The 1,041,452-nt window shown below is 41.6% G+C and overlaps 1 protein-coding gene and 1 long non-coding RNA gene across 10 annotated transcripts; one reads left to right on the top strand and one right to left on the bottom strand.

Moving 5' to 3' along the window:
• Positions 1-78,310: 78,310 nt before the first annotated feature.
• On the bottom strand, positions 78,311-1,000,593 carry ZNF385D (zinc finger protein 385D). Of its 9 annotated transcripts, XM_045007121.1 has the most exons (17): positions 1,000,414-1,000,593; positions 999,793-999,941; positions 962,007-962,092; positions 946,244-946,384; positions 773,096-773,217; positions 753,108-753,178; positions 712,374-712,472; positions 619,984-620,049; positions 567,234-567,512; positions 291,997-292,139; positions 266,103-266,192; positions 213,278-213,388; positions 167,313-167,475; positions 89,714-89,944; positions 86,837-87,015; positions 85,410-85,511; positions 78,311-81,606 (listed from the first exon to the last, which is right to left on the bottom strand). In XM_045007121.1, the coding sequence occupies exons 9-17, from the start codon at positions 567,505-567,507 to the stop codon at positions 81,373-81,375; spliced, it is 1,527 nt and encodes a 508-aa protein (XP_044863056.1). In that variant the 5' UTR covers positions 567,508-567,512; positions 619,984-620,049; positions 712,374-712,472; positions 753,108-753,178; positions 773,096-773,217; positions 946,244-946,384; positions 962,007-962,092; positions 999,793-999,941; positions 1,000,414-1,000,593; the 3' UTR covers positions 78,311-81,372. The 9 variants fall into 9 exon arrangements, with proteins under 9 accessions (XP_044863056.1, XP_044863057.1, XP_044863059.1 ...); XM_045007122.1 differs by lacking the exons at positions 619,984-620,049; positions 753,108-753,178; positions 773,096-773,217; ... (2 more) ...; positions 999,793-999,941; positions 1,000,414-1,000,593 and adding exons at positions 719,152-719,234; positions 744,087-744,143; XM_045007124.1 differs by lacking the exons at positions 619,984-620,049; positions 712,374-712,472; positions 753,108-753,178; ... (3 more) ...; positions 999,793-999,941; positions 1,000,414-1,000,593 and adding an exon at positions 670,049-670,148.
• Positions 823,477-872,423, top strand: LOC123364751. The gene is made up of 3 exons (XR_006577251.1): positions 823,477-823,815; positions 867,878-867,955; positions 872,306-872,423. It is a non-coding gene; the product is annotated as an uncharacterized LOC123364751 (long non-coding RNA).
• Positions 1,000,594-1,041,452: the final 40,859 nt, after the last annotated feature.

Here is a 1,041,452-nt window from a genome sequence, read left to right as displayed (position 1 = left end):
AGCATCTTGATTGGTTAATAATTAAATATATAATCATTTCCTGTCATATTGTTAAAATACGAATATATAGTAAATGAAACAACGAATTCACACTACTGTGGCTCTTTTGGGTAATATCGATCGCTAATTTGGCTTCTGAAGCACTGAGGTCCAAGTATCACTGATCTAGGGACAGCTGATGAGCACTGGAGGGTGGGTCCAATTTAGGTCCCCATGATTTCAGTTTGCTTTTTTTAAAAAAAGGCTAGGAAACTATATAGAAAAATATATTTTAAACATTTCAGGTTGCAAAGTCAAGCACTCAAGCAATAGGAAAAGAATTAAGATTTTTCCCATTTGACCTAAATTAGAACCCTATGTGTTGTTACATAGTGCTTAATTACATGCTCCTGTAAACAGGGCCAGCTCCAGACCCCAGCGCGCCAAGCGCGCGCTTGGGGTGGCTTGCCGCAGGAGGGCGGCAGGCGGCTCCGGTGGACCTCCCGCAGGCGTGCCTGCGGAGGGTCCATTGGTCCCGCGGCTTCGGTGGAGCATCCGCAGGCAAGCCTGCGGGAGGTCCACTGGAGCCGCGGGACCAGCGGACCCTCCGCAGGCACGTCTACAGGAGGTCCACCGGAGCCGCGGGACCGGCAACCGCCAGAGCGCCCCCCGCGGCGTGCCGCCCTGCTTGGGGTGGTGCAATTCCTAGAGCCGCCCCTGCCTGTAAAGTTCACAGAATGAACAGTGAATGAAGTTGTCAGAGACCAGGATGTGGGCAGTCATACATAGAGGTGGGAACAGGAGTCAGGGCCTAGTGGTTAGTGCAAGAGTCAGTTACCAGGAACAGGAACCCAGGTCAGAACTGGAGTCAGAAATTGGAGTCCAGGATCAGAGCCAGGTTACCTGGGGTAAGCCAAGACTGGGAACAAGCATAGGAGCTATCACAACCATGGACAAATGTTCGGTGCAGCCACCAAACTACTGCCGCTGCTGGGCTTAACAGAGGGTCTACTGGCCCCCTACACTCATTAGGTGGACCAGACTGGCTCTGCTACAGGCCCTGCTTCCTGAAAGAAACAAAGGGTTGCCCAAAGAGAAAAAGATAGTCACTCGTATTTGAGACATTTGACCAGGACCCAAGAGAACTAGGTTCCATTCCTGGCCCTACCAAAAAGTTCCTATGACAGAGTGAGCAAGACCATCAAAAAATCATAGAATTTTAGGACTGGAATAAATCATCTGGTCCAGTCCCTTCTATTCAAGGTAAGACTAAATATTATCTTGACCATCCCTGACAGGTGTTTGTCTAACCTGCTCTTAAAAATATCCAATGATGGAGATTCCACAACCTAGCTAAGCAATTTATTCCAGTGCTTAACCACCCTGACAGGAATTTTTTCCTAATGTCCAACCTAAACCTCCTTTGTTGCAATTTAATCCCATAGCTTCTTATCCTATCCTCAGAGGTTAACAAAAACAATTTTTCTCCCTCCTCCTTGTAATAACCCTTTATGTATTTGAACTGTTATCATGTCCCCCTTCAGTCTTCTTTTCTCCAAAGGAAGAGAAGGAAAATAAAGTCACATGTGCATCTTAAATTTGGCATTTCCTACATTTTGAGTGCTTGACATTGCAAACATAACATTCTTTTAATATTTTTTTATTTGTAGCAGTAAATGTCAATAAAGGTCAATTTCACTGTCACCGACACAAACCAATAAAAAATAAGTCCATCAATAATAATCAACATTTCCTGATAGGCAAAGTGAGAAAAATATTACTTGAAAACTTATTACCATTTGATTTAAGGATATTTACCTTGTATATTTTGACATAGAATATTCACAATATGTATTTAAATGGTTACAAAGCTTTAACTTTTTGAATCTTAATTGTCTATTGTCATTAAAATTATTGTCTGACCCCCCATTTTCTGACACCTCCCCCCAATTTCCCACAACTGTGAAAATTTAAATGGGTTAAAATAGAAAAAATGTTAAAAATATTGATATTAGACACCTAATGATAAAAATTTGAATTCTGCTAAGCATGAGTAGACGTGGTAAATTTTCTGTGTAACTGTATGTGATTTGTGATTTAGCAGAGAGATTTTTCTTTAAAGTTTTTATACAAGGTAACAGCATAAGAAAGTGATTCCTGCTAAGTTAAAACCACAGGCAATATCCCTTAAATTTATTATAATGACACAATCTTGTCTGTTGCTAGAGTCAGAACTGCTTCTAAATGCAGTGGAAGATTTCAGAAAATATAGTTGACAATTTTAGAGGTGGTCATAAGGAAATAATTATAACTAATATTAATAGTATTTTAAACAAATTGTAGACACTTAAAGGAATGAAAGCCTTAGACCCAACTCTAATCCCATCCCTTCTGAATTAATAACTGCACGAGTTAAAAAAACTGTTTTATTATCTCTGTCTGTTATTAGGACAGCAGGACTGATTCTATAGCCTAGGCTTATTTGTTTGACTATATGATATTAGGTTAAAATGTGTATTTTCCCTCTACACTATTCCTTCTTCCATAAATATATGGAATTGCTGTCTCAGCAGCCACCCTCCATCAGCCTTTTTATGGTTGTTCATCTCAACATCTGGACATAGCATTATCTGAAACACAATTAAATTTCTCAGGGGGTAGGTGGAGAAGGGAGAACCAGGAATCCAGTATCTAATCTGAAATAGTTCATAATGGATCACCCTGGACAACAGATATAAAAATGTCAGCTATCATAATAAAGTCAAATATAATGTAATTCCTGTGCTAGACCCTCCAACAAGATATAATTATAGTAACCTAGAGGTTTAGGTCCCAAACATAATAATAGAAACCAAAGGGCTCATAGCTTTTTGCAAAATGCACTATGCATACAAATAAGGAAAAAGAGAGATGTCTTACAATATATCCTCCTTCATGGACTGTGATTTCAGCTCAACAGCATGTAACAAGACTCTCAATTGAATCTAAATTAGCTCTTTTGTTATACCATGGAGAGAGGAAAGAGCAAATGGTGTCTAGCACCCTTAAACAGGACCCAAACCATCAGATACCCATCTCTCTCCCTCCCCACCACCAATGGCCTTGGACCCATGTCCCCTGCCTAGTGAGTGCCATTCAGTTGAGGATGAGTCCCTCCATTGGGGTATGCCAGTTCTGCTGCCCTTGGTTCACACAACAATGGTAACAACCCTTTATTACTCTTGCCCCAATAACAAGGAGACTGGGGATATAACACCAGCCACAAGTGATCATTTGGGCAAGCAATCCCATCATGCTGAGCACCTAGGCAGGGTGGGTGTATCCATGCAAAAGAGAGCAGCTTCTGAAGTCTTTTTCCACAGCTCACCATTAGATGTCAGGGGAGAGTTCCTTCAGACTCTGCTTACACTAGAAAATTAAGTTGACAACTACATCGCTCAGAGGTGTGAAAAATTCACATCCCTGAGCAGCATAATCAAGATAACCCTAACCCAGCACTAGATCAATGGAAAAATTCTTCCATTGATGTAGCTACCACCTCTTGGGGAGGTGCATTACCTATGTCAACCGGAGAACTCCTGTCACCATAAGCAGTGTCTATACTGAAGTGCTACCGAAGTGCAGCTATGCCACTGTAGCATTTCAAGTGTAGATAAGGCCTGGGTGGGTGAAAGATGTTTCCTCAAATTATCAAGAGTGAAAGCAGACATCATCCAGAAGTATTGAGAAAAACCTGGCCATGACCCTAGGAGAAAGGAGAGAGATGGATGGACACCAGTTGTAGAAGGAAGAATATCACTAGGACACAGGGGATTAACTGAATGTGAAGTCTTATCCTGGTCAGATTTCTCCCATCCATTAACAGATACTTGATGATTCTATCTCTTCTTTACACTATGAGGTATAAACTGTCTCATCAATAAAGCTTTATCGAATTTGACTTGATGTATAAAGATGACACTTGCTCTGGGGAGAGCACAGGAGAGTTCCCCTGAGAGGAAAAGCAGGCGACGGGACTTAGTCCCAGCTGCATTCCCAGAAGGAAAATGCCCCAATGCTGAGGACTAAAGGAGAGGTTGCATAAAGGGTACTATGCCACTCCTTCATCACCTGAGGATGCCTCTATATTTGGGGACATCCTCAGGTAATGGAGGACTCAAACAGTTGAAGGAAATTTAAAACCACTGTAGGTAGACATTTCTCTACTGTACTTTGTGTTTTAAGAGACCTTTGAACATTATTTATCCTGCCATACATATAGAAGCGGTTACATATGGAGGAGACAAATTCTCCCTTTGGATGTCGGTGAGTTCAAGGGGAGTTGAATAAGTATCTTAAAAAAAGTAAAATTTGTTCTTGCAACACCTACTATGAATAAATAGAAGTTAAGCCTAAGGCTTCCCATTTTTGTTCAAACCATACCTTTGTAGAATACTTGGAGCACAAGTGCATTAAACATGTACAGCTGTGCCAATACTTATTTTGGAGGACTCCTTCAGAGCTGCACTTTGCACAGATTATTCTCTGTTTCAGCAATACATCTGTTCACCTATGGTTGGAATTGGGCACCTTCTAAGGCGATAGTGTAATTGTCTAATTCTGAACTTAGGCTATCAGGAATTGGTGAATCATTCTAAACTACAATTTGCCTTTTATAACATACCCCTATGTTGGGGACAATATGGAGGCACACAGACCCAGCAGTTCATCCTGGAGGCATTGTGACTCACTCAAGCACAATGCCTCCTGGATCTTTGAGATCTGCAGGGAAAACACTGCCACTGCACCATCCATTACAACAGACCGACCTTATCCTTGGATCAGGGCCAGCGTGCTGGACAGGACTGTGGGATGGGGCAGAGCCACGATTCCAACCTCAGCCCTAACCCTTCGCAAACAAACTCCAGTGCTGGGCTAGCACATAGTTCCTGAACTCAATGAGTACAAGAACCAGATTATGCACAGAGCCAGTGCAGGGAGAACATTTCTTGAAACCTTTCCCACGACTGACACTTGCTCAGAGCGCAAGCAGCTCTATGACAGTTAAATTAACATGGTATTACTGTAATTTTTGCTGTAAAAGAAAATCAACAATACCATTGCCTCTATTGACATCAATAGTAACAGAAATAGTCAATTAAAATAAAATAAAATAAAAACACAGCTAAGGAATCTTTAAGTACAGAATACAAAAGAGTGGAAAGGGTAGATTTTTATCATCATAGCTACATTTACCCTCTTTGTGTGCCCTGGTTTTAGGAATATTGCCAGAATACATCCTCACCTTGCTGATGCAGAGGTTCTTGCTTTCTGCTTTCCTTTTGTTCTGGTTAGACTACTGTAATGCCCTTGTCTTGCTAGCAGCTGTGTGCGCACAAATAACTGCTGACACCAAATGCTGCTGCTTGATTGGTGTTGGCACAAGATGGAGAAAGCTCTTAACTCCAGATCTGGCTCAGTTACACAGCTGGTAGTTAGTCTGAGTCCATATTAGGTTCAAGGTGTTTCTCCTGACTTACAGAGCCATTTATCTATTTCTGAGACCTGAATAACTCTGGGACCCTTGCTTCCCATTCACTCCCCTTCACCTAAGTACTTGTGAGGTCCTTCAGTGCTGGCTTATGTTTTCATCATAAACTAAGGCCTCCATTTCCACACAGGTTGACTCAGGTGTTCATATGGGACCCCACTGACTTCAGTGAAGTGCTTGCAGGCAGAGAGGTTCACCCATATGGAGCAGTTTGCAGGACTGGGGCCTGTATCTGCCATGCCTGTAGGCTGACACTTTAGGAATTTAGCACTCTCTCAGGAAGACCCTACCCAGAGAAGCCAAAGCTGCTGCCATTTGTTAAGTCACTATGACACACTGGCTTGTTTTCCACCTTTTGCTTTCAATAGTGAACTTGGCTTTGCAGACTGTATTGTTAAACTACTGTGCAACTTTTAAGAGCACCTTGAGATGTCTTGGCATAGCAGGTCCAAGAATGTATCAACTAAATGTGCTGGCTGCCATTGCGATATATTATTTCTTCCAAGAAGGGAGGACAGGCAATTCATTCAAATCCAGTGTTATCCAGGGCTCAGATAGTATTCGTCTGGACACAACTCTTACCCAAAGCTTGAGATGGGCCTTTATTAGGTTTGAAAAAGTTGGGTTATTTCATTTCCCTCACACTAGGTCTCATTCCATTTTGCCTACCTCTGCACTGTCTGGTTCCATGCAACCCAGAGAGCAGAATGGCCACCAAATGTGCTGCTTGAAAAAGCTGTGTGACATTTTTAGCAGAAAAAATAGAGTTATTGGAAATCTCCATTACATTTTCAGCCACTTTTCCAGACTAAAGTGGTGTAGAAGCAAAACTTAACAGGAGGGAGAGCTTATATGTAGGGTGACCAGATGTCCCTATTTTATAGGAACAGTCCCGATAAGTGGGCATTTTCTTTTATAGGCGCCTATTACTCCCTCACCCCCTATCCTGATTTTTCACACTTGCTGTCTGGTCACTCTACTTATGTAAACAGAAACACCCCTTTTGAGATTCCACCACTGCAAGTACTAATGCCAATAAGGTGAACAGGAACATGTATCTGGATGGAAAGGACAGAGGATGCTGAGGTGTGAGCTCTGCAGCTAATACCTATTAATTTATGGCTTGATTATTCCAGGAGCTGTGTACCCTCAACTCCCTTACAGCAGAGCTCAGATATTCCACACCCTTCCTCCTTGAGCATGCTTCCTGTTTTCAGGTAAAAAAAAATACCTCACCACCAGTTTCCTCTCCAATGGGAGTGGAGGGTCCACAGTATTTTCAAGGAAGCTCTGAGCAGCCTTATTTAATAACTGTTACCTCAAAGAGATGGTGTTAAACCTGGGCCCTGAACCGGCAATAAGCACTACACAGGTTGACTCCCACAACCATGCAGTGCTCCTTGCAGACCTGAGGCCTTTTTTTTTTAAACTAGCTGTAAATCATTCTAAAATCCTCAGGCAAAAGGTGCTATACATGTACAAGTAATGAAATTGATTCATTAGAATTTCATATCCCTGGAGCCCATTCATTTCAGCTATGCAATGTCCTTGAACCTTCTTTTTCCTGGCAGATTAGGCCCTCTCAGTTCACTTCCAAACTTCAGCCTATATCTTAGGAACTTGGTCTCGCTGCTCCCACTCCACTACCATACACAGATCTAGCATCCACAGAGTAGTAAACTCTAAAATATATTTGCTATAACATCATTGTTGTTATTTTCAAACAGAAATTCAGATGGGAGTGAAATCTTCTAGGCTTTTAATGAGTTTTCAGAATTATATGGGACTGCTGTAATTCTTCAGGGTTAAAGAACTGAAATAGGTATTGACCTCAGTCTTTTTTTTTTTTTTTAATTCAGATATAATTATTTCCTCAGCTGTCTTCACACAGCTATTCCTGTGGAGATTGAGATTTTTTGACCTTGGTCCAGACATTAGCTCTTTTTTTGCATAAAATTAGAGAGAAAGCTGTACACTCAGGGAGCATCATCACCCCAGTGTGTGTTGATCGGCATATGCCTATTGAAAACTTCCAAAAAATTTAGCCTGGAATGGCATTAAAGTTCTACACATTGAAGGAATTAACTTCAGTGCAACTAGAACTCAAAACAAACAAACAAAAAATCCCCTACTACAAGTTTTTGAAAGGAACTGATCACAGAACAAAAAGTTAGAGGTTGCTTAGGTGAAAGGGATCATGGCATAATCACATTTGTCATGTGCAAACAGGATAAAGTACCAACCACTAAATATATATATTTGATGTTTTAAAAGGGCCACTTTTACAAAGTTGATAATTATGAGCCAAATCAGATGGTTTATCAAGGATATTGTTATCTTCAGATAGTCTAATGCAGAACATGTCAAGACAATATATTAAGGATCATACAAAAATCCACAAGAAGTTTTAAGTAAAGAAGTTGAACCAGCTTCCCCCATTTAGTCAGGCAATGTAGCATGATTATGGAATAAATCCTGAGACCCGCTCTCATTTTTGTTTAGTTTTTATTCAGGACAGACTCTTGTCAGCTTCAGAGTACTGGCTATGAATAAGAACCATATATAAACAGATTTTTAGATTGGACTGGCTGAACTTTCTTACTGCTTGTTCTGTGTTTGATGGCTTTCTTAATCCTCTAATAATTCTTGTAGCACTTTTTTTGAACACTTTCTAACTTGTCAATATTCTTTTTAAAATGTTGACATGAGTATTCCAGAAATGATCTTACCAATGCCCTCTGCCATGGTAATAATATCTCCCTGCTTCTACTGGAGCAGTTCCTCAGCTGGTGTAAATTGTCGTAGATTCAGTGACTGCCTCTGCTTAGACAGGGTATAGTGTGCATGCATCAAACAACAGAATTTAGATCATAGTCTTAGTCCCTAAAAACAAAACAAAAAACTACACACACAAACTACAACATATACCTGTGACAGGAATCCCCAGAGCAGGACATTTCACATACTGTAGGGATTCCAGTCATGAGACCACTCTGCATTCTGGAACAACCCATAGGGAAGTCCCATGGGCCATCAAGGTGACACTGAATAATGTCCAAGGGCCCAAAGCAGAAGCAACTAGGCCAGTCAAGTCTTCAACTCTATTTTAAAAGGGATAATGGGTAGGGTGCAGGCAGAAGGCTCGGTGGCAAAGAGGGGACCTCCTTGGGACTAGAGGTCCTGATAAAGTTCTTTTGGGTGCTTATCTGTCCCAACCCTCTGAACTATTTGAAATCTGTCTGTCACTAACATTCAGAAGTAGATAAAGAATAGAAATATAATTTATTATAAAAACAGAAATTATCTCCCCGTTATCCCATTCACAAAGCCAGCCCATTGGAGGTCAGGCAGAAAACTTCATGTGAGAGTATTGTCAGCCAGAAGGTAAATGGCATCTGATAAAAATGAATGCACTGAAGTAAAATGAAATGAGATTTGGCCATTTATTGAATGGAATAGTGTCACAGTTCAGAGCTGTGAACAGACTTCAGACCCGAAAAGTAGGTTACTTCTTTTAGGAGAGAAAATTGGATTAAAAATTATTCTAATCTATGTTTATTTAAAACTGTTCAAGTCCTGCACATAGGATTTCAAAAGATAGGGATTAATAATGAAAGTAACATAATTGAAGCTTGCATGCTTAGCAAAAGGTTTCTTTCACATGTGCTCCTTAGACAAACTATATCCTGTTCTTCAGCAAAGGTCAGATGCTTCTCCTCCTTGTAAAATTCAGCTCATAGTTCCAAAGCCCTGAGTTTACAACTCATTCTCCAATATACGAGGGCCCCTTCTCACTGACTTTTGGAACAAAAACTCTCACTGAATCCATTTAACTGTAGTTAGGCATATGGAGGAACTACAGGGGGTTCCTCTGTTTCATGGGACATGTGCTCATAGATGAGCGGGGAGGAGGGAGCTATCAGCTCTTTTTCAAGGTACCGAGACAAATTCAGCCTTGGTGTAACTGTGTTTCTTAAAACAGGGCTACTTCATTTGAACCATTATATCCAGGGCCCCATTCATATTCCAAAAACAAACCCACTGGGATGCTAACAAGATCACGTCTTATCTAATAAATGCTTATTTTAAAAGTGACTTGCAAAAGAAAAAGGAAAGGAAATTGGGATTGTGCCATTTTTTAGTTTGCGGTGTTTGATCAAGAAGGCCTGAAAAGTTGACTTTTTTTCATTGTTTGTTTTTCACTTTCTACTTGTTTTTCCTCACTAGACATGCAGATTCTTTCTAAATTGGAAGACTCTTTGGGTATGTCTACAGAGCCCACGGCAGCGAGCCTCCCAGTCTGGGCTGACAGCCTTGGGGTAGCGGAGCGTATGCCAGAGCTCTAAAGATAGCTGTAGACAGCACTTTGAAGTTGCAGCTTGGGCTCTGAAGCCTACGGAGGGGGGTTGGCTTCGGAGCCTGAGTTCCAGCCTGAGCTGCAACTTCAAAGTGCTGTCTACGCAACTAATTTTAGAGGGCTAGCACAAGCCCACTAGCCCAAGTCTGTTGACCTGGGCTGGGAGGCTCCTGGCTGGGGGCTATGTAGACTTACACTGTGATGACAGGAAAACTAGTGAAATGGAAATACCACAAGAGATTGAAAACTGAGTTATTAACAGGAACTATTAGTTTATTAGCTATTTGATTTCAATGACTTATTAACATCGCAGAAAAAAATAAGCTTGTTAAGAGGATTCAACCCACTGTCCACTTTTTAGATTTTTAAGACCAGGAAGGCCCACTTGCGGTAATCTGGTCAGACCTCTAGTCTGACCTCCGGTATGACACTGGATTTAGGACTCCCCTGGGTTAATTCCAATTTGAACCACAGTATCTCTTTTAGAAAAAACAATCTTGATTTTAAAATTTCCAGTGATGGAGAATCCACCACAGTCTCTGGTGTGTTGATCCAATTGTTAAATACCTTCACTATTAAAAATTTGCACCTTATTTCTAGTCTAAACCAGCTTCAACTTCCAGCCACTGAATCTTGTTATACCTTTGTCGGCTAGACTGACGAGCCCTCTATTATCAAATTTCTGTTGCCCATATAGGTATGGTTTTAGGTATACTAAAAACATAACTAGATTAAATCAAGTGGGTGATAAATGATCACAGGCATGGTTACAAGGGCGTTTTATAGCTCTTTTTTGAAGCTTGCTATGCCACTTTTGTTTTAAAATGTGCTCCCTCCCAACAAATCCAAGAGAGGCATTGTTTTCTTCGGACCTGAATGTGCATTATATACAGCTTAAAACTGGGTTAACTGTTCCTGCTGAAAATTCTGGTTAAAAGAAAATCCTTGATTTTTACATACTGTCTGTAGTTCTGCCCTTGTGAGCAGCAACTAAATAAAATACTGATTCAACACTTTCCTGTACTCCTACAACTGTGAGCTTATTTAGGGACTTTAAAAAAAAAGAATCTCAGAGCTTACATTTACACCTCCATACTTGCATTGCTAATAATACAATAGTCAGCTCATGAGTAAGTTCTGGAGCAAAGGTATTGGTTTTGTGCTCCAGTCCACAATTCCTTTCTTCCCTTCCTTCCTCCTCCCTCCCCTGGAGGAAGAAACAAGAAACATCACTGCAGGGATAATTAGTATTTTTTCCTATGGATTTTAAATTAAAAGTTAGACAGGTTGCGTGGAAAGACTTCCAGTGTATTTGTTGTTGAGCAACCAGAAACCTTTGCAAATTGTTACCAATAAATGTCCAGCTAACTAGAGATAGGCCATACCCAGAATCCCATATCTGAAATCTTTTTAAATTCTTGGGGTTCATAATAGAATCCCCAGATCTGAACCTGCTCCTGTGGTTTTGATTCCAGGATGAACCCAGCACTAGGCTTGGGCCATGCTCTGATACTATTACTGACATGGCCAAGACCTTGCGAGAACACCTTGTGAGATATTTGGCACAATGAACTGGAATGAAAATTCAAACCCTAATTCATCCTTCAGTGCCAAAAACAGTCCTGTGACCTGCATCTAAACACATCCTCCTCTTCCCACAGTGGATTCTCAATTAAACTATGGCTGCTTTAAACAGTCAGAGAAATGTAAATGAGAACCTGCCCATCACTCATCTTTATAATATACATTTTGACAAGAATCTTCTCACACTGGTTCTTAGAATGACTGCAGAGGAACCAGCAATAGACAGACAGACTTCAGAAAGTTCAGAGTTTTTTGAGTTAGGTTAAACATCATAAAGTCTGACTGCTAATTCAAAGCTGACCTGAACATCTTTGGTCCAGAGTCAGTAGGATATATGAGAGAGACTTTCATAAGCATTTCCTATGTTTTGTGGGTTTGGCTGCAAATTCAACAAGAACATCTTTTCTCATTGGTTTTCCAAATTTTCGTTTCCAGAGACACATGAACATGTTCTAAGTTATCTGAAGGGGCTTTTTAAATTTTTGTTTGTTTTTAATCTCAAAGCATGAGGTCCCCATTTGATTTTATGGCAAAGGTTTGGGGCCATTTTTACATTGTCCAAATTAGTTTGTCCATTCTTATGACAGACATCATTGCACTGCCACTTCCTCCATTACTGCATGTTTCCCAGAGTCAGCCAGACCTCATCCTGAGGCTGTTTCATGAACTAATGCTTAGGTGAGTATGCCATTTTGTTTATGTTCTCATAGGCCATAAAAATTACACTATCCGCCATAAATATTCATTGTACATGCCAATAAATACATTAACAAACAGTGTAGTAGGTTGAACCCTAAGCTAGATGGTTTAGAGTTTTGAATATAGAACTCAAAGCCAGGAACTCTTGGGTTCCAATCTTGGCTTTGATACTAATTCCTTGTATGACCTTGGGCTAATCACTTAACCATTGTTCCTCCGATCCAAGTGTTGGGAAGTGTCATGCCAATTCCCTTCATAACACAGAGCAACTCTTATGCTATTCCACAGAATGCAATTTCTTGTGTCCAGCCTCTGGCATAGAATACTTTGGCAACATCTCTTTTCCCTGGCCTCAGTTTCTAAATTGGTGGCCAGGAGAAAGGTGGCTGAGGACCTGCTACCATGATGTTCTTCCATAAAGGATCATCCTATGCAGTGTTACATGAAGCTATTTTGACATGATTCTCTTATCAGTTACACTGGTATAAATCAGGAGTAAGGCCACTGAAGACAATGTAAAACTAATGTGAATTAGAGGCCTGTAATGAGAGAAAGTTAAACAATGCCCCCATCCAATAAATCTTACAGTCTAGGGACAGTGGCCCAGACAGAGCCTGCAGGGCACAGAAAAGAAACCCACAAGCTAATTACTAATCCTGCTTATCTGCTACTTCTCCTTGAGAGACACAAAACTCCACTGGCTTCTTCAACCCATGCCTCTGACTATAAGTTATGCTCCTTCCATTAGGGAATGGAAACACCACCATGTGACTTATGTGACCAACCACAACTATCCAACACCATTGGAATTTTGGCTATTGAGTATTTAATAGATTTTCTAAAAAGTGAACAAGAAATACAAGTTGGGTGATGGATAGTCTGAGAGCATAAAGAAAATACCATGTATGTTGAATAAATTATTCTTTGGGTGTTACATGCTCAGCTCAATTAATTTGTGTGTATTAAGAGCTTTGAAGCACTATATTAATGCCAAACTGTATTAATACATCTTTTACTCCTCCCTTCGCTTCCCTAAACACTTCACTGCCTGGTCTTATAACCATGAACTCTTTAAAACTTAAAAATCACCCCATAATTGCCCTTTTTCCTGGTCTTAGAAATAGTTTGTAATCCATTAACTGCTTAATCCAGGCTTCAAAATTATTATTTTTTTCAAAAATTAATTTGTTATTAAATTGAGAAAAGAATTAGGATAAAAAGTATCATACTACATATTACAATCTAAGAACTGGGAGACAGACACATTAAATATCATGTATCAAGTCAGACATGCACACATCTACAACCACAAAATCAGAGTAGGGCAGGATTTCTCAAACAGGGGTCGCTGCTTGTGTAGGGCAAGCCCCTGGTGGGCCGGGCCAGTGTGTTTACCTGCCCCTTCCGCAGGTCCAGCCAATTGCGGCTCCCACTGGCAGTGGATCGCTGCTCTGGGCCAATGAGAGCTGCTGGAAGCGGCGACCAGTAAGTCCCTCGGCCCGCACTGCTTCCAGCAGCCCCATTGGCCTGGAGCAGCGATCCGCGGCCAGTGGGAGCCGTGATCAGCCGAACCTGTGAACGGGGCAGGTAAACACACTGGCCTGGCCTGCCAGGGGCTTTCCCTACGCAAGCAGTGACCCCTGTTTGAGAAACCTTGGAGTAGGGTCAAGAGCTGGTTGGGAATTTTTTGATTAGCCTTTTTTTCTTTTTGCTGAAAAATGTCAATTCATAGAAACTGTTCATGAAATTGGGATGGGTCCAAAAAAAAAAATCCTGACTCAAAAAGTTACTGGAAAAATATATTGAAATTGTCAAAATATCCCCACTTGACATTTTCTAAATGAAAAAATGGTTTAGTGAGACCAATAAATGTCTTCTAGTTTTTAACTTTTAGTAAATTTAGACTAAGAAAAGGTTAAAGAAAAAAAGGTTAAAATCAAAATGAAATGTTTTGATTTTCCCATACCATTCTTTTTTTTTTCTCCCCAGTTTTTTTGGTCAGCGAAAATTTGAGCTATTGACTCTGTCCATTTTGGAACAGAAAATTCTTCAATATCTCAAAAAAAATTGTTGGGATAGGAAAACAATTTTCTGCCCAGATCTCCCAGTAAATTTCTAATAGGAGGCTCTATGCATGCACGCACGCACGCACAGGTAGGGAGATTATTGATTGGCTGAATTACAAAATGCCCACTGCAGAAAAGTGCAATGGCCATAAAAATAATTCATTTGGATTTGGACTTGGGAAGTACTGAAAACCTGCCATTCCCATGCTCTTAAACTGGGTCCAAAACTCACCAGCAATCCTATCCCAGCTCCAATCAACTCAGTCTCATGATATTGTATTTGTGCACAAAGTTAGAGGTAAATAGAAGAAATTAAAACTGACAAATTAATTCAATTTGTTAATTAAGAGAGGAAAGTCTTGAATCCTAGGAACAGTCAGAGGGAGACTGAAAGACAGTGCTCAGGTAGTAAATGCTACCGACAAGGTCCTAACACTGGGAAGACTCTGTCCCAATCCAATCTAGATTGAACCTCAGGATGGTAGTAATGAAAACCTACATGATTTTGCTTACTTTGGTAGGACACAGGATAAAATATGGACATGGTGATTATTATAATAAACTATGAAATTCTTAAACAAAGTGTATATTGTGGAATCAAACAATTAACAAAAGGAAAGTTATGGTAACTTCTTTGATTTCTTACTTGCCATTAAAGTGCATTGAAGTTCTCCCGTAAGAAACTGTGGTGTCATGAAAAATCAACATTTTGCTCACGCAAGTGTCAACCTGGGCAACATTTTGTTGATTTTTTTTTTTGAGTGAGAAAATTCTAAACCAAATTTTTTTATTTTGTTTTGACTTAAAATGTCATTTCTGTTCAGATTTCAGGGGGAAAAAAGTCAATCCAGTCTAAGGGGAAAGGAAATGTTAAAAGAAAGTCATATTTATAATGGACTATCACAGACAGACTAGGTATGTCAGAGTTGGTTGTGTTATGAGGTGTGAGATGAAAGTGCATGCTACATGGGAAAAATGATTGCAAGCATTCCTTTTGAGCTTTTAACCCCTCCACTGCCTTTGCATGTGTCTCTCAAAGAGTAGACTGAGTGTCCTGCAGGCCCAATCAAAATTTGAAATTCACTGGTTGAGCCAGACTTTTAGTTTCTTTAAAAAAAAACAAAACATGTTGACAGCCATAACCGATTCAACTGAGTTTGACTAAATGTTAGTTTTCATGTAACAAACCTATTTATAATGGTTCCACAGTTCCATCAGTCAAACAACAAGGAAAAACACCTCACTTGGGCCATTCAGCACAAGACAACAAACAACGACAATTGTATGAGTCTGGACCTAAGATGATGTAAGTGTCTAAAATGCTGTATTATTTCCTTTAATCTAAGTCAAGTTAGCTGTAAATGATCACTCTCTTCTTGTTTCCTAGGAATAATACACATAGCAGTTAATTTAAATGTGTAGAAAGGAGTGGGGTGATCTTCCAACACATAGGGTGGAAGGGACACAAGCTCTGTAAAAAGATTACTCTTATCAACACATCCAGAATAGAGTTTGTGTTGCTGGATTTCAAAAGAAAACACTTGGAGTGACCTACCTATATTTCTCTCAAAACCAGTCTAGAATTCCCGAATGACCAGGTTTTATTAGAATAGCTAAAATCCAAATGGATTAAAGTACATACTGATACAAGTGCCAAACCTTTAGTTAGATTACTGAAAGACACAACATAATGTAAATCTGCATAAATATCTGGACTGCACTGTCTAGTTACAGAAAACTGACTGCATCTAAAGTTTCTTGAAAGTGATATGAGAATGTAATTGAGGAGACTAGTGGAGGGGGCAGCTGCAGAATTGAAGAAGAAAATGTTTGACATATGATAAGAGAATAAGTGAGGAAAAACCCTTTCTTCCATCCACATGCTGAGTTATTGCTCCAGGAGAAGATTAGAACTTCTGTGAAAAACACCACTGAACTGCAAAGTTAAGACATGGAGAATACAAATGGTGGGAGAAGACTGTTCAGATCTGGATAACGTTACCATTCAAGGTTTGGGCTCCAGGACAAGTCTGGGTTAGAGTTCAGGCCTGGGACTCAGTACGCAAATCATGCAAATTGTTCTCAGAATATTTTGGAACCTAAAAGTGGAAATCTTGCAAAATCAGCCAGCTTCCTGAGCTTTCTACCATTGAGGGCCAAACATCTCATGAATGAGAAATGAATATGCTCATACTAATTTTGAATCTTACTCAAATAAAAAGCACTTTGAAATCTACAGTAAAGTTTCTCAAAAAGGGTGAGAAAAACGGGTAAGGGACTATATCCTTAACTGGTGTGTAAGCAGAGTCAGGAAGAGCTCTACCCTGACATCTGGTGGTAGATTATGGAGAGTGGAAGTTTTCAAGTATTCGCATTAGTATTTCAGTTATTTGCATGGGCACTCCCACCCCACTTAGCATACTGCAAAGCAGCATGGGATGGTTATTTTCACAGCTGTGGGAGCCCCAATTTCATTGTTATTGGGGCAGGAGGAATGAAATGTTGTCACCCTGATTGGGTAAATGGGGAACTACAAAATTGTCTTGTGATGGGGGGTTTCATTGTCAGCTGGATAGCGCTTGCTAGATGGGGCACATGGGTTCCAAAACCCATTGAAAGAGAAAGAAAGGCTGGGGACAGATATCTGTACTGGGTGGTGTAGGCTTCTTGTGTGAGCCAGATGCACCAATTCCACCTGTGCCTCTCTCCACTGTGGAATGTCAGAGTTAATTGTTGATTCCCTTAAGAATCTAGATACAGGTTACTGAGCTGAACTCACTGGCACTGGGGCTCCCCTACTATAACCTGGAATCACTAAAGAGCTGAAATCACTGAAGAGCTGGACTTGCTGAGCTGAGAGCATTGAGTACTGTGCTTATGAGTGGGAGAGCCTGAAGCAATACCGGGGAGCAGAGCAGCTGGCAGAGCGGAGTGGAGCAGTTTGTGCAGCCCTGGGTGAGTGGAGCCAAGCAGCTCGCGAGGACGGCCGGAGCAGATCACAGGACAGCTGGTGGACCAGAGCAGCTGGCAGAGCGGAGCAGCCCACAGAGCCAACGGAGCTGAGCGTTTGCGGGGGATGGCTAGTGGAAGCAGAACCCCATGAAGAGGCAGGGCAGTTGGCCCCGAAACCACGTAAGGTGCCCCTTTCTACCCAGGCTGGGGAGGGAGACCTTTGCATAGAGACTCTTGAGCTCTGGGGCTGCACTGACCCGGGACTGAGACTTTGGGATTGTGGGACTTTTGGGACTGTGGGTGATCTGGGGGTTGCTGGATTCAAGGGCCCCGAGAGAAGGACATGGCCCAATTTGCTGGAGTGGGCCTTTGCTCATGGTTTGACCTATGAACTCTAGCTGAGGTATTTTCCCAGTTTAATGCTTGTTGTTTGTCATGTATTAAACCTTTTCTGCTACACCAAGAGTCTGTGCTTGCGAGAGGGGAAGTATTGCCTCTTCAAGGCACCCAGGGGTGTGTGTAAGATTTTCCCAGGTCACTGGGTGGGGGCTCGAGCTGGTTTTGCATTATGTTGTGGGGAAGGGACACCTATGTATTGAACCTGGCCCTTGCTGCTATCGTCTCGGCCCGGCAGAAGGGTTACAGGTGTAAATCAGTGTATTTACACAGATCCATTTACAGCAGCTGAACATTAGGCCCAAATGTGTACAAGAGGCATCAGCTCCTAAAGTGTTAAGATGAAGCCTGAAATCACATACAGGATGTTCACAAACACAATGCAGTATGATACACTCAATACTGCATAAGAGTCTATATATGTTTCCATTGGCCACAGTCCCAATGGAAAACTCATACAGAGATAACTGATTTTAAATAAAATATATGAAATCTTCATTGTCTAGTGAAAAAAACAAACCAAACCAAACAAAAGGTTTGTCTCCATTCGAAGCACATTTTGTTTATGTTTCAGGGCTGTTGCAGTGAAAGGAACCTTTTCTGACTCTTTTTGAAAGTAGATTTTTCTAAATGCCTGCAGGAGACAGCTCAGTATGATGAATCTCGTCCGATGCTGTTAATCTCTAAAGGTATTGAGGCTGGTATTTTCACACGAGACTCTTAAGAGGTGCTTTAGAAATGTGAAATTATCACAATGTTCATTTCCCGGTAAGTTTTGCGCCACTGCACAGCTGTGCTCAATTAGGGAGACATTTGAAAAGCAGCAGGAAAAAAGTAGTGAAAACAATACATTCTTCTCTCTGTGACATCCTCAAGTTAAAAAATACAATTCCTAAAAATGGGTCATAACAGAAAAGAAGACTACATGGAAAGTTGTGTGTGACATATTATGCTTTACTGGGGGAAAACAATGAAAGGGTCTTTCTAATTCCACTAGTGTCACTGGTTTCCTGGCTTTTTAAGTAAATCTTAACCACAGTCAAGGAGAAGACTTATTTCAACATGCGTTATTTGCCCTGCAGTAGCATCCAAAGGTCCCAACCAGGATAACGGTCCCTTTTGCTCTAATCTGGTAGACAATCATTCCTGTCTTGAAGATCTTGTGTTCTAATTTGAAACAGGACACAACAAATGGGTGTCAGACAATGAGAGGGTCAAGGTTAATAAAAGTAAGATCACACAGCAAGACACGTTAGATCTCTAAAAAGCTATTCTGGGATTGGTCTCATACTACACTCATTTAGAGCACCATCCTGCTGAGTGCAAAGTGTGCTCCATCTTCCAGTGATTTCCACTGGCTCTTGACACCTCACAGGGCTGATTCCTTACTGGGCAAAATAAAAGAACAGAATGAATGTGAACATTTTTCTGAGGGAAAAAAATAAGTTATTGGTAGAGATGGACAAGCCTCAAAATCTTTAGAGGTTTGGTTCTGTTCAGCTAAGTTAGGATGCTTCCTTCAGAAGCTATCAGGTTGTGCAAATAAGAGTAACTGCCGGGGCGGCTCCAGGCACCAATGCTCCAAGCGCATGCCTGGGGCGGCAAGCCACGGGGGGTGCCCTGCCGGTCCCTGCAAGGGTGGCAGTCAGGTAGCCTTCGGTGATGCGCTTGCGGGAGGTCCGCTGGTCCCGTGGATTCGGCGGCAATTTGGCGGCGGGTACACCAAAGCTGCAGGACTGGCAGACCTCCCACAGGCACGCTGCTGAATCCACGGGACCAGGGACCTCCCGCAGGCAAGCCACTGAAGGCGGCCTGCCTGCCATGCTTGGGGCAGCAAAAAAGTTAGAGCCACCCCTGGTAACTGCACATCCAGTGGGTATTCTTTGCCTTTTCTATCCAGTCTCTTATGAGGGATTCAAGCTAGCAGGCAAAGTCTTTTCTTGTTACATACAATGCAGGATTATCCTACTAAATCTTTGCCCTCCAAATCTATTTTTGATTGTGATTTTAAAATGTGCCATAGCAGTGCACATGTTTGGAAAGCATAAGGCTTTCACAACTCTGTGAGCCATACTGCTTTCATACATTCAGTATGAGCCACTCAGTATTATGGCTTAATGTATTTCAAGAAAAACAAAAACAAAAACCCCTGGTGTGTTGACAGTTCATTGCATGAGCCAAGGCAGCCTTGGTCTGTTCTACCTGTTGCTTGGGTTTACATAGATTTTCCAGGACACTGAAATTTGGCAGAGCAGGTCACAAACATTAACTATTTCTTCATCTCAATTTCCACTAATTTCCTCTACTATGTGTTCACAGCTAGAATTTTCTGGAAGCTGCTCACTGCTCCTCCAGCAAAGGGAGTTAAGCAAGATAGAGTGGCGCTGGCCTACTTCTTCATACTTCAGTCTTTTCACTTTTAGTCTGCTGCTGTTATCCTTCCGTTTCTAAGAGAAAAACAAGGCAATATTGGAAAGCAATTATCTCTTGAGAGGTACACTTTTACAAACCCCTAAGCAGCCCAGAGTAGATTGATGACATAATCAGCCTAGCTAAGTAATATTGCATCTATGTCAGACTCTCTGAACATGGTATGATCATTTTTCTAGTATCATCATTTGGAAACTCAACCCCAAGACAACAGTGACAAATAAGGTGAGTCTCTTGAAAGTTTAGTTCCTGTGTAAGAGGTGTTGAGTGGCTGTTTCAGCGCAAGAGAAGCTTTTGGTAGAACTGAAATCAACCTGATGGTTGAGGCAACTGATAATAAGGGTATTGCAACTTCTTGCAATATGTAACCAGACCACACTGAAATGAAACATTCCAGTTTCTTATGGCTCCCTCAATCCGGAACCGTAAGTATACTACACAGTTTGCAGATATCTGTAGGTGGAGAAATAATTCATATACTTTTGTCTATTTTCAGCCACAGGAGGAAGAGACGGGTATATAGAACTTGAAAACTTACAAAAGATGGAAGACATTGTGTAGCTCAAATCTTTAAGAGCTTTGACAAGCAGTTGTTTCTTGTATTAACTGATCTTACTTTAAATCAGTGTTTCCCAACTGTTTGAATGCTGAGCCTGCACTTCAGGAAATTAGAACTCTGCGATGGATTATTAAAGGCCCACACATCTTCACGTGTGCATTTTCCGCACTCCCATGACTGATCCTTCCCATTGGACTTGTGATCCTTTAACCCTCACTTTTCAAAATCCTGATGCAGATTTTCATAAGATACTACTTGTCCTTTCTAACATGCAGTGATGAACAGTGATAGTCAACAACTGTCATGGTTAAAGGGCTAACTGCACCTCTGACCCCTTCTCTGGCCTCCTTGAGGGCACCCCCACAGGTCTGAGGGCTTGTGTTATCACCTCCCGGGGCACAGCCCTGTGAATCTCCCACTCTCAGACCAAGTGCAGTGCTACAGTACTCTGTGTACCCACCATACTTACCCAGCAGGTTCAAGGGGACTCGGTACCTGTGGTTCTTTCCTTCAGGAGCTGTGACCAGGGGTGAATTCAGTGACCCAGAACTGCATTCTTAAAAGAAAATATAGTTTAATTTTGTCAATAGGAACAAGGCAAAACATAAGGTAAGAGGGTTTTAAAACAACAACAACAGTCTATACGTAAGTCTCTCATACATAAAGGCTTAGGCAGGCCAATCTTATTCCAGATCCTTGGGTTCTGGATGTCAGTTTTTACCCCCAACAGTTTCTCTCTGTCAGTACTTGAGGAATGTGTCTTTTTATTCCATTCCAAGACATTCATTCTGTCCTGTGTTTCCCAAGCCTGGTTATACCAGATCAGTAGGGTATTGGAGCTGCTCTTCAAAGCAGATGCCTCTGCATTGTCCTTAAAGTGTTTGCTCCAAAGTGAATATCAGGATCCATCCCCATCGTCCTGGGTGTATTTTCTTACAAACATCCTAGTGAACTTACTCAATGTATGCATACGGGAAACACCACTGGTCAAGATACAGTATTCATAGATTATTACGGGCAGCTCCAAAATTCAGCACAACAAAAATTAGCACTGATATGTGAGTTAATCCCTTTGCAATCAATGGGGCAGTTCATGGCTCAGAGCTATTGTTTCAAGCTCTCTGCAAAGGCTGGCATACATCTCTTCATCAGTTATATTCCAGGTTTTGAAAGTCCCCCCCCCACACACACACACAAACACACACTATTATAACAGCCAGAGACTTTGTGGAGGGTGGCTGGTTTAAATAAAAATAAAAACCAAAACTCTGGAGAATAATTGAGAGGTCTTTCTTGACCAACCTGGCTAGCTTTTTGCATATATCCAGCCCAGGTAGTTACGTAAAGAGCTGCCTCTTAATGAGTGTTTTTTTAACAGGGAATGTAATAGTGTTAAAACACAATTTTTAACAGCTGAGGTAGGTGACATGATGGTGACCATGACTGACTGTGTAGTGCAGAAAAGGACAAGCTTTGTGTAAACTTATTCAGCTTTGTGTAAGCTAGTTGTCGGTAAGTAGTGATCCTAATTGGATTTATTCATGATTAGCTCATGTGATACCGAAAACAATTCATCTTTTTCAGCACTGACCAGTCAGAATCATGGCAATTAACTGTATTATTAAAAATAGAGTTCAACATTATTACATTTCTTAGTGAAGATGAGGCCATTGAGGACTAGCTGTAGCACTCATTTGTCTCAATTTAATACAGAGTTTTCTCTAGGGTCAGTACATGTACAGTTCCTTCCAGCCTAGATGTATAAAACAGGTCCACAAGCTTCATTATAAAGCTGTTCTACATAATGATGAGTCTATTGTATAAACCTGCTTTGCCATAACTCACATTTTACCAATTAGTAAATGCACAATGGGTTGTTTTCCAAGGAAAACCTTGTTAGACACATTTTAAATTAAATTGATAGCATAAGGGGAAAAAATATTACTAAATACCATCCCAAATGTATTTCCTTTGCTTCCTTTATGTTTGTTAAGTTCCTTCCTCCTAAGTGGTAAAAATCCAGAAAGATTTCACATGCAAAATAAATTCAGATTGAGTATGAATGATGAATAATACGTGGAAGTTTTTCTAATATATTTTTCAAATAAATTTTAAGTATGCACATTTTCATATTACATTACCCAGATTTGAAATAATAAAATACCTCTGATATAGCAATTTTCATCAGTAGATCTCAAAGCGCTTCATGGCCTTTTAACATATTGATACTCACAACACCCCTGTGGGGTAATACTTTCCTATCATCTCCACTTTACAAAAGGGAAACTGAAGCATAGAAAAGCTAAGTGACTTAGCCTTCCTGTGTGACCTTGGCTATGGCAGAGGAGGGAATTTAACCCCGTTCTCCCAAGGACAAGCATACAATAAAAACAAACACTTCAAAATCACAATTAAAGAAAGCAATAACACATTGATTAAATTTTAATAAAGAGAAAGAAATAAACATTTAAATTATCAGTTAATGAACATTCAGATCATATATAATATGATTATTTTATTAGATTTTAATTACTTTTATAATGTGGGATTATATGCAATATTTTCTAGATGGACTATGATATAGATTATGATAGCAGATAATATAAAGAGAAAATATTTAATACAATTAAAGTACAGTTGTGGTGGGGCTTAGCACAATACCCTTGTCCTCCTTTCTCTTCGTTATTTCCTATTTGTCTTTTCTCTTATATGAATTGTATAATTGTTTTCTTGGAATTGTGATTGTGAAGGGTTTGGTTTTTGTTGTATGTTTGTCATTTCACACCTTGGTAGCATAAGACAATATATGCGTACTTACCTTTTCAAACACACATATCAATTTATGGTTCCTAATTAGAGCTGAGTGAATAAAGCTTTGTGGTTGAACCAAATAATAATAATTAAAAAAAATCAGTTAATTTCCAATCAAAAATGACATTTTTGTTTTTTCCTTGGTGAAACAAACAAACAAACAACATTGAAAATTTAATTTGGGTCAAGCAAAACATTTCAAATGTCAATAAAAACCAACATTTCAAAATGAAATTTCATTTATAAATTGTCAGCATTTTATTTCCAAAAGATAGATTTGGAACATTTCATTTGGCAAACGTCAAAACATTTTTTTCAGGGGGAAAAATTAATTTGTCCAGTTTAACTGGAATTCATGAATCACTTTTGGTGCCTCCACAAAATGCATTTTTGGGGCAAATTTACTGTTTACCAAAACAAATTCACCCAGTTCAGTTCCTGAAAAAGGTTAACTGTTGGGTGATATTTCTGGAAGCTTATACTTAAAATCTGTTTGTGCATGTAGGTTCATACAGAAGCATTTTTTATTAATTAAGTTAACATTTACCCAACATAGAATCTCTCTTTACTTAGAGCGGGAAACAACTGTAGCACTTCAGATACTATTGGGTGGTAACGGTGGGTGAATGTTGACTTCTTATGGCATTCACTCTACCTCAATATTCAGGAACTGCAGGAAATTAGACTGGCTGTTTTATAGGTCTGACCAGCAAAAAAGCTGCTTCCAGGGCCACCCTGAGGCAGGGAGGGGCACAAAAGGGGTAGTTTGCCCCAGATCCCTGTGACCAGAGGTGCCTAGGATAGCCCATACTGAAAATGCCAAGGGCAGGGCAGGCTGCAAAAATGAGAGCAGATTCTTCCAAAACTGGTGGTTAATAATGTAGTTAGACTCACCAACCGGTCACAAACTGTGCTCCTGATCCCCGCCTGCCCCTCCTTCCCACTAGTTATCAAGAAGCTGGGGGAAAAAGTCACACAGATCCCTCTATTGCATTCCAGTCTGTGGCTCCCAATCAGCAAATAAGTGAGAAATTATGTAAAACTCTATTCACTATACAAAGTGTTCTTCTGATTCCCAAAGGGCCAGACACATTACCCTATCAGTACTAGTTTGGATCTTACTCAAAATACCATGCTTCCAGTCAACCCTTTAGTATCTAAAACTAAAGGTTTATTATAAAATAAAAGAATGAGAAGAGAGTTGTTAAAGCAATCATATACATACATATGACTTCAGAGTCCATATATCAGGTTCTTAGCAGCATTGGTGAGTTTGCTGGCTTGTAAAGTCCCTCTGGAACACATCCAAAGCCTGGATGGGTCTGTCAATCCTTTGTTCAAAACTTCAGATTGTAGAGAAGTTACTCCAGAGGAGATAAGCAGACTTGAAGACAGAATGGAGAAGATGCAGCTGTCTTTGCCATGGAGCTTGTACATCCTTTGACTCAAACACAAGCTCACAGCACATGGGCCTGGAAACATTCTTGGAGTCCCTGTCCACAAGCATATCCCTACATGTCCTGCTGACTCATAGGTGTAGCCCCAGGCTTCTCCCAGTGCGTTCATTGTACAGCTGATTGGCCATCAAACAGGCTAGACTGGCATCAGCCAATGGAAACACAGCACAGGTTGGAGATGCAGATATATCACACATCTATAACTCATGATACAAAGATGATAATACATATACACAAGTTATCATAGTTAGCAAGTTATAACTTTTCCACTGATACTTACATGGCATATCTTGTAAGATTCATTGCAATTTTGCCATATTGGTATCAATAGTATTATAAATGGTCACTCATATTCCATACATCACGCCCTCCATTTGAGAGGACCCCAAAACTGAGTGCCATTGTGATCTGGCACTGTGACCCCATGCAGTGGATCACAAAGCTACTCACTAAAATTTGGCTCATTGGCAAAACTGAGTACTACTGAGACCTCGTGCACTGAGTCACAACACCCGGACTGGGGAGTCAGGCACATTTCAGTAGGACAGGAGCTGGGCCACTGCTGTAGGGCGAGACAGGTGGGGGCTGGCTTTCCGCACACCCACACTCCGCACTCCCCTCACAGGTAATTTTTTGGTTGGGGCTGTAGCCTATAGGAATAGGTATTTGTTAGAAGATGCATAGGTGTAAGTTAAGGCAGTCATGCAATGAGCTTGGAAAGCCTCAAAGCCCGTAAGACAATAGTTTAGCCAAACTAATTAAGGCATAAGGCTCCAAAACCCTTAGCATAAGTAGTAATCAGATGATGTCTGATCACAGAAATGCCTTGGTAACTAATTGACATACATGCAGTTAAGGTTGAGATAAATGGATTAATAACCTAGGGGAGAAGGTTACAGGGAACCGTGGCCAATGGGAGCTTCGGAGGAGGCACCTGGAGGTGCGGCAAGGACAGCACACGTGGAGCCCTCCACCTCTCCCCCAGGGGCTGCAGCGCTTCCTGGAGCGGCGTGGGGCCAGGGCCCTGGTCCTGGTGGGCGCCGCTGCCACCCTGGAGCTCAAACCCCTCCTGCACCCCGCCCTCCAACTCCCTGCGCTAAGCCCCCTGCCTGCACCTCATACCCCTTCTGTACCCCAGCTCCCTGCCCTGAGCCCCCTTGTGCACCCCGCACCCCTCCTGCACCCCAACCCCCTTCCATGAGCCCCCTCATACACCCCGCACCCCTCTTCTGCCCCAATCCCTTGCCCTGAGCACCTTCCTGTACACCGCACTCCCTCCCATACTCTGCACTCCCTCACATACCCCAACCCCCTGCCCCGGCCCTGCATACAATTTCCTCACCCAGATGTGGCCCTCAGCCCAAAAAGTTTGCCCCCCCCTTTCTCTATTTACTTTAATGAAGCTTTGTGGACTTGCAACTGGTGAGGGAAATAGGAATGGGAATCTTCTTTGCCAAGACAAGTACGGAAGGAACCTTAAGAAACTGCATTAATGTTAATATTTAATGTCAATATCCCCCTTAGAAGCAGGTCTAGCCTTCTCAGGTAATGATTCCAAGTTCTCATTCCAGGTTCTATTTTCCCCTATTCTTAGAGAGGGCTATACAACTAATGATATGTCCGTATAACACATAACTCAAAGTCAGATGAACACCGTATCTGGATAAAGTCAAAACTACATAGTTCATCTGTTCATCTACTTGTGGTAAGAGATTTAAATGCAAAACAAGAAGAAAAAAAAACCATAGCAAACCCTCTTCTCTTTGTTGTTCACCATTACCATGTTCACTCAGTACACATCACTCAATATAATTTTCCTGTCTCTTTTCCTTTTTCCCCTTGAAAGAGCTAATGAAAGTTCATCTTCAGAGCTTTGTCAATCCAGCCAGAAAACTGTGTTAGCTCTGAAGTCTTTGATCAGACCCTAAGGTTTATACCTAATCTTTGTAATGCAAATACTTTCAGTGATGACAGCTCTAAGTCAGGTCCAAGACCCATAAATCATTGAAGGATTATGTTTGTAAGATGACCATTTGTTTTTCTTGGCCTTGTACTTGTTCTTTACAGCAACTAAAGACCAGAATTTATAGGGCAAGGCCCAGGGGGGGGAAAAAAGCCCTTAGTCCTAATATGCACAATTACACTGGCAGAAATCCACTTCTTTTCTATTAAACAAAATAGTAGTACAACAAAAGGATTAGTTTGTAAAACTGTGACACGTGACATTAACATTTTATATTTGAATCAAATCCCCACATGACATGACCAAGCAACGTGCACTGAGATCTCAAAGTAAATATAGATAAGAAAAATGAATTATCTTTATTCTACTTGCTTTCTGATTCGCATTTGGAAATTTTACATTTACTGTAGCTGTACCAACACGGACACGTGGATTAATGCTGTCATAAAAAGAGGCTCTTGCTTCAGAGAAAAGGGTTTTCACTGAATTTTTTTTTAGGCATATAATGTGATTTTGGATAAAGACCCAAAAGGAAAAATGGGTCATGAAAGGCCATGTTTGAAGTCTTGTAGGCTGCTGGATGTTAGTAGTGTTTTAATGTCAGATTCAAAGCAGAAAAAACAGCGGAAAAACAATGCAGAAATTGGCTGTGAGTTGCTTGTTGGCTAGTTTCTGGCTTGTAGCTTGTTGCTTCTTTTTTTGATCAGCTCCCAGCAAGCAGAGGCGGGGGGTGGGGGCAAGCAGGAGCAAGGGCGGGAGAGAGTCAGGGGTGCACAGTGGGCCCACCACAGTCCCAGACTGCACACTGGGGGGATCTAGTCATATAGAGTGTTGGGGTTCTTAGGGAATGGCTTGTTTTGAAATGGGATTCGCTTGATTTTTGGCTTATTGTGAAAGTCAGGGTGCTTATTTACCACGTGAAAGTTGGCAACAGTGATGCAGAGCTGTATGAAAAGCTCTGTACGTGAATGTGTAATAAAGCCAGAGAGGTTTAGGCTTTTCACCAGCTTTGTGGACGGAGGGAAAAAAACCCCAAAAACAACAAAAAGAAATCCCTCTTTGATGTTGCGAGGCTCATTTTTTGCTCATGGCAGGTTTCAGTCCACAAACATGACACTTGTTTGTCCGGGGCCGTCAGAATGTAAATTCCACTCCAGTGACCCTTTTGGAATCTTCCACTCACAGTCAGTGGTAAATAGATACTGTAAAAGAAGGAGCATCCTGACAAGTGTACTGGCATTATGGTTGTTACAGTGCTCTTCTCATCAGGCACACCGCAAAGCCTTAGCACAGTTAATCAATAACAGACATGCCCTGACAAAACACAGCACTTCAGCATGCCCACAAAAAAGAGCAGCTGTCCTAGACCAAGATCCAAAACCCGCTAAAGTCAATGAGTCATTATTGACTTCAATGGCATTTGAATCAGGCCCCTAATTCCCAATGTTTTAGTACACAAACAGCCTGCTCCCCTCATTCCTCTTAAGTAACAGTACCACAAACATCAAAGAGAAATGACTTAAATAACTAATTATACTGCCAAAACTACACTAGCAATGGGAATTTTACTTTCTTCTCAATATTCAAATAAAGATTCTACAGTTCAAAATGTAGCAAAGTATAGCAAGATATGCATAGCTTTGGTAAAAAAAAATACCATGCCATGCTGACTCGTTGACGTTTTTTGTTTTTGGAAAAAAGGTAATATATTAGCATATAGAAAATGACCCACTGGAACTAGTTTACTTCTGTTTTCATAAAGATTTTCAGAGACTGACTAGCACAGTGCAGCTCTGATTTTTGCTGGAAGCTCCAAGCACTACTGGAATAACAACAGCCATCTTCAACAACACATCAGCTGATCATTGCGGAGAAAAAATACCTTGCTGACTCCTATGTAGAACATTGCAGAATTGACCTGGATCATATGAATTTTAACATTTCTCTTGAGCATCAGAGGTAGGTCATTGCTGGAAGCAGTGTATGATACCCAACTAGCTGGATTCTTTGTTTGACTTTTAAGGAAAAACTTTGTAGACTTGCTAAGGAGGCAGATTTTGAACAAACTGTTTACAGTGTAGCACCTAATAAAATCATGGTTCTCTTCTCCCGCCATGGCGAGGGGTGGTTGAATTTCCTCCCCACAGATTTTTTCTCTTGTCCATGTTCTCTACAATATTGCCATAGTCCAGGGGCTATGCTATTTTTGTTTTGTTTTGTTTGGATGGGGACCTATTTTTACAAAGATTTTAGTGTCCAAGGCAATCAGTGTGGTGTCAAGCTTTGATTTTTTTCATACTATAAAAAACAAAAATAAGTTAGAATGAGCTAAATGTTATATTAGGAAGAACACAAAAACAGATTTTTCTTCATCAAAGAAGAAACCTTAAACCAGAAAGTTGGCCTGGTACAGAGATTAATTCTAATTAGAGCTCAAAAGAGAGTGAAAAATGTATTGATAAATGGCTGTCCTTTCTCACTGTTTCATGTGCTCTGTTTCCAGTCAAAAGATTTTCTTGGGTTGCAAACAAGGTCTTATTACATAATGTAAGAAAGGAAGAAAGTCATAGGCACAACAAATAAGTAACTGTCAGTATTAAAAGACAGATGACTTCAAAAACACTGTTAGCAAGAGAACATTGGCAATGTCATCTGAAGGGGCTCCTTGGACTAATACCGTTTGAATTCAGACTCAAACTTGCCCTCCTACAAATTGTTGCCGTGTGAACAAAAATGTCCAGAATGGTCCATGTGCTGTGTGTAACAGTGGGTTAAGAACTGAAAGCCATGACAAGGACTGCTGCTGCTAATTATCACACCACAAAGTACTCTGACCTTGTAATTTTTTTTATAAATATATTCCTTAAGGAGTATGTTGTACTACATATAAAAGCCAGTATCGGCATAGTTCAAGTATATATGTCCTATTTTAAAATAGCAAGACAGATAGACTTTCATAGCCTTTAAGGCTAGAAGGGACCAGTAGATCATCTAGGTTGACCCCGTGAACAATCACAGGCCATTAAATTGCCCCTGTATGTGTGTTGGGGTAAAGCATATTTTCCAGAATGGCATTCCATCAATTGGAAGCCATCCAGAGATGGAGAATTCATCATTTCCCTTGGTAGTTTGTTACCCTCCCTGTTAAAAAATTCTATCTTATTTTCAATTGGAATTTTTCTGCCTTCAGCTTCCAATCATTGGTTCTGGTTATGTCTTTTTCCACTAAATTAGAGTGCTTTTTAGTACCTGCTATTTTATCCCCATTAAGGTACTTACACACTGTAATCAAGTCTCCTCTCAGTCTTCTTTATGATAAGCTAAACAGACTGAGCTCTAAGTCTCTCGCCATAAGTAATTTTCTCCAGCCCTCAGATAATTTTGTGGCTCTTTTCTATACTCTCTAAATTTTCAAACATCCTTTTAAAAATGTGAATCCCAGAACCGTAGGCAGTATTCCAGTGTCTCAGGAGTGCTATATACAGGACTTAAATCACCTCCTTAGTCCTACTCCTCTTGATAAAGAATATCCTGCCATTTTAAAGTAGGCAATGTTTAAAAAAACTGGCCTTCAGCAGCCCTGAGGGGAATTAGCTGAAATGCAAAAGTGGTTGCCAGAATTCTTTCAGCCCTCAAAATTAACCTATCCTTTCACAAAAGGATATTTAAAATTGTGGTCATGGTTTTGCACAGGCTTGGAACAAAACCATCAAAGGTATGTCTACACTGCAATTAGACATGTATGGGTGGCCCGTGCCAGCTGACTCGAGCTCATAGGGCTCAGGCTAAGGGGCTGCTTAACTGCAGTGTAGACATTTCGGTTTGAGGTGATTTAAGTCCAGCCTGAGCTCTGAAACCCTTCCATCTTGCAGGGTCCTAGAGCTTGGGCTCCAGCCCAAGCTCGAACCTCTACACTGCAATTAAACAGCCCCATAGCCAGAGCCCCAGGAGTCTGAGTCAGATAGCATGGACCAGATGTCTAATTGAAGTGTAGACATATCATAAAATGCCATGAAAAATAGTAATCCCACATATCACCTACACTGTCAAAACTAGAAGGTCATAGAAATCTTATGAGAAAAACCTGAAATCTCATGATAATAGGCTAATTCTGTACCATATTAAGTATTTCAGAGGAGACAGCGAGAAATGGAATTGCTATGCCTAAATCACTCTCCCCCAGGTGAATAAGGGTCACCTGAAGAGCATGAGAAATGCCTTCTGTACAGGGGATGAAAGGGGCCATCTAGTCCTGCAGCATGATTCTCCTCCTCTGCCATCTCACACAGGTGGCTGAATTGGGGTTGCCTACAGCTGGAGTCCCCCATGTTTGCCACACACCTTTTTCTGACCTAATGAACAATGATATGGCCATATTTCAATAGATGGGGCCTTTCCACCCAATTCTGAAACAGAACAGGTAATACATTTAACAATGAAATTTAAAATTGACCTATTATCCCATGGGGTGGCTGAATGTAGGACCTAAAAACACCCTGACTGCCAATGCTAATAGATTATATCTCTTCAGTTCCCATTCCTAATATTGCAGCAGATGTATTCAGTCTTCTAAACAAATGAAAGCTGAAATCCTCGGAAGTCAAACACAGAAACTTGGCTCCCTTCAACACCACACTTATAAAAAAGGGATAAAGAGTGGACCTGGACCAACAGGTACAATTGCAATGAATGCTTTCAAAGCCTGCACTGGGCAAAGGTCTGCTTCCCCACTCTCCTTCATGAGAATCTTTGTACCATGACCAAATCGATCTGTTTTTGATTCATGTAAAATCAAGATGCTCTTTCCTTGCTCCCATTGCAAGTCTCCAGTGGTTAATGCCCTGCCTGACTTAGTTCCTTTGTCCAGAAACTAGCTCCCCATCTTAAAAAGGCCACCCAGGAAGGTTGCCTTGAACAGCATTGCCTTGCTGTGGCTACCACAAACCTTGGGAAGAGTATGGGCACTTGAGAATAGCTCCAAAAAGGCACTTAGGATTCCGAGTGCTCAATCTTGTAGGTGTGGCAACTCTCAACCTTTTAGGTGCACAGCCACCCAGTGGAATCTTCAGCTGTGAGTTATGTGTTCAGGATCGCCGTACAACGTATGGGGAGAGGTAGGTATCTAAGAAACCAATCACCTCAATGGGGAACTGCCTAAGCTACCTTGCAGGAAATGCTGAGGAGGTAATTAACATCTAACTGGGCTGGAGAGAGCCCCTTATCTCCATTTGGGATTCACAGTCATGAACTCTCTCCTGGAGTTAGTCACCTGGTCAGTCCTTTCTAATGAAAAACAGGTGAGAGAAAGAGAGATCCCCACCGCATTATAGCCAGTAGTCAGGTGGTTGGAGACCTGTTTTCAAATTGTTCTTCTGTCCAATTTGTAGACAAGACTTGACCTTGGATCTCCAACATTCCAGATGAACATCATTGAGCTATAGGGTATTCTGGGACCCAGACATGTGCCCATCTCTCCAAAAATTTCTGATCTAGTTGTCCCCAGCACTCTTTTCTGCAGGTTAGGCATGCTATGAGAATGCCTACCAGATTGGGCCCTGCGGTTAGATAGGCAAGGGAATGCCAAGTTTGAAAATCCTTCTGGGGCTTAGGCATGAGCTAGCTGAGATTCTGGGATAGGCCATGTATGGGGTGAGCCTTGGCACACCCTGAAATCTGTGGTGTCTGGAAAATATGCTGGGTAAGTTTGAAACATCCAAAGGTCAAAAATAGTTTTCCATCAGTCCGAATAGTGGCAGTGCCATTTTAAATTGCAGAAATATACCTGGCCATGAAGTGTATATTCATATGCAGGGCACTACAGTACAAATACTTGCAACCACCATCCATGCTCTGGGACTTTGCAAGCTGAGTTAACTATCCATACCATGTTGTCACTCCAGAAGCCGACCCACTTATTCTGGAACTTGTTTCCTCACATAGTGATCAACAGTAGCACTGGAACCAGAAATGTGATATGCTCGTTGGTGACATGGATGATCTGATTCTCCAGACACCTTTGAGCACATCACTCTTCTTCAAACTGCACTCCAAAGCCCAAGCCACCTGCCATGTCTGAGTTGTAGCCATAAGGGTGTAAGGCAGAAGCGGGCCATTTTTCCCTGTACACATGTAGGTTGTTTAGCCATGGTGTAGTTCTGAGGGATAAACTAGTGCAGGGTGCTTTTATAGATTTAAAAAGCATAAGTGAGCAAATGTACAACTAAATAAACATATTACTAACTAAACTTACTACAATTAAATATGAACTAAAATTAATCAGTTTGAAGTCTCGATGGCTCAATCAAAAGTAAAGTTAAAACAATGCAACTGAAATGTAATCAATAAATCAGTGGTTCAGTCTATGAGTCTGTTCAATTAACTCCACAGCCAATTGAAACAAATTATAGGGTTACAAAAAGAATTACTTTGACCCTTTACAGGAAAGCAAGTTTCCTTCACTTTAAGCTCTCAACCATGTAATGACATCTTCTCTCTCTCTCACACTGACACACACACGGAAAATTGGGCATTTAGGATGACTCCTTATGCCACATAAGAACGACGAGTTAGAGTCCTCACTTCTTGTTTCTTGGGATCTTTGACTTGTGATTGTTATTCAGCTGGAACAGGTGACTTGAGCTAGTAGATTCAGTCATGCAGCAGGGACCGGGGCAGGGGGTGTTGGTCTCTTCTCTAAGCTGTAGACTTGAGGCTTGGTGCAGCCAGTTGTCAGAATACTTCACCTCTTCAACTGCATGGCTAGCCCAGGGAAACAAGGGCATAGGTGGTGTCAATGTTATGATGGAGAAAACTTCCCCACACTTCTCTTCCACTTGGTCTTTGATTTTTAAAGGGAGTCTGTGCCCTCCCTCACTCCACCTAGGGGCCACCTTTGCACCAGGCCAATTAAAGGATTCCAGCATATTGCTTGCAATTCAACATGGCCCAATCCTTTGGGCAGAGTCTTTGTCTTAGGGTACTACAAGATTCCAGTTAGTGACAGAAGATATCTTGCAACATTTGCTGAAGGTGACCACACACAGATGTCCTATTCCAAGCAGGACATGTTCTAGCATGGACTGCTCACTTTTGATCCCAGACTTCTGCTTAGACCAACAACATAAGACCCACACTTGGTCCTCGATAATTAATAGCCATCAGGTAACTTTCAAACTCTTACATACATTCTGCACTCATGACTGTTTCTAGGCAAAGAATTAGGGAAGTGATTTTTGTGCCCAGACTGGTTCAGGTTTATGAACTTCCCCACTGACCTTTAGCCTAACGGCATAAAGATGTTTTAACATTTATATCAAGCTAACTTTATCTGGCATTGAACAATTAAAATTATCCAGGCCAACCCAAATATAGGCCATATGACTTTCAGAGTGGATCTGCAAGTTGGCATATAGCAACCACTCATCAAGACAAAAAGATATCCATTATATTCTGCTAAGAACTAGTCCCAAACCTTTAGGTCCTTGCTTATCTCCATGGTCACGCTAATATAGTGGTGAATTTCCACTATATTAGCAAGTATCAGAGGGGTAGCCGTGTTAGTCTGGATCTGTAAAAGCAACAAAGAATCCTGTGGCACCTTATAGACTAACAGACGTTTTGCAGCATGAGCTTTCGTGGGTGAATACCCACTTCTTCACTTGCATCTGAAGAAGTGGGTATTCACCCACGAAAGCTCATGCTGCAAAACGTCTGTTAGTCTATAAGGTGCCACAGGATTCTTTGTCACTATATTAGCGTGACCATGGAGATAAGCAAGGACCTAGTCTGAAGCCTAGAGACACTCATTTTGTATGCTTCCAGCCATGCATTAAAGGTGGAACCAGGAAACATTTTCTTGGCCACCATTATGGTGGACAACAAGTTTTGCAGTTTTTCAAATTTTTCATAAGGAAGATGAGACATCTGCCACAGTATCCAATTCAATACTCAGTATACTAATCAGGTACTAAGCCTTCAGTTTTCTCCTCTCTCATGCAATTCCTAGCCTCCTGGACAAAGTCTGAAATGTTTTCAACAGATCTGATCCCAATCTCCCTAGAAAAGGAAATTAATTAAGATAGATTTCCTGACCACTGCCTATTTTAACGGTGAATTTTACAAATGCCACACAGCAGCATCCTACTGGCATAGTTTTGTCAAAATAAAATTGTGCATCAAATTGAAACCCAGTAGGTTGAAGCTGGAAGGATACACAGGCAACAGTCTGAAGCATGACTTAATATGACTTTGGTCATCAGTGCTTTTTTTTCTCCACATGGTCTTGTCCTATGGACTGTAGAATCAAAGAGGGAGTAATGTACTGAAAAGAGAACAGGATCAATAGCGTCTTTCATGGGCTCTCAAATGATAGATTAATTGGAATTCCCCTGGTGTCTTCTTTGGAACCACCCCAAGAGGGAAGGTCCTTTGGTAAACAGAATTTCATTGGTAAATGAAAACTCAACTGAGCATTGGATGGGATTTGAACCCAGTTTTCCTATGTGGCTCATAAAAATTCTACTTCTGAACCACCAGTAACACACTATATAAATGATATCAAAAAATAAAAGTGAAAGGCATGGAGGCATGTGATTTCATGAAACAAAACAAAATAAAATATTTATATGAGTTCCTGTGGAATTGAACTGCTAAATTTCACACACACATCCCCTGTTGTGGGTGTGTTTGTGGGGTGTTAATTAGAAACAGTGCTGCTTAAGTAGTCTGAAAATAGAGCCAGGAAGAGTCAAGGTTAGAAAACGAGGGGAAAACAGAGAGAGAGTGAAAATGAGAGAGATGCTCATTCGCAGTGCAGCACAGTAGCAATAACTGCCACAGAAAATTTGACTGCCAGAGAAAGCATAACACCTGCCACTCCTTCACTGCCTCTTTACTCAGCTGCTATGGATAATTTGTATTTTAGCAATGACATTTTATTTTAACTTTCCAGTAGTGTTTATTGTGATCATTCACTGAAACGCTAAGTTAGAGACATATTTGTGCTACCAATCCCATTCATGTCTACAAGCAAGTCAGTGTTATATGTCCCCTCCTCAGCAATTGTTCTTCAGTGCAAGTCTTCCAGGATAAAGAGATGGCACTCTCCCATGAAAGCAAAAAAGAGTCTATAGAAGACAAGCTAAGAAGGGTCTCTAATGTGCAGTTGCCCTGTGTGTATGCCTGCAAGAAAGTAAGTATTAGAACTCTGTGTTTGTTCTATAGTTCAGTTGACTGTGGTCTCCCTTTTATGGACCTCAGGATATGAACTTATAGACTTTAGTCAGGCCAGAGGAAAGCCTTCAAGATTAACGAGCATCTCAGATATTTTAGTCCTAAAGGTTTGATTTTGTTTTGGTACTTCCCTGCTCACCTTGAATGTTCCATCAGAACATTCTTCCTCCTGCCATATGCAGCTAGGGTGATATGCTCGGTCCCAAAGGATCTTGGTCTTCAGTAGTATCCACCTCTCCATTCAGTTCATTATATAACAAGAGGTTGGTTTGTAAAGGTACTTTTAGGAATGGTTTTGATACTAATCTTCAGCTTCTCTGTACCCCTTACACCTGACCAAACCCATGAACCATATGCCAGTGAAGTATATTTTACTGGGTACATTTACATCTGTATTAAGATGAGATATGAATAGTGATTCTAAGTCTGAACCCTCAAATTCAGAATAGTCACTGTCAACTTCTTCCAGTTCTAAAATCAGGCTCCTTAAGCAGCACTGCTTCTAATTAATACCCACAAACATGCACACAACTGGAGATGTGTGAGAACCTAGGCAGCTCAATTTCATAAATATTTTATTTTGCTTAGCATTTTCTGGATTTACCGTCCGCTTTTCATTTCACTTTTAATTATGGGTTTCAGTCTTTCTTGTATCTGTGTTGACTTGTTTCCTGTGCACTGGATGCCTCCATATCAAACCTTGATGTCAATGAGACTTAAGCTTGTGCTTAAAGTCAAACATTGCTTAATAGTTTATACCTCAGTTGTGGCCTTGATCTTATCATACCCAATGCTGTCAAATCCAAAATAGAAATCTCAAGTCAAATAATTTTCTATTGAGCAACATGAGTGGGTGGCAAAAATTATGCCTAAACAACCAATTTTACAATTTGATTCAAAGGAGCCACGGATGAAAAAAAAATGTAAAACCAGAATCAAAGTCCAGTTGTGCTAAGTCCTCTGCACACATTCAGGGAGATCGTGCCTCAAAAGAATTTACAATCTAATCATAATGCCTCTTTACATACCTTAACTTTTCCATATAATGGGTCAGTGAACAATCCTGTTTCTTTTATGATGCCTAGATCAGGTTAAAAAATCAAACCCATTATGAACTGGAGTTATGTATCATTATCATTTAGTTTAATGCAACAATCAATGGGCTTTAAAGTACTCAAACAAGCATCAAACTAAGATGCCTGGTAACTAGTGGAATGCTTAAAAAGCATCAGAACCTGAATGGGTCTCCTGTATACTCCTTGAAGTATCTACTTTAAATTTCACTATCAAGCATCATTGGCTTTGAAGCATTGAACTATGACAATGTTGAGCTCTTTCCCTCCTGATTTAAGATGAAATAGTCAGTTCACTCATGTTTCCTATAACATTCACTGAGGAGCAGTCATTTTATGACTTCATGCCTCATGTGATTTCAGCCTTGTAAATTACTGGGAATTGTCATCAAACAGAAGACAATACCTTATTCTATGTACTTTTAAATTAAGTAGGAGACAGACAGAAAAGGAAGTGGTTCCCACTATTTTTTTGTAATCAGAGTACAATAAAATCAACTGAACAAAAGATGGCTAAAACTCTAATCCTGCAGCTAATCCTGCTGTTGTCACTACTCCTGGCCAGAGTTCTTATTTCAAAGACTGAAGACTTCCTAGTCTGCCTGCCAAGTGTTTCTTCCTTGTTGTCTTATAATATCCCAAGTATTAGTTACCAAGTCTATCTTTTCCCTATTTTATTAGAGAATGGAACCTAACTTTAGAAAATAATGAAACCTGTCAGATTCAGTGATTCTTCACAATGTATGTGAGCATAATATATGCAAACCTAAGAAATGCCCCCCTTGGTCATTCAACCACACATGCAAAAAAGGATGTCAATCGTTCTATTATGAGCTTAAAAATAAGAGGCAGAGCAGCAGCCTTTTTGAGCAGCTTTAATGATTTTTCCATTGATCCATTCTGGAGAGCAGCAAAACAATCTGATCTCATTCAACAGAAGAATATTCTGCTTTGTATTTTTACTTTGAACTTCAATATCATTGGCCCCCTAAGACAGAGGTCAGCACTAATGTACTACAGTCACTTGTTTTTAAACAATAGACAAAAAAAGCTCATTTATGCCTCTTGTTCTCACTGTTGATTAAAACTCATGTTTCATTTTTGTTTCAATATAGGTTAACATAAATCATTCTCCATATACCCTCATTAGCATGAGGACGCCCCTAGAGAATGGCAAAGCTCATCTTCCCTATTCTGCTGCGTTCAATCATAATTTTATTCCTAGCATGCAGTTCTACTTTGGAGGGGGGGAAAGAATTGTTTGGTTGTATGCTTATTGCCTCTCCATTGTTTCCATATAAAATATGCTATGTTTCCCCCTTCCCAACTACCACACCTTGAAAATTCCATCTAGACACTCAGATTCAAAGTAGATTCTTTCCTTCTTGTTATTCATCACCAGAAAATAAATATTCTACAGGCCAAATTAGTGCAACCTGATTGCTTTCATCTTATGAACTCAGTGATACTTCTACCAGCCCTAAGAGTGGGAAAAGTTTGCACAGGTGTAACTAACTGGAACATGGTAAACATTTCAGTTGATGAAACAAGGAAAGCACTCACTCTTAGCGGTGTTTGTTCTGCAATAATGCCAGGAACAAACAGCAAGGTATTTATTTTTGTCCCCCATGACTTGAATATATATGGGCAGCAGATCTGTTTAGTAGGAGGTACCATTTAAACATAGTTATTTCTCACAGTAGAGTCACATTTGAAGAGTCAACATCTTTACTTGATGAAGTTCAAGTTGTCAAAAACATCTGCTGTTATCTTTATAAGGGTAGATATAGAGTCAGTTTTGAAAAGATATTGTGAAGTCTGATTGGTTCTGTTTGAAATATAAGATAAAGTAAGTTAGGACACTCAATGAAGAGACAACTTGCTCAACTGCTAATTTTGTCAAAGGGCTGGCAGCAGGATGGGCCTCCAACTTAGGGTTGCCAACTTTCTAATCACACTAAACCAAACACCCTAGACCCTCCCCTTCCCTGAGGCCCTTCCCCTTCCCCAAGGCCCCACCCCCTGCTCACTACATTCCCCCTCCCTCCGTGGCTCGCTCTCTCCTACACTCACTCATGTTCACTGGGAAATTAGGGGTTCAGGGTGCATGAATGACCAAGTTGCAAATCAACAAGTGCCCTGAGAATCTGTCTGAGATGGCCTTTGGCTTTAGGAAATATCAGGAGTAGAACCCTTGTCCCCTTAACTGTGGTTGAACCTCTTCCACCGCTCCCACCCTTACCTCTTGGGCTAGAAGTTGCTCTTGAGAAGGGTCCCTGAAGAGGGATGTGGGTGGAAGAACTGAATTGAAGGGTATATCCCACTGCTATCATGCTTAGCACCTAGCAATCTATTATAATACAGGCAGAAATGAGATAAACGGTCCAAAAATACTGGGGAGGTTGGATCCAGGTTCTTTCCTGGTATGTCATCCCCGAGCATCCAATCAAAATTCCTGCTTGGACCCACCAGAGTCACTGGGGCTGGGGTGGAGAGTAGGCATGGCTGCAGATGGGGATTGGGGAGGAGGTATTCTCATAAAGCCCCTGCTCCTCTTCCTATGAGAGTCCTGCCGGGCAGGTGGTGGAAAGAATCAAAAGGCTGGTTGAGGCTTATAATGCTTCCTTGTGGATGCTGATGTATAAAAGCCTAAAGACTTCAAAGTAGCCCTGGAGTCCTTTAGACTGTGCCCCTTGAGTCCATCTACTTGGAAAAAAGAGTGACATGCCCTCAAAAGGAATGTCCTGCAGTCTATTGGGCCTCATGCAGATTGAAGCCTGCAGATTGAAGCCATGAGCGTCTAAGCATTGCTACCATGGAGGCCATAGATCAGGCTGCCAAGTCCCCCACATCCAAGGCCGCTTGTAGGAACATCTTCGCCAGACTTTCCTTCCTCGATGAGAGATGCAAACTCCCATCTGGACTCAGGGGATAACAACTCCTTAAATTTTAGCCCGGAGTCCCAGGAATTAAAATTGTATCTGTTCAAGAGCACCTGTTGGTTTGCAATCCTGAGCTGTAGGCCCCCTGTTGAATAGCCCTGTCTGCCAAAAAGGTTGATTTTTTTTGGTATCCTTGGCCTTCAGGGTTGCCCCTTGTAGCCTGTCATTCTCGCTCATTGACTGTTGACACAATCAAAGAGCCCGGAGGTGTGAATATAAAAATGCATATTCCTCAGCCGGGACAAAGTACTTCATTTCATTCTTCTTTGCTGTCAGCTGAAGAGACACTGGGGTCTGTCACAATGCCTTTTTGGGGTCCAGAATGGTGTAATTAAGGGGCAGTGCTACTCTTGATGGGCCCGTCGATGTTAGTATGTCCACCTAGACATGGGAGGAATAATCCCTGACCACCTCTACCTGGATCCCAGCTTTTGAGCCACCATGCTAAGGAGCTCCTTATGAGCTCTAGAGTCATCCTGAGAGGGCACTATAAGTGCTCCTGCCACTGCCTCATAAGGAGAAAAGGAGGAGGAAGTAGAGGGCACTGTTCTTCATCTTCAGCACTGGATGGGTCTCAAGGGGCTGGCTCTTGGTATTTCGTACCGGCCTCTGTACTGGAGCCTGAATCCGGTTCTGAGCAGAATGGTGGTAGTGCTCTGGATTCATATGCAAGCGTATGACCTTCTGGATTGGAGCCCCTGCATCAGTGAGAAAGCCCAGGGGTTCCAGAAGAATCATTGTACTGGCATTTGCCACTGCCCCAGGGGCCATACTGTGGTTGGGATGCCTTGGCCTGGGTCCATGGCAGGATAATGCCAACTGGAGTAACGGTGCCAGCTCCTGCTTGAGGCATAACTCTGCTTCCAAGTCCAACTCCGAAGACTCCCTGTCTGGAGACCAGGGAGCAGCAATGCTAAGAAGGAAGGATATCGGGGTTGGGCCATCATGGCAAGTTTCCCCTTAGAAGGCACCTGGGGCTGATGCTGTCAGCTCCTGCACAGCTGGGGATGCCAGTACCGGCAGTGAGTAAGTCTCTCACTTCAGTGAATGCCTCTGGCATAGATGGTACCACCAAAGCACTGGTACTCCTGTGGATCTCCTATGTTGGTGAGTCCATTGGTGCTGGAGTCAACGGTACCCACTCCAGGGCTGGAGTCAATGGTGCCAAACAGGTTATTGGAGCCATGGAGTGGCCCAATGCGGATCACACTCTGTTAGTCTCTCGATGCTGCACTGCCCTCAGGGTTGGGTGAGCATCCTGTCAGTCGTCTCTTTTTTCCTTTGCACCAGAGATGGGATGGTGCCACGGCTCTTGAGAAGTGGATGGAGGGTCTACCCTTGGTACCAGTGATGAGGAATTGTGCCAAGGGTCCTGGACAGCAGCTGGTGTGCTCCTCTCTGAGGCTGAGGTACTCAGTGCTGAGTCAGAGTGAGCTGGTTCCGAGGGAGGTCTCCATAAGGATAAACTTCAGTCTGGTGTCCCTGTCTTTTTAGTGCGGGGCCTGAAGTCCTTATAGATCTAACAGTGCTCCCAAACATGAGCTTCCCCCAGGTACTTAAGGCAACAGGAATGGGGATCGCTCACAGGCATAGGCTTGTGACATGAAGCACAAGGCTTAAAGCCCAGAGACTGAGGCATGCCCTGGCACCAGGGTAGAGACTATCTCTGCTAAATAGAGTTCCGCTTATCTAAGTAGCTCTCTACTAACAGAAAATTTACTACTGTGAAAAAAGGGTAACCATATACATAAAGAGAGAAAACAAGAGAGAGCAAAGTAGTTCCAACGACCATCATGGGTGGTAAGAAAGAACTGAGGGGGTGTGGGTTGGCAGGACCCTTTATATCGGCACGATGAGCATGCAACTGCAGGGGGCACCAGAGCTGACCAGAAGGATGCCTCCGAGGGAAAAAAATTCTGGCAGCTGTGCTTGAGGCAAGCATGCACCAACATTGGAAATGACACATGCAAACACTCAAAGACCTTGAACTTTAATTACTGGTGCAGTTCCAAATATTACCTGTGCTGGGCCTTAGATCACTGTAATTCTTTTTGAGGAGGGTTAAATTCCATAGTTTGTTTACCCAGATTTGAAATCTAAATGAATACCTTCCCCCTACCCCCAAAAAAGTTAAAGAAAACATTTCCATAGTGTATTTATTTTTGTATTCAGAGCTGCTCAGTGTTTAGAATAAGTCATGGGGAGATGGATTACTGGGCAGAAATCAGGTGAAAACCATCACAGGTGTATGTTTAATAATTTATCTAAAGTTCTTATGTGACCACCCCCCATCCAAAGTATCTGAGCCAGTCCAATCTTTAATGTATTTATCCTCACAACATCTCTGCAAGGTCGGGAAATACTCTAAACATTTTACAAAATGGAGGCACAGGGAGTCTATGTCCACATCTGCTTTAAAACTCCTGTTGGTGAGTCTCAGAGCCTAGGTCTATAGGCTCAAGCCTGTGCTACGGTGCTAAGAACAGCAGCATAGAAACTGCAGCTTCAGAGCCGAGGTTGCAATGTGTACATTGCTGGCTTTAGCACTGTAGTGCAAGCCAGAGTCTGTAAACCTGTTCCCTCAGGCTTGCCACTGCCGGTTCTAAAATGCACTGTAGTTATATTCCTACGTGAGTAGCCCACCACCACACAGGCTGCTTGTGGCAGAGGAACTTGAACCCAGCTCTCCCATTCCCTTGCCTGATGCTGTAATGCTGGACCACCCTTCCTTTCTATCTTTTATCCCTGGTTCTGCATTTTACCACACGGACACCACCACCAAATGGGTGATGTATGTTCTATATGTTGGGGAAGTTGATAGCGGAAAGGGGAAGAGAATGAGGAGGCAGTGAGAATGCAAGGGGAGCGGGGGTAAGAAAAGAAAAACCAAAGGGGTAGAGAGGAAAGAAAGGATTAGAGAGGAAGAAGGAGAACTAGCTGAATGTTCTAAGTATATGACAGCTCACATATCAATTTGATACTGTTTGGTCTCCATTTTTTAATTAAAATGGAAAGGAGAGTGGGTATCCCCAACTGATTTTAAGTGAGCAGGGGAGGTTTTAATAGATAAGATTTTTAAAAATCTTAACATCTCCACCAAAATGAGTGGAAACTGGACAGAATATCAGACAGGGTTCTTTCTGTCACTATAGATTGCTAGAGACCCTTCTCCATCTCTATTTTATCTCATTTCCCAAGACATATCACACCAAGCTTAGTTTCCCTTAATGCTCTGTGTATAGTTTACTTTCTTCTTATTTATGTTAAAGAATTACTGCCCCTACTCCCAAAACTCCCCGGACTGATAGATCCACATTAAACTAGCAGTTTCACTTGCTTTGGTGATTGATGGCTCAGGAGCCAGAAAATTCTGAAGTGACCTAGTACTAACCAGGATATATAAAGGTTTGATGCTGGCTTTATTAATATAGATTGTCCTTGTTTTGAGGCTATCCAGTCACTGCAAAGAGCAGAAAGTCTCCCAGGTTAGTATGTTAGAGGATTAATACTGGGTACACTGTTGGACTGCCCCATTCCATATTTAGTCCAAACTCACTGACAATTGTTGCATCTGATGAAGTGAGTTCTAGCCCACAAAAGCTTATAAATTTGTTAACCTCTAACGTGCCCCAAAAACTCCTTGTTGTTTTAACAATTGTTGTTCTTCCTTGAAATATAGATCCAGTTGAAATGGGATTATAGACTAAAACTTCTAAATTAAAATCTACTAATCTTAGAATTGCTTTGTAGAATTTGCATAGAGTTTATTTAATGTAACTAGCCTGAATGAACCAGCTGATCAGCTGGTGTAAAGCAAAATAGCACTATTAACTTCAATGGAGCTATGCGGATTTCCATGAGATGAGGATTGGCCCCTCTATTGCAGTTGTCTGGTTTCTTTCTGCTGTGCATGAAATCCAGGGCTGCACTAGCTCCTGAGGCCAATGAGCTCATAGCAGATAAAAACAGCCATCTGATCAGAGATTCACCAGTTCCAGCCCAATATTTCTGAAAATCCCAGTGCACTGGGCACAAGAAGCCCTCAGGGAGCAGAAATCTTCAGTATGGAACCCACATATGCTGGGTGCTCAGATTTTACCCCTCTTTGCAGCAGAATTATGCAGTTCCTCTGGGTAAGAACCCTCTATTGCTGCAGAGGAAGGGCAGGATTTGGCCAATACTGCATAAGTTAGACAGTGACTTTCATACTCCATGCCGTTATGTACTATTGTTTGCATATAACTAATGAGTACATTAATACTTTTGAGGAACTACATGCAATATGACATGCAAATAACAACATTAGTTTTTGTTGCTAAATTAGTGTCCATTAAAATGAGTAGCTGCAACAGCTAGAGGTAGGCATTCTGTGAGGAGATACTGGGCAAGCTTCTCCACTCCATCCTGCCAAAATACATCATTCCTAACTTGAGATGCCCTGACCTCTCTCCTCCTAGGCCTTTTCTGGACTGTGTCTGCCAATCATGATGGACTATGCCAAACCGCTCAGTGTATTTTCTGATGTGCATCAGGTGGATGTCTGCTAGTCACTAAGTAGAGGCTACAAGAAGTCTCAGAATTTATGACAGAGCTGTGAACCCAAAGATCTAGCAATGAAAGGTTAGTTCACTAATCCAGTTCCCTGCTTAGCTCCTTCCCACATGGTTATATAATAACTACTGATTTCAAATACATAACCTGGAACTCACACACCACTAGAATTGAGAGGAAGAGAATGAATCTCCTCATATACCCCTTGGGAAGTGAATCTCTAACTGTCCAGTAGAACATATTTTCTTACTTTATGGACATTAAAATAATTAAATACTGCTTATTTATATTCTTAAATGGTCTCTGCCCATGACAGTGTATTAAAAACTATATACCTGTGACATCCTCTCTACATTCCTAATTTAGCCTGAGTCATAAGGAATGACTCTCTGACCACATTTAAAGACCATTCCCCAAATGTATAACTTTGGATTAATAGTCAGCCTTTATAATAAGCAATTATCTTAAGATCAATATTTTAAGAGAACAGTCAAATCAGTTGACTGCCCTAGAGTAACAACTGAAGATCCCCTTGATATTCACCACTCCTGTCTGCCCCTCGACATGCAGCCACCCGCACCCAGGATTCCTCAAAAAGCCAGCCATGCCTCCCTCCCTTCTGGTGCGAGCCATGTCTGGAGCAAATGTGGCCAGTGATCCTCACTGAAACAAGGCCTCTCAGAGTTGGTAAGACAACTCCCACCTTTTCATGCTCTCTGTATATGTATATATATCTCCTCAATATATGTTCCATTCTATGCATCCGATGAAGTGAGCTGTAGCCCACGAAAGCTTATGCTCAAATAAATTTGTTAGTCTCTAAGGTGCCACAAGTACTCCTGTTCTTTTTGCGGATATAGACTAACACGGCTGCTACTCTGAAAAAAGTTCAGAGAGAGGCATTGCAAGCTGGAAGTTAGGCCAGCCTTAGTATCAGTGAAGAAGCGAAGGGGTGGGTAAGCTTATCCTCACCCTCTTCCCTGCACTTAAGACATTGCAGTTGAGAATTGATCATTATTAATAATAATTATTATTATATGATTTGCCTTAAAGTAGCACCTAAAGAGTGGATGACTTACTAAAAGATATGCTCTAATTCAGCCACAAGTTGTTGACCTATATATGCAGGGATGGCCCATGTAATACAGGAAGGCAGACTAGATTTTCATAGTGGTCTCTTCTGGCCTGTAAATCTATAGGCCTCAATTGAAATGGGGGGGGGGATAGGTCTTCATTGTGCTAGGCATAATACAACCACATAGTAATAGGGAGACTGCATCTGCCCTAAAGATCTTATTATCCAAGTAGACAAAACAGAGGGTAGAAGGGGGAACATAAGCACAGATGTGAAGCGACTTGCCTAAGGTCGCACAACAGGTTGTTGTCAGAGCCAGGAAGAGAATCTAGGGCTACCAACTCCCTGTGCAGAGCCCAGTCCAGTAAACCTCACCAACTGTCTCACGCTAACCGTATGCATGTTAAAAAATAAAGTTTTAAAATGCCACTCATCTCCTCCTTCCACCCCCCCCCCCTCCAAACAACAACAAAAACTCCAGAACACCTCGACTCCAACTGGGGAGGAGGGAAGTATTTTTGTAAACTTGTCTTTCAAAGAAAAGATGAGGTGAGAGAACCACTCAAGTCAGACCCAGAGTTGAGGGAGGAGCAAGTGAAGGGAATGTATGGAGAGTAATGGTGTGGGCAGTCTCAATCCATTACTTTCAGTGCAATTGATTCTATTGTATCACTCTCACTAAAAAAACAAATGAGGTGTTTTTTCATCCTTCTCCCATAATGGATAGGAATATAAACTTCATTTCAACATGGATGAGCTGAACCAAATACAAGGTGTACAGCTTGTCAGCATCTCTGCTGAGATGTGATCACATACGCCAGGCTAAATTATAGCATGGTTTCAAAAGGCTCTGTCTCCTTTCTTTGTTGTAGTACATGCTAACTGCACAGAGGCTTGTATGTTAATGTGTTATACTTACCAGAAAGAGGCAAAGGAATGTAATGGGGTTTATAAAATTAATACCTCAGTAACTATTAGGTCCTTTTTTTTGTACTCTTCTAGAATTTTAAGGAGTCTGCATTTGCTCCCACTGAAGTCAATGACAAAACTTTTTAACGCCACTCAGTGTGGGACTGGCCTAGGGTGAGGTTCAGTATTATCTGGGATAATGATAAAAGGAATAGCTGCCACAGTATCTCTGCACCCAGTCATGTTAGGGGGAAGCAGCAGGCAATATCCATCTATTATGGATTAACCCTTTGTATTGCCTGCGCTAAGACTCAAAATATTGTCCCTATTCCCACACCAGTAAAAAGTCAGGATTTTTTTTTAAAAGCTTTGTGTTACGCTAGGGAATCAGGGAGCCACCTGCTGGGCTGTAGTGTATCACACCGATAGCGTCAACAAAAACATTTTTGAAAAATTATCTAATCTGTCTCTTTTGAGCACTCTATGCTGCCCCAATCAATGGCCCATAGATAAATGCACCACCAAGCAGGTGGTATAGCCTACTGTAGACACAAACAACAAATGTAACAGATCACAGAGTGAAGGACACAGTTGCACAGAGACCCAGCTCAAGGCCTATGCATATAAAAGTCTCATTTAACCCATGAAAATAAGGTTTGTTTGTGAGCTACGAGTTGCTCCTCTTCACAGGGGAAAGAGAACACAAAAAAGGATACCCTGCAGCCCACACAATAAACAAATGTGAATCAAAGTGATGGAGTCATTTGACTTTGCTATAAACTCACTGGGTAGCATTCATATCTTCTCTTTTTTTTTTTAAATACACAGTCTGAGATTCACAAGAGGGCATATGTGCCTAACTGCTATTTTAGACGCCTACATCCAAAATTTAGATCCTCCAAAACCCTTGATCAGCTGCCACCTGATCCTGTAGGCACCTAGATTTCATAAGTGTAGGGTGAGGACAAACACAAAGAGGCATGCCTTAGCAAGCATTCTAGCTATTGTGTAACTAGGAAGTTTCTATGTAAGATCCTCTCTGCAACACATCCTGGTCCTCTCTGGTAGTGGTGGGACCAGAAACTCTATAGCTACTCTAAAAGCTTTTGAGCCAAACTTCATAGTTCAGGCAGTGCTTTTGCTCTGTGCCAAACATTGAAGTTTAGCTGCTGAATTTTTATTTCAGCATCTCATTTTCAAAATTCCTTCAAGTTGAGCCAGTTAGATTTAAGATGTACCAGTGCCACAGGCAGAGGCATCTTTAACCATCTTCCCATTAGAAGTTCTGCTGTAGACAGCCCAGACACAAAAAGCAGTGTTTTATATGGGCCCACTTATTTTTGTGGGAGTCTTTTTAGAATCTGCATGGCTCTATCCATCTCCTTATTGCTCTGAGGGTAGTTTGGACTACAAGTATGATGTTCAAAATCAAAGTCCTGTGCAAATGCTAGAAATGTTGGGGGGTAACTTGAGGCCCTTTACCAGAGATGAGGACTTCAGAAACTCCATGTCTTGCAAATACTGACTTTTGTTTCTGGATGACCTGTGCAGATGAAGTCTGTGTAAGTATAGCCAAGTTAATACATCTGGAGAAGTAATTGATTAAAATAATGTATTGGTGTCATTTCAGAAAAAAACAATCTGTGGCTACCCACTGCCTGGGCCAGTCCGATAGCTTTGTAAGGAGTAACGGTTTTGAATTTTTCCTTGTTACATATTTCACAACCCTCTGTTAAAGTCTTCATTTCTGAACATTTTTCTGAAGTACCAAAGAGATAAGAATGAACTGCCTTTTCAGGAGTTGGCCATCAGCCATGTGAAGGTCACTTTGGTCCTGCCAATACAGTAGTAGTGCTGTATTGGCAGGACCAAAGTGACCTTCACATGGCTGTTAGCAGTTGAGTCCTTTGACCCTAACCTCTTTGACAGAGTTGAGTCAGTTTCTAGAAAGTCTCATTCTTTAGCTGTTCATCTCTAGTTTGCTGAAGTCAGCTGACAGCACGGGGTCAATGTAAACTGAAAATTTCTCTAAAGCCTTCTCTTCTTCGGATGCTCAATTAGTACTTTAGTAGCAGACACTCTATGTGTGCTTTCACTGTTCCATGTTGAAAGAAAAGCACATCAGCTGTAGTCAAAAATCTTTGAAACCTGGATGGAAGATCATCCAGTGGTTTTGAACCCAATAATGCCACTAAGGGTTTGTGGTCTGTTTCTGTGTCAAAATTCAAGCCAAACAGATATGCACTGAGCCATTCATAGGCCCACAGGACTGCTAGAGCTTCCTTTTCCACTTGAGCATATTACTGCTCTATTTCTGTGAGGCTTCTTAATATGAATACAACATGGATCTGGTCTCTTTCTGGATGCTTTTGTGGGAACACTGCTCCTAAATCATATGAAAAGGAGCCTGCTACTACTACTGTTGGATAGTTTAACCAAATACTGTGCCAAAACAGGTGGAGATGTCAGTTTATATTTAATAAAATTCATCTTATTGTGGGCTACCCTATATCCACATATTGTGAACATTAAGAATCTCTCAAGGGTTGGGTAGATGAGCTATGTTTTGTAGGAATTTCCCAAAATGATTTGTCATGCCCAGGAATTTTCTTCCAGCAGAAACATCTTTTGATTTGGGTAAGGCAAGTAATGCCTTTGATTTGTCTGAATCTAGCTGAATTCCCTGTTAGTTATCCATCCTACAAATTTTTACTACTCCTTTCCAAGTTCACATCTCTCAGCGTGAGGCCAGTTTGTTGGAAATATCTCAAATTGCAGGTACTGTATTGCTCATGTTCATTTTTATCTTTGCCATATACCAACACATCTTCAGGCAAACCTGACATGATCTCAGTGATTCTCTTTTGTGATGCTGAAGATATGGTGAATGGAAGAAGATTAAAACAATACCTTCCAAATGGAGCGATGAAATGTAGATAATGGTATAGATTCTTTAGAAAGGGAGATTTGCCAGAAGTATGCTGAAGCATCTAACTTTGACTTCTGCTAACTGAGCTGATATATGGTCAACTGAGGGAAGCATGTGTCATTCTCTACACATGCTTTTACTACCTTGTGTAAGGTTCAGACAAATCCACATTTTGCCACTGGGCTTTGGTACTGTAACCATCCCTGCACACCAATCAGTAGGTTCTTGTGTCTGGGAAGTGACCACCATTTCTTCTGTTTTCTAATGCTTCTTTGACTTTCCCTAACAAGAGAATAGGGATTCAATGCGGGGGCTGTGAGAGCAAAGGCACTTGCTGATGGCACCAGTTTTAATTTTACTCCCTTGACAGTTTTTCTAGCCTCTTGAAGACATGGGACACATATCCTGTAGAGTTTTCTTTTTTACATTAATTCAGTCCAGTTTCTCTACTAGGTGTAGCCTTCATATTACCAGCAACCCTAGTAGGGGAGTTATTAATCCTTTATTGCATATATTTTTTGTTGAAGAACTTTCCCCCTCTTTCCAGTTTCCCAAGAAACTAGCCACAACCATCTGATGTAGCATTACACGTAAAATCTTATTTGGTCTTTTCAGATCTCCATCCTGGGATCAATTATATTTTTTTTAATTGCAGTGACTGCAGTCCCAGGATCAATTTTAAAGTTAGTGTTTTGACCATTTAAATTCAAGCTTGTGTACCAAGATGTCTGTTTGATTAAGGATCTAGCCCCAAGAAGTGTGGGCTCATTGTCATCTGATGATAGCTCTTCCTCTTGGATTGTTCCCATTCCTCTTGGTGACCTACATGATAGTGCAAAGTGTCCCATTTTGTGGCATCTCCTCCATTCTGCCTCTTTTTCTGGACATCGTTGCCAGCTGTGGCGTGGTGTCTTTCCCCATTTTCCATAGCTTTTCCAAGCTTTCCTGCTATTAAGTTTCTTTGGTCTCCAACTGTAGTGGTGCACTGTGGGTATATTGTACATTAGGTCTGACTTCTCCTTTGACATTCGTCTCTTTTCTCTTTACTATCTCAATATTGTCCTATGCAGTCTCTATGTTGCTAGCTTGTAAGTCATGTTGCGGTTTCTTTATGGTTTTTTGCATTCTCACTCTTACTATAGTTTTTACTAGTGAGAGATCTGGGTCTAACTGAAGCTGTGCTGATAAATTGGTTTCTCAGCTATCCTGTCCCTTATTTGGTCTTAACATTCCATATTTGCAATGTACAGCAAGACTATCAACTGCAGTAATAAAAGTCTCAGCTGTTTGCCCTTGTTCTTGGCACCTCCTATTACATTTGGCCATTTCATATGTAATATTCTGTCTGCCTATTAAATGAGTTTTTAAAAGCTTCTTTCACTTTGGAATATTCTCTTTTTCTCAACAGTGCACATGATGTCATCAGCAGCATCCCCCATTACAAGTATCCGGGCATTTGCCAGGTGTTCTTGTGCTTTTTCTGGTAAACCAGAAGTCATCTGCAATTGTTCAAATCTGTGGATCCAGAAAGACCAGCTGCCTAACCCTAACTTCAGCCCCGCTCAGAAAAGCATCTTAACTGCTGAGCTAATGGACATTCTCTCCTGTGGAAGCTGTTCCACTTTGGATAAATACTTAAAAAAAGTCATTGGAACAGGAGGACTGGACCCGGAGTCTTCCAGCACCTAGGTGAATACCCTAACTGCTAGGCTAGAAAGGCAGTCTCACAATAACTCTAATTAATGACCCCTGTTTAAATAAAGTTTCTCCCCCACCCCTCAGGCAGTGAACTGAACATTGGTCACCCACATCCTAGGTGAGTGCTCTAAGCACTGGGCTAAAATTTATAAAAGCAGGCACAACCAACATCTCCATCTCTTTTGTGGGGATTGAGGCAAGTGCCTAAATCATTCTAGCAAAAAAACAAAACAAAAACACAACTTAGGCACCTAAGCTGCCTGACTCCAGGATAGGGGTGCCTCACTATGGATCACAAGCAGAAATAGGTACATCCTTACTGCCTGGACTTAGGCACCTCTCTCTGAGAGAGAGGTGGGGCTTAGGAGACATTCCTCTCATCACATCTCCCATTGGCTAGCGTAGGCAGCTCCCAACCAAGCATGCTGGCTTTTGTGGATCCCATTCTCAGGTGCCTATCTTCCCCATTCATATATAGTGAGTCTAGGAGCCTAACTCAGGCTTTGTGGACCCATTTTTGTTCCTGGGATTTTCTAGGCACTTAGATCCCTTTGTGGATCCAGGTCTTTGTCTCTCCTTCTTTCTAATCCAGATCCTCTTTCTCACTTCCTCTCATTCTTCCCCAATCCATCCCCCTGGTTCTACTTTCTCCCCCCCGCCCAACTTCTCCCTCTGGTATATAGTTATCAATGATGATTTCTTTTAATGGGAGAGTAAACAGGCACAGAGAGGTGAAGTGACTTGCCCAAAATAACACAACAGGTCAGTGAGAGAGACAGGAATAGACCCCCAGCTTTCCTGAATCGTAGTTCTGTGCTTAACTACATTGAAGAATCAGAGCCTATATGGGTCTTGTGTTCACAGATATGTTTATAATTCAGCATAACACAGAATTGTTTCCTACTATAATGGAGAAAATTTGCTAGCTCTCTGTGCAAAGGAGATTTCAGTCCCCTCAGCTGCCAGCCTACACTGCTTTCTGCAGTGTCAGATATATGTATCTACAGAACTCTTCCTGTCACAGGCCCCCCACACTCCCCAAACAAGTTTCTTCATATCAAATTTCACCACATGCATGGAAGGACACTATTCCTTGCAGGAGCAGTCCACAAAGATACAATAAGTATATGTATATGCAGAAGCGATAGCATTATTGTGGAATCTCCATCACTGGAGATTTTTAAGAGCAGGTTAGACAAACAAGTGTCAGGAATGGTCTTGCTAATACTTAGCCCTGCCATGAGTGCAGGGGACTGGACTAGATAACCTTTTGAGGTCCCTTCTAGCCTATGATTATGCCATATAGCTGCCTGCCATCAAATAAGGCTCAAACAATAGTGTCAAGTGGGCACAGGGAATAAAACCTCCAAACAAGATAGACTTATGCTGGACAGATTGTACTCACATCTAGAGGCAGAGTATCTAAGGGTCTGTTTCTTTGTTTGTTTGTTTTTTTACAGTTTGGCACCACTTACATAGCTTGTCATGTCAACCGAGTATTTTGAATTGAATTTTATCAGCCACTAGCTGACAACGAAATCTAAATAGCAAATTGCTACTTCTGAGCATGCTTTCCAGAAAGATGTTACTTTGAGTTTGCAGCTAGCTACCAGAGTTCAAGTATTCTCAGCAAACAGAACCTTGATGGTACACTAAAAATATTTATATATATTGGGCTTACAGCTCAATTCAGTTCATTCTCTCACTCATGTAACTTTATTAAGAGCATCTCTCTAGCAGTCCTGGTGCCTTATACAGTCTTTAGACACTGAACTAGATCAAAATTTTATTATAATATAATATAAATTACACATCTTACACTCCCCAATAAATCCCTTACCCTCATCTCACTCATATTCCAGTCTAGTTATTCTTTCCCCCTCCCATGCCCCGGGAGGGTCAGATACCAGTTCTGTCACACTAAGCAGAGAAGTAATTCCCACTCCTTTCCCCAGAAAGGTGGTGTAATTGGTCACTTTCTGTTTAAACGAGGGATCTGTAAATCTGAGCACCTCAGCGGCTGCCACAGTATCACACAAGGCGGTGCTGATGATAGCCAGGACACAAACCATTTAGGACTTTCTAAGCCAAACATCACACCTTAAACTTCACATGGAAATAAACTAGCAACCAATGAAGATTATAGAGCCCAGGTGTGAGATCCTCCCTGTTAGATGTACTGCCTGGAAAATGGCCAGTCAGGTTTCACACCTGTTGAACTTGAATGCTTTTCATGTTTAGCCCCAGGAAATAATCCAGTTTTGAAGTGACAAGGGCATGGATCACTGTGATGTTGAGGTCAACATCTGGAAGCTGAGGTGGTACACTTTTTGCCAAGCACAGATGAAGAAAAGTAGAGACTTTGCCACTGTCACTACCAGGGTAGCTAGAAGTAGGTAGGACAGGCTACAAATTAACACTCAGCTTGCAAACATGAGGAAAAAATACAGCAGGCATAATATCTTGGTTGAGGTGGCAGAGATTATATTTTTTATGGTTTCTTCCCCACAAGCAGCGATTTCTAGTTTTATCTAGTCTTATTTTATCTAATCTTAGCCAGATAATTCTCATCCAACCTAAACCAGACACTGGTTAAGTCACTCAACTCCACTGTCTGGGTCTCATGAAGCAGAGTACATAGCAGATCACTGGTGGAATATATTCCACACCATTACCGGTATGAGCAAGTTTACTTTTTAAAAGGTCAGTTGATTTAGTGATTTTAGTGGATTTTAATTATGATGAATCAGATAACACAAGGTCCCCCACAGAGCTGGTTGCTGGACCAGCGTCATACTTAGGACATTGTCAATCAGTTGGCTATTGAAAATACTAGTATTTAATTTAAATTCAGAATTACAAAGATGAAGATACATGCCTCCCTGCTCCTTGAAGTAGGTAAAAGTATGCACCATTTATTTTGTCAACCAAATTAAAATTCTCTCTTTAAACTAAACTAAAAGTAGTAAGCCATCCATCTCTCAAGGTATTATTTATGAAGCCCTGACCATGTCTTCAGTGCTGTCCAAGACACAAAGGACGAAGATCCTTGTAAGCACAATCTTACAGCCTAAAGCTCCTGTTCCTGCAACTCACTGCAGCTCTATTACAGAATCTTGCCTTAATAGGTAATCAAACAATGGATGCTGAACCAACTTGGCAAGAGAGGATGGTGCTAACTCAAAGCATTTTTATTTAACAATTAGGCATTATGGACATTTGTTTGCTGCATGGAAAGTTACAGTTATTTATGAAGACAGGTTGTCAGGAGAAATGCAAGTATGAAAATTGTAGCCACAATGAGTTCATACTATTTCCTAATCTCTTTACACCAAAGCGATTAATATGGTATTTTTCTGCTCTTGTTACAACTTTGTCATGAGAATAAGACATCAGTAAATTAATGCCTGAAATAGTATGTGGATGATAGTAGCACTATACGCTGGACTGTCTTAACCTTGAAATATGATGTGATTTGATTGGCTGGCAATCATACATTACACAGCTCTTCTATAATGCTGAGATTGAAAAATGATAAAACAGGAAGAGCCAGCATATCAGAATTGCAACTTACTGTTCTCCTTAACGTCTACAGTAAGGGGGATAACCTCAGTTTTGTGACAACAGCTGGAGGTGAACAGAAAGTAGCGCAGCGGGTATCTATTCTCAAGGCCATGTGTACAATGGGGACTAGAGTTACAGATACTTGCTCTATTATTATAATTGTAATGTTGAACACATGCTAATTCTCATATTTGTAATGTTAACCACAATTTATTATACACTATATATTTAATCATCCCCATAGTGTTTTGTATGGATTTTAATCTTAGCAGAGCAGATTCAACTGGCCTTTTAAATTCTTAATCTAGCAAAAAAAAAATTGTCACTATGACATCAGCTGAGAAACATGGAGTTAGACTCTACCTCATTACCATAAATTAAAATACCTTTGGTTCCCTTGAGGTCCCAATTAAAAAAAAACAACAGTGAATCATTTTCAGAAAAAAAAATATTTTTCCAGAAATAGAGCACCTATTTAAAGCTGGATTTTCTCTTAGGGCTTGATCCTACTCCCACGGATAACAGTGACACTGATTCAGTGGGAGCAGGATGAGCCCATGCTTTTTAAGCTGTCTCTAAATTATTTTTGTTTTGTGTTGTGTCATGTGTTTTTTAATCTCGTGCATCTCCCACTCCCCCCTGGCTCTGACCCTTTTCTGCATCATAACATCTGTCCTCCTCCCTTCTCTCCCTCTGCTTCTTCCCCCCACATTAGCTCCATCTTGCCTGCCTTGTCACCCTCACCTTCTACAATTCTCATTTCTGTCTGCTCCTCTTCCCTCTCCAACCTTCCTTCCTGTCAGCAGTCTAGGTCACATATCTGCACCCTCCTTCTTGCCTCTGGTGACATTTGCTTCAACCCTGGCATTCTCTCTCTCCATTTCCATTTTCTCCACCACACACCCCTTGACGACTGGCTGCCCGAGTCACAAACCCTAGAAACCCTGCAGTCCCTGGCTCTGGGGTGGTCCATCTGATGGGCTGCCCCAGAGCCATGGACCTTGGAAGACCAGATTCACCATCTTATGCAAACATCTTATGCAAAAAAAACCCTTCTCTTTACAACGTAGAATCCCTGAACAAGTTTACCCAAACTGAGTGGCAATTTAAGACAGCTAAATCCCTAACAAAAAAGATCATTTCAGATAGATCCCCAGGTTCACTAACAAAGAATAGTTTCAGACCTATGAATTTGAGCACCTTATTTAGTTTTTACATGGTCCTTTCTTGGACAAATTCCTGAGGATTGCATAATAATGTAATATATGGTACCTTGGTACAGTGTAAATTGGGGGGGCCTCAGCACCCCACAGGACTGGGCCCAAATTAATCTAGAATATTGTCCCTACAGATTACCCCCCCAAAAAGTTTCCTTTGTGTATTGTAGATGATTTAACTGGTCAAGTAAACCTAGAGTGACCATTTTATCCTATGCTGAATATGGGACACCTGGTAAAATTACTTGTACCCAAGTGAGATCAATGGCAATCAGTCAGAACTATGCAGTATAAACGTTCAAATTAACATCACATTGACTGAGCCCCCGTTAAAAAGAAATACTATGTAGCTGGATTCTTTTTCCTTACCTTTTTATCTTTTAGGGCTTTAGTCTGGGAGCAGGACATGCCCTGCCTGGGGCGATATGGAGGCGCAAAGGGCAAAGCACGACAGTGTGAGGGGGAGGATGTAAAGGGCCGCTGTGGGGCAGTGGAGACAACACTCACCAGCCACTGCAGCTCACAGTGTGCAGCCAGAAATGGGACGAGGGACAGGGCCCTGCGGGGGGGGGTGTGTGTGTGGCTGTGGTTGTGCTGATGGACCAGCAGGGGGAGTACCTGGCCTCGCACATGGCAGCTTTGCTCCACCACCAGCTTTGCACACCCACCTCTATCCTTGGCCACTAGATTCCTCCCCACCCCGCCTCCGCTGGTGGGTGGGCAGCTGGCAAGAAGGGATCTGGCCAGCAGCAGCACCCACCATTACTGAGGGGAGGAAGAGAGAAAATATTTTTAAGAAAAAGTTGGGACACCTGCAGGAGAGCTTAAATACAGGACTGTCCCTTTAAAAATGGTCACCTTAAGTAAATCACCTAATTAACCCCCCTGCAAGAACCAGGATTCTCCTCTACTTTTGCCCCCTTCACATTTATCTAGCCTATTCTTGACCACCACTCAGGGCGGTGCAACAACTTCCTCCCTCAGCCGATCGTTCCATTACTTAGTTGTTTTTACAATTAACAGCCCTTATAGTCTCAAGACATTGCTCTTTGTTATGCCATGCTCAACCACAGTAAAATACTCTGGATTTGCAATCATCCCAGTGATTTGCTGTTTTTAAATCTGACTCAGCTTTTGAAGCATTGCTTGTGTTTCACAGCTGTAGAGGAGACAAGTTTGTGTTTGTCTTTCAAGAAAGAAGTTACATTTCCCTAGTATCACTGTTTTAGTAGGTCAGCCATTGTGAGGCAGAACTCCATTATTACATAAAACTAAGGATCAGAATAACATTTTGGATTGGGGTATAATCTCCAATCTCTTCCTGTCATGATTCTCATATGAGAAGATAATTGTTTACAGCTATACCAGATGTTTAAAGGGTGCACATTTTTAAGAGGACTGACAGATTTTAAAAAAAAATCTGTTTTGTTGAATGCTTTGTTGCTGATTGTCAGGTTCCCAACTCCACTTTGTTTATCTGTTTCTTCGACAATGCTGAGTGATGTTGTTATTTCTGGTAGTAATCTTCAATTAACATACTTTTACAACTCCACATACTGCCAAGTCTTAAAATACTTGTGTTTGAAGTGAGTGAGTGATAGGTAAGAGCAGATGATTGATTATAACTGAGCAGGTGGGAGGAGCAGGGTGGATTTATACTGTTGAGATACAAATACAGAGCTACTTAGCTAGAATTCTTTCTTGACCTGAGAGAGGCAGGTGCTAGTGTAATGCCAACAGACCCTGGTTGTCAGCTGGTGGGATTGAACCTGGGACCTCTAGAGCTTAGGGCATGAACATCTACTGAATGAGTTAAAAGCCAACTGGCTGTTAGCTAAGGCTGTACAGCAAACTCATTAATTTCTCTCTCTAAGCGGTCTTGGTGCCACTAGATGGGACAGAACACCACACCCAGGAGGTGTGTGGGTTACACTAGCAAACAGTGAAAAGGCTACCTAATGCACAATTTAAGCCCTATTTTTAAGTTTTCAGAGGTGCTTAGGCCTCATGTTGCTCCTCTGCACAGAGGATGAATTTCACCTAGAGAGAACTCAGTGGAGTTCAACACTTAGGGGGAGCAGGCAGCCTAATGGCTTTTTAGTAAGGACAATCTGTTAAAATGCTCAGAACTACCAACCCAAAGCTTCTTACTTAAAGACCATGTTAAAACCTAGCTCCTAGTCACAGGATAAAAACTCCAGTTTAACTAGAGATAGACCACCAGCAGACTAACTGGGATGGGGGTGAAGGGTTGCTGCCCAAGTTGATGTCCCAGAACATAGGACTTCTTGCCTTGTGACCAAATTGTGGATGTATGTAATGTATATACTTGGTTCAAGCATCTAATGGCTTTGAGTCCACGCACCTTGATGACCAACTTGAACAGGAGGAACAAAGGAGTGTAGAGTTAGTCCTCTTCAGAAATGACTGCCATGAGCCTCCAGCGTGAACATGCCTGTCTTGGACTAAGGTGGACTCTCCAGGTCAGAGACCATTAGCAAGAATTCATGCACTGGCAGTGCTCATGCTGCACTCTGTGTGCAGCTATAAAGGAAGTTTCTAAACCTTGGTCTGTGGATTCACAAGCACTAAAATCCATACACATTTTTTTAAATGAATATTATCTCAGGGATGAATGGTAGCCATCTACTTTGCTGTTCCTTAAACGGAACCTGAAAGATAGGACGGGTATCAAATTTCAGATTACTCATTCTGATGCACTACTTCTCAGTAGAGCTTAGTTAGACTAAGTAACTTGTCTGTAGGGGGTTTAAAAGCAGACTTAACTTGGGACTATGCCGAATATCTATCACACAAGTCTCACATCAGACTCTCTTGTACTAAATCAACACTTGAATGAAGGTGTTAATTCATCTCTAACCCTTTGCTTAAAAATAGTTTGTCATCTGAACACAAGTTGAATTTGGTTGCATGATTTGACTTTTTTCAGAGAAAGTAACTACCTATGTTTCAGGGAGATAAAGACAACTTTATGAAAGATACAGGGTTAAAGCTTTCTTAGGGACACCACTTGTAATACTTAATTCGTTTGTATTCAGTTTCATTTGACCAAAAATGAAATTTTCGGATTCACCAAAAATTTCAAAAAAGTTAGCTTTAACCCAAACTGATTATTTTTCTTCAATTCTGAGAACGGACAACCAACCAAAAGAGATTATTACAATTAGAACTGTTCTAGTAACTGTGATTTTGGTTTTGATCCTGTCTTCATGTTTTATGAAATAGTCCCGTTATTTCCCCACGCCTTATGTCATTCACTTGTAGTTACACTCTATGCTTCTGTCATGGGTACCAGGCAAGCTGTGCTTAGACCCCTTTTAGTGCACAGCTTTGGGGACATGTTTCACTACCTTCACCCTTCCTTGGGTGGAACCACATGGTCCTAGCATTCTTAGACTGGGTCTCTGGGCTGCAGCCCCCTATTTGCCAACTGTGTTAACCCAACAGGTCCAACTGTGGTTAGCACCTACAAGCCATTTGCTTCTGGGTCCCTAGGAGCAGCAGCTGAGTAAAGTATTTCAAAAGTAGCTTCTTTAAAACAATGCATTATTTATTCATGCAAAGGTACATGGCAATCAGAAACGAGAGTTAAAACATTAAAGGCCTATATGTATGTCCTTGTACGTAAACCTTAATATTTCCTTTAAGCTTTGGTAAATTCCATTCAGCCCAATTACCTCCAATTCTAGCGGGGAGAAGCTGTGTGTCTCTATCAGCCTCTCCCTTTGGGCAGCTGCTGACAGCCCATTCAAGACCCCTTCCACGTTAGACCAGCATCAAGAAGATTTTAGTGTTTCTTTTGATCCTAGGTTTGGGTCTGGGAAGAATAAAGCTTGCTAGCCTAATTGCAAACAGGAAATTGTGGAACACTCTCCCCCACATTGTTTCACCAAGGATCGTTGTTATTTTTATGACAGTACCTTATCTTTGCCATTGTTTAGTTATATGATGGTTTTCTCCCTAAAAAAAATGTTTTTCCTGCTTTTGGTTTAACTATGCAGCCAGGAAGGATAACATTACAGAAGTAAATGGAGGTGCACATTTATAAAAAAACAAAAACAAAAATGCCACACACACAGCTAGGTCCCTCATTCTGCACAGCTTGCCCTGTAACTACCTTGATTGTGTGGTGGATACTCACTCTAAAGCTGACACCACTCCAATTCCAAGGATTGTCAGGCTAGATGTAATTGATGGTCATCATCACCTCTTTTCCCTTATATATTGAAGAGTTCCTCCCATCACAATTTCCCCTTTCACTACCTTGTCCTCCTTTAATAGCCTGCCTTCAGAGTTTCTGACAGCTTCAGAACGATTCATCTCCCATAGCAGGGGGAGTCCTAGAACATACTCAGTTGTGGCCCTCTGTTGCAATTGGTTTTATGGATCCCAGAAGCCTCAAGGTCCTTCTAAGGAGTGATTGCCATGAAAGCATTTTGTTGTTGATTTGTGTCCAAGAAATAAACCAACTATGTTTCTTATATGCACATTCTGAGCTGTACTTTAAATGTCACATAATTTTGACTTTGTATATAGCCAGAATGGTTCTCTCTGCAACTTATACTTTTGCATTATGCATTTATGTAAAACACATTTAGCCAGGAGGGAGCCTTTGAAATTCTCATCTTTATTCCACAGGGGGAAATTATGGACTGGCTTCTACTTATACAAATCCAGAAATAGTTATCTGAGTTAGTATATAATTTAATTCTTTAATTTGAATCTAAACTTAATACCACGCGCCCCCTTTGCCTGAAATTTGATTGACTGGCATAAAATCATCCTGTAACTATTGTCTTTGATTAATGCTTAAAGAGCATGTATTTCCATTTTGTCTTTTCATAATTGTTTTCTGAATACAATATCTATGATAATTTTAATCCTGGTTACTTTTTACAAGATGCTGCAGAGTGTCTTTTCCTTCACAGCCTCATCTACTGTAACCTCATCATAAACTTCTGTTAGAAAGCTTTGCCTGGGGCAAATCTACTGGATCCTCAGATATTTCAAACACCAACAATTACATTTGTTACAACAATTCCTCCTATATTACAAAGTGTTTTTCCATCCATGTAACACTTCCCCTATTCTGACATGTCTCTCATCACTATACAGTGAATATGCATTTTTAGTTTTATACCATTATTCACATTTTTATTGCACCAAAAATTGATAAATGCAGGGGTAGTTGTAATCCACAAACAGAATTTTTAAATTTGATAAAACACTTCTTTGCATATATTTCAATTGCAAATATAGCCAAGGTAGTAGGGGTGTTTTGATGCTAAAGGAAAATCCCATGTAATTGAGTAGATATCATAATATGACTGCAACAAGTTCCTCTCTAGTAGGAGATTAGTCCAGTTCCCCGTTGCAGCCAATTTTCAGCCATTTTGCATCTCTTGAGTTGTGCAAAGAGGCCAGATTTGATTATAAAATCTGGCATAGTTTTTTTTAGAAGAAATGCCTAGGGAAATCTCCTATTTCAAAAGAAGGTTCACGATTTTATAAAATGCTATTAAAGACTCATCAGATCTGCCTCATTCTGTGAAGGGGATAGTTATTCAGTATTTCTTTTTATCCTCCACAGTCAATGTGTTGCGACAGGACTTGTTTGCCACACACCATTAAAATCCTGCACTGAACAGAATATTATTAATTTCCTCCTGTACATTTCTATCGTGCTCTCAACCTAGTATCTGAGTGTTTCTCAAACAAATTAATCTTCACAATGCCCCTGGGAGTGAGGGGTGATATTATCCCCTTTTACAGATGGGGATGTGAGGCACAGAGAGATTAAGTCCAGAATTGTCAAAAGCATCCACTAATTGTGGGTGCCCAACATGAGACTTCTAGGACCTGGTGTTCCAGAGTATTTCGTATTTTATAGCACATTATATGTTCAAAGCACAGATTTCATTGACTTCAGTTGCAGCTGTGAGTGCTCAGCACTTCTGAAAACCTAGCCCCAGGTATCTCACACTGAGTACCCAGAAATGAGGAATACACAGAGGCTAACTGAGAAAATTTTGATTTAATTAAGAGACTCGCACAGCACCACACAGGAACTCTGTGGCAGATACAGAGTTAGAATCCAATTCCCTAGTTCGGGCAGCATTCAACTGCCTTAACTATGAGACTATCCTTTCTCTTCCTGCAACCCCCTAACACATTTACTGCTAGAGTAGAACAAAACTGGGAATTTCTGTCCCATGGGCAATTCCATTTCAATATTTGTTTTTCCCAAATCAGGATGAAAAGTTAAAATATGGAATGAAAAGTTCTGAAGTTCCTGAATCAAAATGTTTCTTTAGAGTCCTGCGCAGATACAAAATGTATATCTGCGGATATAAATCCGTAACTGAGGATCTGTGGGGCTCTACCGGGAACCACAGCGGTGAAAGCAGAAGCAGCCTGGCGGGCTGCCAATCCCAAGAGCCAGTGCCCCGCTCTGGCAGCTCCTCTGGTGTACTGTACCACCCCAGCCCTGCCCACCGGGGCAGGCATCAGGCTCACCAGCAGCTGTCCCTGGTTGTGCTAGTGCAGTGGGCAAGGCTGGGTTGGTACAGCCACGCCGGAGGAGCTGCCAGCACAGGGCGCTGGCTGGTGAAGCAGCGGCTTTCAGCGCTGTGGTTCCTGGTAGAGCCCCACAGATCCTCAGATACAGATTTATATCCACAGACAGGGGTGGCTCCAGGCCCCAGCACGCCAAGCGCGTGCTTGGGGCGGCATGCTGCAGGGGGCGCTCTGCCAGTCGCCGGAAGGGCGGCAGGCGGCTCCAGTGGACCTCCCGCTGGTCCCGCGGCTTCGGTGGAGCATCCGCAGGCGTGCCTGCGGGTGGTCCACCAGAGCCGCGGGACCAGCGGACCCTCCGCAGGCACACCTGCGGGAGGTCCACCGGAGCTGCAGGACCGGTGACCGGCAGAGTGCCCCCCGCGGCGTGTCGCCGTGCTTGGGGCGGCAAAATTGCTAGAGCCGCCCCTGTCCGCAGATATAAATTTTGTATCTGCGCAGGGCTCTACACTTCTTCCCTCAGTCTCCCCGATGGGCTTGGACCCAGCTGGATTGCATCTTCCATGTTGCACTTGAAATCATGTGAAAAAAGTAGTTTGGCATGGCATCCTAGCCCATAGGAGAGAATAGGGTCATGAAGCAATCAAACTACAACTCACATGAAGCAACACAGCAAAAATTACAGTTTAATGGTGAACTGATTCAAAATGAAACATTTTGGTTCAACTAATGCGAATATCCTGATTTGTGGGAAACGCACCCAAAACAAAATATTTTGTTTATTTTTTCCTGACAAGTAATAATACTGTTATTATGAGGGATATCAGAGTTGGAATATTTTATGAATATCAGAGGGGTAGCCGTGTTAGTCTGGATCTGTAAAATCAGCAAAGAGTCCTGTGGCACCTTATAGACTAACAGACGTATTGGAGCATGAGCTTTCGTGGGTGAATACCCACTTTGTCGGATGCATGGGTATTCACCCACGAAAGCTCATGCTCAAATACATCTGTTAGTCTATAAGGTGCCACAGGACTCTTTGCTGCTTTTATGAATATTATACATTCCAGCTATTTGATTCTTATTGTGACATGGGTCATAGCTCTAATTTTGCAGTAGGCATTTGTTTGGACTTGATTCTAGAGCTGGTTGGAACAAAAACAAAGAAAAAATTCAATTAAAGGATTTTTTTTAATTGAGACAAAGTTTTTCAAAAATAAAAAAAATTGACCAAAACTATTTTATTATTTCATAGATCTTAAGGGCAGAGTGACAATTAGAACAGCTCCTCTGACCTCCTGTATCACAGGAGCCATAATATTTTACTCAGACTCGTTGACCCACTGATAAATAAGGGCTGCAATATCATGCCTGTTATTGGGACTTTAGTTGGGTGCATGGGGTGTGTGTGTGGAAGCAATGTGAGACAGTTTGGTTCAAGCTGTAGCACACACTTGCATGTTTTGTACCAAACTGGACTGATTGTGACAGCAATGAGTACCATGGAAACACTGTAAATAATACAAATAAGAAATGAAATCCCAAGCGAACAAACAAACAACATTATCAATGCCAACAGTATTGTATTTAGTATTCCTGGCCTTCTCCCCCCCACACCCCATTAGTGCACTGCGGGCGTGTGCTTATTCACATCTGTCTCCACAGGGACAGAGATGAGCATCATCTCAAAGTACATTATGCCTACTGCTGTTTAGTTTTAAGCAGTGTGTAGGCGTCTGCAGCATTTGTTCTGTTCTCCAGTTGGTTTGTTGATACCCTGGTGGTTTTACTGAGAGTGGGAACTTAGAAACAGAGGATGAGATAGAAGCTGCAACACTAATTAGCAAGATACCACATTCCAGGTCTGGAAGGGTATTGTGAAGGCTTGGAAGAGCAAGCTGATTGGGGAAGAACAGTGGGTAGAGCCCACTGAGGTTCTCCTCCCTTAAAAACAAACAAACCCACAGTCAACTTGATGATTATAAGACCATGGAGTATTTGTGCAGTTCCTCCACAGCCCATAGGCTATAGTTACAGTTGTTGGCCAATGGATCCTTTTAGTCAGGATCTTCCAGCCCGTCTTCCCACTGGCCTGCTCTACCCCCAACTTACTCCTCCATGCCATTAAGGAGGAGCACGGCAGTACAGTGCTCATTCTACTGCATCCTCTTAAGTGGCTTCTATGCTGTCTGCTTCCATTGCACACACATTCACACCAAGCACTACACCATCTCAATCTGCACACACACAAATAACAACCCAGGACAATTATTCTCTTATCAAAGATTTGCCTGCTTTTGGTGTGCCTCAATGCACTTGAGGAATATAGCTTAGGGCAGGGGTAGGCAACCTATGGCACGCGTGCCGAAGGCGGCACGCGAGCTGATTTTCAGTGGCATTCACAATGCCCGGGTCCTGGCCACTGGTCTGGGGGGCTCTGCATTTTAATTTAATTTTAAAGGAAGCTTCTTAAACATTTTAAAAACCTTATTTAATTTACTTATAACGATAGAGTAGTTACATATTTTAGACTTATAGAAAGAGACCTTCTAAAAACGTTTAAATGTATTACCGGTACGCGAAACCTTAAATTAGAGTGAATAAATGAAGACTCTGCACATCACTGCTGAAAGGTTGCCGATCCCTGGCTTAGGGTTAGAAAATGAAAAATGACAAAAAGAGAAACCAAAACTAGGTTTGATGAAAAGTATTGTAGTAGAGCTGGTTGAAAATTTTCCAATTGAACATTTTCCCATCAGAAAATGCCATTTTGTCAACATTGAAACTTTCTGAACGAATGTGTTGATTCTGATACATTCATTTGGAAAAAAGTAGAAACAAAGCAAGTGATAAAGTTGAAATATTCTGTTTTGATCTGATCGGAGCAGAATATTTTGATTTTCCATTTGAAAATGTGTTATATAATTTATAATCTAATTTTGACTTTATTTTGTAACAAGTTATTTTGATTTTATTGGAACAAAAGGTTCCAGTTGACCCACTACTCCCCCCCACTTTCAAAAAATTGTTCCGGGAGGGGGGGTTCACATTTTTTTTGTTTTTATTAAACTAAATTAGAATGAAAGGAAATTTCAAAATGTGGGATTCAAGTAGACTGGAAAGCCCACGTTTCAAGCAACTATATATTGTAATTATTGTATAATGCTGGTGTACCCCATTCAGGGTCAGAAAACCAATTGTGTCTCAGGTTTAAAACTTCTGCAGATGCTTTGGTACACAGTCCTAGAGCCTTACAGTATGGAACAGAAGGTTTTCCACAAATTCACATAATATATAGCCCTCTTCATGTAAAATTATAATATACAAGTCTTTCAACAAAGTGTCTGTATACATTTTCCAGCTGTATAATGCACAAAACAATGTTCATTTCCATTTGCTAAATGAATATAGTTATGTGAATTCCCTTCTATAATGTCACACGGTTTGTTTGTTATCAACATGAGAAGTAGATGTAATTTAATTGAAATTAAAGCAAGTCATTGTTGTTATCTACCAAGTAAAATTTTGGAGTCCACTTCTTGCATACTGCTTATTAGTTTCCTTGGTAACTTGTAATCACTTGCCTTCCTTAAACAAATGAGATGTCAACAAACATGAACTGGAGTAGTGGCTTGATACATCTGAAAAGAAAAATGCTGTCATGACAGCACAATAAATCTAACATGAAAACTTAATGGCTACATTAGTGGCAGACTAACTATAGTCTCAGATATACACTGTCCTACGTTACATACTTTTCTTTTGTAGCATATTTGTGTACAGAGTGCTGTGTGGACTAGGAGGTCTATTCAGCCCCAACACAAAGTAAAATAAAGTCTAGAACAAGAATCACAGTCATTATATATATCAATAAAATATAGCTATTTATTAACAAATGCCCTCCCTCCAAGTAATGCCACTACAAGCATCCCCAGCTAGATGAATCTTATTAATTCAACCTGTCACTTCTTGCTTATGTAATGCCCCAGGAACAGCAACACATCCATACAGGAGCCAAAGAGAGCTTGGCCTCTGGCTATACCAGACTATTTAGTGAATTAATTTGCCATGTGATAAATTCACTAATATAAAGCATTAGGAGTAGGAAATTGAGACTAAAACACAGTAAAAATGGACCATATTAAAATAAATGCCATGTATAGGTTTGGTAGTTCAGGATCTCAAAGCAGCCATAAAAAAAACCCCACAACAACCAAACACCTCCCCCACCCACCACCCTACTATAGGAGGGGGCAGGACTCCCTAGACTTCCCCTCTCCAGGTCCTACTGTTCACCATTTATCCTCTCTACTTCCCCAGTGGCTACACTTGGGAGAGTTCTCGGGGGCAGGTGGGAGGGAGTGGGGAACACACCTTGGAAGGGAAATGGTTTCTCTTCCCCCCTTACCCTTGCAGGCGAGGAGCATGTGACTGGAACAGGGGTCAGCCTCTCAGCCAGCCCCTGGATAGAGCTTTGCAGGCTCACTCAAACTTTGTTGCCCCTTCACAGGGTCAACCTCAGTGTTTCTCAAACTGGGGCCGCCGCTTGTGTAGGGAAAGCCCCTGGCAGGCCAGGCCGGTTTGTTTATTTGCCCCGTGTGCAGGACTGGCCGATCGCGGCTCCCAGTGGCCGCGGTTCGCCGCTGCAGGCCAATGGGGGCTGCTGGAAGTGGCAGCCAATAAGTCCCTCAGCCCGCACAGCTTCTAGCAGCTCCCATTGGCCTGGAGCAGCGAACCGTGGCCAGTGGGAACCATGATTGGCTGGACTTGCAGACGGGGGAGGTAAACAAACCGGCCCACCAGAGGCTTTCCCTACACAAGCGGCGACCCCAGTCTGAGAAACACTGGTCTACCTCCTATCCCTCTTCCTGGGGCATGTTGCCTGGCTATCAGCCAGGACAGCTCCAGAAGCAATGGAAGTTGGTTGTCTCCTCCCCAACTAGTCTGCATCTATTACTAGCAACTTTTGCACAGAGTAGCCTTCTTCCTGGTCACCCACTCTCTTCCTATGGTAAACTGACTCCTTTTAAGCCCCTCCTCTTTCAGGCTTAACAAGCCATGCAGTCGTGTCTCCTTAGCACAGGCCAGGCCCAGAAGAGCTTGTTAGCCTCTTCCAGGCCAGTGGAAGGGCACGTCCTTTCACACCCACCCACCCACACAAGGAAGATCAGGAATCTTCTTGCAAGACCCTATAATGCTGCTGTGTCTTGGTGCAGCTGCATTTGCTTACTACCTTCACTTAAAAATAATAAAGAATTCAAACAACAATGTAGCTGGAACATGTATCACCAAGGTCTCCTGGAAGCCAACAAATATTTACTGTGGAATGCCCAGGTTTGTAATAGGGATCATTTCTCTGGACACAGTTTGAGGATAAAAATTATGAGGCGGCGATAACCAAACTGACCTATGTGCCAGATCCTCCGATGCTGACAATTGATATAGATCTGCTAAAAATGCAGCTACACTGGTTTGCACAAGCTGAGATCTGAACCTGAACTTTTAAATAAAACATAGTCATTATATTCTCCTTCCTTAGCTTTTATAAAAGAAAGATGCTGTGCAAGGTAACCTCTCTGCACGTACAGGGAATAGCTATGTACACCACAAGGAAATACAGGACTTCTCCTAATTGAGTGCGGAATCCTAGTAGCTGCAGAAGGCTGATAAAGTACCAAACCACTATGCTTTTGCTCCATAGGAGGACCTTTAAAGGCCATTGAATGCAGTGAGGTATTCTCCCTAGGGTTATGGGAAGAGGGCAGGACATGGTCTGCAGGCATAGTATGCATGTGTGTGGAGCCACTACTTTACCTCACCTTGTAGGGATATTAAAGAAGGTTTATATTAAACATGGTTTATATGAGAAATGATTTATTGATTTATTGTTAATTAATACTTTATAACTTAAGGTTTATGTTAGAAGTAAATTTGTGATTCCCAACATTGAGGGCTTGGCTACACTTACAAATTTGCAGCGCTGCAGCAGGGTGTGAAAACACACCCTCTGCAGCGCTGCAACTTGTTAAACATTAATTATCTCTAAGTAAGCCAAAACAGTAGCTGTTATAGTGTATAGATAGAGACCCCCACCCTCTGTAAGTTTTCATCTCACTTTATCTTTGCTTGTTAAAAGACAGGGAGTCTCACATAAATTGGTAACACCCCAAAAGGTAAAGAGACAGTGAAATAGATGTGATTAAGATAGAGAATGTATGTGAATGCATGCCTAGTTTAAACAATGAATGAATGGTTAGGGAGTCACCAGCCTGAAGAATTCAGTGTTGGCTGAAGAAGGTGTCAAGTGGGATCAACCAGATGACCCCCCCCCCGGAGGGCAAACTGGAATCCACCCACCACACCTCAAAGGAAGGAAAAACAAAACATCTAATAACATGGAGCCAGCCATCTGCTGATTGATTTAGCAACAGCAGAATGAAGCAACTCCTATGAACTAACATAGGGAAAAATCCCTATAAAACTGGACTCTAAAGACTGAGGACTTTGAGTCTATGGTTCTGCTGCCAGCCTCCAAGAGCATCAGATGCATCTGACACAGACTCGGCTCCATCCTCATGACCAAGATACCTGGCAAGTAACTTGGCATGAGCAACCTCTAGGCTGGTAACTATAACATCTATACAGAACCTGAATGAATGATTGTGTGAATGAATATGTGTGTGTGTGTGTGTGTGTGTAAGGAATAAGTAGTAATAGAAACAAGTAGGAAAACATTGTCTTTTGTTTTGTATGGTATTTACAATAAATGTGGCATCTTTGCCTTATCCCTCTTAATAAGATCCTGCTGGTTTTTATTATATTGGTATAACAACCTCCCAATAAGCTTCTGTGTTCATCCTGTGTGTAAAATTCATTTACCGTGGCCTGTCATAGCACTAAGATTCCACATTCAGAATTTATCTTGGTTAACTAGAGAGGCAATGTGGTCCAACGGACAGATCACTGGACTGTGGATCAGTAGCCAAGTTTTATTCCAACCTCTGCCACTGATCTGCTATGTTCCCTTGGACATGTCACTTTACCTCTTGGTGGTGCTGGTTTCCCTCCCAACCTTTGTCTTGTCTATTTATATTGTAATCTCTGTTGCAGGGACTGGCTCTGATTATGTGTGTACACCACCTAGCACAATGGGACTTTGAGCCCAGTTGGGGTCTTTTAGCACCATTGTAATACAACTGAATAAATAATCAAACAAATAAATAAAATCCCATCCACAGTACACACACAGAATAGTGGATTTTTTTTTTTAGCGTGGATGTTTAACTGTTCATGAAACCAAGTCACATCAAATATTTCTGCAAATCTAGGACACTTAGCTTCCCAGTCATCCATGGCATGTGCTTCAGTATGACGTTCTCAGGTCTAATTGCTCACATATTCAGAGTGCCCAAATTACAGATATGACAAACAGAACAACTGTGCATATACTAATGTGGCAATATTTATTTGCTGAGAAATGCAGTATACTCTGGTTTTGACAGTAATTAAAAAGCCAAGAGTTGAAATTGTTTGGCCTCAGCTGTACAGAAAGCAGAAGGCTTCCTTTTTTAGCCAAAACATTTTGAATCATGTTTTTATATTGTAGTCACAGAAAGCTTTTAATTCTGCAAAGTGTTTTGGAAGCCTGAAAGATGCTATTCCAAATCAAGCAGTAACATAGAAAAAATACTGTTGAGCTTTGACCCAAATCTTTTCCTAGCAACAGTAAAAGATTAGTGGAATTACATGGGAACCTGAAAACCAGTGCCGGGGGCAGGGCCGACAAGATGGGGGGGAAAGCCAGTACAAATTACCAGGGCCCAGTGGTCCGGAAGGGGGCCCAGGGACCGGCTTCCCTGGCTTTGTTGGCCCTGTTTAGCTGATCTGCCCTTGCTGGGGGGCCCAAAATTTTTTTTTCACCAGGGCCCGAACCTGCTCTTGGTGGACCTGCCAGGGGCCAAAACATTTACCCAGTCCTTCCTAAAAAGTCTGAACCTGTGACTCATTGAGGGACAGATTTTCAAAGGTATTTATGCACCTAAAGATGCAGACAGACACCTGGTGGGATTTTCAAAAGTGCCTAGTATTGAAAACAATGAGAGTTAGGCACCTACATGTTGAAAATCTGGCTTGCAGGAGAAGTTCTGCAAAGTGCTCAGAATCTCTCCTCCACATTCAGCATCTTGCAGGATCAGGCTTTTAGACCAAACTCCTATTGCAGGGGTAGGCAACCTGTGGCATGGGTGCCGAAGGCGGCACACGAGCTGATTTTCAGTGGCACTCACACTGCCCGGGTCCTGGCCACTGGTTTGGGGGGCTCTGCATTTTAATTTAGTTTTAAATGAATCTTCTTAAACATTTTAAAAACCTTATTTACTGTACCTACAACAATAGTTTAGTTATAGATTATAGACTTATAGAAAGAGACCTAAAAATGTTAAAAAATGTTAAACATTTTACAAATACGTGAAACCTTAAATGAGAGTGACTAAATGAAGACTCGGCACCCCACTGCTGAAAGGTTGCCGACCCCTGGCCTGTTGATTTCAAGCACAGGAACATTTGGCCCAATTTTATTTATTTTTTAAGTCAAAACTTCTTTAGTTTCTGAACAAACAGTGAAAATAATCATTTACGTAAACTACTCTGACAGCCTTCAAATATTTCATTTACATGAGGGATATAATCAATCTGGGGAATCTAAATCAATAGCCATACGATTCTTTTGGGGACTGGAGCAAATGCAGTTGTATCTTAGAGCTTGGCTGTAGACAATGGATCGAGTGGTGTGGTCTGGATGAAAGTTGGAGGCATGTAGGTAAGTATAGCGGTCAGTAGGTTTCCAGTATAGGGTGGTGTTTATGTGACCATAGATTATTAGTACTGTACTAGCATGGTCTACAGCCAAGCTCTAAGATACAACCACATTTGCTCCAATCCCTCAGACAGAGACAAACACCTACAAGATCTCTATCAAGCGTTCTTAAAACTACAATACCCACCTGCTGAAGGGAAGAAACAGATTGACAGAAGGGTACCCAGAAGTCACCTACTCCAGGACAGGCCCAACAAAGAAAGTAACGGAACGCCACTAGCCGTCACCTTCGGCCCCCAACTAAAACCTCTCCAGCACATCATCAAGGATTTATAACCTATCCTGAAGGATGATCCCTCATGCTCACAGACCTTGGGAGACAGGCCAGGCCTCGCTTACAGACAGCCCCCCAACCTGAAGCAAATACTCACCAGCAACCACACAACAAAAGCTCTAGCCCAGGAACCTATCCTTGCAACAAAGCCCATTGCCATCTCTGTCCACATATCTATTCAAGGGACACCATCATAGGACCTAATCACATCAGCCACACCACTAGAGGCTTGTTCATCTGCACATTTACCAATGTTATATATGCCATCATGTGCCAGCAATGCCCCTCTGCCATGTACATTGGCCAAACCGGACAGCCTCTACGCAAAAGAATAAATGGATACAAATCAGACATCAAGAATTATAACATTCAAAAAACAGTCGGAGAACACGTCAACCTCCTGGTCACTCAATTACAGACCTAAAAGTTGCAATTCTCCAACAAAAATCTTCAAAAACAGACTCCAACAAGAAACTGCAGAACTGGATTTAATTTGCAAACTGGACACCATTAAATTAGGCTTGAATAAAGACTGGGAGTGGATGGGTCATTACAGAAAGTAAAACTATTTCCCCGTGCTAATTTTTCCCCTACTGTTACTCACACCTTCTTGTCAACTGTTTGAAATGGGCCATCCTGATTATCACTACAAACGTTTTTTCTTTCCTGCTGATAATAGCCAACCTTAATTGATTACTCTCGTTATAGTTAATATGGCAACACCCATTTTTTTCATGTTCTCTGTGTATATATATCTTCCTACTGTATTTTCCACTGCATGCATCCGATGAAGTGGGGTTTAGCCCACAAAACCTTCTGCTCAAATAAATTTGTTAGTCTCTAAGGTGCCACAAGTACTTCTCATTCTTTTTGCTGACACAGACTAACACAGCTACCACTCTGAATAGAATTAATGTGATAACCGACATAGATACCAGTTGGTATTAAAAAGACCCGTTCCTCTGAAATGGAAATATACACTCCCACATTTCTTACACACTTCCCCAAGCTTTCAGCTCATCACAAAAAGTAATTGAATAATCTTTTGGAGAGGCATGCAGTTAGCACTCAGTGAATCATTTTAAATTGCATTATGATATAAGGAGGCACCGAACCTTATCCATTGTCCCATGACAGCTCTGAAATTCTTCAACGTATCTTTGCTCTGTATCAAGTGAAAGATGTGGAGAGAGAAGAACACATACAGAAGTATGGAAATATTTATAATAAACTGGTAACATTAAAGGGTTTTTTTGGATAGATCACTATGAATTTGGGGGCGAGGGGGAAGTCCCTGGAATATTTGGCTAGGGCACATTCAAGTAACAAAAAAGTTTATTTAATGGTGGAAATTGTGAGATTTGCATCTGTATCTTAACTGTTTTACTGTCCCCAAAGGTTTTTTAATGATGTTAAAAGCTTAGATTTTGGTTCAGGCCTATCTATGGTTTATACATTGGCTTGCAGTTTAGACCAGGGCTGGTGAAATATCAGTCTGGTGGTGGAAACATCTACTGTGGAAACATCTACTGTAGAAACACTTTAACTGTGTTCAGTATGTGAGAGTATGAACATATACGTGGGCACATAATACAGACTTCGGCAGATGTTAATTACTGGTTATAGATAGTGAACGACTCACCAGGTTGTTTCCTCACATACAATACACAGTAGGTGCAGGGTATACTCATGAGAGACAGCTCTATGATATCTTGTGGATGGCATTGTGGAAATATTAGCTTGCCAAAACATTGCTGTGAGGAAAGTGTTAAGTGCGTTTTGAAAGATTATTAGCAATGCAGTTGGAAAAAAAGGGCTTGATCCTACATTTATTGAAGCCAATAGCAAAATTCCCATTGACTTTAAATGGAACAGGAATGGAGGGCTTTCGTGATGAGCAAAGCTTTGAAGCTCCTTGGAAACAGAGATCTGCTGCCTGAAGGGCCTAGCCCTGCAATGTCCTGAGCATCCTCATCTCCCATTAAAATAATTAGGAACTGAGAGTGTTCAAGATCTCCAGAATAGGCCCTGAATCATGCATGTCTGAGTGATACAGCAAACTACAGGGTGCTGTGAATTCTTACGAAAACACAGATAAAGTGTTTCTATGGTAGTTGTTTCCATCACCAACATCCCGCTAATTTTCTGGAATGTTGATGTTCAGATAAACGCTGTGGATGTCAGTAAAACGTGCAAGCCACATTCTTTTCTCCGCCTCTTTGCTTTGCTTTGCAAAGGGGATGAGAATATCAGTAACTCCTCTGCTAATGGTTCACCTAGCATGGGGGAGTGCTTGGGTGGTGCAGAGCCTCCTCACACACACAGCATTTGGCATCCCAGCCCTTGCAATAAGGGCTGTATTGAGGATGGAAGGAGATGGGGAGGAATCTTAGTTGTAGTTCAATCACCAGTAGGAATACAGTTGCTCGGGGAGCCTCAGTCTGCTCTAAACAATGATGAGGCAGGAGCTGGTGCAGAACTGGGTAGAGAATTAGGGAACTATAACTGGCTCCTGGGTGCCCACCACCATCCAACATAGAAGCTGAGCCATAAACTTGGTTAGAACAGATCATCAAGACAAATATGCAAGGGAGAAGCATATGCAGATACTAGCTCATCCAAGAGGGTTTTCTCCATTGTGGTCTTCCAGCCAGCAGGGGTTTCAGGGAAGACTGATCTTTTCAGGTTATTAACTATAGAGTTTGTGAGGATTTTATAGTAAATTGAATTTTAGAAGCAGAGTAAATGAAACCTAGATACTTTTATGATGTAGCAGCCATACCGGCTCTATCATGATGGTTAAATTGAGATTAGCACTTCCAGAAAGGATTACAACTTATATAGTGCATCCGTCCCAAACTTCTGGCACTTGCTCTTTCCATACACAATGCATTTTCTGAGACTTTTCAAATGAACATACTGATTAGTGGGGAAGTTATAAGTGTTTAAAAATGACTCTTCTTTGAATTTTATTTTTCCATCAGATGGATGCTCCAAGATGTAAGATTTCAATTAACCTTCTCCCCAACTTCTTAGGTAGCCTTAGTGGTTGTGAAAAGATATATCAATTATGAAATGGTATATCAACTTTAAACCAATGAAGTATTGTCTTTGGAGTGTGAAAACATTCTCCATCAAAATATCTGCCTTATTACTCAACCAGTGAAGGAAGAAAGCGGCCACTCCTAGCTTGTCTCTCTGGACCTCAGAAACGTCAGAGGAGGCAAATTGCTCTCCTACAAACTTTCCAAGCTTGCCTACCAACATCCTCCTGAGGGAGGACTAGTAGTATCTCCAGATCCTTCTTGGGATACCCTGTTATCTGGGGAAAAGATGGAACAGTAATTTGTTACACCCTTTTATGGGATTCTGCATACTCCTCTTATGTGGCTAGCCAGCTCCACTGGACCGCACAATGGGGGGGATCAGAACCATGGCTCTGCCTGCTCCCTGCCCCTTCTCATTTGGTTGCTCCCAGGGGAAGCATCTGCAGTGTAGCCTCTGGCAAACCAAGTCAAAACTAGTTTTAACCCAAAGGCACTTCTCCATGGCCACTGTCAACGCTCTGTCCCCAGCTGACATGGTGCTAGGATTGTTAAAAAATGTGAGAATTAATGTATAGTAAATGGTTTTCATTCCCTTTCCATTTTCCTTGGTCTTAAAAATGTAGACCCATGTTTAGTACACATACAAAATAAAATTCATATTTAATCAGAGATGAAGCCTGGAAGATATTAAAGCCCAAAAGATGAATGTTTCAGAAAGTTGTGAGCAGTTGAAACGGGCGTTAGAATGGAAAGCACTGTGAAATCTTAACTATGGCAGTTACTCTACTGTAATGTACATATTCCCTCTATAGAAAATATATTATTATTATTTCAATGCTGCCTGAACTTCATCCTGTGATTTATTGACTCTGATCCAATGGCTCATCAGCTAGGTTTTTGAATGCCAGCTTCTTCAATCTACATTTACAACTCCACATTGCACTCAAAGTCTCATGTGAAAAGAATGTATGAATACCGAAGCACTGCTAATGAAAGCTTGAAAGGGACAGTTGAAATATAGTGGAAATTTCAAAGACTATTAAAGCAAAATATAAACTATAAATCCTGGAGATCCTTTACAGGGACAAAACTATGTATGAAATACAACCCATATGGCCAGTTCCTCATCTGGTGTAAGCTGGCGTACCTCCACTGATTTAAATGGAGCTATACTGGTTTACACCAAGTGTGGATCTGTCTCGTGTACCCTATATGTTATGGTATCCAGATTTGTTTTTAATTATACAGGCAAATGTTCAGTTCCAGTTGTGCATAGTACAAATATTAGATTCCAGTCATGCCCACACAAGATCACTGACAAATGTGAGCCAACCACGCTCCCATAGGTTTCCTTCACCATCACATTAATTATTTTTAAAAACCTAAGCTCATGTAACATCACTGGTCCTATATGTCATCCAGTAGCTTCAGAATTTTCCTTGCTGTTAATGCCTCATGCACTTCACTGAAACATAAGAAAGAAAAAGGCCCACAGGGGGGTCAAATTCTTTTCCTGGTTTCCTTACATTTCCTGGCCACTGAGTAGCAGTCCAATGCAAAGTTGGTTGCAAATGTTAGCCAGACATTAATGCAGGCTTGAAACTCAGCCAAGTTTATTTATCCATTTTTGTCATCTGAACTCGCCTCAGAGTTGACTGACACTTGGAAGGGTGCATGATTGTGAAGAGGTTAATATCAGCCTATTAGGCTCCGGCCATTGAGGGTGAAATCTTATTGCCATTGAAGTCAAAGGAAGTTTTGCCATTGGCGTCAAAAGGAACAGGCGTTCAGGCTGAAACTTTACAGGCTTTAGACATTCCAGAGTTTTGGATCTGGGACTGTAAAGCCTACTAGGCCTTGTTTCATTTCCCCGGCAGCTGACCCTCTGGCTCTGTATGCATGATAACCATCTTTCTCCTCGGTTTACAGAATGAAGAAGGTTAAATACAGCAAGGTCCAGTACAGGAATAACCTCTTAGAGTGGAGGTTTGGTGTGTCCTTTTCAGAGTTGTTCTACTCAGTTAGATTCTTAAAGATCTGGTTGAGATAGCAATTAATTTATCATGGAATGTTCCCCTCAACTGTGGGCCAAAACTTAAATCAGAAATTTCCATGATTCACTGTCAACAAAGTAATGGGACTTGCTGATGAGCAAATACGGCCTGGGACACAAGGTGCAAATACTTAGGTACCATGGGGTAACAGTTTCAAAAGCACCTAAGTGACTTAGTCACAGTCTGAAAAGCGACTTAGACACTTAAGAGCTTAAGTCTCATTGAAAGGCAATATCTTTAAAAATCTGGTCCTATGTGTCTAAGTCACTTTTGAAAATGAGACAGGCTCTGAAGTCACTTAAGTGCTTTTGAAAATTTTACCCCAATTCTTTCGAGGTAGAAATTTACAAAGGAAACTCAAAAAGAGGTCTACTGTTTGGGGAACAGAAGGCAGAGGAAAAAAAAGATATTAAAAGGTGGCATCATCTCTGATGGAATGGCATGCCAAGGTTCTGCAATCCCATTGGCCATTTAAGGCAACAGACAGGCAAAACCATCAAGGTAGAGAATGACCTTTTATACTGGAGGTCAATATATGAATGAGTAAGAGACAATAAAAATTGCACACATGGCTTCTGTGCATTGGCTCTGTGCCTTTAGCACCTGAAAAGACTGTATGTCTTTACAAGTGTGCAGCCTGTTTTGTGGTTTTCCCCTTCTAAAATGACAGACTTAATTATTCTAGGTGTAGAATGTATATCAACTGTTTTGAAATAATTATGATGTATACTTAAAAAATAAATACTCCTTGCCACATCCGTGTCATTGTTCATCTTTTCCAGTTCATGTGATGCTTCTGTAAATACACCATTTGCTTATTGACCTAGCAGAGCCTAAAGTCTATACTAGCTCTCAGGAAAGTAACTAACCTCTCTTTTCAGAACAATGATGAATCTTCAGACCAAATGTCTGAAGGCACAAATGCCTGGAAAATTATAGGGTTTATCAGAAAAGATAGTTTGTAAAAAATAAAACAAAACCCTTCCCATAAATATAACACCATGACTTCTGGTCAGACCAGAACAATCATTTTTTAAAACTTAGTATGGAATCTAAGAAAACATCACTGAACGTATCAGCTTGTCTGAATACATACACAGCCCTTTCCCCAGCAACCATGACTTCATTCTGTCAGCCCAATGACTTACTCATATCTTGGGTGAAGAGACGCATTTCCATGGGCTTTAGGCTTCTGTCTAGTCCTGTAGTGTTATTTATATTTCGTTAAAATGAAATAAGAAAAGACATTTCTTCTTTTACTATTCTTGCTGCCATGGGCATACTGACACAAGTGTGTGTAATGTGGCTTAAGTATGACAGTTCCAATGCCAAATGCTGCAGTCATGCACATGGATTGGCCTCACCATTCACCAAGCAGATTGCTCTGCTAGTAGTTTTATTAAAATATTTATTAAAATATTAAGCAAACAGCTGTTTAGCACAGGAGATTTGATCCCAATGGATGCTGATCTATTCCTGACAAACAGGTGCTGCTCAACAGGTAGAGGGACAGCAAGGCACAGAAAATCCACTATACATTCTAACATTCAGGCTTTATCCTTTATTAGGTAGTGAGTAAGAGACATAAAAAGGTTTGAGATTGTTGTGTACAGCTGATATTTAAGAGAGACTTGTGTGGCCAAAAATTGTTCCATAGAGCACTGTGACAAAAAAAGGTCCAAGAAACAGAAAGTGAAGTTGCAGGTGGAAATAGTTGGAATGACACTGTTTATTTCTAGCAAAACTTTTATTAATGCTCCCCTTAGTACTGTGCCTCCATACATGCCACAGGCCACAACATGTTCACAAAGATGGGTCTGTTGATTTTAATGGCATTGTGATAGCGTGGCAGAATGTACAGTATGTGCCCCCTCTACCAGTAGGCCATGCACAAGACTATAAAATAGGTTAGTGGTTCTCCTACTTTTCTATTCCACATATTATTTCATCTTCTGTCCCAACACTCTAGTCCTCCCTTTGATTCTCAAATGTTTCAAATTGTGGACCAGTAGGAAAGATTCTGCTGACAAATGGTGTCATTGAGCATAGATTGAAAACCACTGTCATCTTCAATAAGGGATAGGCACACATGTTGATGACATCACAGCTACTGCATACAGAACATAGGCTGAATATTCTAAAGACCCAAGCCAAGATTTTAAAAAGAAGAGATCAAAGTTAGGCTCCTAAAACTATATTTATACACCTAAATGAGAGGACTGACTTGCAAATACTCTGAGTGTCAGGCCCCATGCTTTAGAGATGGGCCCATTTGTAACCTTGTTGGGTGCCGCTGGGTGCCGAGCACTTTTTAAAATCATCCCATCTATTTAGGTGCCTGAATATGATGTTAGGAGCTTAATCCTTCTCTCCTATTTATGAATATCTTGGGCCAAAGAAATTCATGTAAGTAAGTAGTCCTGAAATCACCACAGTATCTAGTTTGTGTCCTATATCTGATTAAGGTGATTACTATCAACCAACTTGATTTCAAGGCACAAACTTTTGCAGATAAACTGGACCAAATAATAGACATGATTAATACAGAGCTTATTTTAATTAATCCTTACAGAGAAATAAACACATCTCTTTGGAATTCTTCGGACACAGCCATCCAGGGAACACCTTTTCTTTCTCTCTTTTATTTATTTTTGTAAAAAAAAATTATATGCAGATAAGCTGTAAAAATGTGTATGGAAGGCCCACTAATAACCTGAAAGTCCAGGGTGCTGCATATTCCCATCTTGTACATCTCCTAATCTGCTTATGTTAACCCCAAGCACTTTTAGGTCGCGACCACATGGCCATTATTTTATATTAAAAGCATTGTTATAAAATCTTTTAAACCATCCCCCCCCGAACACACACACCTGAACTTAAATTATGGTTTCAATTTTTTTGTTTTTCTTAAAAGTACTGTAGGCTTTTCACTGAGCTACACATCAGAGTGGCTGCATCAGACTCAGCAGTCCGCTCCATAATCTTAATAGATATTTTTCAGATCCCTTTGGGGAAAAGCAGGCAGCACATATCAGAGATTCAAGACATGCCGAATTTTCTTCTCTGCTGTCTGTTAGTATTTAATGATCCACATATGAAACTGAATGGTTATATAATTACTTTATATAGTAGATTTTCTGTTTATAAGTTATTTTTCTTACTCTAACATATATACAATATATCTATATATACCCCTGATGAATCCTATTTTATAGGGACACTATCAGCCCCTTTAAGCCTCATAGTGAATATATAAGGCTTTAAAACCTTGCAAAGAAAGCAAAGATCAGCTACAGAATGTAGGGTCCATTAGGATCCTAAAGGTGGTATTTGCTTCAGACCCATGATGTGCAATTATTTCATAATATGTATATTGTGTGTTGCTGCTTAGATTATATATGTGTGTATATATATATATATATTTTATATCACATCAGTAGGAAATAAAATCATAGAACATATTTATTTCTATTACTATACCTATAACAAACAAGTTTTGACCTCTACTTAATACAGACAGTCCCACTGGTATGATATAAAAAGAATATGTCCTAGTCTTGGGGTGAAATCTTGGCTCCTCTGAAGTCAGTGGCAAATCTCCTGTTCTCATCAAAGGGGCCAGTTTTTCACAGTTGGTTTTCATTTGCTAGGTATGACCATGAATAACCCACTCTTGACATCACTTTGTTCTACCACTAATGAAGTTATACTTCTCTGTGACTCATGAAAACAGAATATTTTTGCTCTCCACCTTTATGCCTTTCATGTTAGTTCCATCCTGTAAGTATTAGCTCTTTTGGATACATACACTGTACACATATTTTTCATTTAGATAGAAATGTGCCTATTTAATGTACAGCATATGGAATTTTTGCACTAAATGTTTTTTATCTCTTATTTTTGTCTTAACCATAGATCTACTGTATGTCTCTGTACTTTAACTTTTTCTATTAGGTGAGGAAAGGAAAGTTTTCTAACTAGGAACACCACATTATCATTGTCATTTTGCCTATTTAACAAAGTGAGATAATTTGTTCATTTTACCTTTTGCAACTCAGTTATAAACCTAGTGGCATAGATAGAGACACAATACTATTGTTGTACAAGACATCTATTGTAGCTACTTTTGTTCAGAAAAATACCCAGTAACTGCTCATTTGGCAGGAGGATCAGTAAGGGTACTACTATTCACAGTGTTTCTTTTTTCTTCTTCTTCTTTTAATCTACAGAATAAAGTATTTTATGTACATTGGAACCAGTTAATGCCCTTTAGACAAATTTGTAAGTTGTTTCATAAAGCAGGAAAGACATTTCAGGGGAAATATGTGCCAAAAAGCACAGTCAAAAAGGCTTCACAAGTTCTGTATATCACTGTGAGTCAATGCTGGAGATCACTTCGAAAACTGTCAATATTCAAGAGGGATGCTGTCATCTGGAGAAAATACTGCCCCTTCCCTCTTTTAGAATTTGATCAATTCTCTATCAAAAGTCCTGGCTCTTCATATATACTTTAAACTATAAATAAACACTGCATAGTTCCATGTTCTTGATTTGCTTCTTTTTGTTTGTTTTTGTTTTGAAAAATTATTGCAGTACAATTGATTCCTGTTTGCAGTTCAGTAAGGAGCAAACAGCACAGGAGTATGGGTGGTCCGTATAGGCCCAGGAGCTGGTCGTAAGAGTGCTGGAGGAAGTGCTGTAGTCTGGAATAGGGTAGCTGCTGGGGCTGTTCGAAGACTGAAAGGGGAATTCACAGCCACAGCAGCAGCTGCTGCTGCAGCTGCTAGTGGGTTTGGTAAGATTCGTGGAGCCATTGGCTTTGAAGGTTCCTTTGAAAATACTAATTTTACCTGTGAGGAAAAGAAAGAAAGAAACAGAGAAAGCAGAATTTGTTCATATTAGCCATGTGACAGGTTACTCTTCTTAGATTATACATGAAAAATATAGACAGAGAGGAGTGGTTTTAGTTTCTGGCACTAAAAGTGAGCTGCATCTGTGTAACAAGAGCTGCTATATCACACACTCCAATTAGGAAGGAGTATGTCCATGTTGTTTTGGTAGAGGCTACTGAAACCCAATATTATTGTGTTTTTTGTTTCACATCTTAATGTGGAAACCTATAATTTGATACGTACTTTCAAATCAACATTTTAGTGAATCCTGACGGGCTGAGCAACCTCAATTTGCACAAAATTTAAGGGGAGTTGCAGTTGCCCTGGAAAAATTGAATAAAAAAGAACTGCCAATCAGTGAGGAAGCAGCCATCTGGTTAGTGTGATGTTGCAGACTAGAACTTAGTGAAAACACATCCCATTTGAATGTATTACAAAGCAGGTACTTTATTGTTGCTAAGTAAGTTCCATTAAAAAAAAAAGGTACTCAGTGAACCACTGTTTATTAACATCTGCCCCTGAAAACCATAAAAAGATTTTACCTAACAACATCTATGAACGTCTCCTGATTTGTCATGCATTCAAATGGGAGATGCATTCCCTTTTCCCTATTCTACATCATCTGACTGGATCGCCTGCTGGGAGGAATCAGTAAAATAGCATTTCTCAGTGAGATGCTGTTCACAGTTATGGAGACAATGAAAAGTGACAGGTATCTTAAAAACTTGGTTTTGAACATTCATTTTTGATGTACATCATTATGCGATCACTATTCAGTGAGCTGTGATGTAATACTGTAGCTAAGCACTGCAGCTTTTTCTTTAACCAGCTTTTAAACCATCAGCACCATGAAACTCTCCATTTACAGCTTTCAAACACACACAATGTGTACAAAATGCTTAACTATATCTGAATATAATTAAAAATACACTTTGGGGTAGATCTCATTTTAGTGTATTAGCACTGACGTTTGATATGTGCATAAACTATCCCAATATGAGAGACTACAACCCGAGATGAGACTATCAGCCAGCTCCAAAGCCAGTGGAAGACTCCTGTTGACTTCAGTCGACTTTGGATCAGGCCTTGTGTCCCTGGGCTGCAACTCTCTCTCTCAGTAAGTTGTACATCACGGAATAAATATGGACATTTCTCACTTATTGGATAGGACCAATTTCACCCCAGACAATAGACTCTGTGTGTGTGTGTTCAAATAACACCACACTGCCCCAGCTTGGCCCCTTGGACTCAGGAGGATTGTCCCATAAATCAACAGTGAATTTCACCTGTGCAGTCCATCAACATTATCCACCATCCAAAAGTTCAGTTTTTATCTACCAGCTAGCAGCTCACAGGTCTTGGATCTGCTGCCCTACCTGCTGACTTCAAGTTTGCTGAAGAATTTTGGGGGGAAATTTTCAAAGGCACAAAGGGAAGTTAGGCACCTAACCCCATTGAGATGTTTTGGGTGTTGGACACTTAACTCCCCCCTTGTGTCTATGAAAATCTACCAGGTCTTCTTTATGGTCATTGAAACAACCAATGTCACACCCTTTAGCAGGTCATGGTGCAAGCTCTCTACTTCCCTTTCTATTATTTTATTTTTGCTCATTTTCTATTTATATTTAAATAGGGTTTTTAAAAAAAATTTATTTAGACTAAATTATTCAGAAAAATCATGTTGATATGGGAGCTTTTTTATTATATAATAAAATGGATTTGAAAAGCGAGAAAATGAATCACAACAACTTGGAATTTTTGTCATGTTAGCTTCTGATGTGCAGGACCCATCAGTTTGGAGAGGGACAGAGTGAGTCCCAATGTAGTCTGGAACTTCCTAACAGTGAGACCTATTAAACTGTGTAATAATATCTCAAGGGAAGAGGTGAAGCCCCTTTGTATGAGACATTTAAAACTACACTGGGCAAGCATTAGACAAATATACATTAGGGAACAATAATACATTGGTAGAATGTTGAACAAGATGAGTTACAGAACTGTAATAGGTCTTTCCCCATTTCTAAATTCTACGATCCCATGAATGTAGCAAAGCTGTTAGTGACTCTGGTGTATTTCTGCCACTGGGAAAAGAGGAAAAAAATCCCCTTAGGATACTGTTGATGTAGAAGGTGCAGCATGGTGCTCTGATTCTTTGAAAAGTTTAAGAGCTAGTATTCTATTGAAACTATATAGGCTTTCAATTCATTTGTTGACGTGCTCATGGTTCTATTTCCAAGAGAGATTAAACAACAGTAATGCTTAGTGCATACAGTATATAGCACTATACATTTTCAAAGTACTCTACAAATACAAATTAACATGCAGGACATCCCTGTGACATAGCTAAGTATTATTGGTCCCATTTTATAGGTGTGTAAACTGAGGAAGAGCAACTAAATGACTCAAAAAAACTAAAATGTTGAGAAAAGAAAGTTAATCAGCTTTAGAACTTACCAAAAACATTTATAATCAAAGGAAGATCAGTGTATTTTTGGCTTTTTTGTCTATCCCATATGAATTCCAAATAACAGCATTGTCCAGGTTATTTTGCAGAAAGAAAACAAAACCAAAACAGCCCACCACCTCTCAAAAAAACCCTCTTTTAACCTTATCCCGAGTAAGTTATAGCACTTAAGCTTTTCTGCTAACCTGTGCTTGTTAACTAATACCTCATCCTCCCACCCCAGTTCATTTGCCTCTTACATCCAGCTATTGGCTCCTGTCTGGCATGTAGATTGTGAGCTCTTAGGGTGGGATTGTGTTCTTTGTTACTCATCTGTACAGCACCTAGCACAACAGAGCCCTGATCCTTGTACACTGCAGCTCACGAACAAGTGGCTGGTACGTACAGCACCAGAAATTTGTTTAAAGCCTGCATCAAATACTAGAATAATGAATCTCAGTGAAAAATTGTATTGCATTAGCAATGCTATATGAAGAATTCCCAGGCAGATCATCTGATAGATGGATGCTATGTTACACTCCACTATCTCAGGGAACTAGAGTATTTATTACTAATGCAAGACACTAGGAGGGTTTTATTAAATGCAAATATACATTACTTTTCCTTTGGCCCAAGTCTTTGAAGTTAACAAGATCTGGGCCTGAAATAGTTTCTCCCGTGGGAGGGAATGTGACCAGACCAGGCTTGAAATTGCACAAGATAAAACGATAGATTTTTGACTATGTTTAATTTTATCTAGGTAATTTTAATAAATACAAAAAAAAATAATAAAAATGTTGTGTGTTTTATGGTGGATCCTGTCCAGCAATCTGAGCATTAACCTCTTGGGCATTCACTGTGGAAGGTGCAGATAGGATCTTTACAGCCCATATCATTCTGGGGAACTATCTTTGATTGTCTTTCTTTCTAATGACCTTTATAATGGAACCCTGTTCTGAGATCATCTACAGTACCACTCCCAAAAGGGTGCTTATGGGGCTTAGTCCAATGCCCATTGAAGTTAATAGAAAGATTTCAGTTGTCTTCAGTTGTACAGTGAGCTATCACTTCCTACTTCCCAGCTCCATCTGCTTCTGAGAACTGACATTCCTCACTTCTAGGATGCATTTGAGCTGCCCCAAGGGATGTAAGCAACAGATTTAGGAATGTGATCAAACCTAGATTCTGTGCTATATTCCGCAGCATGCGCACATGCTGGAACCCACTCTGTCATTCAACTTTTGCACATTTTTCCCAGTGATGTTTTCTGAAAATCCTTCTCAGTAGGACATCATGGAAGAGAAAATCATTTGCTTACCCCAAGCGGATGTGCTCCCTTTTGGAGTTTGTTGTAAGGACTATATTTAGGTTTAGGGGGTTTCCCAGCAGCTCGATCTTTGTGCCTTCTACTACTTATGTGCTGTTAAAAAAGGGATATTACAAAAATTACCTTCTTTCAATCAGTATCACATTATTAATAGTTCACTTCAACTCCTGCCTTTCGACAGGCATACTCCAGTCCTGAAAACTATTGCTCTCCACAACAGTATTAATTTGACTAATTAAAATAAAATAAAGCAATAATTAATAACCATTTAGATGCATTTCAACTTGAAGGAGTTTTTAGTGCTTAATGTATTTGGGCGACATTTTCCAAAATGCTCAGCCATGGTCTTACTCTGCTCCGATTGAAGTCAAATGGGAGTTTTAGCACTGCTGACTTCATGGGAGCAAAGTTAGGCCTTTTAGAAAAATCCCACCTTAAAGCATCTGTGAAATGCAGCCAACTGCTGCACAGCAGAGATGGGAGAACCCAGGAGCATCCCCTACTGAAAAACAAAGTGCCATAAGACTTTTAAAGTCCATGTAGGACAGACAGGAGCTTTCAAAATTTCACCTGAAAGACTGCCACACAGAATGCTGAGTGGCAGTCAATTAAAAATAAAATCATATCAATGCAGAGCTTATATTTAAAAACTATTAGAATGTACTGTAATTTCCTGTACAGATTTTATGGTGCATTAGATGCTAAGAATGTTTTTTTCTATAATTGGTTTTTTTTTCTGAAAAGAGTTATAGCAAGTAAGATAAACAAGGAAAGGAACCTTTTTTTCCCCTGAAAGCATAAGACCGGTACAAATGTAGTCCATCAGAGTATTTATCTCCATACTTTTCTTAACAAGTTTTCAATTCCAAAAGGCACATAAAGTAACTAAGTGTTTTCCAGAACAATGGCTTTGTTCATCTGAGAGAGAATGATTGACTCTAACTTAGTGTAGTTGCAATTTAGAGGTGAGGCTTATTGGCTGCAGAGGAACACTGATAAAAACAACCCACACTGCTAAGGAGGTTTTTCAACATTCTATAAAAAGGCTCTCTCCACACACACCTACATCCTCATGAATACAAATATCACACAGCACACAAAATGACAGGGTTTATTAAGCCATGACAATAATTGTAGTCTAAGGACACTTGTAACATTGTAGTTTAGAGAAAGATTCTATAATAGTTTTAAAATATATATATAATCAGTAATTTTTGAGGAACTGTACTTTATCTGATGGAAAATCATACCGAAAACAAACACACAGAGCACAAGCCCAATTACAAAGGGCAAAAGCAGCAAGCTCCATTTAGATGTGAATTCTCATCACACTGACACATGCTAAATGCGCAGGTACTTCACCCTTATGAAAACAAGGCAGAGTCAAGGATTCAGTGTTGTCCAAGCTGTTTAAGTACCTGTTTAAGTTGTGTCTCAGAGTTTACGTGCACATCGCAAATTTCACAGTGAAATGTTTTGTTTTGTAGGCCTGTGTTTCCTTTATTAACAGGTCCCTTGCCTTTGACGCCTGCCCGGGGAAAGGCTTTAATAGTTCCACTTCCATTCCGAGCTTCCAACATAGTTTTGTGCTTAGTCCCTGGAGAGATTTCAAATAGGAAAGAGATATTTTGGGCAAGTTAACTGCATTTTATTATTTCAACTTTTATATACATATTATCTAATCTATCTATCTATCTATCTATCTATAAAATCTCTGTTTTGTCCAATGTGTTATCTTTGAAACATGTCCACATTGCCTATATCAGTAGGATAATAGAGTAACAATATTTCACATTTAATATATAATTACCTGGAATTTAATTATTAAATGCACCTATCTAGGCAACAAAACAGGAACAAGCAGCCACCACCAGTAAGTAATGGCATGCTCAGGATGTCCTGAGGTGAAGTTAAATAGGTGTGACTTCTTTCATTAACACCTGCTGCTAATAAGACATGAACTGTAGTTGAAAAGGAAGAGAGATTTAGCTATTAAAGATGTTGTTGCAAGTGATTTGTGATGAGGATGATAAACAGTACTTTTTAAGTACCAGAAACTTGAATCTGCAATTAAATAATCAGTTCCCAAATCCTGGAGCTTCCAAAAAAATAAATAACTCAGACAGAGCACCAGCTCCAGGCGGCAATCTAAGGATCTTAAGGGCCTGCGACAGAAACCAAAACATAAGAGAAATATGGACATTGCTCACATTTGTTACTAACCAAAAAAAATAGACGAAAATCAATAATAAAAGGTCTGATTGTTATATCTTTACTCATGTTAAATAATACCATACATAATTGATTTTAATGTGGCCACTCACGGTTTAAGCCACTATTCAATGTGAATAATGGTGTTACAATCTTTATTCAAAATTAATACACGCACACATATACTTTAGCAGAATAGTAACCTAATTTGAAAAAAATTTGACTTTCTATTGCGATAAACACACAAGGCTGGATCTTGATCTGATGTTGAATTGATATGACTGCATTGACTTCAATGGAGCCATATCAAATTAAACTAGTTAAAGATCTGGCCCATAATATTTAAAACTACTCAAACTTCTTTTCACCATCAGAAACAATAAATTAGCATGTTCTTCTCAGTTTAAATGAACATTGCACCATGCCAAGGTTATCTCTTTTGGATTTCAATTTAAGACCTTTCATCATTTTAGGCCTATAATGTTTCAGCTAAAACCCAGTCTTTATCCTAACTAATCCCCCAGAGTCTCATGCTAATACAATAAGGCCTTTAGCCTAATAACCCCATTACTTATGTTTACCTACTTGCCCACCTGTGTCTTCCAAATTAGTATGAAATACACACCTGTCAATACTATACCCCTACAATGTCATTCTACTTATAGCAAGCTTAAGATCACCCATGAGATGTTAGATAAACTCATAGGTCAACACTGAGTAATCTCTACCACTATGTTATGTTTCAGGCTTTAAGTTCAGCTTTCTCTCTCTTCTTCAAGTCTATTCTTTCTGTTCTTGGCTGTCTCCTAAGGTCTTGTTTTTCCAGCCTTGTCTACATTAGGGAATGTTTTCAAAATGTCCCACTGGTGCTAGCAATGTTGGGAGTTCTATTATAGACAAGATGCTGGCTGCTGACACCAGAATTCTTAACCCTGCTCACAACAAGTCGAATCAAAATGGCGTTTAACATGCTGGCAACAGATGATGGCCTGTCTACACCAGGGCTCTCCAACACTACTAACACCAGTGGCAAGAAAGTGTTACATCTAGGGAAAAGACAGTCACTAGTTGCCAAGCAGCAGCTATCATCAGCCAATTAGTGCAGGGATTATTTTTTTTATTCTGTATGGTTACCAAAAATTATTGTTCAGCAAGAAACTTGATCTCTGATCTCTGCATTTTGACTGGCTGATGCCCTCTATTTCAGAATAATTTGTTATATTTTATACCAAACTATTCTCTTTGCCAGGGCCGGCTTTAGGACATGTGGGGCCTGATTCGAAAGGTAAGGCCCTGGAAGACAACTGCTGCTGAGGAAGGACCCTCCGCGAAGTGCCGCCGGAAACAGCAGCAACAGATTGAGCTGCTGCCGAAATGCTGCCGAAGACAGCGGCAGCAATTGAGCTGCTGCCGAAGATAGTGGCAGCAATTCGGCGGCAGCTCAATCGGTTGCTGCTGTTTCCAGTGGCACTTTGCGGAGGGTCCTTCCTCAGCAGCAGTTGTCTTCCGGGGCCTTACCTTGTGGGGCCCCTCTTCTGGACGCTGCATGGCCCTCTTAGGCACGGGGCCTGATTCATGGGAATTGGCCTAAAGCCGGCCCTGCTCTTTGCTATTTGACATAAATGAAAGTATGCAAATTCTGAGCACCAAAGGTAAGAGCAGTCATATTAGATCAGACCAATGGTCCAGCTATCCCAGTATCCTGTCTTCTGACAGTGGCAATGCCAGGTGCCCCAGAGGGAATGAACAGAACAGGGCAATTATCAAGTGATCCATGCCCTGTCATCCAGTTCCAGCTTCTGGCAGTCAGAGTGACAGAGTATAAGCTGTTACTTAGCACCATAATGTTTGGAAGCAACAAAAAGTGAAATTTAAGAAAACTGGTAACTTTCAGGCACTAGACTTCCTTTTTTCCTCTTATGAAAGACTCTTTGCTTGTCATTTTTATTCTTTAATAGTTAATGAATTCCATGTAATTGCCAGTTTTCTGCCACCTCTTTGTCCCCTGCTGCAAGAGATCTAATCTATTCAGAGGAAGATAATTGCAGAGCTCTTGAGACAGAAAAGAAATTGCTACATCTCACCACTGTTGTGCGCCTCCAGCTGCGAGGTGGAGTTGACAGCAACCTTGCATAGTGAACAGTAAAGCAGTCTTTTTGCCTTTTCTTCCTCGGTCTCCACGGAAGGGCATGTGTTGCTGCTAGTGGCTGTTGTGGGGATTTTTTCCACTTTAGAGGTGATCTCAGTTGTCATAACACTGCTTTTCCGAATTTCCACTGTTGTTGTTGATATTGCTGGTGTCCCAGTGGTAAGGTCTGCAGTCAACAATAAGAAGGAGATGGAAACAAAATAAATGTACTGACCTTTTTCATTGGCATGTTAATATTGCAGCTACAAAGAGACGCGTAATATTTCGGCAAAACTTTGACCACTGATAATCAACTGAATTTGACCTTTTTCTTATTACTAGAATACATTTGCAAAATACAGTGCTATATTGAAACACCACACCTACTGTCCCCCTGTATAATACAAACACTTATGACATACAAATTTCTTAAACTGAAAAGGCATATTGACACCATTCCTTTACAAATGCAGGATAATCCCTTAAAAGAGGTCATATCATTTATTAGTAAATTAGGCAGTTAATATTTGTACACAGTCCTTTGAGTTTGATAAAGTGCCATAACTGCTATATATTATCTGATTTTTTTAATCTTTTAATATTCTGTACTATTTTTAAAAATGTGTGGTTCTGAAATGAGTCAGATAAAGACAAAACCTTAAATTGATATTACTCTTGATCTTAGCCAAAGATAATAGATTAATAACAGTCATTACTTACAGGGCTTTATATTTTTCATAGAGCTGTAGAAACACACTCAATTTGTTTAGAAAAATGTGTGTATAACTATCATATACAACGTGACACATATATTTTTAATTATTTAGAAATTTCCCATATAAAGAAGCACCTACCCTCACCTAGAGACTCCTTTCCCTAAATTACAAATACAATAAACTAAAATTAAAGATACAATCAACATATATTCTGTAGACATCATTATAATAATGAAATAAAACTCAGTTATAGTATTTTGTGATGGCATCAGAATGCAGAGATGGGTGGATTTATATTTTTCCTTTACTTGTATATTTTTGAAGACTATCACAAGAAACATTTATTTATTAAAATCATATACAAAGTGTCCATACAACCTCCTATATATTTATTTTTTACAATAAGATTCTGAGTGTTATTGAAACAATTACAGGAGTAAAAGGTGGCAGATAATGTTTAAAACACCTAGATGTTGATTTACAAATTATTATAGCAAATGAGATGGTAGAATTGTGACATTAGAGATAGCCCAGCCAATCAGAACACAGTTTACTTTAGTCCATTTGCAGGGTTAAAATACTGTAAAAGGTGGGATTTTTTCTTTACATTCTGAAATAGTTACTTTGTGACTGTGATTTTATGGTTTTAAAATATAACCCGATTACATCCCACTGTAGATATGAAAAAAGCCCTCCAATTACATCCTAGCCATGAAATACTGTATAACTTTGGTAACAAACTTGTTATTATAATATGTAAGACCTAGGGATCAAGCTGGACCACAAATAAGAAATGACATTGAAGTAAAATATGGTGGCAAAACAAGGCAATGTCATTTGTAGATTGCATAACAGATCATGGAACAGGGAGAGGCTAGTTCCTCTCCATGGCCTTGAATCAGAAAAACACATCAGCATGTGCTTAACGTCAGTAGAACTCAAATGTGTGCTTAAAATTAAGTTTGTGCCTAAGTGCTTTCCTGAAGAGGTGTGGTTGCTGAATTGGAGCCCAATAGTCAGATTTAGCCATATTTACTCATTTTGGGTAGCACCTTCCTCCATTAGAAGCCCTTTTGACTTCATTGAGACTACTCCTGGAATAAAGGTACTACCCAGCATGAGTAAGGACGTCCTGAAGCTGGCCAGATATGTCCATGGTGCAACTGTGCTTAAAATACTGTGTTTAGTTTAGGGTCCCTCACACATCTGAAATGCATCAACAAATTATAGTGAATTTAAAGAAGAGCAAAACATATATATGATTATGGGAGTAAAGAGACTGATTTATGAGAAAACATGTAAAAAAAAACCTTGGCAACACAAAAACTAATTGAATGATAATGGTCAATGAGTATTTGTACTCTGTATGAGTACAGAAACACAAACACAAGGGAGGAAATGGTTGAGGATGTCAGAGGTGAAAGTGGGTCAGTATGGCATATTGGTAAGAAGTGGCCGCCGGTATGGGCCCGTACACAGCCGACATTAAAGAGCTAATGTTTCTGCCCCTTTTGCCCCTCCGAGGGCTGCTGGTGGGGGGGGGAAGGAGCAGCTGCCCCAGGGCCCAGCGATTTAAAAGGGCCTGGGGCTCCCGGCCACCGCCGCAACTACTGCAGCAGCGACAAGAGCCCCAGGCCCTTTAAATCACCACCGGAGCCCTGGGTGGCACGAGCTGGCCAGTGCAGAAGGGCTGGCTGGGGGAGGCTGACCACCAGCCCCACTCTTTCCACCCAAAGCCGTGCCCCTTCTGGGGGCCCAGAGTGGGCCCCCGTACTGGTAAGACTTTTATGTTACTTTCACCCCTGGAGGATGTATTAATATGTGTCATGGAATGAAACAGACTGCACATCAAGAAAATGTCCTCACTAAGGACATTGAGCCAGGGGGTTAGTGTTGCAAGGGACAGAGTACAGGCATTATCTCTTGGGATTTTTAAAACTAGACTGAACAAAGATGTATTGTAGGGGACACTCCTGCATTAGCAATGTAGTGGACTAGATGGTCCTTTTCATCTGTAATCTCTATGAATTTATTAATCTTCTCTCCTTTCTCCTTTTTGGATTTTTATTCTTATAGTTTCAGCATGATTAAAGTGTAAGTCACCTATCCATGCAGGGAGACAATCAAATTTAACAACACTAGAGTTGAAACAAAAATTTGCCCTTAGAGGCAGGCGATATAATCATACAGTATAATGACAGCAGTCACTCTTCCAGTTCCAGAGAAGGCACAGGGAGTGGAGAGAGTAAATAGCCTCCTCTTGTCTTAAAGCTTTCTCCTTTCTTCTTACCTTCTTCTACTTCTTTAATTCATTGTGTTAACGTGGCTTAATGTTTTCAAATTGTACTTCATATTAGAAGCAAGACTTTAAAATGCTAAGTACCACAAATTAATCGGGCTGTTAAACAACAATAGAATACTATTTATTTTAAATATTTTTGGATGTTTACTACATTTTCAAATATATTAATTTCAATTACAACCCAGAACACGAAGTGTACACTGCTCACTTTATTTTTTATTACAAATATTTGCACTGTAAAAAACAAAAAAAAAGGATTTTTCAGTTCATCTAATACAAGTCCTGCAGTGCAATCTCTTTATCATGAAAGTTGAACTTACAAATATAGAATTATGTACAAAAAAACTGCATTAAAAATAAAACAATGTAAAACTTTAGAGCCTACAAGTCCACTCAGTCCTACTTCTTGGCCAGCCAATCACTCAGAGAAACAAGGTTGGTTACAATTTGCAAGAAATAATGCTGCCTGCTTCTTGTCTACAATGGCACCTGAAAGTGAGAACAGGCATTCACATGGCACTGTTGTAGTGGCATTGCAAAATATTTACGTGCCAGATGCACTAAAGATTCATATGTCCCTTCATGCGTCAACCACCATTCCAGAGGACATACGTCCATGCTGCTGCTGGGTTTTGCTTGATAATGATCCAAAGCAATGCGGACTGACGCATGTTGATTTTCATCATCTGAGACAGATGCCACCCACAGAAAGTTGATTTTCTTTTTTGGTGGTTTGGGTTCTGTAGTTTCCGCATCAGAGTGCTGCTCTTTTAAGACTTCTAAAAGCATGCTCCACACCTTGTCCTTCTCAGATTTTGGGCAGCACTTCAGATTCTTAAACCTTGGGTCGAGAGCTGTAGCTATTTTTAGAAATCTCACATTAGTATATTATATCATAGTGCATATTACGTGTAATTCCATTTCATGAGCTGCTCCCATATTTGTAAACAATGACACAAGTTGTTTGGCTCTTTTGCATACCTTTAGTTTAATTATGGGTAAGCTCCGAAAGGTGTGAAGTTTTGGTTACGTATACCATATTCCAACTGGGTATTCAAAGGTTATTTGAACGTCTTAGGTCTAGTCGATAGGCTGTAAAAATTTCAGAAGCAGGCTCTGGTTTCAGTCAGGCCAGAAATAAATCTAAAATAGTCTTACTCATAGCATAGTATCTCTGCTTTTATATGGATACAGGGTGCTTTTACAGGGTTACACTGAGACCTCCATCATAGTCTCTGTTTTCAAATGTAAAGATGAATATTTTTGGAATGTTTGAATAAAATCTATTTGCCCATTTTTGTGCTATTAAAGGGTGATAAAAGTTACCTTTTTTCTGCTGTAAATGTTTGTTGTCGTAGTGGTGGTGTGTACTAGTTTTGTTTTGGAGGTTTTTACACACATTCAAGTTAACTGAAAAAAGTAGCTCAACTATAAAAGTTGAAGCTTTTCAGGTAGTTAGTCTTCACTGAGGTCTAGTCTTCAGATCAAGTTAAAAAAATCAAAATGGATTGCACTTTTTTTTTTTTTTTTTAAGAAAAGTGTTTTGCAATTTTTTACTATGTTACTCTCTTTAAGGAATTATGGAACAGGGTAAATATATATTTCACTATGTTTATCCCTACATATTTACCTACATACTGTAGAAGTAGTTGCTATTTTAATGCTGATCATGCAACTATGGCAGTACACATATACATGAATGTCAATGAAATCAACAGAAAGATTCCCATTCACTTCAAAAGTCTTGAGATCAGGCTCTCAATCCCATTTCCTTCCTTCTTACATAGAGAAATTAACTAAACAATCCTCAATACATGTAACAGTAAGGTTACATTTTTAAAAGCTGAAATAACAAGAAATGCAAATGTTAAGGTTCTAGTTGCCACCTTATCTTACTTACATTGCTTATATCCTGTTACTTGTGAACTTTAATATACAATGGGTGCAATGTTGTACTCAGTGACACAATCACAGCTCTAATTAAATGGGAGCTGAACAAATATCTCAGGAAGCAAAATTGGGTTTTATGTGTGCATTGTGACATGTTAAGCTTAATATAAATTTAGACAGATCCTGCAAAGCCTTACTATCCCGTGGAGGCTTTTTGTTTTCTTTTTTAAGTGAGCGTAGTTACACTGACATAAATCAGACTATGCCTGGCAGTGAGCAATACTCCGTTTTCACAGTTGCAAGGATTAGGCCCTTACATTTTGCATTTTCTGACTCTAAAGTGTTTAAAATATTAACCTTAATATTATAGCTCTGAATGTAACTATGATATTTTTTTGGAAAAATATGTGTGTGTCTGCTCATTCCCCTGTCCTGCAGACTCATATTTTAACCAAGGACACTGCAATGTGCACATCAATTCCAAAGGATAACAAGCAGGGAGAGAAGTGGAGCGGTGACTGTCCTCTTATATTAAATGGGAAAACTCAGAAATGAGCTGTTCAAAAGAAAAAGGATGTGAGTGAAGAAAGGGAGGAGAAAATGAAGCATGCAACTTCTCAAGTCACAATTCTCCCCATTCATAACCTTTTTTTGGTGCAACTTATTGCATAGGTAAAACAGGTGCTACTGGCCTCAGAGATCTCAATGTACGGGGTGTATATATATATTTCCTCTACATATGCTCTGTCTTTATTATTTCCAGAAAATCAATATAAAAACTTCTTGGGTTTGTAAAGTGGATACTCGACACACCTGTGACATATTATGGTACTGCTTTTCTGGGATGGGAAAAGAGCACCTAGAAGAGCACAATTTTATGGACAGATCCAAAAAAGACCTTGTTTGTATTTTTCTTGGGAAATTCATGGGTATCTAAAATACATTGTTTTCTTTTGAAATAGCCTTGGTAACTTGCTTAAAAATATTAGTGCTGGTGTCATATCCTACGACACAGGATTTTACTTCTCCTTAAGAATATTAAGTTGATGCCTAGACCCAATATCATCTAGGGAAAAAATGTTCTGCTTAGACCATGACCGGGACAATGTATTATGCTACATGCCTTAACACTTGGCTGATATGAGAGCTGCCATTATTTTTTTTAATTTCACTACTGAATAATGATACTCACGTGGGTGACTTCGCTGGGTAAGACATGTTACAGGATGCAGTTCTTTTGAGAATGGTATTACATCCTGACTCTTAGGAGTGCTTAGAACTTATATATATGTGCTGTATTTTGGCGGTATCTGTGAGAGATATAGGTGATGAATATTTACCAGCCTGTTCATCCTTCAAGTGTTGATGTTGTCTTTCCTTCTATTGAATACTACTGCAGCAAAATTATTCTAATTAAAAACTATTCTCATCAATGCTTCCCACTACTTTAAAACTTTAGTTTCTTCATTCCAAAACTATGAGACAGTAATACTAGGCAATGCTTTTTATTGGTTTAAAAATCAGATACATCATATAGTAGGAGAAAAAACAAAACTTACATAGAACAACATTTCTTAAGGCATATTCTGTGCACAGGAAATGCTTGAGGGAATGGATGATAAAAAGCTTATCATAGAATCATAGAAGATTAGGGTTGGAAGAGACCTCAAGAGGGTATCTAGTCCAACCCCCTGCTCAAAGCAGGACTAACCCCTACTAAATCATCCCAGCCAGGGCTTTGTCAAGCCAGGCCTTAAAAACCTCTAAGGAAGGAGATTCCACCACCTCCCCAGGTAACCCATTCCAGTGCTTCACCACCCTTCTAGTGAAATATCTAGTTTTAACTCTGCCTGAATATCTGACCTCCTATATGTTTTTTGATCTGTATTTCACCATATAATTAGCTTGCCGTGAAAAAGGAAATACTGTCAACTCTTATTCTATTTGAGTTCATTTTAATATATATTCTTCAAAGCAAGAACCTATGCACACCTATACATACATTTCACTAAATAAGCCAAGTGCCACCAGCATGTTATGTGACAGATAGCAAACACTAATGTGCACTCCATATATCTTACTTAGACACCTTTCAATAAGTTGCCCTTTTATCACCACATACTTTCAATTTATACAGTTTTCTTAATAATGTGAAAACCAATAAAAGGGAAAGCTACTCAAAGTACACTTTAGTTCACAGTCAAAAGTCATGCAAAGACTAAAGCTATAAAGACAACGTTACTCATGTAGACTTTAGAATTGTCTGTAAAGATTAAGGTACAAACATACTAAAATTTGTCAAGTCGGTTTAAAAAGAGGAAACTAAAATCCCCTTCCCACCATTCTTCCAAGTTAACCAATATTCAGATCTTTGAATAGATTAAGTTTCTGCTCTCTGCATGCAAATTGGTGCCCTCAATACAGGGAGCTGCCTTAAACGTATAAAGGATTTTAAACACCAGCAATCAGTCATTTTAATTGACAATTGCTTGAAGACCAAATCAGCACCTATTAACAATGTATTATGACAACTCTTTAAGAGCTATTTCAATAATATATAACCTAAAATCAAGCTTGAAATTCATTCAAAGTGCAAACGTGAAAGAATTGTTTCTGGTGACGCTGGCTTGCAGCGCTGTGTTATTTTCATACCAATGACTGCAGAAAATATTCATTATTGCAACTGTCACTGTTTGGCTTTGGCATAGAAAGAGATTACTAATATTGTGCGGAATAGGACGTCAGCAGCAAATAAAAGGAAACACTTCAGGTTTCACAATGGACTGATGGTCTCATCTTAATATAGTAATAGAGTAAGTACTTAGAAAAATCTATAAAAGACAAGACCTGAGCACTGGAAAAATCAAAGATTTATTTTCATAATAAAAACAAAACCAGAGAATGCATAAAAAGCATCTGTGAGTATGAATTTATTCCATAAGGCACAGACCTCATAATTCAAGTGAGAAACCACAAGTGAGTTATTAAGATCCTTTTAAGTAAGCAGGATTAATTTTATATCCCAAATAAGCGCCTCATGAATTTTCTTTAGATTAAGGACACAGAAATTATAGTTAGTTCATTTCCCCCCTGCTCTCTGAGAATGTGAATCTCACCCATCAGTTCTTACTGCTAAACCTAAGTGTTCTTCATTCTTAAACTGTACGTACACTCCCCCAGCCCCAACCCCCGAGGAAGGTGTTCTTTGGTTTAAAACAAATCATAACTGTTAATGAGCTTATTTTTTCTCCCACAGTCTCAGATGGCGTGGATGTTAAATACCCAATTTAATGTGTTCATATACAACCCAAACAAGCTCCTTTTTCCTTTTTCAGTGGAAATTTTGCCATTGATTTCAATGGGTTGAGGATTTGGCTCACTATACTGTACATAAAAATATTTTTAAGTTAAAAGTAATTCTATATTCATTAATTTAGTGCATTATAATAACTAGACGTATTACAGCGCTTACATTCCCGCTTGAGACCAGGATTTCAAGAGGAGACTAAGGGAGTTCGTTGTCCAGACCCCAGTGAAATTCAATGGGACCTAACTTGGTTGCTTTGAAAATCCCACTCTTAATGTTCTCTCTAATAGTTATAGTAATTTATGAGATACTATTTGCATCTTTTAATGCAACAGAAAAGTATATTAAAACAAAACTGCCTTCTCACAAACATATGCAGGCTAACATTTTCAAACTTGGGTGACTTCACTGAAACTACTCACATGCTTAAAGTTAAGTATGTGCTTCACTGGATCAGGGCCTTCAATAAGTAGCCCGGTTTTCAAAGTTGCTGACCCCTGCAGCTCCCATTTCTTTCAGTTCGAACTTGTTGGGAGTTGTGGGTGATCATCACCATCTCTGAAAATCAGGACATTTGTTCCTATGACTAAAATGGATTTAGAGGAGTAATTTTTGCACCCAAGTTTGAACATTTTGGCCCCAAATGCTTACACATACCCATACCCACCCAGCCACACACAGTCTTGTAGTATAGTGTTGTGACAGAATACACCCATGTTCACACCCTACACACTATTGTAATAATCTTTCTACAAAGTATGCCTTGTAAGGCATCGTTTGAAAACTCATAATTTGCCGGTCAATATTGTCCCGGTAAAGCATGTGTGGCAACATTGTATGTGAAGTTATAAGATTCCCCTGTATGATTTTATTAACATGTTTCAACCCCACAGCCCTGTCTAGGGAGAAATCAGGACTGTCCTAAACAAAGGAATGTGTGCTCTGCTTAATTTGCATTTAAGCAGTAAAGAGAGTCATCAATCAGGAAGGGAAACAAAGAAAGTTCAAACAGGTGAAAAAAACCCAGCAGCAATTATCCTTCTTTGGCTTTAAATGTTTTTCAACATGGGGACTGAAACTCTGAAATGGAGGGACAAACACCACAAAGGATCCCCCACCCCTCTCCCTGCCTATTGCTTTTACTGCACCTGAAGAGACAAAAGAAGCAGTCGTTGGACTCTGGAGGAGGGGTCTGGACCTGAAGAGTTTGGTCAGTAAGACTGCTGATAGAATGTGGTGAGAAAATGTTGCTTTGAATCTAACAGAGTTTGTTAAGTTAGGCATCAGTAAGTGTTTTATCTTTATTTTTCTTGTAACCCTTTATGACTTTTATGCCTCACTACTTGTATTCATTTGAACTCTCTCTCTTTGTAGTTAATACATGTATTTTTTGTTTTACCTAATCCAGTGTGTTTAAGTTGAAATGCCTAGGTAACTCCATTTGGGGTAACAAGTTGTGTGCATATTATTACCTTAAAGGAATAATGGACTTAATATAGTCATACTGTCCAGGAGAGGGCAGGGCAGTACTGGACATACATTTCTGGGGGATTGGGACTGGTAGTGTATTAGGGGTCACCCTGTGATAATTTTTATAGCTGGTAAGAGCCCAGGTGTTGCTGGCTAGCTGCAGCACACACACAAACATGGTTGGGAGTGACTTATGTGTTGAAGGCTGTTTGTGAGCAGCAACGCATTGTAAAGGGCAGCCCAGGTTGCAGGGTAGGGGTGAAACAGCTCCTCATTAGCCTGATCTGTACCTTGGTATGCAGTGATGAGTTGCCAAAATCTTAACAACCGGTTCCCTATAAAAAGTTCTGATTTAAGGGATGTGCCACAGTATGTATTTTTTGTACCAATAGGGTTACCATAAGTCCGTATTTTCCCAGACGGCGATTTAAAAACCAAAAAGCCTGACATGTCCAGGAAAATTTGGCTGTATGTTAACCCCACCTAAAGTTCTTTTTAAAAAAGATGGGCCTGAACTAGAAATGAGCTCCGTTTCACATGTGTGGGTTTCCGCCACTCCCTGGGGGTGTGCTAGGGTGACCAGATGTCCTGATTTTATAGGGACAGTCCCAATTTTTGGGTCTTTTTCTTATATAGGCTCCTATTACCCACCACCCCCGTCCCAATTTTTCACACTTGCTGTCTGGTCACCCTAGGGTGTACACATGTGTGGGTCCCAGCTACTCCCTGCCCCCCTCATTGAAGCAGGTGTTCAGGGTTACTGCCCTGGGAACTGCAGGGCACCAGTGGACGTGGGGCCAGCTGTAGACAGGGACGTGGGGCAGGGCTAGCTGGAGGCAGGGGGTGCGGAGCTGGCTGAAGACAGGAGGGTGCAGGTTGGCTGGAGGCAGGGCAGGGGCTGACTGGAGGTAGGGGCTGGCTGCAGGTAGGGGAGGGAGGTGCGAGGCTGGCTGCAGACGGGGCTGTGGGGCTAGCTGGCTTCAGGCAGGGCCGCACAGGGGTGCGGCTGGTGTTGGCTAGAGACAGAGAAGTGCGGGGCTGGCTGGCTTTGGGCGGGAGGTGCGGCAGGGATTGGCTGGAGACAGGGCAGAGGGTGCAGCAAGGGCTGGCTGCGGGCAGGAGGTGTGGGGCTGGTGCGGGCAGGGCTGGGGGTGTGGGGCTGGTGCGGGCAGGGCAGGGGGTGCAGCGCTCTGCTCAGCTTTTCTTTTTTTTTGCTTCGGTGGCGCTCTGGACCTGCCCCCCCATGTGTCCCGATATTTTGTTCATGTAATCTGGTCACCCCAGGGCAGGGGGTGCGGGGCTGGCTGCTGGCAGGGTAGGTGATGCAGGGCTGGTGCGGGCAGGGTAGGTGATGCGGGGCTGGTGCGGACAGGGCAGGGGGTGTGGCAGGGGCTGGCTGCTGGCAGGGTAGGTGATGCAGGGCTGGTGCGGGCAGGGCAGGGGGTGCAGCAGGGGCTGGCTGCGGGTAGGACAGGGGTGTGGCAGGGGCTGGCTGTGGGCAGGGTAGGCGGTGCGGGGCTCGTGCGAGTAGGGCAGGGCGTGCGGGGCTGGCTGCGGGCAGAGTAGGGGCTGCGGCAGGGGCTGGCTGTGGGCAACGGGTGCGGGGCTGGCTGCGGGCAGGGGATATGGGGCTGGCTGGAGACAAAGGCAGGGGGTGTGGCAGGGTGGCGGGTACTCATGGGAAGAACGGCTTGGAGCAGCCCGAGCTGCAGGACGCAGCCCAGGCCCAGCAGAGCAGCCGGGGACCCACCAGGCAGCAGCAGGAGCCCCAGGGCCAGGGGTTGGGGGAGCAGCAGCAGGAACAGGGCCCATGCTCAGGGCCAGGCGGAGGCATACATGGCTCCCGCAGCGCAGCACCCCTGGAGGTTGGAGGGAAGCGGGTTAACAACCGGTTCTAAAACTGCTTCAAAATTTAACAACCGGTTCGCGTGAACCGGTGCAAACCGGCTCCAGCTCACCCCTGCTGGTATGTCACAAATGTTACAGAATCTCTAGCTGCTGTTTCACAGTTAGGGCTGAGATGCATTTTGCACTTAAAGCAGGGATTCACTCACTTTCCTACATATGAAGAATGCAGTCTAACCGCCCCTTGACAAATGCACTCACTCTTCAAGTAAAGAATAATTTTTCTGAGAAGTTAGGCGTTTTTCTGAGAAGAATTAGGCACGTACTTCTTTCAGTTAAGTATCACCAACTATTGACTTATATGATATTTAAAAACATTAAAGTGATATTGTACATGATGGAGGCTATTGAATCTGCCATAATGTAGAAGGTCAGCACTCTGGACAAAAAACTGAACTATTTCTATTCAAACCAGCACAGTATGTCAAGATCACTACTGAGGTGACTCTTCTGGCTTCACTTTTAATCATTGAGCATTCTCCCCACTTCACTGAAGCCCTAATAAAACTTCATTACGCCTACACGTTTTTTCTTCCCTTTGTTGAGGCCTGCATCGTGGCTACCATCCTTCAGCCTGAGGTGAATAAGGTGTGGCTTTTGTTGGAACCCCTGAACACTACTCCCTGGACAGATGGAAGGCACACTGTTGAGAGACTTAAGGACTGTTGGTCTTCTCCAGGGCCAGCATATTGCCTTTCCAATGCTCTCAACTTCTTCTGGCCATGGAAACCATATACCAAAGCAGGGATGCAGGAACAGTGCGGATGCTGAGAGCCATTGAACAAAACTGTGATCCCTGTATTTGATGGAAACCACCTCAAGCCAGGGGATGTGGCAGCACCTATGTACCAGAGACATCCTTGGTGTTTAATTGGAAGAGGGCTGACTACACTGTTTTGACCAGCTCCGACAAGCCACATCAACTTGATGTACTCAATTGTTTGTGACTCAGAAGCAAAGGATGAAGAAACCAATAATTCCATTTCACCCTCTTCTCACTGATGCCTTGGCTCCAAGTTCTCTGTTGATATGTCTTGCTGGTGAGTCAATAGGAAGCAAGCAGAAAAAGATGACTGAATGTTCAATGACTGAAAGTGTTTTGAAAGAGATTAAGGAAAAGGAAAACAGAAAACTGCATGCAAGAGCTTTTTGGACTTCTGCAGTTCAGCTGGATTCTGTTATGGCCTGTTTCTTCATTTAGCAGTGCATAATTTTGAATAAAATCTATATTACATTTTTACCATCAGTCCCTTCAGTTTAATGTATAGGTCACCAATCTTGAGAAGGATTAACCACAAAAAAGGGAGGACTACATTCCTGCTGAGGTTTATTGAATGGAGCTGGCCGTAACCACAACAGCTGGGGGTAAAAAGGCATAGGGCAAGGAGAAAGAGAGGAAAGTGTGAAGCAGTGTCTGAATTTTGGAACTTTCTGATAAATGTTGCTTACAAAACAGACAAAAGGAAAAGGAGAGGAAGAAGGAGAGAGATGGGGGAGGAGAATCAATTTATTCTCAAGATATTTTAAGTAATTCCTGGTTGTGAGTAGATTTGGGAGCTGTCCTTTCAGGCCTATCACACAGATTTCTCATCTGTGAGGCAGAAGAAAATCTGCTTTCAGAAACTATGAATGAAAGGTTCTCTGCTCAAGGAGCTTTAGGGGAAAAAAGTGTTGCTAGCTGAAGCTACTGTTGCCATTTAATTAATGAGACTTCTGTAGTGAAAAATTCAATTTAAAACCAGGACAAAGGACAAAGAGTTAGCTTAAAGGGTGGAGTTTACAATCAAGCGTAGGGAGGATTTTGCTGATTGTAGTTTCGGCTGACCTGCTAAAATAACATTTGGACTCTGACTCTGACTTCAAGGTTAAGCATAAGGTTAAGTATAAGGTTTAATTTCTGTAGCTACATTGTTATTTTGGAGACTGCAGTGTAAGATTAGTAATGTAAAACGTAGCTTTGAAGAGGAGGCACAAAACCACCAAATTTATGTGAATGTTATATTACCCTGTATCTAGGATGCCCAAGCTTCACAATACCAAGAGCCACATCAGCAAACTGCCATGAGCCTAATAGCTGCATGTATTTTCTAGATACAGTTCCATACTTTTAAATCAAAAGAAAAACAATCATCATTGTACTTTTATCTTAGAATCATAGAATATCAGGGTTGGAAGGGATCTCCGGAGGTCATCTAGTCCAACCCCCCGGCTCATTTATATATCTCATATATCTTCCGTGATAAATGAATTGAAATTGCACGATGATTGATTGTCAGAGGGAACAGCACATTAAGGCGGTCTGGACTGTTAGAGCCATTTGTTTCCATAGATTCATACCTCCACACGGAGGCCAGATTGTATGAATTACATACAGGCCCATACTAAGGACAGTACAGAATCACACTATCCCAGGGAGGGCTCAAAGAAGGATTGTAATTCAAGAGGCAAAATCCTACCCAGAATTCCATTTCTTCCAAGAGTTCCCTGGTGTCAAGTGAGGGCACATCCTGCACTATCCCTTAGGCAGTGTACTGTCCAGTACAGAGAGAAGTTGAGCCAGCAGCTGGAGGTGGGTAGGTGGGACAACAGGAGAAAGCATGGACTACACTGGCAGCAGTTTTCTGTGCTGTACTACAGAGGGTGGGATTTTAAAGTGAGGAAACAATTGGAGCAGTGGTAAGTAGGGAAAGCCCCCCCACCTAAGTACCGGTATAATTAGAATAGTCTGATGCCTGTCACTGCTGAATTTAGCAGAGCAATTTCTCAAGGGCAAAGAATAGGGAGTTCATATGGGAAATCTAATGAAATAATAAGGAGAAAGTAGGATGTTAAATCTTAGCTAACAGCAAAAGGTGGATATACTTGATCACTGGTGTCGATATACTGCTGACAGAACTGGCTTAAAAAGACTACTTTCTCCCACAGTGCTAAACTATGGCTTTGCCACAAGCCTCTTGAATGGGACAGTGCACCGTTCTGTGCCCCAGGAGCAGGTCAGGAAGAAGAATCTGACTCAGTCAAAACGTGCATCCCAGCTTTCTCCAGCCATGGGGATAAGTACCTGTACCAGCCCTATACTTGGCGCAGTGTCTGTCCCTCAGCACACACTGGCACAGCTGAACTGGCTGGTTCACTGGGGATGATGGCAGAGCTAGGGATCTGCCCACACTCTGCCCATCCATGGGAAAGCAAGCAGAAGCTACTTTCCCGCACCTTACACTGATACCTGCAAAGCAGAAAGATGGCACAGGGGTGTATAAGGGACACCTTATACACCTTGTATAGGAACAAAAAATGGGCCCCAAACTGGGCCATAAGGTATTAGTGATTTCAAAACTAATTCTCAATAAAATAAACAAACAGAACCCACTGAAAACTTGACATTAGAGACATTTTTAAATGTGGGAATCTCAGAGCTTGGTAGCAGGGACTGGATAGCACTACAATGAGGTAACCCATTTAGAAAGGAAAAAACACCTGGATGTGATGGGAAGGCACCTGAGGAGGAACCCTCTATATTGTCTATTTCAATCTTGCAAGGACAAGAGAAAGAAAAAAAAACCCAACAACCCATAATACTCCAGAAGTCCTGAGAAGTATTCATCAATGACAGAACAGAGAAAAGAAATTGCTTTCATTAATCAAAAGTGAAATAAGAGAGGAAAGAATGAGTGAACTGAATTTCAATTTGCAAAAGCTCTCTCCATATTTTAAGAAGGGAGTTTATTCCTTTTTTCCATTTTTAACCAAGTCTAGAGTTTCACAATGTCCTCTTCTACACCCCATGTACGAACACTGAGTTCTACAACAAATTTATAATCCTAGAATTTAAAAATAGATTCAACTAACTACAAGCAGGACCTAGAATCTCAGAGAACTAACTTCTGACAACCCTCTTAAGTGCAATACCACATGGTATTCCCCCTGTACTTGGTCCAGGAATAATTAAAGTTATTCCCGCTACAAAAACTGACTTCCTATACAGGAGAGCATCAGGCTAGTAAATCTGTTTTTGGCAATGAACTAATGTTGTTTCTATCATGAGAATGGTCAGAAGCTATATAAGCATCTGTTGTAACAGTATCATTTTCTTTATAGAAAGAAGAGGCGACAGAGAGCATTGAGAAGAAATATGTGAATTCTTTCATACATCTGTCTTAGAGAGCACGCTAAGTAAAACATATAGCAGATTGATCCATAGTGACATGCTTACAGTTGTCCATTGGCACATAGGTATTTGAAATTATATGTGGAAGAGTCCCAGATATTTGGTAGGTAAATTACACAGAGAATAGTTGGGGCAGGAGGGGAAGAGGTAATATCCTACTTTTTACTGTAAATACTTAATGTGTCACTACTTTCACTTCCCAACAACTCTGAGTTTCTGTTGGACTGTCAACCCATCTCCACAGTTTGATGCTTTGATAAGGAGCCTTTCCATTGGCATACTTGTCTCCACCTAATAGCTGTACATATTTTTGGTACTCCATTTAGAAAGTTCTGAAAATTGACTTTTATCTCACTTGTGGTACTGGTGAAGAAAGAGACTAAGGGTACGTCTACACTACCTGCCGGATCGGCGGGTAACGATCGATCCAGCGGGGGTCAATTTATCGTGTCTAGTCTAGATGCGATAAATCGATCCCTGAGCACTCCCCCGTCGACTCCTGTACTCCACCGCCGTGAGAGGCACAGGCAGAGTTGATGGGGGAGCAGCAGCAGTCAACTCACCGTGGTGAAGACAGCACAGTAAGTCGATCTAAGTACGTCGACTTCGGCTACATGAATAATGTAGCTGAAGTTGCATAACTTAGATCGATCCCTCCCCCCCCCCCCCAGTGTAGACCAGGCCTAAGCGACTTTGCAGATAGCTTGTGAGGAAAGCTTTTGCTATTAATATCTGTGCAGTTAATATGAAAATCTCTGCTGTGTGCTCTTACATCTCAAACAGGCTCCGGCCCAAGATTTTCAAACGTGACATGATTTTAGGTACCTCATATTTTAAGATGCCCAATTTGAGATGCCTTAAATGGGCCTGGTTCCCCGCTAATGCTAAGGAACTCCCCTCGGAAAATCGAGACCCCTTTCTGGTGATTTAGTTGGATTTGAGATACCCCAAATCACTAGTGGGCTGTAGCTCATGCCCAAATAAATGTGTTAGTCTCTAAGGTGCTACAAGGACTCCTAGTTGATTTTTCCAAAATCATCTAAAGGAAAATCATCTTCATAGCAGCAGTTTATGCTTTCTGTCTTTTTCCTATGCAGCTAAGTTTACAGAATAGCTTTAGCAGCTCTTCTGAGGATCTTGAATGACGCATTTAATGTTTGGCTTGTTTTGGTTTTCTTGCATCCTTTCCCTTGTAAGCCGGTTGACATTAAACCTATTTGATTTGGAAAATCAAAGTGACTGACATGGTTAATTCTGGGGAACGGTACTGATTATTAATGTCCGTGAGAAAGGTTCTGTCCTCTTGCTGAAGGCAGGTAGAAGCATTGCAAGTGGTGTAGCTGCCTAGTTGTTAGGCATGGGCTAAATGAAGGCCGCAGTCTTTGCTCATAAGAGACAGCACAGATGGACATTTGAGGAAAACAACCATAAGGTAACAGGAACAATACAGCCATTAACTGCAAATTCTTCATGTTGGTTCTATAATAGCTTTTGGTCTTTTTACAATTTGTTCAGTAGAAGAGGATATTAGTGAGTGTAATTACTGCTTTTTATTAATGTCAGTGGTAGACTCAAATTGGCATTCTCTACTTACACCACATTGTCCTTTATAAATACTTCTTTTGCTGCATGCTTTCCCCAGTGGACATAATATAGTAGCAATACAAATGGTTTTTATACCTTACCCCTCTAAATTTGGCCTCATCCAATGTTTAGAGAAACTACTCAGCCGACAATATTGCATCCAATAAAGCCTACAGCTAATTTCCTATGTTAGGATTTTCCCCCTCTTTGAATAGTGACAGGTATTTAGACATAATTCAGCTTCTGTTCTTAAAAAATAAAGGAATTAAAAGTGCATTTTGGGAGTCTAACATACTATGCAGTTGGTTTCTTAACTTTCACTCTGTTCTCGCTCTCATACAGCATAACCAATAAAGGTACGTGAATCAGAATAAAAGAAGTAGAGATACAAGTCCAGCCCTTTAAAAGTTGCCCTCATTTTCAGCTCCTGAAAATGCAGCATCGTTATGAATAACTAAACGTCTCTCTTCAAACATTCACGTTTACACAGTGTCCTGGAAGATAGCAACAATCTGCTCGACTGAAGAGGCTTTCAGCCATGTAATCATCTCCTAATGAATACACAAGTTCAAAGTATCAAGTGGCTGCAACAATCAGATCACCATTCCATAGCCATGCCTTCCACCCAGCTGAGTACCAATGATTTTTTTTAAAACCCTCTTCCTCTTCATAATAAATAGTAATATTTTGCATTTCTACCGTGCTTGCCATCAGACGGTGTCAAAATGCTATACAAATATCAATGAGTTAAGTTTCAGGGCAACCTGTGAGATATAGATAGGTATAGACTATCATCCTACTTTAAAGATGAGGAAGCTTAGGCATGGATGGGCCCACATTTACAAAAGTAGCTAATGATTTTGGGTGCTTAAATGGTTTTCAGAGGCTTTTCACAGGGTGGGTGCTCAGCATTCACTGAAAATCAGCCTCTTCCAATGTGCTTCAAGTTGGACACTCAGTTCTAAGGTTCCCAACACCATTAGTCATTTTTGATAAATTAGGCCAGAGTTGAAATGTGTCCAAGGCCACACTATATATGGAACAAGTACCTATATCTTCTGTCTCCCAGTCCTCTGGCTCAACCACAAACCCATTTTCTCTTACTCTGTTTTGAAATCTCTCCTTCTTCCTCACAAACTTTCTACTTCTTTTCCTCTTCCTCTTCCCCATATACTTTATTTTGTAGGAGCGCCATTTTAAAGGAGAAGTAAATATACAGGGTCTGGATCCCATCCCAATAAAGTCAAAAGAAGGACTTCCATTGACTCCCATCAAGTCTCTGTGATGCCAAATAAGTCACAACTTAGCTTAGGTACTAATATTTCCAATTCTTCCTGTTTATTCCCAGTGCCATTCCTTCAGCTAGTTTCGGGATGAGGATAGGGGATAAAACAAAGGGGAAGTCTTTTTAGCACTAGGTCATTTTTAGGTGCAATCATATACTCTGTGATGGGTGTTCACAGCCAATGTGCATATGTAACTGTGCACTTAGATGCGCCTCATGCCACAAGACACCCAAAAAGTGTGCTTATACAGGATGGTGAACACACATTCTCTTTGCCATTCTTATGTGGCAGTATTAGGTCATGTCTTATGCCTTCTGCAGACTGCAGCCATTATGTAGTAAGCCATAAGCACGTGAAATGGTTTGACATTCCTCCCACTAGAGGGCAGTATTACTACATGCACAGGGTTGCCAGAGGACAGGCTAATGTCATAAAGCACATTTTGGATATTACTTTATGTTCTCCCTATTTGTTGTATCATCCCAGCCTCTCATCATATACTTAGATTATCAGCTCTTTGTGGCAGAGACCATATTCTCAGTGTGTGTGTGTGTGTGTGTGTGTGTGTGTGTGTATACAGTACCTAACACAATTTCCCAGTCCTTAATTGGGGTTTCTAGGCACTACCACAATGCACATAATTGCAGTCACTAGTACCAATCAGCTCTACACAACAATAGAACTGTTTTCCCTCTTTTTCCTTCTCCTTCTACTGTTTTAGGGCCCATTGAAATTAATGTAAAGACTCCGACTGACTTGGATGATTAAAATACTTCAGAAAACAATCAGCAGAAGCCCCAAAGTAGTTTTCTTAACACTTTTACTGGGTTGAGAAATCCAACTATTACATAGTTGGGTCTAGATTTTTTTTAAATGGTGCTTTGGTCTTATACTGCTGCATCTGGCCCCACGCACTTATGCATCTGCATAACTTTCAGCATGTGACTAGACCAATTTATTTTTACTAAGCTACTCATGTGCTCAAAGTTACATATGTTCTTAAATAACCCACTGAAGTGGAGCCCCGGAGAGGAAGCTATGGTGATCTAAAATGGCTCTGAACAATATATACACCTCTACCCCGATATAATGCTGTCCTCAGGAGCCAAAAAATCTTACTGCGTTATAGGTGAAACCGCGTTATATCAAACTTGCTTTGATCCACCAGAGTGCGCAGTCCCACCCCCCCCAGAGCGCTGCTTTACCGCGTTATATATGAATTCATGTTATATCGGGCTGCGTTATGTCGGGGTAGAGGTGTATGTAGAAACTTAGAAATTACTTCTTTCCATAAGATCCTAAAGCATTATTTTTTGGAATATTTATATTATTATGAAGAACTATGATACAAATGGAAAACACAAATGATTAAATCTACTTCTTGTTTTTCCCCAGCACCATAAATCAGCTATCATAAATAAATAAACAACAAACATGAAATATTATTTCATGTCTGACAATGAAAAGCTAAACAAAAGTAATCTGGAAATACCTCAGGAACAGGTTCTCTTGTTATTTTGACAATTCCAGTTCTGGTAGCAGCCCATAAAGAGGGCCAAAACAGAAACAATTGAATCAAACTTTTTAGACCTTGAACAAGTTTATCTGACATCAGGGTTGTTTTTTGTTTTATCGAATTTAGTTTACCCCTCTTTAGCACAAGTAATGGCCAAGATTTTCAACGATGATTCAATTACATGTTAATGTATCCTCAGACACTTTTGAAAACCAGACCACTAATTTAGGTGTCTAAATATGGAATGAGGAGCCTAACTTTAGGTACCCAATTTTGAAGATCTTAGTCTATAGGTACAATATTACAACACATTGGGGGAACAGCAGCAGCTACAACATACTTATATATTCTGTTCAGGTTCTTCTACAGCAGCATCCCCAGAGATATCTGGGCACCTATATAACCTTAAAAAAAATTGCAGCACTAAATGCCACATTAGAAACTTGTCAGGAGCTCAAGGACAGCACCTCATTTGCACATAAATTTGCAAAGGAGTTGAATCAGCGATAAATTTACACAGTCCTATGTATTTATTTGGAACACCTGAAGTGTACATAATACCTTACGAAATTCAGAATATGCTTTCAGGACTTTAGAGAAAAATGGGAAGATGACACTACTTCTCTGAAACAATTTTTTTTTATGCATGACAGTCTCTGAGGTGGCTATACACATTATGAAATGCAGGTTTGAAACTCCTGGGCAATTGTGGAGTTTTCATTTGTTCAGATTCAGATTTTAAAAAATGCTCTATTCACAAATATAAGGACTTTGGAAGAGACTTACACAAATAGCAGCCCTCTGACATAACTGTAGATATCTGTCATTTGGCAGGTGGCTACTGACATTGCTTAAGTTTCCTTCATAAAATTTGCCTGGAAAAATTTGGTGTTCTTTGGCTTCAGCTTTATTTATTTGGAGAGGAGCAGGGACTGAAAATTAACCAGCTAACAAAACTGAATGTCATTTTGTCCCTCTGAAAATCTCAAAGCCATTGATCAAATGAATCAGGAAGGCTCTTGATCTGTTAAGCACAGGAACACGCCTATATTGTTAGCCCTAACGAGAGGAGTAACGCTAGTATCAGTATTAACATATCGGATTAGGGTTAGTGTGGACGCTGATCGACGGCATTGGCCTCCGGGAGCTATCCCACAGTGCACCAGTGACCGCTCTGGACCGCAATCTGAACTCGGATGCAGTGGTCAGGTAGACAGGAAAAGCCCCGCGAACTTTTGAAATTCATTTCCTGCTTCCCCAGCGTGGAGAGCTCATCATCACAGGTGACCACGCACAGCTCATCAGCACAGTTAACAATGCAGTCTCCTGAGAATCGAAAAAGAGCCCCAGCATGGACCGCTCGGGAGGTACTGGATCTGATCGCTATATGGGAAGAGGATTCAGTGCTAACAGAACTGCGTTCCAAAAGACAAAATGAAAAAGTATTTGAAAGAATTTCTAAGGCTATGACGGATAAACCCGCATCCTGATTTTTCACATTTGCTGTCTGGTCACCCTAGATAAAGGCCACAGCAGGGACTCAGTGCAGTGCAGAGTGAAAGTTAAGGAGCTCAGACAAGCCTACCAGAAAACCAAAGAAGCAAACGGAAGGTCCGGGGCAGGTCGAAAAACATGCCGCTTCTATGCTGAGCTGCATGCAATTTTAGGGGGCTGCGCCACAAGTATCCCACCCCTGACCGTGGATTCCGAGGTGGGGGTTGTAATCTCTGCCATGTCTGAGGATTATGCAGACGGGGAAGATGAAGATGAAGAAGAGGAGGAAGACCTAGCAGAGAGCACACAGCACTCCGTGAGCCCCAGCAGCCAGGAGCTTTTTATCACCCTGACGGAATTACCCTGCTCCCAGCCCTCACAAGCAACTATCCCAGACAATGACGCCATGGAAGGGAGCTCTGGTGAGTGTACCTTTGTAAATAGCAAACATTGTTTTTTAAGCAAGCGTTTTTTAATGATTGATTTGCCCTGAGGACTTGGGATGCGGTCGCAGACAGTATAGTTACAAGTTTGTTAACATGTCCGGGGATTGAGAGGAAATCCTCCAGGGACATCTCGATGAAGCGCTCCTATAGGTACTCCAGAAGCCTTTGCAGAAGGTTTCTGGGCAAGGCAGCCTTGTTCCGCCCACCATGGTAGGACACTTTACCACGCCATGCATGTAGCAAGTAATCAGGTATCATTGCGTGGCAAAGCATAGCAGCGTATGGTCCTGGTGACTGCTGGCATTCAAGAAGCATCCGTTCTTTATCTTGTTGTGTTATCCTCAGCAAAGTGATATCGTTCAGGATAACCTGGTTAAAAATCAGGAATTTAAGTAAGGGGGGGTGGCCATTTTTCTAATGGGTTCGTGGACTGCAAGCTTAAAAAAAAACCTTTCCTGCACGTAGCGAAGCGGGGGGAGGGGAGGAGTGAAATGCCGATGATCTTTTTTGTGTTTGGTCACCGGCGATCTTCCCCAAGCTACCAGCCACGCAGTGGGTGGGGGGGTGGGAAGGTTGTTGATTAGCAGGGAGCTAGCGTGGTATTAGCCATGCGTTGGAGGGGAGGGGTAAATCACTACAGAAGCCGAAAGACAGTGGCTTACCATGGCCGCATGCAAGCTGAATTCTGATGCCTGGACCTGTGTCTGTGAGATCTGTAACTCCAGAGCTTCAAGCACTCACTATTAAGATGAAAAATGCGACCTTGTAGGGAAATCACATGTGCTAGGTGAATAGTGCTGTTCACTGTGAAAGAGTATAACCATTGTTCTGTAAAATGTATCTTTCTAAATATTTATCTCCCTCATGCAGCTGCAAATTTTTCAACCATCCCTCCTCCATCCCAAAGGCTAGCACAGATAAGGCGGAGGAAAAAGAAGACGCGAGATGAGATGTTCTCGGATATTATGGAAGTTACACGCAATGAAAGAGCTCATCTGAATGAGTGGAAGGACGTGGTATCAAATTACAGGAAAGAGGCCAGTGAACGTGAGGACAGGAGGGATGAACGTGAGGACAGGAGGGATGAACGTGAGGACAGGAGGGACAACCGAGATGAGAGGTGGCGGCAGGAAGATCAGCGGTGGCGGGATGCAACTCTGGGGCTGCTGCGTGATCAAACTGACGTGCTCCGGCGTCTGGTGGAGCTTCAGGAACGGCAGCAGGATCACAGAGTGCCGCTGCAGCCCCTGTGTAACCACCCTCAACCCTCACCATGTTCCATATCCTCCTCACCCAGACGTGTAAGAACGCGTGGGGGGAGGCTCCGTGCACCCGCCCACTCCACCCCCGTGGACAGCCCAACCAGAAGGCTGTCGTTAATGTGAAATTTTTTTAATGGCCTTCTCCATCCTTCCTATCCTCCTCCCAAACCACACCCTTACTTCTCTCCCTCTTTTTATAATGAATTAATAAAGAATTCATGATTTTTAAACGAGAGTGACTTTATTTGCATAAGTAAGCTGTACTCGAAGGGGGAGGGAGAGTTGCTTTCAGGGAATGAGTCAATCAAGGGGGGGTGGGTGTTCATCAACAAACACAGCAGTCACACTGTACCCTGGCCATTGATGAAGCTCCTTTTCAAAGCTTCTCTGATGCGCACCGCTTCCTGGTGTGCTCTTCTAATCTCCCTGGTGTCTGGCTGCGCGTAATCAGCGGCCAGGTGATTTGCCTCAGCCTCCCACCCCGCCATAAAGGTCTCCCTCTTACTCTCACAGAGATTGTGGAGAATACAGCAAGCAGCAATAACATAGGGGACATTGGTTTGGCTGAGGTCTGAGCGAGTCAGTAATGTGCACCAGCGCGCCTTTAAACGGCCAAATGCACATTCCACCACCATTCTGCACTTGCTCAGCCTGTAATTGAACAGATCCTGACCACTGTCCAGGCTGCCTGTGTATGGCTTCATGAGCCATGGCATCAAGGGGTAGGCTGGGTCCCCCAGGATAACGACAGGCATTTCAACATCCCCAACTGTTATTTTCTGGTCTGGGAAGTAATTCCCTTGCTGCAGCCGTTTAAACAGAGTAGTGCTTCTGAATACGCGAGCGTCATGAACCCTCCCTGGCCATCCCACATGGACGTCCCTTGTGATCCACCAGTGCTTGCAGCACCATTGAAAAGTACCCCTTCCGGTTTACATACTGGGTGCCCTGGTGCTGCGGTGCCAAGATAGGGATATGGGTTCCATCTATCGCCCCCCCACAGTTAGGGAATCCCAGTGCAGCAAAGCCATCCACTATGGCCTGCACATTTCCCAGAGTCACAACCTTTCATAGCAGCAGCTTAGTGATTGCTTTGGCTACTTGCATCACAGCAGCCCCCACAGTAGATTTTCCAACTCCAAATTGATTCCCGACTGACCGGTAGCTGTCTGGCGTTGCAAGCTTCCACAGGGCTATCGCCACTCGCTTCTCTACTGTGAGGGCTGCTCTCATCTTGGTATTGTGGCGTTTCAGGGCAGGGGCAAGCAAGTCACAAAGTTCCATGAAAGTGCCCTTACGCATGCGAAAGTTTCGCAGCCACTGGGAATCGTCCCACACCTGCAACACAATGCGGTCCCACCAGTCAGTGCTTGTTTCCCGGGCCCAAAATCGGCGTTCAATGGATAGAATCTGCCCCATTACCATCAGGATCTCCAAAGCGCCGGGGCCCGCGGTTTGAGAGAATTCTGTGTCTACGTCCTCATCACTGTCATCGCCGCGCTGCCGTATCCGCCTCCTCCTAGCCTCGGTTCGAAGGTCCTGGTTCAGCATATACTGCACGAGAGTGCGCGAGGTGTTTAAAACATCCACGATTGCGGTATTGAGCTGAGCAGGGTCCATGCTTGCTGTGCTATGGCGTCTGCACAGTTCACCAAGCAAAAAAGGCGCGAAACGGTTGTCTGCCGCTTTCAGGGAGGGAGGGGTGAGGCTGTACCCAGAACCACCCGCGAAAATGATTTTTGCCCCATCAGGCACTGGGATCTCAACCCAGAAATGCCAAGGGGCGGGGGAGGCTGCGGGAACTATGGGATAGCTATGGGATAGCTACCCACAGTGCAACGCTTCCGAAATCGACGCTAGCCTCGGACCGTGGACGCACACCACCGATTTAATGTGTTTAGTGTGGCCGCGCACAATCGATTTTATACAATCTGTTTTACTAAACCGGTTTATGTAAATTCGGAATAATCCCGTAGTGTAGACGTACCCTGAGAGTCAATTGGTCACACAGAAGAGGAAACAGGAATGAAAACAATGAAGGTCTGCATCAGCAAAGGCTTCAATTCTCTTGCCCCTTCCAACAAAGGCCCCCATGCTCCCTTCTCCTCCCTGGAAGACACATACAAAGATCCTCATCTCCCCTCTACAGTTTAATATGTTCAAATATCTGAAAATCAACGTTTCACCAGCTGTTGAGAGTCAAGTAGCAGCTTCAGACTATTAGTGAGTGATAGCTGCAGAATGTACCTTCTACCACTTTCCTCAGCCAGCTGCTGTTGAAACTCCCAGATCTACTCACTGCCTACAACAATGGTTCTCAACCTTCCCAGACTTATTTACCCCTTCCAAGAGTCTGATTTCAGCCCTGGGCAGTGGGGCTTGGGCTTCAGCTTAGGCACCGGGTGGCGGGGCTTGGCCTTGGGCTTCGGCATGGATCTCGACTTCGTGGGACCCGTGCTGGTCACCTCTGATGCCAGCCCTGCACTTGCGATCCCCTTAAACCCATCTGTTACCCCCGAGGGGGGTCGCCACCCCCAGATTGAAAAACACTGATATGGTACATAGAGCAGTATAAACAAGTCATTGTCTGTATAAAATGTTAATTAGTACTGACTTTGCTAGTGCTTTTTATGTACCCTGTTTTAAAACTAGCCAAATGTCTAGATGAATTGACATACTCTCTGGAAGACCTCTGTGTACCCGCAGGGGTACACCTACTTCCCTGGTTGAGAACCAGTGTCTACAACACAGAAATCTGACCTCTTCCCTGTGCCTACTGCCACTGGTACTACTTCTCTGGAGACATATACTGTATAAGGGCAGAGTCAGCCCAAGGGCTAAGTGTTATTTAACGCAAACCTAGCACAGCAGGTCTTTTCCATGTTTAATTTCTGTGATATTCAACCACAATGGACAGGTACAATAACTAGCTCTTTAACTAGCTCTTCTGCTAAAATGAGGAGCAGTGACAAATTACCATCAATTGGCTAATATGTGTGAAGACACAGTGAGACAACATTGCACCAGGTCCATTTGGAAGGTTTGTTTTGTAGTCATACGTGTTAATGATGTGATTTTTAAACATGAAAACTAAAATTCTGCAGAAGTGGAGTCACCATCAGTGGATTACCATCATCTCAGGGAGCTAAGAGGGAGCTTGGAGACTACAGGTTGTGCCCCAATATTTGTTGTTATTTATAAACTCTTTTCTGCAATCTTTCCAACATAATTTTAATGCACCAAGCTATGAATCCCAAGTAAACTCTGCAAGAAATAAAATTAAAGTGAGCCCAGAACATCTTGGCATTTTTTTAACTCTTCTTTCTTTCCTCGTTTGTTTCCTGTTTTTATTCATCAGTCCTCAGCATACAGCAGGCATGATCTGACAATTCTCCAAACAACACTGCATTTATGCTGTAATGTCACCTTTCAAAGATAGCAGAATAGTATGTCTTGGGATACTGGAAGAATTCCTAAACACAGTGTAAAGATAATGTATTTCCCAATTTTACATAATAGGGCTGTATATCTATCAAGGTATTTTGGAGACACTGTGAATTCTGAGAGTGAAACTTTAAGAGGTTTGTTACTGTAACCAGACCACCACGATAAAATTGCAGATTTAGTTTACTAGCAGTTCTACGGAGGCTTTTAAAATACACATGGGTTTTGTTTAGAGCTGCTGAAGACATACTAGTAATGGCAATAGTCAAATGAAGCCACTGAAAGGCAAATATTCAATATGTTTCCTGTATACTTTTTTTTTTAAAGGAAGTAATGACGTTTGTTGAAATTTTGGCAGACTATTCATTCCATTGCATGTGTTATGGTTTAGTTCTTACACTCTCTACTTTTCTGCTTATTAGAAAAGTACATAATAAGCCTGACATAATAAGCCTTCACTCAGGCACTTGCAATCAGCTTATTATAAGCTTCCATATATAATAATCACCATTGTCTTCATCAAACTGTAACCTTTGTCTCTTTCTCTCATATTCTGCTGTTGACAGTTGGTTTAGCTGTGCCAAACAAGATAGATGGTGTGGATTAAAAAGAAAATTAAAACACTCTCCTCTTTGTTCTTTTGGGACTCTAGAGACATAGCGCATAATCACTAATGTTGCAGCCCCATATTAGGAAGGGTTATGACTGCAGGCAGGATTCTTTAATAAGTTGTCTTAAGCAGAATCTTAGACAACTTGCCTTGCTGTGAAAAAATCATGTATGTTGATTTCAACATTCAGCTCTCTCTTACCACACATCCTGCAACACACTTTGCATTTCCAGCTTCCTAGTAACCATTACAACAAGGCTTGTGAGCTTAGCTTTTCCTTTAGCCACAGCTATGGAAACATTGATATCACTGTAAATCATGTGAACATCCAAGATGGTAACCGAGTCATTCTAATGTTCTAATCTCAGTTTAGTCAACTGATCAATGCATCTCTCCATGGAATTAACTTTTTAGATAATTCGGGGAAAAAAGAATGAATGGACTGGACTAGTGTCTTTCTTATTGTGACCTGAGGTTGTGGCAGTGGTTTCAAATGTGAGCTGATAGAGCAGAATTAAAAAGAAAGGTAACAAGAGCAGGGATTGCAGATATAACCTAGACACAACAAATGTCAAGATTTCTGCAGATGGATAGAATTATCATCAATTCTTTTATATATAAATTACTTTTAAAGCAGTCCAACTGTGCAACTGCAGCAGTGCCAAATGAGATGATTTAGCTAAAGTTCTTCCTTTTGCTCTACAGGGACTCTAAACACATGGTTCTTAATGACTGACATTCCATCTACACTGCAAAAATCTACAGTTCCAGTTTCTTCACTGGAGGTAATTGGAACATAGTGCATTAAGTTTTATTCATTAGTTTCGGAGTGATCACTTTGGCACCAGCGTTTGTGAAGAATAACTATGAAAACACGTCTGTTAGATTTTTCAGAACAGATCGATAAATCACACACCACTTAAAATTATAGCTAATAAATCAGCAAACCAGACTGAAGGTTCTTCACTCCATCATATGTTTTCCAATGTGTCTTACTTTTAGTACTAGTAAAATCACATCAGTTTAGGTGATAATCATGTGTTGGTTGGTTTGGGGAATTTCTCTGATCAGCTACTGAAGATTATATTAATTTCTTATCTTAAAACACTCACTGACTTATATCAATAATAATCATTAAAATAACAAAGAGCCTGACAGATCACATTCAGACTGGATTAACTTCACTGACTCCACTGGAAAAACAACAAGGAGTTCTTGTGGCACCTTAGAGACTCAGCAAATTTATTTGGGCATACATTTTCATGGACTATGACCCACTTTATCAGATGCATGGAGTGAAAAATACAGTAAGCAGGTATAAATACACAGCACATGAAAAGATGGGAGTTGCCTAACCAAGTCGGGGGTCAGTGCTAACAAGGTCAATTCAATTAGGGTGGATGTGGCCCATTCCCAACAGTTGACAAGAAGGGGTGAGTATCAACAGAGGGAAAATTATTTTTTGTAGTGGTCCAGGCACTCTGAGTCTTTATTCAGGCCTAATTTGATGGTGTCAAGTTTGCAAATTAATTCCAGTTCTGCAGTTTCTCATTGAAGTCTGTTTTTGAAGCCCCCAACTAAAATCTCTCCAGCACACCATCAAGGATCTACAACCTATTCTGAAGGACGATCCCTCACGCTCACAGACCTTGGGAGACAGGCCAGTTTTTGCTTACAGACAGCCCCCTAACCTGAAGCAAATACTCACCAGCAACTACACACCACATAATAGAAACAATAACCCAGGAACCAATCCCTGCAACAAACCTCATTGCCAATTCTGTCCACATATATATTCAAGGGACACTAACCACATCAGCCATACCATCAGGGGCTCGTTCACCTGCACATCTACCAATATGATATATGCCATCATGTGCTAGCAATGCACCTCTGCCATGTACATTGGCCAAACTGGACAATCTCTACGCAAAAGAATAAATGGACACAAATCAGACATTAAGAATTGTATTGTATTGTATTGTATTGTATTCAAAGCCAGTAGGAGAGCACTTCAATCTCCCTGGACACTCAATAACAGACTTAAAAAGTGGCCATTCTTCAACAAAAAAACTTCAAAAACATACTTCAACGAGAAACTGCAGAACTGGAATTAATTTGCAAACTTGACACCATCAAATTAGGCCTGAATAAAGACTGGGAGTGGCTGAGTCACTACAAAAATAATTTCCCCTCTGTTGATACTCACACCTTCTTGTCAACTGTTGGGAATGGGCCATATCCATCATGACTGAATTGGCCTCATTAGCATTGATCCCCCACTTGGTAAGGCAACTCCCATCTTTTGTTGTGCTGTGTATTTATACCTGCTTACTGTATTTTTCACTCAATGCATGTGATGAAGCAGGTTATAGCCCACAAAAGTTTATACCCAAATAAATGTGTTAGTCTCTAAGGTGCCATGAGGACTCCTCATTGTTTTTACTGATACAAACTATCACGGCTACACTCTGAAATCTGACTCTGTTGGAGTCACTCCTGATTATCACCTGGGTAACGGAGATCAAAATTAAGGCCTTAATTATTTATGAGCATAGAATGAAAATATTTGTGACTGTTCTAAGATTCTATGCATTGAGATAACCTACCAATATAATTAATCAAGTAAAACTGCTCACATTATTGACCATAGGCCAAGTTTTCAGTGTGTCTAGATTCCTAGCTACTCAATTGGCATATCCAAATGCAGGGTTAAGTTAATGAATCAGAGTTTTTCTGCATCTAAGAGGCAAGACTCTGAAAAATGGGGCATGGAAAACTGCTTGTGCAATTTCAGAGGCCATGTTGAGGAGGCCCCTTTGAAAATTCAATATACAGGGGACTCCTTCCAAGAAGGCGCTGCACTTGTATGCTTTCTGCTATTTCCTATTTGTCTACTTTATGATTGTTTGAACTGATATTTTAATCTGAAGGGAGGCTGACAACAATTCTAGGCCTAACTTATGACCCACCTTTTTTAAAAATAATTTCTCATACCTGTTTGCAAAGTCCATGTAGTTCTTTATATGTGTTTTTTCCAAAACAAATGCTTCAATGATGTTTTTCTAAAAAAAGAAAATAAATAATGCCAGCATCCATACAATAACAAACCAATCTGCATGCATGATGGGGGGGGGGGGAACACATGGTAAGGAAACCTGATTTCAATTTCAAGCTTCCAAGCAGGGCCGACTACAGGCACCAGCGCAGCAAGCAGGTGCTTGGGGTGGCCAACGGAAAGGGGCGGCACGTCCGGCTCTTCGGCGGCGAGTCCCTCAGTCGCTCTTGGAGGGAAGGACCTGCAGCCGAAGTACCGCCAATCGCGGCTTCTTTTTTTTTTTCGCCATTTGGGGCGGCAAAAACACAGGAGCCGGCCCTGCTTCCAAGAGGTTATGTTGTTATTAGCAACAATAAATCAAATAATTTAAAAAAATATGAAAAATACGTCAGTAATGTTCCTTTAAACAAAAAATGTATATTTAGCTGTGAGGCTTATACACTCTACCTTTAATAAATTTCAGCTTTTTTTTTTTTAAGCATTCATTTCCCAGACACACTTTATCTGTGGATAAACTACTAAAACTTCCACTAGTCTTGCATACGTGGCATCCCTGCTTTCCCTTGTGAACTTTTAGGCAATACTTTGTTCTTTGAAATTCTGTTCCTCCTCCTCTTTCTAATAGCTCAGTAACTCTCAGGCTGTCGCTTTATAACCAAAGTCTTGATCTGCACTGGCTTGTATCACTAGTATCAGCAGCTGCTGTTAAATCACCTGTCAAATTTGCAAAGTTCTCACTCAATTTACCCTGAATGTCAGGCTTGCACTTTTTTTGTCCATGTTTCTGTTGATGTTGTTTACGCAAGGATTCTGCTGGGACCAATGGACTAGCTTGAGCTTCATGCACAGATGATCCTTTAGTACCAACTGTCTCTCCACTATAAGTGCAGAGCAGAGCAAAATTCAAATGCATGTTGAATTTTTATGTACTGGTTTGCATGATCCATTGATCCATACACAAATCAGACTGCATTACATCGTGAATATCTGATTGAAGAGCCAGCGCACCAATTTATGATGCACATTTATTACAAACATGTAGTCAGTGTGTGATATACTCATCAATTTAAAAAAACAATTTTACTGCTTTGCATATAGGGAGCATAAAGTGGCTTGCATGTGTAGTGTGTCAATGTCTCTGAAAATTTGCTAACAGGTTCAGAGCAGATGATGACATAGAAATCTTGTGATGCAAATTTCACACAATCTTTGCCATTTAGTGAAAATGACCTATGAGGAAAGAAACAGGTTTAGTCTAGAGAAGACTGAGGGGTAATATGATAGTCTAATGGTATGTAAAAGGTTATTATAAAGAGGAGGTTGATAAATTGTTCTCCTTATCCACTGAGGAGAGGACAAGGAATAAAGGGCTAAAATTGCAGCAAGAGAGATTTAGGTTAGACATTAGGAAAAACCTCCTACCTGTCAGGGTAGCTAAGCACGAGAACAAATTACCCAGGGAGGTTGTGGAATATCCATCATTTGGAGATTTTTAAGAACAAGTTAGACAAACACCTGTCAAGGCTGGTCTAGAGAATACTTAATCCTGCCTCAGTGCAGGGGACTGGACTACATGACCTATTGAGGTCCCTTCCAATCCTACATTTCTGTGAGTCTCTGAATCTACGATTTTAGGACAAAATCTTGAGGGAAATCAATGAAATCTCATAAGAAACACACTTGCAAGTTTTCTGCCACATCTATGCCAGGCTCTTCCAATTTTGGATCAGATTCGTAGAGTAAAAATGCTTGAGCTTCTTTGAATTGAAATCCAAACCCTTCTAATCCAATGAAATTCAGCAGTTAAAGATTAAACATCTTGGGTGTAGTTCACATGTTCCGTTAGCACTATTAAGGCTGTATGAAATAAATCTTATGAAAAACTTTAAAAATATTACAAAAAAATCATCTACCACAATTTCATTTTAGTAATTCCCTCTCTACAATAAAAGCTTTATAGGAGTTTAGCATCATGTCCTTATTCATTTTAAACATATCCTTTCCAGATGCATTGTCACTTATGGTGCCTTTTTAAATACAAAATTAAACCAAAAAAATGGACAATTTACTAGCTTTACTGTCTTGTACAGTTTGTTTGGGAGAGAGGGTGGTGGTTGTATTTAAATATCTTTGAGGGTTAATTTGAGCTGTAGCTAAGCTTTATTTTTAGTATTTTGATCATGTACAGTGTTGATGCAGAAACCTCTGTAATAAAATGTGATGCTAACTAGCATACAGCTGCTACATTTGTGATTCAGTCTGTCACAGACACACCTCACTGCTTACCCTGTGAAATATTAAATTGTTTCCCTCTATTTGCATGAAGATACCATTTGTTGTTGCTTTTATTATTGATTTTTTTCTTTTCTTATTCTTATGGCTCATCAGCATTTATTTTTCTCTTTAAAATCACTTTGCTGCTTTGAGCAATGTTGTCCATTTGTTTGATAAAAAATGGTTTCTAAACCCTTCTATACATAAGTATCATTGAACTTTGATAATATGTTTTTAGGGCATTGTGTCAAACTACCCCAATATTAGTAGTGATGCTTTATGCCGTGATTTTGTACTTTAATAAACAGACCATGATATTGTAAACCAGACTGTGAAACAATAGGTGTTGCTGGAAGGTTGTGCACTTTGCAACATCACCTCTTTTCCCTATATCCAGAGAAGCACCTAAGCTAGTGATTGGGGTGCATGCGAGGGGAAGGATGCCACCTAAACCCAGTGATGAGCTGCCAAAATCTTAACAACCGGTTCCCTACAAAAAGTTCTGGTTTAAGGGCAGGGGGAGACATGGCTGGGGGCCCCTGCAGGGCCTGGGGCAAATTGCCCCACTTGCCCCCCCCGGCAACCCTAGAGCTTGCAGCCCCCTCCCCTCTTACCTTGCTAGCAGCTCAAAGCAGCAGAACGACTCTGGAGCTCAGCTGAGCTGCCCAGCTGGTGCTGGCGGCTGGCCATGCTGCAGCTGGGGGGAAGCGGGGGAAGGGCCGGGGGAGCCTCAGCCTCCCCAGCTGGGAATCCTGGGAGCAAGAGGATGATTCGGCCTGCGGACTGGAGTTCTTTGCCTACCTCCTGGCCCTTTAACAACCAGTTCTCCACAGAGGTCTAATTTTAGCAACCGGTTCTTGGGAACCTGTGGGAACCTGCTCCAGCTCACCACTGCCTAAACCTGTAAACAAGTTTTTGCAGGATCTTGGCTTCAGAATTTTAGCCACAGAAGTGAGGGCAGGTAAAATGGAGTGGTAGAGAGGAAAATGATGGAAGGCTAAGAGACAGAGAGGTTTTTAAGAAGAAAAGTGGGGGAATCACCTGGTTCATGTGAAGCACAGAGATGCGATCCAAGAACAGAGATTATGTGAAAAAGTAGCCAAATCAGCATAGAATGAAACAAAGCAATCACTTAGCAATGTGTAGATTTAACAGCCACATAAGAGGACTTTCTGAGGAAGGGTTTTCTTGTCTCTGATGGTGAGCTTTTCATCATATCGATAAACATATATTATTTATACAGTAGATGGCTTCTGAATAAGACATTTATCCAAATTGTTCACAAGTGTATTAAGGACAGAGAAACTCATGAGGGGCAAAGCCATGAATGACCTACACAATTCCACACATGAACTGGGGTATAATCTAACAGAGTTCTATTTGAAAAATGTTTATATTGCCTTAATTTTAAACCAAAATAAAATTTTTACAATGCTCATGAGTTTCAAATAAGGAGAACATTGAAAATTATGTACTCTATAACTTTCTGACCAATCGTATCATTTGCTTCTCAATATTGAATATATGATGTCATGATTCTGTATCTAAAAATTATTTATTCCAGCAGCAGAAGCATTTATTTAACAGAAAAGTTCTAGTACTTATTTGAACAATAGCCCCATGTAGAGTTTATATATTCTACCACCATGAAAGATTATTGGTGGAAACATAGTCAAATAACTAGTTAGAACCTAGTCTACTGGTCCCTTAGCTAAATATAAGGTAAGAGTGTACAACACATAAATGTATTGTACCTTGCTTTCCAAAAGCAAAGATCACAGAGATCATAGACATGTTATTCAGAGAATTTAGCACTGAATCACACATATCCTTTAGAGAGCACACGTTCTTTAGTCTACTCTCAGCTGATGATTTACATGACTTTTATTAAACAAAATTTAGATGTTAAAGTAGCAGATGTTTGAAGCAATAATTGCCCCAAATATGTCCCACAGGATAGGAAACATTAATTTTGAAATAATACGTTTACAGTATATTACAAACTTAGTTAATTTCTCTCTTGCTACAGTATTAAAAATCTTCAGGGTGTAGGTTAATAGTCTATAAATATACTTCTCAGGTGGTTCAAAGAAGGAATCGGTGTCACATATTAATGGATTACTGAAAACTGAAGTTGTTGGATGGTAGCTACACCTGAAACGTGTTCCTATACTGAATCCATTAACTATTCTATCCAGACTGCAGATTTTGCTTAATTACCAGTTAAATGGCTTCCCACAAACCCAGATTAAGGGGCAACACATCACTGTGCTGCCCAAGGAGCAACCCAGGAGGACGAATGTGACTCAGAGACTCATTTCATTGTCTGGTTTTCTTCTGATGGGGATCAGCTTTGTGCTAGCCCTTATCAGAGAAGATTGTATAGTTACAGTCTAGCTCAAGGAGATTACTAACCAGAGCTGGTAAAGAATTTTTTTAGGAAATGCTGATTCATCAAAACCAATACTTTCTGTGCGGAAGGGCAGGTTTGAGAAAACTTTTGCTGAGGCAGGTTTCTTAGGTCCAGGATGGAATTTCTGGTCAAAACACACAAAAGAGAGACTCACATCCCAGAAGAGCCAAGAACCTGAGGGTTAGGCAGAGGTGAAAGTAAGCCAGTGCACCCCGGTACTGGGGCGTATTGGCTTCCCCGGATGGCAATTTAAAGGGCCTGGGGCTCCCAGCAGCAGCTGGAGCCCCGGGCCCTTTAAATTGTCACCAGAGCCCTGCTGCTGGAGCTCTGGAGAAGCAGCGGTGGTGCCTGGGCAGCGATTTAAAGGGCCTGGGGCGTCTGCCGCAGCTACTGCCCCAGACCCTTTAAATCATCCCTGGCAGTGCCGGCTCCAGGCACCAGCATTCCAAGCCAGTCCCTGTTGTTTTGCCCCCAAGCAGCGCGCCGAATTCCTGCCGTGGACAGCGGGGGCAGTCCGTGTGCCCGTAGGGGCAGGCGTGTTTCCGCGGTGGAGGCAATTCGGCAGCAGCTTCTATGTTTAGCTGTCCAGGGCAGCTTCAGCTAAACATAGAAGCTGCCGCCGAATTGCCGCTGCCGCAGAAACGCGCCTGCCGCCCTAAGGGCACACAGACTGCCCCAGCCGTCCGCAGCCGCAATTCGGCGCGCTGCTTGGGGCGGCGAAAACTGTAGAGCCAGCCCTGGTGCCTGGAGCCCTGGGGTTGTGGCGGCGGGGCTCCGGCGGCTATTTAAAGGATCTGGGGCTGTGGCAGCCACTACCGCCCCGGACCTTAAAATAGCTGCCTCCCCAGGGCTCCGGCAGCAGGGCTCCGGGGACAATTTAAAGAGTCCGGGGTTCTGGTAGCCGCTACCGCCCCAGGCCCTTTAAATCGTCCCTGGAGCCTGCCGGAGTCCTGGGATAGCAGCGCAGGGCTCAGGCAGCGATTTAAAGGGCCAGGGCTTGGCTGCCACTACCACCCTGAGCCATTTAACTTGCATCTGGAGCCCCGCCACTGCTACCCCAGGGCTCTGGCAGCAGGGCTCTGGGGATGTTTTAAAGGGCTCAGGGCTCCCACTGCCGCTACCCTCTGGGGCCCTTTAAATCACCACCCGAGCCCTGCTGCTGGAGCCCTGGGGTAGTAGCACCAGGGCTCTGGCAGTGATTTAAAGGGGCAGGGGCTCCTGGCTGCTGCTACTGCAGCGGAGCCCCGGGCTCTTTAAAACTCCGCTAGAGGCCGGGGTCCCCTCCAATGGTGATTTAAAGTGCCTGGGGCTTTGCTGTGGTAGCAGCAGCTGGAGCCCCGGGCCCTTAAGTCCCTGCCTCTTCTGGTTGAGGCCCTGCCCCCTCCTAAGGACTCCCTTCACCCCTGGGGTTAGGGCATTCATCAGGTATGTGGGGGACCTGGGTTCAGCTCCTGGTTTGAATCTGATCTGACAGAGCAGGGACTTGAACCCAACCATCACACATCCTCTCTGAGTACCTTAACCAGTAAGCTATTGTCTATTCTGGGGTGTGGGGCTCTCTCATCACAAAGTTTCAAATTCCTCTCCTGCAAAAGCAAATGGAAGTCCTGGATGGTTTTAACAAACAAAATTAGTAGCCTAATTTTGCAAAACCAATGCATAAAAGTTATACAAGTGGAACATTAGACATTTTGTTATGTGCATGGTTATCTTTCCTGCTAGCCAACTAAGAGAAATCCACAGGTCATTTGACCAAGCAAAATGTTCTGGGTATAAAATAAATGGGCAAACAAAGTGAATTCTCTCCTGTTCTGAATTCTGCCTAATACCATACTATGTAAACAGAACTTTCAATAGCTAACGAAGCATATGGAGTAGTTGAGCATTTTGCTAAACAAAGAACTATCACCTATAGTATGGGATAATATCACTGCAGTAATGCAGTCACTGCAAAACCACTTTACGAACTAGAGCAAATTATTGGGTCAATAGCAAACCATCACACTGAGAAGAGAATATCGGAAGCTAAATTACTTTTTAGTATGGTGCCACTTAAATCCCATCCAATTATAGTAATTTAGCAAATGATTCAGACCTTCCTATGGGAAGGGAAAAGACCAAGAGTTATTCTGGAGAGATTAGCAAGAAGCAAAAGGTAGTTTAGAGATTCCAAATATAGAACTAGACTATATTGCAAATGATCTTTCACAATTGGTGTGACTACATAATAGTGCATCTGCCTTGCTCCTGGGGTAAGTGTCACCAATCCTTTTAAAAGAGAGTGGAAAAACCAAACTCAAAACATATTAAAACCTGCATATAACAGGGCCCTTTTCTAGCCCAGGGCATATCTTCGGTTTTCCCTCCCTAGGAAGGAAAGAAGAGTAGTCTGTCTCTTGTGGCAGGACAATTAATCACTCAAATCCTTTTCAGCAGGATGGCTTAAATAGTCCATGTGTTGCTTTGCATCAGAGTTGGATAAATGATGCCCCCTCATCTCATTTTGGGACAATCACTCCAGTCTTTTTTCCTAGGAGTCACCCTTCATCCCACTGAAACCCTTAGCCTCTTACAGCTTCCTCTTAATAAACCCCAGATGTCAACTCCACCTTTCTGCTTCCAGATGGGGAACAGTTGTTAGCTTTTCTCTGCAAGCATGACTCTTAAAATAGTCCCCGTTGCCTCTTCTGTGCCTAAGGTGTGGGTTTCTTCATTCAGCTGAGAACCAAAACATATACACTCACGTGCTGACTTGTTTCGTTCTTGAATACATTCAGAAGTCCTAGAAATTGCATCTTTCCCAACCCAATATTGCCTAGTTACATCACATGAAAAAAGTGCCAGTCTTAAGAATGTTTCAGTAAGAACACATAAACTGATCAATGTTTTACCAGAATTAACCCATTGTTTTTAAATCAGGAACAGGGCTAACATAAAAATGAAGGGCAGGTTCTTTTACTAAAAGCAATGGCAATTGGAAGGGATAGTTTCTCTTGGAGATTTATATTAGGAGGGTTTACCAGCTACTTTACCACCTAGCTTGAGAACTTGAGAAGCAATCAACAACCAAGATTTCAAATAATTTCAAGTTATTAGTATTCCTGCTTGCCTGGAGTAACTAAACCATCTCTGATAGCAATTTTAATATTAAAATGTGCATCCTCCTCTCATCTAATCTCAAAAATGTATGTGATGTTATATTTCCCTAATGTGCATTTCAGTCTCTTAGAGACAGATGGGGATGTAAGTTAACTATAAGGCTTGATGACACAAAGAGTGGTCAGATATATTAGACTAAACAACTACTAGTGCATCTAAAATGAAGTTAGATCACTTTAAAATCATAAATGTATAGGACTGCTGCAAAGCTGCTTAAATGTGGCCTAGTGGACAGAGATATGTGCAAGTAGTGTGAGAATCAAGGTGTTCATTTGACACACATTATGTGGCAATGTTCTAACACTGGAAATGTTTGCTTAAATGTTCTGTTATAAAAATAATGTGAGATTATAAATTACCAGCTGAGACAGAACTATATATAGTACATGAATTTTCTTCACCCCCTGGGACTACAATTTGTTTTTTAAATGGATTGCAGTTGTGCTATCAAGGGCCAAGAGGTAAAGCTTATGAAGCTAGAAAAGTTGTTGTGTCCTACGGATATGGCAAACATTACTACAGAAACCATAGATTCCCCATGTGGTAAGAGAAGAATTTCTCTCTATCTAAATGAGAATATATCTGTAAGTGAGAAATACCTGAGACTATTAAAAAAGTGTGAAGGGGTGCATTGGTGTAGCAATCTATGGCTTTGTTTCTGCCAAGTGTTTGCTTGTTTTTGGTTTTGTCCATATTTTTGGTTATTATTGTGTATAGTTTTGTATAACTATTTTAAAATTTAAGAAAAAAAACCTTTTAATTGCACAATATCTGTTACACCTGCTCTAGGATTAAATTAAAATGTGACTAAGTCAAAATATACCCTATCCTTACAATTCACAAAACTAAACCCTTTATATCCGAAGTTTAATTCTAATAATTTTTGGTTATCAACCACCGCTGAGAATTAGTGGCTTTGAATGTGTGTGGCAAAGATACATTATCTGAAGGAAGTTACACTGATTAGAAATTCTGTTAGCTGATACTTTCAGTAAAGTAGGTCTGAGGACGGAGGGATTAGATTGAACATTAGCTCCTCTACACTTTAAGGAGCAAGGCCATGTACTGATTACAATGGGAGTTAGGTGCCTAAATACCTTTGAGAATCTGGCCCAAACTCTTCAGTGAGTATAGCAACATTCTCCATTATTTCGTTCAATTACTCCAATCTAGGGTGACCTGACAGCAAATGTGAAAAATCGGGACAGGGGGTGTGGGGTAATAGGAGCCTATATAAGAAAAAGATCCCAAAATCGGGACTGTCCCTATAAAATCGGGATATCTGGTCACCCTACTCCAATCGAGGGTAAGTCCCTAAGTAGTTTCTGGCTTGAAATGTTTCTCCACTGTTGAGGAGAACAGCATGCTTATACACTCATTCATTTTTCCCCAGGTCACTCAACTCTCAAATATTTTAAGCTAAAACTGATTTGTTTAATACTCCTTGTCTTACTCCTTTGAATACACAGAAATTTTAAAAAGGACAACTGCTATTTTCTAAGCATTAGCATGTCACTGTTAGCAGAGGCATTGTGTTAGAACATTGTACCAACAGAATTGGTACAATATTGGTACCGCTAGTGTAATACTGATACAAGTTAATGGTTACTTTGTTATCGGTTCACTAACTATGTAATACTAAGCCCTTAGAACTTGTTGTCTAGATGTTCTTCTGAACCACAATGTGGTCACCTTGAAGATCTTGAGAAATTATATTCAGATCACTTTTTACTGGATAATTGCATCTTTTCTTGCATCTAGTTCCATCACAGATTTGTACTTTCAGACTAAAAACAATTAAAATGCTAGTGCATTTTCTGGACATATCAGAAACACTGTGTGAGGCACTGAAAAGGATAGCAAACAAGTCTCACAAATGAACAAATCAGGCATCCATTGAAAATGCTTACAAAATACACGTTGTGGTAAATGTTACGGCCCACACTGACTGGACACCTCCACTTCTTATTTATCCTACTCAAATTAGTACAAAATGTAAATTTAAGTACACAGGTGGGCAAAAAGAGATATTCAGAAGTTTGTGGTTTGTGAAAAACTCATTCAGCTCTTAATCAGAAACAAAGAAACACGAGAGTCACTAAAATAGATTTGAAGTGCAAAATTGAGCTTCCAAATTCCTCTCCTAGAATTTAAAATGGCCTGATCCTCTCTGCTACCTCAACTGAACCTCAGTCATCTTCAATAAAAAGGATCACACACATTCTGACTTTCTCCCCACCCCCAAAATTAAACATTCAAGGGGAAAAAAAGCAGGAAATGAACTCTGAAAAAAAAAAGAATATGGGAACTGCAATTTAGTTTAGAGAGGAAGAATGCTCTTGTGGTTAAAGGACTAGACTGGGATGCCACAGTCCTGGATTTGTTCCTTGCCAGTGCAGAGCTCATTGCAGGGTTGGGACCCATGTGATAAATTTCAGAGCCACGCAATTTGCCATGCACCCTGGAGCACTTCATCTGATCCTTTGCTTACTTATCTCTCTCTCCCAGGTCTGTGTCTAAGATTCCAAACCTCTAAGCATCTTCAAACAGCTGCCATTTGCCAAAATAAGGATAATAAAAAGGTTAACCAGCCAAAAGGAATGTTTTCTTTCTTTCTCCCACATGTAGATTGTGGAATTCTCCCACACAATTACCCTGTGTTACATACCAGACAGATAACCAGTAACAGGCATAAGATCCATGTCTTGTGATCCACTGAGGATAAACCAGAAACTGTATATCACCAGAAAAGAACCAGTGGTCCATCTAGTCCAGTATCTTCTCTCCAACAGTGGCCAGTACTATATGCTTCTAAGGAAGAAACCTTGCAGTGAGCAGTTATGGAATAGCCTGCCCCCAAGGAAAGCTTCCTCCTATACCTCAATTCTTGGAAGCTGGCTTATACCCAAAGGCGTTTTCTAAGTTTTCCAGTATGGAACTCAGCTCTTGCTTCCAGCCCTGGAAAGTCCTCTGATACCAGATTGTAAAGTCTCACATTTTAGATATGTACACAAACCATTTCAAGCATTTTTAGAGGTTTCATACCACTACATTTTTTTCCTGTTCCTCAGAGTTCTGAACAACTATAAAATGGAAGAATTTGTCTGCATAAATATTACACATATTGTTCAAATAGAAAAAAATACAGTCATAAGCAGGACAGAAACTGTTCTACAATTTCTTACACTGGACTTCCACCAGGGATGCAGCCAGAAAATATATCAAGTAATCTCATTTGATAGCAGTAGCAAGACAACAACAGGATATTCAGTAGGGCAGGCTCCAGAAAATGTGGATTTTAAATATTACTACACATTTGAAGATTTCCTTCTACTGAAAAATAAGGAATAGACTGTATCTCATCACTTTGGGCATGTGTGGTGAGGGACAGGGAATTGGGAAGAAGACAGACAACTGTGAATGAACGGAAGCCATGTTCTATGTCTGGAACAGGAAATTCCCCTTGTTTGTCAAGAGACTGGCTCAGTGATCTCACAGTTCCTCCCGACTGTTAATACTATACAATGATCTACAATCTCTCTCCCTTATATCTTTATTTACCCTTCGCTGGTGCCTCCCAATAGATCCCAATGTACAGATATTTTCCAGAACCAGTAACTGTTGGGGATTGCAATATTCTGAATGTGCAGCTCCTCTTACTCTAGAACTGATAAGCTCCAGGCTCCTAGGCCTGATGAAAGGGATGATATTCTGGTGAATGTCTGAATTGGGACTATGATCCAAGAGATTATTTCCCAGCTCCATCACAGATTTGCTGTGTGACCTTGAGTGCATCACTTAATTGTTCTGTGACTCAGTCTCCCATCTGTACAATGGATGGCTGTGTTTGCATGGATTATAGCACAGGATTGGGCTTTACTTTGTAAATTCTTTGGTATAAGATATGTCTCTTACTATGTGAATATACAGCATGTACCACTATGGGCCCTAATTTGGGTTGGGGCCACTAGGATCAATTTTAATAATAAATAATGAGGTGGCTTTTGTGAATGTAATCAGTACTACGTTCTCCAGCTTTGTGAGAAATTCATAAATACGTATTTTGGTGCATGTAAATGTAAAATATTATTTCTGAATTTTCCCATGCTTCAAATCATTTTCAATCACCCAATATTTCTCTCCGAAAATAAAAATATTCAGGAAAATAAATCACACTATATTAATTGGTGGAATGCATGAATTTTCATGGGAAAAAACACCCCCATTTCAAGCAATTTTATTTACCCTCTTCTGAATGAACAAGCTTAGCCTGAATAATATCATTAACTGCCATTTCTCCTGTTTAGTCCACTTCGCCTAGTCCCAGGATTTAACATCACTGTACCTTAAAGAGATAATGTTTATCAACTCTCAACTATCCTTAGCATCTCAAAAACCTAAAATATAACTCTGCTTACACATCTTCTCCCTGAGCGCATTCTCAGTTTTTCCAAGCTTTCTGCATATGTTAACCCTTCGACCCTTTAATCATTCTCGTTGCCTTCCTTTGAACATTTTTCCATCTCTTCTGTATTCTTCATATGGCCTAAAATTATACATATGCTCAAAATCAGACACAGCTGTCCAAATATAGTCTAACAAGCCCCTCATGGAGCTCTAAAATAATTTCCTCCAACTTGTGTTTTATTCACCTCCTCATACAGCTCTGTTCCTTTTGCCTTTTTAAGCTTCATTTATGCAGTGTGAGTGTATTTATTGATTCTGTCTACTGTCACACACACATACTTTCTCTGTACTGTGTTTTGCAGAGGGTGCCTATTTAATATACATTTTGGCTATTTTAAACTTCTTGATTCACTGTCTTACACTTGTTTAGCTCAGATATTGATATCATTTGTCCCCTGGTGTTTCGTAATCAAATGCCACTTTTGAATTAAATTTCTGTCATCAGCATGAAGGATGTGATTCAAAGCACATTTAAATCAGTGCAGGTCTTCCCACTGACATCAGTGGACTTTGGATCAGGCCCTATATGCTAGTCCAAAATTATCTAGTTCAGGGATCGGCAACCTTTGGCATGCGGCTCAGCAGGGTAAGCACCCTGGCGGACCAGGCCAGTTTGTTTACCTGCCGCGTCCGCATGTTCAGCCGATCGCAGCTCCCATTGGCCAATGGTGGTGGCGGGAAGCAGTGGCCAGCACATCCCTCGGCCCGCACAGCTTCCCGCAGCCCCCATTGGCCTGGGACAGCAAACCGCGGCCAGTGGGAGCTGCGATTGGCTGAACCTGCAAACGCAGCAGGTAAACAAACTGGACCGGCCAACCAGAGTGCTTACCCTAGCGAGCCACGTGCCATAGGTTGCCAATCCCTGATATAGTGTTATCTTCTTTTGAGTCATTTCTTGGGAGAAGAATGGCACTAATCAAGTGAATTTCTCTATTTTTTTTTTAATTATGAACTGGGCTCTTGGTACATACACCCACAATGATCTAAACTACTCAATACAATGTAAGCTCAAAGAAAGACAATATTTTCCCCAAGACTTAACTAATTATTTAATTTAAATGTAAAGGGGAGGCAAGGACTGGCGAAGAACGTAGCATGCAGAGTTGCCATGGATGTGTAAACTACTGGTGGGTTTAACTTTGATCACAATGACTTCAACAAGCTACTTGGGCCTGATTACTTCATCTAAAGAATGAAAATTCTAGTACTTAAACAGCTATTGTGAAACTTATTAGCAATGTTCATTTGAGTAACTTAATTCCAGTAAACAAAGCTTCATTTTAATGATCTATTTAGTTTAGATAGTACTTAAAAAGAAGAAAAAGAAGAAAGCATGATGAAGGCCAAATAATGCCTGCCACCAGATTGAGAAATATATGATAGGTGTTTTTCTATCAGATCAACCAACCACAGAAATTAGTTATGGAAAAGATCTATTAGTCATTTAGTCCATTCCTCTTGCCAGTGCACAACTGGTTCCTACAGCATAAGCAAAAATATAGAGAAGTTCAGAGCAAATTACAGAAAGAGTGAAGATTAATCTGAAGCAATAAGCAGCTAAAATCAGTAACATATGTAATATAAATAAAATAACAGATCATTTATAAAAATATTTAATTTTAATTTGCCAGCTGGATGCAGGCTTCTAGTGCATTTATGGGTGATTGCTGAATATTGTAATTTGTATTTTTAATAAAACTCATCCAGAAATTTAAAAACTCCCTATTTAGCGTTTTTTTTATTAATATACAAATTAAAATGTAGCACTGCTGCCAACAATGAGCAAGGCAGAACTCTGCCTCTGGCTGGCAGATTCATGGCAGCAAGAGTTGGAGATAAAAAGCAGCTGCAGAGAAAGATGGATAGAAAGTAAGGGTTGCAGAAGCAGTGAGGACAAAGAGGTGAAGAAGTTGCAACATGGGTTAATGTGGGGATAGTAGAAGACTAGAGCTGAAGTGGCAGGAGAGAGAAATTGGTTTGGAAATGTTCACTCTAGCTCCATCCATCACCACCTCTCCTCTGGCAACCTTTCCTCTTAGTTGAAGTGGAATGCTCTGCCTTCCCCATTAAGAGTACATCAACATGTAAATCCCACTCTTGACTGATGGTAGCTAATGGATCCATTGTTATAGAATCATAGAAGTGTAGGACTGGAAGGGACCTCAATAGGTCATCTAGTCCAGTCCCTTGTACTCAAAGCAGAATTAATTAATCACTAGACCATTCCTGATAGGTGTTTGTCTAACTTGTTCTTAAAATCCTCGAATGATGGAGGTTCCACAACCACTCTAGGTAATTTGTTCCAGTGCTTAACTACCCTGAACTTAGGAATTTTTTCCTAACGTCCAATCTAAACCTCCCTTGCTGCAATTTTATGCCCATTGCTGCTTCTCCTAGTGTAAGAAGTTAGGGAGAACAACTTTTCACCCTCCTCCTTCTAACAACCTTTTATGTACTTGAAAACCATTGTTATGTCCCTCCTCAGTTTTCGATTCTCCAGACTAAACAAACCCAATTTTTTTCAATCTTTTCTCATAGATCGTATTTTCTAGACCTTTAATCATTTTTGTTGCTGTTCTCTGGACTTTCTCCAATTGGTCCACATCTTTCCTTGAATGTGGCACCCAGAACTGGACACAATACTCCAACTGAAGCCTTATCAGCACTGAGTAGATTGGAAGAGTTTTTTCTCATGTCTTGCTTGCAATACTCCTGTTAATACATCCCAGAATGATATTTGCAATTTTTGCAACAGTGTTACACAGTTGACTCATATTTAGCTTGTGATCCACAATAACCCCCAGATCACTTTTTGCAGCACTCTGACCTAGGCAGTCATTTCCCATTTTGTATGTGTGCAATTGATTGTTCATTCATAAGTGGAGTACTTAGCATTTGTCCTTATTGAATTTCATCCAATTTACTTCAGACCATTTCTCCAATTTGTCCAGATCATTTTGAATTTTAATCCTATCCTCCCAGTTTGGTATAATCTGAAAAGATCATATATGTACTCTCTATGCCATTATCTAAATAATTGATGAAGATATTGAACAGAAGCAGACACATGACTGATCCCTGTGGGACCCCACTGGATGTACTCTTCCAGCTGGACTGTGAACCACTGATAACTACTCTCTGGGAATGGTTTTCCAACCAGTTATGCACCCACCTTATAGTAGCTCCATCTAAGCTATATTTCCCTAGTTTGTTTATGAGACAGTCATGCGAGGTCAGCGAAGATCATCAATGCTGTCTTCTATAAAGCAGTTTAATGCCAATTTTGAAATACACAATTGTCCTGCCAGGGCTCAGAAAACTATCACGTGGTTCAAAAGACCTAATCAATAACCACACTGTCTTGAATCAATTCTGTATGCAGAGTAGGGTGGTAGGGCAAGATGACAACAATAGTACCTGATCTCTGTTCGTACCCTAGACCCATCTCAGTCAGACTTCAGACTGAGATATGGTACTGAAACAACACTGGTTAAGCTGCAGGTTTACTCTCTTCTAGCCACAGGAGATAGCAAGTGTCCATGACAGCACTATTACATCTTTTGGTAGCTTTCAACACTAATCAAAAGGTGCTGTTGGCTTGCCTTTTGGACCTTGCAGTTACATGTAATGACCATCCACATTAAGATGACTTAGCTAATTCCACTCATATACATAATAGAGTTTCATGATGGGTAGTTACTTTTCCTCTCTCAGAGCTCTGACCAGTCACGTCTTGCAGGGTTCTGTCCAATCTCAGCTTTTATTCAATATATATGTTGAGACATTGTAAGATATTTTGGTCTTGCTTAGTGTTGACAATGATATCTATCTCCATCTCTCTGACATTAAAGATAGACAGTACTATTACCCACCTGCCCAGTTATCTAAGATAAATAAATACCTAGGTTACAATCAACTGGCTTAAGCTGGCCTTGGCCAAGGCAGATGTGACGCTGGTATGGAGAGGGAGCACCTTGAAATGCTGTCCAGAATTCTGATCTCTATTTTGAAATTTTACCTCTGTCAAAGTGGTGGGAAATCTCAGCATCCTACTTAATAACCCAAACAGCAGCAGTGTATGGCAATTCTCCATTTCCATTTGCGGCTGGTCAGGAGACTCTGCTCTTTCTTTTTTGGATGAAGACCTATGAACAGTAATAGGTGATTTATCACTTTAAAGCCAGATTATTGCAATGTGTTATATACATGGGAATTGGCTCCAAAAGTCAAACTGGTTCAATATGCAATAACCCACCTCTTCAATCAGATAGACTGATGAGGGCACATTACACTATTCAATCCTGGATCAACTTCAAGGTTCTGGTTGTAAAATCTTCAACAAGATAGGGTTTAGCAATCTCTAGGATCACCTCACTGTCCATAACCCAGCACAAATGCTGCTCTCAATGCTAACACTATAGTTTAAGGAATCCAGGGTGGAACTCTTGGTATTAGGGTTCCGGACATTCTTGGTGAAGAAACCCCAGCTACAGAATTCCATACCACCACAAATAAGAATATATTTGTATATATTATCCATATGGTTTAATGAACAAGCTTCCCTTTAATTCAAGATGACTCCAGAATAGGCAGACATACTTTCCTTGGGAGAACACGAGTATGAACAATTCCCATTTAAGAACATACAGTGGCGGAGGGGAAGACTATGATACTTTTGGAGAGAAATACTGTTCTCTTAAATTAGACATTAGAAATAGATAAATGTAAATAGATAAGTTCCAAGCAGTGCTTTGATATGAACCAAAGTGCTCCGGTTGATGTGTAACACACACAGAGCTTTGATATTTGAAAAGCCCAAGGATAATATGTGTGGCTTATTCCTGGTTGTAAAAACTGAAAAGACAGAAGCAGGAAGTAGCCCAGGGCAGTGGACTTAGACTCTCTGCCAGGAGATTCTCTTTGTTTCACACAGAGCCTTGGAATGGCATCTGGTGGAGAGGGAGAGCTCGGGTCCCCCTACCACACCTCTGTAAGGACTGACGCACCTCTGCCAGGGAAGAAAGGGGTCAGATGTCAGACATGCCAGCCACTAGGTCACTCGGTCTTCTGAGAACCCTATTATGCTGATGTATTAGGTTGTGGGGTTTTTGTCCCCAATAAATGGGTCAATATAACTTTTATTTAATTACCTTTATATAAACAAATATATTTTCACATATTAAATTAATTGGCAATCCATAATCTTTTTAGTGATCTGAGACCTCCAGAGAACTAGTTACAAGGCTGTTTTTTCCCCAAGTTAAAACATCAACTACTTTAATTAAAATTAATAGGGTCTTTCTTGATATGGCCTAAAGTCTACATGCTAATGTTTCCCTTTGGACTCTTTAGTCCTCATACAATTATAGTGAAACGACTTATTTCTAGCAATATTTACAAGGCCTGTCAGAGAAACTTTTAGCATGAAAATCAGAGACAGAAGAATAATCAATTAATGTTTGCTGGGAATGTTCCTTTCCTTTGGCTATAAGCTCAAAGCAGAACACTTATTCTACCATATACTATATGCTATATTTATAAAATACACAAGTTTAGGCAGACAATATTTAATTCTTTAAGTAATTTTGGTTCCTTCGACTAGGAAATTTGCAGTGAATGTCAAAACTATCTATGACCAATGTCATTTGGAGTTGTTTTGTTCTTTAAACAATAGCTAAGAGATTAAAATATGACAGACATACAAAATATACACAGTTTGAGATGGTGGTTGGATGGGGCAGGGGTCTGCGGGGGGGGAGAAGTCAGGAAGGAGAGGAGGGATTGGATGTTGCAGCAGGAGACAGTCAGAGTGGGGGTTCCGGGAGCGGTCAGGGGACAGGGCGAAGGGGAGGTGGATGGGGCAGGGGTTTTGGGGGGGCAATCAGGAAGGAATATGGGGTTGGATGGGGTGGCAGGGGGCAGTTAGGGGCAGGGAGTCCCGGGGTAGTCAGGGGACAGAGAGCAGGAGGGGTGGCTGGGGAAGGGGTCCTGGGGGGGGCATCAGGGGGTGAGAAACAGGGGGGGGCAGATAGGTGGCGGGGGCCAGGCCATGCCTGGCTGTTTGGGGAAGCACAGCCTCCCCTAACTGGCCCTCCATACAATTTCTGAAACCCGATGTGGCCTTCAAGCCAAAAAGTTTGCCCGCCCCTGAGTAAGATTGTGCCTGAGTTTTCCTTTCAATGAGAATTTTGTAACCTACTAGCTCTGACTTCCATATTTTTAGTCAAAAGTAATGGAAATAATAAATTTGAAGACTATTTTCTAAAGCGCTTTGGGTTCCTAAGTTATAAGAGTTTTTTAAAGTGTTCAAATTTCTAGGTAGGTGGTATCTTCTCTTGGATTTCTTTGGTGCAAATTGGCAAAATAATTTCGCAGCAGTGAAAATTTATACAGATGAAGAACGTTTTATTCTCTGATTAATAAGACACTGAAAATACATAAAAACAAAATGAACAACAATTAACAAGGTTACTTAACTGAGTGGTTTCAAACCAGTTTGCAGCAATACAGCCAAAATCATAATGTTGCTGAGCATGTCTGTAATAGTCACAGGCCCCTGGCTCCTCACATTTTCTTGACCAGTTTCCTAATCATGGAACCTGGAGCAGACAGAGGACAGCCTGGCTTCAGTTCCATTGAAAAACAAAAGGAAATAGACAACTTTTCTAGATGCACTCTAGTTTCCTCTTACAAGGTTTTAGGGAAATGGTATTCACTTTAACCAAAGACACTCTGTAGGTTCCTTTGCACTGAGAATAATGGGAAGCAGTGGACATCTTTATTAGGGGTAATCTAACATCCACGTTGAAGATTTAGCTTCACTGGGGAAAACTGGATAATTTCCTGCTGAGGTAAATGGTGGTAAAGCAAATTCATTTTCAAACTAAGATTACTGCCTGTCTTTCCATTTCAATCTCTTTATTTTAAATATTTTTAAAAACTCAGAAAATTCAAATACAAAATTACTTACATACAACTAGTTATGGCTACTAAGGCACACATACACAAAAATCTAAAGTCAAAATTACAATTAGGGTTAGGGTTAGACCTGAGCAAACTTCCTTAGAGTTTTTACCAAGGACACAAACAACTACTGATTTTTTACTTTAACTTCCTTTGCAACCAAACGGTAAAGCGAGACCACGGGACTGAGATTAAGAATGAAAAAAGTTCCTGCACTTCTTGATAGGTTATTGTTATACAGCATCTGCAAGATAAGCCATTGCTTGTGGCTTGGCTGGGAAGCCAAGCTGATGAAGTAAATGAAAACGTTGCACTTGTGTATTTGGAGTTTGGGAGGGAAAGAGATGTTTTAAATTGGCCTTTGCAAATCACTAAAAATGCAGACATGGAATATGCTATTAAAATATGGGCAATAATACTTGTTTTGTTATTCGCTAGCTTGGAGGAAAAAAAACAGACCATTTAGGGATTGTCTTGTTTTTAGATCCATTCAATACAAATATTAACCCATACTTGAAAAAAATAAATGAAACATGTTTAGATAGTGTTCCATGGCAATATATTATGTAACAAGCTGGAAATAGCCTGTTACAACTATGCAGCTTGAAATGCAGATGAGAACCAGCGCCTGATGTCTTGAGCGGCATTTCTATTTTGAGCAATTTGTTTCTTTCAAATCAACTCAGTCTTATTACTAATGACAGGTAGTGTGTGTAGATCACTGAAAGAAACTCAATATCAGAAAGCGATTCATGATATGCCTCAGAAATAATAGGATAGAAAGGAACACAAAGATATGGGGCCAGATTCACTCCTGAGTTACACCTAAATCTAGAGTCACGCAACTGAAGTCACAATGATGCTGTTAGACTTGATTTACATCTGTTTAACAAAGGGCGTCCTAGTCGTGTTAATGATTTTTTTAAATAAAAGGGCTGAGGATGATACATATTTCAGAACTACAAGGATGTAGTTTGATATACATGTGATCTTGTTTTGTTTGCCTATCTGTATTAGCTTTTCCTTCATTTTTCTCTTACTTTTGTTATTCAAAATTCTTTTTGAACACTGTCCATTGCACACAATTTTCAGAGATATCATCCTGAGGCTTCTCAGTAAGAACTAAGTACATCAAGTGAATCCTTTTTATCAGCTTATAAATGATGATCATGCATTAACACCATTACTATCTTATTTATCTATTTATTTATTTATTTCCAGGCCTACCAGTGTCATTTGCTTTGACTGAGGATTAACTTGGCATTTGTTGACATGTCCAGGGGAGAACAATTTAATTGGAATGACTTGATAGAAAGAACAAACATGACCCATGGGCAGCACTTCATATTCCAAAAAAAGACAAAGAGTGTAATACTGTTCCCTCTCTACTACTGTAAATCAAGAGCAACTCCACTGATGTTAGTGGATTACCCAGAGGTAAAATTGGTGAGAGATCAAAATGCAGGGAGCTTGCAATCACTTTTTTGATTTAAAAGATTTATCTGATGTTTACAGAGTAGAAAGAGAGCACACGCATATCTGAATCCTTAAAATCTTTCCTTAGTCCTAGCCATTTTTGCCTGTGACTTTTCCAAAGATCTAGAAAACTCTTAAAAAAAACCAACCAAACAAACAAACATTGCCAATAAAGTAATGTGCTTCACAACCATTCATTTGAAAAGCTGAAGCTTCATCTTACCAACAGTTGTGCTTCACATTTCTTAAATCTTAATTTGTTTGGGAATTAAAGTTCAAGGGTGAAATCCTGGCTCAATTTAAGTCAGTGGGAGCTTTGCCATTGACTTCAATTGGGCCAAGATTTCACCGCAACAATTTTCAACAGAGATAATACAGAGATATGAAATGTATTCTTCCTGGAAATAACCCTCATTATTTGTAGTTGTTTACATGTGCATCAAAATCTTCTTTAGATGGATATTGTGTAAAATTTACAGCATTCCCAATGTATGATTTTCAAAGCCACTTTTTTTTCATTGAAAACTATTTCCTCTCCATATTTTCTTATCTTTATGTCTATAGCTCAGGGATAGGCAACCTATGGCACGCGTGCCGAAGGTGGCACGTAAGCTGAGTTTCAGTGGCACTCACACTGCCTGGGTCTTGGCCACTGGTCCGGGGGGCTCTGCATTTTAATTTAATTTTAAATGAAGCTTCTTAAACATTTAAAAAACCTTATTTACTTTACATACAACAATAGTTTAGTTATAGATTATAGATTTATAGAAAGAGACCTTCTAAAAACGTTAAAATGTATTATTGGCACGTGAAACCTTAAATTAGAGAGAATAAATGAAGACTCGGCACACCACTTCTGAAAGGTTGCCGATCCCTGCTATAGCTATTCCTGCTGTAAAGCTGTTAATAAAAGTATTACAAGATTCAAACAGCCACCCAATAGGATTTTTTTTCTATTTTACATATACAAATCTCTCAACAACTGTCTAAATATATTCACCTTTGGTCAGTTTAACCATGGGAAAGTTTAATCCTGAAAGGTGAAAGATGCAGAAGACTTTGTGGGAATTACACAGAAGTAAACTGAAACAGTCATTATAGTGGCTGGTAGCTTGTATCCCAACAGGATATATCACGATGTCTTCTATCAATACCACTACATCAGATGTGCATCACATTTAAAAATGCACTCAGATCCTGCTGATCTTGATATTATAGTACTGGGAATCTCTTGAGTAGAGACTGCCAACTGTGTCACATTGAGTGGTGGCTTTATTATATGGACAAATATCCACTGGGATCTAAACTGAAACTACCAAATTCATTTCAATGGTGACCTACACATTTCTGAACTCAGATTTTTGAGGTTAAAGTCTAGAACACCGACCCCTTTGCACAACCACAGAGTACAGCAGTGTCAACCCACCTTTGTTTATTTGTAAAACAGCATATGAATGTGTTTGTATAGTGCCTAGCACACTGGGGTCCTGATCTCCGGTTGTGGCCCCTAGAAACTATCAAAATCCAAATAATAAAATATACTTTAAATGAATATTTGACCTACTTCCCTTTTCCCCCTTTTCTCCTGTGTTTACTAAGGTAGATGCATCAGGAGTTCTCAGGACTAAATATAAACTGGACATTGGTCAAAACTGTATCATGCAATGTTCTTTCATAAAATACAACAAAATGAAATTGATCTGTTAATAATATGCACCATATACAATGAGAAAAGAAGTATCTTAATTTTTCAATACAAATCACAGCAGATAAGCAATAACATTTCAGCCTGGTTATTCAGTATTCTATCCAATGTACTTATATGGCCCCCATTATCACAATTTTGGAGTTCCTGTTTATATTTAGCCTCACAAACAGGAAAGTGCTATTTTCCCATTGTACAGATGGAGAACTGGAGTACAAAGAAACTAAGTGACTTGCCCAAGGTGAGATTTGAAGCTTGTGGTGGAGCAGGGAATTGAACCCCAGTCCTAGGCCTGTCTACACTGGGGTGGGGGTGGGGGTGGGGTTGATGTAAGATATATAACTTCAGCTACGGGAATACTGTAGCTGAAGTTGATGTATCTTATTTCGACTTACCTCCCGTCGTCACGGCATGGGATCGACGGCCGTGGCTCCCCCGTTTACTCCGCTACCGCCGCTCACTCTGGTGGAGTTCCGGGGTCGACGGGAGCGCGTTCGGGGATCGATATATCGTGTCTAGACGAGACGCGATATATCGATCCCCAATAAATCAATAGCTACCCGCCGATATGGAGGGTAGTCTGGACGTATCCCCTAAGCTAGGGCACTATCTTCTGGACCATCCTTCCTCTCTATTTTGAAACCATCTTTATACTGAATCAACTCATACTTTGTTTAATATCTTAAGCTGAAGCATATGGTATGGGGGAGAAAAGAGGGTTCAAATCATATTCAAAGTACTAATCACAACCTTATTGCAGCCGAATTATCTTAGTATAGTACTGCATTCATTCAAATGCTCATTCATATGTATTTATATTGATAACTGTATAGTCTCATGCAGACCATTACAAATATTGACAAGGCCTGATTTTATGAGTTAAATTCCATGCATGTTGTAATCCTGCCTTGATTTCTAATCATTTATTTTATAGACTAAATCAGAGACTGGCCCAAACCAAAACCAGAGAGCCACGATTGGGGGTATATTAAAAGACTGAACACAAATTCAGACCCATATTTCCAAATAGTTCCTACCCTCTTAACAGGCCAATTAAAAAAATCTGGGCTTGAGCTCCCCACCCAAATTTTAGGATTTTTGAAATCTGGATCAAACAAAGAGATTATACATTTAAAACTCACACCATTTATTTTTAACACAGTGGATAATTATAGTATGTACTCTTTAACTTGTCTATATCCCTGTGCATAGCTGAATAGCAGATACGTGTTTTGATGTGTGAACAAGAATTTAAGATCTATGCAGAAAAAATTGCAGGGTTGATGACCTGAGCGCACTTACTGTAAACTAATTTTTGTGAATAAAGCTTTGAATTTAGAGCCAGATATATGAGCAAAGTTTACTTTAAAACTTATGTCAGTGTTCAGCAGCGCCCAGCTGACTTCCAAGTGGCCTAATTTTTTTTAACTAACATCATAAGAAGAAATTAATTTACAGTGAAAGACTACATTGCTGTAGCAGCTAATACTACATTTACATGCCTGTATAATTTACTTCACTTACTGCTATTTCATAATAATATTCATTATAAAAGTCCTCTTCTAATATTGCTTGATTTGACAGGAATGCATTAGCTATGACAAATGCTTTATAATGTACTCAGACAATATTAATATAAGCAGAAACTATGGAAATTGCTGTTAATTAAACACCAAGATTATATATATATTTAGAGCTGTCGATTAGTCGCAGTTAACTCATGCAATTAACTCAAAAAATTAATTGCGATTAAAACAATAGAATACCAACTGAAATTTATTAAATATTTTGGATGTTTTTCTACATTTTCAAATATATTGATTTATATTACAACACAGAATACAAAGTGCACAGTACACACTTTATATTATTTTTATTACAAATATTTGCACTGTAAAAATGATAAACAAAAGAAATAGTATTTTTCAGTTCACCTTATACAAGTACTGTAGTGCAATCTCTTTGTTGTGAAAGTGTAACTTACAAATGTAGATTTTTTTTGTTACATAACTTCACTCAAAAACAAAACAATGTAAAACTCTAGAGCCTACAAGTCCACTCAGTCCTACTTCTTACTCTGCCAATTGCTAAGGCCTGGTCTACACTACAACATTAGGTCAAATTTAGCAGCGTTACCTCGATTTAACCCTGGACCCATCCACACAACGAAACTCTTTTTTTTTTACTTAAAGGGCTCTTTAAATCAATTTCTTTACTCCACCTCTGACAAGGGGATTAGAGCTGAAATCGGCCTTCCTGGGTCAAATCTGGGTTAGTGTGGATGTAATTCGACGATATTGGCCTCCGGGAGCTATCCCAGAGTGCTCCATTGTGACCGCTCTAGACAGTGCTCTTAACTCAGATGCACTGGCCAGGTAGACAGGAAAAGGCCCCCGAACTTTTGAATTTCTTTTCCTGTTTGGTCAGCATGTTTGCAGAGCTCATGCAAAGCTCATCAGCATGATGAGCACATTGCCAGGGCACACTGCCCGGCCCGTACTTTGTGAGAAGTCTATGACTATGTCCCTCTTGTCACCACGCTGCCGTCGCCTCCTCGCCTGGTTTTGTGCAAAACAATTGTCTGCCGTTGCTCTGACGGAGGGAAGGGGAACTGATGACATGGCTTACAGGAAATTAAAATCAACAAAAGGGGTGGCTTTGCATCAAGGAGAAACACAAACCACTGTCACACAGAATGGCCCCCTCAAGGATTGAACTCAAAACCCTGGGTTTAGCAGGCTGTTGATTTCACAAAACAAATCAGGTCAATTTCTTGTTTTGATCCATTTATCTTTTACATCTTAGGCTGGCAGCAGACAGTGCAGCACGACTGCAAGCCATCGTCATCTCCTGGCTGCTCGCCAGAAGATGGTGCAGTAGGACTGCTAGCCATTGTCATCTTCTGGGTGCTCGGCAGAAGATAGAAATGACCTGGCTAAGTCACTCCCATGTCTGCTCAGGCACCCCTGACCGATCTCACCGAGGTCGGTGAAAAGAGCACTCAGGAATATGACAACGACGGCTACCAATCATAATGCACTGTCTGCTGCCAAAAGGCAATGAGCTGCTGCTGTGTAATAATGCAGTCCCATGTCTGCTAGCACCCAGGAGATATACGGTGACAGTGAGCTGAGCGGGCTCCATGCTTGCCGTGGTGTGGCATCTACTCAGGTAACCCAGGAAAAAAGGCACGAAGCGATTGCCTGCTGTTGCTTTCATGGAGGGAGGGAGGGAGAGGGGGGGCCTGACAACACGTACCCAGAACCACCTGTGACACTGTTTTTGCCTCATCAGGCATTGGGATCTCAACCCAGAATCCTAATGGGCAGCGGAGACTGTGGGAACTGTGACATAGCTACTCACAGCTACCCACAGTGCAATGCTCCAGAAGTTGACAGTAGCCTCGGTACTGTGGACACAGTCCGCCGACTTAATGCACTTAGAGCATTTTGTGTGGGGACACACACAATTGACTGCATAAAAATGATTTCTAAAAAAACGACTTCTATAAATTCGACCTAATTTCGTAGTATAGACATACTCTAAAAAAAAATAGGTTGTTTACATTGATGGGAGATACTTCTGCCTCTTATTTACAATGTCACCTGAAAGCGAGAACCGGCGTTTGCATGGCACTTTTGTAGCCAGCGCTGCAAGGTATTTACATGCCAGATATACTAAACATTCATATGTCCCTTCATGCTTCGGTCACCATTCCAGAGGACATGCTTCCATGCTGATGATGCTCATTAAAAAAATAGTATGTTAATTAAATTTGTGACTGAACTCCTTGGGGGAGAATTGTATGTCTCCTGCTCTGGTTTACCTGCATTCTGCATATATTTCATGTTATAGCAGTCTCGTATGATGACGCAGCACATGTTCATTTTAAGAACACTTTCACAGTAGATTTGACAAAACACAAAGTAAATACCGAAGTTAGATTTCTAAAAATAGCTAGACTATTCGACACAAGGTTTAAGAATCTGAAGTGCTTTCCAAAATCTGATCGGGATGGGGTGTGGAGCATGCTTTCAGAAGTCTTAAAAGAGCAACACTCCGATGCGGAAACTACAGAACCCAAACCACCAAAAAAAAGAAAATCAACCTTCTGCTAGTGGCATCTGACTCAGCTGATAAAAATGAACGTATGTCGGTCCACTCTGCTTTGGATTGTTATGAAGCAAAAGCCATCATCAGCATGGACACATGTCCTCTGGAATGGTGGTTGAAGCATGAAGGGAGATATGAATCTTTAGTGCATCTGGCACGTAAATATATTGTGATGCCAGCTACAACAGTGCCATGTGAATGCCTGTTCTCACTTTCAGGTGACATTGTCAACAAGAAGCGGGCAGCATTATCTCCTGCAAATTGTAAACAAACTTGTTTGTCTGAGTGATTGGCTGAAATAGGACTGAGTGGACTTGTAGGCTCTAACGTTTTGCATTGTTTTATTTTTGAATGCAGTTATTTTCTGTATATAATCCTACATTTGTAAGTTCAACTTTCATGATAAAGAGATTGTGCTACAGTACTTGTATTAGATGAACTGAAAAAAATTCTATTTCTTTTGTTTTTACTGTGAAAATATTTGTAATAAAAAATAAATATCAAGTGAGCACTGTACACTTTGTATTGTGTTGTAATTGAAAATGTAGAAAACATCCAAAAATGTTTAAATAAATGGTATTCTATTATTGTTTAAGAATGCAATTAATCACGATTAATTTTTTAATCATAGGATTAATTACGATTAAGTTTTTTTAATCGCTTGAAAGCCCTACTTTTTTTTACTTGATTTCACCCCCCAAAATATAAACTTTAGAAAAAGTGGACACTGCTCAAATGCATCTCTAAAATCAGTTTGTACCAATCACATTAGAGAATAAAGACTATTATTAAAGAATAGGAGAGAGAGACATGAACCCTTTCTGGTTATTCTAAAAATATAACTTGTTGATTCTTGTTAACATGTTCATTTAAATTCTAGTATAGGCATCATAACTGGAAGTAAAACATTTCTAAAAATTTCTTTAATTTGGATTTCTTAAACCATATTTTCTGTTACTAAGAAGCAGATTTTTGTCCTTGAGAAGACCACTATTTGGAATTTTTCCTTATTGATAAATAATGTAGGATCATAGTGTTTTACTAAGTGTTTGACAGTCTGGACCTAACGCTGTCTTACTAAATGATAGCTTGACGTGTCTCAGAAAACAGGCATTTAAATCCCAGTGCATACAAGGCCAATGATCTTACATGAATTAAATTAATGTTTTGCAATATGCTTTAAACAAATGATTAGTCCAAATGCTCACCGGGCTATATATGTATCCAACTCATGATACCATGAGAAACCATGGTATAGGGACACTTAAATATGGATTTGTACAATGGACTAACAGTTCTGGGCAAAATCCCCTTCTTAAAGTTCTCCCCGAAGACTCATTTACATAATCATGTCAATAATAATCCAAATCTTTAGAAGTACTTAAATACATACTAACCATTCAATGGCTCTAAATGTGAATGAGGTACATTACTATGGCCTTTTGACCCACATTAATAAGTCTTTAAAGAACTCCCTGCATATTATATACAGTCTATAGTTATAAAACTGAAAAACTGTCTATATTTAAAGTCATTATGAAGTGAAGAGCATTGGCATTTCTTTTGAAGCTGGAAAGTGCATCTGGCATCAGACAGCATGGTTGATGGGACAAATAAACAAATTACTTGTAGTCACGAGAATAAAAAAAAAAGAAATCACATACCCAGCATTGTATCATCTCTGCAGTTATCTCTCTCGGAACCATTTTCATGGTGTCCCATTTGAGAAATCTACATACTGCACTATAGCTCTCTTGCCATGGTCCATAACCCAGTAGTAGCAGTTACATTTAAGAAGAGAATAAAACACATTCCAAAATGAGACAAACATCAAGGAAGAGTGTAGACTTCAAAAATACAGAACTTGTACATGTATCTTGTGTTTGTCAGTCTGTTTGTTTGGTTGGTTGTTTGAGGGACCGTGTGCTCTGGCTGGCAGTTGGAGGCAGGTTTGAAAGCTCGAAGCCTCTGGTAATTGGCTGAGCCTTAATCAGTGGGCGGGGCATTCACTCAGGCCAGGGCTTTATAAAGCCGCGCACAAGCGACCAGGGAGCTTTGTGAACAGGGAGTTTCGCAAGGGAGTTGGGAAGGGAGTGGGAGTCCCTCGCCGGCCGTAACCCCTTTCCTGTGCCCCCCCTAAAACCCTAAAACCTGTAAACCGAACCACATTCCAAAACCCCTTTCTTTAAACCACCCTTCCACTAACTAGGAGACAATGCAGGCAGAAGCCCAGCAGCAGAGTGGTGGCTATCCAGTTTATTGCGCTGAGTGTAGCATGTATGATTACCTGCCCTGTGGGCAGGTGGCGTATGTGTGCAGTCGGTGCAAGGAGCTCCTGGTCCTCAGAGACCATGTACGGACTTTGGAGGCCAGGGTGGCAGAACTGGAGGAGCTAAGAAAGGCAGAGAGGTATGTTGATGAGGCTTTCCGGGACACTGTAGAATTGTCCCACCTCCGCTCAGACAGCTCCTGTGATGTTGAGGAGGAAGAACGGCCCAGGGAAGTAGAGCAGTCGATGGGAGCAGAGGGAAACCTTCCCGTAGTTGGGACCCTCCTTCCAGATGGTGCTGGGGTTGCCTCTCGCACTGAGGTTGCCTCTCCGGGGGAGGGAACTCCAGTTTCTAGGAAAAGGCAGATGTTAGTAATGGGAGATTCGATTATTAGAAATGTAGATAGCTGGGTCTGTGATGACCGGGAGAACCGTATGGTGACTTGCCTGCCTGGTGCGAAGGTTGCGGATCTCTCGAGGCATCTAGATAGACTTATGTGTAGTGCTGGGGAGGAGCCGGTGGTCGTGGTACATGTAGGTACCAATGACATTGGGAAGGGTAGGAGAGACGTCCTGGAAGCCAAATTTAGGCTGCTAGGGAAGAGACTGAAATCCAGGACCTCTATGGTGGCATTTTCAGAAATGCTCCCAGTTCCACGCGCAGGGCCAGGTAGGCAGGCGGAGCTTCAGAGTCTCAATGCGTGGATGAGACGATGGTGTAGAGAGGAGGGGTTCACGTTCATTAGGAACTGGGGAAACATCTGGGATGGGAGGAGCCTATACAGGAGAGATGGGCTCCACCTAAACCGAAGTGGAACCAGACTGCTGGCACTAAACATTAAAAAGGTTGTAGAGCAGTTTTTAAACTAGGAGATGGGGGAAAGCCGACTGCTGCAGAGGAGCGTGTGGATCGGACACAGACTTCTCTTAGGGGAGAGTCTGATGATAGAGAATCTCCAGGTTATAGTCAGGAGCAGAGGACTGAAAAGTATAATGTAAGGGCCGGATCAGATGATAAACAGTCACATAAAAAAGAATCTGGCACATCAGAAAAAGGCAGGCTAATAAACAGGGACAAGTTTTTAAAGTGCTTGTACACAAATGCCAGAAGTCTAAATAATAAGATGGGTGAACTAGAGTGCTTTGTGATAAAGGAGGATATAGATATAATAGGCATCACAGAAACCTGGTGGACTGAGAGCAACCAATGGGACACAATCATTCCAGGGTACAAAATATATCGGAAGGACAGAACAGGTCATGCAGGGGGAGGAGTGGCACTATATGTGAAAGAAAGTGTAGATTCAAATGAAGTAAAAATCTTAAGCGAATCCACATGTTCCATAGAGTCTCTATGGATAGAAATTTCATGCTCTCGTAAAAATATAACATTAGGGATCTATTATCGACCACCTGACCAGGACAGTAATAGTGATGATGAAATGCTAAGGGAAATTAGAGAGGCTATCAAAATTAAGAACCCAATAATAGTGGGGGATTTCAATTATCCCCATATTGACTGGGAACATTTCACTTCAGGACGAAATGCAGAGATAAAATTTCTCGATACTTTAAATGACTGCTTTATGGAGCAGCTGGTACGGGAACCCACAAGCGGAGAGGCAACTCTAGATTTAATCCTGAGTGGAGCGCAGGAGCTGGTCCAAGAGGTAACTAGAGCAGGACCGCTTGGAAATAGTGACCATAATACAATAGCATTCAACATCCCTGTGGTGGGAAGAACACCTCAACTGCCCAACACTGTGGCATTTAATTTCAAAAGGGGGAACTATACAAAAATGAGGGGGTTAGTTAGACAAAAGTTAAAAGGTACAGTGACTAAAGTGAAATCCCTGCAAGTTGCGTGGGCCCTTTTTAAAGACACCATAATAGAGGCCCAACTTCAATGTATACCCCAAATTAAGAAACACTGTAAAAGAACTAAAAAAGAGCCACCGTGGCTTAACAACCATGTAAAAGAAGCAGTGAGAGATAAAAAGACTTCCTTTAAAAAGTGGAAGTCAAATCCTAGTGAGGCAAATAGAAAGGAGCACAAACACTGCCAACTTAAGTGCAAGAGTGTAATAAGAAAAGCCAAAGAGGAGTTTGAAGAACGGCTAGCCAAAAACTCCAAAGGTAATAACAAAATGTTTTTTAAGTACATCAGAAGCAGGAAGCCTGCTAAACAACCAGTGGGGCCCCTTGATGATCAAAATACAAAAGGAGCGCTTAAAGACGATAAAGTCATTGTGGAGAAACTAAATGGATTCTTTGCTTCAGTCTTCACGGCTGAGGTTGTTAGGGAGATTCCCAAACCTGAGCTGGCTTTTGTAGGTGACAAATCTGAGGAACTGTCACAGATTGAAGTGTCACTAGAGGAGGTTTTGGAATTAATTGATAAAATCCACATTAACAAGTCACCGGGACCAGATGGCATTCACCCAAGAGTTCTGAAAGAACTCAAATGTGAAGTTGCGGAACTATTAACTAAGGTTTGTAACCTGTCCTTTAAATCGTCTTCGGTACCCAATGACTGGAAGTTAGCTAATGTAACGCCAATATTTAAAAAAGGGCTCTAGGGGTGATCCCGGCAATTACAGACCGGTAAGTCTAATGTCGGTACCGGGCAAATTAGTTGAAACAATAGTAAAGAATAAAATTGTCAGACACATAGAAAAACATAAACTCTTGAGCAATAGTCAGCATGGTTTCTGTAAAGGGAAATCGTGTCTTACTAATCTATTAGAGTTCTTTGAAGGGGTCAACAAACATGTGGACAAGGGGGATCCGGTGGACATAGTGTACTTAGATTTCCAGAAAGCCTTTGACAAGGTCCATCACCAAAGGCTCTTATATAAATTAAGCTGTCATGGGATAAAAGGGAAGGTCCTTTCATGGATTGAGAACTGGTTAAAGGACAGGGAACAAAGGGTAGGAATTAATGGTAAATTCTCAGAATGGAGAGGGGTAACTAGTGGTGTTCCCCAAGGGTCAGTCCTCGGACCAATCCTATTCAATTTATTCATAAATGATCTGGAGAAAGGGGTAAACAGTGAGGTGGCAAAGTTTGCAGATGATACTAAACTGCTCAAGATAGTTAAGACCAAAGCAGATTGTGAAGAACTTCAAAAAGATCTCACAAAACTAAGTGATTGGGCAACAAAATGGCAAATGAAATTTAATGTGGATAAATGTAAAGTAATGCACATTGGAAAAAATAACCCCAACTATACATACAACATGATGGGGGCTAATTTAGCTTCAACGAGTCAGGAAAAAGATCTTGGCGTCATCGTGGATAGTTTTCTGAAGATGTCCACGCAGTGTGCAGAGGCGGTCAAAAAAGCAAACAGGATGTTAGGAATCATTAAAAAGGGGATAGAGAATAAGACTGAGAATATATTATTGCCCTTATATAAATCCATGGTACGCCCACATCTCGAATACTGTGTGGTCTCCTCACCTCAAAAAAGATATTCTAGCACTAGAAAAGGTTCAGAAAAGGGCAACTAAAATGATTAGGGGTTTAGAGAGGGTCACATACGAGGAAAGATTAAAGAGGCTAGGACTCTTCAGCTTGGAAAAGAGAAGACTAAGGGGGGACATGATAGAGGTATATAAAATCATGAGTGATATTGAGAAAGTGGATAAGGAAAAGTTATTTATTTATTCCCATAATACAAGAACGAGGGGTCACCAAATGAAATTAATAGGCAGCAGGTTTAAAACAAATAAAAGGAAGTTCTTCTTCACGCAGCGCACAGTCAACTTGTGGAACTCCTTACCTGAGGAGGTTGTGAAGGCTAGGACTATAACAATGTTTAAAAGGGGACTGGATAAATTCATGGTGGCTAAGTCCATAAATGGCTATTAGCCAGGATGGGTAAGAATGGTGTCCCTAGCCTCTGTTCATCAGAGGATGGAGATGGATGGCAGGAGAGAGATCACTTGATCATTGCCTGTTAGGTTCACTCCCTCTGGGGCACCTGGCATTGGCCACTGTCGGTAGACAGATACTGGGCTAGATGGACCTTTGGTCTGACCCGGTACGGCCTTTCTTATGTTCTTATGTGTAGAAGTGTATTATGGGGGATCAATTTCTCTCTTCCAACATTTCTCATCCTCCATTTTTCTCACGTAGTACATTGGTGACATAGCTTATTGTGTTACCCCCTCCCCCACACTGAAATCTTTCAACTTATTATGACATTCTAAATCATGGCCCTCAGAGGTAACCATCAAACATATAGTGACATTAAATTAACTTGTGCCACTGCTGCATTACACTTTCCATGCAAAAAGTACACATTTTGGTCATCCTAGGATTTCTCTCATTTAAATAAAAGTTTACAAGTCTAACTGTCTGGCCAGAATTCTACCATAGCACTACATAAATAGAAGTGAGATGATAAGGCAGATGTTTAGTGTTAAAATAGAAATAATGCAGAGCTTGAACTAATAGTAGTATACTAAGTTAACCACAAATGAGGACAATAGACTATTGACAATAGTCTATATCCTTTTCTTTGTGCAGTTGATATTAGGGATACAGAAACTAACTCCAAAAGTACTCTATTTATATCAAATAGCTTCTTTACTTCAATAAAATATCAAATTTTATATCTGCCTTGAGTGACTCACCAAAAGAATAGATAATGATTTCAAAAATAAATACATATTCTTGAGACTTGTATTAAAAGGAAACAGTAAAAAGGGCTGGGAAGCATTCTCTGTCAATTCCAATGTATGCAGGTGCATAGTGTCCATTACTCAGATCATGACATTCTGCCAAAAGAAGAAAAATACACTCCCAAATATGCAGGGCTGGAAATGTCAGCAATATAGTTGCCTGGTTCTATAATAACAGACATCTTGAATAGATATACATTCTGAGTGTCTGAGGAAGTGAAAAAGACTAATTTTAGACTAGCACAGATCCATGCCAGATGACAACAAACGTTGTGACTTGTGCAGGATGGCTTAGATTAGTACCTACAACTCTTGGGTTCTTTTGGTACTGTTTGTGGGATTTTCAGAGCATGCATATCTCAGTTGGGCATAAGGCTCTGCAAGCTCTCAGGGAAGAGCAGTTTGGAATTTTATTTTTTTTATTTTAAGTCTCTTTAAAGAACTAGAACAATTATTACCTGAAGGAAAGACATTGAATTGGATTTCCAGCCCCAAAGGACACTATTGTTGTTAGTGATAGACTAAGATACTGGTGTAAAACATGAGTATTTACAGTATTTACATTTAATAAGATGGTGGGAGAAGATTATTTAAAAGCTAAAACTCCACCAATTTCCTTCCATCATTTAAAATTAACTAAGATATGATAAAATGTCACAAAATAAGATGAGGGAAAACTGGGGAAAAGACAAGGAGACAGGGATAAAGCCATGCAGTATTAGGATGGATAGGTTTCACAACTAGGAGAGAGGAAGAAGAAGCAGATGGAAACCTTGAGCTCTCTCCGGTTTGGAATTAGGCAGACCCTTTGGTATCCTAAAGTGCTTGCCATTAAAAATGTAACATTTGCTAACAGTTGCCTTTAGGAGCCATACAGCCTACAATTGCAGCCTCCCTTAAACTGGGGAAACCAGGAACATAATAGAGAATCTCAGTTTTAATTTTAAGAGTAAAGTTGGTTTAGAACCTTTTCCTTTGTAAACCAATGGCTAGAGTTGAACTTGACACCACTTCTGCAGGAAGAAGCTGGAGTGCTGTTACTTTAACATTTCTCTGTACACTTTATTTAAGTAAAATAAGACAGTTAAGTAAGTTTTGGTCTATTCTCAAAGGATCATCTTGCTAACTTTCCTCCAAATCCTTAGGTCAGTCTTGTGTATGTTGGTATGATAAGTAATGGATTATAATGAGGGGGATGGAGTGAAATGTGTGACAAAAAATTAATTTGCAAGATCAGCCATAAAATGTTGAGGGCTGCTCTGATTAGCATTCAGTGACTGTCTGAGATATTGTTATTTCCTTGTATTTAAAATCAGGAAATAAGTGTTGGTGAATGTTGATTTATTAATGGCAACCATTGCTAGTGAACTGGATAGTGAGTAATCTATTTATGGAACTTTCAAATGGATCTGCTTAGGCTATGCTAGAAACTTCACTTCCAGCCATTAAACCATTGGAGTAGAAAATAGACACATTTGGACCAGAAATAGTAAAAAGCTGGATATAGCAAAGAAATGGATTAAAACTGTATAGCAGATGTCTCTGGACTCCCATGATATGGTAGATGAACTAAAACAGCTCTTTCAGGGGCTCTAATGGAAGGGAAAATCTTTTTGCATGCAGAAATGGAAACTTGGAAAATGTGGTCAAAAAGTACAACTGATAGGGATGTTGCTCTCCCTTTGGTATTGAGAGGAAACAAGTAGAGGGGAGCTAAAAATGATGTTATTACTGACACTTTGATTAACATAGATCCCATGGATCAGATTAGGAGATACTTCTGAATCCCTTCAAATGCTTATTTTCCAGTTGTTCAAGTAAGGGATAGGGAAAAAACAAAATAAACTAAATTCTGATAGAAAGATGCGAGTGGATAAGAATGCTTGTAAATGTAGACCTTGGGGAATAAGAACATAAATTTTAATTGTCTTATTATGTCTAAGTCTGCCCAAGACAGAAAGAAAATATTAAAATTGGCATAAGAATAGAAAGAAATTAAGCTTCCAGTCATTTTTTTTAAATTCTCCAATATCAATTTTATGACACGGTTAAGAATACAGAGATTATTCTTCTTGATACAAGATGCATACAGCTCTGTGGCTTGAAGTCCTTACATTAGCAAGAACAAGTCTATACCAGCAATTAAATTTGTTCGTGTTTGATTTGTTTTTTATTGAACACTTAACACATGTCCAGTGCTGTATAAAACACAGAGGGATAAATAGTTATTGACCAAGCAAGATACAATCTAAGGGCCCGAACTTTAGCTTTGAGCATGCGAGTAGTTTCACAGAAGTCAATGGGACTAGTTATTTGCTTAAAGTTAAGAATAAGCATAAGTTTTTACCACAATGGGACCTAAATTACAGCACAGTTCAAATGCACAATATCAGATGAAAAGGTAAAGTCTTCAAGCATGGCAGATGCCTGGTTTTTTTTTGGAGCGGGGGCAAGAGGGGAGTCATGAACATATATTTCTTCAGTGGATTATATATTCATGGATTCAGATTTTTAAGGCCAAAAGGCACCATTCTGATAATCGAGATGGACCATCTGAATAACCAGCAAAGAATCCTGTGGCACCTTATAGACTAACAGATGTTTTTGCAGCATGAGCTTTCGTGGGTGAATACCCACTTCTTCGGTTGCATCCGAAGAAGTGGGTATTCACCCACGAAAGCTCATGCTGCAAAAACATCTGTTAGTCTATAAGGTGCCACAGGATTCTTTGCTGCTTCTACAGAACCAGACTAACACGGCTACCCCTCTGATACTTGACATCTGAATAACATTGGACATAGGACTACCCTGAATTAGTTCTTGCTTGGTAAATTGTTCCAGTGGTTAATCACCCTCACTTAAACATTTGCACCTTATTTCCAATCTGAATTTGTCTATCATCATCTTCCAGCCACTGGATCTTGTTATACCTTGTTATACCTTCGTCTGCTAGATTGAGGGCCCTCTATTATCAATTTCAGTTTCTCTGGTAGGTTCTTATAGACTGTAATCAAGTCACCCCTTAACCTTCTCTTTAATAAACTAAATAGATTGATCTCTTAAGTCTATTCACTATAGAGTAGGTTTTCCAATTCTTTAATCATTCTTCTGGCTCTTCTCTGAATCCTCTTCAATTTATCAACATTCTCCTTGAAATGTGGAAATAAGAACTGGACAGTGTCAAACACAGAGGTAATAAAAGTTCTCTACTCCTACTCAATATTCTCCTGTTTTTATATCCAAGGATCACATTAGTCCTTTTGGCTGCAGTGCCTCACTGAGAACTCACATTCAGCTGATTATCCACCACAACACCCAAGTCAGAGTCAGCACTTCCCAGTATAGATTCCTGCTATCCTGTATTCTTTGTTCCTAAGTGTATGACTTTACTTTTGGCCATACTGATATATGTATTGTTTGCTTGTGCCCAGCTAACTTATATATCACTCTATATCAGTGACCTGTGATTTTCATTATTTACCACTCCCCCAATTCTTGTATCAGCTGCAAACTTTGCAGTAATGATTTTTTGTTTTCCTCCATGTCATATTGAATAAAATGTTAAATAGCATAGGACCAACAACCAGTTCCTGCTACAAACACACCCTACGATTTAGATCACTCTAGTTTTTTAATCAAAATGCCATGCAGTACCAACTCAAATGTCTTACAGAAGTCTAAGTATATTATATCAACACTGTTACCTTTATAAACAAATCTCAGAAAATATAAAATTAGTTTGACAAGATCTAGTTTCTGTAAACACATGTTGATTGGAATTAATTATTCTACCCTCCTTTTATTCTTTACTAATCAAACCTCTTATCAGCTATTCTACAATTTTGCTTGGGATCAATTGTCACGCTGACAGGCCTGTAATTACTTGATCATTTTTTTAATCTTTTTTAAATACTGGCACTATATTAACTTTCTTCCAGTTCTCTGGAACTTTCCCAGTGTTCCAACATTTATTAAAAAGCAACATTAACAGCCAAGAGAGCTCCTTGGACAGCTCTTTTCAAACACTTGGATTCAACTTATCCAGACCCACTGATTAAAAATATCTAACTTCAGTACCTACCATAGCAGCTGGTTAGCATCCTCCTCAGTTACTGCCGAACTGGAAATATTTCATCATCATCATCCAATATGAATACATCCTCCTTTATTGAACACTTGTCTTTTCTGCATTATTGTTGACAATTCTGCCTTTTCCAGATAGTAGTGGAATACCATTATAAGTCTTAAAAACTCCTTCTTACTATCCTTAACTCTGCCACCCATGCATTTCTTCTTCTGAACTCTTGCTTCCTTTACGAATTTTCTACAGTTTCTAGCCATTGGTTCTCTTCAGTTGCAATCAACTTCCTGTAGTACTAATATGTTTTACTGAATACGTATTTTTAGATGAGGGGTTTTGCCAGTTGAGGATAGCATGCCTCCAGCACACGCCTCTTCACTCTCTAAACTAGAGGCTATGTGGAGATGTGGACTCTTCGCATTACTAGGGGCTATCTTCCCTCCCATATGTGATACAAAGTTCAAAACACCCCCAGGAAGGACAAACAAATAATCACTGTTATTTTCCTGCATTACTAAGTGTCTCACTTGCAAGCTTGAAGATACTGGAGCACTTGAATGAAGATCTGTTTCCTCAGTTGTACTTGTATAGAGAGCAATGATATAGTTTTCCAGAAATTAAAAAAAATTAACAACCATTTGCAAGTATAGGGTCGTGGGATTGGTTCCAATTCCATAGCAAATTAGTCCATAAACTCAGAAAATAAACAAGCAGATTAATATAATAAATCTCTAATCCTAAGAGTTTATAATAAAAAGGTGACAGAGTATGGGGGAAGTATTGCAATGTTACAATCTCTTGTAAGAGCCCAATGGCTACAACACCTTTGACCCCTGCCTCTGTAACTAACTTCAGGACTGCTCAAACAACAACAACGCAATACAGTCTGGAAGGAGCCACTGGCAGACAATGTATTTCATGTATCTGGTATTCAGATTATATAGCAAAGCTGATGAGTGTAAAGATATCGCCTGACAAACTAGACATTATTCCAAGAGTTCTAGCAACAAACAAGCTGACAGTTGAAAGGCTACGAAAGGCTCTATTAAATGTTTTAGTATAAAATGCTTTTCTAGTCATATGTCCAATACTAACAAAAGCATTTTTCTTTCTTTCTATCTGGGAAGGATGCTCCAGATTTTGTGACTGACAGAAGTTTGTATCTGTAGGAGTATTCAAGCATAAAATTGTTGTCCATGCAATCCCAATCAAACGCAGCTGGGTCCCCAGAAAGCACATGGTGTCCATATGATGAAAATCTTAGTTGTAACATATATAGATGCAATTAAAAAAAGGATTTGATTGCACATTAATGATCAATTGATGTACATATAAATTATTGTAATTTTATGTTACCGTTTAACTACACTGAAAAAGAAAGAAAAGTACTTCTACACACAAATCAAAAGAGAATCTATTGTTTCTCAAATGACCATTAAGCTCAAATGCAAAAATGAACTACCATCTGTGGAATGCTGATAACATTTTGTGCTGCAATTAATTATGGATGGTGTAAAGTACGGAAAAGTCAAAGCATAGGTAATTTAAAGTCAAGAATGTTGGCGTTTGATCAAATATGGCTAGTTTGGGTCATTATACTGAATTTTCCAAGAATGTAATCAAGAAGCTATATAATTGTTCATCCATAATCTGTAATTCTCTGACAAGTAATGATAGCATCTATGAAACAGTGTGCCATTTGCTCTGTTGGTGCAAGGCTATATCTAAAGCTTTTACTTTGAAAATAACATTTAAAAACGCAGCCACCTAATGTGGGATTTTCAAAGCTGCCTAGGGGGTTGAGATGCCCAATCCCATTAAAATTAATGAGAATTGGGCATCCATGTCCCCTAGCTCGATCTAAATCTCTCACCCTTAATGTATAAATTACCAAGCAATTATACAGAAAGACTCACATCTTATTCCAAGCATACAGCTCTGGTTTCCCCTATCTAAAATATGTGACTCAATGAGGTCATATGAACCAGAAATGCCTAAAAGATTCAGACTTCAAAATCATCAGCTGTATGTTGATCTGTACCAACATATGGACTTGTGAAGGAAGAGAAATATGTAGCAGTGATCTCTACAAGCCTGGACACAGCATGCAGTCCATTAATGCTGATCTGTCTTAAATGACTGAAAGAGTACTTAGACATTATATGTTAAAATCACAGCACGCTTCATGGTACAACAAAGTATGACGAAACAAAGTATTGCTAATTTATATAACCATGTACTGCACTGTACTGTCTTTTGGGAATTAGAATATTAAAGAGTTTTTTCTATTTGTAGGTGTATTCACAGTCTATAATATTTTGGCAAATGTTATACTTGAATTGTACAATAAACTGCTCTGAATCCAATAGTAGATTTCAGTTAGTATAAAATACTATTATGAATTTAAGATATATTAAACATTCGTATCATCATTACACGTATTAGGATTGCTATAAATTCAATTTATGTTCTTTAGTTAAGAGAAAGATTACATTAAAAAGCTGCTATGCTGCTCAAATGCTAAAAAATAGAGGAGTTGTCTATAACTACTTGTAAGACATCATGAAAAAATTAATATGCTTTCTTCTGGGTTTCTTATGAGAGGAAAATTTAGTATGATGGATCTTTGAACAATAGATTATATACTCTATGTATATATAATACACCCCCAGGAAGGACAAACAATATATAATTGTTATGTAAACAAATGAATGGTTACTAGAAAGTCCAATGTTAATTATACCAATGTCACTAAGAACAGAAATAATCCAATGATTCCAAATTTGAGGACTCTTTCATAAACCCTATCCACTATTGATATAAGTGGGAAACAGATGCTTGTACTAAAAATGAAGTCACAGAGAAATGAGAGGGAGATAAAATGAGAGCAGCAACAAGAAGAAATTGGCTGTCCTTTTCTAATGGGAGCCCTTTTCCAGGCCAGGTCCTGGAGATGAATCATAAATGTAGCTCTGCATATATATGGAATACACATGGATTTGACTATTTTCAGCCATAATATAAATGTATTAGACAAGGAGAGCTCACTCAGGGAATTTGAGAAAGGAGTAGTCAATCAGCATTATAAACATACCAGGGCAAACAACACAATGTCTATATTTCATTTTCTGAAATTTTCAAATGAACTTACTGTGATAGTGGTTGCACACCTTGTGACACGTTCTCGGGGCTCCCAAAACTATGGGTGACATGATTACCTCTCTGCCTTAGGAAAAGAACACCTGTACATATATCTCACAATGCTTACGGTGATCAGTATGATACAAGCTCTCATTTGATACTTTATACAACATTCTTCACCAATGAATACTACAACAACAATGTGTTAAGTGTAGTGAGTACATCAGGCCTGATCGGATTTGTTGTTTCACATCAATAAAACCTTTTGCCAGCTGGCATTGAAGGGCCCTTAGGGTTATACACCTATTATATTTGCTGTCCATGAACTTTCATCTGACTAAGTTTCTCTCACACAAACAGTTGTGGATGGTGAGTTTTAAGTTTGCATTCTTTGCAAGCTTGCAATTCAAACTAGAAAGAGGATTCTGCAATCCACACAGACAAAGACTTGGCTGCAGACTTTACAGGTAGAACTCTACGCTGCTAATTACTTTGTGTGACTGTGATGAGAAACAGTTGAAATTTATAGTCTGCAACTAATCAATAGTCTAATTTTACTAGGAATGATGTTTTGGCCAACGTGTATATGTCTTAAAATGAAGAGGATTTACAATTTTTCAGTAATTCCTTAACCCTGTGCATCTCTTGCCAACTTCTCCTAAACTGTTTCCTCTCCCTCAGAAATTCATAGGCCATCCATTCTTATTAGAAAGGTTATGTTTATCCAATAAGAAACAGTACCAGCAGATATATGACCAAAAATAGCTAACCAACATAGCTCAAATTTTGATATTCCAGCATCAAATACTGAAAGACAGTCCACGGTTGAATAAAAATACTCAAATTTGTCAAGGAAATTTGAACAACAAATCTGAGGAAACTGCAGTTTGGTCACAGACATTTTGTGAGCCAAAAAAGAAGCTAAACTCAGAAAATAAATTATGAATTGTTTGTTCAGCTTGAATTGTTACTTAATTATTGTCACTCTCTCCTTCACATACTATATAAATCAGAGGGACAACTGGATAATTTGAGAAGTTAAGTAGTTTCACTTCTAGAAAAATGATTTATTGTACTGGATGCAAGGTTACCCATTGCAACAGCGCCACCGGACATACTGGATGTTGAGAACTCCGTTTCTCAGCTCCCTACACCAAATTCAGCCTTAGTGTAATTGGACGAAATTACAATGAAGTCAGTGGAGCTGCACCTGCTTACATCAGATCTGAATTCAGTTTCTAATTTCTAAAACCTTTCAGCATGGAAAATATCTTCCAAGCTAGGTGTGCAGATTGCCTGGATAGGTCTGACCCACAGGGAAATAATTAGAAAAGATCAAGTTATCCAAAGACAATGGAGCCTAAATATGGCACAAAGAGAAAACCAGGTAAGGCCAGAATCTACAGTTTCACATTTTCCTTGTATTTCAGCAGAAAGATGCAAAGAAGCAATTTGAAAGTTCAGGCAAAAGACACTTAGCAGTTTGATCAATCAGATTCTCATCAATGATGTTTCTTACTGTAATGGCAATAGTGCATGTTCCAAGGCTTCTTTTCATAACTGAAAACTAGTGCAGATCCGAATCTCAATAAACCCATGGAATTTAGGCTAAGGAATATGCTAGGAGAGTGCTGGGTAAATCTTTTAGGCACAATATATAAAAATGAAACAGATAGTTGCTGGAATACAGCTGTTGTGGCACTTCTGTCATCTCGTCTCTACTTTTTGACATCTCTTCTTCCTGATATCACTCTCTCTTCCTCTAAGTTTTCCCCCAGTCACCTCCTCTTTCCAAGTTCCTCATATTCCCCTTACTCTTTCAGCCTGCCTCCTTGTCTCCCATCCAATCAGCACTTCGTTGCACCAGATGCTGAACGGGCTCACCTACGTCACATTTAAGAATTGTGCAAGCTGGATTGAAATTGGGTGCCATTTCAGGCCCAACTGCCATCTGTTCATCATCAATGTCCTGTTATACAAGGATTTTCTCAGTTTTCCAATAAATCCGTTTATTAAAGGGTTATACAAGTCTGCTAATAATTGACAGATATAATTCAGCAAAAAATTGTAGCTTCCTTTAACCCTTCATATGATGTATAATCCCAATTTCCCTAAACTTTCTCACGCATAGTGTCAGCTTTTTGCTTCAGATTTTCACCTATTATTTTTTCTAATATTTTCCCATCAGCACCCTAAAGCTTAAAAGAATGTGTATCAACCTGTTGCCCTATATACATGAGAAGATAATGTATTATGCCACAGCTCTGTGAGCAGCAAAGCATCTTCAGATCATACCTGTTGTGATAGAAAAAAGGTCTATATACACACACACACACACACACCATGGTTTATAGAATACTTTTTCTGCTCTCCTAAATAAACTTTTGTTCCGCTTTTAGAGAAGTGTTCTGAATGTTGTACTTTAATAGGAATTTTGAGGATCTGGGCCTAAGTCCCCAAGGCATTTAGGCATTGAGATTCAATTGAAATCAATGGAAGATGTGTGTTTAAATACCCCGGAGGATCTGGCCTAACTGTATAACATCCAGAAACAACATAGAAACTGTTGATCTCTGTGGGTGGAAGCTCTGTCAGTGACTGTCACATTTTCAATGGCCTATTTTGCTGTATTGATATCAGATGCTGGACACAACCACTAGTTATGTGTGGCCTACAACATATGGAGACAGAGGAAGATGAAGCAACACTCAAATTCTCTGATGGGTAGAACAAAGAATCTGACCCTATGCTTTCAGGACTTGATTTATAAGAACATATTTATGCTGATAAAAATATGCATTTTTGTCACCTCTCAAACATTCCACAGATTCAGCAGAGGGAAGGAATCTTAAGTTCTGGTTTCCGTACCAGTGTAAATTTAGCATCACCAAAGTTCCAATACGTTGAGAGCAGGGCATCTTCCTTTCAAATTGTTGTGACTGCCAGTACATCCATGCATAGCTCTTTGCTGCTCCAAAGAGCAACTAGCTGAAGCCTCCCATTGATTTTAAAGGTTATTCAGATAGGTTGAGATATTAGTGACCTTCACAGAATGAGCAAAATGTCCCCAGATCTTGCTTTCCACCCTTAGTATGCAGTGCCATCATTTGTTCAAGATTTTAAGCTGTGTGCCCTGTATGGTAAGATGCAGTCACCATTATTTATTGCACTAAGACATGTTGACACCATTGCCTGACAAAATACTTTAGGGAGAAGCAACGTAACAAATTGCTGCTTCAGCTCCTGCATCAGGTTGTATATTATGTGGTCTTTTTCATAATCTTTATTGCATGGCACTGCAGGTTTCCTGATGTAGGTGTTGCACAGGATAAGCAGAACCAGTGAACTGAAATCTTGACCAGTGTGCTATGACTGACATGTAATCCACCATTTAACCACTCTTGTACATGATGCATTAGTGGTGATGTGAACTGACCCCTTCTCAGCTTACTTGAGATCATGCATTAATCTTCTGTGCACCGCTTCATGAAGTTGTAGAAAAAAAACTATTTCCAAATGACCATGTGAGGAGGCACTAGTAATGGAGGTTACTCAAAATCATGGACCGTATAATAAATTAGTGAAACCATATGGAATAGCAACACATTCAGATCAGTGATGTGAATCTCAGTGTACATGCTTTTTATGGCCACCATTCTCAGAATACATATATGTGGTGCACAAGACTCTCTTTACCTTTCATAAAATATTTGTATTCAGAAGAGTTCTATGAAGCCCGCGTGGGATGGAGGGCAACTGAAAAGAAAATTCATATAATCCTGCAGATAATGAGTCCAAATAGTCCTGCTTTTGCCAGGAAATGTCAGTCACTTGGCTACCCAAAATCTTTGTACTGTTTTTCTTTCGCTACTGCAGATGATGTTTTCTATATAAATTGTGTTTAAATAAGAAGGTTCAGTTATGCTCTCAGTCACGCCAATAGAAATCCAGAGTGCAGAATTGGGCTCCAAATGTCCACAGGTGGTCCTTCTTTTGGCTGATACATTTTAGGAGTGACAGAAGAGCAAGCTTGGTGAGTTTTTGTTTGCATCATATCTCTAAATGTCAACAGTTGGCTAGGGTTTGTAATATTTCGTGAAAATAATTCTATCATTATATTTGTGTTTTTTTCAGTTGATCTTAATGTATTTCCTGCTGCCTAGGTTTCTGGTTTGTTGGCATCATGCCAGCATCCCTCGAAACAGATTCTTCCTCCACAGAGGTACTTTAATAATCAGATCTTTCAATCAGCATTTTCTCTTCTTCTTCCTTCTCCTTTCCAAGACTCCATGACCAATCCCTATTTTCACACTAATTTGATATTATCATAACAACATGGTCCTCATTATTGCAAACAGTTATACACACATAGCTTCAGTTCTGTGAGTAGCATGGCTGAACTCATTGGTACTTCTCACAAGAGTAAACTTACACAAATACTTAGGGGGTTGCGGGTTTGGGGCCATGGATAGGACTTTGGCATATCAGGGTAATGTAATTAAAATTAAATCACTGGAATGGCCCCAGTGGCAAAGATAGTACAGAATGCTCAAACAACCACCAAATGCATATTGTTCACATAGGATATATACCTAATTTATGGAATGTCTCCAGCAAGTTATAAATGAGATCTGAAAGTGAAAGGGAACTTCTCCCCAGGCCTGTGCTTCCCAGTGCAGTTGTCTTTCTTGTATGCAGATATAATCACAGATTCAAAATACTGAGTTCAGATATACAGCAGATCATAAAACCTGTCAGGGACCTGACTGAAAGCCCCATAAAGTCAATGGAAAGAATCACACCGATTTTGATGTGCTTTGGATCATCCGCCGAACAAATGTCTGCCTCAGACAAACAAACCAAACAATACAGGCAAAACTTTTTAACAATTGAAAGTTACAACTTTAAAATATTTCACTTTTGTCTTCCTCCCCTGTCTATTAGAAATCTGTCATGATAATTTATAAAGCAGTAAGTCAGTCCTTCGCACAAAACTTACTCTCAACATATCAACAGAATATCCAGTTCACTAACAAGTAAGAGAAACCCAACATTTAAAACTATGGTTAAGTTTTAGTTTAGTTTTGAATTTTTTGTATCTATGTTTCAGTACTCCCCTTCCTTCCCCGCACTGTTCCACAATTATTAATGCTTTTAGTGTCACTAAAAAATTGGCTACATTCAGTATTAGAAAAATCTCATGATGCAACAGGAAGCCCTTTATAGGCACCCCTTGTGCCAAGTTCGGACATATGACAAGTCTGAAAAAATCCACCTTCATTTTTGAACCACAATTATAACATGAATTTCCACATAACACACATACTGCCTTTACCATATGTCTTCCGGCAAAGACCTTACAAAAAGAATTAAATGCGTGTTTATATGATACTTATATTTTTGTTGTAACTCTTTCAATTGTTTGTGCATTTCTATTTACAACACCAAAGCCACCGACACAGGAGAATTTGTTCCAGATGAGCAGCTCTCAGCAGCAACACCAGAATATTATACATTATTTGCTCATCATGCATTATTTTTTTCCTGTAAGATTTTGTGTATGCATCTCATGAGTTGCATACAGTACGCATGTTGCAGAGAAATATAAGAGCAATTATTTCTTGTGAACAACTAAAACTATCTTCTTTAAACTTACATCCTTCCTTTGAAATTTCCAATACAGTAGCCTATATTTAAAATGCCAGGTTAATTGAAACTTATTGACTTCACCTGATACTTGCATGGGCTTTGTTTGCAAGGAAAAAACCTAGTCCCCAAGCAATAATTTAAGTAATATTATTTCAGTATGAAGACTCAGTTTAGCAGAATAATTGGCATCAATAACACTTACCTGTTTATGTGGAGTGGAGGTTATATAGCTATTACCCAGCTCAAAATTATGCACTTTAAATAATAATGCAATGCTTGAAATTTATGACAGTAGTCTTTTACCAACAATGCTTTTATCAGAGACTTCAAGACACAATTAGTGCAATTTGCTGCATTGCTTGTAGTTAAAACAAATGTGCCATAGGTAATTATGTAGACAGAGACATTGCATACAAACTACAAGATTTAGAGCAGTTTGTATTTAATAGTTCATTTTCCATAAATATTACCTGAGTCATATGTATGCATTCTAGCCTAAAAGAATGGCAAGCCTCTTTTCATAAAAGAGAAGTCAGTTACATGACTATTTTACTTTCACAAGTGTGTTGAAAAGAACAAAATCAATATTACACAGAAAGATGGATCAAGCATGAATCAATGTGGCAAGCACATAGCGAAACAGACATGGAGTTAAACAAGAAAAATAAAAGAAAAACCAACAAAGATTATCGCTTAACCTGTTTTGTCAGAGCTGGTATTGATGGTATTGGTAGTGATGGAAGTGAAGGTAGTCTTTGCGCTGTCCTTGGTAGTAACAGATTTCTGCTTATTTTTCATGGCTTCCAGTGCTTTGAGCTTCTTGGCATGTTTAGTGCCTTTGTAGTGGGCCGCAGCCTGGCTCTACAAAGGAGAACAAAATGAACCATGCAATCAGGCTCATTTCTAAACTGGCATTCTCTGTATTAGTACAAATACAGACTACCTTTCAATAATGGGTACCATTCACGATACATAGCCAGTGACCAAATTCTGTGCAGAATGATGCTTAGGAAACAATGAAAATCATATTCAAACAACCCCAATATGGTAAATATTATGTAATACTGTATTACTTTCAGATCAGTATAATAGAGCTTTACTTTACCACATGTAAAATATATCCGCTTTCTCAGTTTTGCTATCAAGAGCTTTTTTCTATCACATAAAGATTCAAAGTCTCAAGGAGCAGGGAGGAAGATATGTTTTTCTTTTAACAAGTCTAGAGTTTATACACTTTTTATTATAAACCTTGCCACAGGTTTCTATAGGAGATGGTTTACATCAAACTTTGGAAGCAGGAACTTTTCAAATGGAAAGCAAGGACTCATTGTCCAGAAAACACCATCACCTAAGAACTAACTGAATACAACACAGATGTGCAAATGTCTGGGTTTTTTAAAAATTAGATCACTTCAGTCTACCTGCTACAAAGGTAGCCTGTAAAATTCAAGGTGAGAGGAACTTTTCAGTGTATGACCCTCCAACCAAGCCTAGTGTGTTGTCAGATGTGTTTTGTCTACTTGATGTTAGATCATGGCCAAATTTGTATATGTACTACAGGAATTTTCACACTACTCTAAAAAACTTTGAATCCCTATCATTTTAAGAGCTCATTGTGAGAACTCTTGTCTTCATTTATGCTACAGATTTTGAAGGGTATTTAAGTATAAAATATATCTTATTAAAAACATGGTGGAGCTCTGTGGATATTCTTCCTGAATAGTTTCTCTGGTTATTTACAGCTCTTCTGCATAACAGGAACCAATCCTGCAGTTCATAAATGAATGGGATGCCTCAAGCTTTCTGCTACTGAATTTCAACTCTGATTGGTAGCAAGTCATTTTTTTTGCTAACGGACAAGACCACTAATTCTTCAGGAAAGACCTCAAACTTTAGTTATTTTAGAGTCAAGAGCTAAGTATGTTCTATTGTAGAATTGCAACTTGTAGTGAAAACAGCGGGAATTCATTATGTATGGAACTGAAAGGATCAAAGCCATAACATGACTTAGTTATTCAATGTAAACCAATACTGCAGAGGTGGGAGGTTGCTGCATTATCTAGGATCTCTTAGAGTTTTATTTGAACATTATCTTGTGGCAAATTTTCTGGGGTGATGCCAGGAAATGCTAAGCTAATATTTATATTATACTGAGGTTTATTTATAGTTCTCAGCACTGATGAAAAGTCATGATTCCTGCCTGGATGCCTGAGATCTGGGGTGTGGGGGAAGTGTAGGAGAGAGAGATTTAATCAACTCCAGCAAAAAACTGTTAGCTTTATTTTTACATGCATCATTCAGTTTGGTTGAAACATTCATTTCTCTATCCCTTAAATGATTAAAGTGCTATAGTAGGTACCCTTATTGAAAGAACACTGGACAGTGAAGTTATTAATCAGAAACAACTTTAACAGAAATAGCACAATCATGCATCTTTTACAGTTCCCAACACATAACATTGAGACGTACTGTAAGCCAGATATGAACAGTTAAGTGATGTTAATTACTGTTAAATTGAAGGACCAATGTCAGGTTAGGATGACCGCATTAAAATGGCACAATACTGTTTGTACATCCTTATACCACTATTGAATCATGTCTCTGTCTATGGTTTATAGCTAAGTATGATTATCTACTCCAAAAGTGTTTTTTTTAATGCATTCTAATTTATTTAGCTCAATCAGGCCCTGGCACTGATATACTTACTTACATTGACTAGTACCTTACTTCTCGAATGTGGGTAAATGTATCAGAATTTGGTCATACACAGTTGATTATTAATATGGTATTAGTCTGACACACTCTCTTGAGCTTCTTCAGAGAACTAAATTTGTATTTTTTGTGCACCCATCATTCCCCTTGACTTCTACATTCCTTGGTACAGCTCCACAAACTTGACTTCAAGGAGAGTTTTGAGTGTACACGTGATGCACAATGAGGCCCTGCATGGGACTCTGTGACCTTTACAGAGTTCTGAAATATAGAAACAGAATTGCTCCAAGTAGAAACACATTGCTTCAATTTACAAGTAAAAAATGGCTGCTACGAAGAACTGTTCATTACTCACTTCCTACAGAGGGCTGCCAGTTTACCATAGTCTACTTACCGAAGATTTTTATACTTTTTTTTTTAATTTCAGAATGTAAATTTCCATTCTTTGTGGGGATACAAAGGCAACTGAGGTTCTTTCAAGATAATCATAGCTGGCAGGTTAATGGTAGTTCTATGTGGGATGGGATAGTTTGTTCCATAAGCATTTAACCAGCCCCAAATGAGCTTACACTCTGAACTGGAACCCTACAAAAATCTGTCATTATCTTCCCCAGCAGGAGGAAACCAGTGGGGGAAATAATGGAAAATGATTCATAAATATTCTATCCAGCATGGCAATAGAAAATGTGATAGCAGCACCTGACTAAATCATTTCTTAGAGAATGAAAGAGAACTAAATAAGTGTCATTACTAGAATGCCATTACTACTTAAAGCTTAAGTCAAAAAATCAGATAGATTGTAAGATACAATTATTCCAGAATGTCATGCAGAATTGTTAAAAAAAAAAGTGGGAAGGAGGGGAAGGCATATGTCAGATTTTTTGTGGAAACCATGTGAGAACAGTGAATAACTGACTACACCATTATATTGGGTAGGGGAATTCTCCTGTGACACTCTTGAAGATAACAGTGGCAGAAAACAAAAGTGAACTGGAAAAGACCTGGCTAGAGGAGTACAAGAGTACAAGTACGAGATTCACTGGCTGAAATCCTGGACATATTGAACTCAGTGGAAATTATGCCATTGACTTCAGTGGAGGTAGGCTTGCACCACAGTGTATTTAAAAAGGACTTTTGCCTGTTTTAATTGCCAGTTACTGGGGAGGTCCATTGTCCTTGGGAAATTATATTGTTCTAATTTTACCTAAACCAGTAGTTCTATCAGATTAAATTGATTAAAGGTAATAGTATGGGAAGAAGCTCCTCCTTTACTACAGTATATTTTGTGATTTACTCCTCTTCGTCCCCTTCCAAAAAACCAACGACCTGTTGTTTAAAATTAAAGCCTGTTTCTCACCATCAGTACAGCCTCTATAAACTATGTAAATATAGTTTAATATTTCCTTCTTTACTCATGACTTCATAATTTGATAAATATCACCACTCTTGGCATTGTAAAGCTGTGCCACTGTCACAATGTGAAAGCAAACCAGCGATGCATATGAAATATTACCAATGTAAACTTACACTACGCTGTACGAGAGTATGCATTATATAGCAGCAAACTGAAATGCTACAAATGGGAGATTTTTAGGTTATACCCAAAGTTAGATATCTAAATTAAGCTTTGACGGCTCTGATCCTGCACATAACTAAGTGTGGGCAGGATCAATTTTAGGAGAATTTGTCTCCAATTCAAGGCCAGATAAGCCATAAAATGCAAATAATTTTTCACTAGCTATTTATAAAGAGCTCCTAGTAATCTCAGTAGTGTAGATCAACTTTAAAACCCTCTGCAAAACAAATAATTTGCCCTGGTTTCATTTATTTATTTTTATTCTAATCCTTAATAGTAAGGTATCAAACCTGCTTATGTTGAATTTGTAGAATTTATACATGAATTAATAAAACTTCAGCATTAACTCAAATAAAATGACTTTTCACATTTCTATATGAACAATTACATATTTGGTTATATCGCTATTGCATTGCATCACAATTACCATAAAAGCATCACATTACCAAGCAAATGGCACTGAGTGAGCAATGGGAAACAGATAAAATATTTTAAACAAGCCAGACATCAGTATTTTCCTAGAATTACATTCATCATATCTACAATGCAGTCTTGAAGAGAACCCTGTGAACCTGAGAAGCTGTGTACATGAGTAAATCATATACCATCTCAGTTAAGTTCTTTAGGCTTGGATCCAACTAAGACCTAGGCGTGTGCTTAACTTTATGCCCTGTGAGCAGGCCCAGATTAAGTCGTACATAGGCACTATGGCCCCCAGGCCTATGGCCCTACTCCCGGGGTCATGATTATATCAAAATCTTAGCTTTAATTAAAAATAATGAAATAAAAGAACTCCCTTGCTGCTCTCACTGTCTTTTCACTCAGCATCACTGCACTTGCCTTTGATGCTCTCCTCCCTCTTTTTCCCTGCCTTACCCCCCTTCCCATCTACACCCCTCTCCCTTCCTTTGTTTTTCCTTCTAGCTAAACCCTTCTTAACAAAACCCAACCCAAAGCAGAAAGATTTAAAAAAATCATGGAACTAACATTCGTAGTGAGCCCTTGGGTGCTCTGATAATACATACAATAAACAATAAGAAGAGTTGTCTACCTGAGTCTGCAGAAAGCCTAAAACAATACCTCTGTGAGAGGTGAAAACTGAAGCCCTGTTCACCCCTCTCAGGTGTTGACTCCAAGATGCACTGCTTTAGGGGACTTCAGGAACACCATCCCAAAAGAGGGCTCTCTGTGTACCATAAGAGTGCAGAAGTCCTGGCCTATCAACCAAGCAGTTCCACACCAATTGCTGGAGTAGATACTGGGTCCCTGCATTTCTAGGTTTTGGACAGGGAGGAAAAGGTTGCTTCTGCCACTCCTGGTGGGGAGAACAGACCCCTTTCCCTGCCTTTTTGGGAAGGAAGAGGGCCAGCGGCCCCAGTTACTCCCAGGTTACAAGTGTGATGGCAGACATCTTAGCCAACACATTTGAACTTGAATTGGGACCCTTCAAAGCTAAAAAGCACAAGTTGTTGGAGCTTGAGGTACAGCTCTCTAGCTCTCTAGCAGGGGCCATAACAAAGGATCATCATCTACATACTGGACACAGAGGGGAACCTGTAACACACTCACCAGTCTGTGACACAAAGAGGAAGGCTTGCATTGCACCATTGGAGTCAACTGCACTCTAAATGTAGGAATGCCATATTTCTGAACCCGCGCGAGAAATTCTGATCAAAATCAGTCACCCTCTGTGGAAAAAGTTGCATCAGATTTAGTTGAGGGTTTTTTTAAAATGGTTTGGAACAACAGATAATCTGGCTCTTTAGGCCTCATTACTGTCATAAGCTCTGTGCGGGTGCAGGAACCTTAGTGCTCAGTGAAGTCAAGGTGAAGGGGAAAAAACAGATATAAAAAATATTTAAATGTTTCATACTTCCATTGATAACTAGGGAATGGCTGAAATCAGCCCCAGAGCAGAGAACCCACACAAGGCCCTAAGCCTCCTACAGGCTCCCCGTGATTCAATGGGAACTGCATATGCAGATAGGCAATAGGCATGGAAGTCAAGGAGGGCTTTGCACATGCCCAAACAAGCATGTGACTGCAGAACCAAATACCTTATTACTGCTGGATCCTGCTCCCATCAAAATACAAAGTAGTTTAGCCATTGACTTAATAAAGGTCAGATAGGGCTCCTAATGTAGCAATAGCTAAGAAAAAAAGATGATGGATAAATAATCTCTTGCATGGACCCTCTTGTATTGGAGTGTATTTTCCCCAGTGAATAGTGTTTGGGGCTTTCATGGGGTGTAAAAACCCTGCACCAGAAAGAAAGGGGTTAAAGAGCTACTTTGGGTCTAGGCAACTCCACCATACCTGTAAAGCACATGTGGGCTGGAGGAGCTTAAAAGAGGAGAAGACCAGCTCAATAAGAGAACAAACTGGAAGTGAACTGACCTACTGTCCATACTCCTGGGGCCCTGCTGTAGCAACTTTATCAAACCGACAGAGAAGAGATTAATGGCACTCAGAAGGTCAGAGACTTTACCTTTAAATTCAGTATGTCTTTACTTTATTTGTTGGGAAAGGGACAGGTACGAAGTGATCCAGGGAGGCAACAGTATAGCACTTATGGGTGCATGCCTTACCACCCAGCCCTGGATTGAAACTTGGTGGACAGGGTGGGCCTGGGCTCCCCTACCCACACTTAAGTCTTTTCCTGATATTGGGAATCTAAATGAGAGAAGGCCCTAGAGACAGAAGGGTCAAGATTGTGAGACCTCTCACCCAACTCATAGGGATACCCTGTTGTTGGACTCTTTATATACCTCCAAAGAGGTAGACATATACATGTGACCAGGCTGGAGGGCTGAATCAGAAGAGGGGCAGAGTGCCACAGAGTCAGAGCAACTGTCAACACAGGACAGCAGGAAAGAAGAGAGCTTGCCTCAGTTACAATGGGGCACCTGTGGTGAGTGAACCCCTCTCTCAGAAGTGCTATTTTAATACTGCATTACAAGGATAATCTGTCAATATTCCAAAAATGCTGTGGGTTGGTTGGTTTTTATTTTGTTTGTTTCTAGTGCATATATTGACTTCAGTGGGACTACTTACAGGAGCAGATCCTCTGCTGGTGTAAATCAGTAAAGATCTACTGACTACAATGAAATCTTGCAAATTTACACCGGCTGAGGACCTGCCCAACAGTGTATAAAGTAAAGCATGAATGCAAGTTTTTGAAGGATTTGAGCCTAAATCATCACATTTAATTTGGTATAATTTATTTTTTAAATGTGATGTATGCATTGTAAAATATTTTTATGTTCAACTAGAAGAGTACTCAATTCTACCACCTTACAACAGCATAAGGGTGCTTTTACACAGTATATTTGTTTGTAGCTGTGCTTAAAAATATGCACAAAGCCCCAGCCACAGAAATTATTGTAGAGCAACCTGATTTTTAAAAAAATTATTCTGTCATTTATTCATTCTGTAAAGCCAGTTTTTCTTCTAAATCTCTGTCACATCTCAACTTCTTGTGCTGTACAGGCCTCAACATCAGTGTGCTTGTAATTCAGAACCACAATTTTTAATTACTGCATGGCTCAAGTTGCATCTGTAGCACAGGCCCCCAAAGACATTTATGACACAGCAAGGCTCCTTGGCCAGGGATGTGTGAGTGGATTGATTAGGACAAATTGCCCTTTTTCCAGGGGTCAACTCTGTGACAGCAGACCAAGCATCAAAACTGAACTTTCAGCTGGAGAGAATAAATCTTCCCCATTGCTCTGGCAAATGGTGGGAGAAGAGAAGAAATGCCTACAGCCAGTCATTCCAAGGTAAATTTGTGTCTCTTTCTTTGGAGTAACAAATCTCCCTTTTCCTCCCCTCCTACTCATCCTGCAGGAACTTTGACTCAAGCACTTGGGAGAAAGGCCTGTTCCAAGGCCAGAGGAGTCATTTGTATGAGCTCCTCCCCTCACTATGCAGCTCCATTGGTCCCAACTATGGAACTCTTCTGCCCCTTTGAGCACTAGATCAGACTGGTCACTATGGTGCAACAGTCTTTGAAAAACGCTACAGCCTCAATGGTTTGAAGCACGACCTTGACATTTGGCAAGGAAGATGAGAAGATTGCTTTTCGCTGTCTCCTTGAAAATCCATCTGATTTGGCCAAATTACAAAAGGTCAAATATCACCATTGCCCATCTGTTTTTCACATAGTGGTTTGCTTTTGACTATATCAGAATGCATGTGTACAAGGGACTATAGTTCCAGTTGCACAGGCAACCTTCCATGGCAATTTCTAGCATTTGAATGCTTGGCTTGCCCCCTACATAACTTCCTTTTAACCCAGTTCTTTTTTTTTTTTGCATGTAATTATATGTATAGGACCTTGGTATGTCACAGTTGACCATCTATTATTTCCCTTATTGATGTGTAAATATAAGTCAAGTTTAAGCATGTTTGTAATCTTCCCAAGTCCCAGGGAGGACTTCATGTACTGACATTCAAGATAGCAGAATCTATATTTGTGTAAACTTATAACGTGATAGCATTAATCATAACACTTAGGGTATTAGCAAAATTTGTTTTTTTCTGTTTGGGTGAGGAAGGGGATTACTCTCCCCAAACCAGCATATTAGATGGAGATTAACATTAGCACATAAAAGTCTATAATCTAACCAGTAATACATTGACAAATTGGCAGACAGACAAGCATTGTCTATTTTTCTGCCCACATTAAATCTTTGTTAGAGTCAAAGCTTCAAGAGCAAATGAAATTAACTTGACGTTTCCACTCAGATGAACCAAGCCAGTAGTCTCAGAGTAGGGTAGACGGCTTCCCAAGAAGAGTATTTCATTTGTGCAATTTATGTGATAAATTAATACACATTTAATGTCTACAGTTAGGTAAAATATGTATATTGCTTTGAAATAATAAGCATATTCGGAACTGAGAACTTGAGCAACAGGATATATGCCATTATATATATATAAATAAATAAAACAACATTCTCTTCTGTAATTGTAATGACACCACACGTTTTGTTCATTATGTTAATAAATATCAATTGAATGATGTGCTATTAATGGCAGGCTTGGAAGATTTCAGTTGGAGCAGCTGACATACAATTAAACTACAAAACAAGAAAAACAGAAACTTTCACATTGTTGTGACATAAAACAAGTTGGTGGTTTACTTAATAACAGGCTTAATAACCTCAAAGTAATTCAGCTTCTAGATTGTTTGTTTCCATAGCATGTTTATTTAAATATACGATAAGTGCTGCTGATCTTAAGATAAATCCACAATAGCAATTGCTCCAGGATAAAGAGTAATTTTCTAGATAGTACTGAAAAGATCAGAATATAATTCCTGATCTCAGCTGCAAAGAGAATCACAGTCACTGAAATAAAGTGTGTGCCTTTTGAGTGTAGTTTGCCACAAGTGGAGATCCTTGCCTCAGCAGTTCACAACTGCAGTTGCAGCAAACAATGTACAGGACTTACCTTTCCTGAGCCCCTCAGATCACTTGAAAACTTCACATTAACTGAGTACTAGACATTTGATTCTCGCTGGATTCCTCTTGTGAACTGAAACTAAAGGAAACTTGAGTGGGTGAGTTTAGTGTAGCTAATTTAAGTGTTTTCACCTGGTTTCTGTTGCTAGGGCAACCACTTCTTTTGTGCTTGAGTTCAAAACAATGGTCTCCCTGAATTCCAGATCTTATCTCCCTGATTCAGCTTAGGGCATCAGACAAAAAGGTGGTGAGTGGGATCTAAAAATAACATGAGAAACTTAACAGAAAAACAGGAAAGGCCAAAAAGTGTATATTTTAAATTGTGCTTTATTTTGTATTTGAAGAAGTCATTTGGAATTAAGGGCAAGTTAGTTCCTCTCCAGAGGTAGAGAATAATAACTGAAGATATTTCCTCTACTGTGCTTTTGTGATACGCACACATGAACAGTAAAGACACAGATATTTTATTTTTATATTATGGAGTATTAGAGTTGATGAAATTTTCCAAATTTAAAATTTTCAACTATTTTTTTTCTAAATTTTAATTTGATTGGGGGCAAAATCCTGAAAATTTTCTATTAAAGTTTTCTGTTTTTTTCTGCCTGTTAGAGAGCTGATTGAAGAATTCTGATTGAGTTTATAATGAAATCATCACTAACTTGATGACGGGGGGGATGGAGATCCCCTGGAAAATGTATGTTCAAACTGGGGGGGGGGGGAGGGAGGGTTGTTCAGCTCTACTTAGGTTATGTCTACACTGCAATAAAAGACCCATGGAAGCAAATCTCAGAGCCCAGGATCCATCTGAGCCAGAACATCTACAGTGCTATCTTTAGCCCTACAGCCCAAGCTGTAACTGACCAGGGCTCTGAGACTCGCCAGTTGTGGAGTTTGTATTGCAATATTGACATACCCTTAGTGTGTGAAAATTCAAATGCCACCAATAAGATTTGTGAATGCTATCTCATTGAATAATGATCTCTGTGTCCAGTCCATCTGCAGGATCAAATGTATCCCTGGGTTAAATCCAGCCTCCTTCTTCGTTGCCCTGGAGGGCATGGAGTGTTTCAAAGGTCTGTTCCATGTGAACTTTCTCCACAGCAGCACACAGAGAGAGGGAGAGGGCAAGACATCAGAGGGCTAGGCACAGGACTGAAGGGTCTGATGCTTTATGAATCCTTCCATCCTCCCCAAAGGCCAAAGGGAAACCAAGTCTTTGGGGCGGCACAGTTTCTAGGAACAAAAGAATTGCCATACCAGGTCAAACCTATGGTCTCTCTGGTCCAATATCCTGTCTTCAAAAGTGGCCACTACCAGTTGCTTCACAGGAAGCTTCCAGATACCCTGAAGTAGGGTATATGGAACAACCTGCTCAAAGAAAAAGTTTCCTCCTAGCCCCCAGTTGTTCACAATGGCCTATGCCCTAAAGCATGAAGTTTTATATCCCACAATTCTTCCACAGGGCGTTGTTTTCTATCCCACAATGCCTCCCAAGAGTCACTGGGCTCTGGATGTGCTCCTCTTTGCTTTTTACTTCAAAGAATTTTGATGTAACTCACAGCCAGCATTACATCTGGAAGATACACATGCTATTGTTTTTGGTATTGCTTTTTTATTTTTATTTTTTGCTGTGACAACATCTATTGGTAGCAAACTGTCTTGTCTACAGCACTTCTCCTTGGGACAGATTCAATTAGTAGATTTTTTTTTAACGTCAATGAATAAATGTCATTTCTAATTGTGAAAACATGTTAATGTGAAAGTAATGAATAATATTTTTCTAGTAATAATTAATAATTAATTCTAGTAATAATTTAAATTGTATATATTTATGAAAATAAATACCAAAATGATATGCACTGCTATTATTGCAATAAGGAAATGGTTTTCTGTAACTATTTTCTCCTTAATGCCTATCTAAATGTCAAACAAGATGCAGACTTCTTCAGCAAAGCAGTCAAAATACAGAGAAGAAATAAGCAGTGCGGGCACAAGAAGACCCCTCAACAACATGGAAATTGCTTATGCGACAGTCTTGAAATAAACTGCACATGGGTGGACCCCAGCACCTATGAAGACCCCCTACTGAAGTCAATGGAGTTCCATTTATGAACCTAAGGATCTGTCAGTACATAATACATTGCATGGTCAGGGCCTTTGGGAGTAACCACCATTTATACAAATATCACACACAGATGTCCATCACATAGAACACAAAATTATCTATACAATTTATTTTCATTTTACAGTAATAAATAGGTGTAGTCAGACAAAGCTCTTATTTAAAGTCCTACCTTTTAGAAGGTCTGAAATCTGTGCATACAGAGAAAAATGTATTTGCAATAAAAAACAAACTTGTACACTATTATCAGTACAGAGGAGACAAAAATAGTTATCAGTACAGCACACCTTGTTCTCTTGGCTATCAGTTGGACTCTGCACAGGGAGACCACATTTGCAGATCCTAATGCAGGATGCAGACTTTAATAATATTCTATGGCATTACTCTTAGCAATACAGTTACATTACATTTCCTATCCTTTATTAACTTTCTTCTCTCTGCCTAGTGTTAATAACACTAGAATCTCAAAATCGTAATTTGTTCAAAAATGTTAACTACATAAATCCAAACAAACACCATGAAACTACAGGGCATAGGCTTAACTTTAAACAAAAGAATAGTCCCACTGAAATCAATGGGCCTATTCATGTGCAGTGATGAGCTGCCAAAATCTTATCAACCGGTTCCCTATAAAAAGTTCTGATTTAAGGGGGCGGAAGCGGGGGAGGGGCCGGGCCGGGGGGAGACATACCTGTGGGGCTGGGGGCCCCTGAAGGGCCTGGGGCAAATTGCCCCAATTCCCCCCCGTGGCCTCAGAGCTTGCAGCCCCCTTACCTTGCCGGCAGCCCAGAGCTCAGCTGAGCTGCCCAGCTGCTGGCCATACTGTGGCTCTTCGGGGTGGGGGAAGCAGGGGAGGGCCTGGAGGAGATATCCTCGTGGGGCCAGGGGCCCCTGCAGGGCCCGGGCCAATTGCCTCACTTTCCCCCTCTCCTCCCCTCCCCTCTGGCCAGCCCTGGAGCTTGTAGCAGGACCCCCCTCACACCTTGCCAGGCCTCTCAAAAAGTGGCAGCAGGACTACTCCGGAGCTCAGCTGAGCTGCCCAGCTGATGCCGGCGGCTGGCCATGCTGCAGCTGGGGAGGAGGGCGGGGGAAGGGCTGGGGGAGCCTCAGCCTCCCCAGCTGGGAATCCTGGGAGCAAAAGGATGGTCCGACCCATGGACCGGAGTTCTTTGCCCACCTCCTGGCCCTTTAACAACCGGTTCTCCATGGAGGTCTAATTTTAGCAACCGGTTCTTGGGAACCTGTGGGAACTGGCTCCAGCTCACCACTGCTCATGTGCTTACGTGTTGGAAAGATCAGGGCATAAGAAATGTGCTAAATTTGCTAAACTCTGTCAGAGTCTGCACCCTCACTTGAAACTGGGGGGTTTCAAAGTGAGGACCCGCATGTCTTCCCCCACCCCAAAATCCTAGGGTAGGTCCCCTTTGCTGCCACCACCGCGGTCAATACATGGGCCGGGACACCCCTGTTTCCCCCCTGTCTCCCTTCAAAGACACTCCCTGGGAACACAGATCAACTCACAGAGGAGGAACCTTCCCCCTCCCCTCTCTTCCCTCTCTCCAGCCTGCTCCGGAGAGAGAGATACCTAGATTCAAACTCCTTGAATCTCCCACACACAGGGAAGCAGCCCACTTCCCCCCTCCCTCTCTGCTAGCCACTCTGTGAATCACCGAGAGAGAGCGTCTTAGCCCCTTCCGCTATCCACAGTGGAAGGAATTTAATCAAATCTTTATAGGAAGAATTTATTAAAAGAAAACAAGAAAATACAGAATCTCTATGAGTCCAGGCTGGACACTCATAGGGTATAACCTTGCTAAGTTCTGGAGAGAATCCTCTCTCTTTCTCAGTACAACCAGTACAAGCAGAATTAAGAATAATCAATAACAAACACACAGAATTGCAAACATAGGATTATTAGACAAGGACACAAAGTATCTTTCTAATACTCACTATCTTGACTAGAAGAAATTAGTTCAGAAAGGTGGAAGCTGGTAGACTTGATTAAAACATCTGGACTCTTGTAACTCCAGACGGCTAAGAACAATACACACACACACACAGAGGGAAAAAGTTCCCTCCTAGGAATTTCAAATTCTCTTCCCTGATTGGTCCTCAGGTCAGGTGCCCACCAGGTACTATGCTTTAACCCTTTACTAACTATTCATGACAAACTCAATCACCTTGTTTTTGCTGTTTCTTATCTCCTTTTGTCAAATACAATTTTATTGGGCTCAGTACAGGATTAACTGCATTCAATTTTATGGCCTATGTGACACACAGATCAGACTAGATGAGCTAATTAGACTGAAAGCATAATGTAATAAAATCTTATTCTATGGGTGAGTTAGTGATAGCAAGGTTAAGGATTTGTAAAACTCTACAGAATCATAATTTCAGTGGTGTAACCCTCTGTGGCATGGCAGGGGGATGGCTGCCCCCGCATCCCAGCTCCAGTTCATCCGGTTGGTGAAAATGTTGATAACACAATTTCATTGAAAATGGTTTGAGTTGGGTATCATTCAAAAGCTCTTTCTTCCACAAACACAATGGTACTAAACATGACAAACCTAGAACAGTTATGTAGATATGTATTTGAGAAAAATATTTATAAATCAACTTTTAAAAACTATACTTTAACACAGGGATGCATTGCTTATTTGTCAAGAGAGAGACATTGATCTTTGGTAATCCTAGGCAAGTTAGCCTTGACATGTAGGGCTGAAAACATTTCTTCATCAAAGTCATTATCTGTGTCATCTCTGACTAGGGCACCACTGCTAAACATATCACACTGATCCTCATCCATACTGCTTTCGCACATCTCCATACAGGGCAGACTGCTGGCTAAACATTTGCAGGGTGGTGAGCTTTTGACCTTTTCATATGAGCATTCGATTAACAGAAGAATTGATTTGGGAGTACATGATATTTCACACATAACTGGTGAGATCAGTCCATCCTGCAAGATCCATCCTGTAGCTTTAAAATTTCCTCTTCTTGCAGAGGTGCCACCTTTCCACTTTCCCAGGGTGCTCAACCCCCACTCTGCCCCAGGTCCCACCCCCACTCCACCCCTTCCCCCAAAGCCCCACACCACCTCTTCCCACCCCCATTCTGCCCCCTCCCCCACAGCACCTCCAGCACACTGCTAAACAGATGATCACAGTGGGCAGGAGGTGCTGGGAGGGAGGGGGAGGCGCTGATTGTCAGGGCCCACCATCGTGCGGGAGACACTGGGGAGGAGCTGATCAGTGGGGCTGCCAGGGGGGTGCTGAGCACCCACTATTTTTTCCCATGGGTGCTCCAGCCCCTAAGCACCCATCCCAGCATGAAATTTGATGGAGTTCTGGGTTTGTCAGGAAAAACCAGGAAAGAATATTTGGATATTGTGTTATGTCCACCAACCTCTCCACCCTCCAACAATTTTCATTGCTCTGTTTTAATGTTCTAGGTCTTCATCTGAATCAACTGAACTGGTAACCTTTTAACACAATGGAGAGAGATAAAGAGCGGGGTCCCCCAAGGACCAGTGCTCTTCAGCATATTCATAAATGATCTGGAAAATGGGGTGAACATTGCAGTGGCAAAATTTGTGGATGATACAAAATTACTCAAGATAGTTATGTCCAAAGCTGACTGTGAAGAGTCACAAAGGGAATCTCACAAAAAACAGGTGATGGAGCAACAAAACGGCAGTATAGGTAGTGCAAAAGTAATGCACACTGGAAAACACAATTCCAACTATACACACAAAATGTTGGGGTCTAAATGAGCTGTTACCACTCAAGAAAGAGATCTTGGAGTCATTATGAATAGTTCTCTGAAAACATCTGCTCAATGTGCAGTAACAAGCAAAAAAGCTGCACAAGGTATTTGTTATGGGTTTTGGAATGCATCGTGAAACCAACAGCCACTTGTAGTGGTAGATTACATAGTTGTTGTGTCTGCAGTGGAAAGCTGCCTTTCACTCAAGTACTCATACATGAGGCTTTGTAATAAAATGGCAGCCTTGTGCTCCATTTGCTTAATGGCATACTTGCTGCTGAAGTCACTGCAACCCACCGATGCACCGCTTAAAGTAGTAGTACAGGTTACGCGATATTATTTTTTTCAGGTTTGGCATCAGCTATGTGTAGACCCCCCTTTACTAGAGGGGCCTCTGAACTTTACTGAGAGTGTTCCAGTTGGGAGATCCTGTGCGCGGCAATCAAGCCTTAGAGATTACAACTCCCATGATGCCTTGAGGGAAAAGTGAGAGACTTCCTCTTCCAGGCAGTGCGGGGAGAAATGCGATTGGCTCCATTTTGGGAGAGGAGTGAGATTGCTGCTGTGGAGCGCTGTCTATACCAGGAGCTTCTGCTAGGAAGCCAAAGCTGCTGCTGGGAGCCTGTAGGGGCTTCGATTGTGCAGGGAGCCTCAGAGGCTGTTGGTGGCTTCACTGGAGCCAGTGCAAAGACTGTTGCTGTGCCTAGAGATGACTGAGCTGGGCCTGCAGTGAAGGAACTGTGTGTGAGTAAACCCCACTGTGAGTAACTTTCCCCACTTGTTTGGGAAAGTACTTGCAAGGGAAGGGGCACATCAGAGAGACTGAGTCTGAGGAGAGGTAGAGTGATCTTCCCATCGGACAGGACCCAGAGCTTCTGACATTTGGTGGGGCCAACTCCAATTTCAGAGGGGTTGTGCAGCTTGTTGCCTTGGCGGGACTGATACACAAAACCAACAGAGCCCTGTCTCCAGCTGCAGATCTTCAAGCACGGCCACACAAGTGTCTAGGACTCTGAAATCCTGAGGACTGTACACTTAGGGGTGGGGTAAGTCGTGGCAGTGTAAATGCCACTTAGATATGTTTTATTTATCACTGTATCCTATATTTGTCAGTTGATTTTATTCAACTGCTCCCATGGGTTTAAATTCGAAGTGACATTTAATCTTAGTCTGTTATATCCTGTTTCTTTAAATTGTTAAGTAAAGATGTATTTACCTCTAATTTAAACATATTGGATGCATATGATTTATAACTGGCATTTTTGAGTTAGACTCATGCCACAGATTATTATTAATTATTATTAGTATTAGAATGGGTTTAATAATAGGAGATATACCAATCTCCTAGAACTGGAAGGGACCTTGCAAGGTCATTGAGTCCAGCCCCCTGCCTTCACTAGCAGGACCAATTTTTGCCCCAAATCCCTAAGTGGCCTCCTCAAGGATTGAACTCACAACGCTGGGTTTAGCAAGCCAATGCTCAAACCACTGAGCTATCCCTCCCCCCATGTTTATTCCTGGAGGTTCCCAAGGCACACCATTGAGTTTGTATGAGGGCCAGGAGTGAAGGGACTGCAGCACAGGGATGGGTAGCGAATACCCACCTATCCAATATCACCACTGCATGGGCGGCAGGTTATATATTTGTGTGGGGCCCGGGCCCCAGCAATATTCAGGGCTGGGCGCCCTGCTCCAGCAATAGTTGGAGCTGGGTCTCTTCCCGCCACCCCACCCCCCCCCGGTCCTGCCTGGATCGGCCCCGGCCACCGCAGGTCTCCCCCCGCCGCCGCGACCCTGCCTGGAGCAGGTCCCAGCCCCCGCCTGCTACCCCCCCTCCGCGTGTTCCCCCCCCTCCGCCGCGTTGTGTTGCGTCCCTGCCTGACAGAACGCAGCGCGCCTCTCCCCTGCCTGCTGCCCGGAGGGCTCCCAGCAGATTTGCTGTCTGCTGCCGCAGGGTCCTAGTGCCTGCCCTCCGCCAGTACTGGCAAGGCAGGCTGCCCTTACCCTGAGCCTCTCCAACCCCAAACCCTCAGCCCCAGCCAGAGCCCTCATTCCCCCCGCACCCTAATCCTCAGCCCCAGCCCTGAGCACCCCCACATCATGAACCCCTCATCCCCCTGCACCCTAATCCTCAGCCCCAGCCAGAGCCCTCATCCCCCTGCACCCTAATCCTCAGCCCCAGCCAGAGCCCTCATCCCCCGCACCCTAATCCTCTGCCCCAGCCCTGAGCGCCCCCACATCATGAACCCCTCATCCCCCAACACCCTAATCCTCTGCCCCAGCCCTGAGCACCCCCACATCATGAACCCCTCATCCCCCTGCACCCTAATCCTCAGCCCCAGCCAGAGCCCTCATCCCCCACACCCTAATCCTCTGCCCCAGCCCTGAGCGCCCCCACATCATGAACCCCTCATTCCCCCGCACCCTAATCCTCTGCCCCAGCCCTGAGCGCCCCCACATCATGAACCCCTCATCCACAGCCCTCACCCCACACTCCAAACCTCTGCCCTAACCCTGAGCCCCCTCCTGCATCATGAACCCCTCATCCACAGCCCTCACCCACAGCCCAACCCTCTTCCCTAGCCCTGAGCCCCCTCGCATCATGAACCCCTCATCCACAGCCCTCACCCCACAGCCCAACCCTCTTCCCTAGCCCTGAGCCCGCTCCTGCATCATGTACCCCTCATCCTCAGCCCCACAGTCCTCACCCTGCACTCCCTCCTATCCCCAAACTCCCTCCCCCTTCCCACACACCCCTTCCCAACCCCAAACTCCATCCTAAAGCCTGCACCCTTCACCTCCTCCTGCACACCCACCCCCTGACCCAGCCCAGAGCCTGCACCCAGCACCCTTCCTGCACCCTAATCCCCAGCCCAGGATCTGCACCCCAGACCTCCCCCGCCGAGCCCCCTCCCAGAGCCTTAGGCAGGTGGGGGCAGAGTTGGGGGGGGCGGAGTTGGGGGCGGGTTCTGGGCCCCACCAAAATTTTTACAAACTTGCCACCCATGCACCACTGGGATACTCAGGATCTCCTTTAATGTCAACATTAGGCGCCCAAGCACACAGGTAAGTGTTGCCCTGCTCCCGAGTAACCCAGGGAGGAAAGAGGGGGTTACATATGGATCTCTGAAATGCCCATGTACTGCAGGACAAAATTATTTTCTGTAAAAATGTAGCAGCTGCAAACTGAATCTTCCTATTACTGTTATATCAGCACTTTCTTCCACTTTTGATAGCACCAGGTCTTTTGCAGCTTTTAAGGATATGTGCTGTGATTCATTTCTGTGGGTAGGCTTGCTAAAATCTGTGCCCATATCCTACACTAGTTCATCTTCCATAAGTGCTTTAAGAGACTTTCTGCTAAGCCTTTGTTCCTCTTCGATCATCTTCAAAGCACATATTTCTCTGTATTTAGCCCTGCATCAGCCATCACCACCACCTTCCCATCTGTTAGAGCCTCTGCGAGGCAATTAATGAATTCCAGCTGAGGCACACCGTTTGCAGTAGTAAAATCAGTATTTGTTTCTGTTGCTTTTACTTTTTGATACACCACATTATGTATACCACACTATGTAAACTCGATGTGACACTCACTGCCATATGTGCAGGCATCTTTTGGGTCAATGCACCCACTTATCTTTACTTTCCATGCAACAGTCTCACTACATCATACAGTTTCTCACCGGTTTCACATGTTGGAACTGTGCTTAATGGGTGCCTTTGGGTTTTTGTCTTACCACAAAAGCAGATGATGTTCTTCTCAGAATACATGCTATGGGACTTAGTATAAGGCAAATCTTGCCAATAGCTGGCACTTGTCCTGGCATCTTCAACTTTTTCCTGATGCTCAATATACTTCCTCTCCAACCTTGCTGAATTCAGTTAATGGGCGCACTTCTTATAGCATGTTAAGTGCCACTGAGTGTTGTGTTTAGCCAGGTCTTCAGCATTGGTATTCTCTAAAGATTGTTCTTGATCATTTTTAGGCATCAATGGGCAGACAAAGGGTACAGACAAAGTGAAACCAATGATTTTGTAATAAATTACTTTGTGATTGTAATTAATTATGATACATAATGCATGTTATGTAACTATGTTCATACTATTTACAGATGGATAGCAGTAATTTCTGGCTGAACGCTCATATCTTGACCAGTGCCTCATTTGGCATAATAAATAACGCTGATAATCAGTACCACTGAACCACTTTTTTTTTTTTTTTTTTTTTGGCCAGTGATGACATATCAACCTGAAACACTCCTTCCATTTTTGGTAATCTGTAACATTAAAAAAAATGAATCAGGTATCATGTTCTGAGCATTAACTGATACCACAGTATCATCAGTCAAGAGCCACAACTTAGTTTGAGAGGGCTGCATGTTTGACATGCCTGCGTTAAAATATAATTTTTAAAAGTTGATTTTTAAATATTTTCTCAAAGATATATATCTACATAATTGTTCTAGGTTTGTCATGTTTGGTACCATTGTGTTCATAGGAGAAAGGGCTTTCGAATGATAACCTACTCGACCATGTCTGACAAAACTGTTATCACAATTTTCACCAATCGGAGAACCTGGAGCTGGGAACCAGGGGGCAGCGAGTCCCCCCTGCCACACCACATAGGATGATACCTTTGAAATGATAATTCTGTAGCTTTTTACGACTCAAATGATACCTCCCTTACCTTTCTATCACTAACTTGTCCACTGAATTATGCATAATGCCAGGCTAAATGGTCACTTAATCTGTGAATTCCCCCTTGTGTTTTTCTATTTATTTTTACTTAGTCTGGGATTTTTAAAGTAGCTCAGGGGAATTAGGCACCCACATCCATTGACATTCAAGTCCAAGCTTGCAAACTCTTTGGGGCCAAGGAGCTTGTCTTCATAGCAGTCTGTAAAAAAGACCAGTCTCTTATTTATTCATGAATATGCATTCATTTATTGTGTGGTGTTATCCTCAGGCTGTTCTTCCCTTTATAAATTCTCAGTGTTGATTTCCATCAACTTTCTCAATGTAACAGAGATGAAAATGCAAATTTCCCACACCCCAAAGGTATGCATCACAACAAAAAAGTTTAGAGAAATGTTGGTGACACTGTATTTTATTCATGTCACTGTCTTTTGGCAATTTGCACCAAGATATAGGAGTAGAATGCTAGGGAAGTGCTAGCAAAGTTGCCAAGACAAGGTTAATTTAACCTTGCAGATATGGCCTTACAACCTGAAGAAATGCTGACTTTTTCATGTGGCACCACTGTGGTATGAATGGAATTTGTCTCCCATTTTATCAGAGTTTAGTCATGGACACTTGACAACCTGACTAATCAAAGACTAGATTGTACCATCAGAATTAATCAGGCACTACAACATTTTAATGAATACATGGGGATTTTTAAAATTCCAATATGCATTTAACAGTTCTGGCATCCACTGATAGGCATATAAAAGTTTGGTACTTAAAGAACTCAGTTAAAGCCTCTCAAAGGGTGAATTTCACACCAGTGCACAAGGCCCTAAAGCAAAGCATCACTTAAGCCCAACTTCTGGAGATTTCCTCTGTGGTGTGAAGATGTCAGACTTGGGGGGGACACATCTTTTCACACAGACTGTGTGGTGTGAAACCCAGTCTCGGTGGGGCTCTCTGTATAACAATGCATAAATAACTTGGCATTATGGCTAGGCTTGACTGGACAAGACTGCAAAGAGGCTGACACAGAACCTCCATTCACAGCCCTCACTCCAAGTTAATCCTGTGGAAATTCATATCTGGAAATAGTTGCAGCAAAATCAGGAGTCAGGGATTCCTTTTCCTGACATGGAGAAACCAGTTTGGATACAATAACAACTGTCATCAACCTTCATTCAAAACCTGAACTGAACTCTTGGGTTTTGAAAAAGTTTGGTTGAGTTTTTAATTCTCTCTGTCGCCTCATTTCAACGCACCTGGTGACTCTGTCCAGAAATGGCAATGAGAAAGGTTGTTCTAATGGTAACTTCTAGTCCGAGCGGAAGCAGAAATCACCAGAATTCTCACTGAAGAGTGTAGTTGTTAGATTTCAAGCCAATTTTTGCACATTCAAAATGTTTGGATAGTTTCCACAGCATTGGATAAGCATCTGAGCTTTCTGATACTTTCTGGAGGTCATCCATTGCTAACCAAAGGTGACGTAGTGATGGGGACAGTTACATTTTATATTTTTGTATACTTAGGATTTAACTCATTCCTAAATAGTTTTGTTTCTAATATATTATGCTTAATGCTACTGCTACATTGCTTAAATCAGCAAGTGGTTTTCCCCTTGGGTACATATTAACAACTTACTTTTTGCAGACAAGTGCACAAATATGATTAGCTTTTGCAAATTGCTCCTTATTCTGTTACTGGTAAGTAATTTTTATATTATTACAATGTAAACAGATGCTATTTTCCACTACATATGCAGCAGTAATGAGCTAATTTAATGTGTTAAAAGCAACAAAAGAACTTCAAGAATGAGCTATTTGCATGAATAGTTCAAGCTCCATTGAAATCTATAGTGAAATCAACCAATGATAAAGTTAGCAAATTTCTCTAGAAGCCTTATTGCTTTCTTTTAGCTTGCTTATTCAAATACTACAGTATATTCTATTAGTTCCTTCCTCTGCATATTATTTGACCAACTTCTCATATACATATTTTCTGAGTTTAGCTAAACCCTTATTACTTTTTCCACAAAGAAAAGAAATTTTGGCAAATCTTGACATAAGTCCTTAAATCACTTACAAATCCCTCCCTACAAATCCATTACGCAATCAACCACAATCTATAAACACTCAACCATCTTGGTTTGGTTGACATGTGGATATTTTAAGGTTGTAATAAAGATAGCAGTCCTGCCTCAATGAGCAAAATATAGATACTGAATATGTCAATTCTTGATCGCCTGGGGTGAAATCCTGGCTCCACTGAAATCAGTAAGAGTTTTGCCATGATTTCAGTGGAGCCAGGATTTCACCCTAAAATGCTTACCACAACTGACAGGAATGCCAAAATAATCTGAATTTAAAGGGAGAGGGAGTGGAATAAATTAGTGGCTACTTGGGTCTTTTCTAACTAGTGTAACAATAAATTAATAGCGTTAAAGCCTGTATCAGTATACGTAGAAGAAAAAAGTAATGTGATTGTTTAATTGTAGTGCCGTGCTCCCTTTTATAGATTCATAGATTCCAAGGCCAGAAGGGACCACTGTGATCATCCAATCCAACACAGGTCATAGAACTTCCCCAAAACAATTCCTAGAGTATACCTTTGAGAAAAAAACACCCCATCTTTTACTGTATCTGCAATTCCTCTCTCCTCACCCTACACAAAGCACATGGCCTGAGATGGGCTCTGCTAATTGTTCAGTTGTGGCACCCAGATCCATAGATTCCAAGGCCAGTACAGATTTGGCATGCCCTTTGCCCCCACTTAGAACTTTTATTTGATAACATTGCTCTGCTATGAATAAAATCATCACAAAATCCAGTGTGGTATAGGCAAATGTCTATGACCCAGCTTTCGACTGAAAGCAGACTGACCTCTCTTTGTGTTTTCTAATTGCTTTGTTTCCATTCTCTTCTTCCCCATTTCTATTCCATAAATATATCACAGAAAATGTTGGGACTATTTTAAAGAGTAGCCACTCTTGGGCAGGGATGCAACCACATGCTCTGAGTGTCCCTAGCCCAGTGGTGGGCCAGGTAGGGAAGGCTGTGCCTCCCCAAACACCCTGGCCCTTGCCCCCTTCCACTTCCCATCCTCTGACTGCTACCCTCAGTCCCATCCCTGACCCCTGACCCATCCAACTCCCCCCCCCCACACTCCTTGTCCCCTGATTGCCCCCTCCCGGGACCCTCTGACCCTAACCACTCCCCCGGGAACCCACTCCATCAAACGCCCCCCGCTCCCTGTCCGCTATCCACACCCTCGCCCCCGACAGGCCCCTCGGACTCCCACGCTTATCCAGCCCCCCGTTCCCTGACCCATGACTGCCCCCCTTGGCACCCTCTGCCCCTTATCCAACCCCCACACCCCGACCCCCTTACCATGATGCTGAGAGCAGCATGTCTGGCAGCCACACCGCTCGGCCAGAGCCAGACATCCTGCTTCGCTGCCCTGCAGAAGCGCGCAGCCCCACCACCCAGAGCGCTGCCCGCGTGGCGGTGTAGCTGCGGGAGAGGGGAGACAGCGGGGGTGGGGGCTGGGTGGACCATTGGCCTGACCCCATATGACCATTCTTATATTCACTGTTTAGGGCCATTGACACCCCAAGCCATTAGAAGTGTTTCGTGCCAGAATATTTCCATGGTCCAGTGTATCCTGGAAGCCAAACTGTGGCCTGTCACTGGTAGACAAATGTCTAACATTTTAATATACACACAGGCACATGAGCTGCTGCAACTTAGTGTCTACCATATCAGCTTCATCAGAACAGATGTCATAGAAGATAGGCAGGCATCCAATACAGACTATATTTGCTGTATATACAGCAGGCATCCATCCATAAAGCTGAGCAAGGCTTCCACCTGCCTTTCAAACAGATAATCCTCTGTCCTTTATTGGGCTGCAAATTATCTATACAGCAATTTTTGGCCAGGTACAAAGCCACAATGCTCACTGGAAGCACCACATAGGGAACAAAAATGGATCAGAGGGGGGCATACACACCTGGCCCTCTGCAGTCTGTGTTGGTCCTTTGCTATTACCCTTGCACTCTAGTCCTGTATTTTCTACTCTCACTTAGGAGCCTTCATTGTCCTGAAGATATTACCTTTCTGAACTTCTGTGCAGACTGGAGTTTTTTATGTATACCTGAAGCCTGTTGCTGCTCTTTGAAACCTGTTGTTCTATCTAGCTACCCCATTTGAGTGCATGTATCACTTTATCCGATGGTTTTGTCCTGTATGAAGGAAGGTGGACTATCTTTTAGCTAATGCCCCCATTATGTAGTCAATTTGTTTGTTCAGGCTAGTAAATTTTTGCTACTGTACGTTTCCTGTGCAGCAATCTATTTCTAATCTACTTCTGTGCAGCTATAGCAAGAGCATAACTGCCAGGCTTTGGATAGCTCTCTCACAGACCTTAGTGAGCACTCTTTGCACGCCCACTGGGACTGCTCTGGATCCCCGGGGTGTTTCAGGCTCCTGGATCCAGAACAGAGTCCAGCCACTTCCCTAATCTTGTGTCCCTAGACACACTATCAGAGCACAGACCTTCTGTCTGCAGGCCTCCTTTGAGTGTTGGAACCTGCTGTCCAGTCACCTAGACCCTCTGATTCCCCGGTACTTAAACATACAGAGTACAGATCACACACAAAACAAGAAAACATCTGAAATACAAAGTCCTTTATTAGCTCACACTTCCCTTGGGGGATCATCTGTGTGCCATCAGGCAGGCAGGCAGGCTCCTCCATACACTTGCCTTGTAGCAGCCATATGATGTAAAGTGGCTCTCTCCTCCAGTTCCCCCTTGTGAGCGCATTCATAGATTCCTGCTGGCATCACCTTCTTCCTTTGTTCTGCTTTTTGGTAACTTTCCACAGCTCCCAATCCCCCACTCCCTTCAGGCAAGAGGAAGTGCTTTCTCACAGGGAGAACAAACCCATTGTCTGAAGGTGTTTTACTTTGAATAGATGATCACTGAGTGCTGATCACCTACCATTGTTTCTTGCCTGGCAGAGACTGGACACAACCCTCCTATCTCACCTTGGATCCACATACATATAAACTTTCCATGACAGTAATTTCATGATACAATTTAATACATTAATTCACAATTCAGAAGTAGTACAGACAGAACCCCCTGAGATCACTGAATTCCTATGTCTGCAAATTACATAATGAGTCAATTTGCATATTTCCAAATTTATACACAAGTATAAACTTCAGGATTTTTTTTTAAATGTGCAGATTTATTGCTCATGAAAGACATTGGTTTGACAGAACTGGTGAATAAAGACTTCAGTTTATCCACAGGGCAGCAGCAGGGCAAGCTATCAACAACACTGCCCTGCTAGCATGCTTAAAAATTTGGAAAACTTCCTCAACAAGGAGAGTAAAGGTAGTTCAGGAACCACAGCCTGTGCAGTTCCTGGCCTTCTTCTGACTCTGCAAATTAGTCCAAGGGAAGTGGTGAGTTTCTGATGTACAAATAGGAATGGAGCCACCAAACTCATCTCAGATGGGTGCCAACTAAACACGCATAAAATGGGAACAACTTTTAGCCTCTACTGAGCTTAGATGGATTCAAAAAATCGACCTACAGATGCAAAGCTCTGTAGCTCATTAGCAATGCCCTGAGACAACTAAAATGTCAGTAAGTGCTAATACTATACTATCAAGAACGAAGCTGTCATTCTCAAAAGATAAGTTTACTAAATGAAGTTCTGACCTACATGGAGCTTGTACAGCCAGTCTTCCACTCCCTAGACAGATATGTAAAAACTCACATACGTTGCCTTCAGTCACCTATCACACTATGTTTTGGTTTGGTTTTTTCCCCCCAACTCATAAGCGGAGGATTGAGCTTTTGGTCTTTAACTTAATCTTTCTTCAATTTCTTCTCACAGTGGCAATTTTAGCTTCAGTATTACTGCGCTATCCTTTTCCCCCCCAAAAAATAAAACTGTATCCACTCCAAATATAAACCAGATATTGCCTTCCAGCTCAGAGCTTTAAGATGTATTAGCACCTTTGGGCTTTTTATACATGAAAAATCTAATGGGTTCCTTAAGGTAGATAACCAGTCAGGGGAATGGTTTAAAGCTTGCATCCTAAGCCAAGGAGCCTGTTGGTCTGAATTTGCTAGTAGGGCAAGCAGCTCTTGACTGGGGATGAATTTAGTCTATAACTGAACAGTTTATTCAATTGAATGGAACATTCCTTTCAGTCACCCTCATGTAGGTTTATGACTTATACAGGCTTCAGGAGCCAGGGCCTTAAAACCACCCTCACTAAGCAGACCACAGCACTAGTCCCAGAAGTCTTTTGAGTTCATTGTTTATTACTGCAAAAGCCTGCAGCAGAATTTATCTATAGCAGTGGTTCTTAACCTTTACTGCAGCCTGCACCCCTTTGGCTCTCCAAATATATTCTCGCACCCCTTATCAAAAATCAAAATATGTTCTTGCACCCCTTAAACCTAAAAAATTTAAAACATTAATAAAAGAGTTGACCCTAGAGCAAACATTAAACACACAGGTGGGAATGGCGACCTTGTTGTGTAACAACTTAACTGACTCCAAATTGGCCAAAGGGCTGGTTCCCTCATCTGAAATAGCTGAACCTTTACTGAATAGGTCTGCCTGAAATATTTATATATGCAATGCCGGGATCAAGATAAAATGGATCAAGATCTGACATGAATAAAAGGGTCATCAGACTGTTCCTCTGTCTTGTGTGGTGCTGATACAAGAGAATTATAAGCAAGTATTCTGCCTCTGTCCCCAGCCCAAGGGCCTCAAGTGCCAACCCATCACTCATCAGTGGAAAATGCATCTTTTGCACATGCTGAACACGCTGTGGTGAAACTAAAGGCCACCCATCTCCTGCAGGCAATTCATGTTTCAATGCACAGTACATTGAAAGGTAGTCACTCTCTGTTAGCCCAGCAGTTTTGGCATGTTAGCTACAGTTATAAATCACTCTTTCCTGTTTAAAGTAAAGGTGCTCATTTTATAATTCATATACAGTAATTAGCGGGACCTCATTTTCTAAGAAAGAGAGGGCATGCCTGCAGAACACTCTCTCAGATTCCATGATCCGAGACATTAAGAATATATAGATTGAAATCAAAGCTCATAGCCAATAACTGCACATGGCTGTAACTCCCTAGTGTAGTTCACTTAGGCCTGGTCTACACTGGGTGGGGGGGGTCGAACTAAGATACGCAACTTCAGCTACGCGAATAGTGTAGCTGAACTCAAACTACCTTAGTTTGAACTACTTACCCGTCCTCACGGCACGGGATCGAAGTCCGCGGCTCCCCCGTCGACTCCGCCACCGCCGTTCACGGTGGTGGAATTCCAGAGTCGAAGGGAGCGCGTTCGGAGTTCGATGTATCGCGTCTAGATGAGACGCGATATATCGAACTCCGAGAAGTCGATTGCTACCCGCCGACCCGGCGGGTAGTATGGACGTACCCTTAGATCTTCTGTTACTCTGTCACCTTGCTCCTAGTCTGGCACACCTACATGTTTCTTAATAACCTTTGCAGACACTAACTTTCAAACTGATTTCATGGCTTCGTTTTTTGTAAGATTAAAAAAAAAACACAAATCTATTTCACATTCAGTTCCAGGGGATCTTGCAAGTTGTGTGTCTCTCTGAAACAACAAACCTGAGGCTAGGGAGCACATAAAGAAGGACGGACATACACACTACATTTGTTTAAAAACTCTGTTTTAATACAGTGAATGATTTAATCATGCTGGATGTGCCTTTGTGTGCCCTATAGCAACATTGGAAAACAGTGAATTGAAAGACTGTGTCTGCATCAACATTCACCTTTATAAAAGTCTTTAATATTAGCGGGGAAAAATAGCGATTCACACTCCCCAGAAAATGTCCCATCAAAGATTAATTAAGGGAAGATCTTTGAATCCTTGGAGTTCAGAACCTAGTGTTGCAGAAGGTCCAGGTGTACTCGCTAGAGACAGAGAAGTAGATGGCAGGACATACCTGGCTGCCTCTCATCAGTGGCTAAAGTGGCTCTGGGCTGGCTAGACTAGTGTTCTGTCCTTGAGCCTCTCGTCTCTTCTGTATATACATGCACAAAGTCCCTCTGCAATGTCAGCTACTCCCATTGTTTCAACAAGCACTTCATCATGATTGATTCCCAGATCTTGCTGTCTATTCCTGACTTTGCTCCCTCAGTCCACTCTGAAACTTCTCTTGGATTTGCCACTGCCAACAGAAACTCACTGTTTCTAAAAATGTACTTCTCTTTCCTCCTGATTCTTCTCCTCTGCCTTTCTTCTCCACCTGCTTTGATAATTCTGCTATTCTTCCATTCTCCCTGGTTTGTAACTTTGGTGTCATCTATGACTCTTTCTCCTTTTCCCCTCCTATCCCTTTTAGCTCTTTGAATATCATTAAATCCTATCATTTCTTATATACACCCTCTGCTAAAAAACCTGCCCAAGTCTGGCTCATCTCTCTCAGTGCCCACCATAATTTTGTACTTTCTGAACTTTTTTTTCTTGCCTTTCCCCATTCCATTCTATCCAATCCAGCATGCCTACAGTCATTGCCCTCTCCTGTCATGATCTCCATACAACCCCACCTGCACAATCATACATGGAATTTATCACTGTTTTCATCTCTCTTAATATATGGCATTTAAGCTCCTTGTTCTCACCTTCAGTAAGTGCCCTATAAAAAAAAATCGGCATCTAATTTTTTTTCCCTAATTGCCTCAACCCCCTAAGTGCCATCATCCAAACCTTTTGCTTTTATGTGCCCATAGACTCTTCTACAATCTTGGCTTAGAGTATTTTATCATGCTGCCCCCTATACTTAAATTATTTTCCCACTTCCTGCCTATCAAATCTCCTGTCCTTCAGGGGGCTGTTTAAAACCCACTGCTTTCAGGAAGCTTTCCTTCCTCCATCACTTTATTAATCATCTCTCCCTGTGCTCCCATGCCTAAATTGTTGTTTCATGTCTTGTATCATAGAACGTAAACGCTTTAGGGCAAAGATCATGTCCTCCCTGTCTGCAAAGCAAGCACTGTGTATATTGACAGTATTATATACATGATTTTTATAATTAGTTTAGTTCTTGAACTATCCTTGTATAAAAGGACTATAGTAATCTCCAGTAGTAGTCCCAAGTACTACCATTTACAATAGCACTAACCCGATTTTTAGGACGCTAATGTAGATCTTATTAAAACAGGTTTCCTTGAGAAATGATTGCCGACTATGTCTTGTGTTGTGTGATTATTGTTTGCTGATGTAGATAAACTTCAGTAAGAAATAAAATGTGAACACTGACCTCATTTTCACTTGGGACCTAAAGCACTACTGGCTGATGTCTGAAAATAAAGATAACAACAACAACCAATGCAGCCACAGCTGGAAAATCAGTCTCAAAATGATTAATTCTCATTAAAAACGCAGGCTATAAGAGTCCTTGGAGCAAACTAGTATTCCCTTTTGGTGCTAATGTGGGCCACCCATCCTTGATAATTCTCATTCACTCTGTTATTGGACTGTAAGAGATAAGACCCTGATTCTTGTCCCTACCATCGTGGCCCAGGATCATTCTCAACATCAGCTAATTTTGATTTTGAGAATTGGGTTGCTGCTGCTGGCAACTCCATAGCTGTACAGGAGCGGTAAAATCTATACAAAGTACAGCTACCGGAAGCTCAAAAAACATGCCCTTCCTTCGGTCTAAAAAAAAGTAAAAACAAACTGCAAAAAACATTGCCTAAACTTACATCATAATCATCTGAGAAATCCTCCTTCTTACTCTCTTAGCTTCAACAAAACCCGTAACACTCCTGCACCCTGCTCACCACATTAGCCCTTCTTTAACCTTCTGTCAATGGAGAGAATATTCAAGGAAGACATCCACATCCTTTATGCATGAGAGAGATGGTCTCTGCACTAGCCCCTCAATAGGCTCACATGTAGGGGGCCACTGGCTATGGTTTGTCATTGCAGGGCTACTGGATCTGTGGCCCAAAATATTGACAAGGGGGAATATGGAGGGACACTAACCACTATGGTACTCTAAAGGGTAAAACAACAGTCACAGGGGCATTGTGCTGCAGCCTAGAGTATCTTCCTACATTGTAGTGTGTTCAAATTTCACCACACATGTAGCTCCACACACCTGGCACAATTACTCAGCTTTTGTAAGAGAGAGCCTGAATTTTACCCTTTCAGAATATGCAGGCACTAAAGAGATACAGTTTGTCATGTACATCTACATTTGGAAAAGATTTCCCAGAGGCTTAGATAATATACAGCAAAAACCCTGTCAATTTGAGTAACATTCAATATTCCACCAATAGTGATGGAGATAAAAATTTCAATATACTCCATGTTTTCCTATATCTCCAAACACTACTACTCACTTATTGCTGCTTCTCAACAGCTATTTACCATTAGAATTGACTTTCTTATAACCGTTTATCACCACATACAACTCTGATGTAAAAATCACATTACAGGATAAATTGACAAGCAATGAAAGGAATCTTGTGGTAGATTGTTTGACTAGAATTATTTTAGTCAGTAGACATCAAATACCTCTATTCAGCAGCAACAGAAAATGTTCTGTTATTTAAATTATAATAAAGAGTGATGGATCTATGGAAGGGTAATACAGATTGATGGATCCTGTAAAATAATAATGCTGCAATGCACTAATATTAATTATTAAACCATAAAAATAAACAGTTGTGTCACTCTGGGAGAAGAATTTCTGAACAAGTGATCAAATCCTGTACTAGGCAGGAGAGGTATTCGAGAAGAAATGAGCCTGTTTGAGTGATTATTCGATTTGTAATTTAGTGCTTTTATCATCAATTTTAAAAGAAACAAAATAACGCCTCTGAGTGAACACTTCATAGTTTTAAAATTACTGTATATATCATTGGCCTATTAAACGATGACATTTGACTATGTTTTGTACCATTGTGTAGATTAAGGTTAGAGATAATAATGTTGAAGTGTCTGCATCTAATGAAAACATAACACCTTCTATTTGTTGGCATGACTCCGTGCAATAAAGCAATATATCACTGTCCTGAAACGCTAGCAAGAATAGGAAAATGAGCTTCTGCTAATTAAACCTTTTATATAAAAACATGACTGCTAATCAAATCTTCATTATTCCATACTCTCGTATTCTACTGTGTTTTTCATTTACACTTGGTCCTGAACCTTTTAGTGTCATGTTTATAGGCTTCTTTTAAATGGTTCTTTTTGATACTGTAGAAGATTAAACTTATGGTAATAATGAACAAGAAGTATCTCTACAATAAGAAGAATGTGAGTGGAAATAGTATGGCAACATTAATTTACATCTGGTTAGCCTAATAGCTAATTAAAAGTAATTTTTAAGTTGTTAGTGAAGTATAAAGTACTTAATCAGGCCAAATTACATCATATTGATAACGACTGCTTAATACTCCTATTACAAGCAAGAAAATATTTGGCTTTAGAAACACAAAAGAAATTTGGCTTTAGAAACACAAAAGAAATTTATTTATTTATCTAAATGTGGCATGCAACAAAGATCACAGCAATATAAATCATATTTCTTTTCAAGAAATGAAAGATATATTTAATTTTTAAAGCTCTCATTACTATGAAGTTAGCTAACCAACCACTTAAAATAAACCAAACATTAAAGATAAATATTATCCCAGACAAACCAAATAAAATTCCTAGGGAACCTATTAAAAATTGACAGAATGGCCCTTGCAAAAATTCTGGGCAAAGTTATACTAAATTACTTCCCAGCAAAGTCCCACGTAGTTATTTAATTTGTAATTCATGTAATTTTAATTATTGCAATATTTGTACAGTCAAGTGAAAAAAAGGTACAACATAAGATGTTATTTCAAAACTAAAATGTTGTTTTTTAATTATCTTGGCAAGGATCAACTGAATTTACAAGGATTATCTTCATAAAAGAAATGGTACAATCAAAGCTAGAACTGACAACTGCAAGGAGACCCAAATGTAAATGAAAGTACTTTTGACAAAAGCCTTGAAGGCAAGTGATTCTCCCATCAAGGGATGATTTTCACGAGTCTCCAGGTGTAATATTATGTGCACTGATGAGCTGATCAACAGAACAGAACTTCTACCCAGCTGTAATCAAGAGTGATTGATGGTTGGGACAAAAAAGTTGATTATCATGACAAGTCCACTGATGCAGAGAAAATAAGTTGTGCTGGGGAAAGCATAAAACCTGTTCAGAGTCTACCTTCTGAAACCTCCTTTATAAAGCATCTGAGGAAACATTTATGCTCATTCAGATAGATCTAATACAAATGAACCAAGAGTAAATTTAGTATGCATCCAGGGCCAACGTGGGGGGAGGGGGAAGCTGGCACAAATTACTGGGGCCCGGGGGTCCGGAAGGGGGCCCGGCTTCCTCGGTCCTGTTTAGCTGGTCCACCCTTGTTGGGGGAGCCCCAAATTTTTTTTTCACCAGGGCTCGAACCCGCTCTCGGTGGCCCTGTATGCATCTGTACCTGCAGTTGTTCCACCACTGTACATTGAAACATATATGAACCCAATGAGGAATAAATCTTTACATTTCTAAATCATAATAATGTTCTTCATTAGTGTAGGTCAATTATATATGAATGCAACAGTATGTTTGTACCTGAGTTTGGTCTAGGTTTTCAATATATGTTCTGAAGACCAAGCTTTCAAAGGCTGTGGGAGAGTCACTTGAGACTGCCATATTGGATTCAGCCCTGATAAGGAGTGAGTCCCCTAGGGCCATTTTAAACCTTTAGAGACTTCATTTTCAATTCAGCTCAAAACTTACACATGAGCAGAGGCAACTCACCCTCATAGGCATTGTTCAAACATGCATTTTGTATTTGAATACAAAGCTTTTAAAACCTGGCTACTGTGTCCCATTCCTACAGAGAATCAAATTCCAGTTGGTGACTGGAATGCAGATAGGCACATGTGACTGCAATATCTCACAATTTGTCCTAAGAATGTAACAAACTTTTTCAGTGTTAAGAATGCAGGAGCTAAGGAAGGGTCAGTCCTACAGGTTCTTAGGTAGACTTTAATTTACTGAATATAGTAAAGCCTGTTAGTAATTGTCACCAAAGGGACTATTCTTCTGTTAGTTACATTAGGGGGCTGCACAGTGCACTGTGATTAATATTTCCAGAACTCTTATGGGAATGAGATTTTATTGGTAATCAAGAGAAGTGTCCAGAGTTAGCAGAAGAGCATTAGAACAGGTGTCACTGTGCTTAATATAGGGGTATAATCAACCAATGTCAACCATAGGACCAATTAGTATAGAGCATGTTCAAAAGGGAATTAGAACACAATTTGGGGGAAAAAATCACTGTGGGTTCCAACTGCTAACTGATTTTCAAGGAGACACTTCTACACCACATGAAACTCTTAAACATTCTCTGTTAAGATCTGTGTTCCTTCTCTGGGCCACAATATAATATATAACTCTCCTCTCTCACATCTTTCTGTCCTCAGTGAGCCCCCCGAAAAGGTGAAGTGTGGTTACCTGAGAACAGAAATGCATTACGAGGCAAAAAGCATGAGCATTGATTAATGGGGACTCAAGCAGATAACATTTTGTTATCAAAATGTGAAATGTGTGGACTGTACCCATGATTACTAGCCCAGTGCTTCAATTTCCCTGCTATTTGAATTTCTGTGTTTTTTACATAAATATATTGAGAAAAAGCTACAACAACAAATTAAATAAAGCAAAGTAAACATGGCACACTAAATAACAACAGCTAAATCCAAACATTATGCAATTCAACCCCCTTTTGTGGCAGCAGCTAGTATCTTAAGTGACACCTTAATTTCATCACTTTGGGGGGAGAAGAGAAGGCTTTAATATTAATTGTCTGGATGTGTTTAAATGGTGTGGGGACAATCTTCTCTCATCTCAGACCTTCTCCCTTTTAAATTAACTCCCCCAACTGCTCTCATCTTGGCCTTTCCCTCTTTCCTCTGTTGCTCCTAGCAATTTTAAGATAGTCTGAGCCCAGGCATGAGCTGAGAGTCTGGCCTATCAATAGTTTCTTCTTCAAAGGGCAAACGCTGAAGCCTCTGAGTTCCGTGCTTGTCATAAGTAGTTAGTTAAGGGTTAAGTTCTACCTGTAAAGGGTTAACCCAGACCTGGTGAAACACCTGACCAAAGGACCAATCAGGGAAGAGAATTTGAAAATCCCAGAGAGCGGGAACTTGGGTCTCTGTGTTCTTTGTTCTGTGTTCTTAGCCGTCTGGCACTACACCAGCCCAGACGCTTAATCAAGTCTGCTCATCTCTCTGAACTAATTTCTTCTATTCAAGCTAGTGAGTATTAGAAGTACTGGGTAATTTCATATAAGAATCCTGTGTCTGCAATTCTGTGTGTTTGTATTGATTATTCGTAATTTTGCCTGTATTGTTTGTACTGAGGAAAAGGGAGAAATTTCTCCAGGGATTAATAAGATTAGACCCTATGAATGTCCATCTTGGATTCATAGAGATTGTGTATTTTTTCTCTTCTTTTTTTTATTCTTTTAATAAACTCTTTTAAGTTCAGGACTTGGTTAAGTTCCTTACCTGTGGATTCAGGGGAAGGAAGCTAGGCGCCACTCTGTGGAGACAAGGGTTGTCTCCAAGCAGAGAAAGCAGGGAAGGGAGAGGGAAGGAAAGGAATCTTCCTCCCTCTGTGATTTAATCTGTGCTTCCCCGGGAAAGTCTCTGGAAGGAGGAGAGGGAGGGGGGAAGTGGGCTGCTTCCCTGTGTGTAGAGATTCAAGGAGTTTGAATCAAGGTATCTCTCTCTCCGGAGCAGGCTGAAGAGAGGGAAGAGAAGGGAGGGGGAAGGTTCCTCCTCTGTGAGTGGATCTGTGTTCCCAGGGAGTGTCTTTGAAGGGAGACAGGGGGGGACAGAGGGGTGTCTCGATTCACCAAAATAATCGAGTGGTGGCAGCGAGATGGAACCCTACCCTAAGGGTTAGGGTGGTGGCAGAATACCTGCGGGTCCCCATCTTTGAACCCACAAGCTCAAAGTGGGGGTGAGATCCCAGGACAGTGCTAGAAGCAGAAACCTTTGAAAACAATTCATCTCCATACTCCACAGTTAGAAGAATGGTCATGAAAAAAAGACAGATCTTGTGTGTTTAAACTTTGCCAATTCTGCATAACTTGACTATTAAAAAGAGGAGGGCTCTGCACACTCAGAGATCTTGTGCAGCAAAACTGTGCCATATTTTAAAGATCTCACACCTTTTGCAGAGCACAGTTGCTACATCAAAGGAACAGCTCTTTGAAATGCACCAGAAGGACAGGCAGAATGTGGAGCAGGAGAAATCGTCCACAAAAGCTGACCCAATGCTCAATGTTGCCTGAAAAATCAATATAAGGGCAGTTGCCCTTCACCTTCCTTGCTCCCCAGCAATTGTTAGATTCTGTCTATGATTCACATATGGCCAAATTTTGACCACAGCTCCAGCCTTACCAGGCTCTGTTCTCATACAGCTCTCTGATCAGGCAGGCTCACCTCTGAACCAGCCATGGTAGTATGGGCATTCAAATCCACTTCCTACCTAGAGGTAGAGTCTGACTCCATATGTGGCCACAGTTCACTAGAGAGTGATGTTTGGGGAGGCAGAGATAACTCTGTATGGTAGAGGGCTAATGGTGGTGATGTTTCCTTGGCTGAGTGACAATGACACAGTCAGATGAAATGCTAAGAGAAATTAGAGAGGCTATCAAAATTAAGAACCCAATAATAGTGGGGGGTTTCAATTATCCCCATATTGACTGGGAACACTTCACTTCAGGATGAAATGCAGAGATAAAATTTCTCAATACTTTAAATGACTGCTTCATGGAGCAGCTGGTACAGGAACCCACAAGGGGAGAGGCAACTCTAGATTTAATCCTGAGTGGAGCGCAGGAGCTGGTCCAAGAGGTAACTAGAGCAGGACCACTTGGGAATAGTGACCATAATACAATAGCATTCAACATCCCTGTGGTGGGAAGAACATCTCAACAGCCCAACACTGTGGTATTTAATTTCAAAAGGGGGAACTATGCAAAAATGAGGGGGTTAGTTAAACAGAAGTTAAAAGGTACAGTGACTAAAGTGAAATCCCTGCAAGGTGCATGAGCGCTTTTTAAAGACACCATAATAGAGGCCCAACTTCAATGTACACCCCAAATTAAGAAACACTGTAAAAGAGCTAAAAAAGAGCCACCCTAGTGAGGCAAATAGAAAGGAGCATAAACACTGCCAAATTAAGTGCAAGAGTATAATAAGAAAAGCCAAAGAGGAGTTTGAAGAACGGCTAGCCAAAAACTCCAAAGGTAATAACAAAATGTTTTTTAAGTACATCAGAAGCAGGAAGCTTGCTAAACCAGGGGGGCCCATTGATGATCGAAATACAAAAGGAGCTCTTAAAGATGATAAAGTCATTGAGGAGAAACTAAATGGTTTCTTTGCTTCAGTCTTCATGGCTGAGGATGTTAGGGAGATTCCCAAACCTGAGCTGGCTTTTGTAGGTGACAAATCTGAGGAATTGTCACAGATTAAAGTGTTACTAGAGGAGGTTTTGGAATTAATTGATAAACTCAACATTAACAAGTCACCAAGACCAGATGGCATTCACCCAAGAGTTCTGAAAGAACTCAAATGTGAAGTTGCGGAACTATTAACTAAGATTTGTAACCTCTCCTTTAAATCGGCTTCGGTACCCAATGACTGGAAGGTCTCTAGAGGTGATCTCGGCAATTACAGACTGGTAAGTCTAACGTCAGTACCAGGCAAATTAGTCGAAACAATAGTTAAGAACAAAATTCTCAGACACATAGAAAAACAAACTGTTGAGCAATAGTCAACATGGTTTCTGTAAAGGAAAATCGTATCTTACTAATCTATTAGAGTTTTCTGAAGGGGTCAACAAACATGTGGACAAGGGGGATCCAGTGGACATAGTATACTTAGATTTCCAGAAAGCCTTTGACAAGGTCCATCACCAAAGGCTCTTACATAAATTAAGCTGTCATGGGATAAAAGGGAAAGTCCTTTCATGGACTGAGAACTGTTTAAAAGACAGGGAACAAAGAGTAGGAATTAATGGTAAATTCTCAGAATGGAGAGGGGTAACTAGTGGTGTTCCCCAAGGGTCAGTCCTCGGACCAATCCTATTCATAAATGATCTGGAGAAAGGGGTAAACAGTGAGGTGGCAAACTTTGCAGATAATACTAAACTGCTCAAGATAGTTAAGACCAAAGCAGACTGTGAAGAACTTCAAAAAGATCTCACAAAACTAAGTGATTGGGCAACAAAATGGCAAATGAAATTTAATGTGGATAAATGTAAAGTAATGCACATTGGAAAAAATAACCCCAACTATACATACAATACAATGGGGGCTAATTTAGCTACACTGAGTCAGGAAAAAGATCTTGGCGTCATCGTGGATAGTTCTCTGATGATGTCCATGCAGTGTGCAGAGCCGGTCAAAAAAGCAAACAGGATGTCAGGAATCATTAAAAAGGGGATAGAGAATAAGACTGAGAATATACTATTGCCCTTATATAAATCCATGGTACGCCCACTCGAATACTGTGTACAGATGTAGTGGTCTCCCCTCAAAAAAGATATACTGGCACTAGAAAAGGTTCAACCAAAAGGGCAACTAAAATGATTAGAGGTTCGGAGAGGGTCCCATATGAGGAAAGATTAAAGAGGCTAGGACTCTTTAGCTTGGAAAAGAGGAGACTAAGGGGGGATATGATAGACGTATATAAAATCATGAGTGATGTGGAGAAAGTGGATAAGGAAAAGTTATTTATTTATTCCCATAATACAAGAACGAGGGGTCACCAAATGAAATTAATAGGCAGCAGGTTTAAAACAAATAAAAGGAAGTTCTTCACGCAGCGCACAGTCAACTTGTGGAACTCCTTACCTGAGGAGGTTGTGAAGGCTAGGACTGTAACAGGGTTTAAAAGAGAACTGGATAAATTCATGGTGGTTAAGTCCATAAATGGCTATTAGCCAGGATGGGTAAGGAATGGTGTCCCTAGCCTCTGTTTGTCAGAGGTGGAGATGGATGGCAGAATTGAGATCAATTGATCATTGCCTGTTTGGTTCACTCCCTCTGGGGCACCTGGCATTGGCCACTGTCGGTAGACAGATACTGGGCTAGATGGACCTTAGGTCTGACCTGGTACGGCTGTTCTTATGTTCAGTGAGTAGACTAATAGCTTCTTTCCCCATCTCTCCCCATCTCAGCACTAGAGTGAGCTGTCAGCTGACATGCAATGCTACTAGCTTGAAAATCTCTCCCCAACCCTAGGGAAAAGGAAGGCCTGAGGATGGCAGTGCAGCTAAACCCCTCACAACATCCCTACCATCCCTCCCGACAAGCAGCCCATGAACAGCAGTAGACTCCACACTCCATGCAAGAGAAGAGAGGGGCGTTGGGATCCAAGGAGAGCTGATGGAGGGAGTGAGAAGGTCATTTATATGAGCGTCCTGCCTTATAGGCCCTCTGCAACAGCTAGCCATAGAGCAATTGAGCATCTTTGTGCCCCATACTGTGCTGGACTTTATCAGGCAAAGGTAAGGCGCTTCCCATACCCCTCAGGATTTCATCCAGGGAATGCAGCTCAAATAGCCCCATAAATACTCAAGAGCTAAAGAAGATAGAACATGAGGTGTGGTGAGGTCCTATGGTTTTCAAATATGTCAAAACATGTATGTTACAAATATGCCTCTGCATGTATGTTACAAAAGTAAGTATATTATATATTGTATTAAATACCCTACTTTTAAATACACTAAATATACTTGTTGTATAACATGATTTTTACCCTGATCAGCAATCATTTAATTTCTGCTTTCTGGTAACCATTTTAGAAATGCTCTGAGACAATTCAGGAGGTGTGCATGTCAGCTGGATATTGCTTTCTTAGATTTCTGGCATGTTTAAATAATTTCGAAGCTATAATTCTAGATTTTTAAAAATGGTTGGCTCCTATATAACTACAAAGAACAAACTAATGGCAAGAAGAAAGAAATGAAGTAAAAAATGTTTTCTTTCAAAATATAGAATGCAGTTCAAAATAACAGTTCCAGTTTTACAGTATGGCAGGAGACTTGCACAGGTTCTGACTCAATTTTTTTGTCCCAAACTTTAAACTTTGTGACATAGGAAAGAGGAGGTAACACTTGTTAAAATGCCCTGCATATGCCTATAAAAACAGAAGCCATCTCCTACCCAAACCAAAATGTATTAGGTTGTTCTCAATTTTTTTATTTATGTTATATAAGTGCAACGTATTCTAGGTTATTTTACTGGACTTTAATAATGCCAAAAATTTTATATCTCAAGTTTTTCTTCAGATACTCTTTAGGGTTGCTACAATGCACTGATATAGATGCTAGAGATTCCCTGGACATCTTTACATCTAGTCACTTTCTGTTACTGTTTATTACTTTTTTCCAGTCAATGCCTTAAACCAGCATCTCTGGAAAAGGGTAGACATAAAAGCATATTTCCATTTTGAGTCACGTTCTGATCACTAATTAATAGAATGTGCAATTTTATATTTGAAATCTGAAATTGCTCCTGAATGTTGATCTCCACACTAAATGAAAGATGGTGCTTCACTGAACAGATGTAGAATAGGACAAAAATAATGTACGACCCATGTCTGAAGAAGTTAAGTTAGGATAAATTGGGCTTAGTCTTATTGGAAAATACACTCTAAGGTACACGCAGATGTTTCATTCAATATTACATGTGTTTACATAGGGGCTACCCATTGTCCACCACCCTCAGAGCATCTACACTCTTCCATGGTATTGTCTGATCACAATTGGCCATTATCTTAATTAGAGAGCAACCTTTACAAATTCTTGCAACCACTGGAGTGCCACTGACCTCACTGAGATGGTGGGCAGGCATAAGGATCTGGATTCCTCACTCCACCCCCGCCCCACCAAGGATCAGGGTCTAACAGTGAATTCATAGAGCTAGGGTTTTGCTGATATGCTAATAAAGGAGAAAAGCAGAAGAAAAATGTGCCAGTTACCAAAGAAATGTTGTCCTAAGAACAGTTACAGTTTTGCTCTGTGGCTTGCAGTACATGGTATATGCCTGTATATAATCATGACTGAGTTTGAAAGGTATTTATTAGAATGACAATAGAGGCTGATGTTTTTTCTACTGAGAATGGATTCTAAATTTAATGGTTACAATCTAAAAACAATCAGGATAGTAGGAGCAAGTAGGATATAACTAATTCATGGAAAGTGTGATAAACATGGAGGTATTTACCCCAGAAGATGACTGAAGCAAATAGTGTAAACGAATTCAAACACCACATAGATTTATAGATGAAGAGAAAGTGTATTGAAGGATAACAGGTGTGAAAGCAGGAAGGTGGAATTCAATAACTATGAGAGAATAGGGGTATTACCCAGATTGGCCTTTTTCTGTTCCTAAAGGCCTGCACAAAATGTGACCCATGCCATGTGACCCATCATGTAAGTAAATGCTCAACTAACTATTTATCCATGCAAATACAGCTGTATATGTAAACAGTCAATATGCACAGATCCTGCCCATTGAGTGGGGTTTTGGAAATCTCTGCCCAAATGTCTAATATTTCAGCATGCAGTGTCTGTAGCCATGTCGGTCCCAGGATATTAGAGAGACAAGGTGGATGGGGTAATATCTTTTATTGGACCAGTTCTGTTGGTCAGAGAGACAACCTTAATATTTTTTATTGGACCAACTTCTCTTGGTGAGCAGTTGGACCAATAAAAGATATTACCTCACCCACCTTGTCTCTCTAATATTTCAATAGTTTTACATTTCAACATTTGCTAATAAAACATCCCCAGAATAAAATTTTATTTAGTATGTCTCCTACTAATCAGTATTATTCCAAAGGCTAGGAAGGAATAACAAGGAAGAAATAACAGGGAAGAAATAACACAGATAAAATATGATTCATCCTTATTCTGCATGCATCCTGAAGTGGTATATACTAGCACAGACTTCTGTGTCAATTTAGAATTCCGTTGACATCAACTGGTCTCCATATGGGCTCCAGGGTCTTGTTTGCAGGATTAGGGTGATATTAAAGTGAGGGGGGAAAACAAGGCAAAAGGATGATTGATACGGTCTCTCTGACAAATGTTCAGCTCAAGAGAGCTTTGCTACTGTTGCTATTTATGTTAAACAATTATTTCTGGCAAGCACAGTAGGAAATACTTTTATATTTGATCATAAAGGCAATCTAGTGCTATGCACACACCAAATTTCCTGTCCAACCTTCCAACACAAGGCAAACTGGACGATCACTCAGAGATCTCCATTACCCAAGAGTGAAAGGAGAAGGAGTTTGTAATGTAACAATTGACCTAGTTAACAGGCCATCACTGCTGACTTGGTGACTTTGGCAAAATAAGATTGGTCCTACGCAAGACAGAACCCAAAATGGTGGAAAAAATTAGAAAAACTTGGCATAAGTATATTTTCAAGTAATCATTCCTTGCTGGACTTTTTTGCAGATAGTTCCCAAACCGGCAAGCACTTAAGCATGTGTGTCAGTAAGCACATAAGTAGTCTCACTAAAATCAATTGGGGCTTGACCCTGTATGGTGCTTAGCACTATGATCACAATTCAGCAAAATGTTTAATCATGTTCTTAGTGTCACAGACTTCATGGGAGTAATCCCATGCTTAAAGTTAAAGCAGGTATTCAACAGTTTTCTTGGATTGGCATCAGACTGCTCTGGCAGCTGGCAAAACTGAGCTCTTGGACCACTCATGTGCTTACAGTTCAGCATGTGCTTAAATATTTCGCTGGAATGGTACCATGTTGAGAATGCAGATATTGAATGGAGATCTTTGTGGGACAAGAGGCTCATTGCTAAAAAAGATAAAGCAGAGCCCACCTTTGCCGTTTCAATGTTTTTTCTCATCTCACAAGTTATTTGCTCATTCCTCCCTTCTCTTGTATGAGGAGATTTATTTTAAAAAGAAATAGCGACCATACCACTGATATAAAGATTTATAGATGACTTCTTCAGAAAGAATATAAACAGTTTTAGACTATTGTACTGCTTTTTTTTATTTTTCCTTTAAACTTAATTTTGTGACCATGCAACCAGAAAAAAGCTCTTCTGGCTGAAAAAAAGCTGAAAGAAATCTATAGAAAAAGGGAGATAATTCTGTATCTTGAACAAAAATGAAAAAAATCCCAAAGAGCAATTTTACTATAAACATTTCAATAATACTCTCATACAGTAAGTAAATGGAGTTTCTATTCATTACCAGCTGATAAATCCTATCTCTGGGATCTAAAAAATAAAGTTTCATCAGTAGAACTGCCAGTAAGGTCCGGTTCTTATGGCTTTAAATTACATTCAACAAAACACGGTAGAAATTAAGGGTAGGAATGTTCAGTAAGACACAAACATTTCTTCAAAAGAGAAGAAAAACTTGCAATACATGTAGATCTGCCATATTACAGTACCATTAATCACAACTTGTTACCTGATGCCTTCCTTTCTGAAAGTGACCTTTCCCCTAACCTGTGACATTTATATCTACACTGCCTCTGGAAGCAAGCCTCCCAGCTTGGGTCCACAGACTTGTGCCAATGGGGTTCAATCTAGAGTGCTAAAAACAGCTGTGTTGATGTTGCTTTGATGTCGTGGCTTGGGCTGGAGCTCAGGTTCTCAACCCTGGGAGCAGTGCAGGGGGCTGTGGCGTGGCAGGAGGCGCTTGAGAGCCTGAGTTCCAGCCCAAGCCACAACATCAAAGCAACATTGACGCAGCTGTTTTTAGCCCACTCGCATGAGTCTATGAACTTAGGATGGGACTCTCGCTCCAGATGCAATTTAAACATAGTCTGCTGCACCTCTCGTACTCCAATTACTGAAAGGAGTTCAAACTTACCCATGGGGCTATGGAGCTTGTTTGTGCTCATTCCACCCACAAGCCACTTATTAGTGTTTTAAAGCATCTGTACAGCAATTTCTGTAATTCAACAGTCAAAAGAATATGAGAATGGCCTTACTGTGTCAGACCAATGGTCCATCTAGCCCAGTATCCTGTCTTCCCAGAGTGCTGGGTGCCAGATGCTTCAGAAGGAATGCACAGGATAGGACAATCATCAGCTGAGCCATCCCCTGTCAGTCCCAGCTTCTGGGATCCAAAAAAGAGCATCATAGAGATACCAGAGACCTGACTTAGGGTGGAGCAGAAGGAAGAGATATGATTCCAGAGAGGAAATCATTAGGTAACAAATTTTCCATTAAGGACCCTGACTCCTACCTCAGTCAGAGACACTTGAGATGCAATGAAAAATAGGGAAATATTAAGGAGAAGGAAAAGAAGTAGACAGATCTTCCCTTCCCTAAAATTAGTGGCATTATCTAATTTGGGATCACACATAAAGCTTCATCCTGATGAAGGATGCTGCTGCAGGGAACTGGAATTCAAGCCTGTAGCATTTTAAGGTGTTATGACATGACCAGGCACTGCTTTACAGATTTCTTTCCAAAAAGCTGCTGTCAAATGTACTGAATGAACTGATTCCTTCTGGGACTGGTTTATTTGCAGCTGCACGTGCCTCTGAGAATGACCATTGTGTCATCCATTTTTATCTTTTGAATTATTCTTCCTAGCAGCAGAAGAGGAGGAAGACTATAAAAGCAGATTCAGACATCTGTGTGCCAGAGTTGGCTCCCAGTGACATATTGTTTGCTTCCCTGATGAAGAATATTTTTTATTTCAGATTTCAAATGGCTGTGAACAGTTTTATCTGAGGAAAGCCTACCTCCAATCAGCTGGAATACTTCTCGGTTCAGGGACCACTCTGAGTTGAATGTCTGCCAATGACTTTACCAGTTCAATTGTGTGTTCTGTGTCCCTTTTATGTGGGCCATCTGGATGCAGAGTAGGTGGCACTCTTCCCAGGAAAGGATGTGTATCATCACTACAGTGTTGAGACTTGAGGTTTTTGTTCCTGCTTGCAGATTTACGTATGCCACATCATGTTGTCTGATTGAAGCAGGACATCCTCCCTACTCAAATCCTGAAGGGCCAGAGTGGCTGCTGTGATCATTAGCGTTAACGATTCTCTGAAGCCTCACTGACTTTGCCAATGTTCCCTTGTGTTGCTATGCCCCAGGTGAGCTCCCAATCCTGAAAGTCTTGGTGTCCATAGTAGGATTCTGGAGTTTGATCCTACCTTCATCTGGGTATCCTGTTTTCACTCACTGAGAGGCCAGATAACTCTGAATGGTATCTTTACCCATCTTTGTAAGCCTTGTTGGGAATAGTTCCAGTGATGTGAAAAAAAGCTCTTGTATGTGTGCAGGGAATAATCTCTATACATGAAAGCAGAAGATCCAGGACTGCAAGTAAAGATGAATGCATGACACTTGGTTGACTGTGGAGATCAGTGTCTGGATCTTGTCATCAGGAAGACACTAGGCTTATTTGAATTTATCCTACTCCCTAGGGGGGCAACAATTACAGAAAAGATTCCTGATCCCCTCTTAAAGTTTATGACAAATCTTCATTGCTGAAGCAATGAATGGTCCTCTGAATTACTTTTCATGAGGAGGTCCTTGAGAATAATGCTTTGATAAGTATGCTGTCTAAGAATAGGCCTGGATGAGTGCCAATATTTTTCAACCTATTATCTCTACCAATACTGTTGTGATCACCTTGGGGTTGGACAGCAGATCAAAAGTTAACCTATTGTATTGGTAGTGGTTATTTTAGTAGGCAAACAAATGAAACTGTCAATGACAAGGCCTGTTTGGAATAGGCAGATAAGTTTCTGCCAAATCCACTCATGTGAGAAAGCCTCCAGGAGAGATGCAGTGCCTGTGGAAGAGAATATTCTAGGGCTTGCCAGCTAAGCCTCTGTCCCTTGTCAGGCACTTCCCAATTCTTTCTACTTGCATCTTCAAAGGAGAAAAGAAAGGGTTTGGATTGGAGATGTTTGCACTTGATTTAAATCTGCTCATCCTCTTCCCTCTGCCTGGAGCTCAATAGAGTCTACCACCTCCTTACTTTTAAATATGTCCGTGTACAGAACCTTGTCTGTTCTCCCTGGATCAGGGTTATGATCTGGGGAGAAGAGTTCTGCTTCTTTGGGAGGGGAACTGGAGCTAATAGTAGATACTGAGGATCTGGAATACTTCGGAACTTTTTGGTGGCATTTGATAGTTTATTCCCATCGGGCCACCTTTCTTATCTTATTGGTGGATCTTTTTGGTCCTAGACTGGGTGTGAGGGTCTTGAGACCCTGTGCTATTAAGTGGCTAACATGTAAATGGAGAGGAAGCACAGGGGCACTCCTACAGAAAGAGCCCAGATCTTCCTCTTGGGAAGAAGAAGAGTCTGAAAGGATGGCAGATTCCTTGCCCAATTATTACCCACTTATGAATGTGGAATGGGAACCTAGAACTTTTTTTCTTTTGAAGGTGGATTGAACCAGGGGAAAGGGTTATTTTGGAATATTTTGATTTATCCCTGAAAAATAGGTAAGAATGGGTCCAATCGGTCATGTCCCATGTTCTGAAGATGACTAATCTGCCCTTGTGGAGGTGAATGGAGAGAAGGCTTGGATGGAATGTGAGGATGTGGAAGGTCCAACAAGCATCTTCCCCTTACAGAATGAGAATTTTCAGGCTGGGAGCAGTCCCTTCACCTCACATCATTTGGTTGTGGATGAGGTGGAGGACAAATAATGAAAATAATCTTTGTTTTTAAAAGCTAGGATTGCAGTGGATAAGACAGCAGCCCCAGACTGCCACAACTGTTTACACTACTGGAGGTACAGATTTTGGAGCATGAGCAGAAGAGGTACAGCTAAGCCATATGGACAATGCTGAAGTGCCTCTGGTATTTTAAGGAAAAATAGGGCAGCCAAATTATCTAGTACTAGTAGAGGCATTAGGATCTAGAAACTATATTGCACCCATTAAAGATGGTGGATCAGTCCTGCCCTCACTTATACCCTGTGCAGCACCACTGAAATTAGTAAACTTGCAGGAATGGAACTGAGGGGAAAATCTCACCCACCATGTATAAAGTACCAAGTAATTGCCTCGGTGTACAGTATCCTACATCCTCATCTACTATGGATCCACAGTCTAAAACCCTTATGTTTCATTTAAGCTCAAATAATTAATACACACAGAAAAGACTCTCTTTGCACATCCAGCATAGACTAATGCATATTTTTAGACTAATACAAAATAGTCAACTTACATCAGAATTAAATCTCAGCTGGCAAATGTTGCATGATATGATTTGCTTTCTTCGATGAGGAAGAGGAACCCCAAATGTATGATTTATTACAGCTTTCTGAATTGGGTCCATCTGTAATGAGAGAAAGAGAAAAATAAAAGCTTTTCTGTTCCATTGGAAGGCTGCCTATGCCATTATGGTATTAAAGAGAATCTGTCCAGTGCCAATCCGTGGCAAACATTATTCATTTGGTGACAGTACATTTCTCCCTTTCTTTTTCTATTATTATTGCTGCTTTTTACTGAGACTAAAAAGGGGGAAAGAAAAAATGTAATTAGTAACCTTGAAAAGCATTTTTGGCTACTATTCATCCCTATCTCACTTCAGTGAAGAAAGCTGAATCAGTTAACACTGAATATGTTTACCTATCAACATGCTAATTTCTATTTTTACTTTAATAATTAGAGATATACCAATCTCCTAGAACTGGAAGGGACCTTGAAAGGTCACTGAATCCAGCCCCCTGCTTTCACTAGCATGACCAATTTTTGCCCCAGATCCCTAAGTGGCCCCCTCAAGGATTGAGCTCATCACCCTCGGTTTAGCAGGCCAATGCTCAAACCACTGAGCTATCCCTCTCCCCACTTTAAGAAAACAGCAGAGTAAAAATAATACAATTATAAAAAAAAATAAAAACCTGGGGAAAAGAAAAAAAGAAAGGGAGTATGAAGTGAAATGTGGAAAAGGATGTATAAACAACTCTATACAGTGTGGTACTTAGCTGGCTTTGCATCATGGCAGGATTCCCAAATATTATGAAAATCTTCAACATTGTCCCAGCTTCCAGAAATGAGTCTTTTATATGAGGCAATTTCTGTCAGAGTCAGGGTAAATTCCAAATCATCCTTCAAGTGTCTGAAGATTATTTTTCTGCCATTTAAATAAACCTTTTTTCAACCATTTTATCCTTCCTTTAGAGAACACTTCTCTAGGTCAAATCCTGCTCCCCAGCCCAAAGTCTGAGTAAATGGGCTTTACACAAAGAATTTCAATAGGGGTCAGAGGGGAATGGTATCCTACCTGCCCCCTCCAGGCTCTGGAGTATGGTGTAGCATTTAATACATGTCTGTATGCCATACTTACACTCCTCCCATACCAGTTGATTCTTATAATCATGACCCCACTAGCTGTACTCTAGCTTCTCCCCTTCCAACTGTCTCTCCAGAGCCCCTCACAATCCTCCTTACACACTCACCATGGAAGCATGGGGTCTAATGCAGTCATCCTATCGGGGAACCTCTCTGGTCACTGCTGCTCTTTGAGCCCTCCCAAAGGAGGAATCACCACTGTGGAGGGTGCTTTGCGAGAAAGGCAAAATAGGCTTTATTACCTTTCTTGGACAATCTTCATGAGGCCAGAGTGGGATAATGTGTACCCTGTAACCCACACACCTCCTGGGTGTGTTCCTCTGTCCCATCTAGAGGCACCGAGACCACTGAGAGATTAATGAGTCTGCTCTACAGCCTTAGCTAAGGGCCATATGGCTTTTAGCTCATGCAGTAGAGACTCATGCATTTAGCTCCAGCAGTCCCAGGTTCAATCCCACTCACTAATGACCAGGTCTTTCGGTGTTACAGGTTCATACCCACCCATTGTGGGATGGATTTCTAATTAGGCACAGTAGGTACATGCCTAGGGGCATGTAACAGTTAAAAGTGGGTTAAAAGTTTCATTTTTTATGGAAAACACAAAGATCTGTTGTAGGCGGGGTGGGGGACTGAAGATGCTGTGCCTAGGGGCACATAAGGTGTAAATCCGGTCTGCTGCCTACAGTCCGTCTTCTCCCTCAATATGTAAACAAATCCACTCTCTGCATAATCCAGGAAAAGGGCAGAGGCTGCTAATGTAAAGGAAGGTGAGTGCCTCTTTCCCATGCCAGTGGTGAGAACTTTGAGCAAAGGAATCTCTCTGCATGCTGATCTGGGGAACATAGTTGGATCATGGTTTTGGTGCCATGGTTAGATCCAATAGGTAGCCTGTTTTATGGTTCTATTTCAGCAATGGCCAAACTTTCATGAAAATCATCATTCCAGGGGAAAGGATGCAGAAAACCTTGAAAGATTGGCTGGTCCTGTAAGAAATCTATCATTTAAATTGCAGCAAGGGAGATTTAGGTTAGACATTACCTAACTGTAAGGGTAATAGAAAGAACGGCAACAAATTACCTAGGGAGGTTGTGGAATCTCCATCATTGGAGGTTTTTAAGAACAAGTTAGACAAACACCTATCAGTGACGGTCTAGAGAATATTCAAGCCTGCCTCAGTGCAGGGGACAGGACTAGATGACCTACTGAACTCCCTTCCAGCCGTACATTTCTCTGATTCTATGATTTAGGCCTAAAATCTCACAAAAACTGTTCATGAGATCTCATCACCAATGCTGAAATAAACATCCTCAAACCTCCATGTTAAAGTTGTCATGACTCTTCCTTTTTTGACAATAACCATTTGATAACTATATTTTTAAAGAATTTTAAATAACTGTATAATAATTCATGAGCCCACTCATTTAAGCAACAGGTAAGCTTTATCTTTGAGGCATGCTGTCACAGGGCTGTACAAAGTCATCATCTGAGTCATCCAACCCCTAACTATGATGCATCCAATACTCAGCTCATGTAATTTTTATATTTATCTTAAAAATGAATTTTGTTCTGAACTAATACCCCTATGGTTCATTTACTTCTCATAAGGCAACATATGAGGTATTTGATAAATGCAGGATTGGTGCTTTGTCTGTGGATAATTAATGATTCAGGGGAATTGTAATAGTAGGGAGATGGAGCTTTTCATTTCTTCTAGTATGAATCTGGACCAGCTCAGCACTGAAGCATTGTATTACGTGATGGCTGTTCAATAGTTGATGTTAAATGGGTTGTGATCTTAGGCCAGTCCCTGGTGGAAAAGTGTTCGGATCATAAAAACACTACCACAAGGTGGTAAAGCTCCATGACAGGGTGTATAAACCCCACACTGGCCAAGTGACAGTTAATGAACTGCTCTGGACTCAAGCAACCCTACCTTTCCACAACTGCCAGGCATGTCAGGGGTGGGGGGGAAGATGTAAAGGGAGAAGCCCAGCTCAGCTGGCAGCAGACTTTGAGGAACGGAGAGCAGATTTTCAGCCCTAAGCTCCTACAGAGGGCCTGGCTGAAGGCAAGAACTGTTCAGATCACTGCCTGTTGAGGTCCACTTTGACAAAATGCAGGTCCTTCCAGCAACAAACTATTACTTTAGAATTATTACTAGAGACACTCGCCTGAGGGCACTGAACTGAGCCATGGCCTACTGGAGGTCTCTGAAAGAAGAGAATCCTTCCATGGAAAGGTAGACTCCCATGGACTCAGTTGGAGGGCTGAGTATCCCACAACCAGACCCATGCTGATGGCAGCCTGGAGATCAAAGGCTGGGTGAGTTCAGAAACCCATCATGTGCCCTGGAGGATCAACCTTTTGACAGTTCTGCAAACAGCTTGTGGGGAAACTATCAGCTTGTTAGATTTTGCTGAACAAAACACAAATGTCACATGTGTTTGTACCATGCCCAGCACAATGGAGCTCTGATCCCAACTGAGGTCTCTGTTTTCCACTGTAATACAAATAACGTACAACAACAAGGATTAGTTTGATTATATCAAGGACTGTAATGACAACATGCTGTGGCACAATGTGATGATGTCACACTTTCATCTAATGTGTGTGCTGCAATCTTTTCACGCTGTAACATCATGTTTGAAAAGTCCACGCTCCAGAATGTAGTATAGAACACAGAGCAGGAGAGGGGCAGCTCTATGGGAAAAGCAAATAGCCTGGCAATTCAGGAGTCCATTCCTGGGTGGTACAGAGAGGAAAAAGAAGACTGATCTGCTTGTGCCACCTGACTTCTATCACTAGAGCACAGGGTCTGCTTTGGCTGATTTTACCACATTTCACTGGTGTTGAGGCTTTGGGAACTGTGGCATAGATATGTCTATACAAGCTGGGAATCACGCCTCCCAGCTCAAATGCAGACATACCCTTAGCCCCAAGCTAGAAATGGGAACCTCTTCACACACACCCTATCACCTCAGGTCATATTACAAGAACAGAACAGATACACTCTTTTCTCTCTTCCAATATACCTTTTCCCTGAAAGGCTGAGATTTTTTTAACCCAGTGCCTTAGTACTCAAAGTATACAAACAAGAAAAATCTGCACTGCTTGAATACTTCCTGAGAATTAGAAACATATTTCCTTCCAGCTAGTCCTCACCTCTAAAAGATAGACCTTTATGTCTCTTATCCCATCACATCCCTGACTCTGCCAATGAAATCAGCCTTGAGTGCCTGTCTGTTCTCCCACAAATATCTCCATGCTTTCTTTCATGCTGCCTCTTATGTGTGGATTGCCCTTCCTGACCTAATCTTTAATTCAGATCCCTCCTCAAGACTCAACTTCTGTTGAGACACCTTCAGGAAACCAACTAGCTAACAATGGCTAAACAGCATTTGGAGTATAACTTACCTATTAAAAAAACAAAAAAACTTTGATGATTTATGTGATCACTCCATTCCATGTGTAGCCTATTTTTTTAATGTTCTGATTAAAATTAAATTGTGATCTCGCCTCAGTAATGATTATTTCTATCTATTTGTTTATTCCATTCATAGCGTAATGCAGCCTGACCCTCATTGGTGGCTCTGGGTTTTACTGCAATAAAAGTCACTATTCCCTGAAATCTCTTGTCTTTTTGAGTTCCATAACTTCTATCCTTTAATCAGTAACATTTTAAATAAAGTTGGACCTGGAAAACCAAAATAAACATTGATATCAATTTTTGTAACACATAATCCACAGGCGCATTAGAGAAATTAGTTTCATCTGCCAAGAGGAACAGATCACAATCAGTGGTTTAGCAAGCATAGCTCATCTGATTCTTCTACTAATGCTCAAACTGCAATGAGACTCTCAGATTCTCAAGTGGATTAGATGGTTTGTCTGCAGCTTTACATGCCTCATATATGGCCACAAATCCTGTGACATCAGCTGGGAATTACTGATCTTCCAGTTAATTTCTCTGATATGAAATGTTCTGTAGTGATGGACCTTGATATGTTCTCTCTACTGTCCTTTCCCTCAGTTTCTTCTCTCTCTCTTGTTCCTCCTCCTTTGTCATTCTCTCTCCTCCTTCCCCCCCCCCTTCACCTTCTCCCACATATGCACTGGCCCTCTGACTCTCTACATAGCTGAGTGATGATACCAGAACTTGGTTCAGCTGCTATAGTACTTGTGCTCGTCTCACAGATGATGGCCTAGACTCTCAGCATTAACACATCAGGCTGTAAACTAGCCACAGAAGCGCTACATTTTTCACATGAAATCAGAGAGTCAACCATCCAGGAAACAAGCACTTAAAGTACAATACAAAAGCTGCTTCAATGGCTACTAGACTAGAACAACTAATTTCTCAAGGATTTGTGTTTATCCACCTCTGTAGTAAGGATGCTGACTCTAAAGGGGCTTGGATTTCTGATGGAACTAATGTCCTCCCATTAGGTTTAACAAGTTTGCAGCACATAACTTTTGTAAGCAGTGGGTTTTTGGTTGGGTGGCTGTTTGGTTTTTTTTGGGGGGGGGGTGGAAAGAGGATCAAATATTCTCCACAGATTTACTCTTCTTTTCCTGCTGATAAAGAAATACATGTCTGCGTATTTCCCTTCCTTTTTGTATAGATTTGTACTTCTCCTACTCACTACAGAACATGGCCCTATTGTGAACCTTATGATTTGTTCTTGTAGTGCTATAAGCAAAGCTCTCTGGATAACCTCCAAGGTGATTAAAGAAAGCTGGTTCAAATGCAGGAATCCTTTCTCTGCCAATTGCTCTTTGACACAGCAAGTCAGAATTACTTTTCCCAATATGACTCCATAAACCCGACTCCTAATAAAGTCAGGGCAGACAACCGTAAGTGAGAGTGAGAATGACGGAGTGATATTTGGCATTATTATTTTTTCCTAGAGATCTCATTTGGGAATCGCTGCCAATGCACAGATTAAAAAAAAAACACATTCAAAAGCATCACAGAAGCATCCAAAAGTTTGTTGTAGGAAGGCAGAGAGAAGCAAATACATTTTTGAGTGCTACTTGATGGGAACTGGGGAACTGGAAGGCAGAAGCTTGGGGGGCCTGTCGGGATCACACAGATGGATGGAGATAGTCAACTCTCAGAGGGATCTAGGAGGAGGGGTTACAGGCAAGTTTGAGGGGAGCCATAGCCTCTCAATGTTTAGAGAAGCAGATGAGAATTTAGATGCTTAATGGAACTCTTTTCAGGTTCACTGATTGCTACTAATTATACATGCAAACTGTATCCCATGTTTTAAATATCATTTATGTGCTAACTATATGCTTTTATTTGAAAGAGGTACTATCAAGATAACAATTATTTTATAAAATCTGTTTTATTCTTCTACTAGTGCTATGTTATTATAGTTTGTTAATTTAAAAAAATCTCCTTTATTTTTTCTATTTAGGATGCGGGGTTGGAGGTGTGAGGTAGGGAGAAACTGCAATTCACATAGGAACAGATCGTGCTTCTGCTTTTGAGGTTATGCTGGAGGGTACGATATTGTAAGATGCCCCCTTACTCTCCCTTGAGCCAGCTTTCTGGATTGTGGGTTGCAGTATGGGGAGGAAAGTAGCCTCCATATGTAGAATATGTCCCAACCCCCACATTACTGGCTGGGATGGAGGATGGGTGGAGCTTTGTCTCTCCTCCTTCACACATACGAACATGCTATCAGAGGTATGCTGGCATGCTGGAGTGGGGAAAGTACTCTGCACTAGATCTTGATCCGGTACCAGTTATTTCCCCCTAGAAGCATGAAGGAACCTGGAAAGCTGACTGTGACTTTCAAAGTCACAATGTGACATCTGGTCTTCTCCTGGGACAGTGTATTGTTCAGGGCTGTTGGCAAAGCCATGATGGAACTCTTAGGTCTGACTAATAGGCGGGAAAATTTCATGTTCCAATCTTAGTCACTTTTCCTTTTTGATACCCAAGCACTAGTACAATGGCTTTTTGTTTGTGCTTTTAATTATTCAAATAAAAGCTTGTGGTTTTTTTCATTGTTTTTAAATTACAAAATATTTCTATTCTTTGGTCAAATACTATATTCCTTCTTCAAGACTAAGTCATGTTAACTTACATTGGTAGCTTTGGTAACTGCCTGAGTTAATGTTCAATATAGATGGCAGTCGTTGGCCCCTTATTTAGTTTTGTTAACCCAAACTCTTCCTTTTCCATTCATTTATTGTTAAACAAAGTCCACATTTTGAATCTAACCACTTGACAATGTCCCTCTCAATGTTTTTAAGCAACTATTCTAGAGCTACCATAGCTGTTGTCCCTACAGGGCCTCTCTAGCCAACTCTTTGTGTCGGGTCTTGTTAATGACAGGGATGAAATCTGGGGGTGAGGAGTTTCTACATAGCAACTGTTGATACAAAATTGAATAGTCATAAGGATCATTTCTGTAAAATAGTTATTAATTGCTCTTCCTTTTGTTGATGATCCTTCTTACTGAAGCCATTAACTAACAAATCTGCCAGGCATATCTATTTAATCACAAACACAGAAATAATGTCCTAATTATCTGGCGACTCATGAGAGCTGTGTGGGGGAAAAAAAGTTTACGCCTACAAAGAATTTTGTTCCTTTTCAATTTTCACTGTTTCAAATGGGAGGCAGAAAAAAGTAGGGTTGTGTGTATGTGTGTGTTTTGTTTTTCCATTCTGTTTCAAGAGTTTAGCCATAAACAGAAAACAACTCTCTCCAATATCCATGCCATGCAAACCAATGCAGATGAGACACAGGGACACAAGAGAGGTAAGGCTTGTGACAGACTGATCAGCTGTTGCCAGAGCAATGCAGGTTGCCTCAAAAAACTATCTTGTTTATGGGAAAATAAAATTGCAGCCACTTGGCCAAAATTACAGATGTCCATCGCCATTCCCACTGCCATTTCCATCACTGTCCCCAGTGACATTTACAACAACATATGTTCAATTTTCCAGGCATTGGTGGCTCTGTATAATAGGATTGGGTGAAAAGCATTTTGTTGAATGGCAAGACTATTTGCTAAATTCAGCCAGCAAAATGCAATTAAATTTCAACAGGTTAATATTGGTTTCTGGATAGTCATCTGTTTGGCTCCCTTACTGCTGCTGACATTAAAGATCTGATATCTATACCTCTCCTTCCTATAGAAAAGTGAAAGAAATACAAATCTTCCCCAGCCCCATTACATGATTCCTTCTCAATAGCCTCAAGAGGAGGGGCTCAACACCCTGTCTCAGAAATCCAGATGAAAGAAGATCCCATCAGTAGCACCTCGGAGTTAAAAGAAAGGCACAGAAAGGGGATAAGTAGGTGGATATTCATATTCAGGGATTTCCCAAATGCTAAGGCTCATGAATATTAATAGCAAACAAATCTAAATATCAACCTATTGATGCCTATTGTATTGGTACCCCTTTTTGACCCAAGCAGCTAGTCAAAGTTCACAGTATTATCAATGGGAGCAGAAATTGACTATGGAGTCTGGTGTTTCCTTTATTGGAATCTTGTTTATTACAAGGCAAGTACTAAGTCCTGATTCTCCAAATACAGGAGGGACCAAAACAAAGCAGCAGTTTCTTAGCTTACAGGCCCAAGCTTGGTTCAGCCATCACCCTTGACCAAGATGCCTCTCTAGGGTCTCCCATGCTTACAGACTGCTGTTTGGCTTTCTTGCTCTGGCCCTAAGTTTCTCTCATTCTGTGTGTTCTGCCTTCCTACACCTACCTCAATCCTTACTCAAATGGTACTCAGAAAAAAACCCTCTGCCCACTCAGTCTGAAACTCCTGTGTGGGTTCACAACCTCTTTTGTCTTAGCTGGGGGGCTTGTGATTAATATATCCCGCGAGTTGTGTTAATGGACGAGTGTGTTCACACCCAATGTAAAAAGGGCTTATGATCGATGCTGTCACCAGTCCCTCTCCGTGTAATAGTATGTTATAATGTGACTCACTTTTGCCTGCCTTACAGTACTGTCAACTCTCATGATTTTATCACTAGTATCACAATAGTTGGTGACCTTATAGCTTCAGTTCCTGGAGACATGCCGGTATGTGCAAATCTCAGCTTTCATTTAAAACAGGGTTCTAGATCTCACAGTGGCAGAGAAAGGTTTGACAAAGTTATTTGTAAAGGCCGGGCACCTAAAGAGCAATAAAAAGAACCAACCGTTATTTCTTAAATATCATGATTCTTAAGTCAGTGGGCCTGACACCCAAGTTTTGAATGCCTGAATTTGGCAATATTGTATGCATTGCACTATAAAATAAGAATAAACAGATCTAGCTCAGAAGATGAAGATAATCTACATACTCAAAGACTGTTAAAAATAATTATATTTACTTGAAATAAGGCCCCAAACCACCAGATAAAAGTTAAGTAAAAGTATACTTTATCTCAAAGCCAAATAAATTAGCTGCAAAGCTAAGTGTGTTCTAAAACTGGCTACTGCAAAACAGAGCCTGCCCATTGTCCTCCATTACTGCTATCTCAGTCCCAGTCTTAGCAGCACACCTGAAAATAATTGCTACCACCCTTCTCCAGCTGCTGTATTTTTTTCCTTCTGCAACAGAGTGAGTACTCTCTCTCACTTGAGTTTACATATGTTATGTTTCAGATAATTCCTTCCCATTATTCGTGATTTCACAAGAAGCTTGAATTGTTCAGAAATTTTAATACTGCAGAAATGTTCAATTTCTGAGAAGAGCTGGTAGAAGAGAAAACTGGCAAACCAGAAAAGTAGTAGTTGTAGTAGTCCAGTAACTAGAGTCTAACACTAAATACCCAGAGAAACAGGATCTCAAGATCAGGTTCCTTTAGTGGAATGCCATACTAAAACAAACCACCATCCATAACACTAGAGCTAGAATTACTGGAATCTGACAGTGAAGTCAATGCCACAGCTTCACAAAATCTCCTGTAACTTCTCACAACCAAGTTGCTGTTAGGGTACGTCTACACTACGGGACTATTCCGAATTTGCATAAACCGGTTTTGTAAAACAGATTTTATAAAATCGAGTGCGCGCGGCCACACTAAACACATTAAATCGGTGGTGTGCGTCCATGGTCCGAGGCTAGTGTCGATTTCTGGAGCGTGGGTAGCTATTCCCTAGCTATCCCATAGTTCCCGCAGCCTCCCCCGCCCCTTGGAACTTCCGGGTTGAGATCCCAGTGCCTGATGGGGCAAAAATCATTGTCGCGGGTGGTTCTGGGTAAATGTCGTCAGTCACTCCTTCGTCTGGGAAAGCAACGGCAGACAAGCATTTCGCGCCTTTTTCCCCTGGATTGCCCTGGCAGATGCCATAGCATGGCAATCATGGAGCTTTTTTTGCCGTTTGTGACTCTCACCGTATGTGTACTAGATGCCGCTCACACAGGCGATTCAGCAGCGCTACACAGAAGCATGCTTTTGCTTTTGCATGACAGCAGAGATGGTTACTAGCCATATTGCACCATCCAAATCCTTCCATAAATTGGAACTGAGGATGATCATGGCTACCAGTCCTTTTGTACCATTTGCTGCTAGTGCCCCTGGTCAATCAGCCAGGGGCGCAAAAGCCAAGAGTGGTTACTAGCCATATTGTACCTTCCATCGTTTTGTACCATTGGCTGCTGTCATAAGTGCCCCTGGCCGATCAGCCAGGGGCGCAAAAGCAAAAATTGGGAATGACTCCCTGAGTCAATCCCTCCTTTTTGGTATCTAAAAATAGAATCAGTGCTGCCTAATATAGGCAAGTGTGCTAGAGAACCACCTGCTCCGTGTCAGAGCCCGCAGAAATTATTATCTGTATGCTATTCACAGGGGGTGCTCCTGTAACAACCCCACCTGTTGATTCCGTTCTTCCCCCAGCCTTTCTTGGCTACCGTAGCATTGTCCCCCCACTTGTGTGATGAATTAATAAAGAATGCAGGAATAAGACACACTGACTTGTTAGTGAGAAATGAGTGGAAGGCAGCCTCCAGCTGCTATGATAGTCCAGACAGGACATTAAGCAGTGTGTAGGAGAGAAGCCCAGCATCCCACTGCTAGTCCAGGGGCAACTGAATCTTTTCTTTACACATGAAGGGTGGGGGCTGATGGAGCTCAGCCCCCTGTTGCTATGATGAGGATGGTTACCAGCCATATTGCACCATCCATCCACCAGAAAAAATTAGGGCCAATAGGCTGATGACGAGGACGGTTACCAGTCCTTTTGTACCATCAGCTGAGGCTGATGATGAGGATGGATTTCCATCTTTTTGCACAATCAGCTTATGCTGATGATGAGGATGGATTTCCATCCTTTTGTACCATCAGCCGCCCATGACGGGGGGGGAGCAAGGATGTTGGTGTTGAGTGCTGCACTATCGCGTCTATCTGCAGCATTCAGTAAAGATAGGGTGACATGTAAAAGAGTCAGAGGATTGTTTTACCTTTCGCTTCTGGGGGTGGGTGGGGGGTGGGTGAGTAGATTGCCAAGCTATGCCCTGACCCGCGGGCACTGTGTTTGACCCTAGAAGCATTTGGAGCTCAGCCAAGAATGCAAATAATTTTAGGAGGCTGCAGGAACTGTGGGATAGCTTCAGTCCTCCAGTCCATGCGCATCCATTTGATTCTTTGGCTTTCCGTTACGCTTGTCACGCTGCAGTGCGCTGAGTCCCTGCTATGGCGTCTGTCTGGAGATTTTTAAAAAAGGATTCTGAATTTCATCTTCTGTAACGGAGCGCTGATAGAACGGATAGAACGGATTTGCCTGCCCTTACAGCGATCACATCCGCATGGTCCATGCGGGAGCTCTTTTTTTTATTTTGATTTCGGACTGCATCGCCACCCGTGCTGATCGGAGCTCCACGCTGGGCAAACAGGAAATATTCAAAAGTTCGCGGGGCTTTTCCTGTTTACCTGACCACTGCATCCGAGTTCAGATTGCGGTCCAGAGCGGTCACTGGTGCACTGTGGGATAGCTCCCGGAGGCCAATACCGTCGATCAGCGTCCACACTAACCCTAATCCGATATGTTAATACCGATACTAGCGTTACTCCTCTCGTTAGGGAGGAGTACAGAAACCGGTTTAAAGAGCCATTAAAATCGATATAAGGTGCCTCCTAGTGTGGACGGTTTTGGCGTTAAATCGGTTTTACGCTCCTAAAACCGATTTAAACGCCTAGTGTAGACCAGGCCTTAGAATGCATGATAATTACAGTGTAAATAACCTTAAGGATTGATTTTTTTTAAAGCCCTCCAATTTTGTGTGCAATTTTGCACCATCAATTAATGGCAAGTGCAAAAATGCAGAGAAAAATGCCCCCTTGCCCATTGTACTCTCTTAATACATTATTGTGATTGTAAATCACATTTTTATACCTCTAAATGAAAAATGTATGCCCACAAATGAATTTAGACCAAAGTTTAATTCCAGGTACAAAACTGCATAGCAAAAATTGAAAACTCAGTAGAGGGGGCCCCTTTAAGAATTAATTCCCATTCAGGCTGTCGATTAATCACAGTTAATTTATGAGATTAAGGCAAAAAAATTAATCGTGATTAATTGCACTTTGAGTCACATGGTTAAACAATACAATGCCAATTGAAATGTAATATTTTGATGTTTTCTATATTTTCAAATATGTTGATTTAAATTACAATACAGAATATAAAGTGTACAGTGCTCACTTTATATTATTTTTATTATAAATATTTGCACTGTAAAAATGATAAATAAATAATAGTTTTCAGTTCACCTCATACAAGTACTGAAGTACAATTTCTTTATTGTGAAAGTGCAACTTACAAATGTAGATTTTTTTTGTTACATAATTGGACTCAAAAACCAAAACAATGTAAAACTTTAGAGCCTACAAGTCCACTCAGACCTACTTCTTGTTCAGCCAATCGCTAAGACAAACAAGTTTGTTTACATTTATGGGACATAACGTTGCCTGCTTCTTATTTACAGTGTCACCTGAAAGTGAGAACAGGCATTTGCATGACACTTTTGTAGCCAACACTGAAAGATATTTACGTGCCAGATATGCTAAACATTTGTATGCTCCTTCACGCTTCAGAAATCATTCCAGAGGACATGCTTCCATGCTGATGACACTCATTAAAAAAATAATGCAGGAATTAAATTTGTGACTGAACTCCTTGGGGGACAACTGTCTGTCTCCTGCTCTGTTTTACCTACATTCTGCCATATATTTCATGGTATAGCGATTTCATGTTATAGCAATGACCCAATACATGATGTTCATTTTAAGAATACTTTCATTCAAATTTGACAAAACACAAAGGTACCAATGTGAGATTCCTAAAGATAGCTATAGCACTTGATCCAAGGTTTAAGAATCTGAAGTTTCTTCCAAAATCTGAGAGGGATGAGGTGTGGAGCATGCTTAAAGAAGTCTTAGAAGAGCACACTCTGATGTGGAAACTACAGAATTGAACCACCAAAAAGAAAGATGCTGGTGGCTCTGACTCAGAGTATTAAAATGAAATTAGTTGGTCCGCACTGCTTTGGATCGTTATCGAGCAGAACCTGTCATCATCATGGACACATATCCTCTGGAAGCGTGGTTGAAGCATGAAGGGACATAAAACTCATTAGCGCACCTGGCATGTAAATATCTTCTGACGCCAGCTACAACAGTGCTATGCAAACAACTGTTCTCACTTTCAGGTGTTACTGTAAACAAGAAGCGGGCAGCATTATCTCCTGCAAATGTAAATAAACGTGTTTGTCTGAGTGATTGGCTGAACAAGAAGTAGGACAGAGTGGAGTTGTAGGCTCTAATGTTCTACATTGTTTTATTTTTGAGTGTAGTTATTTTTTGTACATAATTCTACATTTGTAAATTCAACTTTCATGATAAAGAGATTGTATTACAGTACTTGTATGAGGTGAATTGAGAAATACTATTTCTTTTGTTTTTTACTGTGCAAATATTTGTAATAAAAATAAATATAAAGTGCGCACTGTACACTTTGTATTGTGTGTGGTAATTGAAATCAATACATTTGAAAATGTAGAAAACATCCAAAAATATTTAAATAAATGGTATTCTGTTATTCTTTAACAGTGCTATTAATCACATGATTAACCATGATTAATTTTTTTAACCACGCGATTAATCATGATTTTTTAAATTGCTTTACAGCCCTAATTCGCAGACATCCAAACTGTGACACTATAAGAATGTTGCAAATCTAGACACCGATTCCATGCCCAAGAGTTATACTATAGAACAGAGAACATACTATTGCTACACTAAGCTATTTTCCCTCAAAACCAATAATTTGGTGGACTTCATGTACTTTGAAAACTGTACGGCTGATATACACTGAACAGTTCAGAACATGGGACAACTCTCCATGTTGTTTCTGAGACACATTGAAAGGGTAGGGGTGCAGTTACTGCAACTGAGCCAGAACCTCAACTGGTGTAAGTCAGCATAGCTCAGGGATCTGGCCCTAAATTCATTTGACATTCATTACTTATCTGAGGATGTACACCATCAGGGCTATCAATCCAGTTCATTTCCTGAGTGTTGCCGTCGCTGGGGAGGGGTATGTGTGTGTGTAAATAAATGTATAAAATTCAAAATAAATGATGGTGCCCTCTTAGAGGACTTAGCAAAATAAATAAATAAAAATAAAGATGCTCAAATAATTTGCTTTTATGTGCAACTGGAAAACTATGATATCAGATGTTTAAAATGCATGTTCTAGATGTGCTATCATGCATGGCTCATCCTCTTATTGCTAATTTATTCAGTGTTGCCTCAGTAATTATGCAGAATAATTACCCAGTGAATTGAAATACAACATTACAAGTGCAACCTTTCTTAGTGATCTACCGTTTCTGATCTTATCAATGAAACAGTGTAATATTGTAATGTGCTGCTTTTCATACATCTCATATAGAAACACTATTTACCCAAATTAAACAAAATGATTCAGGGGAAAAATATCTCTAGTAATTATAACCACCATCTGCAGTATTTGCACAAGGACTATTTTTTAGAAAGTAATTATTTAAAACTGGGCAGAACTCTAAAAATGAATGTCTGAAGACACAATCATTGTGCTAATTAGGCACACTAGAACAAAATGCAAGGAATTGTAAAACTAGAATAAACCCATGCACACATGTTTCTGTAGATATATTTTACATACCTACTACATTAAAAGAACATTATTATGGTTACAAAATCAAGCTTTCAAAAGTTAGGAAATGCCAGAATTAAGGTTGCCTGTGCAACACTAATTTGCCCAACTTACGTGTTTGTATTATGATACAGTCTTTAATTTCATCACATGCTTTTTCATCAGACCTCTGCCTCATTCGGTGCACAGAATGGAAAGTGCTCACTTAATGAACAGCTGTTTAATATTATGTTTTTTTCTCCTTACTCAAAGTGTGGCCCTGGGCCTTATTTGCCACACACTAACCAAACCCTGGTCTGAAAACAGAATTATTAATTTCCTCCTGGGCTTTTCTGTGGCACTAATCAGTATAGTAAGTGAGTGCTTCACAAATATTAAATTAATGCACAACACCCCTCTGAGATGGGAGAGTATTATCCCTAATTTACAGATAGGGAGCTGAAGAACAAGGAGGTTAAGCTGAAAAGTATCCATTCATTTTGGATGCCCAATCTGAGATGCCAAGGACCTGATTTTTCAGAGTACTTAGTGTTATGTAGCAATTAATGTTTAAAGCATGGCTCCCATTGACGTCAGCTGCAGCTAAGAGTACTCAGCGCTTCTGCAAATCAGACAGCAGGGCATCAAACTGGGCATCCTGAAAGCGAGGAACACTTTGTGACCACCTGTGAAAAAAATGGTTTAAGTGACTTGATTAACATCACACAGGAACTTCGTGACACAGGCAGTGATAGAGTCCAGTTCTCTAGGGCAACATTCAACTGCCTGAACTGTGGGATCCTCTTTTATTTCCTGCAACTCCCTGCCTCATACACATCTTCCAACTTCTGCAACGAATGAGGCAGGGGTCCTACAGACAACAGCCTCCTTCACTAGTCAATCCTGATTCATCCCCAGAGCAGATCCAAAAAACTCTCTCAAACCTTATCAAAACAAACCTTACCCTGCACACACAACTGTCCCTGTGGGGAGCAGATGAGAGAGAGAACAAAGCACCCATCATAGATGTTTGTCATGTCATTTAATGCACTACTGAAAGGTGCTCAGATGCTACAGTGATGAAGGCAGTATACATACATACAGAGATTAGAATAGAATGTGGTACCTTAATTTAAGGTCTACACATACATCATGTTGGTTTTCTAACCATACAAGAATAAAAGAGCTCATGCTTAAAGTACTAAAAACAATGGGATTATTTTTGTAGGCACTGTGGAAAAAGTGGTATTTCAGGAGACTTAAATGAGGAGAGGCAGAGGTAATAATATTATTAAACATATAACAACTTCCTAAAACAAAGAAAGGGAGAAATGTTAAGCTTTCTGTAAAGATACCAATAAAGTTAAAATTCTAACTTTTTCAAAGTCTCATTGTTTCACAAGTTCAACGAAGAATGGAGCACATATAAACTCTGGAGAAAACAACATAATAATAAAAAGCTAAGAACATTTTCAAGCTTAGTCTTTAAGATAGAGTCCGGAACAAAAGGTTAGCAAGCGTAATGAACATTACATAAGGCATTCCCAATAGGATTGTTCTTATGTTCATATGCGAATGAACTTTGAAAAACTGGACCAAAGGTTATAATTGTTTTTAGTGACAGTGGATCCTTTTAATAACTCCTAGTAAACAAAAGCAGGATGTTTGCCAGACAAATTTTATTAATTTCTACAGAACTGGGCCCTGCAGGGAACATTTCCTCAGAGTGCATGAGAGTCCAAAAAGGCCATTACAGTCTATTACATACACACATTTCAAAAAATTGTTAATGGGAAGAAGAATAATTCTCATTGTTAATCATGAGGGCTGCATTGCATTATGCCAGTATTGCTGTGCCCAGATAGGCAATTTTAAAAAACACCTCTTATTTTTGAAATAGAATGTAATGATTCCAAAAAAGCCATTATAATCCAACATGCTATATGTGATTAGAATATTTTAAAAATGTAGAATGCTTACCTGTGAGAGCTCTATAGACCTTTCAAACAATACTATAATATATTCTATAGTGTCTAAGCCTTTTCGGTATTTAAACACTTTATGGAATGTGTCTTTATAAGTAAGGTAAAAGTAAACCATTGAGAAGAAGTTACTGCACATAAATAGTAAGCATCTTGCAAAGCTAAATGTCTTAAAGGGTCAGTGTCAACTGGAGTTATTCAGTTAATTTTAAAAAGTAGATTCAAGCAGGCCCAGACTGAGACATAGAGAACATCAACACTTGCAAGTGTCTACAGCTACAAGTGTGGTTTTGGGCCGTGCCCCCTTACTGTCCACCAAAGGAAGGTGAGGAAGGACCCAACGCCAAATTGCCGCTGAAGAATGAAGTGGTTGTGATAGAGCAACCTATGTGCTGCCGATTGCAGCTTTTTTTTTTTTGCGCCGCTTGTATCCACCGGGCGGCGCTCCAAGGCTTCAGCAGCACTTCAGCGGCAGGTCCTTCACTTGCTCAGAGTCTTCTGCTGCACCGAAGGACCCGCCGCCGAAGACCCGGAGCGAGTGAAGGGCCCGCCACCGAAGTGCTGCCGAAAACCCGGAGCAGCTCGTGGGGCCCCTGCAGAGCCCAGGGCAAATTACCCTACTTGCCCCCGCAGGGCCGCCCAGAGGGGTGGGGCAAGTGGGGCAATTTGCCCCAGGTCCCGGGCTCCGCAGGGGCCCCCAAGAGAACGGCTGAGGCTCCCGGCCCGACCCCGACCCTCTCCCGGAGCCTCAGCACATCCAGGAGCTTCCCTGAACAGCTGCAGCATGTCTCCGGCGGGGCCTGAGCTCCGCCCCGCTCAGAGCCGCGTGGTAAGGGGGCGGGGCTGTGAGCTCCAGCGGGGCCTGAGCTCTGTCCCGCTCAGAGCCGCGTGGTAAGGGGGCAGGGCTGGGAGCTCAGGCCCCGCTGGAGATCACAGCCCCGCCCCCTTATCACGAGGATCTGAGAGGGGAGGAGCTCAGGCCCCACCGGAGGCAAGCTGCACCGCTATTCAGGGACGCTCCTGGATGCGACGTGCTGAGGCTTTGGGTGATAGGGGAGCCGGGAGTAAGAGGCTGGGGCCAGGGGGGTTGGATAAGGGGCAGGGAGTCCCGGGGACAGTCAAGGGACAGAGAACGGGGGGGGGGTTGGATTGTGGACGTTCCGGGGGTCTGTCAGGACTCAGCGGGGGGGGGGTGGATAGGGGTCAGGGCAGTCATGGGACAGGAAGTAGAGGTGGGGTCCCGGGGTGGTGGGGGGGGGCCTCTGGGGGATGGTGAGAGGGCAAGGAGCAGGATGGGTCAGGGCTTCTGATGGGGGTGGGCAGTTGGGGGGCAGGAAGTGGGTGGGGGTCAGATAGGAGGCAGAGTCAGGCTGTTTGGGAGGCACAGCCTTCCCTACCCTAAAGCTCATTCAGCAGATTGAGGCTTGCAGAAGAGCCAAGCTGTTAGCTTTTCCATTAGGGCTACCATCCCTTTCACTTCTCAAATGCCAAGTTATAGTCTATATTTAATTTCAGTGCCATAGGGAGATTCATGTCGGGGGAGGGTAGCTTCATTTAAAATTAGCCACTAGGGGAGGGATCCCATTAGAAGAGCAATATCTTACACCACCTACCTCCTTCCCAACCCTACCAATGGAGACCCCCCCCTCCCCTGCATTCCCTGAGGCTTCAGAGGGGTTAATTCAGTGGTTCTCAAACTTTTGTCCTGGTGACCCCCTTTCACATAGCAAACCTCTGAGTGCGACACCCCCTACCCCCTTATAAATTGAAAACACTTTTTTAATATATTTAACGCTATTATAAATGCTGGAGGCAAAGCAGGGTTTGAGGTGGAGGCTGACAGCTCGTGACCCCCAGTAATAATCTCATGACCCCCTGAGGGGTCCCAACCCCCAGTTTGAGAACCCCTGGGTTAATTTAATTTTAGCACCCTGTGTTGATTCACATGCATGTGCTATTTTGAGCATTTCAGTTTTCACAACTGAGGCCATGGCTACACTTGCAAATTTGCAGCGCTGCAGCAGGGTGTGAAAACACACCCTCTCCAGCGCTGCAAATTGCGGTGCTGCAAAGCGCCAGTGTGGTCAAAGCCCCAGCGCTGGGAGCGCGGCTCCCAGCGCTGTACGTTATTCCCCACAGGGAGGTGGAGTACGGACAGCGCTGGGAGAGCTCTCTCCCAGCGCTGGCGCTTTGACTACACTTAGCGCTTCAAAGCGCTGCTGCGGCAGCGCTTTGAAGTGCAAGTGTAGCCATAGCCATAGGCTCACCCCTGATTCTGGAACAAGCTCAAATGCTCGGTTCGTGGAGTATGTACATAAGCTATACTAAAGACAAACCCACAGTAACCGTTTCCAGTTTGTGAGGTACCCCATGGAGCCAGTCTCTAGGAAACAGATAAATGCATGGAGGTTAAGTCCATTAATGGCTATTAGCCAGGATGGGTAAGGAATGGTGTCCCTAGCCTCTGTTTGTCAGAGAGTGGAGATGGATGGCAGGAGAGAGATCACTTGATCATTACCTGTTAGGTTTACTTCCTCTGGGGCACTTGGCATTGGCCATTGTTGGTAGACAGGATACTGGGATGGATGGACCTTTGGTTTGACCCAGTATGGCCATTCTTATGTTTTTATGTTCTAAGCTAAATGAACCCAAAGTTATGGAGACAGATATGAGTCAAAGAAGCCAGCAGAGTATCAGAAACCTGGAAAAATCTCTGACTGGATGGGCTCAGGCGTTTGGTCACAAGCTGAAGTGGTTCAAACGTTTTGGATATTTTTTAAGCAGAATTTTTTTATTGTTTCTTTAAACAATCAAACACAGAAAGCAGCAAATATTTGGCCACACACTTCTGAAACCCCAAACCATATTCAGGTTTTGGCAGACTAATTTCAGCTTTTCAATTTAAAAAACCACAACAAATTTTGAAGGAAAGGAGACATTGTCCGTGATTTTTTTCTGCTTTTTAAAAAACCCTAGTTTTCGATCCAAAAAAAGTTTTGATGGAAAATATTTGTCCAACCCTTTTAATGAGCTTTAGTGCCTTTTAGCACTAGCTGATGCTGAGAACCAGTGATACCTTGTAAAGAAGTTTTCTTAAAACTGGGTTTGTGCCGAGATGCGGAAGGTTTATTTTTCCCAGGGCCACCCGTGGCGGGGGAGCAAGTGGGGCAATTTGCCTGGGCCCTGCAGGGGCCCTCACGAGAATATAGTATTGCAATTTTTTTTATGGAAGGGGCCCCTGAAATTGCTTTGCCCCAGGCCCCCTGAATCCTCTGGGTGGCCCTGTGCCCCCACTTCTGGGCAGCCCTGGTGAGGAGAATGTGATTCTACACCTATAGCCCAGCAGACCCCCTTGAGAAGCCTGAGGAGACGCTAGGCTGCAGCATAAACCAGAACCTGAGGCTGGTAAATCACAATACATCCCCACACAACCTGGAAATATCCCCTCTTGCTCCAGTAATACATGCCTGAAGCTGGCCACCCCACTCCACCCCACCCTACCTCAGTCCATCCTGACATGGTCCCCGAGCAAGATACAGTTGCAAATAAAAGGTTTTATTGAAATCTCAAGAACCACTGTAAAACATTTATCATCAACTGTAGCAAAGTATTAACAAGCAGTCCCTGTGCTCCTGGTTGTCTGTGAATTTGTCAGCCAGCACTCTGAATGGTGATAGTCCCTAGGCAGAACCTGCCGGAGCGGAAGTGATGAGGGAGAATGTGGTTCTGAAAGGATCCAAGTGGGGAAAGAACAGTTTTATGATACTTATGGCTGCTCAAAGACCCACAACCACTCCTCTGCTCCCCACCTATTTCCTTCACCTTGTGAACGGGAGCCAGGGGAGTGGGAGGGAGGGGCTGGTGGCTCAGGTGTCAGCCTGGAAAGAGAAAGAAAACTATTTACTTGACCAAGGAAAGTCAGAGCAGTCTGTTAACCCTGTGACCATTTCAAATATTTTGTATCATTCCCAGTCCCTGGTGTCTATCCTCTCCCCACACTGAATAACTCTGCAGAAGCCAGGAGAAGTAGGTGTGGGTGAAGAATCCACTCCAGGGATTGCACAAACGCAATTCCATGTCCTTCCCCAGTGGAGAGGTGATTGGCTTGCAGTATTAACCAAAATTTCAGTGAAGAAAATACATCTGTTTCCATGTCCCTTTCAATACTGTTCACGGGACATGGGATGGACCTAGAAGGTAGGTGGATGTTTTCTGTGGTTATCTGTTCCTCTTCCATGGCAATTCTGCCTGCTATCATAGAATACAGTCAATTTCCTCTCAAATTGCCAGCCAGTCCTGTAAGCCTAATTCTGCAAACTTTTGATATAGCAGAAATTTAAGCTGGTTTCCTGAGGTTTAAAAGCAGGGCAAATGTGCTGGGCTCAATTTCGTAGTTCACCAAACCCCATCACTCAGCAATATGCAGAAGGGTCACCATTATCAGAAATGTCCCTCTAGCATAGTTGGCTGAGTGTCTTCCACAGTCAGGGCCAAGCAAAAAAACTAAAACAAAAAAAAACCTCCGAAAGCACCTGGAATGCCACCCCTGAAATTGTGCCGCCCCCCAAGCACATGCTTGGTTTGCTGGTGCCTATAGCCGATCCTGTTCACAGTATTGGAAAGCCATTTCTCTTTTCCATTCTGGTACCTTCAAATAACTGTTCTCCAAGTAATGGCCAGCCTTTAAAGAACACAAAGGTGACTTGGTAACACCCCCCACAAGCAGTCCATCCATGCACTGTAAACATTACAACATTTTAATAAAAGTCCTGCAGGTATCTTACCATATTTAACCTCAGCTCCTTCCTCATGTGCTGCAAAAGTAGTCTGAAGGATGGTGGCTGTAACAGCTGCATTCCTGGGATTCTAAAAAGCATCACTATTGTGGCTTTTGGCAACAGAGTTGTGTTACATGTGGGGATTTAGGATATTTTGTTTGACTTGGCAGGATATTCCAGTGCCAAGAGGGAACCTATTCAGCCAGGAGGGCAGGAGCAGCACTGCAGGGAGAGCAGAGGAAGCTGCAGAATGACTCTGTAGGATCTACTTGTTGGCACAGACAGGAGGAGTCAGGAGCAGTTGGACTTTCTTAGGGCAAGGGAGGATCGGGCTCTTAGGCAAGATGAGACATTTGACAAATGAAAAGAAAGCACAGGCAAAGGGAGTGTGCAAAGAGGGAACAGGACTATGCGCTCATGTAGTCCCTAATCCAATTGGTGGCAGAATGTTTTCAGGGCCCGCCCACTACCCTTGCCACTGCTCCTTTCCCAGAACAGGCTCCTCCTCCTGCTCCCTGTTCTTCTCATCCTCCAGCTGATACCCAGGCTGCTGCCTAGGCACCCTTCATCAGGGAACAAAATGCTGGATGCCCAGTACAACATACTCTGCTTGCACCCAAAATCCCTCACATGGGAACCACTAGAGCATGGAGGAGGGAAATGACAAGCCCCATTATGTAGCTGTGGCTTAGTCCCCAAACCCCACACAGGAGATGTCCACGTTTGTCACTACCCACTATATTCTGCAGATGTTCCCCCCTTCTCAGGGCGAGGACAAGGGCATGGAGACACCTCAACAGAATTGGTTGCCCACCTCTGTGAGAATATAGCTTGGGGGGGGGAGGTTCATTTGTTCCTGTTACAAACCATTTTAGCTCTATGTCCCATGTATATGTGTAAATAAAAGTTACTGTTCACTTCCCTTGTGTGTGCACCTTCTTTTCCCTAGTATGAACAATGCAATAATCCCCGGAGGTTTGGGATGAGGTAGCAGTATTCACAGCACAAGACTGTGATTTCTGTGAAAATCTGGCTCCATGGACATGCTAACAATTCCATACCTTCCACAACCTCTGCCCCTCACCTCCAGTAGTGAATTGGCTAATGTTTAAAAGAAAAGGAGGGTGGGCGGGGAGCTCATAACAATGATGTATGCTGTGAAATAACTGTTGCTTGCGCAAAGCACCACAATGAAAACTGGAAGACAAGTTAACTGAAACACCTTTATGTGTCTGTTGATAATGAAGTGAGAATACAGACAAAGGGGAAAAAAGTAACAGTGAAGGTACCTAACAGCCAAGTGCTTTAATGACTCCCTACCCCACCAAACAGTTCCCACTTGCAGTCATGTGAGTTGTCATGCCATGGGAGCAATCCAACATAGCACCTGATAAGAGCTCTGAGCTATAGTGGCAGACAGAAGAAGTGTAAGGAAGGAATGTGTTAATTCCCTACCACAACCTTTCAGAACTTTTTAAAAGTACTGTAAAAATGCTTAAGGGCTCCCCATAAAACAACCCGAAATACAGCAGTTAATATGAAACAAAAGCATTGCTGAAGGATGACATTAAAGCGTGTTAAAAGTTGCCATAGCACAAAACCACAGCTAAAGCTGTTAAGCTTCAGGGTCCTCCCCAATTGTCTGATTTCCATTAGTACATCAGCTGCAGGGGATCAAAACCCACCAAGGTATCTCACAACAGAAGGCAATGCTCTACTGAGCTTGTCAAGCAGCACCACAGTGTCACAATAATGTACCTTGGCACAGTCCTAGGTAAGCTTCTGGCTCCCCCCTGGTCCATTATGTGCGAGCTCACATCATCACAAATTTCTCTGGTTTCCTGGGAACCAGAAGCAGTGTGCATGTGGGTGAGATCAGATTGCCTGTACTGAATTTGAAAAGCAGTTATGTCCTGCGCCCACTCCTCGTGGAAGTATTCCCCTCTCAGCAAAGCACAGCATACCACAATAATCCAAACAGTACTGGACACATTGGCATCCCAGTGGGTCCAGAGGTATCATCAATGGTAGTTTGTTCTGCAGCTACTCAATCTGCAGTACAAATCCCTTATTCTTGGGTCGGCAATGTGGGGGTGCAGCTTCACGAGCCATGGTAGCACCAGGTATTTGGGGTCCCCCAAAACAAATGTCAGCACAGAAACACCATACATAATCATGCCTTTTCAGGGGAATAAAGTCCATTCTTTCCCCCTACGGTACAACCCCAATCTCCTGAGCATTCTGGCATCATGGATCTGTCATGCATGTCCATTGTTCGTGTTCATGAACTGAACCCTGTGGTTCCCTAAGCCTTGTGAACCAGTGGATAGTAACCTTTGTGCTTCATGTAGTCACTGGCCCCTTTTAGTGGGCAAAATACAGGGATGTGTGTTCCGTCAATGGCCCCCCCATGTTCAGAAAAACCTATCCTCTGAAATCCCGCTATAATTTCAGGGACTTTGGTTTATGGCAACCACCAGCGGGCAGATCACAGTATTGAGAGCCTGGCAAACCTGTACAACCACTACCCTAACAGCTGACTTCCCAACCTTGGACTAGTTGGCTGTCAGGTGTTGCCATATTCCAAAAGGCAAAAGCCATCTGCTTCTGCACTGATATAGGTTTCCAAAATCAAGTGATCTGGTGCTGGAGGGTTAGTGCAAGCTCCTTGCACAACTCGATGAAGGGCTGCTTCCTCATTCTGAAGTTTTGCAGCCCTCATCATCATCCCAGGTTTCGAATATGATGTGGTCCCACCACATCATGCTGGATCTTTGTGACCAGAAATAGTGGCCCATCCATGTGTGTACCATGGCAATTCTGGCATTCAAAACATCTGTTGCACAGGACCTGACTGGATTGTCATTCCTCCTTTGGGTCAGCAGTCTTCACCCTCTGACAGCTCTTTGAACCAATTCTGTCCAGTATGTGACACTGTAGTGCATAAACATTTGTCCCAAGAGCAGAAGCAGAAGCAGGAACACAGCTTCCTAGACTTGCTCCATTTTCCCAACACTGTGTGGCAGAAAGGAGAGATGAGCAGGAGCAGCTATCATCAAATGCCTGAAGGCAGCAACATGCAGCAAGCATTTCTTACAACATCTGCTGTGGCACACAGGATTTTGGAATGCTGCCCCTGAAATTTTAGTGTTACTGTCACATTCCAAAAAGAGGCAGTGTGGATATGGGTATGTGCCTGTGTACAGCCTGTACCCATGCCAAGCACAGCATATGTGGACACTCAGCATGGGTACGTGGTGTACACTCTAGCAGTGTACATGTAATTGTTTACACTCACAAGTGTAGACACAGCCATAGGCACGATAGGACCTGACTCCTGGAGTCACTAAGTTGTCAGAATCTCAGCTTTAATTTAATTTATGTTTCTAGTGCTTATGGCTTATGGCTGTGAAGAACACCTTGAACACATGACATTAGTGTAACAATGCAGTGGTGTTTGCCTGATTCTGCAGAGAGCTTGAAACAATAGTTTCTGAAAGGTGGCAACTGACTCATTCATCCCAGCCATTGTCTAGTCTAGGATAAAAGAGACTTTTTAAAAGGGTTAGCTAACATGTTCCATCTCACACATTTTAAAACCTTAGCATAGACAGGGCAAGCTGTATTTTAACATGTTAGCTGGTCGAGTATCCAATAATTAAAATGAAGGGTCTGGGACCACATTCTTGGCAGGTGTTAAAGTCCCTTTCTTTCACCAGAGTGGCATAAAGGGAACATAAAACATTCCTGATGAGCACCTGAGAATTTCCTCTCTGTCTGGCTTGAAAGCATCTCTCTCTCACAAACAGAAGTTAGTCCAATAAAAGATATTACCTCACCCACCTTGTCTCTCTAATGTCCTGGGATCAACATGGCTACAACTACGCTGCATACAAATGGCATAAAGCTGGTGCAGTTAACTTCATGCCCTCCACCACTCACCCTCTTCTGGTCCCCAGAGTGATGAGTGCAGAGCTGGTCTGCAATGCACTCTGGTAATCATGGACTGGCAGAATGTTCCCTAGAAAACTATTCCAGCTGGGGTAAGTAAGTTGCACTGGGGACCGATTACCCAACACCCATCCCAATGATCAGCATAGTCAGAAAACTGGTTTAATTCTGCCTTGGATTTTTGAATGCACATCAATCTAGTCTCAAAGTTTGGGGGAAGCAATTAACTGCAGGTAGAAATGAGAATATTTACATGCAGAGTTTCTCTGACAGGCTCAGAGAAACCATACAAAATTCTACCCCTCTCTCTTCTGAAAAAATGAGCTACAATAGCTTCTGCTGACCTATCTGCTGACCTAACCACATGGGTTAGGCTTGGACAATTTTGGGAACAGAACCACGTGACCAATTCCAATAAACCTATCTCAAAACGTGAAATTAAAAATAAATTTCCCCAGAAATGTTTCACTGTCATTCATTGAGGACAACAACATCAACAAGATTGTGTGTCTAACTTCAATGTTTTCCGTGGAGGCAAAAAAGTCTAAATAATGTATGTTTGCAGATACAGCTGAAACTCAAACAACAGCTTGACTCTGAGTACTTTTGAGTTTCAGGTTGAACATTTTAGGCAGCCTATGTCATAGCTTTAACTATGAACTACAGAATTGCTATCACAGCTCTATTACAACATCATGCCTCCATCACTGAGCTTTAAGGAGCAGGTTTAGTTCTGCAGGACTGGTAACAGTCTGGCCCAGAGTAGAAGCCGTTAACTTTTTTGCTTTCTCAGTGATGCCATCAGTGATGCTTTCTCTCGTCTTGCCTGAATTGCTGATCCAGAAGAGTAACCCATGGGAAATAGCTTTGGGAGATGAGCTTTCACTTAGGGTAATGTCTATACTGCAGCCCGGAGCACATTTCCAACGCTGGTAGACAGACATGCACTAGCTCCATTTCAGCTAGTATGCTAAAAATAACAATGTAGCCTGAGTAACATGGGCAGCAGCTCAGGCTAGCTGCCTGAGTGTGCACCAGGGGGCCCGTGTGGGTTTGTACTGAGGTGGCTAGCCCAAGCAGCTCCCATGCTCCCCAGCTACATTGCTATTTTTAGCACGCTAGCTTGAAGACAGCTAGCGTGTATCTGTCTACCCACACTGGAAAGCACATTCCCAGGGACAGGGTAGCCATACACTAAATTGTAACCATGTTGGTCCCAGGATATTTGAGCGACAAGGTGGGTGAGGTAATATGTTTTATTGGACCAACTTCACTCACAATGAACTCACACAGGGAAATGATAAAAAGACAAAACCCCCACATCACCTGTGGGTGAACACTTTTCACAAAGCAATCACTCTATATCTGACCTATCAGGTCTCATCCTCCAAGGAAACCTTCACAACACTTTCAAAGGATGAGCCTGGGAGCATAAATTCATAAAGCCTTGTCTGCAGGAACCGCCCCTGCAGCTCCCATTGGCTGTGGTTCCTGGCCAATGGGAGCTGTGGGAGCAGCACTTGGGGTGGAGGCTGCGTGAGGAGTCCCCTGGCTGTCCCTACATATAGGGCCGGAGGAGGGACATGCCGCAGCTTCTGGGACCCGAGCGGGGCAAGTCCCCACCCTGCTCCCCGGCTGGAGCATGGCAAGCCCTGGACCCCACTCCCTGGCAGGAGCTGGAGGGCTGGGTTAAAACATCTGGAGGGCCAGATATGGCCCCCAGGTTGTAGTTTTCCCACCCCTGCCCTAGTCCCTGCAGTAATTCCCTTAAAAGACCACCAAGATACTTTGCCTCATCTTGGACCTTCCACCACCTCCCCCGGCCCAGGCAGAACTCACCATGTTTAGGGCGCTCATCGAGTTGTGTGCTTGCCAAGGGAGAGTGAGAAAGAAGTGTATTTATCTGTTATGATTCAATTATGTGAGTCCACTCACAATACTTCCTCTTTATATGGTTTCTTGTATTTCTGCAGATGTGGCCTTGAAGGGAACCCCTTACACACTGGCAAAGCGCCTCCATCAGATAAGGAGGTGACCAAAGAGGAGTAAGGAGGACATTTTTAGGGACGTGCTCCAATAGTCTGACACTGCAGATCATGATCACAGAGCAAGACAAGAGACAATTAATGAAAAATTAACAATAGATAGCCAGGAGAGGAAGCAGGGCCAGGAGCGAATGATAAAACTGATGGAGACCCAAACAGAGATGCTGAAGTGCTTGACTGCACTGCAGGCAGAACACATGCGTGCTCGCCTCCCCCTGCAGCTCATACAGAACTGCTTGCCATGCCCTCTCCAAACTCCCCAGGCACATATTTCTTGCATGTCCCCAGCCTGTCTCAGTATCCCTTTCATTCCACACCTTTGGCCAGGTTCCCTAATGACAGCTGGACTTACACACAGCTATGAGAGACTCCATTAAGAGAGTGCTCTTCAGTGTTCTGTCCCTTGCAACACATCAAATTCTGTGTTTTAGTTATTTCTGTTTAAGAAAAATGTACTCATAGAAAGAAAATGACTTTTTATTTTTCTCCTATACACAGTGGTTGCTGCTGGAATGCATACACTGTGCCAATTGGCACATTTGCAGACTACAAATCACATACCGGAAGCAATTATCACAAGGGGCATTCCAAGCGGCTAGTAAACAAAGCCTGGCCGAAGGCATTACAGAAAAACACATTACTGGGGCTCATTGTCAAAATTCTGCTTCAAAGTCTCTCTGATTCAAATATTTCCCCCATTGTGCTCCTCTGGCTGCTCTAAATCACCTTCCAGACAATCTGCCTCAATGCGCCATCCCTGGGGAAACTTTTCCCACTTACCTTCACAAATATTATGTAAAGTACAACAGCAGGCTGCTATGACCATGGAACTATTTTCCACATTGAGGTCTAACTTGCCATATAGGCAGCGCCAGCGAGCCTTTAATCTGCCAAATGCACATTCAACAGTCATTCTGCAACTGCTCAGCCTGTTGTTGAAGCATGGCTTGCTGCTATCAAGGTTTCTGGTGTAAGGCTTCATGAGCCATGGCAGTAAGTGATAGGCTGGGTTTCCCTGGATCACTATGGGCATTTCAACATCCTCCATTGGAATTTTCTGGTCTGGAAAGAAAGTCCCTACTTGCATCTTCTTGACCATCCTGCGTTGATATCAGTGAAATGACCCCAGTGATCCACAAGCACCTGCAATACCACAGAGAAGTAGCCTTTTCCATTGATGTAATCTGTCAAATGATGGTACGGGGCCAAACTTGGGATATGCACAGTTAGGGAATACCATTGCTGCAAAGCCATCCACTATTTCACACACATTTCCCAGAATAACAGTCCTTCATAGCAGGGTGAGATTAATGACTCTGCCCACTTATGTGAACACAACCCACACGGTGGACTTTCCAACTGCAAACTGATTCGCAACCGACCGGTAGCAGTCTGTAGTTGCCAGCTTTCACATAGTGATCACTACTTGCTTCTCCACCGAGAGGGCAGCTCTCATTTTGGTGTCCTTGCACTGCAGGGAACGGGCGAGCTCTGCACATAGTTCCAGGAAGGTGGCTTTGTGCATCCGAAAGTTCTGCAACCACTATTCATCATCCCATACCTGCATAATGATGTGACCCCAGCACTCAGTGCTTATTTCCTGAGCCTAATAGCAATGGTCCACTATGTACAGCGGCTCCATGAATGCCAAAAGTAATCTGGTATTTTTTTTAGGGCTGCCAAGTGATTAAAAAAATTAATCGTGATTAATCGCACTGTTAAACAATAACAGAATGCCATTTATTTAAATATTTTTGATGTTTTCTACATTTTCAAATATATTGATTTCAATTACAACACAGAATACAAAGTCTATGGTGCTCACTATATATTTATTTTTGATTTACAAGTATTTGCACTGTAAAAAACCAAAAGAAATAGTATTATTCAATTTACCTAATAGAAGTACTGTAGTGCAATCTTTCTATCATGAAAGTTGAACTTACAAATGTAGAATTACATAAAAAAAACCTGCATTCAAAAATAAAACAATTTAACATTTTAGAGCCTACAAGTCCACTCAGTCCTACTTCTTGTTCAGACAATTGCTCAGACAAACAAGTTTGGGGCTTGGCTACACTTGCGAGTTAGAGCACATTAAATCAGCCCTGGGCGCCCTAACTCCTGAGGTGTCCACACTGGCAAGGCACGTAGAGCACCTGGACTCTGCAGCTGGAGCGCTCCTGGTAATCCACCACTTCCATGAGAAGCATAAAGCTTGCTGCACCCCGGCTGAAACACCCAGGTATCACTGTGGATGACATGTTGCATTACTGCACTGTGATTGGCCTCTAGAAACATCCCATAATCCCTGAAACCAAGTAGCCACTCTTGTCATTGTTTTGACCTCGGCTGCAGGCATGCGGTTATCCCCTTTCAAAGCTCTGTTTCTGACAGCCGGCATGCTTATCTGCTCCAGGATAAAGCAAGCCATTACTGTGGAATGCTGCTGTTGTGAGTGTGTGTGAGAGAGAGTCAGGAGGAAGGGGGGGTTTGAACTTACAAGACAGCATGTCGACACACACTCTGCCCCCCAAAACACACTGTCTCTCCCCCCACATACACACAACACACTCCCTGTCACACTCCACCTCCTCTCCATTTGAAAAGCATGCTGCAGCCACTTGCACAATGGGATAGCTACCACAATGAACTGCTCTTTGTGGTGTTGCAAGAGCTGCTAATGTGGCCATCCCAGTGTGCTTGCAGCTGACAGTGTGATCACACGGCAGGGTTTTCTCTGCTGCGGTCTCCGAAGGCTGGTTTAACTCCCAGCGCTCTACATCTGCAAGTGTAGCCATGCCCTTGTTTACATTTGCTGGAGATAATGCTGCCCACGTCTTATTCATAATGTCACCTGAAAATGAGAACAGGCAGTCTCATGGCACTGTTGTAGCCAGTGTCACAAGATATTTACGGGCCAGATGCGCTAAAGATTCTTATGTCCCATCATGCTTCAGCTACCATTCCAGAGGACATGAGTCCATGCTGATGATGGGTTCTGCTCGATAATAATACAAAGCAGTGCAGAACGACACATATTCATTTTCATTATCTGAGTCAGATGCCACCAGCAGAAGGTTGATTTTCTTTTTTGGTGATTCGGGTTCTGTAGTTTCCGCATCAGAGTGTTGTTCTTCTAAGACTTCTGAAAGCATGCTCCACACCTCGTCCCTCTCAGATTTTGAAAGGAACTTCAGATTCTTGAACCTTGGGTCGAGTGCTGTAGCTATCTTTAGAAATCTCACACTGGTACCTTCTTTGTGTTTTGTCAAATCTGCAGTGAATGTATTCTTAAAATGAACAACACATGCTGGGTCATCATCCGAGACTATTATAACATGAAATATATGGCAGAATGCAGGTAAAACCATGGAGCAGAAGACATACAATTCTCCACCAAGGAGTTCAGTCACAAATTTAATTACCGCATTATTTTTTTTAATAAGTGTCATCAGTATGGAAGCATGACCTCTGGAATGGTGGCCGAAGCATGAAGGTGCATATGAATGTTTAGCATACCTGGCACGTAAATACCTCTCAATGCCGGCTACAAAAATGCCTTGCAAATGCCTGTTCTCACTTTCTGGTGACATTGTAAATAAGAAGTGGGAGCATTATCTCCTGTAAATGTAAACAAACTTGTTTGTCTTAGCGACTGGCTGAACAAGAAGTAGGACTGAGTGGACTTGTAGGCTCCAAAGTTTTGCATTGTTTTGTTTTTGAGTGCAGTTATGTAACAAAAAAAAATCTATCTTTGTAAGTTGCACTTTCATGATAAAGAGATTGCACTACAGTACTTGTATGAGGTGAATTAAAAATACTTTCTTTTGTTTACCATTTTTACAGTGCAAATATTTGTAATAAAAATAATATAAAGTGAGCAGTGTACTCTTTGTATTTTGTGTTGTAATAGAAATAAACATATTGAAAATGTAGAAAAACATCCAAAAATATTTAAGAGTATGTCTACACTACCCATCGAATTGGCGGGTAGTGATCGATCTATCGACGATTGATTTCTCGCCTGTAGTGTAGACGCGATAAATCAATCCTCGATCGCTCTCCCATCGACTGCTGAACTCCAGCTCGGCGAGAGGCGGAAGCAAAGTCGACAGAGGAGCAGCGGCAGTCAATCCCGCGCCGCGAGGACACAAAGTAAGTGATTCTAAGTCGATCTAAGATACATCGACTTCAGCTCCGCTATTCTCGTAGCTGAAGTTATGTATCTTGGATCAATCCCCCCCTCCCAGTGTAGATCAGGCCTAATAAATTTCAATTGGTATTCTATTATTGTTTAGCAGTGCGATTAATCACGATTGTTTTAATCACAATTAATTTTGTTGAGTTAATCACGTGAGTTAACTGCGATTAATCCACAGCCCTAGCTTTTTTCCCATGGCACACAGCAGGGCAGGTATCAAATTGCTGTTCAGATCTGCAGCTCATGAAATACTGCATGATCAGCCATATTGTGTTCATAACACTTATCACAAGACTAGAAAGCAGTGCAGGATCCATTCTCTCAGGCAGAGATGGCGGGTGCACAGTTTACAGGAGCTAATGAAAAACAGTGCAAAATGTAGTCATAAGCCCATGGAATGATCGGACCGAAAAAAATTACATCATGGGATGGTGAGCCCGTACTGAGGATGCACTGCAATCTATTTTCCATTCCCACGACTCCTAGTGGCAGAAGGTAGCGAGCTGCACAGTGTTATAGCTACCCACAGTTCACTGCTCTCTCTCTCGCTTCTAGAGCACCACTGCCAACACAAGGAACATTGTGTGAACATGCATAAGCAATGTAATTATAGCAGTTTATGATTATCGGCGTAACTTGTGTCGACTTAATTCTGTAGTGCAGACATAGCCTAAGCTTGAAAGCTTGTCTCTTTCACCAACAGAAGTTGGTCCAATACAAGATATTACTTCCCCCGTCTTGTCTCTCGAATACCCTAGGATAGACACAAGAGAAGATGACGAAGTGTGAAAACCATAATAAGGCCCTCATAGGTACACTATGGTAGCTTGTGAAGCAGAGAAATGAAAATAGACCTTTGCGCAGGTATGCCTGAACAGTATCAGGATTTCCTTGGTGCTAAATTAGGTGAGATATAAGAGAGAGAGATACAACCAGAAGGTCTGATTCTTTGTTGGCCTGCACTTTCTATAGTCATTTACACCAGTGCAAAGTAGGGATAAAAACACTATCACTCTGATTTCTGCTTCAGTTCTTTTAGGATTAAAAAGGCAGGGGAAAAGTGAAAGGAAAATAGATTTACCACACATTGATGTTGTTATAAAAATGTTGTCCCAGATTTTCTGTATTGTCCTCCAAACACAGGAAATCAAGAGCATGGCACAGACTTATTTAATTCTTCTGTAGATTTAGATGTAAATCTTGTCACTCACTGATGATGCTAAATTGGTCAAAGATTCCCCTTTCTTCAGAAACTCAGTTTTCTTGCAAACAAGTTTTAAAAGAAGGTTGATGCGGGGGCTTCTACTGCTATGCTAAATAAATACTAATACAGAAACACAAATTGTATTCACACTATGACTTTTGGTGAACAGAGCAGACTCACACCTGCAGTGTGTCTCCACAACTGTGACTCCACTTAAAAAGTCTAATTTTCTATTGATTGCATTAAATCCATATCTCCTGTTGGATTTAGTGAGCAGATCAATAAAGTGATCCTGAGCACAGTGAACAGCTGCGGAAAATATATTTACAGCTCATTCATTACTTAGAGTACTTTCTATCCTCTCCTACCCTACAAATGAGATGTATTAAATAATTCTCATCATGTTTTACATCATTTGGAAAAAGATACGGAAATTAACAGTGTGCACTCTAGTGTAGAATGAGGCAATTTTATATTTTTTCCCCCCAAGAACAAACTAGGCTTGTTTGACTCTAAAATCAAAGCTTTAATCAAAATACAACTTTCTATTTTCAAGACAATTCCATTCCACCCCCACTTCTGTCCCTGACCTTTATTAAACAAGACCACCACAACTAAAAGGGGCACAATATTGAGTTTCATGGAAAGAATATTGATTTTTCTTCTGCAGTGCAATCTAAAATACTATACTGAAGATTCAGCACATTTTAGACAGACTTAGAGTGGCATCCTCCACTTTGTTCTGATGTACTTCACTAGGGCTATGTCTGGCCTTAAATGAGACTGATATTGGTCATTTGGTCTCTTGAATATATTTAATAATGAACTGAAGTATGATCAAGCAATTGACTACACAATTTATCATCAGATTAGTTGTGTCCTTTCTTTTTAATATTAATTTTTGACATATAGGTGTCTCTGACTGACCCGCTCCCTTTTCCTCATGTTTGCAGGTAGAAACTCCAGCCAGATAGATTCCGACATCTTAGAAAGGGTGGGAGGCACCAGGTAAGGTAGCAGCTGCTTGAAGGACTTGAAGATGCTCAGGAGACAGGTGCACCTATACCCACCAAAATGATCTGATTCTATTTATCTGTCTAGGTGCTTCTGTGGCTCTCGTCACTATAGCATCTGGGCACCTCAAAATCATTCATGGATTTGATCCTCCTGACAGCCTCGTGAGGAAGGGAAATAATATCCTCATTTTACATTTGGGAACTGAGGCCCAGGGTAACTTAAAGTGATTGGCCTGAGTTCACGTAGGAAGACTTTGTCTTAAAGCGGAATTGAGTCCCATTCCAGTGCTCTAGCCAGTGCTTCCTAACAGGTCAGGGGAGAAATATTTCCACCTGCCACAGAAGAGAGAAACCACTTCAAGCCAGGAGGTGCTGCCGCAGCCCCAATGACCATAGTTCCAGCACCCACGCTTGTCACCTTAATCTACAACAGCATTTTTTTTGGGGGGGGGGAGGTAAAGTGGTGGTGGAGAACTTGTGACATCTCCCAAGAGCCCCAAGAGGCTGGGGCACCCCTGGGAGCAGGGAAAAACAATCCCCTCTTTATAAATGGATGGGGGCCAGAGAGAGAGAGAGAGAGATGTGTGTGTTAATTCTGCAGGAGAGCCCAATGGGGTTACAAACCCCACCGAACAGAAGCTCCCCGCTGAGCTGCCAGCACCCTGATAACCCAGGACCCTCTTCACTCCAGGATGGTATGTGTGCATCGCCCACTCCCCAAGGGAGGGCTCCTGGATGTGGGCAACTCCCCTTTCCCTCTCTCAGCAGCAGATTGAAGAACTACTGGGAGGAGAATGCACTGGAGCCACTCTCTGTTCTGTAGCGACAGTAGGAGATGCAAGCATTTCAACACTCAAAGTCAGGGTTACTATCCAGCCCCCTGCAGTGCTCCAAACCTCTTCCCTGCTTCACTCCCTGGTCTTCTTAGGAGTGCTGCAAGCTCTTTCAGCAGCTGCTGCCCCCCTATCTGGCACTACTCCCTTCAAGGTGCAGGAGTCCACCTGAACAGGGCTCCTGACTGCAAACAGGAAGGAAAAAAGAGGGTTAGGAGTCTCGACTATAGAAACAGCAGTAAATAGTAAAATACTGTACTTTCTTAATTCTAAGGATGTCTGTGCACTCTCTTTGAGCCTTACTTTCATGAAAAATTAGCATTAGTAAAAAAAGGTAAGCATGCAGCCAACCTTTAAGCTACTAATCTGAATTCCCCTTGAGAAAACCAAAGTTAGCTAAATGCTTCGTCTTTATCTCAGAAAATTCTCCCTCTGTTCAAACTCTAGAAAAGAGCTGCACAGAGGAATTCATATACAGTGCAAACAAAAGTGATTGTTCCTACCAAACCCAGGAACTATGCTACATATTCTTGAGAGCCACCAACCGGCACTTTATCTATTAACCAGTTACATATCTACAGACACAGAGCACTCCAGTCACACCCTTTCTCTGATGACTTCTCTGCGACCCCAACCACCACTTAAATTTGTGTGTGACTATAAAAAGAACACCACCGCATTTATGTTCTTTTTAACTCCTCCGACTCTTTTTCTTTGAGTATAGAAATTGTATTAGAGAGTGACCATATTCAAAGAACTGAATCCATCCCCTCTGGAGCTTTGGGGGGTTCAGAACCAGATCTGACTCTGGGTCTTAACTTTGAGAGTTAAGCCCATGTCTAGTACTTATATGAAAGTGTGAGTCTGCATGCAGTAGGGGATTTTTTGTGTGTTTATTCAGTGCTATTTAATACTGATGATACAATACTTGGACCAAAGCCAAATACTCATTTTGGGGGTATAATTTATTCTACTGACAAAAAAATTAACACACACTTTTTGGATACCAGGCAAGTCGGGTTTCCTGATTATTATTAACAGATAATGTGAGGTCATGAAGGGCATTTCCTTCCCAGGCCTTGTCACTAATAAAGTCCAGCACTTCATCAAATCCATTCTAAATCTCAAGTTGATATTTGAATTTGGGCTCTTGTTTTGTCCAATATGGGGAATTGCTTATCATCCACGATGACTGTGACATGAAAATCACAATGACATCTTCTGGCAGTAAGTGTCCCCCGTGTGGAACCTGCACAGAAACCATGGGATTCTATGAAGGGCACCAAAGATACACTACACTTGCTTGCATCAATACTTCTTGAACAGCATGAACACGCTGCTAATGATGGTCAATTACTGTGCAAATACCCCATAAGTGTGCTCCTCAAAAAGCAAAGCATGGTATGCAGGGCATTTAAAAAAAAATAGAAATGAGAAATGATTACTACTTAGCCTGGGTTACATGTTGAGAAAACAAAAGGACTCAGTTCTTAGCTTCCCTCTCAAAACTTATGCTACTTACAATGAAACAAATATAAAGAAGCAAAGTTACAACCTTAAACTAGCACACTACAAGTCCTGTGTTTCTATAATTATGCTTATGCTGTCTAAGATTAATCAAGCAAGTTAACGATGCAAAAAATTACATTTATAATCCAGTCTGAATACAGCTGTACTGCAAGCTAGAATCTAAGTGCTATTAAGTTAAATGGAATTAATGGGCTGTCCCTGCCAATCTTCATATCTATCAGTTTCTAATTAACATTCTTCTATAAAGAACAATTTGTGAAAAAAATATACAGACGGAACAATGCTACCACTTGCAATATTCATTGCTGTTAAAGGACAGTCATACAGGCCATAATAGAAACACACACTGTTCATTTCACCAGTGAACAAGAAACTGCCAAGTGGCACTGCAATCAGTAATATATTTTATGTAAAGTCATTTATTTTATACGGCAGCAAATTATCACTACCAAAGATGAACTTTTGTGGGAAATGTCGACTTCAGCTAATAATGGAAGGACTGAGCAGGAGAAGCAATAAAAACCTGGTAGTTAAATTAGCTACCAAAGAAAAATGAATGCAGTGTGTTATCTTTGTAGATAATGTAGCACATTTGTTGCTTCCAACATATGACTCCCAACTTGATTACTAATTTTATTCTTTCAGTACTTGTATTAATTTTAATTGTTCCTGCTAAACCCTTATCACTATGCTCATTTGACTCTCTTTTGTTTTTGTCTTTATTACCTGTGAATATATGCTCTGCCACTTCACATGCCAGGAATTTAAAACAGAGACTAAATCTGGTAATAAGTACCAGAAATTCCTTTACTGTAGATATTGTGTGTCTTGACTCATTTAAAGAAAAATCACACGCAAATTAATACCTCCATTAAATGAAATCAAACTCTGTACCTATTGCATCTGAATGACAAGGGGTTTTTTTTGGTCCAAGTTAGAATTACTTAGCAGTTTTAAATCAGTAAGTCTAAGCTTATTGAACGTATTGTGAGGAAAATCGTAACTTTCCTGACCTTACAATAAACTCAGTTCTCTTACAGGAGAACATTCCAGATCATTAATGACAGCAAAACACCACAAAGCTGAGACATTTTTAATCCCATCTCTCCCAGCCCAAACTGGTGGCAGATAGGATATTTATACAACCTAGATTCATTAGACACAAAAGGAATATCATTTATTTTCAGACTTACTCCCTGTGTCATTTTATTGCAATTAGTTTTACATTTACAACTTAGATGTGGTGATGGACTGTAACCACCATTTCAAATACCTTCCAATTAAAATGATAAAAGCAAAAGTTTAGTATATTAATAATTTTTTCTAACTTAGTCTGTAAGATGCCAGTGATAAAACCTCCTAACTTCAGAACTTATGTGAACAGCTATTTTGTATATACACTGTAGATAATTAACAGATAAGGTTTTTAATTAACTCACAAAGACTTAGCATAATTTTCCACTTAGGAAAAAAAATCCATGACTCTGTGAAAAAATTAATTACACTTCCACAAAAATATATTGTATAACATTAAGAGTTCAATTCTGGTGCTTAAGATACAAGCAAACACCCTAATATTGCTGTACTGTAAATCTCATCCCCCCACAAACTCAGTCAGCATTACCTTATGGGCTGTAGAATTCAGTCTTTAGCAGTATGGCAGAAGAAGTTTGATGGAAATACATACAGAATTACAAATGCCAATAAACTTGCAGTAAAAAGAAGGCAAATGACTGTAAGCCTTATACCAAGCATACAGACCCAGTGTATTCAGCTGCTTTGAGAGCATATAGGGAAATTCATAATTTCATTTTTCTGAGGAAACTGAATGAGATAACAGATAAACCCTGTCAAGATGGATCTGACTGCAATGCAGTAAATGCTAAATGGGTGTCCAATTTCTTCATTTTATTGTATGGTACGTTTTCACTGTAATGTATGATTTGTATTCAGATCAATGCTATTTTGTAACAAAATGCTTTCTGTTTATAAAATGTACTGCTGTAAACAAAATACTGTTTTTAAAATGATTATTCATTCTTTCACTGGAGCTTCCCCTTCTGGCTTACAAGATATATTATTGCAGGGCCTAGTAGTGCTGCTATATTGAAGGTTCTCTCCTTGAGAACCCTCTGTTCAGGAATTTGCTCTGAACTTTGGCAAAAAGGAAAGTAAGGTCTTCTCCAGGAAGGAAATTTATTTGCTAAAAACATCAAATAGAAGTGTCATTAAAAAAGATAGATATTCATCAGTTTAAAGACATCTTAATGCTTCCGTAATGCAAAGGGAGGAAAAAAATGCAAGTATGGTAATTAGTTCAAAGTGTGGTCTAATCACTGGTAGCTATTTGTTTTTAATTAGTGAATATTGTCCTGGTGAGAGGTGTTGGATTTACAGTCCTGCAAAGTGAAGTTCTATATTTTAGCCAAACAAGGTGTAAATACAAGCAGCGGCCAAGCTTCACCCAATGTGCCAATCAAGTTCTGCTCTGTAGGTGAGTCTTTATGTCTTTGATGCTTGGTCTCTGCTAAGATTTCCAACACAGATGGATGCTGTTACTGTTGTGGTGATTTTGTGATACGGACAACTATTCACCAGGAATAAACTGAAACCACAATGGTTAGGCAGCTTTTCTCCTCAGGAGTATGGATCCTGGGTTTGCCTGTAAGAGTGCCTGATGCCTCCACTTAACAAATCCCTTCTTAATGCCAAGAAAACAGAGTCATCCAATGTGAAAATATTCGATACCCACTTTAATACAGAGTGGTGTCAGTTAGGACACACAAAAATAAAATAGCTATCACAATTCAAAGAATAATAAAACAGTGACTGCAGCTTATTAGCTATGGGGGAACTCAGGATAAGGGACAATGGAGAAAATGGAACCAGGCTAATAAAAAACAGTACATCATCTCCACCCCTCCCAACATTTACAGCCAGTACAAACCACCCTGTGCTCGCTCCCAATACCTGCTAAGGCAAATAGTGAGTTTGAGCTCAGTCTTTGATGGGTGATGCAGCACTGAAATTGGTAATCGACTTAAAACACAATATCAACAAAAATAAACAGGGGTGCTCTTACAAAGATTTCCTACAAAGGGTGGTCAAATTATCCTTGTGGCCCTCTGGCCTAGATTCCAATGTGCAGTTAGGCTGGCTCTTGGTAGCCTGACCATGACACTCACCTCAGCCTCCTGGGTTTCTGGTCTCTGCTGAGATGGCACTGACCAATGTCCAAGAAATCCCGAAAGGGCTCAAAGTCTTCCCTTGGTAGCAATGTGCAGGGAAGAAAGGTTCTCCCTGGCTGAGATGCGTCTCTGCCTGCTATACTCCAAACACAGTCCAAAGTAAAACCAAGACCTTTGTCTCTGAGTTCTGGCTTCTGACTGGTTCTGGTAACGTTGCTAGCTGATTCTCTCTCTCTGCCCTGGAACCTAGTCAATCTGGGAAACTGAGCCCTGATTCTCTGCAGCCGTTTCTTCTGTAATCCAGGGACAAGTCCTCTAGAATATCAGTGTGGTATTTCAGGAGCACCCCCTCTACAGGGTTACATACGTTACCATCAGTAATTTGTATTTTAATTGTGTGGGTCTTTTTTAAACTATTTAGGTGATGGAGCCCTGATTTTATTAAAAGGACCAAAACGTAAACTCGTATGTACAAGATGCAAAGAAGGAGTTCCAGATGAATATGGTCCAGAGTCTGCACTGCAATATGACCCTGGCAATCCCACTGAATTCAAAGGGGGTTGTGTCAGAATTTGATCCTACATATTTAGCCCAACACCTATGGACTTGGCCAGTTGGCTCACAGTTGCAGCTGCTACTTAGGGACTTTAACAGGTCCCTATTGACAACAAAAGGGCCCAGATGCCTCCGAGGGATGCACTCACAATAGAAGCTTGCTCATTCTCCCATTTGTAATCTGCCTGCCTGTTAATTCTAAAAAAACCCTCTGGTCTCATCTAACTTCTCAACAAACATTTAATAGCCTAGAGACCTCATATTCCTAAAAATTAAAGTGACTATTTTGTATGGTATCCTGTGTACTGAGAACTTCTGTGAGGACACTTGAAATGTTCCATTTTGCCTTTTCAATTAAACAAAATATCAAGGGTTTCCTAACTACAAAATGTTAGTTTCAAGACACATTGCTGTACTTATGTACAATACAATATTTTGTCTATCTGTTACTCTCCTCATGGACTGATTGTGTGTTTCACACCAAATCACCCCTGCTATGGCTGCAGGAGGTAGCGGGGATGTGGGCAAGAATGGAGTCCCTTTGTCAGTTACTTATCTCCTCCCAATGATCACCAGCACCATGCAGAGAAAGGAAACAAGGGTGTCCTAAGGGACACAAGTATCAGAGGGGTAGCCGTGTTAGTCTGGATCTGTAAAAGCAGCAAAGAATCCTGTGGCACCTTATAGACTAAGAGACATTTTGCAGCATGAGCTTTCGTGGGTGAATTGCATCCGATGAAGTGGGTATTCACCCACGAAAGCTCATGCTGCAAAACGTCTGTTAGTCTATAAGGTGCCACAGGATTCTTTGCTGCTGCTAAGGGACACAAGAGGTCTAACCCAGGGATCGGCAACCTTTGGCACGTGGCCCACCAGGGTAAGCCCCCTGGTGGGCCAAGCCGGGCCAAGATGGTTTGTTTACCTGCCTTGTCTGCAAGTTCAGCTGATCGCGGCTCCCACTGACCGCAGTTCACCGTTCCAGGCCAATGGGGGCTGCGGGAAGCAATGCGGGCCGAGAGATGTGCTGGCCGCGGCGTCTCACAGCCCCCGTTGGCCTGGAGCGGCAAACCATGGCCAGTGGGAGCTGCAATCGTCCGAACCTGCAGACACAGCAGGTAAACAAACCGCCCTGGCCCGCCAGGGGGCTTACCCTGGCAGGCCACGTGCCGAAGGTTGCCTATCCCTGGTCTAACCCCTCAGTCTGCCACTAATTTACTGCACATTCTTGTTATGACACTTACACTTCCTTTGTCTCCATTTCCTCACCTGAAAAATGGAGATGATAATAGCTGTGTCACAGGAGCACTGTGAGAGATTAATCTATATAAAGTGCTAAAGTGCTAGTAGTAGTTGTAATCATTACTATTTATTTTTAAATTCCCATAAAGAGAAAATAATCAAATAATGTACATTTTAATGGGCATTGTGCTGGCTCCAGGACAAGTGGCACATGTGATCTCCGCCCCAAGCCTCACCGTGGGCACTCCTTCTAAGTGACAGGCCTCTATCTGCACACTTCCCAGAGTGGAGCTCCTCTGTTCACCCCCCACTTTTGATGGGATCAGCAAGCAATGACGTCCCCCTACTCCCAGCAACCTGCCATGGTTACAGGGTAAGCAGCACCTTATATCCCTTTGGAGTCCCTCATGAATGCACCCTTCAGGTGACAGGTTTTGCCACCTTCGCCTCTTTCCAGGTGGAATCCCATGGCTTTACCACCCAGACTGGATCCGGAGGTGGCAGCCCCTGTTCACAAACTGTGTTGACGTGACAGGCAGTGCAGTTGGGACCTTCGAGACACTGCTCTACAGGCGTCTGTGATCAGTGGCGGATTAAAATGGCTCAAAACAGCTCCTTCTAAACATATGTATTACATAAGAACATAAGAATGGCCATACTGGGTCAGACCAATGGTCCATCTAGCCCACTATCCTGTCTTCTGACAGTGGCCAATGCCAGATGCTTCAGAGGGAATGAACAGAACAGGCAGTCATTGAGTGATCCATCCCCTATCATCCAATCCCAACTTCCGGCCATCAGAGGCTGGGGACACCCAGAGCATGGTGTTGCATCCCCGCCCATCTTGGCTTATTGCCATTGATGGACCTCTCCTCCATGAGCTAGTTCTTTTTTGAACCCTGTTACAGTTTTGGCCTTCACAACATCCTCTGGCAATGAGTTCCACAGGTTAACTGTGTGTTATGAGAAGTACTTCTTTTTGTTTGTTTTAAACCTGTTGCCTATTATTTCATTGGGTTCTTGTGTTATGTGAAGTGGTAAAAAAACACTTCCTTATCCCATATGCTCAGCTGCTTCAGACACATCCCACAGAGTCCCTGCCTCAATTCCACAGCCATAAGGCAGGCTCTGCCTATCTCTGGTCAGGGAGAGACATACTCTCCTCTTGCAGTTTCCCCCTCTCTGTGTATCTTTCCTGCAGTATCTCTGAACAAGGCTGCCAGATCATCCCCCCCTTTTCCCTCTAGGCAAGGATTTCTAACAGCTTACTGTTCTTTTGATCTTAGGCTCTGGCCTTGGAAAAAGAAGCCTGTTACTTAACTGCCTGCCTGTCAGCAGCCAGGGTGGTATTTCCCAATGATTAGCTCACCCATTGCTCTCCTAAGGACACTTGGTATTCTCCTTGTTATTTCTTTCTTGTTCCCCCCTTACAGCCCCCTCTGATTTAACTTTGTGCAGTCAGCCAGAATAATATCAAGCAGGTAAACTGAGGCGTAGTATTAATACAAAATAATACAGATATCTCCCTCCTTCTCCATGGTCATAAACACATATAACTGTACCAAAGAATTCATTATTGGCCTCTGATAGTGTCTACTGTTCAGTTTTATGTAGGTTTTTCTCTTGCGCAACATTGTCAATTCAATAAACAGGGAAAAGCACTCAAACTGTCGCTGTTTACTTGACAATAGGTCAAATTCGGCTCACAGTTACACATCATCAGTGGGAGTTGCACTGGAAGAAATGGCAGCAGAATATAACCTACTGTGTTTAAGGGCTTTTCAAAAAATGACTAAGTCAGGTAAATGCCACTTGCCCTATTTTGGGTGTGTTTTATATTTACACTATACGGCTCTAGTTAAAACCCATCCTGACAACTGTCTGCAGCACTATGGCCCATTTCTCTCACCACAGGATGCCAAGTAACTCCCATTAAAATAGGTCTGAGTTCCTGGTATCCTGCAACAAGTAGCACAACTGGAAAGCTATTACTGAAGAGGGTGAAGGGCAGGTACCAAAGATGCCATCTAGGACTCAGTCCTGAGAGATGGTGAGTATCTCACCACCTTGTCAGACTTGGTCCTGAGTTTCTTCTTTGTTTATACAGTTCACCCACTACAAGATACCAATCAATGGTACCTTGTAGTGAGAGTGCTCAGGACCTTGCAAAATTGGGCCCCAAGATTGAAGGACTTAAAATATAAATTAAGTTGGAGAAAGTGAATATTCCAGTATTCTTCTCACTGGTAATAAGGAGACTCCACAGAGGAATTTTAGAAAATATTAAACATATTGGTAAAGTTGCTAGAGATAATTATATATTCTGGTACAAGGATCAAAAATTAAGGGACCTTAACAGGGTAACTTTCTCCTCAGGGTATGTCTACACTGCACTTGAATACCTGGGGCTGGCCCATGTCAGCTGACTTGGGCTCATGGGCTTGGGCTATGGAGCTGTTTAATTGTGGAGTAGATGTTTGGACTTAGACTGAAGCCAAGACTCTGGGACTCTCCCCATTCACAGAGTCTGAAAGCGCAGACTCCAGCCCAAGCTTGAACCGTCAGTGTAGACAGAACAGAAGATATCAGTGGGACCTCATTCTGTGTCAAAGACCCTGATATTTTGACGAATGATGGTGACACAGCCCCCCAAAATTTTGTACAACTGTGAAAATTTAAATACATTAAAAATTAAGAAATGCTTAAAATAAACATCAATATTATGAGTCAAAATTATATAAAAAAATCAAAATCAAATTCTGCCAATCCTAGACATAGTCTAGGCATGAAACTACTATCGGAATAAATAGGGAACAACTAGCACAGCTACGGCACCTCATGCAAAAAGTAAAATACTCACAATACTGTTGGTTTTACATATTTTTACGAAATTGGGATAATCACTGAACATGAGATTGCCATTTCCTTCATTCTCCTGCCCAACACAAGGATGCCCTGGTGGTTCACCCCCCTCTTCATGAAGCTACCTCCAATCTCACATTTTCTATTTTCTTCCTAATGAAAAAAAAATATTACTGATCACTCTCTCAGCCCCACAACTGAGGGGCCCCAATTAGAAAGGAGATGGTTCTCTATCGAAAATGTTTGCTTGTCACTAGGGCTGTCAAGCGATTAAAGCGATCAATCGCACTGTTAAACAATAATAGAATAGCATTTATGTAAATATTTTGGATGTTTTCTACATTTTGAAATATTGATTTCAATTACAACACAGAACACAAAGTGTACAGTGCTCATTTTTATTTATTTTTCATTACAAATATTTGTACTGTAAAAAACAAAAGAAATCAAATTTTTCAATTCACCTCGTACAAGTACTGTAATACAATCTCTTTATCATGAAAGTTGAATTTACAAATGTAGAATTATGTACAAAAAATAACTGCTTTCAAAAATAAAACAATATAAAACTTTAGAGCCTACAAGTCCACTCAGTCCTACTTCTTGTTCAGTCACACACTCAAATAAACAAGTTTGGTTACAATTTGCAGGCGATAATGCTGCCTGCTTCTTGTTTACAATGTCACCTGAAAGTCAGACCAGGTGTTCACATGGCACTGCTGTAGCTGGCGTCGCAAGGTATTTATGTGCCAGATGCGTTAAAGATTAATATGTCCCTTCATGCCTTCAACCACCATTCCAGAGGACATGTGTCCATGCTGATAATGGGTTCTGCTCGATAACGATCCAAAGCAGTGTGGATCAATGCATGTTCATTTTTATCATCTGAGTCAGATGACACCAACAGAAGGTTGATTTTCCTTTTTGTGGTTCGAGTTCTGTAGTTTCCACATTGGAGTGTTGCTCTTTTAAGACTTCTGAAAGTATGCTCCACACCCAGCCCTGATCAAATTTTGGAAGGCACTTCAGATTCTTAAACCCTGGATTTAGTAGCTATCTTTAGAAATCTCACATTGGTACCTTCTTTGCATTTTGTCAAATCTGCAGTAAAAGTGTTCTTAAAATGAACAACATGTGCTGGGTCATCATCCGAGACTGCTATAACATGAAATACATGGCAGAATATGGGTAAAACAGAGCAGGAGACATACTATTCTCCCCCAAGTAGTTGAGTCACAAATTAAATTAACACATTTTTTTTAACGAGAGTCATCACCATGGAAGCATGTCCTCTGGAATTGTGGCCAAACCATGAAGTGGCATACAAATGTTTAGCATATCTGGCATGTAAATACCTTGCAATGCCAGCTACAAAAGTGCCATGCGAATGCCTGTTCTCACTTTTAGGTGACATTGTAAATAATAAGTGGGCAGCATTATCTCCCATAAATGTAAACAAACTTGTTTGTCAGTGATTGGCTGAACAAGAAGTAGGACTGAGTGGACTTGTAGGCTCTAAAGTTCTACATTGTTTTGTTTTAGAGTGCAGTTACATAAAAAAAATCTACATTTGTAAGTTTCACTTTCACGATAAAGAGACTGCACTTCAGTACTTATATGAGGTGAACGGAAAAATACTATTTCTTTTGTTTATTATTTTTACAGTGCAAATATTTGTAATAAAAATAATAATATAAAGTGAGCAGTGTACACTTTATATTCTGTGTTGTAATTGAAATCAATATATTTGAAAATGTAGAAAAACATTCAAAATGTTTAATAAATTTCAATTGGTATTCTCTTGTTTAACAGTGCGATTAAAATTGTGATTAATATACAGCCATACTTGTCACTTCTGGTCATCCAGATGCCTATATTTGTTTCTGAAGAAGTAGGGAAATGAGGGTACATTTAGAAGAGGAGCTGAAAATGAGATTAAAATAAAATCAACCTTATTCCTAATACTTCTTATGCATGTAACTCAGATGAGAGTTCATTCCACATGAGCTGCTGGACCTGGAAGGATACCATGAGTTAAGGACATCCTTATCAAATGTTTCAGCTCTGGTAGGTTTACATCGCAACCTGTGTTCTCTGAGCACAGTAGGTGTGCTCAGTCTTGCATAATACATATAGAAAGACTTGGTCTTTGCCTCGAGGGCTCAGATTCTAAACCAGATACATGATACAATTCCAACATATAATGTATCAGCTGGCCAAAGGAAGGTCCAATTTCAGGAAAGTGCAGATTTTTATATATAATTGCTTTGCTGGATTAATACTGAAAGGTTTCCTGGAATAAATGTGTTTTATCTAAATATAGCTTATTCCAAGATTCAGTGAGCACAGCTGGCCATGATGACAACACAATAAACCTAGACAGCACAATATATATTGAAGTGGGGAGGATGCATTACTTTTTATAGAATTTACTGCCTGTCTGTAGGAGAAAAATGTTTGATAAGGACTTTATTGTTTTCATTAAATCAGTCTTCTCTCAATGTAACCCTTAATGATATTTGCAAAGCATTGTTTTATGAGAGGTCATAAGTCTTTGCTAGTTGGGGGTGTCACAGCAATAAAAATATGAACATAGTGATATTTAGGGAGTAATGCTATAGCCATTTCCAAAATACAACAAATCTGACTTCATGCAAATGACTGAGGTGAAATAGGCTATATCCCACCATAAATGTAAATATACTTTACACTTGCAAGCATACTACTTATGGAGGGATTCTACTAATCATTTTAAATTAAAAATATATCCCACAGAAATCAAATTAAACAGACATATCCAACATTGCTGGTTGGAAATGAGTCAGAAAGGCATAGCTCAGCTATCTAAACCCCGTCTACACTGGGCGGCGGCCGGGGGTGGGGAATAACGTAGCTGAAGTTGACGTACTTAGATTGACTTACCAGTGAGACGACTGCTGCCGCTCCGCCATCAACCCTGCCTGCGCCTTTCGTGGCGCTGGAGTACAGGAGTTGATGGGAGAGGGCTCTGGGGTCGATTTATCGCGTTTAGACTAGACACGATAAATCCATCCCCACTGGATCAATTGCTGCCCGCCGATCTGGCAGTAGTATAGACATACCCTAAGTCATTAAGCAATCATTGTCTGAACTGGATAAGAAAAGTTTGCCATCTCTGAATGCTGGAGGTACCCTGCCAAAATTGGCACAGATAGTGGAGGCTAACAAATCTGTGGAAAGGATTATGGTTTGTAGTAACAGCGCGCAGATCCACCTGACTGTGCCTTCGCATAGGAGTCAGAGGGAGGACGTGCCACTGCTTCCAGGAGCTACTTGAGGTAAACCCCTTGTCCCAGCCCAATCCCCCTCCCGCCCTCTGAACATTGGTCCCACCCTCATGCACCCCAGAGACCGCACCCCCAGTGGAGCCTTCATCCCCCCTCACCCACATCCCGGCCCAGAGCCCCCTCCCACACCCTGAACTCCTCATTTCTGGCCCCACCCCAGAGCCCGCACCCCCAGCCAGAGCCCTCACCCCCTCCCACACCCCAACCTCCAATTTCATGAGCATTCATGGCCCACCATACAATTTCCATACCCAGATGTGACCCTCTGGCCAAAAAGCTTGCCCACCTCTGTTCTAGTATGAGTGTGGAACTGGGGAGCAGGAAGGAGAGGCAAAAGAACTGAGCCTGAATGGGTGAGGGAGCCAGGAATAATGTAGACCCACAGTTGGCCTACGTCTGTAGGGGTAAGTGTTGGCGCTGCAAGGGGAAGGGGAAGAATTGATGCAGGCAAGCAAGGAGAAAGCATTCTCACAGTTTTTCTCATAGAAACAGGTATCTGAACCTTTGGTTCTGCATTGGATCTAAAGCCACAGAGAATGTCCCAGATCCTGGTCCTCCAATCCAAATACTTGAAAACTTAAGGACTGTGGGGGGAGGGACTGTTCCACAGGCACTGACTTTAATTTTTCTGGATGAGTGCTCCACCTCTGCTCTGCCCGAGGCCCCACCCCGACTCCGTCCCTTCTCCAAAGGCCCCACCCTTGCTCCACCTCTTCTCGCCCCCGTTCTGCCTCTTACCCCAAGGCCCTGCCCTCACACTGCCTCTTCCTGCCCCTGCTCTGCCACCTCACCCGAGTCTCCATCCCTGCTCCATCACTTCCCCTGAGCGCCTCCTGCCTGCTGCCAAACAGCTGATCAGCAGGTGGCTAGCGGGTGCTGAACACCCACTATTTTTTTTGGAGCACCCCCAGAGTTGGTGCCTATGGTTTGTTCATATTTAGGTCTTTGGTGTACCTCAAGTTAGACAGAAAGATATCACCTACCCATTTGTGGAGTGTAACTATGTGATAAACTGCAGACCCATGAGATCAATTGTGTTTATTGTGGATCCTTGACCACTTAGACTATGCACACACACCCATCTCCCTAGGGCTCATTCTGACATTCTAAACACCTGAGCAGCTTCAAAGAGCTGCCATTTTAAAATATGTCCAAAAAAACCCACCCACTCAAACACATTATTTTCATAGGTGTCCTTAAAAACATGTCCTGAAAATAGAAATACAGCAATTCTAACTTGCAGGATGAGTGACTCTGAAGATTCAGAGAACTGAGTCAGTAGCTTAAACATTATGAACTTTTAATGTGAGTGGATGGCAAAAAGGGAGCAGTAAATCCCCAGAACAGCTGCCTTTAATTTATTCAAGTAGCTGTAGCATTATGTCTACCTCAATGGCTTCTAGATCCCACCCCCTTAAAGCCACAATGGAGGAACCAGCCAGCCAGTGTTGGGGAATGAGATGGCAGGGCAGGGCAGGGCAGGGCAGCACAGCATGTGAATGGGCAGTTCTTCCACAATAGTATTTAATGGTGTTGGGCTGGAATTCTCTGTGAATCCTCAGTCTCTGTGAGGTCAAAGTCACATCCTTTGCCCTTTTGGGGTAAGTGCTGATGTTAATATTTGTGAAGTGTTACGTATACATACTGCATGCAGTGTTGCTGTAGCAGTGTTGGTCCCAGGACATTAGAGAGACAAGGTGGGTGACGTAATGTCTTTCATTGGCCCAACTTCTGTTGGTGAGACAAACAAGTTTTCGAGCTTACACAGAGCTCTTCAGGTCAAAGCTCAAAAGCTTGTCTCTCTGAGTATACGTTACTGTTAGTGTACCTTTAACTCATATAACTGAAGTACAGTTTACTAGCTTCCTGCCACAGCTATATCAAATTTTTGGAACATACTGCAACTGACAGTGTATTTGAATGCAGGTAGTCCTGAATTGTGAAATACAATAGTAGAGAATAATGTAATCAGTGAGGTTCTCTCTCCATTAATATTAGTCTTATTTTTTTAATTATAGGCACCTCCGATGAAGCACATAACATAGATATAAGTGGTCACCATAACAAATTCAACATTTTTAAACAGTTGCCACAGAGTGGTGGCGGAAAGACCAGAGTTATGTACACAGGAAAATCATGCTATCCCACATACCACTGTGCAGTGACTTTTGGAAAATGCTGACTTTGTAAAAGAACACTACTATGCTGGACTTCCTATGATAAAATCATATTAGGCCTTACCAAATACACATACATACTGGTGGTAGCTTTTGTTTTGCTGGGTGACATTTTCTTTTTTGATTTTTTTTTGTCTGTTGTATTTTTCTACTGAAAAAAAGGCAGATTTGCTCAATTTAAACACAAATTACGTCAAATTATAGAGAAAATAGCTCAAGGAGGCTGAACCTTTCCAAGAAGTCCCATTTTGCAGCAGAAGCAGATGTTTCAGTAAGTAGAACTCAAAGCTGTCTCCGAACTCTTAACTGTGACCTTCTCCTTCATCAATGTGAACTTTCCAATACTGAATTTCCCGCTATCTAATTGAATCATGCAACAAGCATATGTTCTACTCAAGTAACTGTGTGAAGTTTGAAGTATTGTGTATAAACAGTATTCAGTGTTGTTTGCCTTCAAGGCACCACACTCCTGGAAGTGACTACTCCTTAATTTGAAGCTGACATTAAACTTCAATTTATTGAAAAGTGCTGCTGCTTTTGGATGGGAAGGCAATTTGTAAATACCCAACAGATGATGTCAAGGTTTAATTAAAAACAGCAATTCCCACACAAGCTTCAGTCCTACTTATATTATTATTTTTACAACTTGGCCCAGCACCATGTACAAGTATCAGTCTGTTACTAGTGGACCTACGTGCTTTCAAGCCAACTGAATCTGGGTGGAGTTTATTTGCTGTTTTTATCCCTGGGATATAGGACACCCTGTCTCAACCCTCTTCTCTGACACCCATCCTTGTGTGTCACCAACTATCTGCTCCAGACCCTGAAATCAATATCTGAAACCTCTCTAGCCTGCCCCTTCCCTCCCCCGCAGTCATGTACACATACTGTCCCAGAGCTGTACTGAGACTGTGGACACTCTGGGCTAACTATTTTAGGAAAAATGTGGCAGGAAAGCAAGGAGCATAGGCTGAGCAAAGGAATTTCTGAACCACAGACCTTTGAAAACAACAAGAGTCCTCAGACAGATCCTCACTAGTCTGATCTTGCCCTTCCTGTGAGTCTGAAATTCACAAGTGTTTCAGGTTGGGCGCAGTCCCTCCTGTAAGTCCTTCTTACATGTGGTGATGGTCAGCCCCCCTGAACAGAGCAGAACCCTGATATTAAGTACAATATGTTTTGTGCTATATGCTCAGCTGAGAAGCTCCAGCCTCTCCCTTATGTCATATTTGCCTCACCTGTGGGCCCCAGTGTAAAAATAAATGTTCCATTGAGGTGAGCCAGTCATTGAGGCAGAATCAAAGTCAATGGCCCTAGAGTGAAGTCTTGATTGCGTTTCTGAAATACTCCTTCACCAAGGTGTCAAGCACCTTTTACACCGTATGCTGCACTTTCCTGAAGGCAGTCAGAGTATCCTCCCTTTACATACACACACACACACACACACGAACGATAGTTTGACTCAGACATATTCTACTCTGACACAACTTTAATTTGGTCCATGGTTGATTTGGGGAGAAAAAAAAGTTTAGCCTAAAACTTCAAATTTACTGAACCTGTGAGGTAACCTCAAAGATTTTCTTTGCTTCTACGTACCTCAGCACTTCCTGGCCCAGAGGAAAAATAATGTACGAAAGGCTATTCTTGTGGTATACCTGATCCAGACAAAGCCAGAAAAGACCTACTGGAAATCTCACAAGAAACTACATGTATACTAAATTCACAGCTCAATTTATTACCTAAAGATCTGGGTCAGCTTTAGACAGCATCCAAACTATGTCCCCAGTCCTGCAATAAGCTCTGTAAAGATGGACCTCCTGTACGTGGATGGAGCACTATTGACTTCAGTGTCTGCCTGCATGGAGCTTATTGCAGGACTGGAAACTGTTGTCCAAATGGAAGCACCAAGTCCTTTGAGGATTAATCACTAATAAGAGTATCCTTCCTTGCGTACATAATTTTTAATTTTGTTAAATATACAGGGTCTGAGTCTCATCCCACACCAATAAGAGTCCGGAGTATTTAAACTGAAGTAAATGATGTTATAACACTGTAATAAAATGGGTAAGGAAGAGGAGAAACAGGTCCCTGAACTCAGAAATGTATATTTGGCCTGATCCTGACTATTTTTCCTGTGGATATTTGAAATACAGAATTATGGCTGAGAAGATTGCATGAAATAGCTTTGAAATCTTGTAAGGAAAGAGGGAAAAAAAATCAAGTGGGACAATTCCTAAAACACTGACAACTTCAAAGCAAACTGATTTATATTAAGCGTTCTTTAATAGTGATTAGCATCTGATGTATTCAAGTATGCTGAAAGCTGCCTTCTGCCTTTTTATTTACAGTATAAAGTACATTCTTTACAATCACACAAGTCCTGAAAAGTCACAAGTCACTAGTAGCAATCATCTAAAAACTATTTGACAGATATCTGCCTGAAAAAAATCTAATGTTAAATCCCTGATTTGGTTCAAGACTCAAATACTACTAAGTAATAGATAAAGGCTAAAATAGAGATGATTACTGCTCTTTTTTTAAAATAAAAACAAATATTAAAAGAAGCCCAGGTAATACTCGTAACTAACATCAGGAGTGTCTTGCATTACTAATAAATCACTGTCATTTATAGAGAGCTTGAATATATTTTAAGTACACCTTTAATTACTAACCTTGAGGTTCTTCTCTACAACCCGTTTTCTGGTGTATACTGCTTCACATATAGGTAGGTTTAAGTAACAGGCACAACCACGGTATAGCATCTTTTTGGGGGGCAAGACAAGAAATAAAAAGTCACATAAATAATACTCAGTGTGATTTTTAATCTAAGGTAATCAGATCACTTAATTGACTAAACATTAAACTTTGTATGTGCTTTTGAGCTACCAATCGGTGAGCCTGTACCATTGTCATGTTCAACTGAGAAAGGAGAAAACATGTATTTGATCAAAATTAATTGGATCTTCTTTCATTATATTTTAAGTGCAATGCTAATACATTTTTAATGTGTAACGAAGGATATGTATTAGCCACAAAACTTTGCTTTTTAATACTCTCACCTGAACTACTTGAAGGACACTAAATTTAGCATTACATATACGGAGCTCTCCACCCTTAGGGTCACCATCAATTTATGTGGCAAACCTCTTCCCTATCAGAGCAGCCCCCTAAAAGGAAATTGAGTGCATTAAGTCGTTTCAAAAAGTTCCAATGTTTTGCGAAGTATCAGCTATGGGGAATATTTCTGAAAGCAATAACAACATTTTCTAACTAAACTGCACCTTAGGGTAGAAACAATAAAATAACACCTCAGATTCACAGCTTTGGTGTAACCATGTGTCATTTGAAATGGCCAGTTTTTTAACACTATTGCCTTTACATTCCTAACTCTGCCTGTCTGAAAAGACACGAAGCATTTTTTGCTGCTGCTGCTGCCTAGAAGGGAGATACACACTGTGTGTTCTCTACATACATTTAAGATTAAGAGTACATGCATTTCTCTTTGTGGATGGAAACTTAAGGGCAACTTTTTCATCTGGTAGGCTTTTCTAGGGGCACATCTTGAGTTGATAATTTACACCAGGTGAGAATTGGCACCCTTGAGCGGAGTTTTCCATTCTTTTCATAACTGCGACTCCATTTCAAAGGCATGAGCTATTTTTACTTCGGTACTCATTTTAGTGCAGTTTGAGACATGTTTTCAACATGACGTGGGATAATTTCCTATTTTTCTTTTTGCAAATTAAGCTGAAAAACAGATTTGGATTTCAAGTAGACACAACTGCAGTAAAGAGAGAATAAGTCAACTGAGAGATAATAAGGTGGGTGGAAGGTGGTGGGTAGGTAGTGAGAGAACAAAGTAGCTTCCAAATAAGTCAGATTACATTTTTTATAGTTAAAATGCTTAACATTTTAATTTTTTATTTTAAATAATTTTCTGAAAGTGTAAGAGCTTTATAATAGTGAAGCAAGTTTAAAAATCCTATGTATGCCTTTTTCCCCCACTGTTTTACTAAGTGCATCTAACAAGGACAGCAATTTAAAAATGTCCATGAGAGCAACCTCTGAGTACAAAGACTGAGAAATATCCCAAATCCAAATCCTTCGCTTCCTTTCCCTCTCTCTCCTAGGCTCTCTCAATGCCCTCTATCCCCTGGTCTTTTCCAAGTTCTTCACTGCCATTCTCAGTGTCACCCTCTTCTTCCAGATACCTCTCGTGTTACTTCCAAACACCAACAATAGCTAATTTTATTTCCAGGTGCTGATGCTGCAGTCCTGGAGGGCACTGATTAGATTTGACAGTACTCCTTTGGGGGTTTTTTTCCTTGTAATCCCAGAGTCCTAGCAACACCAATAATGTAATAGTTTCATTCCATTAGCAAATCAGTAAATTTCAAAAACAAAATGCAAGCCAGAAAGTGAATATAAGACATTTGTTTACCTATTCCCTACTGAAACAAAAGCACAGCACCCTGCATGTACCCATTATTAAGAACAATGCTTAGACTTATTTGCTATAGCAAGTCACAGTTCAAAGCCTGTGTGTTATGAGTGATGATCTCCTCTAGTCTCTCCTCAAGCAGACTTTTTCAAAGTTGCTTGCAACTGTCTTTCCTTAGAAGCCAGGATTGTGAGTTCAATCCTTGAGCGGGGCGTTTGGGGATTTAGTTGGGGATTGGTCCTGCTTTGAGCAGGGGGTTGGACGAGATGATCTCCTGAGGTCCCTTCCAACCCTAATAATCTATGATTCTAAGCCACAGAGTGTACCAGTTTCTTTAGGTAACTGAATTACATACAGGGCTATCATACCACTGATGTGAAGTGATCAGCTCTTGTAATATAGCACTGGAATAAAGGCTTAGCCGTCTGCACAGTCACCACAACCCCACAATTGAATTGCAACTCATAACTCCAAACTTGTTTATACCTGAATTTATTTAGTTATTTATTACTCCATGCTTGTGACATGGATCAACTTCTCATAATGGCACCTGAGCAGTTTCTTTGGAAGATGTACTCAGCTGGCTTTGCTCTAAATGTCACCACAATGGTTATTTTTCAAATGCATTGGCAGGACATGACAATGGCTAAAACTGCAGCTTTGGTGACAGACTAGTGTGTGGTGCCTTCACCTGGAAATCTCCGGGGAAATATACAATTTCTAAAGGAGATACAAAACCAGTAAAGCACAGTAGGTAGAATGTTTCTGAAATGAGGTGGCACATTTAGCAGCAAAGGGTGGGTACTGCAAGACAAAGAGAGCTTGCAGTTAGGATCACAACATTAAACCATATGTACAACAAATATTATATAGCTAATGTCTCAAAACAACAAAATATAAAGGAACCACCAGGAGCCTCATGCACGACTCCCACTTAATGCTGCAGTGTGGTGGCACAGTCAGTGAGACGGGGTAAGTGGTGCTTTGTGGGGCTTATGCAGGCACAGCGCAGTTCATCTATCCAGCTCCCCTCAGCAGCATCTCAGTGTCTTCTACTCCACAAGCTTCTCTTAAAATGGAGGCCAAAGAGTGATTTCCTCCCCATCCTTGGCCCCACCCCTCCTTGCCAGAGCCCCTCTAAGTAGAGGCAGGTCACTCAAGGGAAATCTTTCTAGGAGTCCCCCTGCCCTGATACATTCAGACAGCATCTAGAGACTGGGATGAGGTAACAGTCAGGAAAATCAAGCTCTACTTGCCATAAGCAAACGTACTGCTTCCATGATCATACCAACTCAGTCTGTGGCCTAATCACATCTCACTAGCTAAATAAGATCAGGTTGGATCAGTACTTGGAGGGAAAGCACCAAAGGAAAATATAGGGTTCTTGAGGAAGTTGTATGGGGGTGTAGCCCACGAAAGCTTATGCTGAAATAAATTTGTTAGTCTCTAAAGTGCCACAAGTACTCCTGTTCTTTTTGCGTTTTCTCTAAGTAAGCAATGACATGCCCCAGCATCGGCTTAGGGACACACTGCTGTCGGGGACTCCATCTTTTGGATGAGACACAAAAACTGAACTCCTCACCAGTCGTGGTCATTAGCGCATTTCTGACACTTGTGCAAGTGAGGCAAAGGCAGCTTTAAGCTACCTTTGTGATTTCCTGAATTATAGGATGACACTTCATTAATATGTTGCTTTTCGATATATAGTAAACATTTGATTAACACGTCTGTTTTATAATAAAAATATATTTTAAAAACAAATATAATGTAATCTTTTGCACAATTAATTATGAATTATTTTGGTAGTTTCACGTATCTAGCTCTTTTATGCAGTATTACTTCAAACATTTAGCAGAGCCAAAGGCAAGATGCCAAGAAAAACAGCAGTTGCATGAGAATCTTGAATTTAAAATCTCAATATGACTGTACATGTCCAACATATAACCTTTGGGGACTGTCTTTCCCTGTTAAAAAAATGGTGGGATGATAAAGTAAATCAGACAGAATATGGACACTATAAAAATATTCCATTTTATGAGTCATTCCATGACACATGAGATGAATGTGTTCCTAACCATGTGTCATTTACCAGCCAAAATCACTGTGGTTTAAAATTGTGGGAAGGGAAGAAAATCTCAAATCTTGTATTTATTTATCATCACAGATTAAAATGTGTGTTGTTTAGGCCAAATTCTTAAACAAAGGCACGAACACTATTGCTAAATATATACACACACTCAAAGAGGTAAATATGCTCAAAAATATTTTTTTATGTGCATGTCACATTTCGGGGTGCCTCACAATGCTTTGCTGTTGTAGCTCCCAACCTGGGCCCCTCGCAAACAGCATGCAGGTCACATCCTGAGTGTTTCTATATAGCAGGGGTAGGCAACCTATGGCACGCGTGCCGAATGTGGCACGCGAGCTGATTTTCAGTGGCACTCACACTGCCCGGGTCCTGGCCACTGGTCCGGGGGGCTCTGCATTTTAATTTAATTTTAAATGAAGCTTCTTAAACATTTTGAAAACCTTATTTACTTTATATACATCAATAGTTTAGTTATATATTATAGACTTATAAAAAGAGACCTTCTAAAAATGTTCAAATGTATGACTGGCATGCAAAACCTTAAATTAGAGTGAATAAATGAAGACTCGGCACACCACTTCTGAAACGTTACCGCCCCCTGCTATATAGCTTCAGCCCTGGTCTAGCATCTGTGACCCCAGCAGCCTGTCAGCAACATACCAGTCACACTCTGGTTTCCACCAACCTTGGCTGCCATTTGCAGACTCCCCCCAACACTCTCCAAGTCCCAGATTTTCCCCAAGCTGTGTGTTCTGCACTGTCCAGCCCTCTCCTGGGCAGTTTATGATTCTTGAAAGGAGTCAATATTCAACAGTTTGCAACTTTAACTGGAGTTACCAAACAGTTCAGTTTAAACACAGCACTGGATTGGTTTAGATTAAAAACAATACAACATGTTCATTAACAAAAGAATATAGGATTTTAAATGAATACAAGTACAGGAGATAAAGTTGAAAAATGGTTACAAGAAAATAAAAATGAAAATATGCTTCTAGCAAGTTTTAGTTCTGGGCTGTGTTTAAGATGGTCTTTCTCACCTACAGTCTTCCAGCAAGATGGTGACTGACCCTTTCCTTGGTCAGCATCTTTCCCAGTGGCCCAAAAGTGCTGGTGCCTTTGTCTTCTTAGGCTCCTCTCTCATAGTCCAGTGAAACTATGTCATGGATTCTTCTGAGGATTACCCCTCAAAGCAAAATTGATTCAAACAGTGAAGGTGGCGATTGGGGGTGTAGGAGGCTCCAGGCTTTTTCCTCTTACCTGTTTGCTGAAATACAAGTTTGCTGTCTCTCCTGCCATTTCCTCTCTCTGCTGTCTGGAGAATCCTGCTTACTACTTCTATGTAAATTGAGGTAAAAACACATTCCTCTGTTTAGGATAGACCTGTTGAACAACTTTTGCCTAGTTTTCAACAAGTGCTAATAACACCATAGAGAGGGATTTTATAATTTATAATTGTAACCCCCAAGGAGATTACCTAGATTCCTGGGGCTCTGTCTGCTGGCAGCTCAGAGAGAGGCACACCGTCCCTGGTAGGGAGGGGGAGCCAGCCAGGGCAAGGGCAGGACTGGCTGTGTAAGGAGCAGGCCTGGGACTTACCAGCTCCCCACACAGCCAGTCCTGCCCTTGCCCTGGAGCATTCAGGCCTGGGACTCACCAGCTCCCACACAGCCAGTCCTGCCCTTGCCCTTGCCGGCTCCAGACTGACTGAAAAATGGCTTCTCCCCTTTCCTGAACTCCCTGGGAAGGGCATCTCACTCTATTGGCTGCTGGGCAGACTCTGAGTTTGCCTGGGCTCCCCCTCCCTACCAGGGACAGTGTGCCTCTCCCTGAGCTGCCAGCAGACAGAGCCCCAGGAATCTAGGTAATCTCCTCTGGGGTTACATAATGTTGCTACAAATATTTCACCATGATATTACTGACTAGTGAGTTATTAGTTTTAAAATGATACCTCTCAAGGCATATTTTGTACACAGATTATCACACTAGCGTGTAGGGTGCCAAAGGGGTGCTTTTGGTCAGAGTGTAAAATTTTCTGTGCTGAACGTGGATGCTTATTTTCATGCCTCTTCTTGGAAATTTGTCCATAAAAGAACAAAGCATTGTAGCAGAGTGGTCACCCGCTCCTGCCCTGAGAGGTTTAAAGACAGTCCTGGGAGAGGGCCGTGGCAGGGGAAAAGCTACTAGGCTGATTGAGGAAGCAGCCGCAGCTGGGCCACGCCCTAATTAGTGTGACCAGATGAGATGAAGAAAATATTGGGACACATGTGGGGAAGCAAAAAAAAAAACAACAAAACACAACAGTGCTGCTGGCAGAGCGAAATATCGGGACAAATTGCGTCCCGACCCAAGACCTCCCAATTATCGGGACGTCTGGTCACCCAAGTCCTAATCAGCCCTCAGCTGGCCCTATTAAGAGCCAGGAGCTCAGCAGTCTCTCTCTGCTTTCAGAGAGAGAGGGAGGCCTGGCTGCTGGGAAGCTCAGAGTATCTAGAGTGAGGCAGGGCTGGGGAAAGGCCAGAGGGGCTGGGGAGCTCCAGACTGGCAACTCCCCAGGCTGCAGGGCCTTGTCCAAGGCCCCATAGAGGTACTGGGTTGCAGAGAAAGGCAGCAGGTCCAAAACCCCCTTGCCTGTGATGAGTGGCTTATACTGCAGTCTGCCCCAGGGAGCAGGGGCTTGATATTGGGTGGGGGTTCCCTGGGGAGGGGAGACCCTGAGACTGAGGGGTGTACTGCTAGGGTGCAGCACCCCACATAACAGGGCACTGGAGTCCAGGAAGGGACATGGGGGCCAAGCGGAAGTGGGATACCGACCTGCAGATCTAATTCCCGGAAGAGACCAGCAGGAGGCGCTGCAGGGGTGAGTCCACTCTCTTACAAGCATAGATTGTGGATAAATTCTGTAAACCAGTTATTTCATCTAGATTAGCAATACAAGCAAGTCCCTGTGAATATGTTTGTCTCATCAACAGAAATATTAATGAATTTAGAATGTTTTTCACTCTTTTCTTTCTCAGACCTCAGTAATCAAATAATTTCTTTAAGTGATTCCATTTCACTTTAATTGCAGCTTTTAAAAACAGGTTAATACCAGCCATCCATATTTAAACTGTAGATTTTATGATTATGCCACCCATTTAAGGTTTTATTGTCTTTGCAGAATAAAATAATCATTGATCTTTTTCATCTGAGTGCTATTAAGACAAAGGGTGTAAACATCAACTGATTAAAACATTGCTTTCAATGCTTTATTAAAATTTATTTTTAAGCAGTTCTACTCATTAAGACTTGACAAATCTGAAGAGCACTTCATTTAATTTCCTTTACGAGGATGTTTTGCATGCAAAACAGAGTCTGAGGAATCCTTAGTCCCCAAAAAGGGCTGCTCTGTAGCCGAGTAGCATGCTATGACTTTCAGATAGCTTCTTACCTGCCAGCCCACTCTGCAGGGCCTGCTAGCACATATACAATGCAGAAATAGTTAAGTAGGAAAGCTTTATTCCTTCGGTATTACTAAGCATCAATTTAAAAGCAAACATATATAAGGTCTTTAGATGCTATTCATATTTTTAAATACATAAATTACAGCAGAAAATTGGAAGACACATTTGGGATTTTTAAAGGAAAATTTACCCTGACTTCAGCTCAGGAGCTGATAATGGCACACATAGGTTTTCACCTTCAGGTCACAAATCAAATCCAGTCATTTGGTTGACAACTATTAAGACTTAGTGGCAAGGGACACTTTTGGCTAATTACATGCAGATGAACCAGTGGGTGCAGGTTATAAATCTGACTATCAGTGGGGCAGCCTTAGGAGTGGCAGAACCAAGAACAAGCACCAGTGAGCCGCGATGAGTGACTGAAGAAATAATATACTGCATGGAATATATTGGAGAGGTTGTGTGCTATCATACAAGAGTTGGAATTCCACGTGCCACAGGCTCAAATGATTCCATGAACAGCATTTCTCTTTGAATTGATATACTCGGATCCAGAAGGAAGACAGGCTGCAGTGACTGCCCACAAAGATCACCCATAAGGAGACATCAACGGGGACATTCAACGAAGCCATGAAACTGGTCATTGAAAAAGACGGTTACTCACCGTTGTAACTGTTGTTCTTCGAGATGTGTTGCTCAGGTCCATTCCAGTTAGGTGTGTGTGCGCACCACATGCACGCTCGTCGGAAGATTTTTACCCTAGCAACACTCAGTGGGTCGGCTGGGCGCCCCCTGGAGTGGCGCCGCTATAGCGCCAGATATATACCCCTGCCGACCCATCCGCTCCTCAGTTCCTTCTTGCCGGCTACTCCGACAGTGGGGAAGAAGGGCGGGTCTGGAATGGATATGAGCAACACATCTCGAAGAACAACAGTTACAACAATGAGTAACCGTCTTTTCTTCTTCGAGTGATTGCTCATATGCATTCCAGTTAGGTGATTCCCAAGCCTTACCTAGGCGGTGGGGTCGGAGAGAGACGTGGCAGAGTGTAAGACTGCTGAGCCGAAGGCTGCATCGTCTCTGGATTGTTGTACCAATGCGTAGGGGGAAGCAAAGGTGTGAACTGAAGACCAGGTAGCCGCCCGACAGATTTCCTGGATGGGAACATGGGCCAGGAAGACAGCAGAAGAAGCCTGTGCTCTTGTGGAGTGAACAGTAAGGTGGCTAGCCTGAACGTGAGCGAGCTCGTAGCATGTCTTGATACAGGATGTCACCCAAGACGAGATCCACTGGGACGAGACTGGCATGCCCTTCATTCGGTCCGCCACTGCCACAAAGAGCTGGGGCGAACGTCGAAAGGGTTTCGTCTGCTCTATATAAAAGGCTAGAGCCCTACGGACGTCTTAAGTATGAAGGTGCTGTTCCCGGCGCGATGAGTGCGGTTTCGGGAAGAAAACCGGGAAGAAGATGTCCTGGTTTACATGAAAAGCACCACCTTGGGAAGGAAGGAGGGGTGTGGTCGGAGGTGCACCTTGTCTTTGTGGAAGATCGTATAAGGCGGTCCCGCCGTCAGGGCACGGAGTTCTGAGACTCGCCTTGCCAAAGTGATAGCGACGAGGAAGGCCGTCTTCCAAGAGAGATATAAAAGGGAACACGTGGCCATAGGCTCGAAAGGGGGCCCCATAAGTTTGGCTAAGACCAGGTTTAAGTCCCAGGTAGGGGCCGGGCGCCGGATCTGTGGGTACAACCGTTCTAGTCCCTTAAGGAACTGGGAAACCATCTGGTTAGAAAAAATAGAACGGCCACCCTTGCTGGGTTGGAAGGCCGAGATGGCTGCCAGGTGCACCTTTGAGGAGGAGACTGCGAGGCCCTGCTCCTTGAGGGACCAAAGGTAGTCCAATATCTTTGGGATAGACACCAGATGAGGATCGCAGCCGTTCTGATTGCACCAGAGGGCAAAACGCTTCCACTTGGCGAGGTAAGTCGACCTAGTGGAAGGTTTCCTGCTCCCCAGAAGCACATGTTGTACTGCAGCAGAACAACTCCGCTCCGCCTGAGTCAACCACGCAGGAACCATGCCGTGAGGTGAAGGGACTGCAGGTCTGGGTGGTGAAGCCTGCCGAAGTCCTGCTTTATGAGATCCGGCCATAGCGGCAGGGGAATTGGCTCTGCCACTGATAGGTCGAACAGCAGGGTATACCAATGCTGCCTCGGCCATGCTGGAGCAATGAGAATAAGATTGGCTCTGTCGCTCCGGAGCTTGAGCAGCACTCTGTGAATGAGGGGAAACGGTGGAAAGGCATAAAACAGGTGTCTCGTCCACAGGAGGAGAAAGGCATCTGAGAGGGAGCCCGGGGAGCGTCCCTGGTAGGAGCAGAACACGTGGCATTTCCTGTTCTCTCTGGAAGCAAAGAGGTCTACTTGGGGAAAGCCCCACCTCTGGAAGACTGTATGGATGACATCGGGACAGATCGACCATTCATGAGACAGGAATGACCTGCTGAGGCGATCTGCCAGGGTGTTCTGTACTCCTGGGAGAAAGGACGCTACTAAATGAATAGAGTGGGCTATGCAGAAGTCCCATAGTTGGATGGCTTCTTGGCAAAGTAGGGAGGAACGCGCCCCGCCCTGCTTGTTTATGTAGAACATTGTCGTCGTGTTGTCCGTGAACACAGACACACAGCGGCCTTGTAGATGGACTCGAAACGTCTGGCACGCCAGGCGGACTGCCCTCAGCTCCCTGATGTTGATATGTAAGGCCAGCTCATGGGGTGACCAGAGGCCTTGACTGTGTAGGTTCCCAAGGTGGGCACCCCAACCCAAAGATGATGCGTCTGTGGTCAGCGCTACGGAGGGATGGGGAGGGTGGAACGGTACCCCTGCGCAAACCACCACGGGGTCTAACCACCAATTGAGGGAGTCGAGGACTGTCCCGGGAATCGTGACCACTGAGTCTATATTGTCCCTGTGCGGGCGGTATAGTGATGCGAGCCATGTTTGGAAATGCCGAAGCCGGAGTTTCGCGTACAGGGTCACGAAAGTGCATGAGGCCATATGACCTAGTAGGCTGAGGCAGGTGTGCACTGACGTTGTCGGGAAGGATTGGAAGCTTCGAATGATCGAAGACATGGCATGAAACCGAGGCAGAGGGAGGCAGGCCCTGGCCAGATTGGAGTCCAGAACTGCTCCGATAAATTCTATCCGCTGCGTTGGAGTCAGGGTAGACTTTTCGGCGTTGACCATAAGGCCTAGCCTGCCGAAGAGGTCTGTGACTACGCGCATGTGCTGAGACACCTGCAGTTGGGAAGTCCCGCGAACCAGCCAGTCGTTGAGGTACGGGTAGACGTGTATTCGACGACGGCGGAGGGCTGCAGCGACCACAGCCATGCACTTGGTGAAGACCCTCAGCGCCGTAGAGAGGCCGAAGGGGAGCACCGTGAACTGGTAGTGCTGGTGGTTGACGACAAAGCGAAGGTAGCGTCGAGGTGGCGGGTAAATGGCAATGTGGAAGTTACGTATCCTTCATATCGAGGGCGGCATACCAGTCTCCCGGATCCAGGGAAGGGATAATGGTCCCCAGGGTTACCATGCGGATCTTGAGCTTTACCATAAATCTGTTGAGCTCTTGCAGGTCTAGGATTGGTCGCAGACCTCCCTTTGCCTTGGGGATTAGGAAGTAACGGGAATAAAGCCCCCTACCCCTCATACCTTCTGGCACCTCCTCTATGGCACCCAAACTCAAGAGAGTCTCGACCTCTTGCAAGAGGAATTGCTCGTGAGAGGGGTCCCTGAAGAGGGTGGGTGGGAGGGAGGGGGAGAAACAAATTGGAGGTGGTATCCCGCTTCCACTGTGCGGAGGACCCAGCTGTCGGAGGTTATCTGGGACCAGGCAGGGAGGAAATGGGAGAGGCGATTGGAAAAAAATGGGGAAGGATCTGGTAGGGAAACTGGTGGGCCGTCCTCGGGCGTCCCATCAAAAGTTCTGCTTCGACCCCGAAGATGGTTTTGGGGGGCGGTTGGGCTTGGTTCCCCTGGTTGCCCGATTGTCTCCACCGGTTCACCCTGCCACGACACCTGGTGTCTTGTCACGGCCTGGGTTGATTATAGGGGCGGTACGGCTGGGGCCGGAAGGACCTACGTTGGGTTACCGGAGTGTGCATGCCCAACGAGCGCACTGTAATGCGGTTGTCCTTGAGGCTCTGCAGTCTTGGGTCGGTTTTCTCTGAAAGGAGACCCTGACCGTCAAAGGGCAAATCCTGAATTGGTTGCTGAAATTCAGGTGGGAGAGTCGAAGCTTGGAGCCAGGATATGTGCCTCATTGTTATGCCAGAGGCCAGGGATATGGCCGCCGAGTCCGCTGAATCCAGGGAGGCCTGGAGGGCAGTTCTGGCTACTTTTTTACCCTCTTCCAAAAGGGCCGTGAACTCTGTACGGGAGTCTTGTGGCAGAAGCTCAGTGAACTTGCCTACAGACACCCATGTATTAAAGCTGTAGCTGCTTAGGAGGGCCTGCTGGTTGGCCACCCTAAGTTGAAGGCCGCCAGCTGAGTAGATCTTACAGCCTAGAAGGTCCATGCGCCTCGCCTCCTTCGCCTTAGGAGCTGGCGCTTGCTGGCCATGTTGTTCCCGTTCATTGACGGATTGGACTACCAGTGTGCAGGGAGGAGGGTGGGTGTACAGATATTCATAGCCCTTTGACGGGACCATGTATTTTCTTTCCACTCCCCGAGCCGTAGGTGGGATGGAGGCCGGGGACTGCCATATGGTATCGGCATTGTTTTGAGTGGTACGTATGAACGGCAGGGCCACTTGGAGGGGGGCATCCGCCGTCAATATGTCCACCACTGGGTCCTCTACTTCTGCTACCTCCTCAACTGGCAGGTTCATATTTTGAACTACCCTCCTCAACAAGTCCTGATGCGCCCAAAGGTCAATAGGAGGAGGACCCAAGGAGGATGTTCCTGCAACTGCCTCATCAGGTGAGGAGGAGGAGGAGAGACCCGGTACCAAGGGGTCCTGTGGTGGGTCAGTGAGCGGCGGAGCAGCGTCTGCAGCGAGAGGAGCTTCAGGTTCCTCAGAAGCAAGTGGTGCCTCGTCCGTGGTCGTGGGAGGAGGCCTGCTAACCGTGGCTTCTGGAGTTCGATGGTCAGAGGGGCCTGAGCGTTGAGCCGCGAACCTTGCGCTTCGTGGTACGCCCACAGGGTCCAGAAAGCCCATTGAAGAGGGCCTTGGTCTTGGCCTTGAGGCTTGGACTGCTGGTATGCAGCACTGCTGGCGTGGGATGAGACGGATGGTTGTCTCGAAGGCCATGGCGGTGCCGAGAAGCCCTGGGACGGTGCCGCCGATTCAGCCGTTTGGTCCCGGGGCGGTACCGAGGAACGGTGCCGGTCCTGTCGGTGCCGGGAGCGAGATCGGGACCATCTACCGTGCCGGTGCCGGGATCTCGAGTCTCTATGGCGAGAACAGCTGTGGGACGTACAGTGCCGAGAGCGGTACCGAGAGCCGGATCAGTGCCGATAACGTCTGTCCAGCGACCGGGATCGTGATCGTCTCCGCGAGTACGACCGGTACCGCGATGGAGAGCGGTACCGGGACTGCGAGCGGTGCCGGGATCGGGACCGGCGTGAGCAGGAACGTCTCCGAGATCGGGATCTGGAGTGACGTTTCTCTTGGTGGTCAGGGGAAGGAGGCCTCATTATGGCCAGCTTGCCAACTGACTTGACAACCCACACCAGCGGCGCCGGGGGTTGAGGCTGTGTCGGCTCCGTCAGCGCAATTAGCTCTCTTGCCGTCGAGAAAGTCTCGGGAGTTGAAGGGAGAGCTAGCTCAACCGCAGTGTGGACCGGGGAGCAGTGTGGTACCAGACTCAACAGCCCTTGCGGTGCCGGAGTCGACGGTGCCACGTTAGGAGGAGCTTGGAGTTGCGGTGCCGGAGTTGGGGGTGCTGGCGTAGGTACCGGGGTTTGGCCTACGGGCCTGGACGTATGGTCCTTTTTGGAGGATGAAGTCGGCGCAGCCTTACGTTTCCCCGAGGGGGAGAGGGAATGGTGCCGGGGAACCGGTGCCGGCTGTTCTCGGTGCCGGGCCTCGGTGCCGGAGTGAGTTGGTGCCGAAGGCGCGCTCCTCACCGATGCAGACTGCTGGGTGGTCGGTGCCGGCGCCGCAGGGCTAAGTGCCGACTCCATTAGGAGCTGCTTTAAGCGAAAGTCCCGCTCCTTCTTTGTTCTTGGCTTGAACGATTTGCAAATGCGACACTTATCAGGAAGGTGAGACTCTCCTAAGCACTTCAGGCAAGATTCATGAGAGTCTCCAACCGGCATCGGCTTCTGGCAGGCCGAGCACGGCTTAAACCCCGATGCCTTGGGCATGAGCCCGCACTGGGTCAGGGGAAAAAGGGGCTAGTCCCCCAATCCCCCGGTGAACTATAACACTAACTACAACTAAACTAGTAAACTAACTCTAACTATACTAAAGTTGAACTATATACACAATAAGGTAGAAACAAGAGCGAGAAGCTAGGGTTGTGGAGGACAGCGATGCCGCACTCCACTGTTCCAACGACCGTCACAGGCGGTAAGAAGGAACTGAGGAGCGGATGGGTCAGCAGGGGTATATATCTGGCGCTATAGCGGCGCCACTCCAGGGGGCGCCCAGCCGACCCACCGAGTGTTGCTAGGGTAAAAATCTTCCGACGAGCGTGCATGCGGCGTGTACACACACCTAACTGGAATGCATATGAGCAATCTCTCGAAGAAGAAGTGCTGTTTTTTGGCCAACTCCACTATTCTACCTACTGGGGAAAAATCAAACTTATGGTCCAGCAGCTGAAAAGACAGATCTGCTACTGATGCATAGTACACTCCAAACAATTGGTAGACAACAGGAAATAGAGGAGATGAACAAGGGAATTATATCCTGGCTATGTATGGAGACCCTAGATTAAAAAATACCATGGCCACTATGTTGTTCAAAGTAGAGAAGAAACTAGGATATTTTAATGTGATCTTAAAGTTTGCTTCCCATTGCTGGAAGAAATGTGATCACTTGAATGTCTGTAGAAAGCAAATACAGAATGAGTGTGAACACAGCTGTTGCAAATATAATTTAAATTCAAATGTAAACTTTTCATGGATTTTTTTTTGGCAACAGTCATCCAGTTCTGCCCAGGAATAAGCCCCTCTAACCTTGCAAGACTACTGCCATCCATCTGGCAACATGTGTCTGCTGCTCATCATGAGCACAGAACAGCTTCAAATTCTCTTACTGGAGCATAATCCGAAAAGAAAATTGCAGAGCATTGCTCCAACCAACTGGCAGGAAATTCAAACAGCTCCAAGAGCAGGGCCAATAGGGCTGTTGAAACATAAGGTAACATTTAGAATGCGATTACAAGGACACCATTGTTGGGGTCTGGACTGAAACATGCTAGAGACCTAACTGGTTGGGTGCTAAAAGAAACCGAAAGCTATAAAAGAAAGACAGCAGTGGAAAGCAGTCCTAAAGCAACCGTAGTCAGTCATGCTCACCCCAATATAGTAGGATCAACCAGTAGTACAGAGCCAGAATAGCAACTCCTAGCATCCCTGCCATGTCTGATTGTTGACATAAGCTATAGATGAAAGATAGGAGTATGGTCGGAGCTTCTTTGGGGTTGTTGGCAGTAACTGATCTAAGTTGCTCCAGGGGACTGAGCTGGCACACGACCAACCCATGACTGGGTAAACACAATGACCACCTTTGCACTGTGCTGCTTGAGCTGTGTGCCCATCAGCAATAGAAGAGGATCTGAGTCAGAGCATATTTCAGGAAGGCTGTAGAGCAGGGGTGGCCAACCTGTAATTCTGAAGCCACATGCGGCTCTTCAGAAGTCAATATGCAGCTCCTTATATAGGCACCGACTCCAGGGCTGGAGGTACAGGCACCAACTTTCCAATGTGCTGGTTAAGGAGGGTGCTCACTGCTCAACCCCTGGCTCTGCCACAGGCCCTGCCCCCTCTCCACCTCTTCCCCCACGGCCCACGCCCCTTCCTACCCCCTGCCCAGTGCCTGCTGCACCCTGGCTGCTCCCCAGAACCTCCTGTACACTGTGAAACAACGGATTGGGGCAGGAGGCAGTGGCGTAGCCAGGTGGAGGGAACAGGGGGAGCAGGAAAAAAATAAAGCGCCACCCTCTGCGGGGCTTTTACTGACAGGGCAGCGCTCCGGGTCTTCAGCAGCACCTTGGCGGTGGGACTTTCACTCGCTCCACGGATCTTTGGCAGCATTTTGGCGATGAAGTTTCAGTGCCGCCAAAGACACCCCGGGATTGTGAAGGGCCCGCCGCCGAAGACCCAGAGCGCCGCCCCATCAGTAAAAGTGCCGCAGCAGGTGGCGCCTTTTTCTTTTTTTTTTTTACTCCAGGGTGAGTAAAATTAAAAAGGTGCCACTTGTGCTCGGTGGGGGAGCAGCTGCTGCCCTGCTCTTCTCCCCTCCTCACCCCGGCTACACTGCTGGTGGGAGGCCCGGGAAGGTGCTGATCCATGGGACTGCTGACAAGCAGGACACACTGGGGGTGGGAGGAGGCGGAGCTGACGGGGCTGCTGCTGGCTTATTACTGTGGCTCTTTGACAATGTACATTAGTAAATTCTGGCTCAGGTTGGCCACCTCTGAAGTAGAGCATAGATTAAGGGTTAAAGGATTCAGCAAACAAACCTGGCCTCTGCAAATAATTGAATGTTTCATACTAATGTTGATTCATTCATGTTTTGTGAGTACCAAAACAAAATGTCTGAATCGCCTGGATTTTGTTGTGTTTGCTTGTTTGGCTACGCCCTGCCCCCTTTTTCTTCTGTTTGTGAACCAGGCCATTATTCCTAAATTTTACCCAGCTCTATTAAAGTCCGATTACAGCTTTTTTGAACATTTTGGCAAATATTCCAGTTGAACAGTGCTAGAGATGTGGGCTCTAAGAATCAGACACCAGACTGAAGACAGCTCCCAAATGACTTATGCTATTCAGGGGCGGCTCTAGAAAATCCGCCGCCCCAAGCAGGGCGTCGCGGCATCGCCCTTCCCCGGTCCCGCGGCCGGGGCAGAAGTGCCTGTGGACCGTCCAGTGGTCCCGCGGCTCCGGTGGAGCATCCGTAGGTATGCCTGCGGGAGCTCCGTCCGAGCCGCGGGACCAGCGCACCCGCTGCAGTCATGCCTGCGGGAGCTCGAGCGGAGCCGCGGGAAGAGGGGACTTCCGCAGTCATGTCTGCGGCAGGTCCGCTCGTCCCGGGGCTCCGGTGGACCTCCCGCAGGCATGACTGCGGGAGGTCCGCCGGAGCCAAATGCCGCCCTACCGGCAAAATGCCGCCCCACGTGCCTGCTTGGCGCGCTGGGGTCTGGAGCTGGCCCTGATGCTATTAGCCAAAGACAAAAATCCCACTCCCAGAAACCTGTGAATGACCAGCCAAGCACTGAAACCTTGAGGCTCTCTCTTTTCTTTACCAGAAGCAATCAGGGGCGGCTCCAGGCCCCAGCACGCCAAGCACGTGCTTGGGGCGGCAAGCCACTGGGGGCGCTCTGCTGGTCGCTGCGAGGGCGGCAGGCAGCCTGCCTGCTGTGCTTGGGGCGGCGAAATGCCTAGAGCCGCCCCTGGAAGCAATAACATTCCTCCTGCTCTGGTTCACCATTACATTTAAAAGGGTTTGGTACATTATGGCTCCTCACCTGACAGAGTGCCTTCACTTTTAAGCCAAGTTAAAAATCAGTGACAACGTAAGAGCTGGTTCTTATTACCAAGTCCTTGTAATGCTGTTTTGATTCATACTAAATTGAAGCCATGTTTTGCCATGAATATCCCTTCATTGAACCAGAGCATTCTGATTGCTGCACTTTAAAGGACATTCTATCCTGCAGAAAAATAGTCGCATTCAGTTAACCCAGACACTATGGCCATTGCACAGAGCAATGCAAAATAACCAGTTTTCATTTTGTGAATTTCCTACTGCCAGCAGTGACGGTTTGTAAAACTCACCAGTATTTCTGATTGCCCTGGCCCCCAAAGCTACATTTCATCCATAACAAAGAGCAAACTGGCTCTTTCCTGGCTGAAAAGTTACCTGAGACCCTGAGCCTAAAGAGAAGATGTTCAAAATATCTTCTGGAGGACTCTTTGTGAGCTTCTCTTCTTCATATGTCCAGGATATAAACCCCGAGGAAATTCCTGGGTCAGCAACAAGTCTTTGTGTACTGTCTATTCCTACCAGCTGCTTGCTCAGGTCGCTTACATCTCCCAAGCAACCACAGGGTTACCTTCTGTGTTAATTAGTTGAATTGCTAATAAACTGTGCAGGTGGTGCAAGGCTGCAGGAGGAGAAAGGCAACTGCCAACAAAAGGGCCAGTCACAATTGCTCCATGCTAACACCTGTAGAAATGGGGTGGGGAGGCCTCAGCTACCTGAGCACCAGCTAGTCAGGGAGGGTGCTGCAAAATCTGACTTACAGCAGGAAACTAATACCCCTGGCAAGCATGTTCATCCATTTTCCAGGAGACACTGAAATTCTTGTCTCCCAGCTCCATTCGCTTAATACCTCAGCCTCTTCCATATGGCTAAGTGCTCCAGAGGCCGAAGAGAGATGTGGGGCCCTTAAATATGGCAGCAGTGTGTAAATGACTGGAAGAAAAGTCAAGGCACTGAAGGCAAACTATACATTGAACAAGAGGCCTCTATAGAACATTTCATCATTTAAAAATCCATGTGTACTGTATTTCTGGCACATAGCTGCACTTCTTTAAAACCAAGCTGGGTTTATTGCTTGGCAAAGGACATGTCCAGGGGTGTGCACAGGAATACAAATTTAGCTGCTTTTGGAGGGGCACTTTCTGTGCCTCCCACAGCCAGAGGAGCGGGCTTTCCCTCTCCCACACTGCCCATGTGGCTGGAGGAACTGGCTCTCCCTCCACCGCCCCACCCCCCGTGGCCAGAAGAGCTGACTCTCCTTCCCACACGGCCGGAGCAGCTGCCTCTCCCTCCCACGCGACCAGAGGACCTGGTTCTCCGTGTTGCAGCCCCAGGGCCAGTGGAGCTGGCTCTCCACTCTTCCCCTTGTAGCCCCAGAGCCAGTGGAGCTGGCCCTCCCTGGCAGCCAAAGGAGCTGGCCCAAGACCACAGGCCCAAGGCTGGAGGAGCTGTCATCTTCCGCCCTGGCCCGCAGTTGGAGGAGCTCGCTCTCCCCGCCCCAACCCCAGAGGAGTTCTGAGCCCTCACTGACTGGGTGGGGAGCCTGGCATGTCCCTGCATGCCTCCCCCTGCACACTCCCCTGGACGTGTCTTACCCACTATCTTGCTGGAGACCTTCCATTGACCGTACTGGGAGTTCAGCACATAGAATGAGGCTAAAGTGTGCAATTTCACAACCAACATATCCAGCTTCTGGCCTACAAACAGTTGTTTGGGGGTCAGGGAAATTATGAAAATTTGTTTTTTCTAGCTTTCACATTACATAAGCTAGGCATATTCTTTAGCAGAATAAGTCCACAAAATGTCAGGTAATATTTATAGAAATTTTTGCAGAGTAGCGAGTAATCAGAAAAAAAAACACAGCTTGGAGAAATCCACTGTTTAGTTTTCAGTGCAGTGCCTTAAGTTCATATTTCTAAGACTCCAATGCTCAGATATTTTTTAAAAGTATCTTCGTTTGTAGCTGAAAGGTGTGGCATTCCAAGAATGCCAAATGTGCGATAAACACATTTGAGATGTTTATTTATACTTATATTCCTTGTGTTTATTTTCCTACTATACAGATATTCTTCTTCACTGTAACCAAAATTATGATACTTTTTTTAAAATTAACAATCTATATAAGTATTTCATCCTGTTTCTATCCAAAATCTCATATGTCCTGATTCAATAAAAACTCTGTTCAGCTTCTTTACCAGATAAACTCACACTAAACTGATGAGTTTGAGAGAGAAAGAGATTCTTCAGGGCTTGCACAGCGGTATGCTGTCTTCAACTTAAATGGCCAAGTTGTTAAAATTCCTTTTTACGTCTGACTCCGTGGTACGCATTTGCTGTACAATTAAGTATATAGCACCTACAAACATTCAGCTTACCAGACTAATTAGCAAGCTGCTTTTATGCTTTGTTTTAAAAATAGAAAATGTCAAATTCATGACACAGAATGAACATTCAAAGATAACCTGAAAAACACAAGAACCTGAAAAACATGAACAGGAGGCTGCCAGGCAACTCACCATATTCTACAGGCCCCTATCCTCCAATCTCACGGAGGAATACCAAAAGAAACTACATCGTCTGCTCAAGAAACTCCCTGCTCTAGCACAGGAACAAATCTACACAGACACACCCCTAGTGTCCCGACCAGTGGTATTCTATCCGCTACCCAAGATCCATAAACCTGGAAATCCTGGCTGCCTCATCATCTCAGGCACTGCCACTCTGATAGCAGGGTTATCTGGCTATTTAGACTCTCTCCTCAGACCCTATGTTACCAGCACTCCTAGCTATCTCTGAGACACCACCGACTTCCTGAGGAAACTACAATGCATTGGTGATCTTCCTGAAAACACCATCCTGGCCACCATGGATGTAGAAGCATTTACACCAATATTCCACACGAGGATGGACTACGAGCTGGCAGGAACAGTATACCTGATGAGGCCATGGCACATCTGGTGGCTGAGCTTCGTGACTTTGTCCTCACCCACAACCATTTCAGATTTGGGGACAACTTGTACCTTCAAGTCAGCGGCACTGCTATAGGTACCTGCATGGCCCCACAGTGTCCCAAAATTTTTATGGCTGACTTAGAACAATGCTTCCTCAGCTCTCATCCCCTAGTGCCCCTCCTTTACTTGCACTACATTGATGACATCTTCATCATATGGATCCACAGGAAGGAGGCCCTTAAAGAATTCCACCTGGATTTCAACAATTTCCACCCCACCATCAACCTCAGCCTGGACCAGTCCACATAAGAGATCCACTTCCCAGACACTACAGTGCAAATAATTGATGGTCACCTAAACACCACCCTATACCGGAAACCTACTGACTGCTATACTTACCTACATGCCTCCAGCTTCCATCCCAAGATACAACCGCATTTGCTCCAATCCCTCAGACAAACACAAACACCTACAAGATCTTTATAAAGCATTCTTAAAACTATAATACCCATCTGGGGAAGTGAGGAAACAGATTATCAGAGCAAGATGGGTACGCAAAAGTCACCTACTACAGGACAGGCCCAACAAGGAAAATAACAGAACACCACTGGCCATCACGTATTGCCCCCAGCTAAAACCTCTCCAGCACATCATCAACAATCTACAACCTATCCTGGAAAATGATCCCTCACTCTCACAGACCTTGGGAGGCAGGCCAGTCCTCGCTTACAGACAGCCCCCCAACATAAAGCAAATACTCACCAGCAACTACACACCACACCACAGAAACACTAACCCAGGAACCAATCCCTGTAACAAACCTCATTGCCTACTCCTGTAGCCATATCTACTCTAATGAAATCATCAGAGGACCCAACCACATGAGCCACACCATCAGGGGCTCATTCACCTGCACATCTATTAATGTGATATATGCCATCATGTGCCAGCAATGCCCCTCTGCCATGTACATTGGGCAAACCAGACAGTCTCTATTGAAAAGGATAAATGGACACAATCAGACATCAGGAATGGTAATATACAAAAGCCATTAGGAAAACACTTCAATCTCCTGGACATTCTATAACAGATTTAAAAGTAGCCATCCTTCAACAAAAAAAAATTCAAAAACAGACTTCAAAGAGAAACTGCAGAACTACAATTCATTTGCAAACTTAACACCATTAATTTGGGCTTGAATAGGGACTGGGAATAGCTTGCTCACTACAAAAGCAATTTTCCCTCTCTTGGTATTGACACCTCCTCGATTATTGGGAGTGGACCACATCAATCCTGACTGAATTGGTCTTGTCCTTACTAGTTCTCCACTTGTAAGGTAACTCCCTTCTCTTCATATTTATGCCTCTATCTGTAATTTTAACTCCATGCATCTGAAGAAGTGGGGTTTTTTACCTACGAAAGCTTATGCCCAAATAAATCTGTTAGTCTTTAAGGTGCCACCGGACTCCTGGTTGTTTTTCTGAAAAACACAGTGACGCTATTTGGCTTTCCCTGTCCCCTTTCACCAATCTCCCCATGTCCTCCATCCCCAACATCTTCTACCCCAGATGCTTGATACTCCTTGCCCTGCCTTCACACAGGCCAGAGGTCAGTTTCTTTCTCGGCGGCACCCATTAGTAATTGCTTCATCTAACCCTTCTGAGACCCAAATCAAGAGATTTTTAACAAAATAATATTGTATTGGGGATTTTACTGAAATGTGGATAAAATCATAACATAAAAGATAATTGTTAATATTATTGTTTAGTTCTATTGCAGTAACTCCGAGAGCCCCAGTTAGTATCAGGACATCATTGTGCTATGCAATGTGTACGTACACACACACACACACACTCTTTCTCACCCCCCACCCCCACCCGGAGAATTTACAATCTGAGCAAACTGGATTGGTTGTATACACAACTCTACATTGCTTTTATATCTAGTTCAACGAGATCCAGAAAGTCATCTAGCATCACCCCTTAGATCTATTAAAAAACTAATGTAGCCTGCTTTTAAAGCAGAGCATTTCTCTAGAAGCACATTCATTACTTAATTGCACTATGATTTTGCACTGGCTGCATGTTTCTAGGGAGAGTTGTTTTTCATTGATAAAGCCCTAAATGGCTTGGGATCTGCTGACCTGAGAGATGTCTACTCTCCCCTGTGACACTGCTACAGCTGCAGTTAAGCAAAAGCATTTAAGCTAGATTCCCCTCACCCCCACCCCTTGCTTTAAAAGAAAATGGAGCTTCTGGAAATTTGGCAGCATGGGAACCAGGACTCTGGAACTTACCCCCAGTTTGCTCTGAAATAGCCCAAATAAGCTGACCTTATGCACATACTGAAAAACCCATCTGTTTGCTAGGACTTTGGGAGAGACAGGGGTTTTTTTGAGGATCTGTTGCCTCTGATATGATTTGTCACTTCTAGGTCTCAGTAGTTTGCTCAGTGCTAATATGTCTGCTATTGGAATGAGGTCTTCCACTAGTAGTGAGATGGAGTATAATATAGCATTTAAAGTACAGGGTTAGAAAGCCAGAGTTCTGAATATTCGTCCCAGTTCTACTACTGACTTGCTGCGTGACTTTACTTTAGTATCATAACACGACTTATTTATTTCACAGGATACTGTGAAACTCAATTAATACAAGTTTGTAAAGGAATTTGAGATCATTTGGTTATAAAGCACTCTACATATTTACAAAATCATGATCATACATGAACAAATGTATTTGGAAAAGATATCTTGGTCAAATCTTACATTTTTTCTCTTTCTCTCATGCTAAATGTACGTCCTTGTCAGAATGTCCTGTTGAAAACCAAAACTGGCTTGTACGCTACCTTCTCTTTAGGCTGATTCTGTTCCACTGCAGCTAACATGTCCTCACAGATTTTTTTCAGACTGGAAAGAATTTCTAGAAATATCCAACTCAGGCTTACAAACGACATGTAGCAATGTTCAATATTGTATTGTTCAGATGGAAAAGCGGAACTCTAAGTGGGATACAGCAAATCAGAATGCAGGGGTCATGTTGCAGCTATGAAGTATGAGAGGATGCTGATGGCAACAGCTGAGATGACTGGATCCTCATGCACAGGAATGTCACATTCAGCAAAGGTGAATTCAACAGATGGCAAAGTATCAGGGCTTGTCTATACTTAAAATGCAGCTTAAAATGTGGGGCTTCAGTGTAGATGCTACCTATGCCAACAGGAGGGGTTGTCCCATCAGCATAGGCAATCCACATCCCTGAGAGACAGCAGGTAAATTGACAGAAGAATTCTTCCATTGACCTAGCATTGTTTACATGGAGGCCTATGTCAGCTTAACTGTGCTACTCAGGGGTGTGGATTTTTCACATCCCTAAGCAACATAGTTATGCCAACATAATTTTCTACTGTACACCAGGCTTTAGAGACAGCAACACTGCATGAGACTGAATTTCAGGCAAGGGACTAGGAGTCCTGATACATTAGTCCCAGCTTGCTAGAAAGATGGGGATAGAAGCAGAGAGAGTCTAAAGTATACATGGTGGTGGGTAAGCAAAGAATGGATTGCTAGTAGAAAAATGTTTGGTGATGAGCAACAAAAGGGGCACTGGTAGGAGACCATTTTTACTTTCCTGAATAATTGTAATGCATCTTTTTCTTTCAAAATGTACTATAGTAGGAATGTATATGTTTGTTTAATAAATACTTAATTTGAGTTGGGACACCCAAGAAATACCTGCCACTTTTGCAAATGTGGAGAGGAAGGCAGCTCCCAGTACGCACCACATACACATACACACACCCCTACCTTTGAGGCCAGTTCCAGAAGCATCGATTCTGAGAAAGGGCACTTCCTGGAATGGCCTTATAGTGCCTGCTCATCAGACACTTGCTGCACTAGTATGTTTTTGCAAGTGCCACTTAATGGTACATGACATAATAGTCCTAAATGGGGGGTTTGTTTAAAAAGAAACAAACAGAAAAGATCAAGTATCAGAGGGGTAGCCATGTTAGTCTGGATCTGTAAAAAGCGACAGAGTCCCGTGGCACCTTATAGACTAACAGAAGTACTGGAGCATAAGCTTTAGTGGGTGAATACTCACTTCGTCAGACACACAGAAAAGATGTGTAAGTGGCTTCATAATTTAAGTTATACTTGAAGAAGTTTTAGGATTCCGTCAACCCTGCAATTCTGCTAGTGAATGAAAACTGACAAGTGAAACTGACAATAATAGTGTCATTGGCCAGTTTTCTACACTGGATTAGATGCAAAAGTAAACAAGCAGTAAAAATCATCAAAAGTAAATCAGATTTTTAATTTATTTTTAAATTTCATAATAGGCCACAGAGCCAGTGAGAAAAACCCAGGCTATGGCCTGATCACTTTTTGGTGAAGCCAAATGCGAGTGGTGCTGCAACCCACTATGCACCAAGTCAAAATGCCACTCACTCAGATGTGACTCAGCTATCCCTCTGCCATAGTTTGAGTAGGTGGCTTGAGAGGTGCTTGGGTCACAGTGTCACTCAGGTTTGTGCTAGGTCAAAATGCCATTCACTCGAATTTAGAGGGGGTGGGCACAGGGACTCATGGGCCCGGGGGGCGGGGTCAGGCTGCTGGTGTGGAAGAGGATTGTCAGAAGGGGGGCAAATCTATTTCCCTCCCCTCCACACACACACACACACACACACACACACACACACACACACACACACACATATGAAATGGGACTTTTGCAGCCCCTGAGCTTCAAAACATGTTATCAGTAACACAGGTAAGAAAAAACTGTGGGGTTTAATCTTACTACATTTCTGGATATGATTTTTATCTCAACAGAGTGTCTTTCAAAGAGGGATGCTCTTTTAGGGAATAGTTCAGAATTGGTGCTATGCTTCTTAGGATTTCAAAGTAATCAGCTTGCAATTTACTGCTTCTGGGGTCTTCATTAATGTGTGTTCTTGTTAATTGCTTGTATTTAAGACTAGCAAATATTATTACCAATTAGTACATTTTAATAATATTATAGTTTATGATATTTATAGGTATTCTATTTACAAGTAGATTAATATTTAATTACTGATATTTGTTATAAATTATGAATTACTTAACAAATTGACATGTTCCTTTACTACTCCTAATTATTTCAATATATACATGAATTAGAATTATTTTCTTTTGATTTGGAATTTGAGCTTCTTCTATCTTTTCTTAATGTCATTCCTTTTCAATATCTAATATTTGTACATAAGGCAAGGGGCTTTGTACATCTTGCAAAACGGGCTATGATTGGTGCTTGCTTTTAGTCCTGCAATGGGTGCTTGCTTGCTTTTTAATCGGGCAAAAAGTAGTAAAATGCAGCGAATGTGATATCAACTTAAATTACAATTTTGTTTACAGACTTAATTATCTCAGCAGATATAGGAAAAATGGAAGGATTATGAAATAGGCTTTTGTTAGAAAAAATGGATGGAAACATTTAAGTGGTAACGTTTTTCTCGAAGTGTGATGGATCATTTATAATTAGCAATTATTAAAGATACGACTACCATAGATTTTAGTTTCAAGGGCAAAGAAAGAAAAAATCCTCAGCTGAAAGAGAAAAAATACATTGTTTTGTTTTCTGATATTCAAATCTACAAGTATACCATGTATTAGTTATGTTTTCATTGTTGCTTCAGTTTGTCCCTGAAGTTTTGCTGTTGATATTCACCCACATATGTTACTATTTAGGAATTTTAGTGAAGCGTGTTGGTGACTGACAATGGAATTCTATCATCATGAGAGCTATTTATCTTGGATCCACCCTGTAACACATGTACCAAAACCTAGTCTGGTAAAATGTCCTCATATCCTAAATGAAGACAAAGTTCCATTTGGAGCCTACTTGTGTCTCCAGAAAATTGTAAATTGGAGGAATAGACATTAATCCATCAGTGTGGTACTTACTGCATTGAAGTTGGGGAAGAGATTGACTGCTGCTGCTGTATCCAGGGGAAATGGAAGAAATGGTTTAATATCCAGCGATGGTTGTAATGGTGGGGCTGGAGTACGCACCAGGGCTGGAAGAGCAGGGCTCTGGCATGTGCCACCTTAAAGGAAAAATATGAAAGAAGATAGTAAGCAAGTGATTCTTGGTATGAAAAAAAATATAGAAAGAGTTTTATGCCAATATCAGGTTAAACACACACATTTGTATTTACCATCAAATTACTACCTTGTTAAGTGTGCAACAGGCTTAACTAATGTTTATGATTCTTTGTTGATAATTGACTAAGATACCAGTCTTTCAGTTCTCTAAAATTAGCTAGCAAACCTCCGTTTCCCTCCCCTGGATTATCTTGAAATGTTAGTATAGTTCAAGTCAAATTTTCCTTTAGATGTTCAGCTAACCTGATTCTATTATAAAATCAAAGCTGAAACCACCGACCTTTACTCAAACACTCCAGGTCAATTTAGCTCCAAAATACTTTTTTTAACTCTTCCATGCAGTAAAAATTATTTCAGCTGGTGACTGTCCAAGACTCTTCCATTCACTTGTTTGTTTTAAATTTTATTTTCTTAAATGTGCATTTATTTCTCTAGCTCAGCAACTTCAGCACAAACTTAAGCCTAACTAGCAAATCATACCTTGCTGTGTCAAGCGTTGATCAGTAAAAGTCTATTGTGAACGCACACTTATAAAACAAATTCCACATTACAGGTGTTTGTCAAAGTTCTGAATGCTACTGCAGTTCTAAGGCTACTGACAGATACTTTTTGCTGTTGCGGTAGATGAGCTTGGTTCAGAACTCTGTAAGGCAGAAAAGCTCCTCCTTGCTAAAGCTACCAATGAACAGTTCTGTGGGAACATTATGTAAATGAATAAATCCCCTTGCATACTAATAAGCAGCCACCTGTTTGTTATGAACCACGATTTTACAGATTTGTTTGCCCCTTGCCACAGATCCCAACATAGTCCAGATGATTGAGAGCTGGAAATATTCAAGCCCAATCTCGGCTTCCACTGTCTCCCATCTTCTGGTTACATTCCAAAACATCAATTCACTGTTAATTAAAGACTGTTTGAATCCTAGGAAACTGTTGAAATATGCCAGTGTTGTTCTAATCTGAGAGGCAGGCAGCAGACTGTAAAAACCTGCTGGTAGGAGGCCAAGAAACATTCAAAGAACAAAATGGAAAGGGAGTTTTACCCCATCACAGAACACAGAGAGAGAGAGAGATAAAAAATTTCTCTCTTGCACACACACTTACTTCACAGATGAGTAGTATATTTTTTTCATTAGAGTTCATATATACAGCAGTCAGAATGACACACTAAATCTGTCCACATTTGGCCAGCAAAGCTGCTAACCAGAGTTGCAACTCAATGCTTCTAATTGAGGGCTAATGGCATAAGATTTAATTAACCAGTTGTAGCAGGGACATCAGCATTTGGGCTTCTCAATATAAATTCAGCTGGAGCCAAATGATCAAAGACTATGTTTTAACATCTTTTCAGTTCCTCTGTGAAACACTTTACAAAGTATTCTTGAAAAGGATGCATTAATCACTAGTACACCAAAGGAATTAATTTAGGGCTCATCATACGCTCACACTGGTTTCACACTAGGTTAACTGCACTGACGCTGTTGGAGTTACTGCTGATTTACGTGAGCGTAAGAGTGCACAGAATCAGGACTGTACAGTAAGGCAGTTGAGCACACAGACACTACATAAAACACTACAAGAAGTCTGCATTCACTACAGTCCATTAGAAAGTTATTTATCATCTGCTTGATAATAGCAGCAATTAATGGAGTGGCTATTGTTGGAGATAGGATACCGGACTAGATGAACTGCTGGAATGTTAATATGGAATTATTATGTAGACTATGTAAAAAATAACTGACAGGCCTCGGTGTAGTGCTACACAGGATAAATCCAGCCAAACAGAGAAAGAAAACTTGGTAAGTATATAGGTAGGCAAGAGGGTTCCAGGATGTTTGCAAAGTATTACTTCAAGGTGGTGTCCGACCACAAACCACCCACACTATTACTAAAAAGTAAAGTCCTAGCCAAGGTGCCTATTAGATGCCAGATATTCCTCATCTCTTTGTTGGGATTTACACTTATAGTAGCTCAGGAATTGGGAACCTCGTACTAGTGACTAACACCTTATTGAGGACTCCCCCTCATGGTCTTCACTCCTACCCATTCCACATCCCATCTGCTAAATGATCAGCATTAACTATTTCAATGCTGACATTCTGAAATATCATCATAAGGCTTTTGAGATCACACCTCAGTGAGATAAAGGGTGCATGTGAGAGCACAGCCATTGCTCCAGGCTGTATGTTTGCAAACACAGGAGTACAGCACTGCCCTTGCTTACCTTCCAAATGTAAACCAAATGCAATGTTTGCACCCATAAGAATGAGAAACTTAATTTATAAAAAAAATGAAAGATCAAATTTTGGAAAATCTGACAGTCTTAGAGCATACATAACTACATCAAGTGGAGTGAATATCTGACATTAATGCAATAGCATGGAACAGCTGGGCTGCTTAATATATTTGTCCTCTGTTTAGCCCGGATTGTCCTGGGGTTTTAAATTAAGTTCCAGAGGCTCCTAGTCCCAACCAATGGCCTGTAGAGCTGGCTGAAGTTTATGTTTTTAACTCTGTTCCTCTAACTAGATGGCACCATGCAGAGATGGGTGGCAGCAGTAGGTAGCTGAGGCCTTTGTCATGTGACAGTGATAAAGGATCATAGGAGTCGTCACTTTATCCTTTATGGTATGTCATCCTATAAGAAGATGGGAACTACAGTGCCATCGCTGTATGTAATCAGGACCTGGAGTTTTGGAGAGTTCTGCTGTCATAGCATTGACATCACTCCGGAAGTGGGTTCCCTGCTAAGAGCCAACCGTGTTCAGTACACTTGGATACAGTTTGCAGTTGTATACCAGCACTAGTGGCTATTTAAGCAGGTCTAATTTCATTGAATCTAATTTCATTTTTGCAGTACTTTAAGTCAAGTGCAGCAGTCAATACTGCATTTGTGTCTGTGAGCATACACTGTACTTGGCGCAGCACTTTCCTGCCACATAAGATTCACATTCTAGATGGTATATTTCACATGAGCAGTTGTTACTCCAAAGCCAGCAATGATTTGTACATGAAACACCTTTCCTACCCATTCTCTTTAGCATGCAATTTTATACTTTGTAATGCATAATGTGGGGAAAGGGAGTGTGGTTTAACAAAGAATTTTGAAAATTTCCATGAAATAAAATTAAAATTAATCATGTCAGGTCAAATAAAAACATTCTGCTTTTTGTTTTTGATTATATTACATTGTATGATATTCTAATTTAAAATAAATTTCTTAACAGAAATTTGTTTCCAAATGAAAATTTGATATACTCTGTAGGTCACTGCTAGGCGAGGAGGAGGAGGAGAAGTGTGTGTGTACACACACACACAAAATGTGTATATATAGATTACAATACAGCTACCCTTTATCCGGTTTAGGACCAGGAGCAAAATCAACTATGCAACAATGATGACATAGCAGAAAATAGCCTGGGAGTACCGAAGGGCCTACCAATGATTGTTTACTATGCAGAGTACAGAAATACTATGTTTGTTGGTTGCTGGAGTGATAGGGCAACGCCCTTATCCCTCAATCCCACTGACATTCTACTCAGAATAGCTTGGGCAACCACAACTCTTATGATCTGGACATGGAGAAAGATTTTCTATTTGTCAGCCTACATGTCGTCTCCACGTGCACATGCACATTCCTAGTCCTTTCCCTCAACTTCAGGTTTAAATTCCAGAAGAAGAGCCATATATCTCAGAAATAAAATTTCAGTGTTGCAGACTCAAACAGTTTAAATAATTTGCAAAAGTAATTGGAACCTTTTAGGTACTATGCAACTGAGCACAAACTCCAAACTTGTATAATCTATTAATCTAATCCTTTCAAAATTATTCCATCACTAGCTGCCACCACAACAAAGATAAGATGAATGAAAATAGAATTCAGAATTGAATTGTTCTTTCTTTCATTACTTGGCAAACATTTTCTCTTTTAGGCTGTCTGAATAGGCTGATTCCCTAATTCCATTCTCAGCAGATAAACCTAAACTAGTGTCTAAATTCACTCCCATCCTGGAGTCTGTTTTTCAGTAAACCAAAACCAATAGCAAAATGTAAGTCTTAGCATTTGCTTTCTCCCCAAATGGCTATTCCTAGGAATCCTCTCCAGCACCTTCATTCTTACTCTAGTTCCTTCTGGCTCACAGTAACACTCATATTCCCTTTATAGCCTGGTTGGAGCTAATGGGACTCAGAAATAATAATCCTGCATCTTAATGGAGGGTTTTACTACCTGAGCCAAAAGTAACAAGAGAAAAGCCCCCCGATTTTTCTACAGCGGGAGTTCTCAACCTTTTTTTTTCTGAGCGCCTCCCCCCCAAAGCAATAAAAATTTATCGGCCAAGCTGTGCCACAACAACTGTTTTTCTGCATATAAAAGCCGGGGCCGGCATTAAGGGGTAGCACGCAGGGCAATTGCTCAGGGCCCCATACCACAGAGGGAACAGTGAAGATAAGTTGCTCAGGCTTCGGCTTCAGCCCTGGGTGGGTGGAGCTCAGAGACTCGGGCTGCAGTCCTTTGCAGTGGGGCTTTGGCTTTCCTCCCTGGGCTCTAGAGAGTCTAATGCTGGCCATGCTTAGCAGCCACCCAGGGTGTCCTGGACCCCGGTTGAGAACTATCATTCTACGGGACCTTAAAGTCAGCCAGCCAATCACTGTTAAGGGCTAAAATTTATCACACAGATTCTGAGCCCAAAGGTGATCTTTATTTTGCAGAAGAGTTTCAACATCAGCTGAGACATTTTTTACAGTAAACAGGTGTGTTTGGGTAGGGGTTGGGGGATGCATATGTTTTGTTTTTATTTTAATTAAGGTTTTTTGTGCTTTGAAACTCAAAACAGCTTACATTTTAAACTTGCCGTGGATCTAGGGCTAGATCCACAAAGCAATTAAGGCATTGCAATGCCCTAACTTCTAGACACCTTGCCACCCAGTGGGATAATTAAATATTAATTGGGCCAAAGAAAATGAGAATAACTATAGCCCAGTTAGGGTACTAACATGGGAGGCCTACGTTCCAGTCTGCCTGCTCCAATGACTAATTATTTATATACAGTGGAATGGCTTCAACAGGAGAGACAGAGAAAGATTCACCCCAGAATACCTCCCAGCCCAGTGGTTAGGGAACACAAGTTCAAATCTCTTCTCCACAGCTGGCAGAGAGGGCAATTGAACTAGGGTCTCCCACAGCCTGGGTGAATGCTCACAACACTGAGCTAAAAGTGGATAAGGAGACCAACTCCTCCTCTGCAAGCTGTTAGTATGTTTAGGCACGCTCAGAGCATGTTTAACAAATTGCGACCCATAGGGGAACACCTAGTTTGAGATTCCTGCCAGGGTTTAAGCATGGGATAGGCACCTAGGTTGAGGTAGTGGTACTTCTGCTCACTGGCAGAAACTTAGACACCTAAATTTCTATTGTTAAAGTCCCCTTGGTGCTTAAAGAGTTAGATGTCAGCTGAGCAGTGGTTTTGAGGTGCCTAAAGGGGCAGATATACACCTAAGTCCTTTTGTGGACCTAGCCCTTAGTCATTGGTGAGGACAAGTAAGTGTTCTTGCCATGTCTGAACTGATCTTGTTCACAATTTAAGAAAAGATAAGCATTAAGAATGATGGGCTGGTTATGATGGATACTAAATTTTCATAATTTCTGAACAAACGCTGACTACACTCAGATCTGCAGAGAAATTGGAAGGAGATTTTTAAAGAATTGTAACAAGATAGAAGAAAAAGGCTCCTTGATCAGGGGAGAACTACAGGAAGCTTGAAAATAATTGGTTTGTCCATAGGATATGAAATGTAGATCTGCCTTCTAGGAATATTTCAGGCTAATGTGATTTGCCAGGACTTACAACCACTAGGTCACATTCCCTTACTAATGGTCTTACTGCTAAATTGTTCATTTGGCTCTGAACAAGCTCCCCATCTTTGGATCAATGGTCTTAATTTTTGCAACAGATGCTTTTCTTAGAAAGTGCTATACTGGCACTTTCAAGATTACTTTTGTTCCATAATAAACAGTATCCACTGATGAATTATTTTAACCTCCATTGGTAAAATATTCTTTGTTTAAAGGCCAAATAGCCTTTATACTATACTATTTTAGTATTTAGATCATGCACACACTGTACTCAGCGTACAGAATATTAATTTGATTTTCATGCTACGTATTATTTATATGTAAATATATCTATTTTAAATATTAAAATCTGGCAGACTAAATTCATCTCTGGTACTTATCCCTGTTGATCTTAAGGAATCTACACTAAGGCTGAGTTACTTTGTCCAGTGCTTCAATAGCAACATATTATTTGGAAGTCTGATGATGATGCCTAACATTTATAACGTTAGGTCTCAATTCTTTGAAGTTTTAAAAGAAGTATATGCACTTAATTTCTCATTTGGTATTACAGGTTTTAGTGCTGTTCTTTCATACTGTAAAAATCTTAAAGATGCCTTTGAAAATTAAAATATTCAGATTTCAAATACAAATGTGTGATATAATCATTGTTAATTTCAGAAAAGATGACACAGGAGACCTAACAACAGAGAATAAACCTTAGAAATGAGGGTCCAGTCTGTAGTCCTTATTTGTGCAAAAGTCCCCTGACTTCCATGAGTAGGGAAGTTGGAAGCCTAGAAACCCGTACAACATATGGTAATTCATGCTTTTCTTTCATAGGCTTTGCAGTTGGTCACATTAACAGTTGATAACTTTGCAGAGGATGAATTTGACAGTGCCTCAGCAGTTGATATCTAGAGAATTATTTTTGTCTAGAGGTAATTGTGATTCCTGCAAAGTTAGTAACTTATTTTGGGAAAATAAACTCTAACTTATTTATAGCAACCTGGGACTATGTATTTCGATGCAAAGTAATGCAACCTCAGTTTTACATTATTTCTTTGCATTTACAATATGGTTGCAGCATCTTGGGAGATATAAAAAATGTATTTTAAGACAGATATATTTAAATAGGATAATGAATCTGTCTCTATAGTCATGCATGTATGGAAGAACATTTCTCTGCTGCTTGTATGCAACTCCTATGGTAGTCACATGAAGCTGACATCATGACCTTCCACCTCATCCTGTTTTTAGCACAAGAGAAACCATTCAAATCCCCTGTACTCCTGATTCACAGTGCATATGGCGAACATAAACAAGAATTTAAAAAAAAATAAATATAAAATTTACTAAAAACAGGATCTGAACCCACAACCCAGTACTTCACACATTCTAGCCATGAAGCATATTAACCCATTGTACCCCACATCTTACTTATAATAATTGCTTTCCAAGGAATAAATGGTACCCAAGTGTATCACCATGTTTAATGTATTTATTAGGGCTGGTCAAAAAAATTCCTACTAAACTTTTGTTGGAATTTGCCCATTCATCAAAATTGAAATGTTCTGTGGAGACAGTACTATTTCAACCAAAGTTCCAAAGGAACACAGGTACGTTTCCTGCCAGCCCACCAGCCTGGCTCCTCCGCAACCTACCATGTAGACTGCTCCAGAGTTAGGGACCTCAAGGCATCTAGGGCCAGCAGCTCCAGCACAGTTCATGATAGAGCCTGGGCTCCAATCTCTTTCAATTTAGAAATGTTTACAAATGTTTGGTTTTCATTCCCAACTAGAATGAAAGGATGTTTTGAATGATCAGATCCCCCACAAAACAGAATGAACTTTATCTGCACAGGTCTACTATATATCCTCCTGACACCTACGTGGGATGGGTAAACTATTATCCCCATTTTACAGATGAGGAACTGAGACACAGAGAGGCTAAGGGATTTTTCCAAGGCCACACAAGTAATTGGAGGCAGAGTAGGACTGAACCCAGGTTCTCCAAGTTCCATACCAGCCTCCTAACCACAGAACCATCATCCCTGGGTCTCACAGGCATTTGAGCACATATTCATTGGGCTGTATACGTTAACACCTATAATGAGTTTTGCTGTGATCAGATAGATATCTGTTTATAGCTCCATAGAATGGAGATATAGTCACTGACAGTATTTTTAATTATGGTACATGTAGTGTTTATATGCAACAATGTCTAATATGCCTTATGTTTTTATGAATTAATTACTGTGCACTAATTATCACAGGACACAGAAATTATGGATGCTCAAGTATAACTTTTAGTCAGAAACGGTACTTTAACTACATGAATAACTGTGTCTGAACCAGGTCTTAGAAACACAAAATAACCCGGTGTGCCATAGGCCAAATTCAGCCCTGACTTAACCAGGGCCAGCTCTAATGATTTCAGGGGAGTTGCACACTCTTTCAATATCACTGAAGTTGGTCTCATCCCTTTCTGTCTATTTTGAACCTTTATTTTTAAGGTTTTCCTAAAAAAACCCAAACAAAACACATGCCTATTGCAACCTTCCAGAGAAGCATGGAGTCTTACAATTAGCCATTGTTAAGATACATGAAAAGTAGTGGTAAACATATTTATTTGATTTTAAATGCCAAGCAGGCTTAGTATGTTGAACAGTAAGAAGAAAGAGTATCATTAAGTCAGTGTTTCTCAAGCTTTTCAAAGCAAAGCCCCACCTTCAGGAAAATGAAAACATTTGCCCCTCTAGTGTGGTGTTAATGACCTACACATCTTAATTTATGCAATTTACACATAATTCTGGCTGAGAGGTGGTAGCTAGATCAACAGAAGAATTCTCCCATCGACCTAGCTCTGTCTACACCAGGAGTTAGGTTTAGCTGCGTTTTTCAGGGGTGCAGATTTTTTCCTGATTGACATAGTTATACCAACCTAATTTCCTAGTGTAGATCAGACCTTTTTTTTTTTAAAACTGAGACTCTGGAGAACAACTGAAAGATCTGTCTGCATCTGCTCCACTAGCTCCCCTTCCTCTTGGCAAACTACAACGATTCTCATTTCTTGTTGGCCATTACCATCTCCGTCCCCGTCCCCTCTCGCCGCCCTGTCAACTTCTTTACTAGAGCAGGGTGATCATGAGGAAGCCAGGGTTACAGCGGCAAAGACTAGCTTGCTGAAACCAAGCCCATAATGCATAGCATTATGCTAACATTTTCATCATGACATGAGAATGCCAGCCCAGAGGATCTTGTACAGAGTGCAGGTGACAGAAGAGGGCCAGCTACAGGGGAAAGCAGTTGTCCCTTTTCTTTTGACCATGTAGACTCGTGTAAAGAACCAAAGGACTCCTCTTGGCCAGGCACTTCCATGTGCAGCTTTCACTCAGTGTCTATGCTCAGTCCTGTTCCATTTGAAGTCAATTCTCATGAGGAGCACTGGCTCCCTTTGGCTGGCATTGCAATGTGATGAACTCACAGCATGAACAATTATATAAATGCATTCATCAGACGAGGAAAACCTGCAGTGTTCAGGATCTCTTCGGCCAGCTTGGAGTTTTGGCCAAACCATTCAATCAGCACAACCCCTTTCTTTTGTGGGGTTCAGCAGTTGTGGCAATATCTTGGCCGGGAACCAGACTGACTGCTCTGTTATTAGCTGGAGTATTCTAGATTCCCCCACCATCCAAGAAGCTTATAATATATTGTGATCAAAGACCTCCTAGATAGTGCCATGGAGTAACTGATGCAGGACTCAACAAAAAGCTCGTTATAAACCTCATGGACCCCACAGTGGACCTGCATGTGGGAGCCTGCTAAACAGCACCAGAGTCAATCCAATATACTCTCCTCCAGTGTCAGGTTCCATTAATATACCTTAACCATGAAGCCTTAAAAAATTCAAAAATAGTACTAACAGTTGAGTACTATAAACCCACATTAATTTAAAAGCATTATACTTACTGACATTTAAAAATCTTTGACCTGGCTTGTTCAGCAGTTGGATTTTTCTAATGTCCTTAGAAAGGTCATGTTTCTGGTATAATGAACACACATTTGCAAGGGTTATTAATCAGAGAAACACTATATCGCAAACATATTTTTGAGGAATTTTTCATTTTTATGCGGAATATCTTAGCTATTTAAAAAGCCCAATTTTTCAAGAGCACGCTTGGGAATAAATAAAATTAATTAACTTCTGCAGCTATGATATCTTTATTTTAAAGAAAATAGATACACAACTCAGAAACAAATGAGACAAATATCATAAAAGAGATTCTGTTATTTCAACAGACTCCATTGACATTTTGTAAAACTTTGGCAATGAAGCTAGTAGTGTACAGCAATGCCATTTTCAAACAGCAATGGGAAGTTTGAGGACTAAAAACTTTATTATTAATCCAATGGTTGTTGTCATTACACACTTTTTTAGCCATAGGCACTGAGAAGCAGAGGGGACCTGATCTTAACAGCTATGCTGCTATGTATATTTTTAGCAGAAAATCCTACCTGCCTCCATCCATGGAGGGTCATGCCAGCAGCAAAACCAGTGTATGGATGGAAAGGTGGAGTATACAGGGAGTTAAGGATTAGGTGAGGGAAGGATGATAGAAGTCTATAAAGGAACAGCAAACTCTAACCATGTCAAGGACTGCTCCAGAGAGCAACTTCTACTCTGATACAGAAATCAGGAGGGGGACAACAGATACATGGCTAAGTGGATCCACCAGACCATATCCCTTATACTGGGGCATGGAAAATTTAAAACAAGGAAGATGTACTGCAGCACTTTATACTAGTCATATGCAGCTGTGGGGTATGATTCTTCCCTGCTTCAACCCCCATATAGTTTTCTTGCTTTAAAACACTGCATTGTTAGTAATTCTACTAGATTTTAGAAGATACCCAAAACAATTCACTGAAATCATAGAATATCAGGGTTGGAAGGGACCTCAGGAGGTGATCTAGTCCAACCCCCTGCTCAAAGCAGGACCAATTCCCAACTAAATCATCCCAGCCAGGGCTTTGTCAAGCCTGACCTTAAAAATCTCTAAGGAAGGAGATTCCACCACCTCCCTAGGCAACCCTTTCCAGTGCTTCACCATCCTCCTAGTGAAAAAGTTTTTCCTAATATCCAACCTAAACTTTCCCCACTGCAACTTGAGACCATTACTCCTTGTTCTGTCATCTGGTACCACTGAGAACAGTCTAGATCCATCCTCTTTGGAACCCACTTTCAGGTAGTTGAAAGCAGCTATCAAATCCCCCCTCATTCTTCTCTTCTGCATACTAAACAATCCCAGTTCCCTCAGCCTCTCCTCATAAGTCATGTGCTCTAGTCCCCTGATAATTTTTGTTGCCCTCCGCTGGACTCTTTCCAATTTTTCCACATCCTTCTTGTAGCGTGGGGCCCAAAACTGGACACAGAACTCTAGATGAGGCCTCACCAATGTCAAATAGAGGGGAATGATCACGTCCCTCGATTGGCTGGCAATGCCCCTACTTATACAGCCCAAAAAGCCATTTGCCTTCTTGGCAACAAGGGCACACTTTGACTCATATCCAGCTTCTCATCCACTGCAACCCCTAGGTCCTTTTTCTGCAGAACTGCTTCCTAGCCATTCAGTCCCTAGTCTGTAACAGTGAATGGGATTCTTCCGTCCTAAGTGCAAGACTCTGCACTTGTCCTTGTTGAACATCATCAGGTTTCTTTTGGCCCAATCCTCTAATTTGTCTAGATCCCTCTGTATCCTATCTCTACCCTCTAATGTATCTACCACTCCTCCCAGTTTAGTGTCATCTGCAAACTTGCTGAGAGTGCAGTCCACGCCATCTTCCAGATCATCAACGAAGATATTGAACAAAACCGGCCCCAGCACCGACCCTTGGGGCACTCTGCTTGATACCGGTTGCCAACTAGACATGGAGCCATTGATCACTACCCATTGAGCCCGACGATCTAGCCAGCTTTCTATCCACCTTATAGTCCATTCATCCAGCCCATACTTCTTTAACTTGCCAGCAAGAATACTGTGGTGCTCTGCACAATTCAGCTTTTAAGAGGTCTGATTATTTTTTGTGCATAAAAGACAAATGTGACAAACTGTACTTTAGAATTCCTCTATTACAGCCTTTGGGTTTTGATTCACAGTAAATATTGGATGAATAAATGTTTAAATCTGATTTCTGTTAGGTTTATGTCCCTTAAGAAGTAGACAGGGGGATAAGATAAATTGTTTCTAGCTAAATATTAGTGGGTGAGAAAATAGAGTGGAGCCAAAAGCACAGAATTCACAAAAGGATATTTATATGGATGAGAACATCCACAGTCACATTAGATAGGAATAAGATTTATAAGGGATATAAAGCCTCAGACTTCTGGGCATAAAGCAACCACTAAAACGGATAGTAGTTTGGAAGAAACTTGCTCCAATGGGCAGGTTATTTTATAATTTTCCACAATGAAATACTGGTCACTTTCAGAGACATGATATCTAACTAAATGGGCAACTAGTCTGAACTGGTATGTTCCTGTTTTAAGACACTAAATATAAGCTGTTTACATTAAAGAACCACAGCTTGCTCCATCTACAGGCATTCAAAACTCAGATATGCAAAGCTTCAACAGTAAACTTTACAAGACCAGGGACTGTGAATATCTTTTACACCATACTTCACTGTTATGAAATTCATCCAGGCCAGCCTGAATCATACAAACTTGGTTGGACAACATAAAATCAGACATTATCTAGGACAGTCCTATACCACATGATTGCAGGTTAACCACAACCACTGCTATGTAACAAATCAAAGATGACTCAAAGTAAAAGCATGCAAAATGATAAGACACCAGCCTTTTAGGATTAAGAAATCAGTCATTTAAACACTACAAATTGCCAATTGTCACTGAATGTCATAAAACCTTTGCTTTGCTGTACTGCTCAACACATCTGCCATCCTGAATTGGGCTGACAAGGGACAGGGGTGCAAATGATTAGCTACTCCTGGTCTACAGCACACAGTGTTTGGGTTCAACAAGGGGTCAAGCATGAAAGAAGGGCAAGTGTAATCTCAGGCATAAATCTCCCAAGTTTAGAACTGACGGGTCACATCAAATTTGGGGGGCAGGAGGGAAAGAAGAAAAAGAGACTGGAAATAAAGCAGGGAATGACTGAACAGATTTTAACCTTGGCTGGAATAAATTACAAGGATGGTTTATGGAAATTTTATATCCAGTCACTTTTAATAAAGTTTAATTAGGGCACATAAAACATACTGAAAAATAAATTATTAGTTGAATCTTAAAATATTGTTCATCATAACCCCTCTTAAACCCTATTCTACTAAATTTTTCAGCCTGGTGGCATTTTAAGGTAGTAATAACTACTGCATTTTAAAATACTAAGTCAGTTGATAAAATACTTCACTGAAATAACACAAGGTGCTCTGTGTATTTTGAATTTTTAAAAGGCTGCAGTTATTTTTTTTAATACAAACATAAATGTGATATACAGTACTTTGGAATCCATCTATTACAGCCTCTTGATGAATAAATGTTTACATCTCCTTGCAAAAATTGTGTGGGTTTCTGCCACCAAAGACTGGGTTATTACCAAGAAACTCCCACCCTATAAAGCAGTAAGTACTTATACTTTTGGTGGGATTAACAGAAAAAGGAAACATTGGGCTATCATTGAGCAGATATTAATATACAGGAAAGTTTTCTGTTATAGGAGAAGTTGGGTGGCTAAGTGGGCAAAGCACTGGTCTTCCACATGTAAAACAAAGATGTTATGGCAGAGAATTGATTAAGTGAGAATATCCAGATGATTCGAGGAAGTGACTCACATCCAATGCTGCAGAGGAAGGTGAAAAACCTCCAAGGTCACCGCCAATCTCACCTGGAGGAAAATTCCTTCCCAGGCCCACATATAACAATCAGTTAGACCCTGAGCATGTGAGGAAGAACCAACCAGTCAAGCACCTGAGAGAGGAAATACTTTGGGCCACCTCAGCACTGGCCCACCCTGTTCAGTGTCCCATCTCCAGCCGTGGCCATCTCTTATGCTTCAGAGAAAGGAGACCAAAAAATAGCATACATTTAAGGGTAAACCTTTCCTGACTGCTGCAGATGACCAACTAAAGCCTTGATGCATGAGATTTTAGGAACGTAAAACATAAACCGGAAGAGACCCCCAGGGCTGCTGAGCCTGGCTCCCCACCATCACAAGCAACCCTGGCATACATAATTTTTTTCCAGCCCCCATGACTCCTACTGGGAGGCTGTTCCAGAACCCCACTCCTTTGATGGTTAGAAACCTTATTTTAACTTCCAGCCTGAATTTGTTCATGGCCAGTCGATACCCATTTGTTCTTGTGCCAGCATTGTCCTTTAGCTTAAACAGCTATTCTCCCTCCCTCGTATTTACCCCCCCCCAATGTATTTATAGAGAGCCTTCCAGTTCCAGCTGTCGGACTACCTGCTTCCTGGCCTTCCCTTCACAGCCAGCTCCTTGGCTGCTGCCTCCAGCCTTCTGCTCTCACACAGCTTCTCTCTCTCCTGTGTCCTGGACCCCTCTCACTTCAGGATATTATATTTCTTTACTGTGCTCTGGGAATTATGTAGCCCTCTACTAACTATGTTGAACTGGATAACAGTGCAGTCTAGTCATTTTCTCTGCAGTTCATTCAGCTGAATGGAGAAGGTATCCAGTATTGAGCCAGCAAGTTCATTGAATTTTCATGGCTACAGGGCACTGTTTAACTGAGATGACTATACAGAAAATGTCCATCTCTATAACCCCATTTACTAAAACCAACCAATGCCAATACCGATCTCCTATTCCACGTTAAAAAAAAAAGTCAGATACACTGATATTTTTCATGAATTTGGTTACACAACTGAAATGCAAAACAAGTTACCACAGTTTTATGGAAATGATTCAGTATTGTATTTGCTGGTTGTTTTGGGGGTTTTTTTTTTAGTATTTTATCAACCATCCTCACATAGTGTAATGACGTCCAAACAGCTCAGGGCTTTAGGATTAGAAGTATGTAATGACTGTCAGCCTAACATTAGAGTTAATTTGGAATTTTCCATCAACTCTTTTTATTTAAATGAAAAATGTGATTTCTGCAAATCTGAAATTTTCCAAGGGAAAAATTCAATTCTATCCCCCAATTTTTGGTTTTCTGTTGAGAAACCTGAGGTGCTGCAGTGCCTCATGCATGTTCCCCTCTTCATTTTCGGCAGGCCACCCTGGCCGAACTACATCTCCTATGATTCATGCACAATGATCTCTTTTTTGGCTGAAGTACTGGAGTGCAGCATGGATGTCCCATGACTGTGGTGCATCTTGGGAAATGAGTTCTATCTTGGGGATGATGGCCAAACCCTTATGAGAAAATGGAGACATGAGGTACCAGAACTATAACTCTCACAGACCGAAGCAGGTCAAGCAGATACAATTCAATATCAAATCGGCTCAAAGTGAAATGCTTCAACATTTCCAAATTGAAAGTTTTTCTGGAAAAAAATATCATTATTTTAACTTTTCATCCCAATTTGGGATGAAAACAGATGATGAAATGCCAGAATTTCTCATGGGATGGAAATAATGATTTTTTGACCCACTCAGCCTAATATCTATGCATACAATAGATAACCATTGCACAGATAAAACATCTTCATTCCTGTTAAAATAATCTTAATCTGGGTCAATCCATCACCTACTGCAGGAAAACACACTTCCAACCTCGTGAGGTCAGGCTCGCCCAGTTGTCACCTCATTCTCTTCTCAGGAGGAGGGATCTGCAACCATATAGTGGGGACAGAGGACAAATTCTTCCAAGCCCTAAAGATCAGCATGGGATGTTGTTATTCCCAGACTCACGGATGGATGCTTTATTGGAATCCTAGCATGCTGACCACTCTGTGCTGCTCCCTATGTTCTCACCTCTCCAGGAAAGCTGCTCAACATTTTTTCCCTCAAAATTTTTCTTTTCTTTTTTTTTTAAATGACAAATGGCTTTTCAACCAAAATGAAAGTTTTAATTTTGGTTTAAGTTTTCCAGATTCTTAATGAAGAACCAAAACATGTCATTGTTTGTCCCTAGCTCCTCTTCTCTCTCCCTTTTCCATTTTTCCCCCCGGGGGGGGGAAACGGAGGGGGAGTAAATTACGAAAGGGGGGGGGAAACTAAAACACTTTTTTTTTTAAATAGAAAAACCAGAATATTCTGCACAAAATAAAAATCTTTCATTTTGTGGAGGTTGTATAGCTTTTTTCAACCCACTTTGTCTGTCAGTATTCATTAGTACTGATACTAACAAGAGCCTTTTCAAGAGGGATGACAGAGTCTGAGTGTCCTGGCTCTCTGCCTTCCCAACAGCCGGACCAAGGGGATGCCAGGGAGACAGGGGGCTGAGCACTCAGCCTCCAGCAGCCCACCTGAAAGGCTCTTGTCAGTTTCAGTATCTACCTGCAGGCAACAAGTGAAATTGATAAGAGCCTTTCAGGTGGGCAGCCAGCAAGCCCCCAAATTCCATTGTGGTTTTCCCGTAATGTTTTTCTGGAAATCCCTTCCCATAAAAAAAATTAACATTTTTCACTTTTCATCCAGATTAAGGATGAATTTTTTCCCCAAAAAATGTGCAGTTTTTCATGGAAAGAGAATTCCATTTACCAGCTAGCTCTAGTGGTCATACTGAAATCTAATTCAGCTAAAAACTCTGTTTCACTATATCGCCAAAAACTGCCTGTCAGGTTCTGTTACCTCTTTACTGATAAGAGGGGAAACAGAGGAATCCTTACCAGCTGGAAAGAAGGGAGATCTATCATCCAACAGCCAAACAACCAATTTAGGACTTGCAGCTGCTCTCTCTGCCAAATTTAAAAGGCCAGCTACCAGAAAAGGATGCTGGGAAAGATTCATTTTAAAAAGGGCATGAGGGATTAATTACCACATTTCAGGACTAAACTCTAGACTTGCTAGCTCCTGATTGGTGGGGTAGCCAGGGATGTGGCCCTCAACCAGCCTGTCCATTTGCAGCCCACATCCTTGGTAGGGATATGCACTAGAGAGGGGTGGAGATCCACCCTCCTGTTCCTATCTTGAGCTGGACTTTACTTCTCCTACCATCTAGCCCATAGTGATTGAGTCCTGCATTCAGATTCACAACCATTCTCTGTCCCCATCAGTATGGATGATGTTTTGCTGTAAGGTATTTATGTGTCATTGTCTGTGAGAGGGAGACAGGACCTTGTGTTATTTAATTTGCTTCTGTGTTGCAAAAGTGTACTATATTTCAGTTTTGTTCATAATTTCCATATGACCCTAGGCACCCCGTATTCATAACCGACACATTACTGCAATAATATTTGTACAAAATATGCCTTGTGTGATATTATATGAAAGCTAAGTTCCACATTGGTTATTCATATAATTGTAAAATGCATGTGTTAATATTATACATGAAGCAATGAATTCCCTTATTCTAGTAACATCTAGTAACATGTTTAAGATCAGACAACCTAGCCGAGGTAATAAACAGGTCTGTCCTACAAAGGAATGTGGGTTTACCTCGATTTACATATTAAGCAGTAAACAAAGCCATCAAGCTAAACCTGCAGCAGTTATCCTGTTCCTGAACTCTAGAGACAGAGAATTAACATGGCTCCTGCACCCCAGAGAGACACAGCAGACGGAATCCCCAGGAGGCGTTCCTGACTTGTAAGACAAATAAATCTCTTTGGTGCTATGGGAGAGAGACACTCCATCTTTATCCTTCACCTCAGGAGACAAAGAAACCAAATGATTTGATCTCTATGATGGGTCCTGGCCATGCTGGCCAGTAAAACGCTAGAAAAATAGATGGGGGGTGGGGGGTAAAAGATTAAGTTTTAGACTTTTAGATGCTTGTTTTCACTTTTATTTCTTGTAACCATTTCTACCTTTATCTCTTTTACTTGGTGTCATAAACAGTTAGTTAAGGGTTAAGGTTTTTGTCTACCTGTAAAGGGTTAACAAGCAGTACCTGTGGACACCTGACCAGAGGACCAATGAGGGACAAGATTATTTTCAAATCTCTGTGGAGGGAAGCCTTTGTCTGTGTTCCTTGTTTGCTCAGAGTTCTCTTTTTGGATCTAAAAGAGGCCAGTCATGTCTCCAAGTTCTCCTGGAGTAGTTTCTACTATTCAATAGTGAGTATTAATTAGAAAGGCGAATTAGTCTTATAATTTGATTTCTATATTTGCAATTGTGTGTTTGCTAAAGGAAATTCTTTATTCCTGTTTGCTGTTACTTTGCTTTTACTGAGAAAGAAAGGAGGGGGGATTCTCTCCAGAGATTGATAAGTTTAGACCCTGTATTGTTCCATCTTGGTCAGGGGCGGCTCTAGGTTTTTGGCCGCCCCAAGCAGTCATGCCCGGGAGGCGCCCCCGAGCCGCGGGAGCAGCAGACCTCCCGCGGGCATGACTGCAGAGGGTCCACTGGTCGCGCGGCTCGGCTGGACCTCCCGCAGCTGCGGGCGGTTCGCAGGTCCGGCGGCTCCGGTTGAGCTGCCGCAGGCATGCCTGCGGGAGGTCCAGCCGAGCCGCGGGACCAGCGAACCGTCCGCAGTCATGCCTGCGGGAGGTCCACTGGAGCCGCTGGCCGAGCGTCCCCTCCGCAGTCATGCCTGCGGCAGGTCCGCTGCTCCCGGGGCTCCGGTGGACCTCCCGCAGGCATGACTGCGGCACGTCCGCCGGCCCAGCCTGCCGCCCCCCCGGGAAAGGGCCGCCCCAGGCGGGTGCTTGCCCCGCTGGGCTCTGGAGCCGGCCCTGATCTTGGTTACAGAGACAGTGACTTTTCTTTTTTTTATTCTTTAATAAATTCTTTTCTATTAAGGACTTGGTTGGTCTTTCCTTGGGTGGATTCTCAGGGAAAGAGGAGGGGGAGGTATCCCTCTGTAGTTAAATCCCGGTGTCTCTCCTAGGAAAAAGGAGGGGGGAGGAAGCAGGGGGGAATGGTTTATTTCTCCTGGGTGTAAGAACTCCATGGATTTGGGGCTCTTGGAATCCCCTAGGATTTTGGGGAAGGACTGTATCTCAATCCACATTTCCTGATTGAGTGGTGGCAGCTTTTACTAGATCTAAACTAGGATTTTAGTTTAGAGGGAAACCAGTGCAGGTCCCCACATTGGAACCCAACAGCTCCAAGTGGGGGTGAGACCTATGACACTTGGTATCACTTAATCTATGCTCTTTTGTTAATAAACTTGTTTTATTTTCACTATAAACAATTTAAGTATTGTGTGTGAAGGAAAGGGTGTATTTACCACCAGTTAAATAAATAAGCTGTGATGTACTGATTCTTTAACAGAGCTTAATATCTTTTGTGAAAGCACAGTGGTAGGGACTATGCATTGCAGAGAAACATCTCTGAGGAACTCAGGGGTTGCAGTTCACTGATTGTTATCTGCTAAGCAAGTTTTGGGCCAGGAGAGCCTTGAGGAGTTTGCTGGTGAGGAAGACAGACAGGTGTGGCAGGGAGCTGACACACAGTCTAATTGCCAGCTAAACTGACTCTTGCTGAGGCAGAGAGGTAACACAGTGACTCATAGGTCTGGGTATCCCCAGCAGCGTGTTACAGTATGTATATATGGCCTCGCTCTTTATGCCTACTTGCTCTGGTGGTAAGTTCTTACAAGAGGGTCAAATAAATTGGCCTGTGGTATAACAAGGAGGCAGGGAGCGATTCATTCCTTCTGCAGACAGAAAAGTAGGGCCTGATGAAAATCTGTATGTGCTAAGACCTGATTCCTAGCATTTCAGCAGCAGCATGCCTAAGTGATCAACTTGGTGACCTCTTGGCTGCTCCAGACTGATGCCCAGGGTTGGGAACTTGAGGCCTCTCATGAATAGTGCAGGGAAGTGGATAAAGACACATCCTCCACACAGTTAGCTTACAAGGACTACCTGTCCTTAACTAATACGAACTGTGTTAAAAGACACATGCAGATAACTTTCAGTAAAGCAGCTTGAACTATTGAAAATTTCAAAGCATACAGCCACTACCAGCAAAGTCAGCCAGATCGTATTTTTGCAACCTACATGAGCTACCTGTGATGTGCTGGCTATTCCATTGCTTACATGGAATGGAAATCTCAGGACAGTCTTTTCTGACGGTGTGATATTATTGCAGCTTAACTACACACTCTGTTGTCTTTTGCCATGCTATTGTTGAACTCATTCAAAATATTTTTTCTTAGAGGAAAACATTTACCAATGAACATTTTTAGCTTTCTAGCTGTATACTCTGAAAAGGTTGTGTCATGTTTTCTTAACTGACCAAATACAGGACATTTATAGAGGATACACACTGAAATATAACCTGTATGAAGAGGGCACCAATAGATCCCCTAGGGAGATATCAGGCATTCTAATTTATGGCAGAATTGTGACCAGCCCTTATGTTACCATTCAGAGGAGTAACGTAGCTCATGCAAGGCACATCGTGTGGATGGAAGGGATAGCAACCTGCCTCCTGGCTGCCCCCTTGCTTAGGGGAAGGATGAAGGAATAGATTGGGCCTTGCCCTCCCACCATCACCCAAAATGGAGCTGATCTGGCACAGAGAGGGACAGTAATCAATATGCAAGACACTTTCTTCCCCTCCTAGAGCAAGATGGTTACCATGGAGGGAACTGTGCTTTAGTGTTACAATTCCCTTGTTGATCTGCTCCTGAGCCAGCAGTGCTGTGCACTCCCCCTTACTCAGAGCATATTATAATGTTACAGTCTAGCTCTAATTCGAGAGCTGATTGTGGGCATGAGATGAAAGATTTCTAAGAATCCTGCTCCTTAATCAAACAATTCTAGTGGTATTATATGCAAAATTAAGAGCATTTATTGATTCTCTAAAATAATTTTAAAAGGTCTAAATTGTGAATGTTATAAGAAATACATAGTAACATAACATAACATAGTAACATAACTACTCTTTTCTTTCAACTGTTGTGCATGGACTAGAATACAGAACTTCTGAATTGACTACAAATACCATACCTAGAAATAGGCCTGAACCAATCCAGAGACATGAACATTTCCAAAAGTGAATATTAAATAATCTTGTGTGTAACCCTGCCAAAGTGCTGGAAATATAGACCCTGGGGTGTAACACAGTAGAACCATCAAAACCTCACTTTCTGGTCCTTAACAATTGCCTCACAGCTCAAAGCAAGAGTCTTGGTTGAAATATTTCAACCATGTATTTTATTAAACCACTCTCTGCTTCAGGACCTGAATAGGTATTAGAACAGAATTGCCAACACTGGTCCATCTTGGCTAGCATCGTTATCTGACATAGGCCAATGCCAGATGCTTATGGGAAGGGATAAAGCCTCTTAATTCTCCTTATAGTGCAATACTGTGGAGTACCATAATGGACCCTTACGGATACCAGTTTATGCCCTGAAACATGAGAATTATTAATCTTTATAACGTTTATACACTACCTAGTCTAACGGCAGATGTTATTAAATGTTGCATACACAAGTATTTCCTATTATCCATTTTAAACAGGTTACTTTTTAATTTCTGTTATGTTATTTTTTTTTGTGTAGTAGGAATAAATAAATAGGAGCCACCACTTGACCTCTAATGTCAGCCTTTATTTTACATCCAGCTATCATATCTCCTCTTACTCTTCTTCAAACTAAAAATATCACTTAAACTAAGCAATAGACACGTGCATTTAGTTGCATTTTGTACATGAAATAATCAATCTGTGTTTTCATTAGTGATCAACCTGTACAACCCCCCCAATCTTTTTACACCCCTGAACTTTGAAGAAGTTCAGATCAGATCCTGATCTGAATGTTGGAACTCAGGCCTCACCACTCACAAAACAACAGAAGGAAGGAGGAGGTGTTACTGCTACTCTCCTTACACCCAATAGTCAGGGCACTCATCTGAGATGTGGGAGTCTCAGGCTGGAACTTCCGCTCTGGAGCAGACACTTGAACCCATGTTGGTGCCTTAACCAGGCTATAAAATCATTCTCTCTCTTTCACACCTAATGAGTACTTATTTACACAGAGTAGAACAACTTTAACAGAAGAGATTGAGAGAAACCTGTCCACCAGTAGCCTGGGGGTTAGAGCACTCACCTGGAGAGACAACAACTCGGGTACAAGTACCTCCGGTAGAGGGAGAACTCAAACCTGGGTCTCCTACAGCCCAGGTAAGTGCACTACCCACTGGGCTGCTGAATATAACAGAAGGGGGGCTGGCCTCCTCCTCTGCTGGTTTTGTGATTCTAGCCCTTCATTTCCTTTGCTTTTATTTAAAAACAAAAACAAAAAAAAGCTGTAAAATAACCAGAAACAAAATGAAGTTTTGTTAACTCATTTGATTCACCAAAAAATTAAAAAAATATTTCACTTTGAGTTGAACCAATATTTTCCCCTAGAATTGCCAGCAAGCCAAATATGCGGTATTGTTGTAGCTGTGTCACTCCCAGGATATTAGCGAGATAAGGTAGGTGAGGTAATATCTTTTATTGGACCAACTCTTTTCCCAGACTTGAATAAGAGCTTAGTATGGTTTGAAAGCTTGTTTCTCACCAACAGAAGTTGGTCCAATAAAAGGTATTACCTCCCCCACCTTGTCTCTCCAGCAAGCCAAAAATCAGTTATTTGTCCAGCTCTAGTGACTACTCACAGTAACAAAATTAATCCTGTAAGTAAGTTTGCAGAACCAGGGTCTAAACTTTGTTTGCACGATGTTAGTGGCACCAATTTTGTTTTCAGATGATTGCACTTCAAAAAGTTTCAAAACAATCAGTTCTTAAATAGCATACATTACTGTCCTATTAATTATAAATTAAATCCTTATAAGAGATAGTGAATGTAAAGTATGAAACAAAAACCCAAATAATTGACCTACATAGTAGTATACAGGAAAAAAATTGTTTATAGTGTCAGACATTTTGGCTTCTTTAACAAGTTGCACAGTATTAAAATGGATTAAAATGTATTGGGGAAATCCATATGGTGAAACCTGAAATGTGAGTTTAGGTCAGTGTCTCAACACACTGGCAGTGTCCTTTTAGAGATACATTAAGATTTCCATCTTTTATTTCCTACATGACATCCTTAAAAAGAAACAGGAATATTCCAGAGATGAAAACATGTTTCTTGAATCTAGGAAAGGTATAAAAACAGCACACTCACAGCAAAGAGAAGGTCTTGGGGACAAGAGGCCAACTGCATCCCTAGTATAAAGATGCTATTAATGAAATTGATTAGTTTGACCCATAAAATTAAAGGTCAATTACTGTGGTTCACTGAATCTGTTTACTAGAGGTGTCAATTTGAGCAATGTGGAAATTTCATACCGAAACCTATAAGACACCAGAAACTAAGCATAATTTGTCTGTTTCATTCCAAATCCTAAATTCAAATCAGGTTTACAAATCTGGAGTTGCAAGCAAAGATGGTCTGATTTATGGTTTGGGGGAATAACAGAGCTGAGTGAATGCTTTGGTCTGTTTTAACATGAAACGCTAATCAAAACTCAGCAGGTGTGGAGCAACCCAATCCAAATCCTAAAACAAGGTTTGCACAAACCTCTTCAAATTGAAACAACTAAAGTTTGCATAGTTCTAGTGTCAAAACTGTTTCTGAATCGAAGACTGGTGCTTTCCACATTCCCGGGACTTAATTTAGACCTGGTATAAGTCAGTGCAACTAAACTGCCTTTAATGGAGTTGCTGCTATTTTACACCAGGACTGAATTTGATTCAATATTTAAGGGTGACTGAGTGTGTATTTTGCCGGTTATTCCATTTTGTTGTGTAGTTGGACAAAATCTGTCAGAACTCATGCCCAGATAAAGATAGAATATAAATGGAGACTGTCACGATTTCTTTATTATACTCTTCAGACAGCTAAATTATACTTAACCCATTTTAAGACGTCCTACAGCACACACAGCTGTTGAGTGTTGCTATGCAAATTCTGTTGCTACCGCATGTAGAAAAAAATCAGCATTTTGTTTCCAGGAGAATTCTTACTTAGCGTGCTATTTAAGTTCACAGAAAGCATTCAAATGGCTGTGGTGTTTAACTATATTAGCATATGCATTTCCAAAAATGGTAGAAGCAAGGCAAATCTCCATGTCCTAGGCCAAGCATCAGCTGTGCTAACAGAGCTGTGAAGTATTCACAAGCTGAAAGCTACATGCAAAATAACACTGCGGTGGTGAAAATCCAACAAAAGCAAGGCATAGCAGAGTTCAGGCTCAGATTCCATCAGTAAACTACCGTTATGCATGGGAGTTTGACACAGCGGGTGATTTCTGTCCAACGGTTGCCAAGGCCAGACCAGGCAATACTGCCAAACCTTCAGCCTCGGGGTATTCCCTATACGCTGGAGACTGCAGCTCACAGGCAAAAGATTGAAATGACAATCATCAGCAGTCATGTTCCAGTATCACATGGTCTGAACTGAAGTACACAAGTTGCTTACTGCTGAGAAGTACGTCTTACTGCTATGTGGTGATAACTGGATGCCCTGGGAATTTTCCCCCTTTCCTTGTTTAACTAGAGCCTTCCATCAACTATTTCTACAATTTCCTCCACAAAATTCTGGACACATTCTCTTTTTTCCATCCTCATACTATAGGACTGGCTCCTCTCACTCCAAACAACTATGCCATGCCAGCTGATGAGTAAGAAGGGATGATTGGGTGTATGTACATCCCTCAAATCCAGGGCAACATTCCCCCCCCCCCCTTAAAGGCCATATCTCTTTAATATTAGGGCCTTTACATACATATTATATATGTAAGCAGAGTCAGGATGAGCTCTACCCTGACATCTGGTGGTAGATTATGGGGAGTGCGGAAAGAAGTTTCAAATATTCGCATTAGCATTTCAGTTATTTGCATGGGCGCTCCCACCCCACTTAGCATACCGCAAAGCAGCCTGGGATAGTTATTTTCACAGCTCTGGGAGCCCCAATTTTGTTGTTATTGGGGCAGAAGCAATAAAATGTTGTCATCCCGATTAAGTAAATGAGGAACTACAAAACTGTCTTATGATAGAGGGTTTCATTGTCAACTAAATAGCACTTGCTAGACAAGGGACATGGGTTCCAAAACCCAGTCAAGAGAGAGAGGCTGGGGACAGAGATCTGTACTTGGTGGTGCAGGCTGTTTGTGTGAGCCAGAAGCACCAGTTCCACCTGTGCCTCTCTCCACTGTGGAATGTCAGAGTTAATTTTTGATTCCCTTAAGAATCTAAATGCAGGTTACTGAGCTGAATTCACTGGTACTGGGGCTCCCCTACTAAGAGCTGGAATCACTAAGAGCTGAAATCACTGAAGAGCTGGACTTGCTGAGCTGAGAGCACTGAGTACTGTGCTAATGAGTGGGGGAGCCTGAAGCCATACTGTGGAGCAGAGCAGCTGGCAGAGCAGAGTGGAGCAGTTTGTGCCGCCCTGGGTGAGTGGAGCCAAGCAGCTCGCGAGGACGGCTGGAGTGGCTCACAGGACAGCTGGTGGACCAGAGCAGCTGGCAGAGCGGAGCAGCCCACAGAGCAAGCGGAGCTGAGCTGTTTGCAGAGATGACTTGAGGAAGCAGAACCCCACGAAGAGGCAGGGCAGTTGGCCCCGAAACCACGTAAGGTGCCCCTTTCTACCCAGGCTGGGGAGGGGGACCTCTGCAGAGAGACTCTTGAGCTCTGGGGCTGCAATGACCCGGGACAGAGACTTTTGGATTGTGGGACTTTTGGGACTGTGGGTGATTTGGGGGTTGCTGGACTCAAGGGCCCCGAGAGAAGGACATGGCCCAATTTGCTGGAGTGGGCCTTTGCTCATGGTTTGACCTATGAACTCTAGCCGAGGTATTTTCCCAATTTAATGCTTGTTGTTTGTCATGTAATTAAACCTTTTCTGCTACACCAAGACTCTGTGCTTGCGAGAGGGGAAGTATTGCCTCTTCGAGGCGCCCAGGGGTGAGTGTAAGATTTTCCCAGGTCACTGGGTGGGGGCTCGAGCTGGTTTTGCATTATGTTGTGGGGAAGGGACCCCTATGAATTGAACCCAGCCCTTGCTGCTATCGTTTCGGCCCGGCAGAAGGGTTACATATACATATATATATATATATATATATATACACACACACACACACAGAGTTCAGTGAGTTACTTTTGAAAGTCCAGCATTAGGCTCAAGACACTCAACATTATCCTACTCCTGAAGCTTTGTTATTGTACGTGGGAGAGACCTGATTAATGGCATACAGAGGGGCTCCAGATTTGCTTGATTCACATGACATTTGCATTACTATTTCACACTCAAAATTTTGATATTGGAGAATTCTTTCTGTTTCTCACATGTCCTGCCATTATGTATGATGCTGCATGTAGGATAGCAACATAGGCTCAGTTCTGCTGTGATTGAAGTCAGTGGCTAATTTTCCATTGGACTCAATGAGAGCAGGATCAGACTCTATATTTGATCATGGCAGAAAATCTCCATATAATATTTTGCATGATAGTATCAATGTAATTAAAATATACTAAAGCAGCACCTAAAAAGAACATATTTTTAAAAGGAGAAAATTATTAAACATTTTTAATTAGGTTGTCTCCAAACACAGAGAGGAATTGGAACAGAAGGGAGAACTGAGAATCAGGATCAAGACCAGAGTTTTAGACTTGGCATGAATGGGCTTTCTTCTGTCAAGTTTGTATCATAAACTACTTTATCTAACTAGATACTTTATCTACTTCAGGTCTTCCATTTATTGCTTTACAAAATGCCATTAAAAAAAGAAAAAGAGGGGAAAAGCAACTATATTTCTAAGACAGACATAACATAGGCCCCAAACTTTGACTGAATCCACCCTGGAAGAACCTTGCTCTGCAGTGATGCAAGAATCCGCCTGCACTATTGGAAATACATATTGGAAAGACACACATTAACAGTTGGCATAAATAATAAATGGGTTTTTCTACTCTGGTTATCAGAAGCTATAATTGTTCATACTGCAGTATACATACTAGTCAATTAGAACACATTTTCTGATACTAATATTGAAAACATATGTAAGACATTGGGCCAACTCACCAGCAAGTGCATCAAAAATCACTCCCACCAGTATCAGCAGCATTTCAGTCCATTCTCTTCAGAGTTGAATTTTATTTCTCCAAATTAAAACAGTTTTACACAAATTCAACCAGGACCAGCCCTAGACCAGCTCCCCCGCCACGCCATTTGTTAAACTTGTGAATACCTTATTTTGTATTGCATTTGTAGCCCATTTCACAACTGTCATGCACAATTTGCATGCATGATTTATGTCTGTCATATAAGCCTGTCCCTCCCCTTATATACCGGCAAGGGCATGGCTGACAATATTCTAGGAGGTTCAAGGAAAATGTAGTTCTCAGAAAGTCTGGAAGGTTCCATGAGATTCTACAAAGGTCCAGAACATTCTAGGAGGTTAGTGAAAAATGAATCCACATATGGAAGACCTGAAACATTTTACTTCAAACAATCTATTTTCCCTTTTGTCACCACCAACAAAAACAGCACCCCAAGCCCAGTACCTTCCAAGCCTGGCACCACCTGCCCCTAAATCCAGCCCTGAACTCAACATATAAATCAAATCCTTTTGCCTAGCCCAGGGCCTCTACTGGGAAGCTAAGGAGAATCTCTCTTTCTGCTCCTTCCTGTCCCTTCCTTAACTCCAGCTGCCTTGGCTCTCAGTCACAAGTTTCTATTACATGATCCCGGGACTTGTTCTCTTCACATGGAGAGGAAGGCTGAGCCTGGCATAAGGTACAGCTGAGTCCCACCCCCTTAAAGGGCCAACTATCCCTGTGACAACATGTAATATAAAGTAATCTACACGTCTGTGCATACATTTTGTGTGTGTGTGTGTGTGTGTGTGTGTGTGTGTGAGAGAGAGAGAGAGAGAGAGAGAGAGAGAGTGTAACTGAGTGATATGGGAATTTTTTGTTCTTTAATTTTATTTTTCACCTTTTTTTTCCCCACTTTGCACATGCCTGGACCTCTTGTTATACACTTTTTCCACTATGATGTATTTTTCCTCCCCACAAAAATTTAAAGCACTGTAACATGGCTTAACCTCTCAAAAATGACTCCTTTAAAAGTCAAAGCCACTTTCCGGTGATGAGTAAAAACAGTTCTCTCACTAAAAAACCCTTTTTTGTTGATGTTTTTAATACATTTCAAACACACAACTGGAAATGTTAAAATTTTGGTTTGGAGACTAAAATCAAGTTTCATCCAACTACAACATTTTCTGGCTGAGTTGCAAACCCCTGAAAATGAGTGTTTGTATGATTTGCAAGTGTAATCTTAAACAGGTGACAGTATTAGACAAATGTTAAGACCCTTCTGCTTACAAGAAAAAATTAAAAACATAAACCAATAGCTTTTCTTTCCACCTATTGCCTGTGAGCTAGTGAAGAAGCACCAGATAATCAACAAAGTCTGTTCTTTGAAGTGAATTGATATATTTAATGATACCACCAATAATGTTGATAAACAAGTAAGAAGAAGCCAGCGTGACCCATTCTGGCAACCCCTACATATGTGAAGTCATAACCTGGTAAGTTTTCCCATTGAAATTAACTGGTTTCAATCAGGACTACTCTGGTGAGTAAGGGCAGCTGAACTGGACCCTGCTCATAAGCAGCAAAAGGAAAAAAGATCACTGTTTACTAAGTATAACATTTTTAAAAGGGCAATAACATCAGTTTTCAGATTTTAAGAGAATGGAAGACAATGATACAGGAATCAGGGCCGGTGCAACCATTTAGGCGACCTAGGCAGCTGCCTAGGGTGCTAGGATTTGGGGGGCGCCATTTTCTTCAGCAGTGACCGCGGTGGCCGGATCTTCGGCTGCCGCAGTCGCCGCCGGCATTTAGGCGGAGGGAGCTGGGGCAGAGGAGTGCGGGGAGGGCCGCCTGCAGCAATTGGGGGGGGCGGCATGCAGGGGAACTCCTCACCTCAGCTCACCCCTGCCCCGTCTCCTCCCCGAGCATGCCGTGGCTGCTTCACTTCTCCCGCCTCCCAGGCTTGCGGCGCCTAAGCTGATTGGCGCCACAAGCCTGGGAGGCGGGAGAAGTGAAGCACCATGGCGTGCTCGGGGTGCTCATGCTCGTGCTTGGAGCAGGGGTGAGCTGGGGCGGGGGGGGTGCGTCAGGGCGGAGAGTGGGGAGCTGCCGCAAGGGGGGCGCCTCAGGGTGGAGGGGGTAGCTGCTGGAGGGGGCGCCTCCCGGTGGAGTGGGGCAGCTGCTGCGCGGGGGGAGGGGGCGCCTCAGGGCGGGGGCGTGGGGAGGGGCTGCGCAAGGTGGAAGTTTTGCCTAGGGCGCGAAACATCCTTGCACCGGCCCTGACAGGAATATATATTTATGTGAGGAAGTGAATGATTCAGATGTCTTAAAATGTTACATGGAGCCTTTCAGATTGTTGCCAGTAGGTCAAATGTGACTTGGGTTGAACTGTTGCTTGGAACAGATAAAATCATGAATAGTAATAATCATTGACATTTATTGTGATTTCAAAGCTGCTTGTGGACTTTTAGAAAATGATTTGGTGTCTGAAGTCACTTCCTCAAAGACAAAAAACAGCCCAGTTGGCACTATTTGTTATGCACTGGCAATCTCAGCACAGGGGCCCAAAGCTTTAACAGGCATGGAAACTGAACTACCATCTTACCATTAAACATGGACCCCCCACAATAAAATCTTAAGGTACTCAGGCAGGAGGGCTATAGACAGAAAAGCTTTGATTATAGCCAACTTTATCTTTTTAGAAATGTGGGGTTTCAGTCTCTAGGTCATCGATTCAGGATCTTTAAAGAACATTCAATTAACATTTTAAACATTTGTACTGAAGCTACAATGCTTAACAATTGTTACCAATTATTTTACAATCACTTTAATTAGAGTAGCCCTGATCCATCGTTCCCAACAAAAGCAAATTTCCCATTCAACTGGAGCCAATGGGAGTTTTGCCTGCTCAGGGACTGCAGGATTAGATACAGTGTGCAGAACTGATTTGAAGCCATCTCTTTACAACACAGTCTACAGTTCATTACAAATAATGATTATTTCCTCCTCCCCATACCTCGCCTATTGCTGAAGAGAAGGACTCTTTCATTAGAAATCATATCCAACATAGACAGCTGCCCTTTTACCTAAGGACTCCAAGAATTAATAGTTTATTTTGTAACAGAAAGGTATCTGTCAACTGTTGCCACATACCCCATGCAGTGGTCAACCTTAAAAACCAGTTTTGTTTGAGATGAACTGACGAAGCTACCTATGTATTTGCAGTATTACCTAAAGTTCCAAATATGGTACTTACTATGGTCTAATTGAAGAATACTGTACATATTGAAGCAACTGTATTTATTTAAGGCAACCTGGAAAGTTTTAACAGTGATCACTGTATCTACTCTTCTATATATTGTGGAATACTGTGATACTCATCTCACTTTTAGCTTCCTAGCGCTGGGCTAATAACATCTGATGAATATGATTTATTTTTCTTTGTGATTTTTCTTAAAGGTATTTGAAATGCCAGAATATACACCAAATAATTCTTAACTTGCTGCTTGTGTTTGAAATCCCATTTGTTGCAACGTACTCAGCATTCGAGCTTTGTTGTTTGGACACCAAGGTCATATGGCATAATTTCTGTTTCATGCCTGGATGAATCTTAAAATCATTTTTGTTGATTTTATTATAAAATTAAAATTAGTTTTCTGCAAATATTACACAATATTTCATTACAATTTGCTGGTTCTGTGAAATGTTCCTGCTAGTAAACGTATCTGGCTAGAAATTCACAGAAAACAATCACAAAAGTTGTGAGAACACAATCATAGGAAACTCAGTTAAATATTTGTTGGAATATTAATGGGAAATGCCCACCCAGTTCTAGTGGTACCCATTGACATTTACTGTTAACGGTGATAGCTCTATATTAAAGATAATTTCCTCTCACAACTGGATTCACTTCAGTTTGTTCAAATTTCTATTTTAGATTAAAATGTAGGTGGTAAAAGCATAAACAATGTAAAGACATTAATGGCCTTTATGTATTATTGTCTAGGTGTCAACGTCACTGTACATTGACTTCATGAGGGTAATGCTAGACCATTTAAATTAATTTTCTTCTCTGAATGCTGATCTTTGCAACTGACCATAGCGATGTGCCCAATTAGTCATTAATGGAAAAATTAATCAATTTTTTGTGGTGACCAGAGTCTTACAGGGGCAGGTGGGTTATCAGTCTATCTTTTTGCCTCTGTAGACCCAGAGCTGTAATAGGTTTACCTTCTGCTTTGCAATACGAAAGACATGGCACTTTTAACCCCTTTTAAGGTAGATTTTTTTTCTTTTATTTTATGTGGCCTTCTGGAACTGCATTTTGATTGCATTCGTGGGTTTTACGGTGACTTTAATTGCTGGGTTTTTTCTATGTGTTCTCAGTTTTTTAATCTATGTTTGTTTTATTGTAAAGTAGGTTTTATATCTGCTGCGTAAGTACCACAATGTGTCCCTGTACAGCCGCTGGATTATAAATTGTGAACCCCAGCACTGCTGGAAACTAGTGATGTGCCTGGAGAGAGTTATTAGCTGAGCTCCAGCAGTCTGCACTAGAACACTAATCCCACTTCGGTAGATCTGACTAGACTTTCTTCCACAACATGCTGCACTGTGAGACAAATCCTGAGGGATGTTGAGCATCTTGCTGATTCTAAAAGCGCCCAGTCAGTGGGAATGCCAAGTGCTGGGTAGCTGCTTGTCACCCCTCAGTATCTGTCCACTTTCATCAATGTACAAAAATATCATTGATGGTCTAGAATAAAACAACTATTCAGTCCAAGCCTAAAAACATGCAAGATCAAAGCTACAGTTAAAATCACTATAAAAACTATAAATTAAAATCAATAGCCCATCTGAAATAACAAAAAGGCTTAAAAGTCTCATTTTAAAAAGGAGTTAGTTCATGGTCTCTCAGGAAAAAAAGGGAAAGTATTATACCATATTGTAATGGCCAATAGGAATTGCAAGTACTCAGCACCTCTCAGGATTTGGTCCAATGGAAATGAAATATTATTATGTGGTTAGTGTAAATGACACACTACCGCATGTGGCATGGTAGATTAAATACTCAGTATTGCAGGGTTTAGAGTTTGTGGTCAGGATTAGTAGAACAATGTTTGTTAAATTATTACTTCATGTCTTGGTGCTAAATGTGTAACAGGGTATTGAAAATATTCCATAAAAATAGCCCTAGGGCACCGATACTTGCCTGCCTGGCATTCCTTCAGAGAGAGAGAGAGAGAGGAGAAACAGTATGAAAATACTTTGTGGTACACACATACACAAACATACTCCCCATTCTACAGCCTGTTTGGCTTGTAAGAACGTATCTTTACTGGACCTGTAAACTGCAAGAGTAAGCTGTGCATTTCTGAGAAACTTTTAGGTGTGTTTTTTATTACTTTTTATTATTAATATTCTTAGTAGTAGTATTCCTTATGGCTGAAACTATGGCTACCAAAAACAACACATGCTGTACTGAGGAGGGGTTGTTTCTGTTTTTAATGCTTCTCAGCAGCAGACAAGCTCACATAACCCATACTGTTGAAGAATTGGCTGCTTCTATCAGCACCACTTACCAATAATAATAGGAAAACACTGTGCTTGCTATATAACAGTCACATATCAGACAGACTAAATGCTTCCGATAAGTGGCTGGTCCTGAGAGAAGGTGAGTGGATTGACTTTCACAGGTAAATACTGGCAAACAAAAACTCATTTGCTAAACATTGGACTATACAGACAATACAGTCTCAAGTCGTTAGTGACAAATGTCTTGGCTTAGGAAGAAGAGCACTGATCTCAACTGTGGTGCCAAGGCTAGTCTTTTATTTTTCTTCTCCCTTGTGCATTTACAACTGCAGATCTTGTCAAGGTTCTGCTTTTTTTAATATTGATCCCTCACACAATGATGGGTAACAGTATTGGAAAACACAGCCATTATTTCCTTCTGTCCTCATAAGTTACTGCACCCCATAGTAAACAAACTGTGAGTAAACAAGGTCAACAAGAACAAAAGAAACTGAACAATAATTCCATGGCTTGTAACATTTGAACAATCTGGAATCTGCTTCTGTAGTTTTCAGGACAGGAAAAAAAAATGCACACACTGATGGAATAGAAATCAAACATTAAATTAAACTCAACCATTGCTTTGTTTGATTTTTTATAATACTGGGATAGACTTCTCCCAAACTAGCCCTTTGTGATCTACATTGTGTTATGAAGGAAAACAAGAGTTATGTGTTTCCCAATTTCCTTTTATTCTATGTAGAATACGTTCACTATACGAAATACAAATTCTCAATATAAGCCAAAGCCTCTGGATTCTGATGCATCCCACTAAACTATCAACTGGTCATACACAGAGTAAGGAGACACTGCAAAGTGATCTCATTCTTGTGTCTCTTGTAACTCTGCCTCCGAGATCAAAATACCATAAGATATAAAATACCCAGGAGCTTTTCCAGCTGTATTTGAAGACAGCAAGATTCTGATTCTAGACTTTGAAATCAATGTGACTAGATATGGAGTGAGGTGTTACTCAACTTGAGAAAGACTATCTGAATCTGACCCACAATGATGACCGTTTTCCCTTAATTTCCAAACCACTGATTTGACCATTCAGTCCAGTTGTTTAAAAAATTAACAGATTGAATAGAATGTTATAACCATAGTGTTTATATTTTTAAACAGTTGTTAGCCTTACTAAACTGGAAAGTGAAAAATTAACAAACATTTTTATTTAAAAGCCATAAACATCTACTACAGAAGTCTTAGCTTCTTTCTTAATGATAGAAGCTTCTAATCATCGTAACTTCTAAGCATAAAGGCAGACACAGGGCAGATGTACTCATAATGCTATCAAGACACAGTAACGTCCTTAATAATCCAAATTTCAAACTGCAATTATGTTTGTTTTTCCTTTGACATTGGCAAGAACTTGAGTCTAAACTCTCTTGATTAGTGTCTTGCCATGCCATGTTTATGATGGTGTTAGCCTTAGACAAAGCAAAATGAGAGATAAGAGGAAAATAAAAGGGGTGAAGAGACGTGGGTGCAACATGGAGCTAGAATATTTTATATACATTAGATTTTGCAGCCCCATATAGATTTTGTGGAAATGTGTGTTTGTGCTCAATACAGGCTGACTTACAATATGTGATTCTGCTATAAAATACTTAATACTGCAAGAGAGCAAAGCTTCTCCCCATTTTCAACCCTAGCAATTTGACTCAACTAGGATCTCAAGCACTTTAGGTTTTGATATTTTTAGCCAACCTCTTATGCTGCATTTTCCCTTAATGCAACCAATCAACTGTGAAATTCAGTTGCAAAACTAATCTTTGCAGTAAATGATATGTAATAACCCCTTTTTAAAAATAAAGACTGTATGACCTTTGCTGTATTTTAAGAACTTTTCATGGTCTAATACCAAACTGAAACATTCCCTTTCTCAAAATCAAAGTCCAAATACATTTCTGCTTTTTTATCACTGTTCTCTCTGCCATAATGAGAGCCAGAGGCTTTGAAAGGATTCTTGTAACCTGATAACATTTTTGCAACTGCAAGAATTTCTATAATTGCGAACAGGCTACGCCATATAATAAAAATTTCATATATTTTTATTTCAACACAGATACATAGAAGTAGAAGCCATATGACTCAAACAGAATTCTGGAGTCAAATGCTACATTCCTATTTTAAAGTATTTTATGATAAAGAATTTGTATTAAATATCATTTGGAAGAAAAAAAAATTATGAATCCTACACAGAGATAGGACTAAGAAAAGTGAGAGATGGTAGCTGGTTGCTATGGGTCTGACTCTGCATTGTGTAACAGCGGTGAAAGATTCTCCTGAGCAGGATATATGATTGGGCCCGAAACAAGGAAAATTCCATTCATCACAGTTAAAGCAAATACACACAAACACATTTGCTGTTAAGGGAGGCGCAGTCAAAAGCAGCTGTGACCAAATGTTCTCTAATGAAGCAAGAAAGCACTAATTTAAATTTTGCATTTGTTCTTGGAACAATTATGCCACCCAGAAAGGGATAACCTTGGGAGCCACAATTTCTCATGAATTTGGGAACTTATCTCTCAAATAGACACGCACCACATTTCCAGAAGTATATTGCAACCAGTTAAAGAAACTTTTAACAACCAGCTTTCATGATATCTGAATGGAGGCATAGAACACACCACAGCACTGGGTAAGTATCTAGCAGGATTTATAATTATTATTATTTTAGGTATTTGTGTGTTAATTGATTCTTCAAGTTTCAAGATATGAACTTCACTTTCCAGAAGACGAGTACTCTGTAAAGACATATACACTGTCAAGTTCTCAGTATAAATATAAGGCTTCTTTAGATTTCAGGAGACTATACTTTGGCTCTTCTCAACTACATTCTTCTGTCATATTCAGCATTCTTTATCTATTAACTACACTTTTTATTGGATATGGCTGATGATAACCTACAGTACAGTGCATAACCCAGTATCAATAGTTTTTCATATTTTTTTAGAAGTGTGATCTTAAAGATGCTCACTGATTCATCCTTCCTTACATGAAGATAAAAAGAACTAGTGAGGGAGGACTCTGCTATATCTAATCTAGCATATACATCACAACCTTCTAAAAACAAAGTGGCAACTGTTAAAATGTTTTCACTAAAACTGCTGTGAAAGATTTATTTCATTTTTTACAATATGTATTTTCTTTCAAGAACCTGTGAGATTCCAGGAGCATTTTTTCCTTCATGACTCATCCAACATGAATTTCTCTTTCAAGAAATGGTTCCAGGAGTAAAAAGTGATACTCAGAGTGGTATCGTCAAATGCAAACAAATACTATGTTTGCTGGAAAATAAAACTGGACATGGAAACGGCCAATGTGCAAACAGAAATGTGATGGAATTTCAGGTTGCCTAGAATTAGGGATTTTTTCCTATTTGTTCTTTTTATTTATTAATTTGACCCTTACAGAATATTATCTCCACCCTCAATCAGGCACACATCATTGCAAAATGTTCCACTTTTTTCATTTTTAATTAAAGTTTGTGTTAATCTGTTTTAAAAATCTTTCCCTCCATTCCTTTGCAGGTTTACTGGATTCTCAGGAATAGTGTTCATGGTCCCTGAACTGCAATACCACTGCTGCGTATCCCCTGGTTGACAATCATGTAATGTGCTGCTAGCTCACAACCATGTATAACCCTCTTAAAATGCCCTCCCAGCGGCTTCATCTCCTGCCTGAAAAGAATGAACTTCACATCACATCTAGACCCAACAACCTTGCCTCAAATATATATTTTGACCCAACCAGCAGCAACAATGACCATTACAATGGTGCTGAAAAATAAGCAGGCTCTACTCACTGGCCCATATGATCATGCTGGGGTGATATAAATTCATGGTGCTAGGAGAGGGAGCTAAACTGCGGTAGCAATCCCAAACTGGATCTTATTTTAAAACAGACTTGGCACACAGGAGCAAATAATCTGTCAGTCATAACAATGCTTCTGCCTTAATCAGAAATTACGGTACAGAACTGGAGCAGATCCCCTGTAACCACTTTGCAACATCAGCTCTGTGACACTGACAACCACCCACAGTCTCTCTCCTCTAATCTGTGGAGAAAATTCACAGCAGAGACTTTTATCGGTTGCTAAATTATTAACCTGATAATCATCTTTGACAAAAGGTTTTTTTTTAAACAATGTAAAATATTTAGTTACAAAATACTTCACGAGTATTTACTATTTTCATTTAGTTTCCACAAACTCCAAATACATTGCCAGGTAGGGTTGTAGTTTGTTTTTTTATTTTAATTCCACAACTCATATTCAACTCAAAATGTTGAATAGACAGTCAGTAGAATAGGTAACAAAAGTATCCACAGTGACTGAACAGCAAACTCTACATCACAGCACAGTGAGTGAAAATTAACAGTTCCTGAAATCACTGTATTGACATTCCAATAGAAAGCAATAGTGTAGCTTAAGTCATTAAGAGCATCCATTAGTTTGATCATTTGAAAGCTAAGTTTTACGCTATATAATGGATCTATATATACAATATCCACACAAAATTTTCTTGGGTGTTGCAGGGTTTAAATATAGTGAAGTGCACAGTTATTGACTTCTTCCTGCATTCAGTAACCTGGCTTTGATAGAAGAGAACTTTAGAGAGAGTGCTTCATATAGGCTTATTTCAATCATTGGATATTTACTATGTAAAAATCATATTTCCAGAGGGAAAGAGTTTAGATTTTTTCATGAGAATTATTTTAATATTTACTTGGCACCCAGCATAGGACATGCTCTACCATCATACTACCTTACACCAGCATCAATTAGCTGGTAAGGCCTAATGAAGCAAGTAAAACATGTACATACACCCCTGCAATAGGTTTTTCCCCCTATTTTAGTCTGAAAGTAGATTAATATCACACTAATAGACATTCCAAAAAACAGCAGCATGAAAGATTTTTTTTTTAAAGTTGGAAGCAAAATAAAAAAAAATACTACAGTAAATTAAGCATAAACTATAAAATGTCTATTTTGTGTAAATGGTGGATAGAGCACAATGTTCAGTTTTAGGTCTTAGTGTGTGTGTGATGTACACTACTCTGCTTTCATTTGGGTTTGTGCAGTATTGCTTAGTACCAGTACAATACTCTACTATGGCAGGTGAACTTTTAGGTTTCTGACAGTTGGAGTATGAGACTGCCTAGAATAGCTGTAGATGAATGTGCCATTCCCCCCGAGAGCATGGTTTGTTACCCAAAAGGAGGAGAATAGGAAGCCAATTTTATACTAATGTTACTTGAAGTTTCAGGCTGAACAAAGCATACTGAAAACTTGTGTAATAGAAACTGTAGTTGAACCCTCAGAAGAGAGGTTTCCTATGAAGCAGGACACATTTCAGTTTTCCCCATTAAAAACTTAAATTACACAATTAAACAAATTACCATATAAATCACTGAGCAGTACACTCAGTTTGGAATGGCAAAACATTAGTAAACACTGACTGACCCATGTTACGTAGATATGAAAATGTCATTAAAACAGCAGATACATTTTAATTTAAGATAGTACAGCTGACCTCTACCCAATACTTCTAATCCTTACAACTATAGTCAACCAGAAAGTCTTACCCCAACTAAGCAGGCAATCAATGCAAAGCTTACTGCAAAGAAAACATTAAGCACTTGCAGTGATATAAAAACAAGCCAAATAAAAAAATAAAGCAAATCCTAATGCCAAGTTGTTTTTAATAAGGAGACAATCAAAATTATCCAATTCACTCAAACCTAAAATGTTTATGGCATAAACAATAGTTCAGTCAATGTACATAAGTGATCTATTCCCACTCTTCTGAGGATATATTAGAGGAAATTAATCTTTGAAGGTGGCTATTTCTGCCAGTAATTTAAAATATCTTTTCTATTATGACAATTTACAGCAAAATCACAGTTGCTTTCAAGGCAACTGACGGACGTCAGCTTTAGTAAATAAGTTGGGGGCCCTTCCCCCCTATATTTTTAAGGATGGTAAAGAAAATAAGGAAATAATGGCTACACTAAAAACCCACTACTATGTACAGTATAGCACTCACAGTCAATCATAATATCAAAGAAATACTTTACGCTTAAAGTGAACTGTTGATTTAATATTTAAGGAAACAGAGAAAGCTGCTGAATGTCCCAGAAATCCTCCAGTTCTGTTCATTAACAGATATTGTGCAGCAATACATTAATACCAATGTTGCATAAGACTTCAAATATAAAAGGATAGGATTTTCCGCCCTTTCGTCACATTTTTAAAAATATTTTCCGTCATTAAGTTGCAGTATTACAGTGTGATTGTACATCTCAGCACTGTATTGCAGCACTACATTAGTAACACATATCCAAGATCCAGCATGTTTTTGGGTATGCAGCCAGTTCAGCTGCAAACCTAAGGAAGATTTCCATCAAGCCACGAAACTAAACTCTGCACAAATATTTAACAGTTCTGAGACCTCTAAAGGCTTAAAATTACATGTAATTCCTGGTATGCTAGCAGCCAGCCCCATAGCTGTGATCTGCAAAGTGCAGAGTACTCGGTAAACATACCATTGCAAATAAAGCATCGTTTCTCTTTTCAGTCTTAGAATTCTTAGAGCTAAATGCTGAATGAAAACCTAATACTTACTGAGACTTCCAATCGTAAACCATGCAATAGTAGATTATATATTTCACTAAGTTTGTCTGTAACTTCCCATGCTTCACATCAATTCTTCATCCCCCCCCTTGAGCAGATGAAACACAAGTTCATTTAAAACAAACTGTCGGGTGAGTTCATATTTTTTCAGCAGCTAACACTAAGCCATAACCCATTCAAACAGAATCCTTTCTAAGACAATAGGTTCCTTTTTAAACTGCACAACCAATGTGGTTTTCTAGTTGTCAGTTTTAGGTGCGTGCCAGCATGAAATGTTCTCGCATCTAAAATTTTAAATAATTACTCCTATTGATAAGATGTGAGCAGAAGCAGAATTACATCATCATAGTTAACACTTACCAAAATACATGATGTTTCTCATTAATCATGCAGTCAGAATCCCACCGCTCTGTATTCAGCATTAGCTCCCGCACAGGGCTGACATGTAAAACAGAGCTCTTTCATTCTACATTGCGTGGAAATTTCCCAGCATAGGAACAGTGAGTGAGTAGCGTGCCTCCTCAGGATGAGTGCTTTGCAGGCAGTCTTATCCCTGATACAATCCCGGTCTGATTTAGCGTTTACTCTGGCTGCATGCTGCACTGCCAATTCTTACTGTAATCTGACTCCTCCTTGTCATGTCCTTGCTGTGCCTGTGACATCAGTACTAAGAGTACTACAAACAGATTTTTTCTTTAACTAGCTCCATTGGAGTGTTCTAATATCCTGGTTTAACTAATCTTGGCTTGCAAAAAATAACCTTAAAATTGTATACTGTTTGGCATGTGTGTGTGTGTGTGTGTGTGTGTAATAAATGCACTCAGTGACATAATATGGTCAATTATATAATAGGTGGGAAAAGACAGCACATATATCATTAACCTATTTTCCTCACTAAGAGCACAATCCGGAAGGGTACGGAATGCCCTCAATTCCCATGGACCTAAATGGGATATGAAGGTGGCTGGCACTTTGCAGAATGAGCCCCTAAACGGTTAAATAGATGTTTCCATCCAAGTCTTGTTTGAAGCTCAGTTTCCCTCTAAATGCATTTTTCAAAACCCAGAAAATCATAAATAGAAATACAGTTGTGCTCAAATGATTGTTCAAACTATGATTTCTGCCCATAAATAACAATGCGAGAGGCAAACTTGATGGCAGAAAAGATTGATAATGAGGTTAAGAACCTTTCACTTCTAGCTCTCAAGGTCCTGTCCAGGTTGGTAAGTCATTAGCAGCTGATGGCTAGTTTGTTGTCTCTGTGACAAATGTGGTGATCCAAAGCCGGGTCCTAACAGACAGATCCCCACATGATCATAGCTGCTATTACAACTGGCATCTTTGTTGGCAGTCTCCAAAAGAAAGACAGAAGACACAGATAATGAAATACCCTGTTGCCCTAGAGGTCATGCCTCAGGTTACATTTGATGCACATTAGCAGCACTGGTGAGGCTGCACTGTCCATGCCTCTGTATGTACTGAGTCTGTTCTGTGGATCAGTAAGGGACATTATCTTTGTGTATTGCCAGTATGGCATCTTTCACTAGTAATACACTTAAGATAAATAAATAAATAAAAATAAACTAAAAATAACAAAGGAAAGTACACTGAAGTGTTTATCTCATTATAATGGGTGGTCTAATTGGTTAAATGTTTTCATGCCACAGGAAAGAGGATGACAGATATCATAGAATCACAGAAGACTAGGGTTGGAAGAGAACTCAGGAGGTCATCAAGTCCAACCCCCTGCTCAAAGCAGGACCAACCCCAACTAAACTAACCCAGCCAGGGCTTTGTCAATCCAGGCCTTAAAAAGCTCTAAGGATGGAGATTCCACCACTTCCCTAGGTAACCCATTCCAGTGTTTCACTATTCCTAGTGAAATTGTTTTTTTCCTAATATCCAACCTAGACCACCCCCACTGCAACTTGAGACCACTGCTCCTTCTTTTGTCATCTACCACCACTGAGATCAACTTAGCTCCATCCTCTTTGGAACCCCCCTTCAGGTAGTTGAAGGCTGCTATCAAATGCCCCCTCACTCTTCTCTTCTGCAGACTAAATAAGCCCAGTTCCCTCAGCCTCTCCTCATAAGTCATGTGCCCCAGCCCCCTAATAATTTTCATTGCCTTCTGCTGGACTCTTTCCAATTTGTCCACATCCTTTCTGTAGTGGGGGGCCCAAAACTGAATGCAATACTTCAGATGTGGCGTCACTAGTGCCGAATAGAGGGAAATAATCACTTCCCTTGATCTGCTGGAAAGCTCCTACTAATGCAGCCAATATGCTGTTAGTGTTCTTGGCAACAAGGCACATGTTGACTCTCATCCAGGTTCTTGTCAAGGTCCTTTCTGCAGAACTGCCATTTAGCCAGTCGGTCTGCACTTATCCTTGTTGAACCTTATCGTTTGGCCCAATCCTCCAATTTGTCTACATCACTGGACCTTGTCCCTACTCTCCAGTATATCTACCTCTCCCCCCAGCTTAGTGTCATCCGCGAACTTGCTGAGGGTGCAACTTATCCCACCATCCAGATCATTAATGGTATAATTCATTTAAAGCTCCACTTCTTATCCTTAAAACCTCCACACTACACTAAAGTTCAGTTTTTATAAGGTCCAAGTACTTAGGGTGAAATTATTCTAGCATCAAAGGAGCCAAGCAAAATTATGTTGTAGATGGTGGCTATATACTAGGCATGCAAGGGAACTCTACATCCCGTACAAGACTTAACTGGGTTCCATGCTACCTCCACAAAGGCCAAAAGAGTTGAGTGTAGTCTGAAGGAGGGAAAGGGCCATGATATGAAATTCATTACAAGAAAGCCCTGCAAAAGGGGTGTAGAGGGGTCATGGCTAAACCTAGATGAATAACTGTTTTTTTCCTCTGGCAGAGCTAAATCAAGAAAAAAAATTGTTTGACCTAAACAAAACCCAAGTGTTCCAAAAAAATGGGCAAATTGAAAAGTCAACAAAAAAGTATTTTGGGTCAAACAAAATGTTTTGGTTGATTAAAAATGAACCATTTCATTGTGTTTCCAGGCACTTTTTGATACAAAAGCAAAGGAAACAAAGGGCTAGGTTCACAAAAAGTGAGAAGGAGGTAATGGAAGCCTCCTTTATAACCTTCACCCAGTGGATAAAGCACCCATCTGGGATGTGCACAACCAAGGTTCAATCTCCCCCCTCTGCAGGACAGGGATTTGAACTTGAGTTTCCTACTTTGCAAGCAAGGGCCCTGACCAGTGAGGTATGGGATATTCTGGCGTAGGTGTCTTTCAGCTTTCCCGCTATGTATAAATAATTAAATATTCACCAGACCGGGGACTTGATCTTCGGTCTCCCACCTCCCACAGGGAGTGCCCTAATCACCAGGCTACAAAGTCATTGTCACTCACTCATTTGCTTCCTCTTTGTACAGGGGAATATATTTCACCTGTAGCAGAAAATGTGGTTCCTGATGAGCAGTCCAAGTATTTCGGATAAGAAGTGGTGACATCTTTGGAGGAGGGGGAAGGAATCCTCACAGATCATCAGCAGACTTAATCAAGGGCAAAAAGACCAGAGGATCTATCCAATGGCAAATCCTTCAACTCTACTCTTGGCCTAGCCTTGCCTGTCCCCAACATCTCTGCAGATCTTTAGGTTACAGGAGGTCCCGAATCCAGCCTCCATCTTGCACAGCAAAACTACACTGAGCATGCTGAAGGAGGACCCTCTACACCAAGGAAGATAGAAGTAGCTGTTACATTTAGACCTAACAGCAAAGGTAGGGTGACCAGATGTCCCATTTTAAAAGGGACAGTCCTGTTTTTTGGGAATTTTTCTTATATAGGCGCCTATTACTCCCCCTTCCCCACCCATCCCCATTCCCATCCCCATCCCCATCCCTTTTTTTCATAGTTGCTATCTGGTAACCCTAAGCAAAGGTTATAGACATAGGGGAAGCTGATAGTAACACAGCTATTTGCTGTGGTGGCTTTATTTTTCTGGCAACGAACAGGGACAAACGAAAGTGAGGCTCTTCATCTGGTGCGTACAGAGTGCCCAAATAGTTAAAGGGGCAGATCACCACAGCAGCATTTGCGACTTAGTTGCCGGCACAGAAGCCATCACCTCCTCATTCTAAACAGCTGCTTAATGTGCAGTGCTGCCTGTGTGATCATAAATTGTCATGTGTCTTGGGTCAGATCCTCAGCTGGTGTAAAGCACTTAGCTCTGTTTAAGTGAATGGAGCCTAGCTGATTTACAGCACCAGAGGATCTTGTCCCTTTTAAAACTTATCTTTAGTACAGACACAATTCGGATGATTATTTTCACTTTTATATTCTAATGTGTTAAAACTGTCACTCCAGTTAGTATATGTTTGTTGTATAAACAAAGAAAATCGATAATCAAAAACAGCCATAAGAGAACTAGATATTTTATTTAAGTAACTTTGCATTTCTATTATGGAGCAGATGCAAGGGAAGAGGCTGGTCTTTCCTTCTGGCAAACGTCCATAGCCCAAATTCACATACTTTGGGCCAAATCATGCTTTCACCACATGTATAATTCCCCCCAAAATCGCAGAAAGCATCAGAGCTCCAACAAACACAGGCCAAATTCTGATCCCAGAATGGAATTGTATGGCTGCAAAGGAAAACAGGATTTGGTGCGGTAATTTTAACCTGCAGTGATGGGTGTTTTAGGACAAGCTATGTAGGGTCATAAAGTAAGTAAGAACCTTCCTTATGGCCTTGGGTGCACTACTCGGACCAGGCGTCTGGGCATGCAGGAATAAGCTAGGGGGCAGGTAGGGAAAACCCTGGGTTCTCCCCTTCTGATACATAGACCAGCAGAGCTGAGCTGGCACAGAGGTGTTATAATTTCCTGCAGGTATAGGTCAGCAGCATGTTACAACCTGCCTAGAACAAGGGAGAAGTAGGGTGGGAATTGTACTTCCCAAAGACATAATTTGTGCCCTGTTTCTCTCCTGGGTGGCCCAGCCCTATGCTCAGGATCAAAGCCACAATACAGCCCTTGGTAAGGTATATGCTCTACCATCCTGTTTTCTAACTTTAGTCCCACTTTTTTCTCACACATTTTATTTTGCTGGTTTACACACTGCCCCCATGTTGGGAATTAAAACTACGTGCAGACATGTCTACTGCAAACATTGATTAATATTTAATAAAATTAATATGCCTGCTGATTCCTGGAAACCTCTCTTCTGCTTTTGAATTATCCCAGGAAGCAGCCAATAATAGATTTATATCAAGATTCTTACTGGTTGGCTTTGAGGAATTTCAATCTGAGAGGCTTACCGCACTTTTTTTTTTTATTAAGGTGAGTGCAGAAGCACATCCAGGGACTCTTTGTTGGCAGAAATGTAATAACATGCAACAAAAGACACCAGTGACACAACATTATCAGTTTATGTGTCTCGTATAGAAGGTTAAAAGATCTCATACACCTGAGAGGGTTCCAATTTTTCTCAAAATAAATTTCATCTATTGTGCACAGACAACCATGAACAACAGAAATGTACTGTGTTGAATCTGAAAACAAAATGGAAGCAGCAGCTCAAATCACACGGAATCTCTTTGTTTCCCTTTGAAAAACAAAAAAAAACCTCTTCAAGGTAAACTGAGTACAATTTAAGCAAATTGGGGATAGGGGAACATTATGAATAATGAATATTTTATTATTATTTATGCCATAACAACAACAGTGCAGAAAGAAGAGTAACCAAGCCACAATTTTGCAAGAATCCAAAAGTAATTGGAAGTGTTTCCAAGTGTACATAAATTTGTGCCTGAAGTCAAATACACTTAATACATTGGCTAGAAGTTTGGTTTGTTTTTACTTTGAAGCCATCTGGAATAGTTTAAGACATATGGCATTTTTACTACAAAATAACATAGATTTTGTAATTCCTAACTAATCCCCCGAGGTTAAATTAAAGGGGAAGGGTGTGTGTGTGTGTGTGTGTGTGACTAGCATAGTAGCTCATCTCTGTTCTGGTCTTTTTCCACTGGATAAAACTACCAAATGTGCTTTTTACCCTTGACTCAAAAGTGTCACTTCTAGAAATCTGCAGTATTTGTCACCATGAATACCATTTAACTGCAGCAGTACCCAAAGGAACTCTGTACTGCCACACGTGAATACAACTGGAGGAACTTAATTAATCTTCCTGTCACTTCCATGATGCTTTTCATTAGTTTAGCTGCTATCTGATCAACTGGTCCATTCTCTATTGGAAATGACTATCCAGAACCTCTTATAAAAGCATTTTCTAGAGATAAACAAAGACTCTCCTTTTGACGTGGCGAACCTTTACAAATCTTAGCCATACAGACTTTATCTATTCAATAACAGTAGCAAACGTTATGTGTAAGATGCTAGGATTTTCCAAATATGAGGTTTAAGAACTATGAATAGCACCAATATGCATTTATGTGTAGAAACCAAGTGGCTTAAATTTTATACTGATACTAGTTTACAGTCTGGACATAGATATATTTCAAATTAAAGGTCTGGACATAGATATATTTCAAATGAAAGGTCACATTTTGTTCATGAATAGTGATGTTTATTACAGTGCCTTTAAAAAAAACTCAATTCAACATTTCAGGCACTGGCTCTGCTTGTTATTCCACTAAGGGACCCATTCAGGTATTTGATTGGGTTTAAGATGATAAATCAGAATGAATAATATGCCTAATGCAGAAGCTTCTTTGATCATGTCTACTGATCACAATTTGTTAGAGATATTCTAATCATATAAGCAAAAAGTGGTGGCAGGAAGTGATAAGTCTTATTCATGGTTCATGTTATAGATAAAATGTTTTTTAAAACATCCATAACTATTTCAGTCAAGAGCTGGACTAAGGCAATTTATAGCCCTGGACAAACCCACTAGCCCTATCTGAGTGCCATTGCCCCTAGACTGTAACCTTATCCCTTCCTTCAGGTGGCAGTGACAGGGACCATCCACATAAGAATATTAGTTGGACTAATGAGAAATTAACCACCACTTATATTTCAGGAGATTGGGCCTTTACTTGCTTCTCAGACCACTGTTTCTTGTACAGGCAGGTTATGGTCCATCCTGTAGGGCCCCCTTATGCATAGAGTCATAAGGTATAAGGCCAGAAGGGACCATTAGATCATCTAGTCTGAACTCCTATATATCACAGGCCATTATATTTCACCAGTTACCCCTGTTTTGAGACCAATAATTTGTGTTGGCTAAAGCGTATCTTCCAGAATGGCTTCTAGTCTTGATTTGAAGACAGCAAGAGATGGAGAATCCACCACTCCAATGATTAATCACCTTCACTGATTTCCAATTTAAATTTCCCTGGCTTCAGCTTTCAATCATGAGTTCTTCTTATGCTTTACTCCACTGGATTAAAAAGCCTTTTCTATCCAATATTTTCTCCCTGTGGAAGATACTTATACACTGTCATCAAGTCATCTCTCAATCTCCTTTTGGCTAAACTAAACAGATTGAATTCTAAGTCTCTGACCATAAGGCATTTTCTTCATCCCTTAAATCATTTTTGTATCTGTTTTCTGCACCATCTCCAATTATTCAATATACTTTTTAAAATGTGGACACTAGAACTGAAAGCAGTATTCCATTAGTGGTTTCACCAATGCTGTACCCAGAGGTCAAATCACCTCCCTACTCCTACTCACTACTCTGCTGTTTCTACATCCAAAGATCACATTAAACCTTTTTGGCACAACATTGTTGAGTTGCTCATCCACTATGACCCCTATATCCTTCTTAGAGTCATTACTTCCCAGGGTAGAATCCCCTGTCCCCCCCATCCTATAAGTATTGCCTACATTCTTTGTTCCTAGATGTATAAATTTACATTTGGCCATAATGAAACATATATTGTTTACTTGCACCCAGCTTACCATATGATCCAAATCGCTCTATATCAGTAACCCATCCTCTTCATTATTTACTCCTCCTCCATTCTGTGTGTCATCTTCGAACTATCTGTAATGATTTTATGTTTTCTTTCAGGTCCTTGATAGATATATTAAACAGTATAGGGCCAAAAGTGATCCTTGTGGCAACCCACTAGAAACATACCCTCTCTCTATTATGATTGATAATGTATAACAACATTTTGAGATCAGTTATCCCATTTATAATCTGTTTAATAGGCAACATGTTAATTTTGTAACTTTCTAGTGTCTTAATCAAAATGTCTTACAAAAGTCCAATTATATTACATTAACATTATTGCCTTTATCAACCAAACTTGTAATCTCATAACATATTAAATCAGGTTTGTCAAGACAAATTTACCATAAAATGATGATGATTGCATTAACTGTGTTTTAATCTGACCTCCTGTGTTATACAGGAAGTCAAACTAGATGATCACAATGGTCCCTTCTAGCTTTGAAATCTATTCATTTTATGCTTTAATTTTTTATCAAACGAATCCCATATTAGCTTTCCTATTATTTTGCCCAGAATTGATGTCAGGCTAACTGGCCTATAGTTATCTGTGTCATTCTGCATCGCCTTTTGAATATTGGTACATTAGCATTCTTCCAGTCTTCTGAAATTTCCCCGTTGTTCCAAAATGTATTAAAAATGGACATCAGGGGGCCAGAGAAAACCTCTCAGTCAACTCTTTTAAGACTCTTGGGGGAAAGTTATCTGGGCCTTCTGATGTAAAAATGGGTTTCCATAGTAGATCTTAGTATCCTGCTTGATTACTAATGGACTGGAAAGTACTTCTTGTGATAGGCATAGTACATCATCCTGCTTCTTTTCAAGTATAGAATGGTAATATTTATTGAGCACTTTTGCCTTTTCAGCATCACTACTGGCAGTTTTACCATCTCCATCTAGTAATGGGCCTATACCATTGCCAGGATTTCTTTTATTCTTAATATACTTTAAAAAACTTTATTTTCCATAGTATTGTCACCCATGGGGTTTCCCCCAATGTCTTTGACTTCCCTTTTCTATTTTCTACACTTTATAACTTCTCATTCATATTGATTGCTAATTTATATTGATTGCTATCTGTTTTCCTTTTTTTTGCATTTGTTATATGTTGCCTCCTTATTTCTAATTGCAGCCTTCACTTTGCCACTGAACCAAGATAGATTTTAGGCTAAAGTTACTTTCTTTGTTGATTATTGAATCATGGTTTTTTGAGTATCTAGTAAATACTCCTGATAAATAAATAACTCCTAATACTAATTTTTATTTTTCTGTCTGATTTTTTTCCCTAATAACTTCATTAATAATTCTCCTCTGTTTGAGAAGTTAGGCCCTTTGAAGCATAAGTATATACTGCTGGGAACTGTCCTCTGTTTTGCCATATTTGAATGTAATTAGATCGTGAACACTGATCCCAGTGGTAACCAGTCTAGTGATTCATTCATCACAGCAAGGTCCAAAAATGAAGGCTGATAATGAACTAAGATCTCTCTTTCCCAACATAAATCTATGATATCTTCTATGCTTGTAATTCCAAACTGGAAATTGTTGCAAAGAAGGAGCCTAAGCCAATTCCTACTGATGTCAATGGGAGTTTTTTGTTGATTATAATGGGAATTGGATTGGACTGTAAATATACATGTAGCAGGGTGAACCCCTGCTCCTTCCCTGAAGGGGTTAAAAACAGCCCTGGGACGAGGCTGTGGCAGGAGAAAACAGCCTTTAGGCTGGGCTGATTGAGGGAGTGGCTGCAGGTGAGGCCACACCCCAAACTGAGCCACAGCTGGCCCCTATAAAAGGCCAGGGAGGCCAGAGGCCCAGACAGTCTCTCTCTGCCTTCAGAGAGAGAAGGGCCTAGCTGCAGGGAGCTAGAGACTGGATACTTGAGTGAAGCAGGGCTGGGGAAAGGCTGAGGAGCTGGGGAGCTCCAGACTGGAAAGCCCCAGGCTGCAGCCTAGCAGAGGGCCAACAGGTACTGGGGGTTGCAGAGGGCAGCCCAGGGGTAGGCCAAGGCAGCAGGTCCAAATCCAACCTTGCCAGTGATGAATAGGCTGATACTGCAGTCTGCCTCAGGGCATGGGCCTAGACAATGACTGGCAGTAGCCATACACTGAGGCAAGGTGGGGATAGAGGGTGGGGATTCCCTTAGAGGGGAAACCCTGAGAGAAAGGGGTTACTGCCAGGGGGCAGCACCCCCATGTAAAAGGGCACCGGGTCCAGGGAGGGACACGGGGGCCTGAGGACAGGTGGATCACCGGCCTGCAGAGGGCGCTCCAGTGCTGGAAAGAGCTAATTCCCCAGAGTCACCAGCAGGAGGCGCCGCAGGGTGAGTCCGACCTGTCTACAATACAATAAAATACCAATGAAGAAGAGAAGGCTACAAACCATGTTAATTAATTCCATGGAAAACATGCACAATCAACACGTCAAGTATAGTCCTCAAAGGAAAAACATTCTGGGCAAAATTCCAGTGACATAAAAGATGGGGCAAGTTACACAGCAGTAAGCTGTAACACACCAGTAACTATGTACAGAGTAGGTGGAAGGATGGGGTAAGATAAAGTACAGGTTCTGCTCTTTCAACAGCTATTTTAAACCAACTTACACTGACTTTTTCACATCAGTTCTGAATTTTACCCTTAACTCCACACCTTGCACTTCTATACTTGTGTGCTACATAACACAGTGTGGAAAAAAATGTGTTGACATATAAGGAAAATGCAAGTGACTTACATTTATACACTGCACCTCAGGAGGCTTCAGAACTTGGGATCACTATTGGATCATTCACACCCACTGAAACCCAGCCACCTCTGGGATGAACATGGAAGCTGGTGGCAGTGCACAGCAGTACTACACAGCAGTTTAGAGCAGAAAGCGAGGAATATCTTCCACTGAAACCAAAGCTGGGATGTATGTGGGAAGAATGTAAATTACCCACTGACAATTTGATGAGAACACTGCTGTTAATAACACCCCTACACTTGCAAGATTTCCATTGGATCTTTAATGACCTTAATTTTTCATCCCCTACTAAAGAATGGCATCTCCAAACTTCTAAGACAGTGCTGAGGCACTGGTTCCTTAATATATAAACTGAACACTGTGACCAAACAACAGCCAATACAACATCCTACCATAACTAAGTGTTCCACTGAGTTCTCTGAGGACTGACATGGGCCATCCATGCTTATCTTTAAAGGCAAAATGGGATCAAAACACAAAATGCTTGCTGCCATTTACTGTTTAAAAGAAAAATTATTGTAAAATCACCCAGGAACAATTGATTTTGTTTAAACTCTGAATGCTCCTGTACTTTTCTTACAGAAGAAGAACAAAGACAGTGCTTTTCTAACACACTGCCAACAACATTCAAATACTTTCGTATCTGGTTTATAATAGTTAGCTTTAAAAGGAGGGTTTCATCTCTGTTCCCACCTTTTGATCTTATTAACAGAGCCTCTTGTCATTCTAATTCAGAAAGACATTTACACAGAGAAACTCTAATTTGTATCAGCACCTGATTTTCTTGTTACATCTTTTTGTACTGGTCCTTTTTGATCTGCTGTATCTCTGAATTTAATTATGAAGTCTGAAAACACCCTGCCACTATATCTGCCCATAAAGTAATTCTCTCTGTTCCCCATGTCCCAATGAAAAGACTGCAGGCCGGTCTACACTTACAGCGGTGCTGTGGTGCAGCGGCACCGCTGTAGTGCTTAGTGAAGACATTATCTACGCCAACGAAAGAGCTTCTCATAGGTATTCCACCTCCCTGAAAGACGGTAGCTATGCCAACAGGAGAAGTCCTCCCATCGTGTACACTGTGTCGGTGTAACTGTGTCGCTCAGGGGTGTGGATTTTCCACACCCCTGAGCGACGTAGTTAGAACAATATAAGTTTGTAGTATAGACTAGTGCTGTACCTCACAGTCAAGCTCTCTCTCACATACTATAAATAAAGCTTAAACACAACAGTCCTCAAATATATTAGGGACAAAATACATAATTCCCAAACACAGGCATTTAAATTTAGGCCATTAGATGCTTAAGTGGCTTGCCTTTTTGGATGGTTTGCAAACTCAGTACCTCTAAACATCATCAGACTACTTTTAGGTGCCTAAATATAGATTTAGAGAAGATGGTGTCAAACTTTAGGCACACACATTTGAAAATACTGGTCTAGGTTCTTAGCACACAGAGATCCTTCCTATGTGTACCCATTTCTGAACTCTGTGATAAATCAGAATTGCAAAAGGGCTTAATTAAAAGTTTACTCTACCCCTTAAAGTATAATTAGCTACCTGAAATGATTTCATATAGGTTTGGGATCCACATCCACAGACTTTGCAGTTGCTTGCCTATCCTCACTATAACTCATCTAGTAAATGAATTACCTCCAAGAAAACTGCATTCAAGGTAATTATTACTAGTGTATGGACTATCTATGGGGCAAAGTATAACTGTGAAAATAACTGATGTTTTCGCTTCACTGGCAGTTCTGAAAAATGGGGAAAAAATCAGTTTGAGTCAAACCAAAATATTTTGAATTTCTGGCCAATTGAAAAAGTGAACATTTTTGTTTCATTTCCAGGCATTTAAAACATTTTTAAAAATAAAAGCAAAAGGCTGGATTTACCCCCTCCCCACCGCCAAAAAAAACCAACCACCAGGGACAACTGCGTGTGCACACGTGCATGTACACACACCTCCCTGATAGGACAGTGATAAGGGAACTGAGCTGGGATGTAGGCGCCCAAGGTTCAAATCCCCACGCTGGAGCAGGAACTTGAATTCAGGTCTCTCTTCTCCCAGGTGAATACCCTAGCTACCAGCATGTTGGTTATTTGCAGGGGGAGACACTCAATCTCTCCCCTTGAAGCGGCTGCACTTTGTATAAATACATAATAATTGAACCTGGATCTCCTTTCTTCCCAACAAATGCCCTAAACACTGTGCTATTGGGTGAAAGGAGGGGACTGTTTTGTGAATGGCACCCAAGCCCCTTGTGAATCTACCCCCCCCCACTGTTTCTTAGGGGGCAGGTGTTTGTTTTTGTCCAAAACCATTCACCACCACATTTGTCTCAAATTTGCAAACAGTTTGGTTGACCAGAGTCTGAATTTTGGAGCGACTAAACTATTTGTCTGAAAAATTTTGCCCAGCTGTCGGGGGAAGTTCACGTCAGTGCAGAGGATCTGTACTAAGCTCTGTGTATCACTTTAGCTCTGCAGTGGAGCTAAAGTGAGGAAGGGCTTGCTGGTGGATCAGCATGGGGGTGGGGGGAATGTGTCTCTCTGCCTCTGTGTTCTGCACAAACCAGAATCAAAAGTGATGTTGAAGGTGGCAGTCCAGCAAGGAAACAGGGTCTTCAATTACATGGATGCTGTGACTTTAACACCTACTAAAGTTGAGGGGAACGGTTGAATGCAGCCACCATTCTAACCCATGACATGGAATAGCAAACTTGTATTGAGGAGTGAGTGGCACTATACTGCAACCATCTGCCTTGTCACCTTTCCACCTCCTCTGAACTTCATATGCATAAAGCCCAATTTCTCATTTTTGTGAGGGAAGTGAGTTTTGTTTAGGTGGATTTCTTTTCCAGCTTCTCCTGGAAAGTTGGCTGCAGTATAAAAGTGACTTCTAGCTCATATTTGTGTTGCAGCGATTTGGCAATTTAGCTCTGAGTAATAGAAAATGGGATCACTGAATGGAAAGCCCGCACTGAGAAAATGGTGGAGGAGACAGAAAAACCCAGTGTAAGCATTTTATCCAGAAGCCTATAGCATCCCACCAAAGATAATCTTGTTTTAAATTGTTGCTCCTTTTTGTATTAGAACTCTTTTTCGTTACTTATCTATCATGTCCTTCCTTGAACACGGACCCCCAGAGCATTTCATCAAGTAATTATTTTTACTAAAAGTAGTTGCCTACACATTAAAATTAACTGAGCTATGTTTTATGTTCATTTTCCTACAATGCCATTGACTTTAAGGGCAACTTTGGCCCACTCTTCAGACATCGACAGTAGGTGGTATAATATGTGAAAATAATGAGATGTTGGTTACAACACAATACAAAAAGTTAAATTTTAATTATGTCTAAAAGGTCTTTTGCAGAAAAAAATAGTTGATAGACAAGCATACCAAAAATCCACTGATTTCTGAACAAATTAATTTAAATTCATGATTAATAATCAGTCAGCTCAAGAAATGTATATCGTACAAGACAGCATGAAACTCTGATCTCAGTTATCAAACTCAATTGAGTTACTTTGGATTTACTTGTAAACAGTGATCAGAATTAGGTCCATCTAAGATAAAATATAAACGTTCTCTATTTATTAAAATGCACCAAGAAGAAACCAAATAGGTTATTTTTCTCAACAATGAGGCTAGTTTCACAACAGCTGCCTAGTCATGACATCCACGAACATGTGAATAAATCTAAAGTAGAAACAGAGCTATAAAAACTTTCCAGTTCCATAAAACCAAGGACAGGATATCAAATTTAAGTAATATTGAGCCACAACAACTTTTAGTCCTATCAAAAAAAGCTCACTGACAAATAAGAGTCAAAATGGTTATTTGGTTATCATTACTTATTTTTTTTGGTTAAGTACCCATGCTGCACTATAAATCTGCAGTAACAGTTTCATTATAACCATTTCACAAGAAAAGCATCGGATAAACTGTAATGCCTCAAATGAACCTTACCTATTATGTTTGCCAATAGCAAATTCTGTAGCTAAGACTGAGATGTAGTTTCCATTCTAACTCTCCCATGGCACATCATTTTTTCAGCCAACTCCCTGTCTTTTGGGATGAAATATTCCATGGGAGTCAATCCAAACAAGATTTTGTTTTTTGTATGTATGCGCAAGCAGGTGTGTGCATGCAGGAGAGAGAAAAAATCTTGTTTGGATTGACTGGATAGGTAAATATGATATTTTGTATGTATGAGCAAATTTGAGCAACTACTCAGCTCACTAGCTAGAGTGCAGCTTTGATGAAGCCAAGAGTAGTGGAGTCACCTTCGGATGGGTAGAGTGGAAAAGATCACAACTAGGATCAGCTAGGGCAATGCTTCATGTGCTCCTCTGCTTCCCCTTCCCCCTCTCATTCGTTTCAGCATGTGTTGAGGAGACAGCTGCTTCTTTGTTTTCTCCCTTCCAATTCCTTTCCCGCCTACCACTACAGCCATTGGATATCAGGGGTGGTAATGGGGCCGGTGATAGGCTCTTCCCTGGAGGAGCTAGAGGTTGCTACTGTTTGCTCTAAGGCAAGTAACCCTTTGAGGGTCCCACTCCTCCCCCTCTTAAACTATTTCCTTCAATACCAGTGCCTAGGCTGAAGTACAGTCCTGGAGTTTGGAAGGGATGTTTCACTCATACGGGTTTTCACCTTCCATTCTGCATCTTAGAGGTCTGCTCTTGCAGGTTTAAATTACAACCGTTGCAACACTAGCAAGTTGTAGTGCAGTTGGTGCGTTAGCAAGTGTGTGCAGATGAGGCCCCTGTAATCTAGTGGGCTGTTTGGGCAATAGTCCTAGCACAGCAATCCATACTGAGGGGGTGTGCCTCTATGTCTCATGCAGCTTGTGGCTTCACTCATCTCATCTCTGCTACCTCCAGAATGGAGAAAGGGAGCACTTTCAGGCTCTGTCTTCTGTCAGGGTCCCAGCGCAGGCCTGAGAATAGAGAGGGGGCATGGTCTTCATACTCATCCAGGCCACTGGAGCTAGTTGAGATCTGACTGGAACAAATCATGAGATGGGTCCCAATGAGATTTGCCAGTTGGAAAGGTCCAGTCTGAGATACTTGTAACCCAGTGAGCTGCTTGGGCATTGGCCCCAAGCATGCACTGCATGGTGAGGAACTGGTTTAGTATTTTAAATTTTAAAACAGAAAATCAAACGGTTTCAAGCATTTTTTAAAAACCAGCAGCTAAGCTAAAAGTGCACTATTTATCTCAGATCATCAATAGAAGTGACTACTTTCAGTTTTTCAAGGGAAAAATTTCTCAAAGAACTATAAGGCAATACACAAAACAAACAAGATTAAAGATACACAATTGTTTATATGACTTATGTGATTATTTAACAAGAGTGGCTAAGTAACAAATGAAGAACTACTGGGCATACTACATACTTTCAGAATTAGTCTCGCTGAAGTCAACACATTGTGCCAAAGTTAGTTTTCAACTTTCTGTGAGTGTCTCTCAGGCAAGGGCAATTCTGAGAGGCAACTAATGGATTAGTCTTTGATCTCAGTTCCATGACTCAAAGGCATTCAAATTTGCTAAATAGAGTTTTTTAAAATGTCAGAAATAGAAGCGTGTACAAAAGGTAAAGACTAATGTACCAAATTGGCCCATTACTTTGAGGGGAAAAGGGTTGGAGGGCAAGACCAGAACAATCTTTCTCTCCAAAAATTATTGAAGGGACAATTTACAAGATATGTATTTATGGAATTCTAAGAAAGGCAAATGTGCAATAAGAAATAATGTGTGTGGGAAGAAAAGGAAATGTACAAATATTAAATATATCACCCATCTTGGACATTTAATGGAGAGTTAAAGGGCACACCCTGCCTGAATCATGAAGACAAAAATTCTGAGAAGGTATAACCAGTTCAAAACAAAGCTTGCCAAAAGACAAACAAGCAAAGACTGGCCAAATAATATCAAATAGAAATAAAGGTAATAATTGGAGATATACCAATCTCCTAGAACTGGAAGGGACCTTGAAAGGTCATTGAGTCCAGCCCCCTGCCTTCACTAGCAGGACCAATTTTTTTTTTTTTGCCCCAGATCCCTAAGTAGCCCCCTCAAGGATTGAACTCACAACCCTGGGTTTAGCAGGCCAATGCTCAAACCACTGAGCTATCCCTCCCTCCATACAAATACTGTATGGCTGTCACCAGGGGATTATGCCGTCAAGATTTTATGAAATGGGTGAATTAATTCAAAAGGGACAAATGTTATGTTTTAAAGAAGACACTACAGGGAGATCCAAATTGTTCCTCCCTTTGATTGATTCTAGTTATGATTACAAACGCTTGCCAACAAGCAAGGAAAAGGTTCATAAACAACAAAAATATTGAAAGTGTATATAATGAGATGCCAGAAGGTGCAAAGAACCTCCTGCAAGTCACCGAGGACTCTAGTCCCACTGATTCAATTCCCAAATGACTTGAGAGTTGAGGACACCCATAATCCTACATGATCAAAGGATAGTCAGAAGCCTAGATAATATTTAATACTTATGGTATTAAATGGCAAAAATCCCAACAACCCTTCATTGATGCATAGTTAAGGTTGCACAGTGGTATCTTGCTCCCTTCCAGAATGTCAAGTTCAGCAAAACCAAAAAATACAGAATTACAATTAAACACCCATGCATCTTTAACTCAGTCCTGCTGGAGCGGGGAATAGCTACTGGAAATTATCTGCATGTACGCCAGTTGTATTCATTGTGGTAGATGTACTTTTACTGAGTGGTGGAGGAATTAGTTGGAGCAGCTTGGAAGAGCAGTGATTGTGATATGAAATGATCTAGGGGAACCATCCCCCTCTGGTTGTGTATGTGAGCCGTCCTCTCTGATCCAGGTCTGTATGATCAAAGGAAAGGTGTTATGTGTGCCTGAAGAGATCCAGAATGCCTCATTTCTGTGCTGTTTTGTATAGGTTGTGGCAGTAGTGGGTCACAGAAGTCTTCTTGCCATGGGCATTGTCAGCAGGCGATGAATGTGGTCTGTGAGTTTAATGAGGAGTAAGTGAAAACAAAGTGTTTGCTGGCATAAGTGTGAAGTGTTTGTAAAGGGACTGAAGGGGCTATAAAATTTAGCAGATGGGGTGTTCTTTCTGTGGAGTAGGCTAAGCGATTGTGTGTAGGATGGCTGTGGGTAGCTCCTGTTACGTACAGTGTAAAGGCAGAATTTATGTTTTAAGAGAGTAGTGGGGGATCACTTAACAGGGCAGAGTTGAGGTTCATGCCCACACTACCTTAACTCTGTATTTCCTGGTTTTCACAACTGTGACTTTTGCTGAACTTGATGTTCTGGAAGAGAAACTTTGATTCTCTATGTTTAGTGCACTAGCTCAATTAGAGCTAGTGGAGCATGTCTTCTCAAGCTGGAATCATGCCCGCAGTGCATAGTGTAGACACACCCTTTGTTATAGCAGAATGGGGATAATGGTGGCTGTTTGAAATGTTTGCAATATGTAGTTGCTAGCAGGGCTGGTGAGAGAAATCTCAGACACGTTCTATGTTCCAAGAATTTGACAGTTTTATTACATGGTTGTTACAGGAAATGTAAGCATGTGAGAAAAGACTGGTGTCTCTCTCTCTTTTTCTCCCCTCATCCCCCATAATTCCCCACATTGCTATCATTTCCAGCTCACTGCCCCAACAGGAGACTCATGGAGACAAATATAAACTGAAACAATTGGTCTGAGGAGTATCAACTGCTCCATTCATATCAATGGATGTTCCCATCCCCACTCCCCTGGGCTGGAGAACCTGTGCTATGCATCAAGCATGCCTGTTCTCAATTCCTCATCCCAGTATCAGCAGTGTGTTCTTGGTGCATCCTCCTAGCATGCCTGTTCTCAGCTTTACATGCAGAGGGTCGGGGTTGCCCCAGATCCTTGCTCACATGTTAGGGAGTAAGGAAAGAGTCTCAGACTTCCTAGAGGGACAAGGGACCCCAGATCTCAGCTCACGTTAGAAGGAGCTCAGACCACCCCCAGAAGGCAAGACCCCCAGAACCTAGCTCACATGGGGAGGGAGAGTCAGACTCCTAGAGATGAGTAGGGGGGCCCCAGATCCTGACACAGACACAAGAGGGGAATGTGGGTCTGACAGGTGCCCTTGCTTCCATTCTCCCCCAGTCCTGTCACTAATCCCATGTCCTGCTTCTCAGAGACCCACCCTTCCTCTCCCACTCTTCTTGGCCCCTTCTCAACTTAACCCTCAACTCCACTCCATTTATCCACCTGCCCTCGCTGAATCCCATCCCTCTCCCCCTGCTCTCGCTTACTCTTCCATCCCTAATAATCCTCCCCTCCCAGCAAGCATTTGCACATGTAATTGATTTTCTTTTAAAAAAAAATAGTTTGAGCACCTTCTGAATATTCTGCTATACTCAGATTAGATTCCCTCCCCTCCCCCCTCCCCCAAAGCAAGCCATCCACAACCCCCCTTTACCAGAGGCAGATTGGAGCAACATGCCCTTTTTTTATTTCAGATTTCTGCCCAGATTGGCTCTGAACTCACAGTGCCCATTTCCCCCTGGAGCCTTTCAGGTCCTATGAGTCCTGGCTAGCTTTCAGTGCCCTCATCCCCTCTCTCTCTGCACATGCAATCCATTTGGCATGTGAGCATTAGAACTGCTTGCAGCATACCTAACTGAAGAACCAAACTCTTTGTCTAACAAGACTGTAATTTGATTTCCTCCAAAGGGCTGATGGGTGCCATGCACATCTCGGGGGGTAACTCTCAAGCATTTGAGACTCTAGTGTAATTATTTCAGTCCTGGTTGGATCCCTATGAGTGTGCAATAAAAATAGGCCAACCTTTTGAAAAGCTGGTTTTTGGGAGGATGAATCTCAAGAACTCCTGGGTCCAATGGCTCTAAAATTAGACTAGTAATCAAATGTCCCCAAGAGGGGCACCAAATTTTGAGGTAATCTAAGCAGTGGCAACACATGGGGCAAGACACATGGGGTCACATGCCCTGTCCCCCCCCCGATTTCAGTCAGGGTGGGAGTCAGGCTGAGGGGGGTTTGCCTGGGAAAGGCATCAGCACCTAGCGCTCATGTTGAGCCCCACTAGGTGGTGCCCAGAACAGGGAAGCAAGACTGGGCTGGCAACACAACTCCACCAGAGGGGGCGTGCGGAAGCCTTCTGAGTCCCACCCCTTCCTTGCCTGTAGTCACAGTTTAAACCTTTAAATTGTGCCCTCTCCTCACTATCAAGGGTCACAGGTCATCTCTGAATTTGAGTAACTGTGAGGATTCTAAAGCATTTAGAAAATTCAAGCTTTAAACGGAAACTAATCTTAACCTTAATCATAGCAGAGCTGGTGCTTTACCTTTTCTAAAGGGTGTTGTAACAATGTAAACTAATTAATCCTATTTCCGTGACCCTGGCTGTTGGGCAGTATTATCTTCATTTAACCCTCTGCATTCCCATCTGTAAAATCGTTTGAACAAGGTTACATCAGATCAGTGGATGAGCCAGGATTAGAACTTCTGAGTCCGGACTATTAGCCCTGCATTCATTCTGACTCCTATCAAATAAAGAATGAGAACAAACAGTGTAACAAAGCAGACTGTGGAACACCTGTACCACTCTTATATAATACAGCAAAACAATAAGCAACATGTCTTACAATGTTTTAAGAAGACTCTGATTCATATTTCTTTTCTATCCACTACATTTGCATTGGTTTGTTTTCTGCATGATAAAACAGGCCAGATTTATCCCTAGTGTAATCCAGTAAGCCCAGTGAAGTCACATCAGGGATGATTTTGACCCATATTGTCTCCTTGAGGTGACTAATAAGAAAATAGATTTTATTTTCATAATGCCTCTAGTGAGCAGCCTTTCTTAAGAATGCTTGCAAACAATTGTTGTCAGCTTTCAAACACAATTTTATAATACTCTTGTGGCCTTCAAACATGCTACATTTTCATCCTTATCACCACATTAAATCGTCTTGCCAATAGTGTCTTTGGGACGAATTTGAATTTTTCAAGCTTGAATTTAATTACATTATGTAAACTAGAAAATGTCTCCACCAGTATGCTTTAAGGGAATAGTTTATCTTGGCAATTTTAAATTCTATTTTGTTTAAAATATTTGCATTTTGATAACTTCACTCTGCTGTATGCAGCATTTATTGATCTTTGTCGGGAACCCATTTTCAATTTACTGAAGTGCGTTTATTTTCCATAAACACTACATTGCAGCACATTCTTACAGTGTTTAAGGTGAAAAAAAAAATAATACTGAAGAAGGGTTTTCCAAAGGAAGCAGGATAATATGTCAGAGAATATAAGATCTACAGTGGCATCATTGCTTTGTTTCATGCCAATGTGGTAGATACTGTGATGGTTCAATGGCAAGAATCTATGTTTGCTCTGGCCATAGCGGTTTAGTAGATCCCTTGCAATAATGCAACCACATTTCCATTGAAAGATCTCATGATAAAAATAAAATTAAGTAGCATCTCAGTTGCATTTAGAATTTATTTTTTGCCTTCTGCATCATTGTCAATGCACATTACTCAGTCTTACAGAAAGTTTTTTTTCTTTTGTTGTTCATTAAATATTTGTTTTTAACATAGCATGTTTATGGAACATTCCTTTTCCCCTTCCTTCCTTTTCCATCTCTCCATTCCTCCTCCCCCAGCTCACACAGTCTCATGATGGTGGTAGCTGCATTCTGGTTCAGAAACAAGCAAAGGACTTATTTCATATTTAACTCACATATTTATCTTCATATTTCTCTCTCATTTATCTAAACGTGGAGGCATTTTACAGTCAATCAAGCAAGTCTTGCCTCCACCTGCAGTTGAGTGCAGCTCTTGAAATGCACTGGAGAACAATTCTGATTAGGCGACCTGGGAGGAAATACCATATGTGAAAATATACATACATTTCAAAGAGGCATGGAGATTTTCACATCCTTTCTAATTCCTAAACTCTAGGAAGCTGGGATAGTATGTGAAAAGTCTCATATCACAGCTTGATATTAGCAAAATGAATAAATCTGCTGCTCTGGCATGTAGTAGCCAACTGTTTCGTAAACATACAGTGAATCTAATAAAAATATTGCCATGAAAAGAGTACTCTCTCGATATATATTCTGTCACAAAAATGCATTAATCATCTTTACATAACAGTTTCCTACTAATATCTTAGTGACTTTTTTTTGTTTTTAAGATGATAAACCTACTTTACCTCAATACCCAGGGCAAAATTCTCCCAATCAGATCTTCAAGCAGGGTGAATCTCAAATAAATGGAAGAAATGAAGGATTATTTGAGCTGTACAATGGAGAATTTTTTTATTCAGCTGGATGCTCCCGTGCTGGAAATAGCATTTAGTTGCACACTGCATCTGCTCTGGCACAAACAGATCTCCTAAAGGAGATATTGGCTTGGCAGAAAGATCATTTTTAGCACAATTTTGGATTCTACTGTATTTCCAGCAGTTGAAATACAGGGCAGAAAGTTATTCCAGCTCTTAGGTGGTATGCAGCCGTGTCGTTAGATGTGGAGCCATTATACAGATGAATGAACACATACATTATGATTGTGTACAGATCCCATTGCAAATATTGACACATAAGAACTTTGTGTGGATTTGCGATTTTAGTTCCTTCACAAAGCATTTGGTAATTTAGGAGAGGTATAATCCTACCCTCAAAGCTTTCAACCAATTTAAAGGGAAACGGTAGCTCAAACAAGTGCTCTTAAAGTTAAAAAGGTAAGAAGTATCTCCACTCCTCTGTATGTGTGGTGTGTATTTGTTCCTGTAGTAGGAGACAGACAATAGAATAGGAAAGTGTTCGACCAATATGTGAAAAAGATGGTAGAATTCTGTGGCTTGCAGGGCCGGCTCTAGGTTTTTTGCCACCCCAAGCAAAAACAAACAAACAAAACCCTCTGAAAGCACAACTGCCGAAGCACGTGCTTGGTTTGCTGGTGCCTATAGGCGGTCCTGTGCTTGTGTGCATGCATAGAAGAGAGAAATATGACATATCCCTGCTTTTTTGGTTTTGCCTTTGAGACTTGGTAACACCCAAAAGAAAGTGTGCAGGCATGTAACAGGAATAAGCAGCTTATGCATTAATGATAAATGACCATAAAATGTAAATGCATATAAAGGGAATAACATATTGCAGTTCCTATTATTTGCTTCTAGAATCTAGACGTTTGGTCTCTGTTTACATGAGAAAACAAGGTATCTTTTCATTTGTGTTAGCTTAACTCAGCTGATGCCCTCCCACACCCATCTTAAACTGTGCTAACATTTTTAAGATTGCTTAAGCTAGTTGTGTTGCAGCCTGAGGTCCTACATTTGGTTGTATAAAGAATGCCTTCGGGACAGTGATCGTGGCATATCATGACATAGCAGCCAGTAAATAATTGACATAATCTTTGAATTTTGTGGAATAGATTAGAAATTTTGAAAATAATGTATCTGGTGATCTATCATGAAATATTCATATAGATTATCTGATGTGTCCCTAGTTTACCAGTACAAAATCATTCTGTAAATGTGTTTCAGATAATGTTAATGTAATAGTCTGTATAAATGTGGATAGGAGAATAATTACAGTCAAGAAACCTTGAACTGACAATACATAACTCATTTTTGCTGCTAGCCAAGTAGTTGAACAGATCTGTGAATATTTCTGCAACAGGGTGGCTGGTTCTGGGGACCTCAATAGAATATAAGCCTCCTCTGGTGGGTCACCCTAAACTCAAGTGCTACACTCCTGCAGGGTCACTGCTGCTGACAGGTGGATCGTGTTAGCCATAGCAAGGATATAGGTGGAACTAAGGATGTGAGGGGTGCTGCTGCACTCCCTGGCTTGAAGTGGTTTCCATCATATACAGGGTTTACACAGTTTGGTTCAATGGCTCTCAGCATCCCCTCTATAAAAACTGTTGCAGCGCCCCTCCTATAAGGTGGTTAACTTTGGAGTGTTTCTCTGGGGCAAGAAGTAGTCCTTCAGGAAAACACACGTGTAATCTCTTTTGGAGTTTTGAGAGCTCCTGGGATGCAAGTCTGAGTCTGTATGGCACCTACCCTGTGGGCTACAGCATTGGCTCCAGAGTCTCCAAACACCAATTCCCAGGATGTTTAGAGTCGGGGTGCAGACACAATAGACTGGAAACTCCTGCACAAGTCAACAGAGAGGCTTCTAAAGGGATGATTAATACAAGACAGTTTGCAGGACCAGCAAGGAACCAGGACTGCTCAGTACCTCAAGCCACTTAGGGCAGTGTGACTAGACACTGCACACCAATATAGCACAGGAATAAATAGCAGCATAGATGGTGAGACACAGCTTAGGTGAATACAGTGCCCTACATGCCTGAATCCTCCAGGATATATACTCTACAAGGCTCTCTATACACCCAAGCTATGCCGCCCACATCTAAATTTCTATTTTTAGCTGTTAGTGTCCCACTGCTTCCCTTCTACCAGAGCCTCTCCTCACCAGAGTGAAAGTCTCCGGCAGCGGAGCCTTTCTCCACTCCAGGAGCCTTTCACTGCCGCATGTAGCATTTCATTTATTGGGATTTGTAGGATTGTATTTTGTTTCTTATGTGTTGGGTCATACTCCTTGTTAAGAGTAGTAGTTTTAGTTATTTTCCCAAGGGACAGCATCCCTCACAACAAAGAACCTAGGACCCAAACCATGCAAGGATGAAGGAGAAGACACGCTGATTAGCAAGCACTAAGGAAGAGGCTTAAGCCACACCTCAGGGGAGGGGCTACACTAGGAAAAACTGAACTTGGAGAGAAAGCTTAGGCTGAAGTCTATTTTTTGGTATCTGAGTTATCAGTAGGGCCAAACTCCAGGAAAGGGATATGTTTGGGTTGTATATGGTGTGTGTCACTTCTTTTCAAAGCAGAGTAATTTTATTTGCTTATTGAACACCCTGTATGTGTCAGGATGAGAAAGATTTGGATTGCTATCTCTCTGTCCTACTCTTATGCAGAATTCTACACAGACATTTGGAGCGATCAATCCATAGATCCATTTGACAACAGGATTCAGCCCTAAAAGGGCAATATTAACAGCTGCTTTGAAAGAGGCAATGAAAACAAGCAATTTAAAAAAAAAATAAACACCTGGGAGACAGCCTTTGAAGGACAGGATTGTAATACTTATACCATCTACTGGCAACTCCTTTCCTTTCGAATGTGATGAAGGGGTAACAAGATCATGAATTAAAAAAAAATCATAAAATTTCTGCTCTGTTCCTTTGATAATAAAATGACACATCACAAAGCAATAGACTTCTGTCCTCAAACTCTGCTCTAATAACGTGAGTTATTCTGGAAAGGTGGATTCCTTCTTTTCATGTCAGGTCAATAACTATTTCTTCCTACAAGTGCTACGTTCAGATGCATTTTTGTTATATGTCAATCTAAAAAACAAATGCAAAGCCTGAACGCCTGGGGCCAACTCGGTGACCTTGCCCTCTGGAACAATGATTATATCCAACAGAGAAGCAGGCTCCGTTCATTCTTTTTGCTATATTTCCCTTCACCTTAGAGGTTGTTGGATAGGATCCAGAAGCTAGGACTAGGACTTTACTGTTGTTGGTGCTTATCTTCTCTGGTCTGTCCCGCTGCCTCTGGTGAGAGGCCCATCAGAAATAATAGCTTACATACACATCCCCATGTTATATCACCAAGCATTACTTACACTCCAGGATCTAATGCTGCGTTCAATCTACTAATTCAATTTAGAGCGTCACACATTTAATTTAACTTCCTTCTCCAAATATACAGCAGTGTTTGCTACTTTGCTGGATGCCACTGGGCTGAATGCTGTCCCTGGAAGGATGTTCATTTTAAACTAGCAGAGGCTAAACGATTAATACAGTATTGATTGCAAGGAGTTTGTGTACAGAGATTTGCCATGCCACTGGTTGCAATACCTTATCAACAGTCAGCTCTTTGACAGACTCATTTGATGCCTAATACCCATCAGCTACCTAATACATTCTTAAACAAGGTTCAGGGTAAATTCTGCAGACAGAATAGGCTAGTGAAAATAACAGCTATGGCCATAAAAAGGAATACATTTCCCCCAAGTTTGAATTGTTCAGATAGCTGTGTAATCACTTATATTTTACCCACATGCTTTTATGCCCCTGTACATTGTTGGTTTATGAATCTTATATAGAATATACATGCTGGCTCACATCTACAAAGCCATATAGCAAATCCATACAAATACAATTCATTAAATGCCCTCTTCTAAACCATCTTTAACCCATTTAATTCTAATCCAATTAGCTGAACTCCCTTGCTTTCAAAGTGTACAGCGCCAGACCCTGGAGTGATCTGCACAGAGCACAAGTTAGGATTTAAAAGTTATCTTTGAACTCCCCTGATCCTGCTGCTGGTTCTGTGGGCTGGTCCCTCTTCCCATATTAGAGCAGCTCATGCATTCAACCAGAGGTGCCCCAAAGTGCTAGCCAGGGTTCGACATAGCACAGGCCATCCAGGTCATGCCCGTTCCCCTGCTTCACCAGCAGCATGGGTATAAGTGGTATAAGAGCCCCTATACTGTCTTTATGCCATCGAGGAGCACACATATTGAGGTGATGCATGCAAGACTGGTTAAACTGACTTTAGGACCAGATGATGCAGTGGAATAACACAAAATGGCTGCAGAGATTCTGGTCCATAGACCCTTTCTAATATCTAGGGGTGTCACTACTCCTATACACAGCCATTAGTTACAAATATGCTTCAGTTCTTTTAGGCTGAGATTTTCCAAACAGGTTTGAGAGAGTTTGGTGACAACACCTAACTTAGGCCAGTTTGAAAATCCCAGCTTTAAAGACTTAGCGCAGGAAACATTATTTCCCCCCTGCTGAATGGAGGATTTGGGGGACATTTATTTGAAGAAAACATTCAAGGCCAACTTCTATCTTTGGGAAGTTAAGCCATTTCCACAATAACTTGATTGACATGCACATGGTATGCAAAGACTAAATATATAGGTTGTAAGCAAATCTCATGGCATAGACTTTTTTTTTTTCATTGCAGACATTATAGACCTTGCTATGGAGTTATCAATATTACCAGACTAATTCAGTTGGCAATCCATTTCTTTCACACAGGTGGGAGGGATAGCTCAGTGGTTTGAGCATTGACCTGCTAATCCCAATGTTGTGAGTTCAATTCTTGAAGAGGCCACTTAGAGATCTGGGGCAAAAATCAGTTCTTGGTCCTGCTAGTGAAGTAGGGGGCTGCTGGACTTGATGACCTTTCAAGGTCCCTTCCAGCTCTAGGAGATATGTATATCTCCTATTATTATTTAGGTGCTTATCACTCTGGTATAAGAACTTTATCATTTAGCACAGTGTGGGTATTAACAGTGAACATTTCTTCAGAGTAATTTTTGCCCGTATTAAAAGTTAAAAATAAATGCTTACAAAAAACAGTGAATAAAGAGGGGCAAACTTCCTTCCCCATTACGAAGAGGCCATTAACTCCTCTCAGGCCTATTTTCCAGACAATGGCAATTGCTTTCAGAACTGTGTATTCCAAATGTATGTGTTATGTCTGATGTACCCACAATGATTAAGAGAAAACTTTGAGCGGCAAGAAAACCCAAAGCTAAAACACAAGTTGATAGCAGATTTGTTAATGCATAATCTGAACTGAATTAAAGTCAGAAATAATCAATGCTGATGATATTAATTACAGACACAAAAGATAAATACCAATTTCTAACCAGTATATCATGAGGTGCTTCAGAGAGCAGAGAGAAATTTCAGCTCTTAGCACATTTTTTAGCCACATGACTCCAATTGATATCTGTTGGAGATACCCAGCTAGGTCCTTACCCACTGCTTTGAAAAGGTAAATGATAATGGGCCAAATTCTCCTCTCATTTACACCAGTTCTATACCACTTTAACTCCACTGGTTTCAGTGGAATTTCTCCTTATTTACACTGAAGAATCAGACAGAGAGTTATTTTAGCAGCAAGTTAGCACTTTTTGGCCCATTCGGTTTTTCTCAATCACTCAAAATGACTGGATTATTCTTATTTTGTTAGTGGTTATTTTTATTATGAAACACATAAAAGCCTCAGTTGAAAGTTTGAAACAATCAAAAGCCTTTGCTCTGAAGGTTTGCACTTTTGCCAAACGTCTTAAAATCATATATCCACTTGTAGTCAGTATATTACCTCAGAATCAAGCTATGCTGGTACATTTGTGATAAAGAACAACTTTAGAATGCCTCCTATTGTGCAATAGCTACATTCTGGAACAGTACAGCACTAGATGTGACAGAATAATAAGACCATTTATATCTTTAGTGCTTGGTAATTCATAAAACCAAGTTACATCTAAGTAATTTTTTGGGCATTAAAGCTTTTCAGTGTCTACAGAATAGAAGTATGCTAATGAACTAAACATTTTTTGTATGTATAAATGAACGTTATCTTTCAAACCAGAACCAAATTCCCCAGCTAAATCTCTGAATATAATTTCCTGAGCTTGTATGAAGTACTCCTTTATGTATGATTATTATTTTAGTAGCTCTGCTAAAAAAATAAATCTCTTACATTCATTAAAAACTAATAGTTGCCTTTTAAGCACATTACTGAAAATACATTTCTCTCTATCGCAAGGAATCAGGCTACGTGTTGCTGATTTTCAGAAAATAGTCTTATTTTAATTCCTTTAGTGAGGTTTGTTTACTTGGTTATATTTTAAAAACAAGTGCTAAGAACAACAGTCAAATGTAAATTAAACTCAATGTACCATGAGACATGGATCCACAATATGCAAAGCTGTTAGCTTGATTTTGCATTTATTCTTTTTATTAAAATAAAAAAAAAGTTTTGGGTTTTTTCTTAAAACACATTCATAGCACAGGTCCTAAATGAGCATTTAGAGCATTTAATTAATCACAAATACTCATGTCCCTATTCTGATCTTCAGGAGAGAGACATGGTTTTACCTGCTACCATCCAGAGCTATCTTATATGAACTGATATCGGCCCACCAATATAGTATCTGAGTGCCTTAAAAACCTTAAGAAATGTATCTGCACAACACCCCTATGAGGTAGAAAAAAATTATTAACTTTATTTTACAAAGAAAGAATTGAAGTACAAAGAGATTGAGATCCTACAGTGTAACTAAGTTTGAGAGCACTAGTTTTATTGAAGCTGCTGCTCAAGTACCTTGCTGAGTCAGGGCCTAGATGACTTGCCAATGGTATACAGAAAGTCTGTGGCAGAATCAGAAATAAAACCCAGATCTCCTGAGAGCCAGTCCTGTCCATTGCACACTACGATTTCTTATCTTTAAAAGCAGATATTCTACTTAGGAGCACATGGCACTAGCTAACTTTGAAACTTATGTGGTGAATGCAAAAGGAAACAGGAATGTATGAAATCAGAATCAAAGAGCTTACCACCCCCAACAGCCTCAGGTTTTGTGGGACTGTCCTATTTTTACCCCCCAAATCCTCTGTCCTGATTGAAGAGCAGTTTAACCTGGGCTCTCTGTTTAACAAAGCCCTTCAAACTGAGTGGCATTGCAACTTGGCGCACAGCACTACAGCACCATTTAAGTTTGACCTTGCTACCGCTCTATGGAGAGGTGGTTGGGCCAAATTTGAGTGGCACTGCAACCTAGCCCACAGGGCCATAGCGCCAATCAAAGGTGGCCCATCCACCCCACTGTCTCAATCTATGGAAGGGTGGACAGGCCAAACCCAGTGCTGCTGAATCCCATTTTAACCACTTGAAATCTCGACAGGTAAGAAAGAGAGTATACATTCGAGTATTCTGAACTCCCAGACTAAATGTGCATAGCATAGTAGTTACTGTGAATATGTGGGAATTGTGGTTCAAAACACTACATCTGAGCCATTCAGGATATATTTTCTCCAGGTACAGATTTCTGTGTGCATTGAAAGTCTGAAAATTGTCACTGAAAAATATTAAGTCATTTTGGATTAGATTTTGCCACTTCACCCAAACTGAGTAATACTTTACTAAGGGGATAGTAACATTGCTCTGCAATTAGTCCTATGGATTTCAAGTTACTACTCAGCGTGAATAAGGGTGTCAGATACTTGCCTATAGGAGTTGCAGTGCTTTTAAATCAGAAATGTGGGAGTTTTTATGTCCTTACTGTGAAACTATTCTATAAAGCCACCACATATCGGTTGAGACTGAGCAGTGACCTGAATATGAAGCATCATATTTTATTATTTGTAGTGGCAGCCTAAAAAGAGCCCCTTAAAAGAACTGTGACACAGTCATACTTCTTCCCCTTGCCCTGGAGGGAGGGGGTGAGTAATGTGCTACACACCTTTCCCAAGTGTGACATACTGTCCTCCTCATGTGCCATCTCAGCTCTGCTCACTGGCATACTGGAGGAGACTGGACCCAATCCACAACCCTTTCTGCTCCTTGGGGCAATCTATAGTGGTGCAGGAACTAGTTAAGGGGATGTTTCTCCACCCTCTTATTTTCCTCTGAGATTTTTTTAGGGCCACACTACTGTCCTTTATATAGAAGATGTGCTGGTTTCCAGGCATTGGCACTGGGAACTATAGGTGCTGGTTTAATAGTCAATGGGTCATATTTTTTTTTCCAACACTGTGATCACGCTCAAAGTTCAGTGCACATTTAAAAATGTCACTACACATTATTTTTTGATCCAATAGTTACATTTGTAAAAGGTTTCACGGTTTAGAGTCTTTTGTGTTTTAAACATTAAGCCTATTGTCATAAAGACTGGATTAAACATGCAATTATGCCATTTTAAATTATATTTCTCCAGCAGATAGATAAAATAATGTATGGAGTTCAGATGATTTTTAAGGGGGGGAGGGGGTAAATCCAGAACTTTGCATAACACCTCAGTAAACAATTTCTTATATTAACCATTTGGATGGAAGCTAATGTGTTTACTTAGATCATTTAGTGACTTACAGTGTGGTCCATAACTGTGATATTTAATTGTATTTTGAGGGATAATTTGTACGACTTGTGAAGAGAAGAAGACAACTTTGTTTAGAATTTCCACTCAATTTCATCCCTTTTCTCCTCTTGACCTACCGCCAGCACCAGTGAGCATCTGTGGAACTCTTCTAACATGTTAAGAATAGAACCAAAGTCTGAGTATATTAGGCATGTCAAATCCAAAGCATAAGAAAAACATGTTCTTCTTATTTTTGTAAATCAATCTATCAATTATTAAGAGCAACAGTTATCCTGTAGCAATGCACCTTCAAAGAGAACAATTTTTTATTTCTGAAGAACACTAACACAATTTTTAAAATAAATAAATACTTGAAGATACACAAATCCATACTATGTCCCTGAGCTTGCTTCTACTGGCAAGCAATGGGAAAACTCCCACTCATCTCACTAGGAACAGAATAGGGCACTATATATATAGTGTGTGTGTGTGTTGTATTTTTTCAAGTTTATAAAATGATTCCATTGATCATCTCTAAGTACATGTGCATAAAACTAATTAAAAAACAAAATTATAATTCACAAATTAATCCAAAGGGATTTGCAACCATAAATCTAATTAAAGAATTCAATAAAATTGCTACCCCCAAAGTGACCTCCACCTTCTGCAATACCTTACACCTCTCATTATTTTATAATCAAACTAAATTTGCAGCACAGCATGCTTGAGAGGTTGAACAGACTTGAGTTCAGTAAGAACATGGATTCTCATTTTTTCCACAGCTGAACTGACTGTTTCTTGTCGACCTATGCAAATAATGGATTGTTTGGTTTGATGGCCATTCTGAAAAGTGAAAAAATAAATAAATAAAAGTATATGAGCAGCTTTAACATTTTACATAACTTTAGTTAAACTAAAGGAAATTTCAAAGCAAAAAGTCATTTCAAATTGAAAAATTAAAATATTTCTTTTTGAAAACACTGAAATTAAACATTCAGATTTTTTGGGAATGGGGAGCAGAGGGGCATCTACCAACACAATTCAGCCATATTGACTCTGCAGTGTGTTTAAGCATCACTAAATCTGCATTTTTTTTTTGGCCAAACACCACATTTTGGACAAAGAAATTCACTCAGCTCTAGTTTCATGGAGTACCACCTCTCAGAATCATGAACCCATGAACTATGACAAAAGGGATCTTCAGCACCCCAATCTTCAATCCAAGATGAGACACTTTTGAAGTGTAGTTAGCCCAACGTGTTAAGCCAAAATGTGTTTTGGACACTCATAAAATCATAAGAGGAATTACCACATGGATTTTGAAGTCACCCAAAATAATAACCTCAGGAACCCCAATACTGGGTTTAATAAGTATTTCATTATCTCACACCAAAAATACCAAATTGTGGCAGAGTGATCTGCACACCAACACTCTGCCCATTTTAACTCTTGTCCTACACAAAGTTAACACATTCAAAAAAATCTACTTTTGTCTTCAGTCATCTCCTACATCAAATGTAAAATGCATATAGCATGGACACAGCTAATTTCCCCAAGTTTCACCGAGTTACTGCCTGAGCCTATGATATAATTTGGTCTGGTCTAGGTTGCACATGCAAAAATTAGGAACCTCATTTAATAATCACATCATAGAGGGTGGTAATCTTATCAGACAATGACATCACATTGCAATTCATGTTTAGTGGGGGAGACTCATTGCAAGATGATTTATAAGGTGTAAGCAAGTAACCAAGGCTGTGCTGGTGGCGGGGTTCCTGGAAGAGATTGAACCAAATGAAATTGAGGAGAACCTAGATGCAGTGGGAATACTGGGGAGAATGAAGGCCCACATCCATATTTACAGATGCAAAGTGATGGGCATGGTATCACTAGGTACTCACGCCAAGGAAGCAGATCTCGATAAGGTGCTCAAAGAGGTGCAAGTGGGAGGTACCCCCTGGACAATTCCTGGGCCTGAGCAGTCCTCTACTAGTATGCCCATGTTACTTGAGGTGGATTCATTAGCACAGAAACTGCGAGCTCTCATGGTGGATGAGACGTGGATACAAGAGTTAATAATTTTGGTATGAGGAGAGGCTCCAACACCTGTTGCACCCAGCCTGGTGGAGTGGGCCAAAGGGCTCACTGGAGAACGCCCTCAGAAATGCATTGAAGCTGGCATATGAAAGTGCACCATACAAGTGGTTACGTTCAATCTCAGGGGTGTCATCCGTAGGGATTTTTTAGTGCTCATTGTTCAAGAATGGGAATGCTTTGATGCTGAGGTGCTTGAGAGTCTGAGGGGACTTGCCATGTGAATTGTCCAAGTTCTGAAAGACTCCCAACCAGTTGCAATGGTGAAAGACTATTTAGCTGCTCTTGAGTGTGTATACAGCACCACTGATAGCAATTAAAACCTGTATTATTGTTTCTGCCACACCTATCAGGAGCCGCACAAACGGTTGTCAGATTTCATCAGGAGACTAGTGGATTTGCTGCAGCAGGTAGTGTGGAAGGAAGGAACCCACACCAAGAGCATTGATTCTGCTAGGTTGGACCAGATCCTTCGGGGCACCAGACAAAATGGGTTGATGTTGTGGCGACTGCAGCTGAGGGAGTGGGCCCAAAACCCACCCCCTTCCACCATCTCATTCGAGAGAAACGTGAAGAGGAGGAGCAATAGTTGCAGGTGGTCGCGGTGATGCAACTGAAGAAGATGGGGAGTTACATCACCACAGTGCTTGGAGCGAGGGAAGAGGCCCCATCAATGGCAGCAGTTCTGAGAGATTTGACTTGAGAAGTGATCATGATGAACGCTCAGGGACATACCGTGCCACCTGCTGGAGGGGTGATAGCCTGTGAAAAGATTTCGGTTACAACTGTGGGAGAGATGTTCACTATGCCTTGAACTGCCAAAACAAGACAGATCATGTAAGGGTATCTCAGAGATTGTGGCAAACCATTAGGAAGCTTCGGGGAAATGCTAAGGGGGGTTGGGGAAGGAGCATCCCAAGACCCTGAAATTCCAAGACTCCCTAGCAAATACCACAGACAGGGTTTACCCATATGGCCTGTTAGGAGCCCCGGCTGTAGTACCCATTCGTATAGAAGGACGATTGTGTAAGGCGTTGTTGGACAGTGGATCACAGATCACATACTTTATGGATCTTACCACCAAGAACATCTGCGTCATTTACCCATGCGTCCCCTGTCCAGCCTAACAGTCTGGAGAATTGGTTGTGACTCCTGCCCTTATTGGGGATATATTCTGTTGAAAGTCCAGTTTTCAAAGGACATTGCAGGGGTAACCCAGGAAACAGAAACATTGGCGCTAGTCTGCCCAGATCTAGAGGGAACAGAATATGCACCTTTTAATCTTAGGGGCAAATGCAAACCTGTTCCAGTGATTGGCACAGAAGTGCTGTGAGGTGGCAGAGAACAATGATCTGCAGGAGCTGCTAATGCACATTTTATGTAAAACCGCATACCCGTGAGTGAGGGGCCACCCATTCCAAAGAAGAGACCAAGGCTCGACTTTTTGGGAGAGATACTCTCCAGTTTGAGGATTCCAATGTTCCTGCCAAGTGGAAGGACCACCTGTGCAAGAAGTTAGTCGAGAGGAAGGCTGTTTTCTGTACACACGAGTAGGATGCTGGGTGTGCTCATGATGTGGAGCCCTATATCTGAATGCAGCATGATCAGCCTTTTTGATTAAGGGCAAGACGATTAGCCCCTGCTGATATCAAAGATGTGAGGCAGCACCTACAGGAACTGGCTCAAGCAGGTATCATTGAGGGGTCCAGGAGCCCCTATGTGTCTTCAATCATTGTAGTACGAAAGAGAAGTGGCAAGGTGCGGATGTATGTCAACTATCGCACCCTCAACTGGCAGATGATCCCTAACTAATACACAATTCCCCAGGTGAATGATGCCTTGGAGAGCCTGAATGGCAGTCGCCGACTCTCTGTCCTTGATCTCTGCAGTGGATACTATCAAGTACCCATAGCACCAGAGGACCGTGAGAAGATAAATGCTATCTGCCCCTGCGGGTTTTACCAATTTAATCACATGCCCCAGGGAGTGACTGGGGCTCCAGCCATGTTTCAGTAACTCATGGAGCGAGTGGCAGCGGACATGCACCTATTAGGAGTTTCTGGTGTACCTGGATGATATCGTAGTGTTTGGGCACACTTTAGAAAAACATGGGACTCAGCTGTGCAAAGTCCTGGATCATTTGGAAGAGGCTGGCCTCAAGTTATCCTTAGACAAGTATATCTTCTGCCTGATGTCCATGACTATGTGGGACACATAGTGTCTGCAGATGGTATAGCTATGGACCCAGAGAAGGTGAAAGTGGTAACCACCTGGCCGAGACCCACAACTCTCAAGGAGTTAGTGTCATTTCTGGGATTCTGCAGCTATTATTACAGGTTCATCAAGATTTTTTCCCACATGATGCATCCACTCACAGAACTCACCAAAGGTTACACACAAGAAATAAACAATTATTCCACAAGTATATTCAAGTTATTAAGTAAAGTTCAAAATCTTTTTTTCTGGGAGTAGAGAACCAGCCACTTGAAATAATAAATATTCACTTTTGGGTAGCCCACTCTGCTGGGGATGGCATAATTAAATTACATGTCCAGTATACGATTGGCAGAGGGGAGAGAGAGGAAACTTGAAGCTCAGATAGCGATACGACCGTTTGTTTGGAAGATTCAATTACCTTTTCTATAAAGAACTTGATTCACTCCCATCCCTGCTGACACCATTTCCTACTGTAGTGCTTTAAATTTATAGTAAGTCGTTTTCCCTTTTCTCTAAATGGATCTGAACTGAAAGACTCTGCCACTTCAAAAACACAGAGTCAAAATCACTGTTTAAGCAACAGACATTTTCAAATAAATAATGCAAAGCACTTGAAGCTATCAGCATGGATTGCAGAGACGATGTACTGTTTACATTGCATGTCTGGTTTGATTCAGAGAGCATATGAGGTTTACTATACAGTGCAGATATGTAAAGCATATAAGAAATTACAGTCATATCCCCATGAAAATACCTGCTAAGGAAACACTGTGAAAGAAATACACATTGATGTATTTATCCCTTTAGTAGTCATCTCCTACTATAATACATCTCCTTTATGTATGGAGGTGGGGGGTGGAAATTGAGCTAACATTGAACTAGTTAAGAATATACCAATGAATCATTAAACTGCCTCCTCAGATTTTCTACTACTCTAAGGCAATCACAACATGTCTCTGAATTGTACCAAAACACATTACAAACATTCCCTTTAAAATATCATTCTTGTTTTAGCTTACAAGTATTGCACCAGCTTAAAAGATAACTGAAATTTTGAAAAGAACAACATTTGGAGTAAATTAAGAAGAGGCACTGTAGCTGGAATGCCCAAAGAGATTTGAAAAACTAAATAAATGTGGAGTATAAAATGATTATTTGTAAAAGGTAGCTTTCATAAGGTCCTAGAAACAGCATCATGCCACCAGGATATGAACAGCCACGGGGAGCTTGTTCTGAGGAAACACAAAATGTGGCTTGCTTAGTGTTTCACATGCTGAATTTATCACTACTGGACAGTCGGGTTATGTGGAAGCTCAGAACTTTTTTTTCCTGCTCATGCTTACTTATTAAACTCAGGTGTTGATTTTCTAAGTTGCCTCCAAGCTTAAAAACTGTTGTTCCCCATACAACAAATACATGCACAGATGTGCAACTCCAGAAGTTTTGTAGGTTTGTTTCAGTGTAGATAATCATCTAAAACATGGACAATTACCCAAACATTTTATCATTTAAAAGTGATGGAAAAAATATTATCTGAACCACAAAGTTTTGGCTTATCAGCTTAACTAGTATTTTATTACATCCACTGTGATTTGGCCTTCTTTAACATACACACCTGAAATGAGGAAGGAAAAATAAAATGAAAAGTAGCCATTATCTAGTAGAGCAACAATAGTGTGTCACAGAGTGGAACTGAAAGTAGCATGCAAATTACTCACTAACAAAAATGTATTTGCAGAAAAAGTTGACCTAACACTGTGCTAATTGCCCTGGAGGCATAAGTTCCAATTTTCCCTAAATAGTACATAAATTTGGTTGAATCAACAAAAGTTGTGCATGAAGGAAAATATTCAGATTTGGATTTCTTGCTCCATAATTCAGACATGAATATTAATAATAACCCATTTTCTTAAGGGCAAGTTTTTGTGTCTACCTTTCCAACCATGTGCAGCCCAAAACTGTCCCTACAGGTTTCACAGACCAGGGTTCTTCTTCTTAAATAAAATAACATTAAGGGGGGGGATTCTTTTCTCAACCCAAGAATGTGTCTCTGAAGTTGCAGCTTGCCCCAGTGTCTGCCTGAGAAAAATATTCCACATCCTCTTGGGATTATCCTATTTAAGTAGGGCCATATGTTTGGAACTTCATTCAGGGAAACAAAGTACATCACAGGCGTGGGACTCCCACCAAAGAATGATTGGGGTTGTATGTATGTGTATATTTAGGTGGGGGGAGAGACTTGCAAAACCTAAAGGCCCCTAGGCCTGTGCCCTCATGTAATTTTTTACATCAGACAGAAAGATAGTCTTTCTACTCGTCTCATGTACATCCATATACTGATATAATATTTGGCATCAGTAACTTCTTCCCCAGAAAAGTGGTGGGAAGGCAGTCCAGGACTAGAGATATGTGAATGAAACGTGGCCCTAGACACAATCTAGTTTCTACTTACAGTCAAAGTTAGGCATAATTTTGGCACAACTGGTCATTTGTCCTCAGAATAGTCTGTCTGTCATTGTCACAGGAGAGGTGTTTGAGTTGGTCAAGAGCGAGGTGTATTGGCGCGTAAGGGAGAATGAACAGAACTTGCTGTTACTGTCCCTGCCGCTAGCCCATGCTGTCCTTACCTTAGTATTCATAAGCACTAAAATACATTATATTCACCCACATTGGGTTTGAATTCAGTAAAACATTCAAGCATGTGCTTAATGTACTCAAGTCCTATACACTGAAATAGAACATGGATTTCAGTGGCCCATCCTTCTTCAGCAAAGCACTTGAGAACATGCTTAACTGTAAATCTCTGCTGAGATGCTTTGCTGACATGGGCTAAATAAAGACATGTTCCTTTTAAATTTGATTTCTTTTTCTGAATCAGATTTGGTATGAAAACCATACATTTTCATTTTATTTATATTAAAAACACAAAAACTGAAGATGACTAGGTGGAAGTGAAATGGATGATCACTTTTGAAAGTGAAATGGATGATCATTTACTTATTTCATTTTATATTAATCAGAAGCATTAAATTGTATACAGAACTAGCCTCTGTAACCACAACTTATAGTTATTACCCTATTTCTGTCTCACTGGTTCATATTGTTTGTTACGTTATGTTGTCATGTCTAAGGCAACAATTTTGTCACAGAGGTCACGGCAATCATGGATTCCATGACTTTACCGGACCTCCGTGACTTCTTCGACTTCAGATGTCAGCAGCTGAAGCCAGGGCTGGAGCCGTGGCTATGCTCCCCTGACCTGTGGTGGGGGCTGCAGCTGCGTGCCCCAGCCCCCGCGGCTTCTGCCATGGGCTGCAGCTGAGGCCGCACACTCTTGCCCCAGAGCTTCCTCCCGGGGCTTCAACTGAGGCCGCATGCTGCTGCAGCCAGGACCGCATGCCCCTGCCCCACAGTTTGTATGGTTATTTTTAGTAAAAGTCAGGGACAGGTCATGGGCTCCGTGAATTTTTGTTTATTGCCTATAACTTTTATTAAAAATAACCATGAAAAAATCTGAGCCTTAGTCATGTGTCATCATTAAATTGTAAGTATTCTGTGAAGAAAACCTATTTTACTATGTCTGTCTCCATATGTGGCAGCCAGCACAAGAGGGCCATGGCACTAACACAAAACCAACCAACAATAAATAAAAATAATGCAAAGTTATTCAAGTTCTTTTAAAAAATCAGAAACCTGACTGTACTGAAAAATATATGTAAACTATATATGTATATTTTGATCTGGTCAACAGTTATGAATATGCTTGGTTGAAAAAATGGAAACCATTCGAGTGTTTCTTTCCAGTTTTCATATGAATTTTGAAATTTTCAGAATTTTCCAACCAGTTCTAATTACAAACCAACTCCTTACAGACCCAGGATAACATTTGCTGGTTACAAAGACAATCTAAAAGGTACAACATTTAGATTGTGAACAATCTCTAATTATCCTTTGGGGATCATTTAACTGTAGGAAAGTTTGGATCCAATGAGAGCAATGCCACCTAAACTGCACTTAACGTGAGTACAGGTAGTTTTGTATTCCTCACCTCCAGTTGAAATTTGTTCTGGTCCTTGATAGAGCTTGGTTTAATAGTCAGGTAATTATATGGCAGCTGAAATGCGAAGGGGATTTCACATCAACTCACCCAAGAGCAAAATTAAGACTTTTATGAAAGCATCATAGCTATGATACAGTGAGAGATTAGCAGTGTCACACAGCAAAAATAGATAAATAATGCTATATTATATACTTAATCTACAAAGACTATTTTACAGGCAAGATGGAAGACATTTATGCCCTAAGCAGCAGAGCATTCTTACTTATGTAAGCCATTGCTATGTGTACATTATTCACAGCTATGCCTCTCTGTGAATTTTTAATTGTTTTATTTACATGGTGAAATGTGACAGTCAGCAGGAATTGAGACAGAAGTAAATCTCTTGATGTAAGCTATAATTAAAATGAACAGAAATGTGGCAATGGTAGCTATCAGCGAAGGGTAATGATTCAGAGAAATCAATCAAGTACAAAATTAACTCTAAGAAAAAATGACTTAGCATCATTGGTAAATTCAAAGTACAGATGAAGTTTCCATAGCAAGCTGAAGTATATCAAAAGTAGAGTGAGTGGGATTATTTTCTTTTATACACACCATCACAGCTGATTCTTGTTTGTTTGCACTCTGCCCTCTGGCTGACATGTACAATGCCGGTCCTTCTGCAGTCTCTAAGTGTCTAAACTTAACAAATTAGAAGGCCCATTATCACTTTTTTTTATAGGGATGGTAAAAGATTGCAGACATCATGAGACACCTGACAAAGATTGCCAACACCTCCTCAGAAGAGTGGAACATGCAATAGTCTGATTGATACTAAATAAATTATCATCACTTGACATTAGAGACCTCATGAGCTGCCGCCCACTATCTAACTTCCTTTTCCTATGGCATTTGCTTCATTGCTAAAAAAGGTGTCTTTTTTCTTGGGGCATGAGCTAACCTGAGGGGGGGTGGGCAGGGAGAGGTGGGAACCAGTGAAGACAAGGCACCTGGAGGTAAACCTAAGTGAGATCAGTACTATATGCCTCCATTGGGTTAACCTATGTTTAACTCCAGGTAAAACTGAATTGCTTTGCCTTCACTGGGTTTGTTACCTCAGGATAGCTCACACACATTAGTTACCCTGAGGTAGAAAAAGTATATCTTTCTTAGCAGTAACGTCAAGAGCTGGACCTAGACTATGGAATTCATTCCTGCAAGACATAATAATGACCATAGAATTCACCAGAACTAAATGCAATATTAATTTATTTGACACAACAGTCACTCTACACTTTGACACACCCAAGAAATAGACACACAAACAAAAGAACAAACTGATACAATGAAACAAGCAAAAACTTATAAACCACTAAGCAATTTCTCCTTCAGACTGGGAAGGAAGGCATTTTTGTTATTATTTCTGTTTCTAAAAAATAGGCAACCAATTCAGGTCATATAAACACCTACATAGACAAACAGAAGTCACCCTGAATTTAAATAAAAGACATCTACAGCCCTATAAATTGTAACACATAATACCATTTAGAGACACATTTATCTCATGTACAATAGAAACTGTTTATTTCATGTGCCACAATTTATGATGGTATATTAAGTCCCATGTTTATTATTTTTTAACATGTGACCAATTTGTTTAGTTTGCACATGATGTCTCAGGCACTTTCATAGAAATCACAGTTTTGTAGTAAGGTAGATGGGATTTCTTTGTATTACTCATTACATTTTACAGTAAGGTGTGATCATATTGTGAAAATTAAAGAGAAAATACTTAAATGATCATTACTGCATATTTTTTTCAGAAAAAAAAATGTATCCAAGGGACAACCAAGATTCATTAGATCATTGCAAGTGAACTATAGTACTTTCTAATTCAAGTATTTAATTCCTGTTGCCTCTTTGTGGTTGCCAGTAACCTAATGTCAAACCAAAATGCAAATATTGAAAATTATTCAATGAACAGTGTTCATCAAGCTCTTTGGGGCATGGATGTGGCTTTTTGCCTGCAAAACAGAGCTTTGGCAGATCTCTGCTGTCATGTGGACGAGCATCTATCAGCCCTCACAAAGCAAGGGGCAGAAATGGAAAGGACTACAACAGTCTGAAGATTGCAGTAGCAGCTACCTAGTTACTTTGCAGCTGAGGCTGATCAGTTAAGGTGGAAAAATTCTATTAAAAGAAGACACTCCAAGATGATTTTGTTCCTTCCCTCTTCCCTCCCCCAATCACAAGCCTAAAAGGCACTGCTATCTCCTTCTAGAAACAATCCCTTGGAGACATTTCTCCACATTTCCCCAAAAAACACCCCACCCACCCTGCCTCCTTTGAAGGACCACCCAAAACATGCTGCTGGCTTTTACCAAGTCAAGTCTGTTGTGGAGTCCAGCTCCTGCCTCCTTACTGTAGCTGATGCGTTTTTGTGGAATGTAAGAGTTCACAAGGGATAAAGAAATGGTGCACCTTGACCACCTCTTTCTATCAGCAGTGGCTGTGTGGTGATGTGTCCATCCAAACAGTTGCTGCCAGTGGGAGATGCTAACAGGCTGTGGACCATCCTTAAAGAGGGGCAAAGTAGCCAGGGAAGGAAATTGTGCATACCGTGGAGGAGGGCCCTGAAGGTGGAAATTCTTAGATGGGAGCAAGTTGCAGTGGTGGAAAGTGGTCAGAATTTCCCCTCCACCAGAAGAACAGTAGGAGGCCTACCCTACAAAGAAGTGGGCATGGCCAGGGCAACCAGGAGATATGCTAATTCAGCACATAGCTTCAGCAGCCTCTGCGGAGAGCACCGATGAACCCCCAGTTATATACTCAACCAACCCCTTTCCTCAGCAGAATCGTCAAGCAAGGGAAAGTAGTGGCAATACCATAGTACCCGTGGTCCACCATGTCCAGTACTTGCTGTCCAATGACAACTCATACAAGCTGCAGCAGGGGAAGATGAAAAGCCTCCCATCATGAACAACACTACCTGATGGCTTTGAATGGTGCAGAGAGCCTAATGGCCACCAGGAGAGATACTTTACATTCCCCTGACCAAAATCAATGAATCTGTCCTTTTGACATGTTTATTCAGCTTCTAAATGATTTTCATTTCTGTTAGAAAGTACCAATCTAGCTGGTGAAGATTTACTTCCATATTATCAATAGTAATCGTTGGAGATGGACTCAGCTTAGCCACTTGTTAAAAGAAAAGTTCCAAAATACTTTTGAAGATGTGCAAATAGGTATTAAATTCAGCTCCAAGACTGTCACATTTTTGTTTAGGTCAAGGAAACTGTTCAGCTTTAACTCAACACTACTAAGAATGATGTCAAGATCATCATAAAGTGCCAAACCAGCTGAAGCTGCATCAAGCTGATAAGAAATATACAGTACATTCATATAAAAAAAATCACACTAAAATCGATAAAGAAGCCTGGATTTGAACAGAAAGTCATTTCTATTGCTCAGCTGCTAATTTCTGTGACTAAGATAACAATCCATTTTTTTATATCCCTTCGCCATCTTCTCCTGGCTTGCACAAAGTTGTGAAGAATATAATTGGTTGAATAGTTTGTTGTGAATATGAGACCAGATTCTCCCCTATACTCACTGGTTCCTTTGCAATAGACTGTGGCCAGCAGCTCTGCACAGGTCAGAATCCCCTTCCCTAGCTGACATAGATCTGGCATTGCTGCTTCCTCTACTACCCAGCTACTCATAGCCACTGGCATGGGAGATCTAGTTGAAATGCTGCTGCAGCTCACTGATCCCTGGGTTACATCCTGGCTTTAAGGTCCATAGCCAGACAACATATTTTAGAGCAGGGGTTCTCAAACCGGGGGTCAGGACCCCTTGGGGGTGGGGTCGCAAGGTTATTACATGGGGGGGGTCGCAAGTTGTCAGCCTCCACTCCAAACCCTGCTTTGCCTCTAGCGTTTATAATGGTGTTAAATATATAAAAAAGAGTTTTAAATTTATGAGGGGGGTTGCACTCAGAAACTTGCTATGTGAAAGGGGTCACCAGTACAAAACTTTGAGAACCACGGTTATAGAGGAACACTAAGTGTGATCTAAAATACCCTATGGCACCAAGGTAGCAGAAACCAGTTCCCCACCAGCAGCATACAACAAATATTTGGCATGGCTGAGAATCTTGGTCACTATTCTTTTTGATTTGGGGTGTTTTTCAAAGTAATCACAAATAATTTTTCCATTGTTCAACCAGCTGTAGGTAAGAATTTCTCCCTAAGACTAACAGCAGACGTAAATTATATGAGATCCGTCCCTTAAGTGTTTTAATGAAATATGTGGGTGTTTATTTATGAGCCTTATGCTATGGACAAATTAAATGCTCGTCTTGAGGACACTTACTTCTCCAAGTGGCTACATTTCAGCATTGTGTTTTCTAGATGTAAAAAGCCAGCAAAGGTTATTTCATGCTGCAAAATTACATAGTATCTGTCTTTTTATGCACCCACTTGGGTCACTCTTTAGCAAATTCTGCCACAGCCAGGTACTCAAAGATTACATCAAAGTTGCAATTATTATACATATTAACAATTATTATTATTGCAACTAATTGTTTCCAAATATGCTTTTTGCAAGAACAGAATGGCAATGATTTTGCTGATTTATGCAGACCTTCAGAACATATGTGTGAACATATTCTTTGAACCAGTAAATGAATACACACGAGTTAGCCAAGAGAAGGAGTGGATCAGATTAAGTCATATCACCTTGAAGTGCTTTGTGCTCCATTTCAGCTCTACTTTTGATGGAATGGAGCCTTTCCTTAGCCCACTTTAATAAACATTCTTTAAACAAACAAATAAAAAAGTCCTCCTTTTAATTTGCATTTCATTCAGGTAAACACCCTCCTCCCTCCCCACTCCCCGAACATGTTCACATGTCACAGGAGTGTCTCAGAACATATTTTATGCTTCACATAAAGAATTATTTCTGTCTCACAATCTGTCTAGGGTCTTATACTATGCCCATGGTATTTAAGCACCTACTACGGCATCACCCCTGCCGTAAGTATTTTCCCTTAAGGATAAACACAAAACTATCCTAACAGAATCCATGGAGATTGAATTTTGAATTAGTGTTAGCTTTTATTAAAAAGTATCAATAAGAGACATATTATATATATATATATAAAGCCCTCTCATTCCTATTATAGTATATATAGAATACATATAAGCAGTTTGCTTTACTTCACTTCCTTTCTCATAAGGTATTGCAGGCTTTCTCTAGGGATCAGGTTGAGCATGGCTGTGTACCGATGAATTTTCTGGTCCAAGCAACTAATTTTGCGCAGTTAATATAAATATGTCAGAATGTAACCAGAAAACTCAGCTAGTGCAACAAAATTCAACATCAGAACAGAAAACTCCATAACCACAGAAGGCTTTCTTTCCAAATAATGCACCACTAAATGCAAATGGAGCAAGTCATACTTACATATGATCAAAGCAGATTATTTGACTGCATGGCACAAAGTTGCAACAGAAAATATTCTGCTTCTGTAGTCCCCATTGGGACTCAACTGCTTAGGTTTATTGAAAGTCAATATATGTTAATGGGTTGTACAGAACTGTATATCAAACTCGGGGGAACTTGTCATTTTATTGAGAAATCATTAGATTGTTAAGCTACTTTATGATGCATGGAGGAAAAAATGCAATTCTAACCAAGCTTTTACTGTAGGTACTGCATCCCATTATCTTAAAATGGATGCGTTTCTGTCTTCTTATGCTAGTGCAGGATGGCCATCTGTGCAAACCATAAAATGAAAGGCAATAATAAAAAGGTAACTAATTGAATCATGACTACTTATAAAAGTATATTTTTCAGTCAAATCCAAGATTTTATAGCACCTGAGTCCCAGTAGATATCAATGCTCAGCACCAATAATGATCATTCAAGATCTCCAGGAGCAGGAGCAGTTTTAAATACTGCACAATCTCTGAACAAAAGATACTTAAACAACAGTTAACACTAAGTTGATTTAACCTGACACTGCCAGGTTATAAATCATAAAAAAGCTTCCGGTATCTGTATTATTCATTGTTTGTATTTCAGTAGCACCTGGAGTCTTCAAGCAAGGTCAGGGGCCCATTGTGCCCAGCACAGTACAAATACAGAGATAGTCTCTGTCCCACGTAGTTTACAGTCTAAGACCTTGATTCTGCAAATATTACCCAGATGCTTAACATTAAGATGTAAGTAGTAGTTAAGCAACTAGGGCTAGTGTTTGCAGGAACACCACCTAAATAGTCTATACAGAGAAAATGGAGGGTGGGTTGAAGAAAGAAAGAATTATTCCTATTTTAGAGATGGATAAGTGATTCTCAGGGAGATTACTTTACTTTGCACTTATCAACTTTTAATTTCATGTGCCATTTTGTTGCCCAGTCACCCAGTTTTGAGAGATTCCTTTGTAACTCCTCACAATCTGCTTTGGACTTAACTAGCTTCAGTAATTTTCTATTGTCTGCAAACTGTCACTTCAATATATTCATTAATGATCTGGAAAAAGGGGTGAACAATGAACAGCACAGGTCCAAATACAGATCCTTGGGGAACCCCCGCTATTCATCTCCTTCCATTGTGAAAACTGACCATTTATTCCTACCCTTTCTTTCCTATCTTTCAACTAGATACTGATGCATGAGAGGACCTTCCCTCTTAGCCCTTGGCTACTTAGTTTCCTCAAGAACCTTTGGCAAGAGACCTTATCAGCTTTCTGAAAATCCAAGTACACTATATCGACTGGATCACTTTAACCAGATGCTTCTTGCTAAGAGACTGGGGAGGCATGACTTCCCATTTCAAAAGCAGTGCTGACTCTTCCCCAACAAATCTTGTTTATCTATGTGTCTGATATTTCTGTTTTTTACTCTAGTTTCCACCAGTTTGACTGGCACTGAAGTTAGGCTCACTAGCCTGTAATTGCTAGGATCACCTCTGGAGCCCTTTTTAAAAATTTGCATTATGTTAGCTATCTTTCAGTCACTGAAGGTTATATAGATTAGTTAATAGTTCTGGAATTTCATATTTGAGTTCCTTCAGAACTCTTGGATGAATATCACCTGGTCCCAGTGACTTATTACTGTTTAATTTATCAAATTGTTCCAAAAATATCTTCTAAGACACCTCAGTCTGGGACAATATTTCAGATCACCCAATAAGAACAGCTCTGATGTGGGGATCTCCTCCAACATCCTCTGCAGTGAAGACCAATACAAAGAATTCATGTAGTTTCTCTACAATGGCCGGGTCTTTGTTGAGTGCTCCTTTAAGACCTGTGTCATCTATTGACCCCACTGCCTACTTTGTCAGACTTCCTATTTCTGATGTATTTTAAAAAATTACTTTAGCATGTTACTTGTCAATTATTTGTATTGGCCTGCCTTATGATACTTTTACACTTAACCCGCCAGAGTTTGTACTCTTTCCTATTTTCCTTAATAGACATTGTTTTATCACAAAGCATTACATTTTCTACCGATTTTCATGTAAATACTGTTTTAAGAAACTGGATTACAATAATAGATTACATTTTTCTATCCTCATTCCATGCAAGGTATATCAATTCTACACGATGTCTGAGAGTAGAATATGGCCCTAAAATGTAATTCCAAGAAATAATCCGATTATTTTTCAGGTCAAAATGTAACATGGAGTACCACTCACCATTTTTTTTTTTTTTTTTTTTTTTGCATTCCTCCCATTCCTAACCAAAATGAAGTGCCACTTATAGGAATCAGGCCAACTATTCACCTGGTGGAGATACGCCAACTTACAGCAGCTGAAGATCTGGTTCAATGTTTAAGTGTTTTGATGCTGTAATACCACAATTCCTGTAGCTTTTGTTAGTCAAGGCTAAATCACATTGCCATGTAAATGTGCTGATGTCCAAACCTAATAGTACCTGTTGTGTGCAGAGATAGTGGACTTCAATATCCAGTCTGTCAATCCGCAATAGCTTTTGCTAAATTAGAGTGTGGTCCTGGACAGAAAATTGGCTACATAAAAAGCTATCTTCTTATTCAAAAAGTCTGTTCCTTGTGTATTTCAAGTCATAACTCCTTACTTCAATAACGCTGTCCCCTGCTGTTTATGCCTTACAGAGCTAAAGAGTCAAAACAACTAAGAGGCATATTGTCTTTCAGATCAATTTGTATTACCATAACACTTAGGAGCCCTAATCATGGAGCAGGACCTCATTATCCTAAGCCCAGTAGAAACACAGAACAAAAAGATGGCCCCTCTCCCAACCCAAAGAATTTACAATTTTAAAAGAATTGTCTGTTCAGTTTCATCTGGGGAATCTTCATTCCTCCTGATTATGTGTGAACCAGAAAAATTCACAGTTTAACTTTCAGATCCTCGGCTGAGTTTGCATTGCTGTAGACTGAGCAAATTTTATATGGAGACAGACATACATTGGGAGATATAGCCCCAAATATTCCATTTATACATTCACTTTTTGCCGCAGAACCTCACTTTAACAAACATACCAGATTACTTATTCATCCTGAAACTGACAATTGTAGAGTTGATTATTCCAAGTTAAAGCTTCTAATGACTACTTCATAAAGATACTAATTATGAAATAAACATTGTACTCCTTAATTACACACTATTCCATCACTGAGAAGCATAAAGCAAGACAAGAAGGTTAAATAGGTAGACTTTATTAACCTCCAAACTATGTAAGATTATATCATGTCTGAGCTGTATGCTGTTCTTAACAATAAAGTAGAGGTATATTATTACTTAACTAAATTGGTCAACTTTTAGGAATGCTAAATTCTGTGTATTGCTTCTTTGGCTTGCAAAGTTGCTATTTAAAATAGGAATTAGCTGTCTGTGATGAAAAGTAAGTGTGCAGAGATTTAAATTGTGCCTGACAGAAGTATTTTCAGCACAAAGATGTGACTTCTTGCCTAATGGAATATAATAAGCATAATTGTTTTGATATGCCATGAACTCATAAAAGCCCCAAATATGCTGTATCTAATACCAGTGCTATTATATTCCATTTTTTTTTAAATGTCTTTTCAGCTATGAAAGCCACTAAACTAGATGGATAGAGGCCTTACTAAGCAAATGTAAGTGTACATGGCATTACATTTTAGTAAAATGAAATGAACAAAAGCTATACGTACTGACATTCATCAAAGAAAGCAACCATCACTTTCAATCCATAGGAGATTTTTCTTCTGTTTTTGAATGCTTTAGAATGGATATGCATACACCGAATGAAAAGATAGTTGAATGACCAAAGCCACAGAATACGCTATGCTGCATATCAAGGTGCTGAATGGAAATGAGTGAGAAGATTTCAAATGTATAGCTCTAGTTAGGTTCTTTTATGCCTCCCATCACTCTAGTGCCCAGGAGAAAGAATTAGGAAAAGATTTATAATGCAACAATTAGCAAGGATTTTATTCTCTCAGAAGTTAACCCTTGTCTAAATCTCTACACTCCAGCCGTGGAAGTGTGTCTAGCAGTTGAGACAGAGGACTGGGAGTCAGGCCTCTTGGGCTCTATTTCTGGCTCAAGCACACATTTAGCATATTTGTGCCTCAGTTTATCATTTATACAATGGTTATATAAAATGTATTTATCTGCCTTACAGCAGTATTGTGGGGATAAACAAATCATTATTTTAAATACTCTGATGATGAAAAGCTGTAAAAAGAGCAAGTGGCAAATATTGCTATTAATTATTATTATTACAAGTACATTGATTTAACTGCTTACCTAATCTCATTAATCTTTTGTGGGTTGGCAGGTTTACTTTAAAAAAAAAAAAAAAAAAGACAGGAACATTTATTTTTTAAATAAAACAACACGTTGTATATACTACTGGTGCAACAATACAAAATTAGAACACAAATCAATCTGCTTTATTCAGAGGAATAATGTGAGCACACCCCACTGTATTTATAATTAGAAAAAGGAAACAATGTGAGTAATTTAACATTTCCATGCATCATGGCCAGTGTGACTTCACATTCTTCACCATCATATGTACAAAATAAAATACTTGACTCTGAAGAAGATAATAATTAAATTCCCCCCTCTCCCCCCAAAAAAGCAAAAACAGAACAAAAGAACCCTTGAAATTAGAGATGATTCAAAAATGAAACCTGGAATACTAACACTTTTGAATTTTAGGAGGAGTAATTTGCCTTTGAAACCCAACCCTACACCCACAGTGTCAGAACCAAAACTAAAAGGGGTTGAATTTTCTTATTCTGGACATAACCAAAATATTTTCTGTCTCCAGGTGGTGAAAATCTCAACAGCTCCACTGACTGCACAAGTTTGCCACCATTTTTGATTGAAGTGTCATGAAAATGGCTTATGAGATTTTGGCACCAACGATACTCAACCTTGGCCTGAATGAGATCTGGATCCATACACTCTCCCATACCTCATTCTTTACCTGCTTGAAATATATAGAAGCTTTCCTCATGGAAAATAAAAGACATCACCAAAGTAAAAGATCAAAACAATCCCCCAATTGCTATTACTAAATTTGAAGTAGTTTTGTTGGATGTTTTCAAGAAATCAATTGCTTAGATATATCAAGGACTGTACTGCTTTCTGAAGTGAGCCAGAACTACCAGTAACATGCAGGTCAGAATCTCCACTATCAAAACATGGTACTGTGGAAACATTTAATATAAATTATACATTCCAAGATAGATATTTTATGAGGTAAAAATAATTAGTAAAATGTTCCTGTTTCCACTACTGTGGACCAGGGCAAAGGGTGGGGAACAGCTGATTATGCATCTTTCTATATGCCTGATCTACAGAGAATATAGTTCTATTATAGTTCTCAACTTGAGAGTTTAGCGCAGTGCTTTTAACTCTGACGTTCTCAGTTTAGTTTCTAGTACTGACCAAGAAGACAGTCATCACACCAAGTTAGGATGAAAGGAGAGAGTCTGATGGATCCGTCATCAATAAAGGTGTTTCTGATATGCACTCCTCCTCCTCTTCCTCAGCCTGGTCTACAAAGGGGTTTAGATAGTTGTTGAAAAAACAGAATAATTTTATATATTGGCCTAAGAGCTGATTGCAGCCTCCAGGCCATGAAAAGATGTCTCTGTAAAAATATCAAAAATTAAATCACTCTTTTTTAAGACAAACATATTTCATTTAAAGCTCATATCTAATCTGTGTGTGTCATAAATCTAGATGTCTTTCTGCATTACTATATTTCCAAGCATCCTCCAACCAATGCATACTTTTGCTTCAGATTATATTCTTCCATATATATATTGCCAGAATTTCCTGCTTTTCCAAAAATAGTATGCTACCATAAATATGATAACATGCATTTTTTCAGTGAGAGCACTGTTTGTAATACTACTCAAAAATATAAAATTAACATTTTGTGGAGAAATTAAGATATAGAGCTAAAAACAATAACCTTTTTTTTTAAAACTCAACTCCAAATACGTCTTCAACCTTTATAGCTTCACATTTCCTTTTATATATCACACTATTCAAAAGACAAGATGAGACATTTGATATCCAAAGCTTCTGATGCAGAGTAAGAAAATCAGTGCTGAATAATACAAAATTCATCACAAGAAGCTATGGAATGAAATAATTAAAATCTAATTAGCAAATGGTTATGGTCATGGTTTTTAATATGGCGAGTGTCTTCCTTGACTAACTGTGTAGTGCTTGTTTATGGACTACCACCATATGGTCCTCTAATAGATGCAAAGCTATGAGTCAGGAGGAGAAAGCAATGTCAAGAAAAGAATATTTGTTCATAACTAAGGTTGACCAGAAAACAACAATTACATTTTGCAAAAAAATGTAGAAGTTTCAAGCAGTTGGCTTTGTTCTGTATCATGATAAAACTGAGACCTTTTGAATTTTTTCATGAAAAATGCAGAAAGATACCCAGCTCAGAATAGCCAATAGCCTGAGTGTTAAGGCACTCATGTGGGAGGTAGAAGATACAGGTTCAAGTCCTTGCTCTATATATGGGCTTTTCACTAGGGTTCCTCTCTAGTTTTGACCAGAAATTCTATCTTGGACCTGAGAAACCTTTCCCATTGAAACTAATGCATTTCTGCAAAAGAGTTTTGGTTTCGACAAATTGGCATTTTCCAGCAAAACAATGTTTTGTTGAAAAATGTCCAACCATGTCGACTCATAGCTTTTTAAGATATCAGAGATGAAAAAGATCTAGTCATATAGAATATAACCATATCTTTGCCAGTGAAGAACATTACAGGCCATAGCCTCAGCTGATGTAAATCACTAAGCTCCACTGGTTTAACTCTCCAACATTTTAGTGTCTTGTCTAGTCTATTTTGTAACTGTATCCATTGGTTGTTCCTTCTACTTCCCTTAGGACATTATTCCTAAGGCTTGATCCTGCAATCCCTTACACAGGTATGGAGACTACATGAATTCAGATAAATATATTCACTCACATGCAGGACCAGATCCTAAATAATTCCTATCTTTCTTGAGAGAGGACAAGTAGATGTTAATTTATTCAAACTCTTGTGGTTTATCATATTTCTGCCTAGTTCTGCTTGGCCAAACTATATAAATTTAGCTCTTTTAAATTGTCCTTATAATAAAACAGCCCCCCTTCAGCCCCATAACATAGATGTTGCTTTCTTCTAATTGTTATTTTAATGAATGTATTTATTTTATTAACATAATCTGGGGTTTTCAAAGGGGGCTAAGAGTTAGGAAGGTGTCCAGTATTGAACTCAATACTGGAGGTACAGTCACAGCAGGGCTATAGAGAACGTATTGCTTCCAAGCTCTGCTATGTGAAACTTCTGGGATAGGTAGCCTGTGGCTTTTTTACTGCCACATTGCATTGCAAGATGAAGTCTAATGTGTTCTCTACTATCATCTCTAGAACTCTTTCAGTATGATTGCTTTCCAGGATTCCACTCTCAGTGAGTAGGTGTTAGGATAATTTTCCTCTTGCATTTTTCTAACATCATTTTAGTGGCAGATAGGAAAATGAAATATCACTCTTCAAATCAATGACTTTTTGCCATTTAAGTGATCAGTTATACAAGCAAATTTCAGTGGAGAATCTACTAATAGTTAATCCAAGACATTAGGCATGTGTCTGTCTTTTGCCAGTGTCTGTAGTTGAAATCTCTATGAATAATGTAAAGAAAAGATGGATCCCTAAAAGTTACGCACATTTACTGGTATTTACTTATCCATTCAAATTTATTTAAAGCTTTAGGAGATGTCTGTTAGAAGAATGTTACCACTGATTTCTGTGGGGCCTGGATTTTGTCCTTCATGATGACAAAGTGTAATTGGGTGGACCAACAATTCTCTCCTCTATTATTCTACTAAGGAAAAGGAAAGCTGGAGTATAGTGCTAAACTTTCAAAATGCAGGGTTAAAAAAAAAATCAAGAAAAAAATGGGCAAAATGGTGACAGTATATGTCCCAACTGATGTGAGGGGAAGGCACTTCAGTGCTGTCTGTACATTTGCACATTTTGCTAGCACGTAGCTAGAGCATATAGGTCCTGCTTCTAATAACTTCATAGCTTCTTAAAACAGTCTCTAACTTACTGAGTCAAGTTCATCCCTACCATAACTTCAACAAACACAATGAAGTTAGACTAGAAGTTAGACATGGGACCCATCATGTTTCAGTCAGTTCCACTTTTCTTTATGTGCATTCTCCTGGCTTTAAGGTGCCGTACTCTGCTATACCATATATCCCCCAAATGAATATTGTTGTAGAAGTTCTAGGTAAGTATTATACGTTTGAAGAAACATGAAAATGTCTATTTGTAGATGTTATGTAAAGCCTCTGCTCAAATGCGATTGTAAGATCTGTAACTTGTATCATTAAGTTCTGCAACCTTTTTGCAGACTTTAACTTCAGTTATTGTTAGCATAGCCTTTTAAGTTTTGTAACCTTTGCAAGCTCTGTAACCTTTTCAAGTTACCACTTGAACTTCCAAGCTGTGTAATATCCCATCACACAATCAGAGAGAGAGTGAACAAGGGAGTGTGTGGGGAAGATAAGGGAGTGTGAACAAGGGAGTGTATGTGGGACTGGGCAGAGAGGAACTGCAAGAAGAAAGGAGCCAGGAGCCAGGTGTGTCTAATATAATCTGCCCTGAGAAGGCAATCACGGAGTGCTGTAAAGAAAAGAAGAACCTGGTATGCATGAAAGGAACTGGTCTGGGAATGCTTCTCGGTGATGGTCACAGAAGGAAAACTCAGTGTACGTGACAGGAGCTGCCAGTTCCAGCTAAAGGAAGCAGCCATGCACACAAGCAACTGCTGCTCCTTGACCTGCTCAGCAGCCTGGATTCGTGACCACAGGTGGACACACCAGATCTACCATGCTTCAGCTTCTCGGCCTTCATGCTGTCTCCAGTAACTCTCCACCTCTGTAAGTGTGTGGGTGCATGAGGGCATGAATGCAGTGAATGTGTGCGTGTATGAATAAGCTCCATCTCTTTTCTATCTGACCTAACAGCGGTATTGTAATAAAACTAATACAAGTGTGACCCTGGGTTGTTTTTTAGGGGAACAGAGGTAACAGTAGAGTGCTTGAACTATGCTGGACAGAACTGGTACCTGTGTTGTGCATTTAGCCACTATTTCTCCTTTCTACTATATCAGCTTTTCACATTTTTTACTGTTAAAAACTTTAGTGGGGGCAGAGTGCAAACAAAAAGAGCAAAGAAACCTCAGACATATGCATTGACTAACATCTACAAGCGTCTCGTTCCAGGAAAAAAAAAAGTTTTCTTTCCTGTTCTCCAACTGTGTATGGAATAATTCCCCCATTTCACTAGTACATGGAGCATGACATATTCTGTGTCCCAGCGTAGTAAGCCATACATAATGTATGAATCTTTAGAAAGATCCCTTGCCTTAGAAATAATACACAATTACACAGTGCGCTTCAAATGGAGGATAGGGGGAGAGAATCCATTTAGAACTTTAAGTTTCAGAAAATATCTGTTTACAGTAATAATTTAAATAATTAACATACAGATTAAAACATTTTCCTTATCTACTCCTTCCAGCAGTGGGGTCAGCACCTACAGCTACACAGAGAGAAGACATAAAGCTTTCAGATTCAAAGCTGAGGAGTCTGTTGTTCCAGCTGCAATCTCAGCATATGGTGCAAAACTCCATGTGTGGTTGCACTGATGGGTTTGCATCTTGCCATCTAGCTAGATCATTGATGTGCTGTTTGCGCTGTCTTATTCCCCTGAATTCCTTCTTACGTTTGATACTAAGGAATATGTAGGCTGTACTTTTATCAACACTATGTGTGTGTCAAACCAATTGTATATATATATATATATATACACGTGATTGATATGGCAGAAAGGGACAGAAATGTGCCCACTATCAAAGCATACATACCTTCAAGAATCAGCTGTGCCATTCGTAAACTATGATTTCTTTGTGAATCAGTAGCAAATTCCACAATAGCTCTGTTGCAGATGCACTTTAGAGTGCATTGCCACAAAACAAAGTTGTTCTGAAACCATGATTTTGCAAGCGGACAAAAGCTCAGTAGTGCTGCTTTCATCTTTTCTTTTGCTAATAGAAAAGACACTTCAGTGGGACTACTCAGTGGAAGTGGAGGGTGACAGGATTTTCCCCCAAAAGATATCTCCAGGTATAACTATAGTACTATAAACAAAGAGTAACACAGGCTACAGGTTTTCAAGGAAGTAAGGGAACACTGGATGAAACAGCTAGGGCCACCAGGACATGAAGGTTATGATTTATCTTTTATTTATTTCTATCTTTTTAATTACAAGTGCTGTTTCTAATTTGTCTCAGTGTCAAAGTTGGGAGGATGCTCAGTAACAAAGGGATTTTAGGCATTCAGCTGCATGGAATGGCAGGTAGGACCCAACTGGGCCATATTGATTCTGAAGTTGAGTTAGCTCAGGGGTGGGCAAACTATGGCCCGGGGGCCACATCCAGATGTTTTAATCTGATCCTTGAACTCCTGCCAGGGAGCAGGGTCTGCAGCTTGCCTCGCTCCAGCACTCCAGCCATGGAGCGGCATCGGGGATTTTCCCTGCTCCGCATGGCTCCTGGAACCGCGGCCAATGGGAGCTGCAGGGGCAGCACCTGCAGACAGGACAACGTGCAGAGCCTCCTGGCTGTGCCTCCACGTAGGAGCCATAGGGGGGACATGCTGCTGCTTCCGGGAGCTGCTTGAGGTAAGCACCATCCAGAGCCTGCACCACTGACCCCCTCCCACACCCCAACCCCCTACTCCATCCCTGATCCCCCTCCTGCCCTCCAAACCCCTCTGTCCCAGCATGGAGCAACCTCCTGCACCCCCAAAATCTCATCCCCAGCCCCACCCCAGACCACACACCCCCAGCTGGAGCCCTCACCTCTTCCCGCCTCCTGCACACCAACCCCTGCCCCAGCCCAGAGCCCCCTCCCGCGCCCTGAACTCATTTCTGGCACCACCCCAGAGCCCTCACACCCCAACCTCCAATTTCGTGAGCATTCATAGCCCGCCATACAATTTCCATACCTAGATGTGGTCCTCGGGCCAAAAAGTTTGCCCACCCCCGAGTTATCTCGTACCTGAGTATTTCAGCTCTTCATTTATTCTTTGTATAAGCTTTAAGATACTATGGTAATAAATCTAACCACATGCTAAACCTGCTGCCAGGTAAAACTTAAAGTGCCATACCTAAAACTAAATGGAAGTGTAAACATTTCTGTAGGCATTAAATAATGTTAATGGATTACAGTGCAATACAGTTTGGTCATTGCTCTTTTTTCATAGAAAGCAGAAGACACCATGCCTGACTCTTCTCCTATCTACCCTGTCATAAATAAGGAGTAACTCCTTTGAAGCCAGTTGAGTTACACCAATATAAAACCAATGAAGATGAAAAGAGAATCAGGCTCTTTTATTTTAGTTGGAATAATCAGGTGTTAAGACCTTGATTCACTGCGCTCAGTGGGGTGTCTCTCTAGGCTGGCTGTGCTCCAATACTTCATCTCTTTTCAGTAGTCTCTCTCTCCAGGATGGCTACGTTCCAGTTGTGCATCTTTCTCCATTAGTATATAACCACCCAGGAAAGACATAATCCACTATCTGATCTCTCTCCAATGGTGTCCTTCCACACACTCCTTTTGTTGAACAGCTGAGTTCCAGTACTTATCTCCTCCTTTAGCACCTCTTTCTCTCTCCTCTCATTGTGTTCCAGTATTTGATCTATTGTAGTTCAGCATTAATCACTTGATTCCTAACCACTAGTTTCTTCTCATCCTGAGTATATTGCAAAATTATATATAAAATGTGTGTGTCAAAAACTAATTAGAGACTTGACTTTAACATTTACAGCTCAGCACGTTAGAAATAGTCTCACTGAAGTCAATACAGTTACACCAGTGTAAAACTGGTGTAAATGAGACCAGAATCAGGCCCTGTTTCTTAAGGTGAGAGCAGATAAACCAGACACCCCCAATTACCGGTTGAGAAGTCAATTTCTCTATCCTGGTACAACTACTGCATGCATTAAATGTTTGCTTGCAAAATCCAGATAAGCTAAATTGTAGACTATAATATATATTTTCTTTTTAATTAATATGAATTTCAATAATACAATGGTTATAGATGTAGTAATAGTAATTGATATGTAGAGGCCCCGTGCTGCCAGTTCTAACAGTTAACATCTCTACAAAATAACCCAAGCAGCTAAAGGAATCTATGTCATAAATTCATCATCAATCAAAGGCATGATCAAAACCTTAGAGCAGGGGTCTCAAAGTTCCAGCCCGCAGGTCATCTGCGACCCAAGAACCTCCCGACTGCAGCCTGTGGAGAAGAGACCCATGCAGCCATGCTGCCAGCTCTGTTCTCTGCAGGCACGGCCCCCATTGGCTGGGGGAAAGGGACAGAGATACCATCACTAGTCGCCGGGCAGAGTCAGCCATGGAGGCAATGGCACTTTTTTCCACAATGAATATAATCAAGTCAAAATACCGAACACAACTATCTGATGCACACCTTGCTGCAATCCTGAAGGTTTCAACTGCTCACTCACTGAGACCAAACATCAACAAACTGACAGAACTGAAGCATTGCCAGGTGTCTGGCAAACATTAAAAACTCTCTGGCAGGCGAAGAATTGTATAAAGTTGTATGACAGTTATTATTTCTAAGAAATTCAAAATAAAAATACAATATAAATGTTTTCTTTTCTGAACACCATCTTCAGTGACATTATTGGCCTACTGGGAGGATTTGAGGACTGGCACGGGACCTAAGGTAAACTGAGTTTGAGACCCCTGCCTTGGAGGCATTTGTTTATCAAACACTAAGCCTATCCTGATTTTTGGAGCTAATACTATACAAAAATGCAACAAGAAAAAAAAGCCGCGAGAGACGTGATGAGGAAAAACTTCCTCTCAATTTATATTGCTGTTCATGTAAGGTCAATTCGTTTTTTCTCCACTTTCACATATCGTGACACAAGTCAATCTCCCCTCTCCCCTTCGCACCCCCGTCCCTGCACCATTCCTTAAGATTGTGCGGGATATCTCCACCTGTGTCTCATTACAGCTCTGCTGGATGGTGGGGAGGAGAGGACATGACCATTTCAGATGGCTGGCATCCAGATGAGTATCTGAAGAGAAGAGTCCCTGTGCTCACCAAAGTGCAGCAACTGTAATTGTGGAGAACCTGTCCACAAGAGGTGCAGTGGGGAAGTTGTGGAGAGAGAGAGAAGAGCTCCCCCAACCATGTGCAACCACAGTATCACCCTTATATGTATTCAAAATCTCCTGATTTCGTCGCATAACATTTTGGTTAACTGCAGAACCTAACTTTGCCTCCCCCTATCACCTAAGAGGTAGGTAACCTCACTCAAGCTGTTATTTCCAGGCATGGCTGGGAGTTAACGTTGCCTTGAACATTTTTATGGATATCACACCAAAAGCAAATCATCCATTTCTCAAGAATCGATGCAAGTTCCAGGAAGAGGGTAAGTAAAATTAATTGAAAATACAGTGAAATGAAAATGCTGTTGCTGTGGCTCTCCTTCCTAGTTTAACAGTTTTTTTACTGTAGCAGGAAAATGTGATCCATCTGTTAGATAGGCACTGAAGGCAAATGATGCCTTGCAGGAATAGAACCTATTTGTTGGGATGGGATTTAGGGCCCCATCACATTCTCTGGGTATCTTGAAAAATACGACATTTAAAAACAGGAATATCAGCCAGCAGGAGTTACATCAAAGGAAAGATAAAATATATCTTTTGTTTCAGTATGCAGTGAAAAAAATTAACCAGTTATTTTTAGTACACTTGCGTGCTGCATAACAATGCAGTAAGCAGCATTATACAAACTCATTAGCACAAAGATTAAGGCAACAGAAAGAGATTATCCCATCATTTAATTTAAAGACTATTTTACCAGTGCTAATGGGTTAGTATATTTCTACAGGGATGAGGTGCAGTGTCAGAGAGCATAACATTAGCAAAGAACGTCAAAAAGAGTCTTCATCAGTCATGTTCTATAGCTATAGTAAGTACCAGTGTTTCCAAACATATCAGCAAAATAGGTTTTTTAGATTGCATGGATGGCTTATTAGCTGCAGTATCCTACAAATACTATCATGCATCATAAAATCCTGATCACTTTAATACGCATTCAATATGAAAATAAGAAATAGGTCACCTACTGCAGTGGTCCCCAACCTTTTTGGCTGGCGGGTGCCAGCCGAAGGACCACTGCGGCGGTGGAGCACCCGCCAAAATGCCGCCAAATTTCGGCCGCGACGCCTCTCGATGACGTCGCTTGCTGTCGACAAGTGACGTCATCGAGAGGCGTCCCCGCCGAAATTCGGGGGTGACGCCTCTCGATGACATCAGTTGTCGGTGACAAGCGTCGTCATTGAGAGGCACCCCTGCCAAAATGCTGCTGCGGCATTTCGGTGAGTGCTCTTCTGGGGGCCAGCATGCGGGCACATTAAGATGCCCCCGTGGGTGCCATGGCGCCCGCAGGCACCGCGTTGAGAACCCCTGACCTACTGTATAGAGCATCCAGTGGAGACACCTTACCAACTTTTCTTTATAAAATGCAATTTAACTTATATTTTATAATTAGTCATAATTAACAATCAAGGTGTGTTTATAACAAACCCAAAGCAGCCTTTGTTACCTGTCTTACCTGATTTGCAATCATTGCCTTTTGTGCATGTGTGTATGGTGATGTTAGTTTTCTTGCATCAAATCTCTGTTTCCCATCCGCAAAATACAGATAATATTTTCCTCTCTGCCACCCTCTTTCTCTAGTTTGTTTAGGCTCAGATCCTGCAAAGATTTAATCATGTGTTTAACTTTATGCACTGTGAGTTCAACTGAACTCAAATCATTTCCATTGCTTGTTTTGCATTGCACATGGATAGAAGATATCCTTTGTCTTGAATAAGGATCATTAAACAATGTCCTCCTACCTAATCAATAGTGAATTGTTGTTAAGGTAAATGTGGTGCTATTAGAAAACAAGAAGATTTATGCATTTTAAATGTGCTGTTACAGCCATGCAGGTTATTATATTATGCACTGTAGGCAGTGTCAAAACAAAGGGAAAAAATGTTCTGTGCAGGTCACACTTTGTGCATAACAAATTTATTAGTGACAGTAGGGTTTAAGTTGAATATAGAGGTGGACCTCCTCCCCTACCTGGATTGTTAAGTAAATGTGAATTTTTCACAACGTATGGTGTTGTGCAGGGGTGGGCAAACTTTGTGGCCCAAGGGCCACATCTGAGCATAGAAATCATATTGCAGGCCATGAATGCTCACGAAATTGGAGGCTGGGGTGCAGGAGGGGGTGAGGGCTCTGGCTGGGGGTGCGGACTCCAGAAATGAGAAGTTCAGGGTGCGGAAGGGAGCTCTGGGCTGGGACAGGGAGTTGGTGTGTGGGGCAGGGCCGCCTGGGGGAGGGGCAAGTGGGGCAATTTGCCCCAGGCCTCAGGCCCCGCAGGGGCCCCCACAAGAATGTCAGAGGCTCCCTCCCATCTCCGCCTTCCCCCATCCCCCGGCGCCTCAGCGCGCCGCATCCAGGAGTGGCCCTGGACAGACCTAAAGCAGTGTGGCTCCAGTGGGACCTGAGCTCCTCCCGCTCAAAGCCACGTGGTAAGGGGGTGGGGCTGTGAGCTCAGGCCCTGCTGGAGCCAGACCGCTGCAGCGCTGTCCAGGGGCGCTCCTGGACGCGACAAACTGAGGCGCCAGAGGATGGGGGAAGGCGGGGGTAAGCGGCATGGTAAGGGAGCCGGGGGAGGGGGGGTTGGATAAGGGGCAGGGGGTCCCGGGGACAGTCAGGGGACAGGGAGGGGGCAGAGGTTCTGTGGGGGCAGTCAGGGGACGGGGAACTGGGGGTTGGATCGTGGGCATTCTGGGGGTCTGTCAGGACTCTGTGGGGGGGGGTGGATGAGGTCAGGCAGTCAGGGGACAGGGAACAGGGGGGTTCGTGGGGGGGTGGGGTCCCAGGGGTGGTTGGGGAGGGTGTCAGGGGACAAGGATCAGGATGGGTCGGGGATTCTGGATCAGGATGGGTGTAGGTTGGATAGGGGGCAGGGCCAGGCTGTTTGGGGAGGCACAGCCTTCCCTACCCTAAAGCTCATTCAGCAGTTTGAGGCTTGCAGACAGCTATATGACACAAAGAGCCAAGCTGCTATCTTTTTCCTAGGGCTACCATCCCTTTCACTTCTCAAATGCCAAATTATAGTCTACATTTAATTTCAGTGCCATAGGGAGATTCATGTCAGGGGAGGGTAGCTTCATGTAAAATTAGCCACTTTAGATTAACAGTATTAGAGCCAAGAGAGCCATGGGGGAAGAGCAATATCCTACACCACCTACCTCCTTCCCAACCCTACCAAGGGAGACACCCTCCACCCAGCCCCTGCATTCCCCGAGGCTCCAGAGGGGTTAATTCAGTGGTTCTCAAACTTTTGTACTGGTGACTCCTTTCACACAGCAAACCTCTGAGTGTGACCCCCTGCTATAAATTAAAAAAACTTTTTAATATATTTAACACTATTATAAATGGGGTTTGAGATGGAGGCTGACAGCTCGTGACCCCCAGTAATAACCTCGAGACTCCCTGGGTTAAGTTAATTTTAGCACCCTGTGTCCATTCACATGCATGTGCTATTTTGAGCATTTCACTTTTCACAACTTGTTCCAGATTCTGGAACAAGCTCAAATGCTCAGTTCGTGGAGTATGTACATAAGCTATACTAAAGACAAACCCACAGTAACCGTCTCCAGTTTGTGAGAGACCCCATAGAGCCAGTCTCTAGGAAACAGATAAATTCATGGAGGTTAAGTCCATTAATGGCTATTAGCCAGGATGGGTAAGGAATGGTGTCCCTAGACTCTGTTTGTCAGAGGATGGAGATGGATGGCAGGAGAGAGATCACTCGATCATTACCTGTTAGGTTCACTCCCTCTGGGGCACCTGGCATTGGCCACTGTAGGTAGACAGGATACTGGGATGGACCTTTGGTCTGACCCAGTATGGCCATTCTTATGTTTTTATGTTCTAACCTAAATGAACTCAAAGTTATGGAGACAGATATGTGTCAAGGAAGCCAGCAGAGTATCAGAAACCTGGAAAATCTCTGACTGGATGGACTCAGATGTTTGGTCACAAGCTGAGGTGGTTCAAAAGTTTTGGATTTTTTTTAAGCAGAATTTTTTTTATTGTTTCTTTAAACAATCAAACACAGAAAGCAGCAAATATTTGGCCACACACTTCTGAAACCCTAAACCATGTTCAGGTTTTGGCAGACTAATTTCAGCTTTTCAATTTAAAAAAACACAACAAATTTTGAAGGAAAGCAGACATTGTCCATGATTTTTTTCTGCTTTTTTAAAAAACCCTAGTTTTGTAACCAATAAAAGTTTTGACGGAATATTTGTCCAACCCTTTTAATGAGCTTTAGTGACTTATAGTACTAGCTGATGCTGAGCACCAGTGATACCTTGTAAAGGTGACTTGAAAAGAAGTTTTCTCAAAACTGGGTTTGTGCTGAGATGCGGAAGGTTTTTAAATGTTTATTTTTCCCAGGGTGGCCGGGGGTGGGGGGTGAGGGGCAAGTGGGGCAATTTGCCTCAGGCCCCACAGTGGCCCCCATGAGAATATAGTACTCTATAGTATTGCAACTTTTTTTTTATGGAAGGAGCCCCTGAAATTGCTTTGCCCCAGGCCCCCATAATCCTCTGGGCAGCCCTGGTGCAGGAGGAGGAGAAGCGATGAGGGCTTTGGCTGTGGGGTCTGGGGTGCGGCTAGGGATGAGGTGTTGGGGGTGCAGGAGGTTGCTCCGGGATGGGACAGAGGGGTTCGGAGAGCGGGAGGGGGATCAGGAATGGGGCGGGGGTTGGGGCACAGGAGGGGCTCAGGGGTGCAGGCTCTGGATGGCGCTTACCTCAAGCATATTATGCATACTAGGACCCTACCCCATGTGTGATTTGTAAAGCACTGCTACCTAGGGTGACCATTTTTTTAAAAGGCAAAAGCGGGACACACCCCGTGTCCCTGCCCCCGAGGGAAGGTTTTGAGTTCAGGGCTCCATGAGCAGCTCTTACCACTGCTCGGCTCTGGCTTTTGACCTGGCCAGGGAGTGGGGCCTCTGGGGATAGGAGGAGGAGGAGGTAGGGTCTTGTGGGATTTGGGGGTAAGGAAATCCAGGACAAATGCTGTCCTGCAGTCATTCAGCCAAGGACTACGACTTGAACTCTGCATTTTCAGACTGTTCTGCCCCATTCTGGATGGGTGGTCACTGTACTACTACCTCCAACATGTCACTGCCTCAGGTTCACTCTCACCTCTTTTACAACCCGATGTAACAGAGGAAGTGAAATGCTTTTTATGGGTGTGATCCAATCACAGCAACCTCTGTAAGAGTCTCTCCATCAATCAAAGAATCATAGACTTTAAGGTCAGAAAGGACCATTATGATCATCTAGTCTGACCTCCTGCACAACGCAGGCCACAGAATCTCATCTACCCACTCCTGTATCAGACCTGTGTCTGAGCCATTGAAGACCTCAAATCATGGTTTAAAGACTTCAAGGTGCAGAGAATCTTCCAGCAAGTGACACATGGCCCACGCTGCAGAGGAAGGCAAAAAACCCCCAGGGCTTCTGCCAATCTGCCCTGGAGGAAAATTCCTTCCCGACTCCAAGTATGGCGATCAGCTAACCCTGAGCATGTGGGCAAGACTCACCAGCCAGACACCCAGGAAAGAATTCTCTGTAGTAACTCAGATCCCACCCCATCTAACACCCCATCACAGACCATTGGGCATATTTACTACTAGTAGTCAAAGACGAATTAATTGCCAAAATTAGGCTATCCCATTATACCATCTCCTCCATACACTTATCAAGCTTAGTCTTGAAGCCAGATATGTCTTTTGCCCCCACTACTCCCCTTGGAAGGCTGTTCCAGAACTTCACTCCTCTGATGGTTAGAAACCTTCATTTAATTTCAAGTCTAAACTTCCTGATAGCCAGTTTATATCCATTTGTTCTTGTCTCCACATTGGTACTGAGCTTAAATAATTCCTCTCCCTCCCTGGTATTTATTCCTCTGATATATTTATAGAGAGCAATCATATATCCCCTCAGCCTTCTTTTGGTTAGACTAAACAAGCCAAGCTCTTTGAGTCTCCTTTCATAAGACAGGTTTTCCATTCCTCGGATCATCCTAGTAGCCCTTCTCTGAACCTGTTGCAGTTTGAATGTATCCTTCTTAAACATGGGAGACCAGAACTGCACACAATATTCCAGATGAGGTCTCACCAGTGCCTTGTACAACGGTTCTAACACCTCCTTATCTCTACTGGAAATACCTCACCTGATGCATCCCAAGACCGCATTAGCTTTTTTCACAGCCATATCACATTGGCGGCTCATAGTCATCCTGTGATCAACCAATACTCCGAGGTCCTTCTCCTCCTCTGTTACTTTCAATTGATGCCTTCCCAGCTTATTAATCCCTAAATGCATGACCTTGCACTTTTCACTATTAAATTTAATCCTATTACTATTACTCCAGTTTACAAGGTCATCCAGATCTTCCTGTAGGATATCCCGGTCCTCCACTGTGTTAGCAATACCTCCCAGCTTTGTGTCATCCGCAAACTTTATTAGCACATTCCCACTTTTTGTGCCAAGGTCAGTAATAAAAAGATTAAATAAGATTGGTCCCAAAACCGATCCCTGAGGAACTCCACTAGTAACCTCCCTCTAACTACAGTAGGAGTCAGATCAGGCAGTAGATGGAAGATGCTAAATACTGTTTTAGCTGCTCCAATATTAAAGGACAGATTGTCATTCTTACTCATTGGTGAGCAGTTACTTATATAATTGATCTGTGAGGGTGAGTCTTACCTCTCTGACATCCTGAGCTGCTGCGTCTCAGTTTGCCTGCCCCAGACTCTATACGAGGAACAGCCTTTTGCTCCAGCCACAAAAATCCACTCTACTCCTTACCCTTTCTAACAGGCTCTCTCTCTAGGCCTCTTTCCCAGCACACTCAGGTACAATCTGTTCTCTCTGGTCCTCTCTAGCCTGAGCCACACAGGTATCTGAAGTGTCCCAGGCAAGACTGCCTTTCAGGCCCCTCCCCTCTACATCACACAACTGATGTGAAGGGGAACCAGGCACAGGTCAGCACCCCTTAAAGACACAGCTCACCACCTGGCAATGTCCAGTTGAAATACACATGTGATTTATAGTACTTATTTAAGTGTTTGTCATTCTGGAAGCTAGTCCAAACAGAGCACTTAAATGCTTAAAACTATGAAGTACTTACAAGGAGCTGATACTATCACAAGCATCTAAAGTAGGGACAAGAATGCAGTACATCATCATCTAAAGCAGTTCAGGCTTTAGCTTGATAGAGACACACAAAACCCTGGACTCAGATCTTCCATCTTAACAAGTATCTTTCAATTTTGAAGTGTATCTATTTATTGAAGTCACCAGGGCTGTCTGTGGATGCAGGTATCTGCCTCTGTAGGCTCATTGCAGGTTCAAGGTTTTGGGCAATATATTATGAAGTTGTAGGGAGCAACTCCATAGTTAAGATTATGATGAGGCTCTAAATCCCCTTTTTCCACACTTCGATGATTGAATTTTGTCTTTACTTTTAACACAGCAGCTTCAGAGCACAGCTAAATTTTCCATAATATTTGTTTAATAAAGTATTTACTAACATTGGCAGAGAAACTTTAAAACAATCATCCCTTTTTAAGATTTCTCCCATTGTCACTTCAATGTTCTTTCAGGTCCCTGGAACTGTTAAACCACAGTCACTACAAATTGCACATTGCCAGACAAATATTCTCAGGCTCTTTCAAATGTTACATACAACAGAAAAAGAAGTTATTCATTGTGCTTGTGTTAGCTTAATTTAGTAACTGAAGGAATGGCCCAGATTCTTCAACTGCTTCCATCCTCTGATGCTGCCTCCTGAATGCTCCGATCCCATTTCTTTCCCTAGTAGTTTTTGACACTAGATGCTTCTCTGCCCCTCTGCTTGTCCACACCTCCCCAAAGGACTTAAATCATCACCACAGGAGTCCCCTGAACAGACCAGCCAAGGAGCATTCAAATGTTTATTTGCAGAGTGTGGAAGAGCAGAACTGGACGTAAAGCTCCTCACTGATTCCCTCGCCCTGCTATTCACCCATCTTCATCCTCGCTGATTAGCCAAGTTTGGTTTCCTAATTCCACATCTCGTATCCACTTTCTACAGTTATTTATGAAACCAAGGGGCTGGACTGGAAGGGGGGCCAGGGAATTGGATGAGGCAAGCAGCACATCCCAGGAGTCAGCAGACAGGCCCATTGCCCAGGCATATTCACCAACCCACCACATCAGATGTACAGGGCACAATGGCTCCCCCAAGTCAGTTCCCCCTGCCATGTGCTTCTCCCCTGCCCTCTATGCTGTTCCATTATTAAATATTAAAATCTCAATATTAAAAAATGAGGAATAAGGGACCATAAAAGGGAGACAGTAAGGGGTTAAGGGAGGGGGCATGCAGGTAACCAGGGTACAATGGATCACTGAGGCAATGAGATTTCAGGGGATAGGGGGCCTGAAAGGGATATTTGGAGGAATCACAGGAGGGAGGCGTTCAGGAGTGATGCAGGAATCTAGGAAGTACACTGGTAGAGTGCAGCTGATGAAGAGGTCCTTAGAAATTGGGAGAGCGGGGGACACTATCATATTTATCATACAAACTATAATATTTATCATACAAAACACATGAAATTCCCCACCCAAAAAATTAATTAACTTAGAGTTAAGATTGGTCAAGTTCACTTCTTAACAATGCAATGAAGGATGATACTAGTTCAGGTAGCGCTTTCTTCACCAACCACAACTCTCATCTTACTACTCAGGCATCATAGCCACATATATTAGCAGAGTACGCTGCTCCCCAGCAAAACATCTGTACAGTTCCAGAATGTAACTATCCACAACATACACATCCGTTTCTTCACAATCACACCCATTGAGTAACCTGAACAATAGCCTCCCCTACCATCTTGTGTTTGGATTTGCTGACAGAACTTCACATCACTGCCTTTGCTTTGGATCGCTATGCTCCTTCCTAAACGTATTAGACCCTGTGTTGGTGGAGTTTGTCATCACCTCCTTTGAGGAGGGCAGAAGGCCAAGCAGTCAAGGAATCGTGTGTCTGGCCTTTGTTAAAGAAGTCATCACTCGACACTGGCAATCTGGCCAACTACAGCCTGCTACTAATACTCCTTGTTAGTTAGGACGATGAAGGTTTTTTCATGTTCAAACTGTGTTCGCTGTGAGAGGTCACATGGTGTTTTCTATATTGATAATAGCCCCACTTCCCCAATCCCTAATCATGCTTCTGGCTTTGTAATGAGATAAGGAGCCCAAATCCACACCTGTAACTGCCAAAAGTCCTGGTTTGGCCAGGGTAGTCCCACGTTTAAAAAACATTACTGGAAAAATGTATTCTTGCCCAGTGTCCCAGAACTATGTGCAAGGCATCTACAAAGCCACCCCTCCCTGGACTCTGCTGGCTGCCTCTCTCATATGCAAGTTCACAGCTTCACACCTTTGCTGAGTTCAACACAGCTCTAGAAGCAGCTGGTGGGGTGGGGAGCTGGCAGCTTGCAATTGAGAGAGGAATCTGGCACAGCGTCAGGGAAGGAGCAGCTGATATGATCTTCCTGTAATTTAAAGGGAAGGGGCTGGAATGTGGTTTTTGCCCACATTTACAAAATCAGTATATGTTGGGAGGGAATATTAAAGGCCAAAATGAAGCAAAAGAGGCCAGATCCAGTATTTGCATGCAATGTGTTGCAGATACGCCAGATCTCATTGACCCTCTCAGAATTAGTCAGCACTCTTTACAGAGAGGGTACAATTCCTCAGGCAAAAATAAAAAACCTACTTCTTTCAATATAGGTTTTTACTGAACTGCCTTTTTTTAAGCAAAGATATTCCTGTTGAACAACACAAGAAAAATTCCACTCCTATTTGTGTTAGTTCCTTCTGCCTTTCTGGGTGCTGTCCCGGGACTATAAAGTAACCTTGAGTCTGCAGTTCCCTTTCAAGTACTGCCTAACAGTAGCATGAGCAACAAAATGTATTAAGAAATTCCACCCCATTAAAGTCAATGGAAAATGCCCTTTGACCTCAATGGGGACAGTATTTGACAAGAGAACACTACTTAGGAATTTAACCCACATTAATTTATGAATATCAACAACTTTCTTGCATCTCACCCTAACGGCGTTTGGCATTTAGCCATGTGTTTCCTCTGGCTGAAGAGGTGAGATCATCATGGGGGTTATTGTCTACCTGAGCTTTTCAGAAGATAAGTTTCATGTTCCTTCATGTATCAGCTATGTATCTAAGGAAATATATGTGAATCTGTATCCTAGCTGGTTGTTCTGAGTGCATAACTGATAATTAATAGAGTTCATATAAATTATACTATAAAGATAATGAGAAAAGCAAGTTTCAGGACATTAGTATGCCAGGGAGCATTGAGATTGCTGAAGTGAAACATTCATCTGACAAGGCAATGCTGTACGGAAGCAAGGACTGCAAAGCAACTCCTGAGACAGTGCAAGACACTCTACTAATGGTCCAAACTGATTGAACTCTAGAGCTGGGCAAATAATTTTTAATTTAGCTGGCAGTTCTGAAAAAAGTAAATTGGTTGGGGTCAATATAAAACTGATTTTTTGGTGTGGAATTTTCAGTAAACTGAAAAGTTGGGGGCGGGGGCAGGGAAACTGTGTTGAACGAAAAGTTTAGTTCAACCCAACTGTAAAATGTTTCATTTAATTTCCAGCCATTTCTAATTTTCTTCAAATAAAAGCAAAGGAATTTAGGAAATAAAGGGCGACAGAGGGAGGTTGTAGTGACAATGCCTAACAATCCAGTGATTAGGGCACTCACCTGGAATGTAAGAGACCTAGGTTTGAATCTCCACTCTAAAACATGACTTGTATCCAGGTCTTCCCCCTCCCAGGTTAGTGGCCTAACCAGCAGCTAGTAAAGTATTCTGGGGTAGGAGACACACCCTAAAGTGGTCAATAGCGTCGTGGTTAGACATTTTTAATTGAATCAAAAGTTTTGGACATCCCCAAAAAGGTAAACATTTCATTTTTTCTGATGAAATGACATAAAATGCTTTGTTCTGAGACATTTCAACATTAAAGTGCATTTTCCCATTGCCTTTTGGGAGTTCTAATTTGGAATCCTGATGCCCCCACTCTTCCCTATGGGCCAGGTTCCCTGGCCAGACTCCATATCACATAATGTCCCTAGTCATGTGACTCCCGTGATGCATCACAGTGCTAGGTCAGAGGGAAATAAGTGTATTGCCTCATAGCATAAGTAGACCCCCAGGGAACCCAGCCCATAGGAGAGAATGGGGGCTGGAACTACAATTACTATGAGGCATCACAGAGAAATGCAGTTAATGTTTTGTTGTGCTGACTCAAAAGAAAATATTTGGGTTCAGTTCAAAAAATGAAATATTCCACTTTTGGGTCAAATGGATATGAAATGAAAAATTTTATTTTCATTTTCCTGATGAAAAATCAAAACTATTCAGCAAAATGAAAATTTTCCCAGAGAAAATTTCTATTTTGTAGAATCTGCATTTTCCAACAGAAAATCATTCCCATCCCAACCTTGTATTTAGCCCTTACATTATTTTATTAGTATACATTGTTCTTGTGTTAACTGCTACCTCTTTTGATATAGTCCAGAAAATTAGGAGGAAGTCTTCAATAGTGTATGGGTCTGAATACTTTCAGTCAGAGGGATTGAGTGTGTGTTTGGCATATACCATGCTAGAGCAAATGTCATCAAAGCACGCACATTTTTAACAGATACTTTACATCTATAGGACAGCGAAATCATTACAAGGATAAATGTAGTTGTGTGTTTCTGGGAATTACTGCAATAAAATCTTGAATGTGGATCTCACACGTGGAAGTCTAAACACAGCCCTGGTATAAAGAGTTACAACTTGGCTGTGGGCTGAAACAGAATTATTCCCTTTACATTAGGGCTGAATTTGACCTCCAAAAACGTAATAGCCAGTTAGGCAGAGAATGAGGTGATCAGAGGACAGGTATGGAGTCAGAGTCTCCATTCTTATATTTTCTGGAATACAAATATTTTCTCAAATATATTTAATGAGAAACTTGAGAGCAAAGAGGAATATGGGCTTATGCAGTTCATTTACCTGATGATTTGATATAAAGATCATACAAGAGAACCTAGTAACTCCTTCTAGTTGGTTTAAAGGAAAGAACAATTAAATAACCTGATGCACAACACTTTAAGGAGTGTTTTTAATTCATTTAAAGATTACTGGTATTTTATTAGAGGCAGTGGCTATTGAGCTTGCAGCTTATATTTTACAATAAAGACAAATATGATACATTAAAATGGAATAAACACACACATGAACATCTGCTGTTTGGAGAATTAACTCCAAACATGGTGTCACTTTTTAGAAGGTAACTATGATCAGAGCCGGCTCCAGGGTTTTTGCCGCTCCAAGCGGTGGGGAAGAAAAAAAAAGAAGCAGCCATGATCGCGATCGGTGGCAGCTCCACTGCGCCGCTTTCTTCTTCGGTAGCAATTCAGTGGCAGGTCCTTCCCTCCGAGAGGGACCCACCACCGAATTGCCACCAGAATGCCCAACGTGCCGCCCCTTCCCCTTGGCCGCCACAAGCACCTGCTTGCTGAGCTGGTGCCTGGAGCCGGCCCTGATTATGATATATCATTAGATCAGGCTACACAAACTCATCATCTTGGTCCTCCCCCATTTTCACATTTTCTTGAAATTGTGTCATAAAATGACACACTGTCTTTTTCACGCGCTTTTAGAATTAAGGAGCAGTTTTACAAATTTGGCAATGGTTATGCAGGTTTTCCTTCTAATGACAACACAAAATGAAGCCTCACTTGTTAACATGTCAGCTGTTCTTGGGATCGTAATTACCATAAATGCTTTCCTTTCTTCATCTATGTAATTATTTATAATAATATCATTCCCAATTGTATTTACATATGCCACCAAGATATTCTGCTATGGTAACATTGAAAACTGGGGTGCCTATTTTTTATTCCAACTGAAATACACACCTTTGTGGAGTGGTTTAACATATAAATATCGCCAAGTTGTAAAATGTGTCAAAACCTTCATGTTAGGCTCATCAGAAAGTGACACTAACAAGCCAGTCAGCTGATGAGATAATTTGCCTCTCATTGGATTAAAAAAAATCATGGATAGAAAGAAATCACATTTTGCTGCCTGCCATGCCCTATCACTTCAATGAATGGAGTTTGCTTAATATAAAATAATATATTTTCCTAAATTATTTCTGCCCAATTGTAGAGTTCTCTAAGTGACAGAATGTATACTCATGAGAAGACACAAGGGATCAATTTATTGCTGTCCTTGTGATCATATTGTTGGCTTTCTGCTACCTTTGCAGCTGCTGCTGTCTTTGTTTTAATATAGCTGTTGTGTACTGAAAACAGAGTATTAATGCAGCATACCAAAGAGGAAAAGAAAAACAAATTTTCACCCTATTTAATACTAAAATATATTGCTTACCAAGTCACTGATGCTACCATAATAAATGAACTAATATTATAAAGCCAGTATATGATCTGGATTTATCTGTTATAAAATAACTCCCAGATTTATTTTCTAAGTAGAAGAGTTCTTAAACAGCTGTTCCTGTCATGGAACACTACTTCAATTAAAGAAAACAGTGCCACCTAGGGAAAAAAAAAGCCTAACAACGAATAAACAATACCTCATTTCGTGGCACAACATGCCACACACTATAGGGTACCCAGGAACATATTCCATTCTTCAGAATTATCACCTTTTAACTTCAGCAACAGAATTACAAACACCACTGCAGGATGCAGCTGGGATATTTCTGATCTGTTTTATAACCTCAGCACTCCCTGCCTATGGTGATGAAGAATGAGGATTAAGGGAAGGATAACAATCCAACCATGACCTTCTCTCCTGACCACTTAGAAGTTTGCCTCCCTAAAAAAGGAAGAGTTATGAAGGAAATCGTTCCAGGTATCCCTATGTCTGAATAAGCAGTTGGCAGTGCTTGGGTTCTGCTGTGTGGAAACCATACAGCTAACAGGAAAAATGACAGTCAGAACCCATACATATGCAAACCATCATGCAAAGCAGGTTGCAGAAAGCACATCAAGTGGCATTAAAATCTCCCACACCAGTTGGTGCTGCTTTAAAGCCTATGAAAGAGGGGAAAATTATATAAAATAAAGAATTATCTGTACAACAAAAATTGTAATCTTTTTATTTCCAACATGGCTAATATGCAAGCCATTTAAGTGCTCTTCTATTCATTGCTAAAGCATTTTAATATGACATGTTTAGCCAATTATTAAGATATCTTAATGCATACAGAAGTACAACATTTCTGTCATTCACACTATCCTCAGAGATTCTGAGCATGCATTTTTTCTGATGGGGGGGAATACCATTAGGATAAAAGACAACAAGTAGGATCTTATTACAATAGTTCATTTACTTTTTTCTTTGTTGAATCTTAATCAGTCATGTCAGGCAGTTACACACAATTCACTGTTAAAAATTATCTTCATTAAAAGATCCTTATTGATGGCTATCTGGAAATGATTGATGGGTTCTTTGGCTCCAACCATATTAAAGAAAAGACAACAGAACACACTATGTATCATCAATAGATTAGACTGTAAGTAGATAAGGATGACTTTCTAATCCATATGGGCAGATTTATGTCACTGATTTGATAGCATGAGATGTCATTCTTGCAAAAACTCCATTATTTATTGTTTAATGATTTGACGCTACAAAGATTAGTCCATGGAAGAAATGTTAAATTGCTTTTCAAGTCCTTGATGCTTCTTAATGTTCATTTAGTTTTGCATTTTTTAAAATTAGATACATTGCAATTTTTTTCTCCCTCCCCACAAATTTCATCTGCTGTGTTTCTTCTGTTTAATGCCATTGCGGTTCACTATATCTGCAATCTGTTGGCATTTTACAAGATTTACTGGATGCGTCTCCAGTGGGAATTTTCTTCAAAGGTTTCCCACAATTGCTACAGCTACTTAACCTGCTCTAGTGGTAGGTAAACCATCTAGCTAGGCCTCCCATTGTCCTCTAATCTAGCTCAGAGCTGGTCTGGCTAACATGGTGATTAAAAATACTTGCCGCTGCTGATGCTTTGTCTACACTTATGCCTCCATTGTTTCTCCCACTAATGGAGATGAATTGATGGTAGCCATGGTGGGGAGTTTCAGGAAAGAACTCCTAGCATCGATAAGGCCACTCAAGTTTGAATGGTTGGTGCTCTTTGAAAATGTAAAGAAACTATTGAAAGCCAATTTGTTCCATAGAGAAGAACGAATCCATGTGATCCTTAAAAGCAGGGCTGTTCAAAATATTCACAGTGGAAATGCTCAAAATGGTAGGGGTTCATGTTTTGATTTTAGTGAAATTTTCACTTTTGTGAAAATCAGTTCATTTTTGTGGGGTTTTTCTACTTGAGAATGGGCCTGTTATTTTAATAAAAATCTCCCCATTTTCACTTAAATTATCCTATTCTTGAATAGATGCTGAAAATTTTCATTTTCACATCATTTCATATGCCTCTGCTTCTGCTCCCATTCTTACTTTGTCTTCTCTGGTTAGATTCCAAGTTCCTTTGGCCTGGAACTCGCTCGTACTATGTGGTTCTATAGTGCCTAGCACAAGGGCCCCTAATCTTATGGGGAGAGCCCCTAGCTGCTGCCCCTAATATAAATAATGTTTCAAAACCATTCTACCACATCCCAAAGATTTCACAAAAGCAACATTTTTGAGTAAAAAATTGGCACAGTGGGAAATGGGAATTTTCCACATGATATTTCGATTTTTAAAAAAATCATTTTTAAATAGCCGTTTCTAATGTCTAAAACCCATATTCCTTTTATTTTTATGCATTCTAAAAAACCCACTGAATTCACAGAAATACCACTCAAGAATGAGACACACACGCAACAGTAGCCACATATTTAAGTTAAGTCACTCACTTTAAAACTGAATCAGTATTTCCAAACTGCTGTTAGGGAGTTATAACTCAGCAACAAAACCCCAGTCCGAGGTATGGGATCTGATTCATGGTTGCCATATGGCTCCTTAGTACTGCAACGACATAGATGGGCCACAAGACAGGCAGACATGCTCCCTAGAAAATACCCCTGGAAGCTGCAGCAGTATCAGGGTACATTCTGAGGCAGGCTGTGGGCCCGAGGGAGAGTGGATGGGTTATTCTTGGCAATTCTTCCCCTATGACAGCAGCCTATAGAGGCCGATGCCATATGGGCCCAAGTCAGGGAAGTCCTCAGGGTTCCAGTAACCTGACTGAGGCATGAAATGGCTCCCAATCATCGCTGAATAAGAGAGGTGCAATCCACCTCTTCTTTTGTCCCCATGCCAAACCTAGCATTGGCACGGGAAAGAGCTCTCTTCCTGGAATCCAATTTGCCAGTCTTAAAGTCACACAACTCCTGATGATGATAACAAGCATTAAAAACTGAGCAACAAAGAATTAACAGGAATTTCAGTCCTTTTTGCTTTTGTTGGTTTGTATTTTAGCACTATTTTGAAACAGGCTTATTTCAGTTAAAGTACAAATTGCCTTAATTTTCTTTTTCCCTATTTGCTTCCTTCCTTTACTTAAGATCAAAGACAGTATTTATTTCTTTTATATAAACACTTACTTCAGTGTCACACAGAGCAATTAAAATCCCTTCCTAAATCACTAATCAACCTTATTTTTGTTTTGTTTTGTGTAATCATCTGCATACCAAAACCATAGTAGTTCCTTGCCGTTTAACAAGGCCAACTTGTAAATAACAGGTTGGCATTCCAGAGAATTTGAAATCTTTAAAAATGGTTTGGTATTAATCATTAAAATATATCCTGCAGATGGCTGCATAATCTAGGTTTCCATTTCCTTTCCCTGTTGCATAATCTTTTCATTTATTTTCTTTTTCTCACCTAATCCTGTTGCAATTCAAAAACAAAATCAGTTCTCTCCCCATATTCCTTTGAACGACTACATTCGCATGTCAATATTACTTTATATATTTTCATGTCTTTAATCAAAGGGTTTCAATGTGCTTTACAAACACTAGTTTAGCCCAGTCTAGTGAGGTAGATAAGTAATGCAGAGCCCATTTTACAGATGTGAAAACTGAGCTACACAGAAGCTGTGAAGTATTTGCCCATAGCCAATGATGAGTCAGTGGTATAGCCAGGAATAAAACCCAAGAATCCCCTGGTGCTTTAATGGGTACTTAACTACTAGACAAACTTCCTCTCAACTGCAAATGATTAACACAGTAAATAATTTTGGGCCATTTGTGTACACTATATTTTTTACCTGAACAAGATTCTATCTAATTTTTCAGGTGAAACCAATCCTAATGGGGGTTCTGCCTAACTACCAGAGATAATTTACACAATTGCAATACATATATATGCCAGTACATACAATATTAAAAACTTTAGATATTATTTTTCACCTGACGCACTCTTGACACACATTTTGTTATCACTTGAGCATTTGTGCCATAAGAAATGAAGGCGGGAACATGCTTTTGATTTTGTAAGCTTCTGACAAATGCTCTCAGCCTGTGATCACTCATTGAAAAGACCTACATATTTAGGACAGTTCAATGCAAGCATCTGCTCAGTGCAGAGTAGCTATGTGTCTAAAATGATATATTACGTCTGTCATCTCATTTTTTTCCCTTGGTAGTTTTGGATTTTCAAGACGGACTTGATGATCTTTTGGTAAATCAGTAAATAGTCAACGTTATTTTACCTCTATTGGCTGCCCATCTGAGTTTGTTTGGGGCCACTGGCCAAAAAGGAGAGAAGTCTTCATCCTCACTAAACTAAGTTCCCAGACTGAGAGAAACAGTGAAACATGCAATCTCTTTTTGGCAGCATTTGCTAACATCAAATAGGTTATTTCTATCCTTAATTGTCCCTCAGTTGTCTTGCTCAATTGAAATTAGAGTCTCTTCAGAGTATGCCTATATCTCTGTACATAAATACCCACTACTGACCAGATTTTCAGAAACATTCAGCACCCAGCAGCTCCCTATTTTTTTAGTAATGCACATTGGAAATCTGGCCATGTCTGTCTGTTTACTTGGACATAAGTTTTGGCCACACCTTTGTCAACTGAGTCTCTAACAAATTTGCCTCTGAGGTATTTTGATATCAACACAAGTTGTTGGCTGGAAACTAAGATCCCTCTAAGCTGCGCCTCTCCCCTGGCCTCAGAACCGGAGCGGCCACAGCCAGGGAGAGGTGCCTCTCCCCCGGCCCCAGGCTGCTGCGGTGAGAGAGGGCTGGAGGGAGTCCTCTCCCCCCGCCGCAGCCCCGCTGCAGCCTGCACCCCAAACCCCTCATCCCCAGTCACATGCTAGAGCCCTCCCCCCCGCACCCCAACCCTCTGTCCCAGACCCAAGCCCCCTCCCACACTCCGAACCCCTCAATCCCACCCCCACCACACATCACCTGCATATTGGTGCACATAACAAAATTCATTCCAAGCATGGATATAAAAAATTAGAGGGAACATTGGCTGGAAGTCAGTTTTCCAGGCATAATCTAACATATTGCACTGTTAGATACTATAGATCTAGCTACAAAAAGGAGTCAAGTATCAGAGGGGTAGCCGTGTTAGTCTGGATCTGTAAAAGCAGCAAAGAGTCCTGTGGCACCTTATAGATTAAGAGAAGTTTTGGAGCATGAACTTTCGTGGGTGAATACCCACTTCGTCGGATGCAAGTAGTGGAAATTTCCAGGGGCAGGTATATATATGCAAGCAAGAAGCAGGCTGGAGATAACACATCAACTGCTAAAAGAGGGCCTCATCCTCCCTGATTGAACTAACCTCGTTATCTCCAGCCTGCTTCTTGCTTGCATATACATACCTGCCCCTGGAAATTTCCACTACATGCATCTGACGAAGTGGGTATTCACCCACGAAAGCTCATGCTCCAAAACTTCTTAGTCTATAAGGTGCCACAGGACTCTTTGCTACAAAATGGAGACAGCCTAGGGATAAATCGGACACTAAAATGTCTCAGGACGAGGAGAGGGAATATTTTCTAAAAGGAGATTTTAAGCTTTTTATCTTTGAAGGAGTATGGAGACACCAAGCAAGAATGTCTTAGGCCATGTCTACACTATCACTTATTTCAGCAAAACTTCTGTTGCTTAGGGGTGTGAAAAAACACCCCCCCCCAAGTGACATAAGTTTTGCCGGCAGAAACGCTCTTGTGCACACCAACGTGTTGGCGGGAGACACTCTCTGGTCAACATAGCTACTGCCACTAGTTGAGCTGGATTTATTATGTCAGCACGAGAGCTCTCTCCCATTAGCATAACATGGCTGTAAGCTTGTAAGTGTAGACATGGCCTTAGACTACAATACCAGAGTCAGCCAAGGCTTAAAGAGTCTCTGAAGAAACCATATTATTCCTTCTTAGGGAAGACTGCATTCTTCTCTCTGTTAGTACCTTCACAAGGAAGCCTTTTTCAGATGGATGAGTATGTCCTGGACTAGTAAAAGCCAAGGCTGTCTCTCCCTTAAAGACAAATACAAAACTGGATTTATTCTTTTGGACAACGCAGGACTTCTGAATTTTTTCTGGTTAGATGGATTGATTTACTGGGATACTTTGTCTGTTTTTATGACTTTTGTGATTAGAACTGCGCAACTACCTGACTTTTCAGTTTGCTGTTGGTTCCAAAACGTTGGAAAAAAAATGTATTGGGCTAACCAAAAACAACTTGTTTTCAATTTTTTGGCAAAATGAAAAGAATAAAAATATTTGTTTCAGGTTGAACCATATGTTTCATTTAGACTCATAGATTTTAAGGTCAGAAGGGACTATCATAATCATCTAGTCTGACCTCCTGCACATTGCAGACCACAGAACCTCACCCACCCACACCTGTAATAGACCCCTAAACTCTGGCTTAGTTACTGAAGTCCTCAAATCATGACTAAGACTTCAAGTTAAAGATCATCCACCATTTACACTAGTTTAATCCTGCAAGTGACCCATACCCAGTGCTGCAGAAGAAGGTGAAAAGCCCCCATAGTTTCTGCCCATCTAACCTGGGGGGAAATTCCTTCCCAGCCTCAAATATGGCAATCAGTTAGACCTTGAGCATGTGGGCAAGACCCACCAGCCAGACACCTGGGAAAGAATTCTCTGTAGTAACTCAGAGCACTCCCCATCTAGCGTCCCATCACTGGTCATTGGCGATATTTGCTGCTAGCTGTTGTAGATGGGCCATGTGCCACTGTAGGTAGACTCATCATACCATCCCCTCCATAAACTTATTAAATTCAGTTATCAAGCCAGTTAGGTTTTTTGCCCCCACTGCTCTCTTTGGCAGGCTGTTCCAAAACTTCACTCCTTTGATAGTTAGAAACCTTTGCATAATTTTAAGCCTAAACTTGTTGATGCCAGTTTATATCAATTTGTACTTGTGTTCTTGGCACTTAAATAACTCTTCTCCCTCCCTTGTATTTATCATTTGAAATTAAATGTTTTGTTTTCATTTCAAGCTTTTAACTTTTTAAAATAAAAGTTAAGGACATTTAAAAACAGCCGTTTTGAATTATAAATTCAAAAAGTTTAATTTCAACAACGTCAAAATGAAACGTTTGGATTTTTTTAAACACACAAGCAATTCAAAACAAAACTGTACTCGTGAAATGTTTTGTTGTTGCTGAATCTGCAGTGATAGTTCAGCTTTTGTGGTGGATGAGAAGTTAATCAAAAAGGAGTGTTTTCTCTTCTTGGATACCAAGGCGGTAGGTGCTTTAGAAATAGACAGATTCTTGGTGTGTTGTGATTTTCTTCACATTCTTTTAATGACAGTTTTTCTCCACTTGTCTATCTGCTGGTTTGTCCTAAGAAATTGAGAACATTTGGGTACACTTTGTAATTATTATTTTAAATTTCTGAATATAAGAGCTTTAGAGTTTGCAAACTTTTACAGAGGTGTTAACCTAACTCAGGTAAGAAAAGAGTGTTGAAACTCCAGACTGGAGATAAGCTCTCTTTCTATCTTTATTACAACATGAATGGAATTTGTCCTCTGGTTTAGAAGAGTTTTGATCTGTTGTTGGTTTTACATGTCCTTTCATGAGTCAAGAACACTATTCTCTGAGAGCTAATAAAGCAGCAGGAATCTTAGACGTAGGCTGGGTAGAATTTCAGAAATCGGATGATTTTCTTATATTCAGAATGAAGGAACTGAGCCCAGGGAGCAGTAGGAAACAGAGAGCTGGGGGTGAGTCTGCACATAGTGCTATGAGGCAGAGGCATTCTCAGAAGCTACATTTTGCTTGAAACTACCATTAATACTGTCTGGAGAGAGGAGCTTGAAGAGGAAGAAAAGATTGTAGAAACAGGAGGCTGACTTACCCCTTATTCTGTGGTGGAACAAAGGAGACAGCAGCTTGTTTGTAATCTACATTCTTTGATCAATGAGTGTCTTACCTATGCACTTGCCAATGGTGGGAGTTTTATAAGCAGATCCAACATGGAGACTTTGCCTTTCTCTAAGTGACAGTCCAGAACTTGTGTGGCCTAGTGGATAGAGAACTGGATTGGGCCTCAAAAAGAGCTGGTTTCTGTTCCCTACTAGGTGCAAGTCATATCACCTCTCTGTGCATCAGTTTCCCCATCTGTAAAATGGGGATGCAATATTGATCTCCTTTGCAAAATGCTTTGAGAGCACACAATTATTGTATTAATTATAACTTTGTGTTCCCTGGAGCTCCCTCACACTTAGCTGCAGAGGCGCCTTCTTCATGAGGCTGCCTGAAACTACTTCCTGGGTCCCCTGTTTGGTCTTCCAGATCTTGCCCATCAACTCGGTTTACTGAATTTATGACAACCAATTCTGAAGCCAAATTATAAGTATTGTAGACTTTAGCAGTATTGACTGTGTCTAAGAAGAAGTTGGATAAACAATCAGCAGATGAAGGTCTAGGCAACCCAGTTGCTGCTTTGATTTTTAGAGGTGCTAAGGACCTGCACCTTTTACTTGGGATTTTTTCCAACAGGTGGGGATTATCTCTATCCAATGACCTGCATATGTGGTCTAGTGGACAGAACACTGGACTGGAAATCTGACGCTAGCCATTGGCACCAGTCTGCTGAATGACCTTCAGCAAGTAACTGTCCCCACTCTGTGACTCAGCTTCCCTATGAATAAAATGGAGATAATTACACTGACTTCCTTTGTAAAGAATGATAGAATATCTCATCCCAAAGCTCTACAGAACCTGAAAAGCCTTTGTGAGGATCAATGGACCTGAATATGAGAGCAGATGGAGGCCGCCTTTGAAATTGTGACACTTTATGTTGGAATATCATTCTCTATGCAATAGAGTTGACAATTTGCACACCTAAAACATCACATTTGTTTACCTGGAAAGCAACATACCTTTCAGAAACCCTTCAGTATAAATATTTCTGCTTATTTGCATTTTAAAAAGACAGATGTTTACATTTACATGCTTACAGAGCTGTGTACATGCACTTATCACTTCTCTGCTTTCGCCACCCTCCTCTCCTGAAATCCTTAGTGTACAATTCTCTATAGATCACCCCAGTACGTTACTGGAGAATCCTAAAAAGAGTGCAGTAAAAGGCTTGCCTCGGGCTTGTCAGAATAAATTCTCTACGAATAAAATCTCCAGGGATTTTAAAGTCTGGAATGATCATTTCTGAAATGTACTTTTCTGCCCTTAATTCAATACTGCTTCACAAGATAGACACCCCTATTTACTCTCCTCATTAAATAATGTCCTCAAATACTATCCTCATTTTTATTTTAATATACAAAACTATAGTTGTCTTGCAACGCTATTATGTGAAATCTAAAGAAAAGGTTGAAATTCCACTGTCAATGTGGAAGGCACTTATACAAATAAAGAAATCCCCTACTGTTAAGGGGGTGGTTATGCACAGAGGTGAGAATAAACCTTGTGGCCTAAACTGATATGGAACATTACATTTCAATTATTAATGTGAGGAATCGCTAGAAAGTGATTAATGAGGGGAGTAAAAATATGTGAGCTAAGACAAGCTGGGTGAAATCTTCAGTACACAATGAACCTCCAAATCACACATTTCAAGTAGAAAATATTTTACTGTCTCTATGGAATGCTTGCTGAGAACAACAGGGGATAGTCTAAGATGTCCCCAAACCTCAAAAAATAATCCTTACGGGTTATATGATAAATAATTATAGCTTAATTATGGAAACTGAAAACACTTTCCGGCTTCGGAAAATTTGTTTTAAAAAATATACACAACGATAAATATAGCACGTTTTTCTTCTGACCTAATCCAAACATCTGAAATCAAAGCAACTTGCCAAAGCCAATCAGTATTTCTAAAAGTGTGCATATAACTCTACAAAATCAACACTATTTCCCAATTCAAACTAGCTTACTAAGTCACAGGAATTGTCTGAAAAGCACAGATGCTGCTTCAATATGACCGCACATCTCCTTCTAATTTATATTAAAGGAGAAGATGTTTACATTTCTTCATCCACCAAAGTCTTTGTGATACAAGATCTCATTTCATCATGTTATCTGAATTATAGCATTATCTGTCCCCTCTGGGGCCTCTTGTGTGGAATAACAATGTCAGCATGAACTCTGTACTGAATTTAGCTTTCTGGTCATGTTATCACAAATTGGTTTGAGTACACAGGCTGCAGAAATAGTGAATGACAAATCAAATAATCCACAAGGGAGAAAAAAGCTTTAATACCTTCTTGCCTGTCAACTGGTTATTATAAGATGATGACAAACAGCATTGCACCAGTAACTTTTCTAGGCATCTGAGCCTTGCTTTATAGCTGATTAACATGGATCATATCAAAAAAGTCAGAGCACAGCTATAACAAAGAGTCACAGTAGCAACTACTGCCAAATTAGAAAAAGAGCACTATCATTACTATCTATGAAGGACCAAACTTGATGAGGAATCTAGGATATTAAAAAATACAAGTACAGGATATTACCATGAATATACAAAGCATGGGAACTATATTCATTTTGGTTTTATCGATTTAGTCAAGTATTATATACTAAAAGTCATCTTAAAAGAGACAAAGTTGTATCCCAAAAGCAGGCAACACCTTGCTTTTCTAGCCTCCTCATTGTCTCTCTTTCTTTTCTCATACATTAAGAAGCAAAAACAATCTGACTCTGAAATTTTGCATACCTGTAGATTCTGTTAGAAGCAGGAACACACATTGTCATTTCATATTCATTTTTTTTCTTTGTAATTATCAGTAGGTCTCTATAACATTCATGGAATCTGGGCTCCCTCCAGTGGTTAAATAAACATCCACAAATTTGAATAGTTGTTTATTTAAAACTGTATAGCCTAATCAATAGTGCGTCAGTCATATACCTGGAAGGTTGCAAGTTCAGACCCCCTTAAGGGGTGCAATTTTTATTTAAAATTCTACACTGCTCTTTTTCTCAGTGTGACCTGCATAGCTAATGTCTTTAAACTCTTAACTGTATTTATCATACAAAAACTTCTTGTGTCTGAATGAAACACTTCAACCACTTACTTTAAGTTGCAAAACAAAACAGCTAATTATGTTTGATGAGCAGCTAGAACAAGAAAGAATCAGGGAATGTCCTTTTCTTTAAATCTATATCAAATATATTCCTCTTATTCCCAACCCACCTTGTGCTTCTTTGGCTGCCTTAAAAAAAAAAAAAATCATACTCCAAGCAGTGGAATGTCAGGACATACCCAAGTATGTTTGGCAGCACAGGCAGGTGTGCAATTGACGGACGTACTTATTTTATCTGGCAGAAGGAAGGCAGGATTTTTCCTTTGTTTGTTTGTTTTGTTTTGGCCAGTAAGACTGTTTTTCTTACACTTACAGGGCAATGAGAACTCACCATGGTGACTAATTTATCTGAACATTCCTGACTGTGTCTAACTACAGACATGCTATAGCTTAGTGGAAGACTGCTAACTTTGTTATGAATGGCTTCAAATGCTGTTAGGATTCTGTTTGCATTGTGAAAAAAATATCTATTTGCCTTCCTCTCAATCCTCCTGATTTGCTCACTGTGAAGGAAGCTTATTTAGTATGTTCACAGCAGTGTGTCTATGGTCAATTTAAAATGTGTTCGTGTTGATTTTCCCTTTTTTGTCTACTTCCCATCCCCACTTTCAACTAAGCAGATTTGATAGGAGAAGCAGACTGAGAAGCCACCATGGGAGACTTTGCCCCCTTTCCCTACCCCCAGTCCTCCCAGTACGTTCCAGTCCAGAGAAGTTCTTCTATGTTACACTTCAAGCACACATAGTCCCATTGAATTCAGTGGAGATACCTATAGCTTAAAGTTAAGCTTTTACTAAGTGTTTTGCTGAGCCTTAGTGCTTTGTTGTGGCACATCTGCAACAATATGAGGAAAACAGAAGCTAAGATTGGGGTGCATGGCCAGTGGGATCCATGTTTATGAGGATTCATTTGCAAACCCCACACAAGAGGAACAAACATTACTGTCAGTCATGTGCTGTGGCAGTGACTGTGGAGTGGTGGTTATATTGGTACTCTGACAAAGATTTAGTTTTCCACAAACCCCACAGAGATTCTCATTTACTGATTATTGCCACAAAGAAACAGGAGTCTTGGGTTGTAACATGTGAGATTCAAGGGGTCTGGCATGTTGGTTGGCAGCAGGGCATGGCTGTCCTCCTTTAGGACATCTGCTGGCTGATGTTCCAGCCCTGCAGTGGCCTGCTTCTTCTTGTGACTAGTCAACCCTCTGATGGGGTCACACAGCGTTCCATCCCTTCCCACGGAAACCAACAGTTCAATAACTAATTCTCTTTCAATTTCACATTGGCCCTTCAGTTTGAGTCCTTACAAGTTCTTACTTGGTATAGGCAGTTTTGGTAGCCCTTAGAGCTTGTCAGTGGCTTCCACTCCGCCTTCCTCAGTGGGCTAGGTAGGGGAACCAATGCCGTCCTTCTCCACAGGGTTCCATTCCAGGGACCTTGACCAGGCAGTCACAGTGTGACTCCACAGTCCCCTGGACTACATCCTAGCTTGCCCAGTCTTGGGCCTTTGCCTCAGCCTCTTCCTTAGGAGTTACATGAACTCCACTCCCACTAAGCCCTTTCCACTACCTCACTGCAGAGCTATTTAGCCCTTTCTGCTAGACAGATGGTTCTATCATGGGAGAGTTTTCTCAACTCCCCTGGCAGGGCAGCCCTGACTTAAATGAAGTTTTCCCGCAGACCTTTCCACCAACACACAGAGTCCTGGATGGACTGACTTTCTGACCCTTCTTCCCAGCTGCCTTGGGCTCTCTCTCTGTTGCAGGCCTTCCTTCCTTCGGGGAGGCTTTATCTGCCTGCAGTCCACCTCAGCACTCTTACATCAGCCAGGCTTCTCTCCCTGAGTGAGATCCAGAGATCTGCTCTCTTTCCTGGTCAGGCCTCAACTGAGCCAGTTACATCCGAGCCTGACAACTGCTGCAGGTGTGCTGGGAGAGGTGATTGCACCCACAGGCTGTCCTCAACCCTGCAGGCCTAGTGGGGGTTGGTATAACCCATCACACAGAAACGCAATACATCATTTTATCTGATGTCACATATCATGTCTAGTATTTAAACTGACATTTATTCTGTTGATTTTAGACTTAAAATTATAGATAAAAACATTAAAAATTGTAATGTAGTTTTCTAAACAAAGCAAAGCATTATCCCGCCCAAAACATATGGCATTTCCAAAAACACGCCTTGTTTTAAAATGAAGTGTCAGCTGATATATTTATAGCAAGAAGATAGTAGAAAAGAATAAGTCATTTAAATAGGCAAGTTAAGCAAGACACAATTAGGGGTCATCTAGCCGTGATCCCAGGGCTCAAAAGTATGCACAGGAGTTCCTGGAGGCAATAACGTAGCACTAATGGTGTCTTGCTTTATTAGGCTATTTAAACTGGTTAAACCCTTTTCTAACAAGGCAGTGAACAGGTAGATTAGACAGATAAGCAGACATATGTAAGCCTCAAAGCACAAACACTTATGGTGGTCATATGCATCTGTGTTTGTGCAATTGTCTTGTTTGAAAAATATGTATGTACAAGGTTATACAAGGGAACTCAGAAAATCTGACTTATCATTTATCAATTATGTTTGTATGTCAGATTCCCTGATGTGTTTGAGTACATCGCTTTTTCAATACATGTCCAATGTTTTTGATCACATAAGAGTACCTCTAGTTCATTCATATATCAGACTGCTCATTGCCCGTTAAGTACTTCTCTGAGCTGCAACTCGGAAACATTTCCCCATCACTGTAGAACAAGAAGTTATTCTTCCTTAACACTCAGATATGGAAGGTGACTCGCAGGGATGGCCTCATGCTCTTTCCAATGATCATGCTAACAGAAAACAAATAAAACATGCACAGATGGGAGGACTCTCAGAGGCAGCCTGACCAACATTCCAGCTCCCCTAAAGTGATGTGTATGGCTTTGGAGTGTCATCAATCTGCTAACAACCATTTAAAGGAGTTTGATTTTGAGGCACATAGGCAGCTGTGTTAATCTACTAGTGTATACTGTATGAGTGTACAGAGTAGCCTGAAGAAATCCCTTCTGTCCTCCTGCCTTTCACTAGACTACCCTCAATAGAGGTAGTCATGCTTCTCCAAGGACTCAACCCAGCTCCCATTAAAGTCAGTGGGACTAAAACTCCAAGACTAACAAGGCAGTGTTAGAGTAGAATTGGGCCCAAAGAAAGGAGCAGGGCATTATAGGTGTACATTAGAGCAGCCTAGTGTATCAACCAGGCAAGGTACTAACAAACTTCAACAGGACTTTAAAGATAAAGTGAAAACCTCTTTACCAAGCTGCTGCTGCACCCTCTGTAACTCTCACTCTGCCTCCTCAACTCCTCCCCCCTTCTTCCTGTTTCCTGTCCTGTCAGACTCCCAACAGCCAGTGCTCCCAGTTCTAATAATCACAAGCAACCTCTAAACACCACATTCGCTCCTCTCTTAAGAAACTCTCCCAATTAAAATAAACATTGTTGTTCTAACCACAGGAATAAATAGGAAACAAGACACTATACTATTGGCAGAAATATTACACTGAAAACACTGTAGATACTACATAACATAGTCTCTAATCCAGACAGGTGGTCATCTGGGTCTGACAGGCCGTCTCTCAAGCCCCGGTTCCAGTGCAATGTCTTGTTGTATTGATACTACAGTGAAGTCATCCAGTACAGACTGGGTGTTGGCATAATCGCCTCTTGGTGCATAGGCAGGTGCAAGATAAGAAGCATTCCATACCCGCCCATCAGAAAGTCGATAGAGAAGAAGGAACCTTACACCTATTATTTTAAGAGGAGCTGTGAATTTATGGTCCCCTTTGCATAAAATTCCAGGTTTTTGTATTCTAACGAAGGAACCACACTCAAACTTTGGTTCCTTAGCACCCTGCCACTTGTCTGTGAAAGCCTTATACTTTGCTTGGTTCTGTTCAACTGTTTTTTCTCACATCATCCTCGGTTGAGGCCTCAGGTCGTGCCTTTAACAATTAAGTAATGTTCAGTTTAGTATTCATCTGTTTCCCTTGCAGTAACTCTGCAGGTGATCTTTGCGTTGTGGCATGTCATGTAGCCTGGAATGCTTGCAAGAAATCAGTAGTGAAGGGTATCCACAATTGCCCTTCCAGTTTAGCCGTTTGCAAACTCTCTTTCAAACTTCTGTTAAACTGTTCGATTTCCCCATTGGCTTGAGGGTAATATAGGGATGACCTTCTGTGTAAAATGTTCCTCTCTGCTAGAAAAGCTTCAAACTCCAGGGAAGTAAATTGACTACCATTATCTGAAACCAGTTCTTTGGGGTTACCTTCCCTGCTAAAAACTGAAGAGAGGAATTTAATTACTGTAGCAGAACAGATTTGTGATGTAAACACTACCTCAGACCATTTACTGAAATAGTCTATTAAAGTGATGGCATAATGACAGTCAATTGGAGCAGTATCAAAAGGGTCCTACAATGTCAATTGCCACTTTTTCCCATGCAGATTCAAGAAGAGGAACAGGCTGTAATGGAGGGGTACATGTCACTGCTGTCTTATCTTGCATTTGGCAAGTGACACAGGATTTTATGAGTGCTTCAGTTTGAGAGTCCATCCCTGGCCACCAATACAGATCCCATAGTCGTCGTTTGGTTCTGACAATTCCTTGTTGAGTATCGTGTGCCAGGTGTATGAGTTTTGACTGTAATTCTTCTGGCACAAGTAGCCAGTGTGTACCTCGTAGCACACAGCCATCGAGCAAAGAAAGCTCATCCCAAACTCTAAAATAAGGCAGCAAAACTGGGTCAAGGTTTTTAGGGTTACTGGGCCATCTCTGTCAGAAATTCCTGTATTTTTTGTTGAATTGGACACACTGAACAAACAGCTTGAAATTGTTCTCTTGTAACTGCAGTAGGGGTGCTTGTAATAAGCGCAACTACTACATCCTCATCCTCCGGTGGATCATCTGGTGAAGGCAAAGGCAGGCAGGAAAGGCAATCAGCTACCACATTTTTGTTTCCAGGCTTATATTCCAGTTCATAACTGAAAGAGAGTAGCCTTGCAGACCATCTAGCAATACAATATCCTGCTCTTCCCAGTCCTTTCGTGGTGAGCAACGTCGTCAAAGGGCTGTGGTCTGTGTGCAACTTGAACATGCGGCCCCACAGGTAAGTTCTCCATTTTTCAGTAGCCCAGACACAAACAAGTGCTTCTTTTTCGACTGTAGAATATTTTCTCTCAGCATTACTTAGTGTCCTTAAAGCAAATGCAACAGCGCTCTCTGTGTTGTCCTCATGAAGTTGTGTGAGGACAGCTCCAAGTCCATAATCAGAAGCATCAGTAGTTACAATTGTGGGCAATGCAGGACTGAATAGTGCACGTACTGGACTATGTACAATCAAGTCTTTCACCGTTTTGAAACTAGCTTGTGCATCTGTTGTCCACACTAAGGTTGAACTTCTCCGTAGTAATTCTTGTAACGGTTCAATGACAGAAGCATAACTGGGAATGAATTTTGCATACCAGGAGGTAAGACCCAAGAAGGAACGTAAGGTATGCAAATCTGTTGGAGGAGGAGCATTTGAAATTGCCAGGATATGATCTGGATCAGGTTTTAGTCCAGCCTGTGACATTGTATGCCCCAGAAAGGATTGTTCAGTTTGTCTAAATTTGCATTTGGACCTATTGAGCTTGAGGCCTGATTTGCTGATGTAGTTTAGTACAGACTGCAGGTTATTGTCAAACTCCTCAGTAGTATTTCCAAACATGATGATATCATCCAAATAGCACTGAATTCCATGTTGATTCTTCAGAATCAATGACATCATTTTTGGAAGGCACTTGGGGCTCATGCAAGATCGTATGGAACATGTTTAAAATGAAATAGTCCCTCATGTGTAATAAATGCTGTGAGGTCTCTGCTATCTTCATGCAACATAACCTGGTGGTATGCGCTCTGCAAATCAAGAGTAGGAAACATCTCTCTCCAAGGAGTTCTGCAAATACTTCTTCTATGTCAGGAAGAGGATGGCTATCAATCACAATAGCTTTATTTGGCTCCGTTAAGTCCACACAAAGGCAAATGCCTCCACCCTTCTTCTGCGTCACTACTCTAGGTGAAACCCATTCCGAGGAGTTAATCTCTTCAATAATGTCCTTTTGAAGAAGTTTTCTAAGTTCCTCTGAAACAGCTTCCCTGACTGAAAATAGTAAGTGTCGTAATTTCTGTCGTACAGGCATCACGTTATTCCGCATTTTAACTTTATGCAGAAACCCATAAGCACAGCCGAGTTTCTCCTCAACCTGGTGCTGGGTCCCAGCTGAAACTGATGCGTGTACCACAAGAGTGCTTTGCTGAGGAAGATCATTTTGTCCATTAACTACCCTGAGATTTAAGAACAGGAGTACTTGTGGCACCTTAGAGACTAACAAATTTATTTGAGCATAAGCTTTCGTGTGCTACAGCCCACTTCACTGGATGCATAAAGTGGAAAATACAGTAGGAAGATATATATATATACACACAGAGAACATGAAACAATGGGTGTTACCATACACACTCTAACGAGAGTGATCAGTTAAAGTGAGCTATTACCAGCAGGAGAGAAAAAAACTTTTTGTAGTGGTAATGAAAATGGTCCATTTGCAGCACTTGACAAGAAGTTGTGAGGAACAGTGTGTGTGTGTGTGGGGGGGAGAAAATAAACATGAGCAAATAGTTTTACTTTGTGTAATGACCCATCCACTCCCAGTCTTTATTCAAGCCTAATTTAATGGTGATTAAGGACTTTTAGGACCTAAAAGTTGCAATATTACAACAAAAAAACCTTCAAAAACAGACTCCTACGAGAGACTGCTAAATTGGAATTAATTTGCAAAATGGACACCATTAAATTAGGCTTGAATAAAGACTGGGAGTGGATGGGTCATTACAGAAAGTAAAACTATTTCTCCATGTTTATTCTCCCCTCCCACTGTTCCTCACAACTTCTTGTCAACTGCAAGGGGGAAAGTGTAAAATATACGCTGCCCTTCTGCTCCAAGGCAGTGGATTAGCAGAGCACGCTTTCTTACTTAAAAAATCTCTGTAGCACTGATTGCGAGCAGATAAGTCTCAAACATATGGATCCAGGCAGTAAAAGCAATTGGAGGCTCACCTGGGCTTTGCAGAAAGGGTGCAGGTGGGTTCAGAGGCAGAAGATCCCATCTTCATCACCAAAATGTTGTATCAACCAGGCAAGGTACGAACAAACTTCAACAGGACTTTAAAGATAAAGTGGAAACCTCTTTACCAAGCTGCTGCTGCACCCTCTGTAACTCTCACTCTCCCTCCTCAACTCCTCCCCCCTCCTTCCTGTTTCCTGTCCTTTCAGACTCCCAACAGCCAGTGCTCCCAGTTCTAGTAATTACAAGCAGCATCTAAACACCACACCTAAAAAATGTCCAAGCTTTTGGTGGGGGCTAAACTTGCCTCCAGCAGCCACAACAGGAAGCATAAAGATGACGTAAAGCCATCTTTGCCTCCCATGATTCTGTAGCAGAGCCAAGAATCTCAGCCACGGTGCAGTATGATTCTACATTTCAGAATCTCTAAGTGGTCTTTATGTGGCATTCCAAACTGCATGCAGACTGTTTTGTTGGTGGTATAGGGTCTACTTCTAAAGTTCAATTCAGATAAGCAATCCGAATTTTAGATGCTTATCTAATCTTCTCAGATCTGCATATCAGGACTGGAAATCTTATGAGGACAGGCCCACTGAAACTTCTTATGTCAGGAACTACTAAAACAAAGAAAACCCACTCAAGCTGTTTCGGGTCTTCTACTTCCATTCCTGGCTGGGAGTGAAGAAGTGCATGATGAAAGTTTTTAAAAAGTTTACTTAACTCATAAAACTAATTACTTTTCTTCCCACCAGTGCTTTCATACAAAATCCTGTACAACTAGTTTGTTCCATTATACAGGCATTTCACCTTCCTCTGAAGCATCAGGTATTGGCCATAAGGGCTCTGCTTTTCTGGATTTATAAAAATTAATAAAGTTCTGACCTGTAAATCCTTAAATTCTAAATTTCCAGCCTCAAGAAAAATATTGAAATAGGGCCCAACCACACAAACACTTATGCACATTCATAACTATTCATATACACAGTCCTACTGAGTGATAAGGCCAGTCCTGGAAAGCAGCACATACTACTTAACTGAATTCAGGGAGACTACTCACAATCAAAGCTACTTGTGGCATATTTGAGTATCAAGACTAAAGTTTGGAATTCTAGATGTACACATATTCTCAGAAGCCTTCACTGTCAATAAAAGGAAGCTTAATGTCTAATCAATGTCAGAACACTGAAAAATACACATGTTAAATTGATTAACAATTTATGCTCTTAAAAAATAGCCATGTCATGTGATAGGGAGGCAAATGACTGCACCACAACTAAGGTGGGGCAGAGTTTGTCTGGGCTTACCCAGGAAGGACAGATCTGCTTTATGGTGGGGAGGGTGGGGGAAGAAGGAGGCCAGAAACTGCTGTAAAAAGGGTGCTCAGTGGTCAGCTTTGCAGCAGTGACTCACCCTCCACCCCCAGGAATGTGTGATCCGAAGGGCATAAAGGTAAGAAACCTGGGTGGGGCAAGTCTCTTTGTTCCATGCAGAGAGGTGAATGTTCAGAGCAGGTACTCCATAGGGAAGGCAGCCAGTGAACAGATAAATGGCTTGGTAAAGGACTTAAAAGGAGGTACTGGATAAAGGAACAGAACAGGGGATGGGGTTGGGGACTCCTCTGATTGGTAGGGCACGGAGCCAACCCCCACATTCTTATAGCCCACCTTAACCCTCTTACGAGGGTGGTGGATGGTAAGGTCCAAGCCATGGGTTGGCTGGGGGACCTGGATGGAAACAAAGGGGGGCTGGTGGAAGCCCCGGAGAATTGATTTGAATAAGCATGGATTTGCCTGCACTGTACACTTTATCTGCCGGGTAGTCCCAGACATCTAATAATAGATGATGTGGCCTGATTAAAATCCATAACAAGTGTCTCCTGTCCTTCTTGCGGTGTACCCAGACAATCATCTGTGCGCAATGTGGACCACACAGGGTAACAATCACCTTCTCTTTTTGGAATCGCCTGAGGAAGCTGTTATGGTATAAATTGCCATTCTCTGTGTCATGCAGCAGGAGTTCACTCTATTAAGATGAGATAGATGAGAATTTGGCAAAGACATTAAGTTTTCAGCTGTGTTGTGTAGGACAGATTTTTAAAAAACAAAATGAACAAACTCTAATACTAACAACATTACAACAGACTCTGTTCTGTGCCCAGCAGGCTGCTGCACTGTATTTTAGTTCTCCATATACAGTGGCAGTGGTGACCCATCTTAATGAAACACAGTCACCATAAAACAACCTGAAGTACAGCTTTAGGACGACAAACCATGGGGAAAATTGCTGGCAAATGAGGTAAATACAAATGCACGAGCTTAATGGAAATCAAATAGGATACACCAAGGGTGAACAACTAATGAACTACTGCTTTAGTGCAAATAGATTGTATCCCAAAACTTAACAATGAGTACTTTTAACACAAATGGCTTAGCCTGACCTTAACTACATGTCACCAAAGCTACTGATACATATCAGACTTCTGTTTATCAGCATTATGTATTCTGTTTTGATTGAATAAACTATGCTTATGTGCTCAAGGTGGAAAGAAAATCAACTGTGTGGACATCTTCTTGTCATTGAACTGAAATTGACCATCAATGATTTGCTTATGTTGTGACTTTGCTAATGATATTCTTGTTTCCCTAAAAAAAAGTCATAGTTCATGAGGAATTATGGCTGGTGATTCATAACTAGGAGTCACTATTTTGCTTCAAGGCAGGAAACATAATGATATGATTATAAGATTTTGTTAGCATTTCCATGATGAATCTCTTTATTTTATCCAGGAATGGAAAGCTTTGTCAAAGAACATGCCTGGGGATAAAACACACAGTATTCATTAATGGACCAGTAGCAATGTTTTTCCTTTAATTTTTTTTTTTGGTAATAAAAATTTAGTATTTTGTTCAGTTTCAGATGCTTTGTTTGGTATTCTATATTAAAACAGGGAATTTTAAAGTCAGTTTTGTCTTGTGCATAAACCATAATAGAGAAAGTTTGAAATTAAAATGTTTGAGATATTAATGTTACAGATGGGGTGATTATACAGGAACAATAATCACATTTACCATCTTTTCTTTATTATGTAATATACATGAATAGTCCATTATGATAATATGTGAAGTCCAAGAGATTCAATAGTACTTTGAGTATTATCATTTTAATGCTTTATAAACAGTGTTTATGGTAAAGCTCTGCAAAACCATCACATCACAACTATTTTTGTGAAACTACCCAACTTGCACAATTTTTTTGGTCAGATTTGGCAAATTTTACTGTCATTTTTTGAATTTATCATCATGAAATTTAATCAGCAGTTGAGCAGCAAAGCTACAGTAAACTATTGTGTCCCCCAAAGATAACACACACGGTTAAATCCATCCCTGGTGTAAATCTACTGAAGTTAGTGGACTTACTCTAGGTATGAATGTGGCTGACACTACTTAGAAGATGTTTGGTATGTGCTAAGTATCTGCATTCTTGGAGCAAGCAAAATTATGAGTTGTTGAACCCCCTTAATTCCCAAGGAAGTCGACATAGGGCACTCAGGACTTCACAGTATCAGGCCATTCTGATTACACACAGGAGCATGATAACCCAAAGGAAAAACAAAGCCCTCTGGTATTAGCTTGGAGTATAGAGTAACAGAAGAGTAATCATCAGCATTAGGCAGTTCAACACCCCAAATGTAAATAAAATTGGGATGACAGGAGGGAATATACCTAGGTGGTCTTATTGTATTTTTATAATTTCATTGCTATTTAGCACATAAAGTCTCATAGTCTACACCTTTACTGTAGACAAAGTACTCACTAAATGAAACTTATTTCTCTATGGTGTGATTCTGCTGCCTAGATGACATTATTTTATAGAGACAAGTATCATTAGAAATATTTATGGAACTGAATTGAAATTAGGCTGTGAGGGCCTAAGTGACTCCATGAATTAAATCACTGCTCTTATCCTTAATTTGAAGTCATTTAACATCAAAATCGCAGAGAACTAATCCTTCCTAATAGATGTCAGAGGTTAAAGAGGCACATTTTGATAGCCTACATTGTACCCAATGATGTAGTAACTACATCATGAACCTTCCCTCTTATTTAAATATAAATCCTAAAGTGTTTCTATTTCTTCATTAAAAAACCAAAACCCAACCAAACAAAAAACCCATAAACCTGCCACAAAGGACATTTGTATTCCACATAGTGCTCCTATCAAGTCATGATAAAGTCTCCACTGTTTGGCTTTCTGCTCAGAGATTAGTACTCTTACTTCATGGGGATTAGTAATTCTGAGTTTTTCCTTTGATCATAATATTAATTCATTGTAGATTCATACCTCATAATGATCCATCTGTTAAGATTTTCTCTTTAGTAGTTGTTAAAATTAGGAGAGGATTTGTTGGTGGGTTATTTTTATTCACAGACACATTAATGCAAGTCCTAAAGTAATCAGTTGGCATTATGTAGCCTTTCATGCAGTTTGCACAGATTTACAGCTTGGTTGCTTTATCTAGTCTCATGCTTGTGAGACAGCTGTTAGGCATTTAGCTAATATAATTCTAATCCACAAGAGATTTCTGGTTTGTCCATTCAAAGTTAGATGCATGCACCACAGCTTACCATAAGAAATAACTTAAGATATATTTTTTAACAATTTGGGTTCCAGAATTTCCTTGCAGAGTTCATTAGAACTGTCTGACTAATCAGGATGTAATAGCTATTGGCTACAGTTTTGTTCTAATTTTAATTTTCTCTTGGGTGTGTTTAACATACCTTATATCCTAGAAACAGCAAGATAAAATATCTAATTCTGCTGAAAGGTCACGATGACTTCAAGGGTTAGTAAGCAAAGATTTTTTTAAATTTATTCAGTCTACATAAACCTTCAGTACATTTTCTATGCAGCACTTGTCTCTTCAGTCACTTAAATGTTTACTCTTCTCTCTTTCACAATCCTTTAAAGAAATAGAAAAAATGAGATTAAACCTTTTCTCATTTGATTGTGTCCCCGCCAACAGATCATATCTGCAAAAGGCCATTCAGCTTCCTCATTAAAATTCACAGCCCCTAGATGACTAAACTTAATTGGCAAGAAGTCAAGGAACATAATTGTTTAAATTATGAACATTTCTAAAAACAGTACATTATGATGAAAGTAATCTATTTATATTGTGCCATTTCATTACCATTAGTACTTTCAACAGAAAGAGATATTTTATCTTGCTGTTAAAGAGATAGTAAAGAGAAAGCTTGACAAAAATGAAACAGTTTAATCTACTGAATACAAACTCTCTTCAAAGCAAATTTTTTCCACACAGAAAGTGTTACATTTGGATTTAACATTTTAATGCACTTTTTTCACAATGCAATTTATATTTATAAGTGGCATGATAGCTTGAAAAACTAATATGCAAGCTTCCATTAGTCTCTCCTTTTGCCAAGAGGCCATGATAAAGTTTGAGAAATATTATAATTAAGAGGAATTTTGCATCTCTGGTCTTCAACAAAAAGTGATACATAAGTGGCAGAAGATGAAGATTACAGAGAAGATTTTGCATCCATTGAAATTAATGGGAAAACTCCTATTGTCCTAGACACTGCAGGATAGGGTGACCAGATGTCCTGATTTTATAGGGACAGGCCAGATTCTTGGCTCTTTTTCTTATATAGGCTCCTATTACCCCCACCCCCTGTCCCGATTTTTCACACTTGCTGTCTGGTCACCCTGCTGCAGGAAGACAGACAAGACACGAGTATTGTGGTTTAATTAGGCCTCAGCACTACTAGATAACACATCTGGGAACTATCTGATCATAACTCACCCAGTGCAGGTCAACATTGCTTTGTAATCCTTACCACCTGGTAGAGGACTGACATTAGTCCCCAACCCCATTAACCTGGTCCCAATGATAGTGTAACAGGTTGGCTTTCCCTGTGGGCTGGAGATCCTGGGACTAAGTCAACCTGATTAGAGAATGAGGCTGACCTGAGAGGAATCAGGCACATTCTCCATATTGCAGCCACCACTGCTCTTTAATTGAAATGAAAACCAGACTTAAGGAGTGATAAAGTCAGGCTGGGTATAGGGTTGCCAACTGTCTAATCACACAAACCCAAACACCCTTGCCCCGCCCCTGCCCTGAGGCCCCGCCCTGCTCACTCCATCCACCCTCCCTCTGTCGCTCCCTCTCCCCTATGCTCACTAACTTTCACCAGGGTAGGGCAGGGGGTTGGGGCCGAAGGGTTCAGAGTGTGGGAGGGGGCTCTGGGCTGAGCCTGGAGCAGAGGGTTGGTGTGCAGGAGGGGATGCTGGGTGAAAGCTCTGGGAGGAGACTCGGGGCAGGGGGTTGTGGGGTGGGAGAGGGTGAGGGGGCAGAGCCTGCCTTAGCCCTGCTATGCCGCTGCCTAAGGTAAGTGGGGCTGGGGGGCTTCGCATGCTGCCCCCTCCATGCGCCACTCCTGGATGCAACCAGTACATCCCTGCAGCTCCTGCCTGCAGGGACCACCCCCTCAGCTCCCATTCGCCACAGTTCCTGGCCAATGGTAGCTCTGGAGTCAGCGCTCGGGGCGTGGGCAGTGCCACAGGGATGTGCTGGCCACTTCCGGGAGCAGCACAGGACCAGGGCAGGCAGGGAGCTTGCCTTAGCACCGCTGTGCCACCCAACTTTTAGCGGCCTAAAATCTTCTAGTTTGGCTTCAGTAGCATCTGGGAGATAGAGCCTGATTCTGGGAGACTCCTGGCGAAACTGGGAGGACTGGCAATCCTACCTGGGTAGCAAGACAGGCAGAAAGCTCACAGAGTCTGGAAAAAGTTCTCAGGCATCCACGCCTGGAGAGAGACCCTGACAAAAACAGGGAAGAGAATAGGAAAAGCTCTCCAGGCAGGGAGGCCAGGGAAGGGACAGACACCCCAGGAGAACTTAAGAGGCTGACCAGAAAACTGCAGCACAGGTTAAAGAGCAGACCTAGCTGTTCAGTACATGGCCCTGGGCTGGAACACAAGGTGGGACTGGGTGTCCCTTATGACCCCGAGGCAGGGGGTGTGCAAGCCCACCACAAGAGTTATTGAGCCCAGGAAGGGGTCTAAAGCAGGGTTTCTCAAACAGGGTTTCTTGTATAGGGAAAGCCCCTGGCAGGCTGGGCTGGTTTGTTTACCTGCCCCGTCCGCAGGTCTGGCCGATTGCGGCTCCCACTGGCCACGGATCGCTGCTGAGTTACTGGAAAAGGAGTGCTGGAACGACTGTTGGCAGGTGCTAACCCAACAAGAGAGTTGCTATGCCACAACTAACTTCGAGGGGGTGCATAGTGGTGAGTGAACTTGTTTACAGACCCCCTCCCTGCTTTGAGGATTAAATAGCTGGGGAAGGGAGATTTGTCTTCTTGCTGTACCTCACATTAGGAGACCAAACCCTATTTCTCAGCTTTTTAGGAGATGCCTTTTCTTAATCTGCTTCCAATTCCAGTTTACCTGGCATTCTACTGATCAATTGCCTGCACTGGGCACCTGCCAAGTTGTGACAAAATTAATTTTACAGCCTAAGCTATCCACCAGGTCCCTGGGCTGCTGAGAGAAAGGTTGAAAACCCCACATTGCTCAGGCTAACCTAGCAGTGAGGAAAAAATCCTTTCCCACTATCAAAAAGGCAACTGCCATGATGCCCACAGTAAGACCAAAAAGCCAGTCCTACTCTAATCCCAAGGGCAGAGAGGGAGGGAGCGTTTCCTCCCAGGGTAGAAGATGTCCCTAGTCAGGGGGAAGGGTTTGTAAGCACCTCCCCTTTGGTTTGCAGGAGCCAATGGGTTTATGCTGCATCTCTTCTGACCAACCAATCAGCCACAAAACCCCCCTCCTCATGCCCCAGAGGAGAGGAAGGGTGTATGTGCAATTCTTTAAGGAGTCAAGAGGGGTTTTCTTTTCCCTGCTGTCCTTGACAAAGCCTCCCCACCTCTAAGGCTCCACACATGTGAGAAGGGGAAAGGCCTTGAGTTCAGTGAGAGCAGAACTGGACCCAATATAGCTAGGAGACAAATGAGTGAAGAATACAAATTAAAATGTTTTCCTTATGCATCAGCCTCAGCGGGTTATGTCTACACAGCCAAAACACAAAAACACCAGACCTGCAGCAGTGAGTTCAGACTCTGGCTCATGGGGCTTGGGCTATGGTGCTAAAAATAGCCATGTAGAAGTTTGGCTTCAGGCTCTGAAACTCATCCCCCTCTCAGGCTTCAGAACCTGAGCCTGAACATCGACACAGCTATTTTTAGCACCATAGTGCAAGACCAAGTCTTGGACCTGGGCTCCGAGACTCGCTGCCACAGGTGTTTTCCCTTCCCCCCGTCCTGCCATGTAGAGGCACTCAGTTTGACCTACAGCATACTCACCTAAAATCAGAGGTAACTACTCTTCCTCATTCCCCCTGCTTATTTCTAATATTAATGGCAGCTATCCATGCATTTAGTTGGGTTTGGTCCTGCTTTGAGCAGGGGGTTGGACTAGATGACCTCCTGAGGTCCCTTCCAACCCTGAGATTCTATGATTCTATGATTCTATGATTTAAAGCCTTCACTTTTCTGGGAAGCTGGAATCATATCTTCCCAGACCATTGTCCTATGCATGTCTGTAATGTGTTTCCTGGCAAGACGTAGGGCCAGCTAAGCAACATATGTTCACTCTATTCTGCTAGTATTTGTTAAACCAGATGGTATTCAAAGAATGCAACTCAGTGGAGTTCTCTGTTCATCCATCTGTCCAGAAATCCTTTTATGGCTTGTATACTCTACACTTTTATCTCTAAACACTATAATTCAATTAAATACCAAGTAACTCTGTTAAAGTAACATTGAGGGTCAGGGATAAACTCACAAAAGCAAGAAAAGGGAAGAAAAAGCAAAGTAGGGTTACCATGACATCCTTAATTAATTCCATTGTGAATAGGTATTTGCAGTACACAGCTGGTATGTAACATCAGTCACTGTTTTGAGATAAGCTGAATAAGGTTGCAATAGTGTAACTGTGCTGTGTTTAGCCATGCACAAAAATGTGTGCAAGGACATCATAACAACCTTAAAGTGATCAGCTTGTGTTTGACTGCTGGATTCTTGGTTTTATGTCCCAATTCATTTTTATTTTGAGTAAAATTTCATCAGTTGTAACAAGGTGAATGTCATCAACAATGCAACAGCTTGAAAGTTCTTAATAAATACCCTGGACAGAAGTTCAGCTGCAAGTTTTAATATCTCTAACTTTTAATACTATATCCTTTAAAATAACGACATAGAAAGTTCACACTCATGATCACTACCATCATCAATGAAGTTAGCTGGTTTTTGTTTGGGGTTTCATGAAAATATTTAATAGAAATATCAGAGGCGTAGCCGTGTTAGTCTGGTTCTGTAGAAGCAGCAAAGAATCCTGTGGCACCTTATAGACTAACAGACGTTTTGCAGCATGAGCTTTCGTGGGTGAATACCCACTTCTTCGGATGCAAGCAGTGGCATCCGAAGAAGTGGGTATTCACCCACGAAAGCTCATGCTGCAAAACGTCTGTTAGTCTATAAGGTGCCACAGGATTCTTTGCTGCTTAATAGAAATAGCTTCACTACTCAAAATACTTTGTAGAATAAATACATTTATGCAAGGATAAAAAAAAACTTTTTATCCATATTATAAAAGTGTATAGAAGACCAACTTTCAAATGAGATGGAATCTGAGTAGCTGAGGTATTGAGTTCCCCATATTTGGAACTTATCGTAGAAACGGACATTTAACTGTAGTGGTACTGGTTTAAATGTTGTAATAAGTAAGTTATGCATTTTCAGAGTTATATATGGCACTTATAATACATTACTTAATAGAAATGTTACTGTACTCTAATTTCAGTATATATCCTTCAGATTGTAACTGAATTTTTACACTTCTTTCCTTAGAGCCAAATTAAAAACAGAACATTTGCCACAAGTACTCCGGTTCTTTTTGTGGATACAGACTAACACAGCTGCTACTCTGAAATCTGTCAAAAGAACATTTGGAGTAATTCCTATTCATAATGGCTATTTACAAATATCCCTATGACATACATTTTGTGTGCATGATAAACTGCATGCAGATAACAAAATAAGGTTGCAGATCTCTATTGAACATCTTATTAACTGCTTCCACTTTCCAAATAGATGCTCCAACGCCTATTTGTTTGATTTAAAGTCCTATTTTGTATTTTGTCTTTGCATATCTTAGGTTGTCAAATAATTTGACTGAAAATGTTGTCTTGTTCACCCTTCTCTTTCAAAATTATTTGCACATGTACTTTAGTACAAATTAATCAGAAAATCTCATTGTCAAAAAATAAATTAAAATCCCCATTCAGTGTCTCAGATTAATTTTGGGGGAAGAGAACTTTCTTCTGAAGTTGGGTCCTTATTTTGAAGGACTCCACTTCAAGACTCCAGCACCACAAACTATTAACCCTTAATTTTCAAATATTACATGGACTTTTAGCCAGACAGCAGTCATGAAAGTCAATAAGAGTTGTATAACTAAAATCCCATGTACAATTTGAAATGGTTTCCATTGCTCTTTTCCCAAGCAGCACAGCATTTTGGGTAAGAGGAGTTGGAGTTTGTTGTCCTTTTGGTACATGAAGTTCTTGCGTGTACTATGTGCTCTCTCCTAAGAACATGCATGGGCATATGAAACAGAGGATGGGGAGTCAGCTGTTTCTGAGCTTGAGTACTGGCAGCATCAGAAGAATGTCTGGATTGATTGTTTGGGGCAGTTCTTCCAAATATTTCCTTGTGAATCCAAGTGATTGCTTCACATGATCTACTTATCTACAGCAGGGGTGAAAGACTGGCCTGACTGAAGTCTATGATAAAACGAAGAGTTAGAGTAAAATTCTCAAAAGTACCTATATGATTTAGGAGACTAAGAAGCAGATTTTCAAAGGTATTTAGGCACCTGCAGATGCAGATAGGAGCCTGGTAAGATTTTTTCAAAGGCACCTAAAAAGATAGGCACCTAACTCCCATTGGTTTCAATGGGAGTTAGGTGCCTAACTTTCATATGTGTCTACTGGAATTTTCAGAAGCATCTATGCACATCTTAAGGTGCCTAAATACTTTTGAAAATCTGACCCAGAGTGCCTAAGACCCATTTTCAAAAGAGACTTACCCCTAATCTCTAAACTGCAACATGCAATTCCTGCTCTGAATGTATTTTTTCTTCATTGCTAGTTTAACACAACATTTTGCTTACAGCTAAACCATTCATGAAAAAGAATATTTTCATTTTTGTTAGTTACAGGCTACAGCTACACATTCCACTCATATCAAGGAGAGGACATAATTTTTTTTAAGAGGACTGATACTAATTAGGCTTACATAATATGAAAAGGAGAAAGTAGTATTTCTAAGCTTTCAAGACAGCATTTTTGTAGAGAACCATATACATCTTAGTTATACATACACAGTAGGTATACCACTCCAGATATTTTTAGTGTCACTTTTAGTAGAAATAATGATATGTGATGACACATCTGTCCTCATAGTTGAAGGAGAGAGAGAGAAACCTTGCTGGGAAAAAAATGTCCATATGCAACACCTTTGATGCTATATTATGACTCAAATACTTTGGCCTTAACTGAATGAAGTATAATGTCTATCGATAACATACAATATCTGGTAGCTTAGTAAAACCATATTTTTGTCAAGCAAGTGTTGATAGCCAATAGAAATTAATTTGCAGTGTTGTTGTAGCTGTGTTGGTCCCAGGATATGAGAGAGACAAGTAGGTGAAGTAATAATTTTTAGTGGACCAACTTCAGTGGGTGGGTAGTATGAGTTTTTGAGCTACCCAGAGTTTGAAAGCTCATACCTTTCACCAGCAGAAGTTGGTCCAATAAAAAAAAATTACCTCACCTACTTGTCTCTGTCAACAGAAAATGTGTTATGCAGCAAGATCTAATAAAAGCTTACATTATCAGTCGTTAATATTAACACTAGTCAGTTGTCATTAGAAGCCATCTTATTATGCCTACAAATGTGCAATGGACTCCACAGGAAACAAGTACCTGAGCAAAGAGTTTACTATCAAAGGCCTCAATTCCACCAATGCTTAGGCATATGAATAACTTTGCACACATGAATAGCCCCATTGTAATACACGCAGAGATGTATTTACAGGATCAGCCTAAATGATGAACATGGATGGGAGACGGAAGTGAGGATGTAATACACATCAGACATAAATTAAAGGACGGGTTTAGACATGCGTGCGCTATGTGGCTCAGATACCTGTGTCTTTAATTTCAACACTCATTTTTGGAAGGCTGGGATGCAGAAATGAGATTTAGCAATGTCACTGGAAAACTAGATTTTGGAAAACTATTTGAAGCATAAATAGGTGAATCTCAAAAAAATGGTTTTGAGCTGTAATTCAGTGAAGTACTCAAGTTCAATGATCATTTAAAGCTTTCCCAAAATTAGGGGCGGCTCTAGCCATTTCGCCGCCCAAGCAGGGCGGCATGCCGCGGGGGGCGCTCTGCCGGTCGCCGGGAGGGCGGCAGGCGGCTCCGGTGGACCTCCCGCAGGCGTGCCTGCGGAGGGTCCGCTGGTCCCGCGGCTTTGGTGCACCACCGGAGCCACGGGACCAGCGGACCCTCCGCAGGCACGCCTGCGGGAGGTCCACCGGAGCCGCCTGCCGCCCTCCCGGCGACCGGCAGAGTGCCCCCCGCAGCATGCCGCCCCAAGCACGCACTTGGCGTGCTGGGGCCTGGAGCCGCCCCTGCCCAAAATACAGAAACCTCTTGGGGCTAAAAAAAATTGGCTAGGAAATGTCATACAAATAGCCCCTTACATACATTTTGGAGCCTAAGGCTTACCTAAGTACAGAAGTGCATAGCAAAAAATTAAAACTATTTCTGTGCTTGCCATTCTCCATACTCAGTTACCATAGGACTGGAGCTCTTCTCTTAGTGAAGCTAAGAGACTATGGAATTTAAAGAGCTTTTGACGGAAGAAAAAAAATGTGTTTCCTGGGAGGATTTTCCTAAGCTTCCACAGTTCTCTAATTGTAACTTTGCCTTGCTACTTTTAAGCGTTACAGTTTATTACCTTTTTTCTTGAACTGAATAATAGGATGATCTGTACAAGCTTGAAGGCATGATCTTAACAAAAAGGCCAATATAAGCAGAGCAACTGAAACAGTGATACAAGACTCAGTGATTCACTTCCAGAATGAAAAAATCACTCATTTCAAACCGTAGTTTTCTTGCAGCATTTTTAACATAGGGATTTTCAATTTTAAGATATTTTATATGCCTTATCTACAATGCAGTGGGAGTTTCATTATTCAGCTCAGCCTCTGTTATGACAGGTTGATAATCAGTTAAAGTACTATGAAAGAGGGGATATCCAGGCTATTCCTGTTTCTTAATAGCATATGATGAAATCATATCCTAAATGATTAAAATGTATACCTGGGTTCCACAATTTAATACTGCATCTGCACAGAATGCAGTATACAGCCTTATTATGTGGCTCATTAAGTATAGACAGTTATTTAAACAATTGCACGCCACATGCTTTAGCATTCATTACATTTTAATTTGTCACAATTTTATTTACATGTTGCTAATTCTTACCATTTTTAGTAGTAAATTATCATTTTTTTGGTAATAGTAAACCTAGGTACAAAGACTTTTTAATACAAAAAATTACTCTCTAATACAACAAACACTTATGTACGTGCTTAACTTTAAGCACATGGGTAGCCCCTCAAATTCAATGGAACTATTCATGTGCGAAAAGTGAGGTACCTGCTTAAGTGTTTGCAGGATCAGGTCTTAATTTTAATAGTTTGGGTTTTTGCCTGTTGCAGCTTTGTAAAATCCAAGTAAGTAGTGGCATTTACAAATTCATTTATTACATTTCAGTAGCACAAATAAGTCTGCTAAAGTCTCACCTTAATATAAAATTAATGATTTTTTAAAAATGTGATTTAGATAATGATTTCAAACAGTGATTGAAATGACCTTCATTTAAATCACTCCATTCTGTGTTAGGATTTGGCCCATTATGATCATGAAGATCAATGATAATTTAATTATGTTATAGAATTTCAAAAGTTAATTCGTATCTGTAATATATATAAATTGTGTATAAATTATATACTTGTGACCAGAGTTATCTACAAATATTCAGTTGTTAAAATCATGGGACTCACTGAAATATTGATGATTTAAAAAATCAGCCTCAGATTGATAATGTCACAAAGACTTCCTAACTATATTAATGAGAATCAGGTGTAGTAGCTAGATTGCTCCGTTCAAACTGTAATTAAGCTATATTGACACTGCTGAGCTCCACCGAAGGTCAATTTATCCAAAACATCAGCAAAAGTTTTAAATGAATTGTAAGTGTTTTAGAAAAAATTGAAAGCATTTTTTTTTCTATAAATAGTTTTTCACTAAGTTCAGCTATGAACTGAAAATTGTTTTACAGGATAAATAGGGAAAAAGAGCATGCAACACAAAATGCAATATTGGCCTCTTGCAACAGAGTTGAACTGAAGCTGTGTACTTTGTTTTCAGATGATTCTTTGCTTGTATGAAAAAGGGAAGGAAGGAGGAGGAGGACTGTGTGATGAAGAGGAGTTAGTAATACAATGATGATATGCTTGTGTAACCCACACACCTTCTGGGTGTGATGTTCTGTCCCATCTAGTGGCACCAAGACAACTTAAAGAGAGAGAGATTGAGTCTGCTCTATAGCCTTAGCTCACAGGCAGTTGGCTTTTAGCTCATGGGGTAGAAGCTCATGCACTAAGTTCCAAAGGCCCAATGACAACTGGGGTCTGTTGGCATTACACATGCACTACGTATATCTCATGACTTTGTGTGGTGGGCTGCTTTATTTCATTGTTTCCAAGAATGTTGTAACGTTCAGTCCTACTGTTATCATTAATGTCATAATTAATATATCTCCATGATGTGAAGTGAGAGAGTTCTCTCTTGAGACACTTTTACTATTGCTCTTTGAGGAGATTATACTATGGGACAGTTTCTTGTAAGTTTCCAGTCACAAGAGGCAGGGCCGGCTTTAGGATATGCGGGGCCCAATTCAAACAGTTTCGACGGGGCCCTGGCAGGGATGACTTAAAAAAAATGTAAAAAAAAAAAACCACCGAGTAGAATTTCTCCCAGAAGTTGGATTAAAGCAAACCTTTTAGAAAGATCTTAGTCTCAGGATTGTGGTACAAAGCCTAGGAGCTGCAGCAATAGACCAAGACCCCATTGTGTAAGGTGCTGTACAAACAGAACAAAAAGCTTACAGTCTAAGATTACAGCTATTGTAAAACTGACCTAGCTAAATCACTCTTTCCACTTTTCAGGCTTGAAATCTTCTGAACATTGTTCCCAATAATACAAACCTAGAAGCGCAATCTTTTTAGAAATATTTCCAGCTTCAACACAAAAATGGAGAGGGCAACATATAGCAACCCTTGCCAAAGTCTAATCATGATTAGAAAGAATCAAAAGAGCAGACAGATTTAAAATGACGGATTGCCATTTTCTGTGCAGCTCTGAATAGCACTGGAATAGAGGAGTCACAGCACATACAAGGAAAAGGGAAAGAAGAATTATAAAATTATTATAAAATTTCATTTTGAGGTGGATATTTGCCAAAATGCACAGACTACCATTTTCTTGCCCTCATGGAGAACATGCCAGTGCTAAGTAATTACACTTTTATTATTACAAACAAAACGAACTCAATCAGTTCCAACATCTGCTAGATCTGTCAAGCAGAGCACCATTCCTACTCTATTCCCACATACATAAAAGCTAATAAAAATGACAATTTTGGATTAAAAAAATCATCCAAAACCTACAAAACAACAAAATATGTTTATTCAAAATCATAACAGCTAAGAAATGTAGTCCCAAACTATGATTTACAGCTGATTGACCCTACAGTTAAATATATCTTAAAATGGGATAAACTGATAAGGACAGATCACAGCTTGCATTAGGCAGTTCCAAACTGATTTGAGAAGCCCTCGGCTTCAGTCAATGAGTGATATGCCATGTGCAAGAAACAAGGACAAAAACCAGCTGAACCTAAAACTACTCTGTTTTATGTCTAGAACGATGTCAGTCTTAGATAACGACAGCTGCACCTGAATTCCTCCTCTATGATCCAGCAATGGACCCACTGCAGGCTCCCAAATCTTCAGCTGTCACACCACTTGGTGTGACAGAGTGCTAGGTAAGAAACCTTGAGTCAGCACTCTGTTCACAGCAGCTCCAATCAGGCATAGCGGATTGGAGCTGACAAGGCAGACCTGTGCCTAATTTGTGGGTGGGGCAGGGCAAAAAGGCTAATTAAGCCATTAGCCAGAGCCCACAAATAGGCACAGGAAGGAAGTGAAAGGGGCGGGAAATCAGGCAGGGAGAGGGATTGGGATTGCTCTCCCTCTCCCTCTCCTCCTGCTTGCAAAGGTACTAGGTTTGCTGTGAAGGTGGTGGGACTCAATTATAAATAAACTGCACAGGGTGTTGAACCAACACAAGGGTCTCTGTATGGTTTGTTGACAGAGACAAAAGCAGAACCAAGGAGGCCCTGTTACGCTTGGGTAGAGACCTGTATCTCTCTTCTTCCTCACTGGAGCATTTCCAGACTGCACAGCCCCTGGCTTACACTGTGATATCCCTCAGCAAGACAGACTGTCTTAAATGGCCAGCATCTGCATTTTGCTTTCTCTTCCGAGACTAACAACAGTATAATTGCCAACAGTTATAAGTTACTACACAGTACTTTCTAAGCAAGCACATTCATTCTTAAGGTAAAAACATTATAGAGAAAACATTAAAAACAATAAAGGAACCCACAAACATGCTGATAAGCTTATCAGAGATCACCCTCTAACTCCAACAAGGACTCTGGCTGGTGATTAGTCCTTCAAATCCCACACAAGGGTTTTGCCTGTGGTCACAAGTTCATAATAGTTTTTACTCAAAACTATCAGACTGGGCCAAGTCAATGCCACCCCTCCCCCTGCCACTTGGACAGGTGGTTGTAACTCTCTGGAGACATTACAACCAAGTAAATTTGCCTAGCAACCATCCACCATTCTTAGTTTCTGGAGGGCTGTGATCAGTTTTCCCCAGGGAAATAAATATAATCCCTCAATAGTACATAAACATTTGTATTTTAAATTAAACAAATTCCTAAAATACTTAAACTGAATTCAGTAAGGTTTAATTTAATTCAATAGGTTTGTCGAGGATAGTGCCATACCTATCACAATGTCAATATCACTTTTATACATACTGCACACTTTGCTGATTATACCTATTCTGCACCACTCAGGTAACCAACATGTATTTAAAAAAACCCAGAGCCTAGTTTGTGGACCTTTGAGCCTCTCAGCATTAAATAATATTGCAACAAGTATTTATATATGTGCATATAAAATGTTGAACCAAGTACTTGTGTTCTTACCTAATATGTTTATTTCTGTGATTCCATTTTATATGTTTATTTACAAGTGCATTTTCCCCCTGGAATGTACAAATAAACCATTAAAAACAATAATCGTGGCACAGATCATATAGAACTACAGCATCAATTATATAGAACGACATAAGGAACATTAATTGTTAGACAGAAACAAACACCTCCTACAGTACCAGCTTAGCTATTTAATTGTTTTTTTGATCATGTTCACAATTAAAAACGTTTCATGAGCATGCCCCTTGACAAAATCCACTCTGTATCCAGGGACAAGTCTTGAGACTACCCCTCCACGTTTGCTATTCTAGTTTGAGAGTTGGAATAGTAACAGTTGCTCATACAGGCTCCATGTTGCTCACAGATATTGACCCAGTGGCTGCTCTCCAGTGCTCCCCTGAACACCAGCATATCTGGAGCTAACAGAGTTCCCCTTACCAGCAAACTGAAGATAGGAAGTAGTTCTATATAGCCCTTTCCACCTTGTTTTCCACCCCATTACTTCAGGCACGGCTATGAGATGATACTCCTAAAATACAGAGTATTGGTGAGGCCCTGCCTCAGTAGAAGAGTACTGAAAAACACTTCCACAAATTTTAACTCAATAATCCTGTTCAACAACAACATATTCCTGTGCATTCATGATAAGGTTTAAATAAGCCAAAGTATTCATTCCATAGAGATCTAAAATGTTCACATTTTGGATGATTCAGGAAATAATAAATGCTTTTGTTATTAAATCAAATTGACAAAAAGGAGGATTGATTAAATTACAGAAGCTGTATGGAGAATTAAGACTATTCAAAGTAATTTCGACACAGACATCTTGAAATTACAATTGTCAGTTTAAGAGAAATTTTTGTTGCTAGGAGACTATAATCACAAAATAGCATCTGTAATAAAGGTAAACGTACATGGGTGGTTTAAGAAATAGTAAATGATTGAATGTTAATACACCCAACAGATAATAAATATATTCAAGTAATCAAAGACTAGATGAAACATGTATTTTATATGTTAGAAAAAGCCAATGCAAAGTGAAAGTCTTTAAAGGTAAATCTAACCAAAATGTGTTCTAAGAATCTGAATGGGCACAGATATTTGTTAAGTTCTTGATTAGAAGTGCACAGAAGTTAATAAAAATAAATGAAGCTAGATTAAACTGGTATTGTTATAGAGGTTGGAGATTTATACAGCTGTTTCATCCTGCGATGCTGAACCAAGATGACCTAAGTGTAGGGCAGGTCAGAAAACAATATTTCTGTTTTATGAAATATTTTGATGTTTGTTTTAATTCTACATTGGAACAAAAATAAGACCCCTCAATTTTTTGTGTGTGAGAGAAAAAAAATATGAGAGAAGACCCAGCCCCAGAATATCCAGTAGCCTAGTGGTTAGGGCACTCAGTTGGGGTATGGGAGGGTCAGGTTCAATCAGAAAAGGGTCTTGAACCTGAATCTATCACATCATAGAAGAATGAGCTAGCTAGAACCACTACAGCTAGTTAGGAATTTTTAATAGGTTTTCATGAAAAATGACATTTCATTGACAATATAACAGATCATGAAACAGACATTTCCTGACTCTCTCGGGCTTTGTGAGGGTTTTTATTTATTTGTTTATTTTTAAATTTTGTGGTTGTTGTCGGTTTAATCTTCAGGATTTCTTTCATTTTAGCAGGCTTTTTGTCTGCATAGGCAGTCCAGGGGACAGAGACCAAAGTTTGTTGTGGATTCTGAAGGTTTAACCCATGGCCATGGGTTGTGGATTTTGTCTCCAGACTCTGCGTCTGCGGAGGAGTGTCTTCCAGCTGTGGGGAAGGCGACTGGGTTTAAAAATGTGAGGTATGCCTCCCACATGAGCAAGGCTGTTGTGTTTGTTGCCATGCTTAGCCTTGTTGAGCAGGTGGTTGTGGAGGGGATTATTGTGTGGGATGTTTTTGTCCCTGTAGTGCTCCTCTCAACACCTGCTAGTCAAGTCACTAGTACTAATGTTCCTCCCTTTTTAGGAAATGAGCAGCTGGCTAGTGCCTTGGTGAACTATGGTAAGATGACTAGCCCTATTAGGGGGATTCCTTTGGGCTGTAAGGCCCCAGAGATTTGGCATGGCTTGTCCTTTCATAGGCTTCCAAAGTTTTAAATCCTTAAGTATAGGATTGGGGAGTGTGACTATATTGTATTTGTTGCCACTGAGGACATGGTCTGTATTCGTTGTGGGATTCTGACATATTTGGTTAATTAGTCTCCTCGGAGGAGGCAAACTGCCCCTGAGAATAGTGACCCTGTACCTGGGAATGTGGGGGTTTCTGAGAGTAAAGCACAAGGTGGGCTGGCTGTGGCAGAGACTGAGTCCTAAGAGTCTCCAGAGATCTGTGGGGATATTTCTGAGAGGTTAGTGCCCCCCTTGCAACCTGGGGGAGATGGCATTACTGGTTCTGTGGCTCCTGACTCAGTGGCCTCTCAGCCTGAGCCCGACTGCGAAATGGAAGCTGAACCAGTTGCTATGGAACTCAAAGCCGCAAAGCAAAAAATGGCATATAAGGAAGAGGGGGCTACAGTTTCTGAGGGGGCTGTGAAATGGGCTAGTTTGGTCAGTGCAGTTGGGAAGAACACTGTTCTCCGGTCTCTCTGAGATTTCCCCCCTTTGAAGTCAGTAGCAACTCTGAGTCGGAGGGTATGAGGGATGACAAACTCACAGATTCTTTGGGTCCTGAACTGGCTCAAGGAGATATATTCTGGACACTATTTGGTAGGTTTCTGGGTGAGACAAAAGGGAAATGTGAAACAGAAGTGACAGATTGGTTTCTTAACTTTAATTTATTTTTGTTGTCTGCTCAGTATACTATGAGACATATGTCTTTGTCTGAATTTGACAAACAGAAGCATTACAGATTGAAAAAACTCTGATGACTAAAGTGTGTGTCTCTTTGCCCAATGGAAATGTTGGGGATTCATCGATCTAGGAGAATTTGGAGGTTTTATTTGAGGGGTTGCTCAGAAGCTGGGAATGGGTGACAGGGGATGGATCATTTGATGATTACCTGTTCTGTACATTCCCTTTGGGGCACCTGGCATTGGCCACTGTCGGCAGACAGGATACTGGGCTAGATGGACCTCTGGTCTGACCCAGTATGGCCGTTCTTATGGGGGACAAGGGGGAAGAGGAGTTCTATGTCTGTCTTTTTCTTATTTTTTCTGATGAGTATTAGTCTGGTGGATAATTTTGTATGTGGCTCTCTGAATATGAATGGGTGCAGGGACATTTAAAAAACATACGGCTCTTTTTGAGTATCTGTCCCAGAAAAAGGTGGACATTTCATTTTTGCAAGGGATGCACACAGATGCAGGCAACCAAACTGATTGGCTGCTGATTGGGAAAGGGAAGTTCTTCTGAGTCATGGCTACACAGGGTTGCAATTCTCTTTGCGTACAGGGTAAAGCCTGATTCAGTGGTTGTACAGGAAGTTGTTCCAGGATGTTTACTGATAGTTCAAGCTACTTTCTGATCAATATAATTATTTTTTTAAATTAATGTCTATGCTCCTACTGAGGGAAAGTCAGAATGAGTTTTTTCTGATCTGGGGTCCTCTTTTAACAAATTGTTTGACAAGTAATATTTTAATGGGGGGCAGGGCAGAGTGATTTTACTTGTACTTTTAATGCAAGATTGGATAGGAATAATTAGAACTGCATCCACTGTCTGCTCAGCAACTTGCAGCTTTTTTTCAGGCTTCTAACCTGACTGATGTGCAGCAGTGTATCTGGTTGAGTGCTAGTGCCAGCTCTTTCTCTGTGGACCATTTGGACAGTTTTTATGTTTTTAGGCACCATTTTTGTTTACTTTCCAGTAGTACTGTCCCTACTGGGACTTCAGATCAGGTCTTACTTGTGTTGTCTCTTCCTTCTATTCTAGCCCATAATCCATATTGGCATTTTAACAGTCACCCTTTTCCAGACTCTCTATTTTTGGGGCGCCTGAGTTGCCTCAAAGGACTTTTTTACCTCCTGGAGGCAATGGTGAGTGGTGTGTAAGGTTAATATGAAAAGTTTTTGGCAGCAATACACGCAGCAGACAATCCTGTAGCCTTCACTGGGGTATGGAGGAGTTAGAGTTGGGGATTGTGGAACTTGAAAAAGGCTTTCATGGTGTAATGAAGTTGGGTTGCATAAGATCTTGAAATATTTAAAAAAACCCAGCTCTTGAAGGACCTGTTGGATAGCAAAGTTCAGGGTGCACTGGTTAGGGCCCAATTTCAGCACCTTTCTTAAATGGATGCAACTACTCAGTTTTTCTTTGGCCCGGAAAAGAAAAATGAAGAGCAGAAGATAAGCATCCATTTCAAGATTGAGTGCTTTCAGATCCTGTGTACATTAGCAACTTTGCTGTGGATTTTTTCGTTTTTATTTTTTTCTGCAACAGAGCCTATGCTTCCATCATTCCTGTATAGCCATTTGAGACTCGGTGGCTACTTTTTGGATCTTTCTAGGAACTCAACTTTGAATGCTGACAGACTTGAACAGGACCTGAAATTCTCAGAATATACTTCTGTTCTAAATGACTTTGCTCCAAGAAAGGCATTAATGGTTTGCTTATTGAGTTTTGTGAGGCCCTTTGGATCCTTCTTGAGCCTGACTTGCTCCAAGTCTTTTAGGAGAGCATCAGAGAGAAGATATTGCCACTCAGTTATTTTCAAGTGGTTCCTACCCTGTTCCCCAAGAAAGGGGACCTTGGGGAGGTGAAGAGTTAGAGACCTGTGTCCCTGCTTTGTTCCAACTATAGACTTTTTTCAAAGGCGTTGGCAAACAGACTGAAAACTGAGATGGATTTGGTCATGCACCCTGATTAGGCCTATTGCATCCCCAATAGGTCCATTTTTTATACTTTTCCTATTGTTGGATGTAATTTCCAAAAAATGCTTGATTTGCATGTTGGGTTGATTTCCTTTGATCAAGAGAAGGCTTTTGATTGTGTAGATCATGGATATTTGTTTCTCACCCTTTGTGCTTTTGATTTTGGGCCCAGGTTTGTCTCCTGCAGTTAGTGTGCACACACAGAGTCTACTTAAGGTGAATGGTATTTTGAGGTCCCCTTTCCAGTCTGTAGGGGAATCTGATGTCTGGGTTATTGTATGTTCTGTTATGCATGTTGCAAAAGAGCCTTTCTGACCTTTCTCTTCCTGTTCCAGCTTGTACTCCAGTGAAAGTCACTGCACAGACTGACGATGTGACTGTGTTTATTACTCAGGATTGTGATTTCCAGCTTTTGACTGAACGTCAGTGCTCTTCTGAGCAGGCTTCTTCAGCTTACATACATTGGAGGAAGAGTGACACACTCCTGCTGGGAGCATGGCTAATCTCCCACTCCTGCCAATGAGGCTACTGTGGAGCCGAACTGGCTTTAAAGCACTTGGGAATTATGCTGGGACTGGATGATATTTTGGGTCAGAATTGGGAGGGAGTTATGGAAAGGTTAAAGGAGAGGTCGCAAAGGTGGAAGTGGTATTTTCCTCAGTTCTTCTTCTGAGGGTGGGTGTTAGTCATTAATAATTTAATTGCCTCTGTGTTGTGGCATAAATGTTTAACTGTTTTGCATCTTCCTCCACTCTATTTAGAAAAAGTTCAGAAGATTCTTTTGGACTTTTTCTGGGATGGTTATCATTGGCAAGCAGAATATTGGTGTATCTACCCATTGTGGAAGGGGGTCAAGGTCTCATTGATCTTTTGAGAAGAGTTGCTACATTTTGGTTACAGTCTCTGCAGAAGCTTGTGTTTGTGGATGAACCTGTTCCTTGGATGCAACTGGTCTTCGCTTTTCTTCAGCAGGTGGGGGGGGGGTTTGATAGGGAACTTTTTTGGTGGACCCTGGGTGCCTCAATTTTCAGGTGTTACCTTATTTTTAATTAAAGCCTTTTTAATTCTTGGAGATTTTTTAAACAGAGGCCACAGGATAGGCAGCGGGAGGTCTCAGGGCTACATACTGAAGAGGGCTACATTGTTTATAACCCAGCCATGAGGATTCCAGTCTTATTTCTAGGAGTCTTGTCTCTTCCCTTATTGCAGCAGGTGTAACAAAACTGGTTCATTTAATTGATTTTGCTAATTTTCCCTGGGTCTTAGTGGCTATCTTAGCTGTCAAGCTTGGTTTTCATTTCATTCACTGGATTTCTCAATTTTAATCAGGAGGTGGAATCAGCCGCCAGGCTAGACAGTTGCCTCCTTATGTGAGCCATTCCTGATCATACTAATGTTTTTATTTTCTTGTCTGTTGTTCCTGTCTGTTGACAAGCTGGGCAGCTTGCATACCTTCAATGGGTCTTCTGAATTAACTTTTAATAGCAAAGGCCATAAGTCACTGTATATGCTTGTGGAAAAGATTAATCATTTTTGAACTCTTGTTGATTATCCCAATATGATATGGAGAAGACAGCTTCTGGGCACGGACTCCAGCCAACCCGCCTGTCAAGCTGCATGCAAGCCTCCAATTACGAAGAGGATGGGTGATCTCCAATGGAGAATTCTTCACGGAGCTATCACCACAAATGTTTTTGTGCATTGTTTGACTCCAGAGAGGTCCATGTTGTGTCACTGTCTTATGACACTGTTTTTCTTACTTTTTCCAGGTTACAGCCATTATTTGTTTTACTTCATGGTATTTCTCAGGTATTGTCCCTTGATTTTTCTCCTACTGTCTTTATTTTTGCTGTTAAGTATACGTTCACAAATAGATCTATGGTATGTCTTGCAAATTTTATTTTGGGTCAAGCAAAAATGGCTATTTAAAAAAAGTAAATGTACATTATTTGATACTGGGGTTGCTAAAGTTCTTCAGCTTTTTAGATTTTTAGTGGTTTTACACCTTCATTTGGAGTTCAGATATTATACTGATAAGTTATTTGGATTTATTCAGCAATGGGCTATTGGAAATGCACTTTGTACTGTTTGGGATGGGCAATTATTTTTGAATTTGTAATATATTTTCTTGGGTTCATATACTGATTTTATTAAAGTATTTTAAAAGTCAAAGGCTCTCTGGCTCAAAGATTATTATTTACACAAAGTAGAACAGCTTCACCAGAAGAGACTGAGATACTGATTAATAACCTGAGGGTTAGGACACTTTTCTGCCTGATTCAGAGTAGGGTGTTGAACCTGGCTCTCCCTTGTGCCAAGTGAGTGCGCTAACCACTGGGCTATGGGGCTAGCATGCATCTGTGAAATCTTCCCAATGTTTCACCAACACATACATTTCCTCAATGTTTTGGTATTGAAAAATTAGCATTTTCCAATAAAAAATATTTGATTGTAAAATTCACAGCCAGTTCTAATTAAGTGACTTCAAATTTACATATAAAGGATTAAAAACATTCATAAAAACAAAAAAGTGTGGTGGTACTCTATTTACAAACCAGAAAACTTCAAAAATGGACTTAGCAAAGTGGGAACGTAACATTATGTTAAAGGAACACGCAGAATGCTAAGCTAGCCAAGGAGCCTACACCACCAGGCAGGATAGCCCCCGGGAAGCTTTGCAAAGGCCATGTAACTTAGAGTGAATCACAAACAGTGAAAATTCTTCTGTTCCAGTGTATTCTTACTGGTCTACATGAGCTTTATGAAAAGGAAACTGGTCAATGAATCACCATCAAAACTGAAGAAAATAAAGCTACCACCTTCAACAAATAACTTGTCACCAGCCTGGACCCCTTTGGCTGTTCACCAACAACCCCTCATTCTGCAGCAATAGAGATATATTACAGGTAAAAAAATCTAGCTAACCCTTTCTATTAAGCCCCTGTGGGAAGTCTGTGCTGATATTGGAACATGATTAGAGCTGTAATACCACCTTGAGGTAATATCACTTGGAACTGAAGTTCCTATCTTTCTTGAGCAACCAGCCATTCAGAACCTTGAAATCTGGCTGTAGTATTTATTCACAAACTAGTTTGACTCCGCAAAGACTTTTATATACATGCTCTCTTTAGACATGTGATGAATGAGTTATTCTAGGTTAAACTGCTTCTTGTGAAGTAGGTACCCAAGTTATGAAAAAGCATGTAAATAAGTATATAATGCATGTTTTATAAGTTTCACTTTAGCTGTGTCTCTGCCATTCATCCTTCTGGATGCCTCACAGATCCCTTTGCACCACCCTACTAACTGCATACACAGCCTGCATACTCTCTCTATTTCTCCTACTGAGGTGGAGAAAGAAAGGAAAAGAGTCAGACACCTGACATGGGAGACATCTAGAAACTGTCCTGTCCTTAGCACCCCAACAGTGTGGGAGGATAAAGTACAGTAACAGCACTTTTATATTTCCTGCAGTCTGTAATAGCTCCAAAGGTGCAGGGAGATGCTCCCGTGAGAAGGGAGTTGGAGACTGAGGAGTAGAGGAAAGAAAGGGTTCAGAAGAGGGAGAGGAACAGCAAAACCTGCCTGGAAACAGCTGTTCCCTAGCTAGGTTTTAAAGAATAAAGGTATGGAACACTTCAGCAATTCCAGCAACTTCTTCATGGAAACCTTGTCCTACTGTATTGCCAGGACAAAAAACCACTCAGTTCTCTTTCTATCCCCTAACACAGACCTAAACCTGGATGACCAGGACACAGGAAGTTTGAAGATTCTAGAAATCAGCAGAGTTGATCTGAACAGCTTTCTCAAAAAGCTTTTCCCAAAACAGGAGATTCAATGCAGGCCAGGGGTTGGCCATATCATTAGTGTGCTGTATTGGGTTTATCAAGGAGGGGCTGCACAATGACTTCCTTACCTCCTAAAACAGAGGTACATCCCCAAATTACTAATTTAGAGGGACTCAGAATGTCCCCTGCAGAGTTCTCATTTCCCCAAAATAAATAAATCTCTACTCCCTGTGAAACTCCCATCTCCTCAGAGTAGTACTGTACAACTCCACCACCATCACAGAAGAACATCCCCAAACATGGATCTCTCACCTCTCTGGCATAGTGAGAACTAATCTCCTTGCTTGCAAAACATTGCTCCACAAAATGCAAACATCAAATCTCCTCCATAGATCTCACACCTTCAAAGAAAAAAGAAAAGAAAGAGAACCACCTCTTTCATCTTCTCACCACCATTAAACTCTTCTTTCCAAGCTTTCTTATTTCAACAATCTTAACCCTCTGAACCATTCAAGCAAATTTTACCCTTAATAATATCCCCTCTCACTATCTCATCCATTTTGTAGTAATCCACATCATAATCCATAACCAATAGATTAATATTTTAAGCACCACTCAGCTCTTCACTATCTTTTGTCTACATTTTAACAGGCAACAATTTCCTAATGGAGTTAAGCATGTCAAGAATGGCCGCTTTTGCCTGCAGATGAATAAAATGAAGTATTTATGTCAAATAGATTCCCCAACTTTACTTGCTTAACAAAGAACAGACTGTTCTGTGGCCCAGGAGTGTTTAATGAGCTAGATAATGGGTTCTTTTTAAAGGTTACCCGCCTTCTAGTGGTCTAGATGGGACTGAGACCCTGCTGAGTATGTTATGGCCAAATCCTTAAATCCTTATTCAATGTTGACCAACATTGACATCAGTGATATGTTGATGATGATTTTAGGATTTGTCCTATAGTAGGCAGCATTAAAGGAACACCAACCTCTTAGGAATCACACTTGGTCTGAACGTTTCTTACCTATTATAATTACAAGTAACACTAACAGAAAGGGGTTAGAGAGAAAAAGAGCTTCTCTATTTTCTCAAGTTGCTTTCTTTGCTAATTTGACAGGACTTTGAATATAGTCAGTTTCACTTTCCCTCTTGCATAATCAGTCCTTTGTCTCTGTTATATCTGTATGCCTTAGGGGAGAGTTGCAGACTGCAGTCTCAGAGCACACTCCCTTGTGGCGTGGCATGGAACTACAGACATTTCAGTTCCCTTCTGGTTCTCCCAATAACTTTTCTACAGCCCAGAATAGGGCAAGTAATATCCCCCTTTCCTTATTTTTTTTAATATAGACTCTTTTGAGCCTTCAGGCCCAAACCTTCCTTTTGAGGGTCTCCAATTCACTTTGCTCCAGGGCTTCAGGTCCCCAGTACCCTCAATCCCATCAGTTCCTTCTGACCTGTGGAGTTCTGCCAGTCCCACTGAAGCTCCTGGCCTCCCTGGAGAGTCTTTCACATAGGTGTCCTGCTCTGGTCCCTGGACTCTCACACTTTTTCCCCTTTGGGTTCAGGGAACTCACAACCCTCCTTCCTGGGGCTGTACTGTGATTCAAGCAGAGTTCCCCAGCCCAGCAGCTCAGGTCCCCATTCCAGGGACCTGCTCTCCTGATTCTATGCTCCACTGCACACTCTTTGACTGTTACACACACCCTCCTCCCCAGTCACCTCACAGCTTGGTTTTATCCTGTCATTCAGGAGGTAGCCATTTGATTAACACCTGGCCCCCATTCCCAATTTGTCTGCTGATCCCTTGAACATCTGTTTTCTTAAAGTGACCATGTCATGGAACAAGCCCCACTGGCCTTTAATGGGAACAAAATCACCCGGGTACAAGAAGAAACAAACAAACAAAAAAAAGTAAAATGTGAACAATGTCAAACTGACAATGGGATACAAAGAAACTACTTTAAACTTAGTTTTTCAAATTAAGTATAGTTCAGATGTGTCCCTCTGGAACAGTCATTTAAAGGGATAAAATGAAGTGGCAATATTTTATGGACTGCTATGTAAAATGAGAAGGTGTTTATCTGAAGAGGAACAGTCTATGCCCACATTGTCAAAATAATGAATAGTTTCTAAGATGGTAGGAGCTTCTACTGCCAATTTTTTGGCCCACAAACACTCTAATGTGAGAACAAACTTCATTTGTACGTATGAATCAGATAATTTAGTTTGAAAAATGTAGCCCTAAAGGCTTGTTCACATTTGAATAAACTCTTATCTTAGAGCACTATATAGTATTCCTTACTCACTTGTTAATCCTCAAAATGCCCACTGAACTCAATGGGAGTTTGAGTGACTAAAGAATGCTGAACAGGGCCCTTAGAGACTGTTAAAAATACTCTGTACAAGAAATTATTACAGGTTATGTTTGCTGCAAGGCACTGTGTTCGTTTTTCTATTATTTTGAGGAGAAATCAACAAGCAAAGCTTAAACCTTTCAAAGGAATGACGCCTTCAGCAAATGCATGTACATCGATCATCATTATTGGTTTATCAATAGTATTCTTGATGTACTGTTTTGTACATGGACTTTTGAAATGCAAAGCATACCAAAAACATTTGAAAGGAATAGGGAAAATCAACTACTTGCTGAATTCCTTTTAAACATAAACGTACACACGGGCTTGCATGGCTTTAAAAACTAGAATCTTATTTCATTTTAGTAAGTCTTGCTTATTTTCCCCCTCCACATATTAGTTTAGAGAGTAAATAATAATCCTGGTTCCACTGAAGTCGGAGGAGCTTGCCACTGATTGAAATGGAGCCAGGATTTCACTTCAGGTTCTTCCTGGTGAGTAGCCTGGTTTTTCAAATTGTTGCTGAGTTACAGTAGCTGGCAGAAATAGACCACTGTAGAACAACTTTGGAAAGTGGCATGTTGTCTAGAAAGCCAATAAAGTGTCATATCTTTAAAAAGAAGTAATTCTATCCACTTGAGACTTAAACAGCTTTTCTAAGAAATGAATGATATTATTTCTATTTTCCGGGGGCGGGGGTTATCTGAGGTGAGCATGACACTTCCATTTGTTTCCTTTTCTATATAACTATGCATGAGTAACAGTTTCTTTTAGGCTCTGATCTACATTACAGTTTCCAGTGACTCAACCTTCCATCCTATAAAATGATACAAATAGAATTCAAGGAAATCATCTACAAGCCACTGTAGTTGTTTAAGGACTTAATAACTGTGAGTGATTATTTGTAACTATGTGTATGCATGCAAATTCAAAGACAACATAAGCAAGAATATAATTTGTTTCTTGATTTATGATATTTGCTGGCAGTGCTTCAACATACAATGCATTTATGGGCAACTGGAACATCAGGTATGCAGAGTTGCTGACAGCAGTATGGTCTGTGGTAACATTATTTCTTTAATAAAGGATAGTGGTAAGTCAAATCTATCAAAGGTTATCTCTACTTTAATATTTCAAAATGTCAAAGGCACCACCAAAAACACTCTGGGAAAAATAATAAAACTTTGCTCTACAAATTTCTGTTTCTTGGTATATATTTTACTAAGAAATTGCTTTATAAATCTTGAACTTATGGTCTACAATTCAGGTCACACTGGTTTTGCTCACTCTCTTAAAAGCATCATTCTCGCAAAAATGTTTCCTTGGCGTTCTCAGTATTTTTCTAGGTAATTATTTTTGTCTCTATTTCCTGGTAGAGTGGTTGAGTTATATTCTGGGCATATCTGTGGAATGCAAACACAACAAACATGCATAGCACACCAAGAGGAAAAAATATCAAAGAAAAAAAGATTCAATTTGCTGCTGATGAGCAGTATAATTAATAAATTCAGTGATGTAGCAATCTTCTTTTAGTGACTATTACCATTTATCATTAGAGTCACTCTTCTGAATGTATATATGTACTGGATGAGTGTCCTGTATTAATTTATCAAATGTAGATTTTAACATGTATCATTCACCTTCTGAAAGCATTATTCCACAAAACTAATTTATGTTTGCTGGTTATCAATAATGTTCCTGGGGAATTTTATGTGTCCTGAAATTTTGGGAAAGTGATGATATTGGTGATAATACAGTACAAATACAAAGAGAATGCCATCATATATACACACAATATAAATCTTATGTATTAACTATACTAACATATAAAACTCAGTGCTGAAGTACCTCTATTTCTCAGCCAAATTTAACCCTTGAAGTAATTATGATCCAAATAGCTATTGTACTGTACACAATAAGAATTTGTATACTACAGTTGTAGCTTTTACTAACAAATCTGCCCAATCTTCCTTCCCAGATTAAGTGGACAGTCAGGAAAAGAAAAAGTAAACACATCTAACAGTAATTTAAGCATGGCAGGTTAATGCAACGTGGTGGTCACAGTAAGCCCCTGAAAGACTGCTCTATTTTGTTGCATATAGAAATACAAAGAATTATTAAATAGTGTTACATTCCATGACAGAGACAATGATTGTGTTGAAAATTCAATCAGGTTTCCTTGTCAGTCTAATAATGAGAATTTTAACATGCTCCTGCCAAAAATCAGTGAAGCATAGTATTGCATTCAACAAACAGACTAAAGCTAGAATCTAATTCTCTGGCTCAGAACAGAAAATATCTTGACTGTTACACTTTGCTTCATTTTTGTCTGCATCCTATACTGAATGAGTTAAGAAAATAACATTAAAATGGATTAATGAGAAATTATATATTTTTCAAATTCCTGTGCTTTTCTTTTTATAGTCTAGCACATTAACTTACCCAACAGCATTGCACTCACTGCTAATGAAAAGAAAGCAGGCAGTACAAATCTTCTTAAGCCTCCCGTGGCAAAAAAACTATTACAGAAATGAATAGAAGAAAGTCTCTTGAGCCTTTCCCTTGCCTGCTTGTTTTACAAAAGGCAGTTAGGATCACACTGAGAAGTGTCAAAGCTGAATAAACCACTAGCAATTGGGTGTATACCCTTTGGGCAGTTAGTCCTTCATAGATGATGATTCGACTTTGTCCAAAAACCAATATGTGAGAAACAATGCAGAATCTACGAGAGACTGTAGCCAAGCTTAAAACTGTAGACAAAGAAACAGTTTGCTTCTAAAGGTTTGCAAGGGAGGGCTTGTCACAGAACATTAATTCAGGCAGCCTGAAATTACATCAAACCAGTGCATCTAAATACTGTTAATCTGCAGCTTTTCTCGATGCATTTTAAGAGCAGTTCAGCTGCAGTGTGGTGGAGCCTCTGGGCTTATAGTGTAGTTTAAGAACATGGGAGCTCTCTGCTCTCCCATTTCACATTAAAATGCATGCTTAGCACTTAGAAAACCATGTTGCAAAATATATTTTTCTCATGCTATGTTAGGAGCTGCAGCTGAGCATCTAACATTGGATTTTAAATAGTATGATTTAAAATTACTCTCTATATACTATACATGTACTTTTAGCTAAAGGAAATGAGTTTTAAAATGATAAAATATGGAGAAGTCTCTTTTGAAGATACCATATACAGTATATTGGAGCCTGCCAATGAAATAGCTAAAGAAGAACATTTATTGTAATGGATATTGTTAGGAAATAAAATAGAATGCTTTTAAATTTGAATTTTCATTTAAACTTTTCTTATATAAATTTGAGTCTCTTTAAATTATATTACCTGACTGGAAAAGCAAAATTTGGAATGAATAGTTTTCTTTAGCATTTTACTCTACATACACATTGAGCATTTCTATTCATGTGTGATTTGAAGTTTAATCCAACACAAACTTTAAAACAGATTTGAAATATTGGCTATGTTTCCTTTAATAAAAACAGGAATCCCTGTACAACACATGGAAATCTGGGCTTTGAGTAGTGATAAATATGCTAAGTACTAACATCTATGAAAATGAAAGAAAATTCCACTTGATGGTAATGAGCTCCCCATCCCCCAGTCTTTCCTTTTGGCCATTCTCCAGCTTCTGAGAGCATCCATTAGAGATGATAAATTTCCAGCTTTCAAGTTTCAAATTGTTCTGAGGCTGCAGAATATAGAGACAGCATGCATAGATTTAGCATGTTGGTTAATATGAGATGGGTCTGAGACAAAAAGGATGGGCACAATGATGGTCCAAGTCATTTTTTCATTTTACCATGGAATATATTGAAAGATTACTCATGGTGACCCTAGAGACTGACTGGGCTATGGGCTAGCGTGTAAAGCTAGCATGGGCTCCTTCATGGCTCAATACTAATGCTTCCTTGCCCTGCTGAGCAGGGCTCTAAGCCATTCCTGGAACACTGGCCTCCCTTTGTGTCAGTTTGAATGCAATTGTCTGTAGGGTTTTGCATTCACAATTTCCATTTCTCTGCTTCTTTTATAACTCTTCCCTATACGTTACCTTAACTTGTAGTTTAGAAAGGTGTTATGCACTTTTACAAAAGTAGCATGTGCAGGACACCAGGTTATGGAGAGAGAAACATTCATCTGCCTCCTCAATTGTCTTTGTGTTATATTGAGTGCACATTTACAGATGAAAGGCCTCATCCAAAAAATAGTGACGTTAAAGGGAGTCTTTCCATTGATTTCAGTGGATTTGGGGTTAGGATCTAAAATTGACTGTTGATGTCTCGTTAACTGGCAGTGCACAGTGAAAATATCAAGTAAATTATCCTTGCCAGGCAGCCCTCACTGGCTGCTTCCAAATATTTATTTAATTTATTATTTCTTTCTTTGGGTTTCTACACAACAAAAAGGGGTTTTAAGCATCACTGACAAAAGTTAAATAGACAGAAATTAAATTAAATCCCATCAGGCAACAGAACTGAACCTCCTACTAAACAAACCTCCCTATGCAGATAAAATTCCCACACTAGCTTTGGGGTTGCTAGCTTTGCTGAAGAGTCTCCTTTCACTTGTTTGTTTCTGTCTTTTCTGGCCATGGATACGATTGCTATGATCACATGCAAAACACTTTTGAGATGCAGGATGTCATGAAGGTTTTATTTCAGCAGCAACATATGCCACAATACTTGAAACATCTGGGATAATGCAGTCGATTAGCACTCTGAGTTACATTGGCTTTTTTCTACATAGTATTAGGCCACCATTATACACTCATTTATTATTACACATTTATTCATTTTTAACTGAATTTCCCATTAGATCAATTTACTCAGACACATGTAGAGTTAAACAGCCAAGAGTTAATCAAAGTGGGCCAGATACTTATCTGGCATAAATGGGTATTGCTCCATTGAATCTGTGAGGTTTCTGTTCCTGGAGCCATTTATCCTAAAACAGAGCCCTCTACACCAAGCAGGTCTCTTTAAAAGTAAGTTAACTTTACAGGCCCTCTGCTTTTTTAAAAACAAACAAAAATTCTCAGCACATCATTGTGGAAGAACAGCTTTGGAATACAATGTGCTATGGAGCCTTTAGTACAGTAGTACAAAAGAAGCTTTGGTGTATATAGAATAATCAGAATTTTAGTTTTTAATATTCATAGTACTGAAATAAAGCAAAATATGAAAAAATAAGAGATCAAAGCTGTTTCAACTCTAGGTTTCTATAGACATGCAGGTGAAGCATTTGAATATTAGGGACTTATAGATTTAGATTTAATACAACAAAATTACAGTGGGGCAGTACGATACAAATAGAGCTTGACAAAATTTTCCATCTAAACTCGTTTCCAGTTCAAAATAGTGTCCTCCCCTCTCCCTCCCAATAAACATTTTCTTCCTAAATGTTCCATTTTTCAATGAAAAATCAACCCTCCCCCAAAATTGTAGGTTTTGAAAATCTAAAAATTCATTATATATCAAAAGCCAAGCTGTTTTTCAGTTTATAGTCCAAGTTTTTTTCATTTTTGTAAAAAAATTCTTTCAAAACTGATGGCATAATGTAGCTACCATTTTCCAATCAGTTCTAAACATAGATGGTGACAGCAATTTTCAAAATGAAAAACAAACATTCCTAAGGTATTTTATACAAGTAAATAATTGACAATGGTATCTGCAATTCTAAATCACCTACATCTATACACTCTTGCATGGTAAAAGGAAGTTCTTCTTCACGCAGCGCATAGTCAACTTGTGGAACTCCTTACCTGAGGAGGTTGTGAAGGCTAGGACTATAACTATGTTTAAAAGGGGACTGGATATATTCATGGTGGCTAAGTCCATAAATGGCTATTAGCCAGGATGGGTAAGAATGGTGTCCCTAGCCTCTGTTCGTCAGAGGATGGAGATGGATGGCAGGAGAGAGATCACTTGATCACTGCCTGTTTAGGTTCACTCCCTCTGGGGCACCTGGCATTGGCCACTGTTGGTAGACAGATACTGGGCTAGATGGACCTTTGGTCTGACCCGGTACGGCCATTCTTATGTTCTTATGTTGCACGAGCAACAAGTGAAAGTTTGGTGGCCACATCTTTCTACTAGGCCTCTATATATCAGCATTAACCTGTCAAGCTATATGAGTTTTCCCCATGAACCCTGGAATCCACATGCCACACAAACTCTCTTTTTCATGAGATTCTAATAATCATGGCCTGCCTTCCAATCAGTCTAGATAACTAGGTCCTTCTGTTTATGGCAACCTAAAATTATCCTGAGCTTGAGCAGCTGTATAGGCAACAAAGGGCAAAATTCCCTGGGTTCTATCAATACAACACCAGTGAATGAACACAGCGGTACCCAACATGTCCTTAAACCACTTTTACATCCCTCCTCGGATGTCAACTGGTAGAGTTGCCCCAGCCCTAATGCCAGGGTAAATTGTTTCAGGATTAGTCCAAGTAAGGAAATGGGGAACCAATAGGAAATGGTTTCTTCTAAGCAACAATCCATCCTACACAGAAATTATTTCCAAACCTGTAGATGGGTATTTTGTGAATTTAATTAATGACAAAGTAAAAAACTGTACCACATTTTGAATAGTAATAGAGGTGGAAAAGGTAGCAATGCTTATAGTTGAGGTTATTTGCCACTTTCCATTATAAGCTCATGCTTTCTCTTTCTGATAATTTTGCCAAAGATTTAGACTGAAATTCTCCATGCTTGCTCTCTGCGTCAGGACGGCTTAAGTGTCAGCAACCATGCTCCAGTCATTTCTGAGCACAGGGATTTTTAAATTATTGAAGCATCACCATAAGATTTTATCCAGTTCCCTGCAATCTGATTGATTGAAGGTGTCTGATTTGCAGCATCAAGTTATTTTTAAAATAACCACATAGTATACCAGTCCCTGTACTCTGATTGCCTGAAAGTCATTATTAACCAATCAAAATGCAAGAATTTGCATAACCATTCTGAAGTTATTTTTCAATAACTGCTTTGTGAATATGCAATTTTCTTTACTATGCAAATTTCACTAATATAGTCCCACTGCTCTGATTTCATCCTTTATTCAGAATTTTCAAGTTGTTTTCTAGCAAGAAAGCTGCCACCTGAAGTTCCCATTCCACTAGCAGATGTAATATATATTTTAAAAAATCCAAAACTTACATGACAGAGCAAAAGTTCTAAAGTATGTGAACTGAATGGAGTTTACTAAACAATTTTGTTGCTGATGTACAAGAGGAGATAGAATCCAGCTCATTCCATCTGAACTATGTTGGCTTCACAAGCCTAACAGGAGTAGAGTAGTAAAATCTTATTTTGTCACGATCATCATCAGTAGATACAACCCCAAATATTCACAGGGGGCAGAGCTGTTGAATAAGAAGTTGTCATTTTAAAGAAACTCTGCAGAGTACCCAGAAGCCACCTACTACAGGACAGGCCCAACAAAGAAAATAACAGAACGCCACTAGCCATCACCTTCAGCCCCCAACTAAAACCTCTCCAGCGCATCATCAAAGATCTACAACCTATCCTGAAAGATGATCCCTCACTCTCACAGATCTTGGGAGACAGGCCAGTCCTCGCTTACAGACAGCCTCCCAACCTAAAGCAAATACTCACCAGCAACCGCACACCATACAACATAAACACTAACCCAGGAACCTATCCTTGCAACAAAGCCTGATGCCAGCTCTGTCCACATATCTATTCAAGTGACATCATCATAGGACCTAATCACATCAGCCACGCCATCAGGGGCTCATTCACCTGCACATCTACCAACGTGATATCATGTGCCAGCAATGTCCCTCTGCCATGTACATTGGCCAAACCAGACAGTCTCTACGCAAAAGAATAAATGGACACAAATCTGACATCAGGAATCATAACATTCAAAAACCAATGGGAGAACACTTCAACCTCTCTAGCCACTCAGTGACAGACTTGAAGGTGGCAATTTTGCACACAAAAAAAAAAACTTCAAAAACAGACTCCAAAGAGAGACTGCTGAACTCAAATTAATATGCAAATTAGATACAATTAACTTAGGTTTAAACAGAGACTTGGAATGGTTGGGTCATTACACTAATTGAATCTATTTTCCCATGTTAAGTTCTCCTCACACCTTCTATGGGTCATCTCGATTATCACTTCAAAGTTTTTTTTTTCTCCTGCTGATGATAGCTCATCTCAGTTGATTGGACTCCTACAGTTGGTATGCTTACTTCCACCTTTTCATGTTCTCTGTATTTATAAATATCTTCTGTCTGTGTGTTTCATTCTATGCACCCAAAGAAGTGGGCTGTAGCCCATGAAAGCTTATGCTGAAATAAATTTGTTAGTCTCTAAGGCCTGGTCTACACTAAGGGCGGGGGTCGAACTAGGGTACGCAAGTTCAGCTACGGGAATAGCGTAGCTGAACTCGAAGTACCCTAGTTCGAACTACTTACCCGTCCAGACGCCGCGGGATCGAAGTCCACGGCTCCAAGGTCGACTCCGCCACCGCTGTTTGCAGTGGTGGAGTTCCGGAGTCGACCGGAGCGCGCAGGGAGTTCGAACTATCGCGTCTAGATTAGACGCGATAGTTCGAACTCCGAGAAGTCGAACTCACCGCGTCGACCCGCGCGGTAAGTGTAGACCTACCCTAAGGTGCCACAAGTACTCCTGTTCATTTTAAGAACCATTTCAGTCAGCCTTCAGTCCTAGTCCTGCATCCACTACAATTAATAAAAAATTTCCTAAGTGATCTTAATGGGAACAGGACTGTGTCTTTTCTTGGATTCCTAGCACTCCCTACAAATCAACTATAAACTTGTTCATAGATTAATTGTCATGTTGTTTTGATTTACTATGTTTGTTTATTCTGGGAGAATTTATACTATGCACAATACTTTTTCTTAGACAGATACACAAAATAAATTGTATCACAAAATGCTTCCCAGCCAATTACATTCCATGTGTGCAAATAAATAATGAAACGCAAGGTTATAAATTGGAAGTAACACAATGGCCATATTGAATGAATTTTACAAAATAGAAACTTCCAGTACTATACCAAGTCTAAAAGAATTTGCCAAGATATAAACTTCATCAAATATGTATGTAGTGGTTTCTTTTCGTATTACATAAAATATGTGTTAAAAAGCTATATATATGATTTGCACTCATGATGGGAGAATTGGTTGGAAACTCATGAATATGAATTGTAGCTCTGATGTCCAGAGCCAGAGGGCTAAGTGCTTCAAGCAGCTACAATAATGTCTCTGGATCATTGGGATTTTGGCCTGTGTAAGGAGTACAGGATTTAGCCCAAATAACAAATGGAAAAATTAATATTTACAGTAGAAAATTTTGGAAAGTCAGCATTTTCCAAGCACTGGCACACAACTTCTACAGGTCCTATATCCTATCCTAAGAACTGCATATAGAAAAAAACTGTGGTAATCTCACATATCACTTGGTAACTACTGGGAAAAGTATGCGAAGCATTGTACTTAGACCCCTGGGATTGTGTGAGGGATTATTTACAGAGCTTCGCAAATATAAGTGTTATATGTGGGGTGGTATTTTAAAAACAGGAACAATGAATATATACCACTATCTGGCTTTCCAGTTGCATTAAATATTTTGCTTTAGAACAACCATGGACAACAGTAATCAATTATTCTCTGGAGTTGTGAAGTCTGACAGACAGAATGTGTCAAGACTTGTTATCTTATTCTTAGAAGGCACCGACACTCCTCATCCTGAATGATAAAAATATGACCACTCGGGCGCATGTTGAAGAGTAAGCCACAATTTTAATAGGAAACCAAAACTTCTCCAAGTTTAGGAACCAATGAAGGTGCTGGAATTGGAAGTAATATTCAGAACCAGGCCACTGTATAGGCTCTTATTCTAAATGTGCATTGCTGTCAGGGAGTGGAAAATTTGAGATGATCAAAGTAGTGCATGTGAGAGATCAAGGAGTAGTATGCATTTAACTCCAAAACAGTTATTCCAACATTATGTTGTGATCCTCTCAGATTTCACAAGCTAAAGAGAGATGGTTCTGGAAAATGCTTGGACTGCAAACCTCCGAAGAAAACTGAAGAGTGTGTCAGGATGTAGTTAGTAGTGGTGATACAAGTCAGGATAGAGTGGTGGCACTCTATCTTCAAAGCCTTTCCTCACTATTTCTAGAGTTTTCATGACTAGAGCTGGACAAAATACTTCAGAGAAAAATGCTGTTTCAGTGAACCTGAAAATATTTATGAATTCCACATGAATTCACTTAATAGTTTCAGCTAAAAAATATTATGTGGGGGGGTGATGCTAGTGGCGAAGGATAGGGAGATATTTATGACCTTTATCCCAGTGGTTAGAGTGCACACTGGTCCAGTTACTGTTCATTGTCATTCACAATAGCAAGTCATAGTCATTCACAATGACAAAGAATAGTCATTGGACCCAGAAAAGAGTAAGAGCTTGGTGGTCAGGCTACTGATGTAGGATGGCAAAGCCACAAGTTCCAATCCCTGCTCCAAGGACTAATTATTTAAACAAAGTGGAACTGCTTGAACAAGAGATTGAGAGAGACCAGCCAGCAGGGAGTTCAACCTGGGTCTCCCACATCCCAGGTAAGTGCTATAAGCACTGGGCTATAGGCTATAAAGGGAGGCCACTATCTTTGCTAGGAAAAATCCATTTCAGATTGTTTTGGTTGAATTTAAATGGAATTTTTTTCATTTGCCAATTTTTTCATAATTTTTGGATAGAAAATATATCTATCTATCTATCTATCTATATATAGGAATTTCCAGCAAATCAAAAAAATCAGTTACCTCACCCAGCTCTAGTCATGACTAGAGCTGGCCAGAAAACAGTAATTACATTTCATGGAGGATTCAGATATTTCATATTTGATTTCGCTCAGATTAGAATGAAAAACCAAAATTTTGAAATTCTCTGCAAAACAGATTTATTGTTCTCCTCTCAGTTCTACTGGGAGCACCGGCTCCAGGATAGCCTACCTGGTTGGGCTGCCTGGAGCAGAGGAACCTGGAATCCTGGGACCTGAGCTATGAGAAGCTGCAAGTCAGGCTCAAGAACCAAATGGGCAAGCTGGCAGGAAACCAGACAGGTTTCCAAGGAAAAGTTCGGAGTGGGGCAGCCTGCCAGATGGGCAGAGGGGGAGGCGAACAGTCCAGGCCGCCTCAGAGCCAGGTAATCCAGCAGATGGAATGCCCTGTTCCCTGGCAGTCTCAGGAGCGTATTTCATTTTGGAAACATCAAAATGTAATTCTCTCCCTCTCCCCCTCTGCCGCCCCACCAAAAACTCATGTTGCAAACTCATTTTTCATGGGACAGAAATTCTGTTTCCTGGCCAGCTTTAAATTGTAACTCATTAGAAGCTCATAAGTATACCACAAAAAAAGTGTTTGTAATTAAGAGTCAAAATGCAATAAAGTTACATCTACAATGACTCACTTGTTCTGTCTACAGGAAATCCATTTAGCAGCTTCTCTGTTAGTCCAGCTGTAGATATTTTTCAAGTCTAAAGATTCTCTGTAATATATTAGTTGCCAAAAAAGTAACTATTTACCATGTTCCCTATTTATACTGAAAATGTCACTTTCACAGAGTTCCCAGGACACAGCATTGTACACTTTAGCAGAGCCAGACATTCAATATTTGTTTGCACAAAGTAATGTGTAAAAATACCTTCTGCCTCAAATTAAAATAATTTGGGAGAAGATAAAATAACTTGCATTTTTCTGTTTATGCATATACCAGAAACACAATGGTCAAAAAAATATTCACAACAGGAAAACTTGTATGCAGTTGTTTAGATCAGAAAATCTACAAGAGATATAAGATGAAAATAGCAGTTCTATCCTTACTGTGACTAAATACATCTAAACTTCAATAATCTCTTTGTTATAATTAGTAGAGTTGGTAAAAAAAATGACAATTTTTTTCATCAAAATTGTCACAAACCATAGTATCCAAATGTGTGTCAGACAAAATTTAAAAAAAAATAAAAAATAAGCATTTTGATAAGGTCAAAACATGCTGTTTAAGCCTTTTGGAATGAAATGCTCTTTGTTTCAAAATGACTATTTCAAAATCTTATAATATAAATTACAAAAATTTAAATTTAAAAAACAACATTTAAATCAAAACAGGTGTTTTGATTGACTAGAAATGAACTTTTATAAAAACTTTAATTTCAGGGGAGATTTCAAAATTTTGCTTTTGTTCTGATTTTTTTCAAAAATTTCAGAATTTCCTGTGGAACACAAATTCCAGTTTCTCTAATACTTTCCAGGAATTTAGTCATTTTCTTGTCATAGAATTGTATTGCTATTTTAAAATAAATAAATAAATAAATAAATAAATAAGCACTTTGCACAAGAAACAACAGAATGGGTTGGAAGGGGAGAAGTCCATCATTGAGAAGGACAAGAAATAATGGAGAAACAGTATTAAATGTATTCTATTTGGGGAACATTTCTTGGGCAAGTTGTGAAATATATCAGATGGTGGTTAGCCATGGATCAGAACCCTTACAAATGGGTATTGCATAGTCACAAAATAAATATAGTCATAAGTATATGTGTTGGTCAGGTGGGAACCCAAGAGCAGTATAACTCAGGTAGAGCACAGCCTGCAGGAGACACGGTGTCATTACAACTCAGGAAGCCCACTCAGAATGCATTTTGAAAGCCCCAAAGTGTCACCAAATACAAACCCAATACCCTATTACTGAATTCTACGTGTGCCAAGAAGCTGGGGCTTGACCTTTTCCCTTTATCACAAGCGTAAGGTGTGGGCTTTCTGGAAAATAATGGCTCTTGCTGTTCCCTAGAAGCAGATGCCACCAATTCCCCACTCAAAAAAGCCTGTACCATATCTTTGCCAAGCTGCAAAATCTTCAGACAACTCCAAGACCACTGATTAAGTGTCTGCTAGTGCACACTGGGCCAATTTCAGTAGCAGGAGCAACATCATTATCTGGCAGATAACACTGCATATCTGGATGAGAAGAAACACAACATATTGGAGAAGTTGCATGCTGTCATGGAAGCAAGACATACCAACTCTCTCACTCTGGTTCATGGCCTCACAGAAGGTACAACATAGGAAGCAGACTGTATGTGATAGTCATACTCGTACATGCAGTGCCTGAATCTGCGTGTGACGATATTCTTTGACGGTAAAACTGAGTGGTGTCCCCTCCAAAGCCTAAAAGATCTATGCCAACTTCAGCAGTCTTACATTGTGTTATCTGAGAGCTGCAGTCAAAGCACAATCTTCTCTGCAACCAGATGAAGCAGGAGGTGATAACTTAGTAGAATTCCACATTCTGTGTATTGTGCCCATACGTAATTGTAGTGACTGGCAGAAAAGACACATGCAATTCTGCAAGTTTGATAGCTATTGTTAAGTGCCAGAGTCTTTTTTTAATTGAGTTAAATATATGTATTATTGTTTTATTACTATAACAATTTGCCAAAGGTAAAAGTCCTCAACTGTAAATTCAACCTCCACTAAACGAGGCAAAACAGAGAGATTACATCCATTGGTTCAAGTTGGAATTTTCCTTATCCTTCCACATTTATGAATTAGGCTTTTGAAGATGAGCTGTTATTTCCTTTGGTACTCTTACTTAGTTTTTATTTCTTTTGGGTTTGATCAAATGAGATTGCTGGTGTTACAATCATTTCAGTGTTCAGAATTATGAGTCAGGCCTCAAAAAAAATCATGCACTAGACTTCAAAATCATGAGATTTTAAAAAAAGATGATGTTTTTGGGGTCTTTTATTTGTCTTTTGGTTTTTGAGCCTTTAGGGTAAAATCAAAAAAGTGAATAGAACTTGGATGATCTTTTTATGTGGTCACTCAAGCCAGGTGTGACTGTATTTGTTGCAAATACCATGCTATATAAACTAATTTTTCAACAACAATTTTGACTGTAAAAGTAAGTGAATTTCACTGCTTACGAAGGACTAAGATTTATATGGTTGGTTAGAGTAAAGGAGAAGGCACATGGTATGTGTGATCAGAGGCTGAGTAAGACCTAAGTTAGAACATTTGGTCTTCCTCTTAAATATCCTTATAAAATTCCCAGAAAAAATGATATCTATTTGAGTGCTGCAGAGACCCAGGTGTGAGCAGTTAAAAATCCTCACATCAAACAAGACCTGAACTCTGTTTGGGAAGAAAATGCTTATTTGTCTCTTTGTTGTTATGGGAACTATATCACACCAAAAATACCTTTAAACCCTTTTGGGGCCATATCTTGCTACTATGTGAGGTAGCCACATAAAGGGAGGGGAGGGCAAAGCAGGGCCAGCTATGAGGCCAGCATATGAATCATACTAAACTAACAGAGAAGGCTAGATAGTTTGGCCAACTATTAGGTGCATTTTCTACTTCTCTTAAAAAGCATTTTCAGACCCTGGTTTGAATATGCTGCTGATGACACAACATAAGTGCTAGCTGAATTATAGAACTACAGGATTAGAAGGGACTTCAAGTGTCATCTGACTGGGTTGGTAGAGACCATATCTCCTCTGGGATTTGAAATGTCAACCAGCATGGTAGGCAGTATCCATACTTCTGCTTCCAAGCATTAGTAAGGGCAACATTGCTGCTCAGTCACATGAGGGGAAAGGCTTCAGTACACGGAAGCATAAACAGAAGTTAATGGAATGAAAGTAAAGGAAAAATTAGGCCAAATGGAAAACCGCTCCTGATGGGAGATTTACCTTAAGCTGTGGACTAATGGTTGAAGCCCTAATCTCTTTGTGCCTTTTAAAATAGACTGGAAAAAAATGCAAGATGTATTGTAAGAAATTATCCAATCCTGGCACTGGGAATTGACTGGATTATAAAGTAGGCTATTAACATCTCTAATTTCTATGACTGATCGTAAGAGTCCTATAAGAAACTCCATATAACTTATTGAAGTTAAAGTGAGACTATCTACCTCCTTTCATTTATGCCTTTAGCCACGTTTAACAGATCTTGAATGTCTATACTTGGGTTTGTAACATCAGTGAAGTGAATTAAAGCTATTCTGCAGCAAATTTTGGCCACTGCACACACAAGAAACTGGAATTCTGTCAATAGTACTGTCAAAACTCCAACACGTACACACCAAATGGAAAAATTAAACTGTCTTTTGTTTTCATACTTCTTTAAATGTATTTATAATGCTTGTAATTTTGTCTTTCATCCTTCAACTGAACTTCAGTAATTAAAAATAAAAACATATATATTTTTAGCTATTTCACCATCAAGGAAATTTGAGAGGTAACAACAACATAAAACAGTGTTGGGAATCCCCCTTCCCCCCAGAAAAACAGTTTGTTTGCCACTGGGATAGAAAGAAACATAATGCAAGGTAAATGTCTAACTTACAATAAAATGCTTTTCTTTTTTCATCCATGCCAGATTGCCTTGGCTACTCCCTGTACAATAAAATTAGTGCTTCTCTCTTTTCTGGCTTTGCTCATGCCATTTCTTGTGATGAAATCTGTCAAACTATTAAGCAAGACTATATTTTTACTTTTGCTGCCACCGATTGCTATATATGTGCTCTGGTGATTTAATGCAACACATTATATATGACCTTTACGGCAGCTCACTAAAAATTTTTTTCCAGTTTTTTTATCTTTTCATTTTCAGTTTTAATTCAAAATGAATCCCAGAGGGTAAGTATTGGAGAATCAATGCCATGCACTATAATCCACTTCTCCACTCTGTGCTGTAATTTTTGTGTGTGCATGCACCATGTAAAAATTACCCTCCTGGAACATTCTGGAGGATATTTTTTCATTTGAAACATAGTCATTATTCCCCACCACCACAAGGATTCATATTGGCTCTCTCATGTAAAAATCACTCAATTCACAAGCTGTTGTTCCATTACTGAGATGATCTGCAGCACTTGCAAGTTTATTAGATGAGAGAGAAGAACAACAGACTCTTCTGTGCCCTTCTGTTGTTGGATAGCAGCAGAAGGGCCATAGGGCTCAGGCTGGCACAGTGCTGAATGCTCTTGGCCTGACACAGCAATATACTTGAGCATGTGCTTAGCTTTAAGCATGTGAGTGGTTCCCATTGACTTCAGAAAGCTCATCCCCTTGCCAGAAGAGCCCATAATGTGGTATGGGGAAAGAACACAAAAGGGATAGCTGTGCAGTAACTCTTTCTCCATGTATCTGACTGCTGCCCTCTCTGCAAATGACATTATTGCTGTGGTACCCAATCAGACCTGGGGCCCTGTTGTACATAGGAATCCATCATCTCTGCCCTAAAGAGCTTACAGTTTAATTTGAAATAAGACAGCAACAAGTGAGAAAAACAAACCGGTGAGAGTGGGGGTAGGGGAGGATGAGGGTAACAATAATAAAATAATATATTCACATAGCATATACCTAATGTGATGACTTGGAATCATTTGATAGCTTTGTTGTTCTATTTTTTTTTGTTTTTGTTACTTTACGAAACTGTGCATCCTATCCCTGACAGATGTTCAGCCTAACTATCTTTACCTGGCTGATTTCTTGTAGGTTCTAAAACAGAAGAGGGTCTTGAGGAAAGATATGAAGGATGATAGGGTAGGGTAGCCTTATGGAGTACTTCATTGGTGGTGGTGGTTCCTGCTGAAGAAGAAATGTACAAGAACACGCAAGGAGAAGCAGACCAATGGCTATTCAAGGCTGGCATCATTGAAAAGTGGAATGGGAGGGAAGCGACGCAGTACGAAACAAGACCAGACAATCAGGGAACACGCAGTTATGAGGGGCCTTAAGAGTAAAGAAAATAATCTTGAATTTGATATGAAAGAAACCAGGGAGCCCATTAAAGGATTCTAATATGGGCGAGACAGTCAGTAACTGTGATTTGTGTGGATTTGGGGGTGGTGGGGAATTCAGCAAGATCAGAGAGGTTGCAATAACTAAGCCATAAGATGGTGAGGATCTGCAGATGAATTTCAACTGATTTTTGCAACTTTTCCCTTTTCACGGGTTTTAATATGGAAGAGGAACTTGGAATCTATTAAATAATGCAATCTATCCCCTGTCACTGTAGGATTTTTCCTTATTAATACTTTCCAGTGCTTTATCCACTCTAGTGTATTAGGTTACTTTCTTTTACAAAATTCACCCTTCTTTTAAAACTTACTTTCATTGCATTCACTTTTCATTCTTACAACTATTTGTCCCCAAAAGATAAGGAACCAGGTTGCAGATTAGTAACCCTCATCAGGGAATTCTAAACTGCATAAAGAAATGAGAGATATGCTGCCTCAATTTCACTCCTAAAGTGGCATGTTATATGTAAGTGCAGCAAATAATCTGGCAAATTGTTCCAGTTTAGCAGACTGATGCTGTGAATCTTCTGTACTAAATACCCAATTCAGGGTGATGTGAGCTCAGATGAATGTGTCCACATCCCACAGTACCCAAGAACTGCAAAGCTATGGCAAAATAGCTAATTTACCATCACCTCTGACTATCATTTTTCATTTAAACTGTAAAATTCCATATAAAACTATCTTAAATAATTATGAAAATTTAAGTGAATCCTGTGCTAAAAATAATTATGGAAAGATACTTCCTTCTTCAGTGCTTTAGGCACATGTTTGTGTCTGTCATAGAAATGGTTCTCTGTAAGTAAACGAAATAAAATATTGCAGGATATACTGGGACAACCTGTAAGTAACAGTGTTGCAAAAAAAAAAATCAAAGTACATTGAAAGCCATGGCTATTACAAACTGCACTACCTACTTTACCAAACACGAGCCAGTCATGTACACCCTGGTAGCAATGTACTCTATCGGATGGGAAGCTTGAAGCTTCTCTAATTTACAATTATTTAAGAAGATAGATGATGATACAGTGAAAAGGGATCAGCGCTGTTGCCTCCTGCACAAAGCCTGAACAGCCTTTCTGAAAGGAATTTAAAAGGATTTCTGCCAGTCTTTCTCCCCTCTTGAGATTTTCAAAACACCATTTTCAAAAGTCAGTAGTGTTGAGAGTGTTTTTCACAATGTTTTTTACAAAGCTGCCCTCACTTGCACCTGTGAGTATAACTGTTACCCTATTGTTTTTAAATGGATTGGAGCAGTTTTGGGGGAAGGGGTTAAAATGGATTCTTAACTGGTAGTAACTGTCCTTTAGACACATCATTGGGACATATCATGCACCCTTTTCCCATCAGAATGCCATTTTGTCATGGTTCCTCCTTTCCTGCACATACTGGTCAGGGGAGATGTACAAGATTAGTCAAGGGAAAGAGGGTTTTTTCAGCTGTCAGAATAATGAGAGAGAAGTTCATTATTAGAGCTGATTGGAAAATGGAATTTCTGTTCCACAGAAAATTCTAATTTGTTTTTGTTTTCAATTGGAATGAAAAGTTGAAATTTTGAAATGAAAATTCTGAAAAAGAAATTGATTTTAATCTACTGCAATGTTTCATTTATAAAGTGTAAAATTGTTTCATTCTCAAAACCTTGCAATATAAAATATCAAATACAATATTGTAATATATTAAAATTCAACATTTTCAAAACAAGAGTTAAAAATTCATTTCAACTGTTTCCTGAGGAAAACTGTCAAAAATCAGCACATTCCCATGAAACATTTTGATTTCAACAAAACTATTTTCCAACAGAAAACAGCTCTATTGAAAATTATTCAACCAGCTCTTTTTATGACAAAGTCCACACTGAAAATAAAAGATTCTTCCTCCAGCAGAAGGCTGGAAGCTAGCTAAGGGCTTGACTGTGAGAATCATATTGCTTACTTGTCTTTTCAGTTTGTTTTCATTACTTTCAAACAAGGAAGGATGCTGTGATAACAAAGGAGATGCAGAAATTGCCTTCAGTGAGGTAGCGCAAGAGGCAAGAGACCTCTCAAGTCTCAAATCGAGGAAGGAAATATCAACAGTGTCAAAGATGGCAAATAGAGCCAGTAGAAGAAAACAACAGAGAAGTTTAGCTTTGCTAGGAGACTTGGTATTGTATCATTACATTTCATTGTCCACATCAGAGCCTGCAGTTCATTTGGAAAAAATTGCCCTCTTTCCTTCGTAGTGATAGATACTATATTGCCTGTCTGAATAAAGGGTTCTTAGATGTTCAGATCAGGTGTTCTATATTTGATTTTTTTTCTTTGGAATGAAGAGTACTGTGCATGTTTATTTTTATCATAATAGAAAGGGACTTTCTTTGCCTTCAACTACTCTTTGCACTACATTTTGTAACTTGAAATTTCATGAAATTTCCGTGTTAGAACACATCTGTTTGTAAATTAGAATGTTTCAAAGAAACATTAGATAGCAGTCCTAAAATTTTAAATGGGTAACATAATAACAAGAATGATACCACTTCCTCTTAGGGGACAGATTTAATTATTGAGAAAGTCAGAAGTAAATGTATTCAGTAGCGTAGGCATTCAAAAGCATTGGAAAGGAATCATTTTAACTTTTGTATGCCCAAGCTACTGAATACATTTACTTCTGACTTTCTAGATAATTAAATCTGCCCCCTAAGAGGAAGTGGTGTCATCCTGGTTATGATAAATATTTGTTTTCATCCCTAATGAAATGAAAAGCTCAATGCTGCCTTAACTATGCTGTTGACAATACAGTCTCCATACTATTGTATTGCCATAGCTGGTATCTTGTCTAATCTCATAAGCAAAGCAAGGGTTGACCCAAAATGGAAGCTCTCAAATTCTTGAATCTTTGGTGCATTATTTCATTTCTGACACTAACTTCTCGCAGCTCTGGTTGAAGACCTCCTTCACCCCAACCTACTTAATATGTTTATTTGGGTTTTTTCCACCTTTCATTTTTTTAAAAAAGAAAGAAACATGTAAAATATGTTACTGTGATATTAAGGTTAAGATCACTATCAACAAGGCTTTTTTATTTACTTCTTTGGCATTAATAGGTTAACATCTTTTAAAAGCTACAAATTGATTACAGCTATATCTTTCTATGATCTGTAACCCCATTCCACAATTAAAAACCTGTCATGCTTTTATGGATGATTTCAGCTCCATTTGTTTTTCTTATTGCCCTATTTTCCTCGTGTAAATAATTTTCCCATTTCTTAACCAAAGCATGGACAAATTATCTGATTAGACCACAATCTCTTGAATGAACAGATTCAAAAGAATAGTGTGGAACCTTCTTCCTACTTCCACAAAAAGGCAAACTAGTTTAAAGGCATCTGAAGTCTTTTCAAGTATAGTTTTGATCCCACTGAAATGACAAATTAGGAACTCTTCTTTTACACAATTTTAAAAAACAAAAACAAATAACGCATTCACATCACAATTCTCTACTGGACTTCTCCTCTTCTCTTCTGTTTATCAAACATACATCTTTTGTGGTGTCTGGGATATATTAAACTTTTTACTGAGAACCGAATGATGCTAATTGTGTGATAATTGAATAAGAAAATGTCCCTTAGTTTATGTGAATTACAACTGTAATCTTATTACAATACAGTATAGAAATGTAAATGGAAGAAAATAAAAAGTCTCTAGATTACAGTGAAAAAATATTACTCAGGAATGTCAACTAGAACTTCTTCAGTAAGCAAAATGGCCCAGATGTTCAGACAAAATATTAAGAATCCTTCACAAACACTGAGCTACAATTCTGATCGGGTGTGGCACCTGGATACAGCTTTGGTGGTTCAGACAGTTTAGTAATCACAAGAGTGCTACTATGAGACTACTATAAATGTAAACAAGGCAGCCCCATTCTGATCCAGGCAAACAACTACTGAGATTATCTTCCTTGCCTGTCACTCTGACCATAACACTCCCACACTCACCCTTTGAGTCCTCCACTAGTTCCCTCTCTTTTACCATAACAAATTCCATCTTAAATCTCCTCAGATCACTCCCTCTCCCTACTTATCCACTCATCCTCCTATCAGACCACTGTCCCACTTCTCTCCACGTCCACTGGTGGCAGCCTCAAAAGCCAGCTCATTGGGTCCTTTCACAAATGTCTTCATATCTTCCTCTGTACCACCTTTATGCATGGAATACACATTAAAACAAAAACTTAACAGTGACCTCAGCAGTGTTACAGCAAAATAACTTCCCAAATACAATGACTGTATGGCAGATGTGCTGCTCTGTTGATATAATTAATATAAAAGCATGTTAATATTAATATAAAACCTGTTAAGGTTTTGCATTAAAGAGCAAGTCAGATGAAATTGGGATTTCTTTGGAAGATGGAAGTAAAAGCATTCTGGAATACTGGATTATGCTTAAGGCTGTGATTCTTTCACGGAGGTTGCAGAAGTCATGGATTCTGTGACTTTCCATGACCTCCGTGACTTCCACAGCGGCTGATTTAGCTGACTTCAGGGCTGCCCAAGCAGTTCTTCAGGGCTGCCAAGCTGCTCAGGCACCCACGGCCAGCTGCACCGACTGCTGCTAGAGCGACCCGGGGCCAGCTGCTCCGGTGGTCCCCAGAGCCAACTGCACCAGCTGCTGCTCGGGAGGCTCCAGGCAGCTGGCACAGGGACCGCTCAAGCAGTGGCCACTGTGGCTGGCTCCAGGGAGTGCCCGAGCAGCAGTCCTGGGGGTTCCCTGGGAACCGCCCAAGCAGCAGTGGTCACATGGCAGCTGGAGAGCTACTGGAGAGTGGTCCCCGGGAGCAGTGGCTGGGGTGAAGTCAATGCCCAGCACTGGAGCAGGGGCCCCCTGGAGCAGCAGGGCTCCAGAAGTAGAGATTTAGTCATGGGTATTTTGGTAAAAGTCATGGACAGGTCATGGGCTGTGAATTTTTATTTATTGCTCGTGACCGGTCCATGACTTTTACCAAAAATATCTGTGACTAAATCTTAGCCTTAATTATGCTATTAGCAATGTTGTAGGCAATATGAAGGTGGATAAGTCTTTCCCCAAAACTTTTTATCTCCATACTGTTAAGGTTTGGGGTGGATTGGGTGTGCCCTGAATCACCCATAACTGCCACTAAATATAGTTTTTGTTTGCAAATTAAATAATAGCAGCAGCTTTCGCTGCATCCTACCAGGCGAGAAAAGGGTTGAGAAATCTGAAAAACTAGATGAGAGGAAAAACATCTAGAAAGAACCTTAAAACCTACCCACCATTGGATATGTCAATCAACAAGTACAGAAGCTATTAAAATGTGGTGTGATATAAACTGAAAAAGATGGCCATAACATTCACAGCCAGTTAGAAACAAATTGTTTACTACATAAATGTAGCAGAAGATGAAACACTGCATGTTATAGTACATTATCTGGTCACCAGTTATTGTTTGAAAAATAAACGTTATGTATACAAGAGTTTATATAACTACAATGCAGTAAATACACACATACGGTATATATTACGGCATTTCATATACATGTCTCAAGATGACAGCTGCCGCGTAAATGCCTAGACCCCACAAATGTTGTGGTGATATACGAGAGCCAAGTGATTCTGAATAATGTAAGTGATCCTGAATCTTTGACTGCTTCACTGCCCTTCACCACTGCTCTCTCACCAGATATACTTCTAACATTTCAAGCTTCTGAACAGCTTAAGGCAGTCTGCAAATGTGTCAGCTGACCCCAAAATTCCATTGGTCTGAGGTGCAGGACTCGGGGTATTATTTAGATCTGGCCCAGTACTGGCTTTCAGATCCAATATTTTGCAACCGTTCAGTGCTAGTTGGTAGTTTCTAAACTTTATTATAATTTTCTGCTCCCTCCAAGAGCTGTACAGTAGGGCTCAAGGGAAGCAGGGGTTACAGCGGTTCTCAAACTGTGGGTCGGGATCCCAAAATGGGTCACGATTCCATTTTACTGGGGTCGTCAGGGTGAGCTCAGACTTGTTGGGGCCTGGAGCTGGGGCCAAAGCCAAAGCCTCAGTCCCACAGTCCGGGACACAAGCCAAAGCCCAAGGGCTTCAGCCCTGGGTCTCGGGGCTCAGGTTACAGGCCCCCTGCCCGGGATGGTGGAGCTTGGGGCTTTTTGCCCTGCCAGCTGGGGCACCTGGGCTCAGTCTTCAGTCTCCCCTTCTGCGGTTTTGTAATAATTTTTGTTGTCAGAAGGGGGTCGCAGTGCAATGAAGTTTGAAGATCCCGGCGTTAGAAGAATATCAAACACAGATGGAAGGATATGACATAGTATCAATGCAATTTTTTAAGATGAACTAAAATAGTTTTTCATTTTCATATAGAATGGGTGGCATGTAGAGTCTGATGATATGTGGTATAAAGGTTTTCACAAGCATTCATTTGGGGTGATCATATAGCTCACTCATGGCTTTACTTTTCATGACTAACGTCTTGCCAGAAAGCCTTCAGACCACCCCATTACATATTCCCTTCCGCCCTGTCATATTAAATGTAGATAATTTGAAGATGCATTTTAATTCAAATAAGCATGTTTAATTTAATACATTTCCACTAAAATATGTGATACATACCATAATTTATTTTTGTTTGTAGAATGTTCTGCCCTTTCATAATAGTTTTTATAACAGACAGAACATGTGGATGTAGAAATATTAATTGTCACATTCTATGCATTTAAAAGTGAATGATTTACAGACATGTATACAACATATATTGTGGACCATTATAACTTGTATTTACAGTTTAAGAAATCTAAATGCATTGATTAGAATGATTATACTTAAAGCATACATAGCAGAAGAACTCCAGAAAAATCCAAACCAACACAACAACAAAACCCTATACAGATTGTATTTTACATAGGGTGAACATATTTCCCTATGCTGAATACGGGACACCTAGTAAAATTACTCATATTCAAGAAATTCAACTGCAATCAATCAGAACAATGCAATACAAATGGTCAAATTAACAGCAAGTTGACTGAGCCCCTATTAAAAATAAATACTATGTAGTTGGATTCTTTTTATTTACCTTATCTTTAAGACTTTAGGGTTCACAGGTGGAGAGGTGTCTCTCACACACACACACTCCTGTACTCCTCTCTCACACGCCCCGGGCCAGAGGGTCTTGGGCTTGCCTAGGGTGCCAGCCCAGCCAGAAGCAGTGGGGAAAGGAAGGAGCCTGCCAGCCAGGCTGTTGGTGAGCTAAGCACTCCGACCAAGGGCTGGTTCTCCGCACCACGCTGGGAGCGGGACATGCCCTGCCAGGGGGTTTATATGGAGGAATAGCAGAGGTGTGTGTGTGTGTGTGTGTGTGTGTGTGTGTGTGTGTGTGTGTGTGTGTGTGTGTGTGTGTGTGTGTGTGAGAGAGAGAGAGAGAGAGAGAGAGAGAGAGAGAGAGAGAGGACACTGAGGGAGGCACATACACAAAGGGCTGCTGGATGGGAAGTAGAGGCGACCTGTCACTGGCTGCTGCCTAGTGCCACTCACCAGCTGCCAGAGCTCGCAGCATGCAGCCAGCACTGGCCAGAAACAGGACAAGGGGCCAAGAGCCAGCACCCAGCAGGGGCTGTGCTGATGGACAAGCAGGGGGAACAGCCGGCCCTGCGCATTGCAGCTTTGCTCTGCCACCAGCCTTGCACACCCACCCCCATCATCAGCCACTGGACCCTCCCACTCACCGCTGGTGGGCGGGTAGCTGGCAAGCAGGGATCTGGCCAACAGCAGGACCCGCCAGTGCTGATGGATGGGGGAGACAGAAAATATGGGACAATTTGCCCATTTTTAAGAAAAAGTCGGGACAGCTGTAGGAGGGTTTAAATACTGGACTGTCCCTTTAAAAACAGGACATCTGGTCACCCTAATTTTGCATCTGTGCGTATCTAAACTGAGCACACAAATATTTTGTGCATTCCTGCCTTTGAAAATCTGGCCCATAAGATGTTAGTAGCAACACAGACAAGTAAATTTCTTCTAAAATATACTGTAATATTTTTAAACCTTAAAATCTCTTTGTTCTTCTCAAAGAAAAAAAATGCAACTTTGCATATGTTAAGCAATTGAAATCAACTAAGATTTATTTTAAAGGTGAGAAATTTAGTATTCACTGTGTTAATTATGGCCTTGATTCAGGAAGATGCTTAAGTATGAATTATGACCCATGGATGTTTCTTTTATGCCAACCACAAAGAGAGGAACATAGAGGGACCCTGATTCAGGACTGCACTTAAACTGAGGTTTAAAGTGAAGGACAGACTTAACTCCCAATCAAAATAATGGGAGTTAAGGTCACACACAAATGTGTGCTTAACTTAAAGTGCAGTCCTGAACAGGGATAAACTGAAGCACAAGTTTAAGGACTCTCCTGTATCAATGGAGACCAGATTTCATAGATTCTACAGTACAGACTCCAACAAAGAGACCAATAAAGCAGCTACAAAAATACAGTTTTACTTAGAAATATGGAGATGGGTAAAAAATAATGTCTTGCTGCCTTCGCATAAGGGACTTTATTATTTGCTACTCTGATATGTAATCAGAGTGTAGTTTAATGTACTAAATCTACAATCTACATAAATAAAGCATCAGTTATTACATGTGGCACTGGTGGGAACATAATTCAGAACTAGAGCAGGTAAAAAAAGTTATTTTTTTAAAGTAACATCATTTTGCAAAAATTTCAAAAAAGTTTTCTGCTATATAGGATAGATTTACACACATAACAGGTGTACTCTCAACTTTCATGTTAAAAAAAAGCAGGATTACAGAACAAGAGCTAAAGATGACTTTCTATCAGCTCTAGTACTATGCTGTTTTATATCATCTCTGTGCCATCCACTGAATGTTAAGAATTAGACATTTGAGCTTGTGCGACACTTGATCCAACAGAGCAGTGATACAGAAACACTAGCTGTAACATCATAGCAAGTCTACCCCTTCTCCACTGCAGAGAAGATTCTTTCAGGTTAAGATTTAAATATTGATAATCAATGTTTGTTGCTATATTTACACACACACACACACACACACACACACACACACACACGGCACCCTGCATTTACAGCAGGATATACTCTCAGACAAAGCCCAGTTGAGGTGAGGAGGCAATATTTACTGAGAAGAGAGAATTTAGACTGGGACTTTTGAAGACATCAAAGTGCTTTGGGAGCATAAATCCCATTGACCCAGCAGGCTGATTTTCAGCATGATTTGCAATCTTTAAGTGACTTAGCAGCTCTGGAATTCCCACTCTTAGAATGCAGAGATGGTATATCTGACTGGCTTTGAGATAGACATAACACTTGATGCAAGCTTGCATGTCCCAGATGCAAAGGGTTGATTACAATTTGGATTCGCCATTTGCAGACTTGAATGCTTGTTAGAGAGATCTGGAGTTGTGTATGTTAGATACTGTCAGAATCCTTAAAGATCTGTTCCAGTTAAGACTGACCAAACTCAAGGTCTGGCTACCCTTTGAGCTCGAGGGGTAAATTCCAGCTCAAGGAGACATACTCAGGCTCATTCTGGTTGAGCTAGAGTGGTAAAAATAGTGTGTATCCATGGCAGCATGAGTGAAAGGAGGAGCTAGCGGTCCATGCCTAGTGTCTAAGATGGTTACGCACTCGAGGCAGCTAGCCCCTCCTGCTGTCATAGCTACAGACATCCCCTCATTTGTACTTATTATAGATGGGGCTGGTAATGCTTCCTATCATTAAATTTGCTCAACACTTCCAACTATAAAACCCTGTCTTCAGTGGCTTATAATTCTGTGAAACTTCAACCTTTTGGCCTGAAATTTTCCATGTTGGATGACTGCCTTAGATTGAAATGTATTGGAAGATTACAGCTGAAATGATTTAGCCATTTGTGAGAACAAGGCTAGGGGAAAATAAATTGTTTTCCCCACATTGAATTCTGGTGACTACTTCCTTGGAAATTTCTACTGACCTATGCTTTGTTTCAGGGACTTGAAATTTGGCTAGGCTTTGGATGTGCCTTTTGATGCCCCCATGAAAATCCACCCATATTTGACCAAGTTACAAGCCTTTGAAAAATTGAACTTTGCACATGCTCAGTAGAGACTTTAATTTTGGCAGCAGGTTGCGGCTGGGAGAGTGAGCCCAGAGGGGGCATCTAAGACTGGTTGAGCAAGGATACTGGAGATTGGAAGGAGAAGACTGAACACTGGTACTGGGACAAGGAGCCAGAGGGGAGGAGCAGACAGGATTGTAAAACAGGGACAAGTTGGAGGGGATGGGGCAGAAGGGGTTGAGCCTGGAGTGAACAGACAGAAGAGCCTGTACTGCAGGAGTACACTGCCCTCCAGAGCCTGGAATGGAAACCAGGATTCCTGAGACTCACCATGGCTCTGCTATCAGCAAATATCTGTGAAATTGGGCAAAGCATGTCTCATCCTCCTCTTGCATTGGTCCACACAGAGGATGGCAACCAACTATTGTCAGTTACTCTCTTACCTTAAGAGGCAGGAGTCCTAAGGACAAAACTGTATGTGATCACGTAATTAAAAAACATATCATAAAGCACACACACACACACACACACACACAAACAATAAGAACCCTGTATGCCAGATTCTCAGTAGGTGTAAGATGACATAGTTCCATTGACGTCAACTGAAGTAGGCAGATTTCCACCAGCCGAGGATCTGGTCTTTTGTCTCCAAAGGCGAAGGCCTACATGAAGCCACTGCATTTTCTCATCTCAATGGGAATCACACCCACACATAAGAATACAGAACTGGGACAAAAATGTTTTGCTTGGCTAGAATACAACCTAAAGAGACTGACTTCTGGAAAAGAATAAACGAGTAACTTGTCTCTGCCCATACAACAGTTATTTCTAGTTAATCAGACTTTTTTTAATCAATGAAACAGCTCTGTAAAAGGTAAAAAAGTCTTGGAAACAACATGTGGAATTTTCTGTTCTCAACTTATAATCAAAAGACTGCACTCCTACAACCGCCTCAGACATGATACACTGCTTTCCACAAGTTTTAGCGATGAATCACATCTAAATTGTTCCCAGAAGTATAATGAATTATTTTTCAAACTTGATTTACTTTCACATAGAACTGCAATAATTTATGATGGATTCCATTTTGTCTTTCCATGCTTATAAAACAAGCACACGTAAGCAGAAAATATCCCACAAGATGGAGCTTTTCGATGTCAAAACAATTTGGAAAAGACAGTTATTTTATAGATGGCTAAAAATTTGAAACATGAGATGCTTCTGAAACGAATCCTTGGGCACAAAACAGGGACAGCTAATGCATTTCATGTGCCATCCAACTTTTTATCTTTTTTTCTAACATCAGCTACACCAATGTTACCAATCTGGCTCTCAAATTCTGGCAAACCAGCACCTCAAAACTTGCACAAAAAAGGTCTGGCTCACTTCTGCCATTTTCACAGCAGGATCATACCCACCTTACCTTACTTCTATGGCCCCATGATCATATCCAACTGATTTATCCTGAGGTAGGGAGAGGCGCTACTGATGTTATGAGGTGCTCCACTTCAGTCCCATTTTGCTGCAGTTGATAACGTGGTATAAAGGGAAAGAAATTGGAAGTGATCATGCATAGATTTATATAGGGGTGGTAGGAAAAGTCAGCTACTCAAAACAGAAGGGCAAAAGACAGACTGATGGTTCATATATACATTATACTGGGCCAAATGAATCCCTGGTATAATTTCAGTCAATTAACTGAGCTTATACCAGGGATTAATTTTACCCACAATATAGTCTAGTTTAAAGTAGGGAGCTTACAATGAGTGGGAATTTTCAGATAGAAAATGCTTAAGAGCAAATGATTTCACCTTAATAAATCTTGAGATCCATGGATGCAATGTACTATATAAGATGTAGATATTTATTATTATTAAATCATAAGTGAAGATGGTGAACAGTGTTATGGGTAGTTGAAATCTACAATTAACAGAACTACAATATGAAAGGGAGATACATTATGTTTTATCTTAAACACTGTACATGTGCTTATTGGATTTCAAAGGAAAGATAAAGGTGGGAACTGGCAAAGGCACTGGGGTGGGGAAAGGACACAACAGCAGGATTACTGTGCTTTTATGACCTGTCGCTTTAAAAATCTGCCTGCTTTCATGTTGACAGGGCACTGAATCTTTTGAAAAAGCATTAATGTCAGAACATCATATTTTAAAGGAAGAGCAAGTTACTGCATTGAAGCTCTCCCTAGATTTAAAAGAAGAGATTTCTTGTCAGACTCTCTCAGCTCTGTACTACCCAGGTAATTTAAATTTTTCATTCACAAAAGCATTCACAAGAGAAAAACCTGGTTTTATACAGCTGAGATTTCTCAACACTGATAAGACATTTGCTGTTTGTTTTTGTCTAGGCTTCCAGTAGTTTTGTCATTTCAATTTGCCTAATTAAAACTTTTTAGTGTAGATTTTAATTTGTCCTCCTTTTATCCGGCTGCCTGTTTGTAATATTTAAGAAAACAAACAGTAGCCTTTCTCTGCTTCTGCCTACAAAGTTGTCTACATGAAACGCTAATGCTGAGTCACTTTCCCACCAAGGGCAAGAATATTAATGTAAAACACAGACATTAGTTTCAAGCTTTAAAGAGGAGGAAATCTGGTTCTTTTTATATCTGCATGTAGTGAGGTGGACAGACCTCTCTCCTCCTGGGTGAGTGAGAGAGTGTTACACACCCCTTGGAGGGTGGAGCCTAGGCCACCCCGCCCCCCTCACCAGAAGGACAGGGGCGTGGCCAGCAGTATAAAAGACCAGACCCGCAGCCCATTCAGGGGGAAGCCTGAAAAGGGAAGGATGCCCCGCTGGTTCCGGAGCAGCATGGAGAGGATCCCCTGCCTGGCTTGGCCCAAGACCCTGACGACAATTGGCCCGGAGTGCCCACCGCCGCTTACCTGGAGTAGCTGGAGGATGACTGGACACCAGAGGTACCCACCCCAAGGGAGGCAGGACCTGGCCCAGAGGCAGCCCCCGGAGGACTGGCTGAAAAGCCCCAAGCCCCCGCGTTGGCATGTTGCGGTTGGATCCCCACCGACCCGGGGGCTTCTGATTCTGCACCTACCAGGGCCCTGGGCTGGGACGCGGTGGAGTAGGGAGGGCCTGTGTCCCCCTGCCCCCCCTCCCCCTGGGTGGCTGACCCTCATGCCTCTGCAAGGGGCTCTCGCTCTGAAGACGAGTGGCCCCAAGCCCCTTGAGACTGTAGTATTTGCTGGCTGCCTGAGCCCTGCAAGCCCAGGTCCCAGCCTACCTTGAGACTGTAGTGTTTGCTGCCTGCCTGAGCCCCGCCCAGATTATAGCCAGCCCCTTGAGACTGTTGTTTGCCAGCTGTCAGAACCCAGACAGGCTCCGGCCCTAGTTAAGCTGCGACAAGCTTGGCAGCGGGCTGCCACCAGCCCTTTAGTGACCTCCCTCCTCCAGGGTGAGTGAGGGAGTATTACACTGCATTTTATCAGTTTATTCACTGAATTACTAGGAAAATATTGCACGCATCTAAACAGATGGCAAATTTGTGATATCCCTAATTAAAAATATGCACATAATCATAATATGCACATATGTAAAAGCACTTGCTGAAGAAAACCTCAGAAAAGGCATTTTGTGGCCTGGCTTGGAAATGTAATGGCAGTGGAACACATGGATTCTTAGGGGGCACACACAAGCGTTGAGCTCAGCTGCTCAGTACTCAGGCTGGTGGAGGTGGTACATACTCAAGGTCAAAAGGTTACACTTTGAGCTCCTCAGCTAAAATCTAGTTTGATCATCTTGGCTTTTGATGGAGCAATTAAACGGAGAAAACTAAAGTGATCCCAAAAGGTCCACCTTTTAAAAGACTTTATGAAAGGAAAATAAAGGGACACGGAGAAAAGAAAGAAAGAGTTAAGATAGATAAGTTAGGCAGAAAACGATGAAAACTTCAACTGAGAAAATAAACATATCTATACAGCTACTATATGGATAAATTATTTGCATTCTACTATCTTATTTACAGAGTAGGCCTCAATCTGATTCCCTATGCAAGCATTCCTATGTCTTGGGAAAAAAATCAGTGTTTGGCTTTGTAAATTTGATAAGGGCCTTCTAGTCCAGCTTCTGAAGAAGAGGAGACCTGGGACATCCAGCGTCCCTTCCAGCTCCCAGAGAACCCATGTACTCAGTCTATTCACCTTCCCCCCACCAGCTCAGCTTCAGGAACCCTAGTGGAAAGCTTTTGTCAATTTCCCTTTCTACCTGCAGGCAGAAAGTGAAATTGACAAGAGTCTTTCAGCTCAGCTGCTGAAGAGGCAGATAGCCAGGGCACTTAGCCTCCCTGCCTTCCTCCGTCCTGAGCCTGGAGAGGCTGAGCACCCTGACTCTGCCCCTCTCCAGTGCTCAGAGGTGGAGGAGAAGGTTGGGAGGCAGAAAGGGCCAGCACTCAGCTCTACAACCTTCCCGGAAAGCTTGTCAATTTCACTGGCAGAAAATGAAATTGTCAAGAGCCATCCAGTTCAAACACTTTATGCATAGCAATCTAACCCCCAATTGCCCACTTCATTTCATGTGATCACTTCCAACATGCATTATCCCTTCTGCTTAAGAACCTGTCCCAATTTGTATTTAGCTCAGACATTGGGCTTCCTTCCCTAGATATGAAGAAAAACCCTATGTAAACTTGAAAGCTTGTACCTTTCACCAACAGAAGTTGACCCAATAAAAGATATTACCTCACCTACCTTGTCAAGAGCCACCCAGAATATTTTGGCCAAATTGGATTTGTGAAAAAGGTCATTTTAAATCAGCAAATCGTTCAGATGAAAAAAAATTGGCCAGCTCTAGCTTTATCAAGTAGCACATCTGGGAAATATCCAACAATAACTCATCTGCAGGGGGGCTGTTTGTAGCCCACTATCCCATTAGTCTGGTCCCAACACCACTCCTGAGACCCCATTGTTATTCCTCTTCTGTAGCTTCAGGGAGTGGAGAAAAGAGGGTTGTGTTCTCACTATACCTGCCATTAGGAGACCCAACTACGATTTCCCACCTTCTTTAGGAGATTCCTTCTCCTAATCCTGATTTGAAGTCTTAATTTGTGAGAGAACTCGACTACCTACTGATCAGTTTCCTACTCTGGGCACCTGCCAGCTATGATCAAACTAACTTTAAACCTAATCTACCCACCAAGTCTCTGGACTGCTGGGAGGAAGGTTAAAAAACCCAATTTGCCCAGGCCAACCGAGAAATGAGGGGAAATTCCTTCATAGCCTCCCAAGTGTCATGTAGCATGATGCCCACAGCAAAGACTTGGCCTTAATCTCTTTCTGGGGGAAAGGGGTTTTTCTTCCTGACACAGAATGTCTCCAATGACAGAGAAAGGACCTTATAAGGCCTCCCTTTGAGTGCACAAGAGCCAATAGAATTATGCTGCACCCTTCTGTCCAACCAATCAGCCACAGAACCCCCATCCTCAAGCCCATGAGGAGGGGAGATGGGTTGAAATCTTCAAGTCTTCTTTCCCCTGCTAACCCAGACAAAGCCTCCCCAGCAATGAAGGTGCAGGCAGAGGGGCATTTTAAACATGATATATAGTAATGGCATCAGCAATGCACCTGAGACCAAAGCCAAGTTCTTGTCTCTTTCCTAATCTTTACTAGGATTCTTGAGATTAACATTCACCTGGCTATTCAGTGTGGAAAACAAGCATTTGTTAAAGAGGAATTAATTTTAACAGCAGCCTTGATGAGACCATGCCGTGGACAGCCATAAAAATACTGTTATACCCCGTAGAAGAGTACAGTATTCAGTACTGAGAACCAAATCATTACATGATCTTTGTGTTGAAAATAACATGAGTATGACATAGCTCCAATTTAATATTACTTCCCCCCCACTGAAACATTTCTACACTGCAGCAAAATATCTATATCTATAGTTACACACACACACACACACACACACACACACACACTCTACAGTGAAAAATCATTTACATGATTTCAGTCATAAAAAACAAAAAATAAAAGATAGGAATAGGTTTTAAAATATTTAACAGATCAGCTTGACATAAATTGCCAGATGTGACTGATGGAGAAAAAATGTGTGATCACCTGGTGATGCTACAGAACCCACCAAGCAAACAGTTAACTGGCAACTGAAATGTATCATTTCTTCCTGACATTTGTTCTTGTATTACAAAGTACATTGTCAAGAATACTTTTGAGAATATAAAGAATAAATAAAACATTGGCACCTAAAGAAGTATCCTCAAAAGTGAACTATATGATTAGCTGCAATTAATATCTTTGGTTTCATCATATTTGTATGAATTCTTTATTTTTATCCAGTATTATACCAGAGCCATCACAATGATGAAGAGGAAAGGCATAGATTCAGATACTACAAATATCTTTTCCCCCAGATATTATATATTCTACTCTAAATTTTTATTTTGAGTCTGATCACACATTGCCTTTTTCAAATCACTACATATGACAACTTTATAATAATGACACTGACACACACACACACACAGTGGGTCTGATCTTTGCCCCTACTATTCAGCTCCTTTGCACTATGGAGAAGTTCAAAAGAGCTACTTTAACTGAGCCAACAGAGATCTGCAGCTATGTCAGCTCTTCCATCTCTTCCAAACCACGCAGAATAGAGTGCTTGCCAGTAACTGCAGAGTGTTTGTCTGTTATGATCCTTTGGGAGCCATTACCTTCCAGAACAGGCTAGGGCAACCCTGAGGCATGTTCTAAATAGTGTGTGCACTGGGGGTGCGGGGCCAGTGTGGCTCTCAAGGACTGCTGTTCCCTTACCTCAGTTCCTCAAATGAGGTCAACTTAGCTAGACCCAAAGATCAGGCCCTATTAGTAGGATTTTTGCAGGGAGGACCTTCAAAGATCTTAAGTTCAAAAATGCTTTAGAACACATCAGTAGCTGAACTCAAATTAATATGCAAATTAGATACAATTAACTTAGGTTTAAACAGAGACTGGGAATGGTTAGGTCATTACACTAATTGACTCTATTTCCCTATGTTAAGTTTTCCTCACACCTTCTATGGGTCATCTATTATCACTTCAAAGGTTTTTTTTCTCCTGCTGATGATAGCTCATCTCAATTGATGGGACTCTTCCAGTTGGTATGCATACTTCCACCTTTTCATGTTCTCTGTATGTATAAATATCTTCTGTCTGTGTGCTCCATTCTATGCATCCAAAGAAGTGGGCTGTAGCCCACGAAAGCTTATGCTGAAATAAATTTGTTAGTCTCTAAGGTGCCACAAGTACTCCTGTGTTTCAGAAACAAATAAGGTACAATTTTACAAATGTAATTAAACATTTTTATTAAAGTTCTTTCATAACTTATGACATTACACCTGAATCTCAGATTTTGAGCCTCCATGGCTGGACAGGTTGGATGGATCTCTCAGCTTCTTTGGTTCTCCCTCTCAGTCTGATTACAGAAAACTGCGGCGTCCCAAAGCGTTAAATCAATCCAAGACAAAAACAAGAGAGAAAAATTAAGAGGCATAGGTTCAGATGGACAGAGTGGTTCAGCAAGCTGAAAAAGGAGGCAGGAAAAGAAAATAGACCAGGAGGGAAGAGGTACTTAACTACACGAAGGGGGATGTAGTGGGCCAAAAAGAAAGCTCAGTTGGAAATGAGCAATGGATTTTTTTGGTGACCAGTGCAGAGAGAGGTTACTTCCTCAAGCACCTAGCAGAGTAAGAGAAGGCCAAAGGCCTGGTCTACACTACGTGTTTAAACCGGTTTAAGGAGCATAAAACCGATTTAACACCACACCGGTCCACACTAAGAGGCCCTTTATATCGATATAAAGGGCTCTTTAAACCGGTTTCTGTACTCCTCCCTAACGAGAGGAGTAGCACTAGTATCGGTATTACCATATCGGATTAGGGTTAGTATGGCCGCAGATCGACGGTATTGGCCTCCGGGTGGTATCCCACAGTGCACCACTGACCGCTCTGGACAGCAATCTGAACTCGGATGCAGTGGCCAGGTAGACAGGAAAAGCCCCACGAACTTTTGAATATTTCCTGTTTGCCCAGCGTGGAGCTCCAATCAGCACGTGTGGCGAGGCAGTTAAAAATCAAAATAAAGAAAGAGCTCCAGCATGGACCATGCGGATGTGATTGCTGTAAGGGCAGGCAAATCTGTTCTATCAGCGCTCCGTTACAGAAGATGAAATTCAAAATCATTTTTAAAAAATCTCGAGACAGACGCCATAGCAGGGACTCAGCTCACTGCTGCGTGACAAGCGTAACGGAAAGCCAAAGAATCAAATGGACGCTCATGGCCTGGAGGACTCAAGCTATCCCACAGTTCTTGCAGTCTCCGAAAAGTATTTGCATTCTTGGCTGAGCTCCAAATGCTTCTAGGGTCAAACACAGTGTCCGCGGTGGGTCAGGGCATAGCTTGGCAATTTACGCACCCTCCCACCCACCCCCAGAAGTGAAAGGGAAAACAATCCTCTCTTGACTCTTTTACACGTCACCCTATCTTTACTGAATGCTGCAGATAGACACGATGCTGCAGCACTCAACACCAACATCCTTGCTCCCCCCCTGCCATGGGTGGCTGATGGTGCAATAAGACTGATATCCATCGTCATCATCAGCCTATTGGCACACGGGGCAGTGCAAAAGGACTGGTAACCATGCCGACTAGCATCAGTTAGGTCGATCAAGGGTGCCTGCCCCTAATTTTTCCTGGTAGATGGTGCAATATGGCTGGTAACCGTCTTCATCATAGCAACAGGGGGCTGAGCTCCATCAGCCCCCACCCTTCATGTGTAAAGAAAAGATTCAGTTGCCCCTGGACTAGCAGTGGGATGCTGGGCTCCTCTCCTACACACTGCTTAATGTCCTGTCTGGACTATCATAGCAGCTGGAGGCTGCCTTCCACTCATTTCTCACTAACAAGTCACTGTGTCATCACACAAGTGGGGGGACAATGCTATGGTAGCCCAGGAAGGCTGGGGGAAGAACAGAATGAACAGGTGGGGTTGTTGCAGGAGCACCCCCTGTGAATAGCATACAGCTCATAATTTCTGCAGGATCTGACACAGAGCAGCTGTGCTCTCTGGTTCTATGATACAGTGGTTCTCTAGTACACTTGCCCATATTCTAGGCAGGACTGATTCTATTTCTAGATACCAAAAAGGAGGGATTGACTCAGGGAGTCATTCCCAATTTTGGCTTTTGCGCCCCTGGCTGATCTCAGCCAGGGGCACTTATGACAGCAGCAAATGGTGCAGTGCAAAAGGACTGGTAGCCACGATCATCTTATTACCAATTTATGGTATGGTAAATGGTGCAATATGGCTGGTAACCATCTCTGCTATCATGCAAAAGCAAAAGCATGCTGCTGTGTAGCGCTGCTGAATCACCTCTGTGAACGGCATCTAGTACACATACGGTGACAGTCACAAAAGGCAAAACAGGCTCCATGATTGCCATGCTATGGCATCTGCCAGGGCAATCCAGGGAAAAAAGGCACGAAATGCTTGTCTGCCGTTGCTTTCCCAGCGGAAGGAGTGACTGACGACATTTACCCAGAACCACCCGCGACAATGATTTTTGCCCCATCAGGCACTGGGATCTCAACCCGGAAATTCCAAGGGGCGGGGGAGGCTGCGGGAACTATGGGATAGCTACGGAATAGCTACCCACAGTGCAATGCTCCAGAAATCGACGCTAGCCTCGGACCGTGGACGCACACCACCGATTTAATGCGTTTAGTGTGGCCGCGCCCACTCGATTTTATACAATCTGTTTTGCTAAACCGGTTTACGTAAATTCGGAATAATCCCGTAGTGTAGACGTACCCAAAGTTGTAAATACCATAGCTGTCATTGAACTGTCATCATTTGGTCAGTGGCACAGGTCAATTATTTCTTATTCTAAATATATGGGGCAAACTGTAATATCTATTTGTACATGTTAATTATTTAATATTGACCACCCTGTGTGATGCATCTACTGAAATAAATCACTACTGCATTTCAGCATAGGCCATGAACTTTAAAATGGTCACAAGTATTTCCTGAACAAATATGCAATTTCTTAGTTTTCTGGAAACACAGCTTTTAATTTCTTAAAAGGCAACAAAGCCATGCAAACTTGTGTCTTTCAGATTCTTTGAAGAATGCAGAATACATACCCTTCCCCAGTAGGTGCATTGGCTACTGGCTTGGAAAGAAGTGAAAATTACCTTAGTAATTAGTTTTTCCACACTTTGTGTATAATTTTACAAAAAATAAAGTTCTGTTTAAGAGATTATGAATATTGGCAATCGAAATGTGACTTCAATTTTTAATCAATTTTCTATAAAGCCACTGATAAATTGCATGTCAAAGATGACACAAGTTCTTGCTAACAAAAGCAGATCATAGAGCATACTTTGAGGGGACTGCATTCAATACTGAAAAATTGAGAAGCACTGAAATAAAATCAATGTGGTATAGCAGCCATATTTCCACAGAGCTGACAAAATGGAAATTCATGTATTCATATTGCTGGCTTGATTCATCTTTTCAAATATGCAACCATTTCAGGCACTCGCTAAAACCAACCAACCGCTATCACAATTGCAAAAAGCTCTGAACATGTCATAAGAGACAAGTATTTTGGAATAGTTCATTTCCTGACAGATCTAAAATTCTATCAATGTGTTTTCAATATCTGCATTTAAAGTAAGGTGGTTACTTAATCTTACACAAAATTGACAATGGAATAGTATTTTAGACACACACATACAGATGTCTATGTATAGAAGTTGCATATGTATTGATATAACTTTTTAGCGGAATAATATATGTGTGGTCCAATTACCACACTCCAACACAACCGTTTCTAATGTAAAATAAAAGTATTATGTGTACTGTAAAATGGACTGGTGTGATCCCAATGGTACTGTATTACAAACAGTCAAATCAAAGTGTTTTAGGTCCATTTAATCCTTTTACAATCTGCTCGCTATTTTCTACAGCTGAAAGCCACTCAAGTCCAATAATTGACAAGGCTATAAAAACCCAGCTGATTTATTCCCCAGCTGGGAAAGTCAATAAAACAACCTATGACTTGACATCTAGCACATCATTCAGCCAACAAATCAAAATCCTGACAACTATTCAATTCAATCGTGAATGTCTTTACTGCTACAGATACCTGCTATAAGACACTGCTGCCTATGGGTTTATTATTGCACTTAAGGGGAAAAAAACAGCAACAAAATATAAAATAAATAATGCAGTTTTCTGAGCAATGTTTATACGCTCTTGCTCAGATCCTGAGCCAGAGGGAAAAAAGTCTTTTTTCATTTTAAATTCCCTCTCTGCTTAAGCATTTGGCTACTGTAAGTTAGTGGCTAAAGCACTTTTCTTTCTGGAATCTCATGTCAAGCTCAAACTTTTGAAATGAGTTTTTCTCCAAGTTAGAGCTCAACAAGCACTGGCTCATGTCACGCAGAATTTGGGTAACTTGCACATTTCTAATGCATACGAGTTCAGCACTTGATGAAGCTGTACTGCTTTGTTGATGACAAAATTTGTTCTTACCCCTTAAAAGACACTAACCTGTACAGGACAGGACTGTGGCTGCTACTAGAGCCAGGTGAACAAGTTTGATTTGTGAGTTTGTTCCCTTTACCTACACATCCGATAATAGCTCATTTTCCACTATTGTATCTCCATTTTTCATAGGCATAAATATCTATTGAATTTATACTTGGGACTTCAACAAGTAAGAATTGTCACTTAAATTTATTGCTGATCCATTTCTGCTTAGCAAGAATGTATTTTCTTCTATCAATTGGCAACAAAAATAGCCTTTATGAAGAGGAACAGTTTTATGGAGTAATAAGTGTTTATCAATGTCCCTGTGCACAAGAGAGAGACAGAGACAAAGTAGTATGAGAGTATAATGTGTGTGTATAAGGAAAACAAATGTAGATAATGTTTAAGACAAAGTGATGCAGTACAGCTGGGCTGGCTGGGGCATATGGGTTATTTCACTTTCAGTATGTGTAAGATGAAATGCACTACAACACTGCCACATGGAAAACAGAGCTCAGACTCCTGGTTAGGGGTATACGTTGTTCTTGAGAGGAAGGAATGTGTCACATTGTTCCCTAGTGACCCTATGGCTAACATAAGGATTATCTTCCATAGTTTCTGGGAAGCTATGTTCAGCCTTCCTCCACAACAAGCCAGGTCATCAAGATATGAGATTTTTGAGAGCACAGAAAGTTAAAGTATAAAAAAAAGAATTGGGAAGATCCTTGGAACCTTCTGACTCCTGGGAGTTGAGAAGCAATATAAAAAAATAAACAATTCCAATAGCATGTTTTTTTTAAAATTGCAGTAAATGATGAATTTACAAACACTATTTGAACGCTGACATTGAAATTTAACTGTAATTGTAACCCTGTTATATTAGTCTGCTTGCTCTCATGGAACCAAGATAAACTGGATTCAAGAACAGTCAGTCGAGCAGAGAAGACTGAGCGGGCAAGCAATTTATGCCAGCTGCTGCTGAGAACTTCGGTTCAGTTCCCCATATTAATCTGGGTGAGGAATGGTAACTGAAATCTAAATGAATTTTCATATCTCAAAACTCCAGGTGAGGACAGAGGCGCTTTCCAAAACTGTTGTCCCCATGAAGAAAAATAGTGATGGAGGAGGTGAGTGACTAAACATTACTGAACTAGTGCTTATTACTCATATAATTGTCAACCTTGGCAGATACAATGGAGAATAATCTTGGCTATGTCAATGAATCACCATCATCAAGAGAAGGAGTTATGGAGGGCATGGAGGGAGAAGTCTGATCAAAACAGAAGGGCCAGTTAGATACCAATAGGAGACTATCGAGAAGAAAATATTAATAGCAATTCAGTGTTCCAGTTAAATAAGGCAAGATAAATTTTTACTGTAGATTAAAAGAAAAGTCTTTCTAGCAGAGCTCAGTTCTTTTTACAAAAGAATTCTTTGCCCTCCACAACCTCAGTTTCCTCTCTATGTTCTCTTCCTGGGAGCCCTTCAAGCACCAACCCAAAGGCATCCACAAAAGTCAGTTTGCTAGATCCAGGCTTAAATTTGTTTAATACAGTCCATTAAAAACAGTACTTTTTGGGAGAGCTGGTCAAATAGTTAAACCAAGGTGTTAAGTTTGGGTTATTATGGTTATAGGAGTCATGTAACTCTTTAGTCCTAAGTATTTGGAAAATCACTCAGGATTACTGAGTGAAAGTGTTGATGAATCCTAAGAGTTGAATAATTTTAAGCACAAACACTTGATACCAGACATTATTTATTCATTACTCTCCTGTTCAAAATCTGTCAGTCACCCAAAGAAGGAGATTAAACAATATCTTCTGGCGTAGGTGACCAACAGTACACCACGAAAGCAAACAGTTCTCAGACACATCCTTGTTCTGACATTCACTGAGAGTATTTGGTGTATTCCTGTAAATAATAAATACATTTTTTTTTAAATCATGAACAGTTTGTGCAAGATTCACTACAGCTAAAGGCATTATAAATATGGACTTAAATGGAACTGCTCAGTTTGTAAAGGTGGAAGTCTGCAGCGTTGGGCCATTATGTATAATGAATAGTATTTTGATTAGCTTTTCTCTTCAATAGCAAACTAATAATTTTGTGACCTACAGAAATTGACAGCTATCAAAGCAGTAACAATTAATGAAAGCCTGAATACAGTTGGTAAACAACTGATTTAATTTAACAGTAACCTGAGTCAGGGATCTGAGACAATGATTTGGCCTTTAGCCAAAAAAAAAAAAAAAAAAAAGCTTTTACTACAAACAATTATCTCAAATTCAATAGCTTCATTATCCAATTACTATATAGTGAGGTTTTCTACACCTTTCAAAGTAAGAAGCAGATGTTCCAGCAGCAGAAATTGTTTATACTGGTAATGAAACACAATTCATGACACATTGTACCTCTGGGCATAAAGTCGTTTCATTAAGCAACTGTTTTCATAGCAGCTGTACAACAGGCTGACTATAAGAGTCTATGCTGACTTACATAAAAGGGTTCTAATTCACCATTGTTTGAGGGAAAATATTAACATAGTCGTAAATTAATTAGAAGGGACTATATCAGTGGTCCCCAACCTTTTTGTCTGGCGGGCACCAGACAAAGGACCGTGGCGGCGGTGGAGCATCTGCCGAAATGCCGCCGAATTTGTGCGGCATTTCGGTGGTGATGCCTCTCGATGACGTCACTTGTTGGCAGCAAGCGGCGTCATTGAGAGGCATCGCCGCCGAAATGCTGCCAAAATTTCGGCGGATGCTCCACTGCCGGCCAGGACACGGGCGCATTTAGATGCCCCCATGGGCGCCATGGCACCCGTGGGCACTGCGTTGGGGACCCCTGGACTATATGTATTATAAGCCACTGAAAACCAAAGCAAAAAAAAAAAAAACCACAAAAGTTGCTAAAACCAATCTTAGAATACCAAACTTGACGTGTCAAAAAAGTATCCTAGTGAAACCTAATAAAAATTATAGTCTATTGGATGGGACGTATATTATGGAATCAACTGCTGTATTAATTCCAGATAATTTATAGATGGGTCATTTTAAGAGAACAGAGGGCCAAAGAAACCTTGAACCAATTTCTTTGCATGTCCTCACTGCTCCGTTACTCCAAAGTAGCCTCTTAAAATTAATATTTATTATTACACTACAGTGAACAAAGGTTTATAAGTTCATAATACTTTGCATAACCTGAAGCTAAACATTGTTAAATTGGTGATCTCAAATTCATGCAGATCATAAATGGACAGCCTGTGGGATATTCGCTTTCCTTGATCCTGTGGTGTGGTTATTACTGAGAAATTTTAAATGAATTGACAATTAAAATAAAGACTGCTTGTTCCAAATATTATGCATACCACATACTCACGTATTCCTTTCAGGCTACATTAGCCAGTGAGAGTGAAGATTAAACAGACATCAAGTGCTACTGACCTCTCATAGGCACTAAAGCTGTTTCTCTTTTCTCTTATATATATATTTTTTAAATTTATAAATAAAATGGTTTGGAGGAAAAAAAACAACAGATACCACAGAGATATTAACTGCAGAGTGTAGATCAAACCAAGCACACGGAAAACAAAGTAGTCATCAATACAAGGAAATCTAAAACAAGTTCTACAGAAAACATGAGCAGCATTGCTAAAAACAAGTTGCACCTCCAGTGTTTCATCAAGATCGATGATGCCCATAATCAAAAGTGTTTCATTCCTGTTTAGCATCCTTACAACCTGAACATTCATCAAACCACTAAATGGATTATGAAAGCAAAGATCATACTCAGATACTGCACCTAATGTGACTCTAAAGACGCATTTTTGCATAGTGAAATTACTCTTTTAATGTTTCTGCTTTCTAATTTATTCTGGTAAGGAGCTCTAAAAATAATGGCAGAGGTGTTAGAATATAAAAAGGCTGTTGGCAAGGAAGAGTGCACAAGTTTGTTTTATATTTATCATACTTTCTGTTGCACTTAGATCATCATTTTAAAAATTATCTCATTACTTTCTTTTATGTCTGTGGACATTAAGGCCATCCCACCTGTGCTGTAAAATAAAATGAGCAGCATTCTATACCTTCTCTAAATAATCTTTAATAACTGTTTAGAACTCAAGTTGACAGTAAGCTAGTAATAAAATGCCTAATGCCACTTTATAGGTCACATAATATGACAGTTTATTTTAGCTCAGCTGAGCAATAGCATGGGACAGTTAATGCTGTTCACTACTTTCCATTCATGGCTTCAGAATTGGTATCTGCTTCAAAGCTCTTTTTCATATCTTCCTTAGAGACCTCACAGTACATAACTATCTGTTCATTTTTCCCATTCTAATATATCAGCATGCTTAAACAGGCCTTAGAGGTGCACACTGGTTTTCAATTAAAAATCATGTGTCACAATACATATGTGGAATAATATTTAACATGCTGCCAGCAAAGCACTGCATGTCAGTGCTACATAGATGGAAGTGAACAAAGAAGGGGCTTAAAACTATCCAATTAACCTCTCTGAATTGTGTAATATCCATAACTGGAGGGTGTTATAACAATAGGGTGAAATGATTAAATTAGTAGCCAGGCCGGAAGAGGTATCTCTGCACAACTAAAAACAGTGCTGGTATGCACCCACCTGCAAGAAGATGTCCATATGATGGGCCGTGGTATCAAGGAGACATAAAGTATCTTGCAAACCAGTTTAGGAGAGTACAAAGGGCTTCCCAAAAGATATTACACGGACTGCCTGAGCCTACCAGACCACCTTGGAGAGAGAGGGGCTGTGAGGAGCTCTTAAGGGATAAAGGGGTGAAGGTGGCTAGGGTCACAATGGACTTTTGGGAGAAGATGGGGAAAGAGGGGGGTTCTGCCTGAAACCTGGGTCCTGCCTGAAACCAAGAGGAGTTGAAACTTGTTGAAAATTAAAGACAGTCCAAAAATTAATGGCTCTCAGCCAATACCCATTAAGTCTCTTTTCCCCAGTCAGTGAGGGGAGAAAGTCTACTGTCTTCATGTGTCACTCTCCCACCCCACCCCACTCATAGCAACAAGAGGAGTGAAATTAGACAAAATGCAACATTGGAGCACAAGTTCAAGTTCTGATAATAAAAAGCGAAAGATAAGTATTGCCCAAAGGAGTCCAGCAATGGGGTCCCTTTCAAAGTCAAAAACCCTAGTGCTGGGGTGTAGCAGGGTGGATTCCCTGCTCCGGGGTTTTAAGGGGTTTGAAAGCGGCTTGGCAGGGCTTGAGAGCTGCTACTCTCAAGCTGGGCTGATTGGGGAAGTAGCTATAGCTGGGCCACACCCCAATCAGGCCACAGCTGGCCCCTATAAAAGGCTATGAGCCAGGAGCCCAGGCAGTCTCTCTCTGCCTTCAGAGAGAGATGGGTCTGGCTGCTTAGGAGCTTGAGACTGGATACCTGAGTGCAGCAGGGCTGGGGACAGGCTAAGGAGCTGGGGAGCTCTGGCCTGGAAAGCCCCAGGCTGTGGCCTAGCAGTGGGCCAAAGGTACTGTGGGTTGCAGAGGGCAGACCAGGGGTAGGACAAAGCAGCAGGTCCAAACCCTCCTTGCCAGGGATGAGTTGGCTGAGACTGCAGTCTGCCCAGAGTGTGGGGCTAGACAATGACTGGCAGTAGCCAAATACTGAGGCAAGGTAGGGATAGAGGGTGGGGGTTCCCTGAGACAGAAGGGGAGACCCAAAGAGAAAGGGGTTACTGCTAGGGGTCAGCACCCCATGTAAAAGGGCACCGGGTCCAGGGAGGGACACGGGGGCCTGAGGACAGGTGGATCACCGGCCTGCAGAGGGTGCTCCAGGGCTGGACTGAGCTAACTTCCCAGAGCAACCAGTAGGAGGCGCCGCAGGGGTGAGTCGACCTGTTTACACGGGGTCAGCTCTCATGGTGCTGCACTTCAATATCCAGGAAATCTCAGCAGCCAAAATGTATATCCTCCTCCAATTGGTCGCAGAACATGAAACACACGTCATCTTGCTTCAGGAAACACGTATTACTGACACGACTATCAGCTCATGGCAGAAGAGGGCCTCAATTAGTCATCTAGAGGGCAGTTTACAACAGGGCTGCCCGGGGAGGGGCAAGTGGGGCAATTTTCCCCAGGGCCCCAGCCCCAAAGGGGTCCCCACGAGAATATAGTACTCTATAGTATTGCAACTTCTTCTTTAATGGAAGGGGCCCCTGAAATTGCTTTGCCTCAGGCCCCCTGAATCCTCTGGGCAGCCCTCGTTTACAACACCTAGCCTCCCTTGATACAGTGGCTATCCTCTGTTTATGGAACCTGGATATTGATTTCTGATGTCTGCTTCCAAGAGAAGATAAATGGTCTGACTGTCTAGTCATTTATATCAGGTAACATTTTCAAAAGTGCCTAAGGGACCTAGGAGCCTAAATCCCAATAGGAAATTAAGTTAGTGCCATAATAATCTAATAGTGAATAACAATTACATTATCTGAGAAATGTGACAGCCATCTATATACCCTTAAAGAGTTTTGAATAATGAGAAGGCCCTTTAGAGTTAGTGGAAGAGACTAACCTATAGATAGAATATGATTCAATTTAAAAGAATATAGATCATAAATTAGCATTCATTTCTTCAGGAAGCGGGTATCTTTAGCCTCATTTTAATATAGAAAATTAGGTTTTCCGTTTTTCATTTAAACCATGAAATGTGACAAATCACTATTTAAGAACTGGACAGATATTCAAAATAGATACGGAAAAGAACCAATTGTTACAACTTTTCTCTAAAAAATGTCACAACTTTCTTAAGATTAAGACCCAAAATATACAGTTCCTGTCAAAAGGAACCCTGGCCTCCGAGGCTACCACCCCTGAGCACCTGGTCCCTTGTTCCAGGGATCCAGAATGAGAATTAGCTCCATTCCTCTGTGGTTTCTCTCCTCAGGCACCGCCTGTCCTAATAACTCCTCCCCTTCCTTCCCTCTGAAAGGCCTTTATAGCGCCTGGTGTAGCTCTGCCCCCTAATTGGATCAATTGGGCCCACACAGTGGCACTGGACCTAGTCTAGGCACAGGGATCAGCTACCCTGTGGCAATCTCATATTGGTAGCTGAAGTGTGATAGTTTCTTTTTGGTTTAAATATTTTGGACCTTATGGATTCCTGGTGTAACTCCACTGATTTCAGTGGAGTTACACCATGAAAAAAATTACCTTTTGACTCTCAAGATCTCACATAATCAGGAGACATCAAGGTAAAGAAATACCAGCTCTTATCAGTGACAGGATAGAAGACCACAGATGAATAGCCACACCAGTACTTTGATTTCTTACCACCATCAGTTTGAAGCTTAGGATAAAATCTCAGTTGAAGTATATTGTTCATTCCTCAAACTAAAACTAATGATTTTTTCCCCAGTTGCAACATTCTCACTAATTTGTACCTCTTCTATCTGTACACAAAGGGCCAAATTTATCCCTGCTGCAACATTACCACTCCAGTTGCTTCAGGAATTAATACCTGTCTTCAAACGGATGTGTGAAATTCCTATTGAAGTTCTGCTCACATGTTTGAAAGGAAGGCTGGTCCAGTAGTTAGAGTGCTCACCTGGTATTTACGGGGAACAGCTCTACTCAGAGTAACTTTAGGGAAGTCATTTAGAGTCAGACAGGCACCAGATGAGATTTTCAAAGCATCTACATGTCTAACTCTCATTGATTTGAAGACTGATTTGAGGCTAGATGTGCCTCAAACAGGGCCGGCTCTACTGTTTCCGCCGCCCCAAGCAGCGCGCCGAATTGCCGCCATGGACGGCTGGGGCAGTCCGTGTGCCGTTAGGGTGGCACGCGTGTTTCTGCGGCAGCAGCAATTCGGTGGCAGCTTCTGTCTTCAGCCGGAAGACAGAAGCTGTGCCATCGCGGGCAGCTGAACATAGAAGCTGCTGCTGAATTGCCACCGACGCGGAAACGTGCGTGCTGCCCTAATGGTACACGGACTGCCCCCGCCATCCGCGGCGGCAATTCGGCGCGCTGCTTGGGGGCAAAAACACAGGTACTGCCGCCCCTTGCAGATTGCCGCCCCAAGCACCTGCTTGGAATGCTAGTGCCTGGAGCCGGCCCTGGCCTCAAAGCCCCAGGGATCCCCCAGAAAGCATCACAGGAGAATCAAAGTTTCATCGAGGATGAAAAAGTGTTAGGAGTGCCTAACAGGTTGTGTTAGCTACACAACAACATGTGCTGGGAACATTCTTCTCTCAGTGGAACTAGTATTCTAAAATTTAAATTTCCTATTTCTCTAATGCTAGTTTATAAATGTGTTAAGACTCTTCATTAGTTTGATCAAACCGCTGTCATAGCAGCTTCCATACATGTCAACCCACACGCTAATTTTATCCTAATTTATAAAAAACCTCTTTGCAATGGCAGTTGACTTATCTCACCACAAAAATCATTGACAGCAATGGACACAGCAGAAAATGCCAGTGTGAAAACATTACAATTGTATTCGCAAAAGTACAAACAGCTGTCCACACACAGGTGCACCTCTCTTGTGTCTTACAAAATAAAAGCATTGTGAATAAATAAAAATAAGCAAACTATCTGAAAGTAGCAGCGGGTGCGATGAAAATACTGTGGAATCTTCCCAACTCAAACTAGTGACTAGAATACCCATTGCAGACTGCTGAATTTTGCAAATAAGCAAGCTAACATGGTAGAAAACCAAATCAAGGCTATTGTACTGAAAGTGCATTTTGATCATTTTTGACAACTGTAGCTTGGTTTAATTATATTTCAAACACTAATGTGCAAGCAAACAACAATACATTTTGTAAAAGTTGTAAATTGAGGTTTTAAGGCCAGAATGTGGCCATTTAATGTGACCTCTTGCATAACAGACCACAAAATTTCTCTGATGCCTTAGCAATTATGAGACCTCACTGCAGCACTCTCTTATTATATCTTATTTTATTTTCCAGAGAAATGGGGCAAGACTGCTGAGTTTTGTGAAAATTGTCATGTTTGTAAAATAGCAAAGTGAGAATTAATGAGGTTTTACTGTAGTTAAAAATATATGTGTATATAATTGAATGAGGCAAAGAGGGGCTAGCACAACAGATGGGCTTGTAGTATATTTTCTACAGTGCTGAGTAAGGTGTAAAGTTATATTTGGAAGGTGACATAAAATACAGAAAATACTAAGATGACAATATATACATCATTTTTATATCCTTTATAGTAAAAAGGATTAGATGAACAGTTAGTAGACCAAATCCTAAAGGGCCAGATTTTCAAATGTAGTTAAGCACCTGAAGAGGCAGATTAAAAACAAACAAACAAAACCAACAAACTTTTGTTGTTGTTTTTTTGAAATCCCACTAAGTGCCTAACCTGCTAAGTGCCTAACCTGCTTAGTAGAGCTGGAAAACAATGTATTGGCAAATATTAAATCCACACAAAAAAGTACAGTTTCGGGGCAATCAAAATTATTTGCAAAGTTAGGTCAAATTTGGCAAATAGTTTTCGCTGAATAAAATATGATGATTTTTTGACAGTTTCCATTTATTTTCTTTTCAATATTTTCCAAAAGAGATGTTTCAAAATGTCATTTCAAATTGATATTTTGTTTCAGCAATGTTGATTCAAATCAACCTGCACAATTTTTTCTGTTTTCTTCTTTTTGGCAAGAAAGCCAGGAAAAAAAAGTTTTCAATTTGAATCAAACCATTTAATCTTTTTTTATGTTTTGGTTCAGATACCTAATGGAGGAATCAGTTATTTGCTCAGCTCTACTGCTTAGGTGTTTCTGAAAATCCCACCAGGCAACTCTATCTGTATCTAAACAATCTTTGTGAACAGGTCCTTATTCAGTCCATAGTCAAGTAAATCATCATTTGAAGTCAATGAGAGCTTTGCCAGAGTAAAAACTGAATAGTGATTTCAGTATTTGCCCCAAGAACAGAATCTGCAGTTAAACAAATGAGAATAGTTACAGAGGCTTACTCTCTGGTCAAGCATGGGATACCATACTGAAGAAATGGACAGATGTATTACAGACGTGGTCTTGTTTCATCTTCCTTTGAAGCATCCAACAGAGACCACTACGAGTGTCAGCATATTAGAATACAATTGGTCTACTTCAGTATTTCAATTTTAACATTCATAATTACTAAGATATGGTCCTCCTTTTCCAATTCCTTTCCTGAACTCACCGGAGAGCCATGGAAATAACTGAATCCAGAGATGGGAGAAAGTGCAGAGATTTTTCTATATAGTACATTTCCTAGTACTTTGCTCAGTTTACTTTACAAAGTCTCATGTAATGGGCCTTTGCCCCTTTCCTTAGGAGAATATTCTGCACTCTGACAGATCTTAATATCATGCAGAGTAGCACCTTAATTTTCAAACAGTCCCACTGGAATCAATGGGATTATTCACGTGGTACTTCAAATGAGTAAGGGTAGCAGTTTGTCTGGCATTGTTTGTTCTTTAGAAATCCATGATTCTTATTGTAGAGGGTTCTGCTCTTCTCTAGATGCTCAGAAACATGTTTTAAATAATATTTGTTCCATTATTTTACAAGGAACGCCATCTAGATTTATAGGATGCCAGTTGCCAAAGTCACACTTTTGATCACATGCCTCAGATGGACACACTGAGAATGCCACGCTCAGGGCAGACTATCCTCAAAACTGGTGGTTTATTCAATAGTAAGATTTACCAAGCCAATAATAAAAGAACTTCTGCAGTACCACACTGGTTAACCAGAAGACAAACACAGTCCCCTTTATGCATTCCAGTCCTTGGCTCCCATCCAGACAAACTGGTCTAATATAGTGGGGGCATACTGAAAACCCATTTCACCATATGTGAGGTTCTTATTAATCCCAAAGGATCAAACGCTTACCCCCTGGTCAATATAATCTCAGATCTTACCCAAACCCTACGCTGTCCGCCAATCCTTAGTAAACTAATTAAAGATATATTAATAAAAGAAAATAAGAGTTATGAATGGTTAATAGATCACATATATGCAAAGTCCTTATATCAGGTTTGTATCAGTGATGGAATAGGCTACTGGCTACAAAAGTCTCTCTGGCAACTTCCAAAAGATTGGAAGGTCCTCAGTCCATAGTTCAAAATACTCCTTTTAGTTGTAAATCCACAGTCAAAATGGAGGTATGTCAGGTGTTTTTTATATCCTCTGACCTGTGCATGGAAATTTACTGTCCTAAACAAAGCCCACAGCCCAGGTACATGGAAAGTTACAGGCTCAAGATGGAGTCCAGGATCACATGTCCTTACATGCTTTGCTGACTAACAGGGCAGCCATTGCACATACTCTTTCTGAGGCATCCACAGGAAAGGTTTACTGGGCCATATGAATTTCTTCAATGGCCCATTGTGAGCTGAGTGTCCTTAATGGAACATCAACACATAGTAGTCCTTTTCATGTTCTCTGTATGTATAAATATCTCCTGTCTGTGTGTTCCATTCTATGCATCCGAAGAAGTGAGCTGCAGCTCACGAAAGCTCATGCTAAAATAAATTTGTTAGTCTTTAAGGTGCCACAAGTACTCCTGTTCTTTTTGCAGATACAGACTAACATGGCTGCTACTCTGAAACCTATCTGGAGAATGTCACCCAGGAACACAACACATGTTTAAGATACAAATACATAGCCAATATTCATAATTTCAGATACAAGGATGATACATGCATATACACAGGATAATCGTAACTTTCCCATTGATACCTTACATGCAAGATACTTTGTGCAATGAAGGCTTTGTCACAATTGTGTAACAGTGGTGGCAACAATGATATAAATGGTCATTTTTCTTATACACAGCATCACAACGCTTTTTCTACTGGAGAGCATTATAAGCGTTTCCATCCCCCAATTCCTGCCTAATTTACTGTGATTTCAGAAATAATGGTCAGAGCATAGCTAATTCCCTTAACACTGTAAATGCATATCATTCAAACACATCAATTAGCCCTGTATATGCTCCAGTCCCTTCAAGTATGCCTTTACTTACTTTTTTAGCAACACAAAGTCATTATTTCCAAATTGTCCACAATTTCTTTTGCTTATTTTTTCTTTTTAAAGGACAGCCTAAAGGAGTACGGAATTTCAAGTGATTTGAGTCTCAGTTTCATCCCTCTACTTAGTGGACCTATTCTGCTTCTAATACTACTTTGTTTGCAAAGCCCTTTAACAAAGAGAGGGTCACCTTTTGAACCCCATCCCCTAAATACCAGCTGATTCCTGCCATACCTGTAGTGCATGAGGGACCAATTACAAATGTATTTCTCCTACAAGGAGCTAACAGTGTTGGAGAGCTTTAGAGTGTAGGGCCCATTTATATTTTCGCCTGATATGAGATAGTGAAATGCAAGTAACAAATGGATTTGAGATTAAACTGAAGAGACAGCCAGGTCCCCACTATGATATCAGAGACCGTCATAATAGCTAGTAGTGTAGGCTCCCTGAAACACAGACCAGGAAACTATCTGTAGCTTTTTATTAGTCTGAAGGAAGATTATGAGCTTCAAGTCCAGCATGAGTAATTACAGTGATGAACAGGGTCCCAGAAATTATCCTCACCTCTTCTGAACCTGTATCCTGGGGCATTGTTCATCAGTCTTGGACCAAAACACTCTCAGGGAGGCTGATTCTAGCCTTTTGTTTCCATAAAGTACACATAGCACCTCAAGAAACAGCAGGCCCCTAAGGAAAACCATCACTTCCAGAAGTGTCAGTGGTAAGTAAAGGAAGAGCCCAGGTTGATAATGATTGTACAAGTTTTATTTTCACAACTCTGCTCCGTCGGCTCCATTAAATGCCAGAAAACATTTGTGTTTTATCCAGTTATTTGTATTTTATTTTTGTTTTTAGGGAAATAGGCAATTTAATACTATGAGAGATGTACTCTCCTAAGCCATGTCACCTATGTGATACCAATTTAGAGACTCAACTGTTTGGAGAGTAAGCTGGAAAAAAAAAGTGTTTTGAAGCTGTGAGAGATATAGAATGCTGTCCTGACCATGCTGCTTTTGCATTTGATGCTGATTTGAGGCTCAAGAGAAGATTTGGAGGTAGAGTTAAACAGTGTGTTGAACTAAGCAGTAACGGAAAAGTGGCACAGTCGGGATTTACCTCCTGAACAGTTTCAGAATGTTTTTGGTTTTTTCAACAACTAAGCCTTGCAACACTTAAGACATGGAAACGCATTGAACTTGAAAGCTGCTCACTGGTAGAATCCTGTTCATTTCAGTCCAGGGCAGGCTGACCCCGGTAGGTACAGTGAGTAGGTACTTTTATAGGATTTGAAGTCCACTGAGTAAATCAAGAAACAGTTAGACTCCTGTTAAATGTAAATCTTTCTCTCAGTTGTTGGCTGCATTAAGATCTCCATAAAAAAATAAATGTTCATATCATTTCAGTTCAGGCTAAAAAAGGCCTATATGAGCTGCAAGCTACTAAAATTTCAGAACATTTAGAAAACCTGATTGAAGTCTGGCTTTGGTCCGATAAACATGTTCTGTCTGAGGCTAGGACTGAAGATGAATCATAACGACTGGTGTCTATTTATAGGTATGTTAAAAACAAAGTTACTCAGTGAAAAACTGGAAGGGCGGTTTGCAAGCCATCATGTTAAAATTCTACCACCAAACCAAAGGAAGGATTTGGATGATTTATCTGCACTCTCTGTCACAGGTGACAATTGTCCCTAGGCAAAAACACTAATAAAGAGCAATTCTTCAATATTTAAAAAAAACTTTATTTTTTGTATTGCAGTCCAGAATAGAAATCCCAGTCAGGATTTAGGGTCCCATTTTGCTATGCATATACACACACATCACAAAAAAACAGGTACTTATCTCCAAGAGCTTAGGTAGGGTTAGATCCACAAAGAGAATCAGTTATTACAATGCCTAGCTCCTAGGTGCGCTGCCACCCAGAGGAATCCTCAGCCTTGAGTTAGACAACCAGGTTCTTCATACAATGCAGGAGAGAGTTAGGAGCCTAAGACAGGGATCTTCAGAGACCAGCAAGCTAAGCAAAAGACATCTAAGCTAAGAAGGAGTGAAATACAGAGGGAAGGTATGGTGTGCTTAGGGCCCAAAGGGACTTAAACATCTAACGCCCACTGATCTGTACTTGGGAGCTGGAGGGAGGAACCTGTTTGCTCGGGATTCTTAGATGCAAACCCTCTCCTGGAAATAGGTGCCTAAATCAGGTCATCCCTTACCAATAAAAAAACAGACACACACCCACCCCACTGTAGTTAACCACCAGGAAGTGAAACATCCAGATGCAAATTCCTGGTCTGCCTGATTCAGGGACCTTGAACCCTGGTCTCCCACACCCCAGGAGAGTGCCCTAAACACCAGACTATTGGTTATTCCGAGGCAGGACTCTCACAATCTCTCCTGCTGGAGATGTTCCACCTTGTATGAAGAATTAAATATTCACTGGGCCAGAGGGAAAAAGGGACTTTACAGCCCAGTGATGAGGGCACTCTCGTGGGGTTTGGGAGAGTCAAGCTTGTCATTTTTCCCCAATCCAGACCCAACCTGCTTGCCCCAGCTGTCTTTTCTAAAAGGCCCAATCTGGTGGGCATGCTCAGAGCATTCCTAAACTCTAAGCAGCTTGTTAGCATCAGAACTCAGGCAGCTTGTTGCATTCATACTGGTGGAAACTTTGACACCTGTAGGTGTTTGGGAACCTTCAGGGTTATGTGGCAGCTGAGTGTTGATTTTGTGACTGTCAGTGGGGCTTATTTATTGGACTTAGGCAGCTATGTATCTTGGTGCATCTAGCCCTTAGAGTTTACATGATGGACCTGACAGATAGGTGAGGATATAAAAATGCAGCAAGAAGAAGGGAAAAAGTAAGTTGCAGGTTAAAGATATAGGATTACCCTCAGTTTAGGGAGACATGCATATAAATGGGTGAAACTTTTGTTTATCATTTAATTAAAAAGCGTAACACGTCATTCTGTGTGGTCATGGTGGCCAAGGAAGCATTAAGAGTGATTTGAACAAGTCAAGGGGGGAGTTCTGACTTCGGAAGCACATTCCAAGCTTAAAGCATGGCATGGAAAGCAGGCAGGTATCTGTTGGTGAAAGGAGGAGACAAAAGGAGTATCAAGGCTGGCAGTGTTAGCAGTAAGTATAACACGTGTAATTAACTTTTTTGTTGAGCTTCATGGCAAATCTAATAGGCACATGTGGTTATCTGGGGGCAAATCATGGTCCCCATGATGTCATGAGCAAATTCTCACTGACTTCAGTGATACTTGGATTTGGCCACTAGTATTAGGGGTGGTGAGAGGAGTCAGTGTATATTACTGGTTGATTTGACTGTAATGGCTTATCTATTGCAAGGATTGATACTACGTCTGGGGACATTTTAATTTTATTTCTTTATTTTATATTTTATTTTTTTGCCATAGCTGTTTACCTTGTAAGCACCATTTGGACACTTTTTAAAACTTGGATTATTCACATGTCTATTTCTAATGGCTCCTGTGAGCCATTCTACTTTATCACATAAATGTGTGTATTAGTGACACAACAGACTACAAAGTCTCTGAAGTCATTATGATGTACAGTGTCAACAACTACTGCGGGACTCTTTACTCCATATATTATTGACAGACTTATCAAATGTGGCCACTGCACATGCTCTTGAGAATGCATGTCAGAAATACTGATGCCATTTTTAGTGCACTGAGAGCAATTTTCTTGACAAAGAAACTCTATTTTGTTTTCCCCTCCTCCCCAAATACCCAAAGGCATTAGCATTACCTATTATGACTATCCATAACTATAATGGCACTAGTTTTTTTCCCCCAACAGGCATTTTGGTACCACAGGTACAATATTAACCAATACACAACAGTTATTCATGTTCGCAGGATGAGGTATACTATTTCACTGAACCAGAAAATGAAAAAACAAACAAAAAAAACCCTCCAAATGCAACGCTAAAACTTGGGAAGTCACCACAAAACAGATCCCCAAGGTCATAGCTCATCTAGTACCAGTATACACAGAGCTGAGAGACAATGTGTAGTCTGTGTTTCTGTTTTAGGGATGGATTCATGCCTGCAGGTACATGACATTAACAACCTACATCCCAGAGGGACACCCTTGCTACTGCCTACCCTCCACCAGATTTTCCATCAGGAGAGAACAACTTTAAAATGTGTGTCATGCTTGACTGAAAACTCACTGGCACAGGCACTTGTAGGGAAGCAATGAATCAACATGTGATCCAGCAGAGATTTTGCCAGACATGCAGAATCCCACCAGACCACTCTGGCTTTTGCTGCTACTGCCTACAAAAAAGGGGTAACAAAGATGAGAAAGCATGCCACCACTATGGTCTACCCCTTAGAGATTCCTGATGCATGGAAAGAGGGAGAAGACACTACAAGCCTCCACCTGAACACAGGCCTGCCATTCACATTAGAGGTCTTTTCCCTCAAGTTCCTGCCACTTACACAGCAAGTGTATGAACCATTATAAAAGCAGATATATTGGGGCAGGAGTGTGCAGGATGGAAGGGAGCCAAGACCTCTTGTGAAGGAAAAAAAGCCAGGGTCCTATTAGAAAATCAGAGAGGGAAAGGGAAAGGGGGTCTCAGAGGAGCCTTTAACAGCTCAGAAAAGCATTCAATGAGCACCTGAACTCAGGTGATTATGCAAATTGCATCTTTACTGTTTCACCCTAGCACTGAGAGATTTTTTTGTTTTGGTTTTCTAATTTGTTCCCAGCAGGGGCAGCTCTAGGATTTCCGCCGCCCCAAGCACAGCCGCACGCCGCGGGGGGCGCTCTAGCGGTCGCCAGTCCCGCGGCTCCGGTGGACCTCCCGCAGACGTGCCTGCGAATGCTCCACCGGAGCCGCGGGACCAGCGGCCCCTGCGCAGGCACGTCTGCGGGAGGTCCACCGGAGCCACGGTCCCAGCTGGGACGCCGCCCCAAGCGCGCACTTGGCGCGCTGGGGTCTGGAGCTGGCCCTGGTTCCCAGTTCCTAGCACTGTTCAGATGATACAGCACCCTTTATTATTTAGTCAAATCTATTTTTGTTTGATTTATCCAACTATAGAAATAAAAAGGTGCTTCGAACTTACAACTTGAGGCAATATTTTTTAAAAATCACTTATAAGTATGGTGTTCTAATAATTTTTTGTCATAATTTTGTGGCTCAAAAGCTCTGAGTCTCCAATTTTCTCTTTACATGGATGTCTTGTTCTCTGAATTGCACTCTACTCAACTAGGGTTAACTCAGATTATTTCAACTTATATTTTTTACATTTTTATATTTTTTGTTTTAATCAGCTCATAAGTGATTCTCCTTTTTAATCAACTAAGAGAATGGAATTTAAGATTAGTTTGAGGGTTATTATTGCTTTCTGCTTTCCCTTGTTCCTGTACATCCAGCTGCTTTAGCAACCTTTGGACATTCTGCTTTACAAACGGGCAATAATTAAAAGGATAATTATTTCAATTGAATACAGGAAAGTCAGACTCCCATGAAATAAAGTAAGTGAGGCAGGAGGAAAGGAGACTTGTTTGTAAAAACTAAGTACTAAACATACCAAGATTATGACTCCCAAGCACTTTCAGCTAAGGAAATATTAAAAGTGCCCTCTTTTCTCAAGGCAACTGGCTATTGCTAGCAACACTCACCTGGAGTGATTCAAATACACAGTGGACAGACTGTGAAGTTTACTCTTAATTTACAAATAAAGCAATGTGTAAGACACCTGTTCCCTAAAATGTGAGTAGTCCTAGGAGACAGCCCACAGCTCTGCCAAAGTCATAAACAGCCACTAAAAGCTGCTTGTTAAAAAAGTAGTAAAAGGACCCTTGCAAATAAATCTTTATCGACCCCTCCTCCTGCAGATACTTATATACAGCTGCAGGAACACATCTATAGAGGGTTATCTCATAGTCACACAAATGCTAAATGTATTAATCATTGTGAATTACATTGCAGTGATATGAAAATTGAATGAATTCTCAGCAAACATCTCCTATATTCACACTTACAGGATGCTCATCCACTGCTCTGGTGAGCTGTGCCAACATTAAAAAAAAAGGCAACTCAAAAGGCGTAAAAAGACAATGAAAAATCCTCATTTTTCCTCACAAGAAATCACTCTGCTAGAGCCACTCCTAGACCAATCTCCTTCACATCAGGATGAGACACAAAAAAGATGATCCTTAGAAAGGAAGAATGGTTCAGTGGTTTGGGTGCTAGCCTAGCAGTTGGGAGAGTCAGGTTCTATCTGTCCTGCCACAGACTTCTTGTGTGACTGCAAGCAAGTCACTCATGCCTTTGTGCCTCAGTTCCCCATCTGTAAAATGGGGATAATAGCACTTCCCAACATCAAAGGAATGTTGTGAGGACGAACGTTACAAATCATGATAACTCGCTTATTACAGTAATGGGGGACATATAAGTTCTTTATGATAGATAAGTCCTCTGCTATTCAAGCCAAGGGGCTAAATTTACTCAGCACTCACAGGGCCCACAAATACAGAAATAATTTCCCGTAGAAACATCCCACTGCTAAATGGCATCATGAAAAGGTTCACAGCACTAGCCATAAATGAAATGAGTGTTAGCCTCAATTTAATCCTGAATGAAAATGACTGAGATGTTCAAAGCAATGCAATGATGTAGTTAGACATCTTCCATTAATGAATGTAATGTAGCTATATCCCCTGCACTACTTTGACATACGGTCACTTGCCTATGCTACTCCCTCTCTCAAGGCCTGAACCAAAGCCCGGTAAGTAATTGGCGAGACCTCCATTGACTAAAATGGGCTTTGGATCAGACTTTATCTGTCTCTTATTTGATGTGCACTAAAGTATCTTCCCCTATTTCTAAAGGGTGAGGAGAATTATGGAGTTCTATTGCTAGATTTCTGGAATCCAGTTTATCTGTTCTTGTTATTGCTTTCTTTGCCGAAAGAATTACATAAAATTATAATGTTTGGACTACACTAACACATATTTAACATGTCTGCTACCTAGAGATGCTTGATGCTTCATTTATCAGAACTGCAAATTTCTCTTGGAATGCACTGAAACAAGTAGATAAACACCTGCTGCAATGGCATAAAAGCTACGGCTCCACATATTGGCATTTCTTTGCTTTCCAAAGCTTATGTTTGATGTTTAGGGTGATCTTTCCTGTAGGTATGTGCAAAATACAAATTGTCCCAATAGTTAATAAAATATTTGCTATATGCCCCAGGCTACCTGAGGCAGAGCTGTGCTGGAAGGAGGTGTACCACTTTAACTTTGAGATACGGAAAAAAGAATGTTCATTGGAACACTGCATATCACTTATCCTCAATGGGGATCTTTCTCTGCCAAATTCCAACTTTACCCCCAGCTGCTTCCACAATGGAGACATTAAAGGCTCAGTAAGTATTTTATCCCCACTCTCTTTGTACTCCAAACAGATTAATTGTTTGCTCAAACTTTTCCCCCAAATTCTTCTTTAAGCAGAAACCAAGCAAGAGAATTACCAATCTGAAGTTAAGAAGAAAACAGGGTATTGGAAAGAAAAAATATTTCATACATAACAATGTGTTTGTAATATAGCCTATAGGATTAACCTGCTTGCTTGCATTAATATATATATTTTTCTTATAGTTTAAGTATTTAATGTATTGTAATAGGTTTATAAATTTATATTAAAAATAAGTTTGGCTGTAATGCAAGAGACCTACAGGCCATATCCTGTATATTAAGCAAAGGCAAAGTTGGCATATCTATATTAAGACCTTTTAATCAGAAAGCAAAGTTGACCTATATCTTGTTACCTAAATAGATAAATACCCATGCCTATGTCTATGACTTTTATCTAGACCAACGGAGAATGGTATACAAGGTTTTTCAATGTTGTACCCACAAACTTAACAGGTACACCACAAGAAAACTTATGTACATATATAGGTGTCATCAATACACACAAACATACAAGCCCAGGGGTCGGCAACCTTTCAGAAGTGGTGTGCCGAGTCTTCATTTATTCACTCTGATTTAAGGTTTCGCGTGTCAGTAATACATTTTAATGTTTTTAGATGGTCTCTTTCTAGAAGTCTATAATATATAACTAAACTATTGTTGTATATAAAGTAAATAAGGTTTTGAAAATGTTTAAGAAACTTCATTTAAAATTAAATTAAAATGCAGACCCCCCCGGACCGGTGGCCAGGACCCGGCCAGTGAGAGTGCCACTGAAAATCAGCTCGAGTGCCACCTTTGGCACGTGTGCCATAGGTTGCCTACCCCTGTACTAGCCTATGGAGTAAGTGTACTCTAACATTTTGTGGGTGAGGAATGAAATTTGGGCATAGGAGGAAGGATTTCCGCACTTGTGCCCCATAAAAGATGTGACCCACCTTGCTAGAGTACTCTGCTCTATCATTCTTTCTTACTTCCGCCACTCTCTCTCTCTATTCTATCTATCTACAATGACTGCTACTATTAGTAGGCTGTACTTGTTTTTCTTAAACTTTAAGTTTCAAGGGAACTAGGCTAAGCTTGGTTTCCCTAAGTTTTTATTCTTAGTTTATTAGGTTTTGATTTTAAGTTTAAGTTAGTCAAGTAAACCCTAAGTAGCATTAGCTTTTTCTGAGCATTGCATCCCTCACACATAAATTGAGAAACCTGAACTGCAAGGCTGGTCCTGTGTCTCTTATCACCTGGTTATCAAGGAAGGGTGTGAGTATATTAACAAACCTTTGTTGCATATAATACTATATTATCATATATATCTTTTTAAATAGCAGTAATGCAATTATAACTTTGTAACTGAGTATTTTACCATTTACTTACTATTATTGATTTCAATAAAAAGTCTTTAAGGCTGTATCCTGTCATACCCCCGAGCTCATTTGTAAATTCCGTAGAGCCTGATTTGTGAAAAGAACTTTTATCTTCTGATCAAACAGATTGGCAAGCCTAAAACTCATACTAATTAATATTAATAATTAAATTAGAATTAATATTAATAAAATACAATACAATAACATTGATTAAATTAATATTATTTGAATAAATCAGGCTACAGTAATCAGTGCCCCACTATAATAAATTTATAAATTTTTATATTACACCAGGCAGATGCACTTAAATACTTCGCACTGTAAAACAAGATGTACCAGGCAACCTGATTGGATTCCAGCTATGTGATTATAATCTATCAAACCGGAAATTAACTAATAATCACTACACTGGTATTCAATTGGGACTGACAATGATCTGAAATAATCTATTTGGGGAACAATATATTTAGAATATGTTGCATGTTTTTTTTCTGTTCATTTAATCATTCATTATATTTGCATATAAAACAGCAAAGGGACCTTGTGGGATTAGAAAGCCTGTACAAATATTCAACAAACTGTTGGCTGCTTCCACCCAAGCTGTGCTAATGCCAACAGACCCTTTGAAGTTGCTGCAGCTCAGGGAAAAGAAGCAAATCTTTACCGAAAAGCTAGTACGGGGGAGAGGTCCCACACCTGCCGCCCTTGGTTGGAGCCAAGTTATAAAACTAATTTCTGATTTTAAAACATTTGTTCTTCTCTATCCCCCTAAATAGCAAGTTTTTACATGCCCTTCCACCACTGAAGCCACAACTCATTCAATATAGATAAAGCTGAAATTATAAGTATGTTGAGAAGTGACTTATGATCCTAAGTCTCTAAAGTCAATGGTCACTAACATTTATTGAAAATTAACTGCATTTTAAAGATTTAATTAAAACCTTTCCTTGCATATTGTTTTTTTCACCTAAGTATTTATAATAACCAATTAGAAATGGAAAAAGACTCATTAGCCATCTAGTCCAGCTTCTTGCTGTTTCAGGATTGATGTCACAATATATTTTCTTGAGTTTTGTCCAATCTTGTTTTAAGTAACATTGCTTCCACCACCTTCCATCGGGATTATTACACAGTCTAACAGATTTAAATGCACATGTGCTAAGGGGAGATTTTAAGTCTTAATAAGAAGGTTTTCCACATCTTTACCCTATATTACCCATTTGGCTCCATTATTCTTAGATTATCTTCTGGTGTCACTCTAAGCAAATCCATATTATCTGCACACTTCACTCATTATCAGTAAAAAAGTATAAATCTTTGGGGGTTCTGGTGAACTCCTCACTAACCCTGGATGCTCAAATAGCAACAGCGGCAGAAATGCAGTCTTTCTCCTTTAACTTTCTACAGGATTGTCCCATTTGCTATTGATTAAGGATCTAGTCACAGTTATCCAAACATTTGTCACCACCTGTTTGCACAAAATAAGCAGCATGCCTCTTCATGAAGGCAAGCCACTGAGAGTACAGCACACCAGTTCTCTACACACCTCATTAATCTCAAATTTACTTCCAGTTAGGGTGACCAGATGTCCTGATTTTATAGGGACAGTCCCGATTTTTGGGTCTTTTTCTTATATAGGCTCTGTTATCCCCACCCCCTGTTCTGATTTTTCACACTTGCTGTCTGGTCACCCTACTTCCAGTGCCAATTCAAGGCATTGTTCTTAATCTGCAAAGCCATCAATGGACCGGGAACCAGTTGTCACCCAAAGACAGCTGTGCTTTTCTGGGACAATGCAGCTAACCAGACCTAGGACAAAGTTTTTAACAGCCTGAGATAAAATATTTGACCTTGAAACAAGGAAATATAAGACTTAGCCAAAACCTTCTGTTTTTTAAATATGCCAGAAGACTCATCAAACAGACAACGTTTTTCTACCATGAAAGGAGGCAGCACTGATATTGCAGGAGATACACTAACATCAGAGAAAGAGAACACACACACACACTCTTCCTAAAATCTGGGATAGGTGAAGAGCAAAACTCACCATGAACCATCTACATTAGGGCTTTTGCTCTCTGATTATATATTCCACACTTATGTACAACAGTGCCAAGCTCTGTAGAAAATCATAAGACACAATTTCACACCTCTTCCTCCAGACTAACCCCAAGGAATCAGACTTTTTGTATATGGAATTGTGTTGGAGAGGGAAAGAAATACAAATGATCCATCCTCACAATCAAGGATGCAGGAGGAATGCTGCAGAGTTACAGCGTAATCCATCCATGGCCACTAGTCCTGCTCAATACTACAATAGTTACAGATCTTACATAAGCATGCATCTAGCGGCTCTTTCCTCAGTTAACTCCAATTCAAATTATGTGGCTGCATTTACACTCACCCATTCTGCAACTTGTTTGCCAGCCTCTGCCCAGAAAACAAGGATTTAATGACTTGAAGACAATATTACCTTCTAACATACTGGAGAAATGATCCTTCTAGAAAATGGTTGAGGCATAGAGTTAGGAAGTAAAAGAGAGGCATAGAGTTAGGAAGTAAAAGAGCAGAAAATACTGCTGTCAGAGTTGTATATGTTCATTAAATAAATAAGCCTTCGGTCTTCAGAGCTGTCCGTCTGGTATTTTTTACCAGTATTAAAATTCACTTTTTAAATGGTGGTAGTGAATGTAATATGATCATTCACTACAGCCATTACCCAGATTTCTGTCTCCCTTTTGTCTCACACACTAAGTAGTTATCAAATATCCAACCATTTCAACCCTTAACACCCTCCAGATAAGAGTGACCATATGGACATGATATGGTCATAATAATGTCTAAAGCACAGAATCTTTTCTATTGTCAAAGAACTGATCCCATAAGTCTAGCAAAAGTTCTGATAACTGCACTATGTAACTGCACTGTGGTTTGCCTAAAAAACTTCAAATGAATGAACTTAATTTTAAAAATGTTTAGTACCAAGAAAAAATACAACATATATATATAGGACATTAGCAATATTAGTCTCCACAAAATTCTGCAATTTCAAAAAATTTCTTTTTATTGTTTATATTTATTTATTTATTTGTTATTTGACATGGTCTGTCTGTTATTTCTGAAGTACCATAACCATGGTTGGTGTTTAAGAGAAAATTCAAAAGAATAGTGTCTGCCCAGACATAGGACAGAGAGAAATGGTGGAGAGGTCAGAGGAGGATGAGGTTTGCAACTGCAAAAAAAAATCACAAGATGGAGTTCTTTTTTTAACATTGTTGTTCTTTAATACCTTAACACATATTTATGGCTTGTGGGTCCAAGTTCATCAACAGGACAGGAGTGACAAAGTAAAGGCCAGTGCTCAAGGCCAACTGAACAAACAGCAGCAGCAAGGCAACAATGAATGTAAATAGGGTATGCTCAACCCTCCCCTCCTGTCCAAGGAGACTGTGTCCCAAAAGCAATCCAGTATAGCTGCTTCCTCCACAGGCCCTTCTCAGTAGAAATCAAAGACCCCAGTTTTCCTAGTCTATCAGCATCACCTATTTGGTCACACCCAACACAGCAGCTAGGGGAAGTACTGCCTGTTCAGCCCACTCTGGATCAGGGGGCAGCTATCTGGAGACCCCGTGTGCCAGCAATGGTTCCCTGCTCTTCCATCTGCTTCCCAATACAACACACTTTTTTCCTTCAAATGCTGAAAACTAGGTATTGTAAGCATATAATGGACTTGATTCAATCCCCACTGTAGTCAATGGAAACATTCCTGTTGACTTCAGTGGGAGCTGAATTAAGTCCACTACGCTTTCTATATGACATTCTTTAAAATATGCAGTATTGTTGTAACCATGTCAGTGCCAAGATATTAGAGAAGGAAAGTGGGTGAGGTAATATCTTTTATTGGGCCAGCTTCTGTTGGGTCTTACACATGCCTATCACAACGTGTGGTGTATCTCATCCAGTGCACTAAATGCCTCTACAACAACTATGTGGGTGAAACCAGACAATCACTATGCTCTTGAGTGAACTCACCCAGGAAAATGATAAAAGACAAAAATACCACTGGCTGAACTCTTTTCACAAAGCTATCACACTATATCTGACCTATCGGTCCTCATTCTCAAAGGAAACCTGCACAACACTTTCAAAAGATGAACCTGGGAGCTTAAATTCATAACTGTGCTAGACACTCAAAATTATGGACTGAATCTACACACTGGATTTATGGTTTATTACGACAATCTATAACCCACTAACAACCCGCCCAGCTGCCAATCCCTCCCTTCACCTTGAATGGTCCCTTGAAATATGTGTTAACTTCTTCTGCTGAACAATCTGTTCCATCTTATAGTCAGCTGTGACACACACAGTATGTTTTCCAGACAGGTTCAAAAGCTTGTTTCTCTCACCATCAGAAGTTGGTCCAATAAAAGATATTACCTCACTCACCTTGTCTGTCTCATTCTTCAAAAAATAAAGTCTAGATCATGTCCATATTAACACCGAAATAGCTCTGTTGACATAATATATCATAATTGCTGCAAAGTCACTGCATCAAAGATCCACTTAATATTTCTGTGCTGCAAATTGATATAGTGAAATATAATAGCTCTTCAAAAGCTAATCCAATGAACTGTATCAATGATTCATACTTAGGTGTCTTTTGATTCCTCCACATGCAACAAAACACCTTGAGATGTATGCTGGGAGTTAAAGGTAGAGTAGTAACTGTACCTCATTCTCTTGAGATTATGATTATATCTGGAACTTTACATCTCATTTTATTTTTTAAATTTAAAATTTGTGTTTCCTTGGAAGTCCTGTAATGTAAAAAGGCAAACAGATCATAACGAAGACCCTACTTAATTTGCAATATTGTAGGAATTGCAGATCCCACAACATTAGGCTTCCATCACAATTTTGACAGCAGGGACCCTCATTCTCAGCTCCAGGCAGCCGACAGTGGAAAAATCACAAAAAAAGTAATATGAACCTTATTACCACAAATAATAAGGTCTGTTATTACTTTTCTGTGATTTTCTGTGGCTTGTCCGTAACTCAGCTGCAATTTTTGGACAATCATCCTGTAATTCAAGTAGGCCTTAATCATAACTTAATTTTAATCAGAGTACAGTCCATTCTGTGCATTGAATGAGGCAGGGGCCCTGTGGAAAAAATAGCACCGTGATCATGTAGTTAGAGATTATATCATAATGCAAATGTACGGGGAGTGGGAGGGCGCACAACCAAGACTGAAGGTTGCCAGCCACTTCTAAAGTTTTCAGTGTATGACCTTGCAACCTGTGCATTTAATTAATTTTTTAGGCATGTATTATTAACATTTAAAATAAGCCAAATTCAGAAAAAAACAGACACATTTTCCATTGTGGTGCTGCTATGTGGGCCAATAAAGAGAGCTGCTACACTGAGGTCACCATGCCCTGCCTTTTGGTCCAGCTGCCTATTTTTGGCAGCACAAAGCCACTGCAACTGCTGCATAGCCCAAGTTGCTGTCCCCATTTATGCTTCTCTAAATCAGCATGAATCAAAGGTGAATTTGTCTAAATGCATCTTCTTGCTGATTTATTATGTAATCAGATATCTATATTTCCAAGTAGGAGAACGGTTAATCTCTTTCTGCCTTTTTTCCTGATTTTATGTAGCTTTTTAACACTAATGCTCTCAGCTACTCATAAAAGTAAGCAATGATTGTTAAGTCACTCGGCTTTCAACCCCGTTTCATTGCTCTATTGCTACTCCTGAGCAGTTACACAAACTTGAATAAAATCAAAAATAATTTTAGACTATGGTTCCCTGTATTTTTACATCATCAATAAGCTTGGCGTAGTGTTCATTGACAGGCACACCTTCAGCTCTTAATGAGTTCTAGAATTAAATGTAAAATACGTTTTTAAAGAACGTATGAGGTCAGACTTAACCTGATCGTTATTTCTGGTATTATAGTTAAGTGCAGAGCTTGTTATGGCCTGGTATATTTTATAAATTAATAAAACTAGGAATAACAAAGACTAAGCTAACTATCTTACTTATGGCTATTAAACAAAAAATAACATACAAATCTCTTTCTTCCTAGAAATAGTCTGTCTAATATAGTCTAGAAAAAAAGAGTCATAAAAGTTTAAAATACTAGACTGGTACACTGAACATACTATTCTGTTCTGAAAACTGACAAAACATTCATAAAGAATGTAATTTATGTCACCTACCATAAACTGTTTTAGTGCTCCACAGATGGATGATATAAATAATCAGGTGGCAAAACCATGATGCCTATGATAAACATGTAAAATCACAAGGCAATTTAAAAACAGATGGAACTATACCTTTTCTAAAATAAGATAATCCAGGACACAGATGCATGTCTCCATAATTATTTTGTAAATGATAACCCTGGAGTAGATGACCATCAATATTTTATTTCAACTTCATATTACAGCTCTCAAATTCGGTGGCTTTTCATAAAGCAATAAGAGTAGAAAACAAGGAATTTTCTTTTTGTTGACTAGAAAAACCTTCCCATCTAAGACTTCATTCTATTATCACAATAATAAAGGTGTTGTCTATCTCCATGTGCTTATTTATACTGGCAGTGAGGTGTTTGGCTATGCCAGCCTTTTCTAGTTACATTCCATGAGGAATGCAATGTAATGTAATGACCATGCAACATATTCAAACAAATCAGATGAGCCAAGAATAAAAGAAATAGATATATAAATCTCAGTGGTTATAGCTTTGAACCTTTATCATAGGACATTTTGCTATGATTCTCCCTTAAAATTCTAGTCAATTGAAACAAGGTTTTGCGCGCTTCCAAGACTGTTTTCACCATGGACTTTTGGTGTCTACACTGTTTCTTAACAATTCACAGCATGTGAATGTGTCTAAACCAATTTAACTGCCCCCTCTTTAACAAGAAGAGAATTCTAACTCTCTATATTATTTTGGCCATTGGAATCATCATTAGATGATGTCATGTATTCAGAACAGCTCTCAGTTTCACTTGAATTGTTATTGTCTAACCTTTGCCAGAATTGCCAACTGGTTATTACTAACTCCCAGGATACTGTGTGTCTGTCAGCTGCACATATGCAGAGCTTATGATGACTTTTCTGAAAAAGGTTTCCCTCAAAGATTGTTGACAGCTATATGAGTTTTCAATAAAACTAACAAAGCAGTTCCCTTTGTTCTGTAGTTTTAAAAAAATTGGAGGTTGCAAGAGCTTTTAGGTACTTCAGTGCTAAATATGTATCCCAAGCCCAACACTTTTTCCATTGCAGATGCATGTTACAGAAGCAAGTATTGCAGCATAGGTATGGCATGTTTCACTAGGAGGGTAGTGAAGCACTGGAATGGGTTACCTAGGGAGGTGGTGGAATCTCCATCCTTAGAGGTTAAGGCCCCGCTTGACAAAGCCCTGGCAGGGATGATTTAGTTGGAGTTTGTCCTGCTTTGAGCAGGGGGTTGGACTAGATGACCTCCAGTGGTCTCTTCTAATCCCTACTCTTCTATGATTCTATGAAAAGACTGGAATGAAAGAAGGTTGCATAACAAAGAAATAGAGCTGAAGTTTGAGTAACAGGATATTGGGGCAAAAGGTTTTGATGGTATCAGACAAATGATGAATAGATCAAACAGGAGGTGGCAGATATGTTGGCATTACAGTTGTGTGAACACACAATTTTTTGGTTCAGTGGCCAAACTGAAAGTCAAAAAAATTGTTTCCGGTCAAACAAAACAAGTTGTTTGATCAAATTTTTGAGTGATTTTTTCTTTTCTTAAAAAAAAAAAAAAAATTAAAGTGAAATCTGAAATGAAAAGTCATTCTGAATCAAAAAGTCTAACCATTATGTAATTGGGGGCGGAGAGATTGGGTCAGATTCCCTAGTGAGTTTATGGCCTCTTTATGCCACTGGCTGCAGGTACTTGACAGAGAACACCCCTACCACAATGGAACTTGGCTGGGCATTGGTGTACTAGATTGGTCTTTGACTGTATCTCAGTATATTCCCGTCCCTTGTCTACTGTAGGGAACAAGCCAAGGTAGAAGAATGTGAGGAATGTGTGCGACAGAACTCTACTATGTTACAGTTATCGTTCACTGGTATAAGGCCCATTAAAGACCATATATGATTGATGTAATTTTGAGCTGGCAGCAGTTCTAACCTGTGTCATGCTTGGAACTAACCCTGAGTAACAGGGAACTGGAACTTTAATTGCTAGGCCCACCCCACTCCAACTCTCTCCTGACAAGAGCTGCCCTGTGGTATAAGAGGAAGAAATCTTATCATTGGCTCAAAGCTTGGCTGTCTGCAGTAGCCACCATAAACAGACAAACAAAGCAAAGCATTTCCCCACATTACAAGATTCCCTAATGTTTCCCTTTGCACAAGATAAAATGTAAGCTATAAGAGAGGTATCTGAGCTATCACTCTCTGGTAGCCACAAGTAATACTCTACTTTTAAAAAATGGCGACAGCTGTCTCTTTATAGTTTCTGGTAAAAAACAGTAGGAAGTCTGGGCTTTTCCATTGTGCAGAGCTTTTTTGTTCAGGTGTCAACATATAAGAATAAAAGCTTCTAAAAATAAAATCAAACAAATGTAGTGCTGGATGGGAACGCAGGAGGTTATGTAGTCCATCCTACCTGCTCAGGCAGGACCAAGAGTATCTAGTCCCATTCCTGTTTGTTTAGCCTGTTCTTAACCTCCAGTGATGGAGATTCCACAACATCCCTTAGTAACGCATTTCAGTACTCAACCATACTTATAGTTAGAAATGTTTTCCGAATATCTAACCTAAATTTCCCTTGCTGCAGATTAAGCCCATTACATCTTGTCCTACCTTCAGCGGAAATGGAAAACAATTGATCACCATCCTCTTTATAACAGCCCTTAACATATTTGAAGATTGATCAGGTTCCTCCCTCAGTCTTCTTTTCTCAAGACTAAAGATGACCTGGGTTTTATAGGTCAGGTTTTCTAAACCTTTTATCATTTTTGTTGCTCTTCTTTGCAGTTCTGTCAATTTATCCACATCTGTCTTAAAGCGTGGTGCCCAAAACTGAGCACAATACTCCAGCTGAGATCTCACCAGTGCTGCATGTAACAATTACCACCCATGTCTTACATACAGCACTCCTTTAATATACCACAGATTGCGATTGCAAAAAAGGGTACTATCATTGTTGGCTCATGTTCAATTTCTGATCTACTATAACCCCCACATCCTTTTGTGCAGTACTACTGCCCAGCCATTTATTCTCCATTTTGTAGTAGTACATTTGATTTTTCCTTTCTAAGTGCAGAACTTTGCATTTGTCTTTACTGAATTTTATCTTGTTGATTTTAGACAATTCTCCAATTTATCGAGGTCATTTTTAATTCTAATCCTGTCTTCCAAAGTGCTTACAACCCTTCCCATCTTAGTGTTGTCTGCAAATTTTATAAGCTTATGCTCCATTTCATTAATGAAAATGTTGATTCATACTGGACCCAGGGCAGACACCGGTGGAACCCCACTAGATATATCATCCCAGTTTGACAGTGAAGCATTGATAACTGCTTTGAGTACAGTTCTTCAACCAGTTGTGCACCCATCTTTATAGTAATTTCATCTATATCACATTTCCTTAGGTTACTTATGAGAATGTCATGTGTGACCGTGTCATAAGCCTTACTAAAATCACAATATATCATGTCCTCTGCTCCCTCACATCCATTAGGCCTTGTCAAAAAAAGACATTACATTGGTCTGGTATGATTTCTTCTTGACAAATCCATGCTAGCTATTACTTAAAACCATATTATCCTTTAGTTGCTTATAGACTGACGGACTAATGATTTCATTATCTTTCTATGTATCAAAGTTAGGCTGACTGATCTCTAATTCCCTAGGTCCTATTTGTTCCCCTTTTTAAAGATACTATGTTTGCCTTTCCCCAGTCCTATGGGACCTCACCCATCCTCCCTAAATTCTCATAGATATTTGATAGGCGTTCCAAGCTTACTTCAGCTAGTTCCTTAATAACCCTAATATGAATTTTGTCAGGCCCTGCTGAACTGATTACATCTAACTTATCTAAATATTCCTTAAGCTGCTTTTTTGAATTCCATTGTCTTTACTCTTCTGCTCTCACTCCTTCCTTTCCGTAGAACCATGAAATCTGTCATTCCATGATCATTTACATCTTAAAGAATATGGGTGAATTTGGGTGTGGTAAAGAATGAAGGGCTTTTAATTATTATTAAAAAATAAGTTCCAAATTGTCAAATTTCGGTGCATAAGTTTAGGCTCTTAAATAAAAATAGCCTAATTTCTAGATGTATAAAAGCCCCATAAATCCCTTGAAACGTCAAGGGAGCCGCAGGAGCTTGGCGCCTTTAAAATCATGTGTTTATTTTTCCTAAATATGGGTTTAGGTGCCTAAATTTGTATAACTAAGGTGAAATCCTACTTAATAGAGACAAGATTTCTCCTCAACTTGCCCACACTTAGACTTGGGTCAAAGTTATTTGGTTTGGGGTGAATCGTGATGTTACATTATCTTCACATAACTGAACTGAGTGGAGTGTTATGCTGAATCCAGAAAAATATTTTGATTACTAATTTGTACCTATCAGCCTGAAGAGCAGTTGAAATGGTGCAATTTACAGTAAACTAGGTCAGGTGGGAATAAAACAAAGCATTAAATAAAATAATGAAATATTTGTATTGGGTGTCAATTGGACTGGAATTGTTACTTTAAGGTACTTAGTGTCTGACTGGTTGCATTTGGGGTGTCCTGTTTTAATTAAAACAGAACGAGCATTTTCAAACAGAGACACTAATAATAATAAGTTTCCAGAACAGCCATCACAGTAGCTTACTTGGCACAGTCAATAGTTAGCTATACTAAATATAAGGACTGAAGCAACTGATCTGCTGAGCAAGAATCTTGATGGAAGGCAAAGACATGACCTGCTGCACAATGACCTTTATGAAAACCTAACTGCTTCTCCAGAATGGTGTGAAGTGCTAATAGTTCAGCTCTTGGTTTCAACATCATGCCATAGATTCCTATTAAGGATATTCACTCAAATTGCTTTTAGCTAGAATAGGGTGGTTATGACATTGATTCCTTGATGTTTAAAAAAATATTAAAGACACCTTTCATCTTTCATTTCTGTCTGGCAAATATGACAAACCCATCTGGCTCCTCACATTAGCTATTGTGAGCAGGCTGTATTTTTTTCTTCTGGATGACAACCAGGCAAAAATGATCCATCAAGAGCATTACAAACATATTAAGCAATTCATCCATACTTCCCTCCATCAAATTCTTCTAATTGCTGGCATCTTGAGATCCATATCTTTGTAAACCATAAAAATCTATTATCTTACATACACACCATAAGGGGCACAAATCTAGAAGTTGCAAATTGTGGGATTGCAGTTATACTATCTTTTCTTTCAAAGATTTCCTTTACGCACCAAAAACTCAATTAGAATAAGATATCAAATTTAAAACCACAGTTTAAATGTCCCATCAGTCTGATTTGCAGAAGCTGTCAGTGAAATTCATCAGCAATCCAGAGTACAGTCAGCTATAATTTAAAAATCCTGCAGTTACACTAATGAAATGCCTTTTGGGCACTCCTTCAATAAAGATATATGGCAGGCCACATAAAAATGTGATCCTTACAGATACTCATGGTCACTGTTCCTCTAAGTAACAAATTAAGATTAGGAAAAGGGAAAACCAACTGGAAGATTATTTCAAATACTCTCACTAACTGATACCAAATACTAAGTAAGGTGAAACAAAGATCAGAATTAACAATTTAGAGCAAGCTGGTGCCCTGTTTATAAGTGAATTAAGCATAGTGAAAAAGTAATTAACACCACAGAGAAACTCAACCCTCCTCTCATTTGTTGATGTTAGGTAACTTGGGCACAGATAAATTTAGAAATTTAGCTCCTAAAAACCTAAAGAGGAGTTAGTCACAAGGCCTTATTGTGCTGAACACTGTACATACATAAAGAGACAGCTCCAGCTCTGAAGAGTTTATAAGATAAACAGACATGAGAGACAAGGAGTGGGAAAAGAAACAGAGGCTCAGAGAGGTAAGGTGTCTTGCCCAAGATCCCACAACAGGTCAGTGGCAGACATGGGAAGAGGAGCCAGACCAGGTCAGTGCCTACTTGTTGGCTCAAAGTGCCTCTCTGAACCGCATGTAACATTGCTGTACACTGTTAACACAGCTACTCTGTTTCATCTCTAAGGTGATCGCGTTATACAGCAGGTGAAGTGATTCTTGTGTTTTCATACAATTTGATTAAATTTGTGAAGTGTTTTGTGAACTTTGGGTCTGAAAGGCACTGCATAAGAAAGGTATTATTTTATACCTTTAAAAGTACCAATGGAAAAAAATAATGGGAAATCTGTACTTTAAATAATTTCAAATCAATATCAATTTAACATTAGAAAATAATAAAATGGTTAAAAATGCAGCTCCACAATCTTTGTAAAAACATGTTAATAAAGCTTGTCAAAAGCAATAGAGTTAAAACTTCAGAACTTCGGCATCCCCACTCCTCTTTTCGGATGAATTGTGAATTCTCTGTTAGACAGTAATAGCTCAAATCCATCTCGAAACTGCTCAATCTATTTAGAAGCTCTTCAATGATAAATTGATAACTCAAGAGTTTTCAGCACCTGGGTTAGTTCACAAATGCTACAAATAAGAATCCTGAGTTAGGTACCTCTCAGCTCTCCAAAAATTGGAAGTCTTTAAGCTTCAGTATTTTAATATATACACTGGAGAGTTGATGCAGAAAATCAAAGAAAAAACAGTGCTGCCTTCAGTTGCTTATCAGTAGAATATCTTTCAAACTCCAAGCTGTAGTAATGGCTTACATCTAGTAGCGCTATAGCAACCAGGGTAGCGATGGAAATTTAGTGTTGTTAGGCTTATTTCATCCATATAGGAAAACCATTTCCTGCTCTGACAGTAGAATTTAAAAACTTAGCAGGCCAGATTCTCAGCAGATGTAAACTGTGTGACACCATTAATTTAAAAGCAGCTATATTTATTTACAGCAGTGGAAGATTTCACTTACTAGTGAATTAGACCAAAGATAACTTGATGCATCCTCTCCACTGCCAACAATCTGATAAATGTGAACTTCGTCCCGACACTTTCCATTCTGATGGAGTTTTTGAAGTTTTGAGTTCTGGCCACAGTTTTCCAGTTTAGGTGCCTTCAGTGGAGAGTGTGGATGTGCTCAGCGCTTCTGAAAAGTCGGGCCACTTTTATTCAAATATAGAGTTCAGCACCCAACATAAATCACCACGTTTTTCAATTTTTTTATATATTAGAATTAAATGCCTGTGAAGTCTTTCCCTATTTAGAGTTGTTCACCTTTGCTAAGAAACAACAAATAGCTTTGGGTTTTGAATGAAATAGTACAGTGTAATATCACAGTGGTAAGTGCTTTAAAAAAAATCATATAAATAACAAAACTAAACTAAAGTTTTCTCTCCATCTGGCTGAATTCTTTACTATAGATTGTCATATACAGTTGCTCAATATCTGAGTTAAGTGCTGCAGTGCCCTCTCATGGATATCATACAATTAAAAGGAGAAATAAATACACCTGACAATTTGAGTAAGAGGAACACTGTCAGAGCTCATCCACTCACAATCTTATAATCCAGCATCTAATGGTTTAACTGGGAATCTATTGCACCTAGATTAATTCTAACAAGTGACTACTAACTACAAGTATTGTTGCAACAAATATTCCAGATTGTGTCTATATTTACTACTGATCCCACAGATTTTCAGACAGTGTTTGAAAACTACCCTAGTGAAGGGTATCAGTTGCTCCTCTGCATTGGGAGATCTCCAGATCACCACAAAATCTTTCAATAAACCTTTCATCACCACAAAATTCTCAGATCAATCCATCCTCAGCCATGTGTACCATAAAATCAATCAAAGCCTACTCCATGCTTTACTCTTTCCTGCATTTCTTATCCAACGGCAGCACAGCACTCCCAGGTACACTTCCAGATGGTAGCCACTCAAGTGTCTTGTCCAGAAGCAAATCTAGAATCTGGTTGAAATCCATTTGGGAAAGTATAAAAAAAATTGCAACTGGCTTCTTAAAGTATCATAATGGATACAACCCATAAGAGGGAAATCAGGACATTTACAAAACAAAAGCTGTATTATAGACTGTTACAAGCTACACTTGTGGTAAGCAGCTAGAAAGGGATACATTTTCCCAACTACCTGGCAAATTTAGAGGAAGTAGCAGAAAAATGTCAATTTGGGCCATTTTTAGATGAAGCAGTTTATGACAGGTATATGGTATGCAAAACACTGCACTACTGAGACTACCACAAACGGATGACAATAGCTTTGGCTGACTTTTTAAAGAGACAAAACAGTGTGCACAACCATTTACAAAAAGGTGATTTTAAAACTATATTGAGTTAAAAAAATAAGTTTAAGAAACAAGGGAGCTATTGTTCAGAATGTGACCTTATCACCAACACAGTGCTCTCAAAACCTCTGCCAAGGAAAACTCTGGATAATGAATCAAGTATTTCAGATTTTCATCAGAGTAATGTGCCATCTGGGTAATATATTCTTTACAGGTGCAAATGATGCAGCATTTTTCAGAAATGCACATTATGTGCTGAAATGATTGAAAAAGATTGGGACTGCAGGAGCTGTTTTCTTTACAGGCACAAGTGAGTTATTTGTCTCATATGGTCAATGCAGAAGACTTAAAGCCTTGCCCAACTAAAGTGGCAGAACTGAGAATCTTTAAAAGCCCTGTTTAATTATTATGGAAAGTTTCGAACTGAACTTGAGTACAGAGATAGACCCAATTATTCCACTGTTTTCAAAAAGATACCATTTGGGCTTGGACTGACAATTTTTATGGCATTTGAGTAGACACTAAAGAAATGACTGAAAGATTAAAGAAATCTGCAAAGTACATTTTGATCCCAGTTTGGAACTAATGTTAGCATGTAACATCTGTAGTTATAGGTGCTGTAATTCAGTCAGAAGACTTATTTTCCATTTTGACAGATTCTGTAGTTGAAGTAGTTCATATAATGAGGGATGCTTGTGGAACTAATAAGAATTGTCACAATGGAGGATAAAAACAGTTTAAGTTAGCCCACTGTACCACTTAAAATGACAGGTGGAACTGAAAGGTCAATTGTCTCCACTTCCAGAATGAGCTAAAGCAGAAAAAAATAGAAGCCTATGCTCTGACAGAAAAAGAGGCTCTGGGTATTATATTTGCAGTCAGAAAATTCCATGAATTTCTGTAGGGCAGAAAGATTGCATTGATTATTACAGAACAAGCATCTTGGATCAAAAAAGGTACAGTATACTGAGTTTAGCTGTAGCTAAATTACAGAGTTGGTTCTTACTACCATGACATTAAGTAAAAGCAATCTAAAAATAAGAAAATTTTTATACATTATCTTGGATAATGCCACTGAAGACAAAATACAACTAAATCCCATTTTCAAAGGCTTCTTTTTGGAAGCATTTGCTAGAATAAATTGAAGCAGAGAGAGTGAAAATGACTGTCTTACAAAAGACTCAATTGTTTATATTAGGAGTTTGTGTGAGTCCTAGGATTCTATTTAAGACAAACACGGTGCAAAAAGATGAATTAACAGCCCAGACCAACTATATATTTTGGTGCTTCCATGTACTGGTATCAAATTTTTGCAAGGCAGATTATTAGTTGAATTGTGAGAAAGCCACACTTGAATTATTAAAACAGTTCACTATTAAGCCACAGTGGAATAGTTAAAATGAAGACTTTCAGATAAAGCAGTGTTTGGTAGCCAAATATATCTTGGATTAGGAAAAAGAGTTGGTAAATACACAATCTCATGCGTCTCACTTGTTGCTTTGACATGACATTCTTCAAAATGTGTTCAGAAGCAGCAGAAATTTGCATAGGACAAATGAACATTCTTTAGAATAATCAATGCCTACTCAAGATGGCCAGAGTTAATAAAATAAAATACTACTGCCTCCAAAAATGTAGTAATTTAGGAACATTTATATGCTGTACTCAGACTTCCAAAAGAAATCACATTAGATAATGATAAATAAAATTTATATGTCAAGAATTTTATATGCAGTTAAAGTGTAATGGTGTAAAACATAGTAGGTTAAGCCATTTAACCTACCCAGCTTCAAATTTTAAGCAGTATCCTTTATTAAAAAACATTACAGAGTGATAGAGAAAGGTAATTGTTAATCTGTGTTAGTGAGTCACTCTGTGGCTGGCTAAATTTTATCATTTCTTTGGGGTTTTTTTTTTAAATCTTACCTGCTTTAAATAATCTGCCACCTTCTCAAACAACTCAATGAAGCCCCACTGAGTTGTCTGGAAATTTATATCTAGAGAACCAGATTCTCCTTTTACAAAGAATACAAATGACAAGGCAATTGCAGGGGGAAAAAACAAGAGAGAGAAATAGGAAAAAAAAAAAAGAGAAAGAGTAAATAACAATCATGTATTCTCATCTGAATGACAGATATTAGATACTACATGAGAAAGAGAAAAAGATAACAAAAAGTCATTTCATCCAGTGACATATCCTGTGTTTATAGATACATCCCACTTCAGTAGTCCCAGCCTAGCAAACTGCTTATTCTACTCATTATGGCCCCTATGCAGGGCAGAAGGGGTAGTAGTGGCAGTGAGGAGAAAGGTTTCTTATACCGTCTTAATTTTACTTACATGCCCACTCAAGGACCATATACAATCTGGCCCAAATGACAGTGATGTAAAGCAGTTTTATATGTAAAACTAAAGCATCAGATCCTGGGGACCAATTATTAAAACAAAAGACTTGTAGGCCCAGCAATAGTAGTGTAGATCCTACCTAGCAGTCTGCACATGCAGGCACCCAGTCTGCACAATCATGGCAGCTCTGCACACAAAAGGGCAGTGTTAACTTTTGGGACACCTGTACCTGTTGCTCCAGCTTGGTTTCTTACTATTACCCACCATAGCCATCTACAATATACCTCGGTGGGAGAAGATCCCTTGAATCACACCCCTTTTGACCAGGACAAGAGTAGGTCTCCTAGGTTCCTAGACACCTCTCTCTCTCTCTCTCTCTCTCTCGCTCTCTGAAAAAAGAACAGGAGTATTTGTGGCACCTTAGAGACTAACACATTTATTTGAGCATAAGCTTTCATGGGCTACAGCCCACTTCTTCGGATGCATAGAATGGAACATATATTGAGGAGATATATATACACATACAGAGAGCATGAAAAGCTGGGAGTTGTCTTACCAACTCTGAGAGGCCAATTAAGTAAGAGAAAAAAACTTTTGAAGTGATAATCAAGATAGCCCAGTACAGACAGTTTGATAAGAAGTGTGAGAATACTTACAAGGGGAGATAGATTCAATGTTTGTAATGGCTCAGCCATTCCCAGTCCCTATTCAAGCCTAAGTTGATTGTATCTAGTTTGCTTATCAATTCCAGCTCAGCTGTTTCTCGTTGGAGTCTGTTTTTGAAGCTTTTCTGTTGCAAAATTGCCACCCGCAGGTCTGTCATTGAATGACCAGATAGGTTAAAGTGTTCTCCTACTGGTTTTTGAGTGTTATGATTCCTGATGTCAGATTTGTGTCCATTAATTCTTTTGCGTAGAGACTGTCTGGTTTGGCCAATGTACATGGCAGAGGGGCATTGCTGGCACATGATGGCATATATGGCTGATGGCATATATGGTGGCATATGGCATATATGGTTATGGCCTCTCAGAGTTGGTAAGACAACTCCCATGCTCCAACTTTTCATGCTCTCTGTATGTGTATATATATCTCCTCAATATATGTTCCATTCTGTGCATCCGAAGAAGTGGGCTGTAGCCCACGAAAGCTTATGCTCAAATAAATTTGTTAGTCTCTAAGGTGCCACAAGTACTCCTGTTCTTTTTTCCTAAACTTCAATGCTGTAATGGATATTACTTTCCAACAAGAAAATTCCCCCATAAAGAGATGGGAAACCATGTAAGAGGTTTAATGTGTGTTGTAAACAAAAATATGTGACAGTATGGCAGTGATTTTTAAACTTTCGTACTGGTGACCCCTTTCACATAGCAAGAGTGAGACCCCCCCCTTATAAATTAAAAAAATATATTTATATATTTAACACCATTATAAATGCTGGAGGAAAAGCGGGGCTTGGGGTGGCAGCTGACAGCTCGTGACCTCCTATGTAATAACCTCATGACCCCCTGGGGGTCCCAATCCCCAGTTTGAGAACCCCTGCAGTATGGTATCAGTTGCTAAATCTTGCACTTATATTTCATTAAAGCTGGAGATGAAGCTAAAAACAAAGGTTGGTAATATATATTTCAAGCCTGGGTAAATCTATGTTTAGTAAGAAACAACTTTAGTTAAGAAAATCCAAGTGGATGTTTGTGACTTTCCAGTATGCAAACAGCATTATATCAAGTAGAGGCAACAGGAGACTGCAAACACCCTGTACAACTCTTAAAGAAATCAATATGAAATCTTAACAACTTCTTGGTGCTCTTCACCCCAACAATGAATTTCATACAAAAATTAGTATGTGTTTTCATGCAACATAAGAATTTCTTATCTTTTTGGCAGCTTTCAAGACATGTATCTATGTCTTATTCTGTATGGTTCAGCAATGAAAAGAATATAAAAATCTTCAAACACATGGAGCAGTGATATCCTAGCAAACCTGTGCAACATTCCATGTCAAGAAAATATTGGATGATTTCTTGTATGCCACTGTATCATCAGAACTTGTCCCTCATGTGGAGTTCATAATTGAAATCTTATTATAAAAAGCAAACCAGGCAAGCCAGTTCAGCAGGGAGCATCCTCTTACCAACCAAAAACCAGATGCTGAAGCTCAATTATTCAATCTACTTCTGGCTCTGCAATATAGCATACATAGATTGCCATGAGCTGTTGCTCGAACAGGTTAAAAATAATCTGGAAATGTCTGAAGATAAACTGTTTTAACATTAAGAAACTGTTAACAAAAAAAGGAGTTTGTGTGTGTTTATCTTTTAAGCAAGTGTTGCTCTGGGAACATTGATATTTACAATTCTGTTAGATACACAAAAATATAGCTCGCGAATACATATGTTTTGAAAACATAGAACCCAAGTGTATTAATATGTATATGGCAGCATAGCAAAGACATCATTGTGGCTTAGTACAATCATACACAGTACTTTTTAAGCAGAGTGTTCTTGTTTTGGGGGGTTTTATGCACTACTGAACTAAAAGGCATCTAGGAATGAATATCTGGTAGTATTTCAAATGAGAGGGAGATAGTTTAGAAAAAAGCAGCCATCTTGAAAGTACAGTGTATAGTATGAGCATACAGAACTGTCATAAGAGGAGGCATGGGTGTGTGAAACACAAACTAATCTCCTAATGGGTCTCATCCCACTTAAATATGTCTATAGAAAAAGAGGTTATCCTATTGGATCATGCCTCAAGCCCCACAAACCTTGCAGCAACTGTTCTATGATAAATCATTATCATAGAATCATAGAATATCAGGGTTGGAAGGGACCTCAGGAGGGCATCTAGTCCAACCCCCTGCTCAAAGCAGGACCAATTCCCAACTAAATCATCCCAGCCAGGGCTTTGTCAAGCCTGACCTTAAAAACCTCTAAGGAAGGAGATTCCACCACCTCCCTAGGTAACCCATTCCAGTGCTTCACCACCTTCCTAGTGAAAAAGTTTTTCCTAATATCCAACCTAATATTGCCATTGTTAACATAAGATATGGTACTTTACTGTATATCATTGTAATCCAAATATTCATTCCTATGTCACCCTCCTTTTCAGTTTTTGGTAGCCAGGCAACGTCATCATACTCTCAAAATTGTGTTCCCCACCTCCTAATAAGATAACTCAAACCAGATCTTTATGGAAGGGTGCAGAGTATGTGGATTTACTCGGCCCAGCCAAGATAGAGCACGGCTGATGAGAGAGCTTTGATGAAACAAGAAAATCTCCTCTGGCAAAGACTGCAGTCACCAGATCCCTTTGTAGTTGGCGGCAACGCTATCCAGAAAGCGTTAATACAATGGGCATCCAAGACTCCCTTTCTGGGAGGCTTATAGTTTCAGCTCTGTAAAGCTAAAATGGAGCCCAGAGAGTCCTGTAATGTTCCTCTTTACTATGGGAATGCATCTACCCTGCTCTAGTAAGATTGCTATAAGCATCAGAGCAGATCCAGTCAATCTTATTTTGATTTTTATTTAAATTGCTAAGTACTAATCAAATACTTAAGCACATTTAAGTTCAATGATATAGTTTCTACGTTTTTATTCACTTCTGCCCTCTATACTCAGCACAAATTCCTGACATCTTTTCTTTTAGTCATGGATTAGGTGGCTTTATAAGAACTGAAAATAGATTGTTTATCCTCAAGACAAAGTACCAAGTTTCAGACTATCAAACTTGTTTTGATCCTACTAAATGATAGGACTATAAAACAGAAATGCTAAGCACTCCACCTGTCAACTAGCAGCTAGACTTGACTCAATTCAATCTAGCATGGCTGGTAACTTAATACAATGCATCTGTGAATCCCACAGAAATTCAACTCAGGCTAGGAATGCACGACAGCAAGTAAACATTTAATACAAAACTCTACATAGTCATCTTTTAAAAACGTGTCATCGGGTTGCTGTTTGCTAACTTTAAAGTATGGCTATGGCTAGAAAAGTGATTACATCTGTTAGTTCTTTCTTGCTCAACATATCTGTTTCCTATTTGTCTTGGTGTAATATCAGCTTAGTTTACTGAGAAAACAAGCTTTCCTGCTGTTAACATAAGAATGGCCGTACTGGGTCAGACCAAAGGTCCATCCAGCCCAGTATCCTATCTGCCGACAGTGGCCAATGCCAGGTGCCGACAGTGGCCAATGCCAGAGGGAGTGAACCTAACAGGTAATGATCAAGTGATCTCTCTCCTGCCATCCATCTCCACCCTCTGACAAACAGAGGCTAGGGACACCATTAATAGCCATTAACAGACTTAACCTCCATGAATTTATCCAGTTTAACATAGCTAATATAGCTATAGAATGAGCTGCATTCTATTCTGCCTTTTATTGTTAATCAACAAAATAGTTAACTAAGTTCTAGGTGTAGAACCTTTATTCCTGGTGGAGAGGTGAAAGGCAACAGAGATAATCTCTTCATCTGTGCTTGTACAGCATGTGGCACAATAAGACCCCAATCCTGATGTAGGCCTTTGGACCATCATGATGTAAATGATTCACAGTATTTATTATAAACACAGTTTCATTTTCAGGTCCCCAATTCATTCCGCAGTGCTGACATATAAACAAATAACCTTTCATCTTCTAAAATGGTGATTTTAATTTGTAAATCACTGAATGAGAACAGAATTTCCTGCCTATACATTTGCTTTCTCTGGGTTTCTACATCCACAGTTACGTTGGCTGTTCCACAGTTGATCCTATCCAATGAGAAAGGTAAAGGCAGTTGAAAATGATGGAGTGAAAATCCAGCTATAGAACCCCATAATGGAAAATAGAAACCTGCAATGCCATTATTCATACTCTTTTCAGAGTATAAACATGCTTTAAGTGTTAAGTTTTGCTCTTAAAATAAAACCTCCATTAAAGTAACATACACTGAGAGGAGATTATACTGCTAAGTGCGTATGTGGCTTGCTTTAGATCAACATGCAAAAAGTCTGCATGCATGTGTGTGCGCTCAAGACAACCTTTCAAAGCTCTCACTTAGAAAATGGACTTATTACATCCTTTTACATTTTCATAGCATGATTTTTCAAAGCAGTGAACTACTTATTAGTTCCTTAATGCCCAAAGCAAAATACCAAGTACATCAGATTCAACTTTCCCCATTCAACCGATCAGGGAGGTTCACTGTCTCAATGATCTGTAAATAATTGACTGGCCAAGCAGTGAAGCACAAAGGCAAATAGATCAATACCTCACTTGCAAACCTCCTTACAGAGCTGAGAAAAGACTTGATTCACTTCATTTCCTATCACTTCGTGCCTCACTCATGAATCAATTCACACTTTGCTGCACCAAGATCTAATTCAGCATATATAATCATTAACAATTGCTGCAGACTTTGATTAAACTTTTAAATTGCCTCTTAATATAATTTAAATGGAAAAGGTATTGATTAAAGTATCTTAAAATGTAATCTAGTAAATGAGAATGGAAAACATTGGGTAACATCTTGCAATGGCAACAGACAGCCTTTCAGGTTTGCTAGAAAAGCATTATGTGAATTTTGTCTAAATAAAACAAACAATGAAAGCCTATTTCTCTGGTTACGGATTCAGAGAGGCCATTGAAAGAGGAAAAAAAACCAGGAGTACTTGTGGCACCTTAAAGACTAACAAATTTATTTTAGCATGAACTTTCGTGAGCTAAAGCTCACTTCTTCGGGTTCTCCTTAGAGAAGAAAACAGACACACAAAAGGAGTTTTTGCATTTTGAAATGATCAGCCAGCTCCTACAGCATCTCTTTCCTTTGCTCCTTTTTGTCCCTTTGAGTTTTCATTAATGCTGTGAAACTCTATTTACAACATTTCTTTTTGTGGATACCTCCTTCAGAAAAAAGACTCACTGGCACCACTATATGCTAAATGCCTGGCCATCCCGTCAGATAAAAGAAAAAGCAATGTTGGTCTTACTCCGCTATTTAAAAAGGTCAGGTGTCCTGACTTCTAACACTGTTGTTCCAAACACAACAATTCAGGAACAGCAGCATCACAAATTTTCAGTGAACTTTAACAATAGAGGTTGCTTTCTCTGTCATTTTTCCAACTATCAATTGAGAATCTTTCCTGCCTGATAGGACATGAGCCTGAAGTCTACCAGAAATTTCCCTTTTCCGTCTGCACAGATAGAACTTGCCCACCAGCAATAATCCCTGACAACTAACACATATATAGGTCCCAAAAGACCTTCAATACTATTCCTAATCAACTACCAAAAATTCCTACCAGAAAGAAGCCTCTGCTCAGGACTGGGCACGTCGCATGATTTTTCAGGGCAAGAGTAAGTAAGTAAAATACATTCATATTTCTAACCTATGTAATAATATACACAGAGTTGAATTTTCAAGTTACATAAATGTTTCTTACTTTTCAGAAGCTAACATCCAGGTTGAATATAACTTAAATGGAAGTGGAAGAGATTTGAAAGGTTTTAAGACTACATAAACTTTAAAAAAAAAATGTTTGAAAAGCCGTTGCCAAAAATATTTTCAGGCACACCTTTATAGGTTTTATGGACACATGTATATAAGAAATACATTCAAGAGAGTAAAGATTTAGTATTTAGTTTATTTGTAGGAGCTTGTAATTCATTATAATTTTCAGGGAGACCATTAAGAAAATACAAACATTTTCTGAAAGGTTTATATTTATTACATACAATAAAGAACAAAATGGTGCTGTGAAATTAGACACAGAAGGAAGCGTACAAGAAAGACCTTTCTTCCAAACAGTTTTCAAAAATAGAAATAAGTACACCAAAGAATTGATATTAATAGTAACTACAAATGTTTTAGTAAATCCATCATGATTAGCAGGGAGATGCAATCACAAAGATGTAAACAAATACAAAAATACCATACTAGTCACATTTCACACATTATATTTACAGGGACAGATTCTTGGCTAGTATATAGGTCAGTGTAAATCCATTACAAAAAAGTCAGTGGAGCTTCAGCAATTTACAACAGCTGAATACTTGACCATACTTTTTAAAAAATATGTATGTTTGAATATATATGTGAATACACTTCAAATAATTACAGCATTTGCCTGGTAAAAGTTGAACAACAGCTTCAACTAACAGCCTCCATTTTCACTTCATGTTTTGGTGCAGGAAGGGGAAAACAGATAACATCTTATAGATGCTTGTGCAGGCATGTAATGTTCAAGTCCCACAGTTCACCAGAACTGACTTTAAAGTGGTCATTTTAATTAACCCCACAATCAGATTCTTGATAGAGCAAATATATTTTTAAGTCAAATCTTATTCAACTCAAGGAAATAACTTCAAAAAGTAAAAGAAAATATATATATGAAAAATATGGGCCTGTCATGGCAATATATTTACATACAAAGTGTACTTCCATTATCTTCTGCATAAATATACATTCACAACTATCACCAGTATGAATATACATGTTTCACACTCCTCCTCTGACTTTTTAGGTTCCAGACCTGTAAACACTCTCAAGCTTGACTTTAAACATGTGAGCAATCCCATTATCTTCAGTTACTTGAAAAGGATTATTCACAAGCTTAATGTTAAGCATGTGAATAATTGTTTGCAGAGACTAAATTCTTCAGAGCACAGACTATATCTTACTCTGTTTAGATGGTGCAGAGAATTGTTTTTGTTCCTATCACACTAGACGTAATAACTATATTTAGCATGTTATTAATATGCCACTATAAATATAGCTCTCTTCGGGACAAGACAGTAAGCCCAGTTGACTGATAGTAGCTATACTAAGAGTTAACAAAGTTTAAAGTTATATACTACAAACCAGCACTCCCTGCTCTTGATGGAGGAAATTTTTATAATACGTGAAAAACCTACAGCCAGAATGGTTGAGGTCTGACTTTTTAATAAGATTAATATCTCATGTGTTTGTTTGACCCTAATCAAGAATCTGTGGATAGAATGAAAGATACATCATGATCATCCAACAGGATTGCAATTGCTGACTGTGGTGGGGTTAAATAAAGCTCCAAAGTATATCTGTGGGCCTGACCCTGCAAAGTATTCAGCATCCTTTCTCTCAACAACCTGCACAAGCTCTCCCTAAAACGGTCACTGCACCAGTGTGCAATACCCAGCCCTACCAGTTACTTCTTGATAGGCAATCTGACATACTCAAATACTTTAAGAGATGGAGAAAAACAGTCCTTCAAACTGACGGTCACTATATGTAATGTTTTGCACCAAGATTTCAGAGTATTCAGACATAAATACAGCTTCGGGATAGAGATACAGATATATGTATGTAGAACTGAAACAAGGAAGGTACACGTCTTTGGATAGTCACCAAGTTAGTTAAAACAGTGATCAGAGTACAAATAGCATGTGTTAGATTAATCTTGGTAATATTAATGATGAAATGAAAATAGATCCAAATCATGCTCACTGTATTGGTGATACAAATAAAATAAACAATAACAACTATCATCGTAGAATATCAGGGTTGGAAGGGACATCAGGAGGTCATCTAGTCCAACCCCCTGCTCAAAGCAGGACCAATCCCCAACTAAATCATCCCAGCCAGGGCTTTGTCAAGCCTGACCTTAAAAACCTCTAAGGAAGGAGATTCCACCGCCTCCCTAGGTAACCTATTCCAGTGCTTCACCACCCTCCTAGTGAAAAAGTTTTTCCTAATATCCAACCTAAACCTCCCCCACTACAACTTGAGACCATTACTCCTTGTTCTGTCATCTGGTACCACTGAGAACAGTCTAGATCAGGGATGGGCAAACTATGGCCCGCGGGCCGGATCCGGCCCTTCAGGGCTTTGGATCCGGCCCGCGGGATTACCCCTGGTGGTGCTGTGGGCCTGGTGCTGCTCTCAGAAGCAGCCCCCGGGCCAGGAGGCAAAGGGCTCCATGTGCGCACGCAGAGCCCTCTGCCCCCCCCCCGCTCCCAGGGGCCGCAGCACTTCCTGGAGAGGCGTGGGGACTGGTGTGCGCCACTGCCACCCCGGAGCCACTTTAGGTAAGCGGCACCGGGCTGGAGCTCAAACCCCTCCTGCCCCCCGCCCCCCAACTTCCTGCCCTAAGCCCTCTGCCTGTACCTCGCACCCCTCCTGCACCCAACTCCCTGCCCTGAGCCCCTTTCTGCACTCCTGAGCATTCCAACCACCTGCCCTGAGCTCCCTGCTGCACCCTGCACCCCGTGCACCCCAACTCCCTGCCCTGAGTCCCATCCTGCACTCCGTACCCCTCCTGTACCCCCACCCCCCACCCAGAGCCCCCTCTTACACTCTGCACCCCTTCTCTGCCCCAATCCCTTGTCCTGAGCCCCTTCCTCCACATCCCGCACTCCACCCGCCCTGCCCCGGCCCTGCATACAATTTCCTCACCCAGATGTGGCCCTCGCCCCAAAAAGTTTGCCCACCCCTGGTCTAGATCCATCCTCTTTGGAACCCACTTTCAGGTAGTTGAAAGCAGCTATCAAATCCCCCCTCATTCTTCTCTTCTGGAGACTAAATAATCCCAGTTCCCTCAGCCTCTCCTCATAAGTCATGTGCTCCAGCCCCCTAATCATTTTTGTTGCCCTCCACTGGACTCTTTCCAATTTTTCCACATCCTTCTTGTAGTGTGGGGCCCAAAGCTGGACACAGTACTCCAGATGATGCCTCACCAATGTCAAACAGAGGGGAATATTCACATCCCTTGATCTGCTGGCAATGCCCCTACTTATACAGCCCAAAATGCCGTTAGCCTTCTTGGTAACAAGGGCACACTGTTGACTCATATCCAGCTTCTCATCTACTGTAACCCCCAGGTCCCTTTCTGCAGAACTGCTGCCTAGTCATTTGGTCCCTAATCTCTACCAGTGCATGGGATTTGTTCATCCTAAATGCAGGACTCTGCACTTGTCCTTGTTGAACCTCATCAGGTTTCTTTTGGCCCAATCCTCTAATTTGTCTAGGTCCCTCTGTATCCTATCCCTACCCTCCAGCATATCTACCACTCCTCCCAGTTTAGTGTCATCTGCAAACTTGCTGAGGGTGCAGTCCACACCATCTTTCTACTGCTATTCTGGGAATGGCTATAAAGTAAGCCTGTTCAGAGGGAGATAAGGAGATAGATACGGGAAATCTGTCGAATCTAAACTACATCTGTCAAAAAGGGAGGCAAGAAATGATGGGGCACTGCAATGGGGATTAGGAGATTGGCATTCTAGTCCTGGCTACCACTGACTCCTTGTGTGACCTTGGGCAAGTCACTTAATTTCTTTATGCTTCATTTTCTGGCCCCTATCTGTCAAACAAGGATATTAATACTTGCCACTTATGGATGAAAAGCATCATGTAAGCACTATTATCATCACCATTAAAAGTCATGCAAGGCTATCAGAGAATTGTTCATCTTAGAAAACTGATGTAAAGTAGTCCACATGACAGTGTACTGAAGATAGCTGTTGTACCCACTAGTATGGAGCTTTCCCATCAATAGGCCACATTGTTTCCAACATTCATAATCAAACACCTTCTGATATATCAAGTTAATCGGTGCAGAAATTCTAGTAATGACTACAGCAGAAATACCAAGAAAGCCAGACAGGCACTATTGAACAGAGCTGGGTGAATAACCGATATTTCAGTTCACTGGCAGTTCCAAAAAATAGAAAAAAAAAGTTCAATTTGGGTTGAACTGAATCTGATTTTTTTCAGAGTTTTTGGCAAATCAAAAAAAATCCATTTCAGGTTGAACAAAACATTTCATTCAACCTGAAACATTTTTTTCCACTAGGCACTTTTGAAGAGCTGGTTACACACAAAAAACAGAGGAAGGTGGTGCCATCTTTATAAATTTTAGCCCAATGGTCAGGGCACTCACCCAGTATGGGGGTGACCTGGGTTCAGTTCTCTCTGCTGCCTGATATGACGTAGGGATCTGTAACTTGGGTCTCCCACCTCCGAAGAGAATGCCCTAACCAATGGGCTATGGAATATTCTGGGACAGGTCTCAATCTCTCTTGCTGAAGCTGTTCCATTTTGTATAAATTATTATATTAGTGGAGCAGGAACTTGAGTCTCCCCCCTCCCTGATAAGTACCTAATCACCAGACCACTCTCACTCCTTCTTACTGGCCCTGTGTTACATTATTTATACAAAGCAGAACAGCTTCAACAGGAAAGACTGAGAAAGACCTGCCCAAGAATACCCCATAGCCCAGTGGTTAGGAAGGGAGTGGGGACCCAAGTTCAAATCTCTGTTCCACATCAGCTGGAGGGGAGAACTGAACCCAGGTCTCCCACATCCTAGGAGAGTGCCCTAACCACAGGGCTAAAAGTTTTTAAATGGGCACTGGCACAGCCATCACCACCAGCCATTTTGTGAATGTGCCAAAGTCCCGCTGTGAATCCCTTCCCCACAAAGTATTCAGTATTCATATTAAATTCACAAATAGTTTGAGGTTAGCTGAAACACAAACTATTCATGTGACAAATTTCACCCAGGTGAACAATTGAAATGTGAGGGGCCAGTAGTTATAAGCAGGACAGATCTTCCCTTAGATATAGGTATTAGATGCTGGAATAACAAAAGGAAGCTAGTACACCAGATAACGACAACTTAAAGCCCTAAATGACTTGAACAGAAACTTGAGTTCTTTCTGCCCATAACTTTCCTTAAGAGTCAGAAGTGAACTTCTCAAATTGTTTTCACTCCTTAAGTAGATGGGTATATGTGACATTCTATATCTTGGGGGAACATACTGTAACCCCCATATTCCTCATTTTCATATAATCATGATCTTATCTTACAAGGCATGCTTTATATGTATCGGGGGACGGTTATGATCTGCTAAAAGTCATTTCTCTATCCATATATGTGTATCATTAATGCATATGAAGTTAAGAGAATTGTGTTGTATGGTGGTCACTAAAACAAGCTGCAAGTTGGAGAATCCACCAGATATTAGCTCCCCAGATGCAACAGCAAGGAAAGTAACCAATGCCCGGGCGAGGTGTCAAACAACCCATCAACAGCCATTGTCCAGCAAGGGAGCTACAATGCAATGACTCACCTACATAAGGCCACACCATGGGAATTTCTCAACCTTGCTTGGAGAGACTCAGCAATGTTCCCCCAGACATGCCTGCACTTGTACTCCCCAAGCACATGGACTGAGGTATAAAACAGATAGAGTGAACACATAGTGGGCCCTTCTCCTGCCCCCACCTTCGCTGCAAGAAACTAAGACGCTGAGAAGAAGACAAGATTCCAACAAAGGAGACTGGCCCAGGTTTAAGGAACAAACCTGTATATTAAGGACTGCAATATCCAGTGGGGTGAAAAAAACTGCTTAATCTAGATGTTGCCCAGTCTAATAGGGTTGAAAGTTTAGACTGCGTACTTATATTTTATTTTATTTTGGTAACCACTATGACTTTTTGCCTATCACTTGATATCACTTAAAATCTATCTTTGTAGTTAATAAATGTGTTTGTTTATTCCACCTAAGCCGTGAATTTGGTTTGAACTGTGTCAGAGACTCCCCTTGGGATAACAAGCCTGGACACTGCAAGACAGTTCCTGGGGTTGTGTCTGGGACTAGAGATATTGGCTAGTGTCATTGGGTTGCACAATCCAAGGAGCAACTTACATGCCAGAGGTTGTGTGTGAACAGCTCAAGAGTGGGGGTTCTCACAGCAGAGCAGGGTAAGGCTGGCTCCCAGAGTCAAGGATTGGGGTGACCTAGCAGATCATCGGTCCAGATAACACCAGGGGAACATCAGAGTCTATATAACCTTTTTTGGTTCTCATTACTCTTCAGCTTGCAAAAAGAGAGACTATGGTGGCAACAGTTCACGCAGGATGAGGGAAAATCTGGATTGCAGCTCCCTCAGACATCATGTGGGTAACAACTGCCCACAGCCATCAGTCATGAATGTAAAATAAATGCCATCACAAGGAACGTTAACACGCTTCTTTCAGGTAAACTATTCTGAATTACCAATTAAATGTGTTTTCAAACAGTTGTACATCTAGGACATACTTTGGTATTTTTATGGCTAATAAATGGAATATAACTGCTAAGAAATATTTTCACTCTGCAGTGCAATTTGTAGTAAATATAAAAACAAGAACTGTGTGTGACCCCAAAAAAAACCCCAATCTCATAGAACATTAATTTACTACAGAAAATATTTAGATTGTGAGGTTTGGAAGAGTCCTACTTCAGATAAACTTAATGTATGAACAGTTTTCCAGAACTATATCTTCATTTTACCTTTGAACATTATGAAATTCACTTACCAAGCTGTTGTACAGGTATATGATGTTGTACACAAGGCAATATACAAATCTCTCATAAAAACTGTGAACTTAAGCAATACTTTCCTAGCTACATAAATGCAGTCGACTCCTATATAAATATTTGCTTAACCTGAAGACAAGATAAGCCATGCTCTTTCTCAGTTATGATTCAGAACCACAATTAATTGTTGGCCAGAGCTTTGCATCCTAGAGCCTGCTGTGCTCTGCATAATATTTGCAAAGCAAAGAGGGAAAATTTTCCCCAGGGGTGGAGCGCTGAGGTGGACTGACTGGCTGCTGATTTTGAGCAGCCAGATATCAGGGCAATTAGAGGGGCTCAGCAGAGTCTATTTGAATCAGAGAGGCTTTGAAGGAGCATTTTGACAAAGAGCCCCAGTAATGTGTCTTTATGTGATGCGTTCAACCAGGCAATGTTTACTTGCCACCTTGAATGACCCCTCTAATGCTTACTACCTGTGTTTTAATTGTAGTGAGCAAATGTTCCTGCCTATAGCCACTGTGTTTAAATTTGTTGGCATAGCAGGAGAGTTAGATTGGTGGGAGGAGCATTTCAGTGTATACACCACTCTTTTGTCAATGAAAGCTGACTTCTGTTGACAAAACTGTGTAGCGTAGACAAAGCCTAAGAGTAGGGAAAGAGGGGAGAATACTGCAGGTACTGAGGGCTGTTTGTTTACCTTAAGTATACTGGCAATAAACTGGTTTTGAGGGCCATGATTGTATTTGAAGTTATCTAGGCAAAGTAGTTTGAATTAATATAGGTATGTCTGAATTAACTTCCTGCAGCTGCAGTGAAGGTGAGGGCAATTTGTAGTTTGGGACTAGGTGGTGTGGGGTGGAGGAGAACGAAGGGAATATTTGGCTAGACACTGAGGTCCAGAGTTTAGCACAGAGGATTTGACTGAATGTCAATACAACTAAGCAATTATTCACAAGCAAATCAGTTCATTCATAGTGTCAGTTATATACAAGTTTGGGCCAATTTACAGTCAAAGAACATTATATAGGTATGGTAAACACAACTGAGAACTCTCCTTACTACTGTTATATACATGTTCCTTACTTTATTTTTTATGGCAATGGTGTTGCCAAAATTTAGATACTTTCTTATATCAACAGAATAGGAAATATTGGATGTTCAAGAGATAGTTGCCACTAAACTATTCAATTGGACTCCTGGCCTTTATGTTTCTCTTTGTAATTACAGTATAATCAAAGGGTACAGACTTAAAAATTGTATTACAAAAATAGGTGGCACAAGTTAAGCACATGTCATCCTAATGTGCGCATACTGACTGGTGAGCATACACCCTTCAGTGAGTTACTGCTTCCTTATAAGGAACAGATTGAGTTATGCCCATTTATAGCAACTGAGGATAAGTACCACAGTTTTGGTACAGAATATAAAAAAGTGCTGGAGTCTTACACAGCAGTTTCAAATGTCTATCAGGCCCAAATCAGACCCATCACGCTGTGCAACACATTAAATTCAAAGTTCTGTAGCCTAATGTATGTCCATCTGCTCTGTGTAAAGCCTGGAGAAAACTTTTGTGGACCCTGCCTGTTTTTCTTCCACAATTGCTTCCTTTAATGCTGTAATCACCAAGGGCAAGCAGAGGTTGAACTGTACTCTGCTAAAGCTGAAATGGAAGCCAAATATGGCAGAGCTTGGGTTTTTTTTTCCTTTTCATCCAGAGTTGTTATGGTGGAGCCCCCACTAGGAGTGCATGAAAACAGATAGCTCAAATCTCAGACATTCATGCCTGGATTTAAATACAGATTGGACATAATGCCATGTGGATAAATGCCTGTGAACAATCTAGAGGAGAATAAGTGCCCAGGGAGATTAAGAGATTTATTATAACCCCTCTGAAAGCTGTACCTTTATATGGCAGGAATCCTCATTTTTCAAAATCATTGAATTTAAAGGAGCAGAGATTTATGTTATTCTAGTAACTAACCAAAACCCCCTTAGCACTAAGCAGCGTATGTACATTATTAAATAATTTATGTAGCCATTCTTCTTTCCATTCAGCAAAATGAATATAACCATGAATAGCTGATCCTCTTCTCATACATCAGTGTTTCTCAAACTGGGGTTGCCACTTGTGTAGGGAAAGCCCCTGGCGGGCTGGTTTGTTTACCTGCCCCGTCCACAGGTCCGGCTGATCGCGGCTCCCACTGGCCACAGTTTGCCGCTGCAGGCCAATGGGGGCTGCTGGAAGCGGTGGCCAGTAAGTCCCTCAGCCTGCTCCGCTTCCAGCAGCTCCCATTGGCCTGGAGCCAGGGGCGGCTCTAGCCATTTCGCCGCCCCAAGCACGGAGGCACGCCGCGGGGGGCACTCTGCCGGTCGCCAGTCCTGCGGCTTCCGTGGACCTCCTGCCGCGGGATCAGCAGACCCTCCCCACAGGCACGCTGCGGGAAGTCCACCGGAGCCGCCTGCCACCCTCCCGGTGCTTGGCATGCTGGGGCCTGGAGCCACCCCTGCCTGGAGCAGCGAACCGCGGCCAATGGGAGCTGCGATCGGCCGGACCTGCGGATGAGACAGGTAAACAATTTGGCCTGGCCCACCAGGGGCTTTCCCTACACAAGCAGTGACCCCATTTTGAGAAACACTGTCATATATCCACATGCAGTACTTCCATAACAAGTCAAAATAGTTCAGAACTGGTTAGTTACCTGAATTTATTGCTCAAGACTGTTCACTGAAAACACAGGTAAAAAACAACTATATTTTTCTATCTCCATAGTATATCTTCAGTGGATAGGAGACTGCAAGTGGAACTTTGCTTGGAAATTCTCCTGCCTTTTCCACATTCTATTTTCTCACCAATTTATGGCCCAAACAGGAAAACCCATAGGGTGGGGGGGGAAGAGACAGACCACCATAGAAAACCTGCTAATTTATACTTGTGAGTTCCTGTCTGATTCTCCTCTGAAGGCTGAGAGGCTTGGAAGCACACAGAAGATGGGGCGAGGGAAGCGGAATAAGAGTGGAGGAGGGAAAACTGCAAATTTCTCTCTTACACCAAAGATCCATGAGAAAAGAAGTCATACCCACAGATCTAAAGCCATCCTCACCACGCTACCCTCACCACACAAAACAATAGCATCACTACTAAGAGCCATGGCAACATTGATTAAATTCCCCTGCCTTCATTTTACCCTCTCCAAGATGGGTAATATACATGCAGGGCTAATTAGGGATGGTCCAAGAACAGTAATTTACAAGCAAATTTTCAAATGGAAATATGTCCAGGTCCACAGAGAACTGAATTTGCACAACAATTCCTCCCATGCACCTTCCACTATAAAAGTTGATGAAGCACCTATACTGCATGCATTTGGAAGGAGGGGGGCCCCCAATGATTTCTGAAATTTCCCATCTTTTCCTTCTCCTGAAGAGTCATTTCTTCCTCTTCTCCCTAAGTTTGAGGATTTTTCCTACTATACACTGTCCCTTTTCATACTGTGCAATGAAGGGTAACATGGCTATATGAGTCTTCAGAAAACTCCCCAAAAGGCTATTATTTGGAATAATGTAAAAATAAATAAGACATTTTATAGGGCTTCTTTCCCCTTTCCAAAAGCACTTTGAAAAATAAGGACCAGGCCTGAAATCTTTACTCAAAAAAACTGCCATTAAAGGCAATGGCAGCCCCATAAGTCAAGGAGGCAATGCATCAGTTATATTTCATCCATTTTTCTAACTGAATAATCTCACAGACACAGTGATCTAACATATGATAATATTAGGCCTGACGCGCTGACAATCTGTGAGAGATAAAAAAAACTTATCTTGATCTTCACTTAGGGTAGAAAGACTAACAATTTATGAGTAATACTACATATATCATGAAAGTTTGGCTGCGAGGCCATTCAGTATTAAGTGGGAAATTCAGAAATGAAGCTGAGGGGGCTTCTGAGGGATTTGTTAGAAATAATGTCTCCATAGAAGAGATCACTAATAATTGACTTTATTCAGTGGAAAGGGGAGGAGAAAAGTTTCCACCCATTGCACACAGTAAGCATTCCATAACCCTTGATACTGTAATGGTCCATACTGAATTTACCAGTGGTAGTATTTGTTTATGGAAGGACATGGTTGGAATTAAAAGAACTTATCTACTTTTGCTGGTGGTGTGTGTTCAGTGCAAGCAAAAAAGGAAGGAGCATGAGACAAGTGCTCTCTGAGGTTCATTCCAGAACACTTGCTTAATGCTTGGGTTGAAATTGTTGTGTATTTGGTTGTCATGGTTTTTGTTGCAATGGCAACTGAGTTAGATTATTATGGGTTAGCTCAGCCAGCTTCAGCCGGCTGAGTGAGCTCTCTGTCTCTGTAAATAAAATGGTGGTTTTGTTAGCTGTCAGCTCTCTGGCCTCAACTGATTTCTTCCTAAACCGGCTCCCCCCCAAGGATATAACAAGTGGCGACGAGGGTGGGATCCTGGTGCTGCTCCAGTAACAGAAGGAAGTAGAAGTCAAGGTAAAGAACAAACAAACAAAAAAGCTGCTTGTTTGCACTGACTGTGAAAGTGAAACTAAAATCATGGCTACTCTGACCAGGCCACTGGAACCTTTTGATGAGAATATGGAGCAGTGGCATGTGTATACTGAGCGTTTTGAGCTTTTTGTTATTGCAAATGACATTACAGAAGCGAAGAAGGTGCCAATATTCTTAAGTGTTGTAGGGGATAAAACCTACTCCCTGCTACGCAGCTTACTACATCCTGTTAAGCCAGCAACTAAATCTTACAGTGACATTGTGGAAATCCTGGGGTCCCATTTCTCCCCAAAACCACTGGTAATTGCTGAAAGATATAGGTTCCACAAAAGAGACCAAAAGGAAGATGAAACAGTTGTACAATTTGTAGCCATTTTAAAAAAGCTAGCAGAACACTGTGAATTTAAAGAAATGTTAAATGATGCCCTGCGTGCCAGGTTAGTGTGTGGCCTCTACAGTGAAGCTATACGGAAGCGCCTACTGACAGAGGCTCAGCTTACCTTACAGAAGGCTGTTGATATTGCTGTCTCCATGGAACTGGCTACAAGGGAGGTGCAATACATCGGTGCATCCCCTAGGGTGCAAAAAGTGTCACAAGAACCGACCCACAAAACTGTGCAGAGTCAAGAATGTTACCAGGCATCGGAATGCTGGTGTAAGGACCTGGTGTGTCGACACTGTGGCAAAAAGGGACACATTGAGTGTGCCTGTAAACAAAAGAAAAAGAGGCCTGTGGTCTGGCCGACAAAAAAAGGAACCCTGCATACCCTAGAGCAGACCCAGGATGATCAAGGTGACACCTCAGCACAAGAGAAAGTGCCACTGCATGTTTTGTCTTTGGCAGTGGGCTCACATGAATACTGGGTAACCCCGTTATTGGATGGCAAACCTATACGCATGGAACTGGACACCGGTGCAGCCGTCTCGCTGGTCTCAGAGACTGTGTATAAAGAAAAGCTACAGCATCTTCCGCTTAAGGCAACAAAAACTGTTCTGAAGACGTATACGGGAGAAGCTGTGCCCATGTTGGGCACTATTGATGTTAAGGTGGAGCTCAATGGACAGGCTGCTAAATTGCCACTGTTTGTGGTGAGAGGTAACTACCCAGCCCTAATGGGTAGGTCTTGGCTTGGGAAGATTCAACTGAACTGGGCAGAAGTGCACCGGATGACTACAGAAGAAACCAGTCTAACCCCTATATTAAGGAAACATGCTGCTGTTTTTGGAGATGATTTGGGAAGTATGAAGGGAATCACTGTGACATTGAACATTAAACCTGACAGTCCACCAAAATATCTGAAAGCCCGAACTGTGCCATATGCCATCAGGCCAAAAGTTGAAGCAGACCCTGGAGCGCCTGGTCACCAATGGAGTCCTAATACCAGTTACCCATAGCTCATGGGCCACGCCTATCGTTCCAATCGTGAAGAAAGATGGCTCTCTCCGGATTTGCGAAGATTTTAAAGTCACTGTCAACCCAGTGTTGTGTGCAGAGCAATACCCGCTTCCCCGCATCGATGACCTCTTCGCAGGCCTGGCTGGGGGACAAAAGTTCAGTAAGATTGATCTGAGTCAAGCATATTTACAGATGCACGTTGATGAAAAGTCCCAAGAGCTGTTGACTATTGCGACTCATAAGGGGCTTTATCGATACTGTCGCCTACCCTTCGGAATAACATCTGCTCCCGCCCTGTTCCAGAGGGCTATGGACCAGATCTTGTGTGGCTTGTCAGGAGTTCAGTGCTATCTGGATGATATCCTGGTCACTGGAAGAAATGAAGAGGATCACTTAAAGAATTTAGAGGCTACCCTACAAAGACTGGAAGAGTATGGCCTACGAGTTCGCAAAGACAAGTGTGAATTCTTCAAGCCCTCTGTTGAATATTTGGGACACATGATTGATTCTGCAGGTCTTCATAAGGCCCCTGCAAAAGTTAAAGCTATTGTGGAGGCTCCCCCACCTCGAAATGTAAGCCAGCTGCGCTCATTTCTAGGACTCCTGAACTATTATGGAAAGTTCATCTCACAGTTAGCCACACTGCTAAAACCACTTCATGAGCTCCTTGGGCAGAAAAAGGCCTGGAAGTGGACTGAAGCCTGTGATGTTGCATTTAACAAAGCTAAGGATGCATTGCTAAATTCTGAAGTTCTAACGCACTTTGATCCATCCTTACCACTGCAATTGGCCTGCGACGCCTCCCCTTATGGAGTGGGAGCAGTCGTGTCACATATTATGCCTTCAGGAGAAGAGAGACCTACTGCTTTTGCTTCACGCACTCTAAGCAAAGCAGAAACTAACTACGCCCAAATCGAACGTGAGGCATTAGGAATTGTTTTTGGAATTAGGAAGTTTCATCAGTACCTGTTTGGGTGAAAGTTTACTCTTCTCACAGACCATCGACCTCTGACATCAATTTTTGGACCCTACACAGGCATTCCCCCATTAGCTGCTAGTCGTATGCAACGTTGGGCATTGTTACTTTCAGCACACACATATGAAATCAAATATCGGAAATCCACTCTGCACGGCAATGCAGATGGCCTCTCAAGGTTGCCTTTGCCGGTCAAACACCAAGATAGTGCCCAAAAGGAAATCTTCTACTTTGAACAGGTAGAGAATACACCCATCACTGCTACTCAGATAAAGAAGGCAACTCGCGTTGACCCAGTATTGTCCCAAGTTATGGACCTGGTGATGCATGGAAAATCTCGACAAACCTCTCCGGTCTCATCCGACCTTGTTCCCTACATGTCCAAGCGGACGGAGTTATCGGTCCAGTCTGGTTGTTTGTTGTGGGGGAGACGTGTCATTATTCCACCACCACTGAGATCACAGATGTTAGAACAGCTACATTCCGGTCACTGTGGAATAGTGCGCATGAAGGAAATTGCACGAAGCTATTTTTGGTGGCTTGGATTGGACAGCGCTATTGAAGAGAAGGCAAAAGCTTGTATGTCATGTCAGGGTGTGAGGAATGCGCCCCTGTGGGCACCCCTACACCCATGGGACTGGCCTGAAAACCCGTGGCAACGTATTCATGTTGACTTTGCTGGCCCCCTTGAAGGAAGCATGTTCTTGGTGGCAATAGATGCCCATTCTAAATGGCCAGAAGTCTCTATAATGCAGTCCACTTCTGCAGATAGTACTATCCAAAAACTACGAGGACTCTTTAGTCGTTTTGGTCTGCAAGAACAACTTGTGAGCGACAACGGACCGCAGTTCATTTCTCAGGAGTTTCAAAATTTTATGAAGGCAAATGGGATACACCACATCACGTCAGCACCATATCATCCGTCCACCAACGGATTAGCTGAAAGATTTGTGCAGACAATGAAAAACGCTTTGAAATCAGCAAGGGGACAACACTCCATTCAAAAGCGTCTGGATACCTTTTTACTTTCCTACAGAAACACACCTCATGCTACGACCCACGCATCTCCGGCCTTTCTAATGATGGGACGACAGCTGCGCACATGCTTTGATCTGCTGAAACCTTCTGAACCCCGACAAATTGTGCAACATCAGCAGCAATATCAAGTCATCAGACGGGCACCCAGAGCAAAAGACCGAACCTTTAGCCCGGGACAGCCAGTTTTGGCTCGGAATTATACTTCCAGAGCTAAATGGGTCCCGGCCACAGTCATCACTCAAACAGGACCTGTTTCCTACACAGTCCGGACTGCAGAGAATCTTACCTGGCGGCGACATGTAGATCAGCTGTTGCCAGGTCATGCCAGTCCTCAGGACCCATCTGCAGTTGAGGGGTCTGACTTCACCACTTCTGGTGAGGCACCGAATCACGAGTCACCTGTTCCTGACTGTTCTCCTCCATTACTGCTGGCGGCTGAGATACCCCCTTTGCCCAGCACGAGCTGATACCACCTCCTCACCCGTTCGTGCTGCGGACCCTGAGCCCCTAGTGCTTTCGGGTGCAATAACACCAGAAGTTCGCCGTAATCCGCCTAGAGACAGAAGGCCTCCTCATCGGCTGGATCTTTAGTTAGGGCAAACCCACGGTTATGGGGCAAAATAATCCCCAGGGTTTAGCCGGGAATGGAGGCAGTCTACCCTCCTTCTCTAGTGTGTGTTTTATTTAGGGGATGTTCTTATTAGGGGGGGAGGAATATGTTGTGTATTTGGTTGTCATGGTTTTTGTTGCAATGGCAACTGAGTTAGATTATTATGGGTTAGCTCAGCCAGCTTCAGCCGGCTGAGTGAGCTCTCTGTCTCTGTAAATAAAATGGTGGTTTTGTTAGCTGTCAGCTCTCTGGCCTCAACTGATTTCTTCCTAAACCGGCTCCCCCCAAGGATATAACAGAAATGACTAGACTTCTTGGAACCCTGGGTTCAAATGCCACAAATGTCAATTTATTCCATCTTCACAAGGATAAACAGAGTATGTTACCATTAGCTTGGTGTTTTTTTTAAGCGACCCATATAAACAAAGGGCCTGTCAAATCTTTATTGATACTAAAATCCATGAGTTTTGCCTAAATAAGGAATTAATAGGTCCTGCATAACTGGAATTGAATATTCAACATAATCACTAAACTATATATACCTCTGGGGCAAAAGACGGGAACCAAATTGCACATGGAATGATACATAAAAATGGCAAGAGAAAGGCAGGCTGGGGAAACGTCATTTAAAAAAAACATTAAACCAATTGTTCTGAAATGAATCTGAGCAAGAACTTTTCTCAGGTCTTTTCCTTTCATGTTTCCAACCCCTCAGAAGCCCCTTCTCAGCTTCATTTTTTAAATTCCCAGTTGTTACTGCCAAAATTTTATGCTACATATAGCATTACTCAGAAGTTGTCAGACTTTCAATCTTAAATGGAGATAAAGATAACAAGACTACCACCTCACACACATATTGTCAACATATTAGATCTAATATTGCCTTTAGATCACTGTATCTGTGGGATTATACAATTAAAAAACTGATGGAAGTATAATTGATGCTAGCAATTTGCTGTAGATACTATAACACTGATTCAAATTTCAGTGTTATTTTTTCCCCAGCAGAGTGGGGGTAGCATCTGATGTCAGATTTCCATGAGAAACTTCTTTCGAATATCACTAAACTTTTAATGCGGGGAATTATATGTTGCACTGCTCAGTAATTTAATGGTCAGATCACCTAGCCTCCAAAATGAGACAGATTCCTCTTCTACGAAGACAAGTTACAGCTTGTTTGAAGATTGCTTTGTTTTTTAATCTTTACATTTGTTTAGCTGTGTGGTGAAACAAAGAACAAGAGATACAAGTAAAGGGGATTTTTTTTTCAGTTTTGATTATCTTGGGGCTTGGATCAAAGTGGTTTTGTTTTTCTAGCTTTAGTGCAGTATGAAGCCTCTGATTATGGGATCTGAATTAAAAAAAAGGCTGGGGCATCTATATATGCACACTAGGGGCGGAGGAGTGGGAGGACAGGAAATCCTTAAGTCCTTATTCAAATCCGAATCAAGCAATCCCTATTGTCAGACAAAATTCTCATTGAAGTCAACAGAAGTTTTGCCCAATAAAGGTCTGCATGGAATGTCCCTCAGTTTTTTCCCCTCAAGTGTTTACTCAGGTAAAACTCTCACTGAAGACAATGAGACCCTGTGACGGGCCTGGAACCTTATCGCCCCTTGGGGGGGGGGGGGGAGAAGGTATGAGGTGTTGGAACCTTGCCACGCCCAAGTTCATGTGCTCACCTCTCTGAAGGGAGGCTGTTAGGCCATATCGGGCCACCCACACACAACCACCCCTTAGTCAGGGCAGTGCAGCCAAATGGCCTGAGTCCATCTAATCCCCCTCGCAAGCAGGGTAATGTTTATTTATTACTAGCATGTCTAATTTTGCTTGTCTACTTTAGAAAACGCTCAAAAACATTGTGAAATACTTCATTACGAATGCAATCTTTTAAAAGTTACCAGTGTATGCAGGGTTGTCAAAGGTGAAGCAGACATGTTATTTGACTGGATGTTTTTGTTCTTCAGAAAATGCATTATAAGCTCATCACTTTTGCCATTTTGCATTTGCACGCACTGCCTCAACCACCGAAATGTAATGGCATCTTATCTATGGCAGAGTGACTGTAGACCAGGAACAGTCTCGTCAGAACAGATTAAATGGAAATGCATACTGTATCCAGAAAGAAAGTATGGTGACTGATTTACACATGAGTAATTGGGGATCAGTTTAGTCAGATTTCTTGAGCTTGCTCTATGATTATATGTAGTACAGTAAGCATAGTTTATTACTGATAAAGCCTAAAACAAGAAAAGAATAATTGCATGGATGTTACTCTAAAATTTAGTGATAAGAAGCTGCACATTTGTTCTCACTAAAATCCCAGAGATATTTTAACTGCACTGAATTGCAATTATACCACTTGATATTACTATTGACAAAAATCAATGTTGCATAAAGATACAACTAGCATTAGTAATACTATCAACAACTCAATTACTCAGGATTTCACACAGATCTGACAAAAGTTGTAGGACAAAACAAAACACATTAATAAAAACAACAACATTCTAGAAATGTTAAGACCCTGATACAGTTAGAGTCTTTAGTCTCAATTATTTTGCCTTGCATGGGCATAAATCAGACCCACGTTATTACTGGAATACATACAGGATGATTTTTTTTGGTGATTAATTTTTTGGAAATATATTGGAGAAAAATTTAAAAAAACTAAAGAAAAAATATTCTGATATATTATTGTATGTGATTTGACTCATTGGACTTGCCAGTTATACTATCAACAAGTAGAGTCAATTAGTAAAATATGTAGGCTAAGAGTTTCAAAGCCAATTTAGGGATTTGTATGCCCAATTCCTATTGATGTGAATTTGCAAATCTTATCCATATTGTTTGCCTAGCAAATTAAAGCCACAATTAGATGCTGTTTGAAAGGTTAATTCATGAGCCAAAATAATTAATTTATTCTAGATCTTTGACAAAAATCAATTCAACAAAATTCTGATGAGCACCTGTAAACATGAATATCTGAACGGGTAACCCTGCAAAAAGAACTGCACTACCATTTTGGCTCAAGCTCGCCCCAAGATGTAGGTATTTCTACTAAGAATAAGAATAAGCTGATGGGGACGGTGGCTAGAAATCACTGTCATGTCAAGAAGTGTATGTCCATAAACCTAATCCATGCTCCATAATGCCCTTTTTGTAATATCTTTCACGGAGGGCCATCCAACAGTCTGCATGTCTCAGTTCAGAGAAGTCAAAACAGGGGGCAAACAATTTCTGCCCAGGCCCCACTGCAGATTTCCTGATGCGGGTCTTGATGGACCACCAGAGAGATGTAAGTTACTGGACTGAATCTTTGCAGCTTAGATGTATTTTCAGCCTGCACAGCAAAATGTTATGGCTAATTTATAACTACTTACAAACAAGTCTTTTTAATAGAAACAAAGGAGAGAGACAGACTGATTACCGGGGCAAGAGCAGTCTCTGCTTTAATATCCCAATACTGACTAGTATTCAGGCCTCTTTGTTGGCTCAGCCTCTCTTATTTAAGTGTTCTTACTTAGCTACAGAAATACTGCTTGTTTTCTTTTGAAGTTACACAATTTTAATTTGTGATGTTCATAAAACTTTAGAAGTTTACAACTGTTCTCCAGAAACTTAATTTCTGAGTAACAAGTCTTTAAATTCCAGCTTTGCAAGTCAGGATAATACATTATTCTCCAAGCCTGGCACTGCCACGGTTTTTGATTCGGCTTTCTCGTGTCTGTATGTAACAGGGCCATTGACGTCAAAAGAGTTGCAGACGAGAACGTAATGAATTATTAAGACCATTTTTTATTCTCTAGAAGTGAGAGATTTTAAGTTCAAACACTTAGAGCACCCTGGTGCTGATATACAGTACTTCCGATACTGGGTTTCAAATGCCACATTTTTAACTGTATGTTCCATATGTTTGGTTCAACACAAAACATTAGATATTAACCAACCACCATATATTTTCATGCCAAACATTCAAACTTATTTTTAATTAATGTGCCCGTGGTTAAACAGAGCCATTTGGTCTATATTATAAATAAATATGCCAATGGTTCTGCTCTTAATAGCTTCAATAATTTGCTTTAAAAGTTAATTATTTTATTGGAATTATATTGAAATGCAATATTTGTACTGTTGTGCATCACCAGGAACAGACATATTTGTTTTAATGTATCTTTGATTAATGGAGAACCTGATGAGACCGCTGCATTATCTGCTTTTCCCTGCTACTAGTGTAAGGAGAGGAAATTTTGAGAAGACTGAGTTCTAAACTATAGTAGTTTTGTTCCTTAATTTAATCTTTTTGAGGTAAGGATCTTATCTATTTAATTTAAACTAGATAGTTTGCCTTGGAGTAAGAGAGCTGGTGTATGTAACTGGTATATACAAAAACACAATGTAGGCAATTTAAAGAGCTGTAAAAATATTTAAAGAGGTTTTAAAACAAAGTTTGTTTTAGTCATATTTTTCAAAGGCTTTTTGAGAACAGAGATTTATTTGGGTTAATTGTCAAACTTATGTTGAATTATGTGAAAAAAACATAGTATCCCTTGACCATGCACCCAGTCCCTGATATTAGCTAATCAGAGTGCCAACTAAAATTGTCTTTAATCCCTGAGGATTCTCTCCATATTTTTATTCTTCATTTTATATTGCCTCTCTTTTAGATGCCCAGTCACAATTACCTCTCTATTAGCTGCTGCAAGACACTTCCTCCAGGACACAAGATCACACCGCTCTTGCACACTTGAAAAGGATGACCTGATGGTGTAAAGTCAGAACCTATCTCTGAACGTGGCCATTGCCGGAATTTGCTGCCATTTCTAACGAGTTCTAACATTTTTGGAAATATTGCACAACAAAGATACATCACAGGGTCAGGTGGCACTGCTTAGCTGGTGGAACATTTCTTGAAATACCTCAGTTCATCCTCAATTCTATTAGTCCATAGATTCTGGTCAGTATCGCCTTTATAATAAGTCTGGTTCAGAGTACTTGAAGGAATGCTGTCACTTCATCAGTCAATCACTGCTATCTTTTCTAGAATAGCCACTTTTAAATCCAATAATATCTAAAATGTCAAAAGTAAAACAAAGGCAGTAGCACTGAAAACAGCCAGAAATAAGATGAAGAGAGCCAGCTGCATATACTACTTCCGGGTTTCCAGATATCCTCATTTTGGGAGATACCCAAATGGTTTACCAGCCAAGGACCTGATTCTGCATGGATTCCAATTGTGAGAAGGATGTGAAAGTTGAAGACACTGAGTGCCCTGCCTGATTGGGCCCAAAGGGAAGCTGATTTTTTGTTTTGTTTTGTCTGTGTCCTTTTTCATTTACTATATTTCAGAACCTTGTAAGAAGAAAGACTTTAAAAATATTTTTTTAAAGTCCAAAAGAAAAGTTATACCACTTTGTTAAAATCTTAAGAATTTATAAGACGGTGGCTTTCTTGGAGTAAAATATGTAAGAAGATGAACAGTTTGGTTTAATAAGGCTACAGTTGGTGACGATTATACAATTAGGGACTATATCAAGTGATTCTCTGTAAAGAGCAAAGCAATGAAGAGTTTCAAAGGGATCTCACTGAAATGGGTGAATGGGTAACAAAATAGCAGATAAAATTCAATATTGATAAATGCAAAGTAATGTACACTGGAAATAGGGTGACCAGAGGTCCCGATTTTATAGGGACAGTCCCGATATTTGGGGATTTTTCTTATATGGGTGCCTATTACCCCCCACACTCTGTCCTGATTTTTTCATACTTGCTATCTGGTCACCCTAACTGGAAAACATAATCCCAACTACATGTATAAAAATTATGGGGTCTAAATTAGCTGTTACCACTCAAAGATCTTGGAGTTGTCATGGATAGTTCTCTGAAAATATCTGCTCAATCTGCAGCAGCAGTCAAAAGAGCTAAAAGAATTAGGAAAGAATAGATAATAAAACCGAAAATATTATAATGCCTCTATATAAATCCATAGTACACCTACAACTTCAGTACAGCATGTAGTTCTGCTCACCTCATCTCAAAAAAAGATATTAGAATTGGAAATGATACAGAGAAGAGCAACAAAAATGATTAGGGGTATGGAACAGCTTCGATATAAGGAGAGAGTAAACATACTGGGACAGTTCTGTTTAGAAAAGAGATAAGGGGGGGCATATGATAGAGGTCTAACATCATGAATGGTGTGGAGAAAGTGAATGGGGAAGTATTATTTACTCCTTCACATAACACAAGAACCAGGGTCACCCCAGGAGGTTTAAAACAAACAAAAGGAAGTATTTCTTCATAGAACACAGAGACAATTTGTGAAACTCACTGCCTGGGGATGTTATGAAAGTCAAAAATATAACTAGGCTAAAAAAAGAATTAGATGAATTCATGGAGAATAAGTCCATCAATGGCTATTAGATAAGATGGTTAAGGACATAACCCCTTGCTTTGGAGGTCCCTAATCATCCCTCTGCCAAAAGCTGGGACTGGACGACAGGGGATCGATCACTCGATACTTGCCCTGTTCTATTCATTCCCTCTGCAGCATCTGGCAACAGCTACTGTCAGCAGACAGAGTACTGGGCTACATAGACCATTGGTCTGACCCTGTATGGACATTCTTATGTTCTTATGATTTGCTGTCTTTTCAATTGCTCATAACTGGCATATCTCCTTCTTCAGCTTTTTTTGTGCCATTTGCAAAAGACACTGGGCCAAGTCCATCCCTGCTGTAAACCCATTGTCTTCAGTGTATATACAGGACCTAGCACAAAGCGCTTCTGACCTGGTTTGCTTCTAGGTATTACCACAATAAAAATAAAAATAAAATTATAATGTGGCCCTGTGAGTTAATAGGAGCCTATATAAGAAAAAGACCCAAAAATCGGGACTGTCCCTATAAAATCGGGACATCTGGTCACCCTACCTGTGAGTATGAGAAACTAAGAGCATAAAAGGCAGCTATACTATTTGTAAGCAACTTAAAACCTAGTGCTTACTTCCTGGCTGAAGTGACCTGGAGCACTGAAAGTGCATGCAGTGCCAGCATGAAATGCCTCAACAAAGAGACAGCTGGGATGAAATACTTACTCTAATTAAATCAGTGCCAGTTTTGACATTGACTTCAATGAAGCCAGGATTTTACCCTGATCTTGAGGTCCAATTTGCTCCACTGTGTAATATTCAATGAATGAAACATTTGCTGATGAAAAATTCAGAAAGGCAACTACCAAGAACAGGGCAGATTTTGAGTGAGAAGAATAGAAGACCAAGAACAGAAGTGCTACCTGGATTAATGTGGACAGAAGAGAAAGGAAAGTGTAATGACCCATGTAAATTTCACAAGATATATTACCAAACAGAATTTTAACTTCTGTGAGATCCTAATTATTACAATGCATGTACAGATGGCAGGACAAGGAAATGTAGGTTTATGACATAAATGTTGTACATATGCCTCTACACAGGATGGGAGAAAAACTGGACAGTTGGGAGAAATTAATACCTTGAAATGTTAATAAGTATAGTGTGTGTTCATGACTCATATGATTTGTTGCCCGCCAGATGCCAAAGCAGAAAAAGACATCATATTAAAAAGGAAGACAAGTGACTGACAGGGTTTGGAAAGAATTCACAATCATCATAGTCTATATTGAAACCAATGATATAAACAGAATGAGACGGGAGGCCATACAAACCAGGCTTCAACAGTCAGGGAATTTAAACAAGTACAGCTCAAATGCTGTTTCTCTCACAAATGATACTGATGCCACACTCAGGAAGAAGTGAAGAATGGCAGATTAGGAATTTCCATACAGTTTTAAAATTATACAAATGGGACATGGGATTATTCTTAGAGTAGCTGAAACGAATACAACTATGTTAGTATTTGGGTTTCAAGTGCGCGTAATACATCCAAAACAGATTAAAACAATCCCTACCTATGGGAACATTAATTTAAAATTGGAGAGACAATTCAGTTCAGCTAAACAATGCATCAAATGGCAGTATATGTCCCAAAGTGATACAGGAATCTATTTTATTTAACATAGATTTTGGGGGGACACTACTCTTGACATCTTTATGGAAGAAGCATGTTTTAAACACAGATTCAGGTAGAGCGAGTGTCACCATTTGTAAGAAACAAAGAGGACAAGACAAGGGTCAGAAAGCAATGAAGGGAATAATGGGAGAAGGAAGTTTGGGAGGAGCAACAGAATGAGAAAGAGGAGTTGAAAAGATGAAAGCAGAGAGACAGGGTTCAATGTAGGGTGAGGGTGCACAAGGAAGGGAGAAAAAACGTCAGGTCTGGCACGTCTTATCTTAGATCTAATGGCAATCTTTATGCTCAACTGAAGGCATGTATTAGCATTCCAACCTCTCTCAGGCTTAACAGAGTAGCTGAGTGCTTACTTGAGTTCCCTAGCAGCTATCATGAGTTTGCTAGAGAACTCCCATGTTAACCATGTTTGTTCTTGAGAAAAGACAGCTGAGGGCGGATCTGATAGTGTTCTTCAAATATGTTAAGGGCTGTTATAAAGAGGATGGTGATGAATTGGCTCGCCATGTTGATTGAAGGTAGGAAAACAAGTTATTGGGTTCATCTGTAGCAAGGGAAATTTACCTTAGATAGTAGGAAACTCTTTCCAACTATAAGGGTAGTTAGGCTCTGGAATAGGCTTCCACAGGAGGCTGTGGAATCCCCATCACTGGTGGTTTTTAAGAACAGGTTGGACAAACACTTGTCAGGGATGGTCTAGTTTTACTATGACTTGTCTCAGTGCAGGGGGCTGGACTTGATGACTTCTTGAGGTTCCTTCTTGAGGAAGCAGCATTGGACTGGGGGAGGGATCCTGACTGAAAGAAATTCAGCCAATAAGACTTCTAAAATACATGGGGAGAGAGACCTTTGCTTTGAATTTATTTTAGCTTGTTAAATTAGGCATTAGTTAGATTTTACTTTTCTTCTCTTGTAACAAATTCTGCCTCATTACTGGTAATCACTTAAAATCTATCTTTCTTTAATCAATACATTTGTTTTATTGTTTCACCTAAACCAGTGTATTTGGACTGTAGTGTTCGGGAAACTCCATTTGGAACAACAGGATTAGTGCATATCATTTTCTATTAATAAAATGATGGATTTTATATGAGCTTGTATTGACCAGGAGACAGCTGGGGCAGTACAAGACATATGTTTCTGGGGGAAAAGTCTGAGACTGTGAATTTGCTGGTGTTGCGCTGCAGTGTAATTCAAGAGTGTCTGGCTATAGAACTCATACAATACAACTGGAAGTAACTTACATGCTGGAGCCTGTGTGAGAGCAGACCAGGTGTGGTAGCTCTCCCAGCAAAGCAGTGTAAAAGGCAGGTTAGGTTGGAGAACTGAGGGGACACTGTAGTTCATCAATCCAGATTGTACGCTGGGTAATGTCACACAGTCTTCAGTAAAAGGTTCTCTAATATTATCATATATGGTACAGTGGTCACCTTAAAATCTGAAATAGATAACATCACCACCTGCATAAGGGACTGCACGGCTATTAATAAATTTCTTCTCTCAGATTCAGTAAGACTATCCTGAGATGATGTAAACTTGACAGCAATTTACACCTCCGTGCCAGTATGTCATTATAGATGATAAAAGAGATCCTGGAGATGGTCAACACCTTTCCCTCCCAATTGCTTAAAAGCTTGAACTTAGTCTCTAGATCTCCAGCACATGTCATATCCCTCTACTGAAACTTAGGGGGAAAAAAACTGTTTAACTACCTTTGCTTTGTAAGTGTGACATCTATATTAAAGGAAGTTCATATATCTGGATGAGCTTAACAATATCAAGACCAATAAATCAATATGCAAGTCATTCTTAATATGGCACTAACTCAGTATTCTCTCTCTACCACTAAAAGTGACTTTCCAAACTCAAAACCCTTTCGATAACTATTTGTGAAACTGGAAATTGATACTGAACAAAATCAATGCAATAAAACATTTCTCAGTTCTCCTGACCTCAGTGTTATATAAGCCCCACTTTACACAGGTTCAGCTTGTCTGCGTTAGAGGTTTGCACAGGTGTAATTAAATGGATGTACTTACACTTATAAACATTTTATTAATGTAGGTTCCATTGTGCCAATTGCCTTTGAACATAAGCAACACATACCTGGCATGTGTGATTAAATCAAGAAAAAAAAGGAACAGGCATTCAATGACATCCGAACTGTTTCCAATGAGATTAATTGTGATGTCACAAACCGTGTATTGAGACATCATTGAATTCATCAGAAGAAGTCTAATTAAAAAGAAGTAAATCTTTGTAAGCACAAGTAGTGCTATATAAAGAGAGTATCTTACTTGTAAGATATTTTCATAAGCAACAGTTAATATTAATATTTCAGTAACAGGCATAATAGTCTGATGGAAAGGGAAGCAGACAAGTGTATTGCAACAAGAGCAAAAATTAGCATCTGGTTGCAGTGGCAGACAGTGCACTTGTGATGGTACACAGCACTTAGCTGATCTCACTTCTCCAGAGATAGCTAGCTATGACATTTGAAAGTCATTATAGAATACCCAGGAGGACCTGTTGTGTTGCTCAGCTGAGGCCTCTTTCCAAATGTCAGCAGCTTTATGAGTCAAAAGTAGATTTAAACCGGAGGATAAGTCAGGGATCAGCAACCTTTGGCACGTGGCCCACCAGGGTAAGCACCCTGGTGTGTCAGGCTGGTTTGTTTACCTGTCGCGTCTGCAGGTTCGGCTGATCATGGCTCCCACTGGCCACGGTTCACCACTCCAGGCCAATGGAGGTGGTAGAAAGTGGTAGCCAGCACATCCCTCGGCCCATGCCGCTTCCCGCAGCCCCCATTGGCCTGGGATGGCGAACCACGGCCAGTGGGAGCCGCAATCAGCCGAACCTGCGGACGCGGTAGGTAAACAAACTGTCCCGGCCCGCCAGGTGCCAAATCTGGTGCCAAAGTTTGCCAATCCTGGGGATAAATCATCCTGAATTTACTGATTGGAAGGAACTGGCTGAGAAGGTGAGATTAAAAAAAAGAAGCTTGGACAACAAGCTACTTGAGTTCAGGGTAGTAAGAACCCTCCTGAGGACTAGAGTTGTAAGAATAACTGATTGTCCAATTTGCTGGCAATTTAGAGAAATTTTAAGAAGTGTTTTGGGTCAACCGAAAACCAATTTTTTTCCATAAAATCAAAAAGTTGAAAAAAGTTGTTTTGGCTCAAATAAAAATGTTTTGTTCAAGCTGAAACAAAATATTGTGTTTTGATTTCCAACATTTTCAAGTTGTTTTTTTTAAAGTTATTGATGGAAATTTCAAAGCGAAAAGTCATGTCAAACTGAAAAATTTAAATCTTTCAACTTTTTGATATTTTGGGGTTTGGGGTTGACATCAACAATTTGGTGAAACTGATAAAAATTCCTCAAATATTTCAGCTCCCAGTCCCTGTTATCAGCCAACATGACAGCAGGTGGCACCACTCACCCAAACTGGACTGAGTCAAACAACAGACATCAGCCAGTTTCCCAGCTCCCCAGGCATACACCCCCCCCCGCCTCTGGAGTATAAACCCAAAATTATACCATCTTGTGCTGCACTGTACAGCATAAGTTCATAGAGTTCACCCCTCCCTCAATGTGGAGAGGAAATGCAACAACCATTGCCCCTTGAGCTAAGATTCCCAAGCATTTCACTCCAAATTTACTGGTTTAGATTAAAACATAAAATAAGTTTAACCACAAAAGGATAGATTTTAAGTGATTATAAGTGATAACAAAGAGATCAAAGCAGATTATCTAGTAAACAAACAAAAACACAAACTACGTTTAACATACAAGTAGGATAGGATTTGAATTAACAATCTCTCACCCCCATTCCAAGTCATTTTCTTTTGGAGCTTCTTCTACATGTTCAGTTGTGGGAGAGTGAAGGACAACAGATGATGTCACTCCCTGCCTTATATAGCTTTAACATACGGTGGGAACCCTTTGTTTTAAACTTGGTTCCCAGACCAGTTTGTGGAAAAATACAGACATCCTAAAATGGAGTCCAGATTCATGTGAGCTGGTCACATGCCCTTGCAGAGTCATAGCAGCCATTACTTACAGGCTGGCTGAAACGTCCACAGGAAGGCTCACCAGGTAGGGGATAAGCTTCTCCCTAAGGCCTATTGTTTTCCCTACTGGCCTATTACCCTGAATGGAGCCTTCACAACCAGCTATTTAGATGAGAAGCATCATGCCTAGTGGGTGTCACCCAGGTGTGACTACATGTGAAATACAGATACATAGTCAATATTCATAACTTCAGATACAAAAATGATATATGCATACAAATGGGATAATCATATTCAGCAAATCATAACTCTTCCAGTGATACCTTACACACCCCATCTTGTACAAAATGCACCATAACTGTTCCATAATCATATCATATAATAATATTACTATGAAGAATACAGGGTGCAGTGTCACAAAGGGAGTAACAGTTTTTGTGTTAAGTGTAATATTTGAAAAGTGGCCTTCATGTGAGAGGTTAGGAGAATACTAGAGTTTGTAGTGATTCAGGTTTCTTAGCTATAGAAAAAGTCACCATCTTATGGCAAAATTTCAAAATGGGCTAATATTTAGATGTTTCCTTTGCACCAGATTATAAGAATTTTACTACAGTAATAGCTATTGTGGTATCTTTGGAAACTAAATTCAACCATTAAAGTGTAAAACAAATGGATTTTAAGCACAAATCTCAATGTAAACATAACTATGGATTGACTACTGATGCTCAGTATTTAGTGCTGAATTATGAGCGTAACAAGTCTCTACAATTAGCAGCATGTACAAACTGAACATTTAATAGTAATATGTGTCACCCTTTTAAAATATAAGTTTCTAAGAAAACACACACACACACACACAGGACTGGCTTACATAACAATAAATTTAAGATCCAGTTTATAAGAACGGAATTTTTATGTTCCTGAAAAGACTTGGATTTCAGTTTATAAGACAGTAAATAGGACTCACTATATTGAATAATTCTTGGTCTGGGTTGTGAATTCAGGAATTGAATAATCACAGAGCTTGGTAAAAGGCTTACTGCCAACTGCCTCACTGAAGTAAATGGCTCCTGTGTTCAAAACAACAAATAATGCCCTAGAATGCAATTTTTTAAAGTCACGGGAAGTGGCATCATATGCATTTTGTACACTCATCTTCTATATGCCAGTATTTTCTACCTTATTTAAAATATTGACAAAAACTATTGCACAGGGAAGCAGTTTTAGTTGTAGCAGCACCTCATTCATTCACATTGCTCAGCAATTACTTTAAAGAAAGCCCTAAAGTGTTTTTCCTTCTCAGTTTCAAAAATTCAATACAGGCACTGATATACCTGCAAAGAGATGCCATTTTTACCACGCTAATGCTGCTGTTTATACCCTGTATTTTTTTCTGATAAACAGGCTTTATATTTAAGACAATGTAATTTATAATTAAATAATGTATGGATACTAAAGTACAGTAACTTTTTTTTATATTTGGTTTACATCTAGCCAGATATCTAGTCCATCTGGTTTATATTTTGAAGATAAAGACTGTAGTGAGAAGTTTTAATTACACAGTCAAACATAATACAGCTGAATCCTACTTCTATTCAGTAGCCCATTGCAAATTTGTTTGGAAGCAAGAGAGGGGCTGTTACTCAGGGCCGCCCAGAGGGGAGGTCAAGTGGGGCAATTTGCCCCAGGCCCCTAAGGGCCCCCATGAGAATATAGTATTCTATAGTACTGCAACTTTTTTTTAATGGAAGGGCCCCCCGAAATTGCTTTGCCCTGGGCCCCCTGAATCCTCTGGGCAGCCCTGCTGTTACTTCACATAAATCTGTTCTCAATTTCTGTTACTCCCCTCGCAATATAAAACACTCAAACTCTTCTTTCTTTGTGGAAATAACTCACAGGTGACAAAAAACAAGGAGCAATTGCACTGACAACATTTTCACCAACCTTGCAATTGTGTCAAGTATCAAGGGGTAGCAGTGTTAGTCTGTATCCACAAAAACAAGGAGTCCAGTGGCACCTTAAAGACTAACAATTTATTTGGGCATAAAGCAAATAAATCTGTTAGTCTTTAAGGTGCCACCGGACTCCTTGTTGATCTTGCAATTGTGTATTATCTTCAAAAAAGCATGCTCTTCTGCATTGCACTGATCTTGGATGTCTTTGCAATCAGTGAATCACTGAGCTTGGAAACAGGATTTTCTACTGCAGATGCAAGCACTTCACTGTGCCAGACAACACAGGAGATGCCCAGTAACTGCTGATGTGTAGGCTTTAGAAAACTTTTTCATGAAACAAAGGCTTCAGTTTGTTTTCATCATTTAATTTACAGCAGAGTTTAGTCTATTAAGAATGATTGGACAATAAACCTGTACATTGGGCTTAGTAAGTCCCTGCTTTTACAATCAGATTTTATATACATATGTATATATAATGGTATTTTATAAAGAAAGCAGCTCAATAGCCTATTTTAAAAGTTTCTGGTATTATTTAAGCAACAGTTATTGCAGAAAGAGTGCTGAAAGTATTCATCCATGTGCATGTGATAAACAGTGGCGTAGCCAGGTGGAGGGAACAGGGGGAGTGATCACAAAAAAAGGCGCCACCAGCTGCGGCACTTTTACTCACCTGGCAACGCTTTTACTGACGGGGCGGTGTTCTGGGTCTTCAGCGGCACCTCGGCGGCGGGACCTTCACTCACTCCGCGGGTCTTAGGCGGCATTTCGGCACATGAAGAGCGGCAGGCCCGTAGCGAGTGAAGGGCCTGCCGCCGAAGTGCCACCGAAGACCCAGAGTGCCACCGGGTGAGTAAAAATTAAAAAGGCATCAAGAAATTGAAAAGGCGCCACTTGTGCTCAGTGGGAGAGTGGCCGCTGCCCCGCTCCCCCCCCCAGCTATGCTACTGGTGATAAAACAAATGGGCCAGATCTCACTTAGGGCCATATTATACTCTCAATTTTTAAGCAAGCAAACAGTAAAATCCTGCCTAAAATTCAATGGGTTTAGGTTACCTACTCCCATGGAGCCTGCTCCTGCTCACACTATCCCATCAGTGGGTGGAAAAGCATGTGTGACCTACCCCAAAACCTAGCAGATTCCACGGGGATCCACGGGGTCAGAGCCATCCCTGTGGATCCTTGCGTTTCCACACTGACTCTGCATATAAGCAGCACTTCACAGGCTACATGGTTGGATGCTTTGACCCTGTTGGTTTAAATAATATCTATTTTTGAAGATTTTTTAATATTCAAATATATTTAGTTTGTACAGAATTTGATTTTTTAATATTTTTAATATATATTCCACATGAAAGGGATCAAATTATAAGTATTATCTTTATCAAATTAGCTGTTTCAAGGTGGAGTCTCATTCTCATCTCAATATCCAGGGATTTACATGTGTAACTCCTGCTAATGGAAATGGTGTTTGTAAATCCCTGTGTATGAAGATGAGAGCATATACCACTAGACTATATTCTGTCTGCTCTCAGGGATTAGTTGAAATGTACTATTGTATTGGCTTTGAGATTCTGTCAGGGCGCTGGAACAATTTTTATAGGAAGGGTCCTAAAAGCCATTGAACCAAACTGTAAACCCTGAATATTTCAAGCCAGGGCACTCCTAGTTCCGGCATCTATGTCTGCTGGGAAAATGCAGATTAATAAAGCTTAATGTCAAACCCATTTTCAATGGCAGAACAGAATGGAAATGAAAACAATGAAACACTAATAAAACCTGCAGCAGTACTGAGATTTTGCCATCTGACTTGCAAATTCCTAATTCAAGGGTACCAAAACAGTGATACAGAAATAGTTAGGCAAAGAGGACAATACACAAAAAAGACTCACTTACCATACATTGTGTGAAGACTTCCTGATTTTTCAGGATTTCCTATGCTCTCTAGACATGGTATGAAGTTAACCAGGCCCACATTTTCAGCTGTTTTCTAAACAGACTGGCATGGATGAAAAACCTCACATTTCTTCAAGCAAACTGAAAAACTGCACTCACAAACAAGGAGCTAGCTGTGCAATTACCTCCGCTCTGATGGATGCAGCCATAAATAATGTGGGGATATTTTAGAGGAGACAAGAATACTCACTCTATATTTCAGGTAACTCTGAAATATAAATACTTCAGTATTATTCAAGTCCTGTGTATCTTACACATTACTCATTTCAGTGATGCTTCATAACAAGTTCTGTTGCTGCCATGGCATAAAAATACAAAAATAAACTTGTTTTTCTTACAAGGAGCACTTTTTATAATCTCATAAATTAGTGCACATTTCACTACAATAATCCAATCTGCACTTCATTGAAGACATTTAATAATAACAATGATTTATTTTTTATAACCTCAGTGCTTTTGATGATCAGCATTGTTGGTGTTTAAATCATGTGCACAACTGATTCATGTGCACAACTCCCATTAAAATTAATACAGATTATGCCTACACCTGAATCATGAACAGTTCCATAAAACTACTCTTTAGCAGTCCTACAGTTCTAAAAGACAGCATTTGGGTTGTTTTAAAGGGAAAAAAAAGACACATTCACCTACACATGGTGAAATATTCATTCCCATTATATTTCAGCAACATTATCACATTATTTCCAACAGATTCTCAAATGGTGAGCTGCTGCCATGTGCATAGAGGCAGCATAAAGACTACACACAACTTAAAACCTGTTTTCAGGATGCATATTGTGCATACACCTTGTACTAGTACTTTGCACAGGTAGGGTTACCAGAACACTCAGTCAAAAAGGGACCCTGGCAGCTCCAGTCAGCTCCTCTGACCCGGTCATGAAAAGTCCATTTGTCGGTGCAGTGGGGCTGACAGGCTGCAGGCTATGCATAGGGGTGGCCACTGGGGCTCCATGAGCTGTCCCTACCCCGAGCGCCAGCTTCACAGCTACCATTCGCCAGAAACTGCAGTGCACAGAGCCACCTGGCCGCAGAGCTAGAAGGACATGCTAGCCACTACCAGGAGCTGCCTGAGCTAAGCGCTGCCCGGAGCCCACACTGGCCCTGAGCCCCTTCCTGCACCCAAACTCCTCCTGGAGCCCACACCCCAATCCCGAGCATCCTCCTCCACCCAAACTCCCTCCCGGAGCCTGCGCCCCACACTCTCTTCCACACTCCACCCCCCTGCCCCAGCCCTGAGCTCCCTCTCACACTCCAAACCCCTCAGCTCCAGCCCAGAGCCCCCTTCTGCACCTCAAACCCCTGATCCCCGGCCCCATCCCAGAGCCTGCACTCCCTCGTACCCCAACCAGGAACCCACTCCAGCACCCCAAACCCCTCATCCCCTGCCCCACCCACAGAGCCCACACCCCCTCCTGCACCCCAACCCCCTGCCCCACCCCAGTGAAAATGAGTGAGTGATGGTTGGGGAGAGTGAGCGATGGAGGGAGGGAGGATGGAGTGAGCAGGGGCTGGGCCCTGGAGAAGGGGCGGGCAAGGGTTTCGGTTTTCTGCTATTAGAAACTTGGCAACCCCTATGCACAGGTTGAATTTCACCCCAGAAGTGGATTTTATTACAGAACATTTTAAGATACGCATTTAGTTTGAAGAAAAAACACAAGACAATCGTATATACATCATATAAGGCCTCAGTCCTGTAACTTGTAGCATGCAAACAGACTGGCTACAACCAGATAGAGCCCCGCTGATTTCAGTGTAGCTCTGCATGGACATAGCAGCCCAGCTGAGAACTACACGTTTCAGGATCAGGGCCTAAGAATTTAAGGTATTAGATAAGTTAATATTAAACTAAGGTTTTTGGGGCAGATACCATATTTTTTGCTCAGTGTTTGTATAGTGTCTAGAACAATGGAGCTTTTAACTATGATTGGAGCATCCACGTGTTGTTTCGATATACCTAATAAATAATTACACTGATCCTAGATTAAACCTATATTTTTCCTTCCTCTTCTATGAAAAAAAACAAAATGATGTTAAAAGATACTATCTCAGATTGGTTCCTTCTGCTTCTGTACATAAATTTCTAACCATGTTTATATTATAAGCATCTCATTCACCTTGATTACATATAGAAAAACACCGCACCTAGTGACCAAAACTACTCAGGCAAAACTCTCACAGATGTCAGTTGGTCTCGTTAACATAATAGAATCTTTGATCCATCTCCCATTGAAGTCAATTAGAGTCTTTTGATAAACTTCAGTGGGACATGGATTAAGACTTGAATGAGCAAATCAAACAGGATCAGGCTTGGAATGATTTTCTTAGCAAATACTGTAAAATACACCAGCAACAAAAGTATCTTTATACACAGTATTAATGTATTATCCCTATATGCAAAACAACAATTAGAATCAGATATGCAAATAGTCAATTAATTTCAACAAGTGTTGCTACTGCCTTAAAAATATGAAACGTAAACACTCTATTAACAGGCTTTACAGCTCAATCAAAGTCTGAAGACACCAAAAGCCACTGAATAGGTTTAAGCTATGTAAAATCCAAGTGGAGTATAGGAAGAACCTGGACCAACAGCAGTGTGTGCACCAAAGTTTAAACCAATACCTTTGAAACAATACAGGCAAAAAACCATTAGCAACAGGCTTAAACAGTCAGGTTTGGTCTCATCCAAAATCCACTGAAGCCAATGGGATTCTTTCCATTAACTGTGATGTGCTTTGGATCAGGCCGATATCATCTTTAAATCATATTTAATGTTGTTTTTCTCAGATCCATATCAATAATACTCTTTACCTACCACATAGTACATAGATTCATAGATTCTAGGACTGGAAGGGACCTCGAGAGGTCATCGAGTCCAGTCCCCTGCCCTCATGGCAGGACCAAATACTGTCTAGACCATCCCTGATAACATTTATCTAACCTAGTCTTAAATATCTCCAGAGATGGAGATTCCACAACCTCCGTAGGCAATTTATTCCAGTGTTTAACCACCCTGATAGTTAGGAACTTTTTCCTAATGTCCAACCTAAACCTCCCTTGCTGCAGTTTAAGCCTATTGCTTCTTGTTCTGTCCTTAGAGGCTAAAGTGAACAAGTTTTCTCCCTCCTCCTAATGACACCCTTTTAGATACCTGAAAACTGCTATCATGTCCCCTCTCACTCTTCTCTTTTCCAAACTAAACAAACCCAATTCTTTCAGCCTTCCTTCATAGGTCATGTTCTCAAGACCTTTAATCATTCTTGTTGCTCTTCTCTGGACCTTCTCCAATTTCTCCACATCTTTCTTGAAATGCGGTGCCCAGAACTGGACACAATACTCCAGTTGAGGCCTAACCAGCGCAGAGTAGAGCGGAAGAATGACTTAGCTAAATTGTGGTACAAGTTTACTTGGCTTGCACAGAGAACATTTTGACATAAGTTTAGTTCCATTTGTTTTAATCTGATATTTACCAAAAAGAGAATGCTAACATGAAGATTTACTAGGAGGCATATTTAAGTCATTTAAAAACCTTAAACCTAATGCTGCTACTCAGTGTTATAGGCATACAATATCAACTTTGCTGCTTCTATTTCTTATTGGCACAGAAACTGAAATAGATGTGCGTATAAGCCAGGAGTACTACCAAAAAAAATGCTGAAAAATACTGATATAATGAACATTTTTCACGACATATTTGCCAAAGTCAATTATGTTAATATTGCAAAGAACCAACAGTTTAAATTGTTTAAATAGGCCTGCATGAACTAAGCAGACAAGTGTGCACACTTCACACAAGACAGAAGATATATATTTTTAAAGCTTACCATTATCATTTTTAAGATTCCCATTGCTGAGCTGCTTTAATCTCTTCTGATGTGATTTGCCATTATAGTGGATTTGTGCTTGAGCAGCAGAGTTCAACTGAATGTTACAAACATTGCACAAAGTGAAATTGGTGTGTTTTTTCTCCTTCTCTTGCTTTTCCTCACTGTCATCAGGTGCTAATTCTGTCTCGCTTTCCCTGTCTGGTATACTTGGGAAACCTGGGGTGTAAGAATGATTATCATGGGGGACATCAGGGCTCCAGGGTTTCTTCATATTTTCTAAAAAAATAAAATAAAACAAAATCATGAACAATGCACGGTATCAACATCTGGAAAGTAGAGAGAACCGCTATTGGTTAGTCTTCATATTTTATATTAGCCCTTAAAGTATACAATTCCATTTCACACATTTTGCTTCCTCTTGGTGAGTGTTCATTAAACCCCAAAGTTAAGTGAAAGCAAGTATTTACACATTTTAACAGGACCTGTAAGTCTGTCCCTGGAGTTAAACTGTCACTGCAAAATCCTTTTCTAATTAAGTTCTATTCTGACTTTCCAGTTATTTTGCTGTATTTGTTCATTAGCTGAACAAAAAGGGCAGAATGAACCATTATGGAATGGAACATTCCTCTAGTGGTTAGGGTCACAGAACTAGAAACCTTTGTTCTGTTCCCAGCTCTATTAATAACTGACTCTGTTTTGGGCAAGTAACAGTACTTCCTCTCTATACCTCAGTTTCCTCCAGTACAAAAAAAGGGAGGGGAGAGAGAAAGAGAATGATGCCTACCTGACTTAATAAAGCACTTTGAGAGTACCCTAGATGAGGATTAAATAATGCCAAATACAATTGTAACAACTGGAGTCTAACACACCAGAGATATGTTTATTTGTGAGCCACACACAAGTACAATAGTGCTTCTCTCAGACAAAGCAAAAGTACAAGGCATTGCTTGCCTCAGCCAAGCCTAAACCAAAGTTTTGAAACATGTCTCATTTCACCAAACTCCTCCAGCAAGGAAGAATGGGGACAAGGGAGAGAAGAAAACTCACTTGGGTTACTATTCAGCCCTAGTTCTTCTTAGAGATTTTTTTTTCTTAACTACTAGATTCAGATCCCCACTCACCAACTCACTTCCCTCTTATAGTGTGCTAGGAGGACTCAATTGTCCACAGCTGGTCCAGCCCTAGGATTCTGCATTAAGGACAGGTGATTATATTCCTTCTTCTTGCCAGAAGGGAAGTTAACCTTTTCCTTAGCAAGCTCTGAATGGGGTCTATAGCAGCTTAACAGTAACCTTCCCTGAGAAAGGACAATTATTTACTGTAACAGAAATACATTCACATATGAGATGGAATGTATAACTCCACTTTACCCCAGCCATGAAGGAGTTAAGGGACAGAGTTGCTACCTCCTTAGATATGGCAAACTGGCTGACCAGTAATAGCTGGGATAATAAGCTTCAACCCAGGCAGATCAGGGTGGTTGTCAGAGAGGTTGAGGACAATCCTGCTTGAGCAGCAATCTGGAAAAAGCTGCTCAAAGAGCAGGACTTGAACTTCTCTGAGGATTGGGGTGGGACTGCTAGGTTGGGGGAACCCTGCCAGTTTAAGCAGGCTTCCAATCTCCTAGTCTTCACAAGCTAGAACTCCCCAGGGTCCTGCTACCAAGCCTGGGTGGAATACTACATTTGGGGATAGTGAGAGCTAGGGGAAAAGCTAGGAAATAAAGTTCTTAAAGGGTAAGTGTACTTCTAAGAGCCCCAAGAGCAAGTGAGATGGCTGAACCCCCTTGGAACATACTTAATCATAAAGAAAACTGTAAGTAACATGTTATCAGTTTTAGTCATCAACTAGTACTATAAAAAGGCCAGTGTTAAGCTCTGTGGGGAGGACAACATATACATATATTCCAATATTTATACAATTTTTGTGTCTGGCTACAGGGGGCAGGCAATAAGTTGCTTTGTTGGTGGGAGTGCTCCTGGAGGCCCTGTTGCAAGATTTCCATCAAAATCCATGGAAAGGCTGAAGTCTATTTCCAGTCTTTATGATTCAGTATGCTGAAGATACCAGAAGCATAAAAAATCCTGACCCTGCAAGTTGCAGACAGATCACTCTTGTATTGATCACTTTAATTATTGTAGAACTCCTACTCACTCTCTCTGCATTTGTCTGGGCTGCTTTCAAGTCAAAATCTAAATTAATCATAAAACCAAGAGTAAAATATCAAAGATGATTCTGGTTTTGTTTAGATTCTGCCCATTTTCTCCTGCTCTGCTCCAAAATACTCTAAAGAGAAATAATAAACAAGCATTACTGGTCTCTTATTTTAGTCTTCCTGAATTATAATTTAAGGTAAGGTTAATCTATAAATCTAGACCTTGATTCTCCTCTCTCACCAAGGTGTACCAAAAGTAATTCCCATGAACTCAGTGGCGAAGAAGGGAGAGGAAAGTCTGCCTACTAGAAGCTAAAGTGAAATAAACACAAACTTATGAGTCATGCTCCATGCACACACAACAAGATTAATTCATTATTGAAGAAATATGGTATATGAAAGTGAGGTAGAGTTTATTAGGCAAAATACCAGTTCTGCAAACTTAGTGGATACTTGCAGACTTAATCAACGCACATTGTGCTTTAAGTGCAGTCGCATTCAGTTTTTCCAAATATGGTGCCCCTTTTGGTGACTCAATAATACAGTCAAGTCAGTCATACTGAGGAAAGTGAAAGACAGCTGCTTCTATACATGAGGGCTAGCAAAGGCCATCTTTATTTCCAGAGCCAGACTAGGTTTATGACACAGTTTGACTCCAAAAGTGAATCAAAACTAGGCTGCAGATTTTAATTTGACTACACCAGAGGTACTCAAACTGGGAGGTGTCCTCCTCCCCCGCACCCTCCGGGAGAGTTGGGGAAACGACATGAGAAGCCTTAGGGAAAAAAAACCTTACGGCATACATTTTACCCACAGCAATGAATAATTAGCAAAGCTGATTCCTCCAGACATCTCAGATCCTCAGATGGTGCTGTGCATTTTGACAGATTTCTTTTAAGCTTGCATAGCAGTAAACAAAGTCATTGCCATCTGTACATTAACCTGATGTGCACATTTAATTGTAAGCATCGACCACAATCTCGGTTTTGCTTTTGCTCTTATTACAATGGATTGTTGACTGTGTTTGAATCAATGCCTGGCTGTTTTTAATATTTGAGAGTGGCATATTTTTTATTGGTATATGTACTTGTGTAGTGGGAGGGGGAGACAGCATGTAAAGTAGCACAGACACAAAGAAGTGGGAGCGCGATCCAATACATTTGAGAAGCACCGGATTACACAAAAATACTGAAAGCTGTTCTACCCAAATGGTAGACATTTCATGTGTTCAGCTACCATCTCAAGCAGTGGTGGGCAACCTGCGTCCAGCAGGCCACACGCGGCCCGTCAGGGTAATCCACTGGGAGCTGCGGGTGGCCGCGCAAATGTAAACAAACGGTCTGGCGGTCTGCCAGTGGATTACTCTGACAGGCCACATGTGGCCTGTGAGGCACAAGTTGCCCACCACTGATCTCAAGGCTTTGGCTATATATCAGAACCAGAAAGTATTCACTTAATTGGAACCAAAGCGTACGGAGCAAATTGAGAGATGAACATTCCAGTCCTGAAATTTGAGAGTTTCAGTCTGAGTTTCCAGATTTGCTTCATCTCCAGTTAATATTGGGTTCATTTATGTAAACTGAAGAATATTTACTCAAAACAGTTTGCTACAATTATACAAAGAACAAGCACCCAAACCTGAGAGGCGCCTCAGCATTTGCTACTTTCAGTAAAGTCAGCATCTCTCAGGATCAGATTTCAGTTTTATTGGCTTATTTTCTGCTTACAAATACAGTTAACTCTCTATATTGTATAGGATTTCAGAAATCTAAAAGAAGATTAAACCATTGGATCCAGGACAAACACCAAATGAAAAAAACAACAACCCAACATAGAAGTGAATAATTATTATTAAATAAATGTATTATACCGACAGTGATAATGGTGTCTCTTTTATGGGCCAGATCACATTCCCTTATAGGAAAACCTGTGAGAGGTAGTGAGAAAACTCAGATTCTTCTTGTGGAGTTTCCTCCAAATACTTCTTTGTGGAAGTAAGAATTTCCCCTAGGGAAGAAAAAGGGATCCCCCAAAGCCTAACTCCTCTGGAATCTGCTGGAGGTACCAATCCATCATCAGAGAGTTATATTTTAATCGATCTAACACAATTTTAAATGAAGAAATTCAGCATTTAATCAAATGTCAGAAGAAATAAATAATAACATACTATTAAATTTCCTACTATTATTAGAAGTTAATTAGATAATAACTGGTCAGAAACTCCAGTTTGTATATGTTGTACAATACCTAACATCTTTTGCATTGAAAGCATTCCCCACTAGAGTGCAGTATGATTTTAAGATTACAAATGCAGGACTGTATCTCTCTAAACTTATAGTGTTATGAGCATGGAGTTACTGTAATGTGTGTGTCTTCTGGCCAATACATTCAGCTTTATAACTAAATATTATATAGTCCATTACACATACCTACTCTGTGTGTACTAATACATGCAAAATACTTTTTCTTAACTTTCACAGAAATAAGCAGACAGCATAAGTAATAATAGTGTAATAAGACATCACTAATATTAGGCTAAATATGACAACTTTGTATGATTTATTCTGCAGTATGGAGTGTAAGACAATCAAAATATTCTAGAAAAAGACAAAAAGCACAAGAATGTAATGGAACAAAATGCCATGTTGGAAATAAATAACTCAAGCTCCAATCATTTGATTAGTGCTTGGATTAGACACCTGTGATGGCATTATAGTCATAAAACACTGACTATTGCACTCTCTTTCTGAAATCTGGCACAAGGGTAGCATTTGCAGCAGCAGAGCAGGATGACAGAGGTAGGCACAGGAAGCATGTCATGTCATGCTGATATGGTCTTCACACATGGACAGTGAATTCAGAGTATGTAACAGCATTATTAGGGGTATTGGCTAACATACTATAAGTCTCAGGCTGTACAAGCCACTTCTCTTCCTGTTCTAGGAACACTCCCATGCACTTCCATGGGAGTGTTTGAAGATTTTATTTTGTATGTAGTTATGGACAGAAATGGTCTGAACAAAAACCCAACTCTGCAAACTGACAATTTTTTTGAGAAGTTCAGATACTGGTCTGGATCCAAACTTTATGGTTCCAGACCATTCTCTATTATTTTTGAAGGGGTGGGAGTGAAGCAGGCTAGGGGATGAAGGAGATAACTTGTTGTACATCATTTGTTGATGTTATTTTAAAAAATTATGTTTACTAGTCGATACAATATTTTAGAGGAATGTAAACAAATACCCATTAAGTCAAGCCTCCAGCAGTATAACTGTAGTAGGTTGACTCTCATGAGGACTGCAGGTATACTAGCATCCTACTACTCACTATATAGTATAGAGGGGGAAAATAATGAGTCAGGAAGTCTCAGAAGGCCACACTTCAAAAGTGGCCTCTAAAAGTGTATACCCACAGTTACACACTTCTATTTTTGGGTGTCACACAAATTGAAATTCAAGTGCAATTCTGGTTGTTCGCACAAGCTAGTTCAGTTTGTGGCTGCAGGAAACATGTCTCATTAATACTAGTTGGTAATTCTGTTCAAAATATTTAAAAGCAAGCACATAGTCCTATTTTTAAAAGTTAAACACTTCCAATTGATATGAATTACTTAACTAATTTATGTTATCTACCCTACAAAGTATTATTAAATGAAAGTTGTTTCCTTTCCATTGTAGCATAGAACTTATCTTCACTGGATTAGATTAAGTGACATATGTGGATAGTTATTACCTTTGTGAACAGCTTTGTTTTGGATCAGTGACTACGAGGCACAAGCTAAGTTCTCAGATGTTAAGAAGAGCAGTAGTGCACTACAATTGAATTAGCAAACTGAGAATTAAAAAAATTCAGCCAGCTAAATGGCATTGTGGATAAATGCTCAGGCCTACTTTCCCTGGAGCGCTGAACTCAGTTCTGGTTCAATTATGCTTACCAGTAAAATGAACTTTGCATGAAGGGATAGCTTTGAGCAAAGTAGAAAACTGTCCCGCTACAATCTATGGTGTTTGCTGGCTCAACTACACTCTGGGGATTTTGTTTCTGAGATGGGATTGGAAATGAGGGGCTAAAAATTATATCCCTGTCACGAACCAACAATTACCTCTCCTGATTTGAGACAAAAGTGCACTTTCCATACAGGGAAAAAGAGAGACAACTTTGTTCTCTTAAAGTGCAGCTAATTATGTTGTTAGCTGAGTGTCTTCTGAGTATAAAATTATTGAAGTTAGTACTACTCTCTATTATTCTATTTTGCATAGCCACACACATTAAGTCCATTAAAGAGGCTACTGGAGCACAACAGGCTTCACAGGAAGAATGAAGTGTTACCAGTCCACCACTGTATTGGTGGGTTGGTGATACTCAACAACCAGACAACCAAATACCAGTGTCTCTTAAAGCCTCTTTTCCTTGGCTTTGTCCTCTCCAGTTACCATGACAAACAAATATCCTGCAATAGACAAAACAGAATAAAGCTAAATAATCAGTGGCAAAGTCCACTAATTGCAGCATAAAGAGATTTGGGGGCCTTAGAAATGGCTGTAGAGGAAGCAAAGAAAAATTTATTCACTTCCACCATAGCATCCTTGAAACCCAGAGTGGCATAACTGCTCTGGGCAATTAATACTCTTGTTAATCCAGCTAGTTTACATCTGGTGACAGAGTCAAGTGTTTCTCATTGCGAAAGAGTTTTCAAACTAGCATGCAGATAAGATTGCTTGGATCGGAAGTAAGCTGTCTGCCTCTGCAGTTACAGCATGAGTTCTTAGTAGCACAGCCTCGCCCACACAAAACTGCCTCTGCTTGAGTTTCAGTTAGTGACGCTTGCTGAAATTCTGTAGGCACTGGAATTTCCCTAAGTCATGACCTGTGAATTAATCCTGAGTCCTCCTGGCTGGTGAAAGCCTTTTGAGAGATATTGGGATCTTTGTTGGAGAGGAATGTCAAAAGGGAGCAAAAGGAGTCAGCTTCTTTCAAATAAGCAGTTGTTAGAACCTTGCTTCAGAACCCATCTCTTGACATAGACTATCTATCCAATTATCACCCTGTCTCAAGTTTCCTACTTTGGGGGAAGGTTATCAAGAAAGTTGTAGTAAAACTCCCACAGTAATAGCTGGACTCTTCAAGTCTCTTCAAACTCAGTCAATTTGATTTTAGGCTTGGCAGCTGCATTGGTGGTGTTGATTGATGATATCCCTTTGACAATTAATGAATATGTTGTCATAGTTACAGAGCAACTTGTGCTTTAGACCCTCTTGAGTCCACCCCTTTAGTTACAGCTTTCTCTACCTTCACCCTCCGCCACCCATCATAGCTGGAACCACCTACTATTCCCAGACTTGATCTCTCCTGCAGTCTCATTTACCAACTGTGTTAACCTGACAAGCACAACCGTGCTGGCAACTGTAAACCCTTTTATTCTGGGGACCTCTGACAGTGGTTCATTAAAGTGACACAAAAACAGATTCAATATAAAGCATTATTTATTTGTTCACCCAAAGGTACATAGCAATCAATGATACATGTTATAACAATAAAGACCTATATGTATATTTCTCCTTTCTTACCTTTAATCTTTAAACTTGTAAACTTTGGTAAATTCCATTCAACCCAATTTCTCCCAGCCCAGAGATGGAAGTAACAGATACCCTGCTGCATTCTCTCCCTCTTTCCGTGTCTCTCTGGTAGCATCAGCATCTCCCCACGGGCAACTGCTGACAGCTGTCTCAATCCCCCTTGTATCCTAGGACCTTAGGGCAAGTCTTTTAAGATTTTATTATCTTCTTTGATCCTAGGCTCAGGCCTGTCATGGGTAAACCATGCTAGACTGGATGGAGCCAGGCAGGGGCATTCCCAATTTAACAGCTCCTCATATTGTTCCCTTAAAGGGCCTTATCTCTGATATTGTTTCATTTGCTGTTTGCTTCCCCCTGCCAGCCTCCTTTGATTTAATTCTACGCAAGTGGGTAGGATAATATCAAACAAGTACACTGAAGTGCATATGATATGTATTAAAAAATAATACACATAGCTGCTTCATTCTCCACATGCCTATATTGATTTTTTAGATTGTTGCTCACCCAGTTATTGACCTTACAGGGTAGCTGGAGTAGCATGAGCGGTTCTGTTTTGTTCTTTCTGAGAGGTCGCAGAGGTTAGTGTTGGTCAATTTTTCATCTATCCTACGGACATGGAGGCTACTACAGGGTTTGTTCTGTCACACTCATTCATCACGTAGCTAGTATATTTGGGAGGGTTCATGATAGTGTATGAATTATGGGTATTTATTATGCTTATGTCACCCATCTCTATATTTCCACATCTTCAGACTCTGCTAATATAGTGAAATAATTTGTCCAGTATGTACAGAGACTGAGCATAGAAGAGACTCAATGCAGACAAGACTGAGATGATGCTCATGTTATAGGAAGCAATAACAATAATAGCAATTATATCGGCAGACCTGACTAATATGGTTTGCCCCATGCTTGTTTCTAAAGTTTGCAATTTGGGTAACGTGTTGGATCCCCAGATACGTCTGGATACCAAGGTACAACAGTTATCCAGGCCTTGGTCACCTCAAGGCAGGGATTATGGCATTGCCATAGGGCTATACATTCAAACCATGCAGATATTGCAGTGAGCACAAAGTAGAGGTGCCCAGTGTTCCAGGCAGAGAGGACATTACACCTGTGCTTTCCAATCTGCACTGGCTCCAGGTTACAGAGGAGTGAAAACTTAAATTTCTGTCCCACTGGAAATTCTAATATTCCAGCTTGGTTTTGTGCAGATTCAGGACAAAATGTTGAAATACCAACATTTTTCACATAATGAGAAGTTCTGAAAACTTTTGATTCAGAAATGGCAAAATGTTTCATTTTAAATATGAGTCAATTCAACATTAAACTGTATTTCTCTATAGTGCTACATTGCCTCATATGAGTTGCAGTTCAGGCAATTCATGCCCCCTTTCTCTCCAACTGGCCAGGCACCCTGGCCTGATTATATCTCCTGTGGTGATATGACTCCCATGATATATCACATTGTTCAGTCAGAGGTGAGACCATGTTGCATTGTGAGAGATACAGTCCAATCAGGGAGCAGAGCCCATAAGAGAGAATGGGAGCCTGAACTACAGCTCGCATGAGGCATTGGGGCACCATAGGGAAATGCAGAATAAAACGTTTTATGGAAGTTCAAGAAATTAAAATGTTTTAATTCAGCTTGATTCAACGCAAAATGAAATATTCCAACTGAAAAGTCATTCTGGCAGAAAATTCCCAACCAGCTCTTGATGATGGAAAGTGGAATTTTCAGCCAACAGTTTTAAGCCCTGGGTGATTTGTGCCCTGACTATTCTATCCTATGCAATATTGTGGCAGTGTCACACAACCATTGTGAGGACTAAACAATTGAGAGATAGCGGTAGGACCTTCTGATTGAGAGGCCCTTGGGTCTTGAACAAACTTCCGTCCCAGATGATCTGAGGAAGCTTTAGGAAATGCTGCAAGACTCACTTATTTTCCCCAAGTGGATGAGCATGGATTTATTGGAGGGAGTGGTAGGCGGTGGGATTTTTTATGAGCTCAGAAAGATTTGTTTTTGTTTTAAGGTTGTCTATTTTTTTAAGATCTGTTTTGTTCTGTGTTGGTTAACAGTTGTCTTTTAAACTGATGTCAGTACAACTAGTATATGGTATGTGATGTGAGAAACTGCAATAAACAAACACTTTACATAACTGGACAACGTTAGCAGGCTCCTCGGGTCATAATCCCAAAAGTTGGCCTGGTAGTTATTAGTCAATGCTGAAACTGGGGCAGAGATTGGTACTTCTCACTGCTGTTTCCTATATCTAATCTACTTGCATTTCTGAAGCGCCTATCATCATGTTCCCTGTGACTGTTAAAAAAGATTATCCCACCTACACCCACCACAAAGTAGAGGGATGGATTGGAAAAAAAGGTTGGTGGATTGGGGAGCAAATAGCTACCTTATTTTTCTGTTCATTTTTTCCTGCCATTACCTTTTTCTCCTTCCAGTCTGAGCACTGCAATTAGCCCTTTTGCTGTTGTAACACCTCAACCATCCATGTGAATAATCAAAATATAGTAATAAATTCAGATGCATTTGCTATTTTTAAGAGAAGAAGGATTTCTTGGGCAAAAACTTTATCAATTACTAGTAGCAAAGGTGTGGGTTTCCTTGAAAGTTTTATATATTTTTTTATTTTTTCCCTTCATTTTAAAGTCTACATCTTGAGAATTTACCCCAGGGTGGCCTCTCTATAAACTAATTCCTATAACTACTAAATCCCAAAAGCTGGGATAGGTTCACCATATACTGGTACATTTTCAGCCATAGTGCAGAAAATAAAACCTGGGGCATTTTTTTTTTTTTTGGCCTGGTAAGCACTTAAATCTTTCAAGACTGTGTTTTAGTATTGCAGCATATGAACAGACTCCATTCTATTTCCCAGTCACAACACTGCACACCATGAATTCTGAAAGGATCTTGTAGCTAAACTAAAAGAAAAAGTTCATCATTTCTCAGTTCAGTAGTTCCTACATGCCAGAAGCAACCTTATCCCAGCCATCTCATAGTCTTAAAATATACTGCAGTCATGTCTTTAATTGAGTTCTATAAAAAGAACTAAGCACTAATCAACACCATATGTTATTCAATTAGATAGTAATACATATCTATTTCTCTAGCTTGTGTTAACATAATGGAGCATTTTGAGTGGTTTGGAACTATTTAAGACCAAGTAATTAATTTGCAAACATCAACTGTTAGAATCTGAGAAGCACTGCTGTGGTGACTAATCTCTCTACAGTCAGAGAGCCAAACCCTGAAATCCCTACTAGGTTTTTATTCTGTCCTTATTCTGACATAACTCCTACTGAAGACAAAAGGACTAAAAAACTGAGGATCCAGCCATCCCCCCTCCCCTGTGATCCATGCACAGAGAGGACCCCTCACACAATAATCTTGCCATTCTCATGCAGGGAAAGTAAGATGAGACTCTATAACATCATTTTCATCCCTTTGACCCTCAGAGTAGAGGATTTTTTTGGGGTGGGTCTCTGGCACTCAATGTTAGGGCACTCACCTGAGATGTCAGACTTATGTTCAAGTCCTTGCTTTCAATTAGGCAAAGCAAGAACTTAAACTGGATTTCCATGTTTCCTGCATGCCAGTTGAGTGCCATAACCATTGAACTAATGACTATTCTGAGGTCTCACTTTCTGTCAGGTTTTTGGTGGAAATAGTTTAAAGGCCTCAGTTTCGTGTCAAGGTGGAGTGGGATTTTGTTCAAAATCATGAAAATTATTACAGGACAGGAAAACTTTTTCCAACCCAGTTCTAGTCAGGGACAAAGCTAGGAAGGGCACACATCAGTCCAACAGGCAATTCTTACACAAGTCAATGCAGTCCCATAGTGTTATTACTTTGGACTCTGGCCTTCCATGCCTGGAAAACCCTTTTTAATGAGAGTTTTGAAGACAGCTGCTGGCTTGGGAGGTCCTGGCAGCATTGCTCTGAGATGACAGTGGCTTGGGAGCGAGTGACCCAACAATGCAGAGTGCTCTGACATCCTGCAGATCTTTATTGCAGGCATATTCTGTCTGCTCCTTTGTGGAGCAAATCCAGCTTCCACAACTCCTCTCCACACCCACAAACCTAGCAATATTTCTGCAGGATGAGGTGAGCAATGTCTGAGTAGCAGAGACTACAGACCTTAGGAGGGAGACAAAAGAATGTCAGTAGCTGAAAAGTCTACTAGGAAGATATTTAATTTAATCACTTTGGTGGGAACCAAGAACATTAAGTAGATGGGCATTAGAAGAACATTTATTTAAAGCAACAAAGAGTCCTGTGGCATTGGAGCATAAGCTTTCGTGGGTGAATACCCACTTCGTCATGAAATCCCCATGAAAGCTTATGCTCCAATATGTCTGTTAGTCTATAAAGTGCCACAGGACTCCTTGTTGCTTTTTACAGATCCAGACTAACACGGCTACCCCTCTGATATTTATTTAAAGAAAATTCTTCAAGAGAAACCTATGAGAAAGTAGATTAGGAGCCCGAGGAAGGTTCACTGCTATCAAGTATTTTAACATAATTTGTTCATTATTATTATAGTATTCACAAGTAGCACCTTATTTTAAAATTGATATTGTCTGAATCTTTCCTCTCCCATTTAGATGTTAATTTCTAAACTTTGATCTCAATACAGCAGAAGGCAGCTGTTGACTCACACAATGATTTTGGAAGGCTCTGGAATAGAGTTGGGTGAAATTTTGGGGGGAAACTTCAGTTCACCTTAAAATTCAGATTTCGGCCGACCAAAATAATTCACAAATTCATGTCAAATTTGCCATATTGTTTCAACAGTTAAAAAACAAATTTCCAAAAGAGTTAAAATGAAAAAAAAAAGATCTTTTCCATTTGAAACAACTTTTTTGTTTTTAATTTTACTTCAATTTCATTTTAAAAATGTTAAAAAGAAACAAAAACAATGAAATGTTTTGTTTCAGGTCAAACAAAAAAAATTTATTCAGACCAAAACAAAGGATTTGTTTATGTTTTTGGCATGCTGAAATTTTAAAAAAATATTTAATGTCAATTTTTGTCATATTTTTTCTTAAGCCACAGAAATTAAAAAAAAACCAGTTATTTGCACAGTTACTCTGGAGGCCCCTTTTGATTTTTTGGGAAGATCTCTTCTGCTACTTTTCCACAACAAAGCCCTGATACTAATCATCCCAAAATTTATATTCAGGGAGTCATATAAATGTCTAGATAGGCACTTTGATGTCTTTCATCTTCATAGTATCTAAGTACCTGGATAGATTGTGATAGCCTAACACTGGGTGAGCACAACTGACTTAGCTTCATATGCAAATCATTTTTTCCCTAAAAAGATGTGGGGGAAATGTGCTCTGCATCATTATTGCATCCTAATGATCCCTTCATTCACTGCCAACTCTCATGTAGTTGAACTCTGACCTCTGAGCCACTGCATTACAATCACTGTCCTTCTGCTGAGAAGGAAAGGATGAAACTATTCAAAACTCGTCAATACTGCTATTTACTTGTCTGGTGAGATGCACTGTTTAGAACATGTCAGTTTTTTCCTCCTTTGTGACTAAGCATGCTGTCATTTCAACAACATGTTCATAAAACAAAACCTACAAAAATAAACTCCTTAAGGGAATTCAGATTAAGAAAAAAAGCTCACTTGTATACATGTGTAAAAAATGCCTTGCAGAATAAAGAAATCTAGGTTTGAGACAGAAATTTCATCCTTAATGATCCTTCTTATGCCTAAGAATTATAGTCATTAGAAACCGCATCTGATAAAATTAACTGACAATATGTTTAAAATAGACTCAGCTGGGAAAATAGTAGTAAAAGATTTTTAAAAAATTGGGCTTGGGCACATTTTTGAATATTTTTGATTGATAAAGTAGATCTGAAATTTGAATTTACTGTTAATTGCTGTTCTTTACACATTAGATATAACAGGAGTGATTATTTTATAAGTTTTGCTAAAGGATTTCTGGGGCGCCCAGTTTTGAGTTCTTGTTGTGAGCTCTCACAAATAAACGATTGGGAGTTTTGGAAGCATTTCAACTGTAAAAAACAAAACTTACAAGGATCCTCTCCTACCTTAATTTTTTGTTATTTACAAAAACCTTTTCGACATTCTTCATAAAGCACAAGACTGAATTTTTTCCCTTTATAACTCTCACTGTAGAATCAATTCTGCAGCTCTCAACATTAGTAAGAGCTACAGAATTTACGTGCATATTTGAAAATTATAATTATATTTACATACAAGCAATTGTTTTCATCCATGAGTTATAAATTGCTCATATAGATCTGACTTTTAACAAGGGTATTGTTTTTATTGCTTCAGTACACTCACTGGATCATTTACTGTTGAATTTAATGGAGACCAGATCACTTTCTGAACAACGTGAACAAATCAAGATAAAAATTTATTATGTTAATAAAGGTTAACAGATGCTTTTGCTAGTGTGTACCAGAAATTTAATGATGTCATTTTGAAAATTACTACAGTGAGTTTGAAGAAATTCAGCACAGGGTACATTTTTACCATAGTGCCAGTGGAAATTGGTACATAACTCCTGTTAGGAAACACGGTAGGAGTTATTTGAAATCTATTACACAATGCCTATAACTTTAAAATTATATTCTTCCTTATGCATCTTGAAAATTCATATCTCCTTTTCATGAGTTTCCTGGCTGATACAATGGATCCATTCTTGATGTTAGCTACTGTATTTATATTAATCATTTGCCCCTATCTTTCCAGCAATATTAGGGATGTCTGGCATAAACAGGTCAATTCTTGACAACAGTCAGGAAAGAGTCCAACAACAAATTTTGGGCCATAGTCCTTTTCATGGTCCTCCTAGTTTTAATCCTTAATCCATCCTGACCTAGGCAGAGTTCACTACAGAGGCAGCCTCATGTATTTTACTGCAATCACAATGGACCATGAAATCAATAGGGTTGCACATGTATAACAGAGGGAGGAATTTGACAAAATACTTTTCTGTTAGTATGACATTTCTAATATGCCTATCACCACAGTTAGATGTCATGTGTTTCTAGAAAGCATATCCAACAGAAATGTGTCAGACAGAAATCTAACTACTGAGAAACTATATTGCATCCTATGGAACATAGATTAATAGACATAGTTTAATATAGTTCTATAGGGAAACCTGAGTTTACCAATATACCATATGTACTTGATCATAAGCCAGTTCGTTTATAAGTCGACCCCGCCAAGATGGATAAGTAAAAATGGAAAATTTTTATAACCCATTCATAAGCTGACCCTATAATTCAGAGGTCAGCAAACTTTGGCTCCCGGCCCATCAGGATAAGCCGCTGGTGGGCTGAGATGGTTTGTTTACCTCGAGCGTCCACAGGCACGGAGATAAACCTAAGTAAACAAAGTGTCCCGGCGTGCCTGCTGCTTACCCTGACGGGCCAGGACAGCAACTGGGGGGGAAATTTTTTGCGGGGGAGAAGCTGGGAGTCAGGGGAGTAACCCCTGTGACCACCCCCTACAGGATCCCACCCATAACCCCACCTCGAGCTGGGATGGCCTACAGAGGGAACACATGCCGCCAAACATCTGACGACACTGTGTATGAAACCTGGAGTCCTTAATATTTCTCTATTAATTCCAATGCATTTCTCCAAAGATTTACACTTTGATTTGACAGAACACTTTTGAATTTGTGTGCTAGCATATCATATTCTAATATAACTCTATGAAGAGCCTAATGCATTAATTTCCTTGTGTAAAGCTACAGGTTTTGATCATAGCTAAACACTAGTAATGCATCAGAATGAGTTTGCAGAGACCAGATCATATCAGTGTTTCCACAAGAGGAAGTTTAAATTGGTTACATAAAGGTTTGCTGAGTTCTGTTGCAATGATAAGATCCAATCCCTACTAGTGTTGTCTAACATAACATGAGAGGAAGCCTAGTTTGGTTAGGATTCTTTCACTAACTCCAATGTAGTTGAGCTCCAGGTCCACCAAAACTTTATGGAAAAATTATCAGGTCAAATCTGGTTGACCTTAGGAAACAACACTTCATCAATCTACAAGCTTTGCCTTCTTAGAGGCAACAGGATTGAGCCTTCTCTGTGTACGCTCAGAAACTGAACACATGTTGGTTTGAATGTATAAAAATCAATAACAAAAAAAAGGAAAATGGATTGGTACACATTACAGACCTCAAGCCAATGCTGCCCTCTAATACATGGGTTTGCATTTCTGTTTGCTTTGTAAAAATCAGTCACTGTAAAACTCCAAGTACAGTAAATGATTTTACAAGCTATTCAGCAATGTCTGCCCACATCTGGGAAGTTAATGGAGCTTGCTGAGAGTCTGCTAAACTACATGCTCAAAAATACTGCCATGTTGTTGCTAAAAAAGAGAAAATAAGTTATAGAATGGGGGGGAGGGATACTTTGGATTTTATTCAAGATAAAAAAAACAACATTTGTTCCATTTTCTACCCATGTGGAGCTATCACAGCCCATATATTGTCCCCATGATTCCCACCTGTTGTTACTCCCTTTTTCTCCTTAAAATTCCTTCTCTGTCATGGCTGCCATCTATCTATATTTATGATAAAGCCATGTGGAGCACATTACCCTACTTCCTTCCCATCTGTCTCTTTCCAGTCCCCAAACCCCACTGTCTTTTACAAAGAAAATTAAAAGTATTATTTCTAATTTATCCTAGCACTAGTTTAAAAGTAATTTTTAAAGGAATTTTATAAAAATCACAGGAAATAATATTACTTTTCTATACACATACAGTAACTCCTCACTTAAAGTCATCCCGGTTAACGCTGTTTTGTTGCTGATCAATTAGGGAACATGCTTATTTAAAGTTGCACAATGCTCTTTTATAACGTTGTTTGGCAGCCACCTGCTTTGTCCACTGCTTGCAGGAAGAGCAGCCCATTGCAGCTAGCTGGTGGGGGCTTGGAATCAGGGTGGACCGGCAGCCCTTCTATCAGCTCCCCGCTCCCCTAAGTTCCCTGTGCAGCAGCTTCCCAGCAGGCTATCAATTGCAGGCAGTTCAGCTGTCCCTCCCTCCCCCCCACTGCCATGTGCTGCTCCTGCCCTCTGCCTTGGAGCTGCTCCCAGGAGCCTCCTGCTTGCTGTGCAGGGGAGGGAAGAAGAGGGGGGCTAATGTCAGGGTACCCCCCTACTTCTGCCCTCCTCCGCTCCCGCTGACAGCTTCTCCATATAGAGCAGGGGGGAGACACAACGGGGCTCAGGACGGAGAGAGATGGCAGCAGCTGCTGTCTCAACTTCCTGATCATTTTTAAGGCAATGTACTTAGAGTGTGGTGTCAGCATACTTAAAGGGGCAATGCACATCTCTCTCTCTCTCACACACACACACAGGGTGTGTGTCTCTGTCTCTGTCTTCCATGCTCTCTCCCCTCCCTCCATTTGTGCTGCCTTGTAGAGTGTGAGGCTACATTAACGTGTTAACCCTTGAGGGCTCAACTGAGTGCTAGTTCATCATTTAGCAGTCAGGCATTCCCTGGGAAATATCCCACCCTCTTTCACCCTCTAACTTCACCACCTCAACCAAGTTTCACAATCATCATTGCTGTGTATAGCATTAAATTGTTTGTTTAAAACGTATACTGTGTGTATATAGTTTTTTGTCTGGTGAAAAAAATTTCCCTGGAACTTAACCCCCTCATTTACATTAATTCTTATGGGGAAATTGGATTCGCTTAACATTGTTTCGCTTAAAGTCGCATTTTTAAGGAACGTAACTAAAAGGTTAAGCGAGAAGTTTCTGTATACACATTGAAGCAGAAGTTATGTTTTCCTCCACTCCTTGAGAGACCCCAGCACAGGGGGGGGGCAAACTTTTTGGGCCAAGGGCCACATCTGGGTGGGGAAATTCTATGCAGGGCAGGGGGTTGGGGTGCGGGAGGGAGTGCAGGGCATAGGAGGGGGTGCGGTGTGCAGGAAGGGGCTCAGGGCAAGGGATTGGGGCAGAGGAATGCAGAGTGTATGAGGGGGCTCAGGGAAGGGGGTTGGGGTGCAGGAGGGGTGCGAGGTGTCAGGAAGGAGTTGGGGGGCGGGGTGCAGGAGGGGTTTGGGCTCCAGCCCGGCACTGCTTACCTAAACTGGCTCCGGGGTGGCAGTGGCACACACCGGGGCCAGGCAGGCTCCCTGCATGCCTGCCCTGTCCCCAGCCCTGCGCCGCTCCAGGAAGCGCTGCAGCTCTGGGGGGGGGCGGGGGGTGGAGGGCTCCACTTGCGCTGCCCTTGCCACAGCTCCAGGTACCTCCCCCAAAGCTCCCATTGGCCGCGGTTTCCCATTCCTGGCCAATGGAAGCTGTGGGGGACGGTGCCTGGAGGCAAGGGCAACGCACGGAGCCCTTTGCTCCCCCACCTGGGGGCCACAGGGAAGTGGTGCCGGCCACTTCTGCAGAGCGGCGTGGGGCCTGCTGTGCCACAGGGGGCAATCGCGGGCCGGATCCAAAGCCCTGAGGGGGCGGATCCAGCCAATGGGCTGTAGTTTGCCCTCCCCTGCCCGAGCAGCAGCAGACTTGTGGTTTTCCACCCACTTACTGTTTGTTGTGTTTGTTCAGACTAGATTCATGAAGCTACTGCTATAATGAAGTATGTGCACTATGCTTGTCCTTTGGAGCGGCTCTGCTATAGCTGCTGAATCTGCAAACTACTTCGAGTTCCTCCGGCTCAGCTGGCAGGCTGCAAACTCCAACCCCCCTAGCTAGGCTGGCACTCTGTTGAAAACTGCTGAGAAGAACTGATGCATAGCAGAGACCTATGGAGAAGTTTCTAAATTCCTTCATCAAAGCTGATTCAGCTGGACAAGCTTATAAACTCTGTTAGACATTAGAAGAAGTTTATAAGATCCCCTGAGAGTTGTCAGAGGATTTGATTGTTCCAAATCCATAGCAAATTACCCCCTAAAATTAGCATTAAAAATATTCTTCTGCGGTGAAGGGTATTTAAGACTACTGAATAAAATGAAACTGAAATTCCTAGAACAAGCAGGTTTTGAGACGCGGTTATACAAATAAAGGTTAGAAGACTTTTCAGAAAATGTAATCCATCTCATCTTCTAAAGCCCCATGTCTCAGAAATACATTGTCGGATAAACTAATCATAAAAAAGGGCTTTAGCTAGAACGTACAACAGTAAAAAACTTCAATCTGAAAGTTTTTTTGAATAAGTTAGGTATAAAAATTTGATTTATAACAGAAAAAGGTTTGCAACCTTAAATACTAACTACTGTTGTAACTCCACAATGGGGAAAATATCATACTACATAATAGATATCTAAACACACCTTATTCCTTAAATTGCAAACCAGTTTCTACTGTCATTTATGCAAATGAGAAACAGAAGTAGGTCCGTTGAAGTCAATAGAGTTTCAAAGGCATAAAAATGGCACAAAATCAGGCCCTGCATTTCCAAGTTAAATCTAAAAATCCCTACAGTAGTTCTACACCTAAATAGTCACCAGACTTTCTGCAGTTCTTCGCTATGGCTTTTGAAAACTGTCACTTTTTAAATCTATTTTATCTCGTATTGCTTGGCTTAAAGAAAACTTACTTCACTTACCATGTTTGAAATACCTCCACTCAAGGGCAGCTCCAGGCCCCAGCACGCCAAGCGCGTGCTTGGGGTGGCATACCGCAGGGGGCGCTCTGCCGGTCGCCGGGAGGGTGGCAGGTGGCTCCGGTGGACCTCCCGCAGGCGTGCCTGCGGAGGGTCCGCTGGTCCCGTGGCTCCGGTGGTGCACCAAAGCTGTGGGACCAGCGGACCCTCCACAGGCACGCCTGTGGGAGATCCACCGGAGCCGCCTGCCGCCCTCCCGGTGACCGGCAGAGCGCCCCCCGCAGCATGTTGCCCTGCTTGGGGTGGCGAAATGTCTAGAGCCGCCCCTGCCTCCACTTTAGAATTCCATTGACTTAGTGGGATTACTTTCATGAGTAAGGACTTCTCAAGTGAAAAGTTTTGCAGGATTTGATAAAACAGTAAATGATAAAACTGTACAAATGTTCCAATAGCCGAGTAGTAAGAGCTAATTACTCTGCAGTAAAAGCCTGTAACAGTTTGTCATTAACTTAATCAATCCTGAGCAAATCAGCTATTTTTAGTTCTCAGGGAAGATTTATAAACTGTGCTGAATTAATGTTTTCATGCTCAACATTTACATTGTCAGTGGGTTTGTTTCTTTTTAAAGAAAAACTATGTTCTAATGCCAAAAAAACTGTTAGAATAAAGTGCAGGCATCAGAAAAAAACAACCAACCAACCAAAAAAAAATAGACTATATTAAATTCCAGACACTTTATACATGTCCGTCTTATTTTAATGGCAGTTCTTTTGATATCTCTGTCACACTTTTCCTGTGTGTTTATTACAGAGGCATACAAAGAGTAAACACTGCAGGCAGGCAAAGCCATCAAAAACACATTCAGCCTAAAAGTAAACAATTGAAACTGACCTTCCCCCAAGCCTTTACAGATGCGAGATTGTTCCATCACTAGCTGCCACTTCCTGATTTAGATGAAATCACCATTCTACTACTTAAAATTACTGAAAACAGTCCTAATAATGGAATTGGCAATTGTTACTCACTCAAGAAGGAAACTTGAATGACTTACCTTGCAACATAGCGATGTTATGTACTACAATGAGTCCTGCCCCTACAGTACACATCTGGAACCAACACACACTCACTGTCATCAACCGCTTTTCACAAATCACTTGATTATTGATCACTGCACTTATCGCTCTTCATTGACCGAACCTCGTTTCACATTACTGCTGTCCTGCTGCTTCAGCAAGATTCTGATATTTCTCCTGCGGTAAGATTTCACAAACAGGCTAGGGCAGTGATCCCTTTTACCATTTCAAGAATTTTTACACTGATCTGCATTTTTCTTTCGAGAAGAAAAAAATAAATTACACTTTCAAACATTTCTACCTATAAGTAAACCGTGGAGGAAAACACAGACCCAAAATATCTCACCCCATCCACCCCAACAGTGTAGATTGATTTATATTAGACACATTTTTAAATATACAAGTTTATTCCTAGATGCAAAAGAATCAAACTTTAACATTTGTAAATGCATATCTAGATAACTTTTTAAAATAAATGTATTGCTTGGTGTGAATGATACCCAAATCATCCTCCAAGTAAGGCTCTATCAGCAACAGGGGCAGCAGTGAAAACTCCTCCACTTTGCCCCATCTGTATGCCTGTACCCTGACCTGGAGGAAAGACCTTTAGGGATGAAAGGAGTAGCTCCATTTTCTACACCATTCAGTCCTTGGCCTTTCTGCTGTGACTGCCAGCAATGGTATCAATTTGTGATAAAAGTAATGATAATTTTGTATGAAGACACTGAGTAGTTGCCCACTAAGAACTAGACTGAAAGGATCAACTTTTTTCACATAGCTCAACCTGGGCTGAATTTGGATTGGCAAAGGAGAAGTGAACGTTTTTATGTCCCATTACCATTCACTGTACATTGAACTGGTGATTTGTATTACAGTTAATTGGTTTTGTTAGGATAGCGAGCGCATAATTAGCAAAGGCACTAGAGCTTTCTAGCTGTTTAAGTACACATGTAAGAACAGTCAGTAAATCACAGTTATGTGCTATTGCTATTTGTATTAGCTAAGTTAAAAAGTTTGGAGACAACAAGCAGCTTCCATTCTAAATTTCAGTCTTTCACATAACTTGTTCCACTCATTGATAAGCCTTATAAAGGATATTTTAAGGATTAGCCCCACTGTGGACACAGCCCTCATCAACAGCATGACCTTAACTACAGAATGCAAACTGAGGCAAAAGCAAAGAAACCACACGGTTTGAGTGGCAGAAGTCACTCTCCTGTGAGGAAAAGTGTGTATTGGAGCAATAACTTATTATGCCATATCTGTTATCGTATTATAAAATGGGGTCTCACACAGAGCATTTGGTCAAGAAAGAAAAGGGGATTAACAATGTTAAATTACAACTCAGATCCTCTTCTCTCTTCCCACAAACCTCACCCCCAAAGGGGATGAAAACAGCAGAGACCCGGATGAAATAGATTATTATTAAATATTGTGTATTTGGCCAGGGGGAGGAGGCTGTGCCAAAACATCATCGTCTTACCTACCCACATACCCCAGCTTTGCAGAAGTCACTGCCTGATCTTCTTGTGTTTGGGGCTCCCCCATTTTGTGGGAGCATGGTAAGAGGTGGAGGATCCTGGAGAGAGCCACTCTGCAGTGGTAACCATTTCCATTTCCAAACACACTGGTCTTTCCCTGCATAAGAATGATGACTTTATTCTTATATTATATGGAATCCAACTCTCTGGGGAAGGTAATTGCACAGATAAAGCAAGGAACCAATATCAGCATAGCTCCATCCAAGGGCTCCATATTGCTATGGGGGACAGCAGCCTAGGAAGGTGTGGAGGCACTGGACTTCTGCTCTAGATCCTCTGTGGGATCTCTCTGTGGAGTTTACAACATCCATGGGTTAAGCAGGTGAGTAAGGGAAAACCCAGCTCCAAAGTGGATAATTTTTAGAAAACTCCTCAAGATGAAACCCAAACATTTTAATTTAAAAATTGCATGGTTTACTCACAGTACATTCTGACATATGTACATTAGGTTAGAAAGAAAACAGGCTTGATGGAGAGATTCTTCGAAGAAATCTGGGAGGAAAAAAATTCTGAACTCACAAATAGAGTAGAAGGAAACTCTTTAAATTAAATGCATTATTAAACCATAAGCCTGAGATGCTGGAAAATATCAAGTATTGTAATATTGTGAAGTATTAGGATTGTCAGAAGGTGTAAGGGAGATCCAAACAGTACTAAATTTTTTTTATTAGTAGTGATACTTGTGGAAAATACAATAATACTCCGAGCCCTGCAAGTAGTGACCTTTTGCAACCTCTGTAATGTCTTCATTTAAGGGACAAAATTTTCAAAAGTAACTAGTGATTTTGTGTGCCTAACTGCAGACACGTTGAAGTCTAAGCACCTGCACTTTTGAAAACATAGGTCAAGGTGTCTAGAAGGTAAAGATGATAAATTGAGTCTGAGTTATATGATTTGCTTCAGTGTTTCCCCTTGTTTTCTACTTGAGAATACATAAATATATGTTAACAGATAATAAATATTTTTTTAAATAAAAAAATCTTTGCCAGGCCAGTTACAGAAGAGAGGCATGCAAATGCATCAAATTATTTACAAGGACAGTTTGTTACTTATTTAGTTACATTAGGCCATTGTCTGATTATATTGGATTAAGATGCTCTTCCAAATGTATTCACCAGACACGACAGTACAGTGCATCTTCTGAATCTGCTGAAACAGATTTAGAATCCATTTATTGTTGTCATAATGTGTGCTAAGCACATTCTGCTGCAAAAGTGGGAAGATACTTTATTTACTTCTTTAAGTTAAATGATTAATTAGTTAATGTTTGTGCAGTGCCTTGAAAATGTAAAGTTTTTACCAGTGCTAACTATTGTTATTATAATCAGTCTTTCAGGAGAGATTTTTAGTTATGCTTCTTTTGAGGAAATTATAAGGAAATATTGAATGAGCTCAAGCAATTGGGACAATGGTGACAGCTGAATGACACAGAATGTATACATATTTAACAGACACTATTTTTCCTGTTGTTTTAGGGAGCAAAATTATATTTGTCTCATGTTTCCTCTTCTATACCATTTTCATCTCTGTTTTTTCTGACTAAAACATAGTAAAAAGCATCCTAACCGGTTAATAACTTAGATTGGTTAATAATTAAATCACAGTGTTTTAATACAATGTGCTGCAAAGAGTCACAGGAGACACATTAAAGATCCACTTTCAGCTCCCGAGTCTCAGTCTGAGTATCACTGTATTAGAATGTTGTAGCTTCTGTTATGAATGACTCTCTTCAGCCTCCTAGTGTTATGGTTATTAGAATGCTATAGCACATTAACAGTATGTGAAGGATGTTTTCCCATCCCTACATACACGTTGTAAATTCCCTCTCAGAGCTTCCCTTAAGGGCAGTTCCAAATCAACTCCATTGTAGGATAGTGTGTGAATTCTTCCAACTTCCCTGTGAGGAAGCTGAGAAAACATGAATGTCCCTCTCCTGCAGGTAGAACTGCTTTTGCAAGGTCACAGAGTAAGTCAATGCCAGAGACAAGATTAGAATTTAGGAGTTCCTGGGTAAACCCCAGCAAGAGAAAAAAAAACTATCCCTAGTTTATCAGCTGTCATTGAAAAACAAACTGCCAATAACTGAAATGGCCATTGGATCAAAGTAGGTGACCAGCTCAATAAAAAACATCAGCAATCCTCTTTGGGCACAAACTCCTTTCCTTTCCCCACCATACACCACAATTGCCTAAGGGCAGGCAACTGAGAGCTGATGGGTATGTGACAGATGAATCATTCTCTGACCTAGTCTCAGTCATTTCCATTGTAAACTTAACTCTGTTTACAATGTCATCAATATCATCTGTCAAAAGAACAAAATGGGAGCAGGAGCAGTCCCAAAATAACTTAGCATTACCATGTTTATATTTTAGCACTGACTCTCTGGAGCCAGTTTTAAGTACCCAAAGGGAAGGAGATTAGTGTTTCAAACTAATAGTCTTTGTTTATTTATTGTTTCTACTGCATCACAGAATATGAATCAGGCTTATCTTAATTGTACTGGTGTGCAGTATTTCCAGTATGCATTGTCTGAATTCTGCATAATCAATGCCAACAGTGTCATAACCATGACTTTCTGCAGAAAAAAACAGCACTATTTGCTTCTAGAGGGGTTGCTCCAAATGTCTCAATGTTTGTTTGAGAGGAGATAAAACAGGCTGATTTCCCAGCACCATCGTCCAACCCAACTCTCTTGTGAGTGGTTTCATCCTTGCTGATAAACACATTTCTGTACATCCATGCAGGAGGAAGGAAGATTACCGTGAAGTCTAACAGATTCACCCCCTGCATCATACTCTTCCTTGGTGGAAACATAGAGAACTTATGGTTGAAGTACTTTTCTGATGACTTTAACTGATTTATTATGCAATTTTCCTTAGTTCTTCACCTTGAATTTAACATTCAAATTCTGTGGATGTGCAAAAGTCTCCAAGTCAATTGAAAATACAAAAAATAGTTTGACTATAACAATCCATTGAAGTAGTGAAGAACTGAATGAAGCCATGTAAAACTCAGCAGTTTTGGTTCACAGGGCTCCAGCAAACCTTTGGTTTTAATTTATGTGGGTTCCCATCTCCTGATCTTTGCTGTGAGCTTCACATTTGAACAAACCAGAAGAGAAGGAGGAAAAAGGCAAAACTTTGACAAAAGTGAAGAGTTTTGACTCATTTATAGTTAAAATGATAAAAACCTGCCCAGCACAAATGGGAATTATAGGGGGCGTGTATGACAATCAGTTCAGATTAAAAAATCATGGTGAACCTGGGCTAAGTTTCTGTTTGATAAGAAACTCAACTCACTTGGTTTCAGGTTTAATTATAAAAAGTTTTCACTCATCTAGTTCTAAAGCCAAGAATATGATTTTTTAAAATAAATTAAATCCACTTAAGAGGCCCACAAGGAAGGGGGAAGTATAAACAACCAGAATCAACATTTAATCTGAATTTTAGAGGAGTCCAAAATATCTCCATAATTATCATTTCTTTGTTCCTGTCACTCATAGTGATCACATGGTTTTCTCTGTACATGTTGCTGACCACAGGAGCATCCTGGCAGCAACTCTTGGGGGACACATAGCGTTTTCCCTTACGTCTTGGAGCTAGTATTGCAAGTTAGGCATCTCTTAACAAGGAACAAAGGTTCCTTTTCCTTGTCCTTGAGAATGCATAACAATGAATTATCTCCCAAACAGTCCCAAACCAACAGGGTCTCAGAAGAAACGTTGATTTGTAAATCCAGAGAAAGTAATATTAAATCAAAAGGAAACTCTATAAAATCATACAGCAAGTGGTCGGGTTAGCCAGATATGATACAACTTTACAGTTATAGATTTAAACTAAAATTCACTTGTATCCTAGAGTTGTTTGTTTCATTCTATCAGGTTCTTTCTTGCTCTTCTACTGTAATACCTCAGAGGCCTCTGTAAACCATTTCTTTCTCTTCCTTCTTCTGAGAGCTCCTGTAGTCATTCTGAAGTAGGAGTGGTGATCACACAGTACCATATTAGCCATGCTGTCACGGGTCAGATCCACAAAGAGAGCATAATGCACATAGTGCAGTATCTTTTGAAGTATGTTAACCTCTGTCCCTTTCTGGGAATAACCACATTGTATATCACATTTAATTAATGACCCACTCCACTGCAGAGCAGTAATTTCTCTTCATTTTTCCTGTCAGTAATTCAAAAGCTCTTTTGAGCCTCTATGGCTGTCAACCTTTTTCTGGCTATATCTTTGTCAGAAAAAAAAATTGGTATGATAATAGCCCCATCTCTCTAAGGGGTAGTTCATCCAACATGTGCATAAAAAGGTACTATTTTCTTCATCATTATTTATTGTGAAAGGGTTATAATTTTCCATAATACCCTATTTTTCATTATTCCAATTTGTATAGAAATTATTTCTCAATGGACAGTATGAAGTTCTGTCTCAGTTCGAGGACAGAATCTTAGTGAGATTTTGCCACTTCCATTCAAAATATTGAGAGGAAGGCCAAGAGCTTGAATGCGCGCACACACAACTTCAAATTTCAAAAATTGGAAATTTTGAAGTTTGAAAATAAAAGGTAAAAAAGTTTCCACATTTTTGTGAATTCCTTTCCTCCTTCCCCCCAATTTTCTGACCCATTTTAGAGCTAGTTGACTTCTTTTTAATTTTGAAATTTGTAAAAAGGGAAAAATTACAAAAAAAATCTTCAGTCTCTTCCCTTTTTTTGCCCCCCCGTTATGATCTTTCAAGACCACACGTGATCAATAGTTGTATCTTACTCAAAAAGTAACTAACTCCTCCAACAATGCAGTACCCTCCAACAATTGCAGTACAATGAGTAAGGCAAATAGACTAGACATGGCTCTTGCTACCCTGATTATTTGTTGAGAAAAACCAAGATATATTTAAGCCAATTTTCATGGAAGAAGTGAAGATATTTTTGTAACAAACTAGATTTGAATGCATTCTGTGTTTCTTTATTTCCCTTTCTGGGAGTGACTCTTTAAAGTCTATTGCGTGTACACCAATAAAAATAATGTTGTAACTTCATTTCATTTTTACAGTAGTGAGATTTACAAGAGAATATTTTAATAGCAAAGACAGTGTGCAACCTTGAAAACGCTAATCTAGTTTTGGGGAGCACAATATGTTGATTTGGCCTGTTTCACCAAAGTAATGAACACCCTCAAATTCAACCAATGGTCTTTGAACTAAAGACCACTCAGAACATTGCAGGTTTGGGCCATAATTTTACACCACTCTTTCCAGTTGTTTTATCCTATATTCATTGTAATTGGTTTGTTTAGATTATTAAATAAATTGTGCCCATTCCCAGACTTTTTGATTTACCTCAGTCTCCTACTTTTCTGCTTGCCATGGGTATACACAAGAAACAATTAATTGGTGCACATTTACCTAGTCTCTTATGGCAAGAAATGGAAAAAATATGAAGAAAACAATAGAGAACCAGAAAACGGGGAGGGGAGGAGAGAGACACAGAGACTTTCAATATCAGACTCCTAAGTACACCACCTGAGGGAATTGTGATATGTCAGAAAGCCAGTTCCAGTTCCCCAATTCTGAGGGCCAGTGGCCCAGCCCTGGTCCCTGTGACACTTAAAGCTGATGCTCAGCAGCTCTAACTTCCACCACTGGCTTAGAGTATTAATGGATCTAATGCCAGCGGAGGATTGAAACACCAGAGGGGAGCTGTGCCATGGCTTTCCCCTGAAATGACATATCTTCAACACAACCAGGAAGTGGGGGCATAGAGGTGCAGTGTGTGGCAGTGGAACAGATCCATCAGCAGGAAGTGCCTCTAAACAAGGAGATTTCTGTTATGATGATATGCATCGGTATTACAGACCCTTTACGTCACTTGAGAGGCACAAAAGGGCTGCAACCAGCCCTGAGGATTTGGTCCATAGTCTGAACAGCAGGAATACCCTTAGGGTACATCAACACTGCAGCTGAGGGTTTGCTTCCCAGCTCAGGTACACAAATACATGCTCGCTGCTTGAGCTACTGTGCTAAAAACAGCAGTGTAACCAGAGGTAGCACAGGCAGCAGCTTGGGCTAGCTGCCCGACTACACACTCGCCCAGACCCCCTGAATACATACTCAGGTGGCTACCCCAAGTCCCCGCCAATGTTAGCCCTGCCTACATTGCTATATTTAGTGTGCTAGCTTGAGCACAGCTAGGACTTGTCTCTCTACTTGAGCTGGGAAGCACACTGCCACCTGCAGCATAGGCAAACCCAGACTGTAAGAATATGATCAGTTGTACTCAATTCTATAACTCACTATCTCAGAATTTCCCAGACAGTGTGTCAGGTTGCAGGAAGTTTCTAAATGGATAGTAGGCCCAGTGCTGCAGGGACCCCTGCGGGGAGGGAGCTGGAGAATGAGCCTACCTTTAACTCACCCAACAGAGGCAGCTCCTGTCCTGTGGGGCTGGACCTGCCTCCCCACTCCAGGCGTTGTGACTTGGCACACAGAGCACCCCTCCATCATGATGGAGAGGCAGCTGGGCCAAGTTTGGGGGAGTGATGTTGAGACCTGCTGCCCAGGGTTGCGGTGCCACGAGAGGCATTGCAACCCTGTGTGCCCGATCACAATGCCTTTAGTGGGGAGCCAGGCCCAGCCCCACTGGGCAGGAGCCATCATTGTGGAGGAAGGTGGGGGTGGGCTCGCTCTCCAGTCCCTGTCTCTAGGACCTCCCCTCTGCATTGGGCCAGGACTAGGGTTGTGGTAGTGGGGTGGAGGGTACTGCTGTGGGGGTGGGTGGTGGAGTGAAGAGTAGGAGGTATCAGAGGAGGAGAAGGATGATGGCCTATGATTTTGGCCTCCCTCCGATCCTCGGACAAATCTGGAGGTGGATGGGTCACAAAAAAAGACAAAATGCAGTTGGTGAGTCACCTTAGTAAAAAGTTGGGGAACCAGTGCACTAATATTTGTATTTTGATTTTAAAATTCCCAGTAACAACAAAAATCATTCATCTTGCCAAAAGCAATGCCAAATGATTAGAGAAGAACTTTCAGAGAGGACAAACTTGTACAAATATATTTAACACCATCCATGCCCTTGCAAATAACTGTTCTTCACGGCACAAGAGAAAATAAATGACTTCATCTACATTTAAATGCTGTGCTATTGTTCCCTATTCATGAAGGATGTAAAAGCCTAACTCACTCTAGATACAATTAATGTCTTCTGTCACCAAGGAGCAAATATCAGGAGAGTATTGTCTACTTGTGAGTGAGATGGTAGTGAAGCTTTGGAATGGTATAGATAAGCTTTTTAGCTCTGTTTATCATTGGTCTCTTCACAGAGATTCTTCCTGATGAGAATATAGTGTTCAAAATTTAATTCCTCTTCCTGTGTTTGTTTACTTGGTTAGCTGGTGCGATTATTATCCAGATAAGAGATGTCATATCGGGCAGCACTGGAGCCAACTTTCAAAAACCCCTATATCCTTTTCAGAAGGTTTTCAAGTTACCCAATTATTTTGGGTGAAATCCTGGTTCCACCAAAGTCAGTGTCAAAACTATCATTGACTTCAGTAGGACCAGGATTTCACCCTTTGTGTTTAAGGGCTCTAAGCCCAGTTTCGTCTCCTGTTTGATCCTAAAGTGAATTTAGATGGACTGATTCTTTTCTCACTTACACTGCTTTTACATTTATGTAACTCTACCAACTTCAACTGAGAGTAAATCCAGAACAGGATCACAGGAATCCCACTCCTTCTCATTCCGTCTGCAGCTTGCCCCTCACCAAAACAAAACTATCCCACAAATTCCTCCTAGCATGGCTGTTTCTAATACATTTGCACATGCATTAGCAGTTTTCCAGCAAAGCTCACAGCTGGAGGCAGAGAGAGAACTGATGTATTAGTTTCAGTCTTTTGTGTTCATTTAGGACTAAAGACAAGAAAAGAGAGGGAAGATGGAAGAAAGTCACACCACTTACTGACCTTATTCATAGCTTCCTCAAAGTAGCTTGATTTCAGCATCAAGAATAGTGGCATTCCGAACACAGACGTGTGAATAATCAATATTTTGGTTAGCTAGCCCTGAGGCTAGAAGGCACTCACCTGGGACTTGGGCCATTTCATTGGGCCAGAGACAGCAAGAGCGAGAGAGAATGACTATATAGCCTGGTAGTTAGGGCACTCACCTGGGAACCAGTCCCTGCTCCAGTGACTATTTAAGTATTTTATACAAAGTGGAACAGCTTCAACAATACAGACTGAAAGAGACCAACCCCAGAATACCAGTAGTCAGAGCACTGACCTGCAATGTAGGAGACTCTCATTCAAATCCTTGCTCTGAATCAGGCAGAGAGGCTCAAACAGCCCAGGTGACTGATATAGCCACAGGATGATAAAATATAAGGGGTGCACCAGTGCTATCACCTCCTCCTCTGGTTTTGTGAATAGCACCTAAGTTCCCTTTTGAATCTAGTCTCCCCCCCAAAAAAAAAAATAATGGAAAGAGGGCAAAACTATTCCCACAGCTCTAATTTGTGAAGGTTCAGAAAGCACTGTAGATTCTGTTCAATGTTTGGCCTTAGAACTTCATTTTATGATAGTTATATGGAAATATAAATACAGGTGCAATTCCTTGGTAACAAGCAAACCTCCTTCACCCACATGCCTGGCAGGTACAAATGCAAGATTGTTGAATTGGTGGCTCTATGTGCCATCTCCCAGTCTTGGGATCTATGAAGGATGTCCCTAATCTGGAAGAATTTATGCAAGCAGTTGGCACACAAATCTCTTTAGTAAATGGTGTTGAAAAAATAAATATGTTTTGGTATCTATTATATGCCACTAGTAGTATTAAGTACTGAATTCATCTATCAGAATCCCACAATAGACTAGTGTTTGCTATCTCTATGTTCAGCCATTATGCCTAGAAATCTAGTGAGTGTGTGTGCGCACGCACATTTGGGAAGGCTTGTAGCAAAAGTCAAAACTCTAGAACACAAGGCAGAGGGGAAAAAAGGAAGGATAATAAACAAGAGTGCCGAAGTTAAAACGCTGCAGAGACTTATGCGGTAAGCATAAGACTATGGCTACTTCTCCGTGAATAATGGATTGTTCAGTTTCCTGACAATTCTGAAAAATCTGGGGGGAGGACGTGTTTCAACTTTACCAAAAACAATGTTTATAGTTTTAAAGAAATTAAATAAATTTGAAGAAAATTTCTAAACAAAAAATCATTTCAAACCAAAAAAATCAAGATACTTTGTTTCAAAAATGTCAAAATGAAATGTTTCCATTTTTCAGATTTTTTTTACACTAAACATTTGATGAAACAGACATTAATTTGCAAAACCTTGTATAGTGTCATCTAGTCTGCATTTTTCATAGGAAAAAAAAAGTTTTGGCAGAAAAATTTCACCCCGTTCTAACTGTGACTACTACAGGATCAAGCAGGAAAAAATGCTAGACTGTGAAGGAGAAAGCACCTATTAAGCACATTGTTTATAATTGTAGAAAAATACAGGCCAAGTACATTTATTTTTGTATAATGTTCTCTGTTTTTATTTCAAGTAGTTTGCCCCAGCAAGGAAGCCTCACTTTCCCCAGCATCTGACTAGCATATGCTTTTACCGCAGCTGGGTACATAAATTATAAACAGGCATTTAGCAGTGATAAAGGCATTGGAAAGCATGAGGCCTCAGCATGACACAAGTCCAACAAGAGGTTGGGATGAAAAACAGAATAGGGAATAGAAAGATTTAAAAAAAAAATCAGCACTGAATGGGAGAGAGGCACTTGAACCATGTCAGATACATACATCCCAGTATCAGTGGATCCCCTTTTATTTTTTTGCCATTGAAGTATGTTGCTCTGCATGTTCTTAAGGAGTGATCACTATGGAGCTCAAAGGTCCTACCATTTTATATATGTGAGAGGTAGCTCTTTTGAGCTTTCTCTTTTGAGAAAGGATGTGAACATATGAATATCACTATACACTATAACTATTTAAATAGCACTGATTTATTGGGTTTTAAAGATTACAATTCTTGTTTGTATTTTCTGTCAGGTTTTCTTTCATAGTCCTTTGTTTCAGTATTGTGTTTATCAGCAGAATGTATCTTTATACTCTCTGTATAACCCCTTTAATGTTGCAATGAATGGTTATTCATAAAAACTAGGGCTGTCGAGTGATTAAAAAATTAATTGTGCGATGAAAAAAAATTGTGTTAATAATAGAATATCATTTATTTAAATATATTTGGATGTTTTCTACCTTTTCAAATATATTGATTTCAATTACAACACAGAATACAAAGTGTAAAGTGCTTACTTTATAGTTATTTTTTATTACAAATATTTGCACTGTAAAAAACAAATCAAATAGTATTTTTCAATTCACCTAATACAAGTACTGTAGTGAAATCTCTTTCTCACAAAAGTTGAACTTACAAATGTAGAATTATGTACACAAAACTGGATTCAAAAATAAAACAATGTACAACTTTAGCTCCTACAAGTCTACTCATTCCTACTTCTTGTTCAGCCAATCACTCAGACAAAAAAGTTTGGTTACAATTTTCAGGAGATAATGCTGCCCGCTTCTTGTTTACAATGTCACCTGAAAGTGAGAACAGGTGTTCACATGGCACTGTTGTTGCCGACATCACAAGATATTTGCATGCCAGAAGCGCTAAGGATTCATATGTCCCTTTGTCATAAACAGATAGTTAAGGGTTAATGTCTCTTTTAATTGTAAAGTGTTAAGGAGCTCAGTAAACCTGGCTGACACCTGACCAGAGGACCAATAAGGGGACAAGATACTTTCAAATCTTGGTGGAGGGAAGTCTTTGTTTTGTGTTCTTTGTTTGGGGGTCGTTCGTTCTCGGAACTGAGAGGGACCAGACGTCAATCCAGGCTCTCCAAATCTTTCTGAATCAGTCTCATGTTTCAAATTTGTAAGTAGCTAGTCAGGAAGGCATGTTAGTCTTATGTTTATTTTCTCAACCTGTAAATGTTTCTTTTGCTGGAAGGATTTTTACCTCTGTTTGCTATAACTTTGAACCTGAGGCTAGAGGGGGTTTTCTCTGGCTATATAAATTTAAATACCCTGTAAAGCATTTCCCATCCTGATTTTACAGAGATAATTTTTACCTTTTCTTTTTCTTTAATTAAAAGCTTCCTTTTTAAGAACCTGATTGATTTTTAATTTGTTTTAAGATCCATGGAATTGGGTCTGAATTCACCAGGGATTGGTGGGGGAAAAAGGAGGGGGGGATGGTTAATTCCTCTTTGTTTTAAGATCCAAGGAGTTTGGATGTGTGTGAAGCCTCTCAAGGCAACCCAGGGAGGGGAAAGTCTGGGGGGAAAGGAGGGGGAATGGTTAATTTCTCCTTGTGTTAAGATCCAAGGAGTTTGGATCTGAGTTCACCAGGAAATCGGTGGAGGAGTCTCTCAAGGCTACCCAGGGAGGGGAAGGTTTTTGGGGGGGAAAGGGAGTGATTCAGATACTCAGAAATTCCGAATGGTGGCAGCGAAACCAGATCTAAGCTGGTAATTAAGCTTAGAAGTGTCCATGCAGGTCCCCACATCTGTACCCTAAAGTTCAGAGTGGGGAAGGAACCTTGACACCCTTCATGCTTCAACCACCATTTCAGAGGACATGCGTCCATGCTAATGATGGCTTTTGTTCAGTAATGATTCAAAGCAGAGCAGACCAACACATGTTTATTTTAATCATCTGAGTCAAATGCCACCAGCAAAAGGTTGATTTTCGTTTTTGGTGGTTTGGGTTCTATAGTTTCTGCATCAGATTGTTGCTTTTTTAAGACTTCTGAAAGCATGTTCCATACCTCATCCCTCTCAGATTGGATGGCACTTCAGATTCTAAAACCTTGGATCCAGTACTGTATTTACCCTTAGAAATCTCACATTGTAAATCAGAAGCAGGCAGCAGTATCTCCCATAAATGTAAACAAATTTGTTTGTCTAAGCGATTGGCTAAACAAGAGGTAGGACTGAGTGGATTTGTAGGCTCTAAAGTTTCACATTGTTTTCATTTTGAATGCATTTATGTTAAAAAAAATCTACATTTGTAAGTTATACTTTGACAATAAAGAGATTGCATTATGATACTTGTATAAGATGAACTGAAAAATACTATTTCTTTTGTTTGTCATTTTTACAGTGCAAATATTTGTAATTAAAAATAAGAATACAAAGTGAGCACTGTACACTTTGTATTCTGTGTTGTAATAGAAATCAATATATTTGAAAATGCAGAAAAAAATCCAAAAATATTTAATAAATTTCAATTGGTATTCTATTGTTTAACAGTGTGATTAATCACAATGAATTTTTTTCATTGCGATTAATTTTTTGAGTTAATTGCGTGAGTTAACTGTGATTAATCTATAGTGCTAATAAAAACAAAAGATTACAGAGTTTTCTTAGCTTTCTTTGGAAATAAGGGCTCTTTTTTTAAGGGGAGACTCTTTACAGATAAAGCTAAAGCCCAGCCGTTGACTGCCTGGAACTAGAACACAGATGTGCAATATTTGTAGTCTGCAGCACAGATGCTACAACACATCTCTGTAGTAGCGGGTAGGAATGAAAACAAGTTTACAAAGAGAGGTATTTAGACCAAAAGGTGGGTTGTTGTTGGTGTTGGTGTGTGTGTGTGTGTGTGTGTGTGTGTGTGCGCGCGCATATATTGAAGCAGCCAGCAACACCCTGCTAATATTAAAGGATCACAGTTGGTCACTAACAACACTGCATATCCTATCAGTTACTGTGAAAGAGAGGCAAAAATGAAACCCAAACTGTTGGTTACCATTTATTGCGTCTTATTGAGAATCTTGCCTGTGGTTATGTACTGTGGGATTACATACTGCTCACAAAGCCTGTGGAAAGGGGAGGGGATGTAATACCCAGGCAAAAGAGGCTGGACGCATTGGGTCAAAATTATCCTTGATGTAACTCAACTGAATTAAATAGTTACATTAGGGATGAATTTGGCCCATTGCACTTTAGCAAAACAGATGTAGAAACAATGTCTCTGGGGCAGTCAGGGGAGTTTGTTCAGCAGTTGATCTTGCTATCCCCTTCTAAAAGATGTAACATGCTGTCCGCCCATCTATTACCTCCCAACACTAGCCATTGTGCTTACAGATGGGGACATAGACATGCCAGCTCTGGTGTTTGAGGTTTTGCTGACAGAGCTAGACAGCAACAAATATGCACCCATTGCACTCAAGGATCACAAGCGGACACAACTATGGTTGTCTCCTGCACAATTGGGGAGATTGGCCTCTAGTGGCAGTCGAACTTCAGCCCTGTCTTTGGTTCATGCTAAAATGACTGAAATAAGGAAGGTGTACGTATCATAGACCTCTCTCTTAGGCATGGACTTTTGCCTGCACTACAGTCTTTACTAGATAACTTAGGGCCAGACCCAATGCCCTGTGAAGTCAATGGATGGACTCCCATTGACTTCAGTGGGCTGTGGATTGGGCTTTTACTGAACTGGAAATTTGCAGACAGCCCTTTGCAAGAACATCTAGCTACAATCATACAGGTCTGAAAGAAACTTTTAACACATTATTAAAATGTTTGAATTGACTGATAGGGATAAAACAGAGTCTCGGACAGTTGGCCATTCCTTTGAATTCCGTGTAACAGTTGGTGCACTCACAGCTAGAGGCAGCATTGGTATCTGTGAAAACAATTTCAGTATTTAGTCTGACCCATATACTGTCACTGTTCCTGCATTTACTGATAAAGGAGTCTGATCTTGTGTTGTTAGCATGCAATTTTGACAACCATGTTACAGCTACATGATGCATACCACAGAAAATTTTCCTAAACCTTCCTGGGCATTTGTCACTGCTTTGACATCAGGGATGGCTCCAGGCCCCAGCATGCCAAGCGCATGCTTGGGGCGGCATGCCACAGGGGGCGCTCTGCCAGTCGCCGGAAGGGTGGCAGGCGGCTCCGGTGGACCTCCCGCAGACGTGCCTGCGGAGGGTCTGCTGGTCCCGCGGCTCCGGTGGACCTCCCGCAGTACTCTGATATTGGAACCTTCTTTGTGTTTTGTCAAACCTGTGGTGAAAGTGTTCTTAAATTAAACAACATATGCTGGATCATCATCCTAGACTACCATACCACAAATTGTGAAGCTCCTAAGCTTAATTACCAGCTTAGATCTGGTTTTGCTGCCACCATCCAAATGTTTGAGTCATCTGGAAAACTCTGTCTTCCCCCCCAAAACCTTCCCCAAAACCTTCCCCTCCCTGGGTAGCCTTGAGAGACTCCTCCACCAATTCCCTGGTGAACACTGATCCAAACCTCTTAGATCTTAAAACAAGGAAGAATTACTCCTTCCCCATCCCTTCCCCCACCCCACCCCAATCCCTGGTGAGTCCAGTTCCAATCCCCTTGGATCTAAAAAACAGGGAAAAATCAATCAGGTTCTTAAAAAGAAGGCTTTTAATTAAAGAAAAGAAAGGTAAAAAAAAAAACAACCTCTGGGAGATAGCATACAAGCTGATCTCACAGACAACAGATTTAAAACACAAGATGTTCCCCTGGGCAAAAACCTTAGTACACACAAGAATACCCAAATTTGATTATTCCCCTAATTGCACAAAGACAAGTTACAAAAGAAAATAAACATAAACCTATTTATTCTTTTCTAAAACTTACTACTCTCATAAGAGGCTGGTTCCTTGATCTTTTTCACTCCGGCTGAAACTGAAACTGACTCTAAACAAAGGAAACTTCCCTCCTTCCTTTTGAAACATCTTGTTCCCCCATTGGTTCCTCTGGTCAGGTGTCAGCTAGGCTAGGTGAACTTCTTAACCCTTTACAGGTAAAAGAGGCATTAACCCTTAACTATCTGTTTATGACAGCATTTTTTAAGCAAGCATCATCAGCATGGAAGCATGTCCTCTGGATTGGTGGTGAAAGCATGAAGAGGCATATGAATGTTTAGCATATCTGACACGTAAAGACTTTGCAATGCTGGCTACAAAAGTGCCATGCAAACACCTTTTCTCACTTTCAGGTGACATTGTAAATAAGAAGTGGGCAGCATTGTCTCCCGTAAATGTAAACAAACTTGTTTCCCTTTACATTATTTTGTTAATGAGTGCAGTTATGTAACAAAAAGAGTTGCACTTTCACTATAGAGTGTACTACCGTACTTGTATGAGCTGAATTGAAAAATACTATTTCTTTTGTTTATCATTTTTACAATGCAAATATTTGCAATCAAAAGTAATATAAAGTGAGCACTGTACACTTTATATTTGTGTTGTAAATGAAATCAATATATTTGAAAATGTAGAAAAACATCCAAAAATATTTAATAAATTTCAATTGGTATTCTATTGTTTAATGGTGTGATTAAAACTGCAAATAATCACGATTATTTTTTTTAATAATTTTTTAATTGTGTGAGTTAACTGTGATTAATCAACAGTCCTAGTCTAAATACCTTTGAGTATCGGAGCCCTAGCACATAGTAGGCAGTACTATAACAAAAAAGGATGAATACTCCATGCCATTGGTTAATGTGAATTGAACCTGGGACCTTCAGCTTTAATAGAACATGCCTCTAACATTTGAGCTAAAGAAGTAACTTTGGCAGTGGCACATCCACAATTGGCCAAGTCAGTCTGAAGTTTAGTATTGCTCCTGGACCCATTGCCAATTCCTTGCTCTCACACAACAGAGACCACAAATAACTCAATCTACCATTTGCAGCTAGCAAGGGTGTCATGCTATCCTGGTGGACAATGATATGACCTCTGTAATTAAAGCCTTCTTCACTGTGGGCTGAACTGCATGAATGCAGTCTACCTTGACACAAAGCCATCAGTCCTCAGAAAACTGCAGCTAGTAGAGAATGCAGCAACACACCTCCCCAGGCCATACGGGCTATTGCAAGCAGATCATATTGCACTCAATAGACTGGGCTTCTGATGCCTAAAAGATGGCCTAAAGCCCTGGGATGATGAACATGGTTGATAACACCACTCCTCAGGCACAATGGAGCTGTCTGCTACTAGAATAGAGCTCTTTTGTGCAGGAAACAGACTTCGCAGAGGCTGAACTGGGCATGTAGAATCAACCTCCACAGGAACTAAGCATCAAAATCCTAACCACTTTTCATTCCAAGTGTTTTCGCTACTATAAACACATAGCAAAGTGCACATATAATTTATTAAAAGAACCCACACTGCTCACAATATTCCATCTAGGGAGAGGAGAAAAAATAGAACAAACCACATGTGACAGACAAAAGTTGCACTGCTTAATGCACTACAAGAAGGTGTCCAGCTATTACAATGCAGTATAAAAGCCTGAATAGAATGAATAAATAAATAATAATAAATAATAAATAATTAACTGACTTCACAGACTTTGGGGAAAGGCATCTGTTCTCCATGGTACAATCTCATTTACAGATAGGAGATCCACTTATGCTCAGATTTCTGAGATGCACAAGATCCACAATTTTGGGGACCTTCTATCTACAGGAATTATTGCTACATAAGGAAGAAAATAGGATCCCTTGCTGTTCTTTTTCTCTGTAATACTTTGAGTTGTCAGACAGCACAGTACTTTGTCCTTACCCTGACTCTTTGAATTTTTTCATCAGACCACATCCCCTACCACCTTTTATTTTTGACTGTGCTGATATTTTGCCAATATTCTGTGTGGGAACATTTGTGTGACTTGTTATGGCAGAATAATAAATAGGAGGTTTAGATGTGTGTAGAATTTAGAGGCAGATTTTGTAATAAATTGCTACAATTTCAGTATGGAATCCTTGGGAACACATAAATATTATTGTAAAGCAAATCAACACCCCTTTGCTTGCTAGGGAATATAGGGGAAAAAAGCATGACATCCATAAAATAAAAGGGTTACAAAGTATTGAAAGCACTTCACTGGTGCTTCCTAAGGAGGCACCATAGAGCTGAAAATCTCTATGGCAGATACATTCTGTGGCAAAAATCTGTAACCCCAGAATTAGAAAATACTGGCAACGGAGCTAACAATGCTGAAGAGAATTACACAATAGGAGGTAAAATTAACTCCCTTTCCCAGCAGTTTTTTTATTTTCTTGTGACAAAATTCTAACTGCATTCACATGAAATTCATTCCAGTGAAAGGAGACAGCGTATGAGCTATACAACACTTAAAGTAGGGCTTAAATGGTTCTTGAGTGGGACTGAACTGATGTGTAGGTTTTGTGCTGGCTCAGAGTTGAATATCACAGAAGACAATAACTGGATTATCTCACAATTATAACTGCTTCAGTCTGATTCAGAGCTAATTCTTTTTAACCAGAGATGAACTCAATTTTTGAGTCCTCTGACTCCATGAATAATTGGCTTATGTACAAGTAATGAAAAAAAAATCAAAGTTAAAAATGAAACTGTTCTAACAAAAAGCAGCCAATTCACTTATTCAGCTGAAAGAATTTTCAATGCATTTTAAAAATAATCTTCATGTCCAAAGCAGAAAAAAATACCAGGCATTTTCTTGTCCTTAGCATGTAACTAACGAGTCTGGTCACTCAACGTCAACTAAATCATGGTTCTGATGATAAGTCAGAATAATAGAAAAAGTAAAGTAGAAGAAAGGAAAAGCTAAATATACAAAATGGATATAGTCCAATGCTTAGACAGCCCATTGATACTATTTTTGCCACCTTTGCCTTAGACTGAACCTGAACCTTTCTATAGGACTCCCAACTCTTTTCAATCTGGCTGGCCCTATCCCAGGTGTCATCCTTCTCTCAGGTCAACAGAATTGCTTCCATTTTTTGTTTTGTTGTTTTGTTTTTCTTTTTGGTCACTGACCAAAAAAGTGGCCAAAACTAAGGGGATCAGCTATTTCACTATAGCCCTCACTGCAAGTAAAGCCACCTCCTCCCAAGAGAAATTCAAACCTCTTTCATGAAGTGAATCTCACTGGGATGCATTTATATAATGTCTACCCCTTTGTGCCAATATTATGGCCCAATATTTGCAAGAGCGATATACAATTGAAGTCCACTTTATACATCGATGAGATTCATGAAAAGATAATGCTGCTCCAGAATAGATCTGGGTGGGAAAAATTTCCCATCCTGCAAAAGTTTTCAAAAACTTTCCAGTTCCCCATAAGGACAAAACTGGGACCCTTCACAAAAAAGAGCAAGTCCCTGCCTCAGAATATCCCTGTGGTTAAGGGACTCAACTGCAATGTGGGGGACACAGGTGTGAGTCCCTGGTCTGCCCTAACCACTAGGCTATTTGTGGCTCTCTCACACCAGATATTTCACACTGGATGTGAGAAGCATCCCAAAAAGAGCTTTGTCAAAACTAACCTTTTCTCATGAAACTTTCCGTTTTGATTAATTGGTATTTTCCAACAAAAAAACATTTTATTGAAAAATTCCCAGCCAGCATTACTGCAGAGTGATGTCTTTTGAGCAGCCCCTCCTAAAGATTCCTATTTCTTGTTTTATAGGAAAGGGCGTGGGGAGGCTAGATCTTTGTGTGGGGATGGGGGTGTGAGGAAAAAATAGGGTGGAGGGAAGCAGGCTCCTATGAGAACCTGGAATTCTGTGAGTGGAATGGGATTGAGAAGGGAATTAGCCATAAGAAATCTCCACTGCAAAATAAGCTATGTCCACATTTTCTTTGTTTGTCTGAATCAGATGGCACCAATTATACACAAAGGACAAGATTTTTTTAAATGAATTTTTTGAGTGTCCTGTTTGAGACACCTTATTTTCAGAGTATCAGAGGGGTAGCCGTGTTAGTCTGGATTTGTCAAAAGCAACAAAGAGTCCTGTGGCACCTTATAGACTAACAGATGTATTGGAGCATGAGTTTTCGTGGGTGAAGACCCACTTCATCAGATGCATGTAATGGAAATTTCCAGAGGCAGGTATAAGTATGCAGGCAAGAATGAGAACGCCCACTCTGAAAATCAACTCCTTTTAAAGCACCTCAGGCTGGGCACCCAAAACTTGATGCACCCAAAATCACTAGTCATTTTTCAGAAAATGCTGGCTGAACTGTAATATATTGTCATTTTGGGTAGCATGGCACCAATTGCAGTATAATCAATCATTTATCAATGCAGAGTTCCAAATCCAATATATGAAAGGGAGAGATATTTCAATTGACAGATTTTCCCAATTCATTGTTCCACAAAACACACCTTATATGTATCCCACAATATTATATATTCAGGTTTATCAAGACATAGTTAAAAGTATCCTGCCTCTCTCTCTACATCAAAAGCGTGTTAAACTTATCAGAAAATGTCAGAGAACTTGTTATATGTTTCCATTTTTAATAAACTGTTTTCTTTTTCCTCAACTTCACAGGAGCCAGTCCCAATCTATTTTTTCTTGATAGCTCATAAACTTTTAAAGAGATCAGAATCTATAAACAGTTATGTGCTTTAGAGAATCTTTTAGCCAAAGAGATTTCCTTCCTATCCCTTCATCAGAATTGGCAATGAGTACTCACATGTGAATATAAAAAATAGAAAATATGGAAATGGGGGGGAATTATTGAATATCCAATATTCACCTGACACTGGTGCAAAAACCCAGATCATCTACCTGCCACTCATTTTTCAGAGAAACATCAAGATAAATAATTCATGAATTACAAACCTAGAAAACTACACAAAAAATAAAATGTACATTGAAAAGTGATGGAATAAAATTTAAAAAAAAATTAAAAATAAGTTAGAGAACCTGTGAGGCTGTTAACAGGGCATAAAAGTAAAGAATTTCACAGAACATAAATAAGAAATGGTTGAAGAACTAAATGTTTTATTTGCATCTGTATTTGATAAGGAGAACATTAATAATGCATCTGTACCGGACGTGTTTGTGAGTATCAATGAGGACAAATTGAAAAAGACAGAGCTTACATAAATAATCTTCTTCTTTCATACCAGAGCATCTTTGTAGACATGGACAGCAATACATCATTGCCATTCATTTCTTTCCATGATTTATTCCTCCACTGAGGCCTGGTCTACACTACACGTTTAAACCGAATTTAGCAGCATTAAACCGATTTAACCCTGCATCCGTCCACACAACGAGGCCCTTTATATCGATATAAAGGGCTCTTTAAACCGATTTCTGTACTCCTCCCCGACGAGAGTAGTAGCGCTGAAATCGGTATTGCCATGTCGGATTAGGGTTAGTGTGGCCGCAAATCGATGGTATTGGCCTCCGGGTGGTATCCCACAGTGCATCATTGTGACCACTCTGGAAAGCAATCTGAACTCGGATGCACTGGCCAGGTAGACAGGAAAAGCCCCGTGAACAGTGCTGTGTGACAAGCATAACGGAAAGCCAAAGAATCAAATGGACGCTCATGGAGGGAGCGAGGGGGTACTGAGGACTCCAGCTATCCCACAGTCCCCGCAGTCTCTGAAAAGCATTTGCATTCTTGGCTGAGCTCCCGATCCAGGGAAAAAGGGTGCAAAATGATTGTCTGCCATTGCTTTCACGGAGGAAGGATTGAGTGACGACATTTACCAAGAATCACCCGCAACACTGTTTTTGCATTGGGAACTCAACCCAGAATTCCAATGGGTGGGGGAGACTGCGGGAACTATGGGATAGCTACCCACAGTGCAATGCTCCGGAAATCGACGCTAGCCTCGGTACATGGACGCACACCGCCGAATTAATGTGCTTAGTGTGGCCACATGCACTCGACTTTATACAATCTGTTTTACAAAACCGGTTTATGTAAAATCGGAATAATCCCGTAGTGTAGACATACCCCGAGCCCAGCCTGGTCATGTCTCTGTGTACAATGTCCCAACCTCTAGTCAGTGGTCAGCCTTTAGGTCAGACTGATTTTGATTGTGTTTGCATTATTTTCTTTGGCCTCCTCTCATCTGTTTTTCTTCTACTCTTTTTTATTCTACTCTCCTTCTAACATCTTCATTTGTCTTAAAATCATTCCACTTTACACCTGCCATCTTTCAAATAACTTTCATCTCTACTGGCTCCTGCCTTCTGATGTCATCTGAATTAATGATGATTCTCTTCACTACCTTTTAAATTGGTGTAGTATACTTGGACTTACAATAAATGCCAAGAAGATGAAGTGGTTACATGTTGGAAAAGGGACAATACATGAAGTATTGAAATGCAGCTGCGAAGTCATAGAACAAGCAAAATCTTATGTGTACCTAGGAAGTTTGATCAGTGCCAACAATTTCATCAAGGATGAGGTAAATGGAGATATACCTTAGCAATAAGTGTTCCACAGAAATTGATTAAATTACTGACAAAAATTATGATGTTAGGTACTAAAGTAAAAATGTATCAAACCAGGGTCCTAATATTATTACTTTATGGTCTGGAAGCAGTTGCACGAAAGAAACAGGAACAATGACAAACAAGTATTTGGAGAAAATAAAAAAACAAACAAATCATTGGATATAGAAAGTGTACATTCCTTATTGATAGAGGACTATAGGGATCAACACTGAGAGTTCATTCAGGGGATAAGAATTAAACTTTTGTCATGGTCAGAAACTGACCAAACAAAGACATTATCATTTTTTGTCATGGCAGAAGATTATGTTCTAGAGCAGGTGTTGTTTAATAGACTGTTGTTATCTTGACAAGTTGGCAAGTAGTGAGGTGACAAAATTTGCAGGTTAGCCAAGACCAGATTTGACTGTGAAGAATTATGTAAATAGTCAACATACTGGCAGATGAAATTCCAAGCTGATAAAGAAAGTTAATGCACATAGGAATAATTTGATTATTTGGATATCTTTCTGGATTCTAAATTAATTGAAACTGCCCAGGAAAGAGACATTGGTAGAGTTGACCAGAAACTGGAATTCAAGAAAGAAAGAAAGAAAGAAAGAAAGAAAGAAAGAAAGAAAGAAAGAAAGAAAGAAAGAAAGAAAGAAAGAAAGAAAGAAATTCCAATTTGAAATGGAACTCTACTTTTTATAGTTAATATGATGTTATCCAACTCAGTTGTATTACCGGAAATTTAGATGTGTCAAAAACATATTGGGGAATGCCTATTTATATTTCATGAGATTACTCAGAATACTGCCAATTTTCTGCACACGGAATTCCATTTTTAAAAAAGAAGATGAGAGGATACTATTTTAAATTTAATACTTAGCTGCTCTGTGCAGGAGATGAACACACAGCTACTGTGAAGGATTTTATTACAAATTGTGAGGGAAGGTTACCAAGCTACTCTTTGCAATTTATGTGGAAAATATTCAGTTGAACACCAATATTAATCAGAATGATAAATTCCAACTCTGGTACATATAAGGCCAATTCATGATTGAAGCTGACACAAAGAACCACTTTAATCAACTAATAATCACTCTAAATTACCTCCAGGAAAATCCCTGTAGCTACAGTACTTAGATTAAGTGTCAAGGCTCTATCTGAACTTCTTATGAAGCAGGCAGCTTCACTTACAACAAATCTCTGTTAAATTGACAAAGCTAATGCACCTGGCAGCTATTCAACACATAATAGTTTTTAGACACAGAATGCAGACTACATTATAGCATTGTGCTAGTGAAACTAGTTATGGCTGATGAGAAGAAACTTTCAGTGAATCACTTCTGTAACTTTCTAAAAGATATTTCCCGTAGGGCTGAAATCTCTCCTGCATGTGTTTACCCTCAAGGTGATTTTAATGGAGACGGCTTGTTAAAATTACTTTTATTGATTTTTCAGTTACTTGAGTCTCGATTAAAGGATATTTTTCATCACTTCATATTTTTTCAGACCCTTTTGCATGCTGATAACTCAAAATATATTTTGTAAAACTTGAAACTTGGCATGGGTATAGTCTAGCCCTCAATGAGACCAAATGCCACAGAAGTTTTTCTAAACAACATTTGTTGCAGCAAAACTCAACCTTCAGCAGTACAAAAGCATATACATGCAGAATCCATGCAGACAAATATCCATACTGTAAAAAATAGAAAACATAAGAATTCCTTGTTTAAAAATAAGAAAAAAAATCGCTCTTTGCAAGATTCCTGGATCATCTTAAAGGAGAAGTATAAGTAAGATGCAATGAACCCTAGGATGCAAAACACCAGAATTCAGGAAATGTATGTATAGATATATAGATTGAATATGTGTATATCTGTGTATATCTCTATTGATCGTGTGCATGTTTTTTCTCAGGCATTTGCTAGCGGACTTGGGGATATGAGTCCTATGAAGGTATTTTTGTTTGATTTGTTTTGTTTTGTTTTTTATGAGGTTTTCCTTTTTTGCCTTCTCTGCCTTTAAAAGACAGATGTGAGTGTGTTTTCCTTATATTATGTGCATGTTGCCTTGGTCAGGTAGAGGGCATGCATTTTATAAATCTAAATTTATTAATATAACAAAACATCTGATGCACTGACAACTTTCTTACTCTCTTTTAAAATAAAAACCAAGTATATCAAATCCAAAAAAATCATTAGTGCAATATTAGAGTGGAGATTTTACATATAAAATAGTCAAGAAATTGCAAGTTATCATTCCCACAGCCACAGTAACTCATCCACATTGCATTGATTACATTGTATTTTCCACAGAATCTATACAGTTCTGTGAAAAATCTCTGCCTCTGCAAATACTTTAAAGTGGTATGAGGCAAGACACAATTGCCCGTCTCATGCTGCTAGGCCTTCATGGGAAGAAGCATGGTGATCAGTGGTCCGCTAGCTCTGCCTGGGTTCCTGCATAGTGTCATAAACAGCGGTATTCCCCTATCAGGCAGACATGATCAGTGTGGAAGGAGAAGGATTCCCACAAGTGCATTAGCAAGGAGAGGGAGAAAGAAAAAAACACGAGGGATAGTATTTTCTTATCATATTTATTTCACTGATGTTATCAACTGATTTCGCAATCTTATATGGCTAGGGAAATTAAAATTTCAGCAGAATTTGATGCTGCATGTGAAACAGCAAACAGATTATCCTATCTGATGATTTAAGAGTGCTTAATAACCCACAAATCCCTATGCAGGGTGTAAGACAAAACACTATACTCCGTATGAGCAACAGGACAAGTTATGGTTATTGTGGAAACCATTCTTCTGAAGTTTCCTGACTTTTATGTGTGTAAATCTTAGTCATAATGACCTATTGATGTAGTTATTTGAATTTAATATACTCATGTTTATAAACAAAAGTCAGCACAATGACAAACCATTCTCCAAGGTGCACTCTGGAGAAGTAAATGTCAAGTAGCAGGACAGATTTAAGTAAAGCAGTATCACAGATGTGCAACATGAGTAAAACACTTTTTGCTTTGTATTGTGCGCCACTCCTTCTAGTGTACCTCTCTTTTGGCTGACCTGATTTATAGCAATGGCAATTTTTATGCAAAGAGACTGAGACGCCACAGTTAAATCTACGAATAACTGAAAGATAAGAACAGCAACCATTTATTGTTTCTTTGTTAAAATATGTATGTGGAAATATTGGTTTTCATTAAATTCCAGATGCTGATTTTAAGCCATTTAGTTAAACTCCCTGGCCCAGATCCTGCAGGATGCTAAGCTTGTCATGAAAAGTACTGAGTATGTTCATCTCCCTTAGTTGTCACTGTTAGTTGAGCGTGTTCAGTGTCTTGGAAGATTTGGCAAATGCCATTTAAGCTGAACATGGGCCTTGCACTGACTCCCTGCATAGAACTGAATTTCAACCAGGGTGTTTACAGTGTGATGGCTGTGTATTTTCAGTACCCACCTTTGCATCAGAACCAGAATGATGTCCTAGTAACCATAAAATACAAAGAAGCATATCAACGGTTCACCTTAGAAAAACACCAATAAGAATCTTTAGGGCTGCCTTTGCATTTACTTGAACTACCTCTTTTATTTTAAAAGTATGGCAAGAAATAATCTAAAGCAATGATGTTGATATTTTTCCCAGAAATAATATAGCACTAAATGCTCATGGACAGAGCAGAGCCTCTCCGTGAGAAACACATTATAATACTGAAAGTCAATTATCATCACTATTATGTATTTCTCACAATATGCTCGGTGCTATACAAGTACAGAAGGCACAGTTCCTGCTCTAAGGACCTTATATACTTAAAAATACATGTCTGACGTATTCTCAGATTTGTAACTTTGATCCAAAAAAATCAGCCCTAATGTAAGCACTCAACTTCTACAAGGGCTGAATTTGGCCCATAGCTTTTCTATCCTAATTTAATAACATAAAGGAAAATTGCAAGGAAAAATCAAAAACACTGTTTAAGATTCCAAAGAATCAGATAGATAGATAGATAGATAGATAGATAGATAGATAGATAGATAGATAGATAGATAGACAGACTTAAAAACCACAACAATAGAGTTAAATAAAATACTTGAAAAACTCAGTTTTTCCTAAACCGCGGGTCCAGAAGTCACATCTTAGTCACTTTAGGCAGCATTCTCTGAACTGGTGAATTTACTAGAATTTAGTAATTTACCACTGCATGCCACTTGATTGTGCAGAATGAAGTGAAATGCTAAATCCTTCCTTCCCTGCCTTATGTGAGTAGTCTTGGTGAATTTTATGGTGATATCTGTGGGTAAGGCAAGCAAGATCTTGATATATGTGCTGAATTTTAGGGGATAATGAGATGTATGCCCAAGAAGCCAAGGGTGCCTAGAACATGAAAAAATTGAGAGGCTGCCCTCGTCGTCTAGGTGGGTGTTATGGTACAGGCCTACCTAGACAGCAGGCCGGCTTTGTTAATTATACGAATATAATTTAGGTGTGCACCCAATATGTTTGGAGGCATGTCATAAGCAGTTTCCATTACGGGCAGCAACACAAACTGGAATAAGGTGGCATCACACACTGTGGTTCAAGGGCATAACACCAAGGGGGCCAGGGGTTTGTTCGTACTGCAACAAACCCAAAAAGGGTCTCCAGGGATTTAATAGTATTTGCTGGGCATTTAATAATGGTGGTTGTTTAAGACGCCTACCGCCAGCAATTTTATTTCGACAAGGCTATATCCATGGGCTGTTCAGTATCCTGTGCAGCTTTTCAGAAATGTAGTACAATGTTGCACTTGGCAGTAGTGCAGTCAGTGGGACTAAACCAAATAGTGCATTATTTGCACAATTTTGTTCGCAGGGCGAGCTGGGTCAAATGAGTGTTTTCACTTGTTGGACACATTTCAGGCCCTGGCTAAAAAGTTGCGGAAACCCCTAGCGAAGGACAAAACAGAAGGCCCTTTCATGACATTAACCTACCTGGGCTTTAAGCTGAACTTTGCTTGCAGGGTTGTTGCCCCGGGGCGGGCTTTTTTGTGCCTGTCTGGCAGCGGCAACAGCTGGCATAGCCAGACCACACAATTACATACGAGTCACTACACAGATGTAGTAAGACTTGTTGGTGTGGAAAAGTTTTCTAAGTCAATTTAAGGGGGTATCATTGTGGAGGTACAAATGGTTATTAATTTGGGTCTAATATACGGGTGTGCCATTGGTGCGACAATGTGGCAGTGGTACAGGTTATCAGTCACCAAACTTCCAGATTGCACAGGATTGGAAAGTTGGTAAGGGCATTTGTTCTCCAATGCTTAACCTTAAACATCTGTCTTTTCTTCCAGTCACGTGCTGGGCATGGATAATGGCATAGCAGATGCCTTTTCTCATTTCCAGTTTGCCTGGAACCTCGGAATGTCATGTGGCTGGTGAAATGCAGATTTTTTGGCTCCAAATTACAAGTTGTTTATTTTGTTTTCTTTTAAGGAGTCTTGTCAATACAAGGATCCAGAGACTGGGTCGCCTATGTGGCCCTCCATTAAGGGCGGTTGCTGCAGTACCAGGTCAAGGACAATGAAGCTGCTGGTGTCCCTTGACAATCATTGATGGGACAATGGGTTCTTTCTCCCCAGTAGGGCTGCTAGCTAAGAGGCCATTTGCAGATGTCTGGGAACCCAGCGGGTTGGGAGGGAGGCAGCCAAGCAAATGGCTGGCGCCTCCTTGTGGTGGATGTTCAGTGCAGGTACTTCATAGGGAGTGCAGCCAGTGACCAGATAAATGGCCTGGTAAAGGACTTAAAAGGCAAGAGCTGCAATGCTAGGGACACCTAACTCAAATATACATCAAGATTGCATAGCCGTAAATTCATGTAGAGCGCAGATGTCAAACGGTCATTTTAACACATGTCGCAGGCAAATGGTTAAGAATCAAGCAAATACTGTGGAAAATTGTGTTTCTTGGTGCCAAATAATAAAGTCTTTCAGCATTATAAATCCAAAATATAAGTATTTTAAGCGTTACTAAACGTTATCGTTATTATCGGGGTGTATAATTATGAACTTTTCTTTGTTATAACTGGTTCACATGTAATAAATAAGGTCCATAAAAGAAAAGTAACAGTGTTAATGTTTAATAGACTATGAAAGTGATGACATCACACTCCAAGAGGGTAACCGTGAGGAAGAGGATTATTTTCCAAACAACTTGTGTCGGGTTATAACATCAAAAAAGGTCATTTTGTTTCAGTGTAAATTCTGTAACTAACTGTTTTAATAGGTAAGTGAGTGTATGTTACTAATCATTGAACCTTTAAGCAGTGAAAAGATGTGTTGGGATGGCTGCAATGTGGTTTAAATCGCCAACCATGTGGTGGGTGTGTCAGCCATCCTTAATGCTATAATGCTTGCAGTCGGGAGCACAGTACATAACAATATTCAAATGCCCCATGGCAGGAAGAGGAAAAAGAAAACCCTCAGGAGCTGAGTATCATAAACAAAAGGCTGAGAAGGAAAAGGACCAAGCAAAACAGCAGCAAGTTAAAAAACATTAAGCACTTTTGCCAGCATTTCTTTATATATCATACTGCTAGAATTGCTCCAAAATTAGTTCACAAAAATCAAAAACAAAACGGAAAAGAGGAATCTCTTCTCATTCTGGCATGATTTATTAAATTAGATGTGATCTACACAACTGACCATTTCAGACTTTACCACTGTACCCTACCAGATGGGTCTTAGCTTCTCTGAAGTCACCAAGAACCAGCTCTTAGCACTATGCATAAACCTTGACTAAACATAAGCATAATGCACTCTTTCCCACCCACCCCCAGTTCAGCAATACATATCTGCATCTACTGAGTGGCTTGTATAGTTCAGTGGAACAATACATCACCTCTTTCTTCTCATATCCTTCAATTTCCTCACATACACACTCTTTCACCACCTGTATCACTTCACCACCAAGGTCTGTTTTTTTTAGTTTCTTTATCTTTTGTAGCTCCTTTTCATTTTAAAGATCAGCACTTTGCCTTAATTCTCTCTTTTTTGAGAGAGAGTTGATGTGAAACTATTGCAATTAAATTCAAAAGCTGTTTATTTTTGCCGGATTTGGGGTTTCAAAATAACTCCAAACCTTGACCCAAGTTTCCAACAAAATCAGTATTTTGTAGAGAAATTTAAAAAGTTCCACTGAGAAGATAGCCCCTGAAAAGTTAAATCATCAGCTTACCTGGAGTCCTATTAACTATTATAAATTTCTAATTAATAAGGGCTTATCCATTCCACCACTACAACTCATGAAATAAAATGTGCAATGACTCAAATAATGTTTAAGTTTGCCAGGCAGTTATGTAATTCTTGGGCTTTGTTAAAACTGTTAATTGAGATATTAAACTATTATAAATCATTATTTTTGTGACCATACTGCATAGGAACCCTAATAAGGAATCCAGGTCCCACTGCGTTAGGCATTGTACATAACCAAAAGACAGTCTCTGCCCCAAAGAACTAATTGATTAAACTTCCAGTTTGAAATGAACTGTTCTTTAAACTAATTCAGTATAACAGGATTGTTTTGAAGCACTGGGGTGTCTTACTCAAACTAATTTTCCCTTTCTCTCATTTTGTTGATGCTTATGTTTTACAGCTGTTTGTTCAGCACTGAAACAGAACAAAAGATCACATTTATCTTCAGTGAGTGACAGAAAACAAAATATCTCTATGACTGGCATGCTGACTCTCAGACAGTATAGCTATTAATTTCTTTCCTTTCAGCTATACATATACTTTAAAATTAATGCATTTCTGAAGTATTGTATCAAGTGAACTAAAAAATATTTTAAAATCATTCCATTTGAGTCAACTAGCCGAAAAATAACTGCCAAAGTCCTTCCATAAAACTCAATTACAATTTTAGAAAACCATAACATTTATGAAAGGCCAAAGTGGCTTTCTTATTTTTCAAATACCAAAAAAATTCAACCCATTTAATAAAGTCAATAAAAATGAAATTTGGAGATTACTAAAAGGATTAATTTAATGAAATTACCACCAAGTCTCAGCAAGAAGCCCAGTAGAGTCAAAGGCATTGTGACAAAATTTGTTTAAAAATGACTGAAATCTCAACAGCCCAGAGCTGGATGTTGGCACAGGAAACTGTTCCATTAGGACACTACTGGTTCATGTCATAGGGCCAAATCGGACATACAAGATTCCCATTGGAAGGATCCTCTCCACAAATGGAAAAAATGGATCTCTGTACCTCACTTTAGAAAGGACATATCTTTCATTACACTGCAGCAGCATTCCCCCGGCTCCAGGCACAGATAGAAGGAGGAAGCACATAGTGGGCAATCTGGGAACAACTCGGGAGAGGAATTGTGCATCATCTCCCCATGTTCTCAGCCTCTAGCTATATTATGTTCCATACTCCACCTCACACTTGGTGGAGGTCCCACTCAAAAGACCCTTGAGAACAGCCACATGCTATGGGAATCCTGCCAGCATTACTCAATATGAGTTATGCTGCTTGGAGACCCAGAGTCAACTCAAAAGAAAGGACTTTCTTGGGGATGGTCCTGATTTTCTGTGGATCCATGGGGATGGACTGGCTTTACAAATGGCATCCACAGCCTGGTTCCAGGTGGAAAATCTTTGTGGGATGGGACAACAAGGCTTTTACATTTTTAATGCACAGTGAAATAAACCCGTATGGATCGACAATCTAAACCTGACCACATTTTGATATTGCTATAAGTAAGAGAATGATTAAGGCACTAATAGTGTCTATGGTTCCCTGTGTGAGCATATGGAAATTCAGCACAGAGAACCAAATTCTGAGGTAAATTACACTAATGTAAAGCCAAAGTAAATCTATTGATTTCACAGAAGTTGCTCTGAATCAACACCAGAATAACTAGATCAAAATCTGGCCAAAAGTTTGTAATTTTCTTAGCTTTTTAAAATGTTATTTTTCCATTCAACCTTCATCAGTACTGGGCTGAATGATTTGACATACTTCTTAAAATACAGCCTTGCCCTTGTGAGTGCACCTAGAACATCAGCAACAGCTAAAACTTTGTGAAGATTTGGACAAAGCACCAGTTCTAGAAATTGATTGAAGAAACAACCTTTTTTCTCCTCACCTTCTTAGCACTGGCCCTCACAAACTGACAGCACAAAGATACTGAATACCAGGAGACGCTCACAATTCATCTTAGCGCACTAAATCTGGATGTGACGTGAAAACATAAGTTCTCAAATAAAATAACAAGCACTGTCAGGACAGAATGATTGAATTGAGCATTTTTTATTTGACAGTCTAAGGATTCTAGATAGTGTATAAAGAATTCCTACAAAACCTCATACAAGATCCCATTCTTTTAATGAGGTTTTGAAGGAAATTTCTATAGGAAGATTTAATAGTAAATCGGCACTCCTTGCTAAAGATACAAACTGGGAGCTACGTCTGGCATACAACATTTCTTAGTAAATGCTATATAATGAAATCAGTGTTTTACCTGCTAAGCGCTATTTTCCAACCGAAATGCATGAAAGTTTGTTTCTCCCAGTTTCCAGTGGTTGCCCTAAATTGGTAATGTGGTGTAAGGAAATGACAGAACAGAAAGGAAATATTAGAAACCAGACAAAAGTATGTGGAGCAACACATCTCCCTTTCTCTAATTCATCTTTACTCCAGTTTGCTGATGCTTTTGTAAAATTCAATCAAAGTGAAAGTCTCTTGGGTTCTGCAGAGGTAGAGAAAGTGGAGTGCAGAGAAGTTGAAGTGGTTCATAGATTCCAAGGCCAGAAGGGATCATCTAGTCTGACCTCCAGTATAACACAGGCCATAGAACTTCCCAAAAAAATTCCTAGAACAGACCTTTTAGAAAAACATCAAATCTTGATTTAAAAATTGACAGCGATGGAGAATGCACCACAATTTTGGGTAAATTGTTCCAATGGTTAATTATTCTTACTGTTTAAAATGTATGCTTTATTTCCAATCTGAATGTGTCTAGCTTCAACTTCCAGCCACTAGATCGGGGTGGGCAAACTTTTTGGCCCGAGGGCCACATTGGGGTTGCAAAATTGTATGGAGGGCTGGGTAGGGAAGGCTGTGCCTCCCCAAACAGCCTGGCCCCCTCCCCCTATCCGCCCCCTCCCACTTCCTGCTCCCTGACTGCCCCCCTCAGAACTTCCCACTCATCCAACCCCCTCTGGTCCTTGTCCCCTAACCACCCCCTCCCGGGACCCCATGCCCCTAACTGCCTCCCGGGACCCCACCCCTATCCAACCCCCCTTGGTCCCCGTCCCCTGATCCCTATCCACACCCTCGTCCCCTGACAGGCCCCCACGGGACTCCAATGCTAATCCAATCCCCCTGTCCCCTGACTGCCCCCCAGAACCTCCACCCCATACAACCGCCCCCTGCTCCCTGTCCCCTGACTTCCCCTCAGGACCCCCTGCCCCTTCTCCAACCCCCCCGGTCCCAGCCCCCTTTCCAAGCCACTCAGAGCAGCATGTCCGGCAGCCACACCGCCCGGCTGGAGCCAGACACACTACAGTGCTGCTCGGCAGGAGCGTGCAACCCCGCCACCCAGAGCGCTGCCCGTGTGGCAGATTGGCGGCGGGGGAAGGGAGGACAGTGGGGGAGGGGCCACGGCTAGCCTCCCCAGCTGGGATGTCAAGGGCCGGGCAGGACTGTCCCATGGGCCAGATGTGGCCCGCGGGCCGTAGTTTGCCCATCTCTGCACTAGATCATATTTTACCTTTCTGTTCTATACTGAAGAGCACATTATCAAATATTTGTTCCCCATGTGGGAACAAGTAGACTTACAGACTGTGATCAAGTCAACCCTTAACTTTCTCTTTGTTGTGCTAAATATATAGATCTCCTTGATTCTGTCACTATAAAGCATGTTTTCTAATCCTTTAACCATTCTTGTGGCTAACCTCTGACCTCTCATGTATCAACATCCTTCTTGAATTGCGAACACCAGAACTGGAAACAGTATTCCAGCAGCAGTTGCATCAGTGCCAAATGCAGCAGTAAAATATCCTCTCTCTTCCTACTTGAGATTCCACTGTTATGCATCCAAGGATTTCAATAGACCTTTTGCCCACAGCATCACACTGAGAGCTCATATTCTGCTGTTCTTTCCCAGAGTCACTGCTTCCCAGGAAAGCGTCTCCCATCATGTAAGTATGGCCTACATTCTTTGTTCCTAGATGTATACATCTACAATTTAGTCATATGAAAATACATATTGTTTGCTTGCATGCAACTGACCAAGTGAAATCCACACACTCCAACCAGTTCTTCACATACTCACACACACACACACACACACACACACACACACACACACATCCCACTCCCTGCAACTGTTGTTCCAGGTGATGGTCTGGTAAAATCTGTAATTAATCTAGGAGTAAGTTTGATAATATTAACGTTAATGGACTTTTGTATTTTTTTTAAATAAACCTTATTAAAGGTCTATCCTAACCAACCCTCTTTCTATATAAAGAGGGTTGCCCTCCAGTAGCCCTCCCTCAAAATGTAGCACAGAACACAGATAACCACCTTCTCCAACAAAATACTTTATGCTAGCTTACAAAGTACTAAAGAACATGTCTATATAGGACTGGAACTCTATACCCACCAGATTATCCCTCCATTATAGTCCCAAAACATCCTACTTTCATACAAACCAGAGATTATACCCCTGCCTCATCCACCATCCCATTACAGATCAAAACAACCACTGGACCCTCTGCACCCTCCTGAAATAAGGAGGATGCTATCCTGTGTTCTTTTTATGTCACAATACAGATTGAAAAATACATACTCCCCACATACAGACTATCCATCTCTCTGTGCCCTGTCTACCTGACACATCAAACAAATAGAAGCCCAGAGCTAGTTTAAACCTAAGCAGATGGACCTTACAAAGATTGGGAAAACATTGAAAAAGAGATTGGTTTTCTCAGTATGGCACTCATGACCAACCACAGTGCTGTAGTTCATGTACTTTACCAGAGCAGAACTGCATTTCAAGTAACAAGTAAGGAAAATCCCTAGTGTATATGAAGAGGATATTTTGGGCAGAGGTAAAGCTGGTAATGAAGATTTAATTTCATATTCCAGTATTTTCAAGTATTTAGGGTTTCTTTTTAACAGCATCTATTTTTGTGTGTGTCTGAAACTTACTCTGTTTAAAGGTTTTTGTTTGTTTGTTTGTTTTTTGCCTGAAAACAAAATATGAACAAGAAATGACTATAAAGCAACAACCTTAATGTGGCAGATTGAGGAGCTGCTTGTCCAACAACAAAGGCAAAACAAAAAAATATGATGTTGTGTCTGTCTGTCTAATACACACTGCAGGATTGTAATACAGGGACAATGGAAGCAACGTTGCAATTTTTTGATGTTACCAGTAAGTGTTGTGACACGTGCTGGTTCAGAGGAGCCAAACCACAATGAAGTAGGAAATGGGATGTGGGGAAAAAAAATAAAAGAAGCAGTAAGGCAAGTCAGGAACAACTTTTCTATTTAAGGATTCAGCTAAAGATAGTTATACTGGTGAAGTACAATATTGTTTGCCCTGTGTGGTGCCCTGTATATACATGACATGTAATAAATCCTATTTTCGATTGAAGCTAGAGAGCTTCAACAGTTTGTACAAATGCTGTTCTTGGCTTGTCAGCATATAGTCATTTTCTGGATTTATTGCAGCCTGTGCTGCATTCAGCTTTTCCCATTATTTGGTAAAGTGGCTAGAGTACTATCACTGGACAAGCAAATGAGTGCAGGATGAGGCACGGGTGACCTAATGAAACCCAATTTCTCCTCCTAGGGAACACTAATTGGTCCTCTTCATCTATTCAAAAACCCACAGTTTAAAGAGCATTGCTCAGTATGAATATACTCTATGTTTTACTTCCAGTTTGATTTCTAATAGTATGTTTTTAAGTTATGTAACATTGATTTATAAAGGTTTTATTTTTTTAAGTAATTGATTGATTTGCTGAATGTTCTTCCTGACAGAGAAGAAGCCATATTCCTTCCTGGTGTGTCTCCAGCGTGTAGGGTATGCATAGCTACATGCACAGTGAAAAACAAGCTGAATCCACAGTGCAGGGTGTAGCTATGTGCATCAGTGAAAGGCTCTGGCCAGGGGAGACAGCAGTGAAAGGCTGTACCTTTCTCCACTGCGTCCCCCTGCTAAAGCCTTTCTCTACTACCAGAGCCTTTCCCTGTGGTGGGGTAAGGCTCCAGTAGCAGGGAGCTGCTGGAGCCTTTTCCACTGCCAGAGTCCTTACCTGCATCAGAGGAAGACTCCAGCAGCAGAGAGATACCAGAGTCTTTCCCTCTGGCGAGGAAAGGCTCTAGCACTGGGGAGCTGTCAGATCCTTTCCCTGTTGCCACAGTCTTTTCTTGCAGCATGGAACACTGAGTAGAGAGCCATTACGGTAGGTACTTAGGTACATCCCCTTCATGAATGACTATATTCTACTCACATATGCCATACCTCACCACCTACACTGCAACTTAAACTTGCGCTGGGGGTTACCTGAGTACATACTCTAGAAACTGCCAAATGAAGTGTGCAGTAGAGATGTATCCTCTGTTGAATCATAGACTCTGTTCAAATTGACGTCAATGGGGTTTCACCAGGGATGGCTTGGCTCAATGTGTACACGGTCAAATTCTTCCACATGGACTTCAATTATTTAAAATAAATCAAGCCTTGCATACTGAAGGATTGAGGAAAATGCGTTGCTATTCATACATTTCCTATTACATAAAAAGGTAATAGCTTTGATGGAATGTTGTTAAATATTGTATGCATGCCTACTTACTGTTTAAAATCTGCAACTTGTTTATATTTTATTTTTATTTAAAGGCTTTTGGTATATTCATAGTTGAAGTAATGCAAACATTCCATCCTTTTGGAGCCATTTTCTTTCCTCTACTTCCAGTTACACTCCCTGTAAGTATGCTCTAGAAGAGACAAATTATTATGTAAATGTATTTTGCAGTTTGGGATTGTGCTAAATAATTGCTAACAAAAATGTATTATTTAGCCCCAGGCTATATTACTGCATTAGAATTAAATGGTAACTGTTGCTGTTTCAGTGATGGCAAGAACCACCAGGCTGATGTCAACATCACTCTGAATACCATTATCATGGTCTCTGCAGTAATTTTATAACTCTTCCTTGTTCTTTAGAAGAAAGATGCAGAATTATTTATAATGTGATGAAATTTCAGGCTATTTTGAGCATGACACCATTGCAAAAAAATTACTTTTTCTCTTTCTATCACATTATTAATTACCCAGAGTATGTTAGGTTTATTAGAAAATATCTGCTTATTAAGATGGTTGATAAGACATTCCCTGATGTGCATGAATACTCATTACTGACGTTTACTTGGGTTATGCATCATTTTGACTGCATTTGGCAAATATACTTGTTTCCTGTAAGAAAAGTGCCTGTTGCAGTCAATGGAAAATATAACAACAATAAATCTACATGATAGAATTTCATCACTTTAAAGATCTGATTCTGATGGTTCTTGTGTGGGTTCTCAAAGATGGGCAGGTGGGGAGCTTTTCCTGTCTTCTGCTCATATGAGCAGGAGGCAGTCAGAATCCTAGTGTTTGTGCTCCTTGAACACAGGTATTAGAGGAGTTGTGGTACCACAAACTTTGTTAGCACTCCAAACAGAATAGAGTGGCATGAAGACAGAACCATATCCCATATCCCAGGCAAGTGCTGTAATCCCTGGGCTAAAAGTGATAAGGTGGGCATCACTTCCTCTTCCTCCAACCATTTTGTGTGAAGCAAGGCAGGCATCTAGCTCCTCAAAAAACATCTTAGGCACCTAAGCCACCAGATTCCAGACACTACCTTTCCCTTTATTATGAGCCAAATCAGCTGGGAAGAATTTAATCAGAAAAATGTGAATGATAATTGGAAATTGTTTAAGTTCACTTTACTAGATGCCCCAAAAGCCACAATCAAGGAAGAAAGTCATATTTGTTTTAAAAAACAACCCAGTTTAGAGGGGTTAGATCTCTGTTCTACATCTTTAGTTTAAATTTCCAAATGCACTTTAGGAGTAGGCCCACATGCAGCACATTATAAATCATACTATTTGGAGGTTACAATTAATTGGATAATTGTGGCAAGATCCACATCTGTCAGCTTCTAGGCAAGTGCAGTTGGAAAAAGCATTCTTTGACTACTTCTGTCATTGTGTCTACTAGAAGTAGCTCAGGAATCAATGAGACCTCTGAATCATTAAAAGTAGTAAATAAAGGCAGACACATGTAGTGTGTCTTAAACAGTGTCAGTTATTATCATTGTCATTCCTTCTGGTTGCTTACCCTAGCTCACAACTAACAATATTTCTGTCTCATTTGGACTGAACTTCAGCCAAATAGGATTCATCCATGACCCAGCCTTGACTAGCCAGTAGGCAAGCAAAAGACCATACAATCTAAGGGTTAAGAAATAAAGTTGATTTAAAATAAAAAAATCCTAGAAACATTCTTTCCCTTATCAAACTGAAGAGAACACTTAACATAATTAACACTAATTCATGGTCTAAATTTAATAAACCTCTGATTAGAATTTGGATGCTTATGTCTACAGTGGATGGTCCATGTAACTTTAATTTCAGTAAAAAGATACAGCAATGTGGCTCAATCTCAACTCAGAGATTCATACCAAGTTTTTAACCACTAATCTTCAAGACCCTTCATGATTTAGATACAACTACCTCACAGATACTGCCTTCCCCTCCATTAGGAGACAAATTAGCTGGGAGGAAGAATTTTATCAGAAAAATGTGAATGATTATTGGAATTGTTTAGGAACACTTTACTAAAAGCCCAGAAAAGCTGCAATCCCACAATCAAGGAAGAAGGATATATTCGTTTTTTTAAAATGACCTGGTTTAGAGGGAATTTGAGGTAATTAAAATATAATATTTATTGGAGAAAGGGGAAGTTGATAGTAAATAATATAAATCAGAAGCTAGGAATTGTAGAGAAATGAAAAGAGAAGCAAAGGGACACAACAGGGAGAAATTTATGGCCAGCAGAGTTAAGGACAATAAGGAGGAGGGTTTTTTTTTTTAAGTATGTTAGGAACTAAAATAATCCTAGCAATGATATTGGTCCTTTAGATGGAAATGGTAGAATTATCAATAATACTGCAGAAAAGGCAAAAGTATTGAATAAATATTTCTGTTCTGTATTTGGGGAACAAACAGATGATATAGGCATATCCTACAACAATACTCTTTCCATTGTACTATTATCTCAGGAGGATGTTAAACAGCAGCTAGTAAAGTTATATATTTTTAAATCAGCAGATCCACATACTTTGCATCCAAGAGTTTTAAAAGAACTAGATGGACTATTAATGTTGATTTTCAGTAAATCTTGGAACACTTGGGAAGTTCCAGAAGACTAAAAGAAAGCTAATGGCATGCCAATATATAAAAACTGACCTGATTAATTATAAACCTGTCAATCTGACATCAATCTCAGGCAAGATAATGGAGCAGATGCCAGAGGCCTCAATTAATAAAGAATTAAAGGAGGTAATATAATTAATGCCAATCAACATGGGTTTATGGAAAATAAATTCTGTCAAAGTAACTTAATATTTTTTTTTGCTGAAATTATAAGATTGGTTGATAAAGGTAATGGTGTTGATGTAATATACTTAAACTTCTGTAAGGCATTTGACTCAGTACCGCATGACATTTTGATTAAAAAAACTAAAACAATATAACAACAACATGTAACACATTAAATGGATTAAAAGCTGGCTAAGTATTAGGTTGCTAATGTAATTGTAAAGGGGGAATTATCATCAAACAGGTATGTTTCTAGTGGGGTCCCCCAGGGATTGATTCTTGGCCCTATGCTATTTAACATTTAATCAGTGACCAGGAAGAAAACATAAAATCATCACTCATAAATTTTGTAGATGAAACAAAATTTGGGGGATTGGTAGATAATGAAGAGGACAGGTCCCTGATACAGAATGATCTACATAGCTTAGTAAGCTATGTACAAGCAAACAATATGTGTTTTAACATGGCTAAATATAAATGTATACACCTAGGAACAAAAAATGTAATTACATGATGGAGGACTTTGCTGAGAAATAGTGATTTTGAAAAAGATGTGGGGGTCATGATGGATAATCAGCTGAACAAGAGTTCACAGTGCAATGCTGTGGTCAAAAAGACTAATGTGATCCTTGGATGTCTAAACAGGGAAATCTTGAGTAGGAATTTAGAGGATATTTTACCTCTGTATTTGGCATGAGTATGACTGCTGCTGGAACACTGTGTCCATTTCTGATGTCCACAATTCAAGAAGGATGTTGATAAATTGGAGAGGGCTCAGGGAACAGCCACAAGAATGATTAAAGGGTTAGAAAACATGCCCTAAGAGTAATCGATTCCAGGAGCTCAATCTATTTAACTCAAGAAAGAGAAAGTTGATGGGTGACTTGATTGTAGTCTACAAATACCTATCTGGGGAACAATTATTTAATAATGGGCTCTTCAGTCTAGCAGAACAAGATATAATACAATTCAATGGCTGGAAGTTGAAGCTAGAAAAATTCAGACTGTAAATTAGGTGCAAATTTTTAACAGTGAGAGTAATTAACCATTAGAACAACTGACCAAAGGTTTGGTGGATTTTCCATCACTGTGAATTTTTAAATCAAGATTTTTCTAAGAGATCTGCTCTAAGAATTATTTGGGGGAAGTTCTATGCCCTGTGCTATATGGGAGGTCAAAGTAGCTGATCACAATGGAATCTTGGCCTTTGGAATCTATGAATGTATTACGTAACAAGCCAACTACGCTCTCATTTGAGGACTATCAAGGCTGGCTGGTCCTTTAAGGGGAGTCAGGCTCGGCCTCGCTTGTGAAATAGCAATTAACCCCTAGCTGATCTGATGACTTAATTACAGTTAGTGATCCCAAGTACAAAAGGATCAGAAAGGACTAAAAGAGAGAAGAGAACTCAATAAGAGAAGACCCAGGACACAGGAGCCAGGGGAGTTCCCTCTCTCTAGGAAGGGCTTGGTGAAGGCAGGCTAGAGACCACCACTGGGAGCAAGTTATGCTCCTGTGGGTAGTCTGGAGACAGGGCCTATAAGGGTATGACCACATGGCAAAAAAAGCCCTGTGACAATGTGTCTTAGAGCCTGCGTTTACAGACTTGGGCTCACGATATGGTGATAAAAACAGCACCATAGATCTTCGGGCTCAGGCTGGAGCTTGGAGTCTTAAGCCTGAGGAGGGGGGGGGCGGGAATTTCAGGGTCTAAGCTCCAACCTGAGCCCAAATGTCTACACAACTATTTTTAGCACTACAGCATGAGCCCGGATCGGTATACCCAGGTGCTGAGACTCGCTGTTGCAGGGTCATTGGGTTGGGTTTTTTTGCCATGTAGACACCCTACGAAACAAGGAGGACCCTCAGAGAAGCTGCCAGAGGAGGGGAGGCAGTGGGAAACCTAATAGGAAGAAGGGCCTCCTGGAAAAATCCCTGAGAGGCAGTGCTCAGTCAAAGGAGCAAGGTAGGAACTCTGCAGTCCCCTGGAGTAGAGATAAAGAGCAGGAAAATGCAATGCAGCCTATGAGGGGCTTGTTGAGTGACTTCTTTAGTTTGACTTTGTTATCCTGGAAAGAAAAAGAACTGAAAGGTGTCCTGACTGGAAGGCTGGGCCACAGAAGACAGAAAAACAGACCATCATAGGGCCAAATAAATGGTCAACAGGGAAATTGTCAACACGTGATGCTGGAGATGAAGACCCCAGCAATGCCAGGCTCTGATGGCAGGGGTACTATAGCAGTGAGGGGTATGGCAGTATCCACTTACAAGGATACAAACTGGAAATACCTTCACTCTCACTACTTACAGATCCACAATACATGGCTAGCAATGATGATGAACATAGCTGCATTGTAGGTAGGACATCCTTTCAATTAAGGACCAGACTGTCCCTAGCCCTGGGTGCACAAGAGATGGGAAGCGTCTCTTCTCCTTGTGATTCTTCAAAAGGACATGGCACAGTAACAGTCCTTGGGTGATATGGTATTCGGAAATTAAATTTCAGGAAAAAAGATTGACCATGAGGAGACTAGGAGGCTCAGGAAATAAGGTTTCATTGTGTCATTAGAAGAACAGTAGGAATAATATCCCACTATCCCACTGCATAGGAAAGATAGGAAGTATGGCAAGAGACCACCCTGGCTTACCCAGGAGATCTTCAATGATCTAAAACTCAAAAAAGAGTCCTACAAAAAGGGGAAACTCTGTCAAATTACAAAGGATGAATATAAACACATTCAAAATTCGAAAAGCCAAGGCACAAAATGAGATCAAACTAGCTAGGGATATAAAAGGAAACAAGAAAACATTCTACAAATACATTAGGCCTGGTCTACACTAGGAGGTTATGTCGAATTTAGCAGCATTAAATCGAATTAACCCTGCACCCGTCCACACAATGAAGCTATTTAGTTCGACATACAGGTCTCTTTAGTTCGATTTCTGTACTCCTCCCCGACGAGGGGAGTAGCGCTAAATTCGACATGGCCATGTCGAATTAGGGTAGGTGTGGATGGAATTCAACGCTAATAGCTCCGGGAGCTATCCCACAGTGCACCACTCTGTTGACGCTCTGGACAGCAGTCCGAGCTCGGATGCTCTGACCAGCCACACAGGAAAAGCCCCGTGAAAATTTGAATTCCTTTTCCTGTCTGGCCAGTTTGAATCTCATTTCCTGTTTGGACATCGTGGCGAGACCAGCAGCACTGGCAACGATGCAGAGCTCTCCAGCAGAGGTGTCCATGCAATCTCAGAATAGAAAGAGGGCCCCAGCATGGACTGACCGGGAAGTCTTGGATCTGATCGCTGTGTGGGGCGATGAATCTGTGCTTTCGGAGCTGCGCTCCAAAAAACGGAATGCGAAGATCTACGAGAAGATCTCCAAAACCATTACAGAGAGAGGATACAGCCAGGATGCAACGCAGTGCCACGTGAAAATCAAGGACCTGAGACAAGGCTACCAGAAGACCAAAGCGGCAAACGGACGCTCTGGATCCCAGCCCCAGACATACCGCTTCTACGAGGCACTGCATTCCATTCTAGGTGCGGCTGCCACCACTACCCCACCACTGACTGTGGACTCTGAGGATGGGATAGTGTCGATGGCTGGTTCCTCGGAGATGTTCGCGGACGGGGAAGATGAGGAAGGAGATGAGGAGGACGAGGCAGTCGACAGCGCTTACAACGCTGATTTCCCCGACAGCCAGGATCTCTTCATCACCCTCACGGAGATCCCCTACCAACCCTCCCCAGCCGTTAACCCGGACCCTGAATCAGGGGAAGGATCAGTCGGTAAGTGCTTTAAACATGTAAACATTTATTTTTAACAGAACAGGAATATTAACAATGGAAAAGAAGGTCAATATGTATGGGGATAGAACAGAAATCCTCATGGGAGATCTCCACGAAGCTCTCCTGGAGGTAATTGAAAAGCCTCTGCATGAGGTTCCTGGGGAGAGCGGCCTTATTGCGTCCTCCGTGGTAGCACACTTTTCCGCGCCAGGCTATCATCAGGTACTCGGGTATCATTGCCTCGCAGAGCATGGCGGTATAGGGCCCTGGTTTTTGCTGGCTTTCACGCAGCATGCAGTCTTTATCTGTGTCACTGATCCTCATCAGGGTGATTTCGCCCATGGTGGCCTGCTTTGAATTAGGGGAATGTTAATATTGGGACTGCTTGCCTGTTCCTTTACATAACTGTAACCGGCGGTTTACAGCCACGTGGTGGAGGCGGGACAGGGGCAGCATAAAGGGATCTTTCCCAGGGACAGCCGCGAGGTTGTGGGACAGGGGCAGAGTTCATGCTTTCCGGATTGCCGGCAGCAGGAACTGGCCAACGCTAGGAGCATTGCTTTGACCGTGAAAGGAGGGCACTGCTATAAATTAAGTTTTAAGCAGCCAAAAGTCTACGGCTTACCATGTCTGCCTGCTACACGAATTCTGCTGTCCTGCCCTGCTTGTCTGATCTTCACTGCAAGACCCCAGGCACTGAATGCGAAGGCCGAAAATTCGAACTTGTCCTGAGTGCGCATGAGATAGGTGCTGTGCATGGTCTTGTTCACAGAGACAGACTAGACTATGTTCATTGTTCGCAAAAATGTATCTTTGTAAGGAATTCACTCCCTTTTTCCCATCACACAGCTGCGACTGTCTCCCGACCTACCCCGGCATCCCCCTCACAGAGGCTGGCGCAGATTAGGCGGCGAAAGAAAAGGACATGGGACGAGATGTTCTCAGAACTTATGGGCTGCTCCTGAGCCGAGGCGGCCCAGCAGACCCAGTGGAGGGAGAACATGTCGCAGTACCAGCGCTCACACAGCGAACGGGAGGACAGGTGGCGGCAGGAAGACCAGCAGGCGACTCAAATGCTGCTTGGACTAATGAGGGAGCAAACGGACACGCTCCGGCACCTTGTGGATGTTCTGCAGGACCGGAGGCAGGAGGACAGAGCCTCACTGCAGTCTATCTCTAACCGTCCTCCCCTGCCACAAAGTCCCATACCCCCCTCACCCAAAGTACCAAGAAGGAGGGGCGGCAGGGGCTGTGAAAACTGTCACTCCACCCCTGCAGAGTGCTCAAGTACAAGAAGGCTCTCATTCCCAAAATTTTGATAAGTCCTTTCCTTCCCGCCTCACCCAAGCCCCCGTCCCAGTTTCATCCCCTAACTGTCTAGCTGATAATAAAAAATACTTTTCTGTTAATTACTGTTTCCGTCATGTTCTTTTAGAGGAGTCTGTGTTTGAAGGGGGTCATTCCTCGAGTTTAGAAGCGGTCTTTACATCACTACACAACCTACCCACCACAGTCTGTGTCCCAGTTTCAACCCTTTACCACGAAATCAGTAATAAAGAAAACGGTGTTAATTAACAAAGTTCCATGTATTTTATTTTTAAACGTGTGTTGGAAGGGGGGGAACAAACTTAATAGTCACAGGTTACCCTGCTCACTGAGGAACCTAGCTTTCAAAGCCTCCCGGATGCACAGCGCTTCCCGCTGGGCTCTTCTAATCGCACGGCTGTCTGGCTGGGCGTAATCAGCAGCCAGGCTATTTGTCTCAACCTCCCATCCCGCCATAAAGGTCTCCCACTTGCTCTCACAGAGATTGTGGAGCACACAGCAAGCTGCAATAACAATGGGGATATTGGTTTCGCTGAGATCTGAGCGAGTCAGTAAGCTTCTCCATCTCCCCTTGAGACGTCCAAAAGCACACTCCACCACCATTCTGCACTTGCTCAGCCGGTAGTTGAAGAGTTCTTTGTCACTGTCCATGGCGCCTGTATAGGGCTTCATGAGCCAGGGCATTAGCGGGTAGGCTGGGTCCCCGAGGATCACTATAGCCATCTCCACATCCCCAACAGTTATTTTGTGGTCCGGGAAGAAAACACCTTCCTGCAGGCACCTAAACAGACCAGAGTTCCTGAAAACACGCGCGTCATGAACCTTGCCCAGCCATCCGACGTTGATGTTGGTAAAACGCCCCCTATGGTCCACCAGTGCTTGCAGCACCATTGAAAAGTAGCCCTTTCGGTTAATATATTGGCTGGCCTGGTGGTCCGGTCCCAGGATAGGGATGTGAGTTCCATCTATAGCCCCACCGCAGTTTGGGAATCCCATCGCGGCGAAGCCAGCTATGATGACCTGAACGTTTCCCAGGGTCACTACCTTTGAGAGCAGTAGCTCAACGATTGCGTTGGCTACTTGCATCACAGCAACCCCCACGGTAGATTTGCCCACACCAAAGTGGTTCACTACTGACCGGTAGCTGTCTGGCGTTGCAAGTTTCCAGAGGGCTATGGCCACTCGCTTCTGCACAGTCAGGCTGCTCGCATCCGGGTGTCCTTGCGCTTCAGGGCAGGGGACAGCAAGTCACACAGTTCAAGGAAAGTGCCCTTACGCATCCTAAAGTTTCGCAGCCACTGTGATTCATCCCAGACCTGCAGCACTATGCGGTCCCACCAGTCCATGCTTGTTTCCCGGGCCCAGAATCGCCGTTCCACAGCATGAATATGAACCATTGCCACCATGATGTCCACAGTGCGGGGTCCCGTGCTTTGTGAGAGGTCTGTTCCACTCTCAGACTTCATGTCCTCACCGCGCTGCTGTAGCCTCCTCGCCCGATTTCTCAGCATCTGACTGTGAAAAAGGTGGACGATAAGGTGCGAGGAGTTGACAACGGCCATAACTGCAGCGATGATCGCAGTGGGCTCCATGCTCGCAGTGCTGTGGGGTCCACGCTGTCACTCACCAGAAAAGTGCGCGAACTGATTGCCCGCCGGCGCTTTCAGGGAGGGAGGGTGGGAGGGAGTGACGGTTGAATGACGACAGTTACCCAAAACCACCCTCAACACATTTTTCCCGCAGCAGGCATTGGGGGCTCGACCCAGAATTCCAATGGGCAGCAGGGACTGCGGGAACTGTGGGATAGCTGCCCACAGTGCACCGCTTCCAATGTCGACGCTTGCCCCGTTAGTGTGGACTCACAAAGTCAAATTACTGTCCTTAGTGTGGATACACACGTTCGACTTTGTAATATCGGTTCCACAAATTCGATTTAAGTAGAATCGAACTACTCTGGTAGTGTAAACATACCCTTAGAAGCAAGAGCAAGACCAAGGACAGAGTAGGCCCATTACTCAATGAGGGGGGAAAGACAAGAACAGAAAATGTGGAAATGGCAGAAGTGCTTATTGACTTCTTTGTTTTGGTTTCCACCAAGAAAGTTGGTGGCGATTGGACGTCTAACATAGGGAATGCCAGTGAAAATGAGGTAGAATCATAGTCTAAAATAGGGAAAGAACAAATCAAAAATTACTTAGACAAGTTAGATGTCTTCAGATCACCAGGGCCTGGTGAAATGCATCCTAGAATACTCAAGTAACTGACTGAGGAGATATCTGAGCCATTAGCAACTATCTTTGAAAACTCGTTGAAGACGGGAGACATTCCAGAAGACTGGAAAAAGGCAAATATAGTGCCCATCTATAAAAAGGAAAATAAGGATAACCCAGGGAATTACAGACCAGTCAGTTTAACTTCTGTACCTGGAAAGATAATGGAACAAATAATTAAGCAATCAATTTGCAAACACCTAGAAGATAATAAGGTGATAAATAACAGTCAGCATGGATTTGTCAAGAACAAATCATGTCAAACCAAACTGATAGCTTTCTTTGACAGGGTAACAAGCCTTGTGGAAAGGGGGAAGAAGTAGATGTGGTATATCTTAACTTTAGTAAGGCTTTTGATACTGTCTCACATGACCTCATGAACAAACTAAGGAAATACAATCTATATGGAGCTCTATAAAGTGGGTGCAAAACTGGTTGGAAAATCATTCCCAGTGGTTCAGAGTCATGCTGGAAGGGCATAATGAGTGGGGTTCCACAGGGATCAGTTCTGGGTCTGGTTGTGTTCAATATCTTCATCACTGATTTAGATAATGGCATAGAGAGTACACTTATAATGTTTGCAGATGATACCAAGCTGGGAGGGGTTGCAAGTGCTTGGGAGGATAGGATTAAAATTGAAAATGATCTGGCCAAACTGGAGAAATGGTCTGAAGTAAATAGGATGAAATTCAATAAGGACAAATGCAAAGTACTCCATTTAGGAAGAAACAATCAGTTGCACACATACAAAATGGGAAATGACTGCCTAGGAAGGAGTACTGCAGAAAGGGATAGGGATCTGGGGGTCATAGTGGATCACAAGCTAAATATGAGTCAACAGTGTAACACTGGGGCTAAAAAACACAAACATCATTCTGGGATGTATTAGCAGGAATATTGTAAGCAAGACACGAGAAGTAATTCTTTTGCTCTACTCCATGCCGATTAGGCCTCAACTGGAGTATTGTGTCCAGTTCTGGGAGCCACATTTCAGGAAAGATGTGGACAAATTAGAAACAGTCCAGAGAAGAGCAACAAAAATGATTAAAGGTCTAGAAAACATGACCCATGAGCGAAGTTTGAAAAAATTGGGTTTGTTTAGTCTGGAGAAGAGAAGACTGAGAGGGGACAGTATAACAGTTTTCAAGTACATAAAAGGTTGTTACAAGAAGGAGGGAGAAAAATTGTTCTTCTTAACCTCTGATAGTTCAAGAAGCAATGGGCTTAAATTGCAGCAAGGGTGATTTAGGTTGGACATTAGGAAAAACTTCCTAACTGTCAGACTGGTTAAGCACTGGAATAAATTGCCTAGGGAGGTGGTAGAATCTCCATCATTGGGGATTTTTAAGAGCAGGTTGGCCAAACACCTGTCAGAGATGGTCTAGATCAGTGTTTCCCAAACTTGGGACGCCGCTTGTGTAGGGAAAGCCACTGGCGGGCCGGGCTGGTTTGTTTACCTGTCCCGTCCGCAGGTCCGGCCGATCGCGGATCCCACTGGCCGTGGTCACTGCTCCAGGCCAATGGGAGCTGCTGGAAGCGGCATGGGCCGAGGGACTTACTGGCCACCGGTTCCAGACTCCCGTTGGCCTGGAGCAGTGAACTGCGGCCAGTGGGAGTCGCGATCAGCTGGACCTGTGGACACGGCAGGGAAACAAACCGGCCCGGCCCACCAGGGGCTTTCCCTACACAAGCGGCGTCCCAAGTTTGGAAACACTGGTCAAGATAATACTTAGTCCTGCCATGAGTGCAGGGGACTGGACTAGATGACCTCTCAAAGTTCCTTCCAGTTCTATGATTCTATACTAGACCACAGAGAAGCTACGGCAAAGAGAGTCAGACAGAGAAAGAGCCAACAAAGGCTCGTGCCTAGGACAGCATGAGAGAAAGTTCTACTGCTCACTGTAGTAATGCCTGCCATGTACATTGGGCAAAATCCTGGCCTTATTGACATGAGCAGGAATTTTGCCATGAACTTTGATGGGGCAAAGATTTCACACATGGTCACAAACAAACACATTTAAAAATTACATTCATGAATATCATGATGTAAGACTGAAGAAAATTAATTACTATGCGCCTCATTTTTAGAGCTTCCAATCACCTGTAACTCCCATTGATTTGTAGGTACTCCACACTTCTGAGAATAAGGCTCTAGAAAGTCCATGTAGGCAAAACACATATTGGAGGGGAGTCCCACTAAGTTTCCCAAGAAGACAGCAGGGCGGGGAGGAAAGCGAGGGGTAGGAACATAGTCTCACCACTTCACTCTGGACCAGCCAGTGGAGTTAAGCAGGCATGGAAACACATGCTCAACTTCACCTTGTAAAAAAATATGAGGCAAATGCTTCTGCAGTATGCACTTTCCCAAATACTCTTAGAGGCATTTCACCTGCCTCAGGCACAAGGCCTCTATGACCTGCTATCAGGCAGCAGACCCTCCACATACACAGCCTCCACCCCCAAAGTAGGCTGTGGCTTAAAGTCACAATCTTAAATATATGTAATGTTTGATTTTCTTAAGTGATTAGTATGTCACTAATCAAAATGAGAAACTGATTAGCAAATTTAATATCTGATTAGCTCTTTTCCATGATGCAAAAGAATTAGTTATTAATCAAAACTGGAAGATAAACATAGCTATTCTCCCACTCAAACCAAGCACCTGCATTTTGTGAGGGGAAAAAAATAATAATGATTAAAACCAATGAGTTAGAGTGCTTTGATTAGTTCCAGGCACTGTTTTTCTAATCAAGGTAATTATTACATACAATAAATCTTATAATGCATTTAACAGAGCAAGTGTGATACATTTGTACTTAATAAAGACTGCATCCTAACTAGTTCTGTACCTGACTAATATCTAACTCTGTAAGATGCACTACAATAGAATTTAGTTCCACTCCAACAACTACCAGCTGGGTTGGTGATCTTGGCATCAAACAAGTCACTTGCCCTTTCTTAGCAATGTTTGAGTTTGCTCTTGAGACGAGGAAGAAAATGGACCATAAGGCTCTCAATGACTTGAAAAAATACAGGAAAGAAAAAAAGACAAAAAAAAATCTGCTGGTGTCAAGACAGTTTCTTGGCGGAACTCAGCAAGAGGGCAGCTTTCAGTTGATTAGCTCTGCCCTCATAATTAAAGAGTCATCACAGTCAATGGGAATTACTTTAAACTGCTTCAGGAGTTAGAATCATCCATAAAAAATTTAAAATACATTTCAGCCAGAATGGTTGCAGTACAGTTCTATGTTGTACATGTCTAATTTCTTTGAATTTAAAGTTGATGAGCCATATTCAGTCTGCTTTAAATCTTTATCTTTCTGCAATTCATTTATTCTATTACTATTCTGAAAACTATAATTTAGTAATTTCTACTTTCACTTTTTAATGCTCCCAAGGAAACATGCTCTAATGGCTCCCTGTTTGTCATATTAGTTTCCAAAGAAAATTACAGCCAAGTTTAACCGCATTATAATTTCTGAGATATTAATTCTCACTGAGGAGTGAACTGAAACCTAAATTAACCCTTCTATATCTATCACTGGCAAGTGTGCTTCAGTCAATTACATCACCATGTGCATCAGCTATTGTGTTGGATAAAGCTGTTCTAGAATGAACCTACCTCCACTGTTCTACTACCTGCCTATTCATCTATCCTACTGATAGGGACCAAATTGTTCCATTCAGCTCCCTCTTCAAAGGAGTGAATCTGCCTGGCAAGAACACCTGGCTGCCCTGAAGTACATTCCTCTGCTCCATCAGTCACCCCCAATACTAGGGACTGTCCCAGGTTCTCCCCCACTTCCCGACAGCTCAGGGAAAATCACCCTCCCAGCAAACATTGGTATGTTGGCTGTAGCTTCTAAACCCTCTGTGGAGGGGTCATTAATGGTCCATTTTCCCACCTTTGGGGGGTTTATTTGTAAATATCTCAGAGAGATTTTATGAGACTATTTGTAAAACATGAGGACTAGGGCCTTTAAAATGGATAACAGACCCTTTTCCATTTGATATTACAGAAAAAGAGGATTCATCAGAATGGCTCAACTTTTTCTTAAGTGTGATGAACCAATCACCATAAGGTTACTATACATGCATTCATTTGTAACATTTCCATTTCCATAATTGAATTCTAGTAGACCTTTTGTCTTATGAGGAATATAAACATAATCCCCAAGAATGCATAATAAGCATAATTTTATGCATTAAAATATAAACAAAATTAATATTATTCAGTCAAGAAAATCATTGTTAAATTTTCAGTAAGTAAACCTCAATAGAGAATTTGAATGCTTCTCTAGGCATCCCAGATCTATTGCTAGTCATTACATTTTGATTCTGAAGGAGAAATAAAAGGAGGAAACTTGAAATGCTTAGCAACAGAAGGACATGGTATTAAGTCATCATCGGGTCTTTTATATTTTTTAAAAAATATGTAATATAGGACATACAAATATCACAAATCTGTAGCTATCTGCCTACAACCTTCACAGTTGCCAAAGGAGTAGAAGCCAAGCCCTTCATTATAATAAGCACAATCCGCAACCACGTTAACTGAACAAGTAACTTCTCATCACCGGGATCAATGCATTGATGGAAAGACAGGATCCCATGAGCACAGACAGTTTATTACACATAGAAAGAGGATGATACTGTGTTAAAAATTATATTTACCTGTATATGAAGTGATGAATATGTATATAAATTATATCTATATTACCTTATTATACCATGCTGATAAGTCCTAATGGTTCACACTTGCATTCTGAAGTTTGTCTAGTTTAAGCTTACCTCTAGAGCAAAGTGTGGTGGAAGCACAGGACATGAAATTCTGAAGTAAACTGGAAAGCTTACAGTGCTCATTAAGCTCAAATTTTGACTGGCCTTGTGCAGAAGTACGTGGGGAGGCAGAGAGTACAAAGGCTCTCCCACCTTGTGTTACCACACAACAGCCAGATAGAGTTATAATCTTTGCAAAAAGCGCTCCATCTAGTGCTGACAGCAGCATACCCAAAGGCAACAGGGTTAGGCTGCGGCCATGGCACTGCGCTCTGTATGAGCCAGTAGATGTAGCCCTGTACAGGACAGAGTACATGAGATACCCAATAAAAGGGTGTACACCAGGGTCCACTCTGGCTTAGGCTCCCTCAGAGCCCCTGAGGAATTGTGTCTGCAAGATGTCCTACTAGGTCAGTAAACCTCACCTCCAACACTGAGTAAGCTTTAAAGCCCAATCTTGCAGTACCATGCCAAATAGTCAAAATGTACTCCCCATTCAATTGTGGTTCTGTGCTATTTTAAACTGAGTCCTCTGCATTACGTTGTTTGCACTATACTGCATTACAGTGTTTGCATTATACTCAGCTGAAGTATGCTCAAATAACACCGCATGTCTGTCCCCCTAGGACACGAAAATGAATTTTCCATCTCTGGAGGCTATCCCAGTAAGAAAAGCTTGAATAAACAAACCTCAAAGCTATTTTACAAGCCAGTGCTGGTGTCTGAACTCTGGGAATAAACTGAAAGGTCTGGGTATATTTGTGCTGCACAGTGCTACTATGAATGTTTTGCAAATCAGAGTTGTTGAAGGTTTTTCACTCATTAAGCCTATAGTTAAGTTAGAACCATTATTATTACTTATTTTAATAATCTTTCCCTAGATCTAGGTTTCTAATTTTAAGTTGCACCATGAGCAGGACTTAAAAAATGAGAAAAAGCAAGTGGATGCTCACACCTCCGCATAGGACCCTGAATGACAGCGGTTATGGAATTTCCACTTATTTATTATTACTCAATGCCTTATTTCTCACATTATGGGCCCAACTGTCCCCCCTGGTGAAAAACCTCTAAGAGGAAATTCCTCAACAGGGGAGAGTTGCTAAACTTCCAATGATTAGAAGGGTCAAACTGGAGACCTTATGGAGACATGAGCTGCCTACTCAGAGATACCAGGATAGAATCATGGGGAGCCAAGCCCTCCGTGGTATCCCACATACCCCAGGTAGCATAATTATTCCAAGTGGGGGAGGTGGTGTGGATGGAAAGTTAAAGGTGGCTTAGAGCATCATTAACTGCTTGTGTGTTCTCAATTTGTAAGTCCAGTTGGTTCAGAGAGGAACAGCTGTGTGTACCACTGATACCTGTCTTCCCTGATACATCCCTTTTCAAAGGCTTTTCCATGTCTGAGGAAGGGGGGACGGGTGTTACCTGCCTTTGTGACTCCCTTCTCGATACCTCTGACCTCTGTTCTTTTCTACCAGTGCAAGTGGAGCATGGCATCTAACTCTCCAGACAAGGAGGCTAATTATTTCCTTTGAAGCTGCAATACTATTTGTATTCAGCCACCCATGGGCACATGATGAATTCTCTCTATCACTTTCTTCCCAGAGACTGACAGATGAAGTAGCATAATTCTGTATTTCATGTCCAGCACTGATATGATGTGAGGTTATCCTTAAATGCCGATCTCACACAACACGACACATTTTTCACCAAACTATTGGACCTGCCTTCAAATATTTTACATGCCTATATATACTGTAGCTGTAGGGTTAAACTGAGGCTGTGCTAGGCTGCAGCATCTCCCAGTAAAACCGTATAGTCCTTGTGCATCTTGGACTAACTGAGCCAAAGTTGTGCACTTTAAAACAAGATATGCAAAGTTTACAAGGCAGAAGTCACATATATGTACCATGGGAGTTGGTGCTGAGCTAAGTGTATGCAGCATTTCCATGCATTTCCTGTTAATGGGTTTATTCCACAATCCTAAACTGCCTCCAATGCCTCCCCCAGTGCCAAAAGCCCCAGCTGTTTCCTTCCCAGCAGCCAAAACCTCCAGATTCACTCCTGACAGCTTCTATGATGCAGTTAGATATTGTCCATACAAAAATCAAAAACTGAAAATGAGGGGACAACATAAAATAGAGTTCAATATCAACATAAATCACAGAGGCTAGTCTACCGGTTATATTCTAAATTTTATAAATTCTAAATATTATAAATTTTAAATGAAGCTGCAGATGAATTTCCAGTGTGTTGCAACAGAGTGTTGTGGTATCCAGGAATCTTGCCACAGAAGTTAGATCCAGCTTGCTACAGAGTACAAGAGGTCTTGGCTAAGATACATGAACTAGTAGCTTCAACAAGAGAACTGAGCCATTAAATATTTGACCAAAAGGAATACATTTGTTTGATGACGTTTTTAACTTGTCCTCCAGACAGCACACAGTGATGCAGAGTATCAGAGGGGTAGCCGTGTTAGTCTGGATCTGTAAAAGCAGCAAAGAATCCTGTGGCACCTTATAGACTAACAGACGTTTTGCAGCATGAGCTTTCGTGGGTGAATACCCACTTCTTCGGATGCAGAGTTTCCCTTCTTTCACCAGCTGTGTGAACTGTAGCCCAGCCGTTCCCTTTATGACGAGGGCCAGTTGGCAAACTGGCAGAATTGCACAGAGAAGTTGGAAAAGCAAAGGTTTGTTGCTACCACCTGCAGTAACCTGGGAGCATCAATCCAAGTGAGCTGCAAATCTCACAGGTACAGAATGGACATCCAGTCACAATTGCAGGATGAAGATGACCCTAGCAGAAATGCAACCAGCAATATTAGGAAGAAAGCTAAAAGGCAATTATATAAAAGACAATTTCCAGGAACAAATATAAATTCTTCAGCCATTTCTATGGCCAAAGAGAATAATTTGCATTGATTTAAACAAAATAAAATATAGAAATTAATAACTGTCTTTGCAAATAAAGGGCCTTTGAAGGACAATATTTCTGTTAAAACAATTATGTATGTGTACATACACAATATGTAATTTCATCATGCATATATTTACATTTTGCCTACTTGAACCAATACACAACTATCTGTTCTTTTTGTACTGATGCATGTGTGTATGTGCAAGGCAATTCAGGTGTCAGAGTTTTGAAAATGTGGACTCTAATGCTTATTTGCAATAAATCACACTGATACCTCAATATCTACATGTTGGTAGATGTACAGATGATTTACTGAGGTAGCTGTTAGCATGAATAGTAGTGACCCACATACATTTTCTGCACATCACTGAAATAAAATCCTTTGATTGCAAATGACATTTTGTAACAGGAAAAATGCATACTAGGATGGAAGCACGGTATTTAAAATGAGTCTTTTAAATAGTCTTGGATTGCTTTTCATGCCACTTTGGTTGACAATAAAGTCTACATGCAGAGACAGAGAGCAAAGGCAATGGTTCAGGGAATGCTCCAAAACAGTTTTATTCGCTACCAGAAGGACTGTGTATTAATGATGCACAAATGTTTTCAGAAAAGAATTCTAAAAGCTTGTGGGCCATATGTTATCATCAGACCTGAACTACGGAATGCAGAAATGTGGCTTTATTTATATGTTTATGGGGCTGACAGCTGCCTCCACACATAATTTACTAGTGTGCTTCCATTCTCTGGATCTCAAGATACACATGCATACAGTAACTCCTCACTTAAAGTTGTCCCAGTTAACGTTGTTTCACTGTTATGTTGCTGATCAATTAGGGAATAAGCTCACTTAAAGTTGTGCAATGCTCCCTTATAACGTTGTTTGACAGCTCCGCCCCCCCCCCACCAATCAGCTCCCTGCTTCCCTAAGTTCCCTCTGAAGCAGCTGCCCAGCAGGCTATCAATTGCCAGCAGTTCAGCTGTCCCTCCCTCACACTACCATGTGCTGCTCCTGCCCTCTGCCTTGGAGCTGCTCCCAGGAGCATCCTGCTTGCTGTGCGGGGGGACTAATATCAGGGTGTCCCCCTCCCCTTGGATCCTTCCATCCACTTACCCTATTTCCATAGAGCAGGAGGGGGACACGACAGGGCTCAGGACAGAGGGAGCTTGCAGGCAGCAGCTGCTGTCTCAACTTCCCGATGTACTTAAAAAGGCAGTGTACTTAGAGTGAGGTCAGCATACGTAAGGGGCAATGCACATCTCTCTCTCACGCACACACAGTAACCGGATGGCACCTTTGAATGGATAAGGAACTCTTTTGTCATCAATGTTCAAACATTGCCAAATAACCTCTCTGCTTCAGAAGAAGAACAACTCTTGGAGCTGGCTTCAGATAGCTTCCTGAAAACAAAATCTGAGCAAAATACACTGACGTCATTTTGGTTGGCGGTTAGCTCTGAATATCCAGCTCTATCGGACAAAGCTGTCAAGTATGTTCTGCCTTTTCCCACCTCGTATTTGCACAAGATCAGATTCTCTGCACTGGTTGGTATCAAAACAAAAAAACGAAATTGTCTTATTGATGTGGAGCCCCATCTTCATCTTAAGATCACAAACATCGAGCCAGATATCTCCACAATAGTGTCTGGTCAAAAGCAGTTCCATCCCTCGCACTGAATAGTTTGGTTTGTACTGAAAATGTTTCAATACCAAAATAGTAAGTATTAAAACTAGTGCTTTCTTCACTAACCAAACCAGTGTATTTTAATTTCAGAATTATATGAATTCACCATATATATATCTCTATATATAGATATATATATAGATATAGATATATATACACACACACACACACTGTTCTGCCAAACTGTTGATTCACTTCTATTATTTTTATTATTTCTACATGTAACTATTATTTCTATTAAAAGTTTTGTTTCAACTGTATGTAATATAATTTTGTATTTATTTCTAATAAACATTTAATCCAGAATGAAACAAATTAGGAGTGTGTTATAAAAATGTGGCTACCACCCCTTACCCTATCCTAAATTATCTTCACCGGAGAAGGGTACGACAGTAAGACAAATGTCTCAAAAGGGGTACACAACTGTTGTAAGTTTGGGAAACACTGGTCTAGATAATACTTAGTGCTGCCTTGAGTGCAGGGGACTGGACTCGATGACTTCTCGAGGTCCCTTCCAGTCCTATGATTCTATGATAACACTTTTATCTTGGTAACCGATGACGATTTTCCCTTCTCTTTCCCTTGTGAACTGGGCAGTAGTAGCACCTGGCCAATGTGTAACAATCAAAGGCTAGCATTTTAAAAACATGGTACAGGACACAGTTCCTCTGCAGTACTATGTAGGACACATACATACTTTCACCCAGCATCAAGATTTGCAACTGCTGAGTATAATCTTAAAATTATAACTTTCCATATCACCTGGACATGGTCCTAGGGATGGCATTTGGTTTTCACAAAGCTTCCAGTAAGAGGTGGTGAGAGATGTTACCAGGACAGAGCTTATCCTACCTTATACAAGGGCATGTGTTAATAATTTTTATTAGTTTATATGTAGTGTTCTGCGTTTTCAGTTTTTACTGATTTTCACTGAAAATTGCCAGGGTTTTTTTTGTTAAAGGAGTTTCTTTTTTACTGATTTACACCTATTTATCAATCCACTCAATTTTGGGGTGGGGTACTAATTTTTGTTAAACACCAACACTTTACACAACTGTTGTGTCCTGCACTCTGAAATTGAAGGAGTTCTGCAGTGTAAAAAACACAGAACCCACACACAGTACATGTCAGAAGATCAGACAATGTTAATATCACGCTATGATCAGCTCACAAGGAGACACTGCCCACCTATTTCTTTGCATCTGTTTAATGCAGCACAGAATTTAAGCAATCAATCCTCCACAAATAAAGATAAGGTCAAAAGTAAACATGAGGCAAAAGCACAAATCTATGCCTGAATACCAACAAGAAAATCAGTGCTTAGAAATTTTCAAGGAAAGTAATGATGGGAGTGAAGAGGACGCATTGTGCTGCAAATACTGCAGCAGTGAGGTCAGTGGCAAAATAAGGGGGTATGTCGAAAGCAGGCAACACAAGAAGCTTAAAGAAGAAAGCGAGTTTCAGGATAAATAGTCAATATCAGGAGCTTTAACTGGGCTTTAATGAAAGAGAAGATGCAGCACAACTGTGTCAATGAATTTCTGTATGCTCTTTGTTTCGCTGGACAGCCACTGCTAACTGGAGAGGGGCCTATTGCTGACTTTGTGAGACAATACTGTCCAGCAGCAAAAACCTTTCCCAATGCAGGACACCTCACTCGTAAGTATCTGAAAGAGAATGATGATGCTTTAGTATCTAAACTGATGGAACAAATTGGTGGAAATGTGGGGTTTAATCTGATTTTTGACAAGTCTCCTGATGCTTTGGGCCATCTGATTCTTGGCCTTTTGTTTTCATTTCTTGAATTCAAAGTGCATAAACCCTCATTGTTTTGTGCTGATGTGACATTTATCCCCTCTGCTGATGCCTGTTCTGTGGACACAGCAATAACTGACATGTTTAAGATGTACCAACTAACTTGGGAAAATGTGGCCACAACTAACATAGATTCTGCTTCCTACATGGGAGATTACACTCAATCAGAAACCAGAGCTTTTATATATTACTTGTCCTGTTCATCTGATCAACATTGCACTGTCAGCAGCTACTGCTACAGAAGAAATGAAACACATAAAATCTTGCATCATTGGATTCTGGAGCATGCAAACAAGTTGAATGTTTTGTTTTACACAGTGCGAGACGAGTGCAGAGCCGACTGCCGTTTACCTACCCCTGTTGTGACACATAGGTGGCTGAGCTTGTACTTCACTGGCTGTCATGTAATTAATTCATGGACTGTGCTAATGTGTCTCCTAGATCATCCTGAATTTGTTGCTTCTAGAGCAGAAACTCTGAAGAGACTGGCAAATAACCAAAATGATCACCAGATTCTGCACACCAAGGTAACATTCATTGATGAAAACTTGGAATCACCATGTGACACACAGAAAACATTGGAGTTTTCTCTGAATACTGACAAAACGTTTGCCAATACAGACTTTTACCAGGTCCTGACAAGCAAAATCTCAGCTGAAATGAGCACAAAAGCTGCAGGAGAAACATACAGCAGGAAATCTGGATTTCTGGAAATCCTTCCAACCCCAGAAAACTAGAAAATCAAAAAAGCATTCAAAACCTTCAACACAATGCTCAGAAAGAAATGGGAGACAACTTTGGCCCATAATCTGAACCCTGAAGTGTTTGGTGATGAAGATTCTTTTTGGAATGTCATCCCTTCCTCAAAGTGAATTTCGCAACAGACTATGACTGTTATGCTAGAATATTTCTACCATTTGCCATGAAAGATGAAATTTCAGATCTGAAAGGGAAATTTACTACTTACATGAACATGCCTAACCCTGACAGTGTGAAACTGGATGTTCTGGCTTTTTGGAACAGTCATCAAGACACACTTCCCAACTTCAGCAAAGCAGCACAGTCAGCTTTGATTGTACCTCTTGAATCTATTGATGCAGAGCGCTTATTTTCAAAGTTGGACTACCTCCAAGACAGCAAGAGACTCAACATGAGTGAGGATACTTTGAAGAAAATTATCCAAGCGTACACAAACCAGTATTTCTGGAAAAACTACTAGCTCTGAGATATACAAAAAAAAATCTCTGTACATAAAAAACCCCAATTTCAATGATACTATAGTAAAATATGTGTATTATGAAAGGGTATTTTTGTTTGTTTTTCTTTTTTCCCCGATTTTTTCCAATTTTTGAAAATTATTTTAATCCAATTTCATTCCAGTTTTAGTGTCTGGAAAATAAATATAGAAAAATTCCCAGATTTACAAATGAAAACTGAAAACATGGAACACTATTTATGTTATTGTTTATCTGATTTGTTATATGTTTAGTGGACGTTGTTATGAATAAAAGGAAGTTTAATCAAAGGCTATTAATAAAAATAACTCATTTGAGCAAGAGACATCATTTGCTCCACATTTCCAGAGATGATGTATCCTAGTGACACTACTAAGTTCATAGAGTCAGACTAGTGATGGTGCTGCCAACAAACTCTTGTGGGAGCAGCTCTAATAAGCTTGAACAGGGGCCTAGTAGTAGTAGACAACAGTATGCTCATTGGCAGTTCTGCAGTCAGGGATTGCAGCCAGGAGAGCAGATCCAGAAGCAAAAGCCTAAAGGGTGAAATTGTGCACCGGCAAATAACTGTGTGCCACCAACTGCAAAGTGAAACTTACTAATGATTTATTATCAGCTAGAAGCCCACCATACAGATAGACCACAATGGGACACAGTGCCCTGAACAGACAATACAGCAGGTATGAAAAGAAAAAGATGAGGGGAGAGAGACAAGACAGAGAAGATGCTGTTCTGGACCCTCTCTTTAAAAGCATCAGACCGATCCTGCTTACTCTACCCATGGTCATGCAATGTCCTAATGCATGGGAAAGGAAGTAGCATATGAAGAGCCAGTGCAGGGGATCTACATAGACCCATTGCATGCCATGGAGTGGTGCTCCATACAGTGACTTCAGTGTCAGTCTGGAATTGGTAACAAGGCAAGACCAGTAGGTCCACAACTGCATGCAGCAGAAGAACTGTACACAGATGGTCCCTTTTGTGCATGCAACCTGAAGGACAATTTCCCTCACTTCCTTTATAGTCCATATAATTGCTAGAGGAAATCTAGTAACCTTAACTTGTCATTCTGCTTACATATCATTTAAAAACAAATTTAAAAGCTTGCAGGTGTTTTATAAGAATACCTATGATTTAGAAAACCAAATAAAAAATTTGCATATTAATTCAAGCTTGCACTTCTATAACTAACTGTAATTAATCTACATTACTATAGTAGATTTGAGACCCTATCCAAACGGTGTTTCTATTTTTGTATTCCTATTAAAACACTAATACCAAAATAGTAATAAAGTAGAAAACTATAGTGTTCCCGGGGTGCCAAGATACTCATCTAATTGGCTTGAAACAACAACAAAAGTTGACTTTGATTAACCTCCAGTCTGCTCCCTGTAGGCCTGATCCAAAGCTCATTAAAGCCAACGTGAGTCTTTCCATCAACTTCAATTTATTTTAATCAGGTCCCCTTTTTCACTGCTTATTCACAAATATATGAAAAGACTGCAAAGATCAACTAACTTTTTATATGTGCCAGCAATAATTATTCTTGATTAATTTTCTACAGTTTGTCTTTTAGAAAAAAAAAACAGTTTGTCTAATTATTTGTTAACAACCTGTAATTTTCAAATATTCAGTTATTCATATACCAAGACTCACTATGGTACACCGTTCAAGCAATGAAAGGAAGAAAGAAAGAAACCTCTCAGGAGGACACTTGCTGGATGAGACACATGGGCACAAATCCACAAAGGGATTTAGGTAGAAATTTAAGTGCTGAGGGACTTTATGCACTTTTATGGTAAGTCTGCAATTTAGAAAAGGTTTTGAGAATCTCAGTGGTGCCTAAATTTTGGACTAAGGCACCTAAAATGGAAGTTAGGTGCCTACATCCTTTTATGAAGCGGGGCCCTAGTTCCTTTAAACTGGCTCCTTGCTCACGAACAGCAATCTATAGAGCATTGTAACAGAAAGCTGCGTAATATCTATACCGCATAACCAGAGAAAGCAAGTATATACTTAGGCTTGGTACTGGCCCACTCAACTGGGTAAATTTCACTCTTTGTTCTCAAGATATATATGAAAGGTTACAGATGTGGAATGTTTAATATTTCACACACACAAAATCTGTGTGTACATTTCCCCAGTATCGATGGCCAAGCGAAATCAGATGAATTGTGGGTTCAGCTATCCAGCGATAAAGAGAATATCTATTCACCATCACTGCTTTTTATGCCTAGAGTTGGATTTTAAGATAAATAAACCAAATTATGTTTCACAGAAGGAAGCTGATACTGAACTAGAAATTTCCCATACTATTTAGTGGGCCCATAAGGCTAGTCCTCCCCCATATGGAAACCTGAATGAAAATCAAACAAACAAATGGAACAGTAAAAGAGAACTATGCCTGTTATAACTTATTGTCAGACATACTGTACTTCAACATTATTATTTTCTAATGTTAATACAAATATTCTAATGTTAATACAAATATAAAGTTAATTCTGATCGGTATTACACTACCAACAGAAGACTTTCTGTTGAAGGATATAGTGAATTTTGGAGTATAAGACTTAAAATCACTACCACCACAAGGAGGAGTCTGTGTACAATAGCTGTACCTCAAACTACTGCACATAATATTCTGGCAAAAAATAAATAAAAGTAGAGGCAAACAAGGAAATTTTATGCCCACAATCTTTTAATTTCTCCCCAGCCAGATATGAACATAACATAGCCATATATTAAGCAAAGTGTGCTTGTATACAAAGTTATAAAACACTATAAATAGTGAGATATCAATTTGCAGTATTGTTGAAGCTGTATTGGTCCCAGGAAATGATAGAAACAAGGTGGAGGAGGTAATACCTTTTATTGGACTAACTTCTGCTGGTGAAAGAGACAAGCTTTCAAGTTGCACAGACCTGAAGAAGATCTTGTCTCTGAGATATAGATTGATAAATACACAGAGAATAGGTGATAAAGATATCCATATGAGAAACTGCAGAGCCACGAGGAATTGAACTTTGACCTTATCCGTACTCAGCCCCCAATCCATCTTCACATACAATATTTCAAGCATTCCAGAAAAAGGGTGCAAATTAGGGAGGAATGTGGGGGAAGACAAATGCTCCCCTTAAGGTTTATGCACTTGCTCAAAGCAGGGGCATAGCAACAAGTGGGCCTTGATGGGGCATGTCCCATCCAATTAGCATCCAGGCCCATCCAAAACTGAGCCTGTGTGAATGATCTTGAATAGCAGTGGTTCTAAAGCTGGCCCAGGTCACATGAGCCAGTGACTCTGCTGCCATGTTGTTTCTTCCCCCTCCTCATCCCCACCCAAATAACAGCAATGACAGAGGAAGCTGCATGGGCCAGCCTCCAATACCAGCAGTGCCTCTCTCCCAGGCAGTGAGCTCTTTCCCCAAGCTGGGGAATTAATGTCAGTAGGCCCAGACAGTGATATAGGGGCAGGATCTCAAAATGCCCTGGCTCCCACTCGGGCTTGGCAGGTGCATAAATCATCCCCCTTCCCTGGGTTTACTCCTGCACATACACCCCATATACTCATGGCAGGGGTGTCTGGCTTAACTAGTTGTTCTTAATTGCATATTTAAACTTTGATCTGAAAAAATTTCCCCCACCCCAGAAATACCTGACTTGGTATCACTATTCCAAACCTTTTAGTAGCTTCTACGCAGCGATAATCTAAAAATATATGTATAACTACCTGTGACGCTGGTAGACCAGGTGTCAGCTCCTGCAAAGGTCCCTAGGTTTCACTGAATACTTACAAATGCATAACTGGAAACCAGTCTGGCTTACTTCTGTGTTAGCATTATCAGAATAAATATTAGCTTTATAACAATGTATTTAGTGTTTAGAATATATGGAATACTTTTATGATGCTGCATATATTAATACTACTTATAATGTCTGTATCCCATGTTATAAGGTAATGTTTAAATGTTTTCTCTGTAACTATAAAAATGATTAAGACTGTAAATTCCCCACAGTCAAGGGAAAAGCATTACCAAATGTGAAATATTAGATCACCCCAGGAACTGTTATATCCTGTCCATCAGGAAGGACTACTGAATCCAAATGAACCATTTTTGAACAAAGACTTTGTCAATTGTTTCCCCCACTCACCCATGAAGAGGCTACATGCAGGAGCACTTGTCTCATCAGCTTGAACTCGGAGGGGGTGGGGGGGATATAAAAATCCCTAGCCAGAAGGAATTGGGGTCTGTTTATGCTAGCTGAACTCTGAGGGGCAAACATTCCTAGAAATAAGCAAGAAATCCCCAAGCTGCTTGGCTTGGGTTAGCCCTAAAGGACATAAAAGCTTTCTTGCTATAAAAGTTTCTATTACCTTTTGAATTTAAGATTGTACCACATTTTTGTGTGTGTGTGCGCGCGCGCGCTTACCTTAATCTTATAAATAACAGTCTTATTTCTTTTCTTAGTTAATAAATCTTTAGTTAGTTTATTACATGATTGGCTGCACGACTTGTCTTTAGCTTGAGCTCTGAGTACGATTGACTTGGGGTAATTGACTAGTCCTTCGGGACTGGGAGTAACCTGAATATTGTTGTGATTTTTGGTGTAAAGTGACCATCTATCACATATTGCACATGCCTGAGTAGCAGGAAAGACTGGAATACCCAACAGGACTGTCTGTGACTCCATGATAAGACTGTTGTAGTGCTTTAAAAGTTCACACTTGTTACTGGGATGGTAAAATCTAATTAAATTATAGAATGTACAACCAGTTTGGAGCTTCTGCCCTGCCTTTTGGCAGTCTGCACTGAAGTTGGCACTCCCACTCGTGAACTACACCAAATAATGCTGACTCCAACTACCAGATAAATGTTTCTTTTTCCTCACCACACTCAAAATGTGAAGTGTTCTCTCCAAAGTACACTGGTCCCAGGTGCAAGACAAAATTTAATGTCTAATCTCTCTCAGTCCATCAGAATGCTTGATAAAGATCTTGTAGGTGTTTATCTCTGTCTGAGGGATTGGAGCAAATTCGGTTGTATCTTAGGGCTTGGCTGTAGACAATGGGTAATGTGATGTGTCCTGGATAGAAGCTGGAGGCATGTAGGTAAGTATAGTGCTCAGTAGGTTTCTGGTATAGGGTGGTGGTTATGTGACCATCACTTATTTGCACTGTAGTATCCAGGAAATGGATCTCTTGTGTGGACTGGTCCAGGCTGAGGTTGATGGTGGGGTGGAAATTGTTGAAATCCAGGTGGAGTTCCTCAAGGGCCTCCTTTCCGTGGATCCATATGATGAAGATGTCATCAATGTAGTGCAAGTAGGGGAGGGGCGCTAGGGGAGGAGAGCTGAGGAAATGTTGTTCTAAGTCAGCCATAAAAATGTTGGCACACTGTGGGGCCATGCAGGTACCCATAGCAGTGCCGCTAACTTGAAGGTATAAGTTGTCCCCAAATCTGAAATAGTTGTGGGTGAGGACAAAGTCACAAAGCTCAGCCACTAGGCATGCTGTGGCCTCATCAGGGATACTGTTCCTGACAGCTTGTAGTCCAGCCTCATATGGAATATTGGTGTAAAGCAATACACCATGCTTCTACAACCATGGTGGCCAGGATGGTGTTTTCAGGAAGTTCACAAATGCATTGTATCAAGTATCAGAGGGGTAGCCATGTTAGTGTGGATCTGTAAAAAGTGACAAAGAGTCCTGTGGCACCTTATAGACTAACAGAAGTATTGGAGCATAAGCTTTTGTGGGTGAATACCCACTTCGTCAGACGCATTGTAGTTTCCTCAGGAAGTCGGTGGTGTCTTGAAGATAGCTGGGAGTGCTGATAGCGTAGGGTCTGAGGAGAGAGTCCAAATAACCAGATAATCCTGCTGTAAGAGTGCCAATGCCTGAGATGATGGGGCATCCAGGATTGCCAAGTTTATGGATCTTGGGTAGCAGATAGAATACCCCTGTTCGGGGCTCTGGGGGTGTGTCTGTGTAGATTTGTTCCCGTGCTGTTGCTGGGAGTTTCTTGAGCAGATGATGTAGTTTCTTTTGGTATTCCTCAGTGAGATCAGAGGATAATGGCCTGTAGAATGTGGTGTTGGAGTTGCCTGGCAGCCTCCTGTTCATAATCCAACCTGTTCATTATGACTACAGCACCTCCTTTGTCAGCCCCTTTGATTATAAACTTCAGAAACAGACTTCAAAGAGAAACAGCAGAATTAAAATTCATTTGCAAATTTAACACCATTAATTTGGGCTTGAATAGGGACTGGGAGTGGCTGGCTCATTACAAAAGCAGCTTTGCCTCTCCTGGAATTGACACCTCCTCATCTATTATTGGGAGTGGACTACATCCATCCTGATCGAATTGGCCCTGACACTGGTTCTCCACTTCTGAGGTAACTCCCTTCTCTCCATGTGTCGTTATATAATGCCTGCATCTGTAACTTTCACTCCATGCACCTGAAGAAGTGAGGTTTTTTACCCACGAAAGCTTATGCCCAAATAAATCTGTTAGTCTTAAAGGTGCCACCGGACTCCTTGTTGTTTTTTATTTCAGTGAAACTAGTCACAGCAGTGAAGTTAAGCACTCTCTTAAGTCTTTAAATGGTAAGGCTAGGGCCCAGATTTTTGAAGATATATAGGGATTGCTGTGCTCAGCATAGTAATGCCTAACTGATGTAGGAACCTATGTCTCATTTTTAAATGTGATTTAGGTACTTAGGAGCCTAAATACTCCTAAATACTATCAGCTGTCAATAGTATTTTGGTTCCTAAATGCCTGAATTCCTTTTGGAAATGTGATTTAGGCTCTTAAATCAATTAGGCATTGCAATGCTGAATGCATCAACACCTTTAAAAGCCTGAGCCTGGGTGTTCACTGTAATAATCATAGGTATGCACATTTTACAGATGTAAATGAAGGTTGACAGTTTTTCTTTAAATAAATTTCCCACTGAAACTCACATTGGGGCACTACATATTTTAGTGGTTTATTTCCCCCAATAGAAAATCCATTTCACAACCACTTAATCCCTCCACATACCCTCTAAGGCTCCACATCATAAACAGCATCCTCTAGTAAAGGAGACTGAATGGGGATCCCTTTGGAGCCTATCAAAACCAATCTTTAATGTGAGATGGAAACCAGAGTTGAGTAATGTGAGACACGCACTTTCCCATAAGGGCTAAGCTGGCTGCTTCTATGCCATTCTCAGTGGATCACACTGCATTTGAAAAAGTTATCTGTGTGTCACAATAATTATGAAATATGAGCAACACTACATGCAAATTACTTCAACTTTCCTTTTTATAGTAATATAAAAAGCATTTTTAAAAAGAGAGCGAGAGAAAGAATTGTCATGTTTAAATTTAAAACCAAGGAGGGGTTAAAATCCTGCATTACATGGAGTTAAACATAGCTTAATTTTGGAAGGCATATGAGCGTTGCAATAAAAGATTACTAACATGAAGTTAACATCAATTTCCTCCCCCCAAAATTAGTAGTCAGTTGCATAATGCAAATGATACCAGCATGTAAAATTGATTTTCATAGAAAACCAAACTTAAAATGCCAGGTTAAAAAACGCAATTAATTTAGATATTGAAATTGCCATCTTTAACTGAGGTTTGCTGTGCACAAATATTGTAGTACATGGGTCCTCTATGAATAGGTCTCAAAATGTTGTTAGTGCTCAATTGCTCCTTTGCATTCTTAAATTCATCACATGAATAGTGCCACTGAAATGAATGGGTTACTTATCTGCTTAACCTTAAGCAATTAGGACCTAATCCTAAACTGAGAACATATGGACTCTGCATGAACACAGGGTCTACTGACAGTCACGTATTAATGGGGAATCAGGTGGATAATGGACATGTTTAAAGTGATGTCTCTCTTTCCCCCTCCCCATTTTTGATGTTGTCTGTTGGAGGAGTTAAAGAGCTGTTCTACCCTGCCAAGTGACTTTGGAAAAATGCCAAACATGGATCCTCATGATATTGTCTCTCAATGATTTCCGTCTCTGATGATTTGCTCAGTTTACAAGTAAAATGATATTTTACTAACACCAGCTAGCCCTGCAAACTGGACCTAGTCTCTGAGGGCAAATATGATACTGAATAGACACAAAGAGAGGAGATCTATTGATCTAGAAGGTGTTATTTTTACACAGTCATTTTTAAAGTAAATATCTCACTTTAAAGCCTTTTGTAGACAACTGATTTTTGTTAAAAAATATCGGTTGGGCTACAGGAGTGAGATAGCAGCAGCAAGTATATACTCCATGTAGCTTTATCTGCAAAAAGTAACATTCTCCACTGACAAGAAGAAATCATGCCATGGGATAGCCGTGAACTCTTAGCTACTTCTCTAAATGAACCTGGCAATCCTCTACCTCTTCTACACAAAGGATGAAATGAATATATACTCCAATGATCAGTTCCAAACTAATTAGGAAAGGAGGATGGACATCAAATGAGCTGTTGGAAGACAAATACTAATATGCCCGAGCCAAAGGTTTCTAGTTGAAGGAAAACAAGACTCCTTTATACTTAGCATACAAAAAAAAGGAGGAAACCAGAAAACTTTTCTAGCTGTATAGTGAGATTAGCTATACTTCTTGTCACTACTCACAAATTTAGTCCTATAAGATTATTTGACATGTCATTAAGTAAGTCATTAAACATGTTTAGTACCAAAACCCCCCAAAACAATTCACTGAACTGTGTGGAGGTTATACATGTGTAAAATGATGTTACAGTGACAACTGCCATCTAATATGCACACCAAAAAAGGTGGACGACAAATATAAGACACTAATAGCAGGGAAACAAACATATTTAGAGTGCATTTTTTTATTCTTATAATATAGGGATACCAATTTCCACACCAGGTTGCAGAGCAATGTAATTAATGAGCTCTGGAGCTGACAACTGAGAAGGGGAAATATTAACAGAAACCCCATCACGACCTCAAGCTTGTGTTAATAATACCAGTAAGCATTCAAAGTATAACATCTAGTGATTTTAAAAGAGTAGAAAAGCATCTACAAAAATTACCTTTTAAAAAAGCATTATATGCATACCAGATAGCTTTTTTCATCATTAATGAATGATAAAAGTTCCTTGTGTGCATTTAAAAGTAGAAATTGTTGGGACAGACTTAAGGGTTGGTGTTTTTTAAATCTACCTTAGGTTCCTTACAAATATCTATCACATTGGTGTATAAGCTATATTTATAAAAACATAGTGGGAGCTTTTAAATTCATTGTTGGTTATTTTGGTGATGACCATTGCACTGTTGAGAAACTTATGAGGTTGAAATTAAAATTAAACTGTTCAGACTCTCAGACACTGCCTTCATGACACTATGAATTTTAGTTGATTTTTTAGATTTTTTTGAGCATCCAGGATTTTTGAGTAAAGTAGTGAATGGAATTCTCCAAACAACCACATTCAGAGGTAGACCCTGGAGCAGAAAAATCAAAATATTAAAACTTTCCACGGAACAAAAAATTCAGAAAAATTTAAATTCAGAAATATAACATTTAATTGCAGTATTTTCAATCCAAATGAAACATTCTAACATGGGTTGATTCAACATTAATCTCTGCACCTGCTTGAGCTACCATGGCCCTTCATGGGAGTCATAGTTCTGAGTGCTGCATTTCCCACATTCTCCCCTATGGGCCCTAATGTATGGTGGTCTCTCCCTGTGATTGAACCACTGCAGGGACTCCCATGAGGACTCAGACTTTGACGAAATTCCATTTTCCAAGAGGAAATGTTTCATTAGAATTTCTGAGACCAAACTGTTATTGTTTTTAAAACAATTTTTTCAATTAAATACCACATGCCCTTTACAGTAGTTGGGCAGCTGATTTTAATAAGCAATACGACATTTTCTCCAGTATATGTAAAGATAGAAAGACAGTCTGGTACTCTCACAGATGCTTAGAAAATATACCTTGGTCAGGGTATTCTTATATAACAGAATTCTTTGTTCATATTAATAAGACAGAGGTGTCAACTCCAGGCTTGCAGGTTGGATTCAGCCCATTTGACATACTGGGCTCACGTGGCACATTTAAATTCGTCAGAATCTGAGCCTTCATCTTTTTAATTAAAATACTTTTCTAGTGCATTGGAATGCAAAAAAACTCTGACTTTTAAAGGGTGAACTAAGTATATGCCAATACAGTGTCCTGTTCTTGAATCTGCAGAGAGCCATTGAAGCCTCATCTCAGGGTTAACAGCCTAATGATAATACTTCAGATATCAGCATCAACTATTTAATTGCTGAACTTTTTAGCAGATGATGCCCCTGGGATAGAATGATTATAAATATTCACATAAAAAATAAATGTGAGATGTGTCTGGTTGTTTTTGGTACATATCAAAGCTAAAACTCCAGATTAAAGAGGCTGCAGGATTAATGTCAACTACCAGAAATTTAAGCAGAAGTGCAACGCATATGTTCCAGTCACTTAGGCTTTACATTGCCTTTGTTCCTTGAAAACTGATTTTACATTGCATTTAGTTCCAGAATGAGTATTTTTTTAAATGATTATTTCATCACTACAGCAAATAATATCTTAAAGACTACCAAGTGAAGAATAAAAGCAATAAATGTGCTCTAGTTTAAGTCAAATTAGTATGCTGCTTACCTAAGAAATGGAGCCTTGAAGGAGTCCACCTGGAAATACACTTCTTTGCATTAAGACAGAGAGCTCATTCTGCCTCCAACCAAGCATAGTGACAGGAACAGTGAATGCTACCATAGGGTGGGAATTCTTTTGAGATTACTAAAATGTATGATTAAAAGATGTTACTTATTACCTCAGTCACAAGTTTCATTGTATTCTAAATGGAGTCATGTGTCTCTATCTACTATACATCAAGCAACACTTTTTTGAGATTATTCCCTCCAAAAAATCACTACTTGTAAAACTAAACACTGTAGTTTCAATTTCAAACCTGTCTCTGTGTACTGATTTGACAGAGTCAAATTTTATAATGAGAATGCAATTCTGAATTATAAAAACAATACCAATGTGACCTGGATGCAAGCAGTTATTTTCACTAAGAGGCACAATGATTTAAAAAATGTTTTAACTATTGCTTTTGCCTCTGTACTTGTACATCACTGGCATAATTATTCTAGTAGGGTATTTGATTGCTCCAAGAAATATAAACATATAAACTTAGGTTCATCCTTTAATATATGTTTCAGTTAGGTGCAGTTAAAAGTACATTTCCACAGACTGACCAGAATCTGGTCCTTAGTAGTACCCTAAATAGAAAGCACCAACATTCTAATTATTTTTGGTACCCATCTGGCACCATTCACATCAGTCATGGATTTCCTATCAGATGGTCTCAGATATTTAACTATGCTTCTTCTCTGTGCAGGATGGAATACATGCATCTTACACAAGATAAAAGTTTTTAAAAAATCCTCATGAGACTAGATGACTCGTGATTAGTAATAGAAACTTTCACTGTTAAGTTCAAATCAGGCCTGGATTGTTAACGAACTGAATTTGTTACCTGTTGTTGCCTAAAGAGTGGCAAAGTCTAGTTCATAGCAAATAGGGGTCCATACCAATTGGTAGTAACTGTCAGCCTTGTTAGAGGCCTACTATTGAAGAAATTAAGCCAAAAGGTCATTCACTTTCCATCCCCCAAAACAGAGTAAAAAAAACCTGTAACAATATATTGAACAAATTTTGCTTTTTTCTGTTTTCAAATTGTCCACTATCAGATCACTCTTTTCTTCAATTTGTTTGTATTTTAAGTTATTTTCCAAATAATTTCTACAAATAATTCTTGCTCTACAAACTTTTGTGAGCAGATCACTGATTTTTTTTTGGTACATTAAAAATTCAGCTGCATCGATCAGTCTTAACTGGATACATTCAAAGCAGTTCCCTGACTGGATGATTGTAGCCTGGTGTACAGTAGGAAATTAGGTCAGTATAAATACATCACAAAGGTGTCTGAAAAAGCCACATCTGAGTGACACACTTTAACCCCCAGTGCAGACAGTGCTAGGTCAATGGGAGAATTCTCCTGTCAACCCAGCTACTGACTCTCAGGGAAATGGATTACCTACACCAGTGGGAGAACCCTGCTTGTTGGCATGGGTAGTGTTGTCGCTGAAGCAGTGTAGCTGCAGCATTTTAAGTGTAGGCAAGACCTTAGCAATACTTAAGTTTACAAATTCAAAATTAATTTTCTGTTAAAATTGGCCAGTATTTGCTTCAAATTTACTATTTCCAAAATTCAGATGGGACACACTCCACATGCAATCATTTAAAAATTCAAAAGTACATTTGTGTGATTTTTTGGGGCTATATATTCCCAGATATATAGCAAAAACAATTACACAGCATAATGCAAGTAATTAAACAACGGGTGTATGTTACACTTTGCTAAGGAAAGTAAAATCTGATTCAGAGTATACATTGTGCCTAGCAAGTTACAACTACTTACATCCTTCCCTTTGTCACTTTTCCCTACCATACTCTCTCTTCCAGTCAGTCAGCACATCAGCTGTATCATAGTAGATTCCATCAGGTTCAGGGAGATGCAGTGGATTAAATTCCAACGTGACATGCATTGGGGTATGAATATAAGGGAGTCTAAGGCATTGTCTACAGAGGAAAGTTTTCTCAGAATATGTTTTTACACTTTAACTAATGTGGAATTACTATAGAAAAGGCATGTGCCCACACAGCTTTGTTTGCACTGGCTTAAGCTACTTTGTGAATCATGTGTCCACAAGGCTCTGTGCTTTTTTGAAATAACCACACAGCATTCTAGGCAGATATACTGAAGTATAATGTTCTACCGCCAGGCTCTCTGCATTCTGGGATTTTTCTCATGGTGCATTTTAGGATGCTTAACAAGACCTATTGGAATTTTGGGACTTGGGGCCAAACCAAATAATTCCCATGAATCATCTCCTAACATCCCATAATTCATCTGGGTTTTTTTGCCAAACAGTGCCATTTTCAATCTGCTGTTGGGCACACAGAGAAAACTATTCACCTTTGCTATTCTGACTGTCATTAATACACTAGGCTGCTCCACATGTATTGGCAGTCATGCAGGTAAATGGCCTTGGATGGGTTAGAAGACCAAGATATGGGTAAAGGAAGGAGGATGAAGATTAAATCAAGCACTTACTTCTGCAGGAAATTTTCCTGGAGCAGCTTCACTCAGTGGAGTGCCACTTCTGTGCTCAGCCAACTAGGACTGACTAGTGGGACAGTATAGCAATGTAGACCTGAAATGACCAGTAGGGGCAGCAGAGCTTTAGAGTGAGTAAGGCTATTTTCCTAGAAATCTGCCCAGAGCTCACTCCAGAGCTGCAGCAGCAGAACACCAACATGAAATTTCCCTTCAGCATAGAGAAGCATGTGGACATCATCATCTGGACGCTAATCACTCCTGATTGCTACTGGCCAGTAGCTAAGTAGTTTGTTCTCCATGAGAACAGTTTATTTACGAATGTGTGGGCTGCTACAGAGAAGGTGCTGCTGTACCAAGTCATACAATTTGTCAATTCACAAGTAACTATTGATAGCTTTGCATGAATGAGGTTCTTAAACTTTATAGGGACTACTGATGGGACCCACAGCCTTATTCTTTGCCCTCTACACCAGGCCTCAGAATTCATCAACAGAAAGGGGTATTTCTGCATGGTGCTGCAAGACCTCATTGATCACTGTTGTAGGTTCACCAATATTAACATGGGCTGGGCTGGAAAGGTCGATGATGCCAAGGTCTTTAGAAACTCAGCCCTCTTTATTTCCAGTGAGTTAGGGAAACCACTATGGATATTAATGGTGTTGTGATTCCTTCTGTTGTTCTGAGATACATCTTACCTTCTGTTTCCCCAGGCTTATGAAGACTTGTATTACATACTTGGACAGGAGAAAGGAGCTGTTGAACTATAACCCAAGTAGCTGCAGAATGACTGTGGAGCGTGCATTTGGAAGACTGAAGGGAAGGTGGAAGTACCTCACAACAAGGCTGGATGCTTGCCATATTTTGCACATCTGTGAAAGCAACAGGGAGATCCTCTCTGATGGCTGGTAGTCAGTGGTGGAGAGACTTTCTGGATGTTAGCAGCAGCCAGTGAGGGTGCCTCTGCATGGTGCCCCAAATGATCTGTGAAAGGGGCTCAGGGATGTGTTGTGCTCCTACTTTGACACCAGGGTGAAGTGGTGGAAAAAGGAATGTGACTGTAACCAAGATAATTAATGAAATGTGTTTGAGTAAACATTTTATTAGAAACCGATGTTATTAGGAGAAGCTCTACCCTCAATGAAATTTTTCAGCAGAGCTTTTCCTAGTAATTGATTCAGCACAACAGTACAAACTTAAAACCAATGGAACTGGTGCAGAACATGTCTAATGTGCTGAGTGCTCACACGTTTGTAGTGATGGGCTCATAAAAGTGGATTGAAACTGTTTTCTTTGTCCAAGGGGATGCGTAGACTGGCATGGGAAGGGCCTGACATCCGGGAGACTGTAAGGGAGCTGCCAGTGTCTTGTGTCCTCCACAGGGTTCAGGACATGACTAGGTTGGAGTGCTGGTTGGGAACATAGTGCCACAATGTTCTCCTGCAGAACTGTTTGCTTCTGCATCATGTCCAGCAGACAATACAGAGGGTCTAATATAAAATAACCATGAGTGTCTTATACATTTTCAAATATCTCTGTAGATATTTTGACAATTTACCTCATAAAATGTAAATATAGCTAAAAGTTGAGGATGCTGATCAAACTGTGAATTTTTTCCTCTTTCTGTATCTGTCTTTACAGTAAACATGTCTGCATTGCACTGTGTTTAGTTTTTAACCCCTGTGGTGTGGCCTTTTTTGAGTAGGAAGAAGGAGAAGTGGAAAAGCAATTGACTGCAAGAATCCAGCGACACAGGAAGTGGGTAGAGAAGGGCAACCTGTTTTGCTGATGGTCGCAGAATTTGATACTTCAGGGACATAAACCCTTTAGTGTTTAACTATCCAAGCAGGTGCCATTTTGAACCTGCTAAGTAGTGGTGGGGAAAGCTGATAAGACAGAGAGGCACATAGCTCACATCTGCCCAACATTGCGTCTCTCAACCAGTACCCAGAACAGTTATTGAATCCACCTATATAGTTGTATTGTAACACAGTACATAATACTGACTAATAGAGCTGCACACTGCAACAGTTTCAGGCTGACTCTCCTCCTAGATTTCAGAGGTCATCTCCAGGACCTGGGTCTCTGGCTTGGGCATCCAAAATAGCTCTTGGCTACCTGAGGATATCGCCTCCTGATCAGGTTTGTTTGGGGCACCTTCACTGGTTTCTTGGGAATGTTCCAAGGCCTTCCTGTCCCACATTGTCCAGACCACATGCTGGGGTTTAGTAGTGGCCTCTCTTACAAACTCTTGTACAGCTCCTCATTGTATGGGCGGGTAGTGGGAGCAACACCAGATATCCTGTTCTTGTCCCTTATGTTCCTGCAGTTCCATCAGAGCTTCTCTGCTTTGAAATGGCACTGGTCCTTGTTTCAGGAGTATCTCTTCCTTTGCATTTGTTCAGTCAGCCATTTTGTAAACCTTAGAGAGACAACGTGGGTAAGGTAGTATCTTTTATTGAAACAAGTTCTGTTGGTGAAAGAGAGACAAACTTTCAAGCTACACAGAGCTCTTTTTCAGTTCTAGGAAAGGTATTCAGAATGTCATACCTAAACACAAGGTGGAACAGATTGTTTAGTAGAAGTAGTCAACACATATTGTAAGAGACCATTTAAGGTGAAGTGTCCAGTTAACACCTCTCCAGTTATATGACAAAATCCGGGTTAGTGGCTTACAGATTGTGTAATAAGCCATAAATCCTGTATCTTTACTAAAAGCATGATTTTAGTGTGTAGCAAATTTATGAATTTAAGCTCCCAGGCTTGTCTTTTGAAGGTTGTACAGGTTTCCTTTGAAGTCAAGGACTGATATGGAGTGATCGTTTTATGAAAAGTGTTCACCCAGAGGTGATATGGTATTTTTGTCTTTTATCATTTTTCTGTTGAGGTCATTCAAGCGCATAGTGATCGTCTGGTTTCAACCACATAGTTGTTATTGAAGCATTTAATGCGGTGGATGAGGGGAAGCCAGACAATCACTGTGATCGCAAATGAATCACACAGAAAAATGATAAAAATCCAATAAAAGATATTACCTCACCCCCCCTTGTATCTCTAATATCCAACACAGTGGCAACAACAACACTGCAAACAACAATAGCAGTTTGTAGACAGTCTAGTGACTGCTTTTCAGATGGGCCCAGACAAGGAATAGGAAAAAGTCATCCAGGACCTCCAGAGAGGTCCATATGGAAACATAGGGCATAGGGTATAATGAGTACATGCCTCCAGGTGTGTGAACCCACCACAAGCTGGCTGCACAACAGCATTCATATGGGGAGAAGACGTCTAATCAAGATGACCCCAAAGCAATAGAAAGCACACAGCTAAACAGAAAGGCCAATCCAAGTGTAAGGCTAAGCAGTGTAAGATAGAGAGTGGACTGCCAGAGGGAAAATAGTTAATTTAAAATATGGATATGTACACATGAAACTTATTCCAAAACAACTCATTCCAGAACAGAGTTATTTCACTTCCAAACTGGATCAATTATTGCGGATAAGATGCCAGATAATTTGGGGAAAAAACCTTGTAATGTGGACTCGAGGAAGTTTATCTCATAATCTCTAGTTATTCAGAGAAATCTCTCCTTTGTAGACAATGCCTTAATAAGACTAAACCCATGTAATTTACAGGCTAAACAATGTCCTGGATAATTAGATTATATCCCCACCTCCACCATAGAGTTCCGATATGATGCTGGGCAAGTTACTTAAAGCAAACTTTTCACAGATGGTCAACAATTGTGTGTTCCTCATTTTCCTGTGCCCAATCTGAGGTCCTGATGTCTGATTTGGAGTAGTGCTGAGCACTCACAGCTACAACTTAAGTCAATGAGAGTTGTGCTTTGAACATATAAAATACTATATAATGCTAAATACTCTGAAAAAAATCAGGTCCTAGGCATGTCAAACTGGGCACCCAAAATTAGTGGACACTTTTACCTTGGTCTGTCAGTACCAAATCTCCCCATCTCTAAATTGTGGATAATAACCCCCCTCACCTCACAGGGGCACTGGGATGATAAATTCATTTTTTGTGACGCATTCAGAGGCTATGGTGATTAGAAAAGTCTATGAGGAAATTCTGTCTTCAGAGCAGGGTTTGAATAGTGTACAGTAAAGAAGGTATAGGGCCACATAGTGAACGTGGATCAAACAAAATAATGAATAGCTGCTCGTTAGCTGAGCACCATCCATCCTGTGCACTGAAAGAAGCAGAGGCTGGAAAAAAATGAATATGATCATGTAATTAAAGACTGTATCATAAAGCATATGCACAAGGAAGTCAAATTATGGTTGCACAAGCAGCCTTAAAAGTTAGGAAATGCCAGATTTGAGTGTTTAACTTTGCAACCTTAATAATGTTCTTTTAATGTAATCTTTTGTGTGTTTTATATATACAACATATATATAACACGTAACACATACATATAACACACACATACATACAGAAAGAGAGAGAGTTTTGCAGCACAGAGCATGTAGAAACTTTGGGTCAAATCCTGTTTGCAGTGAACAGCCAGATAAATGTGTAGGGAAATAGAAAGGGAGGAATCTTTTGCCATGAGCTACAAGGCAGCTGCCAAGATGTTTTGTGGCGGTTGCTTCAACTCAGTGGATGAAGCAGCTCTCCATGCACTCCTGTCAAAGGGTAGGGGACTGGAGAATCCAAGCCATAGCATGGTCTCTGGCCACTTGTCTAACTTTCCATAAACACATAGCTCTGTGCTGCAGAGAGGATGCACACCCCCTTACATGTCCCCACCACCAAATCCTGCCCCAGATTCATGGCCAGTTTTGCCCTTTTGTAAGAAGTTTCAACATTTCTTTGCACAGTAGGCTGAAAACCCATCAAATGTGACACCATTGGCATTTTATATTTTTATTTTAATATTTAAGAGTAGGAAATTTTACTGTTTTAATAATGATTCTCAAAGAGCACATGTAGTGCACTTTCAGTTAATTAATCTTCCCAGTCTTTTACCTCAAATTATACCTTCTACAATCACAGGTCTATTTACAGGGCCAAACCACACACAAGCACAAACAGTGGTGGTTTGCATTTTTGCCTTAATTTCAAACTACTAGACCTGCAATCTGTTTCCGCTTTTAAAATCCATATAACTTGTGTTTCTCAGTCAGAGTGCAATTTTCATCTACCAGAATGTTCTGTTCTGGTTCCTGGTCAGTCAGACACTGTAATATGCTAGCAGGATTCTTCACAATCCAAATGTTCACCTACAGTGAGTACCATCTGTATTCTTTTAATGCTGCCTCACATAACATAGCCGCCAACACATATAAAATTAATTTAAAAAAAAACAGCAAAGAAAGAAATACACCGGTTACAGTTAAAAAGCTTGCAGAAGGGAAAAGTAACATCAATAAGAAAATGCAAATGCTGATTTACTGCATGGAACATTTTATTACCCTTTTCAAAGTTCTATGAAATAACCACCTTACAAAAGGCCCCATCCAGCTCTCATCCAAGGCAATGGAAGCACTCACATGACTTCACTGAGATTTGAATCAGGACAACAAAAGGCACCATCCCAATTTATACCAGAAAGCACTCATAGGACCTGATCCAGTAAAGCTTTCTAGCACATAAATTTAAGCATGAGTTGTCCCACTGAAGTCAATGGGACAACTCATGCTTAATTTAGAAATTTATACAGCATATTCTAAGTGCTAGAAGCTGATCAGTTGTTGCAGGGGTGTCTGAACGTTCTGGCCAAAAATCACCTTTGGAATCATGGTCCCTGTTCCCAGTTAGAGTCTCCATAGGTGCAACAAACCCAACAAAGGGTAGGGTAAAGGCTGGACCATGGCCTTACCACCTCCATTGTGGTCAGCAAAACTAGCCAGGGACTGATCAGATTGTAATTTGCACATTCCAAGAATATCAGAGATGCTACTCTGGTCATTCCCAAGAGGAGTTCCAGATGTCGTAGCTAGAATTTGTAGAGTCTCCTGCTGCAAAGCACCCCTAGGCACCATCCTCCAGAATGTTTTCAACATGCAGATAAGACTCTTGCCTGCTATAATTTTCATATGTTATTAATGGTTAGATTTATTTACAAAACATTACTAATACAATAGATCTTATCTTCAGAATTGTTAGCGACAACAGCATCCTCAAAAGAGAATATTCATTAGCAGTATTGGACTCCAGATCATACAGGTCAGGTTTTCAACCAAGAAGCATTTGCCCTATGTAACACTGTAACTTCAAGGTGTGAAAAGTTGGTCTTTCTTGAGTCATAACCACAAAGCCAACAAAAATAAGAGTGCTCCTGGACAAAATTACATAACAAGGGCTGTGAGACTGGATAATGCCACCAGCTTCAAATGCTAACCAAACTCAAGTATTTAAAGAGAGTCAGAGTAGAGCTCTTTCAGACTGACAATTTTGGTTTTATAAGGTTTAAGCTTCTGAACAAACTAAAAAAAAACCTTCAGAAAAACAGAAATTTCTCTAAGATTTTTTTTAAACTAAATGACTGTATTTTAATAGTACTTAATTTGTCTTCATCCCAGAGGAAGAAGCACTAGTTTCTAGTATTTCTTGACCCCTTGCTGAAGGGGAATTTAGATGTGAAAGCAAGATGAGTTCCAAGTCCTTGAGGGAACTGGTTAGAGAGGTCAGGACCTGAGTGGCTACCATGTCTCTGCTCTTCCACAAAGTGGAGCCAGAGAAGTTCTTCTCTTTTTGGAAAAGTGGAGACATGGGTGAGAAGCCCAGGTGTGGGAGTGGTCGAAAAAGATAAGTTAAAAAAAAGAGAAAGAAGCAGAGGTTTTATGGATTTTATAGGAAGGAGGTAGAGAATACAATATAAAGACATAAAGAAGGAGTGATATAAGGGATGAAGAAAAAGAAGAAACAACAGACACCAAATACAATATCAGGAAAAAGTATACTATGATCTATGATAGAAAGAACTATGGCAGGAAAGAAATAGTGGGACAAATCTAAGAAGAGAAAAAAGTTTAGGCTAAAGCAAGATAGACCCAGTAAATAAAAATAAATAAATATTATATAGGAAGTGGATTGACAACATCTTACAATTAAATACAGTACACAACTGTTGTAGTCCTAAATTTTTGCCTAGAACCTGCAATGACTTACACGTTTCATTTTATAGGACTATTGACAGTTCATAAAGTTAAGCCTGTGCTTAAGTCTTGGAAAAATATGGGCCTTAAATTTCAGGGGGCATGGCTTGGAGAGGTGAGGAGATGGAACAAGGATTTTTCACAATGGCTTTTTCACAGTTAGTCCTTGACTTCAGTTGGGATTTATGAAGATGCAAATCCCTAAGAATGCTGAAACTGTGTGTGAAACATCCAGGGACAGAAACTATGCTGAAAATCTTTGAAAAGGTTGTTGCATGCCATATAAAAATGAAGGAAACACTTGCAAATGTACTTAGATCTGGCCCAAAGTTATACATATTGATGATTATCAACAAATGGCAAACAATGAGCTTTTATTGACATTGTTAATTTCAGTGTTCAGAAATAAGAATGATTATGCACAAGTGTCTATTTCTTAACTGAAATCAACATGCCACCAAGAGCTGCAAAGGAAGAACAATTAATCCATTTGGAATAAGCAACATAGCTTTCCAGAACATGAAGAGCATCTTGTTAGACAAAAAACAGATACTGGGCTTGCCTTCTTTGATCAAAGTAAACAGCTAACCTTGTAAACTGATGCACTTAAGAATGGACTGGTGAATTACTGATATTGGACATACATACATAAGCTTCAAAGTCACTCACGCTGACTAAATAGAATTATATCAAAGGAAAAAAGAAATTGCAATTCTATCTGGTTGCAGCCACTACCATCAATATATTTATGCTCATCCTGTCACTGTCAAATCTGATCATAAGCCAGTGAAACAGAAAACAAACAATTAGAGAGGCAACTAAAAAGACAGAACAAATGAAACTGATGAAAACTGGTCATATAGGATGGATGTAGAAATGATCAACTAACTTTACTGCATATTGGAATCAGATATGAGCTTGCTCACTCTCTTTGAAATGTAAATTAAAATTGTTGGTTTTGTGGATCAGAAAATGCTACCTTTTATATATTGTGGGAGTATCCTCATTTTAACAAGTTTTGTGGAGCATAGGATCAGCATTATATTAAACAGAGATCCCTGCTGATCCTCTGTTTTTCTTATTAGGGGATTTTGGCTCATAATATATGCATTACATTTCTATTCTAAAGGAGAGGAGAGAAGAGAACATTATGTTTGAAATATGCTATGTAATATATTACACATGTATATTTATTTAAGACACTGCATGAACAGTGAGGGAATGTGAATATTTATCTTTGCTACAGGGAAGGTGAGCCTTTGTCAATAGGAGGACACTGAAAATGGTTTGAGAAGCCCGTAGGGGAAAGGATTTGAAGCACAAGGACTAGTGCATAGACATAGTCTCCATCAGATATGTGGCCTATCAGGGTTGCAAAGCTAGGTCCTAAATGTACAAAGTAACTGCAGCTTATAAGACAGTTAAAGTCTTGTACATTTATATAGTCCTGTTCTTCAGTGTTCCGGGAGGGGGGGGAGGAGAAGTAAGTAAGTAAGTAAAGTTTATTTATTCATGACTAAATACTGGTGACATTATAGCAGAATTTTCTGAAGCCTTCTCAGTCTATTACTAGCTTTGAGCACTCACCAGCTGATCTCACAGTGATCTGTCATACACCATGTACCCATCTCCTCGCTGGTCATTCCCTACTATGATGACCCACCAACATTCTTCCATGGTAACTTTCCTCAAGGTTATTTCCAAAGTATGTACGTTTGTACTTTGCCTGATATGACCAAAGTACATAAGTTTGGACCTGTTAATTTCCAAGACCAAGTTCATTTCTCTCCAATAATATTTCTAACATAAGTGTTTCTATCTTCATTTCCATCCCGGAGATACACAAGACTCTTCACCAGCACCACATCTCAAAGGTGTCAGTTTCCCCCTTGCCAGCATTAGTTTCCCAGGATTCACATCCATTAGTTGCTATGGAAAAAAATAAGTTTTTCAGCAGTCAAACCTTTGTACATTTCATGATGCTATGGTTTTCCTACACATAAGGGAGCCCATGGCTGAGTGAGCCACTTTTAGTCTTCTGATTTCTTTGGAGCTGCCTCCTGGGTTGAACACAAATGATCCCCGATAATTAATTTAATTTACTGACTCTATAGCTTGACCATTAATTGTGATATCCACTTACATCCTGTTATTATTGATTGGGTTGATGTACATTGTCAAGGCTGATTCCCCACTCTAGCACTTTGAGTGCAGAAGGCGGGGGCCCGCAAGGATTTTAAAAATTAATACTGGCCACTCCAGGCTGGTATTAAACTCCCAAGGTCACAGCTTCTCTCTGACCTTGGATGGATAGATGCTGCCACCACCCAAGTGCAAGCCCCCCACCCCTTTTGAGAACCCAAGAAGGAACACTTGAGAATTCCTTCCTGTGGGGTAGCCTCAAGCCCTTTCACTCACACACTCACACACACACACACACACCCCTCCCCCGGGGAAGAGCTGAGAAAAAACCAAGGAAATCAGCTGTTGCCACCAGCTAATTAAACAATATATGCACAAACCTTGTAGGGGCACAAAAATCCAATCCTGTTCTTAAAAAAGGTAAAATGTATTAAACACAAAAAGAAAGGAAATACAGTTGGAACTTAGGCTTTTTGCTAGCTCTTAAAAGAAACAATTACAAAAATTAAGCATCAAGGTAGCTCTCTTGAGGTTCAGCTTAAAGGTTACAAGCAAAACAAAAGCATCTGAGGTTAGCACGGAGGAGTCCACAAGCCAAGAAATAAACAGAAATAAACCTAATAACGTCTTTCTAAACATTCCTAATCTACTTACACATTTGGGAGTTCCAAATAAGTAATTCTAGGTATGATCTGATATTTTTTATCAGACCTGGCTTAAAGCTTCTCATAGCATAATTGCTCCTTGTTCCCCTCTTTCCTGGAGAACACAAAAGACAGACAAAGGGAAGTTTCCCCCCATTTTAAAAAGTTCTAGCCCTCCCATTGGCTCTTGTGGTCAGGTGTCCATTCCTTTTCTTTTACCTGTGGGCTTTTTTAACCCTTTACAGGTAAAGCAAGCAGAGAACAGCTACTAAGAGGAATTTTATAGCTAATTAGCTGGCTGGGTGTCCATAAAAGGGAGCTCCCCCCGCCATTTATCACATACATGTATTTAGTTTTTGCTGTGTTCAGGGATATAGTCTCCAATATTTATTGCATTACATTGATGCTGTGGCAGAGTGTTTAATCATCAACATATCTGAAGTTTGTTAAGAGGTGTCCACCAATGGAAATCCCAGCTCCTACTACTTTCTCAAACTTTCCAGGGCTTGTCTCATAATAAATTGTGAATACACATTGAAAAGACCAAATGCACCTTTGTTTCACACCCTGCCCAGTGGAAAACCACTCACTGTCACCTGCTGCTGCTCACACCATGGTCTATTATTGAAGTAGAGACTTGCAAATAGTTCCATGACATGCTTTAGAATATCAGGGATGGGAGGGACCTCAGGAGGTCATCTAGTCCAACTTTGCTCAAAGCAGGACCAATCCCCAGACAGATTTTTTGCCCCTTATCACTAAATGGCCCCCTCAAGAATTGAGTTCACAACCCTGGGTTTAGCAGGCCAATGCTCAACCCACTGAGCTATCCCTGTGTTTGCGAACATCATCTAGTGATGGTCATGTTGGATGGTATCAAACGCTTTGGAGTAGTCAATGAAACACATAATAGGTGATTATATTACCTGCATTTTTCAATAATAGATAGATATTCGCAATTTGATCATGTGCCTTGTCTCCCTGTGAAACCAGCTTGCTGTGGCAGTAATTCAGTTTCTATTATTTGCTTCATGCAATCCTATATTACGTAGAACAGCACTTTACTCACAGAGAATATCAGGTAGATGGCATGATATCCACTGCACTCTGTTATACCCGCTTTCTTTGGTAAGGCAGAAAGATTCCCTTTGTCCAGTCAGCCAGCCAATTTCTAGTTATCCATACATCACTGCAAATTTTCCATCAGACCAATAACACGGTCACCAACCACTTTAAGCATTTTTCCTGGTACATTATTTACCTGGTGCTTTCCAAGGTTTTATTTTCATAATAGTATGGCTTGATTGTATTGGCTCCATACTCTTTTTTGTCATGCTGATGAGGTAAACATATTGGCACAGTAATCTCGCAACGTGTATTTGATATCATCTCCTTCAGTAAGAACTATGCCATCATGATTTTTGTTATACTTGGTGGCAGGGAAAACTTTTTAGCAAGAAATCTGACCACTGTGATTGCACCTTTTATATTATTACTCTTTTTTCTAATTCTTTAGTAGTTCCTTGCCTTTTGCCTGGATATATTTGCTCTTGTCTTGTCTAGTCTGCCTGTGAATCTGCATACAGAATTCTTTGTATTCTCCCCAGCATTCTTTAGTCTCTCAGATACTCTCTTCCATTCTGCATCATTTTTTCACCAGCTCAGACACCTGCTCCATTAAACATGGTGCAGTCCAAAGCTGACTTTTCAGAATGTATGCATTGGTGGGTTCGAGCATAATAATTTCATTTTATTCCAAAATTTCCTTGTGTTGTTATCCTTTTTCATCTGTGACAAAAACCCATTCTGGAGAGAAGTCCTACAGCTTTTGTTGATTCTGGACAAGTCCAAATGCAGTGGACCTGCCAAACATCTTATCTTTTAAAGTTTTGATTTTATGTTTTAGGCCAACATTTGATGGTCTGACCTTCAGTCTGCACTCAGGAAAGTCTTTGTCCATTGGATGCTCAGTTTCCAGCATCCCTCTATCATTTCACAGTCAATTTGGTTCTTTGTCATGTCCTCAGGTGACCTATATATATATCAATGTCTAGGATATAGGTTGAAGATGGCATTTGTGAAGATCAGATGATTAGATCAGGAAAATTTGACTAAACTTTCTCTCTCATTTTGTAAATCCAGACCATTGTTTCCCACTACTTCTTTATGAAAGTTTACAACTCCAACTTTCATGTTATGAAGATGATGTTTTTGCTTGTTTTTTAGTGAGCATCTTGTCAAGTAAAAGCAGCAAAGAGTCCTGTGGCACCTTATAGACTAACAGACGTTTTGGAGCATGAGCTTTCATGGGTGAATACCCACTTCATCAGATGCAACCTTTATTACCTTACAAAATAATGTTAGTCTATAAGGTGCCACAGGACTCTTTGCTGCTTTTACAGATCCAGACTAACACGCCTACTCCTCTGATTCTTGTCAAGTAGTTCATAGCACTCAAACACTTTGTCATCAGCTACTGTTGAAACCTGCATGATAGACATATTAACTCACTGTACTCAAAGACAAACTGTAATGTTTCTATTGCTGATTGGATTGTATCCAAGCACACACTTTGATGTCTCCTTGAATGAGATAAATGCAACCACATTTTCTCTCACATTCTTGGATCCTGAGTACCACACCACACTCCTATCCATTGCATGAAATGGCCTTTGCCATTCCATCTCAACTCTGAGATTCCACATAAATCTTTTTTACATCTTTCCAATTCTTTAGACACTATGATGAGCTTCCCTTCATACATATGCCTTATATTCCATTTTCCTGCTCTGGTGATTCATTTACAAAGTTTCAATTCATTCTTTTCCCTCATGCAAACATCAGGCACTGTACTTCCCAAATGGTTTGGTATAGCATCATTGTAACTGCAAATGGTACTCCTAATGGACTGAACCTTCTCAGTATAATTTCTCACACTTTCCATCCTGCACCAGGTTCTGGATGATCTCACAATCCAGCACCACACATGGATCAGGATGCCTTTCTTCTGTCATGATAGCTCTCCTGGGAGAAAATATAGAGGTTGTTTTCCCTATTATCCTCGCTCTCTTTTGTGGCTGCCTTTGGTTAAATTGTGGTTTAACTCTTCAATCTTTTTATGGAATTTCCTCAATTGGGGTTGGGGTTGGGGGCTACTGGTACTTCCTGAGGCTTTGACCAGTTATAGATGGTAGTGTCTACTGCCGTTATGATAGCAGGTTAAAAATAATGCCTGACCTGAGAAAAATAAAAGATTATAAATACTTTTAGCATTCTCTTTCCATCGTATAACTGAACAAATATAAGCAAGTTTAAGTTATTTTCTAACATTGCCAACATGCTTAACAGTTCTATTGATGAGTCCTACTGCCCCCAGTTATAGATTCGCAATTTCTCAATTTATTACCTTACAAAATAATATGTATTGTAATTTAATAAATGAAACAATACAAACTAAGAATGGTTATGTTTGAATTAATCCACTGCCTAATATTCAGCTTGAACAGTAACCTTTTGGAGCAAATATACACATCATAAAACAGCCAGTATCTCATGATCCCAGCTTCACGATATGAACAACAAAACTGAACAGGAATTTAAAATATTCAATCTCCACATTCATGTTCACTTCCAGGAAATGGCCTTTTTAAAGAAAAAATAAAATAAAATACCTTTGCTACAGTTCCCTAGCTAAATTCTAATTTGGGTAGTAAGATGGGCCAAGATCTGGATATAGAAGTGACCCTCCATGTATTAAAGAAGGCTCAGCCATATTCAAGGAATTGTATTACCCATGCAAAGAGCATTACTCAGGTATGTGCAGGAAATAGGGTGGGGAGTCTCAGAATACTGGAGTGGAGCCAGTTTAGTTTAATTCTCTGTGAACATCAAGGGCAGTGACTTGCTGCCTCCTGGGAAAGTGAAGTAGCAGTGGAGGAACTATCCCTCCATTGCAGATTTTACCTGTGACCAAAAGCACCCCTATATTCACACCCTAGACACTACTGTAATACATGCTGTACAAAATATGCCTTATGAGATATCATTTGAAAACTAGTAACTCACTGGTCAATAATATCATGGTGAAATGTATGTAGCAACATTATACGTAAAGTTATGAATTCCCCGTGTGGCGTTATTTGCCCATGTTCAAAACCAGACAGTCAAGCCTAGACAAAAGTTAAACAGGTCTATCCTAAATATGGTTACCTCAATTTACGTATAAGTAGTAAAGAGGATCCTCAAGACAGCAGGGAGAAGAGATGGCAGGAGATAACATGAATTTGCATTTCAGAAAACACTAGTGAGAAGAAAGAATATGGAGCCTCCTTCACCACCAGACTCCATGTCACCTTCTTTACTGTTTTAATAAACTTTGCTTTGAGGGTCAGAAGAATCCACTTCAAAGGTTAACTTGACTATAAAGGAAAGGAGCACAAATCCCCAAGCTTTCTCTCTCTTTCTCACCTCAGAAGACAAAGGAACCGGCACTTTGACTTTAGGTAGAGATCCTGACCTGAGCATTTGACCAGCCCTGTTGCTGGGAACATGTGGTAAGAATTTTACTTTGAACCAAATCTAACTTGTTAAAATACTTTCTAGTAGCTAAAATTATCTTTATTTCTCTTGTAACCATTTCTGACTTTAATACCTTATACTTGTACTCACTTAAAACCTCTCTCTTTGTAGTTAAATAAACATGTATTATTTTTAAAATAAACAATCCAGTGTTGTGTTTAAACTGAATTGTTTGGTAACTCCAGCTAAAGTAGCAAACTGTTGAATATTGACTCTTTACAGAGGCAATGGACCTTTAATATCTGAACTGGCCAGGAGAGGGCTGGACAGTGCAGAACCCATTTTTAGGAAAATGTGGGACCAGAAGTGTGGTGAGGTCACCCTGCAAATGGTAACCCAGGCTGGCTGAAGCCAAAGTGTGACTGGTGCGTTGCTGACAGGTTGCTGGGGTCAGACCTGCTGAACCAGGGCTACAGCTATCCACAGACCACTCAGAGTGTGATCTGCATACTGTTAGACTGTTGGTGAACAGCCCAGGTTGGGGACTACAACAGCAAAGCATTGTGAAGCACCCAAAGTTGCGGGGCAGGTGGCTACACAAGCCCTCATAGGTCTGCACTGCATACCGGAATGTCACAGTGGCGTAGTTGAAACAGGATTTATACACAGCTTGTTAGTTTAACTGAGATTTACACTTCAAGCACTGGTGTAACAATTTTAAGTGAGTCTCAAGTGTGGTGGCTGGGAACAGTCACAAGAAAGGTTATAGCTTTATTAGTTTCTGTTTATTTCGGGTAAGGGAAATAAAACAACAGTAAATCATAACTATGAGTGCCAGCGAAACAACTATAAAGCCAGAGCTGGCCAGGTTGGAGAAACAACAGAAAGGCAAATAGTGTGAATACCAAAAGTGGCCAGCAGAGATGAGAGCCAAAGAGAGGAAGACAGAAAGGCAGCAGCAGTAAGAATCACACTAGTGAGCCATGGAGCTTAAAGACAAAGAAGCCCTAGAAAAGGATAAGACGACACAGTATAATCTGGACATGATGGCAAGTCATCGATAGATCCCACAGTCCCCAACCACTCCCTCCATCCAAGGACACTCAGCTTGGACAAGTTGTTCCCTGCATACAAAGAAGCAGACTCTATTGGAGAATACCTTAACACTTTTGAAAGCCTGTGTGAAGTTCATAAAGTTCCAGAGGACACAAAAATCCCCACACTGATTGCTCAACTCTCTGGTAAAGATTTAAATGTATGGAATGAAATGCCAACTAGTGAGGCTTTGAAATATGCTGATATTTTTTAAAAAAAAACTGTCTTGCAAATGTTTCAAATTACCCATGAGATGTATAGATTGAAATTTAGAAATCTCAGGAAAAGTACTAGCATGAGTCATAGTAAATATGCCTATAAGATGTTTGACCTATTGGTAAAATGGGCAAAGAGAAAGGGGGTTGAGAACTATAACCAATTGTCTGCTCTTTTTTCTCAAGAACATTTCCTAAGCATATGTTCTGAGGCAGTCAGCAACGCAATATGGGAAAAAATTGCCATCCTGACTGATTCCTTTGTACAAGCCCAAATGTCTAATAAGCACAAGCCACAGAGACAGGGGAAGAAGCCTGGTGTAAAGGGGGCACTCAAGTTTTACCCCTAAGAAGGAGAGTGGCTGGCAGCCGAGGCACTCACCTCCTCAGAATCAGTCCTCTCATAGAAATTTGCATCACAGACTCCCTGTGTAGGAAAATAATCTAAAAAGGTGCTTTCAGTATAACTCCACCAAGCACATGAGAAATCATTGCCCTAAGCAAAGAGAAAATAAATCCACACCCCATCCAGCCCAGGTTAATGCAGTTGTACTTAACACAATATCCCAAGACGCACCTGCAGGTCCTCTGATGAATTTTATGAAGTCTGATCCTGTGTGGGTAGACCTGAAAATGTATTAAAGTTGCCAAGGTGAATGGCAAAGAATGGATAGGGTGGAGAGTCACTGGTGCCCAGATATGTCTGGTCGGTGGAAACGTGGTTCAAGACACTGACATGCTGCCTGACCAGGAGGTAGAGTTTCTGACACTGCAGAAACATAAAAATCTTGTGCCTTTGGCTAAGGTTCATTTGGAATGGGAAGGTTTAGAGGGTGACTTGACTGTGGGGATGCCAAATAGTAGGCTCATGGAAATGCTGGTGGGGAATGATATTTTGCATATGACTACAGGTGATAATGTTGTAACTTGTAATAAAAAGAAATATTGTGCTGGGGTCCCAGAGAGAAATGGTAAAGACCCGGAAACTACTAAGTGGGGGGAGAGGATGAAATCAGTGTTTCTGGATGTGGGAGGGGCCGAGGCCAGGTCATGTATAGCCGAGGAAAGCAGCATTCCCTGGGGGCTGTGGGAAGTGGGGAGGAATTAACCTCTATTACCGAAGAAGCTGTCCCAGTTATCAGCTGCCAATATTTTGCAGACAAGCTAAGGGCAGACCCCACTCTAAAGTGAATAAGGAGATATGTCCTAGAAGGAAATCCCTGCAAGGGGAAAGGGTGTGGTTTTTTGAAGGGGAAGGAAGATTATACAGGGAAAAAATAAGAGCCCTGGAAAACTCAACAAGCCTGGTTGTGCCTGCTGAGCTCCGTGAGGCATTAATGTTACGAGGACAAGATTGCCATTTTGTTGGTCTCTTGAAGGCACAGAGAACCCTTGAGAAGTTAGAGAGAATTTTCTACTGGCCAAGGATACAAAATATAGGGAATTTTTTAGATGTGTGGAGAGGAGGGGAGGAAGAAATCCCATGAAGAATTAAAAACCCCACTGCTCATGCAAAACTTTGAAAAAATATGTTTATATAAAATAGTTCCCATTTCTTTTGTAAGAAAAAGAGTTCTGTTTTCACACAAAACTTCTATTATAGTAAAAGAACAAGAAAATATATGCTATATACCGGAGGCAAGCAAAACTATTTTTAAAATGAATGTTTTCTACACAGTATAACTGTTTTCAGATATACTAGTATAATGATAGAAGTGACTAAATGCTAAACTATGCATCTACATATGAAAACTGACACAACATTAATGGACAATGCTAACATAGATGGCAGTAGAGTCTTGCTGAGACTGTTATCTACGCCAATAGCATATATCTGTAGCAAAAAGCACACGAGTTACTTACTAGGGTAACACAGATATGCAGTATATAGTGGTGTTTGATTTTGAAAGTGCTGTTTATCATCTTGTATGGGACACATTTTTCCACACCAGATTTGAAGACCAGATATAAGTTATGATCAGCTAACACAGTACATGTGAAGGGATGTTCATTTTAAGTCCTTCAGATACCAGAATTGGTTTACTCATGCATCCTTATGTAGGAAACTGTGTCATTAAGAGGCTCTGGCAAAAGCAAGCTGGAACTGGTTATGTTATGTAGGCTCCTGTTATATAATGTTTGCTAATCAGTTAGAACTCGGAGACTGACCTCTGCCAGGCTCCTAAGCTCTGAGTGATTACTGAACACTCACCCCAAACTTTCCTTCCTTCTATAAATTATCAAGTGCAGCAGTTAAATTTCCACTGAAGTTTTAAGTGTGTGGTAATAAAGGAATTTTGTCTCACTACTGAATGGCAAGGATCAGATTCTGGACTCCACTCTGGCTACTTTGTGCCCGCCACTCTTTAGTGCAAGCCAGACACAAAACCAGCAGATTCAGTCCTCTGAGGATTTCCCCTGCATTGGGAAACATCTGGCTTCTACACCGCTCCCCTTTCTATCCCATGGCACATGAAGCATTACTGGGGGAAGGTACTTGGCCTGGGCATCACTACACCCCAAACATCACTGACAGCAGAAAAGATCTGTGGGGCTGTTGGTAGCCCAGCAAAAGTTAGAGCAGCCCTAAAGATTGAAGCCACATTGCCACTTACTTCTTAATTATTTTTTTTTTTTTGCTAAGCAGAGGTTGGCCAAACACAATAATTTGGTCACAAAGTCTTCAAGGTTTAAGAGAAGGTCTGAAAAGAATGGGGAAGTACAGAGTGACTTGGACAAAGATTTCGGAATTAACAGACATATGATAACAGGGGCATTTTAATCACTGAAATACTGAGATTCCTAATGTATGGAGCAGAATGGTGAAAAAAAGCCCTACAATTTGCAGAAGGGAAGGAGCTCCACTCTGGTAGGTGCTTCTGCCTGCCCCTAGACACTGCAGAAGCTCCTTTGAATTTCTGCTGTTTAGAAAGGAGAAAGGCTTTCCAGGTACTGGGAAGAGAGTAGCTGCTATATTTGGCATCCTAGCCTCATTGTCTGGGCAATAATATGTGGACATATCAGAATGGAATTCTGCATGGGAATTACTGCTGCTTGAACCAGCTGGGACAGGCTTCCATCCTTTCTAGTTCCTAACAAGGGATTAGGACATGAGGGCATAACCAATTTCAACACAGAGTCCCGGTGAATCCAGAGGATCTCCTGGTTTGCCTGTATTGCCTTCTCCCTCTGTGGTGAGCAAATCAACTCCCCTTTAGGAAGGCAATTTGATAGCAACTCCATGAGTTGGTGATGTATGATTTAGCCTCCCGGGCTTTATCCATAGGGCTATAGAAGGGTAACACATGGCCCTTTTAAATGCAAAATTGCTATTCAAATATACAAGACCAAATAATTTGTGCCCAAAAGTATTAAAACAATTGGCTGAAGAGGTCTCTGAACAGCTAAGGTATATTTTTTAACAAATATTGGAACAGTAAAGAAATTTCAGAGGACTGGTAAAAAATGCTAATATCATGCCAGTATTTTAAAAGAATAAATGGGATGACCTATGTAATTATAGGCCTCTTAACCTGATATTAATGCCAGACTAAATCATGGAAAGGTTGTTATGAAATGCATTCAGTAAATAATTAAAGGATGGTAGCATAATTAATGTCAGTCAACATGATTTTATGGAAAAATAGGTCTTGTCAAACTGGGGTGGGTTTTTTTTGTTTTTTGTTTTTCTTTTCTAGTGATCATAAGTTTGGTTGATGAAGGTAATTGTTCTGAGATAATAGACTTCAGTAAGACATTTGTCTTAGTCCTATATGACATTCTGATATAAAAAGTTATTATACAAAATCAATGTAGACCATATTAAATGGATTTATAATTGGTTAACCGATAGATCTCAAAAAAGTATCTGTAAATTTGGAATCATACTGTGGGGGCATATCTAGTGCACATCTGCAGGGATCTTTTCATGGAAAAATGCTATTTAGTATCTTTACAAATTTTTTGGAAAAAAATGAAAATCATTGCTGGTTTTCAGATGGCACAAAAATTAGTGGAGTGGAAATAATGACGAGGACAGCTCAGTTGTGCAGGTTGATCTGGATCACTTGGAAAGGTGGGGCTCATTTGACAACATGGATTTTCATACAGCAAAATGTAAGGTAATATATCTAGGAACAAAGAATGTAGGTCACACTTACAAGATGAGGGACTGCATTCTGGAATGCAATGTCACTGAAAGGGATTTAGGGATCACAGTAGATAACCAGTTGAACATCCCACTGCGATGCTGTAGCTAAATGAATGAGCACAATCCTTGCATGCATAAGCAGAGGAGCATCAAGTGGGAGTAGGGAAAAGGTATTAGATCAGTGTACAGCATTAGTGAGACCATTGCTGTGATGTCCAGTTCTGGTGTCTACACTTCATAAAAGGATGTTAATTAATTTAAAAGGGGTCAGAAAAGAGTTACAGGAATGAATCAAAGTCTGCAAAACCTGCCTTATAGTGAGATATTTAAGAGGCTGATCTATTTTGTTTATCCAAGAGAAGACTAAGAGGTAATTTGATCGCAGTCTACAAGTAGTGTGATAAACTCAGGACAGACAGCTGCAAGGGAGTGGTAGGAGCCAGTCCCAGAGGGTTAAAAGGCCCTCCTCCTTATCAACTGAGAGGCAACTACAGGGCAATCAGGTTCAGCTGAGAAAGGGTTACCAAGGTAGCAAATTAGAATCAGCTGAGGGGGAGCTACCTGAGGGTAATTAGGATCAGCTGATTCCAACTTGGGGCTGCCTGAGACCTTTTTAAACCCCTCCCTGGGAGGAAGGAAGGGAAAGAGCAGAGAGAGAAGGAGCCCTGCTGCCAGGAGTGCTGGAGCAGCAAGACAGCGAGCCTCACCAGGAGGAGAGGCAGTACTCTCTCCCGCAAGGGAGTAAAAATACTTTAAAAAGGACTGGTGGAGAGACGGGGAGCAGACTTCCCCTGTGTCCTAAGGGGGACTGCGTTACCCAAGCCTGTCTCACCAGGGCTAAAAGCAGCAGAGGCTGGGGAGACTGAGAAAGTGCCTTGCCACAGTAGCTATATGGGGAAAAGATACTGGATAGTAGATGGCCCTTTAGTCTAACAAAAAAGGCCTAAGACGATCCAAGAGCTAGAAGCTCAATTTTGACAAATTGAGAATAAAAATAAGGTGTGCATTTTTAAGTGAGGGTAATTATCCATTGTAATAATGTACCTAGCGGTGGGGCATATTCTTCATTACTTAAAGGGTTAGGTCCGTAAAGAGGAATTAGGCAATGCAATGCCTAACTCTTACGTGCTCTGCCATCCAATGGAATTCACAGCCCCAAGTTAGGCGCCCAGTTTCCCCATGCATCGTATGGGCAACAGTTAGATACCAAAGAAAGGGATTCACAGAAGTCAGCATTCTGACTGGGAGCTACCGATACTAGCCAATAGGAAATGCCTAGGGAAGGCCTAAGCCCTACCCCTCAAAAGGTAGTTAGATAACTAACTCCAGGCTGGAGACAGGTACCTCCTTCTGTTTAGGATTCACAGCCATGAACTCTATCATGATGTTAAGCACACAAACCAGATTAGCTCTTTCTTGTGAAAAAACAGAGAATTACCCAGCAGTCTCCTAGAATGTGGGAGAGCTATGTTTGAATCTCTCTTGTGCCTGATTTGGGGGATTGATTTGAACCCAGTCCCCCTCATTCCACAAGATTGCTCTAACCCTGTGGTGGGCAACCCGCAGGCCGCATGTGGCCCATCAGCATAATTTGATTGTGGGCCGCAAGATGTTTTGCACATCCCTGCAGCCTGCTGCTTCCCGCAGCTTCCATTGGCCAGGAACAGCGAACCACGGCCACTGAGAGCTGCAGGGGGTCGTGCCTGCAGACAGTCAATGTCAGCAAAATCTCTCATGGCCTGCAATCAGATTACCCTGATGGGCCGCATGCGGCCCATGGGTGCAGGTTGCCTACCAGTGCTCTAGCCACCTTGGTATTCTGGGATAGGTCATTCTCAATTTTTCCTGCTGAAACTGTTACACTTTGAATAAATAAATTAGGCCAGAAAGAGAAGAAAAAGTTAGAGATTAACTGGATAGCCCAGTGGTTAAGGAACTCCCTGGGATATGGGAGAGTCAGGTTCAGATCCCTACTCCAATTAATATTTGATTATTTATACAAAATGAAACAGCTACAACAGGAGAGAGACCCACCCCAGAACACTAAATAGTCTGGTCATTATGGCACCATTTCGGGGGAGGCTCAAGTCCCTGCTCCAAATCAGACAGAGTAGGGACTCAAAGCTGGGTCCCCCGCACTCCAGATGCATGGTCTAACCTGTGGTCTATTGAGTATAATGTAACACAATCCCTGTCTCACATACTGTCTTTTGTGTGCTGCCCAATCTGCTAAGTATACTTAGCATGACAAACAGATCAGGCAAGATAGGTGAGACTTGTGTGACCTAGGCCACTGAGCATCTTGGTGGCATTGGGACTTAGCCAGCTGTGCACATGCCCACTGGGAGAAACTTTGTGGCATAGGGATCATATGTAGGTTATGTAGCAGCTGAGCAGGGTTTTGAGGATCTCAGTTGCACTTAAATGTTGGACTTAGGTGCCTAACTGCCACCTTAGGCATCTAAATTCCTTGGCAGATTTAGTCCTAAATCCTTAAATCAAAACTGGACTTCTTTCTAAATGGTATGCTATAACTCAAACAGAAGTTATGGGTGTGACACAGATTACTGGTGAGGCTCTTTGGCTTGTGTTATGCAGGAGGTCACACTAGATTATCATTGTCACAGTTCAGGGCAACTATACCTGTATTTCCCCTCTATTGTTCTGCAAGGGCACCCACTTTAGGGTCCCAGCTTCTCAACCATCACTTCCCTTGGGCGGGCACCCACATCACACTCCCTCCGACTGGACTGCTCAGGACTGCTCAGCTTTTTTCTCCACAATTATGACACAGCTCTTTCTAAGAAAGCACATTTATTCTTAAAGTAAAAGCATTGCAGAGAAAACATATTAAAAACAGTAAAAGAACCTACACACATGCGAATAAACTTGCCAGAGATCATCCACTCACTTCAAGAAGTGTTGTGGCTGGTGTTAGTCCTTCAAACCCTCCACAGGGTTTTTTTTCGTGAGGTCACAAGTTCATCACAGTTTCAGCTTAGAACAAGCATCCTCATGAATCTGAGAGTCACACCTTTATACAGTTTGGGTCTTCAATGAGACCATGAATAGGTAATCAACCAGACAATGGGTTTCTGCTCAAAGCACATCTTCAGAAGGGTGGATCAAGGAGTAGGTCATTTGCATTCCTCTACTCTATTTGTCTAGAGCAGTGTTTCAAAGAGTCCCTTGAAGCTTATAACAGATCCCAGCATTTACCTTAGCTATACCTTATCCTTAAAGAAGTTACATACAATTGTACAATAGCACAAAAACATTTGTATTTTTAATACCATAAACTTCTAAAATACTTGAACTTCATTCAATAAAGTTTAACTAGGATATTGCAGGAAATTGCCATACCATCACAATCATAATGGTCTCACGTGGCCTTAAAAATGTATTAATCTATTTGTAGACAAAAATCTGTAAAAACATTGGGGCAAAAAATGGGATTTGAAAAGTAGAACAAAACAAAGGAATAAAGACTCAAACAGCTGTGGGGAGATGAGGGACAATACAAATGGAGAGGAGAAATTTTAGAAATAGAGGATTATATTAATTTTAGACACAAAGTACAGAAACATTTGCAAGTCCACTGATTTCAAAGAATAAAAGCAGACTTTAGAGAACACCAAATATAGGTGGAATACAATACAAGATAAATTACTGTTAGACTGGAGATGAAGAAGAACACATTTACAGTGTCCCCAAAGAACTGAATTTTCCTCCAGACAACATTTCATCTGAATGGCTTGAGAAAACAAAATATAAATTGATGGGTACATTCTGCACAATTATTCTGTACATGATTCTATATAATTACTTTTAACATATTAATTATTTTCACTAACAGCAAAAAATAATCAAGGAATGAAAAAGAATGGGTGTTCATACTAAAAATTATACAGTGTCTCCTTAGGAATTGACATAATAAAGCTTTTACATGGAAGGAAAATAAATTACTAGTTACACTGTTACAAAATAATCACCAAGATCAGATAACACATGGCCCTTTTATGACAGTCTTATCACTAAGATTAGGACTAATATGTGGCCCTTTGTGGCACAATCAAGGACATAGGAAGGAAGTCAGATGATTTTCACTGATGGTTTTGTAAACCATCAGTCTCTTGACTGGCCACTAGTTAGCCATGTCAAGAGACATGTCACCATATAGGGGGCATCAGGAACACATTCTTGCTTCTTTGTGGATTACTGGTGTTTTCTTGTCCAAAAGATGCTGAGGAAGAGATAAGGCCTGAGATGACACAGCACAAACCAAGCCTGGAACTCAGCTCAATTCAATGAGAATTTCATTAACATGATAAGCCATAGGCGCTGACTCCAAGGGTACTCCAGCATGTTGGCCTGCCGCTTCTCGCAGCTCCCATTGGCCTTGAATGGCGAACTGTGGCCACTGGAGCTGAGGGGGGCCATGCCTGCGGACAGTCGGTATCAGCAAAATGTCTCACGGCCCGCAATCAGATTACCCTGATGGGCTGCATGTGGCCCTGGGCTGCAGGTTGCCCACCACTATCCTAATCCCTACTCCACCTTTCAGTTTTTCAACACTTTCCAGAAAAAATAACATCAAAACCTCTCAAACTTCTCAACCAAATCAAATGCTACTCTGGAGAGCATGTATGCAAAAGAACACTTTGATATTCGCTGAGACAATGTCTCTGTGATATTTGCTGAGACACTGTACATATTTCATGCCAATGTTTTAGTTCCACTTATTGAGAGCAGCTTCTCCAGTGTTTTGATGCTACGAGGAACCATATACTTCTTAAAAACAATCAAAAAACCACTAACGAAATAATGGAAATAATTTATATCACACAATGGGCAGTACTTGTAAGTGGAGTAGAATCCACTTAATCAACATCTTGATAATCAACTCTCATGATTTTGTCACAAGTCTCATGATAATTATTGTTTTCCTTAAAGCCCCAACTCCTGGAGTCAAATCGATATCTGATTATATCTGTCTTCATTCTTAAATAAAAACTAAGTTTCTAGCCCTTGTGGCTGTGAATAAAGTTTCAAAATGTGACCCCACTGCACCCTAAAGGCTCAAAAAGCAGAAGACAAATAAAAAGAACACCAAATCTACTATTTTTACATACTCTCATTTTAAAGCCAATTTAACATTTGGGGTTGGCAATATTGTAAACTGCCAAGGAACAGCCAGTGTAGTGCCTTTCCATGACTTAACAATAGGACCCCTCATTACAAAAGGTCTGTTTAAATGGCAGCTCTATTGCTGTCTGTAAAGCTATTCACAGGCATAGGTGCTGGAACTAGGGATGCTGCCTTACCCCCGGCTTCAATTGGTTTCCATCATATACAGGGTTTACAGTTTGATTCAATGCCTCTCAGCACCCCCAGTATACAAATTGTTCCAGCACTCTTGTTCACAGGTTGACAGGTGTGAACTGGTGTTTGCTGGCACACATTTTCCTGCAGTATGTTCAGTTCATGCTAGTTATCTTTTAGCTTATGCGACTACAGTTTTGTGTTTTTGTTTTTTAAATGTGTTAACAGTTTGAACACTGCTTATTTTAAATCAGTTAATGAAATAGAAATAAATATCACAACATATCCATAAGAGCCTGTGGTAATCACAATGATTGATTATTTGTTCAGTTCCTGTTTACGTTGTTATGTATCAATTAAGAGAATTCTGCTGTCATTTTATTTAATTACCAAATATTACATAGTCTAATAATTTTCAGATCAATTATCCACAAAGACAAAAAGCAAACATGCTACTTTATATCTGCATGAGAGAAAGAAGTCAAATTCCAGTTTTTGTGATGTTCTGAGCAACAGAAGGTTTAAACAACACTGGGTAAAGTCCAGCCCAAATACATATGGGAAAACAGTTGGAGTTGCCAGCATTCCAATAAATTATTATGGCGACGTGATGAAACAAATTCAGTGTATGAGCAGACATTCCAAGTGTATTTAATGGACAAGATGATTCATTGTTATAACATGGCAAGGTTAAATGGAAAGAGGAAGAGAGAAAACAAACTGAATACTAAGACTGGAAACTTCCAGATGTGAGCATAAAATGCCACTGAGCCAGTGTTACTCAAAACATAAAATACTGCATCAACTGTAGTAAAATATGTTAGTTTCTAGAACTCTGTCAGAGTAATCATTTCACAAATATACAAAACTTAAACAGCCACGTGATCAATGAAGAGAATTCTCCCTACCTTTTAAAAGCACCTTTCATGTCCCAGTAGGGCCATTTGTGGTCAATGTGTGATTTAAAATCTCCACATCATCTTTATAAAGAATTCTGTATAGCCCAGACAACTCATCAGGGCAAAAGTGAAACTGAATAAGAGTCAGAGGGGAATCTTTTTGCATATAAGCTTCAAAAGAATACTATTGGTTTCATTCACAAACATTCATCTAAGTTCTACAAAATTTGTTTGTCCCTTTATTGCAAATTCAGACTTAGTACAATCCACAGTGCACCTCTTATTAAATACCTATTACCAATTATGAAAATTGTTACCTTAGTGTTTTATCAGTGCCATAATTATCCAATCCTACAGAAGCTGTAAAAATGCATATATAGCCACTGCAATAGTTATTTATTGATTTATTATTATTTTATAAATTGGTGGACAAAACAGAGCATTGTCTTCTTATAGGTACAGTACAAAATTGATTTTAAAATAGCCTGTAGTTTAGGAGTTCAGATCCAGATTTTCCAAACATTGTAAATATTCAGAGATGGTTCAACCTTAGTTATATTAGGTAAAATCTTCAAAAGTGTTGGAGTGATTTAGAAGCTTACGTTCCACTGAAGGTCAGTGGGACCTAAATGCCTAAATCATTCCAGCAGTTTTGAACATTTTACCCATTATGTACTTTGAGCAGCTAAATCCAGGTAAAAAGTGTCAACCTGAGTCTACATGAAGGAAAAGGTCAAGGTTAGATAAAACATGTTAACTAACCCAGCCATTTTTCCTAGTCTAGTCAAAACCTTTGTCTACCTTATTTGTTTAGAATGTAAACTCTACATGTTTCTTTTTATATATTTGCACCATTCCTAGCACAACTGGGCCCTAATCTCTGTTGGGGCTTCTTGGAAATACAAAAGAATGTAAAACTACCTTCAGAAATATAGAAAAAAAGTCTATACTCTTTATGAAGATTTATTGCTCTGCATCAACAAAGAATATAAAGTACAGAAATAGAAAGAAGTTAGGTTGTTTGTTAGTTTTAAAAAACTGGCTATCATGCTTTAATTCAAAGTTTCATGAACTGTTCCATGGACAGCTAATTGTCCTTGGAGCATTTGTTGGTGAGCTGAATGGTCACATGATGCCGTTTGTGTACATATGATTAGGCAAGGAAATAGGATCTTTCGTGAACAATAAATTCAGTCAATTAATATATATATTTCTATATGTTAAAACATCACCATATATTCATGTAGAATATCCCACACTTTTCAGTTCTGTAGCCTAAGTTTTCAAAAATCAAGAAAATTTTATAAGAGAAAGGCAGAAATATTTGCCTTATAAGAGTATAACTTGACTGTAACACAATGTTTTGGAATGAAAGCAAAATGTTGTGCTCATTTTAAAGTTATTTTTGGTGTTGACAAATAATTTAAATACTCTTCCTTTTTACTACTTCTCGTCATAAACATTCCACACCTGTTCTTCAGAAAGGGTAAGCTACAATAATCTTTTTTGCCAATGTATAGAGATAATTCAAAGTTTTCTTAAGTAGCAATCTAAAACTATTTGCTTGGTTTACACCAGGGTTTTCATTACAGTACTTCTTAACACCTACTTTGAGAATACTTGTAATAGAACTCTGCCTGTAACCATTCATCTAGATTTTCCAGTTCTTGAGTGATTTTAAGTTTAAATTGCCAATGCTCATCCAAACCTAAATCCCTTAAAACCAGGCTTTTTACAAGTTCTTTGATACTTATAATTTTAGCAAGATCTCACACTTTTTGAGGAACTCTCTGTCCTAATTTACTGTCTAGACCACATCAAGTGGAAATGTTAATCCTATTTTATATTGCTCCATATCTGAGTTTCCAAGGTGATTTTTTTTTAAATATTTAAGACAAGACTTTGTGTGTGTGCCATCAAAGGACAGATTTCAAATGTTTGTACTTATCTTTTTAAATATTTTGACTAGTGTAGAAAACATTGTCCTCACAAACCAATTAGTATTATGTAAGTTAGATGTTGGTAAAGTGCTCATTTTATTATTAGTTATGTTTACTTAAGGAAGCCATTTTGTCATTAAAATGGTAAAGATGAACTTACGTCAGTATTCGGTGTCTTAAAATATTTTGTATCTTTGGATATAGATTGAAGATACATATTATTTTTGGCTGCAGACTGGCTAATCTGAGGTGGGGGGGAGGAGACAAAAGCCCACTGTAAATCCAGAACATGGAGACCTGGATGAAGGGTCAGAATCTGGGGGAACATGGCAATCATAGCAGGGACAAAGGAGAAACAAGAGTAATATAGAGGGGAAATCTAATGAACATCTTATATGTCTGTATGTTAATGAAAGAAGTATGAGGAATAAAACAGGAAGAATTAGAAATACTAGTGAATAATCATATTATGACAAAACTGGCATCACAGAGACTTGGTGGGATAATTCACATGACTGGGATATTAGTACAGAATAGTACAGCTCATACAGGAAAGACAGTCAGGGAAAAAAGAGAGGAGGTGTTGCCCGATAGATCAAAGATGTATACACTTGCACTGATGCTGAGATAGAAGTGGGAAGCAGACTGATGAAAGTCTCTGGGTAAGGATAAAAGGGGTAAAAAGCATGGGTGATATAATAGTATGAGGTTACTATAGAGCACCTAACCAGGAAGACAAGGTAGATGAGGTTTTTTTAAACAACAAAATCATCCAACGTACAGGACTTGATGGTGATGCAGGACTTCAACTACCTAGACATCTGTTGGGAAAATAATACAACAGGGCATAGATTATACAACAAGTTCATGGAATGCACCAGAGACAACTTTTTATTGCAAAAGGTGGAGAAAAAGCCAAGGGGAAAGTCTGTTCTAGATTTGATTCTGACAAATAGGAAGGAACCGGTTGAGAATTTGAAGTAGAAGGCAGCTTGGGTGAGAGACAAAATTATAAAGATCATGATTCTAAGGAATGGCAGGAGGGAAAACAGCAGAATAAAGACAATGGACTTCAAGAAGGCAAACTTTGGCAAACTCAGAGAACTGGTAGGTAAGATCCCATGGGAAGCAAAGGGAAAAAAGGTTCACAACAGTTGACAGTTTTTGAAAGAGACGGTATTATGGGCACAAAAGCAAACTATCCCAATGCATAGGAAAGATAAGAAGTATGGTAAGAGACCATCCTAGCTTACCCATCTCTTCAGTGACCAGAACCTCAAAAAAAGTCATACAAAAAGCTGAAACAAGGTCAAATTATGAAGGATGAAAATATATATACGCACACATATATACACACACATCACACGCACACAGTGATCAGAGTGTGTGTGTGTGTATGTGTGCGTGTGCGTGTAAAAAGACAACGCAAGCATGTAGGGACAAAATTAGAAAGGCCAAAGGACAAAATAAGCTAGGGACATAGAGGGTAACAATAAAACATTTTACAAACACATTACAAGCAAGAGGAAGATCAAAGACAGGTAGACCTATTACTTGAAGAGGAGAGAAAAACAATAACAGAAAATGCAGCAATGGCTGAAGTGTTAAATGCCTTTTTTGTTTGAACAAAAGGGTTAGGAGTGATTGGACAACTAATGTAGTGAGCATCAGTGTAAATGAGGTAAAATCTGAGGCTAAAATAGGGGAAAAACAAATTTACAATTAGTTAGGCCTGGTCTACACAACAAAGTTAGGCTGACATAAGCCACCTTACATCAATCTAGTTGTGCACATGTCTACACTTCAATTTGTCTCCCACTGATGTAAGTGCTCCATTACATCAACATAGTAACACCAGCTCCCTGAGCGGTGTTGAGCCATGGTCGATGTATGGATGTCGACGAAGCACGAGTGTAAACACTACTTTACCTATGTCAACCCTAACAGTCCTCCAGCAGCTGTTCCACAATGCCTAACACTGACCCTCTGTTCACAATTGTTAACTCCACTGCCCAGAGATCATGCATATCAGAGCTGCCTTCTCCCCTCACTCCTGCCATCCCCATCCCCTGCTTTCAAACCCTTTTGAATTTTTGAAATGCCCTTTCCTGGTTGTCCAGCTTGGTGAGCACACCTCTGTCTGCTCTCTGTTGTGCACAACTGCCCAGCTGACTACACACTTCAGATGCACTCCTCTCTGGAGAAGACAGGAGGTATCGGATCTCTTTGGCCCATGAGATGAAGAGATTGTGCAGGCATGGTTCTGAACCAGTCGTAGAAATGTCAACAACTACGAGCAGATTGCTTGAGGGATGCAGGAGAAGGGGTCAGACAGGGGCCAACAGCAGTGCTGCTTGAAAGCCAAGGAACTACGAAAGGCACACCAGGGAGGCCAACAATCAATCTTGTGCTGAACTGCAGACCACTAAATGCCATTCTTGACAGAAACCCCACCACCACCCTGCACACCATCGTGAATGTCTCCAAGGAGCCTAAGGCTGTGTCTACACTAGAGAGGTTACAGCAGCACAGCTGTACCAAAGCAGCTGTGCCGGTGTAAGATCTCTCATGTATCTGCTCTATGTCGACAGGAGAGCGCTCTGTGTCGACATAATTAAACCACCCCCAATGAGTGGCAGTAGCTATATTGGTGGAAGAAGCTCTCTTGTCAGCATAGCTCTGTGCATACTACCACTTATGCTGGTGAAATTTATATTGCTCAGGGTGTTATTTTTTTTCACTTCCCTGAGCAATAAAAGTTTTGCCAACATAAATGTTTGTGTAGACACGGCCTGAGTCAGAGACCCCTGCCATGAACAGTGAGGAGGAGGAGGAGGTGGTTGGGGAACTGGTGGCCACAGGCTCCAGCTGTGCCATAAGCCAGGATCTGTTTTTGATTCCACCACAGTCCAGCCAGTCCTTGCAGTTGAGCGTGCAGGAGACTGATACAAGGGAAGGAACCTCAGATAAGTATGTAAATAAATTTCCCAATACAATGATGGAGCCCCCAACTTAGCAGGAGACAGCTATTGACTTTTCATTAATTTAGTCATACCACAAGAGGCAGTGGTAGAACAAAGAAAGGTAGAGTTGCTATTTACTTTTCATCCTCCTCTTGAGTTAGGGGTTTGAGTTAGACAGGGGTGAGTGGTGGAGGGACATGCATAGCAATGTATGCAGAGATGTTCCTTGAAACCTCCTGAGAGATCTTGATGAAACTTCCATAGAGGTTCACTCCAATCCTCTACCAAAGGTTTCTAGGGATACCAGCCTTAATTATTCCTCCAGGACAAGACACTTTCCCATGCCAGTCTGCAATAACTTCAGAAGGCACCAGTACAGTAAATAGGCTTGCAGCATACAGGCCCAGTCAAGTTCAGGACGCCAGCTGCACCTGTGCTTTCTCTGCCTTTGCAATCCTCAGGAGTGAAATATCAGTTAAAACCACCACCATCAGCTGTGGAAAATTCAGTGCCAGTGCCCTAGACTCATAGTTTCATGGAACCAAGCAATTCCCTCCTCATTTCCCTCACTCCTGGTGGGTCATACACACCATGGCTTGAGCTGTGTGGCCCTGGCTACCAGTGTAGTGCTGTAGTTTAGACTTGCCGTGAGAGAGTAATCATCAATGGTTCACAATAAAGATGAAATAAAACCTGTCCTGGGTCCAGTTCAATACAATATCTTAATAAATGATTTGGGTTATGGCAAAGAGATTGCACTTATAAACTTTGCAGATGACACCAAGCTGGGTGGGGTTGCAAGTGCTTTGGAGGACAGGATTCGATTTCAAAATGTCCTTGACAAACTGAAGAAATGGTCTGAAATAAATAGGATGAAATTAAATAAGGACAAATGCAAAGTAAGAATAATTAATTCAGGAAGGAATAATTAATTCCACCAACACAAAATGGGAAATGATTGCCCTCTGAGGTCCACTATAGCTCCACTGAGGTCAAGGCAGCCAAGACAATTTACACCAACTAAGTTTGTGGTCAACTGTTTTTGCTTTACAGCAAAGTGAAAGAACAGGAAGAAACAGCATGATTTCCCAACTTCCTAATTAAGGAAAGAGTACTGCAGAAAAGGATCTGGGGGTTATAGTGGATCACAAACTATATATGAGTCAGCAACATAATATTGTTGTGAAAAAAGTGAACATCATTCTAGAATGTATTAGCAGGAGCATTGTAAGCAAGACACAATAAGTAATTCTTCCACTCTACTCAGCATTGATTAGGCCTCAACTGGAGTATTGTGTCCAGTTCTGGGCACCACACTTCAGGAAAGATGTGGACAAATTGGAGAGAGTCCAGAGGAGAGCAACAAAATTATTAAAGGTCTAGAAAACATGACCTACCAGGAAAGATTGAAAAAAATGGGTTCGGTTAGGCTGTAGAAGAGAAGACTGAAGGAGGACATGATAAAAGTCTTCCAGTACATAAAATATTGTTATAAAGAGGAGGGTGATAAATTGTTTACTCCTGAGGGAATTCTGCACCAAAAAAAAAAATTCTGCTCACAATATTTTAAAAGTCTGCAAATTTTGTCAATAAATAAATGTGGAGGCTCTAGCAAGGCAATGGGGAGCACAGGCCACTGGCTGCATAGAGGTGGAGATCACCCTGCAGCACCTCACCCCCAGGTCACAGACTTGACAGTGAGGCTGCACCCAACCCTGACACTGCACAAGGACCAGGCCGGCCCCAGAAAAACTCCAAGGCCCTGCCTCTCCATGCCTGATGTGGGCAGGCAGGCTCTGTCTGGCAGGATCCAAGTGTGGAGGGGCTTAGTGTGGCGGGATCCAAGTGTGGGGTAAGAGGATTCTGTGTGGGGCAATCTCAGTGCGGGCATCTTGGTATGGGGGGGTCCGGGTGCAGGAAGAATCTAGATACACAGGTGCTCATTGGAGCATACTGGGTGCAGGGGCAATGGGACTCTGCAGGGGGTCCAGGTGAAGGTGGTTGGGGCTTATCAGGAGAGATCTGGGTGTGGTGGGATGGAGCTCTGTAGGGGAATCTGCATGTGGAGGGCTCAGCAGAGGGTGGGTACTAGGGGAGTGGGGCTTGGTGGGGTCATGGTCCAAGTGCAGCTCTTTGGGGCTCAGTAGGGTAGGGGTCTGAGTGGCTCATTGGGGCAGTCCAGGGGCAGGAGTGGGGCTCATCTGAGTGGGGGTTCGAGTGTGGGGACCTCACTGGGGAGTGGTCTGGGTGCAGGAATGGGGGTCCAGATGCAGGGGGTGGAGCTTGATGGGGGTATGGGTACAGGGGGGCTAAAATGCAGGGGCTAAGGCTCAGTGGTGGGATTCTGGGTGCAGGATGAGGCTTAGTGGGAGGGCTTGGGTATGGGGAGTATGGATGCATGGGGGTTGGGTGGACAGGGAAGCAGCTCCCCATACAGTGACCCCTCCCCTGTCGCTGAGGAGCAATGGGGGCAGGAAGTAAGTGGGATGGGGTTGGAGCTTCCTGCAGCCAGAAGTTTCCAGGGAAGGGTCTAACCTTGTCCCAGCCCTGGCCACTCTTTGTAGGGAAATAGGAAGTCCCATCCTCACCTGCCCCAGCCCAGCCACCACTAGCAGTTGAACCCAAAGCAGATTAGGAGCCACAGGCTGGGGTGTCCCCAGCACACTCTCCACAGACACACACACGGTGATGTACCTCTCCGCCAGCTCCTCCAGAAGCCCGGAATGATGCGCCTGCATTTCTGGGGATGGGCATTTGGCAGGTCTTGCAGCTTCCCTTTGCTTCCCCATCAGAAGTCATTTTTCTGTGGGCAAGCAAAGAAATCTGCAGTTGACATGAATTCTGCATGCGTGCAGTGGCACAGAATTCCTCCAGCAGTAAAATTGTTCTCCTTAACCACTGAGGATAAGACAAGAAGTAATGGGCTTAATTTGCAGGAAGGGATATTTAAGTTAGACATAAGGAAAAAATTCCAATCCATATGGGTAGTTAAGCACTGGAACTAATTACCTGCGGAGGTTGTGGGATCTGTGTCATTGGAGGTTTTTAAGAACAGATTAGACAAATATATGTCAGGGATGGTCTAGATAATACTTAGTCCTGCCTCAGTACAGGGGACTGGACTAGATGACCTATCAAGGTCCCTCCCAGTCCTACATTTCTATTATTGCTATGCTTTACTCATGCAGATTTGGTAATGAGTTGCTTCATAACAAAGCAGCATGTGCTTGCATATACAGAGAAGAAAAATGTTGAACAATATTGAGTGTTTATGGCTTGATTCTGTGAAGTGCTGAGTTTTCTCAGTTCCTAGTAGGTTCACTGACAATTAAAGGTGCTCCACGTCTCACAGGAAAATTGGAGCCTTCAAATGAAAATTTGGCATAGAGATTCTTACCAGCAGAATTAAAATCAGACAAATTGCTCTGCATCCAAAGTTACATAGGCATATTGGGCCAGATCCTCAGATGGTGTAAATTGGAATAGATCCACTGAGGTCAAGACAGCCAAGACAATTTACACGAACTGAGTTTGTGGCCACCAGTTTTAGCTTCACAGCAAAACAAGAGAACAGGAAGAAAGCATGATTTTCCAACTTCCTAATAGCTCCCTTTCCTACTCTGAGATGTGACTGGTATTTGTTTCCCGCAGGACCTCTACAAATACCATTATGATAATTCTATGCATTCACCAATGAGCCAACAGTCCAAGTTTGTTTGCTGCTAAAAAAATAAATAAAATTGCTGGAACAAACACACAATGCAATGTTATTTGAATACACCCACACACACACCTATAGACACATGCATACATATATGCACACACATAAACATACATGTTTAAACTAATGTTACAATTTATATATTTATAACAATTTACAAGATTGCATATTTTATATGTGTGTGCATACACACCCTGCTTGCCTCTTTGTAATCCCCGTATTCTTAGTAGCCTAAGCATTTTAAGTAGTTTCATTATACTGACAGAGAAATAATCAGTATTCTTAAGAGATGCTAACATTTATCTGAGGATGTCTCACTTAGAAAATAAAGTGTTTCTTTGAAGCTGAAGATTTAAAATTAAAAAAAAAAAGTACTGGAACAACATTCTAAGATTTTTGTACACACATTTTCTAGTATTCAATGTACCACATAATTAGCATTAGATCATACAAATTATCCTAACGTTTGTCTTTGCCATCATTTGGGGCTGTTAGTGTATAACAAATGCTCTACATAAATAAAACTGATGCACTTTTCCAACTGAAGGCTGCAGAAAGAATGATTGTCTTTTTAAAATAGCATTGAAAATGAAATAAGATACAAAATAGATGTGTTCCACTCCATTGTAGTTTAATATTAAGCATTATTTATTGTTATTACTATTTATACGATGCCTTAAGTATGCATTGATTTTACATAACACGTGTATTAAGAAAGTGTTCTCTCAGACTGACTGATAAACATTACACTATTTTGTGTTTTAGATTAGAACCAAAACAGATCAGAAGTTATAAAATACTTATTTAAAATATCTAGTTTATTGTAGTTTAAAAACTGTTTTAATCACACTAACATAGTCTAGTTAATATACACTTTATCATAATGGCACAACAACATCAGCCAAAGGCTCTCAGCTTGGCCTCATGCCTCACATAATAAAATCTGTGGGTGAAATCCTGGCTCTACTGAAGTCAATGGCAAAACTCCCATTCTTTATTTCAGATTTCTATCTATGACTGGATTTGAACTCCCAGTTTCTCAAATGTAGTGCTTGGGTGTGGCTCAAATTCCATAGCCAGTACATTCTCTTTTGAACTATTCAGGTTCTGGCAAAACTCTTTTTGACTTCAATAAGGCCAGGATTTCACCCTGTGTGGTTGGTTATTACAGAATATCCATGCGTACCGGACTCTGACAACTTAAAGGGACACTACCAACCTAAAAAACATCACTGCTTTGTCTGAATTTTTCCACTACTGCTGTGACAAGTAACATTTTAAATTATTGTAACTGAAAGAGTTTAACAATGTTTGATGTATTTATATGGTTACTTTGTGAACTTGATAGCTCTTCATGCACATTTTCCAGAGTTTCTCAAATGTAGTCTTATATACTCTGGCTCCTCTTTCAGTTTGTGAAAAACAGGGCAGACAGAAAATATCTGTGATTGTAAAACCATGATTATTAGCAGAAGGATTCTGGTTCATGTATAATAGCAGAAACAACTTTAAATTTTTATTTTTAAATGACTACTAGGTTTCAGGTTGACAGCATGCATTTAATTTTCATAGCAAGTGCTGTCTTCAACAAAACACACTTAATACCACTAAGTTCTCACTCATTATGACACTGTCATTACCAATGTAGCTATTCTTACCCAGTATTATATATCTCTGAGAGAATACTTAAGGCTGCCTAGTGATCTCCATTGGAATAGAATCAAAGTTACTTTCTGGCAAAGACATCTGGCAACAAATAGCACAAATTACTGTAAAATGTGACATGTTAAGCTGCATCTGCATAATTTAAGTGGTCCATTTTTGGCTTTTGTGGTTAGATACCCCAGATTTATACAAACACACTTATCTAATTTAGGCCAAATAGTGGTTTTAAAACCCCACTGACAATGAATCACTACAAGGAATTCTAGACAGAATTCAAAACAATCTGACCTGTTTCAATAAACTGTTGGTTTTGTTCATCAAAGCAGACAACAATGACAGCCAAGTATTACAGTAAGGATATGGTACTTAACAGATTTGTCTTTGGGTAAAGGAATTCACCATTCAGTAAATGAGGTTATAAACCTGAACACTTATTTTCGATAGCTCATATAAAACTGCTCACAGCCTATATTTCCAAAGTGTGCAATGGCTTTCTGAAGAACTGTTAGCTCTTGAAATATGCATCTGCCTTCAAGTAACACCACAAGAAGAGTGTTTTTAAAAAATGCTTTCCAAACATTAAGATCGTTAACATGTGGGCAGGGCTCCTTCCAGATTTAATGAAGTTTGCCTCTTCATAAATACCTTTTAAAAATCCTTCTGAATCAAGTAAAAAAGCCACTATCAAAACAAGATGTCAAAAGACATGTGAACACTGTTTTTTTCCCATCCAGCCTTGGGATGGAGTAAATAAAATGCATGAGGAGCAGCTTAAAGGAGTTTAATCACAGACATGTCCCAGGACAGCTTGTCTTGTCCGACAAAGATGCTTACACAGAAATTACCCCAGATTCTCTGAGCGACAAAATAAGTAATCACGTTCTGCACAGACTTCAACACTTTAACCCTCTTCCTCCCCGCGACATACCAGCACTTTATTATTTACTCACCTAAAAGAAGAGGGGTTGCAAATGTCTTTGCACCTTTCAACAGAGGAAAAAATAAACAGCACCCGCTGCTGCTGCTTCGCTAAGGAGAGACCTGGAATCTCTACCCTCCTCCGCTCGCTGCCCCCAGGAAATGCAGAGGATGGGGCGGGTCGTCCCCCCCGTCAGACACAGAGATGAGGACAGCCCACGTTAGGAAAGGGGGAGCCGGGGTCCCCCTAACTTACCGTTCCTGGGCTGGCCTTTAGCTCCTGGCAGCTTTGCCCTCCTGCCCCCAGCTGAGCTCTTCATCCTCCGGGAGGCTGCCCCCTCCTGCCCAGCGAGCCAGCCACGCAGGCGGAGGGCGAGCAGCCTGGGACTGATGCGCGCAGGGGAGAGAGGGACCAGCCTCGGGAGGAGAGATGCGGGGCGTGGGGGGAGCTTCACAGCCGCTCGTGCAGAGTGGTCCCGGCGGTCCCGCCTCCTCTCCGGCCGGGATGTCAATCAGCAGCGGGCGGGCTGGCCGGCCGGCCGCTGCCCGGCTCCTGGGCACGCGGCGCGGTGCCACCTCAGGCGAGGCAGGGCGCGGGGCCCGGGCTTAGCGCCTTGCAACTTGCTCCCCGCCTCCCCCGAGCGCGGCGAGCCGCGGAGACCCGGCTAAGCCAAACACTCCCCACCCCGTCCCCCGAAAATGATAGGGGCTCGCTGGGGTCCGGGGAGGGGGAGGCCGCTAGACCTAGCGCGGGAGATGGGGAGGGAGGTGCCAAGGCTCAGCGGCTACATTCCTCCCCTGTGTTGCCTTCCCCCTCTGGGGTGGGGGCGCAGCCGAGTGATAACCGCGGCCACCCTCTTCTCTCAGACTCCCCTGCCACATGCCAGGCCCTGGCATCAATCAGGGCCGATGCCATCCCCAGCACTGGCCTCTGAGCTCCTCCTCCTCCGCCAGGAACGAGTAACCCACGGGTCAGTGCCTGATGGGCATCCCCCTTTGTGCCCCCAGCCACAGGGGACAGGCGTCTGTCCCAGTGCTCCGGGTTCCTCACTGTCAAAAGCCAGCCATGCAGCCCGGAGACCCCCCCAACTCCTATTATCACCAGACAGTGCCTACCCTCATTTAAGGGTATGCTCCCACAAACACCCACTCTGTTATATGCCAGCATAATCAAAGCAAACCTGGAGCTTACCCTCACCCTGGAGGAGGCACAGTGGTTGTAAAGGGATGCTCTACCTTAAAAGCTTAATTTGAGCCTTGGCTGCCCCAGTTGCTCATCTAGTGCAACCTAGGGAGCCCAAAAGCAGGGTGTGAAGGGACCCATGCTTTAGTGCCTTCATGGCATACTACAGCTTCATTGGGATGCTAGGGATACCAGCCTTAATTATTCCTCCAGGACAAGACACTTTCCCATGCCAGTCTGCAATAACTTCAGAAGGCACCAGTACAGTAAACAGGCTTGCAGCATACAGGCCCAGTCAAGTTCAGGACACCAGCCGCACCTGTGCTTTCTCTGCCTTTGCAACCCTCAGGAGTGAAATATCAGTTAAAACCACCACCATCACCTGTGGAAAATTCAGTGCCAGTGCCCTAGATACATAGTTTCATGGAACCAAGCAATTCCCTCCTCATTTCCCTCACTCCTGGTGGGTCATACACACCATGGCTTGAGCTGTGTGGCCCTGGCAATTTTTCTTAGCAGGCTTAAGTTCAGCTTTAACAAAAGGAAGAGATGTATGAGCGAAAGAGAGGGATACAATCAACTCGGGTAGGTTTCCAGGGCTAGGACCCTTCCACACCTACAGATAATTTTCAACATAATCGTTCTCCTTCAGAGCCACCAAACTCTTCTATACTCCCTTTAAAGAAAAACACCTGTTACCAATCCCTTTTGATCCACAATATTTGTTCTACATAATTCCCCCCAGTCCCAGTGGCAAGCAACCCAACATGACTGCCTCTTAGTTAAAAAATTCTCTTATACTCGCTGTGTGACAATCATCCCGATTAGATCACTCACTGCTTTAGTGGAATTTTGGAAGGTCCCCATATGAGCCTTCACATACTTTGGCTGTGGCCTTAAACATTTTAACAAAACAATCATTTGATCACAGAGCTGATCAATGTTGATAATTCCTGCTTTGATTTCTGGAAGTGTAAAGTTCTCTGGACATTTTGTTTGTTTAAAGTCAACATGTGTTGTTTAGTAAAGTACAGACACAAAAAAGTAAACAAATTTGCATGCAAGAAAAAATACATTAAAAAATGTGATAGTGTAGTCCTGAGCAGATTTCAGAGCTATTTATGCCTTTTTACTAGTAACCTGAGTGGTAATGTAACTGTATGGTGTGTAATTTTTTGTTTATATTCCTTCTTATGTGTTTATACCTGGGTGCCAAATTATAGTAGTTACTGTAGCAGCACTGAAAAGATGGTCCACAACTGCTGTTAAAAATTGCTCTACTTGGAGCAACCAGCAGATATTCCTCTCAGCAAGCATTTGGGAAAACTTTCTTACTAGTCATGGTTGGTTGCAGGCACAGGGCACATAGAAGTCCCAGTGACTTTTATATTTAAAAAACATGAACTCTGCTTTATGGAGCCAAAACAGTTTTGATTTTTTTTGACACTCTATTCAGTCTGTATGTCCCTTACTGCACTGACTTCATGGAGAAAGATATTAAGGATACATCATTATTATAACTTTGTTGCCCTATCTTTAACACTCTCATTCTTATAAGATGGAGGTTTTTTTTTAAAAAAGCACATTTATGATATTCAAACTCAATAACTCAACTGGAAATGTTGATGTGATGTCGACTCCCCCTCTTCTCGATTCAGTGGAGTACAGGAGTTGATGGGAGAGTGATCTGTGGTCAATTTAGCAGGTCTTCACTAGACCCATTAAACTGACTGCCATGCATCGATCACTACTCATCAATTCCCCAGTAAGTGTAGACAAGCCCTTACCGGGGGATCAATGAGTGGCAATCGATGCATTGGCAGTTGATTTAGCGGGCCTAGTGCAGACCCGCAGATTGCTCTCCCATCGACTCCTGTACTCCACCAGATCGAGAAGAGTAGAGGGAGTCGAGGGGAGAGTGTCTCCCATCAACATCGCATAGTGTGGACCCTGCAGTAAGTAGATCTTAGCTACATTGATAGGAGTAACTCAAATTGCATAGCTTAGATCAACTTTCTCCTGTAGCATAGACAAGGCCTAAGAATAACTTTAAAAAGGAGATTGGAGAAGTGCTGTTAAGTCATAGTAAAGGGATATTGTAGATAGCTTAGAAAGGGAGTGGAAAGTAAATATACTGTATTAGTTAGGTAAAATTAATATACTGAAATACTTGGAAAGGAACAAAGGAAAAAATGGGACAACAAAAAACAGAAGCATGATGCCAACTGAGACCTCATATATTTAAATTTGTCCAATATAATGAGAGAAGATATTGTGGAAATTTCCATGGCCGGGGGGCGAGTTTATTACCCCTTTTTAAAAGATTATATTTTGATTCTGAGGGAATGAAAAGGGCAGGAGCCCTCCTACACTCTAGAATATTTTTGTATAGTGTGGTACATATGAGGTAGAGGGCCATATGATTATCCATATTTAATCAAAATATAGCTTAACAGAAGGTGTGATGGAGAAGAAGAGAGCCTCTGTGACAGGAGAGAAGAGTACAAATGAGTATTTGATCGGTCATACTTTCACTTTTTTGGTGTAGAACTATAAGTGTGTTTTCATTTGTTTTTGTGTGTGTTTTCTGTTTGTTCATTTTTAATTCAATATGTACATAATGTATTTTCATGCATTCACTTGAATTATTTTCCCTGGCAAAGTGGTATAAATCATATTAAACAGGGAGAAAAAAAATGTATCCCTGCACACACTGGTGATTAAAAACAATTTTAAAAAGTATGTTTTCACATTGCTCATAGTGAATTTGATTATTAGGAGGACACCAAATCTATGCAGAATGTTGACCACATTTGCTTTTGGGGGGGGGGGGGAGGGGAGGGGAAGTTTAGGCATGTATGACTGTATATGATTTTGTGATACCACCATTTCTCTGTGCTTGGGATACAGTTTCTTTTCCTTTGGCATGGAGATATGTGCTATCAAGGAGTCAGAATTCTGAAAATGTGCCTCTTCTGCTGCTGATAATTGGGGACATTTTTGAAAGATGCTCTACTAAAAAGAATGTGCATGGTGAAGTCAGAACATTGCATCTGGGAGCTTGAATAAAGAAAAAACCACTGAAATTTAGTAACGAGCTGAATAAATTAGACAAAATGGTGTCATAGCTGCATAGCCATGAAGTTTCATTCCCAGATCACCTACTCGTATATTTCCTGGACTTTCCAGAAGTCTTCAAGTTTCAGCATGTCACTTCTACCACCAGAAACTAGGGAGGAATGAGACCAGCTCACAAATAGATTGCAAACTGCAGTAGCAGTTGTGTACAAACTATAACCTTGCTCTCCATACTCCTACCAATCTGTGTGCTTCGTTCAGCCCAAATTTGCTTACTTTGTTGTTGTGCAACATGCATAGGCCAAAAGCTAATGAAGCAGTACACTGCCACCATGCAGGACAGAATGCAGAGGATCCATGTATGGTATCTGCACTCCCCAATTGAGTTCCATATCAATCTACTATACCAGAGAGGGGACATGGGAAGTAGGGGTGGACAAGATGACATGCAGGGGTGAAAAGTGAACCCCACCCTTGGAGATCCACCAGCCAAAATTCCCACTTTATGTTAAAAAGTAAAGTGGATATAGAGGCTCAGAAAGCCCCTATGCTGCAGTACTGACCGTAGAGCATCTTAATTGCCACTCTGCAGGCCAGAGCTGGAGAAGTTTTGTCATCTATAGAACTTGCTTGCAGAAAGCCCATTTACTCAGGCTTTGTGCAGAGGAAAGGATTTCAGCCTTAGGAAGATAATGCTCAGAACACTATATTGGCAAATCATAATGGGAGCACTGATAGGATTCATTGCTATTTGCACATACACTCAATCACAATCCCCTCAATCCCTTATCTGATGATATTACCAGGGAACAAAAGTATCAGCACATTTTCATCTTTCCTTCCAATACAATGAATACCTAGGACATTTCTAATCCAAGGTTCATTTTTCCTATCATTACTGCTTGATTCAAGATATTTTGGCACAGAGCAATGTAACTCTTATGGCTAGATATTTGAAACATTTCATGCAAGTACATTTCTAAACTGCTTCACAAAACATTTACAAAAAGAGTACATATATTTATATGTGCACAACTATTCAGCATTTCTCAAACAGAGGTGGAGTGCACAACATGTATAGACAAAAATTTTGTGGGTAGCTTCAATTCAGGTCAGGCAATTTTAGATGCCTGAAACCCAAAACTACTGCACAAAATATATAAATTCCCAAGACTGTATGGGTGATTCCTGAAGTGCTTCTTAAGCACTCATATTATCTGATAAAATACCTCTTGTGTCAGAAAAAGGATGATCTTTAGAATGTTTGGGGAACAAGATCCCATGGAGGCAAATTGACCCATAGGTATTGAGTAGCTGCTCCACTTTTGATGTCCTTTGAGGACAGATTTTTAGATATGGGGGGAAAAAAATCAATCAGTGTGGATCGCTGTATGAAGAATTGAAAGGTAAAGCATCAAGGGCTAAATTCAACCTATAGATACTCCAGTCAAGGAGTTTAAAAAAACATGCAGGGGGGGAAAAAGTAAGGGAGGGCATTCGGTCCTATTTTCCTTCTCCTAATTAAATATATTTTTCCCTTGAGACTTTTCCTTGAAACTCTTAATTCCCAAGCAAGCAGATATATCTAATTGTTTATTCCCTCTCTTTCTTTATTCCTTCTAACACATATTTTGGTGTCATCACTTCTAACAGACTAAATTGTTATGTTGCTTGTCAGTTTGCCTTAGCAGTTGGCTTGATTTCTATAATAAAGATGTTTCCTTGTCATGGTTTGGAAATGTATTTCTCGTGTTTTATGGAAAGATTATTGTTGATGATAATTTTAGTTCTCAAAATTATTTGAAATTGAAATCAGTGGGGTTACACTGGTTGAACTGAAGACTGAGTTTGATCCAATGAGTTAGTCATTGCAGGAGGGGAATGAATGTGTAAATTGCACATAAACTGAAACAGGCCCATTGCACTCCAGGGAGCAGTCATGTTCCTGAGAAGTACCAATTGTTTTATACCTGCCACCTTCTTGGAGGTTCTGGGAGTCAGGGGCAGCTTTAGTTTCCATTAATGTCTCCATAAGAACCCTACTGCCAGATGCTGCAAAGGGTGTGTACTGAAACATTGCATCTCTTGGCCATGCATCCTCCAACTTTCATCTGTCTTGCCCCTCTCGCATAAGGCAGGTGGCAGCAGATTGTTTATAAACCCAGCAGACTTTATGCTCCAAGGGGCTCAGAACTCTGATTTATGCCAAGGGTTAATCAAGCATCCAGTCCTGCCTACCATTGGAGTTTTGCTTGAGTAAGGACTCCAGGATTGGGCCTTGTTTGTCCTGGCTAAAATGCACATTGAATGTGACTTTAAGCAACAGGCTTACTGAACTGTACATTAGCATGAAAAATGTAATAAAGATACTCAGGTCTGAGAATCCTCCACAACTCCCAGGAGAGCCACATTGCTCAGCATATTTCTGGCCCTTAAGGAAGAGCAGTCACTTTTTAAGAGAGCTTCAGTATCAACCCAGGTGTGATAAGATATTGTAATATGATTTCATCATGTGTGTCTCTGAAAGATAGATTTATGATTTTTCCCTTAAAGACTTCTTCACTGTTTACAAACAAGCATATGGACATGAATTGTCTAGTTTAGTCTGTTTGAATCTCTCCCCTTCTGATAATTCACCTTACTGTTTAATAAATGAGTTTACCAAAATGTTATTTATATTGGTTTTAAGTACATTACGTAAGTGTTAAAACAATTTGGCCTACATTGGTTAAAAAATTATCTCTAGGTGCTTCTGTTCAGAAATGCTGAAGAATATAGAAACAGAAGTGCCAGCTACAACACTTTGAAAATTCCCATTAAAATCCCTAATAGCTTCTATATATACAAAATATTTCCTGGCCAGAAAGATTGGTAGCACCAACTCATTTCATAACTATTGAATCCTTTGAAAAAACATCACTTTTTCAGTTGCACACATGTAAACAGGAAAGTGACTTCACACAATTATTTGAACATATACTGCTAGTCTTCATACTGTGATTACCCATTTTAAGACCAGTGGAAGTTGGCTCTGTCATAAACAGATAGTTAAGGGTTAATGTCTCTTTTACCTGTAAAGGGTTAAGAAGCTCAGTAAACCTGGCTGACACCTGACCAGAGGACCAATAAGGGGACAAGATACTTTCAAATCTTGGTGGAGGGAAGTCTTTTGTTTGTGCTCTTTGTTTGGGGGTTGTTCGCTCTTGGGACTAAGAGGGACCAGACATCAATCCAGGCTCTCCAAATCTTTCTGAATCAGTTTCTCATGTTTCAACTTGTAAGTAATAGCCAGGCAAGGTGTGTTAGTCTTATTTTTGTTTTCTCAACTTGTAAATGTTCCTTTTTGCTGAGAGGATTTTACCTCTGTTTGCTGTAACTTTGAACCTAAGGCTAGAGGGGGTTCCTCTGGGCTATATGAATCTGATTACCTTGTAAAGTATTTTCCATCCTGATTTTACAGAGATAATTTTGACCTTTCTTTCTTTAATTAAAAGCTTTCTTTTTAAGAACCTGATTGATTTTTTTCCTTGTGTTAAGATCCAAGAGGATTGGATCTGGACTCACCAGGAATTGGTGGGGGATGGGAGGCGGGATGGTTAAATTCTCCTTGTGTTAAGCTCCAAGGGGTTGGATCGGTGTTCACCAGGAACTTGGTGAAAAAGCCTCTCAAGGCTGCCCAGGGAGGGGAAGGTTTTGGGGGGACAGAAAGTGATCCAGACACTGACATTTCTGGATGGTGGCCGTGTTACCAGATCTAAGCTAGTAATTAAGCTTAGAAGTGTCCATGCAGGTCCCCACATCTGTAACCTAAAGTTCAGAGTGGGGGAGGAACCTTGACAGGCTCCCGGAAGGAGACACTCAGGAACTTGGACCCATGCCCCTTAATGTGCTGGAGTGATTGAAGAAAAAGTATTTCTTCAAGCCATAGGTACTGCACATAACATTGGCCCTGATCTTACAGTAGAGACCACTAGCACAGAAACATGGTCCTGGGTCTGTTAGCTAAAACAGATAACTTTAAAAAGAAACATCCATTTAGTAGCACACTCATCACGAGTATGACATAATCCTGAAGGACTGAGCAAAACTAAATAAATGTATAATAGATCTCTACAGAGAAGATGGGAATAGAATCATCCCCATGATGCCATAGCAACAATTTTGGCTGTATAAATAATACCCATTGTCCCACACACACACACATGCTTCTTCTTCACCTCTCCCTAACCACCAAACACACAGGAGTTTTTGCTAATGGATCTGTATACTTGTTAAGCCACTAGCCACAGTTCTGCTTCCGAGTACGTATACATTGGAGCTGGAGGTGTAATTTCCATCTCGAATGTCCGCGCTAGTGCTGACTGAGCAAGTGTGCTAAAATAAAAGTGTAGTCACAGCAGCATAAGTGGTGGAATGGGATAGCCACCCCAAGAACATACCCAGGTCTGAAGAAGAGATCTGGGTAAGGTCAAAAGCTTGTCTCTCTCACCAACCAAAATTGGTTCAATAAAAAAGTATTACTTCACCCACTTGCTTCTCTCATATCCTTGGACCAACACAGCTACGACACTGCATACAAAAAAAAAATGCAGAAGTTCTGCTGCTTTTTATGGTCTTTCATGTCTATGGAGGAGGAGTAGGGGGGCAAAAAGGAGAAGATGAAATCTGAGCCTTTAGCAGTACATTAGGCAATGTACATTATTGCTGTGCAAACATTTTGTTACACGCACGCATACACACACACAGATTATCTAGGCATGGCATAAAAGACAGATGCTGGCAATGTTCAGAATTATGATGCATGTCAGGTCATGTTCTAATTGACTGGCATATCTCACAGCTGGCAGAGTCCAGAATTGTTTTCATGTTACTGACTGGAATATTAATTAGAATGGAGTTTATGTCAGCATTTTCTGACTGTTGTAACTGGGGCAGCAGGTGGCCGCCTCACCAGTCAAAACTGGCCATATTGTGGCTTGACCTATATGATCACGTAGCCTTCATCAAAGTAATACCTTCCACACCCTGAATGGTTTTCCTGCATTTCCTCTCCAAACATTATGGGGAAGAGAAAACAGGGGCTGCATGCCTAGCCCTTCATCAGATATGTGGAAAGGAAGTGAAAAGAGATGGGTGAAGTATGGGCACAGCTTTTGCCTTCTGGGCCTCTGAGCTGGCACAGAGGATAACAACATGCTATTGGTAAGGGGCAGTTACAGACCACTGTTCTCGAAAGGCCAGGCAGAGTTCCCACTGCTGTTCCCCCAGTAGCATAACTGAACTTGGCCCCTTCTATGGGCTAGAGGTAGAGGACACTAGTACTTAATGTTTTGTGGGTTCCAAATACATATTTTAAACTAAGATTTTACAGACTGAAGACTCTAGAAGTACATGAAAAATGATCACACCTAAGAACCATATGATTCTCTAAGAAAGACAACTCAAATACAGATGTGCACAGTGAGTAATCACTTAACTGATTTTTTTTATATCAAGAGGTTATAAAACTTAGAGAGACCATACACATAACATGTAGCTCCCACTAAATCATTTTCTATTTGCATATGACATTTCTGAAGATCATTAGGGGTGTAAGATTAACAAATTTTCATAGCTGATAGTCTGAAACATTTCAGAGGCACTATGTACACAGATACACACTGTGGGGATTTTTAGTTAACACTTCTGAAATGGCTTTGGAATTTCAAAGCTTCATTTCGGGAACTCATAGGTCCATGCTAATACAAAAACAATTATAATTCTCACAGCTCCTGCTCCATGATCCAGGAGTCTCAACTTCTTGTAATGAGGCAATCACTCTTATCCTGGTGGACTAGGGTGACCAGATAGCAAGTGTGAAAAATCGGGACAGGAGGTGGGGGGTAATTGGCACCTATATAAGAAAAAGCCCCAAATATCAGAACTGTCCCTATAAAATCAGGACATCTGATCACCCTATGGTGGACAAAAATGTCAGGTTTCCAGTGACATTTTCAATTTAATGATAGAACTTTCCCCCCCTATTCCTCCACAGAAATAAAGTGGAGACAATGATTTCACTAGAAAACCATCAAACCAAAGCTTTAACACACACAGAAACTTTACCTCTGAATAGAAGCCTAAATGTGCTCCTAGAACTCAAATTCAATACAAATCCTAATGCAGCAGTGCAAGCAAAATAAACACATAAATATTGGTATGCAATCCTACACACCTATTGTCCCTCTTCACATCCAAAAGTGCCTCATATAGCACTACTATACAAGAGCAGAAACAAAAGGCCTACAATGTTAAAAGATATTAGGTTTCATCAGCACAATGTACCAACCCTGTAAGATGCTGGAACAACAAGTACAGAAAATCCTTCTACCATTATTGCTCTATTTTGCTGGTGAAATCCTTTACTCAAAAGGAGGCACTGTCAATAAGTGGTTTCGTTTTTGCACCTGCAATTACTTTATTTGTATAGACAAGCAGACTGAGTGAAATCCTGCCCGCACTGAAGTTGGAAATTTTGCCAGGGACTTCAGGGTGGCCAGGATTTTGCCCAATATATGCAGAAACAGCTGCATGAGCAATTTTGTATATGTTAACTTTGAGGCCAGGTCAAAGTTGGCTGAAAATTTGGCTCACAAAGTATGATCTCAAGCAGGGGCGGCTCCAGGCCCCAGCACGCCAAGCGCGTGCTTGGGGCGGCATGCCGCGGGGGGCGCTCTGCCTGTGGATGCTCCACCGAAGCCGCGGGACCAGTGGACCCTCCGCAGGCACATCTGCGGGAGGTCCACCGGAGCTGCCTGCCACCATCCCAGCGACCGGCAGAGCACCCCCACGCAGCGTGCCACCGTGCTTGGGGCGGCGAAATGGCTAGAGCCGCTCCTGATCTCAAGCCTGCAAACTTTTATTCATACAAGTAGTTGTATTAATTTCAGAGGCTGCTCATGTGAGTGAAACTACCTATCAGTTGTAAAGTTACAGGACTGAGTACTTGCTATGTGTTAAGCACAGTAAACTTCAAAGGTGTTATATATCCTGATAAGAAAAAAATTATTGAACCTTTCTACATAACCTGAAATGAAATTTAATGGCGTGAATAATGACCAACAATGTTTGACAATGTAAAAGTCTCCTGCCATAGATACTATTATTAATTAGATTTGCTAACTCACAGTTTGTTGAACTTTTAGGCACCATAACAAAAATATATTTCAAGAATATGACAAACATATGGCACATTAAAAATGGGGTAGTAGTCCCATGATTCCTCTTAGATACATATTTCTGAAGTCTAAATATGAAAAAAGCACAGCAAAATTCAGTTTGGGCCAAATCCTGAAGACCTTTGTTCTTAGTCCTACTGAAATCAAATGGGAATTTTGCTTGAGTAAAGACTTAGTGACAAGTTAGTAAGGACTTTGGGATTTGGGGCCGCTGTAGGTATTTATTAATGGAACCAAAGGTTTTCAGAACAGGCCCTTGGCTTTTTATATTCCAAGTTTAAAATATTTCTGGCATATTAATAGATCATTCTGTGGTTTTGATATTATGTTGAATCAAGACACAGTGCCAATGTCATTTTTAAATAATTTTCCTCACTATTGCAGTCTATTGGAAGTTTGAACTGAAACTTGCATCCTTATTTAAATGTAGGCTTAGAAGGATTATATTTTGATCAGCAAAGGTTGGTAAATGTTGCATTCACTGTGTATATATATATATATATACACACACACACACATACACATACATATACACACACACACACACACACACACACACACATATACCGGTATATACATACATATACACATATACAGTGAATGCAACATTTACCAACCTTTGCTGATCAAAATACACACACACACACACACACACGGGTAAACTCAGCAGTGAAGACATACACTAAATTATCCTCATCTACAATGACCAGTCAGTCTGGATCAGCATTGGGTTAGATAATTTGACTTTATAATCATGTTCGAACATGAAACATATCATAGTGAAGACAAGTCCACAGCATTATACATAGGTGGAGAATATGTTTATGAATATAATTAGAATGATTTCACCAAACAGATCAATGCAGTTAGGTTTATGCAAGGTCAACATCCAGTTACAAGTTTGTATTTTTAAATATACTAGCTGTACTGTGCAGCAACTAACAAGTCATTTTTCTGCAGTAAACAATGTTATTACTATTGCATATTGGACATGGATCCCTTGAACAGGAAATGATATTTTATACTTTCCTGGAAGCTTGTTGTTTTCCAATTAGACAACTCCTATTATAATCTATAGAATTCTGAAATAATTTATGCTGGATTTACTGCTTTCAAAACGATGCACAAAATCAACAATCTGAATATAAAACAAAACATGGGGGCAAAGTGAAGGTTGAGCAGGAAGATAGTGAGAAAGGTTACATCTGCTAGTGGGAAACTGGCTACATCTGTTAGCGGCTACTTCAGTCTATTTATTTATTTGTGTATACTTTTTTTTAGGTGTTTACTGGACTCCATTGAGATCCAATGTCAACCTTAGCACTTCATAAAGATTTTTTGTCAGGGAATTTAATGTGCATCTTTGACTATGTTATTATTTTTTAAATTACAGTAATACAATAAAGCACATATTTGACAACATGTATTTTGATATATACCAGTAATATACAGCATATTATTGTATGCCAAAATGCAAGTAGAAAACCAAAAAAGCCAGATATGTATGTAAAGAATGCTCAGCCTGCCAAACTCCACAAATGGATGCATATCTGTACAGTAAATGGACTGCATATTGTTGGATAGCATACACTCTATATGGAAACATCTCTGTATCAACTATTTCTTCATTCAGAACTATAATTTTTTGAGATCCTGGCAATTCTCTTACATTCCAATCTTGTAGTACTCTTTTACTAATTTGTCTTCAAGAAAGGAGAACCAGTTATTTCTAAGAATCTCAATGAGAATTTTTCTCCAGGCTTTTGAAATGAAGTTCGTGTATGCCCTTTAGGCTATATTTTCCTTTGAAAAAGAGGTTCTGTTACAAGGAAGTTTTCACAAAATAAGATTGATATGCTCAGAGGGATTACATAAATATTAAAAGACACTCACAACCTTCTAGCATTTTTGTTTCAGCATCTCAGACAAGATCTTCATCCCTTTTAATACACATTTTGGCTATAGATTGCTAATCGACTTTAGTTAAAATCCTTGTAAGATAAACTTGGTAAATGTTATCATGCAAATGTTTTTTGATTTATAAAACCCTGTTTCTGTTCCGGTTTAGAAACAATGGGAGAAATTCAATTCTACTGTAACTCCTCTGAAGTCAATGAGAATCACACCAGGAACAGATTTAGCCCAGTATGATTGAGCACATTGTATAGTGCATCACTTTATGCATTCCTTAATTTGCAAATTGAAAGACAATTATTTCACTTCTAAACAGACAATGGATCTAATCCTGTTATAATCATAAAACAAGAAAGTTATTAAATAGAAAGTGAACTATATCTCAGTGAGGATGGACTATATTACCTAATTTAAGACAATATTCTCATTAACTTCAGGATAAGACCCAAATCAATGGGCCCCACTGTTTTATCACTGAAGTCAGTGGTAAAACTACCACTCGCTACAAAACAAAATTGATCCAATTTACATTGGACTTACATCAGAAAAACCTTGATTGAAATCCTGGCCCTAAAGAGCTAAATGGGAGTGTTTCCTGTGATTTTAATAGAACCAGGATTTCACAATTTTAAGTTTGCAAAGATAAAGCCAAATTGAATTGCTGTGTTTCTTTGTTTCTTACCTTTTACACATGGACAAAACAGCTTTATTATTATTGTGGTGGTAACTACTATTATCTCCAACAAATTTCTTATCCATAAAAGTGGTGACTTTCTCCAGTGGCACTACAGTTTGTACAGGCAGATTTGTTCCTGTTTTCTCTCTCCTCTCCTCCTCCCCCCGCCTTAAATTTTAAGCTTCTTTTCTTTGATTGTCTCTATCCTAGGTTAAATGATGTTATTTCTTCCTCAATCATAAAGCCAACTTCACAATCATATAAGGAAGAAAGCTAGTCTTACGGTTGAGGCACTCAGCTTGTTCTTAACCTTTCTGTACTTCATTTCCTCATATGCTAAAGCAAAATAGGGATAATACTTTCATACCTCACAAGAGTGTTCTGAGGATACATCTGTTAATGTTTATGAGATGCTCAGATAGTGCAGTCATGTGGGCCATACAAGTAGCTAGTTAGTTAGCACTTTCCATCCATGGATATGAAGGGTTGTGCCAGAATTTTTATTTTAATGGAATGTTTGTTCACACACAAAATAGTGAGAATTAACATAAATATTTGAAAGATTCCTTCATGAGATATTAGCAAAGGAAACAGCTATCATACTAACAATGATCCTGGTTCTGCTTCCACTGAAGCCAATAATACTGTTGCCATTAACACCATGGGATCAGAATCAGTCCCAGTATAGGTTAATGCATGGAAATATGTAATAAAGTACAATAGTAGAGTGCTGAGAAACACAATCATATCTAAGCAAAGTTATGTAGCATGTTTGTAATTTCTCCTTTTCTTAAGGGGTTTTTTCTTCTTCTTTTTTAAAGAAATAAGGTTATAAGGGTTTGAAGAAATGCATGAACTTACATTGAAAGCTCTTTTGGACAGAGACTGTGTCTTTTTGTTCCTTCTTTGTACACTGCCTAGTTCAACTGGGTCCTGGTCCATGGCTGGGGCTCCTAAGCACTACAAAAAAAATTAATAGCAACAAAGCATGTGTTATTTCACTGGATTATTAACATTCCAAGCAAATGGTGGCTGTTGACATCTGAAAGTGGGTTGATCAAAATGACACAAAGAAATGCACAGTGCCAAGATTACAGGAACACATGCAAAATATTTCTCCCCTTTCCCTCCCCCCTTCATTAGGACTCCTTCTCTACTTCATGTAGTAGGTCAAAAGATGCTGAAAGTCTCTGCAAGCAGTGTACAGAAGCTTGAAATACTATTGTTATCTATTACTACTTGATGGAAGAAGATCCAGCCATGAGTAAGAAATTGGCTTAATAGCTCTGGCTGCCAGTGGGTGGGGAGATAATAGGCAAGAAGGAAACTAGGGAAGGCAGCTATGGGAGAGAATGAGCCTGACTGGCCCCAAAGTTATGAGATGTCATGCACTGATATGCCGATGACACCCATCTTACATCTTTTTCAACAGACAGACAATGCTAGCACCCAGATTTTTGGTACCTGCAAAGGATATCTATGTTGATGAAGAACAAGTGGCTTTGATCAATGAGTTATGGGTTTTGTTATGAAATTCTAATGAAGATTGGAAATATTTGAAGCCAATGCAGTCATTCTGGTTTTACAACAGTGTATATGTGAACAGAATTTTGGCCTTTAGACTAAAATGTAGTGGTTCCTTCTTTGTGGTCAGAGGTCTTGCATTTTACATGTTTACTACTTCTTAGGTTATGTAATTAATAGGAGTGGTATTCTGTAAATCCTTTTGTGGTCATGTAAAATGGCTTCTTTGATCAATGAGTTAGGTTTGTTTGCTATGGTAAACTTTATTAGAATAACAAAATATTGGCAGTCTCCCATTAAATGATTTCTCTATTAAGGAAAAGGCATACCGTTTTTCTTCTTACATTTTCCATAGTTTCAGAAAGAAGTATTTGCTTAGGAGGAAAATAAATACTATAAGCATTTTAAGAATTTTCAAAAATAGATGTCAGAAATTATATTTAAAATTATGTTTATCTACAATTATATAAAAAGCAAATCATACAGATTTAACAGTCTTGGATATTAGGGAGAAGCTGCAGTTTCTCTCTATGTAAGGTTATAAAGGAAAACTGCTTACAAGTCCAATTTTGACTCCTTCCAGGTTTACCTTAGTTCAACAAAAGAACCTGGAAGCAGTCTTCAACGGATGTGAAAATAGTGTCAATTGTAAGCGGTTCCACAACTATCTCATTATTGTACTTCTGATATTAATGTAAAGTAACAGATCATGGGACAATGCATAGTCTGTGTGGAACAGAATGAAATATGGACCCAAGACTGAGGAATCTGAACAAAGCACCTGTTGAAATGTAGTTGTGGTGCTGCCAGTAATAAAGCCATACTTGCTTCACAGCTAAGAAAGCAAGGCTGCTAAGGATTCCCCTAGATAAAGTAAAGGTTAGAATCAATTGCTTGTGTCTGACAGTCAGTATGATACACCAAACTTTCTGCTCCCTTCCCACCAATCCTTGGTTCTGCCATTATCTAGCGCATTTCTTCAAACTTAATAGAAATCTCACATCATTGCTTCAACTATCTGAGAAAATCTTATCCCTGTCCTGCTAATTGGGCACGACTAATAACCTCACTTACCAATGTACTAAGTCTTGCATTAGTTTGAGGTAGCTTGGACAGACATCTAATTTGGGGGTGGGATTGTTTAGTTTAATTATGTACATATTTTAGGTATTTAATTCAATAGGACTTACATGAGAATATTAGCTTCAATAAGAGAGGATTCTAGTATATTAAAATCACATAAGCATGGTGATTTGTACTTTTTGAAACACTTTATATGAATGTTTCAAAACCTATACAAAGCTGGACATAATGATTGGAGGAATTCTGAACATAAGTAGAATACAACAAAGCAGTTCTCAGAGTCCTATCCAACTCCTTCTAAAGTCAATGGAGTCCCTTCTACTGATTACACATTATTTACTTCTGTTAATTTTTTTATTTTAAAAAGCTAAAATATTTACCTTTGTGCACAGTTCAGAGAGAAGACATACATAGCCAAATTCAGCCTTGAAATAACCATTGAAATCAATGGAGCTGTGCCTGCTTAAACCAAGGTTGTTACATACTGTGCTTTAGTATATTTATTATAAAATAACAAAATATATTGTATTTGAGAAACAGTCCAACAAAAAGAAATGTCACTATTTGTTTTTGGATTTGGGGAATAAACACTTCTTCTCAGTTGTTGGAAAAAGGCAAGAGCAATTACATCAGGAAATATTCCTACAAAGGAATTATTTGTAAGAGCAACTGAAGAACTGTGGAAAAAAATTGGTAACAGAAACAACATTAGATACTTGATGACTTCCAAGGGTTCTACCCCCATAGGCATACAAGCAAATGTCTACCCTGGTAGCTCTCCCGTGTCCCACATAAACAGTTACTGAACTTTTTGATAGCCTACTCAACTCCTTTTTCCTGTCCTCATGGTAGAGCTAGTCTTGGTTGAGCATCTGTCCATGCCTTGCTTCTGGTTCACGCTTTGCAGAATAGCAACTCAGACAAAAGTGTGGCTGGATGGTGGAGATATAGCTAATAAGACTATAATTTTAAAAAGATAGGTAATGGACTTAAAATGGACTCTTACATCAGGGTTTGATAAGCTTGAAATAAGATTCAGAGGGATGGAAGAAAGGACAGAGTCACTGGAAGAATATAACGTGCTTAAAAAGAAACTTAAACTGATCACAGCTATGATTCAGGATAAGGTTTCATTTCATTTCAAAGCTGAGTCATTAGAAAATACTTAGAAGCCTACAAATCTATGCCTATTGGGCCACCCAGCTGGTTTGGAAAGAGATAATCTGAAACAGAAAGTTAAGTGAAGATCTAGACAAAGATACAAATAGCCACCACACTATACAGAGAAGTGTCATGACTTTTGGTACCACTGGGCTCCATCTTGGCAAATTCTTACTCACAAGTAGTCCTAATTACTACTAATCCCATTTAATTAGACTACACATATAGATAAGGACTACTCAAATGAACAGGTATTTGCAGGATAAGGTCCCTTGTTAGCAGTCTCAGAGAAGCTAATAAATAAGTGAGAAGGGAAGTGGAATTACCCTTTACTCCTACCAATGTGTCAGTTATGAATGAGGCATACACAATCACCAGCATAAGGAATATTACATTATTATGAATAAATAAGACTTCTAGGAATATGAATTTAGGATCATTAGTCTAGGACCTTTCACTTGCCCAAAATTTACTTGAAGAATTAACATAAGACAATATAAATAACAGAAAGGCCTAGCAGTCTGGCAGTGAGTTGATGGGTGGAGGAAATCAGAAAGTCAGCTTAGCTAGTTTGACACATTCCTACCAGAATTCCATGTCTTCATCACACTAAGAACTGGTTTTAGAAAAGCAGAAAATTCATGTCCTTCCAGATTTATCATCAAGAAAACAAAGAAGGTAGAAAATGGTTATTTTAAAATCTTAGTTTTGCAGGGCAAACATGTCAGCCTGCCAGCATATGTCCTGAACTCTGAGGGTTATGAAAACAAAAGATGGACATAATAAAAAAAAATGCATAACTACACTACAAATCTGAACAAGAGATATTATAAACCAAAATAATTTCAAAACAACTGCCTGGTATGCTGGATAAAAACATTGATGTCAAGTCTATCAGTGCAGAAAGAAATACAACTCTTGCAGCCCAAAACGTTTTTCCCTCAGCCCTAACTTGAGAGTTCTGAAAATTAGAATACAGCATTCCTTAAGAACAAAACCAGAGAGATTTTACTTTTACAAAAATCTAGTTTGTTGGGTTTGGGTTTTGCAATACCCAAATCAAAACCAATTCAGATCTGGAGGACTAGGTTCACTTTAAACCAAGCCAATTTTGATTTCAGATAAATGATACCAGGTTTTGCCCATCATAGGTTATTTTTAATTTAACAGTAATGACTACATGAAAGTTTGGTAGCATTGTCTTTTATAGCCCCAATAAATATTTAAACTTGTAATTGTTTATTTGTACAATATTTTTCATCTAAATTTCCTTAGGAATGAAGTTAAAAGAAGCAATTATAGAATTTCCCTCCTTTAATCCAAATAGGTACTTTCACCTTTTTGGTCTTTGAATATTTTATTTTTCAATTTCAGTCCTGCTTACTTACTTGCTTCTTTTTTGGGGAGGGTAGGCTGTGTATGGGAGTATAATTTAATTTCTCTGGTATTTAAAAGGTAGGGAATAGAAAATGTGGAGCTACTTGCTTAGAAGTTCTGAGGGTTTGTCAGTGGTACTTGCAAGATCCTTGCTTCACAGCAAGACAAACTTCATTTCTGAGCTCTAGATAACCAAAACTCTTTGCAATCTGAAGGTTGAAAGGAGGAGTAGTATAGTGTTCACTGGACTAAAGGTTTCTATGTCAGACCCTCTACTCAGTAATTACCTTATAAAGCCTCCCAGTCACATGGGAACTCTTTGGTCTGCAGCTTGTAAGATCAAACACTTCACTGAGCATGGTTCCTGGAATCCAGATGTGGAATGGAAGAGGTATATTTAGAGATGTGCAAAACTTGTGCCAGGTTCAGTAAAGGTTCACATGCTCCTGTTATAGGTGGACTGAATTTAATACAAACTTGGACCCAATTACAGTTTTGGATTAAAATCCAAAACCTTTTGGCTTCACATGATTTCAATCTAACACCAGAAAAGCTTGGTAGTTTCAAATGAGTTTCATTTTTCACCTGGTGTTCAAAGCAAGACACAAGAAACAGACAAACAAAAATATTTGAATAAGCTGCCTGCAAACTGAAACCACAGAATTTCACACAGCTCTAGAATGTTCAGGCTGTATTTTATAAAATTCCTAGATATTTTCAGAATAACGCCTACTGACTTTTTTGAGGTGTGTGGTAGAAAGCTATCAGGGCATGGTCTGCCCAAATAATTCCTCTGACCTTAGATCAGGATGCTTGAATTATTGCATTTAAAGGTAGAGGTTAATTATACAGCTGTACTTTAAAATGTCAAACAAGGTAAGGGGAGGGTAGATTCTCTCCCTTAACCAATTCAACACTATGAATAAAGGGATTCCAGCACTGCACATCAATGGAGAGAAAAGAAAGGAAAAGTGCCAATGCAAAAGTATTGACATGTAAGGAAAAGGAAGAAGAGTAAAAAAAAAAAAAAGAAAGTTGCCTAGTGTTGATCATTCACACACAATGCAAGTTCAAAGGCACATCTTCTACAAGAGGCTTCTCATGGACACTTCAAATATTCTGTATCAAACAAAGTCACTGTAGCTTGGAGATAAAAGTGAATACTCCTGTGCAGACCAACCAATGGAAGTGGCAGAACTGTAGAAAGATGTTCACAAATCAAATGTAGCAATTGTGACCAAAAGCACTCCCATATTCATACCCTATATGATTATTGTGATACTCTTTGTACAAAATATGCCTTGTGAGGTATCATTTGAAAACTAACAACTCGCTGGTCAATATTATCATGGTGAAATGTATATATCAACATTATATATAAAGTTAGGAATCTCCCTTGTATATTAGCCTGTGTTCAAAAGCACACAGCCCTGATTAGGCAAAAGTTGTTAAATGGATCTATCCGAAACAAAGGAATGTGTGTTTACCTCAATTTATATATAAGTAGTAAACATGGTCCTCAAGACAGGGGGAGGAGATGGCAGGGAACAGAACAATTTGCATTTTAGCAAACACTAATGGGGGGAAGAAAGTGCATGGAACCTCTTTCACCACTGGACTCCATGTGGACTTCTTCACCTTTTGGATAAACTTTACTTTGAAAAGAATCCAAGTCAAAGGTTCACTGGATTATAAAAGAAAAGAGCAGAAAACCACAAGTTCTCTTTCTTGCACTATCTTGCAGGAAGAATGTGGGTGAGTTTATGAATCCAGGCAGATAACAAGCATCCAGACAATGACATTTTCAAAGCTCACTATTCCTGTATGGCAGTGGTGGGCAACCTGCAGCCTGCAGGTGGCCCATCCGGGTAATCTGATTGCGGGCCGTGAGACATTTTGCTAACTTTGACCATCTGCAGGCACGGCCCTCCACAGCTCCCACTGACCACGGTTCACAGTTCCTGGCCAATGGGAACTGCAGGAAACCACAGGGGCATGCTGCCGCCACTTCCCACAGCTTCCATTGGCCAGGAATGGTGAACCGTGGCCACTGGGAGCTGTGGAGGGCTGTGCCTGCGAATGGTCAACATCAGCAAAATGTCTCCAGCCTGCAATCAGATCACCCTGATGGGCTGCATGTGGCCCACAGGTTGCCCATCACTGCTGTATGGTATTGTTTTCAGGCCTTTTTCCTACTTCCAATTTCAAGATGTCACATCCACACCTCACCTAAGACAACCACAGGTGCTGCACCAAACCACTCCTGTGGCATTTGATCCATTCTCAGAACATTCCTGGTTGAAGAGAAAAGTCCCTCAACTAGGAAAAGTGAGGCGTGATGGGACCTGGAGTCCCCAGGCCTGTGTAATTCATATTATACATGCTTTTGTATTTACAATTTCACCAGTTGCAATAGAGAAATGTGAATCATCTAAGGGGCAGTTTCTATATATTTTGATCCCAAATAGACAAAAATTTGAACAACAGCCCTTACCTTTGTATGCAATCAGTCTTTGTTTGCTTTGTAAATCTCAGGAAGATTGAGATTAGGGCTGTTCAGGAAATGGTTTTCCCATCCTAGGAAAATATTCAAGATTTTGAAAAATACTTACTGTCCAATTTAGAAATGTAGAAAAGAAGATGAAAAATATTTTTATGAATCACCATATGAAAAAGTCATTTTAGGTCAATTGAAATAATTCATTTCAATAATTTTGAAATGTTCTGTTTAGATGTTGACTCAATTAGATTAGCTCAATTTTTTAAACAAAAAGTCATTTGAACTAGGAAACCAGAAATTTTAGTGTAAAATAAGTCCAAAACAGGACATTTCAATCATTTCAATTATTTTAAAAAAAAAAAAAAAGACACAAAATTCATCAAAATGGACCCTTTCCTGTGAACAGTTTTGGTTTTAACATGTCAACATTTTTAACAGGAAAACAGTCCACCAAAAAAATTCCCAACCAGCTCTAATCAACATTGCGTCTTCTTGGAGATTCACAGTCTAATCGAAATTTTTCAGATGACAGCAGATATAGTTATAAATTCCAAAGGATTATTTCCTTATTGTTTAGGTAAAAAGAAAAATAAAGTAGCAAATATTTAAAGGGACAATTGTAATGTTTTCCAGGATTGTTTTTTTTTTAAACTGGTATTCCTTACTGTTATATAACCAGCCTACTTTGTTAGGCTACATCGCTGTAGTTAGCCTGCTGCTCAACTGATACAGACGTAAGGAACCAAATCTCTATAAATATAGGGAGCTTCTATGGCTTCAGCAAAGAAAACTCTGATCCATTAAAAAGGCCTATTTTCAGATGACTTTCAACAAGCCTTGGGGGCTGCTAAGTCTAGCAAAAATGAACATGTCAGGTTTCATTGAAAATGCCTGGCTGGCTAAAATGGGATTTTGAAAGATGTGCCACCTGCTTTATTAACAACATCCAAAGATATTTTTATTTTATAGACTTAAAATACTGTGTTCCACAAATCACTGTGAATATTGCTTGTTTTTAAACCTGTGTTATTTTGCTAAGGATTTTTCCCCTCCCTGTCACTATGAGCCTATAAATATAAGACTTTTACATCAAAGATTTTCCCCTCATTCTCCTTTGGCTCCAGGGAATGTCTATAGGAAAATAAAGCTATACCTACATATGAGGAAATCACAACCATGAAATGTAAGCAGTATTACTGGTAGAAATGCCCAAAGATAAGACACAGATCTCCCAGGGGGCAAGAAGACAGGTACATTAACCTATTTACAGACCATTTTAAACACAAAAAGTGCACAATCCATTGTTTGTAGAGGGAAGTGGCATACTATGAGCTAAAAGGTCACTGTTTTATAACATGGCATAACTGATAACTAAGGCTAAGATTTGGTCATGGGTTTTTTTAGTAAAAATCATGGACAGGTCATGGACATAAAAAAATTCACGGCCCGGAGAACTGTCCATGACTTGTACAATATACCCCTGACTAAATCTTGGGTGCTTGAGGAAGTGGGGCAGCTCTGGGACACCCTCTGGTGCTCGGGTTGTGGGCGGAGGGAGGCAGTGCAGCTGGCCTGGGGTCAGGCACACTGGCAGGTTGCAGAAGTCACAGAGGTCCCAGAAAGTCACGGAATCCATGACTTTTGTGACCTCTGTGGCAGACTTGCAGCCTTTCTGAGAACCAATGGGATTCAACTACTACAGCTCACTAGAGACTAGGACAAATGACAGGACTCAGTCAATCACACCAGGTTTTCAGTATATGTACAGCACCGTGCACTTTTCATCCCAAAGCACTTTGCAAATTACTATCCTAATCTTGAGAAGTGCTGAGATCCCACAACATTATTAAGATCAGGATTTGTATAGGAAACAAACACTTTATTTACCACTGAAATGCAGACACCTGTAGGTAAGATCATGCAACATTGAATAATAATTTCAGTGAAAAGAGAATACTGCACCCAATACCAGTAGTATGGAAATTCAAAGGCTAAATTTAGTTAGGCTGAACTCAAGCCAGAATTAGGTCAGAAAACCAGAGTTAAACAGTCCTAGTCATGCAAAAAGTTCTAAGACCTTTAGTGAATTGAGTTATTCAAGACTCTTCATGTTTTACACCTCATTTGAGAGCCTAGCACTTCAGCAAAGGCTCTGATGACCCATGAGATGTGCCAGTTAAATTTAAAATAGGACATTCTCATGTGAGGGAACAGCTAGGGAGAACTTGTTTGGGAGACCATGCTCCTCCTGGGCTCTTTCAACTGGAGATGGCTCACGTAAGCAGTTCTTATCTGCTCATGAAGTTAATAAAGCTTTTGTTCTATTATTTAAAATGTAGTAACCCCTAAAAATATGATTATTTCTAGGGCTGTTGCCTGGCTAGAGGGATAATGGATTTGCACAGTGTCTGATTTTCTTCAACATCTTTTCTCCACTTTCAAGATCTAAATCATCATGCTGATAGATCATCTTATAATGCATTTCCTTGTCATAGTTCAACCATTCTTTCCAACAAGAAAAACAAAAAAGACTGATGCAGTGAATGTAAAACCTTTAATTTATCACTGAATTGAAATGAATGCTCAAGAGAAAAAAAATTCTATTGACAGCAATGGAGAAGAAAGTATTCTTTATCCACAGAAGAGGCACACCAATGGCAGAGGCAGTGCAAGCTTCCCCATGCTGGGTCATGAATGTGCCTTGGAAGAGATTTATTCCAAGCAATAACAAACATCATAAAGCCATCACCTCCTCTGGACCTCCTGTGCCTTGACTTACCTCTGGCTGCCCTTCAGCATGGAAGCTTTATGTGACAGGTACTTTCCTTGTGCTTGTACCTAGCACATGGTCACTGCTTAGCAAAAGACAAATCACATTTGTAATACACCCCCCTCAGGCAGTACGATAGTTTAGTTTTTCCTTCCATTTAGTGTTAGCAGAGGGTATGTCTACATAGCAAAAAAATTAAAATAAAAAAAAGCCAGAGCAGAGGGTCTCAGAGCCCAGCTTAAGTGACTTGGTCTCACACTGCAGGACTAAAAATAGTAGTGTCGACACTGAGGCTCAGGCTGATACTTGGGCTCTGAGACCCTCCCTCCTCACCATGGTTTCAGAATCCAGGCTCCAGCCCAAGCCCAAAACATCTACATTACTACTTTTAGCCCCATGGCATGAGCCCTGCAAGCCTAAGCCAGTTACCCTGGCTCAGACTTGTTAGTGTTGGCCTTTTTTGCTGTGTAAACGTACCATTAGGCTGCCAGCAAAGGTACCAGTTAATACAAGCATTGCAGTATTTTTCTGATGTCAATACCAGTCCATTAGAAATTGGACTGATACAGAGCTGATTAAAAGAGATATGTTGCCAGAATTTTTCCAATCAGAATTTGCTGATTTATCAAAATAAAAATACTTTGGAGACTGTTTGTTTTTTACAAAGTTCCTCCAGAACTCAGGAAGCATTTCAATAGACACCTACCTGGTTTCTTGCCAGCTCATCTGCCCAGGTCCTTTGCAGCCCACCTGCCAGACTGCCTTGCAGTTGGATACCCCAAGGGCTTCCAGATTCCCTGGCAGCCCACCAGGCAGACTGCTTTGGAGCCAAGGACTTCAAAGCTTTTAGTGTCCATGGCTCCATTCCCTTCATGGAGAACAAAACCAAAATTTGAAATCCTCTGAAAAAGAAATCTTTCTTCTCACAGCTCTAGACTGATACTACACTACTTTTAGTTACTGTCCTGTAATGGATTTGAAGTGATGACAGAGGTGAAAGGGTTTAAAGCCCCTTACCATTCCCATGAACCATCCAGCCCCTTCAAAAATGTGTTTGAGTCTCTTTAAAATAAGCTTCTGTTACCCTAGGTGTAAACGATCGTTGGAACCTGACAATCTTCTATAACTCATCATTCTACTAATATATAGTAAATTGATGATACTCACCAGGAAACAAGAGATGACCACAAAGGAAGAAAATGTCACAAGCAGAATATATATTCCTATTTCCCACCATGTCATTTATTCCTGGGTCTTCTCACATACAGTAAATGTGAGACCCAGACCTCTCTCCATTTGTTGGCTTATACCTCTTACTCAGAATTTTACCTATAGCGGTAAAAGATCCTAATGCCAACTTTGCTTGTTAGTCTATATTTCCCCTTTAATTTCCTCTAAGGCAATATTAAGATAATTCATAAAAATATCTTCCCTTATACTTCTCCTGGGTTTTGGTGACAGAGGACATTTCTAGTTGCAGAACTTATTTTCCCCTTCAGTCCTGCTGTTCCCTTGATACTTACAGGATGAAAATAATCTTACCTGGACTTCAAAGGCCAGTTATATTATTATTGCTATTTACTACTGGTTCACAGTAGCTTGTAAGACTGTATAAAAAAACCCCATATATATTAGAGAGTTAATAATATCCTGACACTCACAGTTGAGTCACAGCTGTGTAACACATAATATAATGGACTGAAAGTTAGAAGACAAGTCTATTCATCATCATGTAATTGGAGAACCAACATGGATTTAGAAAGAAAATATCTTGGATAGGCAAAAACTATGACAAGAAAAAATATGAAATAAAGTGTTAACATTGCATTTACATGAAGCAAGAATGTAATTTTATTTTTTGATTTGATGCATCATTCTCAAATCAAGCACCCTCACTATTCATGTGTATAACATTTTAGCTGATGGCACATTCAGTAGAGCTCTTACTTATCTTTCTTTAATATCTCTGATGAGAAAAATCTGACCCTTGACCAGTTTGAAGTTATAGGCAAGACTGGTGATAGCAAATGATACAATGTATTCGGCTCTCAGAAAGCCTTTGATAAAAGTAGGATAGGACAAAACCCTTTCATCTAAAAGGTAATGTACTGCACTTGGTCTTAGCATAGGACATTGTCTACAGGACCAGTCAAAGTTTCGGAAACCAGAAAACTATTCATAAATAAAGTTATATTCAACAAAAGGGCCAGCTAATCATGTGTAGATAGACCACCAGTGGAACAGATGGACTTATTTAAAAAAAATTGGTTGTATGTTTTATCCCTAGCCCTTTGTGTATGTTTGTCTTCCTAGCTTTTGGGGGTCTTCATATAATTAAGTGTGTGGAGAACATTTGTCACATGGTGAGTGCTATCATAATCCAAATAAGACTAAGTCTACATTAGGAGTTTGGGGTGTGATTCCCAGCTCCCATGGATATACCCATTCTAGCTCTCATTTGAGTTAGCACACTAAAAGTAGAAGTGTTACTGCAATAGCACGGGAGTGGCATTGGTGGCATGTGCTAGCAACCACCAGTCCATACCCATGGGGTTCAGGCAGGTTTGTACGTGGGTGGCTAGCATAGTGTCACTGATGTCGCTGTCCATGGTAGCACAGCTATACTGTTTTTAGAATGCCAGCCCAGACGAAAGCCAGCATGGGTATGTATTTGTGAGCTGGGAATCACACACCCAGCTCATAATGTAGACATAACTAATGAAGTGTTAATAAAATAAAGCAAAAATTATATTATTTCATTCTCAACAGGAGTAAGTTTTAGAGTTCTGCTATTTCAGATCCCTAGGGAAAAGCAAGAGAAAAGAACCACCAGCAATCAACTAATCAAAACTGCTGATGGCACAGAGAACATAGGGCAATGAACACAGAGGTAACAGAAAATGCAGTTATCAAAGATTTGGATCTATTCTGCAACTAAGCTAATATGTAACATCCTTGTATACATAGCAAATATAAAATGAATGGAATTGAATTAAACCTAGGCGAATTTCAAAGAGACCTTGCAGTAATGGTAGCATTAAAAAAGATTCGGACAATCTTTTCTAGCATGAGCCAACTGAATTAGTTCTTTACCTCCAGGACAGACTTCTTTCTGCATTCTACACTCAAAGACCCATAAACAATTTCTTCCTGTATTTTACTACTTGAATAAACTTAGTCCTACTTATTGAAATGGTGGTTGGCTGTCAACCTATACTACAACAAACTATAATTGTACATCAATTATAACAACTGGCTCCTCCAACAAACTTAAAATCATTTTAAGAAGATGCAAGTCAGGGAGCCACATAAGAAAGATTACTCCTGGTGCATCTAAAATTTTTACTTATGATGCAGAGAGTGGCAGAGAGATAGTCTCCATTTTAATCATACCCATGCTATTCCTGATATCAAATATTGATAGAAAGAACAACCAAATCTCCAGCTCTCATTTTATTGTCTCAATTATTTAAAAAAGTTATATATTGAATACTCTTAATTCAGATTAATTGGGATCACAGATTGATTAGATAGGTTGTCTAAAATTAAAGGCCTTTACATGGGAATAAAGGAAGTTTAAAAAAGAATCAAATTTCACAAGAAGCCAATGTAAAAATGATAATACAGGAGTGATGTGCTGAGCTTTATACAAGTGAGAATGCAAGCTGTATTATTTTGTGTAAGTTTCATCCTATGAAAAACATGCCCAAGGAGAGCTACAAATTGAGAACTACAATAATCTAGCCTTGAAATAACTAAGAAATTGTATATTCTTTAAATGATACACACACACACACTCAGAGTCAAAAAAGATATATCAAAGTAGACATATAGGGACTCATTTTTGTCAGATGAAAATCAGTGTATCTGATGTGTGATTTCCTGCAGCATTCCTTTCCTCCATGCAAATAATTCGGATATTTGTACATTTCCTGTGGGATAATAGAGTTGCTCTTATTTATGGACACATCTTGAATGCTTTCTCCTGTCTGGTTTCCAGCATGTTATTGCTTTCACGTGCCCGATCACAAACTTTCAAATCAATGTCAGGAAAGTCTTTTCTTCCAGTGAAACACACATACTCCAACTAATAATGCAGGTTATGGACTACGCATATTGCATCACTGCACAAAAGACCCACTAGATTAGTGGTTCTCAACCAGGGGTATGTGTACCCCTGGGGGTACACAGAGGTCTTCCAGGGGGTACATCAATGCATCTAGATATTTTCCTAGTTTTACAATAGGCTACATTAAAAGCACCAGCAAAGTCAATACAAACTAAAATTTCATACAGACAAAATGGGAAAGTAAGCAATTTTTCACTAATAGTGTGCTGTGACACTTCTGTATTTTTATGTGTGGTTTTGTAAGCAAGGTAGTTTTTAAGTGAGGTAAAACTTGGGAGTACGCAAGACAAATCCAACTCCTGAAAGGAGTACAGGAGTCTGGAAAGGTTGAGAACCACTGCACTAGATACCATGCCCTTTCTGATGCTGGCTTTCTGAAGAATTCCCCAGCATTACTGACCACCAATGTATAAGAGAGGAGTACAAGACGACTGACATGCATAATGGGCCAGATCCTAACCTAGTGTATATTAGCTTTAATGAAGTCAGTGCAACTACATCAATTTACACCTGCTGAGGACCTTGCCCATTATGATTCACTGTAAAGTAATAGAGTAGTATAACAATTTGCGCTTCAAAAAACAGTTTATGTATGTGTATCTGTACATAAAAGATAATGTACACCATCTATGAGACACTCAGTGAGAATCTGCAGCCATGCAAGTTTTTGAAGTAATTTAATTGAACAGTTACAAGATTGCGTTTCCTACCTTTTGAGTCAACTAAATGTAAAAATCTAAGAATCTGAATTTATTAAGGACCATAGGTAATGGATTATATTTTGGCAAACCAGATGGAAGGAAATATCTTTTTTTTTGTTTTTGTTTTTGTCTTCATCCCCTCTTCAACTGCCCAAACTAACACGATCTATTAAAAATCTTTACAGAAAAAAAACGAAGACAGAGAGATATCGGTACTGAATGCAGGTTCTCTATTTGGCAGTTGCTGTTCTTGACATTTTCCAGTGGTAACTATCACTAAAATTGATATGTGAATTTTACCTCTGACTAATAATTAATTAATGGTTTGAGAAATAATCAAACTCACACTGAACTTGGAGGGAAACTTCCATTGCTAACAAAAAATGTAAGCGCCGAAATCTCAAACATAGGGTGTGTAGGGGTACTTTGTCTGGTTAGGTGGCAAAAAGGGGTAGTGACTCCCTTATGCTTCCCCCTCCAGCAGTTGGCTGGGGGATGGCATGGATGGGGGAGGTGGTATCTGAGCTGATGGATGGGTCCGTGAGTATTAAGTATGCCATTTGACCCTGGAGAGGCTTATATAAACCCTGTTTCTCTACCCTGAACCCCCCACCCCCATCTAATTAGCAGCTCCCACCCTCCCACCTCTGGGATCAGAGTAGGGAAGGATTTTTTTGAGTTGCTGTGGGCATTGCATTAGTTGTCCTTTGGGGGACTGGGAAGGACTTTTTCCCTTAGTCCTAGATTGGCCAAGGTGGGGTGATTTTTTCTACTTTCCCCAAAGCAGCTCAAGTTTTTGCTGTTTAGCAGGTGGAAGGTGTCTAGTGCAGATACTTGTTCAATAATGGGTCCAGATCCCTGATAAACAGGAAATGGGCTTAAAGAAGCTGGGGAAAGAGCTAGAGAGAGAGCTTTTGGCTAAATAGGCTTGGGGGCTGTAAACTAAGAAGCTGATCTTTTTGTTTTTGGTTCCTTCCACATTCAGAGGACTCTGTACATTCCTTGTAAACAAAACTGCAAGAAAGAAATAGCTATCACCAATTTCTGCTTCCAAATGGAACATTCCTAGGGCACCAAACTTTGACTTGCCACTCAGGTCAAGAGGGGTAATGCTATAATTTACGTACAGACATACTGGCAGACAAATATACATTTTTACAAGGTGCTACAATAGATCATTTATGTAGATGTCACAATTTGTAGAATTACCTCTTTCCAAAATAAAAAAAATAAATGAATTCATCTGAAAAGGATTCTTTGCTCAAGTTTTCAGGAAGCAGTCAGTTGTACAGTTCTATACATAGAAATCAGACAAGAACACTGGGGAAGTCTCAAGACTAAAGATAGATAATTACCTTTTCACATGTATAATTTATAAAGGTTTTTATTAAACAAAACATCAATGTCTATCTTTGAGATTCATAAAAATCAAAAGTAAGGGTATTTCTAATGGCATATTAGGCACTCTCCTTGCACACCCAAAACTCTAGTTGACTTCAGTCTGAGTTTTCTATTCCCAGAGAACACAGGCTGGGCTCATGCTGTGTAATGGGATAACTATAAATTTTTATCTTATATTAAACAGTGTGAATTCCAAATGTTTTTGACTCAGCCCATACTCTGGACTCTCACATCCAGACCATACCTAAATCTTGCCATTACTTCCCAAATAACATTCCAAAGATGTTTCCCTTCCTCTTAGTCCACACCTTCAAAACCCTTTACCATGCTTTTATTTCATACTATTTCAACTCTCTTCTCTAGCCTAGACGGCTGCAATTGTCCAGCAGATGGCCATTCAGACTCCTGCTCAGATCATCATCTTCCTGAGCAACCCACCGTTCCCACCTCAGTGGGACACACAAGAGGGGAAGTAGCACTGGATGAGAGCAGAAGAGAATATAAAACAAAAATACCAAATAAGTACAAACTTCTTGTCCTTACTTTCCACAATGTATCCCTGCCCTACCACTCCACCCTATCATCTTAGATCATCAATGCTATTTCTCTTCTGATAAAAGACCCTTAGCCCATTTGTCCACTTCAACAAGAATCTTCATGCTTTCTTCCTTGCACGTGGAATGCTCTCCCCTGACAATAAATAAATCTATAAAAGCCTCTTTCACCTCTCCCTTAAGATTTACTTCTGCCATGATTATTATTAATGATTTGTATGCCCTCCAAACACTGCCAGATCATAAGGGTCAGGTAGGTGGCAAGCTGATGCTACTGCTACAGATCAGCTTACTTGTTTTCATTTACTAAGACCAAAATACACCCCCCCACACACACACACAAATATATGACTCTAACTGTGCATAGAATTAGTCTATGAAAAACATCTGTAGTTTGTGCTCTATGCCTCCTCAATCCCTTGTTTGTTTCATCCACTTGCTACATCATATCAGGTATGTTGCAAAGTTTTACACATGTACTTGACTTTACATATTGTGAGTAGTCCCATTGATTTCAATGGGACAACAAGAAGTGCTAATGTTAAGCATGTGTGTAAGCCTTTGCAGGATCAGAGACTTAGATTGCAAGCCCCTAAAGTCAGCAGGTACTGTCGTCATACATCTTTACAGTACTTAAAATCGGGCCTCTGGTGCAACTAGTTCAGATAATAAAGGATAGAACAGATTGCTAATAAGTTAATCAATAAATCACTTAAAAGGCTCACTATACATATTGTTTCATTCATTTACATACCAAATCTACACGAGTTGTTAAAATGTTCATGGTAATTTTTAGATCAAATTCTACTGAATCCTATTGTGCCTCAGGCAAAGAAGGGTTATTCCAGAGAGCATTGTTTCGTAGAATATATGCTAACTCTGATTTTATATATATTAGCTCTTACACCTTGTTTCATCAAATTTATCTCTCCTTTTATGGAAATATGTACAGGTCAAGGGAACGGTTACAATTTGCATACTAGATACAGAAAAGTATTATACCATTCTTCACTCTCTTGCCTCAGTAAAGTGCTTAAAGTTTCTTGTTCATATGATTTTAATGAGTCTGAAACAGATATTCCATTTTTAATCCTTTTACACAAAAATGTTAACAGACATTTTTTACCTCTGCTTTCTTTTTCTGTCTGGTAACACGCATACCAAGAATTTTCTTTGTTCTGTGACAAGTGGTTTGTGCATTACAGTGAGTTACATACAGGAAAAATCTACATATTAGTGAAAAACAATGGAACTAAGGCTTATATCAAACTGCCCTATTTTCAGGGCTTTATTATTTGAAAAAAAGGGGGAAGGGAGACTGACCAAAAAAATTGAACATAAGGGAAAATAAAGTACACATATAAAGGCCCCTTTATACCATTAACCTTTGAAAGGGATCTTACTGCAAATGAGAATCAAGCCCAAACTACTATTTCAAATATGAGTTTACTTAATATTTATTCTAGTCATTGCTAGAAGACCAAGTGTGGCTTGCAGTCAATGAAATTGTTTTTTGACTACCCTTGGCAGCTGCTTTCTGCAACTGAAACTTATAGGTTGGACATAAATGACCCAAACTTGTCAGACTTATCTATTAATTACTTTTCTCTGTTGTACTCTTTTTTTTTTTTAAAGATAGTGTTGAGAAAACAGTGTTTCGGCTCACAAAACAAGTCTGGGTTGTATGAACAATTTGGATCTCTTTTCTGTGAGCTCCTATCATAAGGAAGGATGTAAGAATCAAAATCCTACTATTCAGTTGCATCCCCAGGTAATGACAAAGCCCACTGCTGGAGAGTTGCCTAGTCTACAGTTCACCCCTATGGAAGCAGGCTGGTTTGGAATCCAAACTAGTTAGCTCAGGATGACAGCTCAAGTTGAACCAAGTCTTGTGACACTAATATTTAAGACAAGTTGGGGGGTAAGAAGGGGAGGAAGAGGAATCAAGAGAGATGATTAAGGGAGAACAGTGGGAGAGAAAACAGGTATTTTATTTTTGTTGATAAGAATTTGCCCTCCCAACTTACTCAACAGCTTTCCCTATGTACTAAATGTGGGTCAGCAAGGAGACACACACTAGATCTAACAGACAGGTATTTAATTTTGTATTTGCAAGCTTGCTTGAAAACTCTGGCTACTAGAGAGGATGAAAATTCTGTGATTGTTATTACAAAGATGACAGCACAGTAACCAAGTCCCCCTCACTGCCTCTCTGTTCAGTGTCAGAGAGAAATGAACTGTAACCTGGGAAGTTTCCCAAGTTGGCTTTAAGAAAGTAAAGCACTCATAATATTTCTTGAATTAAACAGAGTTCTTTAGTTTGCCATAATGCCACTGCTTTCATTAAGTATTGATGCTCTCTGTGGTAAAAAAACTAAGGTGGAGAGCACACAAATCTCACTAAAGGCCATTTTTCAGGTTTTGAATCTTTAAGGGCTCATATGCTGTTCCTGAAAAATGCTTGCAACCAGAGTCACCAACTTTCTGATTTACTGGGGGTTGCTCAACCCCCGCTCCACCCCAATCCTACCCCCACTCCACCCCTTCCCTCAAGGCCCCACCCACACCCTGCCTCTCTTTCTGCTCATGCTCCACCTCTTCCCACCCCATTCTGCCCCCTCCCCAAAATGTGCCCCACCCTCACTCCGCTCTCTCTCCCCAGCACCTCCTGCACACCGCTGAACCTGATCCTTGGCAGGGGGGTGGCAGAGGAGCTGATCGGCAGGCCCGTTGATGGGTGGAAAGTGCTGGAGAAAGGGAAAAGAGTTGATCGGTGGGGTCCGCTGGTGGGTGCTGAGCACCTACTATTTTTTTCCGTGTGGGTGCTCCAGCTGCAGAGCACCCATGGAATCAGCACCTATGCTTGCTACTGAATACCCAAGCCAGATATTTTCCTACATAATAACACCCAACATAAAGCATCGATACCCTTTTATGAGTGCAAGCACAGGAAAGATGATCACATTTGAAAGAGTGGTCTTAAGAGTATCTTATCTTTACACCTAAAGAGACTTTTCATATTAGAAATAGTATTCATTAATACTAACACAGATTGAATAAAGCCTAGATAGTGCCTTCCCCACTTTCATTGGTGGAGAAAGCCCAAGCCTCACCACACTGCATCATTATACTGCTAACCAGGACTGGCCAGCATTGAAGTTCTTGTCCTTACCCAAGCACAAAGAGTTGGCGGAGCGGGGGTAAGAAACAGGGCAATTTTGAATAGTTAGACACCAAGCAATTTTATTTTAAAAATTACTACAAATATTGAATTTAGAGAAAAAAATAAATATTAGGCTTGCTCTTCCTAATTGTTTCTCTTATTGGCAAAGCAGGGAAAACCAAATCAAAAGATGGAATTAATACAGACTGTTCATAAAACAATCTCAGGAGATGAAATTCCCATTGCTTTAGTCACAGGGGTTCTTTAAGTACCTTAGGGGATATCACGATCAAGACCAAGCAAAATCATTAACTAACAACCATGGCTATTTTATTATTTAAAAAGGAAAAGAAAATATTAAACACCACAACACAGATGACAGAACACATTATCAATTGGTTACTTCTGTTACAAGGTCTTCTGTATGCCTCTCTGTGGAGAGCTTTTAACAGATATAACACCTTGGAGAGCGGACTCACAATTGGTGAGGCACTTCACTCTTGATAAATTGAGACCAAGGTATTATTTCACAAGATTGTCATGAAGCCAGTCTTAGAATATCCTTAGATAATTAAGAAGGATAATGCTTGAGCAAAAGAGTTTAAGGGCAGGTGGATCCTGTTGGATATTATTAATAACCAGTTTATAATTGGGCAAAGTAAGCAATATTAACTAAATCCTATTATATCAAAGAAAAAAATTAAATCAGTTACTTAGAAGAAGCCATTTAAAGAATGAAAAACAGGCCAATCACAAATATTAAGAATCTTAAATCCAATTAAATCCTGCTTTTTCTTTGTTCACCAATGTTTAGCCCCTGTCTCCTCTCCAGGGATATATAGTACACATCTACCTCGATATAATGCTGTCCTTGGGAGGCAAAAAATCTTAACGAGTTATAAGTGAAACCGTGTTATATTGAAATTGCTTTGATCCACCGGAGTGCGCAGCCCCTGCTCCCCCCAGAGCACTGCTTTACCGCGTTATATCCAAATTCATGTTATATCGGGTGGCGTTATATCAAGGTAGTGGTGTATCATCATTTGGTGATTAAAAGGAGAAACTTAAAATATTAAGTTACAGCTTTTTCATATCCCAGTAAACTCATTGCAAGTGTTTTAAATCTAATCCCTTGGTAGTGTCTCAATTAACTTTCACTCACCAATCCATGTTGAAATCTTGGGGAAGTACCCTTGGGTTGATATCTTCTTGAGTCTTTTCTGTTTTCCTTAACTGTCATGGCAGCTTCTGTAGAGATGGACAGACTCAGTCGATGAGCGTGTGCCAGATATGCAGGGTAGCAGAAGGTAGGTGGGTGGGTGAGAGAGAGAAATGCTCACTTCAGAGCTTTTAATACTCTTTTCCTTCCTATTTCGCCTCTTTCAGACTTGTTTAGATTCAGAGTCAATGAGTCTAGTAACTATCTGTTATTCATTCACTGGCTCCATACCTCTTTGGTTGGCTTAGATGACACCTTCAGCTCCTGAATATACCATCTGCCTAATAAGTGCACAATATTTAAATGATTTTATAAGGGATGAGAGAATGGGCAGTCTTGCCTAGCAGTCACATCTGGGCTGGCGTTCACAAGTCAAGGACAGCCACAAGTGGGCAGACAGCAAGCAGGAATCAGAGTAATTGCTAAAGCCTGAATCAGCAGGCATGAGTCAAGCTCAGAGTCAGACTGGAGGTCAGAAAACAAGGTGAGGTCTAGCATCATAGCAAGCCAGAGGTCTACATGGTTACCGACAACTTCCTGGGACACTCTTAGGGATTAAATAGTGAACATGGGCCAATCAGAAGGCCACAGGGTGCTGTTCCTCTGGACCCTTTGAGCAGTACTTCCTGCGGTGCTTAATCTCCACAGTTCTCTTTGGAGGTGGCACTGCGTGGCCTCCTGATAGCAATGTACGAATGTCAGCAGTCCCAGGCACTATAGACCTCAGTTTAAGTCCCACACATCCTTATGCCTTTGTTCTTCTTGTGGTGGGGAAGCATCAGAAAAGAGAGAGTTAAAACTAACCTTTAAAGTTTTTATTCAGTCCACTTTCTGAGATTAAACTCTAATAAAATTGAAAGAATGACAGGGAATAAAATTCTGTTTTCCAAAAGTGTAAGCACCCCTATTATTTCCATAACACTTGAGGGGGTTTTGTAAACAGTCTTAGTATTAAATAATTCTTAAAGAGAGTATTTATCTTAAATATTATTAAAGAAGTTGTTGATTCTACATAACAATTTTTGGAGAGATGTAGTAGGTATTGTCTTCCTGAGTTGGATGACATTCTTGCTTGAGCACTACTAGTAATTAATTAATTCATCAATATAAATATTCTATACTGTAAATATTCCATTTTTAAATGGCTTCTTAACCTTGATAATCTAAACTATTAGATTTCTTGTTGGTACATAAATCATTTAACCATTTACATAGCTCTGATAGTAGGAAATTATATTAGGAGCTTTTCATTCAACCAACATATTTACAAGTATGCATTTCACAAAGGTGTTTATCATTTCAACATTGAAGAAATAAACAAAAGGCTTAAAATATTTCCGACTACACATAGGTTTCCTAGGAGACTTTTCTGAAGACACAAGCATAGGTTTTCCTTTGAAAAGAAATGGGGATTGGGATAGGCCCGCTTTACAACCTAAATTCATTGCTCTGAGAACACATTCCTACATTCCTTTTTGCAATATCTTAGTCTAGATAAGATACTCTTAGGGCTTTGTTGTCTCTTGGCCCAAGCACCCAAGAGTTACAAGCTCTGCAATAGCAATTAAACTTCAATTACATTTTTGTAAAAAGCACAAATTTCAATAATCAATATCTCTTTTAAATATAGCAGAAAAGAAAATAGTATAAAGTTAAAGCAAGGTAATGTTTCAAATGCAGCTTCCCTGAGTTTCTATAGCACCCTTGGGGTAATAAACATGGTTTTATGTTTAAAGAAGATTGTCCCTGAAGACAAAGTAAAAGCCACTTGGAATTCCTTGGTTAGCCTGAATATTTCATAAAATTAAATAAACAAAAAATATGCATATGAGGTACTTTTCTCCTAGCATCATACGTATGAAAGTAATGATAAATATATTGTAAGCGTCAGTAAAGGCACGGGCAAGTTTAATGACTAATAAATATTAATTGCAATATCATTTTTGCATCAATGTCAAGGTCTGTCACCAGAGATTTTCCTCACTAGCACACTGGAGGGTTCTATCCAACCCAAAAGAGATGAGGAAGAGTGGGGTGAAAAAATTCTAGAGTTCCACTGCCCAAGCCAGTAGAGCTCATATAATGACAGAAGGGTTCACTTTGTCCCTGTGGTATTGCTGTTGTTAATATAAGGTGTTACTGATATGTAGTTTTATCTGTCTTTCACCCTAGTCTTTTTGCACTGTGGAATGTCCCAGGATCATTGTATTTAATGAGGTGCATTTAACTACACGAGAGACAGCACTGAGTGAAGTTTAAATATCAATAATGCTCTTTAAACTGGATACAAACGTTCTTTTCTGAGGGACAATGGCCTTGGTTTCCCTGGAAAAATACATCCCCATGTTAGAAAATGGGTGAACCAACATGTAATTGTTAAATACAGTTTAGCACAGGGGCGGGCAAACTTTTTGGCCCAAGGGCCACATTGGGGTTGCAAAACTGGATGGAGGGCTGGGAAGGGAAGGCTGTGCCTCCCTAAACAGCCTGGCCCCCACCCTCTATCTGCCCCCTCTCACTTCCTGCCCCCTGACTGCCCCCCTCAGTAACCCCAACCTATCCAACCCCTCCCCCCGCTCCTTGTCCCCTAGCTGCCCCCTCCTGGGACTCCCCACCCCTAACCACCCCCTGGGATCCCACCCCTTATCCAACCCCCCTGCTCCCAGTCCCCTGACTGCCCCGACCCCATCCACACCCCCACACCCTGACAGGCCCCCTGGAACCCCATGCCTATCCAACCGCCTCTGTTCCCAGTCCCCTGACCCCTCCCGAACCTCCACCCCATTCAACTGCCCCCTGCTCCCTGTCCTCTGACTGCCCCCTGCCCCTTATACAACAACCCAGCCCCGGCCCACTTACCATGCCGAGCAGAGCATGCAGAGCAGCATATCTGACTGCCACGCCGGCCAGAGCCAGACACACTACCACTCTGCTCAGCAGGAGCACACAGCTCCATCACTCAGAGCGCTGCCCGCGCAGCGGCGTGACTCTGCGGGGGAGTGGGGACAGCGTCAGAGGGGCTGGGGGCGAGCCTCCCTGGCCGGGAGCTCAGGGGCCAGGCAGGACAGTCCCACGGGCCGTAGTTTGCCCACCTCTGGTTTAGCACCTAGTGATGGTCATGTTTACAAACTTGTTAGTTGGTCATGGTTACCACTGGGTGGAGGGACATCAATGGATTACTCACGTGCTTAAAGTTAAGCATATGCTTAAGTGTCTTGTTAAATCAGAGGTAATACAGGCAAAAATTATATATATTGACTATGACACAAAAATATTCTGAATGCATGATTATACAAAAATGTAATCATGTGATAGGTACATACCAATCTCCTTCACTATGACAAGCTTATCTGGACACAGAACTGCTTAAATAGCCAAGGGAGTGTAACCTCTTTACAATTATTCAGAGAGCTTCTTTTGTTGATACTATCTCTTGGATTACCAAAGTTTGGGACAGCTAAGTAATGACCTGTTCTATACTTGGGTAGGAGAGTCAGTTATTCCCTCCTCTGAAGTACTTCCATTTTTATATGAACTATCCTAACTACATAAAGATATTGTGTGAAATGCTGGTCCTACTGAAATCAGCAGAAAAATTCTTTAATGGGCCAAGATTTCACCCATTATTTACAAGAAATCATCCCCTACATGCCTTGCTTTTTAATGCAATCCTAATTTTCAGATGTAATTAATTACAACACAAAAACTCGAATTTGCTTTGTCAACATGCAGAATAAAATTATATCCACCGGCTAGACACTATTGAGTTTGTCTCTTTTCAATGGAAAAAAAATCACCTTACTGGCTAGACATTTTGGGTCACATTTTCAGAGTTGCTATGTACTAGAAGCTCCCAAGAAGTTGTGGATTCCCAGCACTTCTGAAAATCCAACCTTGCAGTTTTCTTCACTCGAAGTTTAACATTTCAAAATCTATTAACTTACAATTTGCTAGAGGAGGAAATGGAAGAGAAGTCACTCTTTCATTTATACTCTGAAAATGTTCCCTAGCCCCTGATGCATTTACTGTTTCTACAGTGTTATTTTAAGGCTGCTTTGTTTTCAACCTTTGTTGCAAGCAGAGTGCAGATGATTCTGTAGTACAGCACAATTGTAAAATCTGTTACTCTATTGATCACATTATAGCACCCAGGGCACATTTGCTACAAGAAATAGCAAAGAAATGGACAAGTGTCACAACTTGCTTTGTTTCTTCACTTTTCACTACACATATCTGGTGAAATCCTGCCCCTGTTGACGTCAATAGCAATTTTACCATTCACTTCAATGTACTATGATTCATCCATCTTCTTTATATTTAATTTGTTGCAAAAAATTTTCCCCGCCAAAATCCATGACCAATCTCAACTCATAGGTTATGTCAACGTTTCTCAGTCTTTTGATACCAGGGACCAGCTTGCTGCCTTCCTAAACTGTGTCAGGGAGATCTCAGGGACTGGAACCTGTCCACAGACCAGTCATTGAGAAAGACTGCATTATGTGACAAGCCATGTTGTCTAGTACATAAAATTGGTCCAGGCCCTGAAAGCCTAGTACACATTAGGAATGTTCTTACTGACTTTTCAGCACTGGTACTACCAATAGAATAGTTTTAGTGTATCAGGTTCAGACATTTTAACCTCTGATTATCGTTAGATGATACATGGTGATAAAAAACTAGTTTACCTGGTCCACAGTAGATATATTGCAATATCAATGCAGCTACGCCACTACTGAAAAATGATTATGCAATATCCAAATATAGGTGCACTCTAAGTACCGTAATTCAGCAGCAGCACAAAGGAGAAGTGTGCAATGTGAGCAAAAGGCTACATTCAGATAAGCAGAGAACTTCCCAGCATATCCGCACAGTCATTTGCCATTGTATTTATTAAATGACAATGTTGTTATTCATTCTCTTCCTTCCCTTGCTGTGACAGTTCTCATTGTTCAAAAGTTTAAAAGAAGAATTTCAAAGGAATTCCATTTTCAATGATACATCAAACACAATCAACACATTCAGGAGTGATGGATACTATTGTAAATCACCTGTTGTGAAAGTCTCAGCATCCAAATACATTACTCCATTTCTTCAAGCCATCCTGTAAGACCCAAATAACTGAAGCCATTTACTGTCATGGGGGCCAGACCTAGTCATCAGAGCCAGAGTCTGCAGTACTGAGGCAGGAGTCAAGAGTGAGCTGGGTCAAGATATTGAGGGGTCAGAAGCAGAAGAAAAACTGGAGATCAGAACCACAAGTCAGATGCCAGGAGTCACACTAGGTCGGGATGGCAGGAAATCAAGCTGGGAGAGAGGAAGCGGGTGCAGGAACAGTGGGGAGCTCAGTTGTTCAGACTGCTTCCTGTTCCTGCTGCTGGCTTATGTAGGCCAATGGACCAATCATCCACTATGGGATTCCACCAATCAGACCTGGGGGTGGAATCTCAACCAGGGGCTGGGCTTCTTGTGTCCCAGATAAGCAATTGTCAGCAGGCTGTCAGGTGTAGGGTTGGAGCATGGCTGCTCCCATGAATCCTGAGGACCTGGGTTTGAGACCCCTGGTCATGACATCATTCCTTTCCCTAGGGGTACTTTCCAAGTGACAAGGGACCAGGTTTCCCAGGGTGGCTCCTATGGAAGGCCCAAACCAGGGCAGGAGATTGAATGTTTTCACCTGGCTCCCAAATATATTCCTCTAGGCTGTAACCTTCCCAGTCAATCAGGTACCATGATTTGTCTCATTTACTCTTAGAGTAGAGGACCTTCATGAACAATATATTCCTCCTGACCCTGCATGTGTACCAGTGGGAGCAGTAATTGGCCTTTATGGGGAAATCTGTTCTCAGTGGATGTTTTTTTAAGTGAGACATGGAATGAAGGGTGGATTGTAAGGGATCAAGGAAGCTGGAGCTCAAAAGTAAACAGGTTTATTTGTCACCAAATCTGGTATGGGCCAAGGAACTGATAGTCTAGTTTCTGTGAGGGTCTGTCTATGCAGAGGTGTTCTTTTGAAAGCCATACCTTTTATCCCAATAGAGTAGGTAGGTCCCAGTTGTCTGTGTTTGTCCTCATGCTTTTAGTAGTCCTCCTTCACCTTGTCAAGGGGTCCCTTTATCTCCTCTTGGATGAGAGGGATGAATTGCACTAGATCCAAGAGAGATGGGTTGTGGGATGATGTGGGCATTTTTAAGTGACATTGGGGGTGGTACTATGACTGGGGACACTCACCTCTCGTGAGCACCTTGTCAGTTGGGTGTGAACCTGCATACACACACAGTCTCTCTCTCTCTCTCTGCTCCCGCACCCTATCAGCTGTTAACCCCATCAGATAGGCGTTCAGTGATCTAGTCACACACAGTCAATATGCACAAATGAACTGCCTCTGGGGTAACAAAAGTACCTTGGGGCCTGTCCCTGTGCCTTTATTAAAAAGTTTTTAGTCCTGTCTCTGGGCTTAGTCCTCTACCACGTCTGGGCCAAGTAAATCTGTGCCTGCCCTGGTATAGAGCAGTGACCCAGGGCTTTCTTCCTGGAGACTTATCAGTTCTATGGTGTCCCAGCTCTACAGCCAAGTCATTCCTTCACTTCAGTCCCCTCTCAGCATAACAAAGTTTAACTAATGATTGGCCCTCTCCAAGGTCTTCATACCCCATCTCTTGGCCTGTTTAAATTCCAGCCCTTTGCTTGGGCTCCAAAACAAAACTTGTCCACTTCTCAGGACTTTGGCCACTTCACCAGTGGGGGGACCCAGGCCTGCCTATATCTCTAGGTTCCAACCCAGGGACCCTACAAATAGCAGCCACGTGCTGCTTTCTTTAATATCTGTTGCATTCCTGGGGCTGCTTCCTACTCTGTCCCATCACCTTCACCCATTACCTTAGGGTTACAGTCCTTGGGTTCTCTGTCTGTCTCCTGCTTGAGCAGGATCTTTCCCAGGTCTCCATGCCTGGAGACTTTTATGTCCTTCCTCACTCCTCTGGTCCCACTCGGCAACTTATCTGCTCAGCCCTGCAGCTCCTTGTATTTGACCCTGCTGTGCTCTAATTGGCTGCTTCACTGCAGCCTTTCCAGGCAGGCCTAGAGGACCCAGTTTAACTGCTCCTTTTCCTGGGGCGGAGTGTGGAGGACTGCAAGGCCTCCAGTGGGGGCGGGGCCTTAAAGGTCCTAGTACACCCTGTCACAGGAACCCATAGTGGATAAAGAAGGGGGCACTCAGAGACTCTACCAATTGGGCCTCAGGGGTGGACCCTCAAGGTGAGACTGGACTTCATGGGTCCCAGATAAGCAACTGTCAGCAAGCTACCAGGTGTAGGGTTGGAGCACAGCTGGGTTCAAGACTCACGGGTCATGACATCTACATGTTATTTTGTATCTAGATTATATATCTATAAAATAATGAGATGGGTGACTACAGAAACAAAATTTAAAAAGTTGTGCAAGCATTCACTTGAATTTGAAGATGAAGTCATTTCAGCAAACTGCACTCCTTTTGAGTTTCCTTTCCATGCAAAACGGAGTGATTATCTTTTGATTGTGTGAACCCTCACAGAGACAAAGTTTTATGATCATAAGTTCAGCATTTACAGATAGTGATTTTTAAAATCATGCCAGAAGTCCTTATGTGGCCATGTAACAAAATTACTTTGTAGGAGAGGGTAGGGAGGAAACCAACATATATATGAAAAGGGGGGAAACATTTTAAGAGAGAGAGTAAGATTTCTTTTTTAAGAATTTTCTTTGGTTACATTTTGAACATTTACATTTTTTCAGAAGTTACAATAGCAAATTATAAATAAGAATATGAGTTAAGAAGTTTTTGTGGGGAAAAATGAATGCTAGTTGGGTTAAAGCATTTTTATTTTTTCCTCTATCAAAAAACCCTCTCCTTTAGCTCTCATATGATAGTGGTTTTAAATTGGAAATTATGAATCTTCTTTTTAAAAAAAAAGCAAAATTTGTAATTTGTAAGCATGATTTTGAAATTAAAATTAGTTGGTTCTAGTTAGGATTTTGTTGTTGTTTTGTCTTTTTTAGGGAGGCGGATATTGCTGAATGAACATGTGGTTTGGTGTATCTGGGTTTTCTGGTGCTGATCTTTGCTTTGGTCACCAGTTTGTTTTAAAAAAGGAAATAGTGTAGAATTCAGCCAATGGAATTCAGCCACAAATGGAATGGTATACAAGTCTGTCGCATCTTAGGCGCATTTAACATGCGCGATTTCAGCTTTACGTGGTTGGCAAAAACAAGAAAAAAACCCAATTTAAATACTGTTTCTGTAGTGCAGGCGATTCCGCTCGCCATTACACTCAATGTAATTTTGACTATACGCGGTTTTCGCTTTACGCGCTGACTGCGGAACGTAACCCCAGTGTAAGATGAGACAGACCTGTAAAATGCAATTGATCACTTGGCAACAGAGCCAAGCTTTCAGAGATAATTGTTTGTCTGAAGCATTAGATAGTAAACTGCATGCTATCTCTCATAACTACTAAATCAAAGTATAATTGATCAATGTGTGTGCTCTGCACGTGCACACACACACACACACACACACACACACACCAATATAATTGACCAGTAAGGCCCCCAGAATAGAATTCTGCCAGCAGCACCATCATCACTTATACAGCAAGTCCAAGCTTCCTTTTTCCCCCAAGGTAGAAGCCTTACCAATCCAAATGCATGTGTGCAGCTCCAGCATTTTTACTCCTATGCAGAATAGGGCTCTTTACACCACACTCACAAAAACTGCTTTAGGCTCTCCAGATCCTACATTGTCATCTGTGTTGGCAGACTACTATGCCCATGCAGAACCTCATTGAAAACAATGGGTCAACATGCAGGCACTTTAGCTAATGTCATATAATATAAAGCAGAGCAGGTCGAAAAAACAGGGGGATGAAATTAATGAAAATTTCATCAAAAAACTTGTATCCCTTTTTTCTCAATTGAAATTTGAAATTGACAAAAATATTGTCAACACTTTGAAATTCAAAAATTCTAAGCAGTTCTGCTATGTATGTTTTGAACAATGTTACACACACAAACATAGGCCCCTAAAAAGAACTCTACTAGCAGTAACATCACAAGTGGAAGGAGGAACATACAGCTGCCTGTTTTCCAGGAGCAAACTCCATATCAACCTCAATACAACCTGTTAAGCCTGTTTCTTGTTCTTTTCTATCACAGACTGCAGTTGATGCAATAAGTATGCAAAAATCATATGGTACACAATGCAATGTGATTTACATGGGATGCTGCTTAACTCTGCAAGGTAATGATGTTTCCAAAATCCCATGCCAAAAGCAGTTATATCAGCCACTCACGCAAACATTTCAAACCTTACAGAGCACACACTTATTTTGTGGCACTGACAGAGAAATACACACCAGTAAATATAACGCATGCGGTATTATTTCATGTGGCATGAGACATAGCTTAACACAGCAGGATAATATTCCCCAAACCCCACACCAAAGCCCTGGAGCTGAAGAAATTTAAAAAGTTAGAAGAAAGGACCTGACTGCATATTTCACAATCAGGGCTATACAATCACACTATTACTTTGTATTAATGAGGTGAGAGAACATTAAATATAAACTCTGAACTCTGTACCCAGTCAATAAATTGTACAGTAGCCTAATTTTACCGAATGTCTTGGGCAATATCTATGTAGTGCAGAAAAGGTTTTCAAATTCTCAGGAAGTCCCCATATCATGCTTATCTGCTATGTCTCCCTGAAAGATTCTAAGCCTCAAATAGCTTTTTTCAAAATCTTCTGCTGAGATATATATATAAGGAGGGAGGGAGAGAGAGAGTGTGTGTGTCACAGGGTAACTCGTCTCTGTGGATAGACTAGCAGGTGAGGCCAATCCAGCTAATTAAAAAGGGCTGGGCTACACCTAGGCCTATAAAGGGCTTCTAGTTGGTAGCTAGGGAGAAAGAGTAGGTAGCTGTGGTGGGTCCCTTTATCTGTAACAAGGAGTAGGTAGCAAGGAGGGGAGCAAAGCCAGCTGAGGCTAGGAAGTTGACAGGAGCTGGAAGCCAGAGGCTCCTGTGAGGGGTGGCCCTGAAGCCTGTTACCAAAGATTTAGTGTAGACTGTGTTCTGTTCCTTTGTTAACCTGTTATGAAAATAAACCTCCTTGACTCTGACTGGACATGGCAATGCATGCTTTGGAGCCAAGGAGAAGCAACAGCCACGATGACATAAGGAATTGGTATTATGGCTACTCACGACTATCCGACACAGTTAAAATTTAAATCATGTTTATCCAATGCGAAGGCTGAATTTTCACACGCATACCGTAAAGTGCTCTTGTAAGAAAATCTCAGTAAATGTGAACAAATACATCCAAAGAAATTGCAATCTGGGTTCAAACATTCTATACGCATAAAAAGAAGCTAAATTCATCATGGACTTTATTTCCTACAAGTTATTCGCTGAGCTTAATAAAAGTAATAATACTTTGCAATTCATGATGCCTGCCATTTGAAGATAGTAATGACAACCTCAGAAGTCAAGCACCTCCAAAATCAAGAAATTGGCTTAAAAATAATACATTTCTGTTTCGTCTACTTGCTTTCTGGTTTTTGAGCTGTTGTCCAGCTATACCTAAAGGACAGGAGACATTACATGTGGTTTTAATCAGGCTGCAACTTATTAGATGTCAGGGACTACTCGTTAGATAAAAGTGTACAGTGCCGGTAACCCCATGTTCATTCAATAACTCCCCAGGGAGCTTCTGCCAGCCCCCCCTCTTTTTCCATTCAGGTCCCCCAGCCAACCTATTGCTGGGACCTTACTATCCACCCCCTCCTCGTAAGAGGGCTAAGGTGGGCTGTAAGAAAGATGAGGGTTGACTCTCTGCCGTACCAGTCATAGGAGCCCCGAACCCTCCCTGCCCCCATTCCACTCCCTTAACCAACACCTCCATTTAAGCCCTTTACCAAGCCATTTATCTGGTCTCTGTACACCTTCCCTATGGAGTACCTGCACTGGACAGCCGCCACAAGGATACACCAGCAAATAGCTTGGCTACCTCCTCCCCAAACCCAATTGGGTTCCCAGACACCTCACAATGCCCTCTTTTATATCAGCCATAAACATGTCACACCTAAGTCTGACAGGTGAAGCCCATCCTCCCAAAATAACTCTGGTGCCCCATCTACTATGCCAGGATGTGAAATTACAGCCTCCCCTATGGTCCCAGGGAATTTGGCCACCTCCCTATTGGTCACCTCCTTGCTTTGTCCACCATGGGGGACCTCACCGCTCCCCACCAGACCCTGCATTGAAACATGTCTGACCATACCATTTTAACTCCTGGAAAAAGTTCAAGGATCAGCTTCAAATCTCTCCTTGCTCTGAGCATTAATTCAACCCCTTTACACATTCCCAAATCATTTGCCCCAAGTTGTACCACAATTATATCTGGTGGCTTCTGACCGGCCCCCATTTTCACCATGTAAAGCCTCAGAGGAACCCATAGTGCGCAGACCCCGTGCCTCACATATTGTGTGTAAAGGCCCACCTGCCCCTGCAGCCTCCACCAGATGCAGATCCTAGCAACCCTGCAATCAGGAACCTCTATCTGTTGTTAATTCAACTCACCCCTGCACTCAGCTTTTCCATCATCTCATGCAATCACCTGAGTCGAATATCCTGGCTCCGGGTGACCCCTTACACTTTGTAAACCCTATAATGCTGCAGAAACAGCATCAGACACAATCGCCCTGGCCACTTGCATCAAATCCCTGCTGACTGTCCCACTAGCAAACCCAGCCAGCTCACTTGCATTGGTGTTTGCTTCACCTGGGGCTGCCCCTTTCATCAGCCTTGGGGGCTGCCTTTGATAATCGAACACACTACCCCAGGCTTCACCAGCCCCAGCCTGCTCTGTGTGAAAGGAGGCTTCACCGCACCTGCGGCCCCTTTTAAACCTTTCCGCCCATCTGTATTCCAGGGGCTAAGTCAGTGTTGCCCCTGTCCCCTTTTGCAGCAGTTTGACCTCCCCCGCCACCAACAATACAGTGCTATTCCCTTCTTTCAGCCTGCCAGCCAAACTCCCCCAACATTTAAAGGTGCAGTGTGCTCATTTTCATGCTTTTTCTCCACAGTGAGGGCTACATACACACTTATCTATAAAGAGATAAAACCTGAGAGTCTCTCACGGTCACATGATTCCAGGAGCTGGGGCTGAAGGACACCATATATTGCATGACTCATGATAAAAATCTCAAGAGCTGGCAGGATTGTGAGGGCCTCAGTGCACTTTATAAAAATTAAAGAATTAAGCCTCACAACACCCTCTAGTGTAGAAAAGTATTATCCACATTTTATGGTTGGGGACATAAAAGTCCCTGAGCTACAGTGAGATAAAGGTCAATATTTAGAAATGGGACCAATATTTGCGTGCCTCAATTTTGTTGTGTTCTATCTGAGTCAATACAGGGCTGATGTTCACAGGTGGATGGTGCCTCTGGCTCAAGCAGAGCACCCAAAAGTTGAGGCACTTTAATTACTGTTGAAAATTTTGGCCAAATGACTTGTCCATAGGCAAACAGGATGTCTGTGAAAGATCCAGGAATTGAACCCAGAACTTCTAGTTCCCAGACTTATGGTTGAGCCACAAGACTACCTTCTTGTTAATAGACATATAGTAAAAGCAGATTTGTATAATGCCTTTTGGAAATTCATATGTACAACGTAATCATACGGCTGACTTTGTAATTTGTTTACATCTGTCCTTTTAAGAGAGTTGCTAGAATAGCACAGAATGTGTCTGGTATTGTAGGATCTGACAGCAAGGCTCCAATGTGACAGGGCCCTGACACATGGACATTCAGCTCTGGATTTAAAAGAGAGAGAGAGAGAGAGAGAGATAAAAATATAACTGAACTAAATTTGTATGCAAGCTGTTCATGTGGTGCAGTAAGGCTGTGAAATGAAGAATTGCAGAAGAAACTTTCACCAACTGTGATGGGGTGTACAGACCCCACACTTGTGACAAGGTGGTTAAGGAGCAGTTCTGGTCATAAGAGGCTCCATCCAGCACACCTGCTGAGTGAGCTCTCAGTGGAGGTGGAGCTTAAAAGGGTGCAGGAGCAGCACAGCTCAGTCAGGGTGGTCAATGCAAGAAAGCAGACCTGAACTGCTAGCTCCTTCAGGAGTCCACTAAGAGCCCTATGCCACCCTGGAGCAGACCTCAACTCAGAGCCTTCATTGCGCCTCTGGAGAAGGTAGGAAGCAATCAGTGCTTTTGGCAGTTCATAACCCAGGCACCTCTGGCTTGCTGTATCAGTTATGAAAGTAAAAAAAAGTGCTTGAGCCTCAGCACCTATTTCATTACAAAATAAGCACAGGAAGTATCCCAAGGAGTAGGTTGGGAGATACCTGGCCCAGGCTGCACGCTTGAACTGCCTGTCCCAGGGCTCTGGGTTGGGGCCCAGAGGAATGGAAGGGCCCAGGTTCTTCTACTGCCAACCCTTGGACTTGTACCAGTAGGTGGTATGGCTAGCCAGTGCTCTGACCATTAAGGATTGTGGTCTAGGGAAACGATCTCCCATCACACCAAGTGGGGAGGAAGGGAGCAGGGAATATCAGGCAGAAATATACTAGATAAAGTTAAATCAAAACCAATGAATATTTAAAAAGGAATGTCTTACAGAGCTCTGCACAAATGAAATTTGGCAATGGGCATGGAGACATTCTTTTGATTCAGCACTAAATTTGGCCCAAAAGCCAGAGGTTTGCCGCTCCTGAGTAATATATTTTGTTTCAGGAATGTAAGCTCAATACATTATACATAGATTAAATTAATTTTTTGCTGACAAATTATTGGCAGGCAGGCTTTTTTCTGTATTTTTCCTTTGCTGTTACTGTAGGTTTGCTCTTCTTTTCTATAAATACAAACTCAAAAAAAGACTGCTGTTAAACAACTTGAACATCACAGTTGGGGATCAGCAAAATCTATTGGAATCTCTCTAATGGATTTTGCAAAACAAACTCTTGATGTTCAATGTATCAGGAAAAGCATGAATTCTTAAATGGCAAAATTATATAAAGTAAGTCAAATTAAAGAGGATTGTAAAGAAAAAATTCAAAATGATATGCAAAGCCTATAACACAAATTCCAAGGTTTAATATATGACCACATTATTCAAATATACAGTATTCATATTTTAAAACTTGTACATTTTACAGCATCACTAATCAGTTAAAAGGTGACACACATCTTCAAACACTATCAAAAAGGGTCAACACACAAAACAAACTTGTTTAAGATCTTGGATACCATCAAACAATAAAATAATGATTTTAAGACGTGAGGAACCATATCATTTTTGTAAGAAGAGAATATGTCAAACAGATTCTCTGCAAGGTACTCAATCCTCTTAAGCATGCTGAATCTGGCTTTTTGTGTCATATGCCAGTTTAAAAATATATTTCCAACTTGTCAACAGACTAGTTCATTTTTCCCCTCCAACTTCAAAATTATTTTTAAAAAACTTTAAAAATGTAAGAAGGCTTCAATATGTAAATTACATTTGCAATGGGAAACAAGGCTTTCTTAGTAGTTTCTGATTAATTATTATGGGCCTGTGTATGGACGTAATGAAAATGGGTAGCTGCAGGGAACCAGTTGCAGCTGCTTGATACAGGCCCCATGTAAGTTAAGGCTCTAGCCCCAGTGGAAGGTCCCTTATGCCAACTTAGGAGCATGCATAATAGAGCTAAGATCTGCTTCTCCCCAGCATACCCGCCTCCTACACAAGATGGGAGCTGCAGCTGTATAGAAGGCAGGAAATCTCTATACCAGCAGACATTACCCATACACAGGGGGAATTCTCCACTGGGAATCTCCAAACAGTGTTTTACCATATTGCAGAGTGAGCATCATTACAACACCTATGATATATCATTTCTAGTGATCTTATTAAATTCAATGAAATCTCTATATACACATGTAACACACCAGACACATCCATCAAATGTTAATATTGAGAAAATTGGACAGGCATAGTTGGTTTTTTGTTTTTTACAGGTGTATGTACTTTGAATATTGAATAAAAGGTAACCAAATATTTATGTGTCTTCTCTCTAATTGGTGTGTTAATTTTTCCATAACCACAACCTCCCATATTTTTCTGAACCATTCCTCTGTGGCTGGACTATTTTTCTTTTTCTAATAAGAGGCTACCAAAAGTGGAGCAGCTACTATTTACATGGCAAGGATTTGTTAAGTTGTTAAAGCTTCCTAAATAAATACATAGAAAATTCACTTAGTGCTGTGAGCAGTGCAAAATAGTCATAGCAAACCAGAGAATCCTACCCTCTGATTTTCTTGGCAGTGGTCTCTACAGACATCTGGAAATAGGAAAAATGCATCCCTTCATTCTGAGGGCACTGACGCTTCTGCTAACCACCACAACTAAACTTTCTCTCTGTCCTGTCGCTGAGGCCCAGACCAACATGAATAACTAACTCATGGAGGGAAGCCCCATTTTCTGGAAGATAGAATTATGGATGTAAATGAATCATCGGGTTGAAAACAGAAGGTTTGTGCTAAATAAGAGAAGTAAATAGGTCAGTAGGCTAAGACGACAGAATGTCTGAGCCAAAAAAGATAAGAGAGAGAGAAAACACACACAACTATTTCTATAAATTAGATAACAAGGAACAAAATAAGTTAAGAACAAAGAGATGAGGTAAAAAGGAAGTCTAACCGTGGACATTGTGTGGACAGTGCATGCTGCACAGGGATTGGTTCCTGCAAAGTAACCAATTCAATCCTAAAATGTGTGATGCAATGTATAGTAAATACAATGAGAGGTGTTTATTTATATATAATATAGTGACGGACTCAGGCCAGAGGCATATAAGAGAGTGGTGGATGGCAGGTATATCAGCCTCAGAATGAGCAGAGCCCTATTCCCTGGATAGCCAAACAAAGGCTACTCCAGGCCAATCAAGACACCTGAGGCCAATTTAACCAGCTAAGGTTAATGCTGGCACCTGACCTCAATTAACTGAGAAAAGGTCAGTTTAGGCTGATAGGCTAATGGAGACAGCTGGAACCAATTACATTGCTTTAAAAGCTCCCCTTGCCAGTTCTCTCGAGAGGAGCCCAGGGGAAAGGAGCTGGAGGAGAGGAAGCAGTACTGAACCCTGAGGTAGGGGTGAAGCTTGGGAAAAGGGAAACATGGGGAAGTAGCCCAGGGAAGCAAAGCAGCATCAGTGGAGGAGGGAAGCCGCAAACAGCTTCTGCCATTAGGGTCCCTGGGCTGGAACCCAGAGTAGAGGGCGGGCCTGGGTTCCCCCCTTTCTTTCCCCCCTCCGCATGATCGACAGAGATCCCTCTGAAAGAGGAAATAGACTTTGGTCCAGGGAGGAGACCAGGTGGTACCTAAGGAGCTCTAGGAGCAACAAAGACTGTGGGAATTCCACCTTCCCACCTCCCATACTGGCCTCTGATGAAAATAGCTCAATAAGTGGTAACCTCTGCCACCATACTGGAAAAGAGAGGTCATCCCGAGCTTCTGAGGCCACTATATCTGCCAGGAAGCACGGGACCCACAAATACAGGCTTGGAACTTTGTGTCATATATATATGGGAGAATGATTTTGTGTAACTTTGTGGCTATGATGTACCCTGCATTCATCATCCCTGCATTTGAGTCTGATCAACTCAGCTTCGTACTTCTATATGCCAAATAACGATACCTTAGTGACAAAGGCTGGAATCAAACTGAGTACTTGTGAAGCCAAGTGGAAAGAGGTCTCGGAAGGAGTCCCATCACATCCCTGGAGAGTGAAAAATCAAATTACTAAGGCTGATGATATTTCATGGATTGTGCTAAACTATGCTTTTACCAACCAGTTATCAATAATCCCTCATCCAGCAACTAAGGCTGAGAGTGAGAAGTCTGTTGTGCTGTACATCACCAGTCCAATGTTCCCCAAACATAACTGTGGGGCAGGATAAAGCTCAGCTGCATTTTCAATAATTTATTAGAGATGAGTTCTGATTTCTGATATGAGGACATGTCACTATCCATCTTTAAAATCATTGGCTGCAGAAACCTGCAGACCCAACAGTTAATTTTACAAGTCACTCACCAGCAAAGCAGAGGTCAAAGCTGAGTCTTTAGGACATTTAAAAAAAAATAAAAAATGAATTCCGTTGCCTCCGAAGCATTGAAAAAATACATGACCGTACAACTTCGTTATAGCACCTTTGTCCAACGTGCTTCAGAGTCTTACATTTACATAATTAAATAAAAAAAATAACAGAAGGGAGAAAGAAACGAAGAGGCTTAGGCAAAGGAGAATTTAAAATAGGTGAAGAGTTGTTGAGATAATGGGAAAATTGCAAAGGAGAAGCTTGTACACAAACAGTGGTTAGACTACATCAAGGATGGACAGAGAAGAGGCAGGTACTAAAAAGAGCTGCATAGAGACAGGCAGTTTTGAACTGGATTCTGAAATGCATGTAGTCAGTGGAAGTGTTTAAAGAGGAGTGGTCAGACATGTTTTGTGAGACATTAAGCTTTCTGCACATGCCAGCATGTGAAGGACTGGGATTTGGAGGGTCCTTCAAAAGGAGAATTGCTATAGTCAAGTTGACAGGAGATGAAGGCATGGATCAGGATTTTAGCACAGGTGAAAAACAATAGTACTCCTGGGCAATGTTGCCTAAGGGGAGATATGCACAGCTACTACCACAGAATATGTGGTTGGAGGGCGGGGGGAAATCTGGATAACAAGAGATGCTTACAGGATCATGGAGGCAATGGAATGGCAGTCACTGAGTGAGACAGAAGAGAGAGCATCCTTAAACACCTATCTCCCTTCACCCAAGAAAAGTATATCTGACTATGAAAACTTTATTTAAAGGCAGTTGAGGTGAAGCCACAGGTTTACTTGGTCAAGGAAGGTAGAGAGATGCAGTCAGTAAATATTGTCTTGTTTTCAAATATTGTTCTAAGGATTTTGGTGCATTTATGTTTCATGAACTAATATCACAATTCTAAAACAGTTTAAAATGTGTATTGAATCTGTTTTTAACCAGCAGTTGAGATGAAGGAGCATATGCTGCCCATAACTGTTTCTCTAAGTGTCAATTGGAAAAATACATGAAACAGTTTAGAACAACATTGTTTGTCCTTGAGAACAAAAAAGAATTTTGGTAAGTTATTTTAATCCTATTATCTCACTGGCTCATATTTACAAGAAGCACTTTCCTTCTATTCCATCTTCACCTTCCACTAGCTAGAGTTATTTCTGATATACAGAGGCAGGAACTCAAGGAGGTGGAGAAGTGCTAATGCCCTACTAAAGATAGTGTTTGTCAGCTGTACATATGAAATCAGCAGTAATACTTTCTCTCTTTGTACCTTTTCTAAGCTAGCATGGCCTAAAGAATTGTTATGTTAGTTTAAAACATCATTTCTACAGAAAGACTTGACATTGTCTAATGAACATTCAGTTACAAAAAATAAAGTCTTAACCATTTCTACTCTTAGTGCATTTGACAGTCTGAAATTACATTTTTTCTCAACTAAACTATAGAGGCAGCTTAGACCAAATGTTTCCAGTTACATTAAGGCATTAATAATGTATCACTTCATCTATGAGAGATTTTTAAAATACTGCTTTACTAGCCTGGAGGATTTCATCAAAATGTACCTACGAATCAAATCTTGGCAATAGAAAGGTAAAAAGTGCAACAGTTTTATATTTCAAAACCCAAACACATGCATAGTTTATCGTATATGTATAATTTCCAATTAGATATATTACACAATAGAATGCCTTTTCAAAGGAATATGAAGAAAAATGTAATAAAAAGTATGTTTCAGGGTCTGCTCATGTGCTGGTGATATTCTCCCCACTTCCTAGCATTCATATTATGAGATTCTTCAGCACATCTGTACTTCTGCAACATAAAGGACACACTGAGTCAATTTATCAAAAAGAATCAAGTCAACTGACAGTGTAATCCCCACAGGGAATTGTCTCTATCACTGCAACACAATATCTTTGCCTGGGCATATCATGCTAACTAGCTATCTCACTACATTTAGCAGAAGAGAATGCCAAATTACTATTTAATTCAGTAGGGATACATATCTAGAGAGTACATTCAGATCAAGGAAGGTAGAGAGATGCAGTCAGTAAATACTGTCTTGTTTTCCAATATTGTTCTAAGGATTTGGGTGCATTTTTTGATGTTTCATGGGCTGATTTAAAAGGACAATTCAAATGTGCTCTTGTATAACCATAAAATAATATGATACTAATAATAGAGTTTATCCATTTCCACACCAAGCTAAATTTCAAGCATGTTATCAACATGTAATGAAAGCTAAAAATTAAGCATAAGTAATAAATGAGGAGAGCAAAGAAAGGTAACCACAGCATACCAGTTCTTTTCTCTGCTGCTGTTTATATTGTCAGCCTGTGTAGCCAATAACAGAACTACTTACCCTAATAAATTTAACAAGAGTATCCAGTTGCAATGGTTAATATGTATACATTTAAAGGCATCTCCAGCTTCTACTTTCTTCCAGATTTTGAGAGCAATGACTCAAAGAAGGGAAAAGGTCATTCTGAGGGTATATTACAGTAAACAATGTCACAGTTCAGGGCAGTTGCACCTGTATTCCCCTTCTGTGGTCCAGCAAGGGCCCCCACTCTTAGGCTTCAGGCTTCCCTCCCTAGCCATCACCATTCTTGGGTGGAGACACATGCCTCTCCCCCTCCTGACTAGGGTATTTCCTGGCTGAACAGTTTCCTGCCTCCACAGTGTTACACCCCAGCAAGGCAGACCGCCTAAACAGGCCAGTGTCTATGCTTTTCTTACTCTTCAAAGGCCATAAACAATGTAATTGTCACCATTAGCAGTTAACACACTACTCATTTACTCCTAAGGTAAAAGCAACACAGGGAAAACACATTAAAACAATTTAAAAAAAAATCAGAAACCAACATGCATGCTAATAAGCTTACCAGAGATCACCCCAACTCCAGTAGGGGCTCTGGGTCATGAGCAGTCCTTACAACTCCATCCAGGGGTTTTTCTGTCGTAACAAGTTCATAACAGCTGTTAGCTCAGAACAAGCACCCCCGTCAAACTGTGAATCCTTCCCCCCGTCTCAAGAATTTCCTAGGAATCCCACTTAACTTTGTTTGTCTAGCACATTGTTTCAAAGAGAGCTTTGAAGTTCATAACAGTTTCCAAGGTTTGTTAGGCCTTATCTATACTACATCTATATATAGTAGTTTTGTCTACAAAGTCAGGTTTCATCGACAACACAGTGGAGGTGTATACACTGCAGTGCTCATTCTGCCGACAAAACCCTCCTGCTTTGCCAACAAATAAAACCACCTTGAAGAGAGGCATAGAGGTTTTTGTGGCAAAATTATATTGACAAAGTGCCAGTGTAGACACCGTGCTTGATTATGTCACTGTAAATGGCTTCCAGGAGGTGTCCCACAATGCCCATCCTGACTGCTCTGGTCAGCAGTTCAAACTCTGCTGCCCTGCACCCAGGGACACACCTCTTCCCTTTTAAAGGCCTGAGAATTTTTGAAATTCCACTTCCTCTTTGTTCAGCTTGGAGAGGTCACATCTTCTCAGCTGGCCATGGTGGCTCCACACAGCAAACGCTCTCCTGCTTGGAGCACACCTGAGTTGTTCGATCTGTTAGCACTGCAGGGATAGGAGGCTGTCCAGTCCCAGCTCTGCTCCAGCCATAGGAACTTTGATACCTATGGGCAGATTTCTCGTGGCTTATTGGATAAGGGCTAGGAACAGGACACCTAGCAGTGACATGCAAAGATAAAGGAGCTGAGACAGGTGTACCAGAAGGCAAGGGAGGCTACCTATTGCCCTGGTGCTGCACCGAAGACCTGACGCTTCTATAAGGAGCTGGACATTCACCTTGGTGGTGACCCCATCTACACCACCAAGAGCTCCATGAATACTTTGGCAAGGCTGGAGGTGGTGGATAGTGGACCTAACCACAAGGATGAAGTCGTGGATGAGGAGGTAAAGTTGGAGAATGAAGTGAATCACATGGCAGGGTCGTCTGGTGGTATGGCAAATCAGGAATTCTTTTCCACTCCATAGTGGTCTAGCCAGACCCTGCAGTCCGTCTCTGGCCCACATGATGCAGGAAAGGCAAGCCCTGGTAAGTTTTCTTTTTGAGTTGATGCTGCTCAGTTATATGAGGTAGAGCTGACATTTGCTCTGTATATTCTAGAAGAGGGTAAAGGGATAGAAATGTACAAGACTAGTTGTGTTTGAGTTTAATCCCCTGTGCAGCTAAGCAGTGTGGTGGAACAGTGTGTTAATGCACACCAAGATTTAATGGGAATCCTCCAGAGAGGTCTCTAGGAAACTTTCCTGGAGGTATTTGCCAATCCTCCGCTGAAAGTTCCTTGGAAGAGCTGCTTTGTTCCTTCCCCCAGTCTAGGAAACTTTCCCACTCCACTTGGCAATCATTTGTGCAGGAAAGCAGCAAAGGGACTGGGTCTGAAGCTGCACACATGCAGAAGATGTCCCCTTGCTTACCCTCAGGAGTGAGATATCGGCTTCAATTACCTCTACCTGTGGAAAATGGTGGCAGAATTTACAATATTGTCCCTAGTCACTTGCACTGATCCCCTTAAAAAAAAACACCTACACCCTTTGCCCCTTCTTGAACGCCCAACCCCAACCCGGGCCAAACTCACCATGTTTAGGGTGTTTGCTGAGATGTGTGCTTGCCAAGGTACAGTGAGAAAGTGATTTTAAAGGAGGCGTATTTTACTATAATGATTCGATCCTGTGCTTGAACTAGCAATCATGCTTCTGTGTATTGTTTCTTGTGTTTATGCAGATGTGGCCTTCAGGGGAACCCCTACACAGCGATGGAGTGCCTCTGCCAGATATGGAAGCGACCAAGGTGTAGCAAGGAGGACATATTCTGAGAGGTGCTCCAATCCTCAGAGGCTGAAAAAAGAGAACGCAGGGAGTGGAGAGAGACCCTGAATAAACATTTAAAATAGACAGGCAGGACAGAAAGGAGAATAAGGAGTGCATTGTAAAGGGCCAGGAGCAAGTGATGGAGGAGGAAACAGAGATGTTGAACTCCCTAATCACGCTCCAGGCAGAACACATATGTGCTTGCCCTCCCTTTCCACCGCAGCCGATACAGAACTGCTTTCCATGCCCTCCCCACACTCCTCCCACACATTCCTTGCAATTTCCTGGAACATCTCGGTACCCCGTTCACTCCACCCCTTGACACAGCTTCCAAAATGATAGCTGGACTCACACACATCTATGAGAGCCTACAGTGCCCTGCATTGTTCTCTCTTCCCACCACACTTTTTGTGTGTGTTGTTAATTAGTATTTAATAAAAACAACTCTGAAAGATAACCAGTCTTTGTCTCCTACATGTGGTGGTTGCTGCTGGCAGTAACAGAGTGGAAATTTGATCATTTGCAGAATAAATATCCCAGTCAGGAATCATCACAATTTTTATGCAAGGCAGCAAGTTAACAAAGAATGGCAGAGCACTGTACAGAAAGTCGTTACTTGTGTTCATTATCAAAATGTTGCCTCGAAGCCTCCCTGATTTGGCTAGTCCCCCTGTTGTGCCCCTCTAATAGCCCCAGTATCTGTCTGCTCAAATTCAGCAATGAGGCAATCCTCCTCCACACTCCACCGTAGGGTAAACTTTTCATCCTCAGACTCACAAATATTATGGAGTGCACAGCAGGCTGCTATAACCACAGGTATGTTTTCCTCATTTAGGCCTAACCTGCCATAAAGGCAGTTCCAGCGCACTTTTAATCTGCCAAAGGCACATTCCACTGTCATTCTGCACCTGCTCAGCCTGTTGTTGAAGTTCTCCTGGCTGCTGTTCAGGTTTCCTATGTAAAACTTCATGGGCCATTGGAGTAAGGGGTACGCTGGGTCTCCCAGGATCACTATGGGCATTTCAACATCCTCCACTGGAATCTTCTGGTCTGGAAAGAAAGTCCCTGCTTGCAGCTTTCTGTACAGGCCAGTGTTCCTGAAGATGTGTGCATCATGAACCTTCCCAGACCACCTTGCATTGATGTCAGTGAAACATCCATGGTGATCCACAAGCACCTGCAATACCATAGAGAAGTACCCCTTTCTATTGATGTACTCCATCACAAGATAGTTGGGGCCAAAATTAGAACATGCATGCCATCTATCACCCCTCTGCAGTTAGGAAATCCCATTGCTGCAAAGCCATCCACTATTTCATGCACATTGACAAGCATCACAGTCATTTGTAGCAGGATGCAATTAATGACCCTGCACACTTGCATTAACACAGCCCCATTGGTGGACTTCCCAACTCCAAACTGATTCAGGACCAAGTGGTAGCAGTCTGAAGTCACAAGCTTCCACACATCGATTGCCACATGCTTCTCTACTGATAGGGCAGTTCTCATTCTGATGTCCTTGCACTGCAGTGCTGGGGCAAGCAATGCACACAGTTCCAGGAGATGGCTTTCTGCATCCAAAAGTTCTGCAACCACTGCTCATCATCCCAGACATGAATAATGATGCGATCTCACCACACAGTGCTTGTTTCCCAAGTCCCAAAGCAATGGTCCACCATGTTCAGCTGCTTCATGAATGCCAAGAGTAATCTGGTTTTGCTTCTTTCCATGGCACACAGCAGGTCAAGCAACTCTGATTCCTTTTCAGACTGGGTATTCATGATATACTGTATGACCATCCACAATGTGTGCATAATGGTGACCTCAACAGTAGAGAGCAGTGCGGGATCCATCCTTTCACACAGAGATGGCTGGCTCACAGTAAACAGGGGCTGTTGAAAAGTACTGCAAAACACAGTCGGAAGCCCATGGAATGTTGGGATGGAAAGAACTGCATCATGGGATGTTGAGCCCACACCTGTGATCCACTCTGCCTTCCCACAACTCCTAGCTGTAGAAGGTGGTGAGTAGCACAGTGGGGTGGCTACCCACAGTGTGCTGCTCTCGGTGACAATGATAAAGCACCAAGTGTGGATGGCCTCCGCCAATGGAAGGAGCGTAGTGTGAACATGCACAAGCAATGTAAATATACCAGTTTTTTATTGTTGGCTTAACTTGCATTGACAAAACTCTGTAGTGTAGACAAGGCCTTAGTCAGGTTTCCTCTTCAAAGACATTAGATTAAATTCTACAATAATACATAACCATTTGCATTTTAATACATGAATTTAATTCACTAAGGGTTGTCCAGAATATTGCATAAAATTGCCTGTAGCAGAGTGGTCACCCGCTCCTGCCCTGAGGGGTTTAAAGACAGCCCTTGGAGAGGGCTATGGTATGGGAAACCTGGGCTGATTGTGGAAGTAGCCACAGCTGGGCCACGGCCCAATCAGACTGCAGCTGGCCCTAAAAAAAGGCTATGAGCCAGGAGCTCAGGAGACTCTCTCTCTAGCCTTTGAGAGGGAGGGGCCTGGCTGCTGAGGAGTGTACCTGAGGTGGAGCAGGGCTGGGCTGGGGGAAGTCCAGAGGAGCTCTGGCATGGAAACCTACCCCAGGCTGCAGGCCTTGTATAAGGCCAAATAGGTATTGGGGTTGCAGGGGGCAGCCCAAGGGCAGAGGAAGGCAGCAGGACAAACACTCCTTGCCAGTGATGAGTGGCTTATACTGCAGTCTGCCCCAGGGAACGGGGGCTAGTTGGTGACTGGCAGTAGCCTACGACTGAGGCAAGGTGGGGATAGGGGTTGGGGTTCCCCGGGGAGGGGAGACCCTGAGACTGAGGGGTGTATGGCCAGGGGGCAGCACCCCAGATAACGGGGCACCGGAGTCCAGAGAGGGACACGGGGGCCAAGCAGCAGCGGGACGCTGGCCTGCAGAGGGCACTCTGGAAGCTGGAGAGCTAATTCCCTGAGACGACCAGCAGGAGGCGCTGCAGGGGTGAGTCCCACATGGTTACATTGCCATATCTGTCATAAGCATGCATTTTCATCTAGAGATTGTACCCATCTCTTGTTTTGGCCAAACTGAAAATTCCAACTTCCCCAGAGTTATGATGTTTGGATCTGTGGTTTGATTCATCCCATTATATAGTTAGGTACCAGCTAGAAAGTTCAGTAACAAATTTCTCTCAAATGTATGGGGTGGAGGTGGCAGGAGGAAGGTTGTGGAGTCAGAGTTTTGGTTTAGGGCTATCTCCAGCAAAAACTGGAACCATTTATCCAAACAATTCCACCTTTAAACCTATCTTTAAAATCCAAATTCAAATCTTTGGAGGAGTTTGGGTAAATGAGATTGAGACTAGAACTATCCCTGGCTGTATATGAATATCTGTGCCCATCTCCATTTGTAGCCTCAGTCAGTATTCATAAAATTGTCCTCGGAATATGTTTGGAAAAGAGGGAATAAAAAGGTTTTCAGTGGTCAAGTCTTCATGTAACGCTAGTGCTTAGCTCTCACCATCTAGAACAGTTCCACTGACTGGGATTATGGCACTGCAGGATAGGGAATTGTTAGCATCGCTCATCACAGTAGCAAAGGAATTATTTATACAATAGTCAGCTGAAATGAGATTTAGTTCTTCACCAGTATCATTTCAAACTTCTGCCTTTCCACTTCATCTGCCATAAGTTATCAAAAGAGAGGCCTATACACTAACACAAATTGTCAACAGAGTTGTAATACCTACCAGACCATCACTTTTCTGAGATCCAGCACCTGTTCAGTATTTTTCAGCAGGAGGACCTGGAAGCCTATGAGTTTCAACAGTTTTGGAGACAGACTACTGCAGTTGGTCCACCACCACTAGAGAGGTGGTGGTATGGCCATGTCCCACAGTCTTCACAGTGGGGCATTTCTGTCTCCATGGCAACTGGAGGCAGACTACTAGATCTTTGCTCTGAACCTGAGCTTAGGACTACCCCTCAGGATGATCCATCCAGAATTCTCTGCCTCCATGCAGCACATAGAGTGGATTCCAGGGCTCCCTTTGTAGCAGACCTTTCACCAGATTTTTAAAGGATTTAAAGGGTTAATGTGTCTCAGTTTCTTCATTGGCTTCAAGGATTTCCTCCTCAAAAAAGCTTTTGGCTTTTTGAGGAGGGTCTGAAGGACAGTATCTCTCTGCCCAAGAGACAGCAGTCCATAGGAATTCAACTCCCAGCTAGTATGGGCACAAGGTCCATACCACCATGAAACCTGGCTTCCAGCTGATGTGTGAGCAAGATCCATGTTGAGTCAGTTGAGCAGGCTGCATGAAGGATCCTTTCACTGAGGACAAGTTACAATCAGTGGCATGAAACTGAAGTTAAGTTTTTTGAAGCTCACCCTGCTTCTCCCTCGGGTATCCTGTAACAGGGTGCTCTGCCCCCTTTAAGGAGCAATAGGGCTCAGGGCCAGTGACTCTGTTCCATGACATGGCCCCTTTAAGTAAATAGGTGTTTAAGGAAGCAGCAGACAAACTGGGAAATGGGGTCCAGGTGTTAATCAGGAAGCTATCTCCTAAAAGGGATAAAAATACACCAGCTATCTGATTCTGGGAAAGAAGCTCCATGAAGCAGGTCTAAAAGCCAGCTACGGGGGGGGGTGGGAGGAAGGTTGAGGAAGCTGGTTTAAACCATTGCACAACCCTGCGAAGGAGGTCTGCGGAATCCCTTAACCTAGGGAAAGCGTTTGGGGCTAGGGGGCCAAACGAGACTGTATTTTTATATGGACTTAATAATTTGGACCTCAGAAAGGGGAATAAGTACTTTGAACTGTGAAAAAGTTATTTGGAAGAAGCAAGAGGGAAGAGTTTATAATACTTCTTCACCGGACTGATGAGGGTGTAATTAAGGTGGAGTGGAAATTCCCTATCAAGACTGTACCTAAGGTTCTAAAAGGTCCACATTACTCGGCCTAAGGTTAGGCTTGCTTCTTAGTAAAGGACTTAACTGGGCAGAATACTCCTGCCCAACCCACAGACAGGAGAATGAGATTATCACTAAGACTTAAATTGGAAACAGAACCCTCAATCTTGAGAATATTGGCTGGAAATGCTTATTGTGCAATTCTAATTCTAGGCTCAACTGGGAGGCCACTGTGTACATGTTAATAAAGAACTACCTACCTAGCAGCATCTTCTGGACTACTATATGACTCAGGAGGGATGTGGCCCAAGGAGGAAACATTGCGCATAACCTGTCTCATGCCCTGGACAATAGAGCTCCCACACCCCCATTCCCAATTTCCAGCATGGGATGTATATATTTACTAAAAAGGCAGAAAGCCTTCAGCACAGCTTGGAGGAGCATGATCTAGGCAGAGTCTCTCACTCTATTCCTTAGGGTTCTACAACAAGAAGGAAAGTCAGGGTCAACTGGCTCAGTAAGACACACTTAGAACCAAGGGTATGCAGTCTAGGTTAGCTAGCCTTTCAGTGCCAGGGTGGAAGTGTACTGATTTACCTATTAGGATCCAAGTCCAGTTGGAAAACCAAAAGAAGTACTATGGTATGAAGACACACTAAAAAGTGGAGGGTATGGTCTCATTATCTCAGAAGTAGGGTACAATGTCTTTTTTATGCCTTTCCACTCCCGCACCCCCCTCAGTCAACGAGTGAAAAGATGGTAAAGAAGATCATGAAGGAACAAACCCCACGAGAACATAATCCCCTTTTTATTAACACTCGGGTCTTGATTCTGAGGTCTAATCTGGATGTAACTAGAACCTTCTCTCAAAATACCAAAACACAAACAAAACAGTGCAACAGAGACCTATCATGAACTAATATCCGGTGCTACCTAAACCTGTCAGCTGGGAAGCTAAAAAGAAGGAACCACAGTCACTCATTCTAAGAAGGTCTTCAAAACCCTCCTAGAATCTCTGAGGAAATTCACAAACATCTATGTATCACTTGATGTTACAAGGGACATGCATTAGGGCAAAGTCAGCTGAAACAAAATACATATTAGTGTTTTTACAAGATGGCTTGGCCATGGGGCTCAAGGCCAGCACTTTTGAAGAGACAAGTTAGTGACTGCAGGCATTTGCACTGTAAGAAATCCATAAGAATCTCTCATCACTGTCACATAAGAGCGATGGTACTAGCATGGCCAGCCTTATGGGGGAGTGACTTGGTCAGGCAGGGCACTGTGATCAAGAGGCTGTAGAAGGCCCATGCCTACCTGGGAGGCAGAGGGAGGGGATAAAGAGGGCTGTGGGGTTGGAGCCAGGCACTCATATGCATCCCCTCTCCACCCATCCCGGCAGCATGACACCTGCAGTGCTGCTGTGGCTCTGCCTTCTGAGCATCTGCCAGCTGCTCGGGGAGCAGAACTTAAAGGGCACCAAAGAAAGTTCACCCAGGGTACCATTTTCCCTAAGGCAGGCCTGGTACTCAGGAATCTGTTATCAATATGCAGATCCCTATCATGAACTTGATCTGTGGATTATATGCCCTAATAAAACCACCTTTCAGCATCACAGATGGTAGGTCCCTTCTCCACTGCTCCACTGAAAGCATCTTGCCCATTTACCACCTACTTGTCCAAAGGAGTTACAGAGTTTGGCACATTCTTAATGAGACTTCAGTTTCACATTTTATCAAACATGGTAGTTTTGTGAATTAAACAGGCCTCTGCCCCAAATTCACCACAATCTTCCTCCTATAATAAGAAATGGAATTCTTGTCCTTCTGGTTCAATCTAAACATCTTAAGGAAGTAGAAATGCATAAATTAGAGGCTGAGGCTTAAATGTGTATATAGCATAGAAACAAGGTGGGTGAAGAAATCTCTTTTATTGAACAAACTTCCGTTGGTGAGAGAGAAACTTTCAAACCTACACAGGGTTCTTCTTCAGACAGAGGCAGTCAAAGTCCCAAGAACAACCCCTCTCATTACTATGCACTCTGAAAAGAGCAGCAGTTTTGTTTTTTGGGGGGGAAATGGATCATACACCTTATGAGGAGGCTTGTAAGGCTACTAGAGGGTCTTCCAGCCACACTTTCTCAGACACTACAGAGCAGACATCCTCACCCCTAATGATGCAGCATTTGGTCAAAGGGTGTTACAAAACAGGGTGCCCCACTGGCAGTAACCTTTATGTTCCTTCTCACTGTTCTACATGGGCAAACTGAATCCTCCTCCCTTCTTAGGTACGATTCACTGCTTTCTGCATCCCACTGTGAAGACTGATATGGAGTGGACTGAGAAAGGGAAAACTTTCTCTTACCTGTGAATTTTCATTCTAGGATGTTACATGTCGGATAGTCTGGCCCTCTCTGAGAGGACTGGCATTATGTCTAGGATTTTTTTTTCTGACTATTGTTCATTTATTAAGTAGTTTGAGAGGAATAGAGTTCCTTCAGGAAATCACTAAAATTCATGTCAGGACTCTGCTGCAAGTGTTTTGAGTTGAATAGCACTTTTATAGAGTTAGTATTTTTCAGCTTTGGAAGCTAATGTTCTGCAGAGTTCTTCCTGAGGGGCGATACGAAGATGAGGCTGGGGCACAGATCTGAGGTAGATCAGAGTTACCATGGAGATGGGGAATCCTCCATTGTGAAGACTGACAGATATGGAAGGTGCTTGAATGAAAATTCTACAACTGCATATCAGGTTCCCCCCACTTTTATATGTTTCAATGAGCTTCCTGAATAAGTCCATATATCCTTGTTCAGATTTGCTCCTCCAGGTAGTAAGAAATAATGAGTCCATTAATAAAACAGGAAGATGGATTGCGAGCTTTATATTAATACAGGGGTATCAAGCTCAAGTGAATAGTTTCCCTCAATCTTATTGATCACAAAAGGGATATCTGTGTGTGTGTATTTATATAACTATATATAACTATATCTAGACATAGATATACAAGCACACACTGAAAAATCTATATGCTTCAAGGTTATTGAGATAAGCTCTATTTTATTACTATTATTATTATTAGCAGAGTAAACATTTAAACCAGAATAAATCCTTAAAATTTATACAAATGAGGGTGTGAAATCCTGGTTGTGCACAATCAGTCCATTATTTTTAGTAACTACTTTAAACTGTGGTGCACAGAAGGCTCATTTTGTTGCCTAGATGTAAGGCGCATAAAACATTCAGTCACTTTTACTGAATGGGAAAAAAATTAATAAATCACTAAAGTTCACACTTAAAAGGCATCTATTTTGTACCTCTTCAATGCAAAACATCTAATCCAAACTACATTAAAGTGTTTTAAAACCTAATTGAATCTGCGCTGCTGGCTTATCAACATTTTTATTACATTCTAAAATATTTCAATACACTTAAATTCGTTTAGACAGTTTTCTGTTCTCTCAGTTGCCAAACTTTCAGGTCAAAGAACTTTCATGTCTGAATTTGCAACACTAAATTATTTCAAAGCCAATAAGTCCTTGGAGATGTGTGGCTATGATTAAACTTAGCAATTCCTATGAACTATATGAAAAGTGTTGAAGCCAATGCCATTATCCTATAGCTATTATTTTATTCCTTGGGCCTTCACAACTATTTTATTATTAAAAATGTATTAAGGCTCAGTGCAATTGCTAGGACAAAAGCAAAATATTTTTAAAGGTAGAACTCTCAGTGCAATGTGAACAGATTATAAACACAGTGCTAGTGTCTATAATGTACATAGTGAATAATGAATCATAAAAGGTTTAGATTTTGTTTTTTAAAAGTAGGCTCCTCATTCTTTTTACATGATAATTTGCAAGTGAAGGAGTTTTGGTATATTACTGATATTATGTCAAGAATTAGACAAAATATAAACAAAGGAAATGGTTGCAGAAAAGTGTACATTTAACCCTACTTACAATGTAAACCTCAGATTAACTAATAGTGTTATAAATAGCCCCCATAAGAATACATTGATTACAAGTTCACCTCCCTAGATAATCTGTCTCATCCTGTCTTCCACTCATCACTCACACCATAATAATAATACTTTGGATATATAATGCCTTTCATCAGAGAACCTTGATGTACTTTACAAATGGAAGTATTATACATTTTAGAGATGAGGTAGCTGAGCTACTGAGTTGCTAATATAAATTTGCCCGAAGTCACACAGCAACTCAGGTACAGAACTGAAAACAGAATACAGGTCTCCTGACCCCCAGCTTTTGTCCTAACCATTAGACCTCATTTCCTCACTATCAGCCCATTGACTTCACTCCTGCCTTGTCTTGTCTTGGTAGGGATAAATTACCCCTTGTCCTCTTGTACACATTGTTGTGTATTTGGTTGTCATGGTTTTGTTGCTATGGCAACTGAGTTAGATTATTATGGGTTAGCTCAACCGGTTTCAACCGGCTGAGGAGCTCTCTGTAGATATGTAAATAAAATGGAGGTTTTGGTTAGCTGCCTGCTCTCTGGCCTCAAGTGATTGTTTCCTACACCGGCTGCCCCAAGGATATAACACTGGCGAAGAGGGTGAGACTCCGGTGCTGCTCCAGTAACAGAAGGAAGTAGAAGTCAAGGTAAAGACCAAACAAAGAAAAAAAGCTGCTTGTTTGCACTGACTGTGAAAGTGAAACTAAAAATCATGGCTACTCTGACCAGGCCCCTGGAGCCTTTTGATGAGAATACAGAGCAGTGGCATGTGTATACTGAGCGTTTTGAGCTTTTTCGTATTGCAAATGACATTACAGAAGCGAAGAAGGTGCCAATATTCTTAACTGTTGTAGGGGCTAAAACCTACTCTCTGCTACGCAGCTTACTACACCCTGTTAAGCCTGAGACTAAATCTTACAGTGACATTGTGGAAATCCTGGGGTCTCATTTCTCCCCAAAACCACTGGTAATTGCTGAAAGATATAGGTTCCACAAAAGAGACCAAAAGGAAGATGAAACAGTTGTACAATTTGTAGCCATTTTAAAAAAGCTAGCAGAACACTGTGAATTTAAAGAAATGTTACATGATGCCCTGCGTGACAGGTTAGTGTGTGGCCTGTACAGTGAAGCTATACGGAAGCGCCTACTGACAGAGGCTCAGCTTACCTTACAGAAGGCTGTTGATATTGCTGTCTCCATGGAACTGGCTACAAGGGAGGCACAATACATCGGTGCACCCCCTACGGTGCAAAAAGTGTCACAAGAACCGACCCACAAAACTGTGCAGAGTCAAGAATGTTACCGCTGTGGTAAGCCGGGTCACCAGGCATCAGAATGCTGGTGTAAGGACCTGGTGTGTCGACACTGTGGCAAAAAGGGACACATTGAGTGTGCCTGTAAACAAAAGAAAAAGAGGCCTGTGGTCTGGCCGACAAAAAGAGGAACCCTGCATACCCTAGAGCAGACCCAGGATGATCAAGGTGACACCTCACCGCAAGAGGAAGTGCCACTGCATGTCTTGTCTTTGGCAATGGGCTCACATGAATACTGGGTAACCCCGTTATTGGATGGCAAACGTATACGCATGGAACTGGACACTGGTGCAGCCGTCTCACTGATCTCCGAGACTGTGTATAAAGAAAAGCTACAGCATCTTCCGCTTAAGGCAACAAAAACTGTTCTGAAGACGTATACGGGAGAAGCTGTGCCTATGCTGGGCACTATTGATGTTAAGGTGGAGCTCAATGGACAGGTGGCTAAATTGCCACTGTTTGTGGTGAGAGGTAACTACCCAGCCTTAATGGGTAGGTCTTGGCTTGGGAAGATTCAACTGAACTGGGCAGAAGTGCACCGGATGACTAAAGAAGAAACCAGTCTAACCCCTATACTAAGGAAACATGCTGCTGTTTTTGGAGATGATTTGGGAAGTATGAAGGGAATCACTGTGACATTGAACATTAAACCTGGCAGTCCACCAAAATATCTGAAAGCCCGAACTGTGCCATATGCCATCAGGCCAAAAGTTGAAGCAGACCTGGAGCGCCTGGTCACCAATGGAGTCCTAATACCAGTTACCCATAGCTCATGGGCCACTCCTATCATTCCAATCGTGAAGAAAGATGGCTCTCTCCGGATTTGCGGTGATTTTAAAGTCACTGTCAACCCAGTGTTGTGTGCAGAGCAATACCCGCTTCCCCGCATCGATGACCTCTTCGCAGGCCTGGCTGGGGGACAAAAGTTCAGTAAGATTGATCTGAGTCAAGCATATTTACAGATGCACGTCGATGAAAAGTCCCAAGAGCTGTTGACTATTGTGACTCATAAGGGGCTTTATCGATACTGTCGTCTACCCTTCGGAATAACATCTGCTCCCGCCCTGTTCCAGAGGGCTATGGACCAGATCTTGTGTGGCTTGTCAGGAGTTCAGTGCTATCTGGATGATATCCTGGTCACTGGAAGAAATGAAGAGGATCACTTAAAGAATTTAGAGGCTACCCTACAAAGACTGGAAGAGTATGGCCTACGAGTTCACAAAGACAAGTGTGAATTCTTCAAGCCCTCTGTTGAATATTTGGGACACATCATTGATTCTGCAGGTCTTCATAAGGCCCCTGCAAAAGTTAAAGCTATTGTGGAGGCTCCCCCACCTCGAAATGTAAGCCAGCTGCGCTCGTTTCTAGGACTCCTGAACTATTATGGAAAGTTCATCTCACAGTTAGCCACACTGCTAAAACCACTTCATGAGCTCCTTGGGCAGAACAAGGCCTGGAAGTGGACTGAAGCCTGTGATGTTGCGTTTAACAAAGCTAAGGATGCATTGCTAAATTCTGAAGTTCTAACGCACTTTGATCCATCCTTACCACTGCAATTGGCCTGCGATGCCTCCCCTTATGGAGTGGGAGCAGTCGTGTCACATATTATGCCTTCAGGAGAAGAGAGACCTATTGCTTTTGCTTCACGCACTCTAAGCAAAGCAGAAACTAACTACGCCCAAATCGAACGTGAGGCATTAGGAATTGTTTTTGGAATTCGGAAGTTTCATCAGTACCTGTTTGGGCGAAAATTTACTCTTCTCACAGACCATCGACCTCTGACATCAATTTTTGGACCTTACACAGGCATTCCCCCATTAGCTGCTAGTCGTATGCAACGTTGGGCATTGTTACTTTCAGCACACACATATGAAATCAAATATCGGAAATCCACTCTACATGGCAATGCAGATGGCCTCTCAAGGTTGCCTTTGCCAGTCAAACACCAAGATAGTGCCCACAAGGAAATCTTCTACTTTGAACAGGTAGAGAATACACCCATCACTGCTACTCAGATAAAGAAGGCAACTCGCGTTGACCCAGTATTGTCCCACGTTATGGACCTGGTGATGCATGGAACATCTCGACAAACCTCTCTGGTCTCATCCGACCTTGTTCCCTACATGTCCAAGCGGACGGAGTTATCGGTCCAATCTGGTTGTTTGTTGTGGGGGAGACGTGTCATTATTCCACCACCACTGAGATCACAGATGTTAGAACAGCTACATTCCGGTCACTGTGGAATAGTGCGCATGAAGGAAATTGCACGAAGCTATTTTTGGTGGCCTGGACTGGACAGCGCTATTGAAGAGAAGGCAAAAGCTTGTATGTCATGTCAGGGTGTGAGGAATGCACCCCAGTGGGCACCCCTACACCCATGGGACTGGCCTGAAAACCCGTGGCAACGTATTCACGTTGACTTTGCTGGCCCCCTTGAAGGAAGCATGTTCTTGGTGGCAATAGATGCCCATTCTAAATGGCCAGAAGTCTCTATAATGCAGTCCACTTCTGCAGAGAGTACTATCCAAAAACTACGAGGACTCTTTAGTCGTTTTGGTCTGCCAGAACAACTTGTGAGCGACAACGGACCGCAGTTCGTTTCTCAGGAGTTTCAAAATTTTATGAAAACAAATGGGATACACCACATCACGTCAGCACCATATCATCCGTCCACCAACGGATTAGTTGAAAGATTTGTGCAGACAATGAAAAACGCTTTGAAATCAGCAAGGGGACAACACTCCATTCAAAAGCGTCTGGATACCTTTTTACTTTCCTACAGAAACACACCTCATGCTACGACCCACGCATCTCCGGCCTTTCTAATGACGACAGCTGCGCACTTGCTTTGATCTGCTGAAACCTTCTGAACCCCGACAAATTGTGCAACATCAGCAGCAATATCAAGTCATCAGACGGGCACCCAGAGCAAAAGACCGAACCTTTAGCCCGGGACAGCCAGTTTTGGTTCGGAATTATACTTCCAGAGCTAAATGGGTTCCGGCCACAGTCATCACTCAAACAGGACCTGTTTCCTACACAGTCCGGACTGCAGAGAATCTTACCTGGCGGCGACATGTAGATCAGCTGTTGCCAGGTCATGCCAGTCCTCAGGACCCATCTGCAGTTGAGGGGTCTGACTTCACCTCTTCTGGTGAGGGATCGAATCACGAGTCACCTGTTTCTGACTGTTCTCCTCCATTACTGCCGGCGGCTGAGATACCCCTTTGCCCAGCACGAGCTGATACCACCTCCTCACCTGTTCGTGCTGCGGACCCTGAGCCCCTAGTGCTTTTGGGTGCAATAACACCAGTAGTTCACCGTAATCCACCTAGAGACAGAAGACCTCCTCATCGGCTGGATCTTTAGCTAGGGCGAACCCACGGTTATGGGGCAAAATAATCCCCAGGGTTTAGCCGGGAATGGAGGCAGTCTACCCTCCTTCTCTAGTCTAGTGTGTGTTTTATTTAGGGGATGTTCTTATTAGGGGGGGAGGAATATGTTGTGTATTTGGTTGTCATGGTTTTGTTGCTATGGCAACTGAGTTAGATTATTATGGGTTAGCTCAACCGGTTTCAACCGGCTGAGGAGCTCTCTGTAGATATGTAAATAAAATGGAGGTTTTGGTTAGCTGCCTGCTCTCTGGCCTCAAGTGATTGTTTCCTACACCGGCTGCCCCAAGGATATAACACACATCCCAACACCTTCACACAAAAGCCAAGCCAAACAGCTTTTAGTTTTGAACAGTTCAGCAACATTTGCCCTCTCAACCCTCCTTATCTTTGTTCTCTGTGAAACTTCTGGGTTCAGCTCAGGATTGGAAGCCAAAGTGCCTAAATACCTTGACAGTAAAGGGATTTCCAGCTCAGACCAAAGAGGTTTGAGTGAAATTGGACTTTAGGGTGTTTATCCAAGGCAAACTGAACATGAATATCACACACAGCTGCTTTTGTCACCTTCCCATGACTCTCCACAACTGAAAGTCACTTTTTTATCAGTTGTGATGTGCCATCCATCAGACGTCCCTTTCTTCTTTGCCAATACACTCCCTGGCCAAATTCTTCACTGATTTAATGGGATGCAAGGGGCACCTTCTTTAAATCTTCCCTTAAAAATCTTCCTTGTCTCCTGCTCTCACATGTGACTCTCTGATAACTATGTGCTACTGTTCATAAAGAATACCATATAAAAATAAAGTATATCATGTTGTAGAGGCCCTTACCCCTCACTCACTCACAAGAACCCAATCTCTCTACGAATCTTCCAAACATTGCAGGTGTCCGCTTTTCAGTTCAATCGGGCAGTTTCAATCACCTTGCTCACCAAACACTCCAAGAAGGGCAGATTGAAGCCTGTCACTGAGCTTGATGCTCTGCCACCTAGCCCCTGAAAATGTCAGCAGAGCATATTCGCAGATTTACTGGTGTCAATATATTAATTTTACTACATTAATTAAAAATATGCAGGATATCTACTGAAAGATTTTCTCTTTCTCCAACCCTCCTTGACCACATTTAAGGGGGAAATGATCTCATGGGCCCCAATCTTTTAATTTGTCCGAGTGAGTCCTAGCTCTAGCCCCTCCATTCTCTCTTCTGTTGCTTTTGTGAGCAACCACTTATGGCACTACAAACCACAGGGGCTGCACCTGTCCCTACCTGTTATACAGGTTGCGTGGGAGGATACAAGTCTCATAGCTCAATCACCCTCCTGTGCACCCACAGGACCGCTCCAGTCATAAGTCTAATAACCACTCTGAGAATAGGAAGCATTATTACACATGTGGAAACTGAAGTAGTTTAAGAGAGGTTAGGGAGGAGACAACAACGCATCAGGCAGGCTGCTTAAAAGGGAATGACATTGACAGTTTTTGGCTATGGAAGGTCTAAGGTTGACCTCAAAGGGAAAAACAATTGTGCTTGTGTGTTTGTTTGTGCCTATTTATGTTTAAACAGAGTCTGGACTTTTAACAACAACAACAACAAAGCAGGGGAAAGTACTTTTCAGGCCTCTATCTATAGAACTATTGAAATGATGACATCACTAGCGCCTAGAGAGTGAAAGCTGAGAAACTGACAGAGGAAGGTATATTTTAGTCCAACTGTTCTAAAAACTCTTATTAGTTTTTAACAAGCATTTAACCTGACCGACTAGAGGAAGGACATCTTGTTTAAAGTGTGCTCTCCTCCTTCATTTGAGGGGAGAGAGTTAATGTACATCCCCCAAACCTGTCCTCCAGCAAATCCAGGGAACACCAGACTTGATGTTTTTGATAAAGCAAAAAATTATCAGAGGAAAGAAATCTCTTTAAGAAACAACACAACTGTATGAGGCTTTTGTCATATATCACAAAGAATTAAAAATACATTTAAAACAATTACAAGTGATTTTTTTAAATTATTTGAAAGTCATCTTTAAAGGGGGTTGCACAACATGAAGTTTGCCAGCAGGATCTGGCAGCTCTTCCAAGCTAAGGGCTTGTCTACACTACACAGTTAGGTCGACTTAAGTTACACTGCTGTACAGCCACCACTGTAATTAAACAGCTGTTACATGTCCACACTATGCTTCTTGTGTCGGTGAAGCGCAGCCACAATAGAAGCTCTTGCTTCGACACAGAGCAGTGCCCCATGGGTAGCTATCCCCCTGTGCAACTGGCCCCATGGTGCTTTGGGAAGGGTTTGCAATGCCTCCTGGGGTCAGGTGCAGTATCACATGATGAAGGTTTCTCAATCCCATCATTCCATGGGCATCCTACTAGATTGCCAGCTGTTTTTCAACTGCTCTGGTAACCTGCGAGCCAGCTATCTCTGTCAGAACATATGGATCCTGCACTGCTCTTCAGTATTGTGCATTATGAATACAAGGCTGCAAAGAAGAGCTCAGCGGGGGGCTGAGGGGGTATTTGGCTGGGGGATGCCTTGAAGGAGCATATTAACACTGAGCCACAGTACTGCATGTTGCTATAGAGTGCTGAGCTTGGCATTGTTTGTTTGCTCTGTGCCATGAACCTTGTAATGATTGCTGCGTGTGCCCAAAAAGTAACACATTTTAAATCACTTTTTAAAGTAACACTTGGTAATATGACCAAACTGACATTGCTGAACAGTAACACAAGAAGCCCACAGAAGTGGGGGGATTGGGGGCAGTGCATAGGTGCTAGAACCAGAGGTGCTGCTGCACCTCATGGCTTGAAATGGTTTCCATCACATACAGGATTTACAGTTTGGTTTAATGGCTCCCAGCACCGCCACTATACAAATTGTTCCAGCACCCCTGGGAGTGTTTGAGGGTGAGAGAGAGAGAGAGAGAGAGAGAGTGTGTGTGTTAGGGGAGAGTGAGTGCCTAAGCATGCTGTATCTTTTTTAAGTATAGCACTCACCAGCCTGAACTCTTATTCAGACAGCAGCCAGAAGCAACCAATCCTGAGGCAGAAGCTGGTGTACAGACAGCTGGTGTCCCCCTCCCCACCCTACCTCAGCTCAGTGGAGACCGGTACACCCCTGACATCAGCCCCCGCCTCCCTCCCTAGCTCTGCACAGCACGAGTGTCTCCCCCACCCGCACCTCAGTAGCAGCTCGCCCTGCCTGCCTGCAGCTGCAGTCCTAGTGCTGGGGAGAGCAGGATTTCTCTTCAGTGTTTGATTCCATGAGTCCCTCCCGCATTCTCCCACAGCCTTCTCTTCCCACAGACCGAGGAGATGCACCTCCTCCCCTGTAGTCCAGGCAGGAGTGTATTTGCTGCCAGGAGCTGGCATGCTCAGCTGGGCAGTAGCTATAGGGGCTCTCCATGCTGAGCAATTTCACCCCCAACACTTCCTGAGGATTTGAAAGGGGAGGGGCACATGCCTGTGTAGCTGGATACTGGGCAGCGGAGTTCAAAATGGTGAACAGAGCAGTTATGGTGAGCATTGCGGGATACCTCCTGGATGCCAGTTACAGCGACATAATGAACATAGTGTCTACACTGACACTTCGTCGATCTAACTTTGCTGCAAAGCTTCTTGTCAAGTTGGTTTTGTTTTCTCGGCAAAGCAGGAGAGTTTTGTTGGTGGGAGGGACATTGTAGTATGCACACCTCCATTGTTTTGTCAACAAAAAGCTCCATTTGCTGAGAAAACTGTGTAGTGTAGGCAAGGCCTAAATAAGGTTAAGCCTTGCTTGAATGGTTGACCTCTAAGGGTGCTAGAGGAGGTGGTATTAGTGAGGAAGAGATATTGAGACTAAAGCACTAGAGACCTGAGTTCTGTTCCTGGCTCTGCCACGAACCTCCTGTGGGATCTGGGGACAGTCATATGACCTCTCTGAGCCTCAGTTTCTCATCTGAGACAATACTACCTTACCCCAATGTGGTTTTGTGAAGACAAAATAACATTATATATCAGGTATTCAGACAAAATGATGAGCACCAAATAGAAAAAAAAAGGCCCTATTTAAATACAAATTTAATAAAGTAGGCCTGGGACATGAATGGTGGAAGGACAAACTGAAATAAGGCTGTTCACATGACAGAGAGCTCTCTTTGTAAATTCCCAGCCCTCTGAACACTTGCTCAGCTCTTGTCTGTGCAGTGGATTGTTTTGTTAAAGCTTTGACTCTAGTGCACAGGGCTAACCTCATAATAGGTCAGCTCATTTCAGTCTTCACCTACAATCCCTTCAGGTTAACATATCTCGGAAGACTGATTTTCCTCTCTGCTGGACAGACTGTAGGTACAGATCCTCAAAAGGTATTTAAGTGCCTTATTCCAATGGGAGTTAGGCACCTAAATACCTTTGGAGATCTGGGCCTTAGTGACTTGCCCAACTTAAAATAGGGTCAGATTCAGCCATTCTTACCTCACTCTGAGTAGTTACTCCTCACTCTGAGTAGTCCCCTTTTCCTCAGCGTTTGCACAGTAAGGTACTCCTCAGTGTGCATGAGGGGAGCAGAATCTGGCCCATAACACACTGGTAGAAACCTGGACATAGAATTTAGGCAATCAGATCCAGAGGTTCCTATTTTAGAGACCATACATACACTTTATTGCTTTGAAAGTCTGCACAGTATGAAAATAAGTGTTATGAGGGTGGTTTAAGCATTATATATGAGGGACTCTGCTATGGGCTTCAAAAAGAAATATAGCGTTCTGTGCAAGCAACATTTTCTCTGTATGTTCTGTGATGCTTGCTCCATTCAAGAGCTCATTGAGAATACAGGCACACAAATGTTCTAGGATACAGTTAGATTCATACAGAATCATGTTTTAGTGCTGCAGTTGTACAATATGTGGATGAGGACTTTTTATTGTGTTTTTATTACAAAGTACTGTGCCTAGCACAATGGGGCCCCAAACTGGCTGCAGCCTCCAGGCAATACTGTAATACAAGCAATGAATACTATCCCTGTTACTACATCTCATGTTAGGCTGACACTAGTACGCCATAGAGGATTATGTTTTGTGGGCTACTCAGAAAAATATCATTTGATCTTATCTCAGCCAAATGCAGATCAGTCTGAACTGTAGTTCACAAATACAAGTATTACTCAGCTGCAGTAGCAGGGCAGCAAACTTTTAAGTGACCCTGTCACAGCCAATTGGATTGTGCTAGATACTACAAGGATTTAATAATAAATATGTATGTACATATCTTAAAATTCAGCATTCCCTTGGAAAGCTCACTTGAATAGCTCTATAAATCCATATAAGAAAACTGGCACAAGAGTTGAAGGCACGTCAAGACTCACTTTTAGAAAACATTTGAAGCTGTGCAAGAAAATGACGACCAAATAGATAATCAGAAATGAGAAGCTGATGAATACTATATTACAATGTGCCATTCAAAACAGCAGGGAAGGAACCATCAGCCAAACAAATGAAAAAAAATCCCTTTGTAAACACTGAAAAACATCTACAGAAATGAGGCATAGCAAGGAAACACATTGGGAATGCACTGTACCGAACTTGTATAAAACAATGAGACAGATAATGAGCACAGTAAAACTCAGCAGAATGCGTAGGAAACTTACAAGGCTATTTCTAGTGGCAAAGGTATTAAATTAACCAGAAGAAACCAGGCTTATGGAGGGGAGAGAAGTGAGGAAAGCAATACAGAGAACTTTTAGAGAAACAAATATAAAATATCATTTACAAATGCAATAGAATACTGAAGAGAATAATATAGCATGAAACTTTAGGGAAGCCCAAACTATCTTTGAAATGTTCAAACTGCAGAACAAAAAGCACATTTGCAGCATCCTAGTAAAAAGTAATACAGCATTAAATGGAACAACTAACAGTAAGTCACTGGAAGAAATAAGAGTGAGAGGGTTGTAGCAGAAATATTTTTGAAAAAAATCAATGAAGGCTCATCATAGGAAAGTTTGTCACTCACAATGACCTAGAAAAAAAATATAAACTTAATCTACTTTGAGACTGTATATATATTTTTTCCCCCACAGACATTTTGTGGCTAAGTTGGGTATTTAGTGAAAGCAAGGGACCACTCACTATGCTGAGCCAGGAAAAGCTCAGTTATAGGAGGTGTGAGCTTCCCCAAAGTTCCACTAATATGTCTCAACCCTGACCCGCAACACCTCTGTCATTCCAGCCCTTGGCCTCTCTTAAAGGGAGATGCAACTGTACCATATTGTACTGTAGCAGTTGGTGGCTTTGTAAGATGGACAAATGTTTATTATAGAATAGGAATACAATGAGCAGTTAGAAGGGTTGAGGGGAACAGGGAAATCAGATTAGACGGTGGTTACCATTTGGGAGCCTGGAGTCATAACTCTGCTACAGATTCCTGTGTAACCTTTCATAAGCTGCCAAATGTGAAAGTGCCTCAGTTTTCCCACCTGTAAAATGGGGGAAACTTGGGGCATTTTGAGGATGAATCTATCAGACTTTCTCTTAGTACATTACAATTATTCTAGACCTTAAAAGTGCAAACTACTAATATTATTTTAGATGTTTGCCAATGTTTTCACCTCCTGCTCAGAAATATAAACAGCCTATAGAATGAACTGTAGCTAAGATAGAAATGTTTCATGACAACATTCTTCATTATGTTAACCAGCTGATTAAGAGAGAACTTTAGAACATAAGTCTTTGAAGTTTGATTTAGCTGATAAAAGATAATCCCCTTCCCCTCATTTATTACAATTACAATTACCAAAGCTTTGGGGGAGAAAGTCAAAGTATTAAGCCAGTTTACATAGAAACATTAAGGACATTAACAACAAAAGAACTTCTATAGTTTGACTCCATAGAGACAGGGAAAAGATAACAATACCAATGACAGCAAAGAGACACAGAAAGAGTATGTTTCAACCCTAAAATTATAAAAATCTTGAGGGAGACAAGAACTGAGAACTAATGAGTGAACAATAAGGAAGCATGGTTTAAACAAGCACCCTAGCATTTGAATACTTCACCAAACCTCTTTGGGGCTGGGACCATCTTTCACTAGGTGTCTGCACAGAACCTAGTGAAATGGGGGTGTGGCCCCCCAATACAATATTAATTAGGAAATATTAATGAATACACCAAAGAGGGTTATTTATCAGGCTGTGAGATTTAAAAAAAATTACAAGAAAGCTTGTTCTAAATAGTTCCTTACTGAGCCAGATCAAATACTGGGAATACAGCCTCCCTCATGATATTTCAGTACCTCTCCTTTCAGCACCAGAAGCAGCCAAGAAGTAGAGAGGTGTTTGAACATTAAACGGGAAAACAATTTTAACCAAACTTATTTTTTCCAAAATGTATCTGAATTTTGGGCAACATTCTGTGTGCATTTATTGATTGAACACACATTGCATCATATTGCAGCTTGAACTGTTTAACTGTGAAACAACTTTTTTTTTTTGCACTAGCAGATGCTGAGGTGGTTTTTTGGGAGGTGGAGAGTGTTAATATAAACAAATACGCACAATGGACTAAGGGAACTTGAGTAGGTGAACAAGTAGGAGGGATGGCACAAGGAACTAATGAGTACTGACAACTCTGAAGGGGACTGTTCCCTGTTAGTACACCTTTTTCTATGAAGGGGTAAGCTTCAGCAGGAAGTTTAAAGTTGCCAGGATACAACACAATGCTGCACTTCCTGTTAACGTTCTCTGACCATGTCAGGAACTAGTTGCACAGATTGAGATAGACAGCCCAAACAGGCTAGATTACAGTGGTACACTGTTTTTCTTGCTTTTCTAATTAAATAAAAGTTATCTTCAAATCTGCCCTTGTCACCAAGACGGTCTTCATCGGACTTAGAGCTACTAAAATGACTTTACAATAGCCCAAGAGACAACAGGAAGGAGTTCTTCAAATATGTCAGACAAAAAAGAAAGCTCAAGGATGGTGTGGGTCCATTGTTCAATAGAGAAGGTGAGCTGGTAATGGAAAATGATCGGAAGGCAGAGCTGCTCAATGCCTACTTTGCTTCAGTGTTCTCACAAAAAACAACATGTGACTCGACAACTAGCGCAGTTAACATAGACAATAAAGGGGAAGGGATAAGTAAAGAACATGTCAGAGATTTTTTGACCAATTTGAATGAATTCAAATCAGTGGGGCTGGATAATATTCACCTGAGGGTACTGAAGGAATTAGCTAAAGGGATAGCTCAGTGGTTTGAGCATTGGCCTGCTAAACTTAAAGTTATAAGTTCAATTCTTGAGGGGGCCATTTAGGGATCTGGGGCAAAAAGATTGGTCCTGCTTTGAGTAGGGGGTTGGACTAAATGACCTCCTGATATTCTATAAGGCTTTTGACACACTCCTATATGACATTCTGATAAGTAAGTTGGAGAAACACAACCTCAACAGAAATACCATTAAGTGGATAAACAATTGGTTAAGCAACCACAAACAAAGAGTAACTATTAATGGAATGATGGGTCAGATTGGAGGGAGGTCTTAAGTGGGGTTCCACAGGGATCTATTCTGGGTCTTTCTTAATGACCTGGATATAGGTATAGAAAGCATAGTTGTAGGAGGGGGGAAATTTTGATAGCCCAGAGCCCAGTAACATGCCAAGATAACTGCTTGCAGTTGGAAACCCAATTGTTATGCTCATTGCTGAAAGCAACTAGAAAGGCCATTTCTGAAAAGGGGAGGGGGAAAGTGAGTGACCATGAGGAGTAAACATGACCCTCTGCCCTCCTGTCTTGAGCTTTTTGCTGAAGCATACAGTTTTGCAAGATGGAAAGTCTTGCAATAGTTAACTATTGCTATGTGAAATACAGCTGGTTGGCTGATGGAAAATTCCCTCCCTTACCGGCTGGAAAACTCCACACAACTTAAAAACTTACTGAGCAGGGTATTTTTTTCTTTGTCGCACATCACCTCCATATTGGTGCACATAATAAAATTCATTCCGCACATGAGTGGGGAAAATTAGAGGGAACACTGCTTGTGGCGCCTTCTAACCCTATGATTCTCCTGTGCTCCATCTGTTGTCACCTGGGGGGTGACCTTCCCCAAGTTACAGTGCAACCAGCGCATATGCCAGCTATTAGCGCCTTTCCCCCTATGCTGGACAGCCATTGATCTTTGCCCATCTTCCTTTGTGATCTTAAGATGAATGCTCAATGTAAGTATGAAGTAGTATTAGAAGTAGCATAACCCTTTCAAGTGTAAATTCCAATTTTTCCAAGGCTATTTCATATTAATTTTATACCTCTCTCCATTTGTCCCCTGATTGTAAATCTCCCATTGAGACTAGTGTTGTCACTAGTCGAGACTGGACTGACCTTTCTGATGTGGCTGAGGAAAGAGGGGAAAGAAACAAAAAGCAAAGGCAAGAAGAAAGCAGAGCCCTGTAAAATTAGCAGTTTCTGCTTTGTTAGTATTTGTATCTAAGACGTGGGGGGTGTTTTGCAAATGTTTGGGAATTGGATCCAGGCTGAAACCTTGCCATTTATGCTGAGTAAGAGACAACCGTAACTTTGCTGGCTTAAGAAAGGGTAACAATATGCACTGAGGAGATAGCTGGATAGAAACTGGCAACAAGAAATCATTCAGTAAAGAGACTGGTGTTTTCTTATTTTTGGGGGTTGGGCTCTGGGAGGGAGTTTGGGTGGGGGGGATGTGGGCTCTAGCCTGAGGCAGGGGGTTGGGGTGCAGGGGGCGTGAGGGGTGCGGTCTCTGGGAGGGAGTGCGGTCTCTGGGAGGGAGTTTGGGTGCAGGAGGGATTGAGGGGTGTGGTCTTTGGGAGGGGGTATGGGCGTGAGAGGAGGTGCGGGCTCTAGGCTGGGGCAGGGGTTTGGGGTGCAAGTGGGGGTCAGGGGATCTGCGCTTACCTTGGGTGGCTCCCAAAAGCGACCAGCACACCCCTCTGGCAGCGGCTCCTAGGCAGGGGGGCCAGGGGAGTCTCCGCGCACCACTGCCCACAGGTACTGTTCCTGCAGCTCCCATTGGCAGCAGTTCTTGGCCAATGGGAGCTGTGGAGTTGACACTTGGACAGCGTGAAGAAACTCCCTCTCTAAGGGCCGCAGGGATGTGCCATCTGCTTCTGGGAGTGGCACAGAGCTAGGGTGGGCAGGAAGCCTGCCTTAGCTTCGCTGCGCTGCCAGTGGGAGCAGCCAGGGGCCCACAGGCCCTTTTAAATCACCCAGGCCCCTGGGCAATTGCCCCCTTTACACCATCACCCCCATCAGTGGGCCTGATCCCAACTAGGGGCCACACAGCTCTGTGAGCCCCAGTACCTATCTTTTTCCTATGTCTCTGTCACAATGCCACTCAAATTTGGCCCAGCTGTCCCTCTGTCATGCTCTGCCATTACACTACCCAGCTCCGATCAGGGGCCAAGGCAAGGAGAGGCTCCAGTCAGGCACCCGTGTGGAGTCCCTAGCTGAACAAAAATAATCTTGGAAAACTGTTTCACGACTTTACCTTCCTCAAAGTTCTGCTACCTGAGTGAGCCTAAGCATGGACTCCTTTCCTTCAGATAAAAACCTTGTTAGTTCTATGGCACTTCCATCTCCTTAAGGGAGACAACTGTCTGTTACAGCTTTTCCCCCTATTCCATTTTGTTTCTTACAGCTGTCCCCCTACTCCATTTTGTTTTTGTTCTCCTCCTGTGGCCGCCCCTCCCTGGCTGTTAAGTTGTTTACCAGGGCCACTGCCCTTCTCAAAGGGAGGGCCCCTTAAGTTGTTTAACAAGAGCCATTGCCCTTCTCAAAGGGATGGCCACTTGTGCTGCGTGCTAAGTGGGACCACTGCCCTGTTCAAAGGGTTAGTCCTGTTATCACCTTGTTAAAACCTGGGCTTGGTGTAGGGTAGGCAATGTCCAGAGCTGCAAGACCTAAAGACCAAATAGCTGAGCATATGAGTCATACCTGGGGGCTCAGTACTTGCCCAGACATGTTCTATGCCTACCTGCAGTCTTTTCCCTGCCTTCTCTCCTCCCTGTGAGAAGGGGAACCAATCAGAGTTACTGGCGGGAAGCTGCCTAAGTTTGCCTTTATAACCAGACATTTTCTGATCAGACCTCAGAAAGGTTCCTGCATTGCTGCCTGGTCTGATCAGCCAGGGGTTCTGCGGGGTCCTTTCTCCGCTCTCGTTTTATTTTTGAGCGTACCCCCGTTTTTTAACTCCCCTCCCACGAACAACGAATTTTGCCTGGAGATCTCCTGATTATTGTGAACGAATTGAGTCCTCTCTGTATCATCTGATGCTGAAACTGCTGCGCCTGCTTCTGCCTTTGCTGCTGTCCTGGGGATTGGTAAGAACTCCCACTTGCAAACTTCCCCTGTCCTGGCTGCTGGCTCTGTTTCCCCAACAGACAGACCTAAGCTAACTCCGTGGTCTGTGCTGCTAAAAAATAACCCTGTGCCACTGCCAAGCTGTGCCTCCCTGGATTCTATCCTGGGCAGCCCACTTGCAGTTGTCCCACTGCTGCAGCCACACCCTCTAAAACTACCCTTAGCATAAGGTGCACCCATTAAGTTAGGTTTAGCATTATGCTCTAAGTTAGGCTTAGAGAATTGTTGCATTGTGTTTTGTTACTTGCTGATTTGTGTAGTCTTGGTTAAGTTAGATCATAGATAAGATTTTGCTGTGTTCTGTATAATTGTAATTAAGTCTGTCTTCCCATTGCCAACCCCCGCCCCGAGCTTCTCTGTGTTTCCCTACCTTGTTACACTCTCTCTGCTGCTTAAACTTACAGCCTGTTTGTTCTCTGTGTTTCACTGAGTTTAAATCTCTAGCATAAAACCCCATTAGTTACTTTTTCCTCTCTGATACACCTCACATTCTACATTTACACCACTGTGACACATTTTTACCTAAAACTGTTTGTTATTTAACATATTTTTCCATAACTGTTAGTTGATTATATGCTGCTGTAACACACCCTTTACATAGAAATTGTTAGCTACCTGTTACATTTATATTTCTGTGTTAATTGGTTACCCACTGTATTGTATCCCACTGTATTGTACCCCACTACTGAAACCCCCTTACTGTTCACTAAAAGAAACCCCTCCCCAATTGTCTACCTTAACAAACCCCATACCCCTCACTATTGAATTTTCCCTGTTTTTGTATTTTATTAATAAAGTTTATTTTGCACCCCACCAGTGCAGTAATTGTCCCCCAAGATCCCCTACCTGCTGGCAGGGACAAGAACCAGGGTGCATTAATGGGGAATTAACACCCAGCATGCTGCTTATTACATAGCTTTAGCCACCCTGTCTTACACTGGATTATTCCAGGCTATAGATTTTTTGCTGGTCTTTTACTTTCTGTCACATAGCAGCTCTACCCCAGTTGCTAGCTGCAGTTTAATCCTCACCTAGAATCTAATAGGCCTTGGCTACACTGGCGCTTTACAGCGCTGCAACTTTCTCGCTCAGGGGTGTGAAAAAACACCCCCCTGAGTGCAGCAAGTTACAGCGCTGTAAAGCACCAGTGTAAACAGTGCCCCAGCGCTGGGACCACGACTCCCAGCGCTGTAAGCTAATCCCCACGGGGAGGTGGCACCGCGACCACACTCACACTTCAAAGCGCTGCCACCCTAAGGCTGTCTACACTAGCACCTCTGTTGATATAACTTATGTCGCTGAGGGATGTGAAAAAACACACCCTTGAGCAACATATGTTACAAGGACAGAAGCACCAGTGTGGACAGCCCTATGTCATTGGGAGATCTCTCTATAGCCAGCATAGAGCGGCTACACAAGCAATCTTACAGCAGTGCAATTGCATCAGTGTCGCTCTAAGCTCGCTAGTGTAGACATGGCCTTACTGAAGAGAAATGTCTCTGAAATAGATGTGAATGATGAGTCAAATAGAGATGTCATATATTATGTCTCTAAATCCAAATAAGACAGACAGTCATGTTCTTTTAATTAACTAAAATGGCATGTACTGATTAAGAATAACAAATATAAGAAAAAACAATCAAGCACAGTGAGTGGATCCTTATGTACAAGCTACACCCACTTCATTCTTGGGTTCAGTCTCTAACTTAAATTGCTAACTAACAATTTTTTTTTAAATGTGCCACACAGACTCTGATTCTTCACTGCCTTGCACTTTGGGTAGAAATTTATATCAGAGCAAAGTGGGTGTGAAAACTACTGCATTAAAGCACCATTTTACATCCTTTTCACCCACAAGGTTCAGGACAATGGAAGAATCAGGCCCACAATCTTCACACTTAAAAGGTAAAAGTAATCACTTACAAGCCTAAATTTCTAAAAACATCTAACCGCCTTGAATGCTTCAGAGGTTTGGGTGCCAAGTTTAAGACACACATCAGCTTCTCTCTCTCCCCCTCTATATAAAAAGAGCAGCACAAAAGGGCCCTCTCAGATGTGTAGGTTACTATGGGCTAGAGCTTGGCAAAATATTTCATACTAAGTTTTTTTCTGGAGCCGAGGAGGCAATGGGGGGGATGAGGGCAGGGGAGTTGGCAATACCAAAACGTTTCCCAGATAACCAGCTCTGTGGATGAGGGGAAAGCAGTGGATGTACTATTTCTGGACTTTAGCAAAACTTTTGATACAGTCTCCCACAGTATTCTTGCCAGCAAGTTAAAGAAGTATGGGCTGGATGAATGGACAGTAAGGTGGATAGAAAACTGGCTAGATGGTCAGGCTCAACGGGTAGTGATCAATGGTTCCATGTCTAGTTGGCAGCCGGTATCAAGTGGAGTGCCCCAAGGGTCAGTGCTGGGGCCGGTTTTATTCAATATCTTCATTAACGATCTGGAGGATGGTGTGGACTGTACCCTTAGCAAGTTTGCAGATGACACTAAACTGGGAGGAGTGGTTGATACGCTGGAGGGTAGGGCTAGGATACAGAGGGACCTAGACAAATTAGAGGATTGGGCCAAAAGAAATACAATGAGGCTCAACAAGGACAAGTGCAGAGTCCTGCACTTAGGACGGAAGAATCCCATGCACTGCTACAGACTAGGGACCGAATGGCTGGGCAGCAGTTCTGCAGAAAAGGACCTAGGGGTTATGGTGGACGAAAAGCTGAATATGAGTCAACAGTGTGCCCTTGTTGCCAAGAAGGCTAATGGCATTTTGGGTTGTATAAGTAGGGGCATTTCCAGCAGATCGAGGGATGTGATCATTCCCCTCTACTCAGCACTGGTGAGGCCTCATTTGGAGTACTGTGTCCAGTTTTGGGCCCCACACTACAAGAAGGATGTGGATAAATTGGAGAGAGTCCAGCGGAGGGCAACAAAAATGATTAGGGGGCTGGAGCACATGACTTATGAGGAGAGGCTGAGGGAACTGGGATTGTTTAGTCTGCAGAAGAGAAGAATGAGGGGGGATTTGATAGCTGCTTTCAACTACCTGAAAGGGGGTTCCAAAGAGGATGGATCTAGACTGTTCTCAGTGGTAGAAGATGACAGAACAAGGAGTAATGGTCTCAAGTTGCAGAGGGGGAGGTTTAGGCTGGATATTAGGAAAAACTTTTTCACTAGTAGGGTGGTGAAGAACTGGAATGGGTTACCTAGGGAGGTAGTGGAATCTCCTTCCTTAGAGGTTTTTAAGGTCAGGCTTGACAAAGCCCTGGCTGGGATGATTTAGTTGGGTTTGGTCCTGCTTTGAGCAGGGGGTTGGACTAGATGACCTCCTGAGGTCCCTTCCAACCCTGAGATTCTATGATTCTATGGTTTCATTAATTTATGTTAGTGTAGCTGAATTGTTCCAGTAAACCTAAAAAAATTCCAAAAAATGTCAAAAATGTTTTGCTTTAACATTTTTTAAATTAAACATTGATGTTTTTTAGTTCAAAAATTGTTTCAAATTTCATTTAATTTTATTTTAAAAAATTCAAAATTCTCAAATCAAACCAGAACATTTTATTTTGCAAACAAAATTTTGTTGAACTCAAAACATTTTTTCCTGAAAAAAAACAAAAAACCCTGTTATTCTGTTGCCTATATGTGTAGAGTTGATGAGGGGGGAAAATACATGGCTAGGTTGTATTTGGAGAGGGGAACCATGTCAGGAAGGTTTTTTGGTTTCAGGAAATAAAAATAGAATAATTCAGTTTTGGTTCAGAACTAACCAATTTTTCTCCCAGATGGTTTGGCTTGGCCATTGAAATGAAAAATCAATTATTTGCTCAGTTGTAATAAGGGGAGAGTGAAATGCTTCAACACTGCACTATTCTTTAACGCAGGTAGGGCTATCATATAGTAATGTTTATCACTTGTGGAGCTTATGACAGTACACCCCCCAAAATACTTTGTTCCACCTTTCATTCATTCCCCCAGTCTCTCAAGCCACCCCCACCTGCAGAAGAAGGGGAAAATATTCTTCTGAATGTTAACACTTCAAGTATGTAAAAATTATTACAAGGCATCAGTACAGATGAGCATTGCTTAATGATTTACACTTTGTAGCATGTCAAATACCATTTGGGCAAAGAAACATGATGGAGCACAAACCAATGACATGCTCGCTATCTGGGCAGCCTTTTAGCAGTAAAGAAGGGAAGGATATTGATGTCTTGCAAAGGCTTCAATCCTTTATTAAATTTAATTTCATGACTAATTGTTCTGGCAGCAGTCATTAGCAGAAGACACCATCACAGCCTTAAGCTAGGGTGTGAGCACTGTATATTTCCAATAGTTAGAATTCAGCCATCAATATCATCCTTCCTGCTATATCAGGAACAGGGGTGCCTTACACCACACCCTGTCAACAGCAACTTTTCAAGACTTTTAATCCTCAGCAGCTAAAGCAATAGAAACTGGGATTCTGATTTAAGAGATGACAGAAGCAGAACAGCTGCAACATTTCAGCTCCAGGATCTTTCCTCTGAATGTGCTGCATTTTTCGTTTTATGTGAATTCTCAAGTGACAAATCAAGGAAGAGGGAAAGAGATTACAGAATGAGAAAGCATATACAGAAAAGGGCTTCCAGAAACAGTCCATTGTTTATAATTGGCCTCAGACACTGAGATTACTTACATATGAGTTTTCTGGAATGAAACATCTTCTAGGAAAATAGAAGCGAACAGGGGCGGCTCCAGGCCACAGCCCGCCAAGCGCATGCTTGGGGCGGCATGCCACGGGGGGCGCTGTGCCGGTCCCTGGGAGGGCAGCAGGCAGCTCCGGTGGACCTCCTGCAGGCATGCCTGCGGAGGGTCTGCTGGTCCGGTGGAGCATCCGCAGGCACGCCTGCAGGAGGTCCACCAGAGCCGCGAGACCGGCGACCGGCAGAGCACCCCCCGCGGCGTGCCGCCGTGCTTGGGGCGGCGAAATGGCTAGATGGTTTGTGGGACCTACACTATAGATCATATTTCCTTGATGGTGATGGGGAAGATAAATTACTCTTAATGGAGTGGATTGTGCTATTTGGTACTAGCACAAATGTTTTTAAATTGGCCAGCCATTACCATTCCACTTCCTTTTATCAATGCTCTAAAGTGACTTACCTTTATATACTGCCTTCCATTCATTAGGACCCCCACCCTACTTTGCCAAAATTGAATCATTCCACTGGAATTTTCTCATGTGAAGTTGACTGCAACAGGAAAATTTTGTTGGAAAATTGGGGGCTGATGATTAGACAAGGCATTTCTGAGAGTAGATAGTGTGCAAAGTCAGAGCCTTTTCATTTTTAACAAAATTGAATCTCCCCCGCTCAAAAAATGTCTTAGTCCAGAAATATCTCATGAATTTAATTACATGCTGTTAGCTCTCCACTAGCAATATTCATGACACCCACTGTACTTAATGAATATATAGCAAACTATTCAAGCGGTCTTTACTGTGTCTGCAATTGTTTTGTTTTTTTTCTTCCAGACACCTGCTCCATGAGTTCTCCCATGCACAGTTTTCAGCATTAAAATGATCTACTTTCTTGATTTGGCATTATCCACAATGCCCCACGAGCTAAGAAGAGGTTGAATCCTCAGAAGCCTATTAATGCGATTCCTGAATCAGCCACACAAATAAATGAAGAGCAATGCAGGGCAATCAGCTGTGCTGCTGCTGTAGTGTTCCCAAAGAACCGATGCTGCACTGCTATGATTGGGTCTCTTGGCCACTTGTGCTGAAGGGTTGTATAGTATGAGAGTCCACTTGCACTCCATGTTCCTCAGCATAGTTACCATGTCATTCACTATGATTTGTATAATCCCCACCTTGCCCCAATTTTTTCATTAAATAGGATATATAGATGGCTGGTAACATTCCCTAAGGCTTGGACCCTAACCACAGAATTTGGATCACAGTTCAGAGGACAACTTACTCTAAATTTGTGGATGTTCAGGTTCACTGTTTTGGTTCAGCCCATTTAAAAAAAAAAGATAGAGGTGAGCTGTGAAGTTTGGCCCTAGATCCAAACTCATACTTCCATGAAGTTCAGGGCTCTATATATCCAGGGCTTTGGTTTGGGCCTGTCCCTTCTTGAGAGTCTCTCACTTTTTAGAGCTCTCCCTTCCAAAGCCATGAAAATGGTGCTTTCAACACAAAAGTGAATAAAGAAGCATTAATGGTGCTGTTCACTGTCCGTATCCTGCACCGCTGAAGTCAACATGTGTTTTACCAATAACTTCATAACTTCAGTGGGAGAAGGACTGATAGACAAAGAAAAAGCCAGATTCTACCACCCTTACTCACACTGAGTAGCATCTTACATTACAAGTTGCCCTAATGAAATTGGTAGGACTATTTGCAGAGTAAGATACTATTTAGTGAAAGTAGGAGTGGCAGAATATGGTCCAGAATGAGAGAAATGTTCATTTCACACTGTTTTACATTCTTGAAAAATCAATAACAATTGTGCTGAGAGAGAACAAGCCAATTATGTTCCATCATCTTCCCTTATTATTATTTTAAAAGCAACTAAAGTGTGTTGATTCTCCATTTGACATCTGGTTTTAAAAAAACCAAGACAGTTACAGAAGGCAGAAAAATGAGCCTCCTTTGCATTGCTCAGCGTCTGGGTTGGGGCAAATGCAAACTGGGCTAGAGCCAAGAATGCATCTTCTTGGGCTCTAAACGTTATGTCCTAGCTTGTTAAAATGAAGAGAAGCAAGGAGGCTGTTTCAAATTAGCAATAGGGATGCTTAGGTCATCTTTGTATATTAAGCAAACTATGATTTTATACAATATTTAACAGATAATTCATGGTGTAAAACCTGCTATAAAGATGAGAGGGGTGACATGGAGATCAACTTTTGCAGAAGTGGCACTAAATACAGTGTGATGTTAAAGAAAAAGAAACACGAAAATGGGCACCCTTCTTTTCATGTTCCTGACTGCACTAGCCAACAACAACTCATGTATGAGAAGAAAAATGTTTCTATTCATCCTTTCCTCTGGCTTCTCAGTCATAGTGCACGGCATAGCAAAGGCACTAAAGACAAAGCATAAAAGAAATAGATATAACTAAAATTTAAAAAGAAGCTTAAAAAAGTCTACAGTCTTTGCAGAGACTTATTTTATTATGAATCAAATTGCCCAGAATCACTGGGGTGAAACCCTCCTAGACATTTTTGGAGAGGATGTTGAATGATACTGTGAAAAAACAGAGATGTGGTTTAGATAAAGGCTTGGGACACTAACAATGTGATTAGTTTGAATTTGGGCCTGCTTAGTAGTGGTTAAAGCCATTATCAAATATCTGTTTCATAGCTTATGTGAAATGAGTCAGTGGTCTCAGTCTTATTCCTTCCTCATAGGCATTCACATTACAAGATCCATCATTACAATGAGCATTATTTGGCAGCTTTGATTTTTAATGATTTGTGTGAATCTAATGCTTGCAAAGTGTGCTTGGATAGGAGTAACTCCCATTAGCTTGAATGGGGATTACTCTTATCTTGTGAGGAAATAATAAGAGCCCAGATGATTAAAATCCCTAATATCCGCAGAACAGGTACATACAAATATTGTCATTGTACATTCCTCCACTTCTGAGCTAACATGGGCTCAACTCTGACCATGAAGTACAACCTCTAGTGATGAAGGGTAATTTAGGTTCCCTTGTCCACTCAATATTTGATCTCCAATAAGAATGCCAACATGAGAATTGACACCTTTGTGGAATCTCTATCACTTGAAATTTCTAATAACAGGTTGGACAAACACCTGTCAGGGATGGCCTAAATTTACTTGGTCTTGCCCCAGCACAGGGCTTGGACTTCATGATTTCTCAAGGTCTCTTCCAGCTCTACATGTCTATATTCTTGGTATATTTATCTTGAACACTCTTCTACCATATAAAGCAGGGGTCGGCAACCTCTGGCATGTGGCTCACCAGGGTAAGCACCCTGGCGGGCCAGACCACTTTGTTTACCTGCCACGTCAACAGGTTCGTCGGACCACAGCTCCCACTGGCCGCGGTTCGCCGTTCCAGGCCAATGGGGGGTGGCAGGAAGCACTGCAGGCTGAGGGATGTGCTGGCTGAGGCTTCCCGCTGCCCCCATTGGCCTGGGACGGCGAACCACGGCCAGTGGGAGCTGCGATCCACTGAACCTGCCAACGCGGCAGGTAAACAAACTGGCCCGGCCCGCCAGGGTGCTTACCCTGGCGAGCCGCATGCCAGAGGTTGCCAACCCCTGATATAAAGCATCGTTATATATTTATGTCCACTTCCTAAATAAAAAAAACAACATTCTGGATATGCATCCTCTTTTCAGAAACTTAATATCTTTATTTCTTATCCTCCTGACTTGTTTTATAAATTTGCAATCATTTTTGTGCATAGACTTTAGCTCAGGACTGAGCTATATTACCGAAATCAAAACTTTTTTTTTTTTAGGATAACTTTTTAAAACAAGTATAATTATCAATAATCAATACCTTGGTCACCAATCTCAGGCAGAAGGATAGAACTAAGGAAATAATTTGGAGTAAATTATTTGCTCCATTAATTTTTATTTGTTTTCTATTTGTGAATTATCTGTAATTTTCATGTGTGCTCATTTCAAAATTATTTATCCATTTCTTTAGAAAATCATTTTTGGCATGCAAGTCATTTGTGAATTGTGAGTTTCCACTCTTTCAGTGAGTCACATAAATCTTGAATGAAATCCTGGTGCTAATGAAATCGTGGCAAAATCTGCATTAACTTCAGTGAAGATAGGATTTCACCCATTGTGTATTGTTTCTGTTCCCTGATTAGATGCAATTAATGAGTATTTTGAAATGCAAATTGTTAATATTAAAACTAAATAGCACATACTTAACTTTTTTGCTGGATCAGGGCCTTAGTCATGAAGAAACATAAAAGAATCAAAATTTGCTTTTAAATTTGAAATAAATATTTCCATCTCTCAAATACACACACTTTACTTAACTTTAGTCTCCATGCTGATTCGATACTTGGTTAAAGTACCTTTTATCAGCAGTTCAAGCTTGAGGAACACTGGTTAAAGTTTGCTCTGCTGTTAGTCTATTCTTTTGTAGCTAAACAGTGGAGGAGATAATCTGTCACCTTTCATGAGCAACAAATTCACTGAATTACAGAAAACAATTTCATTAAGCTATCTTTTCTCACTATATTATTTATTACATTTCCCACAAAAAGTAAAATCGTTGAAAAATGTGGGCCTGAAATCCTGTCACCCTCTCTGACGCCAAGAGACAAAGGATATGTGTGCATATGTATATATGGATTGTTTGGGGATTTTTGGTTTTGTTTGGATTTTTTGTTTTTTGAGTTTTTTAGGAATCTTCAAAGAGCTAAACACATTCCCATCTAACATCCTAAATATTATTTATTGCTTTCTATGGGATAAATTATGCTGTGATTTATCCTTGTGTAAATCCAGCGTAACTCTATTGACTTTCCATGCATAAAGGGGAGGATAACTTGCCCTGCGTGGTCTAACTGTAAGTGCCCAAAATGATGAGATTACATTCAACCAGTGGTAAAAACTAATACATATATATTGATACAAGATTCAACTATTATCTCTATTTTATTATTTACTTCCAGCAGTGCCCATAATGTGTGGGGTACTTTCCATACACAGAAGAAGTCATAATCCCTACCTCGTGGAACAGATTTCCAGTTCGGTAAAACACTTATTGTGTGATGAATTTTCTCATCCTTACTCTGTATAACATCCTCCAGCTAGTCTGGGTCATAAAACAAATATATTTAATATAACCCACCTCTACTTAAGCAGGGATAAAGACGTCTGAATTCTGCATGAATACTTTAAAGACTAGGAACCACAGATGAAACCCTTTTTCACCTGCCTAAGGCGGATGGAGTAACATTTAGGAAGCCTAAAGCTCTATGCACTTTAAAAAACAGCAACCAGACACTGCCAAGCCAATTTAAATATCTAGTTCTAGCCTATGGCATTTTGTAAACCATAATAGGAATTGGCACCTCATCCATTGCCAAAACCTTGTTTAAATATTATTTTAAACATAAAAGGCACATAGAACGAGATACCTCACTAGAGTTAAACAAAGGAACACATACAAAATCATAAAAGTTACTATTATTCAGAAGAATTTTCTGTTAGAGAGTGTGGTTCTCACATTGAATCACAATCTCAATGAGATGTATGAAAGACCCTGCAATGAAAAAGAGTGATTTGTTGCCACAGATTTTCCCTTTAAAAAATATTAACAAACTCTTTGCTTTCTCTACCTTTGCACATGGAACTGAACCTTGGAAGTCATGATTGTTTGCAACCCCCATAGTCTTCACTGACAGCTGTGGATGCTCAACACCTCTCATAGTGAGGCAGCAGATACTATAGTGATGGGGTATGGTAGAACAAAAATCTTACAGGCTGAGTCTCTCCTCACTTTACACCCATTGGAATTACACTGGTGTAATTCCACTAGGACTGATTCTCCATTAGGTTACTTCTGTTTTCCACCACAAAATCTACACCAATGTAAAACAGGTGAAATAGTGGAGAATCAGGCCCAGTGTTTACAGGGCAATTACTCTCAACTTACACTGGTGTGAGAAAAGAATCAGGTATATGATATTCCCCTTTGAGTAAATGGCAATAATTCCACAAATTCCAGGATGAACAATTTTGACGTAGGACCAGATTTTAGAGCCAGTGAGGCCATTTGGAACTTTGCCATTGATTTCAATAGGTGTGGGATCAGACCTTTCATGTAGAAGAGAATTGAGGTCCAGAAGTTTCTCATTCAAAATATTCTAAGGCAGATATAGATCATTCTAGTAATGGAATGGTGCTGTAGTATAAGTGAGGATCCAGCCTCATGTTACATGAATGGAACTTACCTAAAGATAAAAGCAAGATACATGTATTCTTCTTTCTGTAAAAACTAAAGAGCTTTCAGAAGAAAAAAAATAGGTGCAGAAAAAGTCAGCATGAAGTTGCAATGTTAAGCCTGGTCATGACTCATACTGTTAGCAACATCTAACACTGACCCCATTACCAGCAGATCAATATAATCAAAATTGCTATTCTGAAGTATGTTATTTGTCACTGTTAACAAGAAAAACGTTAACGGTGTTCAGAGTGGGAAGAAACAAGCTGAGGTTTTTATCATATGCTGCTTCTAGCCCTGGGGCTGAGGAGCCGTGTACAAGATGGGGTAGATATAACAAAGTAAGGGATGAACATTGCAAAACATCACATTGAATCACAGCCTAAATATAATTTTTCTTCCTAATTGCTTTGTTCCTTTCTTTCAGATTTTATTTCTGTTAAACTTCTGTTTCATTCTTTCTATCTTGTTTCTTGTTATTGTGAAACAGTCAAATAGTTGAGGATAGGTGAAATGCTGGGGGAAAAATAAACACCTATGAGCTGTTTCTCACCTTGAACACCCAGCATTAGAGAGAGAGATGTTATCTGGATGCCTCCTTCTCCATCTGCATTTAGTGTATTTACTTGAGATATATGTTCACACAAGCAAGGCTGGGAGAAATGTCAACTGTGCTAATCAGGAGAAACAAATAGCTCAGCCTGAGTCACAGTTAGACCTGCCAAACTTCAGGGTCTCAGGTCTCCAGATTCTAAAATCCTAGGTTTGCTGGCTATGACATAGTCCAGGGGTGAGCTGGAGCCGGTTGGCACCGGTTCGCACGAACCCGTTAAATTTAGAAGCGGTTTTAGAACCGCTTGTTAACTAGCTTCCCTGCGAGGGAAGCTTTGATGGGCTCTGCCTGGGAAGCCTGTAATTCCTCCTCCCGGCCGCCGGGGGGCGCTGCGCTGTGCTGCGAGAGCCATGTGAGCTGCCTCCTGGCCCTGTTGCTGCTCCTGCTCTTTGGACCTCTGGCCCTGGGGCTCCTGCTGCTGCCCCGTGAGTCCCCGGCTGCGTCCTGCTGCTCCCAGCCCCCACCCCGTGTGAGTATCTGCGCCCCTCCCCCGCCTTCCCTGCCCCCAGCCATCCCCAGCCAGCCCCAGCCCCAGCCAGCCCCACCCCCTGCCCCACCCCCTGCCCACAGCCACCCGCAGCCAGCCTCTGCCTGCAGCCAGCCCCTGCCCGCAGCCAGCCTCTGCCTGCAGCCCCTGCCACAGCCACCCCCTGCCTGCAGCCAGCCCCTGCCCACAGCCGCCCGCAGCCACCCCCTGCCCACAGCCACCCGCAGCCCGCCCGTCTGCATCACCTGCCCCCAGCCAGCCCCTGCCACCCCCTGCCCCCAGCCAGCCCCAGCCAGCCCCTGCCCCCAGCCAGCCCCAGCCCCCAGCCAGCCCCTGCCACCCCCAGCCCCTCCCAGCCCCCAGCCAGCCCCTGCCCACAGCCGCCCCCTGCCCCACCCCCTGCCCACAGCCACCCGCAGCCCGCCCGTCTGCATCACCTGCCCCCAGCCAGCCCCTGCCACCCCCTGCCCCCAGCCAGCCCCAGCCAGCCCCTGCCCCCAGCCAGCCCCAGCCCCCAGCCAACCCCTGCCACCTCCAGCCCCCCCCAGCCCCCAGCCAGCCCCTGCCCACAGCCGCCCCCTGCCCCACCCCCTGCCCACAGCCACCCGCAGCCCGCCCGTCTGCATCACCTGCCCCCAGCCAGCCCCTGCCACCCCCTGCCCCCAGCCAGCCCCAGCCAGCCCCTGCCCCCAGCCAGCCCCTGCCACCCCCAGCCAGCCCCTGCCCACAGCCGCCCCCTGCCCCACCCCCTGCCCACAGCCACCCGCAGCCAGCCCCTGCCCACAGCCGCCCTCTGCCCCACCCCCTGCCCACAGCCACCCGCAGCCAGCCCCTGCCCACAGCCGCCCTCTGCCCGCAGCCAGCCCTTGCCACAGCCACCCTCTGCCCGCAGCCAGCCTCTGCCTGCAGCCCCTGCCACAGCCACCCCCTGCCTGCAGCCACCCCCTGCCCACAGCCACCTGCAGCCCGCCCGTCTGCATCACCTGCCCACAGCCAGCCCGTGTCACTCCCTGCCTCCAGCTAGCCCTGCCCCACGCCCCTATCTGCAGCCAGCCCCACATCCACTGGTGCCCTGCAGTTCCCAGGGCAGTAACCCTGCACACCTGCTTTAATGAGGGGGGGGGCAGGGAGAAGCTGGGACCCACACATGTGCACACCCTAGAGTGACCAGACAGCAAGTGTGAAAAATCGGGACGGGGGTGAGGGGTAATAGGAGCCTATATAAGAAAAAGACCCAAAAATTGAGACTGTCCCTGATCACCACCCACACATGTGAAATGGAGCTCATTTCTAGTTCAGCCCCATCTTTTTAAAAAAGAACTTTAGGTAGGGTTAAAATACATCTGTATTTTCCTGGACATGTCAGGCTTTTCGGTTCTGAATCACCTCCTGGGAAAATATGGACGTATGGTAACCCTATTGGTACAAAAAATACATGCTGTCGCACATCCCTTAAATCAGAACTTTTTATAGGGAACCCGTTGTTAAATCAGAACTTTTTATAGGGAACCCGTTGTTAAGATTTTGGCAGCTCATCACTGGACATAGTCATGGTTGGCAGAGGAGTCACAATGGCAGATGCTGCAACTATGAAAGTAACATTAAATTGGGAGTGGAAAAAAATTGAGAGAGGAAGGCTGTTGAGGCTGAGACAGTGGATGGAGACCTGGAGATGGGGGTTCAGTTCCTAGCTCCACCAGTTTTCTTTTCTGAGCTTGGGCAAGTCACCAAATCTTTCTGTAGCTCTATTCCCACCTTTCTCCCACTTTTTTTCCCCTTTCTGTCTAGGTTTTAAGCAACTTGTAGCATGGACTCTCTCCCCGTGTGTTTCTACAGTGTCTAGCACCAGCACTTCTAGGTGCTATTGTAATACAAATTATTAATAAATAATGATAATGAGGAATAGAGAGATGGGTCATGTCTAGGAAGGCTGCAAAGAGGAAGTCTTTGACTTCAATGCAGCTATACTGATTTATGCCCCCACACTCTGCTTTATTTTAACTCAGCCCAAAACTTCTTTATACAATGACGCTCCTTCTAAAGAGTATTTACATGATAATTTTTTAAGTGTTGTGGTTGGTGTCAATCCCCATAATACTTTCCCGAAATTATATTACAAATTGATTGAAAAAAATCCCAAACAAAACACTCCACTCTGTACACTTGGAGAGAGGATAAGAGTACAAATAGGTGACAGTTGTTAGTCATGTTGCTTAATGCCCTATTTCCTGACACAAAGACAAAAGCAATAGAACCATAAAGTTGAAGTACAGCCTTGCTATTGTGTAGCAAATTGCATATTTGTGAGCTGAAGATGATACCAAGACCAACCCCGAAGTGCTGAGACAGTGAAAGACAACAGCAACAAATATTTTAATCCAGCCAAACCCTTGAAAGAGATACCGGTATGTCTTCCATCTTCTGAGAGATTAGCAAAAGAGATTAATATACATTTCTCTGAACTGAAACACTTCTCTCTTATGCTCTCCTAAGCACCCTCATCCTAAGCACTTTCTTCTCAGCTCTGCCTGTTTCTCTCAGCTCAGCCAAGCAATCAGCAGTAGCAATAAAACCGCTAAGAACAGAAAATAAAAGATGCCACAACCCAGCATCAAGAAGCGACCTTCCAGCCCAGCCTTGCTTTTGCAACATGTCATCATCAAGACTTAAACATCATTGGGAAGACGTGCTTTGTAAAGCCCTGCCAAAGATTAGATTTCAATTTGTACTTGAAATTATGTTAAGGCAATATGAAAACACTACTGTGATTAAGGTAGTAGCATCTTCTTCTGTTAAACCCCAGAAGATTGTGTACTCCTGGACAGAAGACATAAGATAACCTTAGTAAACAGAGAGAAATAGTAAGCTATAATTTTTATTTCAGATTCTCAGTTTCCATTAATTTGCTTATTACGGAACCGCTCTTTAAAATGAACTGGTGGGTTTAAAAATAAATATTATCGTTTTATGCATAACTATTGAATGGCTTCTTTTAAGTAACTGATTTAAATACTTTCTTCAATTTCATAGGAGTTAGGTAAAATTACTTATCTCTGCCCATTCATAAACTCTTTAGGTAATCAATGATGATGAAAACAGTACTCAACAACTCTTAAAAGACATTCTCTGGTCTTTCTGTAAACTGTTTATTTATGTATGATACACGAAGGGTATGTCTTCACTACCAGCTGGATTGGCGGGCAGCAATCGATCCAGCAGGCATTGATTTATCGCATCTAGTCTAGACATGCTAAATCAATCCCTGAGCGCTCTCCCGTCGGCTCCTGTACTCCAGCTCAGCGAGAGGCGCAGGCAGAGTCCATGGGGGAGTGGCAGCAGTCGACTCACCGTAGTGAAGACACCACGGTAAATAGATCTAAGTATGTCGACTTCAGCTACGTTATTCACGTAGCTGAAGTTGCGTAACTTAGATCAATCCCCCGCACCAGTGTAGACCAGGGCTAAGACAGGACTCACTACTTACAGAGGAATTATATGCTTTACTCTCAGTTTACCTCAGTGATGAGCTGCCAAATTTTTAACAACGGGTTCCCTCCTCCCTCCAAAATTTTAACAACGGGTTCCCTCCTTCCCCCCCCTCCGTGGGGGGGGGGGTCGTGCCCCATCCAACCCCTCATGTTCCTTAACACACACACTCCGAGACCCCTGACCCATCCCCTCCTTCCCTGTCCCCTGACTGCCCCTTGCCGCCCCACCCAACCCCTCCTCTCATTCTCAATGGCCCCCCAGGACCCCTACCCCATACAACTACCCCTTCTCTCTGTCCCTGAGTGCCCCCACCACCTCATCCAACCCTGCTCTTTCCTGACTGCTCCCCAGGACCCTTGCCCCCATTCAATCCCCCTGTTCCCTGCCCTCTGACTGCCCTGACCCCTATCCACCCCCCCACAACCCACCCCCTCCCTGCCCCCTTACCACACTGCCTGGGGACCAGGTCCACTCTGCCAGGACCATGACCGGCGCCGCGGGGCCCGACTCCCCGGGCCGGGCCGGCACCGGGGCCCGGCCGCTCGGCCCGACTCCCCGGGCCGGGCCGGCACCGGGGCCCGGCCGCTCGGCCCGACTCCCCGGGCCGGGCCGGCACCGGGACCCGGCCGCTCGGCCCGACTCCCCAGACCGGGCCGGCACCGGGGCCCGGCCGCTCGGCCCGACTCCCCGGGCTGGCACGGGGGCCCGGCCGCTCGGCGGCAGCCGTGGGGCCCGACTCCCCGGGCCGGCGCTGGGCTGGAGGGAGCCGCGGTCTGGGACCGGGAGCTGCTGAGCCAGCCGCACCTCCCCTCCCCCTCTGCGCCCCAGCTTACCTGCTGGCTGCCTCCATGCTGCTTGTTCAGGCTTCCCGCGAACATCTGATTCGCGGGAAGCAGGGGAGGGGGAGGAGAAGGGGGCGGAGCAGGAGAGGAGTGGGCGGGAACTTTTGTTAAATTTAGCAGCCCTTAACAAGCGGTTCTAAAATGGCTGCTAAATTTAACAACGGGTTCCCGCGAACCCGTGCGAACCCGCTGCAGCTCACCCCTGGTTTACCTACAGAAGAACATCCCCACCAAGGCAGACCACTCTTAGGCCTTGTCTACACTGCCATTTACAGCGTTGAAACTTTCTTCACTCAGGGGTGTGAAAAAACACCCTCCCCCCAACCAATGCAAGTTTCAGCACTGTAAAGTGGCAGTGTAGAGAGTGCTACAGTGCTGGGAGCTGTACTCCAAGTGCTGGTAGCTATTCCCCTTGCGGAAGTGGTTTATTACAGTGCTGGGAGAGCTCTCCCACAGCGCTGGTGCCGCAACTACACAACCACGTTAAAGCGCTGCTGCGGCAGCGCTACTGCAGCAGCACTTTAATGTCAGCTGTGTAGACATAACTTCTATGGCCTTGTCTATACCCATAAGTTTCTGTGCAGTAAAGCAGCTTTCTGTGGTGTAAGTCCCGAGGTGTACACACTGCCAAGCCACTTAGTGCGCAGAAACTGTGCAGTTACAGTGCTGCAAAAAAACACCCTGATGAGAGGTGTAAGGCTTTCTGCACCGGGGCTACAGCACTGCATAGACACCTTGGTCAATTATAGTGCTGTGATTGGCCTCCGGGAGGTGTCCCACAATACCTGTTCTCGCCTCTCTGATCATCAGTTTGAACTCTACTGCCTTCACCTACCATGAGCCCCACCCCTTAAATTCCTTGGAAATTTTGAAAGTCCCCTTCCTGTTTGCTCAATGACGCATGCAGTGGTCCCAGCACATCTTTCCAGGTGGCCATGCCTGCTCCACGCACCAGGTGATCCCCTGTTTGGAGTAATGGGGAGCTGCTGCACCTCATCAGCATTTGGGGAGAGGTGACTGTCCAGTCCCAGCTGCGCTCCAGCTGTAGGAATGATACCACCTATGGACAGATTTCACGATGCATGACAGAAAGGGGCCATGACCGGGACACATTGCAGTGCTGGGTCAAAGTGAAGGAGCTGCAGAAGGTCTACCTTGGCGCAGGAGGCAAACTTCCGCTCCGGTGCTGCACCCGTGAGCTGCCGGTTCTACAAAGAGTTGGACGCAATACTTGGTGGTTACCCCTTCTCCACTGTGAAGGCCACTATGGATACTTTGGTGGCTCGTGTGCCAGTCAAGAACATAAGAACATAAGAACATAAGAAAGGCCGTACCGGGTCAGACCAGAGGTCCATCTAGCCCAGTATCTGTCTACCGACAGTGGCCAATGCCAGGTGCCCCTGAGGGAGTGAACCTAACAGGCAATGATCAAGTGATCTCTCTCCTGCCATCCATCTCCATCCTCTGACGAACAGAGGCTAGGGACACCATTCTTACCCATCCTGGCTAATAGCCATTTATGGACTTAGCCACCATGAATTTATCCAGTCCCCTTTTAAACATTGTTATAGTCTTAGCCTTCACAACCTCCTCAGGTAAGGAGTTCCACAAGTTGACTGTGCGCTGCGTGAAGAAGAACTTCCTTTTATTTGTTTTAAACCTGCTGCCTATTAATTTCATTTGGTGACCCCTAGTTCTTGTATTATGGGAATAAGTAAATAACTTTTCCTTATCCACTTTCTCAACATCACTCATGATTTTATATACCTCTATCATGTCCCCCCTTAGTCTTCTCTTTTCCAAACTGAAGAGTCCTAGCCTCTTTAATCTTTCCTCATATGGGACCCTCTCTAAACCCCTAATCATTTTAGTTGCTCTTTTCTGAACCTTTTCTAGTGCTAGAATATCTTTTTTGAGGTGAGGAGACCACATCTGTACACAGTATTCGAGATGTGGGCGTACCATGGATTTATATAAGGGCAATAATATATTCTCAGTCTTATTTTCTATCCCCTTTTTAATGATTCCTAACATCCTGTTTGCTTTTTTGACCGCCTCTGCACACTGCGTGGACATCTTCAGAGAACTATCCACTATAACTCCAAGATCTTTTTCCTGACTCGTTGTAGCTAAATTAGCCCCCATCATGTTGTATGTATAGTTGGGGTTATTTTTTCCAATGTGCATTACTTTACATTTATCCACATTAAATTTCATTTGCCATTTTGTTGCCCAATCACTTAGTTTTGTGAGATCTTTTTGAAGTTCTTCACAATCTGCTTTTGTCTTAACTATCTTGAGCAGTTTAGTATCATCTGCAAACTTTGCCACCTCACTGTTTACCCCTTTCTCCAGATCATTTATGAATAAATTGAATCGGATTGGTCCTAGGACTGACCCTTGGGGAACACCACTAGTTACCCCTCTCCATTCTGAGAATTTACCATTAATTCCTACCCTTTGTTCCCTGTCCTTTAACCAGTTCTCAATCCATGAAAGGACCTTTCCTTTTATCCCATGACAGCTTAATTTACGTAAGAGCCTTTGGTGAGGGACCTTGTCAAAGGCTTTCTGGAAATCTAAGTACACTATGTCCACCGGATCCCCCTTGTCCACATGTTTGTTGACCCCTTCAAAGAACTCTAATAGATTAGTAAGACACGATTTCAAGAGTGGACCGAGCCAAGAAGAGGAAATCTTGGACAAGGATGTGGAGGGAGAGGGGGACCCAGAGGCAGAGGATGACTTGGAGGTAAGAGAGACATGCAGCCAGGAGCTCTTCTCTACCTCGGAGGAGGCTAGCCAGTCACAGCAGTTGGATCCTGGCAAAGCACAAACAGGAGAGGAGGCCCTGGTAAGTGGCTTTGATTTTGGGAATCACTGAAGCGAGTTGTTGGAGGTAGGAGGGTTGCACAAAGCAGGCTTTTGTCTGTATGATGCACATACCACCAGATGTCTAGTCTGAGCGGCAGAACAGGCTGTTGATTGACTCCCTCACTTCACGGGAATCTGCCTCAGAGATCTCCACAAAACTTTCATTGAGATACTGGGCAATCTGCTGCCGCAGGTTCTTTGGCAGAGCTGCTTTGTTTCTTACCCCATTAAGGGTAACTTTCCCATGCCACTTTGCCGTCACTGGAGGGGACCATTGCTGCACACAGGCGAGACGCATACGAGCCAGGGTGGAAGCTGCAGTCTTGGAGAAGACCTTCACTTGATTCCCTGCTTTCCCTCAGCAGCAAGATATCTTCCATAATGATCACATCCTGTGGAAAGTGTGGGTACAGGAATTACTATCAGCCCCCGCTACAGTGCTGGTTCTCCCCAAGAGCCACATGCCCAGTGTACAGCATGGTCCAGGAAGACTGATTTATCCTGCCTCTGCGGCTACTCATCATTTTGGGGTCTTGGGGCTCATGTGTGCTTGCCTGGGGTCAGCCAGTTAGTGACAGGTGTGTGAGTACTGGCTGTGTTTTAAATCACTGAATCAGTGTTGTCTGTGTTGCAAACAATACTGCTCCTGTAAAATGTTGCGTTTAAACTTCACAGAGATGACCTTGGGAGACCAGCCTCCCTCTTTGTTATGAACAGCTGCGCAGAATTAGAAAGCGGCCACGAGGAACTAAGGAGGACTTTCTGTGTGGTGTCATGATGCACTCCACAGCCGAAAAACAAGAATTGAAGGAGTGGCAGGACAGTGAGACTAGGGACCGAAAGAAGAATGTGGCACGCCAGAACGAAGCCACAGAGCGGCTCTTAAACGTTATGGAGCACCAAGCAGACATGCCCCAGGTACTACTAGCACTGCAAACTAAGCAGCTCTGCGCCCACCCTCCCCTGCAGCTGCTGTCGCAAAACTCCTTCCCATGGGCCCCCCAGATACTGCCAACACACTCTTGTCAACCTGTCGACTCCAGTCTGTACCCGCTGCATTCCACTCCTGCCCCGTCACAATCCAGCCCTGCGGACTCCCAGTACCCACTGCACTCAACACCCATCCCTCTGCAATTTAGCCCTGATGAAGTACAGTACCTGCTGCACTGTACTCCAAAGGACAAGGATGAATATGATACCTGGACATACACAAATCTTTAACCGTCCTGGGACCCCACCTCCTCCTGGGACCCTCCCTTTCCCCCGCCCTCACAGTGCTGATGTGTTTTTTTGCTTCTCTCTCCCCTCCGGTTGTTGTTTTTAAATAAAATACACCTCTACCCCAATATAACACTGCCTTCGGGAGCCAAAAAATCTTACCGCATTATAGGTGAAACCGTGTTATATCGAACTTGCTTTGATCCACCAGAGTGTGCAGCCCCGCCCCCCTCGGAGCGCTGCTTTACCACATTATATCCGAATTAGTTTTATATTGGGTCACGTTATATTGGGGTAGAGGTGTAACTGTTTTGGTTTGAAAGCAATCTTTATTCCATTAATTGAAAGCAAACAGAGCCCTGCAAAGCAGCAGGCAATTTTCTGAAACCTTCATAGTGCATTATCTGCACCAATCACAATCACCTCCTAGCATTACAAGTACTTCACTCCCGAGCATAGTAACAAATATTAGTGGCTTTCAGCTTCAAATTGCTGCCTTAAAGCATCCCTGATACTTAGGGCCCCGCGCTGCACCCCTTTAATAGCTCTGATCTCTGACTCTTCAAATTCAGCCTCCAGGCGCTGAGCCTCAGCAGTCCAGCCCTGAGTGAAGCTTTTCACCTTTACCTTCACAAATATTATGGAGCGTACAGCACATGGCTATAAGCATAGGAATATTGTCATCAGCCAAGTCCAGCCTCTGATATAGGCAGCACCAGTGGGCCTTTAAACGGCCAAAAGCACACTCAACAGTCATTCTGCACTTGCTCAGCCTATTGTTGAACCATTCCTTGCTCCTGTCAAGATTCCCCGTGTATGGCTTCATAAGCCAGGGCATTAAAGGGTAGGGAGGGTCTCCCAGGATCACAATCAGCATTTCGACTTCCCCTACCATGATCTTCTGGCCCGGGAAGAAAGTCCCTGCTTGCAGCTTCCTGAACAGGCCAGTGTTCCAAAAGATGCCTGTGTCATGCACCATTCCAGACCAGCCTGTGTTAGTGTTCGTGAAATGCCCACGGTGATCCTCAAGTGCCTGGAGAACCATAGAGAAATACCCTTGCCAATTAATGTACTCAGTGGCTAGGTGGGCTGGTGCCAGAATTGGAATATGTGTCCCATCTGTAGCTCCTCCGCAGTTAGGGAAATCCATTTGTGCAAAGCCAGCCACAATGTCCTGCACGTTACCCAGAGTCACGGTTCTTCTGAGCAGGATGCGATTAATGGCCCTGCAAACTTGCATCAACATGATTCCAATGGTAGACTTTCCCACTCCAAACTGGTTAGTGACCGATCGGTAGCTGTCTGGAGTTGCCAGCTTCCAGATTACAATAGCCACCAACTTCTCCACCATCAGCGCAGCTCTCAATCTCGTGTCCTTGCGCCGCAGGGTGGGGGCGAGCTCATCACACAGTCCCATGAAAGTGGGTTTTCTCATCTGAAAGTTCTGCAGCCACTGCTCGTCATCCCATACGTGCATGACAATGTGATCCCACCACTCAGTGCTTGTTTCCTGAGCTCAAAAGCAGTATTCCATTGTGACTAGGAATCATTAAAAAGGGGATAGAGAATAAGACTGAGAATATATTATTGCCCTTATATAAATCCATGGTACGCCCACATCTCAAATACTGTGTACAGATGTGGTCTCCTCACCTCAAAAAAGATATTCTAGCACTAGAAAAGGTTCAGAAAAGGGCAACTAAAATGATTAGGTGTTTGGAGAGGGTCCCATACAAGGAAAGATTAAAGAGGCGAGGACTCTTCAGCTGGGAAAAGAGGAGACTAAGGGGGGATATGATAGAGGTATATAAAATCATGAGTGATATTGAGAAAGTGGATAAGGAAAAGTTATTTACTTATTCCCATAATACAAGAACTAGGGGTCACCAAATGAAATTAATAGGCAGCAGGTTTAAAACAAATAAAAGGAAGTTCTTCTTCACGCAGCGCACAGTCAACTTGTGGAACTCCTTACCTGAGGAGGTTGTGAAGGCTAGGACTATAACAATGTTTAAAAGGGAACTGGATAAATTCATGGTGGCTAAGTCTATAAATGGCTATTAGCCAGGATGGGTAAAGAATGGTGTCCCTAACCTCTGTTCGTCAGAGGATGGAGATGGATGGCAGGAGAGAGATCATTTGATCATTGCCTGTTAGGTTCACTCCCTCTGGAGCACCTGGCATTGGCCACTGTCGGTAGACAGATACTGGGCTAGATGGACCTTTGGTCTGACCCGGTACGGCCGTTCTTATGTTCTTATCAGCACCTCTATGAATGCCACAAGCAATCTCGTATCATAGCTACTACATGTGGCGAGATCAATGTCACACTCCTCTTGCCTTTATAGTTTAAGGAATAACTCCATTGCCACTCGTGACATGTTAGTAAGAGTGAGACACATATTGGTCCACAGTGCGGGATCCATTCCTGCAGACTGAAGAGGCAGAGTGCACAGTACACAAACTGTTGAAAGATGGCACCAAATGCGGACAGAAGCACAGGGATTGCTGGGATGTGAAGCAATGCATCACAGGGCATTGGAACAGGTCCCAGGATGCCCTGTGACTCCCTCTGCCTTCCTACAACTGTTAGCAGCAGAAGAGGAAGAGATGCTCTGTGGGATAGCTGCCTACAGTGCACCACTCTGAATACTGCTGCAAGTGCTGCAAGTGTGAACACATTATTATGCAGGCAACTGACAGTGTGAACACACAACAGTGGTTTCCCTTCAGCGCTCGCCGAGCAGCGCTGTAACTACTGGTGATGTAACTCTGATGGTGTATACATGCCCTATGAAAGGTCTCCATTGAGAGATGTACAGAAAAGACTGTAGCTGAAGTAACCATTGTTTACTGCTTGCTTTTGTTGTGATTTTATTTTATTTTTGTCTTTTTTATTAATAGTCAATCTATAATTGTGGATCTTTTGCTTGTCTTTAATTTTGGTATTCCCTAATGTGTAATAAGAACCCCAAGTTACTAAAATATTGGGGTTTTTCCCCCAGGAATTGACATTAAGGCTATTAAATTGTGGTTTGCCTTGTCTTGTTTCTCTAGAATATACATTTTTAGTAATTTTGAGTAGAAAGTTACTTTCTCACCCAAAACTGAATGAGACAAGGGTGTCATGGAAAAAAATATTAAACCTGAGTTCATTCTTTGATGAGTTACAAGTTTGGTTGATAAAAGTAACTGAGTAGATGTACTAGACTTAGATTTTTGTAAAGTGTGTGATTTAATACTTCGCAACATTCTGATTAAAATTTTAGCACTATCCAATACTGATAAAAGACATGTGAAATAGATGAAAAATTGACTAACTACCAGATCTCAAAAAGTAGTCAGCAAATGGAGGTGTTTGCGGGGGTGGGGGTTCTGCTAAGTCCAGTTCAACAGTTTAATCAATTAGCTGCAAGAAAGTATAAAGTCACGGGTTATAAAATCTGAAAATGACACAGATTGGAGGAATGGTAAATAAGAATGAGGGACAGTGTAGCCATACAGAGTTGTCTGGGCCACTTGAATTCATACAAAATGCATTTTAATACAGCCAAATGCAAAGTTAGACATCTAGGAACAAGAAATACAGGCCATACCTACATACTAGGGGAATGTGTTCTGGAATAAGGTGAGTCTGAATAGACTGCAGGGATCATAATGGACAAGCAACACAATGTGAGCTCCCAGTGTGATGCTATCACAAAAAAAAAAACCAACAACAACAACAACAACCCCTTCCTAATGTGGTCATTGGAGGGTACAAATAGGAGTAATGAGCAGGAATAGGAAGGTGATTTTACTTCTGGATATGGCAATGGCATGAGCAACACTAGACTGCTGCATTTAGTTCTGGTGTCCACATTGTAAAAAGCATATTGAAAACCTGGAGAGGATACAGAAAGGACCGCAAACATGACTTGAGGACCGGCGAAAATGCTTTACAGTGAGAGACTTAATGGGATTGCTCTGTTTAGCTTAGCAAAAAGAAGATTTCAAGGTGACTCAATTACAGTACCTTCACAGGGAAAAAACACTGGCTACTAAAACGGTTTTTAATCTGATGGAGAAAGCCATCACAAGAACAAATGGCTGGAAGCTGAAACCAGACAAATTCAAATTAGAAATAAAGTCATGATTTTTTAACAATGAGGATTATTAAACATTGGGGGGAAATTACCAAGCAAGTAATGTATTCTCCATCTCTTGATGTTTTCTGATAAAGACTGGAAGCTCTCCTGTAAAATGTGCTTTATCCAAAAGTAAATTATGCTTTAATCAAACATAAGCTCCATATGTCAGGAATAAGGATTTGCAGCTGCACCTGCCCAGTCTCTGGGAAGCCTGTGAGCACAGCAGGGCCGTCTGATTGACCACTCCACCAGTTTGGCCAAGGAAGTCAGTAAGCCTGATCTTAAGCCCAACAGAAACAACTGATCTTCAGCTGTTCAATGCACGTGGCTACAGCTGTGATCTCTCCTGTGCCTACGCTGCTACTAGCCTTACTCCTGTTCCATTTCACTGCTTGGTTCCTGGCCCTCTGATTCCTGGTCCCTGATTCTAGCTCTGACTGCCTCTGCTCTGGCACTCGTGTACCAGTTCCATCACTAGATAAGGGTAACTGTCAAATTTAAGGACTTTTGAAGTCAGACCAGATCAGCGGTTCTCACACTGTGGGTCAGGACCCCAAAGTAGGCCGCAACCCTGTTTTAACGGGGTCTCCAGGGCGGGTTTACACTTGCTGGGGCCCAGGGCCAAAGTCTAAGCCCCACCTCCCAGGGCCAAAGCCAGAGCCTCACCACCCAGGGCTAAAGCCAAAACCCGAGGGCTTCAGCCCTGGGTGGTGGGCTCAGGTTACAGGCCCCCTGCCTGTAGCTGAAGCCCTTGGGCTTTGGGCCCTCCCTCCGTGTGGGGCATCGGGGCTCAGGCTTTGGCTTTGACCCCCACCTGGGGCAGCAGGGCTGGGACGGGCTCAGACTTCGGTGCCCCCTCCTGGGGTCGTGTGGTAATTTTTGTGTCAGAAGGGGGTTGCCGTGCAATGCAGTTTGAGAACCCCTGAACTAGATGATCTAATGGTCCCTTCTGGCTTTAAACTCCATGAATTTAATCTATGAATGTAATTGAGGACTGTTTCATAATGCATCTGCCCTAAAATCTATGAGTCAGAGTCTAATTATGAGAGGGAGTTAAAATAAAAAATACCACTACCACCTTTGTACAGCAGGGAAAAAAGGGAAACAAAGCAAAAACGTATCTTCACAATCAACATTATTGGAAAGTATCTGGATACACACAGAGAGAGTCTACTTGTGGTTTATTCTTTATGAGAAATGATTCTCTCTGTGACTAAGCCTGAGGGGAAAATTGCAAAAAACTGAAAAAGTTACCTTCTGCACATGCTCAGTTGTGGCATCTCCTGAGATGTTAGCAGCCTAATTAAGACCTGCATATTTCTGGGATGTTACTAAGGGTACGTCTACACTACAAGACTATTTCGAATCTACTTAATTCGAATTTGTGGAATCGACCTTATGAAGTCGAAGTTGTGTATCCACACTAAATACACTAATTCGACTGTCTGAGTCCACAGTAACGGGACCAGCGTCGACTTTGGAAGCGGTGTACTGTGGGAAGCTATCCCACAGTTCCCGCACTCCCCGCTGCCCATTGGAATGCTGGGTAGAGCCCCCAATGCCTGCTGGGGGAAAAAATGTGTCGAGGGTGGTTTTGGGTAACTGTCATCATTGAACCGTCAATCACGCCCTCCCTCCCTCCCTCCCTGAAAGCGCCTGCGGGCAATCTGTTCGTGCACTTTTCTGCTCAGTGACAGCGCGGGCGCCACAGCACTTTGAGCACGGATCCCGCTGCAGTTATGGCCGTTGTCAACTCCTCGCACCTTATCGTCCACCTCTTCCACAGTCAGCTGCTGAGAAATAGGGCTAATTTTCAATGGTGCTGCGAGCAGTGGTGGACCATGGGGGACGTTTTACCAACATCAACGTCGGGTGGCCAGGCAAAGTTCATGACGTGCGTGTTTTCAGGAACTCTGGTCTGTTTAGACGCCTGCAGGAAGGTAGTTTCTTCCCGGACCACAAAATAAGTCTTGGGGATGTGCAGATGCCTATAGTGATCGTCGGGGACCCAGCCTACCCGCTAATGCCCTGGCTCGTGAAGCTCTGTGCAGGCGCCTTGCACAGCGACAAGGAACTCTTCAAGTACCAGCGAGCAGCGTGACCTGTGACTGTTCAGTTTCTTTACAGAGAAGCTGAACCTGCCCCTGTTTCTTTACCAAGTGACTGTTGACTAGCATCTGCAGTTACATACCCCGCCCACCCCGCTTCCCCAACTTCCAACACACGTTTAAAGATAAAATACATGTTCCACCGTAACTTTACAAAGGTTTCTTTATTGATGACTTTGCGTTACAGGGTTGAAACTGGGACAGGGACTGTGCTGGGTAGGGTGTGCAGTGATGTAAAAACCGCCTGTAAACTCGAGGAATGACAGGCTCCTGCTCCCAGAGCGGTCTGCAGTGCCGGACTGGATGTTTCAACGGAGCCTGCCATCCCTCCTTTTTGGGACTCTGTGTGCGGGGGCTATGTGGCCTTTTGGCGGGGGAGGACGGATACAGATTCCTCTGCTGCGTGGCTCTGTGGTCCAGGACAGGGACCGTTGCATGAGATCTGTAACCCCCCTCCCCCGCTACAAAGTCACGTACCCCCCCACCCACACAGAACCTGCAAACCACCTCCCATACCGACCAGGGTGCCTACTGACTGCAGTGTGTGTGTGACCTGCTGCTGATCCTGCCCCCATGTCTGTACCCTGGTAAAGGTGATTGTCCTGTCAAATTACCAACCCCCTTCCCCCCCTTCAAACACAGTCTCCTCTACAAGAACATAACGGAAACAGTAATTAACAGAAAAGTATTTTTTATTATCAACTAGACAGTTAGGGGATGAAACTGGGATGGGGGCTTGGGTGAGGCGGGAAGGAAAGGACTTTTCAAAATGTAGGGTATGAGAGCTTTTGGGTACTTGAGCACTCTGCTGGGGTGCAGTGACAGTTTACACGGCCTCTAGCGCCCCTCCTTCTGGTTATTTTGGGTGAGGGGGGTATGGGACTTTGTGGCGGGGGAGGGCGGTTGCAGATACACTGCAGGGGGGCTCTGTCCTCCTGCCGGAGGTCCTGCAGAACATGCACAAGGCACAGGAGCATGTCCGTTTGCTCTCTCATTAGTCCAAGCAGCGTTTGAGTCGCCTGCTTGTCTTCCTCACGCCACCTCTCCTCCCGTTCGCTGAGTGAGCGCTGGTACAGAGAGAGGGTCTCCCTCCACTGGCTCTGCTGGTCCGTGTCGTCTCGGGAGCACCCCATAAGTTCAGCGAACATCTCGTCCCGTGTCTTTTTATTTCGCCGCCTAATCTTTGCCAGCCTCTGTGAGGGGGATGCTGTGGCGGGTCTGGAGACAATCCAAGCTGTGTGATGGGAAAAAGGGAGTGAATTCCTTGCCAAGATAAATTTTTGCGAAGAATGAACACAGTCTAATCTGTCTCTGTGAATTCTGGGTTGAGATCCCAGTGCCTGATGGGGCAAAAACCATTTTCGCGGGTGGTTCTGGGTAAATGTCGTCCCTTCCTCCGGGAAAGCTACAGCAGACAATCATTTCAAGCCCATTTTCCCTGGATTGCCCTGGCAGACGCCACAGCGTGGAAACCATGGAGCCTGTTTTGCCTTTTGTGCCTGTCACCGTATGTGTACTAGATGCCGCTGACAGAGGCGGTTCAGCAGCGCTACACAGCAGCATGCTTTTGCTTTTGCATGACAGCAGAGATGGTTACCAGCCATATTGTACCATCTACCACACCATAAATTGGTAATAAGATGGGCATGGTTAGCAGTCCTTTTGCACTGCACCATTTGCTGCTGTCAAAAGTGCCCCTGGCTGCTCTTAGCCAGGGACGCAAAAGTCAAAATTGGGAATGACTCCCTGAGTCAATCCCTCCTTTTTGGTATCTAAAAATAGAATCAGTCCTGCCTAGAATATGGGCAAGTGTACTAGAGAACCACTGTATCAGAGAACCAGAGAGCACAGCTGCTCTGTGTCAGATCCTGCATAGATTATGAGCTGTATGCTATTCACAGGGGGTGCTCCTGCAACAACCCCACCTGTTCATTCCATTCTTCTCCAGCCTTCCTGGGCTACCATAGCATTGTCCCCCCACTTGTGTGATGAAGTAATAAAGAATGCAGGAATAAGACACAGTGACTTGTTAGTGAGAAATGAGTGGAAGGCAGCCTCCAGCTGCTATGATAGTCCAGATAGGACATTAAGGAGTGTGGAGGAGAGGAGCCCAGCATCCTGCTGCTAGTCCAGGGGCAATTGAATCTTTTCTTTACACATGAAGGGTTGGGGGCTGATGAAGCTCAGCCCCCTGTGGCGATGATGACGATGGTTATCAGCCATATTGTACCATCTACCAGGAAAAATTAGGGCCAGGCGCCCTTGATCGACCTAACGGATGGTAGTCTGCATGGTTACCAGTCCTTTTGCACTGCCCCATGTGCCAATAGGCTGATGATGACGACGACGGATACCAGTCGTATTGTACCATCAGCCATCCATAGCGTGGGGGGAGCAAGGATGTTGGTGTTGAGTGCTGCACCATCGCGTCTATCTGCAGCATTCAGTAAAGATAGGGTGACATGTAAAAGAGTCAAGAGAGGATTGTTTTCCCTTTCACTTCTGGGGGTGGTTGGGGGGCTGCGTAAATTGCCGAGCTATGCCCTGACCCACCGCGGACACTGGTTTTGACCCTAGAAGCATTTGGAGCTCAGCCAAGAATGCAAATCCTTTTCGGAGACAGCAGGAACTGTGGGATACCTTGCGTCCTCAGTCCCCCCTCCCTCCATGAGCGTCCATTTGATTCTTTGGCTTTCCGTTACGCTCGTCACGCAGCAGCGTGCTGAGTCTCTGCTATGCCGTCTGTCCGGAGATTTTTTTTAAAATACTTTGGACCAGGCGTAACATTACAGTAATTCCCCTAATTAGATGCAGGAGTCTCCGAGCGAGATCACCCTGAGGACGGTCACTGAAGGAGATAGAGAGCGCATGCTGCGTGAAAGCCAGCACAAACCAGGGCCCTACGCAGCCGTGCTCGGGGAGGCAATGCTCCCTGAGTACCTCATGAAAGCCTGGCGCGGAAAAGTGTGCTACCACGGAGCACCCAATAAGGCAGCTCTCCCCAGGAACCTCCTGCGGAGGCTTTTCGATTACCTCCAGGAGAGGTTCGTGGAGATCTCCCAGGAGGATTTCTGTTCTATCCCCATATATAGAGAGACCTCCTTTTCACATACTTCAGATTCCTGTTATATTAAGAATAAAAGTTTACATGGTTAAAGCACTTACCGACTGCTCCTTCCCCTGATTCAGGATCCGGGTTAATGGCCGGGGAGGGTTGGTAGGGGATCTCCGTGACGGTAATGAAGAGATCCTGGCTGTCGGGGAAACCAGCGTTGTAAGCGCTGTCGCCTGCCTCGTCCTCCAGAAACTCTTCTTCATCTTCCCCGTCCGCGAACATCACCGAGGAACTGTCCGTCGACACTGTCCCATCGTCAGAGTCCATGGTCACTGGTGGGGCACTGGTGGCAGGCTCCGTAGCGTCCGTTTGCCGCTTTGTTTTTTTGGTAGCCTTGTCTGGGGTCCTTGATTTTCACGCGGCGCTGCGTTGCATCCCGGCTGTATCCTCTGTCTCTCATGGCTTTGGAGACCTTCTCGTAGGTCTTTGCATTCCGTTATTTGGAGCGCAGCTCCGAAAGCAGAGACTCCTCGCCCCTCACTCCGATCAGATCCAAGAGTTCCCGGTCAGTCTATGCTGGGTCCCTCTTTCTATTCAGAGATTACATGAACTCCTCTGCTGGAGAGCTCTGCATCGCTGCCGGTGCTGCTGAGCTCGCCCCGATGTCCAACCACGAAATGAGATTCTAACTGTCCAGACAGGAAAAGGAATTCAAATTTTCCCGGGACTTTTCCTGTGTGGCTGGTCAGAGCATCCGAGCTCGGACTGCTGTCCAGAGCGTCAACAGAGTGGTGCAGTGTGGGATAGCTCCCGGAGCTAGTAAGTTCGATTTGCATCCACACCTAGCCTAATTCGAGATAGCCATGTCGAATTTAGCGCTACTCCCCTCGTCGGGGTGGAGTACCGAATTCGAACTAAAGAGCCCTCTAGGTCGAACTAAATGGCTTCCTGGTGTGGACGGGTGCACGGTTATTTCGAATTAACGCTGCTAAATTTGAATTAAAGTCCTAGTGTAGACCAGGCCTTAGGGTACTGGGTGAACAGCACATTCTCCTGGCCTGAATTGACCGGGGGTTCAGCAGGAAAAAGGGTTGTTCTTGACTGTTGGGACAATTTAATTAAGGGAAATGCAAGTGTCCTATTGAAATACCAACCTCCCCACAACTTCCCTCACACACATACCCACACCCACAAGAGTGATTGAACTCTCCACAGTTATCTGTAATTTTCTGCATATTCTAAATTATCATTGAGAAGATTCACAATGTAAACTGATATGCTGCTGCCTCTGCAGAAAACAGACCTCAGCCAAACAATAGCATCAGAAAAGATACAAAATCACCCCTCACAGGCCCCATTCAACTCATTGTTCTAGATGTGACTTTCAAAGCCTACAAGGGACATTTAAAATGCCAACATTATTAAAAACAGGCAGTTTCTCTTTCCTTCTACTACTTATATTATTAAAAAAGGAAAACAAGTACAAAAACTCAGTAATGGAATATTAAGATTAATAACTTAAATGCTCCAAACTCAGGAAATTAAAATATTATGACCCTCATAACATTTATTCCCTCTCATTACACATACTGTACACACTTAGGTATAAATTTAACAGCCCAAAAGTATTGACAAGTATTGCATATGATATGCAGCATCGGGGAGGCAAGATTAGGAAGTTTGAGAACCTTAGCTTTTTCATTTCCTGATTTTTCCATGTTTAAAGCTGTAGACTTGGAGTTTTGTAGGCATCGTTTTTGTGTTTAATATCTGCATGTATGTATATAAAGCAGAGCACATACAGCACTAATAATTAATATTTACTAGCACTTCAGCTGCCAACAGAAAAAGCCAAAGAAATAAGCTCTGAGACCCAGAATTCAGGTCACTTCTCAAGGATGACATATTTCAGGCTAATAGGTGGAAGGAGGGCAGAAGATAGCCAGCTGGCTCCAGTGAAATTGAATCCTCTGTCCCAGCTGGCCAAAAAATAACATTGGTTTTAACTTTGGAGGCCATTGCCTGCCTGCTTACTAAGGGAAGACCAGAAAAGTTAAGAGCAAAATTCTATATCCAAATATTTTCCCATTCCATATGGGCTCATCATTATGTCTTGTGTATAACTATGTTTGCCAGTTTTAAAGTATTGTATGGAGCAATATACTGAATCGGACTGCTCAGCTCTTGTCACTCACTGCATTTCTAACTCAGGTCTCATTACCTTTCTGGCAGCTAGCAAAGAGGGGTGGAAGGTAGGTCTGACAATCCTTTTTAAAAAGGAACAAAAAAAAACAAACCACTGAGACCACATGTTGGAAATCCCTCTTCACCACTTGCAATTGTCTAACCTCAGAAGGACTGGTTATGTCATTGGGTACAATCATGACCAGTGTACTCTGCAGCAAATCGGACTTGGATTCTGCAAAAAGAGCTCCTGGTTTCTGTGACACCCTAGTGTTGAATTGTGCAGCAGTTTCAAGTATATTTTTAATGGATATTTTTACTGACTTAACTAATAAAAATGAATAAAACAATCGGTGCAATATTCCTCTTTGCCACCTTCCTTGCAGCAGCTGGTATAGAGGGCATTGCTGAACCCAAATAGTAAAGTATCGCAGATTTTTGTACCGATAATGAATACCTGTTCATAGAAGTTTTACAGATGAAGAAAAGAAGACATAGAGTCTCGCCCAAGGTCATATAGCAGGTCAGCAGTGGGGCTGGGTATAGAACACAAATTTCTTGACTTCAGTCTTCTGTGTAAACCAATTAGCACTATCCCTTCCCTTATGCTTACAATTTAGCGAAAAGAAACATTGGTGCAGTGTAATGATGTTTGGATCCATCTCGATAGAAACCCAGAAGTCAGATATTGCTCTGAACTTCATGGATGTGCAGACTAGGGCTGGAAATCTTGAAAACCGCAAACTCAGGTGGAATTTCTGTCTGAGTCTGAAATGTCCAGCCCTAGTCCGCACATCCATTAAGTTCAGAGCAATATCTGACTTCTGGGTTTTTGTCGAGATGGATCCAAACCTCTGAGCCTCGTTATTACAAAGGGGTTGTCTCGATTGTGGAAATTTACACCAATGTAATTACATCATACACTGCACCAATGTGAAACAGTGCTTGTGCCTTACTATCATAACAGGAGCAGTGTATTAGGGATTTGCACCATAGACAAGCCTCTTTTCATAGCACCTATGAGCTCACTAGGCTCAGCCGCCGTAGGAATTATGCCACTCAACAGTTTCTCTAAATACTCATAGAATTCTTCAAGATCCTAATTCCTCTGTCTGATACAATAACTCTGTAATGTGGAATTCTTCCATCCGGACCAAATATTCCTTCCTTGCACAAACCACTCTGTAGCCACTATTGCAGATTAGAGTGCATTGGCCTCAGAAGTTGCTGCATAACACCATTCTCCAGCCAACACGAGAGTGGGGGAGAATTTACATTGTTGCAGATCCACTAGTCACACTCCTACATGACCAATTGGCTGCCTATTGAATTGATTTAAGAGGAATAAAGTGGTCCAAAGAGTCAAAGGTGTTAACTTGACCCTGTGACAGTCCAACATTAAAGAGCATCAAACAAGGTCTGAGGTTGGGTAAACAGAAAACTTAGCCTGCTTAGTCCTCCAGGGCGCAAACATCATTAAAATTCTTTTATTCTTTTATCCTTTTGTTAAAGATATGCAAAAGAAGGGGAAACAGTTAAAGCATTTGAAATGTAAGTTATTAAATAAAGCTTTTATTTTTAACAACGTTCCTTTTTTTTCTTTAGCTGGAGAACCTTTAGAATGACAAAAAACAACTTTGTCTGATATTCTTTTAGATGTCTATTAAATATGGTAATAACTGACCTTTTGGGGAAAAGAGAAGTTAGTTGGTGTTAAATTTCTATCAATTTCTAGAAAACAAGACACACACAAAAGGGGAAAGAAAAAAAACAGAGAAGATAAAAAAAATGCAACTTTTGTCTCTGATGTTGACTACCACTTGCAGCCTCACTGCTGCAAAAACAGTGACACAGCTCATAGTCTTATTAGCCATTTTGAGACCTGGCAAACTTGTACCAGCATTGGGCTTTTCAGGGCACTGCCTTACTCATCACAGTGTTACAGCAATGTTGCAAAATATGCAGTCCTGGCCAGCTAAGTCAGATTCTTATTAATCAGAAGAAAAAAGGTAAGGGATAGGAAAGAAGAAATAAGGTAGAAAAGGAAGAGGACACATTTGAGGCAGGAGGCAGAGACGAAATCTCACATCCCAGGTGAGACTGGCCATGAACAAAGTCAGGCTGGAAATTAGAAACTTTCTAACCATCAGAAGGGTGAGGTTCTGGAACAGCCTCCCACTAGGAGTTGGGGGGGGGGCGCAAATAACTTAATTACTTTGAAAAAGAGCTGCATGATAGGGTTGCTTGTGATGGTGGGAGGTAGAGCTCAGCAGTCCTGGGGCTCACTTCTGGCTTATGTCTTATGTCCTTGAAAGCTCATGCGTCAGAGTTTCAGAATTTCTCCACCAGCCACAATGTATACTGGGTTGTTGGGTTTTTTAATTCTTCTTCCTCTGAAGCATCAGGAATTGCTACAGCTGGAGATGGGACAGTGGATGGGGAGGAGCAAGGCTCGGAGGTGGTGCCAAGCATTCATTCTCTCATCTGCTTGGCTGGCTAGTTTTGCTCTTTTGCTCAGAGTCTAACTGATCGCCGTACGTGGGGTAGGAAAGTATTTCCCCCTGGTCAGACTGTCAGTGACCTTGGGCAGGTTTTGCCTTTCTGGCTTGCCAGGATTATCTGGCTATCTCTCACTTGAGCATTTCCCTGCCACTGCAGGGGCCCTCTGGCACTGGTGCACCTGCTGTTCTCTGCCTGTGGCACATAACAGTCTAGTCTGCTACGGACCGTAATACTTAGTCTAATTTTGGTTGTTAGGGTTAGTGTGCGGGTGTTGGTGGCCTGAGATTTACAAGAAGTCAGAGGAGATAATCTGGTGGTCCCTGCTGGATTTAAATTCTATGACTATGTTTGGGATTTAGCCAGAGCCAGTGGAGGTGACATACATTTGGGTCCCTTTTCCAGGCCTGGTCTAGTCAGGACATCTTTTAGGATTAAGAGGCAGACGGTCCAGCATTCCACAAGACATTGAGGGTGGAAGACATGTTAACCCTCAGTGTAGCTGCTTTTTCTGTCAATTTTTCCCCACATTTTTTTTTAAATATCCCCAAGAGGGAGTGTTGAGCAGAATAGCCCATTTTGTATTTTGTTGTTCACTAAAAGGCCTAATTTGAGATATACCAATTGTTGTTCACTGAGTTTCAGTCTTACACTGTTCTTGTTTACCAGGCATGATTTTAGCAGTCTTTAGTTATGTTAGTAGTCCTTTCTGTTTGGACTATTTCACTTGTTCTGGTGGTTTGCTGTTTTTTGGGGTAGGTGGTTTTTTTTGGGGGGGGGCCACATTTGCCTATCAACATTTGTTGTGATAGGTTATTGTGACATTTTATGAACTTATACTCGCTTTTCATATTTAAGCTCACAGGGTAAATTCGTAGAACCAATTATCACAACACACCCCATACTGAAAATCTCCCATCTTGCTGCTGTGGATCAGGAGGATAGTTCTGCAATGTGTAGGGAGTTTAGCCTCCTATACAGATGCTGTATGCATCCTACCCCTCTACCTCAACCAAACTATGCTGGGTTCACTGCCATTTGAGCCATACACGGCTTCAGAGTGACGGTAGGAAAGGAGGTCTTAATTATTTAAACTCTCTCGCTGGTCTGGCCACAGTCCCAATTGTGAACTCTTTTGCCCCTAACAGAAAGATACTATTGCTGCGTCTTTACTACAACAGATGCACATTTCCTAAAATCACAGGCTGCACTAGGCCTCCAACTGCCTTCCTTGAGAGCTGGTCACACTAGATAGTTTATGCTACCCTCTGTAATAGCTTCCTGAATCACCATGATAGCTCAACTAACTAATCTATTCCAGATGAGAGCAAAAACAGAGATAAAATGGCACTGATGACTAAAACCACATGATTGACTAAAGGTGCAGTATTCGTCAGCTTTCTGAGTGAAGTCAGCCCATATCTAACACAGCCAACAATTTTTTAAAAAGTGAATTGAAAAATAAAGCATCTGTAGTGTCTGGCTTCTTATCAGACACTCCAGATTCCCTCCTACATATAGTCTCATATCTATCTCCTTTACACAGAAGTGGAGATTTTCATTTTTGATCAGTAAGAAGGAACAATATCCTACAGTAGACATTAAGTGGTCCAAAAAGCCCAAACAGGCAGACGGTTGGCCAGTGAAGTGGGTGAGCACCAACCTACACCCCCTACCTATCTTTGATCCATCCTACTTTTTTCTTAGATCAAACTATGGGCCAACAAAACCTAGATTTTCAGTAATTTGCATTTATGTTTAGTAACAGTCAGCAGCCCTTTGATCTCTATGAAACATGAGGTGGAAGTCAGCTTCTGACAACACCAAAAAATAATCAAATTTATGATGAAAAATGTTTCCAATCAGTGAGACCCACTTTAATTCTGGAAAAATATAGTCCTATGAATTATATAGACCTGTTTCTCATGTTTTAGCTCTTCTAGCTTTGATTTATGTGTGCCATAAAACTGTAATTCACCAGTCAAGAATGAAACACATATTAACTTTCTATACAGTACTTACACTTTCTACATCAGATGCTCCTTTTTCATCATAATGGGACATACTGGGAATCCCAGAGCCATGAAGATTAATGGGCTGCATGATTTTATGGGCAAAATTACCTAGATTCTTAAGCAGGATCCCATAATGCACAAGATCTAGTTTTCATATTAATTAGAGATCTGTAAAGGGTTTATTGGTAGCAGTTGAAGTTAATGGGAACATCATTTTTCATCATCCATCATTCCCCGAGAGGCAGACTAAGTAGACAAAAGGGATTCTAGTAACAATGCCTGATAAAGGAAGTCTGAAATGCTGTAGTGCTTTCAACCGATAAAATTTAGGTGGATTTATATCTGCTAAAATGCATGATGGAGTTGTGACTGTGTGCCTGGGATGGACCAAACTGAGAATGCCACACTCAGGGCAGACTGCAAGAATCAGTTTTATAATTTGACAAAAACAATTTTTAAAAAGTCAGTTTTGATTCATATTCAAATTTGGGGGACGGGCAATTTTTTTTTTGTTCGGCCACCAAATGGAAAAAATCAGTTATTCACTCAGCTCTACCTCTACCTGCAGAGAAGTCTTCACAAAGCCATCACCACAACTGGCACTGAGTGGAACCCTTGTTCGTATTCTCAGTCAAGGCACCATAGGCAGAAAACAAAGGGGCATGGAGACTGGATTTCTCTCTCATTCCTAGATTTGGTCTATGAGGAGATGTACAGTTTGAGCAGTGGGGGAAGTCTTATGCCCTGCCACCTATTCTGTACATGAAGAGGACTCCAGTCTCATGGACTGCAAATCTGGCACCTTTACATACACTAACTCTCAAAAATTGTAAACAGAATAAAATGCAAGGAGGACATACCTATTAGCTGCTTGAATCTTACAATAGCCAGATCTGAATGTAATGGCAAAAACAGTTTTTACAAACTAGAAGATCAGGTATGTTTGCTCTGACTCAGTCTCTCACACTGTCAGTCTAGTGCAACTATCTACTGTCAAATTGGGTAACATGAAAAGACAGAAGTCAGCAAGTTGCCCTGTTAAAACCCCAGAGCCAAACACCATAAATTTTTGGGTTCTCATTGTTGCAGATTAGGATAGGCAGCATGTGTCAGGAGCATGTGAAACAAATTTGAAATGTTTGCTTTAGATGGAGTCATCTCAATGCATTATGAATAATAAATATTTCTTTTGGATAGCTCTGTTCGTCTTTCTGCTGCAAGGAGAAGGCCAGTCCATGACACACCAAAACAGTTTAATCATTTATTAAAGGATGAGCACACTTATTTTCTTTCACAGTAAGAGAGCCAGCAGAGTTTGGCTCACAAAGAGTAAAAAGCAAGCTGTGACAGGGAGCAGCAAAACGAACAGCAAGAGGTCAATTTAGAACTTTAAATATTTAAAAGGTATGTGGATTGGAAATGGTACCACTATGAAGCTGTGCTAGACTTTAAGTGTAAACTTATTGTTGCTTTACTGTGTATAGAGCTCGCCTATTACATTCCAGAGACACGTTACCGTTGGAAATTACAGCCTCTGGTTCTCAGACTTCCAAATAAATGTTTTGCTAGTTAAGGCCCAATTCAGCAGAACATTTAAGCATATGCATCATTGTCCAGGGATGCGTAAGTGCATCCCTGTTCAACAAAGGAATTAGGCTCCTGTTCAAGGAGGATGCTTAAGCACCTTTTTAACTTTAAGCCCATGCTTAAATCCTACTGAAGTCAAACAAACAAACAAACATGTGCTGACTGAATATCATCTCTATCTCATAATTTTTGCACCCATTTTCAATTTTCCATGAACCCAAGCCAAACTTGTCCTGTCCACCATCGGACAGAAGCATGGTGCCAGCACCGCTCTGCTCTATTGTCATAAGCGTTGCAAACACAGGATGCATGATCCTCCAGTATTTGTAGAGCCCACAAGAAGAACTGGGTGGGGGGGACCATGACAAATTCTTGGCAGTCAGTTCGCTGTGGAACATAGCAAGAACCAATTGAAAGTTGTTGCTGGTGTTCACAGAGCAGCTACAAACAGTAGACCCCCACTTCTGGGTCTGAGAAATGAGCATTGGCTGGTGGGATTGCATCATAATTAGGTTTGGGATGATGAGCTGTGGCTGCAGAACTTTCACATGTGAAAGGCCACATTCCTGGATCTGTGTTCCAAACTCACCTCAGACATCCAACTCAGGAACATCAAAACGAGAGCTGCACTATCAGTGAAGGAGCAGGAGCTGCAGGGAGAGAGAGGAGGAGCCTCTTATGTACCTCTCTAGCACCCCCAGGAGCCTGGACTGATTAACACCAGCTTCTCAGGGAGCTTCCTGTTTCCTGCTGCTTCCCACTTGAGGAGAACAGGCAGTCAGCTGAAGTAGTACAAGCCAGTTAGGCCCTTTAGACGCTGATATCTTCCCTCACTCAGGCCCTGCTACCAGCCTGCTTATTTGTCCCCTTCAATTGAGTGTTGAGAGCCACTATAGCTGGCACAGAACAGCAGTCATGAGAGAAAGAAGAAAACGCCCCTCTGGGGCAGCATTCAGAAAAAGAAAGAAAGCAAAGGAAGCTTTTCTATCTAAGCAGGAAGGAGCTCTCCTGAGATACATAGACACAAATGTTCACGGTGAGCCTTCCGGCCCTAGTGAGGATGTGAGTGGTGAGGAGATGCCTGATCTTCCAGTTAGTCAGAGTGCAAGTGACCTGGCAGCTACTGCAGCATCCATATCTCCATCTCAAATGGATGTAACCATGCACATTCCTGAAGAAAAGTATAGATCAGAGAAGAGTGTGGTGGAGGCGCAAGAAACAGCTGCTGCTGAGTTTAGTTCCTTAAGTCTAGATGATCCAGGACTGTGGATCCACTTGAGCAGTAGCCTGAGGGACTTCCTTGTACTGCATGGGCCACAGCAAGTGAAAAATTCATGTTCCCCAAAGACAATGAAAATAGAAGTGTCCATCCAACACATTACTGGCGTGAAATCCCCAATGGTGACAAAGTGGAGAGGCCATGGCTTATGTACTCAAAAACCCAGAATGCGGCGTACTGTTTTTGTTGCAAACTCTTCCAGTCTAATGTTCCAGCCACATTGGGTTCTACATGACAAAGGACTGGAAAAATCTGGCTAGAAATCTGGCATGCCATGAGAAGGCAGCAAATCACCAGAGAGCAGTTCATAAGTGGAAAGAGCTTGAGACGTGACTAAGGTTAAAGGCCACTATAAATGATGATCAGCATCAAGAGAAGATTGCATCAGAGTCTCTTTACTGGCAAAATGTTCTGAAAGGCTCATTGCCATTGTGAGAATGCTTGCTACCCAAAACCTAGCACTGCGTGGCACTTCAGATCAGCTGCACGTGCCAAACAATGGAAACTTCCTTAAAATTGTGGAGCTGATGGCTGAGTTTGATGCTGTACTAGGAGCATCTAAGAAGAGTCACCACCCAAGAAACGTACACATACCACTACCTTGGAAAAACAATTCAAAATGAGATCATACAGTTACTGGCAACAAAAGTCAAACAAAAGATTGTGGCAGATCTGAAGTCAGCAAGATATTACTCTGTTATTCTGGACTGCACACCTGACATCAGCCATACGGAACAGATTACTTTAATGGTGCGTTTTGTAACAACAACAGAACCTAGTGAAAATGTCCCTGCAGTGGTGACTGTCAGAACATTTTCTAGAATTTATTGACATTGATGATACTACAGGAGCTGGTATGACAAGTATGCTTCTTAAAAAGCTGGAAGATACAGGAATTGCGATAGCTGACATGAGAGGTCAGGGCTACGATAATGGTGCCAGCATGAGAGGAAAGAACAGAGGAGTGCAGACACAGATCTAAGAGTTAAACTCTTGAGCTTTTTTTGTCCCATGCAGTTCTCATTTATTGAACTTGGTGTCAGTGATGCAGCATCAGCTTCTAGTAAGGCTGCTGCATTTTTTAATGTAATTCAAAGCATCTATTTTTCTCTGCATCAACTCATCAATGGCAAATTTTGAAGCAACATCTGGGAACATCCTCTCTGACACTGAAACCACTGAGTGCCACACGATGGGAAAGTCGAGTGGAGGTGATAAAGCCTATCAAACACCAAATTAAGATAGATGATGCCATAGTTGCCATTATGGAGGATAATGCTATGACAGGAACTGTTCATGGGAGAACAGTGGCAGAGGGAAACGGAATCACCAGAAACACATAACTTCAAATTTCTGTGTGGCTTAGTGTTGTGGCATGACATACTGTTTGAAATAAATGTTGTAAACAAGAGACTCCAAGGTATTGACCTTGATATATCTGGAGCAATGGAACAACTGGACAAAGCAAAGTCATGCCTACAGTTTTACCAATCAGATGAGGGATTTCAAAACATTCTGAAGAGTGCACAGAAGTTGGCAGAGGAACTTCACACTGAAGCTATTTTCCCACCCATTCAAGAATATAAGAGTCACCGAAGAAGATGACATTTTGATTATGAGGCACGGGATAATCCCATAAGAGACCCCAAACAACAATTGAATTCTTTAACCAGATGCTAGATTGTGCAATACAGTCAGTTGAAGAACATTTCATGCAGCTCAAGGAACACAGCAGTATATTTGGGGTGTTATATGATATTCCAGAACTCCTCACTATACCTGAAGACGACCTACACCAGCAAGGCAGGGCACTAGAGACAGTGTTTACACATGATGACATGCGCGATATTGATGCGAATGATTTAGGTGATGAACTGAAAGCCCTTTCAAGATACATTTCAGTAGGATCAATTCCAAAGGCTGTTCTGGAATATATGTGCACAAATAAGATGACCACCCTCTTTCCAAATGCTTTTGTTGCTCTGCACATACTTCTAACACTTCCTGTAACAGTTGCCAGTGGAGAACGCAGCTTCTCCAAGCTGAAGTTAATAAAAACACATCTATGCTCCACAATGACACAGGAGAGGCCTTGCAACCATCTCAATGGATCACGAGCTGGCCCAGACTGTGGACCTTCAGGAAGCAGTTCAAATCTTTGCAACCAAGAAGGTACGGAAAGTACCACTTTGATTATTCAAACAGATAAAAATGCCAGTGTTTACTATGCAAACAAGAAAAGTTACATTTGCTGTTCAGGCGTTTAAAAGTTAAGTGTTACTTAAAAATTGTGAACAAGGCATTTTAAGTTGTTAGTCCTCCTTTATTGGGGTAGGTAGCAGAGCAGTATTAGGAGAGGAGTAGAACAGGAAGAAGGCAGAATTGAGACCTTTCAAAGTTTTGGCCCAAGCGAGGGGCATGGGGGCATCATTTGAGCCAAAATGTTGTGGGCCGGCCCTGCTCTTGGAAATGTGTGGGACAGAGGATGGCTTTGCAGCTATGGGGTTCCCAAACCACAGTAGACAAATAGACAGCACACCCATCCCTATTTTGGCCCCCGACCACCTTGGCACAAAGGACATCAATTGGAAGGCTTACTTTTCCATTGTTATGCAAGTGCTGGTGGGTCACTGGGGACATTTCACTGACATCAGTGTTGGCTGCTCAGGGATGATGCTCACATCTTTAAGAACACAAGACTGTTTAGAAAGCTACAAGCAGGCACCTTCTTTCCTGACAGGCAGATTAGCATTAGTGATGTTGAAATGCCAATAGTGACCGTTGGGGGACCAGCCTAGCTCTTATTCCCCGGCTCATGAAGCCATTCACCAGCCACCTCAACAACACTAAGGAAAAATTAAACTACAGGCTCAGCAAGTGCAGAATAACAGTTGAATGTGCTTTTGGCAGGTTGAAAGGGCACTGGCATTGTTTACTCAGATTGGATCTCGATGAGAAAAATATCCCAATGGCTATATCTGCCTGTTGTGTTTTGCATAATATTTGTGAAGCAAAAGGGAAAACTTTCCACACAGATGGAGGGCAGAGGTAGAGCCTCTGGCTGCTGAGTTTGAACAGCCAGACACAAGGGCTATCAGATGAGCTCAGTGTGGAGTTATATGACTTAGGGAGGCTTTGAAAGAACACTAACAGCAAGCCACATGTGGTTGTGTATTGTGCTCAACCTGGTACTGCATTTTGGGGGCCTGTGAGGAATTGAGTGGTGCTTGCTGCAGATCTGTGAGTATATATCACTGATGTGCACCTATTAATGGTGGGGTGCAAGCTGTATATTTATGATGACTACACTGTTTGGGTCTGATCCTATGGGTAGTGAGTGTACAAGACCACTACTTTCACTGCCTGCAGGTGTTATACAGTAATGTGTTGTAAACTCGAAGATGAATGTGTTTCAAAACAAAAAAAGTTTTATTCACATATGAAAACAGCTCCAGTAAAACCTGAAGGCCTTAAAAGTAAATATATTTTAACCTTTAAAAAATTAGGAACCTTAATAAAACAAGAGGAAGGAACACTGATGTACATTGGAGCTACACATAGCTGAACAGTAGCAAAAATCCCCAATGGCCAGAGACAGGACACTAGATGAAGAAGGCTGAGTTACTAGAGAATTCTTTCCCAGGTCTCTACCTGGTGGATCTTGCCCACATGCTCAGGGTCTAACTGATCACCATATTTGGGATTGGGGAGAAATTTTCCCCCAAATCAGACTGGCAGAGACCCTGGTTCTTCTGGTTTTTTGGGGTTTTTTTGCCTTTCTCTGCAGCATGGGGCACAGGTCACTTGCGGGTTTAAACTCCTGTAAATGGTGAATTCTCTAACTTGAAGTCTTTAAATCATGATTTGAAGATTTTTCAATTCAGCCAGTTTGTGGACCAGTTTGTGGACCACTGCCCTATACTCCTTAGTTTCATTCAACTGAGCAATTCTCTCCTCATTTCCTTCACCCCTGCTGGGTCGTACTCACCATGGCTTGAGCTGAGAGTGGCCCAGGCACAAACACTCTACGCAGCACTGTCAATAAACATGGCTTGTTTAATGCTTTAGGGGAGCAAAGGTAGAGGGGTGTTCTGAATCTTAAGTCTCACTTCCTTTCCTACTATATTGACAATGGCACCTCTGTATTTTATCTGTAGCTATGGCCAATGCAGCCTTGAGGGGTTCCTCCTTGTGATGGGGTATACCTGTTGCACCCGGGACAGGAAGATGCTAACCCTATACTGTGGCCTGAGGAATCCATGCCCACTCGCCCCTGCTGGACATGCTCCCACTGGAACCATAGTATGAAAAGGAGCAGCCCAGCTCAGTCTGCCCTGACCAGGGAGGAGATAGGAGCTGTCGGACTCTCAGACTGCAGGGGCCAGGCACACCGAGACCCAGGAAAACCTACAGAAGCCCATGAGAAGGAGTCATTGGGCACTTCGCCGGCCAACTACCTCAGAGACCCAGAGGACCTGAGGACTACAGGGCGAGAAGACCAGGTAGGAATCAGGGGAACCAGACATTGATTCAGTTGTGGAACTGGAAACAGTTTCAGTATATTTTGGAGGGATCCCTGCTGACTCAGTAGTGGATAGACTCACCACTGATAGGGCCCTGGGCTGGTACCCAGTGGAGGAGGGGGTGCCCAGATCCCCCTACCCTGGTTGCCAACCCCTCCTCCTTGGCCATTAAGCCACACTGTCTGGCACAGAAGGACAGTCTGACTCTGGCCACTCTACCATACTGCCTCACTAAAGGGCAGCCCCATTGACTCTGGCCACTAGGTACTGAAGCACGGTCCTATTGGCTCTAGCTGCTAGGCAATACAGTCTTGACTAAGAATAGTCCACTGGCGCTAGCCATTGTGCCATACTGCCTTGAGCTACAGGGCTCCCCTCACAGTCTTAGGCCACTAGCTGGGCTGCCTTGAATCTAATAGCAGCCCCCTCCCCACCTCCGACTCAGACCATTAGGTCATACTGCCCCGAGAAGAGGCACAGTGATTCAAAGTTGGCCACAGGGCTGAAGCACTCCAAAGGGGTGACAGGGCACACCTGACGCCCCACAGCACTGCTCTACACCCATGGAATGCCTCAGCCAGATGAGCAGGAGGGAAAAAAAGAGGAAGTGGGAAGACATGTTCTGTGAGATCCTGCAAGCCAGTTCTGCATCAGACCTTGAACAGAGGGCCTAGAAGGTGAATATTGCAAACTGTATGTGGAAGGAAAGAGTGGGCAGGAGAAAGATGCAGGAAAAGGGAGATATACCAGGACATAATGGGGTTTGTCCAACAGTAAACTCAGATGCTGAAGACTCTTGTGGACCACCAGGTTCAAAAATCCTTAGCTCGACCCCCACCCCCCAGTGCTGACTGTGGAGAACTGAAGCTTCTTCCCCCAGCTGCACCTTCAGCCCAAGCTCCCCTGCTGAGGAAGCCTTGGCTGTTCAGTAATGGAGGAGGGGCGCAGACAAATTGCATTACTGGTAAGGGGGCAACGTGACAGGATACTGGTGTAGGGTGATAGCACTGAATACTGGCACCTTTTTCCTTAGGTGGTGGTTTTAATTGATATCTCACCCCTGAGGGTAACAAAGGTAGAAAGCACAACTGCTGCTGGTGTTCTGAATTCACCTAGGTCTGTACACCACTAGCCTGTATATTGCAATGTTGCCTGCTGAAGTTATTCCTGCTTGGCATGGCAAAGTATCCAGCCACGGAGAAAGAAATGAGGCTGCCATCCCTAGAAACCTGAGGGAGAGGATCGCAGAATACTTCAATGGAAGTTTCATCATGATCTCTCAGGAGGATTCAGGGACCATCCCTGTGTACATAAACTGTTCTGCATGTCCCGTCCCCCCAACTCCAACACAAGAAGGTAATGAAAAGCAGATCGCAACTCTAACACTTTGTTGTATCACTACTTCTTGTAGGATGAGTAAATTAATTAAAAGTTGATAGCTGTTTCCTAGTTGGGAGTGCCATCACCATATTGGGAAAATTTATTTATATACTTAGTTGAGGTTCCTTCACCTGTATAAGGCTCATCCAGGCTCAACTGCAGGGACTCACAGGATTGCAGTGGAGTCAAAAACAGGTCCTGGCTTGTGACAAAGCTGGACCCCTGATACTCCTCCTCCTCATCATCCACCTCCTGCTCTTCGCTGTTCACAACAGGAGCCTGTGACTCAGGGTCATCAGAGGTATCCACAGTGGTGTGCAGGGGGGATGGGTTGGGGTCTCCACCACGTATGGCATACAGCTCTTTGCAAAAGCAGCAGGTCTGCAGCTCAGCACTGGATTGATTGTTGGCTTCCCAACCTTTCCATATCCCTGCTGTAGTTCCTTGGCTTTCACTCAGTACTGCTGCTGGTCCCTTTCAAGCCCTTTCTCCTGTATCCCTCAACCAATCTGCTTGTCGATGTCAATATTTCTATGCCAGGTTTGGAGTTGTGTCTGCCCAGCCTCTTCTCCACACAGGTCCAGGAGATTCAATATCTCCTGTCTGTTCCAGGCAGGAGCATGTCTGAAGTGTGTAGCCAGCATGGTCAGCTGGGCAGTTGCGCACAACAACAAAGAGCAAATAGAGATGTGCTCACCAAGCTGGACAACCAGGAACAGGCATTTCAAAAGTTTGCAGGGGATTTAAAAGGAGGAGACTTCTGGTCTGGTATGTGTGACCCCTGACAGTGGAGTTAACCATTGCCAGACAATGACCGCTCTGGTCACATTGTGGGACAGCTGCTGGAGGACTGTTAGGTCAACATAGGTAATGCAGTGTCTACACTCATGCTGAGTTGACCTCCATGCATTGAGCCATGGCTCGACCTCACTCAGGGAGCTGGTGTTATTACATCAGTGTAATGGGGTACTTAGAGACCAATTTAAGTGTAGACACATGCACAACTAGGCCAGCACAAGGCAGCTTACATTGACCTAAATTTGTTGTGTAGACCATGCATCAGAACCATTTAGTGGTTATTCTTGAGAATTCCTGCAGGATAGGTGAGGTCCCCTAAGACTTTGGAAACAAGAAGGGCAAACATTAGTACCTCTCTTTAAAAAAAGGGACCAAAGATGACCTGGGCATATACAGATCAGTCAGCCTAACTTCAAATCTTGGGAAGGTACTGGAACAAATTTATCAAACAATCAATTTGTAAAAACCTAGAGAATAATAGGATTATAAGAGCCAACATCGCAACCAACTAGGGAAGTGTGGTCTAAATGAAGTTACTATTAAATGGGTCACAACTGGTTGAAAAGACGTATTCAGACTGTAGTTATGAATGGCTCACTGTCAAACTGGGAGGGCATATTTAGTGGGGTCCAGCAGACATCTTTCCTGGATCCAGTACTATTCAATATTTTCACTAAATGTCTTAGATAACAGAGTGGAGAGTTTGCTTATAAAATTTGTGGATGACACCAAGATGGGAGAAATTGCAAGCCCTCTGGAGGTCAGGATTAGAATTCCAAATGACCTTGATAAATTGGAGAATTAGTCTGAAATCAACAAGATGAAGTTCAATAAAGACAAGTGAAAAGTACTACATCTAGGAAGATTAAAAAGCAAATGCACAACTACAAAATAGGGAATAACTGGCTAGGCAGTAATATTAAAAAAAGAGATTGGGGGTTATAGTTGATCACAAATTGAATATGTGCCAACAATGTGAAGCATTTTCAAAGGAGGACAGTATCATTCTGGAGTGTAATAACAGGAGTGTTATGTGTAATACATGGGTGATAATTGTTCCACTCTACCCTTCATTGGTGAGCTCTCAGCTGGATTATTGTGTCCAGTTTTGGGCACCTCACTTCAAGAAAGAATGAGTCCAGAGAAGACTAAGAAAATCAGAGAAGGTTTAGAGAACCTAGCCTATGAAAAAAAGGTTAAAAACTGGGCATACAGAGGCTAATGATCAATTGCTCTCCATCTCCAGTGAAGGTAGGGCAAGAAGTACTCAGCTTAATCTGCAGCTTTAGGATTAGAATAAATATTAGGGGAACAAAATTCTAACTAAAAAGTTAGTTAAGTTCTGGAATAGGTTACCAAGGAAGAGTATGGAATCCCCATCCTTGGAGCTTTTTAAGAACAGGTTACACAAACCCTTGTAAGGATGGTCTAGGTCAGTGGTCCCCAACCTTTTTGTGGCCAGTAGCACATTCATGTTTTCAGAAAAGTGTGGCGGGTGCCAACAATTTTTCAAGGCTTATTTTGTGTTTGTACATTAAATAATATGAAAAACATAATATTTAAAATCCAGAGAGAAGCCGCGAGGACAGAGACCACCAGCCTGCAGGCCCAGAGTTCTCTGTCCCTGGCAGGTGTGGGGCCGCAGCTTCTCTCCCCTGCTGGGCACTAGGCAGGCACACATAAATGCCCCAGCGGGTGCCATGGCGCCCGCGGGCACCACGTTGGAGACCACTGGTCTAGGTATACTTTGTCCTAACTCAGCAGAGGGGGATGGGCTAGATGACCTCCTGAGGTTCCTTCCAGACTACATTTCTATGATGCTATGTAGGTGAAAGCTGAATGATATATAACCTTGACAAAGATAATACATTTGAACTTAATACAGGAATTTATCCTTTGCTTCTGCTCTCTTACTGGATATAACCTGTAATAAGCTACTTTTGCAGTGGGAGAAATCTCGACTACAGGTCCAAAAGTTATTCTCTACAAACATTCCTATGAACAAACACTTCACTCCCACAGATTTTCACAAAGAAACAATGAATGTGGATAAAAATAACTAAAGAGCTAAGAAAAATTCTACTTAGAAGTTGCCAGAACATTAGTGAGTAGTTTTCCTCATTATTCACTCAGCTCTGGTGATATCTCAACATTTCCAACTACAGCACAGGTGAGAACCCTCTGCACAGCAAACAATGAAGGAAGACTAATGAGGAAAGAAAAGTTAGTCTTAACTGAGTTACAAGATCTTTCTACTCTCAGCTTTAGCCCCCCACCCCTGCAAACTTTAGGGCCAACATTGTTTCTGACAATCCTCAGGAGACAGAAAGAGGTCACAGGTCAAAAGAATGGCTTTTGAAGCTAAGGACAAACTCTTGCAAAAGCTCTTCAAGATACTTTTTCATCTCAGGACATTTCTTTGATCTAAAGTATGTGACTCAGAGTAATTTTGCAAGGGGAGTAAAACTACCTGAACTGAGCAGGTACCACCCAGCTCAGTGGTACGCAACACTTTTCTGAATGGGTTCAGACTGGTCATAGTTGAGCATTCTAAATTAAAATCACTGTACAGGAGAAGGTCCTCAACAAAACTAAAGGCCAGATCCTCAGGTTCCTAGCAAATGACTACTCTGACCAACGAGCTAGATATCCAGTTCAAATTAATTCAAATGGCAGCTCCTTATTTCAAGGCTCCACTGTAGAAGCCAAACTAAAGCTTATTACAATAATTGCTTGGTAGCATAAAACATATTGCTTATGGAGACAATGACACGATGGTGTAAGTGTAAAAAAAAAGAAGAGGACCTGACAGAGATCTGAGGATTTGCCTGGAGGTTTATGTATAACAGCCACTTTGAACAAGTCTAAATTTAACCAATAGTCTATAAAAGGAAAAACCAAAATGCTCAGCACATCATACACTTGTCACTAGCACTCATTTAAACCACACTGTGGAATGAGCTATTTAAATGCACTTGTTGACCTACTTTTTATTCTCAGCGTTTGGGGGAAAAAGTTAAACATTAACTTAGAAAGCACAGGTTTGTTTTTTTTCTATAAATCATGTTTTCATCAGGATCTTTCCATCCAAGATTTCATTTTATGAGCTATTTTCCATTGTTCACCAGGTGCTGATTGATCTGCAAAATGTGAGGCAATGGAAAAGTATTTTAAGGTATTGTTGCCCAGAGGATCTGACATCTTGGATCTGACATCTTTGCCTATATTCAGTCTTTTCCATATCCTCTCATCTTAGCCACTTTAATTTCACATGAATAATACTATCTTGATCATAAACGAAGATTAACACTATACAAGGCTACTCACATATTGCTACTTTGGAAAAAGTGACTGCATTTAATTGTAATTCTTGGTCATAAAAATTCTTTCCTTAACACCCATCCAAATAATTATTCATCTCTCTGTTTGTCCCAAGTATGTATTTTCAGGAATTCAGCTATTCTTCTACATGCAAAACACAAACTCTAGTTCAAAACATTTTTGTTTGGACGATAGATATTCTTATACTTCCAGCTAGTAGCCAAAATACACATATGATTTAAATAGGTCAATATAAATTCCAATACTGAAAACACTCACTAGCTTAACTTTACGCATGTGAGAAATCCAACTGAAGTCAGTGGAACTACTCACATCAATCAGAGTAAGCACTTGTGTGTTTGCAGGAATTGACTCAAGCTCTCGTCTGCTAATTGGAAACGTATGCCTATCAAAAGACTCCAACGTTCTCCAGCAGAAATGCAGGTGTCCAACATACAAAAGTAGAAATAATACTGTATACAAAAAGCAGTTTCCAGCTAAGGAAGACTGCATACACTCTTCAACCAGAGGAAGTTCTCCCTTCTGGCTTACGGGATAGACCTACTGCTTATAGCCAAAGAATAAGAAACAGTGTACCTGCAGAATCATTAATAGTCTCATTGACTAGTTCTCTCTTATAATACTGGTATCCAAAGTAAGTTCCTATTAGTGTCTGTAGTACAGTAATCTGCATTCTTTTCCACTGTTCAGTTTTGAGTAATCTAGTGGCCTTTACTATAGAGAGTTTATCTCTAACATACTTAGGGTGACCAGATGTCCCAATTTTATAGGGACAGTCCCGATATTTGGGGTTTTTTCTTACATAGACGCCCATTACCCCTCACCCCGGTCCCAATTTTTCACACTTGTCACCCTAAATATACTATAGCCAGAAAATAAAACTTGTGCTGCTTGTGTGCCTTTCTTACTTAGGGGCCAGATCTACGCCAACTTACTGACATGAGTAGTCATGTGAGAGGATTACTCACATGAGCCATGGTGCAGGATCAGCCTTTTAATCTAGGATCCACGTTTTTTTTTCTCCTGCTCTCTCTCTCCTACTATTACAGGTTACATTTTTGGCGTACACTTGAAAGTTGTACTAGTATAACATTGTCAGTTAGGGCAATGTCCCCTTTAAGCCATGCATACACGCAGCCATGCAGAAATGTGTTACCTCCTACACATCTCATGTGGCTACAAGTATGGCTGACACCTAGACCACACTATACCTGCCAAAAGCCATGGCAGCTCCTCTTGGCACCGAGAACTGGCAGGAAACCTCAAGCCAGCAGGGAGCAGTAAGGATTTTTGGGGTGGAGTGCAGGTGGAGGGGGGCGCGGAACAAGCCAGGCTGTTCTCCTTGTCTGGCCCAGCAGGGACCTATGGCAAGGGGATCCTGTGCCACTGCTTTTGGGACAGGGATGCCCAGTCTGTGTGCTCCTGTTCACTTCAGGCTATAATAGCAACTCCTTCCTGGGGGCACCCTGGGGTGGTGTCCATGGGGAGGAAAAGCAGGGTGGATGTGGGATAGACAGAGGTCAACTTAGACACAATTTACCATCACTGGAAAACTGAGAACATTGGAGAAATTTCCAGCATAAAAAATATACATCACATTCAATAATGTGTTTTCTTTTGGGGCCACTGGCATCACTGCTGGTTAGGTGCTGATTGTTTTTTTTTTCTTACGCCTTTCCCCAACCCCCCTGCCAAACTATTGATTGCTGTAGATTTTTGTTGTGTTACAGTCTCTTGTGTGGATATTACAATTTTCCTGTGAGAGCATACACTCTGTACCAATTGATCACCTGCACCAAATGGTAAAAATGGTTTTTATCCTCTGATCTTCCTGCAAAAGCATCATGTTATTTTGTCTGACACCAATTTTGCATGAAGCTAGAGTAAGGTTGAAAGTATGTCTATACTGCAAAAAAGTGTGTTCTTAGTTCAGGCTAGTTAACCCATTAACCATCTCGGATAAGCAACTTGAGTTCAGCTCAATCGCCATGTCTTCTCTACCATTTTAACTTAACATAGGTTAGCTACCCCGAGTTAAGAACACTCCCCCTCTTCTTTTGGCAGAGAAGATCAGAGGTGGACAAACTATGGCTCATGGGCCACATCTGGCCTGCAGGACCATCCAGTCCAGCCCCTGAGCTCCTGGCCGGGGAAGCTAGCTCCCACCCCTCCCACATTGTCCCCGCTCCCCCACAGCCACACCGCCGCACGGGCAGCACTCTGGGCGGCAGGGCTGCTCGCTCCTGCAGGGCAGCGCAGCAGCGTGCCTGGCTCCTGCCGGGTGGCACGGCTACCAAAGCGGCATGGTAAGGAGGCCGAGGGGTTAGATAAGGGGCAGGGGGCAGTCAATGGACAGGAGCAGGGGTCGGTTGGATGGGGTAGAGGAACGGGGGGGGGGGGTTGGATAAGCATGGGAGTCCCAGGGGCCTGTCAGAGGTGTGGATAGGGGTCAGAGCAGTCAGGGGACTGGGAGCAGGGGGGACTGGATAGGGGGTGGGTTCCTGGGGGCGGTTAGGGCACAAAGAGCAGGAGGGATTGGATGGGATGGGGGTTCTGAGGGGGGCAGTCAAGGGGCGGGAAGTGGGAGGGGTCAGATGGGGGGAGGGGTCAGGTTGTTTGGGGAGGCACAGCTTCCCTACCCGGCCCTCCATACAGTTTTGCAAGCCCGATGTGGCCCTTGGGCCAGAAAGTTTGCCCACCCCAGTGTAGATTTTAAGAAGATAACTTACTGTGCCCAATGCACAGTCCAGTGCCCTAACCAGTAGACCATATTGCCTCACAGTAGAAGAGTAAAAGAAAAAGAAGCAATGGATGGGCATGGAAGCTGAACTACCCCTCACCTCTAGAGGAAGGTAAAGCACAGTGGGATGATGGTGGCAGGGGAAGCTTACAAAGTCTTTGTGCCCCTTCATGATCTTGGTCAATGAATAAAGTAAATAAGAATTTTAAAATGTTTAAGAAGCTTCATTTAAAATTAAATTAAAATGCAGATCCCCCCGGAACAGTGGCCAGGACCCGTGGCCAGGACCCGGGCAGTGTGAGTGCCACTGAAAATCAGCTTGTGTTCCGCCTTTGGCACACGTGCCATAGGTTGCCTACCCCGTTATAGCATGATGCATTCTGTAAAAGAGGGCGAGGGGCATTATAATGGAACTTGATAGAGTTGAGAGCCAAGGTATCCCTATATGATAGCTGCATAACAGAAAACCACACATAGAGCGAGAGACTATATATTAACTTATTGTCAATTAGGTTTTAAATGTTTTGCTTTGGTTAAAACCCAAGCTAGAACTACAGTCATTTTAAAATTAGCAAAAGCAATGCTATGGCTTAATAGCCAAGAGAATACGATTAACATATTTCATTTAAAGGTTCCATTACTTCTTTTTTCATTCAGTTTAATAATTACGGCTAACCTACTTCCACAGGAGAGTTGATGCTTTATCCCTTATTACCTGCAGCAGATTGTTGATCAGGACAGAAAAAGGTCTATCAGAATAGGATAAGATACAGTTTAAAAAAGGAAGAGGGAATTAGTACTCAGTTGTAAAACTACAGCTTTTTAAGGTTGCTCCCTTTGGCATCCACAGATAGAGTTGCTCAGGAAGACTATGGAATTATGTTGATTTTCAATATATGAGAGAGAAACATCTCTGTGTTTATATGACTAAAAACACAATTTAGTCTTTGCTGAGCAGATTATTTTTAATATATAAAAGTGTGCCAGTCAATTACATCAAACAATTTCATTCAGGTCGCTAAACATCAGTAGGCAGCACGATTTAGAGCCAGCAGTGTATTATACAAGTGCACAGCAATTCTGAGATTTGGAATTGAAATGGAAATTGCAAGGTGGATGAATATTGACAATAAGCACATACAGCAGCAGGGAGCTTCCTGCACTTAGGGATGGCCATATGACTAACCCTCTTTTCTTACAAGGAATTTTTTCCCTTCCTTCCACAATGCAAAAATGGTGTTTCTAATTCACAGTAATTTAATTTCTAGCAATTCAGTACAAATGGTTTTTTAAAATATAAAGGAGGAACAAAGTAATTATACTTAATTTCATGGCTGCAGATTCCTAAAAACCATCATATTCTGTTGGGCAATTGGAGGCTTTATTTGATTTTTAAAAGACAAAAAATGGATTGTTTGGGCTTTTTTGTCTCCCAAGGAAGAATTGGAACTGGAGATTACATTTCTATAATGAAGTAACATTTGAAGCGTTTTGTCTCCTTTCTCCCTTTTACTCTCCCCTCAAATAAATTGATGATTTACAACAGCATCTTCATACAGCACACTGAAGATGTTTTTTAAATGCCTGCCAGAGTTTGTTTACTTAATAAAAGCAAAGCTAGGATTCAGTCCTGTGAGGTGTTGAGCATCTCCTGTGGAGCACTGAAGCCCTTGAACTGACTTAGGTGACAAACACCACCTTGCATTATTGACCCAATCAATCGTTAATGTCTGTGAAAGTTGCTGGAGTGGCAACTCAAAACTGGCATGCTCTGTCGAACAACAGAGCAGCACAAGCTTCCCCCAGCCAACTCAATACTGACCAGAAAGCACCAGCTCTGAGGATGAAAGCGTAGTTTACTCTCCTGGAGTACTCAATCATTGGTCTACCTGCTACAACAGCCATCAATGGGGCCATTTAGGATCACATTCTAGCAGTTGTGTGTGTTGTGGACACCTCTCCAGAAACAGCTTAACCAAGACCATCAACTCTTCTTGCATATGCCAAAGATCATCCTTCAGATAGCAAGGAGTTTGGTCACTATTTGCCTGGGCTGCATTTCAGCTGGCTATTGCCAGTCCTCAGAACTAACCAGTACAGAACTAAATTTAAATTCTCTGCCCATTCCACCCTCCCACAGCCTATTTTTATTCATCCCTAAGAAAGGCAATGGATTTGTCAAGGGGGCCACTCACTGCATGTGGCATCTCCTCATGACAGTTCTGGGGATTAGTCCTTGCTAGGCTCTGCCATCTTCTAGCAGTGTTTCTACCCACCGTCTCTTTCATCCTGCAGCCTCTCTCACTTCTGGAGCTGTAGCTTCCTGTTCATGGCTTGGCCCTCCAACCAGCTCATTAAAGTCCTTCTCGAGCAGCTGTCTGGCTGGCATCTCCAATGCCCTGCACGACTTCCCAGTGACTAGTAGGGGAACCCAGGCCTACCCTCTACACTGGGTTCCAGCCTAGGGACCCTATAACAAGCAGCCAATGTCTGTATAGTCCTACTACTTGCTGCTGTTTCCCTTAGCTTCTTCCTAATTATATGGCTTCTTGTGCTTCCTGGGTTTGCCAGGCCATGCTCCCCACTCCTAGGGAATGACTGTAGACTACTTCCTGGCAATCTCATGCTGTGCACAGCTCCTGGGCTTTATACAGGCCCTCCTGTTCCTGATCAGCTGAGCTCATTTCCAGTTAGTGGCTTTCTCCCTGTCTCCTTCTTCAGGTGCAACCCAGGCAGTTAATTGGCCTGCCTAGCCACTTTAACCCCTGCAGTCTTCTGTGGGGCGGGCACCCCATTTTCAACTGACTATTAAACCTTTAGAGTTAACAATGCAGCACTTGTTAAACTGATAACTCATATTGCACCCACTGTAACAACACCAGTCAAGATTATATTGCTATATACAGAATTTAAACAGGACATCCACTGCAATTGCTCACATACTCGCTATCATGTTTTAATTTTTTATTGATCATCATAAAAATGCATGGGTTTGTGACTTTGCACATACCAAATATTTTATTGGGTGCTATAGTTTATTAATGACATTCATTATTAATTATGGCTAAGCTTTGTTTAGAGCTGGGGTCTTAACACAAAACTACTCTTCTGCAATGGAGATGCAGCAGCTACTACAGGTGTTAAAGTGTGAGGACACCGGTGATTTAACAATGCCATTTGTCACAGATTCAATCAGGCACCCCCTTTCGGCCGCCCTTCAGACTGCTAAGAGAGGAATCCAAGCCTCTGGGTCTCTCAGTGTTTTAAGGCTCCAGGTCCTGAACACAGTCCAGCCACTGTCCCAATTTTGGGGGTACCTAGGCACTCTCGGGGCACAGACCTTGTGTCCTGTTCTCCATCCTGACAGTTTGCACCTGTTGTCCAGCTACCTAGCACCTAGAAGCACTGCTGAACCCTCAGACTCCTGTATTTAAACACACTTTCTCCCAAAGCTTCCCAGTGACAGTGTAACTCCCTCCAGAGGCACACAATTGTTGAGAAGCACATAAAACATACCCACCACACTTTACACAGAAATCTAACACATTTGTTCTTTCACTTAAGCATACAAAGCACAAGAGAGAGTACAGATCATTTAGTAGACAAACATACTTCTTTACTGCAATGCCCCATACTAGCTCACTTTCCTTGGGACCACCTGGGATTGGGAAAACAGGCAGAGCTTCCTGTAGCCATTGATGCATCTATCCTCCATGAATTTATCTAGTTCTTTTTTGACAGCTGTTATAGTCTTGGCCTTCACAACATCCTCTGACAAGGAGTTCCACAGGTTGACTGTGCATTGTGTAAAGAAATACTTCCTTTTGTTTGTTTGTTTGTTTGAAACCTGCTGCCTATTAATTTCATTTGGTGACCCCTAGTTCTTGTGTTATGAGATGGAGTAAATAACACTTCCTTATTTACTTTCTCCACACCAGTCATGATTTTATAGACCTCTATTATATCCCCCTTAGTCATCTCTTTTCAAAGCTGAAAAGTCCGAATCTTATTAATCTCTCCTCGTATGGAATGTTTTTCAAATGTCCACTTAGGAAGGAACAATCTGTTGTACACATATAAAATGGGAAAGGAGTACTGTGGGAAGGGATCTGGGGGTCATAGTAAATCACAAGGCAAACATCATTCTGGAATGTATTAGCAGGAGTGTTGTAAACAAGACACAAGAAGTAATTCTTCTACTCTACTCCACATGCATTAGGCCTCAGCTGTAGTATTGTGTCCAGTTCTGGGTGCCACATTTCAGGAAAAATTGGAGAAAGTCCAGAAAAAAGCAACAAAAATTATTAAAGTTCTAGAAAACATGACCTCGCAGGGAAGATTGAAAAAATTGGGTTTGTTTACTATGGAGAAGACAAGACTGAAAGGGGACATAACCGTTTTTAAGTACATAAAAGGTTGTTACAAAGAGGAGATAGGCAAATTGTTCTCATTAACCTCTGAGGATAGGACAAGAATCAATGGGCTTAAATTGCAGCAAAGGCAGTTTGGGTTGGATATTAGAAAAAACTTCCTGTCAGGGTAGTTAAGCAGTGGAATAAATTGACTAGAGAGGTTGCATTGGAGATTTTTACGAGTAGGTTAGACAAATACCTTTTAGGGATGGTCTAGTAAACTAGTCCTGCCATGAGTTCAGATGACTGGACTAGATGACTCCTTGAGGTCCGTTCCAGTCCTACAATTCTATAGGAAAGAGTTCAATAATCCAGGCATACATTTCTGAAATGTTTAGAATGAAATTGTGGGCCCACTGAATCAATGGGAGTTTTACCAATAACTTCACTGGGGCCAGGGTTTTTTCCCTTTAGGTATGATCATCTATTTGTACCTGGCTTCTTCTCATCTACCTCTTTCTCCTGAGAAAGCAGCCACTCTCTTTTAGCAGCTTGTCATAGATGACCACGCTGCTTTCAAAATGGGTTAGAAAAAGCATTCTGGAAACCTTTCGAGAGGGGATTAAAAGCAGTTTCTTTCCCTCCAGACTGTTGCCTTTCTCTTCCCCTCCGCCATCTTTACACCTCAACAGTGATGTATGTATTAGTGCACATATTTTCACTTGGAAATACCTCTGAAAAAAATCACAGAAAAACGTTTTCTGACTCAGGTCTTCTAATCAAATTTAAAACAAAAAATGGTCCAAGCCTGAGGTAAGCTAGAGCAAACTCCAGAAGCAAAAAATGCAGATGCCATGCTTCTCTCAATGCCTCTCAAGTTTGAGCCAACGTGCATCCTGCAAGTTAACTACTTTACACATCTGGAGTGTGATTTACAAAAAGGACCTAAGTGACATTCATTGGAACTCACATTCCTAAGTCACTCAAGCACTTTTGAAAATTCTACCCCTATTTACTTTCAGGAAAGTTGAATCAAGGTCTTATTAAAACTTCTTGTTTCAGCTCATCTAGAAGAATAAAGCTGAAAAAGCCCAAGGGAAAAATCTGATTTTTCAGTACAGTAAATACCTGGACAGATATACACTCTGTCTTCCTGAACAGGAATAGTCATAGGAGAGGTCATTAAAACACACAAGTCACCAAAACTTTCAGTCACCACATAGCTTTGGGCTGATGGTGTCCAAACCAATTGCTGTAAATTCTGACTTTACATTTCTGGGTACAAGGTTTTTTTAATTAATACTTATTATAGCATTCTCTATACTAAAGTCTTCAATGGATTTTTAAGTATATTTTAAAAGCTCAAAACTATTTTGTTTAATTTATCACATCTAACAAAGCAAATAGAACCATTTATTCCTGGATCAAAATGATTGAGTTTTATTAACCTGTAAAAACTACATCCAACAGAATTTCAGAAAATTCAGAAAACACGTCTCATCTCTAGCATTTTCCATGCAATTTCTATTCAGATCAAGGCATCCAGATATGAATTTGCGTGATGCACAAAACCTGAATTTTTATGTTGTCGCAATAACTTCATTAAATCAAAGTCACCACTGAGGGCCTTAACCAAATAAATATAGATATGAAATTTGTGATTCAGGACAATTTAATAAATGATTCATGGCAGTAGACAAGTAAGCAAAATCAGTAGTTTTCCCCTCTACCTAACTCTAATCTAGCTTCTTTGTACTCCACTGACATTACATCTGAGACTAATCATGATACTTTTAAATATATTTCCCTGTATATAAACATATCTGCCTAATTAGTATATTATAGACACAAGGTGGGTGAGGTAATATCTTTTATTGGACCAACTTCTTTTGGGAGAGACCAACTCAAAAAGCTCTCTCACCAACAGAAGTTGGTCCAATAAAAGGTTTTATCTCAGCTATCTTTTCTCTCTAACATCCTGGGGCTGACATGGCTACAACATCATCATTAGTATATCACTTTCCCAAACTGATGTTTAAGAAATATAGTTGAGATATGCACCTACCTAGAATGTGTCACATATATAACCATTGTCCTAAACATCTCAATACCAAATCAGTCTTTAATAGACAAACGAAAAATACATTATTTGTTAGCAGCACAATAATGTGACAGATAGCGGCTTATTCTCTGACATGCTAAAGTTGATTGATAAATGGCTTCACCCAATTGGCTATAGAGTCTGTGGGCATGTGTCACAGGGGCATGGCTGCCCCCATAGCACCCTGCTGGCTAAGCATGACACTACCAGCACTCCCTGCCTCAGTTTCTCTCCCAAAGATGGGTCTCCTCAGCTCTCCACACACAAGTCTGTGCTGAAGATGTGGCTTTGCCCTCCAGCCAAGCAATAAACAAATGTAAGCCTTCCAAAGGTCCAACTAGAGAATCCTAAGCAAAGAAAAAAGATTCCTCTGCACTTTGGGGCTTTACTTCACCCTGCTCTGTAAGCCCTGTTCCCAGCCCCTGGTGGGTTATATTTGTTAGTCTCTCCCCTGCTCTGGTATAAAGTACTTGGCCCCCAGGCTGCTTCCCTCACAGTACCATTCTCAGCCCCTTTCTGGGCTCTGTGCCTTTTCCTTTCCTGCTCTGGTATAGAGCCTCCATCCCCTGGGGTACTCAACCTACCGCAGATCCAGGCTCAGGGTCTTCCACCAGAACCAACCTACCTACTTATTCTCTGTAATTCCCTCCCCAAGACTGAGCTCTCTCAGTCCTTTTATAAGGCCCAGGTATCCATTAAATTATCACCTAACCCACCTTAGTCAGGTAAGAAGCAGCTAATTAATTATGGCACAGGTGAGGCTGGCACTATCTGCCCTTAATGTGGCCAGCCACCCTCTGACAACATGCCATTAGTCATGCATTTATGAAAGTTGGTCTGAGATGGGGTTTAAACTCTTCTCTGGTTTCAGTGGAAGTTCATCATTGTTAAGGAAATCACAGTGGTCTGTGCTGCTCCGTAACAAAAATGGATAGCAAAACAAGATTAATTGGGGAAGTGGAGATAAAGAAAGGACACAACCCCTTCAACTCAGCTCATGTCACAGAATAAAATGAGTGTTTATGATGCAAAAACATCATCAGCTTGCACTGACATATAACATGGGGTCAAATGTCATTCAATTTGCACCAAAAGAGAGATGGTGAGAAAAATTCCTTAAAACAGAAAATGAAAGTCACGAAGGTACAAATTTATATGGTATAACTATGTCATTCAGGGGCATGGAGTACCTACGCCAATGGGAGAAGTTCTCCTGTCAGCGTAGGTAGTGTCTTCACTAAGTGCTACAGCTGCACCACTGTAGCGCTGTAAGTATAGACAAGCCCTAAGTGCTGAATGCTTTTGAATCCTATTATCACTTCAAAAGTTTTTTTTCTCCTGCTGATGATAGCTCATCTCAACTGATTAGACTCTCCCTGTTGGTATGCATACTTCCGCCTTTTCATGTTCTCTGTATGTATAAATATCTCCTGTCTGTGTGTTCCATTCATGCATCCGAAGAAGTGAGCTGTAGCTCACGAAAGCTCATGCTGAAATAAATTTGTTAGTCTCTAAGGTGCCACAAGTACTCCTGTTCTTATTGAAGGTGAAGGAGGATAAATGCATTTCATATAAGAACATAAGAATGGACCTACTGGGTCAGACCAAGGGTCCATCTAGCCCAGTATCCTGTCTTCCGACAGTGGCCAATGCCAGGTGCCCCAGAGGGGATGAACAGAACAGGTAATCATCAAGTGATCCATCCTCTGTTGCCCATTCCCAGTTTCTGGCAAACAGAGGCTAGGGACACCATCCTGGCCCATGCTGGCTAATAGCCATTGATGGACCTATCCTCCATGAATTTATATAATTCTTTTTTGAACCCTGTTATAGTCTTGGCCTTCACAACATCCACAGGTTGACTGTGCTTCATGTGAAAAAAAGACTTCCTTTTATTTGTTTTAAACCTGCTGCTTATTAATTTCATTTGGTGACCCCTAGTTGTTGTGTTATGAGAAGTAGTAAACAACACTTCCTTATCTACTTTCTCTACACCAGTCATGATTTTATAGACCTCAATCATATCTCCCCTTAGCAGTCTCTTTTCCAAGCTGAAAAGTCCCAGTCTTATTATTCTCTCCTCATGTGGAAGCCATTCCATACCCCTAATCATTTTTGTTTCCCTTTTCTGAACCTTTTCCAATTCGAGTAAATCTTTTTTGAGATGGGGCGACCATATCTGCACACAGTATGCAAGATGTGGGCATACCATGGATTAATATAGAGGCAACATGATATTTTCTGTCTTATTATCTATCCCTTTCTTAATTATTCCCAGCATTCTGTTTGCTTTTTTGACTGCTGCTGCACATTGAGTGGATGTTTCCAGAGAACTATCCACAATGACTCCAAAATCTCTTTCTTTAGTGGTAAAAGCTATTTTACACCCCATCATTTTATATGTATATTTGGGATTATGCTTTCCAATGTGCATTACGGTGCATTTATCAACATTAAATTTCATCTGCCATTTTGTTGCCCAGTCACCCAGTTTTGAGAGATCCTTTTGTAGCTCTTCGCAGTTTGCCTGGGTTATAGAAAATTATATGTTATAGAAAATATACTAAACTACACAAGATCAGACCCTAGTGTAGCAAATAATTTCAGAAGCTAGTGAATAACATAATGGGCCAACTTCATCAGTTCCATTGATTTTGGTCATGATGTGTGGTGCAAGTGGAATCAAGAAGCATATATGGCAACCCTTTAAGGGCCAGGAAGAACATACCATCTCTTAACTTTTATTAATCCTGGAAAGTCCAATGACTCATAACTATAAGTCATATCTGAAAGGCAAGTTAAACTATAACTGTGCTTCTGGGTCTTCCATGAGGATATTTCTGTCTCATATTCAGCTTGCTCTCAGTGTGATTTTAGCATTGTCCCTTTTCCTTCTCTTTTGCTTTGACTTCTTCTCTGTGAATCTGAACTGGCCTTCTATATTTTCCTTCTATTTGCTTTTATGTGTGTCCTTTTCATTCATCTTTTCCTAGAATATAGGCATGGCCCTTCATAAAAAACAAACAAGAAAAAGAAGGTCCTTTAAGTTCCTACCAGCACACTTTTGATTAGACTGGTTGGAGGAAAAAAACAACCCAAAATTATTTTCAACAGTGATTTAGCAGGGCTGGAATGCACTACAGCGTATAAACAGACCCAAATACAGACTGCAATAAAATCAATTTTAATTTCCAGTTAGTGAGAAAGAAGTACCAGAAGTAAGTGTCCTTTTACTCACTATTGATTTGCCTGGGGCAGTACAGTCAGTTATTCCTCCCCCTTCAAAAACAAAACAAAACAAAAATAGCAATAGAAAATATCACTGACATGGAAGCTTGAAGTGTAGGCTTCATTATTACACTAATACAAATAGGCAGTAGGCATCCTGCAAGGAAGTATTTAAATAGGCCAATACTGAGAGAAATTTCAAAGTACTGGTCAGAACAGGTTCAGCAATGTTGGAAAGCACCCACATACCGAGGAAGGTAAAATAGACTCACTCTATCACTGGTGAAACTTCAACTGACTTCCCTCAGGGATGAATGTGGCCCAATGGCATTTCTTTCTTTATTTTACAAGCAGTAGCATGACTCAGGAATGTCACCACTGCTATTTTTAGCCTCGCAGCCTGAGCCCTACGAGCCTGAGTCAATTGACCCGGGTTCTAAGACTCGGCACCACAGGTTTTAATTTGAAGTGTAGACATACTCGGAGGTACTAAATGATATTACATACCTTTTAGGCTAACTAGCATCCTATTAGCAGGAAAAAAAATCACTTCCGAGTAAACTAACAATTTTTCTTAGGTACAGGATACAGTGAACAAGCTACATTACAACTGGAATCAAGGTTGTCAGCAGATGTGGTTCAAGGGCTTAATGTCATATGTGGTTAGGTTAACATAGGTTATGTCAACACTGCAATGTAAGCTCGGGTTCACGTTCAGGTTCAAGCCCATTCTCCCTCCTGTCTACATACATATCTGTCTGACTCAGGTCAGTAAGCCCTCAGGACCCAAACCCTAGGATCTAGCAAAGGTAGGTCTGACCCAAGTCCCACTGAGCTCAGGCCCGGGTCCCCAGACTCATGTCCTGAGAGTCCACCAACGCTATCCCACAATCAAATTGGGACAGTGTTGCTTGACCTTTCTATTCCAAGATTAGCCAGTCAATGCTCAGGAAATGGAAACAACCACCTTGGTTCAAGAACAGCTGCTCAGCATTTAACCCTTTCATTTTATTCTGACTGCTGAACTGCAAACACAGTGAATCATCTCCTGCATTAACATGGACCACTTCAAGAAGGCATCTTTTGCCAAGTGAACTGCTACGCGGTCATGGGAGCACAGTCAGATTCTGGTAAACCTCTGGAACGAGGTAAGCAAGATGTTTGACTTTGGTAAGAGCACTAGAAATGACAATGAGTACCAAGAAATAGCGGACAAGCTGGCAGAATCTGAGATTAACCTGACTGCTGACCAGGGAGTGGATTTAAGCAGCTCAAGAATGACTACCAGAAAGCAAGGGATAAGAACCACACCCCTGGGAACTCCCCGTCATCCTGCCCCTTTTACGATCAATTTGACTGAGTGCTGGGTACTGTGATGAGCACTGAGTTCCTAGCAGTTCATGACAGCCAGGTTAGCTGGGATGGCAACCTGCTGACCCCCAAATCTAACACAGCACTGGAGGGGAGCAAGAAGCCACCAGATCAGGCTAACAAAGTGTCTCATGCTCAAACCGGTCCCCATGAGGCTTTGCCGTCAGAGCAGGTGCAGCACGTCCTGGATCCATAGTCAGAGGAGCCATTTGATGACGCCCAGAGGAGCAGCCTACCGTGGAAATGGTAGCAGCAACAGAAAAGGCAAAAGTAGCTCCACAGCCTAGTAAATATTTGGCTCCACGTCTGTTATTAACATATGAATGAAAGGGATTTCCAGGTTATGACTCAAAGCAATGATTATTGCAAGCCATGGGTAGCAGCTTGTACTGGTTAACGTTGGGATGCATGCCAGCACTTTGGATTCTCCTCACCCCCAGTTCCACATGGAATTCAAAATCAATACCAGAAAGCGAAAACAACATTTAAAGTAGCATTTTAACATTATTTTTTTTCCTAGATAGTTGTACATTCTTACAAAGATGTGCTGGGTGTCTTAAAAGTAAGAACCTTATATTGCCTTCCCTTTTAGTATGCTGCATTGTACAATTCGGTGACATCACGTAACCAGCTGCCTGCAAACTGTACCAGGAGAAAGGGGAAATGCAGTGAATGGGAGACAAAAATCACTGTCCAAAATATGGCGGGGGGGGGGTTATACACAGTCCAAAATTATGCCAGAGAAGTGGGCATGCTGGGTGTGTAGTTCTTTGCGAGTATGTGTTGCCATGTGTGTTGCCATGTAATCCCAGAGATGCAGTCAGAGCAGGCCATATCGTCAACTGCAGATGCACCTGCAGAAAGTTTTCAGCAGGTTACAGGGAGGCAGTAATCTGCTAGCACAACATCCTGTTAATTCCCCCATAAATTTTCACCCAATCCTGGCTGCTGATCATTGCAAATTTTTCCTATAATAGGAACTCCAGAGAGGTAGTTACATTTTGAGGCAGGGTATATTTTCTGGGCCCTCCCCTGTAAGAACATAAGAACATAAGAATGGCCGTACCGGGTCAGACCAAAGGTCCATCTAGCCCAGTATCTGTCTACCAACAGTGGCCAATGCCAGGTGCCCCAGAGGGAGTGAACCTAACAGGCAATGATCAAGTGATCTCTCTCCTGCCATCCATCTCCATCCTCTGACGAACAGAGGCTAGGGACACCATTCTTACCCATTCTGGCTAACAGCCATTTATGGACTTAGCCACCATGAATTTATCCAGTTCCCTTTTAAACATTGTTATAGTCCTAGCCTTCACAACCTCCTCAGGTAAGGAGTTCCACAAGTTGACTGTGCGCTGCGTGAAGAAGAACTTCCTTTTATTTGTTTTAAACCTGCTGCCTATTAATTTCATTTGGTGACCCCTAGTTCTTGTATTATGGGAATAAGTAAATAACTTTTCCTTATCCACTTTCTCAACATCACTCATGATTTTATATACCTCTATCATATCCCCCCTTAGTCTCCTCTTTTCCAAGCTGAAGAGTCCTAGCCTCTTTAATCTTTCCTCGTATGGGACCCTCTCCAAACCCCTAATCATTTTAGTTGCCCTTTTCTGAACCTTTTCTAGTGCTAGAATATCTTTTTTGAGGTGAGGAGACCACATCTGTACACAGTATTCGAGATGTGGGCGTACCATGGATTTATATAAGGGCAATAATATATTCTCAGTCTTATTCTCTATCCCCTTTTTAATGATTCCTAACATCCTGTTTGCTTTTTTGACCGCCTCTGCACACTGCGTGGACATCTTCAGAGAACTATCCACGATGACTCCAAGATCTTTTTCCTGATTCTTTGTAGCTAAATTAGCCCCCATCATATTGTATGTATAGTTGGGGTTATTTTTTCCAATGTGCATTACTTTACATTTATCCACATTAAATTTCATTTGCCATTTTGTTGCCCAATCACTTAGTTTTGTGAGATCTTTTTGAAGTTCTTCACAATCTGCTTTGGTCACCACTGCACACATTGCTCAGTCACCATAAGCCTGAAAACCTCTTTTGCACACACTGCTCGGTTGCCCCTGGTAGTTTGGACTACAATGTACCTTTTGCCATTCAGGAACTTCCCACATTCTTATGTTCTCCAGAATATGGAATGCCTGAAGCAGTTGAGAAACAACTGGTAGTAAACCATGGCAACTGTCTCCCTCCCCTAAAGGTTAAAATGGTCTGCAATATTTAAACATATCATTTATAAATTTTCCCCTTACCCTCATGAGTGCAGGCTATCCACTCTGCTTAACTCCGAGGAAAGAAGATAAGAGTGCAGCAGAAAGAGTTGTCTGCGAGGCTGCTTGAACTAATAACCGCAAGACCTCAGGCTCTTGCTCCACCTGCACCACATCCTGAGTCCCCTTCATGGTACCATGTCCAGAAGATCAGAAACATACTGGACAATTCTGTGGTTGGATGGCCCATGCAAACAGAACTGAACACTAGATGAACAGGGCAAATGTCCCCTCTGCAGTCTTCCACCCCACCCCACCCACACACCCCCAGAGCAGTGCCAAGCACATGAAAAATGTAGAAAGCCAAAGGAGAAGGGAGGGGGAGGGTCAGGGGACACATGGCAGAAGGAGATTTATTTATTTGTTTGCATATGTTTCACTGTTCAATGTTTATGTTATGCACTTTATTTTATTACTGGGTTTTGTGTTTTAATAAGACCTGGCCTGCTTTTCAATTCTTTAATTTTTTAATTTATTTATTTATTTATTTGGTAATTCAGCCATGGTAACAAATAAAGGCATTTATTTCATTAGGAAACTTTATTACTCTCACTGCCTCCAGGGCTGGCTCCAGACCCCAGCGCGCCAAGCGCGCGCTTGGGGCGGCGTCCCGCGGGAGGGCGGCAGGCGGCTCCGGTGGACCTCCCGCAGGCATGCCTGTGGAGGGTACGCTGGTCCCGCGGCTTCGGTGGAGCATCCGCAGGCGTGCCTGCAGGAGATCCACCGGAGCCGCGGGACCAGCGGATCCTCCACAGGCACGTCTGCAGGAGGTCCACCGAAGCCGCGGGACCAGCAACCGCCAGAGCGCCCCCTGCGGCCTGCCACCCTGCTTGGGGCGGCATAAATCCTAGAGCCGCCTCTGACTGCCTCACATCATATTATGTGTATTTCAAAGAATAAAGATTAAGGCAAAACTGGGAAGTTGTATCTAAACACAATTTCTCAAAATATCTTTTCATATCAATCCATAATGAAAATCCACAGTTCCTATCACAAAAGCCACCATTCCCACCCCCCATTCCTCCGCCACACACACACTGTATAAGAAGTCAACTCATCCATAATTAAAAAGGTATCACAATCCCCCATTCATAGTGTACCTCAATAGTATTTCATTTACCTTTAACATTGCTGTAGAAGCACATTTATAAACACAGTATATCCCATCTTCTGCTAGTTCATAATGTGGGCACACAAACCATCCCTGATTTCTGTTCCCCACATTCATTCTGTTCCAACTGTGACAGGTGCACTTTTGGTTGAGTGAGCTGGTTCAGCAACTCATTACTGTCATGGGTCCGCTCAGGTGCAAATGACTCATCTTTGGCTTCACAAAGATTGTGAAGAGCACAGCAAGCCACAATAATGTGGACAGCATTGATGACACTGGAATCCAAATGATTCTGTAAACAGCGCCAGCAGGATTTCAAGCTGGCAAACTTACAATCAACCATCATTCTACACCAGGGGCAGGCAAACTCCTACCCCATCCAACCCCCCTCTGAGACCTCTACCCCATCCAACCACCCCTTCTCCCTGTCCCCTGACTTCCCCTGGAACGCCTGCCACCCCATCCAACCCCCCCTCCTTCCTGACTGCCCCCCAGAACCCCTGCCTCCATTCAACCCATTTCCCCCCAACCACCATCCACACACACCCACCCGACCACCACCCCAAATTCCCCTGCCCTCTATCCAACCCCCCTGCTCCCTGCCCCCTTACCGTGCTGCCTGGAGCACCGGTGGCTGGCAGTGCTGCAGCCGTGCCACCCAGCTGGAGCTGAGCCACGCTGCTGCCGCTACCACCACACAGCACAGAGCACCAGGTAAGACCGGGCTCTGCAGCTGCGCTGCCCCACCGTCCAGAGCATTGCACTGGTGCCGGCAGTGGAGCGAGCTTAGGCTGCCGGGGGAGGGGGGACAGCAGGGGAGGAGCCGGGGGCTAGCCTCCCAGGCCAGGAGCTTGAGTTTGACAAAATATGGCACTTTTAAAAGTTGGTCTCTGTGATGGTGACATTAGTTCGACGTAGTTACAGGAGGTGATATACTGATGCAGGGGTGTGCTAGTTTGGTCCAACAATTTAGGAAGATGTGAAGATTGATCATGGTGTTTGATGCTTTCAATTCTTAAAGCATAACAGTCAAAATATTTACAATGAAACTGCAGAAACTATCACATATTTTTTAACACCTATATTGCCAAAAAGGTCTCTTAAGGATGCTGGCAGCACAGATGGAAATGCAAGGAGAGTTGCATTCTGGCTCCTGCTCTACTCCTGACTCAGTGCAGCTGTCCCTTACTTAGGCAGGATTGTAGGGTTACAGTCCAGCCCTTTCTGCTTTCTTATTTGGGCTGTAGCCTATAGAGATAGCTTAAAGATATTTTATGTAGCAGTAATGCAAGAAACCTACAGGCCTATCCTATACAATATTTAGCTTAAGTAGTTAACTTAAGGCGTTGAGGTCTATGACCCTAGCATAAATTGAGTTACCCAACAGTGTTATTGGGGAACTGGGAATATTATGCTGAGGAGATTTTTTTGTGTAAAATAATACTAGGTTACTGCAGGAATATGAACTGATGCCAGTTTTTGGATATTTTAGGATAGGAACATCTGCAAATTACAACCAGAAATTTTCCTGGGCAATGAATTAATGTATATGATAATAAGCTGAGATCACTAATATACTAACCTATCAGATAAGGACACCCCCAACATTATTAGGGTGAGGAAGTTCGTTATGGACCAATGAGGCCATTCTAACTGCAAATGAGAACAGGACATCACAAGTGCAGAGACAGTTGTATTCCTTTGAAGACAGGCAGTTCAATTTTCTATTCTCTGAGATTAATGGTCATCCCCTTTCATTTTCACAGGCTGAGAAACTGTAAAAAGGAACAAAGCAGAAAGAAACAGCCTGTCAAATTGTAGAGCACTGGAAAGGTCACAGTAATACAGTTGCTGGCTGATGTCTTTTGCTTGGTGTATGATGGATTAAAAACTTCACTCTTGTGACAAAAATGATAATGAGAACACAAAATGGCACAAAATGAATCCAGCATTCTGACAGGGATTGTAATGAGAATCAGAATAGTGCAAATTTAATCTAATCCCATCACAGTGTTGGAACTTCAGTCACAAAGAATTTAGTTACATCTAGTGTTTTACACTTAATCTCACGAACACTTAGTTTACATGGGAAAGGTAAAGTTCTGGTACTTTGAAGTTGTGAGAGATTAGCAGGTCCTGCATTATTTTGCAGTCTAGGACCCATGGCATAAAATGTTCAGCTCTAACCTTCAATTGTGTACATGCAACTACTTGCACCCAAATTTGCAAATGCAAAATAAGAGCACACTTACTTCTTCATGTGTAGTCAGTGACATATGAAAAGTTGGAGGCCATTTTAAGACTGTGAGAAAAGCTTTAATCCAAATTTCCCTCACATTGTGGAGGCCTCGACCATTGGTTCACCTCACTTCCTCCTGTTCTCTCCCTGTGACACATAATGGTCTAGTCTCCTGTGGGTTTTAATACTTTGCTCTCATTTTGATTGTTGGATTTAGTGTGGAGGTGCCAGCCAGGCAGTGTTCGTGGCCTATGATATACTGGAGGTCAGACTAGATGATTTAGTGGTAACCCTCTGGCCTTGAAGTCTATCACTCTATGACAAATCTTACCTTTCTTAATTTCTTCCATGAGAGGCCGAAGTCCAATTACCAATTTTACTAGCTTTAAACATTTGTTTTAGGTTCCAAAGTCATCCGAGCAGATAAAAAGCACAAAGATGCGTTTTCAAACAACAGTAGAGTCACAGAGCAAACATGGGATTTCTCTCTTTTCACGGTGGAAATTCAAGATGGCAGGTCACTCATTCCCCTGCAGACCTGTGTGGACTGGCATGCCACACTATTCCCGTGTAAATTAGTTATTTATATTTTTTGGAGAAAGCTCTGTGTTCTCTAACAATCACGCAAGACTTGCCCCTTGACTATCCAGTTACCGTTAATTTAAAGGTCTAGAGGAAGGAATATACAGCAGTTTTCTTTCAAGCATATGCATAACCCTAAGCTGTTTATTTTACAGGCTTGCCATTTCACTTTAAGAAAAAGATTTACTAACTCACAATTGCATCCAGCAATTATTTAGATTGGATTTATATTACGGCTACATGAGATCTTGTACACAGCAGTACATTTTTTATTTAACAAGTTTCACTGACAGTTTCAATTCATTTCTAAGTACAGACTCCAAAGAACGTCTCTAGAGCTGCATCTTGATTTCCTCCCTTTCTCATCAACTGTCATAAAGAAGATCTCAAAATTTTAAAACATATTAAAATAAGTCACAACACAATCCTAGTGCTTTTAAAAAAAATCACACCAAGATTTACATAGGAGTAATGTAGAAAATAAATTATGCTGTGTGCAAAAATATGTAAAATCAAGCATTATTGCCAACACCCCTAATCTGCCGAAAGTCCTAATTATCACGAGGAGATCCCATCCCATATACAACTCCCAATCTGGAGAGTTAGTGCTTCAGAAATATAAAAATATCAAGATCAAAAGTAGTTTCTTTTCCCACTTCCCAGTTATTCAACTGGTACTGAAAACATACATGAAACTACAAATCAACATTATGAAAAAATAATTCATCAATAAGTGCACAGTGATATTGTTACATTATATAATACCAAACCAACCTTCCCAGACTCAGATATTTGTAAGTCTGTAATGTGCAAGGTGTGCTGCATATCGTTTGCTATTGCAAAACTATGTGTAAATATGTATAATTTATAGGAGATAGGTGAAAGAACACCTAATGTGTTTAGTGGTAACTGTATCTCAAACATATGTAACTTCTGAAGGCACTCTTAAAATGTGTCCATAGGTGGCTGTATAAATATTATGACAAGGCCTGGTATGCTGACTGCAAAGATAGCACATAAAAAAAGAACTGGCACCACACACCAAAATCGTGATACAGAAAAGAAAATAATTATAAAATCTTCTAAAAGAGTATAAAGTTAGATGGGTCTAGGATTAGTCTAATGTATATAATGGAAACAATAGTAGATTTATTGTATTTCTTATTGTCTCATCACTTTCTTTAATCTTACCTTTATACAGACTCTCAGATACAGCTCTCTTCTCTCTCCCAAACCCAATATACCTCTCCACCTCCTCTTCATAACGTAGCATTCCTTGAACTAATAAATTTACCGTAGCAATTTAAAAAACAAACGTTCTTCCATTTGTGTTTACCCACATGTTAATGACCATGCATAAAATCTTTTCTCTACTCCCCTTGTGATAAAAGCCACTTCTATGGCTCCCATCAACTGAAGCAATTAATTGTATTGTAGTTTACAAGCAAATGGCTTCCTTGTATTGGATTGAATCAGAATATCTTAACTAGGTGTCAACTTCTAAGCATTAACAGCCTAGTGGTCTGGGCAATGTTTCTTGAGAAAAAGAACCTTAGCTCTGTCCCCACTGCAACAAGGGAGGTTAAAGTCATTGTGCACACACCTCATTGTGCAGGTGCAGTCAAAAATCAAACAAGATGGTAGGATACATAAGAACTAGGATGGAAAATAGCATTGTATTTTCTGTACTATTTATATAAATGGATGATATGCCCTCACTTGGAATATTGTATTCAGGTCTCATCACCCTCAAAAGGATCTGTCAGAAAAAAGGGGGATTCAGAGAGGATGAAAATGACTGAGATTATGAAGCAAGATTAAAAAGACAGGATTGTTTCAAGAGAGAGGAAATTAACAAGATGCAGTGTTGCTACCTCTCATAATTTTATTACAAGTCTCACAATAACTGGTGCTTTTCTTAAAGCCCTGACGCCTGGCACCTTGTAAAACTATGAGAATCTCAGCTTTTATTGGGGAAAAAAATAAGTTTCTGTCCCTCGTGGTTGCTAAAAAGAGCTTGAGAACTTGACCCCCAACTGTCAATCAACAGAAGGTAAATCAAAAGACCCAAATTTATTGTTTTTAAACATCTCATAACTTCAGGGGCCCTGAGTCATGATTTCTGAACACTGGGGTTGCAGTACTGAACAGGGGAAGTATTAGAGAAGTATTCAGAATAATGACTAGTATGCAGAAGGTTGATCAGGCGCTCTGTAATTCTTTATTGCAACACAGGAACATCAAACTGAAATGCAATACATTTAAACATGGCAAACGGACATGCATCTTTCCCCACAACATATAATTAACCTGTTTGCGCTTCATCAGCTCATTAAAAAAAGAAACAAAAAGTTAAGGATTAAACTTCAGCTACAAGTTTTCAATGTGACGTGACTGCGACAGATAGGCCTGTGTTCCTCATAGCTTTAAAAATATGGGCCAGACATGGGAGCCCACAGAATAGTCATAGCCCTTTGTAGCAATACGAGTTATGTTTATTTCTGTGCTCCTGGAATTACTGGGGAGACAGGGTTAATACAAAAACCTCAAGGCTGGCAATGCAGATAACCAGAATTTGAAGCATGACCACATGGGGCAGAGGGAGGGGCTGGTTTTACCTGTTTTCAGGAGACTAGGAGACAAAGCAATTATTTTTATATAAAAGCTGAATTTAAACAGGCCCAGGGCCTTCTTTCTGATCAAGCAAATGGACATAACCTCTAGGCCAAGGAGAATGGGGGAGCAATCCTTGCTGAAAGGTTGGAAAGACTTTAACCATAGGACTGATGGGCAATTCCTGGCATGTTTGGTACGTGTGTAGGACCTCTTGTTGTTTTCTCTGTATGTTTCTTATCCTGAATACATATGCTTTGCTGAGAAATATTCATGTGGTGATTTTTAAATGCTGGTGTACGCTGTCCCTGGCCGTTGAAGAGAAAAAAAAGTGCAGGTGCTGGCCTTTAGGCAGACTGGCTTGCTGGGAAGATCACAGTGAACTACTAGGGACAACAATTTAACACCCCGCCCTGGGGAGAGAAGACTGAAGGTCCCTACCCATAAGGGTATGTCTACACTGCACAATTGTCGCCAAAACTTTTGTCTTTCGTAGGTACTTAAAAAAGACACCCCCGCGAAAGACAAATGTTTTGCCGATGCAAGCGGCAGTGTCAACGCAGTTTTGTTGGCAGGAGCACTCTCCTGCCGACAAAGCTTACGCCTCTTGCGGAGCTGGAAGTATTTTGTCAGCAAAAGTGCCGACAAAATACCGCAAAAGAGCGTTCACACAAGCTGACTTTTAGCAACAAGGCTGCTAAAAAGCTGTGTAGCATAGACAAGTATGTGTTCACTATAGTTGCTCCAGTGGCCCCCCTTTGCAACCTCCGGGGAAGATATATCGTTATTTGAAAGTAATAGAAAGCAGTGATATAACATCATTTACACAATATACTGCTCACAAGGAGTTAACACACAAACATTGTCACCTTCCAAGTTCTTGCTGTGCTTGTTTTTATGTTGACCAATTTCCCTGTCTGTTTGCTATAAACAGGTTTCTCATTATCTTCACATCTGTAGATTAGCCAAAGGCAGAAACTGCACCACTGAAGGTTCCGAAAGCTTATGCAACTAAGGAGGTACAAGCAGGGGAATGTCAGAGCAGTAGAGAGATGATATTACCTGTGTATTTAGCATTGGTGTGACAGCTACTGGAATACTGTGTCCAGGTCCAATGTCCACAGTACAGCTAGACAACATTTTTCAACCTACTTTTTTTTCCAGCTAAAAATGCAGATTTGGTGACACTGACCCATTTCATGAGTTTGTATAGATTTCACTAAATTAGTTACATAAAAAAATAAACTAAAAAAGTGAAAAATATCAAAATGAATCCCTGACATTTTCAAAAATGAAACATTTTGATTATTTGATTTGAAATAATTTTGTTTCAAAATTCCCTTTGCTTTTATTAAATTAAAAACTACAAAAATGTTCAATATTCAAATGAAACATTTAATTCAACCAGAAATGATTTTTTTTTTTACTTTTCAATTAATCAAATTTTAAATCTTTTTGGTTTAACCAAAAAAAAAAACCAAAAAACTCCTTTTTTCCCTCTCAATAGCCAGAGAATCAAAAATCCATTGTTTGCCCAGCTCTAATCCACAATTCAGGGATGATGTTGAAAAACTGGAGAGGATTCAGGAAGTTGCTATGAGAATGATTAAAGGATTGTAAACCATGGCTTCTGAGGATTTAAGGACCTCAATCTATTTAGTTTATCAAAGAGAAGGTTCCTGGGTGACTTGATCGGAGTCTATTAGTACGTTCAAGGGGAACAGAAATTTGGTAGTAGAGGGCTCTTCAAATAGTAGCAACAAGGGTATTAACAAGATCCAATGGCTGAAAGCTGAAGCTAGACCAATTCAGAGTAGAAATAAACAATTTTTTAAAAGTGAGGATAATTAATCACTGAAATAATCAACTATGGTTGTGGTGGATTCTCCTTCACTGGCATTTTTTAAATCAAGATTGGATGCTTTTCTAAAAGAGCTGCTCTAATTCAAACAGGAATTAATTCAGGGAAGTCTTATGGCCTGTTATGCAGGAGGCCAGTCTAGATAATCACAGTGGTCTTTTCTGTGCAGGCAGGAAGGTACAAGCTGCTTCGAACCACAGGGGAGGGTGGATGGGGAGGTGGGGGCCAGGTCATCCCTTATCTTCCCCCTCCCCGTCCCCATGGTTCAAAGCAGCTTCCATCCCTTCCCTCCCGCACAGTGCCGAAAGGCTGCTGCTGGATGCATTCTGGTGTGAACCCTGGTAGAAATCTGGGGAGGGGGGCATGTGACCCTGCATGCCCCACCAAAGGTTGCCTTGGGAAGATGCGTCAGCAGGTACCAGGAGAGGTGGGTTTGTCCCGGGGGCCCAACCAGGCATGGAGGGCAGAGAGGGCCAGGCAGAGAGGGTTAGGTCGGTTGGTCCTCATCCCCCTCTCCCGCTGCCCCCGTGTGAGAGCAGTGTACCGGAGAGAGTGTGTGTGTGTGTGTGTGTGTGTGTCACCCCTCCCTGTGTGAACTCTAAAGCCTTAACGATAAGAAGGCAAATAAAAAGAATCCAACTATGCAGTATTTCTTTTTAACAGGGGCTCAGTCAACTTGATGTTAATTTTAATGTTTGTACTGCATAGTTCTGATTGCCTTTTAACTCACTTGAATATGAGTAATTTTACCAGGTGTCCTCAGCATAGGGAAATATGGTCACCCTAATTATCTGAAAATATATGACATCCTAAAAGAGGTTTTCATATTGGTGCGATAATCAGAGTTTTTCCAAGGACCATGGAATGCACTTGTCAGACACCAGCACTGACAAATGGCTCTGGGATATGAGGAACTGGTGTAGGCCCAAAAGCCTGAGCACAAAAATGTAACAAAAAAATGTTTTAAGTAATAATATAAAAATTGTTTTATGTACCAATATTTGCATTTTGTTAGTAAAATCTGTTTTAAATTGGTAAAGAAATGGTTCTATTCTGTTTTAGTGTTAGTAAAAAAAAATATTCCATTTTGGTTTTAGTAAGGTTAGAATTGTAAATTGTTGTTCTGTAAAAAGTCTTGCTTTTAAAATTATTTGTTGTTTTTATACGTAAATAAAAATAAAAAATGTCAGTACCAAATGGGCCAAATAATAAAAAAAAAATTAAAAAATCAAAGCACCAACCTAATTATCAAAATTGCTCTAATAGCTAAAAAGGAGAAAATTAACAACCCTAAAGCAAAGCATACCCCCCAAAATAAAATAAAAAGCCAATAAAATAAAAAACAGCTGCAAAAACTCCCAGTAACAACCCAAAATAATGCTAATTAAAACCAACCTTAACTATTGCCTTTTAACAACTTCAGCATAACACAGCAAAGCCCATAAACTTGCAAAAAAACATGTTACCCGACAGAGACCCAACTCCTCCCCTCCCTCTTGTGCAGTTTCACCTAGCCACTAAAACTAACTAAGCAATGCTAAAAAGTAATTACTATAAAATCCAGCTGCAAAATCTTTAATGTGTGTATATATAAATAAAAGCATATGCTAATTTTAATATTTAAATTATACTTTAAATAAACACGGTGTATTGCCTTATCCCCTAAAAAAAAATTCTGTGTGCTTCTTATAAGCATAAGACTGGATCAGACAAGTGTTTACAGTGTGGATGGGGGATGCAACCAGATTAGTCATTGGAGCTCCCAGTGGCCAATTTCCAGTGTGGTTAAAAGGGCCAGTTCCTTAAAGACAAGGGCCTGGGGTTTTACTGAAGGATCTTGTGCTTATGGGATAGGGAGAGCTCTTGTGGTCTTCATGAGCCAAAGTCCTCCCCTTTTTAGTACCTTCTGTCCCCCTCACAGGGGGATGGGATGAAAAAAATCAAGAGTGAGCTGAGTCTTTGGGGTAGGTTGAGGAGAGTCTACCTCAAATTCTGGGTTACATGGTGGGAGTCCTGTAGCCCCACACGGGAATCACTTAATGCCTGATATGTGAAAGGGTGTGTAGCGCCCCTTTGCTGGGTTAAGTTTAATAAAGTTGAAACCTCCCACTTAAACTCCATCCCTGTCTCTGCCATTATTTACCAGCGTGTCCTGATCAAGCAGCACTAGGCCACCAATTTGTCCTGAATGAGTTAATGAACTCAGGGGCAAGTTAGCAAGCAGCTATGAATCACTTACACTACAAGGGCTTGCTGGGAACTTGCAAGAAAGAAGTTGGCAGAACAAGGTACCCAAATACATGCTCTTACTAGTGTTAAAATAAGGAAAGAGCAATGTCCAGGCAAGTCAGTTCATTGCAGTTCCTACCTGCTCTGCAAAGGGGAAGGTCTGCTCTTGCTCACTTGGCAAGACTTTCACATGCTTGAATGTTGGAGTGTCCTGCAGTGATGTTTTATGTGAAATTTGTAACAGGGCGAAAGTACTTGCTCCCTTTAGCTGGATGAATACTACTGACTTGAAATGCTTCTTTAGTCCTCTATCTGTTTAGTTTAGTTTAATTTAATTTTAATAACAAAAGTACTTGAATAAATATTTTATGGTGTACACAGGAAAAACAGTGTCCAGAACAACCTACTGACAAAAGGTGGGGAAAAGTTGTTATGAAAGTCTTCAATGTTAGTAAATGAAGTTTTTAGTGTTTCTCAATAAGTACAACTATGAACAAAAGCACAGTGGTTGCAAAACATGACAAATGTTACAGAAATACCTCTTTCATACCATGCTGATACCTGTACATAAAAATATAAAACACTTCCCAGACAAATGCTGCTATTATTATTTCATTCATTACCTTAACAGAGAATGTTAAAAGATGGTATAAACATGACGGGAGGAAAAAGGGTTTTATCTTTATAAAAAATGTCAACACATCTTACTTTCCCTTACAAAGAGTGTCAATGTAGCTTTCATAATAAAAGAACAAGCTATTCCTTAAAAACTATAATCTTCTAAAACACACAATTTAAGAAAAGTCTTTATATCATTCATGCAAATGTCATCTGTTTTCTCTCTTGCAAATTTCTCACTTAGAAAGAAAGTTGGCATGCTTTATAAACACAAAGGCATGAAATTGATGTATGTCCCTGCAGTTCACAAAATCACAGATTTCATACCAAACAAAACAAAATACATATTGCAGATCACTCCACACACATTAATTAGTAGCTGAAATTTCTTTCAAATTCCCCTAGGCATATTTGCCAAGAAGGATTCTGAAAAAGGGTGAGACACTCATGACCTAAATCTATATTCCAACCTATTCTGAAACAAATATTTCACAAAACAAGTCGCCTGTATATAACAAATATGTAAAAAATTAGAGCTTTCAAAAATATATTCTCTCATTTTATTAATCTAATTTATTAATCTCTATCTTAATTTATTAATCTATATTTTAATAATCTTAAAAGATTTTTGAACATAATTCATTACCCAGTGAAACTGAAAACTGACAAAACCTTGACTATGCTCTCATGATTGTTCTACCTTCTATAATTAACAAATGATTTCTCTTTTTCCAGATCTGCAAAGTTGTTGGCTATTGTATCATAGCCACTTCTTACTATCTCATATTTGATATTGCCATGTTTGCTCAGTTTCAATTTGACTAACAAGCTATATTAAAAGGTGGAAGTATTTAAAACTATGCTGGCCTGCAGTCTTCATCTTCTACAGCAGTGGTTCTCAAACTTTTTTTTTTTTTTGCGCAGACCACTTGAAAATTGCTGAAGGTCTCAGTGGACCACTTAATGATCTTTCCAAATGTTTGTACCATTAGCTAACTATTGTAAAGCGCTTTGGATAAAAGCACTATATGAAAAAACTTAATAATTAACGTGGTTTTTTCCTACAAATAAAAGCACACCATTCATATTTTAATATCAGTAGCCTTACCTTTCTAATGCAATGGATGCGCCCTCTCTCCCCCACTGCGGCAGCCCCCGAGCTGGGGCTGGGAAGGATGAAAGTCTCTTCCCCACTACAGCAGCCACAGAGCTGGGGTTGGGAAGGAGGGTGTCTCTCCCTGGCAGCTGCAGCCCTAGAGCTGGAGAAAGTCACCTCTTTCTCTGGCTGCCACAACCCAGCTCACCCCAAATTCCTCCCACCCCCTTTTCTCACCCCACTGCCCCCTCCCACCTACCTTCTATTCCCCCTCAAGGCCACCACCTCACCTTAAATGTGCGTCTTCTCCAGAGTCCAGGCAACTAATTAGTGGAGCCACGCTTGCATGGCTCCACTAATTAGGTGGGTGGCCCTTCATTCTCTTGTGTGTGGCCACCCAGGCGCACACCTTAGAGGGAGCTATCCGCGCACCACCTGAATGGAGCTCATCCGTGAACCACAGTTTGAGAACCTCTGTTCTACAGTATATACACACTTTTACAAACAATGATCCATTTTCCAGTCAGGTTGCAAATCCAGAGAAGTTACTGAGGTTCTGCTAGGGTAAGTAGGCACCGAACTTGACCCTAAGTATATTGATAATATACCATGTTAAGCAAGCTACTGTACTCCACCAAGTATGTACAAGAAATAAAATGAAGATAATGTTCACTATACAACAAGGCTTTAACAAACTTCTTAAAATAATGACAAATCCAGAAGACTCAAAAATCCCATCTGTTTTGCAGGATGGAAATGTCAGTTTTACAGGAACTCAATGTTATTGAATGGAATCCACCCTGCAGGACAGGAGATTTTTAAAGCTCCACATTTGTGCACAGTAGGAGCTGGGTACAGGTTCAGTCCTCTTATGCTGGCAAGAAAGACCCCCAAGGAGCCATTCTAATAATCAGGACTTATTGAAGTGCAATAGCTCCAGCTATATCCCCTCACATGGCCTCAGAATTCCCCCTACACCAATAGGAGGGGAGCAAGTGCCATAGAGACAGGTGCAAGCTGTATGCAGCTTGAAGCCAGAGGAATAGCACTGTTTTGCAAGGCCTGGGTGGTGCAAAGCTGCTGCATATGAGGCCAAAATATAATAGACATTCCTGCCAGCCCAACCAAGTCCTCGGGGTGCGAACAGTACATTTTGTGGTTACAGTTACTAGACTTTAATACTAGACTGGAATTCTGAGGAGTTTCAAACAAAATAGTCTTTTTCTTGGCCCCCTAATGTTTAATTTTCTAAATATTTGAATTCTATTACTGTACTCTGTGTCCTCTCTCATATGGCTTTGCTTCTACCTATTTGTTGGGAACTGTTAATTAGTTCTCCTTTTCCACTCAGTCCATGCAAGCATGCTCAATTATTCAGTCATGATGTCAGCCTTTATAGCATCTACACATTTAAGTGGCCCATTTTCGCCTCATTTGCACCAAATGCATTACTACTAAATCCTTTTATCAGCCATATGATACTCAAGAAGAAAACCGAGTGTGGATAATAGTAAACCTGGCCTGTCTCAAGCAGCAGCTGCACATTCGCATGACTATGAAGTAACCATGGTGACATACAGAATGGACCTCTATCTTGAATGGTTCCACACAAGTCTTCCTTCAGCAAGGGTCAGTATGGGAGCATTTAGGTTGATTAAATCCCTCAAAAATGCATCTTCCAGCCTCATTCATGGTTGATCTTATGCGCTACTTCCATCAACCTCAGCTCTATAAAACTTCCTAAAAAGTGTACCTTTCTTTTGCACATTGGATATGACTCCCTGCCCTTCACTGCAGTCATCTTTTTCTCAATTACTGCAGTTTTCCAGGATCATTGAAGTATCTCCTCCTTTGTGAGGAAATCAAACAAAATTGTGTTAAGAATATACTGTGACTTCTGTCCCTGAAACAGTTTAGTTCCCTCCTCTCATCTGCTTTTAAGAGCCACATTTCTGCTCCATATAGCAGAGTTATCACTACCACATTGAAAACTCATATCTTAGTTGTCCCATAGACATCCCACCACCAACCAGATGCCTTTGAAGACACTGAAATGCCATTGATGCAAAACTGAGCTGATGTGTGACTTCTTTAGATGTAGAACCTCCCACTGTCAAACAACTGCCCAGACAGATAAAACTATCCACTCATTCAGTATCATCACAATAAACATAAAGCGTCAATAGGTCATTTGTTCCTGTTTTATAGGAGGCATGCAAAGCTTTGGTTTTATCCTGACGGATCTTAAATCCCATAGAGTCTGCTGTTTTTTTGCCCCAGCTCTTCCAGCATTAGCTATAATTGGTCAGTGTCAAGCTGTCCATTATTGGCTCAAGTGCATGAGTACCAACCTCAGAGCAGACCACTCAGAAGCAGGACACAAACCCCAAATTGGTTGTGATTTCTTAGATTTCACCATCCAATTGTCAGGTGTGACTTTCTCAAGCACCATAACAGCCTTAACACAGAATCATAGACAGTCCCCTTTGGTACCCCAATTTATCTTGTCACCCAGATAAGCTTCCCCTTGTGATAGATGGTCCCTTACATCAAAGATCACAGCAATATTCAGGTTACTCCCAGTCCTAAAGAACCAGTCACTTACCCCAGTCACTTGTTCCTTAGATCTCACAACAAAGACAGCACTTGTGGCCAATCCTATAATAAATCTCTAAAGATTTATTAACTAGGAAAAGGAAATTAGATATTTACAAGGTTAAAGTAGTTAAATGTACATACACACAAATGAGTTCCAGTCTTATGTTTCAAAAGGTAATAGAAGCCTCTTTAGGGCTAACCCAGGCCAAGCATTGGGGATCTTTTGCTTATGCTTTGTAATCCTTGCCCCTCAGTGTGCAAGCAGCATAGAAGATATAAAATAATAATTGGAGATATACCAATCTCCTAGAACTGGAAGGGACCTCGAAAGGTCATCAAGTCCAGCCCCCTGCCTTCACTAGCAGGACCAATTTTTGCCCCAGATCCCTAAGTGGCCTCCTCAAGGATTGAACTCACAACCCTGGGTTTAACAGGCTAATGCTCAAACTCCCCTAGAACTATCAGGCTGGAAGAAACTTTGGGAAGTCAAGGAAGGACCAAGTAAACCTAGACCATTCTCCTTGTTAGGGCCTTTTATTCCTTCCCCACTTCTGCTTAACGGTATAAATTCAGCTGTTGGGAGAATTCAGCTGCAGTCTCCTCTTCATAGAGGGAGCAATCAACGAAGTCTGTGGTCCTCTGATGCTTGACAATGGTTTGTCTGGTATAGATGGGCAGGATATAACACCTCCTGTGGTGAACTAGTATTTCACACTTGGTAATGCTTCTCTCTTGACTGGTGATTTACCATTACGGAGCAAACACTTAAATATTACCTTGTATCATGGGATACAGTGAGATTATCAGTGAGATTAATGCATGCAGCAACCTATAAGCATTCCACAAAGTCTAAACACTAAACACATTTTTATAAGTCTAATATCTATTTTAATAATACTAGCACACCGGTGAACCAGACTGGCATGAGTTGGCACCTGGTCTGGCAGCATCACAGTCCGTAGTCTCTCCAAAAAGGCAATATCATATGCATACTTGAGATCTTCTAAAGAAAATATTAGGAAAAATGCTCTAACTGTAAGGGTAGCTAATATCTGGAATAGGCTTCAAAAGGAGGTTATGGAATCCCTGTCATCGGAAGTTTTTAAAAACAAGTTGGACAAACACCAGTCAGGAATGGTCTAGGTTTACTTGGTCCTTCCTTGACTTCCCAAAGTTTCTTCCAGCCCGATAGTTCTAGGATTCTATGAATCTTTAGATTTCACACCTCCTACTTTGTCCTCTATCAGCTTTGTCATCAGATAACCTATTAGAACAGTAATAATGTAGGTGAGAGACCACGTCCCTAGAGTACTCCTGAATCTATTGAAAACCAATCTGTAATACAACTGTTGACCCTCACACAGCTAAATGTATCACAGTACAAGTCCTCTACTAAGTCCTCCAGCACCCTATGCTGATGTAGCAGCATCCTCAGTGCTGATCAATGCACTGAGACTAAAGCAATTGCAAAGTCTATAGACACAAAATTAACTTCCTTTTGTCACTCTAGTCATTTTTAAATAACATTAAGTAGAGCATACTGTGATGGAATATACTCCTGTATTATTACCATACTGTGTAGGGTGTGAATCTTTGTATAAATTATGCCTTGTAAGGCATCATTTGAAAACTCATAATTTGCTGGTCAGTATTGTCCTGATAAAATATGTGGCAGCACTGTATGTGAAGTTATAAGATTACCTTGTATGATGTTTTTAACTCACGTTCCAAACCCCACAACCCTGCCTAGCCAGAAGTTGGCAAATAGGTCTGTCCTAAAAAAAGGAATGTGTGTTTGTCTTAATTTGCATTTAAATAGTAAACAGTCATCAAGCAGGAAGAGAAAACAAAGGAAGCTCAAACTGGTGAAAAAAACAGCAGGGAACATCCTTCCACATAGACTTTGTCTCCTGGTTCTCAGCTGGAAATGTTTTTCAAGAGAGGGGCAAACTATAAAAGGGAAGGACAAATAGCCTGGGGACATGCCCTCTCACTGCCCATTGCATTCTCTGCACCTGAAGAGACAACAGCATTATTCCTTATAATTTAAGCAGACTGGATGCTGAAATAGATGCCTTTTATACCATATTAGATGACATTGTCTCTAGTATGTCACCCTGGCTTCATATTGTCATCTTAGGAGATATGAATCCAAGACTTGGCCACGATAGAACTGGATTTGAACTGGTACTTGAGCCACACATCTTGCTGGAAGGAAGATCAGATAATGATGTGCATCTATTAAAATTTGGTTCCACATAGGGACTATTTTTAATAGCTATTTGGTTACAGCACAATTCCCATAAGTATACATTTCAATATCCATTAAGCAACAATGCAACTTTGCATCACATCCTAGTTCACAAATCTTTCACTAAACTCATCCAGGATGTATGTGTATATATGCGTGCTGGCCTTGCTCTGGAATCTAATTGACTCCTACGAGCAACTATAATGTTCTATTTAATAAAGTTCCAGAGATGAGTATTGGTTGCATCTGAATGCTTCAAGTTACTTGATGAAGTGATCACTAATAGTTAAAAGCGTTTCCTACAAATATTCTATATTAGATGACAAGCTGTCTACAGTGGAGGAAGAGTGGGTTCTCTTTCGGGATTCTATCACAGAGATTACTGGAGAACAACTTGGATTAAGGAGAATGAAAAGGACACATTGGACTACAGGTAATACTATCAAATTATGAGAAAATTTAAGAAGTTGCAGTTCAGAACTGATGCACTAGATACAATGAAGGCCAAAGTGAAGTCCATGAAGAGAGGAGGAAATGGGCAATAGAGGAAAAAAATGTCTTGAACAAGCAGTCAGGAGGACCTGCTGGAAGGATCGTAATCAATGGTAGAATAGTATGGTGCAGCTCATTGAGGGGAAGCTTCTGAAAGATATGATCAAAAATATGTATTTGAGTCTTTGAAAGTCCTAACTACACATCCATTTCTGCCATTTAAGAACAAATACGGACAATACTGCTAAGATATTGATGCACAACTCAAGCAACGGTGTGAGCAGTTCTGTGAATTAGTGAATAGATCCACACCAAGAAGTAAACTACAACTGAACCCAGCAGAAAACAGGCCAATGAAAGAGGCAGTGATTCTTGCAGTCAAACAGTTATGCAAAGATAAAGCAACTGGTCTTGACAATATTTCATCAGAACGGCTAAAGAGTGGAGGCCTGGATTTAGTACACAGGCTTCTTAGAATTGCCTTTAAGTTTGGGAAATCAGTCACATTACAGAAGATTGGAAAAGGGGCTTCATCACCCCTTTAAAAAAAAAAAAGGACAGTGAGCAATCAGCCTATCTCAAACCATTCTTCCAAATTACTAAATACACTGTGCTTTTCTTTCACATGAAAGATTACATGGTGCCTGAACACAGAAAATTACTGCTGGTGAGACAGCTCTGCTGGAAGAGTAGCTGCATTTACCTCAGTGCAACAGTCCCTCATCAGTGCTATGGCATATCAATCACTTTTAATTTAAAAATGTATTTAAAAAGTTAATCATGCTGCACTGTATATTATATTCTACATACTAATCCATTTTGACTGATACACTGATTTCTATACAAGAGCCCAACATGTTTTGGTTTAAACAAAAACACCTTTAATGTTTCTTTTTTAAAACCAGGCTTACATTGGGGAAAAAAAACACAACAACTTATTTGTCTGTTCCATTGTCAGGGATTTTTTTAACCTATAACTCCACAGAAAGGCTCTCCAAGCATACTAGAATTGTAATGCACATAAGATTACAGCCATCAGTATCTCTTCATTTTCACCTCTTTCCTCTGACTATACTCCCTCTTCAGAAATTGTGTGGTAAGGACAGAGTATTTAAAAAAAAAATCAAGCACTGAAATCATTGCCAAATATACAGAAAGGGAAAAGGAATGTCATTAAAACATTTGTGTGTCAGGTTTTCAGGTATTCATTTAATGTTATTTCATTTCTTTGTTTAGATTTGTAACAAAAGGGGGAGCAGGGTTCCTAACCAAGCTCTCTAGGCATGAGCACTATGTTTTAATAGTAAAGCATAAACAGCCAATACTAGTCCAGAAGATAATCAGCAATAACAATACAATACCTTGCAACACCCACTAACACCATCCTTTACTGTGCCACTCCCTTATCTAATTGCCAGAACAAAGAGGTGGGCTATACAAAAAGCCCCGAATCTCAAGAAATGGGCACTCTGTTAGGTCAAAAGGGAGTGGGAAATGAATTCAAACACTGAGGAGCCCTCATGGAACAGGCTGTGTTGGCAGCTCTCACTTATATTTAGGTTTGCTAAAATTTGACTTTTTTTTTTATTTTAACAGATAATATCAATGTTTATATTTAAGCGTTTTTCAACTTTATCAACTTAAATTTTTACAGTTGCAGGAAATTATAGGGGAGTCAGAGAATGGAGTGTATCAGACAATAATTATTTAACGACAGTAGACACTGGTGTCAAAAATTAAAGCTTTATAACCATTAAAACACAAATTGTCAACTTCACATGTTAAAATATACAAAGTAAATATCCTTAAATCATATGAGAGTAAGTTCTCAAGCCTCATTTTCCTTACTCTGCCTATCTGTACATTTAGATTATCATCAATGGAAATGTTTTCAGTGGTTTGTGCGTGTAAAGTGAAATCAACATTTACCGATAAAAATCGAATATATTCAAGCCTACTCACTGCCAGGGCTCCAGCTTTAGAGCCTCTCGTGGCTTCTACTGTGGCCCTAGGACATGGGAATAGAGACTCTCTCTCTCCTCCCCCCACCCACTCCCCCGTATACAAGCACCTCCCAAGCCATGTAGGGATTTATAGCTCAAAACTAAACATCTTCAACTCCACTCTAAGGGTATGTCCACACTACCCGCCGGATCGGCGGGTAGCGATTCATCCACTGGGGATAGATTTATCGCGTCTCATCTAGATGCGATAAATCGATCTCCAAACGCGCTCCCCGTCAACTCCAGAACTCCACCAGGGTGAGAGGTGGAAGTGGAGTTGAAAGGGGAGCCGCAGCCATCGATCCCGCGCCATGAAGATGAGAGGTAAGTCAATCTAAGATACGTCGACTTCAGCTACGCTTTCTCGTAGCTGAAGTTGCGTATCTTAGATCGATCCCCACCCCCCGCAGTGTAGACCAGGCTTAAACTGACAATAAGCCAGTGCAGATCCCAGAGCCCTAACATTGTGTGCTCCAACACAATATACAGCTGAAAATATGGGCAGCCACATTATGCACCAGCCTCAGTTTCAGGTTGATATAACAATATGGCCCCAAGCAAAGCTTATGCATTGCATTAGTCTGATCCTGAGGTGACAAAGATGGATTATAGTAGCAAGGTTCACATCTGAGAGAACTGGTCAGTATCTTCTAACTAGACACAAATTGAAATGAAAGACATTGGTCATTGCTGCAATATAGTCATTTGACAGCCACTGAGGAGTCTAATAATGCCCCCACGTCATAAACTCTCATAACAATGGACAGGGACAAATGTCCAATTAAAGGAGGAAGGTATAACCTTGGCCAAGTCTTCCAGTTGCTCCCACTACCATTAACTAGTCTTATCTGGATGAGCTTCAGCCAGCTCCTATATCCCAATCTCTACCACACACTGATTAAGGCATACAACAGCACTGGTGGAATTGAACTAGACTGAGAAATAGAGTTGGGTGTCATCAGTGTAGTGAAAAGACCATAGTCTATGCCTCCCTGCTAACACTTCCAATCCCTCTTATTGGATAAAATTGAAAAAGATGGGAGATAAGATGCAGAAAAGCAATTGTCTATCACTACCTCTGGAATCTCTCAAAGATAGGCGTGAAGCCATAAAAGGCAGCACCTCCCACTAGAGTTCACTGGTGAGCCAATTAAATCATAGAAGAATCCTAGAATCATAGAAGATTAGGGTTGGAAGATACCTCAGGAGATCATTTAGTCCAACCCCCTGCTCAAATCAGGACCAACCCCAATTAAATCATCCCAGCCAGGGCTTTGTCAAGCTGGGCCTTAAAAACCTCTAAGGATGGAGATTCCACCACCTTTGTAGGTAACCCATTCCAGTGCTTCATCACCCTCCTAGTGAAACAGTTTTTCCTAATATCCAACCTAAACCTCCCCCACTGCAACTTGAGACCATTGCTCCTTGTTCTGTCATCTGCTACCACTGAGAACAGCCGAGCTCCAGCTTCTTCTCCATCCACCCCTTTCAGGTAGTTGAAGGCTGCTATCAAATCCCCCCCCCCCACTCTTCTCTTCCGTAGACTAAATAAGCCCAGTTTCCTCAGCCTTTCCTCATAAGTCATGTGCCCTAGCCCCCCAATAATGTTCATTACCCTCTGCTTGACTCTCTCCAATTTGTCCACATTCTTTCTGTAGTGGGGGGCCCAAAACTGGATGCAATACTCCAGATGTGGCCTCACCAGTGCTGAATAGAAGGAAATAATCACTTCCCTCGATCCGCTGGCAATGCTCCTATTAATGCAGCCCAATATGCCATTAGCCTTGTAGCCTTCTTGGCAACAAGGGCACACTGTTGACTCATATCCAGCTTCTCATCCACTGTAATCCCTAGGTCTTTTTCTGCAGAACTGCTGCTTAGCCAGTCGGTCCCCAGCCTGTAGCAGTGCATGGGATTCTTTCATCCTAAGTGCAGGCCTCTGCACTTGTCCTTGCTGAATCTCATCAGATTTCTTTTGGCCCAATCCTCCAATTTGTCTAGGTCGCTTTGGACCCTATCCCTACCCTCCAGTGTATCTACCTCTCCCCCCAGCTTAGTGTCATCCATGAACTTGCTGAGGGTGCAATCTAGCCCATCATCCAGTTCATTAATGAAGTTGTTGAACAAAACCAGCCCCAGGATCGACCCCTGGGGTACTCCGCTTGATACCGGCTGTCAACTAGACATTGATACATTGATCCCTACCCATTGAGCCCGACGGTCTAGTCAGCTTTTTATCCACCCTGATCTTCTGATCAATAATGCTGAAGGCAGCTGAAATATCTAACAGTATCAGCATGAAGAAGTGATCATCGTACATTGCCAGGAAATTATTTGTTACAGATAACAGCACAGTCTCTGTGCCATACCTAGGTCTGTACACAGATGGACAAAAGGTCCAGGAGACCTGAGGCAGGCAGATACCAAGGGTTGTCATGTCAAAAACCACCTTAAACTTAAAAGGGAACGGAAAATTAGGAACCAGGGAATATATGGCTAGAATGCTAATATCAAATGTTGTGGGGCTGGTTAGGAGACAGGTTAGGAGACTTGTCATATAACATCTTCCTAAATAGAAGGCAATAACTTTCCCTTCTTCGGGAAGACATTTACAGTGAATCCAGCAGGCCTTCCTTGTTGTCCTTCTCCAGCCAAGAAGGACATGGGTCCAAAGCCACAGCTAGCAATACTGATAAAAACTCAGAAAGAAAAATAATTGTGGTTTTTTTTCAATATTTTTAGGTGAATCAGCACACACTATGAACGATTCACTTTGGATGATGGACATCAAACCTGATGTTACTACCAGATGGTCGTAAGGTGATGTGTGCCTTGGAAATGCCTATATAAAATATTGGTTTATATTTTTATTTCCCTATTTATATGATAATCAAAATATCTCAGTGTAAACGGGCGGTACTCACCCCTACGGCGCCCCCTGCTGGTTCCCTTCGGATTTTCCCTCAGTCCAGCCCTACTATCCCCACTTTGCCTCAGTAGTGGCCACTGACAGTCATGGTCTAGCCCCACACTCTGGGGCAGACTGCAGTATCAGCCCACTCATCACAGGCAACAGGGGTTTGGACCTGCTGCTTTACCTACTCCTGGGTTGTCCCTTGCAACCCCCAGTACCTCTTGCCCTTTACTACGCCGCAGCCTGGGGCTTTCCAGGCTGGAGCTTCCCTAGCTCCTCAGCCTTTTCCCCCAGCTCTGCTTCACTCTAGGTATCTAGTCTCAAGCTAAGCAGCCAGGCCCATCCCTCTCTGAAGGCAGAGAGAGACTGTCCGTGCTCTGGCTTCCCTGCCTCTTATAAGGCCCAGGGCTTCAGTTTGGGGCGTGGCCTCCAGCTGTAGCCACTTTCCCACTCAGCCCAGCTCTGTCAGGCCACTTTTAACCCCTCTCAAGCCCTGTCAGGCAGCATTTCAAAGCCCTCAGGGCCGGAGCAGGGTCCACCCTGCTACACTCAGAAACTGCCTGTCAAAAGCAGAAGCATCCGCCTATGACTTAATGCTGTATCAGGTTTTTCTTTAAGTACAAAGGGGTTTCCCTGTTTACGAATCCATTCTCCAGTACTAACTCAACTAAATGGCCTGCAAGGTATTTTTTCCCATGAAATAAACACTGGTCTTGAATACTGCCCTCTTCAAGGAAGCAATCCCTTATTTACAGAAAGGTTTTTTCCCTCTGCATACTTGCATTGGGACCTCACATCATCATTTCTGAAGGAAAACACAGAGACTTGAAATTGCGACTTGAAACAAAACAGTCCTTCCATTAGTATATAAGATAATGTACTTGTTATGGGCTATGTGAGGGGGTTCACTCACCACTGCAGTCTTTCCTGCTGGTTGTCCTGGGGATTAGCTCTGTTTGCCAGTGCACCTTCTTCTGGTAATGTCTTGCCACCATCACTTCTGCTCTAGGACCCACATCACTCCAAGGATCACAGCGTCTTTTTCTGGACATGGGACTCCGGCTGTGCTACACTCTGTGCTCCCTACTCCTGGGGGACAGTATTGCAGTCTGCTGTCCAGCCACTTCCCTCAGGGGCGGGGACGGACAGGCCAGGGCCCGCCCACTACTCCGGGTCCCAGCTCAGGGACTCTGTAGATGGCAGCCACCTGCTGCGTCCCCTCAAACCTCTCAGTATCTTTCCCTGGGCCACTTTTCCATGGTCCGCAGCACCCTCTTTGCCCTTGCCTTAGGACCTCCGCCTGAAAATTTCTGCACCCAACCCAGGCTGATAGATTCAGAGAAAAAAGTACCTTTTTAGGAGTAATGCTGTACTTTAACATCTTTTAGAATTATAGTCCCTGGGCTGAATCTTCAGGTATGATGCTAGTGTGTTTAGTGCTTATGCAGAGGGGAACAAAGGTAATTTTCTGCCATCTTACAGATTCTAGAAGTAACCAGGGGCCTGTTCAGTCCCTTACACAAATAAGAGCAGTATCAGGGCTTCTCTAGACTGCACTGACTTGTAACCATCCCCAAGAGGCCATCACACTAGTGGGGACTGCTGGAAATCAGTACATTTTCCTCATGCGTCATCCTGTCTCCAGCATGCTCCAAGATATCCCCAACATCAAGTTCAGGAGAAGCAGTAGTTGGCATAGGCACAGCTATGTTGGTTCTATGCCAGCTCAGACTCAATAAAAAAAGATCATTAGTCTATGACTGGGGGAACAGAAAGGTGGCAGAAAATCAGCTCCCTCCATCCTCTGCTTTTCTGAGCTGTGTGAAATCTAAACTCAGTGTTGCTGCGAATCTGGCCCTGTAACTCTAGCTATTTTAGCTATATTTCTATTTTTCATATACATTTCTTACCCTTTTTTTGAATAATACTAGACTATTTGTTTCTATAATATCATGTGGCAGTGGGTTCCACAGGGTTATTTACTTATTTTGTGGAAAAGTATGGTTAGCACAGACAAATTTAAATGGACTATAATACTAGTTCACCAGAGTAATTGTGCCATAACTCTGTTGAAACTAATGGATCTACCCCTTGTTTACAACAGTATAACTCAAGCCTGGTCTACACTAGGCGTTTAAACCGGTTTTAGGAGCGTAAAACCGATTTAACGCCACAACCGTCCACACTAGGAGGCACCTTATATCGATTTTAATGGCTCTTTAAACCGCTTTCTGTACTCCTCCCTAACGAGAGGAGTAACGCTAGTATCGGTATTAACATATCGGATTAGGGTTAGTGTGGACGCTGATCGACAGCATTGGCCTCCGGGAGCTATCCCACAGTGCACCAGTGACCGCTCTGGACCGCAATCTGAACTCGGATGCAGTGCTCAGGTAGACAGGAAAAGCCCCGCGAACTTTTGAATATTTCCTGTTTGCCCAGCGTGGAGCTCCGATCAGCACGGGTGGCGATGCAGTCCGAAATCAAAATAAAAAAAGAGCTCCAGCACGGACCATGCGGATGTGATCGCTGTAAGGGCAGGCAAATCCGTTCTATCAGCGCTCCATTACAGAAGATGAAATTCAGAATCCTTTTTTAAAAATCTCCAGACAGACGCCATAGCAGGGACTCAGCGCACTGCAGCGTGACAAGCGTAACGGAAAGCCAAAGAATCAAATGGACCCTCATGGACTGGAGGACTGAAGCTATCCCACAGTTCCTGCAGCCTCCGAAAAGTATTTGCATTCTTGGCTGAGCTCCAAATGCTTCTAGGGTCAAACACAGTGTCCGCGGTGGGTCAGGGCATAGCTTGGCAATCTACTCACCCCACACACACACCCCCAGAAGCGAAAGGGAAAACAATCCTCTGACTCTTTTACATGTCACCCTATCTTTACTGAATGCTGCAGATAGACACGATGCTGCAGCCGTCAACACCAACATCCTCACTCCCCCCCTGCCATGGGTGGCTGATGGTACAAAAGGACTGGTAACCGTCCTCGTCATCAGCCTATTGGCACATGGGGCAGTAACCATGCTGACTAGCATCCGTCAGGTTGATCAAGGGCGCCTGGCCCTAATTTTTTCTGGTGGTGGATGGTGCAATATGGCTGGTAACCATCGTCATCATAGCAACAGGGGGCTGAGCTCCATCAGCCCCCACCCTTCATGTGTAAAGAAAAGATTCAGTTGCCCCTGGACTAGCAGAGGGATGCTGGGCTTCTCTCCTACACACTGCTTAATGTCCTGTCTGGACTATCATAGCAGCTGGAGGCTGCCTTCCACTCATTTCTCACTAACAAGTCACCATGTCTTATTCCTGCATTCTTTATTACTTCATCACACAAGTGGGGGGACAATGGTATGGTAGCCCAGGAAGGCTGGGGTAAGAACAGAATGAACAGGTGGTGTTGTTACAGGAGCACCCCCTGTGAATAGCATACAGATCATAATTTCTGCAGGATCTGACACAGAGCAGCTGTGCTCTCTGGTTCTATGATACAGTGGTTATCTAGTACACTTGCCTATATTCTAGGCAGGACTGATTCTATTTTTAGATACCAAAAAGGAGGGATTGAGTCATTCCCAATTTTGGCTTTTGCGCCCCTGGCTAAGAGCAGCCAGGGGCACTTATGACAGCAGCAAATGGTACAAAAGGACTGGTAGCCATGATCATCTTAGTTCCAATTTATGGAAGGGTTTGGATGGTGCAATATGGCTGGTAACCATCTCTGCTGTCATGCAAAAGCAAAAGCATGCTTCTGTGTAGCGCTGCTGAATCGCCTCTGTGAGCGGCATCTAGTACACATACGGTGAGAGTCACAAAAGGCAAAACAAGCTCCATGATTGCCATGCTATGGCATCTGCCAGGGCAATCCAGGGGAAAAAGGCGTGAAATGCTTGTCTGCCGTTGCTTTCCCAGAGGAAGGAGTGACTAACGACATTTACCCAGAACCACCCGCGACAATGATTTTTGCCCCATCAGGCACTGGGATCTCAACCCGGAAGTTCCAAGGGGCGGCGGGGGAGGCTGCAGGAACTATGGGATAGCTAGGGAATAGCTACCCACAGTGCAACGCTCCAGAAGCCGACGCTAGCCTCGGACCGCGGACGCACACCACCGAATTAATGTGCTTAGTGTGGCCGCACGCAATCGATTTTATAAAATCTGTTTTACAAAACCGGTTTATGCAAATTCGGAATAGTCCCGTAGTGTAGACGTACCCTAAGAATACATTTTCTTTTAATTTCCCTAGGTAACTTCAACAGAATAGCTCATATGAGTAGAACTCTGACCTACAGAAAGAAATTCATGTGTTAACCCAATGCACCAGACAGAACATGTATGTTTCTCAACTTTGTACTAATTCTTCCACATATACATTTGTTCATTTTGCTCATTACTTTTGGTGCATTTTCCTTACACTCTAAATTTCCTTGCATTATTGATCTCTTTAGTAAAACATGTCAATATTTCATTTTTATCTGTTGTTCTGTTCAACCATTTCCCACTGTTTTCTATTGGTAATGCAGTATTTTATTTTTAAGACATGTTATATTCATATAGCACTGATACACACATACCAATCACAGATTTTCAAAGAGAAATGTTGATGGCATTAAAAAGCTTTTCTGTTTTGAAATGGGATAGAGCTAGAGAAAAACACATGAAAATGCATGGGAATTTTCTTCCTGTGAGTTATTTTTCCTCCATATTTAATGTATCTATGCAGTTTAAAATCAGCCCTTGAAAGGTTCCCATATGTACTATTTCACCTATATTACTTATCCTCTTCAGCTGCCAATCATATTATGCAGATAAACTATTTTTGTTTATCAGTCTTTGTACAAGCCATTCACAAAAATAATCAATATTATTGTTCTTACATGGCAACTTTTGTCATTGTACAACATGCTGTCAAAAATATGCTACCAATATATGCTAGATGATAAATGGGAAAACTGAAAGTGAGTTTCACTAGAATCAGAAAAGGTAAATCTATTTTCTCTCATTTGTTGAGTATTTGATCAACGGACTGTGCTGCCCTCATTTTTAAACAAGGACACAGATTTCCTGAAAATTGGTACTGTCCTTAGCTGTGTCTTCATATTTTAAAAATATTAGAAGAGAACATCCACACCCAGGGCAGCCTCCTTGTATCCCAGAAACCAGTGGTGGTAAAAACGGACTCACACCAAAATGTCCCCTTCTCAGAAACCAGCTCATGCACCCAACCTAAAGTCTTTAAGATACTGAAGAATGTGAGAGGCACCATGTGCAACTCTTGAGCGACTAGGCTAGCAAAAACCATCTCTGCTCCCTGCTAACTGGTATAGTCAACACCTCCTTTGGGGAGGGCAACCTACCAGCTTTTTTAAAACATGCAAAACTGCTCCACAAGCCTTCACTAGATGCAACTAATGTGTCCAATCACCCACTATCCACCCCTTCTTCTTGAGTAAAGTCACAGACAATCTGGCAAAATGCTACCTCCTGCAAAACTGGCCTGCAGCTTGTATCCCTCTCATTCTGGTTTCAAAGCATGATGCAACATGGAGATGGGACAGATTACACTAGAGATTGATCTGTTTCCACCATGGATAAATGGGCAGACCTCTCCATGTATCCTACTTATCTTCTCAGAAGCCTGAAGTGCTTCTACCACATCTTAGAGACCTGGCAGGGGGAGAATTATTGCACAGAGCTGGCTGCACTTCTTTGTCTTGGACTAATCTCAAAGATTCTCCAAAGAACTGGTCAAAACTATTAGTCAATGGCACCTGCTCTGAGATCTTCAGGACTCTTCACTGCTATTAGGTATCCAGGGCTTGATATTTGACTGCGTCAAGCTCATGCTGAGGGGAAGGAAGCAAACAATGCTCCAAACCACTTTTCTCTCTGCATGATTCTGTGTGAAGCCTCAGGCCAAACCAGCTAATGGCACAAGTTTAAGCAGCCTATGACTGCTGTAACTTATACCAACAGTGCTATGTACATAAGGATGGTCTCTATGGACTAAATATTGCCTTTACAGCCCTGGACCATCACATTATCCAAAATACTGGAGGACAACCTGCAAAGCAACACAGTGTAAGAAAGATAGGGTATGAAACAAACCTTAGTTAAGAAAAATGCTTAACTGATCATGCGTATCACCTTTTTTAGGGATCTCTGAATTTAGATTGCTTAATGAAAGAAAAGTACTCAAGGTGAACTTAATATTATAGAGTTTTATTATGATCCTTAACAATAGCAACTAATAGATAAGGTGTAACGATGGCAAAAATAGTATTGGACTATGGTTTTGCTAACAAACTAGAAAATTTGTCGATACTATAACCATCCAGGTTTTCAGAATCAGATAATACAGTCACAATAGAAAATAAAACTCTACCATTCTGGGCCCCACTTGTGCCAACTCTGACGTTGCTAACACAACAGAGGAAAAACAATAAAGCTAAAGCCTAAAACAATTTGGTCAATTACTTTCCTGACAATTCAACCCCATCTCCTTCCCAATGGATCTATAGTAATCAACTCTTTTAACCTACATCCCAATGAATTATATTAGCCGCAGGAGCTGATTAGCACTCCTAACTAACATACATGTTATGACAAACTGTTTCCGACAGTGTATAGACTGTGTACGTTTCAAGCAGTTTACACACTTGGTTTCGTTCTGTGTCTGTATATATCTAGAACTTGAAAGGCAGTATGAAACTATTAACAATGGTAGGCTGTGGCTACACTTAGCACTTCAAAGCGCTGCCACGGTAGCGCTGCCGCGGCAGCGCTTTGAAGCGCTAAGTGTAGTCAGAGCGCCAGCGCTGGGAGAGAGCTCTGCTGTCCGTACTCCACCTCCCTGTGGGGAATAACGGACAGCGCTGGGAGCCGCGCTCCCAGCGCTGGGGCTTTGACCACACTGGCGCTTTGCAGCGCCGCAATTTGCAGCGCTGGAGAGGGTGTGTTTTCACACCCTGCTCCAGCGCTGCAAATTTGTAAGTGTAGCCAAGCCCGTAGACAAATGTAGTGTTTCACAATCTTAGTTAACAGTAACTTGTTCAGTTTCAAAGCTACTTTTCAACATGATAGATTGAACCCTGTTACAAAACAAGGACATGCACTGGAACTCTGTGACAATGTTTAAAGTACATACACAATCATGTACACTTCTTTTCTAATTAGGTACTCCGTTTTAGGAAATAGTCAACCATCTGATTTAGGTTGTCACCCAAGAAAATGTCTGTGTGCTACTTATCACCAGATCCTTGCTCAGCCATCAGCTTTCAGCTCAGTTACTGTTCACAGCAGGAGTGGACACTATAAATACATATAGAATGAAGGATGGATGTGACCATAGTCTTCTCCAAAGGAGGTGTTGACTATACTAGTTAGCAGGGAGCAGGGATGGTTTTTGCTAGCCTAGCCACTCAAGAGTTGCACGTGGTGGCTCTCACATTCTTCAGTATCTTAAAGACTTTGGGTTGGGTGGATGGGCTGGTTTCTGAGAAGGGGGCATTTTGGTGTGACTCCGTTTTTACCACGACTGGTTTCTGGGATCCAAGGAGGCTGCCCTGAGTATGGATGTTCTCTTCTAATATTTTTAAAATATGAAGACGTAGCTATGGACAGTACTAATTTTCAGGAAATCTGTGTCCTTGTTTAAAAATGAGGCAGCCTAAATGGCTGGAAAACAGATAGAGACAGTTAAAAGTGCCTATCTGAGATAGATACTTGATATCACTAGAAAGATGCCCAAGTGGCCAGCCCAGGACTTCATTTTAATCCCTTCCAGATGTCTTCAGCTTTTGGGAAACAATGTGCTGAAGGAGACAGATCGTTTTATCCCATTTCTGCTTGGTGGTCCAACTTGTTTCCTCTTCTTGGAGATGCTGGCATGGACCAATTAGACACTGCCCCATTCTTCTGATGAAGATTCAAAATATCCAACCAAAATGAGAATTGTCCTCTCTCACTATCCAATTAAGGAATGAGGCATCCCCTCTGAGTTTTTGCAACTGGGGCTGGAATTTTCCAGGCCCTTTGGTCTTGTCATACCAGCTTGCTTAAGACAATTTAGGCTGTAGCTGTTTGTACCACCATCTTGGGACATACATTGAAGAGTGTCTGGTTTGCTCCAGTCAGCAACATACCTCAACAAGTCTGTTTCCATCTGTATAAATCTTCCATTTCTGTTCTCCTTGTTTTACAACAATGGGGGGACCTTGGTATGTATGGCTGGGCTCTCTGTGCATAACTGATTAAAGGGTTACATTTTTTGATTATTTCGCTCTGTGACCAAGTGTCCTTTATAAACACACTATTATTTACTTCCTCGGTATTTCACTAATTTGATAGCATAAGCATGCTTGACTGCAAATATTAGCCTTACTTCTTCATTAAACTAAAATAAAATATGAATGCAACCCCCTTCTTTCCCTAACAGGATTGCTCATGAGGTAAATGCCTCATTAAAGTTTACAATATTTTGCCCTATTATATCACTTATAGTCTACTTCCTTTTTACATATATAACTTAATTTAATCACAATTATTGATTCAGGCTGGTTCCCTATTTTTCCTGCTATGGTATCTGACAATGTAATATGGTATCTTAATATTTGATATTTATATTTTAATTCATTCACTCAAAAGGAAAGTCTCTTCAGCTGCACCTACAGTGCTCACTTACAAAAGGCTGCAGAAATTCTGAGTTTCCTCAGATTACTTGGCAACTCTGAAGAAATTTTGCCATTAGACTGAGTTTTTTGTTTCGTTCCGTGAATCTCATCTCTCTGTCTTATCTTTTCTAAAAAGCCTTAATGCCTGGGCAATTCTCAAATAGTAAAAACTCATAATTTGGGGACATTCGTTACTACAACAAGCTCAGGCAAACATCACCACAGTACTACACTTGCTTCTTGGGCTCCCTATCCACTGCAAGACCAGATTCAAGACCCTTATGCTGATTTTCAAGCCCCTCACCAAAAGGGCCCAGGCTTTTTTTAGGGTACACCTAGACTAACATAAAAAAAACCCCTCAACACTGAGTCTCAGAGCTGGGCTTGGACTCGAGCTGAGGGACTAAAAGCAACAGTATAGACATTCGGGCTTGGGCTGTTGCCTCACCTCTGAGACCCTTCCCCCCAATGGGGTCTCAGAACCCAGGCTCCAGCTCAAACTCAAACATCTTCACTGCAATTTTATAGCTCCATAACCTGAGCCCATTGACCCAGGTCAGCCCCAACCATGCTGTGGGTCTTTTATCACAATGTTGACGTATCCTTGGGTAGTCACTCACAAACATCATGATTGGCCCTGACAACTATGCTTTTCTGGAACTGCAAACCAAATGAGTAAAGCTTGTGGCAGTGAAGAGCAGAGGAAGTCCTTAGTCATGGAACTCTTCCCAGAAGAGCGTAAGGCTATCATGAATATCATTGTCCTCAGGAATACATACAAGACCCATCTCTTCCATAGCATCCACCTTTGAATATTTCAGAAGATTAGGCAAATGAAGAAACCAAAGAAGATGTTTGTGCTACTGTTATATTTGCAATTGTATTCATTTTAAGTTATTCCAATGCCATGGTGATGGTGGCAGGGTTGATAGGTAAGAAAAAGTGAACAGTTTCCTAAACTCCAGCCTTAAAATTTCTTCCCGGCTCATTCTTCAAAATACCATTTTCCAGTGAACCATTCTAAAAAGAGATTGGCAGATTTTCCTTATTGAAGTCATTGAAGACAGCAGAAAGAGGAATATTATGTGGTCCACTGGGAGCCTAAACACCAATCTGTCTTCTGTATACAGTCTCACTGAATAAAGTGCCAAGGAGATGAAAGCACTCCAAGTAAATGCCTGATAAGGCCTTGTTTCTTACTCCCTCCCGGACTTACTGAACTGCCCAGCTGTGCATCTTAGAGAGATTCAAAAACCAGATTCTTGACTTTAAAGATAACTGCTGGAAGCTAAAATCCCAGCACTTCAGATTTTTATTTTTTAATTTATTCTTCATGTTCCCTAAATGGCATCTGAAGATGAATTTGAATGATGCTTCATTTATTTAAGCTTTCACTTACCACGCAAAGATGGTTAAAGATTGAATCAAACAACAGTTGTGGTGTTTTTAATCATACGTGTGACAAACATAAAATTCATTTGCAGCAAATGTATACAATTTTGGGTTCTTTGCTATCAAAGAACAGCATGAAATCATTAGGATTGAACTTGCCAATTGAAAGCAAAGTTCTCATGTTATATATCAATCTGCTTTCAATGTGTCTGTGAGCATTGAAAATTCTCAATAGAAAGCATAATTTAAAAAAAATAGTGTGAAAGAAACACACTTGTATGGTGTGTACAACTTTAAAGACTGAGATGTTTAAAGCCACATACAAATGTTTATATTGGATTCCATTGTGGTGGAAAGTAAGAGCACTGCAGTGCTATTCACAATAGTAATGTACTTTACAGAATAAAGGGAGATTATAGTTGTACTCACAGCTAGGTATATAATGCAACAAACTCTTGAACCAATTTCTCCATTCTCCTGCATGTCACACTACAGAGGCACCTAAAATATCTCACTCTACAGCAGTGTTTCTCAAACTGGGGTCGCCGCTTGTGTAGGGAAAGCCCATGGTGGGCCAGGCCGGTTTGTTTACCTGCCCCGTCCGCAGGTCCGGCCGATCGCGGCTCCCACTGGCCGCAGTTCGCCGCTGCAGGCCAATGGGAGCTGCTGGAAGCGGCATGGGCCGAGGGACTTACTGGCCGCCACTTCCAGCAGCCCCCATTGGCCTGCAGCGGCGAACTGCGGCCAGTGGGAGCCGCGATCGGCCGGACCTGCGGACGGGGCAGGTAAACAAACCGGTCTGGCCCACCATGGGCTTTCCCTACACAAGCGGTGACCCCAGTTTGAGAAACACTGCCTTACAGGTACATTATTAATGTGCTAATGATTTCAAAGACCTCAACAATATGTAAAACTACTAACTGGAACTTGCTCAACATCCAGGAAATAATTTTGGCAGTGAATAAGCTAAGATACTCATTTGTTACTGAATATCATACACCCTTTTTTCGCTTTCCTCATTCCAACTCCTCAAGATTTTTTTCAAAAATAAGCCTGGTTTTGACTCTCTAGTCCAAATGGAAGCTAAAACTTCAAGACATTTGTTTATGTCCACTTACAGTGCAGTAGAGGGACCAATATCTATATGTTTTAATTTTGGGTGCCTTGGGCCATGTTACATGTTTGAAGAACGATAAGTAATATTGTCTAATATTGAATTATTTACAAGGCATTTATATTTCCAAAATGTTGTTAAAATAGGAGTATGTAATATATTCATAATACATCTAAGGGCAGGGGTGGGTAAACTTTTTGGCCTGAGGGCCACATCTGGAAATAGAAATTGTATGGCGGGTCATGAATGCTCACAAAATTTGGGTTGAGGTGCGGCTATGGGTGAGGGCTCTGATTGGGGATGCGGGCTCTGAGGTGGGTCTGGGGATGAGGCGTTTGGAATGTAGGAAGGTGCTCCAGGCTGAGACTGAGGGGTTCAGAGGGTGGGAGGGAGATCAGGGCTGGAGCAAGGGGTTGGGGTGCGGGAAGGAGTGCAAGCTCCGGCTGGGGGTGCAGGGTCAGGGGTGGGGCTGGGGATGTTGGATTTGGGGTGCAGGAAGGTGCTCTGGGCTGGGATCAAGGGGTTTGGTGGGCAGGAGGGGGATCTGAGCTAGGGCAGCCAGTTGGGGAGAGGCTCAGGTGTGCAGGATCCAAGCGGTGCTACCTCAAACGGCTCACGGAAGCAGCGGCACATTCCTTCTTCAGTTCCTATGCGAAGGCGTGGCCAGGTGGCTCTGCACACTGTCCCATCCATAGGCACTGTCCCTGCAACTCCCATTGTTTGTTAGGGTAGGAGGGTACTGGCTAAGCACACCTGCCTTCCCCACATGCCTGCATTAGAAAAGCAGGAAAGCCACTGAGGGTATGTGTGGGGAAAATCTTATTTCCCCCTTATAGAGATTCTAAGGGTCAGATGGTGGCACATTGCTTAGAATCTATTTGTCACTCATATAAAATTGTGTATTAGAAAAAGTAATGCATTTGCTTCCTGCTGATCAGTACAGTAGGTACATAGGTTGCTCTCTGATATTAGTCACGCTTAAGAAAACACAATATATTGATCTTGGTAGCGTGTGCTTTACAAAATGTATTTACTTCAGCAACAAAAGGCCCAGTCCTGGAAGGCAATGAGCGACCTCAGTGCCCACTGAAGTCTAGGTTGCTCTATATCTTGCAGGGCTGGCACTAAGGGATTGAAATACATTCTGGAGTTGAACTCTAGTCCATGTGAACTCTGGGAACACTCAAAGGTGAAACTGTTGCATCTTCTTCCCTGCAGCAGTCTAATCAAATCTGGCTGCATCTGAAAAGTAGCAGGAAGATGCTAGTTTCTGAGCTGGCTGAATGCTCTTAACTCAGACTGCTGTTAGTTCCCTAAAGTTTCTTAATATTCTGAACAAAACAAAACACAAAAATTAAATTTCCTTTTTAAGGAAATCCAAGTGGGTGCTTTGTGATTATTCTGTTCACAACATTTGAGGTCTACTAATAACTCAACTAAATTGCTAAAAGCAAAATACTCTTATTTTTAAGTGAAAACAAAAAAACTAGCTCTGACCACACAGTATGTACACAATGATAGTATTTTTAACATTTTTTCTTAAGTGTTTAATAATTAAACAAATCATGTTTTTGTACTTTGCAGGTTAGATGCTAAAAGTTTGTGGATTTTCTTGGTGCCTTAATAGTTTTTACCTAGTCAGTTGTTCAACCTTTCAGGAAGATGCTGTTGCAGCAATGAAAACTCTGAGTTCAAGGTATTATGAAAACATTCATAGAGTTAATAAAAAGATAGTCATTCTGAAAGCACTTAAGCCAACACAAAATTTACAACACTGCCAAGTCACACAACGAAGTGTTCTTAACAATGTTTTGCAAAGGTATCTACAGGTTCTCAATGTTTTATGCTGTATTCATGTTATCCTCCTCCCAATCTCTGGTAATCTGTGCCCAGCACATTTTCCAGCTTGAAGTGCTATTATCATAAATGAAAAAGAAAAGGACATTTAGATGACTTCCATTCCCATTTTATTTTTTGCTCTCTCGACCTCCCGGTAAGTTGTTTTACTATGAACGTTTCATTTCAATCTCTATTAAATTCAAAATGGAATAGAGCAAGGATGATACAATTCATTTTATGGACATTAATAATTATAGAAAAGGTAACGGTAAGACTAGTCCTTTCATCAAAATAGCAAATACCGTAATAACTTTCTACATTATGGGAACTTACCTCCACCTTGCTTAAGAAATGGCTCGCCATAGTATTATTAGTCATTTCTTAAGCATAAAACAAGGATGCCACGGCACCAAACAGAGGCAGCAAAATGACTGTAAATGAAATGAGTTTCTGGCACAGAAATTAGATACTACAAAAACTAGCCTTTCAAAAATGTCTGCATACCATGATAAATAAACTACAATACTCACCCCATGGTCATGGCCCACTACAAACTTCTCAGCATCCCTTGTCAATACTCATTAGCTGTCGTGCAAATGCACCACTGTGAAATAGTGACATATATTATCTTTAGAAGGCCATTGAAGGAGCTTCTTTTACTTTCAGAAATGAATTAAAGAAACATTATTACCCATCTAGTACAGTCATACTTTTAGTTCTGTCTTCTATTTTACATTACTGTCCTTCACTGTACTATCCGAGTAGCTTCCATGTAAAATCAATAATAAATAGACTCCTGGAGTCTCTGCCACTTGTCCCTTTGCAGGGCCAAAACCCTGCTTAGGATACAGGGTTTTTGTTTTGTTTTGGGGGGGAAGTTGGTAGAAATTGGGGAATAAAAGGGGATATTCATATTGCATATGTCACTTATGGTGGAAAAGGTTTCTCAAAAAATAATGTCTGCACCTAAATATGCATTGTAGCAAATCTACTGAAGGGAAATTATTCCATGCCATAAAGACTGATACAGAATAACTAGACAAGATGTGTTCACATGCCCCCTTCCAGGAAAGAACATAGGACTGGAAGGGACCTTCTGGGTCACCAAGTCCAATTCCCTGCTATTGCAAGCCACTCTGTTATATAATCTCCATTCATAAATGTTCCAAACTCCATGTTAAAACTAGTTCAGTTTCTTGCTCCCACTACTCCTGTTGAGAGACTGTTCCAGTACCTCACTCCTCTGGATGGTTAGAATCCTTCTAGTTTCCAGCCTAAATGTATTCATGGCCAGTTTATACCCATTTGTTCTTGTGCCAACATTATATTTTAGATTAAATAGGTTCCCCTTCCTCCATATATTTATCCCTGCTCAGCCTTCATTTTGCTGAACTAAATAAGCCAGCTCTTTTAGTCTGTTCTGGTAAAATAGGCTCTCCATTCCCCTGATCATCCTAGCAGTCCTTCTCTGCATCTGTTCCAGCTGAATTAATCTTTCCTGAACAAGGTCAGAGCTTCTCTAGTGCCATGTTGTAAGGCATACTACATGTCAATAAAAATCTCTTCCCTCAAGGTCAGGTTAGCAGAGCACAGAGAAGTTCCATTTCAAACACAGAGAAATTTGCAAGTGGAAAACATTTTAATGAAAATGGCATAGAAATGCTGTAAACCCTTTAACTGTTTTAATGGGATCTGGCAAAAAGCACTTTGACTAGATTAATCACGTACCGAAAAGGCTGCACTTGATGGTCAGTGAGTGTTTAAATAGCAAGAAAACATTTTCTAACTAGGGATTGAGCCAGACCAACAGGAGCCGTGCTAGGTTCAATGGTGCTAGTTCAAAGAGAGAGCTCAGCTGACCCATTATAAAAACCTTCGCAATACAAAAATAGATAAGGATACATAAAAGGGCTCCCCTAGCTAATTGGTGGAACTGGAGCTAAAGGTAATGCAATAATGATCAAAGGATATTTAAAATGGGACATCTGTGATGTGCATATGGTGATGGTTTATTTCTGAGAATTTGTAAATCAAGTCACTAGTTTAAAAAATCGCATCTGAATACAGTCATGGGCTAGTGGTACAGTGTGTGACATAAGTGACATATACAAGGGAATTGTTCTACATGTAGGAATTCAGTGGTAAGATTTCCTATTTACACATGACAGAGACAGAGTTGAGCCCCTTGGAGCCAAAGCCATAGGCTTTGATAAATTCCCAAAGATTTTGTACACTCCATGTGTCAGAGAGGGGTATGAAGGTCCAATTTACAATAGGGAGTAGAGATCTTTGATGAAAATTGCTATAACGTGATGCACAGTTGCAGGGCCAGCTCCAGAGTTTTTGCCTCCCCAAGCGGCAGGGGAAAAAAAAAAAAAAGCTACGATTGGCAGCACTTCAGTGGGAGCTCTACCACCACCGCTTCATGCTTTGGTGGCAATTCAGCTGAGGGACCCGCCGCCGAATTGCCGCCCAAGAGCCAGACGTGCCACCCCTTTTCATTGGCCGCCCTAAGCACCTGCTTCCTTCGCTAGTGCCTGGAGCCAGCCCTGCACAGTTGAAAGAGCCAACAGCTTTTGTGTGTGATTATACAGGGTCCTGAAATGAAATGGCAGGTAGAAAGAGTCATCTATGTCATTGCATATTCCTGGGCCCTGGGTTAAAGTTGGATCTCTTTCCCCTCCCCCCTATTCTTTAACAAAAAATTATTAATTAAATGGCTAACTAGGTAACATAAAGATTGAACAGAGTAATAAGAATAATCCTTTGTGCATATGCCAAGTGACATGAAATGGGCTCAGGGGAGACTGGAAATGGGTCAGAATGAATTAAAAAAAATACTCCAAACTAATTTTAAAATGTTCAAACCAAGGCAAGGGAGGGAAACAAATCTTCTCACTGAGGCTTAGTGAAAAAGATCACAAGTCTAGAGAATGATATAATGTGGGTCAGAGATAAGGCTATGCAGAGAATAGAAATGCTAAAAATGGAAACTTCGCAAAAAGTCAGGCACTATAAAAAAGAAAATAAAGTTAAAGGGCTAAACGAAATGAAAAATGGCTCCTATAGCAAGTTTAGACTTTGAGAAGGATGTAGATAGAAGGTTAAAAAGGTTTTGACAGGCATCGTCATAGGATAGTACAAATATTAGAAGAGACTCTGCCTCTGGGAGGATCAGAGCGTGAAATCAGGATGTCCAAAAAATTCTACACCCATAAAATAGGACATTTCTATTTTGCTTTCTTCCTCTCCTCCACCCCACTGCCCCCAAGGAAAAGTGCCAACTGTCATGGAGCTTCAAACTAAGCTTGCAGAAACTCTTGCTTCTTTTGATTTAGAACCTCCTAGGGTGCCCCTATCCCATCCTGAAAGTCCTGGCCAAATGAATCATCAGTCTGCTAAGGGAGGACAGATTTCTTTAAACCAGCTTGCAGACACCAACTCATCTATAAATTCTTCTTCATATAACTGCCTACCTCTGGGGATCCAGTGGATATAGTGTATTTAGATTTTCAGAAAGCCTTTGACAAGGTCCCTCACCAAAGGCTATTAAGCAAAGCAAGCAGTTATGGGATAAGAAGAAAGGGCCTCTCATTAATTGGTAACTGGTTAAAAGATAGGAAACAAAGGGTAGGAATAAATGGGCACTTTTCAGAATGGAGAGAGGTAAATAGTCGTGTCCTCCAGGGGTCTGTACTGGGACCAGTCCTATTCAACATATTCATAAATGATCTGAAAAAAGTGGTAAACAGTGAGGTGGCAAAATTTGCAGATGATACAAAACTACTCAAGATAGTTAAGTCCCAGGCAGACTGTGAAGAGCTACAAAAGGATCTCTCAAAACTGGGTGACTGAGTAACAAAATGGCAGATGAAATTTAATATTGATAAATGCACCATAATGCACATTGGAAAGCATAATCCCAACTATACATATAAAATGACGGGGTGTAAAATAGCTTTTACCACTAAAGAAAGAGATTTTGGAGTCATTGTGGATAGTTCTCTGGAAACATCCATTCAATGTGCAGCGGCAGTCAAAAAAGTGAACAGAATGCTGGGAATAATTAAGAAAGGGATAGATAATAAGACAGAAAATATCATATTGCGTCTATATAAATCCATGGTACGCCCACATCTTGAAACTGCATGCAGATGTGGTCTCCCCATCTCAAAAAAAGATATACCGGTACTGGAATTGGAAAAGGTTCAGAAAAGGATAACAAAAATTATTAGGGGTATGGAGCATCTGCCATATGAGGAGAGATTAATAAGATTGGGACTTTTCAGCTTGGAAAAAAGATGACCAAAGGGAAATATGATAGAGGTCTATAAAATCACGACTAGTGTGGAGAAAGTAAATACAGAAGTGTTATTTATTCCTTCTCATAACACAAGAACTAGGGGGTCACCAAATGAAATTAATAAGCAGCAGGTTTAAAACAAATAAAAGGAAGTCTTTTTTCACACAATGCACAGTCATCCTGGGGAACTCCTTCCCAGTGAATGTTGTGAAGGCCAAGACTATAACAGGGTTAAAAAAAAAACTAGATAAATTCATGGAGGATAGGTCCATCAATGGCTATTAGCCAGGATCGACAGGGATGATGTCCCTAGCCTCTGTTTGCCAGAAGTTGTGATTGGGCGACAGGGGATGGATCACTTGATGAGTACCTGTTCTGTTCATTCTCTCTGGGGAACCTGGCATTGGCCACTGTCAGAAGAGAGGATACTGGGCTAGATGGACCTTTGGTCTGACCCAGTATGGCCGTTCTTGTGTTCTTATGGACAAGCAACAAAGTCACCAGGATTCAACAAGTGCACGTCATCTTTTCTTTCAGATTCATCATTAAACAAAACTTGCTCTGAGTCCATGTTCAAAGGGATAATGATTCTTCCCTTTTCTTCTTCTTTCTCTGATCTGTTGAAGAAGAATTTTAGGGCTAGATTCTGGCTAGCTTTTACATGGGTAAAATACAGGGGAGGGAAGTTCCCCACCACTACCTTTCACATAGCCTGTGTAAAGGCTGGGCAGAACTGAAGTCCCAGTGCTCAGGGTCTGCTCCCCTTAATCCCTAGGGGACGCTAATCAACACAAGGTGGAAAGTAGGTGACCTTGGCTTCAGCTCCTTAACAGGATGCAACAAAATAATGTACTCACTCCCTATGCCGCAGGATGTCACCAGGAGCCAGAATGTCTTCTGGGTCCATACAACTGTACCCTACCCCAATGCAAGCCTGCCTCACTGTAATATACTCCAGCCCTTAGTTGCCATATTACTACAAAAATGGAGATAAGAAACAACTGAATTAAACTGAAGTCCATGGAAAGAGTGATAGAACATGAATGGTCACACATGACAACTTGGGACTGTTAAAACGAAGTCACTGGGCCTTCTGCCTGCATAAGGTTGAGCATATAAAGTCCCTTGGTGAGGGAAATACACTTTAAAAATAGGACACAGGTCAGATTTGAGACATCTGAAAATATTAGTAGATCTGGCAAGGACTTTAAAACAGGAACATTTCATGGAGCACTGTAGTATATATCATATCAAATGTTGCAATATTAAGACTAGATGCACTGCAGTCAGTTGAAAACTCAATACAAGAAATTTGTAGCCCAGAAAATTACCAGATAAACCATAACTTCAGAACTAGCTGCAGCACAGAATCGAGAGGAAAGGGTGAAGAGTGAGGATGTAAATTCTCCAAGGGGAAATCATTTAATTTGGATTAGATGTGTGTGAACATACAGTTCAGAACAGTGGAGGGCTGTGTCCCCCCTGCCCTGCAACCTTGGGTGCCTTACAATGCCTTGCTGAAATTGCTCCACCTGGGATGCTCACAAACAGCTTTCCAATATGCAAGCCACGCTCTGAATGTCTGTGTGTAACTGCAGCCTGTCAGTTACACTCTGGCTCTCACCAGCCTAGGTTATACCGGAGGGTGACCCCAACACACCCCCAGTCCTGGATTTTCCCCCAGAAATGTATGTCCTGTACTGCCCAACCCTTTCCTGTACAGTACAAATATATTATTCCTTTAAGGGTATAATATACCAGCTTATTATCTTTAATAGAGTTAGCTAGATATGTCAACTTAAACACACTGTACTCCTGGGGGAATTCTGCACCAAAAAATTAAAAATTCTGAACACAATATTTTAAAATTCTGCAAAATTCTGCATATTTTATTTGTTAAAACAACATTATATAATCACATCAGTTTCAATTATTTTGGTAATTTATTTCAAAATACCTGCAGCAACTATGTCTGTAAGAATACAGAAACATACAAAAATTCCCCCAGGAGTAGAGAGTTAAAGAAACCCCTATGATGACCCAGTTCCTGTTTCTCTGTCCCCTCTCCCACAGAACCCCGCCGGGGGGGGCAGACCCCCACAGCCCCAGACCCAAGAGCCCAGCCACAGGGCCCCCCATCATCCCAGACACCCACACCCCCTCCCCCTCAAAGCCAGCTATGGTCCCCCAGCCCAGACACTTACTCCCTTGCCCCCCAGAGCCCAGCTGCGGGAAGCCTGGATGTTCACCAGCCCAGACACACACACACATACTCCCCAGAGCCCAGCTGTGCCCCCTGCCCAACCCAGACACTCACACCCCTTACCCCCTGATCCCAGGGATACAGAGGGAGACACAGTCTGTTGCTGGGTCCCAGGCTTGTATGGAATTTTTCTGCATGCCACCTCCTTCCTTTAGGGCATGCCAGGAACTGCAGCTACTGGGAACCCTCCAGCTCACTCCCCCAAGCAGTGTCTTCTACTGGGGAGCTGTGTTCTGCCAGGTCCAGCAGCCCTAGTGGCAGGCAGCAGCTCTGTAGCCCATTTCGGGGGGGGAGAGGGGGGAAGAAAAATTCTGCACAGAACATTTAATTCTGTGCAAATTCTGCATTGTGCAGTGGTGCAGAATTCCCCCAGGAGTAACACTGAGTTAGATAAACAAGTTTATTAACTACAAATAGATTTTAAGTGAGTAAAAGTAATGAAGTATGAAACTCAGATATGGTTACAAGAAAAATAAAGATAAAATGCTTACTAATGCCTAATTTAACAAACTGTATGAGATTCAAACAAAATTTCTCACTACATGCTTCCAGTAAGGCTACTGACCAAACTCTTAAAGTCAGGACTGCCCACTCCAGCCAGATCCAATGGCTGTTTTCCTTGATCTTCTTAGGTACAATGCCAATGACAGACAGGGAGAGGGGGGGGTGTCTTGGGTGTTTGCCCCTTGTTTTTATAGTCCTAGTCCCCCTCATGAAAAATATTTCCAGCTGGGAACTAGGAGATAAAGAAGGAAGTGGAAGGATGTTCCCTGCTGTTTTCTCTACCTGTTTGAGCTTCCTTTGTTTCCCTTCCTGCTTGATGTTTAAATGAAAATTAAGGCAAACGTACACGCCTTTGCTCAAGACAGACCTGTTTGCTGACTTCTGCCTAGGCAGGGATGTGGGGTTTGGAACATGTGTTGATAACTTCATACGGAGAATCTTATAACTTCACATACAATATTGCCCCACATATTTTATCAGGACAATACTAACCAGTGAATTATGAGTTTTCAAATGCCTTATAAGGTATACTGTGAAAAAAACATTATAACAAAAGTCTGTAGAAATGACAAGAGGGGTATACTCCATCACGATATGCAAGTGACTGCAAAGTCTGATAAAGATGCACTGGAGTTAGATTTTTCCATAGCTGTTGTGTGTGTGAAGGCCAATTAAGTAGAGGATAACTTCTTAGTCTCTATAAAGTGAAATTCCTTTAAAGTGTAATCCCCCTGTAATATTGTGTTTAAGGTAAAATCAATAGCTTAAAAACTATCATTTCATCTGTATTAAAAGTGATCGTTTAAACTAACTTTGAAAGTATAATTCAGATAAATAAAACCATTGGAATAGATTAGATTGTCTATTGAAATCCTTTTGGAAGCAGTGTTGTCTTGATACAAAAATGGTCATGGGTTTGTTTATTTTAAAAAATGAGACCCTTAAAAATTGTGAATTAGAGTCAGAGTCTTACACTGAGACATTTTTGTTTCATGGATAATTTCCCTGTGCCTATCCAAGGAATTATGTTATATGGTTAAAGCTGCAACCCTTGGCGTAAGTGATCCCTCAGTTAGATTTCCAAATTAGCACCTGGTCCCCCTACCTGAAAATCTCCAGCAAATAAGCAACATCTAGGCTAGTTGCAGAATCAATAAAACTCAGAGGTTAGATCACTTTTCAAGTTACCAAGTTGTATCCCACAAGTGGCACTTTTATTAGGAAAGGATTAGGAGGATACAGATTTTGGAATTAAAATTATGATATTGAGCTATATGTACAGCAAATGAAAGAGATAACCAATGTCTCAAACAGCCAGACTATAGCAACAGAACTTTATCTTCATGTGTAGAGGCACTGCCTGACCTGAATTTTGAGGGGGAGTCCTTATCTTTAGGAAGCTGGCCTGCCTTTCTCTGCGCTGGGAAAGCTAAAATTGAAGACACACAAAAATGTCAGTAACAAAGCCAGGGGTGAGCTGCAGCGGGTTCGCACGGGTTCGCGGGAACCCGTTGTTAAATTTAGCAGCCATTTTAGAACCGCTTGTTAAGGGCTGCTAAATTTAACAAAAGTTCCCGCCCACTCCTCTCCTGCTCCGCCCCCTTCTCCTCCCCCTCCCCTGCTTCCCGCAAATCAGATGTTCGCGGGAAGCCTGAACAAGCAGCATGGAGGCAGCCAGCAGGTAAGCTGGGGCGCAGAGGGGGAGGGGAGGTGCGGCTGGCTCAGCAGCTCCCGGTCCCAGACCGCGGCTCCCTCCAGCCCAGCGCCGGCCCGGGGAGTCGGGCCCCACGGCTGCCGCCGAGCGGCTGGGCCCCCGTGCCAGCCCGGGGAGTCGGGCCGAGCGGCCCGGCGAGTCGGGCCCCGGTGCCGGCCCGGCCCGGGGAGTCGGGCCCCGGTGCCGGCCCGGCCCGGGGAGTCGGGCCCCGGTGCCGACCCGGCCCGTCGGGCCCCGGTGCCGGCCCGGCCCGGGGAGTCGGGCCCCGTGGCTGGGCCCCGGTGCCGGCCCGGCCCAGGGAGTCGGGCCCCGCGGCGCCGGTCGTGGTCCTGGCAGAGTGGACCCGGTCCCCAGGCAGTGTGGTAAGGGGGCAGGGAGGGGGTGGGTTGTGGGGGGGTGGATAGGGGTCAGGGCAGTCAGAGGGCAGGGAACAGGGGGATTGAATGGGGGCAAGGGTCCTGGGGAGCAGTCAGGAAAGAGCAGGGTTGGATGAGGTGGTGGGGGCACTCAGGGACAGAGAGAAGGGGTAGTTGTATGGGGTAGGGGTTCTGGGGGGCCATTGAGAATGAGAGGAGGGGTTGGGTGGGGCGGCAAGGGGCAGTCAGGGGACAGGGAAGGGGGGGATGGGTCAGGGGTCTCGGAGTGTGTGTGTTAAGGAACACACACCTTCGCCTTCCTCCGAAGCATGGGGCAGGGGTCGCTTGCTAAAAGAGTGGGTAGATCGGCTAATGTGGCCTGCATCTTGCAGGAGGTCAGACTAGATGATCATAATGGTCCCTTCTGATCTTGAATTCTATGATTCTATGATTCTATGAGGGGTTGGATGGGGCACGACCCCCCCCACGGAGGGGGGGGAAGGAGGGAACCCGTTGTTAAAATTTTGGAGGGAGGAGGGAACCCATTGTTAAACATTTGGCAGCTCATCACTGAACAAAGCTACAAACAGAACTCAGGACTGCAGGCTCCCATTTTAGCGGCAAAGCAAGGTGCTATAGGGAAGACAGTATTGATGTCTAAACAGAAGTTTTTCTGGGTTTAAAGACCTACAATTTATTTTACATAATGAGGGAGCTACTTGTGAAAGGTTAATAGAAAACATTTTGTATGATTTACTTTTCATTTTTTTAGGTGTCACTTTGGTTTATATTAAACCCTTGGAGCAGGAAATGTGAATATGGCTGCCAGTCTGAAACCATTATAAGAATGAAGTTATTTCAGAAAGGGAATTAATAAGAAATGGAGTTTCTAGGCCAACCGAAATGTGGGCAGTACTGGCCAGCCCCCACTAATGTTAGGTAAGCCAATCCATTGAAAGGCATTAGCTCTATTATCAGCTTTATTCCTGGTTTTGCATGTATGGCAAAGCCCATTTGCAGACTTACAGCAGCAATTCACTGTTTTAAAAGAAGTTTCTCCAAAAGCTGAATAAGTCTCTGGCAATGACACAGATCTGTAAGTAGCCCTACTTTATATCACTTTTTCTCCTGGGTATATACAATGTGGATAGATACATGGCTAGGGGTAGGCAGTCAAGCAGAACTATTGTGTCACTAGAAACATTAGCAGCAACTATTCCTTTCTCTTTTTTTAAATAAATCTATAGATAAATGTCATTATAATTAGAGATGTGCAAATCTGCACAAGGTTCAGACTTTCAGGTTGATTAGGATAAGTACCCATATGTATGAATGCTCTGAAAGGGAGCTTAATCAAAATCTTTTGTGATCTCCCTTTCTTTACTGCCCTATTCCTTCCTTTCTCCCAAAGCAACCAGACAGCCTCCTTCTGATCTCATCCTTCCCTTACCTGACCTCTTCACACTTCATTTTTGATCATACCCCCTCTCCTCCCAAGGAGTGCAACAAGGTCTCTGGCTTCTAGCCATCAAAGCTTGACCTTTGTTTCTTGTTGCCCATTTCCTTTGTATCTCTCCTCATCCTCTGGGCTAATCCAAAGGCTCTAATCTTAGATTAGTCCATCAAGACTCTCACAGGGTCCCACTAAACTTGGCAGTTTGTGCTAGGCCAGCTACTATCTTAAAAAGCTGTGTACTCTGGTTGGGACTTTCCAACTCAGAGCCATGTCAAAATTCACTTCACATCCCTGGACCATGGAGGCCCAGAGCCTTGTTAGATTTAAAGACTGATGCTGGCCAAACCAAAGTTCCCAGCCCTACTTCTAACTCCCAGTAGGTTTGATGGGAAATCAAAGGCAAAGGCAAGGGAAAGTTTTGGACTGAACATTCCTTGGTTGAGCTCTGGGTATATGTGAGGCACTGTGTCAGTGCAATGGCACCCCCTCTGGCCAAGTGTGGTGTAGCCCATGGGCTCAAATAGCCTCGAGGGGCTGTCAGTCTATTCATGGTGCCCAGGAGTCTGAAAACCCCTTCCTTCACTCCCAAGTTTAGTGGGGGCCAGTAGGGGAACCCAGGCCCACTCATTCCACTGGGTGCCAGCTCAGGCCCTCAAGGTAGAGAAGCAGGGTCAGTGTTCTTCAATTATGACAAGGGCCCTGAGCATCTTCCTACCTTCCCCTGGATCTCTGCAGGCTCTCCAGCCTGTTAGTCAGTTCATCTCCTCCTGGGCTGTCATCTCTGGGCAGCTCTTCAGTAGCTTGCCAGCAAGAGCTACTTTTTCTAGCATGCTCACTCCTCTGGTAACCACCCCACCCCTCTGCTTCCCAGCCTTTCTATCCTCCCAGCTTCTGTGAGGCTTCTAATCCACAGTGGCCAACAGTGACTGTATTAACCCTTTGTGAGTCACCATGGGGTACATACACCCCAAGGCAATATATTTCTCTAAACATTCTAATCTCAGCTAGTTGTGAGTTATTTCTACACCAATTGCTATTCCAATCACCTACATCCAGTTTCTACTAAGATGCAAAAATCCAGAGGGAGGTATTGCAATAACAAGAAAGATTTCTACGTGAAACTGCCACTGAATAAGAACCTGAGAATTCTTATGCACTATCTAAAATAGATGTCCAGTATAAAGAATATACATGTAAACTCTGCATTAACCAAGAGTGAAAGAAGATAAATTGACAGATTGAAAAGAGTGCTGGTGAAATAAAGCAGATAAGTGGCTGTGTCTGGAGAATTGCAAACACTGCTATCTCTGATGCAGAAAGTTTAGAAAATTGCTCATGACTGAACTTCTGATGAGCTAGAGGAAGTTCAGAGAATGAGTCCAGAGTGTGTCATTGAATGGAAATTGACAGGAGAAAATCCATTTCAAAGTGCAGTTTTTCCTCTTAGCATCATCATTAAAAGATATTGGTGACAGTGGGAACCTCTGGCATTTAAAAAGAAAGTGGCCAATCATGGATTGGAAAAACCCACTTCTTGTGGCTGTAAGCTTCAATTTGTTATAGCTGGTCTTTTAAGAAAGGAAGTTTTGACAACGTCTTATGAATCTGATGCTAATAAAACCCTAAATTACAAAAACTTTTCAGGTGAATGAAGTGTTTGCAGAAGGTGAAGATGTTGTGCAGTAGGATTCAGAAAATACAGTGAATGCTCTGGATGTAAATGTCATTTGCAAGGTGAAGCTCTGAAAGTGTATTTCATCCTAAAGTTATGTCTACATGGCAATGTAAGCCTGGGCCTAGGCTTGAGCCCAACCCTCTCTTCCATCTTACACACAAGGCACTTGGGCTTGGACTCAGGGTCCTAGAACCCCGTGAGGGTGGAGGGTTTGAGCGTACGTCAAGCCAGGACCTAGGGTTCAAGCCCTATCACTGTGCAATGTAGATGCAGTCCCATCCTGGATTTGGGTCCTGGGAGTCCACAAAAAGTATCCCATAATCCCATGGGACAACTTCTCTATCCCAAGAATCACCAATTGACTCCAGGGAAATAGAAGCAACCCCCCGTTGTTGTAGTGCAGCCTCTCAACAGGTCAGTGTTTAACCCTTCCATTGTACTCTGACCACTGAGTTGCAAACCCTTTGGAGAGCCTTCTGCATTGCAATGGACGATGACCAAAGGAAGTCCTTTGCCACGCATGCTGCTTCAGGGTCACAGGAGCACAGCCAAATTTTGGTTAATATCTGGGGTGTTGCCAGCAAAACAGTAGATTTTAGAAAGAGTACCAAGAATGACCATGCATACCAGCAAATAGCAAAGAAACTGACAGTGTTGGAAATTTACTGGATTGGTCACCAGTGCAGGGAGTAGATTAAGCAACTCAAGACCAACTACCGGAAAACCAGGGACCAGAGCTGCACTTTGGGCAACTCACCAACATCATGTCCATTTTATGATGAGTTTAATCGTATGCTGAGTACTGGCTGAGCACAGAGCTAACAGTGGCACACAGTGGCCTGGTCAGCCAGGATGGCCACTTGCTGTTCCCAGAATCCCTCAGTGGAACAGATGGGAGCCAGCAGCAAGTGCTGCTGAGTGAGGCCAGTGAAGTGACTCTTCTGTTGACTTATCAATAAAGTTTATTATTCTCACTGCATCACCTCATACAATGTATATTTCAAATAAAAAAGGTAAATACATGATCAGGGAAAATTGGGAATTTGTATGCAAATACTATTCCTCAATACAGTTAGTTACATCAACCCATACAACAATCACTTCCTTATTTCGACCCATACTGTAAATCAATTCCCTCCCCTCCCATCTGATAAGCAGTTATGTCATTCATAAGCACATAGCATGGAAATCAACCCCTCCCCACAAAGCAATCAATCTCTCCCCCCACAGCACATTCATAAAGGAACTCTTCTACCTTTTTCATTGGTCTATGCAAGACCATAAAGTGGGAGCACAAAGCATCACTGACTTCTGTTGCCTGAGTGTATGTAGCTCCAGCTGTGATAGGTGCACTGAGTGTGCAGTCCGTCATTTCATAGTTCCATTCAGTGGGAAATGGCTCATCTTTGGGTTCACAAAGACTGTGAATAGCACAGCAAGCCCCAGTAATGGGCACAGCATTGAAGATGATGGAATCCAAATGTGTCTACAGACACCTCCAATGGGATTTCAATCTGCCAAACGCATGTTCAATGGTGATTCTACACCTCCTGAGAGAGTAATTAACCTTCTTTTGTCAGGGCCTTTAATATCAGGCTACCATTTCATAAGCCAAGGCGAAAGGGTCCCCCAGAGTAATGGTGGGGAAAGTAACACCATTTATGATAAGACCATGTAGTGGGAACAGTGTCCCAGCCTGTCTGACTGTCGACTCCTGATCAGTGAAAAAGCCTGGCATGACCTGAACTTTTCCAGTGCAGCCCACGATGATGTTCATAAGTCAGCCTCTGTGGTCCACAAGGGCCTGCATAACAGTGTAGCAGCATCCTTTGTGGTGTATGTACTCATGTGCTCCTTGAGGATGGCAAACTATGGGCACATGAGTTCCATTAATGGCTCTGGCGCAGTTTGGAAACCCCATTCTCTCAACGCCAACAATTGCCTCAGGAATATCTTTTATGCCTGCCAACTTGGGGTAAACCACAGGGCTGATTGCCTCAAAAACCTTCACCACAATTTTACCCGCAGTCAACTTTCCTACACCAAACTGGTTGGCAACAGACATGTAGTCGTCTGGGGTAGGCAGCTTTCAAACAGTTATAGCAACTCACTTCTGGATCAACAGGCCAACCGTGTGTTTACATTGGAGGACCAAGGCAAGCTGCTCATAAAGCTCCAGAAACTTAGCTTTCTTCATGTGAAAATTCTGGACCAACGGCTGGCCATCCCAGGTTTGCAAGGTGATATGATCATCCCAGTCTGTGCTTGTGGCACTGCTCCAAAACTAACAGGTCTATGTGGGGGGCTGACTGTCATGAGCTGCACAGCCAGTTCAAGTTTGCTTTGTCTGTGTCCTCCTCTTCCTCCATCATTTGCTCCGTCGGGTGCCCTCAGTGGTCAGAAATTGCCGCTGAAATGTCCACCAGTGTCTCATGAAAGCTCTGCCAGTTTCCTGAAACAGGAGTGAAAATGCAAGCAAGAGAAGTTCTTCAACTAGTCACTCCTCCATGTTGCTGTCTTTTGTTGCTGGGAGCACACAGACCAAAATTATAGCTCTGAAGGATGTGTTGGCGGGCTGTTCAATGCCCTGTAATGTGCAGGATGAACAGTCAAGTTTTCCCACACCGCACCATGATCAAAGAGCTAGAGCAGCCACATTTTGGGAGAGGGTTAGGATGTCTGGGATTTGATTGAGCTCCGTCTGTGTACTGCAGTGTGGATGCTGGAGCCCTAGGTTTGAGCTCAGGTTCATGGGTGGCGTGTGACTCCTCCATTTGGGGCGGCTGGGCCTGCGCAGATCATGGCCCTGCTCCAAGGCCCACTCCCACCCACACTCCACCCCAACCCCCTCCCCCAAAGTCACCCCACCTGCCCGCCACTTGCACCTCTTCGCCCCCTCCCCTGAGGCTCCTCCTACCCACCTGCCCACCAGCTGACTGGCCACTCCCCACTCATGTGCACCTCTTCACTCCCTCCTCCAAGGCCCCCTGCCTGTCCCATGTGCCTCTTCATCCCCCCGCCGAGTCCCCTATGTGGGCGGAGTGGAGATGGGAAGAGGCAGAGTAAGGACGGAGCCTCTGTAGGAGAAGGATGAACAAGCGTGGGACCTTGGTGCAGAGCACAGGCGAGGCCACAGCCCAGGCGCCCTTTCGGTGGTGGTGCGCTCCAAAGATGGTGGGCCGGCTGTTTGGGGAGGCTTAGCCTCCCCTGGCTTCTTATACCTGCCACTCATGCTCAGGTTAGAAAATTCTTAACCTAGGTTTAGCAATCAGTCCAGACACTCAAACCCAGGGTCCACTGACTCAAGTCCCACTAATCCGGAGCTTTCATTGCAATGTAGATACACCCTTAGCACCTTAGGCAGCATCAAATCCATGCTGGTAGTTGCCTTTACTTCCATTATCTCATAAGGGTCAAATGTTGTATACTCACAGGATTAGCCCTTTCAAAAGCAACGAGACTACAATTTTTTCTCTTATCACTTATTTGACATGATCTTGGTTACAAACGGTAACATGGCAGGGGAATCAGCAGCCACTGTCATCATCAGCTACTGTTTCAGGTGAGCCGTCCAGGCATTCCTGACCAGGAAAAATGCAAGTGAAAGTGGGATGGCCAATTTTGTTGCCTTCTCCCAACCATCTGTTCCACTGTATGGCACTGAAAGGAGCGATGAAGGTAAGGTGAAGCAATAAGAAGGGTGTCTGCAGAGGAAGCCTTGCTGTGGCTGGGAGGAGGAACATCAGAGTAAATTTTGTTCACTCCCTGCACCTCTGGTTTTCAAGGACGTTTCTGCTGAAATGAGTAACATCAGGGGCAAATTTGTGACTCTCTCAGCAGATGAGAGAGAGAGAGATGTCATGGATACTTCTGGACACAGGCATCTTGAAGGGGGCTGGCCAGGAAACAAGGCCTAATTTAAGTATTTTTAGTGAGTTCAACTCACTCCACTTGCATGTATTTCTGTGGCATGACAGCAATGCTTGGTACTTTTCTCCCCAGCGGCTAAGCTTGCTGACTCTTACTGACCTAGAGTGAGAGACTAAGCTTGAGTACAATGGCTGGTATTTTTCAAAAGACTCCGAGGAAGTTAGGCACTCAACTCCTGCTAAAATTCAGTGGGACTTAAGTGAATAATTCCCTTAGAAAATTAATGATTGCTTATCATATGAGTATCAGGGCTGAGGTTTTCTTTTCTTAACAGAGCTTTTTAAACACTTTTCAAATTAATTCCACATACTGTTTGTGCTGCACAAGTGATTTAAATACTAATTAATTTGAAAAGACTGGGCATCTCACAAAAGGGTTCCCAGTGACGATGCGCTTTTCCATAAACAGGACATAAGAGAGGACATTGCCCTAAATTTGAAGGGAAATGTGCAAATATCCATATTTGCCATGCTGAGTGTTTGTAATGTTACTTAAGTGTTATCTTTGCCTGGGAAATTGTTTACAAACGTTAAGCCTATTATGCAGAGCATATTTACCTCAAACAGTACTTATTTTTTAGTAAAATGTACATAACACAAGGTTGAGAAGGACAAAATTACCACTAGGATTAGGAGCATCAGAAGCAAACTCCCCACAAACCAGGACAACCAGCTCAAAGCAGTACCAGATCCTGCTAGAACAACAGATGCAAAACCTGCAGACATATCTCCACTGCTACAATGATCAATATTCCCCAAACCACACCTTTCAAGATCCATGGGTCCTACACATTTCTATCACAAAATGTGGTGTACCTCATCCAGTGCATTAAATGACCCAACAACAACTACGTGGGTAAAATCTGACAATCACTACACTCTTGAATGAACTCACACAGAAAAATGACAAAAGACAAAATATACCCTTTCATCCAGGGGTGAACACTTATCACAAAGCAATCACTCCATATCTGACCTCTCATTCCTCATCCTCAAAGGAAACCTGCACAACACCTTCTAAAGATGAGCCTAGGAACATAAATTCATAACTCTGCTGGCCATTAAAATCCACAGATTTAACAGAGACACTGGTTTTAAGACTCATTACAAAAATTTGCAACACACTTTACTGCCTGCTGTCTCTTAAGTGCCCACTTCATTTTAAGTGCCCTACAGTAGTGTTTCTCAACCTTTTTTATAACAGAGACCGGCTTGCTGCCTTCTTAAACTATGTCAGGGAAATCTCAGGAACTGGTCATTGAGAAACACTGTCCTACAGAATGTGAATCTCTTATGCTTAACAATCTGTCCCACCTTGTATTTAGCTTAGATACTCTGGTTACCTTCCCCAGACCCAAAGAAGAGCTCTGTGAAGCTCGAAAGCTTATCACTTCCACAAACAGAAGTTTGTTCAAAAAAAGATATTACCTCACCTTCCTTGCTGCTCTCAATTAGGATTAAATGCAGTTTGCCATGGACAACTGCTGAATGAGAGACAAAGTCGGTATATCTGAAGAGGCAACAAGCAGCCATTTCATTCAGCAGTTCCACAGACAGAATACACAAAGGCAGTTAGTTCTGTATATCAGTAATATGTTCGATCCCCAAGGACATTGATTTCCTGGCATTGGGCTCCCAGGGCTAGAGATGGTCAAAAGCTGGAATTTCTGTTCTGTGGGAAATTCTGAAGATCTGGAAAAAATTTAGTTCCATTTTGGAATGAAAAGTAGAATTCTCAAAATTTCCCAGGGCAAGGAAAATCCCCCAAAAGATTGTTTCAAAATAACTGAAGCATTTCGTTTTGAAATGTTCTATATGAAATAAGCCTGGGAACCCAAGTTCCGAGGCTCCTGGCTCAGCTGTAGCTCCTCAGGCTCCTAGGTTCCCAAGTCCCCATTATCCTTAGTGAACTAGTGGGGAACTGAGAGCCTGGAAGGCCTGGGAGCCACAGCTGAGCCAGGAGCTTTGGAGTTTGGGAGCAGGGGCTCCTAGCTCCTCTGCAGGCAGCCTAGAAGGCTTGGCTCAATTTAAGGTTCTCAATGTCCCCGGCTCCACAAAGGCAGCCCTGGGGTCCCCAGATCCAGGGAGGTCCACATGGCAGGCCTGCCCTGAAGCCATGAACTGTCAAAGCCCAGGCTCCCCAGTAGCCTACCACACAGGTTGCCATCAGAACCCTACCTGTGGTTCATGGAAGTTCATCAAACCAAATACATTTCTACAAAACATTTCAGGTTAGATGAATTGGCACTTTCCAGTGAAAGCCTGTCTTGTCAGAAAATTCCTGATTAGCTCTCCCACGGACCATCCTACAACTGATGTCACAAAAGCCTGTTTTTGTACAAGCCACAGATGAGCCTCAATCTGAGCACAATGGTCATTTTTCACACTTTTGATGTTACAATCCTTTTTTCTGGTTTTGAAGAAAATACTAATCCTATCCCCTTACTGGCAAAGGCTAGACACACAAGTGTCTAGTAGGAAGCAGCAGACACCACTGATGTGGTCAACTTACTGTACCCTCTCTGCATACATATCATATAACATTTGAAAGCTTATTATGTCTACATTAAGATGGCATATGACATGGAGCTGTCAAGTAATGCCATTACCATAGAAATGGAGATAAACAGTGACACCATCACCGCTTTAAAATGACCACTTTGAAAAAAATGCATTTGTTTCTGTTAGTTTAATGACTGTATTATTTCGAGATATAAAATTGGATTCCTTTGTGGCCTCAAATCATCCCAACAATCTAAAGGGTAAAACAAAATCCAATCATAAACTTGTACAGGTATCATTGAAATGTAATAGCACTGGTGACATTTCTAGCCAATATCATTTTCATCATTATGAACTCTGTCAACAATGCGTGGCTTATCACTGTCCTCGTTGCCTTGGCATATACACAGTTCCATGCAGGGAAGATCATTCTGACTACAGACACAGCTGATTGTGCAACTGGCTCAGGCACAAATAAGATCTTATTGAAGCTCAGATGCCACTGGGTCCTTGAAGAATACAGGAAGTACTTCATCATTCACATTTTTCCATCCATGTTGCTATGATGATCCCATATCTGGTTTACCTATGTGTGAAGCATAGGTGCTGGAACTAGGGGTGCTGGAGGTGCAGCAGCACCCTCTGGGTTTGAAGTGGTTTCCATGATAATTCAGGGTTTACAGTTTTATTTAATGGCTTTCAGCACCCCCACCTATGGTGTGAAGACATCCAAATCTTTGTTTGCCAAGACATCCTTTTGGCATGGTCTTCAAAACTAGCTGCGCATGGTGGGAGTTTGAGCAGTGATTTGTCCTTTTTGATGGCTAGTTTGATGTGCAAGCAATTCAGGTCTCTGTGGGTTTCCTCTTTCTTGCACCACTGCCAACTTCCTTGCTGCAGAAATTGTGCCTTGTCCATCACTCTCTCTCTCAATTTGGCAAAATCCTTGAAGTGGTAAGCTCCTTTTGTTCTGACAAGACTGAACAGAGATTTTTTTCCCCCCGAATCAAATAGGGATGACATAGTCACACCTTGTTAACGAATGTACAGCAGGAAATATGTTGCAGAAGTCAGGAGTGAGTGCATCACAAATTGCATGCACAGGTATGAAGCAACACTTGTAAGTTGTGCTGGTAACGGTGCCTGTTTCAATCCACATGTCATCTATGTGTTCCATTTTTGGAAAGTAGTGAACAGCAAGGACTAAACCATCTGTTTCAGGTGACCTAATTACTACGGTTCCTTTGACACCACGAGACCCCAAATCCATATTGGTACATACAGAATGCAGAAGCATCCTTGTGACCACTTCCTCGAATACTGTACAAGTCTTGGGCTTCTTCAGTACCTCTACTGTGATGGACTTTGCTACTTCACCATTGGAAAAGACTCCAGCAAGGAGGAGTGTTTTTGTTGGGTGTGCTTCTACACTCTCAAGTGCATTTTGAACTAGATATTCACAGAGGAATTTTACAAGTGACTGCTTGTTGGATACCACATTTAGAAACTTTTTCCATGGAGGCAAAGGGCATCCAGCATTCACTTAGTATTTCTTGCATCCAGCCTTAGATTCTGTCTGGTTCTATCTTTCTGTAGTTTTGACAGGGTTACTGTTGTCATATCTGTCAAAAACTTCAATTAGCTTTGTCAAATCCTTTTAAGACTTGCTTCACGTACTAAGCAGCCAGTTCTTTGGAATTTGTCTCCAGCCATCATTTCTGTGACAGCCATGACATCTCTGTTATACACTGTGGGGTTTTTTTGTTGCATGCTCTTTAACTCGTATGGATTTTCTCATATCGGGCTTCCAGCTGATCCTCTAATTCAGCTTTGTCTGTTCTTCTCATTGGTTCATCAGCATGGAAGAGGAACATAGGCACAGGTCCTACTGGGGACTAAGAAGAGTTGCCATTGAAACATCATCTCAGCATCTTGCTTAGGAGCAGGCTGTGGAAATCAGTTTCTGGACTGATAATTGCTGGGATTGTCCCTCCCTCCCTTGCAAGACTTAAATTTGGTCTTCTTGGTAATGTCAGCAAATGTTGTGATGCCAGATTTCTTGACTGGGCTGAAGGGGCTGTCAGATTCCTGTCAGAATCAAGTGCACCTCTCATAAATCTCTCCATTTGTTCTTCACCAATATCTGCTATTTTCAGTCAAGGCTCTTGTACATCTGATGAAGTCCAATAGATATGCTGATAAGGACCTCTGGATGTGATTCAGGCTCAAATGGATTTGTCATATTGTTGATGACACGGTTGGTAAGAGCTATAGCATGTTCTTCATCCCTCTTCAGCGCAGAGGCAAAGATTTGTTAGTGGACTCTTGTCTTCAGTGCTTCTTGTTAGTGCACATCTGTCTCTCAGAGCTTTTGCATATTCATAACAAGAAGCTGTGTATTGTCGTCTCTAACACTAACACTGACCTGTGCACAAGTGTTATTGAATTAAAAAGCTAGTTTCTAGAATATTTCAAAGGCGAGTACTGCATGCATTGGCAATCACAAATTAAAGCCTTCTACCAGGCAGACTAGACGCTACATTGTATGTACAAAAGCTTACAAATGGAGAAGAATTACATTAGGAATTCACATACATTTATATGCACCCATTATGCAGTACAGGCATATTGTTACTGGTTCAGTGTAAGACTGATCTGGTCAGCAAATTTCAACTGAAAATATAGACAAATATTATAATCACTAGTTGCATATTTTGGCAATTAAGAATATGCAATGTGAAAAACATTTCATGTTAGTATATTGCAAAATGTTGATATTCGCCATTTTTGCCACATGTTAAACAGCTTCATAGTTTCTGGGAAAAAAATACTTGACTATGCAAAACCAATAAAAAATATGTTAATACATTTTTGTTTAGTTGCTTTTACCAGATTAATAAACACCAAATTAAGGTGTTGAAATTAACTGAAACCATAACAACTTGTGCTTCTGGACCTGTGCAAAATATTACACACATTTTGGGTATCATTATTTCACCTTGCCTACAGGCTTACAGCACCACTTTACCGCTCCACATCTTACCTCATCTAAACATATATAAAATAAGCTTTCAAATGATATAGCATGTCAGTGTGTGCAGGGTGAGTACATTAAACTCCAACTACATGGCCCTTTTTGGAGAATTGCTGCACACCTATAGTAACAGGGTAAAATATTGATTATAAAAAAATGCTTTGCCTGCTCCACCTGCTCTTTTTTATTCCACTCTAGTCCTGAATTTAACAGAGCATGTGGGATAAATCTTCAAGATGCAGATGTATGCAATGAAGTTGCCCTTTCCTGAGGTAATGGAGAAAGGATAGTCTTGTCAGAAAAGCACAGGACTGGAAGTAAGAAGATCTGAGTTATGCTCCCAGATCTTCCATAGACTTCCTGTATGGTCTTAGGCAAGTCATTTAATCTCTTAACTGCTCTGTTCCTCAATTTTCTCATCTCTAAGGTCAGCAAAATATCTGCTTAACCGCAGTGGTGCTAGGATTAGTTCATTAGTTTGAAATCCCTGGATAGAAGATGCTATCGAAATGCAATTTCAATTATTATATGATATAACCACCTCAGTGGTCAAATACTGCAGAAACTGACACATTTTTTAAAAGCTAGTCATGAGCTCCTGCTTCTGTTGGCCATTTCAATGGAGTGGCAAAAGGACAGTAACTATGTCAATGTGAAATTGGATATTAGTCACCTATACAGGGTTATACTGCATATTGAAACAATGGTGGGCAAATGTTTTAGGCATACAACATCGTGTAGCCAAGGAAGTGGAAGTATCTCGTAAGGTTCTAATGGTTATGACAGCAAAGCTATCTGGTTGCAAAGATTTGTATCACCACTTGGGCTCCCTTACAGGTGAAAACTAGACACTTGAGCTAGTAGCATTAGGACATTGTTGTGAGAAAGTTCAAAGATTGCTCTCGGCCAGTCTAAGTTGCATATCCACATCATTCCAAACCCTAGTCACACATTTCTACTGGAAGTTAAAAAAAAAAAGTCAGATTTTACTATGCTAATGTCCCTCAGGATTTTGAGAAACTGTGAAGGCCACCATATGACCCCTAATGTGAAAGACATACAGATTGCTTGCTAACAGTGTTTGCCTGTCAGAGGCAGCTAACTCATTAACCTACCTAGCCATAAGAGAGTGACATTTTAAGAAGAATCTAGCATGTTGACTGAGCAGCCAAGCCTGGGAAGAAGGTTTGTGATGATCTTTGATTTCTTTGCTAAGTGAAACCAAACCCCAGGAAAGGGCTGAGTTTTGGCTTTATGTAAAGAATGGACTTGTTTGAAGAGTAGGTTGGGAAAGGTGTCTGCTCACAGTCCACAATATGTTTAGGAAAAATCCTGTAAGGAAGCCTGTATACAAGTATTTGACAGCATTTAAAATGAAAATGGTCCAGTTAGTTCAGATTATATTAATATGTATAATAGTTTGCAACAGAAGATGGATAGTGGGGATATTGATTGCACACCCTCTTACAACAGGATGACATTTGGAATCAAATCTTCATTCCCTGCCCAAGAATAGAATGGTTATTCTGTCTGTCATACTCACCAATAGCCATTTATCTACATGGCTACATAAATAGCCATTTATCTGTCTAGCTCCTAGAACATTTATATAGACCATAATATCTGAAATGTCAGCAGGGATTGCTAGAGTAGCTACACATCAAAAGTCAATAAATAGATTACCTTTCTACATACCATAATATTTATTAAGTTACTGTTGCACATACAGAATTAAAAATTACTGCATAATTTTTTGTCCAACATGGTTTATTTTGTGATTTAAGGAATAAGTCAAATTTGAAGAAAATCAGCTCATCATTAAGTGGTAGTTATGAAGATCCATTATTTCAAACATCTGGATCCAGGCAATAAAGATCGGTCTCTTGTCAGAACCTCTGTGTAAGTAGAAATCTGGCTCTTTGCAAAAATTATGCCAAAGATATTATCTGAACCCCTCAGTTTGGAAAGGAACCTGACAGAGAACTAGAAGAAGTAAAAAGAAGGAATCACTTTTTCACTACCCAAGGAAGCCAAATAAGAGACAGCCTTTGTTCTAAGAGCAAAAACAGGAAGGGGTTTGCAACTCCACATACCGTGGTGGGTGTGTCTGACCAGAAGTGGAGTGATGTCCTCCTGTTCGCTAGCTAACACGGGGGATGGAGCACATTATACTGGTAGTAAAAGTGCACCAGTTCTCCTACTCAACATGCTCCCTCCAGCACCAGGAAGTAGAATGCCTCACATTGGATTATGCCTTCCTCTGTATTGCTTGGCAATGAGGTACTCTCCTCAAGTGCTCTGTCTTCTAGCTACACTCCCTGAATTCCTCTTGCTCTCAGGAATATTAAATTCAGTCTTTGGATTTTTAAGTATACTTCAAGAAAAACCAATGTGAAACTTTAGTAGACAGTCTCAGCAGGATCACTAGTGCTTTAAGAGTGTCTGCATTTTTCCTTCTTGATGTAAAATAGATAACCACACAGGCCAGTTTGAGGGCTGTCTTCCTGAAGGGCAGATTACATGACAGACTGCTTTGCTGTTACACTTAACTGATAACTAAGGATCGGGGGTTGGAGCAGCTGTCAGCTCCTGCTGCAGGAACAGTGGTCCCCAGGGCCAGGTGAGTCCCTGGGGCTGGAGCAGTAGCCCAGGGCCATCGGATCAGTGTCCCCCGGGCTGGAGCAGCAGCTGCCAGGACTGGAGCATGAGCAGTGGCTACTGGGGCCACCAGAGCAGTGACCCAGGGCCAAGTCAGCTCCCTGAGCCACGGAAGCAGCAGCCCCGGGGCAAGGTGAGCCCAAGGGGCTGAAGCAGCAGCCTGGGGCCGATGGGCCAGAGAAGTGGCTGCTGGGGCCAGAGCATGAGCAGCGGCTGCCTGGGCCAACAGAGCAGTGGCCAGGGCTGCCGGGTCAGCCCCCCTGGACTGGAGCAGTAGGCCACCACAGGAGTAGCCCCCAGACCGGCCGTCAACCCATGGGGCCAGAGCAGCAATTGGAACTGGAGATTTAGGGCTAGTCTACACTTACCTGCCGGGTCGACGCGGTGAGTTCAACTTCTCGGAGTTTGAACTATCGCGTCTAATCTGGACGCAATAGTTTGAACTCCCCGCGCGCTCCGGTCGACTCCGGTACTCCGCCACTGCAAACGGCGGTGGCGGAGTCGACCTTGGAGCCGCGGACTTCGATCCCGCGGCATCTAGACGGGTAAGTAGTTCGAACTAGGGTACTTCAAGTTAAGTTACGCTATTCACGTAGCTGAACTTGCGTACCCTAGTTCGACCCCCGCCCTTAGTGTAGACCTGCCCTTAGTCCTCCCCGCAGCGTATTTTTAGTAAAAGTCAAGAACAGATCGCAGGCTTCCATGAATTTTTTTGTATTGCCTTAGATCGATCCATGACTTTTACTAAAAATATTCGTGACAAAATCTTAACCTTACTGATAACTATCTACTATGAAGTCATTAATCTCCTCTTAAATTCAAATGATCACAAATTACATTATATAGTTGGAGGTCCAGGAATGTATATTTTCAACTTAAAATCCCTTTAATCTACAAGATGATATTTATTATCTTAGCTACAAACAGTCAATTTTGGTCAATACAGATATAACAGCACATAACAGAGAAAACTGTACCGCTCATTATCCCTCAGGGCTAGTCTACACTTACCTGCTGGGTTGACGCGGTGAGTTCGACTTCTCGGAGTTCGAACTCCCCGCGCGCTCCGGTCGACTCCGGTACTCCACCACTGCAAACGGCGGTGGTGGAGTCGACCTTGGAGCCGCGGACTTCAATCCCGCGGTGTCTGGACGGGTAAGTAGTTCGAACTAGGGTACTTCGAGTTCAGCTACGCTATTCACGTAGCTGAGCTTGCGTACCCTAGTTCGACCCCGCCCTTAGTGTAGACCTGCCCTCAGTAAGGTAAAACTGGTGTAAGCAAAAGGCTCGGATAGTTAGTAGGCTGTTTTTCATGTAGTCCAATCTCAACTGACCTATAAAAAGGTAAAGAGTAAATAGGTAGGCAAAAAATGTCAGTAAGTCCCAAGATCAAGCAGGCATCTTCCCTTGCTTCACCTTTCTCCTAACCATCATTTCCTGTTTAGATTCTTGAAGTTCCTTCCCAAATGACTCTTCCAAAAAATTAATATATAAATGTGTTTCTTTATTTTAAACCATCTTACCGAACTCTATAGGATGGATAGAATTCACTATTAAAGTCTATAAGATGATTAAAGATTCTATAGAAATGACAATTATAGCTGGTCTTAAACTAGAATTTTGAACATTGCTGACACAGAACTATTGAAGCATTTTGTTTTAATAATGCTGAATCATTTCATTTAGACTTATCGTACTTAAGATAATTTGTATTACTTAATATATGTTACAATATTAAATATAATTTTATATAAGTCAAAAATTAAACAAAATATTTCAGCTTTATCAAAGTGAAACAAGTCAAAGTGATTAGGTTCAATTTTTCCAGTTGAAAATTTGATCAATCAATATTTTCTTGCGAAACGTGTAGATTTTGAAAAAACAGCATTTTCAACAGAACAATTTTCTGTCAGAAAAGTTTTTGACCAGCTCTAGATAAAATTCCCAATAAAATTCGACAAGGTTTTAGAAAAATTTCTATAGAACTGTATTAAATTTCTCCAGAAGCCTATTGACATCTCCTGATTATATTCAATAGCACTTTTCTAGAAGAGAAGACACTGTGATAAGTAAGCAAGAGAAATGTGGGCTCGATGGAGCTACCATTAAGTGAACAACATAATTAATTAAGCAACCGCAAACAATGAGGAATTATTAATGGAATTAGAAGGAGGTCTCAAGGGGGGCTCTGTAGGGATCTGTTCTGTCCAGTGTTATTTAACATCTTTATTAATGAGCTGGACGTAGGAATAGAGAGCATACTGACCAAATTTGCAGATGACTGTAGCAGGGTGCTGGTGCACAAGCACCTAATTAGCCCCTGCTCAGCCAGCCTCAATCAGGGGAAATAGATTGGGGCTGGGGAAAAGGCTGGTGCCTGGCCTCAGGAACTGGCTGCACCTGTGGAAGAGCTATAAAGGCTGGCTGGCAGCCAGTACAGGACGGTGAGTGGTCAGGGAAGGGGTAGTCTCCAGAGGGAAGGGAGAACCCCTGTAAAGAGGAGACTAAAGCCTCATAAATCTTGTATATAGTGTTGCTGGTGGTGGGTACTAATTGTAAATAAAAACCACGGGTGCTGCAAAAGCCTGAAGCCTGAAGGTGCTTTATTGAAGGAGCCCAGAGCAGCAGGAAGGCAGGCCAGGAAAGGACCCGGTTACACGTGGGGGCTTGTCCGGGATCCTTTATCCGCGCCATAGACACAGAGTGGCAGCCTGAGCATGGAAGGCACCCTGCAATGGCTTGCAGAACAGCAGACCGAGCTAGAGAAGACACTACAGTCTTTCAAGGAGTCCCACCAGGTGGAGCGGCAGGCCCTCCTCGCCTGGCAAACTGAGCAACAGAAAGCCCTCCAGGATTTCATCAATGAGCAGTCAGCGGTACAGCAGCAGCTCCTGCAGCGTTTGGTGAGTCCTGCTGTGGTGGGGGATGGTGCCCGGACTCCAGGCCTTAGCCTGTGTAAGATGGCCCCCGCCGATGACCCCGATGCCTTTTTGGGCACCTTTGAGCGGGTGGCCCTGGGAGCCGGATGGGATCGGACCACCTGGGCCCTACGGCTCGGCCCTTATCTCACCGGGGAGGCACAGGCCACGTACATGGCCCTGACAGAGACCCAAGCCAGGGATTATGAGGCGGTAAAAGTGGCCATCTTAGATCGCCTCGGGTTGTCGGCCGAGAAGTACCGGCAGAAGCTTCGGGCAGCCCGATGGACAGGGCATGTACAACCCCGGGCCTTTGCACAAAGGCTAATGGACTGGGCAACCCGGTGGTTGAGGCCCGACGCCCACACTGTGGGCCAGATAGTGGACCAAGTGGTCCTGGAACAGTTCCTGCAGAGCCTCCCTGACAGCGTGCGGGTGTGGGTGCGGCGACATCAGCCAGCCACGCTGGAGGCGGCTGTGCAAAGGACCGAAGAGTACGCAGAGGCTGACTTCCCGGTGGGGGAGCACCGAGTCCTGCAAGGCCCAGAGAGGAGCAGGAAACCCCGGGAGTACAGCGGGGGGAAACCGCCGGACCGGCGACGGGAGGAGCCCAAGGGGACACCTAGCCGTCCAGGGCAGTTCGTGTGCTGGCGATGCGGTCAGCCAGGACACAAAAGTCGAGACTGCCCGGTGATGGAGTGCGGAGCGGCGGACTTTTGTGGATGGACTGGGACTGGGGCAGGGGAAAGGAGGCATGGGTTGGCCACCATCCCGGTGCGGATAGGGAAAAGGACCCAGAGGGGTCTGGTGGACACGGCCTCCGCCCGCTCCTTTGTACAGCGGCGAGTAGTAAAACCGCACTGGTTCATCCCTGGGGGACGGATGTGGGTTGACTGCATCCATGGGGATAGAAAATGTTGTCCCGTGGCCCAGGTACCCCTAGAGGTAGATGGGCAGTTTGCCTGGAAACGGATTGGGGTAATTGAAGGGTTAGCGTACCCTGTGGTCCTAGGGCAGGACTGGCGCTTTCCCCTGAAGGGAAAGGCGACCGGGGGGAAGCAACCTAGGAGGAGGAGAAAAAGAACCCTAGAAAGGGAGAGCAAGGCCCCGGCGGAGGTGAATCAGGAGCAAAGGAAGGCCCCACAACCTCCGGGGGGAAGCGTAGGACAGCCTAGACAACAAAGCCAGGAGAACAAGCAAGTGGGTATGTCAGAGGAGCCCAGGGAGCTCCCCGGGCAGGACCACCTGGGGGAGGGAGCCCCCGGGGAGATAGAAGGCATCCAGCAAGGGGGGACCCAACAACACAGGGGCAGAGGACCTGAACCAGAGGCAGGGGGCCGACTCGGGGCAGTAGGCTCTGAGTTATCACCCCCACTGGAGAAGAAAGGGGAGCCTCTGGCGCGGCCGGCCCAGCCGTGCGAATGGTGTGAGGACCTCTGGTTCAGTGTGGACTGCTGGGGGGCCTCACCCCCGACCGAATGTGCCTTTTGCGGCTGGGGAGTACAAACACCCCAAGTGGTTGTTGCAGGGGACCCCTTGGCTGGGCAGGGGGCGCAACAACCGAATATGATCCCAGGCCGTGGAAGACAAGGCCGAGGGAGGCCAGGCCTGGCACCAGCTTGAGGGGGGAGGTATGTAGCAGGGTGCTGGTGCACAAGCACCTAATTAGCCCCTGCTCAGCCAGCCTCAATCAGGGGAAATAGATTGGGGCTGGGGAAAAGGCTGGTGCCTGGCCTCAGGAACTGGCTGCACCTGTGGAAGAGCTATAAAGGCTGGCTGGCAGCCAGTGCAGGACGGCAAGTGGCCAGGGAAGGGGTAGTCTCCAGAGGGAAGGGAGAACCCCTGTAAAGAGGAGACTAAAGCCTCATAAATCTTGTATATAGTGTTGCTGGTGGTGGGTACTAATTGTAAATAAAAACCACGGGTGCTGCAAAAGCCTGAAGCCTGAAGGTGCTTTATTGAAGGAGCCCAGAGCAGCAGGAAGGCAGGCCAGGAAAGGACCCGGTTACAATGACACAAAGCTGGGTGGGGGGCATTGCAAACACTTTGGAGCACAGAGCTAAAATTCAAAGGGAACTTGATAAATTGGAGAACTGGGCTATAGGCAATAAAATTAAATTCAGTGAAGACAAATGTAAGCTGCTACCATAAAAAAGATGTAGAAAAGTTTCTCTCTCTTGCCACAGAGGGCAGGACAAGAGGCAATGAGTTCAAACTACATTATAGCAGATTTAGATTAAACCTCAGGAAAAACTTCCTAACTGTAAGAATAGTAGGACAATGGAACAGACTGCCTCGAGATGTCACAGAAGCTCCTTGGCTGGAGATTTTCAAAAGGAGGCTGGATAGCCATCTGTCTTGGATGGTTTAGACACAACAAATCCTGCATCTTGACCATATGACCACCTTTGTGGTCCCTTCTAAACCTATGGTCCTATGATTCTAAGAGGTAAGACTGTCTGTCATTATATGTGATCAGTCTACCAACTTAAGTAAGGTTACCAGATGTCAGGAACTATATTGTAAGCTGCCTGTTTTCACTTAGTGGGATTTAAGTAAACAGTGTGTTTATTTAAACAACTCATACAGAGAGATGCAGAGCTCCAGATAACATGGACATGCTAACATATTTATTTCAATGTGCACTCACTGATTTTTATATAAAACTAAGGACTTGTCTACACTTACCGGAGTCGGTGCCTATGGTCATCTCTTTTCCAAGCTGAACAATCCCAGTCTTCTTAATCTCTCTTCATATGGAAACTGTTCCATATCCCTAATAATTTTTGTTGCTCTTCTCTGTATCTTTTTCAATTCCAATATACACTTTTGAGATGGGGCAACCAGAACTGTACACAGTATTCAAGGTTTGGTCATACCATGAATTTATATAGAGGCATTATGATGTTTATTATCTTATTATCTATTATTTTCCTAATGGTTCCTTACATTCTGATAGCTTTTTTACTGTGATTGCAATTGAGCGGATGTTTTCAGAGAACTATCCACAATGACTCCAAGATCTCTCTCGAGTGATAAAAGCTAATTTATTCCTACCCTGTGTTTCCTGTATTTTAACCAGTTACTGATACATGAGAGGACCATCCCATCTTATCCCAAAACTGCTTAGTTTGCTTAAGAGCCTTTCGTGAGGGACCTTGTCAAAGGCCTTCTGAAAGTCCAAGTACACTCTACCCACTGGATCACCCTTGTCCAGATGTTTATTGACCCCCCTCAAAGAACTCTAACAAAAGAATTCTGATTAAACTGTTCCATTTAGACACAATCTTTTATTGAGTGTTGTATGGAGCAGATATGGATCCTCAGGGATCTATTAAATCCACCCAGCTACCCAAGTAGGGGCTGTGCCTAATTATATTCTTTCCTTTCAGTAACTTGTCTGAGTGACCGTAGTATACCTCGTTATCTCATTTATTATTTTGAATACTTCAAAACCCTCTTCCTCCAGCAAGTACAGTCCATTTACTCAACCTTTCTGCATACATTAACCTTCCAAGTATCTTTGCATTCTTCGTGCTGCTTCTGCTTAGTCTTTTCTATCTCTTCAGAGGTCTTTTTAGAGTTCAGTGTTGTGCACCAAAATCTGACACAGCAAAGCAGCAAATGGAAAAGTGTTTTGGGGTTGGTATTACAGTCACTGGTGACAGAGTGAATAGAAGGAAACTCATGATGCTGCTCCATCCTGCAGTGTATTTTTAAGTGTCAGGCTGGTTATCTACCCAAAAAAACCCTCACAGAACAAAGGCCAGTAGGCTGACCTTGCACTCCTAAAGGTGCCAGTAGGGGAAATTAGCCAGCAAGTAACCACTGAAGAAGTAGATGCCTCCGAGTCCCCTTCCTGATGGCTTATAGAATGTAATTGGAATGGTTCAGTATGGACTGACTGGCATGGTAAAAGTGGAATTCTGGTTAAAGTGGGACAATACAGTTGAGAAAGTAGGTTCCACGATTGGGTCTTGACTTGGGGGAAAAAAAAGTGGAGCAGCTTCCAGACTCATTAACTTGAATTCACCACAGAATATTTTAGATCCAAAGCTCAAGAGATAGGTCTGGTCTAGAGATAAGGATCTGGATTACCCCCAAAGTTAAAGATGTTTGGTTTTGGAGTCTGAATTTGGACCTCTATTAATGTTAATTGAAATAAATATACAGTTGGCTAAAAACCGAAAATCATACAAAAGTAAAGTCTTGAGTGTTATGTTGGGTGACAGAGCAAACAACAAATTCAGCGAATTCTAAACAATTTTTATAGGCTTCTATCCTTGCCTGTTAGGGTCAGTGATTCTGATCTTTCATTGACAGAATATTATTAGATGCTTAGACTGAAGTATGAGGGGCTTTGTTTGTGGGGCAATATTGTTCTGGAAATAGCAGAACAACAAAAGATTAATTTACATTATGATACTGTGATATATCAATTGTTTGGTAAGTTAGCAAAAATGTAATAGAGGGTTGAAGATTTATGTTGAATAGCAATGAATGAACAAGTCCCACAATATTAAAATGATGCATTTTTCTTCTTTTTATGCACTGACGGCTTGGGGCTCTTGGCCAGATGCTTAGCTGATATAAGTCACCATAGTTCTATAGCCCATTATTTTTGTTCAGTGGAGAAAAAAAAATTCAAACCTGTGATATGTGATAGCACAAAAAAGCCCCAGTACTGGTTGGAACTCCATTGAGCTTGGTGCTGTTACTAGGCTCCAGGAACCTCTTGGTGCCAACTGGCAGAGGGTACCAGGGTGCATAAGGGTTTACAGGGATCCCCTGGGTCTGATGTGTACAGAATAGTGCTGAATCAGCCTCCATTCCCGTCCACTTTTGAATTCTCATGCCACTTAAAGAACATGCGATATAATTTACCCATTGAATAACCAATGTAATACCCATTAAAGCCAACAGGAGTTGTTTCATTTCAATAGCTGAGTTAATAGCTGAACAGTGGGTTAGACTGGGATGGGTAAGTGACATACTATGGGCTTGATCCAGAGATGACGTGTGCCTGCCGATAGTGGGCAGGGCGGAGTGAGGGCAGCCAGTTTCTGCAGTGTTACTGAGCATGCTCAGTCCATGTGAGCATGCTCAGTACAAGCCAAGCAGCAAATCTGGGGTGGGGCACGTGACCCCCGCTTGCCCCCCACGCGATGCCTCTGTTGATCCAAACCTCTTTTAAGTCAGCAGGACTCCCACTGACTTCAGCAGGCTTTGAATCAGGCCCCATCTTCCTTTTAAGCTCAGCAAGATGGCTGATTACATTATCTTCTCGCACTGACTTAATAGCCTTAGAGTTCAGAAATTAAAGGCCCATTCCTGCAAACATTTAAGAATGCAAGTGTTTCCACAGAGTTCAATGTGACTTCTCACCTATATAAAATTACCTGCATGCAAAAGTATTTGTGAAATGAAGGTCTATATTATTTGTATCTTTTTGATTGGTGTATTCATTCACTGCTAAGATTTTCTATAGGAATACTCTGCACAGAAGAATTATTATGTTTGTTGAGTTACATACTATGAAATAATCTTGTAACCAGTAGGTCTCCATTTTAAAAAAAATTTAATTTAGGACTGTCAGAAAATCTTTCCAATGGCATTAAGAAAGTGAAGGTCCTTGGGACTGAGCAAAAGAGTCAAGTGTTACGCTTAATTTCTTAAAATATCCTATAAATCAGCTGAAAGAACATAATAACCTTTAATAAAAAACAGTATGTTAGGTGCTGCTTAAGGGTAAAATATATATTTTTGATATCTGTATCTGTAATGTAATGAAGATGGACCTCCAGAACTTTGAAACATACATACAGATAATAAATATAGCCTCGGTTTCAGACAAAGCTCAGTGCATGCTGGACAGAATGTTCAGACTTTAGTCAAAGCTGCATGAATACTCATACATTGGAGACATGGTCAACATTATAGCTAAGTACTTTACTACTGAATCTTAGTGCATTAAGTAAAACTTCCATATAAAGCAAGTAGAAATGCAGGTTTCTCCTCTGAGGATCTGAAGGCTAATTCTCTTTCTCCGTCTGTTTGTCTGTCTGTCTTTCTCTCTCTCTCAAAAAGGGTAACCAGACGATATTTAGGTGTTTGTCCTGCGTCGCGACTGATGTTTGGTCAGGATGCAATTTGTCCCGATATTTCGCACTCCTGGTTTTTTGGGTTTTTTTTTTGCTCTGCTGGCGGGACATCCCCCCGCCTCATGTGTCCCGATATTTTCTTCATCCCAGCTGGTCACCCTACTCTCAAAAGTGTTTGTGTTCTGCTTTTTATCTTAAAATACCTGGAATGTATTTCAGGGGAAGACTTGTTGGAGGTTTCAGGTGTACATTGGAAGCTCATAACTTAACTAAAAAGATGAGAATGTTTAATATTTAACAAGGAAATCCCTTGTCCTAGATGGTACACATTTGAGTTGGATACATTTTTAACCCCATCCCAGTCTCTCAAAAGGTAAACACTGATTAAAAACAAATCTCCCCCCACCTTCAACTGCTCACATTTCAGTCTCATGGAATTATAAATGAAAGAAAAATAGTTCTCCAGCTACCTACAGAATTTCAGAGTAAACAAGACCTAAATTTCAAATGCCAAAAAAAGCTGATTTTTAAAGAAATAACAATCCAGACTTCCCTTATGCAGCATAAAAATTCAAAAGCCCAATTTATACCTTTGCACCTGCCAATAACTCACAATGCCACAGGTATTATACAATATGGACACCTATCCCTTCAGTTATTGGCTAAGACCGCAGACTCATTTCACATAAGCTACTGAATAGCCATTAGATACCAAATGACTTTCAAACACTATTAATTGAAGCTTGATTATTCCACCACTTACTGCCAAACAAAGTGCTTATTATTGTGACTAGTCCCATGCATGTTGGAACTACTCACGAGCCCTATGCTTGGTAAGAAGAGGTTGCAGGATCAAGCCCTTGGGCTAGATCTGAAGTAGAGACCTAGAAGTGAAAGGCTGCATTACCAAATCTTTGGATTCATCCAGTCCCCTGACTTGTATGAACAGTCTTAAACAGCTCTATAGAATATGGCTTCCAAAGCTAGCTACAGAAAGCACTAAGCTGTGCTACTAACATTATCAGCAAAGGAAAGCATTACCATAAAAGTGATATATCAGGTTTCTGCTTTCAGTAGGATTAAACCCCTGCAGATTCCAGTAACACATCTGCTGAAAAGTTCTGACAGGTATTTTTTAAAACCTTAGTACCTAGAGAGCCTGCAACACACTAGATTCAATATTCACAGAACTGGCATACATGTATGAGATTTGTGATATAGGTCAAAAGTTTGATATCCTGCCTCCCTAATATTTGCATTTTCAATTTAGTTTCCATTCTCAATAAATATTCTGGATTGATAGCCCTAGACAATTAAGTCCTCTCTCTATCCACTGAACGGGGACTGCATGAGTGTCAGGAATTCAAGTTGCCACACTAAGCCAATGTTCCTCAATTCTGAATTGGAAAGAGCATTACCATCAATCATTTATACTGTGGTAGGACCAAGAGGCTTCAATTGGGTTAGGACTCAATTGGTCAGGCATGGTACAAACACAATAAATGACAATCTCTTCCCTCAATGACAGTCCCTTCCCTCAGACACCTCACAATCTAAAGGCAGCCTATAATAGGTGGGTGAAACACATGAACCAAATGCGGTGAGAGCAGGTGAGCAGGAGGAAAGAAGGACAGAGAGAAAAACAACAAAACTAGGATCTTTGTGCATGCACTAGCTGTATGAACAATCACAGTTCACCACCTTCGGAGGACTAACTCAGACACCAAAGACAGTGGTAATTAATAATGATGTTGCTCTCCACAACAACATCATAAATATCACTCATCACAGGAAAAAGGAGCGGGGATGCAACACAGAAAAAGAAAAGGAAAATGAGGGAAATAGAACTCTGGAGCCCACAGTTTCATACTACTGTCATACTGGTACACAGAACTCTGGGCAGGGAAAACGTAAGATGTTGTTTAATCAGATATCAAGATTGAGAGAGTTCCACAACCTATGCCCCAACTCAGAAAAAGCTGGCACAGTCACCTCCTGGATCCCTAAAAGCTGGGTAGTCTTAGAATGCCAATACCTGCCAGGAAAGATTCAAGGAGGTGGAGTCAGATGTTATGAAGACTTACAAAGTTAAGAGCTTTAAAAGAAAATAGGACCAACTGAACTCATTCTGATTTACAGGCAGCCTGTGTGAAAAAGCAGGTTTTTCCAAAGGCCCAGCCTTTCTTTTGGGTCTGATAAAAAAATGCAGATTTAAAAGTAACTACAACAACATTTCATTCTCATAGCATTTTATATCACAGAGATGTAATGAAGATGACAGTTCAAAACCAGAACCTTGAATCCTAATGTCTTCAAATGCCTGGAGCTCAGATTTTAATCCCTGGACCCAAATATGCCCCTATTTCTAGCCTTTCAAACTGGATGCTTGTAAAATCTCGTGAGAACAGTTTGTGAGATTATTCCACTACTGAAGCTAAAATTAAACCTAGCACCGATTTGATCTCTAATGTAACCTAAATCAAATATCTGCTCTTTCGCCTATATCTGAAGCACTCTTAACTAACCTTTGGAGAACTAAGACAGGAACCTTTCAGTTACTTTCAGTTGCACCAGTGCAAATCCCAAGTAAATGTGAGACTGGATACAAACTCAAATTTTGTCATTTTCAACAAACAAGGAGGTGATAATCTGCCTTGCCTAAATGCTTATATACATAGTACCATCACTGCAGTATCTGCACTCTCCAAAAATATTCAAACACAGAAATCACAGCAACAGTTTCTACCACTTTTTGACTGTCTGCACCAATCTATTTCCCCCTGACAACATTTCCCATTGTTACCACCACTGTTTCAGTACCACATGTGCCAGGAACTGTGGAAATATTACTGTACACCTACCACTAACATTTTGACTACAGTGTCATCTAACCACACTCAGATACAGGCAGCACATATAGTGAAGCAGGAGAGATGGACCAAGCAGCTGTGAACCATGGTAGACGTGAACTAGCAAAACAGCGGGAGCATGAGAGAAGGTAATCAGGAGATAAGGGAAGGAAGAATGTGCATGGGAGCTGCGAGAGAGAAAGGAACAGGAAGAGGGAAGAAATAAATGAAGTACAGAAGGACACAGTGTGATTAATTCTTTCACAAATGAGAAAATGTTCATTGCTTTAAAGTACCTAAGCATCTTCCTGATCATAGGGCTAAACTGTGGCTTTGATACAAGCTCTGTGTATGGGGAAGCACAGCTATGGAAGTCAATCTGCCTCCCAGTTTTCCCTCAGCTCAATGTGGGAGAGGAAGGAAGAGAAGGACATGCCTTGCACCAGCCCTGTACCTGGCTCCAGGAAGAACCAAGGCTTTACTCCTTCCCACTCACCTGCAAGGAATAGAAATTAGCAACTCTTTAGAGGCTGCTTCCCCATCCCCTCACTACTCACTAGCTGGTATCTGGCACAGAGAAGAGGGCATCTTGTGTGGAGACATTAGATGAGACACACTGACTGACACACTGGGCTGACTTCTGCCTCTCTTACTCAAACTGAACAGTGACTTACACTGCAAGGATTCTCACTGAAATCAATGAAACAAATCAGAGTAAGGTACTAAACAATGAGAATGAAGTGGCAGCATCCAGCCCCATAACTTGCCCATGTAATCAATTGTGGCTCACATAAGAATGTGACACGAATGGAAATGGGATTGTTATTAGACAGGAGGGTGGTCCACAAGATGATCTCCCTGTTAAGAAGTTGTCCACACTGTGAAAAATCTTGAAAGCCATTGCTATAAAGGAATGTGTTATAAGCAGCTTCTGGACAGTAACCATTAAAGTTGTCTGGCATCTGACAGGCCTATCAAAACCTGTTCAGGAGTGACCATTGCAATAGAGGCACAGCATGTTAATTCTTAAAAAAAAATCAGAAATAAAGTGACCAGTCTGTTGACAATGAAGAGGATTCTGGCATTTTTTGGTTTTTCTGTGTGAATAATTTTCATTGGGTCTATGATCCTGTGTGGTTCACATTTTTAGGTCTAATTCAGGTCAGTGTTAAGGAACTAAGCAAGCTGCAATGCATGTAACCTCAAATCACTTTATCAAGCCTCAGATTATCAATCTGTCGTTATCAAATGGCAGGTGGATGGTAAAGCACTAAGGCAAGCTTGACTTCAAGACATGGAAGTATTTTATTTATACAGATGTATATAGATGGAAAATAGAAGTACGCTGTAGCTTTCAATTTAAAAATAAATTCCTGCAACAAGAACCTCCCTTCCTTGTACTTTACATGATTCAATGTTTTTGAAAATAGGAAAAACACTTTTTAACTAGTTTTTCAAGGGGATGTAAATCATATTTTTGCAGAGAGAGGAAACGGGTTGTATTTCCCAAAGTCAGGTTTATTGATTAATCTTCTAGGTACATTATAAAGCTAAAAGGTATATTCACCAACTGCTATATATTTGCTGATTCTACAGGTCACTCTAGACTGTGTCAATATATTTTTACCTTAGCAGGGCCATTTTCAAGGTCACTGGGACTATTTCTGTTGAGCTTTAATATTGTATCTCTGCATGCACTAAATCCTGGATATTACACTATTGACTTACAAAAGAATGACTTCTTTCAGCTTGACTACATTCAGTTCACTGAATTTTATATTCTTTGCTTCAGAGCGTTTATTGGAACACTCAGCAAGAGGAAAACCTCTGGCTGAATTTTGTGGTGAGGCCTGGCTCTGGCTGGGCTATTTGGTTAGGATTAGGGTTACACAGGCTAGGAGTCCCGGGACAGGGTTAGGCCGGTGGGTGATAGGGCTCTCTGGTTAGGGTTAGATAAGGTAGGGTGCCCCACATTAGAGTTAGGTCTGGGTCTTATAGGGTTCCCCAGATTAGGGTTGCAAAGAATAGGGCACCCCACATGAGGGTTTGGCCTGGGTCTGGTTGGAGTACCTGGTTACAAAGAGTAGGGTTGCCAGGCTTATGTTAAGCTTGGGACTGGTACCACTCCCTGGGCTATAGTTAGAGTTATCAAAAGAAGGGCTCCCCAGTCCACAGTTAGGTCTGGGTCTAGTAGGGCTCACCAGGCTAGTATTAGGGATAAAAAAGATTGTGTTCCCCATACTAAGCTTAGACCTGCGTTTAGTTGGGCTACTGAGCTGTGGTTAGGGTTACAAAGAACAGGGCTTCCTGGGCTAGGATTAGGGTTACAAAGGGTTACAGTGTAGGGCTCCCCATGATACGGTTAGGCCTCAGGGCTGTAGGGTTCACTGGGCTAGGGCTAGAGTTACAAAGTTCAGGTTGCCCTCCACTAGAGTTAGACCTGGTTTAGTAGGGCTACTTGGGTGAGTGTTCAGGTTACAAAGAGTAGGAGTCCCAATGCGGCAGGGGCACCTCAATTAGGATCAGGGTTACAAAATGAAGGGGGCTCCCTGGGCTAGGGTTAGGCCTGGAGCCAGTATTATTCCAGTGAGTATGTATCCCCATGTTACGGTTAGGCCCCGGACTGCTACAGCTCTTTGGGCTAAAGTTAGGGTTACAAAGAGTAGGTCTCACCAGGGTAGGATTAGACTTGGGTCTGGTTGGTCTAGGGGGGTTAAATTTAGGGTTACAAAAGATAGGGGTCCCAAGGCTAAGATTGGGTTACACTATGTAGGGGTTCCTGGGATACAATTAGGCCTCTGGCTGGTAAGGTTCCCTGGCCTAGGGTAAAGGTGGATTAAGGTTTTCTGGGGCCCTGTGCCAGAACAAGTGGGGAGCCCCTCCCCACTCCTTCCGCTAGCAGTCCCACCCCTTCTGCCTGTGGCCCTGCCCACAGCCCCACCCCTTTCTCCCCTCTCCCTGTCCTTCCCATTCTGCCCACCCCACAACCCATTTGATCCTTTCTGCCCCCCCCGCTCCCACTAGGGTTGCCAACTTTCTAATAGCACAAAACTGAACACCCCTGCCGGCCTTTCTCCGAGTTCTACCCCTGCTCACTCCATCCCCCCTTCCTCCATCACTCGCTCTCCCCGACCCTCACTCACTTTCATCAGGCTGGAGTAGAGGGCTGGGGTGTGGGAGGGGGGTGAGGGCTCTGGCTGGGAGTGTGGGCTCTGGGGTGAGGCCAGGGCTGAAGGGTTCAGGGTGCAGGACAGGGCTCCAGGCTGGGGCAGGGGGTTAGGGTGCGGGGGGTGAGGGCTCCAGCTGGGGGTATGGGTTCTGGGGTGGGGCTAGGGATGAATGGTTTGGGGTGCAAGATGGGTCTCCGGGCTAAGGCTGAGGATTTTAGAGTGCAGGAGGAGTTCAGACTCCGACTGTGGGGTATGGGTTCTGGGGTGGGGCAAGTGATGAGGAATTTGGGGTGCAGGAGAGGGCTCTGGGCTGAGGCAGGGGGGGTGAGGGCTCCAGCTGGTGGGCCCAGGAATGAGGGGTTTGGGGTGCAGGAGCTGATTCAGGGTTGGCGTAGGGGGGGAGGAGTAGGGGTCTTGCAGGGTGCAGTCTCCGGGAGGGCACTTGGAGCTAGGGTTAGGGTTCCTATGGGTAGAGCACTTGGAGTTAGGGTTCCTAAGTGTAAGGCTTCCTGTCCTAGGGTTAGGGTTCCTATTGTTAAGGCACTTGGTGCTAGAGTTAGGGTTTATAGGGGTAGGGCACTTGGAACTAGGGCTAGGGTTCCTATAGGTAGGGCTCACCACCCTAGGGTTAGAGTTCCTACAGGTAGGGTACTTGGAGCAAAGGTTAGGGTTCCTATGGATAGGGCTCCCAACCCTAGGGTTAGGAATCCTACAGGTAGGGCTGCCTGCCCTAGGGTTAGGGTTCCTGAAGGTAGGGCTCTTGGAGCTAGGGTCAGCCTTCCTATTGGTAGGGCTCCATGCCCTAAGGTTCCTATGGGTTAGGGTATGTGGAGCGAGGATTAGGGTTCCTATGGGTAGGGCTCTCCGCACAAGGGCCAGAGTTCCTATGGGTAGGGCTCCCAGCCCTAGGGTTAGGGTTACTTTGGGTAGGGCTCTTGGAGCTAGGGTTAGGGTTCCAGTGGGCATGGCTTCCCATAGAAGAGTCAGGGTTCCTATAGGTAGGGCTCCCTGCACAAGGATTACGGTTCCTATGGGTATGGCACTTAGAGCTAGCATTAGCGTTCTTATGGTGAGGCACTTGGAGCTAGGGTTAGGGTTCCTATGGGTAGTGCTTCCTGTTCTTGGGTTAGAATTTCTCTTGGTAGGGCTCTCCTCCCCAGGGTTAGGGCTCCCCAGTTTATTAAGACCTTTGGCTGGTAGGGCTCCTGGCCCTATTGTTAGGGTTACTAAGGCAGGGCACAGGTTCAGGTCATGGTTACTAGGGGTAGGCATTCTCCTAGCTCGGGTCAAGCCTGGGTTTGTTGGACCTCCTCACTCTAGGGTTAGATTTACTCAGTTTGGGTTCCCAGGGCTAGAATTTGGATTATTGCGGGTTTAATTTCCCTGCCCTAGAGTGAGGGCAACAACAGTTAGTGTTCCCTGGGATAGAGTTCATGTTACAAAAGATACCGGTCTGTATGGTAGCATTAGGCCTTGGTCTTGTTGGGCTCTCCGTTTTAAGGTAAGTGTCACAAAGGTTAGGGCTCTCACCATGAGAGTTTGGCCTGGGTCTGTTAGGGGTTAGGGTTACAATTATAAGGCCCCCTGACCTAGGATCTGTACCATTCCTGAGCTAGGGTGAGAGTTACTAAGTGTAGGGCTCTCCAATCTAGGTTTAAGCCTGGGTCTGTTAGGGCACACGAAAGTAGGATTAGGGATACAAATCTATGGAGCCCACACTATTCTTAGACCTGGGACCACTCCCACTCCCTAGGCTGGGGTTAAGGATACAAAAGGTAGAGCTCCCAGTGCTAGAGTTAGGCTTGAGTCTGATTAGGCTACCCAAGGCTGAGTTGCAAAGAATAAGGGCCCCCAGACTAGGATTAGGGTGTAGGGCTCCCCAGTGTAGGGCTCCCCATAGTAGAATTAGGCTTGGTGCTACTAGGGCTCTCTGGGCTACGGTTAGGGTTAAAAAGGATAAGATTGCTTGGGCTACGGTTAGACCTGGGTCTGGTAGGGCTCTCTGACCCGGGGGGAGGGGGTTACAAAGAATAGGGATCCCATACTGTGGTTAGGCCTGTTACAACTCCCTAGGCTATGTTGACTCCAGCTATGTTATTGATGTAGCTGGAGTAGCAGAACTTAGGTCCATAGGTGCCGACAGCGTGGCTGCTCCAAAGCTAGAGCACCCATGGGGAAAAAAATGGTGGGTGCTGAGCACCCACCTGCAGCCCCTCTATCGGCACCTCCCCCTCCCCCAATGCCTCCTGCCCACTGGCGGGCCCCACTGATCAGCAACTCCCCCTCCCTTCCAGCACCTACTACCTGCGGCAATCAGCTGTTTCGCAGCATGTAGGAGACTAGGCGGGAGGGAAGAGAAGTGAGGACATGGCGTGCTAAGGGGAGCGGGTGGAACGAGGTTGGGGTGGGAAGAGGTAGGGCAGGGCAGGTGTGTGGCCCTTGAAGGAAGGGGTGGAGAGGGGATAGGGCCTGAGGCAGAGCCGGGGGTCGAGCACACCACCCCCAGGCACAATTAGGGTGACCAGATGTCCCAATATTTAACCCTTTGTCCTGATCAATGTACGATTGGAACCCCATTTGTCCCGATATTCAGGCAAGTGGAAGGGAGGTGCTGACTCCGTGGGTGCTCCGGGGCTGGAGTACCCATGGGGAAAAATTAGCAGGTGCTCCGCACCCACCGGCAGCCAAGCTCCCCCCCCACACTTTCTTCTCCTCCCCCGCAGCGAGCCGCATCCCTGCTCCTCCCTCCCAGCGCTTCTGCCCACCTCACTGCCTAACAGCTGTTTGGCGGCACTTAGGACTTTCCTGGAGGGAGGGGAAGGAGCGGGGTGCAGCACACTCAGAGAAGGAGGCAGAGAAGAGGCAGGGCAGGGGCAGGGACTTTGGGGGGAAGGAGGTGGAATGGGGGCAGGGCAAAGGCAGTGCAGGGACGGGAAGAGGCGGGGGGGCGGGTGAGGACCAGAGAGTCTTCACTAGACCCACTAAATCAATCCACTAAATGGATTGCAGCAGCGTGGATCCCCGATAAGTGTAGACATAGCTTTGGGGAGGCTCTGCTCTTTATATCTGCATGTAGTGAAACATGACAGCAGGGGGAGCTCAAGCCACTCAACAGGTACTCAATGGTCATGTGCTCGGCACACTGTCACCAAGAGTGGAATGCACATGTACATTCACTGGAAGAAGAAGTATCCTTTTGCCTAATATCAAATGATTACCTACATCAATTACACACAATTGTTCTTTCAAAGTCTAAATTTGCGTAAACAAAGCTATCTTTGCAAATAGTATTCAAATATAAAAACCTGCTAAAAATTTCAGAAGATTAATGTTCCAAAATCTCAATTCCAATTCCAGAGGAAAGCAATTTAAAACTCAAACCAATTAATCATAAAACACTCTATTTGGTGTCAAATGACAATGTTCTGGGATTTTAACTATCCTAGCATTTGCTCATGAAACCTTGGTGAATGGGGGAGAAAGGGAAAGAGGAAAAGGATGAAAAAAGTTCCCTCTGAGCTAAATAGTAGACATATCTGCTTGTAATTGTAACAAGAATGGTCTGAGTTTAACAGTTAGGGAGCCTGTAGTTAATCAGCTTGCTCTTACCAGTAAGTGTCTTTGCAGCAACAGGAATTATAATAGAGACAGAGAGAGGGCCAAATTCTGTCCTTAATTGTGCCAACGTAAATCTGTAACTCAGGATTACTGATATCAAGGGATTTTCTCCAGTGCAAAAGAAAAATTTGGCTCCAAGACTATCAAAATAGACATAAAGGGACACTCTTTTCAGTTGAAGTCACCCGAGTTGCACTGATGTTACAAAAGAATTTGGCCCCAAATAGTTCATTTTACACACAGAATTTTTGCATTAATTATTTTCAGCTACAATACACATTACCAGGCCACATATACAAATGAACACACAGCTTGTTTTCTACAAGATCTCTATCAGTTTGTCCCAGTTTTTCATTGATGATGTCAGGTACTGAGCAAAGAGCGAGGATTCCCCACAATGGATTGCTGACAAGTTATTCTGCACAATGCTGGTACTCTGGCTCAATACCACAAGGTTAGACTAAATATCTTTCTGTTGCTTTTTCCTTCTCTTGAGGAGCAAATGCTTAGAAAAATAACCTTTGGCTGACAAGACTGTAAGACAAACAGAAGATATATCCTATTTGCTGTTATCAGAGAGATTGCCTAGGAACCAAACTTCACTTCCCAACAGCAGAAGACTAATAGTCTCAGTCAGTGAGCCATCAACTTTACCAAGCCAAAATTAAGCATAACTGATGGCTAGCTCTCTGGGAAATAGCCTGGACCAACCTTAGAGAAGAAACCTGTAAGTTAATTTAACAATCCACATAATGGCCAATATATGGATTTCCACTCCTTTTGGAGCACAATATCTACAGAGGGATAATTAACTTTAGCAATCACAAGGAGTTAAACACGCCTACACATAGTCTGTAGAATGCAGAATTGGCAGCCACACCACAGAAAACATAAAATAAGATGTACAGACAGGAAATGGCTGCTCACAGATTACAAAGTCATTCACAGACAACAGCTGTGCACCTTCCCTTTATAGAAATGGTAAGGGCGACACTAAGGTAAACATATCATTTTAAAAAACCGGTGTCTATAATGTGTGATGTACTGACATGCTGAAAGGCAGAGGCTAAAAGAGGACATCGCTTTACATTAGAATAGTTTCTACTGTCATTGCTATCCTCTTGGGAGAGATCAGAAAACACAAGAGAGGATGTTTCCTTAATTAAAATCCTTCCATCAGATAGATAAGCCTCAAAAAGAAGCTGCCCCTCACAGCCACATTCTCCAGACAATTTCTAAATGCAAGGGTTTCAAAGCATTACAGGCTTGACCCTGATTAACACTCATTTGAAGGCCTCTTTACACTGAGCAGTGTAAAGGGAACTTAGTGTAAGTGACAATCAGGCCCCATGCACCTGCTCATTTGGGCTTTGATAAACACTGAGTAGATTGGATGGATTTTGAAGCTTACATGGAGGTTTCATTGTATATGAATGCACACAGACCACAGGCCACTTTTTAAAGTAGAATCTCAACACAGGACTAGCACATACAATTCCCTCTAGTTATTTATACTTGACTTCATAAATGTTTCATAAGTCTGGCCTCCTCTTTCTGACCTGCACATAACTCCCCTTGACTATCATTCATAGCAGTTGAGCACACAAAGGTGAGATTTTGCCCACAGATGTTTTTAAGATAATGACTTATCTTCAATTGGAAGAAAGCGACTACCTCTCTCACCCTGTTCAAAGCCAGAGTAAATGGGCTTTGCCTGGAGAATTAAGCAGGATTGACTGTGTAAAAACAGAATCCACACTATGAACCAGGCTATGGTCCATGCATGGAATACTGCTTGTTGCCCTCTGTGCCCATTTCCCAGAGGGTACCAAGGACTGCTCAGCTTAGTTGGACCCAGTGCAGTGTACTGGGACTGTGGGAATTTCCACCCATTTCACCCCCTCTGCAATGTGGCTACACTTCCTAGAGCATCCACAACAAAGAGTTGGATACCGTATATGGGCCTTCTGTCAAAAGGTGAATTTCATACCCTACCCCCTCAGCCACTGGTTTTCTTTGTAGAGAAGACAAGTCTTTCTACATTTGTGAGCAATGCCACAATCCTATTTTAAAAATACAATGAAGGGTAAGCATCAAGATGTGACACTATGGCCTTGTCTACACTACAAGACTATTTCGAATCTACTTAAGTCGAATTTGTGGATTCGACCTTATGAAGTCGAATTTGTGTATCCACAGTAAATACACTAATTCGAATTTCTGAGTCCACAGTAACGGTGCTGGCGTCGACTTTGGAAGCGGTGCACTGTGGGAAGCTATCCCACAGTGCCCGCAGTCCCCGCTGCCCATTGGAATGCTGGGTAGAGCTCCCAATGCCTCCTGGGGGAAAAATGTGTCGAGGGTGCTTTTGGGTAACTGTTGTCATTGAACCGTCAATCACGCCCTCCCTCCCTGAAAGCTCCGGCGGGAAATCTGTTCGCGCCCTTCTCTGAGCATGGAGCCCGCTGCGATCATCGCTGCACTTATGGCCGTTGTCAACTCCTCGCACCTTATCGTCCACCTCTTCCACAGTCAGCTGCTGAGAAATCGGGCGAGGAGGCTCTGGCAGCGCAGTGAGGACAGGAATTCACAGAGTGGCGCAGACCTCTCACAAAGCAGGGTACGCCGCGCCGTGGAGATCATGGTGGCAATGGGTCAAGTTCATGGTGTGGAACGGCGATTCTGGGCCCGGGAAACAAGCACGGACTGGTGGGACCGCATAGTGCTGCAGGTCTGGGATGAATCACAGTGGCTGCGAAACTTCAGGATGCGTAAGGGCACTTTCCTTGAACTCTGTGACTTGCTGTCCCCTGCCCTGAAGCGCCAGGACACCCGGATGCGAGCAGCCCTGACTGTGCAGAAGCGAGTGGCCATAGCCCTCTGGAAACTTGCAACGCCAGACAGCTACCGGTCAGTAGCGAACCACTTTGGCGTGGGCAAATCTACCGTGGGGGTTGCTGTGATTGAAGTAGCCCACGCAATCGTTGAGCAACTGCTCTCAAAGGTAGTGACTCTCGGAAACGTCCAGGACATCATAGATGGCTTCGCCGCGATGGGATTCCCAAACTGCGGTGGGGCTATAGATGGGACTCACATCCCTATCCTGGCACCAGCCCACCAGGCCAGCGAGTACGTTAACCAAAAGGGCTACTTTTCAATGGTGCTGCAAGCACTGGTAGACCATAGGGGACGTTTTACCAACATCTTCGTTGGGTGGGCGGGCAAGGTTCATGACGCGCGTGTGTTCAGGAACTCTGGTCTGTTTAAACGCCTCCAGGCAGGTACTTTCTTCCCGGACCACAAAATAACGGTTGGGGATGTGCAGATGCCTACAGTGATCCTCGGGGACCCAGCCTACCCGCTAATGCCCTGGCTCATGAAGCCCTATACAGGCGCCTTGGACAGAGAGAAGGAACTCTTCAACTACTGGCTGAGCAAGTGCAGAATGGTGGTGGAGTGTGCTTTCGGACGTCTCAAGGGGAGATGGCGGAGCTTACTGACTCGCTCGGACATCAGCGAAAAGAATATCCCCGTAGTTATTGCTGCTTGCTGTGTGCTCCACAATCTGTGTGAGAGCAAGGGCGAGACCTTTTTGTCCGGATGGGAGGTTGAGGCAAATCGCCTGGCTGCAGTTTACGCTCAGCCAGACACCCGTGCCGAGAGAATATCCCAGCGGGAAGCGCTATGTATCTGGGAGGCTTTGAAAGCAAGTTTCCTCGGAGAGCAGGGTAACCTATGACTCTCCACTTGCTTTCAAGAGAAACTGACCCTGGGCCTGTGTCTGTATGTGTCGATTTCGATCTGCGGTTACATACCCCGTTCTCCAAGTTTCCCCCACTTCCAAAGCACGTTTTAAAGCAAATTAATTGTAACACTCATTATTAATAAATCTTTGTTTTACTTTGCATTTCTGTTCAGGTGTTGAAACATGGACGCATACTGTGCTGGGCACGGTGTGCACTGATGTACAGACCGCTTGTTCCATAGAGGAATGACATCCTCCTGCTCCTACATAGGTCTCTGGGGTGGGGGACGGTTGCAAGTGGTTGTGCATGAAGGGGAGGGTTTGCAGGAAGGGGTGGGTTTGCAGGAAGGGGCGAGTGGTGCCTTCTTTGGATAGGGGTTTGGATGACGGCAGTGGGCTGCCGGTTTGGGCGTAGGAAGGGGTGAGGGGTGTGGGGGAAGGGTGAGTATCTGTCCGTGGATGAGGGCTCTTGTTGGGGCTCAGGGCAGCGGAGAGGCTCGTTGCTACGGTGGAAGTGCATGGTAAGGGCAGCGTGCCTTAACATTAAGGGGGTGGCAGGCGCTAGGACCCTGGACAAGCATACACATCACAGAATGACCCGGGGCAGCATACACCACACAGAGTGACCCTGGTGCCTACTGACTGCAGTGTGTGTGTGCCCTGCAGTTGATCATGCCCCCAAGTCTGTACCCTGGTAATGTAGGCTATACCGTGCAATTATAAATCCCCTCCCCCCCCATACACAAAAAAATCCTCTGACACGAAAGACGTGACCGAAACAGTGAATAACAGCAAACAGCTTTTAATAATCTAATACACAGTGGGGGGATGAAACTTGGATTTGGGACTGGGTGAGCCTGTAAGGGAAGCACTTCTACAAATTTATAGCGTGAGAGGTGTGTGGTACATTAGCACTATGCAGTGGTGCAGTGACAGTTCTCACGGCCCCTACCGCCCCTCCGTCTTGTACTTTTGGGTGAGGGGGGGGCAGGACTTCTTGGCGGGGGAGGGCGGTTGCAGATACACTGCAGGGGGGCTCTGTCCTCCTGCCTGCGGTCCTGCAGAACATCAACAAGGCGCCGGAGCGTGTCCGTTTGCTCCCTCATTAGCCCAAGCAGCGTTTGAGTCGCCTGCTGGTCTTCCTGCCGCCACCTATCCTCCCGTTCGATGTGTGTGCGATACTGTTGACATAGGGTCTCCCTCCACTGTCTCTGCTCTGCCGCCTCGGCTCTGGAGCAGGCCATCAGTTCCGTGAACATCTCGTCCCTAGTCTTTTTCTTTCGCCGCCTAATCTGCACCAGCCTCTGCGAGGGGGATGCCGGGGCAGTCCGGGAAAGAGCCGAAGCTGTGTGATGGGAAAAGTGATTTTCTTGAACAGATACATGTTTGCGAACAGTGAACACAGTCTAGTCAGTTTCTCTGAACAAGACCATACAGGGCAACAAGTCTCACGAGATCTCAGGACAAGTTCGAGATTTCGGAATACGCTCTCATTGGCTGCGGCATTGCACAGGAGAGCGGACAAGTGGGGAGAGACAGCTGAATCCGTCTAGCAGACAGTCCTGGTAAGCCTTACAGTACATTCTACTTATCAGTTAATGGATAGCTGTGCCCTCCTGCTAAAGGCAATCTGGAAATCATATACTCTGACCCTTTTCCGGCCACTCCCGCCAGTGCACGGGAAAGATCAATGTATGCTTTTCCTATGTGGCCTACAACACATGGCTGTTAAGCGAGGGTCATTGTTATGCAAAGTAAAAGTCAACCATTCACAACAGTAACAATACACTAATTGCCCTAATTAGATGCAGCATTTCATGAACGAGATCACCCTGAGGCGGGTCCCTCGGAGTCACAAAGAGCGGATGCTAAGGGAAGCCCTGCAGAGACCAGGACCATATGCGGCCATGCTTGTGGAGGCGATGATTCCCATCTACATAAGGATGTCCTGGCGCGGAAGAGTGTGCTTCCACGGAGCACCCAACAAGGCACCTCTCCCCAGGAACCTCCTGCGGAGGCTTTTCGAGGACCTCTATGAGACCTTTGTTGAATTGTCCCTGGAGGATTATTGTTCAATCCCTATATGTGTGGACCTACTTTTCATAGTTTTTCATTGAAAATTTTATATATAGTATTTCTATTTTTTTATACCTGTTTTATAAAAAATAAATGTTTACATGTTTATAGCACTTACCGCCTGATCCTTCCCCTGATTCAGAGTCCGGGTTAACGGCCGGGGAGGGTTGGTAGGGGATCTCTGTGAGGGTGATGAAGAGATCCTGGCTGTCAGGGAAAGCGGTATTGTGTTCGCTGTCGCCTGCGCCGTCCTCCACAGACCCTTCCTCATCTTCCCCATCGGCGAACATCGAGGAGGAACTGTCCAGGTTCACTATGCCATCCACTGAGTCCACGGTCACTGGTGGGGCAGTGGTGGCAGACCCACCTAGAATGGCATGCAGTGCCTCGTAGAAGCGGCATGTCTGGGGCTGGGCTCCGGAGCGTCCGTTTGCCGCTCTGACTTTTTGGTAGCCTTGTCTCAGGTCCTTGATTTTCACGCGGCACTGCATTGCATCCCGGCTGTATCCTTTCTCTATCATTGCTTTGGAGACCTTCTCGAAGGTCTTTGCATTCCGCTTGTTGGAGCGCAGCTCCGACAGCACAGACTCCTCGCCCCACACACCGATCAGATCCAGGACTTCCCGGTCTGTCCATGCTGGGGACCTCTTTCTATTCTTGGATTGGCCGGACTCCTCTGCTGGAGAGCTCTGCATCGTTGCAGGTGCTGCGGAGCTCGCCCCGATGTCCAGCCAGGATGTCAGATTCAAAGTGCCCAGACAGGAAAAGGAATTCAAATTTTCCCGGGTCATTTCCTGTGTGGCTGGTCAGAGAATCCAAGCTCGGACTGCTGTCCAGAGCGTCAACAGAGTGGTGCACTGTGGGATAGCTCCCGGAGCTACTAAGTTCGATTTGCATCCACACCTAGCCTAATTCGAGCTAGCCATGTCGAATTTAGCGTTACTCCACCTGTCGGGGTGAAGTACCGAATTCGAACTAAAGAGCCCTCTAGTTCGAATTAAATGGCTTCCTGGTGTGGACGGTTGAGCGGTTAGTTCGAATTAACGCTGCTAAATTCGATTTAAAGTCCTAGTGTAGACCAGGCCTATGATCCTGCACATAAATAATAATATTAATATCTATATTGTGGCTAATTTAATGCACAATTTTTATGTCTGATTCAAATGCTGTTCAGGAAAATAAACAAATTATAAGAGCAAAGCAAGCCTAGGAATTAGAGTGACTAACTTTGGCCCAGATCCTCAAAGATACCTAGGCACCTAATTACCATTGATTTCAATGGAGCTAGGCTCCCGAATACCTTCTGAGGATCTGGGCCTTTCTAACTTGCTCATATTCTACCTTTTTCCCCCCAGAAAAACCGCCATCAATGTGGCTGATTGGCAGTGTTCTATTCTTCCCAAAGAACATCTAAAATACCAATTACTAAATGAATTAGCTAGCGTGTATGTACATAACTTCCTTTTGCAATCAGAACTGTCCATTTGAAACCCAGAGTTCCTGATCTGGAGGTGTTTTAGGTCACACAAGCATGTGATTCGTCCTTAATCCCACAGAAGCACTGGAATGCGGGGACTGTATGACTTTTTAATGAATTTTAAAAAATAGCACTTGGCTTTACAGAAATGATTTGTTTTGTTTTAATTGCCTCTCTAATTAGGCTTCCATTTCTGTAATGACTATGTCTCACCACATGCTCAAAGGGTAGAGCCAAGATTGCTGTAAAAAGCTTAAATTTAGTTTCTTGACTTTTGTGGGTTTTAATTTCTATTTCAACATTGCTTTTGCCTGCAATAATCAATGGCTCTGAATGTTAACATTAAAAATGTGACTTCAATATGAAAATATTTTCATAATGAACATTTCCAAGTCTTGCTTTTCTTCACATTTTTATTAGTCACTGATAAATATGCAGACAACGATGCTGTGGGGACTTTTAATTACTACTGCCCATCACAGCTGTGGTGTTAATTTTTTATTGACAGCATGGTACAGTAAATTTATGATTGAGATTTAATTTTCTATTAGGTAAATATAAATACCTAGATGTAATTTGCTAGAATGTGCTTTAATCCCATAATAGGGTACTATCCCAACAGGATTTACAAAATATTTACAGAATGAGAACTACAACAGCAAAGCACAATCTTGCATTTGGTCAAATTTAAAAGAAAATAATTCATCCAATCATAATCCATTACGTGTATTCTCGGAAACTGAATATAAATCGATATACGGGATGACATTAGTCCTACATTAGTAGATTTATATTATTCAAATTATTATTAGGCATGCACGTATTACCATAATGAAAGCAGTACAAGTACCTGGATTGATATTATTAAGTTATTTATAATATATTTAGAGGTTTCTACAGGATTTACACTTTGTATATTAGTCTCTGTCTTTAATACAGGGCTGAACTTGTGTGCAAGTAAGGGCTCAGTCCTACAGTCTCGACGCAGGCAAAACTCCCATTGATAATCATACTGCTGCTAGAGCTCTCTTGTGTGTGCGGAGGAAAAAAATCCAGGAAGTTGACCAGAATATATCTCAGTCACAAACTCTGTGCTAACTTGTTTTCAATTACATGTTTTTGAAGGAGTTTGAAGGTCCTAATTATAGGAAACAATTATAAACCTGAGCAAAACTCCAACTAGAAAAGAGATGCTAACACCTCCACTCATGATAGCATAATATAATACAAAATGCACAGTGCAGCTCTAAATCAGGGCTTAAGTGAATGAGCAGATTTTGGCTTGGATTTCCTATAAATTATCTGGGTTTAAGCAACGTTATTGGGTTTTTGTTTTTTAAAAACCAAACAACAAAATGTGGGTGTGTATTAGAATATTTCTGAAAATATGTTTGATTCTCTTCTTATTCTCACCTGTGAAAATATATGGTCTCCAATTCTCAGCCATGCTGCATTTGGGAATATTATGGAGGCACAGGAACACAACCGCAATTCTGATGCCATCTCCCTCCATCCCCTGATGAAAGGAGTCTGGCTGGGATATACTTGCCCAATGACAATCCCTGCTGCTAGAATGACCTGGAAGGAGTGTGGGGGGGCGTTATTGACTGCCAGGGTAAAGTCGAGCAGCTCAGGGCTGGGAGCAGATCAATAGCTAGATGGCTTTCTGAACAGGGGGTATATAAAGGTCATTTTGTACCTTTCCTCCTACAGGGTTGCACCAAGCCCAGCTTAGATGCAGCGGAGGATCTGGCTCATTGTTTTCAGTGGAGTTAAGAGCTACTGTAAGAGACAGGAATATTGGGCCTAAAGTATTTAACATGCAGGTTATCTACATATGATGTACTGAGTGCCATGGCAGGAGTCAACTTGATGGCACTCTGTTCTCCCACACAAGTGGGGCAATTATATGAGACATAACTTGGCTCTCCTAATTCCCATCATATCACAAAAAGAGACCAGTCTCCTTTTTACTCCCCCTTCTAAACCAATGTTATGTACAAAGGTTTGTTCGCTTCCTTCCAAACTCACTGAGGAAACAACATACACAACACAATCCGCTCCTTTGGGGAATGAATACTGGAGCATTACCACATCTCCCAATCCTAATAATAAGATTTACTATTTGTTATCACTCTGTGATTCTCCTCCAAATTAATGATCACCAAAGCCAGTACCCAGCTGAACTCCCTATATTCACTTCTGTATTATTGAAATGTCTGACTTTATGTAGAATATTTATGTCTGTTTGTAAGCAGCCCATGTTCATAGCTCAATTTTATTTATTTGTTTGTTTATTTTTTTAAGATCTGCAGATGTTTGCACAGAGTCTTGGAAAATTTTATTCCCTTCTTCCTCTAGATGACCTTCCACAATTCTAGCCTATTAGATGGCACAGAAAAGGAATGCAAATATGAAGTGTGTTTTTATGCCATTTCTTAGCTGCACTAGAGTAACTTTGGAAATGTCATACTGTGGGATGAAAGGCTGCTTAAACTGCATTTGAGTGATACCAGTTAGTAAGTGCCACAGGTATCATCTTCACTTCAGCACTTCAGAAACACACCTGGAGGAATGGGGGAAAAGGGATGAGAAGAGTTATTAAACAAAGAGATGAATACTGTAGTCCTGGCATAAGAAAAACTCCCAATGGGCCAAATTCTGTTCTCATTTACATTGGTGAAACCCAACTGAAGTAAATGGGGGCAGGGAGCCAAGTCTGTTAAGATGGTGGGTATATACTCATGCAACAGAGAAGAATTTGGCCCAAAGGAAGGAGGTTTGGTCCATTGTTTGGCACTTGTCCTTGTGAACAGAAGATTTTTTAACTGGTTCCCATTTGGCATTAGCGTAGAATCTTGGTTTAATACCAATTTTTGCATTTGTCCTTACAAGGACTTAAGATTCACTAGTTCCTCTCAGACCTTCTAGGATAGGACCAGAAGGTCCCTGGGAAGAGAGAACCAGTAAGAAGGCTGAGAAGTAGCATGCTGGTAGCAGTGGGGAAAGTAGGTAGGCCATACCACCAGCAACCCTGCTATCTCCTGAACTGAGATAGAAGCTGCTTCAAGGTGCTAGGCCACCAGTGGCTCCCTCCTGCACTATCTGGGACAAGAGCCTCTCCACCCACCTTCCAGGGATAGGCACAGATTCCTGAGAGGAGACAAGCAGAAATGGGACAGAGTAGGCCAGAAGCAGACCGGCACCTCCACAATCTCGCCTCTGGTGAAAAGAGCTCTAGGGCACTATGCTCTTGTCCGTACCACTCACCCACCACCATCACTAGTACACAGGGCAGAAGCCACTCCAGCCACTTCCCAGGCAGAGAGAGAAGCAGCAGCACCAGGGAAGATAAATGCAACTTCACAACCCCAGGAGCCTCCCTACACACCTCTGGCATGAGTAGAGACTTCTTCCACCAACTGGTAATTTGAGCTGGGTCAGGCTATTTTCATACAGAATGAAATGGCCTCCAGAAGGAAAGTGTTATGAGACTCATACAATAGAGTATGCAAATTTCTACATGGAGGGAAGACATGGGGCCAGGGCAGGTGGGGAGAATAGTGAATTGTGACTATGGGGAACTTTAAACGAGAACTGAAGTTAGCAGTTACTTAGGGACAAATAAGGTAAATCCAGAATCACTCTATTGACTTCATTGGAGTCACCTCAGCTTTTGACCCTTAGTTCTCAAAACAAATATGCAAGACAAAAAATTCTATGGCATTACTATATTAGATAGCCATACAAAGGCAAGATCATGTAGAAAAAAATAAAATCTTCCATAAAAGGTAAATGCAGTGGAGTTACTCCAGATTTACACAGCATAAACATGAACAAAACTTGGCTGAAATATTCTAAAAATCTAAATGTGTATACCCTATTTGTTCTAATGAAGGCCATATATGCAGAGCCTGAGCCCACAAATGGTGGCTATAGCACAGCAGGAGAATATTTATGTCCTTCAAGCACAAGAAACAGAAGGAAAATTCACAAGTCAGTAGTTTTATCTGGAGTCAGAGAATGGAGGTTTAAAACTATAGACTAAAGAGAAGTCACATCTAATTCTAAAAAAATTTCCATCAAACATAAATCACTTTCTTTTTTCTCTCCCACTTTCCAGACAGTCTAGGTTGCTACATTTGAACTCACACTCAGTAAAGTCTAAACTAAATTCCATTCAGCTTTGTACAGATAGTGCTTGATTCTCCGTTGCATTTTGTCAGTTTTACTCCACTGACTTCAAAGGAATTTAAACACTGGATCAGGGCTGTTATTTGAAGTGTGGCAATCCTCTGAAAAGGGACTCTGTAGAAATGCCATTGTAAGATTGCATGCTTATTGTCTTTCAACAAGTCCAAGTCAAATTTGTTCAGTTTACAAATTGTGTTAAGCCTAGCTCTCCATTCAGGGGGAGTTTTGCTCAAGGACCACGATTTCCCTCCCACCTCCCTCCATTTTTTTTAAGTGGAGCTGTATTTTTTCTGACTCATGGCACTATCTATAATAAAAATTCTACTGGATAAATTCTGTCCTCAGTGGGATCACACAGATTGAGGCCTAATTGTGATTTTAGTCTGATGTAAATCAGGAATGATTTCATGTCAGGTATTTCTGTGGCCCTGATTACTGTAGCATCTGAGTGCCTCACAGTCTTCGATATATTTATCCTCACAACACCCCTGTGAGGTAGGAAAGGACTATTATCCCCACTTGCGATGGGAAACTGAACACAAAGGCTAAGAGCCTTGCCCAAGGTAACATAGGAGCATAGCAGGGACTCAAGCCAGGTCCCCATTCAAGTCAGTGAAGTCTAATGGTATAAGGCAGTAATGAGATCAGAATAAGTTCCAAAGAACAGATATGTTGAATAAGAAGGTGCCATTCTTAAATAATCACTTTTCTGGGTGGAACTACACTTTAAAGGACTTTGCCTACCTACTCATTCTTTTCTAGACCATGTCTGCAATGGCAATTTCTGTTCCAGTGACTTAGGGCCCAGTGAAGCAGTAGCTGTTTACACTAGCTGAAGATCTGGCCCTCATGCTTCACGCAACATACTGTGAACGCTTCATTGTCTCTGAGACCTCCTCTCCCACCACCAGACTTTTACAGATCCAGGAACTCTCTTTCATATCTCAGAATTTATCTTGGTGACATTTAATGGAAAAAATTTGTTTGCAACTGTGCGTGTACGTTTGGGGTGAGAGTGGAATGCGTGTATTCTATTATTATTTGAGAATTACTTAGATTAGTAAGATCAGAGGGATGTACTCTACCTGAAGAGAGACTAAGTGAATATTTTACATGTTTGGCACAATTAAGAAACTGCTCATCCCAGGAAAATCCCTGGTGAACTAACTAATGCTGTCTGAGTCAAGATACCACCATACAGAAATTTGAACCACCAATGCTAGTGATTAGACTGATAGTGTCAAATATTTTTATCTTAATTCTATAATGTTTCTTTTCACTCTGTCTCATTTTTTGATGAAATCACAATGCATCATGGAGCTTGTGATGGTGTGTCCACCCCACACAAGGCTTTTGAAGGGGTTAAGATGGCTAGCTGGGTCAATTAGCTCCCCAGGCTGCCCCAGGAAGAGAGCCAGGCCACAGTGAATTAGACACAAGGCTCAGGGAAGAGCCTGTATAAAGCCCAGGAACTGAAAGGAGGTAGTCTGCAGTCACTCCCTGGGAGGGGAGAGAGGTGTGTTTGAGGCTACAGAGATAGGTAGCCTACCATTACTCCCTGGGAAGAGGGCGTTTGTGCTGGCAAACCCAGAGAGGGGAGAGGCCAGAAAGGTAGGAAAGGCTCAGTGGGAAAGCAGCAAGGTATGGGATGGGGCTGACCTGGGCTGCTGACAAGAGGACCCCTGAGCTGGAAATTGGAACCCAAGGTAAAGAGTGGGCCCAGGTCCCCCCACCAGCCACTGGGGAAGTGGCACAGAGCAGACTGTAAGGGACAGTTTGCTTTGGAAGACTTTGATACACAGGAAGAGGAAGACCATAGTGACCTGGCCCGAGGGCCGAGTCATGAACAGGAAGCTGCAGCTCCTGGAGTGAGAGGTGCCGCAGAGTGAGAGACGATGATGGGTGAAGAGACCACCAGAGGAGGGCACTGCACTTGGGAAGAACTAATCCCCAGAGCAGCCAGGAGGACGAGTCCTTAGCGGTGTGTGCACCCCATGACAGAGCTGCATAACTTACATGCAGTATGCGACAATGAGGATTTCTGAGGAAAATGTTAACTGAAAGAAGTTATGTTTAACTTTTCAAAAAAGATCTATGCAAACTGACCATTACACATCATTATGACATCTAAAAAAAGAGTAAAAATAAAAATGAAAACTAATCCTGCTCTCACTATCTGGAAATAACAGTTGCAGAAATATTATTCTCTCAGCTTTTAATATCACTGAGGTGATGTGATCTTATCTGATGGTTCTGTCAAACTGGATTTCTAGTATACTGAACCACAAAAAATTGTGTTTAAATGGTTTGACTCATGAGTCAAGAAATTTAGAATTAAGGCTAAAAAAAATTGTCCTTAACTTTCCCTATTGTTCCCCCTGTCTGAAAACCTCTTCAGGACAAAGATGTGATTTAAGCCTTAACTCTGAATTACCTTGCTTTTGGGGAATTAAGTCAGTCCCTAACTCCTATTTTAGTGCAGTTATGTAATTTGCTAATCCCAGAGCTAAGACCTTGCATAAGTATGGCAAATTTCAGTGAGCACGTTTTTATGGCAGAATTTAAAACACACTTCTGAACTGGGGCTGATAATGGAAAAATTGATGGACCCCTAACTTCAGTGGTGTTACCAGGTGCTGCTGTAGTTACTATGAATAAAAAGCTGAATCTTGTTAAACTTAAACTCATGCTGGCAGACATCCAAGACAAGTAAAAGTGAAGGCCTCAGAACATTAAAAAATAAAGTTTAAAGATGGACTGCCAGGGGGAAATAATTACTGTCTTTTGTTGTTGTTGCTTCTTTATGACTTCTAAAGAAAATCCTTTTTCCTGTTTGCTTTTTAAACCTTATAGATGTTAAGAGAATCAGTTCTCAAACTTGAGCTGTGAACTCTCTACCCATTGAATGAAGGGGTGAGAATGTGGACCCTTTACCATACTTTTCTCCCAAGTATTTCTTGTGCATTGGAATTAAATAGGTGTGAATGAATAAAGGTTTTGACAGTTTGAGCAAAAATCCCATCCTCTCTAAAATTGCGACACTTTCAATGTACAGTATTGTGATGTCACAATCACACTAGGTATCTCCAGGAGTTTCCACGTATATTCCAGGTTTATTTCCCCCGCTAAATTAACAACAACAAAACCCAACCTTTTAGGCTTCTTCCTACATCATCAAGAAATAAAAAAGGGTGCGAGCCCACTTTCCTCTCAGGTCACCTTTAACGAAAACAGGGCTGATCTGAAGTCAATCCTTTCTATTTACAGTAATCTCAAAAGTTCATATTAGCTTTGATTGTGCAACATGCATTTAAACTTTGATCTTCACCTCCTTGATCTGACAAACAACTTTTGCTTCTGACAAGTGAACCAAAACAATTCTTGAAAATGGCTTTTCAGTTGGAGTCAAAGAGATAAAAGCTTCCTTGCTGAAAGTGGAGTTTTTTCCTGGTATATGAAGAACTAGCAACAGAGCAAGTTTTGCTGCTTTTGTTTTATGTGCACAATATTTTCTACATTTCTAGAGGAAACATGGTAACAGTTCAAATGAGCTACTGTGCCTAGGTATTCTTGATGGCCACTCTATGTCAGATCCTACCCTCTGCTTCTAGGATTGGAGGGTATGGAGATCTAGCATATCCCTTCCCAGCACTAAAAGGGGAAGTGCTGCCTTGAGAGCCCCATTCGCCTTCCCCCTGCACACAGATTTGCTGGAGTGTAGGATCCAGGCCTGGAGAGGTAACAGGTCATATGCAGACTGGAGGTGACAACAGTAAGACAGTCATGAAGGCAACATCGTCCTATCACCAGCTCTGTAGAACATTCAGTAGTATTATCTGATCTACCCTGTCAGGATTAATTTATCCACCTTTCTCCTCTGCACTGTGGCATTTCTCCTTTATGAGTGGCTTGAGATCCACTAACTAACATAGTAATCCCCATCAGCAAGGATCCTGCAGAAACTGTGCAATCTGTAACAGATTCAGAGACAGCAGAGCCTATGCATTAAGGGCTAGCTTGTGGAGCTCTGAGAGGTTCTGCTGGGACAAATCCCTGCTTGTTCTGTGTGTAAGCAAAGCCCAACCCACTATGGAATGATGCCAGCCCACTTACAAGTTGTCTATACAGGTTATTCCCATGCAGGTTATTCCCATCTTGTTCTCTCTCCTCATGCGACAAAGTAGCAAATTTCATAGAGGAACAGAAGTGGAGTCAGAGTATATTCCCTTTTATTCCCCCTCCATTCAAACAATTATGCTCAGCTTGCAGAATCCAACATCAATCACTTCTCATGTTCACATGGAGGGCACAATAATCCAGCTTTCAAAGTGTACTTCATAATCTGCTGTAGTTGTTGCAGTCCATTATAGTTCCAGTAAAATGAACTTGCTATCTAATGTAAGCAGACGCCTGTCAATTATCCTCCAATTTACTGCCTGTAGCTAAATTGAATTTGGTTCTGCTTACATACCTGATCTTTTACAAATGACAACATGCCTCTTCATATTAGTTTCATGACCTTAAGTGTTTTTCCACGCAGTCCTTGTATCTCTGAACCTCTATTGTGTAACTAAGAGAAACAAAAGAGGGACCCAAATCTAGAACAAAAAGGAAAAGGAATTTGGACTCAAATCAATGCTAACATTGGATAAAAATACAGAAGAATGTCCCTGACTTAATGTAGAATCAAATACCCTTTTATTTTAAGTAAATTCTTTGGCCATATTAAGTCATAATTTTCATGGTTAGCGCCAGCAGGTTTATTTTCAGGCTGATTAAATTGGAGTCACTAGCAATTAATGTAAAGGCAGAGTTCATTTCTAGTTGTGAGCTGTTACGAAGCACACAGAATTGTACCTGGTGACATGCAGATAACCAAGAATTGGAGTTACTGTACTGGACATTAAAAGCTTTGGGAAGCTGCAGTAATTTACCAATATTATATAATCTCTAACAACTTAAAATAGTTAGTCTCCCAAGCTGAAACCTTTAATAACTACTGAAAAGGAACCATTCACGGGTATTATTATAAACAGGAAGGCTGTTCATACTTATTTCCAATGCCAGATTAGAAGGATTTTATATATTCTTTGGGATTTTTAATATTAATCACAGTTTTAAATCATTTCCTGTGTTGCAGTTTTATATCTGAATAATTCATATTGTTATATTTGAAGCTAATCTTACTTGCAAACAACAGGCTAGATTGTGCCACCCCTACTCAGGCCCGATAGTAAGTTACTCTTAGAGTAGATCCATTGAAACCAATGGAATAACTTGAGGAATAGAGTAAAGGAGGGACAATTTGGCCTTTTATGGTTAGAATAGGTTAAAATCTTAATGTCCGTCATCTATACATTTATTCACACACAGAACTTGTACTGATCTCAATAGGGAGTACTGAAGCATCCAGGATTGAACACCATATGTAGCGGCCGTTACTAGTTAAACCACAAGTTTTATACAGTAATTATAATAATATCTTAACAGGTCTATTAATCATGTTGATGTCTGGGCAGAGTAACAGAAAATCATCTAAGGAGGATAGTAGCAGGGAGAAAGGGGGAAAATACATCAGACATTATTGTAAAGCAACCTTTCTTAAGGGGCCTCCATTATAAGTACGGTAGTTATTGTTCACCATTGTATTACATACAAAGGCTGATGTTTTCAAAACACAGAGGCTTGAGTTCTGCACACAAAGCATCTGGATAGAAAGGTATACCCAAGATCTCACACACTAAAATAAACAGAGGAAATGCACATGCAAAAGAATAGCTAGACCATGTGTGCACAAATCAGATTTGTGCACACAAACATAGTTGCTTCATATGGGTTTACTTCTGTGCATATGCATTTATTTGTAAACCTTCTAGAAATCTGGCAAAAATGCTCCTAGCAAAGAAGCCAAGTGAGAGGCTACCTTTTATTAAACAAAAAATAAAAACAAAAAACAGGCACACCCCTTGTAACCATGCATTTGAAGCATGTTCTGAGGCAAAGATGCAAAAATGGTACTTTGTGTTACACAGTGACCCAGTCCTGGGAATAAAATCAACAGTTTTATAAAGGTCACAGAAAGGAAAGATAGTTAGCAATCTAGAACTTGATTTTACACAAAAAATAAAAAGCAATGAGAATGATATAATTGAAATCTTTGTGGAATGTATTATACAAAAGGACCCTTTTTAAAAGCTATTAAAATATTTATCCTACTGCTAGTGATAATGTATGTACAGTTTCATGAAATATAGACCTGTCTAAATAACATTATTAATTTCTTTATTTGCATCACAGTAGTGTCTGGAGTCCGCAGTAGGAATTGGAGTCCAATTGTACAAACAAATTAGACATGGTCCCTTCACCAAAGAAAGTGTAATCTAACAACACAGGATACAAGGTGTAAGTTCAATAAACAGAAGAGATCTGAAAGAGAATAACAATGATCTAGGATCATGCAATTACGTAGGATAGCCAAACGCACAACCTGATGGTTCCAAAATATTTAACTCCCCCATCATATAAATAAATACCAGAAGTCCTCCACTAGATCTTCACCTAGTGTTATCAGTGGGCAATTTCCCGTAGGCTTCACAGTCAGAGTGGATCCTGAGCAGGAATTAGAAGAAGTTAATGGCTTTATGGCCAGTTTAAGGAAGAAATTCCAAATGCAAGGGGCAGCATGATAGTGCAAAGATGACTGTGAGAGAAATGGATAAACAGGCCATTGTGGTAAGATACAAAAGTTGGTCAAGAGAGAGGGGAAGAGCTGTATAGGGTCTCCTGATTGAAGACAAAAAGCTTGAATTTGATGGGGTAGAAAAAAGGAAGGACCATCAAGGGAAAGCATGGGGGGGCGCACAAATATGTTCAAATAGATGGGGAAAGAAGATTATTTTAGCAGCTGCATTTTGAATGCACTGGATAGCGACAGTGTGAATGTCCGGGAGGCTGAAATGGAGCAGGTTGCTATCATCTAGAGGGGAGATGAGAGTTTTACAGACTGGATCCAGTTCCTACACAACCAAATGTTATCACCATGACAAAAACATATCAGAGTTTATTTGGCTCAGTGTAACACCATCAAGATGAATTAAGTAAACTCTGGTCATATTGCTAGTGTTTGGTCATCTATAAACATTTGTTGAGAGAAGCAGGTAAAAAGATTTAGGATTAATTATAATCTTAAAAGATATAAAAGTTTAAATATTTAATAAATAATAAATAATAATAGAAAGTATTTCACCCATTAAGGTAATAACTAAAATTAGAACAAGTGACTGTGCCAGCAGTCAGCCATTAAGTAAGCTCCTAACCAGTCCCAAATACAAACTCAGACAGAGTAGGAGATGAGATTGGTGAAATAGCCAATGAAATACCAAGTGATATTCAGACTGTTAGATAAACAAAATGCTTTGTTCTTTCAGGTTTTATAAGTACATGTGGCCTCCACAAATATCTTTAAAATAGTCATAGCGTACTTGCTCCCTCTGATTTGTTGTGTTCTAGTGTCCTCCAATGGATACTCTTGAAAGTACTAGTTCTGAAGTAGCACTGAATTAGAATTACATCTGTGACTTGTTTAATGATTTGAGTAGGAAGCTGCATGCAAGATTGGAGGGGAAGGGGACAGGAAATCAAGTTCTCACATGGTCTTCAGTGTCTTTCCTTTGACTAGCAACACTCAGGTGCATGAATGACACACTTTTTACCCAATAGCTCAGCAGTCAAAGCACTCACCCAGAACGTGAGAGACCTGGCCAAAACAGGGCACATAGTCACCCTAGGCAAAGAGGGAACTAAACCTGGGTCTCTCACATTTCATGTGCGTGCCCTAGCCACTAGGCTAACGCTGATAAAGGAGGCAGCACCGCCACCTCATATTGTAAATGTCAGCCTGTAAAAATACCACAAAGAAAATGTTTTCGGTTGAATTAGGTTTTCATTTTTAAGACTTAAAGTAGATTTAATTGACCAAAACGTCTTGCAATGTTCAAATTTAGTGTGACCCTATCAGGGGGTGATTCACCACACTTATGCCTCCTGCTGGGCGTTTTGGGAATTCTCAGTCCCAGCAGGTGCGCCCTCGGATGGTGGTGGCTCTCCCATCCTTGTCTCCGCCTGCAGACCCGTTATGGCTCCTTTCCCTCAACGACTGCTTCGTGGCACAGCCCTCCACTCATCTCATCATCCATTTCCCCCTCCCCCTTCCGGGGCACTCCTCCAACAAAAGTCCAGCCACTCCTCACAGCAGTGTGGCAGTCCGCAACCGGGCCGCTCTTTCCCTGCTAGCATCTGCCCTTCTCCAGGTACTGGTCTCCCTGTAGCCATCTAGGAAGCCAGTCTTCTCCCTAGGGCTCCCTGCATCAGACTCACTTGCTCTGGCCTGCAGCTTCCTTTTATATGGGCCAGCTCAGCCCTGATGGGCTGGTCCAGCTGCTGCCCTAACTGGCTGCAGCCACTGCCCTAATTGGTTGTTTCCTTGCAGCCCTGCAGGCTGGGTTTTAACCTCATCAGGGGCAGTGTGGGGCAGAAGCCCCATCACAGACCCAAACTGATATTTTATTTTTCTGCAAGTACCAGCGAACCAAAGAGTCAGTTACTTGCCCAGTTCTAAGGGTTAAGGTCAAACCAGGGCTTTGATCAAGCAAAAAGCATAAGGCCCCAAAAACCCATTTGACGGTTTCAGCAAATATGCTTAATACACCATTGCAAACAGTTACGGGACAGTAACCATTTCTTATCACTACTGCCTGGCCTAGATTTAAACTACTGAGCTAATGGTAAGAGGCTCTGTATCCTTTTTATTGATTCATCCAGTTCCCATGTCATATGCTTCTTCTATAACTTTTATATTGCTCACTATACAAGCACAGGAAGAATAATGTTTCCCTTACAAAGAACTCAGTAGTAATAATCCCTTTTGCCCACATCCCCTTCCACATAGAAGGGTTTAAAACAGTGTTAAGCTCAGTAATAAACTTCCAGGTCCCCTTATGCACACAATTGTCTAATACACTTCCAGATTCCCTAAGAGACAAAGCTCTGTAATCCACTATCTAGGTCCCATAAAGTGGAAAGTGTCTAGTATACTTTCCAATTCCATTAAGCACTGGGGTTTCTTATAGGCTGTAATTTTTGCTGACACAATTCTGTCTATATTCCCAGATTTCCCTATGCTGTATTCTCTAATACAGTCTCAAATTCTCGAGCATTTTTTGAGGCATTTATAGAGGCCATTTTACCAGTCAGTTTATATACCTTCAGCATATCTAATATTTAAGTTTCTATGTTTCTTTCTATTGTAATTTGCAGTACTATAGAAAGGATGGCTGACACATAGGCAGGCCATTCATCCTGTTTAAAACCAGACAGTCCTGCATTTCTAAACTTTGTCTCTCATCCGGTACTGAAACAAAACCGGATGTGATTTTGTCCAGTATTGCACAAGGGACATGATTTTGAAGAATGCACTGTCCTGTCCCTCTGGCAGGGCCGGTGCAAGGATGTTTCGTGCCCTAGGCAAAACTTCCACCTTGCACCCTCCCCCCGCCTCGTGCCTCCACCCTGAGGTGCACCCCCTCCGCCCTGAGGTGCCCCCTTGCGGCAGCTCCCCACCCTCCGCTCTGAGGCACCTCCCCCCACCCCAGCTCACCCCTGCTCTGCGCACGAGCACGAGCACCCCAAGCACACCATCGCTGCTTCACTTCTCCCGCCTCCCAGGCTTGCGGCACCTAAGATGATTGGCGCCGCAAGCCTGGGAGGTGGGAGAAGTGAAGCAGCTCACCCCTGCCCCGCCTCCTCCCCGAGCACGCCATGGCTGCTTCACTTCTCCTGCCTCCCAGGCTTGTGGCGCCAATCATCTTAGGCACCGCAAGCCTGGGAGGCGGGAGAAGTGAAGCGGCTACAGTGTGCTCGGGGAGGAGACGGGGCAGGGGTGAGCTGGGGCGGGGAGTTCCCCTGCATGCCGCCCCCCCTTACTTGCTGCAGGCGGCCCTCCCTGCGCTCCCCTGCCCCAGCTCCCTCCCCCTAAATGCCAGCGGTGACCGGGGCAGCCAAAGATCCAGCCGCCGCGGTCACTGACGAAAAAAATGGTGCCCCCCAAATCCTAGTGCCCTAGGCAATCGCCTAGGTCACCTAAATGATTTCACCGGCCCTGCGAGTTGCACACTAACTAGTCATATGAACCCTGCTGACCTGCACTTTAAAGTATTGTTTGAAATGGGACTACATTATCACACACTAGTGTACAGCATTATTTATGTTTTAATATGCATGCTCTGATTTATGTCTATGTGGTATCTTGTATTATTTACCTGGGAAATGGTAATGTCAAAAGTTTGTTAAAATTGCCATCTTGAATGGTGTCTAGTAGTTGTTTGGCAGCCATGTTGGCTACCCTTCTCTTTGGAACTTTGGTGCCCTTTTGTTTGAGTTTGGCGCTCTTTTGTGGAAAGGGGGAAAAGGACTGATCAGGTGGTCACTAATATGCCTAGGGAGTAGAGAATATATAAGCACCACACATGTAGTTTAGGGTGCTGTCCTCCTTAGCAGCAGCCTGCGTTCACGTTGTCAGATCAAGAACCGCCGGAAGATCTCTGAGAAATACTACCACAGTTACTTACCTGAGAAGTAATCCTGATCCTAATCCTGGTCCAGCAGTCAAAGGTCCAAGTCCCACCTGTGCCGCCTGTCATTCCCAAGCACAGTAGTAGGTCTGGATCCAACATCTCGAGGCCAAGGCAGACGATCAGACGAACTTTGATCTGTAAAGTATAAATATCTTTATCTGTCATTTGTAGAGGGAGAGGGTTCTGGGCTTCATGCCCAGGCAAGCCACTGAGATATTTTGTCCATATACTTACCTTATGTTAAATAAAGCATCTTTTTAGGTTACCTTTTCTTGTCCCTTATCCTTATTTGCACTGAGATCAATTAGGTGATAAATCCTAATTCAGGGACAGCCATTCCTGTGACTTCTTAGCAGGGGTCCATAACATTCTTAATTTCTGCCCCCACATTGATCCATTGCAACACTAGGGCACTTTTAGTAGAGTCCACACAAGCCAGTTAGTGTGCAACATGTTAGCGCATACTAAAATTTATATCCCTCTGGTGCAGATTAACACACTGTGTAGACAAGACCTAAATCTCATTCTCAAAAGTGACTTAGCCACTTAGGATTCTCAACCTCATTTTAAAAAGAACTTAGGCACTTTTGAAAGTGTTACCCTTTACCTATGTAGAAGTTAGAGGCCAGATCCTCAGCTGACTTAAGTCAGCATAGTTCCAGTACATTCAGTGGAGCTAAAATGACTTACACGAACTGAAGATCTGGCCCTAAGCAGGGAAAACAGAGAGTTATGCCAATTACTGGGCATACAGTTATGTAATATTACTACTGAGGACCAGCAAACCCCTGCTTGAAAAAAATACACAGCCAAGACATTCACAAACCTTTTATCTTTAAACTCAGATGTTACGAGCCTCCCTGCTAAACAAGGCCTCAATCAGTCTTCTTGCAACACTGAATCCCTATCTTAAATGATCACCTCCTTATCTAGGGCAGTAGAGAGAAAAGACAACGTCTTTTCCAGATCTACTTGCAACTCCATGTGGGAGAAGTGCTTACACTAGTAGAATCCCTCAAGTTATTACAGCTCTGCTAGGGCAGAGGGGGAACATGGCTACTGGTTAGAGCTGGTAAAAGAAAATTCAAAACTAGATTATTTTCCTATTGAAAGATGTTGTTTTCATTGAAACCTACATTTCCGTGAAACATTTATCATCAGTTTTAATAAAAACTCTCAGGTCTAGGATGGATCACGCCCAAACCTACTCCAAAATAACCTATAGCACAGTGAGTAGGTCAACACCCTCCTGGGAGGTGGGAGACCCAGGTTCAAATCCCTGCTCTAAATCAGGCAGAGAGATTTAAATCTAGGTCTCCCCCATCCCAGGGAGTGCACTAATCACTGGGCTATTTGCTCTCAAATAATTCTGGATTTACTAATTTAATTAAGAAAATGTGTAAATTGAATATATCCGTATAAGAAGCTGCATAGGATATGATAACTAGTTATAGGTCAAAGGTCAAATATTTTCACCTTGATAAGGTCCCATGGTATTAAAATGCAAAATTCCTCCCATAACTTAAAATATTACCTATAAAGAGCCTCTGGCATATCAGGGGTTATGCTTTAAGGTTATAAAAGAGGTATATCTTGGGAGGATTTACAGTGGTTATTGTGACAAACGGAAAGACACATTGCTTAATAAGAATGTTTTGTTTTGTTCCATTTTAGCAGGGAGAATTCAGTCCTAGGTTTATAAGCATTATTCTTGTGGAATTATTTAAGTGGAAATTGAGACAGTAATCGGTCTGTACCACTACTCACAAATGATTTATGCATTATTGAGGGGGTTTTGGCCTCTTAAGACACATTGTTTTAAACTAGAACATATTAGTGCTATAGAAAAACAATCCTGGCTGACAAAAGGTCAAATGTTTCAAGAAAAATTAATATTTTTCATTCTTAAAACATTTTGCTTTCAAAAAGAAATGTCAGTTTTCACAGGCACTTTACCCTGAACAGTTGTTCTTGCTGAGAAAATAAGAATATTTCTTCACAAATTTTGGAACTTTCCAGATTGTTAGAGTACCGGTAAAACCATCAAAACTGAAGTTTGCACTGGTGATCAAAATTCACTCTTTCCACCAGAAACAGTTGCTTTCATTGGTGTAAACTGAAATTTGTCCGGAATGAAATTCACAAAAATACACATTGTTAAACTAAACTCTTTCCATCCCATTGAGGTTTCTGCCTGCAATAAATGAACAGGGAAGAAAAATACAGGAACTCCCATCCCTCTGTTTCCTCTAAATTTACATTCATGAGGGAAGTAGAAGTGTATTAGCAAAGCAATTGGGTCAGAAGAAACCCGATAGGATTTTTTATGAGCATATAACTTACAATGTAAATCCTTGAACATCAAGTTATAGTATTATCCATGTGATAGATCACCAGTAATGTAGAATACACTATAATAGAGAAGCAATTTACTGTCCACTTGTGTTATAGATACAGACAAATGTAGAACTACTAAAAATTCTTTTCTATTGGAAGCCTTGAGGCAGAGGACACAGTATAAAGATATATTAAAAGGTAAAGGTCACATTCTATTTGAAGCAGCAAAGAATCCTGTGGCACCTTATAGACTAACAGACGTTTTGCAGCATGAGCTTTCGTGGGTGAATACCCACTTCTTCGGATGCAAGTAGTGGAAATTTCCAGGGGCAGATTTATATATGCAAGCAAGAAGCAAGCTAGAGATAACGAGGTTAGTTCAATCAGGGAGGACGAGGCCCTGTTCTAGCAGTTGAGTGAAAACCAAGGGAGGAGAAACTGGTTCTGTAGTTGGCAAGCCATTCACAGTCTTTGTTTAATCCTGAGCTGATGGTGTCAAATTTGCAGATGAACTGGAGCTCAGCAGTTTCTCTTTGAAGTCTGGTCCTGAAGTTTTTTTGCTGCAGGATGGCTACCTTAAGATCTGCTATTGTGTGGCCAGGGAGGTTGAAGTGTTCTCCTACAGGTTTTTGTATATTGCCATTCCTAATATCTGATTTGTGTCCATTTATCCTTTTCCTTAGAGATTGTCCAGTTTGGCCGATGTACATAGCAGAGGGGCATTGCTGGCATATGATGGCATATATTACATTGGTGGACGTGCAGGTGAATGAACCGGTGATGGTGTGGCTGATCTGGTTAGGTCCTGTGATGGTGTCGCTGGTGTAGATATGTGGGCAGAGATTGCATCGAGGTTTGTTGCATGGATTGGTTCCTGAGTTAGAGTTACTATGGTGCGGTGTGCAGTTACTGGTGAGAATATGCTTCAGGTTGGCAGGTTGTCTGTGGGCGAGGACTGGCCTGCCACCCAAGGCCTGTGAAAGTGTGGGATCATTGTCCAGGATGGGTTGTAGATCCCTGATGATGCGCTGGAGGGGTTTTAGCTGGGGACTGTATGTGATGGCCAGTGGAGTCCTGTTGGTTTCTTTCTTGGGTTTGTCTTGCAGTAGGAGGCTTCTGGGTACACGTCTGGCTCTGTTGATCTGTTTCCTTATTTCCTCGTGCGGGTACTGTAGTTTTGAGAATGCTTGGTGGAGATTTTGTAGGTGTTGGTCTCTGTCTGTGGGGTTAGAGCAGATGCGGTTGTACCTCAGTGCTTGGCTGTAGACAATGGATCTTGTGGTGTGCCCGGGATGGAAGCTGGAGGCATGAAGGTAGGCATAGCGGTCGGTAGGTTTTCGGTATAGGGTGGTGTTAATGTGACCATCACTTATTTGCACCGTGGTGTCTAGGAAGTGGACCTCCCATGTAGATTGGTCCAGGCTGAGGTTGATGGTGGGGTGGAAGCTGTTGAAATCGTGGTGGAATTTTTCCAGAGTCTCCTTACCATGGGTCCAGATGATGAAGATGTCATCAATGTAGCGTAGGTAGAGAAGGGGCGTGAGTGGACGGGAGCTGAGGAAGCGTTGTTCCAGGTCAGCCATAAAAATATTGGCATATTGTGGGGCCATGCGGGTGCCCATAGCGGTGCCACTGATCTGGAGATATATATTGTCATCAAATTTGAAATAGTTGTGTGTGAGGATAAAGGCACAGAGCTCAGCAACCAGTTGTGCTGTGGCATCATCAGGGATACTGTTCCTGACAGCTTGTATTCCATCAGTGTGTGGGATGTTTGTGTAGAGAGCCTCTACGTCCATGGTGGCCAGGATGGTGTTTTCTGGAAGGTCACCAATGCATTGTAGTTTCCTCAGGAAATCAGTGGTGTCACGGAGATAGCTGGGAGTGCTGGTGGCATAGGGTCTGAGTAGAGAGTCCACATATCCAGACAGTCCTTCAGTGAGAGTTCCAATGCCCGAGATGATGGGGCGTCCAGGATTTCCAGGTTTGTGGATTTTGGGCAGTAGATAGAATAGCCCTGGTCGGGGCTCTAAGGGTACATTACTTGTTGATTTGTTCCGGTGTTGGTGTAGGGAGTGTCCTGAGTAGATGGTGCAGTTTCTTAGTGTATTCCTCAGTGGGATATGAGGGAAGTGGCCTGTAGAATTTGGTGTTGGAGAGTTGTCTGGCGGCCTCCTTTTGGTAGTCAGACCTGTTCATGATGACAACAGCACCTCCTTTATCAGCCTCTTTGATTATAATGTCAGGATGGTTTCTGAGGCTGTGGATGGCATTGCATTCTGCACGACTTAGGTTATGAGGCAAGCGATGTTGTTTTTCCACAATTTCTGTCTGTGCACGTCGGCGGAAGCATTCAATGTATAGGTCCACACTGTCATTTCGACCCTCAGGAGGAGTCCATGTGGAGTTCTTCTTTTTGTGCTGTTGGTGGGAGGGTAACTGTGTATCAGTGCGCTGTTCAGTGTTGTCCTGAAAGTATTCTTTGAGTCGGAGATGGTGAAAGTAGGCTTCCAGATCGCTGCAGAACTGTATCATGTTGGTGGGGGTGGCAGGGCAGAAAGAGAGTCCCCGAGATAGGACAGACGTTTCTTCTGGGCTGAGTGTGTGGTTGGATAGATTGACGATATTGCTGGGTGGGTTAGGGGTACCACGGTTGTGGCCCCATGTAGCAGGTAGGAGTTTAGACAGCTTACAGTCCTTTTTCCTTTGTAGAGAGGTGAAGTGAGTAATGTAGATCTCCTATCTTATTTTAGTGAAGTTCGTTTGTATGGAAGTTTGGTTATTGATGAGAGTCTCCAGGTTGGAGAGCTCTTTTTTGATGTTTTCCTGTTTGCTGTATAGGATGCTGGTCAGGTGGTTCCTCAGTTTCTTTGATAGAGTATGGCATAATCTCTCACTGTGGTCTGTGTAGTATGTAGATAGCAGTGGATTTTTTACCTTTAGTCCATTAGGTATGATGTCCATCCGTTTACATTTGGAAAGGAAGATGATATCCGTCTGTATTTGTGCAAGTTTCTTCATGAGGTTGATGGATTTCCACTCCATACAGCTAAATGCAGTGCCTTGCATGGTGTTAAGTATCAGAGGGGTAGCCATGTTAGTCTGGTTCTGTAGAAGCAGCAAAGAATCCTGTGGCACCTTATAGACTAACAGACGTTTTGCAGCATGAGCTTTCGTGGGTGAATACCCACTTCTTCGGATGCAAGTAGTGGAAATTTCCAGGGGCAGGTTTATATATGCAAGCAAGAAGCAAGCTGGAGATAACGAGGTTAGTTCAATCAGGGAGGATGAGGCCCTGTTCTAGCAGTTGAGTGAAAACCAAGGGAGGAGAAACTGGTTCTGTAGTTGGCAAGCCATTCACAGTCTTTGTTTAATCCTGAGCTGATGGTGTCAAATTTGCAGATGAACTGGAGCTCAGCAGTTTCTCTTTGAAGTCTGGTCCTGAAGTTTTGATTCTCAAAAACTAAGCGACGGTAGTGGGGCCATCAGAATTTTTGTCTCTCGTTAGATATTACTTTGTACAAATTAATCCATCAAGACTGTGAATTCAATTTATGGTGGTTGTGATTTTGTCTTTGTGGGCTAAGCAAGTGTTTGGGGGCCTAAGCAATATTGAACTTTGTACACAGTAGGCCTACACTGGACAATAGAAACCATGTCGAAGAAAGGAGGATGTCAGAAATCAGAAATCCTCAAATGATTCTATTTGAGTCATTCAGGCAAGGCTCACATATATTTAATGCCTCGTGATTGGGTGTCCACTCAGTTATTCAGGGCTGGGCAGTGAGCAATCTGACTGCATAAGACAGAGTGTTGTTCTGTAAAGTCTGTTCATCTGTCATAGTTGGCAAGATAGCTTGTGCTCACTTGTCGTGTTTATGTCTGTTTTCTCCTTAGAAGAGGCACTAGACAAACAGGGATACCCCATTCCCCAGTATGAGTTAAGTCTTTCAGCACTCCCACTCGCAAAAGAGTAGAAACCTTTGGAAAGCATGAATCTGGCACAAATTATTTCTGGGGGGCCATTCAGCTCCCATTAACTTCAATGGGAGCAGAACTGTGTCCTGTATTTTATTACTATCAGTTATCAGCATGCAGGGCCAGATTAACCCATAGGCTAATAAGGCTATAGCCTTCGGCCCTCTTATTTTTAGGCCCTACTTTAGGCTCTCCATTCCCTATTAAAGTAACAGCTAAGCGACGGTAGTGGGGCCATCAGAATTTTTGTCTCTCATTAGATATTACTTTGTACAAATTAATCCATCAAGACTGTGAATTCAATTTATGGTGGTTGTGATTTTGTCTTTGTGGGCTAAGCAAGTGTTTGGGGGCCTAAGCAATATTGAACTTTGTACACAGTAGGCCTACACTGGACAATAGAAACCATGTCGAAGAAAGGAGGATGTCAGAAATTGAAGGAGGCCAAAGAAAGATGACAAAGACAAGATGTAGTGCTGAAAGGTTCTCCTTCTCGCCTAACATTTTTTCCTCCTACTAATACTGGTGGTGAGTAAGCTAATACCAGCCCAAGTGAATCTGCTGCACCTATACCTGATAAAAAGGAGCAGACTCCTGTGACTTCTCTAGCTGCAGTCTCACCCCACTCCTCTGAAGACTTTCCCAGTGATAGTAATACAAAAATATCCTTCTCTAACGATCCAGGTGAGTGGGATATGACTTCTCAAGATCTCGTTGCATATTGGACTGAGAAGGGCTCACAGAAATGCCAGAATATAGATGCTGACTTTTCACTGACAAAGCAAGAGTACATCAATCAGAATCATTATTCAAACATTGATTTGGTCAAATGTGTGAAGTCTAACAGACAGACTGGCAAGCAAGAATGGCTCTTCTAAGAAGAAAGTGTACTCTTTATATTGCTGCCTGTTTTCTGATACCAAAAAGTGGAGAATGTTCTGAGAAGGCTTTAATGAGTAGAAGAATACTGCATACATTACCAATCATGCAATGAGTGAGAGCATACATTGTCAGTTAGCAGCTACCATGCCCAAAAGAAAGTTAGTAGCAGAATGGATACCCAAATGGAAAACCAGTTTGTGGAAGCTTGTGCTTATTGGAAGAATGTTCTCAGATGCATAGTTGAAACCGTAGCTTTTCTTGCTGAATGTGGTCTACCATTCTGTGGCTCAGATGACACTGTTGGATCGAAACGCAATGGCAATTACCTTGGCATTCTAGAGCCAATCACTAAGTTTGATTCTTTCTTAGCTCAGCACATCAATGAACACCCAAATCATGGAAAAGGCCATACATATCTATCAAAGACTATTTGCAATGAATTCATTGCACTACTGGCAAAGAAGATGCTATCAGCCATTGAGATCAAAGATGTGAGATATTTTTCAGTGTCCGTCGATTCAACACCAGATGTGTCACATGTAGATCGGCTGACCGTCATCTTGCATTATGTGCTACCCAGTGGACCAGTTGAGCGTTTCATGACCTTCATAAACACCACCAGCCACACAGGGGAGAAACTTACCTTGTACCTACTCGATTTCCTCACCAAAAATGGGATTGACATCAGCCTCTGTTGTGCCCAAAGCTATGAGAATGCAAGTAATATGAGTGGCAAATATGCAGGGATGCAGGCAAAGATAAAAAAGTGCAATGCGTTGGTTGATTACATACCATGCGCTGCACACTCACTCAACTTTGTTGGCCAATCTACTGTGGATTGCTGTGTTGAAGGGGGGGTTGGATTTGTCCAAGAATTGTACAATTTTTTCTCTGCATCAACTAGTCGTTGGATGATTCTTCGAGATTCACTACCAAAGGGATGCCCAGTGCCCAAATCACTCAGGGACACAGTGGAGAGCCAATGCTGAAGCTGTGAATCCAGTTGTTCTGGAACACCCCCAAAATCTTTGAAGAACTAGAGAGCATCAAGGATGATGAATCTCAAAAATCATCACCAAGAAAAGATGCAAAGATCCTGAGTGATGCAACGTGCACTTTGGAAACTGGTATTTTGTGTGAGGTCTAGAATGATATACTTCAGCCATTCAGCAGGTGCAGTCTCAGCTTGCAAAGTGCTCAGACTGACTTTTCCACTGCTGTAAACCTAATGAGAAGTCTTGGAACTGTTCTTCAACAAATGTGGGATAGTTTTGATGAGTATGAAATTCAGGGGGCTGCAAGGACTGCTAACCATGAGTATAAGTCAGCCAAATGTCACAAAAGACAGAAGACATGCAATGATGCAACTGCCCACCCATTGAGTGACAAGGAGGCCTTCAGAGTTAATACCTTCATCAAAATCATCGACAACTGAAGAGTTCATTAGAACATCGGATCGAGGATTACAAAAATATTGACAAAACCATTAGAGTACTGACAAATTTTTCACTTAACATTTAAAGTTCTGAAGTCAGTGAAGGTATCAAACGTGTTTCAGAAGTACCCAGACAATCTCCAAGTAGATTTTACTAAAGAATTTCTTCAAATTGTTGATTTCCCATCACTCTCAGATATAGAGAGAAAAGACGACAAAAGCAAATCTATTTGGATGTACTGAGTTATTACTGAATCCAATAAGGTAGAATGTTTCCCAAATGTTGAAACTGCATTACGGCTGTATTTGTCACTAATGATCACTAACTGTAGTGGAGAACATTCCTTCTCTCTTCTAACAAGGGTCAAAAATGTCCACCAATCCACCATGACTCAAGAGCATCTCATTGCTTTGCCCCTCTTGAGCATTGAAAATGAAATTGTCAGGTCTTTGAATGACGATGTCATCATTCATGACTTTGCCACGGGGGGAGGAGGAGGAATTGTTTGTTTGAAGAACTGAGTGTAGTGAGAGTAGAATAAACTTGTTAATTTTACATAAATAAATAATATGTAAACATGAATGTAGATAAATGTGTGATGACTTCATAATTGGTTTTGGTGATATGTAATTCATACTTAGGCCCTTCCCTCCCATTAGCCATAGGCCCCCATAACCTTGGTCCAGCCCAGTCAGCATGCTAGGCACTTTACAGTGTACAGACTAAACACGAAGTTCCTGTGCCAGGCCCCTTAAAAGGGCTTGACCTTGCAGAGTACTGAGCATTCTGGTCCTAGTCCAGTAAAGCACTTATACATGCACTTAATATCAAAAAGGTGACTGATCCCACTGAAATAAATATCGTTTTATCTGAGCCCTCTTGAGCAGTATCTGTTTTCACACCTGTCTGTAAGGTGCCTAGTAATGTTACTATTGTCTATTATTAACACTGATTTATCAATGGGAACACTCACATGCTTAAAGTTAAGCAAAGCTTAAGGGCTTTCTTAGATCGGGTCCAGAGCACTCAGCACCTTGCAGGAATAAGCCCTGAATAGGCAACATACAAATAAAAGAGATGGGGAAGGGAAGTTTCTGGAGAGGTATGAGAGGAGTACAAAGCTGAATTCTGGCAGCGGGGGGTGGGGAGTCACATGAGGACTAGTACTGACAGAATAAGGGATCAGTTAAAGACCTTGTGGGGAAGGGGAGGAAGGGCAGGGCAACAATACACAATGCAGTATTGTTAACTCTCATGCTACTGGTACTAGGTTTTTCTGAAAGCCCCAACCACTGGAATCGTGTTATTATAGGAGAATCTCAGTTCTTTTTATGTATTTTTAAAGAAGTTTCTGTTCCTACCAGTTGTCAAGAAAAGCTTGAAAACATGAACCTTAAAGGCTCAGAAATGAGAAGGCAAATAACAAAACCCCTATATTTTTATATAGATAGATAGATACACACACACACACACACCCTGACTTTGGTGGGTTTGACTTATGATGTTTCAATGCTCGATGCTGCCAATATTGCAACAGGCCTGGGCTAGGGTTGGTCCTGGAGTTGCACAAGTTATTTTCACCAAGTGTGTCATCTTTCACTAGCTCAGCTGTAGTGGCTCCTCTAGGTGGCCAAAGAGCTGAAGAATATGGGGCACAATGCTATGTTTTGTATAACTATCCCAAGAGATATGATCACCCTAGGCAATACTCTACCTGCAAGAGTCTCACAGGGTTGGGATGGAGTTCATCCATGTAGGCCTGTGCCTTGCTCAGTAGCAGAATCTTCACAAAAAGGTTTGTATGGAAATTTTTGGGAAGAGGAAATGAAAGTAGTGGAGGTGTCTTTTCTCCATGGTGTGCACCTTGTTCCAGATCCACTAGAATTTCACTTCTTTGCCCTCGGATGTGAAGTGCTATATTAGGAACCAATTGTGCAAACACTCCCACATGATTTTAGTTGTGTGCTGAATTGTTTGGAGCATTAGGTTCACAGACAGCACATCAAAGTGTCCATTGAAAACTAACAACATGCTAGAAGTACAAATATTTTTGGACTCGAAGAATGGCTTCTTGTACTTAAAAAGAAAAGGCACAGGTTTAACATGAAGACATTTAGTGATTAAAAGGTAAATGAGTAAGTTATTAATATTATGAAAATTACTGCAGAAGATTTTCAAACGTTCTCTAAGTACGTATTAATACTGCAACAAGACTGAGGACAGCATCTCGAAAGGTGGATTTACTAAAGCATTTAATTAAAATTGGATTTAAATTCTGAAAACATAGGGAGTTTTCATTCTCAGGCAGAAAAAATTAGCTGCCTTAAAAATTCCTTTTAAAGCTTTTCTTTATTTTTAAACCACAACTAGCTTTCCTCATTGTACTGGCTCTCAGCATGCGGCCCCTTCTGCTGTCTCAACCTTCAGAAGGTATTTCAAACAGTGGAAAGGTTTAAAAAAAAATCACCTCAAGCCATTGACTATTATTGTTTCCATTCCCACCCAGTGATTTCATAAGTGCTAATCACGCACCATCTCATCATGCAAGCTGGTAGATGTCAGGGTAGCTCCTTAAGCACATAATAGGTAGAATGCTTAGAATCTCTCAGAGGGCAGATTTCTTATTCTGCTTGAGTCATGCTAACCCCAATGCACATGTGCACTCAATGAAGTCTGCTAAGTGAAGCAACATATAGTCAAGCTGATGGGCCAAAACTCTCAAATTTGAGTGCCTAAAAATAGGCAAATCTATACTCAGGCCTCTAACTAATTGACCTGATTTTAAGAGGTGATGAGCACCTCCAGCTGGTACTGTGTCAAGAACCAAGGTATAGGCAGTCCAGTTCAGTGGTTAGAGGCACAGGCAGTGAGTCTGAGGCGGGGGGTCAAGCCAGAGTCAGCAGCCAAGGGCTGAGCCGGAGCCAGTAGTCAAGGGACCTGAGGACAGGGTGAGGAACAAGGCAGATCCCTGACCTGCTCCTGATGCAGACCTCACCTTGTCCCTGGTATTCCTTCCAGGCTTAAATAGTAAATTTGAGCCAATCAGAAGTCATGGGAAGGGCTGTCAGTTTTCAATACCATGAGCAGCAATACTTCCAGTGACTTGTCTTCAAGGATGTATGATGAGTTGACTATGGCTGCCTGGTAGAAGCATGAAGCACAGCCTGGTGGAAGCATGAAGCACTGGTTCAAGTCCCAAAAATCCTGACACATGAACTTGCATGGGAGTTGAACACCTCTGGAGAGAGGAGGGGAAAAAAACAGTAATTATTTAGATGCCCAAATATGGATGTAAGTGCCAACATTAAGGCACACAAATTTGAAAGTGTTGGCCTCCGCTCCACACACATCTCATTAACAGTCTTTCCTTCCACTATATTTGGTATTACACTGACATTTTGAAGTAAGGTTGAACAGGATTCCCTTTGGGATCCTCTAAAACCACTCCCAAATTACTATACATTAGCTGCAGAGCAACCTAAGGTTAAAGGCAGTCAAAATATGACTTTATTCCAACCAAATTTTTAACAATTTTGGAATATCAACTAAAAACTGCAACAAAGTTTTCCACAAAAAATACTTTTAATGAAAATATTGCCTTTTTTTGACCAGCTGTAACTGAGGTGTTACTATATCACAGAAGCAGAATACCTACATAACTGTCCCAGAATCCAGTACTCCTTTATTCCTTAAGAAAGAAAAGGTATTTATTTATTTTTACCTTTGAAATATCAGAAATGCTAGCCAGAACATCCCTGGAGGGCATCCTATCTGACTTAAAGGTGCATATTTTTAGCTAAAAGGGAATGGGTGCTGAATCTATAACAAAGACACTTTTTCTCCAAAATTTTAGTCATAGTCGTTAAATAGGTGTTAAGAAAAGAAAATCAGAATTTCAAACAGTCTGACTAAAATCTCTTCCCCTTCAATTGCTCAATTTTAATTCCCCAAATGCCATAATTTCATTAGCTCTCTAGTCAGCATGGTCTTCAGAGTAGACAACACTTGAATTTCTAACATATCAGAAACATGAGCAGAAGAAGCCTGCTGGGATTTCAATATATATTTAAAAAAATATAAAGGAGCATAATCCCACTTTCCAAGTTACATTTTAAGGACCATTTCTGGCTCCTTATTCTATTGTACCATAAAGCGTACCATGTACCAACTAGAAGGCTAAATAGCAAAGTATGGGTATGTCTATACTCCAGAGACTAAACCGACATAAACTCATCGCATAGACAAAGCCTAAACTAACTGAATGGTTTTCCCATCAATCTAGCAATGCCAACTCCACGAGGCCCTGACTCATTTTTTAATTCAGCCCTTAATCCAGTTCCTTCATTTTTACTCTATTGAGGTCAAATGGAAGGACCTCCAGATTATATATTATTTTAAAAAGTTAATACTTTGCATTTACATAATTTCTTCTGTTTGACAATCATAAAGAGCTTTACAAATATTAACCAATTAACTCTCCAGAAATAAGAGGGATAACTGAAATATAGCCATTCACTGTGTGATAAGAAGCAGCTGTGAATAGCACACAGAGACACCATATAACAATTAAGGGTAAGAAGTGAAAAATACCATAACCAAATGAAATTGTAGTAGGGAGACAGATAGGGAGAAAATTACTACTTGAACTGGAATTTGTCTGGAACATAAGGATTAACACTTACCCTCTGAAAATTACAACAGCTTTAAGTACTGATCTCTTGTGGTCATTTCCTTTAAATAGCCTTTTGAAAGACATCGGCACACTACTACTGAGCACCATGTTGGGATATTATTAGTCCACTAGTGACTCAGAGGGAAGAATCACCAACACTACTTCCTGCTATGCCAAAAGTCCTTTAAGAATTATGGAATTTGGAGACCTTCAAAGTGAAGCTTACGCCTTATTTCTTTGCATGAAGCTTTAATGACTGTTTGAACTACTGAAGTAGAGTATAGAGATATTTTATGAAATCCTTAATTTATAAAAAGCTACCCTGTGCAACTTTTGTATTTCTTTTCATTAGCACAAACTGCCTAGGTTCTGGGGCAATGGACATCACTTAATAATTGTCTCAGAACCAAATCCTGAGGGCCTCACTCAAATTCTCAGGGCAATTTTACTCAAGTAAATTCCCACTGACTTAAGCAGAAACTTCAGGATGACCCTACAACCAAGGTTTTTGAGAATAGAAGCCCAAAATTAGGCTCCTAAATATCCATATTTAAACACCAAAATTACCTTATACTCCTTGCTTAATACACGCTACTTTGTGGCTTGTTATATCTTTTAATACACTTTTTCCACAACCATATTTATTCCAGTAGAACCAGACATTAGCAGTAAAGTTCTCTCTCACTATGTATAATTAATTTAAAAACATAATATACAGTATTTTGCAGTTGCTGGTGCAGAACATTCAGGACCTGCCCTATATTAGCATTTCAAAGCCAAAAAACCTGCCAGGCCATGACTAATAATTTAGAACAGGTTGCTTTCATCCTTCTCTTTCATATACTATTTTGTTGCACTCACTGGGACAGAGGATCCTTGGCAAAGGGTCCCCAGTTCTTTGCAAACAACTCTTACTTCAGACCCAACAAACTCACTACACCAAACATGTCTTGCAGAATATTTATCAATAAAGAGTAACATGTAAGGTATTTACAGAAAGCTCATAACTTGTCAAGCTTCATAATCATTGCAGGATGTAAATCAGGTAATATATAAGGATGGACTTGGTCAGGAAAAAATGAATTCGCTGTGGGTCTGAACACAATTATTTATCAGTTTCTAGGACTCTCAGAAATATAGTCTGAATCCCTTACACCAGTGGTTCTCAACCAGGGGTCCTGGGCCCTTTGGGGGCCGTGAGCAGGTTTCAGGGGGTCCTCCAAGCATGGCCAGCATTAGACTTGCTGGGGCCAAGGCAGAAAGCCAAAGCCCTACAGCCTGGGGCTGAAGCCTGGGGCTCTGAGCCCTGCCACCTGGGGCTGAAGCCAAAGCCTGAGCAAGTTAGCTTCGCAGGGGCCCCAGGCAATTGTCCTGCTTGCTACCCCCTAATGCCAGCCATGGCCTTTATATGCAAAAAACCAGCTGTTGTGGCACAGGTGGGCCGTGGAGTTTTTATAGCATGCTGGGGGTGGGCTCAGATAGAAAAAGGTTGAGAACCCCTGACTTACACAAACCAAAACTTCCACTTAAGAGGAAAGTTAGCCAATAGCAACATGGGCTGTTTAAATTACATCCTCTTCCTACAAAACTCAGAACTTGATGCTTCCCTGAGGTGAGTGAAAGGGAACAGAAGTGGGCAGAAAGACAAAACTGTTGAGGGCAATGACTGTTATTTACTATATGTTTGAACAGAGCCCAGCACCGTAGTGCCTTGATCTCAACTGGGACCACTAAGCACTACCCCAGGCCAGCTACTAACAACGGGATGAGAAGCATAGACATTTAGGTGTTATTGCACCATCAATGCATGATTTCTCCACTCTGGGCACTCCCAGAAGCCCCTTTGCATCCACTACATATAACCAGGCACCATCTCTTCTATGCGTCTCACTCCATCCCCCCTTCAACTGCATAGGAGGAGTGAGGGGAGAAGCAGTAACACTCAACTTTGAGAACGTCAGTGAAAGCAACATGCACACTGTACCTGACAAAGGTGCTGATTGTGAGAGACACTGCAACTCCTGCAAGGTGCTGAGCACCCTCAAGACCCTGACTTGACTAGCAGAAGAATGTACTTGGCAAATCCCCCCGCCCCCCAAAAAGGTTTTCAGCACCTAGCAGCATCAGTTCTTTGAGCAACACGAATTACTCTTTTCCTGGAGTCATACAATGTCATAACACGTTGTAGAGATGAGTATAGATGACAATATAATAGCAGTTGCTTTCAAAGCATTTCTGAAGAGACATTCATATCACTTTAATGCATCTCTATATCATAATACATTGCACAGTAATTAGAAAAAAATACTTAACACGGGGTAAAATCATGCCCTTAGATGCACATGTGCACCTCCCACAGGAACCTTGTGTATACATCCCAGGACAGAAATTGGTGCAAAGCATTTATACAAGCTACCTTAGAGACAACCAAATAACTCAGTGTGAAAATTACCGGTATATCTTCAGGCTGTGTGTGATGGTAATTCTTACTCTGATGCTTTAGCTCCTCCTTGTGGCAAGTAGTAGTTTTAATCTCTACTGGATACAAAGAACATTGTTTTAAGTCTTGCTTTTCCTTCATTATTCTTATTACAGAAAATTAAATCTCACCAAAAATACAATAATACACTATGAGGCAAGAATGATTAGTTCTGAGGATAATGAAAATAGAACAAAGACAGCATTAGTCTAATAATTGCTATTAGTCACAAATGGGTACTTTCGTAACATGATGTAGCTAATCTGTATGTTCATAAAAGCCACTCTGTGTTCAGATATAAATCAGCTATTTCAGAGAATGAGCTTTGGACAGAGATATTTGAATTAAAATAGCCTTTCACGGGCACAATAGCTGTCCTTTTCCCCCTTGGTGCAAGATATCCAGCAACACACATTATATTACGTCAAAGAATTCCAGTTTATGTTCTGTCAAGCAAAATGTAACAAGCCATGGTTGTAGTTATGTAAATGTCTTTCTTGATGTTATAAGGAATAACACATTACGGTGCAAAGTATGTGCCATGTTTATTTAAGAATATTAACTCCAAGATGACAAATGTCTTTTTTTTTTAATTACAAATGAATTATAGAACAGAAAATATATTTTTAGTTATTTTTTTTCAGTTTGTGTACTTTTTGCATGACAGCTTTGTATGTTCCATCAGTTTCACTTCTGCACTGAGTGTTTGCTTTACTTCCCTTTCTTATGTACTAGAATGAGAATATCAGCTTGCTCATGCATGGCTCTAGAATCTCACATACTCACTCTTTCAGACACTGAGTAAAACAACTGTGCAACCACAGCTGGTTTACAGTTTTTTTGGTTTCTGCTGTATAACTCTCTCTCAGTTAAGTTATTTAATGTATGCATTTGCAAACAATGCTTTTAATAGATAATGTATAGGTCTTGTTTTAAACAGTTTTGTTTTGTTTTTTACTAATGGATGCCTTCATTTTTAGTTTCTTTGGATCAGGACAAGTAAATTGCCTAGTTTAGAGATGTTACAAATCCACAACTTAATTCATCCAATTATTCACTAATGGCTGTCAGTACCTGCAAATATCTGATATGATCCTCTGGTACTTCTGGGGAGACCAGAGGCAAAGGAAAGAAGCAGCAGCGGGTGGAAATAGGCAGGTGGTCTCCCCAACCCATAGGCAGAGAAGAGCAGTGGATCTAGGAAGCAGAAGGGGCAGGCACTGGCCTCCAGCTACTTCCCAGAGCTGCCTGTGCACAGCACAAGACAAAGGGCTGTTTCACATTTTCACTGATGTCCCCCACCAGGCCCACAAACACTGCAGAGGTCAAGAAAAACAGCCAAACCAAAAAACCTTAGGAAAACTTGGCTAAATTTGAGCAGCTATTCAGAGGATTCTGTGAAATTGAACAAATCGTAAGTTGACAGTGTCCCTTTACCTACTCAATTAGCACATGAGCAATTGCATAGGCTATAAAAGGGATCAATCAGTCAATACCTCTGACTTTCAGGAAGCTGTAACCCTTCTCACAGAAATTCTGCCATTGAGTAATATTTCTCACAGCACCACATAACTTACAAGTGGCCCTACCATTAGCTCCTGCAGCAGAAAGTGCAAATCTCACATCTCCCGGTCTGCTATAATCAATGCTTTGACACTCGTTACAGGCAGAGGGAGCAAACCACCCATGGGAGGGAATAGAAATGTAAGGGGACTGTTGGCCCCTTACTAAGACTCAGCAGGTTTTCTTTTTGGTTGCTAGCTCCCAGTACCAAAAGAAAGGGGAAGGGTTGATGGGAAATCAGGACCCTGAGACTAACAGTCCCCAGGAACAATGGGGAGAGGCCAATGCTCCAGGTCAACCTGACGGACAGGTCAGGCAGGCTAATGAATGAGTCGGGGGGGGGGGGCAATGGGGGCCTGTGCTCCGGGTGAGCTGGAATTACCTGGAACAGAGTGGGTTGAGGTCAGGGGGGCTGAGCTAAGGAGAGAGCAGGAGTCTGAGCTGAGCTGGGGAGCAGAGCTGTGCCAGCCAGAGAGAACCAGAGAAGCAGCCCAGGGAGCAGATCAGTGCTGGGAGCAGAGCCACAGAAGCAGCCCAGAGAGCAGACCTGTGCTGGGAGGAGAGCTGCAGCAACCAGAGCCAGAGGGGCCAGAAAAAGCAGCCCAGGAGGCTGGAGGCAGAGCTGCATCAATGCTGAGGCAGAGTGGAGCTGAGCTGGAGCAGTCTGGAGCTGGCTGCAGTGAGCAGCTGGGAAGAGTGAGGGGGGACCCTGGGCAGGAGGCCCAGTGCAGGGAAATGTCCCTGGACAAGAGGCCTTTCAGGCCAGACTCAGGGGGATCATAACCCCAATGGGAGGGAGGGGGGGAGGCTGATGCTGGGAAGAAGGGTCCTGCCACCTAAAGCCTGAGAGCATGTGGCCACCTCCAGAGCAAGTGTCTGACCCGCAGCATCCCTGCAGCACAGCCAGGGCCTGAGAAGGAAGCCTGGGACTTGTGAGGAACAGACTGAACTGCCCTTACATTCCAGAGGCGCTGGTTGTGAGGTCTCCTTGCCACAGAGCGGGGTTACGTATTTTCTTTTAACCTTTCCCATGTTTTCCTTATTATTTTAAATGATTTCTGTTTGATAAATTGTATTTGCTTTGAACTGTAAGTAATGATCAGTGACTGGTCAGGGAAACATCCAGTGCAGAGAGAGCACCTCGGAGTGGGGACACTCTAGCCCCTGCCCTAATTGACCACAACAAGGTTGGGGGTCGAGCCCCCCAGGAATCCTGGGCCCAGCCTTGTTGGGGTTACAAGGACTCTGACAAACAGGAGAGTGGAAGGAGAGCTCTTGAGGTCAGGCAGACCTCTGGGTAAAGGAAGTGGGTGCAAGGACTCAGATCCTTTCACTAGCCCATTTCCCCAGGGTAGTGTATAAATCAGGAAAGTTCTGCACAATAGCAGGACCATTCCCCTGCTTACAGAAATGATCCATTGATGAGGAAGCTGCACAAGCCACACTCCCACACCATGGGCTGGAAAAGGAGGATTGGAGAATAATCCATTTCATGATTGCTCTGTACAGGCAGGGATGTAGACACAGCCTGTGAGTAAACCTCTTCTATAGCTGTGTGTCTCAGTCTGTAAGCCAGGGAAAGCCTGCATCTCTGGGTACCGCAGGACAGAATTCCTTCTGTTTACTTGTCCAAATCCTCTCTCTTCTCTGTTAAGGAGATTACTGAGAAAGGACAGGGGAGAAAAAACTGAGGAAAAATGGTATCTCACATTTTGAGAAGCCATTATGTCTCACAAATCAGCAGCGGTGCTGGAACAACTTTTATATAGGGGGCGCTGAAGATGGAAACCACGTATTTGAGTTGTTACTACTACTTCAACCCAGGGAATGTGGCAGCATCTCCAGCACCACTAGTTCCAGCACCTACACAAACCAGTGTTCAGAAGCTTGCTAATAGTAATGTATAGCTTGTGTGGCTAACTACTGTAGCTTCTGTGGTACTCGTATTATGACCTACAATAGTTAACTCATTTTGTTTTTAAATGCATTTATTTGGGAGACTTAGTGGCACATTACAGGTTTACAGCCCCTACAGGACACTGAAATCCTCTTTTTCCAGTGGAACAAATACAGCTTCCATACATCACTGTATTTCAAAACCATGCCCTGAAAGGACCAACTCTACGCCTGAAAGCTTAGTTCACTCCCTCAGCCAATCCAGGCTGTGTACACACTATAGCTTAGGTCTGTATAACTTATTTACACCCCTGAGTTACATAACTTACCACCCTGAGCAATGTAAATTACCCCAACCTAAGCACCAGTGTGGACAGCACTATGTCAGCAGGAGAGCTTCTTCCGCCAACATAGCTACAGCCACTCGTGGTAATTAAGGAATTACCAACGGGTAATCAAGTCAACGGGAGAGCTCTCTCACATTAGCACTGCTAGTGCCGATGCTTTAAGCCACAGTGTCACAGTTGTATCAATGCAGCTGCTCCGCTGTAAGCTCCATAATGTAGCCATAGCCTCAATCATTAGCCTCCCTGTACCGCCAGCCAAGGAATGTGCCAGTCGCAGTCATGCCAATGAATGTTTGGGACATCTGCTCCTGAAGCCACCATCTCATTTCATACAGGCTACCAGACAGCCAGAAGAGAAAAAATGTTTATTCTCACTACCAATCTCAGCTGGATTTGAACCAAGGACCAGACCTAGAAGTCAGTTTGTTTTCAGTATGGTCGAGGTATGTTCCCCATATGCATTTCATTGCCCTATGTACAGTGCCCACTCCCAAAATGATTCCTATGTTCCCCAACAAACCCCACTCAACATGCTGGCCCTCCCCCACCTCTGTACTGCCACTCTCTTGCCATATCCAGCTTTAAAAAGTTGATATGTATCAATATATGTTAACACCAGAATATAGTAAAGACAGCATTTGAGGATGAGCATTTTGAGGAGCAGGCTGTGGTAGGGGCTATGAGGAGTAAGGCTATGCTAGGAAGAGAATATGAGGGAAACCTGTTCATATGGGGGGGGGGATGAGGGGAGCAAATGGGATCCTGAAGGGAGAAAAGGAGTAGCATTGCAGGGGAATGAGGGCTCGTGTATCATTTTCCCTATTAGTGTTAATATACATTTATTTAAAAACCTGGGAATTTCCCCAGAACAAAACCCATATGTTTACAGTGAGTTTTGTTCAACAGACAATCCCACCAACATAATCTCTACAATCTAAGCAACACCAATTCAATTATTCCTCCTCCCCAATCTACAGTATGCACCATCATTCCTTCTTACGCTCACCCATTACAATACACATATCCCCTCCAACACAATCAGCAACAAATGTGCAGCCTTAACTCTGACCCCCAACAGTCACCCACCAACCCACAAGCAACACCATCTTGAGAGCACAAATACATAAATTAATGACATTTAGTATGGCAAAAATACAAGTATGTGTATGAACACCTAGAATTTTTTTAAAGACCCTTCACCCAAATGGTAGATGGATTTTTAACCATGCTTTAGAGAATCGCAAGCATCCAATATTCTGGATTATCCAACTGCATCATTGTTCCCATTGTTCCCTCTTGGCTTGGGCCCCAATTCATCACTGCCTTATTCCAGTTGTGTGCCAGTATAACTCCATTAAAATCAGTGAAGATACACCAGTGGAAAACTGGGGTAAAGCAGCAGATTGGGCCCTTTGTTTAACTTCTAAAACATTATATGTAACAAGGGAACAGAAATTAAGAGCCAGATCTTCAGCTGCGTAAATCGCCTGAACTCCACTAGCCTGACCTCAGAGCATTGACCTAACTTGTGCCCTGCTGACACCCTTTCTATGGGCTTAGTGGCAGCCGGGAAATAGCAGCTATGGTTCCGCCCACCACTGGCTAGGCTTCAGCAGAAGAGGCACAGAACCTGTGTAATTAGCTCTGTGCACGCTATTGGTGTTCCCTGGGGGGAGCCATCGGACAGTTTTGCAGCTAGTTTGAGCTAGCACAGCCGGTGCAAAGCATTGGGAAACTGAACCCTTATTTTCAAGAGTATGGTTACTGCCTATATATGGTTGTATAAATTGCCACCGTTTTGGATAAGAGTTAAAATGTAAGGAAAAGAAAATTAAGGAAAGACAAGCTTCATCTTTGCCAAATGCTAAAATTAATAGGAATTTTTAAAACTATGTATCTGTAAGTCTACAAAAGAAGAATACAGAATTTCAGCAATGGCATTATGACTAAGAGCTCAGAGAAAGCCTAGACTTTGCAAAGAATAAGGAACACCAATTTGTCAGCCCTGTATGAAACATGTATAGGTATGACTGAAGAAGCTGCATTTGGAAGCTTTTTTCTGTTACTCTTGGGGAAATCAGTTCTCACTCCTTTACTTTCTTATATGGAAATATCAAAGCTTGAATACTTGCACATTTGTGGTACAAATTTAAAGAAATTAGTGAAAACAATCTTACCACCACCCCCCACCGCCACCCAAAAGTGCTGCAGTTTAAGAAAATGATATTTAAAATAAAAATGGACTACTTAGTGTTACTGATCCTTTTTAGAACAAAAACTCATTTATACAGTGTTCTCGCTGCATGAGCATTAACATCTAATTTTTGCCTCAAAAAGATTAGTGCCTACACCAGGCAATAATTTTTTACCCTTCTGTTTCCTTCCTTGAAACACTACTTCATGTTTAATTTGGAGTCAAATGTCAAGGAAAGAGAAAGATCAGTTGTGAATATTCCAGGCTAACAAAAAACCTCAAATCCTTGATTCAAAGTTTTACTTTATATACCTACGGTTTCCCAGTAGTCCCATTTCTCATTCAGAATTTGAATAATCTTTACAATTTGTATTCCCCAAAACTCAGATTTAATGAGTTAGTCGGTATAGAAAAAGAAATAACAGCTGCAGCTTATCCCGCTGTGCTATTCAGTAATGACAATGTTATACCACATTAGTAATTGTGACATTAATAAAAAGAAGCCCATAGGATTAGCCAGTGACAGCTGACTTTAGTCAAATGTAGGTCATGCTTTGTTTGCTCAGAGCTGGGTAATAAATTTCCAGGTAAGTGCTCTCATGTGTCACACATATTTGCCAGGAGCATAATTTCAGCCACACTAAATGATCCACATTTTTAAATTTCCGTAAGCCGTTTCTAAATTATTGTTAAGCATTTAATTCCACTGCAGCATCTTATAGGCTACTTAAAGTTATTAACTCGTGTGACACTACTGTGTGTTTCTTTTCTCGTGGCAGTTAATAGTATCTTGATCTCATTTCCCTTTCACCTTAAGCTATCTGAGACTCTGAAGTATGAGTATTTAACAAAAGATTCTTAGCAAGGAACCAAACCCAATACATTTTCCTGCACTAGCTAAAGGGGAAAACACCATTTGGACTCCATCCAAGCAGCAGCAAGATATTTTCCACCACGTAAGGGAGGCTTTTAAAAAAAATGAAAGGAAATGAAGGTGATGCCTTCAATTAATAGTACAAAAGATCCTATCTCCATCTCTGTTATTTTGGCAAGCCCTCAAAATTTGGATTTAAAACAGACCTTTAAACATATTCATGCTCTACTCTCAATATAAATGTACAATACACATATCTTGAACTTAAAAGGCCAAATTCTGCCCTCAGACTCACTTCAGTGGGAAAGAACATGTGTAACAGAGAGCAGAATTTGACCTTAACATTGTAATCTTACCTCCTCCTCATTTACTAATTGTATGATAGTAACAATTAGAGGCGTCAAACAAAATTGGGGCCCCATTGTTCTTGGTTTCATATAAGCACAGTGAAAGACGGTCTCCCTGCCCTGAAGAAATAAAATCTAAATAGAGAAGACAGAAAAATGTAGTTATTCCATCCATTTTACATATGGTGAACCGAGATGCAGAGAGATGACGTGACTTGCTCAAGGTCACACGGGAAGTTTGTGGCAGGGTCAGGAATTGAACCTGGTGTCCTGAGTTCAGTTTGAGAGAGAGTCTTCCAGAGTGGGGCAGTGCTGCTATGGAACTGTTTGAGCTCTGTGCATGGATCTCAGGAGCACATTCATATCCATAATTAAGCACTTAAAGGTGTGGGAGGAGAGGGGACTGCACAGCACAAAGACCCACCCTATTTTTTCACTAAGTGGGTAAATATGGAGAGATTATCTAGTTTGAGGCACCCAGCTTTAAAGTCTTTTTTTCCACAATTCAAGGACTTTTTTGTTGTTGTTTTAAACAAATAAAGTGAAAGAATTGACACACTGATAAATTCACGTTAGTAATAGCTTTAGGAAAAAACCTAAGACAGTTGGATATTAAAGAATGTTAAGCTCTCTATTATCCTGAGTAATTAAGAAAGCTAAAGCTCTGATACAATTACTGTATGACAGAAAGCCATATGAATCTGAAGTCTGGAGTTTTCTGTAAGGAACTAACAAAATCAAAACATTTTGCTGTCATTTTTTATTATAACCATGAAGTAACAGCAATGCTTTAAAAGGGTCCTTTTTCTCTTTTGAAGGACTTCATTTGTACCTGCAACCCTTTCTTGTTAGCAGACAACTCAGTGTGAAGTTGTGGATATATTTTTAAAAGAAAATTTACTTCAAAGGAGGTGCTGGTTCCCAGGAGGTGCTGAACACCTTTGGTCATCATTGACTTCAAAGGGAATTGACAGTGGTCAGCACTTAGCAGTGCCGAGATGTAAATCTATATTGCCTATTAAATTATCACATTACCTAGTAGTTTTTCACACGAGACATTCTATTTAGTAAAAAAAACAGGAGTACTTGTGGCACCTTAAAGACTAACAAATTTATTGTAGCATGAGCTTTCGTGAGCTAAAGCTCACTTCTTCGGATGCATCCGAAGAAGTGAGCTTTAGCTCACGAAAGCTCATGCTACAATAAATTTGTTAGTCTTTAAGGTGCCACAAGTACTCCTGTTTTTTTTGCGGATACAGACTAACACGGCTGCTACTCTGAAACCATTCTATTTAGTGCAATTCAAACATGCGAGTGCAAAAAGACACTCTCAGAAATAGACATGTGAGGACAAATTCTTCTCTCAGTCATAGCCACCAACCCCACTGATTCCAATGGGTGTTGCATACGCACAGCTGAGGGCAGAATCTGACCCACCCTTTTGAAAGAAACAATTTTGGGCAGGCTGCCTATTGCTTCTGCCTTCTGGTTGATCTGTGGGGAACCTCTCTGAATAACACTGTGCTCCCCCTAACTGTGCACCAGACACAGGAGCATCTGAAGAAGTGTTTTTTTTACCCATGAAAGCTTATGCCCAAATAAATTTGTTAGTCTTTAAGGTTCCACCGGACTCCTCGTTGTTTTTGTGGATACAGACTAACACGGCTACTCCTCTGATACTCAGTCACAGGAGCGCTCCTTTCCCTATATCTCACTATCTCTGGTCAAAAGTTTTCCATCTAAATATTTTTTCAAAAATCCCTTTGACAAAATGGGATTTTTTTTTTTAAAAAAAAGTTTATTTTTATCTGACATTTCTCAGGCTAATGCCAATATAACCCCAAAACTGAAAGCTTTCAGCAAAAAAGAACATTTTTTGAATATGGAAAATTTTTGAATATGGAAAAAGATTCCTTTCCATTGAAATTTGGGTGGAGGGAGGACCAATTGTTTCCTGACCAGCTCTCTGACTGTGCATGGTGACCCTTCTTTGTTCAGTGTCCCACTTGCTCTCCCTGGGCTCTGACAGCCAGTGATCACAAGGATACCCCTTGCTCAGGTCAGTGTTATGCTCTGAGACACCTCAGAACAGCAATCCCAAAACACAAAGAAATCAAAGGAAGACATGCAAGTAGGTGGTCAATCAAGACATGTAACCACCATGAACCAATTAAGTCAGCAACAGTCTGAATAAAACAAAATAAAACCAAATGGCAGGTATGTAGCAGCAGATCCTACACTCACACGAACAGGAATTAGAACACTGAGTTCAGGGAGCAGGAAGCAATTCTCTCCTATGGTCTGTCCATGACTTCTGGGTTCAAAGGGAACAGAGAAGCAGTAGTTCTATGCACTGTGAAGGCTGAGCATGCCTTCACACAATGTTTAATGTGTGAGTGCAGCCGTGGCCACCAAGCATAACTACGCAGAAGTTCCTTCATCCTCGTAACTCCCAAATGTCCTTCATGAGCCACATTCAGGACTGTTTGTCGCAGCTCTGCTGGGATGACCATCTGCTTTGCATAAGATATGTCAAGTAACACACACCTTGGAGTTAGGTTAGCATCCAGAAGAGCATTATACTCAAAGGGTCTTTGCTAAGACGAGAACGTCATCCAAATAGCACAATGCACTCTGGATATTATCAAGGAACTGAGAGACTACTCTCTGAAATCAGGAGCAGAGACTAAACCAAAAAGAGTCATTAATAGCATTACCTTCAAACTGGCATGCTGAAAGTCAGTAACTGCAACTTTCAGCCACAGGTATTTGCCAATAACCATACTGTCCCACACAGAGAAAATCCAGGATCCACTTACCCAGCAAGTCACCACTTTGAAGGTTGGTAATTGAAACTGCTCACCTGTCACATATTTATTAAGAGGCCTAAAATCTGTGCACAGTCAAATATTGCCATTCTTCTTGTAGAGGATCACCTTGTGTGAACTCCTTGTGTGGAGGCCTACCACCTCCCAAATGCACTGAAATTCTGCTAGAATCTTGTCCACAAATGCTGCAGGAACCTAGTGGCCGCTTCTAGGATCTGCACAAAGCTTGGGCAGGCAGAGAGCCTGCCTTAGCCCTAGCCCCTCACTGTGCCGCGGACTGGGCTTTTAAACAGCCCAGTCAGTGGTGCCAACCGGAGCTGCCAGGGTCCCTTTTTGACCGGGTGTTCTGGTCAAAAACTGGATGCTTGGTGACTCTAATGTATGTATGTACACACACACACACAAAACACACACAAAACACACACACACACACACACACACACACACACACACAAAGAAACTGAAACACTGAGTTCAGAGAGAAGGAACCAGAAACCAAACAGGAACAGGAAGCAATAAGCAGTGTTGTTCCCCAATCAACACTGTCAGGCAGAGTGCATAGTGGCAGCACATGGCCCTCATATAGATTTTTTTTAAATTATTATTATTATTATTTATTATTTTACACAAAGGCAAACAAGAAGATACAAGTGCCAAAATACAATTTTAACAAAAATTTTCCTCAGAATATTAAAAAATTATGGGGAAAAATGTTGAAAGGCTTCATCATAGAGAGATTCTTCCCCCTGATATCACCCTTTTACAATGCAGTCTAGAAGGATCACTAGATTCCTGGAACCAGACAAGTGAGAATTCCCCCTCATGCAGGTTTTGCACAAGGTAATTTATGCTGCTCTATGAGTCCCCTGCCACAAGGCCAGGGGGCCTGTTGGTGATTAGGGCGGGAGTGGAGATGGAAGAGCATATCACATAGCACCACAGAAGTTCTAGTGGGTGCTTTCATCTATAGGAAACAAGGCTCTTCTCCCCCCTCTCCCCCATGCTAAGTTATACCAGGACCTCATTGACCCCTGCAGTAGTCCAAAACTTGGAGGACACAGTGGTGCCTGAAACCCAATTTAGTCACACACACACACAAGTTTTGTGCTGTGCCACTTAGAGGCACATATGTCACACTTGTCTTTCACCCCATATCAAAAGTAGTTGCTGAAGGTAACAAGACACCAGCAGTACCTCTAATGGGCCCTTGTTCACAGCTACTCAAATGAACTGTAGGATCTCTCTAAAGGGGAGGAATTATTTTTGGCAAGCATTTAGCTACAATTTCTGATTGGTTTGAGGAGGGAGACTTTGTCAGTATTATACTCACAAACATTCAACCTTGTCTAAAAATCCTGAGGAAAGCACAGCAATTAAAAGAGGAAGAATGTCACTGTAAATTTACTCTGCTGTGATTACTAAATAATACTCAAAAACAGAAATAGCATCTGTAAAATCTCAATACATGTGTTTGCCTTACCATGCAGGTGTAAAGAAACAAAACAGCAATTTATTCCACGGTCATAAGGATTACTGTCTGTCAACTCCAAATATTCAAAAATCATGAGTCATGCCCTCCCACAATCATGAGATTATTTTAAAAATCATAAGATATTTTAAAACATATTTTGAGTTATTTTTCTTTGCCTTCTTATTTTCAGACTTTCAGAGTCAAGTTTCCAAGATTTTCTTCACAGTCATGAGAGCAAGAAATTGAATTTAAAAAAAAGAATAAAACTGAGATTCTCAAAAACTCCAGGAGTTGTGGCTTTAACAAAAAAAAAAAGCAGCGAAAAAAACCAAAACACTAAATATCACATGACAATAAAAAAAAAATCTCAGGAGTTGGCAACAATTGATATATCAGTGTGTAAAATTAAAACCACTCTGTCACCAGAAACAGGCAACTGATCAGCTAAAAAGGAAATCAACCTTTTGGTGGCAATGGAAAGGAATAGAAAGAAAAACATTTTTCCTCCAGCTAACAGTAGATTATTGGGCAGTTCTTTAAATTTCATTGTTGAGCCCTTGTTCAGCTATGAGTCACTGATGTGTCTGAACAAATGTCTCTGTGGAGAAGGATCAATACTGAATGTAATTGACACTACAGGGCAGATTCACTGATATCGGTGAAGTTATAACAGGGATGAATTTGGTCTTGTACACCTTTTCGTAGTGATCAAATTACTACCATCACTGTGAGTGCTAAATAATGTCTGCACTGAGAAGGACGACAGCAGGAAGACCAGGTGAGGCCACTAGCCCCCAAGACGCTCACATAGTCTGGATGCAAGAGGGCAGCTTGGGGAATTGTGAAGAATGGTGAGGGTTAGCTGTACAAAATACATCATGCCAAGTTTGTGACTCATTCACAAAGCTTCAACTGAACCCCAATTTCTGCTGGCTTTTGCAGCTGGGTGTGAATCACTCTCTCTTAGCCATAATGGTTACATGGTATTGCGACTTTATTTAAAAAAAAAAACACCTTTGTGTATAAGGGCCAGCTGAATCTTAATTACTATGAACTAAAATTACTAAGCAAAGAATTAAATATACTTTGTAACCTCTAAGTGTATTCCCAAGTGAAGAAATAAATGAAGTCATTTTACTACTGAAGACCTTAGAGGTTAATCAGACTATGTTAAAAAAATGGCTCTAAAAAATATTTTTTTAAAACTTGGTGCACAGTAATGTAAGGGCCAAATTCTGCAATTGGATAGAAGCATGCAACTTTCATTGGAGTCACATGCATATATTTAAGGGCAAAATTTGGTCCCAAAATGTAAGAACCAAGAAAAATCTGACCAATTCACAAACTCTTAATATTAGTGTTAGATTAAAAGAAGCAAACAAACACAAAGTAAAAGTAAATGGAAATTAGATGTACTGGTTGAGCCCATAAGATATTACTAAATATGACTAATATCCTTTCAAAAGGATTATAATTTTCCAAGTTTGACTGATTTCGTTATTATAGTTGTAAGGAAACATGTTGATCATGAAATATGCACTTAACTCTTAGAAATGAACCACAGAACAAGTTTTGAACTGGACAAGAGTGGCACGAGAAGGTTTTCAAGCTGGAAAGAAGCTTGCTTCCGGCCAAGCAACCAAAGATTTGTTCCCAAAAAACTAGAAAAGTTAACTATAGTTTTCTTATTAACAAATCCAATTTTACTTCCTGCTTAAGTAGATGAGATCTGGGAAGGTGTTGAAAATGAACAGGAGGAACTTAGTTACCTTCCTGTCAAGTTGTGAACATTTGCCACCATCTCTTGTACAGATTGGTCCAAATTCTGCAGCCAACTTCTGTTCCATATTACAAAGCATTTTCTCTCTACCCAGGTTCCTAACAAAAGAGGGAGTTATGGTTTTAATGTACAGCAATTGGAAGTTAAGGTACAAGCCACCTTTTAACACAGGAGGGAATGACCATAAGATCTTGATTAGAATTGAGCAATTTTTTTTTGTTCAGCAGCCTAATACCCCTCACACACATTTTTCACCCTCTTCTTTCTTAGACTCTTTACAGCAGCCATCCATTAGTCTCTGAACACTCTCCCACCCGATATCATCCCCACACTCAGATTTCCCATGTATGCAGCCTTCTATGATCAGAAAACCCACCGCCAGACTCAGAACCTTTTTTTCTCCTACATGAGACCCACCATCACTGGTTTCAGAAGCCCTCACTACTAATTTCTGAGTCTGGAAACAGAAGGATAAGAGGCAGCAGGGAAAATGTCCAGACTGACCACAGAAACAAAGCATAAGAGCTAGCCCCACAGAAACCTGCATTTCCAGGTCTGTAACCCATCCTTCTGCTTCTTGAAGTCCATGTGCTGCAGGGCCAGAAGTCACATAGGGCCAGTCAGATGTACTGCAGCCTCAAAGGACTGGAATATGATCAGCTCTACCAAGAGTCCCATGGTGTCAACAATTGGAAGTGCATCAACTAGGCTAGACCCAACTATTAGAGTAATGTGGAGAAAGGCAAATTCAGTTTCATGGAAAATTTCAATATTTGAAAGGAAAATGGAATAGGGAGCCAGGATTGCTGATGAGCTGGACAGTCAAGCTGGCAGAAATCTTGACTGAGTTCCATCAAAACTTTAAAGTAGAACTATCTGCAGAACATTTCTATTTCAAAGATTTGTGAAATTCTGACCAAAAAAAGCATTTCATTGAAATTTTTCTGACCAGCTGTAGTTGTGACATTATCAGAGGGCTCAGCTCCATTAGCTCAAACAAAGCAGTCACCCTTGAGGTTGCTTCAGGTTTAGCATCATACTTTCAACTCAGGTAAGAGCTAGATGGGGAGAGGGCAAGAAGAGAGAGAATCATATTGCTGGGAGTGCAAAGGTACACGTCATCATTCCTATAACAGCTATTAAAGGTAAAATTTCTTATGAAAGCTATCAGAACAGGATATATCCCAGAGAGATTTTTTGACCTCTAAGTGTCAGGTTACAATAGATGCCCTTGGTACAGTCCAGTACAAAGATCATAGCAGTCAACTGAGGAAAACCACAAGCATTCACATCATTCTACACAAACACACACAGTTACCGCATGCACCTTTGGCATAAACTGGCCATTGATATTGTGGGATGATTTCTGAATTTACATAGTTGGATTGGATTCTCCTGCAATACTGATTAGTGTAGTAAACTGCTTTTGTCTGTTTGGCTTCTGTGTTCAATCTCTAAGGAAACCTATGCCAAACTCCGTATAATAATGGGCTGCAACTTATATGAAATGACATTGCAACAGAAAAGAGATACATTCAGTAATTACCTGCCCTGAGGGGAAGTTACAAATTAATAAATATTAATACTCTTCTAGAGCGTCTTTCACCAGAGGATGTCAAAGTGCTTCGCAAACATTAACTAAAATTCAACAGCCTCCATACTCATTGTGTACAAACTGCTGAGAAAGATGACAAGCTATAGTCATAATTTGTGACAATTTATTCTTAGCTAAAATGATCAACTTCTCGTATGTGGCATATAGGTGTATTTAAGGTCACAAAAGTTGACAGATACTGACCGGTCTCTTTGTCATAGAGTTTCCCGATGAGGCACTCAACACCTGGAGAGAAGAGATAGAAGCAAGTCCTGACTGGTTTGGAGTAGCAATGGAGGGCCAGAAAGCCAAAACTTGTTCTGTCGGTGGAAGCTGTTTTAATGCAGTACTGTTATAGCTGTGTCAATCCCAGGATGTTAGAGATATAAAAGATATTGGTCCAATAAAAGATATACCTCACCTGCCTTCTCTCTCTGAAACGGTTTTAATGCAGTGAAACCTGTGTGAGATATTCTTTCCCATCTATGGATTGTGCTGCTCAGTAGCTTATTTGGCTCAGTTGATGGATGGCTTTGAAAATGTGTTACAAGAAAGGTTTAACTTTCTTGTCTCACAAAGAACCAAGGCCTGGGTTCAGCAAAGCATTTAAGCAACTGATTAACTTCCAGCACGTGAGTAATTGAAGACAATGGACTCAATCAACCATGTACTTAACAAGCTTTGCTGAATCAGGGCCCATAGTAAAAATTTCCTGTCTTCCACTAGGCATTAGTAGAGACAGCAAAGACTGGGACAGACAAAGTGATTCTTCTGAGAAATTATTTGAATTATTCTATATCACTATTCTTAGCTACTTCAAGTTATTCCATTTTAGAGGCAGCATCTCAGATGTGAGTCTGTTCCCCATTACAGGTCACCCCCTGTCCCTCTCTCACTTCACAGGTTTGAATACTGATGCAGTTTGAACATTACCAATTTTCCTGAAAGCTTGCAGCAAAACTGATCTCTATGCTGGCTACCTCTTTCAGTGCTTTCCCTCCAAGGAATATTGGAGGCTGGTAATGGGAATATCTGAAAATGGGTAGGCAAACCTGATACACTATTATATTTTTCTGAGCCTTTCCTTCTGTTGCCTCTTTGATTCACTCTGCAGTTTGTGCAGACCACTAAAAAACAAGGGAGATAACGTTTACCCTTCCTCTGCCAACGAAAGCCACAGACATCTAAATACAACAGCATGAACTTTTTCAGCACTTGCATGCAATTTCGTGTTCAAGCAATAAAAATAGCTCGCTCACCTTTCCCAGAACTGACAGAAGTGAATAAAAATGTTACAGATTATTACCTTCCCCTCTCCCCCCAGTCTCCATCACAGCTGAGCACACCAGCAACCTTCCTGTTAAGCTAGGAATCATCTTCAATTCACACATCTAGACCCTGTCTTACTCTTCTTCTTCCTCCAACACATTTTCAACTGTATCTTTCCACCCACAAAGCTAAAATTGTCATCCCGATCTTGATCTCCCTGGCTTCTCTTAGAATGAGATTAAGGCTTTCTCTGTGTTCTAGGGCTGTGATTCAAACATATTCCGACCTGTGCAGTTAGGTGGAAGCCACACAAGTGCCATCCACTATGGACTGCTTCTCTCTTGGGTAAACATGATTTGCCCTCAATAAAATTATGATTTCAGTGCTTTATCCTTTGTCATCCTGGAGGGTCAGCCAGGCCAAACCTGATCAGCACTGTGACTCTATGCATGAGGTTGCAACGTCTGAAGAGGGGAGCCAGGCCCAGTCAGCAGATGCCGCTGCAGGGTGAGTTTTTCTTTGTCTTTTTTTTTAACATTCTTTTTAGTTTTATTTCATGTTATTTTGCATTTGTGAAATACACAGCGCTCTACTTCTGAAAGTGCAGGTGGGCAGGAGAATGTGGGACAGGGTAAGGGCAGCTCAGGGAAGAAGATTGAGGAGAGGAAAATGGGGGACGAAGGTGGGAAACTAGGAGGTGAGGGAGTCAAGATAGTAATAGGAAAAGAACCACCGCTCCCCTATTTTAGGAAGGGATAAGTGGAGTCTCCATATGAGCATCAAAGGAAAGGCAAGCATGTGTGTACGTTAAAGGCTGACTTTTAAATCTGAAGTCACCCACACACACACACAGGTCAGGAGTTAAAGTAAAAAATACAGACTAAAAACATTTTTTTTAAATTCCATTATTTTTGAGTTCATGAGGCTGGCTATACGGCTTCTTAGCGCTCCAACAGTTTGGTATCTGTGGGTAAGAAACTGCCAATGATTTATTCAGAGTAATTGAACCCCACGGCCCTAGGTTGGTTGGGTTTTTTAAACACCTCCTTTCCTCAGCTGAATGTAAGTGCCTCTCCTGTCAGCTCACCTTTATTGGCTTATTTAAAATACACCATGCCTTTACCATAATCAAATAGCTGGGTTTAGCAAACTAACTCAGGCAGTTTACTCTGGAGAGGATGTCGTGCTAATCCCATTGAGTGTATTTTCTCTCCCACTGTTCTTATGGGAGTGCTATTCCCTGCCTCTCATTGGTCCACCCTTCTTGAATGCTTCACTGTTACCAAGTACACAGCCAGGCAAGCCCAACTAGTTTATAATAAAGCCACCTTTGGACTGCATATTACCTTTGAAGACCCTGGAACAAAGCCATTGTAGAGATGATGCTAAAACCCACTATATCCATGTCAGCTAAATGGCTCATCTTACTTCACCAGGACAGTTAATAAAATATTCATCTTTTCCCTCCAAGTAAATTTTAGACTGTTTTGTTTCTTAATGAGGACAACAAATTAAGGGGGGGGGGGAGTTATAAGGAAATGTCATAGATCTCAACAAGTTTGAAACAAAACTACTAAGTGATCTTTGATTTTCTGTTTAGTTTAGAGAATACATCAGAAAAACTCAGGGAGAAATATTACTGCTTGGTTGAGAATTTCTATATAGTAAACTAAAACTAAGACAAGACCAAGTCAACTAATGACCAGGAGCTAGAGCCTTTTCTTCACATCCATGGGCAAAAGGAAAAAAGCCCCAGTGGATCTCTGCTTAGGGGCTGCCAAAGGCAGACTGCCAACTATGCAACATCACTTCCCCTAGCCAATCCCTGTCCCAGACTCTGTGGTAGCCCCTCCCCACACGACTCTACACAGAACCAGATTCACAGCTGAACTGGGTTGAGGCATAAAGAAGGGAGAATGAGCCCTCTCTAAGGCAGCTCATTTCTCTTTCTCCCCTTTGAGGAAATTCCCAGGACATCACTTTGCAGCATCCATTGAGGATCAAAGAGCCATAACAAGCCTCATGTCTCTGAACCTGTACCCAGTGGTGCAGGAACTAAGGGTGCTGGGTGTGCTGCTGCACTCCCTGGCTTGAAGAAGTAATAACAAATACCGAATACATGGTTTACATCAGCACCCTACTATAAAAATTGGACCAGCACTCCCACCTTCTGGAGCTCTCCCATGACACCTCAATAGCACACTGCTTTCATCTACCTACAGGAAACAGTCCTAAGCAGACTCATTATCTTTGTTTAATGCCTTTAAAGCAGCTTAAAGACACTTAGGAATCAACTCGGTGTGCACCCATCAAATGATATTCTAAAGTACTCTGTTTCTCCCCCAGTAATATCCAAATAGAAGGCTACCCTGAGTGGGAAGAGGAATAAGTTATACCAGTATAATACAACCTTAAATCAATATTATTGCATCCGCACTAGAGTTTGTACTTATATAACTATATCAGACAAGACAAACATATTTCAGACTCTTAACCAAAATAGCTGGCACAATTTTCAAGTGTAGGCCACGCCTTATCAGCTAAGCTGGCCTCTTTTCTTGATCACTGTGGACACCACCATCATCCTGCCTGTTACTCAAGTCTATAGCTGAGAGTCATCTTCGACAAGGATCTCCCTGTAGGTCCTCATATCCAGGCTATGTCTAAATCTTGCCAATTCTTTCTGTGTAATATCTCTAAGGGCTAGTCTACACTTACCGTCCAGGTCGACGCGGTGAGTTCGACTTCTCGGAGTTCAAACTATCGCGTCTGATCTAGTTCGAACTCCGGAAGCGCCGCGGTTGACTCCGGTACTCCACCACTGCAAAAGGTGGTGGCGGAGTCGACCTTGGAGCCGCGGACTTCGATCCCGCGGCGTCTGGACGGGTAAGTAGTTCGAACTAGGGTACTTCGAGTTCAGCTACGCTATTCACGTAGCTGAACTTGAGTACCCTAGTTCGACCCCCGCCCTTAGTGTAGACCTGCCCTTAGATGCATCTATCCACACAGCTAGAGCTCTTGTCATCTTGCATCTTGATTACTGCAGCATCCTGTTCTCTGTCCTGGACAAATGGAATCTTGCCCAACTCATATCCGTTCAAAATGCCATTGGCCATTGTTTTGACCACATTAGTCTTCTTCTTACGGCCCTCCACTGGCTCCCCAAAAGCATGAGATTTTTAGAAAGTAATACATTTGGGGTTCATTCTTTGTTCTGCGGTTTCTGAGCCTTTAGGTTAACACTCGGGTCACATTTTCTATCTTTTCTCCACAACTAAGGTGGCTAGAAACTAGCTCTTTTTAAATTTAAAGCTGTCTTGCTCCTGCAGCCAAGGCTTCAGATCAACACAGATCATCATGAGAATTGGCAACAGTGACTGTTAGCCGCATCCTTAAGTGGTTTGGTGGTCAGCACCTTGACCTCAAGCCCCTTCATCTTTGAGCTTCTTCCTTCCTGAATACAGGTTTGGAAGGGTGTTTTGCAGCAAGCCTGGAGGGTTAACAAATCCAGTCTCTGGTCATGAGGCCTGTGGAAGATAAGGAAACTAGGAAGACAGTAAGTGGTGGAGTGCCTTGAACTCAATTAAATGACATCTCCCTAGCCCCCCACCCCACCCCACCCTACCCTACCCTACCCTTCCCTTCCAAGCCATCCTGATGCTCCTATCTCAGAAGTATAGGGAGTTTTCCCCACCCCTACTTACTGAGCTGACCATTCTGGTAAGGTTGGCCCAGCACAGAACTAATTAACGTGATCTTCTGAATCTCATACACCACAAAGTTGTATTCCTTATGGGCTCAACAAGGCTCTCAGAGATTCCTTTCAGGGGAGTCAGGTCTGTTGTTATTAAGCGCACCATTAGGCATATGCACATATCAGAATCAATACAGACTCTAGGAAAGAGGTTCAGCAAGATAGTATATAGTAAATGTGATAAATGAAGGGGGTGGGGGTAGCTCCCTTTTATGGACACCCAGCCAGCCAGTAGCTTTAAAATCCCTCTTAATCATAGAATCATAGACTTTAAGGTCAGAGGGGACCATTATGATCATCTAGTCCTCCTGCACAACACAGGCCACAGAATCTCACCCACTCACTCCTGTAACAAATCCCTAACCTATATCTGAGCCACTGAAAGTCCTCAAATCATGGTTTAAAGACTTCAAGGTGCAGAGAATCCTCCAGCAAGTGACCCATGCCCCACGCTACAGGGAAAGGCAAAAAAAAACCCCAGGGCCTCTGCCAATCTGCCCTGGGGGAAAATTCCTTCCCAACCCCAAATATGGTGATCAGCTAAACCCTGAGCATGTGGGCAAGAGTCACCAGCCAGACACCCAGGAAAGAATTCTCTGTAGTAACTCAGATCCCACCCCATCTAACATCCCATCACCAGCCATTGGGCATATTTACCGCTAATAGTCAAAGATCAATTGCCAAAATTAGGCTATCCCATCATACCATCCCCTCCATACACTTATCAAGCTTAGTCTTGAAGCCAGACAGGTCTTTTGCCTCCACTACTCCCCTTGGCAAACTGTTCCAGAACTTCACTCCTCTGATGGTTGGAAACCTTCGTCTAATTTCAAGTCTAAACTTCCTGATGGCCAGTAAACATCCATTTGTTCTTGTGTCCACATTGGTACTGAGCTTAAATAATTCCTCTCCCTCCCTGGTATTTATCCCTCTGATGTATTTATAGAGGGCAGTCATGTCTCATCTCAGCCTTCTTTTGGTTAGGCTAAACAAGCTGAGCTCTTTGAGTCTCCTTTCATAAGACAGGTTTTCCATTCCTCAGATCATCCTAGTCGCCCTTCTCTGTACCTGTTCCAGTTTGAATTCATCCTTCTTAAACATGAGAGACTAGAACTGCACACAATATTCCAGACGAGGTCTCACCAGTGCCTAATATAATGGTACTAACACCTCCTTATCTCTACTGGAAATACCTCGCCTGATGCATCCCAAGACCGCATTAGGTTTTTTCATGGCCATACCACATTGGCAACCAATAGTCATCCTGTGATCAACCACTACTCTGAGGTCCTTCTCCTCCTCTGTTAGTTCCAACTGATGCGTCCCCAGCTTATAACCAAAATTCTTGTTATTACTCCCTAAATGCATGGCCTCTCTCTTTTCCATAGTAAATTTCATCCTATTAGTTTTACTCCAGTTTACAAGGTCATCCAGATCTTCCTGTATGATATCCCAGTCCTTCTATGTATTGGCAATATCTCCCAGCTTTGTGTCATCCGCAAACCTTATTAGCGCATTCCCACTTTTTGTGCCAAGGTCAGTAATAAAAAGATTAAATAAGATTGGTCCCAAAACCCGATTCCTGAGGAACTCCACTAGTAACCTCCCTCCAACCTGACAGTTCGCCTTTCAGTATGACCTGTTGTAGTCTCTCCTTTAACCAGTTCCTTATCCACCTTTCAATTTTCATATTGATCCCCAACTTTTCTAATTTAGCTAATAATTCCATGTGGAACCATATCAAATGCCTTACTGAAATCTAGGTAAATTAGATCCACTGCATTTCCTTTGTCTAAAAAATCTGTTACCTTCTCAAAGAAGGAGATCAGGTTGGTTTGGCACGATCTACCTTTTGTAAAACCATGTTGTATTTTGTCCCAGTTACCATTGACCTCAATGTCCTTAACTACTTTCTCCTTCAAAATTTTTTCCAAGACCTTGCATACTACAGATGTCAAACTAACAGGCCTGTAGTTACCTGGATCACTTTTTTTTCCTTTCTTAAAAATAGGAACTATGTTAGCAATTCTCCAGTCATACGGTACAATCCCTGAGTTTACAGATTCATTAAAAATTCTTGCTAATGGGCTTGCAATTTCATGTGCCAGTTCCTTTAATATTCTTGGATGAAGATTATCTGGGCCCCACAATTTAGTCCCATTAAGCTTTTTGAGTTTGGCTTCTACCTCGGATGTGGTAATATCTATCTCTATATCCTCATTCCCATTTGTCACCCTACCATTATCCCTAAGTTCCTCATTAGCCTCTTTAAAGACTGAGGCAAAGTATTTGTTTAGATATTGGGCCATGCCTAGATTATCCTTAACCTCCACTCCATCCTCACTGTTTAGCAGTCCCACTTCTTCCTTCTTTGTTTTCTTCTTATTTATATGGCTATAGAACCTTTTACTATTGGTTTTAATTCCCTTTGCAAGGTCCAACTCTACATGGCTTTTGGCCTTTCTCACTTTATCCATACATGTTCTGACCTCAATAAGGTAGCTTTCCTTGCTAATCCCGCCCATCTTCCATTCTTTGTAGGCTTTCTGCTTTTTCTTAATCACCTCTCTGCTTGCTCATCCAGCTTGGTCTACAACTCCTGCCTATGAATTTTTTCCCCTTTCTTGGGATGCAGACTTCTAATAGTTTCTGCAACTTTGACTTGAAGTAATTCCAGGCCTCCTCCACCTTTAGAGCCACAAATTCTTCAGTTCAATCCACTTCCGTAACTAAGGCCTGGTCTACACTAGGACTTTAAATCGAATTTAGCAGCGTTAATTCGAATTAACCGCTCAACCGTCCACACCAGGAAGCCGTTTAATTCGACCTAGAGGGCTCTTTAGTTCGAATTCGGTACTCCACCCCGACGAGGGGAGTAGCGCTAAATTCGACATGGCTATCTCGAATTAGGCTAGGTGTGGATGCAAATCGAACTTAGTAGCTATCCCACAGTGCACCACTCTGTTGACGCTCTGGACAGCAGTCCAAGCTTGGATTCTCTGACCAGCCACACAGGAAACGACCCGGGAAAATTTGAATTCCTTTTCCTGTCTGGGCACTTTGAATCTGATGTCCTGGTTGGACATCGGGGCGAGCTCAGCAGCACCTGCAACGATGCAGAGCTCTCCAGCAGAGGAGTTCATGTAATCTCTGAATAGAAAGAGGTCCCCAGCATGGACAGACCGGGAAGTCCTGGATCTGATCGCTGTGTGGGGCGATGAGTCTGTGCTTTCGGAGCTGCGCTCCAACAAACGGAATGCAAAGACCTACGAGAAGGTCTCCAAAGCCATGGCACTCAGAGGATACAGCCGGGATACAACACAGTGCCGCGTGAAAATCAAGGACCTGAGACAAGGCTACCAAAAAGTCAGAGCGGCAAATGGACGCTCCGGAGCCCAGCCCCAGACATGCCGCTTCTACGAGGCACTGCATGCCATTCTAGGTGGGTCTGCCACCACTGCCCCACCAGTGACCGTGGACTCTGAGGATGGCATAGTGTCGACGGGCAGTTCCTCGGCGATGTTCGCCGATGGGGAAGATGAGGAAGGGTTTGTGGAGGACGACGCAGGCGACAGCGCTTACAATACCGCTTTCCCCGACAGCCAGGATCTCTTCATCACCCTCACAGAGATCCCCTACCAACCCTCCCCGGCCGTTAACCCGGACTCAGAATCAGGGGAAGGATCAGTCGGTAAATGCTATAAACATGGAAACATTTATTTTTTTAAAAACAGGAATAAAAAATGTATAAAAACTATATAAAAACTTTTCCCTATAAAACTATACAAAAAGAAGGTCCACACATATAGGGATGGAACAGAAATCCTCCTGGGACACTTCCACGAAGCTCTCGTAGAGGAGCTCGAAAAGTCTCCGCAGGAGGTTCCTGGGGAGAGGTGCCTTATTTGGTGCTCCGTGGAAGCACACTCTTCCGCGCCAGGCCATCCTAACGTACAGCGGAATCATTGCCTCCACCAGCATGGCAGCATACGGTCCTGGTCTGTGCAGGGATTCTAGCAGCATCCTCTCTCTCTCTCTCTCCGAGTGACCCGCCTCAGGGTAATCTCGTTCGGCGACTGCTGCATCTAATTAGGGCAATTAGTGTACTGTTACTATTGTGAATGCTTGACTTTTACTTTGCATAGCAATGACCTTCATTTAACAGCCACGTGTTGGAGGCCGCAGAGGAAAAGCATACAGTGATCTTTCCCGGGCACAGCCGCGAGGGGCTGGAACAGGGTCAGACTTTATGCTTTCCAGATTGCCTTCAGCGGGAGGGCACAGCTATCCATTAACTGTTAAGCAGCCTATAGTGTAGTGCTTACCAGGCCTGGCTGCTACACGGATTCAGCTGTACCGTCCCGCTTGTCCGATCTCCTGTGCAAGACCGCAGCCAATGAAAGCGTATTCCGAAATCTCGAACTTGTCCTGAGAGCTCGTGAGACTAGGTGCCCTGTATGGTCTTGTTCACAGAAACTGAGTAGACTGTGTTCAGTGTTCGCAAACATGTATCTTTTCAAGGAAATCACTTCCTTTTTCCCATCACACAGCTGCGGCTCTTTCACGAACTGCCCCGGCATCCCCCTCACAGAGGCTGGCGCAGATTAGGCGGCGAAAGAAAAAGACTAGGGACGACATGTTCTCGGAACTGATGGCCTGCTCCAGAGCCGAGGCGGCCGAGCAGAGACAGTGGAGGGAGACCCTATGTCAGCACCAGTGCTCACACAGCGAACGGGAGGACAGGTGGCGGCAGGAAGACCAGCAGGCGACTCAAACGCTGCTTGGGCTAATGAGGGAGCAAACGGACACGCTCCGGCGCCTTGTAGATGTTCTGCAGGACCGCAGGCAGGAGCAGAGAGCCCCCCTGAACTGTATCTGCAACCGCCCTCCCCCGCCACAAAGTCCTGTCCCCCCCTCACCCAAAATCACAAGAAGGAGGGGCGCTAGGGGCCGTGAAAACTGTCACTCCACCCCAGCAGAGCGCTCATGTACCAAACAGCTCTCATGCCATAAATTTTGAGAAGTGCTTCCCTTCCTGGATCACCCAGTCCCAAATCCAAGTTTCATCCCCCCACTGTGTAGTTGAGTATTAAGAGTAGTTTGTTGTTATTCACTGTTTCCGTCACGTTTTCCTTGTCAGAAGACTTTGTGTGAAGGGGGGAGGGGTTTTTTAATTGCATAGGACAGCCTCCATTACCAGGGTACAGACTTGGGGGCAGGATCAACAGCAGGACACACACAGACTGCAGTCACTAGGCACCAGGGTCAGTCTGTGAGGTGTATGCTGCCCCGGGTCAGTCTGTGAGGTGTATGCTGCCCCAGGGTCCTAGCGCCTGCCATCCACAAATGGCAAGGCAGGCTGCCCTTACCATGCCCTTCCACCCTAGCCACGAGCCTCTCCGATGCCCTGAACCCCAGCAAGAGCCCTCATCCACGGACACATACTCACCCTTCCCACACACCCCTCACCCCTTCCTACACCCCAACCCCCAGCCCAGAGCCTGCATCCAAACTCCGTCCCAAAGATGGCACCCCTCACCCCTTCCTGCAAACCCACCCCTTCCTGCACACCCACCTGCAACCGTCCTCCCCCCAGAGACCGCTGTAGGAGCAGGAGCCTGTCATTCCTCTAGTGTAGAAGCGGTCTGTACATCAGTGCACACCATACCCACCACAGTCTGCGTCCATGTTTCAACCCTTGAACAGGAATTCATAATTAAAGAAAACTTGGTTAATAATCAGTGTTCCATTAAATTTATTTTAAAACGTGTGTTGGAAGGGGGAAAACCTGGAGAACGGGGTATGTAACCGCAGATCGAAGTCAACAGTCACTGAAACAGGCTCAGGTTCAGCTTCTCTGTAAATCAACTGGAGAGTCATAGGTTACCCTGCTCTCTGAGGAACCTATCTTTCAAAGCCTCCCGGATGCACAGCGCTTCCCGCTGGGATCTTCTATCAGCACGGCTGTCTGGCTGAGCGTAATCAGCAGCCAGGCGATTGGCCTTAACCTCCCATCCCGCCATAAAGGTCTCCCCCTTGCTCTCACAGAGATTGTGGAGCACACAGCAAGCAGCAATAACGGGGATTTTTTTTCGCTGAGGTCCGAGCGAGTCAGTAAGCTCCGCCATCTCCCCTTGAGACGTCCGAAAGCACACTCCACCACCATTCTGCACTTGCTCAGCCGGTAGTTGAAGAGTTCCTTCTCACTGTCCAAGGCGCCTGTATAGGGCTTCATGAGACAGGGCATTAGCGGGTAGGCTGGGTCCCCGAGGATCACTGTAGGCATCTGCACATCCCCAACCGTTATTTTGTGGTCTGGGAAGAAACTACCTGCCTGGAGGCGTTTAAACAGACCAGAGTTCCTGAATACACGCGCGTCATGAACCTTGCCCGGCCACCTGACGTAGATGTTGGTAAAACGTCCCCTATGGTCCACCAGTGCTTGCAGCACCATAGAAAAGTAGCCCTTTCGGTTAATGTACTCGCTGGCCTGGTCCCAGGATAGGGATGTGAGTCCCATCTACAGCCCCACCGCAGTTTGGGAATCCCATCGCGCCGAAGCCATCTATGATGACCTGGACATTTCCTAGAGTCACTACCTTTGAGAGCAGTTGCTCAACGATTGCGTGGGCTACTTCAATCACAGCAAGCCCTACGGTAGATTTGCCCACGCCAAAGTGGTTCGCTACTGACCGGTAGCTGTCTGGCGTTGCAAGTTTCCAGAGGGCTATGGCCACTCGCTTCTGCACAGTCAGGGCTGCTCGCATCCGGGTGTCCTGGCGCTTCAGGGCAGGGGACAGCAAGTCACAGAGTTCAAGGAAAGTGCCCTTACGCATCCTGAAGTTTCGCAGCCACTGTGATTAATCCCAGACCTGCAGCACTATGCGGTCCCACCAGTCCGTGCTTGTTTCCCGGGCCCAGAATCGCAGTTCCACACCATGAACTTGACCCATTGCCACCATGATCTCCACTGCGCGGCGTACCCTGCTTTGTGAGAGGTCTACGCCACTCTGTGACTTCCTGTCCTCAGCGTGCTGACGGAGACTCCTCGCCCGATTTCTCAGCAGCTGACTGTGGAAGAGGTGGACGATAAGGTGCGAGGAGTTGACAAGGGCCATAAGTGCAGCGATGATCGCAGCGGGCTCCATGCTCGCAGTGCTGTGGCGTCCGCGCTGTAACCGACCAGAGAAGGGCGCGAACAGATTTCCCGCCGGCGCTTTCAGGGAGGGAGGGCGTGATTGACGGTTCAATGATGACAGTTACCCAAAACCACCCTCGACACATTTTTTCCCCCAGCAGGCATTGGGGGCTCTACCCAGCATTCCAATGGGCAGCGGGGACTGCGGGAACTGTGGGATAGCTTCCCACAGTGCACCGCTTCCAAAGTCGACGCTGGCCCCGTTACTGTGGACTCAGACAGTCGAATTAGTGTACTTAGTGTGGATACACAAATTCGACTTCATAAGGTCGATTCCACAAATTCGAATTAAGTAGATTCGAAATAGTCTTGTAGTGTAGACGTACCCTAATTTCCTTAATTTTTCAAAGTTAGCCCTTTTGAAATCAAAAACCCTAGTCACAGATCTATTTTTGTTTATCCTTCCATTTAATTTGAACTGAATTAGCTCATGATTGCTCGAACCAAGGTTGTCTCCTACAATCATTTCTTCTATGAGGTCCTCACTACTCACCAAAACCAAATCTAAAATGGCATCCCCTCTTGTTGGTTCAGCAACTACTTGGTGAAGGAATCCATCAGCTATCGCATCCAGGAAAATCTGAGCCCTATTATTATTACTAGCACTTGTCCTCCAGTCTATATCTGGGAAGTTAAAGTCTCCCATGATCACACAATTCCTATTAGTATTTACTTCATTAAAAACATTAAAGAGGTCTCTATCCATATTCAAATCAGATCCCAGTGGTCTATAACACACACCAAGCACTATCCCAAGGGAGACTCTAGTAGCTTTCTTCCCCAATGTGATTTTTGCCCAGAGAGACTCTTAGTAGCTGTTCTCTAATTGCTCTACCTGTAGAGGGTTAAAAAGTCTCACTGCTATGCATAGGTAAAAGGAAGTAAGTGGACACCTGGCCAAAAGAGCCTATAGGAAGGCTAGAACTTTTTAAAATTGAAACGACTCCCCTTTTGTGGGTCTCCCGGAGAGAGGGGACAGGGCAGAGCTATGCTGTAAAAAGCTCAGGCCAGGTATGAAAATATCATCAGTATCATACCTAGAAACTACTCATCTGAAACCCCAGATATGTAAGTAGATCAGGAAATGTCTAGGAAGACGTGATCAGGTTTATCTCTTTTTATTTCTTTATGGCTTGCGGATTTCTCTGTGCTAACCCTAGGTGCTTTTGTTTTGCTTGTAACCTTTAAGCTGGACCTCAAGAAAATTATTCTTGGTGCTTAATCCTTGCAGTTGCTCTTTTTAAATCTAGCAATAGCCTAAGTTCCCAGCTGTATTTTCTTCCTTGTGTTTTTTAAATAAAATTTATCTTTTTTAAGAACAAAATTGGATTTTTGTGTCCTAAGAGGTTTGTGCACATGTTGTTTAATTAGCTGGTGGCAACAGCTGATTTCCCTTTTATTTTTCCTCTTTCTCAGCTCTTCCCCAGACAAGGGGTGAAAGGGCTTCAGGGTACCCCACAGAAAGGAATTCCCAAGTGCGCCTTCCTGGGCTCTCAAAGTAGTTCTGCACTTGGGTGCTGGTAGTATCTACCAATCCAAGGTCAGAGAAAAGCTGTAACCTTGGGAGTTTAATACAAGCCTGGAGAGGCCAGTATTAATTTTTAGAATCTTTGCGGGCCCTCACCTTCTGCACTCGAAGTTCCAGAGTCAGTAATTAACCTTGACATGGTGGCAGAGCAGTGAGATCATTTTGAACCAGAGGCACAGACCTCAGGATTTTTAAAGGACACATTTTTGCTGTCTGAGGGGGAACAGGCACTCAAAGGTTCAGCCTGCAAAGCCAAGGAGTCCAACAAGCAGTTTATTTTTTTCCTAGCTTTGTGGCAAAGAAATAGCTAGGCTAGAATAGGGCAGCCCTGTGCATGAGGTTGTAGTCAGGCACCAAAACCCTAGAGCAACCAGTCTTCCCAAAGCGGCACGCCATGGAGAAAACAGACCCAGATCAAGGCCAGACATCCAGCTCCATGACAGAAATCCAGGGAGGGGATGGGGGACCGGAGATTTCCCAGGAGGGAAGGGTCAGCCCTCCACAACCCAAGATCCAGGTGCAGGATCGAGGGATGCCCTTTACCCAGACTGAGTTCTAACTGCGGAAGACAGGAATTTCTTCCTAGAGGTGAAGTGCTTGGAGGCAGAAATAGAGCTGAAGTGCTTAGAGCTGGAAAGGGCTAAGCTGGATCAACCAGGTAGCCCTAACAGTCCTCCCACAGGCCCAGGGACCCAGCCAGAGGTGGTGGAACCAGACCTCAGACCAGAATCTATGGCAGTGGTTGTAGATCCAGTTCCTGGGACCCAGTTAGAACCAGCCCAAGAATCAGAACTGGTGGAGCAGTCAGCATCAGAGCACATGCGTGCAACTCCACCAAAGTCAGGGGATCCAGGACAAAGGGTGCCACAGAGTCTACACCTGCAGCAGCAGTTAAACTGGCGCAAGAAGCTCAGTCAAAGCCTAAAGTGCAACCTAGTGTACCAGCGAAGAGCGGTTCACAGTCGATGGAGACATCCCTATCACCTGCATTGCTTCCAGTGGGACCAAGCCCACAACCCAGTGAGGAACTAACATCTCCAGCATCAAGGGAGCAGTTCCAGGAAGAGCAGGAAGAGGATGAAAGCCTCAAGGGAGCTTGAACGATGACACGGAGTGACCCACCGCCTCTCAGCTCTTCCAATAGGTCCAGGTTTGTTACAGAAGGAGAACTCTTATACAAGGAAACCCTTTCTGGTGAACAAGAGGACTGGCATTCTCAGAGACAGTTGGTAGTTCCAACTAATTATAGGGAAAAGCTCTTGAGCTTAGCCCACGATCACCCTAGTGGACATGCTGAGGTGAACAGGACCAAAGACCATTTGGGGTGGTCATTCCACTGGGAGGGAATGGGCAAGGATGTTTCTACCTATGTCCAGTCTTGTGAGGTATGCTAGAGGGTGGGAAAGCCCCAAGACCAAGTCAAGGGACCTCTCCAGCCGCTCCCCATAATTGAGGTTCCATTTCAGCATGTAGCTGTGGATATTCTGGGTCCTTCCCCATAGAAGACACCCAGAGGAAAGCAGTGCATACTGACCTTCATGGATTTTACCACCCAATAGCCAGAAGCAGTAGCCAGAGTGGGAAATTAGCCTTAACAGTAAGTAAAATCTAAACCTCCAGGATAAAGAAGCAGAGGCTCTTTAAAAATGTGTTTCCTGCAATCAAACCTTCCCTTCCTTTGAAAGGCGTGTTTTTCTGTTAATTCTTGTCAGTTCCAGTTAGAACTACTGAATCATCCAGGATGTACATCAAGATCTCTTTGGTACTGGGATTTAGAGTTTGGTGTAAGGCAACCAGATTTTAGAAAGCAATTTAGGGATTAAATGATTCAGTGTAAGGTTTCTGCCACCTATAATTTAAACAGCTAAAAGTCTTTCTGTAGCCCCCAATACTTACAAGGTCATGAGCTCACTTTTACCCTGCTATTTCAATTTGTAAAATATAGTGGAGGCGGTATGAGGGGAGGACTGATCCTGCACAGTTTTTTGCAGGGAGAATTTTTTAATAATAATAAAAATAGCTGTACAAACAGAAAGTAACTCATAGTTTTGACCTCCGGATCAGTACTACTGTCAATTTTACATATAAGAGAATGCCCTCTAATTACCAACATCCAATCTGAATGGGAAAGTTCAGCAATATTTAAAAAAAAAAAAACACTGTCAAGGTTGATAGACTTAGCAAACAGATGAAATTTCAGGCTTGTGATTTTGTGTGTTCATTTATCTAAAGCAGATGTTTTATTACTACCCAATAAAAAGAAAATAAAAAGAAGATACCTTCTTCACTGGACCACAAAAATGCATGAAGTTCATGATTAATATTAATTAGCCCTATTTTATGTAATGAATCATTCACAAGCTAATATTAAATCCTGTTAGTGCATCCCTTAATCAAAATGATTGCTGCATGCTTTCAATTAATAATTTCTCTCCTGTTTGCTTCAGATACCCAGTATTTGGTATTTACTGAATGAAACTGGTAGCATGACACTGCTTCTGCTCCCTGGAAGATTTTAAACAGGGGAACAAAAAATGAAAAATGAATTTTTAGTTAATTTTCAGGTGAATAATAATTTGTACTAAAACTTGGGAATCAAAATTTTATACAAATATCTATGAGTATCATGAACCAACAAATCAAAGCAAACCAGACTTGGTGCTTTTATTTGCTCGCCCTACCCCCCCCCCCTTTTTTTTTTTTAATACTATTCAACCAGATCTAGGGGGTAAAGGCAGTTAAACACAGTTCAGCTTCAAACCTCAACATGGTTATTTTAAATAAATAAATAAATAAAAGAAAAGTGAGATTTTCTGGAGAGATTGTATGACTCCGCTGGGGGGTTTGATAATGGTGAGAGATTTCATTGGCCAGTGGGTTGCTAGTTCATATCCAGCCCACACTGTAGCAACTAAAAGTTACAGTCTGTGGCTTCTTGGCTGGCCTAGATGCAAAGAGTTGTTTTTAATTTCAAGCCAGATACCAGCTGTTCAGAACACCTCACTACTCCCCAAAAGAAGTTCACTACAGCAGCTGTTAATTGGAGTTTTTGTTAGCAGTCTCAGCAGAGGGGCCATGTCTGAAGAATTATACCATCCTCTAAGTCAGGGGTCAGCATCCTTTCAGAAGTGGTGTGCCGAGTCTTCATTTAGTCACTCTAATTTAAGGTTTGGTGTGCCAGTAATACATTTTAACCTTTTTAGAAGGTCTCTTTCTCTAACTCTATAATATATAACTAAACTATTGTTGTATGTAAAGTAAACAAGGTTTTTAAAATGTTTAAGAAGCTTCATTTAAAATTAAATTAAAATGCAGAGTCCCCCGGACCGGTGGCCAGGAACCAGGCAGTGTGAGTGCCACTGAAAATCAGCTTGCGTGCCGATAGTGAGGTTCCCCAATGGCTTGCATTGCCACTGGCTGTGTAGAATATTTCTTTTAAAGACAAACCATGCAGCAACCACTTGGACTTCCTTAACAAAGTTCTTAAAGGAGTTTAAGTTTCATTTCAACCAGTGGAGCAGCAGTTAGACAGGTCATGAGCCATTACTCTCTGGTGGAGGTCAGTGTCATACCCATCAATCATCACATTTCCTTGCATAGGTTGCTGTGAGCTTAGTTAATAATATTATAATACACTATTATGTGCTTCAATATGCAAAAAGCAATTCTACCTGTCTATCTTTCATCCTGAAAGATTTATTTTAGATAAAAGGGAACTATCAAACAGGATAGCAAAAAAAAGAAGGTTTCTGTGAAAAAAAATCCCATCTGTCTCATCTGTAGGGTGACCAGATGTCCCGATTTTATAGGGACAGTCCCGATATTTGGGGCTTTTTCTTATATAGGCTCCTATTATCCCCCACCCTCTGTCTCGATTTTTCACACTTGCTATCTGGTCACCCTACTCATCCGTAACATGCAGCATCAGCACTTCCTCACAAAATGGCACCTACCCCTCCCTGCAGGCTGTAGCTTCTTAGGAATGTAGGGTATACCTATAATGCATTTTGGAGCAAACGGGAGCAAGTCTCTCAGCTCAGTCAATAGACTCAGGCTAGTGGGTTAAAAACAACAGTATAAACAGCACTTCAAAGTTGTGGTTTGGGCTGATGCTCAGACTCTTAAGCCCACCCTAGGTTTCAGAGCCCAAGCCACAACTTCTAAGCTCTGTGTATACAGCTATTTTTACGGCACTTGTGAAAACCCCATTAGCCTATGTCTTTTGACCCAGGGTGGGAGGCTTGCTCCTGCTCACTCCAAAATGCTGTGTAGACATACCCTTAAAGGTACAGTACCCTTATATTTACATATTACAAACAGCACACCCATATGCTGTAGTGTCAGACCATTTTTAGACATTTTTCTACTTACATTTGTATTTCAACTTAATGAAGGATATGTTTATCTTATTGTATTTTAATTTTGTACAGTACCTGCATTGTATTATGTATAAACACCAGTATATGGAGATTTAGGAAGGGTGGTGTCTGGGTGTAGCAACTGGCATGGAACGTTGGGTATGTCAAATTAAAAAGACTTCTGGGTTGCTAGTCAGCTAGAGTTGAGGCTGGACAGTGAACCTAGGAATAAGTGAGGCTGGAGGTAGCTTGTAAATAATAACCTACTCACAGCTAGCTTTTGTTTCTGCTTTACATTGTGTTTATAGTTTTGTTTTTCAGACCAAAAGGCACCTTAACACTCATCTAGGCTGACCTCCAGTTATTTATTCCAATTTAAGTGATTGTAGTTCATTTAAACAGGCATGTTTGGCTGACTGGATTCCAAGAAAGGGTACAAACAGAGCTTCCCTTATGTTCTCAACTAGAACTTAATACAGCATGCAGTTAGTAAGCTCCCCCTTCTGTACTGACGTTCCTCCACCTTCTAAAGGAGCTAGTCCACCTTAAACTTATGCTTCTCAAATATTGATTTCTTCGGCTAACTTAGGATCACTTAAAAGTCTCATTATTACAGCAGAGGAGGAGAGCAAGAGCCAGGCCTGCTTTCCTTGATCCCTCCTTCAGTCAGAAGATGAGACCAAGGATGATCACCCCACTGAAGTAGGGTGTGAGAATTAGCTATGAAAACTCTGGATTCTTCTCATTTAGGGGGAAGCTGTTTGTCTTCATGGGGTGGAGAGATAGGAAAGATCTCTCTCCCTCTTGTTTCTCCTCCCCACTGGGCAAGGCAGGGGGCTGAGACTGGTTATGGTTTCCCCCTTCACAGTCCAAGAGAGGTTCCCCCTCCTCAGTGTAGGTATGTGTGCCTGGTGGTGGTGGCGGCAACAAAGGTGAGCTGCAGTGAACACCCCTGTTTCTCTTCCTTACAAGGGAGGATCCCAGAGCTCAGCGGCAACCCTAGCCTAAAGTGTCTACACAGCACTTAAATGGCGCTTTAGCCAGAATCATTCAGCCTGGGCCAGAGGCGGGTTTTTAATTGCAGTGTAGACATACCCCTAGAGACCATTACCTGCCATCCATACCTCATGTCAGGATGGTGTAAGAGTCACACCAGGAGAAGGTATGGCAGATGTCTGTCTCTTTCAATGGAAAGTGCCTTAAAGAGTGGCAGACCAGTACAGGGGAGGTAGAAGCATGCATTTTGATGGTGATGGGTTTGGAAGGTTGATATCTCCTGAGGAAGATAAGGAAGCCTATCACAGCACCCTCGGCCTTCTTGCTGCACTCATACTGTATCTGAAAATCTGAGGTAGGAACAGACTGGAAGCTTATGTCACTCTACATAGATCAATGCATATTTCATGCTGGCATATTAATCAAATTATTTAAAAGAGCAAATATCTATTCAGGTCAAAGTCAAAGGTAGCTGATTTTGGTAAACATACTGATGTACTCTTCTTCCCTATGACTGATGACTAAGGGAACGTGTTCACTAATAGTGAACAATTACTTTAATGGAGCTCCCTTTCTCAGAAAAAAAGGTATTCAGGCTAAAATAAATTAGCTTCTAAAAATGTAAGCTACCGGTAACTGAATTTCTTTCTAAGTTATCTGATGGAATTCTATTATTTTAAAAGTATATTTGTTCACTTGTTTCCTCTATAGAGGAAATTAGTGCCTTGTGATCTTGATGACCTAGTGCAAATCAGACATATTGCAAGTGGATGGAAAAATCTACCATCAAGCAACATAAGACTTTCCTCTTTAACTGTTGGGAACTGAACTATGCATACATGATAAGCATATACAACTTAAATCATTTATTTAGGACCCCTATCAAGGTAAGTCATAATAAAAAACAAGCAAGCAAACTATTTTCAACTGAAGAAGCTCAGTCAAGTGAGCAGCTTACTAATGTGATTTTGATCAGCTCCCAGAATAGAAACCCAGTTTGTTGGGGTTTGTTTTTTGTGGGATTTTGTTTGTTAGGAGTGAAGGGGAGGGAAATGTTTTGTTTTTTAAAAACCATCTTTCCCTATCAAGACTGTATTTTTATCACCAAGATGATATTTACTATTCCAGAGATCCATAAACTTCATGGATCGGGTTAATCCACTGTACTACTTCAGGAATTTTAAACAAGTCCCTATTGCAATAGATACTATTTCTGTCAACTTAAATCAGCACTGAAACAATACAAGTAATTGTTTTGTTCTATAAATCACATTAACCACACTCTACAACATTAGAGAAACAAGATGGGTGAGGTAATATCTTTTATTGGACCAGCTGCAGTTAGAGAGAGAGAGAGAGAGAGAGACGCTTTCAAGCTACACAGATCTTCACATGGCTTTCATGAATGAGAAACAGATGACATGATGTACCCTCTAAGAAGTTTATCTCCAGTCTATATAATGTTATTTTGAAATGCAATGGTGTGAAGACCAAAGCACAGATGGAATAAATATATGGATGATTGTCAGGACTGCTCTGTCTCCATTACCCCAGGACACAAACTGGCATGTTATTTTAGACACAGTTAATTTGACTACCCATACTACTTTGATCTTCAGGTAGGGTGACAAGTGTAAACTATACAAAAGATATTCTCTACTTTCAGACTCACTCCCTGTGAATAAATTGCATTAACAGCATCTTATATTTTACATGTCTTAATTACACCTGAACCAGAGGGTCTTTCTTCCCTCAGAGGCCCTTTCAGCTGCACAGCTCTTTTCCTCTCTCAAAGCAAAACCCCATGTTTATGGATGATGATATTTCACAAGAACAATCACAGAAACTGACCTTGGCCCAACTTAGACAGATGTTTACTGCAGTTCCACTGAAGTCCCTCTTAGCCTGGCTAGGGGGGCATTTGACACCCTAGACTGCAGTTGAAGAATTAAAAAAAAAAAAACCCACCAACACGTTTTAAAAAATAAACACAACATGGATACTTGAAATAAATACTCTAGTCTTATTGCTTCTAAAAACTTAGCTTCGTATCTCCCCACTCTCTCTACTTGCATTTCCTTAAACACAAGCCATTGAGACAATGAATAACATAGCACAGTATCATATTAAAATATATTTAAAAACAGAGGTAGGCCTTGGAGCTGTGCTGAGTAGCACACACATGAATTTGCATCTCTTGTTTTAGTCTCTCCTCCTCCCCATTTTAGAAATGTATGTCCCTTTTTCCCCTCCACCCCACCCCTTTTTGTCTCTATCAGATGCCTATTCACTCAGCAGCTAACATTAGAGAAGATTCCCTTTTTTTTTTTATTATTATTATTTAAGAGAAAGTCCACTCCACTGACAGCCTGTTGGTGTCCATTCTCCAGGAGTTGGAAGGATTAGTCTGACAAAATTCCAAGGGGGAGCAATCCTCCATTTTCCACACCCCATACAGCAATTAGCAGGATCAGCAAGGGGGAAAAAAAGAGTTATAAAGCAGCAAACTCATCACCCACAGTATAAAATTAGCCCCTAAAAACTCCATGCAACCCTCAACTTTGAAAATAAGATGGAATGACACAGCAGAAATGAAACAAAGGAGTCAAAGTTTTCTTCTCCGAGGGTGTAGGTGGATATCAAGGCAAATTAACATACACAACACAGCAATAGGAAAACACTCCCTTGGGCATTTAACTAACCTCTAGTCCTGAGTAAAAAGTCCAGCCTTCTAACAGACATTTACCACTCTGGTTCTCAGGCTGGCAATCTACAGTCCTTACCCTGAGCACCTGTGCAAAGTGAGGGGGAAGCTGAACTGAGATTAACTCTTTGTTCACTAGGAACCAAATAATACTCCTGCACCCTGCCATGTGAGTATAAAGGTACAGGTCTAAGTGAATCTTCAGAGATGACTGAATACACTAAAGCATGTGAAAACATGCAGAGTGGACTAACAAATTAGTGAATGCAAGAACTACACAAATTTAAATTGATACTAAAGGGCATATTTAGAATTTGATAGTCAACTCAAGAGATAATACAGAAGCATTTGTCTTTTACATCCCTAACTTCCTCAGTCATTTCTTTGGATCTTGTTGTCCACAGACTTTAGCTGTACAATCCACTGTCAGCTACTGATTTCATAATGGGATGGACCCTACCAGACTCCATGCTCTGTACTGCAGATTTAAAATGGATTTCACTCATATCAAAAATTGTTGAGGGTGCTTTGAACACAGTCTATGCACACTGCACCAGATCTTTAGCCATAACTCCAGTTAAACTTATGGAGCTACACAAGTTCACAACTGAGAATGTGGCCCAATGTGTATCATAAGCTTACCACATTCTTGAAATGTGGCTTTATTGGTAACAAACAAGATACACACATCACAGTTTTCTTCCCAAGGTTGGCCATTCTTAGGCATTTCTCTCAGAATCCTTCTGGCCCAGCCCCTCATTTTTTCTATCTCAGAAGGACACACCATTCTTTCTTATATCCTGGTGGGAGCTAACACATCTGCCAGCATATGTAAATAGTGATTACTCTGCATCTTTATTCAGGATCACCTAAAGTTTAAGGTGGCTCAGAAAAGGAGCCCTGAATTCCTATTCAGGAGCCCAGAAGCTACCAATCTGTTACAGGGTGATACAACATAATATCACATAACTGTGACATATTACAGACACTCAGGCACTCATTTTTTTTTAAAAAAATCTTGGCCAATAGTTAGACTCTGTGACAGGGGCTGGGCTTACCAGTGGTGTCACTTAGTGTTTAGGTCACTGGGTCCCAGTTCTCCCCTGCCTCCATCATCTCTCACCATTAGCCACTCCACTGTGGTCCACCTTTTGGTAGGTAGCAAACTCAGCCCTCCAAAGCAGTCACCCATTGAGTTCACCTGCTCCTGGAGTAACAGAGTCCAACAAAATATATATAGTACAAGGTCCCACAGCAGAAACAGCCATGTCCAGGCCACTATGGGTGATATACCCTGGACTCAGGGCTCACATGGTCTCTACCCTTTCCATTTCTGCAATGGGAAAGGTGATGAGAGTTTATGCCCCTCCACAAATTGTGTGGTTGGAAGGGGAGCCCGGGCCCTTCCTCTCCACCAAGCTCAAACCCAATGCCCTAGGAGAGGCAGCAATATTAAACCCACTGGAATGCTTTGAGGCTCCCTTCAGAAGCCACTTCCTACCAGCAAGTTGCCCACAAGACCTTCACTTCAAGTCTGACATAAAATAGCAAAAAACTGAATCTTCAGCCCAACAATGTTCAGCTAGTAGTCTTGTTCTTTGAAGGCTAGCCCCAGCATCACATTTGGGCAATTTCCTGTCTTGCATTTCCCTGCCTGAGGTCAGTCATGCTCTCTTTACCTAGAGTCTCAGGCAGGCTGCAGGCCCTGATCAGCCTGTCTTCAAGCAGGCTCTTCCCTCTTAGCTCATGACTCAGCCTCTCTCCCAAAAGAGAAAGCTCTGAGTTCCCTCTCACATAGATTTCTTCCCTGGGCTCTCATCTAGGGTCATTGCTTCTTGCAGTAAAGATTTCTGTCATGTTCTTACCCAACAGCTCACAAGATAGATCTGTCCTCCCCTCCTATCTTATCTACTCCACCTTCCCCTCCCCTTTCTGAGCTGTAGGGCTCCCTATTAAACTCCTCCTCCAGCTGAGCAGGTTCTGTAGGTGTAACAGGGTAGAGTCACCTGGGCCCAGAACCACTCCATAACCCTTTCTGTCCCAGTGTGTCCCCGCCGCTGCCTCCCATCACAGGCTCCTAAATCCATATTTAAGACCCTAAATTAGTGGCTGTATTTTTAAAAATCCTGAGTACTCACAACTCCCACTGCAACAATTACTAACTCCTATTTAACCTGGAAGATAGAGCTAGAACTCTAGTCCTCAAGTCTCAAACACAGATGTCTACCATTTAAGTTAAAGTGGAGCTCCTTTAACTTTGCTACTAGAAGGGATCTTGTTCTCTGTGGTCAGTTAGTAGTTGGGAACAAGATTCACTTGCATAAAGCTGGTCTCTTACATATTTCCCCTGCTTTCCTATTAGACCAAATATCCTATACTTGTAAGGCTCACAGGAATTTATATCCAACAGTGGGGCACCACTCTATAATTACTTGATTTTCTACACACAGACAATTATTATACAAATCACACACATACAAGGAGATAAGGCTTGAAACCTGTTCCTAGAACTCCAAAAACCACAGTCCTCTACTGCTTGTAGTAGTTCAACTAAAGGCTCTCAATCAGTAGTATTCAATTTGGGAAATTTATATGTCACAATCTTATAGCTACTTCATCTTTACTAGTCAGTTATGTAGTCTGAACTCGTACTGTAATCCACCAGGCAACAAGTTACTTTCTTTCTACCTTGCTGAATCAGTTTACAAGGTATGATCTCCTATTACTGGATCTCTACTTCAGTTCTACTTGAGATTTGATTAACATTTGATAGTTGCTTGTGGTATCATGCCAGATCACCTAGGAAGTAATGATGGGCAAACTTCCAAACAGTAGGGCAGTTCAAAAGCTGATGTGAAATTTATTCAAGCTTTTTTGAAGGTATCACTCCAATCCCAGGTTGGAAATTACTAAATTAACCAAATTCATTATTTATCTGTGCTTAGTTAAAAGGATCTTTGAAGAGACACTAATGAATTAAAGGATTAAGTTCTAATTTCTCCAAACTGAAAGAGAAGCTAAGGGAGACTGACTGTTTTCAGTAATACAATGGAACTGTGGCTCAGATTGTTCAAGGGGGGAGGGCTTAAAAAGTGGGTCAGGAAGCAGCGTTAATGACAAAAAGCTGGTTATTTCCTACTCCGACATCATCTAAAGCATAATGAGCATCATGGATAACAGTGAAGGAGAAAATATGATGGCAAGACTAGCTTTGTTATTGATATTTTCTTGTCTGTCTAATCAGTAACAACAATTTGTTTCACCCTTATTCATGCTGAGTAGGACTTATTCCTGGAGTCACCCCAAGATTTCAGTGGAATTATTTGCAGTGATGTATGAGGATAGTTGTGGGACAATCTAGCCCTAATCACTTTAAAGATAGATCTAGGGAAGATGGTGTGTTGGAAACTGGTTAAAAATGACAAACTGTCACTTTAATTGTAAGCGGTTTCCTAGTTCTGCTTGCAGGTAGATCTGAAGGAAGTTATGGGATCTGGGTCATGTGAGTCAGACAATAGCCAGCCAACCTGGAGTGAACCAACTTAAGGCAAGGTGAGGTGAATTGTGCCTTACTGCCTAAGGGAGCAGCTTGTTTTTTCTCTCTCTGTTTTGGGTTCTGTGCAGACATACTAAATCCTTGGGGGAAAATGCAGAAATTGGGCTAGTTTTTGGTTTAATTGGCTTGTGAGTTGCTTGTTGGCTAGTTTTTGGCTTGCAGCTTGTTGGGCTTGTCAGGGCCGGCTCCAGGGTTTTTGCCACCTCAAGCGATGGGGAAAAAAAAAAAAAGTCGGGATCGGCGACAGCTCCACTGTGCCACTTTCTTCTTCAGCAGCAATTTGCCAGCCGGTCCTTCCCTCCAAGAGGGACTGAGGGACCTGCTGCCGAATTGCCGCCGAAGAGCCCGACGTGCTTCCCCTTTCCCCTTGGCCGCCCCAAGCACCTGCTTGCTCAGCTGGTGCTTGGAGCCGGCCCTGGGGCTTGTAGCTTTTTTTTTTTTTTTTTTTTTTGATTGGCTCCAGGCAAGCAGGGGCAAGGGAGGGAGAGAGTATGTGGTGTACAGCGGGCCCACCACAGTCCCAGACTGCATGCCAAGGGGATCTAGTCACATAGAGTGTTAGGGTTTTTTAGAGCTTGGCTTGTTTTGAAATGGGATTAGCTTGATTTTTGGCTTATTGTGAAAGTTGGCAATTGTGGTTCTGTGTTATTCTGAATTCTAAGAAATAAAATAGTATTGTGTTGCAACCTTTCAGCGAGAGTATTTACATTTTTAATCTAACTTCTCTGTGGCTATGCTATGAACATAACCAGGGCTGCCCAGAGGATTCAGGGGGCCTGGGGCAAAGCAATTTTGGGGGCCCCTTCCATTTAAAAAAAGTTGCAATACTATAGAATACTATATTCTCGTGGGGGCCTGGGGCAAATGCCCCACTTGCTCCTCCCTCTGGGCAGCCCTGAATATAACAGGGAATATAGCTGTATAAGCATGTATTCTTACGTCATCTACATGCTTTATACTGCAGCATTTGATTTTTTTTTTTTGGGCGGGGGAGTGGAGTTGGATTAAAGAAAGAATCAGTGGGAAGGAGACATGGTTTCCACAATTCAGGAAGGATGTTGAAAGACTGGAGAAGGTTCAGAGATGAGCTATGAGAATGATAAAAGGATTAGAAAACATGCCTTATAGTGATGGACTCAAAGAGCTCAATCTATTTAGCTTACAAAAAGAGAATGTTAAGGGGTGACTTGTACAGTCTATAAGTACTTACATGGGGAACAAATACTTAATAATAGGCTCTTCAGTCTAGCCGAGAAAGGTATAACATAATCCAATGTCAGTTTTAAATTGCAGTAAGGACTCCATATAAACCCTGATGAGTCTGTCTATGTCCTACTACTACCTGTTATGCTGATGGAGAGATGCTAAGCAAGTTATATTCTGCCAAGGAGCCAGGAAACAAGAAGAGAGAGAATTATGTGCTGTACTTATTTTATAAAGGAATGGCCAAGTCTGGCAATTTCTCTTAACATTTTGGTTCATACCCCCCTAAGATTTGTTCTGTGTTTGTGTGTCTGGGAGAGTAGGGCAGTGGGGGGCTCAATCAAAACTCAGGCCTTGTCTACACTATGTGCGAATGTCAATCTAAGCTATGCAATACGAGTTACATTAGTAGTATAACTCAAGTCGACATAGCTTAGATCTACTTACCATGGGGTCCACACTATGCTATGTTGACAGGAGATGCTCTTCCGTTGATGCCCCTTACTCTTCTTGTTCTGATGGAGTACACATAGGCGGCAGGTTCGTATAATTTTTGGTAGGGCCCAAAATGGTGGTGTCTCCCCCCCCCCCGCACTCACCCTGTAAGCTGATATAAAATGAAGCTACAATGCGTCAGCACTACAAGATTACAAGGATCAATTAAAAGTGGAAAGTCAGAAGCAGCACTTGCCTGCTTTAATATACAGTATTAAATTTTGTTGCACCTGTTGTGACAAAGTGGGAATGTTCTTAATGTTTTCTCTGAATACTGTGTGGGTGCCTCAGTTTCCCCTGCAAAGTGCCAACTGACGGTGTTGGGGACAAAGAGATCAGGTGGCCTCCTTGTCCGGAAGAGACACAAAGGCCAGATGAGGGAGTGTCAGTTTGGAGCTGGCTGGGGAAATCGGGAGAGGCCCAGAACTTGGGTCTGGGCTCCCCACCCCCCAAGATGGACCTGACTGAGGGGTCCTGTTTTCTGTACCTACAAGCTCTGTTTTAGACTGTGTTCCTGTCATCTAATAAACCTTCTGTTTTACTGTCTGGCTGTTGGCAGCCGAGGACCTGGAGAGCCCCCTGGACCTGCTGCTCTTCAGCCTCACAGTGCCCTGGCCCAGCCCCGGCAGGAGGGAAGGCAAGGATCTCCGGCTGCGGGGCTACCTGCTCAGCACTGACGAACCCAGCCGGCCGCTCACCTCCTCACACACTCCAGGAGCCCCTCGCCGCCATCGCAGCCCGGGCTCGGCTCCAGGGGACCCCGTTTCCGTCCCTCCCCAGCTCCTCACACACACTGGGTAGGGCCGCCCAGAGGATTCAGGGGGCCTGGGGCAAAGCAATTTTGGGGGCCCCTTCCATAAAAAAAGTTGCAATACTATAGTAACATGTATTTGGAAATGTAAAAAATAACTAGTGAAAATTAATTTGTAATAATTTGAAAATACACCAAATACATTATTTAAAAACATTAAATGCTTTACTGGTCTGTCTACATTTGCAATTACATAATGGGCTGTTGCTGGGTGATGGTTGGTGCTAATGGGCTGTCACTGCCTGGAGGTGGTGCTGCTGTTGCCCAGGGCTGGGTGGGGAGCTGGGCTCTGGGGGGTGCCTGGCTCACAGGGGCTGGGCTCAGGACTGTGGGGAGATGGGGTCGGAGGTTGTCTGGCTCAGAGGGGCTCGCCTCGGAGCTGGGGTCAGGGCTGTGGGGGGAATGGGTACAGGGGGGTGTCCGGATCAGAGGGGCTGGGCTCGGAGCTGGGGGTCAGGGCTGTGGGGGGAATGGGGTCAGGGGGGTGTCTGGATCAGAGGGGCTGGGCTCGGAGCTGGGGGTCAGGGCTGTGGGAGGAATGGGTACAGGGGGTGTCCGGATCAGAGGGGCTGGGCTCGGAGCTGGGGTCAGGGCTGTGGGGGGAATGGGTACAGGGGGATGTCCGGATCAGATGGGCTGGACTCAGAGCTGGGGGTCAGGGCTGTGAGGGGGATGGGGCCGGGGGTGTGCCCAGGTCCGAGGGGCTGGGCTTGGAGCTGGGGGTCAGGGCTGGGTGGGGAGGATGGGTTTGGGGGGGTGCCCATCTCAGTGGGGCTGGGCTTGGAGCTGGGGGTCAGGGCTGGGCCTGGGGGGTAATGGGGTCGGGGGGTGCCTGACAACCACCACCTCCCTGAGACCCCCCCAATCCAACCCCCCTTCCCTGGCCCCTGACCGCCCCTCCCCCCACAGAACCTGTGCCCCCTCCCTGCCCCCTGAGTGTCCCCGGGACTCCCTGCCCCTTAGCCAACCCCCCGGCCCTGGCTGCTTACCCCCAGCTCACTGCGCGCCTCGAGAAGCGGCCCTGCACAGCGCTGCAGCCGCATGGCTCCCGGAGGGGGCTGAGCTCTTCCCCGCTCAGAGCCGCGTGGGGAGGGGAGGAGCCGCTCGGCCCGGAGCTCCCAGCCCCGCCCCCTGACCACGCGGCTCTGAGCGGGGCGGAGCTTAGCCCCGCCCCCTCCCAGCCAAGCTGCTGCTGCTGCGCTGTGTAGGACCCGGGCGGAGGAGGAGCGGCCCGTCCTCTGCAGCCAGGCGGGGCCGCGCTACCGGTAAGGGGCCATTCCTCTCCCCCAAGCGGAGCCGGTAGCGCAGCCCTGCCCCGGCTGCAGGGGACGGGCCGCTCCTCGGCTCGCAGCGGCAGGATGAGCTGGGGCCCCAGCTCTAGGCACCAGCTTGTTTTGCTGGTGCCTAGAGCCGCCCCTGCCGGGCGGGGAGGGGGGAAGCTCCAGCCGTGGCGACGGTGGCGGCAGCGGCGGGGGGTGCGCTCCAAGCAGGGGAGACAACATTGGTGGGGCAGAGCCCCTGCTTGGGAATATTCCTGGGGCTAAAGCCCCAGAGCCCCATATAAGTCGGCGCCTATGGGAGTACATGAATCGACAGGAGAGCAATCTGTGGTCAATTTAGGGGGTCTTCACTAGACTCTTTAAAGCGACCACCGCTGCATCAATTGCCGCACGTCCATCCCCTGGTAAGTGTAGACAAGCCCTCATTTGAAGCCACACCATTTTTTCCTGCTTTCCACCTAAAGCTCAAATTTACTTAACTTCAGCCCAGGTTTGTATAAAACTTGACTTCATTTTCTTCAAAATTCATTGGTGACTCTTAGTGAATTGCTTCATGAACTTGGCCCATGTTTCAGGTATGTTATATTCGGGTGTGGGACTCCATATAAAAGTTTCATGCAACTCTAATAGATCACTGCAATCCCTGAGTGTCTGAAAATTCCCACTGAATTACACAGCTGAACACAGATGAGCGCAGTGTGTTTAGAGAGAAAGTAAAAGTCTCCGGAACAATATGCTTTATTTATTAATTTAATGTAAATTTATTAAGGGGTAGAACTTCATTGAGGTCTCTTACAAAACCAATTTGAAAGACAGTGGCATTAAACTATCAGCAAAATAATCAAATCATCATACAATTGCAACATAAAACAAAAGCGGTCAGATGCAGTCACACAGATGATAGCAATCGATGCTTATTCTAAAAGTAATTGCATATAACTTTTAAGGAAGTTCACAAAAGGTATATAAACTTGATTCACACTCAGTATGGTGTCTAAAAGCAAACAAAGCTTCCAACAATCCTTATAAGCCAACACACAGAAAAAAAATCAGCCAGCACATAGGCACATCGAAACTTTCTAGTCCATTTCCAACAAACAACAGAAGCCAGGTGAGAGCTGAAACTGTATGCTAATTACTGGCACGCAAATTCAACCACAAAACAGCCTACTTGATTTCATCAGGTAACACAGCATGCCACAAAAAGTATAGTTGCTTTTTAAACTAGGTTTATCTGATGCAAGCGTGTAACTATATGCAATACATTTCACTTTTGGGGATGTTTTATTTCCATGCCAATACACAGATCGGAGATGGCCAAGGATGTGTCATTTGTGAAGCACTCCTTCGCAGCACATGCACAGGACCTCTCTACTGAATGGCCTTCTGAAATCTCGCAACCTCTTGTCACTGCTGCTAGTTCAACCAAGGGGGAAAGAATTGAAATAAGGGTTAAGAAAAAAGTATTAAGAAAAAGACCAGTATTAAGAAAAAGACCAGACCTTTTAAAATAGCACAAAATCACTATTTCCCTCCACCCCACCCTTCACGCACTGCACCAATTACTTTGAAACTGGAACTATAGCAGCCTAGTTACCAAAACCTTTCCTGACCTTCTAGCTCACTAAGGCCTTGTCTTTACAAAGATTGTAATGTTAGATCATGTTAGCTAGCTCAATCTATCATCTTCTAAAACTCTAATCGAGGGAAGGGAAGTTGTACTTGTAGCATTTGCCCAACTGGTAAAGTAATAAAGCCTAGACACCTCCTAAATTTCAACACAATCAGCTTAAAATTAAGGCTGTCAATTAATTGCAGTTAACTCACACCATTAATTAAAAAAAAATCATGATTAATCCCAGTTTTAATCACACTGTTAAACAATAGAATACCAATTGAAATTAAATATTTTTAAGATGTTTTTCTACATTTTCAAATATATTGATTTCAATGACAATACAGAATAAAAAAAGTGTACCATGCTCACTTTATATTATTTTTATTACAAATATTTGCACTGTAAAAATTATAAAAAGAAATAGTATTTTTCAATTCACTCATACAAGTACTGTAGTGCAATCTTTTTATCATGAAAGTGCAGCTTACAAATCTACATTTTTTTACATAACTGCAATCAAAAACAAAAACATGCTGATGACGCTCATTAAAAAAGATAATGCGTTAATTAAATTTGTGACTGAACTCCCTGGGGGAGAATTGTATGTCTCCTGCTCTGTGGTTTTACCCACCTTCTGCCATATATTTCATGTTATAGCAATCTCAGATAATGACCCAGAACATGTTGTTTGTTTTAAGAACACTTTCACTTCAGATTTGACAAAATGCAAAGAAGGTTCCAATGTGAGATTTCTAAAGATAGCTACAGCACTCAACCCAAGGTTTAAGAATCTGAAGTGCCTTCCAAAATCTGAGAGGGACAAGCTGTGGAACATGCTATCAGAAGTCTCAAAAGAGCAACATTCCGATGCGGAAAGTACAGAACCCGAACCACCAAAAAAGAAAATCAACCTTCTGCTGGTGGCATCTGACTCAGATGATGAAAATGAACATGCGTTGGTTCACACTGCTTTGGATAATTATCAAGCAGAACCTGTCATCAGCATGGACACATGTCCTCTGGAATGATGGTTGAAGAATGAAGGAACATTTGAATCTTTAATGCATCTGGCACATAAACACCTTGCAATGCTGGCTACAAAAGTGTCATGCAAATGCCTGTTTTCACTTTCAGGTGACATTGTAAATAAGAAGCGGGCAGCATTATCAAATGTAAATGTAAACAAACTTGTTTATCTTAGCAATTGGCTGAACAAGAAGTAGGCTCTAAAGTTTAACATTGTTTTATTTTTGAGTGCAGTATTTTTGTACATAATTCTACATTTGTAAGTTCAACTTTCATGATAAAGAGACTGCACTATAGTACTTGTATTAGGTGAATTGAAAAATACTATTTCTTTTGTTTTTTACAGTGCAAATATTTGTAATAAAAATAAATATACAGTGAGCACCGTAGTGTTGTAATTGAAATCAATATATTTGAAAAATGTGGAAAACATCAAAAAATATTTAATTAAATTATATTCTATTGTTGTTTTATGGGGCAATTAATCACAATTTTTTAATTGCTTAATACAACTTGCCTTGTCTTGACTAGAGTTTCAGAAGAGATTGGCTAGATTAAGCTAGCTAACCCCAAACACTCCACCTTTAAATCCTAATCAAGACAAAACCTAACCCTTTTAGCCAGTCCCACCAGTAATGATGAGTACACTGGTCAACCTCAACCCCTCCTCAGTGGAGACAAGTGCCTTACCCCCTCCCCAAATGCTAAAATATTGCTGTGTTCCTATAATCATAAGCAACCCTGACCCATCCAGCTGCCGAATGTTCACACCTACAAAGGTGATTTGCTATGTGGGTTGCAGAAATCTGCCTGAGGCCCAGCATGTCTAACTTTGCACAGGACACTCAGAAGCTGTGTGACATACCCTGGATTGCTGTGTGCCACCCCATTATTTAGAAAGGTTGTCTCAATCCTTTGCCAATTTAAACAGAACAGAAGAACCTCAAACTCACAAGCACATCTACTCCGTTTGCAGCAGTGTAACTACATATGAAATAACAGTGACATGGAAGAGCAATCTCAAATACAGGGCCGGCTCCAGGCACCAGCTAAAGAAGCAGGTGCTTGGGATGGCCAATACCAAAGGGTGGCACTCCGGCCAATATAGGGGAAGCACTTCCGGGTCTTTGGCGGCAATTCGGCGGCAGGTCCCTCAGTCCCTCTCAGAGCAAAGGACCTGCTGCTGAATTGCCGCCAAAGAGTGGCTGTGTTGGTTTTTTTTTTTTTTTTTACCGCTTGGAGTGGCAGAAAACCTGGAGCTGGCCCTGCTCAAATATTGTGGGTTTCTTTTTATCATGGCCTGCAGTCTTACCACCTCAAGCTGTGATCCCATCGGCTTTCATGAGGTAGAGCAGAGTCAAGCCTAATTGCTACTTGGATAGAAAATCTCTAGGGAAAACCCAGAAGTATAAGAAGGAACATTTTCCCCTCTGCGTCAATACCAAAAAAGTGCTCCAGTGTATCTTTAGGGGACAGTCCTGTCTCTCAAATAAAACATAACCCAGGGACTTGTCTGCTTATGGTCAATAAAGCTCCTAGAGCACTTTTCCCCAAGAGTAGAGGTGTTAATTCAGTTGGTAACTATATTCTGAAGACAAACTCCCCCACCAGTATCAAATGGATATTGTATCCTTCCTTCATTTCTGTTTTGGATTATAATATAACATTGCTAAACACAGAAACAGTTGTAATTTATTCCCCTAGAGGTGGCAGCACTGTGCTTCAGCAGTGTTGCCTGTATGTGTAAATTGTTTTGATTAAAAGGAGTTAAGCAAAGTAGATCTAAGGACCCCAATTCTCCAGTACAGCTGAAGAATGTTTGATGCAAGCATGGAGGGCTGTGTATGCTTTGAGCCAACTTTGTGCTCCCTTGATCCTGGGGCTTTCCAGGCACCTGGCCAGTTCTCATAGCAAGCCAGAGCAGTCTAAGGGCTGCTCTAATTTACACCAGCTACCAACAGCCTGCAAGGCACATTATCACAGGCAGGAATAAGCCCTAGTATGAAGATAACTTGACCACTCTTCCTTTTCCCTAGCCAGGCCTCCCACACTGGCAACCAGCAGGAGGCAGTAGAGTAGGCACCACAACATCACCCAAGGGTCCCTGTAGCGGGGCAGTCACCCCGCTCTGGCCCTGAAGGGGTTAAAACAGCCCTGGGAAAGGGCTTCCCTGGGGGAGCCAATAGGGTAGGCTGATTGGGAAGGCAACCATAGCTGGGGCCATGCCCAATTAGGAGACAGCTGGCCCTATAAAAGGGCTGTGAGCCAGGCACTGGGGTAGTCCCTCTCTAGCAGTGTAGAGAGAGAAGTACCTGGCTGCCTGGGAGCAGGGTACTAGAGGTAGAATATTGCTGGGGAAAGGCAAGAGGAGCTGGGGCGCTTTAGCCTAGCAACTCCCCAGGCTGCAGGCCTTACTGGGGCTGCAGAGGTGCAGTCTGGGGTTAGGCAGAGGCAGCTGGTCCAAACCCCATTGCTGATGATGAGTGGCCATGACAGACTGCAGTCTGCCCCCATGAGTGGGGGCTAGATGATGACTGGCAGTAGCCACTGAGGCAAGGTGGGGATAGAGGGTTGGGGGGTTCCCCTGGGAGGAGAGACCCAGACTGTGGGGTACTGCTGGGGGCAGAACCCTGAGGTAAAGGGGCACTGGGGTCTGAGAGGGACAGGGGGGCCTGAGGCAGTTGAGCCACCAGCCTGTAGAGGGTGCTCTGAGCTGGAAGTGAGCTAATTCCCAGGATAACCAACAGGAGGTGCAGTGCTGGTGAGTCTCACTTCATTACAGTCCTCCCTGGATCTGCCAGATTTAGGGTTGCTTTCTGCTGGACAAGCAGTGCAAATAAGCCCTACCATAGAATAGACTCTGGGCCAATATATTTAAGATATTACTGTTAATGCATATTTAGGACATCCTATTGTGCAAATAGAACAATTCAAATCACTTTATCTGCCTTGACTCAATACAGTACTAAACGTGCAAACCTCACGTATTCATCATAGAGATGATAATCTTTGTCAATTTGTACTTGAATTCAATCCTTAAAAAGTCTATTGTACAGTACTCTAAATATCTTTGACATTACTATGTCTTATTTTGTTTAACTTATACCCCTTCACATTTGAATTCTGCCACTTTAGTTAAGTGCCTTCTATGAGTTATTGATGCTCCATGGTTTTGCAAGTACTTCACTCTTTATCATCTGTGACAAGATTTTTAATCTTTATACAAGAGAAACCAAGCACAAGCAAGGATGACCTGTCAAGAATACTTACAACTTTGTGGTTAACTCTCTCTTGAGTGTGATTTAATCGACATGGTGCTGCTTGACAGTATACACGATACAGTAACATAGTAAAATCTAGATATTAACCCTCAGAGACTCAAAGGAGCTTGTGAGACTTGAAATACAAGTTAGATCACCTATGATGCCCAAATTTCTTGTTTAAAAATTAGCAAGAAGAATGTTTCTGACCTATGATACAAAATGAAATTTGTAGTTTATTTTTTAATGCTGCTAGATTTACCCTTTTAAAGTTTTCTGTTTATTAGCAGAACAGGTAGTACATGATCAGTGGTGGTGTGAATTTTCCCATGCTGTTCTGACAGTGTGCCTCAACCCTAACTTAGAGAGGAGTTTTGAGGGAGTTTTGAGTCTTCATTGCAAATTCAGCCCTGGGCCTCTCCGTTGAGATTGCCAGGAAATGTGGGTGCCTCTTGCCAGGGGATTTTTTGTGATGTACTCATATCTCCATTAAGCACTGAAGTATAACCACTAACCCATTGCTTATAAGTAAGGCTACATTTATGTCACAGAGTCTGTGAGTTCCAGAGATCTTCATGACATTCTCTGCTTCAGCCCCAGGGGCTGCAGGACTCTGGAGCCGACAGCCAGTGGGGCGCTGGCAGGGTTCCAGCGACAGCAGCAACAAGTGACACAGGGCCCCCTGTAAAGTTCCAACAACAGGTGACAGACTCCTGAGGGGGCCTCGTGTTGTGGGAGGGGGACGCCTCAGGCAAGCAGCTGGGGTGCCCTGTTTTCTCTTTGGGAACTATGGTCACCCTGCAGCTCCCAGCCACCACGGTGGTGGGGGAAACCATGGAGCTGCAGCAGCAAAAGTCAGACAGGTCACAGCTTCTGTGAATTTTTGTTTATTGCCAGTGGCCTGTCCATGACTTTTACTAAAAATAACCATGACAAAATCTTCGCCTTACTTATAAGTCACCAAATCTGCTCCGAGATACAATAGTGATGGGTGCTACAGAAAACAATAGATAGAAACAACCATTAGATACTAATTCTCTTTTAGTGAGGTTTGTAACCTGAGGATTATCTTTGTCACCTTCATCCACAGATCCAAGCCAAGTCCAAATCTGGCTGCCTTTTTTTTTTTTTTTCTACGCAACATTTTGAAGATCCAATCTTCTACCCATAATGGCTAATGCTCTCATCTATGTTCTATCTCCAGCTACACCTTTTAATGCCATACCTCCCCTCTAGTCCATCAAAAATGTAACCCTTACAATTATCCTCCTCACCTGGTAATATGACTTCTGCTTTTTGAGGGCCTGATCCAAAGCCCATTGAAGTCAGAAGAAAGACTCCTATTGACTTAAGTGGATTATGAATTAACCCACAGACTTCACTTTTTCCAACACATCAAACCTAACAGTTGTGCCCTCATCTTCGAGGTCCTACATAACTCTGCTCTCCCTCTACATGTACTGCCTAGTCTCTCTCATCACCCACTTACCCTCTCCACTTGCCAGTGATGCCAGTCTTGATGTCCTGTTGATTCACCTCTACCACAAACATGTCACTGTCTTTATTCCATGCCACCCCCATTCTCAGACAATACCCTTCTGATTCTGTTCCACCAACTAAGTAACCTCTGTTCATTCTATCCCTCCTTTAGATTCTGGTCTGTGATGCCTACAAGAGTGAATCAATAACCATAATTATTTTAAATAAACACTTTTAATTGAGCAATCAAGATGTTCACAAACAATGTAACAGCACAACCTGCTGTAATGTGTGGGCTAATTCCTCAATCCCTCCTCTGCTGTTTATTACTTTAATTCTAATCTCAGATTAGATGATAAACTCCCCAGGAGCGGGACCATGTCTGTATTTTTGTTCTGTAAAGTGCATCTCAATTTGCTTGGCTCTGTAAAATAATAATAATATTGAGCATAAATTATATGGATCTCATTATAGACTCAAAATTCCTTTTACAGTCAAGACAATTTTAACAGACTTTTAAAAAATCAGATGTCAATTTCTGTATTCGGTGCCCAGTAATATGAATGGGAATGAGGGTATTTTAGTGCTTTTAGAAGATTATTCGATTAAAGGATTCATTTGCAACTCTCCTTAAAGAACCACTGCCACACTCCGCTAAATTTAGAACTTGGAAATGTTCAGTTGAGTAGTTCTATAAAGGTGCTTAGAAACTTCAGAGTATGAATGTAAGTGACCTAGTTTAGTCTTCTAATGCAGCCAAGAATATCTCTCTAGAGTTTTCCAGGACATAGCAGTCTCAGGCTTCAGATGAGTGTTGTGCATGCCTCTTCTAGAGCTGAAGTCTACGATTTAATCTAATCTGTTTAACATCTGAGGATCAAGTTTTCGATTTTTTGGCAGCTAACATATGCTCCCCCTGTGGCAACTACATAACATCATATAGTTAAAAAAATCCAGATCCATTCAGGCTCAATTACCTCATGAAACTATTTTAAAATTCAGGCCAAACAAAACGGCAGTATTTCAGTTTACTAGCATCATTTTGGTTCACAGCTGTTTTAAAAGGACACATTCTAAGGTTTTATGGCTTTCACCACCTGCAGCTCAGATTAATGTATTTATCCCACCTTCCCCTCGTAGAGGGCTACCTGTGCCAAGGAGGAAGAATTGAGTGAGGAGGCATTAAACACAGAGGGCCAAAATAATTTGTTTTGTAACCATTCTGTTGTAGTGATGGAATGGAAAAAAATAAAATGGTAAAGTTACCAACACCAGAATAAAAGTCAACTATGAAACAAGTAAGAATCTTCAGAATAGTAAGTTTCCTAAATTAAATATTTATAAACCTGGCATTGACATTTAGAATCTTTTTTTACTTAACTCTTTTTTAACAAGTTAATTGTGTATGTGAAAGGGATTAGTCTGTTTAACCTCCAGTGTTAACGTACTTAGATTCTAAACTCTTTGAGGCAAAAACTGTTTTCAGTATATGCATGTACAGTGTCTAATAGGGACTTCAGTTGCTATTGTAATACAGATAATAATAATAAACGTAGGGTAAACAGTGAAGGGCCCTGAAAAAGGCCTGCCTGGGCCAATAAAAGCCATACTTTCACTAAGAGGGGAAGGATTAAAAAGAAATTGGGGTCAATCAAGTGGGGAGACAAAAGAAAACACAGAGGGGGTAGGGCAGGGCTGGAAGTGTAGAAGGAGAGAGTTAGGGAGGGATGCTGACCAGAAAAGGCTAGACAAGTGAAAGGGACTACTTTATTTGTTCTTTGAGCTTACCCACATCCTTGTGGTGGTCTCACCCTTAACTGAGGACAGGGTCCACAATGACACAAGGGTCAAGTAAATGACTTTGGACAACAACAAAAGAACAGGAATGGGACTGAGGGCAAAAGTGCCTGTGACAGGATGTACTTGCCCCACACTGGGAATGAAAGGGTTAAGACACTACTCTTGGCAGCGGAAGCCACACCCTCTCGCCCGTGCTGTGCATGCTCTAACTTAGGGTAACCAGATGTCCTGATTTTATAGGGACAGTCCTGATATTTGGGGCTTTTTTTAATACGGGCTCCTATTACCCCCCACCCCGTCCTGATTTTTCACACTTGCTATCTGGTTGCCTACCCTAACTGCTGCTGCAGTATAAAAGGAGGCAGCCTAGCTCAGTCTGGGCTGACTGCTGAGGAGGAAGGATGCACCTTGCTGGTTCCAGCTGCAGAGCAGCCAGAGTCCTGGACCACGGGAGCAGGAGACACTGAGGCCCAGACAGGCACCCAGGTACCTGCAGACACCCTAGGGAGATGGCAGTTGCCGGGAGTGGTGCTGCCCAAGGAGCCTGGAGCCTCTGAAGACACTCCAACTTCAACTATGGAAGTTATGGTAGGAAGTAGCCCAGGGAGGGACTAGCCAGTGTCCCTGCAGCATTTGGTGTGTGTTGGGTGGATTTCCTGACAACTTTGGTGGCTAACCCATTTGTCACTACCCCTCTCCCCTGATTGACTCTGGCCATTGGGCCGCACTGCCTGGCAGTCAGTGGGTAGTCCTGTTGACTCCAGCCCCTGGGCCATGCAGCCTTGAGGCTAAGGGCCATGTGCTGAAAAGGCCAGTTAGTGCTAGCTGTGGTCATGGTTTTCATCATGGGTGCACCTGTCCACTAGCAATTGATATGAGACAACCAATCCAGTTCATATAGGCCACAAAACAGCTGTCAGACTGCAAAGCTTTCAGCTGAGGTGAGGCAAGGGGGATGGGGAGGGTAAGAGGGAATTCTCCAAGAATATCAGAGCTAGTTGAATACCCACCCACTCCCAAAAAAAAGTCAATACAAGTTTTCAATGAAAAATTGCCAAATTCATTGACTAATGAATATTGCTCTCACCATAGCTAGAGAATACTCATCCAAATTTCAAAGCAAATTTGGATCCAAATGTATTTTCCACTCCTTCATGTCACTTCAAGCTAAAGCCTATAATGATCTTTTCATAAATAATTTTCAGACTAAGAATTATTTAAAGAAATTTGTGAATAATTTTGAATTACAAATATATTCAAAAAATTCAGTCTGCCAATGAACAACTCACAAAAAAAAAGCTATCTTCACTCTGTAAATAATTTAGAATAAATTATTTGTTCAGTTGTGATTTTTGTTACAAATCTGGGCTGGATTCAAATCACTAAAAAATCCTCTATCCTGAAACGTAGCCCACCAGACACAGTTTGCCAAAAAGCTGATTTTATGGAATATTTAGTATTTATAAATAAAATGCAATCGTATAGATAGCTGATAAGAAAGAAAGTTTCACCACAGAGCCCTATTAAGTCTTAGGCACTATCGACCCATGCAGTGAGGTCTGCCTGAGTCTGCAGACAGCCTGGATTATTAGCTCTGAAAGGTGTGAACCACCTCATACATCTCTATAGTGTGATAACTCCAAGATCCACTGCTTTGGGGACCCTGCTGCTACTACCCCAGCAGAGGACAGAGGTGAGAGAATACAGCCTGTTTGCTGCGGTAAATACTGGGAGGCATCCCTGCTTTTCTGTGAAGAGGAGAGAGGGCTCCTGATAATCCTAAGGGGACAAGTCTCTGCTGCCACTTCTAGGGAAGTGGTGGGAGGAAAGAGCCCTCATGCCACTTCCCACCCTCCTTCTTGAAGAACAAGAGGAATAAAATAAAAAACACAGCAGCCTAGAAAGGGGTTTACTAGAGCCAAATGAATTTTGCACATGAAAAGTCAGAAACCTCAAAGTGTTTAAATATGGCATGCTAATAATGGTCTCTCAGAAACTGTAACCCCTAGCCACATAATCCTACCACTGCAGTCTAAGGATGATTAATCACGAAACAAACCAGGAAACATGGTGGATTGTCCATTTCTCAAAATCTACATATCTAGACTGGATGCCTTTCTAGAAGACATGCTTTAGGCAAACAAGTTACTAGGGTACAGGGGTAACTGAATTCAATTCTGTGGCCTGTGTCACACAGGAAGTCAGACTGAGCTAATGGTCTCTTCTGGCCTTAACAATTATTACTCTATGAAGGGCATAGGATTATTTTCTAAGACTCCTTGACTTGGGCTGAGTTAATTACAATATGGCTACAAAACTTTGAAATTGCTAAATTTTAAATGGCAAAATGGTGAAAACAGACACTGAAAAATTGAACTGGGTTCATGAAAGAATAGGTCCTGATTCTGAGCGGCATCTTTAAGGAGTTACGTTCCAGGAGGGAAAGGGGCAAAGATAGCTTTAAACCACCTTTGCATGCACTGACTTCTTGACCTGGTTGAGGGCTTTCGCTTTTCTCCTCTCTCAGCTCAACTGAGATTGGGGCAGCTAACAAGGCACCCTTGTATGAGAGAGGTGTATGGGGGGGAATGGGGGTGTCTATGTGTATCATCCCTCCCTGTGTGAGCCCTATAGCCTTAAACATAAGAAAGTAAATAAAAAGAATTCAACTATGCAGTATTTCTTTTTAATAGGGGCTCAGTCAACTTGAGATTAATTTGAACCTTTGTACTGCATAGTTCTAGTTGATTGCCATTGAACTCACTTGAATATGAGTAATTTTACCAGGTGTCCCATATTCAGCATTGGGAAATATGGTCACCCTACCTTTCTCATAATCCATCCGTGCATGAAGCAGCTGCCCATCAAGCCCCAGCTGATAGCCACTGGAACACATACAGTACACTTCTCTACAAGACAGTCCTGCCCCAGTTACAGTAGCAGTAGAGAGCCAGTGCCTGCCTGGTCCCCTTCCATGCTATGTAGCAGCAGCCACTGGAGTCAGCAGATATTGCCCCATGCCATGTAATTGGGATCAGGAAATAAAAATCAGTCTTCTGCCAGCAGTCCTTTATGTTATGCCTTCAATATCATGGAAAATTTAACCTTGAGCAAAAATGGTATGAGGGAAGTCACCTGAATCCCTGAGTATGCAAGGGAACATTGCAAAGAACTGGAGGAGTGGTGCTTACTAATCCTGGAAGTGAATGGTATTCCAGAAAATCTGGAGAAGGTGAAATCCTCCATAATACAACATATGGCAAGCTGAGATGTGTTGGCAATCTACAGTATCCTGCAGAGGCGTATGAAGACAAAGTCATTCAAAAGTTTGCTCCATGCAAAACTGTCATTTGGGAAAGTCGCAGTTTCTTTATAAGAAATCAGTGGCCAGCTGTGATCATTGACCAGTATGTTACAGACCTATGAAGCTAAATAATGTGAATAGTTAACAAACAGACTAACTGGAGACCAAGTTATTTGTGGCATAACTGATAACTAGGTCATGGTTATTGTGAGAAATGGACTTGATAGTAGATATTTGCAAGGTTAGTGAAAACTATACCTCTCAAAATGAACACATTAGCAAATATGACAACCTCATAGTAACCAAGACACAGGGAAGTGAAGTGGGGACTTCCAGAGCTAAACACTTGAGCTAAACTCTCAAGGGGGGGGTGTAATCGTGTGTGACCGGGGCTCGACCCTTTCCGAGGGGTGGAGGGGAGCCACACCGACTCACTACCTGTCATCTGGTCCAGGCAGGTCCCCGGTGTTCCTGGGCAACAAACACAAAATCCCCAAGGCGCAGGCCCTCTGGCTCGGGGCCTGCGCAACAATACAGAGCCAACGGGGCTCAGGCCCTCTGCTTCAGGGGTGAGCAACCATACAGAGTCAAAGGGCTCAGACCCCTTTTGGCTCAGGGCTGAGCAAAGCACCAAGTTCCAGGAGCTCAGGCCCTCTGGTTCAGGGCTGAGCAGCAGTACAGTTTAAAGGGGCCCAGCCCTAAGTTCGGGTGGGGCACCAAACACAGAGTCACCAGGCTCAGATCCTTTTGGCTCAGGGCTGAGCAAACAATCCTGTACCTAAGCTCGGGCTCTTACGCCTGAGCGTTGGGTGAGGGGGAGTCTGCCACCCGCGTGTGGGGTGGCAGGAGGGACGCAGGCCCACCCACTCAACTGCATCCCAGCCTGAGGCCCTAGCAGTGGCTATCACCGCTGCCCGGTCAGTGAGGCTCCTGACCAAAACACACTGACATAGGTTCGGGTATGTCTGCAGCCTGACTGGGGTCGGCTACCCCCGGTCTCCTTCCGGTCTCCCCCTCAGGGCCTACCTGGTCCGTGGCGTCGGTCCCCGGCCAGTCCACCAGCATGGGCTCCTCTCGGCCAGAGCTTGGTGGCAGGTCCGGCAGTTCCTCGGGGAAGTCCGGCCAGGCGTGCTCCGGCGGCTCCTCCGGGTAGCAGCAGGGGTGAGGAGGCTCCGGTGGCTCCTCCAGATAGAAGGCACAGGGGAAGCTCCGGAGGCTCCTCCGGGTACTGGGAAGCTCTGGGGGCTCCTCCGGGTAACGGGCGCGGGGAAGCTCTGGGGGCTCCTCCGGGTAACGGGCGCGGGGAAGCTCTGGGGGCTCCTCCGGGTAACGGGCGCGGGGAAGCTCCGATCAGTCTGGGTGGCTGCCCTGAGTCCCTGAGGTTTCCCAGTCTCGAGCTCCCTGCGTCACATCTGCTCCCTGCGGCGGCTGGCCCCTGACTGAGCTCTGGCTGCCAGCTTTTATCCTTCTGGGTTGCCGCCTGACCCTTGGAGGGGCGGGCTCAACGCTCCTTGGCCCTGCCCCCTCAGGCTTCTGGCTAGGTGCTCCCTCTGCTGGGCAGGAGGGGAGCCACACCGACTCACTACAGAGGGCAATAATAGACAGAGGGGCATGTGTAACACACACTGAACAATGTATTACACAAGCAGTGAAAAAACAGAAGTACATGTAATTATAAATCCATACCAAGGCAAAATAACAGCATATAGTGTAAATAAATGGCAGAGATCATACTTGTTTGCAATAAAAGTGGAGACAATCACATGACATAAAGAGATCCACCATAAGGAGTGTAGGAGATACTGACTGCTATTATATGAGAAAGGTAAACCTCTTGTGAACCATGCCATGTGACTGCAGCAATGAAATAAAGAGCCATCTCTCACCAGCACACCTCTGTGGCACATCCTTGCTCCCCTCCACTTTCTAACAGTTTCTAATTAGGAGCCACTTCAGGGCACTGTGCCCAGGGACTTTCCCCAGCTAGGACACATCGGAGAGAAGCCCTTTTAACAGTGCTAGACTAACCACAATGTACTTTAGGCTTGTGACTACTGTTATGATCTGGCATGAGGCCCCAACCCTGGCAACCAGACATCAGATATCAGTCACAATGTCTCCTCTGCTTCTGTATAGAGCAATATTGCTATCCTGAGTATGCAAAAATCACATCAGACCCTAAAGCTCATTATATTGGCTCAAAAATCATGAGATTGTAAAAATAATAAATGTTGGAGTCTTTTTATTTGCCTTTTGAGCCTATAAGGTTCATGTTTTCAAGCTTTTCTTGATAACCATGAGGGCTAAACCGTTTTTATTCTTTTAAATGAAAGCAGAGATTCTCCAATAATCACATGACTCCAGGAGCTGGGCCTTTAAGAAAAACACTAAATATGTTTTGTACAGCATGTGGCATGACAGGGCCCTGGTTCATTACTAGAGCTCCTAAGCATTAATACAAATAATAATAGTAATTAATAATAATAAATATAGCAAGAATTATCAACACTGATGTTTGGTTCTGCAGAATGCTACCTGCCAGAGTTTACCTTTTGGGGCTATGCTCAGCATATTCACACACAGAACAGTATGTGAGAAGTTTGCTGTTGGCAGTGCTTAACACATACATTTAGGGCTAGATCTACAGTGGAATTTAGGTGCCTAAATCCAAAACTTTGATCCCCAAAAGCCCTGCTCAGCTACTGCCTAACCCTGTAGGCATCTAAATTCCCTAAGCATTTATATTTCTGCTGGTGGGCATGCACACAGCTGCCTAAATCCTAGTATCCATTGCCTTAGCTCATGCCTAAGCCCCAGTGGGATTCACAAACTAGGCATTCTTCTGCTTTTCTCAGCTGTGGGGAACATAGGTGCCAACTCAGTGGGTGCTGCAGCACCCATGGAAAAAAATTAGCTCCCTCTCTTTCCCCAGTGCCTCGTACCCACCAGGGGCCCTGCCAATCAACTCCTCATCCCTTCCTGCACCTCCCGCCCCCTGTGGAACCGCTGATCTGCGGCGTGTAGGAGGCGCTGGGAGGGAGGGGGAGGAGCAATGATGGGGCACACTCAGGGGAGTGGATGGAAAGAGGCGGGTGGGGTTCGGGCCTTGGGGGAAGGAGTTGAGTGGGAATGGGGGTGGGTCCTGGGGCTGAGTGAGAGTTGAGCAGGGAAAATTTCCCCAGGGAAAATTGGAAGCTGGCATCTGTGGTGGGGACTGATCTGGTAGGCATATTCAGAGACCACCTCATAGAACTCAAACCAAATTGAATCCCACATAAAACGCAGCTGGAGGAGAATTTAAAACAAAGTCTTGGGGCAGCTGTTGGCTGTGGAAGTGCTGCTGGAAGAAGGAGGGAGGGAGGTATCACTGGACAACTAGAATTTGCACAGCGCCTCTATGAAGATGGCTCCTGCTTCTTGGGGATCTATTAGGGGCTGGACCTAAGGCCTTCTATAGGGCAAGTAAACCTTGGTCCCTCAACGGAGCAGTTTGGGGGCAGGGGATACTCTGTGCTCCAAGTCTCATGGAGATTTCCAACCCTGTAGCACTCTCCTGTGGGTTTCAGGAGGCAATCAATCCCATTATTATTTTATTGGCATAAGGGAGCTCTTTTCTATTGCATGGTGATAGAGCAATAATCTACAATGTACAGTCTTATCACCATTTATAAGTGAATCATATAAAACTCCTCCATTATCATACACCATAAAAAAAGATTAAGCCACATGTACATTTTAAAAGGTAATTATTATATTTAAAGGAATTAAACTGAATTCTGAAGGACTGCAGTACCTTATATAGCACCAGCGGCTGCACCAATTTATTCTTTCTATTAAACTAGTTTTTATGATTCCAGACTTGTATTTTTGTTAGAAAATAAAAGTTTAAAGGCAAGCACGGCTGCTGGAAAGTGCTAATAAAACCTGCATCCGCCTGGTAGGGCCAAAGAAGCAGAAGAGGTGGCAGATAGCAGCAGAGCAGCAGAAGAGGGCAGGGCAGATATGGAAAGCAGTAACAAGAGAGGCAAAGCTTTATAAATGGGTTCTTTGTTATCATGTGTTACAATCTATATTTGTATCTGTGCAAAATTGTGCTCAACAGACTGCAGTTCAGAAGAGGCTAACACATCATGATGACACCAGAATTGGGCACTAGAATCCTTGGATTGAATTATATTGAATTACATCCTTGTAATGTGTACAGTAGGCTGTACATAAGTTGGTTAAATATAAATCAAATGTGTATTTGGGAACTATAATTTATGTGATTAGGCCAAAGATGTATGTGTATAACCTGTTATTAACCTTTTGAAAACAGTAGTTTCTTCTGAATACAAATCAATGTAGTATTTAAAAAAAAAATCAGAATTAAGTTATGTAACAAAATATGTCCTTTATATGAAAGTAAAACAAGCTTACGTTTGCTTTCCTTTGTAAGCCAGATGTTTTAATTGTTAGATAAGCTCCTAATAGTTTGCTCTTTTTTGAAAGGAAAATAAAAGTATATAAATAACTTATCCTTCCCCATGGTTTTCAGAGAAGCTACTTCTCTTGAAGATTAGGAGTCTTTTGGATTCAAGCCCTAGCTCCTCCTACATCTTCAAACTATGGTTTGAATTAGTTCTCTTTTCTAACAAAAAACTCCTGCTGTTCTTGAGAATCTCTTAATTACTTTTCAAGCTTTCCCTGTTTTGCAAAACTCTGTGAAAATGTAATTATGATGCTAATAAAAGGAATGGATTTTTTTCATTTGGACAGAAAAATACAAAATACAGAGGTGTGCACGAGATACACTGTAAGATTACATAATTATAAATATGCAAACCATACTATATAAGAACCTTGTGTTAAGAGAATGTACTTGGGGAAATTATAATACAATGGAGTAAAGTAGAAAGCACAGTGTGGATTTCAATCAGGATTCAATCATGAGAAGTATTAGGAGCCAAAATTGTGTTCAAAATTCCATATCAAGATAATTCCATAATGCTGAAACTTCATCCTTTCAGAGATCTAAGTAGAAATAGCCAGTTTCACCCAAGCTTCACAAAAACATAATTCTTAGATTAAAAAATACCCAACCTGTTTGTTCTACTACAACTGATACATGTGTTTTGGAGGCAGCCAGCAGCTTCCAATCTGTTATCAGACATAAAGATTCTACACACATAGGCAGAGTTGCTTCAATATGAGCTGCTGTCTTTTTGAGAGCAAATACAGACTTAAAGGCCTGTTTAGCCAAAAGTATACAGCACAAGGCCAAAAGGAAAAAAACAGCAGAGAGCTGCAAATGATTAGTAAGTGCTCACGTAAATTCTCTCTCTGTCTTCCTCAGACCACAAGTCTTTATCCTGCAGCTAATCCTCTCTGTACCCCAGCCATACCCAGAGGGAAAAAGGCCTGTGAATCCCCAAATTAGGGCTGAGCTAACCTATGCTCTACAGTCCCTTTATGGAGAGATGGATGGGTTTGATGTAGTTGCTTTGCCTTGTCCCATTAACTGGGGTCAGCAGTGCAGACCCATAGAGCAGGTGTGATTGGCACAACTTTTACAAACCATCTGGCCCAGCCTGATAGTCTCAGTTTGAAATCAGAGTTTTCCTTCTCCTACAGGAGCTGCCTGCAATGACTAATGAACCCCACCTTTCTGAGAAAGGCACAGAGAAGTGAAGTGACTTACCCAAGGTGACCCAGCAGGTCCTTAACAGAGCCAGGAATGGAACCCAGGTCCCCCAAGTCCCAGTCCTGCACCCGCTCTATAGTACAACGCTGCCTCCTCTGGCTCTGGGATAGTTGATGAGGGTGTTTTAAGCTAACAGACAGGTAGATTTGGAAGCTTTCCCCCAGGATCACTAGTGCGGGACAGTTGAAGGATGCTCCTACCCTAATTTCCCAAGGTGGGGGGAATCCTGAGCCCTATCACTTTTGTGTGGGTTCCATCCTCACCCACCACATCCGTTTCAGCTGCCATTTGAAACTCAGCAGGTAGGGTCATCCCTTCAGAATTTCTTTTTTTGGTGACCACTCACCCTCTGCAGTAAGCATTTGGGGATACTGTGAGCCTTACATTAGTGGAAATCAGAGATAAGGCAACTGAGATGTGCTAAAAATTATGCCAAAAACTTCAGAAATTGCATTGCATTCATTGCCCCTGATCCTCATGCTATCCATCGTGGCATGGTTATGCATTATCACTTATGCTAGTGCAAATCCAGAGCAACTTCACTGAATTCAGTAGAAATACTCTAGATTTCCCTATGTCTAACTGCAAACAGAGTTTGTCCTACTGGGGATGGCTCAAGGACCCATTGTACAGAGCCCTTACTTCGAGAGAGACTGCATAGCCCTGAGCTGCTGCACAAGGGTTTGATCAGGTGCAAGGGACCAGGGTATTTGAATGTTTATAAGAAGAACCTCTCTAAAGCTCTTGCTCTTTACAAACAGATATTTGCCAGCTGCAGTTGGTAGTGACATGGAGACCCCAAGGAGCACAGGCTGCAGTTACTGCTGCCTAGAAGAACAGTACTGTAGTTTGCTATGTTTCCCTCTGGCGAATTGGGCAGCTTTTCAGAGGTATTATACCAAATTTAACTGTCTCTCAACTTCTCACATCTTTCTACTGACCGCACAACCCTTTTTCTCTGTTTATTAGTCTTGTGCAAATGGGACCACTGTGGTGAGATGGTATCGTATCATACCACTTCCTCCCTGAACATGACGTTTTTAAGAATTCATTGCATTAACTGATTTGTGCCTCTGCTCTCCATTCCTCAGCACACGAGCCAAGGCAGTGTGGAGCCCGCAGTTATTGTTCTTTAGTTCTGAAGGTGAAGTGGAAAACATGTCAACATCACTGTTTTGTTAACATTAAGTCTATGTGCTAAAGGGAACTTGCCAAAAGAGAAAAAATACAACAAAGGTTGCTGTGCTGACTGTTTGTTCTCAGGAGACTGATTTGCTGACATCACCAGTACTGGTAGAGCTGAATGTTCCTCTTTTGGTTCCTTTGCTGCAATTTAGATTGCACAGTTGCAACTCATTTCACTGCTCTGACCAATGGGGGGGAATTCTTTTACATGTTTTCTTCTGGAAATTGAAAGTAAATTAGAATTGGTGCTCTGCCAAGAATGGAGACGCTTCTACCATCATGAGTGTACACTACAAGCCAAATCCTCAGATACTCCCTGTGGACGATAAGTGTTTGCGCAAGTGTTGAGCTAATAGCAAGTAAGGACCTCAGATTTGGCCCAATGAGCGTTAAAACTATTACTTTCTTCCCTCCTAAAATGTGTAAGTGAATATAGTCCATACAAAAGAAAACAATAGCACTGGCCTGAAGGAGCATAATGCAGTTTTCCCCATACTGCTGTGATATCAGCCTACTTGACTAGAGATTGATTTTCTTGACAATGATTTTCTATTGTACACAAATAGGAAGTGTGATGAACCACCAAAATAATTTTTACAGCTGAAATAAAACTGGAATTAAAGTAAACTCTAAAGAAAGGAATTTTGATCTAAACAATGTAGTGTCCAGATACCACAGTGATTAGTACCAGATTAGATTAGTTTAAAAATGTGTTGCTCTCTTTGCTGCTACTTTTTCAGTTCTAATGTAAAAAATTTATATCTATATAGATGGACCAAATAGCGGAAGCATGTATTTGTGCTATTTGTTAACATTTTGATTTGACCATATTCATGATTCTTTTCTGTTTGCTTTCTGCAAACGTTTGAGTGCTTGCACATTTCCAGCCAGAATCTGCCCACTTTGCACTGCCTGAATAGTGAAAATGGAGAGAGTGGTCTGGAGAATTTAATTGAAACTTTTGTGATTTGTTTCCAGACAATTCACAATCAGAAAAATTCACTGAACAAAGGATTAATTATAAATTATTCAGCAAACTCTGTCTCACAAAATTTTGTCAGCATTCCATGGATATTCGATCTCATGAGTCCTGCTGACATTGGCAGGAAATGTGTGTCTTAACCTCTGCTCATTGCTGTGAAAAAGTGGAGTTTTAAGTGGAATCAGTTTATAGAAAAGGTCATTTTTTATTAGAGAAAATGCTTTTCCACATCAGAATTGTTTTAAAAAATATTGAGACAGGAGAGGGAGAAGGGTTTTGAGGAAAAAAAGTCTTCTGCTGCCATTTTTATTTTGAAAACCTGGTTGTTTAAATACTCTTCTTACTTTATAGTAAAATTTGCTTCTAATTCATAGTCTGCTTAACATGTGGCAGTTCCAAATTCTATTTTCTGTTATCATTTTGCTGTGGAATACATGAGCTAAAGATATAGACTAGTCTAGAATATATTTTTTTAATTAGATTGTACAGTAACATTGTTTAATCCTGTGCACTCAGGCCAGGCCAAACTGGGCAGCAAATGAGTTTAACAATGGTTATTAATTTCATTGGTTTGTGTAATGAGGATCAGAAATACTTGGAAGTTCCTGCATCCCTGCCACACTCCCTCTCAGCTCCTCCCTTCTCGCAGCCCCCTCGTCTGGCCACTTTGTTCCAAAAATAGTCAAGCGATAGACTAGTTTGCGCTATTTTTACTTTCATTTTGGGGGAAAAAATCTTCTCCAGAGACCTAAGTTGAAAAAGGAAACCAAAGCTATGGCTTACCCTACATGAAAGATTAAATATTAATAGCTAAAAGTTCATTGAAGCTGAATGCTGTTTACAGAGCAGAACCCTGCCTGAGTGGATGCCAAAGATATTGTGCTGTTTTCTACAACAAGGATCAAATTCCATTCTCATTTACATTGGTGTGAATCTGATTGTTAAATTCAACTGGATTTACACTGGTATAATCAAGGGTCAGATTCTGCTCCCCTTACGGACAGTAAGTCATTAAGTAGTACTTTACTAGTGGCCATCTTACACCACTGTTACTAAGGTATGTTTACACTCCGATCGGAGGTGTGATTGTAGCACAGGGGTAGGCAACCTATGGCACGCGTGCCGAAGGCGGCATGCGAGCTGATTTTCAATGGTACTCTCACTGCCTGGGTCCTGGTCACCGGTCCGAGGAGGCTCTGCATTTTAATTTAATTTTAAATGAAGCTTCTTAAACATTTTAAAAACCTTATTTACTTTACATACAACAATAGTTTAATTATATATTATAGACTTATAGAAAGAGACCTTCTAAAAATGTTAAAATGTATTACTGGCACGTCAAATCTTAAATTAGAGTGAATAAATGAAGACTCGGCACACCACTTCTGAAAGGTTGCCGATCCCTGTTGTAGCATGTGTAGACATACTCAAGCTAGCTTTGATCTAGCTAATTCTGCTCCCTATAACTGTGAAGCCATGCTAGCACGGGTTGTACAGGCCTGCCCTAGGTACTTACTCAGGCAGTTAGCCCACCCTGAAGTCTGTGCTGCTGTGGCTTCACTTCTATTAGTACCCAAACTATCTAGAGCACAAATAGCTCAGGTACGTCTACATGTGCAGCAATCATATCACCGATTGCAGTGTAGACATGTCCTGAGAGTGTCATAAAGTGGCCCTGAGAGATTGTAGAATCATATCATAGGACTGGAAGGGACCTTGAAAGGTCATCTAGTCCAGTCCCCTGTACTCATGGCAGGACCAAGTACTATCTAGACCAGCGTTTCTCAAATGTGGCCACCGTGGCCACATGCAGCCACCAGGGGCTTTTCTTGCGGCCACAGCCTTTTGGGTGATGATGGGGGGTGGGGAGTAACCCTCCCCCAGGGCCACCAGCAGGGGCTGGTCTCTGTCCCCTTCTGGAGCCACAAACACTGTAGGAGCAGGCAGCCAACATGAGTTCCCCACCTTCCTGGGGACAGTGGGGCTTGGGCTTCAGGCTTAAGCCCTGGGGTGGTGGGCGACAGGCTCTGGCCATGTGGCAGTAGGCTCCATCCCCCAGCCGCAGGGCTCCAGGCTCCGGGCTCACCCCCTGCACATCGCCCCTGGCCCTTGCTGTCTCCTCCAGTCTTCATCTGTGCACCAGGGCCCCAGGCTCTCGCTCTGGGCTCACCTCCCCCATCTCCCCTGACTCCTGCTGCCTCCCATCTATCTCCCTTGGCCCCCTACCCACCTCCCCATCCAGGGCTTAATTTGTCCCCCAGCTTGCCGGGGCTGAGTAAGTCTGCTGTGAAAAGTGATATTAACAAATATACAAAATGTCACTTTTCACAGCAGACTTACTAGCTAGCAAGGCTAAAAAAAAGCAACCAAAAAAAAAAAAAAAGCAAAACATGCAAAGAACCTTATTTGTGTTTCTAGTCTGTTTAGGTCCAGTAATGAATAGACAATTATACATTATTTTTAATGATTGAGTCTGAAAAAAAAGCCCACATAAATAAATTACAATGATTTGGACATGTATATGCGCATATATATTTGTTTTTCCTAAAGTTAATTAAGTATTTTAGGAAAAATTGTCAGAGCAGCAACCAGCAAGAGTTGGTGGCTGCGCTCTGAGGCCCGCCAAAAATTTGTTGTGAGAACCCCTGATCTAGACCATCCCTGACAGGTAATTGTCTAACCTGCTATTAAAAACTCCAATGATGGAGATTTCACAACCTCCCTAGGCAATTTATTCCAGTGCTTAACCACCCTGACAGTTAGGAAATTTTTCCTAATGTCCAACCTAAACCTCTCTTGCTGCAATTTAAGCCCTTTGCTTCTTGTCCTATCCTCAGAAGTTGAGAAGAACTATTCTTTTCCCTCCTGCTTGTAACAACTTTTTATGTACTTGAAAACTGTTATCACGTCCCTCTCCAGACTAAACAAACCCAATTTTTTCAATCTTCCCTCATAGGTCATGTTTTCCAGACCTTTAATCATTTTTGTTGCTCTTCTCTGGACTTTCTCCAATTTGTCCACATCTTTCCTGAAATGTGGTGCCCAGAACTGGACATAATACTCCAGTTGAGGCTTAATCAGTGCGGAAGAATTACTTCTTGTGTACATCCCAGAATGATGTTTGCTTTTTTTTCAACAGCGTTACACTGTTGACTCATATTTAGCTTGTGGTCCACTACAACCCCCAGATCCCTTTCCACAGTACTCCATCCTAGGCAGTCATTTCCCATTTTGTATGTGTGCACCTGATTGTTCCTTCCTAAGTGGAGTACTTTGCATTTGTCCTTATTGAATTTTTATCCTGTTTACTTCAGACCATTTCTCCAGTTTGTCCAGATCATTTTGAATCATAATCCTATCTTCCAAAGCACTTGTAACTCCTCCCAGCTTGGTATTGTCCACAAACTTTATGTGTGTTCTCTCTATGCCATTATCTAAATCATTGATGAAGATATTGAACAGAACCGAACCCAGAACTGATCCCTGTGGGACCCCATTCATTATGCCCTTCCAGCATGACTGTGAACCACTGATAACTACTCTCAGGGAATGATTTTCCAACCAGTTATGCACCCACCTTATAGTAGCTCCATCTAGGTTGCATTTCCCTAGTTTATTTATGAGAAGGTCATGCAAGACAGTATCAAAAGCTTTATGTTAATTTCCTATAGTAAAAGGTCATGAAAGACTGTTTTGCATCCTGCAGTTAAGGTTGATCCTGTTTAATCTTATTTTGCTGCTTAAATCATATTGTGACAGAAGAGCATTGAATACAAAGCAATTTAGATACTTCCTGGTGACCACCATCAGGGAAGATGATGGAATCATTGGTGTGAGACAAGGCTGTGCAAGTATGCAGTCTGTGAGAATTGCCTGCAGTGGATAAAGCAGTATCCTCCCAGTTGCTGTGCATCATTCTTTGAAGTATTCCCTGAGGATAAGCATGCTACCCAACTGAAACAAGTGTGGGTAAAGCTTATCACAATATCACATTACCACTATTGAGCTGTTTCAGCTTAAAATTAGCAGAGGACCCTTTGTTTGGAAATCTTGTTTCTAAACTTAATGATAAATTTTTAAGAAAGAGAAGGAATGCTCCATGAAAATGTGTTAAAGAAAAGACATGATAGATCATCTGAGGAATATATATTTAGGGCTAGGTTGCACAACTGGAATAAAGATTCTGGAAATATCTATAGTATTTATAGTTTGACTGGAAAGAGTGCTTTTGTTCTGCATGTGAATCCACTCTTAGAGATTACTTTATTGTGCTCCAAAGTTAAAGAGGAAATTCCCCTCCCGACCAGTTTATAAGAATACAGGTCACAAACTGGCTTCCTATTCATTAAGGCCCTGATTCAGAAAAGCATCCCAATCCAGTGCTTAAGTGCTGCCCTGAACTGGGGTGTAAGAGCTAAAGTGTGGAATTACAATCTGCCCTGCAAAATGTAGATGTGTTGCCCCAGAAGCAGCACAAGGAAAGGCTCATGCTTCAGAGAGGCACAGTTCCTTCTCTTTTTCTTTGCTCCGACACTGCTGATCAGCCCTATGCTGACTGGTGCACTGGGGACAGAGTCAATGCTTCCCACTCACTCGTTTGAGGGGTGCAGAGCCTAAGAAGGCAATTCAGAGACATTGGGGGAATGGGACTTACTTCTCCTTTGGCTCCATGTGGCTACATTTTGGCCCCAATATATGGAATGGTTTCTGTCAGGCTGTGAGACTGAGCCCTAGGCATAGAACCCCAGCCTTTCATTACAGTATTACTCATATGAGACATGAGTTGCCATACTGGTATTAGACATCCAACCTTTCGACACTGCTAGTGCTATCAATATCTTTGGTGACTTCCAGCACTAGAATCTAAATGGTTTCACCTCTGAAGGTTGTCATTGGTGGTACTTCTAATGCTGGATATTAGCAATGCTGCTAAGGTCTAATGCAGGAATTCTCAAACATTTTCATAGTGTGGGTCACATGTTAACAGAGCTATTGACTCATGGAGAACTTCCTGTCTCGTTCACAACTACATGGGCCTGCTCCTTCATGATTTCATAACATCCGTGGCCACTCCAGTGATTGGTTATGTTGAAAATAATATCAGAAAAGTATCTGATGTATTTTAGCTGTCTTTTAATGCAAATTAGTGGCTGGAAGCAAGGAAGAGATCAGCACTATGTAGTCAGCCAAATCTCCACAGACTACCAGCAAATTGTCCATGAGCCACAGTTTGAGAAGTGCTGGTCTAAGGCAATTCTTATTACTTATTATTTGTATTATTGTAAAAGCTCCAGGCATGGACCATGACCCCATTTTGCTAGGCATTGTACACGCACGGAACAAAAAGTCCCTGCCCCAAAGAGATTACAATCATAAGGTTACCACACTTGCGAGGAGTAAGTAACCAAGAGGTTGGATTAGGAGGTGGAAAAGTAATCAAGAGAAAGAGATGCCAAGAGAGTGACTGGCAAAGGGAAGGGAAGCAGCAAAGGAGGCAAGTGGGAACGAAGGGCTGAGGTGTCATTGCTGTGGAGAAAGAATGGCAAAGAATGGGTATGAAGGTAAGAGGGAAGTGTGAAGGTAAAGGAAAGGGGAGAAGAGATAAAAGGGTGCAAAAATGTGCCAAAAGCCAATGGGAAGATAAGTCAAACAAGGTAAGGCCCCCAGATGTTCCTGTTATTCATCACATCCTGTTTCTCCCCAACACAACTCTCCTTCACTTTCCTTAGCATGTTGAGTTTTATTTTGTTAAAGTTGAAAACACTCAAATCTATCTGTTTTCTCGAGTTAGTGAGCAAAAAGAGAACTTCATTCCAGATGCCAAAAGCCATTTACTACTAAATAAATAAATGAGACCATAAACTGACAGACAAGTCAAATTGATAATACATCATCTGTTTTGTGAAAGGGATAAAACAGAGTCTGCATACATCATAATAACCTGTCTCAGTCTGCCTAGACTCTCAAGTTTTTAGGGCCAAATTGTGGCTGCTCCTTACACAGGTCTACAGAGCACGGGTTGCAAGGAATCTCCCTGTCACTCCCATTGCCTATTTAGCAGCCAGCCACAATTGCAGGGCCTGTGTTCAGAGGTGCTCAGGGATTGCTCTCTCCAGACATCTCTGGATGCAAAATGCAAAATGTCACAAAAGGATCAGGTGAGGAGACAGGGCTATGGCTCTGCCATTGGGCTCCCTGTTAGAGAGAAGGCGCCTACAGTTTGGTGCAGTCTGCGCAGCCCCTTTGTGTACAATGAAGTTCTGAAAGGGATTGGGAGCAAAAAAGGGGAGCCTTTGCTCAGGCCCAGTCCCTCCCGATCTGCCCTGGGAGTGGTGAGGCTCTTGAACAGTGAATAACCATTTGGTTTTTAGCCCACTCACTTACGATTTCTGAGTTCCCATAACATTTCTCAAAGTGTATGGACTGTTGTTACTGCAAATGCAAACTGTCACCTGAGATCTCAGATATTTATTTCCCTCTATTCCTGGACTGAAAAGTGTAGCACAATTCAGCTTTTTGTAACTGCACTCTGGAAAATGAAAGTAAACCAGTGCTGTTGTAGTGTTCACTTTCATTTTCAAGAATTATAATAATTATACTTTGCACCTTGATCTGAGGCTCTCAAAGTGCTTTACACACATCAGTTAATTAATTCCGCTTTTCATAGGAACTAGGTATTATTATCTCCGCTTTGCAAAAGAGAAACCGAGGAAGAGAGCAATTAAGTGACTTGTCTGAGGTCATCCAGTCAATCTGCCTAGGTCTCCACCCCCATACTTAACGGAAAAGACCATTCTTCCTCCACAATGTTCACCACGCAACCTGAAACCACATGAAAGTAACCTGGTTTAGGGTTTCAATACAAACTCAAGACTCAGTGCAGCTTTGCCAACAGGCTTGTTGTGACTTTTGTGAATCTAGATCCAGGATTGAGCAAACCTGGCCAGATATGTGGCTTGGTGACCAACCATGTGAAATATATGAAAATGGATTACATTTGATGCTTTTGACTGAGCTTGGTTTGACTTTTGACATTTAAACCCAAAGTCATACTTGAGGGTGTAAACTCTTATGAATCAACAACAGCCTTGCATAGCCCACACAGTTTTGCACAGTTCTCTATTTTTCCTATAAAATTTAATGGTGCTTGGGGGCAGAAACAAAGAAAACCTGAATTCTGATGTCAGAACTCTTGTTATGGTTTCAAAAGAAACATACAATTTAAGGTGCATATTCCCCAGAGTGCATTCAGGCCTGTTTTATTCAAATACATACATGGCAAATAATTTATAGCTTCTATAAAAGATTTTACAATGGCAATTAGGACCTGATCCAAAGCCCATTAATGTCAATGGGAATAGTTCCATTGATTTAAATGGGCTTTGGATCAGGACCTACTAGGAATGTACACCATTCTTTGGGTCCTTGCACTATACAGAGAGGAGGGAGAAAATATGTGGATGGTCCACATGTGTCTATCTCACCTTCTGGGCTCCAACCAATGTATTTTTAATTGTCAGCAATGACCAGTCCATTATATTTAAATTGCCAGCCAATTTCTGGTCCATCATTTTCCTGAACTCAGTAAGCAGATGTACAGGCAGCTGGGATACTCACAGCTTCTGTGTCATTTCACCTCATGGGAGATGAAATGTAGCAAACCATTTAGCTGGTCTCCAGTGCACTAAGGAACTCTAGGCAAGTAAAGCAGTGCAGCCAAATCTGAAGACTCACAGGCGTGCAAAGCTACAATTGAAATTCTTCTAAAACCAAATGATATCTTCTATTGTCTCAAAGGAATAATAAACTGTGGCTGGCAGATTGCAGAATATAATAATCACCCATCTGAATTAGTAGACATTCCTAAGAGTGACTGTCTTCTGCTTTTCCACACAGGATTTGTAAAGATAACATTACTCTATATCTAAAGAACATGGCTCTACAGTGCATTACTATATGACAGCTATATTAACTGAAGTTAGAAATTGTTAGATTCAGAGTTACACTCCATCAGTGTATTTAGTCACAATAACACTCTTATTCAAAAATAAATGGTTATTGAAAGCCATTTCCACTAATATGATACTTCAGGAACTTTTAAGGAAAAGAAATCTTCACAGTAAGTGGCACTTCATCTGTAATATCAGGCATCTTAATCTCATTTGGGTTGATCTGGATACTTGGATGTCTTAGACACTGTATTAGTATTCAGTTTTACAGCATATTTGAATCTCTGCCACTTGCATTATTCCAAAATTTATTTTAGTGTTTTGACCTTGTAACTAAAATCTAGAAGTCAGAGGACCCACCCTGAGATCTGAGCGGGCACTAAACATTCTCTCAGGATTCAGTCCCAAAAGCTCTTCATAAAGTGGAAAATCAAAATAAACTTAAAAGAGAAGGTAAAAACAGTGGGCCAGATTCTCTACTACCTTCCATTTGTGCAATGTAAATGTAAAATTTATTAGTGTTTTACAGCCACTTTGCACGGGGAGAAATGGCTATGTAAGATGCAAATATAGAAGAGAACCAGGCCCAGCTAGTTTAATAGTATTGCAATAAGTATAGCTAGATGGGCCTAAACTTAGTTACAAAGGAATATCATAGGAAAGTCTTTTATTTGATTTGCAGTTAAAATCTGCTCTCATCTATGTTGTCTTTCACCAAACTCTCTCTCTCAGAATCACAGGTGCAGCCAAGTATCACAAAGATATGAATGTGGATCAAGTTCCAGAATATTCTTTAATATGAAAAACAGGCTTTTTTCTTCTTCCAGATCCCACCCATTACTTCCTTGTAGCCCATTTAAATGTTATGACCTCTTTTCAAACCAAGTAGCCATAGACCACAAGAAGTATGCTCTGTCCTTTTTCTTATAGGCTAATATTCAAATGTCCAGTCCTAAACTAGCATTTGAGCATTGCATCATAACTGGCCAAGCTTTAGAGTAAATCCGGTTTGAGTTCAGTTTCTGTGGCATAGGTCCTATGGATGGCCAGGGGTCTATTTCTGGTGCTCAAGGGGTACCACTAAATTGTGCCCTTTGAGGGCAACTGTGTGAAAAAGAAAAAATGTATTTTTATTTGTAAAGAGAAAATGTGTTTCCCTAAGCCACAAGTTGCAATTTTTAAATTGAAATATTTGAATCAACCCCATCACTATGGGGAGGTAGTAGAAAGTCCCACAGGTGCTGGAACTAGCAGTGCTGGGGGTGCAGCTGCACTGAGTGGCTTGAAATGGTTTCCATTATATACAGAGTTTACAGTTTGGTTCAATGGCTCTGAGCAACCCCACTATACAAATTGTTCTAGCACAGGTGTGGGTAAACTACGGCCCGTGGTCCAGATCCAGCCCGCCAGCCGTTTTAAGCCAGCCCTCGAGCTCCTGCTGGGGAGCAGGGTCTGAGGCTTGCCTCACTCCGGCACTCCAGGCAGGGAGCGGGTTGGGGGTCGCTCCACACGGCTCACAGAAGCAGCCGCATGACCCCGCTCTGGGGCTCCAGCCAGGGAGCAGGGTTGGGGGCCTCTCCACGTGGCTCCCGGAAGCTGTGGCCCCCCTCTGGCTTCTATGCTCTCCAATAGCCCCCTCCGGTGCTCCAGTGGGAGCTGCAGGGGTGGTGCCTGCTGGTGGAGCAGCATGCAGAACTGCCTGGCCGCACCTCCACGTAGGAGCCAGAGGGGGGACATGCTGCTGCTTCAGCGAGCTGCTTGAGGTAAGCACCGCCCAGACCCTGCACCCCTGAGCCTCTCCCTATGCCCCAACCCCCTCTGCCCCAGCCCTGATCCCCTCCCGCCCTCCAAACTCCTCAATCCCAGCCTGGAACACCCTCCTACACCCAAATCCCTCATTCCCTGCCCCACCCCTGAGCCCACAATACTAGCCAGAGCCCTCACCCCTCCCACACCCCAACCCCCCCAATTTTGTGAGCATTCATGGCCCACCATACAATTTCTATTCCCAGATGTGGTCCTCGGGCCAAAAAATTTGCCCACCCCTGTTCTAGCATCCCTGTTGCCTCACAATTACCTCTCACCACTTACCCTGAAGGCCCTGGAACAGCTATGATGTAATTTAAGAGAGTTCTACGCGGCTGCTGTCCCTTCCCTGTTCCAACTGCTCCTGTGTGGGCCAACTGCTGCATTGCAGGGGAAGGAGGAGAGAAAAATTCTTGCTCCTCTGTTTCCTGCTTCCCTGATAGGCGGTGAGAACCTAAGGGAGCACAGGATAGGAGTTTGATGGGCTCTACCTGTGCTTAAGGGAGCATGTAGCAAAGGACAGCAACACTCACACCACATTACCCAGGGCAGTCCAGGAGAGGCCAAAAGACAGAGAAACTGAGAATCAACAACCAGTTATGGTTCCCTCATTCTCTGCTTGGCCCTAGGCCTTGCATCTGGTTAGAGCAGCTGGTGGCTGCCCTAACTTACATAAACTGGTTATGGTTCCCAATCCTCAATAAACCAGTGGGGATAATTGGAATATATTGAACTCCAGCCATGCCCCTTTCCCAGCTCCTGTACACCTCTGTCCACCTTCAACTCTGCAGGGAAGGAGTATAAGTTTTGGCTATACTGTCTTGATGCTGTTGGGGACTTCCCTTTCTCTAGGGGAATCCCCAGCAGAGAATTTGTGGGTAATTTCTGTTTCCTTTACACTGCCTAAAGCAGTACAAAGGAAGTGGGACAGAGTATACAATCTGCTTTAATTATTGATTGTGGCCCCTGACATTTGTGAAATATGTTCAGCTCTCATGGTGGAAAAGTTGGACACTTTGATTTCTTTTGTGGTAGAAACCTTCTCTTCAACCATGCATAACCTGTTTATCCCATTTCCTCCATAGGTAGAAGAACTAATAGCTCTTCTGTATTTTATCCATCTTTGATCATGTGGTTAAAGAGGTTATGAAGCCAGTACAAAACAGGAATTTAGAAAAGAACAGAAGATACTGACTTATTTTATCTACCCTCACCTCTCAATGTTTTCTTCCACCTCAGAATTAGGTAGATAATGCAAAGAGTGTATGCATTAGAATGGCTTTAAAAATAACATTTTTTGCTGTAGCAGCTAGAAGAGATTATTCTTAAAATAGTGGATTCAGTTGTTAACAGTTTCTGTCTTTAACCTATCATAGTATTATCCTCTGCAATTATCTTAAGTTAGGCTTTAAACTAGCACGTAAAAACAAGCCTCCACTCTTGACACTAAGCAGTGATTTATTTCCTACCTTGAAGAAAAAGTCAGGATTTTATTAAGAACGCAGAAGCAAGTTATTACTTCCCTCCCACTCCCACCCATCCCTAATATGTTTTATCTTTATTCTTTAGAATCCTGGATGGTAAAGCACTTGAGACCCGTGAGGATCGCTGATTCCACATTGTTATTGGTCTAGTTTTTTTCTTTTGGTTCCAGTTGAATGATAGTTAGTGGAAGCTGCTTCAGAGCACAGGAGAGGAGCAGCAGCTGAGGAGTCTTCATTTTATAGGGGATAGTGGAAGAAAAAAGGTCTATAGATGTTTGCAAGAGACTTAAGTCTATTTTCATATTTAATGGTTTGAACAAACTTGGGATAAACAAGTATAATCTAATCTTCAGGGGGAGGGGGAGTTGCTCTGTTTCAGAACAAATAAAGAAGACAAACTACTACTAACTTGTCTCCATGCCCATACAATTATTTTCCCTTAGGATGGTAGGAAAAATACTTTGCTTAAAATAGTTTTCTGTCAAGGCACTAGGAAAATAACAGGCTTGTCATTGTTCAGGATTCAACCATGACTGTTTTGATTTTGAACATGATTTTTTTTAGCAATCACAATTCATAAAATTCAATTGAAAATCGAATATTATTTCTGTTGTTGCTACCGCCCCTAAAATTTTTCCCTGCTGGTCCACTGCACCCCACTTTATGTGCTGGCAGCTGTAATGTAAAATGAATAAGAATTTTGATCTCTGAATTGCTGCATCTCAGTGCTTCAGAGATCAGGATTCTTGTAAATTTCTCTTTACAGTTGCCAGCATAGATAGCAGCATTCAGCCAAGTAGCAATAAAGGCAACAGGAAATCATGGGGAAGAGACACACCTTTGGGGAGAGTGTGAGGAAAAACAAATTGGAAAGAGGGAGGAAAAGTAAAGTACGGGAGAGGAGAAAAAAAAGAAAATATGTAGTAGGCCACATATCCTCTGGTCTATTTTGGCTGCTTTGTGTTATTCCAGCAGTGCGAAGGAGTCATGCAACCAGCAATAGGAGGGGAATCCGTGGGTAACAGAGCTACTGTAGAGGCTCCTGCATCAACCCTCCTTCCAATCTCAGCCTCCCAGCATAAGTGCACAGCTAGGAAAAAGGGGGTATAGTCTGCTTTTCTACCCAGTTGGCAGAACGGCCTCAGGGCCAAAGCCCTGAAGTTACTCAAACCTGCTCAGAGGCTACTCTAATGCTCCACCCTCGCAGAGTCCCAGATCTCAGACTCCAGTGATTTTTCAGTCCCAGAGCACAAGCCCTGCCAACCCAAGTCAGCTGACCTGGGCCAGCCATGGTTCTTTTTAATCCCTGTGGTGACATACCCACAGAGGCTTCCTTAAATGAAGAAACCTTAACAGAAGGGCCCCTCACTCAATAGTATGTAGCTGCTAAAACATGCTTAAGCCAGGGGACCCTACCTTGGATTATCTCAACTGTGGTGTCTCTACCGCAGGAAGCCGTAAACTTTCTTAAGAATTTAAAACTAAAGTTGTTCACCGTGTGCCAATGTTCTAAATAGCATTAGCTTTTAAAAAACACACAAAACTGAACAGAAAATATTCTTATGTGCATGTCTTAACATTCCAACATTATGGGTGAAATCCATCACGGGAGTTTTGTCATTGACTTCAAAAGGGCCAGGATTTCACCATATATACTAATAAATTACAAAAGTTTTCTAAAGCATATTTAATAATACAGTGGTAACTAACCTTTACTGTCTGAAAGTGAACCATTATTTCAAAAGGCCAAAATCAATATTTTGGTGCAGGTTGTTTTCCCTGTTCTAACTCATTTACACTGCTTAGTCTCATTCAAAAACTTAAGCTTAAAAATTGCAAGAAAACACATTGTCAATTCATAATCCAATACAAATTTTCTTCTTAACACAGTGGTCCTTGAAGGCTACCATTTAGAGCCCTGAGCCAGAGGTTGGACACTTATGGAATAATATTGGGCCTGATTCTCAGTTCCTACACATGATGTAGGGACAAGGATAGAGGGTCAATGGTACCTTTTGGTTAATTTTGCTCTCTCTTGGCAAAATCTAGGCCTCATTGAAGTCAATGGGAAAACTCCCTGTGGAAAAGTCTGCTAACTACAGGTGCATCCCACTGTGGTTGGGTTTGGTGTAGTGGGTCTCCTACTCCTTTAGTGTCCCTGCAGACAGTTGCTCTGGCCCTGTGGTGAGCTGCCTCTTCCTGAGACTTGGCTCTCCTTGCCCTTGGGAACAAGCCTGAGTCCAACATGCCAGGTCTGGCAGTGTCACACTGGAGGTTTAGTCCAAATTCAGGCTTTTGGGGCTTACCAGCCCTTGACTCCAGGATCTTCATGCCCGTGCCCTAGATAGGCCGATATAGGAAACCAGGCTCGCTCTCTACTCTGGATTCCAGCCCAGGAACCCTGTATAAAGCAGAGGTAGTCTGTTTGTTAGACTTTCTGCTGTATTCCTGTGCTGATGTCTGCTGTGACCTGCAGCTAGGCCTTCCTCAGTTTCTTTGCTAGTTTACTTTTCTGCAAGTCCCAAACAAAGGGGAGCCAAACTAGTTATAAAAAACAACAAAAGTTCTGCATAAGGCTCACCTGCCCCAATGAGGCTCCAAACCTTAGGAGTCTCTGGTTGGGCTCTGGCCCCATCTGGTCTGTCCTTCCAAGCAGCATCCTGACCAAGTCTCCTGCTATATCAGGGAGACTCCCATCCACAAGCAAAAAATTCCCAATTTAATAATGTTATTTACCACAACAGCAACACTTCTTTTCCTGCTTGGCCACAGCCATTCCATTCCCTTGCTTGGGTGTCAATTACTTTGGGCTAGGATTGGGATCAGAGCATTCCATGTTCTATTTTTCAGCCTTGTCAGCATGTGCATGCTGCTCATGCAGTTGGCCCCACCCCAGCAGCAGCAGGCAGGCTCATGCATGCAAGGGCTGTCCAGGCTCTCTCACTCACACTCCACCACACCCTGTGGGGGATGTCAGCATTGATAGCCTACAAGGTACTGCAGGGCATCCCCATGCTGCTCTCAACTAGGACTGTGGCTGCCATACACATCTAGTAGAGCTGCGTCACAGACATGAATCTCACATGCCCCCACCCAGTTGATGGAGCCAGGCAAGGGGAGGGAATACCCCTCCCCCAGCACCACCTGTATACATTCCTTTATATTCATACTGATCAGTATTTTCAATTTAATTGACACACACTATGAGTTCCCAAAGTAATATACAGGGACTTGTAGTGTGTCTATTCAAATGGACTTTATTAGCAAATTAAGTACCACCACAAATCTCCCTAATCTTAATTGGAAAATGTCTTTCAGTATACAAGGCAGTAGCTGGTTAGCTTCTGGCCCCAGCCAGGCCTGCCTTCACAAGGTTCCCTCAAGAAGTCTATTCCCTCTCTGAGCTGGCTACCCCAGAGCTGGGCTTTTCCTCTTTTATCACCACCCTGCAGGCTTGATACCTGGCACAGCTGTAAGGAGGTGGGGCTGATTGGGCCTACAGGCTGTCATTAACCCCTTCTTGTTCAATATAGGGTTGTATATCCCTTCCCACTCTCACTGACTTCAAGGGCATCAGGATTTCATGTCCTCTATTCTGTGGTTCTACAAGGCCCTATTCTGCCCCTGGTGTAAATTAGATTAGCTGTAGTGTAGTATATGGGGACTGGGATCTGGACTGATGTAGAGCCCTTACATCAGCCGAGAAAGTTTCCAGCACACAGGATATTCTCAGAGAATCATCAATGCCCACTTCAAGGCACCTTTAAACTAGCAGAGCAGTGTTAAAGGGCCTCAGT

The sequence above is a fragment of the Mauremys mutica genome, chromosome 2, assembly GCF_020497125.1.
Source record: "Mauremys mutica isolate MM-2020 ecotype Southern chromosome 2, ASM2049712v1, whole genome shotgun sequence".
Taxonomy (NCBI): Eukaryota; Metazoa; Chordata; order Testudines; family Geoemydidae; genus Mauremys; species Mauremys mutica.
This window is presented reverse-complemented; position numbering and strand designations above follow the sequence as displayed.

Bases quoted from the DNA above. Each gene is read 5' to 3' on its own strand.
- ZNF385D (XM_045007121.1), bottom strand. From the start codon at position 567,507: ATGAAGAAACCCTGGAGCCCTGATGTCCCCCATGATAATCATTCTTAC. The intron at 266,193-291,996 runs GTAAGTACCACA...CCCCCCAAAAAG, and splicing joins TCTTCCCCAACTTCAATGCA to ATGCTATACCGTGGTTGTGC. The intron at 81,607-85,409 runs GTAAGCAAATGA...TTTTCCTCACAG, and splicing joins AGGGAGCACATCCGCTTGGG to GTAAAATTAGTATTTTCAAA.